Genomic DNA, 1153433 nt, shown 5'->3' with positions numbered 1-1153433 from the left:
TCGGCCATACTTGCACCTAAACACAAATTTTAATGATGTCTTCCTCCCAACCATTTATATGCATTTTAACCTGCCTGTGAAATATTAATTCGAACCATATCTATTGAGTATGTATTAGAATGTGAATAAAATTAAAAGATTCTACTTTCTGAACGATGGAGTCAAGTGTAGAAATTCACAAAAGGAGGAAAGTTCTTTGAGTGCCGTTCACTTGGGAATAGCCAGAAACTATTCTTTTACATATCGCTCAAGCAGTTCACGTCTCCCGGTTTTAGACCAAGAATCCTCTGGGTAGCCCAAGAACATCCGTTCGAAGGCGAGCTAAAGTAAGAAGGCGAAACATCCCTTCCCAGGGTTGTGCGATGCTTTTGGTACTCACCATGTAAAAAATACGACCACTAACAGGAGGTTTTAAGACCAAATAATACTCTTGTAAAACCTCAAAAGTGATCTAGTAACCGATGCCCAGAGCATGCTGAAATTATGAATGATAGTGAAAGCATAACACCAGGAGATGGTGTACCCGATTCTCCAATCGATGACGATGGAGCAGAAGAAGTCCGAATAGCAATTGCGATGAGCTGTACGAGATATACATGTTTCTTTTTTATTGACATAATTCATGGCATTAAGAGGCACCTGGACCTGGCTACTTTTGGAATCTCCAATTGGCGCCAAACAGCGGAAAGTTAGAACCCCCGGCGCGCTGTTGTTAACTCGGCTATAACCGCGTAAGCGGTGTCTACGCCAACAGCAAAGAAAAAGAATACTAAATAAAGAGATTTGACGTAAAGATTAAAACCAGATAAGAAAATATTTTCCCACGCCTCTCGATATTTCTCCAAAAATAAATTTGTTTCCTTATTAGCCAAAAGTGTAATAATTTTCAAGTTCTTTTATTTTTCCGACATACAGTTTCTCGTTTGCATCGTGTTATTAAACATATTTTGCGTAGTTATAAAGAAATCCTCAAACATTGAACTATAATTTTGCTATGCTTATTTAACCAATAAATTTATAAGCAATTTTATTCTAATAATTTTCAAGACTTCCGCAGGCATATGGACACAATTAAATGAATTGAAACTCAAATTATATTAGTTGTAGCTTGCAGTGGTCTCCGAAGGATGTACCTATACTACATATATAGTACACTTGTTACGGAACACTGAAGTGTAAATGAAATTAAATTAATTATGGGATAATAAGTGTCGCACAAGCATACCAGAAAATGTTTTTTACCTCCTTGAAACAAATCCATACTTATTCATATATTGCTCTAACACCTATAATTACATTAAAGTGTGAGCGCAAACCTCGGACCATTACTTCCATCTTAATTAAAATGGCAGCATGAGCGTAACGGCTTGTCTCCACTCGCAAAAATTATTGCCTACCAACTGTTACGAGTACTTTTATTATCAGTTAAAGCTATGATCTGTATATTTATACCCTGAACAGGGTATATTAAGTTTGTCACGAAGTTTGTAACACCCAGAAGGAAGCGTCGGAGACCCTATAAAGTATATATATATAAATGATCAGTATGTTGAGCTGAGTCGATTTAGCCATGTCCGTCTGTCTGTCCGTCCGTCTGTATATATACGAACTAGTCCCTCAGTTTTTAAGATATCCTTTTGAAATTTTGCAAACGTCATTTTCTCTTCAAGAAGCTGCTCATTTGTCGGAATGGCCGATATCGGACCACTATAACATATAGCTGCCATACAAACTGAACGATCGGAATCAAATGCTTGTATGGAAAACTTTCACATTTTACCAGATATATTCACGAAATTTGGTAGAGATTATTTTCTAAGACAACAATGTAATCTCCGAAGAAATTGTTCAGATCGGTTAACTATAGCATATAGCTTCCAAACTGAACACATAGTTACTAACAGAAATGCACCTGTGAAGGGTATTTAGCTTCGGTGCAACCGAAGTTAACGTGATTTCTTGTTTTGTGTAACTTTTTCAGGATATGATGTCTTTATCTCAATGAAGAAAATGAAAGAATGGGAACAGGTAACTACGATGGCACTTTCGGAAAGTAGAGAACGCTTTGATTAGTTGGAAGTCTATTTTTCAAGGTGTTTGTCATTAAATATTTCGTATATATCTTTTTTTATTTAAATAAGTTAGTTAACTTGTTTAGTTAATAAGTTTAGAGTTCATAAAAAAAATCGTAATCTAGCAAAAGTGAATTGCTTAACGAGAAAAATTCGTTTTTATGGCTTAACTATTTTATATAAAGCACTATTTTTGGCATAATGAAGTGAGACAAAATTTTTAAAGCGTGCTATGCAAGCCAGAAGCTAATTTTGTTGGAATATTAACTGTATATCCGAAGTTGCCAATTAAGTCTTAGCTTGATTTTCATCTATCAAGTTCCTGAAAACTTACTGAAACTCGTTTATACTTTTGTAAGATAAGACTTGAGCAAGCCTTGATGGTTGTCCATTGGGCAAAATATGCGATGTCATAAATGTTCTACTCATGCTAAACATTGTTATTATGAAATATATGTATATTATGTATTGCGGATATCGGATCAAGATTTTTGGGAGAATAATTATTGCCTGTGCAGGCAGCAAGTAAGAAATTCACAGCTTGTTGAGAATATTGGCCACTAAGGCTCTCTTGTTGTATTGCCGGCTGAGCCATTCAGTTTGTTGATGCTGTTGTTGTTTGTTGTTGGCAGTTTGTGCTGTGCGCCTGTAATTCACTTATCTGCACTATTATTATTTTGCACCACAAAATCGGTGGCCATAGCGATGGTTGCGGCATCTTGGCATAACGAGCCGGATCGAACTAGTTTAACCTGCTGTAATGGCATTATTATTATTAAACACGTCAGCATTGCGGCAGTTGCATTATACACCTGAACATCTTGCTCATTAGTTCCGCTCAGCAGATCAGGGGTTGCCACAATGGTACAATCACGCAGACTACCCAATGCACCGAAATTGATGCGCACCATTTGCTGGTTGCTGCCAGCAGACCAAGCAGAAGGGTTAAGTCTATACATACATATGTATGTGCCTCACCGTTACGCAGTTAAGCACAGGGTGGCAATGGGTGCAGTTACTAAAATAATTATAAATAATACTTTGCATACAATGCATTGGGAGGTTACCATATATTGGGAGGTATTTGTTGGTGTGATATGCTCGCCTATTACGGCAGCACAGTTTGCACTTGCTTTGGTTTTGGAACTGTGTGTGTGTGCCGGCACCCGAATTGCGGTTTTAAATATTCTGTGCAGCATCCGAGCGTGCATGTGTATGGTTCAATTTAAATGGCAGCATTGCGGATACGGCATTCTACACATCTGCATAAACCCCAAAATTGGAAATTCCAGCAAAACCAAAAATGCGAAATATGCTTTTAGGCGTACTTTGGATAATAAAACAATTTCCGTTGCACCAAACAACGATTGCTCGCTCTGCTGTGATGCTATCGATTGGTTAAATTAAAGGATTAGATTAATTGAATTGAGTAATTGAGTAAAAGCCTCAATCTGAGTTATTGAGAGCAGTGAACAATGTGATAAGGTGAAAGATTCTTCCCCAGTCCTTAGCTATAATCATTTTAAGGTGCTTCAAATCACAGTTAAATGCTGAAAGATCAGTAACATTCAAAAACCGGCAGACAAGAAACGTGTGGCATAGCACATCAAACCTTTCTAAAAATTAAACTTTATAGAGAATAGGATATAATAATCAATAAATGAATAGTTACGAGAGGAAATATTTTTAATGTTTATACTATTTGTTATAAAAAAACAATAACAATATTTGACAATGCGCAAAGGATCATAAATCTTCCGCAGAATCTTCTCATTATCGTCCATGCCTCTGCACCATGTAGTACGAGTAGAACGAGGATGACGGGTTACTTGTGGAATTTAGTCTTTGTTGGTAGAGAGAGGAATTTTCTTCTCAATTGCCTATTCATTTCAAAGTAGCACCTTTTGGCAAGAGTTATTCTGACATTATGTGGTGTTGGTTCCATGATGAAAGAAATTATAAACAACTTTGAAGTTACGACTGTCAACAGTGATGTGTGAACCAAGTCGCGTGTTGTAATGTTGTCCGAATTTATTTAGAACTTTTCGGTCGATTTCGATCAGAAGTACAATGCCGTTGCTATAAATATCTTTCATACGACTGAGTTCATATTCATGCAGTAGTTTAAAAAAATCCTTTTAGAAAATGTCTTAAATATTTCCAAGTTTTCTTCTAAATAAAATTCAATTTTCTTAACTTTATTTCATTCAGAGTTATAGTACTTTATGCATTTTAAAAGTATACCGTTTTCCACCCGTTGAATAGCTCCGCCAATTTGTAAAAGGACTTAATGAAATAAGGCATCATCATTTGGTAATGATGTGAGCTGACGCTAGAAATGAATAATATCGGTTCAGTACTTCTCTCAGCTCTAACAAGTCTCACTTAATGGTTTTAGTTGGTCCATGGTAGATCGATCCATATATGTACATCGATATATGAAGGTTAGAATGTAGTGCTTTATATAAACACAAATAAGGTGACCAATTATTCTGGATACATACAAATTTGGTGCAGAAAAAGTTTGAATGCATTTTATGATTTTAATTATTCTAGTTGGCTTTAGAATTTATTATAAATCGAGCATACTTCATATCGGTTGACATATGAGATAATTTCTGGATATTGAATGAATCTGATACATTAGACAGAACCTGATAGTTTTTACGTAACTCTCTATCTACATACTGCAAGTAATTAGGAAATTAGTTCTAATAAATTCAGTAAGCTTGTATACAAGTAGTAAAGACAACTGAAACTACTAAATAAATTGAAGTGACAGAAACGCAATGCAGCTACACTATTCTTTATCATTTAGCGCCTTTGAAGTCAGCGAAGTGTATGGTACAGATTGAAGCAATCGTGCAAATGGAAGCTATTGCTACTTGACGATTTTGCATTCGTCTCAATTCGCGCTTTGCAATGCGCAGAATGCATGGGCCCAAGTGCGAAATTCATATCTGCCAGTTCTCTTTGACGCCGCTGCTTCGCGTTTTTGCGCGCGCGTCGTCTATTTTATTGCCTCAGTATCGACGAATTTCCGATTTGACTTGATTTATGCGAGTTGCCACCGAACGCATTGAATCACTAGGATTCCATATGCATACATAGCTAAATTTCCATTATACATATGAAGGATCATGGAGTGCATTGGTTTGAAGATGTCTATACCGAAACCTTTTTTATATACACATGGATCATTCCTAATGAATGCACATCTTAGTAAACGAGCGGATATACATAGGTACTGTAACTAGTATAGTATACATAAGTATGTATACTCATATTATGTATCAAAGTACTCACAGCAACACCAAATGTTGCATTGTCAGCCATTTTTGTGAGCCTGCCAGCCTCTTTATGGTTACTAAACTTGCCAATTTGTTCAGTTTTTACCCTTCGCCTAAAACTTGAGATTTTCACTTTGCCAGTTTTTTGCATGGAGTATGCTAGTTGTTGTTGTTGGTGGCTGTAATGGTTGTCGCTTTATCAACGTTCATTTATTGCGCTCGCAGCACATTTGAGCACTTGAAACTGCATGGCAAACAATTTCGCCGCATGACATTTGAGTGAAGCCTGAAGTGCACCGACAACAGTTACAGCACCCAGCGAAAGCGGCACCCAGACAGTCGGTGGCACCTGAGTATGTAACTATGCACACATGTGCAAATATGACTGTACATACCATGCGGGAAATTCTCAAACATCAATCTAATAATTGTGCGTGTTGAGCTGGAACTTCGAAATATTGTTCAGAAAACAATAAAGTGGACTCACCGAAATACAAATTGTGGAAAGTTCATGGAGCACCAGAGAAAATCAACCCCGAACATTAGACTTCCGACATAAAAAACTATCGGTTTTCAACGAATTCAACCTGGAAGAGAATGGATAGCGGTCTCAACACTCGAGACTCAAACGCAGTTAAATTTATTGGGGCATTGATAGAATTTTATATTTAAAAGAATTATAAATGTATGCATTTAAAACTCAGTATTCGACGAAGCTTTGAAAGTATCAATATCATATTTGGTATCTTAGTAACCGGTATTATTGATCATTTATCTATTTTAAAATAAATCTTATTAACTAAAATGAGATAAACTTAATATACGCTTTAAGGTAAGGTCCCTCTATCGTGCAAACTGGGTTGAGAGAAGATCTAGACTGATTGTGTAAACTTTTGGCATTCCCCAAGTACCATATATTCGATATCATGTTTCCATAAACTTTTAAGTAGATAACCCACACATTGAGCGTTAATTCGGAATAAAATTTGCTGCAATAACGAACATTACTTTATGTAAGAGCTGCGGTAATTCAGGGATCGATATCACGCGCTTTCTTCATTATTATTTTCACCTAATATTGTTTGAATGTCTTTAATATTGATCCATATATACGTTAAAAAGCCAACCGGAAGTCTTTCTTATATTAGGATCAATAGATATACATATATGGATCAAAGTCTATCAGAAGTTTGATAATTCATAAGGTTGGTACTAACCAGATTTGACACGAGAACAAATATGTTATTATCATATATTATAAACTTCTGTGAGTTTTATTAATATATATCATGATTGAATGATATTTTCGGTAAAAAGTCAATCAAAGGCACTGAGGTTCACATAATCTGTATATCATGTAAGTTCCGATATCTTATTAGGTGCTTTATTCATGTACATTAAAGTAAAAGAAAAACAATTCGTACACACAGTTTTAGGAGTTTATAATGTCAGAGTCGGATCCATATATACTTACTACGATCCGATTTCATTCATTTTCCTTCCATATTAGAAAATGTTAGAAGAAGTTGTTGGTTCATATAGCCTAGTGGTTTGTGAGATTTTTACATTAATTCGATTATAAGGTCCGACCACGTCGACTTCTTAGTACGTTTAAAACACAGATGCCTCTCCCTACTTCGAGGCCTCGTGCCAAATTACAATTTTGAAACTAGCCCAGTTCAGACCATCTGTAATTCTAACCTTCTCATGGTGCTAAAATTCATCCAGATATCTTAATTTTTGGCGTATGCTGGGTGGACGGACAGACATCTCCATATCTATCTAAATTTCTTTTATATGTTATACATAATCGTTGGATGAACGAAAATGTTGCGACCATATCTATTTGTAATAGTTAGAGACATAGAGAACAATGTAGAAAATAACTAATGTAATAGGTGTCAAAGGAACGTTATTTTAACATTTCCTCCGTCTTATTTCGCATTGTTTTGACAACAAAGAAGAAATAATGGGAAATAATATGATACTAGATGTGGCTATTGAAATTTTTCCAGCACTCATTCATAATATATCAGTTTTCTTTGACTTTATAACAATTTACCTGCGACTGATTTCATCATTTTTCTGTTAGGAGACTTAGAAATATTTTTTGGTCGAATAAGGCAAAAGCGCTGATCGCCATCGCTATATGTAACTGGAAGATTTTCCGGCAGGGCATGTGCAAATATCAAGCAGTTGCGCATGAAAGCGTTGTGCTGATAGCAAAATTTGAGTGCGACTTCTCTACCACGGCAGCATAACGCATATGTTAATATACTTTTTCACATAAACGTAGTATGTAAAAATATATGTATGTACATACCCACATGCATGTGTATATGTGACCACGTACATGTATGTGGTCTGCTAACGTCCTTTAAAAGGGGCATTCCACGTTTTCTTGTACTATAAAGTTGCACCAACCGAAGTTTTCCAAGAAATGAATATCGCTGTTCGAGGTTCGGTGATAGCCCGTAAGCTTTTATTGCTTTCTAAAACTTAGTTATGCGAATAGTTAAAAATTTCCCTGTTGGATTGACTTTGCGGTGCAAAACTCCTATACCAATTTTAAACAAACTTGATGCATAGTTTTTTTATTTATCGGAAATCGAACGACAACTATGCCCAGGCTCCATGGAAAGACATTTTAAATGGCAATCGGCTCTATTATTTTACCAAAGATAACTCAAAGATTGAGTCTCATAACCTGATTCGGAGCCTGAAATTGTTGCAATCTGTTGAATTTTTTTGATAATATAATTTTTTGCTCTCAAAATTACCATTATTTACATAGAGGGTGATATTTTTAAGCCTCTTCTAAGGAGTCTTATCTTTGACTTAATATAGACCGACTCAAATATTTTTAATTTACTCATGGCTACAGCTACTGTTCTCAGGAGTGCTCAAATTACATGATTTTCCCACAATACTTTTAAATGTACTTTATTTTAAAATTTTGTTATTAATGTCACGCGTGTCTAGACTAGTTTGAGTGGTGAAGGAATGGACACAACTCAGATTATTGGCGGCATGTGGATGTGGTTTGTAGATCAATGTCAATAACATTAGAAAACAATTTGTTCATTAAATTGCCCCTTTTAAATAGTTAGTCTTTTATGTATAAAACCAAAAGGCTTAAAAATATAGTGTGGCTGTAAACGCATACAGCGGCGGAATAATACATATACCTTTAACCAGTCAAGTGCGCTTAAAAGCGACCACAAGGGTGATGGGCGTAGTGACAGGCAGCTCAGATTCAGTGACAGCACACTGCCATTGGCACTATTCTCACTTCTCTATTCTGATCCGCATATTCGTCACCACGCACTTGATTTTTTGTGTGTTTTGTAATCTTTTCATATACTATATATTATGGATTTTGGTGCTCAACACTTTTTACAGCTAACCACTTGGCCACTGCAGTTTTAATTCTAGCATAGCAATAAAATATAAGAGGAATATTTTGCATATTGCATCATTTTGTAGTGACAGTTGGCTTTGAGGGCACAGTATATTTTCGATTTCACACACTTGTGCGAGTACTTTCTTTGTGCCTTTGTTTACCTTACCAATACTGCAATATAAACCAATCAGCGGCTATCGAGATCTTGATAAAATTTAATAAAAGAGGGCAAAGAATTGCTGCACTTGGACCAAACTAAACACTACATATTTTTGCGAGTGTGTATGGAGTGTGTGCTGGAACTCATATATATTTAAATGATCAGTATATTGAGCTGAAACGATTTAGCCATGCCCGTCTGTCTGTCTCTCAGTTTTTGAGATATCGTTTTGAAGTTTGCAAACGTCATTTACTCTTCAAGAAGCGGCTCACTTGTCGGAACTGCCGATATCTGACCACTATAGCATATAGCTGCCATACAAACCGAACGATCGGAATCAAAGGCTTGTATGGAAAACTTTCACATTTGACGTGGTATCTTCACGAAATTTGACGTGGATTACTGCTTAAGGTATAATAATAAAATAATCTCCGAAAAAATTGTTCAGATCTGATTACTATAGCTTGTAGCTTCCATTCACCTGTGAAGGATATATTAGCTTCGGTGCAGCCGAAATTAACGTTTTTTCTCGTTTAAATCTTCTTTTCGATTGCTTGCAACGGAGCGCCAGCTTTTCTATCTCTACATATTTTTTTCTCTCACTTGTCTCCGTTGCATTGAAGTTGGACGATCTGCCACTATCTGTGTTTGAGGCAAGGTTTCTACGAGCAAGTAAGCAGTATCCGGCGGTAAATTTTCCACCCCAAACATGGCCGCTTTGCGTAACTTGAGTTAGGATTTATTTGGAGGCTCTGTACACTTTCCTCCAGGTGACTTAATTTGTCTTTGCGACGGTCGGCTGCCAGCTGGAAGATAGTTGCTCCGGTTGTTTTGTAATTTTCTTTTTTAAGAGTGGATACATTGCACCTAACCTAAATAGAGAAATCCTCATTTTACATTTATCTCATATTATTATTACACTTTAATCGAAATTTTTTTCGACGGGTTGAGATGATGTCGATAGTACCGAATCAAAACTTCAACGAGAATGCAGCTGGGCCTAAATATCTAAAAAGCTTGAAACAGAAACTGCAATTAACATTATCAAAATTTTGTTTGTATATATGTATGTATTTTGAATAAAATATAAAAAACAGCTGTGGACCGTATCTATATAAACTGAGTTGTTTTGATCTAATCTTGTTTACATTCGGTGCATATTTAAGGAGTTAACTTAATATTTACCCCTATTTAAATAATATTTGGATTATTTCGTGTGCCAATCAACATTTGTTTCAATCTTTGCACAGTAAGTCCCTGGGTGGGACAGCTTGTATAAATTGACTTCTTCTGATGTGATAACTCACAATCGAAATCTGTCACTGCTTTGAATGCGAAACAAAATGCAAATCTTTAATGTCTCATTGTTAATACTTGTTTTCCAGTGCATTTTAGTTGCTGAATGTTTAGAGGAAGAAATTACTACTACTACTACAGAGGATCCAGAGGTTACTACCAAAGAGACTACTCCTGACGGGGAAGCTACTGTTCGCACAACACCTACGTCAGAATCAAGTGTTACAAATAAGGCTCCTGGAGAAACAGGGGCAAATGCTGGTAATGGCGACAACAGTGGAAGTGGGGGAAATAATCCTAGCACCGATACACCGACTGAAAGGCCAAGTGGCAATAATGGCCGAAATCAAGCTCAAATAAAAAAGCAACGGCAGCGTAGGATGAGACAACGGCAGCTACGTAGACAACGAAGAAGACAGCGTCAACAGCGGATGAAGAGGAGAAGGCAGCAACGTAGAAGACGTCAACGAAGGCGGCGCAGAGCTGGCAATGGAATAAACAACTCTGTTGGTTAACGCTCAGTCTATAAAAAACACAACACAACGCTTTTTATCTTTATTTTTGTTTCCAAAGTAATTTTTTTTGAATAAATCACGAATATTTTAAAGTTATTGTCATATTGCAACACATGATATGATCTATTTTATTTTTACTCGTTCCCACAATTTTCCTCGGAGTATAATAGTTTAAAAGGATAATCCATTTCGACGTTCCGTGCTTTTTTAAAGCAAAAAGACAAAATTGAAATTGAATGGTGAATGTTTATTATCATTCGAAAAAACATTATTTGGCCTTCATTCTTGGACGATTAGCTCTTTCAAATGTTGGCCGCAGCTCTGTCATAGGTAATCCATCCGTTGAGTCCAACTTTCTATGACTGGTAACTGGCGAATGACACGTGTGATGTTTTGCTCCAAGGCCTGAATCGAAGCAGGATTCTCCCCATAGACCACGTAAAGCTTAAAACACATCCAACAACTTTTCCCGAATAGTGCCTTTGAAGTGAGCCACCTTATGATCAGAACTTATCCAACTCGCAGCAAAACTATATATGTAAGCCCCTAGGTACCGAAAATGGGGAACCCGGTGCCTGAAGTTGACTTTTTACCGAAAATATTGGTGAAAGTGTGAAATTTATAGCTGAAATTGAGAGAATTCTATTTTGATGTTAGTATGTCTTAATATAAAAAATTACCTATATAGGACTAATACTATTTTTCTTCTTACCCAAATATTCTTGATTTTCTAGTTTAAATTAAGAAAAATTTTTTAGTTAAAACATTGAATAAGAGTAATCATACTGTATGTACAATTAATTCATCAAAAGTTATACATTTGAAATAAATCAGTTGTTTAAACTCACTTTTCTGATACAGGGACACAACTTCGCAGAAAATTGGCGCTTTTTTGTAAAAATAATAACACAATAGGGGTATTCTCTTACTCTTGCAAAACTCTTGCAGGGTGCAAGAATTGCAGATTTTTCCACCTAATACAACGGCACAACAACAAACACACGCAGTGATTGTGTAAGGTGGACGCGTTTTTTGTGCGGTCCAGTGTTTTGCATAGTTTTCCAAGTGTTTTGAGGCAGCTTTGGCTAAAATCAGGCGACGGACGCAAGTGGGCAATTAAAATCGAAAGATATAAGTACAATTTTTGTTTCTTATTTTAAATTAGTTTACGTACCTGCCCTTTTTTTTCGCGGCAAAATTTGTTTTAATAAAATTGTTTCCCCTGAGAACAGCAATCCAGGACAACGTGGTTATAAAAATTTTGTTTTGCCGTTGTGGCTGGAGACATCAGCTGTTTTTCCCCTTTCTTTTTCTTCGTTCTCCTTTTGTTTTGTTTTTTGCATTCCCTTTCGGTTTTGGCGTTGCCAACCATCGGAAATTTAAATCAGACTTAAGAGGAAGAGACTGAGCGGACTAGTTGGCAAGTGTTCCCAACTATTTTCGAGTGAGGTATGGCCTCTGAGAATAGTTCTGGGTGTACACCAGAAAATCCTTTTCGGAGGATTTCAAAATTGTAGAACGCCGCCAAATGGCAAAAAAGAGGAGTCCACCGTTGCTGGACCAATAAAAAATAGTGAATCTGCCGACAATGAGAACAAGAGCGGCAAATCCGATGAAGCGCAAAGTAGAGAATCTACTAATATTTTTTGCAAATTGTGCAGAAAAATAAAGGAGCTCGAGAATATGATGTCCGGACAGAGACACATAAACCAAGCCATGCGAGAGCTTGTAAGCAGCATAAGATACTTGTATGGCAAAACAGAAAATCTCGAAATCCATTCGAAAATAGTGATGGTAGGGAAAGCGTCACAAGTATCGCCCCAAAATACCCCAAAAAGAGCACGGGAGACATCAGGCTTTCTACCACCTATGAAGAAGCCAAAAAACATGACTCAAAAAGTGCAAGGAACTTTTAGTGAAGTCATCAAAACAAATATTAGAGACACTGCAGCAGATAAGCCAGTACCCGAGAAATGGGTGGGGAAAAAGAAGAGGCCCATGGAGAAGAGAATTAGGTCGAAACCAGACGCTATAATTCTAATAAAAAAGGAAGGAGCTTCGTATGCAGACATCCTCCGTAAAATTAAAGGTGACAGTGGCCTCGAGGAATTGGGTTCAAATGTGACCTACATCAGGAAAACTCTCAAAGGAGACCTACTCATAGAGCTAAAAAGTCAAGGAGACAAAAAAGCTGAAACTTTTCAGAGCGCCCTAGAGGGAGTGGTTGGCGAGATGCCAGTAGTACAACCAAAAACACACAACGTCACTATAATGTGCAAAGATCTGGATGAGATAACTACTCCAGAACAAATTTGTTTCGCATTACAAAAAGAATGCGGAATAAAAAACATAGGGCCAGCAAATGTTAAAAATATGAGGATAATAAGAAGCGGCACTCAAATAGCCCGTATATCCCTGCCAAGACTGCCCTTAAAATTGGCAAAGTAAAGATTGGGTGGTTGATCTGTCGCCTCCGGGAGTACTCCCCTGTTTCCCGTTGTTACAGATGCTTCCATCCAGGCCACATGGCGCGTAAATGTTGCAGTCTGATCGACAGGTCCTCTCTTTGCACACGTTGTGGAAGCGCGGGACATGTTGCAAAAGCATGCACTAACACACCGAGTTGCATGCTCTGCAAAGGAGAACATTCGGTTCTAAGTACGACTTGTCCCAAATACGTCGAGTTGCTAAAGACAATGGAGAAATGAGAATATTGCAGCTAAACCTAAACCACTGCGCTGCAGCACAAGCACTGCTGCAACAAACCGTAATAGAAAGAAACATTGGTGTCGCCTTACTGAGTGAGCAATATTCCCAATGTTCGGAAAGCACTTGGATTACAGACAGAAGTGGCAAAGCAGCAATATGGTCCTGCAATGGACAAACATTCACATCTTGCTGCAGAGAAGCAAAAAAATGGCTTTACATGGGCGCAAATTGGGGGAATTTATTACGTAAGCTGCTATGCTCGTCCCAGTGCGTCCGTTAGAGAATTTGAAGACTTCCTCCTGGAATTATCATTAGAAAGCAGAGGAAAATCACCGATAATAATTGCAGGCGATTTTAACGCATGGTCTACTGCGTGGGGAAGCAGAAGTTCAAACCACCGTGGGCGCCTAGTTTTGGAATTCCTGAGCCAAACCAACCTCACAATAATGAACAGTGGCACAAAAAATACTTACCAAAAAGGAAATAAGGGCTCTGTAATAGACCTGATGTTTGCAAATGACGCACTAAGCAGACACATTAAGTGGAAGGTGTCAGACATGTTCACAAATAGTGACCATATGGCAATCTTCGCAGAAGTTTTATTCTCGCGAGACAAGGAACCCCCACGCAGTAACACTACACATAAACGAAGCTGGAAGCAAACAGATTTTGACACTGACGTTTTTGAGACAGTCTGGAGTGCAGCAATAACACCAGGCGAAGACGCCACCCACTTAGTATCCGCTGTGCAAAAGGAGCTAGTTGCAACATGCGACACAACTATGCGCAGGACGAGATACAATAACAATCGAAAGCCGGTATACTGGTGGAATGAAGAAATTGCCACGCTGAGAAAATTCTGTCACTCAGCCCGACGTCGCCTACAACGCAATCAAAGTGGCGAAAACGAAAACCGTCTCAAAGAAGCTTTTAAAAACCATAAGAAGCTTCTAAAGTCAGCTATAATCCGTAGCAAGAGAAACTGATTTGAAAAGATCTGTAAAGAAGCGAATGTAGACCCCTGGGGGACTGCTTATAAAATCTGTATGTCCAAATTCAAAAAACAACCGGCAGCAACCCCAATGCGCTCCGTTCATGAAGAAAGTCGTCGAGGCATTATTTCCGACGCACGAACCGATTACTAACGCTGAACAACGAAACGAAGCTGCTGAATCACCCCTATTGGCCATAGCCAAAAAAATCAAAAACAACAAAGCGCCTGGTATTGACGGAATACCAAACAGAGCTCTAAAGGTAGCCATAATTTCGAAGCCCACTCTTTTTGCAAAACTGTACAACGCATGCATAAAAGAAGGGATGTTCCCCGATCCCTGGAAAGTCCAGCGGCTGGTCTTAATCCCAAAACCCAAAAAAACACCAGATGAACCTTCTTCGCATCGACCTCTGTGTATGCTCGACACAATGGGCAAAGTGTACGAAAGCATAATAAGAAACCGCTTGGAGATTGCAATCCAGGAAGCCGGCGGACTATCAGAAAGACAATACGGCTTCAGAAAACAGAGGTCGACTATCGATGCACTGAAAGAAGTTGTCAACACTGCGAAAAGAGCAGTAAGTGGCAAAAGATGGAAAGGTGGTACAAAAAATATTGTGCGCTGATCACCCTGGATGTGAAGAATGCATTCAGCTCTGCCAAATGGGAAAATATATTCGAAGCCCTATATGGAATACGCGCCCCTTAGTACCTCATAAAAATCATTAGGAGTTATTTTAAAAATAGAAAGCTGATCTACGACACCACCGATGGCATAAAGAGCTACCCTATTAGAAGCGGAGTACCACAAGGATCTGTTTTAGGGCCTCTCTTACGGAATCTAGTTTATGACGGGGTGCTAAGAATTCCACAGCCTAAAAACGTTAACCTAATCGCATACGCAGACGACCTTATAGTGGTAGCCGTAGCTAAACAATCTGATGACCTCCAAAATAAATCTAATGAATGTATAAATGGTCTGCGCCAAAGATTTTCTTCCATGAATTTGGAACTGGCTGAGCACAAAACAGAAATATTGCTCATAAGCACCAGAAAATGGAGGAAAAAATAACTGTCACTATAGGATAGTGTGCGATTACTTCACAGCCACAGTTGAAGTATTTAGGGGTAATATCAGACTTCAAACTGAAACTCAAGGAGCACTTGGCATACACATCAAATAGAACAAATAAGATTTACATTGATTTATCAAGAATGATGGCAAATAGAGGCTCTGTGAACTCCTGCCGTCGACTTCAAATGAGCTCACTAATACTATATGCTGCCCCAGTATGGATACAGGCACTAGACAAAAAGCCTATGTCAGACCAATAAAAGCCGTGCACAGAAAATAAGAGTAACAAGTGCTTTCCGAACTATATCCAGCAAAGCTACATGAAATACCAGCTAGTATGCCGCCCATAGACATCCAGGGAGATGAATACACGAGATTATATAAGCTATCAGCGCCAATTACAGAAATCCAAAAGAGAGAAGAGAGAAAGATGAGCATAACTATATGGCAGCAACGGTGGCAAATCTCAACTAAAGGCCGGTGGACCCACAGACTTATACCTGACATCCATACGTGGATAAGTAGACAACATGGGGACCTGGATTTCCACCTGACCCAAATATTAAGCGGGCATGGGTGCTTCAGAGGCTATCTATATAAATTTCAAAACGACGTCAGTCCGTATTGTTCGATATGTACGGAGTCAATAGAAGACTCTGAGCACGTATTCTTCCATTGTCCTCGGTTTCTAACCATAAGGGGAAAGCTAGAAACAGCACTAGGTGGTAGTTTAACGGTGGAAAGTTTGACTGCACTTATGTGTCAGACCTCTGAGAAGTGGAAAGCTGTTCACGAAGCGGCTACTTCCATCATGACAATATTAAGACAGATACAGCAGAATAGGCGTCAGTCCGTCTGTGTTATAGAGGAGACGTAAAATGTCTTGTCACTCCCATGAAGTAATACCTTATCTGGTGGTTCCGTGGGTGAGTCTTGAGTTGGGAGTAGGTTAGGTTTAGCGGATTAAAGTCCCGCACTCCGGCTTTCGATGCTTCCTCCTACTATAAAAAAAAAGAAAAACACACGCAGAAAAATATTGGCAAAGGGCTGTGAAATATGCCAGACCAAAACCCATGTTTATTTGTGTACAATGTCACGCTAAAATATAATTACAACCCTGTTTTAGCTATTATTTTACTTAAATACAATATATATTTTGACGTTAAATTGTTGAGGTAGGTAAATTTCAAATAGATTTTATAATTTCTATTTAAACTATAAAGATTTGTTAGAGATTCTTTTGTTAAAGATGAATACAGAAAGTGCGCCAATTCACAACAGCCATGCATAATAGTCATTTATAATAAACTAGCTGACCCCGCAGCCGTTGTCCTGCGTGAAATTATGTGTTTTGAAATGAAAATAAAGTTGAATTTAACATTTAATTTTTTTCAATGTAACACAGTTTGGTAAACAGCATTTTTTGGTTTCTGTTTCGGTATACAGAAAAGACAATACAATTTTCCAACTCGTGACCACGCCACGTGTATCTGGACGTGTGAAAAACATAGCATTTCCAAATTTATGCCACCCACTATGCGACTATCCTTGTGTCCTGTTGTCATCTCAAATGCTATTTTCACTGGAAACGGAATACGTTTGAACTGAAATGGTAAATCGTTGGAACTCAAAGGAATTCGTAGAATCAAGCATTCTGCCCCCTTGTATTCGATAGCTGCGTCACAATCAGTCGGGTTCTATTACACAGTTTCGGCGCAGAAAGATTGCGAAACATAATAACGACAGATCCAACTTTAAGACGTAAATGATGCGGTGGCATACCAAGCCTCTCCAAAGAATTTAGAAATTCCAATGGATAATTCACTGTCAAGATGATCGATCGATTTGTATGAGCGCAAGTCTCTCGGAATTTGACCATGAATCTTCCAGTTTAAGTCATCAATATCGATATTGCGCGTGCACTTAAGGAATCGTAGTTACGACAATTTGTCAAATGTCAGAACATTCGTGATGAGCTCATCTTTCGTGAATCGATAAAGGGCAGATGGAATTGATATCAAACCACTGGAAGTATCAACCCGAATTGACCCATTTCCAATTCTTATCGAATACGATATTAAATGTCTCCGGCAACAATCTTCGGAAGGCTGATATGTCAAAATGATCATCGCGAAAAGTGTGCGAACTTCAGTGGCATGCGAAGTAGCTATCGCATCGTCCATCGTTTGATTCCAATAATTATTATGATCCAGCAATTGTAATTGCTGGCTTGCTTCTTCAAAACTTGCACACACCGTACCATTCACAGTATGCAGTGACTCAAATAAAGTTGAACCGCGTACATTATTCAATAACAATCGAAGGTAGAAGCAAGCGTTGTTTTTTCGGGTTGATTGTGTAAATTTGTCCTAATGCATTAGTTGAGAATATACCTTGATTTCCACCTACTGTTTGTCCTTGCTTTCTGTGTAACTATTTTTTCCACGATGCATTCCATGTATACTATCAAGGCAGTTCCGAATAGAGCAATGTTCTCGCAAACGGATAACTGACGAAAGTTGAGAAAAAGCTCGTAAATGTTAATTTTGTCGCTGGCGGTGTTTCCACCAGCTGTATTGTATTCTCTGGGTTGAAATACACTCTTTAGCCATTCTCCAAATTAACTGCGAGACGAACAACAGTCAGAAAACGTTCATGAATTGCTAAATTAAATATCCTAAAAAGCGCTTTATTGCAGTTCACGTATCGACCGTATCGTTAATGTTGCTTCCTTTGGTGACGTACTTATAAACGTATTTTATCGATTACACCAAACTGCAATACTCAGCATTGATATGAGTTTAGAATGTGAATTAGACCATAATGGTGAATATAGTACCATCCACGTATTGTCAACTTCGATATTCACTCTTCTAAATTGAATGCAAAATGTTCTGCCATTGTCGTCTGGTGAGCAACGCCGATAGAGTGGATATCCATCATTTCTAGTTTGTGTTTCCGAAAGAAAAGTACGTGGATACTGTTTCGTGCGTTTATTGACAGACATTCAAACCGAAGTGGGGTTGTGGTGTCCGCAAGGTCCATGAACCTTATTGGTTTTCATCACTTCGTATAATACTGGATCTTCATCAGGAATTGCCGCACGATTGAATGATTTCATCAATTTGATATGGTGTAACCACCACATTTTATCCAAAACAGAATGTGTGCGTGCGGCAAACCTCTCTTTTGCCACTCAACAGAGTACATCTAGCATCTAATAGCATCATATATGCTTTGCTTCAAGATAATGTCCATCGAAGCTGTTGAAAAGTCTTGCTATGACATCGTGACGATCGCTTTTTGATTGATCGCGACCCATAATACCGCACGTATGTATATCATAGCATCCTGGGAGTACTCGTTCATGTGGCTTGGGCTGCTAATGTATGTTGATGCCAAAAAGAATGCCGACCGATATAAGCGCGACCTCTTCATGGCATCGTGACAAATTTCAAGCTGTAATTGATCACTTTGTGTGAAAAACACATAACATTTTCACGGAATAATTTTCAAAAATTTTTTAAGCAAACGACAAATTTGAACGATTCAAATAATTGAAAAACAAAACAAAAAAATTGAATAAAAACTTTGGCATGGAAAAAATGAACATTTTGGAATTGTTCAATTTTCCGACTTTTCCTCATGAAAGACATACAGGTTCTTTTTTTCTAAACCTTTCCCGATCCACGACGAACATTCTCTTGAAAATTTCATCAATATTGGTTCAGCCGTTCTTTTAGCGTTACTAACGAACAAACATTCATTCGTTTGTATGAGAAAAAGAAAAGGGCTGTTTTAGGGGGTTTCCGGCAATTATTCGAATTTTACTCCGCAGAAAGCATCTCTGAACCTCAACGAACATTTTAAAAAAATAATTATCAAATTTGGTTCAGTCGTATGAAAGTTATGAGCGTACATACATACATTTTGGCGATTCATTTTTATTTATATACATACATATGTAAGTATGTAGATAGACTGAATCAGCCGTTCATATATCACTAGATTCTGCAATGGGTGCTCTCGTGCTCTTGTATATTTCGGTATAGGATTTTTGCAATCTGCAGTCTTGCAAGAGCAAGAGAATCCCCCTAATTACTTTTTAGTAGAAATTACACAAGCGAGGCAAACGCTTATCAGAAAAGTTGATTTAACGGTTATTTTTCAGTCAAGTAAGATAGAGATGAGAATAAAATTTGGGTAGGTAGATAAGTGTATCACGAATTGATATAGATACATATAAAAAAATTGATTTTGAAAATGTTTGAGTTGCGACTCTTGCATTTAGTGTTCGATTGGGACTTGCAATAACGGTTCCCATAATAACGTCGGCGTGTTTAAAATAAACTCTTCAAATGTTTTATAATATGTGACCTGGTCTACGGAAAGGGGGCTTAGGTGTCAAAAAAAAAAATGTTGATTCGGAAGGAAGATGAGATGCTTTTTTATTTTTAACAGCTGTTTCCCAGAAAACTAGTTTTCGCACGCTAGCTCCCTTTTCGTAGACCAGGTCACATACATATATACTTATACCCACATTTTCAAAGTATATTAAGTTTTTATTTGCATGCAAATTTTTTACCGTAACACACAATTTACAAATAACCCCTCGAATCACTCTACCATGCCAGCAACCAATGCTCTTCTCTTGAGAATTTTGTGCGCTGCATCATCACCACGATTTCTCTGCTGCCTCAAAGAGCGTTGATGATGTGTCCGACTGTGTGGATGTTGTTGGTTTTTTATGTTTCAGCAATTACTAATAGATATTTAAAACTTTTATCCAAACCAGGTAAGACTGCTGCCATACTTGAGGCGCCCCCAAAATTTCTTAATGAATTCTTGCAAACTTATAATATTTGTCACTCTGTCCTTCGGCGAAATGGGTGAGTGGCCGTAGAACTCACACTCTCCTTTAACAAACAAAAAATGTCAGCAGATTGAATTTTAATGCTTCGTTAATGGCTAACAGCGGGAAGAATAATGAACCAGATGGCCGTTTGTCACTGCGATGAGCGTCATTAACTTGTTATCATAGATGTCTTTCGTCCTCGCCGCGTATCCTGGAAACGTGAGAACTCTTGTGTAAGATGTGGTTACCTATCCTTGTGGAGCTTGGGGTCACGACTGAAAGAGAAAAATGTTCAGTGGAGCCACTGCGACATATTCGATTTCGCTGAAGTCTAATTGCAGCGTTTGTTTACCAGAAATACGGCCGCGAGCGGGCGTCGGTCATGAAACAAGGGACTATGATTTAGTGAAGAAGGACTCAATCCTCGAGTCCTGACATTCAATTCAATGAATGAGCGCATCTGAACAAAATTGTTTAATATATCACTCCTTAAATGTAAAAATTGTGCTTGGCGATTTTAACACAAAGAAGGTATCTTTGGTACAACAGTTGGAAAATTCAGCCCCCATGGTAAAACCTCTCTAGCACAAGAAAATTTATCGATCTGCTTGGCTGTTTCCGGGTAGAAAAGTTCGAATCCAGATTGATCCTTTTGTTATAGATGGAAGACATATCTCCAGTGTCCTTGATTTGCATACGCTCCGAAGACCTAACATCGATTCGGACCACTATCTCGTTGTAGAGAAGATAAGCGCATGCTTCTGTACGGCAAACACGCGCGTAACGGAAGGTACGACGTCGAGAAGCTAGTATCACAACAGCGAAACGGATTTCTACTCGACTTAAACTCCTGCTCTCCAAGTACACTTCTCCTTATGTATGTACTGCAAGCGAAAGGTCGAAAAAAACCGGTGATACGATGAGGACTGTCGTGTCGCAGTAGAGAGAAAGTGAACAGCCCTCCTCGCGGTCGACCATAACTCGAGATAGATACGGAGAGTGAAAAAGACTAAGAGGGTTAATTCTCGAAAATTCCTCGAAAAGATGCAAAGGCTAACGGAAGGTTTCAAGACCGGATCATACTATTGTAGAACCAAGGTGGTGATCTAGTATCTAATGTTCAGAGCATACTGAAGTTATGCAGGGAACATTTCCCCAGCCTACTATATGGCAGTGAAAGTATAAAATCTGAAGATGACGGAGGCGATTCCCCAATCGATGACGATAGAGCAGATGTTCCATTTCTCGACTATGATGTAGTTCGAATAGCACTTACCCACTTGAAGGACAACAAAGCGGTAAGGGCCGAGCTTTGCAAATATGGCGGCGAAGAACTGACAATTTGCATGCGTCAGCTTCTTTGCAAGTAATGGTCAGAAAGTTGTATGAAAGACTGACGCCCACCGTCAAAAAATTGATTGAACCTTACCATTGTGTGTCTTATATACGAGGGCTGTCCGATAAATAACCGACCTAACCATGATGCACGCGACTTTTTCAATTTTTTTTTTTTTTTATTTTTCTACATAGTCTCCTTGTAACTCCACACACTTCTCCCAGCGATGCTCCCATCTCTGCAACCCTTCCAAATAGTACTTGGCGTCTTTGTCTGCAAAATACGAGTTCACGAAAGAGATTGCCTCCTCATTTGACGAAAATCTCTGGCCGCCGAGCGCAGTTTTAAGTTGAGGAAACAAAAAAAAGTCGCTTGGTGCTAGATCCGGTGAATAAGGTGGATGGTCAAGCAGTTCGAACCGCAATTCGTGCTTTACACAGCTTTAGGTTTTTTTGAGGCTGGTTTCCCCTTTTCAATCCACTGTTTAGATTGGTTTTTTGTTTCAGGTGTATAATGATGAATCCAAGTTTCGTCTACAGTTATCAATCGGCGCCAAAACTTGGTCTTATTGCCTCTAAACTGAGCCAACAGAGCGCTGGAAATGTTCATGCGCGCACGTTTGTGGTCTAGCGTAAGCAAACGCGGCACCCAACGCGCGGACAGCTTTCTCATGCCCAAATCTTGGTTTAATATGTGACAAACAGTTTCTTTTGACATCTTCATAATCTCAGCTATTTCCCTAACTTTAATCCGGCGGTCGTCTAGTACCAATTGATGAACTTTAGCGATGTTATCGTTAGTGGTTACAGTTTTTGGACGCCCAGGACGTTCATCATCTTCCAAGCTCCTGCGACCACGTTTAAATTCAGCTGCCCAAAATTTTACGGTGGTAAACGATGGTGCAGAGTCACCATACACAGAGTCCAACTCATCTTTGATTTGTGAAGGCGTATTGCCTTTCAAAAATAAAAATTTAATTACAGCTCCATATTCAATTTTTTCCATTTTGGGGAAATCACCGAAATAGACTCACAAAAACGATTGTCAACAGATAATTGCGCAAGATAAATTTCTGAAATTTTGGAGAGTAGCTATTATAATATGCACAATTTGAAGTAGAAACTTTTTTTTTCAGATGTGCCGCTAGCTTCACGTTGAGGTCGGTTATTTATCGGACAGCCCTTGTACAAGTATATATCTCGATTAGTTGTAGGTGAAACATACAACCATTAGATAAACAAAACTATTATACTCTATTGCAACATATTTCAATAGTATAAAAAGCTTAACTTCGTCTTCACCGAAGCTTTTCAGTTTCTAGCCACGAGTTTTAATATTAATAATCTTCGACCGAATTACGGTTTTAATAAGGACAGTAATTTTTTTATTTAACTTTTATAGGTTAGTTTGGAAACTCGAAAGATTGCGAAAACGAGTCAACAGGGTGCGCCCAGACATCACTCGTCACTGGATTTTTCATTACGACAACGCGCCGTGCCACACCGCCCTCAGCGTGTCCCAGTATTTGGCCTCTAAAGGGATCGCCGTGTTGCAACAGCCGCCTTATTCGCCCCACATGTCACGCTGTGACTTTTTTTGTTTCCTAAATCAAAATCGGTGGTCAAAGGAACCCATTTTGAGTCGATTACGGCCATCCAGGCGGCCGTGACGAGGGTACTCGCGGACGTCCCAGTCGAAGCGTTCCAGAAATGTTACGAAGCATGGAAAACGCGCTGGAATTGCTGTATAGCTGCCCAAGGCGACTGGGGGGGATGGAAGAGTTGTAGAATAATTTTCAAATATACGGTTTTTATGGAATCAGTCTCATTACATCATTGTCATACCTCGTACTCCATTAGAATTACGCAGTGATATTAACTACGCGTGTGGCTGTGATAATAAAAACGGGGAAAACCTTTGACGCAAAATTCTCAGCATTTGCAGCTAAGAAGGCCCTCTATTTGAAGAAGACTTATGGTTGTATTTTTAATAAATAACGAAGAACTCCTAACACGCTATTAACCGACTGTTGCATGTGCAAATTGTGATTCGTTTTAACATTTGTTTCTAATATAAATATAAATAAAGGAATGCGTAAACATGGCACATATGTACATATGTTTTCATGGTAAATATTTACTAATACAATAAAGTTTGTTTTTCAGGGGAAGTTTGTACTTTCGCAACATGTACTACAGAGTATACTAATGTTCACAAATAACGCCTCGAAACCATTTACAATTTAGGACAGTTACTATTTAAATGATGATGTCTGAATGTTTGAGTTTGCTGAATAGCCACAAGTCAAGGAAACTAAAACAGGCGAATACGGTGTTGGTAAGATATTGGTTGAAAATTTAGCAAATTCACGAAGACTCAATGCAGTATGCCACGGTGTATTATAGTGATGCAAAAACCAAGAGTTGTTACGTCCTCTTTTTACGAATAGCTTCACGCATAACACTCAAATAGTATTCCTTGTTCAAAATTTGGCCGGTTGGAAGGAATTCGAATAATCAAAGAAAACTGTGAACATAATCTTGATTTTTGACCTGCTTTGACTTGATTTTTTCGGCTTAGCCACGATAGTCGATTCATTGATCGTCTGTTTTCGGGTCGTAAGACCGACGCCAGTATAATACGTTTCATGACATACTACTAGTAGTCGGAAAGCATTGTTTCAAAGACCTTAAAGAGACGGTGTTTTTAGAAAAAAAATTTTGGAATCAAATTATCTTTCAAAATGGTTTTCGCTGATCCTTCCGATATTCTAACTCTAATTGTTAATGGTCGATTCTCGCGCACCAATTTCTTTATTTTATTGATGTGTTGATCATTAGTTAATGTTGAGGGATATCCTGTACGTGGTTCGTCGTCAACGCGTTCTCGACCTTCACTAATTAATTGGTACTAATAAAAAAACACTTTCTCGCTACAAACAATTATTATGGAAGGCCTTTATATAGGTTTATAAGTTTTCGCGCGTTTTAAACTAAAAAGTCTTACTATTTTTTATCCACAGTAGTAGCTTACACAAGGCACTATATTCATATATAATATAATATTATAGGTGTGGTAATGTTCATACCGATAATATCTACTAATTCCTACCATCGAATAACTAATGACGATTGAACTATTCTCACTTACCGTGACTAAAAAATTTGCGATATAAACTGAACCAAAGAACAAAAATACAATATTTTGAGTATATGAGAGAAAAGCCAACCGGTGGGGTTAAAGGTATTTTATATAGGCGTTGCCTAAAGATTTGAACCAATTTCATTTATATTTAAAACTAAAATACATTGTAGTTTAGAAAATATATCCACCTAATTTCGTTGAGGTATCGAAATATATAAACTGTAACGAAAGTCAAAATAACTATTGGATATATTGAGGCTAAGGCAAAGTCGACAAATTTCACTTATCCTTGGTATATAAACACGTATCCTTTATATGTGCAATTTGTCAAGAAAATAACAATTAAAAACTAGTACTGAAGATGTCATTTCACTTAAAAGCAGGGCAGATCTGCCTCATTATGCAGGTTTCGAACCGATTCACATGCATTCATTCCTTACCATTTTAACACCACTCCACTTTTAAACCACGGATATCCCTTCTCTCTGTGGCTCATCATACCGAATCTAGTTAACGCTTAATCCTTAGCATAGTTATAAAAGGGTGATTTTTTAAAAGCTTGATAACTTTTTAAAAAAAAAAAAAAACGCATAAAATTTGCAAAATCTCATCGGTTCTTTATTTGAAACGTTAGATTGGTTCATGACATTTACTTTTTGAAGATATTTCATTTAAATGTTGACCGCGGCTGCGTCTTAGGTGGTCCCATTCGGAAAGTCCAATTTTGGGCAACTTTTTTTTTCGAGCATTTCGGCCGGAATAGCCCGAATTTCTTCGGAAATGTTGTCTTCCAAAGCTGGAATAGTTGCTGGCTTATTTCTGTAGACTTTAGACTTGACGTAGCCCCACAAAAAATAGTCTAAAGGCGTTAAATCGCATGATCTTGGTGGCCAACTTACGGGTCCATTTCTTGAGATGATTGTTGTCCGAAGTTTTCCCTCAAAATGGCCATAGAATCGCGAGCTGTGTGCATGTAGCGCCATCTTGTTGAAACCACATGTCAAACCAAGTTCAGTTCTTCCATTTTTGGCAACAAAAAGTTTTGTTAGCATCGAACGATAGCGATCGCCATTCACCGTAACGTTGCGTCCAACAGCATCTTTGAAAAAATACGGTCCAATGATTCCACCAGCGTACAAACCACACCAAACAGTGCATTTTTCGGATGCATGGGCAGTTCTTGAACGGCTTCTGGTTGCTCTTCACCCCAAATGCGGCAATTTTGCTTATTTACGTAGCCATTTCAACCAGAAATGAGCCTCATCGCTGAACAAAAATTTGTCGATAAACACATTTCGAACCGAACACTGATTTTGGTAATAAAATTCAATGATTTGCAAGCGTTGCTCGTTAGTAAGTCTATTCATGATGAAATGTCAAAGCATACTGAGCATCTTTCTCTTTGCACCATGTCTGAAATCCCACGTGATCTGTCAAATACTAATGCATGAAAATCCTAACCTCAAAAAAATCACCCGTTATTACTTTCTATTTTAAACAGAATTATATTGGCTATGGCAGTGATAAGATTTCGCCCATCTGCAACACCAACCTTTTCATAGTGCCAATGAACACTTGTAATAAGTTTCGTCAAGATGTCCCAGTTTCACGCAAGTTATCGGCTGTATTATGCACAATTAAGGAGAAAACCGAAATGAACCATTAGGAAACGAAAAGGCGAGAATATTGAACTAAACTACATGAATACTAACAGATATTGTTAATGAAACATTATCATCACTAATTAAAGTGCGCCAATAGTACTGGGCACTAGTTCAAAGCTGGTGAAATAAGCGCTTACCAAGAGATCATCTCCACTTACTTCAGTACCCCTAAGTAATGCGTATTTTCATTTCCTATTTTTTATGAAATGTAAATAGGGCCCATCGCCATCACCTCTTTTTACACGTTATTGCTGAGAAGAACTGAACTTATTCTAAAATATTATTTTTTCTTAGCTTATTTTAATTTTAAATGGCGTTGCTTCAACGGGCTGAATTTTACGACATTACAATAATGTTTGTTGATTACAATAATTTCATTCAAATGGCAATTAAAACTATTAGAATTAATTGTTTAATCAAGTAATCAATCGGGGCGTCATTGTTATTCGGTTGTTCCCCGGGCTTTGAGTTCACGTAAGTAAAAAGTCAGCTAAAACTGATTTTGTGAGAAAATTTGTTAAAGGTTTTATAAATAAACATTAATTTTGAACTAGAATTGCTTCAAATCATTGATTTCAGACAGAAAATTTCAATTCCACTTTGGAGCAAATCCAATTAGTAATTTTCCAATCAATGACGATGGAGCAGACGTTCCATTGCCCGACCATGAAGAAGTTCGAATAGCAATTACCCGCCTGAAGAACAATACTCGTAAAGCGGCGGAAGCCGATGGATTGCCGGCCGAGCTACTCAAACATGGCGCCGAAGAACTGATAAAGAGCATGCATAAGCTCCTTTGTAAAAAAGGAGCTGCTTTTATGTCGCGATGTCTGAACTTGGTATCCCAATGCGCAACACCAAAAGGTCCGTCAGGATCGGGAAGGACCTCTCCGAGCAGTGCGATACCAAGCGAGGTTTCAGACAAGGCGACTCTCTTTCGTGTGACTTCTTTAATCTACTTTTGGAGAAAATAATTCGAGTTGCACAACTAAACCGAGGAGGTACAATTTTCTATAAGAGTGCACAGCTGCTGGCGTATGCTGATAATATTGATATCATTGGCTTTAACAACCCCGCCGTTAGTTCAGCTTTCTGCAGAATGGATAAGGCAGCGAAGCAAATGGGCAAATGGTGGTGAACGAGAGCAAGACAAATATCTCCTGTCATCAAATAACAATCGTCGCACTCGTGATTAGGCACCCCCGTCACTGGTGACAGTCATAACTTCGAAGTCGTAGATAATTTCATCTATCTCGGAACCAGCATCAACACCAATAACAACGTCAGCCTCGAAATCCAACGCAGAATATCTTTTGCCAACAGGTACAACTTCGGACTGAGAGGGGAATTGAGAAGTAAAGTCTTTTCTCGACGAACAAAAACCAAACTCTATAAGTCACTTATTATTCCCGTCCTCCTGACAACAACTGATGAGTCGACGTTGCGAGTTTTTGAGAGAAAAGTTCTGCGAAATAAGAAAAGAAGAAGAAGAATTTTTCATCACAGGAATGCAGAAACTTATACAAAATTGCAGAAATTACCAATATGAAAGTCAATACAGTTCTAAACCAACCTTTTTGGGGGGAGAGCAAATACAACGCTTTTGAGTCGAATGGGCGCGTAAAAGAATGACAAGAACCTAATGAAGAGCACGACAACGGTCACGTTATGGTTTTGGAGTGTATGGGCGTAAATGAAATCGGAAAACTAGTTTTTAATGATAGGGTAATGAACAAAGAGTCGTATCTTAATAGCTTAAAAACAATAAAAAATCTAGCGCTGAAATATTAGAGTCATTAAAATTTTATCACGATAACGGCCCGAAACATAGCATAACAAAGAGTGGCTTCTTTAAAAGTCAAAAAAGTCTTGCGGTATTTTCGCTAGTTGGCGCTGAAAGTGCGTAGTTCTAGATTTATTCGTCGCATCGGGTCTGCTATACCTTTTTGGAAAGCTCATTTCACGCGCTAACACGTGTTTGGTTGATTGTCGTTTCTTTTAAATCGTTCGTGAGTTATAGCGTCGCAAACATGGAGCAAAATAAAGAGAAAATACGGCATATTTTACAGTACTACTACGATAAAGGCAAAAATGCATCTCAAGCCGCCAATAAAATTTGTGCAGTTTATGGACCCGATACAATTTCCATTTCCACCGCACAACGATGGTTTCAACGTTTTCGTTCTGGTGTAGAGGTGGTCGAAGATGCGCCACGCTCCGGAAGGCCTGTCGTCGAAAATTGCGATAAAATCGCTGAATTAGTCGGAAGAGACCGGCATAGTAGCAGCCGTAGCATCGGTCAAGAGCTGGGCATGAGTAATCAAAAATTCATTTCAATTTCAATAAAAAAAATTCAATAAAAATACCGCAAGACTTTTTTGACAACCCAATATTATCGGTGTTAAAAAACGCCAATTGTTTAGTTTTCCTGGCTTGGCTTTTCGACATATTTTCCTTCACCTATTATATAAAAATCGTTTATAACCCTTTCAGGACCGCACCTAAACCAAGTACCAGACATGTTTTTTCTTGATTTTCTGACTTAAAATGCCTCAGTTAACTGCCATGAAAAGTTTTAGCTCTCTAGCATGATCCAATCAAATGGTATTGGGCGCTTAGGGCAGTATTTGAGTGATATAAATACATGCAAAGAAAAAATATATACACAAAGGATTTCTCTTTATTTATCATATACATATATGTTTGTTTTGTATTTTATGTTCTTGTGCGTATTGCAGCATAAATGAACACCACATTTTAAGCATTTTGAGGGAGGTGTTCTGGTTTTACAAAGGCGGCATCGTTCTTTCTCTCCCAAAACTATCCAACGATCATTTTCATCACATCGCTTTGAGTTGAGGGGTTCTTTAACAACATGACGGCGTTTCGAACTAGACGCTTCTGAGAAAGAAAGTGAATTCGGAATTGAGTCGGTTTCTACATTTTGCATAGAATTATGGCGTCCCCTCCTCTTTTGAGTAGAACTGGAAAACACCGGCGTAGCGTTTGAGAGCTCAATTGCTATATCCACCTGGAATTTTACAATTAGCATATGCTTGATGTTTGGATTAACGATTTTGAGATGTCTCCGATACATATGCCAGGAATTGATAAGTACTGTGCTTAGGCTCCAGCGAAATATTTTCATGTACCACTTATTGGAGCGATGTTTCATTTTTTACAGCTCCATAAGCATGTCGCCAAGATTAACTCCTCCCATGTGTTTATTATATTTTGAAAACTCGGAACTTCAACAAATTTTTTTCTTCCCATTCCAACGCCCACACGTCTCGATTGCTTTATCTCCCACAAATGTAGGCAATAACTGAACTAACTTATTATCCAGCCAGCGCACTGCAGCAATGCCAAGGTGAGCTTCACATTTTATTTCATACGATCCCCTGCCAAGTTTTTTCAAATCTGACTCAAACTTTAGTTCACACTTTCCTATTCGACTTTTTCGGACCGTCCCAATGTAAAATACTTCCATTTCTTTTAGAGCAACAAGAAAGCTTACTGAAGTGAACCAATTATCAAAATACAGTTTGTAATTTTTAAATTTTGGTACTGCGATGATATGCAAGTTCCATCACCAACGCATAGCGCAAAGTCATAAATTATTCCTGACGAGCCTGCCCGCGTGATTATTTTCAGTCCCCATTTGTGGGGCTTAGCAGGGTTGTACTGTTTGAAGGATAGTCTTCCTAAAATACGCAATTAACGTGATAACGCTTTTATAATATTTATTGCATTTGCATATATGCTATGACCTGTTCATCAACGCTTTGGCGTACCTCTTGAGGTAGATTGTTGAATTTTTCTTTGAACACCGGTAATAGTGGACGTATTTTGTAAAATTTGTCATAATTATTATCGCTTTTAGATGGTTGTTTCGACTTATCAGAAAAAGAGATAAATTTCTTTAATTTCTCAAATTTATTTCTTGGCATCGAATCTGTTATTGCTGTTAATTTGAATTCTTGCAACCATGCCATTCTAAAAACCGGCAAGTACAACAAAATTCCAAGTAAACGAATGTCATCATTTCAGCAATTGAGTTCACTGCCAGGCTCTTAGAGGGAATGCATATTGGTCTGTTCCACAATCAATTTGATTAAAGCATCATCAAAAAAAAGTGTTGAAATATTGAATCGGCTTATTTACTATGTTAATGTTTTTTTCTGGCTCTTTCCAAGTAACTTCTTGAGAGTCGATTGGTCTTTTTCACCATTTCAATTGGGAAACATCAACTTTTTCAATAATAAAGTCACCCATATTTTCTGATCTTTCAGAAATTTCTTGGTTGGCAGTACTTTTTAGTATATCGATTTCTAATTCATCACCATTTTCTAAAAGCTCTTTCAAAGCCTTCTCCAAAAACTCTACATCGTTTTCATCACACTCTTTGTCAGAAGATTTGTCCCAGCCTATCTTCGAAATCTGCGGTAAGTCTTCGTTACACAGCCCTTTTCGTGCTTTACTCATTTTAATATTTGTATCACCTAAACGGCCAAAGTTACTTATAAGCAACTTGCACAAGAAAAAATTTTAGCGGTACAATAAAAAAATGTTTTCTAATTTTTTCACTTGTATTTTTTTCTTTCACTATTTGTTCGTAAAACTGTGTATATATTTTTTTCAAATTTATCTTGTAAATATTTTAAATAATTTTTTATAATACTATGCTTCGAAACTTTCGCACGACCGACACGCTCAAATGAAAAAATACATCCACTATTTCTATTATATGGAAAATATTTGAAAAAATACGGCTTTTATTTCAAAATACAATATAACAATCTTTTCTTTTGATAAATACTTATTAAGCGATGTGAATTCTTGAATGACAATAACAGCTGTTTTTCGATCTTTCTAACGGCAGTGAGAACGGGCTGATTAGTGAATATAATTAAATATAATCGAATCCCTTTACATTTTCGGTCTGAACATGGTATAAGATGTGTATTTTAAAGAGGTGTTTGTGTATTTGACTTTTTAAACGATGTCTAACATTGAAGTTGCTTAAAAGCAACTTTTTGGCTGAAAGGGATAAAATAAGAATAATATACATACATAAGTATATATTTTTATACTCTCGCAACAAAGTTGCTAAAGAGTATTATAGTTTTGTTCACATAACGGTTGTTTGTAAGTCCCTAAAACTAAAAGAGTCAGATATAGGGTTATGTATACCAAAGTGATCAGGGTGACGAGTAGAGTTGAATCCGATGTCTGTCTGTCCGTCCGTCCGTCCGTCCGTGCAAGCTGTAACTTGAGTAAAATTGAGATATCATGATGAAACTTGGTACACACGTATTTCTTGGCTCCATAAGAAGGTTTAAGTTCGAAGATGGGCAAAATCGGCTCACTGCCACGCCCACAAAATGGCGGAAACCAAAAACCTATAAAGTGTCATAACTAGCCATAAATAAAGATATTAAAGTGAAATTTGGCACAAAGGATCACATTAGGGAGGAGCATATATTTTGGAGGAGCATGTTTGGAAAAGTGGGCGAGGCCCCGCCCCCTATTAAGTTTTTTTGTACATATCTCGGAAACTACTATAGCTACGTCAACCAAACTGTATAGAGTCCGTTTCCTTCCGGCATTTTCCATATACAGTTCAAAAATGGAAAGAAATCGGATAATAACCACGCCCCACCTCCCATACAAAGGTTATGTTGAAAATCACTAAAAGTGCCTTAATCGACCTAACAAAAAACGTCAGAAACACTAAATTTTACGGAAGGAATGGCAGAAGGAAGCTGTACCCAGTCTTTTTTTAAAATTGAAAATGGGCGTGGCGTCGCCCACTTATGGACCAAAACCATATCTCAGGAGCCACTCGACCGATTTCAGTGAAATTCAGTTTATAATATTTTTTTAACACCCTGATGACATGTACGAAATATGGGCGAAATCGGTTCACAACCACGCCTTCTTCCAATATAACGCTATTTTGAAATCCATCTGATGCCTTCTCTGTATAATACGAGTATGTATATACATTAGGAACCAAAATAAAAAAAATATGTAAATGACGGATAATGAAATCTCGATTATCACCTTAGCATGCGTGAGTATAAAATGTTCGGTGCCACCCGAACTTAGCCCTTCCTTACTTGTTTATTATTAGTATATTTAACTCCACTCAGTTAATAATATTGGGCTTCTACCATTATCTCGTCTTGACTGGAATGCTGCCAAAAATTTCGTCAACCGAGAAACATAGCTAACTTGAGCATTGTAAATTCAGGAACGATGGATTGAAGACGCGTAAACAAACAACGATGGAATTTTTGTTTTTACTTTCGCCAAAGTCTTTCCCCAAAACAACAAACACAAATGCGATGCATAAGCATTACTTTTCGCTTACGATTTCATGCGCTTACATGTTTTTCACAATCTAATTCTGCATTTACTTGCCATAAGGTCACTCAAGTAATTACCCCTGTAGGATCCAGTTAGTAGTGGGGTAAGCACTTATCGCATGGCCAATCGTCATCCAGGACCGCATGGATACAACATACATATATGCTGTATATGGTATGAATGTCCAGAGTTTTCCTATAAGAGTGATATGATTTCTTTAAAAAAATACACTAATTGTTAAGTAAAAGTTTTTCATTTAATGTGAAGTATAATCGATACAATTACGTATTGAATATAATATCATATGGCCTCCACGACTTTTTTGCAGGAACTAATTCGTTGAATCTAATTTTCGAGTACTTACTTTTTCCACTAAATTAAGCTGTATGTCCAAAGACTTCAAATAACCCTGTTCTTGTTGGAACCAGATATTGTCAAGATCAACTTCTGCCAATTGCGGCCATAAAAAGTTGGTGTGATCTATAACGCTCTACACTGACAGTAACGGTGTCACCAGCTTCATTTTGAAAGAAGTACGGACCGATGAAACCTCACAAACTGTCAATTTAGTTGTTCATGAATAATTTGTGGATTCTTCCCACCGGAATCGGCAGTTTTGTTTATTTATCATACCACTGAGATGTACATAAGTGAGCAACATCGTAGGAGATGTTTTTCTTAACTATTTATTTATATTTTAATAGTAAAATTTAATAATTTATAAACGTTGTTCATGCGTGTATCCTTTCATTATGAAATTGTAAACATTACTGACTACAATGAAAAAATTACAGATTACAACATATTAAAAATGGCCGAGACGACACATAGAAATCTTATCATCGCTATTGGAAAAACGGATAATTTGAAAGCCTGAAAATATGCAATATTATTTAGTTAAGCTGTTGTAGACTTTTGCAATAATATACAATACTTTGTATACATGTATGTAAGTTAGCACCCCATACATTCAAAAAGTATCATATGATGCATTAATATCATATGATACAAAGTAATATAATATGACACCACTAAATCGCTGAGAGTGCGACATGTGTAGTGGCAACCTGTGGGAAGCGCAGCGTCAGCAAACACCGTACCCGTTGCAGCGGCAAACATAGGTCTAGAGTTAAGTATAATTAATTGTAAACTTTAGTTCTTTAGTGGAATTCAATAAAGGAGCATAGCTCCCAGAAAATATTTTTTTATAAAAAACAACTAAACGTGTTTTAACTTGTATATTAATTCTCCAATGATTGGGAACATGGTGCAGCGAAAGTAGCCATTCACAGTCCTTTCCTGCCTCCCAAGTATACATCAACAATAAAACCAACATGGTAGCCTCTGGTGGAGAGAGGCCAAAACGGGTGGCGCAAAATTAAAAAATACTCTTAATTTTGGTTATAGAATGATCTTTTAACAAAAATTAAATTATACCACCTGAATATAGATATATACACGGCATATTTTTTAGCGCTTTAATTAATTTATTCACGGACAAACTGGAAATTCAATATTAAAATTAGTGGAGGAATTAACTATTGTAACAGCATTTGGTATAACATGTCATAATAATTTTTTTGAACAATAAAAGTTCTTCACTTCCAAAGAAAATGGAAAACATCATTTAAACTATAAATTAGGTTAAATGATATAAATTGGGTTGTTTATTTCAATATTATATTACAGAATCGAAATCAACCATTTGTATTTGTAGCAGCTGCATAGTGAACGAGCTAACCACGGGCTGGGCGCCTGTTATTTCGTCGTCGCCTATTATTTTGTTGACGTCGTCTTTGATTCTGACGTCTTTTGTTTTGGCGACGTTTCTTGTTTTGGCGCCTTTTTTGTTTTTGACGTTGTTGTTTCTTTGCTGCTTGGCGTTTTCTTTGAGCTTTGCGCTGACTAGACGGGCTTCTTTTTCCTGATGGATTGCTGGCACTACCATTTGAAGGGTTGTTATCATTATCGTCTTCAGTTTGTGAATCGTCAAGATCACCATCACTTGTGTCGTCATTATCGCTGCCATTGTTGCTTGTGTCATCATTATCAGCTGTGTCATCGCTTGTGCTATCATTGGCACTTGCATCACTACCTGTTTTATCATCATCGCTTTCGCTTTCGCTATCATTATCATCGCCGGTATTAGCTTCACTGTTGCTGCTCGAAGCATCGCTGCTCGAAGCATCACTGCCCTCATTACTTACGGCACTGCTAGCGTCGTCTGCTGCAAATGCAGAGTGCTGTACCATGCAGAGTAAGGCCACAAGGGCGAACAACAGTATTGTTTGAGGTCTCATTTCACCTTGCCCTCAAGTGGAACTGAACTTATGAATCGAGAACTTGAACTGTGAAAGGCCTAGCATTGCTCGCGCACTTTTATACAGAACACAGAACGCCAGTTAGTACTAGATATTCACATACCTTTCCAAAAATTGGGTTGAGCACATCAAAAGCCATATGCTGACTTAAAAATTTATTCACTTTCTTCAACCGTTAGTCTAAAGACAAATACTAATATTTAATGACCTAATGAATACAATAAAATAAACACTACGCCACAATTAAAATACACAATTTCAACAAATGCTGAGCACTTGTGCCAATAAAAGCATTAAAAACTTTCCTTAGAATACGAATATACACTAATACTTACACAGCACGAATTGAGAATCAGTTTCGGGTATTTTGTATCATGGTTTGTGGCAAACGGTGCGTTATGTTTTGTGAGCTACAACTGGAACGAAACAATTGTCAAAAAATTGGTTCGCAAAGCTGCAAAAGAGAGTTCTGGAAACAAGCTGGAAACTCAATAAGTTAGCAAAAAAATTGCTAATGTCAGTTGTAAAAAGGGCGAATCCGGAAATAGTTTTTGGGGGGAAATAAACATTTACTTGAAAAATGAAGAGTATTATATTAAATATAGTAGTCTTTATACAGTTTAATATCGTGGTGGAAAAGTTTCAAATCGACCTTCTAATATCAAATTCTACTAAATTAAAAAAAAAACACATCATAAATCATAGGCTTGCGGGTGACATACTTTATTGCAATGTATAATACTGTAGTCAGTTTGAGTAAAGAAGAGAAAATTTTCACAAAACAAAACGATGTGGGCCAAGTTTTGAGAATCATTCGACAACTTCTTCTGTAGTGACTTCAGTGTCATGAAGCGTGAAGTGCCGCAACGCCAGGCCGATCAATCTTCCTGAAGCATGTTCTCCTCAGCTACGTTTTCATGCGACGATGAAAAAGAGCGTTCAAAGAATATGCGAAGAAAACTATGAATTATGGTATATAGGTCTACATCGGAGTTCTTCAACGTTTCCAATGCAGTAGTCATTAACTTGATGTCTTTTGACTTTTGCTTCTGCCCTCACTGCACTGCCAGTTCATCTTTGAGCTTCAAACGTCGAACGACGTTGTCATTACCCAAAAGGCCTTTGAATCTATCTATCAAGCAGGCAAGAAGGTTTTCCATTTATTTGGTTTTCAAAGCACATACTCTTTCTGGAAGCATCAAACTTATTTGAAATCCATCCAATACTTCTCTAGAAAAGCGCGTCTTCAACAGGGGAATGAACACTAAGACCCTGTAGTATTCTTTGCAAGTGCTCACGTAGAAATTTTTGCGTTTTGTTTAGCGGTCGCAGATTCTTGGTTTTCCTGGTGTCTGAAGAAATGGATCGAAAATGTTCCTGAGCTGTTTGTCTTCGATTTCGCAACGTTACAAGCAGCGCATCTATCATAGTTGATGTCCCTGCAAAATCGATCGATTCGGGTGAAATTTTTCCCGAAGACTTTTACTTTTACGCAGAATTTATCCTGGCGTATCTCAAAATTACTATGGCTTTGTGTGAACGGTGGAGAGTATAAACGGTTTTTTCATCAAAAGATAAAAATTAAGATTTACTAACGTCCTGCCTTCAGGTATTCAGACAGATAAGGAGGGTAATACGCTTAGCTAGTACTCACTTGGAAACACAATCAGCCTAATGATGTCTGAAGTGCGGCTACTTGCGGTCAGCAGTTCTTGCGATCTCCTTTTGCAACCAACCGTTTTTATAAATCATCAAACGCTAAGAGAAAATTTAAAAAAGTTATATTGGTAAAAACGTACTCTGTTTTTTTTGGCAGTCCTTACATCTTACGAATACAATAGTTGAGATCCCTTGCTTCACCATGCCTCGTATCAGTTTTGCTACAATAAACATCGTATTTATTTGAGGAGAAATTTGGGTTGGCTTTTTCTGGAGCGGTAGTAGAAATATAGTTTTGGATGACATTTGTCAGAAATTTTATTATTGTTGTTCTCGAGTATTTCCGTGCAATTTATTTGTTAGTCGTCATGGTGTATAAAGACATAATTTTCTATGTATTTCCTGATATTTTATATTGTACAGCTAATCAGCTAAATAAATAATGGTTGTGCGTCGACTATATATAAGTTGATCCATTTCGAAGTTCCCTACTTTTTTAAAGAAAAAATACAGCAATTTCAAATGTGTGGCAACGTCTCGGAGTTTCAATTTTAGACATCATGGCGCGACAACGGTCGGATATATATATATATTCAAATTCGATTTAAGCTTGTATATTTATTCTTCGAAACAGTTAGGAATACCGTGATTGTTCAATTTGTTGATTTAGTCCTTGTACTTATCTGCCTCTAATCCTACTGCTTGTTTAAGCTTTTAATTAACTGCCTGATTTGTTAACACGGTCATTTAAATATAATATATAAAAGCGCTAAATTTAATCAGAAAAAATCAGATCGATGAAATTGGGAAATGATGCTTGCATTGGTGTACTCGTTGCTGGTAGAAGTTTGCGTAATTAAAAGTTCCAAACCGTTGGCAGCAGCAGCAGCATCACCAGACACACAGTAACTGGCACAGTCTTTGCTGTGGTTAGCTGAAAACAACTTAAGTAGCCGCAGGAAACTAGTAATAAATTTTACGAAAATCAATGTAAGTACATATGCAGGTGCATACATAGGAGGGCGGCCCGATAAGTATTTGGTCGCGCCCCCCGATGGGTCCACACCTGCAGGTATGTCTTAAAAGACTGGTTAGGTCCTGAGTAGTATTGATTATCTGTGATTCGGTCACAGGACTCTAAAATGCCGAAATAAATGGCTGATTTGTCGTCAAATTCTAGAAAAGGTGGCGCTAGTTGTCGAAGAAAATATTGTTATTTCAAACCGCCATTGTCGTCACGGCCAGTGTGATCGAAGTAGACTACGAACTGTTGCTTTCTTCCACAGTATTCGCCAAATTTCGCTCAGTACAGCTTCTTTCTTTCTTTTTTCCAGATGTGATAAAGTCGCCGTGATCGAGGTGTACTTTGAAGACCTCCAGAAATTGAATATTTCCGTTTGGTTAAATTGATTGGAGTAATTTGCCAAATAAGAGGATTCCCCAGAGAATAAAAACCACATTGTTTTAAAATTTTCATTTTCCTTTTATAGGCTAATATGTTTTTGGACAACCCTTGTATTTGTATTCGTATTCGTATTGAAGTGAGCTAGGCAAACTTTTATTGGGGCATAATTTATGCATGCCACTCAATTGGTTAGGCGATGTTTGTTTTGCTTCGACTGCATTGAGTATTGGAAACTCCGTTATTCATTGAATTTAATTTATTTTACTTAACATGATTAGTACACTCACAAGATATGTGGCACAAGAGGGCTGGATTTACATCCGACTTAATCCTTGGAGTACTCAAGTGAACTGGTATTGTTTCCATTTATTGAATTGATTTATAACTCGTTGCGTTGGAGGAAATAGTATTAGTAATACATAACAGTCCTTAGCTACAGTTTTGAGGTAAGGACCTTGGACAAAATTCAAGCAATTTTTGGTAATGTTGGGATGTTTTAACACCTATTTTTAACTGTGAAACTATTTGTAGTTTGGCATATTCTCTCTTCACCCACAAAAATTAAATTTTATGAGACCCTCATCAAATATGCGCTGCAGCATCGGGCACGATGACAAAACGCGGCAAATTTTTCATTTGAATTATATTTCGATAACATTATTGTTTCTTAATGCTACATACATACATCAATAGGAACAAATTTAAATCGCACTTTTGAAGGTTTAAAGTGCAATTTAATCGAAGTAAAGTCAACGAAAGTGACAGAGTCACACCCCTACCACATGCTTCTGTTCGGGATTTTTCTGGCGATTGGTTGAGTTTACATTGATTGAGCAAATCTGCGTGTGCTGCATTTCAAATACATATCTGGCAGATCGCGTTGGTTCGTCCAACTATTCACACTTCCCAGTACAAGCACCGCCGCGTAGTTGGCTTAGTGTGCGTCGGTGAATCACGTTCCATTTACTTCTTAAACCAAACAAGCAAGTAAATGCACTGAGGTAACTTGCATTGGTGTTGGGTAACGGAACTTGGTTGCCGGATGTTGACAATTGGAAAAAAGTGTAAAATCGCTTAGTTTACGTGACTTACAAATTATTCGAGACTCTATTGATACAATGCGGTACAAAAAATGCACGTCATATATATATATGCACAGTTGTGTTCAGTATAACAGCAGTGATAATATTCGAATACGTCCGAGAATTGATTAACAAAAATAATTGCTTTAACTCTAATTCGATTTGGGTTGTATATATTGAATTTAGATTGAAATTTGTGTCCACAAAAATGGCAGTGTTCCAACAATTGACTGAAAAACACCCCAAAACCAAAAGATCCACTGGTTAACCAAAACAAAAAAAAAAACATTTAGCATTTTTCTTTCTATTACGGCTAATTTTTGATTAATCGAAAAATATTGATCTGGCAAAGGCGAAAATGTGGAGACCGTAACAACTGTTATCCCCGGCTCACACCGGCTTTCTTGTGAACAGCTACCTAATCAATGCCGGCATCCCAACGCTTTCGCAGCTGCCCTACAACCCAGACGTGTTCCTCCCGGACTTTTTTTATTTCCTTGCCTGAAAATGTCGATGAAAGGCAAGCATTTTGAGACGACAGAGGGGATCCAAGCAGCATGTACTTCGGTTCTCAATTCTTTTCTGGAGAATGCCTTTCGTGACGCCTTCAATGCTTATAAATCGTGCAGGCAGCGCTGCATCAACGCAGAAGAGGCTATGTTGACAGTTTTAAAGAATTGTAACGATTGGCTCAATACATTTTTTTAAATCGACTCAGTCCTATTACTTTCCTGACAAACCCTGTATGCGAAGCTCATTTGTATTTAAACCATCTAGTAATAAACCGCAAGAAGGAAGTGGTGGTCCTACTCCTTCCGATTTTACAGTTAGTGAGACCGAACTTTTGGCTATTCCGCCATGGTCACACAAAATAGTCTAATTATGAAATAACTAATGCCACTAGGATTAGACATTTCTTTACTTTAATTTAACGTACGAATTTATGCGCCCTAATATCGGAGCGGGGAGGATCAACTTGTGAACTGATGGAGGTCATGTCGTCCGAATGGACTGAGAGTATTCGATGCAGTACTCGCCGGGTGAAGTAGATGGAGGAGTAAGACCACCAAATCTGGTGGATATGGTGGTTGATCGATGGTATTCATGGCAATTTTGGCTTTACATGTTGCAGTTCTATTAATATGAACACAACTGTATATGTAATATGAAAAATATACAAAAGTAAAATATCAAATGAAACTGTGTGGAGCTGAAGCGCTGCAACTTGCCACTGTAAATGTCACTTACAAGTGTATTGTTGCAAAGTAACACTGACGCAGTGTCAGCAGTTTGCAGGGCACTCTGCTCGCAGTTTGCGAACTTCTGAAATGGCATGTGTCATCAACGCGTGTGGGCATGTGAGTGTGACAGTTGTGGCAGGCACGATTTTTCTCCTCTCGCTGTCGTTTCTCTTTTTTATTGCATATTTTAGTTTGCTTTACTTCGTTTCCACTTCACTTTCCAGCGACGTAACGTTAGCAAGTGATTTTCCCATTCAGCTCCAGCTCTCCTGCTCAAACCCCATATCCTATAGTATATACATTCTGTCTGGATTTTGTTTGGTGCTGCACTTGATGATGATGCATTTAATGTATTGGCAAAGTGCTTACATTAGTGGAATTCCTGGTGTTGGAGTCTCGAATTACAGTTTCGTGAAAGAAAGGACTGAAAAGTGGAAGACAAACAAATCTTTCGTCTCTATAAATAAAAAGCTATGGTATGTAATATATAAGAAGTTTGAAAATTGTTATAAGTCGACGTTAATGGGATCTTGTATTTGTTGTCCGGACAAGATCAAGTTTATAAGAAATACAAATTGGATATAAATCTGGGATATTCTTAATTAGACTCTGGTAGAGTTTGCTGTGCTTTCTTAATTAATATTTTACTAAAAGACTAATTATGTAAAGAGATGTTAAAGAAAACCCTATAATTAAAAAATAAATAAATAATATACATAAGGAAAAGTTTCTAGCAGTTTCTCAAGGTAGTTCAGAAGATCTTAAATATCTAAAATAACCATTATGAAATGGCTTCTTGCTTTCTGTAACAGTTCCACTTCTACACATGCGTTAGTTTTAAATTAATCTTACTGGATTAGAGATCCATGGTCACTGCAACATCAGCTACTCAACAATTTGAAGATCTGCTAAGTTATCTAATTAATCGTTCTCCGCAGTATATCAAGAATCGATATAAATATCGGGAACATGTTCTGAATGGGTATATCAAGTTTTAGTCGTCACATTTAAAATCTCAGCATAAAACTATGAATAATTAAAGGAATTCATTATTAAACGTTATCATAATATTTAAATATAAAAGGGTGTTTAGTCACTAAGCAATAATTCTAACCAGGAATAAAGGGATGTCCAACTTATTCCAGTGTGAGAGCGCTTCAAAATAAGCGTTTTTTATAACATTTTCCATTATGGCCAGATTGGACAAAATACTAATTTTTGGACATTTAAATTAAAACACCCAACATTTAGTAAGAATAAAAATTACTATTTAGTGGTTATTTAATACATAGAGAATCTATTTAAATCTTTGTATGGCATGTTAAAACAACTGACTTTTGACTATTCAATACCCAATAACAGGTTTTAAGCTTTTTAGCTCTTAATCAATAAATGTTTTTAATAATTTCCCATTGAAAATAATACTATGATGCTTGACATTCCAAAATGTTTCATCAAATACATTCAGATTTCATAAATTTATTTAATTTTCATTGTTTTACATTTTTTGTAAGTGCAACAAATCTCTCCGTTTACATATTTTTTTGGTAAGATTTCAATCTGGCCATCGCTCGTTTCCAATTGCTAAACGTCAAAACCTACTGAACTCGATTAGCTGTCAAAGTTCAGTAGGTTTTGACGTTTAGCAATTGCTCACTCACTTCCAGTGAGAGAGGAGTTGGACATCTCTTTATCTCTGATACTAATATTTTAAAAATTGTTAAAAGAATTTTATGCGTTAGGAGTCAAGTGTCTGAAAATTTGAATTGCTGGTCCTGATGTGAACAAACACAAGGAAGATTCGACGACGAGAAGCTGTAATCAGACAACCGAATGAGAGAGAGAGAGTTGAAGAGGGAAGCGAGACGCATTTGCATTCCAAAACAGAGAGCATCTACCATGACATGGTCTCTTACGTTTGAACTCCCTATTCTAACCTGTACTGTTAGCAATTACACTATTTGAAATAAGCCATTTTCGGCCAATAGCATAGTAACTATGTGCCACCAGGACAAAGCCGGGCCACATAGGTCGATAGCGACCGAGCGACTAATCTAAAGCGTTCACTTCATTGTTTGAACCCAACATCAAGTTACTACTATATGTATAATTATACCTGGAAACATGTGGCTACAGATTTACCAATAGTTGGATATTTTATTAGACCTAATAGAATAAGTAGGCAGCCCTGGTGTTGCAATCTGGCACACACTTTTATAGTAAAGTTTGGCGTTTTTGAGATTAGTAGATCGTTTTGACATATGAGTGCCATTTGTGTTGTTCACATTAATTTAAATTACTTATCGATGCCAAAAATAAAATTAACATGGATTATTTCAACAATAGTGCATCAATAAATTTCATTAAATTTTTGCGATGTAGCTCTACTAAGAACCAACGTTATAGATGGTATGGTGAATTAAGTCGAAGTCGTAAATCACTTCAAAAAGATTTGCGGGAAGGTCGTCAGTTGTTGTACTGGAAACTATTAATGCTATACTCAAACTAACATTGCCAGATGGTTATGTGATCTATTGTGAGATAGCGGAAACTGTAGGCATTAGAGGACTATCATATATTCAATATTGCTTGAAAGTTGGATCCCACACAACTCGTCGATCTCTCAAAATGGCTCGTGTTGGTTGATCGAGAGCAGTGCTTCGAAACATAACTATGACAACGTGACAGATAATGAATTGTGAATATATACATATGTATATGTATGAGCTCCAAAGTTCACAGCAGTCGACTGTATGAGAGTTACAAAATTAGCCGAATCCAATAACAGTTGTTCGCTGTATATACACCCTACTCTTTTTTTACACGGTAGATACGTTCTTCAGAAATCCGTGTAAAAAAACCGTGTAAAAAGAGGCGTTTCCTATAAAAAAAAAGGGGGGATTCGTTCCATGTCATCTGAAAACCGTGTAAGATTAAATAAAAAGCTATATTTACTTCGAAAAACAGTGTAAAAATGTTGAAAACTATAAAATTTCGGACGTGCATACAAATTGTATGTTCATGTGATATTTGAGCTTTAAAATTTAAAATACATAATTCATACAGGTGAAAAATTGGTAGATTAAGCAAAAGCAACAGAAATCTGTTAATCCAGAACTAGGAACAGAAAAATTAGAATAACAAATTAGGAAAAAATATTAACATTGGTACATAATTATTATTATCATTTCATAACAAGCGCCATTGTTTGTGACGAACTGAACTAAAGTCGGTATTATCGCTGGAGATAACCATTTCAGCAATGTAAATATCATGCGAACAAAATATGTAGGTAAGAGTTATCGAATAAGGGGATTTCCCAGTTACTACTATGTGTGTTCATTTCAACAATGGTGCTAAGTGTGGTAAAAACAAACATAATTCCAAGACAGTGATTCTGAAACCGTAGTAGATTAAATATTTTTAATGAAAAAAAAAAAAATTCTCAACCGTGTAACTTCAAATCCGTGTAAAAAGAAACCGTGTAAATAAAAGAGTTGGGTGTAAATATGCATATAAAGTATCTTAATAACTGACTGAAGTGGTGTAACTGTTTTTTACAGAGCTTCCAATCTTTGTTTAACCACTTTAAGTTAAACAACTTTTTGCCATTGTGAATGACTCACAGAACAAATTACAGTAAAAATGAGAATACATAATTTCTTATTAAAGATTATTTATTAATATATATATTTTTTGCAATGCAAGGCTTAAACTAAAAACAAATTCTTTTTAGAAAAATGTATTCAACACAACAGAAACGAAACGGAGGACTTGGTAGTGCAATGTTCCTCGTGCCTGTGGCTACTCGGTTTAAATAGCTCGTTCGTTCGATTCGCTACTCTCTAATGCTTGCAAATCGGAAGCAGCTATTGTTTTACATTCAAGCAAGCCAGATATTAGACATTATGTAAATGAATGAACTGGTGTTCAGAGGAGCTTTAGTGCAAGAGGCATTGTTAAATTGCTCTCATAACTAGCATGCTTCAACTACAAATTGATTGAGCAGCATGTAACTTAATTAACACTTGCATGAATAATTAATCAATATTAAATTGCATGTGTAGGATAATGCAATTAGCTATTGTACATGTCCGCATGAGTTGATGTTTCTAATGCATATGCAATCTCTAATTGATTTCGCAAAAATTATAACTTATTTTGACGCCTAAAAGTGCGCTAACATTTTCAAATGTCAGGCCTTTGTGTTTGTGTGTGATCCATTAAAGTGCCAACTTACTTTCACATCTGTTGTTCAAAATATGAATTCCTATGTATGTACATTCTCCAAAGCTTCATTAGCATAAGTAAAATTCTTCCCTTTGGGTTGGCTTAAATACAAACTTTTTAGGCACATACCCTGCCGTGAGGACAGCTGGTACGCGACGGGTTAACAGTTCGCAGATACTGAAATGTTTTTGTAATAAAGCAAGACTTCTAAAAACATTAATTTTCGGAGGGAAAACGAAGGCTTTGCGTAAATAGTTATTATGATTTTAGGCTACTAATGTATGGCTTGAATTTGGCGAAATATTATCAACCCTTCCGACATAAATATGGAGAATTTTGTAGATTAGAATCTCCCCACAATTTTCGTTCTTTGAAATGAAATAAAATTTTGTTTATTAATTATTTTCTTTGGTGGTTTTAGAATTTCTCTTACCAGCATAGATTTTTGAGTTCCATGAACAACATTTTGTACATTTAATTAATATCGAGCCGCTGACGGACTCCAAGGTAGTGGTCAATGCAAAACTCGTATGGCTTGATCTGGCTAGTTCAGATTTTCCTAGAGGGGTCGGTTCACATTTACACTTCAATGAGCGATGTACATGGGAGCGTCCATTATAACCTGAGAAATGCATAAGAAAAACAGTTGCATATGCTTTATATGTGTGTGCATTGCGCCGTGTATGAGTGAGGACATTTTGCGTTCATGCATACAGTGATGAAGACAAGAGTATTCCATTTTCTTCAACACCAACAATTAGAGTTGGAAAAGAGCTTTGGCGCAAATTACTTTTGCTCGAGACGGCTGAGTCCATTGTTCGTTTGAAACAAAACGCGTTGAATGTTTTGTATAGTACAGTTATATTATACATATAAATATGTGTATCTAAATATACATCTTTTGAATTTGCGGCTTGCATACTTATGCACTTCGTGCTGTAAATGTAACGAAATAGTTTTGCAATGCACAAAAATTCCCCATCCATTTGGTTTCGAACAAACTCTGTCCCAATATGGTATGTTTGTACACTAGCGGTCAGATGAAAGTCCTACAGGTAGCATGTTAGTACATATTTATATATTTTATACTCGAACTAAAATTATTTTTAATTTCATACTTTTTCGAAAAAAATCCCTGCTGCCATAAATCTGGCAGGAAAATGTCCCGAGTTAAAATATAGTTATAAACTTATTAGTTCTAAAAAAATTATTATTGCCAATTTGCTGTGGATAAGCTTCTGAAGAGTTGTAAGTAAAGGGATGGAAATTCTTTGAGTGCCTCGAGAAACTGGCAAATGCGAATTATTTACTGTCAAAAGGATCAGTCACAGAATATGTATGCTATTTTATGTCCAGCTCTGTAACAGCATTTATAAAAATCTACACAACGCCAAGGGAGTTTGATTGGATTTTTCTACCAAATTACCCCTGTCGGTTGGCTTCTATAACCCATTACAAATCTTCATTATTTCATATGACATAATTAATGACATTGTCTTCATTATTCATGAATTTATATTTCAAAATATATAAGAACTCTGAAATAAACCAGATAAAGCTAAGGTTAAAAGAATTAAATAATGAAAAAATAGTGCAAAAATCTAAAACAAGACTCAGCACAATGCAATATTCTTTATTTGTAGGGTTCAAATATCATATTAAGAACTTGCTTTTAATTGAATTTTTTGTTATATATGTATATGACTATTTCCTTAATAACATTATTATTGGCTTTTACTTGTATGCCACAACCTATTGACACCTTTACCTGACCTTTAGTGTATATATTGCATATATGTATATACAAATGCAGGTCCAACGAATCCTTGCATGCGTAAGGTGTATCCGCATTTGCATTATGTTGCACATTCTCGCATTCTTTCCGCTGTCTCATGTGGACAACTTCCAACAACACCAACGCGGATGTGCTACGGCAGTATGTTTAGGTATTGTATGGTGGCTTTAAATTTGCATCCAGAAATTTAAGACTTCGGTTGTTTACTTTTCTTTCTATTTAATTTATTATGAAGAAAAATACAACTTGATATAGTAATCATAACACTGGTAAGAACTGTGTTTGCCACACAAACTTGTTGATTTTTGTTTATGTTGGTGTACACACATACTTTTTTCAATCCCGTCCAGTTTCTTTGTGACAGCTACATACATATTCATTTTTGACCTTATATACGTGTCTTTCTTGCATACGACTGTATAACTATAGCAGTTACATTGGAAACACACCACGAAAATGTTCTGACGATCCCGACTGTTTCTGTTAGGTATGTGGAGAATCTAGTTTTAAATCTTGGCGTCTTAATTTCACGTCATTTATGGAAAAGTATTTTTTGGAATTTCTATGGGGGATTATATGCTGTATTCCCCCCAGACGTTCTTTCACGCTGTGGTGCCCACAGGCTGAATTTGTCTGAAGTCAACACGGCTGAATGCTGTCCTCTAGTTTTAATATTTTCAATAGCATCACACAACCTTAGTAATTTCTGAAATCCAAAATACCCAATTCACTTCACTGTCTTTCTAATATAAGATGGTCTGCCAGAATCATGGACGTCAAACCATGGAAAATCTTGACATATTGATAAACGCTTTGAAAGAAGTTAAAAAGCTCAACAACCATATAACAGAAACTTTCGATGGTCCCCATATATTTTAATATTTTTTAGTCAATCAATGTAAGAAACTTGGTTATTCAAAAGATCAATGCCATCAACGATACCGAAATTAGAATTACAGAAAGCCTTCTTGTGGTTTGCAGAGAACTTAAAACATGTCGAAAGGATGTTACCATTAACAAGAAAAACAAACACGGAAATTACTTACATGAAGAAAAAGATGAAAATTGCGGTAAAGAAGAAATGGAAAGAAATGTTTTTTTTTCGCCATTTTGACAGCCTTATCTGAGGAATGAAGATAATATTCGCGCAGAGAACGGCATAAAGGCGTCGTTCTCATTTCGATGGCAGATCCATGACTTTAAAGAAGCTGAATTCAACGCTGCAAAAAAATTTTCAAAAAAATTCTCCGTTAGTGTATCTGATAAGTTATTCAATGAAGCTATTCACCACAGACAAGTTTACGATGCATATTTTGAACTCTTTCTCAATGCTCGAAAATTAGAGAGATTTTCTCAAATACTGGCATCGCTTTGAGAATACTTTTCACTTTTTCCGTTTTTGTTTTAAGTCGTGAACGTTAGTTTAGTGGTTTAGCAAAGATCATGCTCGTCAAAAGGACAGGATTTTAGGATTAGTTACACTGTGCCTAGAGGCAGAATTAGTGAAGAAGTTGGATTTACAGACGCCAAAGCTCAACAAACTCACCTTTAAGTTGAAATAATGGAATATTGAAGTATTTTAATCCAACCAAAACGTCATGTGAAAGTTTATTATTACAATAATGCTATTTCCTTATTGAGCGTCATCAAAGGAAATGGATTACTGGAATGATATCAGATTATTGTTGGAGATTTAAAAAAGACCTTCCAAAAGCCAAATATTCGCTAAAATCACAAGTATCCTTTCTATAATGAGCAATAATTTCTCTAAACGTAACTGATGTTTGTATATAAAAAAAAATATGTTTTGTTGTCATAAGAAAATCTTATGTGTAAATTTTTGTCATATTGTATAGTGGCCCCCGTGCACTCGAAATTCTATATGGGCCTTCATGTGACAAAAACATTAAAAACTTGTTAACCAGTGTTATTTTAATTACAGTTAATAAGTACTCGTATTCTCTGAAAAATCGGGTTTTTGTAGACTTTTTTTTGGGAAGGACAGTTTTCAAGTCCGTTAGCTAACTTAAGAAAAATTTTATATGTTTTCTATAACAATTGGGTTCGTATCATATTGTATCATATTAAATCATATTATAATGTGCACTTATGGCGCTTGCATGTAGAAAACAAGTTTTCTCGAATTTGATAGTAGAGGTGTTCTACCTTTGGCTAAGCGAAAACAGGATATCAAAATTTAATTAATTCGAAGATGATTCTTAAACTTGTTAAACAAAGCTCCTAGTTTATAATAGAATATTTTTCTCATAAGCCAAGACTCTTTTGGGCGCAAGCACGAGAAATCATAATACGCGGCGCATGGGGACTAAGAATACAAACGACAGTAAGCCAAATATAGGTAGGTGGTCTAACGTTTTAAATTTGAATTATCTATATTTCGACATTGGAAACGTCAAATACCATGCGGAAAGTGACAGACATTCAGTAAAAAGTTTAAAATTTACGAAATATGTCGCTATTCACTATTCAACAGTTCGCAGATTGGGCAGAAGATCGTTTGACCGAGGATGGTCAATTTTACCGAAAAATCATCTTTTCGGACGAGGCTCATTTCCACCTCGGTGGTTACGTTAACAAGCAGAATTGTCGCATTTGGGGCACAGAAGCGAGAAGCCAATGCACCCAGCATGAATCACTGTATGGTGCGGATTTTGGTCTGGTGGAATCATCGGCCCATTTTTCTTCGAATATGAAGAAGGAACCGTAACCATCAATGGTGGGCGATATCGCGCAATGTTAACCGAATTTTTCTTCAAGCAAATTGAACAGGAAGACTTGGACAACATTTGGTTCCAGCAGGACGGCGCTACGTGCCATACAGCAAACGCTACACTCAATCTTTTACGCCCTATCTTCGAAATGTAAAATTTTATATGGCACACCCTATATATATTTCTCTAAATAACCAGAGCGGTTCTAAGAAGAACTCACTACTTGCCTTCCAGCATTTATTTGGTTCAAATGAGTTGTTTGATTAAGCGGTGATGCAGTATTACCTGGGTAAATCACTTTATGCAAATTGAAACGCATTAACAGTTCATCTAGTCTCAAAGGTTCTTAAACATTCGCGCAAATTAAAACTTTAGTCGCCCTGTATTGAAGAGTAAAACTTTCAGCGCAGAAATAAATGATTATGCCCACGGCGTTGCGATGTGTGAGTGAGCTAATACTTGAAGCGCAAATGCGAATGTGTACCAATTGCAGTTGAATTTGCTGAAATGTACACAGTGTGTGTACTTGTGGATGCACTTGTTTGCCTCAAGTGTGTGGCAAGAGAACTCATAGCTGCAACGCTACTGCACTTCAGTCGAGCCATTGAGTGCCCCAAGGTATACATATGTGTTTACACACATACATACATATATGGCTGTGTATCTGCTTATGTGCTTTACATACTACTTATACTATATAGATATATGTACATATATATGTATATATGTAAGTTGGGTGAAGCGCTGATATTTCGTCTTCACTGTTGCTGTTGTTGCTGTTAGGACAGTCGTGCGTATCACGCGTTGCATTCCATTTAACGCAGCCATTTTCGCTGGCACTCACACATGCAAATGTTGGTCGCACAAACATTTGAAAATGCCCGTACATATTTATGGTACTTTTGGTCGATTTTTGTGCATATTTATTTAAAAATGTGCAATAATGCGTGCGACACATCGATTGGCAGCGATAAAATTTTAATTACCACCTATAAATGGTGGTCCGTCGGCAGTGCTACAGCCCTGATATCGTTAATGGTGTATGTATGTAAATATGTGTACCTGAATGTATTCCCGTATATATCATTGCTGAATGCATATTTGTTTTCTCCTTGTATTTGAAGTGTTTGAAATGCATGTTGATTTAATCAGCTGAAATGAGGGTCCTGCCTTCTACAGTTTAAAGCGGTCTCCATGTAGCTAATGGATTCTTAATAAAATCACAAAGATAAATATACTCGGAGTCTGGTCGCCAGTTGCAGTACGATTCCAAATATATGTCTTTTGCAGATGTATACAATAATTTTTTCGCATAACGGTAATTAATAATATAAAAAGCTTAAATATAATGAGATTGTGCAGAGTTACAACTAAATCTACCTATCAAGGATTCCTAAATAAAACTTGGGACATAATTGAAACTCGTTTCTATTATGCACAAACTGCTTCAATTTAAGATCTCGACATGCCAAGTCATTCCATACGTCACTCTGAGCTTCTCAGCTATGGCTGATATATTTTCTTCAGTGCGTTCTAGATGTGGTCAATTTGGTAGAATATTATCCAATAACGAATGCTGGGTCTCAAGATGGGTGATGGTGTTGCTAATACTATGCTCAGTAGTCCGATCGAAAGTATCACTTGCCCCTAAACTGCCGAACTCAGAAGGTTAAATAAACTATGAAATTGATTGGTTGTGGTCTTACTCTCTAAAACATAATAATATTTGGAACTGACTGATTGGAATTTAATGAGCCCAACGTCGGCTGGATTGATGTCGTCCTAAAAAATGCAGTCTTTTTAGTCATAGCAAGTCTCCAATTTGGTATCAGTTGTGAAAATAATAGGTAATTTCTCTGTTCTACAAGTATATCAAATCCGGTTCATAATTTTTTCTAACCTACATAGATCGATTCGGCGGACTCTATCCGTATATTTCCACTATCTTTACCGGTTTTTAGATGATATGTCATAAAGTAATGAAAGTGTATTTTCAATCGGTCCAAATATTCATTTAGTCTTGATCTGCTTGAAATGATACAACTATAACTTTTTCTAAAATTTTTTGGTTTTGTTAAATACAGTACATCAGATAGTAACCAGATCCTCACGGTTTCAACATTGCGTGTTGACAGTAATAGTAACTCAACTCCAATAACCTTTTCTATAAATCGTTTCCTCAAATATTTTAACACAAGATATTCTCCACATTTGGCTCAATAGACTACATCCTTTGTGGTTCACTGTTGTATGAGGTTCTCTTTGTTGACCCTTTCGTCAGGTTTCCACTATTTCAAAATGCGTTTGATACCGAATACACAGAGATTTGAGAAATTTAATCTTTTTCAGAACAATATTGACTTATTTAAATGTTTTGTAGTGGACGAAAGGCTGGCGCTTATCTTCGGTCATCATCAGATTAAAGGATTTCCTAAAGAGCACACTGCCAGTAAACCTACTGTTAGAACACTTTGTGCACAGCATCACAAGATAATTATTTTTGCATCTTTCTCTATATTCTTGAGCAATTTTTAATGCTGACAGTATATGTAAGACTTTGGCAAAAAACCCTTCTGTCAATTAAAATAATTTTATTAGGCATTAAATAGAGGAATGTGTTCGCATCACTATTCTACCGATTTATCTCTTTTTATTTCCACAATTTCATAACGGTTTTTATTTAAGCAGGATTTAACTAATTCCTTTTTGATGTTTGAGTATTTAAAGTCTATCAAAAAGTTGTTAAAATTCAGCTGCAAAAGTTTATTTCAGCGCGCAGTTTCATGTCATTGCCTTACCTTTTGTGTTGAATTTTCTTAGTCAGTCGGCATACATGAATTTCACTTAAAAAATACGAGTAATAGCTTATACTGAAAACTTTGAGTGAAAGCTATTTAAGTTTCGCTGAGGTTTTAATCTGAGTGTTAAATGCATAAAAAAGTAAAATTAAATGGAATAACACTTTAGTTTTATTGTTCACAGTTTTCTGCATATAGTAAGCTTACGTGTTTTCATAAAGCTTTTAAATTAAAGAGATTTAAATCTCGCTGTTAGTCTGCCTACGCACCAACATACATAAATCAAATGTCGCGCATTAAAAAACCTATAAATAATGCTTCTGTTGAAAACTATTCTGCAATTGCAGCAAATACTATTGTTAGTTTTAATATTGTATATGAATTATTACGATAAATCCAGCGATTGCCACAACACAAGTGGTGAATATTGAAAGGGCACATTTACGTTGTGGTTGTCCAATAACATAAAAGCGAAGGGTCAAATCATGCATTGAACAAAACATTAGTTATTTGTTAGGCATTAACTAAATTTATAATAATATTTGACCATTTTACAATGTGACTTTTTCCCAACAAATAAAATGTAAAATGTTACGCATACGCCCCGTGGCCCCATTTGTGACCTACGAGTACTTTAACAGCAGAGGGCAGATGGAGGAAAGTGATGTAGGTTCGTGTTTGAGTAAAATGAAATATTCCCACTTAAAATATATAAATTTATATAGATATATTATGAGTAGAAATGAGTGTCGAAAATAAATGTTTTAAAGAGAGTGTTGCGATAAGTGACAAGAGTGAATTATATATAACTACGCAATTCAACGATTTTTTTAATAAAACAAGCAAAATAAATATTTTTTTATGGACATTCACATCCCACATTTTGTACCGATTTCATTCTAGTAGGTGCTATCTTACTGGCAGTAAAAATACTTGACTTCGATATACTACATATATTATATAACAAGTGATAAATAGAAATAAAATCAGGTATATAATTATTTTCCCGAACGGAAAACATTTTTCAAGTACGCTATATGTTTGTATATTTCTGAATAAATGCTTTTTATATCAGAATGTGTGTAACGAATGAAACGTTTGAGAAAAGACAGTAGTCTTTCAAAAGCAAATATAAGGTATAAAAGATTCTGAAAAATTTTTTAAATAAATTGATAGAACTGATCAAATGCGAGCGTATTTCTCATTATTTTTTATAGTTGCTAATAACAACTACAGCCTTCTACTTTGATTTTAAATGACTGGATAAATTGAATGGATAAAACTTAATACCATTATACCATACGTTCGAAGTATTTATTATGTACTTATACTCTGAACAGTGTATATTAAGTTTGCCACGGAATTCACAATACCTAGAAGAAAACGTCGGAGAGCATAGAAATGAGGTGTGTTCAAAAAGTATCGCGAATCGTAACTGACAGTTTTCTCCGATTGCAGGAGCGTGGTGCATCATGAGTTGTTGCCACAGGGAAGAAAGGTCAATAAGGAATATTAACTGCAAGTTATGCAATCCGCCAGAAACGCCCGGTTTGTGGAATTTGTGGAAGAACAAAAATTGGCTTTTGCACCACGATAACGCCCCTGCTCACACATCGTTGCTTGTGCGCGACTTTTTGGCCAAAAACAACACACTAATGATGCCGCAGCCACCGTATTCCCCAGATCTGGCCCCCTGTGACTTTTTCTTGTTCCCTAAACTGAAGAGGCCCATGAAAGGACGACATTACGCTTCTCTTGACGAGATAAAGACGGCATCGAAGGAGGAGCTGAAGAAGATAAAAAAAAAATTATTTTTTGAAGTGCTTCGAAGATTGGAAAAACCGTTGGCACAAGTGTATAATATCTCATGGGGATTACTTTGAAGGGGACAAAATAGATATTCATGAATAAATAAATAATTAAAAAAAACACAAAATTTGCGATACTTTTTGAAATGATATACATATTATAAATGATCAACATGATGAGCTGAGTCAATTTAGTCACGCCCGTCTCAGTTTTTCAGATATCGATCAGGAATTTCGCACACATTTTTTCGCCTTAAGAAGTTACTCATTAGTCCGAATGGCCATTATCGGTTCACTATAGCAAATAGCTGTCATACAAACTGAACGATCGGAATCAAGTGGTTGTATGAACAACTATACAAACTGACCGTTCATTATCAAGTACGCATACGAGTCTATCGTTTATATGATGGTCTTCTTAGTTCAAATTCCTTTTCAATTGGTGGCACTGGTGACACATTCTTTTGATGAATAATCTCACGATTTTACTAGCAAATCAGTTCAAGTTTCACATGCGCAAACTGACGAACAGAGGAACAGGCATGATTCTTTGATTCTTTCATTTTGTTATAATATTCATTCAACTTTTTTTTGTAACTTTCGTTTTTTAATGCCGAATTGACAATTTTTAACCAATCAAAAATATCGTAAGTCATTTTATAGTAAATATATTCAATAATACCCAATTTTAATTTGAAGTCGATAGGTTAATTTCCCGTTGAGTTATAATGTCAGCAATTTTAAAAAATTTCATTTCGAGTAAAAGGCGTTTGAAGTTTCACTTAAATATATATGTTTGTACCTGCGAGCGGTCACTGTTTAGAACGTTCCCATCCAAAAATTATTCAAGATACGACCTTGTCGATTTTACAGGATATTTTTAGAAATATTAAATATTGAAAACAAAAATTTTTTGAAGGTGTCACCTGGTAGAGCAATTAAACAATTTTTATTCATAATATAGCACATACCGAAGACATTATTCGTGCAAAGTTGTATTGTGTTGTATTAATTGCTTCTTGATTTGTGTACCGGAAACTGAAAGGAGAAACTGGAAGCAGAGCAATATTACGGCAACCAACACTTTTTTACTTCACAAAGTCAACTAATTTATCGCATGTCTTTTTCTACATTTATGAATATTGTCTGAAATTTAACGGGATATTTCGGGTAATTACGCTATTACAAACTGGCATTTAATAGGTCTACTTAGCCAACTTATATTTTTTATTCAAAAGTTTATTTTAGCAAAGAAAGGACAAAATATAAGTTATTTGGAAAAAATAGTGGACATGCTGTATGCAATGCTACAATATCTAGTAATGATAAATAAATATACAATCTCTACAAATTCGCACAAACTGATGCTGTTCGACAGCTTGTGAGTATTGCTTTTCAAGTGCATAAAAACATTGCATTAAGTGCGCTATGCCATATATTTGGATACATTTATGCCGGCACACTATCTCTATGCCACATTGTGCAACAAATCATTGCCACAGCATTTGGGCGTCGAAATCGTTTGCTATTTAATTTCATTTAAGTTTAATTTATTATGCTAATGCAAAATCAAATTAACTTCAACCAAAAGTTCGTGCCTTACCGGCTATTTTGTACCCAGAGCAATAGTTTGGGTTGAGTTTTTTATTTCTTTTAAAACAGTAAGCATTTGTGGTGCTATAACTAATGCAAGCATACCAATAAAGAAGCAGTCTTACAAGTATATTGTTATGACAGTTCACTTTAGTGGAGGTCGGGTATATTTGTGACAAAAAAGTGGCCGGAAGTTGAAAATAAAACGCTAAATATTTAATTATTCAGCAATATTTATTTTGTCGCCTTCAAAGTAATGTCCAACGCCAACGATTTTTTTAGTCTTGGAAACATTTTTCATAGACACTTTTTGGATGGCCTTCAGCTCCTTCAGTGGATTTTTTAATTCTTCGATCGACTGGCTGTTGTAACTGTTATAATGCTCTCCATGAATGTGGTTTCGAATTAGCACGATCAAGCAAAAATATTGCAGTTTACGGTACTCTTTTTGAAAAAAACCACGAGCAAGAACGTGTCTCATACCCAAAATATTTACCAAAATCATTCGAACGGACTCGCGAGACAAGTTTCAGGTACAATATCCTTACATTTTTTTTAATATTTTCATATTTTCGTCACTTGAAGACGTCGAAGGCTGGACGACCTTGTTGCATGTTTTCAACGACCTGTCGACCGTCTTTGACGGTTTTATATCACTCGTAGGCTTATGTTTTGAATCAGCGTAAGCCTTTTTCAACATCCGCAACGTTTCCGTACACGAAATTTGGTTAGAATTACAAAATTTGAGACAAATTCTTTGTTCGATATTTTTAATCATTATAAAAATCGCAACGTACTACTGAGGTTTACAAACCTAAGCAGCTGCTGTAAACAAACTGGTTGAAAGATCGCGATCATATTTGGCATAGTAATTACGGACAGTCTCACCAAAAACTAACTTAGCAAAGTACATTTATTTGTTGCATTTTCTTTTACTTTTGAAACATCGCATAAGGAGGGCATGGGGTTTATTGCGCTTACCAGTGGTCCGAGTATTCCTGATGTACTTTGCTTTTTAAATAAGCCCAGAAAAAAAATCTCACAGGAATCATCTAACTTTTTGTTTTTGTTTGAAAAAATATGGTCCTGTATTAAACGCGCCAAACGCCAGCCCAAGCAGCCAATTTTTGTTCATACAATAGTCATTTATGAATGTCAAAACAATTGAGTTTTTGTATTAAGCCCGCCAATCCGTGGGAAATGACCATCATTGCTCATCAAACTGTGACGCCTACGTTATTTAGTGCTTCCCTAAGCATGCCCAGCAAAATCAATATAGTTGTTATATTGTATATAGGAAAGTTACATGTGGGTTTTATTTCAGTGTTCTAGATAAATTTTTTCTATGTGTTATTGACCACAATAGTCGCAATAATCGTCCATATTTTATTCCAATATTACACCTCTGCATGCATTAATCTATCCAAATTGCATCCTTACAGTATCTAAGCTCTTTTTTGAAAGCAAAGAGCGAAAAACTTCTGTATGTTCCTTACCAAAAACACGTTTTTCAACAAAGTTGCGATATGATTGTGCAACATGTTGCTACGGATGCAACTAGTTAAAATACGAGTTAGTTATACAAATAAACGCACATAAGTGTATACGAATAACTGTTTATACGGTCACTGCATACGCTTGTGTAAGCGAATATTTAGAAATTTATTGCACGTGTATTTTAATTCGATTCGTTTCATTGCAATTCATTACCACTCATTTGCTTTTATTAGATTTTGTTTCCACACCCACAGAACTTGCGAATAATTTATGTATGTATAAGCGCTTTATCAGGCAGGAACAACTGCACTCACACGCTTGGATTTGTATACAATTTGCAAAACATTGCAATTTAATTAGGGGGCACAACTAAAACGTGCACCATGAGGCCATTTGGCAAGTCGCTGGGAGAACTCTTTGATATAAGTGGCACAAGTGGCATACTCGTTGTTTGTGGCAAGCTTATAGCCGGTATATATTATTATATTGTTCAATCTCGTGCATATATGTAAGGACTTTGCGCAGTTAAATATTTAATGACATTTAAATGTGTTTCGAGTGGTCCATTTTAAAGCACGAGTTGCGAAACTTTAATTGGCTCGAGTGCGTTTAATTATTATTGGAGTGCTTTAATGGTGCGATGTCAATTGATAAGTCATTGAGCACATAAATATTTTAGTATATAACGCATTTTTAGCATACATCATCAGAGTTTTTAATAAAGGTGATCCAGGTTTTGTGGTCTTGGTCCTGACCCCGGCCATATTTTAAATTATGAAGCAACTATATTTTCTTAAGTTTGGTTTGGTTTCCGTTAGATAATGTCAAAATAATAATGCTTGATTCGCCAGCCGTTCGGTTGCAGGACTAAATGTGTCTCTTATATAATGAAAAAATGAAATGTTTTTATGCTGACTGTTTTTTAGTATGGATGTTGTCGTCATGGTAACAGTTTCAAATTCAACTCAAATCGTTGAAAAGGCTTGGCAGTTGGGTGAATAAAAACAGAAGAAAATTGATTCATAAGTGGACTCATATTTTCGAAAATTTCTTTAACATTATAGGCAATTTAAATATTACAAACCACTTGCTAAATGTAAATGTGTCTATTCGCTTACAAAATATAAACTTGGAAGTATCAATTTAGCTTTCTATTTTTAGGAAAAACACTTCTAATGAAAATATATGTTGAACTGCCGAAATGAAAATAATTGATAATTGAACTCATATGCAATAATCTATTAGATGGTGGTATTTTTTGGTATAAGCTGGAGGAAAGATTAAAAAGGCTGCCCAATACAATAATCCTACAAGCCCCTATAAATTTGTTCACAGTCATTTTTCGACTTTGATGTTAAAAGCTTTTTTTGGCAGACAAACGACAACCATTTACTAAAATAACAAAAATAGTCGTACGTGATTGAACATTTTTGAACTCAAATTCGTAACCAGAACACCTCAAATACCCCACAAACGTCTTAGTCTGTCTTAGGGCAACAGTCTCAATTTTTTTCTTCAGATTTATTGAGTACTTTTATTATTCCAGTTTGCGAAGTAGAACCTTTCAGTTTGGAACATTGCAGTTGAAGATAGTCCGCCACAACTAGCTTAAGGCTGTTTATTCGCAAAAGTATTGTTTTTCATTTTCTTTTTATACCCTGAACAGAGTAATATTAAGTTTGCCACGAGTGTGTAACATATGGGTAGTCTGGAAACGTCAGAGACCCCATTAAGTATATATGTATAAATAATCAGCGTAATGAGCCATGTTCGTTTGTCTGACTAGTAAACCAGTCCCTCAGTTTTTGAGATATCGATCTGAACTTTTGTAACGTACTTTTCTCAAGCTGCTGAAAGTGAATAAAGTAGTTGTATATAAAGATTTTTCGTTTATGTAATTGGTTGCCGTGAATTTGAAGCGCTTTTGACACCCAGCTTTCGTTGCAACTTTGTTTTTATCAAGGCTAACTCCAAACAAAAGTTAAATATTGTTTTTTAGATGTTTCAAAGCTCAGCTCTACAAAACCAAAATTCTTTTATTGCCTGAATATCTTAGCAAATTTTGAAAGCTTATGAAAATGTTGAATGTGCTCTTATTTATAAGGTCAGTTTCTATATAATATTTTGGTAAATTTTGCCTTGTTAAAAATAAAAATTTAGTTTTCCAGTCATGATTAGGGTCTGCTTACCGTTTTTTGTTACAGTCTACCATTAATATGAATAAGTGAGTGAAATATCTACACCAAAATTCTTTTCTCGAAATGAATCCTATTATTTATAAAACGTAATCAAGTTAGGAATGAGAAAACAATTTATCAAAGGATTGGATGTGAAAGGATATTGTTTTAGTGACATTTGCAGAAAATTTCCGAACTAATTTCTTTGTTGGTTCTCAAACACAGCAATTCATGAAAGATATAGATTACATAAAAGTTATGATTATTTCGGAGAGTGTAGTTTGGAAAAGTGTAGTGTTGATAGTCGAAATTTTGCTATGTAAAGTCAAAAAAGGCAACAAATTATGAAGACATTTTCTACAATAGTCTGACCAACTTTAAGATTCTAAGAGCAACATGAGTATCAAGTTAGACTCTATCTGCAATCATTTGGATATATTTTCGCAAAGTTTAGATAACTATAGTGAAAACAGACAGAACTGTTCCACTAGGAGCTAAAAGTGGTGGAAGAAAAGTCTCGAGGTTAATTGGATAGTTCCAATGTTGCTATCCTTCCAATTCAATGTTTTCTGATTTTTGTAATGTATGTAATTGAAAATAAAGATTTAAAAACAAATGAGAAAAAGTCATATTTGTGTTCACAATTCATGTCTAAAACTGATCTTATATCTAGGGCAACAAAACCACTGTAAACCAGTGTTATCGGCTTAGATTTTGAAAACTCATAACCTTTTCACAAATATCTTTGTTATAGCTAAAATATTTATAATTAAACTCAGAAATTAAACCAGCCAAAGGTTTGCTAGATATGCACAACCTACAAATAATCTTTTATGGTGCAGCTATACGTTCTAGTGATTCGATCTGAGCACTTCGTTCGGATATTGTAGCGTTGCTTTTGCACAATAATGCCAAATTTCGTGAAAATCCCTGTTCAAAATATACGATCGATATATCATAAACGATGGACTAGTTCATATTCGCGTAAATACATACAGGCAGGTGGGCATGGCTAATTCGACAAACACTGATCATTTGTATACATACTATATTCTATAGTGTCTCCGACGTGACCTTCTGTATGTTGCAAACTTAATAAACCCTGTATAGCATATAATTAAGGATATATTTAATCTTCACGCAGAATACTTTTTGGCCCCTATTTACTATTGGGCGCAACTTTTACTACTAAAATTTAAATGAGCAGCAGAAACGAATTTTATAGAGCGATCTTACCTATGGGATTACAGATGAATTCACACAGAATAAAGTTCAAAAAACCAATATTTCACTTATTAGTATTAATATTTATTATATTTTTTGCGCATAAAAGTTGCTAACATAAGTTTATAATGACTAATTAATATGTATAACATACTCGTACATACAATGAATGCACTACAGTGAACATAAAGCCATAGCTTACATATTACATAATGGCTTCTGCTCGGTTTTTCCATAATTTTTACACACTTTTTTCATTTATATGCTGGACACACATATATTATGTATGTGGCTTATTTATGCATCGATATGTTACTTAAATTAAACGCGCTTTTAAGTTTTTGCTGAATTACACCAAACGAAATAACGCAAAGGTTCCATCGATAATGCATCTAATAGCACAAATGACACAACTATCTCGCAAATGTCCAAAAAACGTATTCATGATATGTCGCACAGATTACTACTCGCATATCTACACTTGTGTTTACCGTAATGAGCATAAAACAAATTCTACAAATACATGTATACATGTATACATATATGCATGTATGTGTGCATGTAAATTGTTTTTTGCAGATATTTATATTTCGTTTGCGGAGTATTTTGCTTTAAAACCTTGTATTATTTTAAATGAAAATTTTCACAATAAATATTTGACGCTTTAAGTTATTTTATTTTGCGCTTACGCTGCACTTTGCGCTTAAGTTTAGCTGTCAACGTGAATTCTGTGAAAGCATGCGTTTTGAAAAAATTTAAAACATTTTCCAATAAAAACGTTTGTTCTGCGGCATGCGTTCGCGATGCGTTGCCATTGTTAAATTATGATTTATATTTTTGTTTTGTGCGCAATGAATATTTTTAATCTTTAATTGATATTTAATATGCAATTAATATATGTAAACGTGTGGTATCGGTTTATTGCTTTTGTTGCCCTGGTTGCCAACGCTTTGCGCAGACACCGAGACAATATTTCATAGAAATAAAATGTTACGTGTGTGTGTAGGTGTTTTTTTTTTTAACTAGGCTATATGAGTGTGTAATAAATGCAAACACTTTGTAAGTATATGATAATAATGCAATTAATTTACTGTTTATGAAGTTTATTGACACTGATGCTTAATCGATTTCAGCTCAACATCTAATATAAAATCTCCGCCGGGCAACCATGAACTGTTTTCGTAACGCCTTCCCGTCTTTAACCTAACATGTAATGTTACACTAACAATGTCAAAGCGCATTACAAATATAAAATGTTATTCTAAAAACTTTTCTATGTAGATGTGTGGTTAATTGTGTACAGATTAGAATGTTGACTTTTTCGATTGTTTATGAAATGTCACAGACGGTAAGCAAGACCTTGATTGAGAGGTTCATGTTACGCATGTAATTATGGCATGTTTGCTAAACTTTTTGCCCTAACACATAGAAGAACTATTGCCTTTTAACTAAATTTTCTTTTTAGGTTTTGTGAGAACTTAAAGTAGAAGTCAAAATCTTTATTCTTTTTTTTTTAATTTTCTTTCACATAAATTTTTTTAACCATTTGTAGAAATTTCTCTCGTTTTCTGTCTATGATATACATTAAGCTCAAAATTCAACATATTGAAGTGAGCTCAATTTGTATTTGAAATTAAAAGCAAGCTATTGGTAACTCTGTTTTTCTGCCAGCTGCTCACTTCATTTGAAATTTTCGTCAAACCAAGCTAAAGACCAAAAGACACGTTTTATAGAATAGTGAAAAATTTCAAATTTAAATTTTCCATCTTAATTACACCAATGCTTTTATATACATTTTAAAATCAAATAAACCTTAAAATATGCATAATGAATTTTTATCATTAATACATTTTTAGCAAAGTGTTGACTGCTCTAACAATTGAAATTTCTTAACTTTTCGCAATATCCACTAAAAGCCTTACTTTCGGGTCCACAAATAAAATGAAGTTATGTCCTTCTATAAGATATTTAGAATGTGGAAGTCATTCCATTCTCTTACTTAACCCTTACCCTTTCAGCCAACATAGCCGTCATACAAGGTGCGTTCCAAAGTAAACAGGAAATAAATAAAAAAGAACAAATGGCTTTTTTCCTCAAAATGAATTTATTTTACTCAAAATTGTCTCCTTCTGCTTCAATACAGCTTTTTGCACGGTCCAAAAGCATATCGAACTAGCGGTTTAGCTCGTTGTCCGGTGTGGCCGCCACCATGCAAGCCTTTTGAATGGCCTCTACGTCTGTATAACGCTTTCCTTTCATGGGGAAATGGATTTTTCCGAAAAGGAAGAATTCGCAAGGTGCCATATCAGGTGAATAGGGGGGATAGTTAATAGTTAAAAATAAATTTTTGGTCAAATAATCGGTCACTAGCGTCGATCGAATGTTGGATTCTGAGCAATTTTTGGTCGTCAGTCAATTTGTGCAAAACAAACCGTATACACACCTTTCGTAAGCCCAAATGTTCGGTCAAAATGCGATAAATCAATGTTTTGGAGATGTTCAATTCCACTTCTATGAATTTCAATGATGATTTCGGCTGATTTTTGATGAATTGACGTGCAGTTTCGATGGAACTTCCGGTGATCACGGTTTTTGATTGGCCCACATGTTGATCGTCATTTATGTTCTCACGACCGCTTTGAAAACTTTGAAACCACTTGTGCACTCTGCTACTGGATAGGCAAACATCGCCATAAACTAATTTCATCAATTGAAACGTTTCGGTAAAATTTTTACCCATTTTAAAACAAAATTTAATGTTGGTTCTTTGTTCGAAGCTCATCTTCGCACCGATAACACAAACATACTGACACTTAAAACGCAATATCTTCACTTCCAATCGATGAAATATCATGAAATTGGACAATCGATTAGGATAGCAGATTCTAACGCACCAGTCGGCATATACATACATATAAGTATATGGCGCCACTAAGGGGCGTTAGATTCAAAAATTTCTGTTTACTTTAGAAATCACCTCGTATATACATATGTATGTCTCGTATATGCTTGTGAGGTTCTTTTGATGACAGATCTGTGAATATAGTAATCGCATTTAGAGGGAGTTGTGTCGTATTTATCGAAGAGAAGGAGGGAAAATCAGCAGATCCAGATCCTTTTTATCTGAATTCACCCCGGGCCTATTGTGATGCCCAATTCTGGACTGTATTGACTGTGATGGTCATGATATCCCACTATCATGGGTGTTTAAAATAAGATAACTTATTGAAACCAAGGTAGTCCTTTCTAATTTTTCTTATATAAAATTAATTACCAGCCCATTATAACTGAATTATGCAATTCGATTAGTCCAAGATGCAAAAGTCTGTATTTTAAACCTTAGCGTTACTTAATTTAATGCTTTTTGGAGAATATACTTTCTCTTCAATTCGTAGCGGTGTCCGTGACAGTAATTCCCAACTAGATGTCAAATCACTACATTTGCTTTTGTGAAAGTCTGTGATAAAGAAAATCATTTGATTTCTTAGATCGAATAAAGAGAAGACTTACCACAAGTTACAAGCGGGATGTACAAAGTGTGAAATGGATCAGTCACTTGAAAAGAAATATGTATTTCTAACTGTAAACATATAGTTACCACATGCATAAGTACTGCATAAATAACCTACAACACAACTGCGATTATCTGTAAGATGCAACTTGTGAAGAGCCACTTTTGAATGTGCCATTTGACATATGTATGTCGATGTGTTCCTTTACTTAAATATTTAGTTGTCAATTTGTAAAGTTAATAATTCATGTGAACCCTAATGCGTTTGCACACATCCTATTTGCTCTTACATAAGCACATAAACTATGGATGTTGTCCATTATGGCAAATATGTAAATATGCACTCGCATTTGTGAGGCCCACTTGTGTAGCCGATGTGGTTGACTTATCTCCAGTATTGATAATGAAACCCTTATACTCACAAATGTGCATCAAATATTTACATACATAAGACTTCGAGATGCATCGCATATAAATGCGCATTCAAGCGAAATCATATTAGGAGATGTACGTATATATGTGTATGTAAGTATGATACAGAGCTGTCAATCTCAATCTCAATAGCGGCATATTCAAGCTAATAATCAGATCATAATAAATATCAGACTTTATCATGATTATTATGAGATAAATATCTGTCGAGTTACAATAGAAAGTTAGGCAATTGAGAAAATCATAAAAGCATGGGTATTAAAATTGTTGTTGTAGCAGTATATGGCTTTCCCCAAATAGTTTTGGATAATATACATAGTGTTAAGGAGTTAAGAGCTGTAATTATTCTAATTTATGCATACCTTTCGAGACGGGAACCCGAGGACAAAATATGGAAGGAACGGACTTCGCAGCAATGAAATTCTGCACTGTCTGAACTTAAATGTCCTTCATGACACCTATGTATTGCATATTGTCAAAAATTTGTGTCTCTTCAATCCTCGAAGGAATTATATTGGAGGACGAGGAATATTTGGAGATTTTTTCCATATTTTTTCATATATTTTGTAAGATTATAAAAATTATCGCTATTTCCATGTTTCATATAGAACGCAAGGTCGCTGGTTGAGAAGAATTTTCATATTTCATCCCAATGAACGGTCATCTTAAAAATCGTATGTTAACAGTTCACCTTCATTTGATTTTCAATGTAAAATAATACTTTGGTCCAAAATTTAGTCAGTATATTTCCAAAGTATTTTTTGTGGCATTGAGAAAAGTATTTGAATTGCTAACTGTCAACGAAATCCACAAAAACAAAGACCCTACAATCTGCGCCAACTACCGTGGAATAAGCCTCCTCAACTCCCACATAAGGTCTTATCGAGCGTATTGTGTGAAAGATTCGAAATCGATACAAAACTTCTGCAATCTACTCCTGGAGAAAATAGTTCGAACTGCAGATCCGATGATATTGACATCACTGGCCTCAACAACCACGCCGTTAGTTCTGCTTTTTCCATGTTGGACAAAGAAGCGAAGCAAATGGGTCTGGCAGTGAACGAGGACGAAATATCTTTTTTCATACAGCACACAGTTCTCATACTCGCGACTTGGCTCCCATGTCAATGTAGATAACAATCGTTGTGATTTAAGTATGTACCTCTCAGCGACGGCCTGACCTCATGCTTTTTAGAGGCACATAGATGAATACAATGCGCTAATCAGCGCCCTAAATAATATATGCTTTTTGCAAGTATTGTTTTAGTTCCAATTGGTCGGAGATGCCTTTCCATCTTGGTCGGGTTTGAAGCCGATCTAAAACCTGACATGCTGCGGGTCCGGCACTCGGCCACCACACATCTCCCCAAAGGGCCAAACCCAATGTACAGATTGGAACGAACTCTAAGAGCTAACTGCTCCCCGGGGTACCAAACTTAAGTCTCCGGTCAGACCTTGTAGCTTTTACTACTACCAGTTGAGCATCCAAGAAATTCAGTGACTGGTGACATTGGTCGCTTGAACTTCAAATGTCTTCTCATTAGAAGAAATCTCATTCAAAGTCTATAATATCATTTCATGCTGAGTATTATAGCACTATTTCCGATAAATACTATGCTGAAGTTTCTAGACAGACATAGTGCATATGGGCGCCACTAAAGACAGGCGTACCTTACCGCGGGCATTCACAACTTCGAAACCATAGATAACCTCATCTATCCTGGAACCAGCTTTAACACCAACAATAACAGAAGTTTCAAAATCCAACGCCAGAATAACTCTTGAGAGTTAAAGTTCTCTCTCGAAGAATAAAAACCAAACTCTATAAGTCTCTCATTATTCCCGTCATACTATATGGTGAAGAGACATGGACTATGACAACAGAACCTCTCTGTGAAAAATGCCATATGGCATGTCGTCCGAATGGATGAAAACTCTCAATCTCTGAGAGTATTCGACGCAGTACACCGGCGGAAGCAGAGGAAGAGGGAACTTCCACTCCGTTGGAAAGACCAGGTGGAGAATATCCAATTGGTGCCAAACAGCGAACAGGAAGAAAGACCGGCACCAATAAAGCAGGCGAAGATTGATTTGATACAGTATATATCACTGAATTAAAAAACTCTAAGGTTCAACTTGAAATCTGGTTAACAATATTAAATAAGATTTTGTTTTATATCAAAGTCGTGGTCTCCTATGTCTTTTATTGGAAATGAATTGTAGGTATATTCTCTCTGGTTCCACATTTTCTAAAAAAGGAAAACTTACGTTCTTCAACAAGTTGGATTTGAGTCAAAAGACTTCTATTTGTCAAACAATATTTTACTTGACGTTGAGAGTTGGGATACATAACTTTTAATTTGATCTAATGATATTTTATTTGAGCGCATGTTGCTTGCAACGTCCTTGCAAATATTAGTGTAACATTGTGTTGATTTTGTGTCTGTTTTATGTAAAATTTAAAATGATTATACGACTGGTATACCTACACAATGTACGAGTATTGATATGTAGTAAAATATGTATGTATATATTTTATGCTAGCAAATAATTTAAGAGCTCATTATATTGTTATGTTTGTAGTCTGATTTTTAAAGTTAAACGTCAGGACTTTGAAAAACAAGAAAAACACGAAGTGTAGCAAATATAAAAGGTGAAAAAAACGTTAGTGAGTGCTTACTACAGAGCGTTCGTGTCCTTTTGAGGGAGCTGCAACAATTATTGTTTCGATTAAACAAAGAATACTCTTTGTGTAGTAGGGACAAAACCGAAAGAGAAATCTATTAAGTAAAATTTAAAAAAGAAAATAGTTGAAATGCGCTGTTGCAGCTGTGGGTGTGCGTGGAGTTGCGCAAGCCGTTTGCTTTGGTGGCATTTTCCTTACTCTGCCAGCTTATGCAGCTTTGGTGCAATGGTGTAGCGCTTGTTTCGTTCTGATATGGCTTAACACTGTATGCTTTACTTACTCCTCACCTGTCTTAAACTTCTGTTAATACTATTTACTGTTTTCGATTTTCGTTTTCTTCATTTTACTTTCTACATCTCCATCTTCACTAACGTCTTGGTCAACAATATTATTATCGTTTGCGTTTCGGTCCTGGTGTGAATGTTTGTTTGTTTTGTGCTGCTTGTCCGGGTCGTCTCCGTCCACGTCTCTTTCGCTGCCGCAGTCATTGAAGTGCAGTGAATTTAAGGCATTGGGTAGTGATTTTGTTCGAAATCTTTCTGTCGTTCGAGCTGCGCCTTCTTTGTGGTCTCCAGCCGACGATCAGTGATAGCCACAAATGGCAATCGTTGCTTGCGTCCCGTATTACCGGTACCCACTTGTCGCGGTGACGCATCAATCACACGGTGGTAGACAAACGAGCTAATGGTACGTCCCATAACGGCATTAGCTACTCCCCCTTCTGCGACATCTGCATCATCACTACCAAAACCACTCGGCGTTGCCGCAACCGCAGTAGTTGCTGTGGCTGCCGAGTCGTCACCATTCATGCCATCATCACCGTTGGCTCTGGGAGTCGTCGTCGTGGTTGAAGCGGCTGCTGCTGCAGCGGTTAACGTTTTATAAACACTCGGTTTGTAAGCGCTGAAACGTGACAACGATTTGTGGTAACTGCCGCGTGTGCCAAGACCATTGACTCCAACGTTACCAGCAGCACTTGCACCATTCTCACCGCCTAGGCCATATATATTGCCCCATCTGTTACCATTGAGCTCACTACTGGCTGGCGCTAAAAACGCTAGTTTGCCACGACTGCCGCCGCTCGGTGCGAATTGCGCGCTACGACTGCGCGGCTTGCCGATGAAACTGCCAGCGATGGCCGGATATGAGGGCAAACGAAAAATTGCTGCTTTTGGTGCGCTCGATACTGTGGCGGCGTGCGCGGGGTTGGGTGTTGTTAATTTTTCGATTTGCCATCTCATTTGTGCGCTTCCTGCCAATTCGTTTGCATTCGATTTATTTTCGATTTCCTTTTGCCAAAAGTCAATGTCGCCATCGTCGGCAGCATAAGCGTCGATGTCTGTGTCGGCTGAAATGCTGACATCCTCGTCTGGCAGCTTGTTGTTTGATTGTGCTGCCGTTTTGTAGGTGCTGATTACATCTGACTTGCCGCTCACATCTGGGTTGGCGGAGATTGCCTCAGATTTTGTCAACACACCTGTTGTTGCCCCTGTCGTCTGGGTAGTAGCAATTTGCGTCAGTCGTTGCTGTGCAAATAAATCTTGATAGTGATGTCGGTCCTCCTTGCGGTTATTGTTGTTACTTGCACTAATGCTGCTACTGTCAGCGCTGCTGATATCACGATTATGATAGCGCTTGCGTTTCTCCTTTAGGTAGTCGTCATCGATGCGTATTCTACCCGCAGTACTGCTACCACCTGCGCTTCTACTACTTGCATGCGGTCCCGGCTGCAGTACCGAACTAGACCAGCTGCGCCCCAAAGGAGGTAGAAGACGCGTCGGTGGCGGTAGAGTGCCTTCAAGCAAATTCAGCAATTGCTTATTGCGTCTGTTGTACTTCTTAATGTAGGGCGGCAAGTATGCGTCTTCATCATGACTATTCTGCGCTTCCTCCAACTCGGCAGCGCTCTCATAATCATCGTCGTAGTCTTCTACGGTATCAGCCAAGTCGCTAGCGCCGACCTTTAGTTCGGGATAGAGTTCAGGGTGGTCCTCGCGGAAGTGTTCATCGTACAACTGAAACTGTACGCGTGCCAAGTGGGGCCACTTGGCGTAGTAGCGTTCCAATTCCTCCAATTCTGTGATTTGATGGCCCAGTTGAAGCGCTCCCTGTTCCACCCTCTCGTGTTCAGTTTGCTTTAGATGTTGTTTTGTATATGAAGGTGGCGGTATCGGTGTCTGCACCATGCCCAACTCCACTGCCGCCTGCGTGTCTGAGGCGTGCGGTGAGGGTGGAGCAAGCAGTTTTCGTAAATTGGAATCAGTTGGATGTTGTTGCTGGAGCTGTCTATCGCTTGATTGATAATGTTTACTATTTTGATGATGCTTGTGATGATTACCGCTGCCACCTCTATGTTGATGGGAGTCGTGGTGCTGTTGTCGATGCTGATATGGTGGTGTGTGCAGTCGATGATGATGACTCCAATGTTTTCCGTGGTGTGTGTGATAATGTTGATGTTGTTTTGCGGCGTGTTGTCGCTGCAGGTGTTGATGATGCTGTTGCTCCTGCACGTGCGGTAGTTGGCTGGCTGCTTTCTCGCGCTGCACTTTATCTTCGTTGCCGTAGACTTTAATGCCATTACGTAGCACCGGGCTTACACGTCGGTACCAGTTATTATTGTCCGCTGCTATCATGTGCTCCATGCTGAGTTCGTGTGCGCGCAAACGCTCCTCGTCTTCTCTAGACAGCGCTACCTCTGCGATGGTCGTGCCCTCCCCTTCGACGCCTGTTGGCTTGTAGCTTTTCATCGACGCTGCTTTTGTCTGCAAGCTCTCGTCATCCCCCGTCTCTAGGTAATAGTTTACCTGCCCTTCGTAGAAATGATTTGTGTCTCCACCTGTGCGCCGTTCGCTGTTCGCTTTGCTTGTAGCCAACTTACCGGCGCTCTGATTGCCTACAACAAATATTGGTGATGCTGGTAATCCACGTGATTTTTCCGCTTCAATTTTTCTTGCATATTTTCTTAACGTTTCTGCATGTTTTTGCTCTCTGGCATTAGCAACATTCTCTCTTGTTTGTTGTTGTTCCCGATAGTAATCGGTGTAGCTGTCATTTATCAACTTCGCTTGTGTCGAGTTGAGTGTGTGCTTAGCACTCATTTCAAATGCATTTCCCATAGGCGGCAATCCTGTCGACGTGTACGGTGTTGCTGTTGTTGTTGCTGCTGCGTCAATTGCTGTTGTCATTGCTTTAGCTGTCAAGGAGGCTATCGTTGCATGACGCAGGTAATCCTTATATTTTTTCTTGTACATTTTATGTCCGTAGCGCCGACTGTTCCGACGTTGCGCCTTGTAGCGCTCAAAGGACGAGGAGTGTCCTGCATGATGCTCGCCAGCATCAGCAACTTTGCCTACATTGCAACAGAGTTGATAATTTTTTTTGTAGGCAATTGGTTTCGTATCCGAGTGCACATTGTTTGCGTGGTCATCAGGTTGTAGAGAGAGCGTGAGAAAAAGAGAAGAAGGGAAAAATTGTAAGCACTTTTGTTGTAAATATTTTATAAATTAGAAAGTTGATAGCATTAATTTTTGTGTAGTTATTGAGAACAATCGGTTTTATTTACATCTCGTTCACACCACTATATTCAGAAACAAACAGACACATGTAATTTGAGATAAGCTTTTTCTTTCTCATGATTTCAATTTCAGTTTGGGGTACAAAAAACATTACGCGGAGCCAAAACTAATGAATACGGTGGTTGATTGATGGTATTAATTTCGTTTTTGGCTTTAAATTTGGTCACAATAGTACTTTTTTTTGAAAATAATTCCGCTTTATCGGGATGAGTCGGGCTAGAACGTATTTATACCCAAAATATCCATCAAAATCATTGGAAAGGACTCACGAGAGATGGCGAGCTCTCTTGCCATCTCTAGAACACTTGTTTGATGATTTTCAAGTACCATATCCTTCACTTTTTTAATACGCTTTTTTAGCTTCACTTATATGTATGTATGTATGTAACTTTTTTAAGTGGTACTGAAACCTAGAATATTTGAGCGACACTGTAGGAAGGCGATAGTAAATTTAAGCTCACCAAAAAGATGCGCTTAAGAGTATGCAACATATATATAAAACTAGTTTTGGTGACATTTAAATAGTATACTGAGTTGGGCGTCGACCGTTCATAATACCTGAGACAGACATGTAGTAACAATACCATAGTAAAGGTATCATGGTATTCTGTTTACTACGTTTCTGACACACACGGCAATGTAGTAAACTCAAATACTATCTTTGTTTCATAGGCATTAAATATTTCAAAAAAATGTAAACAATAAATATGTAGATGTGTGTTATGGAGAAAATAATTACAATTATTTCAAATACTGTAAAGTTAATCTATTTTTATCGCAAAAACGTTATTTAGTTAAAGTCTCTTTAAAATCCTCACATAAAATGGGGCATTTGCTGTTTTTCCGGAAGAAAAATGTGAAAAATATTTTGTTTTCCATTTCAATAATTAATTTTTTAAGTCATTTTGACAGAATATTATGAAGAGCTTTTGTGTATAAGCTTTCAGCAAAGTTTGTTACCTGTTTTTTAGCTGTGTTTATACAAATACCACAATGAAACATCATAGTATTATATCAGCAAAATACTAGATTGCTCATATGGTATTTTGCTAGTATGTATTTGGTGACACACATATGGTATTTATACCATTTATGGTATTGTTACTACATGTCTGTCTCAGGTATAAGATGCAAGGTTGTACAGTAGATCAGTCAGTAATTTATCTGGGCTCTCGACTATTTGCTGCTGGACAAGCTTATTTAGCACTTAGTTGTTGTAGATCTTTGGATGGTATTAGAATTGAAGAACTAGACTGTACAAAGTTGGCAGGTAAACCCTCATGTAACAATGAAGCTTTAGAAGAAATGATTCGATTACTAAAGAAGTAATAATTCGTAAAGACGTCAATAGAACTTGGTCGAAAATAATATAACAATTAGTCAAAGAAAGGTTGCGAGTAGATATTAAATGCTGCCTAATTATCGATTTACTTAACCAATACTAAAGGTTGGCCATCTAACGTTTTAAATTTGAATTATCTATATTTCGACATTGGAAACGTCAAATACCATTCGAATAGTGACAGATATTCAATAAAAAGTCTAAAATTTACGAAATCGGTCGCTATTCACTAGAAGAAAACTGGGAAATAATGGGCAGAAGGTCGTTTGACTGAGGATGGTCAATTTTACCGAAAAATGATCTTTTCGGACGCGGCTCATTTCCACCTCGATGGTTGCGTTAACAAGCAGAATTGTCGCACTTGGGACACAGGACGTGCCATACAGCTAACGCTTCACTCAATCTTTTACGCCCTATCTTCGAAAATCGCATAATCAGCAAAAGAGGTGATGTGAATTGGCCTCCCAGATGCTGCGATTTAACTCCGTTGGACTATTTTCTGTAGGGAGCTGTTAAAGATAAATGTTACGTCAACCATCCAAAAACAATTCAAGATCTAAAGTACGAGATTCAAACTGCTGTAGCTGTCATAAGGATAAGCTACTGTAAACTTAGCCGTGGTGGTCATTTGTCCGAAATTGTTTTCCACAAATAAATTTCATAAAACAACCTTTTAAATAAATGTTTGACCTTTGAAAAATATCAAGCCGTTTTTGTTTTATTGACTTTTTAAATTTAAAATTTTATATGGCCCACCCTATACAGTACTTTTCGGATATAAGCCCCCCGGTTAAAAGATTTCCCCGCATATAAGGAAATAAAATCAGGTCACAAAAAATTCCACATAAGCAATATACAGAAACATCCCCGCTTAATGTGTTCCCCGTTTAAAAGGTTTCCCCGCTTATAATATTGAAAATGTGCGAGCCATTTTAGAAATCCATACAAAAATCCCCGGATATAAGAATGAAAGATCTGCCAACACGTATTAGATTTTTTTTTGCGGTATGGCAATCTGTAAAAACATATGTTTGTTGATTAAATGTGAAACTTTGGCAGAAGTGTAAGTGAAATAATTTTTATGTTTGCAAAATTTATTAGCGTTTATTTTTTTACAGGATGGCTGGTAACAAAAGAAAGACGCTTTCCATAAAGGAGAAAGTTAAAGTTATCGCAGAAAGTTAAACCATATCAAAACCTTAATTGTGTTCCAAATATGGGTGCTCTTCAAGAACACTAAATAAAATTTTAAGAAACGCAGGCGAAATTGCTAACAAATCGTCCACGCGCAAATTGTCTGCAAAAAGAATGAGGCAAGGTAAAGAAGCCCAGAGCAGGCGTTAATGATATGCTTTATTCAACTGAGAACCTCTGGAGCAGTAATCTCTTCAAACTTAATGCTGGAAAAAGCCAAGCAGCTTGCAGTGAAGCTAAAATAAGATACGAAGAACGCTCCACTGATAAGGAAAATGCAGAAATATTTCTGAGCACAACTCTTCCACATATTATAACGAACTATGATCAGGCGAATATTTTCAATGCAGACGAAAGTGCCTTGTTCTTTAAAACATTGCCGCAAAAAACGCTTACACATAAGGGACAAACAGTAAAAGGGTTCAAGACCTCTAAAGACCGGCTAACGCTTATTTTTATTTGCAATGCCACAGGAGAATTTAAGGAAGTCATTGTGATTGGAAAGTCAAAGAGTCCGCGATGCTTTAAAAATAAAGTTTTAGCCTTAAAGTATTACTCTAACAAGAAAGCGTGGGTGACGCAGGATATTTGGGGTAAAGTTTTAAATAAGTTGGATACATAAATGAGAGAACAGAATCGAAAAATTGTTCTGCTGGTTGACAATGCGGCTTGTCATAAGATTTCTGACACTTTGACAAACATTAACCTTCAGTTTTTGCCACCAAATACAACTGCAATAACTCAGCCTCTGGATCAAGGAATTATCCATTGTTTTAGGGCATACTATAGGCAAAGTATTATTCGGAAACAGGTTGCTGCAATTGAACGCGGTCAAACAGTGGCTGAATTTGAAAAATCACTCAATATATTTCAAGTGATTCATATTATTAAACATAGCGTAGCATGCTCGATATAAGAAAAATATGTCACAAAGCACCCCACGCTTTTCTCACAATAATGCAGGAATTTTTCTTTCATTATTATTGTTAGTTTATACAAAGAATTATTTTTCACTTTTTAGTTTGATATGCTTTAAAAGCGTGATTTTTAGTTTTTTTAAACTATATTTATTTAATATTTTCTTCAGTTGAAGAGGTCGAGGGTATTCTAGAACGAGCCATGTCTTCACCGACTTTTTGATCGTCTTTGAGGGCTTGGTACCACTTTTAGGCTTGTGTTTTTATACTCTCGCAACAAAGTTGCTAAAGAGAGTATTATAGTTTTGTTCACATAACGGTTGTTTGTAAGTCCTAAAACTAAAAGAGTCAGATATAGGGTTATATATACCAAAGTGATCAGGGTGACGAGTAGAGTTGAAATCCGGATGTCTGTCTGTCCGTCCGTCCGTCCGTCTGTCCGTCCGTCCGTGCAAGCTGTAACTTGAGTAAAAATTGAGATATCATAATGAAACTTGGTACACGCATTTCTTGGCTCCATAAGAAGGTTAAGTTCGAAGATGGGCAAAATCGGTCCACTGCCACGCCCACAAAATGGCGGAAACCGAAAACTTATAAAATGTCATAACTAAGCCATAAATAAAGATATTAAAGTGAAATTTGGCACAAAAGATCACATTAGGGAGGAGCATATTTGGAAGTAATTTTTTTGGAAAAGTGGGCGTGGCCCCGCCCCCTATTAAGTTTTTTGTACATATCTCGGAAACTACTATAGCTATGTCAACGAAACTCTACAGAATCGTTTTCTTCAAGAATTTCCATATACAGTTCAAAAATGGAAGAAATCAAATAATAACCACGCCCACCTCCCATACAAAGGTTATGTTGAAAACCACTAAAAGTGCGTCAACCGACTAACAAAAAACGTCAGAAACACAAAATTTTACGGAAAAAATGACAGAAGGAAGCTGCACCCAGACTTTTTGTAAAAATTGAAAATGGGCCTGGCGTCGCCCACTTATGGACCAAAAACCATATCTCAGGAACTACTCGACCGATTTCAGTGAAATTCGGTTTATAATATTTTTTTAACATTCTGATGACATGTACGAAATATGGGCGAAATCGGTTCACAACCACGCCTTCTTCCAATATTATAAAACTTTACACAAATACGGTATTTGAGCTAATGTATCCCTTGTGGAAAAATTGTCGTGATCAGACTATAACTTTTCAAGGTCCCTGATATCAAACACGAAGCACTCAGTGCCTAACCTAACCCAACCTAATTTTTCACCGAAAATATCGGTAAATCTCCCAGAATTTATTTGTAATTAATTTTACAGCAAAATAAAAAAATATGTAAATGACGGATAATGAAATCTCGATTATCACTTTATCATGCGAGAGTATAAAATGTTCGGTGACACCCGAACTTAGCCCTTCCTTACTTGTTGATAATAATAATAATAACCGTATGCTTTTTCCAACGTTCTCAATAACTCCGCTCACGAAATTTGGTTAGAAATATAAAATTTCAGACAAATTCTTAGTTCAATATTTTTATCCATTGTAAAAATCGCAACGCACTACTGAGGTTTATCAACTAAAGCAGCTGCTGTAAGCAATCTGGTTTACAGATCGCGCTCATATTTGGCACATCAATTAAGGACAATCCTGCCAGCTAAGTAAAATACATTTGCCGAGTAATAAATTGACCCACCAAGGGGCAAAAAAACGATTGTTGTTTTTCGATTGCTGCTCTGAAAAATTAGGGGATAGACACCCCTAAGAAAGGTTCTCCAAGTATGAGCTCTTAATTGCAACGGGAAGGTTCTCTACCTAATGGTTTCTTAATTTTTTTCTTATTGTCAAAAAGAAAAAAAATTATTACTCGCTTCCAACTACTTAAAAAAATATCAGTTGAATGCATTTTATAGGAAACACTTTACTCTACAAAAATTTTCTTCTATAATTTTTCGATTAAGCTAAGCCTTTACGGGATATTCATTCTCAAACAGCAATGCACATCAGTTTTTCTAGTTTTTGATCAATCCTATAGAAGTTTTCTATTCTAAAATGTATTTGAAAGTTTTTATTTAATTTTTAATGTTTGGCAAACAGTGTCGAATATTTGTTCAAGATCAGCCTGAAATTTAGTTTTCGACTGTTCTATTCAAGAAATTACTAATTCCGTACAAGCTTTATAAATACCGAAGTCGATGAACTCAGGGAAATGCAAATGAGACTATTACCAGAGAACATAATTAAACCTATTCAGGATATTAAAGGTGTGTTGAACACAATATGATATGCGAAACCTCTTTGTAAAGTAGATGCCTCGCGTACTCATAATCAACCGAAAGCAAAGTTGTACCTGATATGTGTCGACAGTCATCCGACCGTACTAAACACTATAAACCGAAATTATATCCTGAAAAGACGCAACGGTCATTTGACCAATTTATAGCGTCTATGCTTTGAGATTAATCGCAATCAATGATGAAGATCATGCACCATCTCACAAATCAAGAGAACGTTGGAAAATCGCATGAATTGAATGAGTAACCTTCAGAACTCTAGCGATAATTGCAATAAAAAGTCGGTCGGACCGTTGCGAATTTATAGTTAAGAACCGCCTCTTTATATTCAGTGTATAAATCTTAGCAAAGCAGAAATGTCCTTTATACTAGGTTTTATTTCAGTATTTAGAATCGAATTAAGACGTCCTGTATCGGCGGTTCCTATTAAACTCGTTAGGATAAAAAGACGTGTGCAAAACTTTAACTCGATATCTGAAAATCTGGGGCATTACTTTAAGTATATTTAGATAGTCGGACATGGCTAAGTTGACTTAGCTCATCCCGCGCACCATTTGTACTCTATAGACACTTCAGAGATCCACCGACTTCCAACTTCGGCTTAGTATAAAATTCAAGATTTCGTCCTGCGGGAAGACGGAAAAGTTGCGGAAAAGTTCTTCCATTTTCAAAATGAATAAATTTGACGTTATTAATGCGACGGGAACAGCAATGAACATAACCGTTACATGGTAGTACGGTAACGGTAACGGTAAAAGAGACGAAATCCAAGGAAGAAGCATCAAAGCCCGGAGTGCAAAACTTCAATCCTTTAAACTTAACCTACACCCAACTCCAGGCTCTCCCACGGATCCATCTGATTAATTATTACTTTGTGGGAGTGATAAGACTATTAAGTTTCCTCTATGCCACGGACTGCCGGTCGCCGAATCTGCTTTATACATATGTATCAGTTTTGTTATTATTGAGGCTGCCACTTCGCTGACAGCTTTCCAGTTCTCAGTGGACCGACACTTGAGTGTCGTCAAATTTTCCACCGTAAGACTACCACTGAGTGAAGTTTTAAGTTTCTCACTGTACTTAAAAAAGCAGAGCAATAAAATAGTACATGGTTAGAGTTATCAAAGCACTCTGAACATGTCGGACAATTCCGATTAATGTCGTACTGGAAAATGTACAGTTTGGTGAGGTTTGCCACCACTGCTGCCATATTGTTAAGCTTTTGACTCTCTCTTCTCTTTTGGCTTCTATAGACGGCTCTGATAACTTGTATAGCCGCCCGTATTCCTCACCCTGCCATCTTCAGCAGCATCGCTTGATATTGTTCGGAAAGCACTGATAACTCTTAGTACCGACAGCCTGCGCAATGTGCTTATTTGTCTAACATACTAGTACACTTGAATGCCTTTAATGGATCCATTTTGTAGCCGCATATAATACAACCGATCTCATTACCTTTCCGAGTAAAAGTCGCCGGTTGGAACGCACGCAGCCTTCATTTGCTATCATTCTTGATAAGGCGTTTAGAATTTTATTCGCTTTACCTGCGGTGTATTCTAGGTGATCCTTAAATGTGAGCTTTGAGTCTATTATTACTCCCAGCTGCTTTAGTTTTGGCTGAATCTCACACTCCCTCATGATATTGTTCTCTACCCCTTTATTACTTCTGAGCAAGATTTCTGTCTTTTGCTCAACCAGTTCTGTTGGCCGTATGCAATTAATTTAACGACTTTCTTTTGTTTGGTGCTCTTTAGCATCCCATCATACATTAGGTTGTCGAGTTTGGTGACCTGACAGCTAAGAAGAGTTTTAAATTAAACGTGACCCTCCTTCCCGCAATCATCTGTGCAAATTTTATAGCTAAATTAGTGAACAGAAAACATTTTCTTGGCCTGGATATGGTAGGATACTCCCCAGAATCCAAAGAGCACGTGTACTAAACTTCAATATTTCAATATAAGCTCCAGTTTCACCTAAGGGCATATATTCCAACATAGAAGTTTGATATTATTATTTTTACATCTTTTTAGAGCATCACCCTTTAAGAATATAGTAAAATCTCAACAATGTTCGTTAAAATATGATATGAACAATCACATCCAATAGCATACTGCCAACAATTTTACTCAGAAATTTAAGCCTATTTTTAAGATTTTATAAATTAGTACAATTTTTAAATAGATAAATAATATTTTTTATTTTTTGTGGTTCTGATCATGTGGGTGGTTGCAATCATGATAGACTGCGAACCATTTCCCTAAATTCCCGACTTCCCCCTTCATACTTATTGAAGAATATATTTTGTTTTTAATTTCAGTTCATATTAATACCATACTAATAAAAAAATCGAGAGCAACCATTATAACCGCGTATGAGGTGTCTACGAGAATAAGGAAGGAGAAGAAAATATTTTCAAATATAATAAGTGAGCAGAAAAGGCTTGGCTCTATTCAGTTAGATATCTTAATATAAAATTACAACTGCTACACTAGTAGACATTGACACCGTAAGTGGTACATTACTTCTCCAAAGACCGTGCTCTACTTTCTCGGGCATATTCACGTTTTCAAAACCACACGCTTTTCACCGTTCAAACCGCTCAGTTGAATTTCAATTGAGCAATACTAAAACAGACACAGTACAAGAAACAGTTGCGGTTTACACGCACGTCGCGCTGTCAATCACCAAATCACATACCCGCCAACACTGCGTATGAGCAACAAGGCTCTGTAACCAACCGAACTGTAAGCTGTTGTAGCGCACAATAAGGTCACTGAAATACGCCAATAAGATGTGGCAATAAGATGTGCATAAGCAGCTTTGTGTACGTGGAAAATGTGGCGACGTCTTAAGTGCGTTAACGGCCGTCATTTGGTATTCGAATGGGCCGAAATTTCTCTTCGCTCTGGATCGGTTGGCGGTGGTTGGAGAGGCAGATACACCGTGATGTGAATCATTTTGATGCGCTGCAAGGCGGCGAATTACATAATTCACATATCGGCACGTAGACCACAGTAGATGGTGTGTCTTTACTTTTGGCTACATTGTCTGCATTACTGATTGCCTGATGTGCTGCTGGTGTGCATCCCGCAGACCGAATGGGCTCAAGCTGTTGTTGCGCACACGCTCTATATGTATGCCTACAAACGATTCCATATAGGACAGGAAGTGGTAATGGCAAACTGTGCCAATGTACTGGCGCAACGTGTCTGGCTTTCACAATCGCTCACAAAGGAATACTCATTGGCAGCATTTCAATTTGTAATATTTATTTTGTATATTATTTTCACGCCGCTTTGTGGTGTTTTTGTGGCGCAGAGAAGTTCGCCACTTACATATAAATGTATTCAGAGCAACGTCCTAGCAATTGTTTGCAAACACAAGTATAGTTGGTTAGTTTGTTAGTTAGTACGTTCTACATTACCTACATTATTAATTACAATCTATCCCTTAAAGCAGCAAATTCTGATATGGAAACAAATTAAATATTTGCTTGGGATGTATTTGATCCTTTTCTCTGACCGCTACAAGTTTACAGTGATGAGGCCATTGAGAAACGAAAGTATAACTTTTGCATTGTTTGTTTGTGGCATCAATTAAAGGAAGCTCCAGGGAAAACAACTATTATTTAATAAGTGGGCAATAAATGTAAAGACAGAGTTGTGGGCTTGTGAATAATATTATATATGGAGCGGTTAATTTTTATACCCTCGCATCATGTTGCATAGCGATTATAATTATTGTATTATGAAACAAATATTTCGTGTTCCATGAGGTTTGGTTGCACGTAATTTTGAACTCTCATATCTTCTTTATATATATAAATCTTCTGACCATGTGTTTGCATTTGAACTGCTTCTAAACGGATGGACCGATTTTGATGAAATTTTGTGTGTATGTTCAAGGAGATTCGAGAATGGTTTAGATTTACAATTTGGTCCACTGGAAAATGTTTTTTAAATTATTTTTTCATTTTTAATCAATTGTTAATTTTGGAATGTTTGACCGATAGATGGCGCTACCATCGCAGTATCCAATATTCAAACCTTAAATTGGCGTAAACGTGCATTAAACAAAACGATGCCAAAGTAAAAGGCGACATCTGTGGATCTAGTTTTTATATTGTGGACAGAGTTCGTTCTTAAGTAATAAATTGGGTGATTCAATACATCTATGGGTAGCTATAACATTTTTTCCATACCTGCTAACTATTGGAGGGTGTATCCTTACAGGCAATTTAAAATTGCAAAAGGTCTGGCATAAAAAAATAGCGGCATAACTGAAGTGTTGATAAAAAATTTGAGATATACAGAAATCTTTTCGAAGCATTGCACAGAGCAATGCAATATTTAAACGGGAACGATGAATACATATGTACATATATGCGTACAATTTCAAACTGATCCTTCCTGAAAAATAATAAAATTGCTAAATATTGGGAATGGTAGAATAGAACTGCAATCAAATACACAATGCAATGAATTAAAACTGGCTCATTTATCATTCGATGAATAATATACCACGGGCATCCCAAAAGACTGATGCCATAACCTTGCCAGCCGATTTTTTTGTCTTTCCACGCTTGAGAACCGTTTCTTAATATGCAGTCCACCAGGCTGACAATCGATTGGACTCGATTGATTTCACTGATGCACAGCCCAAATTCAATAGTATTTTTACCCCAAAAACCAATTCTTTCTTAACGCACGAAATGCTTTTTGATTCATTTTTGTTGCTTCATCAAAAATGCGATTATTCCTTAACTAATACTTATAATCTAACTAATAGAAATCATATACATAGATGGTATTAGTAGTACTACCTATGTATAAGCCACAGTAAAACGTAGGCGGGTCCTCTAGTTTATTATAAAATTTAACATTTTTGATCTTATACCCTCTCAGATCGTTTTGACATGGAAGTGGTTTTTATATTGATATCAGTAACTTAAAATACTCATCTCGACCAAGAAATGGAATTAAATTTTGAAAATTTTCGCGCAACGTGAATTAACTCAGCAAAAATGCATTGGTGAACTTAATTCAATTTTTGGCGATGATGCTTCATCAAGGACCAGTGTTTAGTGATGATATGATGAATATACAACCTTTTGTTTACCGGTTGTCTCTCCAGAAATTAGTAAATCCAACCGCCGAAGACGGATAACTTTTCACCAACATAATGCGAGCTCTTACACATGGACTGATAAACTGCATTTCTGAGCACTATACATTGATTTGATGAGTCATCCACTGAATTGTCCTAAATTGGTACCGTACATAAAAAATAGACTAAATTGTCAACGCTTTTCGAGACCTGAGAAGGCGGTTGACGCGCGCAGAACGCATGTGGGAGAATATTTTTAAAAACAATAAAGCGAAAAACTAGTCAGACAAAGCAATCGTTTTCAATCTTCGATCGTCTTGGACACATTTTAAATTTTTCTGGGAACGATTTTTTTGAAATAAGTATTAAAGAACTTGTAATGTGTTTGCTCATTTACAGAAAGGTTTGTTAAAAATTTCACCATCCCTGATAATCGGTATACATACATATATGTATAAAATAAAGTCGTTTAGCCACACTATCTATAACTTGAGAACGGCTAAACCGATTTGAATGAAAGTTAGATGGGAGGTAGCTTAAAAATATGGGTATGTTCGAATGCTCCCTTGATTTAGTTAAGGTAACCGTAAAGGTAATTACCGCTGAATGTGTTCGCACACTTTTGAAGCTTTAAGCAGGACTTTGCAAGGAAAAGAGAAACTACTGAGATGTTACTAGCAGGAGAATGCAGTCAAATCCTTCCTATGATGTAGAAAGGCACCACCGCAGATGAAATAAGAAGGTGTTTGTAATTAACATATTTATGAAGACAAGTTGGAAAATTGATATTGTTAACAAATATGAATAATATGATAAAACACTAGTTTATTGACATCGTTATTGGTCAAGAAAAACCTGTGAACTATGGCGTGAAGTTTCTGAATTCATTCAAGCCTTCAAGAATGCCGAGTTTTCATCACTAGTCACAATCTGATGCAAAAACCACTCCTTACGTACAAAATCGTCACGCAACGTCTCTTGCCTTCGATTCATATGACCCCCATTTCTTTGCGTTTGAGTGTATCCGACTGTTTTAAAATTTTTTACAGTGTCTACTTGATTGATAGCCAAAAATTCTTAGAGCTCTTCGTAGAATTGGCAACATTCTTAATAGAGGAATGCTTCCAGTTCTTCATCTTCAAAATTTTTCGGTTTCATCTTTCAAACCAAAATGTGGAAACTACTTTGGCAGCTAGAGTATTCACTTCCACCAAAACATACTGACTTTTGAATGAGATTTCCTCATATTAAAGTAATGAAGAAGAAGTCCCCTAAAACCCTTTTTTAGGCACATACTAGGCTTATTTCAGTTGTTGTTTATGCTCCAAGTAATTGATATATAAGATAGACGTATAAGGATAGTAGCTTTTCAACACATGTTCGGCATATTAGAACAATGAAATATTAAGCAAGTTTCGCCATCTCTTGGCAAATCGCACGAATATTGCTATGGACCTAATAATATCATCAAGTCTGTCTGACAAGCAGAAAAATCGAAAGCACGTGCAAGTATTGAGCTCAGATGGACGTGCAGCTTTTACGCTTTAACTGCAATGAGGGTAATTACTTTGCCAATTACAACAAATAAAATTTGAATTAAAAGCTTCGTATTGCTTAGCGTCCTGGAAAAACAGCAATAGTATGAGTAAATCAAAACAAAGTCCAAAGTTGCGCGAAAGCAGCGAACCGATAAGCCGCAATGTTGTTCATACAGATTTCATTTGGCAAATATTGCTTTCCAAATATTTTCCTGAATTAAATAAACTTTGGCTGAGAGCAACTTAAAGACAACCAACAACTTCAACACGATCGCACAGCAAACACTTGCAAAAACAATAAACCAACAAAGTGCTTAAATTCACACGCAAATGTACACACAAGCCCACACACGTGCCCACGCATACATATGTACATATGTATGTACATTCGAGATTCGAGATATTTTATACTGTCTAAACATCCAAGGCAGCGGCAGCTCCACACCCACACATTCCCACGTCTATCATATGCTCGCACAACAATTGTTTTTTGGCAAAACCAAAGTCAACACTTACCCGTTAGCGATTGTTGTTGTTGTTGCAACTGATTTCGTGTTGCATGCACAGCAGCAAGTTGGGCCGCATCGTCGTCGTTGTCAGCAGTTTTTGCAACAATGTCTGTTGTTTTGGCCGAGTTTCTAACGGTGTTCTCGAGCTCATCCGCATCTGCTTGCTCCTCGGCGAACGCCTTTTCGCGCTTCTTCGAGCTGTTTGTTAAGATGCCAAAATAGGTTATTGAGTAATCGGCTTGTGGCTCTGCCACTGCGCCAACGCTGTCAGCAACTTCAACGTGCTGCGGAAGTTTTTGTAATTGTTGCACATGCTTGGGTTGGTTTTCAGACGTTTCAACTTTCTCTGCATCCGACATTTGCGTGAACGTGCCTGCCTCATATTCGCCTTCGATGTGAGCGAGTTCGCCGTGGTGATGGCGTTTATTAGTGTGGCTGTTGTTGTTGTCATGGTTGCCATTTTTATTGTTTTTGTTAGCATGGTCGTTGGCACTGCTGGTGCTGGCTCTTTCATTGCGCTTGAATTTTTTAATTTGTCGATGATCTTCTTCTACTTGCTTGCCGCTCATAGATGCTGGCCTCGCTTCTGCCCACCCCTCTCGGCTTTGCTTGGCAATCGATGCCATTGGATGGCCGTGCAGCTCGCTTTGCAAATGCTGCCCGGCGGCATCTTCTTCATTACGAAACTTGTCCTCGATATCGCCGATCGCCGTTTCCTCCGGTTGATTATCGTCCGTGTACTCCATTTCTGATTTATTGTTTACTTGTTTACTCATATTGTTGCCTTTATTTATAGCAGTGTTCTGGATGCTTTCGCTTTGCTCGTCAACAGCAGCTCCATTTATGCCAGCATTTTCCGTTAAGTTGTTATTGTTGCTGTGCATGTTGTCGTTCGCTTTGTCATCATTGTTTACCGTTTGTCCCGTTGCTTTATTAAATTTTTCTGCAACTAAGTTTTCAATAAATTGCTGATGCCGCCCGGTCACGTCCCGGCTCTGCTCTTCATAACTTCGTGCGTCCTCTGCTGCTATTAATTTGTGATTTTGTTGTCCTCTTGGATGTCGCGTCAATACCAAACTTTGCCTTGCTTCGGTCACACTGGGCAGCGCCAATGGCTCCTCAGCCGTGATGTCCGACGCATCCGCTTCGTCCATGGAAGCATCATCATTGTAGACAGCTGTGTTGTCACTGTCATATTTTCTGTCATCACTTTTGTTATTGTTATTGTTATTGTGGTTGTTGGTGTTGTCTGCATTGTTTTTCAATTTGTTGTTTCGCTTTCTTACAGTTTTCCTTAGCTGTGCGCTTTTGTTGTTGCTGCCTTTGTTTTTATTGTCTCCATTGTTGTTGTCATGCTCGTAATATTCTTCTTTCTCACGACTGCTTTCTGAAGTGCTGAATTTTTGCGCTGCAAGTATCTGCATAAATTGAAAATAAGCGAAAGAAAAAGATAATTGAGTCAGCAAAGGAAATTTGATGTTATATCGGAAATTGAAATGAAATGAAAAATTGTAATATTTTAATAGCTTTTAAGCAAAAATTACGCATTTGCGTCTCTCCGTTAAAACAATTAGTGTGAACGAAATTTTTAAGTTTCTTCCCTCATATGAGAGAAAGTAGAGTTTGGAGCCTGAAAAATTAATATACATAAGAAAGTATAATAGCCTTTACCTCTTAAGCTTGGTTCAATCACCATATTTTTATCATTTTAGTAAATGGCCTTAATCTTACCTCTAATGTCTTCTACTTCTTCTTAATTGGCGGGTGACTTGTAGGATTTGGTCTTTGTTCGTTGAGAGAGGACTTTACCTTTCAATTGCCTACTCAATCCGAAGTAGCCCCTGATGGCAAGAGTTAATCTGCTGTGTATTGCGAAGCTTTTATCGATTGGTTCAGAGTTGGAGTTCTTTCTTCTATTCGGACGACAGCTCATCGTTCCATTAACTGCAGTATTTGCTGTTGCCAATGCGCAAAGTGCCATAAATCTTCCGCAGAACCTTTCTCTCGAAAAGTCTTAACGTCATCTCATCAGATATTGTCATCGTTCATACCTTTGCACCATATAGCAGGACAGGGATGATAGATATGGAGAGAGTTGAACTAACGACACGGTTTCTATGGCCAATGATATCGATATCATCAGCATACGCCTGTATCTGTACACTCTTATAGAAGATTGTACCTTCTCTATTCAGATCTGCAGCTCGAATTATTTTCTCCAGAAGCACATTGAAAAAGTCGCATGATACTGAAACTCGTTTGGTATCGAATATCTCGTAGAAGTCCTTCCCGACCCTGACGGAGCTTTTGGCTATTGCTTGATGTCAGTTTATTAAGTCGTATTAGTTTTGCCATTTGATACCAAATTCAGACATCGCGGCATAAACGAAGCTCATTTCGTTCTGCCAAAAGTAAAATGGACGAAGAGTCGGTGTGTATCGATTCTCTTTTACGGGTCTTTTCCAAGATTTGGCGCATGGTAAATATCTGGTAAATTGTTGACTTTCCCGGCCTAAAGGCACATTCATAAAGTCCAATCAGTTTATTCACGGTGGGCTTTAATATTTCACACAGTACCCTCGATAGAACCTTATATGCGATGTTCAGAAGACTTATCCCACTGTAGTTGGCGCATATTTTGGGGTCTCCCTTTTTGTGGATTGAACAGAGCACACTTAAATCGTCGTAAATTCCGTCCAACAATATTTTATTCCTGCCTATAATATTACAACCGTAAAATGACTGTGAGCTAGTGTAACCCATTCAGAAATTGAGGAAAATGAAACGAGTTTCACTCGATTATACAATTATGCGATAAAACTATATCGACATTTTCATCAAGAAGCATTCTTTTCAGTTCTGGGGACATGCTGCGACCAAATCCGAAGAACACCAGATGTGAAAGCATTTTGAAACAATATTGGCACGTCCGCAATAATTTGAGAGACTGCTAATGATTCGATTGTGAGCTTTCGGGCTCGTAATTTGTGCAGAGCTTTTGCGTACTCTAATAAATATTAATGAACCTTATAACCAGAAATTTGAGTGGAAGTTCTTAAGCTGTCGGCCATCCCGATCAGCTGAATGTAAATATAATCATACTTGTAAATACTTATTTTTAACAGCCTATGTGAATGCTCATAAAGTTCATCCTTTTCGGTGCTCGATCCTGTAGTTGCAAAAAATTTAATTTATTTGTCTGGCACATAGCTTAGACAGAACTCACCATGCCTTTTTGTAACAAAAAAGTTTTTACTTTCCAAAAAATTAATACCAGATAAAATAGGCTTAAAAGACTTTAGTCCAAAATTAAAAAAATATTTCTTTGTTCGTAGACTTAATTATCACCCAAAGGAATTTATTTGTTGTAGGAAAATAGTTTCTGTGCCTTAATCGTGACGGGTTGGGGCTAACTTATAATGTGATTCTTTTAATTTGTCGGTCATACAACAACCTTTATTATTCGTCGTCTTAATCATAACAAGTTGTTTGACCCACGTTATCTTAATCATTCTCTAATACTATATTTTGTAGTCCGTGCCTCTTATGAAATCCTCCAAAAAACGTGTTAATCAGACGGGTTACAAAAATTGAAGAACCGCTGGGCCGCCATTACTATAATCACTATTTTCCAAAAATTTCCTTTTTCTTTTGTATACCAACCCTTTTGGACCACCCTCGCATATGTCTGCATTGTGCATGCTTTGACTTTTCTCGTTGTTCTAAAAGTCTTTCATCTTTTGATTTCTATTTTTTGACTTTCTTAAGAACTCAAGAGCAGCGCATTGTTTATATTTTGTATTGAATACTTTGAATTTTTGGCATGAGCTCATAAATTCCTTTAGAAAAAGTTATTTTACCTCAGCTTCGCCTTGCACTCAACACGCATCGCATTTGTGTACATTGTTATGCAACTTTTGCCCTTCAACCTACCACAGCTTCAGCACTTTGGTGCCTGGTGCTGTTCGAAAACAACTGACTTCTAACTGACTGCTCTTCTTCCATGCACTTTACTTTCGTATTTTATTTAAGCTTATTTTTATTTCGAGTACTTTACGATTTGTTTTCTTTTGATAAACTTTTCATGGCTAAGAAGCTTATGTTAAACAATAGTTTGTTCCTAGCTGCAAGTGCACATTCGTGATGGCCACCGCAACTTTGGATATGGTATACATATTCAGTGTAGTTTAGTATGGAGCTAAGCGCAACCGACATACAAAAACATCGAATTTAAGGAAAGCTTGAAATCTCAATGCGCTGTGGGTTTGTAGGTTTGTTAATTCGGAAAGTTTGTGTAAGGACTGTTCATGTTTAACCTAAAGGCAAAGTGAAAGAGGCAAGAATCTCATTTATGTACCATATATTATAATTGTATTTAACACAATCTTGCAGCCAATTGAGCATGAAAACAGAAACTTCACATGTTTCTATCCCATAGGAAATATTGAGTAATATTATGGAGTTTAATCCGTTTACTTTTGTGTTAAATGTTTTATTTAGAACCAATTAAGCGATCACGAAACAAGGTTACTTCATTGGAATCACAAATAAAGAAAAAAATTTATAAAAGTCAGTTGATAACCACATCCACCTTCATATAACGTTGATGTTGGTTAAAGTCCAATAAGTAAATAAATAGACACGTCAGAGGCACCTTTAGGAAATATTCAATTAGACCCAAATTTATTACGTAACTTTATACCGATATATGTAATTCTTTCGTTGAAAATGGATAGAATCGAACTATAACCACTCCCACACACATATTTCGTATAATTCTTTCACTTTATAGAACATATTGTAATCTCACAACTTTTCAAACTTCCAGATATAAATATATGAATATCAATGCCAAGGGTTAAAGTTTTACGGACAATATCGCTCAATAGGTAAGAAATATCATTAAAATTCCTAAAGAACCTTCTACTATGTGTCAAAAATGGATAAAATCGGCTTAGTACTTCCCCTAGCCTTCATACAAGGTGCGTTCCAAAGTAAACAGGACTTAAAAAAAAATAGAAAAAATTAAAATCAATTTATTTTATTCAAAAAAATCTCCTTCTGCTTCAATACAGCTTTTTACACGGTCCAAAAGCATGTCGAACGAGTGTTTTAGCTCGTTGTCCGGCATGGCCGCCAGTATGCCGGTGCAAGCCTTTTGAATGGCCTCTACGTCTGCATAACGCTTTCCTTTCATGGGCAAATGCAATTCACAGAAAAGAACGAAGTCGTACGGTGCTATATCAGGTGAATACAAGGATGAGATTTTTGGTCAAATAATCTTCCTTCGGATATTGGATTCAGAGCAATTTTTGGTCTACAGTCAATTTATGCGGAACCAACCTTGCACACACCTTTCGTAAGCCCAAATGTTCGGTCAAAATGTGATAAATCAATGTTTTGGAGATGATCAATTCCATTTCCATGAATTTCAGTAATGATTTCGGTTGATTTTTGATGAATTCACACACGGTTTCGATGGAATTTCCGGTGATCACGGATTTTGATTGGCCCACATGTTAATCTTCATTTATGTCCTCACGACCACTTTGAAAACGTTAAAATCACTCGTGCACTCTGCTACGGGATAGGCAGTCATCGCCATAAACTTGTTTCATCAATTGAAACGTTTCGGTAAAAGTTTTACCAATTTTAAAACAAAATTTAAAGTTGGCTCTTTGTTCGAAGCTCATTTATCATTAAAACGCAATAACTTCAATTCCAATCAATGAAATGTCATGAAATTCTCACTGGACAGTCGATAAAGATAGCAGATTCTAATGCACCAGTCGACATTACACATTCAAAAAGTCCTGTTTACTTTGGAACGCATATTGTATACCTGATATAAAGATTTTCGAATATCCAGTTATATATTATAGCTCAATATCGAAATTGTATTAAATCGTTCCGCGAAATATCCCACTTCCATATACTTGTAAGATTATTTCATCAGGCTTTTTACCGAACTTGTCGGTCGATATATGAGTTATCTTCATAAAATTGCGAGGCGGCATTTGACGAGTTTATTTGAATAAGCAGAAAGTTAATACAATCAGTCCAGACCTTCCCCTAGCCGCAATATACCTCATATTAATAATTTAGCACTTTTCGGCAGACTTTGTACTGTTTATGTTGGCCAAAATGTGAAATATTTTCTAAAACTAAAAGGAAAAGCTTTCTTAAACGTAATGCTGAACTATTGGAGCTCTGCCCATCTACTTTATTAAATATTTTGCGGAATTATCTTGGTTTGCGGAATTACAACTTGTGTAGGAATTGAAGTCGATCGACGATAAAGAACGTCGCACGTTCGGTGTATGAGCCAAAAATAATATATGTACATACTTATCCCGAATTTCACAAGGAAATTTTAATCAACGGATTTGGAGTGAAGATAAACAACAACCCATTGCTGAGCCGCCGTTTCATCCTCAAAAACTCACTTTTTTGGTGTGCTTTTTGAGTACAAATAATATTAACGATCAATAACTTTTTCGTGCTTAAGTTGGATGATGTTGGTGTGGACGACTTTTGGTTCCAACAAGATGTCGTTACATGCTATACGCGTATTATCTCGCGTCGTTGGACTGGGCCGTGGTTTCCCAACATCGTGCGATTATAACCGCTGGAACATTATTTTGTGGACTATGCGAAGTGACTTGTCTACGCTGATATGCCGAGGCGATTGACGCCTTGGATAAAAATATTCGACGGCCCCAATTGTAACGGAAAGTGGTCGAAAATTTACCTTTCTATGGTTATTCAAGCAAGCCGCGTCCGTCACTTAATCGAAATATTTTTTAAAATATAATGGCCAAACCTTAGCCTTAAAATGAAGCTAAATTGCTAGCTATAACATTAAAATAGTATATGTGCTGAATTTTTTTTAAACCACATTTCTAACAAAAGCACCCTTAATTTGTTATTTACGAAACGAAACTCTACCAACGAAAGTTTGGCTAAGAGAACTTAAATAAATTAACCGCTGGCAAACTAACAGAGCTATATTTCCTTTCCCTAGCTTTCTTAGTGATTAAATACTTCTAACTTGTTTAAAGATACTTTCTGTGTACGTCGGTAATTGCTTTAAAGTATAAGAACTGATTTTAGACTGCCATTTGATTTATTTTGAATATTTCTTTAAATTTACCTTCATTTTCTCTGAGTTTTACATATATATCATTGGCCATTAAATAAGTTGCATCCTGTTGCGGTTATTGTCCGACTTTTCTTCAATACATTGGTATCTTGATCCCTTTCAATTATACTTGAAGCAATGGGTGGGAGGGAGGTTCGGAAATTGCTTGCAGAACATACAATCGAGTGCTTGAAAAGGTTACAGAGAGCATTTTCTTGCTCTGCTCTAGCATTTTTGCAGTGGTTTGTACATACGAGTACCTTCGATTCACTTAATGGTACTTGTAATATGCATTAAACGTTTATGTTTTTGTGTTAAGTTTCGACCTTACTCTACTTACAATATCAGCTTCGGGTTCAACAGCCTCATCGCCATCGCCATCACCATCGCCATCTCCAACATATTGCATACTGTCCGCATCAGTGGCATCGACATCTTGTATGTGTTGTTGGTCCAAAATATCCTCGGGTATAGCAGCTTCAGCTTGCATATTGAAATCTATAAGGCAAGAGGAAAAAATTGACAATATTTGAGACAAGTAAGTTGAACGCAAATGTGTTTGGGTAAATATGTATGTGGCTTTTGAGCGAATGCGTGGATAAGAGAAGCCAAACTGAAACCAAATCCGTTTTGTACGTGTGCGTGTGGTTTTTTACCGCTGTGAAAAATCTCAACCACATATACACAGTTCGTAAATACTAAGGTTTATAGTTTCTCCACCAACTTTAATACCAACATATAACGGCCACAAATGCCCGTAAACTCAATAGCAAATAACCGCTTTGGTGTGTGAGTTGCATAGCTGTGTATTCAGCTCTGACCGATGCATATGAATTTTGTGGCATTCATCAAAGAACAAAGTTTGGCATAAAGAGAAAACTTACACACTGAGCCAAAGCATGTCGTTTAAGTATTTATCAACACTATTTAAAAAAGGGCTTAGAAAATAAAAGTAGGTGAAAGCACTAACCTAAAAGTGTTATAAAGCTTTAGAGCTATGGAGCTACAGAATTTCCGGAAGAGATGTCTGTCAAACTGGCTGTCATTAAATATATTTTTAGATTCAGGTCTAGTGTCTCTTCGGCAAATTACCATGCGCTAACAGGTGAAGGGGAGTAACCTTTAAAAATAGAGGAAAATTTCTCGTTGCACATATCAGCGAACCATATAATCAATTCTGAAAGGCTTAAAGGCAACAATGCACAAAATCCATTATTTTACGAGATTATGAAGCCAACGTTTAGATGAGCGTTTGGCGATCGCATCGGAGCTCTGACCTGATTGAGGGCGTCAATTACTTAGCTAGCTTATGTCATTTGTCTCCGTTAAATAGTTCTTTGAGGGGACCGTTAGCTAAACCTGAAGAGTTGGAAACCAATATTTAGAGCAATTTTTTAAATAAAATATTTAGCCATGTCCGTCTATCCGTGCGTATATAAACGTATACGAATTAGCTCTTCAGTTTTTGAAAATTCGGTATTATATAACACATTGAAGTAGTTTGTAAAAAATCATTACGATCTGTATGTAGTTAAATATTATATTTATTACCAAAGTTTGTTTTTATTACACGGTGAGTTGCAGATGGCATTTTTTAATTAACACACGCGCCGGCAGTTGTTAACCTAGCGAATCTTTTTTTCACTTTGAAGTAATATGAGTTTATGTACATTATAATGATAAAAATGCCAAGGCGAGTTAATTAATAATATTTGTCTGGCAGTGCAAGTGAAAATTACTCTTCTTCGTCTTAATTGGCGTGGAAACCGCTTACGCGATTATAGCCGAGTTAACAACCGCGCGTCAGTCGTTTCTTCTTTTCGCTACGTGGCGCCAATTGGATATTCCAAGCGAAGCCAGGTCCTTCTTCACTTGGTCCATCCAGCGGAGTGGAGGTCTTCCTCTCCCTCTGCTTCCCCCGGCGGGAATTGCGACGAATACTTTTAGAGCTGGAGTGTCTTCGTCCGTCCGGACAACATGACCTAGCCAGCGTAGCCGCTGTCTTTTAATTCGCTGCACTACGTCAATGTCGTCGTATATCTCATACAGCTCATCGTTCCATCGAATGCGATATTCGCCGTGGCCAACGCGCAAAGGACCATAAATCTTTCGCAGAACCCTTATCTCGAAAATTCGCAACGTCGACTCATCAGTTGTTGTCATCGTGCAAGCCTCTGTATCAAAAAGCAGTGCGGTAATTATGAGCGACTTATAGAGTTTGGCTTTTGTTCGTCGAGTGAGGACTTTACTTTTCAATTGCCTACTCAGTCCGAAGTAGCACCTGTTGGCAAGAGTGATCCTGCGTTGGATTTCCAGGCTGACATTGTTGGTGGTGTTAATACCGGTTTCTAAATAGACAAAATTAGCTACAACTTCAAAGTTATGACTGTCAACAGTGACGTGAGAGCCAAGTCGCAAGGGCGACGACTGTTTGTTTGATGACAGGAGATATTTCGTCTTACCCTCGTTCACTGCCAGACCCATTTGCTTTGCTTCCTTGTTCAGTCTGGAGGAAGCAGAACTAACGGCGCGTGTGTTGAGGCCAATGATATCAAAATCATCGGCGTACGCCAGCAGCTGTACACTCTTATAAAAGATTGTACCTGCTCGATTAAGTTCTGCAGCTTGAATTATTTTCTCCAGCAGCAGATTGAAGAAGTCGCACGATAGCGAGTCGCCTTGTCTGAAACGTCGTTTGGTACCAAACGGCTCGGAGAGGTCCTTCCCGATCCTAATGGAGCTTTTGGTATTGCACAACGTCAGTTTACACAGCCGTATTAGTTTTGCGGGGATACCAAATTCAGACATCGCGGCATAAATTCACTCCTTTTCGTGCTGACAAAAGCGGCTTTGAAATCGACGAAAAGGTGGTGTGTGTCGATCGTATTTTCACGGTTTTTTTTCAAGATTTGGCTAATGGTGAATATATGGTCGGTTGTTGATTTGTCAGGTCTAACGACACACTAATAAGGTCCAATCAGTGTGTTGTCGGTGGGCTTTAATTCTTTCAAACAATATGCTCCATAGAAACTTGTACGCGATGTTGAGGAGACTTATCCCACGGTAGTTGGCGTAGATTGTGGGGTCTCCCTTTTTGTGGATTGATCAAAGCACGCTTAATTTCCAATCGTTGGATATGCTTTCGTTCGACCATGTTCTACAAAGAAGTTGATGCATGCACCTTCTCAATTTTTCGCCACCGTATTTGAATAGCTCGGGCGGCAATCCATCGACCCCCACCGCTTTATTGTTCTTCAGACGGGTAACTGCTACTAGAACTTCTTCATGGTTGGGCAATGGACCGTCTGCTCCATCGTCATTATTGTTCGATACAATTTCAAATCAGAATTGGTTACAATTAAGACCTCGAGGGGCCCGTAAATACTACTTAGTACTAAAGAAAGTAGAGACCAAGTTATTGGCGCTACTTTTGTCTTATTATATTATATCACTAGTGATGGCAGATTTAATAACTAATTGGTTAAAATGCCACTGTACTTTTTACACCGTTACTCAGTTTTTTTATCAGCGATCTGATAAACCTTTTTAGATCACAAAATGTTGTTATTTTAATTTGTTTTTGTAGGTAAGTGTCATGTTGAGCAACCTCTAACCTGATGGCGAGACACTTACTTTTTATACGTGGGTATCAAAGTCATATATTAATATTATCACCATATAACTGTAAGTGGTAATAAGAAAGTTTTCGCTTAAATTGCGATGTGGTCGACTACATACAATCCAATTTTAATAAGTGCCTTTGTAAATGAGTGCAGACGTAATGATAAAAGTATATATGTATACTACAAACCAACGAAATAATATCAAAGTTGGGCTCGATGTAGTTCCATTTACGGTCGTTTGCCATCGGCAGCAACACCCAACGCCTCAGTGCGCAACAAACCGTTCGAACAGCGCTTAAGGCAAACGTTACTGCGCTTACGGGTCCCATTCCCAGATATAATTATAGTAATTAAACTCTAGAGAAACCAAACGAAACCCGATGCTGTTGAATGAGTGCCTGAACCGATGCCTCAGCTGTGCTGCAGCTATTGTACATACATACATACATAACTGTATAGTATATATATACTTTATACATTTTACGTTTATATATTTTACACTTTTATTTGTGCTTGTGTGTGTGCACTGTGCATCAGCGCGTAGCGGCTTTCGTCTGCACCGTCGCTGACTGTCAGTGGATGTACTGAGGTTTGGCGCTTGACGGATTTGTGTGCCAACAGTGGACGCAGCGGTGCAAAAGTAATGTACTCGCAGCGCGCGAAAATTAAAATGTTAGCAAATGTCACAAGGGCACAGTGCAGATGGCATGGTGAGATGGACGAAGCTTGGCGGTGGCAGCTGCCGGCGTTGTGTAGCCGGTTTTAGACTGCTTCTCGCCTTTGCATTCACCGCGCTGCGCCGACGTTCCACCTGCTAGCTGCGTAGTTGCAACAAGGATGTAGCATTTTTGGCGACGCTGTTGCACCCTGGGGTATGCATGTGACATTTACAACATTTGCGAACATTGTCTGGTGCGACCTGACCCGCAGGAGGGGCATTGACAAGCCGGAACATTTCTTTTGGACTTTGGTAGCATGCTTTGCATCCTTTGGGCATACATTCGCCAACATAGTCACTGCGCTCAATATTATCATTACTTTTCAGCACATTTAGATATATATATGTACTGTGATTATATGTACATATATATATATTTCACTTTGTGTTGAGTTATGTGCACGAGTACAGTTGGTTAACCAGCGCGAAAAGTGTAAAATATGAACTCACTTTAGTGCCCTTATTGAAAGTGAATTTAATTTAATCCTGTGAAAATAGCGCAATTAATTACTTTCAGTGGTGTTGATGTATGTTCGTTGTTTTTGTGCAATCTCGCTTTGGGGGTGTTAAATTCGATGTTATAGCGCTTCAAAGTAGTTTGAGTTCATACCGATTGCCTTGAAGTGGGGTTTGACACTCCTACCCAAGTAAGTATACTTTAAAAGTTGCGTCTAATTTTTTGGAAGTTAAGATAATTGCAAAAGCACTTAATTATGCGAAGGAGTTCAATTAAGCGCAACTTTAAAAATAATAATGAACAAGAGTATAAAGACTACATACAAATATGAATTACATACACCATAAATGGGATACTAAGGAAAATTTAAGGATATTAAAGCATATGAAATATTTCACAGAGAAAGCTCTACAATAAATTTGAATTATCATCTAATGGAATAAATGTCTGAAAGATGCTAAATCGCTATCATATATTCATGAATGTTTTAAAACCAGCAAGAAGTGTTGTATTTGTACTTCAGTTATTAAAAAACATACTTCGTTCTCTTCGTTGTAAAATTAATCCAATAATCCTAAACCTTAAGTAAAGTAATATGCTTCTCATGTTCAACTGCTCAATTTTGTAAGAAAATAATACAATGCATCCTAAATGTTACGACCCTAAATGTAATTTTTCCCTTAGCAAACAGCAGCTAACAACTTACCTTTTGCTTGAAAAAATGGAAGATGTGTTTCCATATTTTTGTCGCTCGAACCTTGTTAACCTATCGCTCTGGCCGTCCGTCGAGAAATATGTGGCCCAATTTTCTGTATTTAAACTGCTGGTTTTTACAATTTAAAGCCCATATCATACTTCTGCAGTAAATTTTATTATTTCCTCGAGTAAGTTCTCTTTATATTGTTTTACACACTGGTGAAACTAATTTGGAGTACCAAGAGCTCTAATGCTGTCTGGGTTAAGATTTCAAGTCTCATTCCGACGCATTTAACACATCTCGTTGCTTCCTCAACATAAACAAAACGTTACCGTATTGGCTTAATTTTGTTTAAGATTATGTAATTTTATCTGTCAATGAATTTCGCACTTTGGCTGAACGCCGAGCAGAAAGTCGAAACCGGAGGTGAGCAGAAAAGAAAGAGGAAGCGGGGAGGAAAAACACCTTCACACCAAAAGCTGGATTTCCCGGTGGACATGACGATCCTCGTTGGGTGAACTTGAGCGGTACCACTCTTAAGTGGTACCTGAGGCACCTCAGAGACGGAAAGTCGCCAGAGGCATCAGTGAAGCTCTTTCTAGGCAGCAGCAGGGGCAGCAACTCTTCTTTGGCTATTAAAAGACGCGCAGAAGCTAACTTCGCAGCCACTGCTATATGTATGTGGAAATCGGAGGCCCGACCTGGTTAACGCAACACCATCGCGGAGGCGAGATAGTCAAAGAGCTGCACCTCTAGATTCAGCCAGACAAACCGCGAAGAGAAAAAGCGGGCAGATAACGCCTCAAGAACCTCCGATTTTTAAGAACCCCCGGTGGTGGCAGGTCAGCACAAATATTCGGAAGCCTTAAAAGGCATTCGGATGACGGTACTGCCTCGCAACTACCCGGCGGAGGTTTTGGGGTTAGAAGAGCTTACTGCGTTGCAGCATAGCAGGATAGCATTGGTGACCCTTGACGGTAAGTGAGATGTCGCTCACCGATAGCCTGGCGGTTACTGCTGGTCCAAGCAACGGGGAATTCAACGCTACAACACCAATTTTTCCACGCATCCCACTGCCATTGATGTCAGAAGACAACATTGAGGCTTATTTTTACTCCTTAGATTTTTGGTTTGAGGTCTCTGGCGTTACAACCGACTCGGCTAAAATTTAATATCGTAGCGGCCAGTATACCGCAGGTAAAGTTAATGGAGTTGCGCTCTATAATAGATGCTGCGCCCACGTCTGCGCGATATCAATTCATTCGTACCAAATTGATAGAAAATTTCACTGAGAGCCAGCAACGCCGCCTACAACATGTTTTTATTTTTTTTTTTATTATTAGATGTAAAATAGTAATACAATTATTTTACATTTTAATTGGAAAGAAGCACGTGTTTTATTTCGCTCCGAATCTCTATAATTGGTATTGGCACATTCCATAGTTTCTATTTCAGGTCAGGTCTGCTCCTAATTAGCTGTAAGGACGAAAAGACGGCCACCTGGCTGGGAGATCGTTCCGATGCTGGAAGGATGGAAGGCCCAGTCCTATGCGCAAAGAGGGGAGAAGTGATACTGCTATAGTTCGCAATTGGTTTGATTAGGAACCAAAAAGAGGGTATTAGTATATTGGCTGGGTGGGTAGTCGGGAGTAGCACTGAGGACGCTGGATAGAGATTCAACAACACCATTAATGATGGGTCCTATAAATTGAACTATAGATTCAGAGCCGTAGTTGTGATGCCCCGGAAGCATAAAACGTCTGCACACAAGGATAGCCAGGAACAGCAGAGGCTAGTGGACAAGGAACCCACTTATTCTAGCATCAACACAGTCGAACAGACTGTTACTGCCACTGTCGAAGAAGTAGAACTAAATGTGTCTCCTAGCGAGCGGGAATGGATGTTGGCCTCCACACAGGATTTCCTGGACGGGCTGAAAGGCAGTATGGCGAGGACAATAGGGACGACGACCTGTCATTCATAGAACTAATCCATTGGCCTCCAGCGCCCACACAGAAGTTGCTGGTGTAGTGGTTAAAAACGATTTAGATATTTTTGATGAAACTTGGTACGTAAATTCCTTAGTACAAAAACAAATTCGAGTGTCCCCGTCTATAAGTTTAATATATATGTATGTCAGTCAGTCAGAGGATTGCCGATTAGACTCAGATGTATAGCAGAGATCATTGTAAAATTGGCTGCGATGATTTCAGATGTTTTTCCCATCATAAAACAATATTTCATCAAAATAGATGAAATAGATCTTGTTCCGTTTTAATCAAAAATTACAGAGTTAAGCTCACTTTCAACTTGAGAATTATTGGCTGAAATATCATGAAGTTCTCATACTATTTGTTGTAACTTTCTCAGTATTTTGTAAAATCGGATTATAACTACGCCATTTATTGAAATAAAAGCCATATATTAGAGATCCGGAATTCCGGATCTAAGATTAGTGATAATAATGACAATTTACGTTATTATGTTTGACTTTATTCCTTACATAACAGTCAATGTATTGTATGTTATATCTTTAAGGTAGAATAAAAAAAAAAAAATAATATTAAATATTATAGTTTAGAATATAATAACATAAACGCTACTTGCTCAATACAGGGCACAGCGCTAGCCACAATTAATAAAATCAGACCAATAAATTGTGTGGCTAAGAGTAAATAATTTTTCAGTATATTGCATATTATTCAATATGTCAAAGCAAATGCTACCGGCGCCTTCCTTTAATTAGTCAACAGTCGCTATGACAACACACAAATCGTTTGACAGCACTTTCAGGAAAAGGGAAATTGTCAGCGATGATATGCTTCAAGTAACTTTGCGGAGCTATTTGCACATTGATGGTTGCATTAACTCTGTGCGAGTTTACTTTTCACAATAATTTACCGAATGAAAGATAAGTTACTTTCCGGTCTAGGTATAGGATAGGTATAGGATATCCCCGATAAGTGATTTCAAAGGAGCTGTTAAAAATCAATTCGAAATCACCGTATCGGGTATATTGAGACAATGATGCACAGTTTTTTCTGCATTTTAGCAGCTTCGAGAGCTAAACTTTTTGGTTGCTTTCTATAGTTTACAAAATCTTTTCCTTTTTTGTACTTTTTCGGCAATTGTGTCGGTTTGTTCATAACCTGAATTTCTTCTTCCTTCTCATACGTTTCAGCATCATTTTCCAAAATGTGGCCGATTTCTTTAGCTTCGTCCTCATTTTCAAACGATTTAATCTGGACTTCACTTTCCCACATTTCTCCAAAATGTGAGCCTGCCGGAAGAGATAGATGACAAGGTACCAATTCAGTTGGTTTTTCCTCGGTTATTGAAGATTCATGTAATTCTTTAAAGAATTCTTCTTCAATTTCATTTTCTTTTCTATCTTCCTCATTACTTCGGTTGTTTCTTCCTCAACAGAAGATAGAGGGAGTAATCGAACTGTTATAAGTTTTTCGTTTTCAATCTTTTGCATTGCATTAGTTAGGTTCGACGCAGTTGGAGATAATTTGGAATGAATTCGCTGATTGTCATACTTGTGCCTAAGTAGACTCCATGCAGCTTCATAATTTTTCGACAAAATTTGAAAATGCTGTATTACTCGTGCAGCTTCGCCTTTTAAGCATTGATGAAGACGCAGCATTTCTTCTGTGTTCGGCATCTTCTCGTTGTCATGTACTTGGAACACGTTGTAAAACTTGGCCCATTCTTTAATATCGCCATAAAATGTTGGAATTTTTATTATTTCTCTTAATTCAAAGTTAGGACAATACGAAATTTTAGGCTTCTTTTTTAACCTTTTTTTAATTTTGAAGATCTTCGTAATATTCGTCATTAATTTTTTCGAATATGTCTTCAATTTCTTCATTGGTATCTAATTTGCTTTTTAGATTCAGTGAATAAAAAGTGTAAACACTTTAAATGATCGGTAGCGATCACTAATTCCTTACTTAGATCTTCCATTTTTCTTCTGAGGTTTTAAATTTTCCTCATGAATATGAAAGTTTTCGATCTAAATCTTGGTATTTGGCTTCAACTTCTTCAATTTTTTTTTACTCGATGGCTTTGTTGGAAAAGTGTTAGACATGTGCAATACCGTTTAAATCTGCCTGGGCATCAAGAATTTTGTTCCTTCTTATGCCCATGATTTTTTCCGCAACACTTTTCGTATTTGTGTAGCTGCTGGGTATTCTCCGAAGAAATCGTTGGAGGTATATTGATTTGGTCGCCTAGTTGACCTTGCTATGCCTCGACTCACAGCCGCTGAATATTTCTTGGATAGCAGTTGGACCACAGCGGCTTATGTGATCGGTTTAATAAGCGGGAATATACACCCGTCTTACAATTATTTTGTATAAATTTTCCTGTATTTTGAACAGGGCTTTTTTGTATATTGCCTGTTTTGTAAATAGCTCTCTATCCGGCTCGAAGTACCAAAAATGTTTTAAACTCAATGAAGATTTTATCAAACCTTACCACTGGTGGGGGAAATGAAAAGACCTTCACTGAGTTGAGAATTATTTCATTCTAAGTATACCCTGAACAGGGTATATTAAGTTTGTCACGCAGTTTGTAACACCCAGAAGGAAGCGTCGGAGACCCTATATAAATGATCAGTATGTTAAGCTGAGTCGATTTAGCCATGTCCGTCTGCCTGTCCGTCTGTCTGTATATATACGAACAAGACCCTCAGTTTTGAAATTTTGCACACGTCATTTTATCTTCAAGAAGCTGCTCATTTGTCAGAACTGTCGATATAGGATCACTATAACATATAGCTGCCATACAAACTGAACGATCGGAAAGATGTTCTTATATGGAAAGCTTTTGCATTTGTCAAGATATATCCACAAAATTTGGTATAGTTTTTTTTCTAAGGCAACGATGTAATATCCGAAGAAATTGTTCAGATCGGCTTACTATAGCATATAGCTTCCATACAAACCGAACGATCGGAATCAAGGGCTTGTATGGAAAACTTTCGCATTTGACGTGGTATCTTCACGAAATTTGACATGGATTACTCCGAAAAAATTGTTAAGATCGGATTACTTAGCAAACAGCTTCCATATAAACTGAATACATAGTAACAAAAAGAAATGCACCTGTGAAGGGTGTATAAGCTTCGGTGTAGCCGAAGTTAACGTTTCTTCTTGTTTTTATTTGATATGTATTTTACTTGCTTATATACTATTTTAGAAAACTGTATTAAATATCTAACTATACGTGGATGTGTGAATGTTTGTATGTATTTCACACCACATGGGGTCGTTTTTAACTATGCAATTTAATACATGTGTGTGTGTGTGTTTAATGTTATATGATCTGTAAATTTATGACTTGTCTTTACCCATGCATTTTTATCATTATTGGGTGCGCGTTGCATGTAAATGCATGAGTATGTTTATGTACATACATACGTATGTTAGTATGTTTGAAAATACATATTTATTTTGAATAGTATTTCGGCTTTGCTGATAAGTAAGCATGTTTAATGATATTTGAACACAAGGAATAAGTGCACCAAGTTTCATCAAGATATCTTAATTCAAGAAAACAAATGTCAAAAGAGAGCAAAAGTTATGCCGCCTAAAAGTGCGAAAATAAGTTTGAGTAAAAAAGTAAAAATTTTGGATAGTTTCAAAGCGGGAGTGAAATGTCAAGCATTGCCAAACGGAGAAAATGTAGTGAAGTAATTGCGCGAACTATAAGGAAAAACGAATACGTAAACTGGTTTCATTCAGCAATGCTGGAAGCTTCACCAAGGCATTTATGACATTGTGATGATAAAATCAGAACTCTCCCTTGTGTTGTGGCTTCCAAACTACGCGCAAAACAAAATTCCAGTAGATACCACAAATCTCAAAGCGAAAGCTCAACAATTCTATCAAAAAAATGAAGAGCAAGTTTCATCTGGAAAACATGAGAAAGGAATTTTTGCTCCAGCAATTTTTGAAAAGGAATTCCTTCCATAAGATTAAGAATATAAGAAGCCGCAACAAATTCCTTCCAGCCTTATTGGAAGCTATTACGCTAGGTTATTACCACTAAGATCAAATTATTAATGCAGAAAAAACGGCTTTTGTTTTAAAAAAATTCCTAGTCATACCTACATACATTACCGCGAAACTCGCGAAAACCATCAAAGATTGTGAGTTGACAAAGGACCATCTCGCGCTGCTATTATGCTCCAATGCATCTGTAGGGAAAATATTAAAGCCATTGGTTGGTAATAAAAGTCTCAAGCTTCAAGTTTTGAGATGTGTTGTTTTTCATATTTTAGGCATAACTTTGAAGATAATACTGTTGAAAACAATAAAACAAAAACATTGTTGTTGCCATTGTTGATGAAAGCATTCAATATACTCTTGTTTGTGTGATTATTTCATAGAAAGAGAACATACATATATTATATTTTGATTATTTATTAGCATGTTAGCTAAAGAATTTAATTGTCCTATCATGGTTAGAGTACTGTGTACCTTTTAGCGCATACAAACATCACGTAATCCTCACTCCCTGGCTCCTCACCGAATATAAGATTCCGTATAAGATTATTAAATTAATTATTGAAAATATATCTTAATATATAAAAATCACGTGTCACATTGTTTGTTTGCGATGGACTCTTAAACTACTGAACCGATTTTAATGAAATTTTTAACACTGTGTGCAGTTTGGTCCAACTTGAAAGATAGGATAGTTTATAACTCTCCTTATAGTCGCATTATTTATTTATTGCAAATTATTTGCTTATTATTAGCAAAGAGCTATCCACCAGTTGGTGGCGCTAAGAGCGGTATTGAGTGCGGTATGTTACAGTAGATGGCGCTACAAACATTAAAAACATTAAATGAAAATGCGTTGTTTGAAGTTTATATTATTTGTGGTAAAGTTATACGAGTCTATGACTTCCAAAAAAAAATAAAAATTGGGCGGGGCGAAGTTCGCCGGGTCAGCTAGTAGTACTATAAATTATCCTGTTTTAATTAGTGAAAATCTTCCCTTGCATTTCAAACGAATTCCCTGGTGACGCCTTTAAATTGCCAGAGACATTCTACCAGTAGAAATGAATGGGAGTGTGGAACATCATCGGCAAAATTACTTTTTTATAATGAACTCAGTGATTTAACACGTGATTAAGTTAAGAACGATAAATAGGCGAGAAAGGATATTGTTTCAAAATCATTTGTAGAAGCTTAGTAGGGAAAAGTTGAAATGCAGAATATTTGATAATACTCAAATATGGTAATTGATGAAATATACAGATTATATCAAGGATATGATTGAAGGGGGACAAAGTTTTGTGTGGATAGTCGAAAATTTCCTAGGTAACCTTAAGCCACTAATTTGTGGAGAAATTGTGACGAAAAGGTAACAAGCTTTAGGTTTCTAGAAGCTAATATGAGTGTCAAATTAGTCACTATTAATCATCTTGACAAAAATGTTCGAATAATTTAGAAAAAAACGTCAGATATGTAAAATGAAATAAAGATTGTTTGCCACAACTATATCCAAACCCATTATATCCAGGGCAACGTAACCACTGTAGACCAGTGTAGTTTAAAACTTTGTAGATCCTGACATAAAAATTTGCCAGTAAATGGGATTGCGAACAGAAGGCTTGGGAACTGCTTTACTTTTTAAAGGCTAGTATAAGAAACATTTTTACCTGAGGTGCGCGGACATCTTCATTTGAATTATTTGGATAACATGAGGATTTATTATATTAAATATGATTAGTAGTCTTTATACAGTTTCATATCATGGTGGGAAAATTTCAAATCGAACTTCTAATATAAAACCCAAATAAATTTGAGAAAACAGAGTTTTGAGAATCTTTCGAGAACTTCTTCTGTAGTGTCTTCAATGTCATGAAGCGTGAAGGGCCACAACTCCAGGCCGATCAATCTGTCTTGAAGCAAGTTCATCTTCAACCACGTTTTCATGCGGCGAAGTGTCGAAAAGAGCGTTAGAGTTCGCATTCGTCTCAGGAAGTGTGTAGAATATGCGAAGAAAACCATGAATTAACAGTATTGGTCTACATCATAGTTCTTTAGCGTTTCCAGTGCAGTAGTAGGTAACTTGTTTATCTTTTCACTTTATCTTCTGCCTCTAATGGCACAGCCAGTGGTTAAGTTCACCTTTGAGCTTCAAATGCCACACGACGTTGTCACTATCCAAAAGGAATTTGAATCTGTCTATCAATCAGTCAGGTTTTCAGGTTTCAGGTTTTCCATTTCTTTGGTTTTCAAAGCACACACTTTTTCTGGAAGATTCTTGGATTTTCTTCGTCGCCCTTTTTTCGTGTCTGAATAAATGAATCGAAAATGTTCGTCAGCTTTTTGACTTCGATTTCGGAACGTTACAAGTAGCGTATCTACACATTTGATGCCTTTGCTAGATCGATCGATTATTGCTGAAGAATCAGGCTGAGTGAATGAGTTAGAGATAGAATTATAAACTAAAATTTGCTCTGGCTGCGATTGTTATCGTTGCATTGATTTTGTTTATAATGTGAAAACCCGTCTTACAAGGAAAGAAATCCGTGCGTATATAGCCTTAGAAAATATAAGGAAAATATACTTGGCAATTGTAATATTAAATTTTCAGCTAGACATCCTAACAATATCAAGTTTGGCAGAAGAAATCCTTGATAGATTTCGTATTTCTTGTGTATTCCTCTCATCTACTACATAAGCAAATTACTCACTGCAAGACGAATAATATTATATTAAACACTTTGACTTTGGAGCCAATTCAATATATTATCCTTTCTCAAAGAAGACCTAACATTTCCTGGGCATACCTTCAGCCGCAGGTCGTCGCTTCCATCCCCAACACCCAGTGACCTTCCACCCTCCTGCCTAAAATGAGGAAAACATATAAGTAATTATCTAATATTGTATATTTTTAACCTTACCTGATGTTCCACTTGGTATAAAACTACCGCTTCGCGACAGTAGTTATACCAGTCACATATGGTAGCGCTCGATAATATACGTTCCCTGACAATGCTGCTTTTCCTCTCTACCTCGTGCGACCAGTGCGATGCGTAACAATACATTAAATAAAAACTTTGAGCAAAGGTATTCTCACATTTTCCAACCAAGTGCCCATGGAGCGAGATATCGCCGAACGCGTTCGGCAAGATCCCTTGCGGCACCTAAACGTATCGTATGCACCCTGTAATTATTTTTTTTAGCAATGAGATCCTCCTCCTCACAAAAAGCTATGCAGCTCTCCCTCGATTGGAATATGTGGAATATATTTTGGCAATATTCCACATTCCGTTCACCTCCGAAAAGTTCAATTTGTTCGTTCTACGAACACGACTTATTAACGAATTATTAAAAACATAATTTGTATCTGATGAATTATTTGCCATTTTCTCCAAATTAATTTATTTAATTTTAATATGTAAAATTTCTCTTGAGTACACACAGCTTATTTTCCAAATACGAAATAAATATAACAAGAAAAAACATTAACTTCGATTGCACCGAAGCTAAATACCCTTCACAGGTGCATTTCTGTTAGTAACTAAGTGTTCAGTTTGTATGAAAGCTATATGCTATAGCAATCCGATCTGAACAATTTCTTCGGAGATTACATTGTTGGCTTAAAAAATAATCCATACCAAATTTCGTGAATATATCTCGTCAAATGTGAAAGTTTTCCATACAAGAACTTGATTCCGATCGTTCAGTTTGTATGGCAGCTATGCTCAGGAAGCACCTGTCCAACATGGGCATGGTCTCCTGTGCCAACTGCCGGTTCTGCGACCTGGAAAAGGAGACACCAGCACACCTTATCCAGGATTGCACAGCAATTTGTGGGAAAAGGCTTAAGGCCCTAGATTCCGTGTATATCAGCAGGGATCACATCACCTCGATTGAGCCCGGCAAACTGCTGGAACTGTTCAGGCTGCTGGGGCTCTGTGAGATCATGTGATATCGGCAGTTCCAACAAATGAGCAGCTTCTTGAAGAGGAAATGACGTTTGCAAAATTTCAATACGATGTCTTAAAAACTGAGGGACTTCTTCTTCTTCTTTACTGGCGTAGACACCGCTTACGCGATTATAGCCTGAGGGACTAGTTCGTATATATACAGACAGACAGACGGACAGACGGACAGACAGACGGACATGGCTAAAGGGTTACATGGGTTTTACAGTTTCAAAAAATCGAAAAAAATTTTTTTATCTTATTAAATTCTATAACATTTCTAGAATATTTTCCTAAATTTTCAAGTTGATATGATCAATACTTTCGGAGATACAACCCTGAGAACAATCTAGGCTAAGTGCGCCGTCTTTAAGAGCCTTTTTCTCGAAACTGTGTTTTCAAAGTCGGTTGTCAAGATTTCTCGCGAACTACTCAACCGATCTTGATGAAATTTTACACAGGTCTTCGAGATATCATTTACAAGATCTTGAACGAAGGATTTTCTTTTTTTTTAATTACAACTATTAAAAAAAAAGTCGAGAAATTTTCATCGAAATTTGCATTTTTTTATAAAACGTCTGCTAAAAATCCAATTTTCCATTTTTTTCTTTTTCCTTCGTCCAATACCCAGTTTATTGTCTTTACTAAAACACGTATTTTTTATTTTTATTTCTGATGATCCTGAAAGAAGTTCTGCTGACAACGCAGCTGCACCTTTTTTCCGAGGGACTGCCGGAAATGGCGTCGTAATGACTGCAATTTTGATAGTTTTTTTTGAAAATTTTACAAAATGTTTACTAAATATGAGTCTTTTAAATAAAAAAAATTCATTAAAATATTTTATTTTTTATATGTAAAAAAAATATTAAAAAAAGCCCGTTTTTTACCCGAGGAAACCCATTTAACCCCTAAATCGACTCAGCTCGACATACTGATCATTTATATATATACTTTATAGGGTCTCCGACCCTACCTTGTGGGTGTTACAAACATCGCGGCAACTTAAAATACCCTGTTCAGGGTATAAAAATGACAAAAAAAAGCAACGGTGCTTTGCTATAAAAATAGAGGTACTTATATCCGTTAGATCGCATTGATTTTAGAGAGGTTGTTATACTCTTTATGACATTGCTACTCGACGGGCTTCAAAGAAAATAACCCTGGTCGGACAAACACCGGGTGTATGGATTTTTTTCCTCCCGTAGAACTCATTTTTACATAGGCCTTCAGGCCGATTATTATTTTTTATTGTTTATCAACGATTATGCTTCCTGTATTTAGGGTATAATCTTTCTTTCTATCTTTTTGTTAGTTTGTAAAATATTTTAGTTTGGTAAAACTGATTATTTGACAATTTGTAATTCATTTGTTATTCTTAAATAATCATTATTCAACAATAAATTAAATGTATAATAAAAGCTATTTTTGCACTATATTATATAAAATGAATATGTACAAATGAATTAGTGATGTGTTAGTGGATATAAAAGTGAAAAATATAAGTGCAAAATTAATTTTATATAGAGAAAATACGTAATTAAAATAGTGGAAATTTTCAACTTTAAACGCGAATATCTCGAAAACTATAAGTTTCCTGCGGCTATAATATAATATATATATTCTTGATCTGAAGAATCCATACCCATTTTATTCCCGAAATCCTGGGATGGTATACTAAAGCCGACCCTCAAACTCCTTTAGGATGTGCTTGCATAATTTTTGCTATCCAAAGAACAATTCCTCAAGTAAGTGCGTGCTGGGTGTATATGAATTTGTAAGTACACACAAGTAGTTCTTACTCGCACGAACGCTTTTTGAAATGCTTGAAAATCTCATATTCTATGGCATTGTCCTGGTGGACGTTTTAATTATTTAATCTGGTTGCTTTTCATTTCGTTCGACTAAATGCTCGGTCCACATTAAATCATTTCCCAAAATTGTTCCGGGAACTGAATACTTTATTAAATTCAATTAGAACTGTATGGGTGGCAACGCGCCGGACTATGTTTGTTTTCTACGTATTACGTAAGCCGCTGTGACACTTTAAAGCAGAGGCGCGTTTAAGGGTACTCACGCACGTAATCAGGTCGTGTTGACTGTTAATCGTAGTAAAAAGCAGAGCTTGGCGCTAGCAATATACGAATATCTAGAAAACAAATAAAAATACGAAAATATACAACATGCTCGTAAAAATTTAAATAATTCAGCTGACAGCATGACGCGTCGAAAAATGTGCCAAGTGCTGCCGTGTGCGATGCGCGTGGCAAAGCGAAATATGTAGAGCTTAGCGTGCGTGCGAGAACTTTCAGCGACCCCACGCTGAGAGTGGGGCGATATGTGGCCGGTTGTCAGGCAAGCCATTCAGTTGTCCACTCGTTTACATATCTCGAGAAAGACTATACACACACACACTCGTAAAACTTGCGAACATGATATACACACATGCACATATAGACACATATATAATTGCCACACGAGGTTAATTTGAATTTTAAATGCGGCCGCAGCTGTTTTTGTTCATTTTCTTTTAGTTTTTTTGCGTTTTTTGTAAAAACAACTTTTGCTGGTAATGTTTTCATTATTAGGATTTACTGTGTATTCACTATTATATGCTCATATGACTTTGTTTATCATTATGAATAAATATGCCCCAGCACAATTAAGGGCAGTTCAACAAGGACTCAGGACCTGTGATACATTATCAGCTGTGGGTTAGTAAAGTCTGTAAAATGGCGCTTTAACACTAAGCGAAATTAAAATATATAACTGTCACTATCTTTTTTATGCATATAAATAGAAAGGATCTGGACATATGTATGTATGTATGTACACAAAGTGGACTCATAAAGCCAGATCCTAGTGGCTTTAAAATAATATTTACTTGAAATAGTTTAAAAATTGTAAAGAGTGTTACTTTTGTCGTAAAGAGCGACATCTCATCTTACTTTCCAAGCTGATTTGGTTTTCGATGTTCATTAAGGTTCCATACTAAAAGTTAGTAGTTGTGTTCAATAGGAATGTAAGAGTCAAGAGTGTAGTGTGCTAACATTTCATTTGATTCCTTGTAAATTTACGCCAGAATTAGAGGGGTATATTGACTTGGAAGTATGTTGAACATATAGAACTGGCTGTAGTTATTAACTAAGAAACTCGTAATTAATAAAAGCTGTGTTCGATTCTCCAAGCTTTGTATAATGGCGAATCGAACAAACTATACCAGATGTTCAAACAAACGGAGAGCACTTGTGATACATCGCTGCACTATTATGTCTTCTGAGCCATGCGCAAATGTGCTACGATTCTTTCTTAGTGGACAAATTATTTTTCCGCGTTAAAAATCGCACTCATAGGCATAAGTCTCGTCGATCACTTCTTCATTCGACGAAAATTTGTTCCCAGCGAGCATAATTTTGAGATCTGAGACAAGGAAATAACCGCTAAGCGCCAGATCTGAGAATATGGTGGACGCGGAAACGATTTGTGATACGGTACATGGCCTTGGTGGAAGAGCACGCAAGCAAGCATTGTAAGGTGATATGATATAATATAATGTAGAAAGTATAACCCTACTTTATGTTATTTGTATTTGACAGAAAACAAGTCACTTTCATTACATCAAATTGCCCCACAGGTTCTAAAAAAGGGGTATTGTTGCCGGGCTTAGAATCAATGAACCTTTTTTGTGGTCACAACCCACACAGCAGTCTACCTAAATCCATAAACGGAGTCAAAAGGGCGTATACAAATAATCATCATCAAAAACATGGGTAATATTTGTAACGGTAATAGCAACCGCAATGAGAGCAAATGTGTGAATATATGTATTTTTGGAGAACTAATTTTGCCAAAGCTTCGTCTGGAAGGTCACTTAGAAATAACAATTTTATTTAACTCCTTATCATTCCTTTAATTTAAGCCGATTTGGAAAGCGCATTAAAGAATTGGTATTTAGGCAATAATCCGAATTTTACATTTAGCCTCACAGTAACAATCCTAAAAGAGTAAAAATATTAAACATTTTTTAAGATTAATAAGACGACAAAAAAGTTTTTTGCAAACGGGAGTCCCCTTCAGATATGATATACTGCCCTATAGAGCAATCATGACTTTTTCCTATGACTATCAGCAGAAGTTTAATTGGCGTTTTAAGCGTTGCGATCTTAAGCTGCTCAGCTACAGAAACAAAAATTTCAACAGCCAAAATTAAGGTTTAAATAAAAGTTTATAATTTTTAAATGTTACTTGTTAAGAGTAGATAAAATAATTCTTTTTAATGGTAAAGAATGAGTCTGTTAGATCAAATGTGCTGGAATGAGAACTGAAAACATGACATATACGGCGGAATGGTTCGCTTAACTCAAAATTTATTCTAGAATGTTTTAAAAGTAAGGGTCTAAAATGCCTGGTAGAGCGAGCGGGAAAGTTAAAATTAATATCAGATAAGAGAGATGGGCTGCAGACTGACCCATTGATGAGTTTTACAAGAAATATTATACCAAGCATCTCCCTACGACTAGCGAGTGTCGGGAGATTTATAAATTTTAAACGGTTAGTGTAAGGGGGAAGATTGAAACTGGAATCTCAATGCAAATGATTTAAGGCAAAAAGTAAAAATTGTTTTTGAACAGACTCTAACTTATCAGAATGGACTTGGTAACTAGGGTTCCAAACCACAGAAGCATACTCTAATATAGGCCTCACCAGAGATGTAAAAAGAATCTTTGTGGTAAACGGATCTCTAAATTCTTTAGACCAGCGTTTAACAAAACTAAGAGCGCCTTTAGCTTTAAAAACCGTGGAAGATGCGTGAAGGTTAAAATTGAGTTTGGGGTCCATAGTTACTCCCAGATCAACAAAGCTACATACTTGTTCCAACCTAAAGTTTTGTATTGCGTATGAAGTAGGGTCTACAGATCTACGTGAAAAGCACATCGTTTTACATTTTTTAAGGTTCAATGGCATGTCATTTCTATCACACCAAGAAACTAGGTTGTTTAAGTCTGTTTGCAACTGACATCTTTCGCTGTTTGAAGTATACGTTTTAAAAAGTTTTACATCGTCAGCATATAATAAAACTTTTGAAAACTTAACAAGAGATGATGTGTCATTAATAAATAACAAGAACAGAATTGAACCAAGATACCTTGGGGAACGCCTGAAGGAACATTGATTATGTCAGAAGAAGTATCGTTAAATATGCCTTGTTGAATTCTATTACTAAGATAAGAAGCAACCCATTTTATAAATATTGGTTGAAAACCAAGAAGATCAAGTTTATTCAAAAGAATTTAATGGTTTACTTTATCAAAAGCTTTACTAAAATCTGTGTATATAACATCAGTATTTTTATTCTCCCTAAAGCCCGTTGATACATGTGATACAAATTCAAGCAAATTAATTATTGAAGATTCCCCTTTACGAAAACCGGGCTGAGAACAAAAATTAGTGGAGAGATTTGGACGGTTATGTCGTCTGTTATAATTGCTTCAAAAAGTTTAGGTAGTGCAGACAACTTTGCTTTTTTCAATAGATGACCTAAATCCACTCTTATGTAAAGGAATTACGAGTATAAATGACTTTTTCCATATGGATGGAAATAAACCTTGCATAAGAGATAAGTAAAATAGTTTTGTTAGGGGTTGGTATATGTATATATTTGGCACATTTCTTAAGAAAGCATGATGGGATCATATCTGCGCCATAATTGTATGATTGTTCTAACATATTTAACTGATATAAGACGTCTGCTTCGGAAATGCTAGATTCATTAATGACAGTAATCGGACATAACTTGTGCTGATGCGAAACATTGTTTGGAGATTTTGGAGAGTAGTTATAGCGGACGGAAAATTATAAATCCTGCGTTTGGAGAATAAAAATGTTATATTTCCCTTAAACTGGTCGAAACCAGCTAAAGATGCAAATAACCCAAGTAAAGAACTACATTATAACTTCATTAATGTATAGTATTGCTCAATATCTTGTGAAACTATTTAGGCATTTGAACTTAAAAGTAGAAATCATGGAATTGTAATCGACATAAAAATTTAAGCTTATAATAGGATTACCTTTTATATTTAAAAACTTTGAATCGCAGCAGGGAATCGCAGTAGCAAGGGGCACCTCTAGATAAAAAATATGGAGAAAGTGGGCATGGCCCTGCCCCACAGTAAGTTTAATATGCATATATTCTACATCGTAAAGCTACAACCAAACTCGGTGTGATTCTTGCAAGTTGCAAAAATATAAAATGATCGGTTATAGCAGAACTTAGCCCTTCCTTACTTGTTAAACTTTCGCAACATATTGCTCAATCTGAAGATCTCTACAATTTTTCGAAAGCAGTTCGTCTCGCCCTTGAACTTGGTTTAATACAAAGAACACATTATGTGTCATACTTTGTAAAGATAAAGGTAACTTGTTTATTGTTGTTAAAACCCTTAAAATCCTGAACGAAACCTTAAACACTACTCTGCATATACGGCTAAATGTGCGCAGAGCTTCTTTGGTTGTGTTCAGAAAATCATAAATCATTTCAAATCCATATGCTCAACATGTTTTAATACAGACATTCATATGGTGCATGTACATACTTGTAGAAACACATTGTGGTACTTGGGTGTAAGTAATGATATGTGTATATCTTTGCATAAGAATATATAGTACGAGTATATCAATACTCATGCACGTAAGCTTGTAAATGCGGCAAGTGATTGTTAATGATCGGCTGGCCTGTAAGACTGGGAAGCAATGTCCGCGCATACATATTTCATGTCACAACAGTGGTCAAACTTTTTCATCATTAATTTTCGTTATGTCAAATAGCAAAAAAGAAAACAACAACAAAACAAATTCGAAAATAAATATAAACGATTTCAAATTGTTACGATTTACCAGCAGAGTTTCTCAACTTTGATTGCTATTTGACATATTTAATTGCTTTTTCACCCATGCGATTTTCTTGCTCGCTAATATACACAGTATTTAATTTTATACCCTGACCAGGGTGTATTAAGTACGCAAAGAAATTTGTAACAACCAAAAGGCACTACCAAGTATGTGTGTGATTAATGATCAGCTGAGCTGAATCGATTTAGCATTGGCCCTCTGTCTGTCTGTATATACGCAAACTAATCCTTCAGTTTTCAAGATATCTTTCCTGGAAGTTTGCTCAAGACCTTTTCTCTCAAGCTAATCATTTGTCGGAACCGCCTATATGTAATGTATGTATATGTGTTACAATATAAAGTTAATATTGGCTTTAGAAGCTGATTGATCAAATCAAAACCTTGTATGGAAAACTTTTTCACTTAACAAAATATCTTTACGAAATTTTGCCCACGTTATTCTTTAAAAAAAGGCTACAACCTTCGAATAAATAATTCATAACCGACCACTATAGCAAAACGCTGCTATACAAAATGATCGAACAAAATCAAAATGGAGACATTTGCAGTCCCTTTTATGCTAATAGAAATGCAACTGTGAAGGGTATTGAAGATTCTTTGTGGTCGAAGTCAACGTTTATCCTTGATTTGTATATATGTGATTACTTTATTGCTTGCATTTACGCTTACATATTATATTATACATAGGTTGCTAGTTGTAGTTGTAGTGAAAGTTTGCATCCAAATAGTCCCTGAACTCGATCAATATTTTAGTGAAGACTTAACAGAACTTTTCCAATTTCATAAATTGTATACATAAGCTTTTCCACTTTAATGTTAAATTTCATTATGTTATTTTTGTGAGGTTTATTAAATCTATAACTACTAGCAAACTATACGCATATTTCCCGCCCAAGACAGAAGGAATATTTAACGTGAAGTCGGCATGTGGTAAATAAGCAATCACAGAGAACCATATTTATCCTACGTAGTTGATATAATATTAAAGTTATATGTCATTTATGAGTAAATTCGGACAATGGTTTAGATACTGAGATATTGATTATTGAAGTTTATTCCGGCTCTATCCTTTGGACTAAAAATAAAAGCTTTCATAACATAGCTCCACAAAAACAAAATGTTCGCTATTGCCCAGGATATCTTAGCAAATTTTAAACCTGTAAGTGTCCCGATTAGGACCTTATTCATGAAAATATTGAATATGCGCTTGTTTTTAATATAATTATATATATAACATTTTAATTATTATCGGCTTGGTAATATATTTAGTTTTCCAATCATGATTATGGTTCTGCGAATTTATTTGCCGCATGCAAATGTCACGTTATCCGTATGCTCAAGCTCCTTACTGAAAATGTGCGAAAAATTAGGGGAAACATTTTAAAGTTTTACTAAAAATGAAAATTGGAGATATCTAGAAGAAATATTGTTTTAGTGACATTTGAAGGAAATTTCTGGACTTAGTATAGAAAGGCTGAAAGGTGGACCCTTTTGGTCCTCAAATACGGCAATTTATGAAAGATCTCAAAGTTATGACTGTTCTGGAAAAAATGGTTTGGTAAAGTTAGTGTTGAGTCGAAATTTTCCTAGATAAACATAAAGCACCGAATTACATATAAAGAAATTATACAAAATGTGTTGACATACTTTATGATTCTAACAGCACATGTGAGTATCAAGTTAGATTACATTAGCAATCATTTTCGGATAATTTCCATAATTGTGGTGAGCAACATAGAGAGAGCTGTTCCACTAGGATCTAAAAGTGATGGAAGAAGATCAAGGTTGAATAGGTCGTTCCATTATGGCAAATTACTCCTGATCCTTAAAAAGATATTGTTATGTTAACTAGAAAAATATAAGGAAAGGATTTACAAAAAGGTCTTTAATGAAAATAGAACATATTGTCTACGTTAGATGCAACACGGCAGATGACAGACCGTGGAGCAAGTTAGACAGCTAGTAGTCATTTAGTGCAAGGCAGCTAGACCAGACAAGCGCGAGTCGCAACGTATTCCACTTATTTCAAGCTCTTTAATATTCTTACACTTTTATTTCCAAATATTATTAATAAACCTGCACCAACGGTTCTTTGTGCTGCTTTGTGTTATTCACAATACCATATGTTTTCGACATTTGTTTCTCTGTTCACTCCGATGCCTTTTTCAAAACTAAACTAATATCATAAATCTAAATATAAATACAATATTATTTTGTATCATATTTTCTGAATTTCGTAGTCTAAATTGTAAATAAGTATTTTAAAATAAGCGATAGCAAATCTAACAAAATCAGTGATAGTTAGTATGGTATAAATAGACGGAATAAATTATAATGGTTTTACTACCGAAAGATCTAATTTTTTTCCAAAAAGTGTCCTTCTATGGCGATATTTTTTTTAATGTATACGTCATAAAATCAACAGGTTAGAAATGTTAACATTCGGTAAAAGTTGAATATTTATTTGTAAAATGTTAGAGGATTAATATATGGCAAATTAATATGGCTGTAATAAAAAATATCTTCTTCTACTTCACCAAAAGCCCTCAGTATTATCCGATATGTACATGGAAGGGACATTGGAAATTTACACGTTTTTATTGGTTCCCTCTTGTTATATACATATTAATCTTAAATATACATCTTTACTTCCTTTATTTTTCTTACAAGCAATTTTTTGGGTGCTTCGATTCCCTATCACATGTTCCTTGGTACTTCTGTCCATGTTATAACATTTCATATTCACATCCGTTTCGTAATTCAGTGATTTGGTTTCATATCCGGTGTATCAATAAACGATTTGTTTGCCACATACGTACATGCATCATAACCCGATATGTAAGACTTATTTATGCTTTCATTCTTATGCGAAAATGTTAATCAATGTGGCTGCTATGTTTTTCATGTCCCCAAAGTTAACGACACAGATTTGCAACTTGCTAAATGTGTTGTTAAAGCAACAGCTAGTTGGTGAATGTGCGATACTTGTTTGCCAGTTTTACCCAGCAAAAAATAGGGCTAAATTCATGTCTGCAACATAAATTAGAAAGTAATCCGAGGTAAACCACAATTCATAGAGAACATGTGGTCGAATCAGCAAAGCGATGTACTAGGGCAGAACCACATACTACATGTGTTGAGAGAAAACCTTTAACTTGAATGCTGTGAAGTTTTCTTGAATTTTCATCTAATATCTCTCTAGCCATTGCTCTCAAGGTATATATTTTCTCTTTTTTATTTCATATATTGGTTGCAAAAAAGAAAAAAACGGCTTGATAAGTGTCACGGCATATCTGATGACTCCGTTCAGAGGGCCAACATGGGAATTTAATAACAGAAAATATCGCGAAAATTTAAAAATTCTTTTCTGAGTGACCGCAGAGCGAATTTTAGGAGTTAGTTAAATGAAAAGTCTTGACCGCGTTTCCCTTTCATCAAGATAAGGCTCAGCTTGTGATGCGACGGACGAATTCAAAGAATCACGTTAAATCCTGACGTATTTACCAAATTTGGTCCTAGCGACTATTTCCTTTTTCCCGTAGTCCGAAAGGTGTTTTAAGGGTTTTTTGTCCCAACTGTGAATAAATACTCCCTATTAATTATCAGCAGTGTTTGAGAAAAACTATTTTTGGTGTAAAGTACGAGTACATGCTTTTAAGATGACAAAATATTTAAGTTGCATTTTTTTACTTTACTTAGCACACTTTACAGGCTTGAATTGCGCCGTCAGTCCATACAGAGAACCATTTTGTAGAGTACTCCAATGTCGTAAAATTCGACCATGTGCCATAGTTTTGCAGAGTATTATCGTAATTGTACATACATATGTGTATGTATATGTCTTCTTCTGCCCACACAAAATGGGATAGTGGGTATAAAGAGAAAATCGCAAATGTGCGCCAGTATAGTTTGAATAAAAGTTTGTGACGTGTCATTAAGTGCGTACAGTAAGGCGATTCTAATTGGTGATATAAAAGCGTCTGCATGTGCACAGATTTACGTAATTACATTTGGTGGATGTGGTAATGGCGATTCGCAAGCTATAAAGCCGGACATATGTTACTGTATACAAGGGATACAAGTTTGATTCATATTTACACAAGTTAGTGCGCGCGCAGAAGAAGTGGGAACTGAATCAATTTGAAAATAGAGGGATTTGTGGACGGTACAAGAATATATATTTTTCCGAAGTTGCATTTCTTATAGCTTAAAATAGATTGAAAGGATTTTATACGGCCTCAGACGTTTGATTCTCGTTCTTATAAAGTTCGTGGCAAACTTAATGTACCCCGTTTGGGGTTTAAAATCAGAATTTCTGAAAAGTTTTGATTGAAATGAAGTAAGAATGAAGAGAGAATCCGAGGAAATCAAATATTTCAAACCTTGACAATCCTTTGAAAGGAAATTAAAAATATGCACTTCGATATTATTAATCAACATTTTTTGTTTCGTATATTTTATGTATATATTTTATTACAAAACTATTTGAAATTGATATGAATTCTTACGGAAAAAGATTGGAATAGTTGATATATGGCCCTACTGTATGTCAGGATATATGAGATCGGGACTAATGCGTTTAGCCGCAAATATGTATGCAAATCTCTAGGATAAGTATATAGTACATCTGCAAACCACATTTATCGTACATGTGTTTGTGTACTTGAAATTGGTGCACCAGCTGCTACTGTTTCGCAGTATTTGAATGTGGTTTGACCGCCTGCGACTCTAACGTAACTGTTTATGTGCATAAACGGTAACTCAGTTGTCAAAATTAGGATGTGCAGCGTACATTGACATGTTGCGGAGATAATTAAATTGAAGGCCGAAAATTATGATTTTCTATTTTCATTAATTCTTTATATATAAAAAGTACGTGTCATGTTGTTTGTCCGCGATGGACTCCTAAACTACGTTTTCCCCTTTAGTCGGAGATAAAATTTTCACTGTATTTAATAGTTTATTATATGAATAATAGTTTCAAATGTATCCCACAGTGACGCGTGGCCGGATCCCCTAGTATAAGCATATATTGAACTTAAAATAGCAATTTATTCATAGTTGTCCACATATGTAATAGGATAAATTACCTTTTTTGCAATCTTCGCATTGAATTTCAGAATGGCTTGAGTGAGTGTTCGTCATAACATTTTATTTTCAAATATGTTTTGAAAATCAGAGTATTTTTGCATGTGCTTTGTTCCTCGATTTTTTAGACTGACTGAAAACAATATTAAGTTTTGAACGAAAGCATCAACCACCAAGTAAAACTAACTGTTCCTATTTATTGATTTTTAATATTGATGTACATACTTTTTGAAAAATTCGTATAATTCCTCGACGAAAGAATTTATTCCTTCTATATTGACCCACGCTAATGTGAAAAAATAGTGTATGCACAGTGCGGCTGGTTGTTAGGACCCGATCGATTTAATCGGTAGAGGCAAGCGAAGCAAACAATTCTTGCGCAACTTGCAAAACCAACTGTTTGCCACCTCTTCCTTCTTCTGCTTTGTATCCTTGTGAATCGCATAATGTTGCTTTGCGCCTGTTTGGCGTACTCCTGATGAATTCCAATTTCATTGTGCTCCTGTGCCGCAGTCAATGGGTCTCGCAGACATTTTGTCATGTGGCGGCAAGCGGTAGGCGGTCCACTACTTTCTGTTAAATACAGACAAATTAAAACGTCAAGTAGTGCTGTTTAATTGACTCGTTCGGCTTAGACCAATAGCAAACAAATTTTCCAATAGCAACATTTATGCGATTTTAGACTCGCACACAGACGAATATACGTTTTGACACAAAAGCATGCGAAAATCGTCCGGGCATACGGCGGCTTTTCAGCTTAAAACTATACGTACATGCATGCATGTGGAGGCGAAGCCGAACCGACAGTTAGCAAACGAGCAACACGTGTAAATGGTATGGAAATGGCTGCAATTTCATTTTTTTCCCAAACTCATTCGAGATGCATGTGCGTGTCGAGGCCAGCAATGCGTGGTTGAAGCCCTCGTCCGCATAGCTCGCAAATCGTCTTTTATGCATTGTGCGTGAAAGCGGTTGCGCAATGGCTTAAAGCCACATCATTTATGGTTAACGGGCATTCAGAGCGGAGTGAAAAGGTGAAATTCGGTAATAACACGAAGAGAAACAGCAGAAACAGTGGCAATCTGCGGTTTGGGCACAACAAAGGATCACGCACATACTAAATACACTGTGGGAAATAAACTTATAAATAGCCCCATATACATATACTTACTGTTATACTATATATGTGGGGTTTTTACCCACACATTTGTATGTTTTAAAAATGAAATACTGATATTGCGGTTTAATATTTGTGTTACTTTAGAACAATCCACGACGTCTTGCGAAAAAGGGGTTCCGTGTTGCTCAAACCCAACATGTATATACATATGTACTCATGCACTTAGCTAGTTTTATATTTTTGCTTAAAAAGGAACTGGCAATGCCTGCAAGAACATTCAGCTGTTTTTCAATTAATTTCAACATGTCTAAAAGGTTAGGTGTAATGTTTAAATTTTTGTAAAGAATATTAGTGTAGTATAAGATAGGTATAAATAAACCATATTGGCTAAGGCTTCCATACAAATAAGCTAATAGCTCATGCCAAAAACTCAAAATTGTAATAGAACACTTCTCTCTCAAATATAAATAAATATACCGATAGAAAATGATTCTCTTCGAATTCCTCATATGTCCCATAACTGGAGACTTGAACAGTTCTGTTCTGCTTTGGACAATTATTCGGTCATAGTCACCCACTTTCGTCCATTGTTACAATGTCGGTTATGGTGCTTAAGTAAATTGTCGTGATTGAATTTGGATATTGTGCCTTTAGTGGCTTAGGAGATATGTACATTAAACTTCTTAGAGTCCAGAGCTAAGCCCATCATTACAATTATTTGTCACGCATTTTAAATTTTAGCTGTTGCAATTTTTATTTCTGTAGCTGATCAGTTTTAGATCTCGATGCTTAAAAACTCTCTTGCCTTTCATGACTCAGTTGTAATTAACAACTGACTATACATAATTGCCACGGAGCTCTCATTTAACCTAAGTTGTCATATTACCCTTTTATGACTATTATGAAGATGTCACATTTTATGACATCAAATTAATTAAGTAAATACCTTACATTTATTCCTTATGAACAATTTTAAAATATTATTATAAATACACGAGAGAAATAACGAGGGTGATTCAATAATGAACGAAAGCAGTCCATACCCTTCCCTATAATAGTTGCCGTGTTCCGATCTATGAAATTTCAAATACCGACCGGAGACAAAATCTGTATTTTACCATAAATATGGTACTGCATTTGCGGCCCTCGATAGCAACTTAATTGAATAATGAAATCGAATTTTGTTTTAAATTATACGCAAATTTCGAGCCATCATGCCATGTCATTCACACATGCATATATCGAAAGGTGAAATTAAAGTTTGTTATATCGACACAAAATTTTAATTCGTACATTTATGAAAAAACGATTTTTCGCTTAATTAAACAAATAGTACAAATCTATATGCCCCTTTGAATATGCTCACAAACTCAATCCGATAAAAGCGAGTTGTGCTCCATTGATTTTACACTCAACGCGTCTGTGGAAATTATTTCCGAATATTTTTATATGCAATATAAATCGTTGCTAAAAATAGCTACACATTTCCAAAATATTTGATCAATGGTTTGATGAATCGTGACAAATGGCTGCCATGGCAAAAGCGAGAAGTCACAAACGAATCGCAGTTGCACGGTATTGTGACACAAACAGATTTCAAAAGCATGGCAGTACATAGCAACACGTGTATGTGTGTCTTTTCGCGGCAAAAATAGATTTACATATCACGGCAACACAGAACAGTTAGTACGTAAATTTAAATCGTTCAAGGGCGTATCCTTAAAGTAGTCCGGGGTATACTCAAAATGTATTTTTTGCGAAGTAAATCATTGAAGAGCAGAAAGAAATAAATATACATAACGTCACCTAAAATGTTATATAACGTAACATCATTTTTCATAAGTTTTTAGGAGAAGAAAAAGACGGTATAAAACGGAGTCATCAAATTGAAAAAAAAAAAAAATAAATAAAATTAGGTTATAACAAGGTTATATGTATATGATGGCAGGGACCGAAAATTTTGCGGATATATATCATAGAGGATCCTAATCAATAAAAAACACAATTTCAAATTCCATTCCATAGCGTCAGGTGGAAGAGTCTGCATATTTGCATCGGGGTTTGTTGTACAAACACCCTCAGTCCAATAGCTTCTACTTTCTGCACGATGTAAGCACCAAATTAAAATCTCATCAAAGTGTTAAATATGTTAGAAAAATAGAGTTGTATTGAGGCCTTTTTGAATATTGGCATAATATTCAATACTTCAAAGTTTTATGCGTGTAGTTGAAAGATTTTGCGAAATCCGATGGTTTTTCAAGCTCGCTCTAGACCCCTTTTTAACGTTACGTTCATGGCAACAATCTATGAACATACACATATATTCATTGCATTAATACAAAATTTTTGTTGCTTAATATGTCTATGCATGTACTAATGTGCACCATTTGTGTGTAGATAGTCAAAATTTAAATTTTCTATTTACTTATGAAATTTGCGACAACCATTCATAACATGAATTATGATTGACACTAACACACATAATTATACAGTATATCAACATTATAAGTATATATATAAATATGTCTTAAATCAAATTCTTCAGTGACGCCACCGCAAAACTCCTTTTCCAACATATCTGGTTCCTTGAAATATTATAATTTCACATGCTTTTCGCTCATTTCCATATGTCGTCGTTGTGGCTGGTACTGCCGACTTTGTGGGCTGACATTTTGTCTCAAAATATGACATACCTTTAGACGTCGATTTGATTTGTCGCGTCGCAGGCATTAAATGTCGTCTGCGAACTCATTTCTATGTGTTTTGAGTTTGCTTTGCTTGACAAGCAAATGATTTCATGTGAATTAAAATACAGTAGCCGGTTTATACAGACAAAATACATAAGGTAAGGACTTATTGGTAGTTAGGGTAATAATTACACGACTTTGTAGGCGGAATTTGTTATTAAGTATACTATCGCACCGAATACAGAACTGTGAATATTTAATGCGAAGATGTTTGACAGAAATCAGTATGTCCAGGTGAGGTTTCATTATCCGATTTTTACATCCACCTTTGGAGCTATTGTTAGTTATTGTTCATTGTTCTCATTCTTCGTTTACACATAACCTAAAATTGGTTGTTAAGGATGTATTCTAGTCTAGAGGTCCGAAATTCGAGCGTTTTTTGGCAATTGTTTATCAGACATTTGATATTTTTCCTATCCATCTTTAATCATTTGTTTTGAAGAGTACACAAAATTTGTTTAAAACAAAATTCATTGAGTTATGTGTCCTTGAAACACTATGTCTTTCTTTAAAATTTCAATCTAAATTGGTCCAGTTACCACGACACTACATAAGACGGTTATAACCAGATAAGGCTTTAACTCGAGATTAAAATTAAGACCGAACCGTGCCATACTGACAAAGTGTATCAAGTTACTAACACCCAGAAAAAACGGCGCACACCCCATATAACATACTTGTATATGTATACTATATAATGATCACCATAACGAGCTGAGTGCCCTTAGTCGTGTCCGTAAACTACTGCCTCCGTTTTTGAGATATCAATATGAAATTCTGCACACGTCCTTTTCTCTCCGAGAAGCTGCTCGTTTGGTGGAACCGCCGACATAGAACCGCAAGTTGGATTATCAAAGTGAAAGAAGTTACTAGCATTCAAAATAGCTCTACATGGAAGATAGACTTGATTGCTAAAGGAACTTTATGGTTTTGAAGTTAGAAAAGCAACCTCTGCGAATGGTAGGCACCTTGCCGTGGTGCAGGGGCTTAGGCGCAAGGCATTCTCGGCACCCCCCAATCTGCGTGGTTGGTGCTGATAGGCACCGCCCAGGCGGGATGTCGGGTGCCGCATGCGTGCGCTAACCAAGAGCTACCACCTCCTAATCCAGGGTGTCATGCGACCCGTGCCCATTGGATGGTTTGCAGCCAGGAGGTAAATCTGGCTGTATTATAACGGAGCCTCCCCAACACCGGGCCGAATTGGGGTGTAACTGTGGCCTTACCGCGTCAAGGGGCTCTGGCGTGGCTGACCTTCCCAGTCCCCATTTAAATATTAGACCTGACGGCTCACCCTGTTTGAGCCTAGGGTCGGAAGAAACAGATGGATACAAACAAAACAAACAACAACAACAACAATAACAAGGATTTAAGGCAACAAAAACGGAGAACGGACACGGACAACGAGAAGGAAACTGATGCAGCGCTAGGCAAATCCGGTCGAGGAGCCAGACGGAAGGTGAACTTCATGGATATTCTCTCGCCGGACGAACGGGAGCTATTTGTGGAGCATGCCAAGGAGGATAGCGACGACACGCCCTCATGCAGTTGTGCTCACCTGGCAAAAAGGCCTGCGGCCGCAGCAGCAGCCACGAGCACCGCCAAGACCCCCGCCGTAAGGCGGAGCGGGTCGGACTCGGAAGAGTCACATCGGGCAGAGCCTGATGGTGCGCGCAGAAGGAGAAGGAGGCGCAGAAGAGGTGGGCAACGCCCTCTCCCAGAAGCTGGTAAGCCCGGAGGGTGCGATGACCCAAAAAGGAGGGGTATGAGCGGCGCCATTATGAGGTGGTACCTACGGTACCTGCGAGAGGGGAAGACTCCTGAAGCGGCGGAAGCTATGGCCAGAAGCAGAGGCAAAGGGAGTAGCGCACCCCCAGCAAAGGAGCGTGTCAACACCGGGTCAGCTCGCGCGGAAGGCAGCGGCACCAGTAACCGTCCGGTTGGTGCCACACTGACCGCACGGCGTGGTGATGGTAGGGCAATGCCCTCTGAAACGTATGCCCAAACAGCGAAGCGGAGTAGTGGCCAAATCACGCCGCAGGAGCCCCCCAGCTCCAAAAGGTCTAGGGGCAACGGAAACAAGGAAACCGGTAGTCAACAATCAGAACCGGCTCCCCACCGGGTGGAGGAGGGGCGGCGCAGGTATGCGGACGCCGTTAAAGGCTTGCGCATGGCTGTGCTGCCTCTGAACTACCCGGCGGAGGCGCTGAAGCCGGAGGAGCTTACCGAGCTCCAGAACCTCCTCCTGGACGAGGTCTTCAGAGGAGAGACCTTCGCGGCGTCCTTCTTGGGGGTGGAGTTCAAAGGAGGCATGCTGCAGGTGGAGTGTAAAAACGAGAGGTCTGCCAACTGGCTGCGGGAGTTTGCACCAAAGCTGGGAGGCTGGAAAGGCCCTGCCCTATGCGCGAGGAGGGCGGAGGACTTGCCCGTCATGCATAGCATGACAATGTTCCTCCCCAGAAGTGATGACAAACCCTATGAGTACGCGCTAGGTCTGGTGAAAAACCAGAACTTGGGGCTTAGCATCTCATCCTGGCGCGTTGCGAGCAGCAAGATGGAAGAAATAGGTGGAATGAAGGGATGGAGGCTGAACTTGTACATTGACGACGAGTCGTACAAGTACGTCCGGGCAGAAGGCTTCCGCCTGTATTACAGGTTTAGCACGGTGATTATGCGGCCCCACAGGTCCGCAGCCACCGGGAGCAAGGGAGCAGCAATGCCCGCGAAGCAGGAAGGAGAGAGCATCGAAAAGCAGGCCGCGTCCTTGGCGGCCCCGGAAGCAGTGCCGATGCAGGTGGATGAGGTGGCGGATCAGCCCTGCGAAAGTGGGACTGAGAGGGCAGTGCCAGCAACGACCACCGACGTCCCTGTAGAGGACCACTGCGACCAGGGAGCACAGCTCCCCTCAACACAGGAACTCCTAGACGGGCTAGGTGACCCATTGGATGGTGGCGATATAGACGGCGGGGAAGAGGGAGTACCCTTCCTCGAACCGGTTTTATGATGGCCGTCCATATGGAGATTGCCCAGGTGAACCTGCACCACGCGGCGGCAGCTTCAGCTGTAATAACGAGCAGGTTCACGGCAGAAAAGCTGGGCATACTGCTGGTCCAAGAACCGTGGACCCGCAAAGGAGAGGTTAAAGGCCTCAAAACGGAGTCAAATAAGGTAATCTGGGATCTCACAAGCGAGAGGCCTAGAACTTGCATAGTTGTCAGGAATAATATTGAATTCTTCTGTATTTCAGAGTTCCTGACGCAGGATCTGGTGGCGGTGCAAGCCAGAGACTTTGAGGGCAAAGACTTCGTCCTGGCTTCAGCCTACTTTCCAGGGGAAGCATCCACGGCACCCCCAGAGGTGGTGGAACGGCTCGTGGATCACTGTAGCAGACATGGGCTTCCCCTGATTATGGGCTGTGACGCAAACGCCCACCATCTGGAATGGGGCAGCACCAACTGCAACGCAAGAGGTGAGTCTCTTTTAGAATACATAGTAGGTAGTAACTTAGTAATAGAAAATGTTGGGTGTGAACCCACATTTATAACTATAAGTAGGAGGGAGGTGCTGGACATCACCCTGAGTAATGGGCCTGCAAGGGGACTGGTCTCGGGATGGAGAGTCTCGACGGAGCCCTCCATGTCGGACCACCGTATTGTAAGGTTCTTGCTGGGGGTAGAGGTCAGGCCCCTCCCACCTAGGCGCAATCCCCGGAGGGCGAATTGGGACGCCTTCAGGGATATACTAAGTGAGGAGTTAGGCAGGGGGGAGCAGGCAGACAGTGGCACTTCCAGCCTGGGTCTGGAGATTAGGCTATCAGAGTTGAACGGGTCTCTGATTAAAGCCTATCATGGCAGTTGCCCCCTGAAAGTGTCCGGGGACAGACGTAACTGCCCCTGGTGGTCCAGGAAACTAGCAGACCTCCGGAAAAAAGTGCGCAGCTTGTTCAACAAGGCGAAGCGCACGGGGGTCTGGGCTGAATATAGGAGCTATCTCACTTTATACAACAAGGAGATAAGGTCTGCAAAGCAGACCAGCTTCAGGAGATTCTGCGAGAATGTCACCACTACGCCAGAAGCTGCTAGGCTGCATAAAGCTCTGGCAAGGGGCACAAACGACGTAGAAATAGCAATCAAAAGGAACGATGGGACGTTCACGACCAATGCAGAGGACAGAGCCACGGAGCTTCTGCGGGCGCACTTCCCGGAGACAGTTCGGGAGGACCAGTGTCCTCCCATGACCGAACACAGGCCATCCCGTGAGGATTGGAGTATCGCCAGACGGCTGTTTACGGCGGACTCAATCAAATGGGCAATGGCCTCGTTTGAGAGATTCAAGTCTCCGGGGGTGGATGGCATCTTTCCGGCGCTGTTACAACAGGGGGAGCAATTCCTATTGCCCCACCTGCTGCGGCTGTTGAGAGAAAGCCTCGCTTTGGCGTACATCCCCGAGATATGGAGGACAGCGAAGGTGATCTTCATACCCAAGGTAGGTAGGAAAGACTACTCATTGGCAAAATCTTACAGGCCAATCAGCCTAACATCTTTCCTACTGAAAACCATGGAGAAGATCGTGGACCAGGAAATAAGGATGAATGCGCTGAGGAGAGCACCGCTGCATCCGGCTCAACATGCCTACAGAGCGGGCAGATCAACGAGCACTGCCCTGTACCAGCTGACCACTGAGATAGAGAGCTCACTAGAGCATGGGGAAGTGATGCTTTGCGCGTTCTTGGATATCGAAGGTGCCTTTGACAATACGTCCCACAAGAGTGTAGCCAGGGCTCTGGAGAAGAGGAATGTGGCACCACCGGTGCGCAGATGGATACAAGCCGTACTGCGCTCCAGGGTTGCGGAGACCACAGTAGGCGATAGAAGGATACGTCTCGGCACAACTAGAGGTTGCCCACAGGGAGGTGTGTTATCCCCCCTACTATGGAGCCTAGTTGTGGACGACCTGTTAGCACTGCTAACGGACAATGGGATCCGCTGCCAGGGGTATGCGGACGACATTGTGATCATGGCCAAAGGCAAATACGAAGACACTCTATGTGACTTGGTCCAAAGAGGTCTAAACATAGCAAAGGGGTGGTGTAGGGGAGTTGAATTGAATATCAACCCCTCCAAGACGACCGTAGTCCCGTTTACGAGACGCAGGTCCCTACCTGGTCTTAGGAATCTCGCACTTGGGGGAAGTGAAATAGTGATGACCAACAGTGTCAAATACCTGGGTTTGATGCTTGACTCCACTCTGCGTTGGAAGCAACATTTAAACCTGACCGTGGTCAAGGCGACAAAGGCTTTGATGGTGTGCAATCGACTGGCGGGTAAGTCCTGGGGCTGCAAGCCAAGGATCGTCAGGTGGTTGTACACCATGATAGTGAGACCGATAATCACATATGGGGCGGTGGCATGGGCCTCAATAGCGTCTCAAACTTCTGTTAAGGCAAGACTGTTGAAGCTACAGCGTTTAGCCTGTGTCTGCATGACGGGTGCAATGCGAACCTGTCCAACTGCGGCACTGGAGGCTTTGCTTGAACTGACACCGCTTCATTTGGTCATCGGTCAGGTAGCCAAGCACACACTTCTGCAAATAACGGCGGAGGGGTGCGGAACTGGCAAGGTAATCTCATCCCGGAGGATGGAGACGATAAGTGGCTGCGTACCATTGGTCCTCCTCCCGAGGGATAACACTACAAAAACGGTCAACTTCAGGAAAAGATTCAAGGTTACCCTTGGCAGTAAAGACGAATGGGATGACTCCAACTTCGAACTGATGCTGAGGAATAGCACGCTAAGGTGGTACACCGATGGCTCTAAAATGTCAGAGGGAATCGGCGCAGGGATTGTAGGCCCACGCACTAAGCTCTCCATACCCATGGGAGAGTTCCCTAGCATTTTTCAGGCGGAAGTCTTCGCAATAAGCCAGTGTATCGATATTAACCTCCATCGCAACTATCGTAATGAGCGAATAGCGATCCTCAGCGATAGTCAAGCGGCGCTAAAGGCGATCTCTTCCTATGAGATTAAATCGCGACTAGTGCAAGAGTGCAGGGAAAGGCTGAATAGCCTTGCAGAAAAGAACCAGGTACACCTAATCTGGGTGCCTGGTCACAAAGGAATAGCCGGCAATGAGCTGGCCGACGAGCTCGCCCGCACCGCAGCCTCCACCAGGATGGTGGGACCCGAACCCTTCATGGGGGTGGGTCCCCACGCGATGAAAGAGCAGCTCCGTAAGGAAGAGGTAGAGGACAGGGAGCAGCATTGGCATCAGACTCGAGGTATGAGACATGCCAAGCTGCTAATGGGGGGTTACAACCTGAAAAGGTTCAAAACTGTGATAAACCTCCCAAGGAACAAGCTCAGGTTACTGGTCGCATGGTACACTGGCCACTGCAAACTGAATAGGCACCTGCATAGCATGGGCCTATCCTCTAGTGCAAGTTGCCGGTTCTGCGATAGGGAGCCTGAAACCCCGGAGCACCTGCTGATCGACTGCACAGCAGTCTGGAGACGCAGAGCAAAGGCCCTTGGATTGATGTGTCCGGATAGGGATCACATTGCCTCACTAGCACCCTGCAGGCTGTTGGATTTGATTCATGCGCTAGGGCTGAGTGAGTCAATGTGAGCCAGGAGAGGGCACAATAGACCAAAGGTCGCAGTGCATTCCTCAACTTTCATTCTAATTCTAATTCTAGAAAAGCAACGAGGTGATGGGACAGTACAGGCAGTCATACATCCAATAATTTTCTATGACTTATTTACTGTTCAAAATATTATTATTATTATTGTTACTGAGAAGGACTCCGTAAATATATATTTTAAATGTAAATAGCGTCTACTAGAAAGTTGTAAGCACATATTTAATATTTCGATAAAAAATAATTAAACAATATCCGACACAGTATAAGAAATAAAATATTAACTAATCGAAAAGTCACAACGGCTCGTTCAATGGCTTATTTCTTTATGAATCATCCTCAAGTTGGTAAGCATAGTTGGTTGTTTTCTAAAAATTTTAATGGGACAGAATATTCCATTACAAATCAAATTTAATTAAGTAAACGTGGGGTTAACGGACTTATTTATTATTATGTATATACTTTTATGTACGTAGGATAATTATTTCGTGTCAAAAGCACATTTTTAGATGGAGCGCCTGGCCAATGGAAGCCAGCAGATTGGCGACAAAAATATTCTATAAGCTGCTTAATTCCTAAAGCTTTGTATTTACAAAATGGCTAGCATATACTAGAGGTCCCAATTAAAATTAATATTTAAATCAATTGAGAAATAAGGATACAGCTTGATCATACGCCAGTTACAAAAATTTTCTACCGATGTTTGCAATTTAGCAGTCACCTTCTCCAACCTTGTTTGATTTCAGATGAAAATTACGTCTTCCAGAACACAATATACATTTGTATAAAATATTCTCAACTCTTTTCTTTAAATTGTTTTAATTGTAACTAAATATAACTTGACCAACTTTTTTCTTTCGAAAGTTCTTCTACTTTTACGTACGATCGACATGATAATTTACTATAGTTATACACTACTTAAAACTGATTTTAATTAAGGGCTGAACTTTCCCGTACTATACACAGTTATTCACAGCTTCGATAATAAAGAATGCAATGAAATACTCGTATAACTTACGAGTATGTGGATGAACAGCACCAGATTACAACAAGTCTTAATTACTCATAGCTCATGGGGGGTAAATTACAAATTAATAATGAAAATCTCATTTAACGGCATAAACTGTAAGTGTAATGGTAATTTTTCACTCAAGATACAAAAGAATAATCATCGAAAATCCTACAAACCAGCTAAAATGTATTGGTTTTATCGCACATTAAAGCTAAAAGATATAATGTAGCAAAAAATCATTCTAAAGTTAGTTTCCTTAGTTTATGGACACCTATATGTGTACACTTTCTATTCACTTTTACAGATTTTGTTATCTACCATGATTACTGGATCCCATCTACCTTGGTATCGTTAGGATGTCCTGACGGTGGAAAACTTCTTGTTGCTAATTGCAGCTGCACCCAAATTTTCGGGAAATAAGTTTGAAAGTGAGTGAAAGAATTCCTATACAAGTTTTTCTTAGGTTTACAATAAATTTAAAGACTTCCACGCAGTCAATTCAGTATTACTTCAAATTTGTTCTAATTTCTCATTCTTCAGTACTTTTCGAGTTTTAAGTCCGACAAATATACTTTATTATTTAACCACGGCATTGCTTAGCTTAGGAAAATTTTTTTAAGGTATTTTCGTCTTCGTCTTTATCTGATGCTTTAACACAATTTCTCACCAATCCAAACTTAATATGTAATGGAGGTAACAAAACTTGTTTGGGATTAATTAGAGGCAGCAATGCTTAGTAAATTCACCCAGGAGTCCTAGTAACAGTTCTATGATTTTTAAAACACCACATATTTGCCACTTGTAAGCATCATAGTTTATGAATTTATAATCTCAGACATACTTTAGTACGTTTCTTTCATTTCAAGTGCAAGAGCAAGAGCAGTAGAGCGCCTTTTACTGCCGTAATGCAGCAAAACCATCTTCAACCTTATTTTTTAGGAGTCTATGAATAAATGCCACTCGTCCGGATTATGGGCAATAGCCAATCTTTCCCTAACACTATATGGACTAACACAAATTTGGTCCTGAATAGTAAAAAACAGGATAGCTTCTGGTTACGGGGTCTAAAATTATGGTTCTTGATATCAGTTAGTTTCACTGGTGGAGGAGCAAGTCTTGTTGTTGATGGAATCTCTGTATATTCAATATTATGCTTGTTTTCCTTAAAAACCAAACACTTTTATCATACAAAGGTAGCAGTCGTTGAATTGGTTGGTTGGTTCCCGTCAAATTATTGAAACCGCAAAAGGCATAGAAGATCGTTTGCCATGTGACCAGTTGTTTAGATTTACAGCGCAGTTGAGGAACACACTCCCGATCTTAATTGACAAAACATTTGCGAAAATCTATTTTTTCTGTAATTTAGGAAACTAACCTAGCTGCTGTGGGGTTACCACAACCACAATCCTGTACTTTAGACATGAAAAAGCTCAAAACTAAAAACACGTGCTCCTTTTTGCCAACCGTAATTACAGTATCATCTCAGTGACGGCGACGTGAAAGGGACCAAGGTTAAGGGGGTATTGTACTCTAGAATTTTGAAAAATTTGATTTTTTTTTCATATATTTAAAGTTTAGACCCTTAAGAGCATATCGCCCAAAGGATTTTTGAAAATCAAAAGAGTTTATTTTAAGAGCTACAGTTACTTTAGTGACGCAGTACCTAGCCCGGTTCGGCCGTATCGAATGTTTTGAACGTTTTTTTCTCGAAACTACTTTTTTCCACACGGTACCGGCATTATCTCAAGTTCTATACAACCGATTTACTTGAAATTTTGTGTGAACCTTCTTTATAAAATCCTTTATCGTTCCTACCAGCTAATGTTTCGTGTTCCCTGAGGTAGGGACTATAACAGCATCCTTACTGATTAAGAATTTCTTTTGATTTTTTTTTTCAGACCACCAAGAGAGGATCAATGTCACTAGGATGCGCCATTTTTTTTACACCTGTCTCTCCCCCTTATAATTTTTTAATTTTTAATATTTTTTTGTAAAATGGATAGTAAAAATATTTTTTGGTTTTTAAAAAAAAAAATCAAAAAACTGCCCAAAATTTTATTTCTAGACTAGACTAATACCCCGTTAAAACAGAAGCGGCACCTCCACAACACGCTGGCATACCCTGCTAAAAGGAGTAGTAGTCTAGCAGTTTGATTTATATGTGAGCTAAGACGTAAGCAAAAAATTTCTATTACTATGCTTAATATATTGCATAATTTAATGGTCTACTGCTGGTGGTTTGACCCCAACACCCCTCGACTATAACACTTCCAAAAGATTTACTTTTTCAGGTTTTGCGTTTTGAACACCAGCACCCAATTATTATATTTCGTCTTGCCCTCGTTCACTGCCAGACCCATTTGTTTTGCTTCCCAGTCTGGAGAGAGCAGAACTAACGGATGTTCTTAGGCTACCCAGAGAATACTTGGTCAAAGATCGGAAGTCGTGAGCTGCTTGAGCCATATATAAAAGAATCGTTTCTGGCCACTCCCAAGTGAATGGCGATCAGAGAACTTTCCTCACTTGCGTGCACTTCTACACATCCACCACTCCATCCTCCTTCCATATTCGGAACCTAAAAATAGCGAGAAACAGCCCCTAACGTCACAGTCGCAAAGTAGTGCTGTTTTACGTTTACTCTTCTAGTATTTTTATTTTATTGTGTTTTGTATATACGTTTATGTGTACCTACCAATTGCATTACTATACACATTTATTACTCAATAGCGCTATCCTCGTGTTCTTCTAGCTTTCAACACCCAGCTCGTTATTGCCTCATTTATCAGAGTGACACTTAGCGCAATCAGCCGAATTCATCTGTATATAAACTGCTATTACTCATCGATTTTAACCATGGCTTTTTACTATAAATATTTATTATTATTTCGTTTTTTACTACTTCATATCACTATTGATTTTCAAATTAATGTTCAGAAATTTTGTATCGCTTTGCGATGATTTTAATGCATTTATTTTGTAATTAAAGTAAATAAAAAATGTAGTCAAGACGAAGGAGAAGAGAGCTAATTCCTGGAGCCACTAAATGAGCGTAGGCAATGCGTAAGAAATCAGACTATATGGAATATTATCTGGGGTCAAAAAACTTTGCCTTCTCCCTGTGACTCCTACATTAGAGAGGCTCTGGCGGCCGAAAATTTAGCGGTATAGCTCCATGGCTTCGGAGGGTTAGACTAGGTTGAATTTTTGATTATTTTAGAGAGAGAGAATTTTCGTAATTAAAGGCGTCAACGCAGTCTTCTGTAGGGTACATCTGAGATAGACGTCGAGAATGGTCTACGAGTATCTCACACCTTGACAAAGTTTTTGTTAACCAAGTCTATAGAAGTGACGGTCGAACTATTTAAATGTCAACAATTCCTTCATGCTGAGCTGAGTTCTAATTGCTTGTCCAAAAGAAACATGAAAATATACATTCCCAGAAGCTAGGTAGCGAGTTATTATTTGTTATATTTTCATGTAAAATTGCGTTAACATTCGGAGTTGCTGCATAACAACATGCAGAGTAGTGAAACCTCTTTTTCTATGAAATTGAATAAATATAATAAATACATACATATATATATTTTTTGTAATCTTTTGGAACGATATTTATGCGACGACTATTCTCTTGTCAAATACTCAATCGAATTGGTCATGGAATTGAAAATGTGGTGACAATTGTTTTTAATAAAGGTTCAAAAAAAAATTTTTTCGTAATAAATTCGCACTGTAATTTTATGAAATACGAGGAGTGTTCAGTATATAACGAAAATTTTTAAATTTTGTGGGTTCGGAGAGTCCAATTGTCATTTTTTTATTATTATGCATTCAATGCTGACTTTCTCTGTGTTTTTATGAGCTTGGCAAATTTCGTTTGTCGAAAGAAATGCATCAAAAAATTTGTTCGTAAGTTCTTGGCCAAAAACAATACATATATACGCACTTTGGAAAAGTGTTTGGACGATTCGAAGAAGCGCTGGCATAAGACATAATATCAAATAGAGACTATTTTGAAGGCGAAAACATTAATGTTGAAAATAGTTCGTAGACGCTTGATGTACAAGACAAGACAACAGAAGCACTTTTCCAAATTATTTGAACTAACCATTCAAAATGAACCAACAGCTGAAGTAAAATTTTCGCAGTTTTCCTGAAAATATAACCGTTTTAAACCGCATTCACATATCGTACGTACAAACAGAACAAGATAAGTGAACGGAAAATTTGTTGACGTAAAATTATTCGGTGAAACGAAATAAAACTTCCAGTTACTCCAAGATTTTTTCGCAAGTTTTATTTTCCGAGCGAAGTGACACGATAGTGAAAACATGCGAAAATAATCACCATGGCTTACAAATAACGAAAGAAACCAAGGAAAACTTGCAAAATTATTTAAAATCTTAAATTAAGTTAGGACTCTAATTTGAATTTCACGAAATTTTCACGAGTGAATAAAATATCAGAAAAGTATAAAGGAATCACGTGCTTCGTTTTCATGGCATGCTGAAACTTCGTAATGCAAAGCAAATATTTAAAGGAAATTATCCTTTTATTTATATTAAAACTTCAACAAATAGCTTTTGATTGTGGGCGGAACTTTTAGGTAGTATTGCAACTTTTCACCAAAACACAAAAAGGAATTCGAGGAAGGTAAATATTTACAGACATATTTAGTACACAAACATACATACACACATAACATATTGTATATATATGTATATAAATGTTCGCCGGCACCTTTTTGCTCCTGGCCAAAGAACTTTTTTCATTTCATTCCGATAAGTGTTTGCTTTTCGCTTCGCCGCTCGCCTGCAGCACACAAACGAAAATTGACACTGAAACAAAAACACGGACGATGTCGACACCAGCGATGACAGTGAAATGATGGCGAAATATTGAAATGAGACAGATTGCGTTGACTACCTTGGTTATTGGTTGGCTGGGCGCCGGTACCTTTAGCTTAGCATTTGGCATTTCCCTTTGGCGAAAGTTTTAACCGCGATGGCGGCCATGAATGTAAATACAATTGTTGAGGGGAGGTGCGCTGGTGTGCTGTTGGCGTGAGATAGGCGTTGGGTTAGATCTTTCGCGCCATCCGAAATGGATTGCGGTATTGCGTACAACAGGCATATATCAAAGGTAGGACTTATGAACATAACGGTTATAGCTGTTGCGACGACCCCCCACCACTTACCACAGGAAAACTACAACTTTTCAGCGCTTTGTGCTGTTGAGGATTTCATGTGCGGCGGCAATTTGTTGACTCAACTCGCTTTCACTGCTGGCAATAATGCGTGTCACGGAGCAAACGAAAGGCAAAAGCAATGTAGCGAAAAACAATTATGATTAATGTTTATAACTTCTTACTTGTGAGGATTTCGCAAATAAAGTTGTTTCGACTTGCGTTATTTATTTTTCTGTTGTTGTACTTTTCAGTTTTCTTACTTTTTCTTTTGGAAACATAAAAGTTATTTCAAGGTGCTTTCTGTAAGGCAATATGTTGTAATCTAGACAATTAACATTTAGTTTGTGCCATGTCGTGTGCGGTAGCTTTAAAGGTTTGGACATTTTGTATATTCTTTTCGCAACACAGGGTGCCACCGTAATTCGATTGTAAGAGTTTTTAGTGGTTACTGCTAATACAGTTAATATATTTATATAATATTATTATAAAAAATTAAAATTTTAAAACATATTCTAGTGCACGGAAATTGTAAAACCAAAACGTAAAGTGTTTAATTATTGATCAATATTTATTTTGTCGCCTTCAAAGTGATCTCCACCAGATGTAGTACACAAACAAGTATGTCAACGGTTTTTTAATACAGTCCTCCAAACACTTTTCATAAGCACTTATTCGAATGGTCTTCAGCTCTTTTTTTATCTCTGCGATCGACTGAAAACCGGTTCCACGAAGTGGAAATTTCAGTTTAGAGAACAAGCAACATTCACAAGGAGCAAATAATACGGTGGTTAATCGATGGCATTCATGCGTTTTTGGTTTTAAATGCGGTCACAATCTGACTCTTTTTGAAAAAAGTTCAGCTTTATCGGAACCAGTCGAGCAGGAACACGTTTTATACTCAAAATATCCACCAAAATCATTCGAATGGACTCGCGAGAGATGTCGAGCTCTCTTGCCATCTCTCTAGCACTTGCCTGACTTTCAAGCACCATATCATTCACCTTTTTAATATTTTCATCAGTTGAAGAAGTCGAAGGTCGTCTAGGTCCAGGCATGTCTTGAACGATCTCGGAATCTTCAACATCGGACTAAATCGATGGATCAACCTCAAGTCCTTTTAGAAAGAAACTTTTTTGTTTGATGAGATATCTGCATGACATTTGGCACAGATTTTTACAACAACAAATGTTCAAAGCGGAACACTACAGCACTACTATTCAATGTCATTGAACAAAAGCAGGAAAAGCATATTTTTAGTAACCCAAAAGTATTCAAAGTTCGAAAGCTCGTGCTTATTGAAAAATTCATGCTATGGATTTTTCAGGGAATCAAAGTTTAAATATTATGGTCACAATTCTGCAATACAACTTATCCGAGGAGTGAGAAATATCTGTAAAACCAGTATCTGCTAAAAAGAGAAAAATCCAACATTTAAACTTAGACTAAAATAAGATCATATAAAAAGTTGATTGAATGACGAAATGGGCTTGAGTATTATTAAGAGAAAACAAAGTTCTTAAAATGTATTAATGATCAATTAACGTGAAAGGAAGTTCAATGAAATAGATTATAAAATAGCATGAATTAGGCCTTGAACTTCATATCGGCGATTCCTACAAATGAACATCCTCTTAGGCAGAAAATGACGTGAGCAAAATTCCAAATCAAAATCTCAAAAATACGTGGACTAGTATATTTAAAGACAGGCGGACATATGTAACTAAATTCACTCAGCTCGTCATGCGGATAATTTATATGTATAATTTGTAAAGTCTCCAACGTTTCCTCCTGGATGCTATAAGTTTCGTGGCAAACTTAACAAACCTTGTTCCTGGTGCAAGTTTCTCCACTCGTCGTAATATACTTTAGTAAGACTAAAATACAAGATTAGAACGGTGAAATTATTTACAAAATTAGAAATGGCAGTCTTATCCCTCAAGCTGCAACGAAATTTAATAAAAGTATTGTTTTCTTTCTTCCACTCCTAACTTTTGCATTATTAAAAAATAAGCACTTAAGTTTTAAAACTTAAATTTTAAACAAAGTTGAAGAAAGAGAGAAATTTAATCTATATCTTGATTGCCCAATCAAACATTATTTTCTTCTCAGTAGGCAGTGTAATTTAGACAAGAGTGTTGAAGTCCCCATTTGTAAAATTACTTCACTGTTAGCATCGATCATTATGCAAATCTAAAAGTACGAAGTCAATATACACACATACTTATTTTAGGAAAGTTTTTATATACATATTGAAGTTGATTTATGACAAGAACATTGTAACATCAATAAGTTAAACTCTCCAAGGCTTTATTTGGCTTACACTTGTTCAAATGATAACAGGAAAATCTCAATTCACTCAAAAATGCTCCCAATTATTTCGTGTCGAGCCACGAGCATGGCGAACATTTACAATATTTCTATATGGAATGTGCAGTACATACTCGTATATTTTTTGTTATATAACAAGGATGTGTCCGCCTGCATAAGAACGTGTGTATGTATGTGTAGAAATGTGCATGCAATAAATAACTAAATGAACATATACATATAGTATCTTAAAATTGTACATTTTATTTTCACTTGGACCACCAGGGGCTACTGTTTTGTATATTCGGCAGTCTTTGCTGGAGCAATAAAATTCAAAAACCAAAGCCATGCCCCCATGATGCCATTAAAAATTAGAAGCAGAGGGGAAATGAAGTCTTGGTGGAGGGCCATTAAACCGGCTCCCAAAACAAAATAATAACAAGTCTACGTTGTACAATGCATGTGTACATATAACAGTATACATATTTTGAAATGTAGTTGTGTGCAAATTCGTATTCATGCACATATCTATATACTAAGTTGCTTAGCAACGTACACAAACGTAAACCATAGTGCTATCAGTAAAAGGTGCCGGCAACACTTTAATATTCGGCCATAACAATAAATTTTGCAAATTACGATTTTTTTCATTGCAAAAAGGGCAAAAAATTCAAGCAAATGGAGCAGTGAAATACAAGTAGGGGCACCAACGCCTGGCAATTTAAAGGAAATGCAAGCGCTCAGCAGAAACAAAAATGGAAAACCAGCTAACAACATATCGTGTAGTGCACAATAATAAACCATATCGACCAGTTTGGAAACATGAACAGCAAAGTGACCTCATTCGTGGAGTACACTAATACAATTTTGCCGCGTAAGGAATTTCTAACTGCGGGCGCAAACGAATATTTAAAGTGGCTGATGGGTTTATGAAGAAGGGTTCAGACACGAAAGGCGCACACACTCTTATAATGGTGAAATTTCAGACACCCTTTTCAAAATAAGAAAGAACTTAAACCACAACTATTAGTGCGCGCCAAAACTAGAGTAGACATTGACTCCAGCTATAACTAAAAAATGTTAAGCTTCCAACTCCCATGTTCATCGATTGACTAACATTTATTATAAATAATATATTTTTATTGTAATAAATGGATACTTTGTTAGTTGCGGCTACGAGAGTGTTCAAAAAATATTTATCTCCGCCACCATTATCGTAAGAGAAATTTGCTTTCGCCTTGTATATTCCTGCAGACAGCTCCTGCTTACATTCAGCCTAATCGATCGTAGTTTTGTTTTTACCTTTGGGCCATTTTGAAATACCGATAGAAAGCTGCACAGCCGAAGATCCTTGAATAGCTTCACACAAACTCACAGGACAATTATTTTAATCTGCACCGTTTAGCAGAATGGTATTTGTTAGCCTATCTTCGGACCCGCTGCAGAAGACTGAATGACTTTTATATAAAACTTCGTTGACTCCTGACATAGACATGACAATAACTGCACCAACAACAAAAACTAATCATAGGTGATATAAAACACTTCTCTTCGGCCGGTGATTGAGAGAGCACATGTTTCCATAGTTGAGGCTCGCAACAAACCTACCTACCGAACAGGTGACATCAAAATAGACTAACTGGCACTAAAGATCCCATAAAAACACAACAATGCCGCAATCACTGCAGACTTTGTAAGATAATACATATTTCTTTTAACTTTATGTCTAATTAAAAAAATGCTAGTTCGTGTATTATTTAAAAATGAGTGGTTATTTCTAGCTAGTAACACAAGGTGCGTTCCAAAGTAAACAGGACTTTAAAAAACAGAAAAAATGTTTTTTTTCGGCAAAATCAATTTTTTTTATTCAAAACAATCTCCTTTTGCTTCAATACAGCTTTTTGCACGGCCCAAAAGTATGTCGAACGAGTGTTTTAGCTCGTTGGCCGGCATGGCCGACAGTATGTCGATGTAAGCCTTTTGAATGGCTTCTACGTCTGCATAACGCTTTCTTTTCATGGGCAAATGTATTTTTCCGAAAACGAAGAAGTCGCACGATGCCATATCAGGTGAATACGGGGAGTGGTTAATGGTTAAAATGTGATTTTTGGTCAAATAATCGGTTATAAGCGTCGATCGATGAGACGGCGCATTATCCTGCAACAAACACTAACTTTAATCTTCGCGATATTCGGGCCGAACACGTCGAATACGGCGCACCAAACGCGTTAAAACTCCAAAGTAGAATGCCGCATTAACGTTTTGGCCGGGTGGATCAAATTCTGTGTGAACAGTACCCTTGGAATCATAAAAACAAATCAGCTTTGTCTTCACTTTTGACTTCTCCATGCGCAATTTCAATCTCCCTGCACAATCGATTGAGATTTCAGATTCTAACGCACCAGTCGGCATATAGATGGAGCCACCAGGGGGCGCTAGATTCAAAAAGTCCTGTTTACTTTGGAACACACCTTGTATACTAGTAGGAGAATATTGATATATTGGTTAATATTGAATTTAGGTTAGATTTTAAATACATTAAACCACTGTAGTTGGCCAATATGTTAATAATTTGCTTTTTGGCAGTGATCTCTTGATTTCGACCTCAACTGTATTTTGCCTCGGCTTTCGATAATGATTGTTTTATAGTAAAAAATAATTCTTAATATTATTGTTGGTTCTTGTAAAAATTAAAAATCGGTATTTAGTTACTCTAAATTACTCTGCGTTTCACCGCTTTCCTTGATTTCATTTAAAAATGCATCATTAGCGTCATTTTCAGCGCTACCGTTATCTTCTTGTATTTTAATAGCTACAATAAAATTTTCAAGTGTCAGATATTATTGTCTTGTTTTCGTTTTGATAATGTACTCTACTGCTGCCGCGACCAAAAAAGAGCAATTTTATATGTGATCAGAAGAACAATTACACTTACGAATTGTTCGAAAAGTCTCATAGACACGGTTTCTAGAAGATAATGCCCTGAATAAGGGCGTACCGTTTTACTATGTCATTCCATTTTGTTAAGGTGGACATACTTTCGCACATAAATAAATATATGGTTTGAAACACTGAATATGAAACTTCACTTTAACGTTACTTCGGTTGCACCGAAACTATAATATCCTACACAAATACAAAAAATTACCAACAAGAGGTTAAATTGTCTGGCTGTTTCCACCTCACCCTTACCGATACCTCAGTAGATAGCCTAGCTTTGCCAACCAGTGGAAAGCTCCTATCAGAAAACCTCCACTCCTACCTTCCTACCTAGCTTCGACTCTTCCGTGAAAAAGCTCACTACGCCTCTTTTTCAGCGACTTATTCCCATCCACATACCTCTCGTCGGCATGTGAGAAGAAAAAAACCGCCTCGAATGGCCTCTGCGACGCAGTAATATTTAGAAATGCAGTTGAAAAAGGAGAAAATTTCAACGTATTCTTGTACGGACTCCTTCATGTGTCCAGCTTCCCTGTGGCTTAGAGTACACTTTGTAGCCATAAATGTAGGAATTCTCACCTTGTCAGCGCCTTTCCAAGCAAATAAACCAGTGTTAGGTTTTATGAAAAATATTTATTTAGAATTAAGTTTAGTTTTAAAATAACTTCTTTACAAACTTCTTTACTTCTTCTTTCCGCTGCGGTCTAACTCGTAATGTCCGTTCGTCTTGTCTTTTAAAAATGTTCGAGCCGTCGTTTGTCGTGTTTCGTTAAGTCATTGCTGTCTCGTCAAGTTTAAGGTGAGTACACAGTCTTCGTCAGTTGTTCGTCACGCTACAACCAGCACTACATAAATCTACCGGCAATGTCCACGGGTGCTACGTTTTCCTTCTAAGATTTTGATTTGATCGATCGGTTCCCAGGGTAGCGTTATGCTTTAGTCATCCGATCTGAACAATTTCTTCGAAAATTGCACTACTTCCTTAGACAACAAGTCATGCCAAGTGTCGTGAAGATGTGATCAGAAATAAAAAAGCTTACCATACGAGGACTTGAGTTTGATTGTCCGTTTATATGGCCACTGTATCCTATGGTGGTCCCACATAAAGAATTAAACCGTTGATTGGTACATAAAATAATTCGTGAAGATAAATATAACTTAAATAAAAAAAGTTATCATACAAGAACTTGATTCCGATCGTTCAGCTTGTATGGCAGTTATATGTCATAGTACTTGTAGTCCGATATCTGTAGCTCGGACAAATGAGCAGATTTTTGGGGAGAAAAGGACGTGTGCAAAACTTTAGGGTATTTAAGTATCATTGCTCCTCTTTAGTATTAATCGTGTCTTATGCTTGTCCGAACAGTACTCTGAATTGTACATTAGGTGATGATTCTTAGTACAATTTTGTAATATGCATAACAAGGACTTATAAATATGAGTATAAATATCGCATATATTTGAATGAGCGTGTCATTCTAATTTCAAGCAGCTTAGTGCTTCATTCGGGTTTTAAGGTTATTTAATATCATACAACTTTGTATCATTGGCACACACTATTATCACAGGCACATATTCGGCCATAAAATTTTATGTCTTAAAATGATTACATAAAACCACACTAGCACTAAATATCTACTTTTATCGCATGTGACCTTTTCGAAATCCCACATTGTGATTATGTTAATTGGAAATAATTATTATTACGTCACCAACCTGAGTCGCATATTTAGCTTTCGTTTGGCGCTTACTCCTCTCCGGAGGGTACCTTTGCGGGCATACTTTTAGCCATGTGAACAAGCGGTTTACTTAATTTGTATGTTTTTCATAACCTCAACTGCAGACACTCGCTCTGCATGCGGCATTAGAAACGGTAAATGCTGGTGAACGGTCTCGGCACCTTTCGCTCTACGGTCGACGGTCGACGGATAAGGAAAATGGCAATTATTCGTGCCATTTGCAAATACTCTCCGCCAAAATTAAATCTTCGCATTTACCATCACAAAGAGTTTATATGGTGTGCGGCATGGAATTGCATGGCATGCGATGGCTCATGGGATCGCCAGTCTTTCTGCATTCCTTATCGATTTTAATTCGCTTTTCGAGCTTTTTCATTCGCATTTTTTTCGACTTTTTTGCCTAGTTGGCCATATTCTGCTGCAGCTGCCACAGACTGTCTTCTCGAACTTTTGGTATGGCATTGTGTGCGGTATTTGGGTTTTATGCCTTTTCCTTCGGCTGCAATAAAAGCGAATTGACTGTAAAATTTTTACAGCCGACGCGTTTGAGGAAGTTAAGATGGCGCGTTGCCTTGTGGTGCCTCCTGGTGCATGCATCAAATGGCGTTTATTGGTGGGCGTGCGTGCGAATATCAGCAATTATGTAAGTATATGTATGAGTTGAACGTGGAGAAGTTATGCTTAAAAATAATTACTACTTTTGCAATAAAAGTAAAAAAAAAAATAACAACAAACGAGGCCAACAGTTTCGCGCAGCGGAAGTTGCTTTAACTGGCTGTGCCACACACCTCAAAAACGCTGCCTTGATGCGTTCTTCCATCGTCTTCTGTGCATTTAATTCTCATGTTCAAGTGGTTTCTTTATTTCGCACAATGCACAAGGCATTAAATTTTAAATTTCCTCGTTAAGGTAGTTGAAATGAAATTTAAAAGCAAAGCCAGACAGGCGCGGCACACTTCACAAATTTTCTTGCTGTTTCGCCGAAGCCATTGTCGTCGTCTGCAAAACGAGCAGCAGGGACGAGCAAGCGAATGCAAACGGACTTGTAGTGTTCTTGTAAGCAATCGGCTTTCGCTTGCTATGCACGCCAGCACTATAATTAAGGCAGGCGGGCATAAATTACTGCCGACGACGGCAGCAGACACAGTAAATACTCCCAGCTACTAGCAGCTGCTACTGTTGCCACCGTCGCCATCTGTGCGCTGTTGCATCTCCATACCAACCCTTGTTCGAGGAACATTATCGCTCGTAACTGTTTTTGGACGCCCGCTTTTGGCTATTTGCTGCCTTACAATATGTTGTGGTTGTGGTGTGTCGCTGCAGCGCCTGCTAAGTGGAGGAATGGTATATTTAAATATTCCGCTCGAAAAGCAAAAGTGATGAGGAACGATTGGTGAATGTGCTATTGCAGCGATTTGGGTTGAGGGTACGGCAACCTTTGGAGAATAATGCGATAAGATAAGAGGCAGTCAGGGACTGAAAAAGGCAAGCGCATTTACATTTATGTTCTGTATATATTTTTATATTTATAAATTTAGCACGTTTAACATTAAAGCGCCCCAAAAATTCATAATTTGTCCTTAAAGTTGTCTAAAAAGTGAGTAATTGGATCTGAGATTAGTTATGGATGCAATGAAAAGGAAACTTTATCAGTTTGCCGTCGAACTTTTCGTCAATATTAAATTAAGTTATTTTAATTTCCTTTAAACTCTATTGAAATTAGCTCCAATATGTAGCACTTTATTTCCTTTCTTCGATTGGTCACCTCCTTGAGCACTACTCTCATTTTCTGAGTACTCAAATTCCATTTACAATTTATTACTCAGTAGAAATATAGACTATCGTGTAGATTTAAAGAAAAAAATTAATTTACATAGCAAATATACCTATAATTAAAAACCTGCTTATTTAAGTATATTTGAAGTTGATTGACCCAGCAATTATTTTCAATTAAATACGGATAAAGTGTTTCTTAGAAAATTTTAATTTCAAATATGTTGCATATTATAACATATTATTTCTTAGAATATTTGCCAATTAAGCTTTTAATTGAGCACATGTGTTTTACATTAATGCTAATTTCGTTCTACAAACTTTTAAGCGTTACGAGTTTGCCATTGCGTATACGTAATTTAGTTCTGACTGCAATGAACCAGTGTAGAATGCACATATATTGTTTGTGTAAATTTATGAATTATACTGATATTTCACGTATGAAGACAGAATTAAATATAAGCTCGTTTAATGCTCAGAGACAAAGCTTTCTAGAATACCGCTTAGACCATTTGATCAAATTTGACCCGGACGAACACAATGGAAATTAGGGTATAAACGAAATCGGCATCTTTTATGTAAGTTTTGCTGCTGCTTTTACATTCATGTGGTATTTAGAATGTTCTGAAACTAATGTAGCTTATTAGATTTGTTTAAGATATTTTATACATTTAAAACTGACTTACTATGATTTCAAAACGATATCTCAAAATGCTTTGGAATTACAGACTTCTAAAATATAGCCACTCAGTTCAATCTGCTTAATCAATTTATCTGTAAAGGCATGTACATACTTGAAACGGCAGAATTTACTGCAGTGATAACTCGAAAACAAATGAACCGACCACTATGGCTTTTCTAAATATAATTCTTTATAAAATGACGTGTTGACGGGCCGAAAACGACTAAAACTTGGTGTAAAATTCAACTTAAACCGCAATTTTTATGCACGTAGATATTGTACGGAGAATATTTTCTAGTTTAATGAGAATTTTTTGTTTTTAGGTCTTATCCACGGAGAAGTTCGAAACTACTGCAGCAATGAAGAACATTTTTTTTAGCGCTGTCGAGGATCTCGCCGCATATCTCACTATGTATTTTTTTAAAGTGCTTTTTAATTGGGACCTACAAAAGTAGACCGATAGGGACAGCAAACGACGGCATATTCTTTCCCGTCCTTTTGACATTTCTCTTCAGTAAGGTTTGCCATTTAATCAACAGCAATGAGTCGAAATTATTAACACGAGTATTTACTACCGAAATTCGGAGTCAGTGGCCTCAACTTTAAGAGTGCTACGTCCAATTTACGGTCGTCATAATCGTCTTGTTAGTGAAAAAAATTTTAATCCACAAGCACAGTATAAAATTTTCTTGTGCCATTGAGACAAAGAAGTGCCCTTAGTGTCGAGAATATTGTTGCCGCTAACGCATCAATTGAGAAAGACCCAAATCAGTCTCTCACACCTCATTCTCAAGCGTTGGGTATCTCTGTGACATCTTTGTGGTGAATTTTTTCGAAAAGATCTTGGTCTACATTCTTGAAAGATCAAATCGACGCAATAACCGTTTGACCACCAGAATCACCATATGTTTGAGAATTGGGCTAAGCAACAACTTGAAAACGGACCTGGCTTTTCATTGAAAAATCATCTTCAGTGATGAGACTCATTTTTGCCGCACGTAGTCCATGACCATTGCACCTCGAAAAAATTACGGTTTGGTGCGGTTTATGGGCCGTGATGATCACGATTGGCACGTTACTGTGAATAGGAATCGCTACTGCTCAATGATAACCGAATATTTTTTTCCCGAATTTGTAGGCTATGAGCTTGAACAATATGTGGTTACATCAGGACGGCGTTACAGGCCACACAGCGAATGTTACAGTTGATTCATTGAAAACCAAGTTTGTTTAAAGTGTTGTTAAATTAAAGAATTTCGTTGATATCACAAGCCGTTTTTATTACTTTTGTAAAGCTCTTATTGAAAACCCCGTTATAAATGTACCCTGAAAATTTTATATAATCAATACAGTAGTAATTTGTATTTTGTATTCCCAAAGCCGACCAAAATTTTGCATATCGAAGGTTATGATAAAATCTTTGATGTTTTTTCGAAGAAAATGTCATATTTTATTCTTAGCATTGTATCACCCTGAGGATCTCGAGCGCAAGATCATTTATATAAACGACTATTACTATTACTATAAGGTATACATTACAGGGTCTCCGACGTTTCCTTCTGGGTATTACTGAATTCGTGGTAAACTTGATATATTCTGTACATAAGTACTGATATACTATATGAATATGTACATATACGCAAAAACCTTAAAGCTAACTTATACTATACAAGCTATCATTTTACACATCCACGGCTTTAGGAAGTAATGTTTTAGATTTTGCTGCATGTATATGGTAAACTGTTTTTCATATTGGATTGACAGCTTACACATTACATTTATAACTGCACTTTTCTCTGCCTCTACAGCTTTGGTCAACCGTTGTTTTTGTACATCTGTCTGCATTCTGATATGCAGGTTATGTACAACTTAGCAGCAGTGCCGAGCTTCCAACAGACGTACAGCAGACTGTTATGCGCTCATTTTTAATATTTGATGTCACAACCAAAAAATGCAATGCAACACAAACATAAATAAATAATATGAAACACTTTGAGAAGCAAAAGGAAATACACAAAATGTGAAAGAATTGCCAGAAGTGAGAGATGAAGGAAAATATTCCTTAACTGCCAGCACATTCAACGAATTGATTTTCAGACTAACGACACGATATTCGCAGTTTCTTTTTTCGGTCCTGTCGCTGTGGCCTTTGCGGCTTGGCTTGCAATTTCACTGTTCATCGTGGTTCATTTCTCTTCAACTTATTTTCTTATCGCCATTCACTGCAATTCGCCTCCCACTGAGTTGAAATGTGTTTCCTTCGGTTTACATTATATTCAATTTCTCGTTCGTATGTACCAAAGACGAATACATTTACAGTTTGCAGTACTGATTTTAGTGTCTAACGAAGGATAGAATAAGTTTATTACTTAAAATAGAAAATGATAATTTTGCTGAAATTCGATTAAAAAGGAGCGGCTAAGTCTAAAATACTTCGTTTTTTTTCCTTTTGACACAATCGCCTAAAGCACTTTTTATCTCATTTTTATAAAGGTCTTTAAGTACTAAGGTTAGCACAGAAATAAAAATGCTCAACAAAATAGAAAAATTAGCATTGAGCAATTCTTTTTTGATGCTTTGTTTTTATTGTTTTTTTGTTTCGTGTGTGTGAAATACGAAAAATATTAATTGTTGTTTCTTGCCACTGAAAAATGTTTTTCATTTCGGCTTGAAAGTCTGTTTGTGTTTAGGTGAAATTTAAACTAATCTCACATGGTCATTCCGTTGGTTAATATTTATATCCTGCATGGAACATAGCCACGAAGTTTGTGACATTAAGGACGGAACAACGGAACATGTGCAAATCAGCGGCGCCTGTCGATTTAGGATAGGTATACATCTGTCTATCTGCATACACGCAAACAAGTGTCTTTCATTTGTTTAGATATCGATCTAAAGTTTTGCACATGTCCCTTTTTTCTCTTAGAATATATATAGTTAATTATGTATATAGTACATAAAATTAATCAGAAAGGCTTTACAACTGAATCTTATTCTTGAATATTAAATAATGAAAATAGTATTCGGCTAACCTGCTCGATACCTATTATACAAGGTGTGTTCCACAGTGGACAGGACTTTACAAAAAAAGCAGAAAAAATGGTTTTTTCGACAAAATCTATTTATTTTATCAAAATAATCACCTTATGTCTGCGAAGCAGGCAAGCTTCAGGAGAATGGCCTCGTTTGAGAGATTCAAGTCTCCGGGAGTGGATGGCATCTTTCCGGCGCTGTTACAACAGTTTTTACTGCCTTACCTGGTTCGGCTGCTGAGAGAGAGCCTCTCAATGGCGTACATCCCCGAAGTATGGAGAACAGCGAAGGTGATCTTCATACCCAAGATAGGAAGGAAAGACTTCTCATTGGCGAAATCTTTCAGGCCAATCAGCCTAACGTCTTTCCTACTAAAAACTATGGAGAAAATCGTGGACCAGGAAATAAGGATGAAAGCGCTGAAGAGAGCACCGCTGCATGCGGCTCAGCATGCCTACAGAGCGGGTAGATGTACCAGTACTGCTCTGTACCAGCTGACCTCTGAGATAGAGAGTTCACTGGAGCATGGGGAGGTGATGCTTTGCGCGTTCTTGGACATCGAAGGTGCCTTTGATAACACGTCTCACAAGAATGTACTCAGGGCACTGGAGAAAAGGAATGTGGCAGCACCGGTGCGTAGATGGATAGAAGCCGTACTGCGCACCAGGCTTGCTGAGATCACTGCAGGTGATAAAAGAATCGTCTCGGCACAACACGAGGCTGCCCACAGGGAGGTGTGTTATCACCCCTGCTATGGAGTCTAGTCGTAGACGACCTGCTAACACTGCTAACGAGCAATGTACTCGTAATCCGCTACCAAGGGTATGCAGACGATATTGTAGTTATGGCCAAAGGCTAATATGAGGACACTCTCTGTGATTCAATCCAAAGAGGTCTAAATCTAGCGAAGGAGTGGTGTAGGGAGGTTGAACTGAATATCAACCCCTCCAAACGACCGTAGTCCCTCGCACCTGTCCAACGGTAGCAATGGAAGTTCTGCTTGAACTTACTCCGCTTCATTTTGTTATCGGTCATGTAGCCAAACACACACTTCTGCAAATAACAGCAGAGGGGTGTGGAAAAGGCAAGGTAGTCTCGTCCCAGAGGATGGCAAAGGTAAGTGGCAATATACCATTGGCCCTCCTCTCGAGGGACAGCGCTACCAAAATGGTTAACTTCAGGAAAAAGTTGAAGGTCACCCTCGGCAGCAAAGACGAGTTGAACGACTCCAACCTCGAGCTGATGTTGAGGAATAGCACGTTGAGGTGGCACACCGATGGCTCGAAAAGGTCGGAGAGAATCGGCGCAGGGATCGTGGGCCCACGTACTAGGCTTTTCATACCCATGGGAGAGTTCCCGAGCATTTTCAGGCAGAAGTTTTTGCCATAAGCCGGTGTATAGAAATAAACCTCCATCGCAACTATCGCAATGAGTGAATAGCCATCCTCAGCGATAGTTCAGCGGCGCTTAAAGCGATCTCCATTTAAGAGATCAAATCGCTACTAGTGCAGGATGCAGGGAAAGGCTGAACAACCTTGCGGAACCAAACCAGGTACACCTAATATGGGTGCCTGGTCACAGAGGTATAGCCGGTAACGAACTGGCGGACGAGCTCGCCCGCTCCACAGCCTCCACCAAGATGGTAGGACCCCAACCCTTTACGGGGATGGGTCCCCATACCACGAAGGAGCTGCTCCGTAAGGAAGAACGAGTGGGCAGGGAGGAGCATTGGCAACAAACTCACCGTATGAAACATGCCAAGTTGCTAGTGGGAGGATACAACTTGAGAAGGTTCAAAGTTGTAATAAACCTCCCCAGGAACAAACTTAGGCTACTAGTCGCATGGTACACTGGTCACTGCAAACTGAATAGGCATCTGCACAGCATGGGTTTATCCTCTTGCGCTAACTGTCGGTTCTGCAACAGGGAGCCTGAAACCCCGGCACCTGCTGATCGACTGCACAGCAGTCTGTAGACGCAGGATTTTGGCCCTTGGAACGATGTTTCGGGACAGGGATCGCATTGCCTCACTAGCACCCGGTAGTATATTGGACTTCATTAATGCGCTGGGGCTAAGTGAGTCAGTGTGACTCAGAAGAATAGACCAAAGGTCGTGGTGCATTCCTCATCTTTCAATCAATCAATCTCCTTCTGCTTCAATATAGCTTTTTACACGGTCCAAAAGCGTGTCGAACGAGTGTTTTAGCTCGTTGGCCGGTATGGCCGCCAGTATGCCGGAGCAAGCCTGTTGAATGGCCTCTACGTCTGCTTAACGCTTTCTTTTCATGGGCAAATGCATTTTTCCGAAAAGGAAAAAGTCGCATGGTGCCACATCAGGTGAATACGGGGAGTGGTAAATGGTTAAAATGAGATTTTTGGTCAAATAATCTTCCTTCGAATATTGGATTCAGAGTAATTTTTGGTCATCAGTCAATTTGTGCGGAACAAACCGTGCACACCTTTCGTAAGCTCAAATGTTCCGTCGAAATGCGATAAATCGATGTTTTGGAGATATTCAATTCCATTTCCATGAATTTCAATGATAAGTTCGGCTGATTTTTGCTGAATTCACGCAAAGTTTCGACGGAATTTCCGGTGATCACGGATTGTGATTGGCTCACATGTTGATCGTCATTTATGTTCTCACGACCGCTTTGAAAACTTTGAAACCACTCGTGCACTCTGCTACAGGATAGGCAATCATCGCCATAAACTTGTTTCATCAATTGAAACGTTTCGGTAAAAGTTTTGCCAATCTTAAAACAAAATTTAATGTTGGCTCTTTGTTCGAAGCTCATTTTCGCACCGATAACACAAACATACTGACACTTAAAACGCAATAACTTCACTTCCAATAGATGAAATGTCATGAAATTCACTGGACAATCGATAAAGATAGCAGATTCTAACGCACTAGCCGACATATAGATGGCGCCACCAGGGGGCGCTAGATTCAAAAAGTCTAATTACTTGAGAACGCACCTTGTATTTTTAATATCTTTGGATTTAATATTAAGAAGTAATTGTATGGTGCTCGCATTGATCATTTTATAATAGAAACGTAACAGGTCAATTGAAGAGTACCCGGCGTACCATAGTAAAATACAATTTTTTTGCAATATTTTTTTTTATTCAATATACTATAGTTCTCTTCACGCTTAAACGGTGTTTATGCCAATAAAGAACGAAGACCCTTCAAGGGTGGATATACTGATTTTAGCGATCCTCCAAATTGCGGTACCATTTTTGTAGTACGATTTTTTCTGTGCTTCAAAATAGGCCTCAGTCTCGGCGATCAACTCTTCATTCGACGAAATTTCTTCTTTTGAGATCTGAGATCACGAAATAGCAGCTAGAGGCCACATCTGCAATATACTTACAATGGATGCGGAAGCAATTTGGGGCCTAATTCATGAATTTTTGTCACCAAGGATGGATCCATATTTCGACCGTTGTCACATATCGGTGCAATTACTCTGGTTTATTTCGTTTGAACGTTTCCAAACACAACTCCGAATCATCAACTTGTCGTTGTTTTTGGTTAAAAGTGAGCTCGTGTGGCCTCCACTTTGCACAGAGTGTGCTCATACCCAAATATTCGTAAATTATATGTCATCCGAAATATTTTTGTGGACTTATTTGTAGTTTTCGTCGATAATAACCTCTTTTGGGTGACTTCTGTGTACACCGTCTTTTATGCTCATTTCACCTCGTCTAAATTTAGTATGCCAATCATTGATTGTTGATTTTCCAGGGATAGTGTCTGGAAACTCGCCATCAAGCTAAGTTGTTGGTTCAAGAGTATTTGTTCTCTTCAAAGAGTAATATTTTATCAACATGCGAAATTCCTTTCTATCCATTTGTTCACAATAATAAAAGTGTATTCACTCAAAATGATATAATTCACAAATTAGTGATCCGATAGCTGTTAAATTTATAAACGCGCCTTATAAAGTTTAGGGCTAACTAAAAATCAAATGGATTTAATTCTAATAGCGCCATCTATGTGTCAGGACAGGAACTTTTCAATAGACCTGTTATAGCGACCATTAATGTGCTAAAGTGAGAAGCTGTATAAAATATATGTTTCTACATTTCCACCTGGCGACAATAAATAAGTAAAGCCAGTCAGGCAGTCAGCAATCCAAAAAGACACAAGGAGCGCACTTGAATGACCATGCAAATTAGCAACGGGCGAGCTGAAGATGAACCAACTTTGTTGTTGGATTTATTAAGTGTCAAGTGCCAACATCAATATAGTGCACCACAAAACCACACACAAAACCCTGCTGAAGAAGCACTCAGAAGGAAGTAATAAATTCGGCACGAGATTTATTATACGAGTATTCGTATTTGTGCCATTTGCCAATACTTGGCACAGGACGGGACAGGACGTCTAACAATAAAAAGTACAGTATACAAAGTGCGGAATTTCTATGAAACTTGGAGATTGTAAGAGATGTTGATAGTTTACACCTTATTTAATCAAAATATATTCTATATTATATCAAGTAGTATGCATTAGCATACGGATTTTGGAAGAGATGTACACCAATATTACCGCTGTTTACAACACCGAAAGGTTAGTGGGAAGAGATATACCACTGAAAGCATTTAACAGAGATATAGAAGTCGATTGTAAATATATAAATTGTAGACTTCGCATATCTCAAATATTGAATTGAGGTGAGGGGTCCCTTACTGTTCTTGTAGCGGCATAAAGCATTCCCTATAATACTTCCGTCCTGTTACGTAAACGCGGCAGTGGAGGATATGGTCCATATACTTAACAACTTTTATCTAGTTCAAATCTATTTCTAAATCACTGTGCCACACTTTAAAGCTTGAATGTAAAAATCAGATTTGCGATAGCTGGCAATTTAGTTTATTCTTCCCTTGCATTATATCTGTGAACACATAAAGTAGCTTGTCTGAAATGCCTAAATCTTCTGCTTGTGTAATGTATTAATGTAAGTACTCGTATATTTTATTATATGCAAATTTTTCATTATTAAAAAGTCATGAAAGCTTACGTACTATGCATACAGTAGCCAAGCTAATTCGCACAAGTTGTCTGCGCATTACTACTTGCCAGCTAATACACGAGCTAACGCTCGCCCGACAGTAATTCAATGCGACAGCCTTAACAACGTCCCGTCGTCCTTGGCAACGCCGTGGCAGCTATGAGCACTTCATGTTTGACACTTCTCCTTCTATGCTACTTCAAAATCTGTGCTGTACGTGTACATATGTACCTTATATATTATATTATATGTCAGTATATATATGGTAGCTGCACATATTTACAAATCATAAACATAGTTCATGAAGTCATTTAGCATGCACAAAGTACACATAAAATTGTCACTTTATTTTTATAAGTCACGTGCTTTGGATTTATGTATAAAGAACATGAATATATTTTTAAAAGCGGCAGCCCTGTTGCCACCCGCATGTGAATATAAACATATGTGACTTAAGCCCGGGACGCAGTTGTCAGCAAATGCATGTAAGTGCTTGCCAAAATGTGTTGTAACTCGAAAAAAAAAACATGAGTTCTCAGTGAGGGAATGTTTCCACATTCGAGGCAATGGGACGAGGATGGTAAATGTGCGCACAATTTATTGTTTTATTTTTTGTTTAATAAGCGTCAGCTTAATAGCTTATTTTCGACGAGCATTTCATAAACACGCACATTTCTTCGTAAAACAAACATTCTATGTGGCAAGGCATGCGGTGTGTTGGGGCCTAGATCAGACTAAAACAAGAATGAAAGGTTTGAGCGGTCAGTTTGTTTAAGAGATACATATAGTTGTCCTATATTGATAATGTCGACATAAGAGAAGCCCATTTTATTGGAGGTCGGGTGCAAAATTTTGTATCGATATTTCAAGAACTGAGGAACTAGTTTGAGTACACACACGGACAGACTGATACAAAAAATGACTAAATCGGCTCAGCTCCTTAGCTAAATTTCCGTCGATACAAATGAATGATTGATCTTGAATGTATGTATATACTCTTAAGGTATACAACGTTTACGTAAAACTTCGTTGCAAACTGAATATCCTGCTCAGGATAATAAACCCATTATACGGTAAGGAATCAGGGCCAAGCAAAACTGTTTACGTTACCATTACCATCTTTAACAATAATTATGAAGCCTTCATTCAATTGTTGCTCTCCTTTTTAAGAAAGTCCTTCAGGATATCGGACTGGAACATATACCTTTTTTATTTGCAACCAAGTTTTCTTTCCTTTTCTTTTCAATAAATTAGTATACGATATTGATTCTGTTACTTCTTAAAAGTTTTCAAAATAAATCAAAAAGGCAAATCATTGACAAATCTGCAAAGATTTCGTAATTTTCATTTTCTTATGTAAAATTGAAAACTTCTAGCAATAAGAAAAAAAATTAAAACTCCGAAAACGACTCAAACTTTATTATGCAAACAACTAAGCGATAGTTAGGTTTGGCAAAAAGGGACACAAAAAGTTGTAAAAAACTACCGCAGTTGACTTTAGCGGCTCAACGTCTCGAACTAGAAGTCAAAGTCAGAAATGTAAAAAAAACTTAGAGATTGGTTTTGCTTCCCTTCCGCCATCGCCAGCTTGTTTTAAAAGTAACTTTGCATTTTAAGTCTTTTATATTTTTTACCATTAATTTGCTTGGAGTTACGCTCTTGCGTAACTTTGTTGATGCAAACTTTTGTGGCATAAACACATATCGAGCAGGCTATGTCATGCTGGGATCTTAATATATTTGCATAATTTTTTAAGGAGTTAGATTTTACATATATTTTACAGAAAAATTTAATTCGACAAAAATTAATAACAATTCCATTGAAAACGGAATATTTTTGTAAGCAAACTTCGTTTTTAGAAAAGAAGACATATAACTACATACATTTAACCACATACATATATCTTCTCTAAGAAACTGTTGACATATCGCAACGATTTTTTCTGCGTTTGGTTCGCCTTTGCAAATAATGTGGGTCAAAAAGTTGGAATTTCTGGCTGAAACTTTATTAGCGCCTTCTTTGGCAAAAAAGTACGCGTTCCTAGATGGGCGTAATCGGGCCACTGCCACGCCCACAAAACGCAATTAACCGGAAACCAATAAACAAACATTACAAAGCATCAAATTAAGATACAAAACTTCAATTTAAGTAGGCGTGGCCTCGCCCTCTAATAAGTTTAAAGTACATATCTTCTAAGCCACTAAAGCTACAACAACCCCATACTCCTGGATCAAATACTATAAAAACTTTTGCCGTCAGCCTGAAAACAAATGAGATCAATACTTTCCTAAGTATGGGGTCTTAACTTAATATAAAGATTTTCCAACTTTCATGTGACTTATAACACATATATTAGCCAATATGTGAGTAATCATAATAAAATGAAGAGAGCGTGTTTTTCATATTTGTGCTTAGAATGGATAAAGGCGGGTGAAACTCGTCCTAGACTCCATATAACTAACAAGCCTTATGTACTTGAGGGTACTTCCCTGGCATTAATCCTTGCAAGTTGCAAGAGCATAAAATGTACGTTTATACCCCAACTTAGCTCTTTCTTACTTGTTTTTATATAGATTTTAACTATCTAAAGTGAAGAACTTTTTAAATTGTTAAATTATTATTTTTTTTAATCTTAAAGTACATTTAATTACACTCGTTCAGAAACACAACATTATTAAAGTAAAATCTGAGGTCAAGCACACATCTTCCCAAGACCCTTCACAACAATAAAGAACATTAGTAATGGGTTGTTCATTTCAGATCGCTAATTATGAAATCTTTGACTTACATACCTAATCTCAACCCTGTATAAAATATATTCGGAACTGAAGCGGCATATTATAAACGTACGGTTCAACACTAATTCTTTTGACTACAACATATAATTAGCTAATCTTATATTTCTTTAGTATAAAGAAAGATAACTTAAATTCTTTTCATTCGCACAGTGAAGGGTGTCAAATGACGCCAATTATTGCCGAGTTTTAGGCGTTAATTTCTATTTCTCCGCCACATATTGCAGAGATAATAATAGTTTTGTTCACTTAATGGTTGTTTTTTAGACGTGAGATTTTCAACAAGGCAATACTTCTTTTTTTGACTATTTTTGACAGCCGTTATTTGATGTGGCCGATCTTTGGTACCAACAAGACATCGCTACAAACCATAAAGACAACGAAACAATCAATTTATTGAAGAAAACTTTTGGTTTTTTTTTGCATTATCTTACGTCGTGGGCCTGTGGCATCCAAGATCCTGCGATTTAACACCGTTGAAATCTTATTTGTGGGGTTATCTGAAGCTGCTTGTTAACGTCAGGGAAGAGAATATTCGGCGCGTTGACTTACGGGACCGATTGCTAAAAATGGTCGAAATTTGGACATATCGGCTTCTTCCTACACAAAATTAAGGATTTTTAATAAAAGCGCCCGTCTATCGACAATCCTACAGTTATCAGACAGTTCCGGAAGACTATGCCATTCCAAAATATAATAACGGGTGATCCTTAATCAGCCCACTGAGCGCACTATTCGCAACATTATCACCCATATTGAGACGCTGCATTTATTATTGGATAATATTCGACCGAATAATCTACGTCCAGCGCGCAGTGAAGAAAATGTAGCAGCACAGCTGAGAGATCGTGGAGAGTCGATTCAGCGATTTTCGCAGCAACTCGGACTGACGTCTGAAACGACTTGACGCATTTTACGTCGAGATCTTAAATTGAAAATGTACAAAATACACCTTATGTAAGTACTGAAACTGCTCGACGTTCCCAAGCGACATAGCTTCGTCCTATGGGCTCTTGAAAAGGCCAAGTTTTGTCAGCGATGTGGCCCATTTCTGGCTCAATAGGTATGCAAACAAGCAAAACTACCGCTTTTGGAATAAACCCTGAATTCACGACCGTTTTCACGCCATGATAACCGACTATTTGATGCCTGAAATTGAAGCTCGTGATCGGCGCCACATTCCACACACCACATCAATCAATAGATTTATTGAGAGCATTTCGGTAATAGATAATTTCACGTTTTGGGCAGGTTGATTGACCACCAAGATTGGCTTTTTCCTGTGGAGATATGTAAAGTCCGTTTCGATTCATGTCTTGGAGAAAAACATCACTCGTGTCATTCGCCAGTTACCAGTTGAAATGCTCTAACTAGTCATCGAAAATTGGACTCAACGGATAGACCATCTGAGACGTAGCCGCAGCCATCATTTGAAAAAGATAACTTTCAAAAGATAAATGCCAAAGAATGTTCTTACGCATGATAATAAACATCCCTCATTAAATTTGAAAGTAAAGTTTTTTTTTAAGTAGGGATACTCAAAATGATCACCCTTTATTAATTCACCACCCAAAGTCAAGAATTTTCGCCCATATCTAAGACGGCTTGGCAGTCACTTTATTGGAATATTTGAAGTATATGGCTTTGCTCGTAAAAGTGAAATTGTTTACATACTTATATGAACAGATGTGTATACCTTGAAGCGAGTATTATTCATTGTGGGTATTTATTTGTTATTTGTTCCTTTCTTTATAAATTTGTGTACATACCAAAATTTTGTTCTGTTGTGTCCCTGGCCTTTCAATTGCCATTCAAGGTTAAGCAGTCATATTTAAATATAGTATTGCATTGTGTTCGTGAGTTCTTCAGCTTTCTATGAAATAGAATCGCAAAATGGCTAAGGCACACGGCGAGACAAACTAGGTAGGTAGCAAGGGAGAGCTGGCAGCGGCAGCAAGGTGAATACTTCATTTGAATTCTCCATTTGTTAGATGTGTTGGAAGTGTGGGAGGTGTCGCGTTATAAAGACCAAACACAATAGAGCTAAAGGTCAGACCACTTTTGACGAGCTTCATAGCAATTGAGGGATTTGTTTTAATTTTACTACGAAACGTAAATATGTGAAAATACAATTGTGTGTCCACAAAATCGTGTGGAATCCACAAAAGCGCAAAAACTCGTGCTTATAAATAAATGTACCAAACTCACCTTCAGTTGGGCTGCCGATAATACTAGAATCTTGGGGATTGACTTCTTCTACGAGTTAGCAAACAAAATAATATACTATATACATATATAAGTATCTACATATACATATATATAGTATTTGCGCTCGTGTTCACATCTAGAACGCGAACATACAAACATATTGGTGCAAGATCAATATTTACAGTGAAACGGCATATTTTGTCTAACGTTACCCCTGCTTACCAAACACTCTTTTGTTTATCCAACTGTTCTTCTACATCTGACTGTGGATGAAACATATGTATCGATGTATTTATAATTGCTTGCGATTAGCAATAGGTATGAATACGAGCACAAAGCAAAAGTTGTATTTTGGACGAAAAATATTAAATTCTTTCGCTGTTTGTTGGAATTAACGATTCTACGACCAATAACTTTGAAAAATCCCCAAGTAAAAAATGAACAAGATATGTCTACTTCTTCTTTACTGGCATAGACACCGCTTACGCTGTTTAAGCCGAGTTCACAACACCGGCAGTCGTTTCTTATTTTCGCAATTTAACGTCAATTCGAGCCAAACTAAGCCAGCTCCTTCTCTATCTGATCTCTCTACGAAATGGAGCTCTTCCTCTTTCGCTGTTTCTCCCGGCGAGTACTGCATCGAATACCTTCAGAACTGGAGTGTTTTCATCCATTTGGAAGACATGACCTAGTCAGCGTAGCTTCTGTCTCTTAATTCTTCGAACGCTTAACGACTGCTTTATTCGGGGTTGACAATGCATAAACAACCATAAATCTTCCGCAGAACTTTTCTCGCGAAAGTTCGTAACGTCGTCTCATCAGATGTTGTCATCGTTCATCTACTCAGTCCGAAGTAGCAACTGTTGGCAAGAGATATTCTGCGTTGGATTTCGAAGCAGACATTATTGACAGGAGTTATTTCGTCTTGACCTCGTTCACTACCAGATCCATTTGCTTCGCTTCTATGTCCAACCTGGAGTAAGCAGAACTATCGGTGCAGTTGTTGCAGTTGAACACTCTTATAGAAGATTGTATATTCTCTATTCAGAACTGCAGCTCGAATTATTTTTTCCAGGAACAGATTGGATGATTTTCACAGTTCTGAAACCTTGTTTAGTATCGAACGACTCGGAGAGGCCTTTCCGATCCAGACGGAGCATTTGGTATTGCTCAACGTCAGTTTACTCAGTCGTATTAATTTTTCGGGGATACCAAATTCAGACATCGCCGCATAAAAGCAGATTCTTTTCGTGCTGTCAAAAGCAGATTGAAATCGACCAAGAACTGGTGTGGGGCGATCCTCTTTTTATGGGATTTTTCCAATACTTGGCGCATGAAGAATGTCTGGGTAATTTTTCAATTCCATTACTTTTGTTTATGGTGAAATGCAATATTCAAGATGAATGATGGCCACTAATACACAATAAGTTTGAAAAAAAATTCGCGGGCCCTTCTGTGCCGTAGTGATGTTTTGAGTTCTTGAGTAAAATATTTACAGTGGAATTTCGCGCTTTTTCTTCAAAATGTTTCGCAAAAAATACCAGAATCAAAAAGAGCTTGAGGAGATTATGGTGCACGCTGATCATGAAATCACAAATACCATTTTCCATGCGGATACGTTCGACTTAGTGGTCTTACCTCCAAAAACTATAGATACAGAAAGCGACCCGAAAAATATCGTTGATGAGGAGAAAGTACGACGAAGGCAATCCAAGTGTATCAGCAAATTGCGACGCGATCGCTTTACATTCTGCTGAGTTTGAAGCTGGTTCAGGTTCGCGTATGTCATTCAACGCAGCAGAAAACAAGTGAATCTGTTCAAACCAAAATGGACTAAACCAAAAAAGTTGTAAATACTCTCACGCGCTTCCGGTGAACAAGGAAATTGAAAATATGGAAAACTATAGAGCAAATATGGTATGCAGTGCAATATGACGGTCATTTATATTTCCGAATACCTCATTAGTGACGCGTTGCAATCAATCAATGATGAGATCGAATATTTGATTCGATATACGATGTCCTACGCGAAAATCGATTACAACGATTTAAAATTTTAGATGGATGACAAAGAAATGATCCGTTTTATTGGAACTTTGTTCGTAACTGGCGACAATACACGTCCGCGCATCGAGAGCTATTGGTCTTCCCAACCTTCATGGAACATTCGTTTGAATGAGAAATTCATGCAAATTGGCATAGTTTTAAACAATACATATATCGATTAGCAGATAATTGCTTACTACTGTCAAAGGAATTTCATAAGATTTGGCTTCAAATGCTGGGTTATTCTGTTGGATATTTGTACTCGTTTATTCAGTACAGCGATGCACATAAAAGTCGAGAACCCGAATACAAAAATTGCAACTTGGATGAAATGGTCGTAATGAAGTTACGGAAACTGCTTGATGACCCACGTGAATATTTTGTTGTGTCTGACAACTTTTCACCACTCATAAACTGATGCGCCAACTCACCTCGTTTGCATATTATGCTACCGGGACCATTCCTGACAATCGTAGGAATAAAGAAAAATTGATTGACATCCCATCATCGAAGAAAAAAGAACGTGGATGGCTTAACTATACATTTGATCGAAACAATAAAGTGCTGATAGTCCGATGAAACGACAAATATCTCGTTACCATTGCATCGAATTATGAGGCAATTAAATCTCGATGGAAAAGCGAAAAGAAATACTCGTATTATGTTGATATGCCACATAATAATCGAATAGGTAGCTTGATCTCTTTGATAGTGTCATGAAAAATTATCGCATTCGTGTTGGAAGTAAAAAGTGTTTCAATCAATAAAGTTAATATATTAAACTTTCAATAAATTAAATTCAAACCGTCGAGTTGTTGTCATTATAAGCAAAATAGAAAGTTTGAATGAAATCAAAGCAGTAGATCCAGGTGCCGCCGGAAACGGGCTAAGTACATCCCCAAGACTCCATATAATTGTTTATACTGAACTTTGCGAACGAAATTGACCCAAACGGCATAAAGTCAACCTGTTAATAACAAACATTGAATTATTTTACACGACACACGACAGCCGGAAGTATTTTCTTAGTGCAAAATTGCTGTCGAATTCGTGAAATTCCTGGTAATATATTTATAAATTTATTTATATCCTGGCTTTTGTAATGGTTGATAATAATTTACTGTACATTACATATGCCTTCACTTGACACCCACTGATATAGTAAATGCATATGTATATTATATACAAAGATATATTGACCGCCTGTGCTCGCCTATGGTCGCCGAAGTTTCCCTTATTGCGTAGCTATGCAGAAGATTTTTTTGTTTTGCCAGACGCATAATTTGCGGTGTCAGCATTTTCCACTTCATAAACGTTTGAATTGCTGTGGCCAAATCAATGGAGGGCTAACAGCCAGCTGCTGCCTTCCGAAGCCTTAGTGCTCCCCTTTGTTTTGCATATTTTTCTTCAAACACCATTTGTTTCAATGCTACACTTCATTTGGTTTACTAGTTTTGTTAGCGCATCATTAAGCATTTAGCAAATAAACAACATTTCCGACTTAACCAGACGAACCTTCTTAAATAATTTACTCGTAACAAGAAATATATTTAGCATTTAGGAAACAGCAATATTTGCTATGCCATTAATTAGTATTTTTGTCAGCCGATACCATCTGACGGTATTCACGGGTTGGTATGCCTTTTAGGAAGAAAAAGTCGAGTCTTTGCACCTACTTACATACTATACTATTTATGAGCTTACTAATACACCGCCGTGCTATAACGTATATTATTTATGTACTCATGTATATATGTATGTACTTGTTAATATACATGCCGAGAATTTATGTTCTTGCCCGCGCTTGGCGCTGTCTTTGTGGCTTACAAAATACCTACTTCCGACATTTTCCGACTGCTGCAAATAAAGCGGTACGAAACTTACTTAACCACTCACCCATTTGCTTACATACATCCATACATATGTATATACATATGTACTTGCTTCTGACAAAGACCGTCGTCGGCAGTTCAGAATTGCTATTAGTTAGCAGGCCGGTTAGGCGTTTATGAAATTAAATTTGGCAACGGCTTTGAATGCCAAAAAAGGTGTGTGCGCTGTCATTCAAAAAGCAGCAGCTGGCAGTTCCACTTGTCATTATTAATGAATTTTAAATGAGTAAGCCTTCAACGGTTTTGTGTACTTTGCCAAACGTTGTGGGTGTTAAAAAGCCATTATTATTTCATTTTTATGCATATTTAAATTTAAATGACATAATAATTAAATAGTGAGTAGTAAAAAGGCTATAAAAGGATATTCTACAAAAAAAGGTCGAAATGGAGGAAAAAGGGATGGTCTGCGGTAAACCCAGTCGCTTTTAAACACTAACTATATGAATGTATATTTACTTGAGTGTCCATAGCAACTGCTTTATGATGAAAAAATTGAGACCTTTACAAATAGTGGCTGTTTCGATTTTGGATATTCATATTTAAAGAACACTTTTATTCATTTCAATATAATTATGTATTAGCTTAGATTCGAGTTTGGCTGGATGGCTGCAGTTACAATTCTGGTGGTTTAAACTTGATTTCGCTAAAGTGGGACTGCCCAGAAGGAGTTGCTGATATGATCTTACATTGTCAGCTTCTAAAAGCTTCAGTGGTATGCAGCAGGCGAAGTTTTTAGCCTCACCGCAAGAAGGCATATCAGTCGGTGCCTGGTGAGGCCCAGAAATATACTATTCTTACTAGATCTCAGGTTTCATCTTGAGCCAGAATGATATATTCTTAACTAGTTTCGATGTTCAGGGCTATTATTCCTATTTTAGATATCCTTGTTACTGTTTGAAAATGGACGACGTCGGATTACAACCATGCATACTTCATAAATAACACAGTATTATATTCTCATGTCACTTTATAGCAAATAAGTTATACATACAAGGTGCATTCCAAAGTAAACATGACTTTTTGAATCTAGCGCCCCCTGGTGGCGACATCTATATGTCGACTGGTGCGTTAGAATCTGCTGTCTTTATCGATTGTCCGGTAAGTATTTCACGACATTTCATCGAATGCAAGTGAAGTTATTGCAACGTGCAAAAGGCTGTATTGAAGTAGAAGGAGGCTAGTTTGAATAAAATAAATTGATTTTGTCGAAAAACCATTTATTCTTTTTTTTTATTTTAAAGGTGGTCCAGTATGTATACAGGTCATATTAATGCCAGATGGAGGTTCATTGAATTCGAGTTGAGGGACTCTTAATAAAAGATATCTAAGATTTTTACGAAGTTTTTGATAGACTTGATATATACTTCATCTCGGCATTTGAACTGCGAAGCTTCTAGATATCGAAGATTAGTTCTTAGTAAAACTCAACAGAAGCTGTGTACTGTCCTTCGGTACCTTGCACATACCTGGTGGTCCTGTATGCCCTTAAAACATATCACCTCAGCCTAATCTTTCTGCCAGCTATTGCAGTATGTATCGTTTTTAGCTATTTGCGTTTTTACTGTACTGCATCAAAAGGCAAGTTGAAGACACTTTTGGCAATCTCATCAGTTCGGTCTCCCGGAAAGCGGTTGGGGCGCGGAATATATGCAACCGGTATCCGATAGCCACCACATCTCCTACTTCCACGCTTCGAAGGGCTGACTTAATACGATGGGAGGTTATTGCCTTAATTTCCGATTGCCGACCGTGTATTCTTCATTCCCCTGCTTACCTATCTATATCTGGAGTTTCCTGTAAAACATTAATTGATTTAAAAGTTGATTTCGTTTCTGAGCTATGCACTGCAATATCGACTGGTGGTAGGTTGACTAACCTTTCTAGTACAGCCGTTGAATTGGTTCTTAGCGCTTTCATTATGCAGAAACGGGCAGGTATTTGTATGATTTCCTGTATGAGATTTGCCAACAACTTTGACCACGTCAAAGCTTCAAAAAGCATAAGAACATGTGATAAGCCTGCCTCGCTTTCATATAAATTGATTAATTAATTGTAAGCTCAGCCGCGTAAATAAATTACGCACCAATTTTTACATGAGAATAAAATATTTTTAACACAACATGCCTTTAACATCAAACTACAATTTTTGAAAACGGATGATAACTTAAGCCTCTAGTTACCAAATAAGAGAACATCAGTGACTGTACACCACAAGTTAGTTCAAGTTGGGCCTAGGACTGAAAATTGATAAAATCGTTTGAGTGATTCATTTTCAAATTTACGACAACTTATACATATATATTGATCTATAAGTAAGATGTTAACACAAATTAATAACCTTGGGTATATACCATATATAGTTATGTTTAATTAATGACTCCAACTAATACATAATCCGTCATGATGGCACTACTAGAATTAAACCCATACGATTTTTCAGAAAGGCTCGTGCAAATATTTACAGTTGTCAGATCATAAGTTTGAAAAAATATTGTTTTTTGAAGAGAAAAACTGGGCGCCGAAGACGCCGAACCCAGTGGACGCCCAAAAGAGATTGTTACTGACTAGGACATAGCGTTACTTGACCGTTGGAAGAACGAAATCGCCGAAGAATGCCCGCATTTGAAAAAAAAGAAAGTGCTGTTTCCAGAAGGCAATATGCCGTTCAATAAGTCAGTGAAAACGATGACAAAATGTCATGAATTGGGCTTCAAATTTCTTCCGCATCCAACATATTCTCCAGATCTGGCCCTTAGTGACTATTTTCTGTTCTCAGGTCTCAAAAATAGAGGTGATCGCCGAAACGGATGGTATCAAAAAGTTGGAATCACCCCGAAGAGAACGATGTTTAATAAAAAAACGAGTTTTGCCAAAAAATGTTTTACTATGGTAGGCCAGGGACTTTTCAATTGAGTTATGTCAGCTCTTTACTGGAGCTCAATAAAGTTTATGCCAAGGAAGACAGCTAAGATATGGTAATATAAAAATAGGCGATATGGTGAAGGAGTACGGCTTGATGCTCTATATTTCTATGTAAATAACAAAATCTAAGAACATGCAAATTGAGAGATTTTCCTACAAGTCTGCACGAATTAGTGACACATGGGCCATGAACTCGGGTGTATGTTCTACATACACTTTAAACACGGTAATAATTCTAACGCTCCAAAATCTGATGCATCGCGAGCTCAGTTAAAATTTTTCCACTTTTTTGCTCATTACATAGCAATTTCAAGCTTTATTTTGTTAGGGAATGGCACAACGCGCAAAATTCAACGCTCATCAAAATTTATTTCCCCCTTTGTGGTTAACCGCCATTGTTGCACTGTTGCATTGTTGTATGCGAAAATTGCGGAAATAACAATGTCGTCGTCATGTGACATTCGTGCAATACTTGCCACAACTAACACCGACTGCAGGCAATGCGACTGCTTGGCATTGCGGGCAGAGGCGCAATCTAAAATTATAATAGCGACGGAGGGAGCGGGTTGGGGCTGGCGCGCAAACAATGAGTATGAGCTTCAGACTGCATAGCTAGTGGTGCGGCAGTGCTTCACCAGCACACTTTCAAAACTGACAAGCAACCAGCTGCAAAGTAGCAGCACAGTGACACTGCCGTTGGCAAAAAGTGGTTTGTTACACTTGTAGTAGTCGTGGTTGTAGCGACACCGACCAACGATGATTGCGGTGCAGTGCTTGATGCTTACGTTGCTCGGTAATGATGTCGGTGTCGGTGCTTAAGTATAACTTTGCGCTCCGCTTTTCGTTTGCTGCTCTTACTGTTGTTATTATTGTGTTGTTATTGCTTGCCTCGCTCTGCACATTGCGATATTACATTTTTATATGGCAATTTTTGGAGCGCATGCACACACATAGCACATGTATATGTATGGTATGCACCTTGCCGACTGCCATGTTGCTTTTTGTATTCATATATGTTATTCCGATTCTCATACGCCCTGTTGGTCCGCTGCCTTCTGCCTTCCGCCATTAGTCTGCGGCACTTATCGTATGCCTCGCGGGGGCGGCGACTCAAGTGTAGAATATCAGTGCCTACCATGCATACTTCTGTAGTTGTGTGCGAGTGTCGACTTCTCATGCTGCCTCTGCTCTTGTCGCTTTGAAGTTTTTGTTCGAAATATTGTTTAGCGCAACTAGAGCGCAACCTTAAAGAATGTCGAGCTAACGCACCAAGAAACTCTGTCTGCCATATGCTCAGCAACAAAATTTAAACAAAGTTTATTATTTAAGGAAAGTTGTAGCATAAACAGGAATTCGCGAGTTCATTAAAATTTAAAGTCTAAAAGTTTAGGTGCCAGAATAACATTTGGAAAATAACAAGATCGAGGAAAGCTCTAAAAATTGCATAAATGTCTCGATTTCAAAATCAGAGCAATTTCCAAAAGATTCTATATGTACATATTAGGGGCGGAACTAAATTCTCGCTGTTTTTTTTATGAAAATGCAAGTTTATTATACTGAAATGATTCTAGCCGAGTTTACGACTGCGCCAGTCGCGCCAGTCGTTCTTCCTTGTGGCTGTTTGGCGTCATTTGGAGATTCCAAGAATAGTATAGCCAGGTCTTTATCCACCTGGTCTTTTCAATGGAGTGAAGGTGTTCTATGCATCGAATACTCTCAGAGCTGGAGTATCATCGTATATCTCGTACGGTGCATCGTGAAATTATTACAGATGAATTATTCGACGTATTGCTTATCGCTTATCACAACTTTTTCTCATCTTTCTGATAAAGCTCGAATACCCTTACGGTAAAACTGTCCATCTTGTGATGTTATCCAATAATTATGCCATCTCTCGTTGTCTTTTTGTGACCGCTAATTGCACGGGCATTATCTGATGAATATAGTGGTTGAGATAGGACAACCCATTTGATCATTGTCGGTATGGTTTTATTGCGTTTGGCAATGTGAAGCCGAACATTGTCATGAAACAGAATCACTTTTTATGCCAATACTGGTATTGAAGTCATGTGGAACCCAAGCTGCTTGTTTCTGTATCTACCTATTCTGTGACTACCAATGTTGAAGCGAGCTGTTCTTGCAATTGACACAGGACCTCTCGAGAAAATTCTACAATTCTCCATCTTCGGTTTTTGGCCTTCCTTTACACGGACGATCATTAGCAACAAAGTTGCCGTCTTTGAAGCGACAAAAACAATCATGACACGTTATTCCATTTAGACAAATAGCGAAAACTTCATCACTGTAATGCAACCAATAGCTTTGATTCGACTTCTCATTAAAATCACACAGAACAGAAACGAAGTGCTAATTGTTTCCATTTTTTGGCAGACCTTCGACATACTGGTCTAGAGCGGTTTATTGTCCTATATATAGCATGGATTTTGGATATGTCTTTGCTTATGATTCATGAAATTATCTTTGATTTGGTGAGATTTAATCCTCTTTTTTATTTTGCCTTACAAAAATCAAAAAACGTGAAACAAAATAACAGTTATTTTTGTCAGCCGAAAACCAATGTTAATTGATATTTTCTCAGTTTATTTCATAATTCTCCAGTTAGCAGTATAATTTTAAGGATAAGCAGTAAGCTGCGAAATATGACGATCCCATTAACCTCAATATCTTTCGAAATCACATTTAGATCCTGGTGGTACCATTCACTTTGTTGATCACTAAAGTTTCCTACTGTTTTCGAAAATGTAACTTTCATACAATTTAAAAAAAAAAAAAACAATTTGATGCTTTTTGATTACCTACGAAATATTCGACTGTCAACACGAAACTTTTCCAAGGTTCGTTTTCCAGAACAATCATAACTTCGATAAAATCTGTATCTTTTATTAATTGGAGCAGTTAAAGACTAACAAATATTTCACATTTAAACTTTTCCATACTAAGCTTTGGAAATATTCTAAAAATTTAACTAAAACCAAGTTTTTCCACTCCCAACGCTTTTAGAAATCACATTACCTTCTTGATATTGATAACCTATTATATCCTTGAGCTGATTTTGAGAAAATATCTTTGGCGCAGATGTTTCATACTCCCTTTCACTTCCACTGGTGCAACGTATCTGGGAATTTGGCGACACCATAGTTTCTGAGGGCATGAGAATCACTTTTAAAACGGAAGTGAAATTTTAATTGAGTGAAACAAAACCTTTTGCAGTCTACATTTGATTTTTACATATTAAAACTTGTAAACCTAAGAAGCCTGAGGATGGGGATCACGTGATGTTAGTATGCGCAAGGAAGCTCTACGGAACCCTCATCATGTCAGTAAAAATAAATGTTATTGCTTAGAAGCCCATAATTTATGAAAATATAAGATATGCATTAACAACAAAAAACATTACTTTGATAATTAAATACGTTTTCAGGGTATTTGAAGCATAAAAATTTGCTAATACTGCATATACATATGTATGTATATACAGTTCAAGAAAAAAAATTTTTTTTTTAAGATTGTTAGATTGCATTCGCTTTGAAATCACCACAAACTGCAGGAAATTGATTTTTTAATTATAAAAGAAATTTTTACATTATTTGTAATAAAGAATGTTAGAATTTCTTAGAATTCAAATCTGTTCAAACAACGTTGTATTTCTGCCGTCTGCTAAAGCAAGTTCTCTTTATGTATTTATATATATTACTACACTCCTACGTACGTACGTGTATATATTTTTTACTTAAAACACAATGAAGCAATTACTTTGTTGTCATATACATACATACATATATATACTCTTTAAATTGTCGACGTTTCTTTATGCTTATGTACAATGCCATTAAAATTCGCATGCACATACATAAGTCAGAATCATTATGCGAATATACATGTACATGTATACATTTGTGAGTGTATTTAGTATATGGCAATGTATTCCTTAACGACTTAAGCCAACAATGACATTTTGCACTCTATTATGGTGTCATAAGGCCTTTAAATAAGCTAAACACAGACATATTTACAAACACTCACACAGAAGGAAAGTTGGTTGAACGTGCATTATCTCCGCCTATTCACACTTCTTCCGCACTTAGGGTATCAATGTACACGAAGTTGAGTGACTATCTTTGCAGTTGTATGCGCGTCAGTTCGTTTGTATGCATGTATGTATGTAGATGAGTATGTCTGAATATTCGTTTTCTTGACCGGTCTTGCCTTTGTTAGCTTGACATACTTTCACCTCATTTTATTTCATTTTATTTTCGTAGACGTCCTTGTTAAAACGAAGAGTACGCGTGTCTTAAGTAACTATAGCACATACAAACTTATATAGTAAGTATATGTACATACTATAGCTTAATGTTGCTCGCGCATTCGCAAACGTACATAAGTCTATGCAAATACAAGCAAACATTCCCGGTTGGTTAGTGAGTTGGTATCGCTTGCATCAACTTCCAGAAGCCGAGGCAGCAAAACGTGCTCTTAGCAATTTCGTAATTCAATTATTTGTTTAATTGGGTCGATTGAAATTAATTTAATTAAAACTGGGTTTTAGAAAAATGTGGGAAAACAAACGAAATTAATTTGCTAATATGTGGTTACAAATGTGTGTTCGGTCTGCCTGTGAGGCATAGGATGAATATAGTACCTAATCCAATTGGGGAACATTTTATTAACTTTTTAATCGTACTCTAATTTTCGTTGTATTACCTAACAGTTGCAAACTAAAACTATTTGAGGCCACATAGAACAAAATTATTAAGTTGATGAGAAGAATTGATTTCCTGCCATCTCCATCAGACCACGATATTACAAATATGTGCCACATAAAGCAAACGCCGTAAATGGCTGTCGAACAGATTACCGCCCTAGGAATGGAAATTTGACCCAGGTTTTTTGCGATTATTTTCTCTTAAAAAAAAAATGATTAACTGTTAAAAACTATTCATATCACTTATATGTATTCCAAAAATCTAAGGTGATTATTAAGAACAAGTTCAAATGGGCTAAGTTCGAGTTCAATGAGCCAAAACTGTTCAAGCCCTTAGGTACCGAATATTTGTTTCTATAGTTGATTTTTAACCAAAATATTCCTGATAATAAATAGTATGTATGTGTGTCAAAAGTGGGTTAAATGGTGCCAATATTTCTCTTAGCCCCCATATACCTAAAGATTTTCAAACTTTCGGGTGACTACAGCATAAATCAGGCAATACGTAAATTATCTCAATGAAAATAAAGGAGCGTGTTTTTCTCATTGGGGGAGGGAGCCATGTGTAGGATTTCATCAAAGTGAGGTTCTCTGAGCGCCGTTCACTTGGGAGTGGCCAAAAGTAATTCTTTTACATATGGGTAGCCAAAAAACTCGTTTGAAAGCGAGCTAAAATGACAACGCGAAACTTTCCTCTCCTGGGTTGTGCGATGGGTTTGGGGCCCACCACGTATAAAACACCCACAATGAAAAGGACAAAACAGCCTCAGAGAGAGACTCCCTTTTGATGACGACTATTGCAAACATGGTCTATGTCCTCGTAAGAGCAAAGGTTAACATCATCACCGTCCAAGAAGTGCGACTAGATCTTGGTGGTATTTATTACAGCGGCCATACAAGGAGTGCAAGTTCAGTGTGAGAGTGTGCGAGAGAGACTCCGTCGCTGAGTCCTGGCATACACTCCGATGGATGAACTTCTAGCTACAAGCAGCATCAAAACGAAGTTCGATTAAGCGAAAACCTATAAAGTGTCATAACTGAGTACCAATTAAGATCTGAAAAGTTTGAAAAATTGGGCTTGTCCCCGCTCTCTAATTGGTGTAATGTAAATATCTCTCTAACCACTTATGTTATAAAAACCCAATTCACTCAGGACAAATTCTTTAGGAACGCCTTCCGACACTACAAACATGGATAGGATCGGAAGATAACCCGGTCCACTCCCCTACCTTACTAGCAACCGAAGGAATTTCGCGGTCTTGAATTCTTGCACAAAGCAATATTTTTTCAACACCTGAAATACCTTTCTTCATTTTTTTAAAAATAACATAAGTGGCTTCACTCAAAAAGATATAACTCACAAACTACTGATCCGACACCTGTTAAATTTGTACAGACGCGTGAAGGTTAGTGCTAACTAAGAATGTTATGGATTTAATTTTAGTGGTATCGGGATTTTTCAATTTATCTTTTAATGAGATTTAGTCATTGCTTCTCCTAGCATAAGAATTTCTAACCTTTGGTTGACTTTATGTATGAAATGGACAATATATAACTATACTATAGTTTTGTGCGGATAATGGTGAGATAAATCGACAAATTAATTACCTTAGCCCCAATCTCGTTGACTTTATGCCAAATAAATTGTGCGTTGTATGAGGTATTTATAAAATTTGGTGCAAGCATTTTTTTGGGTTTAACATAACGAACTTCCGGTTGATTTTATAAAGTATATATCAGTTATTGTGTGAAATCTCATTAAGTGAAATATTCTTTTAAACACTCATTCCTATGAAATAATTTCTTACTTCTTCCTTTGCACGTCTTTTGAGTCCCATTTAACTTGTTTTTATTTATAAATAATATTTATTTATTTACATATACTAACCCAATTCAAAATCTAACTCTCAAAACATACTGTTTTTTCGTAATTTGCTCACTTATGTAAATAAATATGTCAGAAAAAATTTATTAAATAAATAATGTGTATTATAACCCTAAGTAAATACCTTAACAATTATACGAGTAGGCAAATACGAGCTTAGAACCCATTGCGAGTAACGTAAATATTTGTATATTTAAATAACAGGAATTATTATATTTAAACTAAATATTAACAAATGTGTATTCGTACTACTGTGATTTGAAAGCATGATGAAAGTGTCATTTAAAATTCCCGGCCTACAGGAAGGCAGGTATTTTTTAATTTTTTTGTCTTGATTGGTAAGACTATCTATAGGGTGATTTTTTAAGAGCTTGATAACTTTTTTTTTAAAAAAAAACGCATAAAATTTGCAAAATCTCATCGGTTCTTTATTTGAAACGTTAGATTGGTTCATGACATTTACTTTTTGAAGATAATTTCATTTAAATGTTGACCGCGGCTGCGTCTTAGGTGGTCCATTCGGAAAGTCCAATTTTGGGCAACTTTTTCGAGCATTTCGGCCGGAATAGCCCGAATTTCTTCGGAAATGTTGTCTTCCAAAGCTGGAATAGTTGCTGGCTTATTTCTGTAGACTTTAGACTTGACGTAGCCCCACAAAAAATAGTCTAAAGGCGTTAAATCGCATGATCTTGGTGGCCAACTTACGGGTCCATTTCTTGAGATGAATTGTTGTCCGAAGTTTTCCCTCAAAATGGCCATAGAATCGCGAGCTGTGTGGCATGTAGCGCCATCTTGTTGAAACCACATGTCAACCAAGTTCAGTTCTTCCATTTTTGGCAACAAAAAGTTTGTTAGCATCGAACGATAGCGATCGCCATTCACCGTAACGTTGCGTCCAACAGCATCTTTGAAAAAATACGGTCCAATGATTCCACCAGCGTACAAACCACACCAAACAGTGCATTTTTCGGGATGCATGGGCAGTTCTTGAACGGCTTCTGGTTGCTCTTCACCCCAAATGCGGCAATTTTGCTTATTTACGTAGCCATTCAACCAGAAATGAGCCTCATCGCTGAACAAAATTTGTCGATAAACACATTTCGAACCGAACACTGATTTTGGTAATCGATTCAATGATTTGCAAGCGTTGCTCGTTAGTAAGTCTATTCATGATGAAATGTCAAAGCATACTGAGCATCTTTCTCTTTGACACCATGTCTGAAATCCCACGTGATCTGTCAAATACTAATGCATGAAAATCCTAACCTCAAAAAAATCACCCGTTATAACATTTGCCAAGCGCTCTGGACGAGGACCACGTTCAAAAAATCAAAGATTTGATGCTTGAAAATCGTCGTTTGACAATAAGAGACCCTGCTGATATTGTTGTCTGTGCGACTTCTGGCTATTCATAAAACAAAAAAGCCAATACGAAGAAGATTTTGAAATTTGGAAAAATAAATAATAAGAAACTTATATTTTATACTAGCTGACCCCGCAGCCGTTGTCCTGCGTGAAATTATATGCTTTGAAATGAAAAGTAATTTGAAATGAAAATTCATATTGTGTTGATATCATTTAATTGAGATTTTTTCTACATTTTTTTCAATGTAACGCAGCTTGATAAACAACATTTTTTGGTTTCTGTCCCGGTGCGTTAATGTACAGAGAAGATGGTTTTCCAACTCGTGTGCATGCCACTTATATCTGGCCGTGTGGAAAACATAGCATTTTCAAATTTATGTCACCCACTATGCGACTATCCTGTTGATCGTCATCTCAAATTCAATTTTCACTGGAAACGGAATACATTTGAGCTGAAATGGCAAATCGTTAGAACTCAAAGGAATTCGTACAATCAAGCATTCTGCGCCCTTGTTTTCGATGGGTGCTTCACAATCAGTCGGGTTTCATTACACAATTTCGGTGCATGAAGATTGCGAAACATAATAATGACAGGTCCAACTTTGAGACGCACAGGATGCGGTGGCATACCAAGCCTCTCCAAAGAATTTAGAAATTTCACTGGATAATTGACGGCGTCGTCGTCGTCATTGTCAAGATGATCGATTGATTTGTATGAACGCAAGTCTTCCGGAATTTGACTTTGAATCTTCCAGTTTAAGTCATCAACATCGGTATTTTTGGCAGCTAACATTGCGCGTGCACTTAAGGAATCGTAGTTACGATAATTTGGCCAATGTCCGAACATTCTTGATGAGTTCATCTTTCGTGAATTGATAAAGGGAAGATGGAATTGATATCGAACCACCGGAAGTATCAACCGTTATTGTACCATTTCCAATTTTTAGCGAAGACGATGTAAAATGTCTTTGACAATCTTTATATCGAAAAGTATGCGAACTTCATTTTCATTCCAGTGATTAACGTGTTCCAGCATTTGTAATTGCTGGCTTACTTCTCCAAAACTTTCACATATTCCCATATACCATTCACAGTAAACAATGACTCAAATAAAGTTGAACCGCGTACCTTAATCAATAGCAACCGAAGGTAGAAACAATCGTTGTTTTTCGGTTGGATTGTGTAAATTCGTCCTAATGCATTAGTTAATAAGACACCTGGATGTCAATCTACTGGTTGGCCTTGCTTTCTGTGTAACTATTTCTTCGACGATGCATCCCAATTATAATATCAAAGTATTTCCGAATGTCCTTGCAAATGGATCACTGACGAAAGTTGTGCTTCCTTTGGTCACGTATTTCCAAACGTATTTTATCGATTTCACCAAACTGCAATACTAAACACTGATATGAGTTTTGAATGTGAATTAGACAATAATGGTGAATACAGTACGATCCATGTGTTGTCAACTTCGATATTCACTCTTCTAAGTTGAATGCTGAACGTTCTGTTATCTGGTGAGCGACGCCGATAGAGTTGATATCTACCATTTCTAGTTTGTGCTTCCGAAAGAAAAGCAGAGTGAATAGTGTTTCGTGCATTTATTGTCAGACATACAAACCGAAGTGGGATTGTAATGTCCGCAAGGTCCATGAATCATATTATGGTGTAACCATCATCCAAAGAAGATTGTGTGCATGCAAAATAGAGGTTTTTGCCACTCAACAAAGTACATCTCATCCAACAGCACCACATATACGTTGCTTCAAGATAAAGACAATCAAACATCGTAACTGTTGTAGGAAAAGTCGTGCTGTAACATCGTGACGATCACTTGCTGATTGACCGCGAATTATAATTCCGAACGTATGTCTCCGCATCCTGGGAGTACTTCTTGCCTTGCCTTGCCTTGGCCTGCCATACTTTGTTGGCAAAAAGAACACCGACCGATATTAGGTCGACCTCTTGGTGGCTTCGTAACAAATTTCAATCTGCAATTGACCTCTTTGTGTGAAACACACGTAAAGTTTTCACTGAATAATTTTCAATAATTTTTCTTTTGAATAGACGAAAAAAAAAGCAAGCGACCGAAATTGAACGAATCAAATAATTTACAAATCAAAATATTGAAAAACAAAATAAACAAAAATTGAAAAAAAAAATGTGTATGGAATAAATTTACTTTTTAGAAATGTCCAATTTTCCGACTTTTTCCTCATAATGATATATATCCAACGATATCGCCTTTTACTTTGGCATCGTTTTGTTTCATACACGTTTACGCCAATTTAAGGTTTGAATATTGGATACTGCGATGGTAGCGCCATCTATCGATCAAACATTACAAAATTAAAAATTGATTAAAAATGAAAAAATAATTTAAAAAACATTTTCCAGTGGACCAAATTGTAAACATAAACCTTTCCCGAATCTCCTTGAACGTACAGACAAAATTTCATCAAAATCGGCCCATCCGTTTAGGAGCAATCTCAAGGCAAACACACGGTCAGAAGATTTATATATATAAAGATATGTACAAATACATCTTTCTTTTTGATCACAGTGCGTGGTAAATTATTAACAGTAATTAGTTATGTCGGTGATATGGAAATATGTACTTACATACAGAGTTCAACCTTTTCTAAACTAGGTAGTAACGATATATTCCACAAAACATTCTAGTTTAATCATTTTTAAATAAATAATACTTCTTCATTCATTATTTCGATCGCCGACTCATAACACTTATGCATACACACACATACATTCTCATTTTTTTTTTAATTTGTTATGATAACAGCTATTTATTGAAAGCAACAAAGTTTCTTGTATGAATGGCAATCCTTTTCGAATTCACGATCGCTATCGGTTAACTTTTCCTTGCCAGTAGTGTTGAGATAATTGTAACCACAAAATTTATTTAATGATTTTCGTTAAATATAAACAAAACCACTATAATTAAGGTAAGTCAATGAAGGTTTTCTAAGCGTATAGCTTTGCAGTGGCAGAATGGTGAGTCTGTGCCCAGTAACAGATGGTGTCAACATTGAAACACATCCATCGTTACAGAAATATATGTACTAGTATGTGCTACCTGTGTGTGCATGTATTGAAACAGTTTGGCAATGTTACATAGCACTAAAAGCAAACAACAACAAACTAAATATGTGATGTGAAAAGTAAACACATCAGTTTGCGTAAATAAATGGTGAGTGATAGTGGTGAATATTAGACGATATGTAAACATAGTGACGCACAGTGTTTACTTTACATGTAATTGGCGGGAAAGCATACAGTAAGCATGGACTTTAATAAAAATTATAAGCTAATTTAATTTGAAAACTCTTTATTCAAGAAAGCTCTTTCAGTTTGGAACCCCATTACTTTGAAAAAACTGAATTTTTACCTTACTAACAGTTATTATTAATTGTCTTCGAGTCGCTATAACTAAAACCTAAGTTAAGTGGTTATATAGTCTACATAGTCCACATATATTTAAGAATACACGCAGAAAATTTCATATCGTTCCGCTCAATATTGTCGAAGGTACACGCAAATTAGAAAAGGTATTTCAGAGTGCTTGGAAATAAAAGGTTAAGCTTTAAGCAAGTTTTTCTCAAATTGGTGTTTTCAAAGTCGGTGACCAACATTATTTGAAAAAGTCTAAGTCCGTTTAGCCTCAAATTTTAACATGAGCTTCTTAAATATATTTTTTAGTAATTAATCAACGATTTTTTCCAACCGATAAATATATATATTTTCTTTAATAATTTAAGTCCGAAATTTTGGTCAAAAATCGATTTTGTTCTTTTTGACAAATCGCCATTTTGTGAAAAAAAACTTTGTTATTCCTTCGATTTATTAATAGATTTAACATTAATTTAACGAAATCTGTTTGGCTTTATAATCACAGAGCAACCAGTTCAGAGATATGTATGGTGGTCACCGCAAATCGTCTTTTTTGAGAGGAAATCCCGAAGATCAGCTGTAGTTCCTTTCCAAGTAAATATTAGTAATAATACTAAGTTTTAAACTACAATTAAAAGAGACCATAATGTGTCTATAAATCTTGGATTGATAAATTCAAAAATTTTCTCAGAAAAAATTATGGAAAAATCTCTCCTTTTGTGGCCTTCTAACTGTATATCAATCCCTTAACGAGTTTATTTGGCATAAAAGAGTATGGAGATACCTTTAATACAGCAGATGAAGTCCGTCGCGTATTGTTTTAGGAATATATCTAATCTCTTTTTAAACAAAAATAGTTTAGCTTCTCTTAGATTGAGCAATAGTTTCGTTTTAAAATGAGAACTCAATTTTAGATGTCACGTGATTTCTCCCTCGTCCTGGCTTCCCAATGTCATCTGTCGATATTTTCATTTCCTATGAATTCCCTAATTAATTTCATATATTTTTTTTATTTATGTTTTATTGTAGTTAAGACATGTAATTTTGGCAAATTTTTTATGAGAAACTCTAATACCGTTTGTTTCTTCAGGAGCCAGTTTTATCAAACTCTTAACACTGGGTGAAATTCGCTTCAAAATGTAGTACTTTAAGTTGACAATCCAATTTTAGGTTATGCTTGCTAATCGAAACACTGTGTGATGGCGGATTTTGTTCAGCCGGGTGGAGGTAACAATGCATTTAAAATAAGTGTTAAGACCACTGATGGAGCCATCGAATTCATGTTTGGTTAAGCTTTTATTTCACCTAGCCATGCGCACATATCCGCATGCTTTTAGCTTCGTCTGATTTGGTGTTTTGCATTTTGAGGTCACTGTCACACGGCGCTAATCCATCGCAATCGTAATAGGTGTACGAGTATACCGCAAAGATTACTCGCATGAATTTTTAAAAGTTTTCGGTTCAGTAAGGTTTGTGATGATGCAGTGCATCAGAACTTAAGCCTAAGCTCGGTACTCACCTAAACCCGTGATTTCAATTTTCTTCCATGGTATTTAAGTACACGGCTGCATTGCTTCAGTGCCGCAATATTTGCATCTTTCGACAAAAGTAAACAAAATTATTCTAATTAGAATATCTCAGCCACATTCTACGCTGCAACGGGAGTGCTCAATATTGATGAGCATTTCAAACTGCGCATCTCCATGTTTATGTATACATATACATATTGTATGTATGTGCAGATATAATTGATTTGATTTGAACGCGCAGGTTGCGTATACGCTCTGTTGGTCGCACATTTGCCATTGTCGCCAGCGCATTTGTTTTGAAATTGCATTGTGGGAGGTTTTTATATGCGTCCAGTAGTTTGCGCTGAAATTGAATTAGCAGTTGTCAATATGCAAATTGAGTGGCGATAATTTCAGGTCGCAGTCAGATCGCAAATAATACCCGCATTGCAGTTACAGAAACACAATGTGGCTGCTCGTTTCATGGCACGAATGGGTGCATGAGATGGATATTTTCACGCTACTTTGCGTTGCTTTGCCCCGAGCTAATTTTAATATTCCTTCCTCATGCAGATGCAATCACGAATTCTACGTGCGGAGTGTTTTGTTACTTCAATTATTAAGCTTCCAAAAGGATTAAAGAATAAAAGCAAAGTAAGACGTAAGCAGTTTTATGAATATATTACAAGCGGCATACTAATATTGAGTTAAAATAATTAATCGCAATTATGCTTGATGGCAAATGTAAAATTATACTGCATCTGTGTGTGTTAACTGTGACTTTCAGGTCGATAAGGTCGAAACACTTCTTCGCAATTGAATTCAAAGCCATAAGCTATGACTCAAGTCCGCTTCAAAAGCTCAGGATCAGGCACATTTGCATAATATGGACTTTTTTATAGAAAGTAGTAAAATCTTCGGATAGCCTTGAATTTATAAGAGTATTGGGGCTGGACGAAAGCCCAGTGCAGCAGGTCGCCGTGCAAATCTCAATTAATTTTTCTAAGCTGCCGAAAATTTCCATTGCTTCCTTCTTACAAAATAATCCCATTGGAACACAACTCTCTCTCAAGGGTCCTACCAAGTACCTACGGATAGACAGCCATTTGCAATGGAAGCACAACGTGGAAAGAAGAGTGAGTGGGGGCTCTCTCCCTCTCACTGTGCACTTGTGCTACACAGCTACTGTAAGACCTATGCTGCTCTACGGTGCAGTAGTCTGGTGGAAAGGCGTACGGAAAGCCAATGGAAAGGATTCAGAGGCTCGCTGAGCTATGCATAACGGGAGCTTTAAGATCAACGCCAACAATGGCTCTTGAACTGGTAGTAAACCTGCCACCTACTTGTACAAAACTCTTCGCTGAAAACTGAGCGGTAAAATCGGCGGAACGATTACTGCCTATAGGAGAACTTACATACATACATACATATACAACATTAGCTCGGTGGATAATGACGGTTGGGCAAGCACGGGCTACATGATCCCACTTTTCAACTGAGAAATAAGGTTCAAAGCTTCGCGCAACACTCTAAACATCTACACGTATGGCTCCAAAATGGACGGTGGAGTTGATGCGGGAATATACTGTCCAGAGTTAGGCTTAAGGCAACGTCTTAAGTTGCCAGACCACTGCAGTATATTTCAAGCTCAGGTCTTTTATATTGCAGAAGCCGCGGAGCTGGCCTCTAATGACCTTTCAAGCAATTCCAGAGTCGACATCAAAGCAGACAGCCAAGCAGCAATTAGGGCAGTAACGTCGTACCACACATCGACCAGATGTGATTTGGGAAGCAGGGCAGCAGTGAAAAGTGTTGAAAGAAGTAAATTACTTAACTTCTACTGCTTTCCAGGCCACAAATGTATCGAGGGCAATCAAATAGTGGACGAGATACCATCCGAAAATGTAATCAACATTGGGAAACCCATGCATTGTCTATACGACGATCTCGGCAAAAGCATGGTGAAGAAAAGCAAAACCCGATGGAACGAGCTACCTGGGTGTAAAACTGCAAATGTCATGTGCAATAGGTATATCGGAAGTAAACAAAATTCTTATTGGAACTCGATAGACAGATACAGTCTGTAGGAACATGATGGGAATACTAACTGGGCAATGTCTGATGGCGACACACGCCCTCAAGATGGAACTATTAAACCGCAGGAAATGTCTAGAGAAGGCCACTAGAGAAACAATGGAGTATCTCTTGTACACTTGTAGCGCACTACGCTGTAATCATCTGGGGTCCCAAGGTGTGATATACTGTTGAAGATATCGACAGTGAGGGCACAGTGTAAAATTCGCATTAAGCGCAGGCATCCTAAAGGATGACTACTTCTCTTGGATCTAGCAACTGAACTGCATCTGGTATCGTAAAGGACCAAAACTGGTCTATGCGTGGCTTATTGGCTCACCAGATTAAACTAACTTAACCTATCAAGTCATCAACTTTTTGTTATCCTTGTGTTGAATTTGTCAAGTGCACAGAATACTAGTGGTTTAAGAACAATTACAAAGTTATTTTTTTAAAGAGTTTAAGAGAAACAGTAGATACTATTTGCACCACAGATTGTAAGATCTCTTAAGCGTTGGGACTCAAACTGCCTGGGTATATTCTTTATTTTATGTTAAGAACCCGCTATGGCAGAGCTGTGGACAAAAATTAATTCGAGTCGGCTTAGTCGAATAAAATGTGAAATTTTATATAAAGTGGGTATTTCAGTACTATAAAATTTCATAGTTAACTCTACAGAGTAGACGATGGAAGCCGAGACGAGCGCAAAGCTGATTTCAATCAGTGCTGACATATTTTAGGTATCGCCAAGTACGCGGGTCGTCGCCCAAGAAGGCTTCAAAACCGTTTTCTCGCGTTAATCAGCTTTACGTTCGGCTTCGGTCATCTTCCACTCTGCACTGACTTTGCGATTTCGTATGATAACGTACGCACACAGTTTTAACGTTTCTCGCATCCTACAGCTTTGCGCTCGGCTCGACTTTCAGCGTCCACTCTACAGGTACCCTAAGTTGTTATTCTTTAAGCAATTATTTAACCATTTAATTTTCATCAATTGGTTCACCAAAATGCAGTTTTACTTACGAACATTTTGCACTTTATGGCTTTTCGAATAATACCGTTTTGCAGGCTTTTGCAAAACCAACTCATCTACATAGGTATCGCCACATCCACGTTCGCTTTTCGTACACTTTTTGAAACAGCAAAATAAATATAACAATACAGGAGCGCTTCGGATGTGCGATCTTTCGAAATAAGGAATGCGTACCCTCTGGAGCGGAATGAAAAAGCAGGACGCTCATGGTTACCGGAGGTTTGAAATAAAAAGCGCCAACCTCTATTCAAAGCGAGAGAATGGTTAACTGTACTGAGTCGCCGCCACAATGGCAGTTAGTCAACAAAAAAACTTTACTTATTGCATAAATCTTTAACTGTATTCTTACGATGTGTCCCGTTTTTTTTACTTTTTACGCTGGCAAATAAATTCACACGCTTGCCGTAATAAATTCCTTTAAATCGGCGAACTTTGCAGCTCCAAAAGCTAACAAAGCCATTCAAAAATTTATAGCTACACCATAAATGCTCACATTTGTAAAACGAAAACGCGCCAAATACACACACACGCATATTTTTGGCACTTTCTTTTCGCAACATTGGCCATTGTGAGCACTTTTCCAAAGTATAAGTGTTCACAAGTGGGTGCGCTGGCTGGCGAACGTGTAAGACGAGGGAGTGTAAAATTCACAAAGAGTTTCACCAAAAATCCACTGAAATGCACGGTTTGCAACTGCCGATTTGCTTGTGTACTATATATGTGATATTGTTTGCACTTTGCATGTGTATATATGTATATGTATATGGATTTGCATGAGACTCACCATTTGCATAGGCAGCGAAATCCACACCATCGTCGCCGGCAACGATACTGCTGACACCGCCGACGGTGGACTCAATGGCGCTGAGGTGGCGGCTCGTAGCGCGGCTCCTGGAATCAGCCTGTGTGGGTGAGTTTTTGTTGCTGCTACTGCTACCGTTATCGCCATCGCGCCTCAGCAGCTGGGCTGTGGGTACGAATGCGGATGGTAGGGAATCGGTGAGCGCCTTTGACAGCGCCTGTGTTGTCGGTGTTGTCGCCTCGATAGCTGTTGCAGCGCAGGCGACATGTTGGATTAATAAGGCAACCGCCACAAGATTAAACATCCATGTGCAGCTGCTGATGGTGTTGTTGCTCTTGCCACCGCTGGTGCACCGTCTGGCTTTGTTTGTGTTGTATTTGCAGTTTTTGTCGCACATTGTACATCTCAATGCTGTACAGCAGCGCTTCGAAAATGCGTTGGTGAGAATTAAAGAAAATAACGGTAAAACGCTGCGAACAATAACAATAACACAAGTATTTTTTCACTGGCAATTGTGGTTTATGCAGCAAAAAGCTCCCACCGCGTTTTATTGCTTAACTTATTTCGTGTTCACTATGAAAACAAATTAATGAAAATGAAAAAATTGCGTTAAGTTCAACATTACAATGCTTTGGAGGACTCGAACGTGATTTCGACGATTGCGAGTGTCGCGGCGCTCACTTTTTGTGTCTGTAAATGCGCGGGAACGTATAACTCACTTCACAGAACACCTTGCATTGTTAAATTTTCATCAGCAGATGTTTTTAAATTAACGCAAGTCAAAACTTTGTCGCCTGCACAGAGTCCCCTTACTCCCTGTGTGCTTTTTTCAGTATGTACGCATTGGTATCCGCGGTAATTACATACATATCCGAATTAAAATTGTCTCTTCTTTGCACTGTTTGATTTTTGTAAGCAGGTATTTTGCCACTCTGATAACGCAGAGATTTCAACTTGAATTATATATGTAAGAAGTTTACTTCTTTACTGCATATTTACCCAAACAACTTTACTGATTTACGCGGATAACATTGACTAATCTTGCGTTCTCAGCGTCCTACTCATTTGGGCTTAAGATCTTCTAGGAAATATTTCAGGTCTGAAAAACAGTTGAACACTAGTTATAGTCCATAAAAGCGGATAACTTTTAGAAGATAGTTTTCCACCAGCTAAACTCTATCTAGATTCCACATTATAGTAAAAGTGCTTTATAGTTAGTTATTAGAAATATCTATTTTATATCCCAGATTCCCATGAATATCAGTGTATCCTGCTTTACCTGTTTATTTGATCAATCGGAAATTTGTTTACTATGAGGGATGGAAAATCGTGGTCCTAAAATTTCGCACAAGTTTGGTCTAGACCTTCAATCGATTTCGTATTATTAGCTACAATCGTTTCCTTAAGCGTTGTGAGTAGTAAATCGATCAAATCGAATAGAAAAACTATCAAACTTTACCAGCCTAGTTGTAATGCTGTGCTTCCATGTCCTCTGACGCAAGAACAACTGTATTGCGTCTCTTTGGTGGAGAAATTCTTCTATTCATCATAAGAAATATTTTAGCAACCTCTTAGATACAAGGGCTTAAACAATGATAAAACTGGTATAAAATGGTATAGTAGCATGGTATGGTAGCCTTGAAAATAGTGAGTATGCCACTTGATGATTTATCCACACACTGTCTTAAATCAATTCCGCTTGATAACTTTGTTGTTGCCTTTACATAGAAATTTTTGACAAGAGGCCTACGCGCAAGAAAGCGAGCAGAGAAATGACGAATCAAACACAGCTATTGTTTATTGTTTGTTTCATCTCCTCCCAGATAAGAACCATATTTCCCTGCGGAATTCCAGCAAATACTGGCTGATACCATGCCGGTTGATTGTATTTTCGGACATTATGGTTAACTTTAATGGAGCAACAATCATTAAGCGCACTGCTAATGATGCTAACTAACTCAATCAATTACTTTTGACTCACTAATTTGTTAATTTTTAGGCTGAGCTCTGTCGTTGCATCCTTTTGTGTCCTTCCTAACTAGAGTGCAGCGTTTAGTTATTGCTATTGCTTTGTGTCCTACAAGACAAGAATAGAAATTTTTTATTTGTGGAAATCGCGCAAGTTAAATACTTTTAAGACTTTTTATAATAATACTCTGTGTTCAAAAAGTTAGGTTAGGTTATTATCGTGTCAATAAATAATATTATTTAAGCGTTATGCGTCGTCTGAAAGAGCTGGTGGGATTCAGAAAACTCAAAATACCAATGCGGGGACACAGTGTTGATATGACTGAGGATATAAAAACCAATTGAAGAAGGTATTGATGGCTACATAGGAAAAATAATATTTCATCAGTTTCAAAACTGTGAACTGTTAGTTTATCGGACGGTTCTTATTTTAAAGGAGATGGTAGCAATTCAGAATAAATTCACCTTACGTTTTGATCAGAGTAGTATATAGGCAGCAACCATGCTTTGCATGAAGTAATGTTCACAGTAATCAGCGGTCCATCCTAATCCCCATCACTAGCAAATGATAAGAACTTAATTGAAAGGTGAATTTTGTCCATTTCATCTCCTTCAAAGTAATCCCCTCCCGCTGCAATACACTTATGCCAACGAATTTTCCAGTCATCACAGCACTTGGAAAATCCTCCGTCGTGATGGCCATCAGCGCCTTCTTCCATTCTGCTTTTATACCCTCAATTGAGTCAAAACGGTGTTCTCGGAGTGGTCATGTGAATTTGCTGAATAGCCAGAAGTTACACGAAGGTAAATCAGGCGAATGCGGTGGTTGCGGCACGATATTAGTTGAAAATGTGGCGAAATGATCACGAATAACCAATGCAGTATGAGATGGTGCATTATCGCACTTCTTTGTTCAATAAATTCAGACATAGTAAAAATCGAAGAATTCACTTTTAGAGCCTCACAAAACGACGCGTATCTCAAATACTAATGAATATTTTGACGTGAAATTTAGCATAGATGTCACTTGTCACCAATGAAAGTATTTGGAGGGAAGCAGCCTTGCTTAATCATAACGCCATAAAATACACCATGGTGTTTCTCTTTAAACTTGTTATTCACACCGTCGTCGTTTACATCGCTGTTTTGCCCTTTTTCTAACAACACAACTTAAATTCAGTTGAGCATTGCTTATATTAAAGCTAATTTTTTCGCGCGCATTTTATTATGCTCTCTGCGTCTGTTGGTATGCCGCGCAATTTCCATGTGTTGCACGCCCACGTTCCCCAGACGGTCGTTAGCACAGAGCTTGCAAACGCGTTTCCATTTTATTGACCAGACAGACGAAGCGAGACGTAGGCAGAAATCAGGATAACACCGGCAAACAATTTCATGCGACACTGTTTGTATTTTACTTGATTTTATCTTTTTATCAGTGGAACATGTATTTTTATGTAATGGATTTGTTTGAAATTTGTCCCCACTACTTTAATCTGCTACAAATTTAGCGAAATTTCATTATTTTTTGCTTTCACTTTCCTTGAATTTAAGAACTGTTTGCAGCACTCTTCGAGAGACGTCCCTTGGGGACTTAACGCCACTGCTTATGCCTTTTCAGCTTCTTTCGTTTCCGCTTTGTCTGCTTGTCTGTTTCACTTCCTTAGCTGTCTGCAATATAAAGCCCTGGAGCGACTTCGACTTCACAGTGGCTTTGTAACCGCCCGCCCAGCAGGACAATGGCGGAAGTATTTAAATTCAATTTATTTACGCATTTAATCTCACACCAATACACACATGCGTTTTACACCCGGTGCACCGTCAAAGGAAAAGCAACAATTTGTACAGCCTTGTTTATAGATACACTCACTTGTAAGCTTAAACACAAACTTCTTCATACACAACACGACACAATAAGTATGTACCCAGACACCGTTGTACGTATGTAACTGTGAATAATGTATATTGGCGCGTATAAATTCATAAATGCAATTTATAAATTGACCATTCGGTAAATGCCTAAGCCACTTTCTCGGAATATATATGATCTGCACGCCGGCACGTTTGGAATATAACTGACTGAATTTATGTCCTCGTGCAGTCTAATAAGGACGAATGCAATGTTGCTTTCGTGGCACTTCGTTGGTCGTCATTGTTCGCCAAGCTCTTCTGCTTTGATAACATACCTGTCGCTGAGCTTGTTGTTTGTTGAAAAATGTCAACAGAGAGCAGAAATACCGCCAAAAATTTCTGAATGAATTTCCAAAGCATGCGCAGTAGTGGTTGATTCCTGGTTGATGTGCCAACCTCCAACGATTTTCAACTCTACATATGGCTGCAGTCGTTATTTGTTGCTCTATCAACATGCATTTGTCGGGAAGATTTCAAATAACTTCTAAGAAATTCTACAAATTCATTGTTCACGTGCTCGCAATATACAGGGAGCTCTAAAATATTATACATATATTGTATGTTGAAGAAGGCTGCACCTTATTGGAGCTTATGCGATAGGCTAGCAGTTGTGGGGTCTTATGAAAGATTAAAACCAGTTTCAGTCAACTTTCGAGCAGGGTTGCAAATAAAGCCTGAAAATTCTTATTAAAAATATTATTTTGTTTAACCCCAAATGAAGGAATGAAAAGAAAAGTGAATTTTTAATTAATTTTTTAATCTCCAATATCGGATTGAAAAAATTGTTAATCCCAAGTTTATAATTAAGAATTAAAAAATAATTTGTTTTAGAACTCATTTTTTCCCGTTTGCGTACTTCTGTGTTCTACCATTTTGATTATCTGCTGAAAAGTAAAGCTGAGTTTTGATAAGTAAAAGAAAAATTTCAGTTTTTTTCAAGTCAATTTTTGGAGTTATGAATTAAATTTCCTCAAAATCAAAATTATAAATTAAAAATTTTCAAAATTTTTGATCGAAAAATTCGCAACCCTGGTTAACACTAAGATAAGCATTACAAAGAGTCTTCGATTCTAAAATTTCGTCTCAGTTGGAGGCACAGACTAATAACATTAATTGCACTCAAAGTACGCTCGATAGAATCTTGTGTAATTGGCAAGCACGATTGTTGCTCGTAGCATGTCTAATTTTGATTCAAAACTTTTAAGTCCATATTGGAGCCCTATAATGAGCCTAATGATCAGTACCTCTAAATCACGAACAGATTATCATTTGGCAGCGCAAACGAAGGGAGTGAGGTACTGAAAACTCTCCGAAGAACTGCATATAGCTTTTCGTTGTCTTTACACCCTATACAATAAGCGATATGTTAGATATTTCAAAGAATTCAGCTACACATATGATATTCATTATAGTGCACTAAGATTTATGTAACTAATAACAACATTCTAATGAATCGCTTAGAGCACAACATTCACGAAATTACTCTGGACTGTACATGAATTAAATTACGACTCCCATAGAAAGTGAAAAAAGAATTAAGCAGCAAACTTCGTTAAAAGTAGATATAAATATTACAAACTCCATTTTCATTAAGAAGAAAAAGTCACAAGACACCATATCTGGCAAATATGGAGTCTGTGGCATCGTTACAGTAGTGTTTTCGGCCAATAATTCACGAACATGGAAGGGAGTGTGAGCTTTCACCAAACAAAAATGAGCAATGGGGCATATCGTAAATTTTGACAATTGGATCCCCAAACAGAATATACAATCTATTAATATGATTCACCTAATATTTATAACACTAATTCTGTACTCTTTTAAGATGGAGATAAAAATTTGGAAAAAATATTTTTTTCTTAATAAATGTTAGTATGATCATTTAATTTTGGAATGTGTTTTTAATTATTTCATTGCATTGACAGCTAGTAACTATTTTTTCAGATTTTTAAAAGTAGTCAATATCAATCAACCTGAGCACATGGTGTGTTTAATGTCCAGAAATCTAGTAAATTCGCAAGGAACATGTAAATTTATTTAAACCTACTATACGCCTACAAAACCCTGATATAGTTGCATTGCCAAGTAAATCGGAAACCACACAACAGTTGCTTTACCTAATAGGTTTTTAAATAATTTTCTCATCTAGGTCTATCAAAGCAAGAATTCATGAAAAATATGGAAGGAATCATCTGGGGGCACACTACATGCATTTCATCCCGCTGAGGTGGATAACGATAAATATCTTTGAAACTATAGCCATCGATGCCATCAATTAATCAGACGGCTTCGAATTGCGCAAGAAGCGCTTTTTGGAAAAGAAGTTTTATTTATAATATTTAATAGCGGCTGATCCAAGTAGAGGAACTATTTTTAATAGCCTTTTTTGACGGATCACGCGGGAGTCGTGTCAAGCTGTCAAAATATTTTTATTCAGCATAGTTTGGCATTTTATCATGCAAAGACTTACGTCTGAACACGGTACCAGCTTACTGGACGTACTAAATGCAACACCATCACTCATCTTGAGACTCAGCATTCATTATTGGATAATATTCCACCGAATATACCACGTCCAGCACGTAGTGAAGAAAATACAGCAGCTATAGCTAAGAGTGTACACGAAGAGATGAGAGAGTCGAGAACTTAAATTGAAAGCGTACAAAAACAGCTCGTGCAAGAACCGCAGCCGCTAAACCTTTCCAAGCGATAGCGCTCTATGGACTCTTGAAAAGTTCTAAGAGGCTCCGACGTTTTCGAGCCGAATGACGCCTTTTCTCTCTGTGGGGATATATATAATCTGAAGTCTATACGAACACTACCGCTTGGAGTAAGGCCTTGGAGCGAAACATTACGCGTGGACTCAACGGAAGCACCACTTGAGACGTAGCCACGGCCAACATTCGAAAGAGATGATCTTCAAAGAATAAGTGCCAATAAATATTCCTTATTAACTTTGAAGTTTCTGTATTTTTTCTTTAAAAATGTACGAAACCTCGAAATAGATCATCTTTTAGTTGTATGCAACAAAGTCGTAGTTTAAATTCTCTCCACTGAGCTATTTATCTAAAACATAAGTAAGTCTCCATTTCTTCCCTCACCTTGTGGATAGATATTTTATTGTAATCATAAATTGTAAAAATTTCACATGGTTAGTTTATTATTTTCTTGAATGGCAAAAACCGATTAATAGTCTTCCCACATGCAGAAGTTATACATATTATAAATTGTTACGATAAGTATTGCCAGCATTTACAGATTTAAACGCCGCCAGGAAATGTGTTATCATTAACCATTCCTATTAAATACGACAGGTCTATTGCGTCGTACACATCTTCGATGGCGTTGAATTACAACTGTATACCTTGTCCGCAGTAAGCGCAGCGCTGCTATCCTTTCTTTCAATGATTTCCTTAGTGATACGTTAATTTCCCTACGTCTTTTTAGCTTCTTTCTTTGTCTTCTTATTATCCTTCTTAATTTCTTAATCAGTGCAGTTTTAGCTGCGGTGCCGGAGCTGTCACTATCAGTATCAGTTGCGGTAGTCGTAGAAGAGTCACTATCAGCCTCAGTAGTAGTGGTAGTCTCGGTGGTAGCAGAATCACAGTTTTCCATTTGCAGCAACAGTACAAATGATATAAATACAATGCACCCAACCGTAATGCACCTCATTTTGCTTAATTCGATCAATTGCTGAATCCAAGATTTTAAATATAGCACTTCGCTTACTGCACAGTCTATTTATACTAACTATATAGCACCAAAGCAAGCTCTCTAGAACGCACCAAATTTGTTTAAATAAATCGACAAAATAAGAAATACAAAATATTGCAATTCAAATAAATATGCTATTATTTGATCGACATCCAGACTTTGAACGAATATTGAGTTAAACAAAACAATGAAGACAGTTAAGGAAGCGCTAGGTTCGAGCGAAACGGAATACTTGATACTCATGCAGATTGAAGATATGTATAATGCATAAGTTAGGCTAAATTATGAAACGGTTAAAACCGAAATCACGCCTACCAATCTTTTTTAAATAAGTAAGTGCTTTGTTTTGAATTTAATTTTATCTATGGAACTGACGGCCGTGAGACGCGCTATGTCATAAGCCAAATTAACTCTTAACCTTCTTAATAAAGGAATAGTGTCTAACTATAATGATATACCAAAAAGAGTAACGGATTGAATTCGCTATTTATTTTGAACTCTCCGCATAGTATTAGAAGAACACTCTTACAGGTCAACTGCTTCATCTCTAAGAACCGTTGTCCATATTACTAAAAAAATTAGTCCGGTCGAAGCATTATTGTCATTGTGAAGAAGTTTGTAGGAATAAATTGAAGATCTATAATGCTAATTATTAATTTTTCGCTAATGTGCGTTGGGTATTAAAACTCCGGGACTTCGATGTCTCCACTTTGTTTATACCGGCATTGTTCTTTTATGGTATTATTATTATTATGATATATTTCTTTGATTCTGTTTTATTAGATACCATTCATAACACTTAAATAAATAATTGCACGTCTGAATTTGTATCAACTTTTTTTCATAATGAAATTCCAAAATATTTTAACCAAACACATGAATACACATTTGCATTCGACAGTGCTGGCTGTAAAAGTGGGCTATTCATTTAATTACTAAATACTCTCAAATATCATTTGTTAAAAGAACAGCGGTTTGAAGCTGCACTAATTAATCGCGTTAGACGTAAAATCGATTGAATAGTAGGTAAATTATTCAACAAAGAAGTTCCACTAAATTTTTTGTGTGGAATCATATTTCTGGCCCCGAAACGGTTAGAGTGTTAATTGAACAAGTTTTTTGGATTGAGGCAAATTATTCATAGAGCGTTGAGAACGTGTTGACTACAAATCACGTCAAGGACGGCCATCAATATAAACATCTCAATAAAATAAAGGAATTGGTCATTAAGAATCGACAATTAACAGCTAAAGAATCCAAAATCACTAAATTTTTTCGAAAACCAAGATATCATGAAAAATATTATTACTGGTCTTGAGTCTAAAATCTATGCTTACGACCCAGAAAGAGACGATTGATCGGCTGAATGTCGCAAAGGTGAGCAGAGGCCCAAAACCGACGTTAAAGCAGGTCAAACATCAAGGTTATATTGACAGTTTTTTTTCGATTACCGCGATGTGGTGCACTGCAAAGCCCTTTAAACTTTCCTTTTGTTCACATAACTTGTCCCCATACAGACATTATACATTGAACCTATATTATCTTGAGCTACCATACGTGACTGGTATAAATACTGTCGCGGAAGCGGTAGGTCAACCAGTTTGTCGCGCTCACTTTTGGCGTAGTAATTGAGAACAGTGCTATAGCATAAACATTAGATCTGATTTTCCAGGAAACATAGTGTCAAAATCAATATCAATCAACTGGTACCCATTGGAATCGAAATATCGTGGCCATTCCTTAAAAATATCTTGAATACCAAATTTAGCAAGTTCTTTAATTCTATCTTCTGAAGTTTCTTTCCACGACACGCATATATCTTCAGGAATATTGTGCTGTAACCACTGATTTATTTCATTAAGTTTAGCGTGGCTCTCATCATTTACACCGGCAACTTTGAAAATTTTTGATGGAGCTTCATTTTTCAACTGAGCTTTTCGCTTATGCAAGCTGTTAAAGTATCTATCATATAATTTCCCAGTTGCGTTTTTTTTATTTGTCCTGGGTACGTAATACACCGATTCTTGTTCTTTAGAAAACAGTTTGACAATCTGTTCGGCAACAGTTTTCATGGTGATCGGGGTCATTTTAATATCACGTGTTAAGTAATTATCCACAATAATGCGAACTATTGCAGATTGGTCACTTTCTTGGAGACAACCACAGTTTTCGTACTTCTTTATTATGTCGTTACCTGCTACTGTTTCTTTTAAAACCTCTTCGACGTTGGGTTCGTTGTTTGGAGATGTTGAAGGTGTGCTTGCAGAGCTCAGCCAGCTTCGAATGGATGAAAGGTTTGTTATAGTTCTATCACCACTACAGCACGTGAGCATATCGAACTAGAAAGACATTAATATAAATAATTTATAAGCGTGTTATAAATGTGTGCGAAACCCTCAATGTGAAAATTTAAACGGAAGTTACGCTGAATTTTTAAAATGATTTGCTTACATTATTTTCTAAACGCCATTTTTGCAAGTTGTACCGGAACATAATTTTGTCCGCAATTAGTTCTCTGGCATTAAAAATTTCGTCAATGTCGTGGGAATGGATCATCTGCAAAATTGCTACACTTTTTAAACCACACCTATTGAACTGTATCAATGCATTTGACGACAAATCCCACGAACACAATAAATTAATTAACTGTTCATCACTATCCAAAATTACTACGGACTCATTGTCGACATTTTTCGTTGTAGGGGACTCATCTTCCAACGGACATTGCTCGGCAAATAACGACAGCTCAGTTGATGGTATCAACTCCTCACTCATAGTGTAAACTAAAATGCACAAAAATTGTTTTTAAACACATATTTTTGTTGAAATAAATGTGTAACTACATATATAAACCATGACATACCTGCAGAGTAGGCTTTTCGCAAATGTCGTCTTTTATATAAAAAAAATTCACTAGGGAAGTCCCTTTTAAACAGCCTCCGTAAGCAGCGGGCGATGCGGCAGGCACACTAATGCAAATGCAAACTATGTAAGCTCCTTTTGCGCAGCTTCACAAAACGCGAAATGTCTTGAAGTAATCACTTTCACTTAAATTAATACTTTCAGCACATATATTTACCTATAAAGCCCAAATTAAAGTATTTGCGCACGTAACACGTGTTTCTGTTAGAATGATCGATGGAAAAATGTAAGCGTCAAGAGTTTTGCTGTTGAAACAAATACTTTTGTTTTACTGTACTTTAACTGCAGAAAGTATTTGATTTAACTGCGGGGTTTTTTTTCAGTGTACGAACTAAGCATAATACATTCTTTTGAAATATCATTTTCCGGGTGTTTCTTTTTGCCAATATAAATGAAAAGCTGCCAACGTTACCGAAATAAAAAAAATTTCGAAATCAGGACATAACTTTTCAAGACATTAGATCCCGAATATATGAACACCAACAAATATGGCTTCTCTGAGATCTTGTATGGAAATTCGGAAAGAGTTTTCTCTTCTAGTATTGTATCCCAGCGGGATATGGTAGACATTGGTAAGCGAGCAAGGTAAACGATGCAGCATGATTGTATCGCTTACCCCGACCGATGAAAATTAACACGGCGATGTCCTACGAAAAGTAACAGATCACCCCTTTCGCTTACCATAGGGACGAAGAATTCTTCGATGCCAAAGTAAACGAAGAATTCTTCGATGCCATAGTTAACGAAGATTTCTTTGATGCCACAGTTAACGATGAATTCTTCGATGCCACAGTTAACGAAGAATTCTTCGATGCCATAGTTCACGAAGAATTCTTTGATGCCAAGGTCAATGGGAAAAATTGCATATTCGTATGAAAATAAGTATTATGTGTACAAAAACTCACCTTATAGGCCACTCACACTTTTTGTTAAAAAGAAAAATGCACTAGATTCAATACAATCGTTATAAAGGTTTTATTTTATGCGAAATGCACTTAAAAATTGTTATAACAAAATGTGTTTAACTGAAATAGTTTAAAAACGTTAAATACATATTATATATGTATGTATATATAAAATATTCAAAGGTTGAAAACAGCAGGTTTTAAAAAACGTTAAATATACATACATATATACAGACGGGTAACTAGCGGAAAGATCCGGGATGCTGCCAAAGCGGAGATGTTGGTCGCTACTCATTTAGCCATTATGGTTTTCTTTTATTTTTGTGGCTGAGTCTCTTTTCGTTTTTTTTTCCAAGCAACGAGACTTGAAGAAACGGCGAGCTTGATACTTTTTTGAAATTGGTGAATATACTCCGATTCGGTGAAGCCTTCAACTTTCACACATTCTACAAAAAAAGTTGAAAGAGTATGTTTATAAATTTGAAGCTATGTCCTTCAATGTTAAAAACAGGAAAAACTTACCAAATAGTAACCAACTTTTTGCTTGATGATTTGACGAAATAATGAAAAAAATTTACTTATAAATTTTATTCCATCAATTTGTATTTGTCGTTTTTCACGTACTTACTTGACTTGTAAATATGAACACAGTAGAATTTAGCCGCATAACTTACTTTTATGCATTACCTGGTATCGAAGAATTCTACATAGAATTTTCTTCGAAGTATTCTTCAAAGAAAAATGTAAGCGGGGAACCATTATTCCGCATAGCTTACTTTTATGCATTACCTGGTATCGAAGAATTGTACATAGAATTTTCTTCGAAGCATTCTTCAAAGAAAAATGTAAGCAGTGAACCATTATCCCGCTGGGATCTTTGCGTTCAAAATTGACTGATTTGAGTTATTACTTCACCTTGCCCCTAGTATAGAGATTTTAAAACATGGACTGACTTCGACCACATTTGGTACATGACTAACAGAAGGTTTCAAGACCAGAGCATACTCTCGTAGAACCCCCAGAGGTGATCTAGGGACTGAAATATGGAGGGAGATGGTGAACTCGGTTCCCCAATCGTAACAATGGAGCAGACGTTGCATTGCCTGATCATGAACAAGTTCGAATTGCAATTACCCGTCTGAAGAATAATAAAGCGAGGGGGTCGATGGATTGCCAGCCGAGCTATTCAAATACGGCGGCGAAGGGCGGGAAAAGAGCATGCATCAGTTTCTTTGTAGAATGCGGTCGGACGCATAAAGCTCCGTCAGGATCGGGAAGGACCTCTCCGAGCCTTTTGATATCAAACAAGGCTTCAGACATAAAAATATATTTGAGCTGCAGAACAAAATATAGAAGGTACCATCTTCTAAAAAAGTGTTAAGCTGCTGGCGTATGCCAATGACATTGATATCATTGGCCATAACAACCGAGCATTAGTTCTGCTCTCTCCAGGTTGGACAAAGAAGCAAAGCCAAAGCGTCAGACTTGGCTCCCACGTCACTGTTAACAGTCATAACTTCGAGGTCGTAGATATTTCCGTCTATCTTGGAACCGCGTCAGACTCAAAATGCAACGCAGGATAACACTTGCCAACAGACTTCGGACTGAGTAGGGAATTGAGAAATAAAGTTCTCTCTCGACGAACAAATACCAAATCCTGCCAGAAACTCATCATTCCCGTCTTACTATATTATATTATATTTAGAGATAGACCTCTACTCCATTGAAAACACCAGGTGGACCTGGTTACACTTAGAATCACCAATTGGCGCCAAACTGCAAAAAGGAAGAACGACTAGCGCGCTGTTGTTATTGGTAATGGTAGTGAGATATCTTAATGAAACTCAGCTTATTTTCTTGTTAATAATACAAATATGTGATAATGCTAAAAAAAAAAAAATCGGGTCAATACTATCCCCATACGCAACACAAGTTGCAAGAGTGGGAAATACTCGGTTATACCCGGACTTAGCCCTTACTTGTTTTTTTATTTTGTTGCAAATCTGTCCCTGAAGTACAATACAATTTTCAGTTGTATTCATTGCTTATTTTGTCTGTGGCAACAGCTAAGGTTAGATGTGTTTTTATTACTTTGGCGATTTTCGTATGGTAAAAGCTCGTACTTCGTTGATTGTTTATGAATCCTTGGCTAAAAACAATAGCGTAAGGAGGCCCCAACCTAAATATTCAACATACATGGCTCCACTTCACTTTTTGCTATTTCCGAGCAGTCTTTAAGGTTCTTTGAACTGCCCTCGTTTTGCATGATAGATGAAAATCGTAGAACTGAAATGCATAATATTGAATGGAGACTATTTTGTAGGCGGCAACATTAATGTAGACCATTTCATTTTTCAATAAACGACAATTCCCGTTATTCTAGTTCGACATTTATTGTTCGTTTGTTTGTTTCTAAAATATTGAGTATTTTATACTCTTGCAAAATGTTGCTACAGAGTATAATAGTTCCGTACACTTAACGGTTGTATGTATCACCTAAAACTAATCGAGATAGATATAAGAACTTTAATTTGGCACAAAGGATCACAGCAGCAAGAAGCACCTTTCTCCTAAACTGCTTAAGCTAAAATACCCAAATTTGCTCAGAACAAATCCGTTATAACAGCCATAGACACTTTAAAAATGTAAAAAATCGGAAGACAACCTCGTCCATGTCTCATATAACGGTACTGTTAAAAATTACTAAAAGTGCCCTAACCACGCCTACTTCAAAATATAACAATTCCTTTAGACCCCATATACCTAATATAAAGATTTTCGAACGTCCGGGACACTTTATTGCGCATACATACTTGTATATCGGTCAATATGTCAGTTATCTTAATAAAATTGAGAGAATGTTTTTTTCTTATAACGGAGCATCGAATGAAAACTCGCCCTAGACTCCATATAAATAACAAGCCTTATGTACCTGAAGGTACTTCCCAGATTTTAATCCTTGCAAGTTGAAAGAGTCTAAAACTAAATATGTTTTAAAAACTTAATTTACTTTTAAATAATAATAGTAATAATAAGTGCCAAAACAAAGCATTTTGAAGTATTTCGCCTCTGCCTAAAGCGCATGGAACTCGTCCGCCTCCTTCTTCCTCAGCCGCTCCCTTTCTTTAGTTTTCCGACTGACCGGAAAGAAAATCTCAGAAATCGTCTCCACACAATCTCTCCTCCTAGCTCGTCGCTGTTGCGATGAAGTTAGGCAGTCTGTTATTACCTGTACATTGGAAAACAAAAACTGCTAAGAGTTAACCACTCGGTGCAACTTACTTTCTAATGTGGATGAGCTACGCCTATTTTCTTCCATGAGACTGAATGATCGTTTTGGCGACGGTCCACCACCAGTCGCAAAATAGTTCCTCCGATTGTTGGCAAGACGTAACATTGTTTTTCCTACAAAAAAAAGGGTCTACCAACAGGATTTGATGTTAAAGTGGAATACAGTATTCTGATTTGATCAAAATGGGTTCTGTATTTTTTTTTTCAATGAAAATCGTCGTTGGCTTCCACAATCTTATATGGATGTATTGTCAAACCCAACCGTAAAATTCGCCAAGTTGTTATCGGTGAGAGAGCCAACTGAGCTGAACGATTTGGAACCGACTGATTCAGATTGGCCTCAACAATAGTCTGAACGGCAACGATATTTCATTTGCTATGGTCTTTTCCTTAACACAAGATGGCACATCTTTTTAGAGATTATAATCATTTTCGAATAATACAATTATGCATTGAATAACACTCTCAGAAGGATCATCATGGTGACCGTGTTTTGCACGCGGTGTGGAAGTTAATCTGGTATTCGCCTATAATTGAGACTCAATCCCTCCTCTTGCGTCCGCGTCTAATACCAAAGATAACTTTGCATGAAATGCGCGTGCGGTAACCAACCCACTCCGAAGAAGTTGGATTTAAGGACTCAACAAAGTTGCAGGCTTTCTCCACCAGGAGGTGTACCTGCAAGCGGACATCAGTCTTGAAGCAAGCGGTTTGAACAAAGCATGATCAATAAAACGTTTTCCCTAGTTGCGGTAAATGCGATGAAAGTAACCCGAAAGCCTCAGATATTGGCACCCAAACGTTGATGACTAAAGCAAACTCACAAAGGAATACAATTTATTGATATGCACCTGCAATGTCTGGACCCTAAATAAAAAAGTGACACTATCCAGCTGGTGAACGTTCTTCCTATGATGTCAAGATCGCCGACTTCAACGCCAAGATAGAGAAAGAAGCCATCTTTGAATCGACGATTCCTTCACGACCACATCGGCCACAATGAAGAGAAGCTTGATTTCGTCGTGAAGGACAATAACGAACAGTGGGACTCCATCTCCCATTCTCTTTTACTGCTTGGAAGAGGTGGTAGGTTACAACGCTCTTGCAGAAATATTTGGTATAGTGATGAATGCCGCCGCAACGTTACTGCATAAAAAAACGCTGCGCACAAAGCCATCCTGTTACCGATTGTGACGAGGGCTGTGAAAGAATAATATATACAACGAAAAGAGGAGTAAAAGAGACGTATTTTCAACAAAAAAGAAGAGAGGGAATCTGAGGCCGGTTCCTGCAAAGCCAGCAATGGAAATCTGATAACAGACACCTAGAATACACTCAACAACAGTGATACGACAATGTTCTCGTTCATTCACTCGACCAAAATGAAATGCAATCACTTCCAATGGAGTTTAGAAACAACAAATTTTCAGGGTCCGATGGATGGTAAAACCCGCGGTGAGGAGCTGATATATTGTAGTCTAGAAGTCTTCAAATCTAGCATGGACTAGAGTTTTACAATATATCAATTGTCAGTTTCAAAGCCACTTTAGACAGCACTAATAGAAACTGCCTGCTCGGCGCCCTGTCTAGTCTGGTATCCCTGCGAAACTGAGAGGGCTATGCAGAATGATGCTGAGCACAATCTTTTCCGAGCCGTTTTTTTCTTCAATGTTTAACTATTATACGGTAGTTTTATTGCTTTACAACGTCTGCAGAAATTATAAAAAAATGTTTTTTCAGGTTTCGACTGACTTTAAACGATATATAATTCAGTCAGATTAGGTTAGGTAAATAAAAACTGCTAAGTCTTCTTCTTCTTCTTTACTGGCGTAGACACCGCATACGCAATTATAGCCGAGTTAACAAGAGCAGGCTGGGAGTTCCACTTTAATCGCCTCTTATAGTTTACCACCGTTCTGAATTTCCCCCACACAGGTTTTATGTTCTATGTCGACCGCTCATCGTCACACCTAAACAGATTATGTAGGCCGTGCTGACTTTCGGACCTGGGAGGTGGCTCAGGATTTCTCTTAACCATATTCATAAGAACTGCAGATATAGCCGCCGCTACCCACTTTCATTCATCACGGGATGTGACACCATCTTCCCTGCTACGGTTAAACACCCAAGTTCAATGTAGCTTGCAAGTTTTGCGATTTCACTAAACGCTTGTGCCAAGCATTGGATCCACTACTCTACTGTGGTTCAAATTGGTTTAGTAGTTGGTGAAAATGGATTCGTCTAAGAGGGAGCGGTCTCCATCCATTTTTAATTTTACCTACTTTCTTATACCACCTTGCTGTAATAACGGGTGATTTTTTTGAGGTTAGGATTTTCATGCATTAGTATTTGACAGATCACGTGGGATTTCAGACATGGTGTCAAAGAGAAAGATGCTCAGTATGCTTTGACATTTCATCATGAATAGACTTACTAACGAGCAACGCTTGCAAATCATTGAATTTTATTACCAAAATCAGTGTTCGGTTCGAAATGTGTTTCGTTTCGTTTTTATCGACAAATTTTGTTCAGCGATGAGGCTCATTTCTGGTTGAATGGCTACGTAAATAAGCAAAATTGCCGCATTTGGGGTGAAGAGCAACCAGAAGCCGTTCAAGAACTGCCCATGCATCCCGAAAAATGCACTGTTTGGTGTGGTTTGTACGCTGGTGGAATCATTGGACCGTATTTTTTCAAAGATGCTGTTGGACGCAACGTTACGGTGAATGGCGATCGCTATCGTTCGATGCTAACAAACTTTTTGTTGCCAAAAATGGAAGAACTGAACTTGGTTGACATGTGGTTTCAACAAGATGGCGCTACATGCCACACAGCTCGCGATTCTATGGCCATTTTGAGGGAAAACTTCGGACAACAATTCATCTCAAGAAATGGACCCGTAAGTTGGCCACCAAGATCATGCGATTTAACGCCTTTAGACTATTTTTTGTGGGGCTACGTCAAGTCTAAAGTCTACAGAAATAAGCCAGCAACTATTCCAGCTTTGGAAGACAACATTTCCGAAGAAATTCGGGCTATTCCGGCCGAAATGCTCGAAAAAGTTGCCCAAAATTGGACTTTCCGAATGGACCACCTAAGACGCAGCCGCGGTCAACATTTAAATGAAATTATCTTCAAAAAGTAAATGTCATGAACCAATCTAACGTTTCAAATAAAGAACCGATGAGATTTTGCAAATTTTATGCGTTTTTTTTTTTTAAAAGTTATCAAGCTCTTAAAAAATCACCCTTTATTTGCGCTGTTACATTTAATGCTTCTGGCGTTTTTCTTTAGATAGCTATAGGAAATAATATAGTTTTCAACATAACTTTTGTTTGGGATTATTTTCGCACTATATCAAGAAATAAAGCCAATTAAGGTGACGTTAAACTACGCAAAAACCGAAACGATAAACATATATTTCCTAGAATAACAACCTGTTTGTGTTTGTGTGACGTTTAATCTTAAAATATCATTTAGTGTGTTTTTGACGGATGTTTGTTCACGGTGTCAAAGGTTCTACGATTTCCTTTTTTATAATAAATGATTGAAGACAGCTTCAAATATTTGACACTATAGAATTTTATATTTGCCTGCGACCACGCGCAGATATAAAATATGCACATTTTTAAACGAAAAACATTCACTTGACGCAGTATCGGAAAGGAAATAAAAACAGCTGTATAAAACTAGCAATGCGAATCACTTGTATTTATTTAAACATTTTCATTCGAATATTAAAAGAAATTTCAATCGGTATACCGATTTGTTGACAGCTTTTCCGAATTTCAACATAAAGCAATTCATCCGTCATAAATTAAAACAATTTCTAACATTTTTAAGGCCAGGTTCCTCTAAAAAACGTAATTTTTATCAATAAATTTTATTTTCATTACGAAACATGTTGTGTAATCAATTTTTTTTTACATATGAAAGTACATACATATATTAAATTACTTGAAAACCTTTTTGTTTTATTTTTTTCAAAATGGCGGTCCTGAAAATGGCTGCTGAAACTCATCCGATTCGTAGATGGATGATATCATTTCTTGGAAAAAAATTATCTGAAAGCAAAAAACAAAACGGTTTCATGTTCTGTATCGAATTAGCTATGAATTAGCCTGAACCAGAATGAAACATTTTCAATGAAAAACAAAATGGCGGACTTTTGAATTTTTTTAACCCTTTTTTTCACTTTTAATTGTTTATAACTTTTTTAAATAATAATGAATATTTCTGGTTCTGCTTCAGGCCATAGCCAGACATCTAAAGAGTAAAATGCCGTTTGGTTCATATCGATAAGTGCAATAGTTTTGAAATGAGAGTGTCATCCATGCGAAAAAACGTGGTTCGGAGAAAAATCAGTTTAAACCAAAGGCACGCGTAGCTGCCACTACCGAAGGCGTTCGAGCGGCCGGATTTCCCGCAGCGCTCCTCACTCTTTTATACCTGCTTCTCGGTCTTGCTGACCTTCGGGACTAATTCTATACTATTTCTACCAGTATACAGTAGCAATTTATGAAAAAAATTTTCGATTTTTTTTAAATTGTTTGGAGGAACCTGGCCTTAAGATCAGCCAAGCTTAACAAAGTGTACGTTGACATCGATTGATTCTCCTCGTGGAATATTTCGTAAACTTAGCAAAACCTACTAATGTTTCTATAAAACGTACTAAGTTAGCTCCAAGAAAACTGTACCTTTTCTTCACTTATATCTGTTTTGACAAATAGTAAAAGAACGCTGAGATCTATCCTACTGAATAACATCATACTATTATAATAGGAATATTATTTTTTCATTTTATTTAGATATCTTGCGCTAACATCGTTATTTGCAAAATAACCTCAGCCAAAGAGAGACACTTTAAGAAGTAAAATCGTCTCTCGACGATCAAAGACCAAACTCTATAAGTCGCTCATTATTACCGTCCTGTTCTATGGTGGATAGGTATGGACGATGATAACATCGGATGCGTCGATGTTCTGCGGAAGACTTACGGTCCGTTGCGCATTGGCAACGGCGGATATCGCAGTCGATGGAACGCGTTTTTCTCGAAACGACATTTTTCGAAATTGCTGACATCATAATTCAACTAGAAATTAGCCGATCGACTTCAAATTAAAACTGAGTATTGTTGAATACACTACCTACGAACACATATCCACGATCTTTTTGATTGGTGAAATTTGTCCATTTGGCATTAAAAGAACGACCGTTTTTTACCTAAAACAGTGAAATTTTTCTTCAAAATTACGCCATTTTGTTAATTTTTGATATTTTTCAAAGGTCGTAGGTCATTGTATAGGAAATATCTTTAAGTTTAATAAACTTTTTGAATTTTTTTGCTTCAGCAACTCATTCCGCCGGAATCATGTGACCGATCGGGTAACTTTTTTTTGGCACCTTCAAAGACAGCACATAACTCCGATATTTTTCAACAGTTTTGTAAAATAAAAATAGTGAAATATAGCTGAAAATATACCTTATTTTGTTCTAAGAAGTTCTAAACATTCAATTGAGCACTTTCTTTTAAAAAAAAATTCACGAAAATCGCCTAATTTTTAATGCGTTACACCGGTATAGCCCCCTAAGGGATAACGGCTTCAAGGTTTTCGAGTTAAGGTGAAGAACCTGGCTGCGCTTGGTATCTCGAGTTGCCACCAAATAGTGTAAAGAACGACTGGGGCGCTGTTATAAACCCGGCTCTAACTTAGTAAACGGTGCCTATGCCAATAAAAAAGTAAGAGACAAAATTCAACATATTGAATGCATTTCATTGAAAATGACACTACCACATATTTTTTTAATTAATTTTTAATAAAGTTTTAATTTTTTTAACTAAGTTAATTTATACATTGAATGAGCTATATGCAAATTTGTATTTGAAATGACCATCTTTTGCTTTCACAGAAGCCTTCACACGATTCGGCCATTGATGAATATCAGTAATAATGACCACAAACTGCAGTCCAATCAGTTCAAATTGGTGGGTTAGGGGTGCGTGGTTAACTTTATATTTTGTACTTGCAACTCAAAGTCCTTTTCTTCGCGGAGTGTCACTTATAATGGAATAACTATTTTTCACTTTTTAATGTATATCTATAACTTCTCCTATATAGCCTTCTTTTCTTGAAATTGCCTCTAATTCGCGTAAGTGTTCTGATGACTTTTAAATTAACACAATTGTACACTTCTCTCTCTTTTGATTCATTTGATTGTATACCTGATATGTTCCTGATATTTATGATATCACAGCGGAAACAAAAAAAGTAAATGGTATAGCTTAATCCATTTATATTATTCTTGACTAGCACTTCAACTGCGCGACGCGGAAAGTGAGTTAATGAGAATTTTTCTTTTGGTGTGTCAATGTCGTCGTATATCTCGTACAGCTCATCGTTCCATCGAATCTACACTCTTATAAAAGATTGTACCTGCTCGATTAAGTTCTGCAGCTCGAATTATTTTCTCCAGCAGCTGATTGAAGAAGTCGCACGAAAGGGTGCCGCCTTGTCTGAAACCCCGTTTGGTTTACACAGCCATATTACTTTTGCGGGGATACCAAATTCAGACATCGTGGCATAAAGGCAACTCCGTTTCGTGAAGACAAAAGCAGCTTTGAAGTCGGCGAATAGGTGGTGAGTATCAATTCTCTTCTCACGGTTCTTTTCCAAGATTTCGAGCATGGCGAATGTTTTGTTGGGCAATGGAATGTTTGCTCCATCGTCATCGATTGGGGAATAGGGTTCGCCTTCTCATGGCGTTATGCTTTCACTGCCATTCAGAAGAGGAGAAGTTCGCTCCATAATTTTAGTATGCATCAGTCACTAAGTCACCTTTGGGGGTTCTTTGACCTCTCTCTTTTTTTGTATCCAAAGATAGCTTCTTTTTCTACCTTGGCGTTAAAGTCTCCAAGCACGATTTCGACATTGGGGCAGGGCAGCTCTCATAGGTGCCCTCCAAGCGCCCATTGAAGGAATCTTTGGTGGCATCGTCCTTTTCTTCCGTCGGGGAGTGGGCGACAATCAACGATATGTTAAAGTATATCGCTTTGTTGTGCATTGTGGCTAGACGTTCATCCACCGACGTGAATACCAGGACTCGGCGACGGAGTCACTCTCCCACCACGAATCCCACACCGAATCTGCGCTCTTTTATTTGGCCACTATGGTAAATGTCACAAGGACCTACTCGTCTGTTTGAAGGCGAACCAAAATGAGAAGGCAAGCCATCCCTCCTTAGGGTTGTGCACTGGGTTTGGGACCCGCCGCATAAAACACACCACCAATGAAAAGGAACAAACAGCCTCGGAAGAGAAAGCCCCCCTTTGATGACAACCACAGCAAACGTAATAACAACTATGGCTTAAGGGCACGCACCGGGAATGTCCGATCCCTTAATTGGGAAGGTGCCACTGCCCAGCTGGTTGATGTCCACTATTATAGATTAGGGTTATAAGAAACCGTTGAGTGAGCAAGGCATGTGTAATATTTTCCGAAGGTAAGGCTGGAATTTTTCAACATCTTCGAATTCTTGCAGAAATCGGCCTGTGTTCCTACGAGCTTTTGATTTGGAGAATTTTGGTGCCCATAGCACAAATGTCTCAGATTATCCAACGTATCCTGTCCTGCCGCGTCACAAATGATTAAATGTACTGGATTTTCGCTTATCAACACATCCGCTGAAAAACAAATTAGACAGATAGAGTAATTAGAAGAATGTAAACATTTTTGAAAGCTAGTCTTTGCAAAAATAAGAGAAAAAAGGTTTAATTAGACCACAAAAAAACATTCAATGGCTAAGTTAAGTAAAAAATGACTAAGCTCGATTGGAACGGAACTTCAAATTCTCTTATATTGTACATCATAACCCAAACGACAATTAAAACGACTTTGAAAACTTTTACAATATTTTTCGCAAGTAACTCTTGTAGACCCCTCAGACAAATTGCCAGAGTAATAGTTTAAGTTTTGCCATCGAAATCTGCTAGCATATGCCTATGTTAGTTCCAAATGTACCACACTAGTACATATTCAGTTAGGCTATTGACAATATTTCTATTTTTCTTATGCATTTCCAAGAAAAAAGGTGAAAGCTTTCATTTTTGCGTAATGTTTTGCTGTTGCTTTATAGTATTTGCTCAAGTGTTAGTTAGCCTGGATCTAAAAAGCATGCTAATCAAAATACTATACTAATACAGAGTTAGAGGGTACAATAATGGTATAAATATCGTTGGTGGTCGCTTCAGAGATTCATTCGAAGATAACTTGTGCAATAGAGCGCATAACAGCCATGAAAATATTACTGTTATTAGTCGTGAGCGTTGCGATCCTGAACTACGGTCTGGTTAGCGGTGCCGGTGAAACGTCTGATACTTCATCGTCTGGTAGTTCATCATCAGCTGATACTTCATCGTCATCGTCTGGTAGCTCACCACCAGCTGATACTTCATCGTCATCGTCTGGTAGTTCATCACCAGCGAGCAGTTCATCATCGTCTGGTAGTTCATCACCAGCTAGCAGTTCATCGCCAGCTTCATCGTCATCGGCAGACAGTTCTTCATCATCATCCTCTACAACTACTACAGTGAGTCCCACGAGTAACGATGACGCCATTATAAAAGAAGTAAAACGCAGGAATAGAGAACTACGTACAAAATTAAGAAAACAACGCAATGCTATGAGAAGAATGAGACGTCAAGAACGCAGAAGAAGGCTACGACGCAACAGGCGTCAGCAGAACCGCAGAAGGAGATTGAACAGAAGGAGATTCTAAGTCAATAGACGGTATAAAGAACGACACCACGAAACAGTTTTATAAAATACATCCATCCTTGATAAAATAAAATATGTATACGTAAAATACGTACTTTTAAAGCCGTTTGTTAGGTTTGATTTTTTTTTGTGTTCGAAAAGCCTTACAACAATATTATTATCCTTAATTTTTTGGTTTCGGATTATTCAGCATCATGTTATGAGTGGAACCGCAATTTCTCTTTTGGAACACTCGTTCTCAAATTTGCCACTATTGCCCTGTTTTTCTTCTTTTTTCTTAGCGTAGACACCGCTATACGCTTATATCCGAGTTAACAACAGCGCGCCAGTTGTTTCTTCTTTTCGCAATTTGGCGTCAATTCGAGATACCAAGTGCAAATGGACTTATTTCTAACTATATCCCTGAGCTGATTTTGAGAAAATATCTTTGGCGCAGATGTTTCACACTCCCTTTCGCTTCCACTTGTGAAACGTATCTGGGAATTTGATGACATCATTGTTTCTGAGGGCATGATAATCACTTTTAAAACGAAAGTGAAATTTTAATTGAGTGAAACAAAACATTTTGCAGTCTACATTTGATTTTTCTTAAAAACCTGGAACCCTCATCACGTCAGTAAAAATAAATGTTATTGCTTAGAAGCCCATAATTTATGAAAATATAAGATATGCATTAACAACAAAAACAAACTTTGATAATTAAATACGTTTTCAGGGTCTTTGAAGCATAAAAATTTGCTAATACTGCATATATGTAACGGGTGATTTTTTTGAGGTTAGGATTTTCATGCATTAGTATTTGACAGATCACGTGGGATTTCAGACATGGTGTCAAAGAGAAAGATGCTCAGTATGCTTTGACATTTCATCATGAATAGACTTACTAACGAGCAACGCTTGCAAATCATTGAATTTTATTACCAAAATCAGTGTTCGGTTCGAAATGTGTTTCGCGCTTTACGTCCGATTTATGGTCTACAATTTCTGGTTGAATGGCTACGTAAATAAGCAAAATTGCCGCATTTGGGGTGAAGAGCAACCAGAAGCCGTTCAAGAACTGCCCATGCATCCCGAAAAATGCACTGTTTGGTGTGGTTTGTACGCTGGTGGAATCATTGGACCGTATTTTTTCAAAGATGCTGTTGGACGCAACGTCACGGTGAATGGCGATCGCTATCGTTCGATGCTAACAAACTTTTTGTTGCCAAAAATGGAAGAACTGAACTTGGTTGACATGTGGTTTCAACAAGATGGCGCTACATGCCACACAGCTCGCGATTCTATGGCCATTTTGAGGGAAAACTTCGGACAACAATTCATCTCAAGAAATGGACCCGTAAGTTGGCCACCAAGATCATGCGATTTAACGCCTTTAGACTATTTTTTGTGGGGCTACGTCAAGTCTAAAGTCTAAAGAAATAAGCCAGCAACTATTCCAGCTTTGGAAGACAACATTTCCGAAGAAATTCGGGCTATTCCGGCCGAAATGCTCGAAAAAGTTGCCCAAAATTGGACTTTCCGAATGGACCACCTAAGACGCAGCCGCGGTCAACATTTAAATGAAATTATCTTCAAAAAGTAAATGTCATGAACCAATCTAACGTTTCAAATAAAGAACCGATGAGATTTTGCAAATTTTATGCGTTTTTTTTTTTTAAAAAGTTATCAAGCTCTTAAAAAATCACCCTTTAGAAGTTAAAAGTGAGGAAAGTTCTCTGAGCGACATTCTCTTGGGAGTAGCCAGAAACGATTCTTTTACATATGACTCTAATATTTATTCATAAAAATTGTGTATAACATTCTTCTAATGTCATACTTTAAGGTTTTTATACTCCTGCAACCTATTCCTACACAGTAATATAGTTTTATTCACCTAACGGTTGTACGTATCACTAATCGAGATAAATATAGGGTTATATACCATATATGTATATAAATGATCAGGATGACGAGAAAAGCTGAAACCCGTCCGTCCGTGCAAGCTGTAACTTGAGTAAAACTTGAGATACTTATGTTGGTGTGCGGGTTCCTTAGTACACAAAAAATACAAGTTCATAGATGGGCGTAATCAAACCACTCCCACGCGCACAAATCGCCATTAAACAAAAACATATAAAGTTCCATAACTAAGCACTAAATAATAATTTGCCACTGTGGATTGCAGTAGGGCACCTTTGAGCACACAATTTTGTAAAAGTGGACGTGACTCCGCCCTCTAATAAGTTTAATTCACATATCTCCTAAATTACTAAAGCTACAAACACCAAAATTGGTGATACAAATGCTATAAGAACGCGTACTTACAGTGGGAAAAAATGATGAAATCGGTAGAAAACCCCGCTCTTTCCCCATATAACGGTACTGTTCAAAACTTCTAAAGGCGCTTTAAATCAATAACTAATTACGCGAGAGACATTAAATTTTACCACCGAGATGGTATGAGAGAGCTTTATGGGAGCAGTTGTAAAATTGGCACCGCTCACATTTTGGTGAAATCACATATCTCGGGACCCGAAAGACCGATTTCGATTAAATTTGGAACATAGTTTTTTTTTTCATATTCCCATGTTACAGTACAAAAATGGGTGAAATATTTCCTTTAAAGTATGCCACCTAATAACTAATAATAGACCAAATCTAACCAAAACTGTCCAAGTCCCTAAGTACCAAATATGTAGACCCAAAATCTATAGTTGACTTTTGACTAAAAATATGGTTTATGTATGAGAGATATACAATTGGAATTGAGAGATAATCCTGTCCTCGCATTAGAAACTCTGTACGTCAAAAATGGGTAAAAATCAGGTCAATACTTCCCTTAGCCCCCATATACCTAATATAAAAATTTTCGAACTTCCATGTGACTTTATACAGGATATATCAGACAATATTTGAGTTATCTCAATGAAAACAAGAAACAAAGTTAACTTCGTCTGCACCTAAGCTAATATACCCTTCGCAGGTGTATTTCTTTTAGTAACTATGTGTTCAATTAGTATGGAAGCTATGTGCTATAGTAATCTGATCTGAACAATTTTTTCGGAGATTATATTATTACCTTAAGCAGTAATCCATGCAAATTTCGTGAAGATGCCACGTCAAATGTGAAAGTTTTCCATACAAGAACTTGATTCCGATCGTTCAGTTTTCAGCTATATGTTATAGTGGTCCGATATCGGCAGTTCCGACAAATGAGCAGCTTCTTGAAGAGAAAATGACGTTTGCCAAATTCAAAACGATATCTTAGGAACTGAGGGACTAGTAGGTATATATACAGACAAACGGACATGGTGGACTGATCATTTAAATACATACTTTATAGGGTCTCCTCTTCTTCCTTATTGGTGTTACAAACTTCGTGACAAACTTAATGTACCCTGTTCAGGGTATAATTATTCTTAAGTCATCTTAGCTACTTATCTCAGTGGCAAACGAAGTAAATTCTCAACATTTTGGCAGACAACTGTGATAACACGAATATTTGTTCGTACCGATACGTACATTCGTGTCTGATTGTTCTATTTTTTCGCCTTCTTTATTCAATAATAGTTTACGGTTAACATGAAGTTAACTTAAAAACGAAGTAAAGTGTTTAAAACTAGGTGAAATGGGACCATAACCACGCATATTTCCCAGATAACACAACACTAATTTCCATCATTCTTTAGCATTTCATATTAAGTCTTTGTATAACTACAAGGTCTGTCGCAAAAGAAACAGAACTTTTAAAATATAACTGTTTCTGGTGGCGCCACCTATTGGTGGGTATATGAAATAAAAAGTTTGATCTCTTGTTGACATTTCGTAAAAATTTTAAGACAATTGGATAACTACAATCGATGTTATCGATCAAAAAGTGACAGCAGCTTTTGGTCATCGGTCGCAAAATGCACATAAATGCATATAAGACAATGCTGATTTGTTTTTACGATTCCGAGGGTATTGTACACCGAGAGTTCGTCCCACCTGGCCAAACGATTAATGCTGTGTTTTACCTTGGTGTTATGAAGCGTCTTTTGTCACGCATTCGTCGTGCTCGACCACAATACCGTGCGGCAGGGTCCTGGCGCCTGTTGCACAATAATGCGCCGTGTCATCGGTCGACGCTTGTCACTGATTTTTTGACAAAAAACTCCATATTAACCATTAATCACTCACCCTACTCACCTGATCTGGCACCCTGTGATTTTTACCTATTTGGAAAACTTCATTTTCCCTTGAAAGGACACCGGTTTCAGGACATTTCAGCTATCCAAAAGGCGACGACCGATATTCTAAAGAGCATTCCGAAAAATGACTTTAAACACTCATTTGTAACCGGGCTAAACGCTGTATCGAAGCACAAGGAAACTACTTTGAATAAAAAAATATTACTTTTGAAAAATATTAATTTTTTGTTGTTTTTTTCACAGTAATGTTTCTTTTGCGACAGACCTTTTATAATCATATTTATTCAAATTTAAAAGTTTGTCTCAGAAAATATTTACAGTAATATTATTTAAAGTTTTGCGCATCTGGAACTATAAGAGTTTTTATGATGCTGGTAACATATCTGACACATGGTAGTCATTCGGACCATTTGTAAATTATTAGCACACTTTTGAAAATATGGGTTAATTTTTTCATGGAGGAATATTGAAACATAAGCCGTCAACAGAGCTTTTCCCAGAAAATCTTGAGAAAAAACACTTTGCGGTGTTCACGATAACTCGGCTTGAAAATTTTCGAAAATCAAATATCAAGAAAAATGAGTCAAATTATAATTATCGTTCCATCGTTCTCTGATAATTTTTTTTTTTTTAATAATTTTTTTTTACATTAAGGGTGTTTTGCACCCACAAGATGGCGGAACTTTCTGGTGGAAAAAGCAGTTTTCACTTTAAATGGCCGCCAGAAATTTTTAAATAAGAAATAATATTATCAGAGAACGATGGAACGATGATTATAATTTGACTCAATTATTTTTTTTTACTTTATTTATCAAAAATGTGTACAAAGTTTGAAATGAATAGGTCAAGTAGTTTTGAAATGGCAGTGAACACGGACTTAGAAAAAGTAGTTTTGAGAAAAACGTGACAAAAATAGTGACGAAAATAAATTGCTTTATATTGTCAAAAATGTTCTCAATAATGTACAAAAGATCCGAATAAAATTATTCACTCCTTATATAAGAAATAAGTTCATAAGTCATTTTTTACTATGAAAACTTTAACCCCATCTTAACAGCGTTCAGTTTTACTTATATAATATATAATATTTCCCAGTGTTCCGTTAAAATGGCGGATATTCACGAGTGGAATTGTGATGATGATTTTGCAGATTCTAGTGCAAGCGACAATGAACATGATATTCATATCACTATTCACGGGAGTCTAAACATTAAGAAATAATGAATCTGTTACAGCATTGTACACCTATAAAGTATCAAGTAGTGTTGATCTGGCAAAACTTGTGTACTAAGGGATTTGCAAGAAATCACTTTTTTTTAAATACCTCAGTCCTCATCCGCAAGATTTTCTTTTAATGGTATTGTTGATTTTATATCTATATATATAAAAGAAAGTCGTGTTAGTTACATCACTTATAACTCAAGAACGGCTGAACGGATTTGGCTGAGAATTAGTCGGGAGGTAGTTTAGAACCAGGCCAAGGACATAGGATACATTTTATCTCTTTATGTAAAAATTTAATGCAAATCATTAATATAAAAATTATATTTCAAATCATATGCATTTGTTTTTTGCAAAATTCATGTTTGTAGGAATCCTTTGCGTACAATTTTAAGCAGATCCTTCCTCAAAACAAATGTAATTGCTAAGTATTTGGAATATTACAAAAGAACTGCAACCAAATACGCAGTGAAATAGATTATAATTGGCTCAGTAAACAGTCATTGAGTATGTATTATACCACGTGCATCTCAAAATACTGATGTCATAACCTTTGTAGCCGACCTTTTCGTTTTTTCCACGCCTGAAAACCGGTTCATCATGTGCAGTCCACTAGAATGACTGTCGATTGGACTCCAGTGAGAAATGATGGAGCTATGTTTCTATTGTCACACATAGACACAAAAATTCGGTTTTATTACGATTAAAGAGCACTCAAACACTTCTCATAATCAGTTATACGTTGTTGTTGTTGAATTATGAACTTTCGAGGCACCCACTTTGCACAGAGCTTTCGCCTCTTTAGAGCATTATGGTCCTCAGTGCTCATTTCGCCTGTTTCCAGCTTAGCAAATATCTTTTCAAGGGTGGATTTCCCTGAACCCAAATTCAACAGTATTTTCCCCCAAAAAGTAATGCTTTATTGATACACGAAATGCTTTATGATCCATTTTTTTATAAACTAACACAAGTTGCTTAACAAAAATGCTATATCTCATTAACTAATAGTTATAATCTAGCTAATAGAAATCATATAGATGGTAGTAGTAGTATTATCTATGTATCAGCCACAGTGAAGCGTGGACGGACCTCTAGTATTTAATATTGAATACAGGAATTGCCCATATGCTTTACAGGTACAATCAATTATCTGATTCCTAGGCTAGTTTGACCTCGTTGATTTCCCATATTTTGTTTTATTGAAGTTTTCAAATTCAGAAAAATTCTTCGGCTTATTTGTGCTGGTAACTCCCTGAAATATACTATACAGATTAGCGAAGATTGTTGTCAAAGGATTGTGTTTTGTACAGGAGCACTGTAAGAGTATGATTTTGCCACTGTATTTAATCTCTTTGTCAATTATTTTTAGCTTTTCTTACTTTTCATAATTATTATTCCAGTAAACTAATAAAAATTAGTTCTATACTTTGAATAGATTGTGTGTGAAACAAAATTTGCTGGGGTCTACTATTCTAAATGTTATTCAAATTGGTCGAGTAGTTGCTTAAAATGGGTTCGTCTAAGAGTGAGCGGTGTCCATCCATTTCTAATTTTACCTACTTTCTTATATCCCCTTGCTGTAATATTTGCGCTCTTAAATTTAAAGCTTCTGACGTTTTCAGTAGTTTCCAACATAACCTTTGTATTTTTACACTATACCAAGAAATACTCGTACAGTCATAATAGAAGTCGCTTCAAATTGCGCGAAACCGAATCGATAAACATTTCTTTCCTAGATTGGCACAAACTTTTTTGTCTTCGTGTGACGTAATAAATGTTTCAAAACAATTTCAAATATTTGGCACCAGCGAATTTAATATTTGACTGGGACCACGCGCAGACCCTAAAATGCTCAAAATTTTAAACGCGAAACATTCACCTGACGCAGTATCGGAAAGCAAATAACAGCTGTATAAAACTAGCACTGACAGTCACGTGTATTTACTTAATGATTTTAATTCAAATATTTAAACACCTTTTAATGGGTTTACCGATTTGGTAACGGCGTTTCAGACTTTTGACAAAAAGCAATTCATGTTTCATGAAAACAAATGTTGAATCACACTGGAAAACCACACCTCAACCAATTTTTAATATTTTTAAGATCAACCAAGCTTAACCAAGTGTACGTTGACATCGATTGATTCCTTTAATATTGATCTGAGACAAGTTGTCAATCGAGCTATTTGTATAGTACTCGTATTTCTAAATTTGACTCTACCATTGCCGAATGAATGATTGTTGAAATCACTATATACTCATTGCATATTACATATAGAAATCGAGGAATATTCTTAAACCTCAGCAATAACAAAGCTAAGCTGACCCAAGCGAATGCTTTCAAAATTTGTACAAACATCAAAGGATTAAGGTAAAAGTAATAAAGTGAAATTTTATCATATAATTTTTTAACTCGACATTACTATGCATGGGATGATCTTTCTTATGTCTTTTTAATTTAACGCCTTGGCGTAATGTCAATCGTGTGATACCATACCGTTTGACTCTTCCCTGTGGGAACATGTAAATTTTAAGGTCTATGCGAAATATCCCGCTTTGATTGAGGCCTTAGAGCAACATATCATGTGTCCGGTCATTTCAACTCGAACGAGTTATCGAAAATTGGATTAAACGGATTGGAGTTTGGAGACGTTGGAGGCGTAGCCTCCGCCAACATATGAAAGAGATAATCTTCAAAAAAGAATGCCAAAGAATGTTCTTTCGAATGATAATAAACTTTGCCTATTCAATTTGTGTTTTTTCTTTAAAAAAGTAGTAAACCTCGCAATGGATCACCAAAGCAAAAGCTCATAAAATATGAGCTTGACATAGGGAGTAAAAAAACAGAAAGAAGTATAAAAGAGGCAGCTTAGGAAGTTGGGATCACAAATTTCAGGCTGTATACGAAGAAGGTTGGAATCATAGATTTCATAACCTTTCCTAAGCGTTGCTCGAGGGGAGAACTGATTCACTTCACCGAGCTCCGAAGCTTAATTAAATAGGAGAACTACCAAAGACCTCGTCCCGAACTGTGATCGATTGTAAAGTGTGAACGAATACAGCATTCGTTGTGGCGAAGCTTGAGCTAGTCAAGAGAAGGTTGATAAGCATTTGGAGGTTTGTGAAGAATATTATATAATATGAAACCGTGAGCTATATGACTTTTGTCACGACAGCGCCTCAAAAAAATACTAAACCTTGCTGCTTCTACCAGCGACATTCTTAAGATATATCGTGGCAATTTAGAGGAAAGTTATTTCTATTTTTGCAATTAATAAAAAGCGTTTATGTATTAAAACATCGAAATATATATAATGGATGGAATGTGAAATTTTATTCATAAAGTTTTTATAAAAATACTTTGTATGCATATTATATGTGTATATATTAAAAAAAACACAATGTTGTACTTAGCAGATATATTCCTGGTCATCTCTCTAAGGAAGATATGGTTCTTAATCTATTAACAATTGACAAAATCTCGACCTTAATTACAAACTTAATAACGTAAATGTGTTGATATTCGAGCTTTTATAAATAATAATGGTATATGTAAAAGTGTGGGTTTATAAGTGTAAAGTTAAATACAAATATACATAAGTAAGTATTTTGAACAAAGAATTTAATAATTTTTTTTCAGTTATATGCGCCTAAAGCGTGTAGACATTAATGTACAACTAATCTTAATCAGTCTATAAAGCTGGACTTCACGCTAACCTTAATCATAATCAATATATAACATACTTAAGCGATTTTCATTAATACATGAATATCAGTGAAGACATATCTCTATATATGTGTAGTCTTCAGCAATAACTATAAATGGTTTCTGCAGCATATTTGTCGCTTATACGAGTACCACATTAGGAAGCATAACTATGTAATTATGTTAATATATCTTAGATGCATTCCTACGCCAAACACAACATCTTTTTCCATAATGGTGGCGTTGGTGTGGGAGGCAAAATAGTGGGTGTCAGTCCTTCCCAAATTGCAGTGTCGAAGACTTCTTTGACTTTATCCTGCAAAACAAAAAAAAAACAAGTGAAAATTGAAGTCAATATGAAAAAATTAAATTATTAATCAAGATTATTAAAAAAATTATTATATTAATAATTATCATATATATGCCATATATATGTACTTATATCTTGTCTACTTTGCTTTTGTAAAACTAATTTTAATGCAGTCATTGTTCATCAGAAAATTAATATGACAATAATTAGTTTGACAATGACAATGATAGCTTGCATTTTTAAGACGAAGTATTGTCATTCGATAAAGCCACCTAAGGGACTATGGGCTGAAGACTTGTAAGCATTAATTAAGCTAATTGTATTAAATAATTCTTATATTAAATGAGCTATATGCAAATATTTTTTTTAAATGGTCATCGTTTGCTTTTACAGAAGTCTTCACACGATCGGCCATTGATGAATATCTATAGTAATGACCACAAACTGTAGTCCAATAGATTCAAATCTGGACTTCCAGACAACAACAGTCGTCTGAGGCTATACAACCAGAGATTTTGCTTTAAAGTCATTGCTGGGTGTTTTTTACCTTCAATGCTCTCCAACGAACAGAGTGTTACTAACTGCATTAAAACGTCTTCTAAACATCTTGCTGATACATGTTTTCCCCTTTTCAAGTTTTAGTTGTAGAATTTGACTAAGTTCCGGAACGATGGACGTAGGAACCGAGTTTATTCATACCAACTTAATTTCCTTAAACTACCGCACAAATTAATCGTCATTTTTGGTATAAATGTAGGTACAGGGTCGGAGGTACTCATATCTGATACTTAGGGCCTCGAAAAGTAATTTATAGAGTTAAGAGTTTGGTTACGGTTTCAAAATTTTTTTATTAACTCTGAAGCATTTTCCCCACAACTCATGTTTTCAAATTCTTTCCTTTTCTTAACTTCAAAATTACTGCATCGGTCATTTTGAACAATATTTCTGAAATCAAGCGGTTAGGCCGGCGAGTTGTGTTCCCATTTGTTAAAAAATTTTAATTTCACAATACTTTTACTATTTCCATTCGGATATTTTAGCGTGCCAAAAAAACGTGTAGATAAAAAAATTATTCTAACCTGTGTTGCTGATGAAGTCTCAATGTATGTCGCTCCTACGCTTGCAGCCAAATCCCAGGCATCGGCATGCGAAATTGGACTTTCGCCATTAAGCTGAAAATTAAAAAATAATATAAATTATTAAAAAAATACTGTACTTATAAAATTGTACATAAACGTTATTAAACACTAGTAATATACAAGGTGCGTTCCAAAGTAAACAGGACTTAAAAAAACAACAGAACAAATGGATTTTTCGGCAAAATCAATTAATTTTATTGAAAATAGTCTCCTTCTGCTTCAATACAGCTTTTTCACGGTCCAAAAGCATGTCGAAGTTTTAGCTCGTTGGCCGGTATGGCCGCCAGTACGCCGGTGCAAACATTTTGAATGACCTCTACGTCTGCATAACACTTTCCTTCGATGGCCATTTTTCCGAAAAGAAAGAAGCCGCACAGTGGCACATCAGGAGAATATGGGAAGTGAATAATGGTTAAAATGAGATTTTTGGTCAAATAATCGTTCACAAGCGTCGACCAATGATTCGGATTCTGAGCAATTTATGGTCGTCAGTCAATTTGTGCGGAACAAACCGTGCCCACACTTTTCGTAAGCCCAAATGTTCGGTCAAAATGTGATAAATCAATGTTTTGGAGATGTTCAATTCCACTTCCATGAATTTCAGTAATACTTTCGGTTGATTTTTGATGAATTCACGCACGGTATTGATGGAATTTCCGGTGATCACGGATTTTGATTGGCCCACATGTTTATCTTCATTTATGTCCTCATGGCCACTTTGAAAATGTTGAAACCACTCGTGCACTCTGCTACAGGATAGGCAATCATCGCCATAGACTTGTTTCATCGATTGAAACGTTTCGGTAAAAGTTTCACCAATTTTAAAACAAAATTTAATGTTGGCTCTTTGTTCGAAGCTCATTTTCGCACCGATAACACAAACATGCTGACACTTTTTCAACTTTGTAAAACTTTCAATTAGTTTTTCAAAATTACAGACAGATATGGCAAAATCTATATATCCACTTATCTATGTGTATATGTAAAGAGAGCTATATACCACATATCATAAGATGCATTAATATATTAAGGTTACAACAACCCGTTGAGTGAAACAGGCTTGTATAATATTTTCCGACGGTAAACTAACCTGCAAATTTTTCAACACCTTGGTATTCTTGCGCAAATCAGCCTGTGTTCCAACGAGTATAAGCGAAGCTTTTGATTTGGAGAATTTTGGTGCCCACTTCGTTTTAACGGCATGAAACGTCTCTGGTCTCACAACGGAGAAACATAAAACGAATACATCGCTATCGGGGTAGCACAATTGCCTCAGATTATCCAATGTGTCCTGTCCTGCCGTGTCACAGATGGTCAAATGTACCGGATTATCGTTTACCAATACATCCGCTGAAAAAACAAATATAAGAAATTAGAAAAATTTTAAAAATTTAAAAAAACCTTTGAAAGCTAGTCTTTGCAAAAATAAGGCAAGAAGGGGTAAATAAGAGCGCAATCGAACATTCAATCCTTTGAGTTAAGTAAAAAATGATTCAGCTCGATTGAAACGGAACTTTGAATTCTCTTACATAGTACATCATAACCCAAACGACCATGAAAACGATTTTGGAAACCTTTGCAATAATTTTTGCAACTAACTCATGTATACGCCTCATACCAATTGTCAGAGTAAAAGTTGAAGGTCTTGCCATCACACATCTTTGTCATGTGTTCCTTGGATAATTACCTTTCAGATATATTTGGTTTAGTTATACTATTGACAATATTTCTATTTTTCTTATGCATTTCCAAGAAAAAAGGTGAAAGCTTTCATTTTTGCGTACGCAATAATGTTTTGCTGTTGCTTTATAGTATTTGCTCAAGTGTTAGTTAGCCTGGATCTAAAAAGCATGCTAATCGAAATACTGTACTAATACAGAGTTATAGGGTACAATAATGGTATAAATATCGTTGGTGGTCGCTCTAGACATTCATTCGAAGATAACTTGTACAATAGAGTGCATAGCAGCCATGAAAATATTACTGTTACTAGTCGTGAGCGTTGCGATCCTGCACTGCGGTCAGGTTAATGGTGCAACGTCTGATACTTCATCGTCTGGTAGTTCATCATCAGCTGATACTTCATCGTCATCGTCTGGTAGCTCACCACCAGCTGATACTTCATCGTCATCGTCTGGTAGTTCATCACCAGCGAGCAGTTCATCATCGTCTGGTAGTTCATCACCAGCTAGCAGTTCATCACCTGCGAGCAGTTCATCACCAGCTTCCAGTTCATCACCAGCGTCCAGTTCATCGCCAGCTTCATCTTCATCCTCTGGAACGGATCCCACGACTAGTGATGACTCCAGAACACAAGAAGTCAGAGCAGAAAGGCGCAAGAATAGAACGCTGCGCAAACAATTAAGAAAACAACGCAATGCTATTAAAAGAATGAAACGTCAAGGACGCAGAAGAAGGCTACGACGCAACAGACGTGAGCAGAACCGCAGAAGAAGATTTAACAGAAGAAGAGTGTAAGACAATAGATTGTATAAAAAAAGGCACCTGGAAAGAGTGTCGTTTGGAATTTTATCCATAAAAATGATTATTTATCCATAAAAATTATTATTTATCCGTAAAAAGATTTAATAAAACATTCCCTCACTAGGGAAATAATTGAAGAATATTTTATTATATATAATAGCCTTTCTGTCCAGTTAGTAGAGTTACCCGCTTAATAGATTGTACTTAATAAATTTTAACAAATTGTAAGACCGGTCAATATGTTAATGGAGATGTCCGCTTAAAGAGTGTCCATTAAATACAGCTTTCACTGTATTTCTTATGTATGAATTGTTTGACACTAATATCTTCTAAGATAAGTGTGTTAAATTTTGTTAAACTCGGTTCAGTAGTTTAGGAGTCCATCGCGGACAAACAACGTGACACATAATTTTCATATATAAAGATATATAACCGCTAATATATATATTATATTTTCATATGTGTTTGAAGTTGGGTAAGTAATCAAGGCGTCAGGAGTGGGAGAGTTTGCAAATCTTCAATGAGTGAAGGCAAGTGAATTACTGGTTTTGCAATTTATTATTTGCTTTCATAAATAGTTAAAAAAATCTTTGATTTTTTCCATATTAAATTATGGGTCAAACCACGTCAAGTGGTCCACGAAAATTTCGAAAAATCACCGATTTTAAAATTTAGCAGTTCAATAGGAAGGGGACCATTCGCATACCCAGTGATATAAATATTTCGTCAAATTTATTAATTTTCTTTTGTTAAAGTTATTGAAGGTTGAAATTTAGAGCATTTGCATTTAGAGAATTGTAAAATTACTTTCTCATAAACTACTGGAGATAAATCGATGAAATTTTGTGAAGTCAAAGAAAAGTGTCCGTGCTATATTGTAAATATTTTTTTCACGCTCCATTTGTTCAAATAATAACATTTCGTACATAATTTTTTGTTAAACAATTGAATTTTTTTAAGTGTTCTTCACGCCAAAAAAAATCGAAAAGTATGTGACACAACGCAGAAAATATTCACCTTTAATAATCTGCAAAAAAATTTTTGTTTATTCATACCATTCCAAAGACATTGAATTTTTTGTCTCCCTACCGCTCTTAAAACGTATGGCACATCGATCGTTGCGCAACACACAGCGAATGCGCTAATGCTTTTCTTGCGGCACAGATGTCGGGAGCTAACGAGCGCACTGCGCAACGATGGTTCGATAACACCCGAATTTTAACCGCTTAAATTAAAAAAAACACGCACATTGTGTTTAAGATTATTCTGTTTTACTTTGTTATTTAGATCACAAGTCTGAAATAAAAATGCTTTCGTTCTTTTGTATTGTGCATTCTATTCAATTTCTTCACAAAGATGGAGAAAGCTTTTCTTACAGCTTCATTTGACCGCTGTATGCCCTACACTTTGCCAAAATGATACTACTTAAATAGAATTTCTGATTCAAGTTATTTGAATTCACTATAAACTTCCGAACTGACAGCGAAAATTGCAAAAAAGGTTCTAATACAGAGTGCCAGATTAAGAACTGGGTAGAGTTGAAATATTTCATTTTTTGCTTACGAGTATAATATCGGGTGATTTTTTTGAGGTTAGGATTTTCATGCATTAGTATTTGACAGATCACGTGGGATTTCAGACATGGTGTCAAAGAGAAAGATGCTCAGTATGCTTTGACATTTCATCATGAATAGACTTACTAACGAGCAACGCTTGCAAATCATTGAATTTTATTACCAAAATCAGTGTTCGGTTCGAAATGTGTTTCGCGCGCGTGTTTTGTTCAGCGATGAGGCTCATTTCTGGTTGAATGGCTACGTAAATAAGCAAAATTGCCGCATTTGGGGTGAAGAGCAACCAGAAGCCGTTCAAGAACTGCCCATGCATCCCGAAAAATGCACTGTTTGGTGTGGTTTGTACGCTGGTGGAATCATTGGACCGTATTTTTTCAAAGATGCTGTTGGACGCAACGTTACGGTGAATGGCGATCGCTATCGTTCGATGCTAACAAACTTTTTGTTGCCAAAAATGGAAGAACTGAACTTGGTTGACATGTGGTTTCAACAAGATGGCGCTACATGCCACACAGCTCGCGATTCTATGGCCATTTTGAGGGAAAACTTCGGACAACAATTCATCTCAAGAAATGGACCCGTAAGTTGGCCACCAAGATCATGCGATTTAACGCCTTTAGACTATTTTTTGTGGGGCTACGTCAAGTCTAAAGTCTACAGAAATAAGCCAGCAACTATTCCAGCTTTGGAAGACAACATTTCCGAAGAAATTCGGGCTATTCCGGCCGAAATGCTCGAAAAAGTTGCCCAAAAATTGGACTTTCCGAATGGACCACCTAAGACGCAGCCGCGGTCAACATTTAAATGAAATTATCTTCAAAAAGTAAATGTCATGAACCAATCTAACGTTTCAAATAAAGAACCGATGAGATTTTGCAAATTTTATGCGTTTTTTTTTTTAAAAAAAGTTATCAAGCTCTTAAAAAATCACCCTATACAATAATTGCCTACTTACTACTTCTTGTAGATTTCCCTAATACATAAAATTCTCGCCAATTACTTCCAAATGTTTGGAAGCGTTTAAACCGAGTGTTGTGCATAACCCTAACAGATGCAAATAGATGAGCAACAATAAAGCAACTAAGCAATTTTATTGAATTAGAAATGAAACTGGAAACATTATCAGCAGACAATTGAAGTAGAAATTGTACAAAAGTGAACTACGCTTATGAAATGAGAGTGTACGTCCATAAAAAGGATTGAATATACAAAAATATAATACAAAAGTTTGGTAGTCACCCTGGTTGGGAGCATTTTGTGTGAAATTACCGCTACCGTAGGTTTCTATTATAGCTAGAGTTATGGAAGAATGTTCTTACAATAGTGTCAACCACTGAAGTGACACCCTTTTTAACAAACTAAGAATAAGTTTGGACCCGGCCAAATGTCAGATAACACCCGGCTGCAGCATATTTAAAAATGAGAACAAACAAGTAAGAAAGGGTTCGGGTGCAGCCGAACTCTTGCAAATTGCAAGAATCAGAGTCCGGGCAATTCCTTCAGGCGGTGGCAAAACTTCATATTAAAATATGTTCCGAAAGAATTAAACTTAGTTTCATTGATATGTTTTAGTTCGAGTCAGTAAAAGTTATATTGGGTTGTCAAAAAAGTATTGCGGTATTTTCGCTAGTTGGCGCTGAAAGAGCGTAGTTCTAGTTTTATTCGTCGCATCGGGTCATGTTATACCTGTGTGGAAAGCTCATTTCACGCGCTTTACGTGAGTTATAGCGTCGCAAACATGGAGCAAAATAAAGAGAAAATACGGCATATTTTACAGTACTACTACGATAAAGGCAAAAATGCATCTCAAGCCGCCAATAAAATGTGTGCAGTTTATGGACCGATACAGTATCCATTTCCACCGCACAACGATGGTTTCAACGTCTTCGTTCTGGTGTAGAGGTGGTCGTAGATGCGCCACGCTCCGGAAGGCCTGTCGTCGAAAATTGTGATAAAATCGCTGAATTGGTCTAAAGAGACAGGCATAGTACAAAAAATAAAAAATAAAAAATAAAAAATAAAAATAAAATAATAATAATAATAAAAAAATAAAAAAAAAAATTTCAAAAAAATACCGCAAGATTTTTTTGACAACCCAATATTAAAAACATCTTCAAATAAGATGTTTGTGATATTAACTCGACCGTAGAAGCTAAATTTAATTTATTGAAGTATTGAAGAGGAGCTAAGGGTACACGTTTTTAGTATGAAGACAAATTCTCCCAAGTGTACGTGATTTTTTCGATAGTCGAGCTTTTCTGGTACAACCAACATTGTTTGGTTCTAAACTATTAATAAAAAAAGTACAACTTCAACTCGGGTTTTCAAAATTCGAAAATTTGAAAGTTATTGCTATTTGAATTTTTTGCATGCTTTTGGAAAATAGTTATTTTCTCTTAACTTACCAAATCGATTTCGCTTGTATTCTGTGCGATTGTGAGTGAAAATGCCCTCTTTTATTTGATATTACTAATTTTTGCTAAAAACAATATTTGTAGAAAATTGTTTCTTATTTCGTTTCCGGTAAGTTGGATTTTATATACATTATTAACGAATTCTTACAAATTAAAGAAGTGCAAAGAATTATAATTGCTGTTAATTGTCTGCTTTCCTTTTTTAAAACTGATTTAATAAAATTTTTGCAAAAGTGAAAATCTCTACAGCGCTCCTAATTCAAATAAATTTTACTAATAGCACTTTTCAGAACTACTTTACGAATATTCACACCGGAAACAAAATTTTGCGTTCGTTGTTAAGTTAGTTGCGGAAAAGCTCTTTTCCATGATATCTTTGCAATGTATTAAGATAGCCGGTAGATAAAAAATCATTGCATAATTTTAGGCGGCATTAATTTGGCTGTTAGTCACGACTTTGCTTATCTGCGATTTCGCTGTGACCTAGCACAAATAATAACCTATCACATCATAACTTGATGTTAAATATAATGCGACCTTGCACGCCTTAAGCCTGGTCGTTGAGATCTCTGAAAGAGGATGCGCCCAAGAGCAATTGGTCTACAGCTACCATAATGGAAACTGCCTTTATTTGGGGAACCGTACAATGGTCCCGAAGCCGGGAATCAGTATTGATGATTAGTCCCAACTCTTCCAACAACTTTCCTCATAAACTGCGACCATTAATTAAAAAGTTCATTTCCATCTACGTATACTTCAGCGTCACATTCACTCCTTCGCAGGTTCAAGCATAGAGGAAAAATCAACAGGATTTAGTTCAACAACGGCACCTCTACATCTAGATATACATCCCCTTTGAGTCTAATAATCCAATGTGGTCATTAACATATAAGTTACACCCAAGGTTCTATGTGATGATTAGAATCAAGTGTCCTAGTTGATATGGGACCACCTGTTGATGTGATGCGTTCGTTTAACGCCCCAAAATTTCTCAGCGTGTAAAGCCTTTTCCAGTATTCTCCACTAAACAAAAAAGTGGAAACTGTGTGATGTAATCAAATATTATCCTCACTTTAGTGTAACTCCTAATATGACGTTTAAAAGGATAAGAGAATAGTAATTAGGATTAATATCCCGCTTTGTAATAAACAAGACATTTTTGAATAAGATATTCTGCAAAAATAACGAGCTTTAAAAATATTTGCTGGCGCTACAAATGCATTGAATCGCAGCAGCATTTAACTGCAGCAAACACGCATTGCCCATTTTGGTTAATTAACCTACTTCAAGACATTATTTACTCTTCAACATAATTGCCTTCATATCTGTCTAAGCGGCAATTTCTGTATAGCAACACGAAATGATCCATAGGCGCAAAGTTGGCGCAATGGCGAGCGAATGAATGCGAGCCGATGGCTTGATTTTACGAGTATGTGCATGACATACATTTGATGCGGCTGCCTCGAAAAGCGGCAAAAACTAACACACGCACAGTTAGACATGTAAGGAAGACTACACGCTGCAGTGAAACGAACTAGTTTCCGACCGCCTCTTGAACTACAAGAATAACACTATCTTTTCATTTAAAAACAGCAACAAAGTTGGAAATTTGAATTTGAGTACAGAGAGTTTGTGGATACCTATTGAATTGGTATAGGCATTATATTTGATGCCACCAAATTTTGTCTTATGTATTCTGGCGCAGATTTACCATCGTCTCAAATTACAACAAATACACATACAACTGTATTTTTATATTCTATTTTAAATTAATATATTTTTTGTTTGTTTACGTATATTTCAGAATTTATTATACAAATGGATTCTGTTCATTTCCACTTCAGAATCACTAGTTCTAAACTAGTATATATCTTCACTAGAGGGATATTTTGCTGTAAACATTCGTGAGTATATTTCGCCTGAACATATGAACAGTCCATCAAAAGGTCTGGTGTGCCTAAACGCGTTGACACACTGAAAGGACTGTGTGGGCTATAAATTGCAACAACTACAGCAGCGATAATATTGCCTGGCTAACAGTAAATGGCACCACACGCAATGCAGCTGTGGTTGTGTTTGCATGTACGGTTAAATACACTGCACGTCATTGGATTAACACAAAGTAATGTATTGTTGGCTTTTTTGGAATAAATTTCTTTTAGAGTCATAATTTCCAAAAAAATTAATTTATTTTAAGTCTTGAGCATTTTTTTTATTGATAGTGTCCTGTTAAATGCGTTTGGAGAGCAATTTCTACGGAACTTCCATATACTTTAAATTTAAATTTAAAACCAACATCTACTATGAAAAAGATTCAAGCGGGGCTCCTTCTTCGATAAATAATGAAAATATATTCTACGGGTTATTCCTAAATTGAATTTTTTTTCATATGGAAAAACACGTATATTTAACCAGAATTTTAAAGTGAGATTTTGTCCTTTTCGGCCTGTTCAAATTTCGACCAAAACCCTTAGAACTTTTTGGACTGTCGGTAAAGTCGCTTTAACAATTATTAACTCTTTTTGTTTCCAGCATTTAATTCTCGAGATTTCTTCCAAATCTGCTTCCTTACCATAATCTGAAAATATAGAGTTGTTTCTCAGGTATCTCATATTTTTAAGTAAGTTGAGGCAAGTCAATGGATTTTGCTATAAGAGTTAATCCCACCTTAATGAGTAATCGCACTTATAATCGTTTAACATAACCGTGTTTTGAGAGTGGGCGCGGTTATTATCCGTTTTCACCTGCTTTTACATTTTGTTAGGAGGTGCTTGAAGGACTTGCCATCAACAAAGTTGCTTGATATATTTCTATTAATTTTTGAGATATGAAACATATTTTTCATGTCATTAGTCCTTTCCTAATGTAATCCTCACCAAGAAATTTCAGTTTCTTAGCTTCATTTATGACCGGGTTTATAATATTTCATTTAACTACATTTCGTGGACGTGCTAGTGGTCCAATTGTGCCTTAATAAAATAACAACCTTCCCAGAGTGGCAACTAATACGTCCCCTAATTTTTTGTGACCCGAAGTACCTCGTCTCGTTCTTCTTTTATATACAATATGAAACCCTATGTCGACAAGTTTTAGATGTTATAAATAATGGTCAGTGATAGTACCGGTACTCTTTGATTGCTTGCTCTTTTCTACCATTGCGAGAATATACGAAGCTTCAAGGTATAAATAATAATAACAACAAAAGACATTATATTCTACTTATTCATGTACTTGTATGCATACTAATGACGCGCAGGGTGCTTTAAGTGCATATAGAGATGCAAGTGAATTCGCCTGTCGCCTACCTCGGAGCGCAGTGATATGTGAGCACATCATAATTCAATCACTAGCAGTGGCATTAACTGTTCAGCTGAATGCACAAGTATATACATATATACTATATACGGTATATGTATATACATATGTATATGCACAGTCACTTGTGATGCATGACTTCCAGCAAGCTAGCCCTGTAGTGTGACATCAAACTAGTCCGTAAATATAACTGTTTTAAAGTAAAAATTCTTGTCGGAAAGTCAGCGAGTCAGGGAGATATTTTACTTAATCCAATTGAGGAACGATTTTCTGTAGGGTTACTTCTCATTACCAATAAATTTGTTTAATAATAACATAAAAATGTTATTTTCATTATATTTCGAACTGGTACGATGCTGGTAACATTACGGTCAAAAATCTTTCTCCACAAAACACCACCCGTCACTAAAAGATAAAAAGGACAGTCGGCTGTCTACGAGCTTCTAGTTTATACCAGTTGTAAAGTAGTTTCTAGCAACTGAATTTCACAATGGGATGCTATAAAGTAGTACTAGTAAGTACCGCACTGCAAGTTAGCGTTTCCCTTACTCACTAAATCAGCGGCTCAGTTTATCAGGGAGTGAGCCCAGTTTGATATATGAAAAATGCACATATTCGAGTGACGTGCCTTTCAATATTTCATTCACAAAAATAGCACAGAAGCAGCAACGGAAAGGAAGAGGCACATACAGAAAAGGGCATAGAAGATAAAATAGTGTTGAGAGGAAGAGTTGTGTGAATACAATAAAAATATAGGACAATGAAAGGAAAAGGAAGTGAAAAATGGGCACGCAAACGAAGCTATTATCTGCTTATACAGTATTGTGCAAACGTATGCAATTATTTTACTCTTAGAATCCCATTTAGAGCTTTAGCATTGCAAAGTGTGACAAAAGTAGCTTTGAGAAAGTAGCTTTCCGAATAAAATCAGATTTGGAGTTGAGCAGCAATATCTCGTATTATACAAATTCGATGAAAAAGTGAAGTGAATATGTTATGAAATGAAATAAAACCAACGGAACTATTGGCTAAGTAGGCATGAGTAATCCGGACACGCTCTCTTGTAAAATATATGTATATCATCTCTTAAACTCTTTTAAACTTAAAATTTCATCATGTTTTCGCGGTTATGTATGCATAAGCAACTTAGGATAGGCTAGGTTAAGTTACGTCGGTCCGTTGTGGTACCTGGTACCTATAAACTCCTAAAAAAACCTGGATCGTAAAATCCGCAAAGCATTTTGAGCTTTTCACAAATTTGTGGAGACGACTAATATCAGCTTCGGTTTTGACTTCTGGTTTGCTGAAGGTTAGCTTACACATACGTTTCAGCCTCAATCTTGCGAATGCTGGACAACGAAGGAAAAAGTGTATGGATATTTCCACTTTACACTTTTGCATACAACTTTGACAACTGGCGTCCGATAAGATTTTAAGGCTTCCCACATAAATGCCTATTGGACAGTGTCCAGAAAGAACTCCTACAATCGCGGCAAGATGAACTTTACTCAGGGCAAGTAGTTCAGTATATCTTTTGCGTTCTACTCTGAGCCAGATGAACCGCGCAGTCGCAAAGGAAGTGGTCGTCAACCATCGCCTTCTAAGCGGATGCATCCATTGGTTCAGTGCTAGGACGCAAGACGCAAATGGAGATCAAGACATACAAACTTAACCAGAAATCTCTGTAAACGGTGTTGGCTAATTAGCCGCTGATTTAACCGACAGATAACTTGCAGAGAATTTACCACAAAAAAAATTTCGCGACACAAATCCAACTTCCAGTTAACTGTACGCAATATATACAATTGCACATTCAAATATTATGTCTATGGTACCGTTAATTTGCAAAAATGTTGTGTGCTTTTAGGCGCTAACCTATTTAATGGCGTCATACAGTGTGATCAAATAAAATAAAGACGGAAATCGAAAAATTAAAAAAAAAAATTATTTCGAATAATTGAGCCGAGATGTTTATTCAACTGAAAAAAAACTGTATCTTTTCTCTTTGTGTCTTCATTCTCATCTAATCAAACTATTGCAAATATCAGAACTATCGACCAATGTAAACGTTCTTCTGGTTTTTTAGAAAAATTAAATATTGCTATAAATTATAATTCTATAGGCTTCTATCTTTCCTTGGGCAGACTCCTTAGACTGTCCGCTGTTAGCGAAATTTAGAAATTTCCCTATTTAGTATCCACTTTTCTAACTTTTTAGAAGTTTTGGAGGTTAAGCTTAGCAATTCTTGAATTTTAAGAATTATACTATTCCCCTATCCATATTTTATACCAATTTTACGTCGATGAGTAGTTGAAGCTATATTTTTTCCGAGAGCAAAGACCTCCACAACTTCTACAACCAGCAGTGTTTATTGAAAGAAGAAATTGCCACATTTCTATCGAAGCTTACAAAAATAATCAGAAATTGTGAAATTACGTTCAAAAAAGTAACTACGGAACTCAGCTTCTTGAATTATGATTTCATATGAAATTTTGCTGAGCAATCGTGGAGTAAAACAACAGCGGAGGTTATGAACAATACAGAGGCTAAGTTCTTTAAATTATTTTAACAACTTAATGTTGGAAACCACTGTGCTTATATTTTGTACATATTTGAAATATCCAGAGTCACAGAACTCATGACATCTACAAAATTTGTTTATCAGTTTCAATTCTGATTTTGATATCTGTCACAATCCGCAGCAGCACTTCCACTTGTATAGCTAATTGTATTGTAGCGTTTACACAGACAAAGTAGTAATTAATTAACACTAACGACAATTTTTTTTCTTTTTGAGTTCAAAATACTGAAATGTCATCTCATTTGCTCAATGGCGCTGGGTCATTATGTATACCACTGCCATGACATGATGTTAAGGATGAATCAAGAGCAATGTTTACATATGTTGAAAAGTAGCTTTGTGTACTTACCGTTATATATGTCCGATGCTGTTGGCACGTGCTCAGTGTTGAAACGATTTTTCAAATAAGTCAAAATCAAATTAGTCTTGCCCACAGCGCCATCGCCAACAAGCACACATTTGATGGAAGGCGTTTTCAGTTGCTTCGGCTGAGATTTCGTTTGCACGGCCGACGTATCGAATTTTTTACCTACAAACGGCGAGACGGTAAAGTTTTATGTCAGCGCATAGAATATTATAACTAATTAAAAGCGGCTTAAGTGCAAATTATATACTTAAATGCTGAAATGAAATGCATCTTTTACTTTTACTGCATTATAAAGTCTTTCATTTTGTACAATCCTTTCAATTGCCTTTTTTTGCGCCAATTTTGCGCTAGACTTCTGCTGTTGCACCTTAAAACTTTTTAAATTGCGGCAATTATCTTTTGATACACTTTCAAACACACATAAATATATACTTGCACAGTAAGAACAAGGTAGAGAGAGAGGTATTTAAATTTGCACTTCAGCTCACTTTTACAATACTCACCTTTGGCGCTTCGTTTTGATTTGCTTTTTCGCAGCAGAAACTTTACCCCCTTACCGCTGCTGTTACGTGAACTGGAACTGGTATCGCTGCTCAACTGCAAAGAGAACGAAATACGATGAAAAATTATTAAATTACTGCAAGGCAGGATTTCAAACATAAAGAATAGACATATGTATGTCTCTACACACACACTTATGTATACATATACTTAACGGTTGTTGTATTTAATTGCTATACAAGGCTGTTCTATTATCTTTTACCTGGCATTTAGACATAGCGTGGAAAAAGGCTCACAAGGCTTCAATGGAAACAAATGGCATAAATTCTATATTGACTGAGCATTTCGCTAGTCACAAAGAACAACCTTGCATAACAATTTATAAAAACATAGTATGGTATTTTAAGAATATAAATTATAAAGTTTTTTTCTTGCTGTGCTTCGCCCTTTTACAGGTGAAGTTTTTATATTTGACCTAGTATGTTAGTAGCTAACCAAATTTTCATAAAGTGAATGAGGAAAAAAAAGCATGTCCATCCCATATGAGACATATACATATCTTATCAAGGTCCATAACCGAAACATTGTCTGCAACAAGGGAGACAACTCTTTGTCGGCACTAACATTACTAATGAGTGATCCAAGTGGAGTACTATAAGGTGTGTTCCAAAGTAAACAGGCTTCGAACAAAGAGCCAACAAAAAACTTTTACCGAAACGTTTCAATTTATGAAACAAGTTTATGGCGATGATTGCCTATTTCGTAGCAGAGTGGACGAGTGGTTTCAACGTTTTCAAAGTGGTCGTAGGGACATATGTACATAAATCAACAACCATCAACATATGGTCCAACCAAAATCGGGGATCACCGGAAATTCCATCGAAACTGTGCGTGAATTCATCAAAAATGAACCGATATCATCCTATTCAGCAAGCGTTGGATAGTAGCGAGCCGAACAAGCTAAACCAGGTGTTAGAACAGCTAGAATGTGTTGCATTCAGATTTCGATTTTTTTTAATTCTTTAATCCCAAATACGGTATTAAGCTAATAAGCTAATTTTTAATGCAAATTTTTTTAATTGAAAAATTCGTAAGCCCTGTTGTGTTACAACCTTTAATGGAGAAATTCTTCTCGCCGATCCAACTAACATTTTTAACAACTCGTCCATGCTTTACATTTTCTATAAGCAAATATGTTTTGTTTCAAAATTGTATTTTAAATCAATCCCAATAGTACAAATGATATAAGTTCTGGAAAGCTAAATTTGGTAGCATTGAAAAAAGCGGTTACGCCATCTCATTACGAAAGTAACCCCCTACTCTCTTGTACCGAATTCATCTCTTTAACTTAGTTGCTACTTTCACGAGAAGTTTTTGAAAAAAGAGTAGCACTTGAAGATAGCAAAGAGATCAATGACGAATCGAAGACAACTATTACCCCTAAGCAATTGTAATATCATCTAGGTGTTCGTGACTTTTCGTATTTGGTCAATAGATGTTGTTGCAGTCGTATATCTCCAGTGCTACCAATCACATTAAATTCGTGGAACTTGAAAAAAGTTACAGCTGTTCAAAAATGAGTGAAAATAATGAAGAAATTCGTTATATTTTGGTATTTTTATATAAAAAAGGAAAGAATGCCACGCAAGCCACCAATGAAATTTGTGAAGTTTACGGAGACGATGCTGTATCAGTTCGAGTAGCACAACAATGGTTTGCTCGCTTTCTTTCTGAAAATTTCGAAATTTTGATATACACTGATGGAATAATGTGTCTAACGGAAAAATGGCAAATAGTGGTCAACCAAAATTATTCATATTTGATTATTCATATTTTATTATAGTATGTATATAAGAAAATAAGTTGAAGTTTGATTCGAAATACGAAAAGACATTTTCGATTACCCAACATTAAAGTAAAAAATCTTCCTTATTGGATCGGGTAGTCGTACTTTAACCAGCAAATATAATAACGAATTTTCATCAGTTCTATTGCAACAACCAAGGTATGATGTTATCTTGGCAGCAAAGATTGAATTCGTTAACAACTGGAATGTTGAATGAGATAGTATAGTACGTACAATAGAGGCAGTGAAATTGATGAAACTCTTCCTCAGCCATGAAGAATGGTTATACAAGTATGTAAGTTGAATTAGCTGTTAAAACTGAGGAGCAGACAGAAATAATGCAAGAAAAGCAAGATATTGTTATTAAAAATTATAGACGAGAAACATATAATATTAAAAATTATTTAGGTATACCTATTTTCTCAAGCTACTAAGCTGTTAGGTGAAGAACCCTATGTACCATATAGGCAGAGTACCGTACGAAAATAAAGCAGACAAGTCAAATGCTGTCTTGACTATTGTTTAAAGGTTACAAAGGGTTAAAACTTTTAAGAAAAAAAATCATTTCTTCGGGAAAAAATGGAATATTTGTGAAATTCTTTAGGTCACAGCAGATTTAGGAGACATTTGTAAATTAAGAGCATGCACGGTATCTTCAGATTCACCAATTCGAGCGGGGAATGCCTTGCCGCGCTAATCGCTAGCATAATGAGTTTATGAGAGTAAAGGGTAAAATAGAGCACAGGTCGCAGTGAGTTTAATTCTGATTAGAGAGTTAGCTCTCACTCCACTTTAGAGAGAATTTTCATGTTACTTCATCAACCCAGTTGATTCCTCTAACCTAAAGGTTAATTTACGCTATTTCCATTTTTCATTTCAATAAGATTTGGTAATTGAAGTTTATACCACTTTTCAAAGACGTGAACAAATATTAAAATTTTTTATTTATTTTTTACTTTCTTGTTTTTATGAGTTGCCTTCTCCCACATTACCACGCACAAACCGAGTTCATACTGCATTCTAGCGAGAACTTTATCAGTGTTTGATTTCACTCACAATCAACGAAGATATTGCTTGCCGGCCAAAAGCACAGCAGCCTGGCTTAGAGAGTGTATGAAATAAAGAGTCAAAATGTAAGCGTCGGAAAGCAATAAAGCAAATGACATGCAGACCCGATTATAGCCACCAAGTGAAATAAAAGTGGCAATAAAACGTTTGAGTATACCGTTAGGTATGTGTGAGTATGCACCAGGGAGAACATACTTTAGCGGTGGAATAAAGCGTTGGAAAAGAAGAGCTCATGTGGAATTCAATTGGAAAAGTGTAGCGATTTTTACGTCACTGCTTTCATTTACATTTCCGCATTAATCAGAATTACAAGCGCCTGTAGCGCGTTGTTAGGAGTACGTAAGTACATATGTATGTCTGTAGGCAAGTAGGGAAGCATAGAACACCTTAAGATGTAACTGCTCTGTCAATTCGATAATGACGACAAGCTGCTGTGTGGTAGTCACGGCTACTACTTGCAAGTGAGTAAATTTGTGGCAACACCTACTTTCGGCCTAACATTGTCATCTCCAATGCGAGCATGACGATGCATTATGATAAAATATACGAGCGAAAAAATTTATGCAGCCACACTAGTGGAATTAAGGCGTTGCCATTCTTGCCGACTAAATTAAAGACATATTGCTTAGACCAAAGAAGTGAGTGTTTCGTGGTATTGGTGCACCAGTAGTGAGTATGAGTGTGCATGCGTGCCACAGAATTATGTCCAATTTAATATGCGCATATAAATTAGTAAAACGATGAGCTGAAGTTGCATGCCACACGTTCCTTTACAAAGTAGTCGCACATATTTACTGACATGTATATATATACATGAATGAAAGAAAGTATTTCCATTGGCGTATTTCTGCCGCCGTGAGAAGTCCTGCCGCCGCTGTCCTTCTCGCCATTTTGCTGCGGCAATAAATTTTAGCTGCTGAGTAGAAATAGTGCTGACACTGCAATATGTGTACATAAAGGTATGCAAGTTGTGCCAATTCACCAACGAAGATATACATACATATATGTATGTATGTACATATTCAAAACATTCATCATACATCGCTTTGTGTACCGGCGAGTGTGGTGGCATCACATGTGAACACTAACAGCTGTCTGCTGCGCGCATACGGTAGTTATTCGCTTTCGGCTATGCTAATTTTTGTGCTTTTGTATGCCAAAAAGCTAATTGTAGCGCAATTTATACTACTTTCTCAGCTTTTTTATATAAACCTTGCATAATATCGTAACATTTCTTTCTCTTAAGAGAATATTCCACTTTTTGTCGCAAGTGACAGCAAATGTTTTATTACCTTGTTGGTTGAGAGCAATATTTTTTTGACAGATTTCGGACCAAAATATGTCGAATTTTTCTTTCAGCTATATAATTGTGTCGAGCTTACATGCGAGAGGAAAATGCATTACAGACACCCATTAAAGTAACCGCTCTCGGAGAATCTTAGCTTATGGGTCTGGTAGTGAACGAGGATAAGACGGGATATCCTCTGTCATCAAACAAACAGTCGTCGCACTCGCGACTTAGCTCCCACGTCACTATGTACGAGTACATACGACTTCGAGGACGTGGATAATTTCGTTTATCTTGGAGCCATTAACACTAATAACAACGTCAGCTTCGAAATTCAAGACATAACAACTCTTGCTAGCAGGTGCAACTTCGAACTGAGTAGACAATTGAGAAATAAAGTCCTATCTGGAATAACAAAGACCAAACTCTAGAAGTCACTCGTCGTCAAGCCATATGCTGCGGAGGCTTGGGCGATGACAACATCTGATGAGTCGGCGTTACTTGTTTCCGAGAGAAAGGTTCTGCGGAAGATTTATGGTCCTGTGCACATTGACTACAGTGAATACCGCAATCGATGGAACGATGAGCTGTACGAGATATACGACGACATTGACATCGGCTACGCTGGCCAAGTCCTGCCGTTCGAATGGACAAAAACACTCCAACTCTGAAAGTATTCGACACAGAACCCGCCGGGGAAAGCTTAGGAAGAGCAAGAGTCTGAGAAATTAAAAAATTAAAATATCAACAACTGCAAACGAAAAATGTACTCTAGGAAAGAAAAGTTGAACGTCCCGCCTCCCTTCAAGGAACAGCGACGAAGTAAAAACTTTATGACATGTACACGCATTTCATAAAATTGCCGATTAAACAACTTTTTCAAATAACAATAACGAAGTTATTAGCAAAGGATGCAAACTTCATCCATTCGCACAATGGTTTTGCATGGCACATAACACTACACAGCACGGCATGGCACACAGCGGACGCAATGCCTTATGATTTATCACAGTTGTCAACGCATTTAATTTAATGTCTGTTTCATTGAACAAAGGACTTTAAAATGTGCGGATGTATGAAAACACTTCCAGCGATACACTTGCACACATACACACATAAACGAGAGCACATTTGTTTTTTAGCTTTGTGTTTGCCTCCTCAGGTGACACAACATAAATTAGTGCAATTTATTGTAATTGTTATAAATTTCAATTATCCATGCAATTATTTTGCTCATAAAAATCAATTTCATTTTAACTACATATGTACGTTTTTTTACAGGGTGCGCCAACATTTATGCCAGTACTTAAACGTTGAATAATTTTGAAAACAAGGAAACATTTTTTTTTTATGTGACTCAGTTAGGGCATTGGTAAAAAGCTCTTGGATTTCGACTTGACGCAAAACAGTGTGACAAGCACTCGCCGCGCATTAAAATTGCCTTTCCATTTCAGCGAAAATATCCAAATAAAGCTATACTTTGTCGGTCCGTCGTATCGATGGGAATCAACTGATGATTAAAAGCCAAAGTTTCCAAAACGTATCTAACAAACGAACTATAAAAGTTAGTACAAATTAAATTTCTTCATTTTCAATTATACACCGACAAAAAATGAATAACATACTCTATATATATACATATATTGTATATACTTATATTGTATGTATGATACATTTATATGTAAGTGGATACATACATGCATACTTGTATACGCGAGAGCTCGAATTATCAACACATAAATTTATGTTTTCAACACAGCCACAGTGTTTGTAAATTTTTTAATAAAATTAGGATGTATGTGCACTTTATACCCTGCAGATAAATTTCGGCAATTAACAGTTAAAACAAATATAAATGGCATATAAAAAATAAATGTTGAATAAGGCAAGGTTATTACAAGCCATAAAAAGAGGTTTATAGAAACGTTTATGAAGTCGAAGTAAGCTTTTAGCACCAAACCATATAATGCCTAAAGTAGCGTGTTCACTTGATGCCGCGAAAATATTTGACCTTTATTTAAAATCCCACCTTCAGCAACATGGTAAAGTGGAGTCGGCAGAAAGCAAAGCATGCGTGGGGGCCTTTAGCGTTTATTCGGTTGAGATGGGATTTCTTCTATGGTTCTCAATGTTATAATGACTTTTTAACATCGAGCAGATTAGTTTAGATTAGGTTAAATGGCTGATCAAAGATCGTGGTAGTAGTCCATATAGTCCTTTGAGAGGCCATAGAAAAAATAACTCCTATTTTCGAGCTTATAAATTAGCAAAACGCTTAATATCCAATATAAACTTGCTCAGGCGTTTAATTTCCATTCCCACCAGCTCAGTGGGATGTCTGAATGTATGCGCTCTCAAGTGTTTAAGTCCTGACATCCCGAACGCAAGTCAAGAAGGAAGTGCTGAGTTGTTGCCGGCTCTTTTTTTTAGTAAAGAATTTAAGTATCACACAGCTTTTGCAGATGGCGTATGGTAGAATTCTCAGCCTTACTGTGTGGACGCTAATACATCGATTTTGGGCTACAAGGCTTTTGCGACAACGCATGTACGGCCTGGCACCCATACCAGTCTTATCACAAAGACAATCGTTGCTATTGATAGCGAAGTTAGGCACTATTTGACCAGCCCTGTACGTTCAAGGCCAGTGCCGCCTTTCTATCTGAGTGGATGATCACTTCTCTGAAAGAGGCTGTACTCCGGAGTATTAAATCTACCGCTACCTTAAAGGCTGCAACCTCGACCAGGAAGACACTGCAATAGTCAGAGAGTCTGAAGCTGGGTTTATAGAGAGCTCCTGACAGTAAACCCCTTCACCAACCTTGTCACAAGCTTTGCCCCATCCGTAAAGAAGCTCACTTCTCCTCTCCTCCAACAGTTTCTTCTCACCTACAACTCCCTCGCCAGTAGATGAGTAGAGAAGAAGCCGCCAGAGTTCGGCTTGGCGACTCCATGATTCAAGTAATTCGGTATGAAGTCAAAGTGGGTGAGTCAGAAACGTGTTCTTTAGGAATCCAGACTCTCTGAGTCTGATGGTAATTTTCGCAGCAATACACCTTCCGATGATGTCTACGGGCAATGCACATGGAACATCTGGGATGGAAAAAATCAGGCTGTTTATGAAATACATGCCTTGTTGGTTAAGACGTAATCGCCCTGATGATGGCTTTAGTCCAGCGTTGTCCACGGCCTATGCGCACAATAGCGCACGGACAGTGCCAGACACCTCACACCAACATGTCGCGACAAGTGTCTGTGAAACCACGATTGTGCTACTGTATTCAACTTCGTAGGCAAGCAAAGCAGAACTTTGCGATCAGTTGACGCTAGAATAACCAACACAAGCATAACGTGCACACAGTCACGTTGGACAACACTGCTTTAGTGCAACCGCTTGCTTTCAGGTCACCAGTCACTTTTCAACTAACTAACCAAAATATCTCACATATAATAACTTACGCTAGAACTCAAATAATGAAAATATAAAATGAATGCACAATTCTATTTTTAACGTCAGATTTCGATATGTCCAAGGTAATGCATTTACTTAATTTCGTTAAGATATCTTACATTTTGGCGAAGATAAATGTAGCTAAATGAATGAAGCTTTTCAGTTCAGATTATTGAGGGAAACAATAGTTGAACTCAGCCCATTTGCAATACAAAACTCGACGAAAGAACAGATGGGTAGTTGGTAGAGCGGAGATAGCTACATCAGGAAATCAGTCCTTCACGTCATCTGATCGATGTTATTATGTTACTCATTTAGTCTTAGGTGTTACCAATAGCCGTTACGTTCTAAGCAACAAGTTACAGGGGTGTAAACACCATTTACAAACAAAAAGTCGATATAATTTTACATTGTACGGTCTGAAGTGCATTCATAAATATCAGTGACAAAACTCATACTTATGTAACTATATGTGCTTATATACACATATACGAGTATACATATTGTTACGAATTTACTCTTGCTAGTTTACTTTGTTAGGTTCGTATCTCTGGATTGACAAATAAAATCAACACTGTTTAATTTAATTCAACAACTCTTTATTTCACAACTCGTCTACACTATAGCAGTTTACTCTTAGCACTGATTGATTACGTTGGCGCTGCCACGGCTTATATAGCCACGCACGTCTCGCTGATGCCGACGTGTCCTTCTAGAATATCGCGTCTGGAAATTACCAGAACATACGGCTATAGCCACGCATTTCTCGCTGATGCCGACGTGTCCTTCTAGAATATCGCGTCTGGAAATTACCAGAACATACGGCTATACGGCGCCAGACGCAAGCAGACAGTCGCGGCAATTGTTTAACTAGACGAGCAGACAGTGTGGCGCCAGATGTCTACAAATGCTATTCCATATACCTACAGCTATTGTTCATAATCAGGGATGCATATAGTAATACAAATACAACTTAATACTACTTTTTGTAACACTGCCCTCCACTAAAGCCTAATCGTCCCGATTAGGCACAAATCCTCTTGAACCAAATGGAGCGAGCCTCTCCAAATGTACTACTTTCATTTTACATCGTGCTTTCCCATTTCTTTGTATGCGGTATACCACGTCATTAAGTCGTTTCATCACCATATAGGGTCCTTCCCAGGCTGTCTGCAATTTCGGGGACAAGCCTTTCTTTCGAAGTGGATTGTACAACAGGACCAGATCACCTTCTTCAAAACCTTTTGAATTTGCCGCTTGATCGAACCGGTCCTTCATCTTATTGCTCATCAGATGCGTATGCTGTCTTACCATTAGATGCAATTCATTCATTTCTTCCTTTAAGGCAGAACAATAATCTCCATCATTTCTTACAGCTGTAGGATTCGTACCAAACTTAAGATCAGCAGGGAGTCGCAGATCAGATCCGAAAATAATCTTTGCTGGCGTGTAACCAGTTGTCTCGTGCTTCGCTGAACGATACGCCAGCAGGAACATCTGGATGCACTTGTCCCAATTCCGTTGGTCTTTATCAACGATTTTCCGCAGATGTTCTTCGAGCGTTCGGTTGAATCTCTCTACCATCCCATCTGATTGTGGGTGTAACGCTGTTGTCCGTGTCTTGTGGATGCCCAATAATGTACAGACTTCTTGAAAAATGGAAGATTCGAAATTCCTGCCTTGATCTGAGTGTAATTCGACGGGCACTCCGAATCTTGTTATCCAATTTTCTACAAACGCTTCGGCTACTGTCTTCGCTTCCTGGTTTGGTAAGGCATATACTTCTGGCCATTTACTGAAATAGTCCATGACAACCAGTAGATATTTGTTTCCGGCCGTACTGGTTGGGAACGGACCTGCAATATCCATTGCGACTCGTTCAAATGGTGATCCCACGTTGTACTGTTGTAGCCTACCGCGACTTTTGGCTTTAGGACCTTTAGCTGCCATGCACTCTACGCAATTACTTATCCATTCTGCTATGGAATCTCGACAACCGATCCAGTAGAACCGTTGTTTAATCTTCTCTATAGTTTTTGTTATTCCAAGGTGCCCTCCACTAGGTCCATTGTGATATTCTTTCAATACTTTTGGGATCATGGACTTCGGTACTATGATCAGCAGACGAGAATGTTTGCCATCTTCGCTTTCCCAGGTACGATGAAGGTATCCATTAACGAGGTTTATGCTGTTCCATTGGGCCCAATATGCTTTTGCAGTTGGACTCTCGCTACTTATTTGTTCCTTTGGTGGTCGTACCCCATTTTCTTTGGCCATTACCAGCTTTGCAAGATCAGGGTCCTCCAGCTGATTGATTCTGATGCGGTGAGGAGTCCAATCATCTTCAGGTTCTATATTCAGTAATCGCACGTCGATTATACCTTCTTTTCCTTCTGATTTGGAGCAATGTTTACATTCCAGTGGACAAGGGCGACGTGATAATGCATCCGCATTTTTGTGGTGAATCCCCTTTCGATGTTCCGTTTCGAAGTCGTAATTCTGTAATCTTTCGATCCATCGTGCAATTTGGCCTTCCGGATTCTTAAACTGTAATAACCATTTTAATGCCGCATGATCAGTCCTCAGCAAGAATCGTTGTCCATACAAATACTTGTGGAAATGTTTTACACATTCCACCACAGCTAGTAGTTCTTTTCGCGTCACACAGTAGTTTTTCTCTGGTTTCCCGAGCACTCTGCTGTAATACCCAATTACTCTTTCTTGTCCGTCGATGAGCTGAGACAGGACACCTCCAATTCCATAAGCGCTCGCATCTGTATCCAGGATGAATTTCTTTCCAGGTATTGGATAAGCCAACATCGGCGCCGTACAAAGTAGTTCCTTAAGCTGCTCAAACGCTTTTTCTTGTTCCAACTGCCATACAAACGGGCGATTCTTCTTTGTTAAATCATGTAAACTTCTAGCCACGTTTGCAAATCCAGGTATAAAACGGCGGTAATACGTGCATAAGCCGAGGAAGCTGCGGAGTTCATGAATGTTGGTGGGTCGAGGCCAATCTTTCACTGCTTTTATTTTTCCTTCCTCGGTGTGAATTCCCTCAGTTGACACTTTATGTCCGAGATATGTGACCTGCTTCTTCCATAATGAACACTTTTTGGGATTCAAGCGTAATCCGGCTGATGCTATTCGCTGAAAGACTTCCTCTAGATTTTTCAGATGATCATCAAAACTTTTTCCCATGATGATAATGTCATCAAGGTACACCAAACATGTCTTCCAGTTGAGTCCTTTTAACACATGTTCCATCAGTCGCTCGAACGTTGCAGGCGCATTACATAACCCAAATGGCATCACAGAGAATTCCCATAACCCGTCGCCCATACTGAAAGCGGTCTTTTCACGGTCACATTCATCAATCTCGACTTGCCAATATCCACTTTGTAGATCTAATGTAGAAAACCATTTCGCTCCAGACAAGGTGTCTAATGTATCGTCGATTCTTGGTAGAGGATAACTGTCTTTCTTTGTGACATCATTCAACTTCCTATAATCTACGCAGAAACGGGTGCTACCATCTTTCTTTTTAACTAAGACGATAGGTGAGCTCCATGGACTTATTGAAGGTTCGATTACACCGTTTTTGTGCATGTCTTCAATAATTTTGTTAGCATCCTCACGTTTTGCTAGTGGAACCCTACGCGGAGCTTGTCGGATTGGTTTAGCGTCTCCAGTATTTATGCGATGTTTGACAATGCCGGTTCTTCCTGTGTTTCCTTCGTTTGCAAATATGGATGCGTATTTTTCTAATAGTTTTTCTGCTTTTAATTTTTCATTTCCATGCAGTTCGTTCAGCAAATTATTTAGGAGTGTAGGACTTATCTGCTGTGGCTCAATAGTAGGCTTCTGTTGTGACCGTTCGCATCGTGCTATTGCACTTATATTCTGGCACTGTCCAATTACTGCTCCTTTCTTCAGCCTTATAGGCGTGTTGAATTCATTCACTACTCTCACCGGAATGGTGGCGTCTTCTCTAGTTTTCACAAGCGTTCTTCCTACCAATATGGGTGTATCTATTTTTGTTGGTTCCACAATCCACAACTCTTCAGTCCCACCTCCTCCATTCACTTTAGCCCATACAATCGCCTCAGATTTTGGTGGAATACTCTGATTATCATCAACAATCACCCTCTTACTTTCAACGTTGGTCACATATCCGGTGTTTATAGGCATCTCCATGTTCTGGCAAAACAGCATTTGCTTGTTTAAATCCAAAGTAACCCCGTGATCAATCATGAAATCTACTCCCATTATAATTTCATCCGTGATTTCTGCTACGATGAAGGTGTGATTAACTTCCAGGGTACCAATCATCACTTTGCAAAACACTTTTCCCGCGACAGCTGCTTCCTCCCCGGTGGCCGTTCGAAGCTTGCAACCGACTAATGGTTCAACCGTTCCTCTTACCACATCCGGTCGGATAATTGAATGTGTGGCACCAGTATCCAAAGTAAGCGTTGACAGTCGTCCATTTACGATGCCGTTGATAGTAAGATTGTTGTCATGGCGACCTATTTGTGATATCGAGATGGCGGGGCAAATAGTTGTGGGAACCAGCTCACGCCCCTTTGAACTGTTCCGTTTTAGTTTAACGACTTGTGAGATGTGGATGCTTCGTCCTCATTATCTGTTGGTTGTTTCCGTTTTGATGGGTTTACTTTTATATTGCAATTTCGGGCAAAGTGACCCGCTTTTCCACAGTTGAAACATCTTCCTGTTGTATTTACTCGCGGTGCAGCAATTGTCTTCAGAGTCTTCAATATTTCTTCCATCAGCGCCGGTTGTTCCATTTCAACCCTTTGTACCTTGTGTGCTGGTTTACTTAGTAGGGAAGCTGTTTCCTGTGTGAGGGCGTGCGAAACCGTTTCAGCAAACGTTCTTTTTGGCAATGCATATGTGGCGCGTTTGGTGTCCACATCACGAATTCCATTTATGAAACATTGAATTTTTACCCTCTCAATGTAATCCACAGGTGCATCTGCATTTGCCAAATGAGCCAGTCGTTCTATTTCAGTTGCGAACTCTTGCAATGACTCGTTCATTTTCTGACCCCTATTTTGCAGTTCGATCTGGTATATTTGTTTCCGGTGCTCACTACCATATCGTCTTTCTATCGCACTCATCAATGCCTCATAGTTGTCCCGTTCACAGTCTGGAATAGTCTGAAGGATTTCTGCCGCAGGCCCTTTCAATGATACAAACAAGGACGCCACTTTGTCCGCTGCATTCCAGTTATTGGCCATTGCTGTCTTTTCAAACTGAAGTTTGAAAATTTGAAATGGAATACTTCCATCGAATGTGGGTGCCTTCAATCTTGGATTATTTGTTGATGGTGCAGGGCCATGCAGTTGCAGTTCTCGCATACGATTACTCAGTTGAAGAAATTCTGATCTTAAATTTTCTTCGTCATTTTTTATTGTGCTTAATTCGTCTTCAAATTTTGAAAATTTCTCTTGCACTTGTGTATTATTTTCTGTAATCTGTTGTACCAAACGCTTTTCTAACTGCGTATTATTTTCAGTCATTTGTTGTGTAAGGCAAGACTTTAACTGCGATGTATTTTCAGCTATTTGCTGTGCCAGACGATTTTCTGTTTGCACTGCATTTTCTGCCATTTGCTTAATAGCCACTAACAACGTGTTCATGTCTACACTTGATGATGTTCGTTGTTCTTCTACTTTCTCTTCTACCTTTGTAGAAGTTTCTGGCCCAACAAATTCGAACTCGTCCACATTAATTCCATCCGCTTCCATTGCTTCACGTAATCGTGCCTGCAGATCCGCCTTTTGCCCGCTTATCGGCAAATTACGCTCCTCCAGTTCCTTTTTTAATTGCTGAATTCTCAATTCTCCGAATTTAACCATCTTGAATTTGGATTATTTGACAATCCCACTTCTGACACCAATTGTTACGAATTTACTCTTGCTAGTTTACTTTGTTAGGTTCGTATCTCTGGATTGACAAATAAAATCAACACTGTTTAATTTAATTCAACAACTCTTTATTTCACAACTCGTCTACACTATAGCAGTTTACTCTTAGCACTGATTGATTACGTTGGCGCTGCCACGGCTTATATAGCCACGCACGTCTCGCTGATGCCGACGTGTCCTTCTAGAATATCGCGTCTGGAAATTACCAGAACATACGGCTATAGCCACGCATTTCTCGCTGATGCCGACGTGTCCTTCTAGAATATCGCGTCTGGAAATTACCAGAACATACGGCTATACGGCGCCAGACGCAAGCAGACAGTCGCGGCAATTGTTTAACTAGACGAGCAGACAGTGTGGCGCCAGATGTCTACAAATGCTATTCCATATACCTACAGCTATTGTTCATAATCAGGGATGCATATAGTAATACAAATACAACTTAATACTACTTTTTGTAACAATATGTATATTTGTGTACTTCTCCGTTTACCCAAACGTCAAAAAGGAAGCTCAAGCTCATCATTAAAACTTTTGCTGTAAATAATCTTCAAATGGCATTCATAATAACGTAAACGCCATTGCGCAAAGCGAAGAAAGCACTTTAAATTTTAAAATGATAAGACAAATCAAATTCCACAGCTGCTTACTTTCAAAATTTTTTTGTCACAAGCAATTAAGGCATCAGTCATCGCGCGATGAAGTGTGCCAAGGAGCAAACTGCAATTTCGAGAAATGAACTCGCAACGCACAGGACCAAGCATACACATATGAGGGTTTACAACAAAAATTTTGTTTTTGAATTCTTTGATAAAAAGTTCTTTGGTTCTAGTACATTCAACGTAAACATCTATTTGAGCTAAGTATTAAAGCAAACAATAAAAATTACAATTCAAAAGATTATTTTGACTGATATCTTATTGGAAGTCGTTAGATTTTTCGTTTAGCTATGCAAAATACTAATTTTTGCAAAAAAAAAATCAGACGATTTTCCATTCGCTCTTACAATGCATTCGCGCCTATTGGCGCATTAGCATAGTGACAACTTCCGTATAATTGGCTCTACTAATTTTCTTTGAACTCAAATCGTACATGACGCACAAAAAAAAATTCAATTAATTTTTTCACGATTTTCGCCGTAACATCCTGTTGGAAAAGTGTTCGACTCTGGGGTATAAGGAAACTTTCGGTAGCTGTAGCAAATGCATTATTTGAGGCATTAAATGGGTTTAAGGGTTTCGAAAAATCGATATTTTTTATTGTCTACAACACTTCTAGAATATTTCATTGCAATGACCGAGTTTAACATATTTTTTTCAAAAATTTCAGAATTTTTTGGTTAAGATTAAATGTGTGTAACAATAAAAAATTTAATAAAATATTTCTTTTCTTTATACGAAGAAAAAAATCTTGAAAAAAGCTGTTTTTACCCGAGGAAATCCAAACAACCCCTTAAAGTAATGTATGTTACCCATAATTTAATCCCAAAGTTCACATTATGAAAAAATCGTAGCCCTGTTTTACAGCTTATATAACTTGGTGGCTATACAATTACACAGAGAGATTAGGTAAGTAATAAGATTTGCCCGAAAACAGTTTTTCTTTTGGTTTCATACATAATCACACAATCACAACCAATCATCAAAAGATCAGTTCTTCTTTAGTCGAAACAAGAAAAAACATTAACTTCGGCTGCACCGAAGCTAATATACCGTTCACAGATGCATTTCTTTTAGTAACTATGTGTTCAGTTTGTATGGAAGCTATATGCTATGGTAGTCCGATATGAACAATTTCTTCCGATATAACATTATTTCTATGAACAATAACTCACACCAAATTTTGTGAAGATATATCGTCAAAAGAGGAAGTTTCCCATGCAAGCATTTGATTCCGAACGTTCAGTTTGTATTACAGCTATATGATATAGTGGTCCGATATCGGCAGTTCCGACAAATGAGCAACTTCTTGATGGGAAAATGACGTTTGCACAATTTAAAAACTTCAAAACTGAGAAACTAGTTCGTATATATACAGCGGATATGGCTAAATCGACTCAGCTTAACATACTGATCATTTATATATATACTTTATAGGATCTCCGACGCTTCCTTCTGGGTGACAAACTTAATATACCCTGTTCAGAGTATAAAAAGTCTCTATACTCTAAATATTATTCATATTTTCAATTCCGCTCTTTACAGGAAACAAAAGGAAATTTAAAAAAGTTTTGCATTCTCACAAATATTCCATGTCGCAGGTGTAACAAGCAAAAGCAAATAACGATAAATAAAAAGTAAGCGCGTTTAATACAAATGCACGGTCATGTGTGTCGCACAAATATTACTCATACGCCACGACACCCAATTCTTGCATATATGTATGTATACACACATATTTAGATACGTACAGATGCTGGCTTAGTTTACAAACCAAAATGAATCCGCGAATATAAATGTCAAGTCAGCAACAATTTGCTACACATGTGTTTTATGTGTGTGTACCCGTAAATGTCTAAACGCAGGCATTTGTTTGTATTTAAGACCGCAAAGGATTGACTTTAATACGTCGGCGCTCATGGAAAATAGATGTATGCATGTATACGCAGGCATTTGTACATTTTTGGTCGTTCTTGGTATTTTGCCGGTAAAATTTTGTTATTTATTTTCACTTTGCAACACGAATTAGTAATTGGAATTTGCATTAGAAAAGTGGAACGAGTAAATGCCAAGCTCAGACGAAAGGAAAACAAAGGCGCTCTACTTATACTTATGTATGTATGTGCGAGTTTTGGAGTTCGGCGGGGATGCCGGGCACAGTGACCAATTTTAAGATAAAAAATAGAGAATATGTGCGAACTTCATGTCTGAATTGATCCAATTACTTCAAAAGAATGAAGATGCGGAGGTACAAATTCAAAATTATTAAAATTAACTAAAATATTTTTGGAAGCTTTAAATTAATATTAATTTTTGATTAAATTTCAGTTCAGTTTTGCTTTGAATTTGTTTCGTTTTATATATAAAAATCTTAATATTCTCCTGTTGTTATTGTCAGTCTTTAATAACACTAGTTTACAGTCATTTTTTTCCTTCAGAATTGTTGGGTAGTGCAATGTTTGCAATTCAAGCACTAGTTCCGTTCCATCCTGCTCAAATCAAGGAGTCTTTCTGAACATAATATTAATATTAAAAGATTTCCGATTATTAAATTGTAAATATTAAGGATTTTCTCATAAAAGGGCTTTTGAAGTATTGTTATTTCAACGAAATTGTACTTGCCACATATGGTATATTTATTTTAAAGCATTCTGAAACTTTCAAGTCCATAGCTTCACTAACTCGCATTTCCCACTTAGCACCGACTACTGTGCATTCAATGCACGGAACGAACACATTTGCATAAAATGGAAAATAAAGCATTTGAACGGCAAGAGGGGCCTTTTTAAATTATATAAAAGTGTGCAATAAGCTAACGTCACCCATCATACTATTTCGAAACATTTACGTAGACCCAAATTTTGGTAAAAACTAAAAAAAATTTAAAAGGAAAAGTATGCTGTCTTCGATTCGCCATTTTTCTACTCGCTTCTGCTCTCTTGTAAAGAAAATTACATGTAAAAACAACAACAAAGTTAATGAGTTAAATTCGTACTAGAGAGTATGCGGATAGCTCTTTAAAGTGGTACAACCGCTGCCTTCAGTGCTACCAAGCTTTGTTTCGCTCAGTTTTACTAGTTTAGGTCAGTTTTACTATTGTGAATGGTTAAAATGACTAAGGAAAATAAAAATTTCTTTTACTTCTTGTATCATATTTGTAAAGGTTTAAAACCAGTTACAGTAATTTATAAACTAAAGGTTGTTTACGCAAAAAACAGAATTTCTCTGTCTGAAGACAAGTTAGCGTTTGTTTGAACATCTGGCACAGTTCGTTCAATTCGCCAAGCGTTGGAGAGAAGCGGATTCGATTTCGACGAACTATGGTAAAGAAAATCAAAACCCAATAAACCGAGCTACTTTGGTGCAAATCTGCAAAAGTCATGTGCAAAACGGTTGATCGGAAGCACGCAAAATTTTAATTAGCATTCGATAGAAGAGACAGTAGGAACATGATCTAACTGGTCACTGTCTGGTGGCCGATAAACGGTCGCAGAATGGGGCTGACAGAACGAAAAGACTACAGGAAATGTCTAGAACAGGGCACCAGGGAAACATCTCTTGTGCACTTGTCTCGTATTGGCAAGACTACGCTGTAAGCATCTGGGATCCCTACGGTATGATGCATTGGAAGAGGTGTTGATAGTTAGGCCGCAGAGTCCGTTCAAATCCGCGTTAAGCGTAGGCATGCTGAAGGATGACTATTCCTCTTGGACTTAACAACTGAACTCCATCTGGTATCGCAAAGGACCAAAACTGATCTATGCGTGGCTTATTGACCTAACTACATATACGATTTTGAGGACGAAAAAAAAATAGTTGGAAACAAATTTGTATTGTTTCGATCACAATTATTTGTTCAATTCAATTTTTTTACAACATATTCGATATTTTTAATTAATATTGTATATTCACTATATCTTGAATATATATTCGGAGACCCTATAAGGAGTATATATAAATGATTAGCATGACGAGCTCAGTCGAGCTTAGAGCTATAGCCATATCCGTCTATATATGTTCGAACTTGTCCCTCAGCTTTTAAGATTTTGGACCCTTATAACATACAGCTGTCATTCAAACTGAACGATCAAAATTAAGTATAAAAAACTTTTTCATTTGAAAATATGTCTTCGTATTAATTATTGTAAGATACAACGATAAAATACCCAAATAAATTAGTGCCAATCACGCTAGGCTAACAAACTGATCGATCAAAATCAAGTTCTTGTATGAAACAATTTTTTAACGGGTGATCCTTATAAAGGTACTTTTTTCATTACCCTTTTTTTGATAGATCGTGATGTGTGAGTCGTGTCAAACTTCAAAAATGATGCCGGTGAAAACGTAACCGTCAATGCCGGCCATTATTGCGCTACGACTATATGATATCTGAAATTGAAGCTCTTGACCTGGCGACATTTGATTTCAACAAGACGGCACCACTTCGCACACATCGCATTAATCAATAGATTTATTGAGAGAACACTTCGGTGAGCAAATAATTTCACGCTTTGGGTGGGTCGATTAGCCACCAAGATAGTGTGATATCACACAATAAGACTTCTCCCTGAGTAGATATGTAAAAGTCTATGCGGACAATTCCGCTTCGATTCAGGCCTTAGAGCAAAACATCACGCAAGTCAATTGCCAGTTACCATTCGAAATGATTGATCGAGTCATCGAAATTTGGGCTCAACAGGTGGACCATTTGAGACTTAGCTGCGGTCAACATTTGAAATAGATAATATTTAAAAAAAATCCCCCTTTATATTTGTAATTTCTGTGGTTTTTTCTTTAAAAAAAAAAGTAGGCAACCTCGAAATAAATCACCCTATAGTTGAACTAAACGATCAAAATGAAGAGAAACTTGTTTTTATATACAAGTACATTTGTGCTATATGTATGAAAAAATACACCTGTGAAGGGTGTTATAGCTTCGATGCTGCCCAAGTTAACGTTTTTTCGTATATCTTGCAAAATTTATGTTTATTATAAAGATTTACTGCAACTAACGTAGAATTTAGCATATAAAAGTTTTTAAGTAAACATTGCTTACAAAAGTATGTATGTACATTAATGCAGTTGGCACAGAAATCCGATAGCTACATATAATATAAATCACCAATATGGAGATATACTTATAAGTACAGTTATATACTTATGTATACGAAACGGCTATTTATGTTCTTTGCGGGCGCAATCAAGACACATATGTACTCGTATGTAAATGACTTGCACCGTTTGAGAACTTGATGAATAATAATTTGTTGCTCTTCACCTTGTTTTCTCTTGAACTTTCAAATATATTTTCATAAAAAAATATTCACATAAAAAGTGATCCAAATGTTTTTTTTTATTTTATATTTTCAAAGCATGCTTTGAAACCGGTAAAAGCAAATAGCGGTGAGCAAAGAAGCAGTAGCGATTGCACACATATATGTTATATGCACACACATATGTTATATGACTTGTAGCAGATAAACAGAACATTTCCGCATGATATATTGTGGTGCATAAATTGCGTTATGAGATGAAGTGCCCGATGATTGCCAGCAAGGGAACGTTAAAAGGCAAACCATCTGCACGAGAATATGTTCTACATTTGCAGGCAACTTGCTATACAATCAACGTATAGATTTAGTGGCAACAACTGTTATATATGCATATGTATATTCAACAAGTAGAGAAGAGCTTAAGTTAAGTCGATCTCTAATACAATTTTAGATGTTCCCCAATTCGGAAATGAGGAAAGATGTGAAAACTTTTCGATATTAAATATAAAGTCACCATTCGTTACTAGCTGAAGTTGTAGAACGATCACACTCACTTTTGCTATGGAATTAGCTTACCACCAGGTACTGTAATAGATCTTCTTAGTTTTATTACGATATTTTGCATACTACCTAGATATTATTCTTCCAGTGACGAAATTCGATTCCATAAAAGATATTTTCCTGGCAACATATCTAGGATTCCTTACAATGGCTGAGAGGTATGCATTTATTTACGGAGAGAACGACTCATATTGAATGCATACACTTGTGTTGTACAATTAAACCTAACCTCAAAACATGAATGTATAAATTTGACAGCTGTAGGGCAATCGGTTGCTACCGTACGCCGAAGATATTGATTTCATTGATTACAATATCCGCGTCATTAGTTCTGCTTTCTCCATACTGGATAAAGAAGCGAACCAAATACATACGTCTGGCATTAAAAGAAAGCAAGACGAAATATCTCCTGTCATCAAACATGGCTCCCTGTCTACTGACAGTCATAACTTCGAAGTCGTAGATAATTTTGTCTATCTTGGAACCAGTATTAACACCATCAACAACGTCAGCCTCGAAATCCAACGCAGATAACTCTTGCCAACAGGTGCTACTTCAGTAAGTAGGCAATTGAGAGGTAAAGTCCTCAATCGTCGACAAAGACCAAACTCTACAAATCAGTTATCATCTCCGTCTTGCTATGTGGTGCAGAGGCATGGATGATGACAACATCTGATGAGTCGACGTTACGAGTTTTTGAGAAAAAGGTTCTAAAAATATCCACAAAGGAATTTTGGGTGATCGTAAAATTATATTGATCGAGAAAACTTAAGCTGGTTAGGTTAAAACACCTTGCTGGACGTATCGTTCATAAAACACTATGGAAAATGGGGAAACATATAGCAAAATTTCTAGAATTAAATTAGGCCTCGAATTTTGTGCATATCCAAGCGATTAGACTCAATAACTTATTAAAAGGAAATTTAGCGAAAATGAAACGCTAAACGGCGAGTCCGAGACATATTATAATGAAAATATGACTTTTACCATAAGAATGACATTAAGAAATGAAAGAACTCGTTATCGGTATATCCCCACAGTAGCATCCATGTTGAGTAATAAAATCGAAACAAATTCTCCATTCTACCCGTAACTTTAATGTTCCGATGGCATTTCAGTTTTCCTACAATGCAGTAGAGTCAGCAAGCCAAACGGCAGTCAAGCTGTTAGCCAAGCACACAAGCCGACCGGCCAGCCAGCGTGTCTGTTGTCTTTACGGTCATGTGTTAGAAATACACTCTTAGCCCGGCTTGTGAAATTACTCACAGTTGACCAAGCATTGTTGGGTGAATAACCACTTAGCGTTTTTTTGTTGTTGTTTGCATTAAAGCGCTCAGTGCAGGTTTTCAAACTAAATGTAGCTGTTTTTTGGCATTGGTTTCGTACACATTTGCAAGCGCGTTGACGCTTAGAAAAACACGCTCCGTCCTTGAGGGAAAAATATGCAATAAGAATGAAAGAATGCAGCATTTCAGCAGCGAAAAAATGCTCGCAGTGCGGCAGCGTTGCTGTTGCAACAATTGCACAGCGGCGGCAACAGCGGCAAATACCAGTTCGCAGTTATATTTTGCGCAATGTTTTTGTAGCTTGCAGCTTTGCCGTACTTGTTGGCTTATTTATGTATGCATTTATGCGATGTAGTTTTTAATATTTATTGTGCCGCTCATTTCTGTCCATATTTTTTTGGTTTGTTAGAGCTTTGGAATTGAGTTGATGTAAATTGCACAATCACGACGTTGCAGACGTTGCAGGGAACGCTTTACTTTTTGTTGGTTTTTCCCTCCTTTTGCGTTATTTTCCTTACTTCATTTATTTTATTCACTTACGTAGCAGCATTTAACCGCCTCAAATTGTATGTAAGTATTTTATAAAAGAGTTGCAGACAAGCTCCCCCTTGCCGCGCTTCTTTGCGTGTCTCTTTCGACGCTGTTCGACATATGTATGTAGGTATATATGTACATATAAGTACAAGTACATACCATAAATGAAGACACGACATAATATATTTATCACGGCAGCTCATCTAAGCGCGCTCAAGGTGGTGTTTATTCGCCGCTGCTGTTCGTGATTGGCGATGTTGCACAGCCACATCGTTTCTGCTTGATGTTCGCCACCGCTGCGGTGCCTGCATTTGCGACGGCTGTGCACATAAGCGGTTGACTTATGGCATAATCCATTTTCACTTGGTAAATTCAGCACAGTGGTTTCCAAAATGTGTACGGATGCCAAAAAATGAATCAGATTTAACAATAAAATGAAAACATCCGATTTCGACGATTCCTACAAATTAGCAGTGCCTAGAAGAAAAAAATACTCACAAAATCTGAATTCATGTATAAATAGAGAGACGGACAGACAGACGCACATGGCTAAATCGAGTCAGCTCGTCATACTGATATTTTTTAGGGTCTCCAATGTTTCCATATGGGTGTTACAAACTTCTTAGCAAGTTTCAGGGGGATATACCTCAAAAATTTTCAAAAAATTTAAAAATATTTTTTCACTTTCATCAATAGAAAAACTATTCGAGAATAAAATCCCGAAGTTTCATTGGTATACTCCGAATATTTTCGAAGAAATAGGCCCCATAAGGGTCTCTTATACAATAGGGTCTCTTACGTACGCAAAAAGTGCCGGTGTTTCAATTGTCCAATTGAGAACGATTGATCCTCGTCATCGGGGTCAACCCCCAAACCTTAACTAATCGAATCAAAACATATGTAACTATGTTTTAGAGCAGCTATTTAAAAAAGGGTTTCCTGGCCTTCAGCGGCTTATGGCAAATGTCAACTGATGTTTCCAAAACGGACCACTGTTCGCTAAAAGTGCATAAAATCACAGAAACATCCAAGTGTTAACAAATGCCTATGCATGATACATTCGGTGAAGCGCGAAAAGCTCACTTTTAGTGAAATTTTCGCATACAACAACAACAAAAACTCAGTCGTTGCGGTTAATCAGCAACTCAATTCATGCACGCTGCGATGTTGGATAAAATATGCAAGACAAATAGCAAAAACATTTCAAAAAATAAAACTGAGCGCAGCGAGTTGCAGTCTGCAAATGAGGTAGTAGAAAAACCGTCAAATTAATTAACTCCACTCCACCAAAGGATGTACACAAAAGAAAAGCCGGAATACCAACTCGGCGCACAAGCGAATTAATAATGCATAATGACTGTGGAGAGTTAGGGTGACATGCTCACTTCCAATGCAATAACCCAGTTAGCGCAGATGCGATTCTAGTTTTGTCTTCGGAAATATTGAAAAAAATATCACATTATCTACTTATCTTCACGATTATTCCAAAAACGCTTCATCATTTTTCTGATGAAGTTCTCTAAAATAAAAGTCGATTCGGTTCTAGCTTATCTCAGTTTGGTGAAACTTCCGTGTTAAAAGGGGAAGCAATCTCAAATTTTTTTCGAAAATTTATTAAGTTCTAAAAGATCAGTCGTTAATGCTTTCATAAAGGTAGAAATTTGAATTTTACTAGTAAAAGTCGAAACACAATTGCAAGCGGGGTTTAGATTACATGTGAGATAAAATTAAGCCCTTTGACCGCCGCTATTTACAGAATAAAACCAATCAAAAGATCAAAACTTATATTACAGTGTCTAATAGGGATACAAAAAATTTGCACCGTCTTCATCTACTTTAGGCATTAAACTACTGTCTGCTGAAGAAAATATAATAACAAGAAGTATACATAATAAATATAATTTATCATGGAAATACTTACGACGAACAACGTTTACAAATCCGTTTACTTTATTATGAAAATTCACGTTCTGTAAAGACTGTGCTTCGCGCGCTTCGCTTAGCTGACAGTGTACATAAGGACCGTGGAAAGTCGATTCGGCGCAGCAGCTCGGACCGGCGTAGGGAACGACTTGGCGCATTTTACGTCGAAGAAAGCGTACAAAATACGGCTTGTGCAAGAACTGATGCCGCTCGACATTCCCAAGCGACATCGCTTCGCTCTATAGGCTCTTGAAAATTTCCAAGGAGATCAGACGGAGTGGAGACAAATTTTGTTCAGCGATGAGGCCTATTTCTGGCTCAATGGATGTGGAAACAAGCAAGATTGCCATATTCGGGTCGAAAAGATTGATTAGTTATCATCTCGTCCAGAAAAAAAGCGGTTTGGTATGGTTCGCGGGCCAATATTTGAAAGATATTAGCATCAAAAAATACATGCCAAAAAATGTTCTTTCGAATGATTAAATTTAAAATTTTTGTTTTGTTTTCTTAAAAAAAGTAGGGAACTGTTTGCGGAAAATGTTTTTCTAGTCCGTTCTAGCCACGTGCTTTGATATAAACAACCTTGAAGCCCTAGAATTACTTAATGAGGACGAAAGATCATTCGTGAAGATCTTAATCGGTTAGTCTGCATGCAGCTATATGTTATAGTGGTCCGATGTGAACAAAATGTTCGGAGATTCTAGCATTGCCTTCCACCATAATGCATAAAATTTTAGTGAAGATTCTTTGCAAATAAAAATGTTTTCCGTAAAAGAATTTGATTTTGCTCAATCTGTTTGTATGGCAGCTATATCCGATGATTCAACATCGGCGTTTCCAAAATGTAAGCAACTTCTTGCGGAAAAAAGACATGTGGAAATTTTTCAGTCGATATCTCAAAAACTTATGGACAAATCGCGTATATACAGACTAAACCGGACATGTATTGCAGGTCTTTGATACATACGGGGTAATTCTTTTCCAAAATTTAGGGCAATCCATAATATAGTACATTATGTAGCTACGTTCTTTGCGCAAGCTTGTTTGGTTTATAGCAAGGCCCGGTAGCCAGACTTCGGAATTTTTAAGAGCGACTTCTGGCAAATAGGGGTCTTAAGATAATTTAATGTCAAGGCGTTTAATATCAATACCTAGTTTTAAAGGCTTTATACATTCCAAATTATCTAAACTCTTTAAAGTGCGTATTATCGTTAGAACTTTGGGGAGACAAAAGTCCAGTTTAAAATGTGTAAACTAACTTGAACTGCCACACAAAATTGATTTTGATGTGGACTAACGTAAAACAACAAACTGCTAGGCACCTACGGCTGTTATATTGTTAAATTCTGTGTAAAAATTGAGAAATTTTCATTACACCGGGCTCATTGAGTCTGCTAACAACAAAAGGAACAACAAAACAAATTCGAAATTATAAAAGTAGTTAACTAGTTGACCCAATTTGTGCGCCAATGCATGCGTGTTCATGTTCACACACATTCAAAGCATGGAAGCACGCAAGTTTAAGTGGTTGCTGCACACTTGCAACAACACTTTCTCAAGTGTGTGCGCACGAGTATTCACCGAAATGAGTATTAAGCGCGCGTGGGCGTTTCAAGTGGCCATTGTTCTCCGCACCATGGCGTAGTTTCACTCTTTCACTCATTTATTCTTCTAGGCCAACCGCAAAATTAAGGCTTAAACATGTATACGCACACACGAAAACTTTCGAACATACTTATAGTACACACAACACACATTCCACAGCAGACCGATGTGCAAGCACAACCTACTGCCGTTGAGGTAGTCATATTTAGAAAAAGCAAAAAAAATGAACGCTCAAATTTACCTTTTCACCTTAGCGATAATGCAAGTGTAGCTCTTGAGAACTTAATATTTGTCAGGCAGTCAAACAACACCCACAGTTCGTATGTCATTGTAACAATCAAACGCACACTTACATACAGTCAGGCGTCTGTGGCAATTGACTTAGCTATTGATGCAACATGCTGAGCACCATATAAGGCGCATTTCTAATGACAATAAGAGGTGCAAAGTACACGGTTGTTATTGTCGGTGGCAGAAAGCTCATTACACGCTCACATCTCTTTTGCTGTTAGCCTTTCTACTTTTATGAAGACCATTAATTACACTTATGAGAAAAGATGGCGATTTTGTTAACAAAAGTAAAGCCTCTTTGCGAAAACAAAATGTGAGAGATTTCTATCAACGTGTTTTGCATCAGTGTGTTTAGACTGCCGTGATAGGATTTATTTCTAAGACAGTGTTCACATACTGACTCTTGGGTTGCTCATTATCGGCAAATTCTCTTTTGGTTTCGCTTATTTCGTTAGCATGAGCGACACGATTCTGACAACTTTGCGCTTTTCATATAGTATTATCCAAATCTTGTCCGAAAACCGATTTATGCGACAAATGAGTACCTGCGTGACTTTCCGGGTACTGTTTTGTTACAATTTAGCTGCAAAAAATGTACCTTTGAAGCATATAATAGCATATAATAGCTTAGATGCAGAATACGTTAACGTATTTTTTTGTTTAGTCTTCAGATCTTCAGAAGACTGAAAATCGTGAGGAGATGGACTCTAATGAAACCACGTGAAGATTAATGTTTTTCTTTAATTATTTTAATGTCAACTTTTAAAATATTAATAAATAGCTGTTAGAGAATGGTTAGTAAAATATTAATCGTGGTTTTTTACCGAACGTCAAAAAATACCCAAAATATGTACATTCTTCATCAGCCTCATTAAAAATCTATGTTGCATTTCGTGAGAACTTTTACTTGGTAAACTGTAAAAGTTGGCTAAATAAACAAAACCCGAAAATATGTTGTTCTCTATTGCCGCGGAAAATCTAAATACGTATTCGTATATGGAAACCATAGCAACTGTTTACTAGTGGCTCAAGTAACTGGCAGGTGTCAGGTGAACGTCTGACGTTTTACTACTTTTCACTCAATGTACTAAGCTATAACTATAGTACATATGTATGTATTTGTATATTTGAAAACATTGCCGTATAAAAGCTAAAACCTGTTGCTACTCACTTGTTCCCAGAAAACAACATGACAGCGCACCAGCCAAACCCTGTAGTGAAACAGCAGAGTAATGATTCAAACACTAGTTCGCAACTATAGGTTTCAAATTCGACGGAAGTTGAACTAGTTCCCTCTTGGAATTTATTATATTGTTAATAAAACTATCGCATCCGACATGTACCGTTATTAAAAATTAGATAAACAGAATTTTTTTAGTCACTGATTTATTATTTCTTTTCAGTTATATAATACGAGGTTTGACAATTAAGTAATGAGATTTTATTGCCCCGCTTGTGGTAAACATGTGACCTTGAAATTCCTTTTCTCTTTTTCCGGCATCCCCGCCTCTCCATTGATATATGTACCATTGCTCTAGCTTGTTTAGTTCGCCTACTGCGTCAAGTTGAGTAGACGTGTGTTTGTAGTGCTCATCACGAAAATGGAAAAACGAAATCAAGAGCAACGCGTCGCGATAAAATTTAGTAAACGTACGCTAAAATTGCAAGAGTGTATGGTGATAGTGCTCTTAGTCGTGCCCCCGCGCCCCCCGCCCGAAAAAAGCTCGCATGAGCAAGTCGAAGGTGAAAACGATGATTATTGCCTTTTTTGATAGCCGTGGAATCGTCCTCAAGGAATTCGTTCCAACGGGGAAAACTGTGAATCAAGTCTACTATTGCCAAATACTCGAAAGAATGTCACCCTATGACTTTTTTTGTTTCCTAAAACAAAATCGGTGGTCAATGGAACCCATTTTGAGTCGATTACGGACATCCAGGCGGCCGTGACGAGGGTACTCGGGGACACCCCAGTCGAAGCGTTCCAGAAATGTTACGAAGCATGGAAACCGCGCTGGAATCGCTGTATAGCTGCCCAAGGGGACTACTTTGAAGGGGATGACAGAGTTGTAGAATAATTTTCATATATACGGTTCTTATGGAATCAGTCTCATTACTTAATTGTCATATCTCGTATATTTTATGAATTTTCATTTTTAGAAAATAATGCATAAATTAACTAGTTGTTTTGGAAATATTGTGTGGTCAAAACGCAGTCGGCTGACAAGTTGGACTTCCGGTTAACAGTAGTTTAGATTACTTTAGAACTATCTGAATTCCCTGCAGGGTACCAATGTCCTTTCTTTCACCGAGTCGCCGTACTTCGACTTGTAAATGAATGTGCAACAAGAGTACATATGTATACAACGTTTGCATCTGGCTTGACTCACTTTTAGCTCATTCGCTATTCTTGCGGATGGACAACGACACTTGACGACAGTAACTCTGCAACTACGCTTGGTAATCTTTCGCTTATTTGCAGTTAATTCACTTAATGACGCAACTAAATGGAAATGTTGCAACCTTAAGGTAGTATAAAATAAGCTTGGTACCTTTTATTTGCAGAATCACAGCGAAATAAGTGCTACGAAGTGTGAACATTTTGGAAACGGATCTAAGGATCCAAGTAGCTGACACATGTCACTAAAAAGAACCCTCGAATAAAGTTAGTGGACCAAGGAATAAATTCGAGCGCATTCAAACAGTTTATCGTAATTTCGTAATTTATAAGGACAAAGAGTGGGTGCAATATTTCGAGTTGTTTGTAAAATTGTATAATAACGAAGTAAGGGAGAGATTGGGAACTGTGCTATTTTTAGTACCATAATATTTTACACTATCGGCCTGGTACTTACTTAGCTTCACAAAAATATGTTGATTTATGTCTTAAGTAGCAACTCTGGAATAAATTTGAGTAACAAAAATTGGTATATGTAAGAGATAGCTTAACCAAAAGGCATCTCTTTTCTAACCTGTTTTAGGTCACCTTGATTAATTAATACTACTAGCCAACATAGAAAACTCTAATTTAAGGATTAATAGTCGCCCATATCTTGGCATCTCCGCCAATTGAGTCAAAAACTTGGCAATTTAATCTTCTTTCTTTAAGGGATAGAGCTACTGTAAAGTCGAGTTCTGTCAAATATCTCGGTGTTACCCTAGATAAAAAATTAAGCTGAATAGAACACATTGAGAGCAGAATCGACTATATTATCAAGGGAGAAAGAGGGACAGAAACAGGCTCCTTATGTAGTAATACATACGCTGAAGTTAGGTCCAAACCAAATGACTACAGTTCAATATTTAATTGTTGGCATAACAGAAGTTTCAAATTGGGCTTCTGCTCTAATCAGCAAGACCATAAATCTCACTGCGTTAGGTTATGAACACAGGATATAATTGGGCTTTTTATAGGTAACTATGTCAATATCATCTGGATACTCAGTCTTATAAGAATAGAAGGAAACGAAGAGATAGCCGTTATTTAAATGTGTCGTCAGGAACACAATTCCCCTGAGCTGCTCCAGTCCATTTAACTCTCCTTTCAGATTTTTTTGAAGCAATGAACCCTAGAGAAACACGCAAGGGTTATGAGACGCTGGAACAATACCTTTGCGAAAGCCCAGGCTTTAGCCGTCTGAGAGAAGATACATACATATGTATATATTACAGACATACATACATATTCGATGAGCTATTTTTATCTGAGTCAGAATTCCAACCCTTTAATTTGTATACAACCTGGCAAGAATTTATAGATTTTTTAAAACATGTGTATTAATTATAAATCCAATCAGTAGCTGTAGTGTCAATTTTTAAGTTAATAATACGTTACTCATACGCATACGCATACACATACATACAAAAATTTACGTATAGCATCTAGCCACCCGATTGCACGGATGCGCAATATCCTTGCAAGAGTCTCTCTCAATTCTCTTCGCACATCTATTTTTCTTTGCGCTGTTAAAGTACAAATTAAGCTAATGAAGTGCTTGCCGTTTAATGGTGCTCACCCCCGCCCCCTAGCAAAAACAAAAACTTTTCTGCATACTGTCCTCTCGCGGAAAATAAGTATTTAGCTTTAAAATCCATTTTCTTCTTTGTTTTTATTGCACTGCGTTGTTTATCTTCTTTTTCTTCCACGCTCACAATTTAGTCGCTAATTTTTATTTCTTGTGTGCTTTATTTTTCCGTTTCATTTGTGCGCTTTAATTACACTTGACTTGCTTAATTGGTGTAAGACTTCCGCTTTCTTCTTCCTTTTCCGTGTCATTCTATTTTCTTTGTCTTTTGTTGCTTTATTTCCATTCGCTTAATTCTATTCCTTAAATGCGTTTACAAATAAGTTTAACGGCAATTAACCACAAAAGGACAGACAGACCCACGAGTGACTACAATTGCCTGGTGTTGTTGTTATTTCCAATTCGTGGTTGCATTTCTGCTCCTCAATATCAATATATATTCATTAGGTGTATATTGTATATACGTATATAATATGTAGGTGTGTGCAACTCACGTTATTGGCACTTAATTAAAATTCAATTTTTCAGCCACGGCAAAGACATTGAGCCACATTACAGTATTAGGAAAGCTGTTTCGTATATGTGCAGACACGAGGGCGTACAAATGGTAATACATATGTGCACGTGCCACATAACACGCACTTTAATAAGAGCAACAAGTTTTGCAATTTTCTTTATTGGGCGAACTAATTGAAAGCAAAATTTCATTTTGCGGCGGTGACATTGAAAAGAAAAGAATTACTAATTTATGCGGTGATTTTGTTATATATTAAAATAAAGAAGAAGAAACTTTAACCTGGCTGACGGAAATTGAATAATAATACCGCCGAAACAACTATTTGATAGCAACTATTTGTAGGAAACACATAAGCGGTCGTGTTGGACCTTCCAATCATTCCGAAGATATTTGAAGCAATAAATGAAAACGGAAACCTTAAGATCTTGGAATATAACCAGGGAACTTAAAAAAAAAATTTTAATATCTTGGAAACAGAAACTCAAAATAAACAAATTGTTCTCTGGTCATACGATTTATTACCTTCTTGTGTTCATTAAACTTCCTCGAAACTAATCCTAGAACTGAGCAGATTACGCTTATCTGTTTTACATAAATCCAAGGATATTTCAAATATAAATAAAACAAGTAAGGAAGGGCTAAGTTCGGGTGTCACCGAACATTTTATACTCTCGCATGATAAAATGATAATCGAGATTTCATTATCCGTCATTTACATATTTTTTTATTTTGCTGTAAAATTAATTAGAATTAAATTCTGAGAGATTTACCGATATTTTCGGTGAAAAATTAGGTTAGGTTAGGTTAGGCACTGAGTTCTTCATGTTCGATATCAGGGACAATTTTTCCACAAGGGGAACCCCAGCTCCGTATTTGTGTAAAGTTTTATTCCGCTATCATCATTGGTTCCTAATGCACATATATATTATACAAAGAAGGCATCAGATGGAATTCAAAATAGCGTTATACTGGAAGAAGGCGTGGTTGTAAACCGATTTCACAAATATTTCGTACATGTCATCAGGGTGTTAAGAAAATATTAATTGCCGAATTTCATTGAAATCGGTGGAGTAGTTCCTGAGTTATGGTTTTTGGTCCATAAGTGGGCGACGCCACGCCCATTTTTAATTTTTAAAAAAAGCCTGGGTGCAGCTTCCTTCTCCCATTTTTTCCGTAAAATTTTGTGTTTCTGACGTTTTTTGTTAGTCGGGTAACGCACTTTTAGTGATTTTCATCATAACCTTTGTATGGGAGGTGGGCGTGGTTATTATCCGATTTCTTCCATTTTTGAACCCTATATGGAAATGCCGGAAGGAAACGACTTTATAGAGTTTGGTTGACATAGCTATAGTAGTTTCCGAGATATGTACAAAAAACTTAGTAGGAGGCGGGGCCACGCCCACTTTTCCAAAAAAATTACTTCCAAATATGCTCCTCCCTAATGCGATCCTTTGTGCCAAATTTCACTTTAATATCTTTATTTATGGCTTAGTTATGACACTTTATAGGTTTTCGGTTTCCGCCATTTTGTGGGCGTGGAAGTGGGCCGATTTTGCTCATCTTCGAACTTAACCTCCTTATGGAGCCAAGAAATACGTGTACCAAGTTTCATCATGATATCTCAATTTTTACTCAAGTTACAGCTTGCACGGACGGACGGACAGACAGACATCCGGATTTCACCTCTACTCGTCACCCAGATCACTTTGGTATATATAACCCTATATCTGACTCTTTTAGTTTTAGGACTTACAAACAACCGTTATGTGAACAAAACTATAATACTCTCCTTAGCAACTTTGTTGCGAGAGTATAATGAAAAGATTTCGAAAAAACTTAATTAAATTTGACCACAGCTTCAACATGATTTATAATTTTGGCGTGAACTGGTGATCCAAGTAGAGGTATTTTTTTCAATAGCCTTTTTTTGACAGATCAGTCGTAAGTCGTGTCAAGTTGTCATGTTACTTTTGTTCAGTATTGTTGGGCCTTTCATCATGGGACGCCTGAAAACCTTTATTACGAAAATACACGTTCTGTGATGATCTTATGGTCAACATAACCGGCCTACTGAGAGTACGCAGTCCGAATAGACCACGTCCAGCACGCAGTGAAGAAAATATTGCAGCCGTAGCTGAGAGTGTACACGAAGACTGTAGTCAATTCGGCGCCGTTCGTGCCAACAAATGGAACGACTTGGCAATGCGCCAAGCCACTCGACCTTCCCAAGTGACAACGTTTCGCTCTTGAAAAGTTGCAAGGAGATCCAACATTTTCGAGCCAAATTTTGTTTAGCGCTGAAGCCCATTTCCGGCTCAATGGGCATGTAACCAAGCAAAATTGGCACATATGTATGGGACGAAGAGCAACCTAAAGAAATTCAAAAGCTGCCATTTCATCCAAAAAAAAAACAACGTGTAGTTGAGGGCCGGTGGAATCATCAGTCCATATTTCTTAAAAAATTGTGCCGTCAATAGCGACTGTTATCGCACCATCATATTGGAGTGATCTCGGCGACACTTGGTTTCAACAAGACCTCCAACATATTTCAGCAATCAATAAACTTATTGAGAGAACCCTTCGGTGAGCAGATAATTTCGCGTTTTGGTCCAGCCGATTATCCGCCAAGATCATGTGGTATCACACCGTTAGGCTTTTTACTGTGGAGATATGGAAAGTCTAATGTGGCCATTTCCACTTCGATTCAGGCCTTGGAGCAAAACATCACGCGTGTCATTCTCCATTTACTAGCCGAAACTGCTCGAACAAGTCATCGAAAATTGGGCTCAAACAAATCATCGAAAATTGGACGTCGTGTGAATTTGCTCGAACAAGTCATCGAAATTTGGACTCAACGTCTGTGACTCAGCCGCGGTCAACATTTTAGAGAGATAATCTTTACAAAATAAATGCCAAAGAATGTTCTTTCGAATGATAATCGAAATTCCCCATTAAATTTGAATTTTCTTCTTTTTTTTAAAATAGAGGACCTCGAAATGTATCATCCTTTATGAAGCACACAGGGTATGCGATCACTTATATCGGTGCGTAAACATTGAATAACTTGAAAGATTTCTCATAAATATTTAAGACATTTTATTTAATTTCAATAGTTTAGTACGCTGTGTGCAATTGAGTACCTGCTTCTTTTTTAATTTAAAAATTTTTTAATTTAAATTATTAAAACATTACATATAATTATGTCAAAGTTATTCAATGTTTACACACCGGCGTACAATTAGGTTCTTCCTGTATAAAATTTACTCTAACATAGTAGGTTAGCTCGACTTTTCGAACTTAATATATAATTTAAAAATCTTAAAAGTTATATATCCACTTACCACAGTCACTTGGTCATTGTACGGTGGGTGTGTGTCTGCCACATCTATCGCACAGTCCGAGGAGCTTTCGACTGCGGTCGGTGAACTAGTGTAAGCCAGCTGATTTGGTAGCTTTGGTAACGTGTTATCGCCATTCTGTGGTCCGTGAGGGCTAAAACGTTCAGGAGGCACACCACCAAATATGAAAGGACCGCTCATGTCATCAGTAACGGCGGGAACCGGAGGCGTCCAGGCCTGCTCTGATAATAACACCGGTTGCGGCTCAGAAAATGTGGCATTACGGCGAGTGCAAAAATCATCATCAAAGCGTGACGATTTACCCATATAATGCACTGCGGCCTGGAGACCATTACTGGCACCGTCCGGGCTGCCACTACCACTGCCACTACCGCTAACATTGTAAGCGTTTCGCCCATAATAAGAGTAATCCGTCTCATTAATGTCATTTCCTGTTTGTTGTATCCGATACTGATTCGCATTTTGTTGTTGGTGCACCACGTTATTCCCATACAAAGTGTGTGGCTGCGGCAACGGATCGAATACGAAATCATTAGACTTTGCCGATGGTGAAGGAGGGCTGCCGTAAGGGTAGCCTATATGTGGACTACTACGTAAATGCTCCGTATATTGCTGTGACAAAATATCGAAATCGTTAAAGCCATGCAAACCCTTAGCGCTATCACGTTTCTGTTGCTGCACGTACGGCGAGATATACGATTTCTGGTGCGGCAGCAATTGTGGTTTCCCTTCATGCTGTTGCTGTTGTTGTTGATGTTGTTGTAGCTGCAAGTGACGTTGCGGTTGATTAAAGCCAGTCGACTTCTTATTTTTCTTCGTTGCATTGCTACTCAACAACATTTTTGGCGGTTTCCTTTCACCCAACAACGGACGCTGTGAATTGTTGCATGAATGACCGCGCTGCGTCATAATACCACTGCCAGCGGTGGCGCTCGAGTATAACGACATGTTGTCATCATCATACAACTCGTCGCTATCCATACCACCCGCAATATACGGATTATAGGTTAGCGACGATTGCTGTTGCGTCTGTTGTTGCATAAATTGTATGTGTTGCTGTTGATGATGGTAGCTGGTGGCAGCCGTTTCACTGGAAGGCGATGCCGTTGCCATCGTTGGTATGGCGGCTGCGCTACTGAAAAATTTTGTGAGTTTTACAGTCATGGTGTCGCCGGGAAGCGCCGAAGCCTGCTACTGCGACTGTCGTAGGTGGAAAGTATTTTGGTGAAATGTGGATGCAACCGCTAGTTGTAACTGCTACCGGCACGTTTTCAATTAAAATCACTGTTGTACAGTTGAGTAGAATAATAATAATTACTATTGCATCTGTCTGGTTCTTTCCTTTTCGCCGTTTTTTCGTCCTCTGTGTTAGTACATCTCGTTGTGATAAGTTATTCCGTGAGCAGAGGAAAAGGTGTTGGAATACTATGAATAAGAAAAAGTAATTAAAATAAGTTATAATGCAAAATAATTAAAAGAAAATATAAAAATATCAAATCGTGGATTATTACTCAAATCTTTTAAAATACATCAAGAATCATTAAAATGTTATGATATAAAGTATAACTGATTATTTAAAAAAAATTAATATTTAAAGAAATAAGTAAAGTCTTTAATGAGCAGAATTATTATTTCGAATTGGCCATTAGCAAGCTTGACCATTTTCCCTCTTTTTCGACGTGGATTGCATTTCACTTGCAATATCCGGTGCAGTTGCAACGACAGTTTTTAGACTAAGCGGAAAGTTAGCTTGAAGCTTCCTACTTAATTCTTATTACTTTTCATGTCTAGAAATTTGATTACCGGTTAAATGGGAAATAAGGTAACAAGTGGAAGTAAAACGCCAAAATTATTTTTTATATAGTGTGTACATACATACATACATATGAGCGGAAGTGTACGAGTTTTTTTTTATTTATTTACAACTTTTTTGATTATATCCGGCATGTTCACTAAAGTTATCAAACTACTTAAGAGGCAAAGAGCGAAACGAAAGAAGCATTGGAAACCTGAAACTAAATTTTCTGCATATTCCACATAAAGCAACCTTCAGGTATCTTGGACTATCCAAATGTTATATTTTGTTGACGTTTAATATTTTCTTGATATTTTAACATTCAATAAAGCCCAAACATCTATCGGATTAGCGTCCGGAGACTGTCATGGCCAATCTAATATAAAAGTATGGTTTTCTTGCTTCCTTTAGGTACAGGATCTGCTCCTATGTTTCGCATCATTGCCTTCTTTTTGTATCCAATTATTATTATTTTCGCCATAAAGCATTTCAGCTGACTTCAGTAAACCTTTTTTTACAATTTTATGACCCTTACTGCGTTCAGGTTTTCTGTGAAGCACCTCAAAATCCCAAATCTACAAGCAGAGAAGCAACAATGAACATGGAACTTGTTGGGGGTGCTTAACACTCCTTTGAATAAATGTTTCTTAGCCACATGGTTTCAAAGGGGTTGAACAATGCACAATTTTACTCAACTGTAAATATTATATTACGTGTACTCCAATCACGGTTCGAATTTCCAGATATCGAATATGTGGATCAAAGTTCCAATTGCCAACTTTTTATCGAGAACATCGCTCTTCTGTGAGATATATGTATTATAGAAATTCGGAGAGAATCATTTTATAATAATATGCCTGTTTGTCAAAAATAAGTTCAATCGGATTAATGATTTCTTTAGCCCCCATATACCTGATAGAAACAACTTCCAGTTGACTTCATACCACATACAATAATAGTATATCGGTAATAACTCACAATCCTTTATACCTGAAAGTATTTAACTGGCTTTGATCCTGGTAACCTGAAAAAGTATGAAAGGGTTGAATACACCCGAACTTTCCTTATTTGTTTAAATGGTAAATTTTGGAGCTGCATCAAACGCTTTTTTATTGATTACGTTAATAAGCCACGCATAGCCCAGTTTTGATCCGTTGTGAAACCAGATGGAATTCAGTTGCTATGTCCAAGAGTCGAGAGTAGTCATCTTTTAGGATGTCTGCGCTTGACGCGAATTTAAATAAACTCAGCGGCCGTGGGGACTCCCGATTTTTACAGCGTAGTTTTTTCAATGTGGGCTTCTCGATCTGTCAGCCCCTTTCTGCGGGTGTGTGTCGCCGCCAGACAGTGACCAGTGAGTATTCCTATCTTGTTCCTACAGTCTCATCTATCGTATATCAATAGAAATTTTGTACACTTCCAATCTACTGTTTTGCACGCAGGTAGCTTGTTCCATCGGATTTTAATTATCTTTATAATGCTTCTGTCTACCAACTCTATCGTCCATTTTCGAGCCATCCGTATAGATGTTTATAGTTTTGAGCGAATATAACATACCTTTACGCCAGCCTTGTTTTTCTATGTTCACTTTGAACCTTCTTTCCCAGTTGAAAATTGGGATCATGTAGTCGGTGTTTGCCCAACTGTCATTACCCACCGAGCTATGCCCGAAGGTTCTATTTGTAAATTTTTACTGAAGTATACGGCATCACCAGACTGCCGTTTTAACTCTTTAACATAACTATCATGCTAGTTTAGATAGCTAAAGTAATTTGGAAGAAAAAAACCCCAAAGTGCTAGCCGTACTCTCATTTCAGAACTTTTAAAACCACACTTGTTCTTTCCAAAAATGACCCTCTGTGTCGAATCGAGTTATGATATAAGTTAAAACATTACTTGCACATAGCTGAACTACCGAAGTTTTTTTGTCTGCAGTGGCAGTTCCAAAATACAGTCAACATCAAAGACGATTAAGGAAACATATGTACATACTGTATGCGTTATACGTTTGGAAAGAGAGGAGCAAAAATGAGAAATGCCAAAAAACATTAACCACTCTGCACTTGTGCGGCTAGCTAGCGGAATCCGAGTTAAGCGCGTAAAAAGAGTCAACTAGCATTACGTAGGTTGCCATTTATGTTTCGATATTTGGCAACCCTAGTGTTGCAATCTGGAAACTCACAACTTTATGTTAAAGTTTGATATTTTCGATGCTGTACTTAGAACGTTTTGACATATGAGCGCTTTTTGTGTTGTTTACAGTTGCTTAAAACATTCATCTCGGCCATAAATATGTAATTAAATCGAGAACATTTTCGCGCAATTATTTTTTACAACTTTCATTAGTGGATCAGCTCTGCAACAGTGCATCGATGAACTTAATTAAATTTTTGGCGATGAAGCTGCGACAATAAAGCGATTTTAGATTCTTAATATTTATTTTTTGTTCTTGAATCTTGAATCTCGAAATATAAAAGACAGCCTGCCTAACCTAGTGCTTAATGGTTTAAAAAACTTTGAATAGCAATAAAACCATAGCGTTTGCAGAAAATTTTGTCTGTAGAAAAAGGAACAAACTTTTGCATTCTCGAAAAATTTCCAATTTAAGTCGTTCACATTGTATGGAAAAATAGGACTATAGAAATTTTCTAGGTATGTAATAGGAGAAAGTATTGGCAAGGATTTGAAATGCAGTCAACTATTTAACCTAACGGCTTTTTTGACCACGACAAGACTTTGCTATTTTCTTTCTTGACTAAATTCACCAGTAACTTGTATGGAGTACATGTCCGTGAAAATGTTAGGGGCACTAAAGGCAAACTGGTTTCCTGCAAGCAGTATATTATAAACTACATATCGCCCATTTGCTGCAAGACCGGCATAAATCAAAAACGTGATTTTTGAGTTAATGCTGCAGAATTGTTCGTTATATCATACTTCATGTTCAGTGAAAAATTCATATTAATACCTCTTACATGCTCCGCTTGAGAAGAGGTGTAAGGTAGTAGTCAATTGAAAACTTTAAACGCGTTTCCTGGAGAATTGATTTTTTTGACTTATGGCGGTCTTGCAGCAAATGAGCGATATGTACTTGTATATTTAATGTATGTATGTATTAAATATTTCTTTTACACAGTTGTCTTTGAGTAGTAAAAATTTGCATTTTTTGAATTGTTGCTTAATATTCTAAAACACACGTATTCCCACATTCTAACTTTCCCGGAGAAGCCTTTGTGTAACTTGTGGCTTGACTGTTGCATAGTTTAAACTTTTTGTGGATTTCTCTTTTATTTTGGACATAACTTTTCTGTCAACAAACATTTGCTTTTAGCTTTTTATTATTTGGTTGGTTAGGTGCAAGTTTTACATTGAAATAATTTCTCAGACAGGTGCACTACACATGTACTTCGTCATCTCAAGCTTTGTAAGTGACGTGTGTTTTAATGTCATTTTTGTTTTTATATTGTTTCTACTTCATTTATATACAGCTATGACCGAAATATTAGCAGCGACACATATATATGTATGTATTTAAACTCAAAATAATAATAAAATGTCAACAACGAACTACCGTTGGTATCGGCTCACCCGGTCGATAATTATAGCGGCGTAACTTAAATTTATCAGAAATTTTTGAACTTACAATGCTTGATTTTTGCTTTAAAGGTTTGGATTTGAAAATTGGTAAAATATAGTACTGCACATATAATCAAATTGTCAGCGTAACATACTGTGGGAGAATGAGAAAAATATCCTAATATTGTGGGAAGGAGTTCAAATAAAACTAATGTTACACCAAAAGTGAGTATTTTTTTTATTTTTTGTGTGAATTATAGATCAGCGAGTTCAAATGAATACATTAGATCAAACACTCTTTTTATATGCCAAAAGGAATACGACCATGCAGAGTGACTTTTGAGAAAAAGTTGTTGCGAGTCAATAGACTGAAGTCACGACGCAGCTTACTCAATAGCTCAACTTCTTACTAAATACCTTAACCTCATAGTAAATTTATGGTTGTGAGTATTCCAAAGTGCAGGCCTTCACAGTTTAGTGGAAAGTAATCCAGTAAATCCGGATGTAAAATTCCTTAAACGCTACCAAATTTTAGTTTTATTGCTTTCCACACTTTTGTGGGGATGTGAGAGCGGTGGTTGTACTGAGTTGAAATATAATTTCTAGAGAAAAATATGATATTTTGTTTTCAGGACCGGCTCACTCCTATTATTTTGGCCGAAACTGCACATGCATAGTTTCAAATGTTGGCAAAAAGGAAGGGCAGATGCTTTCTGAAATACGTGCGATAATTGGCGATGCATTCCAGGAAAATTATGAGCGCAAAAAATCGACAATTGTTGCCCAGTAATTTTATTTTTGTAGACCGCATATGGAAACACATAGCTGATGCACATGTCAGCAAAGGTACTTCGAAAAGGTTCATGTAATTTTGTCATAACACCGAATGAAAAACAGTGGCAATTATTTTAGCATAAGTTATTAATATTGCTGTGTTTTTATGAAAAGTGGTACATGAAAATTTGAAGATGTAAATAATTCGGTTTAAAAATTATGCTAATTCGTGAAGTAACGAAACTTTAGTTAAAATTAAATGTAACAAAGTACTTACATACTTCATTCAAAATCATTAATTTTTAAAATGTACTTTTCAAAAATTTAACATATACATATGTAGAATATGTATAGCAGACAAAATTATCCTAAACTCACCTTAAACTGCTCTTTCCACAAAAACAGAGTTAACCTAATATTCACCAAGTGTTTGTTTACATACACACTTTTCTTCCGACATTTTTTGAAATATGTTTAAACATACCTGTAGTACCGTAATAATTGCCTATTTTGTTACATACGAGTGTATAATTAATTGTTATTCTATCTCAAGTGTATAAGGTATTGTCCGCTCGATGTTTGAAAAGCTAGTTACTTAGTATGCAATCAGCGCTCACTGCATATAATTTCCTCTCCTCATTCCATAATAACTTCCCGGCTAATTTAGCTTAAACTTAAACGGGTACATAGTATATATGTATGTATGTGTGTACGTATAACAACCGGCGTGCAACAGCAACAAGCTTAACCCTTTAACAATTGAGAAACTTGACCTGTTCACTTCAAAAGCCCAGTGCAATGGCTGCCAAATACAAAAATACAAATGTATCTACAGTAAATACACATGTGTATTCGCTTCTGTGTGTATCGCTAACACCAAGAAAACCAGTTTCAACATGCAACACCGCAACCACTTATGCTGACATTCGCTACTTGCATAATTATGCACTCTTCACAATATCTACTATGTGAAATTTTGAAATATTACTTTTATGCTCAGGCCACATGTTGCGCAAGAGTACAATGGTTTCGTTCATCAGAGGTGTCTCTTGGTTATTACATAAAAACTTCGAGATTGCTACACGAATTGATTTCACATTGAAACCGACAAAGCGCAAGTCGGATTCGTTCAAAGAAAATGTAACAAAAGCCTAAACCTGACGATGGGGAGCACTGTTAGAGATGACATTTATGTATGCATATTAAATAGACAAAAGCAGATTAGCCACTAACTTAATAAGCATTATACATATATATGTATTTATACTCTATACATACAAGCACATGTACATATGTATATTGATCAGAAGGCTCTCATTGAAATTTTGTTTCGCTTCGGATATTACTTCGAGGTAAAAGTTCCTACCTTTCACTAGCTCTAATACAAATTATCATAAATATACCCGTTAAAGTTAGCTACACTAGACTTTGAAGTAGAATAAAAGTCGAATATTTAGCAAGAAAACTTAGTGAAAATATTTTAATGTTTGACTGCGCTCGAACTTGATGCTCTCTTACTTATTTTTGACTATGTTTCTACACCTTTGTTTATAGCCACCTCAAACTCATTCATACATAGATATATACATACATATGTACGTATACACAGGTGTATACCAGTAATGTCAGACACAAAAAAGTCTTCAAATGACTATGTAATACACTTCCGGTTATTTTGATTATTTCTAGCATTTTCAGAAATTTCACCAATCTCACTACTAAGTAGAATATTCAAACTTAGAACTGTAAGCAGTCCGCTGAAATCTGAATCCATGTAATTTAAACCTTAAAAGTGGACCAATCAAAGCGAGGAAAACCGATACCCATTCAGATTCTTAAACCTTGAAAATGATTGGTCCAAAATAATCTTTCCTACGAGTTTGTTCGTAATTGATACGTCAAAATGTCAGAAGAGAGTAAAAAAAAGTCCAAATGAGGCGCCAAATAGTTCAACACGGTAAACAGTCATTGGATTTGTCCGCTGTGTGTTCTTTCTTGCAACTACTTGACCAATTTCAACTAAATTCGGTATATGACCCTTATTTTACAAAGTAAAAACGCCAAAATTAAAAAGATAAGTCAATCTGTGAGGAAAGATAGGTACAACTGTGAGATATCTTAATGAAGGTGAGAGGGTGACTTTTCAAATCTTGGATATAGTTTAGTGTGCTTTAGGCCGAATATATCGGCCATATTGTGAGTTATCTTAATAAATATACTTTAGCAGTCGGCTCAGATGTTTCCATAGCCGCAATATATTTAATTTATAGTGACGAAATTTGTCTAGGCTTTGATCTAATCCCCATGAGCCAAATAAAATGATTTCTTTATATTTTGTTGACTGTTTCCCCTCATGTATCATATATATTAAATGTCAATCCTTTTAGCTTTGTTTGTATCGCTTCAACCCATGCCATCCGGTATTAATACATACTGCACTCTAACTATTTTCTAACACTTTGTCCCCGTCCAAACATTTTATATGAAAAATTAAAAAAGGCGAGGCCCACTTTAATGTACATATCTCCTAAAACACTTAAGGTACAATATCCCAAATTGCTCAGGACAAATCAAAAAACTATTAAAAGCGCGATAAATCAATAAAGAAATACTTCAGAGACATTCAATTTTTCACCTGTGATGATACCAAAAAGGCTTTATAGGTGCCGGGGTCAAAAATGGACGATGGGCGTAGTGCCGCCCACATTTCGGTGAAAAGCCATATCTCAGGACCTATTTCAACCAAATTTGGTGTCCGAAGTTATCCTATTCCTATTATTTAGTATTCTAAATATAGTGAAATTTCCCGTTACGGACAGTGCTCAGAGCCAGACAAGTTTTATTAGCACAACGTTTTCATTATTGTTTTCATACAAAAGCAATTCCTATAAAATAACACTGCAACGGTGTCAGGTTATGAGAAATTCACCTTAAATTCCGTCTAATTCTTTCACTTTCGAAAATGCAAATCAAGCACCAATGAGTATCGAGATAAAACTTTGCTCGAATAGTGTGTTTAAAGTAGGCCCCCTTATAACCAAAACGTGTCCAAATTAGACCAAAAATAAAAAAGTCCCTATTTACGGAATATGTGGACCAATTGCTAACTTTTTACAGCAAATATCGGTCAATCTGTGAGATATGTTATAAACATTCCTAGAGAATTCTTATCTAATACTATATGTCAAAAATGGGTTGAATCATTAATATAAAATGATTTCGAAACTTCCGGTTGACTTTATAAAATACATATCGGCAAATGTGTGAGTTATTTTAATGAAATTGAGGGAGTGTATTTTTATAATGACGGTTCATCTTTGTGCCTACATTGAATAAAATTGGCTGTAAACATGCCATAGACCCCATCTAACCTACAAACCTTATGAACCCGAAGATATTTCCCTGGCTTTGATGCTGACAAGTTGCAAGAATATGAAACATTCGGTTATAACCGAAATTAGCCCTCCTTAATTGTTTTAATATAATTTCATTTTTATCATTTCACGAAAGAGTTTTAACCACCCGAATAACACTTTCATATTCAAGTAAAATAAATAACACCAACAAATCTCAACCGAAAATTATAAACTACATACAGTCGGCCTAATGATATTTCCCCTCAAACCGCTCGGAGCAAAGTTTGGAAGTAAAATAAAGCGCTAAAATTATGGAGATAGTCGTAATAATAAATTGAGGGAAAAAGAGCAAAAGGAGCCAAAATAAACTTAAAGATTGTATGTTTGGCCTCATAATAAAACAGTTGACTCTGCCATTATCGGCTATTTTGCTTCACCAGCCCAACACAGACTCAATGAAGACAACAATAAGTTGTGTTGTGTTTGTTTTTATATTTTCTTTTATGCCAAGCGTTGCACCTTGATTAAATTCCGGGAATTATATATTGAATGCACTGCGGTTGCCTAGCAACATATATACTGCAAGTAAATATATAAATACGTATGTATAAATAAGCATGCAAGTATATGCTAGCATGTAGTATATGTATATATTATGTATGTAGTATAAAATAAAATTATGGGTATAGAGCGAAGATAGACGAAAGAAGACTACACAAAATTACGCTAATAAAAAATCACACAGCCGTTTTAAGTAGCTTCGGAATGTCTAATGCTTAGATTTCCAGTATGGAGTAGCATATTTTATCATAAATCATTAAAATATAATATTTTCTTTCAACTCAATTTTCATCTCTAAAGACACGGATTTTTTTAATATTAATTCTGTGTCTTTGATTAAATTAAACCGAGAGTGGCAAGTATAATAAAATTCGTATACTCGTCACAACATCTTGGAGACTCATTCAGTACCAATTTTGCTTACTATCATAGAAAATATGGACCTACTTTTTTAGAACACAGACAAGACTAACATTCGAGTAATATCCAAGAGAAATGGAATTGCCACGAACGCAATAAATAAACAAAAATACATATAATTAACACATTATTATTAAAAAAAAGTAAAGCAATATATATTTAGACTTTTCATATCCCTACAAGAAAAAGTCTAACAGTGTAATATCACACGATCTTAATGGCCAATCGACCGGCCCAAAACGTGAAATTATCTGCTCACCGAAGTGTTTTCTCAATAAATCAAGCTATTAATGCGATGTGGAAATGGAGCCGTCTTGTTGAAACCAAATGTCGCCGAGATCACGAACTTGTTTTCAGGTTTCAAATAGCCGATTATCATGGCGTGATAGCAGTTGCCATTGGCGATTACGTGCTCAACAGCATCATTTTTGAAAAATTATGGACCGATGATTCTACCGGCCCACTAACCTCATTAAACCGTTGTTATTTCTGGATGAAATGGCAGCTATTAACTCTTTTCTGGTTGTTTTTTTACATACCCATTGAGCCATAAATGGGTCTCATCGCTAAATAAAATTTGACTCGAAAGCGTCGGATCTTCTTGGAACATTTCAAAATCTCATAGATCGAAGCGATGTCGCTTGGGAAGGTCCAGCGGCTTCAGTTTTTGCCCAAGCTGTATTTTGCACGCTTTCAATTTAAGATATCGACGTAAAATGCGCCAAGTCCTTCCATCATCAGTCCGAGTTGTTGCGAACGGCGCCGAATCGACTCTCCACGGTCTTCGTGTATACTCTCAGCTGTCGTATTCAGCTGCTATATTTTCTTTCATGTGTGCCGGATGCAGTTATTCAATGATGAATGCTGGGTATAAAGATATGTTGATTCTTTACAGAACGTGAATTTTCGTAATAAAAGTGAACGATTTCGTAATCGTAAGTCAGGCAGAAGCCTTTTCATGATGAAATGCCATACAAATACTGAAAAAAATAGCATAACATAGCTTGACACGGCTCACGAGTGATCTGTTAAAAAATGCAATTGAAAAACGTACCTCTACTTGGATCACCCATTATTTCATTTTACTTCGAACGCACACCGACAATGACAACAATTCGATTTTCATTAAAGAGCCTAATAATTCTGCTAATTTTTTCACAATTTAATAAACATATGGTGATATGTATGTATGTATGTATGCGCATGTTTTGCAAAATACTTACCACGAAAGAATAATAAAAAACAGCATTGCGTGAATTTCGTTAAAACAAACGATTTTTTAAGCAAAATATATGCTCGTTTAACGGCGAGAAAGCATTTTCCAGCACAACGACTTCTTTATACGGCATGCATACAATACAGATGCTAACGTATGTATGTACGTATGAGCATTGCTTTGCGACAGTAATCAATGGCGCATCGAAGCAAAGGCAATTCGTGAATTCAGTGAAATGAAATTAATTAATTGGATGATTTTACACAATAAGCCAAATATCTGTACACACTTACATACATATGCATATAAGTGCATGTGTCTGCGTGGTAAGAATGCTGAGTGGAATAAGTGAACCAACAAGCGGTGGATTACAGCAAGTGAAGCCTGAAAATAAGATTTTCAGGTGATCAACAGCTGCAATGCCTCGTAGGATAACGAACGGAATTACATACAAAATCACAGCTGTTTTGTTAAATTAAATACGGATTATTGACAGCAGCCAACAGGTTTCCAAGAAGCGTATGTGCGGTGCAGACAATAGAACAAAGACGATAGTGCCAAGGGATTGCTGTAGCGAAGCGGCAAATAATAAGTTAAGGCAAAAAATGCAACACACTGTGGCAGCGAATAGGGAGAAAATGACAAAATAGGAAAAAAATAGATAATACCTGAATTCAAAAGGAAAGAAGAAAAGAGACTGAAAGTCACTAGCGGTTTGAAGTGTAAACTGGAGATAATGACAGTTGGAGTTATTTATTTCCTTAATAAAATAACCGATTGTAGGTAAGTATGTACAAACGTAAATATGTATATTTCTAACACTTTTGAGCAAAAACGAATAGACTGGCAGTTGTGGGCCAAGGCGTAAAACATATTTTATAAGATGTACCTTTTGGTTTCTAAATTGCTTTTACAAACAACGGATCCAGATAAATCATCTACAAGCTCTACATACACATGTGTATGTACAGGGTTTGTCCGGAAAGTAATTGGACTGAGTCGATTTAAAAAAATTAATGAACCAATTGTTATAATTCTTCAAAAACTTTCAAAATAGTGTCCTTCTGCGTCGGTGCAGCACTGCCAGCGCGATTTCCAAGCATTGATGGCATCACAGAAAGCATTCTCCGGAATAGCCTTAAGAGCCGATGTGCATGCTGCTTGAATTCCCTCTGTCGTCTCAAAATGCTTGCCTTTCATCGGCCTTTTCATGCAAGGAAACAAAAAAGTCCGGGGGGCCACATCTGGGTTGTAGGGCGGTAGGGAAAGAGTTGGTAGATCTACCAAAAACATAAGCCCCGTGAATATAGAGAGATACTTATGGAGAAATATAAAAAACAAAGAGATTTTACATTAAGTAATGTTTTTTCCAAAAAAAATTCGAAACCAGAAAAGAGCGTTTTCGAGCAAGTTGAATGGAGGCGAGGTTCACTCATTCTCGTGACCACAACACCATAAGAAATCCGTGGCGTAGGTCTAAAACTTTGAGGAGAGTAATCCAATAACAATATTAAATTCAATGTTGTTTGCTTATGCAAGCATTTATTGGAGTTTGGAAAATATGAAGGGCCGATCGTGACTGAAAAGAGGATAAAAATAAACTATGTTCACAGAATTTAATATTCACTAATCGGTGACTTATTTTCCAGAAGGATGTCCGAAATAAGATGCCCAGTCCAAAAACCACAGTAATTTATTATTACGATAGATGAATATGGATCATTGGAAGAACAACTAGTTTTAATTTAAGACAAAATGGTGATTGCCAAACAAAGCGTTTTTGTGAAAAATGTACAATTCAGAGTGCCTTAAAAAATCTAAAATATTATTACTTCGATTATTAACTGACAAATACAGTGAAGTCTCCAACAACCGGGCACACCATTGTTGTCCGTTTATAGGAGTGTACGAAAAAAAATTAAAAAAAAAATACATTGACACATTTCCTCTTTAAGAAATTAGATTTGATTTCATTTACTTATTTTAATAATATTGGGGGATGAATCATATTTACTATAAATTGGCTTATGTAGTTACATACTTATTTATTTATGCGCGAGTTTTAAAAATATTTTTGAGCATAGTTGGGCACAACTTTCCTTAAATATGTTTTATAAAACAATTTTCAAGATGACTTTCAAAGTTTTGGTGTACTTAAATCCTGAGGAACAATGTTAGCAAAGACTTTCGGTGATATTTTTTTTGCCGCGAGCAGGTGTTTTTGACTGGTACAAATTATTCAAAGAGGATCAAGATCGCGTTGACGTCGAACCACGTCCAGGACAGTCATCAACATTAACTGGTCAACATGTCAATAAATTAAAGGAATTGATGCTTGTGAATCGACGATTAACGGTCAGAAATCTTACTGGCAGAGCAGAGAAAATTTTTTTGAAAGATCATCTGGGCCTAAGAAAAATGAAAGCACGGTTATTTCCAAAATCACTAATTTTTTTGGAAAAACAGTATCGCATTAACGTCTATGAAAAAAAACAATGCTTTCCTACTACTTATTAGGGGCGGCCCCGCCTACTTTTTCAAAATTTATTGCCCACAGGTGCCGTGTGCCAAAATGCAGTTTTATATCTTGTAGCAAATAGTTGCCAGAGTACAGTTATACGAGACCATCTCATACAAAATTATGAGATTTCCGATTTACAACGATTTTTTTTATGAAACGAGATGCTTTTTTAAGTAGTTGAAGTTGAGCGAGATAGCAGTTTTTCTACCAGATAATAAGTGAAAAATAGAAATGTCTAAGGTAGAGGAGGTTTCTGTTACCATTAAGAGCTCATACTTAGAGATATTTTCTTAGACGTGGCTAAGAACTTATTTTTCTGAGTACCAAGCAAAAACATTCTGCTGTATAAGCAGAACAAAAAAAAAAACCATTTCACAAATTCACCAGTCGCCTTAAGGCATCCCAATTATTAATGAATTATTTCCTAGACTTAAATTTATTCATTGCACTCTTCAATATCATATGATGGAAACCATTTGACTTGGCAGAGCAATTGTTATGCAATTTTTTACAACTATAGATTTACAAAAGCCACCAGACAACGTCTAACAATCATATTTAGTGGAAACTCTACAGCTGCATACAAACACATATGTATATTTATGAACTCATATTCCTGCAAACGTTTGGACGCAAAAATCAAGGCTACCTGTTTCCAGAATGAGTGAAATACAATACCTTGGCGGTAATGATACATACAAGCATTTGTATAGAGCACACATCTTTCATTTCTTACTTTCAAGAGCGGCAGCTAAGGCTGCGAATATGAGATGAATGCCGGCATCCTCATCTGTTGAAGTAAAGTGTAGATTTTATGAATAAAGCAGCTGGCAAATGGTGAAAACCGGTTTCCACATTGCTTCTTTTTGGCAGTGGTAGATTAGATCTTTTTAATCTTTACTTGTATGGGTATTTCTCATACCCTACATACATATATCCTGCTAACAATTGGGTGAGTAATTTTTTTTATATGTAGTTATTTAGTACCCCTGGTTTACTCTATGTAAGGTACAATTGTATACATAACATTAGGAGTATAATTGAAAATTTATTACTAGAATTTGCAAAGATGAATTGCCTGTAAAAGCTTCAAAACGATTATTTTCTTTTTGTGGGAAGAAGGTCATTTTTACACTCCTAGGATATGTTCTTTTAAAAGGGAACAATTCGTCCCTTATTAAAAATGTAATGTTTCACACATGTCCTCATAACTTATCGCGGAATCTTCGATTTGATTATATGACCGATCTTATAACACCAACAATTAGAGAAAATTTAACCTTGATAAGGGGAAGAGCTATCTTATCTATCTATCTTATCTTGCTAGCTCATTAGCTTTATAATCTGCAAAATTTGGTACCAAACTAGTCTTTGTCTTAATTATATAGCGAAATTAGGCTTTCCATAAGCACCCTCGAGCAAACGATCATTAAGTTCAAGGCTAGTACACTTATTTTCGCTCTATTATCGGAGTCACACTGGAGCAATAAATCAACTGCTATTCTGGAAATCTGGGTTTAAAATCCTACAATAGTCAGGAAGCATGAATCTGGTATGGTTGGATAGTTTCCACCAGTATACACCTCCATCAACCTTCCCCCAACCTTTAACCCACGCGTGAATAAACTCGCCGCACTCCTCCTCAATCGGCTTCTTTTTACGCGCATCATCCTTGCATGTATTGTATGATAGATAGGCAAATACCACCGGCAGTTCAGTCATTATTACATAAGTTTATATATATATATAATTGCAGAATATATCGCACCCCATTTTATTCAATACAATTGTTTAAACTTTAAAGCATCAAGAAACTTATTCTAAATGAAAGCACAAAACCTCGTATGAATGTATGTAGGAGTGTCGTCCTTTTCAATATTCCAGATTTCGTTTGATGTCGAGTTATCACATACGGTGGAGTGATTTTACATAATAGCAGTCAGACAAGATGCCAAATAAATACTTACATAACTCATTGTATTAAATCACAATCATGAGCAATATGTCAATTTCGCGAAAGCTGATTTGCTATTCGGTCCTTAAATGTGACAAGTTTCCCTAAAAGGCTAAAGTCACAACTAAAATGGGACTGAGTTTAACAAGATTTTAATACAAAAATGGTAAAATCAACAAACTACTGAGCTTTTAATTGCTTATCTCACATACGCATGTATCGAAAAGTGGAAGGTTACTAGTCTTAATATTCAAGGATATCTTAACAATTGTAACAATTAATTTATTCGATATATGCATACTTATATGTATATATATGCTGTTTTTTTAGATATGAAAATCAAGCCATTGTATGAAATCGTATAATTCAAGTCAACTGAATAGTATTAAGTGTTTTAATATAGTATACTCTCGTCAAAATATAACTGTTTTACAGAGCTAATTGAAACAGATATACATACATATGTACGTATAATATTATGTTGCATTACAAATTTTACATCTTAACGCTGAAGACTTGATGAGCAATTTTTAGTATTTTTGACCGAATATTCTTAAAGCTGTTCTACAATACAGTAGACTGGTTTTTAGCAAAGTTTGAAAAGTTTTTTGATCAGATTGTCTATAACATATTTAGAACACTTTCTTGACTTTTGGTAAAAATTTCGAACGATATCTCAATGAAAAGCACGACCATCACTTTTCCAGGAAATAAATATCGACGGAATTAGTCGGATGTGGCAATCTTGTCTTTATTATTCTTGGTTATAATTATAAATTATTTTCTCGGTTTAGCGAAATTAGTGTCCAATATATAAATGTAACCCTTCGAATAAAACGATATGAGGCTTATTGCCAAAAATTATTTTAAGGAGAGAATGTAAGCAATAAAAAATGAAAATTTGAATATCACCTACTGAAAGAAATCACTCACTCTCCAACTCGCCAAGTATAATGTAACCTTTTTCTCGCCAAAAATGTGGAAAGTAAAAGCAACAATCAATAAATCAGTGCAATTCAATACAAAAGAGTAAAGATAAACAATTTTACTATTTTTTATTCCATTTTGATTTAATTATACCACCTCATAAATTGGTATAATTAATCAGTTGTTTGGTTGATGCGCCACTCTCCAAGTTCTAGCTTTACAACTACATAAATTAAAATAAAAAACTTTCACATTGATTTGGCTTATCACTGCGTAAAACAAAACAACTCATTCATAATGATAACCCTAAAAAAACGAAGTTGAATAAGAATGAAATACCGAGAATAAAAAATAAATCCAACTTGATCGTGCTGAGCCGCAAATTGAGGCGCGTTGCAGTAAATAAATAGACCACTTGATAAACAAACCAAACCAAATGGTGAATACAAATACTACGCGGGTGAATGCGATCCATATTTACCAAATAGTGCATGGTGACATGGGGAACAGTGGAGGCCACATTGGCAAGGTGCGGTTTATGCTTTCTACAAAAGTATGCACGTACATCTGTGTATATATTAACGCACACTTTTATTTGTTCTCACATTTACATATGTATATAGGTACATTCATACATACATAAGTACATAAGCGCAGTAGATGACTTTACATATCAGCAGCTGTGACAGCAACGAAGAGATGTTCTATGCAGTAAGCCGCGGGCACAAGTTCAAGTGGATGAAAGCGAAATGACATATTCCGCGGCTTCAGCATATACACATTTGTAATTACATATGTATGTGTATGTGTATGTATGTATATATGTTTGTATCTTTTGAGAGTGCATTTATTTATTTGGTAATGGCGGCAGTATTTACTTTTGGAAATGCACAATTTACTTTTTACACAAGGAACTCCGGTAACTTTTATTAAAACGGAGGGGCGTTACAAAGGTTACTAACATATGAAGTTAGCGTACATATTGTTTGATATTGTGCGTGCATTTTGTGTTCAAAAAGTACTATTATCGAAACTTGAATTAAGAACCCTCACAAACCTAACGGTTGCCTCAATATGTGAAAGTGACATACAATATTAAATTTGCCTTTGTTTAGCACCCAAAAGGGTACACCAGATACCCAATATGTACATACATATATGTATATGCATATAAGTATGTATAAATGTTGAAGAACTGAATAGATTTAACCATGTTCGTCTGTCTGTCCGTCTGTATAAAAGTCCCTCAGTTTTTGAGATATCGATACACCGTTATATGGAAAGTGAACGGGTTAACTTCAGATTTCAACCATTTTGACAGTGTCGGGAGGGTGCTTAAGAGATTTATTGTACTTGTAGCTGTGGTAGTCTAGCAGATATGTACATTAAACCTATTAGAGGGTAGGGCCACGCCCATTTTATCGACTCTTTCTATTGCAACATGTTGCAAGAGTATAAATCATCGTCAATACCCCAGAACTTGTTTAGAGATCAAAAATTTCCAAAATTAAATAAAAAACAAATTAAATTTGTAAAATCGGTATTAAAAATTTAAAATCTTATTTTGTATCCAAAAGTTCTGAAATAAAAACCCTGCTGACAAGCAATGACCCATTTACGCAGCTACATTACCGCTCTCTCAAGTTACCGCTGGTTTTCCAAGCAAATTATCCACCCACTTTCTTAACGCTTTTGTAGCGAGTGAACTGAAACGTTAGAACTTCATTTTTTTATATACACAAGTGTAAATTTGTTTACAGTACTCGATAACCAAACTGTGCTTATACTACCTGTTATGGTCAAACATGTGGGAATTTTTATATACATTGATACTTTAGTGTTGACATTCAACTGCTTTATTTGCGGTATTTAAACCATATCAACTATCACTATCGTAGGTGTCAATGGCAATATTCTACATTAATTCCAATTAATTAATTGTATGTGCTTATAATGTGTATGTCTTCTTCTTTATTGGCGTAGGCACCACTTACGTGGTTATAGCCAAATTATAAAATGGGTACGTATGTATAATAAAAGCTAAGGAAATATTAACCATGAAATTCCAAAATCCTACAACCGTAAAAAGTAATTGCAAGTGCAGCCAAAATGTATTCCCAAACAATGTTCTTGAGGTTACTTAACAAAGAGAGTAAAATAGTACATCGACTAATTACGGTAACGTCATCTTATTGGCTATATCCGCTAATAAAAGTCAAAATATTTATATTTTCTCAACAGAACTAGCTCTGTGCATTCATTTAATTTAAGAAATTGCAGATAAAAAACATTGGAACTTTTTCGAAAATATCTAATTTTTGATTCGACCTGCTCTCAACATTTATTTACTTGTGATTCAGGTACTACTCAAAAAATACGCATTCACCTAGTTCTGGTTGTATAACCGGGGACTAACACTAATGCCTTACACTGGAATTGTAATTTTTGTTATGCACGTTTCTAATTCACTGGCTTCTCACAATGCGCACACTGTAATTTTTGCCCACTCTAATTGACAGTTCACACACGGACTCTTTTGTTGCCCATACCAGTTTTTATAGTATGCATCAAGGTTTGCGAAAATTTTGTGAATTGAAAGACAGAAAAACTCAAGTCGAGTTGCTGGACTATTTTCCCCAGTGTGAACACACAGAGTGACACCAAAAAGAATTCGCCGACAATGAGCTACAAAAGAATGCCCATGTAAACGCCATCTCAGCCTACAGCTGTTGGTGGAGTGTAAAATGACGACTCAGTACGAATTTCAGCAATAAGAAAATGTTAACTGTAGAACAAATAAAACAGCATTTTCAATAATATTAAGCCAAAGCACACACACATTTGTGAACACGCTTCTGACGGAGTGCAATTGTTTAAGCAAACTGAAAGACGAAGCCAACTGCATTTCGCAAGAGAAAACAGGTACGCAAACTGAGAATGAGAGAAGTTGCAACAGTGAGTTGCTCTTATTGTTTTCCACATTACGTGCATGGATATATGAACATTGACGTAAAACCACCCATACATATGGATGTTTCGACATAAAACTGCCTATATACTATACATATGTACATATGCATGCACAATGTACATAAGTATGTTCATAAAGATATGCTTAAACAATTAGCTCAAAAATTAAAGGAGCGTGAGAAGTATAAACTCAACTAAATGTAAAACTACAAATATACATAAGTACATGTATGCGATCTGAAAATGTAACAGAAACCAGGTGTGGTATGAAAGGTCAACGTATTAAAGTTGTTGCGTACATACATATGTATGTATGCGTACTGTTCGTACTTCACTTGTGGTATACGATTGCCGAATAATGACAACAATTAAAATATTACATGATCACACAGATACGAGTAGTACCAACAACTAATACTAATGTTATGTATGTATGTATAATTATGTGTAAGTATTTAGTGAAACTGCTGTTCTTATTTCTGTTATGCTTTGAACAAAAGTAGAATCCCGCAAACGACTTGTGACAAACGGAATTATTTTGATATATTTACACATACTTATATACATATATGTACATACTTATAAATTTGTAGTTATTACCTCTACTGAAACAAATCCACTGGTAAACAATCTCAATGCAACAATCATGTGTGTAAAAATGTCGGGTTTAAGGTCAACAGATGCTTTTTTTTTCAAACATACACTTCAACACTCACTATTTCAATAATTTTATTGCATCTTTGAACGATTTGACATTATCCAGTATATACCACCATTAAGACTTTCTAAATTTCACATAAAAGCACTTAATTACACATTCACAAGATTTTTCTTTTGCTACACTTGTTTTTCATTGAAATGACTCTTGACTTCCACTTCCACTTTTAATTGATTTTTGACCAAATCATATGTCGTCGTTTTTAAATTTGCTGATATTTACACATTAACTTTAAATTAGCCATATGAGGACAATATACAAATAAATTCCGAAGGAAACTGCACTGGCCGAAATAATTCAAACCAGACAACAACAAACTTCTCGCACCGTTTACTTACACGCCGCATTCAAACTAAAACCAGATTTCTCTTGTGTACGTTGATCGTTTTGTATACATGCATGTGGAATGTAATTTTAAATGCTGGATCAGTGGAAGACATACTGTTGCTTACTTAACAAAAAGAGACAGGCACTGACATGCACTACTATGGTTGTTAGCTCCGTTTGTTTTGCAGTCGCTGAGATGTTGCCATACCAAAAATTATTACTTACATTTACTGATATAAAATAAGTCTTATGAAATGCTGTTTTTATTAAAAAATTATATTTATGCATATTAATCATAATACATTTTGTCATTAAAATTGATATTTTTTTAACATTAGTGTATTATTTGTAATAATAAATCCTTTACTAGTTGTCAACAATGACGTCATTTCTCGATTCAATATAAAAATAGGTAAAAAATTCCAAATTATGCATATAATAAAAATTTTCATTATTATAAAGAGTACACCCTGTGTCAAATGACTGTTGCAATAGAAATTAATAAACCAAAATGTAATCAGAAAACGTTAAGTGATACATACACATATGGTACGTACAAACATACTTATGTAGTTCATACTATCGTCACAGATAATAAATAAATATTCCGGAAGCTAGCTGTTGGAATGTGACCAAATAAAACAGAGTTCATTGTAGATGAGCTGATACGCTTTCGAAGAAGACTTTCAATGACACTGATCTATCGATTGACGTTCCGCAGTGCTCCACATATCAGAAGAGACATGTTCTATTTCCGTACCCGTGTAAGCCTTCCTCCGTCACTCTCGGAAACTGCGGCACGTCCGTTCTGGCTTCCGTGGAAGAATCCCCAAAACCACCCTCTTATAGCTATAGTGAGTATATAAGAGTCATGAGCGACCAGCCTGATCACTTTTTAGTCATGAGTGGCTAGTGAAGAATTTCATTATCACATTAACTCTTCAATTTCTTCCAAGGTGGAAGATTCAGGCCGAAGCCAGAACGTGAGACGGCGATGAAAGATCCACTTTACTTACAGCCTCGATTTTGGCTCCAATCCAAACACTCGCGACTTTATTAACTTGTGCAAACTATGATTACTTTAATTGCCTATCGGTAGGTTCTTACCACCTTTCAATAATAATATGCATAAGTTGCTCTCTGACGGAATTATCATCGAAAAAAATCTGGTGGTTGGGACAGTCTCGACATGTTACAATCAAACTGTGCCGGGGAGATGACCACACCCTAGAAAACTCCCTGTTTAATTCCTTTTAACATCGCATTTTGAGCACGCAGTAGTACTGATCACTGACATGAGCAACTAACATGGTCCTCTTTCGAAGTGGTTTTTGATTAAAAGCCACAAGTTATCTGGCCTAAAGTGCTGGGGTGATATTGTGCACTTTACGAAAACCTTCTTGGTGGCTATCCAGACTTAGATTTTACGTGAAGATCGGGAGTAGCAGGGCGTATCTTTCCATGAGGATAATATGACAGGTAGGAATGCCAATGATCCCGATGCGCATTAAAGTCGTCTATTACCAGTGCGCTCTCACTACTAAGTAGTGCAGCTATATTCGGATGGAATCCTGTTGGGGACATGTCACTAGGGGCATTAAAATCCGATATGCCTTCCTTCCTCATAAAACCGACCATCTCCTCGATCCTGTTCTGGAGTCTGTCATAGTTAATTAGTAGGAACACTGTGGTCTTTTTTGAGGACGCAATAGTTGGTAATTGAGGGAACAACGTACGACGCATTCCACTCTCGTGTGAAGCAGAAATCGCGCCTGACGAACCGGATGATGAAACTGAGAATCATGCTGTCTTGTTGAGCTACGAGAATGAACTTGTATTGGGCCTTTTAGCGTATATGCAGCAGAAAAACTACTTCGAGGCCAGGTTGCACTCAATGTCAGACCTGCTCAGGAGAAGTAAGGCTCGGTTCTAGGCCCCGTTCTATAGAACGTACTCAATGAAGGGATGCTAAGAAGTTACCAACCAAAAGCCGTCAAATTAATTGCATACGCAGACGTACTTAGATGACCTCCGGAGCAAATACAAAATTGTTGGTGCGCTTTTACACTCTTCATTTGTTCTCCTATTGTATATACATATGTATCAGAGACCTGCATTGAGTATGATCGATCCTGTTTGATCAGCCTCGCTCAAAACGGTCACAACTCAGCGCAGCGGTTCGCAACAAAATTGTTCGATCGAGTTTCGTGGTCAAAACGAAGGAGTTCGATCAATTGATTTGATTGCTCTGCTTACTGATTGAAACTGATTGTTCGGTTCCGGTATGATGATTGGAAATGATTGTACAGAAAAACACGATCAAGTCCAATGATGTACGAAAACTCATACATCGATCAAGTGTGCGTTTTAATTGATTGTGATTGAACCAATCAGATAGAGAATTGCCCTGCAAATATGTATGTGCATAGTTTGTATGTACATATTTGTGTGTTTTAACGGAAACAAGTTGCGATGCATAAAATCCAAAACATTACTGCATATATTTCTTCATTTTTTACGCTTACAACTAAAATTCAATTAATGCTTAAAATTAATAAACAAAGGTAATGCTTAAAATATTAGGGAACACAAATTTAAAATTTTTATCATTTCTTCATTGAGATCAACAAAAACTTAAAATTAAAAGAAGGTAATAAACTTGGTTTCTTAATCGCTAAAACTTTTAAAAAATGAATTTAAAAACAATAAATTATCAACTGAACATGGTCCGAGCCTATTTCTTTTTTCAGTTATAATATTTCCAGCTAAAGAAAAAGAACGCTCAGCGGCTGCGCTGCTGGCAGAAACCACCCGGTATGACCAAACGGTATGATTGTGATCGATCGGAATGCAAGCAGCATTCTCGAACATTCTTTGCTGCTCACACAAGGCGTTCGATCGAGAAAAATCATTACGAAACAAGCAACAGTGATTGAAACTGATTGTTCGCTTTGAGCACGCTCGCTTACGATCATTCATTTTTGTTGAAGCAAAGTTTTCCGTCACAAAAAATCTGAGTCAATGATCGGGTATGATTGAAAAAATTGTGATCGTTGCAGCTCTCTGATGTATATGTAGAAAACCTAGATGTTAACCTGAGTTGCTCCTTTTTTATGTTTATATTACTGTAGAAGAAATAAAAAAATTACGTATTATTTATTCGAAAAACCAATTAGCTATAGGCAATTCCCCTCTTTGCATGCCTAGCTAACTCCACTCATCTAACACCCTTCTCTCTATGGTCCGACACCGTCAAAACAGCACTTTTGCTGGGCCTACTGTTAGATGTCCTCGATGATAACTTTCCTGAAGCTTATTTCCCAAGTGGAAATTGGACAATACTTACAACAACAACCAGACCGTCTATATTTAACGAAATGACAGATATGATAACATATTTAAGAGTCATCAAGAAAAATATGTAGTTTGCTGTTATTTCAAAGAGGTTATTATATTAAATAAAATTAAATATTAAGCATTTTTAAACAAAATTATTTTTTAAGAATTTTACAAACAAATAATAATTTGAAGGGCTAATTTGTATTCGTTCAGAGGCACTATAATATACATACTTCCTCATGTACCGCCTGAATAATGATATTCTAGAGAACTTTTTGGATAGATCCTCTCCTGTCCTGTAACTGGCTGAGCGAAAAGCAAAAGCTGGATTCTCAATTATAGTCTTCATGCACTAAATTAATTTGGCTGTGGGAAAGATAGATAGATTAGTAATTGAGGCATGCACTGCGACCATGGGTCTATTGTGCCCTCTCCTAACTCACAAAGACTCGCTTAGCCCCAGCATATTGATAAAGTCCAATATCCTGCTGGGTGCTATCGAGGCGATGTGATCCCTATCCGGAAACATGGATCCGAGGGCCTTCGACCTGCGCCTACAGACTGCGTGGCAGTTGAATAGCAGGTGCTCCGGGGTTTCAGGCTCACTGTCGCAGAACCGACAGTTAGCGCAAGATGAAAGGCCCGGTTCTTTTCGGCTAGGCTGTCAAGCCTTCCTCTACACTCCCGCGCTAGTAGCGATTTGATCTCGTAGGAAGAGATCGCTTTTAGTGCCGCTTGACTATCGCTGAATATAGCTATTCGCTCGTTGCGATAGTTGTGGTGGAGGTTTATCTCAATACACCGACTTATGGCCAGAACTTCGGCTTGGAAAATGCTCGGAAAGTTCCCCATCGGAATGGAGAGCTTGGTACGCGGACCCGCGATACCCGCACCTAAGTATTCCTTCAGCCGTCTTCGAGCCGTCGGTGTACCACTTCAATGTACTATCCCTTAGCATTTGCTCAAGAGTGGGGTCGTTCCACTCACTCTTGATACCGAGGGTAACCTTAAGCCTTTTCGTTAAATGGGTTGTTTTGCTGATGCCGTCCCTCGGGAGGAGGGCAATAGGAATATCACCATGCACACGCATGCTAGCCGCTGAAGTTTAGCGAGTTGGGTTACCACCGAAGCCTGCACCGCCACGGAGGCCCAGGACACCGCCCCGTACGTTATTATCGGTCGGACAATCATGGTATATAAACACCTAATGATTTTTGGCTTACAGCCCCAGGATTTACCCACCAGCCGTTTGCATACCATCAGTGTTTTTGTTGCCTTGGTTCACATGCTGCTTCCATCGCAGGGTAGAATCCAGAGTGAGACCTAAGTACTTAACCTTGTTAGTCACTTCAATCTATCTGCCCCCAAGTGTGAGGTTCATCAGGCCGGGTAGGGACCTGCGCCTTGTAAAAGGGACAATGGTTGTCTTCGAGGAGTTGATGTTTAATTCGACTCCCCTGCACCACCCCTTTGCCAGATTTAGACCTCGTTGTACTAGGTCACAGAGAGTATCCTCAAATTTACCTCTTGCTAATATCACAATGTCGTCCGCATACCCTTGGCAGCGGATCCCATTGTCAGTTAGCAATCCTAGCAGCTCATCCACGACAAGGCTCCACAGCAGTGGTGATAGCACACCACCCTGTGGGCATCCTCTTGTCGCACCAAGACGAATTGTTGTATCGCCTACTCTGGTCTCGGCTATCCTGGTGCGCAGCACAGCATCAATCTATCTGCGCACCGGTGCAGCCACCTTCCTTCTCTCCAGTGCCCTGGCTACACTCCTGTTAGATGTGTTGTCGAAGGCACCTTCCATATCTAGAAAGCACATATCATCACCTCCCCTTTCTCCAGTGAGCTCTCGATCTCCGAGGTCAACCCAGCATGCAGGGGTGCAGTTTTCAGCGCCGTCGACCTTATATTGTTGTCGATGATCTTTTCCATCGTCTTCAGCGGGAAGGAGGTTAGACTGATCGGCCTGTAGGATTTGGCTAGAGAGTAGTCCCTCCTTCCTGCTTTGGGTATGAAGATCACCTCTGCCGTCCTCCATGGGTCCGGGATGTACGCCAGTGCAAGGCTCTCCCTTAGCAGCCGAACAAGGTGAGGTAGCAACAGCTGCTCGCCCTGTTGCAAAAACGCCGGGAAGATGCCATCCACCCCCGGAGACTTGAATTTTTCGAACGAGGCCATAGCCCACTTGACCGAGTCTGCAGTGACTAGCTGTTTAGCGGTTACCCAATCCAAGCGGGTTGGCCTATGCTCGTTCACAGGTAGACATTGGTCCACCGGGATGGTCTCCGGGAAGTGAGCACGCAGAAGCTCTGACGCTCTGTCCTCCGCGCTGGTCGTAAACGTCCCGTCACTCCTTTTGATAACCAGCTCCGTGCTGGTCTCCCACTGGCCAGAGCTTTGTACAGCCGCGCCGCTTCAAGTGTGGAGGAGACCTTTTCGCAGAAACTCCTAAAACTGTTTTGTTTTGCTGACCTAGTCTCCTTATTGTATAGAGTTAGGTAGCACCTGTACTCCTCCCAGACCCCTGTACGCTTCGCCTTGTTAAATAGGCTGCGTACTTTCTTCCTGAGGTCTGCGAGCTGTCTTGTCCACCAGGGACAACTCACCCTTTAGTTTTTCCCTGAAGGCACCCCAGTTTGTTCTTCGAGGGTTGCGTCTCGGGGGAAGTTGCCTGACCTACACCTTCAGTGCGAACTTTATTATCCTGCGGTCTGACAGGGAGGGCTCCGTTGAAACCCTCCACCCTGAGACCCATCCGTTAGCATGCTCGCTGCTGAAGGTGATGTCCAGCACCTCCCTCCTGCTTATAGTTATAAAAGTGGGTTCACAACCCACATTCTCAATTGCTAAATTACTACCTAATACATATTCTAGTAGAGACTCACCCCTTGCGTTGAAATCCGTGCTCCCCCATTCCACATGATGAGCATTCGCATCACATCCGATGATGAGGGGCAACCTGTGCCTCTTGCAGTACTCCACGAGCCTAATCACTCCCTCAGGGGGTGCGGCTGCTGTCTCCCCTGGGAAGTATGCTGATGCCAGGACGAAGCTTTTGCCTTCCCAGTCCCTGGCCTGTACCGCCACCAGATCCTGCGTCAGGAACTCTGAAATGCAGAAGAAATCGACATTATTCCTGACCACTATGCACGATCTAGGTCTCTCTCTAGAGAGGTCCCAGATTACCTTGTTTTGTTCCGTCTTGAGGCGTAAGGAGTTTGAAATCCCGTTCCACAGTTCCCTTATACCGAGTTGTTGACGAGTGCTCTCAGAGAGCAGGAGTGCAAGCCGAGTAGAAAATCTTTCGGCTATCTGTTGTGATTGCAGCTTCTCGACGTCGAACCTTCCTTGTGTTTGTTGGCGTGCGTTTTTTGCTGCACAGAGGCGGGTGCGAATTTTGGCTGCAACAATATAGTGGTCCGAGTCGATGTTAGGACCTCGGAGCACACGCACATCTAAAACACTGGAGACGTGTCTTCCGTCTGTCACAACATGATCGATCTGGTTGGTGGTTTTTCGATCCGGAGACAGCCAGGAACAGATAACCATATTTCGGCCCCCGGCGAAGTCGATCAGCCTCAACCCATTTGGGGATGTTTCCTCGTGGATGCTGAATTTACCGACCGTAGTGCCAAAGATACCTTATTTGCCCACCCTGGCGTTGAAGTCGCCAAGCACGATTTTGACATCGTGGCGGGGGGATCTCTCAGAAGTGCGCTCCAAGCTCTCATAAAAGGCATCTTTGGTCACATCGTCCTTTTCTTCCGTCGGGGTGTGGGCGCAAATCAGCGATATGTTGAAGAACCTCGCTTTGATGCGGATTGTGGCTAGACGTTCATTCTCCGGAGTAAATGATAGTACTCGGCGACGGAGTCTCTCTCCCACCACGAATCCAACACCAAAATTGCGCTCCTTTATATGGCCACTGTAGTAAATGTCACAAGGACCTACTCGTCTCTGTCCTTGTCCCTTCCATCGCATTTCTTGGACGGCGGTAATGTCAGCCTTTATTTTCACGAGGACATCAACCAGCTGGGCAGCGGCACCTTCCCAATTAAGGGACCGGACATTCCAGGTGCATGCCCTTAGTTCGTAGTCCTTATTTCGTTTGCCATGGTCGTCATCAAAAGGGGGGTCTCTCATCTGAGGCTTATAGTTGATTTTCATTGGGGGTGTTTTGTTTACGTGGCGGGTCCCAAACCCAGCATACGATCCTATGCAGGGAATGTTTCGCCTTCTCACTTTAGCTCGCCTTCAATCGGATGTTCTTAGGCTACCCTGAAGATACTTGGTCAAAGACCAGAAGTCGTGAGATGCTTGAGTCATATGTAAAAGAATCGTTTCTGGCCACTCCCAAGTGAATGGCGATCAGAGAACTTTCCTCACTTGCCTAAACTTCTATACATGACTTCATCCTCCTAAATTACTACCTAATACATATTCGAGTAGAGACTCACAAATCACAGAGACAAAGATTGCGCAAAGGCGAGTTCAATTTTGCTTCGTTCTGCGCATCTACGTCACGATTGACCAACGTGCTATCAGCTGATTTTATTTTGTTTGTTTTTCTTATAGGCTAGTTAGTGAACAATGCAGAATCGTGGGTCGTGTCAGCTGGCACGACCTATCTTACTGGCGCGCAATGTAACCGAACAGTGAAAAACGCTACTCCCTTCTCTCTGACGTGACGATGACGTGAGAATCTGCGACATTTGGATTTTTGCCGTCGCAAATGTCTCAGCTGATTGCTCTCTCACAACGCAGGGTTGCCAATATCGATATACTGCAGTAATTATCAACTTTTATAATTCAATTCAGTCATCGACTAAACGCCGCTGTGAGCATACGTTTGCTCTCTTTCGCGGATCTCGTCTGACTTTCTCACCCGCTTCAGTGCAGTTATCTTTAATTGTTCTTCTTTCGCGCTCTATTCCACGTGTTTCTTTCGTTTGTGCGAAAAAAGGTATAATCTACCAAGTGACTAATTATCTAAAAGTGCAACATGCCCCCGGGCCACTAACCTAGGGGAAAACAGGTTTGCCCTGCTTTCCTCTAGTCCACAATCAAAAAGGAAAAAAGCCAACAAATCTGTTGAAGAGTTTCCTGATCTCCCTCGTGTAAACATTACAAAGAACGACGATCCCAAGTTCATTGTATTAAAATCGTGCGACAACAACAAGCCCCTATCACGTTTTTCATGTTTTTTGGTACATAAAGCCTTTAACGCCATAAGCAAAGATGTGAAAATCACAGAGATGCTACTTGCAAAAAATAAAAAAAATTGCCGAAAAGTTCATCAACATCAAAAACCTCTCAGGCATCTGCCAAATCGAAGCAAAATACCATGAGCAACTCAATAGTGTCAAAGGCACAATTTTCGCTCCGTTCCTCAATCACGTCCCAGACAACGAAATTGTAGAAGGCTTAGAAGCATATGGTGTAACATCCATTTACAGATTTCAGAGAAAAACTGAAGGAGTTCTAACTCCAACAGGTGCGTTACTTTTAACCTTTGAAAGCTACAAACTTCCCGAAAAAATAGATGTTGCATGGAGGAAAATTTCAGTTCGCCCATATTTCCCCATACACTAAAGCATTGCAAAAATCTTCCATCATGCGTCAATTGCAATTTCCCTCCGCACGAAGAAGAAAAATGCTCAAGATTATTGTGCGCAAATTGTTCTGGTGAACATCCCGCGTCATCAATTAGTTGCCGGTGGCTAGATCACCATGGGGGGATCTACAAGAGTATGCTACGGTCTTGAAACCTTCTGTAAGTCGCCGCATCTTTTCGTAGAATTTTCGAGCATTACCCCTGTCGGCCAGCTAATCGAGCTGTTCGTACTCACGCATTTCGGCCTCTTTCTTCTTCTGTCTGCAAATGCGTCTCGCTTCCCTCTTCAACTCTCGGTATCTATCTCATCCCGCACGTGTTGTGGTCGATCGTCACGTTGCGAGGTAGCCAGCCTGTTTTCTCTCCGCTGTGACACGGCACTCCTCGTCGTACCAGCTGTTCTTTTGCACTTTCCGAAAACCAATGGTTTCGGTTGCAGCTGTACGTAAGGAGTTTGAAATGCCGGTCCACAGTTCCCTTATACCGAGTTGTTGACGAGTGCTCCCAGAGAGCAGGAGTGCAAGCCGAGTAGAAAATCTTGCGGCTGTCTGTTGTGATTGCAGCTTCTCGACGTCGAACCTTCCTTGTGTTTGGTGGCGTGCGTTTTTTGCTGCACAGAGGCGGGCGCGAATTTTGGCTGCAAGAATATAGTGGTCCGAGTCGATGTTAGGACCTCGGAGCGCACGCACATTTAAAACACTGGAGACGTGTCTTCCGTCTGTCACAACATGATCGATCCGGTTGGAGGTTTTTCGATCCGGAGACAGCCAGGAACAGATAACCATATTTCGGGCCCCGACGAAGTCGATCAGCCTCAACCCATTTGGGGATGTTTCCTCGTGTAGGCTGAATTTACCGACCGTAGTGCCAAAGATACCTTCTTTGCCCACCCTGGCGTTGAAGTCACCCAAGCACGATTTTGACATCGTGGCGGGGGCATCTCTCATAAGGGCGCTCCAAGCACTCATAAAAGGCATCTTTGGTCCGATCGTCCTTCTCTTCCGTCGGGGTGTGGGCGCAAATCAGCGCTATGTTGAAGAACCTCGCTTTGATGCGGATTGTGGCTAGACGTTCATTCACCGGAGTGAATGATAGTACTCGGCTACGGAGTCTCTCTCCTACCACGAATCCCACACCAAACTTGCGCACCTTTATATGGGCACTGTAGTAAATGCCACAAGAACCTACTCGTCTCTGTCCTTGTCCCGTCCATCGCATTTCTTGGACGGCGGTGATGTCAGCCTTTATTTTCACGAGGACATCAACCAGCTGGGCAGCGGCACCTTCCCAATCAAAGAACCGGACATTCCAGGTGGATGCCCTTCATGCCCTTAATTCGTAGTCCTTATTTCGTTTGCCATGGGCGTCATCAAAAGGGGGATCTCTCATCCGAGGCTGGTTGTTAATTTTCATTGGGGGTGTTTTTTTACGTGGCGGGTCCCAAACCCAGCACAGGGAATGTTTCGCCTTCTCACTTTAGCTCGCCTTCAAACGGTTGTTGATTGGCTACCCAGAAAATACTTGGTCAAAGACCAGAAGTCGTGAGCTGCTTGAGTCATATGTATGTAAAAGAATCGTTTCAGGCCACTTCCAAGTGAATGGCGCTCAGAGAACTTTCCTCACTTGCCTAAACTTCTATACATGACTCCATCCTCCTAAATTACTACCTAATACATATTCTAGTAGAGACTCACAAATCACAGAGACAAAGATTGCGCAAAGGCGAGTTCAATTTTGCTTCGTTCTGCGCATCTACGTCACGATTGACCAACGTGCTATCAGCTGATTTTATTTTGTTTGTTTTTCTTATAGGCTAGTTAGTGAACAATGCAGAATCGTGGGTCGTGTCAGCTGGCACGACCTATCTTACTGGCGCGCAATGTAACTGAACAGTGAAAAACGCTACTCCCTTCTCTCTGACGTGACGATGACGTGAGAATCTGCGACATTTGGATTTTTGCCGTCGCAAACGTCTCAGCTGAGTGCTCTCTCACAACGCAGGGTTGCCAATATCGATATACTGCAGTAATTATCAACTTTTATAATTCAATTCAGTCATCGACTAAACGCCGCTGTGAGCATACGTTTGCTCTCTTTCGCGGATCTCGTCTGACTTTCTCACCCGCTTCAGTGCAGTTATCTTTAATTGTTCTTCTTTCGCGCTCTATTCCACGTGTTTCTTTCGTTTGTGCGAAAAAAGGTATAATCTACCAAGTGACTAATTATCTAAAAGTGCAACATGCCCCCCGGGGCCACTAACCTAGGGGAAAACAGGTTTGCCCTGCTTTCCTCTAGTCCACAATCAAAAAGGAAAAAAGCCAACAAATCTGTTGAAGAGTTTCCTGATCTCCCTCGTGTAAACATTACAAAGAACGACGATCCCAAGTTCATTGTATTAAAATCGTGCGACAACAACAAGCCCCTATCACGTTTTTCATGTTTTTTGGTACATAAAGCCTTTAACGCCATAAGCAAAGATGTGAAAATCACAGAGATGCTACTTGCAAAAAATAAAAAAAATTGCCGAAAAGTTCATCAACATCAAAAACCTCTCAGGCATCTGCCAAATCGAAGCAAAGTACCATGAGCAACTCAATAGTGTCAAAGGCACAATTTTCGCTCCGTTCCTCAATCACGTCCCAGACAACGAAATTGTAGAAGGCTTAGAAGCATATGGTGTAACATCCATTTACAGATTTCAGAGAAAAACTGAAGGAGTTCTAACACCAACAGGTGCGTTACTTTTAACCTTTGAAAGCTACAAACTTCCCGAAAAAATAGATGTTGCATGGAGGAAAATTTCAGTTCGCCCATATTTCCCCAACCCAATGCGTTGCAAATCTTGCCAAAAGCTTGGCCATACACTAAAGCATTGCAAAAATCTTCCATCATGCGTCAATTGCAATTTCCCTCCGCACGAAGAAGAAAAATGCTCAAGATTATTGTGCGCAAATTGTTCTGGTGAACATCCCGCGTCATCAATTAGTTGCCCAAAATTCCAACAAGCGAAAGAAATATTAAAAATAAAAACGGAAGAAAAGTGCAGTATGCGCGAAGCAGCAAAGAAATACAGAGCGCAAGCTCCCTCCCCCACTCCTTTTCAATCATTCTCTGAAATTACCAAGCGACCTGCTCCCACAGCAATTAACAATATCAACATACCCACTGAAAAAACTACAAAAACAAACAATAATGCTAACATCATTCCTATATCTCCACCAACCGATACATCATCCACCTCTTCATTAAAATCAAATGCAATAAGCCTTACCGCTTTATCCCCATCCCCCCAAAGTACTAATACCAATCTTCCCACATTTCTAAACTCTCAGCTCAGCGAAGCAATGCATTCCACCTTAGCAAGCGCTAATACTATGTTCGGACCGACAGCGAAAACATGTTTTCGTGGGAAAAAGTGGTTTTCGCACGAAAACTTGTGTTTTCGTCCATGTAAAAACTGTCAAACGAAAACACAGTTTTCGCTGAAAACTGATTGAAAACTTACATTCCACTCATAATAATCGGTGCCTGCTCTAGTTTAATCGATTTTTTTGGAAGACATATTTTGCCGGCCCTAAATTGTCACTTTATATTTGTTTTCATTCCAAATAAAAATAGAGCTGCTGTCACTTATTATTAATTTGAAAAATGGAAAAACAAAAATATAAAAAAAGAAGTTGTTGGAGTGATAGGGCAGAAGCCCTACTAATTGAATTGTGGCAGAGCAAAGTAAGTGCTTTTCGCGGTTCAAGGAAGAACAGCCACATTGTAGAGGAAATGGCAATGGAGTTGCAGCAACAAGGTGTGCATTTCACGGCGAGTGAAATAAAGTCGAAAATGCACAATCTTTCGCAGAGATATAGGTATGTAATTAAATAAAATTAAGGAAAAATATAATTTTTATATATATATCATGTTTTACAGGAAAGAGAAGACAGCAGTCGGATCAACTGGCGGTTCTCCCTCGCAGTGGCCGCTGTACGATAAAATGAGATCCGTACTGTTGCCGTACGTCAGCTACAACGCAGAGAGCTTAGTGGAGGAAAGTTTTCAAAGTAAGAAACATTTGTTTTGTAATTCAATATATTATTTATATTTACATATATATATACATTTTTAAAAAGGTTCTACTAACTCGGAACCACTCCAAATTTCGGTGGAAACGGCTGCGTGTTCGACATTTGTTGCTGCATCTCCATTGTCCTCACCAGTTTGCCTGCCATCACCCTCAGCGATGTCGATGTCGTCAAGCGATACTTCTTCGCAACCATTACCGTCTCCAGAGCCAAGTGATACTACGAATAAAAGAAGAAATCATTTTCAGACAATAATTTTAAAAAAATTTGATCAAATCGAAAACCAGCTTGAGAAAGCAAGTCAAGAATTCAGTGAAACCAGCAAAGAAATTAAGGACTTGACGAAAAAAATGGTTGAAAACGATAATAAAAAAACAGAAATGATAGAACAGTACATAAAAGATTCGAAAGAAACAAATGAGCGCTTGCTTGAATTTCTAAATAAATAATAAAATTAATGAATAAGTATAATCTATTTAATAATATATGTTTAAGATGGATATGTATAATTTTATGTTTGAAAAATAAAATTGAATTTTGTTTTGTGTGTACAACTTTATAATCTATTTAATAATATATGTTTAAGATGGATATGTATAATTTTATGTTTGAAAAATAAAATTGAATTTTGTTTTGTGTGTACAACTTTATAATCTATTTAATAATATATGTTTAAGATGGATATGTATAATTTTATGTTTGAAAAATAAAATTGAATTTTGTTTTGTGTGTACAACTTTATCTTTTTTTTTGGTTGGTTCTTGTTATTAAAATAAAAAAAATATAATTTTTGCTGAATTATTAAAAATTAAATCTTATATCTTTTTTTATTGAAATTAATATTATGATTTAATTTAATAAATGCGGTTATTTATTATTAATGCTATTTGTAATAAATAATAAATATATTTTGGTGTATGTTGCACAAAATTTTTTGATACTTTTAGAAATAGTTTAATTCTATTAAATATAATGAATGGAATACTAATTGCATTATTTACCCTATCAAGGTAACCCTTTTATCAGGCAATTCATTGAATGAAATTAACTAATTTCAAATGAAATAGGCTGTTTTCATCTATTTTTTTTTCTATACTTACATTTAAGTTGTATATATGTATATCTTAATTGTAAATTAAACTTTAAGTATTTAAATAAATAAAAAAAGTACTGTTTTAAAAATTAATTTTTATAAATCTATATAATTTAAAATTCCAATATAGACATATAAATAGATAAATGACGAATAATTGGGTAAAATGTGGATGTTGTGATACAATATGCACATGTACTTACCAAAATATCTACAAAGTGCTGTCCGAATCATTTCTCCATTAATTGGGTCGTCAGATGCATATGAAATATCACACGGATTCTGGCGTCTAGTCTCCAACTCTTCCAAAGCGCGTAACCATTTAGCGTTTAGCGTGTCGTTGTTATCAATTAAAAAATTGTGAAGAACGCAACATGCTTTTATTATGGAGTTGGCATTCCGCAAAGAGTTGTCAATTCCTTTTCCAATACGTTGAATTTGGGCCCTGAAGTGTCCAAAGGCATTTTCGACACGTTTTCGAAAGAGGGTAGTTGATTACCTTCTCACGATGAATTTGATATACGCTGAATGGATACGGTTTCATCAGTTCTTTGCTAAATCGAAAAGCCGAATCCTCAATTATAAATACTGGCACATTTATGTTGGAAATTTCTTGAGACATTTTGCTTAGAAAAGGATTTCTCGTTTAAGTGGCGAAGTCTCATAAATTTGGGAGTCTTTACATCACCCGGGACTTCCTACGTTTATGTAAGTAAACCGGTATCTGAAAATACATTGTAAACATTACTTATGTACTTATGTATATGTATATTGAGTTTTTAGACTTTACTTAGCATTAACTAATGCCGTTAAAACGGTGGAATACCACCCTTTATAATTATAATAATCCACAGCTTCTCCAGATGATGGATGAATCTCAATATGGCATCCGTCTGTAAACAATTATTAGAACATTAGCGCAAATTTAAGATTTTATAGCCAATATTTACCAATTGCTCCTAAGCATTGTGGGAATCCAATTACCTCGAAACCAGTCACCAATTCGGTTATATTTTCTCTGTTCAGAGGCAGCATTTTAAAACAGGATGGCTGCAATAATCTCCAGATTTCGGGGCAAAATTCCAGTAAAATTTCACAAACCGTAGATTTTCCTACACCGAACATGTTGGCGATACTACGATACTCTGCAGATGACCCTAAAGCAAATAATGTTATTGCCACTCTTTTTTCGATGGGAATAGCTTTTCGGTAATTTGTATCCTTTTTTTGTAACGGGCGGAGGATGTCACACAATTTATCAAAGGAACTTCGGTCCATGCGAAAGTTTTCTTTAAAAAAGGCAGATCTATTTCATTGGCAATCGTGTTCCCAAAACTGATTCTTACGTTGCTGGAATTAATAATATGTAATTGAAAACTTTTGCATGAGTAGAAACCTTTACAAACCTTTGTCCAACACGAATTAATCGGCATCCCAAGGTCCTTTATTAAATCTAATACGATTACATGTTGTGTCTTTAACTCAGCTATCCTTTTTTCCAAGGCACGGTGCTGAGTAGTCAGACATTCCAATAGTTCTCTTGAAGAACTGTCGATGACCAGGATATTTATTTGGCTTCTCAAAGCCAATGCTTTCGCAATTAACATCTTTTTCTCAGCATTCTAAAAAACACGATCTTTAGTAATAATTATAAGCACATATTAATGATTTCAAAACTTACCATTCTCTTTGTCCAAATGTAAACAAATAAATAAATTTGTGAACTGTCAGTGAAAACTCAGCGAAAACACAAATTGGTCGGTCCGAACGATTTAGATTCCACAATCCCCAAATTTGCTTTCAAAATGTTTTCAATGTCGGTCCTAACATAGTATAAGTTAAATGTCATTGCGCAATTCGCTAATAGCTCAAGTCTCAAACATTCTTCTTCACGCGACTAGACGCGCTATGCCAAGCATAGCTTACTCATAGTTGCCAAGACTCAATGTTCTCTCCCCACTCACTAGCTATTTATATTTCTCCCTTTTCTGTTTCTTGTCTTTACCTTTTTCGGTATGCTGTCGATCATACAATGGAATATGAACGGTTATGCCAACAACTATCACGAACTAGAAACTCTTATCAATTCTTACACTCCATCCATGATCTTCCTTAATGAAACTCATATTCCACAGAATCAACCTGCTCACACGCCAAAATCCTACGTAGGCTATTTTAACAATCTCCAAGAAGCATACCCCACAAAGTACTACCTGTTCGGTCTAATCTCTCAGTAGTTGCCATTGAAATTAATGCACCAACAAAACTAGCAGCAGCTTGCATCTACATTCCACCCACACAAGATTTTGCTTCTTCTGATATTCTGCAATTGATAAACCAATTAGATAAACCACTTATTTTAGGAGGAGATATAAACGCCTGGAGTACAATATGGGGATCTACGCACACAAACGCAAGAGGCGAAAAAGTTGAAGATGCGCTACTTGCATCCAATATTATCTGTCTTAACGATGGATCCGCCACACATTTCTCCACCCACAACACCTTCTCCAATATTGATGTCACGTTTTGCTCTACTAATATAGCGACCACTTCCCAATATTCATACAAACAAATCCGCGCAACAATCAAAATACAAGTACTTTTAAATTTTCATCTAAATTCAAAACTGATGAGGCTGATTGGAAAAAGTTCAGACAAATATGCAACAATCTTTGTGAGACCACGCAAGTTTCCTCCAACTCGAACCAGGAGTCTGCCAAAATTTCGAGAATCATACGTACTGCTTCTCACTTTTCCATCCCTCGAACGCTTCCCAATAAAAGTAGGAAAAATATTCCTTGGTGGAACGCTGACTTGTCCAGACTACGGCTCACCAATCAGAATTTATGGTATGAATACAAGCGAACACGCTCAGCTGAAAACCTGCTCCTTTACAAAAAGGCAAATGCGTTATTCCGACGTTCTGCCAAACATTATAAAAAGAAAAAGTTTGAAGAACTCACTGAGACCATAAACCCCCGCACTAGCCCAAAGAAAATATGGGATGATATCAAAATGCTAACCGGATCTCCTAAACGGCCCCTATTTTCTTACATTCAAACACAAAGCGGTCCATTAACGGCTCCCGTAGATATTGCCAACCATTTTGCTTCTTTCCTGTCACTCTCTTCTTCCGATGCAAGCTTCTCAGACACGTTCCGCAACCTAAAATCTCAACGAATAAGTATTGAACCACCTATTTTGTACCGTTTATCGCCTCCCGCTAAGCAACTAGAGTCGGAAATTCTACTAACCGAACTCGAATTCGCCCTTTCGTCCGTTAAAGGCAAAACCCCTGGTCTTGACAAAATTACCTATCCAATCATTCAAAACTTGCCTATCCAGGCTAAGCATCGTTTACTCAACCTCTATAATAATATATTTGAAAGCGGATGCTATCCTCATGCCTGGAAAACTTCGTGTATAGTTCCTACCCTGAAGCCCAATAAGTCAGCGCTTGATGTCAACAACTATAGGCCGATATCGCTCTTACCCTGTTTGGGAAAACTTCTTGAAAAAGTTATAGTTAACCGGCTGATGTGGTATGGCAACAAAAGAAAACTCATAAGCCCCAACCAAACCGCATACAGAAAGAATTATGGCACCATCGATGCTCTTCTGCACCTAGATCACTTTATATCAAGCGCTCTTTCCTCTAAGAACCATGTCTCAATTTTAACAATTGATTTTCAGAAAGCATTCGACCGTGTTGGTGCCCATATCGTTCTGAGACAATTAGATAAGTGGAAACTAGGCCCTAAAATCAAGAAATTTATCAAGAACTTCCTCAGTCACAGGCAATGCAAAGTAAAAATAAATGGTTTCTTATCCTCCATAGCTTCACTTGACAACGGAACCCCGCAAGGGTCTCCATTATCCGCCTTCCTTTTTATAATAGCTTTCGAAGAGATTACTCAACTCACTTACAACAACCATCGCGGCATCGAGTGCCAGCTTTATGCTGACGATGTAATTTTCTACACAAAGAATGCAAACCTCACCAATACAGCCCAACTGTTTGAGAATATCTTATCCGAAATTTCGACATGGTCCCTATCATCAGGAACTACCATCTCTTACGAAAAATCAAAAACATTACATATTTGTAAAAAACGAACATGCTCAGGTTTACTAACCTATTCTAACAATATTAACATTAGTATGGTAAATGAACTTAAAATCTTAGGGTTAGTACTAGACTCTAAATATAGCTTTAAGGCCCATTGTAAGCATATTAAGGACTGCCTCTTAACGCGACTAAATATAATCAAATATCTAACGTCGAAAAAAAGTTTGATTCATCCATTAACACTTATCAACGTCACCAAGGCTCTAATGATCTCCAAGATCGACTACGCTCTTCCTATCTACGGCAACTGCCCGGCTTCTACAATGAAAATACTCTCACCCCCTTACCATGTGGCCATGCGCAGAAGCATTAGCATTTCCAACAACACCACTAAAAAACCTCTTTGCTGAAACTGGCCTGCCAACTATAATAGACAGGACTATCGACTGCACCAGACGTTTACTACCAAAGCTTCTGTTCACGACCAACACTATTCTCGCCAAAGACGTCCAAAATGCTCTCTCGAGGAAACGGAAACCTAAGTGCTTGTCAGCAATCGCGCGATGCGTTAACTTCGCCAGGCAACTTGAGTTACCTTCCTATAAATGTCCTCTTGGACCTGAAACTCGTCCACAATGGATGATAAAAAATTCTTCATTTGCTATTAAGACCCTGCAACTGCCGAAGGATAAGACCTCAAGCGAAAAATACAGGCAACTCTTCGCTTCGGAGAAGTCAAAATACTCCAGTTACGGTTGGAACTTTATATACACCGACGGCTCAAAAACAGCAAACAGCTCAACGTTCGCAGTCACAAAAGAAAATGGCGACTTGATTCGACACGGCACTCTCCACACAATATGTTCATCATTTACGGCCGAAGTCGTCGCCTTATTAGAAGCAGTTACATATGTAAATCACACCAGGGGAAAGTATATCGTATGCACCGATAGCAAATCTTGCATCGAAGCCATAGAATCCTCGGAAAACTCACAAAATGAAATAGTCGCCATACGCAACAATCTTTTAAAATATCCAAACAAACTGAAACTGATGTGGATCCCGGGGCACACAGGGATATCTGGTAATGAAAAAGCAGACGCAGCTGCGAAAAATGCAGCAAATACACCAACCATAACTTTTGGTTATTTCACAAAACAAGACATTATAACTGAGATTACACGCCTAAGGAAAAAATCAGCAAAAGATAATTGGAGTGGATATATTCATCACTATTCGAAAATCAACCCGTTCAGAATTAAGCCGACCTACACTGCCGATATCACCTTACGCGCCATCAAGCCCTTTACCCGCTTACGTCTGGGACACACCATAATTACACACGCTTATTTATTGCAACGTGCCCCTCATGGAAACTGCTCATTCTGCGACGAAAACGCAACGATAGAACACATATTAACCGCTTGCCCTATAACTGCAACAATTAGACAGGAGATTTTTAATTCGGCCGATCCATTCCAGCTTCTGAATGAGCCCACCGCCAAAAATGTGAATATGATTTATAATTTTCTTAAGGAAACAGATCTACTTCGACGAATATAAAGATAATTAATTAACTCACTAACCCTACTTCCTAAGTACTAATCTATCCTTTCACTTCTGTTTTAATATTAATTTAAACATACACATGTATATAGCATAACAGACAGCCGAAGGCCTCTGCTGCTTGTGCTGCTAGATATTTATTTGCAGAATATTAAGTATTGTACAAATAATTTATAAAAAAAAAAAAAAAAAAAAAAAAAATATAATTGAATTTGTTCAATATGTTTGAAATTTTCTTAAAATAACTCAAAATCAGAGTGAAATGCTATTATTTATAAATATATAAACTATTTTTAATAGTTTGTTTTCAGTTTTGATATTTTATATTGTAAAAAATTGTAATTGAAGACAAAGATGTGCTCAAAACTAAATATGCGTATTGGGCAATGGCAACATTGTTCAAATGAAAACAAAGCAAAGATGGCTGATTTCTGCGTTTTTACCACGTTTTTGACTGTGCACACATTTTGCCGAAAAGGAAGGAAGAGGAAGGAAGGGAGTAGCGTTTTTCACTGGCTAGCTTCTTAGCAACAAGAAGCAATTTTATATTGCATTCGTGCAAACATGTAAATATCAACAAAAGTTAATATCAATAAAATGGAATTTTAATAAAAGAACCAAATATTTTTAATATGCATTTACATACCTACATATATGTACATTAATGCAAATAAAAAGTCTGAAAGTTTTATATTTAATTTTTTCATGTCTCAATTTATTGTGTTGTTTAATTTTCTTTTTTTGCTCTACATATTTTGAATTATATTTTTGTTTAAGGAACGAATTCTGAAATATATCCTAGCTCTAAAAAACAGTTCTTTTACCTTAGTGCTACAATTTACAGAATTACTTAAATCTAAGTGGTTCTTAATATAATTTGTACAAATATACAATTCGCTGCTATTTACTTCGTCAAATATTGCTTGTAAGGCTCTCATGTGCTCCATCAACATATCTGTTGGCCTTGAGAGCCCTCCTTCCGAAAGGTGATCCACCCAAGTGAACGACGAACTATTCTCGGAGTTGGCACAAATTTCGGGGATATCTTTCCCAAGTTTGTGGCAGATATACCCTGCCAAATTTTCAAGACTATCGTTGTTCATCGTCTCCAAGTCCTCATTTTTGTCAGTTGGGTCAGTGGTATTTAGATCAACTGACACACGCTGAAAAATATTAAATAAATGGAATACATGTTTAGTTAATTTTATACATTACAATTTTATACTAAAATTTTGTCTTTAATTTAAGATTATAATACTATGTACTTTTAAATATTTTGATAATTACCGGTAAGAGATAAATAATTCCCCTCTAAATCCGGGGTATTATCGATTTCTACGTTTCCTGCTTCTGTTATTGCTCCTTCGTTGTGACCAAGTATATACGAACGCAGTCCATACTTAAACTTCTGTCTGTCAGGGTGATCGTGAAGGCCGTCTTTTGACCTTATTATTCCGAAGAAATTCTCCAAAACGTCCTGGTTTAGGCGGTAGGTTAAAAGCTAGTCGATTTTGTACTCCTGTCGTAAATCATCCAGCAGCAATTTCAAAGCATTATTGCTTTGGAGTATACCTGTAAATCAAAAGTAAAATCAAACGTTAAAGAAAAGAACTTATTAAATATACAGCTAAAGTGTTATACTACAAGATCTTTTTGGAATGGAAGCAATCCAGTTTTGCCAATTACCATCATTGATCACATCAACTCCGTCATCTGATTCAAAATATTATTTTGGGTGTTCAAAGCCAAACCATAGGCGTGCAAGCGTTCCCTCACTCCATCTTTGGGCACCCTGACATTCATTATGTCGGACCAGTCATTTGTCTACAAAATAGTTATTTATTAAATATGAACATTTAATATTTTACATTCTACTTACAATTTTAAAAAGCCGATAACATTCTTCCCAATTCTCGTCGCTTAGTAAGCCTAAACTAGCCGCTCGAGTTATAGCTTGAGCAATTGTGTGGGAAAACAATTTTGTGGCTAGTTTAACCTTCTGTCTCTCCGCTCCTGTTACACTCAAATGTTTTTGCGAAATTTTATGGGTGATGGAAAGCTCGTTGGATGTAAGTGAAAGTAGCTTCAGAATTATATCCTTTCTGACAACTGTTCCATTAATAGTGAAGCCATTATCAATAAAATGATTTCTTTGAAGTTTTATTAGGTGGGGGACATCAGCAAAAACCACAATCCTGTCTCCGTTGTGTGAGAACCTAAAAAAGAAAAAATAATAATAACATAATTAAAATTCTTTTATCGTAATTTTTTTAATTGTTTAATGAATGTACCAACGCTTTTCCACATTTATCTCTAGATCACTACATAGCACTCTATTTGCTCCACCCAAATCGCTTACAAAAGCAACAACACTGAATCCGCATTTCTTCACGTTCGACAATATTTCGAACAATATCTCTTTTGTCATTTTGCAGTCGTATTCGTAGAATACAGGCTGTTTCCATTTACTTATCAAACCTAAAAAAAAACACAAAATATTGTAGAAATAAATTTATTTCATGTAAATTAACGAGTGGAGTTACCTCTTATCATTGCCACCTGAACGTAGTTAACAGGAGGCAATGTGGAGTCTGTTGATTTGTCGTAGCAATAAGTCCTTCGTATTTTCATCTCATCAAAACTGAGTACACAAACTTTTTGCGCCTGTGTTAGCTCAGTTGCTGCCGTCAACAATTTCATTACTGGCTCTATCACACCTGGAGCAACATCAATTTTTTTGGACCACCATTGGAGAGTGCGCACACCTGGTAGAGGAAAGTTGTTTCTTCTCAAGAGTTTATACGCTTTCGGACTCGTTGAGTACAGTGTGATCTACTTAGCAATGTCTTCTTCTTTCCAGTTTCGCCTTTTGTTTCCATCTCTTAATTTTTCAATCCACATGTAAGGATCTTTAGTAAACATATCTTGTAACATACATCTTAGAATGGAGGCACTTACCTGGCCGATGGTGAAAATGCAACTAAGTTTTTGCTCCAAATTACTCCGGTGAAATTCCGCAGTCTTAATTGAAATCTTAAGGCGTTTAATTTCTGCCAACTGCTCGTTGTTGCACTTATTCAAAGTGCTAACAACATAATTCAGTCTTTGTCTAAAAAGAATAAGAAATACACATACTTACAGGGTGGGCCCAAATAACTGTCGCGCTTTATTTTATAGAAAAAGTTTATTTTTTGATATTTTGAGTAATTAAACAATTTTATTTATTATAAAGACTGTTGGCTTACATTAGGACTGCTTAAGTTCAAATCGTTCACCTTTGATTTTCTTTACCAGTTTCAAAAGTTTTTGAAAACTATTGCAGGCGGCATGCACCACTTCATCTGGAATTTCGTCCCAAATTTTGATTAAAAGACGTTTGAATTGATCCAATCTTATGTTTTTCAAATTTTTTAATTTGTCAAGCATGTATCCCCATATACTGAAATCCAATGGATTCAGATCCGGAGAAGATGGAGCCCATTCATCAATCGGAATAAAACATGGCAAATTATCCTTGCACCAGCGCTGAACAATTCTTGCTTTATGAGCCGGAGCAGAGTCTTGCTGGAAGCAATATGGTTCGTTGCCGAAGATCTCAAATGCATGAGGGTAAAAATGATTGACAAGCACTTCACCCAAATAATATTGTGCATTGATTTTGACACCTTCCTCAATAAAAAAAGAGCGGGAGCTTGCCATACCATGACAGACGTTGTGTTTTGATATATCTGAATGGCTAATTTATCTGTTGGGATATCCTGCATACTTGTTGCATACACGCGATTATTCTGGGGATTGTGACTTTTTTGTAATATGAATAGTTTTTCATCAGAGAACACAATATTGCAACTTGCATGCCGCTGAAGAAATAAACCACTTCTTTCCCGTCGTATTTTCTTCTGATGCTCCGTAAGGCCATGAATCCTCTTCCTTTTGTAAGGTTTATGTCCCAACTCCTCTTTTAAAACATTTCGGATGGTTTTCCGGCTCACCTTCAGCTCTTTGGCTAGATTTCGAGCTGATCTAGCACAATTTCGCCTTATCCTTTCACGCACATTCTTCACCAGCTCAGGTGTTCTTATACTTCTTTTTCGTCCAGGTTTTTTGGATATTTTAACACTTCCAGTTCTCTTAAATCGAGCCACAGTGCGTTGGACAAATCTCCGGATTACATCAATGTCTTTCCGCAAAAGAGTACTCAATTAATTTCACAATAAAATAAGGAACACAAAAATGTAACGGTAACAATATTCTGTACACTTACGCGAACATAACGTTTCTTCGAAAAAGTGCGACAGTTATTCGGGCCCACGCTGTATATAAGTAAATCATACCTCATCGATATCAATTAGGACTTACATTTCTGCTTCCAAATGCAGTATTTTTTCGTCTTTCTCATCGATGACGACCTCTGCGTTTTGAGGTGCCTCTCCAACCTCGTCGGCTTGAACTATGTCAGCAGCGGCAGCATCTTTCAAGAGTGTATTCAACAACTCTTTTCTGGAACGAGACTCCATCCTTTTCTGCCGTTCATTAGACTCTGCAGGAGCTGTGGTTAATGTGGGAAAAGCGCTAGGTAGCAACTTGGTTGGATTCCGCGAACATAAACCTACAAGTGTTTGGTTTATAAAAGTAAAAAAATTTTAATCAAAATGCTATTATTACCCATTTTAAACTGCAAATTCCTTTCGAAGTCTTCTGGCGCGAAGTGCACTTCACATATGCACGCATTTTTAATGTCGATTTCGTCCGTTCGACGACAGAAATGAACCCATTTTTTTAATAAAGTTTTATCCTTAGGGAAATAGAAAAATCTCCACTTCCTAGCACTATTTTTACTATTGTTATTGGCACAACCGAACACAGTGCAACGCATTTTAAAAAATTCACAACGTCACAATCAAATTCAAAACCAGAATTGAAAACACAATTGAAAAGCGCGGGCGTAAAACGACAAGTCAATCTTGAACAACAGCTGACAGAAAGCAAATATGCGCATTGCGTAATCTCTTTCTCTATCATTCTTGGTAGAGACTCACCCCTTGCGTTGCAGTCCGTGCTCCCCCATTCCAGATGGTGAGCATTCGCATCACATCCGATGATGAGGGGCAGCCTGTGCCTCTTGCAGTACTCCACGAGCCTAATCACTCCCTCAGGGAAGTAGGCTGATGCCAGGACGAAGCTTTTGCCTTCCCAGTCCCTGGCCTGTACCGCCACCAGATCCTGCGTCAGGAACTCTGAAATGCAGAAGAAATCGACATTTTTCCTGACCACTATGCACGATCTAGGTCTCTCGCTAGAGAGGTCCCAGATTACCTTGTTTTGTTCCGTCTTGAGGCCTTTGACCTCTCCTTTGTAGACCCAAGGTTCTTGGATCAACAGAACGCCCAACTTATCCGCTGTGAACCTGCTCGTAATCACTGCTGAGGCCCCCGCCGCGTGATGCAGGTCCACTTGGGCAACTTCCACGTCGACGGCCATTAAGGTAGTGGCTCGAGGGGGGGCATGTCCACATCCCCTCCGTCGTTCGCGCTGCTGTCCACATGGTCGTGGTCCTCTAGTCCCTCGAGGAGTTCCTGGGTGGAGGGTAGCTCGGTTTCCTGGGCATCCAGGACGTCAGCGGTAGCGACCCTCGTGGTCTGCTCAACCCTGCTCACGCCCGGTTGTTTTGCCACGGCGTCCACCTGCATCCTCTCCACCACCTTGCTTGCCATCGTTGTTGTCTGTATTGACGCGCTACCACTCGGCTGGGTGGCAGTCTTCCCGTCCTCCTTGCTTCCTTTGGTCACGGGTTTGTGCGGCCTCATGACCACCATGCTGAACCTGTAGAACAGGCGGAAGCTCGCTGCCCGTACGTACCTGTACGATTCGTCATCTATGTACTGGTACAGTCTCCATCCTCGTAACTCTCCTTTCTCTTCTAGCTGGCTGCGACGCGCCAGGCCGCGATGCTAAGGCCCCGGTTTTGATTTTTAATTAGATTCAGGGCAAACTGGTAAGGCTTGTCATCGCTGCGGGGGAGGAACACCGTCATCCTGTGCATGACCGGCAGGTCCTCCGCCCTTTTTGCACAGAGGACTGGACCGGTCCAGCCACCTAACTGTGGGGTAAATTCCCGCAGCCAGTCGGCGGACGCCTGGTCATTGCAGTCCACCTGTAGCATGCCACCTCTAAATTCCACCCCGAGGAAGGACGCCGCGTATTCGGCTCCGCCGGCTACCTCTTCCAGGAGGAGGTTCTGGAGCACCGTGAGCAGCTCCGACTCCAACGACACCGCCGGGTAGGCCGGATCACCACGCATTTCGGTCAGTGATGCACTAACCTAACCACGGTCTATAGACCGGCTGCCTTGCGCACTCTCCGACGCTGCCTTGCTAGGGATGTCCCGGTATCCGCTTCGGGGGTCATCCCATCCCGGAGGTACCGCAGATACCATTTGAGGCAGACACCGCTCATGGCCTTCTTCCGAGGGTGGTCTCTTATGTTATCGATGTTATCGATCAAAAAGTGACAGCAGCTTTTGGTAATCGGTCGCAAAATGCATATATGTAAATGCATATAAAGACAATGCTGATTTGTTTTTACGATTCCGAGGGTATTGTACACCGAGAGTTCGTCCCACCTGGCCAAACGATTAATGCTGTGTTTTACCTTGGGGTTATGAAGCGTCTTTTGTCACGCATTCGTCGTGCTCGACCACAATACCGTGAGGCAGGGTCCTGGCACCTGTTGCACGATAATGCGCCGTGTCATCGGTCGACGCTTGTCACTGATTTTTTGACAAAAACTCCATATTAACCATTAATCACTCACCCTACTCACCTGATCCGGCACCCTGTGATTTTTACCTATTTGGAAAACTTCATTTGCCCATGAAAGGACACCGGTTTCAGGACATTTCAGCTATCCAAAAGGCGATGAACGATATTCTAAAGAGCATTCCGAAAAATGACCTTAAACACTGCGACGATGTTTGAAATGCGAATTTGTCACCAAACTTACAATCATGCCATTGATACTAAAGTATCCTTTGGGGTTATAATAGAGAAACTTATCTTTAGTTGAGCAACGATTTTAATATGTGTCCCGTCTATACACAAAATCGCGCCTGGAAATCCGTATTTCTGAAAAAAAACTTTTTCGCTTCACTTTTTTCAACGTTACTTAACTCGAGGTTTATCCACTGAGGGCACAAATGGGACTGAAGCAATCCCAATACTTCTTTTAAGATGCAACAAAATGTTGACTGAGCCATTGGAATATCGAAGTCTTTACCTTTACCCACTCCATGCTGATAGCCTCCTTCAGCTAAAAACCGTAAAACCGAAGACAATCGATGAAGTAGAGATATAGATGACGATCTTGAAGAACTTGCATTCCTCTCTAGAAAATCGAGGACATACGTAAAGGCCGCCTTATTTAAGCGATAGTTTTTAATAAACCTGTTTTAGAAAAATAATTTTAATAAAATTTAACAATGAATTTTTGTGGATTTTTGAACTGTACATTGTTTCGTCCACATCGAAAGGGTTGCTCTTGTCCCTCAGTGATTTTCGGTGAATTTTTAGATCACGCCGACTTCTCTCACGTTCTTCCTCAAGCAACATAAATAAAAACGTTAGCGAATACATATTTTGTTCGTAAAATCAATTTGAATATAAACGATTTCACTTTTTTTAATAAAAATTTTAATTTTTTCTTCTACACAGCTGATTTCGAAATGTCAAAATTCAAAATTAAGTCTGGCAACAAAAGTTTCGAATTCACATGAATTCAATGATAGCAAATTATGCGTATTCGTAGCGGACATTCGTATTCGTAGCTTCGCTACGATGGATTGCGTGATAGGGCTGATTAATTTTTTGTTGTTTTTTTTAACAGTCCTGTTTCTTTTGCGAAAGACCTTGTATATCCAATAATTTAAATAACGACTGTAACATTTAAGCGACGCAATTGCGTTTGTTTTAAACAACAACTGACAAAATTTGACTTTCCCTTAGCACATGGAAATGTAAAATTTGTTTACACCATACTAAAGTTTTTCACCCCAACTCAACATAGGAAAAAATGTTACCGTTTGACGCACGATTGAGCTGTGTTGCGTGTAGATTTTTAGTTGTCCCAGTGCATCTGAAACTGTTCGCTACATTGATTTTGCGCACTGTGCGGTTTTGAACTTCGATTAACAAGTGTTACTACTATTCATATTTCATTATTATACCACTTACAATTATATTATATATTCGATTCTGTTTTATTATTTAATATTTTTTTATTATTTATTTTTTTATTATTATGTCGTTTCAAAGAAATCTGGCGAGATCCTCACCGAAAAATTTAGAATTTACGATTCCGTTTAAAAATATATAAAAAAAAATCCGTAAGTTTAGCTTCAATTACGATAGAAATATATCATAGTTTAAAATAGACGTTTCTCTTGAAACCTTTCAAAATAACTTTCGATAATACATTCTGGCACCATAATGAAAGCTTGGCAGCCACAATTCGATGCCAAACATGGTCGGAATACTGCTGTGAAGAATAATTGAATTGGGGCAAATTTATATACAATCATAAATATTGCTTTAATGTTGTCACACCCTTCAAACACAACGAGTGATATTTAATGATATTGTTACGAATTTACTCTTGCTAGTTTACTTTGTTAGGTTCGTATCTCTGGATTGACAAATAAAATCAACACTGTTTAATTTAATTCAACAACTCTTTATTTCACAACTCGTCTACACTATAGCAGTTTACTCTTAGCACTGATTGATTACGTTGGCGCTGCCACGGCTTATATAGCCACGCACTTCTCGCTAGATGCCGATGTGTCCTTCTAGAATATTGCGTCTAGAAACCACCAGAACATACTGCTATACGGCGAAAGATGTCGCTAGATGCCGATGTGTCTAGAATATTGCGTCTAGAAACCACCAGAACATACTGCTATACGGCGCCAGATGTAGCTATTGCTTCGACAAGCAGACAGCCGTGGCGCCAGATGTCTACAACAAGACAAATGCTATTCCATATACCTACAGCTATTGTTCATAATAATGGATGCATATAGCAATACCAATACAACTTAATACTACTTTTGTAACACTGCCCTCCACTAAAGCCTAATCGTCCCGATTAGGCACAAATCCTCTTGAACCAAATGGGGCGAGCCTCTCCAAATGTACTACTTTCATTTTACATCGTGCTTTTCCATTCCTTTGTATGCGGTATACCACGTCATTAAGTCGTTTTATCACCATATAGGGTCCTTCCCAGGCTGTCTGCAATTTCGGGGACAAGCCTTTCTTTCGAAGTGGATTGTACAACAGGACCAGATCACCTTCTTCAAAACCTTTTGAATTTGCCGCTTGATCGAACCGGTCCTTCATCTTATTGCTCATCAGATGCGTATGCTGTCTTACCATTAGATGCAATTCATTCATTTCTTCCTTTAAGGCAGAACAATAATCTCCATCATTTCTTACAGCTGTAGGATTCGTACCAAACTTAAGATCAGCAGGGAGTCGCAGATCAGATCCGAAAATAATCTTTGCTGGCGTGTAACCAGTTGTCTCGTGCTTCGCTGAACGATACGCCAGCAGGAACATCTGGATGCACTTGTCCCAATTCCGTTGGTCTTTATCAACGATTTTCCGCAGATGTTCTTCGAGCGTTCGGTTGAATCTCTCTACCATCCCATCTGATTGTGGGTGTAACGCTGTTGTCCGTGTCTTGTGGATGCCCAATAATGTACAGACTTCTTGAAAAATGGAAGATTCGAAATTCCTGCCTTGATCTGAGTGTAATTCGACGGGCACTCCGAATCTTGTTATCCAATTTTCTACAAACGCTTCGGCTACTGTCTTCGCTTCCTGGTTTGGTAAGGCATATACTTCTGGCCATTTACTGAAATAGTCCATGACAACCAGTAGATATTTGTTTCCGGCCGTACTGGTTGGGAACGGACCTGCAATATCCATTGCGACTCGTTCAAATGGTGATCCCACGTTGTACTGTTGTAGCCTACCGCGACTTTTGGCTTTAGGACCTTTAGCTGCCATGCACTCTACGCAATTACTTATCCATTCTGCTATGGAATCTCGACAACCGATCCAGTAGAACCGTTGTTTAATCTTCTCTATAGTTTTTGTAATTCCAAGGTGCCCTCCACTAGGTCCATTGTGATATTCTTTCAATACTTTCGGGATCATGGACTTCGGTACTATGATCAGCAGACGAGAATGTTTGCCATCTTCGCTTTCCCAGGTACGATGAAGGTATCCATTAACGAGGTGTATGCTGTTCCATTGGGCCCAATATGCTTTTGCAGTTGGACTCTCGCTACTTATTTGTTCCTTTGGTGGTCGTACCCCATCTTCTTTGGCCATTATCAGCTTTGCAAGATCAGGGTCCTCCAGCTGATTGATTCTGATGCGGTGAGGAGTCCAATCATCTTCAGGTTCTATATTCAGTAATCGCACGTCGATTATACCTTCTTTTCCCTCTGATTTGGAGCAATGTTTACATTCCAGTGGACAAGGGCGACGTGATAATGCATCCGCATTTTTGTGGTGAATCCCCTTTCGGTGTTCTGTTTCGAAGTCGTAATTTTGTAATCTTTCGATCCATCGTGCAATTTGGCCTTCCGGATTCTTAAACTGTAATAACCATTTTAATGCTGCATGATCAGTCCTCAGCAAGAATCGTTGTCCATACAAATACTTGTGGAAATGTTTTACACATTCCACCACAGCTAGTAGTTCTTTTCGCGTCACACAGTAGTTTTTCTCTGGTTTCCCGAGCACTCTGCTGTAATACCCAATTACTCTTTCTTGTCCGTCGATGAGCTGAGACAGGACACCTCCAATTCCATAAGCGCTCGCATCTGTATCCAGGATGAATTTCTTTCCAGGTATTGGATAAGCCAACATCGGCGCCGTACAAAGTAGTTCTTTAAGCTGCTCAAACGCTTTTTCTTGTTCCAACTGCCATACAAACGGGCGATTCTTCTTTGTTAAATCATGTAAACTTCTAGCCACGTTCGCAAATCCAGGTACAAAACGGCGGTAATACGTGCATAAACCGAGGAAGCTGCGGAGTTCATGTATGTTGGTGGGTCGAGGCCAATCTTTAACTGCATTTATTTTTCCTTCCTCGGTGTGAATCCCCTCAGTTGACACTTTATGTCCGAGATATGTGACCTGCTTCTTCCATAATGAGCACTTTTTGGGATTCAAGCGTAATCCGGCTGATGCTATTCGCTGAAAGACTTCCTCTAGATTTTTCAGATGATCATCAAAACTTTTTCCCATGATGATAATGTCATCAAGATACACCAAACATGTCTTCCAGTTGAGTCCTTTTAACACATGTTCCATCAGTCGCTCGAACGTTGCAGGCGCATTACATAACCCAAATGGCATCACAGAGAATTCCCATAACCCGTCGCCCATACTGAAAGCGGTCTTTTCGCGGTCACGTTCATCAATCTCGACTTGCCAATATCCACTTTGTAGATCTAATGTAGAAAACCATTTCGCTCCAGACAAGGTGTCTAATGTATCGTCGATTCTCGGTAGAGGATAACTGTCTTTCTTTGTGACATCATTCAACTTCCTATAATCTACGCAGAAACGGGTGCTACCATCTTTCTTTTTAACTAAGACGATAGGTGAGCTCCATGGACTTATTGAAGGTTCGATTACACCGTTTTTGTGCATGTCTTCAATAATTTTGTTAGCATCTTCACGTTTTGCTAGTGGAACCCTACGCGGAGCTTGTCGGATTGGTTTAGCGTCTCCAGTATTTATGCGATGTTTGACAATGCCGGTTCTTCCTGTGTTTCCTTCGTTTGCAAATATGGATGCGTATTTTTCTAATAGTTTTTCTGCTTTTAATTTTTCCTTTCCATGCAGTTCGTTCAGCAAATTATTTAGGAGTGTAGGACTTATCTGCTGTGGCTCAATAGTAGGTTTCTGTTCTGACCGTTCGCATCGTGCTATTGCACTTATATTCTGGCACTGTCCAATTACTGCTCCTTTCTTCAGCCTTATAGACGTGTTGAATTCATTCACTACTCTGACCGGAATGGTGGCGTCTTCTCTAATTTTCACAAGCGTTCTTCCTACCAATATGGGTGTATCTATTTTTGTTGGTTCCACAATCCACAATTCTTCAGTCCCACCTCCTCCATTCACTTTAGCCCATACAATCGCCTCAGATTTTGGTGGAATACTCTGATTATCATCAACAATCACCCTCTTACTTTCAACGTTGGTCACATATCCGGTGTTTATAGGCATCTCCATGTTCTGGCAAAACAGCATTTGCTTGTTTAAATCCAAAGTAACCCCGTGATCAATCATGAAATCTACTCCCATTATAATTTCATCCGTGATTTCTGCTACGATGAAGGTGTGATTAACTTCCAGGGTACCAATCATCACTTCGCAAAACACTTTTCCCGCGACAGCTGCTTCCTCTCCGGTGGCCGTTCGAAGCTTGCAACCGACTAATGGTTCAACCGTTCCTCTTACCACATCCGGTCGGATAACTGAATGTGTGGCACCAGTATCCAAAGTAAGCGTTGACAGTCGTCCATTTACGATGCCGTTGATAGTAAGATTGTTGTCATGGCGACCTATTTGTGATATCGAGATGGCGGGGCAAATAGTTGTGGGAACCAGCTCACGCCCCTTTGAACTGTTCCGTTTTAGTTTAACGACTTGTGAGATGTGGATGCTCCGTCCTCGTTATCTGTTGGTTGTTTCCGTTTTGATGGGTTTACTTTTATATTGCAATTTCGGGCAAAGTGACCCGCTTTTCCACAGTTGAAACATCTTCCTGTTGTATTTACTCGCGGTGCAGCAATTGTCTTCAGAGTCTTCAATATTTCTTCCATCAGCGCCGGTTGTTCCATTTCAACCCTTTGTACTTTGTGTGCTGGTTTACTTAGTAGGGAAGCTGTTTCCTGTGTGAGGGCGTGCGAAACCGTTTCAGCAAACGTTCTTTTTGGCAATGCATATGTGGCGCGTTTGGTGTCCACATCACGAATTCCATTTATGAAACATTGAATTTTTACCCTCTCAATGTATTCCACAGGTGCATCTGCATTTGCCAAATGAGCCAGTCGTTCGATTTCAGTTGCGAACTCTTGCAATGACTCGTTCATCTTCTGACCCCTATTTTGCAGTTCGATCTGGTATATTTGTTTCCGGTGCTCACTACCATATCGTCTTTCTATCGCACTCATCAATGCCTCATAGTTGTCCCGTTCACAGTCTGGAATAGTCTGAAGGATTTCTGCCGCAGGTCCTTTCAATGATACAAACAAGGACGCTACTTTGTCCGCTGCATTCCAGTTATTGGCCATTGCTGTCTTTTCAAACTGAAGTTTGAAAATTTGAAATGGAATACTTCCATCGAATGTGGGTGCCTTCAATCTTGGGTTATTTGTTGATGGTGCAGGGCCATGCAGTTGTAGTTCTCGCATACGATTACTCAGTTGGAGAAATTCTGATCTTAGATTTTCTTTGTCATTTTTTATTGTGCTTAATTCGTCTTCAAATTTTGAAAACTTCTCTTGCACTTGTTTTTGTAGTTGTGTAGTATTTTCCGTAATCTGTTGAACCAAACGCTTTTCTAACTGTGATGTATTTTCAGCTATTTGCGTTATTTGCTGTGCCAGACGATTTTCTGCCTGTACTGCATTTTCGGCCAGACGATTTTCTGTTTGCACTGCATTTTCTGCCATTTGCTGTGCCAGACGATTTTCTGTTTGCACTACATTTTCTGCCATTTGCTTAATAGCCACTAACAACGTGTTCATGTCTACACTTGATGATGTTCGTTGTTCTTCTACTTTCTCTTCTACCTTTGTAGAAGTTTCTGGCCCAACAAATTCGAACTCGTCCACATTAATTCCATCCGCTTCCATTGCTTCACGTAATCGTGCCTGCAGATCCGCCTTTTGCCCGCTTATCGGCAAATTACGCTCCTCCAGTTCCTTTTTTAATTGCTGAATTCTCAATTCTCCGAATTTAACCATCTTGAATTTGGATTATTTGACAATCCCACTTCTGACACCAATTGTTACGAATTTACTCTTGCTAGTTTACTTTGTTAGGTTCGTATCTCTGGATTGACAAATAAAATCAACACTGTTTAATTTAATTCAACAACTCTTTATTTCACAACTCGTCTACACTATAGCAGTTTACTCTTAGCACTGATTGATTACGTTGGCGCTGCCACGGCTTATATAGCCACGCACTTCTCGCTAGATGCCGATGTGTCCTTCTAGAATATTGCGTCTAGAAACCACCAGAACATACTGCTATACGGCGAAAGATGTCGCTAGATGCCGATGTGTCTAGAATATTGCGTCTAGAAACCACCAGAACATACTGCTATACGGCGCCAGATGTAGCTATTGCTTCGACAAGCAGACAGCCGTGGCGCCAGATGTCTACAACAAGACAAATGCTATTCCATATACCTACAGCTATTGTTCATAATAATGGATGCATATAGCAATACCAATACAACTTAATACTACTTTTGTAACAATATTCTTTCAGAATCAACTTCTGTTATTAAGCTATTGCATAGATTTTATAGCGGGCTTCTGAGCGCGGGGACCGAATCCAGAAATTCCGTAACGGAAATATACCTAACGCTAAAAATGTCGCACACAGGTGGCGCTGTGTGGCTTGAAAAACAAATTACGGTGTCGAAAAATGCTGCATACCACAAAGACGCTACCGTAAAGGAAGTGTGTGAATACTGGATGACTCATTAGGAAAAATATTTTCCGTGATATGCTGTACCCAGGTGGCGCTGTTTATCACTAAATAAAAAATTGTTGCCCCGCAAAATGTGGCATACCACAAAGGCGGTAGTGTCTGGATGCAGGATGACTCATGAGCAAAATATTTTCTGTAAAATGAACCGATTTAGAATGAGGTGTCGATGGAAAGCTTATTGCTTGAAGATTTTTATTTTTAAGCTATTGCATAGCTTCTTTCGCGGGCCTTGAGCGCGGGGACTGAACCCAGAAATTCCGTAACGAAAAAACCTCACGCTCTATGACACATGCATATGTACATATGTATATTATTTCTTACTGTTGCAAAAGGTGGGGTAGCTATTTACCAAAATGAAAATGATATTACTAATATTATGACTCCGAATATTGAAATAAGGTGGGGTAGCTATTTACCAAAATGAAAATGATATTACTAATATTATGACTCCGAATATTGAAATAAATATTGCAGACGTTAACGATGTTAATGTTAGGCGCTCAGTTGTTGGAGATATTTGTGCGTGTTTTTGCCAACTTTTCTAGGTATTTAGAGGATATTAAGTCGCAAACTTATGTTTCCAAACCTATAGTTTCAATGATAAATATTCCTGAATAACCAACAGCTACTGTAAGATAATAAAACCCACATGTATTGTAAAATAATAAAAATATTTTAAACAATATTAACTTTTTATTTATTTAATAATAGACAAATTTGTTTTCTTATCGGTCCCCACGCTCAAAAAATGTAACTTGAATTAATATCAAAGAAAAAGAAATACTGCATGAATAAAATAAATAGTAAATAAAATTATAATTGCTTAAGTTGATACAAAATGCTATGCAATAGCTTTACCGCGGCAGTCCCGAGTGCCACACGTCTTTTTGTTATTTAATAACGATATCTTTTCTGTAATAGAATACTCAAAAATTTCAAAGCTTTTTAACTCATATATCCACTGATGAAACGTGTCTGTTGCAACCACCCTTGAACAATTTGGTTGCTTTGTTTGCTGGAAATGATTTGCTATTGGATCTCAAAAAATTTAAGACGATGTGCTTCCCTCTCCCTATGTAATAAAAAACCATAGACAGTAACAAGTTTTTAACTTTAGGCGTATTTTATTTGACTAGCAAATTAAGGTATTAGCTGGGATATGCATTCAGTATAAATACATATGTACTCGTATGTATGTACATACATTTGCCCAAGTTCAAAAAGAGGGTTATATGCATTTATGAAATGATCCCATATTTTTCATTTTAGAAAATCTTGTGTTTTTGATAACGGGAATCCTCAAATCTAGCAAATAGTCATCAAAATAGCAACAGTTGTTTGGAAAACATTGGCGGTTCTGGTATACCAAAACGACAAATTTGTTGTCCTTAAATAATTCTTCAACTGCCTCACTGAATCATCTGTAGAAATATAATCATGAAAGTAAATCCTGGGAGCCAATACATGCCATGAACAAGTGGAACAAGTGTTTAAACCTCCAGTAAAAATTAAAAAAAAAAAAAAAAATGTTCTCACAAAATGTCATAATCAACAGTTTTTGACAGAATACCCAAAAGCCCAAGGAATCCAATGCGGGTCGAAGAGCACAACCAATCCAAGTTAGGATGGGTTTGGAAGTGCAATACGAAACCATCAAAAAAGAAAGATGCGAAAGATTGTCGCCTTTATATAAACCCTGCGCAGGGTACATTTTTTGATGGTAATTGTTGCAGATTAGCGCCTAAGGAAATCTTGGCGATAATTTGTTGCTTTATCACGAAAGTTAACGTGATGACTGTCCATGGTCACCTTAATAACTGGCGAAAACAAAACAAATAGTATTCTCTAAGTTGTGGAACTATAGTAGATTACTACAGTTACCTTAGGGGAGAAGCCGAAGTTATATGCTCCAAAGCAGAGTTTTGTCTCGGTGGAAAACGGAAGACGATGCAGATTAATGGGACATTTCCAACGAAACAACCGTTTAACCGAACAAATGACAATAACTGTATTGGGAATACTATGTAAGGAAGATAAAATATGCCGCTTTTTGCGAGTGAATGGAAAAGGCCAGGCAGATTTGTGGCCTTATATTAAAAAATTCGTTCAACCAGATACTACCCGCATCTGCACTGATGGTGGAAAGCAGTATCATGGAATACAACGAATTTTTGGTGAGAACACCACTTGCTTAACCACCAATCACAGTATTGGTGAGTATGTTGAGCAAGGGAATCCCGAAAACACAATCAACGATTTGGAATGCAAAAATCGTCGGTTGAAAAACGGAATTAAAAGTCATCGGAATTTAAAACTTCTCCATCAATACATGGCTCCCTAGGATCTCAGATAATGGAGATAATGGATATTAAAAAATCGTACCCGGGCTATGTGGATGGAATTCTACAGACAAGGATGGAATTAACAAAATTAGAAGCCCCTACTGTAGAGTCAGAAGAATTGGGTGACATTATTCCTCCACCAACAAATTTCCGCCCAATGACTATTCAGGATCTCATTGATGATGCACCGTCTGATTAATATCAAGATGAGGTACTTGAAATTGACGATCCTGAATTCAATCTTAAAGATTACCAATAAATATATTTCACGTACACACTAATTATTTTAAAATGAATTTTAAAAATCCAAGATTTGGATAACCGCACCTGTTGATAAACAGGTTCAACCAGGGTATTTTTTAAGCGCGGCAAAAGCGTAAGCGGTGTCTACGCCAGTAAAGAAGAAGAAGATTGCATGTGTGTAAATTAACCATAATCTTCAATTTTCTAATTTTTTGTGGATTTCGGGATGGGGGGCAGCAGGTCATTTTAACGTTCATATAAATGAATTTAATATATATACATATATACGTACATATATATTATTCAAAATGAATATAAAAGCAAATCACGGAGCAGAAATTATAATTCAAGGAGATGAATATAAAAAAAAAATCGGGGAGCAGAAATTGGAATTCAAGGGGACGATGTTTACGCACTGAGCATACAAAATTGAATGAAAGAAAAATACAGCCGTTTTATTAAAGCGGCAATATTTCTTCGAATTCATAAATTCCTGGAAAATCGTTGACATGGTGCGAGTTTACACAATTCGTGGAAAGTCAACTAAATTGTTTGAAAATTAAAAATATTGGCGTTCCCATTTTCAAGACTATTAAATAATATTATTATAGTTAATTATTAATAGTATTATATGTATGTACATATGTATATTATTAGCAAAATAGGCATATTATAATGTAATATCATATATTATGCTGTCACCTAGAACTGCGACATTTGGTCTCGCTCTAAAAAATAAAACTGGTCGAGCGAATACCCGGTGTGACTGAAGTCCTTTCGCGTAGTACTCCTCTTTCAAATTCAATTAAGAAAAAATCCATCTGCATGGAAAAACTGTTTATATCTGTTCTTTACACTTTTTTACGTTATATTATAATATAATATTACTTATACATATCGTCACCTAAAATGCAAAATAGTTTACAAGAGACGCCCGGAGCACATAAGTAGAGCGCGACAGACTGCAAGCGACATCTGCCAAATAATAAAATATTGAGTTTTGGTTATAACGTGGTTATATTCTCTCGTTATCGTGCACTCATATTGAAACATATTTTGAGTTTTCGTTATAAAATCGTTAAATATTGGTTATTATATCTGTCAGCGATTTCCATTTATTTTTGAAAATACGTTGTTTTGTATTTTAAGTGCCAATATTTGTACATATGTACATATATATATAATTTTATTACATAATATTACTTATTTGTTTATTAATTTTAAAAAAGAAAATGCCCAAATGCATGGATAGAGGAATTTTCGCGAAAAAGAGGAATTTCAGCGAATTGCTTTACAAGACATGGCAGCGCTCCATTTCGTCGTAATTTTTAGCACGCAAATGTAAAAATAAAGATTTCTTAGATAAAAAAAACGATAAAAGTGTAAAATGTGGATTTATTTAAAAGCTTAAAGTTTAATTTAATTAATTTGAAGTGAAAAATGTGAGTAAAGTGTGTTTAATGTGGTGAAATAGCTTCTTTAAATGTTCGAATTTTGGGAATTTTTGAACTTTAAGGTCGAATATCTCGTAAACTAAGCGTTTGCGGTATCCATAATCAGGAGGACTTCCTCTTTCCAACGGTACCTTCAAATCGCGGCGCCAACGTACCATATTAAAATACGCTCAGACGAGGATGCTTTTTATCGACCAAGATAAATCTGTTTCGAAATCTCGATACATAGAATTTTTTCGATTAATTCTTCCACAGTAAAATCTTTTTTTCTGTTTTATTTAATTTACCACCTCCGGAGATGGTGTCTTAATAATTGACATTAGTTATAAAATTTGCTGATAATTATATTGTCTATACATTGCACATAAACAATTAAAAAAATACAAAATAAACAATGCTTGCGGCCCGATAACCCAGTTGCCTTATTAAGAATAATTGATATATGTAAGTCGTTAGTATACTTTTAGGCTGACGCACAATAAGTAATCTTTTGTGGCGCCAAAAAAGTCTTCAAAACAGCTGATGGTTTCTCCTACAACAAAATATGATACCGGAGAAATAACAAACCTTCCAATCCAAATTAGTCAGTGGCTGTAAGTCGCTGCTTCTGCACTTCAATGCACCTAAATACTTCTTAAGAAAAAGAATTTTTATCAGAAATTGTTTTAATTATAAATAAAAACCCAAATGCTGGAAACAAATACCCTCTTCAGAATATTCTGAAATAAATTTTCCATTGTAATAAAAGAAAAAGGTTAGAGCGTATAACTACATACATATGTTTTATTGCATGTATTATTTTTGCAAAAGGATCAGAATGCTGAATAGTTATATTTTTCCTCCAGATATGTATGTATGTATATTAAATGCATGACTTTGCCAACGCAGTTCGGTTCCGACAACCAGCTTTCCGTCGGAAGACCCCAACAGTGCTACTGCAATTTACTTGTAATGCTAGCATCATTGGCACTTTATGTGTTTGACACATTTTTATACTCTCGCAACAAAGTTGCTAAGGAGAGTATTATACAACAGTTTTGTTCACATAACGGTTGTTTGTAAGTCCTAAAACTTAAATAGTCAGATATACATATACCAAAGTGATCAGGGTGACGAGTAGAGCTGAAATCCGGATGTCTGTCTGCCCGTCCGTCCGTCTGTCGACGAAGAACTCAGTGCCTAACCTAATTTTTCACTGAAAATATCGGTAAATCTCTCAGATATTTTCATGTAATTCAGAGGGCATCATTTTTATACTCTCGCAATAAAGTTGCTAATAACGGTATATATCGTCAGATATATGGTTACATATACCAAAGTGATCAGGGTGACGAGTAGAGCTGAAATCCGGATGTCTGTCTGCCCGTCTGTGCAAGCTGTAACTTGAGTAAAAATTGAGATATCTTGATGAAACTTGGTACAAGTTTTTCAAGGCTATTAACCTTCCTATACCCGCGCACATGTCTGTGAGACCGACGAAACAGTTTTTCGTACATATTTTTTTTTGGAAAGTTTTGGAAAGACTGATAGTCATTAAAGTAATACATAATTTACGCTAACAACTGATATTTTTTGTTTTTTTACATCATTTAGTTCCTATAAAATAAAAAAAATATAAACGGTTTTATAGAAAAATAAAAAGGTAAGAGGAGTCAAAGTCTCGGTCTGTCACACCGTGCGCGGGTATAGGTGTTAAAACATTTGGCGCGGGTATAGGAAGGATAAGCAAATTACTAATTTCTAAAATATGTATATATATTTGTATGTACTATATATGTATAATATATACATATATTATTATGCTAGATGTTTATACTTTCAGTTACACTAAATAACTTGAGTGGTGATTAGGTGAAGTAGTGTTAGCATCATCAACCATATCAATATAATAAAATATACAACGAATCTATATCAACATCCACTTGAAAAGAAGACTGAAAGAAGACCAGCAAGTTACCCTAAAAGGAGAACACAGGAGTCATTCGGAAGAAAAATCAGAAAGTATTTACACACTTGTTTTAATAGATTAAGATTAAATTATTTATTTTCTTTGGTAAGATTTAATTTTGAGAAATTATGCCTAGATTAAATAAAAGATCTGTTGTACAAAGTCGACTTGAAAATAGAAGACGTATGCAGATTCTTCGGGCCAACTCATTATATAGAGTTAGTGAGCAATCACATAATACTCAAAGCCATGCTAATCGCAGATTAGATCCAGAAGTCCGCCTGTCAGAACAAAGTACCAATCCAGTTCAACATAGGACAATGCGACAAAATCAAGAGGTTCGGTCTGCTGAGCAGAACATAAATACTGTTCAGCATAGGTCTCGGCGGGAAGATCCCGAAATAAGGTCAGCTGAACAAATCATAGATACCAATCAGCATAGAACGCGGCGGTAAAACCCAGAGCTTCGGTCTTCTGAGCAAAGTATAAATACTGTTCAGCATAGGCCTCGGCGGGAAAACCCAGAGCTTAGGTCTGCTGAGCAAAGTATAAATACTGTTCAGCATAGGTTTCGGCGGGAAAATCCCGAAATAAGGTCAGCTGAACAAATCATAGATACCAATCAGCATAGAACCCGGCGACAAAATCCTCAATTTCGCTCTGAAGAGCAAAGTAGGAATACCCGAGAACATAGGTCCCGGCGGGAGAGCCCAGATCTTCGGTCTGCTGAGCAAAGTAGAAATTCAAGGCAACATAGAATTCGACGCCAAAACCCTATTAGTCGGTAAAATGAGCAGTCTCATAATACCGTAGTACACCGAGAACTTAAAAGAAATGCGCATACGTGATCAAATACAAAGAGAACGTTCAAAAAGAAATCCTGAAACAAGAAGAGAGGAACGTTATAGAGAAACGCGACGACGACAGCTTATCAGAAGGGGTGCAAGTCAACAAATTTTAAATCAGAGACGCCAATAACAAAATCAGGTTCGTATTCATATAGAAAACTTGACAAATAGGCAAATTCAAAACGAAAGGCAGTCCCAACGATATATACATATTAGACAGAGAAAATAATGTCTCTGATATTTTTGCAAATGGTGGCATTTCAATAGATTTTCGAAGCATTTATTTTGAAAGAAAGGTCCCACCGAAATATGTATTTGCTGTGGGGGATTATGGTTTCCACATCAAGTACGCAAGTTAAATTTCGGAACTATAATTCAAGTTCACCCAGATGCTACATCTGCTTTCTTTTTAAAGCAAAAGTTTCCTTCTGAAGATCTAAACTACAATTTTTGCTTAACTTGCAAAAATGGGATTGCCAAAAATAACATACCAAAAATATGTTTGTTAAATGGTCTAGACCCAAGAATGATAGAAACAAGATTGCGCAATGCCGAGTTCAAATTTTGTTCGTTCTGCGCATCTACGTCACGGTTGACCAACTTACAATCAGCTGATTTTCAGTTGGTTGTTTTTCTTTGCAATAAGAAGCAATTTTGTATTGCAGGCATACAAAATCATGAATTTCATCAACATTTAACATCAATATAAGTGAATATTAATAAAAAATATTAATATAAGTGAATATTTTATAGTGAACATTCACCTACATATTCATTTAATTGAATTTTCATTGTATTATTTAATTTTGTCTCTTTGCTGTGTTTGTTTCAACCATATACTTTTATGTAAATAAAAAGATTGAATATTTTGTAACCAAGTATCAATTTATTGTTTTATTTAATTTTCTTTTTTTACTAAACATATGTTCAATTATGTTTTTGTTTAAGGAACGAATTCTGAAATACATCCTAGCTCTAAAAAACAGTTCTTTTACCTTAGTGCTACAATTTACAGAATTACTTAAATCTAAGTGGTTCTTAATATAATTTGTACAAATATACAATTCGCTGCTATTAACTTCGTCAAATATTGCTTGTAAGGCTCTCATGTGCTCCATCAACATATCTGTTGGCTTTGAGAGCCCTCCTTCCGAAAGGTGATCCACCCAAGTGAACGACGAACTATTCTCGGAGTTGGCACAAATTTCGGGGATATCTTTCCCAAGTTTGTGGCAGATATACCCTGCCAAATTTTCAAGACCATCGTTGTTCAGCGTCTCCAAGTCCTCATTTTTGTCAGTTGGGTCAGTGGTATTTAGATCAACTGACACACGCTGCAAAATATTACCTGCAAAAATATAATAAACATACATATGTATATGCGTATAAATAAATGGAATACATGTTTAGTTAATTTTATACATTACAATTATATACTAAAATTTTGTTTTTAATTTAAGATTATAATACTATGTAATTTTAAATATTTTGATAATTACCGGTAAGAGATAGATAATTCCCCTCTAAATCCGGGGTATTATCGATTTCTACGTTTCCTGCTTCTGTTATTGCTCCTTCGTTGTGACCGAGTATATACGAACGCAGTCCATACTTAAACTTCTGTCTGTCAGGGTGATCGTGAAGGCCGTCTTTTGACCTTATTATTCCGAAGAAATTCTCCAAAACGTCCTGGTTTAGGCGGTAGGTTAAAAGCTAGTCGATTTTGTACTCCTGTCGTAAATCATCCAGCAGCAATTTCAAAGCATTATTGCTTTGGAGTATACCTGTAAATCAAAAGTAAAATCAAAGGTTAAAGTAAAGAACTTATTAAATATACAGCTAAAGTGTTATACTACAAGACCTTTTTGGAATGGAAGCAGTCCAGTTTTGCCAATTACCCTCATTGATGACATTAACTCCGTCATCTGATCCAAAATATTATTTTGGGTGTTCAAAGCCAAACCGTAGGCGTGTAAACGTTCCCTCACTCCATCTTTGGGCACCCTGACATTCATTACGTCAAACCAGTCATTTGTCTATAAAATTAATATTTTTAATATATGAACATTTTTAATAATATTTTAAATATTACTTACAATTTTGAAAAGTCGATGGCATTCCTCCCAATTTTCGTTATCTAGGAGACCTAAACTAGCCGCTCGAGTTATTGCTTGAGCAATTGTGTGGGAGAACAATTTTGTGGCTAGTTTAACCTTTTGCCTTTCTGCTCCTGTCACAGACAAATTTTTCTGGGAAATTTTGTGGGTGATGGACAGCTCGTTGGACGTTAGCGAGAGCAGCTTCATAATTATGTCTTTTCTAACGATTTTTCCATTGATAATAAAGCCCTTATCCAAAAAATGGTTTCTTTGTAGTTTTATTAAGTGGGGAACATCGGCAAAAACCACAATCCTGTCTCCGTTGTGTGAAAACCTGCAATAGAAAAAAAGAACACAATTTAAAGTATATCATAATTTAAATAATTGTTTAGTGAATGTACCAAGGTTTCTCCGCATTAATTTCGAGATCTCTATATAAGCCTCTATTTGATCCACCCAAATCGCTTACAATGGCAACAATATTGTAACCGCACTTTTTAACGTTTGACAAAATGCTAAACAATACTTCCTTCGTCATTTTGCAGTCATAATCGAAGAATACAGGCTGTTTCCATTTACTTATCAAACCTAAAAGAACAAAGTACATTAGAAAAAATTCACTTCAAGTAAATGAATGAGTTTAATTACCTCTTATCATTGCAACCTGAACATAGTTAACAGGAGGCAACGTCGAATCAGTGGATCTATCGTAGCAGTAACTCCTTCTGACCTTCATTTCATCAAAACTGAGTACACAAATTTTTTGCGCTTGTGTTAGCTCAGTTGCTGCCTTCAACAGTTTCATCACCGGCTCAATGACACCTGGAGCTACGTCAATTTTTTTTGACCACCATTGCAGAGTGCGCACACCTGGAAGAGGAAAGTTGTTTCTCCTCAAAAGCTTGTACGCTTTTGGGCTCGTTGAATATAGCGTTATCGACTTAGCTATGTCTTCTTCTTTCCAATTCCGCCGTTTCTTTCCATCCCTTAATTTTTCAATCTGTAATGATATGTGTAATGAACTTTAATATATTTTGCAACATACTTTTTAGAATTTCGGCACTTACCTGGCCGTTGGTGAAAATGCAGCTAAGTTTTTGCTCCAAATTATCTCTATGGAATTCCGCAGTTTTAATGGAAATCTTGAGGCGTTTAATTTCTGCTAACTGCTCGTTTTTGCACTTATTCAAAGTGCTAACAACACTATTCAGCCTTTGTCTAAAAAGAACAGAAAATACACATACTTATGTAAGTAAAAGATACTTCATCAATATCAACTAGGACTAACATTTCTGTTTCCAAATGCAGTATTTTCTCGTCCTTCTCATCGATGACCTCTTCTTCTGCAGTTTGCGGTGCCTCTACAACCTCGTTTTCTTGAATTACTTCAACAGGGTCGGTATTCTTCAAGATTGTTGTCAACATCTCTTTTTTGGAACGAGACTCCATCCTTTTCTGCCGTTCATTTGCCTCCGCAGGAGCAGTGGTTAACGTGGGAAAAGCGCTAGGTAGCAACTTCGTTGGATTCCGTGAACTTAAACCTGCAAGAGTGTTGGGTCATAAAAGTAAAATTATTGTTATCAAAATGCTATAATTACCCATTTCAAACTGCAAATTTCTCTCAAAAGCTTCTGGCGCGAAGTGCACTTCACAAACGCACGCATTTTTAACGTTAATTTTGTCCGTTCGACGACAAAAATGAATCCATTGTTTTACTGTGGCTTTATCCTTAGGGAAATGAAAAAATCTCCACTTCGTACCACTATTTTTACCATTGTTATTATTACACCCGAACACTGCACAACGCATTTTAAAAATATATAATTTAACGATTAATACAACAATTGAAAACACAACTCGAATTCACTTTCAATAGCGCGGGCGAATAATAAGTCAACCGTGACGTCAGCAAGAACAGCTGACTGAAAGCAAACATGCGCATTGCGCAATCTCTTTCTCTATCATTCTTGGTCTAGACCAGTGTCGACCAAACTACCACACGCACAAAATTATACAAATGTTAGTTAAGAAGAACAAGAAGCGAAGCAGGCAGCGAAACAAAAAGTAAACAAAGCAGCTACACCGAAAATAAAGAGCAACTATAAACGACGCCTTTTTCTTTTGTTTACCCCTTTCTTCAGTATCAACTGCTTTGAAAAGGTTCATTTTTTTTAAATTCGCTACATAAACAATCGATCCATTTTTTTGCTCAGTGCAAGAACAAATTTTGCCGTAGCGAGTGTCTAATTTGCTGCGAAGCTTCGGGCATGTTGGTGTGAAAAAACGATCGCTCAACTGTAGGTGTGAAAAAACGAAGACTGAAAATAGTAGGAGCTGGTCGAGGCTGGTCTAGACTTTCCGGATATACACTCGCCAGAAAAATTATTCGTACACCTCGATATGAAAACAATAAACTGAGAAATTTGTGATCAAATAACTCATTATGTATAAAAATAATATACAAAAGTTTTATTTAGTATTTTCGCTACACTTTCCATAAGTTTTTTTTTTAGACCTACACTTTACACAAATTTTTTCAAAACAGAAACAAAATAATCTCACATAATGGAACAGAAAAAGTATTCGTGCAATTTGAAATTAAGTACATATAGTTAAATTATTTTGTGAAAATTCAATATCCTAGTAACTGGTGGGATAGCCCTTACGTTTTAGGACCTCGGCAAGCCGTTGTGGCATTGAATGAACCAGTTATACGTTGGGCAGAAACGTACGTGCTCTGAAACATATAGTAAGATAGTACATATTTTGATGACTATTTGCTAGCTCTGAGATCAAGCTTATCAAAACCTAAAATTTTTCTGAAAAGAAAAATGCAAGATCGTTTTATAAATGCTTATAATCCTCTTGTTTCGGAACTCCACAGGGCTAATATGGATATCCAATACACATATACTGGATGCATATGCTTGCTGTTCCTATATAATTAATTATATTAACATATCGAACAGAGGAATTTCTAGGCTCTTAAATGATGCTATATCAGAAGTAAATGCCGGAAATTATACAATAAAGCAAAAACTTCAACATATAGGTCATAAATTTATATCAGGCACGGAAATATCTGCACAAGAAGCTGTTCATTGCTACATTGGGCTTCATCTTTCGGAAGCTAGTAATGGAGAAATATTTATAAATACCGACGACCGTAGGAACGTGTTCAAATGGTAAAACCTAGGGCGGAACTTCAGAATCTTCCTTCAGATTCTACTGAAATATTTGTAGCTGGTATTTTAGACTGTTATTTGCAGCGGCCCGATCAGTTAGAAACTGTTTGCTTATCAGATTTTGCATCTACATATGTTTAAATTTGTGAAATCCAATAGAATAGTGCAAGACAGTGATCCTAAATAAGAAGAGAGGGAAGATAATAACGTACTAGATATTGGGGTACCCTTTGCACTTAGAGATGGTAGCGGTTTTGTTAAAAATGTACCAAACCAATTATTATTCGGTACAGAAGGTTTAGTCCTGATGTGACCAAAGTTGAGTATTTCCGCGAAATGGTAATGCTTTTCTATCCATGGCGGAATGTTCAAGGTTTAAATATTAAGCAAAGAACATACTTGACTCATTTGATGCATCAGATTAAAACAAGTCGACCATTTTATGAATTCATTGGGGGCGGAGCAGGTGTTGGAAAAAGTCGTTTGATATCTGTAATATATCAATCTCTTAACCATCGCTTCAATTCTACACTTGGATCCATCCCAAGTTCTTTAAAAGTTCTCCTTTGTGCACCTACGGGTAAAGCAGCATTCGGAATAGGTGGACTGACACTTCACTCAATATTTTTTATTCCTGTAAATCAGCTGAATAGAGAGTTGGCCCGTAAGCAGTGACATAGTTAACTCTTTGTATTCCAAACTTGCTGATTTAAAACTAATCATAATTGATAAAATAGCAATGGTGAGTGCTCGAATGTTTAGCTATGTTGATGCTAGGCCTGTTCAGTGTCATACCGATTATAGTGTTTGGAGATTTGAAGCAACTCTCACCTGTTGGAGATAGGATGGATATAGGTTAATGGGGCAACTGGAGAACTAATGCAAATTGATTATCCAGTAATTCTTTGGATTAAATTCTTGGAACCTTCTGTTGGTTTGATAGCACGATCAAAAAAGCCTCATTCTCTAGAAAGTTCTTGGACCCCAATTGAAAAAGTTATTAGATCTTTTCAATATAAAAGAAATGAGCAAATTATAATTGAAAGAAATCAGTTTCCAGTTGTTCAAGCTGAGGGAATAACTATTCACAAAAGTCAGGGTGCTACATATAAAAAAGTTGTCATTCATACTCGACCCAGAATGCCTAGAGCTTCGATATACATACATATGTCGCTTGCAGTCGAGCTACTACGGCAGTAGGTCTCTTTATTGCCGGAAATTTTATCCTTCCTAATAAATTTTTTGAATCGGATCCAGTATTTAGGGAAATGATGGAATTGAGCACATCTAAAGCCCTGATTGCAAGTTTCAATTTTATGATTTCTCCATCATCAGCACTTCAAATTTTATTTCATAATGCTCAGAGTCTCCACGCTCACATTAACGATATAAAAATCGACTGTCTGCTGCTATCTTCAGATATTTTATGCTTCGTAGAAACCTGGAGCATTCCTGTTGAACATTTTGAGATACCAGAACATAGATAACTTGATACGAGACTCTTTGGTTCGAGAGAGAGAGCTGTCAAAACTCACATTTTTTATAACATTTGGCAGTGATGCCACTGCTGAAAAATATTAGCTTGGACATTTTATAAACAACTTTTAGGTATTTTGCAGTTTCCACACTACCACTGAGGTATGCAAATAGCGCATTACCCATATTATTTTTGGGTGCTCGGTTCCCCAGTAGGCCTATATCACCCATATATATAAATAAATACAAATTTATACATATATTAGAAAAATTGTACTTACAGTAACAATTCAAAAAAAAACCAAACAAATAATTAGTAACAATTTAAAATACCCATAAAACAATAAATAAAGCCATATCATAGTTCACATGAAAATAAATTAAATAATAATATTAATTGACAATAGTTCATATCAATAAACAAAAAGATAAATATTTCAAAAAGGAACATAATCAAAAAATAAGCAAAAGACTTATTTTCATCACATATAATAATTATCACAAGCATATAACATAAAAAATGATTATTTAATTCGAAAGATCTGCACAGTAATTCTCTGCGGCTATATATAAAATTAAAAATACTCAATTTAAAAAAAGAATTACAAAAATTTTTAAAAAGCAATCTGCACCCAGCCTCCAATACAAAATTTAAAACAGAAATAAGAAATTAATATTAAGAGGCAAAAAAAGAAACAAGGGTTTAAAAAATTTCGAAAAATTAAAACACAAAAGATACGATTTTGCCAGCCTATCCTACAGATGAGTAGCACAATGAATTTGAGTTCTAAAATTGGGCCAACTAAGATATCTATGAAAAAACTTTACGAGGAAGAATATTATCGTCCTGACAAATAGAGTTAGAGTCTGTTGCAGCAGAGAAAGGATCTGACATGTTTCATTCTATCGAATAAAATTTGGCCTACTCCTATTCTGTGACAGGTGGATTCAAATTCTCTACTAAAAATATCTTCTAACTCCTTAATATAGTCTAAAAATCTCTGAGGTGGTTTAATTAAATTGCACCTGTCAATTTGCCTCTGTTGAATGAAATAAAAATCAGTTGAAATCTCTTCTTCTCCTAAATAAGGTAATGGTTGGGTACAAGAGTGTGTCTTAAAAACTTATGTATTTGCTTTCAGAAAATCTACTTCTATATCCTCTAATTCTGCCTGATGGTCTAACCTTAGCCTTGAAATTCTTACTAAGATAAATCTTGGACTAAATTATCATTGCACACACTTTGGAGAATTTGGCGTGATAAGTCTGGAGAAAAATGTTCGTTCTAAGCTACTGGTTCGCAGTTTCCTTCTATAACTATGTTTGCATATCGCAATCCCCATGATTTCCTAAACAAATTACAGAACATGTAAGGTGTTATTCTTACACTTCTGCCTCTCCTAATCTGTCCAAAATAATGCTCTAAACTATCCTGATAAAGCCGTCTCGTCTGTAGGTGAGTGAAGCCTGCGTGTGACAAAAAGCGCCACAAACGTTCCAAACTAGATATGTTTGTTTTCCAACCATCTATATATGTAATTAAAATTATTAGTTATGTCAGACCCTGCTCCATCTTTTACTCTAATTTAAAACTAACTCTATTTTTTAAGTTTTCTAAACAATTCCTAACACTCTTTACAAGATGGGGACAATCACTGAAAAAGTATACTTCCTTGCCATTAACCTGAAAATAGGAACGCGCTTCAGAAACTTCTAACACTCGAGCTAAATTGAGAAAATTCGATCCCAGATCACAAACAAAATGGCAAGGTATGATACCTATATTTTGCAATTGGGTAATGGCCTGAAAAATATATATTTTTGGCAACATCGCCTTTACAGGAACCATGAAATAAACTAGAAGATAGGCCCACGGCTCGCCACCGATACCCTGGACCAAAAGAATCATTGCGCTGGTACCTATTCTACAAGTTCGATTCTCATCATATTCTTCTAATCCTACAAGTTTTATCATACTTGGGCAAATATTGCATATGACTCTTCAGAGCCATTTCATCACATAAAATGGACACATATTTTTGTTGAGTTAAAGCCCCGGCTTCTCAACTCTAAACACTTGAGAGTACTGTTATTACATCCTGGGTCACGGGGCCATTCTGAAACGAACTCTTTTCGGGAAATCTAAGGAGGTCTGACAACTGGTACTGCAAATAATTAATTTTTCTATCTTTTTCTTCTAATCTAGCCTTAAACTTCCTATTCTCCACCACCAGTTTGTACTTTTTTTGTTAAAGCTGTCAGACTTGAATTTGTTTGACTCCCCCTGTCTGTAAAGCTTTCAACTTCAAATGCTGTAATCAAAGTAGTACCTTGATCCGCATGATCAAAGACACTATCCCGCATTTCTATTTGAGCCTCTTCTGCCACAGATGCGAGCAAATTTAGATCGCTCTTATCGTGACACTGAAGCGCGTGTTCTTCCACTATCTATCGGAGAATTGGGAGCCAAAATTTGATTACCTTGAAGACTGGGTGCAGGTACACATTGTAAATTAATATTAGGTACTGCAAAGGTCATCAATTTTTTTCCATCTTCATTTCTTTGGAGAAATGGCGCTCACAGGCGTACAAAAATTTAGGCCTGTTTTGCCCTACACCAAAAAGATTCAGCCAAATTTTAAAACTAATAAACAAAATAAATAACCCATAACCTTAAAGCCATAATTGAAATATTTGATTATTTTTTGCTACATTTTTCAACCAACAAACGCAATTTACAACAACCAACATTTAAAAACACACTTAAAACAACTTATATTAAAACTAATAGAAATTAAGATAAATCGAGTTAAAGACTAAAACAAAAAGATGACTAGTATCTACCATGCCTTCTATCTAATAATAGGGGTATTCTCTTGCTCTTGCAAAACCCGGTGCACGGTGCAAGAATTGCAGATTTACAACGACACAACAACAAACACACTCAGAAAATTATTTGCAATGGCTGTAAAATATGTCAGACCAAAACCCTTGTATATTTGCGTGCAATGTCACGAAAAAATAAAATTGCAACCCTGTTGTAGTTGCCATTTTACATAAAGACATATCGCTCATTTGCTGCAAGACCGGCATAAGTCAAAAAAATCGATTCGCCAGAAAACGCGTTTAAAGTTTTCAACTTACTACAACCTTACACGGTGACTCCAACCTTACACCTCTTCTCAAGCGGAGTATATAAGAGGTATTCATATGAATTTTTCACTCAACATGAAGTATGATATAACGAACAATTCTGCAGCATTAACTCAAAAATCACGTTTTTTGAATTATGCCGGTCTTGCAGCAAATGAGCGATATTACGTCGTTAAATTGTTGAGAAAGGTAAATTTTAATTAGATTTTATAATTTCTATTTAAATTATAAAGTTTTGCTACAGTTTTTTTTGTTAAAAATGTATGCAGAAGGTGCGCCAATTCACAATGGCCATGCACAATAGTCATTTACAATAAATTGACTGAGTCAGTCGCTCATATATCACTAGATTCTGCAATGGGTGCTCTCGTGCCCTTGTATACATATTTCGGTGTAGTATTTTTGCAATCTGCAATCTTGCAAAAGCAAGAGAATACCCCTAATATTTTATAATACATATATAGTAAAACTAATAAGAATTAAGTAAAATTAGCTTAAAACCTAAAAGAAAGAAATTAATATACTAATTGCATCATGCCTACTATTATTTATTTATACAACTATTTAACCACTAATTAACAAATTAAAATTAATTACTATTTCAAATAAGTATTCAATTTCTTACCTGGCTTCATTCTTTTCCTGATTTGGGAAGTTGAAAAAACTTTTCTGACCTCTGCACCCCATTACACATTTTTTTGAACTCGGCATATTTCCTATAAAACACAATAATTAATTTAAAAAAACATTCACATCACTTCTTTTTAACTTCTTAATGAGCTTACGCACTTTGTTTTATTGCAAAACTTCACTAAATTAATAATTTTAATATTTTTATAGTAATAGAAAATAATCACACCCGACTTCCAACGAATTATAACAACGAACTGATTTTGGCAGTTCGTTTTACCGCTATTATTCTGGCATTCCGCCTTTTTGACAAACTGCTGATTGACAGCACCCTGATTGTGTTTTGTTGCCAGCTCAGAAAACAGATCAGGGTGCCCTGCCAGCTGACAAGCGAGAGAACAAGAAAAGAGATTCTGATCAAGTTATCTATGACCAGGATTTACTCTTATAAACGAGCTGAGGATAGATAGCACTGAGACAAGCAACCGAAATAAACGGGGCATTATAATTTATGCAAAGCATAGTGTTGCCAGCTCTATAGAACCGAAGATTATGAAGAAAATTTATTCAGGCCGCAAAGTTTTAGAAGCAGTTTTGTTTAAATGTTTTAACAACAATATTCTGGTTCTTTACAGAAACTCAGCTTTTCCCCTCAGGCTTTTTATTGCAGAACTTCAAGAAATTCTTACTACAGAGTTGTGCAATCAAAATGTCTTAATTGTTGGAGATTTTAACATTTGTTTAAAGTCTACAGGGTCTACAATAAAAAATCTTCTTCAAGATAAAAACTTTAGTTCCCTGTTTAGTGCAGAATATTCACCTACACCTGCGAGAACGCAAATTGATTGGGCATTTTCAAACATGGATCATTCTCATGTTGATGCTATCACTTATGAGACAGTGCATAACTATCATGATGGTATTTGTGTCTCTATTTCGGACTAAGGCTATGTACAATAGTATCTTTTTCACACATAAGGGCATTAGAATAGGTTAAAAATATGACATTATGAATTAATAAATAAATATTTAAACTAAGAAATTTTAAATCATTTGTATAATTTGCTAATACAATATATAAGAATTTGTATAAACATAAGGTAGAATTAAAATAATGTAACAAATCTTTCAAAATTGTAATATTATATAATAAAATATACATTATTATATATTAAGAGAAATGCAGTTTTTTGAAAAAAATATATTATTTTAAATAAAATATATTATTTGTTAATATATAAGAATTTGTATAAATATAAAGTAGAAGTAAATATTTTAAGAATAAATGAAATGTACGTAGGATACATTTTGCTATTTGTAAAAACATATCTTTAGAACTTAAAAATATAACATTTAATTATTAAAATATAAGTATAATACTTATTACTTCTAAGTCAAACTTGTATAATCTTATTCATGTAAGAAATAAAATGTGCATTAACTTCGAAACACGATTGTTTTTGTTTTTTTACATAGCCCTCAATACAGTTAAAATAAATGAAAATACAATTCAATACTCAAAGTACACAAATTGATCTAATCTAATTAATTTTACAGCAAAATAAAAAAAAAAATATGTAAATGACGGATAATGAAATCTCGATTATCACTTTATCATGCGAGAGTATAAAATGTTTGGTGACACCCGAACATAGCCCTTCTTTACTTGTTTTTCATAGGTTTTACTTCATAGGCTGTCTCTTATTTGTATATAAGCATTACTTTTCTCATTTATCACTGAAAATGCTCAATTCTGCTATTTTCGACGCTCCTGTTAAATATTGGTGAAATCCGCTAATAGAAAAGAGTACCCCTCCAAAAAATGAAATATCGTAAAATTGGCAGCACCGTAAACCTTCTCTATATTATACGTTCTCTGATTCAAGTACACTAAAACTACAACTAAAAAAGCATTTTTAAAAATCCAAGCATTTTTAAAAATAAGGAAATTAGGTTACATTCTTATCGTTTTCAATTTTTGTCTGCCTATTTTCGCGACGTAAGCGATGTAACTCCGATATCATTTTTTCTTAAAAATCGTCTTTAACCAACACCGGCAGGTTTTTCATCAAACACAAAACCATTGTCAGAAAGCCCTCGTCTGTTTCGGATGTTTCAGTCGGCGCCGCCATCTGCTTTTCTAAATTCTCAATTATTTCGCCAAATTTTTGGTAGAGGCTATCTAGGGTACTTTTATTTTGCTTTAGAGTGGCGATGATATTTAATTAAAACTGTCTCCACTCGTTGATGACTTCAAGACTGCGTCTGTATCTGCGTCTGCATTATCACGAGTGCTACCCAATGAAAATATTATATTTAAAAACATTAAAATTTATACAAAGTACCTACGAACGCGGTGTGACGGAGTCTTTCAAAAACATCATTGGTTTTAGAAAACGTCATTCATTCAAATAGCTCATTCCACTGCCTGATGAAGCTTCTAATCCTTTAGCTCCTTGCAGAAGCGCTCCCGGAGTAACTTCCATCTATATTTACATTCTGAATCTTTTAATTCAAAGAAACATAAAAAATAATATATACATACATACTATATTTATATAATAGTGTTAATACATATCTCTTTTACCGCATATTTCTGCGACTGCTTTCCATGCCTTTTCTTTGTTTGTGCGATTGAAATAAAAGGCATATCTTTTTTTTCAATATTTTCGATTAAATTTTGTATAAAACATTCGTAGTTCTCCATCTTTAAATTCAAAATGATGCATTTGTTAACAAAATTTTCGTCTTATTCCATCTTCAAATTCAAAATGATTTAATCTGTTGACAAAAAGCGGAAACAAGTGACTCCGGACGGAAAATGTGACCAGTTTCGCATTTTTCTTAAGCAAATGACTTGAAAAAACTTAACGAAACTTGATGTTCAGTATATTATACATATGTAGTTGCAAAATACAATTTTTCTGTATTAGGACAGTTGCTTACGCTGGTTTAAGCTTTCTTATTAACATTATAGCTATGCCTTAAGTTGTGGAAAGATGCGAATATAAATTATATGAAATATGTGTTTTGAAGAATTTTTATTTTTTATGACTTTTTTTAGGCTTTTCAAATCAGAAGTATCAGACGAAGAAAAAGCTCTCCTTCAACAAGGCATCAAACAGGTGCAGGGCCATACAGTGAAAATATGATCACTGCTATTGATAAAATGTTTATTGAAGCCGCGAAACTTCAAGTTTACGAATAGGGTATTAGAAATGTTTCTGAATTTGGAAGTAACCTGACTACGCAAGCATAAACATTTATCGGCTCAAGAAAATCTACGGACACTTAGTAAAAAAGCAGTGATAATGAGAAGATTGCGTTACTCCAGCAAATTTTGAAATCCCTTTCCCTATCTCACTTCAATACAAATTTCTTTACTCATTTCAAAAAAATAACACCGTGAAAACATGAAAAGTAAGGAAATTAGCTTATTTATAGATAACGGAATACAGTTAAGAGGCTTGAGTTAGTTAGTAGAACTGCTGATATGCAGGGTTGCATTTTATTCATATTTTAGAGCTGACAGATACAGACTTTTCTGTGTTTTAAAATCAGTTTGTATGAAATATTTTAAATTAATAAAAACAAATGAAAAAATATTAGTCAAAATATCTTTTTAGTCTTAATTGTAATTCGTTTGGTATGAATTTTGTTGTTCCATGGTACACAAATGGCCCAGAACTACACTTTCCAGAGGCCCGGAGGAACTGTGATTTTTTCTGTGGGAATAGTCACCGTCGCTGACTACTACTCACAAACTTTCGCTTTTATAATATTAGGGATCGGCTTTAGAATACCGTCCCAGGATTTTGGCAATAAAATGAAATAAACTGTGTGTCCTTAAGCGAGTTTCTATTAAAATTAAATATTTTAAATAAATTATTTTGGAAAAAATTACTTCTAATTCATCAGGTATGTTTAATTAAATTTGAATATAATTATTTTATTTTACAATTATACATATGTAGATCTGGAAGAACAGTCAAATAGTCGTGTTCGTAGAACTAACAAATTGAAGATGTCGGAAGTTAAGGGAATGTGGAATATTGCCAAAACATTCCACACAATACAGTTGAGGGAGAGCTGCATTCTGTGAAGAGGAAGGGCTGATTCTAAAGAAAAAAAATTAGGAAAAAATACGTTTAGGCCCCGCAAGGGATCTTGCCGAACGCGTTCGGCGATATCCCGTTAAAAAGGCACTTGGTTAGAAAATTCGAAAATACCTTTGCCCCAAATTTTTTATTTAATATAATGTGAATCGCACTGGTTGCACGAAGAACTCAGGAAGAATAGCATTGTCAGGGAACCTATATTATCTAGCGCTACCATATGTGACTGGTATAACTACTTTTGCGAAGCGGTAGTTTTATACCAAGTGGAACATCAGGAAGCGGTAGGTAAAATTGGTGGCTTTGGCAAAAATGCGCAAATAGATAAAAATAAATTCGGGAAGAGGAAATTTAATAAAAGTGAGATTAAAAATATACAATATTAGGTAATTACAATTGTTTGGCAATTCACGGGTATGAGCATGGAAGAGTAAACAATAGGGATCCGGACACACCATTTGTGGCGGAAGATGGTACCTACGCATACGCAGCGTATTGAATCACAGTGGCGTAACAATCCCAAACACTTCGCGGATTTGATTGTGGAATATGTTTGGCGGAAAGATGTTAATATTGGAGGCAATAATGTTTATATACAAGCCTTAATACACGTTTGTTATATTAAATTGGATTAATTTCTTTATATTTTATAGGTTGTTGATTCCCGTATTTGCGTTATAATCTGTTTATTTTATTTCTTTCAGTTCTTTTACAAATGATGTCTATAAGGTAACACTGATTTTTTCACAGTTTAGAACTCATTTGTTATTCTTAACCTTAGAACCGTGACATACTTAGCTGTACAACTTAATTTCGTGACTTGGGCACTCAGTGCCCAGTAATGTATTTTATATGGAAATTTAGACTTCTAAGACGCTTTTTTTTATAGAAAATCCAATATTTCGCTTGTTTATGTAAATAATTTAATGAAAAATGGGATTATTGCTAGGAACAAATGTATTTTTATTGAAAAACTAGCTGACCCCGCAGGCGTTGTCCTGCGTGAAATTAAGTGTTTGAAATGAAAAAAAGTTGGATTTATATTGTTTTGAAAATCATTTATTTTCGATTTTTCTAAATTTTTTTCAATGTAACGCAGCTTAGTAAACAACATTTTTTGGTTTTCCAATTCGTGAACACGCCACGTATAGCATGACAGACTTCATAGTGCGTAATTAAATAACAGTAAAAAAGATTTGTAATGTGCCATTTTTTTGTTCCTACATATTTTATAGTCGGGGCAAAAAATTCTCTTGAACATAAACATCACCATGGTGATAGGGCGTTGTGAATAAGAAATATAACTAAAGAAAACATATAGAAGCATTGAAAATAAATAATCGCTTTATTGTTAATCATGTGAATCATAATTATTCACAAACATCAGTTTTATTTTCATTTTAGTTAAATTATTTTGTGATATACGGTGTTCTTTGTTTGATTACCTGGTGCATAGAAAAACAAATCGAATGGTTTTCCAACACGGGAACAGGCAACATACAATTGACCATGTGAGAAACATGGATTTTCCAGATTAATAGCACAAACACTTAACGATTGCCCCTGGGACTTGTTTATGGTCATTGCAAAAGCAAGCCGAACTGGAAACTGTAGTCGTTTAAAGTCAAATGGCACATCAGTCGGAATCATTGGGATGAGCGGTATGAGAACGTCTTCTCCTTTATACTTTCCTTTCAGGATAGTTGCTTCTATCACGTTGTTTAGTAATTTTTTTATCGCTAGCCGTGTGCCGTTGCAAAGACGTGGTTGGTTGATATTTTGCAACATTATAACTACCGATCCAACCTTTAATTGAAGATTGTGAGGTGGCAAACCTGGCAAATCCAGCGAGTTTAAAAATTCTGGTGGATAGTTCACTACATCATTTTGGTTAGTAGCCGAATCAATTGATTTATATATCCTCGATTCGCCTGTAATTTGTTCTTGAATTTTTATATTTAAATCATTTACATCTATGTTTCTTGTAGCCAATATAGCTCGTTCGTTCAACCAGTCATGATTTCTGTAATTTTGAGAAACATCTGGAAACACCTTCCGAATAAGTTCATCTTTTGATCGAGTTAACTGACAAAAACTTTGAGGAAAGTTAATGCAGCCAGTCAACATATCTATAGGAAATTTTCCATTACCAATGTCAATGAGTTGTTTAGAGAATATGTTTCCAGATTGGTCATTTTGCAACTCGACGCGCATATTCTTGCTTAAATGAAGTACTTTGACATGTTTCCACAAATTGGATGACTTTAGACATGCATTGAGTTCATCAGCTGGTGTTGATCGTGGAATCACTGGCAACGTTTGACGAAAATCTCCTGCTAATAAAATCATTGCACCACCAAATTGGTTATGATTTCTCCGTAGATCTTTTAACGTTCTGTCTAAAGCCTCCAAAGATTTTTTATGTGCCATCGTGCATTCATCCCAAATAATTAATTTACATTGCTGCAAAACCTTTGCCATTGCAGAGTTCTTCGAAATGTTACAGGTCGGAGTTTTATTGTTTTGCATATTTAATGGCAATTTTCGACCACCTTCAAACAAAGTTGCTGCGATTCCCGATGAAGCGAGCGCAAGTGCAATTTTATTTTGCGATCGAATCGCTGCTAAAATTAATGAAATCAAAAATGTTTTTCCTGTACCACCAGGTGCATCTAAGAAGTAAATCCCTCAAATTTCATCGTTTGTTACTTTCATAGGAGTATCAAATACAGACTTCTGTGGTTAATTCAACAGTGGAAGATTTGTTTGAATTATTTGTTTCGAAGTATTGAGATCATACTGAATCTCTCGATTCAACTCTTGGTTAAAAGTATCATGCATTGGACGATAGGTTCCGCTCAGGCCTAATTGAGTTAATCGTTTGTTTGACATCATCAAGCACATGTCCTCAATTGAAATCAATGCTTCGTTGTAAATTTCTTCACTGATTTGTATGTTTGCATTCCCCATTCTATTTCGTATTTGATACAAAATATTATCACACATATCGCTCATTTGCTGCAAGACCGGCATAAGTAAAAAAAAATCGATTCTCCAGAAAACGCGTTTAAAGTTTTCAACTGACTACAACCTTACACGGTGACTCCAACCTTACACCTCTTCTCAAGCGGAGCATATAAGAGGTATTCATATGAATTTTTCACTCAACATGAAGTATGATTTAACGAACAATTCTGCAGCATTAACTCAAAAATCACGTTTTTTGATTTATGCAATTGGGTTTGATGGGATGCATGTAGATGTGATTATAGAAAACAATGTTCGTATTTGATGAGCGTGTGATGATATTACAGCATCATTGAGACTTTGATCCCAATGAGCGTCATTTTCCAGCAATTGCAAACGTTGAGAGGCTTCTCTATAAGATCTACACAATTCACCATCACAGTTCGTAAATGTTGCAAGGACGTTGGACCACGTACATTGACTAATAGCAGTCGTAACAAGTAAGGAAGGGCTAAGTTCGGGTGTCGCCGAACATTTTATACTCTCGCATGATAAAGTGATAATCGAGATTTCATTATCCGTCATTTACAAATTTTTTTATTTTGTTGTAAAATTAATTAGAATTAAATTCTGAGAGATTTACCGACATTTTCGGTGAAAAATTAGGTTAGGTTAGGTTAGGCACTGAGTTCTTCGTGTTCGATATCAGGGACCTTGAAAAGTTATAGTCCGATCACGACAATTTTTCCACAAGGGATACCTCAGCTCAAATACCGTATTTGTGTAAAGTTTTATTCCGCTATCATCATTGGTTCCTAATGTATATATATTATACAGAGAAGGCATCAGATGGAATTCAAAATAGCGTTATATTGGAAAATGGTGTGGTTGTGAACCGATTTCGCCCATATTTCGTACATGTCATCAGGGTATTAAGAAAATATTATATACCGAATTTCATTGAAATCGGTCGAGTAGTTCCTGAGGTATGGTTTTTGGTCCATAAGTGGGCGACGCCACGCCCATTTTCAATTTTTTAAAAAAAGCCTGGGTGCAGCTTCCTTCTGCCATTACTTCCGTAAAATTTAGTGTTTCTGACGTTTTTTGTTAGTCGGTTAACGCACTTTTAGTGATTTTCAACATAACCTTTATATGGGAGGTGGGCGAGGTTATTATCCGATTTCTTCCATTTTTGAACTGTATGGAAATGCTTAAAGGAAACGACTCTATAGAGTTTGGTTGACATAGCTATAGTAGTTTCCGAGATATGTACAAAAAACTTAGTCGGGGGCGGTGCCACGCCCACTTTTCCAAAAAAATTACGTCTAAATATGCCCCTCCCTAATGCGATCCTTTTTGCCAAATTTCACTTTAATATCTTTATTTATGGCTTAGTTATGACACTTTATAGGTTTTCGTTTTCCGCCATTTTGTGGGCGTGGCAGTGGGCCGATTTTGCCCATCTTCGAACTTAAGCTTCTTATGGAGCCAAGAAATACGTGTACCAAGTTTCATCATGATATCTCTATTTTTACTCAAGTTACAGCTTGCACGGACGGACGGACGGACGGACGGACAGACGGACGGACGGACAGACAGACATCCGGATTTCAACTCTACTCGTCACCCTGATCACTTTGGTATATATAACCCTATATCTGACTCTTTTAGTTTTAGGACTTACAAACAACCGTTATGTGAACAAAACTATAATACTCTCCTTAGCAACTTTGTTGCGAGAGTATAAAAAAAAACACTCATCATTACTTGGATGTACTGAATAAATTCGACCAATGGCATCGGTGGAATACACATCTGGATATCCTGGAACATGTTTTCCTTGTTTCCGTGGTATAAATCTTCTTGAGGATTGATTCCAAATATAATATTTTGGCATTTCAGAATATAGCACTGTTTGTGCAAAATCATCGTTTTGGCATGTCTCAAAAAAACTGGTTAATGTGGTAGATGGTGGCTGAGCAGTTCTTTGTACTGCGTTCTGTGCTGTAAAATACACTCTTTGTCCATTTTCTAAATGCACAGCTAAGTGAACAACAGACGGGTGTCTCTCATGAACAGGAAAAGAAAATATTCGCCATACTGCTTCATTACTACTAACATAGCGGCCCATTTGGTATTGGGTAACTTCATCATTGGAATTCTCTGCACCAATTCCAATCACAGCCATATCGCTCCCTTTGGTCACATATTTACAAATGTACTTAATCGATTTCACAGAATGGCAAGATTCAACGTTGATGTGTGCTTCGAAGGTCTTTGATAAAATGGGTGAATATGGAACAATCCAACGATTATCTATTTCAATATCTTGTTGATTTAATTTGACAATTGTTGATCTTCCATTATCTGCAGTTGATCGTCGACGATACAGTGGGTAACCGTCATTACCATTAATTGTTTCCGCTATTAATGTTCGTGGATATCGTTTTGAACATTTGCCATCCATCATACATGGTGCATTTTGATTAAGACTTCCACAGGGACCATGTATCATATTTTTGATAACTACCTCATTCAATCCAGGATCTATTTGTACGTTAGGGATTTCAGCTGATATCACTGCATCAACTTCATTTGGCCTTATTTTTTCAACCAATCAAATCAAAATGTGTGAATGGCCAATCTTCGTTTCTGCCACTCTACAGAATACACCCAGTCTCACCAAACACATAATGTTTTACGATGAAATCCATTAAAGATTTCAATTTTTGTTTAAAGACTCTGGCTGTAATATCATGACGATCAATGGGTGATTGCCCAGGGAATAACTCCTGCTTGATTTCTATCCAGTGCGGATTGCATGTAATTGTGATGAACAAATCTGCTGTACCATAATGACGAACATACGACATGGCATCTTGAGCATATTCGTGCATATGTCGAGGGTTTCCGATTTACATAAATATGTTGCTGGAAGAATTGTCATCCGACCAACATTCTGTGCATTTCCATCAGAATTAATCGCATCTCGAAGGTGAATATACCAGGGACCGTAACTCTTATGACTTTTATCAAAAAAATCAAAAAATAAGAATTATTTTTGATTTTTAAATATTTAGATCAAAAATAAAAATTATTTTTGATTTTTATATATTTAGATCAAAAATAAGAGTTATTTTTGATTTTTATATATTTAGATCAAAAATAAAAGTTATTTTTGATTTTAATTTTTTTTTATCAATAATAAAAATCAATTCAAAATTTGTATTTATTTATTTATGCCGTATGTATTACAATATGCTGCATCATTCCAATTTTTATATATGAATATATGCGACTTGTCCATTATCAAACGTCCAATAAACTCTTACGTAAATATATTCACGGTAGCAATGCTTTAATTATAACAGTATTCAGAAGAAGCAAATTTAGTCGTAGTGATAAAGAAGAAACTGACAATTAAAATATAGAAAATTATGAAAATATCATTGATAATGTATCAGCTATGTATAAAACGTGAATAGAGCGAAATAAAAAAATTCTAAAATTCTTAGCTTACGTAAAGCTTAAAAAGTAATGGTTACTACTGCGAGAGGCTTATAAGTTTTGGCTGCCATTCAAGTCAGTGTTAAGATGTTTTAATTTACTAAAAGAATTTGTTATGTCAGACCCATTTTCGTCTTCTATTCTAATTGTCTTTAAAATTCCTGCTGCCTCATCTAAAAATTCTAACTGGTCGTCTGACGCCGAAAAAACTTTTTTTGTTGGCAAAATAGCTTCAAAGTTGCTGCTATTAAAAATATCAAATATGCTTATTAAAAAATAAAAGATATTCCGCGGTATTTAAAAATCGAGCATTAGGGCACGACAAAAGCCCTGATCTGTATGAAGCGAGCATACCAGAGGCTACAGTGTCGCTCATAACCTGGGATGCCAGCTTCACACTCATTTTTTGAAAGTTATTAGGAAACATATGTGCTTCAGACAGTTTAGGGGCGCAACGCACGGAATTTTGGGAATCCTTATTATAGAAATGTACAATGTCATCCCAACTTACCGGACGCGATTTAAAACTGACTTTATTTTTTGAATTTTCGAAACAATTCCTAGTGCTTTTTAAAAGGTGGGGGCTATCAAAAAAAAAAGAATATATCCTTGCCATTAACCTGAAAATATGGGCGTTCTTCGGTCACTCCTAAAATCCTAGATAAATAGACAAAATTAGATCCCTGATCTGAAACAAAATGGCAAGGTATGAGACCTATGTTTTGTAATTGGGTGATGGCCTCAAATATATACTTTTTGGCGACATCCCCTTTACATGAACCATGGACAATGAAATAGGAGAGTGGGTGTGTCCAAGGCATTCCACCAATACCTTGAACCATAAGAGTCATTGCACTATTACCTATACGAGACGTACGATTTTCATCGCCGTAATCTTCTACTCCTATAATCTTGTCGTATTTAGGGACGTATTGGAAATGACTCTTAAGTGCCATTTCATCGCACAAAATTGATACAAACTTTTGTTCCTGCGTAAAACCCCGACTTCTTAACTCTAAACACTTTAAAGAACTATTACTACAACCGGGGTCTCGGGGCCATTCGGAAACGAACTCGTCAAGTGTTCTCTCTTCCGGAAATCTAAGAAGAGGTTTTAGGTGTCTATATGCTAAAGGTGAAAGAAAGTATACACCTAAAGCCAAAGTTTTGAAATAGGTGTCGTATCTACGACCTTTTGGTTGACGGCTACAATTTACTAAACTATTTATTATACTACTTATTTGAGGAGGAAGATTTCTATTAAAATTTTTATTATCATTATTACTAACCTCTCCTAAATTTTTAATTTCAGTTTCTAAAGTCTTCAGCTTTACCGACATTTCTTTTAATTGAAATTTTAAATTACTAATCTCCTCATCTTTTTCTTCTAATTTAACCCTCAAACTTACATTTTCCTCCATTAATTTTAAGTTTTTAGACGCGAAGGATGTCAAACTAAAACTTGTTTGACATCCTTTTTCTAACGAACTATCGCCCATGGAAATATTTTCTAAAACTCCTATTTCCTGTTCGAGTGCGTCTTCTGCTACAGACGCTAGCAATAACAGGTCGCTTGAACCTGAGGGGTTCTCGACCAATTTAGGTTCAAAATCTAATATTCCTAATTCGATAGTCGAAGTAGGATCGCTAAATTCTACCTGAAAACTGGGTGTAGGAGTTAAATTTTTATCCGGAACCGCAGTCGGCGATAGTTTTTTCAAATACCGGACTTCATCCGAGAAGTGGCGGTCACAGGCATATAAATATTTTTGCCGATTTTCTCCTACGCCCAATCGTTCTTTCCAAATACTATGCCTAAGAAAAAACAAATATACCCTAAACCTTAATACCTTTACTTATAATAATAAATTTTAAAATCTAATATCGACTACAAATAAAACCAATATTGTTACATTATAACATTTATTAGTATTTACGATACTTTCTACTCGTATTACATTTATTTGTACTTATAATTTATAATTATAGTAATATTTACATCTACTACGCTACTCCAAACAACATATTAAATTGGATCTATTAAATATTACAATACTATTTACTAAATTACATTACATTTCGCAAGTATGATAAATTTTTTATCATGCAATAAATTGCATCTAAAATAATATCAAAATAGGCACAATATTTCTAAATTTCACTAAATAACTATATTTTTCTACTAATTAAAATTATTTACGAACCTGGATCCATCCTTCTCCTTGTTGGGGAAATTGAAAAAACGTCGCGCTCCTACGCATCCAGCCACACACTTATTTTTAGCTTTTGGCATTTTCCTATAATACGTTAGGAAAACATAATATATTTATATACATGTATTTACGATGGCTTTAATAATGCACTTACCAACTTTATTTTTATTAAAAACACTTATACACTTTATTTTTAATCAAAAAACCTAAACACTATATTTTTACAACACAATTACTTATGAGAAGAAGAACGAACTGATTTTGCCAGTTATTTTTAACGGGATTTTGTCTGGCAGTTCATTGTTTTGCTTGTCACCTGATTCGTAGCCCATGAACTTTCAGTGTTGCCATACCAAACCGTGAGATCATGGGCTCTCTCAGAAAGCGAAGAGAGGACTTTCGGATCAATTTATCCATGGTTTCCTTCATACGTTGTAGTTGATCATTCCGACGATGTAAAACAATACCACGGGTTTTCAAGTTTTCTCCAACTACAGCGATGGCAACTTCATCAATAGTTGGTGCATTAAAACGTCTAGCATGTTGACCCGTAGGTGTTTTATCAGCTCTGATAACAATTTTGTGATTATAATATTTATTCTTAAAAATTATATCTGTCTCCTAATTAGTTGTAACTAATATCTTTCATCAAATAATTATATTTGGTTTCAAAATAATAAAAGTGTCGCTAAAACTGAATCACCAAATAATACAATATGATGACTAAGTGATGATTATGATCAGTTACACAACGAACGCAAACGATCCTTATCATCCTAACGGGAATTAGATAAACCGTTAAAACAACAACATCAGTTACACATCTTAACATAGGTGACAGAACATATTGTTGGTTAAAATAATTATAATTAACTGCTATAATACTTACCTTGAAAGTTGGCGTAAAATTTTCTCGAACTACATTAGTTGATCCAAATGAAGTCATTTGAAAGCAACTGTTCTATTGTTGAATATTTGTTAAAAAGTGTATAGAATCTGTTCCTATTCCTGAAACCAATGAGTACAATGGCTCGGTTGGTATCAATTTTACTTTACATCCATTAGCTTCATTTTTATATTTTAATGCCTTACAATGTGAGCAAACCGAGTTCATCGAACCAATAATAACACATTGGTAGTTACTGTAGTCGTAACTGAAAGTAGCTCGATTCAAACTTGCTCGATTTTGTTTTGAATGTCGCGCTCGCTCTTCACGCGTTTGTGATATCCGAATCCTTTCACGTTCATTTTGATCGTCACGTCTTTGTGCAGCATTATAAGATTTGTAATTAGCTTGGTTTGCAGCATTTCGGGTTCTTCTACCTAAATTGCTTTGTCTAATAGGAGGCATATCTAAATTGCAATAATTAGTTATCATAGGTAACTAAACACTGCACAAAACAGGATATAGGTACGATTTGTTTCGTGTATCAGTTGACAAAAACAAACTCAGTAGAGTAGGTGACCGAAACTCCAAGAAAAAAACGCTGCCATTGATAGTTTGTTGTTGTTTCAACTTTCTTTAATTTGATTAGACTTGGAGTCAATACCTTCAAGCCGTACTAATGTTTTATGGATGTAAAATAGGGATATAATAAAACACTTTTTATAATGCTGTTTGTGTTTGTCTCATGTAATGACGAGAAAACTGATTCATTTTAAAGTAAGTCAAAAGAAATAATATCGCGAGTTTATTAGCCGATCGCTTTAAAGGCGTAAATCGTACTTACTTATTTAGATTTTTTTAATTTTAGAATAAAGCGAATAGTTCAAAATAACCAATTGTTTTCTTCGTTTGAATTGTACAAATTATAAAACTTTTTTCATGTTTTATTTTCACACTATGAACTATATTTATGACACTTAATAATTTTCAAAGAATTTACAATGAAATCAATTTGAAAACAAAAAACAAAAATTGAAAAAAAAAATTGTATGGAAAAGTCACTTTGAAATCTACGCTCGTAAGTCAGTTAAAAATTTACATTTTCTGTTTTTTTTTTGTTTACAAACCATCTTCATTGGATTCCCTGCAAAGTGGACGTTGGGAACATACCTACATTGTTTGTACAACAGTGAGTACTCTTAATTTAATATGAACTTTATATAATAGCAAAAAGTTCAAATTGATTCTACGTTTTAGTTAGATAACGTTTGTATAGGAAAAAAGGGGTTTTCCGGCAATTATTCGATTTTTTTTGTCGTAAAAACCATCCTTGAGCTTCAGCGAACATTTTAAGAAAAGAATTGGCAAAATTGGTCCAGGCGTTTTTGAGTTATGCGCTTACCAACACATTTTGTGATTCATTTTTATATACTTATAAGATATGAAAATCGAATAAAATTTTAATTTCGAACTGCTCAAATGGGTGAAATTCTTCTCTGTCTTTTTGATATATTTTGATTGGGAGTAGACGTTGTTAGAGTATTATCCACATCTTCATCATTGCAAAATAGCACTTTTCACACGTCCTTATATAGTGTTTGGTGCATGTCGGAATAAGACAACGGTCACAAGCTGCTGTTGTTTTATTATCGATCTTATTAGTTTTGCAGGTTTCACACCTTACCTGTATTGCTGGCCGCGAGCTCGCCCCTGCAGGAAACCGTTTGAAATTGATCAAGTCCATTGCAATTTTAGTTGTAGAATTAATTTTTGTTTTGCATCGTTTTTTTAATTGCTTCTGCGCTAGTTCCATAGAGAGTTATTTCAAAAATATTTTGCGCTTTTCAGACTTATTGGTGTTCCATATAGTGTGACTAAGATCAAACAGCCTGAACGTTGCAAGTGCATTGATTTTGAAAAACACAGATTGAAATGTATTGGCGGAAACTGCATCGGTTTCTTGTCGAAAGTAACTGCTCATCAACTGTCAATTATTTACCTGGGACAAATGGTATCGTCAAATTCGCCAAGAATAATGTCCATGCATGACGAATAGGCACCAATTTGTCGTATCGTAGTCTCTCAGCGCGAGTCTGGGAATCGTCAAAGCGTATAAAACGGCATAATTGCTCAAACCGATGCAGTGACATCACCGCTCTATTAAAGGGTATGTTCGTTTTGTTAAAAAGATCTTTAGCATGAACTAAGTTTGCCTTTTCAGCTCCGGAGTATAAAATTATTGCAATAAAAGCATATAATTCATACGCATTTGTGTCTTAGCAATATCTGTTTTTTTGAAGTAAAACTTCTTTAGGCGCGCTTGGCTTGGGGAGTAAACTGACGAACGCGTGACGAAAAGTGTGATCAGGCGAGGCGAACGGTAATTGGCTTGGGGAGTAAGCTGACGAACGCGCAACGAAAAGTGTGATCAAGCGAGGCGAACGCAGAGAACGTATAATATAGAGAAGGCTCACCGCGTTGCCAAATTTACGACATTTCATTTAACATATGTACATATTAAAAGACCAAGCGGTCGCGCATATTCACGTACATACATATGTGCATGTAAACAAATTTGCAAGAATCAGAGAACTTAAAAGTATAGACAGAGAACATAAAATGTGTTAACATTGTATGTATGGTCGGAATTCGCCTCGAAATTTTAACATTGTTTACAATCCTCTCACATATTCTAACCGAGAATATGAAGAGAAACAAATATATGAATTTACGGCATATGATGACATGGCGTATATGTCCAAACAGAGAATATGCAGAGAGATAAATATATGTGTGCATGCCCATGACAAATTTCGTTTGTTTATATTTTATTCTATTTCTAACAGCGAAAAATGGTGTAAAACACAAATCTCACACAGAGAACATAAAGACAATTTTTATGTTCTCTGTCTCACCCAGAGAAACAGCAGAAATGCTTTATTTTATTTGGTCTCACATATTCAAGAATATGAAGAGACATATGTAAATATTTTATTTGGTCTCACATATTCAAGAATATGAAGAGACATAAATATGTATGCATGCCCATGATATACCTAATATGAATATGAAGTGACATACATACATATATAAATATATGTATGCATGATACTCCCAAACAGAGAATATTGAATAAAATATTTTCTTTGATATTCCATAGGAAATATGCTCCATTTATATGGAAATATGTATGTAGACCTTTTATCCTTTTTTATTTTTTATTTATTATTTTTAAAATTAATTAATGTTAATTTTATCTTATTTTACAATAAGTCATTTTAAGTAATGATGATATGTATATTCATGATTCATTTTAGCTTCAACGAGGCATTTCCTTTCATACGCAATGTGCGAATATCAAGAATTTCGTTTTGCCGTCGGCATTTCAATTTCTTATGGTTCAATTTTTGCTTCAACCAAGAAATCGCTTGCATGTACAAACATACATATGTGCAATAATATGTACCTTTGCGTTTTGCTGTCGGCATTTCCACATTTTGGATGTAAAAGTAATTATGTACATATTTCATTGGCCCAATTTTGTATATTAAGACAAGTGTCAATATTTGCGCCAAAATCAAATAAATATTTACATATTAAGTAAAAATCTTCTTCTTACATGTTCTTTGTATACATCATTTGTAAATAAGTATTGATCTTTACTCTCAAATGAAAGTAACCATCCTTCTTTCTCTTACTAATATATTGGTCAAATTGATATGTTTTAAACTTTACATAAAATTGAAGTGTCAATAATTGCGCCAATTTGCATAAAGTTGCGCCAATTTTCATAAAGTTGGTGATTTTGCGCGAATAAGTCGTGTTTTGTGCGGTCGAGTAAAAATTTTTATAAATTTGTTTTGAAAAGTGCGGTAAAATGCCAAAAATAAGAAATTGTCGCGTGCGCGGTTGCGAGAGTACCAGCGGCGGGGTACTCCGTTTGTTTAGGATTCCAAATGAACGGGAGCTGGCTGAAAAGTGGAAGGAGAACCTACAAATTTCTCCCACTGACCACTTTCCAGTCAGCAACTCGTTCATTTGCGAGAAACACTTCGTTAAAGAGGCACTTGGCCCAAAATATTTAGAAAGGAATGCTGTCCCAACGTTGGCTCTTGGTAAGTTGATTTCTCGAGTAGCTAGGCGGTTTCAAAATAATGCTTTGAAACAAGCCAAAAAAATTAAAGAGCTCAAAAGAAGAATTTTCTTCTTGACAAGAAAATGTGAAGCTCTTGAGCATAATAATATTTTAACAGGAGGCGCAAATGAGCATGCCATTACCTTCGCAAAAATGATTGTGAAGAAGAAAAACTCCTACAACGAAAAGGAGAAAGCATTGGCACTAAACATAAATTATATGTCGACTAAGGCATATAGTTATATGCGGGACGACTTGGGCTTCGCCTTGCCCCACAAAAAAACACTTTTGCGTTGGCGTCCGATCCGGTATGTCTGCCCCGGTATCGACGAAAAAAATTAAAGAGCTCAAAAGAAGAATTTTCTTCTTGACAAGAAAATGTGAAGCTCTTGAGCATAATAATATTTTAACAGGAGGCGCAAATGAGCATGCCATTACCTTCGCAAAAATGATTGTGAAGAAGAAAAACTCCTACAACGAAAAGGAGAAAGCATTGGCACTAAACATAAATTATATGTCGACTGTTAAACCAGAAGAACGCATATGCCAACTAATTTTCGACGAAGTCGCAATCAAGAAAGATCTGACGTACAACAAAGTACGAGATGTGATTGATGGCTTCGTCGATAATGGAGAAGGTCACCGGGAAAGCGTGATCGGCAATAAGTGCTGTTTTTTCATGCTGAAAGGCATAGTCGCGAAATGGAAATATGTTATTTCCTACTATGTGGCAAAAGATGGCGTAAGCAGTGAAAAATTGCAAAATTTGCTCCAAAGCAATTTAAACGCCTCCGAAGAAATCGGACTTAAAGTTAAAGCAATTATATGCGATCAGGGTCCCCAAAATACCAAATTGAGGCTATTATTGGGAACATCGCCACAAAAACCGTACTTTTATCATAATGAAAATAAAATTTATATGATGTTCGACTATTGCCATCTTATAAAATGCATGCGCAACATGATCTTGAAATACGACACCGAGACGCAAGATGGACTGGCCTCGTTTAAAGTAGTCCAAAAAATATATGCCATCGACCAAGCGAACGTTAATTTTAAAATGTGCCCTAAATTAACGTATTCGCATGTGTATCCTTCAAGTTTGGAAAAAATGTCGGTGTCTAGAGCTACTCAAATATTTAGTAATTCGGTCGCCGCGGCAAGACATGGCAATAAAGCAAAATTTATTGGGCTCCGATGAGCATTTGAAAAAATGCGCCAAAGCAACCCAGCTGCTGGTGAAAAGGATGAATGACCTATTCGACGAATTGGATTGTAAGACGCTTTACAATCCAAATCCGCAAAGACGGCCAATACAAAGAGATTGTATTGATAAAATAAACAGGCTAAAGGAACACATCCTCTACTTGAAAAATATGAAAAAGCCAAATGCCAGGATTGTGTGCCTAGATTCTTTCATACATACAATAACTGCAATGATTGCATTGAGCGGCGATATATTCGATGAATATTCGAATATATCATTTATACTCTTAGGGAGAATGAACCAGGATGCACTCGAAAACTTTTTTTATAAAATTCGCGCAAATTTGGGAGCGAATAATCATCCATCCGCACACGAAATCCAATATATTGTTGCAAGACTATTGTCTATGCATATATTGAGACGCAACTTCTCGCAAACAGGCAGCAATTGTGAAGAAGACGACGACGACATCAACCTTGATTGGAATATTGGCCAGGAAGACGACCTTAAAGAAAATTTAAAACCGTCTGAGCAACTTGCCGTGGAACAAATATGTATTCCAGATGAGCAATTTGCTGAGACAGAAAAAGTAGCAGAAAAACAGGTTCGTCGTTACTATACTGGGTATGCGATATACCAAAAGGTTTTTTGTCGTTTAAAGTGCGAGAAATGTGCACTATTAATGCGAAAGAGGGATATCTCTTTACAAGACTCATCGGAAGCCCTTATAAGGTCAAAAAATTACAAAGGAGAAAATGACCTTAGGCTGGTTAATCCCGACGATAGAGTCTTTGAAATAAGCCGCCTCCAAATGAGCTGCTACAAAGAGCTCTTTGTAGCAAATTCTTGCAGAGTGGGTATAAAGTCTATGATTTTAGCCCAGATTACTGCAATTACTGAACAAAAATACCCAGAGTGGTATAGTGAGGCTGGAGATTGCCTCGAACATCGGCACCAATTTCTGGATTTTTTGATAACAGTTTTACTGTTTAAGAATGCCAAATGGCTGGCACACCAGCAGGAAGAGCTTCACAAAAATGAAATAAGGGCGAATTACTACAGCAAAAAAGAAAAATTAAAGAAACTGGCACGATAGATTGCAGGCCATATTTGATTTTTCCAGTAACTTCCGTTGGGTAAAAGGTAAAAGAAATACATACAATGCAAAGTATAAATAACTAAAACACATTTCTCTCTTCTCATTTCAGATTCTTCAAAAACTAATAATGTTCTTTTTTTTTCTTTCAGGGTAGAATTAAGTTGTAAATATGTAGTTTGTAGTAGCAGTTTTAGTATTAGTTATTGTTAGTTAGTTTTAGTAATTATTAGTGTAGTAAGTAGTATGTACACGTGAGCCAAGCTTTGAAAAAAGCTGGTGAAAAAGACCTAATCTTTATTGATTAGGTTGTGTGAGAATTTGTGGATGTAGGTAGACAAATTCTGAAAATCGTGTTTTACTTAAAATTATATTTTCTTAATAACCTTATTTATGTACATACATATATTTCTAATAAAATGAATTTTCTTTTTATTTTTCTTTGCAGTTTTACAATAAATTTAAATAAGTTTCTTAATAAATTTAAATAAGTTTTTCAATAAATTTAAATAAATTTAAGTAAATTTACATGTATTTTCATTTTTATTTAATTATCAATAAAATTTCTAAAAATTAATTGCCTAGTTGTCCATTTTATTTTCTCACACATTTCAGTCGATTTTTGCATAGAAATTTGACCGGCGTAAAAGCAAAATGCGAAACAATCATGCATATGTACATATATTATGTCGTTTGCAGATTTGTCCGTATGTTTGTATACATTGCCGAACAAATAATGCACAAGCCTACAAACATATGTACATATGCGTAAACATATGAGTATGTCACCAACAAAAAATTGACCTTCACAAGTCAATATGGCAGCCAAATTGACGAAGAACAAATGTAGTAAATCTTACAACAAAAGCAATTTTCATTCATAAACGCAGGCGCAAATGCCACAAGCGATCTCTCTTCATTCATAAAAACAGATGCTATAACATCTCCCCGAACATGCCTTTGCCAACAAGTGTCTTTTCGCGACGATGGCAAAAGCTAAAAATCACAAATTGAACAAATTTCTGATGCTTCTCGCAAAAATCTGCGTCGATATGTATTCACGATCATACATACATACATATATATTTACGCACGTTTGTAGGCGAAGCTGTCACAGCGGCAAGGAAAGCGGTGACCATAGGCGGCCATAACTTTATTTTTTTTGGCATTGGTTGCCCGTGACAACGTAGATGCCAAAAGATGTACATACATATGTGGCTCGTATTTGTTTTCGTAAACAAATAGGCAAATGTGCCAAAGAAATAACATATGTACATATGTATATGCCATAGAAATTCTATTGCTACGAATATGGGAATGTTAACGAAATAATGCGAATATGCATATTTCTGAAGATCATTAATTTTTTTGAAGAAATGAAATGAAAAAGAAGAAATGAAATGAAGTGTTTAATGAGCGCTTTTAAGTTCATTTGGCACATCTTCATTTTGTAATAGTCGAATTTAATATAATATAATAGTCGTTCACATAATACAAAATAAGCATGCTGTGATAAATGGTTCATATTATACAAAATAAGCATGCATATGCCACTCAGAGAATGCTTTTTTACATTCTCTGTGTGACTTTGTATATTTTTTCTCAAAGCAGCTCTCTTTATATATTCTCGCACGTATTTCATTTTATATATATTTCTGCTAAAGAACATGCTCAATTCTGCTAAATAGCAGCGAGAATGGTGAATTCCCCACATAAAATCTATCAGCTCTGTTAGCCGCGCAATCGAACCATCATACAGATTTCGATTTGCACCTTCTCTATATTCTACGTTCTCTGGCTGCACAACTACATAACTGTGTCCATAAGAACGTGTGTATTTTAATATTTGACAGATGTCGCTTGCAGCCTGCCCCGCTCTATGTGTTCCGGGCGTGACTCTTTGAGTTTCGGCCATTGATTGTCCGTGACAACGGAGATGCGAAAGATGCGTGCGACACTTGTTATTATGAATGTATGTACATTAGGGTGTGTCATTCTGAGGCAACCTTTTTTTTCAACTGAAAAACAGGCTCAAAACTTTCGAAAATGTGTAAAAAAAAGTCACTCAAAAGATGAGCTCTTAATATTAATATTAAGAGGTGCCTCTTTCAAATTTTCTGTTTTCCATATAAATTACATGGAAAAAAAATCATTTTTTTTGTGGTGGTTATTGTGCGAAGGTTTTAATGTGCACGCGATGGCGGCCAGTAGGGATTGTAAACTCGATTCCGATTCTACTCGAGAATCGAGTTTTCTCGTGAAGTAATCGATTTTTCGAATGTCAAGAACCGATTCATAATCGACTTCGACTACTGAAGATCGATTCCGACACAGTGATTGGACTTAAATAGAAACTTTTGCGTATGAGCTGATTCAAGGAAAAAGTGAGTTTTGCAGTTCCTGGTATGTATCAGAGAACTGCAAAACTCACTTTTTCCTTGAATCAGCTCATACGCGCAGTGATTGAACTTAAATAGAAACTTTTGCGTATGAGCTGTATATATAAATATATGTATATGTGCATACATGTGTATATTGCACACACACATTCATATATATACATATAGATAGAGAGAAAGAAGTTTTACTTCAGTCGTGCGGTCATAAGCACACTCTCTTTTTTTTAACTGTTTGATGTACATATGTGTATGTATTTGCCTATATTACTCTTTTAGCTTTCCTATTCGTTTTAAGAGCAATACTTTCAACAAGAGACTCTGGGAAAACGCGTATGAATGCATCGATTTTAGTTCCAAAACTTTCCGTGCATAGTGAAGTTGATTGTCTGTCATTTCCAATGCCAGTTTCGTTCGCCGTTTTCCAGTTTGGCTTGGCATTGACCACCATAAAGTTGTACTGTTTCTTCTCTGGCCACAATATTTTTCTCCACGATTACCCAAATAAATCGCCAATTCCTCACTCATTTCAATAAATTATATTTGTCACAACCAAAAATTAACTGTTCACTTGAAAATATTACGCGAAACTAATTAGAAATAAACAATAATCACCAAAACCGTTAGTAAACTACGCTTTTTCATAAAAACTATGTATACATATAAAGAAATATTATGGACACTGAGTGCCCCAAGTGACGTATAGCGTACACACCATATAAAATGCCGTTACTTTCTTATAAGATCTACTTCTTCTTCTTTACTGGCGTAGACACCGCTTACGCGATTATAGCCGGGATCTACTATATGCCTAAAATTCTGTCAACTTATCACTACGCGGAAAATAGATCATATTGAACTGCCCAAATCCCAGAAATTCAATTTCAAAAATAAGAATGGGCACTGAGTGCCCAACTCACGGTTCTAAGGTTAAATAAAGACAACTTTTTTATTTCTTTTATAAAATATGTATGTATGTAAATTAATTATGTCGTTTGTTTTTGGGCAACTACGGGCAACTGCCTCGTTTTCTTTATTACATTTTCTTAAATACAATATTTTGCTTAAGCCTAGATACAAATATTAATCTTACATTCTAGGAAGTATATCTACAATCCACTTGAGATAGGACATATGTAGGACATACATATGTTACAAGTGGAAAGATTCATCTTACAATCTATGAGCAGAGATAAAGAGATGTTTAACTCCTCTCTCACTGGAAGTGAGAGAACAATTACTAAACGTCAAAACCTACTGAACTTTGACAGCTAATCAAGTTCAGTAGGTTTTGACGTTTATCAATTGGAAACGAGCGATGGCCAGATTGAAATCTTACCAAAAAAATATGTAAACGGAGGGATTTGTTGCATCGTTTAACCCTAGAAGGGTACAGTTAAATTGTAGGCGCTTAAAGGTACCGATGAGTAAATTTGACTCACACAATTTAGTACGTAAAGGGTACCGATGAGTAAATTTGACTCACACAATTTAGTACGTAAAGGGTACCGATAAGTAAATTTTACTCACTAACTTTTTTTAAATTGTCCACAAGCGCGATAAATCAAACAACACCATTCAATGCTTGCGGTAGCCGATTAATGACAGAGTGGGACAAGCACTGCTAGTGGCTTGACTTTCAGTGTGGCCAACCTGCTGATTTACGAACAAATCTATTCCGTATGTGAGTAAATTTTACTCACAGTACCCTTCTAGGGTTAAGACCACTTATAAAAATGAGAAACAATGAAAATTAAATAAAATTGTGAAATTTAAAGGTATTTGATGAAAGCTTTTGTAAATTGAAGCATCATAGTATTGTTTTCAATGGAAAATGATTAAAAACATTTAATGATTGAGAGTTAACAAGATTAAATTCTTTTATTGGGTATTGAAAGGTCAAAATTTAGTTATTCTAATTACTTTAAAAAGATTTAAATAGTTTCTCCATATATTAAATAACCACTACATAGTAATTTTTATTTGTACTAAATGTTGGGTGTTTTAATTTAAAATGCCCAAAAATTCTTATTTTGTTCGATCTGGCCATAATGGAAAATGTTATAAAAAACGCTTATTTTGAGGCGCTCTCACACTGGAATAAGTTTAACAACCCTTTATCCCTGCTATGAGTTACATTTTTGGACCACCTAAGGCGGACAGTATTAGGAAAGTACCATATGGGTTACACATTTATAACAGAAATACAATATGTTCATGTAATATGAACTGGTGGTATTAACTTATATATTTTTATTGAAATATTTTTACTTAAAACTTACAATTTCAACATTTTAATTAAATTAATTATTAATAAAAAAAAGTAGAATTTAACATAAAACTGAATTACGAAATATTCCATTTAAAATGGAAATTACTCATACGACATAGTAATTAAATGAAGTCTAAAAAAAGAAAACCTGGTAAAATAATAAAAAAGACTGAAAGCAGAAGAAGAGCTGAAAATATAAGAAAAACTGAAAATAAAAAAACCTGTAAATAGAATAAAATCCAAAATATTAATAAAGTAATATATTATTATTTTGCAAATTCATCACTTACCCAAAAGTAAGATGTTCGATAGTCAAGGGTTCTGACTTGCAACTTATTTTTAATTTTATTTTTTTTTATTTTTGCATCGCGCTTCCGATGTCGTTCGCTAATTACTTCTTCTTTCACAAGCCACTTTGACTTTTTAAAGAGCAGTACTGTCACTAAATACTTCAACAATTGTATTTTGTGAGCAAAACATTCAACGGCTTGATCAAACCATTGAGGAAAAACCATAACTTTGTATCTATGGGGAATTTTTACAATCGACTTTCACAGAAATACGCCTAAAACTATAAAGAGTAATAACCTATAAAAATATCGATTTTTTGAAAATTCTGGACGTATGTAACCCCTTAACCTGTTTATTATTGCTATAACAACAATATTAGTGTATTGCTCAGTTAAAAAATGGCATCAAGTTGTTGATTCATTCTGTTTTATTTGCGGTGAATTTATTAAAGTTAGAAGTAAAAAATTTGCTTTATCAACAAATTTGAAACTTTGCGAAGCCTATGAAGCCTATTTTAACCTAAAAGTCAGTAATCAAAATGAAAATTGGGTACCTCACTTCGCCTGCGTTAATATAAAAATTAATAAAAATACTTTAGAAGGTAAGAAATTAAAGTTTATGATTTTAAAAATTGTAGAGCAAATTTAAATTACACCCTTGTAATTTTGCTATTTCTAGCTTGGTATCGAGGAGAAAATCGACACATGAAGTTTGCGATGCCAAGGATTTGGAGAGAACCTAGTGATCATATCCATGACTGTTAGTTTTGTATGGTTAACCCAAGTAAGCGTCGATCTGGTGAAAATGCAGAAACGTTTTTGGGACGAAGTTCCTTACGGCAGGCTTGGAGAAGATAGGGATTTTGCTGCGGGACCTAACTGAAAAAAGTAATAGGAATACCCGTAAGAAAAAGACTGTAAGATCACTAGTTATAGCCTACCTTTAGGTTTTGCAAAATTGTGTATGCAAATTAGTTTTGGGTGAGAATTGTGCTTGCACTAAGTACGTTTATGGGGAGTTGAATTGTTGCATATTTTTTGGCGCAGGTTGGTTAATGGTTTGAGTTCTTGTTATAATGCTCAAAATGTAGTATTTAGCTTTTATTTTAGCGAAGAATTATTCAGCCCTATCACGCAATCCATCGTAGCGAAGCTACGAATACGAATGTCCGCTACGAATACGAACAATTTGCTATCATTGAATTCATGTGAATTCGGAACTTTTGTTGCCAGGCTTAATTTTGAATTTTGACATTTCGAAATCAGCTGTGTAGAAGAAAAAAATAAAATTTTGATTAATAAAAGTGAAATCGTTTATATTCAAATTGATTTTACGAACAAAATATGTATTCGCTAACGTTTTTATTTATGTTGCTTGAGGAAGAACGTGAGAAGTCGGCGTGATCTAAAAATTCACCGAACATCACTGAGGGACAAGAGCAACCCTTTCGATGTGGACGAAACAATGTACAGTTCAAAAATCCACAAAAATTCATTGCTAAATTTTATTAAAATTATTTTTATAAAACAGGTTTATTAAAAACTATCGCTTAAATAAGGCGGTCTTTACGTATGTCCTCTATGTTCTAGAGAGGAATGCAAGTTCTTCAAGATCGTCATCTATATCTTTACTTCATCGATTGTCTTCGGTTTTACGGTTTTTAGCTGAAGGAGGCTATCAGCATGGAGTGGATAAAGACTTCGATATTCCAATGGCTCAGTCAACATTTTGTTGCATCTTAAATAAAAGTATTGGGATTGCTTCAGTCCCATTTGTGACCTCAGTGCATAAACCTCGAGTTAAGTAACCTTGAAAAAAGTGAAACGAAAGTTTTTTTTTCAGAAATACGGATTTCCAGACGCGGTTTTGTGTGTAGACGGGACACATATTAAAATCGTTGCTCCAACTAAAGATAAGTTTCTCTATTATAACCGCAAAGGATACTTTAGTATCAATGCCATGATTGTTAGTTTGGTGAAAAATTTGCATTTCAAACATCTTAATCAATGTTTTGCAGATATGTGACAATAAAATGAAAATACGTTATGTGAATGTTCAGTTCCCCGGCAGCAATCATGACTCTCACATATGGAAATTTATTTCTCCGTTAGCACAAACCTGTCGTACAAAAATTCCGCTAAACTTAAAAATTTTCCGTTCCGAGTGAGTTCAGTGAATGCAACTTTACGAATTTCGAACTTGCTTTCGGAACTGTTCGAATTGCATGATAGCAGTTTCGTAACCTTCCCGAAAAAACACTCTACGATGGATTGCGTGATAAGGCTGATTGGCAGTTCCTTACGGCAGACTTGTTGGAGATATGGATTTTGCTGCAGGACCTAACTGAAAAAAGTAATAGTAAAACCGTAAGAAAAAGACCATAAGCTTTTCGAGCTCAAAAAGCTATTTATAAGTATCTTTGTTTGAGACCCAAGGTCTTAGGCCCCTGTCACAAAGGCTCCAGAAAGCGTTTTGTTTCCGGTATAGAAAAAATTAATGAAATGATGACGCTTCCCTCTTTATCTCATCTTTATCGACTTCCAAGAGGCGTTCAATACACTTCATAATCTGGAATGCATTCGATAATAGAGTGGTCCCCTTAAAATTAATTGACGTGGGTTATCAGCACACATTACTCGTATCAGCTGGTACTCTTTATACTCTTGCAACCAGTTACTACAGAGTATTATAGTTTTGTTCACCTAACGGTTGTACGTATCACCTAAAACTAAGCGAGATAGGTATAGGGTTATATATAAGTATGTATATAAACGATCTGGACGAAGAGAAAAGTTGAATTTCGGTAGACTGTCTGTCTGTCCGAACACAAATCGCCACTAACCTAAAATATATAAAGTTCCATAACAGCGCTCAGCGCTAAGGGCACCTGTGGGCACAAGCTTTTGAAAAAGTGGGCGTGGCCCCGCCGTCTAATAATGTAGATAGCTCTTAAACCACTTAAGCTACAACAACCAAATTTTCTGAGCATAAATCTTATAAGAACTTCTACCGACCAAAAGTGAATGAAATTGGCAGATAATTCCGCTCATTTCTACTAAAAGCACGATAAATTAATAACTAAATACGCCAAAGACCACCAGGATGGTATGAGAAAGCTTTATGGGAGCCGGTTTGAAAATTAGACGATGAGTGTGGCACCGCCAACTTTTTGTTGTAATCTCATATCTCGAGATTTCGACAAAATTTGTACGTGGCATTCTTCTTATATTCTTATGTAACATTGTGAAAATGGACGAAATCGGACAACAACCATGCCTACTTCCCATATAGCACAATCTTAAATTCCACTTGATTCGTTCAGTTTCTAGTACACAAACGATATGAATATAACTGGATACAACTTTGCACAATTAATATCTTTAGTGTATGCCACCTTATGACCAAGAATTGTTTAAATCCAATCAAAACTGTTCAAGCCCACAGGAAAGCGTATACTTAGACCCCGGTACCTATTTTCAGATTTTGTTATGTGTTCTTGTAATGTTAAAATAATTAAAAATTATATTAAAAATATTAATTTACATTTTTTACTTGAAATTTCTGAATCTAGACTTAAATATTCCCCTAACATCGTATTGGACGGAACGGGAGAAATAAGCTGGGGTCAAAGTAGAAGTTTCGAAGCCCTAGACTATATGGAGACATTATATGTTTAATAACACACACTTTGCAAAAAGAAACCCATCAATGGGGTAAGAAACTGCAGCGAAAGTAAGCCTCGGCTAAATCAAGGAAATGTGTATAAACACCACCTATACACAAAACTTCCAAGTCGATTGTAGAGAACTCAGAAATGTGAAATTCTTTAGTTACTTGGGCAAGTTATAGGCATGCACATTTGACTATTATTTTGTTATTTTAGTTATTAATTTGAATTACAATTTTTTTTATTTTACGTAATTCATTACGAGTATTTCTTAAAATACTAAATTTTCTTAATACTTATCTGTACTTAAATAAAAACTAATCAGCAAATTTTTTTTGCAAATTGTATCGATTCTACATTAGCCGAAGGAACTTCGTTCCGACTTGGTGTCCCACGACACCACATTTCTTTTTATCCAGATCTTCCTTCGTCACCATCTCCGATACCTCATGATGAAAATTTGCCTGTGCCGGTACGTTCAAGATCAGATAGCTCTGAAGTTCAACCGTCACAAAGTTCAACAGGATCCAGTGCTCCACTAACGAACACTGATGGTAGTGATTTCATAACAAAGTCGCAAAGTTTTGGGCCACGATAAACTGTCAAAGTTTAGGTGGTTTTGACGTTTAGCAATTGGAAAAGAGGGACGACCAGATTAAAATCCCGCCAAATTATTATTCCAATGGAGAGATTTTTCATTTTTTTGTCTCCATTTGTAGCGGCCATTAGTTCGAAGAATAGCGAAAGCGAAACAGCACGTAAGTTGAAAGATGTGAGTATATTTTAACTTTTATTAAATAAACTTGCATTTATTTAATACTTTTTTATTTTATTTTACAGATAAAATGCAACCAGCAGTTGGAGAAAATGTATTGTTGGCTGCAACGAGGGAAGAAGGACATTTAGTTTTCCAAAGAGTGGAACGGACCTCGAACGGTGAGTGAAAAACATTAAATAGCGCAAAAAGTGTTTGTGAATTTGTGAAAAATTTCGAAGAAATAAGTTTTTCGATTGTGCAATGAAAATAGTAATTTTGTATAATGAAATTGAATTTCCGTGTGTTTTTAAGTGTGATGTGCTGAACAAGTAGAGCGCGACAGACTGCAAGCGACATCTGTCAAATATTAAAATACACACGTTCTTATAGATACAGTTACGTAGTGGTGCAGCTGCCTCAATATGTCGCTTGCAGTCTGTCGCGTTCTACTTGTTCAGAGCGTAACTGTCAATTTATTGCCATTGTCGTTAATTAACTAAATAAATTGTTTTAAAGTAACGATTTATCTTTGAATATTTATGATAGTCATAAAAAAAAACTGTACTTTTAAATATTCATTAAGTATGCACTTTTTGCACTATTATTTTATAATTATATATAACATTTTGCATTTTATTTTATGTCTTTTAATAGGCGTGAATGTTGGCTCAAACGTTTAGGTGTTTTTGAAGATTCAAATGAAACAAAAATCTAAACACATTTTTGCGTGCGAGCGGCATTTTTCCAATGAAATGCGTAAAGCAAAAAAATTGCGTCCGAGAGCCGTTACGGACATAAATTTAATTAATGAGCCAATATTTAACGCCCCAAATTCTGAAAATACAATTGAAATGGGCGTTGAAATTTTTTCTTCTCAAATGGAAGGATCTTCCTCAAATGCAAACGGTGCATCGAGGGAGCTGCTTCCACTTTTAGAAAGGGAAGACCGCGAAAATATTTTAGAGCAAAGTTCCTTCTCAGTTAGGTACTTGTATTAGGAGTAGTTTTTATACTCTCGCAACAAAGTTGCTAAAGAGAGTATTATAGTTTTGTTCACATAACGGTTGTTTGTAAGTCCTAAAACTAAAAGAGTCAGATATAGGGTTATATATACCAAAGTGATCAGGGTGACGAGTAGAGGTGAAATCCGGATGTCTGTCTGTCCGTCCGTCTGTGCAAGCTGTAACTTGAGTAAAAATTGAGATATCATAATGAAACTTGGTATCCATAAGAAGGTCAAGTTCGAAGATGGGCAAAATCGGTCCGCTGCCACGCCCACAAAATGGCGGAAACCGAAAACATATAAAGTGTCATAACTAAGCCATAAATGAAGATATTAAAATGAAATTTGGCACAAAGGATCGCATTAGGGAGGAGCATATTTGGAAGTATTTTTTTTGGGAAAGTGGGCGTGGCCCCGCCCCCTACTAAGTTTTTTGTACATATCTCGGAAACTACTATAGCTATGGCAACCAAACTCTATAAAGCCGTTTCCTTCAGGCATTTCCATATACAGTTCAAAAATGGAAGAAATCGGATAATAACCACGCCCACCTCCCATACAAAGGTTATGTTGAAAATCACTAAAAGTGCGTTAACCGACTAACAAAAAACGTCAGAAACACAAAATTTTACGGAAAAAATGGCAGAAGGAAGCTGCACCCAGGCTTTTTTTTTAAATTAAAAATGGGCGTGGCGTCGCCCACTTATGGACGAAAAACCATAACTCAGGAACTACTCGACCGATTTCAATAAAATTCGGTATATAATTCTTTTTTAACACCCTGATGACATATACTAAATATGGGCGAAATCGGTTCTTAACCACGCCTTCTTCCAATATAACGCTATTTTGAATTCCATCTGCTGCCTTCTCTGTATAATATATACATTAGGAACCAATGATGATAGCGGAATAAAACTTTACACAAATACGGTATGTGAGCTGAGGTATCCTTTGTCGAAAAATTGTTGTGATCGGACTATAACTTTTCAAGGTCCCTGATATCGAACACGAAGAACTCAGTGCCCAACCTAACCTAACCTAATTTTTCACCGAAAATATCGGTAAATCTCTCAGAATTTTATTCTAATTAATTTTACAGCAAAATAAAAAAAATATGTAAATGACGGATAATGAAATCTCGATTATCACTTTATCGTGCGAGAGTATAAAATGTTCGGTGACACCCGAACTTAGCCCTTCCTTACTTGTTTAAATAGTTATCGCCAAAGTCACGGTCGGCGATATGATACTTTTCTTAAAACTTTAGCCTTGGGTGTATTTTTTTTGTCACCAACCGCTTACCGCTGCCTAAAGCATCAACTTAGTTTTCCCTCGGAAATTACGTTACATAGTTTTGTCACAGATTGGCCTCGTTTTCCAGGTTGCACCCAAAGCAGCATAAAGTCTTTACAAATTAGGAGTAAGGGATTTTCTTTCGAACAAAAGTTTATATCAGTTTCTTGTGATTAAATGTCACTGAAATATCATTTGCAGTATGATAGGCAATTTGATAGGGTTAGGTCTTGAAAATTATGGCGATGAAAATCGCACATCTAGAACTGCAATGACCATAATGGTGCAAGGTATAGGTGGAGAACCTTGGTCCCACCCGTAAGCTTATTTTTTTATTAGAGGCTCATGTAAAGGGGATGTCCTCAAGAAATATATTCTTGAAGTCGTTACCCAACTTCAAAATATAGTGCTAGTTCTTGCCATTTTGTTTGTGACCAGGGTACCAATTTTCAAAATTTAGCTAATTTGTGAGGTGTTTCAATGTCAGGGCCCTTTTTTAACGATAATGGTAAGGAACTATGTTTTTTTTTTCATGATAACCCCCATTTATTGAAATGTAGTCGAAACTGCTTACAAAATATGAAAAGTAAAGTTGATTTTAAAAATAGTCGCGTATGTTGGTCAGGTATAGTCCACTTTTTTAAACAGGACTGTAAGTCGAGTAATCGGTGTGCGCATAAATTAACCGGTGCTCATATTTACCCCAATACCTTTCAAAAAATGAAAGTTAAATTCGCGTCTCAAGTTTTAAGTAATACGGTCGCTTTAGGTATGCTTTCTCTTTACAGCTCGGGAGCCTTAAGCTCAAATAGTATGAGCTTTATTAATACCGCGGATTTCGTTTCTTTTTTCAATAAATTATTCGATATCTTCAATAGTAGTTTCACTGAGGCCATTGTACCCACAAAAAAGTTTTTATAAGTTCCCCAGAGCAAAACCAGTTTTTAGATGAGGCAGAAAAAGTTTTGAAAACAATTAGGATCGTAGATGAGTTAGGAACAACACAACAAATAATTTCAATTTTATAAAGGAGTGGTTAATTAATATTAATAGTTTAAGACGATTGTGGCGATTGCTGTCATACTCAGGATTTCCTTACCTGAAGACAAGACGACTATGTCAGGACAGCTTAGACGATTTTTGGGTCAGATTAGAAGTAGGGGAGGTACTAGAGTTACACCTTTCATGTTCTCTAGTTTATTTAGGAAGTCATGGGGTTTACGTTACGTAAATATCGTACCAAAAGGTAAATGTGAGCTGCCTTTAGAACCCGAAGCCACAGTTATTTCAGAACATAGCCAGAAGAACATTATTCTTAATGTGTGCAATGATTCCGTTTTAAGTGACCTTTCTTGGCAGGATTTCCAGGGTTTACCACGGCCCGAACACTCCATTGTTAGATCCATTACTTTAGATAGTAGTTTAGAAATTAAATTTTTAAAGGAAAATGCTTTTAGTTATTTTTGCGGCTACCTTTATTTGAAAATTTTTAAAATGCACACATGCCTTCTGCCATTACCTTATTTAAGAGATGAAATTCCTTCTGATGAATTCCGCCTCAAGAATTTGTTGCATTTATTAATAATTTAGAAATTAAAGTTGTTGAGGAATTTGACAGAAATTGTCATAAAATAGGATTAGGAGAAATTCTTTTTGCTAAATTAAAAGATATTAGGCCCTTCTTGTGTTGTGAAGACAGTGACCCAAAGGTAGTTATTGCTCTATTTATTAGAATTAGAATTTATTTTGTGACGAAATTTTTAAATAGAGATTTATCTTTACCCAATTTTAAGAATAAAATTTTGTGTGTTTCACATTTGTAGTTTTTATCTTCCTTCTTTAGTGGTTGCAATGAGCTAAATATTTTATACTAAAATAAGATTTTTTAAGCTGATACGCATTAAGAGGCTCTAAAGTTAGAACGTTTAATAGAAAGTTTTTAATAACAAATTAGAATTTGGGGTTTAAATATTGGCATTTGTATATATGTATGTTTATTTTTATAGTTTTAAGGATTATACTGTGATATGAAGTAATATTGTTTTTGTTATTTTTTATACTATTATATATGAATTGTTATTGTTTTGTTTTTTTTTCATTTTTTTGTGTAAATAAATTTTTAATGGGTGATATAGGCCTACTGGGGAACCGAGCACCCAAAAATAACTTCGGTAACGCGCCCTTTTGCATACCTCATAGGTGGTGTGGAAAATGCGAATTGGGTGTTTTATTTAAAATGCCCAAAAAATAGCTTTTTTTCTGATCTGGCTACAATGGAAAATGTTATAAAAAACGCTTAGATAAACATCCCTTTATTCCCGCAGTAAATTATCAACAGCGTAAATGGCCTGATCGCGTCGAATTTAAGATTAGAAAACATAACGTAAAGTCGGAACCAATCGTAGAGCCCGAAAACATTTTAATGAAGCGTTCGAATATTTAAGGGGCTTTTTCCCGAAATTATCTGAAGCTAAGGTTAAAGGAGGTATTTTCGTAGGACCGCAAATAAAAAAAAAGCAGTAGTTGGGTGTTTTCTGGGGAATCATCGAGCTACATAGTAACTATGCAGAATTGGTTGAAAAAATGCTTAAAAGCTTCGAAATTATGGGCTGCAGAATGTCTCTTAAACTTCATATGCTACAATCTCATCTGGAAGAATTTAAAGACAACATGGGGGCTTACTCCGAGGAGCAAGGAGAACATTTTCACCAAGATATGACTGACTTTGAATGTCGATATCCAGGGCAGTACAACGAGAATATGATGGGAGATTATATTTGGGATTTAATACGAGAGAGCTCATATGAACATAAAAGAAATACAAAAAATATTCACTTTTTGACAGTCATTTCTTGTTATTTTACATTTATATATTATTGTTTATCACACATCTTGAATAAAAAGGACTCTTGTATCTAAAAAAAAGTGTTATAATTATAATATATAGTGAAATTGTAGAAAAAATATACAAATCAGTCATTTCTGCTTAAAAATCGAAAAATTGCTCTAATTTCTACAAAAGCAAACTTTAACTGGGAAATTTTTTTTCCTTATTTTTGTCATAGGAGAAACTTTTCTTGCAGTAAAAACCATCCCTGAACCTCAACGAACGTTTAGAAAAAAAAAAAATCGACCAAATTGGAATACATACAATTTTTGTTTTTGCTTTCTACAACTCAAAAGCTATCGGATATTTTATCCGAAAATTGGCTTGAAAATCCGAAAATCGCGTTACAGAATATACAAAATCCGAATTCGAGTAAATTTTTTTTCGAATCGAGTTACAGAATAAGCCCCCAGGCGATGTTGAGTTATGCGCTTACCAACACATTTTGCGATTGATTTTTATACAGTTACTCACAAAAATGAGTATACACAGGAGTTCGTAAAAGAAATACACAAATTATGGAAAATTTAGTGGATGTATTTGAATTTTTTTGATGCATATTTGGAAATTAAAATCTTAATAACTATAATTCTACATAAAATAACTTTTTTCTTTAAAGTTAACCAAATTCTTAAACAAAAAACTAAATGTACTGATAAAATTGGGTCACAAAATTAAGTATACATTTGCATTTTATATGTGGCATCTCTGGATATCTTTTTACAGTTATGTGATCATGTTGACATTTAAATACGTTTTAAAGTTTTTGTCGTGTATTATCGTTAGATACGCAATTTATTGTATTTTGTGCATTATTTTCGCCATGGCTGGTACTAGAAAGGAGACAACTATGGAAATAAGGGAATTAGTGATTAAATTGTACTGTGAAGGTAAATCGTACAGACAAATTGGTGAAATTATTGGTAGACCTCATTGCACAGTCCAAAAAATTATAAATAAATGGAGATATGAAGGAACATTGCGAAATTCCGGTGGGAGAGGTAGAAAAAAAATTTTGACTGAGGTTGATGAGCGTAATATTTTACGTAAAGTGGAATTAAACCCAAAGATAAGTGTTCCTAAATTAACGGTTGAAGTGTCAAAAATAATAAATAAACAAATATCAACTGAAACAGTTCGTCGTGTTCTTCGCAAAAATAATTTGCATGGTCGGATAGCACGTAAAAAGCCATTTATCTCGAGTGTAAATAAGAAAAAACGGCTTGAATTCGCGAAAGCTCACGTTGATAAGCCTTTAAGTTTCTGGGAAAGTGTAATGTTCACTGACGAAACAAAGATTAACATTTGGGGATCTGATGGACGACAAATTGTGTGGAGAAAGCCAAACACGGAGCTAAAAAGTAAAAATTTAGTTGGGACAGTGAAACATGGCGGTGGTTCAGTTATGCTGTGGGGGTCTATGGGAGCTAGTGGAGTGGGCACCATTCAATTTATTGAATGCAACATGACCAAGGAGATTTATTTGAATATACTGAAGTCAAATTTACGTCCAAGCATGGAGAAAATAAAGCTTCCGTCAGTGTTTTGGTTCCAGCAAGACAACGATCCAAAGCACACAGCGATGATAGTTAAAGAATGGTTGCTTTATAATGCTCCAAAACAGCTTAAAACTCCCCCACAATCACCTGATATGAACCCCATAGAACACTTATGGGGAGAACTGAAATCTGAGCTGAAAAAATCCAGTCCCCGTACCAAAGAAGAACTAAAAAAGGAGATTATCAGGATATGGGGCGAAATATCACCTAATTTTACAAAAAAACTGGTAGAATCGATGCCTAGACGGATGCAAGCTGTAATAGATGCAGCAGGTGGACCCACAGCCTATTAAATTAAAGAAAAACAAAAGTTAGTTGGATAAAATTGTTATTTTCCATGGAGTGTATACTCAATTTTGTGACCTGAATTTGTCAATAATTATAGTTTTTTGTTTAAGTTTTTGCTTAACGTTAAATAAATGAATTAATTTATGTTCAAATATAGTCGATAAGAGTTCAATCTATATATGTGCATCAAAAAAATTCAAATATATTCACTAAATTTTCAATAGTTTGTGTATTTATTTTGCGAACTTCTGTGTATACTCATTTTTGTGAGTAACTGTATGTATAAGATGTAAAACTTTAATATTTTTTCAAAATAAAATCATTCTATATTGATACATATTCTTAAATGCGCGAGTATTATTAGCAAATATAAGAATAATTAAACTTTATATTTATGTATGTCTCTTTTTAACTGTGCTAAATTAATAAATGTTCATCACAGAAAAATGTGGAGTGCAAATAAGTAACTGTGCCAATAACGGGATCCAGAAAATGTTTATTTAACGAAACTGGAGACAAATTTATAAATTTGCTCCTGATAAAACTGCAAAAACCTGAATTAAAATCAATGAGTAGAGCATATAAAGTGATAATAAATAGCAAAAATACATTCGTCTGTCCGTTTCAAAATATTTAAATATGTATGTTGCCAGTATTGCTGTTGCGTATGGCGTAACAGTGTTGTCTAAGCTAATTTTAAACTACTTATTAAGTATACCGACTATATTTTAAAACGGCAACTATATTTCATGTACGGAGTTGTTAATTATATATTGTAAATATTTACGTTGCCTGACGCTGAAATATAAAACGTGAACAATATTTGTGATTAAAAAAATGTATACTTAAATTATAGGAAAGATCGGCTCTAAAATGTTCTCTTAATATACATATCTTACAATGTTCAATTTTTTTATTGTTCAAACGAGTTATTATAAGCTATAATATCAAATGTTATATGTTATAATATATATTTCTTCCGGTACCCTATTAGTAAAATTGAACTTTCGAGTTTGTCCATGAATAAGTTAAAAAAAAATGGTAAAATATAATTTTTTATCAACAACATTAAACAACATTCAATAGCCAAAATTTAAAATAGTTTTAAATAATTATTACAGCCTTTTATGCTTTTTGCAACCCGTTTTTACCTCCCGTCACCCTGACTCACCATGATTCACCAGAGGCGGCCATGATGGTTTTATTGTGAACGTACACTTGGGGGGTAGGTTTCTACTGTGAATTGTCAATCTGTCAATGCTGTGTCAATATATTAAGGTGTGCGCCCACACTATCTTCTGTCTCATTTACACATTAATTTGTCTTAAATGCGTTTTTTAATACTTTACTGTTTGATTTTTTTTATAATTTTCAAACATGCAAACCTTGTCCTGACAATAGCGAACACATTAAAAAAAGAATTATCAAATTTGGTTCAGTCGTATGAAAGTTATGAGCGTACATACAGTTTGGCGATTCATTTTTATTTATATAGATTTTTACTTAAAACTAACAATTTCAAAATTTTAATTAAATTACTTTAAATAAAGACAACTTTTTTGTTTTTTTTTATAAAATATGTATATTTTTATTGAAAAATTTTTACTTGAAACTAACAATTTTCAAAATTTTAATTAAATTAATTATTAATAAAAAAATAAAATTTAACATAAAACTGAATTACGAAATATTCCATTTAAAATGGAAATTTCTCACACGACTTAATAACTAAATTAAGTCATTTAATTTCACCTGCTTTTCTAAACACAATTTAATCCATCTTGATTAATATTAGTGTTTAAAAAAGCTAGGCTCAGTTGCAACGTTAAAAAAAAGAAAACCTGGAAAAATAATAAAAAAGACTGAAAGTAGAAGAAGAGCTGAAAATATAAGAAAAAACTGAAAATAAAAAACCTGTAAATAAAATAAAATCCAAAATATTAATTAAGTTAATATATTTTTATTGTGCAAATTCATTACTTACCCAAAAGTAAGATGTTCGATAGTCAAAGGGCTTTGACTTGTAACTTATTTTTCAGTTTTTTTTTATTTTTTTATTTTTTCATTTTTTCATTGCGCTTCCGATGTCGTTCCTTAAGTACTTCTTCTTTCACAAGCCACTTTGAATTTTTAAAGAGCAGTACAGTTACTAAATACTCCAACAATTTTATTTTGTGGGCAAAACACTCATCGGCTTGATCAAACCTTTTCGGTTTTTTGTTGTATAGCGGAAAACATTAGACAACGAACATTGGTATGATGAGCATTTTCGTTGAAGAGCTTGACGTACCACATCATTTGTATTCGACGCACTTCGAAGAGCGTTTAGTCGCTTTGTGCCTTAGTCATTGCCTTTTTGCACTTTTCGCAATGAATTCTACACAGAATAGCCTGTGTAGTACCGCTTGATTTGGACCTCAGCTTCATCGTCCTCTTCAACGAAATTTTTGAGTTGCTCATATTCCTGATCGATTTCCTGCACATCTAGATCACGATCTTCGGGGCCTAAATTCCAATCTAAATTAACATCGCCATCATCCTCGCGATTTTCCCCCTTATTCTCAAAATTTTGTCTAAGTATCTTCATAGATATTAGACGACCTACAATATATGGGATTTCATGGGCAGTCGGATGGGTATCTATAAAAAAATTCTCCAACGCATCCTAATTCAATTTCCCAAGGAATATAAAATCTAATTCCCTTTGATCCCGGAATAGCTCATGTGATAACATTAACATTCCCCCAATTGTATTGCGAAAACCGTCAATACACTTAACCCGAAACCTATTCGGTAATTAAATTCATTTTTAAAATTCATTCATTCTTTTGACAAATAACTGCGTAGGCTTTATACATTTTATTAAATAATCGTCACTGCCGAATAGATTTTGGTTGTAAGCCATTTCGATGCCAGCCGCAACCGATTTGCTTAACACTTGAGTGGCACGTTTGACGGACATTTTCTCAAAGACGCTGGGGTACACATGGGACTCCGTTAGTTTTGGGCAGATTTTAAAATATGTATTGCTCTTGTCAATTGAGAATAACGTTTTTTAATAACTTTAAAAGTGACTATTCCATCAGGAGTTGAAATATCATATTTCAGCAACGTATTACGGACGGACTTAATTAGATGGCAATAGTCAAATAAGCAATACACTTTAGAACCTTCGTGCGTGTAAAAGGGGATTTCTTCACTAATTCCTACTGATTTGATAACTGAAGAATTCGAAGCCCCTTGATCGCATACTAAAGCCTTAACATTAAGTCCAATGGACTTTAGTGCTGCGATATCTTTATTCAAAATTTTCAGTAAGAAGTCCACCTTTGGAAATATTGTATGAAAACACATACATATTTCCAACTTGAACTTAACCCTTTTACCATAAAAAAAACAACACTTATTTCCTGTTTTCATTTCCCGATGGCCTTCCCCATAGTCTACAAACCCAGCAATAATATCCCTAACTCTATTGTAAGATAGGTCGGACTTTATGATGATTTCATCAAATAAAAAACGCAATTACGTTCTAGAACGGACATATTTTTGGCGATTTTGCCTAAATTTTACTTTTACTCGGTAAAGAGAAAGCTAAATCGTCACGCATGAAACTATAAGCTTTGGTGGACATATAATTAATATTTTGTGCCAATGTCTTTTCATTGTCACTAAAAAATGTGTGTTTCGTGACGATCATCCTAGCGAATGTAATAGCATTATGGCTAAAATTCTCATTCGCAACTATTGCACGTTTTTGTAATAATATCCTCTAACTCTTTGACCTTTTTATTCAATTTCGGCGCATTACTTTGATAATAACTCGCAGATCGAGCAAATCGTTCGCGGCTGTCTAATGCAAAGCCTTCGCTGTTACTTTTAGACCGTAATCCTAATCTTTTTTCTTTTACAATGGAATATTTTTCAAATTCCATCAAAGTTATGTCGTCCTCTTCACTATCTCCTACAGCCACCTTAGAACGAACATACATACATATGTTCTAGTGACGGGCGGGCACACCCAATCAGAGTGATCACTAGACGAGCTATGATTTAGTGCTGACTCTAATCGTAAACAAGGTTTTACAATAATAAAATCACTATATTCTGGCACAACTGTATTATACTTAAATTATAACTTAAATTATACACAAAAATATATTTTTTCATCAAATATCTGAATATATTATATTCACTATATTCACACATTTTTTAAAATATTGCTTAAGGTGGAGGCTTAAACCTACTCTACCCGGAAAAAACTGGCGCATCCTTGCAAAACACAGCTTAATACACCACGACACAACACAAACCCACTCAACAAAAAAGATGGATATCGCACACACATACATATATAGATATATTAAATTAATAATTAAATATATTTAAAATGAAAAAACTCACCCAGGTTGACGGTTGGCACCGCATTTGCCCTCAATTGCCTCACGCCCACTGCACTTTATGCAAAGGAATGCATTGTGGGCGGGTAAATCCAGCGGTGGTGGGATCCTTAGGTTCTCCACCCACTTTTTTTTGATACTCCTGGATCCCTAGGGAATGCAAAAAGTTTGTTAGACGCGGAAAGATGAACTCGGAATTTTCGTTTTGTGACATTTTTATAATAATTAAATTTTCGTTATTTCGAACGGTTTACGCAACGGTTAATGCTAACGCGTCGAAGTTCTTTTAATACTAAAATTTCGTTGAAAATTTTCAGTTTAACTTCCATTTTTGTGCAATTTCCCCAATAAAACTTACAAACATATAAGCTTATAATATATATTTGTATGTACAAGATTTTTTTTCAAATCATGAACATACTTTTCTTTTTAACATAGGTTTTGGCGCAAAAATACAAGTAGTTCCCAAACAAAAAGGATTTTCATATAAGTACATACAGTGAGTGCCACTCAAAATGGCCCACCTGTGAGAAGTTAACAAAACGTGTTATAAACAATAAAGCTTAGTTTTTCTTTTTTCTTTTTTTTATTTTTCTTAACTTTTAGACAATAGCCAATAAAAAAAAGGTAAAAATATTCATTGATAAAATAATACTTCCAATATTTACGCAAAACAAGAAATTCACATCGAATTATATGAACCACATGAAATGGCCCACTTATTTAAATTTAATAAAATACATAAAAATATCATTAAATAATTAGAAATTAGTACTTTGTGGGATAACCTCTTTGATTGATAACTGATTTTAACCTATTAGGAATAGATTCCACCAATTTTTTTGTGTAGTCGGGAGATATTTTTCCCCACTCTTCCATTAGTGCGGTCTTGAGATCATTTTGATTTGATATTGCGCGCTTCCGAATTTCAATTTCCAATTTATGCCATAAGTTCTCAATTATGTTTAAATCGGGAGATTGCGGGGGTGTTTTTAAAACTTTAGGGCAGTTATACAATAACCATTCTCTCACGATATGAGCCGAATGCTTCGGATCATTATCTTGATACAAGTGAAATGTACTCTCTATACCCAGTTTATTTGCACTTTGTTTTAGATTTTCTCGCAAAATTTGTAAATATTGGAATTTGTCCATATTCCCTTCCACGAAGCAAAGATTTCCAACTCCTGCAGCCGAACAAGCACCCCACACCATCACATGTCCACCCCCATGCTTCACTGTAGGTCGAAGATGTTTAGGATTAAGCTCTTCATTCGGTCTTCGCCATACGTTTACTCTTCCGTCTGATCCAAATAAGTTAAATTTAGATTCGTCCACAAATATTACGTTTTTCCAGAACTCAAAATCTTTCATGTGGTAGTTTTGAGCGTACTCTAAACGATTTTTCTTGTTTTTCTCACTAACGAATGGTTTTTTCCGAGCAATTCTTCCATGTAAACCAGCCTTGTGAAGAACCCTTCTGATAGTTGTTGCACTGGATTTTGTATTAAATTGTTCAGCTAACATATCTCGAAGGTTTGGAGCACTTAGACGTGGATTTAATTTTACTTTTTTGAGAATCCAACGCTCTTCACGTTCATTCAGCACTTTCTTACCAGGATGTTTTGGTTTGTTTGCAATTCGGTTTTCTTCGTTATAGCGTTTTATTATATTTTTTATTGTGCTGCGTGGTCTTTTAACTATATCTGCTATTACTCTTTGACTTTCACCGTTTTTATAATGTTGTATAATTAAACTTCGTATTTCATTTGTGGTTTGAGGAGCCATTTTACGAAAATGTGCAAGATCTTACACTCTCAAAATCGCAAACAGAACTAAAAAGTCGGTCTGATGAAAAATATGTCTAAACTAACTAAACAGACAAAAAATTGCTAACGGTTTTAGTAAAATACAGTTATCTGAGTTGATTTCAACGAGAGGGTCATTTTGAGTGGCGCGTCATTTTATGGTGTATTTTAACATTTTCTTGTAAATATTGAAAATACCGCTATCTCACTCAATGCCTTTTGGTTTTTTATATTGCTTACTAGTTGAGGTTTGAGGAAAATAATAGCAATTCAAAATAAATAATAAAGGCTTGGTGTTATAGCACGTTTTGTAAACTTCTCACAGGTGGGCCATTTTGAGTGGCACTCACTGTACATATCTACATATACGTACATATGTATATTAGCTTTTGTCGTCTAAAAACCACCTGCGTATTAGAGATGAGCGATATTGTGATTTTTCGATATCTGTGATTTCAGTGATTGCTATTTTTAAATCACTGTGATTTTATATTGCTATTGCGATCGCAATTAAGTCGACGTTCAAACGTCGTTGTTGTTGTTGTAGCGGCAGATTCTGCCAATTTGACACTGTTTAGCCGAATAAAAGTCCGGGTCCCGTCCAGTTACGTAGACCCGACTGTCGTGGGAACGACGGTCGTTATTGGCGGCAAATTCTCTTTTGGCTCCTGTAACTCGAGTCAAGTTTTTCCACCTTTCGTTCGGTTCGGCTACCTGACACTTAGAGCGTATTGCATAGTTCATTTGTATGTTGGTATGATGGTTTCACACATTTCTTAGAAGGAATTACCACTAGTGTGGTTGATAATTTGTTTGTTTAGAATACCCGCTAATAATATTTTCAAGACCAAATAATTAACGCGAGTTTCCTAATCTTTGGGAAAATATTAAAATTAATTATTCCATCATTTTTTCTGAAGTTAATTAGTTACAATTCTTGTTTTCATCACAAAAAGCTTTCAAATTTGGTTTTAACAATAAGTAAAATTAAAAATTTTATTAAAACAAATTAAAATATTCCATTTTGATTATATTTCATCTACCACTTCAAACATCACACTTCACTTCTTTTCCTTGATACATTTCCTGCCATTATTAAAAATTATAAGAACGTTACACTCAAAACTTCAAACCGCTATGACGAAAAATAGCATATACGATATATACAATACCCTGAAGAAAGTTGTTACTTTTCTGCTATTTGCTATTGTGATCGTAATTCACAGGTTCGAACTGCTATCGTAAATCACGCTTCATAGAAGCGAACTGCTATTTATAAAAAGTGATCGCAGTTGCGATTTGCGATTTTTCAATCACAGTGAAAAAATCACCGGTAGTGAAATATCGCTCATCACTACTGCATATATTGTAAACACACTCATACATACGTTTGCTTTTGTGGTTCGTCTTGGCGCACTTTCCCCGTTAAAACATATATTACCTACAATAAGAAGAAAACTAACTACTTGCGTATATGTATGTACATTAGAGTGGGTCAATTTGTATGGAGCAAAAAAAATGCACCAAGCGGTTATCAAAATCGTAAACTACGATGAATTCTAAGAAAATTTGCCCAAGAAACCATGGCTCTAAAATCAAAACGGAGCCTCCGGTTTTTAACGAGAAACTTTTCATTTTGTTTTTTTTTTTTTTCAATAAATGAAATGGAAAATAGTAAAAACTACTAGAGTCGAAAACATAAAGCAGTGACCGTACAGAAAAATACCGTTATATGGGAGGTGGCCGTAGTTTTTGCCCAATTTTAATCATTTTCATAATCTCACCTAACTAGGTACAATCTAAAATGTGTACCAAATTTAGTCGAAATCGATAAAGAAGTTCCAGAGATTTACATATGCACTCAAAAGTGGGCGGTGACATGCCAAAATTTTCATATTGTCGAATTTCTGGCTGCAATACAACACCGCAGGAGGATGGAGTCATGTGTAGAAGTTCACGCAAGTGAGGAAAGTTCTCTGATTGCCATTCACTTGGGAGTGGCCAGAAACGATTCTTTTACATGTGAACCAAGCAGCTCACGACTTCCGGTCTTTGACCAAGTATCCTCTGGGTAGCCTAAGAACATCCGTTTGAAGGCGAGCTAACGTGAGAAGGCGAAACATCCCCTGCATAGGGTTGTGCGCTGGGTTTGGGACCCGCCACGTAAAAAAAACACTCCAGTGAATAGTCATAACCAGCCTCGGATGAGAGACCCCCCTTTTGATGACGACCATGGCAAACGAAATAAGGACTACGAATTGAGGGCATGCACCTGGAATGTCCGGTCCCTTAACTGGGAAGGTGCCACTGCCCAGCTGGTTGATGGGCGAGACAAGGACATGGACGGGACAAGGACAGAGACGAGTAGGTCCTTGTGACATTTACTACAGTGGCCATATAAAGGAGCGCAGGTTTGGTGTGGGATTCGTGGTGGGAGAGAGACTCCGTCGCCGAGTACTATCATTCACTGCGGTGAATGAACGTCTAGCCACAATCCGCATCAAAGCGAGGTTCTTCAACATATCGCTGATTTGCGCCCACGCCCCGACGGAAGAGAAGGACGATGTGACCAAAGATGCTTTTTATGAGTGCTTGGAGCGCACTTATGTGAGATGCCCCCGTCACGATGTAAAAATCGTGCTTGGCGACTTCAACGCCAGGGTGGGCAAAGAAAGTATCTTTGGTACTACGGTCGATAAATTCAGCCTCCACGAGGAAAGAACCCCAAATGGGTTGAGGCTGATCGACTTCGCCGGGGCCCGAAATATGGTTATCTGTAGTACAAAATTCCAGCATAAGAAGATCCATCAAGCTACCTGGCTGTCTCCGGATCGAAAAACTACCAACCAGATCGCTCATATTGTGATAGACGGAGGACACGTCTCCAGTGTTTTAGATGTGCGTGCGCTCCGAGGTCCTAACACCGTCTTGGATTACTATCTTGTTGCCGCTAAGATTCGCACCCGCCTGTGTGCAGCGAAAAACGCACGCCAACAAACACAAGGAAGGTTCGACGTCGAGAAGCTGCAATCACAACAGACAGCCGAACGATTCTCTACTCGGTTTGCACTGCTGCTCTCTGAGAGCACTCGTCAACAACTCGGTATAAGGGAACTGTGGGACGGCATTTCAAACTCCTTACGTACAGCTGCAACCGAAACCATTGGTTTTCGGAAAGTGCAAAAGAACAGCTGGTACGACGAGGAGTGCCGTGTCGCAGCGGAGAGAAAACAGGCTGCCTACCTCGCAACGTTACGATCGACCACAACACGTGCGGGATGGGATAGATACCGAGAGTTGAAGAGGGAAGCGAAACGCATTTTCAGACAGAAGAAGAAAGAGGCCGAATTGCATGAGTACGAGCAGCTTGACAAGCTGGCCGACAGGGGTAATGCTCGAAAATTCTACGAAAAAATGCGGCGGCTTACAGAAGGTTTCAAGACCGGAGCATACTCCTGTAGAACCCCCCAAGGTGATCTAGCCACCGATGCCCAGAGCATACTTAAATTATGGAGGGAACACTTCTCCAGCCTGCTGAATGGCAGTGAACGCACAACACCAGGAGAAGGCGAACCCGATACCCCAATCGATGACAATGGAGCAGACGTTCAATTGCCCTATCATGAAGAAGGTCGAATAGCAAGTATCCGTCTAAAGAACAACAAAGCGACAGGGGCCGATGGACTGCCGGCCGAGCTTTTCAAAAACGGCGGCGGAGAACTGATAAGGAGCACGCAACAACTTTTTTGTAGAAAATGGTCGGACGAAAGCATGCCCAACGATTGGAATTTAAATGTGCTCTGCCCAATTCACAAAAAGGGAGCACCCACAATCTACGCTAACTACCTTGGGATAAGCTTCCTCAACATCGCATATAAGGATCTATCGAGTGTACTGTGGGAAATATTAAAGCCCACCGTGATTCGACCTTATCAGTGTGGCTTCAGACCTGGTAAATCAACAACCGACCAGATATTCACCATGCGCCAAATCTTGGAAAAGACCCGTGAAAGGAGAATCGACACTCACCACCTATTCGTCGATTTCAAAGCTGCTTTCGACAGCACGAAAAGGAGCTGCCTTTATGCCGCGATGTCTGAATTTGGTATCCCCGCAAAACTAATACGGCTGTGTAAACTGACGTTGAGCAACACGAAAAGCTCCGTCAGGATCGGGAAGGACCTCTCCGAGCCGTTCGATACCAAACGAGGTTTCAGACAAGGCGATTCCCTATCGTGCGACTTTTTCAACCTGCTTCTGGAGAAAATAGTTCGAGCTGCAGAACTCAACAGAGAAGGTACCATCTTCTATAAGAGTGTACAACTGCTGGCGTATGCGGATGATATTGATATCATCGGCCTTAACACCCGCGCCGTTAGTTCTGCTTTCTCCAGACTGGACAAGGAAGCAAAAGAAATGGGTCTGGCAGTGAACGAGGACAAGACGAAATATCTCCTGTCATCAAACAAACAGTCGTCGCACTCGCGACTTGGCACTCACGTCACTGTTGACAGTCATAACTTTGAAGTTGTAGATAATTTCGTCTATCTTGGAACCAGCGTAAACACCACCAACAATGTCAGCCTAGAAATCCAACGCAGGATAACTCTTGCCAACAGGTGCTACTTCGGACTAAGTAGGCAATTGAGAAGCAAAGTCCTCTCCCGACAAACAAAAACCAAACTCTATAAGTCACTCATAATTCCCGTCCTGCTTTATGGTGCAGAGGCCTGGACGATGTCAACAACAGATGAGTCGACGTTGCGAGTTTTCGAGAGAAAAGTTCTGCGAAAGATTTATGGTCCTTTGCGCGTTGGCCACGGCGAATATCGCATACGATGGAACGATGAGCTGTACGAGATATACGACGACATTGACATAGTTCAGCGAATTAAAAGACAGCGGCTACGCTGGCTAGGTCATGTTGTCCGGATGGACGAAAACACTCCAGCTCTGAAAGTATTCGACGCAGTACCCGCCGCGGGAAGCAGAGGAAGAGGAAGGCCTCCACTCCGTTGGAAGGACCAAGTGGAGAAGGACCTGGCCTCGCTTGGAATATCCAATTGGCGCCACGTTGCGAAAAGAAGAAACGACTGGCGCGCGGTTATTAACTCGGCTATAATCGCATAAGCGGTGTCTACGCCAATTAAGAAGAAGAAGAAGACAATACAACACCGAATACCAAACTCAAGATGTTTCCCTTCAACAGTTATTAAAATTTCCGATCTTTAGTGTTTTCAAAAATTACCGTTATATGGTAGGTGGGCGTGGTTATTATCCGACTTCGATCATTTTCCAGATCTCTATTAAGTAGGCATTGTGTAATATGTATACCAAATTTGAACGAAATCGGTGGGGTGGTTCCAGAGATATGCATATGAACTCATAAGTGGGCAGTGCCACGCCCCCTATAAAAAAATTCTGTACTGTCGAATTTTCTGCTTAAATACAACATCACATACCAAATTTGAGCAAATTAGCTTCGATAGCTACAAAACAAGCAAACAATCGACAGTGGAATAGGAATTGGATTTTTTTTTACAAAATACAATATACGAAATTTTCTCGCTAAAAACCGGAGGCTCGATTTTCATTTTAGACCCATGTTTTCTGGGGCAAATTTTCTTAGAATTCATCGTAGTTTACGATTTTGATAACCGCTTTGTCAAGAAAAAAATTGACCCACTCTAATGTACATGCATATACATATGTATGTACATAAGTACGCACAGTAGAATCGCGAAAAGGTTAACCAAGATGAAAGAAACGTACACCCAACTCCTTTTTTACACGGTAGATGCGTTCCTCAGAAATCCGTGTAAAAAAAACCGTGTATAAAAAAAGAGGCGTTTCCTATAGTAAAATAGGGGATACGTTCCATTTCATCTGAAAACCGTGTAAGATGAAATAAAGAACTATATTTATGTTTTCTTGACAAAACTTTCTTAGAATTTTCTGTAGTTTTCGCTTTTGCCAATGAAGTAAAAGCTATGAAAATGTATGCATGCTTTTTTTGGCTGAGTATTTGCATATTAAATTTTTTTGATATGTTTTCATGGAGGAATTGCGCCAAATTTAAAGATGAAATAAACGTATGTATGTATGTATAGTAGTTACATTTTTTTGTAATTGTAGGTAATATACATATGTATGTACGTTTTAACGGGGAAATTGCGCCAATAGGAACCGCAATAGCTAATACAAATGTATGTATGAGTGCATTTACAATATAAGCATGCTTGCGCTTTTTGGCTTCCCTGCCAACCACGGCCAGAGAACTTAAAAGTATGGAGAAGGTGCAGGTTCGACAGCGAACATTCGTTAGATTCAGATCAAGGAATTCGACGCATTTGTTAACATTGTAGGTCGAAATTCGCTTCACAATTTTATCATTTTTTACAATTCTCTCACATATTCCAACCGAGAACATAAAGAGACATAAAATATATATGTATGTATGCATTCCCATGGTGATACTCCCAAACAGAGAATATTGAAGAAAAATAATTTCTTTGATATTTATAGGAAATATGTTTGTATGGATGTTCCATTTTGTATGGAAATATGTATTTATAACTTTTATTATTTTTCAAATTATTTTATGTAAATTTGATTTTATTTTACAATAAGTCATTTTAAGTAAATAAAAGATTAACCCAAAAATTATGATGATATACATAAGTATTCATGATTCATGTCAACGAGGCATTTCCTTTCATACGCAAGGTGCGAATATCAAAAATTTCGTTTTGCCGTCGGCATATCAACTTATCATATTTATGTGCAATGTATGCCTTTGCGTTTTGCCGTTGGCATTTCCATATTCATGCTCTTAACACAAAACGACGACAGACGACAAACGACATCTGTCAAATATTACACACGTTCTTATGGACACTTATTTTGACGACGACACTAATACACGACTGTAGGCCGACAGTTGTCATTCTCGCTAACTCCTAACGGGTGATTTTTTTGAGGTTAGGATTTTCATGCATTAGTATTTGACAGATCACGTGGGATTTCAGACATGGTGTCAAAGAGAAAGATGCTCAGTATGCTTTGACATTTCATCATGAATAGACTTACTAACGAGCAACGCTTGCAAATCATTGAATTTTATTACCAAAATCAGTGTTCGGTTCGAAATGTGTTTATCGACAAATTTTGTTCAGCGATTAGGCTCATTTCTGGTTGAATGGCTACGTAAATAAGCAAAATTGCCGCATTTGGGGTGAAGAGCAACCAGAAGCCGTTCAAGAACTGCCCATGCATCCCGAAAAATGCACTGTTTGGTGTGGTTTGTACGCTGGTGGAATCATTGGACCGTATTTTTTCAAAGATGCTGTTGGACGCAACGTTACGGTGAATGGCGATCGCTATCGTTCGATGCTAACAAACTTTTTGTTGCCAAAAATGGAAGAACTGAACTTGGTTGACATGTGGTTTCAACAAGATGTCGCTACATGCCACACAGCTCGCGATTCTATGGCCATTTTGAGGGAAAACTTCGGACAACAATTCATCTCAAGAAATGGACCCGTAAGTTGGCCACCAAGATCATGCGATTTAACGCCTTTAGACTATTTTTTGTGGGGCTACGTCAAGTCTAAAGTCTACAGAACTAAGCCAGCAACTATTCCAGCTTTGGAAGACAACATTTCCGAAGAAATTCGGGCTATTCCGGCCGAAATGCTCGAAAAAGTTGCCCAAAATTGGACTTTCCGAATGGACCACCTAAGACGCAGCCGCGGTCAACATTTAAATGAAATTATCTTCAAAAAGTAAATGTCATGAACCAATCTACCGTTTCAAATAAAGAACCGATGAGATTTTGCAAATTTTATGCGTTTTTTTTTTTAAAAAAGTTATCAAGCTCTTAAAAAATCACCCTTTATTTGTCAAATACAGTAGAACGACAGTAGAATGGAAGAAGAGAGATGAGGAAGAGTGGTGATGCCACTAATATGTAAAATGTAAAATTATTCACAGCTCTTACAAACTTGACGTTATTTTACAAATAAAAGCATAAAATAGCTCTATTATATCATTTGTAATAATAATTGATAATATATACCTATTTACTTATTTTTTGCATAAAAAATTTAACTTTGAACAAAATATTACAATTTCATTGTAGTGCTAGGTATTAGTATGGCCACAACGTTGTGTACATGCAAAATGGACAGCTGTGTTGTTTTGTTTTCATTTCGCTTTCGTACTCTCGTTTGTCGTTTGTCGTCTGTCGTCGTTTTGTGTTCAGCATGTGACATGCAAAAGTAATTATGTACATACATATTTCATTGGCCCAATTTTGTATATTAAGACAAGTGTCAATAATTGCGCCAAAATCAAATAAATATTTACATATTAAGTAAAAATCTTCTTCTTACATGTTCTTTGTATATATCATATGTAAATAAGTATTGAGCTTTACACACCAACGAAAGTAACCATCCTTCTTTCTCCTACTTTTATGTATATTGGCCCAATTGACAAGTGTCGATAATTGCGCCAAAATCAAATATTTAATAGTATATATTCATATGTAAATATGTTTTAAACTTTACATAAAATTGAAGCGTCAATAATTGCACCAATTTTCAAAAAGTTGGTGATTTTGCTCGGATAAGTCGTGTTTTGTGCGGTGAAGTCATAATTTTTATAAATTAATTTAAAAGTTTCCCAAATGAATGGGAGCTGGCTGAAAAGTGGAAGGAGAAGCTAAAAATTTCTCCCACTGACCACTTTCCAGTCACCAACTCATTCGTTTGTGAGAAGCATTTTCAAAAAGAGGCAATTGGCTCAAAAAAACTAAAAAAGAATGCAGTACCAACGTTGGATCTTGGTAAGTGTAATACTTTTGTTTATGTGCAATATTTCTTGTGTGGCATGAAAGTGTTTTTTGCGGGGCAAATACCAGTGCGTGTGAGTGTTGAGATCTTTTGGTTGCGGGAAAATATATAATATATATAAACTATCCGGCTCTAAGGACCAAATGTTCGAATTATAAAATCAAACCGTTTGATTTTAGAAAAATCTAATTAAATTATCTAATTAAACATACATATGTATATTTACGGCACACCACTTGGGGTTGTTTATAATTTGCAATACAATTGTGCATTTGTAATCAATTGCTCATATATGTTTTTATGCTGCATATACATACATACATACATGCATATATTTAGATGTGTTTAATTATGTATAATTTGTACTGTCTCAGCATTGGCGAAGTTAAGCCTGTTCAATATACTCGTACATATTTGAACAATATATTCAACTTTTTTTTCTTACATATTTAAATTTTATTTTACATATTTTTTATTTATTTCTATATGTTTATTTGTAATTTATAGATGAGGCTCCTACCCAATTATTCGAACCGGCACCTCCGCTAAAAAGTTGCTGCGTTAGCAACGGTGGAGAAAAATTGTTCAAATTTCCGAAAAGGGAAGTTGCTAGGAATAATTGGGTAAAGGCCTGCAATCTTGAGTTACCATTACAGAAAAATTTATTTATTTGAGAAAAACATTTTCACCAAAAAGATGTATCTTCGCACCGAATACTTAATGAAGCTCTTCCTGTGCGAAATTTAGGACTCGACGAAAATAGCCAGCAGACATCGGAATGGGTTTTGCCGCCGGTTGTAACAACATATGGTGTTAAAAAACCGATATTTCACAACCTGATGATATGTCAGTTGGAAATACAAATGACATATCATTCAAAGAGTTTGAGAAATATTCACGCCTTCATGAGATAGAAATGAAGTGCAACGACGAAGAGAATATTTCTGTTTGCGACCACAAGCATTACGCTCGAGTAGCTAGGCGGTTTCAAAATAATGCTTTGAAACAAGCCAAAAAAATCAATTGTTCAAGACTTTAAACCAGAAGAACGCGTATGCCAACTAATTTTCGACAAAGTCTCAATCAGAAAAGGTCTGACGTACAACGTAGCGTCGTTCAAAAGTAATCCGAAAGATATTTGCCATAGACCAAGCGAACGTTAATTTTAAAATGTGCCCTAAATTAACGTATTCGCCTGTGTACCTCTCAAATTTGGAAAAGATGTCGGTGTCTAGGGCTACACAATAATTCAGCAATTCGGTCGCCGCGGCAATAGACATGGCAACAAAGCAAAATTTATTGGGCTCCGATGAGCATTTGAAAAAATGCGCCAAAGCAACCCAGCTGCTGGTCAAACGGATGACGCTTTACAATCCGAATCCGCAAAGACGGCCAATACAAAGAAATTGTATTGATAAAATAAACAGGCTAAAAGAGCACATCCAATACTTAATAAATAAAAATAAGCCTAACAGGCAAATATTGTGCCTGGATTCTTTTGTATTTACAATAAATGCAATGATTGCATTGAGCGGCGATATATTCGATGAATATTCGAATATATCATTTATACTCTTAGGGAGAATGAACCAGGATGCACTGGAAAACTTTTGTTTATAGAATTCGCGCAAGTTTGGGAGCGAATAATCATTCATCCGCACATGCGAAGAAGACGACGACATCAACCTTGATTGAATATTGGCCAGGAAGACGACCTTAGTAAATTTAAAACCGTCTGAGCAACTTGCCGTCGAACAAATATGTATTCCAGATGAGCAATTTGCTGAGACCGAAAAAGTAGCAGAAAAACAAGTTCGTCGCTATTGTACTGGATATGCGATATACCAGAAGGTTTTTAGTCGATTGAAGTGCGAGAAATGTGCACTATTAATGCGAAAGGGGGATATTTCTTTACAAGACTCATCGGAAGCCCTTATAAGGTCAAAAAAATTACAAAGGAGACAATGACCTAACCTGGTTAATCCCGACGATAGAGTCTTCGAAATAAGCCGCCTTCAAATGAGCTGTTATAAAGAGCTCTTTATAGCAAATTCTTGCAGAGTGGGTATAAAATCTATGATTTTAGCCCAGATTACTGCAATTACAAAACAGAAATACCCAGAGTGGTAAAGCGAGGCAGGAGATTGGCTCGAACATAGGCACCAATTTTTGGATTTTTTAATAACAGTTTTACTGTTTACTGGCACACCAGCAGGAAGAGAAGTTCAAAAATGAAGTAAGGGCGAGTTACTACAACAAGAAACAAAAATTAAAAAAACTGATGCGATAGATTGCAGGCCATATTTGATTTTTCTAGTAACTTTCGTTGGATAAAAGGTAAAAGAAATACATACAATGCAAAGTATATTATTCAAATAACTAAAACACATTTTTTCCTTCTTTTTTCTCTCATTTCAGCTTCTTCAAAAATTAATAATGTTCTTTTTTTTCAGGGTAGAATTAAGTTGTAAGTAGTTTGTGGTAGTAGTTTTGGTATTAGTTATTTTTAGTTTGTAGTTAGTTTTAGTAGTAGTTACGTAGTACACGAGCCAAGCTGTGAAAAAAGCTGTTGAAAAATACCTAATCTTTATTGATTAGGTTGTGTGAGAATTTGTGGTTGAAGGTAGACAAATTCTGAAAATCGTGTTTTACTAAAATTATATTTTCTTAATAACCTTATATGTATATGTATGTATTTTTCTAATAAACTGAATTTTCTTTTTATTTTTCTTTGCAGTTTTTCAATAAATTTAAATAAGTTTCTTAATAAATTTAAAAAAGGTTTTTAATAAATTTAAGTAAATTTACATGTATTTTGATTTATATTTAATTATCAATAAATTTTTTCAAAATTATTTGCCCTAGTTGTCCATTTTATTTTCTCACACATTTCAGCCGATTTTTGTATAGAAATTTGACAGGCGTAGAAGCACATTTGTCTGTATATTTGCGAAAGCAAATGCTCTACAAAATATGCGTACACATATGAATATGTCAAAAATTGATCTTCACATGTCAATATGGCAGCCAAATTGGCGAAGAACAAGGGTAGTAAATTTTACAACAAAAATGATTTCATTCATAAACGCAGGCGCAAATTCCACAAGCGATCTCGCTTCATTGATAAAAACAGAAACATACAATTTTTACCATTTTTCGGAAATATAAATATCAATATAAAATAATCACGCATATGTGACAATGGTTCACATAATACAATATAAGAATGCATACATATGTCACTCAGAGAATGCTTTTTCACATTCTTTGTGTGACTTTGAATATTTAGTATATTTTTCTACAAAGCAATTCTCTTTATTTATTCTCAGTCATTTTACATATATTTCTGCCACTGCTCGTGGCTCGTTCTGCTAAATAGCAGTGAGCACGGCGAATTCCTTGCTCTGAACAGTGGTCGGCATGAGAGGATCTGTCACTGTGTTGGTGAGCACAAAATCAAAGTAGCCCAGTGAGAAATTGGAATTAAAATTAAGCATCTAATCTAAATAATTAATAGTAAAATGAAAATTAACAAAATGTCTTTTAAGGATATATTCTCTATTATCTTTAAAAGACTTGGACCATAAAAGGCATTGCATGGCCCAAAGGCATCTGGAATCATAAAATATTTCTCGCAGGGCATATTTGGTTTTGCGCTATAGTCTTGCGTGATGTTAATTCGTTGACGGCTCGACAACGACTGAACGGTAGAGCGTAAACGTACGTGTGAAGTTAGTTTGCAAAATTTTGCTATGAAATGCCGACCACTGGATCTGATTCTATAAGCTCTGTTAGCCGCGCAATCGAACCATCATACATTTGCACCTTCTCTATACTTTTAAGTTCTCTGCCACGGCTACCCGCTTGAGACAAATATTCCAATACAACTACACATTTTTTCTCTATACACTAACCCCAACGCACATTTTCGGGTTATTTTTTATTTACCTGAATATTCTCGAACTCTCGACGAGTCACTCGCGGACGATGAGTCGATGGTTGAGAATATGAAATAAGAAAGGAAATATGTCAGTAAAAGAAAACCACCAAGTGTTGTGTTTAATATAATATATGTATATACAACCAAATTTGTTTCTTTATTGAGTTTTGATTATAACAAATTACTTACTCGCTTGTGATAGTGGTGATGCTGATTATGGTGGCCGGTGGACGACGTCTTGTTTCGCTCCGATCGCTAGGAAAAGTGAAAAAGCGTGACTAGCAGAATCGCTTGCTAAGCCATTGAGTCAAAACTAGCGGGAGTTTTTGACGAAACCATTGCCAGTTGAGTGAAAGTTATTAACAGCTAACTGGCAATGGTTTGTTATATACTCACTAGGGTTGGTAGAAAGAAATTAGGCACTGGCCTAAACATACCGGCCCCCTTGCGGTGAGCAACAAAAAAAAAAATTACATGTCCATCGACCACCATAACGATGTACAAATATATAGCACAATATTAGTAGATAAATAGAAAATATAGAAATGTAGAAAATATATTATAATTTCATTTATTTATTATTATAATTATTTTTAAAATAAGAATCAAAAAACGATAGCCATAACTTAACTTAGTACCGGGCCGTACCCGAAAGCACCCAGCCGAAAATGGAGCCCTGCGCGAGAAGCTGCCCAAACGTTTGTGGCATGACCTGTTGGGTCATGATGCGGGAGTATACATCTGCGCCGAGCACCAAGCGTATCGGCGACGACTTGTAGAAGTTTGGATCCGCAAGTTTGATGTGGGTGTATGGGGCTGCTACGTCGGAGTCCAACGTGGTGGTCGGGCTGATGCGCATATAATCGTGCATTACCCTTACATGCGTCGATATGCGGGTATTCGTCCCATTTCTGCCTCGCAGTACTAAGAGGCAGCCGCGTTGACCACCGATATGAGTCTGCACTAGTTGCAGTTCCCTTAAAAGGTCGGGTGCAATTAGCGACGTAGGGGCGCATGCGTCTATGAGAGCCCTGACTAAATGTAGGCGTCCCCTTGCCTCGATCTTTACCACCGCCGTCGGTGAAATGGCTGTCGTTGGCAGCAAGGAAGGAGTCAATATGCTGGCTCGATCCGTTAGCCCGGCTCTAAAGGAGCTAGCCCGGTGAAGCTGGTCTCTCCAGTCTGGCCGGGTTGTGCGCTTGGCGACGGTGCAGACGGCGTTTGTGCGAGCGACGTTCGTGTTGCAGAAGGGGGCGAAAAGTCCGGGTTTCCGTTTCCCCTCGCTGTGATGGGCGGAAAGGCCGTGTTTCCGCTCCGGTTTCAAATAGTTCTCCCTCCTCCGGTTCTGGTTGGAGAGGCCTAGTCTCCGTTCCAGGGTCTGACGCATAGATGGAGAGAGCATCATCGGAACTCATTTGTTCGCTCCATGAAGGGTTTTGAGGCCCTGCGGGGCGGCGACGAGTATTCTCTCCGATGTGCAGCATTGTGTGGTGCTTCTAGTTGCAGCGCCGGCACCGTGCGTCGAGCAATTCGCTGTCCTGTGGTTGACCGCAAGGCAGTTGACACAGTATTTGCCTATGAGTGCCTCCCGTAGGCCCTCTTCCGGTGTCTTGGTCCGGAAGGACGAGCAGAGCCGCAATGGGTGCTTTCCCTTGCACAGCGTGCAAGAATGCGGGTACCGGTTTGGGTGTAGCGCCGCAGTCTTCTTCAAGATACTGTAGCGAGTCATCTTCCTGAAATTACCCTGTTGACGATTTGTGTTGTTTGTTTTTGAATATCATCTGATTGGGTGGCGAGAAAAAGTGCATAAATTATTTGATCGTGTGAACGCTATATTATATTGCATAGTGTGGAGGTGGCCTTATGTGGTGTGAACTGCCTTACATTACCATAGTGTTGCAAAAGGTAATAATTAAATAAAAAACATTTTGCCTTTAGCATCAAATTTATGTTATCGTTATTGTTTTATTTGTCGTATGTTTTCGACAAAGTGGCCTGCCACCAAAGAAAATGTTAAATACAATTTGGTTTAATAATTATTTTCAATTCTTGCTTGTCAATAAAGTACTTATTGCTCAGAAAGTTCAAGGGCAATGCATACATGTACTGCTGTAAAAGGAGACTTTCGGTTTGCAACTTCGTTATTTGCTAGCAAAACATATTTTTCAAATATGGTATTTGCAATGAAAAATTGAATTTAAAATTCATAAGCATGAGTTATGCCTCATAGTTTGAAAAAACAGTTTTAGATTCACTGTTGTAAAACTTTTAAGGCGAATTAAAAACTGACGGCATGGCATCACCGTATGTCATAAATGACATTTCATATTATTGGTTATGTGCGCAACACGTGCACATGGAGATTTGACAGCCGGCTGAAAAGGTTTTATCCCGCGTGTGTCCTAAAGAATAATTAAATTATATTTTACTATATAAAACTTATCGAAGGTCTCTATAATGCGGGAGACACGTATCTAATTGTTGAAGATGTCATAACATCTGGTTCAAGCGTTTTGTATACAGTACGCGATTTGCAAAAATAGGGTATTGTTGTTACCGAGTTCATCGTCATCGGCAAAGGACAACTTTTGGCAGCAGAAAAGGTAAGTAGGTGAACATAATGAAATTCACAGATTTATTTAAATATTTTCTTTTTCTTACAGATTTACGGAATAAAACTGCTTTTTGCTGAAAGTCGCGAAAGTATTTAAAAATAATCGGATCGCGTGTCTGATTTCCGCAATATTGGCTATGAAGTTGTTGCCTGCTCAACAGACAGTCATTTCACCGACGGCGGCGGTGGTAAAGATCGAGGCAAGGGGACGCCTACATTTAGTCAGGGCTCTCATAGACGCATGCGCCCCTACGTCGCTAATTGCACCCGACCTTTTAAGGGAACTGCAACTAGTGCAGACTCATATCGGTGGTCAACGCGACTGCCTCTTAGTACTGCGAGGCAGACATGGGACGAATACCCGCATATCGACGCATGTAAGGGTAATGCACGATAATATTAGCATCAGCCCGACCACCACGTTGGACTCCGACATAGCAGCCCCGTACACCCACATCAAACTTGCGGATCCAAACTTCTACAAGTCGTCGCCGATACGCTTGGTGCTCGGCGCAGATGTATACTCCCGCATCATGACCCAACAGGTCATGCCACAAACGTTTGGGCAGCTTCTCGCGCAGGGCTCCATTTTCGGCTGGGTGCTTTCGGGTACGGCCCGGTACTAAGTTAAGTTATGGCTATCGTTTTTTGATTCTTATTTTAAAAATAATTATAATAATAAATAAATGAATTTATAATATATTTTCTACATTTCTATATTTTCTATTTATCTACTAATATTGTGCTATAAATTTGTACATCGTTATTTGTGGTCGATGAACATGTAACACAAGTGATGTCGAGGCTCTTAGGAGAAGGTGGAATCCACATACGGACTTTTTTTATTTTAAAACAAAACCAATACTCAGCCCAGAATCATATACAAAGATAGCTATCCTCTCAGATATTGCCAAACTGTTTGACCCACTAGAATGGCTAGCACCGATAATAGTCACAGCCAAAATGAAAATGTAACACATTTGGTTAGAAGGAACACAATGGAACGAGGTTGTATCTCCTACCACATTGGATCGTTGGCACACATTCATGGATAACCACAGGTACATAAACAACATTAAAATTCTACGATGGGTCCCACTTCTCGCCAACGGACGATGTGTCCATTCATGGTTTCTGCGATGCATCAGAGAAAGCATACGCAGCAATGGTCTACCTGCGCGTAAGGACAAGCAACGAAGTTTTCGTCAGCCCACTATTGGCAAAAACCAGAGTAGCTCCTGTCAAAACTATATCTTTACCGCGTCTGGAACTGTGCGGCGCCGTATTACTGGCCGAAATAGTTGAATCTGTCGTCAACAACCTGGAGCTGACTCATCTTAAACTTAAACTATGGACGGATTCGACCATCGTTCTCGCATGGATTCGCAAGCCACCATGTTCATGGTCAACGTTTGTATTCCATCGAGTGACAAAAATTATAGAAAAGGTTGGCAACGCAAATTGGAATCATGTCGATTCAGGATCTAACCCTGCCGACTTAGCCAGTCGGGGACTTATGGCACAGGATTTGGTGGAAAACACCTTGTGGTGGCGGGGTCCTTCTTGGCTGCAAGAAGATCAACCCAAATGGCCATTACGACAAAATGACTACGAGACGATAATAGAGGAAAAACAGGTACGTGTACATGCTTGTACAATAATACAGGGGAATTCTAGCGACATTCTTGACCGTTTTTCTAGTTTGCCGAGAGCTTTGAGAGTGTTATCATACGCTATGAGATTCTCTCAAAGAACTCATCCAAATACAAAGGCTTCTTTTCAACAAAAGTCTTGCTTAATTTCATCCGAAGAAATTAAAGCAACGACAAGACGTTTGATAATAAATACGCAGAAGCAGAAATATGGTCAGGAGTATGGTTGTTTGAAATCCGGTAAGCCCATCGATGCAAAAAGTGAAATCCTCTCTCTTCATTTCCATTCCTCGATAAAGATGAAGTGATGAGTGAGGTGGCCGTCTCGGTGCATCTCTCGACTTGTCATACAATGAGCGCCATCCAATTATCCTTCCATACGACTGCGTATTATCTCGTCTAATAATCCAGTTTATTCATCAAGTCTCTTTGCATGGAGGAAATCAGCTGATGTTACGGCTAACGCGGGCTCAGTATTGGATTCCAAGGGTGAAAAACTTGATCCGATCCATTATCCATAACTGCACGACGTGCACGATCTTCAAAAAACGCACTCAGACGCAACTTATGGGTGCACTTCCGTCCGAACGATCCACATTTTCCCGCGCTTTTACGAATACGGGGGTAGATTTCGCGGGTCCGTTCGAAAAAAAAGCTACCGTGGAAGAGGATGCCGTGTATCCAAAGGGTATGTCTGTCTGTTTGTCTGTTTTACAACAAGGACCATCCACCTGGAGGCCACTACCGATTTATCAACACAATCATTTTTAGCAGCCCTCTCTAGATTCGTTTCTAGAAGAGGTTGCCCCAAGAATATTTATTCGGACAATGGTACAAACTTCGTTGGAGCATAGAGATCCCTAAGGTCCGAACTTAAAGCCTTCATAGCCGATGCTCGCAACAATGCTATCTCAAGGTATAGCCACCAAGCTCTTACATGGCATTTCATACCTGCTGCAGCTCCTCATATGGGCGGACTTTAAGAGGCAGGTGTGAAAAGCTTTAAGAGCCATTTTCGCAAGATTGCGTCTGGGCACAAATACACTCTTGAAAAGTTCAACACACTCTTATGCCGAATTGAGTCTTGCCTTAATTCGCGACCATTAAACCCAGCCTCAAACGAACCTACTGATTTGGAGCCACTTACTCCAGGACATTTTTTGGTTGGCGGACATCTGATGGCCCCACCAGAATCGGATATAAATGAAAGCAGTGCCTCTATCGTAAATAGATGGCAAAAACTTAAGGCCTTACATCAATCCTTCTGCAAAAGGTGGAAAACCGAATACCTGAACGAAATGCAGAAACGCTTTAAGTGGAAACATCCAAAAACAAATTTAAAGACAGGTGAGTTTGTCGTCATCAAGGAAGACAACTTGTCACCGAACGAGTGGAGATTGGGTAGGATTGTCAATATATACCCAGGTGCTGATACCCGAGTGCGAGTAGTTGACATCATCACTGAAAAAGGCCAAGTTACAAGACCGCTTGCCAAATTGGTCTTACTACCACCATGCGAGGAGAAAAACGTGGATGCACACCCTACTCAACACAACAGTTCCCTAGCCACATCGGAAGCCTAGCTTTCCGATACACTTACTGCCATACAAATATTGCAAATTCCACCTGACAGAAAATCTTCGAAAAGAGAAAAAAGCCCTAGACCACTAGTCGAAGGTGGCATTTTTTAAAGCAAATTTACGTTATTCTAATTAATTGTGCATTTAGATATGTATTAAAATAAACAGATTTTATTTTGAGGAAAAAATTTTAAAGTTTTACTATTTTTTTTAGTTGCCTTTAATTGTAATTTTAAAATATTTCGTCTGCATTCCCTTGCACGTATTTTTTTATTTAACAATATTATTGCGAAATTTTTTAATTGATAGAATGAACGATTCATACGACTCTATTTTACTTTAAACAACTTAATTTTGGTTTTTCGTTTCGTTACTTTTTTTCTTTTTTTTTGTAATTAAATATACTTTCTTAACTACCATGTAACGAGAATTTCAGCTCTGAGAAATACAACTACTTTATATCACAATTTACTTTCAAATAATTATATGCTTAAATATCCGCGATTTTTGAAGAAAATTTCAGATTTTTTTCTCAATAATGGAAATACATAGTTCTATGTAGCGTATGTATTACTTGTAGTATTACAATAACATTTTTGTTTATGCATATACTTCTATTTTATATATACAAATATGGATAAAAGGTGTTGCCTTTAGATTTTTTAATTGCGCTAAATAGGAGGTAGTAATTTTAATTACAATTTTCGCTATGTATTTTTTGGATCTTAATGCCATTTGCCTCATTGTTTATATCGAAACCACCAATAGTTGCAGAAAGCAATTATAACTGGGCTCGAAGAACCAATGAATATTATCGAACTCTCGACGAGACACTCGCGGACGATGCGTCGATGGTTGAGAATATGAAATAAGAAAGGAAATATGTCAGTAAACGAAAACCACCAAGTTTTGTGTTTAATATGATATATGAATATACAACCCAGTTTTGTTCTTTATTGAGTTTTGATTATTAGAAATTACTTACTCGCTTGTGATAGTGGTGATGCTGATTATGGTGGCCGGTGGATGACGTCTTGTTTCGCTCCGATCGCTAGGAAAAGTGAAAAAGCGTGACTAGCAGAATCGCTTGCTAAGCCATTGAGTCAAAACTAGCGGGAGTTTTTAACGAAACCATTGCCAGTTGAGTGAAAGTTATTAACAGCTAACTGGCAATGGTTTGTTATATACTCACTAGGGTTGGTAGAAAGAAATTAGACACTGGCCTAAACATACCTAAATGCGATGAAAAAAAGTTTATTTCATTTCTTGATTTATTTGAATGAGTGCGAAGGAGAAAACATAATTGTCATTAGTGACAATAGAAAATCCCAAAATGTGTAATAAAAAACGAGGGAAAATTGCGAGCCATTTGCAATTCTAGTGGGAAGAAGAAAGGTAAGTGAAAAAATTTGCATATTATAAATAAATTTTGAATTAATAACTTTATGCCATTGCAGCATTTAAACAAAGTACTTATCAATATCTAATAAGGTAAGAAACATTTTGAAATAGTTATAAATACATTTAATTAATTTTTATTTCTCTCTTTAGAAATCATCAGTTAATCATTTAGCAGCAGAAGCAGAACAATTTTAATTTGTGAGTTTTTTTTGTTAAATTTTAATATATAAGTATAAACAAATACATATAGTAGCAATTTAATTACATGACCAGTGCGGTTGGTCCTAATAACTTAATTTATAAAATAACTACAATGTTTAACAAGTGCGGGCGGTTACAAATATTCGTATTATTCTATTCTTTCGGCTTACGCAGCACTAAAATTATATATAAAATAACGTGTGCTTTAGCGACCTGTGCAGTTTTAAATGATTTGCAAAAGAACATGTGTTTTATAACTGAACTTTTTGATTAATAATTTTTTTTTCAAATTTTGCGTTTAATTCTCACCGACGAAAGTTTTGTATATTTATATTTAATTTTATATATATGTATATTATATTATATATAATATTATCATATCACTCTCGGTAATATTAATCTATTTTTATTCTTTCCTTTTTAGTTTTCCTTTGTAATTTTTCCTTTTTAATTTTTCGTTTTTAATTATTAATGTTGTATATATAGCTGCATTTGCAAATATGCACGATAAAAAAATTTTAGCTGTAAGATATTTTGTAAGTTTAAGCCATAATCGATATAAACACGTAATATGAGGAATTAGATCCTTTTAAATTTAATTTTAAGTTTTTTTTATTATTATATTTATAGTATTAGTAGGTAATATTTCTGAATAAAATAACAATAAATAAACTGAGAATAATTAATGTTTTTCTTAAAATAATTTTTTATTTCATCTTTATTTTATTATAATCTTTTTTCAGGCATTTGTCTTTTATAATCTTTTTTCACTCCTTAATAATTCTTTTCTTTAATTAATCTTTTTTCAAATGAAATTCTTTTTTTAAATTAAATATATTTTTATTTATGAAATGTTAGCAATATATTAATTATAATTTTATGTAAATATTTATTAAAAATAATAAAATTAATAATTTAAAAATTAAAAAGTTTTCTTTGAAATTTTAATAAATTTTTAAAGTAGGAATAAAAAAAATGGAACCCTGCATCAGCCGTCGATCGTGGATATTGGAGCAGGACAGATATACTTTTTAATACGCTTTTATTAGCTTCACTTGTATGTATGTTTGTAACTTTTTTAAGAAATGTAGAATATTTGAGCGACACTGTAGGAAGGCGATAGTAAGTTTAAGCAGCTCACCAAAAAGATGCGCTTAAAAGTATGCAACATCTACATAAAACTAGTTTTAGTAATAATTCGTAAAGTCGTCAATAGAACTTGGTCGCAAATAACACAGTACAACAGCTAATCTGGGGGGTGAGAAATTCCAAGTCAGATGGTACTAGGTCAGTATAGTAAAACCCTCAAAGGGTTTGACATTCGTATGTGTCAGTCTTTTTTATGACCTTTTAAATTTTTTCCTTATCTTGATGTTTTTTCGCGAACCACTTGTCCGATTTTGATTTTTGTCAGTCTTTTTTATGACCTTTTAAATTTTTTCCTTATCTTGATGTTTTTTCGCGAACCACTTGTCCGATTTTGAAGACACAAATTTAGAAAAATTAAGAATTACAATTTCTATTTGTTTTTATTCAAAAAAGTGTCATTTAACGCCTTTTTTTTCTGGCCATTTTTCATCAAAATCGGACAAGTGGTTCGCGAAAAAACATCAAGATGAGGAAAAAATTTAAAATGGCATAAAAAAGACTGACACATACGAACGCCAAACCCTTTGAGGGTTTTACTATACTGACCTAGTTCCATCACCCTGACTTGGAATTTCTCACCCCCAGACAATAATCCCAAAAATGTTCCACAGTGTAATCTAACATTTTGTGACATATTTTTCATATATCGATCATGCCACGCTTTTCTCACAATAATGCAGGAATTTTTCTTTCATTATTATTGTTAGTTTATAAATACAAAGAATTATTTTTCACTTTTTAGTTTGATATGCTTTAACCCTAGATGGTTATAACTCGTCGAATCGACTACGCACTCTCAATCTTTTTCACATAACTTTTTTGGGGTTGCTTTAATTGCTCTCATTTTTTCCACAACGTTAGTTGCAGGGATAATGGGATGCCCAACTTATTCCAGTGTGAGAGCGCCCAAAATAAGCGTTTTTTATAACATTTTCCATTATGGCCAGATCAAAAAAATAAAAATTTTTGGGCATTTTAAATGAAAACACCCAACATTTAGTGCGAATAAAAACTTCTATATAGTGGTTATTTATTATATGGAGAAACTATTTAAATCTTTTTAAAGTATATTAGAACAATTGACTTTTGAACTTTCAATACCCAATAAAAGGACTTAAGCTTTTTAGCTCTTAATCAATAAATGTTTTTAATAAATTTCCATTGAAAATAATACTATGATGCTTCAAATTACAAAACCTTCCATCAAATACCTTTAAATTTCACAAATTTATTTAATTTTCATTGTTTTTCATTTTTATAAGTGGTCTTGAGCGATGCAATAAATCCCTCCGTTTTCATATTTTTTTGGTAAGATTTCAATCTGGCTATCGCTCGTTTCCAATTGCTAAACGTCAAAACCTCCTCAATCCAGTCAACTGTCAAAGTTGAGGTGGTTTTGACGTTTAGCAATTGTTCTCTCACTTCCAGTGAGAGAGGAGTTGGACATCTCATTATCTCTGGTTAGTTGCTTAAGAGAGCTTGCAGTGAGCAGACGTACGCAGCGAAAACCTGTGTCGAAGATAGCAAATTGCAGGTGTGTATTCGTCGTATCGACGAGTTATAACTTTAGTGTGACTTTTTGAATTTGTATGGCCTCTTATGTTTTTTTAAACTATATTTCTTATATGGCACTGCTGAATGTGCGCAACAGAGATGTGTGATCACATGTATATGTACATACGTGTGAGGGGAAAAGACGGTAGGATATTCGCTCGGCCTAAGACAAACTCTATATGTTTATCCCCACGTTTACCACCATGTTACCCACTGATTATCTGGTCTTTTACCCGCTCATGGTTGGCAGGGCTCATTTTTGAGTTTATTCGGAACATAGGAACATAACACGGACACTGGATTTTTATATATGTATTAAGATAATATCAAATGTTATGCATAAGTATGTATGTTATAATATATATTGATTTCTTCCGGTACCCTATTAAGCTTAGTACGCAGCTCTCAAGAAACGTAAAAACTTCATATAAAAAAACGCTTAAGAAACGGTCCAGAAACGTTCCTGCGATAAAGTTACTTGTGCTAGTACGCAGCTCTCAAGAAATCTAGTACTAATTTTTGATACTTTTTTTCAATGAAATGCGAATATAGCAATCCTGGTTTTGCGAAGAAAGATCAAATCAACAATTGTTTCTTGAAGGAAATTCGAAGTAATTGTCAAATTCATCCAAATTAGTTGAAATAATTATTATGAAGTATATTCCAATTTGAAATGTTGTATAAAATCTACCAATCATCAACAACATTCCTTAAATCGCAATGAAAATATTTATTACACACAAAGTTCATTTTCTTTGTTTATTCTCTCTTGCTCTTCTAATGTGGATCATTCACAATGCGTAAACATTTGCCAAAATTACTTGAAAAATAATGTTTTTATTTTCTTGAGCAATTACTTGAGAGCTGCGTACCAACCTTTAGTAAAATTGGACTTTCCGGTTTGTCCATGAATAAGTTAATTAAAACTCTTAAAAATGCATCGCATATTTATTCATACCAAAATGGTATAATATAATTTTTTATTAACAGCATTAAACAACATTCCATAGCCAAAATTGAAAATTCTTTTAAATAATTATTACAGCATTTTATGCTTTTTGCAACCCGTTTTTACCTCCCGTCACCCTGACTCACCATGATTCACCAGAGTCAGCCATGATGGTTTAATTGTGAACGTACACTTGGGGGGTAGGTTTCTACTGTGAATGATCAATCTGTCAATGCTGTATCAATATATTATAAGGTGTGCTCCCACACTACCTTCTGTCTCATTTACACATTAATTTTTCTTAAATGCGTTTTTTAATACTTTACTGTTTGATTTTTTTTATAATTTTCAAACATGCAAACCTTGTCCTGACAATAGCGAACACATTAAAAAACGAATTGTCAAATTTGGTTCAGTCGTATGAAAGTTATGAGCGTACATACAGTTTGGCGATTCATTTTTATTTATATAGATTTTTACTTAAAACTAACAATTTCAAAATTTTAATTAAATTACTTTAAATAAAGACAACTTTTTTGTTTTTTTTTTTTATAAAATAGTTATTTAAATCCACAATTTAATCCATCTTGATTAATATTAGTGTTTAAAAAAGCTAGGCTCAGTTGCAACGTTAAAAAAAAGAAAACCTGGAAAAATAATAAAAAAGAATAAAAAGTAGAAGAAGAGCTGAAAATATAAGAAAAAACTGAAAATAAAAAACCTGTAAATAAAATAAAATCCAAAATATTAATTAAGTTAATATATTTTTATTGTGCAAATTCATTACTTACCCAAAAGTAAGATGTTCGATAGTCAAAGGGCTTTGACTTGTAACTTTTTTTTTTATTTTTTTTTTATTTTTTCATTGCGCTTCCGATGTCGTTCCTTAAGTACTTCTTCTTTCACAAGCCACTTTGAATTTTTAAAGAGCAGTACAGTTACTAAACAGGCCAACAATTTTATTTTGTGGGCAAAACACTCATCGGCTTGATCAAACCTTTTCCGTTTTTTGTTGTACAGCGGATAACATTAGACAACGAACATTGGAATGATGAGCATATTCGTTGAAGAGCTTGAGGTACCACATCATTTGCAGTCGACACACTTCGAAGAGCGTTAAATCGCTTTGTGATTTAGTCATTGCCCTTTTGCACTTTTCGCAATGAACTCTACACAGAATTTTCTGGTAAATACCATAGCCTGTGTAGGACCGCTTGATTTGGACGTCAGCTTCATCGTCCTCTTCAACGAAATTTTCGTCTGGAATAACAAAAGATTACAAAGCGAGTTACTAATGTTCCTGATCGATTTTCTGCACATTGAGATGACGATCTTTGGGGCCTAAATTTCAATCTAAATTAACATCGTCATCATCCTCGCAACTCGCCCTCTTATTTTCAAAATTTTGCCTAAGTATCTTCATTGATATTAGACGACCTACAATATATTGGATTTCATGGGCAGTCGGATGGGTATTAATACCCTGACTCGCTCGGACTCTATAAAAAAAGTTCTCCAATGCATCTTGATTTAATATCCCAAGGAATATAAAATCTAATTCCCTTTGATCCCTAAATAGCTCTTCTGACAATATTAACATTCCCCTAATTGTATTGTCGTCAATATAAAAACTCTATATGATCATGGAGGCGTTGAACCTTCCCGGAATTATTTTTATTATTATTTATTAAATAATCGTCACTGCCGAATAGATTTTGGTTGTAAGCCATTTCGATGCCAGCCGCAACCGATTTGCTTAACACTTGAGTGGCACGTTTGACGGACATTTTCTCAAAGGGGTACACATAATTGAAGAATTTGAACCCCCTTGATCGCAGACTAAAGCCTTAACATTAAGTCCAATGGACTTTAGTGCTGCGATATCTTTATTCAAAATTTTCAGTAAGAAGTCCACCTTTGGAAATATAGTATGAAAACACATACATATTTCCAACTTGAACTTAACCTTTTCACCAAAAAACAACACTTATTTCCTATTTTCATTTCGCGATGGTTTTTCTCATAGTCTACAAACCCATCAATAATATCCCTAACTCTATTGTAAGATAGGTCGGACTTTATGATGATTTCATCAAATAAAAAACGCAATTACGTTCTAGAACGGACATATTTTTGGCGATTTTGCTTAAATTTTACTTTTACTCGGTAAAGAGAAACCTAAATCGTCACGCATGAAACTATAAGCTTTGGTGGATATATAATTAATATATTGTGCCAATGTCTTTTCAATGTCACTAAAAAAATGTGTGTTTCGTGACGATCATCCTAGCGAATGTAATAGCATCATGGCTGGAATTCTCATCCGCAACTGTTGCACGTTTTTGTAGTTCTTTATTATTTTTTTTTTTAATCCTTAATAAGCCCCTCTAACTCTTTGACCTTTTTATTTAATTTCAGCGCATTACTTTGATAATAACGCGCGGATCGAGCAAATCGTTCGCGGCTGTCTAATGCAAAGCCTTCGCAGTTACTTTCAGACCGTAAACCTAATCTTTTTTCTTCAAGGATGGAATATTGTTCAAATTCCATCAAAGTTATGTCGTCCTCTACACTATCTCCTACAGCTACCTTAGGACGAACATATGTTCTAGTGACGGGCGGGCACACCCAATCAGAGTCATCACTAGACGAGCTATGATTTAGTGCTGACTCTAATCTCAAACAAGGAAAAGCTGCAGTCAAAAGTTTGAATTTAGTGACACGCTCTGTTTCAAAATGGTTGCGACAAATAAATAGGGAATTGGAAAGTGATGCGACCATTGTTTTTTTTTTTTTGCCCAAATCTGTCGAACATCTTCCCTTTTAGGGAATTCGAAGAGTGTCGCCTGCCTTGACACGCAGCTGCTAATGCAATATCTTCTCCTTGGCAGTGGAGCCGTCCACAAAGGCCTAGGTGCATCTTCATATCCTAATAGCATATTTAACATTTTTTAATCCCCCTATACATGTGATTGTATATATGTATATATTAGGGTGATTCAAAAAAAAAATTTTTTGTTTTTTTTTTATTGGTACTCGGAAAAATGGGTTCCTAGACACCTCTAAGAAATCCTCTCCAAATATGAGTTTTTAATTGTAACGGGAAGGTCCTCCGCCTAACGGTTTTCTATTTTTTCTTATTATCAGATAGAAAAATTTATATCTCGCTTCCAACTACTTGAAAAAATATCTTGTTAATTAGATTTTGTAGGAAATTGAATGCTCTAAAATATGGTCTCTTATGATTTTTTCGTAAACCCAACCGTTTAAAAGATATTAACGGTTGAAATTTGACTATTTTTGGAAAAATTCTTTATTTCTTATTAATTTTATAACTCAATGAAAAAAAATTATTATGAATGATGAAACACATAGTTTTGTAGGAAATTTACTGCTCTATAAAAATGGTCTACTATGATTTTTCGATTAAGTTAAGCGTTTACGAGATATTCATCGTCAAACATCAATGCATATTAGGGTGGATCAAAAAAAAAAAATTTTTTTTTTCGTTTGGTTCTGTGAAAAACAGGTTCCTAGACACCTCTAAGAAATCCTCTCCAAAAACCTATTCATAATAATTTTTTTTCATTGAGTTATAAAATTAATAAGAAATAAAAAATTTTACCAAAAATAATCAAAGTTCAACTGTTAATATCTTTTAAACGGTTGGGTTTACGAAAAAATCTTAAGAGACCATATTTTAGAGCATTCAATTTCCTACAAAACCTAATTAACAAGATATTTTTTCAAGTAGTTGGAAGCGAGATATAAATTTTTCTATCTGATAATAAGAAAAAATAGAAAACCGTTAGGCGGAGGACCTTCCCGTTACAATTAAAAACTCATATTTGGAGAGGATTTCTTAGAGGTGTCTAGGAACCCATTTTTCCGAGTACCAATAAAAAAAAACAAAAATTTTTTTTTTTGAATCACCCTAATATGTATGTATATACGTATATTATTTTATTATTTTAATATGTATGTGGGAAGAATGGCAAAATTCCGATATCTTTGGCGCCATCACTTCCAGTTTGCGTTTCCGAAAGAAAAGCACGTGGGTAGTGTTTCGTGCATTTATTGTCAAACATACAAACTGAAGTGAGATTGTGGTGTCCGCGAGATCCATAAACCATATTGATTTTCATCACTTCGTATAATACTGGATCTTTCTCTGCATAAGGAATTTCCGCAGAAATGAGTTCATCAATTTGATCAGGTGTAACAACCATCCACCATACAAAGTAGAATATGTACGTGCGATAAACCTCTCTTTTGCAACTCAACAGAGTACATCTAGTATCTAACAGCACCACATATACGTTGCTTCAAGATAAAGTCCATCAAACATCGTAACTGTTGTTTGAAAAGTCGTGCTGTGACATCGTGACGATTGGTTGCTGATTGACCGTGATCCATAAGTCTGCACGTATGTCATTGCAGCCTGAGAGTACTCGTTCATGTGGCTTGGGCTGCCATACGTTGATGGCAAAAAGAACGCCGACATCTTCGTAGCTTCGTAACAAATTTCAATGTGTAATTGATCACTTTGTGTGAAACACTCATAAAGTTTGTACTGAATAATTTTCAAAAATTTTTTTTTTTTAATATATGTATATTTTCTATTGTCAAATTTTCCGGCTTTTCCTCACAAAAGGCACAGGGTTTTTTTATTTTTAAACGTTCCTCGATCCACAGAGAAACGTTTCTGAAAATTTCATCAAGATTGGTGCAGCCGTTCTCTTAGCGTTATTAACCAACAAACATTCATTCGTTTGTATGGGAAAAAGAAAAGGGTTGTTTTTAGGAGTTTTCCGGCAATTATTCGAAATTTTCGTGCCGTAAAAACCATCCTTGAACCTCAACGAACGTTTAGAAAAAAGAATAGACCAAATTGGTGCAGGCGTTTTTGAGTTCTGCGCTTTTTCTATATAAGATAAGGGGTAAAACTTTAATATTTTTTCAAAATAAAATCATTCTATATTGATACATATTCTTAAAGGCGCAAGTGTTATTAGCAAATATAAGAATAATTAAATTTTATATTTATGCCTCTTTTTAACTTTTCGTAGAACAATGTTTGAATTTTTGTTGGTGACATATTCATATGTGTACGCATACGTAAATTAATAACTCCGTCGTGTTCTCGTGGGCAACTACGGGCAACTGCCCGTGGTCAACTGCCTCGTTTTCTTTATTACTCTGTCTTAAATACAATATTTTGCTTAGGCCTAGATACAAATATTAATCTCACATTCTAGGAAGTATGTACATACATATATCTACAATCCACTTGAGATAATACATATGTTACAAGTGGAAAGATTAATCTTACAATCTATGAATTATATTTTGGGACCACCTAAGGCGGACAGTATTAGCAAAGTACATATAATGTTTAAATGCGGACCATATGGATCGTAAGTGTCATGTTACATATTTATGACAGATAAAGAATACATATGTTCAAGTAATATGAACTGGTGGTATTAACTTGTATGTATGTACATACCAGAGAACGGCATCGGCTGAATAAAAACATTCGTACGCGCTCAACAGCCGAATAATCACACTGTTCGGATCAGCCGATCAAACTTGCATGCGCTCACATTTTCGTTGTTGATTTTAAATTCACTCGGGTGTGTGCGATTTTTTGTTTCACTCCGAGTTTGTTCGGCTCGTGTTCAATATAATGATTTCGGACGCTTGCTCATTCGGTTCAACAATCATTGTTTTGAACAAGAACAACACTCAACTCGCAAAAATCAACTCGTATGATTTTACTCATGCGCGCAGCAAGCGGCACTTTTTCTGCACAGATGAAATGTGAGAAGAACGAAAACCAAAACAAGCTACAACAACAAGCTGCAGTTCGTGGAACGCATGGGGCTTGCATAGAAATTGTTACTGTACATGCAGTCGTAACGCTCACATCGTGTCGTCTTGTCGCTAATAGTTTACTCATAATCAATCAACTCAAATTGAACCGAATGATGGTTTCGTCAACAACTGCTCATTTTATTGAACGCTGACTTTTCTTCAGTGAGTTGAATTGAGTGAGAAATTTTGAACCGAAGACTCAAGATCCTCGGAATGATGTGTATGGCAAAGTTAGTTGATTTTTACTCATTACTCTGTTTTTTTCAGTGAGTTGGGTTGAATGAAAAAGTTCGCGTATGAGTAAATCAAGAAAATAGTGATTTTTTGCAGTTCTCTGGTACATACATATGTAGGTCAATGCGCGCACATGCGTATACATACATATGTACATTCATATGAGTATGTGCAGATACACAAGATGTGTAAAAATATAGAAGATGTATGGATATACTATTAGAGGTGGAGGAACATCGATGTTCACGGGCATCGATTTTTTCGAAGTTTTTAGCGAAAACATCGATGAAACATCGACATTTTAAATAAAAAAATTAGCAATTATTTAAGTTTATTTGAACTTTATTTTGATTTGTGATGTTTAAAAATTAAAAGTCAAATTTTCAACAAAAAATACACATTTTATTAATCACTTATCAAATAAAAAAGAAAACGAAAAACAAATTAAAATAAAATTGTTTATGATATTCATGTTCCACTTCTTTGGTATATTGTCCTATCCTTAGTTTGTAAATAAAAACTAAAAACAAAAACAAATTTAATATCAATGTTTCAATATATACATGGTCCAAAGAAAATATTAGTTTTTTAGGATATTGTGCTATCCCTACTATACTATTGCTTATTTTACTATCCTTACTTACTATCCCTACTTTACTATCCTTACTTACTATCCCGAACTCTACTATATACATATATTTACATATTATTTACATGTTTGTTTTGGTTTAAGAAGAGGAGCTTATCGACAACGGTCGATGATAGCCGCGTGCGACGCTCACTTATAAGTTGTCCAGCTTTACTGAAAACTCTTTCAGAGCCCCCCGAAGATGCGGGAACGCAGAAGTATTTTTTTAGCTAACGTTTTAAACGCGTCGCCATCTGAAGTAATCTAAAATATAATTAATACAATAAATTCTTTTAAAATGATCCCAAGCTATAGAAAACATCACGCCTCCTCTTCTTTTGATCCTCATCAGGCTTTGGCTGTTCGCTTGCTGTTCCTGTAAGAATTAAACTGTATTAATGCCTATTCAATGCAAAAGCAAAAATGCATGTGAATGTGCATGTGCTTTTCTGCAGAAATTCGTCTACAATGCTTTTCTGAAGATAAATTGGGATATTTAGTACTTACTTTTCATAAACCTGTCCATGTTTAAGTAGAACCACATTCACGCCAACACCACCAACAAGTATAACTAAAATAATAATATTCTGTTAATAATTTATAATGAAATTAAATGATATATGTACTTACAATTCGACTGTCTTCCTCTATGTGCCTTAGAGATGAAAAAACATCGATTTTGCCCAGCTAAGCATGTTTCGAAAACATCGATGTCATCGATGTTCGCATCGATGTTTCTCCACCTCTATATACTATACTAATAAATATTTTTCTTACTAATAGAAATATATAAAGAAAAATATTTATTACTATAGTATACGATGTTAAAAGGCAAAAATTAAAAATAAATTCTATTGAAATACGAACCTTTGTTCACATCGCGACTTTCCAAGCGCTTATCACCAACACCACCATTAAGACTTGGGTTGCGTTGCCTTAATTATGGTTTGGTTATGCATGTAAGAAATATGCGATGGTTCAAATAATTTTGTTTAAGTACATGTAGAAATATGTTTTTGTAGAACATTTGCTTTCGCAAACATACAGACAAATGTGCAAACGACATAATATACTATATGTACGCATGATTGTTTCGCATTTTGCTTCTACGCCGGTCAAATTTCTACACGAAAATCGACTGAAATGCGTGATAAAATAAAATAGACAATGAGGGCAATTCATTTTTTAAAATTTTATTGATAATTAAATAAAAATGAAAATACATATAAATTTATATTAATTTATTTAAAAACTTATTTAAAATTATTAAAAAACTGCAAAGAAAAATAAAAAGAAAATTCATTTTATTAGAAATATATGTACATACATATGTATATAAGATTGTTATTTTTAAAAGAATTTAATTTTAATAAAACACGATTTTCAGAATTTGTCTACCTACAGTGGCGGACAAAAGTCTACATACACCCCCTGTTTTCTTCGATGTGAGAGTACTAAAACTTTTTAGAAAAATGTGTTGATACAGTTTTATTCTAATCTTCTTTCTAATAACAACAAACTTAAAAAATCCATTAATTAATATAAAACTACAAATTTATGGAATAAAAACTCAAATATTGTGTTGACAAAAGTCTACATACAGTACAAAAATATCTTAGTTCAGTGCGAAAAAAGGCAAAAAATGCTAGTTATTAAGACGTTTTAGTATTTAGTTGGGTCCCCATTGGTATCTATAACTGCTTCAAGACGCCGTGGCATTGATTCTGCTAAATTTGTCAACGCTTCAAATGTAATGCTGTTCCAAGGTCCCAATATGCGCTCTTAGAGTAGAGCAGAGCTAGAAATTTGGTTCTTTCTAATTCTACGCTCCAAAATCTCCCAGACATGTTCAATAATATTCATATTTGGACTTTGAGGTGGTGTATTTAATTGACTTGGAGTATAATAAAGCAACCAATCCTTGACAATTTGCGCCGCATGCATCGGACCGTTATCTTGTTGAAATATCCAACCGGAACCGAGCTCTAAATTATCCACCAAAGGCTTCAAATTATGTTCCAACAGAGACTTATACTTATAACCGCCCATTTCACCTTCAATAAAGTCCGAATTTCTAACTCCAGAGGCCGCAACAACTGCCCAAACCATTACGCTGCCGCCACCGAGCTTCACAATTGATACTACGTTCTTCGGTTCTAGCGTGGCGTTAGTTTTCCATCAAATTTTAGCACTTTCATCACTACCAAAAAGAGTGAATTTAGAATCATCTGTAAATGAAACTTTTTTCCAAAAATCAATTTCCTTTTCTTTGTGTTTTTTGGCGAACTTTAAACGAATTTTCCGATTTTTTCAGAAATAAAAGGTTTCTTCCGTGGTGTTCTACTGTGGAATCCGTTATCGTTTAGAGTTTTTTTTTATTGCTCTTGGTTGGATACTCATTTGTGACGTACTCGCTATGCGTTCGGCTATATTTGCAGCATTTACTTTTGGATTTTGATCTACTTCGTTGAGAATCAGGCTGACGTATCTACGAGATTGTTTTTTTGGGGGTCCACTGCGCGGTTTATTTTCGTTGGAACCATTATTTTTAAAGTTTTTTAGAATTGTCTGTACTGTTGCTCGACTCAAGTTTAAAATTTTAGAAATTTCACCAAATGATTTTTTTTCTTTTCTTTCTTTTATCACCAAATTTCTTACATCAATTGATATTTCATTTCACGGAGCCATTATAGCTATTGAAGTGTTTAAACCGCAACTAAATTCAATAAATATCAAACAATAAACATATTGAAATAAAAGAAAAATGCTAACGTTACCTTACTGTTAATATAACAATGTACAAAGTATGAGATTTGAACTGTATGTAGACTTTTATCAAAGCAATTTTTGAGTTTTTCTTCCATAAATTTGTTGTTTTATGTTAAATAATGGATTTTTTTTAGTTAATTGCTATTATAATAAATATTAGAATAAAACTGTATAAATACATTTTTCTAAAAACTTTTTGTACTCTCACATCGAAGAAAACAGGGGGTGTATGTAGACTTTTGTCCGCCACTGTACAACCACAAATTCTCACACAACCGAATCAATAAAGATTAGGTCTTTTTCACCAGCTTTTTTCAAAGCTTGGCTCACGTGTATATAAGTACTACTTACTAAATTAATAAATACTAAAACTAACTAACAATAACTAGTACTAAAACTACTACTACAAACTATTTACAACTTAATTCTATCCCGAAAGAAATAAAAAGAACATTTTAGTTTTTGAAGAATCTGAAATGAGAGAAATGAGAAGAGAGAAATGTGTTTTAGTTATTTGAATAATGTATCTTTATTTCATATATTTCTATTACCTTTTATCAAACGGAAGCTACTAGAAAAATTAAATATGGCCTGCAATCTATGTTACCAGTTTCTTTAATTTTTGTCGTTTATTAAAATACCTCGCCCTCACTTCATTTTTGTAAGCCTCTTCCTCTTACTGTGCCAGCCATTTCGCATTTTTAAACAGTAAAACTGTTATCAGAAAATCTAAAAATTGGTGCCTATGTTCGAGGCAATCTCCAGCCTCGCTATACCACTCTGGGTATTTTTGTGCGGTAATTGCAGTAATCTGGGCTAAAATCATCGATTTTATACCCATTCTGCAAGAATTTTCTATAAAGAGTTCTTTATAACAGCTCATTTGAAGGCGGCTTATTTCGAAGACTCTATCATCGGGATTAACCAGCCTTAGGTCATCTGCGCTTTTATAATTTTTACACCTTATAAGGGCTTCCGATGAGGCTTATAGAGAGTTATCACTCTTTCTCATTAAATACGCACATTTTTCGCATTTTAGTCTGCAGAAAACCTTCTGGTATATTGCATATCCAGTGAAGTAGCGACGAACCTGTTTCTCTGCTGGTTTTTCGGTCTCAGCAAAGTGCTCATCTGGAATATATGTATATTTGTTCCACGGCAAGTTGCTCAGACGGGTTTAAATTTTCTCTCAGGTCGTTTTTCTGGTCAATATTCCAGTCAAGTTTTACATCGTCGTCTTCTTCGCAATTGCTGCCAGTTTGCGAGAAGTGGCGTCGCAATATATGCATGGACACTAGCCTTGCAACAATATATTGCATCTCGTGTGCTGATGGATGATTATTACATCCTAAATTTGCGCGTATCCTATAAAAAAAGTTTTCCAGTGCATCCTGGTTCATTCTACCTAAGGGTGCGCGCAGAGTGAGCGCTTAAAGCCGAGCCAAGCCGAGCGGAAATTCACGTGTTGCGTAAATGGGAAAATGCGCTCGGCTCGGCTTAAAGCGTTCACTCTGCTGGCACCCTTAGAGTATAAAGGATACTTTCGAATATTCTTCGAATATATCGCCACTCAATGCAATCATTGCATTTATCGTAAACACAAATGAGTGCAGACACAATATTTGGCTGTTGGGCTTTTTTATATTTTTTATATATGTATGTAGTCGATATGATCTTTTAATTTATTAATTTTTTAAATACAACCCCTTTGTATTGGTTATCTTCGCGGATTTGGATTGCAAAGCGTCTTGCGATCCAATTCGTCAAAAGATCACTCATTCTTTTCACCAGCACTTGGGTTGCTTTGGCGCATTTTTTTGAGTGCTCATCGGAGCCCAACAAATTTTCCTTTATTGCCATTTCAATAGCCGCGGCGACCGAATTACTAAATATTTGCGTAGTTCTCGACACCGACATTTTCTCTAAGTTTCCGGGGTATACATGCGAATAAGTTAATTTTGGGCACATTTTAAAATTAACATTCGCCTGATTTCGGTGTCATATTTCAGGATCATGTTGCGCACACATTTTAATAAATGGCAATAGTCGAACATCATATAAATTTTATTTTTGTTGTGGTAAAAATATGGTCTTTCTGGTGATGCGCTTAATATGTATTAGCCTCAATCTGGCATTTTAGGGACCCTGATCGCATATTATTGTTATTTTCAGCCCGATAACTTCGGACGCGTTTAAATTGCTCTGGAGCAAATTTAGCAATCTTTCACTGCCTACGCCATCTTTTGCCACATAATAGGAAACTACATATTTCCATTAGTTGGCAAATGCGTTCTTCTGATTTCATAGCTTCAGAGCTTGACACTTTCTTGCCAATAAGAAAACTCTCCTTTTCAGGTCTTTAATTTTTTTTGCTTGTTTCAAAGAATTATTTTGAAACCGCCTAGCTACTCGAGCGTAATGCTCGTGGTCGCAAACAGAAATATTCCCTTCATCGTTGCACTTCATTTCTATCCCATGAAGGCGTGAACATTTTTCGAATTCTTCGAATGATATGTCATCTTTCCAAATGACATATCATTAGGTTCTGTATTCTCTGTTTTTACGTCGTATGTTTTTAAGGGTCGGCTTTAGTATACCATCCCACGATTTCAGGGTTAAAAGTGGTATGGTTGGATAGAGCTGATGCTCCAGATTAAGAAAATATATAATTGTTGCCGCCGTAAACTTATAGTTTTCGAGATATTTGCATTTAAAGTTGAAAATTTTGCATATTTTATCTTGCAATTTTTCGATTGCTAGCAATTATTTAATTCATATTATGCACTTTTTATGCACTTACACTTCACTACATTGTTTCTACATATTTTTTTCCAGCAATTATTTAGTTATTTGCTTAAAATAAGCATTTCATATTTTACACAATTTTCATTTCATGCACAATAACAAAAGTATTCCGTGTTGACAGATAATAAGTGTTGCCATAACTACACATTTATCAAACGAATAAAAATTAATAAATAATAGGACTATACCCCAAATACATACATAAGTCATTGTCCCTTTTCTTGATATATCATGATTTTTGATCGGGCAGGGTGCCAACACCAAAAGGAGTTTTACTCAAAAAAAATCAGACACACCCCGGAGTTGGATCGGCCAGGGTTTTTTTTTTGAAGCGTGGCCGAAGGCCGCCAACGCGAAAAGGAGTTTTACTTAAAAAAAACCTGACACATCCCGGTGTTGGATTGGCCAGGCCAGTGGGACGGGAATGGACTAATGTTCACCCTGGTGTTGGATCGGCCAGGGTTTTTTAAGCGTGGCCAAAGGCTGCTAATGCACAAAGGTAATCTAAAAGTTATGTTAAATAGGGTATATCACCCTCTTTAAACTACATTTTCTATAACGGGTATTGTTACAACCAAACAATGTACCGTTACTTTTTTCCCGTTTTGTAAGAAGTTTCATATTTATTTCATTTGAATTCCGCGATTGGATACAGGCATAAATTCAGGATACAAATTAAAAGAGCATAAAATTTAAAATATATATAAATATATAATAATAAAAAGTTAAGGGGTATTTTAATTACAATATACTATAAATAAAAATTTAAATTAATAAGATTTAAAATATATATAAATACAAATATAATTATTAAAAGTTGAATTTTAAAAAATGAGTGCAAATTCATCAGGTAAGTAATATAAGTTTTAAATTGATAAAAATATAACTTAAGGTATTTAACCCTAGAACACACACCCGGGTACAAATGTATCCACTTTCAACTTTGAAGTGTTGTAACTTTTGAACCGCTATACCTCTATACCGCTACTTCGGATCTAGGAAGATTATTTAGTTTTGAGTTCAAATTCAAAATTTGAACCAGATCGGACCATTGGTTCAGGAGCTACAGCCTTCCAAACACAATATATGCGTAAACACACACCCGGGATACGTTTGTACCCCAATAGTAAAAATCCTCATAATAATCAAAAAAACATTTTTTATATTATTTTTTTATTTGAAAAAATAAAAATATTCATTTCACACATTATATTATTGACTTTTATTATAAAAATTATAAAAATTCATCTTATATCTAAGGAAAATCATGGCAAATATAGCAATTTGTTGATGTGACCGAATGTTCAAGACACATTGGCATCTTACAATTGGCGCACAGCTTTCTGGTTTTTCTACGGCGTTTTTCCTCTTGTGCGTAACATAAATAGCAAGATCCGGACACAGGTTTTGGCGTGCGTGCTGCGGCAGATGTTGATGTTGCTGTTGACACCATTGATTCCACCGGTCGGTTGAAATATGCTTCAATAGCAATTTTAGTCGAAAAATTTCGCGTCTGGCTTCAATAATGGGCATACACAATGCTTCAACCAAGCTGCGCAGGATCTGCTTACGCTTGTTGTTTGTTCTCCAAGGCAACATACATACATAGGTTTATTCAAATCGTAGACAATGTAGGCTGCAAGAGCTGTAATGTCCAACATGTTAAAGAACATCGCTAGTGGCCATCGTTTTGTTTGTCTTTGTGTTGGATATTCCGCAAACATTTGGTCCATTCGAACAACACCACGAGTATAATATTCAATTATTTCAGGTTTCCCACTGTCAGCTATTTCAGCATCATTATGGATGGTCGAAAGCAAAATTACTGCTTTATTTTTTTTGGGAACATAAGAGCACATTGTCATATTATTTTTGAAGCCAAATGTCGTTGAACCAATTGTACTGTTTTTGTTCTGCTTCATTTGTTGAGGAATATATGATTTATTTTTGCGCAAAGTTCCAACGATCGAGAGTTTCCAGGTGAGAAGCAGTTCTGCAACTGGAAAGGTCGTAAACAAATTGTCCATTGTAATGTTTCGGCCACTTCCTTGGTATTTAGCAGACAAATCCTTCGCCACTCGTTCGCCTTGGTTCGTTTCCCTACCAGTTTCTGCTTGTCCAGTATATATTTGTCCATGCAGTGGATATGCATTTGTGGCATCGCAAATCCACCAAACCTTGACACCATATTTAGCAGGTTTTGACGGTACGTACTGCGTAAACCGTGTGCGTCCACGGTAAGGAAATAATCGTTCATCAATCGTCAAGCATGAGCTGGGCTTGTAATGTGCAGCAAGATTATTGTTCATCATCGTCCACAACTCACTGATCGGTGCTGCTTTATCAGTTAGTAAGCGTGTTGCACGAGTGTTTTTATCGTCAAATCTTAGGAACCGCAATATCGAACAGAAACGGATAACTCCCATTGTGGCGGGAACCTTTATAGTTTTTGACGCTCCATAAATCTCGAACATGTTCTCCATTGCTATGGTTCGCACCAGTCATAATAAGTATGCCAAAAAATGCATACAGCTCTGTTATTGACACAGGCGTCCATGACTTAGGAGTTGTGTTTGGATGCGCCTTGTTGTAAGCATTATAAGTTTCTTTTGCTAACTTATTTGTGCAGCGCATAATTATATCAGCCGTTTCAACGTTCATGAAACATTTGAATGTTTGCTCTATTGACAACATTTCAGTGCATCCAGCTGGTCCAGAACGTTCTCTTATAATATTTTGTCTGAGTACCTGACGACTTACATTTGGTTCTTTCATCCACTCAGTATCATCACGTGCAACAAATTTTTCGGCACTAACAGGTAATTCATTATTTTCTTCTACTTCTTCTTCTTCATCATCCTCATAGTCCGCATAATCAGGTAATACTTCTGCGGCATTTTGCGAAACTTCAGCATCGTCATCAGCAATTTCAATGTCATTGATTTGAATTTCTTCTTCATCTTCTGAGTCAAAGTCATAGGGAGCGTCATCGTCACAAATTTCATCAAATAAAGATTGTTTATATGATTCTCGCGTTTCTCAGTTAGCCTGCATAATAAAAAAATTAGTATATGTTTACATTGTTGCTTATTTTACATTTTTTACCATCTATATGCTGCACTTGATAAATATTCGTTTCTTCTTGAAGTCATTTCGTATCCAGTTATTTATAGTTTCAATTATATTTATTTTCACTTCTTACACTGTTGAGGACCCAAAGAATAGTGAATATATCGACAGGCAGCATTTATAACAACACCTCGTGTGAAAATAACCCTTGCAGCTGCATATGAAATACAAAAACCAGTTATACCAGTGTATTTGCTCCTTACGTACCCATACCTTGCGCGACCATTTTGCACATATCTTTTGAACCAGGTAGAATATTTCAATGAAATAAAAACCAAAATGTGTATTCGTTGTTACTCTACAAAAGTGGTCGGCATTTCTTAGCAAAATTTTGCAAACTAACTTCACACGTACGCTTACGCTCTATCGTTCAGTCGTTGTCGAGCCAGCAACGAATTAACATCACGGAAGACTGTAGCGCAAAACCAAATATGCCCTGCGAGAAATATTTTATGATTCTAAATGCCTTTGGTGCGATGCAATACCTTTTATGTTCCAAGTCTTTTAAAGATAATAGGGAATATATCCCTAAAAGACATTTTGTTAATTTTCATTATACTATTAATTATTTATATTAGATGCTTAATTTTAATTCCAATTTCTCACTGGGCTACTTTTTTTTCGTGCTCACCAACACAGTGACAAATCCTCTCATGCCGACCACTGCTCTACAAGTATATTATTATAATTTATATTATTTTGTTTTGCATTTATCAGGACAACAACAAGTATGGAAGGGCTAAGTTCGGGTGTCACCGAACATTTTATACTCTCGCATGATAAAGTGATAATCGAGATTTCATTATCCGTCATTAACATATTTTTTTATTTGGCTGTAAAATTAATTATAATTAAATTCTGAGAGATTTACCGATATTTTCGGTGAAAAATTAGGTTAGGTTAGGTTAGGCACTGAGTTCTTCGTGTTCGATATCAGGGACCTTGAAAAGTTATGGTCCGATCACGACAATTTTTCCACAAGGGATACCTCAGCTCAAATACCGTATTTGTGTAAAGTTTTATTCCGTTATCATCATTGGTTCCTAATGTATATATTATACAGAGAAGGCATCAGATGGAATTCAAAATAGCGTTATATTGGAAGAAGATGTGGTTGTGAACCGATTTCACCCATATTTCGTACATGTTATCAGAGTGTTAAGAAAATATTATATACCGAACTTCATTGAAATCGGTCGAGTAGTTCCTGAGATATGGTTTCTGGTCCATAAGTGGGCGACGCCACGCCCATTTTCAATTTAAAAAAAGCCTGGGTGCAGCTTCCTTCTGCCATTTCTTTCGTAAAATTTAGTGTTTCTGACGTTTTTTGTTAGTCGCTTAACGCACTTTTAGTGATTTTCAACATAACCTTTGTATGGGAGGTGGGCGTGGTTATTATCCGATTTCTTCCATTTTTGAACTGTATATGGAAATGCCTGAAGGAAACGACTCTACAGAGTTTGGTTGACATAGCTATAGTAGTTTCCGAGATATGTACAAAAAACTTAGAAGGGGCGGGGTCACGCCCACTTTTCCAAAAAAATTACGTCCAAATATGCCCCTCCCTAATGCGATCCTTTGTGTCAAATTTCACTTCAATATCTTTATTTATGGCTTAGTTATGACACTTTATAGGTTTTCGGTTTCCGCCATTTTGTGGGCGTGGCAGTGGGCCGATTTTGCCCATCTTCGAACTTGACCTTCTTATGGAGCAAAGGAATACGTGTACCAAGTTTCATCAATTATCTCAATTTTTACTCAAGTTACAGCTTGCACGGACGGACGACAGACATCCGGGTGTCAACTCTACTCGTCACCCTGATCACTTTGGTATATATAACCCTATATCTGACTCTTTTAGTTTTAGGACTTACAAACAACCGTTATGTGAACAAAACTATAATACTCTCTTTAGCAACTTTGTTGCGAGAGTATAAAAATCCACTGTTGCATGTCCTGACTTTATTTGCCCATATCGCTGGAACCAGTACAATATACATTTAAAAAAAAAAATCATAGATACATATAGATCATGGTATTTTCTGGGTGTGTGTTCTAGTGTTAAATAGATTGTGTCGGAGCGTCAACCAGCCGAGGTGTCATAAAGCGAACCAAGGTGCTTAAAGCGTCGGAAGTGAAGTCAATGTGGAATATTGGAAAAATATTCCAAACATTTGATTCAAAAGAGAAATGTATTTCCCGAAGAACAAGGTTTGATTTTAAAAGTTAAAATTTGCCGTACGCAGAAAGTGCCAAAGACGCTGTCATTAAACAAAAGTAGCACTGTTGGGGTGTTCCGATGCCGGAAAGGGACTTGTCGGAACCGAACTGCGTTGGCAAGGTCGAGCGATACCTGGTTCGACAACGTGAAAATCCCACTTCCGCAGGTATTTTATCTAATGTATGCGTATGCATCTCATTGGTCGCAGGCGGAAGTGAGGAAAAACAGTTTTATCTAGCGCTACAATATGTGACTGGTATAATTACTGCCGCGAAGCTGTAGTATTATACCAGGTTGACCATCAGGTAGCGGTAGGTAAAATTGGTGGCCCTGGTAAAACTGTTCAAATAGATGAAAGCAAATTTGGGAAGAGAAAATACAACAAAAGTAATAATACAAATATAATTTTTTTTATATAATTAATATATCTTTTCTTATTTTAGGGCGGAGAGTCGAGGGCCACTGGGTTCTTGGGATGGTTGAGGATGGAAGTGACGTCCTTAGGCTGGAGGTATGTCCCGGCAATTTCAGGTCTGCTGAGGTGCTCATACCTTTGATAGCGAAGCACGTGGCAAAAGGCAGTATTATATGTACTGATTGCTGGAGAGCATACGACTGTCTGGCCAGTCACGGGTATGAGCACCGACGCGTTAATCACAGCGACCCCGATAATCCGTTCGTTGCCGAGGACGGGACCCACACTCAACGCATCGAGTCCCAGTGATGCGTAATTAAACGTTTTTTTATTAAGGACAATTACAATAATAGCGAAGATTCTTCCAATTTAATTTTTGAATATATTTGGAGAAAAAATATTGCAAATAATCATCACGAACCTTTTGTAAAATATTAGATGCAATTAAACATACATATATGTAAGCCTTAAAAACTTTTTTATTACAATGGAAAATTTATTTAGATGGTATTTGTTTCCTGCGTTTGAGTTTTTATATTCATTTTTATTCGTTTGATAAATGTGTAATTATGGCAACACTTATTATCTGTCAACAAGGAATACTTTTGTTATTGTGCATGAAATGAAAATTGTGTAAAATATAAAATGCTTATTTTAAGCAAATAACTAAATAATTACTGGAAAAAAAATATGTAGAAACAATGTAATGAAGTATAAGTGCATAAAAAAGGCATAATATTGTTACGAATTTACTCTTGCTAGTTTACTTTGTTAGGTTCGTATCTCTGGATTGACAAATAAAATCAACACTGTTTAATTTAATTCAACAACTCTTTATTTCACAACTCGTCTACACTATAGCAGTTTACTCTTAGCACTGATTGATTACGTTGGCGCTGCCACGGCTTATATAGCCACGCACTTCTCGCTGATGCCGACGTGTCCTTCTAGAATATCGCGTCTGGAAATTACCAGAACATACGGCTATAGCCACGCATTTCTCGCTGATGCCGACGTGTCCTTCTAGAATATCGCGTCTGGAAATTACCAGAACATACGGCTATACGGCGCCAGACGCAAGCAGACAGTCGCGGCAATTGTTTAACTAGACGAGCAGACAGTGTGGCGCCAGATGTCTACAAATGCTATTCCATATACCTACAGCTATTGTTCATAATCAGGGATGCATATAGTAATACAAATACAACTTAATACTACTTTTTGTAACACTGCCCTCCACTAAAGCCTAATCGTCCCGATTAGGCACAAATCCTCTTGAACCAAATGGAGCGAGCCTCTCCAAATGTACTACTTTCATTTTACATCGTGCTTTCCCATTTCTTTGTATGCGGTATACCACGTCATTAAGTCGTTTCATCACCATATAGGGTCCTTCCCAGGCTGTCTGCAATTTCGGGGACAAGCCTTTCTTTCGAAGTGGATTGTACAACAGGACCAGATCACCTTCTTCAAAACCTTTTGAATTTGCCGCTTGATCGAACCGGTCCTTCATCTTATTGCTCATCAGATGCGTATGCTGTCTTACCATTAGATGCAATTCATTCATTTCTTCCTTTAAGGCAGAACAATAATCTCCATCATTTCTTACAGCTGTAGGATTCGTACCAAACTTAAGATCAGCAGGGAGTCGCAGATCAGATCCGAAAATAATCTTTGCTGGCGTGTAACCAGTTGTCTCGTGCTTCGCTGAACGATACGCCAGCAGGAACATCTGGATGCACTTGTCCCAATTCCGTTGGTCTTTATCAACGATTTTCCGCAGATGTTCTTCGAGCGTTCGGTTGAATCTCTCTACCATCCCATCTGATTGTGGGTGTAACGCTGTTGTCCGTGTCTTGTGGATGCCCAATAATGTACAGACTTCTTGAAAAATGGAAGATTCGAAATTCCTGCCTTGATCTGAGTGTAATTCGACGGGCACTCCGAATCTTGTTATCCAATTTTCTACAAACGCTTCGGCTACTGTCTTCGCTTCCTGGTTTGGTAAGGCATATACTTCTGGCCATTTACTGAAATAGTCCATGACAACCAGTAGATATTTGTTTCCGGCCGTACTGGTTGGGAACGGACCTGCAATATCCATTGCGACTCGTTCAAATGGTGATCCCACGTTGTACTGTTGTAGCCTACCGCGACTTTTGGCTTTAGGACCTTTAGCTGCCATGCACTCTACGCAATTACTTATCCATTCTGCTATGGAATCTCGACAACCGATCCAGTAGAACCGTTGTTTAATCTTCTCTATAGTTTTTGTTATTCCAAGGTGCCCTCCACTAGGTCCATTGTGATATTCTTTCAATACTTTTGGGATCATGGACTTCGGTACTATGATCAGCAGACGAGAATGTTTGCCATCTTCGCTTTCCCAGGTACGATGAAGGTATCCATTAACGAGGTTTATGCTGTTCCATTGGGCCCAATATGCTTTTGCAGTTGGACTCTCGCTACTTATTTGTTCCTTTGGTGGTCGTACCCCATTTTCTTTGGCCATTACCAGCTTTGCAAGATCAGGGTCCTCCAGCTGATTGATTCTGATGCGGTGAGGAGTCCAATCATCTTCAGGTTCTATATTCAGTAATCGCACGTCGATTATACCTTCTTTTCCTTCTGATTTGGAGCAATGTTTACATTCCAGTGGACAAGGGCGACGTGATAATGCATCCGCATTTTTGTGGTGAATCCCCTTTCGATGTTCCGTTTCGAAGTCGTAATTCTGTAATCTTTCGATCCATCGTGCAATTTGGCCTTCCGGATTCTTAAACTGTAATAACCATTTTAATGCTGCATGATCAGTCCTCAGCAAGAATCGTTGTCCATACAAATACTTGTGGAAATGTTTTACACATTCCACCACAGCTAGTAGTTCTTTTCGCGTCACACAGTAGTTTTTCTCTGGTTTCCCGAGCACTCTGCTGTAATACCCAATTACTCTTTCTTGTCCGTCGATGAGCTGAGACAGGACACCTCCAATTCCATAAGCGCTCGCATCTGTATCCAGGATGAATTTCTTTCCAGGTATTGGATAAGCCAACATCGGCGCCGTACAAAGTAGTTCCTTAAGCTGCTCAAACGCTTTTTCTTGTTCCAACTGCCATACAAACGGGCGATTCTTCTTTGTTAAATCATGTAAACTTCTAGCCACGTTCGCAAATCCAGGTACAAAACGGCGGTAACACGTGCATAAGCCGAGGAAGCTGCGGAGTTCATGAATGTTGGTGGGTCGAGGCCAATCTTTCACTGCTTTTATTTTTCCTTCCTCGGTGTGAATTCCCTCAGTTGACACTTTATGTCCGAGATATGTGACCTGCTTCTTCCATAATGAACACTTTTTGGGATTCAAGCGTAATCCGGCTGATGCTATTCGCTGAAAGACTTCCTCTAGATTTTTCAGATGATCATCAAAACTTTTTCCCATGATGATAATGTCATCAAGGTACACCAAACATGTCTTCCAGTTGAGTCCTTTTAACACATGTTCCATCAGTCGCTCGAACGTTGCAGGCGCATTACATAACCCAAATGGCATCACAGAGAATTCCCATAACCCGTCGCCCATACTGAAAGCGATCTTTTCACGGTCACATTCATCAATCTCGACTTGCCAATATCCACTTTGTAGATCTAATGTAGAAAACCATTTCGCTCCAGACAAGGTGTCTAATGTATCGTCGATTCTTGGTAGAGGATAACTGTCTTTCTTTGTGACATCATTCAACTTCCTATAATCTACGCAGAAACGGGTGCTACCATCTTTCTTTTTAACTAAGACGATAGGTGAGCTCCATGGACTTATTGAAGGTTCGATTACACCGTTTTTGTGCATGTCTTCAATAATTTTGTTAGCATCCTCACGTTTTGCTAGTGGAACCCTACGCGGAGCTTGTCGGATTGGTTTAGCGTCTCCAGTATTTATGCGATGTTTGACAATGCCGGTTCTTCCTGTGTTTCCTTCGTTTGCAAATATGGATGCGTATTTTTCTAATAGTTTTTCTGCTTTTAATTTTTCATTTCCATGCAGTTCGTTCAGCAAATTATTTAGGAGTGTAGGACTTATCTGCTGTGGCTCAATAGTAGGCTTCTGTTGTGACCGTTCGCATCGTGCTATTGCACTTATATTCTGGCACTGTCCAATTACTGCTCCTTTCTTCAGCCTTATAGGCGTGTTGAATTCATTCACTACTCTCACCGGAATGGTGGCGTCTTCTCTAGTTTTCACAAGCGTTCTTCCTACCAATATGGGTGTATCTATTTTTGTTGGTTCCACAATCCACAACTCTTCAGTCCCACCTCCTCCATTCACTTTGGCCCATACAATCGCCTCAGATTTTGGTGGAATACTCTGATTATCATCAACAATCACCCTCTTACTTTCAACGTTGGTCACATATCCGGTGTTTATAGGCATCTCCATGTTCTGGCAAAACAGCATTTGCTTGTTTAAATCCAAAGTAACCCGTGATCAATCATGAAATCTACTCCCATTATAATTTCATCCGTGATTTCTGCTACGATGAAGGTGTGATTAACTTCCAGGGTACCAATCATCACTTTGCAAAACACTTTTCCCGCGACAGCTGCTTCCTCCCCGGTGGCCGTTCGAAGCTTGCAACCGACTAATGGTTCAACCGTTCCTCTTACCACATCCGGTCGGATAATTGAATGTGTGGCACCAGTATCCAAAGTAAGCGTTGACAGTCGTCCATTTACGATGCCGTTGATAGTAAGATTGTTGTCATGGCGACCTATTTGTGATATCGAGATGGCGGGGCAAATAGTTGTGGGAACCAGCTCACGCCCCTTTGAACTGTTCCGTTTTAGTTTAACGACTTGTGAGATGTGGATGCTTCGTCCTCATTATCTGTTGGTTGTTTCCGTTTTGATGGGTTTACTTTTATATTGCAATTTCGGGCAAAGTGACCCGCTTTTCCACAGTTGAAACATCTTCCTGTTGTATTTACTCGCGGTGCAGCAATTGTCTTCAGAGTCTTCAATATTTCTTCCATCAGCGCCGGTTGTTCCATTTCAACCCTTTGTACCTTGTGTGCTGGTTTACTTAGTAGGGAAGCTGTTTCCTGTGTGAGGGCGTGCGAAACCGTTTCAGCAAACGTTCTTTTTGGCAATGCATATGTGGCGCGTTTGGTGTCCACATCACGAATTCCATTTATGAAACATTGAATTTTTACCCTCTCAATGTAATCCACAGGTGCATCTGCATTTGCCAAATGAGCCAGTCGTTCTATTTCAGTTGCGAACTCTTGCAATGACTCGTTCATCTTCTGACCCCTATTTTGCAGTTCGATCTGGTATATTTGTTTCCGGTGCTCACTACCATAACGTCTTTCTATCGCACTCATCAATGCCTCATAGTTGTCCCGTTCACAGTCTGGAATAGTCTGAAGGATTTCTGCTGCCGGTCCTTTCAATGATACAAACAAAGACGCCACTTTGTCCGCTGCATTCCAATTATTGGCCGTTGCTGTCTTTTCAAACTGAAGTTTGAAAATTTGAAATGGAATACTTCCATCGAATGTGGGTGCCTTCAATCTTTGATTATTTGTTGATGGTGCAGGGCCATGTAGTTGCAGTTCTCGCACACGATTACTTAATTGCAGAACTTCTGATTTTAAATTTTCTTCGTCATTTTTTATTGTGCTTAATTGTTCTTCAAATTTTGAAAATTTCTCTTGCACTTGTGTATTATTTTCTGTAATCTGTTGTACCAAACGCTTTTCTAACTGCGTATTATTTTCAGTCATTTGTTGTGTAAGGCAAGACTTTAACTGCGATGTATTTTCAGCTATTTGCTGTGCCAGACGATTTTCTGTTTGCACTGCATTTTCTGCCATTTGCTTAATAGCCACTAACAACGTGTTCATGTCTACACTTGATGATGTTCGTTGTTCTTCTACTTTCTCTTCTACCTTTGTAGAAGTTTCTGGCCCAACAAATTCGAACTCGTCCACATTAATTCCATCCGCTTCCATTGCTTCACGTAATCGTGCCTGCAGATCCGCCTTTTGCCCGCTTATCGGCAAATTACGCTCCTCCAGTTCCTTTTTTAATTGCTGAATTCTCAATTCTCCGAATTTAACCATCTTGAATTTGGATTATTTGACAATCCCACTTCTGACACCAATTGTTACGAATTTACTCTTGCTAGTTTACTTTGTTAGGTTCGTATCTCTGGATTGACAAATAAAATCAACACTGTTTAATTTAATTCAACAACTCTTTATTTCACAACTCGTCTACACTATAGCAGTTTACTCTTAGCACTGATTGATTACGTTGGCGCTGCCACGGCTTATATAGCCACGCACTTCTCGCTGATGCCGACGTGTCCTTCTAGAATATCGCGTCTGGAAATTACCAGAACATACGGCTATAGCCACGCATTTCTCGCTGATGCCGACGTGTCCTTCTAGAATATCGCGTCTGGAAATTACCAGAACATACGGCTATACGGCGCCAGACGCAAGCAGACAGTCGCGGCAATTGTTTAACTAGACGAGCAGACAGTGTGGCGCCAGATGTCTACAAATGCTATTCCATATACCTACAGCTATTGTTCATAATCAGGGATGCATATAGTAATACAAATACAACTTAATACTACTTTTTGTAACAATATGAATTAAATAATTACTAGCAATCGAGAAATTACAAGATAAAATTAGCAAAATTTTCAAAACTTGAAAAGGTTCGTATCCAGCTCTCAAGTAATTGCTCAAGAAAACAAAAATACATTATTTCTTGAAGTAATTTTGACAGCTGGTTACGCATTGTGAATGATCCACATTAGAAGAGCAAGAGAGAATAAACAAAGCAAATAAACTTTGTGCGTAATATGTATATATGTGTGTGTGTAATAACATAAATATTTTCCTTGCGATTTAAGGAATATTGTTGATGATTGGTAAGTTTTATACAACATTTCAAAATGAACTATACTTCATAATGATGATTTTAACTAATTTAGGACGAATTTAACGATTACTTTGAATTTCGTTCGAGAAACAATTGTTGATTTGATGTTTCCTGGCAAAATCAGGTTTGCCATATTCGCATTTTATTGAAAAAAGTATTATAAATTAGTACTAGATAACTTTAAAGCTGCATACTAGCACATGTAAATTTATCGCAGGAAAATTTCTGACCGTTTCTTAAGCGTTTTTTTATTTGCAGTTTTTGCATTTCTTGAGAGCTGGATACTAAGCTTGAAGAAATAATGTATTTTTTTCGTGAGCAATTACTTGAGAGCTGGATACCAACCTTTAAATAACATTCCATAGACAAAATTGAAAATTGTTTTAAACAATTATTACAGCATTTTATGCTTTTTGCAACCCGTTTTGACCTCTCGTCACACTGACTCACCATGATTCACCAGAGTCGGCCATGATGGTTCTGTGTCAATACATTAAGGAGTGTTCCCACACTATCTTCTGTCTCATTTACACATTAAATTGCCTTAAATACGTTTTTTAATACTTCACTGTTTGATTTTATTATAATTTTCAAACATGCAAACCTTGTCCTTTATTTATATAGATTTTTACTTAAAACTAACAATTTCAAAATTTTAATTAAATTACTTTAAATAACGACAATTTCCTTTGTTTTGTTTTATAAAAGATGTATATTTTTATTGAAATATTTTTACTTGAGACTAACAATTTCAAAAATTTTAATTAAATTAATTATTAATAAAAAAAATAAATTTAACATAAAACTGAATTACGAAATATTCCATTCAAAATGGAAATTTCTCACAAGACTTAAGGTTGGTACGCAGCTCTCAAGTAATTGCTCAAGAACAAAAATACATTATCTCTCAAGTAATTTTGACAGCTGGTTACGCATTGTGAATGATCCACATTAGAAGAGCAAGAGAGAATAAACAAAGTAAACAAACTTTGTGCGTATGTATGTATGTACAGTGGCGGACAAAAGTCTACATACACCCCCTGTTTTCTTCGATGTGAGAGTACAAAAACTTTTTAGAAAAATGTGTTGATACAGTTTTATTCTAATCTTCTTTCTAATAACAACAAACTTAAAAAATCAGTTAATTAATATAAAACTACAAATTTATGGAATAAAAACTCAAATATTGTGTTGACAAAAGTCTACATACAGTACAAAAATATCTTAGTTCAGTGCGAAAAACTTTACAAAATGCTAGTTATTAAGACGTTTTAGTATTTAGTTGGGTCCCCATTGGCATCTATAACTGCTTGAAGACGCCGTGGCATTGATTCTGCTAAATTTGTCAACGCTGCAGATGTAATGCTGTTCCAAGGTCCCAATATGCGCTCTTAGAGTATAGCAGAGCTAGAAACTTGGTGCTTTCTAATTCTACGCTCCAAAATCTCCCAGACATGTTCAATAATATTCATATTTGGACTTTGAGGTGGTGTATTTAATTGCCTTGGAGTATAATAAAGCAACCAGTCCTTAACAATTTGCGCCGCATGCATCGGATCGTTATCTTGTTGAAATATCCAACTGGAACCGAGCCCTAAATTATCCACCAAAGGCTTCAAATTATGTTCCAACAGAGACTTATACTTATAACCGTCCATTTTACCTTCAATAAAGTCCGAATTTCTAACTCCAGAGGGCGCAACAGCTCCCCAAATCATTACGCTGTCGCCACCGAACTTCACAAATGATACTACGTTCTTCGGGTCAAGCGTGGCGTTAGTTTTCCTTCAAATTTTAGCCCTTTCATCACTACCAAAAAGGGTGAATTTAGAATCATCTGTAAATGAAACTTTTTTCCAAAAATCCATTTCCTTTTCTTTGTGTTTTTTGGCGAACTTTAAACGAAGTTTCCGGTTTTTTCAGAAATAAAAGGTTTCTTCCGTGGTGTTCTACTGTGGAATCCGTTATCGTTTAGAGTTTTTTTTTATTGTTCTTGGTTGGATACTCATTTGTGATGTACTTACTATGCGTTCGGCTATATTTGGAGCATTTACTTTTGGATTTTGGTCTACTTCGTTGAGAATCAGGCTGACGTCTCTACGAGATTGTTTTTTGGGGCGTCCACTGCGAGGTTTATTTTCGTTGGAACCATTATTTTTAAAGTTTTTTAGAATTGTCTGTACTGTTGCTCGACTCAAGCTTAAAATTTTAGAAATTTCACCATATGTTTTTTTTCTTTTCTTTCTTTTATCACCAAATCAATTGATATTTCATTTCGCGGAGCCATTATAGCTATTGAAATGTTTAAACCACAACTAAATTCAATAAATATCAAACAATAAACATATTGAAGTAAAATAAAAAGGCTAACGTTACCTTACTGTTAATATTACAATGTACAAAGTAGGAGATTTGAACTGTATGTAGACTTTTGTCAAAGCAATTTTTGAGTTTTTCCTCCATAAATTTGTTGTTTTATGTTAAATAATGAATTTTTTTAGTTAACTGTTATTATAATAAATATTAGAACAAAACTGTATAAATACATTTTTCTAAAAACTTTTTGTACTCTCATATCAATGGAAATAGGGGGTGTATGTAGACTTTTGTCCGCCACTGTATATGTATGGTAACACAAATATTTTCATTGAGATTTAAGGAATGTTGTTGATGATTGGTTGGTTTTATACAACATTTCAAAATGGAACATACTTTATAATAATGATTTCAACTAATTTAGGATGAATTTGACGATTAACAAACAAATTGTTGATTTGATGTTTCCTGGCAAAACCAGGTTTGCCATTTTCACATTTTATTGAAAAAAAGTATTAAAAATTAGTACTAGCTTTCTTAAGAGCTGCGTACTAGCACAAGTAACTTTATCGCAGGAACGTTTCTGGACCGTTTCTTAAGCGTTTTTTTATATGAAGTTCTTACGTTTCTTGAGAGCTGCGTACTAAGCTTTAATAATTAAATTCAGTCATTTAATTTCACCTGCTTTTCTAAACACAATTTAATCCATCTTGATTAATATTAGTGTTTAAAAAAGCTAGGCTCAGTTGCAACGTTAAAAAAAGAAAACCTGGAAAGATAATAAAAAAGACTGAAAGTAGAAGAAGAGCTGAAAATATAAGAAAAAACTGAAAATAAAAAACCTGTAAATAAAATAAAATCCAAAATATTAATAAAGTTAATATATTATTACTTTGCAAATTCATTACTTACCCAAAACTAAGATGCTCGATAGTCAAAGGGTTCTGAATTGTAACTTATTTTTTATTTTTTTTTTTATTTTTTCATTGCGCTTCCGATGTCGTTCCTAATTACTTCTTCTTTCACAAGCCACTTGAATTTTTAAAGAGCAGTACTGTCACTTAATACTCCCAACAATTTTATTTTGTGAGCAAAACTTGATCAAACCATTGAGGAAAAACCTTTTCGGTTTTTTGTTGTATATCGGACAACATTAGACAACGAACACTGGAATTATGAGCATATTCGTTGAAGAGCTTGACGTATCACATCATTTGCATTCGACATACTTCGAAGAGCGTTAAGCATTGTATAACCCTACAAGTAACAAAAGAATCAGCTGTTTTCCAAGAATTTTTCACAGCTGAGATCACCTGATCGAAATCTGCCTTTTTTAGGCACAGAGATGTAATTAAAAGAATGTAGTAGATCAATTTTTTTTTGAAAAATTATTTGTAACGGAAAACATTAATGAAAACTTTCAAGAATAATTTTGAAACAAAAATTTATTGGATATTTATTGCTCTTCCTTACCACCTCTGAGGTTGCAATGTAGGCGCGCTACCGATCGTTTTTGGGTGTTCGGTTCCCCAGGAGGCCTATTTTAACCCTTTTTATATATGTATTTTAGGATGCCAAGTCTTTTCGTTTTTATTTCTCAAACTGTACTGATCGCTTTTTCACCGAAGACGCTTACATATACTCATTCTAACATACATTCATTTTCTCTGCTTACATGCTATGTATTTACTTATATGTACATCTTTGAAATGGACACATGAACTTGTGCAACATGAATATACATATGTGTCAACACAATGACAACCAAGAATGTGTTTAAATGAATACAAACGAACTTTAAAAGAGAGCCAACAATATCTACATTAACCCTTCAATGGTTTACTCTTTTATATTTAAATTAACCTGTCAATGGTTTACTCCTTTATATATAAGTATAATTAGAATAACTTAAAGTTAGGATGTATTATCATACACATAGTACTTATTACTACAGTATTATGTACAGTTTTAAATCAATCTACTTATTATAAAAAAATATGACTAGACAAAAATAAATATATAAAGTCAGGTACAATTCATGAATATTAATTACATTAAAAATATAACATTGACAATATATGTCAAAACAACCAACTGGAAACTAAGTATTTAAACAAAAACCAAAATAAATATAAAAAAATCAGGTACAACTCCATTGTAAACATTAACAATACAAGTCATAACAATCGGCTTGTGTTAATTTTAACAAAAACAAAAATTAATATAAAAAATCAGGTACAATTCAGGAACAACAACAATAATATTCAAAACAATCTACTAAGTAATAAATAATATTTACAAAATATTCTAAATCACCCACAGCGAAATACTTATTAAAACCCCTATCAAAGGAATAGTGGTGGAAAGAAGGGTCCTATACCTGGTACACGAAACCAATTAAAAAACAAAAAAAAATATTGATAATAAGCGTACAAACTTAATCGCTAAATTTCTCATTTCAAAATCACAGATCAAGGCAACTATGGAAATGCGGCCTTCGACAGATAAACTTTTTGACAAATATAAAGTAATTCAGACTAACAGACATACATATATACATACATATAAAATTTATTTTTTTTTTTATAAAATTCTTCTTCTCCTTCTTTACTGGCGTAGACACCGCTTACGCGAATATAGCCGAGTCAACAACAGCGCGCCAGTCGTTTCTTCTCTTCGCTACGTGGCGCCAATTGGATATTCCAAGCGAAGCCAGGTCCTTCTCCACTTGGTCCTTCCAACGGAGTGGAGGTCTTCCTCTTCCTCTGCTTTCCCCGGCGGGTACAGCGTCGAATACTTTCAGAGCTGGAGTGTTTTCGTCCATTCGGACAACATGACCTAGCCAGCGTAGCCGCTGTCTTTTAATTCGCTGAACTATGTCAATGTCGCCGTATATCTCGTACAGCTCATCGTTCCATCGAATGCGATATTCGCCGTGGCCAACGCGCAAAGGACCATAAATCTTTCGCAGAACTTTTCTCTCGAAAACTCGCAACGTCGACTCATCAGATGTTGTCATCGTCCAAGCCTCTGCACCATATAGCAGGACGGGAATTATGAGTGACTTATAGAGTTTGGTTTTTGTTTGTCGAGAGAGGACTTTGCTTCTCAATTGCCTACTCAGTCCGAAGTAGCACCTGTTGGCAAGAGTTATCCTGCGTTGGATTTCAAAGCTGACATTGTTGGTGGTGTTTACGCTGGTTCCAAGATAGACGAAATTATCTACAACTTCGAAGTTATGACTGTCAACAGTGACGTGAGTGCCAAGTCGCGAGTGCGACGACTGTTTGTTTGATGACAGGAGATATTTCGTCTTGCCCTCGTTCACTGCCAGACCCATTTGCGTTGCTTCCTTGTTCAGTCTGGAGAAAGCAGAACTAACGGCGCGGGTGTTGAGACCGATGATATCAATATCATCGGCATACGCCAGCAGCTGTACACTCTTATAAAAGATTGTACCTGCTCGATTAAGTTCTGCAGCTCGAACTATTTTCTCCAGCAGCAGATTGAAGAAATCGCACGATGGGGAGTCGCCTTGTCTGAAACCTCGTTTGGTATCGAACGGCTCGGAGAGGTCCTTCCCGATCCTGACGGAGCTTTTGGTCCCGCTCAATGTCATAAAATTGGAAACATTTAATAATATATTGATACAATAATTAATATTTTGTACAAAACTGATTAAATTTAATATTTAGGAATTTAAATAATCGAAAAATATTTGAATATTTTATAAAAATATTGTTAAAGTTATAAATTTTAAAACCTAACACGGCAACACACTATAGCAGATTTGAGGCATTTGAACGTTTTAGTAGTAGAATATTTGGGGGCAACCCGTACCAAGTGACTAATTAGTAGCAGAATATTTGTGGGCAACCCAAACCAAGTGCCTAATTTGTAGTAGAACATTTAGGGACAACCCGTACCAAGTGCCTAATTTGTAGTAGATTTTTGCGTATGTGTTAGTGCAAAATGAAGGATTGGTTACTTGTAGGTTTATACAATGGCGTTAAGTCGCTTTGTGCCTTAGTCATTGCCTTTTTGCACTTTTCGCAATGAATTATACACAGAATTTTCTGGTAAATACCATAGCCTGTGTAGTACCGCTTAATTTGGACATCAGCTTCATCGTCCTCTTCAACGAAATTTTCGTTTGGAATAACAAAAGATTCCAAAGCGAGTTACTCATATTCCTGATCGATTTCCTGCACATCTAGATCACGATCTTCGGGGCCTAAATTCCAATCTAAATTAACATCGCCATCATCCTCGCGATTTTCCCCCTTATTCTCAAAATTTTGTCTAAGTATCTTCATAGCTATTAGACGAGCTACAATTTATTGGATTTCATGGGCAGTCGGATGGGTATCTATAAAAAAATTCTCCAACGCATCCTAATTCAATTTCCCAAGGAATATAAAATCTAATTCCCTTTGATCCCTAAATAGCTCATCTGATAACATTAACATTCCCCTAATTGTATTGCGGAAACCTTCAATACACCTAACCCGAACACCATTCGGTAATTTAATTCATTTTTAAAATTCGTTCATCCTTTTGACAAATAACTGCGTACGATTTATACACTTTATTAAATATTCGTCACTGCCGAATAGATTTTAGCTGTAAGCCATTTCGATGCCAGCCGCTACCGAATTGCTAAACACTTGAGTGGCACGTTTGACGGACATTTTCTCAAAGGCGCTGGGGTACACATGGTACTCCGCTAGTTTTGGGCAGATTTTAAAATGTGTATTGCTCTTGTCAATTGAGTAAAGTTTTTAAATACCTTTAAAAGTGACTATTACATCTGGAGTTGAAATATCATATTTCAGCCACGTATTACGGACGGACTTAATTAGATGGCAATAGTCCAATAAGCAATACACTTTAGAACCTTCGTGTGTGTAAAAGGGGTTTTCTTCACTAATTCTTACTGATTTTAAAATTGAAGAATTTGAAGCCCCTTGATCGCAGACTAAAGCCTTAACATTATGTAAGTCCAATGGACTTTAGTGCTGCGATATCTTTATTCAAAATTTTTGATAAATTTTCAGTAAGAAGTCCACCTTTGGAAATATACAGCTATAGACAGAGAAATAGCGCACTTTCCAAGAATGATATAAAAATATGTTATTATTTGTAAGCATAGTGAAAGCGTTATTTTTGCATGGGTTTTTTTATTTCATTTTAATATTTACAAGAAAACATAAAAAAATCACAATTCAGTGCAAACAAAAGTATTCAGTCCATAAAATATTGAGTTGTCTCTAGGCTAGTACTTTGTAGAATAGCCTTTACTTTTAAAAACTGCATCACACCTACGAGGCAAACTTTTTACCAACCTTTGGCATTTCTCCAAAGGAATAGAGTTCCACGCTTCTTGTATTCCTTCCCAAAGTTCATTGCAGTTTTTAAATTTTTTTTGCGCAACCTTAACCTTAACATCGTTCCATAAATTTTCTATGGGATTAACCCTTTCAGGACCGCACTTAAACCAACCACGAGAAAAATTTTTTTTCTTGATTTGCCGACTTAAAATGGCTCAATTAACTGCCATGAAAAGTTTTAGGTTTCTAGCGTGATCCGATCAAAAGATATTAAAAGTTGCTTATAAGCAACTTTGGGCGTTTAGGGCAGTATTTGAGTGATATAAATACATGCAAAGGAAAAAATATATATACAAGGGATTTATCATATACATATATGTTTGTTTTGTATTTTAAGTGTGATAAGATAAAAAAACAGTTCTTATGCGTATTGCAGCATAGATGAACACCACATTTTAAGCATTTTGAGAGTGGTGTTCCGGTTTTACATAGACGGCATCGTCCTTTCTCTCCCCAAACTTTCCAGTGACCATTTTCATTATATCGCTTTGAGTTGGGGGGTTCTTCAACAACATGACGGCGTTTCGAACTAGACGCTTCTGAAAAATGCTCATCAATGCTTTGGTGTTCCTCTTGAGGTAGATTGTTAAATTTTTCTTTGAGCAACGATAATAATGGACGAATTTTGTATAATTTGTCATAATTATTATCGCTTTTAGATGGTTGTTTCGACTTATCAGAAAAATGGATAAATTTCTTTATTTTCTCAAATTTACTTCTCGGCATTGAATCTTTTATTGCTGTTAATTTGAATTCTTGCGACCATGCCATTCTAAAAACCGGCAACTGGACTACGCCCAAATATAACAAAACTCCAAGAAATCGACGAATGTCATCATTTGAGCAATTGAGTTCACTACCGGACTCTTGGAGGGAATACATATTGGTCTGTTCCACAATCAATTTGATTAAAGCATCATCAAAAAAAGTGTTGAAATATTGAATCGGCTTATTTACTACGTTAATGTTTTCTTCTGACTCTTTCCAAGTAACGTCTTGAAAGTCGATTGGTTTTTTTCTCCATTTCAATTGGGAAACATCAACTTTTTCAATAATAAAGTCATCCATATTTTCTGATCTTTTAGAAATTTCTTGATTGGCAGTTTTAAGTATATTGATTTCTAATTCTTCACCATTTTCTAAAAGCTCTTTTGAATCCTTCTCCAAAAACTCTTCATCGTCTTCGTCACACTCTTCGTCAGAAGATGTGTTCCAGTCTATCTGCAAAATCTGCTGTAGGTCTTCATTACACAGCCCTTTTCGTGCTTTACTCATTTTAATATTTGAATGACCTAAACGCCCAAAGTTGCTTATAAGCAACTTGCACAAGCAAAAAATTCTAGCGGTACAATAGAAAAATATTTTCTAATTTTTTCACTTGTATTTTTTTCTTCCACTATTTATTCGTAAAACTGTCTAATTATTTTTTTTAAATTTATCTTTTAAGTATTTTAATTATTTTTTAATAATATGCTTCAAAACTTTCGCACGACCGCCACGCTCAACTTCGCTTCGAATAATGAGCCATAACATGATTGAACATGACACAACCGTTATGTTCTTGTTACTTTGGTATTCCCCGAATTCAAATTGATCAACCATATGTGTATTTTAATGAGATTTTTGTGTATTCGACTTTTTAGACGATGTCAAACATAGAAGTTGCTTATAAGCAACTTTGGGGCTGAAAGGGTTAAGGTCAGGGCTTTGTGCCGGCCAATCAAGAACTGCAATTTTTTCTTTGAAAAATCAATCTTTCACCACTTTGGCTGTATGTTTTGGGTCGTTATCCTGAATAAATATCCAGTTTAGCGGCATGAACCAAAGGAATATGGTTCCATTGTATTCCTTAGTATTTCCAGATAAAAAAACTTATCCATATTACCGGTTATTCTTACTAATGGTCCGACTCCACGCCAAGAAAACGATCCCTAAACTTTCAAGTTACCTCCACCGTGTTTTACCGTCTTTGTAGTGTACCGGGGATAGATAGATAGATAGATAGGGTTTCAGGCTCACCCAGATCAGGTGTACCCGGTTCTTTTCGGCTAGGTTGCCAAGCCTTCTTCTACACTCCTGCACTAGTAGCGATTTGATCTCGTAGGAAGAGATCGCTTTTAGTGCCGCTTGACTACCGCTGAGTACAGCTATTCGCTCGTTGCGATATTTGCGGAGGAGGTTTATCTCAATACACCGACTTATGGCCAGAACTTCGGCTTGGAAAATGCTCAGAAAACTCCCCATCGGAATGGAGAGCTTGGTACGCGGACCCGCAATACCCACACCTGTTCCTTCCGCCGTCTTCGAGCCGTCGACCGTACCACCTCAATGTACTATACCTTAGCATTTGCTCAAGAGTGGGGTCATTCCACTCACTCTTGCTACCGAGGGTAACCTTTTCGTTAAATGGGTTGTTTTGCTAATGCCGTCCCTCGGGAGGAGGGCAATAGAAACATTGCCACTTATCCTCTCCATCCTCTGGGACGAAATTATCTTGCCTTTGCCACAACCCTCTGCTGTTATCTGCAGGGTAGAATCCAGAGTGAGACCCAGGTATTTAACCTTGTTAGTCATTTCAATCTCTCTGCCCCCAAGTGTGATGTTCCTCAGGCCGGGTAGGGACCTGCGCCTTGTAAAAGGGACTATGGTTGTCTTCGAGGGGTTGATGTTTAATTCAACTCCCCTACACCACCCCTTTGCCAGATTTAGACCTCGTTGTACTAGGTCACAGAGAGTATCCTCAAATTTACCTCTTGCTAATATCACAATGTCGTCCACACCTCCTCCACACCTCCCTGTGGGCATCCTCTTGTCGCACCAAGACGAATCGCCTACTTGCCTACTTTGGTCTCGGCTATACTGGTGCGCAGCACAGCATCAATCCATCTACGCACCGGTGCAGCCACCTTTCTTCTCTCCAGTGCCCTGGCTACACTCCTGTGAGATGTGTTGCCAAAGGCACCTTCGATATCTAAAAAGGCACATATCATTACCTCCCCTTACTCCAGTGAGCTCTCGATCTCCGAGGTCAACTGGTACAGAGCCGTACTGGTTGATCTTCCCGCTCTGTATGCATGCTGAGCAGCATGCAGGGGTGCAGTTTTCAGCGCCGTCGACCTCATATTGTTGTCAATGATCTTTTCCATCGCCTTCAGCAGGAAGGAGGTTAGACTGATCGGCCTGTAGGATATGGCCAGAGAGTAGTCCGTCCTTCCTGCTTTGGGTATGAAGATCACCTCTGCCGTCTTCCTTGGGTCCGGGATGTACGCCAGTGCAAGGCTCTCCCTTAGCAGCCGAACAAGGTGAGGTAGCAGCAGCTGCTCGCCCTGTTGCAAAAACGCCGGGAAGATGCCATCCACCCCCGGAGACGAAGCTCTGACGCTCTGTCCTCCGCGCTGATCGTAAACGTCCCGTCACTCCTTTTGATAGCCAGTTCCGTGCTGGTCTTCCCACTGGCCAGAGCTTTGTGCAGCCGCGCCGCTTTTGGTGTGGAGGAGACCTTTTCACAGAAACTCCTAAAACTGTTTTGTTTTGCTGACCTAATCTCCTTATTGTATAGGGTTAGGTAGCGCCTGTACTCCTCCCAGACCCCTGTACGCTTCGCCTTGTTAAATAGGCTGCATACTTTCTTCCTGAGGTCTGCGAGCTTTCATGTCCACCAGGGACAGTTGCGTCTATCTGTGGGCGCTATTTGGGGACAGCTACCGTTGTAGGCTTTAGTGATTGACACATTCAGTGCCAACACCCTGCTCTCTATCCCCAGGCCCGTAACGCTATCATCGATCTGACTCTCCCTATGTAACTCATCCTTTAGTTTTCCCTGAAGGCACCCCAGTTTGTTCTTCGAGGGTTGCGTCTGGGGGGAAGTTGCCTGACCTCCACCTTCAGTGCGAACTTTACTATCCTGTAGTCTGACAGGGAGGGCTCCGTTGAAACCCTCCACCCTGAGACCCATCCGTTAGCATGCTCGCTGCTGAAGGTGATGTCCAGCACCTCCCTCCTGCTTATAGTTATAAAAGTGGGTTCACAACCCACATTCTCAATTGCTAAATTACTACCTAATACATATTCTAGTAGAGACTCACCCCTTGCGTTGCAATCCGTGCTCCCCCATTCCACATGGTGAGCATTCGAATCACATTCGATGATGAGGGGCAGCCTGTACCTCTTGCAGTACTCCACGAGCCTAATCACCCCCTCAGGGGGTGCTGCTGCTGTCTCCCCTGGGAAGTAGGCTGATGCCAGGACGAAGCTTTTGCTCCTGCGTCAGGAACCAGCCTTTGACCTCTCCTTTGTAGACCCATGGTTCTTGGATCAACAGAACGCCCAACTTATCCGCTGTGCACCTGCTCGTAATCACTGCTGAGGCCACCCGCCGCGTGATGCAGGTTCACTTGGGCAACTTCCACGTCGACGGCCATTAAGGTAGTGGCTCGAGGGGGGGCATGTCCACATCCCCTCCGTCGTTCGCGCTGCTGTCCACATGGTCGTGGTCCTCTAGTCCCTCTAGGAGTTCCTGGGTGGAGGGTAGCTCGGCTTCCTGGGCATCCAGGACGTCAGCGGTAGCGACCCCCGTGGTCTGCTCAACCCTGCTCACGCCCGGTTGTTTTGCCACGGCGTCCACCTGCATGCTCTCTACCACCTTGCTTGCCATCATTGTTGTCTGTTTTGACCCGCTACCACTCGGCTGAGTGGCAGTCTTCCCGTCCTCCTTGCTTCCTGTGGTCACGGGTTTGTGCGGCCTCATGACCACCATGCTGAACCTGTAGAACAGGCGGAAGCTCGCTGCACGTACGTAACTGTACGATTCGTCATCGATGTACAGGTACAGTCTCCATCCTCGTAACTCTCCTTTCTCTTCTAGCTGGCTGCTGACGACGCGCCAGGCCGCAATGCTAAGACCCCAGTTTTGATTTTTAATTAGATTCAGGGCGAACAGGTACGGCTTGTCATCGCTGCGGGGGAGGAACACCGTTATCCTGTGCATGACCGGCAGGTCCTCCGCCCTTTTTGCACAGAGGACTAGACCGGTCCACCCACCTAACTTTGGGGTAAATTCCAGCAGCCAGTCGGCGGACGACTCATCATTGGAGTCCACCTGTAGCATGCCACCTCTAAATTCCACCCCGAGGAAGGACGCCGCGTATTCGGCTCCGCCGGCTACCTCTCCCAGGAGGAGGTTCTGGAGCACCGTGAGCTGCTCCGACTCCAACGACACCGCCGGGTAGGCTTGAGGCAGTACAGCCATGCGGATGCCTTTGACAGCATCCGCATACCTGCGCCGTCCCTCCTCCACCCGGGGAGGAGCCGGTGGTGATGGTTGTCCTTCGGCTCTCCTGCTGCAGTCCCTCAGCCTTTTCGAACTGGCGGGCGCCTGTGGTGTCAGCTGACCGCTCTTCCTCTTCACGGTCTCTGCAAAGGTTACCGCCTTCCCGTCACCACGCATTTCGGTCAGTTATGCACTAACCTGGCCACGGTCTATTGACCGACTGCCTTGCGCACTCTCCGACGCTGCCTTGCCACGTTCCCTTGTTGGGGATATCCCGGTATCCGCGTATCGTCGCTTGGCCAGGGATTCCACCGCTTCGGGGGTCATCCCATCCCGGAGGTACCGCAGATACCATTTGAGGCAGGCACCGCTCATGGTGCCGGGTCTGTCCGCCGGGTCTGTCCGCCGTTGGGAGAGATCTCTGCCCTCCCCTCCTGCGCCTCTTTCTCCTCCTGCGTGCATCCGCGGTCGTGATGTCTGTTGAGCGCCGGGCGCCGCTGCAAGAGGGCATGTCGTCTTCATCCTCCCTGGCATGCTCATCGAACAGCGCCCGCTCTTCTGGCGAGAGAGCATCAAGGTAGATAAACTTCCATTTAGCTCCCTGACCTCCCCGGCCTCCAGCTGCTCCGCCTGCTTTCTCCTTCTCCCTGTCGTGTTCCGTATCCGTTGTCCTAATTCGTTGCCTTTTCGATTCATCGTAGTTTGTAGTTGTTGGTGTTTTTATGTTTGTATTTGGATCCATCTTGTTAGTACGACCCTTGGCTCAACGGGGTGAGCTGTCGGGTCTTTTTGTTTAATGGGGAACTAGGGGGTCCGCCACGCCAGAGCCCCTTGGCGCGGTAAGGCCACAGTTACACCCCAATTCGGCCCGGTGTTAGGGAGGCTCCGTTAGAATACAGCCGAATATTCCTCCTGGCTGCAAATCATCCAATGGGCACGGGTCGCATGACACCCTGGATTAGGAGGTGGTAGTCCTTGGTCGCCGCCCGCATGCAGCGCCCGACAACCTGTCTGGATAGTGCCAGCCAACACCATCCACACCGGTTGGGGGACGCCGAGTATGCCTTGCGACTAAGCCTCTGCACAGCGGCAAGGTGCCTACCATTAGCAGAGGGTACCGGGGATTGTATGCTTGGTTTTTTTCTCGATGAACAAATGTCTTCCCATCAGGTCCAATCAAATTAATTTTTGTCTCATCAGAAAACAAGATTCTTTTCCAGAAATTTACGCCTTTGCATGTATGGGCGTTTGCAAATGACAATCGTGCTTTAATATTTTTCTGCGACAGTAGTGGTTTTTTTTCTGCTGACGCGAGTTACATTCCCATGCTTTCATCTTTCGCATTTTCTTCCTAATTAGCATATTTGGGTCTGTACTAATACATTTAATGACGTTATACACCATCTTTCTAGAACAAGCTAGAATTTCTGCAATTTTGGTTTGTTTTTTCCGATAAAGGTCCCAAATAATTTTTTTTTCAAATGAGCAGTGAGGTCCTCTACTCATTTTCTTCCACAATAACGATTTTAACGAAAGAAATTATATTTTTAAATGCAATTAAAAAGAATTTATTGAAAGCACTAAACAATAACTGTCTTAGTTGACGGTGAAAACAAAAGTTCGCTACTTTGGTGTCCAACGAAATAGTATGCAGATTGAGTAAAGTAACGCAAAAACAAATAAACACAAGGGATAACGGAATTTTTTTAGTGGAGTTGTAAAAACAGAGAATAACAGCACAAGAACGGCATAAGAATATGTACGACTACCTCTTAATTTTTTATGGGATAACAATTAATATAATGCATACTAAAGATACGCTATTTCTCTATCCATAGCTGTAGTTTGAAAACACATACATATGTATTTCCAACTTGAACTTAACCCTTTTACCATAAAAAAAACAACACTTATTTCCTATTTTCATTTCCCGATGGCCTTGCCCATAGTCTACAAACCCATCAATAATATCCCTAACTCTATTGTAAGTTAGGTCGGACTTTATGATGATTTCATCAAATAAAAGAACGCAACTACGTTCTAGAACGGACATATTTTTGGCGATTTTGCCTAAATTTTACTTTTACTCGGTAAAGAGAAACCTAAATCGTCACGCATGAAACTATAAGCTTTGGTGGATATATAATTAATATTTTGTGCCAATGTCTTTTCAATGTCACTAAAAAAGTGTGTTTCGTGACGATCATCCTAGCGAATGTAATAGCATCATGGCTGGAATTCTCATCCGCAACTATTGCACGTTTTTGTAGTTCTTTATTATTTTTTTTTCTAAATCCTCAATAACCCTCTAACTCTTTGACCTTTTTATTTAATTTCAGCGCATTACTTTGATAACGCGCGGATCGAGCAAATCGCTCGCGGCTGTCTAATGCAAAGCATTCGCAGTTACTTTCTGACCGTAATCCTAATCTTTTTTCTTCTAGGATGGAATATTTCTCAAATTCCATCAACGTTATGTCGTCCTCTTCACTATCTCCTACAGCTACCTTTGGACGAACATATGTATGTTCTAGTGACGGGCGAGCACACCCAATCAGAGTCACCACTAGACGAGCTATGATTTAGTGCTGACTCTAATCTTAAACAAGAAAAAGCTCCAGGCAAAAGTTTGAATTTAGTGACACGATCTGTTTCAAAATAGTTGCGACAAATAAATAGGGAATCGGAAGGCGATGCGACTATGTTGCAAGCCTTTGCCCAACTCTGTCCAACATCTTCACTTTTGGGGAATTCGAAGAGTGTCGCCTGCCTTGACACGCAGCTGCTAATGCAGCATCTTCCCCTTGGCAGTGGAACCGTCCATAAATGCTTAGGTGCATCGTCATATCCTAATAGCATATTTAACATTTTTTAATCCTCCTATACATTCCGATATCTTTGGAAGGAGGGAAGGAAGTCCTTCTAATTAAAAAATGTATAGGATTATAGCTACCGCAAACGGATAGTTTATGAGATATTCGCCTTTAAAGTTCAAAAACTCCAAAAAGTGGAACATTTCAAAAAGCTATTTCATTACATGTGTGATGAATGTATTTATGCACATTTTTAACTTCAAATCTACTGTAAATATTTAAACAAATTCACATTTTATATTTTTTGTAGGTTTTTAAATAAGAAATATGCTTTTTAAAAATTACATTTTACACTCGTTATGGACATTATTTATGTGCTAACAATTATGAGGAAATTTGTATAAATTGTATTCCAAATTAACCGTGGGATTCTGTAACGTGAGACAGTCTCAAGTCTCTAAATTTGAGATTTTGAGTTAGAGACAATTTTTGAGACTTGAGACGATTTTGCTATTCTGTAAGTGCCAGTCACAAAGTCTATTACATTTCATCATTCAGAGATGTTTTTACACTTGAATGGAAATAAATATGTCGATAACAAGTATTAAATTTTCTATAACATCGTCAAAAAACATAATTATCAATAAAAATGAAAATATATGTTGACTTTGTTTCATAACATTTACGAAATTTATGTAAAATTTATTTATTTTTAACTTTTTCGTGTCTGAGTTGCTTACAAAATATAAAAATACGACAATCGATTAATATCTATGATGATCTCTGTTCAGTATATTCAAAATGGCAGACAAGAGCTTTTTTTAGTTTTGTGACCGGCTAACTACCAGGTCTCAATATATTGAGACTAACGCTAGAGACTATTTAGTGAATAGTAACTAGTCTCAAATTGAGACTTTGCCTCAAAATGTCTCAAATAGAGACTAGAGACTGGTTACAGAATCCCGCTATAAGTTGAGTATAAATAATCTTTCCATACATATTTACATATGTATATTTTCTTATTTAAATATAACAAACCAATAAATAACATCATATAATCATATTGTTACGAATTTACTCTTGCTAGTTTACTTTGTTAGGTCCGTATCTCTGGATTGACAAATAAAATCAACACTGTTTAATTTAATTCAACAACACTTTATTTCACAACTCTTCTACACTATAGCAGTTTACTCTTAGCACTGATTGATTACGTTGGCGCTGCCACGGCTTATATAGCCACGCACTTCTCGCTGATGCCGACGTGTCCTTCTAGAATATCGCGTCTGGAAATTACCAGAACATACGGCTATAGCCACGCACTTCTCGCTGATGCCGACGTGTCCTTCTAGAATATCGCGTCTGGAAATTACCAGAACATACGGCTATACGGCGCCAGACGCAAGCAGACAGTCGCGGCGCCAGACTCAGCAATTGTTTAACTAGACGAGCAGACAGTGTGGCGCCAGATGTCTACAACAAGACAAATGCTATTCCATATACCTACAGCTATTGTTCATAATCAGGGATGCATATAGTAATACAAATACAACTTAATACTACTTTTTGTAACAATATTATGTAATAAAGTGCAAAGTATGGAGAAAAAGTACTACGCGAAAATGTTGGAAGGATTATTTTTATAGATAATAAAGAAAAAAATCACACAAAAGTACTTACAATAAAAACGCTGTCTCTGAAATATCCTTCATATTTGGTTTTTAAAATGTAGCAAAGTTTATTTTCCTCCTAATTGTAAAAGCTCTAACCTCTTCTTCCATGAGTGTGCTAAGTGATTTTTAAATTTATAAATTTAGGTAAAAAATAACAAAATAAAAGTCAAATTTGTATTTATTTCTATATTTAAAGTGTATATTTCAATATACAAAGTGAAAAATGTGAAAAAATTACTTAACATTGAGAAATACCATGCGTTAATACAAATTTTTGAAGTTTTGATTGCGAATATTTAATAAAATGTACATACATACATAAGTGTTAGCAACATTTGGGGTTCTCACAACGTGTCATAAAGCATCGTAAAATCATAAATTTTTATACTAGCTACAAAAATTTGTTGTTGCATTGCATACTAAAATAAGTTTACGCAAATACAACTCTGAACGCTATGTTTTCGGATCGTTATAACTTATCACTTTATAAGACTATGTGAAACCCCTAATTATTTTTGCATATTCCTCCTCTAGAGAAGTTCCCCTACCAACACATTCCCCATTTATACCAAAACTCGTTTTCAGTACCTGACCAATATGTGTATGTACAGCTCTGAGCAATGAAATAGAAGTGCTTAGTAAAAGTTATATTGTGAAAATAAAAACTGTGAAACTTACATATTATGGATAATAAAAACAATTAACTTAAAAAAATTGTTCGCTAACTTTATTGCCCACTACTATTTTATTGCGCGCATCTGTATCTATATAAGGGTCGGCTTTAGTATACTGTCCCAGGATTTCGGGAATAAAATGGGTATGGTTATAGCCGCAGGAGGCTTATAGTTTCCGAGAAATTCGCGTTTAAAGTTGAAAATTTGCAATATTTTAATCACATATTTTCGATATATAAAATTAATTTTGCACTTATATTTTTCAATTTTATATACACTAACAAATCATTTATTCATTTGGACACATTTATTTTATATAATATAGTGCAAATACAGCTTTTAATATACATTTAAATTATTGTTGAATTATGATTATTTAAAAATAACAAATGAATTACAAACAATATATACACCCGGTGTTGGACCGACCAGGGTTATTTTTTTTGAAGAGCGGCCGAAGATCGATGTCGATAAGGTAACACTGATTATTTGACAGTTTGTAATTCACTTGTTATTCTTAAATAATCATAACTCAACAATAATTTAAATGTATATTAAAAGCTATATTTGCACTATATTATATAAAATAAATGAGTACAAATGAATTAGTGAAGTGCTAGTGGATATAAAAGTGAAAAATATACTTAAGTGCAAAATTAATTTTATATATCGAAAATATGTAATTAAAATATTGCAAATTTTCAACCTTAAACGCGAATATCTCGGAAACTATAAGCCCCCTGCGGCAATAATCATATATATCCTTGATCAGGATAATCTCCTCTATCCGACCATATCCTTTTTATCCTTGATAAAGTCGGTCGGATGTTTGAAAATCCTGATATTATTTATATAGGGGCTAAACCAAGTTTTCGTTCAAATTTATCTATGTACATACATATGTACATATTTTAGGCACAAAGATGCGCTGTTAAGAGTAAAACATAGTAGTTTGTCAAAAAATTCTTGCGGTATTTTCGCTAGTTGGCGCTGAAAGCTTGTAGTTCTAGTTTTATTCGTCGCATCGGGTCATGCTATACCTTTTTGGAAAGCTGTTCTAGTGACAGGCGGGCACACCCAATCAGAGTCATCACTAGACGAACTATGATTTAGTGCTGACCAGTGATCTGCAGTGAATGAGTTAAACACAAGTTTGAGCCACTTGCGAAAAATTGAGTACGAAGCAAGCAAATTATTCACGGAATGAGTATAAGTGTGGATACTGCTCACTTACAATTATGAGAGAGAGAGTTTTGGCTTGTGAGTTGCTTAGCTTGTATGAAGCATATATTCACAAGTGTTTGCTTATGAGCTCACAATACTTATGAATCTTTGATTAGGATTCTCTGACATTCATGAATACAAAACACTTGTGAATATACGAAGAAGCTCAATTGTGCGCAAGCCACTTGCGCCACTTGAGCCGTAACGCTATGAACCAAAGGCTAAGAAATCCCTTACGAAATTAGTAAGAGTTACTATTATATTATTGTATAACAACAAGGATTTTGTAACTGGTTCTAATATACGTAATGACTAGATAAAATGAATTAAGAAACTGGATTTTCATATTTTGTGTTAATTTTCTCTATTATTTCCAGTTCCTTTCAATGGAATTAAAATTAAAAATAAAAATCACGTCAGTTTAATGGTATAAAAATTACATGAATTATTAACAAAATAACACACTTCAGTTAATTTCGGTAAAAAATAGAAATACTAAGCATAACATTTACTTCAAGATTTATGTACATACGTAAGATTCAACTCCAAAGATACAAGTATAGCTTCTAAATATGTATAAAATATTTTTGTTTTTTAAGTTTCTAAGGTCTTATTGTCATATTAGTAGTCTTAAATATAGAATTCAGGAATATTATATTATCTATGGTTTTGGGTGCAAGACGATTTCTTTTATCAGTCATTAAATTGCCTGCCAAGGAAAATACACGTTCAGACGTCGCACTACTTGCAGGTATAGTTAATATTTTAAGTGCAAGTTTTGATTTGCGTGGAAAGTTAGTTGTATGTTGCTTCCACCATTGAATTGCGTCAAAGTCATTACCAAATTGTACTCTTTCTGTAAAATAGCGATCTAACTCATCTTCGATACGTTCCTGCGCGCCCATGTTTGAAATATTTGGAAAAAAGAAGTTCAGGTCATTTGCAGGTGAAGACGTATTTGATGTTGAAGTAATTGGTGAAGATGGAATTTGTGGGGTCTCCTTGTGTTCGGACGTGTAAAATTCAATATTGCCTGATATCTCCTCAATGCAGAAATGCTTTACAGCTTCAATATCAACAAGCCATACGCTGTCGATATATGTTGATATGTTACGTTTAAAGCTGACTATTGTTGGAATGTCTGTATGAACTACTCCGCATATCGTTTTTAATCGAAAAATTGAAGTTTCGTTCCTTTTAAAACCCCTCCGCGTAGGTATAAAATATATTTTGAATAGGCACGGAATTTGTGAATGTATTCATGAATAAACAATGAGCCACTTATTAGTGAATGTATTCATGAGCCTTTCAACTCATCTAATGGTAAGCAACGAATAGCTCAAACAATTGTATACAGAGAAGCAAGCCAAGCCAAGTGTAAGCGATAAGTGATTGTGAGACGTATTCACACTCATTATTATACAAGCAAGCCATGTGATTGTGAGAAGTTAATATTTTTAGTGAGAGTAAGTATGAATGAACATTGGGGGTGATTCATGAATATGAGAGTGTAATCATAAGCCAACTATTCACTTCAGATCACTGGTGTGTATTAGGGTGATTGAAAAATTTTTTTTTTTTTTCGATTGGTACTCGGAAAAATAAGTTCCTAGACACCTCTAAGAAAGTCTCTCCAAATAAGAGTTTCTAATTGTAACCGGAAGGTGTAGGAAATTTACTGCCCTATTAAAATGTTCTCATATGATTTTTCGATTAAGTTAACTGTTCAAATCTTTTAAACGGTTAGGTTTACGAAAAAATCATAAGAGGCCTTTGTTTAGAGCATTCAATTTCCTATAAAATCTAAGGAACAAGATATTTTTTCAAGTAGTTGGAGATATAATTTTTTCTATCTGATAATAAGAAAAAATAGAAAACTGTATGTAGGAGGACCTTCCCGTTACAATTAAATACTCATATTTGGAGAGGCTTTCTTAGAGGTGTCTAGGAACTTATTTTTCCGAGCACCAATCGAAAAAAAAATAAAATTTTAATCACCCTAGTGTGTATGTATGTAAATCAGTGGCGCTCAACGCAAAAAAAATCCAAACACGCGTGTTTGACTGATAATTCTGCTACTGCGAAAAATCGGCTGAACACGTACGCTAGGTCAACACAAAGAATACACTGACAGAAACACTTCGAATTTTTAAAATATTTTCAAGCGAATGGCAAGAAAATTATTTTTTTATTGAAACTGATGAAGGGGAAGCGTGTTTTGTGTTACAAAACATTAAGTCGTTGCAATAAATGTACACTACTGTTCAGGAGTATAAAGGGGAACTCAATATTGATGATGTATTATCGAAGCGAGCCATTTAGTCAACGACTTTATAAATTTTCAAGTATTACACAAAAAGAATTCAATAAATATTTCTGATATTTTTTTCCAAATTTGCCAATAATTTTTTTCCCTGAATGTAAAAAAAAAAAAATTACAGTAGAAATTTGTTCAGCGTACATGGCAGCGAAAATCTATAGCAATGTTTGTGCAGCGCAAACGTAAAATGTAGTAGTATTGAGGCGTGCGCACCACTGTTCTATACAAAATTGGACTGGGCGTGGGAATGGCAGATGACTTGGTCATAAAACATCTAAATACAGCAGCATATATACCTAAGTATTGATGAATATGTTAGTGACTGAGAGTTTTCGCTAACTGCAAACATCGTGTCGATTTGTATTATTTTCTGTTTATATGTACTTCGATCGACACAAAATTACTGCAAATTTAAACTGCTGCACGATCATCATCGGCGGCGATCACCTCTCAATTACAGCGGTGCTCTATGTCGGCCAAACGCTGCCACCAACTGTGTGTTCGTATCAGAGACCAGCATTGAGTATGATCGATCCGGTTTGAGTAGCCTCTCTCAAAACGGTCACAACTCAGCACAGCGGTTCGCAACAAAATTGTTCGATCGAGTTTCGTGCTCAAAACGAAGGAGTTCAATCAGTTGATTTGATTGCTCTGCTTACTGATTGAATCTGATTGGTTGGTTCCGGTATGATGATTGGAAATGATTGTACAGAAAAAGACGATCAAGTCCAACGATGCACGAAAACTCAGACATCGATCAACTGTGCGTTTGAATTGATTGTGATTGAACCAATCAGATCGAGAATTGCCCTGCGAATATGTATGTATGTATGTGCATAGTTTATATTTATGTGTTTTAACAGAAACAAGTTGCGATGCATAAAATTAACCAGAGCATTACTGCATATATTTCATGTTTAACGCTCAAAACTAAAATTCAATTAATGCTTAAAATTAATAAACAATGGTAATGCTTAGGGAACACAAATTTCTAATTTTAATCACTTCTTCATTGAGATCCACAAAAACTTAAAATTAAAAAAAGGTTTATTTTCTGGTTTCAATCTTAATCGCTAAAACTTTTATAAAATGAATTTAAAAAAAATAATCTTTCAACTGAACATGGTCCGAGCCTATTTCTTTTTTCAGTTATAATATTTCCAGCTAAAGAAAAAGAACGCTGCGACTGCGCTGCTGGCAGGAACCACCCGGTATGACCAAACGGTATGATTGTGATCGATCGGAATGCAAGCAGCATTCTCGAACATTCTTTGCTGCTCACTCAAGGCGTTCGATCGAGAAAAATCATTACGAAACAAGCAACAGTGATTGAAACTGATTGTTCGCTTTGAGCACGTTCGCTTACGATCATTCATTTTTGTTGAAGCAAAGTTTTCCGTCACAAAAAATCTGAGTCAATGATCGGGTATGATTGAAAAAATTGTGATCGTTGCAGCTCTCTGGTTCGTATCGGTTCAAGCGGCTGCTGTGCTGGCCCATGCATCACTTACAAGTGGTCAAAATTGTTGGTGAAGGCGTTCGTCAGCCAGCAACATTTGTGGCTAATTTGTGAGCAATAGGTTATGGCGATTATGCTCATGTCGAAAATGTTAATCGAGGCAAAATCAAAATAGAAAAGCATGCAAGGCATCACTCAGCGTCCGCCCTTTGTATTTAACGAAAATTCTCTTTGAAATTTTGAAATGCTGAAATGCTGCTGGAAAATGGTGTTGCAGCGTTTAATAAATGTTGAAAATGTTGCAAAGTAGAAAATTCGTTTTGTGGTGGGTGGGTGATTGCCACTCCAAGTTGTTATTGTTGTAGTAGTGAAATTGCCTATGTAACGCCGCACCTAACGGTGGGAGGCTGCCAAGTGGATGCACAATATGTACGTATGTATAAGTACCTTCTGTAAACACATATGCATTTCTATAAATGAAAATACTTACAGACACATCATATCTCTATTTTTACCAGAAATTGGATATGTTTCATGACAAATGGATTAACATGCTTTGAAAATGATGTTGCATTGATTATGCAGAAAATCCTAAACAAAATTATTGCAAATAATTGCGATTGAGAAAAAATACTTTTATTCATTAAATAATATACATTAATTTTTGACTGCCTCCACATGTGTTTTTATTTTATTTAATTTTTCACTTCAGATTTGCGAAAGACGGCCCGAAGAATGAATATGAAAGGTGATATGTGCTGCTGTTAGAATGTAAATTTTTTTCGAAAATTATTGGAAAATTTCTTTACATTGATCTCAGCGTCTTCTTTCTGCTCTAAGTCTACGGATATATTCTCATGATAGAAATTTATCGGCGTTAATCGCCTAAACGCACTTTATCTCCATAACGCTATCTTAAAATTTCAACAAAATAGCTCCCTAGATTTCTTAGTAGTTAAAAGAAAGAATGTTTCACTAAGAAAAATAGATTCGTAATAGTTACTAGAAGGAATCGCAATAGTAAGGACAACAACCGACAATAAGCGTGATGGCAAAGATATTTGTACAGAAGTGTGGATCCATTACCGAACCAGATGCAGTAAATATCGAAGTCATATAATTGAGAGAAGCGAAACAGCCCGACAACTCATAAAGAATGGAAAGCACAACGCCGTTAACAAACGTCTTGAATGCAGATTTTGTGACTATAAAAAAGTAAGACCTGCAAATATTTCTGTGGTGTTTAGTATGCTTCAGGGATACTCACGAAAATCATCTATAGTGATAGATTGGCAGGAGTCACCATTTAAAATATTTGTACTTAGCTCTACAAATTCACTTAGCACCGTTTCCGACGCTTTCAAGCTATAGCTGGTCGGCGAGTTTTTCTCACTTCCTAAGCCGTTTTAAAAGCTTTAGCTTCCGGAATATTATTACTATTTAGTAAGCTTACATTATTGTTACACAACATACATAATAGGTTAGGTTAGTGACTGACTCTTGAGATAGAGATCACACTGGAAATTCATATTGTAAAGAAATAACGCGCAAGGTTTAAGATTTAAAATAGTACTCAGCTCTTGGATGTAAAAAAAAATCTATGAAAATTCCATACAGCCTTACAGCCGAATTTCTCGAGAAGTATTAATGACAGCGATTTGGATCTTGGATCTTTTTTGTTGCAAATAAAATTTCCTACAAGTTTGTTATGAACATTTTTTCTATAGCTCTTATCATTTACGAGATAATATACTCGTAATAAAAAATTTATGAAAATTCCATTTCCATCTTAAAAGGCCAAATATCACGAGAAGTATTAATGATAGTGATTTTGATCTCAAATCTTTTTTGTTGCAAATAAAATTTCCCACAAGTTTGTCATGTACATTTTTTCTCTTGCTCTTGTCATTTACGAGTTATATACAAAAAAATGCGAATTTCGTGGAAAAATCAGGTTTAGAGCCCCGTACTACCTCGCCGGTGTGAGTTTTGACATTGTCGCAAGGGGCACTTTTGTAGAGTGTTCAATTCTGAGGAATATGTGTCTAAAGTCAAAGCGATGCCATGAAATTCCTCTGAGCTATAGAAATTTAAAGATAAAAATCACGATTGTCCTGTATTTTCTATGGAAAACTTTTACAGGCCTTGGTCCAGTCCTTAATGTTGATATTAAGTGCTCAAATTTTCAGGGTATTTCCAAGGAAATTTCATGATGGGATTGAAAAAAATGAATAGTTCAAAATCACCCTAATATAGAATTGCTTGGATCCTTATATATACATATATATATATTAAACCGGGTTTATTTACAAGGAGCCGAAACGTTCTACGAATCATTCAGAACGACGTTGATTAAGAGGCTATGGGTATTAAGCCGATTTGGAATCAACGATTTTAAGACGAAGTTTCTTACAATCATACATAGATGTATTTTGATATTCTATTGATAATTTTTCGGAATCGGCCAAATCCGATAACTAAGGTACTCTGAAAAAGAGGTTCCTAGACACCTCTAACAATATCTCGCCGTGTATGAGATCTTAAAAGATAGATCAGTAAGTTTCTTATAAAGCAATATTTATGGAAATTATTACTTCTACGAAATAAATACGTGCAAAAAAGTTACATATATCTACATACGTACGAGTATATATATTTTATTTCATATCACTTAGCATTTTCATAACTACCGTTATTCGTGTTTCGCTGCCTCAAATTATGTACATACGAGTATACATATGTACATATCGGCTTTGGTCAGCACAATATTGCGATTGCGTTTAGTTGGTAACCCCAACAACTTATAAAATTGTATTTTCTTATCAGCGAGTTCAAAGGTTCAGTCAACGCCGCAGCTAGCAGGCAACGAACAAAGAGGCTTGCTGCTTCTTACTATTCGCTTACTATACATAAACTAAGCAGCGCCGCAGTCGGAGGGATAGCTGTTGAGTGGTCGCCATGATGTGTGAGTCTCGCGGCTCAAGTTACAGGCTAAAACTGTGGTTACGACTGCTAGGCTAGCCAGTCAAAAACGCAAAATCGTGGGTCGTGTCAGCTGGCACGACCTATCTTATGGGCGCGCAATGTAACTGAACAGTGAAAAACGCTACTCCCTTCTCTCTGACGTGACGCTGACGTGAGAATCCGGATTTTGCCGCCGCAAACGTCGTAGCTGATTGCTCTCTCACAACGCAGGGTTGCCAATATCGATATACTGCAGTAATTATCAACTTTTATAATTCAATCTGTTCAATATGTTTGAAATTTTCTTAAAATAACTCAAAATCAGAGTGAAATGCTATTATTTATAAATATATAAACTATTTTTAATTTTTTGTTTTCAGTTTTGATATTTTATATTGTAAAAAATTGTAATTGAAAACAAAGATGTGCTCAAAACTATATATGCGTATTGGGCAATGGCAACATTGTTCAAATGAAAACAAAGCAAAGATGGCTGATTTCTGCGTTTTTACCACGTTTTTGACTGTGCAAGTTAATACCACCAGTTCATATTACATGAACATATTGTATTGTTATAAATATGTAACCCATATGGTACTTTCCTAATACTATCCGCCTTAGGTGGTCCAAAAATATAACTCATAGATTGTAAGATGAATCTTTCCACTTGTAACATATGTCCTACATATGTCCTATCTCAAGTGGATTGTAGATATACTTCCTAGAATGTAAGATTAATATTTGTATCTAGGCTTAAGCAAAATATTGTATTTAAGAAAATGTAATAAGGAAACCAGGCAGTCGACCACAGGCAGTTGCCCGTGGTTGCCCACGAAACTCAAACCAAACTATTAATTGGCGATCCTGCCAGGAGTATCGCAAAACTCCTGTTGGACCAAAATGAAACAATAAGATTAGGCGGTAACCGTTTAAGGGGACCAAAAATCCCCGTGTTACCGTCGAAAAATAAATCAAGTATCCTCTACTGAGGAGAAAAGAGAAAAACAAACCGAAATTGGCAAGTTCTGTGTATTGAACATGAACTGACTGTGGTAGAGCAGCAACTTTACACATACGGATAAATTGATGTCTTCAAGGACGACAGCAAGAGCTCCAGCAAAAGAATACAGCACCTCATAAACAACAACAAGCAACGCATTACAACAAAAAAGTAAAAACAAAAAATTTTGAAAAAACGCTAATTCCAAAAAGAGACACATAAACAAAAAAATCTCAGCGCCACTTAGAAAAATATTGAAAAAATTTCGAGTGTGTGTTTGTGCCAACTGCCAATCGAACGCGCCACGTATTACGGGCGAACAGCAAACAAACGTACGCAACAGCAGTAGCAGTAAAAGCAGCAACAGAAATAGCAGTAACAAATTTTAAAGGCAGCAACCTGATTAACAACAACAACAACATATTCAACAGCAGCATCAAATTCAACAACAACAAAATAGTTGTAAGTAGCTCTTATATTAATTAATTGCATTAAGTACAAAATGTTTAGTTATGTTGTTTTAGTATTATAAAAATAATAATCATGACACTCACAACTGTCTGTGTTTAAAAATAAAAATAAAAAAATTGTATATCAAATATATACAAATTATATCAAATTAAATATTAAAAATTTTAAATGAAGGCTCGACCAGCCAAATAATAAAATATTTTTAAAACCGCGATTCACTACCGCAAGGGGGACCCTCCGGTTTATAATATAAACTCAGTTCTGCGATTCTGAACTCCAGACCCTCCAGAATAAAAGAGTATCTTTTCCCGGAAAAGATCAAAACATATATTTAAATACAGACAGGCTACAAAATATATGCCATTTAAATATTTTTAATATGTATGCAAAACGAAATTTAACTATATTTTTGTGAGTATTACTATATATTTCATGAAACTCACAAATATATATAAAAAAAAACTGAAAAATAAAGTTAAATGTAAGAAAAACATCATTTTTTGGGAGCAGAGACTCCTGAAGCGCCTGCCGAAGATTTTACCGGCAAAATAAAATTAAAAATAATGGTAAAAAATATAAAATTACATATATATATTAAAATATAAAAATATAAACAAATTTTTTTGGGACAAAAAGGTCCTAAAACGCCAGCTGAAGATTTATACCAGCAGAGTAATAATTATGAAAAAATATTGTGGAACGAAAATGTTCTACAACTCCAGCCGAAGTAAAGGCAAAATAAAACAGAAATAATGGAAAAAATATAAAATAAATATAAACAATAAATATAAATATATAAACATATCAAAATATTAAAATAGAAAATGTGTATTACTTGGGACAAGACAATTCTAAGACACTAGCCGGAGAAAGTACCGGCAATACTAAAAATAAAAAATACTTTAAAATTGTGGAACAAACAAGTTCTACAACGCCAGCCGAAGATTTTACCGGCAAAATAAAACAAAAAAGAATGGCGAAAAGCCAAATAGAAATATAAATATACAAAATTTAAAATACTTGGGACAAGAAAATCCTAAGACGCCAGTCGAAGAGATAATACCGACAATAGAATAAAAAAATATACTCCAAAAAAATAATTTCAATAATGTAAAAGAAAAAATTGCTGAAATGTATTCAGGTAATATAACAATAAATGATGTCACATATAAAAAGACTTCTATCAAAAAATAATAAAAAGTCGAAAATAATATGAAATGTATCGTTTATCTTCGATCAAATTTAAATAAATTGTAAAATAAATTAAGATTTCAAAATAGTACTGTTCAAATTGATAAATTAGTTTATAGCCTCACATACTATATCTATTTGAATCGGGACGCTTCAATTTAGAGGTGGGGGAGTTAATACCACCAGTTCATATTACATGAACATATTGTATTTCTGTTATAAATATGTAACCCATATGGTACTTTCCTAATACTGTCCGCCTTAGGTGGTCCAAAAATATAACTCATAGATTGTAAGATGAATCTTTCCACTTGTAACATATGTCCTACATATGTCCTATCTCAAGTGGATTGTAGATATACTTCCTAGAATGTAAGATTAATATTTGTATCTAGGCTTAAGCAAAATATTGTATTTAAGAAAATGTAATAAAGAAAACGAAGCAGTTGACCACAGGCAGTTGCCCGTAGTTGCCCGTGGTTACTCAAAAACAAAACAACTTATTAATTTGCACACATTTTGCCGATAAGGAAGGAAAAGGAAGGAAGGGAGTAGCGTTTTTCACTGGCTAGCCTTTGCTCCGTTTCTCGCCTATTACACACGGCAACTTTTGTTTCGGCAACTCTTGGTTTAACGGCGAGGGGGCGACGAGGAGAGGAGAATCGCGCCGAGTTTCCAGTGTTCAGCAACTCGCTTTGTGTTCTTATTCGTAACAGTTCGCTGCGACGTTTTTCGGCATTCGTGTTCTTTCTTTCGTAGTACATAGTTGCATTTGCGTATATTTTTTTTTTGAAATTAATATTTTGAATATATTTAAAAAATTTAATTTCTTCTTTTGGTAAGTAATTTGCAAATATGTATACAGATATACATAATATAATATAAATATTTTAGAAAATGGAGTATGACAAAAAAATCGAATTAATTAAAGATATTGTGAAATGTATGGAGAAAGCCATACAAATTGATTCAGACGATAGTGAAAAGGGTGATATATGTGAAAGTCTGTCATATAATCTTTGTTTTAATTTTGAATTATAAATAAAATGTATTTCTTAATTGACAGAACTGATTAATATACATATGTGATAGAGTGGCCCAAATACCTAGAAGGAAAAAGAAACGACAATGGGTTAAAGTAAAGTGAAAGAGAATGAAAAAAACTCGAATTAGCAACTTTTGTTGCCGCGTGTAATACAGGAGTTTGTCGTGTTGCCTTTATGTAACGGTGTCCCCGTGTGCGGGCGCTGAATAGCACAACCAACAATTGAGCACAATTGTGCTAACTAACTTCACACGTACGCTTACGCTCTATCGTTTAGTCGTTGTCGAGCCAGCAACGAATTAACATCACGCAAAACTATAGCGTAAAACCAAGTATGCCCTGCGAGAAATATTTTATGATACTAAATGCCTTTGGTGCCTTTTATGTTCCAAGTCTTCAAAAGATAATAGGGAATATATTCTTGAAAGACATTTTGTTAATTTTCATTATACTATTAATTATTTATAAAATTTGGTTAATTTTAATTCCAATTTCTCACTGGGCTACTTTTTTTTTGTGCTCACCAACACAGTAACAGATCCTCTCATGCCGACCACTGGTTTAGTAACTTTTGTGTTTTTTTCTTTGATATTTTCAATTTCTTTTGCACTTCTCTGGCAAACATTTTCCGCCTTTTCGACAGTGTCATGGATAAATTGATCCGAAACTCTTTGATTCGAGAGAGCGCTGTCAAAGTCCACATTTTTTATAACATTTGCCAATGATGCCACTATGGAAGAAATGTGTTAGGGAATTTTTAGTAAATGTTTTGGGAGTTTGTAATTTCCACACCACCGTACGCTACTCCAAACAACATATTAAATTGGATCTATTAAATATTACAATACTATTTACTAAATTACATTACATTTCGCAAGTATGATATATTTTTGTATCATGCAATAAATTGCATCTAAAACAATATCAAAATAGGCACAATTTATGAAAAAATATTTCTAAATTTCACTAAATAACTATATTTTTCTACTAATTAAAATTATTTACGAACCTGGATCCATCCTTCTTCTTATTGGGGAAATTGAAAAACCGTCGGGCTCCTACGCATCCAGCCACACACTTATCTGTTACAAAAGTAGTATTAAGTTGTATTTGTATTGCTATATGCATCCCTTATTATGAACAATAGCTGTAGGTATATGGAATAGCATTTGTCTTGTTGTAGACATCTGGCGCCGCGGCTGTCTGCTTGTCGAAACAATAGACATCTGGCGCCGCAGCCGTCTGCTTGTCTACTTAAACAAATGCTGAGTCTGGCCCCAGCTGTCTGCTTGTCTACTTAAACAATTGCTGAGTCTGGCGCCGCGGCTGTCTGCTTAGCTGCATTTGGCGCCGTATAGCATTATGTTCTTGTAATTTCCAGACGCAATATTCTAGAAGAACACGTCGGCATCAGCGAGAAGTGCGTGGCTATATAAGCCGTGGCAGCGCCAACGTAATCAACCAGTGCTAAGAGTAAACTGCTATAGTGTAGACGAGTTGTAAAATAAAGAGATTTTGTTGAAGTGAATTAAACGGCTTTTGGTTTAATTAAACCAAAACTAAAACTAGCAAGGAGTAAATTCGCAACAATACGTTAGGAAAACATAATATATTTATATACATGTATTTACGATGGCTTTAATAATACACTTACCAACTTTATTTTTAGTAAAAACACTTACTTACCTAAACACTATATTTTCATAACACAATTGCTTATGTACTCCACAATGAAAAAAAAACGAACTGATTTTGTCAGTCATTTTTAACGGGATTTTGTCTGGCAGTTCATTGTTTTGCTTGTCACCTGATTCGTAGCCCATGAACTTTCAGTATTGCCATACCAAACCGTGAGATCATGGGCTCTCTCAGAAAGCGAAGAGAGGAGTTTCGGATCAATTTATCCATGACAGTGTTACGGCCACTGCAGCGACTTTTTCAGTTTTCGGCTGGTTTTCTGTCACCGATACTGTGTTTTTGCCAGCAAATGTCAGCTAAACGATTTGTGCCTGTGTTTGCTTAGCGTTTCTCAATTTCAACTTTCTTCTTTTCGTGTGCCGTTTTAAGGTTTTATTTTTTACTTATTCTTAATGGCATGTGTCAATATTGCAATTTAAATTTTTGTTCAAGTTTGTATTTTTCTTAGCTTTTCCTCGGCCTTTCCTTCTTCTGGTTATGACAATTATGGCGGACGATTTGATGGATTTCAATTTTCCGCGTCGTGATGTCAGCAAATATAGTAAATAGTTGAGAAAGACACAGCCAGTCTGAGAGGAAATGGTCCAGCTTTTGGTTGTCTGCATAATTCACAGCTAAATTATGTGTAGATCTTGAATAAATTACTGACCCGAGTGGTCAAGACCTGATTTTGTTGAGCTTACAAATATTATGTACAGACTTATCAGCCAGAGGTTATGTCACAATAATAAAATAAGGCATCGAAAAATAACTAAATCAAAAATACCGAGGAGAGTCGATTCGGTGCTGTTCGGATTGAAGTTTGGAACGACTTGGCGCATTTTACATTGTTATATTAAAGTAAAAGCGTAACAAATACAGCTTGTGCTAGAACTAAGCTCGACCTTGCCAAGCGACATCTCTACGCTTTGAAAAGTTTCAAGAAAATCCGACATTTTCGACCCAAATTATCTTCAGCGATGAGGCCTTTTACTGGCTGAATAAATTTGTAAACAAGCACAATTTCCGCATTTGAGACGAAGAGCAACCTGAAGAGATTCACGAGCTGCTATTTCATCTAGAAAGGAGAACGGTTAGGTGTGGTTTATAGGCCGTAGAATCATCGGTCCATATTTCTTTAAAACTTATGCCAGTAAGAACGAAACCGTCAATTGCAGCCGTTATCGCGCCATGATAACTGACTATTTGATGCCTGAAATTGAAGCTCGTGATCTCAACGACATTTGGGTTTAAGAAGTCAGCACATCGCATCAATCAATAGATTTATTGAGAGAACACTTCCGTGAGCAGACATGAATACCGATGCTTGTTTCCATTAATTTATTTTGAGACCAATTAGGTAATTATAGGCATTTTATACCTTGCCACGAAGTTTGGAACATACATTTTTTTGCACACGACATTTTCTGCCCAATAAGCAGCTCATTTGTCGAAACCGCCTATATCGGACAACTGTCATACAAACTGAACGCCCGGATTTGTATCATCTGGTCTGGCTGCAATGGTACAGTCGGAACACAGACCCTTGTTTTCCTTTTGTTTTTGACCTTTTGGCTGACGCTTTAGCTTTTTCAACCAACCTTTTCAAGATGCTGGCAGTTCTAGTTTCAAGTTGGGCTAATCAAGCTTAGCTCTTGTCTTGGTGGTGGCTGTCATAGTGCACGTTGAGAACTTTGCTCTCTTTTCGGAACAACGACGTTCTTTTGGCATTTTTGTAGAATAGCTGATGTTATCGCTCATATTGGACTTACAAGTGAGGAGGAAAGCAAGTGCACTTGTGCATATCCCCCAATACGCAAGTAAGGCTATTTTATCTATCGCAGATATTCGTAAGCTACGTTCGAACTCCTTAAATACTCCAGGCAGGCTGTTCCTTAACATTGGTCGCATGACACCTCCAGCCTTATTAAGACTTCACATTCGAATACTGCCCAATTGAGGAGCAACAATCACCGCACTATAAAGTCAGACCTTAGCTAGATACCTCCCAATTGCAAGAGGATCACACTTTTTCCAACCAGTCCCTGCCACAGTCCGGGCATATGTTGTATATATTATTAGCTGTCACCTTTGGGGAGGGCTCAGCGGAAAATTTTGCCGACCGCTACAGTGCTTTTTATTATTTACGGATTGTTACACCACATATTTGAAATCAATAACAGATGCATATACCTATTCTAAAATGAATCTAAGTCATAAAAAAGATATCAACTGAAAATTTAAATTTGCAATGGTCTTTTATAATATACCCTAGAAGTAAATACCAGACACTGTATTAGCATATTAAATGTACTAAAAGTATGATGAAATAAGCATCTGTTTCTAGCAAATTAAAATTATGCCGTTATATGCAATTATGAATTCTCTAGGAATATCACAACCGAAGCTCATGTCAAATATTCAAAAATGCAAATAATGCAAAAAACACAAGAAATATTAATACGAAATTATTATTGTGAAAACAGGTATACATTGCGTCGATACATCGAAACCAGCTTTAGCTTACATAAGACTTAGAAGAACTTGTTCAATTTTATTTTTGTCACGTCTAACCGAATTTCTTCGTTTCTATTAAAATAATTTTTTTACTCTTTTAATTTGTTTTACTTCTTTCGCCTTCAGCAAAGTTCACTGCCCGCATGGCGATTTCGTGCGATTTTTGGTCGGTTTCCTTTCAGCGGCTTTTTGGCTCGTTCTTAAGCTTTTGTATTTACAAAAAATACATTTTTGTTTTTTCTTTCTCTACTTTTTCTATATTAAGTAACAGCATGACATAATTGAATTTTACATAAATTACAGATTGTTGAGGCAAAAAAGTATAATAGGTTTTAAATTTTTCATAATTAGTAGCTCCGCGCCTTTCTTTCTTTCCTTCCTTTCTGCCGCGATTGCTTTGTATTTACATCAGTGGTGCGACGCCTCAATACTACTACATTTTACGTTTGCGCTGCACAAACATTGCTATAGATTTTCGCTGCCATGTACGCTGAACAAATTTCTACTGTATTTTTTTTTTTTTACATTCAGGGAAAAAAATTATTGGCAAATTTGGAAAAAAATATCAGAAATATTTATTGAATTCTTTTTGTGTAATACTTGAAAATTTATAAAGTCGTTGACTAAATGGCTCGTTTCGATAATACATCATCAATATTGAGTTCCCCTTTATACTCCTGAACAGTAGTGTACATTTATTGCAACGACTTAATATTTTGTAACACAAAACACGCTTCCCCTTCATCAGTTTCAATAAAAAAATAATTTTCTTGCCATTCGCTTGAAAATATTTTAAAAATTCGAAGTGTTTCTGTCAGTGTATTCTTTGTGTTGACCTAGCGTACGTGTTCAGCCGCTTTCGTGTGTGTGTGATATTTTTCGCAGTAGCAGAATTATCAGTCAAACACGCGTGTTTGGATTTTTTTTGCGTTGAGCGCCACTGGTATAGAAGGCCAGCTAGAGTTGAACAAGTTTTCGTTGAGCTGAGGCAACAAATGTGGGTCAAATATTACTTTTCGATCGGTTAAGTCAGTTTATCTACAAAACGCAAACCTACATACATATTAAATTAACTAATTAAACTCGCAGTTGCAGGCAAAAAAAAGAGATGCCGAAATGCGTGAATATGAAGAGCTTGGCAAGCTCGAAAATTCTCCGAAAAAGGGTGACGACTAACAGAAGTTTTCAGGACCGAAGCATATCCTTGTAGAACCCCCAGAGATGACCTAGTGACAGATGCCCAGAGCACACTAAAATTATGGAGGGAAAAATTCCCCAGTCTGCTGAATGGCATTGAAAGTATAACACCAGGAGATCTTGAACCCGATTCTCCAATCGATGACGATGCAGCAGACGTTCCATTACCCGACCATGAATAAAATCGAATAGCAATTATCCGTCTGAAGAACAGCAAGGCGGCGGGGCCGATGGATTGCCGGCCGAGCTATTAAAACACGGCGGCGAAGAACTGAGGAGCATGCATACGCATCTTTGTAGAATATGGTGGGACGAAAGCATTCCCGACGATTGGAATTTAAGTGTGCTCTGCCTAATCCACAAAAAGACCCGTTAAAAGAGGATGGAATAAGAAGAGGTGCTTCGTCAATTTTGAATCTTCTTTTGACAGAGCGAAAAGAAGCTGTCTTTATGCCGCCATGTCTGAATTTAGTATCACCTAAAAACTAATACGGCTGGTTCCGTTGAGGCCTCATCTCGCTGGGTGTCTCACAAAAAAAGTGTTCTCGCCGTAGACAGCATAACTAATTATTGGTTCAATTAAAATTAAAAAATCAAAAATATTCCTTTGGTACATATGTATGTATATAAATCTCGTGTTTAAACTAAAGAAAACAAAAAAAATAAAATTTTCATATTTTCTCAGACTTTGAACAATAAATCTCATCTTTTGGTAAAATTTTCGCCATTTATACGCTTCAAAAATAAGTTTTAATGAAAAAAAAAACAAAATCAATAAATAGATAATGTTATTTTAAAGATTAATTGTTAAAAAGTGTACATAATTCAAACTAAATGGGTTCATAACTTTTCGAGAAATCGTGTCCACCGACTTCAAAATTAGGGTTTTGAGAAAAACGCATTTAAATTTGGTGTTCTACGTGGCCTGATGGTTGGTACTTCCGAAGGATCTATCTTTATAATCATACAAGGATCGATTTAAATTTTTTTTTTAACAAGATAAAAAACAAAAAATCGATTTCAAATCCACCCAACCCTTTAAAAGTTGCTTAAAATGTGTTTTTAGACTCAGAAGCTGCAACTTCCGTGTCATAGATAAACATATATAGTCGTGTCCGGTTATAGGGATTGGTTTTGTATGAAAATATTTATGAAAACGTTGTGTTCATGTAATTTGTTTAGCTATGGCAGCTGTCCAGTTATGAAGACTTCGATTTGGAGATTTTCACTATGCTCTTTAATTTTAATCAGTTTCATCATCATCACTTTTCTCAGTATTGCGACTCACTTCAAAAATATACTCGTAGAAATAAAGAGAAAATTGGAACGAGTTTACTTGCAGATCTATACATTTATGTACATAGCTATAAGCTTTAAGGATATCTGCCAAAGATAAAAAGATATTTATGTAAAAGCGCATTTCCACAGTCTTTAAAATGTTGCAACCGAACTTAGGTATAATTTTCAATGTTGGACGGTTGACTCCCATGAAACCACCTAACAATATCATTTGGAGTTATAAATAACAGCATTCCTTAGAAGCTTCGGATTTCAGAACCAAAATATCGCCGAAAATCTACATACAAACTTTTGTGCAATGCGCACATTTATATATATGTATATCATGTATATGTTTAAGAAAAAAATATTCTTAACTAAGTGTAAACAAAATGTGCCCATTCTATTCTAAATTACCATTGAATGAGCTCATACAAACCTCAGCGAATAGAAAAAAGTTTGTAGAAAGTTCAGTGAATGATAAGTCTTTCAATGAAAAGGGGCATAACACTATATTAACATACTGTATATATAACCATGAGTAATTTGTAATGTACTTGTAATTACAATCGATGAATGTTTGACTCAAAGTCAATTAAAACAAGTAAAGAGTGACTAAATTCGGATATAAGCAAAAGCAGTTGCAAGGATAAGTTCGGGGAAATTGGCAAAACTTTATATTTATTGAAAACTGGTACATAATAATTCAATATTAATTTTTGGAATAAACCTAATGGGTTAAAATTAAATTTACTGTCATTAACAAAATACATTGTGGGAAAAAAGTAAATAGAACGCAAAATATTTTATTAGTCATCAATATTTATTTTGTCGCCTTCAAAGTAATCTCCACCAGATGTAATACAATTATGCCGATTTTTTCAGTCCTCGAAAAACTTTTCTTAAGTAAATCCATGAATTGTTTTTCCATAAAGCGGCCGTTTTCGACGGATGTTCTCGCGTAAACGCCTCAATTAGACCAAATAGAACTCTTTATTGACCGGCTGTCCGTCCGTCATGACGACACCACGAATATTGACAAAAAACAATCGAACTCGTCCAGAACGGGGAATGTCTTAAACGAACTCTTGAACGTCTTTGAATACTTTGTACCCCTCGTAAATTTTTGTTTGCACCGTTTCCGCACACCAGTTAGTTAGTTAGAAATATAGAATTTGGGACAAATTCGTTGTTCGATATACTGATTCCTTGTAAAAATCGTAATGCACTAATGAGGTGCACCAACTTAAGCAGCTATTGTAAATAAACTGGTTGACAGATCATGCTCATATTTTTTTTGCAATTTTTTTTTTAGTATTATGTACAGGGGAATTTAAACTCGATACGGTGCTTTTTACACAATATATGTATTGTTACGAATTTACTGCTTGCTAGTTTACTTTGTTAGGTTCGTATCTCTGGATTGACAAATAAAATCAACACTGTTTAATTTAATTCAACAACTCTTTATTTCACAACTCGTCTACACTATAGCAGTTTACTCTTAGCACTGATTGATTACGTTGGCGCTGCCACGGCTTATATAGCCACGCACTTCTCGCTGATGCCGACGTGTCCTTCTAGAATATCGCGTCTGGAAATTACCAGAACATACGGCTATACGGCGCCAGACGCAAGCAGACAGTCGCGGCGCCAGACTCAGATATTGTTTACCTAGACAAGCAGACAGTGCGGCGCCAGATGTCTATTGTTTCGACGAGCAGACAGCCGTGGCGCCAGATGTCTACAACAAGACAAATGCTATTCCATATACCTACAGCTATTGTTCATAATCAGGGATGCATATAGTAATACAAATATAACTTAATACTACTTTTGTAACACTGCCCTCCACTAAAGCCTAATCGTCCCGATTAGGCACAAATCCTCTTGAACCAAATGGGGCGAGCCTCTCCAAATGTACTACTTTCATTTTACGTCGTGCTTTTCCATTTCTTTGTATGCGGTATACCACGTCATTTAGTCGTTTCATCACCATATAGGGTCCTTCCCAGGCTGTCTGCAGTTTCGGGGACAAGCCTTTCTTTCGAAGTGGATTGTACAACAGGACCAGATCACCTTCTTCAAAACCTTTTGAATTTGCCGCTTGATCGAACCGGTCCTTCATCTTATTGCTCATCAGATGCGTATGCTGTCTTACCATTAGATGCAATTCATTCATTTCTTCCTTTAAGGCAGAACAATAATCTCCATCATTTCTTACAGCTGTAGGATTCGTTCCAAACTTAAGATCAGCAGGGAGTCGCAGATCAGATCCGAAAATAATCTTTGCTGGCGTGTAACCAGTTGTCTCGTGCTTCGCTAAACGATACGCCAGCAGGAACATCTGGATGCACTTGTCCCAATTCCGTTGATCTTTATCAACGATTTTCCGCAGATGTTCTTCAAGCGTTCGGTTGAATCTCTCTACCATCCCATCTGATTGTGGGTGTAACGCTGTTGTCCGTGTTTTGTGGATGCCCAATAATGTACAGACTTCTTGGAAAATGGAAGATTCGAAATTCCTGCCTTGATCTGAGTGTAATTCGACGGGCACTCCGAACCTTGTTATCCAATTTTCTACAAACGCTTCGGCTACGGTCTTCGCTTCCTGGTTTGGTAAGGCATATACTTCTGGCCATTTACTGAAATAGTCCATGACAACCAGTAGATATTTGTTACCGGCCGTACTGGTTGGGAACGGACCTGCAACATCCATTGCGACTCGTTCAAATGGTGATCCCACGTTGTACTGTTGTAGCCTACCGCGACTTTTGGCTTTAGGACCTTTAGCTGCCATGCACTCTACGCAATTACTTATCCATTCTGCTATGGAATCTCGACAACCGATCCAGTAGAACCGCTGTTTAATCTTCTCTATAGTTTTTGTAATTCCAAGGTGCCCTCCACTAGGTCCATTGTGATATTCTTTCAACACTTTCGGGATCATGGACTTCGGTACTATGGTCAACAGACGAGACTGTTTGCCATCTTCACTTTCCCAGGTACGATGAAGGTATCCATTAACGAGGTTTATGCTGTTCCATTGGGCCCAATATGCTTTTGCAGTTGGACTCTCGCTACTTATTTGTTCCTTTGGTGGTCGTACCCCATTTTCTTTGGCTATTATCAGCTTTGCAAGATCAGGGTCCTCCAGCTGATTGATTCTGATGCGGTGAGGAGTCCAATCATCTTCAGGTTCTATATTCAATAATCGCACGTCGATTATACCTTCTTTTCCCTCTGATTTGGAGCAATGTTTACATTCCAGTGGACAAGGGCGACGTGATAATGCATCCGCATTTTTGTGGTGAATCCCCTTTCGATGTTCCGTTTCGAAGTCATAATTCTGTAATCTTTCGATCCATCGTGCAATTTGGCCTTCCGGATTCTTAAACTGTAATAACCATTTTAATGCTGCATGATCAGTCCTCAGCAAGAATCGTTGTCCATACAAATACTTGTGGAAATGTTTTACACATTCCACCACAGCTAGTAGTTCTTTTCGCGTCACACAGTAGTTTTTCTCTGGTTTCCCGAGCACTCTGCTGTAATACCCAATTACTCTTTCTTGCCCGTCGATGAGCTGAGACAGGACACCTCCAATTCCATAAGCGCTCGCATCTGTATCCAGGATGAATTTCTTTCCAGGTATTGGATAAGCCAACATCGGCGCCGTACAAAGTAGTTCTTTAAGCTGCTCAAACGCTTTTTCTTGTTCCAACTGCCATACAAACGGGCGATTCTTCTTTGTTAAATCATGTAAACTTCTAGCCACGTTCGCAAATCCAGGTACAAAACGGCGGTAATACGTGCATAAGCCGAGGAAGCTGCGGAGTTCATGTATGTTGGTGGGTTGAGGCCAATCTTTAACTGCTTTTATTTTTCCCTCCTCGGTGTGAATCCCCTCAGTTGACACTTTATGTCCGAGATATGTGACCTGCTTCTTCCATAATGAACACTTTTTGGGATTCAAGTGTAATCCGGCTGATGCTATTCGCTGAAAGACTTCCTCTAGATTTTCCAGATGATCATCAAAACTTTTTCCCATGATGATAATGTCATCAAGATACACCAAACATGTCTTCCAGTTGAGTCCTTTTAACACATGTTCCATCAGTCGCTCGAACGTTGCAGGCGCATTACATAACCCAAATGGCATCACAGAGAATTCCCATAACCCGTCGCCCATACTGAAAGCGGTCTTTTCACGGTCACATTCATCAATCTCGACTTGCCAATATCCACTTTGTAGATCTAATGTAGAAAACCATTTCGCTCCAGACAAGGTGTCTAATGTATCGTCGATTCTTGGTAGAGGATAACTGTCTTTCTTTGTGACATCATTCAACTTCCTATAATCTACGCAGAAACGGGTGCTACCATCTTTCTTTTTAACTAAGACGATAGGTGAGCTCCATGGACTTATTGAAGGTTCGATTACACCGTTTTTGTGCATGTCTTCAATAATTTTGTTAGCATCCTCACGTTTTGCTAGTGGAACCCTACGCGGAGCTTGTCGGATTGGTTTAGCGTCCCCAGTATTTATGCGATGTTTGACAATGCCGGTTCTTCCTGTGTTTCCTTCGTTTGCAAATATGGATGCGTATTTTTCTAATAGTTTTTCTGCTTTTAATTTTTCATTTCCATGCAGTTCGTTCAGCAAATTATTTAGGAGTGTAGGACTTATCTGCTGTGGCTCAATAGTAGGTTTCTGTTGTGACCGTTCGCATCGTGCTATTGCACTTATATTCTGGCACTGTCCAATTACTGCTCCTTTCTTCAGACTTATAGGCGTGTTGAATTCATTCACTACTCTGACCGGAATGGTGGCGTCTTCTCTAGTTTTCACAAGCGTTCTTCCTACCAATATGGGTGTATCTATTTTTGTTGGTTCCACAATCCACAACTCTTCAGTCCCACCTCCTCCATTCACTTTGGCCCATACAATCGCTCAGATTTTGGTTTAATACTCTGATTATCATCAACAATCACCCTCTTACTTTCAACGTTGGTCACATATCCGGTGTTTATAGGCATCTCCATGTTCTGGCAAAACAGCATTTGCTTGTTTAAATCCAAAGTAACCCCGTGATCAATCATGAAATCTACTCCCATTATAATTTCATCCGTGATTTCTGCTACGATGAAGGTGTGATTAACTTCCAGGGTACCAATCATCACTTCGCAAAACACTTTTCCCGCGACAGCTGCTTCCTCCCCGGTGGCCGTTCGAAGCTTGTAACCGACTAATGGTTCAACCGTTCCTCTTACCACATCCGGTCGGATGATTGAATGTGTGGCACCAGTATCCAAAGTAAGCGTTGACAGTCGTCCATTTACGATGCCGTTGATAGTAAGATTGTTGTCATGGCGACCTATTTGCGATATCGAGATGGCGGGGCAAATAGTTGTGGGAACCAGCTCACGCCCCTTTGAACTGTTCCGTTTTAGTTTAACGACTTGTGAGATGTGGATGCTCCGTCCTCGTTATCTGTTGGTTGTTTCCGTTTTGATGGGTTTACTTTTATATTGCAATTCCGGGCAAAGTGACCCGCTTTTCCACAGTTGAAACATCTGCCTGTTGTATTTACTCGCGGTGCAGCAATTGCCTTCAGAGTCTTCAACATTTCTTCCATCAGCGCCGGTTGTTCCATTTCAACCCTTTGTACTTTGTGTGCTGGTTTACTTAGTAGGGAAGCTGTTTCCTGTGTGAGGGCGTGCGAAACCGTTTCAGCAAACGTTCTTTTTGGCAAGGCATATGTGGCGCGTTTGGTGTCCACATCACGAATTCCATTTATGAAACATTGAATTTTTACCCTCTCAATGTAATCCGCAGGTGCATCTGCATTTGCCAAATGAGCCAGTCGTTCTATTTCAGTCGCGAACTCTTGCAATGATTCGTTCATCTTCTGACCCCTATTTTGCAGTTCGATCTGGTATATTTGTTTCCGGTGCTCACTACCATATCGTCTTTCTATCGCACTCATCAATGCCTCATAGTTGTCCCGTTCACAGTCTGGAATAGTCTGAAGGATTTCTGCCGCAGGTCCTTTCAATGATACAAACAAGGATGCCACTTTGTCTGCTGCATTCCAGTTATTGGCCATTGCTGTCTTTTCAAACTGAAGTTTGAAAATTTGAAATGGAATACTTCCATCGAATGTGGGTGCCTTCAGTCTTGGATTATTTGTTGATGGTGCAGGGCCATGCAGTTGCAGTTCTCGCATACGATTACTCAGTTGAAGAAATTCTGATCTTAAATTTTCTTCGTTATTTTTTATTGTGCTTAATTCGTCTTCAAATTTTGAAAATTTCTCTTGCACTTGTGTATTATTTTCTGTAATCTGTTGTACCAAACGCTTTTCTAACTGCATATTATTTTCAGTCATTTGTTGTGTAAGGCGAGACTCTAACTGTGATGTATTTTCAGCTATTTGCGTTATTTGCTGTGCCAGACGATTTTCTGTTTGCACTGCATTTTCTGTTATTTGTGATATATTTTCGGCTATTTGCTGTGCCAGACGATTTTCTGTTTGCACTGCTTTTTCTGCATTTTCAGCTATTTGCTGTGCCAGACGATTTCCTGTTTGCACTGCATTTTCTGTATTTTCAGCTATTTTCTGTATAGCCACTAACAGCATGTTCATGTCTGCACTTGATGATGTTCGTTGTTCTTCTACTTTTTCTTCTACCTTTGTAGAAGTTTCTGGCCCATCAAATTCGAACTCGTCCACATTAATTCCATCCGCTTCCATTGCTTTACGTAATCGTGCCTGCAGATCCGCCTTTTGCCCGCTTATCGGCAAATTACGCTCCTCCAGTTCCTTTTTTAATTGCTGAATTCTCAATTCTCCGAATTTAACCATCTTGAATTTGGATTATTTGACAATCCCACTTCTGACACCAATTGTTACGAATTTACTGCTTGCTAGTTTACTTTGTTAGGTTCGTATCTCTGGATTGACAAATAAAATCAACACTGTTTAATTTAATTCAACAACTCTTTATTTCACAACTCGTCTACACTATAGCAGTTTACTCTTAGCACTGATTGATTACGTTGGCGCTGCCACGGCTTATATAGCCACGCACTTCTCGCTGATGCCGACGTGTCCTTCTAGAATATCGCGTCTGGAAATTACCAGAACATACGGCTATACGGCGCCAGACGCAAGCAGACAGTCGCGGCGCCAGACTCAGATATTGTTTACCTAGACAAGCAGACAGTGCGGCGCCAGATGTCTATTGTTTCGACGAGCAGACAGCCGTGGCGCCAGATGTCTACAACAAGACAAATGCTATTCCATATACCTACAGCTATTGTTCATAATCAGGGATGCATATAGTAATACAAATATAACTTAATACTACTTTTGTAACAGTATATATGTATGTACCTATAAGCTAAGTTGCAACTAACATACATAGTTACAAGACAGAATGTTTTTTGTCAACCTTGGTTTATCATATGTTTTCTCTCGGAATCTTTTCCGAAACTAGAAGCGTGTTAGCACCCAAACCAACAGTAATAAAACGAGCAGCATCAGTTTAGAGTGCTTTTGTTCTCCTTTATTTTATCTAAGGCAAATTTAAAAACAAATTAATGAGCATTTTATTTAGGCCATAAGCCATCTTTTAGGGAGAACTTGCTGAGTTGCTGCAGTTATTATTTGAAAGTTTATTTTTATACTCTCTGTGTGTAAATCGACTTTATACTTAGAAATAATCTGCAAATTGCCGGTTTTCTTATCGCCGTTCTACTTATTATTTTTGGCAAAACTGCTGGGCGCTTAATCAGTAGAACATGCTTTTTTGGAAGCAAACGCACGCTTTCCCTCTCACACATATTCGGTTGACTGTAGTCCAGCATTCGACCATATCACCGTCAATTTCACCTTCATTTCGGTTATTTCAAATTATTAATATTAGTTGTTGGTTATAAAGCACGCGATGCTTTTTCGTGGTCTAACTATATGATGCCGATTTTTCACCCAAAGCTACTAAGCTATTTGTATTTAAATATTAAATATCCCTATTTCGTATTCCACAAACTTCCGTAACAAATAATTAATTAATAACTTATGTAATTAGTTTCTCAATCGTTCGCCATTGATTTGCCCTTCGTTTCTGGCAGAAATATGAGCAAGTAAATACCGGTGATCACACATGAGCTGGCGCACGAATACATTGTGATCGATATGCCCAGATTGAAGAGAAAATATGGATACAACTTCAGCGTGATGAAGACCATAATGCTGCAAAACATCATTGCAATCGACTGAGCCTGAGCACGAATCTAAAACAATTATAAAGTATTAATAATTTTCTTTTAAATAACCCTTCTCCCACATCAGACTAACCTTTGCCGGCAGTATTTCCACAATTATCGTAAAGGTTAGCGAGATTACGCCAAAAGAGGCTGTTGCGGTGACAAAAGCAACCGCCACCAGTGGAACCCAATTGTATTCGGCTTTTGTTGCACCATCGGTGAATTGTACGAATGCACCAAAGCCGAACATGCCAAGCGCCATGCCAGCGGTCGAGGCCAACATTAGTGTTTTACGACCAAATTTTTCAACCAAAATGGAAGCCAATAGTGTGCACAATATCTGCACCACACCCACAAAGATCGTACAGTCCTGTGGATTTAATGTCGAACCGGATTCAGCAAATATATGCGACATATAATTTACGAATGCGAAACTGCTCGAAAATTGATTTTGTAAGCAGAGTACAAAGGCGATCGCAAATTTCTTTAAAGCCGACTTGTTGACTGAAAAATTAGGCAAAGAAATAAAAAAGTTAAAAAAATTAACGAAAATGCCTTGGTGCAATAGAAGAAAGATTCAGTATGACATTAGAGAGAAGAAGTGGTGTTGAAACGACTGGCATGTGTCAGAAGGTTAACAAATTAGAGGAAATGAGAAAACTAGACTCAGAAGTTCTGAAGTTATGAGTTGCTTTTGAACAATTAATTTCCTGTCTAAATAAACTTGACCCCCTGTACTCACAAGGCAGCTGACATGCTTCGCTATCATATTTATGTAAAGGCTAAATTGAGATTTTGATTCATAGAGATACCATGCTCAAAAAAATTATATACATATCTTTCCAGGATCTTTCTTCGAAAGATATTTTCTGCAACTCCAATCACATACTGTCGGCCAATGGACTTCCAGACTGCCAATCATCTGCAGCAATGAAACCAGATCTAATGTTCACCATCGAAGGAAGTATTGTTGAATTATTTTTCACGCGTTCGAAAACATTCTGCTGGTATACTTTCGCCTCAGTTTTACCCCCCTTTTCATAGAAGAGTTTGTCCATTACAGGAGACTCCAACAAAACCATTACCCTTAAAGAAGCTAGATGGTGAACATGTTGAACTCTTGGAATAATAATTTTTGCGACTTGCGAAGTTTGTGCCTAGATTTTGTCGTATTGCTTATTAAAAACTTCTTCAGCAGTGAACAATTTTTTCATCTGTAAAAAGGAGACTTTTAGGGCCGTTGACCGCGTATCACTGAAGAAGCCGCATCTGTTGAGCCTAATTTGCTTCGATCGTGTTGTCAGAAGACCAGCGACCTATGGTAAACTTTCATTTGGAGATCATCTCGAATAAGTTTTGACATTGTTCTGACAATGTGACATAGCCTATTTTTCTTGATTTAATTTACTGTTTTCTAAGGGGATTTCTTTGAATGGGTTCGTGAAGACTTTTTATTGTACAGATTTCTTCCGTTTTCAATAATGAAATAAATAAGGATGTTCAAAAGTTGATGTAGTTAGCTCAACAATTAACGAAACTAACGTCTTCGAAATAGGGAAAGTGCAATGAATAAAAAATATTATGTAAATACAATGAAAAACACACCAACTCACAAAAGTCTTGCAAAGTGATGGACGTGGCTTTTCCTCCTTTTAATTTCGACGCCTTGAGCTCCTCAAAATCACTTCTCGCTGTCGATGTTTGCAGCTCATTGACGCACAATTCCCTTATAGCACCCTTTCTATCAATGTTATTGTAGAAATTGAAAGATTTCTCTGCTTCTTCCAGCTGACCTTGTTGCAAGAGACTCCCGGGCGTATCCGGAAAAAGCGACAATACAGCAAAGTATATTATGGATAGGAAAATGACGATGCATGGTATAAGATGATAATCGAGGTAAGAGGGCAGTATGAAGCCAATTAGAATGCCGCAACTGTAGAACATCATTGCCAACGAAGTGAGTGCGCCGCGTATCCTTAGAAATGATAAAGAAAAAAAAAAGTACATTTTTTGTGTGTTGTTATTATTCAGCAATTATAAAGTCACTAAAACAGTGGTCGGCATGAGAGGATCTGTCACTGTGTTGGTGAGCACGAAAAAATAGTAGCCCAGTGAGAAATTGGAATTAAAATTAAGCAATTTTTATTATTAATTATTAGTATAATGAAAATTAACAAATTGTCTTTTGAGGATATATTCCCTATTATCTTTAAAAGACTTGGAACATAAAGGCATTGCATGGCATCAAAGGCATTTAGAATCATAAAATATTTCTCGCAGGGCATATTTCGTTTTACGCTATGGTCTTGCGTGATGTTAATTCGTTGATGGCTCGACAACGACTGAACGATAGAGCGTAAGCGTACGTGTGAAGTTAGCTTGCAAAATTTTGCTATGAAATGCCGACCACTGCACTAAAACACGGATTATAACAATTAGATAAGAGTTGAGGCGAACAGCTGTTCACAGTGCAATGAATAAGCAAATATGTCGTATACTTACATACATATGTATCCATATAACGTTATATAGTACATATATGTATGTATGGGCATATACATATATTAATACGCCGGCTCACTTTTATAAACACACGAACATGTGCATACATACATACATTTGTTTACTAAGTACTTACTCTTTAGCTGAAATCTCACTAATAAACACAGGCCCAATGACATAGAGTCCGCCGCAGGTTAGCCCCGCAAAGAAACGCGATGCGTAGAAATACCCGACACTCTGTGCGAAATAGTTTAGGATCCAAAACAGCTGTTCATGAAACAAAAATTTATTTTAAAACTGTTATACTGAAGAATATTCTTTATTTATTTATATAAGATATCAGAAATTTTGTGTTTCCAATGAAATCACGGCTACGGAATCGTTGAAAATTTCCATAAGAGTTATGACGAGTGAGTATTTGAGCGGCCCCGAGCATTCAGTAAAGAATATGGAGTTATGGAAAATTTCTCGCATACAATTCGTCCATCCATCTCTGTTAATGACAGTTTAAGCACCGAAAAAAATTAAAGAACGGTGCTTTAAAGTCGTCGTGTTGCATCGGAGAGTTAACAGAGGACATCAACATTTCTTTTAAGTCGACTTAACAGATTTAGAAGTAGATTAATGTTTTGAGTATGAAGCGGGTCGCTACTAGACTTGTACCATACCTAAAGAGCTGCAAAAACTACGAACGATAATTCGCACTTTTATCGATTCGGTTAGAATCTGTTAAAATAACGATAATCATTAATATAGTATAGGAACTGGGGTAATTCGTGAATCGAATTCATGGATTTAAGACATTAATACAATAATAGTTATATATTGGAGTTATTTGTTCACTCATTTTTCTAAAGCCATCGCACATATTGACTGATAAATAAGGTTTGAAATTCTTGTATTGCGTATAGGAAGCCTAGATTTTGTATTGACCCATATGTATCAATCTTTGCCATCACAAATTATAAAGTTAAAATGAAAACAAAAATCTGTATATAAGATATATGGAAGTTAGGGAAATTCTGATCGTGCCATTGATCCCATTCCTCCCATATATAAAACCAATCTATCTTGGTTGCGAAGAAACATATGTATGTAGCAAGTTTTATTAGGATATCGTAATATTTATTCAAGTTACAGTCACAGACCGACGGACAGACGGACAGTCACTCGGAATTCATTTCTTCTTGTCATCCTGATCAAAAACCTATATTTATAATTCTATATCTGTCTTAATTAGTTTAGGGGTGACAGACAACAGCTGAAGAAAAGAGAAAAACTATACGAATAATCTACACATTACTTATGACCAGAGATAACTTGGGTATGACAAATGATCACGAAGGGCGGACAAGGGACGAAGGGACAAAAAAGTTCGTCTTTGTCTTTCTGTTTTGTTTAAATTAATCTTCAAACTCTAGTATTGAATATTTTATCCTCAGAAAGACGCTCTATTTTTTACCTAACTATTGGTACTTTACAAATACATTCGTTTGGGATTTTAAAACACGCAAACCCCTAAACAACGTTACAATTATGAATATGAACATTGTATTCCTTCCTTAAATATAAAATAAAAATAATGAAATTTGCACTCACCATATGTGGTATCGCCAAAAGGTACATGTTTGTCTTCCTTGCGATGCGATCCGCCAAGAGGCCAAAGAATATGTTACTGCTAAGTGAACCCAAACCGAAAATCGAACCAATCCAGGACACATCTTCAACGGCAACTTTGAATTCCAAAGGGCTTCGTGGGGACTGCAATATTAAGAGTGTTGGGGAGAGCCAGCCAAGTCCAATGCCATGGGAAAGCGTCATTATGTGAGCTGATGAAATGGAACGCTAATTTTATTGAAATATTTCATAACGGAATAGATATTACATAGGTTTTACTTGCAATACACTTCAAAAAAAATGTATATAAAATTTAACCAAGATTAGCCATAATAACGGAAAACACTGAATAACAAAATTTTTGTTATTTTGTATTAAATTTTAAATGTACTGTGGTCGCTTAACCTTTAACTGGTGACATGGTTTTTGTGTAATTTAATTGGTGACGAGCGGCCTAGGACGATAGCTTACTGCAGTCTTTCAAACCATTAAATTAATATATAAAATGATAAATAAATGATATTCAATAGGCTCGCTATTACTAACTTTCTAATACAATCTATATAGGAACTAAAATCAGGCGGTGAACTAAAAGGAAATAAAATCAGGCGGCCTGTGAGACCGCTTGTCACCAGTTAAAGGTTAACAGTAATATGTGAATGAAAAAAATTGACAAGTCATGTTTTCTTGTGACATCAAAATATATGTACATATATGCAAAGTGTATTCAACAAAGTGAACTAAGTATTTGACTTACGCTTATTTGACAATAAAATAGTAAACAATTCATGTATTTGTTTATATTAACCCGTGTGTTTTTTTTTGATCTTGAACAATATGAAGCCACTTGCTTTACATATGTAGATATATAGTATGATAAATATAAACGTAATAGGAATAGAGACAACCAATTTATTTGCTCTCAACGTTATAATGAATTCATATTGATTTTACAAACAAATACATACGTGTATAAATGCAACATTATTCACAAATTTTATTGTAACTATATATCGCTCATTTGCTGCAAGACCGGCATAAGTCAAAAAAATCGATTCGCCAGAAAACGCGTTTAAAGTTTTCAACTTACTACAACCTTACACGGTGACTCCAACCTTACACCTCTTCTCAAGCGGAGCATATAAGAGATATTCATATGAATTTTTCACTCAACATGAAGTATGATATAACGAACAATTCTGCAGCATTAACTCAAAAATCACGTTTTTTGAATTATGCCGGTCTTGCAGCAAATGAGCGATATGTATATACGTCGTAACCAGTACCCCGCCAAACTATTAGAAACTGTATACAGATGTTTATGCGACTCTTTAAATTATAATAGTTATTATAATTCTTTCATATAGTTCTTTCATTTTCGCGCAAACAAGTTTGTCTTGAGACCTAATCAATAGTAAAAACGTAAAATTTCTATTTATCAAAATATGAGGGTTTCTTACTTTTTTTCTTGAAGATTGGGAAGTAAGTTTAATGAGAGTACTGCATCGGGGCTTAGTCGTCTTCTTTTAAGGGGAGATTCTTTCATTTCCTCCGCCTTAAAATGTAGCCCACATATTCTCGATGACAAACTGAGTTGTACGCCACATACTTTTTCCCATTCCTTCCGTTGCGATTTGTCAGTTGGAGCACAAAACATTGGTAAGTTGCTTCCATGAGTTGATTTGCATAGGCAACAAGTATTCGGCATTTTATTCAGTTATTTAAAAAAAATATTGTTTTTCGTTTTGAAATTTGCTTACTTTTGAATTTCCGAATTTGAATTTTTGAATAAATGTAAGGGTTAAGTCAATGACAACATTCATGTCAAATAAGCGTAAAGAACAATTAAATGTCATATACAGTAGAAACTCGATTAACCGGACTAATTGTTGTCGATAGGCATTCGGATAGTCGAAAATCCGGATAATCGAATGTATGAAGAAAAACAAATAGATATTCATATCCTGCAACGAAAATCAATGTTTATTAAGAAATGAACACTTACTTATGTATGTATGTACCAGAGGCCTGCACGATTAAGGTAGGCATCGTACGATTACGTTACTAAGTAACACTTCTGACGATTACCACGATGCGAAGGTAACATTGCGCATCGGCATCGCGGCATCGTGGCATCGTACGATTACTATCTGGTATCGTCAATGGCAAATGAAACGCTATAGTCTTACATGATGTTAATTCGTTGCTGGCTCGACAACGACTGAACGATAGAGCGTAAGCGTACGTGTGAAGTTAGTTTCCACAATTGTTCTAAGAAATGCCGACCACTGGTAACATGTTAGTAATCGGCGATGCCGCGATGCCGATACCCACGATGCCGATGCCCACGATGCCAAAGTACCGTTACGTAGCGTGTACTCGCCGCATCGGCATCGCCGCTTGCTAACATGTTACTTTTTTAATTACTCGTGCAGGTCTCTGGTATGTACATATTTTCTTAGATTACACTACATACGTAATACTAAACTGCAGCATTAATCATGAAATACAATAAAATATTTAGGTACGTATGTACGAATAATTTGTCTACAATATGTATGTATTTGGTAATTTGCATTTGGTATTCATGAAATAAGTAGGTAGGTAATAAGTTTAATTTGGTTTAAAATATTTGGTAATTGTCATTTGACGTAAGCAACTCTTTCTCTTCATTGCTGCTATATCACGAATTCGTTTCAGTTGTAGTAGACTCACAGTATCACTCTAGGGGTATTCTCTCGCTCTTGCAAACCCCTTGCACGGTGCAAGAATTGCATATATTTCCTCTCGGTGCACCGGCACAACAACAAACACACGCAGAAAATTATTTGCAAGGGCTGTAAAATATGTCAGACCAAAAACCATGTATATTTGCGTGCAATGTCATGGAAAAATATAATTGCAACCCTGTTTTAGCTGACATTTTACATAAAGTCATATAGCGTTGGCAGGTTTAAATATGTAGACGTGACACGCACGTCAGAGCGGAGTCACAATTGCAAATGAACTAAAACAATAATGAAACGCGCGGGGCAGCGGCAGCGACCCCACTGGCGCGAGTGGAATATGCAAGTTCCGACACGTTCATGATTCCATAATTTCTACGTAGGTACATATAAATTGGTCGCGATTGGTAGTCCGGATAATCGCGAATCCGTATAACTGAGGGCCGGATAAACGAGTTTCTACTGTACTTAGTTCACTTTGTTGAATACACTTTGCATATATGTATATGTATATTCTCTTAAAAAATTTAAACATCAGCTACATTTAGATAAATTATTGCTTAATGTAGAAAAAATACGTGTGATTATCGTGAATATTTAGCTTTTGGAAGTTTAAGTCTCCAACAACAATTTGTGAGTATCCTGTCTTCAATTTGTTTTGATAGCGCTTCTTCATGAAGGAAATGTCCTAATGGAACCTTTTGCTTTGTTAGTCATCCAAATTATCCGAAAGAAATCCAAATGAGCGTCCAGCATATGTATTTTTAAGAACACATTATATTCTAATGTTTCATACAACATTATTAAGTCATTTATTAAGGCTTAGTTATTTTCCGATTTATTGTTTCCTAAAAATTTTCCAGATGAGTTTTTTCTGATCACTCAATTGGTTTAAAAGCGCTGATCCTGTCTTTTCAGTTGCCATATTTGTGAATCTACAAATGTTCCCTCCTTAATTTTTGACTTTCTGAGTTTGGGAAATTTCTTTTTCGGATATATAAAAAAAAAAACCTACGAGTGGTACAAATCCTTCAAAGACGGTCGAGAGATCGTTGAAGACATGCCTCGTTCTGGGACATATTCGGCATAATTTTATCTATTAACTATTACCATGCCACATACTAAAAAATGTTCCCTGGGTTTCATTAAGGTACCGCACATAAAAATATCAATCACAAGGGATTAGGTCAAGTTTTCGTCCCATTTTCTATATTTTAGCCACAAAGATAAACTGTTATGAGAAAAACACTTTCTGTAAATTGAATGAGATAACTCAAATATTGGCCGATAAAGCATAAATTCACTTGCCAATTCGAAAATCTTTATAGTAGGCATATGGGGCTCAAGGAAGTAATGAAAGAGTTTACATTGCCAAAAAGGGATTTCCCTAAAATTTCAATTGTATATCTCACACATTTATCGATATTTGCGGTAAAAAGTAATCTATAGATACTACGGTCCACATATTCGGTACCTAGAGACTTAAACAGTATGGGTTGGATTTGTGGAATTTTTGATAAGGTGGCATATTTTAAAAGAATTATTAGTGAAAATATTTATACACTGGAATATGAGAAGAATGCCACGTACTAAATTACGTCGAAATAGGTCGTACGCCCATCGTCTAATTTTTAGCGCGGCTCTTATAAAGCCATACCATCCATCCCATACCATCTCGCATATAAATTGTAACATCTCTGACGTAGTTTTTAACCGTATCGTTATATGGCGAGTTAGAGAAGTCACCTTCCGATTTCATCCATTTTCACACTGTCGGTAGGAGTTCTTATAAGAACTATTTGAGTTGGATAAATGTTGTTGTTGTAGCTTTAGTGGTTTAGGAGTGATGTACATTAAACTTTTCAGAGGGCGGGGTCATACCCACTTTAAAAAAAAATTTTCCTATAAGTGCCACTCTTATGGCACTTTTTAGGTTTTCGGCTATTGGCGTTTTGTGGGCGAGGCAGTGGTTCGTTATCCGAGCACGTGACTCGTATTTTTTTTGTACTAAGGAACCCGAGTACCAAGTTTCATCGAGATATCTCAATTTTTAATCAAGTTACAGGGTGCTCGGATGACAGGCAATTACCCGGATTTCAACTAGTCTTGTAATCCCGATCAATTATATATACGTAACCCTATATCTTTGTCGACGAGTTTTAGGTGATACGCAATACAAATATGAAGCTCTTGAAAGCCTTGAAGCTTCGTACTGTCGAAACGGTAGCGAAATCGATTGTGTAGAAGAATACATAATAATTATTTTCTTGGATGTGTGGTTTTAAAGAGGCAATACTTTTCCCGGAGTTGGTTATAGTTACTGTCGATTTTTACAATTTTTTAGCGAATGGTTTGCTTGAATAGGTACTTTAATAAACAAAAATCTCGCATTTAGTGTGATGGTAAACCACAAGCCATTCTTGAAACGCCAAACCAAAAGCTTTTAAGTTCATATGGAACATGAACATTTCCTTACTTGGATACCGGAAAAACTAGGATTTTCCTCGTGACGAGTTCAAAGTTATTTACCACGCTATTCCTGATGGTTGATTATAAGCTCTCCAGTGGAACGCTGTCCGACTTATGATATCCAAGTAGTAAGGTGTAAAAATATTGTTACAAAAATTAGTATTAAGTTGTATTTGTATTGCTGTAAGCATCCCTTATTATGAACAATAGTTGTAGGTATATGGAATAGCATTTGTCGAAACAATAGACGTCTGGCGCCGCACTGTCTGCTTGTCGAAACAATAGACATCTGGCGCCACAGCCGTCTGCTTGAACAATTGCAGAGTCTGGCGCCGCGGCTGTCTGCTTGTCTGCTTGCGTCTGGCGCCGTATAGCATTATGTTCTGGTAATTTCCAGACGCAATATTCTAGAAGGACACGTCGGCATCAGCGAGAAGTGCGTGGCTATATAAGCCGTGGCAGCGCCAACGTAATCAATCAGTGCTAAGAGTAAACTGCTATAGTGTAGACGAGTTGTGAAATAAAGAGTTGTTGAATTTAATTAAACAGTGTTGATTTTCTTTGTCAAGCCAGAGTTACGAACCTAACAAAGTGAACTAGCAAGAGTAAATTCGTAACAATATTAATAAGAATACAAATTACGCGTAACTAAAGCCTTATCAATATTTTGTTTTTACTGTCATAATTATATGCGTAAGCACTTCATTTCGTTGCCCAGTAACAATAACAATAATGTTATGTGAATTGTATGATGATTAGTTATCGATTTTTTCATCTAAGCACTTTTTATTATTATATGTCCTTAATTTTTTAACGTTTATTTTTTTAATCACATATGTATATCTTTTGGGCTCACCTGCTAGTGTTACCAAAATCTGCATGCGATAACGTTTGCTAAAAATTGCTAATCCTAGCTTCCTCACCATTTTTGCTATTGTACTTTTCTTCTAACTATTAACTAATATGTATTTTATAAAAAATTATCTCATAAATATTTTTCGTGAATTTTCACTTTTGTAATCACTTCTCAATACTGTCTTCCTTATTATGGCAGACTGTCCTTTTTTTATTAGTGACATCGGTTTCGTTGGCACTTTCACTTTTACGTTCTCACAATTCTGCTAACAAAAACTTAGCGGAGATGATAAATATGCACACAGAGTTGTAAACTGCGAGCTTATTTGAAAATCTATTTCTATTTATTTCTAAAAAAGCACATACATACCAGTGATCTGCAGTGAATGAGTTAAACACAAGTTTTGAGTACGAAGCAAGCAAATTATTCACGGAATGAGTATAAGTGTGAATACTGCTCACTTACAATTATGAGAGACAGAGTTTTGGCTTGTGAGCTGCTTAGCTTGTATGAAGCATATATTCACAAGTGTTTGCTTATGAGCTCACAATACTTATGAATCTTTGCTTAGGATTCTCTGACATTCATGAATACAAAACACTTGTGAATATACGAAGAAGCTCAATTGTGCGCAAGCCACTTGCGCCACTTGAGCCGTAACGCTATGAACCAAAGGCTAAGAAATCCATTACGAAATTAGTAAGAGTTACTATTATATTATTGTATAACAACAAGGATTTTGTAACTGGTTCTAATATACGTAATGACTAGATATAATGAATTAAAAAACTGGATTTTCATATTTTGTGTTAATTTTCTCTATTATTTCCAGTTCCTTTCAATGGAATTACGATTAAAAATAAAAATCTCGTCAGTTTAATGGTATAAAAATTACATGAATTATTAACAAAATAACACACTTCAGTTAATTTCGGTAAAAAATAAAAATACTAAGCATAACATTTACTTCAAGATTTATGTACATACATAAGATTCAACTCCAAAGATACAAGTATAGGGTGATTTTTTAAGAGCTTGATAACTTTTTTTTAAAAGAAAACGCATAAAATTTGCAAAATCTCATCGGTTCTTTATTTGAAACGTTAGATTGGTTCATGACATTTACTTTTTGAAGATAATTTCATTTAAATGTTGACCGCGGCTGCGTCTTAGGTGGTCCATTCGGAAAGTCCAATTTTGGGCAACTTTTTCGAGCATTTCGGCCGGAATAGCCCGAATTTCTTCGGAAATGTTGTCTTCCAAAGCTGGAATAGTTGCTGGCTTATTTCTGTAGACTTTAGACTTGACGTACCCCACAAAAAATAGTCTAAAGGCGTTAAATCGCATGATCTTGGTGGCCAACTTACGGGTCCATTTCTTGAGATGAATTGTTGTCCGAAGTTTTCCCTCAAAATGGCCATAGAATCGCGAGCTGTGTGGCATGTAGCGCCATCTTGTTGAAACCACATGTCAACCAAGTTCAGTTCTTCCATTTTTGGCAACAAAAAGTTTGTTAGCATCGAACGATAGCGATCGCCATTCACCGTAACGTTGCGTCCAACAGCATCTTTGAAAAAATACGGTCCAATGATTCCACCAGCGTACAAACCACACCAAACAGTGCATTTTTCGGGATGCATGGGCAGTTCTTGAACGGCTTCTGGTTGCTCTTCACCCCAAATGCGGCAATTTTGCTTATTTACGTAGCCATTCAACCAGAAATGAGCCTCAACGCTGAACAAAATTTGTCGATAAAACACATTTCTAACCGAACACTGATTTTGGTAATAAAATTCAATGATTTGCAAGCGTTGCTCGTTAGTAAGTCTATTCATGATGAAATGTCAAAGCATACTGAGCATCTTTCTCTTTGACACCATGTCTGAAATCCCACGTGATCTGTCAAATACTAATGCATGAAAATCCTAACCTCAAAAAAATCACCCGTTACATACATATGTATATACTATAAGTATAGCTTCTAAATAAGTATGTATTAAGATTGAGGTATTAAACAAAAAAAAATTCTTGAATTTTCAAAAAATTCTTCAATTTTTAAGAAATTATTCAATTTTTATAAAATTTTCTATCCAGGGATTTTCGAGGTCACTGATTTCGAAATTAAAGGTAAATTTTCAAAATACAAAATGTTGGTCAGAAAAAAAATTCTTGAATTTTCATAAAATTTTGTACCGAGGGGTTTTTAGGGTCGCTGATCACTTATTTAAAGTCAGATTTTCAAAATACAAAATCCAATATGGCTGCCGGATGTATAAAAATTTCTTTAATGTTCACAAAACTTAGTATACATCTAGAAGTTTTTAGAGCCGCTGCCCACAAATTATATCATGTGTCTGCATCCAGGGCACCTCCACGTGGTGATGGCGGGCAACGGAATTGTTCCTTGATCCGTCAGAGTCCCTTGATCACGCTCCTTAATTGTACGTGTACGTGACTCTAATCCCATTTTGGACTCACCTTTTCGCCATCTTTTTGGAAAGCTCATTTCACGCGCTAACACGTGTTTGATTGATTGTCGTTTCTTTTAAGCCGTTCGTGATTTATAGCGTCGCAAACATGGGGCAAAATAAAGAGAAAATACGGCATGTTTTACAGTACTACTACGATAAAGGCAAAAATGCATCTCAAACCGCCAATAAAATTTGTGCAGTTTATGGACCCGATACATTTTCCATTTCCACCGCACGTTTTCGTTCCGGAAGGCCTGTTGTCGAAAATAGCGATAAAATCGCTGAATTGGTCGAAAGAGACCGGCATAGTAGTCATCAAACCGTTATAAACCATTTGAAAAAGCTTGGAGTCACTAAGAAGCTCGATGTGTGGATGCCACACGAACTGATCCAATAAAAATACCGCAAGACTTTTTTGACAACCCAATAGTAGCTCATTTTCATTGTAAAAATTCACATATTGACCGATATACCTATGTATGTACATATGCGGAACAAAACTATAAATATGTCATATTGTATACGCGAGTACCAACAAATATAAAAGGGTACATATAGTATCCGACAAAACAGTTGCAACTGAAATATGATAATGAAAATACTGTTGATTACACAGAAAATAATTGCCGGAGGCCTACTATTTGCAAAAACAATTGTAACTCCAAGAAAAGGGTTGAATTTTTTTAATAAAATAAAAGAAATCGCATCGCATCGGCATTGAATCTATAAGGTTATCCACGCATGGTCAGTCGAAAAGTCGTAATAAAACTCAAAAGTGAAGGAAAATCCCTTGGGGATATTGGAAATATTACAAATTTATCGAAAGTAACAGTTCAGGTGATAGTTAATAATTTCAACGAGACAGGTAGCTATGAAAATAAGCCTCACCCTGTGTTAATACCTCAATATAGTTTCTTACATTTCTTACCTCTGGTGGGGGGGCAATGCAAGACTTGTTTTTAGGGAGAATACATTCATTCTGATTTTTATTTTGTATTTCTCTTGCTTATATACCATTTTTAAAACTATCTTAAATAACTAAATATATTTGGATGTGTGTATGTTTTTATGTATTGCAGCATATTTTTTATTGCTGCTTGACATGGGGTTGTTTTTAAGTGTACAATTTATTGCATGTGTGTGTGTGTGTTTAATGTTATCTCTGCTGTATGTATATTTATGATTTCTGTCCCATGGATTTTTATTATTGGCCCCTATTATGAGTTGCATTCGATCTTCGCTATTCGCTGGCTATCGAAAATCGAAAATCGAATGTCAAATTCGTATTATGAGCTATGCAACCCTGTCGAAATTTTCGTTGAGCATCGAAATGGCTGTCGAACAGAATTTACCTATCGACAGCGTAGCGTAGTGAATGGAAATTTGTGAAAATGTAGGTTTTTTGCGTTTATTTATTGCTTTATGGTAACAAATAATTAATTTATACTATTTTTGTTAATTTTATGCAGGCCGAAAGTCCCCAGGAAATTTGGTTTTACTATAAAAATGTAATTTTGCAGCCTCGGTATAATTGAATTTTATCCATCTTTGGCAAATGAAATTCTCCAGGGCATCGAGTACCTCAGATAGTACCACAGACACCATGGGCTGTGCAAGTCCAAGCATGTTTTCATTCCCTATACTAACTTGATACGATCCCTGAGCACAAAATCGTAAAGCTGTTGCCAATTTTAGTATATTGGGAATAGATTTCGCTAGTGTGCATCGCTGCAGCATCTCCTCTGTAGCGGACAGCAAATCAACAAACGCCTCTTTCGACAAACGGAAGTTTTTTATAAATCTACAAATAAAATTTCCTAAATGTTGAACATGTAGAAATCTCTAACAAATAGCATTGTACTTACGTAGCGGAATTCAATTCCAAAGGGTTGGAAGCGTCCCTTAGCTTCTTTCTATTTCTAGCCAATTCCAGTAAGCTTTCATCCTCCTCTGAAGAATCGCCAAACCAAAACTCAATCCTAGTCATATTATATTTATATTTTCTTTATTTATAAAATATTTGTTAGTTTTATCTGACAGATGTATACTATCGTGAACATTCAAAATGATTGCAATTCACAATAACGCCAATCTTCATCGAATGAACGTCGTAATACCAAATGCAAATTCGTTCGACCAGCATTTTCGATCGTTGTCGAAGATCGAATGCAACTCATAATAGGGGCCATTATTACTCGTAGATGTGCATTGCATGTAAATCCATTATGTATGTACATATGTATGTATGTATGTAAGTATATTAATATATAAATAGATACAGTCGAACTTCTTTAACTCGAATTTTCTCTAACTCGAACTAAATGGGTTGGCAGTAGCATTAAGAGAGTAATTAACATATAAATTTCCTTCCGTAACTCGAACTTCCATAACTCGGAAGTTCTCCATAACCCGAAAATACATAATTATGACTTCTATAACTCGAAGTAATGTGCTTTTCTCTCATTCTACAACTCGCAGTATTGTACTTTCTCCCTTTCGCTCTACATTTTTCTTTAATTTGCTTATTTTTTTGAACCGTCTTTTTATTCGGGGAATTCCCTCTTTGTTCATCAAATGCTTATTTTTGTTTTCGTATGTATCAGTTCAGTGCAAGAATGATAGAGTACAAGATTGCGCAGATGAGAGACAAAACATTTTTCGTTCTGCGCATCTACGTCACACGGCTTATAAATTTCGTGAAATAGCTTGAGTAGCAAGTAAATATTGCTTGTTAACAAGAATGTTAGAGTAGTAGAGTTTATAGCTGGGGAAATAAGATCGTATTTATTAATTATCATGGCAACTAAACGTGTTTTGAAATCTTTGTCGATTGAAAAAAAGTATAAACTATTGAAAGAAGTAGAAGGTGGCTTAAAGAAAAAGGAAGCAGCTGAAAAATTTGGTATCCCAGCCAGTACGGTGTCAACGATTATTAAGAATAAAGAATCAACTATTACGTCGTTTGAATCTGGGGTTCGTCTGGGTAGTAAAAGGTATAAAACCCCAGTATTTCAAAACATCGATAAAGCAACCCTCGATTGGTTCAAAGCAGCTAGACATCAAAACATGCCTATATCTGGAGGAATATTAAAGGAGAAGGCAAAGGAGTTTGCAAAGCGCTTTGGCGATGATCATTTTATGGCAAGCACAGGTTGGCTTGGTAAATGGAAGCAGAGGTAGGGAACAAAACGTTCAATTGGCGAAAATTTCAATTTTTATTTTAGGTATGCTGTGGGATATAAAAGAGCGTGTGGGGAAAGCAATGACGTTAGTGAAGTGAACTGCGAAAAGTGGAAAAAAGATGTTTTGCCGGATTTATTAAAAAAGTACTGTGAACGGAATGTTTTTAATGCGGATGAATCAGGGTTGTTTTTTAAATGTTTGCCAGACAAAACATTGACGTTTAAAAACCAAAAATGTCACGGAGGCAAGAATAGCAAGCAACGGGTTACGTTGATGCTAGCAGCAAATATGGATGGTACGGAAAAATTTAAAATTCTATTGATTGGAAAAAGTGCCAAACCGCGGTGCTTTCGTGGTATTAAGTGGTTACCCGTAGACAATAAAGCAAACTCCAAGTCCTGGATGACTGGCCAAATTTTTGAAGAATGGGTTCTAAATTTGGATAAGCGCTTTCAAAGTACTGGCCGAAAGCACATCCAAAAGACGTACAAAGCAAACTGAAAGCCATTGAACTGGCATTTTTTCCACCGAATATGACCTCTAAATTACAGCCGCTGGATCAGGGAGTAATTCAAAACTTGAAAGTTTTTTATCGTACCAGAATAGTAAAAGAAGCACTAAAGCGTATAGATGCAAACGAAAAACAAGATATTACACTTATGGATTGCATCAATCATGTAACAAAAGCTTGGGATATTGACGTCAAAAATCAAACCATAGCGAATAGCTTCAAAAAAGCTGGATTTGGTCAATACTCTGAATGGGAAGAGGAAGATGACGTACCTCTGAGTTTTTTAAGTACTACTGATGAATATCAAAGTGTAATTGAAGCTGATTACGAAGCATGGTTAAAAGCAAACAAAATAACTTGCAGTGCTACTCTTCAGGATTATATTGCAGTAGATAATGACCTTTGCACAACTGGCTTTCCTACAGATGCTGATATTGTTGAGAATTACTGCCCTGAATTAGATGATCCAATATTAAGCGGAACGGAGAGTGACGGCGAGGGATCGGTAGAAGAAACTATTCACCAGCCTTCCAGAAATGATGTAGAAAATGCTTTCCGAACATTGAGTTTATATTTGCAAACAAATGACACTACAACTGATGAGCACTATAATGCTTTAAACAAATTAGACTCATTTTTTACTGAAAATACCAAAAAAAAAAGAAAATTTTCAGTCACTAATTTCTGAATATTTCACTTCACTGTAACTTATTACAGTTTTCTGTAATGTGTGTTTTAAACAAAAAATACATATTCATCATTTAATATACTCTAAAGTAGCAATTGAGTTTTTTTTTGTAAAAAAATTTTTTTCTATAACTCGAAGTCTCCGTAAGTCGAAGTTTTTTTTGGGATAATAGTGATTCGAGTTATGGAAGTTCGACTGTATTTATATTTAGTAGAATTTGGGCTTTGCTGATAAGTAAGCATGTTCAATGGTATTTGAACACCCTGTTCGCCCACCTAAACTGGATTTGAGGATGCAAAGGCAAATTATTCGTACAATCAACGTTTGTCCTAGGTAAAACACCGTTAATATCGCGAAAGACATCGGAAATGATTATGGAGTTGAAGTGCATCCTGAAACCGTTCGAAGATGTTTAAAAAAGCATGATTAAGATTGCAGAGTAGCGAGAAGAAAACCATTGTTAAGAGATGCAAATATTGCTAAGCGGCTTATAGAGCTCATATACACAAGTGCGTTTTTCGGTATGTGTAAACATGCGGTTTACTCGTGTATGGGCTTGTGCGCGTACCGATCCATGTTCGCGAAAATTTTTGTTTTTTTACGATCGGTGCGCGAATATGTGTCTCGTGTATGGCGTTGTCTGCGCACAGAATTTATTGATCTTTTAAAAAATGAAGTGGCAATTTGGCAAAAGAAAAGTGATAAATATAAAAATAAGAGTGAAAAATAGAAGTTGGAATAATTTATTAACAAAATATAAAAAAATCGACAAAAGGACTACATTAGAAACCGTCAAAAAAAAGTGTAACGGTTTAAGATCTTGTTATAGACGCGAATTGCAAAAACTTCGGAGAAGCGAGAAATCAGGAGCAAGCGCAGAAAATATTTATGTACCAACACTGTGGTACTTTGAAAGCTTGAATTTCCTTATGGGCCAAGAACTCAAATGGAGGGTATTTCGTCGTTGAAGGATTGCGACGAAGAAGAAAGAGTAAGTAAAAAGACAATATGTTGTACATTATAAAGTTTTATTTTGGCATTTTATAGAAATTTATTTTGCAACTCAACGGCTCCAACTGTATTAAAATAGTTACAAAATTTGTTACGAATATTTGCAGAATTTTTATATATTTCCATAGTTCGTCGGCTGCATGCCTACCAAGTGGACACAATCATTGTTTCCATCATTTCTTAAGTAAACAGATGAGTTTGTTTTTATTAAGAAATTATGCAAATAGCAACATGCAAGTGTTATTTTAGTAGATTTTTCGGGATCCAAATTCATAGTTATATGTAAAATTCTGAAACGATTTTCTAAAATTCCAAATGAGTTTTCAACAACACGGCGTGCTCTAGATAATCGATAATTAAATATTTGCTCCTCTAGGTTTCATTAAATTTTCCAAAAGTGGAAATTCGTCATCTCCAACAAGCACATAAGCACAAATATCCTCAGAAAGTGGCAATTTTTCTGGTTGTGGAAGGTTCTGTCCTTCATCATATTTGTATTTAAATTTTGATTGCCCAAATATACCAGAATCAGAAGCTCTTCCATTCATGACGACCTCTACTGCTAAACACTCATAATTTGCGCTGACTATAGCCATCAGCACTATGCTAAATTGTTTTTTGTAATTATAGTAATAAGATCCGGATTTAGCTGGTTTTATTATACTGACGTGCTTTCAATCAATAGCACCTATGCAGTGGTTGTAATTACATTTACTTTCAAATTCGGCTGCAATTATTTTCCATTCCCCGGCATTATTTGGCATCTGAAATTATAAAAATAATTATGTATTTCTTTTTTCTTTCAGGAACCTAACAATAAAAGACAAGATCACAGAAAAGGATTTCTTGAGAAAAGCAGTGAACTTTTTGGATAAATCCGAAAGCAATCCAAAAAAGGATGAAGCGAGCATTTATGGAGAAGCATGGGTTGTAACATATCGGAAATTAAATAAGGAGCAGCAATTGTTTGCTAAAAAATTGATTGACGAAACTTTATTACAAGGCCAACTGGGACACCTAAACATAAAATCATTTATAAATATTGAAAATCCTCGGCCACATTTTTCGCATCATAACTATTAGCTTTACAACCGTTAATCGTCTACTTCGCAATATTCATCACATCCAGCTGTACCAATACAGAGTTCCAAGATTTTAGCGTATAATATACGTTTACAACTATAGTATTAAATACAAAACATTGTACAACAAGGTTTCTGTAAATACAAATGTGTACCTGAACTAACACCACATTTTGATCTCAGTTTTGAATTTTTGTTTGTTTATTTAATATTAATGTATTTTATCTTTTATGTTATGTTATATTTTTTACAAAGTGTCCTTAGAGAATTGACTACTAGTTTATGTATGTATGTATGTATTACTTACTTGAATAAGTAGCTTTAATTGATCAACTATAGCTTCACAGGTCTCTAAAATAATTTTTCCAAGGCATTGGGCTGAAATATTTGTTAAGAATTTTAAATCTTCGTAGGTTTGTCCAGAAGCAAGGAACCTTAATGTTGCAGATAACCTCTCATTTGGCGTAATTGCATCGCGCATTACAGTGTTTTTCTTCTGTATTGCAGGAGTTATTCTGCTTAGAAGCATCCATTCGCAAAAAGTTTATCAAATCTTTTGCACTACTAATTTCCATATCTTTTAACAAATGTACATGAGAGCGATTACTCCTTTTACTCAATCAATCCGCTACCCAAATCCTTTTTTATATATTTCTTTTATTTTTTTTAAGCACATATACATATATTTTTAAGTAACTTTGAAGGTGCAAGTTATTTTCAAATGAAATGAACTGACCCGACCAACTCTCTAAAAAGTTTAATATATACATATGTATGTACATATGTATATAAGAAAGATTAAAACGAAGTTGAGTTGTACTTTAAACAATTAGCTTTATTACTCTTCAAATGACAAATAGTGATTGACTTAGACTAATTTTTCATGTCGTCACCCACGCTTCGAACTCCTATCTCTTAGTATAAGAGACGAAATGTGAGAACCCTGGATGATTACTGTTAAGTATGTATGTACGTGAGATTGATATGTTACTTATACATATATCCCCATACCACTAAAGCTACAACAACCAAATTTACCCAGTTCAAATATTATGAGATCTCCTACATGTGGTGTAAAAATGGATGAACTCGGAAGATAGCCCTAAAAATCAAAAACTAAATACGATATAGACGTTAGAATTTATCTCTAACATGGTATAAGAAGGTTTTTATCAGAGACGGTGTAAAAATTGAATTAAGTGCGCAGCACCGCACATTTTTGAAATCATTTTTCTCGTGACCGACTGTTCGATTTGGACCAAATTTTGTAGGTGACATTCTTCTCATATTCCTATGTCACAGTGTAAAAATGGGCGAAATCCGACAACAACCACACCTACTTCGCATATAGCACAGCTTTGAATTCCTTATAATTTTTTTTACTTTCCAGTACACAAATCAAGAAGTAATTAATATAACGGGATACAACTTATTTAAAGCGACTTTTAACCGAACACATCGGTCACTGTATAGGGTATATAATTGAAATTCAGAGACAATCCTTTCCTGATAATAATATATGTATATATCTGCGTATCAAAAATGGGTTGAATCGGGTCAATACTTCTCTGGGCCCCCATATTCTTACATCCTTAATAAAAATAAAATAATGGGACTCGAAAATTCAAATTTGATACTGTATGGAAATAATTAATGGAAATTTTATTTTATACTAAAGGCTATGAATACTAAAATTATTGGAAATTCATTAGAGTAATGTTATTGGTGAATTGGTTATGAGGATTTAATTTTTATTAATGCGGTTTTTTCTCTTTTGCTGTCTTCTTTTCTTGCGTTGTTGCTTTTTCTTATTTTGACGTCTTTTTTTAGCAGCTTGTTGTTTTCTTCTACGTTTTGCTGCGCGTTTTGCCGCACGTCTTTTTTTGGCTGCAGCGCTGTTGCTTCCAGAAGAGGCTGAGCTTGAAGATTCTGTACTTGAAGATTCTGAATCAGGTGTTAGTGTTGTTGAATTTGCCGCTCGTGTCGTGGTTGTAGAATCAGCTGATTTTGCAGCAGTTGTCTCTTCAGCAGTTTCTGCAGCAGTTGAGTCTTCAGCGGCCTCTGCTTTGACAGTTGCGTCTGCAACAGCTTGAGTTGTTTCATCGGCTTCAGTATCAGATGATTCTGTGACGTCAGCTGCTATTGTGAAGCCAGTTTGAGCCGAAAGGACTAAAAGCCCCAACAAAAGTAAGTATATTGATTTCATATTTCAAATAACCGTATTGCAAGGGTGTACAAGTACGACTATACTTCGATATGCACCTTTTAGGTATTTATAGTGAAATGCTAACCTTGTTTTAAAAGCCATACATATTTGCACATCGGAGAAACACTTGCGTAGAATGTTAAATAAACGACTTCTCGAAATTGTTCAAATAATAGTATTTGCTTCGAGAAGTTTATTTAAAAGCATATCAGAGTTATTATTTGTCTTTATAAATACAACAAATTCGTATACACTTGCAACCTGTTGCTACAGACTTTTGTTCACGTAACGAAAAGTTTAAATCAGATTGAGTGTCGGTCTGTCCGTCCGTTCGTCAGTGCAAGCTGTAACATAATTAAAACCAGAGATAAAGAGATGTTTAACTCCTCTCTCACTGGAAGTGAGAGAACAATTGCTAAACGTCAAAACCACCTAAACTCGAGCAACTGTCAAAGTTTAGGTGGTTTTGACGTTTAGCAATTGGAAGCGAGCGATGGCCAGATTGATATCTTACCAAAAAATATATAAACGGAGGGATTTGTTGCATCGTTCAAGACCACTTATAAAAAATGTAAAACAATGAAAATTAAGTAAATTTGTGATATTTAAAGGTATTTGATGAAACGTTTTGTAATTTGAAGCATCATAGTATTATTTTCAATGGAAAATGAATAAAAAAATTTAATGAATGAGAGCTAACAAGCTTAAGTCCTTGTTTCGGGTATTGAAAGGTCAAAAATCAGTTCTTCTAATATACTTTAAAAAGATTTAAATAGTTTCTCCATATAATAAATAACCACTACATAGTAATTTTTATTCGTACTAAATGTTGGGTGTTTTAATTTAAAATGCCCAAAAATTCTTATTTTGTTCGATCTGGCCACAATGGAAAATGTTATAAAAAACGCTTATTTTGAGGCGCTCTCACACTGGAATAAGTTTAACAACCCTTTATCCCTGATTAAAACTATATTGATGAAACTTGGTACTACTAAACGCCCGATAAATCAATAACCAGAGATAAAGAGATGTCCAACTCTTCTATCACTGGAAGTGAGAGAACAATTGCTAAACGTCAAAACCACCTAAACTTTGACAGTTGACTGGATTGAGGAGGTTTTGACGTTTAGCAATTGGAAACGAGCGATAGCCAGATTGAAATCTTACAAAAAATATGTAAACGGAGGGATTTGTTGCATCGTTCAAGACCACTTATAAAAAATGTTAAACAATGAAAATTAAATAAATTTATGAAATTTAAAGGTATTTGATGAAACGTTTTGTAATGTGATGCATCATAGTATTATTTTAAATGGAAATTTATTAAAAACATTTATTGATTAAGAGCTAAAAAGGTTAAATCCTTTTATTGGGTATTGAAAGTTCAAAAGTTAATTGTTTTAATATACTTTAAAAAGATTTAAATAGTTTCTCCATATGATAAATAACCACTATATAGTAGTTTTTATTCGTACTAAATGTTGGGTGTTTTAATTTAAAATGCCCAAAAATGTTTATTTTGTTCGATCTGGCCATAATGGAAAATGCTATAAAAAACGCTTATTTTGAGGCGCTCTCACACTGGAATAAGTTGGGCATCCCATTATCCTTGTCAATAACTAAATACCCTAGAGACGTTAAAATTTAGAAACGGAATAAAAACTGGATGATGGGCGTGGCATCGCCAACTTTTTGCTAAAATTACATATCTCGAGATCTGACTGACCGAAATTTAGTACGGGATATTTTTTTCAGTGCGAGCATGGGCGAAATCGGATGAAATCTATCTATTTCCCATATAGCGGAACTTTAAATACGATTAATTTCTTTCATTCTCCACTACTCAAATAATGATAATTCCTTTAATGTATGCCTCCTTATGACCAAAAATTGGGTAAGGTGAGCTCAGGCTACTACCGGGGTCACAGCTGGCGGATAGGGGACGGCTTAGGCTAAGTCGGTTAGCTGCGAATAGTAATGCGCAGCCCCCGACCAAGAGCTGCAGGAGTGGAGGGCTTGGCTCAAACGCCTCACGCGGCTAATGAATCTCCCGCGAAGAGGCGAGAAAATGCCGCCTTAAAATAAGCGTCCACAACCCCCACCTGGGTTGCACCGAGGGAGACCCTACCGACGATGAAAAACCCTGGGCAGGAGCTCATCAGAATTGAGGCCAGTAAAATTCTGATTATGGTGTTATGGTTAAGGGCTGGGGAGGGCAGTATTCTGTCATGTCAGTAGATAACGGGTGATTTTTTTGAGGTTAGGATTTTCATGCATTAGTATTTGACAGATCACGTGGGATTTCAGACATGGTGTCAAAGAGAAAGATGCTCAGTATGCTTTGACATTTCATCATGAATAGACTTACTAACGAGCAACGCTTGCAAATCATTGAATTTTATTACCAAAATCAGTGTTCGGTTCGAAATGTGTTTTATCGACAAATTTTGTTCAGCGATGAGGCTCATTTCTGGTTGAATGGCTACGTAAATAAGCAAAATTGCCGCATTTGGGGTGAAGAGCAACCAGAAGCCGTTCAAGAACTGCCCATGCATCCCGAAAAATGCACTGTTTGGTGTGGTTTGTACGCTGGTGGAATCATTGGACCGTATTTTTTCAAAGATGCTGTTGGACGCAACGTTACGGTGAATGGCGATCGCTATCGTTCGATGCTAACAAACTTTTTGTTGCCAAAAATGGAAGAACTGAACTTGGTTGACATGTGGTTTCAACAAGATGGCGCTACATGCCACACAGCTCGCGATTCTATGGCCATTTTGAGGGAAAACTTCGGACAACAATTCATCTCAAGAAATGGACCCGTAAGTTGGCCACCAAGATCATGCGATTTAACGCCTTTAGACTATTTTTTGTGGGGCTACGTCAAGTCTAAAGTCTACAGAAATAAGCCAGCAACTATTCCAGCTTTGGAAGACAACATTTCCGAAGAAATTCGGGCTATTCCGGCCGAAATGCTCGAAAAAGTTGCCCAAAATTGGACTTTCCGAATGGACCACCTAAGACGCAGCCGCGGTCAACATTTAAATGAAATTATCTTCAAAAAGTAAATGTCATGAACCAATCTAACGTTTCAAATAAAGAACCGATGAGATTTTGCAAATTTTATGCGTTTTTTTTTTAAAAAAAGTTATCAAGCTCTTAAAAAATCACCCTTTAGTAGTGCCATCTTACCAAAATGGCTGGAAGGCTAATACTGCTCACACCTCCGTCTCGTTAAAACCATGGCAGGTCTTCTAGTAAGTTCAATGCACATCGCCATAATTTCTTTGGCCGTACAGGTTCAGTTGAGACGAGCTCCTGATTCGCGCCAGAACCTGGCTCTGAACATAGGCTCCCATAAGGACTTGTGTCAACCCTCGCGAGGCCTCCCTGCCTGCATAGATAACCACGAGGTTCATAAAGGGCGACTATTACAGCGTGCGGAGATAGCGGTTTGATGCGGAGGCTTGAAAAATATGAATACACCGCAACAACAACAAACAACCCAACAGAAAGAACAACAAAACAAAAACGGTCAAGAAGAGGAATACGGGATAGTCTTCAAAAGAGGTTGTAGGGTACTTAGATCCCTCATACTCATCACCACTCCAAAACAGCCAGACACAAATGGAGAAAAGACAGGCTGAAGGGAGACTCCGATCACACAAGCAGGAACACAGAACTCGCCGAAATAAGAGTACATCACCCAAATGAGACGAGCAGAAGAGGAACACAGCCAACTCGAAGCGTCGTGCGATAAGCCCTGTGGAGCCGCGAGAAACCGTGCGACCACGACTCGAAAACGACGGCAAAAAGTTTTGCCTGAAAAAGCCAGGAAGATCCACGCAAACGAAGGAACGGTGGAGGAAGCGTCTAAAAACGCAAAAGAGAGGCTGAAATCAAATAATAGGCCTAAACGACAAACAGAGGCCGTGATAATAAAACCAGCAGAAGGAAATAGCTACGCCGAAGTCCTCAAGAATATCCGTAGCAAGGTAGATCTTAAGGATGCAGAGCGGAAGATCAAAGGGATGCGCAAAACAAGAGGCGGGGCCCTATTATTAGAGCCGGAGAAGGGATAGTCCACGAAGGCCAGCTTCTGTGAGGCACTTAAGACCACTCTTAAAGAGACTGCAACTGAAGCCGACCTTAAAACTAAGGTTACCATAGAGATCAGAGACCTTGACTCGCTCACAACAAAAGAGGAAGTAGCTGGGGCTGTCAAAGAAGCGCTAAGGACTCCACCGAAGACTTATCGATTAATATAACAGCTCCTAACACAAGAGAGCAGGTAAGGGCATATATAACGCTGGACCTGGATAGGGCTGATACACTGATGCGACAAGCATGCATCAAAATTGGCTGGGTTATTTGCAGGCTCCGGCTAAAAGAAATTCCCAAAAGGTGCTTCCGCTGCCTTGGATCAGGGCACTTAACCTGGGACTGCAAAGGGCCCGATAGAAGAGGACAAGGTGTTTGCAAAAAAAGGCTCACCAACCCGCTCACAAATTGAAAGCATGACATGAAAACAGAACCACGAAAAAGTCGATCATATCCCGGTCTCCGCAAAATCTACAGTATATAGGAACTACCAAAGCCAAAGATGATGCATAGATGCAGCACCCATCTAGCAGCTCCCCCATAATTGCAAGAAAAACTCTCGAGCACACAATGCTTAATATAACAAGAGCCTGTCAAAAATCAATGCCCAAGGTTTTCCACAGCAAACATAAAGCAGCAGTTTACTGGTGGACTGAAAACATCGCCCAACTCAGACGAACATGCCTCCGCCTTCGCTGATCCTACACGAGATCCAGGCGCAGAGGAGCCGCACCCCAAAAAGCCGAGCAATACAAAGCAGCAAAAAAGGATTTGAAGCACGCCATCGACGACAGAAAAAAGAAAAAATGGCAGGAACTACGGTAGGATGGAAACAGAAACCCCTGGGGGGTCGGGTATAAAATAGTGATGAAGAAACTCGGCGCTCGAGCAAAGCCACCTAACGTAACCGCTGCCAAAATGGATCACATCGTGAACGCACCATTCCTCACACACGAAATAAGGGCTAGTGATCCAGAAATGATCGCGTTGAAGTGTGTGAAACGATGCTTTCTGACTACCAGGGTGTCATGAAATGCATTATAACTGGCGATAAGACTTGGATCTATGCTTACGTCCCCGAAACAACCAATCAATCGAGCAAATATCGTGCCAAAAGAGAGCCGAGACCAAAAAAATCGCGCCAAAGTCGCCCAAAAATCAAGGTCATGTTGACTGTTCTCTTCGATTATCGTGGTGTTGTGCATTATGAATTCCTTCCAACCGGTCAAACAGTCAACAAGGAATATTATTTGAACGTTGTGCGTCGTTTGCGTAACGCTATCCGCCTAAAAAGGCCGGAATTGTGGAAAGACAATTCTTGGTTTTTACACCACGATAATGCACCATCCCATACTGCCCGCGTAATTCATGATCATTTCGCCAAAAACTCAACCCATATCGTTCCGCAACAACCGTATTCACCTGATCTGGCGCCGTGCGACTTCTGGCTGTTCACCAAACTCCGGGGACACCGTTTTTATACGATAAAGGAGATTCAAGCCGCAGCGAAGACGGAACTGAAGGCCATCCCGGAAAGTGACTACAACCAGTGTTTCGAAGATTGGAAAATCCGTTGGCATAAGTGCATTGCATCGGGAGGGGATTACTTTGAAGGGGATGAAATTGATTTGGAAGAATAAATAAAGAATTTTCAAAATAAATACAATTTCACTTTATTTTTTGGGCACATTAACCTCTCTTACAGTGGCGGACAAAAGTCTACATACACCCCCTGTTTTCTTCGATGTGAGAGTACAAAAACTTTTTAGAAAAATGTGTTGATACAGTTTTATTCTAATCTTCTTTCTAATAACAACAAACTTAAAAAATCCGTTAATTAATATAAAACTACAAATTTATGGAATAAAAACTCAAATATTGTGTTGACAAAAGTCTACATACAGTACAAAAATATCTTAGTTCAGTGCGAAAAACTTTACAAAATGCTAGTTATTAAGACGTTTTAGTATTTAGTTGGGTCCCCATTGGCATCTATAACTGCTTGAAGATGCCGTGGCATTGATTCTGCTAAATTTGTCAACGCTGCAGATGTAATGCTGTTCCAAGGTTCCAATATGCGCTCTTAGAGTATAGCAGAGCTAGAAACTTGGTGCTTTCTAATTCTACGCACCAAAATCTCCTAGACATGTTCAATAATATTCATATTTAGACTTTGAGGTGGTGTATTTAATTGCCTTGGAGTATAATAAAGCAACCAGTCCTTACCAATTTGCGCCGCATGCATCGGATCGTTATCTTGTTGAAATATCCAACTGGAACCGAGCCCTAAATTATCCACCAAAGGCTTCAAATTATGTTCCAACAGAGACTTATACTTATAACCGTCCATTTCACCTTCAATAAAGTCCGAATTTCTAACTCCAGAGGCCGCAACAGCTCCCCAAACCATTACGCTGCCGCCACCGAGCTTCACAATTGATACTACGTTCTTCGGTTCAAGCGTGGCGTTAGTTTTCCTTCAAATTTTAGCCCTTTCATCACTACCAAAAAGGGTGAATTTAGAATCATTTGTAAATGAAACTTTTTTCCAAAAATCCATTTCCTTTTCTTTGTGTTTTTTGGCGAACTTTAAACGAAGTTTCTGTTTTTTCTGAAATAAAAGGTTTCTTCCGTGGTGTTCTACTGTGGAATCCGTTATCGTTTAGAGTTTTTTTTTTATTCTTCTTGGTTGGATACTCATTTGTGACGTACTTGCTATGCGTTCGGCTAAATTTGGAGCATTTACATTTGGATTTTGGTCTACTTCGTTGAGAATCAGGCTGACGTCTCTAAGAGATTGTTTTTTTGGGCGTCCACTGCGCGGTTTATTTTCGTTGGAACCATTATTTTTAAAGTTTTTTAGAATTGTCTGTACTGTTGCTCGACTCAAGTTTAAAATTTTAGAAATTTCACCATATGATTTTTTTTCTTTTCTTTCTTTTATCACCAAATTTCTTACATCAATTGATATTTCATTTCGCGGAGCCATTATAGCTATTGAAGGGCTTAAGCCACAACTAAATTCAATAAATATCAAACAATAAACATATTGAAATAAAAGAAAAAGGCTAACGTTACCTTACTGTTAATATTGCAATGTACAAAGTATGGGATTTGAACTGTATGTAGACTTTTGTCAAAGCAATTTTTGAGTTTTTCTTCCATAAATTTGTTGTTTTATGTTAAATAATGAAATTTTTTAGTTAACTGTTATTATAATAAATATTAGAATAAAACTGTATAAATACATTTTTCTAAAAACTTTTTGTACTCTCATATCAATGGAAATAGGGGGTGTATGTAGACTTTTGTCCGCCACTGTATAACGGTTACTGGTCATTATCATCTCATGTCATCCATTTTCATAATATGAGCTAGGAAGACTTGGCCTCAGCGAGTTTGTAGATGGTTCAGTACTGCATGGTAAAACTGAATTTAACGCTTTACTCCGTTTTGTATATACCCTAACGGTGCTTTTTATTAAAATTTATTTTTACTTAGAGAGTTATTTTCATATTTCGAAGTAAACAATTGCCAAAATATTATATTTACTCGCGAATTTTCCTTGAACCGTAAAATTTAGCACACCAAAAATAATATTTCGAAAACTTAATTTCTGTTTGATGTTATTTGTATATACGTAACTGTTTCCTAGTTTTTATTCCGTTATATAAATTAATTGTTTATGTATTTGTATTTAAGTTTTGTGCCAAATTATTTATGAAGATTAAATTGGTTATATACGTACAAATTGTACGTCATACGAGTATATTATATGGATATTTCCGGAATCGAGAACGCAACAATCATAAACTTGTATCTTATAACGTACTGAAAAACAAGTAAAGAAGACTAAGTTCAGATATAACCGAACATTATATACTATGGCAATTCGCAAAGATCAAAAACGGGGAAATACCTTCAGGTGTTGCAAAAGTTTATATTAAACAATTACGGAAGAAAGAACGCGTTATGAATTTTCTTAAGATATCTCAGTTCATGACCGGTTTGGCTCAAGGGCATAATACTATCGGGAAAAGAATATCTCTAAGCTTCAACTTCCGGGTGACTTTATATTTATATGAAAATGAACTGATAACAGTGTATCTAAGTGCCTAAAATCATACTATTCATGCTATGTAGTATACATATACATATGTACATATGTACATATCTATATTTCCGATCCTCTGGTTGATGTATTGCAACTTAAGGTATTTCCCTGGCTTTGATTTTTGCAAGTTGCAAAAGTACAAAATATTCCGTTGCACTTAGACCTTCCTTACTTGTTGTTAACAATATTGTAACATCTCTACAGTGGTACTTCTATAAGGGTCATGTGCATAAATTTAAAGAGGTTTGGAATACAATCACGATTATACCTTTGAATGATATCATACGTCCCGCAAAGCTTATAGAAGATTTGCATTTTTTAGTATACATTTTTATGTATCGCGAGCACAATATACTATACACAAGGTGCGTTCCAAAGTTTGAATCTAGCGCCCCTGGCCTATATGTATATGTCGACTAGTGCGTTAGAATCTATTATCTTTATCGATTATCCAGTGAGAATTTCAAGCTATTTCATCGATTGGAAGTAAAGTTATTGCGTTTTAAGTGTCAGTATGTTTGTGTTATCGATGCGAAAATGAGCTTCGAACGAAGAGATAACATTAATTTTTGTTTTAAAATTGATAAAAATTTTACCCAAACCTTTCAATTGATGAAACAAGTTTTGCCCTTTTTGACCTTTTTAATTATGTCCTTCGAATGTTGGATTTTGACCGAACATTTGGGTTTACGAAAGGTGTGTGCATGGTTTGTTCCGCATAAATTGACTGATGACCAATAATTGCGCAGAATCCAACATTCGAAGGTCACCTTGTGACCGATTATTTGACCAAAAATCTCATTTTAACCATTAACCACTCTCCGTATTCACCTGATATGGCACCGTGAGACTTCTTCCTTTTTGGAAAAATGCAATTGCCCAAGAAAGGAAAGCGTTATGCAGACGTAGAGACATTCAAAAGGCTTGCACCACTCGTTCGACATTCTTTTGGATCGTGTAAAAAGCTTTATTGAAGCAGAATAAGAATAAAATGCCGAAAAAATCATTTTTTCTGTTTTTTTTTTATAAAGTCCTGTTTACTTTGGAACGCACCTTGTACATTAGAGAGAAATAGATTTTAGGGTTAAAATCAGTTTCCTTTTGAGACATCAAATTGGCTGAAGCTCTATATGCCGAATGAATTTCCGATAATAACTCAGATAATAATAGCATCTGTACAAGCAGAACTGAACACAAGCGGTTTGGGACCATTTACAGGTATTTTTGTCGAAAGGTGAATGGCAAATTTAGGATTCCGAAGAATTGTCATTTCTAACAAAATTAATTGAGCAAAAACGTGCTCTGAAACATTTCGTTCGTACGTCTTTCAAACCGATATGGTGATAAGGATGACAATAAGATACTGAAAACTATTTTTGTGAACCGCTTACATGAATTTTTTTGCACAGTTACAGTCGTTTAGAAGTCGTGCAGTTTAGTACACAGTATGTTGGGGCTAAAGTTTAATTTATATATAATATATCGGTTATATGCAAACTTCTAGCATATACGCAATTATTTCGATGTAAACAAAATATTGCATAATAGCAAGTAAGCAAGGGCTGAGTTCGCGTGCAACTTTTAACTTGTAAGAATCAAAGTAGGGGAAATACCTTATGTTGTAAAATGCTAACCAAAGGATCGGAAACTAAGCAATTATATACATACTTACATATATGTATATATAAATATATACTATATACAACTCATCCACTGACCGACATATTCGGCATAGAGTTTGTTAGAAAAACAGAAATCATTATATGTGGTACCGACCCATACCTTCACTATTATCATGCCACATACTAAATAATGTTCCCTGTGTTTCATTAAGATGCCTTACGTACAATCAGCATTTACATGGAGTGAAGTCAGCCGATGGTTCGAAAGTCCTAATATTAGTTATTTTCAATTCGATTCACAGATATATTATCAGGAAGGAATTCTCTCTGAATTTAAATGGTATATTCGATATTTTCGATCAAAAGTCCAAATATTCGGTGCCTAGGGGTTTGAACAGTTTTGGCTGGATTTTGGCAATTTTTGATCAATTGATTATTTTCGCACTATGACAAAGGATTATGAGACGAATGTTACATACTAAATTTCGTTCAAATTGGGTAGCCGGGTACCGAGATATTTGATTTCACCGAAAAGTGGGCGGTGTCACGTCCTTCGTCCAATTTTTACTCTGACTCCTATAAAGACTTCTTATACAACTTTTTCAAAATTAAAATCTCGTGCGCGAAATTACAGAATCAGTATATTTACAGTACATACATATATATGGATGTTATATTTAGTGATTAGTTACGACACTGTATAGGTTTTTGGTTAATGGCGTTTTGTGGGCATGACAGTGGTCCGATTACGGCCATCTACGAACTCATAATTTTTTTGTGCTAAGGAATCCGCATACCAAGTTTTATCAATATAGCTTTACTCATGTTACAGCTTGCACTGTTAGACGGACGGGCGGACAGACAGTCAATCGGATTTCACCTTTTCGATACGTACAACCGTTAGAGAAAAAAACTGTGCAGCAACAGGTTGCAAGAGTATACAAATTTGTTGTATTTATAAAGGCAAATAAAAACTCTGATATGCTTTTAAATAAACTTCACCAAGCAAATACTATTATTTGAACAATTACGGAAAGTTGTTTATTTAACATTCTACGCATGTGTTTCTCGGATGTGCAAATATGTATGGCTGTTAAAACTAGGTTAGCATTTCACTATAAATACCTATAAGGTACATATCGAAGTATAGTCGTACTTGTACACCCCTGCAATACGGTTATTTAAAATATGAAATCAATATACTTACTTTTGTTGGGGCTTTTAGTCCTTTCGGCTCAAACTGGCTTCACAATAGCAGCTGACGTCACAGAATCATCTGATAGTGAAGCCGAGGAAACAACTCAGGCTGTTGCAGACGCAACTGCCAACGCAGAAGCCGCTGAAGACTCAACTGATGCAGAATCCGCTGAAGACACAACTGCTGCAGAATCCGCCGAAGACACAACAGATGCAGAATCTGCTGATTCTGATTCTGCCGACTCGACACCCGCGGCAGAATCTTCAAACTCAGCATCTTCTGGAAGCAGCAGTGCTGCAGCCAAAAAGAGACGTGCCGCGAAACGCGCAGCAAAGCGTAGAAGAAAACAACAAGCTGCTAAAAAAAGACGTCAAAATAAGAAAAAGCAACAACGCAAAAAAAGAAGACAGCAAAAGAAAAAAAACCGCATTAATATAAAAAATAAAACTTCATAATCAATTCACCAATAACATTACCATAATGAAATCCAATAATTTTAGTATTCACAACTTTTAGTTTTAAATAAAGTGCCCTTTAATTATGTGCTTACAATATCAAATTTTTCGAATCTAATTATTTATTTTATTATTATTAAGGGTGTAAGAGTTGATTCCAAAAAATGGTTCGTTCATTCAGATAATTCCATTTTTTTTTAATTATCAATGCATTAACGAAATTGTGGTTGTTGCTGTAGATTTGGTAGAAGGCGCTTGTTTGCCAAAATTATAACTTCGGGTGGGAAATTGAGCGGATTTGCTCAATTCCTCAGCAGGAACGATGAAGACGGTATTACAAATGATTATTTTTCGAGTTGATGTTTGCCGACGATTACGTTCGATGGAATCAGTGGTGCGATGAAGGTCTTCTTTGTGATTTTTATCTACCAATTAGGTCTTTGCTAAAGTTAGCAAAGGTATAGTTGTCCCCCAAAAATAAAGTTTGAGGGTTTCTGGATGGTAATGATTAAGTAAGTAAGGGCCTGGCCCTTTAGCTGTTTCGCCATCACCACAGGATTACCACGAAACAGCGTGTGATTTATTGTAAATTTAGAACCTCACTCTTGGTTTTTTGACACAATTTTCAAGACGTAATTAGTTTACCTGTCTTTTTCATGAGTTATAAAAATCTTTAGATGGTGCGATAAACATAAACATTCTCGCTGGGTAGCTTGCGATAATTATACTAATAGCAGAAAGGTGGCGGGAATAGCTTGATTAGTATGGGGAGCGCCATCTAGTGTTGATTAGTGTTACGATATTTATGATGCTTTCCTGAGCATCCAGCTCTCAAGATATAATTCATAATTATAATTTAAAAAATGGATGGAAATTTAAAAATTAATTATTAATATATAATAATTATATAAATAATTAATAAAATAATTTACGCCATTGGAGATTAACATTTTTTTATAATATTTAATAATAACATTTTTTTACCGACAAGAAAACTAAAAGTTATAGTCTTGATGTTTTTTATTTGTATAAGATTAATAATATAATTTTAAACAAAAGTGGCGTTGTTTTGCCAGGGAACAGATCCATTAGTAGAATTAACATAGTCTGTTAGCCCTGACAGACGGGCAAAATTAATGCGCCTTAAGCAACGCTAATGCGAATTGAAATTTTATGGTGACAGACGTCACGCTTGTGCATTTGGACAGCTGATAGTGAAATTTGTTTCTTTATTAAGTGAAATAAAAATGAATAAGATAAATTATTAAAAGAAATTTTGGAAATTTTGGAAAAATCAATATAAATTTAACGAAAAAATTTGTTTATTATTATCTACGTTAAAAGATAATAGAGTGAAATTAATAGCATTAATTGGTTGTAATGCGGAAAAAGTGTGCAAAAAAGTTAAGAATATTGGAAAAGTTGATAGCAAAAGTGCGACATCTGTCAATAAATAGCAAAAATCGGCCATTTTTGAGCAGTGTTGCCTACTAAAATTTAGTCAAATCAACCAAATGCACGGAATTCTTGTGCATTACAAACTTGCATTGACATGGGTCAAATGCGCAAATAAATGTAAATTAAGCCCGCTAATGCATATTAGCGCTGTCGTCTGTCAGGGCTATTAGAACTTCTCATAATATTAGAGTCGCCTTCACTTCCATAAGCACCTATATCCAAATAGGTATATTTATAATTTGCATCACAGGTTGCCAGCATCACAATTTAATGTAACCCCTATAAATCCAAAAGTTTAAAATTTGAATTACTTTTTGGTACACCTAAGGCACATAATGTCATCTTACTTTGTAGTTATAAAATATACTTCCGTTTTTTGGAGGTGCTTTTATACTTACATATTTGTTTTCCGTCAATGGCGCCAACACAATTGGAAAAATTTCACTGGTTTTCAAAACCATTAGCTATTTCTACCAAATTTGGTTCCGTCCAATCGGGCACTTCACTTTTATATATACGGTACATAGTACTTCACAAATATCTTTCTCGATTCTGCCAAAATGTTGTTTGCTGATACGATGGCAAGAAGCTAAGTGACGTTACAAATCCCCCGAAGCTAGGTATCTGTAAGGATAATTTACAAAAAAAACATAACAGAACACGCTTAGAAAGACACTTTCGCAAGAATGTACATATAAAGCATACTCCAGCCCCACTGCCAATTTGGCTTTGATTGGAATAAAATCTTTTGGCCTGCTGTTGCGTTTCGGAAGTAGATGCGGCTCCATCATCTCATAAAGTTCATCAATAACTATTGGTGGTATGCTAAAGTTTTTAACGAATAAATCTGGTGAATTTCGCAAGGCTTCGAAGTCGGATATGAACCTTCCCTTTTCGTTTCGTTCCTTAAGGTATGACTTCTCCACCCTACAAGACGGGTAGCTGTTAGCAAACGTGTAAGCGAATTGTTGTTGTTCACTTTTGCATTCGTTAAAATATTTGTTACTTTTGTTCAGAGAGTGGGAAAAAAGTAACACATAGCTATTTGATGTTCAATGGTTATCTCGCTCTAACCAATGGCAAATATCGCATGCTGCCTTGTTCTAACAGAATACACACATTTGTTAGCAAATCTCTTCACAGTATGTTACGGGTAACAAATTATTTTGTTAGCGCTTAGCTTACCCATGTGTTATGGATAACAAAAAGTATTTGCAATATCTCGCATTCTTACGCTCTGTTTTTTGGAATTCAGCATCCATCTCCACGGCAGCTATCATGTCACCACAATTCAAGGTATTCATTAAATTCATCCTACAATTAGTTAAAATCATTATTATGAAATATAGTTCATTTTGAAATTTAATGTAAAACTTACGAATCTTCATCCATTTGCCTTAAATGGCAATACAAATATTTACGTGTTTATTTCCTTTGTTTATTTTCTCTTGTTTGTTTTCACTTGCTCTTCTAATGTGGATCATTCCCATTGCGTTAACAGCTGTCAAAATTACTTGACTTCAGCTCAAGGAATAATGATTTTATTTTCTTGTGCAATTACTTAAGAGCTGGATACGGACCTTTATTTGTGAACTATGAAGCAAGGCGAGGAAAGTTTCATATAAATCTTGTGCTCCGTGAATGTCATGATATAAAAACTCCGAAAGTGGCAGCTCTGTATTGGTCATTGATCAGCTGATAGAATTCTTATATATGTATGTATTAAGTTTTTTTTATTATTTTGCTCTGAATCACGGTAGAGAAGGAGTAAAGAAAGTATCAGCTGATGTTATGTAAACAAAGGCACAGCTGAGAGGTGCCACTGTAGAAACGCCAAGTGTAGTCCGGGGTTGAGTTTCTATTTGAATCCAAGATGGCCGACTTTTAACCGGAAAATGGTTGCATTGTGTTATTTTCTTATAATTTATGTAAAAGTTGTCCCAAAAATATTGGTTATATGTAAAAGTTTAATATATTTTCAAAAGAAAATCGTTTTATTTTAATATATATTCTTAAAGATGAGAACAATATGAGCAAATACATGAAAAATTAAGTTTTTTATTTATGCCTCTTTTTAACTGTGGTAAGTCAATAAATGTTCACCACAGAAAAATGTTACGAACAAATAAGCAACCATGCCGAATAGTGGGGTCTAGATTATGCTCATTCACAGCCATATTTATATTTTTGCCATCGTAACGAAGGTTTTTGCAAAGACAATTTGTTTTAGTTTATTTCATGGTTAAATCCTTTGCGATGGTTTATTTAGTTATTTTAATCTATAAAAAGTGTTTACAATTTTCATGGGACGATAAACATCAGATCGGCTGCGATTTTATTCCAATAAAAGTACGAAATAACCAAACATGGCCACGTTAATATTGCTGCGTAATGGGTCTGGTGCTGTTACAATTTTATGATTTAAGAGATAGTCAAATGTAGTTATCAAATTAGTTGGCCGTGAATTCGAGACAAAATTTTAAATTCAATGGCGTTCTCGTGTAAGAGATCGCATTGCTAGGTAAGCTAAAATTAAACTTTATATCAAAAGATTTACCATGTATTTTTTAAATTCTTTATAGAATCAGCAAAGGAGCTGGTGTAGAACGCTAGTCCCAAACCAATGAGCTTTGTGCTTGAGGGTGGAAGCAACTTTTTGAAGAGCAAATACTACGGTGAGCACATTCGGATGTTGCATAACCTATTGTAAATTGCGCTTAGAATCCCGGTACTGCTGGTCAGGTTTATCAGGCTGTTGGGTAGGTTTTGAGCAAAATTGAATTTACATACTTTCTAATAGCTAAACACCCACCTTGCAGGCCAAAGCGTTACCATTTGAGCGAATTAAGTGACTGGTTTCATCGTGTTATGCGCAAAGATGAAAAATGGTGGGGATACCGTCATTGAGACATGTGTTGTGATCCTACCTTCTTATTGAAAGCCAAGTTCACGAATGTATTACCGATGTCGTTCCCTCCAACATACCGTGGTTGAAGAATTTTGGTGTACAATCAATGGAAGAGCAAGTACCATGAGAATTATGACCATATCGTGCTGCGCAATATTATGATGCCGAATTGGGGAGTGGGGGGAACCAGCTCCACCAAAACCGATAGAACATCGGGATGAACTACGCAAATAATAAACAACACTCATCAAATGAAAGTTGGCAGCGTTGGTGACTAAGCAGCAATTTGAAAAAGAAACATTTGCATCTACGCGAATTACAATTCGTCTTTACATCTAGTGAACTATGGTCGATTATGAATGGTGTGGAAGTTGATATTTAAACTTAAAAAAACAAATAAATGTAATTTGGCTAATAATGAGCCGCTATTAAAAGTTAAGGAATTTAAGTTGTATTTTTAATTGGGCCAAACAAGTTATTATCGATTTGAATAACTTCAAACGGAATATATTTCGAACAATCATTTATTTTTTTAAATACTATTGCGGTATCGCTACTGAGCATGGCAAAATAGTGTTGCGTGAGCTAATTTAAACTACTTTTTACTACTTTTTACTACTGATATTGCAAATTCAAAAAATAATTTCTTTAAGAATCCTTTTTATTTAAAAACTTAGCTTCGAACTAAAAAATAGTGTGGCAAATCTGTTGGGATAATCAAACACTCCATTTGGGAATGAGTAGGATTCCTGATCGCCGGCGTATAGCTAAATTCTGACATTTAAAACGTGTACGTAGTTTGTGATTACAAAATTTTATAATTAAAATATAGAAAACATGGCTATTATAATTATCTCTTGATTTATCTTACAATAAAAAATGTGTTTTACTGTTCAGACGAATTGTTATGGTACGTAATATAAAATTTTTCACAATAGTTATCTCTTATGGTCCACTCATTATCAAATATAATTTCCATTTTGTCCATGAATAAGTTAACTAAAACGCTTAAAAATATATAGCATATTTATCTATATCATGAAGGTATAATTAATTTTTGTTATAACAGCTAAAATCTTTACTCTATAACAAAAATTGAAAATAGTATTTATAAATGTACAAATATAGTACTATAAATTTATAATTTAATATTATAGCATTTTCGCTTTCTGCAACCCGTTTTAACCTCTCGCCACCCTTATTCACCAGAGGTGGCCACGATGTTGTTGTTGTAAAAGTACACTTGAGGGGTAGCTTAAGTACTGTGAATGGCTCTTTTTCTATGGTGAATGGGACTTTCCCTACTCCTCTATACCATGCTCTGAATTTCTTGGTAAATAAAATCTAAAACGTCACGACATCAAGTTGTTTTTGTATTTCAGTTAATAAAACCGGTTTCTTGTTGATTAGTTTACTAAAGCGTATATAAGATAAATATATATAATCTTTCCAAGTGTCGATGTCTTGCATTTTATTGTCGACAATCAGATTGGGACGTCGCTCGCTGCCGATAATCGCAAAGCGTTCAATTTTATTTAATCGTAATTATTCTTATAAAACTGATATGGCGAATATTGAAATCCCGGGTCGCACGCTTCACTATGTGCTCAAGATTGGAAATCGTGGAAAAAATGCATATTTCTTTCGAGATATACTCGGGATGAAGGTACTGAAAGTTGCTTTACTACATATTATGTTTTGTTTTTGAACTACCTAGCCATGTGAGTTTCGTATGTTTTTAATAATTTAAATGCAATTGTTTTAAGGTGCTTCGACATGAAGAATTTAAAGAAGGCTGTGAAGCGCAATGTAATGGGTGAGAACAGCAATTAGTAATTATAATAAATATATGTTAATATTATGTAAATCTGTATCAACATTTATATAGACCTTACGACAACCGGTGGAGTAAAACTATGATTGGCTATGGACCAGAATCCTCTCATTTCGTAATTGAACTCACTTACAATTATGGTGTAAAAGAATACGAATTGGGTAAATACATTCATTAAATAGAACGTAGTTTACAGCAGATAATTGTTTAGTTTGTAGTGAATGTATCCATATACATAGCATGCTTGCATAGTACGATTATATTATTCGTGTACAAGTTTCAAGAGTTACGTATTATTTTTCTAATACGCTTCTAGAAATTTACAATCGTTTTATTCATTGTGTAAATTTTTATATATCTATATAGAAATTATATATGTTAAAATGTGTATTCATTTATAGGTAATGACTTCGGTGGTATCACCATTAAGTCTAAAGAGACTATTGAACGAGCGCGATCTCAAAACTATCCCATTTTACAGGAAGAAGGTTTACATGTATTAACATCGCCTGATGGTTATAAATTCTATATAATTGAAGAGCCTCAACCTCAAGAAACAGATCCTGTAATGAGCGTCACTCTGCACTCAAGCAATTTGGCGGCATCTAAAACGTATTGGCATGAATTATTAAAAATGAAAGTGGAGGTCGAAGATTCTAGTGCAATAACACTGTTTTATGGCGAAAATCAAGCGCGATTAACTTTGAAAAAATTAACAGATCCTATCAATCGGGCTAAAGCATATGGTCGCATTGCATTTGCCGTACCGTTAAATGTTCAACCTGCAATTGATGCGATTATTAAGCAAGCGAACGGCACTATATTGACCCCTCTAATTACCCTTGACACACCGGGAAAGGCGACGGTGCGTGTTATCATCTTAGCGGATCCAGACGGACACGAAATATGTTTTGTTGACGAGGAAGGTTTTTCGGAATTGTCAAAAGTGGAAGAAGATGGTGATAAGAATCTTACCAAATTTATTCAGAAAGATCCCTTCCAAGAGAAATAATAAATTATTAACTCTTAATATGTAATTCGAATTTAGCTACAAAATAATATGTAATAAAATTACACTAAAATTTAATACAGTTATTATTACTTAAAATACAAACTTCGTTTATGATTGCGAAAATGGAAAAAGCTTCGAGTATTTAATTTTATGACAAGACGATATGAGAAACAGAAAACTTCCACACTGTTGCTATTTTTAATCGTAGTAAATATGTACTATATATTGTTTACTATGTATATCTCTGTATAGCTCAACGATAGTTCGAATTCAAAATACGCATAACTCTGCCTGTATATGTATATTTTTATACTCTTGCAACACATGGCTACAGAGTATAGTAGTTTTGTTTACCTACTTAAACCAAGAGATATATATTATATAAGGTTATAATCAAAAACTGTTGAAATCATCCAAAACTGTTCAAATACCGGAAATGTGGACTTCAGAATCTATAGTTGACTTTTGACCGAAAATATCGGTAAATGTATGTGATTAAAATTCAGAGACAATCCTCTCATAATAGTGTCTCTGTATATTAAAAATGGGTTGAATCGGGCCAACACTTCTCCAAGACCCCATATACCTAATATACATATTTTCGAATTTCCTGCTGACTTTATACCCCATACAAGTATATCGGTCAATATGAGTTATTCCAATGAAAATGAGTGAGTATGTTTTACTCATAACAGATTATTTGTGTGCCTAAAATATAACTTAAATCGTTGCCTTAGCCTTCCTTTATTTGTTTTGCAATTAATTCTGGAAAACGAAATATTGGAACGCGTCAAACGCTGTAGATGGAGTACATAAAAATACCAAAACAGTAAAAATAACGTCAGTTTGCGAATCACTTCAATTATTAAAAGATATGAGATATCGGTAGCACGATTTAACGACAAATTAATTGTCATTGTCTGAAGATAAGCTATTTTTAAATACAAGCTATAAGGAAGGGTAAGGCTCTGGCGGAACCAGACAAGAAACAACTGTCTCTAACTCTTATAATTAACCTTCTTTGAATAAGTATGCTAAATTTGATAAGTGACGTATGCTTTGTCCAAGTTGGCCTTCCAAGTAGTTCGCCGAAATAAAAACTTTTACTTAATTTTGCAACCTCCAATGTTTGACCGCTTGTTTGTTTTTTCACAAATTTGCTAGTTAGAATTTAAATCTAAATGATTTAGAACACAATTTTTGTATAATTAAAAAGCGTTCCTTACATTTTTTCTTCAAATCAAGCGAGCAGACTCATTGTGTGCTACACTCAGACGCAACAATTAACACGTAGAATGATAAGAGTACTCATAATTTCTAAGAACTCTTATCATTGATACATGCAGAAGTACCAATGAACGTATGCCCAAGATATAACAAGCACTTTTAATTAAGTAGCAACTTTTTTTTTAATAAATAATTAGTATAGACAAGTACGGAAGCCTTTGAAAGTGGGGAGAAGCGTGTTTGAACTTTTAAAGGTTAAGAGTGGGTTATCTAGCAAAACTGTTGGACTCCTATAGGAAAAGGTTATGGCAATGTTGTAATGGCAAAAAAAAAATTAATTTTCACTCAAAAAATCTATAGTCATCTTAATCGTGTCTCTACTTTCTAATGATATAAAAAACATATACATTACTATGGTAAACTTTCTCAGAAAACGCAACAACAGAGCCCATTAAACGATACAATACTGTATTTACTATTTACTTTACTCTTGCAATAGGGGGATGAAATAAAACTAGTAAGAAAGGGCTAAATTCGGGTGCAACCAAACATTTTATACTCTTGCAACATGCAGGATTCAATATAATACTATACTCTATATAACTCATACACTGACCAACAAATTCGGCATAAGATTTGTTAGAGAAACGAAAATCCTTATGCGTAGCATAAATATGAAAGTTGGGATAGTATCGATAGTAAAAATGTTTCCTGGATTTCATTAAGGTACCTCAAATGCAATCACCGATCTCAAAGCAAAGTGAGCCGGATGTTCTAAAATCTTGATATTAGTTATAAGAGGGCTAGGTTAAGTTTTTGCCATTTTTAATCTATTATAGGCACAAAGATACACTGTTATTAGTAACACACGCTTCCTCAATTTTATTAAGATAACTAAAATATTGCCCGTTATATACTGTGCAAAGTTACCCGCAAGTTCAAAAATTTGTAAATTGGAAGTGGGAGCTAAAGGAAGTGTTCATATGATTAAGACCATTTTTGACACACAGATTTACTATTCTTCTTCTTCTTAATTGGCGTAGACACCGCTTATGCGATTATAGCCGAGTTAATAACCGCGCGCCAGTCGTTTCTTCTTTTCGCAACGTGGCGCCAATTGGATATTCCAAGCGAAGCCAGGTCCTTCTTCACTTGGTCCTTCCAACGGAGTGGAGGTCTTCCTCTTCCTCTGCTTCCCGCGGCGGGTACTGCGTCGAATACTTTCAGAGCTGGAGTGTTTTCGTCCATCCGGACAACATGACCTAGCCAGCGTAGCCGCTGTCTTTTAATTCGCTGAACTATGTCAATGTCGTCGTATAGCTCATCGTTCCTATTCGCCGTGGCCCACGCACAAAGGACCATAAATCTTTCGCAGAACTTTTCTCTCGAAAACTCGCAACGTCGACTCATCTGTTGTTGACATCGTCCAGGCCTCTGCACCATAAAGCAGGACGGGAATTATGAGTGACTTATAGAGTTTGGTTTTTGTTTGTCGGGAGAGGACTTTGCTTCTCAATTGCCTACTTAGTCCGAAGTAGCACCTGTTGGCAAGAGTTATCCTGCGTTGGATTTCTAGGCTGACATTGTTGGTGGTGTTTACGCTGGTTCCAAGATAGACGAAATTATCTACAACTTCAAAGTTATGACTGTCAACAGTGACGTGAGTGCCAAGTCGCGAGTGCGACGACTGTTTGTTTGATGACAGGAGATATTTCGTCTTGTCCTCGTTCACTGCCAGACCCATTTCTTTTGCTTCCTTGTCCAGTCTGGAGAAAGCAGAACTAACGGCGCGGGTGTTAAGGCCGATGATATCAATATCATCCGCATACGCCAGCAGTTGTACACTCTTATAGAAGATGGTACCTTCTCTGTTGAGTTCTGCAGCTCGAACTATTTTCTCCAGAAGCAGGTTGAAAAAGTCGCACGATAGGGAATCGCCTTGTCTGAAACCTCGTTTGGTATCGAACGGCTCGGAGAGGTCCTTCCCGATCCTGACGGAGCTTTTCGTGTTGCTCAACGTCAGTTTACACAGCCGTATTAGTTTTGCGGGGATACCAAATTCAGACATCGCGGCATAAAGGCAGCTCCTTTTCGTGCTGTCGAAAGCAGCTTTGAAATCGACGAATAGGTGGTGAGTGTCGATTCTCCTTTCACGGGTCTTTTCCAAGATTTGGCGCATGGTGAATATCTGGTCGGTTGTTGATTTACCAGGTCTGAAGCCACACTGATAAGGTCCAATCAGTTTGTTGACGGTGGGCTTTAATCTCTCACACAGTACGCTCGACAGAACCTTATATGCGATATTGAGGAGGCTTATCCCACGGTAGTTGGCGCAGATTGTGGGGTCTCCTTTTTTATGGATTGGGCAGAGCACACTTAGATTCCAATCGTTGGGCATGCTTTCGTCCGACCATATTTTACAAAGAAGTTGATGCATGCTCCTTATCAGTTCTTCGCCGCCGTGTTTGAATAGCTCGGCCGGCAATCCATCGGCCCCTGCCGCTTTGTTGTTTTTCAGACGGGCAATTGCTATTCGAACTTCTTCATGATCGGGCAATGGAACGTCTGCTCCATCGTCATCGATTGGGGTATCGGGTTCGCCTTCTCCTGGTGTTGTGCGTTCACTGCCATTCAGCAGGCTGGAGAAGTGTTCCCTCCATAATTTAAGTATGCTCTGGGCATCGGTGGCTAGATCACCTTGGGGGGTTCTACAGGAGTATGCTCCGGTCTTGAAACCTTCTGTAAGCGAGCATTACCCCTGTCGGCCAGCTTGTCAAGCTGCTCGTACTCACGCATTTCGGCCTCTTTCTTCTTCTGTCTGCAAATGCGTCTCGCTTCCCTCTTCAACTCTCGGTATCTATCCCATCCCGCACGTGTTGTGGTCGATCGTAACGTTGCGAGGTAGGCAGCCTGTTTTCTCTCCGCTGCGACACGGCACTCTTCGTCGTACCAGCTGTTCTTTTGCACTTTCCGAAAACCAATGGTTTCGGTTGCAGCTGTACGTAAGGAGTTTGAAATGCCGTCCCACAGTTCCCTTATACCGAGTTGTTGACGAGTGCTCTCAGAGAGCAGGAGTGCAAGCCGAGTAGAGAATCGTTCGGCTGTCTGTTGTGATTGCAGCTTCTCGACGTCGAACCTTCCTTGTGTTTGTTGGCGTGCGTTTTTTGCTGCACAGAGGCGGGTGCGAATCTTAGCTGCAACAAGATAGTGGTCCGAGTCGATGTTAGGACCTCGGAGCGCACGCACATCTAAAACACTGGAGACGTGTCTTCCGTCTATCACAACATGATCGATCTGGTTGGTAGTTTTTCGATCCGGAGACAGCCAGGTAGCTTGATGGATCTTCTTATGCTGGAATCTAGTACTACAGATAACCATATTTCGGGCCCCGGCGAAGTCGATCAGCCTCAACCCATTTGGGGAAGTTTCCTCGTGGAGGCTGAATTTACCGACCGTAGTACCAAAGATAGCTTCTTTGCCCACCCTGGCGTTGAAGTCGCCAAGCACGATTTTTACATCGTGACGGGGGCATCTCACATAAGTGCGCTCCAAGCACTCATAAAAAGCATCTTTGGTCACATCGTCCTTCTCTTCCGTCGGGGCGTGGGCGCAAATCAGCGATATGTTGAAGAACCTCGCTTTGATGCGGATTGTGGCTAGACGTTCATTCACCGCAGTGAATGATAGTACTCGGCGACGGAGTCTCTCTCCCACCACGAATCCCACACCAAACTTGCGCTCCTTTATATGGCCACTGTAGTAAATGTCACAAGGACCTACACGTCTCTGTCCTTGTCCCGTCCATCGCATTTCTTGGACGGTGGTGATGTCAGCCTTTGTTTTCACGAGGACATCAACCAGCTGGGCAGTGGCACCTTCCCAGTTAAGGGACCGGACATTCCAGGTGCATGCCCTCAATTCGTAGTCCTTATTTCGTTTGCCATGGTCGTCATCAAAAGGGGGGTCTCTCATCCGAGGCTGGTTATGACTATTCACTGGAGTGTTTTTTTTTACGTGGCGGGTCCCAAACCCAGCGCACAACCCTATGCAGGGGATGTTTCGCCTTCTCACGTTAGCTCGCCTTCAAACGGATGTTCTTAGGCTACCCAGAGGATACTTGGTCAAAGACCGGAAGTCGTGAGCTGCTTGAGTCACATGTAAAAGAATCGTTTCTGGCCACTCCCAAGTGAATGGCAATCAGAGAACTTTCCTCACTTGCGTGAACTTCTACACATGACTCCATCCTCCAATTACCAGGAAAGAAATTTCTCTGGATTTTAATTATTATATCTCACACACTGACCGATATTTTCGATCAAAAGTGCTAGTGCTGGGATCCTCACATTCGGTACCTAGCCGCTTAAACAGTTTCGGTTAGATTTGAACCATTTTTGGTCATAAGGTGACATTCTTTAAAAACATTAACGTTCACAGTTTTATCCCGTTATATTATTTGCTTCTTGACTTGTGTACTGGAAACTAAACGAATCAAGTGGAATTTAAAATGGTGTTATATGAAAAGTAAGCGTGGTTGTAGTTCGATTTAGCACATTTTTACACGGTGAATTGGAATACTATATGTTTTGAAATTTGTTGAAATTAATCTATCAGGCCCCAAAATATATATAAAATATATGATTTGACATAAAAATGGGCGGTGCCACACCTATGGTCCAATTTTGACCCCGACTCTTATAAAGCTGTCTAATACTACCTTGGTAGTAGAATTTAATGTGTCTTTGACTTATCGTATTTAGTTATTGACTTATCGCTTTTTTAGTAGTTTTTAACAGTTGGATTAAGAAAACTATTATTCCCTGTAGCAACAGAATAAAAATGCAATGTTTATCTCTCAAGTTTAAAATTTGTCATAATTGAAACTATAACCATTTTAGCTCCTAGTTATCGTTACGCTCTTAGTTTTCGGTTGCTTAACCCGAGTTTAGCCTCTTTGGCTGAGCTCTCTTGGCTGCCACTGCTGGCGGTTGAAGCTTAAAATTTGGCAAGATTGCTCTCGCAGAGTCAATGTATTCTCAGAGCTCCTTCGGTAGCTTTTCCTTGGTTGTCTGTTGTAGCTGCACTCTTCTCAAAAGGTAAGCAGCACGTTGCTTCTTCGCATTCTATTCTCTGGCAGCAGCACTTTAGTTATCTACGTCCTCTCCTAGCTTATCAGCCTCGCCTTGTTTACTGGGTTTGGTACCACCTGTCGCTGATTCTATGAATTCTTTCATAACATTCCTTAATACGAGTATAAAGTCTGGCCTATACCTGAAGGTATTTTACACAACTCCAAAATCAATAAAAAAAAAATAATGACTGGTTAAAATTAAGATTTTTGACAATGGCGTAACTACAAATTCGGGCGCCCGGGGCCAAGGATGATCTGCCGCCCCTCTTTATCTACCTACCTACAAGTTTGATGAGGTGGTTCGAACAAAAGTGAATTTTTACAAAATATCTTCGATTTTAAGTATATAAAAATTAGGAACTAGAAGCCACACAAATTCTGAAGTTCCGAAATTCTCACAATATGGTTTTTGAGGAAATAGTAAATTTACAAGACATCTTATTAAACGCCATAGAAAAAACCCATTTTCGCCCTATATCTTGTACACTTTGGACACAATTGTGATTTTGCAGCGAGCAAAGCTAGAAAAGTGCATCTTTAAGTTCTATCACTATTTTTAAGAAAGATATAAGCCAAAAGATACTCGTATAAGACAAATTCAAAGACTGCAAAGTATTCGAGTAAAAATTAATATTTTTCATTGTTATTCTGATTATTACATTGTGAGTGTACAACTCTTTATCTTTTATAATAAATTTTGTAAAAAAATTTGTTCAAATATTTTTCTGAATATTAAAAAAACAGCGAAGATCGTTTTGCAGCCCCCAAGTCGTTGCGCCCGGGACGACACCAGACATTTCAAAGTTTTTAGTAAAAAAGACTCCAGGTCCTCGGATGTATCCCAGCTTTTTGCAGTTCGCATAGATGCAATAGATAGACCTTAGCAGCCTACCGCAGCTGTGCTGATATGATGGCATCTGGCCTCGGGGAATTGAAAGGTTTGGATAAGTTGATCGCCCAAGTCAAGTGCTGTTCATCCAAAAGTTCGGCAAAAGCTTCACATTTGTCAAGCAGTATTTGAAGTCTATCTTCACTGCCTAAGGCCTACTTCAGATTTGCGCTCTTAAGATAACCTACGGTGCCGGGGTCTTTGCGAGGATACGCCTGAACCTGGGGGATTAATGACAGCCCATAACTTTTCCGTTGGTCACCACCGGCATATGATTCAACCCAGAGATGCCGTTACTACTCGCCACGGTTCCTGGATCAGGCATCGTCTCAGTTTTGTTCCGGACGGAGCAGTAAATTGACGTCAGCAGCCCCTAGAACTCACTACGTCCTAAATGACCGAGTGGTTCTCCATGATCGTTTGATCATTTCCTCCTGTCATTTGAATCGAAACTGCAGTCTGAGCATCTTCATCTTTGGCATCTTTTGGGAATATCCTGAGGACTACCATTTCAAACCTTCTTAATTTATAGCTTATGGTTCCATTGGTTTCGCTAAGAAAACCGACGGACTTCTTTTGCCAATAAGGCTCCTCCGTTCTCTCCACTCATGCGTGAGTAGTGACGAGTTACAATATTTCTGGATTACCTCAATTTCGATTGCCGAAGAAAGTTCAGCTGGCACGTGAGCCCAATCTGTCTACCTTTCATGCCTTTTTCAACCAAGAAATTTCCTCCTTATATAGGATCGCCGATAGTACATCGTACATCTGACGAGCTTATGAAACCCAAGGTGCCGTCCCACACTCCCCCTCTTAGGGGCGGTCTGCTTTCAGTTTCTTAGCTAGTGCCAACTTCCTTTTGTAAAGCCTTTCATGAGTCTAGTAGAGGTTCCTTTACTAGTACTAATTATTCCGTCGCAGAACTTTCTGCAGTTATACTGCGTTTTGTCAGCGATGGTTTCGTCGCCCTAAGAGCAGCACTCCCACCTGGTACAGATCTGGGCATCGGTTTTGACCACCTTCAGTTTCCATCGTCACCTTTCCGTCATTGTTCGCATTTTCTTTTTATTCGTGTTCATGCAAATACGGTCTTCACTCAAAGTCGCTAACCATCTCCCGAAAATGTAGATGTCACTCCATCTTACTTAGGGGGCAGAACAGCGCAACCACCAGCCCAGGTTTCATATAAATGCAGTAACACCTAAAATTAATCGAGATAGATAAAGGGTATATATGGTAGATATAAATGATCAAGAAGACAAGACGAGTTGAAATTCGGGTAAGTGGTTGTTCGTCCGTCCGCTTGTGCAAGTTGTTTCTTGGTTTGGTACATATGTTTCTTGGCACCATATGAAGGTTGATATTGGGTGTAAATGAACCATTGCCACGTCCACCAAATGCTTGCAACGAAAACGAATAAATTGCCTTAACTTAGCCGTAAATTGAGATAAAGATTCAAATTTGGCACAACAAATTATATTAATGAGGGACAATGCATGGGAAACATTCAATTTCACACTTGAAATGGGACGAGAAGGCTATATTGGAGTCGGTATCGGATACGGACGAAGAGCATAGCACCGGTCACATCTATATCTCGGGATCTAATGAACCAATATCAACCAAATTCGGTATATGACATTCTACTGACATTTTTATCTTACGGTGAGTGGGTAAACGATGAAATTGGACTACAACCAAAAATTTTTGCATAAATAGTGCCCCCAAGGATTTCATTGCAGAAAGTGCAGAAATCCAAACTATAACATGAGCCAAAAAAGGGTATAATCGCGTACAACTTTTCTCTTGGCCCCTATACTCGTATACCTATCATAAATACTTTCGAGCTTTCACTTTCATTTTATACCGCCATTCTTGGGCAATATGTAAGGAATAACTTAAGTACTGTACCAGTTTAAGAGCAATCAAGAAATCGGCAATAGTAGAATGCCTCTTTATTACGAGAAGGAAACATTGAAAAATTAACCCTATGATAGAGCGAAATTTAATTCCAAGAGGAATCTCGTACCGTCATGTAATTGCCATACTCGTACATAAGTAAAGGTAACAATGCATCCCATGTTGCTAAACCCTTCCCGTTTACTCTGTTAATTTTTTTGATAATCAGAAATTCTCTTCTCCGATTTTGTTATATGGCCGTTTGGCATGTCACAATATTAGTGGCTATTTCGCACATTGATTCAACTAATTGATTTTCTAAACTTACAGGTGGAAACTCATACTGCATGGGCTGAAAAGTCCTAACCTAAACAGTACAACTTTGACTTCGACGTCGAATAAAGTCAATAGCGCACAATAATATTGTTCATTGATTATTTTACCATGTTGAAGGTAGTCAATGAAGTCAATTCCATGGGAATCCCTAGTCAGCTGACTGTTGTATTTTCATGCGCTTTCAAAAGTCGTCCGATTTTAGTGTCGGATTGCATTTTGAAAGAAAGAACTAATTTGAATACAGGCTAGCATTAAATTTCTATTTGTAAAATCAACTGAAAAGAAAAGGTAACTCGCTATCAATTATAGCAAATTTAATCGTGCAGGTCAATTGTCCGTCCTCTTCATACGACGTACGCATGAGGAACCGAAAAGTATCGGGAATTAGAGAGACTTTGGTTTAAAAACATATCAATGCTGTAATTTAGTAAGCTCTTGGTTTGATTTTAGGCGCAGTAGCTCATTTTTAGCTTAATAATAAATATGATTGCAGTTGAAAGCAAAAATTTCCCTACATATATAATATTATGGCGGAAAAACAATTCATTAGGGGAACATTTACAAAGTGATGCACGCATTCACGCGCCACAACAACAAAAGCAAAATTACTGCGAAAGTCACATTTATAAGCCAGCAACGAATTTCACTATACCCGAAGTGGTGAATTATCAATGTAGTAAGGGTGGGAACTAATTTTCAATCTTATCGATTGTAGAGTAAACTAGAATGGTCCAGACGAAATTTATGAGTTTCGTTCTTCTCTTACGTTATATAAAGTGGGGTAAAGCAGCCGATTTCTTCCAATTTTGCAAGCAGGCTATTGTGTGTTAGTGGTGCTATATGTAAGTAATTCTGTTCGTGAAGTGAAGTTGCTTAGAGATTTTTAGGAATTGGGTAAATTTGATAATATTTACTTATCATTTTAATTCCACTCTTTTTTTCCAAAGCAGTGTTGTGAATAGTTAGTCTGAAAGTATCAAATCAATAACTATATTGTATATTTTCAAAAACTAAAAAAAAAAAAAACATATGGATTCGATGGCAGATTAGGGATATAAATTTTTGGTGTGCGATGACACACACAGTTTTGGCTAATTTAATTTAAAACTAAAGAAGCTAAAGCTCTAATTCTTTTAGTGGTTATAAACAAATAAATTTTCTACTAAATAAAACAAAAATTAATGATTCTCTATTTATCATTTTTTTTAATTTATTTTTCAAATCAACCAAAACATTAACAATTTCATTTAGGCCATCATATGTAGATGTTCATGATCTCCTTTTAGTTTTATTTGAACTATTAAAATTTCGAAAGGAACACAAATTTTTCAATGTACCAGTGTTGGTACGGTACGCTACTCGATGATACCCTGATTGAACCAATGCTTATTTCAGGGAGTTTCAGTTTCCACTGCACAGTTAATATACGCAATACCCTTTACACGTTTCGACATTTGAAATCCTTTAATGTGGTGTTTTATTACTATTTTATTTTATTTCTATTTCAGTATACTGCTCCCATACATACAACTTCCACATCCCATTTACCCTTTTTTGGCGCAAGTCTGGGATTCGTTCAGCCACGTCTACCATTCAAGTGCCTGTTTCTCTCGACGAGGCTATGCGGCAGTGACTGAAAGTTTCCGCGTGTATCCCTTTGACTTTATTGCCGCGAATATTTGCTGCAGTAACACCTCGTCCTCACACCGACGCCGACTGTCACAGTGTCGCGGTTGTTTTTGTCGTTATATTTAAATATTTATAGGATTGCCGAAACGTTTTAATGTTGATTATGATGAAGCTGCCAGTATTGCAGTTGTTGCTCACACGTTTGCTGGAAACGACTGCTTTTGCGCTATTTCGCGACTGTTGTCATACAAATGAATTATATGTATGTATGGGCATGTGTATGGAGTTAAGAGCAAATCGCTTCACAGTTATTTTTAATTTAGTTGCGTGTGAGTGCCATAGGGGACGGCGTGGCAGAAATCATTTTGTTAACCTGACAGAGCGAAAAATGTTGCAGGGTTTGTAAAAGGTGTATTTTTAGAAGTTTAAACACAGAAAAATGAATTAAAAAATTTTACTCTCATAAAGACGCGTGGTTTCACGACTTGAGTTGCTTGTTGAACTGTCCTGCTCAAACCATTTAGCTTTAGATGATGGATAACCGCGTTTGTGATCAAAATTATATAAATTGTTGACCTGTTACGCCATTGCCATTGCAAGGAAGACCTGTTTTAAGACACAGCCAAAAGTTGAGACTCTGTTGAAACTGCTGCGTAACAATCAGTTATTAGTTATTGGTCGAATTTAATGAATCAAACTTTTACTCAATATTGTAGGCCGCTATCAAAGTTAACGTAAACATTCTGTTTCACTTATCAAGGTTTGGTTCAAGGTTTTCTCTAATTATATGTATTGTAACTGATATTAATTGTAAAAATTGTCTGGGCGAGCAGAAACTTCTCCTCGACGATCCGTCGTTCGCTATGCTGAGCCTAAAACATATTTAATTAAGTAGATTCGGTGAACCACACGAATCGACTGGAATCGATAATAGCTGCTCTGATTTTGTGATATCTCCGATTCATATTTTTATCCACAGCTAAGTGCTTTTGGTATCACAATGAAACGTTATCCGATTTTTATCCACGCTCCAGTGCCACTCGTTTCGGGTGTAGAATTACCTAACTCAAAAATTTCAGATCTCTAAAAAAATACCCTTTATACGTACGTAGTTGACAGCTTTAAGAAATAATCTTTTACGTAATTTCAAATGAAATTCATTTTCATATTCACATTTTTAAAGACAATTTAATTTTTTCAATTACGAACCAGTCAAGGAAGACAAGAAATAGCTGAGTGAGAATGATAACATGCGCAGAAATTGTTAATATTAGGTTCTTCTTCTGCCTTTTTGTCTTTTGAATTTCGCGGCTATGTATAAAGCGCTAGAAAGCTCGTATCTGGCAATACTATACACCTTTGAAAGGTCTTGGCATAACCTTAAAGATTAATGGTGTTTTGGGGGATGGTACTCTAACACTTCGAACTGCTGAGTGGTAGAGTATCGACGATTCATAGCGGGTGAAAACGACACCATGTATAAGCCAGCCGATGGAAGACCTGTGACGACGAATGCCGATCAAATCATGGAAATCTTCAAGTTAGACCGGCTTGATGTCTGGGTGTCGCATGATTTGACGCAAAAAATCTTCTGGACCGAATCAACGCCTAAGATATGCTGCTGAAACGGAACGAGCTCATCCAAGTTTTGAAGCAGATGGTGACTGGCGACGAAAATTGGATCACATACGACAATATCAAGCGGAAACGGTGGTGGTTGAAGACCGGTGAATCGTCCCAAATAGTGGCCAAGCCGGAGTTGATGGCCAGGAAGGTTTTGCTGTGTGTTTGGTGGGATTTGAAGGGAATCAACCACTATGAGCTGCTCTCATAAGGCCAGAAACTTAATTCTACAATCTATTGCGAACAACTGGACCGCTTGAAGCAGGCGATCGACCAGAAGCGTTCAGAGTTGGCCAACAGGAAGGGTGTAGTGTTCCACCAGGATAACGCTAGGCCACACACTTCGTTGGTGTCTCGTCAGAAGCTTCGGGAGCTTAGATGGGAGGTTTTATCGCAACCGCTATATACAGGGTAGGCCATTTAAAGTTGACCCATCTGGCAGCGCTGTAACTTTTAACAGCGCTGACAAATCGGCTAATGTCATACCGCGTTAGAAGCGTCATTCGAAGACAATTTATACCATGGAACAGTACACTCCAAAAGAACGCGCTGAAATTGTTCAGCTTTATATTCAAAATAACTTTTCAATTGTGTTAACTCAACGTGCGTTTCGCAAAAAAAATAAAGTGAAAAGTGCTCCTTAACCCATTTTCGGCCGCACCTAGTTCCACCGCATTGATTTCATTTCAACTTTTTATTTTGATTATAATAAAAAAACACTCGATGCTTAACATTTTTTGAGATTGTTACATTGAGCCGTTTAGCCACGGATTCAGAAAGTTGAAAAATCGCATAAAATTATTGATTTCACGACTTATCTCGTTCATTTTCGACTTGGTGATTTTTCAAATTTGCTGGTCGATAAATCGACCAATGGCTGTAAATGGGTTAAGAACACAATTAAGTCTTTATACGCAAAATTTGTGAACACCGATAATCTCAGTAATGCCAGTCATGCATCCAGACAACGCACAAGACGTTCTGATGAAAATATCGAAGCTGTACGAGCCAGTATTGAGGAGACTCCATCGACATCGAGTTATCGCCGCTCTCAGGAATTAGACATCTCTCGCACCACTCTCCGACGCATAATTCATAAAGATTTGAAGATGTTTCCATATAAAATTCAAATGGCACAAAAACTAAACCCAGCTGATTATCCGCGACGCCTTAATTTTGGCAAATGGGCCATCGGGCGATTGATATCGAAAAATGGTGATGTTGACTGGCCACCGAGATCACCAGATTTGACGCCACCAGACTTTTATTTGTGGGGTTATTTGAAATCCAAGGTATACGCTAATAAGCCAAAGACCTTAGCTCAACTGAAAGCCAACATTCGACGTGAAACAGCCGCCATATCATCCGAAACATTGGCCAAAGTCATGGAAAATGTCGAAAAAAGAGTGCATTTAGTTGTCAAAGCTAAAGGTGCCCATTTACGCGATCTAATTTTTAAATATTAGCTGAAACAAATCCCCTTGGACCAAAATAAATTATTTTTGAAATGAACAAAAAACATTGTTTTCTTTTGTTCTTTTTTTTAGAAACAAATGGGTCAACTTTAAATGGCCTACCCTGTATGTTGATAGCGTCGCCCCTTAGCAGAATTATAGGAAATATTTCATAGGTTTTCATTTATTTGCAGATAGGCAATTTTGAAATATACATTGTGACAAAAAAGCACCTGAAAATTTTAATTAAAATCCCCGGGAAAATGATATTTCGTCAACCAGATTGTTTAAAGCAGCTGCTACAATGGATAAAAATATCGACAAAGAGTTTGTCTCAAATTTTGTATTTCTAACAAAATTTTGTCTGCGAAACGTTGCGAATATTGGAAAAAGTTTACGATGATTCAGTTTTATCAAAAACACCAACCTACTAGGGATACAAAAGACGGTCGAGAGATCGTTGAAGACATGCCCCGTTCTGGACGGTTTTCGATCTCTTCAACTAATGAAATCATTAAAAAAGTGAAAGATATGGTACTTGACATCCTTTGCTAGTTCGTTCGAATAATTTTTATTGATATTTTGGGTATGAAAAGCTGTTTTTTTTTCAAAAACGGTACCGTAAATAGGTCTCTTTGGACATGCTTGATCGTGAGAATTTCGACGGCACATTCATAGAAAGCATTATAGCTGGCGTTGAGACGTGGGTTTATGAGTGTGATATGCAAACAAAGCCAAAATCGCATTGAATAAAATCAATCAACCATCGTATTCACCAGACTTGGTTCCGTGTGATTTTCTCTTGTTCCCCGTTCCATTGAACCCGTTTTTAGTCGATCGAAGATTCGCTGAATAAACTTAAGGCTATCTCTAAAAGTGTTTATAAAAAGGTTTTCGATGACTGGAAAAATCGTTGGCATGGTGTGACATCTGGTGGAGATTACTTTGAAGATCATAAAATAAATATTAATGAATAATTGAATATTTTGCGTTTCATTTATAATTTTCGGGTACTATCAGGTTTCACCACATAAATTGGCACTCAAATTTTTTATCGCATATTCTCCGTATCTGGTTCCTAATGTTTTTTCACTGTTTAAAGACATCATTAGAAATAATTTTTGCGACAATATAGATGCTCTTGCTGGGATCGATGCAAAATACAAATGAAAATCGAAAGGTCGTAGAATGGATTTTTAAACTCGGCCGCAGTTGTGTTGTACAAAAACCGAATTTTGTCAACAGAGAACTTTCCAGTCTAAATGTCCTGTATATTTTCATATCCCAAAATTCAACACACTTTCATTTTCACACATTTCAAGAATATATTCTGTTTCATCGTGGCAGTACAATTTTTACTAAAGTCATGGGTATCATCTTTTGTCACAAGGTTTACCTGACTTTAAGGCATATATGTTTCAATGTACAAAATGTGTCTACTTTGAATAACGGTCGGGTACGAAAATGTTCAAAATAAAACTTCAGCAAAATACAATACAACCATAGCTATCTTTTATCTTCAGTCAAAATGGAAAAGGGGAAGAGTAATTTAATACGCTGACCTACTATGTTCATCTATATATCTAATAGTAACAATAACAAAAATGTCCTATACGGATATTATTAGCCTAACACTTGTTTGTAAATTTGTGTAACACGGTGCTCCAGTTTAGGTGGTCAAAGCGCTGTTGCCCGGAGTAAGTCCAAGCTACCGTTTGTTTCATTTTGCGCACTTTCACAAGGAAACGTCTACTTTTTTGAGCCAATTTTCGTGCTGGTGTATGGTGTGGTCTTTGTATATGGCTGATTCGTGCTAGAGCCCTCAAATTCAACCGCAACTGTCATGCTCCAGAAACCTACTGAACCCCGTTGTGAGCGCTAATACAACACAGGTGTATGGACGCTGTGACAAGTAAAATGGTCAGAACTAAATTATTAGACAAAGCAGCGCAAAAAAATAATAAAGTAAAAAAAACAAAAACATAAAAATACACAAAGCTAAAGACAAAGTCACACAAAGCGCGGATCGTTCGCGTTTCACTGTGCCTTTGCTCTTCCACAAATCTGTGCACAAAGAAATTGAAGTCACCTCGGTGCAGCATAATAACAAAAGCAAAAGTTGCATAAAATGACAACAAAAAATGTGTTAGATTTAGGTGCTCCTGCTTTGCAAATAAAAAAGTGTGCGGGAAAATAGGCAAATGACAAACAAAATGGGAGAAAGGTACGAGCAAAGCCAGCATGGCAAATGAACAATGGATAACATTTGCACCTTTTGCTTGGTAATGTAACGTGACCGCAACAACAACTGCGGTGAACATACTCGCCCAAACACAAAGTGCCTAACTGCACATTGACGACTGCCACAACAATATGACTTACAGGTGTAACACACATCTACATATATGTATATATGTACATATCAGTATATAAAAATGTGTGGCTCACGGTCCATATAAAGCACATTATGAGCAGTTTTTTTGTTGGACTATTGTATAGTGGAGAAGGACTCATTTGAAGAGAAATAGAAGACGCGAATGTGATGCGAAATATCCTCAGGGATGGGTCCAAACTTTTAACTAGCATTGTATGTATTTCTATGGAAGGATTTAAGGTTCGCATTATACGTACCACACATTGTATGTGCGCTTGACGACGTGAGAACTCTTTCATAGAGAAAATATTTAAACTGGATCCCTAGTTATGCATATGAAATAATCACAGAATATTACATCTTTCAAAGCTGAAGCAAAACTAAGCACAAAATTCAAATAAGAATTTCATCACTATTTAGAACAAAATGAAAGCAATTCAAAAGTACTTTAATATAAGAGCAAAGAGTGAGTCTTTCGAACGTCTCCGAACACTAGTAACTTTCACAATTTGTAAAAATTAAACACGTGGAAAATATAAAGTGGAACTAATAGAGTATATTAGTGTATATCATATTAGATTTACGATATAAAAAAAGAGGAAACTATCAGGACCTCTAGAAGATTTCAGAGATACACCCTGAGAGCTTATGCGCTAAAGGCTAGCTAAGCTAAGTGCGCCGTCTTTAAACGCGTTTTTCTCGAAACTTTGTTCTTGAAATTGGTTGGCAAGATTCCTCAAGAACTACTCAACCGATCTTGATGAAATTTTACACAGGTTTTTGAAATACAATTCTTAAAGACTTGGACGAAGCATTTTTTTCGATTACAACTATTTGAAAAAAAAAATATCGCGTAATTTTCACAAAAATATTAATTTTTTTGTAACAGTGTCTGCCAAAAACCCAATTTCCAGTTTTTTCTTGGTCCAAGTTCTAAATTAAAGTTTTAAATAAAAAACATATTTTTTAATTTTAGATGGTCCTCTTACAAAAAAGGGGCGCATCTGACGGTTTACTGGAAATGCCGTTGCGACGGCCGAGTTTAAAATATATTTTTCCAAAAATTTCAGAACTTCTTTGTTAATAGTGTCCATAACAAAAAAAAATTTAATAAAATATTTAATTTTTTATCTGAGAAAAAAATTGTTGAAAAAAGGCTCTTTTTAACCCCTTAAGGAGGTGGTAAGGTTTTTATGGCAAAAAAAAAGACTTTTTTGCGAACTTATTTCTTAAATACGGATTGAGTAATTTTATTCGGACCTATTGTACATTACTGAGCACACTTTTGGCAATATTGGGCCATTTTTTTCGTCACTTTCTTAGTTTATAAATTTTACTCGCGGTTTTCTCAAAACTTCTTCTTCAAAGTCCGTGGTCATTGTAATTTCAAAACTACTTGACCGATTCATTTCAAACTTTGTACACATTTTTGACATATAAAATACCTCCCCCAACGTTAAGTATTTTTTTTACATTAAGGGTGTAGTTCTTGGTTTTTTTATTTTCGAATAATTTCGAGCCGAGTTATGGTAAACACCGCAAAGTGTTTTTTTGTCAAGACCGGCTTATGCTTTCATATTTCTCTCTGAAAAAATTACCCTAGATAGTCAAAGGTATGCTCAATAATGTAAAAAAGGTCCGAATAGAATTACTTATCCATATTTAAGAAATAAAATCGCAAAAAAATTGTATTACCTTAAAACCCTTACCCGCCTTATTGTGATATAGGTTAAATACAAACTATTAAACTAGATTAATATTCGTGTCATTAAAGTCTTTCGGCAGACAACTATAAATAATTCATTTTAATATGGTTAAATAAACAGCGATTCTATTTTAGGAATCTAATAAAAGGTTAATCCTTAACCAATCGAGGTACCAAAAATTAAACTACTAAAGTGCCAAATTTGTCATGTACAAATTTTGATGAAAACTTGTCGATTGCACTGAATTTTTCTTTACTTTAACACATGTGCTTATATCCCTTCCGACTAAGGAGACAAAAAAATATCAATCAGTTTTAGTTCTGCATACTTTTCTCGACCTATGTATGTACATATGTGATTTTTTTTGATTAAAATTGCCAGTTTCATAAAAAGTTATATAAAAAAAGTTATAATGAATCTTTTCATGGCTAAGCATCATGAAGCTACACAGCACGAGTGCAACGGCTTTATTCAACAAATGGTTGTTTGTAACAAATAACGGGTGATTTTTTGAGGTTAGGATTTTCATGCATTAGTATTTGACAGATCACGTGGGATTTCAGACATGGTGTCAAAGAGAAAGATGCTCAGTATGCTTTGACATTTCATCATGAATAGACTTACTAACGAGCAACGCTTGCAAATCATTGAATTTTATTACCAAAATCAGTGTTCGGTTCGAAATGTGTTTATCGACAAATTTTGTTCAGCGATGAGGCTCATTTCTGGTTGAATGGCTACGTAAATAAGCAAAATTGCCGCATTTGGGGTGAAGAGCAACCAGAAGCCGTTCAAGAACTGCGCATGCATCCCGAAAAATGCACTGTTTGGTGTGGTTTGTACGCTGGTGGAATCATTGGACCGTATTTTTTCAAAGATGCTGTTGGACGCAACGTTACGGTGAATGGCGATCGCTATCGTTCGATGCTAACAAACTTTTTGTTGCCAAAAATGGAAGAACTGAACTTGGTTGACATGTGGTTTCAACAAGATGGCGCTACATGCCACACAGCTCGCGATTCTATGGCCATTTTGAGGGAAAACTTCGGACAACAATTCATCTCAAGAAATGGACCCGTAAGTTGGCCACCAAGATCATGCGATTTAACGCCTTTAGACTATTTTTTGTGGGGCTACGTCAAGTCTAAAGTCTACAGAAATAAGCCAGCAACTATTCCAGCTTTGGAAGACAACATTTCCGAAGAAATTCGGGCTATTCCGGCCGAAATGCTCGAAAAAGTTGCCCAAAATTGGACTTTCCGAATGGACCACCTAAGACGCAGCCGCGGTCAACATTTAAATGAAATTATCTTCAAAAAGTAAATGTCATGAACCAATCTAACGTTTCAAACAAAGAACCGATGAGATTTTGCAAATTTTATGCATTTTTTTTTTAAAAAAAGTTATCAAGCTCTTAAAAAATCACCCTATAAAAGTAGTAAATATACATGTATAGAGTTACATATACCATACATGAATACATACAAAGTGTGTTCCAAAGTAAACAGGACTTTTTAAAACTAGCGCCCCCTATCTAGTATATGTCGACTAGTATCGACTAGTGCGTCTTTACCGATTGTCCAGTGAGAATTTCATGACATTTCATTGATTGAAAGTGAAGTTATTGCCTTTTAAGTGTCAGTATGTTTGTGTTATCAGTGTGAAAATGAGCTTCGAACAAAGAGCCAACATTACATTTTATTTTAAGATTAGTAAAACTTTTACCGAAACGGTTCAATTAATGAAACAAGTTTACGGCGATGACTGCCTGTCCTGTAGCAGAGTGCACGAGTGGTTTCAACATTTTCAAAGTGGTCGTGAGGACATAAATGACGATCAACATGTGGGCCAATCAAAAATCCCTGATCACCGGAAATTCCATCGAAACTGTGCGTGAATTCATAAAAAATCAACCAAAATCATCATTGAATTCAAACATTGATTCATCATCATTACGAAAGGCATGTGCACGGTTTGTTCCGCACAAATTGACTGACGACCAAAAATTGTTCAGAATCCAACATTCGAAGGACGATTATTTGACCAAAAATCACATTGTAACCATTAACCACTCCCCGTAATCACCTGATATGGCACCGTGTGACTTCTTCCTTTTCGGAAAAATGCATTTGCCCATGAAAGGAAAGCGTTATGCAGATGTAGGGGCCATTCAAAAGGCTTGCAGCGGCCATACCGGCCAACGAGCAAAAACACTCGTTCGACATGCTTTTGGACCGTGCAAAAAGCTGTTTGACTATTTTGAATAAAATAAATTGTTTTGCCAAAAAATACATTTGTTCTGTTTTTTTTTAAGTGGTGGATATACACCTCTAAGTAAGGTTCTCCAAGTATAAGATCTTAATTGTAACGGGAAGGTCTTCCGCCTAATGAATTGCTTTCTTATTATGAGAAGAAAGAAAAATTTGTGTCTGGCTTCCAACTCCTAGAAAAGCTAAAGATATAAAATATAATTAAATCATTATACACATCGTCGCTTAAAAAGCAAAACAACGTAACAACATTTTCGAAAATTTATAGGGAAATGAATGAAATACAATATAAAATAGAATAAGAGTTGAAACAGATTTTAGATATTGGTTACAATAATATATCTGTTAGCAGAACCTTAAAATGTTGGACATATGTACTTATATTTATGTAATTTGAAGTAGTGACTAGTAATCAATAAAATACTCAATTTCGTATTTTTTGATCATACGTTGTTTTGCATTTTAGATGACGAAATGTATATATGGGAGTTGGGGTAATTCGTAAACCTATTTCACATCTTTTCGGAATTAAGCTGGATTATATCCAATATTATAAGTTTGCTAGACATCTGACACTAATACCACCACACCACTATACATATATTAAGATTAAGATACGTCATATATAAATGACTAGTAATTGCGGTATAACAGGAAGTTTGAAATCTTGTATACATATTAGGTATATGGGGGCTAAGTGAAGTATTGATCCGATTTTAACTAGTTTGACAATTTCAAGACTGAAGTTTTATTCCGATTTGTATACTGTAAAATAAAGGTATCAGATGGAATTTAAAATTGTATTATATGGCAAGATGCCAGGGTAGAGGAGTTAAGCGAGTTATCGCACTTGTACACAAAATGATTTGTCTTAAGCAAATTTGGTGGTTTTAGCTTTAGTGGTTTGCGCGAAACATATGTATATTAAATACTGTGCCCAAAAAAGGTCACATTGTATTTATTTTGAAAATTCTTTATTTATTCTTCCAAATCAATTTCATCTCCTTCAAAGCAATCCCCTCCCGATACAATGCACTTATGCCAACGGATTTTCCAATCTTCGATGGCCTTCAGTTCCGTCTTCGCTGCGGCTTGAATCTCCTCTATCGTATAAAGACGGTGTCCCCGGAGCGGTCTTTTGAGCTTGGTGAACAGCCAGAACGCACGACGCCAGATCAGGTGAATACGGTGGTTGCGGAACGATATAGGTTGAGTTTTTGGCGAAATGATCACGAATTACGAGGGATTTTTTCCAAAAAAAATCAATGTTTTCGGTACCAGTCGAGATTTGACGCGTTTGAGGCCCAAAACATCCTTCAAAATGGTATTGGCTGAGCCTTTCAATATGCCAACTTCATCAGCAAGGTCTCTAATTGTTAATCGACGGTTTTTCAACACCAAATCTTTGATTTTTTGAACGTGAGCTTCGTCGGTTGAGGTTGATGGTCGCCCTGGACGCTCTTTGTTTTCGACACGTTCACGGCCGGCTTGGAACTCACTATACTACTTGTAAACATCTTTTTTAGACATAGCCTCATCACCAAAGGCTTTCTGCACCATCCTCAACGTATCCGCAGCAGAAAATTGATTCCGTCAACAAAATTTAATGCAAATTCTTTGCTCAACAAATTTCGACATCGCAAAAAACGAAAAACTCACTTTTAGCAGCTCACAAAACGTATCTCAAACACTAATGAATATTTTGACATGAAATTTGACGTAAATGTGACTGACAATACTACCAACCTAAGAAAAAAAAAACTCTCCAAATCCTTCGACGCGTGCAGTTTAAATTCAATGTCACCTTACCCAGCCTTTTTTGGGCACAGGGGCGGGGCCTCACTTTTTTAAATTTTACGCCCATTGGTGGCCTTCATTATCGTAATCCTCTGCACTAAATTTCAATTTTGTATCTTAAATTTGAGCTATAGCCTTTTATAGGTTTTCGTTTATGACATTTTGCGAGCGTAGTCCGATAAGCGTATCTACAATATCACCTTCCTCATTTGGGCAGCGAACATTTGTACAAAAGTAAATAACGATTCCTATTTTTAGTCCCTCAGCAAACCATATGACATAGAATTTGTTTTAAGTAAGTTAAGTACACTGAGTTATTTATGATATTTGTACTTTCTAAACTTGAAACAAGAAAAAACGTTAAAGCTAATAACCTTCACAATACAAATTCCTTATAAGAACCTGATTCTGATCGTTGAGTTTGTATAGCAGCTACATGCTATAATTATATAAAAACCCAAAAGTTTAGCACTCCGATATCGGCGGTTCCCACAATTGAGCATCTTCTTGTAAAAAGGACGGACGGACTTTCAAATCGATGTCTTAAAAACTGAGGTTAAAACGACTCAGCTCATCTATTTATACATATATTTTATAGAGGCTTTAGCGTTTCCTTCTAGCTGTTAATTATAAACTTCATGGCAAACTTAATATACCCTTTTCAGGTATATTGTTTATTTAATATGCAAGCCTTGGCGTATACGTAACTAAAATCAGTCGTGCGCGAAGAGTGCCTAAAAACATACGAGTACATTAGTATGTATGTATGTATGGTAAAAGTATGATGTGTGCATACTTTAACAACTGATTGCGTTCGATAACAGAAAAATAAATCTGGAATTAATTTTTGAATGTATTTTACTGCGATGATTACAACAACACTCCGTGACTGAGTAACAGCTCAGTTTTTGGCTAATAATTAGCGGTTAAAGAAAAGAAAATTTACTGTAAAATGAGTTGTCACATGCTCAAAATGAGCATATCCCGTTCTATGATTTTTTGACAGACACATAAGAAACTCATTTTTAGCATTCTTAAATGTTTTGGTGTATTCTGCTTATGCTCAGCTTAGGTTGAGCCAAGAAGAGGTATAGAAATGTTATTTGTTTTATTTTATTTAAGTGGGTTGCGAGATAGAACTCGTCTAAAGAATGTCAAAGGTAGTTATTAACAGATCCAGAGTTAGCGTAGCTAGTTATATATATTAAATTTAAAAGGTGGCATTCCTTTTTCATCTGCAACACCCTGTACTAAGCTTATAAATGCAATTTATTAGTTTACTTATCCAATTGAGCCTGTCAATAAACATGTGCATCAAGTTCCACAAATTAAAGAATACTTTCGAAAGCTTATTTTGAATACAGCTGAGTATCTACTTCGTTTCTAAAATAAACACATTTTCTTTCATAGTTGCCATCGAAGATCTTTCTACTTGTATATATATGGGGAAAGTTGATGCTGGACATACGGTGGACGTGAAAGCAATTCGGAACAAATTTGCCAATGCTTTTGGCCATTTGTGCCTAAAGTTATTGACTCGCTTGTCACCACTTTGTATATAACTTTTATATAGCTAAGGCTTTATGAATGCTTACTTGTTCAAATTCGTTTTAAAGTCATTAAATTTCAAATTAAACATTTTTTATGAAGTTTTTGATTATCGTAACATCTCTTTATGGACGTCCTCTGTGTTCTTTAAGTTTGATGCTGTTATAGTATGTTCAGGACTGAGAAACCACTTACGAGTGATTGCTCGGCTTGTTGCAGGTTTCAGATAAGATATCAAGAACTTTTGCCCTCTTTCATAAAGATATAGATTCTCATGAGCACACAGTTTCTTTTTATCCAGTTGTTTTCAAATAAGCAAAACTTGAGTCACACAAAAGTTATATCTCCCAAACCATCTGTCGGTAAGTTATGTAATTTTTTATAGTGAGGTCTAGCTATATAACATATGCATTCAACACTACTGGCGTTTTAATAGTAACGATCGAAAATGTCAGCCAGCTTGATATATATGTACCAATATAGATTTTAAAATGGTTTGATGTATACATGACCCAGAAAATTTTACTTCATAAAATATTAAATAGAGTTATCCTTTGGCGCACTCTCATCGCTTACCGCTTCAGTGGCTGTCCTCGGATGACCGCAGGGTTCACCGAACTCTTTTATTGCGTACGTATAAACTACAACAATACTATTTCTCATACGGCTGTATGTACCTGATGTATATGGGCATGTTCTAGTGTCACACTTTTCGCACAATGCGCACAGACGATAATGCCAGCGTGTTACATATTTGCATATACAAATGTTTGTATATAAAAATTTAACTTCAACCTTTTGAATAAAACGTGAATGGGCATATTAATCAAATAGGAAAAGGACACGGGCGCTTACATGCATGAATGCGTGAAAAACTATTTAAAAAATGGCTACAGTAAAATAAACAATGCTGCAAAAAACATGCCAAAAGTCAAAGAGCCAGACAATGGCGTAAAATTTATATAGGGTTTGTTCAAAAGAAGTCAAGTATAGATACATATAAAGTATATTGTATATATGTACAAGTATATATATATATGTATGCAAATGCGTGTGCTTGGCTGTAAGCGGTTTATAAATGAACACCGCATACGCGACTTTCGAATTGGTCATAAATCAAATTAGCTATAGTCCAAAATGCGACCGATGAAGGATTCAGCACGATTTTATGAAAAGAATTGATATTGATGTAAACACGTTTGGTTTATATATATTTGTATTATTTTTTTCGGTTTTTCATAGTTGACGCAAACAAATATTGCGCAATGTATAAGAATTTAGTAACAAGTATGCCGTGAAAGCAACCAAAAGCACTTGATAATCAATGGATCTACTTGTTAGACTTGTAATAATTCAAATGCCTTTAGTTGACTGCACTTCGCTTTGGTCACTTCAGTTTGGTGTATTTCCAAAGTCGCCAATAAATTTTGATTGCGTGCACTTTTGGTCTCATTAAAGATCGAGCAGTTAACAAAAAATACTCTAAATGAGTACGAACTACTGTTAGAATAACAGCAAACAACTGTCAATACATATAACTGCCCTCGTTTTCGCACAAATATACGAGTGTGTTTGTATATTTGCTTAACTTTTCTGGCATTTTCTGCGCTTTCATTTCCTCAGAAGCATCAACCGGGACCGTTGCTAGTTGCATCGAATCAATGTCCAGGTACCTGCAAAATGACGAGGTGAAAGTGCAATAATGCAATAACGAAAAGTGGTCGCAGACAAACGAATACGAATATACGAACATAAATACCAGCTAACTAACAGATGTTCAACTATTGCTGTATTGAAAACTTTGGAACCGAACAAGAAATCCAAGAAAGCTGTGGAAGGAATAGCAAGAAAAAAGGAGAACGACGACAAGTTGTCATCAGTTTCGATTGTCAGAAATAGCTACGTATTTTCGGCGAAAAGTCGAACTGAAAGAAACAGCAGCTGGCACAAATAAAAGTTTAATACAATTATATCGCGAATATTGCAACTACTTTGCGTTGTTTGTATACTTTTAAATCAAATTTTGACATAATTTAGGTAGAAGCAACTATGTATATGTATGTATACAATATTTAAAATACCTAATCATGTTGAGTTCATCCAAAAATATTTTTGTGTGTTTGTTAATCATAACAAGTAATGAAGAGCCAAACTTGGCAACTTGTCCGGATTAAAGCCGGGGAACTATCTATAGATCTTGACAAAAAATTATTTTAAAAATGTTGCTAAAGAGTTCAACATTCACTGGTCGACGAAATTGTGAATGGTTTCGAATATAATTAGTTTCCTGTTACCCCTTGCCCCTTACTGCAATCCCCGTACCAAATTTCAGTGTTATATCTTAAAAGTGCTTAGTTATGGTATTTTTTATAGGTTTTCGAAAATTCCCCAGTTTACCCTCGAAGAGCTACAACTAGCCACTGCCAAGGCCAACAAATCACCCGGCCCAGACGGGATCCCAGCAGAAGTTCTGGAAAAATTCTCTGCAGAGCATCGCTGGAATCATTATTGAATATGAACAACACCTGCCGCGAAGACGGAATATTTCCTGATCCCTGAAAAAAACAATGGCTAGTGCTAATCAGTAAAGGTAAAAGGGATGAAAACTTGCCATCAGCATACCGTTCCCCTTGCATGCTGGATACAGCGGGAAAGCTTCATGAAAAACTGCTAAAACCCAGACTAGAAGCGGCTATCAACAAAGCTGGAGGCTTGTCCCCTAGACAACATGGCTTTAGATCCGGCAGATCAGTTGGCGACTTTAGACGTTCGAAATGTCTTCAACAGCGTTTGATGAGTGGATATGATCGACGCTCTCGAAAAAGCTTTAAAATCCCCGACTATTTCAGAGCTTAGCAAAGGAAAACTGCTGATCAAACTTATACAACATATGGTTCGGTTCCACCCCACACCCGCAAAAAAAAATAGGTTTTCGATTAATGGGGTTTTGTGGCCATGTCGTCTTCCGATTAAGCCTATCTACGAATTCGTCTTTTAGCTCGTTGTCGGTGCAAGCCTTTTGCTTCTACGCCTGCATAACGCTTTCCTTTCATGGGCAAATGCATTTTTCCGAAAAGGAAAAAGTCGCACGGTGCCATATCAGGTGAATACGGAGGTGGTTAATGGTTAAAATGTGATTTTTGGTCAAATAATCAGTCACAAGCGTCGATCGATGAGACGGATTCTGAGCAATTTTTGGTCGTCAGTCAATTTGTGCAGAATAAACCGTGCACACACCTTTTGTAAGCCCAAATGTTCGGTCGGATCGATGTTTTGGAGATGTTCAATTCCATTCCCATGTTGATTTCGGCTGACCGATAACACAAACATACTGACACTCAAAACGCAATAACTTCACTTCCAATCTATGAAATGTCATGAAATTCTCACTGGACAATCGATGAAGATAGCAGATTCTAACGCACTAGTCGACATATAGGTAGGGGGCGCTAGATTAAAAAAGTCCTGTTTACTTTGGAACGCACCTTGTATACTACTCGCCTAGCGAGGTTGTGCGCTGGGTTTGGAACCCGCCACGTAGAAACCACTCCCAACGAAAAAGAAACATCCGTTACCATAACAGTCGGGTCTGCGTAGCCCAAACGGATCCGGATTTTTATGCGGCCAAGGACTGTCAACTCGGCAGATTTCTGCCGTTACAACAACAAAAAGAAAAAAACATAATGTGGTTTAGCGATAAATAAAAACTCTCTAGGCCTTGGCCTAGTATAATATTTCGCAAATTGCGCATATGAAATTTTTGAATTCAAATTAAGCTCTTCTTTACTTATTGTACTTGTATATGATTATTGAAGAGTGTGTTTTAATTGATTTAATTGAAAATTCTGAGTTGTAATCGCGATTTATATCAGTATTACCTAGACTTAATAAGGCGAGTATCTTATAGGTTAATAACTAGGTCTGATTTTCGTATGAAAGATCGCTTGAGACATTAGCTTTAGTGATGTCAGAATTCAGAACTTCTTGAAAGCAAATAAATATGTAAATCGATTAATTAACGATATAAGTAACTTAGATAACTAAAGAAATGAGAGCCAAGAAATAATCTGTTTTGTGCAAAACGAAACAATCAATACCGAAGTATTGACGTGATGTCTTGAATATTAGCATATTTAAATCTTATTCGACAGCAATCTAATTGGGCAGCAGGAACAGTTGCACCATATTGCACGACCCTGCTGTCGTTCCTATCTATCTTCTATTATTTTTAGCTCGAATCTGAGCATAAGCACAGGGATAAAACATTACTGATGACGATACAAATTGAAAATAACATCCCTATAATATACATATAGCATAGTACACAAACCAATCCGAGCAAATTAATGTTTGCAACTGTAAATGATATCGAAGGCTATGAGCAATGGTAGTCAGTTGCTTTGAAGTAGCGAAGCAAATGAACTGAATACGAAGGACACGCAAGCAAAGAAATACCTTTACACAAAATTTTGTGACCTTAATTGTATGAAACGCGAAAATAATTGGAAAAATGTACGACAAAAACCTCGCCACTGTGATATTAAGAAGGGAAAAATTGGAAGACGATGAAGTGCCGATGCAATGGAAAGGAAATTGTTAAAAAAAATTGGCAAAGCATTGATCCACAATTATCACTGAGATGTACCACAAATTGCAAAAGATAAAAAGTGCGACAATATATGACTTCAATCGATATCAAAACGATATGGTTATATTAAGTCTATGGGAAAATATAAGCAAATTACTGACCCTTACAATTCATTGAAAACCATACCCAAATAATAGTTGTCATGTAAGTTTATGCTAATGAAAACGGTGGTCACGTTAATTTTACAGCAATTTGCGATAGCAAGATAACTTATATGGCGATCAAATATAATAATTATGCTTGGTATTCAAATTGGTGTGAAATTTCAAAAAAAAGGCAAATTAAGTGATTATAAAGGCATTGAAAACACCTAAATACCTGTCATTATCAATTAGACATGATGAAAAGCTCGCTCGCAGGCAGAAGTATGGTAAAAGTTATTACTCTCTACATTCCACAACATTTTGCAGAAGCTACGTATCAAATAGTATGTATCTTCCAAAATTTGTGTTGTTGTTTCTAGTAAAATAAGTATGTATGTGTTGGATATAATCAATTTTACTTTGAATAACTTACTACATATGTATATGTTTAATACTACAAAAATTGGAGATTGGACTATTGATTGGACCAGATATGTTGTCAAATAAAAAAGTTATCCGTACAAGCAAGAAAAAGCGCGTGCAAAATTTCAGATCTGCATCTCAAAAACTGAGGGACTAGTTCGTGTACATACCCGGCGAACAAGACAATATCGACTCATCTTGTCATTCTGATCATTTATATGTAATCAGAAACTTCAAACTTAACGGGGAATTTTTATTATCATTAGAAAGAATATTATTTGTCATATATTCTTTGAAGATTATCTCTTTCAAATGTTGGCCGTAGCTACGTCTCAGATGGTCCATCCGTCCAATCTTTGGTGACTCGTTCGTGCCAATCGACTGGCCCCAAACTGCTTACAGAAGTGTTCTTTCAATAAATACATTGATTGATATGACTTGTGGGAAGGGAGGTTTTGTTGGAACCTAATGTCCCCGAGGCCAGGCATCAAATAGTGGGATATCATGGTGTGATAACGGTCACTTTTGACGGTTACGTTATTACTGGTATGATTTTTGAATAAATATGGAACGATGGTTCCACCGACACAAAAGACCGTTGTTTTTTATGGGTGAAAAGGCAGCTCTTGAATGTTTTCAGGTTGCTTTTCATGCCAAGTGCGGCATCGCTGAACAAATTGTGGCTCCATTCGGTCGAATATTATTCAATAATAAATACTGGGTCTCAAGTTGGTGATAGTGCTGCGAATAATACGCCTAGAGAACGCGAATTTTCGTAATAAAGTTAAACGGTTTGTATGCATTGTTCTGGCGTTAGTCAAAAGAAGGCTATTGAAAATGTACCTTTACTTGGATCAGCATTTATATATATTTTATAGGGTCCTCGAGTTTCCTTCTATATGGTACAAACCTGATCGCACATTCAATATTTTATGTTAAGGATATAAAAATATAAATGATTATATTGCGCGGGTCCTGAACTATTTTTAGGAAGATAAATTACAAAAATGCTAGTTACATAATTAATGTTTTATCTCAACTTGTAATCTTAAAAATCAGTGAAGTTCTTTCAGAAGGGATAAATTAATCATAATGGAGATACGAACCTTCTTAGAAAAAAGGTAGTAGATGCAGTGATGTAGTGAGGATTCCGACGTCAAAGTTACAGCAGCAAAACGCAATTCTGAAACTGTATGGAATCCCTGTCTATTTTCTGGTATAAAGGTTTATCATTTTGACTTGGCGCCTCAATTGTTTATTTAATCCATGGAAGTAAAGGCGGAATTGTATTTACAAATTAGTTCGTTTGACTATCTTTTTGAGCATGTAAATGATTTTGTTTAGTTTTTCTGGTCACTTTCTTTTTATATAACATACATATAAGTATCTGTATATATTCGTGTATGTGTATTGACATGAAGGCATTTATATAAAAACGAAATTGTATTTATTCTAAATTGTGAGTGTGGAGATCTGTACCTGTTAAGGAAGTGACAATACGCTTTCATAATTTAGCAACAAGGAAGGCTTTGATGTAACGTGTCTGTAAATACGACATTTGATATTAGATTTATATTTGACGCCGACTGTGCCGGACGGAAAGTCCGATAGTTATTAATATAATATTATAATTGTTAGTTATATAAAAATCATAATAAATCGTGATATCGCAGAATATTACAGTGAGCAAATTTGATATAAAATTGATTATACCTGTAATTTCCCGCCTGACCTCATTCTACATGGTACATTTCTTCCATTTTTCCACTTTTGCGTTTTGGCAATTTATGCACCATTCATAATTTCGGCAATGTCATCAAAACAATTCGAAAAATTGATGTCGTTCCGAAATTATATAAACAATGAAACAATGTCAATGCAGCAAAAGTGAATTCAACCAAACATCAGGGGATACTATAGAAAGTAAAGAAGACAATGAAAGTGACATTGAAACAGAAATCATTTTTTTGCCAAATTTGTATGCTGGTGAAATATGTGAAAATAATTTATTTGACACGCCATAATAGAAAAATACATGTACATACATATATATATGAGTTTGATCCGTGAGCTTATTTATATAAGTATGTACATACTACAAACATATTTGTAACATACTTAAAATTAATATCAAAATTGTTGTGTGCGCGAGTGTTTAGTCATTTGGTTATGTTTTCAGTGTTTTCAGCTGTTTAATGCAACAGACAAAATTCCGAATACGGAACTTTTAATACACACATACATACTCGTATGTACGAGTATTTCTGTTACCCAATCCAACTAAAACATGAATGATTTCATTGTCAGCGCGCCGTTCGAGCATTGTGACTTATTGAGCTAAAAGAGAGCTTCGCTGAAATATGAAAAAAATGAAAGGCAAATCAGCATTAGATATTAGACCGTGTGCCATATGACAAAATGCTTAGATTTGCTATTTTTAGTATAAAATAGTGTGTTAGGGTGGTCGCACTTTAGTTATTATTATGATCCGTTCATTTCGTTGTAATTCAGAGTACTTTGAGCGTAGATATACATATGTATAGAATAGGAAGCCTGATTATGTTATATATATTTATTAAATTTAAACTTTAAATTTTAAAGTCATCCTCATTATTTATCTACATACATATTTATCTGCTCTCTGAGGCATTGGTTTATTGTGAATTTGAAGAGATAGAGCTGTCATTTCACCCACAAAAAACAACAGTTTGGCGTGGTTTGTGGGCCGGTGGAATCATCTGTACATATTCCGACCGTTAACGCGCTATGATAAACGGCTATATGTTGCTTGAAATTGAAGCTCGAGATCTCGGCGACATTTGGTTTCAATAATACGGCGCCACTTCCCACATATCGCATTATTCAATGGATTTATTAAAAGGACACTTCGGTGAGCAGATAATTTCACGTTTTGGGCCGGTCGATTGGTCACCGCACCGTTATACTTTTTTCTATGGGAATCTGTATAGTGTAAAGTTTAAGCGGACAATCCCGCTTCTATTCAGGCCTTGGAGCAAAACATCACGGGTATCATGCGCCAGTTACCAGACGAAATGCTCGAATGAGTCATCGAAAATTGGACTCAACAGATAGACCATCTATGTCGTAGAAGAAATACTCTTTTAGAAATAAAAGGCAAATAATTCTCTTTCGAATGATAACAAACATTCCCCATTAAATTTTAAATTTATGTGTTTGTTCTCTAAGAAAGTAGTTAACCTCGAAATGGATCACGTTGTTGTAATGTGTGAGTGAAGCTAGCGATATATGTAATATTACAATTTTTGGAGCATCGGATTCCAGGGTAATCACACTACTGAAACCCTCACTCGACTCTTGATACATATACATATGTATATAAATTAAAATTAAATCTCAGCTTTCTCATAAATGAGTCACCCTAATATGACAACATATGTGAAAGAAAATACTGTTATGTTTACCCATGTAGGGATATGTATGTATATATGCCTCATTTTGTTTTCAATTCTGTCAAAAATTGCCTGCTGAACTAATAATTTTTTGGCAACAATCACAACCTTGAGTTTGGCTAACAATGTGTGAAGGACGTAGCAAATTATTTACTCTCACAAATGGTACTCATTCACATACGTCTATGTATGTACTATGTGCTGAGCTGCAGTCTTTTCCATTAACATTTTCCTGCTCTAAATCCATTTTACGAAAGTTCTTCAGCATCGGTACAAATGAAATAAGTGAATTAAAAGCTCGTTAGCAAATTAAAAATGAAAATGATAGTAAAGCTCTGCCAGGAGGCGGAGGAGGTAAGTGCAGAGCACCTGAAATTAACTCGAATCAAATTAAGCTAATGAGCGCAATGCACTTTTGTGGCAGTGCAGATGCTCGCCAAAAACAAACACACATTCACGCACACACGCACACATGCATCCTTTGTTCCCGTATGTCTGCGATATGCACACGTCCTTTAGGTGTGTCGTTTTAAATGGCATGTGACGAATTTGTGTCAGGCACTCAGAAGAAAAAGCAGACACCCATGCCTTTGCTTGTTCGCACTTTACATTCCCGCACCAATTGACAAATAAAGACGCAGACCTGTCAGGCAATGTCAGGATATGATGCATTTCCGAGCGTTTTGAGGCGTCAGTAGCGTGCAACATACGTTGTTGACTGCTGTTGATTGTTGAAGTGCGGTTTGTTGACCAAATAGTAAAATTATACTCGCTTCATTTCGTTGTAGTTGTGATATGCTAAGTGGGCAATGAGTAGGCTGGCGGCTGTGGTTGCTGCAGTCATTTGTGGTTTTGATGGGTGTATTCCTGCTGTTGTTGTTGTTGTCGCTAGGCATGTGAGAACAATGTTCAGCGTGGGCATGCAGTTGTCTTCCGGTCTGTTGTTTTCGCTCCTGGCGACAGCATGGGACTAAGAATTAGCCATTCAACGATGCAACAATATATTTAACAGTTGTAATCTCCAGATAACGGTCGTTGACTTTAAATATTTGTAAACAGATTGCTTCACAAGAAATCCATTCTGAAAGATAATGTGTATGTACTCTTTATTTCTTCACACATCACAAATTTTCTATAAGGCATATCATTCAAGTTATGTCATTTCGTCAGACAAGGGTTGTGATGAGGCTTTTAAGGCTGCTGACAGCTTGTAGATCTGCTTCCTAAAACTATTGTGTAAGGAAAATGGCTAGTTTTAATGACAATGTCTTATGGCAATTGAATTAGTGCCACTCACAAGTGATTTGAGACTGGAATAATTTTTGCTATAGTCAACAATTACTTCTAAACTGACAAATAGTTAAAGAATAAAGCCACAATATATTATACTATGCTGGTCAAAACAAGTGATGTTTTAGAAGTTGGTAAAACTTTCTGTTAGGTAAATGAGGGCTAAGGAAATTTTTGATCCGATTCAACTAATTTTTCACATATAAGCATAAGTTAGGTTCGGCTAGGTTAATAAGCTGATATTCGTGAGACTCCGAATAGTTCCGTTGTGATTCTCAGGACCTCTAAAACGGATCAAGCGTCGTACATCTATATAGCGCCAATAGCCAGCCAACAAACTTATTAAGCTGGCTGATATCTACTCTAGCCAATCTTCCGGGATCGTAGAAAGTATGGCAATCGAGATGCGTAAACCTTAGCTTGGCGAAAGCTGGCCAGGGAAAAACAAAGTGTCTAGATGATTCATCATCTTCCTCCCTAAGACTTTGACAAGTTGAGTCCTCCAAATAGTTAACCTCACCGCGTGGGTGCTAATGGTAAAATTGCCAGTTAGGGCACCTATCATTGCGACTATGATAACCTTGCTAAGAGCTAGTGGGTCCTAGGATCTATTCAGTTCCACCCTGAGCCAAAAGGCACATAGGTCTAGCGCCCGAGTGCTCAACGAGAGGGAAACATATGCTTGTTTCCATCCTAATGGGATTTGAGGAAGCTCGTCGACTTTACAGATTCCCCCTCCAACCTTTCTTTCGAGTTTCGATATATCCGTGAAAACCCTTACTGCGCATCTTCTCCACTTCGCACGTGCGGAGAGAATAAGCCGCTAAGAGAAGATTCCTCGACGCTCCAAGGAACCCAAGGATTCTAAGAAAAGCACTCACTGTGCGAGGGGAATGTGCCACTCTCTTAATGTGCCCGGCTTCCCGAAGTGTGATAGCAACATTCGCAGCAATGCGTTTGCCGGTTACCTCGACGTGTGATATAAAAAATGGCCTTAAGTGCAATCGGTGGTGTTGTAGTTACTGAGCACCGCAGATGCTTATGACAGGTGTTCGTTGAACACGTTCCAGCTGTGTTAGGGAGTGTGACTTTATCAAGCGCCCTCCACCAAACAAATATACTATGAAACAGTATTGACTTAACTAAGGTTTCGTAACCTCACCCTCTCCTCAACATTGGGTTTCAATGATATCTTTCTATCAAGAATGAGGCCCAAGTACTTAATTTTTACAGTAAGATAAAGCCGAGAAAAAAGGAGTGACTGCGGGGTTTTATACCTTCTCGTAAAAAAACAGTTCAGTTTTATTTGGATTCACAGCTAATCTGCTCCTTTGGAGGCAGAACCCCACCCTGCGGATACCTCAAACCTATACAGAGCACTAATGATCGCTGCGGCCGCACATTGTTGAATGCTCCCCGAATGTCGAGAAATATTCCCACCGCATAAGCCTTATGCAAGAGGGCTTCCTCTGCCCATGACCCAACGACGTGCAGAGTACTGTCTACCGACCTGCCTTTTCTGTGTCGGTATGCTTCTCCTGATATGAAGGTCCATTAGTCTCTCCAGCGTATTTAAAAGAAACGTGGAGAGACTAATAAGTCTTCGCTATGAACGTCACCCTTACTTGTCTCCAAGCCCTTGGAATATGGCCTACAGACACACTATTATAATCCGAGTTCACCAAATTTTACAAAGTGAGTAAGAATGCCAAAGAGAAATGTCCTCAGTGAGTTTAGTTATTATAGCTTGAATGGTTTAGGAGATATGTATGTCCATTAATCTTAATAGACGGCGAAGCCACGCCCACTTTTTAAAGGTTTTCAAACCACAGATGTCCTTCAACACTGCAACCCTCTGCACCAATGTACAATTTTGTATCTTAATTGAGTTTGTGGGCGTGGCAATTTTCCGATTCTGCTCATCTGTAATACGAACAGTTGGGCGGCAAGTAATGTACCAAGTTTCATCAAGATACTTAAATTTTTACTCGAGTTACCTCTTGCACGCAGAGATGAGTTTAGTGAACAAAATTGTTATACCTTGTAGAATAATGTTGCAAGAGTATAAAAACAATGGAACTGTTTTTCTGCGAATTGTTCTCGCTGTATGCATCGTAAACTTGATAGGACTTTATGGCAAAACTAAGTAATATCGACTGTTGATATTTGTTTGTTATAAAGTTTTACAGACACCGACAAATATTTGCATGGAAAAAAATCTTACGAATTACGATTAAGGCCTTATCAAGACTGAGTACTTTCTTGCTTGTTGCCCTTTTCACGGTTGTTAAAGCTCTTTTCAACAAGCTGTCTTTAGAACTCTAAACATCGAAACAAAGGCAATATAGTAAAATTATAAACATGTCCGCGCTCTGCTTATGAATTTATTATTAAAAGACAAACGAAGTAGGAGATTACATACAGTTGAAGTTCAATATCTCCATAAAATATAATACTTATTTCAAAACGGAAAATACATGCCTCTTTCTGTGTAATATATGGGTTGAGGTCACATGAAACTAAACCGCATGCGATCAATATTAAAGCAATAAATTTTGACAGACGAAACGTATGTTTGTATAAATTTGCGTACATATTTATGTAAGCGAATTGATGTAAATTCTTTAAAACAGAAGCGTGCTCTCCCATACGTACTTGTGAATGTGCTTATGTATGCATATATGTACATATGTATATAATCCTATATTTTATTGGTGTCATGACATAATTTACAAGACTTTTACTTTGAGCAGCTTATCTTCGTCTGACGCTATCTATTCTATAAATTCTAAATAAATAACACGACTAATTCATGAAACGCTAGTAATCTATATTTCTGTGTATGTGGGGGAGTGCATATACCCTGTAGGAAATGCACTGGCATCAAAATGGTTAATTTTAGTTCAAAAACCACCAATGCTAGTTCGCGTTCAAATTTTGTTTTACCAAAAGCCATTCGTTGAATATGACAATCATCTAGGTCCATGCTATTGAAATCTCTATACAAAATTGTTATAGTTCCCAACAAGCACGAAGAGATTGCAAAGACCTCACATTTTATCAAATTTTTAAAAATGTCGCGACGTATTAACTTCCGGATGTCTGCTAATGGCTTCAACAATTTGGTATTATGGATGAGAAATCGGAGAGATTTCGAGGAAAGAGTCATGTGTAGAAGTTCACGCAAGTGAGGAAAGTTCTCTGATCACCACTCACTTGGGAGTGGCCAGAAACTATTCTTTTACATACGGCTCAAGCAGCTCACGACTTCCGGTTTTAGACCAAGTATCCTCTGGGTATTCTAAGAACATCCGTTCGAAGGCGAGCCAAAGTGAGAAGGGGAAATATCCCCTACACAGGGTTGTGCGTTGGGTTTGGGACCCGCCGCGAAAAAACGCCCCCAATGAAAAGATACCAATTGCCTCGAATGATGAATGAGAGACCCCCCTTTGATGATGATCACAGCAAACGAATTTAGGATTATGATTTGAAGGCACGCACCTGGAATGTCCGGTCCCTTAATTGGGAAGCTGCCGCTGCCCAGTTGGTTGATGTCCCCGTTAGAGTGAAGGCTGGCATCACCGCCGTCCAAGAAATGCGATTGACGGGACAAAGACTGAAGCGAGTAGGTCCTTGTGGTATTTACTACAGTGGCCATATAAAGGAACGCAAGTTTGGTGTTGGATTCGTGGTGGGAGAGAGACTCCGTCGCCGAGTACTATCATTCACTCCAGCGAATGAACGTCTAGCCACAATCCGCATCAAAGCGAGGTTCTTCAACATATCGCTGATTTTGGCGCATGGTGAATATCTGGTCAGTTGTTGATTTGCCAGGTCTAAAGGCACCTGTTTGCCAATCAGTTTGTTGACGGTGGGTTTTAATCTTTCACACAATACGCTCGATAGAACTTTATACGTGATGTTGAGGAGGCTTATCCCACGATAGTTGGCGAGATTGTGGAATCTCCCTTTTTGTGGATTGGGTAGAGCACACTTAAATTCTAATCTTTGGGCTTGCTTTTGTCCTAACATATTCTACGAAGAAGCTGATGCATGCTCATTATCCGCCGCTTTGTTGTTCTTCGAACTTGTTCTTGGTCGGACAGTGAAACGCCTGTTCCATCGTCATCGATTGAGGAATTGGGTTTACGATCTCCTGTACGAAGTGTTTCCTCCATAATTTCAGTATGTTCTGGACATCAGTCATTAGATCCCCTCTGGGGGTTCTATAAGTCCGGTCTCAGTCGCCGCATCTTTTCGTGAAATTTTGGAGTGTGCATTTTTTTTGCTGCATAGAGGCGGGTACGTATTTTCGCTGCAACAATACAGTGGTCCGAGTCTACGCTCCCACGTCTAAAACACTAGAGACGTGAAGATTAAGTTTATGTTGACAGTTTTTTCGATTTTTGAGGTGTGGGGAACTCGAAACTTCTCCCGACCGTTTGTTTTGACATGCTCACATTTTCCTGGAGGGTGTTAGTACGACCAGTGATATTAGACTACATATCATATAAAAATAATATAAATAACGCTGCCAATAACACCGGTAAAAGTTTATAAATGGTGCAATCGAAATGAATATATTTGGACACTCCAATATAATACTCCTAAAATGGATGTATAGTGGCATAAATAAGTAAACACATATTGCGAATAGTAGGCTGATTTGTATTGTGACTACATGACGTGTCAATTAATGCAAATTTTATCACCAACTACTAAAAACAAATATTTATGGGTTTAAAATAGCAAATATTTGCAGTCTTCGGCAAGTTCTTGCTTTGTTGTCATGTTTTGTTTTATTTTGTCTTAGATTTTTTGTGCTATCAAGCCAATCAAGGGAAATGAGATGAAGCTTTCCTTTTGTCTTCCAACACGCTCACACATGGGTTGCATGTGTTGGTATTTAGTACGAAGCCGCTCCTGTTTAGTCTCAACTGGTTTCATGGTAATGCATTACGTTTATGCCAAAGATTTATGCATGACTGCCTTTTTATGACACGAAATAAATCAAATTTGTGGTTTGAGCGCACAGTTTTACGGTAAATATGTACATGCTGGTACAAATTTGCTGCGGATATCCTGCGCCAGCCGAAACGGTTATGTTATAAATATGTGAAAGTGTAAATAAAGATATGCATATGACACATAAGTACGTATGTATGTACATATGAGTTTATTTTGTTTACAGTTATTTTTCATATCACTTCTCTGCACCATTGCGAACATCACAAATTTACCCATATGTTCTGCCAATAAATTTCGGCAAATCTGTATCGCAATCCATAGTACTTTGGCTAATTGTGCTGTCAATAGCGATTTCATACTGCTGATGTACCAGTTTAGCGATTAAAAGTTAATCAATGACGGCTGACATTTCCTTCGACTATGTATTGGATCATAGAGGGACACTTAACCCGATTTCGAATGAATGCAAAAAACGCCTAAAAGTTTAAGGGTTTCACTGCTCCAAAATATCGGCTTTGCTTAATTGTCTTATTTAATTCTATAGCATTCCTACATAGAATAATGTCCTAGATGCTTAAGTTGAGCTGTATAATAGTGTTGGATGCACGTTAAACGCGTTTTCCTCGAAAATAAGTTTTCGCGGAAATTACTCAACCCGTCTTAATGAATTTATTTTACACAGGCCTTAGAGATATATTATAATTTACAAGATCTTGAACGATTTTTTTTATTTAAATGCAACTCTTATGAAACATCAAGAAATGTTCACTAAAATTTTAATTTTCTTTTGTAAAAAGTTTTTCAAAAATACAAATTTCATTTTTTCCCTCATCCGATAGTAACTAGTATATCACCTTATTAAAACACGTTGCAACAGAATATAATAGTATTGTTAATCAAACAGTTGTTTAAATCAACTAAAACTAATTGTAGGCCAAGGTTTACTATACATACATATTAGAAATGATCAGGATGACAAATCGTCATGAAACTTCGTACACGTGTTCCTTGGCATAAATGGGTGGATGTAATTAGGCCATAATGCTATGCCCAGAAAACGTCATTAATCGAAAACCCATAAATTCCATAATCAAGCCGCAAATTAAGATACAAAACTGTGGTTTGGTACAACGAAGGTTTGGTTGACAATTTTTAAAAACTGGTCGCGGACAAATCCTTTCAACAGCTCCTGCAACAGTATGAAAAAAAAAATGAAATCGGGTGATAACTAAGCCATCACCCCATAAACGGTACTGTTAAAACGATCAATAACTAAATACGCCAGAGGTATAAAATTTTTCACCCGAGAAGGCCTAACAGGAGCCGGGGAAAATCTGGACGATAGGCATGGCAAAGGATACTTTTAGGTGAAATCATATATCACGGCACCCGCAAATATCGGTCACTGTGTGGGATGTGCAATTAAAATTCAGGGAGAGTTCTCTCCTGAAAATAGTAGTAGTTTGTTTGTCAAAAATTGATTGAATTGGGTCAATACATCCATCTCATATATCTAATGCAAAGATTTTCAAACTTTAGGGTGACTTTATACCACATATATCGGTTGAGTTGTCTCAATAAAAATAAGAGAGCATGTTTTATCGGACGAAACTTGACCCAGCCCCCAAATAATTAATATCAGTATTTTCGAACATTCGGCTGACTTTACCTTAATGTCTGAGGTATTCAGGGAATATTTATTAGTATTTGGTACGTTAAAAGTTTGTGATATTGACAAAAATAGATAAAATCTAGTCAATATCATCCCTAATTCCCATATACTAAATACTAATAATGATTTTCGTTATCCTAACAAGTTCTCTGACGAATATGTCAGTCAATGAATATCCGTAACATAAAAATAAATCGCAAAATGTGTTGGCCAATTCTTTTTTGAAATGTTCGTTGAAGTTTACAGATGGTTTTTACGACGAGAAAAATTCGAATAATTGCCAGAAAAAAGCCTAAAAACAGACCTTTTCTTAAACATTTGTTTGTTAGTAACGCTAAGGCTCGAGAATGGCTGCACTAATCTTGATGAAATTATTAGAGGTTGTTCGTTGTGGATCGGGGAAGGTTTAGAAATAAAAAAACCGTATACTTTTAATGAGGAAAAGTCGGAAAAGTGAAAAGGAAAGTTATGGAAAATTTTTCCCTTTTTTTTGTTTTTGCATATTTTGTAAATTATTCGAATCGTTCAATTTATATTACTTGCTTTTTTATTCCGGCTATTCAAAAGAAAAATTATTGTAAATTATTCCATGAAAACTTTATGTGAGTTTCACATAAAGTGATCAATTACAGATTGAAATTTGTTACGAAGCCACGAAGAGGTCGCCTAATATCGGTCAGCTTTCTTTTTACCATCAATGTATGACAGCCCAAGGCACATGAACGAGTACTCCCAGGATGCGATGACATGGAACATGTAGAATTATGGATCGCGGTCAATCAGCAAGCGATCGTCACGATGTCACCACACAAGTTTCAAACAACAGCTACGATGTTTGATGGACTTTATCTTGAAGCAACGTGTGGTATATACTCGTATGGCGCTGTTATATGCTATATGTACTCCGTTGAGTTGCAAAAAGAGGTTTGCTGCTGGCACACATTCTTCTTTAGATGGTGGTTACACCAGATCAAATTGATGAATTACAGTACTGGCAACGCAAATTGATCGATCGTCTTGACAATCAATATGAAACCGTGAATCAATATGAAAAACCGTGAACCGTAACTTCACGCAGGAGAACGGCTGAGGGGTCGGCAAGTAATTGGTATATAAATTTGCTTCAAAATATGTTCTCGATTTTACCTGAGTAATGTCCAAATTAATGCAATCAGTCCGTCCTCTTTTCTGCTTTCAGAACACCCTATATAATGATTTCCGTTTTGCCACCTGACCTTCAACCGGTTGATCTAAACGTCATATTTAAATGAAACTAAATGGACAAATTTTCGTAAAGAGTACGTGGCTTAGCACAGAATTATAGTGAAACTGGTCTATACCTTGCCATAAACCCATAGCCGTAGTATATTCATCATGGATCGAGGTCATCTATTCGCATTACACACTATGTTAGATCGATAATGCAAGAGCAGCTGATATTATTGTATGCGGTTATATGGTTTCTGCCGGCGAAGACGGTTCGTTATTCTCACAATATCATTTCACATATACGCTATACTATATATGCTCGATTCGATTAGCCGTGTTGCCAGTCATGTTGGCAAACAAAAGTCATGAATGTTGCCAAACCAAGAACTAACGAACTAAAATTACGAATATTATGTTAACTGTTCACTGCAGAGCGAAATGAAGCGCGATCGTCCACGAAAAAAATGAAAATAAATTTTGCGGCAAAAAAGTTGAGCCAAAATATTAATTGCTTGCCAAAATCGTGCAGCAACAACAGCTAAAGAAAATGCAAGCCAAAACAACCGAATAAAGTAAACATCAGATAAAGCAGCTATGATCCTAAGTAGAAATTCAAGGAATGATTTCGACGAGAAGTTGCTGTTTTTTTAAACTTCGTTGCAGTAAAATTAGCAATGCCTTGAACGTTCTGTCGGAAGTTCGGGAAGGGGTAGAGTCTGTGTGAATAAATACTATGATGGAGAAGACAGCAGGGTGGTGAAAGGAGTATTTGAAGCGCCAACAACTAAACCAGGAACGCTGGTAGGGGGGATGCTGCTAAGCTGCAGCATAACCTGGCACCTAACATATGTTGGCAAGGATGCACTGCTATTTGGCGTAGCTGTTTATTTTTCGCCCGATGCTGTGCTGCCTGCCATCTGTGACACATTGAAAGGATAATGACATTTGCGGGCATTATGCCAAGTGTTCAGCGCGACAACGCAGAATTTCCAACTGCAGCCGCAACATATAAACTACAGCAGCAACAACGGCTGCGACAACAGCAGTCGTGAAAACAAAGGCCAAGCTCGTAACACACAAAGTCCAACTTATGTAATGTCGAACTTTTAGCATCGCCCGATACGCATTGCCTACACTGGTGTTGATAGTTGTTGCTATATTTGTTTGGAGTTCTTTTATTTGCATTTGCGAGCCAGCAATTGCTTGCTGAATCCGATTTACATTCGTTTTCGCACGTTTTCCTTATGAGAATAATGTTTAACAACTCTTTTTGCAAACATGCGTAGTGCGAAAGTCCCGCGAATGGGTTGTCTAACACTTGAGGTACACATACGCAGCGTTTGCACGTGGGCCGTCATGGCTGAAACTTTCTTTCAACGATACATGAATGAAAGCAATACTCGTATATAGATAGAAGACTGCGCCGAGAGTACGAGGGTACATGATTAACAAGTCTACATACAAACGTACAAGCATGTGTGTATGCTTTGCGATGCTATTGACCGCCCTTGTTTTATGGCTCTGCTACAAATACGGCGGATGTTGGTAATGAAAAGTTAAAAATACTTGGCGCTGACCTCTGCCAAGGCGAATGTTGTTGACGGCGACGCGACGCGTCCAACCAGCGCTTGCAACTGGCAATGCTGGGGCTAAAACAGAAGCTGAGCAGACAAACTGTTGTGGGTGGGTCCGGCATGTTTACAACTACAACTGCAACGGCTACCTGATTGCCGTTATTTGTATGTGTCTACAGCTGCAATTGTTGGCAGACGCAATGCTCGTTGCTGTTGCAGTTGACGCTGCCGCCGTGGTCGCCCGCAAGTCAGTTTGCCAAATTGCCGACGCGCCAACACTGCAAATGGCCTGCAGTACCCCATACATGCGTCAATAATGAAATGTAAGAATTATATTTCTTCTTAATGGCACTGCATACTCATACGCCTTGGCTGGCAGTCAACCCGTTCACCAGTAAACTTTCGTAGTCGCATGCACCGTCATCCTCGAAGTGCCAATGGCCTCATCTATGGCGCTTAATTAGTTTGTTATCTCGGTTTGCTATGCTACTCGGCTTAATCCTGTGTCGGTGTCTTTGTCAGCCCGGGCGTGGGCGTGCAATGTGACTGTGTCAGTGCCAGTGTGGCAGTTGGTGTGTCACTAGTGAAGACGGCTATATTTGCTTGTACGGAGTTGACAGTATTTGCGCGCACACATTGCCATCTACATATTTATGGCAAATTAAAAAGTGAGTGGAGGTGTAAGTTGCTTGAATGGAAGTAAATTACTTAGAAGGAAATTTTAATTAGGAAGTAAACGTTTCTACAGTTCTACTTCGTGAATACTATACCGTCATAACGTAATGAATATCACTTCGTGGCAGTGGCCTTTTAATGATAAAGTGCGCTTCGTAGCGGAAAGTGGATTTGGTAAAGGATTATGTTGGGTTACATATAGATCTGGAGATTTATGGTTTGTTATTTGAACACCTCTATTATGCAAGGCAAATGGTATATCGTGGCTGGCTACTATATCTATAGCTATGTTATATTGCGTACAGCTACTGATGACAGTATACCTGAAAAGTTAGGCAGTGTTCTTGATTTTAAGAAGCACTGCTTCAATGGATTGGCAGAATTATTAAAATTTCTGCAATGATTAGTGAAATTAGATATGCGTGAGTCACTAGGGTTGAGTAATTACGGCTAAGAGAAAGATAGCGAAAAGTTATTTAATAAAATATAAAAATTTAAGTATTTATTTTTTCAAACAAACAGGTTAATCAGGTTGATGAGCTTGAGTTCTCTGCATATGACATTTTTATATACTATGTAATAATACAAAGATCACCAAAAAGGTTAAGTAGCTGGTAACCATGCGTAATACAAAGTTTGGTTCACGGCTCTAGTGGCTAGGGGTAAAATATTTGTGTGACATTTTCCTTTATAAAACTTATTTAGAAAATGTATGAAACCGAAAAAGATTTTTAATTAAAAAATTCCAAATTCTATTTGGGGTTGTTAGATTCGTTGAATCATATCGAAATAATACATATATAGTTTTGCACACAATATGGTTTTATAAACACTCACTTTTACCCATGGTAACCTGTTAAATTGCTCACCTTGCTTTTGACCATGAAGCAGTTCCGATCGACATTTAAAATGTAAACAGGAATTCCTTCTCCTACATATAGTATAGGTATGTATATGTTCACATATGCACCAATAAAACAGGTATGTGTGTGTATAAGGATGAAAAGTCAGACAACCAAAGTGGAAATGTGCAGATAAATATTTAAATGTTATGAAAAATTAATATGCACAAATGTTAGGAATGAAAGTTCGAGTAGTTACAATTACTCGTATGCGGAATCGACTCAGGAGTATGCGAATGTGAGCAGTGTAATGACTGGAAAAGTTTTCGCGCCAGTCTGACAGGCAATTAAAAGTTATAGAATAAATTATAAAAGTCCAAAGTGTTTACTTCTTTCTGCATTTCCCCAGTATCCTCACATGTATTTGCACTTGCACTATATAAGTATTTTCATTTATTTCAGATTGGTTCCTTACGAATTGAATATTCACATGTGCAGCGAATTGTTTTAAGCGTTAAGTTGTGGTAATTACATTAAAAGCCACAGTATATCGGAATACTAATGCGACAGACTTTAAGCTTTCACACCACATGTATGAAAATATTCAAAGGGTGAACGAATAAAATAAAGATATGTACAAGCCGCTTTAAATAGAAAATTTGTCGTTTACCTGAAGTGGTGTCAAAATCAGTGGGTACACGTTTCAAAAAGAAGAGAAGAGATAATTTGGAAGAACTGCTAACCTGTTTTTTATGAATAAAAAAAGATTTCTTTTTAAAAAATGTCCTTTATAATTAATTCTAAGAAATAACCCAATATGTGAGCGTTTTTCATCAGATAATTTATTATAATTACTTACTCGTGGCTAGTTTTATATCGTGAAAAGATTTTCATTATTTTTAATGTATTTCTGTTGCTATAATAAACAGATCTGATTATTGGAAAATTATTGTTAGATAAATAAAATAAAAAAAATGCTTACAAGAACTTAATTCCGATAGTTCAGTTTGCATGGCAGATATATGCTATAGTGGTCTGATACTGGCAGTTCGGACAAATGAGTAGCTGCTCGAAGAGCATTACTTTCTAAGTTAACAGATTACATTCAAATCTACATACATTCGGTTTCTTCAAAAAATGAATGTGGAATATACTCTCGCAACATGTTGCTACAAACTATTATAGTTACGTTCACCTAACGGTTGCTTGTAACATTAACAACGAGTTGTAATAAAAACATATACATGTATATTAATATATATAATATATAAATGTACATATATAAATGATCAACATGACGAGATGAATTGATATGCGGGTAACTTTATATCCGCCTGTCTGTCCGTTGAAGCGATAGCTTGAGAAATCTTGATTAAACTGCTGGATATGGTCCCTGGCACCCAAGGAAGGTTGATACTGCAGATGAGCGTAATTTAACCTCGGTCACGCCCACAAAAACCTATAAAAGTACATAACTCAGCGCTAAATTAAGAGCCAAACCTGTAATTGCAGTAACGAGGGACATTTTTGGACAAAATATTTTTTAAAAAAGGCCGTGCCATTGCCCTCTAAATGATTAAATGTACATATCTTTCAAGCCGCTGTGTCTAACTCAACTAAATTTCCTGAAAAAGAGTTGTTTTTAGCCCTATTTTATAATCTGTAAAAATCGAAATCAGAGTATAACCACGCCCCTCCCGATAAAACGGTTATGTGACAACTACTGAAAGTTAACAAATACGACAGGAGCATTAAATTTCACATCCAATATAGTGTGGACGAGCTTTATAGAAAAAAGAATGTAAATATTGGACAATGGGCATAGCATCGACCATTTTTAGTTGAAGTCCTATATTTCAGGGACTACTTTGTCAATTTCAAGCAAATTTGGGTATTAGGTTATCTATTTTACAGTCTGACAATGAAAAATCGGATGACAAACATGTTGTTTTCCCATATAACAAACTTTTAAATTTCATCTGATTCTTCACTTTACAGATAGTCAAATCAAATTAAACATCAATGAAATTATCAGTTAAGGCATTTCACCTTACCGTCAAAAATTGTCGAATTTCGACTATTAAAACTTTTCAACGACCCAGTCACCAAATATGATGACCTCAGTGCATATGTATTATTACCGCATTTTTCGGCCAGTAGGTAGGGAATTTACTAAAATTTAGAAAAAACAGAGATTTGTTTGCCTAAAATGTATGGACTATACTTCCCCTAATCCCCCTATATGCACCTAATACATGGATTATCAAACATCCGATTGGTTGCCTTTTATATTTCGGGATTTAACAACTCTAGTATTGTAATCTGTCAACTCACAACTTTATTGTAAAGTTTGACATTTCATTTCAATGTTGTACATACTCAGAACGTTTTGATATACGGCCGTTACTTGTGTTGTTTACAGTAACTTGAAATATTCTTCTTGGTCAAAAAATAGAATTAAATTGCTTGATCGCCTTGTGATCTATCGCGAGATAGAGACAACTATAGACATTATTCGGACCAGAACCATTCAATTTGCATTATTTGTATGGGTGTGAGCCGATGTCCATCAAAAATTGTTCGCGCATCATTCATATGTCGCACCCATACCGCTGGAACAACATAGAAGAGAAAAATATGTGTTGATATAAAGTCATTTGTTAGGCGCTGGTCTTTTAAGAAATTAGTAAAACCGACCGGAAGACAAATCACTCTTCACAATGATAGTGCGAGCTCTCAAACATCGACTGATACAATTGCATTTTTGAGTACTGAAACCTTAAATTTGATGAGTAATATAATTGTATAGTCCTAACGCAGGATTGAATGTCTTCTCTTTATTTCCGTACGTTAATAGTATATTAATAGGTCAATGTTTTTCGACGCCTGTAGATACGGTTGATGCGCTGAGAACGCAGGTCAGAGTGGCAGAAGTGCTTAGAAAATTGGTTCAAACACATGCAAAAGTGTAAGTCTTAATGGAGAATATTTTGAAAAACAATTAAGGAATTTTCGATTATTAATATTTGTTTTTGTAATCGTGTCCCGAAATATAAAAGGAAAAGAGGCAAATTACTTATATTGGTCAAATTGTGAAGCTTCTTAATGTAATTCAGAGTACATCTCTTTCTGGTAATGATTTGCCGTAATCCCTAAATTTAACAAAATAGGTTGAAAATAATTGCAGTCGTATATGTATACTGAAAGAGAGATGATTTATGAGATTTATATAAAAATTTTAAACTTCTGGTAGGCTTTATACCGTATTGACCACTATATGTCAATACGTAAGATAGGTTCGCAAGCTTAAGTGAGAGCATAATATTGGATATACTATGGTTGTATTCCGAAATTGTGCGATATCGATCCACGAATTAGCTCAGCTCCCATATGTTACATATGTATGTAGATTAGTCCAGAAAATGTGCCATATTTTAGATTTATCTTTGGTAATGGCGAAGATGAAGATGCACCACGATCTGAAAGATCGATTGTCGAAAATATCGATAAAATAATGGAACAGAGTCCGACAATCAGGTAAGCACTGTTTCGAAACGATTGTAATGCCATACTCGTCGTCAAAATACTTCAATTTAACCGATTTCAAAATTTCTAATGTTTGTCGCAGTTTGATCATACTTTCCCTTTCTTAGTTGTATAACTTTGAGAACGAAAATAAAACGGAAATAGTCGACGTGTTGGCATACATATTAATCAACGGTTAATCGAAGCTTAAAATCCCCCAAATTTATTATTACTATTTTTCATTGCTCACCTTATGCTTTATCGTTCTACATCTCACTTTTTAATCCGTAGCCACACGGTTGACCTCATTGCTGACAATTGATATTGTATCCCTTGATTAAATTCGCCAGCTTTTGCTCCATATTCGCTGCTAGCATTGCCTTCCTACGTGTAGACATATACACATACATACATACGTACCAGAGCACAGACGGCTGGGCATCAAAAGCTACATGGGCGCTCACATACATGGCCTGACGAACTGAGGTGGCAAGTCGCGTGTAGCTGTACATCATAGCTCGACGCTGTAGCAAACCAAACAACAAACGTGATTGGTTCACACCCGTTGTGGCCCTCGGTGAAAAAAAATTTGGAAGAATGCATTTCTGTTCAGCCCCTATATCCACCAAATCGATGAGATACGGTAAGAGGATGTATGTACTACTGTGGGTACAACTCGAGGCGAGGCAGAACTTTGTTCAAAATATTTTTTTCTCTTCTGGTTTTTCAATTGCATTTGATTACCTTGTTGCTACCAGTCACCATTACCGCTTTCGAAGCCATCATATTGACGACCGCACCATATTGTGATATAGTGGAATGTTTTTGTGTTTTTGTGTGTCTTATTGGCTGCCATCAATACTTCCACCATAACTACGGACTTAAAGCCGGGGTTTTCATCGGTAACACTGCTACTGATGACTACCACAACGGCAGTGATGTTCCGATATCGTTGGTATAATCTTGAAATGCTTTGCGCTAGCCAAAGTTGTGTGTGAGTGTTGATGAGCATTTGTCTGTTTGTATACCTATGTACGAGCATAACGGTTCATCATGTATAGTTGTACTTAGCGTAGCTCACAAATTGTAGCGCAAAATTGCATTTTCGTCAACAATTCAATAAAACCGGATTGTGTGGGTCATCCTACCAATTGAAACTCATTCACTTCATTCATATAAACTAAAGTTGGTGAACACGGTGGACCTGTGTCGAGTTATGTCCATAAGTATAACATCTATGTCTAAGTGTCTGCATACTTGTGCAGATATAAATGTGTACATATTTTCAAAACTATACTTGTAACTTCGTACATATATATTTTTATGGCTTTTACTTCCACCTTGTGATGGTTTGAATGGCGTTATTTTCAGAATCGATTGATTTTAAAAGCTCAAACAAGTCATATTTCCGAAGTCTACAGTGAAGCGAAATAATATTGTAACAATCATATTTTAAATATCTACCTGCATTGGTACACAAATATTTGTATACTCGAGCAATAGTTATAGTCAATAACGAGTGCCCTTTTTAAAAATGTGGCTTTCAAGATAAAATAAAATTGATATAATTTAATCTTATGGCAAAGAATTTGAACTTATTATATAAACAAGAGTTTGCCAGTATGCCTTAAAAGTGATTTCGGGCAAGTGAACGCCGCAGCTGGCTCGTTAAAATTCCCCAGGAGAGTCCTAATTTTCGACCTTTTTTGCAGAAATTGGGGCCATATATCAGCGACTACATGTCGAATCGTCTGGAGATTACCTGCGTAGACACACGACTTCATATAACTCCACAAAAAATAGTCCAACGGTGTTAAATCGCATGATCTAGGAGGCCACGTCACACGATTCCTTCTTTGATACTCCATGCTTGTTCGAATTACAGATTCTGCTAGACGATTATGTCGACCGATTATTAGGAGCAGGGCGCGATGTGTCGCGCAAACCTGAAGTCTGTTCATTATGAAATGGCAAACCAAAATGAGAATAAATCAAACACAGCATATAAAAATATAATGACAGTATTCAGGGACTCAATTGCAAAATCTGAAAATATATACAGCATTTTTACTTTATTGCTTAAATGAGATTCAATAATCAGTTTGGTTGAAAATGGCACACTGCCTTATCTCCTTATCTGCCACAATTCCATCCTTAGAAGTTCATGCAACAGGCATTAATCCGCTGTCCGCGCTCCTCATCTTTATTCATGCAGTGTTATTGAAAGTGTCTACCGTGTAGTATGGCTGCTCCATTGCGATATTTAGAGCTGATGAACGTGTATTGTCTGTGGCATTGCAGTTTATGATTTGTAGCAAATATGCTATGTCAGCTTGTTTCCGTTTACGGGAAATTGAAACTTGTTGTACTCAAATTTATCATAAGATCACAAGGTTGTATGGTATATAAGCGATGATGAAGCGACGACGACTACGACGACGATGAACATACCAAGGGAGTAGTAAAGCTTGAGTTATTAAATGGAGCAGAGACATTTTAGCAATAAAGCTGCTTCAAAAGCATCGGAGGTAAATAGGGTTGCATACAATTACATAGTAATTATATAATATGCTCGTATAAAGGGAAATTACATTAAATATTTTTGGGAGATGATTCGATTTTGTAGAAAAATGCTCTTCGTAAGCAGTTTAAAATGACAGCTTTTTCCATAGGAAAAGCTAATTATACCTAAGTTGTGAATGGTTAAAGGGAGTATGTGCATTAAGGTGGTACCTGAAAAATATGTTCTTAGACACCTCTAGGAAAGTAGCTCTTAATTTTTGGGAAATTGAATGCTGTACAAAACTGTTTTTTATGATTTTTAAGTAAACCTAAACGTTTAAAAGGAGGATGAAGTCTTCGACTCGTCGGCGATGGATGATGTAACCAAAGATGTCTTCTATGAGCGCTTGGAGTGCATCTTTGAGAGCTGCCTCCGCCACGGTGTCCAAATCTGGAGACCTTAACGCCAGTATGGGCACATAAGGTATCTTTGGCACAAAGTCCGGTAAACCGAGAGTTGGGGAGAGAAGCTAGAGGAATTTGCAAACATAAAAAGAGAGAGGCCGAAATGCGTGAGTACGAGGAGCTTGACAACTAAGCTTCGAAAGTTCTAAGAAGTCGTCGCATCTACTAACAGAAAGTTTCAAGACCGGAGTATACTCTTGTAGACCATACTTCTTCACATATTCACTATGCCAAATCTTGGAAAGACCTCTCACACCCCCTCATTGTTGATTTCAAAGCTGATTTTGACAGCACGAAAAGAGGCTGCCGCTATGCCGCTTTGTCTGAATTTGGTATCGCCGCAAAACTAATACGGTTGTGTAAACCGACGTTGAGCAACACCAAAAGCTCCGTCATGCTCTACAAGAGTATGCTCCGATTTTTAAACCTTCTGTTAGTCGGCGCATATTTTCGTAGAATTTTCGAGCAATTCCTTATCGTTCGATTTCTTCAATCTATTGCTAGAGAAAACAATTCGAGCTGCAGGGTTCAATAGGGAAGGTACAATCTTCTACAAGAGTGCGGATCTGCTGGCGTACGCCAATGGCATCGATATCGTTGACCATAACAACCGTGCCGTTAATTCATCTTTCTTCAGGTTAGATTAAGAACGGAAACAAATAGGTTTGGTAGTGAACGAGGGCAATACGAAAAATCTCCTGTTAACAAACAAACAGTTATTACATTTGCAATTTGTCTAGCACGTCACTGTTGACAATTATAACTTTGAAGTCGTAGATAATTTCGTGTATCTTTGCACCAGAATTAACACCAACAAAAACATCAGCCTCGAAACCAACGCAGAATAATTCTTGGCAACAGGTGCTACTTTGGACTGAGTGGGCAATTAAGAATTGTTCGTCTCTTGACGAACAAAAACCAAACCCTACAAGTCACTCATTATTCCCGTCCTGCTATATGGTGAGGCATGGACGATAACAACATCTGATGATGCAGCGTTACAAGTTTTCGAGAGAAAGGCTTTGTGTAAAATTTTTGGTCTTTTGCGTATTAACAATGGCTAATACCGTAGTCGATGGAACGATGAGCTGTACGAGATATTCAACGATATTAACATCGTTCTTCGAAATAAGACACAGCGGCTTAGGGTATTTCCGATGGGATTCTGGGTTAAGGCATATTCCATACACTAGTCGTTTAAAGCTTTTTAATCTACTCACTCTTACTAGTCGTAGGGGATTGCTTGACATAATTTTCTTAGTGAAATCTCTGAATGGAACAGTTTGTTGTTTTTTTCTCTCATCTGAAGTTAAATTGAATAACTTTCGAGGCAGTTGAGCTTCTCGCTATTCAAAGCTTGTACATAAAAATTTACTAAATAAACCTTTTCGCCGCATTTGTGATGATTTTAATCTTTATTCCTGCACAATTGATTTATAAGACCCTCTTTTCAAAATTCAAACGACTATATGACTTTCTCTTGATAAATGAAATCGTAAGCATTTATTTCAACCTAATTTTAAGCTTTAGCTTTGAAAACGTTTGCTTCTGTAGATGAGCAGTTTCAGATTTAAACCTTAAGGGGCACACCTAGTGTGAAATTTTCAAAAAATAAATTTTTTTCATATTTCGATAGGTTATACCTTTAAAAATACCATACTAAAATTACAAATCGATATCTGAAACAGTACCCTCAAAATTTTAAAACGGTTGATTGACTAGTTTGTTTTTTTTTTGATACCAAAAAATGCCTTTTTTTACGCTGTCACACTAGGAGTGTGAATTTGTCAAATTTTTGTTATGTTGGAAAATTAAATTATTGCGGAAAAAGCTATATATCAATATATCATGAATCCTTTCAGTCCCAAGAAAGGATAATTGAGTCGTCTGTCACCACATTGTGTATAATAGGAAAGTGTTCTTGTACGAAATTTGGAGCTTGAATGGATTGAATATTTTCAAGGAAAATATATATGGTATGGTAAATAATTCTTGCACAAAATTTTTCAAGTTCTTTATGAATTTTACTAGTACTATATTTTCTTTCATACTTGCTAGTTGTAAAATATTTTTTAAACGAGCGTGCAAATAATTCAATCCTATTTAAAGGAGCCATTTTGTTTTCCATATTTTATGTATTTTTTTAACGATTTTTTTCAACAATTTGCGCAATAAAACTTTGAACAGTGCTTCGCGAAAATGTAAGGTCAGGGTTTTTGCGCTTTCAAGTAAACTGGCTTTTATAGCCTTCCTCAATGTAAAATTCGTATCAAAAATTAAAAATACATATGTATATAAAGTTTTTTGAAAAACTTAACTTATAAGTTCAAATAGAAGTAGAAGACACGTGAATTACGAGTTTTGGCAGCAAATTCAATCCTTGAGCTATGTATATTCCTCAAGATCACCGAAGGAGTTACTAATTCATCTTTACACTTAAAAAATTTGTCGATGTGCGATTGTTCCTAAAAAGTCTGAATTAATTCTTGTGTAATTTTGCCATGGGCGTAATGTGACTACGCCCACGCTAACAAAACACAATTAGACGGAAACTTATAAAGTGTCATAACTAAGCTCCACATTAAGATATGAAACTGTATCTAAATACAGTTATATCCAAATATGTGGACTCAGTGCATATCGATGAAATGCATGAAATTCAATGAGAACTTCTTTCTAATCAGTGCATCTTCTAGCAAAATTGGATGAAATCAAGGCAATACGTCCATCCGAGCAAACTGTAACTTGAGCAGAAATTGAGATATCGTGATGAAACTTGGTTTGTGCGTTCCTTAGCAGAAAAAACGAAAAACTTGTAAAGTACCATAACTAAGCACTAAATTAAGGTATAAAACTATAATTCGACAGAGGGGATGGCAGAAGCAAATAGCACCTGTGGGCAAAACTTTTTGAATAAGTTTAATATACATGTCTCATAAACCACTAAAGTTACAATAAAAAATTCGCCCGGCTCAAGTCTTATAAGAAATCCTACCGACAAGAGGAACGATATAAACCAAACTCCGAACATAAAATCTTGTAATATTTCTATGGCACTGCCTGAAAATGGGTGACATCGGATTACAATCATGCCTACTTCTCATATATTGAAATTTTAAAGTCATTTAGATTATTTCTCTTTCCGATATACAAATGTAGAAGCAAATAATATAACGAGATAAAACTCACATATTGCACAAAATAAATTTAGAACGAGGTTTTTTTAAAAAATATCTCGAAATGTGTATTCCTTAAGAAAGTGTTTATTTATTCATAAATATCTACTTTGCCCCCTTCAAAGTAATCATCCCCAGATACATTGTATCGTAAATGTACTTAAGGGGGTATTCTAATCTAAAAATTAAAAAAATCGATTTTTTTTTTATTTTCAAAGTTTAACTATTCAAAAATATGTGTACAAGAGGATTTTTTAAAATTCAAATTATTTTCGGAGATATAGACATTTTTCTGACCCGGCATCCGAACTGGTTCGGCCGGAACTTTGAACGCGTTTTTCTCAAAACTGACTTTTTCGGAACGATACCCATGATTTCTCAGGTTCTACTGGACCGATCGTCGTTTTTATAGGCTTGTCTATGGTTGAAACTATCCCCATACCCAAATTTTTATTTTTATTTTTTTTTTAAAATTCGAAATAGTCAGAAAAAGTGATCCAAAAAAAACTTTTTTTTTTAGGCAGTCGCCATTTTGTGAAATTTTTTTCCCCACTTTTCCGTAGTTCCGGCCATTGCGACATTATTCTAGATTAATAATATTTTTTTCTTTTTGGTTTCAGTTAACTAGGAGGATTGAAATCATGGGTATGGTCACGTGGAAATTTTTAGAGACCCCCACTTCGACAGCTCATAAGTTTTGAAATTTTTTACTTTTTTTAGTTTTTAATTTTTTTCTCAACTCTTCTAAAATTAACAAATAACTAATAAAAAAATTGATAGTAAAAATATTAATTGCCTTTTTTACGACACTTACCTGAAATTCATGCTTCTAGACTAGAATACCCCCTTAAACAAGTAATTTTTTGCGATATTGTTTAGTTTCTCTTTCGATGCAGTTTTTATCTCCTCAATGACCTTATGGGAACACGGTTCACATCTGAACAGAGTATTAAAAATTTGCTTGATTTATTCTTGCCCTCTTGGCCGACGTAGTTCATTATTATTACTTCCTTAAGTCAAATTAAACTTCATATTAAATTACAAAATTTTAATCTCAAAGCTCTTCTATGTGAAATGAGACTAATCATATATTCAGATTGATTATTTTTGTTTCATTTGAGCTTTCAAATTGACTTTCCTAAGCCCGACGTATTTCTTTCCATTATTTCATTCATTAAACATTTTTACTTTCTGCTCCCACTACAGCTTAGGCGATTTTTCATTATTTATTTAAATTAAGGTTGGCGCTAAAATTCGCCTAAATGATGGTTTAACCTAAAAACTTTAGTTAAGCAAAACGTAAAAAGCAAACATTTGCCCTGGAAGGAGTGAGTGCATCTAGAGATTACGGCACATACATTGCAACGGAACTGCATGCATGTGTACATATGAAGGCGGCGGTGTGAGTTCAGAAAACAAAACGAAAACCTCGCAAACACACATTGGTAGCACGGACCAGCGGCAATGTTACAATTTTGCAAAATTTTATACGTTTTTTATCTTTTAGCGCTCTTATTTGTCCTGCACGCATTTCACCTGGGCACAGTTGGTAAGTTGTGCGTCAGGAATTCGCCAATCGGCCGATGATTCACCGACTGCAAAGCCACTGATACTTTCACAGCCGCATGACACTCGTCGACAGAAAGCTGATAGACATACATTTTCACATAAGTACATACGCATATACATATATGACCGCCGAACACCTTCAGGCATAGCTATTAGTGGTTTGCTGGATTTGAGCGTTGGTCCCTCGGATGTTTGAATAAAACCAGCATAGGTGCCCTAGTGCTGCTCTAAGCATTGGAAATATTCGCAGACACGTGAGAGCCATACTTATGTATGGTACATACATCCAGCAGGTAGGGAGCCTACTCGAACCGACACTGTTCATAAGTACTCTTCGCAACAGATGTACGCTATTGGTGACCGCTGCCGAGAAGCAAACGCAGGTAGTATTGCTGATGTATGTATGAGTGTGTGCTTAACGTAGCAGTTGTGGCGCATTGGTAACCATTTAGCTTTCAGTAAAAGTTAGTAACTTACTGGCTGCTCCCCACAGCAGCGTCACCACCAATTTGGGCAGTAGTCATAGTTGCAGCATGTCGCCCGGGTCATCAATCATCTTTTTCGCGTTGGGCTACGTTGAATGCTTGCAGGTTATGTAGCTTGAAGGATGTATTCCTCTGTTTTCTATGATTTCTTTTTCAAATTTTTACAAAATCTGTTGGCCTATGCAAACTTTCTTCCTATTTCGGCAGCAGTTCTTTGGAGCAGACCGCAGATGTTTGCATCAGTTAGGCGGAGTGATGGCTGCCAGTATTCGCCACTTCATGGCTGGTAACAGCTGTAAGATAATACATCAGCGCAAAAGACGGAGTCATTCTCACGTTTCAGTGTATCTAATGCGGATTCTGTTACTATTGTGTTATGCGTTACATAGGTATGCATGTACATCGATACAATATGAAAGGTGAGATACTGGTTACCATATACCAGTTAAGTTTCGCCCATTTCTGGGAGAGGATGCCATCATAAATATTTAAAAATTGGGGGACATAATATAACTTTACATGTAATATATTTTACGAAGAATAAATTTATATAAAAATGAAAATCTAATCGCCGAAACAGAGGATTCTTCTTCTTCTTTATTGCGTAGGCAACGCTTACGCGGTTAGAGCTGAGTTTACAACAGTGCGAATCGTTTCTTCATTTAGCAATTTGGCGCCAATTTGAAATACCAAGTGCAGCCAGGTCCTTCTCCACCCGATTTCTTCAGAGCTGGAGCGTTTTCATCCATTCGAACGACATGACCTAGCCAGCGTAGCCGCTGTCTCTTAATTCGCGGAACTATGCCAATGTCATCGTATAACTCATACAGCTCATTGTTTCATAGAATGCTTCTCTCTTTCATCGTTTATGCCTCTGCTCCTATAGCAGGACGGGAGTAATGAGTGACTTATAGAGTTTTGTTTTTGTTAGTCGGGAGAGGACTTTACTTCTCAATGGCCTACTCAATCCAAAGTAGCACCTGTTGGCAAGAGTTATTTTGCGCTGAAGTTTACACAGTCGTTCTACAAAATTCAGACATAGCGGCATAAATGCAGTTCCTTTTCGCGCTGTCGAAAGCAACTTTAATATTGTCGAAGAGGTAGTGTGTGTCGATCCTCTTTTCAAGGGTCTTTTCCAAGACCAGGGGATTAATTACTTTATTGGTGTAAAGCGTTCACCAGATAACGGCGTATTGGCGAAAAGTATGAACATTGGTGAAAAAATGAAGAGCCTAATGTGGGGCGGTGTGCAAATAAAGTATCTAAACTGCAGTCATTTACTATGCGGATGCGTTGTGAACGAATGGTAGCGCGAAACGGCGATAACCGCTGGGAAATTTCGCTATTTAGTGCGTATGATTGGATCTATGGGCTGGCATATGAGTCAGGGAAAGAGGAATTGTTCACAATGATTTAGCAAACATTTGCATGCGTGTGTGTGTTGCTTGAGAACTTGTGGTTATTGCAGATACCACGATGTCCGCTGTTTGTGTTGCATATCCGAGTAGAAGCGTGTAGCGGCTGTAATTGGCAGTAGCCGCGTTAAGCGATTCCACTAAAAGCGGCTACACCAGTTGGGATGCCAATATTTTTCTTTTGGGTTTTCAGCCGTAAAACTAATTAGCAGCAAATGTTCGCTAGCCATTTGGCTGATTCCCACAAGTGCACTAGCAACGTGAGTCAGACTTTCAAATGTTTTAATTGGAGCTTGAATTGCTGAGGAGTTGTAGCGATATGTCGTTAAACGAGTACTTTCTATTTCATTTACATGCGGCAAAGCGGAAAGTCAAAGATTCACTAATCATTATCAATATTGGGTTAACCTGAAATTATACATAAATTGCCTGGACTGCTTCAAGTCTCTAATTTAATATTACTAATGCAAATGTGTGTCATGCGGACATTTGCTTATTTAATGAATTTTTGCATCGAATAGTTTTCACAGATGTAAATACACGCTTTTTATTAGTTTTACTCGGGAGAACTATAAGTACATGCATTGCGGAAACTTCTTTCAATTTATAATAATAAAAGTACAGCCTTTTAGGGAAAACTGCATTAAATTTTACAAGCAACTTAGTATAACTATAACAACAATTTAAAGGAATCTTTCCATATAGCTTTTTACCGAATATATACTTAAGTGAACGCATATATTGTACATACTGTGTGAAATTGGTCTACCCATGAGTTATCTGTGTGAGAGTTATTTTCATAAAACTGCTCGGAAACATTTTCTTAATATACTTGAGAATTGCTCGACGAGTTCTCTCTCTTCTGCTATAGATTCCGGTCGGTAACGATCTGCTCAAAAAGTGTTAGGATCGTGGTTGCCGGGTGATTGCCTATGCAGACGATGTAACTCTTATAGTCAAAGGAAAGTTCTTGATTACTGTGTACGAGTAGACGTAAGGGTATCTCAGCGTCGTAACAAATTGGACAGTCGGAAATGACCTCGTCATCAACCGAAATAAAACCGAGATGGTTTTATTTACTAGAAGATACAAGATCCCGGTGACACCGTTGCCGCAAATGGGAGTCATCCGCCTGCGACTGGCAGATACAGTGAACCATTAAGCGCTCATCCTGGATAGGAAGCTTTCATTGCAGCTAAATAAGAAGGAAGAGAGAGCAAAAAAGGCATCGTTTGCATACAGTGAGGTCTCTCATCGCATAAAGTGGTCCTCTCGCTCAACGACATCATAGTCAAGTCCATCCTGTTCCATGGAGTCTTAATATGGTAGAGGGCTGTAGAAAAGACCAATCAAAACTTTTCAACCCTTTAGGTACCGAACATGTGAACGTCAGTTGACATTTTACCGAAAATATAGGTCAGTGTAAGAGTACATACATATATAATTGAAATTCGGGTAGAAGGTTTCTTTGAAAATAATAATATACTGTTGTATGAAAAATGAGTTGAAACGTATATATGTAAACTTTCATTAGCTTCCATATACATATGTATTATAATGATTTTCGAACTTTCGGTTCACTTTATACATACGAGTATATCATCCAATATGTGGGTTATCTAATTGAAAATGAGAGAGCTCATTATCTTTGTCCTTTAAATGGATGAAAACGGGTGAAAATTTGTTTTAGCCCCCATAGAGCTGTTTTGAAACAGCCGGCTGATTTTACTCCAATAAGAGTGATATGATTTCTTTCAAAGCAAAAAAACGTAATTTTCAGGGAAAATCAAATGTTTTTAATTTAATTTAAAGTACAATTAATACAAATAAGGTTTGATCATTCAAATGGCCTCCACAACTTCTTTTGCAGGAACGTATTCGATGAATTGAGTACTTTTTCCATTAAATCAAGTGATATGTCATGAATAGCACTTTCAATATTGACGTCTAAAGTTTGAAGACAGTCTGGTTTATTGCTAAAAACCAATATGGTCTAATGGTGTTAAATTATACAATTCGGTTGTTGCACATATTGTTTAGTATGTAGCTCAGATTTGTTGGCACCAAATGTTGTCAAGATCAACTTCTTCGCCATAAAAAGTTAGTTATCATAGATCTATACCGGTCTTCTTTGCCAGTAACGGTGTGACCAGCTTCACTCCGAAAGAAGCACGGACCGATGATTCCGCCAGAACAAAAATTACACCAAATTATCAAATTTGTGGATTTTCTTCGCACCAGAATCGACAGTTTTGTTTATTTCTCAATTCTTGACTACGTCTTCGAATCGAAAAATTGCGGTCTTGCCTGAAGGGCCCAAATATTTTCATTATTTCGAGCGGTTTTTTGTCTTATTGGTACTTGAATATTATATCAAGAAAATGTATGCTCGAAATTTTCAACAATTCGATGAATGTTCTTGCGTATATTACATTACCATGATAAAATTGTAAATATTACGACGCGTGTGATGTTTTGCTTCAAGGCCCGAATTGAAGTGAAATTGTCCGCAGAAACTTTTGTTTTTACATATCTCGACAGGAATGAATCTAACGGTGTGATATCACACGTAGTTGGGGGCCCATCGACCGGACCAAATGTGAAATTGTCTGTCGAAGCTCTTCTTTAAACCAAATGTCGAGAGATTGCGGGCAGTAGTTTCAGGCACTAAATAGACGGTTATCACTGCGCTATAATGGTTGATTTTGACGGTTACGTTCACAACGGCATCATTTTTTAAGAAATGTGGACCAAGTTTTCTTAAGTGGTTAATATGGCTTATTGTCGGAATGGATGAAACTTGTTCCTAGATAAATATTAGAAACAACTGCATCGGTAGGAATAGATATAAAGCGGATATGATATATCTAATGTTCGGCTGGGCCCAAGTTTTTTTCCTTTTGCTAACGGGTTTTGCAGAAATATCGAATTTTTTCGATATTTATTATATCAGTGCACTATCTCACTGCGAAATATAAAACTAAATATTTTTTATTGCAATATCTCGTCACATATGTATGTATATGTATTATCGAACAAAATGTGCATGTATGTATTTGCACATGTATGTTTGTTTAGTACGTACATATGTATATATTAAAGGCATTTATGTGATTGTTTTTACACACGCGCTCATCGTTAATCCTTTTGGGATTAAATTGCTCTCAATTATCTAATTACTAAATTAAAGTATTAACGAAATGGATTTCATAAAGATATACCGTTAACACACCAACGATCATACATTCATTTTCCGGGTTGTTTTCGCATTCAAACGGCACCAAATAGCCACACAGACAAATAAAACAAATCCAAAGCCGCTTATCTATCGTTAAAGGACAATAACAACAGCCAACAACAACGAAAACAAAATTCGCACAAAGCGGAAGAGAAAAAATTGCGTCCGGCGAGAGGATAAAAGTAACAAACAAACCAATAACGGTACTTATGTATGCACGTACATTGTTTCAAGCTTAGTCAACTGTTCGTCCGTATTTTCTTATCGAGCTTGTGGCCGTTTGTCATTAACACAGCAGCCGTTGTCATCGGGTCAGGTGAGGAGCACCGGGGTCGGTGCGTGGTGTGCAACAGCTGTGTGTGTTTGCTAACACTCTTTGTGGTCGTAAATACTTTTTGTGTTTATCTAAAAGTCAAACCAGTTGTTAACATCAATTAAGACTAATCAACGTGTCGGCAAACAAGTCAAAAAGTACTGAATGAAATGATATACAAATAAAAGGTGGGAATTACTACGGCAGTTTAGATGAATGTAGGTGAGTGTGGTCTATTGCGAAGGGTGCGAAACAAAAATAAATGAGCGTTAAATTGTTAAAAAAAAAAAAACTTTTATTGATAAATAAGCCAACGGAAACTGTGCCAATAATGCTCAGCGTAACAATTGCTATGAGCAAAAAAATATTGGTGACCTCAGCAACGCTTCCATGATTTTAGTTTTATACCCTTATATGCATAAGAATGATTTAAAAAGATTACTGGCACGGAATATAATATGTTTCAAGTATTATTTGAGTCCGTTACTGAGAATTGAAAAATTAGTTCATGGCGAAAGATCTAGAAGACCAGCTTAGAGCTCATCAAGTAGGCCTAACTTCGACAATATATTCTGAGAATAATGAAAAAGTAGTATGTAATTTATGTTTTTCAGGCTTTATTAAACCTTTTTAAAAGGAGATTGTACGAAATATACCAAGGCACAGTCAAGAAAGAGTTCTTATCTACATAAAACGAGCTAGTAAAGTCATAATAGCTTTGACACCAAAGGGGATAGACAGGGAAAACATTTTTCACCATTCCTGCAGTTGATCAATGTGTTTAAGGAAACGAGTTTTGTAGTTGCACCGATACGATTTCAAATTTCTTCAATAATAAATATTCCTTACTCTAAAATAACCAAAAATAAATTCATAAAAACTATTGGTAAAAGGCACTATTTAAAAAATAATATTATTAACTGCCGCTCAGAGAGCTAGGAGATTTTTCATGGCCTGCATTTTCATATTCGAGACTGGTATAAGTTTTAATATGCCTATCTGCTGGGCATATGCAGTTCTGTACCTTACATCCATATCGTTATATACTCGCTACTATTTGACGAAAAACGTGTGTATGTGTTTATGTGCACACGTAAGCAAATATGTGCTTGTTAGCAGATATTTTGGTCAGTATGCCATGACCTTTCATGGTAAAATCCAAATCCTGTTTACAAAGATTGCCAATCAATTGTGAAGATGAGAGAAATTCGCACGGCCCAAACAACACGGGTCAGTGCACACAGCGAATTGACAGGTCGTTGGTGAAGCATATGGGGTAGCAAATGCATACTATACTAGATATGTGAATATAAGTATGTATGTAGTTTTCTATGTAGAGCAGTCGTAGCTGACGTAAAAACCATTTAAAAAAGAGGGAGTTCAAAATATTTGTTGTTACAGGAAGCGCTACTTTATTAGCAAAAGAAACAACCGCACATTATATAATCCTGTATTTTGTAAAAATTAATGGTGTGTGAAATGCAGTTTTTAAAAGTAGTTTTCATCATCTGATAAATTTAAGATACAGGTGACTTTTCAATTCTCTCAAAAGGGGCGGAATTTGTATGGCCACGCCCTCTTGAATAAATATTTACTTTAGGATATATACAATATGCAATTTCTAGAGATCAGTGTTACTTTAAACCGGAATCCATAGTAAAATTTCTTACAGATTATTTTACAACGTGCGAGTTAGTTGATGAAAATAATTCTCTGTGAATCCTAAAAAATGTGATGTAAACTTCCCCTGCCGACAATTGTGTGCTCGGATGTTTGGAGTGACTGGAGTTGCCGATTTTGCTGATATTGTTTTCATCCAGGCACCACTGCTCTTTGTGGCCTTTCTGCTCGAAGAGCGCTTTGTCAAAGGGGTTTTAGCTAATGAATTTCTGGTGTTGTTGGTCTATTGCACAAGCTTTCTAAATAAGTTCAGTAGCAATTTGGACCATGACATATACCATTTACATTCAAAAATACTATTCTTACAAACTGCAAGAGCATAAGTTCTAATATTCTTTCGGCTTAACTGCATTTAGCCTTCCTTACTTCATTACTATTGTTCAATAAATTAAATAGAACACACAATTATTCATTAGTTCAAAAAATTTAACTGAAAGTAAAGTAAACCATACAATTAAAGTTTAGCTCCTATTCAGCTTGTAAAGGGTGATCCATTTAAAGGTACCTTCTTTTTTAAAGAAAAAACACAGAAACTTTAAATTTAGTCGCAAATGTGTATTTGAAAGAACACTCTTTGGCATTTATGTATGAAGATTATCGATAATTCCACCGGCCTAAAAATCACACCAAACCGTTATTTTTTTAGATGAAATGGCAGTTCTTGAATCTCTTCAGGCTGTTCTTCGTCTCAAATGCGATAATTTTGCTTGTTTATATACGCATTGAGACAGAAAAGAGCTGAATAAAATTTGGCTCGACAATGTCAGTTCTTCTTGGAACTTTTCAAGAGATCATAGAACAAAGCGATGTCTCTTGGGAAGGTCAAACGGCTTCAGTTCATGCACAAGCTGCATTTTGTACACTTTCGATTGAAGATCTCTGGATGTAAAATGCGCCAAGTGGTTTCATACGTCGGTCCAAGTTGCTGCGAACGGCGCCGAACCTACTCCGAATGAATGGTGGGTCTCAAAATGGGTGAAGTTGAATGAAGCGCGCGGAACACATTTGTCAAGAATGTGAATTTTCGTAATAAAATTGAAAGATTTGTAAATGTTCCTCCAAGATGAAATGCTTAACAAAAGTAAGATAACTACTTGACACGACTCACGTGTGATCTGTCAAAACAAGACTATTGAAAAAAGTACCTTCGATTTGGATCACCCGTTATTTTTGTTACAAACCTCTGCTCCGCTTTGATGCGTTGGCAATAATTTACCTATATTTGGGGTGTTAATATTTTTATCTATTGGAACCACATTATATACTTTTTCTCATTTTTCATACTAATTTGCATTGTTGTTGTATTTGTGGTTTGGGTTACTTCTCATCAGATACTGTTTGTTTGCCTTAATTGATGCTATCAGCAGACAATATTGTTTGCGGTACAATTTATCAATAAACACCAATCGGGTGGAAGTAATTCGATTATGCTTGACTTATTTGCGGCACATGCCTCTTTACAATGCTGGCATACAATCTCGTCTTTTACATATGTAAATACATATGAGTTCATTCCATTGTAGTAATCACATGAATTAGTACGAGTAATTTACTTTCGCATTCGTGCCTAAAAGCTAGTTGACTGGAAATCGAAATTATGCTCAAATTTCCCCTAAAAACATCGGCCTTTTGAGAATACTGTCCCTAGAACTTTTCCTTTGTCAGATAACAAGTCAACTTTAGAAAGAGAATCGTCTGTTTTATCATAAATATAATTAATTGTAAGGAATGGTAGGAAGCAGATTAAAAATAATAAATTTTATCAAAACTCTACATTCTTCTTCTTTACTGGCGTAGACACCGCTTACGCGATGATAGCCGAGTCAACAATAGCGCGCCAGTCGTTTCTTCTCTTCGCTACGTGGCGTCAATTGGATATTCCAAGCGAAGCCAGGTCCTTATCCACCTGGTATTTTCAACGGAGTGGAGATCTTCCTTTTCCTCTGCTTCCTTCGGCGGGTACTGCGTCGAGTACTCTCAGAGCTGGAGTGATTTCATCCATTCGAACGACATGATCTAGCCAGCTGAGCCGCTGTCTCTTAATTCGCTGAACTATGTCAATGTCGTCATATAACTCGAAAACTCATCGAATGCGATATATTGCCAATGCGCAAAGGACCATAAATCTATCGCAGAACTTTTTTCTCGAAAACTCGCAACATCGACTCATCGGTTGTTGTCATCGTCCAATCCTCTGCACCATATAGCAGGACGGGAATTATGAGCGACTTATAGAATTTGGCTTTTGTTCGTCGAGAGAGGACTTTACTTTTCAATTGCCTACTCAGTCCGAAGTAGCACCTGTTGGCAAGAGTAATCCTGCGTTGGATTTCCAGGCTGACATTGTTGGTGGTGTTAATACTGGTTCCTAAATAGACGAAATTATCTACAACTTCAAAGTTATGACTGTCAACAATGACGTGAGTGCCAAATCGCGAGTGCGACGACTGTTTGTTTGATGACAGGAGATATTTCGTCTTGCCCTCGTTCACTGCCAGACCCATTTGCGTTGCTTCCTTGTTTAGTCTGGAGAAAGCAGAACTAACGACGCGGCTGTTGAGACCGATGATATCAATATCATCAATCAATATCATCGGCATACGCCAGCAGCTGTACACTCTTATAAAAGATTGTACCTGCTCGATTAAGTTCTGCAGCTCGAATAATTTTCTCCAGCAGCAGATTGAAGAAGTCGCACGATAGGGAGTCGCCTTGTCTGAACCCTCGTTTGGTATCGAACGGCTCGGAGAGGTCCTTCCAGATCCCGACGGAGCTTTTCGTGTTGCTCAACGTCAGTTTACACAGCCGTATTAATTTTGCGGGGATATAGTTGATTTTCATTGGGGGTGTTTTTTTTACGTGGCGGGTCCCAAACCCAGCGCACAACGCTAAGTAGGGGATGTTTCGCTTTCTCACTTTAACTCGCCTTCAAACGGTTGTTCTTAGGCTACCCAGAGCATGCTTAGTTAAAGACCGGAAGTCGTGAGCTGCTTGAGCCTTATGTAAAAGAATCGTTTCTGGCCACTCCTAAGTGAATAACGATCAGAGAACTTTCCTCACTTGCGTGAACTTCTACACATGACTCCATGCTCCATACATCTCTACATTATGTGAGCTATTTTAAAGTGGTTATAACTAACCATAGAACATGTGGAATATAGTAGAAGGAATTTTTTATCGGATGGTAGTTCAACAAACCTTTCCGGAACGAATTTTTTGCACGTAGCAATGTGTCGTATGTTTATTAAACTTTTATCCTTAGTGGAACAAATGTCTTAAGATTTTAATATGAAGCAATTTAAATAAGTTAGGGAAGGAGGTGCGAGACAACCCTGTCATTAACTTATTAATTAGGTTAGATTAGTTGGCTGATCAAAGATCGCGCGTGGACTACTATATGTAGCCCCTTATGAAGCCATAGAAAAGAAAAACTTCTGTGTTCGAACTTATAAATTACCAAACGCTTAGGAGTCTGTACAAATTTGCACAGGTTCTTAATTTCCACTCCCCCCGGTTTGGTGGAATATTTGAAGGTATGCACACCCAAGTTTTTAAGTTTTGACCTCCCACACGCTCGACATTCACGATGGAACTATTTAGTTGTTTTCACCTCATCTTCTTACATACAGCTTCTACAGGTGGCGTCTGGTAAGTATTGATAACGAGGTTAGGCATTACTCGACCAACCCTGAACTCACTGTTAATGAGTTCAGGGCTAGAGTCGCCGCTCTGCTTTCTGAGTGAATGGTCTCTAATCTGAAATATATATGGTTTATGAGCAGAGAAGGAGCCGACAGAGTTCGGTTTGGCGACTCCATGATCCAAGTGCTCCGGTGTGAAGTTAAAGTTTGTGAGGATAACCTAGTGTTCAGATATTTGTTCTTTTAAGAACCTATATTTTCTGAGTCTAAAAGCAATTTTCGCTGCCATACACTATGCAATAATGTCTGCAGGCACTATGTGCAAGATAGCGTTAAGTAAGCCATGGAGTTGGGTGCTGAGATACCCCTGCGTCAACTCATACACGGTACTCAGGAAGTTTCCTTGTCCATTACTGCTACACCGTCTGCATAGGCAATCACCTGGCAGCCACGATCCTTAAGTTTTTTTAAGCAGGTTTTCTTATAGAAATACTTGGTATACATACTTGGGAAGTGTACCACAAGAGGCTTCGACAAACTCTCCCACGCGGTCTGGGGGTGGACGCGTTGGCCACCCATGTCGTCAACGGGTTGGTCGAAGCCTTAAGCTCGGCATGTAAAACTGCATTTGGAGAGCTCCTGTCTACTGAAAACAACGAAGGGCCGAGGGAAACCTTTCTGGTGGACTATAGAACTTTCGGAAATCAGAGCGTCCTGTAAACGTTTATTCAACAAGGCACGACTAATGACTGGGTGTATATACAGTCCCAGTTAAGAAAGTCAAAGAGGTCTTAATGGAAGAGCTTTTGCGAAAAAGTGGAGTATTGTAATGAGTCCTTTAGGTTCAGGCGTATTCTCACAAAGCACCCGTTCTCCCCGAGTTATATTCAGAACGCAAATGGGGGGTGGTTCGTAAGCAGTGAAGGCACACTTCGGATGTTCCCTGATGTTCACTTCCCGAGAATTACTTCCTCTATGGGGATATCTCTCGGAGCACTGCAAAATGATTCGCGGCCTTTGCCGACCTTTTCGATGTACGGTACTTTATCTGTGCGATCAATTCGTTCAAACCGTTCAAGTCTGCGGAACCGGATGGCATTATGCCAGCGCAGCTGCAGCAGGCAGCCTTTTTCTACAATAAGGCAAATTCCACCTCATTGTCGAGTGGCATGTATGCAGAAATTGACCAGAAATATCATGCGTCGCACTCCAGTTTTCCCGTCACCACATTAGCGTTCCTAAAATTGGGTAAAAGAAATACTATCTGCCGTTGGACGCCAACAGCTTATGACTATTTGTCCTCAATCCAGAGATGCCGCTAACTTCAATATCTTAGCGATCTCATAGCTTTAGTTGTAGTGTGATTAATTGTACCGAGTACCATACAAAACTATTTTCGTGGTGACGTGGATATCCTCAGTTTGCGATATGCTGATCTTTACAGACATATTGTACATAAGAATTCTCCATATAGGTTGTAACTATTTGTTATTGTTGAGTACTATTTTCGACGGCTCGTTAGAGCATTACGACTGCTAACTGGCGAAAGACAGGCGTAATGTTTTGTTCCAAGGCCTGAAGTGAAGCGGAAATGTTCGTATAGACCTTAGAGTATCCCCACAGGTAAAAGTCTAACGGTGCGATATCGCATGATCTTGGTGAACAATCGACCGACATAAAACGTGAAATTATCTGTTAAACGAAGTGTGTTCTCAACAAATGCATTGATTGATGCGATGTGTGGGAAGTGGCGCTGTCTTATGGAAATCAAAAATTGCCGAGACCACTAACTTCAATTTCAGTCATCCAATAGTATGTTATCATGGTGCGATTACGCGCGATAATAACCGATGATCAAACAATGGCAAACCGATTTTTTTCTGCATACATTCTTGTTTACATACCCATTGAGCTAGAAATGCGCCTCAATGCCGAACAAAGTTTTGCTCGAATTTTCTTGGAGCTCTCCAAGAGCCCATAGAGTTTTGGCTCTTGCAAAACCTATATGTTTTACGATTTTAATTTAAGATCTCGACGCAAAATGAGCCAAGCCGTTCCGCATGTCACCTCACTGCGATATTTGTGTACCCTCTTAACTACGGCTGTAATATTTTCTTCACTGCGTACTGTATTCGGCCGAATATTATCAATAGTGAATGCTGCGTTTTAAAACGGGTGATTCTGTTGCGAATAGGATTCTCAACTCACGCGTGACCTGTCAAAAAAAAGTGCTATTGTAAAAGTACCTCGACTTGGATCACCCGTTACTTAAGTTATTTAATAAAATTTTCCAAATTTTAAGCATTTAAAAAATATATTTTATATTTTAATAATAAGTTTTGACATTGAACGTATAACTTTATACTAATTAATCTCTTGTATTTTGCAAATAAATTTAAAATTAATTAAATTAAATTTGGATTCCTTTTTAGCTTAAAATTAGCTAAGAATGGAATACTTCTGTACAAAACCTGACAAATGCCCAAAAAGTCAGACTTCTGTAGAAAATTGTCCATCGATAACATGGATTTGCGCTGCGCTTGAGTCTACGTGGACCACATTAAGGTGTTTGTGAGCAAATGGAATGTAGTCACGCAGACGGCACAAATTTAAGTTTTAGCAAGCCTTTTGTTCATCTCTACTGCTCCTTTGTGGTTTTCTCTGGCGGTTTAATGCTTTTTCCCTTTTTTATTCGGGTGTGTTCTTTAAAATAAAAAGGGGTGTGTGTCTCACGTTACTCCAGTTTTGTTTTGTCATATTTCGCTTATATTACAGCATTGTGGTGAGCCAGGCAGAGGACGGATTTATGTGTGCGTGCATGTACAAAAGAGAAACAGTTGAGGCTGCAGTTAGTCCTGGCATGCAAGAAATTGCGGATAAAAGAAAAATGCTGAAACAGCAGCAGTCAAGTGGGATGGAATGGATGAATTGCAGACAGTTTGGTTGAAATGGGCTCCACCGAAATACAAGTAGTAAAACAAAAAACAACGCAGACATGACAACAACAAGCATTTATCTCCTTCATGTACAACAACAAACTAGTCTCTTAATTGTTTTAGGGTGACGGCCGGTGGTAGTTAGTTCATCGAGCACACAACATGTACACAAAACGGCTGGAGAACGTCCCCACACAAATTAAAGGAACGGTATTGTTTAGATAAAAGCGCTTAACTGTGATAATACCAACTTTTGCTAAACAATCAATTAATGCATTGATAGCCGACAACGCAGCAATTTATTTCACTTGCGTAATTCTATTATTATGCCTGTCAAAGAACTGTGCTAAATCACGGTCTACACGTGTTGCAGATAATTCACGGCAATAAAAAGTTACTTAGATGTTGTACACTCCCACCTCGTAAGACACACACATTTTCCTAGCCAAAACTTCTTCACTGTATATATGTATGCGTGTTGGCAATCCGTGCTGTGCCGGTCGAAATCAGTTTTATATGTTTATGGTATTTACACGAGCTGCGTTAAAGTCAAACCGATGAACAAAGCGGGAGACCAATTATGCGACCAATCAATTGCCACTAATAGCGGTTGCTGCAAGGAGTGTAAATTGGCTCAGCGCAAATAGTCCAAGTGTACGTACATATTTATGCGTACGGTCATTTAAAGAATATTATTGTTCAAAGTTATCTGCCGGACTTCTTCTAGTTCTTTAAAATAGCGAGGACGAGCAATTTTTCCAGTATTGTAATCTTAGTAATACATTTGAGTTTGACCCTTGACTTTCATTTTCTAGAATTGAATCTTTTTGCTTATAGCATAACTATTGATTAAAAGTTAAAATTTTGCTTTCAAAATATAAATGAGTCCTACAAGATTGACTAAACATTTCGATTTTAATGGATTTAGTTATAAGTATTTTAATGGCTAAACGCGTATGACAAGTTTACTCAATGTCCAGTGGATTCACAGTAAATTCAAGAAACCATGTATCCCGTTTGACCTGTTAGTTCAGGTTCTGTTTATGCTTTTTCCACTCTTCTCATTTGAGGTTAGGTGAGGTACATTAGAAGTTCGTCATGGCGTATGAGTAACCTTTTAATAATAAAATACATATTCGAAAACGTTTATAGCTTTTAATTCACATCGGTTTTTAAACGGCATCCAGGTCGAGGTGGAGCAGAGAGTAGCAAGTGACACCAAGTAGAATTTATGGAGTTTCGCCTCTCCAATTGAAGAAACTTCTTCGATGATGCCGCAATGAAAATTTGGAAATAAAGCAACATGTTTAAGCCAATGACCAAGAAACAAATAACATCCAGCCATTTAGGGATACTTTAAGATTCCACTTCAGACTCAAAATAACATAATTAACTAATATTTTTTTCTGAGACACTCACGTAAATGTTTCCAAATAGTGTTAAAACCATGTTGTTACTTCACTATGCAACACATTTTTTTTGAGCTTTTACAATTTGTAGCAGAAATGTCATTGGTTTTTTCGTAAGGCTGTTGTGAATCTTTTCTAAATAAATTTTTGTCTTCAGTGTAATTTTAACTGTATAAATATTATACTTTCTACCAGATGTTGCGAGAGTACAAAAATAATTAAAATTTATATTCAGGTAAAAAGTTTCTATTAGTCGTATATCTTATTGCGATAGTTATTAAAAGGTAGGTCATACAACAAAAGTTCCGTACCCATTCAAAAACGAATAAGAGCCTTTTGTTCCTCTATCCTCAATAATTTATACTCCAAATATGGGATCTTTAGAAAATGACTGAAATAGCCTCTGAGGCATTAAAATGCATATCGCCATCCCTTTCATTATAACTAATATTTTTCCAGTTTGAAGGATGGTATACATAGATAATATTGTATTTCAAACACTAATTTATAAGATTTATTTTTAGATTTATTTAACATGAAACTACTTAAACTATTTAATTACTTTCATTTTAAGAAGCCGTTGTTTATAGAAATAAGTATGCGATGTCTATTTCTCTCCCCCCTGCTATCATAATAAGCATGTCGATAATGGAGAACTGATGCCTGAGGTATATAGTAATAATGATTGGAGTGTTAACATTAACAGGTCAATTTAGTTAACAATAGCACTAATAGCAACAACATTTTTAGAACACTACAGCTAACTAAACAGTATCCCGAACTCACGACAAAGTTTAAATTGTTGCAATAAAAATAAGTGATAATTAAGGTTATGTGAAAAATCAGAAACAAAAAAGTGAAAAGAAACGGTGGTTGCTCATATATAATATAGTTATAAATAATATAACAAAGTTGTCAGGATGAAGGAATAGCCGTCCGACCATCCGCATTATGAATATTAGCGTGAAACCTTGCAAAGTGTTACAATTATGCCAAAATTCAAAACTACTAAACGATCATAACCTCACTAAAGAAATATGTCAGATGCCTTAGATTTCAACAAATTTTTCTTCATAATTTGTTTAGATATCCTTTTGTTACAGTAGGCAACCGGCCGGGCACCAACCTCGTCTTCTGCCTAAATAAAAAAATTTAATTACGTAATATTTTTTTTTTCTCACTGTCGTTGGGGAATGCTATAGAGCTATATTATAAAAAAGCTAAAGTCTTGACCATAACACTAAATTAAACACATTGTACTTATTTCTTTTGAAAAGGCACTTGTCTTAAAAATATTTTTATATTAATCAAGCATCAGTGTATGAAGCAATATAAAAGTAGTACCTCCAAAGTACGCTATCTCGAGCCCTCAAAACCTTGTTTGATTAAAGTATATAATTTATACACACATATTCAAAAGTCCGGTTCGCCCTAGATAAATGTAACCAGTAAAATTTTGAGCTCAGATTAGGATTTTTCCAATTACTGCATTAATTTAGCTTTTTATATATATAGTACATAGGTGTTTACTATATATTATAAGCAAAAAATACAACGATTTTGTTCATAAATTTAAAATTCTTAATTACTCTTCAAAATGTATGTGGGCCCCCTCAAACTAATTCCCCTTGGCCCGAATCCAACACTTGTTTAAGTTAATTTCCGGAATAGTCTTCAACATGCGTAAAGGAATTGGGCGAAAAACTCATGAAGAATCAATGCAGTATACAACGATGCGTTATCGTGGAGCATTATAGTGGAGCAACGAGTTTTCGGGCCATAATTCCGATCTATTTTTATACTCTCGCAACAAAGTTGCTAAAGAGAGTATTATATTTTTGTTCACATAACGGTTGTTTGTAAGTCCTAAAACTAAAAGAGTCAGATATAGGGTTATATATACCAAAGTGATCAGGGTGACGAGTAGAGTTGAAATCCGGATGTCTGTCTGTCCGTCCGTCCGTCTGTCCGTCCGTCCGTCCGTCCGTGCAAGCTGTAACTTGAGTAAAAATTGAGATATCATGATGAAACTTGGTACACGTATTTCTTGGCTCCATAAGAAGGTTAAGTTCGAAGATGGGCAAAATCGGCCCACTGCCACGCCCACAAAATGGCGGAAACCGAAAACCTATAAAGTGTCATAACTAAGCCATAAATAAAGATATTAAAGTGAAATTTGGCACAAAGGATCACATTAGGGAGGGGCATATTTGGACGTAATTTTTTTGGAAAAGTGGGCGTGGCCCCGCCCCCTACTAAGTTTTTTGTACATATCTCGGAAACTACTATAGCTATGTCAACCAAACTCTACAGAATCGTTTTCTTCAGGCATTTCCATATACAGTTCAAAAATGGAAGAAATCGGATAATAACCACGCCCACCTCCCATACAAAGGTTATGTTGAAAATCACTTAAAGTGCGTCAACCGACTAACAAAAAACGTCAGAAACACAAAATTTTACGGAAGAAATAGCAGAAGGAAGTTGCACCCAGGCTTTTTTTAAAAATTGAAAATGGGCGTGGCGTCGCCCACTTATGGACCAAAAACCATATCTTAGGAACTACTCGACCGATTTCAATGAAATTCGGTATATAATATTTTCTTAACACCCTGACGACATGTACGAAATATGGGTGAAATCGGTTCACAACCACGCCTTTTTCCAATATAACACTATTTTGTATTCCATCTGCTGCCTTCTCTGTATAATACGAGTATATACATTAGGAACCAATGATGATAGTGGAATAAAACTTTACACGAATACGGTATTTGAGCTGAGGTATCCCTTGTGGAAAAATTGTCGTGATCGGACTATAACTTTTCAAGGTCCCTGATATCGAACACGAAGAACTCAGTGCCTAACCTAACCTAACCTAATTTTTCACCGAAAATATCGGTAAATCTCTTAGAATTTAATTCTAATTAATTTTACAGCAAAATAAAAAAATATGTAAATGACGGATAATGAAATCTCGATTATCACTTTGTCATGCGAGAGTATAAAATGTTCGGTGACACCCGAACTTAGCCCTTCCTTACTTGTTACGAATAGCTTCGCGCAAACGACGCATAAAACTCAAATAATAGTATTTCTTGTTGACGGTTTGGTCGGTCGGAAGGAATTCGGAGTGCACCACACCTCGATAATCGAAGAAAACTGTCAACATAACCTTGATTACTGACCTGCCTTGACATGGATTTTTCGGCTTTGGTTCACCTTTGCCACCATATTCGGCCGATTGATCGTCTATTTCCGGGTCGTAAGCATAGATCCAAGACTAATCGTTATTACTAGCGATTACGATACGTTTTATGACATCCTGATAGTCGGAAAGCATTGTTTCACAGAAGTTAAAGCGACGCGTTTTTCGAAAAAATGGAGTGATTTTGAAACCAATCGTGCTTGCACTTTTTTTTTTAGGCCTAAATGATCTTTTAAAATGGTTTTCACTGAACTTTCCGATATTCCTACAATGCCAATAACATCTCTGTCTGTTAATCGTCGATTCTCAAGCAGAAATTCCTTTATTTTATAGACGTGCTCATCATCACGACAATAAAGAAGAAGAAGAAGTTGCTCATCGGTTGATGCTGATGACTATCCTGGACACGGTTCGTCGTCAACGCGTTCTCGACCCTCTTTGAATAATTTGTACCAATCAAAAACACTTACTCGCGACAAACTATTATCACCGAAGACCTTATCCAACAATCTGAACCCTTCGGCACCAGAAATTTAATTCCGTATAAGAATTAAATTGAATTTGTTTCTTGAATAATTTCAATTATCGTAAAAATCGTTGAATGCACTTTATGTACTTCTGAAAGACAAGCGTATACTAAACACTAATGAATATTTACTTGTTTACTAACCTAGAGAAAAAAAAATTTGGACAAAAGGGTTTTCGCGCGAAACTGAAATTAAAAAGTCTTACTATTTTTTGCCCACAGCAGTATAAAGTTGACAAGGCAATATTTTAAAGTTACATATTTCATTCGAAAAACTTGAAAAATGTTTGTTTTGATTTTTTAGAAGTAAACATAGTTCAGTTTCGCCACGTTTTAGATGGTGCAACGGTGATTAAGAAAAAAAACAGAAGATACTTGGTATAATGTTGTGGTTAGCTATCAATTCTCAGAACCATACTTATATTAACAATTATCGTTTTAGACTGGTGTTTCTATTTGTATTAATATTATGATATTTTTTATGACACTATTTAATTGTCTGGGGACATATATATATATAGGGTGATTTTTTAAGAGCTTGATAACTTTTTTAAAAAAAAAAACGCATAAAATTTGCAAAATCTCATCGGTTCTTTATTTGAAACGTTAGATTGGTTCATGACATTTACTTTTTGAAGATAATTTCATTTAAATGTTGACCGCGGCTGCGTCTTAGGTGGTCCATTCGGAAAGTCCAATTTTGGGCAACTTTTTCGAGCATTTCGGCCGGAATAGCCCGAATTTCTTCGGAAATGTTGTCTTCCAAAGCTGGAATAGTTGCTGGCTTATTTCTGTAGACTTTAGACTTGACGTAGCCCCACAAAAAATAGTCTAAAGGCGTTAAATCGCATGATCTTGGTGGCCAACTTACGGGTCCATTTCTTGAGATGAATTGTTGTCCGAAGTTTTCCCTCAAAATGGCCATAGAATCGCGAGCTGTGTGGCATGTAGCGCCATCTTGTTGAAACCACATGTCAACCAAGTTCAGTTCTTCCATTTTTGGCGGCGAGAGGTTTGTTAGCATCGAACGATAGCGATCGCCATTCACCGTAACGTTGCGTCCAACAGCATCTTTGAAAAAAATACGGTCCAATGATTTCCACCAGCGTACAAACCACAACCAAACAGTGCATTTTTCGGGATGCATGGGCAGTTTCTTGAACGGCTTCTGGTTGCTCTTCACCCCAAATGCGGCAATTTTGCTTATTTACGTAGCCATTCAACCAGAAATGAGCCTCATCGCTGAACAAAACACGCGCGCGAAACACATTTCGAACCGAACACTGATTTTGGTAATAAAATTCAATGATTTGCAAGCGTTGCTCGTTAGTAAGTCTATTCATGATGAAATGTCAAAGCATACTGAGCATCTTTCTCTTTGACACCATGTCTGAAATCCCACGTGATCTGTCAAATACTAATGCATGAAAATCCTAACCTCAAAAAAAATCACCCGTTATATATACAATTAACAAAAAAATAGTATGTGTCATATTTTCAGTTCTTAATGGAGCAATACCTTTGCTGTCATTTTGCCAAGAGTGGGCAACTTGAATATCCAGACAATAGTCTATTAATTATCACTTTACGCTCTGGTTCTGCTTGAATTGACAATTCACTAATTTCGATTGCCAATCTGGCTGCATCTGTGAGCAGTCAGTCTTTAGATGTTGGCAGTAGTTGGAAAAGGGGAAGGTTGTGTGCGCGTGTGTGTCAGTGACACGTCGGGTCTACTAAATCATGCCACAGTAGTACCGCCGTGTGGTGGCCTATGCGCTAATTTTTTGGCAGAGCCACTTGAATGCAAGAAATCAGCGCTGCCGAATGGTTTCGGATATACTAAGAGCATGGGAGTAAACATTCTATTGATATTGCTGCAAGTATAGAAATTCAACAGCAATTGGCATCGCGTTCGCTCATTTCTATGCCGTTCTTGCCATTTGTATGTACCTATGAGTATAAAAAGCCTATCGAATAATATTATATACCTACATATATGCACAACCACACCTATATTTGGAAGCCGATAAGAGTTGCAATGAATAGTGAATTGTAAAATGGACGCCAATAAAGTATGTTTTACTGTAAATGTGTAAAAGTATACTGAGAGGAGGTTGGATAGCGGTTTTGTGAGCTACTCGAAGAACCTCCGGAATTGTGTGCACTGAAGCATTATGGTAACAGTTCAATGCCGTAAAATTTTTACTGTATTTCTACTTTTAAACGATATATTTTAGCGATAAAAAGCAACGCCATAATAAAAACTATAAAAAACGAATGGTGTGGTGTAGGTCGGGGTGATAAGCCGACAACATGATTTCGCGGTTGTAGCAGCAGCATCGACCCTTTTGTTTAAACCAACTGGTCCCTAACGCATTAGTAAAACTTTATTTCGCTATACGAGTTTTCTCTGTTTCTTTATTAATAATATTCATACACATATGCACTGCCTAAGACAATATAAAAATTATTAAATTAAATGTTAAATACTTCAAATTTTTGTGTACTTAGTCTATGGAGCTAAGAGCTAAAATAATCTGATTGAAAAAAAATCATTCAAAAAGTCTTGTATTTTATTTTATATGACAAACAAGAAGACAGTCAGTACAATTCCCTCACTTGTTCCAACTGCTACTCAAATACGGAGAGAAACATTAAATTAAATTGCAATCCGCGATCAATTCGCGGGTAACTGTCTGTTTTTTAATTATTGTATGCTCAGTTGCGATTACTGAGGAGCACTATTCAGTTCTTGTGCTCAGCATATGAAACGATTGAAGCAGCATCTGTAACGAAACATTCCCACACGACTTTAAAAAAACTGCCAAGTATTTAAATACGATTTGTACGTTTATGAATAGGTGTGTGACTATTATGTGAACATATGTAGATGGCACGCCATGAAGAAGGAGATAGTAAGTGATGTCTAAAAGCAAAAAATAAAGCTATTTTTCCCTTTTTGAGAAGAAACCACTACTTTGTCTAGCAAGGAAACGTAAACAATTTTGTTTAAAAAGGGATTCAATAGATCACCAGATATAAAGCGGCGGTCGGAATATGCAACCGACTCGAAAGCAAGTCCTATCTGAAGGAAAAAGTTGAAACAGTTGGCTTGGGCCAGAGTGAGCCGGGCAAGGCACACTTCACTATTTGTAACTGGTGCAATGCCTCGAATCCATAGTAATCGCATTGAGAAGCATATCGCTGGAAAGAGGTAGCGTTCGACGGAGAGCGAGTCCAAAGTGCCTTTAAAAATGAGGAAGTGCAGGGACGTAGCCGAGAAGCTATACGTCACGCATGCAGACGATCAAACCGGTAACGTCCAAGACAGCGGCGGTAGCCAATGAGATTCCGAAACGACATTTGAACGTCGCGCTCATAAGCCGAAGTAACCCGCTGGCATTAATGTCATTGTAGCGGTGGAAAATAGTGGAAATGAAGATATTGGAAGCCCTTTTCTTGAGGATGGACGCCGAACCAAGTGCACCCATACCGTCGTTTGATGGAGTAGGATGGCTTAGCCAAGTCAAAGCCTAAAATGTAACGACGACATGATGCTAAGAACGTTTCAAACCTGAGTAAAAAAGCAAGATTAAAGGTGGTGGACCGCAGCTTTATTCCATCGGTACCCAAGCTCTTCACTACGCATGCCTTACGCTACGAAGCCCCTTTGTTGAAACAAAGGGCTTGGGTCTTGCAGACGCAGAGTACGGGAGTTTCTCAACTTGGCCAACCTAGCATGAAGCGAGGAATATACGATCCCACTTTTCAACTGGGAAAGAAGGTTCAAAGTTAACTTAGAAAAATATGCTTGGCGTAATGGCTACGTGCAACACTCTAAACATTTATACGGATGGCTCGAAAATGAGGGATGGAGTTGGCACGGGGATATACAGCAACGATGGAAAATATTGCCAGAATCAAGTAACTTTACTTCTACAGTGGCAGTGGCAGGTCATAAAGGCATTGAGGACAATGAGATAGTGGACGAGATGCCAGAAATGGTGTACGGCTAAACCCCAAAAACGGGACATGAGAAAAGTCATGTATTGTCTATACGAAGATCTGAACAGAACTATGTTAAAGAAACTTCGAAAGTCATGTTTTAAACGTTAGAGGAATGGCACTCGAAAGAAGGGACTATAGAAACATAATTGGAATACTAACTGTAGAAAAAAATGCATTTATCCATAAATGGAGAGCGTTATGCAGACGTAGAGGCCATTCGATAGGCTTGCAAAAAAGGCTTTTTACAACCATGCAACCATGCATGGCCCTCCCTAATGCATTTCGTTGTACTAAATAACAGTCTTGTGTATTATTGTGGAGCTCCGATTCCGCCAATCTGCAATGTCAACTCTAGTTGGGTGCCAAGGCACATGTGTACCAAGTTGGATCAAGGTACCTAATGTTTCCTTCATGGAAGCAGAACGATCAAAGTTAAGTTCTTATATGGACTCTATAGTATTTTTGAAGGGTTCTATAGTTTCTGTACAATCGAAGTCAACAGTTCTCTTATGTGAAATACCTTCACGCCCACAAATAATTATGAACCTGTCAAAAGATTTTTACCTTAGCTCCTTATTGAAAACTAGTAATCAGATTGCATTCAGATCGAAATGTCGAAATGTAGTGCTGAGCATGGTGTATCTACTTGTGGTACAGCATATATTGCTTGAACGAGCTACACTTCTTGCAGGGTGAAATACCTCTTCTTGAAAGGAACAAAGCCATTTCGGCCAAACATACGCATGTTGTTAGCAATACAAATTTCAGCCCCGATATTAAGTCATTTGTTCTCTCCGATAGAAAGGAAGAAGACAACGAAAACAAAATATTAATGGTGACAGAGCGGCTTTTTATGCCAGTGAGTCAGTGCGCAGCGTGTGGAGTCATTTAGCTGCAGCACAGCACGTGTCAAATGCAACGCATTGTAATTATTGCCATGCATATATGCAACCTACTGTGACTTGCAGCAACTATCTAACTACCGACGCTGCTTGCTGTTTGCTGCTTGCAATAGTGAAGCTGCAGCTCTCGCTAAATGAGGACGCACAGAAAGGTCAACCAATTACTTGTGACCTGAATGGTTGAATGAACGACTGAATGAATGAGCGAAGAAATGAACTGTTGGTCGGCCTGATATTGTGCTATAGTATAGTCAAGTAATGCTGCAACATGCGAGTATGTGGCAAATTGGGGTTGTATGGGGCAATCTATTATTGTTTGTGGCATATGCGGTATCCGCTTTGATGATTTTCTTGTTATTGCTGCTTATGCCTCTGCTGTTGCTTGTTTGCTTAGTTCTTGCTGTGGCAATTGAAGTCGTTCGCACGACAATAATGCCAACAGCAATTGATCACTGTAGCTGTCAACTGTCAAAAATGCACATTAGACGTGGCATAAATATTATAATAGCAAGAAAGGCAACCATTTCTTGCCTTTGTAGTTATTGCTGTTGTTGAATTGGTATTACACACTGTCTGTTTTTGTTGCGCAGATACATTTTTTTTGCACATATGGTATTTGCTTTGTGCTTTGTTTCTGCTTCACGTGCTTTTAGTGCGATGTGCAGTTGCAACTGCAGTTGTCGCTGGTATTTGCTACCGCAATTGTTGCTGCATTCATGCTCTACTTCGATTGTTGCAAGCATTGTTAATGCTGTTGCTCCTGCTATTTCATTATGCTGCGAGTATTTCTGCAGACAAGTAGAGTAGAATGAAGGGATCGAACCAGCATAGCGGCTGCTTTGGACTAACAAATTCAGCATTTCCGGCTGATGCAATGGAAATTTCGTTTTTCTATTTTTTCCTCAACGTGTTCTTTGTTTGCTTTTGTAATGCTTCATTTTTCTCATATTTTTGTTATATTTCCGTTGTTCTTATGATGCCGCACTCTAAGCTCGTGCTGGCTATTGCACCATCAGCGATGTTGGTACTTGTTTTTTTATACTCTCACATCATGCGGCATAGGGTAAACAATTTTTCTGCACTCAATGCCGTTTACATTGGTCAAAACGTCAGATAATTGCATTGTGTTTAAGGGTAGATAAAACTGATTCACCCTTTTCCTAGACCTTATCTTAACGGAAGTAGTAGCAAATTAAAAGATATCCATGGTTTCTATCTTTAGAAATAATATACTGAGGTGAACAGGGATGCCAAACGAAACATAGCATCGATAATTTGAAAGAATCATCCAGTCAGCGAAATTCGTGGTTGCCAGAATGTTTGAGTGCCATTTTTGGCAACGAGTGCCACCGTGTAAAAAGCAAATTATACATATGTAAGTAAAAGTTAAGTTATAAAATGAAATGAGGTCTTTTTTCTAATAATCTAGTGATCGAACTCATTATTAAGTGGGTGATCTATGGAGAAATCCGTTACAAAACCAAAATTTTGAATCAAAACCCTAAATAGGTTTTAGATTTACAGCTTTCTGCAGCCGCTCAGTTCAATCGGCTCTATCAGTTGACCGTTAAAATCGTGTTTCTTAAAACTCTGTTTGAAATAGTAGTTTTTTTTTATTCCTAAAAATCGCTGAAGTTAGGGCTTACACTAGGTAAGTGTACTGATTTTCGGCCAGTTAAAGCCTTCTGATAAATGGTATAAAAGTTGAGATATGTTGTTGCAACTGGGTGCACCGTTGAAATTGGTAGCTATTGCAAAGCGTAACTATATATATTTAAATATCTAATATACACATATCAATATTTTATGCCACGAAGTTATATATATTAAGATTTATAAAAACCATGTCCAATTCCAGGCTGAAACTGCAACTTCAGGTATATTGTGCACTCTCTTCTACATATACTCACAAAGGCCCAGCACTCTGATGAATCCTAGGAAATTGCTAGGCGCTATAGAGGTAATGCGATCCCTATCCAGCAGTCGAGTTCGTCGGTTAGCTCATTGCCAGCTACCCCTTGGCATGGTTGTAAAATTAACAGGCTATTCTGCCGTTCTGATCACTCCTGCACAAATAGCGTTTCATCTTATGGGCTGAGAGCGCTTTTAGCTCCACTTAAATATCGCCGAGGATAGCATTGCACTGGTAGCGATAGTTGCGTTGGAGATTAATTTCTACATACTGGCTTCTGGAGCATATTTCAAGCTCAGGAAACATCAATGGGTATGGAAGTTTGGTGTGTAGTCTGCTATGTCTTCCAATGTTTTCGAGCCGTCATGTATCACCGAATTTTGCTGCCCTTCAGTGGTAAGTCAAGCGTGGAATGACTCCCATCACCCTTCCTGTTGAGGGAAACTTTTTACGTCTTTGGGAATTTAGCCTTTTTGTAAAACCATCTCTTAATTTTTCCACACTTCTCTACTGCCATGATTATGTTAGCATGGTATGGATTGCTGTCTGATTGCGTACTATATGGAGGGGTGTGAACTGCAGCATGACCTCGAGTGCTGCTTCGCTTATAGCCCCAAGACTTACCGGCCAAGCGTCTGCATATCATGAGTGCTTTTGTGGTTTCAGAAAGTGTTATTCAACATACCTATTCCACCGTAAGATGGAGTCCAAAGTGAAGCCTATGTATTTGACTTCATTACACATCTTTAACTTTCTGTTGCCAAGGATTAGGGTTCATAAGACAGGAAGGAATCTTCTTTTGATAAAGGGATGACGGTTGTTTTAACGGGTTAATACTACATACTACATATAAAAATTGTCGTAATCAGTCACATTAAGAGGCACACCTAGTGTAATTGGCTAAAAAATAGGTGATTTTTGGGAATTTTTATTAAAAAAAAATACTTTGTCAATTATTTCAAAATTTTAAAAATATATTTATACATGTTTCAGGAATATACAGTGAAATTCTTGAAGAAAAAAATTTAATATTTTTTAAGTTATAGTCGATCTCCAACGGAGCGAAAAAAGGTCCTTCACTGGTGGAGTGATTCCGGCCTTCTCCGTGGATGAGATCTAAAAAATTCTCGTTAGACTATATAATATTGTTTGTACAATGACCTACGATAAAAAAAAAAATCAAAAATTGACAATATGGCGGCGTTTTAAAAAAAAAATAGCCGAATTTTACCCAAAATTTTGGACGTTTTTGGCCTGCAAAAATTCGATTTTTTGATCAGAAAATCGATAGGTCATTGTACGGAGAACTATATATAGAACATGTAAGAAAAATTCGATAGTGATCGGATCATTTGTTTTTGAGTAATCACTGCAGCAAATTTGAAAAATGCTGTTTCGAGAAAAACGCGTTTAAAGTTCCAATGCAACTGTCTAACTGCCGAGCGGCTACTCTTTTAAATGGCTGTAACTCAAAAACTGTTTCAGATATCGATTTGAAATTTTATTCTTAAAGGTATAACCTACCGAAATATGAAAAATGAATGAGAATTGATTTTTTGAAAATTTCACACTAGGTGTGCTCCTTAAGAGCGCAACACGATTTCAAATACCGTTTGTTCGAGAGCTAAGGCTTTTTTGCTCTTTGCTATTTGATCATTAAATAATTCGATTAAGTACCTTAAAGTTTTGCCTTAACATGAAAAGTTCAAAAGTTCGTCCACATAATGAAATTGGGATGCTGATTTAAACATATTGTTTAAGCTTATTTTCTGTTTTATTTAGGATCTGGACGATATACAGTTCGTCTTTGTTCTTTTGCTACCTCTCTATTATCAGTCATATGCATCTGTTTTTTTTAATCTTTGTTGATTTATATTTAAATTCCTACAAATATGAAAAATATCGGAGAACGTATTCTACGAAGGAGCGAAGAACGGGGCGGATTCAGAGTGCTCATAGAGGCTCGTTGTTCTGCAAAAATGTTTTGGACAATTTTTCTTCAATAATTCACTTCAATCATACTCGGGCCACGTTTTAGGTATACCTTTTCTCTGGTTTTGGTTAAACAAACCACTCAAATTTGTTATAATGGTAAATTTAATTATTAAAGAGTTGGTGAGCGTTTTATTCTGAAAAAATATTTCACGTTGATCCATATCGTCTTCCGGCAGTGATACCACTTTTAGTTAAGCAGCAGTGCTGCCACTTCGGGATGTTCTGGATGTGCAATTATGATGCATTATCCTAGGGCCCATAATCGTGCTATCAAGCCAATTAGTGTTCTCAATGAAATTACTTATATCCGTTTGGCGTTTTGAGGCAATCATTTAAGTTTGGGTGTATGAAGTGTTCCAAGTATTCAGACTAGTTTGTGTTAGAGCAGGACATTCACATGGAGAGTTGAAAATGGTTGCCTTAATGCCTTCTAGCTTGCAGCTCCCGCATATATTGTTATAGAGCAAACCGTTTTTTAGAGTATGCTCTGCAAAAAGTTAGTACCCCGTTATTGTAGCTGTAAGTTTGAAAACAGACAGTGACCGAGAACCCAAAGTATGGACGATTGGAGCTGAGCTACCAGTGAGCTTAAAGCAATAGAATATTACAAGCTCTCTATAACTAGAAGTGATATACGGATTTAAATTAGTGTATGTTTGGTTGCACCCGTACTAAGGTTTTCCTTACTTGTTTTTTTTTTTGAATCTGCAAAATTTTAATGCTGCTGTGGTTATGTCGTTGATAATGTTGACAATCCTCACTCACCTTACGGTTTTTGTCTTGTTTTACGTTCATCTGGCAATTGCTGGAGCTGCGAAAAAGTCGTCGCAACATGTCGAGCATTTGAATGTGTGGAGTTGTGAACAAAGCAGCCTCTGGGCTGGATGGGCTGGAGCTGCAGAAGCAACTTTTGTCAGGACATGACGGTGTCTATTGCATCGTCCATCTTACGTCTATTTACTCTTGTTTTACCCTCTCTTCCGCTTCTAAAACAGCTCTTCTGTGTTATACTTCACTGCAGGATGTTATTGTGTCAGTAGGGTATGTGAATTGTAACGGGTGATTTTTTTGAGGTTAGGATTTTCATGCATTAGTATTTGACAGATCACGTGGGATTTCAGACATGGTGTCAAAGAGAAAGATGCTCAGTATGCTTTGACATTTCATCATGAATAGACTTACTAACGAGCAACGCTTGCAAATCATTGAATTTTATTACCAAAATCAGTGTTCGGTTCGAAATGTGTTTCGCGCTTAATAAGTTGCCCAAAATTGGACTTTCCGAATGGACCACCTAAGACGCAGCCGCGGTCAACATTTAAATGAAATTATCTTCAAAAAGTAAATGTCATGACCAATCTAACGTTTCAAATAAAGAACCGATGAGATTTTGCAAATTTTATGCGTTTTTTTTTTTTTAAAAAAGTTATCAAGCTCTTAAAAAAATCACCCTTTATTATTGCATATATGCACATGAGACTTTATGTGAGTAAGAATTCCTGGTACTTTTTAGTGTACACATTGTCATATTTATTAACAAAGGAGTAGTCGAATGGTATGGTACCAGTCGGCAAATCATGAGTTCACATCCTACTGGTGATGAAACATAGATTCTTCCCAGTTTCATCGCTAGTCGGAAGATACTTAAAAAATAATGAAATTATTAAGCTCGAATACTTCATTGATGAATATTAGTTTAAAGTATTAAGTATTATTAGATGTTAGATTATAATGTCCTAAAACTATCTTCAGAACTGATTATTTTGATATGAAGTTTCAAACAAAAGACTACTAATAATAATTGTCTGGATCGCCTAGCAATATTCTCCAGCGAATTGAAGAAACTACATCATCAGGTACTCAAACAAGCCGGGGGTTGCACCACAAATGCTGCCCCGACGGGTACTGCGCCTAACACTCTCAGAGCTGTCGTATTTTCATCCATTCGGAAGACATTGACTGCGGTACTCGTCGTTGCCAATGTGCAAAGGACCATAAATTTTCTGCAGAACTTTTCTTTCGAAAACTCGTAATGACGACACATCAGATGTTGTCAACAGTGACGTGAGAGCCAAGTCACAAATGCGACGACTGTTTGTTTGAAGATAGCAGATATTTCGTCTTGTCCTCGTTCACTACCAGACCCATTTGCTTCGCTGCCTTATCCATTCTGGAGAAAGCAGAACTAACGGCGCGGTTGTTGCGGCCAATGATATCAATATCATCGGCGTCCGCCAGCAGCTTTTCACTCTTATAGACGATAGTACCTTCTGTTTTTAGTTCTGCAGCTCGAATTATTTTCTCCAGGAGTAGATTGAAGAAATCGCAGTATAGGGCGTCGCCTTGTGTGAAACCTCGTTTGGTATCAAACGGCCCCGATCTTTACAGAGCTTTTGGTATTGCTCAACGTCAGTTTACACAGCCATAAAAAGCACCCTTAAAACCGACGAAGAGGTAGTACGCGTCGATCCTCTTTTCATGCGTGTTTTCCAAAACTTGGCGAATGGTGAATATCTGGTCACTTAATGATTTTGCAGGTCTGACGTCACACTGATAAGGTCCAATCAGTTTGTTGACGGTGGGTTTTAATCTTTCACACAGTGCGCTCGATAAAACCTTATATGAGATTTTAGGGTCTCTCTTTTTGTGGATTGGGCAGAGCTCACTTGAATGTTAATCGTTGGGAATGCTTTCGTCCGACCATATTCTACAAAGAAGCTAATGAATGCTCTTTATCAGTTCTGCGCCGCCGAGTTTAAATAGCTCGGCCGGCCATCCAGCAGCCCCGCCGCTTTGTTATTCTTCAGGCGGGTAACTGCAAACTAGTTCATAAATATTAGCTTTCACTGCAAGATATTCATATTCTACAGCAGTTGCTTTGCTGTTGTAGAGCAGCTTTGATTTAAAGTTTTCTTGCGATAATTTTGTCATTCTGAAACTTTACTGTTAGGTTGCGATATACGAGCCACCTGATTTTTGACTATGCATGTACATATATCATTTTCTAACAGTTTCCGCATTTCCTTCACCTCATATTGCCATATTCACCGGTTTACACACCTCCAGTCATACTGTCGCCAAAATCTCGGCAATCGCGTTATGTGAGACGTGGACCAGGCGCTCCCGGCACATTCATTCACTTTCAACCGTACGGTTGTTGTTGTTGTGACAGCATGCCGCGTTGGGGTGAAAGCATAGGAAAACAATCAAAATCAACTTTATCGTCATTGTAAGCCGAAAATGTGACTTGAGCTAGAGCTGGTTGCTAGCGAAAAGCTGCCGACGAGTGGACGGCCATTTGCTTGCATGTTTCGTGGCACACTGACAATGCTTGTTACGATTTAGGCAAGGTGGAGAAATGTGACAGGACTTAAGTTAACGAGATGCAGGCGCAATATGTGCATGATGGAGTTGAAGGCGAGCGCGTGCAGATGGGGTTTGATAGTCAGCTTAGCTCAGTTGTTCGCAATTTTAGGGCCGTTCAGCGCAGCAGCTTTCTGCGAACGGTGGGTTGTCGCAGGCAGCAGGTGAATGATGGCAATTAGAGTGGTTGGTAAAATGTGGTAGATGAATGTAGGATGAGGACGTATGCACAGTTTGTAAGTTGTAAATATGCTTGTAGGCTTCCATGACAGACGAATAAACGCAAACACCAGGCTGCATCTAGCACAGACACTGCAGACATATTTAGCTGTGCCGTACGTATGAATCATGTAAGAGTGTACGTATTTATGTATGCCGTTGTGCGTTGGTGCAATTGTTTGGGTATTTGTGGCAACATATCCGTTGTGACTAAGCGGAAGTATAGAAACGTCGACTCATTCAGATCAGCGAACACATGACTGCATCAAATCACAAAAAATGTACACCAGTTTAAATGGAGAGGTTCGGACGGCACTAGAACTTAAATACCTTCTGGTAGTTTTAAGTTGAGTTGACAGTTAAGTTCACACGCTTCTTATCTATTCTCAAAGTTCGCTGGTGTAAACTTTGATAAATAGTTGCTGTCGCCAGTCTTAAGGATCTGGAGGTTAGCTGATGTGTGTTTTCATACTTCCGGTCTGTTCTGAAGTTGTGTCTTAAATAATACCATATGTTTTCAGAGCTACTGCAATCACTAATTTGGTTAGTCTCCATACGTTAGATTTATTGGGTGAATATCCAGTGCTGCTTTTGAAGCCCTGGCGAAAGAGCGGGATCCTATGCACCTTCCCAAACTGGCTTCAGTACTATTGCCAGTTTTTCTATTTTGTTCGGAACATGAGCACTTCGGCTGTAGGGCTAATTTGTTTTGCGAAACTAATATAACACTACTGCTAAGAATTGGTGAAAGTAAAATATCTTTTAAACCACAATTCCCAAGGTGATACGTATATCAGCGCTATATCGTCTCTAATTTTTGAAATCTGACCGATATTACGATTTGCTCTACGTGATGCGTGTGTATAAATTTTGCTAGTGTTATTATAGTAAAAGCATATTGTTGCTGCTAAGCCTGCTCACTTATGTACATTTCTATGTATATGTAACATATTTGTGTGGTTTGCAGAATGCTAGCAATCTTTTTGTGCGCTTGTTTCAAAAATCTTCTGTACAACAGTGTTTCTAACAGCTACCTTATGCTGTTGCTGATGCTGTTGTGAGCACCTCTGCTTTTTCTTCTACTCCTCGGTAACTGCTTTTGAACTATTGTTGTTGTTGCCAGTGCTGAAATCACTTCACTTGTGCCTGTAGTTGGTAGTGGCAGTTGTTGTAAATTTGATGGTGCCTTTTATTTTACTTCTTACTAACTGCAGTTATTGTTTGGCATTTTTATTACTTGGCCACTTGCATATTCAATAAGCATATTCAGAGATTTTCTGTTTTAATTCTAATTATCACTGGTTCTCTGTGTCTAGTGTACTGAATTTAATAATGTTGCTGTTCGTAATCTTTTAAGTACTGATTTTGCTAAGAAAATGTACAAAAACTGTTTGCATTACGGTTTTTTTTTTGTTTTTTTTTATAGTGGGGGGAAGTATCGAAAGCCGAAGAGTGGGACTCTAATCCGTTAAACCTATCCTACGCCCAACTCAAGACTGTCCCACGGAACCACCAGTTAAGGTATAACTTCGTGGGCGTGCCAAGACATTTTATGTCTCCTGTATAGTAGGGACGGACTGATGCCGCTTCGCGAACAGCTTATCAGAGAATTGACACATAAGTTAAATTTTCCACCTTTAAACTACCACCTATTGCAGTTTCTAACTTTTTCTTATGTTTGGAAACTGAGGACAGTGAAAAACAGGGCGTTTTATGGACTCCGTACACATCAAACAATACGGACTGACGGCACCCATGCCCGCTTAATATTTGGGTCAGGTGGAAACCAGGTCCCCATGTTGTCTAGTTATCCACATATGGATGTTAGGTAAAAGTCTGTAGGTCCACCGTCCTTTGGTTGAGGCTTGCCAACCTTGCTACTAAATAATTAAGCTCTTCTTTCTCTACTCTCTTCTTTGACTTCTGTAATTAGCGCTGGTAGCTCATATAATCTGGTAAATTTGTCTCCCTAGATATCTAAGGGCAGCATACTAGCTAGTACCTCAACTGCTTCTCTGGATATTGTTCGAAAATCACTTGCTACTCTTATTGCTGTAAGTCCATGCACCGCATTTATTGGTCTGGCATACGCTTCTACATATATCTATTGCCTGTATTTATACAGCAGCATTTAGTATACTGAACTCATCGATTTTGCGATTACGGGGTGACCAATCAACATTGTAAAGAGTAACATTTTTCATTTGAAACCCCTGTATCTTCTGCAATATCAGAAAATCAGAAATTGAGGCTTAAGTTATAAGAAGTCATTTGCCAAATAGATATATGTTTATTAATAGTATTTTAAAAGGTGGATTTTGGTGTGGGCCAAAGACTGCACATTAGTTTATTTAGCAAGCTTCGTTGAGGCTCTAGTCAGTCTACGACCATTGGAATATCTGTAAATTTTTAAAAGAGTTACTGTGCGATTTATGAGAGGGTTTGACTTTAGACTAGATAAGCGAAGCTTTAGTAAGAAAATCGGAGATTTCACACAGCGTAGTGGAGGCCTTATATTTTCCAAAAAGTGATTTAATATCCGCATATATCTGTGACCTACTTCGGTACTTAATATTACTTTACTTACTACATATTACTTTCTAGTATTAAAATGGGCGAAATGGGCGGACTAAAACCTAGTCTACTTTCCATATTAACAATTTTAAATTCCTTTTGATTCTTTCACTATCTGGTATGCAAATCAAGAAGCAATCAATATAACGAGATGAAACTTTGAAATCGTGCCTTTGAAGTATACCATCGGTTACAACCGAACTTAGCGCTTCTTTTCTTCTTCTTAAATATAGTTATAGACCTAAAAATGTAACTGTCAGAGAAATATCTTAAAAAAGTTTGGTAGGTATGCTTAAAGGAGAAAATCGGTCCCCTGAACCCATATTATGAGTTGTGATGCTTGATATTGGAAATTTGCCGAAATCTACTCATAATTTTATCTAGAATCATTCATTAAATTGCCTTAATTCTGCAGTACATTTAACTTAATTGAGTCATATGTATTGCTTCCATTGGAAATAGCATTTTTGGATATCTCTATATATATGTAACGCACTTGTTATACTCTAAAAAACTCCGGCAGTACTCGTACTAAAAAATTAGTCTTATCTTACATGGAATATTAAAGCATACCTAAGTATGTGAGCTCCTTGAAAAATTCTTGAAAAGATCATATTAATTCTTAATTCTAATATGATTGTTGTAAATATTAAGAATTATTAGTCCTTACGACAGTGCATTATTAAAGAATGGCATGAGTAGACGCGCTTTCTCACAACGCAGAAGCATGTTTGGTTGATTCATTACTAGTACATATAACTTCTACACACACAGCTACATAAATAAATGTGTGTACAAAAATATTACAACGACAATCCATAATATCAGTCTTTGTTGTCTTATGTCTGCATTTCCAATACATTAAATTCGTTTGTAATTTTATTCAGACACGTAACGAAATGCAGCAAATTATCCTTGAACTATGAACACTAATGTACATGCACACATACACTTGCTTTGTGCTTTGAGATATGAATACATTTATATTTATAACAATTTGCATGAATCGATCATCCTTTACTGCAGACGAATGAAATTTGTATTTTAAAATTTATCTCTGAGGCGTCTAGCCGTGCGGCAACAGTGTGCAAGTTTTTTTAATAATGCGTTTATGGCGCCATTCTTGATACTTTAGGAAAAATATTCTGTAACTTACATACATATAGGGTGATTTTTTAAGAGCTTGATAACTTTTTTAAAAAAAAAAACGCATAAAATTTGCAAAATCTCATCGGTTCTTTATTTGAAACGTTAGATTGGTTCATGACATTTACTTTTTGAAGATAATTTCATTTAAATGTTGACCGCGGCTGCGTCTTAGGTGGTCCATTCGGAAAGTCCAATTTTGGGCAACTTTTTCGAGCATTTCGGCCGGAATAGCCCGAATTTCTTCGGAAATGTTGTCTTCCAAAGCTGGAATAGTTGCTGGCTTATTTCTGTAGACTTTAGACTTGACGTAGCCCCACAAAAAATAGTCTAAAGGCGTTAAATCGCATGATCTTGGTGGCCAACTTACGGGTCCATTTCTTGAGATGAATTGTTGTCCGAAGTTTTCCCTCAAAATGGCCATAGAATCGCGAGCTGTGTGGCATGTAGCGCCATCTTGTTGAAACCACATGTCAACCAAGTTCAGTTCTTCCATTTTTGGCAACAAAAAGTTTGTTAGCATCGAACGATAGCGATCGCCATTCACCGTAACGTTGCGTCCAACAGCATCTTTGAAAAAATACGGTCCAATGATTCCACCAGCGTACAAACCACACCAAACAGTGCATTTTTCGGGATGCATGGGCAGTTCTTGAACGGCTTCTGGTTGCTCTTCACCCCAAATGCGGCAATTTTGCTTATTTACGTAGCCATTCAACCAGAAATGAGCCTCATCGCTGAACAAAATTTGTCGATAAAAAAGCGGATTTTCACATTTCGAACCGAACACTGATTTTGGTAATAAAATTCAATGATTTGCAAGCGTTGCTCGTTAGTAAGTCTATTCATGATGAAATGTCAAAGCATACTGAGCATCTTTCTCTTTGACACCATGTCTGAAATCCCACGTGATCTGTCAAATACTAATGCATGAAAATCCTAACCTCAAAAAAATCACCCGTTATTTCATCTCATTTTGTTAAGTAGTGGTTGATTTAATATGCAATGTAGAAAAAGGGCGATCTCGGGCGTTAGTTCGATTTTTGTTTTTGGAAGGAAAATTGAGCATAGAATTAAAGCAATTAAAGAGCTCTTAAATGCTCTATACGGTGATGAAAGTCAAAAATTAGTTTAAACGGCATTGAACTACACCAAGATGCATTGAAAATAGCTACCAGTAGGATAACGTGAGCGCAAGATATCAGAAATAGTACGCATTTTAAAAGACCACGCGGTCTCATTCCGGACAAAACACTCAAGCCTCAGATTAATGCGTTGCAGTGCTTGACCCTCTTTTCGTACAATCCGAAGGATATATACGTTACTTCACGATCGCTAATGAACGGATCCACTGCTACGAACCAAAGATCAAGGAACAGGAAGAAAGGTCTTTACATGTGGCTTCGTGTGGTTTTCATTTGTTTCCAAATTTGAAAAATTTACTCGCGGTGCAGAAATTTAAATCGATTGTGGAGGTTCTCGCCGTCCTTGGCGCATTGCTGGTCAAGGGTATCGAGCTAATAGCTTACTGTATGGAGAAATAAATCACTTCTTTTTCTTTACTGACGTAGACACCGCTTACGCGATTATAGCTGAGTTAACAACCGCGCGCCAGTAGTTTCTTCTTTTCGATACATGACGCCAATTGGATATTCCAAGCGAAGCCCGTTCCTTCTTCACCTAGTCCTTCCAACGGAGTCGAGGTCTTCTTCTTCCTCTGCTTTCCCGGCGGGTACAGCGTCAAATACTTTCAGAGCTGGAGTGTTTTCGTCCATTCGGACAACATGACCTAGCCAACGTAGCCGCTGTCTTTTAATTCGCTGAACTATTTCAATGTCGTCATATATCCCATCAGTTGTTGTCATCGTCCAACCGTCTGCACCATATAGCAGGACGGGAATTATGAGTGACTTATAGAGTTTGTTTTTTGTTCGTCGAGAGAGGACTTTACTTCCCAATTGTCTACTTGGATTTCCAGGCTGACATTGTTGGTGGTGTTTACATTGGTTCACAAATATACGAAAGTATCTACATTTTAAAGTTATGACTGTCAACATTGACGTAAGTGCCAAGTCGGAAGTGCGACGACTGTTTGTTTGATGATAGGAGATATTTCGTCTTGCCCTCGGTCACTGCCAAACGGATGATATCAATATCATCGGCATACGCCAGCAGCTGTACACTCTTATAAAAGATTGTACCTGCTCGATTAAGTTCTGCAGAATTATTTTCTCCAGCAGCAGGTTGAAGAAGTGGCACGATAGAGAGTCGGCTTGTCTGAAACCTCGTTTGGTATCGAACGGCTCGGGGGGGTCCTTCCCGATCCTGACGGAGCTTTTGGTGCTGCTCAACGTCAGTTTACACAGCCGTATAGTTTTGAGGGGTTACCAAATTCAGGCATCGCGGCATAGAGGCAGCTCCTTCTCATGCTGTCGAAAGCAGCTTTGAAATCGACGAAGAGGTGGTGTGTGTCGATTCTTCTTTCACGGGTATTTTCCAAAATAAATCACAAAATTCTAAAATTTTCATAAAATCGATTGGTACAGATTTATTCAGCTAAGTATGTATAAAATAAAAACGAAAACAAGTAAGGAAAGATTAATCGATATTTTTGATAAAAAGTTGGCAATAGGAAAGGGGTTTCACATATTTGATATCTGGGGGCTTGAATATTTTTAGAATCAGATGAAATTTTTAGAAATATAAGGATACTATTACTAACTAAATGTGATTGAAATCGGTCGGGTAGATCCCAATATTTGGGTTTTCACCGAAGGACATCAAAGATTATGTATTGAGCTGTTGGAACAAGTTCTTTAAATGGTCCATAGCGGTGAATATGGAAGTTGCAAAAGCAAAATCTGTTTGTGGCCTGATCCGCACAACAATTTACATTTCGTTTCTTTCGTTCGAATATTTTGCTTGTACAACACAATGCGAAGCATAAGCAGTATACTAAAGTTTTCCGTGTAAATCTCATTTGTTTATGTGTTAGTTGTTTAATGTGACTGCAGGTGTCGTACTGTTGATGTTTAATTCAGCCACTTGCACAAGTACGTAGGCAATTATCGTCCATTTTACTATTGAACGCTTTTAAATGAGCACAAGCCGCTTTTCCCATATTGCCCAGAATGGCAACGGCAGCAACGATAATTGCAATCAATGTCAGCCAGACTAAAGAAATATTAAGTTCAGTTTACTAGTAGCCCCATTGTGTGAAATTTACAATTTACTGATTTACCTTATTACAAGCATTCTTTCATATGTGAGAATGTGGAAATAATAATACATATGTATGTATATTATATATGTATACATATGTTCGGAATGGGTAGTAGAGTTGTTTAAAATATGTATACTTGCGCGTATGTATGTCTTTAAATGGCAAATCTAGTGAAAACTTTGAAAAAACAATACCTAACAGGATTACGATATTTTCAGATGAAAATTTAAAAATTCTGTAAAGAATTTATATAAATGATCAGCGTAACGAGCTGAGCCGATTTACGCATGTCTGTTTGGTGTGAATTGTTACCCAAAACTATGCTACACTCTTCGAATATGTTGTTCAGCTCGGACCCAGTTCTTGTACAGAAACTTTTTTCAACAGTTTTCAAGCTCCAATGCAATCGAAGTTGACGTTTTTCTTGTTTTTTAGGAACTTGACAAATTGCGAATAACTGAATGGTAAAATAAAATCTTAAAACATTAACCAATAGTTTTCTTTGAAAGAGTTCCTAAAATTTTTAGATCACATTGGCGGTGTTCATTAAGGTAAGGAGCTAATGAAGATGGAAGAGATGGCTTATTTTTAATTACTTTTTTCTTTATTCCTCTTCCTTTTGGTCTTTTATTCCATATTCGTAAAGAAATGGGTTTTTTATGTATTCTCATGAAATTATTGCTTTATAGTAAAATGTGTCCGATGATCTGAAGTTCGTGAAAGATAGGTATGTACATTAGGGTGTTTTTTTTTAACTATTAATTTTTTCAGCCCCGTTACGAAATTTCCTTGGAAATACCCCGAACAAAATTCCCTGAAAATTTTAGGCCTTAATGTTAACATTAAAAACTGGACAAAGGCCTGTAAAAATTTCCCATAGAAAATACACTACAATCGTGAATCTTTAAATTTCTACAGACCAGAGGTATTTTATGGCATCGCTTTGACTATGGATGCATATTTCTCAGAATTGTTCGCTCTACAAAAGTGTCGTAACCCACGCCGGCGAGATAGTACGGGGCTCTAAGCCCGAATTTTCCAAGAATTTCGCATTTTTTTGTATATATCTCGTATATGACAGGAGTTATAGAAAAAATGTACATGCCAAACTTGTAAGAAATTTTATTTGCTATAAACAAGGTTCGAAGTCAAAATCGCAATCATTAATACTTCTCGAGATATTCGCTTTTTAAATAAGGCTTTATAGAATTTTTATAGTTGGTATGTATTAAAAAATCTATAGTAGTCTATAATAGTTCAATAAAAAAAAAAACACCCTAATGTACATAATTACACAGAACATACTAATTGTTATTGAATTTGGGAAACATTTGGCTCTAACTATTAAAATAAATTCACTATTCGATTGATTCTTAACCACTTACTTAACCAAGGTACTCGTATATAGTGTACGTGTACATAAATTTGCTTAGATTCCGATCCTCTGGCTGACGTTTTACATCATAAAGTATTTCTCTGGCTTTGATTCCAGAAAATTGTAAGAATATAAAATATTCGGTGCACCCGAACTTAGCCCTTCTGTACTTGTTGTAATACGATTTGTACTTTTTTTTAAAGTAAGCCTCAGACGCGACGATCGCCTCTTCATACGATGAAAATTTCTTCAAAGCATTCTTTTGGGATCTAAGGACAGGAAATTGTGGCTGGGGCCAGATCAGGGAATGTGGTAAATGCGAAAGGAATTCGAAGCCCAATTCGTAGATGTTTGTCATCGTTTTCATTACACTGTCTTGGTGAAACAGCACTTTCTTCAAATGCAGCCATTTTTCGGCAATTTCGTCCTTCAAACGGTCCCATAAGCCTATGTAATAGTTACTGTTGATGTTCTTTTAATAAAAATATAATTATATGCGCATCACAAATTACAGATGCCATAACCTCGGATAACTCTCGATTGGACTTCAGATTGAAATAACGCAGCCAATTTTCATCCATTGTCACATATCGACACAAAAACTCTTGAACATCTCCAAACACTGCTCTGAATCAACCACTCGTCGATATTTCGGTAAAAAGTGTGTTTGCGCGGCACATACTTTTCATGGAGCATGCTCACACCCAAATATTCGTGAATGTACACGTTAAGGTTCAGTTGATATCTTTATAGTCCATGTTATCGCAAACCTCGGCGCTCATTTCACTACGTCCAAACTTAGCATACCAATCCTGGGTGGCTGATTTTTCTAGAGAAACTGTCGTCCAGCAAAGTTTTTGCTTAACTTATTTTTCCTCTTCAAAAATCAATATTTTATCAACACACGAAACTTATTTTTACCTAGTTTTCACAATAAAACGGTCATTCACGGCTGGCAGTATACATGCGCCGTTTGAAGGTTAAGGCTAATCGTTTTTTTAATTATAGTAGCGTCATTTATGTATCAGGTTCAACTTACCTGTTGTGGTTATAGCGACAAGAAAATCTTCCTGATTTAATTTGGAGAAATGCTGTCGGTTTTACAGCCTTTGGCCGGATAAATGTTCGGGTCCGCTCCGATTATGTAGACCCCACTGTCGAGGGATATAAGATCCCTGTTTCGGTAATAGTTAATTATGGAAGTTAATTTTTATTTGCATGGAAACATCCCTATGCTTTCTTTTGAAGTTAGACTTTACCAAAAGGAAAAGGCAATCCTGCAAGAATTATACGAAACTCTGCTAAACTTAAATGCAGCCTGCATTTTAACTAGCACACAGAACAGAGAAAATGTATAAATAAACAATAGATTTCTATTCTCTAAAACAAATCTTATAACAGTTAACGTTATCATTTATATACAAATACATTGTTTCAGCATGTTCAGAGTTACGTTATTAGCTGCTTTTAAAGAATATCAATTGAAATATCCCTTGGTCTAACTGAATCAATTCATGTTGATGGCTGAGGATATGAAAAGAGTAAAGTCACAGTGCTATAGGATGGTGCTTCATAGCCATACTAAGATTTTTGTTCATCGATGCACTCTTGTCGTGATAATCCACGTCGAAATGATCGCACGAAAATGTTTACGAGTTAATTCCATTTTTTGGCCGAGATGAATTTTTTAATTCCCTGCAAATAAAACAATTCACGATTAAATGACAAAACGTTCTGAGTGATGTTATGCTAAAAAATATCAAACTTTCCAATGGAAATGTCAGATTGCACCTGGCAACACTTAGTGTTGCCTAGGCCAGAAATATATATAGCAGCCCTCGTATAACTTATGCACTGCCCTACATATACATATGTATATTCGGCAAAAGATTTGTTAGAAAAATTAAAATCATTGTACGTAGTAATTATACAAAATCAGCCGGATGTTCAAAAATACTACTAATTGTCAAATGAGAGCAAGGTGAAATTTTCGCCTAATTGTATACGAGTACATTTTAGGCACAATAATATGGTATTATGAGCCTTTCATTGAGATAACTCAAATAATGGCCGATATATCCAGAAAGTTCGAAAATCTTTATATTAGGTACATGGGGGCTCAGGGAAGTATTGACCCGATTCCACCCATATTTTATTCACAGAATAACTACTGTAGAAAAAGAATTCTGTCTGAACTTCTGTTGCATATCTCACATACATATATACTGATATTTTCTGGGGTCCACATATTCGGTACCTAGGGTCTTGAACAGTTTTGCTTGGATTTGAACAATTTTTGTCATAAAGTGGTTTACACTCAAGGCATTATTCGAGCAAAGTTTAATCCCACTATATTAACTGCTTCTTGATTTCTCTTCTGGAAAGTTAAATAATCAAATAGAATTTAATATTGTGCTATATGGGAAGTAGGCGTGGTTATTGTCCGATTTCTCTCATTTTCACAGAGTAATATAAGAATATAAAAGAAATGGCAGGTTCCAAATTTTATCGAAATCGGTAGTTCGGGTCTTGAGATATGGGATTTCACCAAAAATTGGGTCGTGCCACGCCCATCGTCCAATTTTCACACCTGCTCCCATCAAGCTCTCTTGTACCATCTTAATGGTAAAATATAATGTTTCTGGCATATTTAGTCATCGTGCTTTCAGTAGTTTTGAACAGTTTTTTACATTATTGATAGGAGCTTTTGTAATATTTGTGCTGGACGAATTTGGTTGTTGTAGCTTTAGTGGTTTAGGAGATATTCATAAAAATATTAGAGGGCGGACCCACGCCCACTTTTAAAAAAAATGTTCCCACAGGTACTCCTTGCTACTGGGATCATCTGTACCAAATAATAGATTTATATCTTAATTTAGTGCTTAGTTATGGCAATTTATATGTTTTCGGTTAATGGCGATTTGGGGGCATGGCAGTGGTACGATTATGCGCATCTACGAACTCGAATTTTTTTGTACTAAGGAAACCACATACCAAGTTTCATTAATACGAGCATATCTCAATTTTTACTCAAGTTACAGCTTGCATGCGATGGTGCATTATCATCCATAAAATCTATGAATTATTCTTCCATAATTCCGGCCGTCTGTCCAGCCAGAAAAAAATCATGTGCACTAAAGTTCGAATATCAAAAAAAAAAAAAAAACAAAAATGAGCATCACCTTGATTTTTGAGCGGCTTTGGCATGGTGTTTTTCTTTCGGTTCGTTTTTCCCCACATTCCGATGACTTTTGACTTGACTCCATGAATGTGGGATCGAAATTTGTACGATGATGCATTTCCAAAGAGACTTGTTTACAGTACTCTTTTTGAAAAAAAAAAAATTAATATTTTCATCAGTTGAAGTTGGTCTTCAACGATCTCTCGACCGTCTTTGAAACACGTAGGCATGTGTTTTTGATAAAACTGAATCACTGTAAACCATTTCCAACGTTCGTAACGATTCCGCATACGAAATTTGGTTAAAAATACGAAAATTGAGACAAAATTATGGTCAATATTTTTATTCATTGCAAAATTCGCAATGCACTACTGAGGTTTACCGACTTTAGCAGCTGTAAACAAACTGGTTGACAGATCGTGCTCATATTTGCCATAGTAATCAAGGACAGTCCTACCAACTTAGCAAAATACATTTTTTATGAAATATCATTGACATGGGGTGCAACGCTATATTTTCTCTAACTGTATAGTATCTATGAGATGTTATTGATATGAGAAATTAATAAAAATAAACATTCATGTACATATGTATGTCATATGTCAAATGTATCAGAGATTTTTTCACACATGTCCGAATAATGTCAATTTCAGTCGTTGGAACAAATTTATTGAATAAGCATTATAAAACATTTAGTAATGAGTGTATATCAATATAGATAGTTGTTGGCCGTATATATACATATATATTTAGCAATTAAAATCTGGAAAAGTTGTGGTTACTGGTTAATATCTATACGTCATTGTCATTAAAATACAAACACTTCTTTACTCTTAGTCTACTAGTGCTGTGATGTTTGATAGAAAAGTACTTACTTTTGCTATGCAAATATATTTATATACGGTATATATATGTATATATATAGTGTGCTGTATCCAGTTTGAATAATTTTTCGGAATCTTCAGAAAAAACTAGATTTATCGCTTAAATGCTTGCTGAGGAAAATTTATAAGTCTGGATTGTTGTGACCGAAGGCCACTTAAGGTCTTTGGTAATTTAGTTAAATCAACACAAAAGGGTTTGCAATTTTACAGAATTTATAAATTTATACAATGAATTTAAGTATTGGCTAAAGCCAAGTACAATAGCAATAAAAGCGCACATACACTTGCAAATAAGGTGGTTTGAAGCACACATACACTAGAGACAAAAAGCTATTGAAAAATCACAGCTGAAACAACAAAAGTGTTGGCAGTAGTGGTTAAGTTGAATGTCATGGGCAAAGACTGTGCAGCTGTACACCAAAACTACTTGTGATTTTATGGGTTGAAAGTATTTTGGTTGTATTTATTTGAAAACAGTTGTGAGTTACATTTTGTGTGTACATACAAGTATATATAAATGGAAATTTATTTTGCTGAATTCACTATCAGTACATTCTGGTGAGCTTGCTATTTTTATTGTTATATAAATGTGTGTTTTCTCTTATACATATATACAAGAGTACATACAAGCCCGAGTGTATGCTGCAATATTAATTTTATGGTACAGTGTCCCCCATTTGGGTAGTTTGTAATTTGCTCTATTGGCAGCTGTCCAGTGTATTGTTTAGAGGGGCACATCACAACTATACAGGCTTCAATTGGAACACAGGCTTATCACATTAGTAAGAAAATATTTTGACCAAAATGGGTAACTGCTTGGTGATAATGGCACTGCTCCGTATAGCAGTTCTGTTATGAAGATACCTCTCGTAATGTCCAAAACTATTTAGAGGTTAGAAAACAAATTGTAGGTTCTACTCTCATCGGAGAATAACAGTGAACTCACCACAAAAGCAAAGGTAAGTTCGGCCAATCATTAAGCAACCTTTAAGTTCGAATTTGAATCCCTTCCGATTGATATTCGGAATGAACCAAATATGATCCAAAATGTTCTCGTTCAAGTAAACGACTGAGTACTGTACATACATATATACTTATGCCATACTCGTATATATTCTGGCGTACTGGCAATAGTTACCGCCTCAAATGGAAAACCACACGAAAAACAATAAATAACCGAAGACAAATGTATTTCGGTATATTTGAATGCGCGTTTTACCGGTTGAGTTGATACCAATTCTCGCACATTTGTATATATTTAGATATATTCAATACTTCATATGGTTAGTTGGTGCAATTTTTAAAATTTCTCAGAAAATTGTAAAGGCAAAACGGCAATATTTACGAGTACATACACATACTATTTGAAAACCATTGAGTTTGTACTATCGAAACATGTTGCATAGAGTTTTTTGTTTGGTAGTGTAGTTGCATGTATGTATTTGTTAAAATGTGCGGAAAAAATATTAGTTTAAAATTCGCTTAAAACTTCCCGAAACGTTGGGTATAATTGAAAATTTTAACCAGCGGCAATTTTCAACTTTCAAAAGGAGCAACCATTCGAATATTGTCGCACCCAATGATTTTAATACATTCAGAAAAAATAGACTGCGTATCAACCAATTATCACGTAATTATTGCGCTATCAATAAATCTAGATAATTCATATATGGATTCAAAATGAAATATATAGAGTTGCCAAATTTCTATCACAAAGTTCACAAATTGCGCATAACTTGTAGGTAATACTCATTATTGACCGTTCTTCACTGTGGCAAGAACTCATGATGCACCACGCCCCTGCAATCGAAGAAAACTGTCAGTTACGATTCGCGATACTTTTTGAACACACCTCGTATTTAGTCTCTCATGTCCTTTTCTCTCCAAGACGTTGCTCATCTGTCGGAACCGATATTGGACCATTAAGCATTTAGTTGCCATACAAACTGTACAGTGAAAATCGTGTCCTTGTATGGAAAACTGGTTTATTTCACGAAATTTGGCAGAATTTTCAACTATAATCTCCGAAGGTAAACCATAGATCCAAGGGAGATAGATAATATATATATATGTATATAAAATGATCAGGATGACGAGGCTTGTTGAAATCCAGGTCGGTCTGCCCGTCCGTCTGTTTATGCTGTAACTTGAGTAAAAATAGAGATATCTTAATGAGACTTGCGCATAGCGTTGCTGAAAATTACGAGTTCGTAGATGGGCGTAATCGGACCACTCACGAAATGCTATTTACTGAGAACTATAAATTGTCATAACTAAGCTCTAAATTAAGATATATACATAAATATAATTTGGCATAGGGGATCGCAGTCTTAAGCCCTTTTAGCTACAAACATTAATTTTTAGCGCCAATATTATAAGAACTGATTTCGGCAGTGTGAAAATGGATGAAGTCGGATGATAACCTCGCTCACTCACCATACTACTCTAGATACATAAATCGGCCAACATGTAAATCTAATATGTATATAAAATCTCCATGTCATAATGTTAGTTACCGTACTCCTCCGAAACGGCTTTACCGATTTTTACCAAATTTTTTATGCGTATTCAGTAGGTCTGAGAATTTCTATTTCCAAATTGGACAATTCCAAAAATAAACTTTTTTTCTACAAACATTTTTTTTTGTTTTGTTTTTCAATATTTTGATTTGTAAGTATATTTGACATTTTCCACATATGAAAAAATTGTGTATAATGTCATGCAACCCGAAAAGAAAAGAAGTGGAGTTTCATGTGAAGCGGTTCCACCTCTTCCAACAAGGACGGGGGAGGGGTTAAAAAGTCCTTTAATTCGTGTGACATAATTTATGGATAGCCCCTAATTTGATGAAAGAATATTTCAAAATGTCCATATAACAAATTTGGTTTACTGTTTTTACGTCTAGATATCATTCGTAACTTATGTATAAACTATTTACTTAGCAGAAATAAGAACAATTTGAAAATTTAAAGGAAAATATTGTTTGTAAATTTTTAAAAATTCGTCTTCTGTTTCTTCTGATTGTAGAATTATCGGTAGAATAGCATTTAGTTTTGTTATATTGTGCGCTAAACCATTCTCAACTATTCTGCTTGAATGTGATGCAGTCCTTTTGTCACGCGCAACGTTAACTAAAGATTTATTGTACCTACACACAAATGCGAAGTAATTTTTATTTTGTATTGCAATTTGTTTCAATGTTTCTGTTTGCATTTCTGTAAGAATTATAATTTAAAATTTAAAAGGAACTTCGACAGTGCGTATACGTAACATATGCGGTCTGGCTTTCTGTGAAGTGGGTAATAGGGTAATAAGTGAAATAACTTATTTAAACGAAACGTGCATGTATGTACATATATTGCCCTCAGAATCAATGAAGCACATCGGCATCGGCTAATAACAGTTAGACACATAGACCAAGTTGATCAGAAGTTCGTCTTTCCGCAGTCTGCTATTATACTTACATTAATGTGTCCACTGCTAAACTATATATGTGGCTAAAACAGAGATGAAAAAAGAGCAATCCGAAAGCCGCTTTGCCTTAAGTTAAGGTCTTTTATATTCCTGTCTTTTATGACCATGATAGTTTTACAACTCAGAAAATATATCCATTCTCGGTGATCACAAATGTTTCTTTTTTTCACCGAGCATTTTCTTTCTGATCTGAGGATTAGAAAAAGTCGCTGTATAACATACACGAAGAAAATCTCTTACGAATGGCTATTTCGTCTACTGCAGAGCTCGGGTAACACTCATCACTTCATCCAGCTACAAAACCTGCTTCATTCAAACTTTTATATCATATTCACCGTAATTATACAGTTGTGAAATTGTACAAGTACTGTGCCCAAAAAATAAGGTGACATTGTATTTATTTTCAAAATTCTTTATTTATTCTTCCAAGTAAATTTTATCGCCTTCAAAGTAATCCCCTCCCGATGCAATGCATTTATGTCAACGGATTTTCCAATCTTCGAAACACTTGTTGTAGTCACTTTCCGGGATGGCCTACGGTTCCGTCTTCGTTGCGGCTTGAATCTCCTCTATCGTATAAAAAAGGTGTCCCCGGAGCGGTCTTTTGAGCTTGGTGAATAGCCAAAAGTCGCACGGCGCCAGATCAGGAGAATACGGTGGTTGCGGAACGATATGGGATGAGTTTTTGACGAAATGATCACGAATTACGAGGGCAGTATGGGATGGTGCATTCTCGTGGTGTAAAAACCAAGAATTGTCTTTCCACAATTCCAGCCTTTTTAGGCGGATAGCGTTACGCAAACAACGCATAACGTTCAAATAATATTCCTTGAGGACTGTTTGACCGGTTGGAAGGAATTCATAATACAGAACACCACGATAATCGAAGAAAACAGTAAACATGACCTTGATTTTTGAGCGACTTTGGCGCGATTTTTTTGGTCTCGGCTCTCTTTTGGCACGATATTCGCTCGATTGATTGGTTGTTTCGGGGTCGTAAGCATAGATCCAAGTCTCATCGCCAGTTATAATGCGTTTCATGACACCCTGGTAGTCGGAAAGCCTCGTTTCACACACTTCAACGCGACGCCTTTTTTCCAAAAAATTCAATGTTTTCGGTACCAGTCGAGATTTGACGCACTTGAGGCCCAAAACTTCCTTCAAAATGGTATTGGCTGAGCCTTTCGATTTTCAACACCAAATCTTTGATTTGTTGAACGTGAGCTTCGTCGGTTGAGGTTGATGGTCGCCCTGGACGCTCTTCGTCTTCGCTCAACGTATCCGCAGCAGAAAATTGATTCCGTAAAGAAAATTTAATGCAAATTCTTTGCTCAACAAATTTCGACATCGCAAAAAACGAAAAACTCACTTTTAGCACTAATGAATATTTTGACATGAAATTTGACGTAAATGTGACTGAGAGTACTACCAAACTAAAAAAAAAAAATAATTCTTCAAATCCTTCGACGCGCGCAGTTTAAATTCAAATGTCACCTTATTTTTTGGGCACATCCAATACACTAAACTATATATTATTCTCGAACAACATATTGATTTATTAATTGTTTAGTTGCAAAAATATCATCATCAATTAAAAATTAAGCAAAATCTAATTGAAAAACGATCACCAAATATGCAAAAGTACGTACATCTACCAAACGGTCTCTATATATAGCTATTCATTTCACTTTTTCCACTTAAATTGAGGTAAGTGCCCTTGACTACCCTTTAATACTTGTATATATAAAACAGAAATAAATATATTTGCGTATACTAAATATAATCGGATTTGAGGGTGACAGGTGCCTGCTATGTTCCACTAGTTATGTGGTTGACTTCGGCAGACAACGGTAGAAAGCAAAGTTCTGTGCCGAAGATGGGCGGCAGCGAAAATGCTTTTCTTTTGCCATTTTACTGCAATTGGGCACCAAGTGGCGGTGTTACAAAATAGATGTAGACATACGAAAACACTTTCTGCTCTCTTAGCCAACGTCGATGACTTTTCTTTTCCAATGTTGTATTTGTCTTCAAACTTTCCAATTCGCTTCGAATGCTCGTTTCTAGGCATATATCAGCCTCAATTTAGGAGCACTTGCCCGGCTGTGACGTTTTCTGCGATAACGCAACTTGTGACAAGCTGACGTGCAGCAGTAATTGTGGGAAAAGTAACAACTATCAGCATCATTTAAGCAGCAAGTATGTATAATTTACATACAAATATGCAAGTTTGTGAGCATGGTGTATCCATCTATGGCAATATTTTCTGTTTTGAACAACTCCTTTGCACTGCTGAACACAAAATATTGACATTTGCGCAGAGTTATAGGTTTTTTCTGTTGTCGTAGGTATTTCAGGCCAGCCTTTGCCGCTGTGGTTATCTACGCTTTAAGCGTCCTCACAGAAACAAGAGTTACGGCTGTGGGCGTTAGCGTTGGGGTCACATTGTTTGTTACGCGCTTTCAGCAATGATTGCTCGCTTGCTGTCTGGCGAAAGCGTCGATTTTTTCTTGTTCCTGGTTTTGAATAAAAATGTACGAAATGTGCTTCCCTTCGGTTGCTCGGCTGTTCGTTTGTGTGTACATTTGTGGTTGTTTGAAGAGCGATATTTTCGTCGGTTTTGCAAATTTTTTGTCTATTAGCATAATTTGACGTTTCTACGCGCTTCATCTTACAAAAAATTGTGGCATTGCGTTGGCGCAAATATGGCCATTGCACAGCAAAGCTTATTTACATTTCTAAAGATCGGGGTAGCTGAACTTTAACCCGACCTGCAACGAAATTCGTTCGAGTGATTTATTTAAATTTAAAATATTAGATGTTGTGGCAGAGGAAAACTAGATATACATTGCAACATAAATATAATATTTAAGTAATGGTAGATATTATAAGAGACGTAAATTTTAAAAGCAAGGATGTATTCAAAATTTGACTGGAACTCAAAGAAAATATCTAATAGTTAATATCTGTTGATATTTGTAACAAATAAGTAATAAAAATGTTTAATAAAAGCGGAAAATAACTTTTAAAATATCCTGATTACGAATATGTGAACCCCGGACATTTTGGCTGACTTTTTTCCGAAAATTTCGACCGATATGTGAAGCTTAACAACTGGGAGTGAATATTTTTGTAATAATAGCATTCCTTTGTCAGTCGCTCCTCTTCCCTAGTTTAACATAAAGTGTTACAACACCGATATTTTGCCTTCGAACTTCTCAAATAGCGAGAGCATAATATGTTTGGTTACACCCGAATTTAGCTTTTCTATACTTCTTGACTATCGTAGCCACTGTCTTTTAATTCGCTGAACTATGTCAATGTCGTCGTATATCTCGTACAGCTCATCGTTCCATCGAATGCGATATTCACAGTGGCCAACGCGCAAATTACCATAAATCTTTCGCAGAACTTTCCTCTCGAAAACTCGCAACGTCGACTCATCCATTAATATCAATATCATCGGCATACGCCAGCAGCTGTACACTCTTATAGAAGATGGTATCTTCTCTATTTAGTTTTGCAGCTCTAATAATTTTCTCCAGCAGCAGATTGAAAAAGTCACACGATAGGGAATCGCCTTGTCTGAAACTTCGTTTGGTATCGAACGGCTCGGAGAGGTCCTTCCCGATTCTGACGGAGCTTTTGGTGTTGCTCAACGTCAGCTTACACAGCCGTATTAGTTTTGCGGGGATAAAATGCAAATGCAGACATCGCGCCATAAAGACAGCTCCTTTTCGTGCTGTCGAAAGCAGCTTTGAAACGAAGAGGTGGTGTGTGTTGATTCTCCTTTCACGGGTCTTTTCCAAGATTTGGCGCATGGTGAATATCTAGTCGGTTGTTGATTTGCCAGGTCTGACGTCACACTGATAAGGTCCAATCAGTTTGTTGACGGTGGGCTTTAATCTTTCACACAATACGCTCGATAGAACCTTATATGCGATGTTGAGGAGGCTAATCCCACGGTAGTTGGCACAGATTTTGAGGTCTCCTTTTTTATAGATTGGGCATAGCACACTTAAATTCCAATCGTTGGGGCATGCTTTCTTCCGACCATATTTTACAAAGAAGCTGGTGCATGTTCTTCGCCGCCGTGTTTAAATAGCTCGGCCGGCAAGCCGTCGGCCCCTGCCACTTTGTTGTTCTTCAGGCGGGCAATTGCTATTCGAACTTCTTCATGGTCGGGTAAAGGAACGTTTGCTCCATCGTCATCGATTAGGGAATCGGGTTCGCCTTCTCCTGGCGTTGTACGTTCACTGCCATTCCGCAGGCTGGAGAAGTGTTCCCTCCATGATTTAAGTATGCTCTGGGCATCGTTGATTAGATCACCTTTGGGGGTTTTACAAGAGTATGCTCCGGTCTTAAAACCTTCTGTAAGCCGCCGCATTTTTTCTGGCCCCTGTCGGCCAGCTTATCAAGCTCTTCGTACTCATGAATTTCGGCCTCTTTCTTTTTCTGTCTGCAAATGCGTCTCGCTTCCTTCTTCAACTGTCGATATCTATCCCATCCCGCGCCTGCTGTGTTCGGTCGTAACGTTGCGAGGTAGGCAAGCTGTTTTCTCTCCGCTGCGACACGGCACTCCTCGTCGTACCAGCTGTTCTTTTGCACTTTCCGAAAACCAATGTTTTCGGTTGCAGCTGTACGTAAGGAGTTTGAAATGCCGTCCCACAGTTCTCTTATACCGAGTTGTTGACGAGTGCTCTCAGAGAGCAGGAGTGCAAGCCGAGTAGAAAATCGTTCGGCTGTCTGTTGTGATTGCAGCTTCTCGACGCCGAACCTTCCTTGTGTTTGTTGGCGTGCGTTTTTTGCTGCACAGAGGCGGGTGCGAATCTTGGCTTCAACAAGATAGTGGTCCGGGTCGATGTTAGGACCTCGGAGCGCACGCACATCTAAAACACTGGAGACGTGTCTTCCGTCTATCAACACATGATCGATCTGGTTGGTGGTTTTTCGATTCGGAGACAGCCTGGTAGCTTGATGTATCTTCTTATGCTGAAATCTAGTACTACAGATAACCATATTTCGGGCCCCGGCGAAGTCGATCAGCCTCAACCCATTTGGGGATGTTTGCTCGTGGAGGCTGAATTTACCGACCGTAGTGCCAAAGATACCTTCTTCCAGGTGCATGCCCTCATATCATAGTCCTTATTTCGTTTGCCATGGTCGTCATCAAAAGGGGGGTCTCTCATCCGAGGCTGTTTTTTCCTTTTCATTGGGGGTGTTTTTTACGTGGCGGGTCCCAAACCCAGCGCACAACCCAAAGTAGAAGATATTTCGCCTTCTCACTTTAGCTCGCCCTCAAACGGATGTTCTTAGGCTACGCAGAAGATACTTGGTCAAAGACCGGAATTCGTGAGCTGCTTGAGTCTTATGTAAAAGAATCGTTTATGGCCACTCCCAAGGGAATGGAGATCAGAGAACTTTCCTCACTTGCGTGAACTTCTGAATTTTTATCAGCAATTTGAAAAGTTCATAACGAGATATGTTTGATATATAGAAATTAATTTGCAGTTGCGAATAATATTCGCTATCAAGTCAGTGTGTTACATAGCAATGTGTTATAAGCGGCTTAATTGTATAAAGACATGAAGGTATCTGGCAATGGAATTTCGTTTTAAAATGATTAAAGCTAACATTTTCCTAAAATTTTCAATTAAAGCTTGGCGTTCAAAGATCTCTTAAAAAATTTCTAAAACTAAAAGCTGTCTTAGCTAATAAGACTCATTAAAGTAAATTATATTTTTAGTGGAATCCCCCGTGTTAAATCTAGAAGAAAATTGCTAAAATTACAAACCGCAATTTATTGAACCATATTATAGTAATAGTATCAATGTAGCTGCTTTGACATGCCTCAATCAAATAAGATCAAGTTCTTGAAGCATTTGATAAGATATGATGAAAATCAATTGCTCTGCCAATCACTTCAAAACCGCTACGTTAAGTTGACGATGCTTATCGCTTTTCCATTTTTCCCAGTTGGATGTGTGCACCAGGCAAACAAGTTAGTGGCATGACTTTCCAGCATTTATCTATTAACAAACTAAAATTCTTTTTGTCAATCGCATAGAATGAAAAAGTAAAGTGAAGGAAAAAATTCAAACCCATTCTAACTTTTGGAAAGTAAGTAGTTGTTGAAAGCCAGTCGCCGTTGGTGGTTCTAGTGGTTGTTGTATAGAGGCACGCCTGCGTTTTTCATAAACCATTAACATTTTGCACTCCACTTATTGCAGACGTTGTTGGTGGCATCAATGCTTTTGTCGGTCGGCTTTTAGTTTTGAACTTTACACAGCACAACGTCACTAGCAAATACCTCCCCCGCCACATAGTTGGCAAGTCGCACGCAAAGCTCCAGCTTCACCTTAGCTCCGTTTCAGCTTGAGTCTGAGCTGGCTTTAATGCAGCTACCAACGCTGCTTTCTGGCTTTGGGATAATGGGATTGTCAACAATTTGTAAAAAATGCTTTGAGTAAGGAAAAATGTTCACTGAAAATTAGCTTTTTGTTGTCAACGTTTCATTTTTGTATGCGAGATATGTATGTATGCATAAACAACATTTAAGTTGTAACTTAGCCATTCCTTAAATTTGCTGTAGTTCTCACTCGCTTCATGGTTTTGTCTGCAGAGTGGGTTCCCAAAAAGTTGGAAAACAGCGCAAACTGCAAACTACGCTGCACACTTTTCAAAATTTAATGCTCAGACGCTGCTAAAATGCCGGTTAATGCTTAAATTGCTTAAACAATAACAACAACATAATGTGCCTATATAATAAGCCCCATCGGCACGTCCGCTTGATGGTTTATTTGCTTTAATTTTTGCCCTTTTTACTATTGTTTACTTTACACAAAGTTGCATGCAACAATTTTCTTACTTTACTTCATATGCTTTGCATTTTTTCAAATTTTACCTTATTCTTCGTAGTGCTTTCGTTTGCTATCGTTCAACTATTTCGGTGCTTCTTAGGCACTTCTTTATGTTAATGTTCATGGCATCGTGTAATGCCTAAAATTATGCGTCATTATGGTAAGTTTAATGAAAATTCCAAGCGACAAGCCATTTTCCTTGGTTGGGAAAGTATTAGCTTAAATACACACACAAACACTCAGAGTACACAAACACAAAAGCTTATGAACACAAAATGAAGTGGCGGTAAAATAAGCCGAACTTTTGGCAGATTTTTCACTAAGAAAGTGACGCCTGGTAGCAGAGATAAAGTAGCAATTTTCTGTCTTTGTTCCTTGGATAAGCTTTCCACCGCGTTGTGCCGCAATCGATATCTCTGATGTAGGACGAGAAATGGTAGCATGTGTATAGATAGATCCGATAGAATAGCTTTTATATATTTCATCTCTTGAAAGTTTACTTTAAACTTGGTTGGCGGTGTTGATGACACATAAATTCATTGAGGTTGATTAAATTTTTTAAGCTTAGCGGGGTAAAATGATGAATAGAAAAAAAATTTGATTGGGAGTTTCCTTGACAATAGATTCCTTTTCAATTCAAAAATTAAAAGTGAAAGTAAAAAAAATAAATATAGTCAATAGCCAATCTGATTAACAGATATGTATATGAACATGTTCATTAAGTTGTGGTATCAAGCCAGCTTGCGCTCTACCTTTCTGGTGTTATACTCGCATTCATTATACTGGGTATGCGCGGTATATTGGAAAATGCTAGCCCATTCTTCCACAAATCCGACCGTTTTCGACGTATATTCTCACGCAAAGGCGTCAGCACGGCCAAATCGAACTCCTTATTGACTGTCTGTCCCTCCGCCACAAATTCACAATGTACCAAATCGCGAATATTGAAAAAAAGACAATGGGCACCACTTAGATTTTCGAGGAGCTTTGGTGTGGTTTTTTAGTTTCGACCCATTTTTTCCCTCCATTCCGATGATTTTTGATTCTTATAATGCTATGCCTGAAAGTGGGATCGGAATTTGTGCGATCGAGTATGTTCAAAGGAACCCGTTTACGGTACTCTTTTTGAAAAAAGTTCAGCTTTATCGGGACGAGTCGAGCAAGAACACGTTTCATACCGAAAATAACAAAATCAGATGTTTAACTCTCTTGTCATCTCTCTCACACTTGCCCGTAAATTTTCAAGCATTATATCCTTCACTTTTTTAATATCTTTATCAGTTTTAATATTTTCATCCACGTGTGTTTGTGTTTTGATCACCGTAAGCACTACTGAGGTGTACCGACTTAATCAGCTGCTGTAAACAAACTGATTGCGAGAAGGCGCTCACATATTGTATTTTAGGACAGTCCTAGTGACATTTTTTGAAATGGCAGATATCCGGACAATTTAGACACAATTTTCGGGTGCTTTTTTGTCATAATAAATATATTATAGAAAATGTGTCCACACTTGCACGAATAATGTTAAAGGTTGGGCCGAGCGCTAGTCATTTTTATGTTATGCAAGGATCAAAAATTCTGAAAAGCTGGCAGATTCTATAAAACGACTTGCTATTGCTTTCCGAGGGGCGACTCTAGAGAAAACAATGCCAGTCTAAAATTGCACTGATTTAAATATTTTCAAATTACTTGTATGTAAACTACAATTAAATAAACATTGCTATTTTACAAGTTTCATTACATTTTAATTGCCATCACGTGGTGTAAAGTGTTCGCGAATGAAAAGAAGACAAAACACATTAACTGCGGATGTTATACCCTTCACCGTTGGATTTCTTATGACAACTGTACTTCTAAATAAATCAGGAAAAATAATCGGCCAACGGCTTGCACAAACGCAAAACGTTTTTCCAGTTTATTTTATTAATGAAAAAAGATCATTTATGAAGATCTTTACCTTGATTTTGGCCGGTTCGTTCGAATATGAAAAATATTTCTACACAGAAGCTCGATTATGATCGGTCAGGGATTACTTCTCGTATATACATGGCTAACTCATTGCGTTGATTATTTATATTGTATATAGTGTATATGTAGGGTATAATGTCTGGTTCTAAAGAAATCTGCTAGCTCTGCTGCAACTTTTTATGCCATCAAAATTGTGATAATAATCAACTGCCATCACTTCACTAACATTTTACTTAAAAAAAAGTTCGATGTTGGCGACACTAACTGTGCTGCTAAAAACTACAAACAAGCGAAAAGAAAACAAAATAAAGCAAGGTAAATTTACTTTTGGAATTAAACACGCAAGTCCGATGAAATGAATTGGGTTGGTGGGATTTTCGGTGTTGCAAAAAACAAAAGACCAAAGACAAAATAACCAAAATAAAAAACGTTTCGGTAAGTGGGTGAGATAGTGAGTGAAAAAACGTATAAATATTGTTTTTGTTTATACTGGAATGAAGAAAACTGTTGTAAAAAATGGTGGCTTTTTCCGGAAAGCGAAGTTTGTGCACGTATGTTTGTACAAGTGTTTGATGGCGGCACGTATGACGCTATCGTGTGTGCTCGTATAAAGCTGTCAGTTATATGTTTATGGTATGCTTGTATGTACATATGTATGTGGGTGACTGTTGTGGTCCGTGTCGCTAAAAATTGAGGTTAAGAAGGGCAAATTCATGAAAATGAAATGAATTTTTATTGCGAATGTTGAGTAGTAAAAAATGAAACCTTAAACATAAAATGTATGATTTTTTCTACGTAAGGCGGTTAAAATTTCGAGAATGAAGTAAACCTGTTAGAATCTGTAGAAATGCTGGAAATTTAAAAATGATTTATAGCTTAAAATTCTCTTAACACATTCTTAAAGGGTAAAGCCAAATATCGAAGGGTTATCATTGACATAAAAAATTAAGTGACAAAAGAAGACACTATGACGTTATGTCTAACACAATGTCTTTAAATAAGAATTATCCGTGATATATTAACTAACGTTGTATTAGTATCACAGGTGCTCATGCAACACGCCTGTTTTTAGAAATAATCTGAATATGGCAAGCCATTAGAAAGAGACTCGGGACCACTACGTTAACAAATTTTTACCAAAATCATGTTATGGAACTCGGAATACATTGGCAATATGATCGTGAAAAGGTGATTTCTCTGAAAATAAAATTAACGTACTTGACTGTACCAACATAAAAATTTAGGGCAGTCTTAAAAAGGCTGCCAAATTTCATAAGATGATTTGTTATGTGTTCCCTGTACATGGTACCTATAAGCGATACAAAAGAGTTTAGCTTTTTGGAAGATCGTTTGAAACAATGGACGTTAGAGAAACAGTTCAAGCCTTGGAGCATCACCAACGCAGAGTACATTGAGAGAATAAAGCTACCAAAAATTCTAATTAAATTCCTTGGGTAAATTATATTTCAAAAAGATGAATTTGGCTAGTTGGTAGGGCTGTCCTTAATTATTATGCTTACATCAGCTGCTTAAGCCGGTACATCTTATAGGTGCCTTCCGATTTTTATAATGGATAAAAATTTCGAACAATTAATTGGTCTAAAGTTTTGTATTTCTAACCATATTAAGGATATGGTGCTTCCAAATCATCAGCAAACAGAGCGCGAGTCCGTTCGAATGATTTTGGTGAATATTTTGGGTATGAGACGCGTTGTTGCTCGACTCGTCTGATAAAGCTGGATTTTTTTTTCAAAAAGAGTACCGGAAACAGGTCACTTTGGAGCTGCTTGATTGCAAATTACAATCCCATATTCATTGAGAACATTATGGCTGCCAATGAGACATGGGTTGATGAGTTTGACATACAAAGAATTCAACAATCATCGAAATGGAGAGAAAAGCCGCTCAAAAATCAAGGTGATTCTCATTTTTTGTTCGATATTGGTGGTTTCATGAACTTCTTCCGCAGGAACAGACAGGCAAAAAGGGGTTCTATGTGGCCGTATTGAGGCGTTTGCTTGAGAACATTTGTCGAAAACAAATAGAGATACTGAATGAGCCGAAGGCCGACTCCAAAAGTGCGTTTGAAAAGTGTTTCGAGGACTAGAAAGATTGTTAGCATAAGTGTATAACATCAGGTGGGGATTACGTTGAAGGCGACAAAATACATTTTCATTATTGTTATCTACAGTTTCTGGGTACTTTTTCCACAATGGGATAGTGTAAATATAGTATACTAAGGCTTTTATTTTTAGGATAAGCAGAATTGAATAATATGGTCAACACTAAGTTCGTTCAAATATTTAAAACAGAATTAGGTTGAATATATAACAAGTGTAGAGGAGGATTAGACTTTGGAAAATTAGCTTTCTGAATGTCTACCCTTTTTAGAGGAGATATCTTTCACCGCTCTCAACATTCGAATTTAAAGGAAAGGCTGTAGTTTAGGTGGGTAAGCTCAGAAGTTAAACTCACCAAGCTTTTGAGTGAAGAGGGCAGTCGGGATTTTGTATATAAGTAATAATTGCGCTGAACTGAGCGGATTTAGCCATATCCATCAATTCGTTCGTCTGTATATATGCGAACTAGTAAATTTTTGAGAAATAGATCTGAAATTATTTCCCCTTTCCCCCCAAGAAGCTGCTTATTTGTCAGAACCGCCGATATTGGAACACTATAGCTTTTATCTGCCATACAAATTCATCGAGCACTGTTTTAAATTTTTTATTTGATAAGGCATGCTTTTTAAAGCGATCGTTTAATCAAGTTAAATATATTTGATAAGGCATGCCTTTTAAAGCGATCGTTTAATCAAGTTAAATATATTTTTATACCTTTTTTTGCTTTAAGGCATATAAACCGCGGTTAGAATTTTCAAAAAATCAAATTTTTTTAGTTTTATTTTCTTAATCTATATTTAAAAATATACACAGGGAACTTCATATTTCATGTACCGGTGAATACTTTCGAAGTTACATGGAAATTTGGAAAGGTGTTTCGGAGTGCTCGGAAGTACAATGCCAAACTTTAAACGCGTTCTTCTCAAAATGGTGTGTTTAAAGTCGGTGACCTACATAACTCTAAAACGGCTAAGCCGATTAGTCTCAAAATTTAACACGAGCTTTTTAAATATATTCTTTAGTAATTGAGTGAAATTTTTCGCACCGATTATTATTTTTTTATAAACAATTTAAAGCCAAAATTTTGGTCGAAAATCGAGTTTTTTGAGAAATCGTCATTTTGTCAAACCAATTTTATTTTGCTTATTTTTTCAATCTACTTTACTAGATTAGACATTACTTTAACAAAATTGTTTGGTTTTTTTAATTTCACAGGCTCTAGCTCAGAGGTATAGTGGTTATCGTAAAACTCCCGGAGATCAGTTGTAGTTCAAATAAAATTTTTTACTAAAACTAAGGCTCAAATTACAGTTTAAAGATACCATAGTATGTGTAAAAATTCTTGAATCAATAAGTTTAAAAGATTTCTCAAAAAAGAAAAATTCTGGAAAATTTGTTTTTTTCGAACATTTAACTATATAAATGTTCCTGTAAATAATAAGAGTAGGTGAAGTTAATTTTCTCTCTTGTTTTTATTTTTAAAGCCCTCTTACAAGTTCTACCATGCAACAGTTTATGTATTTCATTCTTAACAGGTACTATAAAGATATCTGCATATATTTTGAACAAATATACTTTCTTAAAAGTCTACTTCCACTAAATAAATAATTATACACACATGGTAGACAATAGAGAGGAATATTAAATAACTCAGCGGCAACGTGATCAACATCCAAAACCGGCTGTATATACATACATACATATGATACATATATGTAGATATTTTTAAATATTTTTATATTTTACGAACTTAAATACTTTAATGTGAATTGTATAGAGAATAGATCGGTGGAAAATTTTATTTTCATTTTTAAACGCACAATCATATCGATATATATGTACATATGGATGTATGTACATACACTTATATATAGTATATACACAATTGTGAGAATGCATATTTGCTTTAGTGTATGTAATTAAATTACTATTATTATTGAAATGAATTTTTTTTTTTTTTATTAACTTTCCTATTATTTATTGAATCTACCCTACTTAAGAGCCTAACAATAAGTTTTCGAATCTTAAACTACGCACTTAATTTACACCCTACATGGATGATTATTTTTTTAAACTGGGCCTAAAATATATTACATCTGGGCTGGTAAGTCGTTTCTACGTAGTCTTGAGCTCCTGTTCACACGCAATAGCGATCTTGCTAGTTGGTTTGGGTGAACCGAAAGTTTCAATGCATACTTCGCGCTTCGTTGCTCTATTTCAGTTCGTACGTCTGGAATTCTTAAGTCGCGTTGGATGTTCTCATTTCGGATATACCACGGTGCTCCGGTGATTGTACGAAGAATTTTTGATTGCGCACGACGAAGAATTTCGATGTTGCTGCTACTCGCGTTGCCCCACAGCTCACACCCATAGGTCCAGATTGGTTTTAAAACAGTGTTGTATATAATGATTTTATACTCCAGACTCAGGGCTGAGCGAGAGTTAATAAGCCAGTGCAAAGAACGTGCCTTTAACTTAAGGTAAGTCCTTTTAGCCTCTATGTGGTTTCGCCAAGTAAGTCGCCTATCCAGGTGGACCCCTAGGTAAGTAACATGATTGCTTTGTGGTATTTGTACGCTGTTCAGTGTCAAAGGCGAACAGCTGCTCTTGTTTAGGGTAAATGTAACGTGCTTACATTTTTGCTCGTTAACCTTTATCCTCCAGTTTGCGAGCCAGTTGGCCACAGCTACAATATGATTTCCTAGCAGCGCATTTGCATGAATTGGGCACTTGGAGCGGCTGATTATTGCAGTGTCATCGGCAAAAGTAGACATAGTCAAGCGGTCGCTTACTGGGATATCTGAAGTGAATAAAACATATAGCATTGGGCCAAGAACACTACCTTGTGGTACACCAGCTTCAATCGTTTGGGCTTCAGATGTAGTGGTGTTACATCGAACTACAAAATTTCGATCATAAAGGTAGGACTTAAACAGTTCGTGGGTGTTTTGCGGGAGAAGCGTTTTTTATTTTGTACATAAGACCATCTAACCATACTCGATCAAAAGCCTGCGCGACATCAAGAAATATTGCAGAACAATATTCCCCTTTTTCAAAAGCTGTTCGAATTTCAGATGTGATCCTATGTACTTGCTCGATTGTTCCATGCTTTTCCCTGAAGCCAAATTGGTGAGATGGTATTATGTTGTGGGTTTCAAGATGCGGCTTAATGCGGAGCATAAGAAGTCTTTCAAATAATTTCGACATGCACGATAACAAGCTGATGGGCCTATAGGACGATGGCTGCGTTTTGTCCTTTCCAGGCTTAGGTATCATCACTATAGTTGACTTTTTCCATTGTTGAGGAAAGTGAGCTTGTTTTGTGATTGCATTGAAAAACATACAGATACAGATTATGGCACAATTTGGTAGCTCAATAATCATTTTTGGAGTAATTAAGTCGTGCCCAGGAGCTTTTCTTGGATTTAATTTCTCCATAATTATTTTTGATATCTCTTCAGGTACGAATTTCACTGGCTCAGATTCCATCAAATAGGGTACGGTTGGAAGTGTAAAGTCATTAGTTTCTGGGTTTGGCTGGAAGACATTTTTTAGATGAGCAGCGAAAGTTGCTGACTTTTCTGCATCAGTCCGAGCCCATTTGCCATTATTGTCACGTATTGGCATTTCACACTCTATTGGCGCACTTAGAGTTTGATGTGCTTTCCACAATGGGTGCTTTGTACTAGTCGGTGACAGCTTTTGAATATACTGGTACTGCGCACGCTGTTCCTCACTTCTGAGCGCTCTCGTCAGTGCATGTGTGGCCGCTTTCAACAGTTGTTTTGAGGCTGGTGATCTATGAACCTGCCACTCCCTTCGTAGGCGTCGTTTTTGTAATACGAGTATTTCAATTTCCCTATTAGTTAAGCTATGCTTTTTGTTTTGCATGTAACCTTTTTGAGGAGTTGAAATTTTGGCGGCTGTTATAATGGTTGATTCGAATGCTGCGATGGTATTTTCAATATCGACCGGTGTATCTAAATTTGGTTCGAGTTCTATGTGTGTGCTGATGTATTTTTTGTACTTTAACCAGTTTGTAGCTTTTGACGTGAGCATATAACGTAGCTTTTTATAGTGTGACTGATGCCGCAAAGTGAAGAGAACTGGTGAGTGGTCTGAAGAGAGGTCTGCTCTTGTTTCTGCAGTAATAAGGCTGTGAGGAATTTTCCTAGTTACTGCGAAGTCAATTAAATCTGGCAGCTTATTCGGGTCTGTCGGCCAATATGTAGGCTTTCCAGGAGATACGTAGTCCAGTTTGTTTCTTTTACATATAAGGGCGTTATATAATTGCTTGCCTTTAGGATTACATAACCGGGAACCCCAATGAGGGTGTTTCGCGTTATAATCACCTGCAGCAAGAAAGCACTCTCCCAGCGAGCTGAAGAAATCTATAAATTGTTTTTCTGTAATCGGGAAACGTGGGGGACAATAAACGGCGGACAAAGTAATGTCACCTTGCTTTGTCTGCACGCATATTGATGTTGCTTGCAGATAATTTTCAGCAGTTCCAGTTAAAGAATGGTGTTTAATGCGACTTCTTATTAAGATACCAGTTCCACCATGCGCCTTTCCATCTGGATGATTCGTACAATAGAAGGTATATCCCGATACATTAAAGTTGTATTTATTGGTTAGGTGAGTTTCTGCAAGAAGCATTATATCTATTTCCTTGTCGTTGAGAAATTTTGCCAGCTCCAGTTTATGGCGAGGTATACCATTTGCATTCCATAAAACAATTTTAAGCGAGCTCATTATTTTGAACTTTGGTTAGCAAGCAGTTGCAGCAATGTGTTTTGATTTCGCATGAGTTCTTGCATTGTGTTCTGCATGAATGTTATGAAGTTCATCATGCTATTTTGCATTGACGCTATCATTGCTTCGATATTCGATTGACTACCAGATTGAACGTGGGGCTGCTGTTCTTGCGGCTCAATAAGACTCGCTGTTGCTGTAGTTATGGGTCTTCCTAGGCCTGTTTTTAGGACGTTTGCAAACGATACGCCCGTGATGGTTTTTGATGGAGCTGTCAGCGGATTCATATTGGAGGATACAACGTTCGGTACATTATGATTGCGTTCGGAGACTACACGTTGGTTGATCCGATTTTTTAGTTCCTTGTAGACAGGACATCCTCTGTAGTTTGCTGTGTGGTTTCCACCGCAGTTTCCACACTTTTTTGCATTTGGGTCTTTTTTGTTTGACGTGCAGGTGGCAGAATCATGCAACTCTCCACAAGCTACACATACTGCGCGAAGTGTGCAGTAAGACCTGGTGTGACCATACTCTTGGCAATTGGTGCATTGTACAGGGCCGTTTCTTTTATGCGGTTCCTCCACCGTGATCCTACGATGTAGCAAATATTGTAGTTTGTAAATGGGGTGCACACAATTTTTTTCAAGTTGTTTGTTTTCTGGTTCTAACTCAACTTTGAACATAGGCTGTGGGATTTTCTTTTTATTAAAAATATTTGCAACATTTTTGGGGTTAAAACCGTGATCCTTAAGTGCTTCGTGAATTTCCATGGGTTCTACACTTGGCTCAATACCTTTAATAACAACTTGCAGGCCTCTCGCACTTTTAAGTTGATAAGTGTAGAATTTAATCTTTTTCTCATTTAGGTATTTTGACAATGTACGAAAGTTATGTTCGGAGTATATTTGCACTTTCGTTTCTCGAATGTTTCCCTTCGACAGCGGAACTATATGAAAGTTATTATTGCCGATAAGTTCAGTAAATATTTTAACGAGAGCGCCAGAGTTTTCCTCTCTTACGTATATTGGCGGAGGTTTGGTGACTTTTGTAAGACTTTCAGGAGTTTTGTTACTCTCACCGTCAACGGTGTCACTTAAAAGCGCAAATCGATTTGTGTTTAATGGCTCAGATGCATTTCCTCGGCTTATTTTTTGCTTAGCGTTTGTTGAGTTTTGCGGACTAAGCCTACGCTTAATGGTAATGTACCGATCCATTCCGGTCTGTATAGCCACTTTTTTAGGAGTTTGGGTTTTCTTATCTTGCGCTTTGTTGCCGGAGTCAGAGCATGTACCGACCTCAACTTGTAGAACATCAGCCATAACGAGCTCTGGCGTTGGAATCGTTGACATTGAACAAAATCGGACTTTCAAATTTGGAGGGGGTTGAAGCGTGGACGATGAGTTTGATTTTGCGCTTTCACTGTCACTCTGAGACCTGATCGAAAAGTATGCATTGTTGCGCTGGACGGAGAGCCGGCGTGCATCTTGTTCGCGTTGTCTCTGGGCACGGATATCGCTTTGGCTCATGATCATTGAATCATTTAATTTTTTTTTTTTATTATTATTATTATTATTTATTTATTTATTATTATTATTTATTTATTTATTATTATTATTATTTATTTATTTATTATTATAATTTTTTTTTTTTATATATATTTTTAATATTTTTATTTATTTATTTATTTTTTTTTTTGAAATGAATGATTTTTTTTATAGCAGTGGGATATCTAATAACAATATTATCGAATTTCGTGGACGTGCCCATACGTAGATCGTTGCATGCCTTCGGTTGAGTGTTTGACCACAGCAGACCACGAAAATGTTGCGTTGTAATGAAGCCAACATGCCACATATTGATTGTCAGTGTGATAACTATAAAAGTGTTTACAAACAAATGTGTCAAACGCAACGAGTCCGTGCAGCAAGAGCAAGCGCGAGGCAACGGCAGAGTATTTTGCAAATATTCGGAATACCAATGGCGGCTAGCAAACCAATTCGCAGTAATGTGGTCGGTCAGCTTTCAAAATGTAACCGGGAAGCGCTGCACTTGTACATAACTGTTTGTGTGGATGACGGATGATTTTAGCATGTTGCATATGGTCGGAAGTATCATGCTTAGCCACATAGATAATTGCAAATGCGCAACATGTGCGAATGCCTGTACGTAGGAATGCCACTGTATGTTTTGTGCTGGTTGCGTGTGAGTGCAAATTATTGCTGACCCTCATATATGTATATAAACATATGGGTTCGTGGTGTTAGACATTTTTACGTTAATTTTTGCTTTAAATTTTTTTTGTCACATCCATTTTAGTTGACAAGTGATATGCGCTCAGTTTTATAGCATTTTCTAGCCATTCATATATTCTAAAGTTCTGTTGGTATTTTTATGACACTCTGCCCTCTGTTTGACCACACAACCTTGGTCGTCTGCGAACTTAATCTTGAACTCTCTGTCACTTCAGTGAAAGACTCAATGTACACGAAATGGAGTACTTTTGTAAATAGAGATGTAGTTATATGTATAACTACAACTATAAAGTTGATTGTGTAAGATGTTTTGTCAAGATAATTTGTGGTTATTACTTTGTGAGAATACGTGGTAATCCAATGGATGATTGTGTTCCTCAAAGTAGGCCTTTTTATGTTTGATAAACCATTTTGGAAAACCACTCATTTTGCGATTAGAATCCACATCCTGATCAAGTTGGTCAGTTCCGCCCATATTTCTATTATAATACTAAATGCATCAAGTTTCATATTGTTACTACTAGAACAGCTGAGGGCAGTACCTCTTAACAAGAGGAAACAGAAGACAAGTTGAGTTCGGAGTGACTTAAAATTAGAAAAAACAAAATGGATATGACCCCATCCCCGCCTGTTCCAATGTACATATCTCACAACCTATATTATTATTACAACTCGTTCAAAAATAATCTTTTTGGCACCTCCTTTGACAATGTGAAAACTCCCTATCTTTGAGTTATGCTGAAAACTACTGAAAGTACTAATAGTCGAGATTTATTTGACCATCACAAGCTAATAGCTACATCATGGACAAATAAAACGCACTTAGCTTATTCCACATATTCGCTTAAAAATGAACTAAGTTGGTAATGCGGACAAGAACAATTAACTGATATACAATTTAGTTTGAAATTTCAAATTTCTAAACGGAATATTAATATACAATACAAACATATTTATTTTAGTTATTTGAGGTCTAGAATACAAAAACCTGAAAGCAAGTGTTCATACATATATCTCTAAATTTTAACTCAATACTCATCCCAAAAATATGTAATTTTGGTTTGTTTACATTTGCATCTATCAAAATGAGATTTCTCGCCTTGCCAACTACTTTTTATTTGGGAAAACCTTGCTACTGTGAATGAAAAAAAGCGATGAACTGGCAATGCCTCTAGTTCAATATAGAAGCTATGATAGCTCATGACAAGCCAACATAATTATGTTGGCTAAGTCTTCCATACAAAATAAGCTAATAGCTTAATTTGCTGGTCAAATAAAACACGCCTAGTATTTAGTTAGTATTTTCAGTAGTTTGTTGTTTGCAATAGTAAGAATCAAAAAAAAAGATGGGAGGGGTGTCTTAGACGCCGCCAAGGGAAATTCTATATCTCAGAAAGTTCGTAACCAGTTTCAACCCAATCCGGTACGCAACATTATATAGATATTGATATCTTATGAGATAAAAAGGGGTGAAATTAACTTACTCAATAGCCCTCCTATACCTAATACAAATAAAATATCATTCAATATGTTAGCTATTTATCATAATGAAATTCGGAGAGAATAGCTGGTGAATACGCCTCCTAGCTCTTATACCTCATATAAGCATTTTCAAATATTCGGTTGACTTTATATCACGTAGCATATATATTTTTTAATCTGTGAGTTATTTTACTAAACTAATGATATGTTGTAATTTTGTAATGCCAAAATTGTATTATAACGGTTAATAATACCAGCAGTCCCATGTATACAATAAAGGAACCTCAAAATTCCGGTTTTTATACCGTATATAACGGTCAATACTCTATTACTTCGGATGAAGCCTGTGTAAACCGCTAAAGTGAATGCGTATATGAGACATAGGGAAGAAGTAGAAGAGTACTAAAATACTTCTTCTCTTATCAGCAGTTAATTAGAAATAAAAATGTAAAATATGTCTTTAAATTTTTTAAATTTTAGATATAAAGTCTTCGAGCAAAATATCTTATTTAATAATTGAGTTACATCAAAAACAAGAAAAAACGTTAAATTTGTCTGCATCTAAGTTGAAATACCCTTCAGAAGTACAAACAATTTTTTACAAGAACTTTATTTTGATTGATCAGTTTATATAGCAGCGTTATGTTAAAGCGTTCCGATCTAAACAATTTTATCGGACACTACACCGTTGCTTTAATTAAAAAATCATTCCAAATTTGATATCTTGTGAAGTAAAATAGATTATCATACAATTACATGAGTTCGTTTTCTAATTTGTTCATTTATTTATTTCGTCAGAAATGCTTTTTACTTGCATCATAGGGTGTCAAAAAACTAGCTTATGATTTGTGCGTTTACAAATTTTAAATTTATATGTTCAGAAAGTCTAATGAATTTCATTTCAATTTTCAATAAGTTAAATAAATAATCTCGAAAAGACGGGTGTGTAGAATAAAACAATGCATAGCATGAAGAAGGCAAAGCCGGCAACGGCAAATGCGGAAGCGAAAAAGAGCAAGAAAGAAGTCTGAGTAGCTTAAGCTAAATTTTTTTCAACTTTAATTGATCATATGATTGTGGTAAGATTGTTCGTAAATGGCTTAAAAAGTTGCATTTATTTTCAACAAAATATATAATATTTACCTATTTTTTACGGATATATAAATCCTTAGAATAGATCTTATTAATAATTAAATATACATTACTTAAGTGATAATTCAATTATTTGAAATTTTTTCCCAATATATCAAAATTATCAGTGTCTTTTGTTTTTATTGGTTTGTGATTTACTTAAGTGCTTCCGCGCTCAATAACGGTCGCGCTCTTTGTGGGAAAATACATTTTTCATGAAATTCAACGTCTTGCTTTACATGGCATGTGTTCTCGAGCATTTACATATACTTTCACGTCTTGGGTTTTTAAGACTTCTTAAATTTATCGCAGTGTAAAAACACACCGAAATGTCTTTTGCCGATTGATTTTATTGGGCAATAAAGACCAGAAGTTGCGTTTGCGAACATTGGGAGAGTGAAAAGCGTATAATTAAAACTGAAAGTAGCGGCCTTTTAATATTTTTTTCGCACATGTGGTTTATTATTTTGTAAGCAATAAACACTTATTGTGCTTAAAAATTGAAGCAGATTTCTTTTGAATTGCCATTTAACAACACATTAACGCATTTAAATAAATGATAGAAATAAATCATGGAAAACTGTACATTCGCAAATGTTGTGCATATAAGAGTATAACCGGCATAATAATAGGAAAGAGCTTTGTAGTGGGTTATATACATATTTACATATATATCATATTTTATATTCTAATTGTGTATATTGCTTCAGAAAGTGATGTTAAGTGGGAAAATTGAAAATATCGCAGTGCTACACTTAGCGGCAATTATAAAATCGATAAATTCGACAACATCTAGTACTTCTTAACTTGTTTATAGTGGGAATATGAAAAGTTGACTTTTAGTGTTGACAACAAACGAAAAGTTAAATTTGCTTCGATGAACTAAAGGTTTGTGGTATTGTTCAAGTAGACTTTAGTTTGATATATGTTTATTCAAAAATTAAGAAGCACATGACATTATGCTAACGAAGCAAGAAGCTAAACATTTTATTTGTTACTGAAATTTGCATTAAAATTGGTAACAGGATCGACATCGTCTCTCAGCATTCTCATTTACAGTTTATTAATATACAATTGTTAAATTCACAACCTGTCGTAAAGCATCGTAAAATCGTAAAATTATAAATAAACAAGTGTAAAAATTTATAATTTTACGATTTTACGATCAAATGAACAAATATAAATATATATGAAAATATTGTCAAAAAATCATCTAAGATCAAAATTCTATACTTGCCCAGTTTAGTAATTAATGTATTGGCTCATCCTCATAGATGTACTTTTTTCAACAACCTTTTTTTTGAGAGATCACGCGTCAGTCGTGTCAAGCTATTATTATTTGACATTTTATTATCGAAATATTTAAGCCTGAACAACGTTTATAAAACGTTTAACGGCTTGACACATTTTATATCGAGATTTTAAATTGAATGAGTACAAAATACAGCTTTGCGACATCGCTTTGCTCCAAGTAGATCCGACGTTTTCAAGTCAATTTTTGTTCTCAATGAGACCCATTTCTGACTCAATTGGTATGTAAACAAGCAAAGTTGCCACATTAGGGACGAAGAGCAACCTAAAAGGATTCAAGAGCTGTCATTTCTTCCAGAACAAAAACTGTTTGATGTGGTTTGTGGGCCGATGGAATCATCGGGCAATATTTCTTTAAAATGATGCTGGTGGCGCGAACAACATTTGAAAGAGATAATCTTCAAAACTAAATGCAAAAGAACGTTCTTTCGAGTGATAATCAACATTCGCCAGTAGATTTGAAGTTTCTGTGTTTTTTCTTTAAAAAAATAGGAAACTTCCGACTGGATGACACATTATATGATTTCGGTAAACATCTTCTTCACGGTCCCTTACTCCTTTTGTGTTCATTGTAACTTCAGTTTGTTCTATCTTGCATATATTGGTCAATGAGTACGATATCTTAATTAAAATTGCTAAAAACATTTCATTTTGGTATCAAAAAATGGTGTGAAGCGGCCATCCGCATAGTCCCCTGGTCACCATATAACATGAAAAAAATAAAATATTTTTTTAAGTGCTATAATTTCGAATTTCTGAGCAACTTTCAAACGTTTATTGCTTACAATGGCTTGAGAGTTAAACTGAAACCTTTTTACTATTAAAAAAATTATTGAAGGCCTTCTCAATATATGTAATTTAATATTTTAAAGTTTTTATATTACGAGAGTATTTAATATTGGGTTTAGACCGCATGTACACATATGCAGAATTCGCACCACATTTCACAAAACGTCGGGCAAGAGGCAATAAATAAATGCAATACGCAATCGAAGATTTGTACGTCAACTGGTCTATATGTGTCTGCCATGCCAGACAATGCATGAGATACCCGAGGTTTCGACTAAAAAGTTTATACAGCATTTTTCGCCGAACTTTTGCACTAACACCAATACCAACAACAACAAAGAAACCTGCACGCGGTGGCTGCGACTAACGTTACAACAATAACGAACCGATTGAATGGCGCGTAAATGCATCTGCGTGGAAACTCTTCAAACTTAATCAAAACAACTGAGAGCACACAAAGCCAAAATTTTACACCTCGTACCCCAACTCACGCATATAAACCACGTAATAATAATAATAACGCAAAGCGTGTCCAAACCAGCAACTAAAAGGATATACCAACTGCGGCCAAACGAATGGATGAAGTTGCCGACGGAGGCTAAAATTGAACAAGCGAAAAACCGCAATGCAGCACAACGAACCCAAGAATGTGATTGCCGAATCGAATGCCGCCGATCTCAACCAGAATTTTCTGACTTTAGCCATGCTGGCTACTGTGAGCGCGCCGTTTGTCCGCTTGTCCACCTTGCCAATTGCCCACCTGGCGCGTTATGAGGACTTTGAAGAGCTTTGTAACGCTTGATTGCATATGCCATGTAGCCGGTGTTCGTAAAAAGATTTTCTTTACTCCATTTATTCGGCTTTGATTGTTTTATTTGGGCTCCTCTTTATATTCGCCGGTTTCGGTGAAGGCGGTATTCTATTTTAAAGGATTTATTTTTATTGTTAATGACGTTACCCCCTTTTAGCTTTGCCCAAGTGAACTGCAGCTCTTTATGAAGTTTCCTTTCTGAATAAGCTTCAATGCTTTCATTGTTGTCGACAAGCTTGCTGAGCAGCGAGGTAGAGTAAAGGAAGGTTTAATATGGAAAATCTTAACGGATATTTACCGCGTTTTATAAAAAGAGCTGAATGTCAGCAATGAGTTAAGGAAGTGCGGCTGAAAGAGAGTAGGATTACTTTATACCTAGAAGGGAGTAAGTGAATTGCAAGTTTCCTGTGGGTCGCCATCGCCGCCGACCACCTGCTGTGTGTGGCCGTTGGTTGGGCAAAGTGCAGCAGCTACAAGCCACGAACGTTAATCTATAAACAAAGTGTACATTTTTAATTAAAAGGAAAATTAATAAAGTTTGAAGTGTTGTTTTAGCGGCGACTCAACTTATTTCCGCAAAGTGTTTAGCAGGTTACACCAAAATAAATTTTGTACTTGCTGTTAGAGAATTATTTTTAAGGCAGACGGTTGTTTGGTGTTGCTGTTGTTTGTAACATAATAAAAACGTCGTATTAACTTATATCTAACTTAAAGGTTGGGTTAGGTGCTTACGTTGTAACATACTACCAGGCGCAAAAAAGCAGTAAGATTTTGTTTATAATTTTAAAATTAAAATTTTATTCTCCAAAATCTAAATATGTAGTCCCCCTCCTGGCTCCAAGGCACATGTGAAAATGTTTGTCCCACGAAACAGTTCTTAAAGTAAATTTCCAGAAAAGCCTTTAATGCGCGTAGCGATTCAGATTTTATGTTTTCGACTGACTCAAAATGGTTTCTCATATATATATATATATTGGTTGAAAATTTGGCGAAAAACTCACGAAGAAGCAAGGCAGCATGCGATGGTGCATTATTGTAGCGAAAACCCAAGAGTGTTTGACCCATAATTCCATCATCTTTTTACCATTAGCTTCTCGCAAACGACGCATAACACTCAAACGGTATTCTTTACTGACAGTTTGGCCGGTCGGAAGGAATTTGGAGTACACCACACCTCGATAATCGAAGAAAACTGTCAACATAACCTAGATTTTTAACTTGCTTTGACATTGCTTTTTCAGCTTTGGCTCAAGTTTGCCATGATATTCATCCGATTGATCGTCTATTTCCGGGTCGCTAGCATAGATCCAACACTTATCACCAGTAATAATACGTTTCATGACGCCTTGGTAGTCGGGGAGTACTGTTTTACATACATTAACGCGATGATGTTTTTCGAAATAAATTAGTGATTTTGGCACCAATCGTGTTTTCGCTTTCCTTAGGTTCAACTGATCTTTGAAAATAGTATTCACTGATCCTTCCGATATTCCATCGGTGCCTGTAAGACCTCTGACTGTTGATCGTCGATTCCCAAGCACAAATTCCTTTATTTGATTGACGTGTTGATCATCAATTGATGTTGATGGCCGTCTCGATCCTCGATAATTTGTACCAATCAAAAACACTTGATCACGACGAAAAATTATCACCGAAGGCCTTTCCCAACATTCTGAACGTTTCGGCACCAGGAATTTCATTTCGCAAACAAAATTTAATGGAACTAATGGGTTGGAAAAAATAGTTCTAGATATAGACAATTCCACAGAAAGACTTTCTAAAAATTTCTAAACGTGAAGTAAATATACCTGTATTACTTAGTTTTGCCATATTTTCTGTTAAAAGTTCAAGCCGTTGTGAAAACTAACTGCTTGATTATATACATACACATTTGATAAATTTACTTTTATTTAATAAAGCATAATTTTATTAGAATTCATTCCTGCCCTAAAACGATTACGCCATTGATCAATAGCAGCACGCATAATTTCTATTGGTATAAGCGAGGCTACTCGAACCAAAGATTTTTTGAGATTTTCCAAAATTTTGTGAGGTTTTCGTCAGTCCTTTAAAATATCTTGCTGATACTCCATTGCCCCAATATTCACAGAAGTGAAGAGGTTTAATGTTTTTATGGGCGACTCCCCACCGAAGGCTTACAACACATGGATGTCGCTGCGCTGAATTCTTGAAATAACATAATTTGCGTCTTGGGCAGTTTTTGCCTAGAACTTCCACAAACATATTTCATTCCGATATGATGCAGAAATTGATTAGTCCGGGGTTTTAGTCAAAAGTACAAGAATTAAATTAGATAAGTTTCAATTATCAGTGTATTCGGTTGTATCACTAACTGCTGAAATAATTTTCTCTAGGCGGCATAATTTTAAGCCAAATTAAATTTTTAAACTATCTTACATGATATTCAGTTAGCAAATTTTAGTTAAAATATTAAAGAGCTACAAATTTCTCTTCAAAAACGAAGTAAATATGTATGTGTGTGGTAGTCGGTTTTTTACAAGCGACAAGCCAACTGGATGGCGGTGATCTGCATTCGGCAAGCATTCATTCGGTAAACTCCCGTTGTGGCCGTCCAGCCGGGTAAAGCTAAGCAAACGATTAAGGTCAACAACATTTCAAGCGCATTTTAAATACTTACATAAAACGCGTGAAGCAGAAGAGGAGCAATAAAAGGTGATGCACCAGCCAAAGTTGGAAACTATGAGAAGGTTGTAAGGCAAATTAGAAGCACGGCCTCGTGCCTGGCAAAAAAACCGCGATGCGCACTGCCACAGCGTTGAAATGCAGTATCATGGACTTCTGTATAAGAAATTCGTATAAAATTATTCAACGTCATACAACATGATGCCCAAAAATCTGCAGCATGAGATACAGAAAGGGAAAAAGTCTCGACGGTTGCGCCAACTAGCAAGTGTGCACCAAGGCAGGCAGACACATTCGCAGACATAGACAAGTAAATAAGCTGACTCTTACAATCACATGCACATATGCATTTATTTGTGTATATAGTTATGCAATGTAGACGGAAATACTCGTATATATGGACATGTAACTAAATAGCTTAAACATGGAGAATTCAACATAAACGCACTCAATTACATCTATACTTGACTCACACATTTGAAAAAATAAAGCGCTTCAGTGCCAGTTAGCAAAACAACTACGAAATGATTGTCCAGAAAGCGTACATTTCTATAAAGTGAGTATACGTACAAACACATGTGTGTATGTAATGAAAGCTGAAGAGGAAATATCGAGTAAAAGTTGAAACCATTAATTATACGTCCCGTATGTACTCGTTCGGCAATTCCTCGTTTCTAAGCATCTATGCATTTGTTTGTGTTGTTGTGCGTGTATATAGAAAGCGCACTTTTAGGAGTGCATTGCTAACTCAACGGCTGCAACTGTAAATTTGTGCGCACCCAACAAGCAAAACTAACTGAAAGTGAACTTAACGATTGTCTCGCGGTTGCGATTTGTATTGCTCACAAGGCTTTTTGCTGACTTATAAGATTATATACAGAAGTCCTATTTTTATACCCTGAACAGGGTATAAAAGTTTGCCACGAAGTTTGTAACACCCAGAAGGAAGCGTTGGAGACCCCTTAAAGTACGGATATCTAAATAAATAATCAGTATGAGCTGAGTCGATTTAGCCTTGTCCGTCTGTTTGTCTGTCTGTCCGTCTGTATATATACGAACTAAATTTGCAAACGTCTTTTCTCTTCAGAAAGCTGCTCATTTGTCGGAACTGCCTATATCGAACCACTATAACATATAGTTGCCATTCAAACTGAATGATCAAATGCTTCCATTAGGAAACTTCCTCTTTTGACGATGTATCTTCACGAAATTTGTATGAGTTATTGTCTATAGAAATAATGTAACATCGGAAGAAATTGTTCAGATGGGCTCACTATAGCATATAGCTGCCATACATAACGAACGATCGGAATCAAGGTTTGTATGGAAAACTTTGGCATTAGACAAGATATATTCACGAAATTTGGTACAGATTATTTTCTAAGGCAACAATGTAATCTCCTAAGAAATTGTTCAGATCGGTTAACTATAGCATATAGCTTCCATAAAAACTGAACACATAGTTACTAAAAGAAATGCTCCTGTAAAGGGTATATTAGCTTCGGTGCAGCCGAATTGGACGTTTTTTCTTGTTATGGCTTCACAAAAGACTGCATATAGTAGTCCAAGTGCGATCTTTAGATCAGCCATCGAACCTAACCTAACCTTACGACATCCTGATAAAAAACTTAGAAAGAAAGGCTAATATTAGATCTAAAAAAATATTTCATAATGAGTTAAATTTTATTTTATCATAAAATAATGTTTCTGGGGCGATGGCCCGATTAAAACATTCTTCCAAAGTATAGCACCCTGGATTATTTCGGTGAAACATCACTTTCAGCTTTACCAGCTGAGAAGTTTTCTTTGGTTTTGTTCTTCAAATGTTTCCAAAAACGCTATAAAAAAGTTGATGTTTCAGCTTTGCGTTTTCCCCCTCTTCGAATTCGACTCTAAGCGTGTATGCCCCTTCATGTTTCTTAATGGACTCCGGAGAGAACTGTTCGAACTTTGTTTTATCTAGCACACTAAAAAATGTGGGCTTTTACGAATGAATAGTTCGAAAACAGCTCAAAATCATTAATTCGTTGATGGTTTTTGTTGATTGAGAGCTGGTTTAGTGTGTACTTTGAAATTTATTTGAAATCTCAAAATCATTTTGTGATTTTTTTAATTATTTTCGCGTCAGATTTGAAACACTGGTTTACACAAACATAAAATCATACTCGTATGTCAATCAAAATGATTATGCCTTATAATTCTTTCTAATTCTAATTTTGACTTTTAAAAGCATTTTGAGTCTGTTGGGTTGTCCTTTAGACAATAGATTAATATGCTCCATTTGTCATTGTTACTGATGGAGGATGTTTAACGCTCTAAATCCAATGACAATTCTCTATGTTGCGTCGTATTAAATGGTGGCAAATCATTTTTGTTATTGTACACGCTAACCCATGACTTGAAAGCTTTAATTTGTCAGTGGTGGACATCCCTAAACTATACCAGTTTCAATAAAATAATTTTGTTAATTGTTTTTATTGCTGCACAATAAAATATGATATAAAAGCGCGTTTACGAAAAGGCTTGTTGGGCAAAGGTACATACATGAAGCGTTTACATACCCATGCGGTTGTGAATATGTGTGCGTTCGCAGGTCTGCGACGCCTATTTCCTGATGTTTGAAGTGAGAATTTCATACCAATAAAAAAGGAACGATGCTATGTAAGTAGCAAAAACGGAATTTTAAATGCAACCAAAGAGTCCATTAATTTTTGGTGTAAATAGAAAAGGAATTTTTGGTGCATTGAAACCAACGGCTAGCTATGCAGTCAACTCTAGTGGTCTAGTATGCGGACTTAACCCTAACATACATACATACATACAATCTATACTTACTAACAACTCTCAAGAAACGAAAAGTATATAACTTATTATCTTAATAATTTTTTGCGCAATAAGCAAATCTTTAAACCTAAATTTAAAAAGACATTATTTTATTTGTGATTTCAATTTGAAGTTTTTGAAATACTCAAAGAAAAGTTAATGGTCTAGAATAAGTATTTGTAATTAAAAAGTGGAGGACAATCTACACTGAGCAATCTTATTGTCTTCATTATTTTCCAACTCTTTAATATGGGGTCTTGAAACCGTCAATATCTAAGTTTTGTGATTTTTGATATTTTACCAAACAAGTTTTAACTTAACAATTAAAAAAATAAAATTTATTTTGTTACGAGGATAAAATGAAATTTAAATTGAACGTTAAAAAGTTGAGTGTGGTGGAATTTACAGTATTTTTCCATAGGGACGCTACAAAAGTAGACCGATATGTGGGCCAATAAAAATTCGTGATCACCGGAAATGCCATCGAAACTGTGCGTGAATTCATCAAAAATCAGCCGAAATCATCATTGAAATTCATGGAAATGGAATTGAACATCTCCAAAACATCGACTTATCGCACTTTGACCGAACATTTGGGCTTACGAAAGGTGTGTGCATGGTTTGTTCCGCACAAATTGGCTGACGACCGAAAATTGCTCAGAATCCAACATTCGAAGGACATATTGTGACCGATTATTTGACCAAATATCACATTTCAACCATTAACCACTCTCCGTATTCACCTGATATGGCACCGTGCGACTTCTTTTTTTCGGAAAAATGCTTTTGCCCATGAAGGGAAAGCGTTATACAGACGTAGAGGCCATTCGAAAGGCTTGCACCGGCATACTGGCGGCCATACCGGCCAACGAGCTAAAACACTCGTTTTTCACTTTGGACCGTGCAAAAAGCTGTCTTGAAGCAGAAGGGGACTATTTTGAAAAAAATTGATTTTGTCAAAAAAAAAACATTTGTTCTGTTTTTTTTAAGTCCTGTTTACTTTGGAAAGCACTTTGTATATATTTTCAGTGAATTTCATCATGGAAAGATATTGGTGAGGCAGCAATCCAAACGTATTCCATGAGGTGCCATTGCATCCCGAAAAAATTACGGTTTGGTGCTGTTTTTTTGGGCTGTACTTCTTCTGTTATGATTAAGTTCAGCGCGTTACTGTAATTGGGCATCGCTACTGCTCAATTATAACCAAATATTTTAAGCTTGAATTGGATGACAGGACGGTGAAACAAGATACACAGCGAATGTCACAACCGATTTATTGAAAACCAAGTTTGGTGAACGTGTTCTCTCACTAAATTCACATGTTTGTGCTTTTTGAGAAATTTGTTTAGAAACTAAAAATTCATTGAATGGCCTGATTCGTGTTTTGTACCAAATCTAGCGAGCCAAGCTTTAATCTTTCAAAAATTCAAGGAATATAAAGGAGTTTCGTCTCTGCGCGATGTATCCTGTGAAAGCCAACTTCGCAGCCTTGTAACGGGTGATTTTTTTGAGGTTAGGATTTTCATGCATTAGTATTTGACAGATCACGTGGGATTTCAGACATGGTGTCAAAGAGAAAGATGCTCAGTATGCTTTGACATTTCATCATGAATAGACTTACTAACGAGCAACGCTTGCAAATCATTGAATTTTATTACCAAAATCAGTGTTCGGTTCGAAATGTGTTTCGCGCTTTACGTCCGATTTATGGTCTACATAATCGACCAAGTGAGCAAACAATTAATGCGATTGTGACCAAGTTTCGCACTCAGTTTACTTTATTGGACATTAAACCAACCACACGAATGCGTACAGTGCGTACAGAAGAGAATATTGCGTCTGTTTCTGAGAGTGTGGCTGAAGACCGTGAAATGTCGATTCGTCGCCGTTCGCAGCAATTGGGTTTGTGTTATTCGACCACATGGAAGATTTTACGCAAAGATCTTGGTGTAAAACCGTATAAAATACAGCTCGTGCAAGAACTGAAGCCGAACGATCTGCCACAACGTCGAATTTTCAGTGAATGGGCCCTAGAAAAGTTGGCAGAAAATCCGCTTTTTTATCGACAAATTTTGTTCAGCGATGAGGCTCATTTCTGGTTGAATGGCTACGTAAATAAGCAAAATTGCCGCATTTGGGGTGAAGAGCAACCAGAAGCCGTTCAAGAACTGCCCATGCATCCCGAAAAATGCACTGTTTGGTGTGGTTTGTACGCTGGTGGAATCATTGGACCGTATTTTTTCAAAGATGCTGTTGGACGCAACGTTACGGTGAATGGCGATCGCTATCGTTCGATGCTAACAAACTTTTTGTTGCCAAAAATGGAAGAACTGAACTTGGTTGACATGTGGTTTCAACAAGATGGCGCTACATGCCACACAGCTCGCGATTCTATGGCCATTTTGAGGGAAAACTTCGGACAACAATTCATCTCAAGAAATGGACCCGTAAGTTGGCCACCAAGATCATGCGATTTAACGCCTTTAGACTATTTTTTGTGGGGCTACGTCAAGTCTAAAGTCTACAGAAATAAGCCAGCAACTATTCCAGCTTTGGAAGACAACATTTCCGAAGAAATTCGGGCTATTCCGGCCGAAATGCTCGAAAAAGTTGCCCAAAATTGGACTTTCCGAATGGACCACCTAAGACGCAGCCGCGGTCAACATTTAAATGAAATTATCTTCAAAAAGTAAATGTCATGAACCAATCTAACGTTTCAAATAAAGAACCGATGAGATTTTGCAAATTTTATGCGTTTTTTTTTTAAAAAAAGTTATCAAGCTCTTAAAAAATCACCCTTTAGAACTTCTACGAACCATTAACCCCTGACCGACATGGAACATGCTGAGTATTATGTATGTATATGGATTTGGTTGAAACCAGTATCTAGTATGGAGGTGTGAAACTATGCCGAAGTGGTTATTGGGTTATGCCAAGGCTGCCTGCTTCTCTTTATACACTGTTTAACCTCATAGTAGGTTCCCTTGCCATCATCATTGAATTAGGTCTATTAGCCTTTCCTCACTTTTGTTGAAGACGCTGAAGATGTTTATGGACTTGAACATCAAGAGCAGCATACCGAAAGACATGATCTTTGGGGCTAAGTAGGCATACAGCAAAGGCAGGTCGGTATGTTCTCGCATAAGGGATATACAGTAGGAACATTTCAGGATATCGAAGGAGCATTCAACAATGTTCGGGAGAGGTTTGAGGTTGAATCGACCTTCGTTCGTTCGTTCTTAAGTCCTAGGTTTGTAATACACACCCGTTATCCAATTTCCGCTTTTCTTCTTAGTACCTAAATTTTTTTTTATCGTTTTCCAAGATTTTTACTGTTTTGGCAGTCAGCTAAGGAAGTCGTCGGAAGTAAATTTTGTAAAATAATTTAAGTACATGTTGGGGATTTTAATCGTAGACGATTCCATTTCTTAACACTCTACGCTGTTGCTTTATTAAAGCAAAGTAAGTTCTATTCCTATCGATGTCACTTTTCGAACTGATACTGCGAGGACACGCTTAATTATTGAGCACTCCTTTATTACTCTAAAAGTACCTAACAGTTCCTGCTTCTCTTCTCGCAAAATACGATCAGACCTTACTCAGCAACAGTAGCTCAAATTTATTTATTTGCTGCATTAGAGAAGTGGAAGGAATTGCTCAGACTTACTTACCTGGAAAAAACTAGTTTGATAAGGATTATTGCTACATAACCGGAACATTTAAAACCGTCCTGCTATACAATCCAGATGTCTAAAGGTACCATAAATAGACTGCGTTAAAAAGGAATGATTATGAAAGTTGCAGTATACTTTTAAACTTACTATATGATCTTTACCTTGGAGTCTCTGTTTTTAATAAATGCCAAATTAGAACATGCAAAATAATTATATATCGAATTATTAAATCTTCGAACATTTCCTTTTGCCAAGTAAGAAAATATAAATGCGTAATTCGACAGAACTAAAGAATGCGACAAGTAGAAGTAAAGAAGCGGAAATATTTTAATACGAAAATTAAAAGACAAAACCTATGCCATTGCAGCATTCCAATTAAGCGAGCTCTGGCGAACGGAGGCCACACACAGGAGTGTGTACTGTACATACAAATATATATTTGAGTGGAATATCGAGTTGTGTATTGCCACCTGGCACGAATTAACGATGCGTTGGCAAAGTTTAATCTTCCGTTGCAATGCAATGCAGCTCTGACAACCAACCAGGCCGCCTTCAACAGACACCACAGGCGCCGCTCAAGTTTTCTTCGGCAACAATTCTCAACTCAATAGCAAGCATGCAAAATTATAGAATTTACGTGTATTAAGGTCTCTCTAAATAAACCAAATTGAGAAAACTATTGGGCGCTATTAATTTTGAGATCCTATTTTGACTTATTATGTTAAAGTAACAGTAAATAATGTAATATTTAAAGTAAATACGAGTATGTGTATATAGAACAAAGTCTACTTAGATACAACATTTTTTACTTAATAAGGACAATACAGTTTAGATGACCTCTGATTTGTTGAAATCCTCCACGCCTTGAATAGCAAAATAAGTACTAAAATATTGGTGGAATCTACTAAATTTATACTCACATAGAATTGTCAATCTATTCAGTCATCATTCTACAAAATTCAGAATGGTCCTAAATTTGTTTTGAAAAGTGCTTATAAAGGTTATGGAGAATTTATTTCTTATAGTATTTGTGTATTAATATTGAAAATCACACTACTCAATATACCTAATAATTCCCAGTACATATTCTGAGTAAATGCATTTTACAGTTTTATTAAATTGACCTTATTTTAATAATAATGAAATCGAAGAGCACTTCCAAAACAGTCAATGCCTATTAGGAAACTAAATTAATTTTATCCATTTTGGATCTATAATGGACACCTTAATATATTTATATATGATACATGTTTAAACTATTTAACCATACATAGTGATACTCCCACCTGCACATATGTATATACATATGTATGTACGTAAAGCTTTGTTTGTATTTGCTGCTTTTTTACGATACCTCAGTGGTTTCGGTTATTTGTTTGCAATCGCGCGAAAATTGCACGACATTGGCACAAATGGTGGTAAAACTTGGAAGAGCGAAGGTAAAATATAAATAAAAGGAATATTGAGGTAGTCGCTGAGCGAGTTGGCATTCGATAACAGAATTTGTACGATAATGTTCCAATTGTATTAACTCTACTCTAATACTAATGCCTTGATTGGGTGCTTTTGTGCAGACAACTTCCGGCTTGTGGTTCCACCAATTAAGATAAGGAAGTAAATTTGGTATGACGTGCTTATAAAAGATAGAAATGGACCAAAAACAGATAATAAATATACCTATGTATATTCAAAATAATTAGTTTTTCGATAAATACTATAATTCCACAAAAGAGCAAATAAGTGTCAGCAAGTGCAGAGATTTCAGAATTATTTAAGTTTGAAGAATTTTTAGGCCTGTGTTTTGAACGACTTTCGCAATGAAGTTATTCGTATGAACTCCTGAAATATAGTACCGGAAAGTATTGTTTCGCTTTTCGCTAAAGAATTTTGAAAAGAAAACTGGATTAGTCTTGCTGCTACTATCGAAATACAAATGATTTCGCAAAGTTATTTTAAGGTAAGGTAATGGTAGTATTGCATTGGTAAGTTTTCTTCTTCCAGAAAGTGCTGCCCAATATATATATAATAGTCAATAGTTTTATATAAATGGATGAAATATTAATTGATGTAGCAATTTTTTAGAATGTTCTTAAAATTGTTTATGGGACTAAATTTTTACAAAATAATGTTCATTTAGTTATTCAGTAAGTAATTTTTACTTGAATAACTTGATGTTAATCTTGAAAATCTTAAATATTCTAGGCCCCCAGTATTAATTGAACAACTCCACCGTTCGTTTCTTTGATAATTAATGAACTTATGAAACACAAATGTGGGGAATAATAGAATGTACAAGTATGAGTTGTGGCAAACAAAGTCTATAAGAACCATAAATCTTCCGCATAACCTTTGTCTCGAAAACTCGTAACGCCGACTCATCAGCTATAGTTAACGTCCATGCCTCTCTGTCATATAGCATGACGGGGAAGATGAGTGACTTGTAGAGTTTGATTTTTGTTCCTCCAGAGAGAACTTTATTTCTCAATTGCCTTCTCAGTCCGAAGTCGCACCTGTTGGCGAGAGTTATTCTGCGTTGGATTTCGAGGCTGAGGTGGTGTGAGTCGATCCACTTTTCATGGGTCTTTTCCAAGATGATGGGCTTTAATATTTGACACAATGCGCTCTATAGAACCTTATATGCGCTGTTGAGAAGGCTTATCCCACTGTGGTTGGCACTTATTCCGTTTTGTGGATTGAACAGATCAACTTAAATTCCAATCATCATTCATTACTCTGATAATAGTCTGACCATATTTTACAAAGAAGCTGATGAATGTTCTTCTTTGAATAGTTTGCCGGCAAGTTGCCCCTTTTCCTTTGTAGTTCTCCAGACAGGTAATTGCTATTCGGTCTTCTTCATGGTCGGGCGATGGAATGTCTGCTCCATCGTTACCGTTTGGTGAATCTGGTTTGCCACCTACTGGTATTATGCTTCCACTGCCATTCAGCATTTAGCTGGAGAAAAGTTCCCTCCATAATTTCAGTAAGATCTGGGTATCAGTCACCAGATCACCTCTGGCGGTTCTAATATGCTTCGGTCTTTAAACTTTCTATTTGTCGTCGCATCTTCTCGTATCTAAAATTTTCGAGAATTAGTATTATGTATTAAATATGAGTTCAATTTCGTTTACAAGGAATACTCATATGAAGGACATTTGAATTTTTGTTGTGTTTATACTCTTACAACTTGGAAGAATTAATGCCAGGAAAATACCATAAGATGTAATACGTCAACCAGAGGATCGGAATCTAAAAAATTGTATATATATTATACATATACTTTATATAACTCATACACTAGCCGACAAATTCCGCATAAGATTTGTTAGAAAAACGAAAGTCATTATATGTAATATATGGGAGTTGGGTTAACATCGATCCGATATTATCAAGTAACTATTATCATGCAATATACTAAATAATGTTTCTTGGATATCATTAAGGTACCTCACATGCAATTACCAATCGTATGGAGCAATGTCTGCCGGATGTTAGAAAATCCTGCTAATGGTTATAAGGGGGCTAGGTCAAGTTTTCTCTCAAATTTATCTGTGTTAGGCACAAAGATACACTGTCATGATTAAAACACGCTCATTTCATTGAGATAACTTAAATATTGGCTAATATATCCAGCATAAAGTCACCTGGCAGTTCGAAAATCTTTGTATTAGGTATATGGGGCTGAGGGAATTGCCTGATTTTACCAATTTTTGGCATGCAGACATACCATTGTCAGAGAAGTATTATCTCTGAATTTCAATTATGCATCTCACACATTGACTGATATTTTCGGTTAAACATCAACTGTAGATGCTTGGGTCCACATATTCGGTACCTAGGTTCTTGAACAGTTTAGGTTGAATATCGACAAGTTTCGGTCAAAAGGTGCCATACTTTGAGGTAATTATTACGGCAAAATTGCATTCCGTTATATTAATTACTTCTTGATTTGTGTACTGGAAAGTGAATCAAACAAATGGAATTTTCAATTTTGTTATATGAGAAGTAGGCGTGGTTGTATTCCGATTTGCCTCTTTTCACTCTGTAACATATAAAAGGAATGTTAGAAAAATGATACGTACTAAATTTAGTAGAAAACGGTTTGTTCGGGTCCCGAGATATAATATTTCACCAAAATAGTGGGAGCTGTCACGCCCATTGTCCAATTTTCACTTCGGCTCTCATAAAGCCTTGTCATACCGTTTCGAAGGTAAAATTTAATGTCTCCGGCGTAATTAGTTATTAATTTATTGCGCTTTTAGTAGTTTTAAACAGTACCGTTATGTGGGGAGTGAGGGGATTATCTTCCTATCATTTTTCACCCGGATTTAAATTTTTCTCATCATCCTGATCATGTATATACATATATATTATATATATCAATGTCGCTTAATTTTTGATGATACGTACAACCGTTAGATGAACAAAACTATAATAATCTGTAGCAACTGGTTGTAAGAGTATAAAAACTGTGAAGCACGGTGGGTTTTCACTGATAGTTTAGAGTCACTTTACTATGCAGGACGTGTGTTCGAATCTAAAAATTAATGATTGCAAAAAAATACATAAGACCAGTTAGAAGGACTACTTCATCTGAGATCATCAAATGGCAGCTTATTGAATAAAATATTAATTGTAATAATAGATCAGGCCAAAGTCACGAAATTTATAAAGGTGCAAAAGCATTAATGAAGAAAGAAATTCAGTTAGAAGGACCTCATCTGAGATCATCAAATGGCAGCTTATTGAATAAAATATTAATTGTAACAATAGATCAGGCCAAAGCCACGAAATTTATAAAGGTGCAGAAGCATTACTGAAGAAAGAAATTCAAATGAGTTATGAGCGATTTGACACAACATAGCTCCTTAAAAGTATTCGGCTTCTTTAAAATGATGGACCTACAAGTGTAATATAATGCTGACTTGACTGAACGAAATATATTTTTAGTGTCGTTCAATTCATTTGGAACGGTAATCATATGATCTTGTGAACGAATATTTGCTTGATGAACACACAAACTAAAATTTTGTGTTTCTGCATATCCAACCGGTAAAGTTTTAAATAGTTATTATTCCAAATATTATTTCAATAACATGTGACATGTGAAATGACATATAAATATTTAAGTATAATATTTGATTTTAGGCATCCGTCGAAGTTCTTATTTAGCCAGTATTAGAAGTTTTGTTCAATAGCTTAAAAACCCAGTACTTGCTCACTTAATATAGGTTTTAAGAATGGTAACAAGTTTGTTTTCAACTTCTCAATTTAATCGGTGCCTGACTATAGAGAGCCATGAGGCAAGAAATAGTTTTAAAATAGGAGAAAATTTATAATACGAACTTCCGCATAAAGTAAAAAAATGTTATATATAAAACTTTTCCGCTCATTTACGTGCTAATGGTTATCTAAAACCTCGCCCAGATGAGTGACGAAAAATATTGAAAACCCGTAACATGAGAATTTCAAGAACGCCTATTAAGACGCTGCGCCAACAACGGTGATTTGCGAGAAAACTTATGCTGTTGCATTGCTGGCGCATCGCCTCGTTTATAGCCTGCCAACTTTCGGAGGTTTACTATATATGCTTCGCCAAGCAAACGACCAAATAGCCAACTAAACAACGAGTCAACCAAGCGAGGTACTGGCTGCCTGTTGGCCTCTTCGACGAATCGAGCCTTGCACTGGTTGCTTGCAGCGCGGTGTGGGGCCGCGGAGGATTGGTGCGTGCCAACATTATTGCGTCCATTAACCTCGTCATGCTGCCTAACCATAATTTTTGGCCAAAAAATAGGAAAACAAAATGCGAAACACCGAACAAGAAACTAAAAAGAATTCCGCACTTAACAGCGCCTTTTTTTCTGACCGATTTTCCTGCTCTCTTTTGAGAAACAGCAGTCGGGTATATAAAAATCTTTAAAATGTACCAAAACTGTAAATTTTACCAAAAAAATAAAGGCAACAAACACGATGAAAACATCACGTTAACGTGCCCCTGCCACTACAGCGTCGACCGAAATTGTGGAATGGATATTAGTGGAAGTTGTAGCACCAAAAGCAACGAAAGAGGCGCCAGCAGCGAATACTGCAACACTGCCGAAGGCCCAATGATGCGGAATTCTTGTAATAAACAAATACATTGTGGAATGCAGCGCAGGCGCTTTTGCAGCCCTAAACACACGCACTTACACGTAATGTGGAATGCCTTCGGAGTAGAGTGGCCATTAAAGTGACCGGCAACTCGCTCTGAAGTTGCGGCATAACAGTAATGCTAGTGGTGGTTATAGTAGTTTTGTCCTTGTGTGGTGTTAAGCCTTACGGTTTGTTATTAGCATGCCTTGTTGTTAGTGTAATAAAGTGCTGCTAGTGGTACCATTGCTCTTCTGGCGTTCTTCTTGCTTCGGCAGTGCGCGCTCACCGAAGACTCGAATGCTGTCGAAAACGAGTGCATAAAATTTAAAATAAAAGCGGAAATGTAAAGCTTTCCGCTAACGCATTCTCTTCGAAAAGCTTTTACAGCAAGAAAACCAACTGAAAAGAGTGCCGTTGAGAAGCCTACTTGAGAGTAAAAATAAAAATGTGCTGTTCAGAGCAAAGCACAAGAAGAGCGGAGAGCGTGATTGATAGATTCGGATTTCCGATACTACAGATACTGCATGTCTTGTACGTATCTAAATTTATATGTATATGTAGTTGCATATACAGCAGTTCGTTGATACCGCATAATGTTAAATAATTGAAATAGTTTCGCGCGCATCCTTTGCTGCGATTATATGACACGTTTAAAATATCTAATTTATTGCCTCAATATCTTGTTGTAAAAGTACAGCAAATTTATATTGATGGTTCCACTCTCTACAAATAATCTCTAGCAAATTCTTGTTTCAAAGAAGTCTGAATTTAATGAGAATCAAATTAGCATAACTTTTCAAATAAAGATTCTTTAGGTTAGAAATTTAATTACAGTAAAATTGCCTGAATGGAAAGATGAAGCGTGACAAAAAAACTACGTCTGACCTGTATTTTGCAGGGCGCCGCTATGCTTAAGTGTGAACTGAGCCTTTTTTGTCTACTCAGTGTAATACTAGAATCGTTGGAAGAAAAGGGTTCAAATAGTAAGTTGTAGTAATTAACGATTATACACAGAGGAGGCTTAAGAAGATTTCAAACAAATTTAGGTAAAAGCGTTGCCACGTGTATAAACTTTTCAATTAAATAAAATTTTGTAAAAATATAATTTAATTATTATAACATGATAGAGAGAAAGGTTCCCAGCTGCAATTTTTTAAAATATATGAAATTTATACTATAAGAAGAAGAAAGAACGCTAACTTCGGCAACTTTCACAGATTCAAGTCTTTCTTACAAGAACTTGATTTTGATCAATAAGTTCGCATAACAGCGAAAGGCTACTCCGCAATAATAAACGTCAAGTTAATTGAAGATACCTGGTCAAAAACAGTTCTCCATACGGGAGCTTGCGTTAGATCGTCCAATTTTCTTAATCAATTTGTATGAACACAAGATTCGAAACACAAGAGTTAAACAATGTTTGTTGGATGCCTATTTTGGTATGAAATAATGCGAAGACATTCATTAAATGTAGTTTATGTTATGTTTACGAGCAGTCCCAATATACGACATGGTGGAACATCGAGATTTTGATTTGATTACATTTTAGACAAGGCATTTCGTATCAGCATTAACTTGGTTTCCTTTTTTCAAAGAGTATTTCAGCTGCAGAAATATTTTTTGTTGTCCTTCTAAAATCAGATTTTTAAGCAATGAGTTTTTTTTTTAAAGCAAAAATCAGAAGTAGGAATGAATTTAGATAGCATGTAAAAATTTAGAAATTGCAAAGAAAAAACAGCAACTACTAAACTGAAGATCCATCCTGTGAAAGAATTAAGTTAAACCTATATTGGTAGAGACAGCTCTATAGGCTAGAATTTATAAAAAACCTTTTCACAAAGTTATCTCATTTCCATAAAGGAAAAGGTTATAACAATCAAAACAAACTCCACAAATTTGCTTTAGCTTTCATGGTGGTATATAGAGTATTGATGAAATGTATTTACTAATGTTTAAATGAAATGCTAATATGAACTGACGTATGAAACTCATAAGTACATGAAAGATCTAAAGGAACAACGATGAAGATTAAAAAACTTCAAGATTATCCAAAAGTATTTAGAAAAAAAAACTTTTTGAAATATTCAATGTAATTTTTGTTTAAACGGAAAACAATAAATATTTTATTTTAAATATTTTTGGTTACTTTTGGGATTAAGAGAGTTGAAGATAAACTTTTTTCGGCCTGAAGTGTCTCTTAATAAGTTTATTGATACCATTAAAGACATTTCAAACCCATATTTCAATTAATTTCTCCATAAATTACTAAAACAGTTCACTTCTTTATTTTCCCTTCGTCTTTACTTTTTGCTCACCCGAAGTTCTGGCAATGGAAAGGAGTTTTTTTTTTTAACTCTAAATCTTTATTTCAATATTCAGTGCAATTTTCTTAAATGCAAAATACCGCAATAGTCATATACATATGTAGCATGGGCTTTTATGTGTAGCCTTAATTTTGCCAATGTTTGCGGTTCGTAACCTTTTCCAATTAGCTGGGATTTTTAAAAGCTCGGTTACTTTCAACAACTTCAATTAGGTGAACAACAAAACACATCAGAAAGAAAAGAAAATGCAAAACTATTGAAAAGAGACATACAAATTTTATTTGTCTGCATTGCTCTCAGCGTTCGCAGCTTGCCTGCGTTTGCCCTGAAAATCCAGACCTACATCAATATCGAAAATGAAACGAGTGGAAACGAAACGCATTGAGACGAAATGAAATTATGCCAACCTCATTTGCAGACATGACGACAACATGTGTGGCGGCTGCAAAGCTCCCGAAATTCCAGGCAGCGCGCAACTGGAAATTGTGTCAATCCGGTGAGCAAACATGCATTTAATGGTGCACGTGCGTTAGTATGTGTGGCAACACTAGTTATTTACATACATACACTTATACATATGTACATATGCGCATACATACATGCCGAGTGTAATGTATGGCGATCCGAAATGTGAATAAGAAGCAGGAAGTGGTGCATTAATATGCACACACACTCACCAACTAATGTCAATAAGTCAACACACTGCAACACGAACGAAAAATCCTTATGTTGTAATGTCGGCGTGTAATGGGACTGCTGTGTACTTGTGTGTGGGGAAAGCAAAGAAATGTGTAAAGTGTGGAGAACGAAGCAGAGAAATAAAAATGGGAAAACAAAATCCGCGCTGAAGTGGCTTCACTGAATCCTTGTCATATATTCTTTGCCACTCCACTTCAAGCTTTGTCGCTCGGCGCTGTGCGGCAGTAGAAAATCACACAAGAACACGACTTTTGAAAATTAAAAAGCAGCACAGCACGGCACGGCACAGTACAGCACAACAAACGTAACAAAAACAATCAAAACAACAAAGACAAAAACTGAAGCAAGCGAGCATTAACCAAAAAGCAGGAGGAAGACATGCGAATTGGTAAAAAAGTGAGACAAATTGGAACGCAGTTGAAATATAGCACCATTGCAGCAACAACAATATGCACAGATACAGCATAATATTCTTAGAGACCAACACAAATATCAGCACAACTGCATAGGACTAGGTGTCGGTGTAGTTAGGCAGGAGCAACCCCGGAGGCTAAGCATAATACAACTAGCGTTAATACTCGCCGAGGGTTGCCGGAGTGTAGGAAGGGCATATGCGGTCGCAAACTCACAGACACATTTGCGCCACCAGTTAACCTCAATACTGACTTAATTGACGTATTCATTTTGTCGTCATCACGATTGCATCATAGCAATTGTCGGCTAGTGCAATGGCGAAACGAGCCGACTGACACGGTTGTTGGACGGCGTAGCCTGTGACGCTAACGCTGCCGGTGTTGATGCTATGCTACGCTTTCAAGTTGTTATTGTTGTTTGAGAAACAGGACAAAAATTTCAAGCAAAGACGTGCCTCGAGTAGTGCAAAGGATGTGCGCAAAACTACTCTAATTTTGCATTTTGCTGCCAGAAAAATTATTATTTGCCGGCCGTTGCGCAGTTCGTCCTTTCGTCAGTCCAGCTGCCGCTTAAACACCGACTGCCACATTTCCCTTGCACACCCATGCACACACTCATGCAATTACTGGTACGATCCTCTTTGCAAGCATTTTTGGCGCTTCCAATGTGCTGCTGCCTTCAATTATCTATAAGCTGACGTCGGCGTTGTCGTCGTCGTCGTAGGCCATTACCTTTGCCGGTACACATGGGCCAGCAGCAGCAACTTCGTCATAGCCATCGTCATGCCTCAACGCCATCGTAGTGGCCAAAACCAACACCGTCGTCATCGCTGCCGTCATTGGCGGCATAGTCGATATTGTATGATGCTGTTATACCATGGCGCAATTTCTGCGCAACATCCAACCAACAAGAAAACTAATCAGACACATACTTATCACTAGCGGGATTTGTTTGTTTTTCACACACATACACATATACTGTTGCAAAGGTGCATGCTATGCAGAATATAACACGCGCGCACTGCTGGTGTTAATGCCTTCTGCAAAGTTGTCCAAAATGCGCCACTCCGCGTATGAGTAATTTTCGATATATGCGAGTGTGAGTTCAGGGCAGTGGTCGGCATTTCATAGCAAAATTTTGCAAACTAACTTCACACGTACGCTTACGCTCTATCGTTCAGTCGTTGTCGAGCCGTCAACGAATTAACATCACGCAAGACCATAGCGCAAAACGAAATATGCCCTGCGAGAAATATTTTATGGTTCTAAATGCCTTTGATGCCATGCAATGCCTTTTATGTTCCAAGTCTTTTAAAGATAATAGGGAATATATCCTCAAAAGACAATTTGTTAATTTTCATTATACTATTAATTAATAATTAAAATTGCTTAATTTTAATTCCAATTTCTCACTGGGCTACTTTTTTTTTCGTTCTCACCAACACAGTGACAGATCCTCTCATGCCGACCACTGGTTCAGAGAGTGCGTGCAAATCGGCTGAGTGCGAGAGCCGGTAGCCGACAGTAACAGAGCCAGCCAATTACAGCAGTAGTAGTGGGTAACATTAGTGGTTAACATTGCAATGTTATTTTCGCTGTTTGTGTACATTTTTTTATTCATAGCAGGTTGAAGACATTACAATTGTTCAATTCACAACCTGTCGTAAAGCATCGTAAAATCGTAAAATTATAAAAAAACAAGTGTAAAAATTTATAATTTTACGATGCTTTACGACAGGTTGTGAATTGAACAATTACTTTATTTAAGAGGAAATGTAATATAAGCTACGTGTGCAGAAGAAGAAATCTTTGAACCGATTCTGATGTAGAAATTTAATATAGTATGAGCCTTTCAATAAAAGTTGTATTGTGTCCAAAATAATATGGTCTAATAAGTATTACTAAGAATCCTTGTTTTATAATATGAAATTATTTATTTATTATTGAAATATGTATGTATTTATTTTGAATATACTGCTATGAACATATGAATGTCACTTTATGGCTTCTTTCTTGCGTTACGGTATTGTAAATTTTTTTAATAATTAACCAGAGTTTGGGTTTTTTAAGGTTTATCCCTCGTATTAAATAGTCGAAAAAACTGAATTTACAATTCATGTTAAAAAATAAAGATCGATAGGAAACTGTGATTTAAGAGGCAGAGTTGGCATAATCTGGAAAAAGAGGAGAAAGTTCAAATTGCATTTTTATCAATTTTGGTCCCCACAAATAGATTTACAGAGTATAATATAATAGTTTTGTATGCCTAACTTTTGTTTGTATCACCTGAAAATAATTGAGTTAGATATACATACATATTTGAACGGTGATAAGAGGAGTTAAAATCCGAGTGACATCTGTCCGTCTGTCTGTGCAAGCTGTAACTTAAGTACAAATTAAGATATCTTAATGAATATTGGTGCACGTGTTCCTTGGCAAAAAAGGGACTGCAAAACGCTATTAGTCGAATACATAAAAAATGCTATAACTACGTACCATAAGCACTTATTTAAAATATAACCCTGTTATTTGTTCGGTTAGACCTGAACCATTCACACAGGACTTCATTCTATAGTTGAGTCCCGTCAGGGTATTAGACTAGCCAATCGAAAAAATGGATCTGCTTCGAAAAAAACTAATTTTTTACTAACTTCAGGGTCTGTTTTGATTCGATGCTCTACATAAATTGGATGGAATCGAAATATCGGTTCCTTATATTTTTTCAAATGTGTAAATACTGAGACAACCTAGGATTATATCCTTAGCACCTAAGACGATGGATAAATATTCTGCCGACTGCTTCTATCCTCTATAACTTTACTTTCTCACTCCACAATTCATTTTTGCAAATATTTAAGATATATTTTTGAAGAATTCTAACGAAGATAAATCGTTCTGAAATATTTATTTTAAAGTAGTGGTTTCTTCTTCGAAACAACTTTGTCTGATTCACATGAGAACAAGATAAGTCTGCAGAAAATGTTTAAGCGGTTGAACGGTTGATTAATATCGGTTGCTAGCTATTGCGGTGATTTTAATTGATTATTTTTGACTACTCTTACTAGAACAGCATTTTGCGCGATTTTGACTTCACAATTGTATCTTCGACCAATACATTGGGATTCTGCAGACATAATTTGGTTGCATTGTATACTTTTTTACGAGAAATTGGTATTAGCTTTGGTTTTGCAGCCACTTTTTGTTCTTTTTCTTAAAATTTCCTACACATTTTTTCGGAAAGTAGAATATTATTACTTATTTATTAGAATATTATTTAGTTTATTATTTATTAGTATATTATTTTATATTGATGCCTTGTTGTACCCCTTTTATTTTTTATATACCATATGTACAGCTGTTGACAGCTAATTGGAAAAATAGCTACACAGCTGCCCTACTTGGTTACATTTTTGACGTTCGTCAGTCTGGAAAGACGTTGAAAGAAATTTTGAATCGGGTCAAAAAAAATTGTTGCTTGTTATAAGGAAGATAACAATTCAAAGCATACGTCTATTTTGACACAAAAGTTTTTTAATGAAAATTCTATCAATGTTTTGGAGTGGGAATTATCCAGCCCAGACTTAAATCCTATAGTACATCTCTGGATGATGTTAAAAGAACCATACGCTCCAAAAGTATCCCAAATATAGAACGGCATGGTAAGCTACACCATTGGTGCGCTGTCAGAGTCTTATAACGTAAATTCGAAATCGATTTGAAGCAGTATTAAAGTAAAAGAGCTTATCAACAAAATACTAACTGAAAGTAAGCAAGTTTTTGTAATATCAGTAATTTTTTGTTGATAAAATATTTTCGTTTCTAATTAGTTGTCGCACTCAAATCGTTGATTCCGAATGTTTTTGTTAAAATCTTTATAACAAAAACGAATTCTAAACAAAATGTTTACTATTAGAGTTTAGTTTAACATAGGCTTCAATAAAATAAGTAAAAATACAATAAAAATACGTAATTTATTTGAAAATAACATAATTTACTTCATAATTGGTGTTGTTTCTAATTAGTTGTCAACAGCTGTATGTATGTATGTACATGCAAAATGAAAAAATTTAATAAAGTTTAATATAAATAAAATATTTGGTAACATACATAGTATTTTTGTAACAATTATGTCCGTACTCGTATATATAATCCATTTTCTTTACCGAACTCCAAGTTAAAAGAATTTAAAAAGCAATGCAATTCATATTTGTTACCTAATTACAGAGCCAAACATAGTTTCATTAACAGTGGATTAAACTTATAGACGGTGAAATCACTTCGAGCTAGTACACAGTAAATTATCTTGTGCAGTCTTAACAGCGCGCACATTCATATTTCTCTCAGAGCGCCACAGGAAGTGTTAGTAAAAGCTCTAACGCGCACATAACACGCTCGTTTACGCGCTCTCGCACACTTTGCGGCGCTTTTGAACCCGTGTCGGAGCACCTGGTGAACGAAGCCTTTTCGTGACTGCGTGCGCGGCGTTTCAACTTTGTTTGTTTGCGTTGCGCTGCAAAGGCATCGCTGCTCTCCATTTGGTCTTCGTGTGCATTTTTTCTTATTTGTGTGAACTTTGTAAACGTTCTCGCGTTAGTGCGGCTACCATATTCACTGTGCTTTCCGGAGGGTGAGAGCAGATGCTAATATTAGCAGAAAGTTGTGCGATGCGTGGCATTCCCATCACAAACAATACTGCAACATTCCATCGACACAGAGCCGATCCATGTTCGAGCTGTAGAACAGTTTCAGTTTTCACTTGTGTTTCCGCGTGCACGCACATGTCACGGTAGCTGTGCGCTACTCGTAAGCTTGTCAAGTGCTTAGAGTGTGTGAGTGTTTCAAAATAAAGTCTAGCACACAAGACGAACAAGAAGTTGTGGAACTTATGAATGTGCTTCATTTCGCGTCTTTAAATATTTGGTGTATGTGTGTGTGATTTTCTGCCGGTGACCATTAAATAGAAGAATACTCAAATTGCGTGACAGAGAAGTGACAAATACGTTCGGAAACATAATCATGAGTGTGAACTGCGCAAAAAAGCATGCTACGATTCTATGAATATTGCGTATAAAACCGTTATAGTACAACTCTAATTCGTGTAAAGCTTAGTTTAGTAAACTGAGTTGTGAGCTTAAATCTGCCGTCTTTACGTGTACTGTACATGCGACGCCGCTAAAGTGCTTATTTAAAACTTGGATCGGTTAACACTGCCAATTCCTTCACTGCCAACGTGAATAGTAGTCATCATCATCTCGCAGATACATCCTGTTCGGCTAACAGCGCTGCCTTTGTTTAAAGTACCACTGTTAATGGACGTTTGCTAGATCACTGTTGAAGCTTACATTTCGTTATTCGGCCATTCGGTCATTCGCTCCCTGCCAACGCTGCTAATGCCAGTTCGGCTTCGTGTTTTGTAAGCCGCTTTGCAGCGCCAACAGAGTGCGACCCAACTCACAGACTTTTCGCGAGAATTCTTTCGTTGTTGGTCTCAGTGCTGCTATTGTGGTTGCCAGTTTGGACTGTTGGGCTTGTTTTTGGACTTTGCATCGAATTCAGTTTAGTTGAGTGGTGTCGAGTCGCGGTTGATGCATACGAACGGAAGTGCAGTGAAAACCGGAACACGGAAGTTCAAACAATAGTTACTTTTATATTGTTAAAAAATAAGTGTAGAAACACAAATTAATACTTATATATATATGTATAAAAATTTGGTTAGTGTGTTCAATAATTCAAAATTTCCGTTGGAAAGGCATGAAATAGCCAACGGTTCTGATGTGTTTATATTAATGATGCATGACCAAAGCAGTGCCGCTAAGTAAGCCATGTAATGATTGTGTGTTTCACTATATGGGTGACGGTGTTAACGATTTGAAAATGCTCAAGAATTAATAAAGAATCTGACAAATGAGTTTAAGTGGATGTGAAATGGATATGCATTGTGTAGAAATTGGAAAGTTTTATTTCCGTAATAAAGGAGAGTTCGAGCAGTGAAGCAACTGTGAGCGCTCACCAGTCGAAGAAAAGGTAGGCCCTTCCCCAATGACAATAATTGTAGCCCAAATTAAATATATTGGGCAACATTTTATTTAACAATTAAAATATTTACAAAAAAAAATATTTTTAATGTACACATATTTTGTTTAAAAGTTTTCTTTACCTTCAACCCACTTTTTCTTTTAAACGCTTAGCTCCAAAAACTAGAAATTTATCAGTAGCCGAAGTTACTTCTAGGGAAAAAGAGACATTGCTGTAAGAGCCGACAAGTTTGTTAAGTTTATAAACTTTTATATTTGTTATAGTAATAGTTTTATATGATTCACTGTTTTTATAATTAGTCAATAAGCTTATGTTTTTAATTACAATTTTCCCGGAAATAGTTCTTTCCTTTTTTTAGTAAGACTGAATTGTACAAAGAAAACAATAAATATACATATGTATACCAAAATATATAATATAAAATCTGTAACTCTCAAAATTAAAAAACTCCTAGCAAACACGTTCGTAGAGGATTGAGTATGGGTAGAGTTTGAAAAGGCAGTTGCTTAGTTCGGTATACCCAAATTTTCCAGCGTTTCTTTCAAATAAAATAAAATGGCAGTTGTAACGAAATGAGTATAGAGATCATCTTAAACTTCAGAGTAATTTAACTGTTGGTAATTTGGATTGAAATCGTCTCATATGGGCTCTGTGAAATTACATTGAAATGCACTGCAGTAATTGTAGTTGGGGCTTAATAAATATTTTTATAGCTGTACGAGCCATATTATCATTAAGATCTCAAGAATCGGTGTATGTATATATGAAGAAATATACTATATGGTATGTATTTAAATTTTAGACAAGACTAATATAACATATATATTTTTTTAAACCGGTAAAATAAATTAGTAAGCTTTATAAATGAAAGCGGGCGGAATACCGAACAGGGCGGGATGATTTCGTGCAGAACATGTTAGCCACATATATGAAAATACCGAAAATTAGGGGCGAAGGAGTACAGTTTAAAAACATGAAAAATTGTTTTAGTTGGAAATGGAATTGAGTTGAATGAAACCCCTTTTGTGAAATATTTCAATAAATGACAAGCCTCTTTTGGCTCTGCAATATACATAAAATATTAGTTTCAACCTTCATCATAACGTTGAAAAAGTGGGAATTTATTAATTAAATGGTTCTTGCTACTTGTTGTTTGTGGAACATATGAAATGAGTACGCAAAGTAATAATATATGAATTTATTTTTAATTTTGGTAATGAAAAATAGCTATTCTAGAGTTTATGAAATTGTTTAAAATGAGTTTTGGTGAAGATTGCTTCGTTTTTTATGTGGACAAAATTACTAAAATATCAGAAAATAATTCTAAATATTTTTGAAGTAAATATAAATAGATACTGTATGTGTGAGGTTTAAGGAGAACAAGAAGTCCGTTGCGCTGCGTTCCTCATATGGCTTCTCTGAATACTAACCTACCATCTGAAGTGGTCATAAATACAATTCAAAACTAATTACAAGTATATCACATATATCAGTAAACAAATAAAAGAAAAATCATAAATTATTGAATAAAATTGGCTTTGTATACTTACTTATGGAGAGTATTTTTAAATTTCAATTATGTTCTCAATATATTTTGTTTTACTAAGCGGTAAAATAACGAAATATGGAGTTGTTTATGCAATATTACTTACTAATATGCAAAGTATTTGAAATTAATTGTGTTTTGCAAGTATTCGAAAGAGAACTGGGCATCAAGTTATATTTTTAAACGGCCATTTTCAGTAGCATTTTTCATCGTAACACTAAAAATAGTTTAAAATTCAGCAAAAAAATGTAAAAGATTTAAACAAAAAGGCGTGAGATACGGTAAAATAAAATATAAATAATAGAGAAAAAATAAAATGTAATTAGTTAAAATAAAAACAAATAAAATAAAATAAAAACAATAAAATTAAATAATTTAAAAGAAAATGAAATACAGAAGACAGAATAAAATAAAATAAAAATAAATAAATAAAATAAATAATATAAAATAAAGCAATAAAAAGCGAATTAAAATAACATTAATAACTGAACAAAAGCAAGTCAATCAGAGTTATTACAGTGGAGTTTTATCTTGATAGGAAAACTCAAATTTGGCCTTTCATTAATTTGTAAAATTTTCGTTAAGAAAAGTATTATTCAGTTTAGTTTAGTTTAGTCAAGTAATGTTTACGTTCATTTAATGCAATTTTTTTACTCTTGAAAAAAATAATAAATATTTTTTAGGGAATGCAATAAAATATAAACGCATTACTTTTTTTGTTATTGAAACATTGCACATATATAAACATTGCTCCGATTGGTACGAACTGCAAGTCGAATTAGACAGGTGACCATCTCTTTTCAATACACAGAACTGTTGACGCAGTCCTAGTATATGTCAATTTTCAGATTTTTGTCAGCAATATACCGAATCCCAATGTAACAATGACAAATTTTTGAATTTTGTTCTGGTCCTCTTTTAAAAATACTGGCACTCTCTTTCTGCACCAACCGGAAGCGGAGTTTTTGGCGTGCATATACCAACCACGGCGTTTGAATACCCTGTGGCACAGTAACTTACAACATAAAGTGCCACTTAAAACCCATCATGAAATACAGTTATTGTTTGTTCCTATTCGCATACGTACACATATGGAGGTTCAAAGCGCATATTTTAAATTTGGCAATCATGAATGTGGCATAATTTTATGCATTAATGCTGTTTAAGTACATTTGTGTTTGTGTACTGGCGAGCATGTGTGAGTAAATGTATTTTGCGGCAGCCAGTGTGACAACAATGGCGGTGTGTAGCAAAAGCAAAGTGAAATATAAACACTACAACAACAACATGCACAAAATTATTAATATAATAACAATAAAAGCGGCAACGAAGAAGTACCGCACTAACGTTTACGTGCCACTGCTCCAACGTGCCACAGCCACACTCCACCACCCTGCCCGCCCGACGAAAGTGCCCATTGCCAGCTCGCTAGCTGTTCTGTCGTTCTGCTGGCGCTGCTGTTGTTGACGATAATAATAACTGACTATAAAAATTGGCTCATTGTTATTTTATATAATAACGGTAGTTAGTTATGAAGGAAAAAGTGGTTTATATGTATATGTATGTCATCTTGCGCTCAATTATATACAAGCTCCTATATATATATAATATCTACTGTAAGCGCCTTTGTAAATTTGTGTCAAATATATACTTATATTTCACGTTTAAGTAAATAATGCACTTGCATAGAAATTGTCTACTTCTATCGATTCGCAAATACTCTCATGCAGATACATTTATGCAAAACTAGCAGCGTGTTCGTGCACTAAGGACAGCTTATAAATGTATCAGTGACATTGCCACATCAACTCAGTTTTTCTAGTTTTGTTATATAATTATAAAATGCCTATGGAACTATTAAAAGCTCATTTAAAGGAAATCCTTATGTGAAATACAGATATATTTAAAATCAAATAAGATTGCGAAAATCACAGGGTGTCATAAATTGCAAATTATTAATTTTTATTTCCAATAAGAAAATCTTCCCAGGAAATATTGCAAAGAAACTATTTTAGTCAGATATATTTAGTATAATTATTTTCTAGAATTTATTATTCTACATTTAAACATTTTTTAAATACATGGACTAACAAAAAAGAAAGTTAACTTCGGTTGGACCTAATCTTAAAAACCCTTCACATCTGCATAAAAAAGTTTCCATACAAAAATTTGATTTTGATCGGTTCTAAACAATTTATTCGCATATTGTAGCTTTGCCTTCAACATTCATCTTTGCAAAATTTCGTGAAGATATCTTGTCAAATAAAACAGTTTTCCACAGAAAGCTTTGGTGTTGATGCCAGCTTTATACTATAGTGGTCCGATATCGATGGTTCCGATAAATATGCAGGTTCTTAGAGAGAAGAGAACGTGTGCAAAATTTCAAATGGATATCTGAAACACTGGAAAACTTGTTCAGGGTATTAAAATTCAAGTCCTCCAGTAGTATCCCTAAATGTTTAACTTTACAGTTTCATGACACAAATATCCGTTTCTCTGCTATTTTTGCTTTATTGGAAATGTGAGTTTCCCTGCTTGAACCTCCGTTTCATGGTGGGAAAAAATACGACACACGTTTCGTCAATTACATACAACCTTTTGACTTTCAAAAGAAAATCTAGTTTGTCCGGTATATTTCTGAAATATTATGAAATTATTATTTTTATAAACTAACCCGAACATTGTAAAATATGATCCAATAATGAAGGTGTTGCGAAAAGAACGCTCAGTAGGCCGATTATGTTGACCATAAGTTGAGTGAAGGGCGCGAAAAATATTCTTTACAGAACGTGTATTTTTGTAATAAAGTGAGTTATTTGTGGCCGATGTTCAGGCGTAAGTCTTTCTGTGATGGAATGCCTAACAGTACTTGACAAAAACAACGTGACACCTTAAGGCACCTCACACGTAATCTGTCCAAAAAAATGCTATTGAAAAAAGTACCTCTACTTACTTCGTCCGTAATTATCTTCAAATATGCAAAGAGAGATCTTCTCCGAGATCTAAGCTAGGCCAAAGGCTTCACAGCAAATATAATACCTAAATAAATAAAATAAATTCATTAATTTAAAGTCAACGGCTTTTTATTTTCTAATACTTGCTAAGTTTGTCTCTGGTTTCATTAGCAGAATAACAATAATATTTTAATTTATAAAGGAGACTCGCCAAAAAGAATAAAGAAAGCTATTTAACCACCTGGAGAGTATTTAAATCAGAAAGGAAAATGCAAGTAAAAAAGGTAAAGCGACAACGACTATCAAATTGACTGATCTCCATACTAAAATGCATGCACAATTCTAGGAACACCCAATTGTGACAAATACTGCCATTTTGATATATTTCAAACTCGGAAAGTTAAGAATTTTTAAGTATTTTTACCTATACTGCAAAATTACAAAGAAGTTTTCACATATTGCTTTAGAAAAATAAAATAAATTATATTTAAACTTTAAAACCACAAAGTCCAAACTTGACACCTCTGTATTTATCAAAACTGTGGCAAGTAGAATGCGTACTGCATCTTTAAGACGATTTCTTTGTGAGTTAATGTGCGCCCATACGCATACAAAGCAATGGCTGATTGCTAATTAAGATTTTAATATTATTAATTATTCCACTCGCATTATGTGCTACACTTTTAGCTCACTTTCTAAGTGAAATTTTGAGGAAATTACCGTCAACTTATCACATTACTTAAATAACGAAGGCATTATATGCCACTACTCGTAATTTCCTTCATTTTTCATTTTCTCCTATCTTTGTTTGCATTTTTTATCTATATTCCTGCGCTACTGCCTCGTTTCGGCCTATCTACTCTGCCGTATTCCGTAAATTTATATTTCGTTTCCTTTGGAAGGTGGGTAGGCGTCTCGCCGCTTTCTTACCCTTATATGTTAATAAGTGTTTTCGTTGTCATTGTAACTGCTACTGCTCCATCATTGTCGTTGTAACACTACTTTTGTTTTTTGTTTATTTTATTCTTTTTGTTGTTTTTACTGACGTTGCCCTACTTTAAGTGGTCGCTAGCTGGGTCGATCTGTCCGGTGCATGCAGTTTGGTGAGCGGTCTATGGGCGTTACATGCACCCGGGCGTGTGGTGGTTGGAGCTGCTATAGGTCGCTGTGTTGGCTGAAAGACTGACTAAATGGCAGGTTAACTGGTCACAGCAGTTTTTCGGAGAAGGGTTTGTGGAACTAAACTCGGCCGAATGGAGGCTCGTGTGCACTGCACACACACACGACCACGTACATACATATGTACTCCACATTGAGCCACGTTGTGGTAGAAATTGTTGCTGATTTTTTCGGTCGTTCCACTATCGAGTTGTTGGCGGCAGAACCAACGCCACCTTTATGAAAATCAACAGCAACAATAGCATTGCCACAAAGTGTTGCGTCCAATGCACAAATACTTGTCACTCTTGTCGGTGTGTTAGTGTGTAATGGTATCCATTTGGCATATGTAGAGAAAAAATGCAATAATGTGTGCGAACGAGCGTATAAGTAACAGGGTATGAGCGGCGGGCAGGGCGCTGAAAATGAAAATTTACAACATAAGAGGAAAAGCGTAAATGATGTATTACAAAAACGAGAAAAAATATGCAAAGAAAGCGAACGAAAGTCCACCTTTACGACGTTTGTTCTCCGAGCCGCCAGTTTACATACTTCAAAATCTATAGCCTGAGCTGCACCGCCCTAGCCCCACAATTCACTTCAGTCCCGCAAAGGCTGCTTAATTTTATTTATATATATGCTATATATCTATATAGCTATATACATATATAATGATATTTATTTTTAAAGAGAATGCAATTCAACGGCGCTCGTACGTCGACAACGGTAACTTGTATGGGTTTAGTGCAATAATGTTTGTTGACGAAGATTTGTACACAATGTGGCGGCATTCAGGGGGTTGGTTGGGGTAGAAGGCATTGCGGTGTTTTTGTTGCATAATAAAATGGAATAAAGCCATCAAGAGTGAATGAGTGACATAATGTGGGGTAGTAATGCCACATTATGGTCAACACACATTCGCGCATTTTTCGAAATTTATATATTTGTATGTGTGAGAGTGCACGTGTGCTACATGGTATGTGCGGAGGTGTAAGAGCGTTTACTTCCTTTCTTCTCTTCGTGCGCACCGCTTTCGACAATTTTGTTTGAGGCCATTTCCTTTCATTCTGTAAAGGGCACATAGCGTGGTAATTTGCAAATTTGATATGCACAACCAAACCTACAAACTATCTGCATGTGCATATAGGCAAATATGTGTGTACTTGTATGCAGTCATGCTATTTGACTGCAGTAGCGCAACTTCCAATCAGTTTTTATTGGCGTAGTCTGTATTAATTTCAGTTTAGTTTATTTTTAAATACGTATTTGCCTTACCTGTCCGTTTAAACATTTTCCAATAGCAATTTCTTTATGTGAAATCTGTTTATTTGATTTGTTGTCCGTTAAAATTAAAAATGAAATATATCAAAAATTATTATTTATTAGCTTTTTTTGCTATCATTACAAATATTTCGTGCATTTATTCCATATTTTCTATGTACTAACTCGTCGTTGGTTCATTTACTGAGGACAGGATATACATAAACATAATTTACTGGTTAAGAGCTTATATAAAGTTAGAAGGCCGAAAAAATCGAATTTTTCAGCCGATTTCTAAAAGAATAAATTTTTGACCAAAATTATGGCCTTACATTGTTTATAAAATTATTACTATTCGGTGAGAAAAATCTTCGATTATTTATAAATAAATAAGGAAATAAATTTTTTGAAAACTGTTTACATGTAAACCTTTAAACGAAAAATGTCAAAGAGCGCACGGTGTGTTCAGAAAATATCGGGAATTTTAAAATTTAAATTATGCGGGCCTGGATTTTGAACTATTTTATTATGTTGATAAAAATAAATTATAAAGTTTACGAGAGTATTTTTCGATTATATATATAAATACATGTGATGAAGATCACCGTGCCTTTCTTTAAAGTTATAACATATTATTTATGTCGGTCAGCATCTTAATTTTTTAATTGTAAAAACCACGTTTAAGAAGATTATCAAGATGTATCAAAATTATTTAGCTAACATAATATCTTCCCTCGTTGCCAATATGATTAGTATGGTTTCCAATAGACAGGAAAAGTTTCAGTGGATATTTCGATCGAAACCCTCCGTATTTTGTTTGGAAATCCAATCGCTTAGAAAATACTTACATATAACATATATCTTGATAAAAATGCTGCACGGAATCAGCTTATCCAGTTATAGCGAGGAAATATTGGCCATAAGTTGAAATTTAATTGAAAAGTCTTGCTTACCATGTAAGCGATATTTTTATCAAACACAATGACTCGTTTTTTGAAAATTATATATGTATTTCTAAAAAAATACCTAAATACCGACGATAAAATTTTTTTTATGAGATTGGTACAACTTTTTTTATGTTCGTGTGAAGTTTGATCTAAATGTCAATTAGTGTGGTGGCAGCTGTTCGTTTACAACACGAAAAATTTGTCCGGCGATTTTTACTCCAGAATGATGGTTTCAATAGAAACACGGACACCTAATCATATAAAATATTGCAGAAGTGGTTTGGGGATTCTACTTTATTACGAACACAAATATTTTAGTGGTACAAAGCATTCAGTGAAGATCGCGAAATCATCTGAAACTCGAATCATGTGAGTCATTCATTCATGGTAATAATAACGAAAAAGTTAAAGAGCCAGTGCTTCCAAGCCGTACTGTTGGCAGTAGAGAGATAGCAGTGGTTCTCAAAATCTCTTAGAGATCGACTCAGCACATTTGGTTAATGTTTTGAGTATGAAACGTGTTAAATTCTACGACTCTAACTTAATGAATTGAATATTTTGCAAAAACGACGTCGGTCAGAAGTTGCAGACAAGATATAATCTAGCTGAGACGGAAAGAAACGAAGGTTTATCGAAACTGTCGAACCTAGACTATTACCCTGAATGCCGAAACTAAAAAAAAAAACATATTTCGCTAAAGGCACCCCAATGGAAGCTTATAACAAATGTATAGAAAATTTGGTTAAAGCAATTAGTTGGGATATTTGTATTGGCTCAGAAGATTATTTTGGTGGGGATAGTACATAGGTACCAATGTGGTTTTTAATCAGTTCGGGTCGAGTTGATATATCAGATGACATAACTTTTTATGTTCCTAAGTAAAATGGGATTAATAATTTGTTAAATCAAGTTCTTAGTACTTTACATTTTTTTTAGCTAGTTTTAAATTTTAAACAGGCAAGCAGTTCTATTTTTGTTCTTATTCTTTATGGTCTTATAAAATTCTACAACACCTCTAGAATATTGTCCCAAATTTTCTGGTTGATCTGAGTAATAGTTTAGGAGATATAGTCTTTAGAACTTGTGTCGCCAAATCTTCACTGAATTTTTTTTTCTTCTTTAATTTTTTTGTAAAAATGTTTGCCAAAAATCCAATTTTCATCTTTTTTTCCTTCGTCCAATTTCTAAGTTAAGGTTTTAACAAAAGCACGTGTTTTTTCACTTTAGACGATTCTGTAAGGCGTTAACCTGCCAACGAGTGCGCAACTTCCGAGGGGTCACCGAACATGTCGCAATGGCCGAGTTTATATTTTTTCCAAAAATTTCAGAATTTCTTTGCTAATAGTATGTATATGTTTGTAACAATAAAAAAATCTAATAAATACTTCATTTTTTACATGAGAAAAAAATTGTTAAAAAAAGCCTGGTTTTTTACCCGTGGAAACCTATGTAACCTTTTAAATTCCTAGTGATGCAGTTTCGCGGAAAATATAAACATGAATTTAATTTCACTCAGCTGACTTATTTAAATGGTACTGTAAAGTTGCTTTATTCGCAAATATATTTATTTGTAGCAGTCTTAATTCACTGACCTACTTACAATGCTGGTTCGATAAACTTAATTATTTCGTGATTATTTATTTTGCCTGTCCATCTTTTTTTGATTGTTCGCACTTCAACCACAACGCGTACACAAAGTTTTAATACATTAATTTTTACATTTACCCAACTAACTTGTGCCACCATGTTTTTTTAACTTCTTTCATTTTTTGCTCTTTTCCCTTGCAGCTAAGGGCGGCATACGTGCAGAGCAGCATTAACTGAATCGGAATTGAATTGAAAAGTTTTAATGTGTGCTTGTTTTGTCTTCACCAACGTTTGGATTTTATGCTCGGGAAAGTTGAGAGCACAATAAAGAATTACGAAAAGACTTGTGCAGGTGCAGAAACAGCAGAGAATTGAAAAGAGAATTGTAACGACAGCAACAACATCAACAACAACTACCACTAACCGCACTTAAGCAGGTAAACCATAAAAATAATTAAGCGCAAAACCTAAATTGAAAATATCAACTATATGGGATTGAAACAACAACAATAACTTTTGAAAATAAACGAAGCTCAATAGACTGAAATAGAGTCCAAATATTTTACCGTAATGCAATGCAATTAATTAAACATATCACTAAAAATATTGGAAACGAAAATAACGATAAATGAAAACACCACTTAAGTAATAATAATAGCAGTTTACCCTTTTAGTGCAATAAATAGCTTAAATATAGAGGATAAAATTCAAATATCTACATGCGAAATTCATATTCATATTTAACGAAACTTCAACACAAAAGAAAATTGGAATTAAAATTTGAATACAATTCGACGATGAAAATAGATAATAACACAATTCTAGCTTATAAAATTATTGAATTTTAGAATTATGAAATTTTCGTAAACATTCACAAACTAAAATTTATGGCATTTAAATAACTACAAACAAGAATCAATATATATTGGAATAACGAAATGTGCGCGAATATAAAAAATGCGTAGAGCACAATAAATACCACAACAACAACGACAGATTTAAAAACTTTAGCCCCAATCGAAATCACTCAACCAAATGTAATAACAAATACCTGCGAATAGCTCACAAAAACTATAAAACGTAGAATTGATCATCGGAGTTATTTAATCGAGCTTGCATTGAGGCAAAAGTGCGGCAGGGCTTGTAAAGTAAGATGGCTTATAAACATAACAAACGGAAGAGATTTGCATTTCAGCAGAAAATGACCGAAACAAGTGGATTAACGGTAAATCATTAACAATAATCGAATAAATAATCAACTCATGTGTAAAGACGAGACATTACCAAATACGAAGGTAAAGTGAGAGCAAAATAGTTATCGAAAAAACAATTGTAACAATAACACTGCAAATAGAAAAACAACAATGAAATGTGCAGTTTGGTATATTCGTGTGTGCAAATGAACCATATAAATGTAGTTCGAAAACAACAAAACTAAATTCGAAACAAAACAAGAAGAAGCATCACAACATAACAACGAAAATAATAATCTTTGTGCGTTACAAGTGTTTGCATTTCAATGTTAGGTCGCTTCCTGACATAGCTACACTCCTGAGGAGCATCTCTTATTTATGCGGCTTTCAAATACACAGCACGCGGAAATTTATTCATTTGTGTTCAGAGGTGAGTGCGAATAGTTATCACTTGTTAATTCACTAAATGCACTTTTTTCGCGTACGTTTTCTTATTTATGTTTATGAGTTATGGTGTGTGCGATAATTGAAAAATGTTTACAAATGTATTTATAAGCCCAATGTTTCCGATTTCGTGCTGCCAAATCATTTTTCTTGCTCGATTTGTGGCACAAGATGCAAAAAACCTTAACACTCCTAGAAGGAGGGCTTCATATGCGGACTTTGGAATATCGCCTTAGATGTAAAAAGGCTTCAAACAATTTGATCTTATTTGTTGGATATTCGTTTGGTTTTCGTTGAAATAAAGAAAAAGATATTTAAATAAATTGAAACAACTAAAAAAGGGTTAAGTTCGGGTGCAAACGAACATTTTATACTCTTGCAATTTGCAAGAATCAAAGCCAGGGAAATAAGTTAAGATGAACAAGTAAGGAAGGGCTAAGTTAGGGTGTCACCGAACATTTTATACTCTCGCATGATAAAGTGATAATCGAGATTTCATTATCCGTCATTTACATATTTTTTTAAACGTGATACCTCAGCTCAAATACCGTATTTGTGTAAAGTTTTATTCCGCTATCATCATTGGTTCCTAATGTATATATTGTATTATACAGAGAAGGCATCAGATGGAATTCAAAAGAGCGTTATATTGGAAGAAGGCGTGGTTGTGAACCGATTTCACCCATATTTCGTACATGTCATCAGGGTGTTAAGAAAATATTATATACCGAATTTCATTGAAATCGGTAGAGTAGTTCCTGAGATATGGTTTTTGGTCCATAAGTGGGCGACGCCACGCCCATTTTCAATTTAAAAAAAAGCCTGGGTGCAGCTTCCTTTTGCCATTTCTTGCGTAAAATTTAGTTTTCTGACGTTGTTTGTTAGTCGGTTAACGCACTTTTAGTGATTTTCAACATAACCTTTGTATGGGAGGTGGGCGTGGTTATTATCCGAGTTCTTCCATTTTTAAACTATATATGGAAATGCCTAAAGGAAACGACTCCATAGAGTTTGGTTGACACTGCTATAGTAGTTTCCGAGATATGTACAAAAAACTTAGTAGGGGGCGGGGCCACGCCAACTTTTCCAAAAAAATTACGTCCAAATATGCCTCTCCCTAATACGGACGGACGAACAGACAGACAAAACTATAATACTCTCCTTAGCAACTTTGTTGCGTGAGTATAAAAACGTCAATCAGATTCTATATAAGTCATACACTGACCGACAAAGTCAGCATTGTTAGAAAAACGTTTTCTGGGTTTCATTAAGGTACTTCACATACAATTACCAATCGAATTGAGTAAAGAGTGCCAGATGTTCGAAATCCCAAAATTAGGTTAGTAAAGTTTTCGCCCAATTTTATTTATTTTAGGCACGAATATACAGTTTTTGTGAGTAAAACACGCTTTGTAATTTTTGTTGAGATAACTTAAATATTAGTGGATATATGCTGCATAAAGTCTACCGGAAGTTCGAAAATGTTTATATTAGTTATGTACATATATGGCGGCTCAGAGAAGTATTAACTCGATTGAACCCATTTTTGATGCACATAATTACTATTATGTATTAGGAAGGGATTCTCTCTGAATTTCAATTGTAAACCTCTAACATCGATCGATATTTTCGGTCAACTATAGATATAGGGGTCCACATATATGGTACCTAAGGGCCTGAACAGTTTTGGTTGGACTTGTTCATAAGGTGGCATACCTTAAAGGAATTACAAGTGCGATACTTATTCCGTTTTTGTAATTACTATTAGGCGTGGCTGTAGAAATTTGAGAAGAATCCCACGTATTAAGTTTAGCCGCAATCGTTCGATCGGGTCTCTAGAATTAAGATTTTATCAAAAAGCGGGCGGTGACACACCCATTATCGATTTTTTTTTCGATTTCATCTTATTCAGTTTTTATAATATTTGCGCTAAGAAAATTTGGTGGTTATAGCTTTATTGGTTTAGGAGATAAGTACATTAAACTTGTTAGAGGGCAGAGCCACGCCCACTTTCTCAACATTGCGAAGCGTTGTGCAAAATAAGACCTTTATATCTTAATTTAGTTCTCTTTATATATTTTCGGTTAATGGCGTTTTGTGGTCCGAGATCCTACTATCATCCGTTGTTAGGTGCCATAAAATGCGTTAAAGTTTCATCAAGTTATCTTAATTTTTGCGTATTTCAGCTCGTTTAGATGATACCAACAACCGTTAGGTGAACTAGATGAACAAAACTGTTTTACTCTGCATGTTGCAAAAGTACAAAAATCCAGATTGAAATGAAGCTGGAAATATGTATAACTGAAATTTGATCAATCATCAATCAGTATATCCTCTAATGCTATGAAGAATGTACCTGTGAAGGCTATTAAAGGTTCGGTTTTTCTTGTTTAAAGTACACTTTATGATATGTGTATAAATTCATAGTGAATTATCATTTTCTGAAACAAAATACGGTATTGCAAACCTTAGTCTGCATGAAAAAGCCTAAGCCTAAGATTTAGTACATATCTAAAATATTCTCATATTATATACATACGTAATATGATGTAAGAAGTCATAATTAGAAAACAAAGCAATATCGATTTTTTTGATGGCTTGTTCATTCAGATTCTAGGTGACGATATGTATTTATGTTTTAACCACTATACAATATATCATTCATTATAAAAAAATTGCGGTATTGGATTTTTTCATATTTTCGGAAAAAATTATTTTACAAAAGAAGTAAAAATTAAAATTTTTAGATGCCTAACGAAATATACAGTATAATTTCTCATTAAAATAGGCATGTGTAAGTCCCAACGATAGTTGAAGAACTTGAAATATCCGTTGAACACCCTTGCACGGATTCAATATGTTCATTTTATTATGAATGACATCGTAATCAAGAGTGTTTAAAATATTGTAGTGTTTAATTAAATATTAGATGGTTCTGTATGCGATTATTGCCAGTAAGTAGTGTATTTTCAGTGCTAATTGAAATCGAATGGTTTTTAATATGCAAGTATACTTTTATTTTAGTTTTTAATATAAATAAATAAATAAAACCAATAACTCGGTTGACACTATATCACCAAGTCATAAATAAAAGGAATCAACATATTTGCATTGGAATTTCGGAATTGAAGTTATTAAAAACATAATTATTTATTATCAGAGAGAGTCCAACTTATAGCCTTGAAGATGAGAAAAAGAAAGAGTGATGATTTTAAAAATTTGTGGATTTAATTTTGATACAAATAAATGTTTGTTACAATAGTTTTGTACTGAAAATATTTAAGCACAAATACCTTAATCGACTATACGAAATTTTTGAAAATCGAACCAGTAATTCTTAAAATATATTATAAACTAGCTGACCCCGCAGCCGTTGTCCTGCGTGAAATTATATGGTTTGTAATGAAAAGAAAGTTAAATTTCTCATTTCATTTTTTTTTTCAATGTAACGCAGCTTTATAAACAACATTTTTCGGTTTCTGTTCCGGTGTACAGAAAAGATGGTTTTCCAACTCGTGAGCACGCCACGGCCGTGTGAAAAACATAGCATTTCCAAATTTATGCCTCACACTACGCGACTATATTTAGGTCCTGTTGATTGACATCTCAAATTCAATTTTCACTGGAAACGGAATACGTTTGAACTTAAAAGAGAAATCCTTAGACCTCAAAAGAATTCGTAGAATCAAGCATTCTCCTCCTTGTATTCGATAGGTGCGTCACAATCAGTCAGGTTCCATTACACACTTTCGGCGCTTGAAGATTGCGAAATATAATAACGACGGATCTTACTTTGAGACGCAAATGATACGGTGGCATACCAAGCCTGTCCAAAGAATTTAGTACTACCACTGGATAATTCACGGCGTCGTCTTCATACGATCGATCGATTTGTATGAGCGCAAGTCTCCCGGAATTTGACTTTAAATCTTCCAGTTGAAGTCAAAAACATCGGTATTTTTGGCAGCTAACATTGCACGTGCACTTAAGGAATCGTAGTTACGATAATTTGGCCAATGTCCGAACATTTGTGATGAGTTCATCTTTCGTGAATTGATAAAGGGAAGATGGAATTGATATCGAACCACCGGAAGTATCAACCGTTATTGTACCATTTCAAATTTTTAGCGAAGACGATGTAAAATGTCTGACAATGTCGATGTTTATATCGAAAAGTATGCGAACTTCATTTTCATTCCAGTGATTAACGTGTTCCAGCATTTGTAATTGCTGGCTTGCTTCTCCAAAACTTTCACATATTCCCATATATCATTCACAGTAAACAATGACTCAAATAAAGTTGAACCGCGTACATTAATCAATAGCTACCGAAGATAGAAACAATCGTCGTTTTTCGGGTGGATTGTGTAAATTCGTCCTAATGCATTAGTTGATAAGACACCTGGAAGTCAATCTACTGGTTGGCCTTGCTTTCTGCGTAACTATTCGACGATGCATTCCATGTATAATACCAAGGTATTTTCAAATAGAGCAATGTTCTCACAAACGAATCACTGACGAAAGTTGAGAAAAAAATCGTCAATGTTAATTTTGTTGCTCTCGATGTTTTCCACTGGCTATACTGTATTCTCTGTGTTGAAATACACTCTTTGGCCATTCTCCAAATTAACTGCGAGACGCACAACAGTCGGAAAACGTTCATGAATTGCAAAAGTAAATATCCTACAAAGCGCTTTATTGCAGTTCACGTATCGACCGTATCGTTCAAGACCAATAATCGCCATGTTGCGTCCTTTGGCGACGTACTTACAAACGTATTTTATCGATTACACCAAACTGCAATACTAAACATTGATATGAGTTTTGAATGTGAATTAGACAACAGTGGAGAATATAGTACGATACATGTGTTGTCAACTTCGATACTCCCGCCTCTTAATTGAATGCTAAATGTTCTGCCGTTGTCGTCTGGTGAGCGACGCCGATAGAGTGGATATCCATCATTTCTAGTTTGTGTTTCCGAAAGAAAAGTACGTGGATACTGTTTCGTGCATTTATTGACATGAATCTTATTGGTTTTCATCACTTCGTATAATACTGGATCTTTCTTTGCATCAGGAATTGCCGCATGATTGAATGATTTCATCAATTTGATCTGGTGTAATCACCTTCCACCATCCAAAGAAGAATGTGTGCGTGCGGCAAACCTCTCTTTTGCCACTCAACAGGGTACATCTAGCATCTAACAGCACCATATATGCGTTGCTTCAAGATAATGTCCATCGAAGCTGTTGCTTGAAAAGTCTTGCTGTGACATCGTGACGATCGCTTTCTGATTGATCGCGACCCATAATACCGTACGAATGTCATCGCATCCTGGGAGCACTCGTTCATGTGCCTTGGGCTGCTAATGTGTTGATGCCAAAAAGAACGCCGACCGATATTAGCGCGACCTCTTCATGGCATCGTGACAAATTTCAATCTATAATTGATCACTTTGTGTGAAAAACACATAACATTTTCACTGAATAATTTTCAAAAATTTTTGAAGCAAACGCCAAATTTGAAAGATTTAAATAATTGAAAACCAAAACAAAAAAATTTAATAAAAAATTTGTATAGAAAAAATTAACTTTTTGGAATTGTTCAATTTTCCGACTTTTCCTCATGAATGACATACAGGTTTTTTTATTTCTAAACCTTCCCCAATCCACGCAGAACATTCTCTGCAAATTTCATCAAGATTGATTCAGTCGTTCCCTTAGCGTTGCTAATAAACAAACATCCATTCGTTTCTATGGGAAAAAGAAAAGGGCCGCTTTTAGGGGTTTTCCGGCAATTTTTCGAGTTTTTTTCTCCGTATAAACCATCCCTGAACCTCAACGAACATTTTAAAAAAAGAATTATCAAATTTGGTTCAGTCGTATGAAAGTGATGCGCGTACATACATTTTTGCGATTCATTTTTATTTATATAGATTTCTTATTTTTTCGAAGATCCAGCTTTGGCTCATTATATATACTCGTAATAATAAGCACCATTAAAATTCGGAGGAAACATGTATGATGTTATATCTTTACAAACTAATTTAAAAAAATTAATTAATTTCATCATAATGAGAACAACGGCGATGAGTATAAATAGTTGTAAGGCAAATTACTTATTACATTTATAATAACTATTTATATGGAACTGTTTTTTGTGTCATCTAAAATTTTTAAATATCAGTATCATCTGTATTTGATAGGAATTTATAGAATCCCGCTAAAATGAATCATATTTTTTAACTCTTGAAAAAAAAACAACATAGTTTTTGAGCACAGACGGCAGTTTGTCATAACTGTCATGTCATTATTTACTAACAGAACGTTTTTTTATTGAACCGTGCTTTTGAAACAATACATTCTTGCATAAATTTGGCAAATTTTTTAAATTATAAAAAATCACATTCTATTTGCATAGTCCACTGTACAAAAGGCGAAAACTTATATTCACCATAATCAATAGTGCTTGGTAGTACTATAAAATTATATTTAGTATTTAATTATACTTTGAAATCTAGTTTTGATACACGAATACCTAAAGCAGGATTTACATTGTTATCTACAGAAACAGGGCATTAAAATGAATAGTAGCTCATTCATACCAAAAAGGCTGCACTGTTCCTGTAATTTAATTTTATTTTCGTTATGAATTTTATTTACTAAAATTTTATACACAAAGCGGTTTATATACTTAAAAATTCCAGCCTGTTAGATAATTATGATATTTGTCTATTAAAATTAACCAATTTATAAATGATAAAAAATTAAAAAAATATAAAGTAATTACCAGCAAATTTATTCCTGTATATTTATCCATGCGTGCATATGTCTAAATGAAATAAATGTACATCTCTATATATTTAATAACTGAGGTATATGCACAATTTTAATTGGAATTATAAATTTGTGAAATAAATTGGAAAGGAAAGGAAATCAAATGAAATTGTATTGCAGCTGAAGCTGATTTCGAAGCTCTCATACATATTTGTACGCGACCATAAGCCGACTGTCACATCGACCTGAGCGAAGTTAATTTAAAGTACAATATTTGCACATGAAAGCGTCGAACGCACACATACAAGGCAAGGGAATTTAATTTGAATTTGAGTATTGCTCAAACTGCATTAAGGGTTGCGTGTGCCGGACCTACCTATTTATTTGAAAAATCTCACTTAACGTTTGTAGTGAGAATGCGATCGTATAATTGCTTAATTGATTAATATAGAAAACTCAAAATTGATAAAACTGATCAGATGGTGATAAAATATTTGAGTTATTGTATTGATTTTAACTCATTGAAAACACGTAACCTACTTTTGTTGCAGAAATATTGTACATTGTCGTGATATTTGGATCTTGACCCATAGTGATGATTTATGGATCACGAGTGAATTCTACCTTTTCTATATTTATAGCGTCTGTATTTATTCGAAATTAATAGTGGTTTTGAAAGAAATATGTTCGAAAATAGTTTAGTTATATCATTTGTTTATTTTTTGTTCGGTTTTTTATAAAAATTCGAAAGAAAACTGAAGTAAAGGGTCTTGGGTTTTGAAGACAAAAGTTCAAAGGAGGCAGTAGAGCAAAAAATGTTAGGAATAATTCTGAATTAAAGTTTTTACAAATAAATCATACATTTGCAATAAAATTCGTACGATTTTTAATTCTTTTCAATACTTTGTTCCTTCATTTCGCGAATTTTTATTCAAAGATCCGGGTTAGATCCGGGTTTCAAAATGCTTAAACATTTTGTGGATGGCAATATATTCACTGCGATTCAGGATCCAGAATCGCTATTTTTATTGAACGTGTAGCAGTCCCCTTAGCATGAAATTCTTAACTTCGCCCACAAGACAGAGTAAAAATTCCGTTCAAAATTATTCTTACCGCACCACACATTCACCCACTACACTTCATTGTGATATCGTACTTATTGTTCAATAATTTACCGAAATTTGTTTAGGTGCCGGTGTGAGTTCTATCGAATACGCCTAATAATTTTATTAGCGTCTTCTAACACTTTTGTTTGGGCAACATGTGTCTTTAGATACAAATATAATTATAATCGGAAATAGTATTTTGATTATTTTGGTTTTATGTTGAACACCTGTGTTTATTTTTGTTCTCACTGAATATGAGAACTAATAAATCAGAAACACACATATATATATATATATATAACAATGATACATTTAGGTAATTAACACATACTGAAGTAAGGAATAATTTGGAGGGGAGCTGAGAAAATATAAGGAAAATAATAATTATTAGATTATTAAAGTAAATATAAATATGATATTATTATATAATATTAAAGGTGATAATATTTAGATGCAGCTAACATTTTTATTACTCCAGACATTTCGCCATATAAAAACTATCTGTCAAGCACTCTCCTTGGTGAACATGACACAATAAGGCTGAAATTCATGGAAACATTCTCATACTTGATCGATAGAAACACGAGGTGATTTAGAAAGTTTGATTAAAAATTGATTTATCTGGATGAATCTTAGTAGGTATTTTCATTGTGTTGATGGCTGATGCAATTGAAAAATTCTCTTTAAAAAATAAGCGTTATTCGAAAGAAACAAAAAGTTGGCACGGATGTCACTGCCATGAAGAGGTGTGTGGAAGTGATATTTTCCTAAAACATATGTAAAGGATTTCTAATAATCACTATTATACAAACGTTTTTAAATATTATAATTCATAAACTTCACTCTGAGTGAACGAATCAATGAGTGTATTTATCAACTGATGTATGAATATCCAATATTTACTAAATAATTAGAAGGACATGGCTATTAATTTCGTGGCTAATTTTGAAGTGAATTATAACAAAAAGTTATTAGCGAAAATGCAAAAAAATCAAAATCAAGTTTTTTTTGGAAAACTTTTTTATTTAACGAGATATTTTCGCGAAATTTGGAATGGACTTATCCGAAAAAGAGGAAGAAAATAGAAAGAATATATGTATATTAGGGTGTTTTTTTTTATAAACTATTAATTTTTTTCAGTTCCGTCACAAAATTTCCTTGGAAATACCCTAAAAAAATTCCCTGAAAATTTTAGCCCTAAATATTAACATTAAGAACTGGACCAAGGCCTATATAGAAAACTGCACCAAGGCCTTCCATAGAAAATACACCACAATCGTAAGTTTTTATCTTTAAATTCCTACAGATCAGAGGCATTTTATGGCTTCGCTTTGACTTTAGACGCATATTTCTCAGAATTTTTCACTCTACAAAAGTGCCCAGTGCAACAAAGTCGTAACTCACACCGGCGAGGTAATACGAGGCTCTCAACCCGATTTTTCCAAAAATTTCGCATTTTTTTGTATATATCTCATAAATGACAGGAGCTATAGAAAATATTTCAATGACAAATTTGTAGGAAATTTTATTTGCTATAAAAAAGGTTCGAGTTCAAAATCGCTATCATTAATACTTCTCGAGTTATTCAGCTTTTTATGTAAGATTGCATGCAATATTCATAGATTTTTTAATACATACCATCTACAAAAATTCTAACAAATCATTTAGTATTTTGGCTCTGATAAATTGTTCTTCATTTTATAACTTGATATACGTATATTTACTTGTTTTCTTTATGCCGTTGCAAACAAATGTTGAACACCCCTGTGTGCAACACGTTGCTCTTGGTAATAAAAATCCATACATACATACAGATGAATGCACTAAATCACACAAGTAAACAGCGTTGTTCTGTTTTGAATTTACGTATAGAAGAAGATTCATCGGCCAATGGCACATTAGCGCCACTGAAATTAGTGACGTTCTATGTCGAAAGATTTAATTATCGATCAGTACTCGGTAATGAATTGAAAGGAATCACATATTTACTTTCTCTACTCTGTGGAAAAATATTTAAATTTCAAAAATAACGGTCAGAAGTTTTGCCTACGTTTTGAATTGAGAAACTATCAGCCAATCTAAGATAAAAAAAATTCTCTCCATTACTTTAGTGGATCGGATATTTTTTTGTACTGATTACTGACGTAGCAGCCATCACTGGCTAAAACAATGGGATGCAATGTGCATGCTGTACATATTTACAATTGTGTTACAAAAGCTAATGTCTACAAGCGCGAATAATCGAATATATGTACATAAACAAATGATATTGGCCTTTATACTATGTGAGGATGCATGTACATGGAAATAGCTCAACAATGCAATGTAGGATCATGTTTATTTATAGCTATAGGTATGCTCGAAATAATATTAGTGTCGTAGGCGTAGTGAATATTAATTGTTTTGTTTATAAATTACAACCATTGTTCCCCGAATTGTCAATATGTACAAAGCTTAATAATGCTGTCACTGGCGCTAGGTTCAATGCTGTCGCCTCGATGATGCACTGAGTACGAGAGGCTCAACTCATTACACAAAATTGCTTAGCACACTAGGTGAATCAGATTTTGAACTTGCTGATGATATGTACAGAAAGTTTATATTGTTCGATAGCTGATACACATATTTATATATATGACTTTTGTTGATTATCGTTATACAAATACATAATAAATTAGAAAAAAATGCATGTTGTTAATGAAAGAAATATAATTATTCGTTACATAATATTATTCCAAACAAACATTCGCCTGAACTTTAGCTACAATATACTTTACAGATACATTTCTTATAACATATAATATCCTTACTTTAAGTACGGTCAGTTTGTATGACAGCCGTATGCTATAGTTGTGAAATCCTGCAATCTCTGAACAATTGCTTCGGAGATTGCAGGATTGTTTAATAATCTATGTCAATTTTTGTAAATATATGTTGTTGAATAAAAATCTTTCGTCACAAGAGCTTGATATTGCTGGGTCAGTTTTCAGGACTGCAATATGATAAAGTGGCACGATATCGCCGATACCGACAAACGTGAAGCGTCTTAGGGAGAAGAGCATGTGTGAACAAGTGAAATGTAGGACAGAAATTTACTATAAACTTCGATATTATTACTCATTTATTGAGCGGTGGCTTGTTTTTTAGAGGTGAAGAACTTTAATAAAATGTTCAGACTTTTCTTGAGAGTCCATGTAAAATGGATAAACCAATACCTTACGTTAAACTGACTGAAGTACAATTAGAAGTGTCATAGTTGAAAATTTCTAAATCGCCTGGGCCAGATAATGTTGATGCATGGACAATCCAACAAATTCCACGGAAATGCCTGCTATTATTAGTTTTAATCTTTAGTTGTGGGTTTAGGCTAAGTCACTTTCCTACGCAATGGAAATGTGCCGAAATTATAATGATTCCAAATCCAAACAAGCACGAGAACGAAATAACCTCTTATAGACCAATAAGTTTGTTGACAATGTTCTCTACAATATTAGAAAGAATATTTTTTCGTCGATTATTGCCAGTTTTGGATTCCTTATCCGTCATCCTAGACCATCAATTTGGATTCAGACAACTACATGGAACCCTTGAACAGTGCCACAGAATCGTCAAAACCATACTAAAATGTCTCGAAGAGAAACAATACTGTTCGGCAGTTTTCTTAGACATTCAACAAGCTTTCGATAGAGTTTGGCATGAGGGGTTGTTATTTAAAATAAAAATGAAACTACCAGTTCCACTCTACCTATTTCTTAGGTCATACCTAGATTGCAGACATTTTTACGTTAGAATTAATGATGATACTTCCGACATATGCGAAGTCAAAGTAGGTGTTCCGCAACGCAGTGTGCTTGGCCCAACACTGTACACGATTTTCACTGCCGACTTGCCAATCATAACTGACGAAAATATAACTGTTACCACATATGCGGACGGGACCGCCATTATTGCATTTGCTTACTCTGCAAACGAAGCACCTGAAACCGTTCAAAAACAACTGAACGCAGTACAATCCTGCCTTCGAAATTGGAATATTATGGTAAATGAAACAAAATCAGCGCATGCTACCTTCACCATGAAAGCAGGAGATTGTCTCAGCGTCAATCTCAATCAAACAAATATTCCAGAATGCACTAGCACTAAGTACCTCGGGATCCACTTAGACACAATAGTAGCATGGCAGCAACACATAAAAACTAAACGAGTTCAGCTAAAAATCAAGACGAGAAAAATGTACTGGTTACTGGGTCCTAAATCGAAACTTAGTCTCAAAAATAAGGTGATCCTAAATAAAAGCATTTTAAAACCAATTTGGGCATTTGGAATACTGCAAATGAATCGAACATAGAATTAATTCGAAGATATCAGTCGAAAACACTCAGGTTGATTGCAAACGCTCCATGGTACATCGAAAATATTAACTTACACAAAGACCTTGAAATAAATATTGTGAAGAGCGATATTCAAAAACTCAGTTCAAGATATTTTCATCGCCTAAGCTGCCACCCCATGTCATAACCTACTAGACAACAATGAAGATACTCGCCGACTGCAAGGCTTCATCCCTTAGATTTAATATTTAGTTCTTAAGTTTAACTGAATTTATTAAATTGTAAAGTATATATAATACTAAATTAAATGAATGGTGATAAATAGTACAAATCTTATACATACTTCAAATGCCTTTATGAAATTAATGAACAAATTGCAATTTTAGCATCAATGTGACTCTTAGATATAATAACATTTGCTACACTGAAGATATTATTTGTGTAAAGTTTTATTTATTGATTCTTGATTTGTGTACAGGAAACTGAACGAATAAAGTGGAATTTAAAGTTGTGATATCTGGAAAATAGGTGTGGTTATTGTCCGATCATTTTCACAACGTGGAAATATAAAAAGAATTCCACGTTCCAAATTTTGTCGAAATCGTTTGGTCGATAGCCGAGATATGGAATTTTACCACGCCCACATATAAAATATTCTCATACCATCTCGGCGGAAAATTTTGTATCTCTGACGTATTTCAGCTTTTAGTACTTTTTAACAGTACCGTTTTATGGGGAGTGAGCGGGGTACCCATCCGATTTCATTCATTTCCACATTATCGGTAGATGTTCTTTTAGTATTTGAGCTGGGCGAATTTTGTTGTTGTAGCTGTAATAGAGATGTGAACATTAAACTTATTATTGTTGCTACGATCCTCTGTACCAAATTACAGCTTTAAACCTTAATATTTAATATGCTTTTTGTTAATGGCGATTTGTGGGCATGGCAGTGGTCCGATTACGAACTCGAAATTTTTTTTGTACTAAGGAACCGACATATCAAGTTTCATCGAGATATCTCATTTTTTACTCAAGTTACAGCTTGCACGAACGGACGGACGGACGGACGGACAGGCGGACAGTAACCGGATTTCAACTTTTCCCGTTAAGTGAACAAAACTATAATACTCTGTAGGTTGTAAGAGTATAAAAATTATAGATCCATACCCCAAAAACTGAGAGAAACGGACAGGCAGACGACATAGCTAATTCGACTCATTAATTAAAAATTTCCATATAGAATTTCTTGAATGATGTTGGGCAAGGTTTATCCGCTCTACACTATTTAAGAAAGGATTATTCAATGAGTTATTTTATTGTTATGTAAAAAAAGACAAGACAATTATTTGAATATTTACTTTCGACGGTATATACTTTTGTATTTGTATATATGTTTTCTTTGGTGAAACGTGACTTTTTGGTTTCCTTGCCTGAAAGGGTCGATGAAAGGCGCGCATTTTTGGACCACAGAGGGGATCCAAGCAGCAGGAACCTCGGCTCTCAAGCTTGTTCCGGAGAATGCCTTCCGTGACGTCTTCAATGCTTGGAAATCGTGCTGGTAGCGCCGCATTGACGCAGAAAGAGCCTATTTTGAAAGTTTTTAAAGAATTGTACCGACATTAAAAAATAGACGGGAATATACTTATAGATCCAATAATATAGTATTAATACATAATGCTCTCCGTTTCATCGAATACGGTCTCTTCCGAGGCTGTTGTTTGGTTTTCGTTGAGGGAGTTTTTTTACGTGGCGGATTCCGAACCCAACGCAAACACCTGGTGAGGAATGGTTCGCCTTCTCACTTTAGCTCTTTGGCTACCCAGACGATACTTGGTCTAAGTAAATGGCAATCAGAGAACTTTCCTCAATTGCGTGAAATTCTACACATGACTCCATCTTCCAACATTGCGTCAAATAATAAATATAATAGCGGAAATGTTCGATTAGTTCAAAATTAGACAAGATTTTAACCGTAAGGGTCTAAACTACCTAGATAAGCCAGATGAAATTTAACTGCATGCAAGAGAAAAGAATTACAAAGGATTTCCCTACGGCTAAATTTATAATGGATGAAGATGGAGTAAGATTTAAATAAGAATACTCTAAGGAGAAAAGTAAAAATTGTTTTTGTACAGAATCTAACTTGTCACAATAGATTTGGTAACCAGGGTTCCATATCATATTCCAATATACTTGTAGGTCTAACCAAATGGAAATAGCGTTTAATAAACCTTTTACTTTCAAAATCATGGAATAAATATGAGGACTAAAATTCAGCTTAGGGTCCATTTAACTCCCAAATCAATAAAATTAAAAACATGGTCTAGTCTATAATTTCTGTCGATGCTGCAAGTTTACTTAATATAAAGATATCTCGATCTCCCCTGTTACCTTGCTTAATCAATATTTATCGTTATGTGACCAATTTGCTTTGGGTATGGATGCCTAAAACATCAAATCCTTAAAAAAACACGCTCGATTAAAAAATATGTTGAGAGGGAAAAAGTACTGTAAAATTCATTGATGTACTTTCAGTGACGCATGTACTAAAATTTGGTGGCAAAGCGTGACACGAGCTTTGTTGATAGATGCACCCAATTCCAAAACGATGCACACGCATTCAGCTGCATCCAACCACTTATTCATTATAAATATAAAAAATTGGAAGTTGAGCGCTCTATTTATGTTCTCGAAGATATGTTTTGTATTAACTTGTGGATTTTATTTTTGTGCCTATAATTCCCCTCCGCATTTCATTGTTCATTTTATTAGGCTATTTTACAGCACATTAATTGGAACAAGAGTATTAGAATTTCCTCAGAACGAGGAAATTCTCAACGAAATTTGTGTTTAATTTTAACTCATACCAAGTTATTTTTGTGTAAATAATGTTGCAGCTTACAGCTGGAACCACACCACCAACACTTTTCAATGGCACACTTGGAACAATGTCTGGAGCACATTTGTTTATTTTTGTTGTAGTTTTCAACCCATTTATAAATAAGTATTTTTCTCAAATTCTCAAACGTCAAGAATACAATAAAAAGTTCACAGTGTTTCCTGTGGTGTGGCGACAAGTGCTGTTGTTTGTGTCGAAAATAAGCACAATATTGATTCACTGAAATCAAACTTTGATAATGTAGCCGCAATTACAGCAGGAATTGTGTTGGAATGTGTTGAAAATTCATAAAACTAAAGTAAAAAATATTACAGTTTTCTTTATTAATACCTCAAATTATACAAGAGCGAGTACAGCAATTTAGTACACCTGCTCGTGAAGCATGAAAACGCACAATAACATGTGTACATACGGACATGCCGTTGAGATTTCATTTTCAATTCCAGCACTTCTGCTTTATTTGTTTGTTTCGCATTTTATTCTATGTATAGAGAAAAGTTGATGTGTGCTTCGGTCCGCTTTTGACCCTTAAGCTGCTTACGGCATTAAATGTTTCAGTAGGAACGATAAAAGTTTGCACCTAAAAGAACTGTAAAGCTGAAGCTGCTACCACTGTTACAACTAGCAGCTGCATTTGATTGGCGCTGGTGGACTTAACACGCTACCAAGCTGCTTTGAGTGCTTTTATTTAATTTTCAGTTGAATTTAATTTAAAAAAAGTTCAAGCATGTTCATGATCATCAAACTTAAAACTTTATTCTCCTATTTGGGCGATAATTTAGTTTTTAGGGATTAAGGTAAATTTTCGTTCTTTATTCCTTCTGGAGACAAACGAGTTTGACAAGTAGTAAAATATTGGTTTTAGATAATTGACATCCTTAATACTAAAAAATCTTATAATTTCAAATAAAAATATATTTTTATGTTCGAATTGTCCCATAAATTATTGTGATCTAACAACAACAGTTCTTAATCTTTTTATCATTAAGACAATCCGTTAATTTTGGAAATTCGGATAATTTAAATAGAGAAAAGCTGCCGCAAAAGATTGAAATAAAGTCTTTAAACAAAATTTGATTGTTAAAGCCGCCAAAAAGAAACAATTCGCATACTAATGGGAAAACAGGGAAAATTGGAGAAAATTGAAAAATATGTTTTGCCAGGCAATGATCGAGATATTTTTTCAAACGCATTTTCTCATAGAAATTTGCGTACATGCATATGTATTTACTAGTTTGTCGAGTTTTTTGTTAATCGTTTTGGAAATTGGCAGTCACTTGAATTGGATCAGTTGATTACAACAGAGAATTTTGTTGTTATATTCAGCTTATAATCATTGGAGCCACTAAGAGAAGTCACTTGAATTGGATCAGTTGATTACAACAGAGAATTTTGTTGTTATATTCAGCTTATAATCATTGGAGCCACTAAGAGAAGGTTCAGTATTCTGATGAACCGCCATTAGAGTACGATAGCTTTCGCTTAATGGTGTCATGTGTGACCTTCGCTTTCATTACTGGTTACAGTTCAAAAATGGATCGATGTTTTTTGCGATTTAGTTGTGATTCGCAGTAGAGTAAGTTTTCTCTTTTAACTCTTGTTGCAACCCTACATCAAATTTCTTTCGCACTCATACATTGCGAGATACAGGTTACTAAAGACACCTATTGAAAAAATAATGAATTCTAATCAAGTCTAGTAATATTTACTATTCACTTTATAGTCTCAAATTGTCAGTCGCAATTATTTAATTATTTATTTTTTTTAACATTATTAGTATTAATTACTTATATTTGTTAAGGTGCGCTATGTATTAAATGTACTTGGTTTACGCTATTGGTTAGTTATTTTCAAGTTCCGTAGGACCATAAATGATTCAAGCTTAGAAATACATCACAAAATTCCATTTTTTGTTTCCGTTTTGTTTAAGTGCTGTTATTATTAATATGTTCTTGCAACATTTCGCATAAAGTTTAATTTAGTTTATTTACATTTTGTAGTCATTAGTACTTAGTTAATAAGGAAACATATTGTAGCAAGTAAGGAAGAGCTAAGCCAAGCAATTCATACTCATGTAACTTGCCAAGATCGAAGCCATGGGAATACCTTTAGGTGTTTGCAAAACTTGATTTAAAAAATATTGCGAAAGAATTCAACATTCATTGTTCGACAAAATCGTAAACCCAATTTTTATACTCTCGCAACAAAGTTGCTAAGGAGAGTATTATAGTTTTGTTCACTTAACTGTTGTTTGTTAGTCCTAAAACTAAAAGAGTCAGATATAGGGATATATATACCAAAGTGATCAGTAGAGTTGAAATCCGGATGTCTGTCTGTCCGTCCGTCCGTGCAAGCTGTAACTTGAGTAAAAACTGAGATATCATGATGAAACTTGGTACACGTATTTCTTGGCTCCATAAGAAAGTTAAATTCGAAGATGGGCAAAATCGGTTCACTGCCACGCCCACAAAATGGCGAAAACCGAAAACCTATAAAGTGTCATAACTAAGCCATAAATAAAGATATTAAAGTGAAATTTGGCACAAAGGATCGTATTAGGGAGGGGCATATTTGGACGTAATTTTTTTGGAAAAGTGGGCGTGGCCCCGCCCCCCACTAAGTTTTTTGTACATATCTCGGAAACTACTATAGTTATGTCAACCAAACTCTATAGAGTCGTTTCCTTGAGGCATTTCCATATACAGTCCAAAAATGGAATAAATCGGATGATAACCACGCCCACCTCCCATACAAAGGTTATGTTGAAAATCACTAAAAGTTCGTTAACCGACTAACAAACAACGTCAGAAAACTAAATTTTACGGAAGAAATGGCAGAAGGAAGCTGCACCCAGGCTTTTTTTTAATTGAAAATGGGCGTGGCGTCGCCCACTTATGTTCCAAAAACCATATCTCAGGAACTACTCGACCGATTTCAATCAAATTCGGTAAATAATATTTCCTTAACACCCTGATGACATGTACGAAATATGGGTGAAATCGGTTCACAACCACGCCTTCTTCCAATATAACGCTATTTTGAATTCCATCTGATGCCTTCTCTGTATAATATATACGTTAGGAACCAATGATGATAGCGGAATAAAACTTTACACAAATACGGTATTTGAGCTGAGGTATCCCTTGTGGAAAAATTGTCGTGATCGGACTATAACTTTTCAAGGTCCCTGATATCGAACACGAAGAACACAGTGCCTAACCTAACCTAACCTAATTTTTCACCGAAAATATCGGTAAATCTCTCAGAATTTAATTCTAATTAATTTTACAGCAAAATAAAAAAATATGTAAATGACGGATAATGAAATCTCGATTATCACTTTATCATGCGAGAATATAAAATGTTCGGTGACACCCGAACTTAGCCCTTCCTTACTTGTTATCTTAATAACTTGTATTATAGGTCATTGGCTAAATTAGTTTTATAATTATGTTTTACTTCCCGTCAGGGAGAAATATATTAGAATCATCGTCAACTAAGACATATTTGACATAAATTCAATCGAAAAAGTTAAATTTAAAATATTGACTAAATTAGGAAGGGGATTCATTACATTAGGGATATGAGGTTTGACCAAGGTCTTAACAAATTCTATTCATATTAATGATAAACCACGAAGTTTTTAAGAAAGCTTGCTTATTTAATTTAACTAAAATATCACACATTTTGACCAAACTAAATGGTTTAAATATATGTTGTAGGTCGGAAATCAGTAAATAGGTTTATGGGATAGTCTTGAATCGATTTTTATTTATATTTGCTATTACTACATATTATTAACAAAAAAAATACCTGACAGGCTAAAGTAAGCTGGAAGTTTTAAATCTTAATATCATGGCGACTTGAGCAAGTTTTCACTCGATTTTTCCCATTTTATGCAGAAAGACACATTATCATTAAAAAACACTCTATCTTTCTCTTCATTAACATAACTGACAATTGACTGATATTTACGTTAAAATCAGCCGAAAGATCGAAAGTTGTTCAATAAGGTATATTACGAGAATTACTGGTCCGATTCAACGTATTTTTGGCACTCGCGCATATTATTAAAATATAAGGATTCCTTCTGAGTTTCTTTATTATATCTCACAGCATGCCCGATATTTTCGACTTACAGTTTTGGTCCTATTTGGATAGTTTCTGGTGATAAGCAGGCACATTTCAAAGGCAATGTTCGTGCAAAATTTTATCCCGATTCATTGGTGCCTTATTTGTGTGCTGGAAAGCGTAAGAATCCGATGAAATCTAAAATTGTGTCATATGAGAAGAATGCGTCGTTGTGATCTAGAAATGTCAAAATAATGCTACCTACCGAATTTGGTTCAAAACAGTCAAGCAGGTCCCGAAATATGCATATTTGTCTAAATCACACAGAAGTTTTGACAACGGCTCCTATGTAATCCTCTCTTATGATCCTGGGTGTAAAGATTTATTTTTCTGACGGTTTTATTTATTAATTAATTTAAAAGTGTTACATTATATTTTATACCGGGTTTTTACTCGTCATTTTTTAGTTTATAAATTTTAGACGCGTGTCCTTGTTCACTGTCATTTCAAAACAACTTGACTGATTAATTTCAAACTTTGTACACATTTTTTACATATAAAATACCACACCCTACGTTTACTAATTTTTTTTTTTACATTAGGACTATTTTCCACCAACAAAATGGCGCAATATTTAGTGGAAAATAGCATTTTACACTTTAAATGGCCGCCCAAAATTTTGAAATGAAAAATAATTATCAGAGCACGATATAGAGATGATATGATTATAATTTGGCAATTTTGTTTTTTTGTTTTCGGATAATTTCCAGCCGAGTTATGGTGAACATCTCAAAGTGTTTGTTTTCTCAAGACGTTCTGGGAGAAGCTTTGTTACCGTCTTATTTTTCAATACGAGGGCTGTACGATAAATAACCGACCTAACCATGATGCACGCGACTTTTTCAATTTTTTTTTTTATTTTTCTACCTAGTCTCCTTGTAACTCCACACACTTCTCCTAGCGATGCTACCATCTCTGCAACCCTTCCAAATAGTACTTGGCGTCTTTGTCTGCAAAATACGAGTTCACGAAAGAGATTGCCTCCTCATTTGACGAAAATCTCTGGCCGCCGAGCGCAGTTTTCAGTTGAGGAAACAAAAAAAAGTCGCTTGGTGCTAGATCCGGTGAATAAGGTGGATGGTCCAGCCGTTCGAACCGCAATTCGTGGATTTTCGCCATGGCGACTGTTGAGGTGTGAGATGGTGGGCTGTCTTGGTGGAACAAGACTTTCTTTTTTTGCAAATGTGGCCGATTTTTCGAAATTTCTTCCTTTAGCTTGTCCAATAATGATGCGTAGTATGCTCCTGTTATAGTTTTTCCTTTTTCAAGATAGTCGATAAAAATAATTCCATGGCTGTCCCAAAAAACACTCGCCATCACTTTCCCAGCCGTATGCACAGCTTTAGGTTATTTTGGGGCTGGTTTCCCCTTTTCAATCCACTGTTTAGATTGTTTTTTTGTTTCCGGCGTATAATGATGAATCCAAGTTTCGTCTACAGTTATCAATCGGCGCCAAAAACGGGTTTTATTGCGTTTAACCCATTTACAGCCATTGGTCGATTTATCGACCAGCAAATTTGAAAAATCACCAAGTCGAAAATGAACGAGATCTGCGTGAAATCAATAATTTTATGCGATTTTGCAACTTTCTGAATCCGTGGCTAAACGGCTCAATGTAACAATCTCAAAAAATGTTAAGCATCGAGTGTTTTTTTATTATAATCAAAATAAAAAGTTGAAATGAAATCAATGCGGTGGATCTAGGTGCGGCCGAAAATGGGTTAAACTGAGCCAACAGAGCGCTGGAAATGTTCACGCGCGCACGTTTGTGGTCTAGCGTAAGCAAACGCGGCACCCAACGCGCGGACAGCTTTCTCATGCCCAAATCTTGGCTCAATATGTGACAAACAGTTTCTTTTGACATCTTCATAATCTCAGCTATTTCCCTAACTTTAATCTGGCGGTCGTCTAGTACCAATTGATGAACTTTAGCAATGTTATTGTTAGTGGTTACAGTTTTTGGACGCCCAGGACGTTCATTATCTTCCAAGCTCCTGCGACCACGTTTAAATTCGGCTGCCCAAAATTTTACGGTGGTGAACGATGGTGCAGAGTCACCATACACAGAGTCCAACTCATCTTTGATTTGTGAAGGCGTATTGCCTTTCAAAAATAAAAATTTAATTACAGCTCGATATTCAATTTTTTCCATTTTGGGGAAATCACCGAAATAGACTCACAAAAACGACTGTTAACAGATAATTGCGCAAGATAAATTTTTGAAATTTCTGGCGAGTAGCTATTATAATATGCACAATTTGAAGTAGAAACTTTTTTTTCAGATGTGCCGCTAGCTTCACGTTGAGGTCGGTTATTTATCGGACAGCCCTCGTATTTCTGCATGAAAAAATTACCCTAGATTGTCTACATACTTCTGACAATAATGAAGAAAAGGTTCAAATAAAATTACTCAATCCACATTGAAGAAATAAATTCGCAAAAAAAGTGTTTTTTACCTTAAAAATCTTACCCACCAAAAATCATCCTCCCCCTTTTAAAGATGTTAACTGCTGGCGATAAGCATATGTTTACCGCACAACTGTTATTTAGTTCGTCTTTTTATTAATACTTTTATTGTCGCGTTATTTTAAATATTGCCTTACATGCGGAATGACAATAAATTGAAATTAGCTTAAGTTTAATCTAATGCCTGCCAATAGTTGTGGACTATAATAAAATATAAGTAAAACTTTCACCCGATTGCTTCACATATTTTTACTCTTCTGTCTAAATACTCGTATATTGGATTTGTAGCGGGAAATAGTGCGTAAGTTTTTCAACAATAACGCTGGAATGACTTGACTATTCCTTTTTTGTAGCAGAGGAAGTCCCTAACATTAAATACGTCTCTTAAGTGCCCATACCCAAAACATAAAATAATAATAAATAAATAACTATGACAAAAGCTCCGAGCAAAACTGAGCCCGAAAATTGGGCGGTCTGCGCCAACGGGTGGCTCCACGCATACGCTATAATCACAAAATTTTCCCATACACTTGCACATGTACTTTAATTTTTGCGATAATGTCGAATGACGCTGTTAGTCCAAGGCGCAAGTGGTGGGAGTTATTTATGTATATGATAAAACCATAAATTCGATGGTTCCTTTATAGAAAAGAATAAAAAGTACAACAACGGAAAAGGAAACAAAATGTAGTACATAAAATAACAGTAAACATTAGACTTATTTCACCAATTGTGGAAAAACTAAGTAGAAATTAATATAAGGCTATGTGGGGTTTCAAGCAATATAGCGGCTCGATTGCGACTGCATAAAATATTCTTAAGACTTAGGATATACTTAATATAATTAGTGATGTCATCTTTGTTTCTGCATGCCCTGACAACCAATGCGTGCATCTAGCAGGTTATAGCTGAGACATTATTATAAAATACAAGAGTTTCCATTTGTGTTTGCTATTTCAGTTGTGATGTTTCTCAAATAGGAAGAAATACCAATAACAATAACAAATTGGCTGATTAAATATGTAACGACAAGCGAAGAATTCAGACTTTAAATTCGCTAAATTAGTAGTTTTTTTTTATTTAACCCAAGAAGTATCTTTTATGAAGCCAAAGCTTTGTTATGCTTAGCATAGAACATCCAGTCCCAAGTAACCGCGATTTGATTATACACCAACGGTCAATAAATACTGCTACTTTTTACTAATCTACAAAGGTTCACCAGACTCAGTTTGCGTATGAGAGGAAATCGTTTTCATAGCAAACACGGAAAGGCATTTCGAAATATTTTATATTCTTCTCATGCTCATGACTTTCTACTTTCTTGATTTTCGTACATCTAGTGCTGATGATATTCTTCTAATTTCCTTAACTCAAGAAAACTGTAACTGTAAACACGAATAGACAGCCAACAAAACGAACTAATATTAAATACTAGTGTTGCAAGACAGAAAAGACTAAGGCACAATTGAAATAGGTCCCAGAACACAATTGTGTGCACCAACAACTATTTCACCCATCAACAATGAGACCATAGATTGATAGACACATATCCATATACATAAAGATGTAGTGACAATAGGCACCAATATGGGTTTCTAGGATATGAAAACATCGACACAAAATAACGAAATACACCGCCGCAAAGGTATGAGTGGAATATAACTGTTTGGAACAACAGCGTGAGACAGTGTAAACAAAGCTGAAAATTGCCATTGTGACATTGTGAACATGTCTGGAAATGTATGTGAATGTGTCTGTATGTATAAACCTATAAGCTAAACCGTGATTTTTCATACTGATGACATGCTAACAATGCAAGTCTTCAAATAGGTTGCGTATACGTACCGTCCGCCGATAGGTGAATGTAAAAAATCGCAGAGAACTCTATTATTTGTGTTGTCCACTTTAGATATACACCATTTTTATATTCAATACAAACCTGTCCACTTTTTATGCCAGCGTTCATGTCCTCGACAGTAGCTTGTGTGTGTTTTACTATCAGTACGTTTGCTCTGTCCTTTTTATCAAAGCAAAATATCGCCGGACATGCTCCCACTACTGTTCGTCAAAAGCTACGTTTCAACGCCAACTTTAACATTGCCGACAAGACGCATACACACACATATCCCATATATATATATATAGTACAAATACGTGTAGTTGGAGTGTGCTTATTTATATGCATGAGTGTGTGTTTCCTTTGTTGTAGGCAGAAAAAACGATTCACGGGTTGTTGTACATTTAAAGCGTATTCGTTCAAGGAATTTAATTTAAAAATTTTCCAGAGCTAGCTATGTTAGTTCTGGCTTGAACTATTTTTGCAACATTTGGAAATGTTGAGTGTGCAATAAAGTAGAAAAATTAATCCTTTTGAAGGCAATTTTCATAAAAGAGGAAGATATCTGGCTTTCTCAAACTGCTTTTACTGCTCTTGAGTAGTTAAGTGTTTTAATTATTTTGTAATTTTACATTCCTCTCGTTTATAATTTTTTTATTGTGAATTTAAGTATTATTTTTTTCTTTTTTAGTTTATTCGCCTTCCAGCGCTCTAACATTAGTCATATTCGCTCAATACCAATTTCAGTTGGAGAAAAATGTTAAAATTTTTAATTTTGTGTTTAAAGAAGTTTTTTCTTTTTTAATAACAAAACAACTTTAATTTAAAAACGAGAAGTTTGCACAAGTTTTTTTCTAAATATAATATAAATTTGAAAATCCTCCAAAATGCCACCATTTGTGCAGAATGGCGTAAGTATAAAAATCTAGATATTATATTTTTTTGGTATATGCGAAGCATTCTCATTTTTGGAGTCACTAAAGGTGTAGTGGGCGTTGCCTTCATAATGAAAATTCTCAACTGCAAAGATGAAAGTGCTTACCTTACTAGTGTATGAGAATATCAATTTTCCTTGGTAGAAAACAAAACTCGTTAATAAAATTTATTTGAATGCACTTGCAACACAATAATACTGGGCTCTTAATTTCTAAAGCAAAAGATCTGTTAATAAACAAAAATTGTACGTAAACTAAGATGGGAAATTTTTACTTATCTAGTACATATATGAATTCTCGTGACCATTAACTGATATTTATAGATTCTATAATATTTTCCTTATATTTTCCACATCCTACTTAATTAACTGGTGCATGCAACATGGTCCATCTTCACAAAAAATTATAATTTGTCCTCAAACCTACATTTTGCTTCTGCATCAGTTCAATCTACATATTGGGTTGTATTTGTGACGAAAAGAAAAATTAACAGCATTGAAATGGAAGCGCTTACAATTAAGGCAACATTAATTAAAAATCGAAAATGAGTGATGGCAATGAATTTTACAAAATCTGCTGAATAGTGAATGCTTATGAAATTTGCCAACGCTGTCGCGCTCTAGCACATTAGCAACAGTATCAGCCTACGCTGCAGCGTGCTGGTTCTCTTGAGGTTTCATTGCCGTAACTATTTCTGCTCTATCTGGCCATTCGTCACTCAGTGCCGTTTCCGCCAATCCTACTTTCAACGACCATTGATTCATAGCATTGATTCGGGCCGAGTCGTTGCGCGACAATAAAAGCGTACAGGGTGAGCCAGTAGAAGAATAGCCAATGTTGCAGTAGTTACTAAAAGAAATTAAGTGGACAAAACATTGCAATTTGAAAAAGGTTTGCTTGTTGTTCGGCTTTAAGTACATAGTTCATCTTCGTTTATGACCGAAATGTTTGCGTATCTAGGTCTATATTTCTTAAAAATACTCCGACCTGAAATTTTTATATTTAAGTTTTATTGTGGTTGTAGCGGTAGAAAATATTTTCCTGAATCATGCAGCCGAGTTAACAGTGTTGACTCCACTCCCATGGAAGCTAGCAGTCGTTTTATCTTAATTTCCGTTGAATTGTGTCACCCTGTGTCACACCTTTCTGTACCTACATGTATACATATGACACACAGCAACTGCAATCAATGTAATGTCCTTTTAAGCATTTCGATATCCTCGTGGTCCTTGACGTACTGCACTGAATTGCATGCGTATGGTTGTTGGCCTCGGTGTGCGTGTGTATGCTTTATATGTCAGGTAGTAAGTCGTGATTAAGATATCAGCCGCTTTGGCAACTGCCATGAAATTGAACCTACACTGCCGGCAACGCGCACATTGTCGTCATTGACGTTATATGAAATCAATGCATTTATCAAAGTGCTTTACACGAAGGTGAAAATGTGCGCGTTTTTGTAGGCGCACATACTTGTTCATTCCGGTATATCTGCGTCGAGATACTGCGATAGGACGCAGAATACGTGCGTGCTTTTATCGCGAAAATACGCATCACTAAATTTACAATCAATGCTGAGGGCAAAGCCAACAAGAATTAACCACACGATCACACTTACCGCGAACTTAAAGTGCGAAAATGCGATAGCACCTAATTAATCATTGCACTAATGCTCTAATATTTATTTAAGAAAAATTTAAAATTGTAGTAAGTGGGAGAGTCTCTTAAATTGTAGTGATATGGCTGAAAAGAATGGTTCGGAAGGCTTAAAGAAAACAATGCTTGCCTCCGAGGATAACTTGGCAATGACAGCAAATACTCGCAAATATTGTTACTTCCATATTTTCAGCATAATTGCCACTCTATTTACATGGCAACCATATCTGAACATATTATATATCCATGAAGAGGAAGTTTCTTTATTAATTGACTCGACTCGTTTTCTCGTATGATGGCCTCTGAAGAGAAATCATATAACAAGGTGTGTTCCAAAACAATTATATTATTCTAAACTCAATTTATATTATTCAAAATACTCTTTCTTCTTCAGCTTCAATACAGCCGCCAGTAAGCCGGTGCAAGCCTTTCCAATGGCCTCTACGTCTTTATAACGCTTTCCTTTCATGGGCAAATGCATTTTTCCGAAAAGGAAGAAGTCGCACGGTGCCATATGAGGCGAATACGGGTAGTGGTTAATGGCTAAAATGTGATATTTGGTCAAATAATCGGTCACAATATGTCCTTCGAATGTTGGATTCTGAGCAATTTTCGGTCGTCAACCAATTTGTGCGGAATAAACCGTGCACACACCTTTCGTAAGCCCAAATGTTCGGTCAAAATGCGATAAGTCGATGTTTTGGAGATGTTCATTTCCATTTCCATGTATTTCAAAGAAGATTTCGGCTAATTTTTGATGAATTCACGCACAGTTTCGATGGAATTTCCGATGATCATGTATTGTTTTTGGCCCACGATCTTCAACAGAATGTCATTTATGTCCTCATGACCACTTTGAAAACGTTGAAACCACTCGTGCACTCTGCTACGGGATAGGCAGTCATCGCCATAAACTTGTTTCATCAAATTAAACATTTCGGTAAAAGTTTTATCAATTTTAAAACAAAATTTAATGTTGGCTCTTTGTTTGAAGCTCATTTCCGCACCGATAAGACAAACATACTGACACTAAAAAGGCAATAACTTCACTTCCTATCAATGAAATGTCATGCAAATCTCACTGGACCATCGATAAAGATAGCAGATTCTAACGATATTTGCATCTTAAAGACTGAAAACTAGTAATATTACTACAATAATGAATGAGTAAATGATATATTTAATAAACACATACATATATGTATGTTAATTGTGAGAATAAAGAGTATTTTCTAGCGCTGGTTATAACCAACTATAATTGGATTTCAATCAAATTTGGTGTGACATTAACTTACATTCACAGTTCATAGACTCACTTAGCTTTATTACTAGATTTTTTAATTTTCCGAGATATCTCCATAAATTGAAATTAACATAACTATTTAACTTAAATGATATATGTGATAAGAATTCAACTAAATTATCCGAACTCAGTATATTTGGGATATTAGGCTTAGACGGAGATTGATACCATTTTTATTTATATTCAGCAGTACACTTCGTTAATTTTAAGGTAACTTCTCCATTTAATATAATCACAGTATTTTGTGTGGATAGTTCAAATATATATTAGGCATAAAGTGGTTAGGCATAAGGTGTGCTGATCTAATGAAATGTTTGTTGAATAAGCGAGCTCGCGTAATTCTCGGACCGATTTCACATATAATATTTTCGGCTTTAAACTAAGTATATCCATATTTATATCCATTATTCTACATCCTCTTAATTTTGAAGATATGTCTTACATATATGTATTAACCAATATATAGAGTATAAAATCAACCACAAGTTCGAAACTTTTTATGTTAAGTTTGTGAGGCATAAGGAAAGTAATGTATGGATTTTGTTCATTTTAGTCACAAGAGTACACTTATTTAGTCTCAGCAAAAATATTTTTTTTTCTTAAAATAAATGTTCAAGTCATAAAAAAAGTTATCAGTATTAGTCTAATAGAATAAAAGTCAAAATTTCATATACTTCGATTTTTAAGTTTGAATATCTTCAGTTGAGTTCACTTTTATAAAAAACATATCAGAGACCTTTTGTAGAGCGTTCAATTTCCTGTAAGAATCATGTTTCAGTTCGTTTTTACAGTGCTTCATTGTGAAACTATAAAAATAAGAAAAAAGAATGATTTTTTTTCCATCTTATTTATATGGAAAACAGAAAATTTGAAAGATGCATCTCTTAATATTAATATTACGAGCTCATCTTTTGAGTGACTTTTTTTTACACATTTCGAAAGTTTTGAGCCTGTTTTTCAGTTGAAAAAAAGGTTGCCTCAAAATGGCACACCCTATTAGGTATGTACACTAAACTTATGAGAGGTGCGGTTAGTCCCATTAAAAAAAATCAACGCACACGTGCCCCTCGCTTATTTCATTGTGGAGATTAGTTATGACATTTTACACGTTTTTGTTTCACTTTTTTCGTCATGGAACACTTGCGCAAACTTTCATCCCGATATCTCAAATTATACTCAAGTTTGCCTTTACACAGGCAGACCGATGGACAGACAATCATAATTGGTTAAAGCACTATACTGACAATTACAGGAGTTCGAAACTTTTTATGTTAAGTTTGTGAGGCATAAGGAAAGTAATGTATGGATTTTGTTCATTTTAGTCACAAGAGTACACTTATTTAGTCTCAGCAAAAATAATTTTTTTCTTAAAATAATATGAGTATATTATTGCATGATTAGTTAAGAATTGTCCCATATCACTGTTTCCCCAATGGCGTTTTACAGATAGTCATTTTTTTCCACATGCAGAATCTCATCGACTACTACTACATTTTGAATTTCGTGCTGCATTTATACCTTTAATTGAGAGTATATATTTACATATGTATGTACGTAGGGGTTTGTATGCTTGTATTCAAAATACCAGTGACACGTTCTATTATTAAAATTTATATTTTTAATCATGTTACGGTAAAATAAATCTGTTTATGTACATAAACAAACATTGCTTGATTTGTTTTTGTATAGATTCAAATCAGAATTCATTTTAAATTTACGGATTTATTCCAGTGGGAGTAAAATAAATTTGCGTCATTTTTTGTTTTTGCTAGTTGTTTAAAAGTTTTGCTTTATAAGTAATTTATGATACCCCAGCAAACAGAAATGTTAGTTGCTGACAAGGGAATGCCTTGATAACTAGGTCGTGCCTTTAATAACTAATGCTTGAGAGCAATTTGGGATGTAATAGATACACATAGAGAACTAAATAAATTCTCAATATAAATTTGTAAATAATGTTTTCGATAAGCCTTTGCTCTGCTCGCTTATGCTCTCTCCTCTAAACAACAACATGTAAAATAAACAGCAAAGTTATCAAGTTGAATTCGTACAAGAGAGTATGTATTCAATGGTATCAAGTTCGTTTCGCATATTTTATATTAGTTTTACGTTTATGAATGGTTCAATTGACAAAGTTATTTATTTGAGGCATATTAAAAATATAAGACTTTAAATCAATTCTAGAAAATTACAGACAACTAAAATAAAGGGTTATTGCAACGTTTTTAAGGCGAAAACAAAAATTGCTCAACTAAAAGGTATCATAACACTATTGCGCATGCGTCAGAAGGCATGTAGCGCAGTGTTGCACCACAAGTGCTGCTTTGTTGTTTGAGCATATGATATAGTTTGTTCGATGGCTACTCTCCAAGGCTTATCGAATCGAACACTATTTATGTTTAGTTAATTTACATTTTCTGCATATATTTAATATATAAATTATTTAGTCAGTACTCTTTATTTAAAGAGGCCGAATTGCGTGAGTACGAAGAGCTTGATAAGCTGGCCGACAGGCGTAATGCTCGAAAATTCTACGAAAAAATGCGGCGGCTTACAGAAGGTTTCAAGACCGGAGAATACTCTTGTAGAAACCCCAAAGGTGATCTAGTCACCGATGCCCAGAGCATACTTAAATTATGAAGGGAACATTTCACTAGCCTGCTGAATGCAGTAAACGTACAACGCCAGAATAAGGTGAACCCGATTCCCTAATCGATGGAGCAGACGTTCCATTGCCCGACCATGAAGAAGTTCGAATAGCAATTGCCCGCCTGAAAAACAACAAAACGGCAGGGGCCGATAGATTGCCGGCCGAGCTATTCAAACACGGCGGCGAAGAATTGATAAGTAGCATGCATCAGCTTCTTTGCAAAATATGGTCGGATGAAAGCATGCCCAACGATTGGAATTTAAGTGTGCTATGCCCAATCCATAAAAAAGGAGACCCCACAATCTGCGCCAACTACCGTGGGATAAGCCTCCTCTACATCGAGTATAAGGTTCTATCGAGCGTATTGTGTGAAAGATTAGAGCCCACCGTCAACAAACTGATTGGAACTTATCAGTGTGGCTTTAGATCTGGCAAATCAAACACGGACCAGATATTCACCATGCGTCAAATTTTGGAAAAGATCCGTGAAAGGAGAATCGACATACACCACCTCTTCGTCGATTTCTAAGCTGCCTTCACAATACGAAAAGGAGCTGCCTTTATGCCGCGACGTCTGAATTTGGTATCCCCGCAAAACTAAAACGGCTATGTAAGCTGACGTTAACCAAAAGCTTCGTCAGAATCGGGAAGGACCTCTCCGAGCCGTTCGATACCAAACGGGTTTCAGACAAGGCGATTCCCTATCGTACGACTTCTTCAACCTGCTTCTGGAGAAAATAGTTCGAGCAGCAGAACTAAATAGAGAAGGAACCATCTTCTATAAGTGTGTACAGCTGCTGGCGTATGCCGATGATATTGATATCATCGGCCTCAACACCCGCGCCTTTAGTTCTGCTTTCTCCAGAATGGCCAAGGAAGCAAACCAAATGGGTCTGGCAGTGAGCGAGGGCAAGACTAAATATCTCCTGTCATCAAACAAAGTCGTCCCACTCGCGACTTGGCTCTCACGTCACTGTTGATAGTCATAACTTTGAAGTTGAAGATAGTTTTGTATATTTGGGAACCAGCATAAACACCGCCAACAATGTCAACGTGGAAATCCAACGCAGGATAACTCTTGCCAGCAGGTGCTACTTCGGACTGAGAAGAATTGAGAAGTAAAGTCCTCTCTCGACGAACAAAAACCAAACTCTAGAAGTCACTCTTAATTCCCGTCCTGCTATATGGTGCAGAAGCCTGGACGATAACAACTACTGATGAGTCGACGCTGCGAGTTTTAGAGAGAAAAATGTTCTGGAGGCTGCTTTGAGGCCGTGGGCAAACAAACATTTCGGTCGCAAACCATGGACGTTCCAACAAGACTCAGCACCGTCTCACAAAGCGCGAGTGAGCAAAGAATGGCTGGAAAACAACGTTCCGAACTTCATTACGATCACACAGTGGCTCTCGAATTCACCAGATTTCTCTTTTGAAACATAACTTTATAATAGTACAATAATCAATACCAAGATTTTACTAATTAAACTAAATTTGAACATATTATATTTACTTATAAAGGGTGATTTTTTAAGAGCTTGATAACTTTTTAAAAAAAAAAACGCATAAAATTTGCAAAATCTCATCGGTTCTTTATTTGAAACGTTAGATTGGTTCATGACATTTACTTTTTGAAGATAATTTCATTTAAATGTTGACCGCGGCTGCGTCTTAGGTGGTCCATTCGGAAAGTCCAATTTTGGGCAACTTTTTCGAGCATTTCGGCCGGAATAGCCCGAATTTCTTCGGAAATGTTGTCTTCCAAAGCTGGAATAGTTGCTGGCTTATTTCTGTAGACTTTAGACTTGACGTAGCCACACAAAAAATAGTCTAAAGGCGTTAAATCGCATGATCTTGGTGGCCAACTTACGGGTCCATTTCTTGAGATGAATTGTTGTCCGAAGTTTTCCCTCAAAATGGCCATAGAATCGCCAGCTGTGTGGCATGTAGCGCCATCTTGTTGAAACCACATGTCAACCAAGTTCAGTTCTTCCATTTTTGGCAACAAAAAGTTTGTTAGCATCGAACGATAGCGATCGCCATTCACCGTAACGTTGCGTCCAACAGCATCTTTGAAAAAATACGGTCCAATGATTCCACCAGCGTACAAACCACACCAAACAGTGCATTTTTCGGGATGCATGGGCAGTTCTTGAACGGCTTCTGGTTGCTCTTCACCCCAAATGCGGCAATTTTGCTTATTTACGTAGCCATTCAACCAGAAATGAGCCTCATCGCTGAACAAAATTTGTCGATAAAAAACATTTCGAACCGAACACTGATTTTGGTAATAAAATTCAATGATTTGCAAGCGTTGCTCGTTAGTAAGTCTATTCATGATAAAATGTCAAAGCATACTGAGCATCTTTCTCTTTGACACCATGTCTGAAATCCCACGTGATCTGTCAAATACTAATGCATGAAAATCCTAACCTCAAAAAAATCACCCGTTATTTAAATTAATTTAAAGCAGTATTTTATAATTATAGACAGTGAGGTTTTTTGGTTATTATGTGAGGCTAGTTCATCAAGTAGGCGACTGAAAACATCACGGTTCACACGAAAATTCCGCATGAGCATATGTATTACCGTTCCACGAATATTGAGTAATTAATAAGTTCGGTCTCTACTTTGGCAATTTTCCTCATCATCCAAAAAGCAAGGAAAGTAAATATGTTCCATTCAATTGAACATTCACGAAAAGTTAAACAGAATTTGAATTATATCTCATTTTGTTAAGATTTATTGATAAACTTCTATATAATTTCAAAAGCAATAAAGGATTTTTACGCTTGCTATGATGAGATTCTAAAGTGCAGTTTTTGGGAGAAGAGCAAAGTATTCTTCACTGACGTATGAAGAAATGTATGTATGTGAAAAACTAAGACAATAAGTTTGATAAAGGTATTAGTGAAAGAAAATTACGAACTAGTTCTATCCTGTTGCATATATAAATCTATACTAGTATACAAGGTCTGTCGCAAAAGAAACAGAGCTTTTTAAATATAACTGTTTCTGGTGGCGCCACCTATTGGTGGGTATATGAAATAAAAAGTTTAATAAAGCAGCTTTTGGTCATCGGTCGTAAAATGCATATAAAGACAATGCTGATTTGTTTTTACGATTCCGAGGGTATTGTACACCGAGAGTTCGTCTCACCTGGCCAAGCGATTAATGCTGTGTTTTACCTTGGTGTTATGAAGCGTCTTTTGTCACGAATTCGTCGTGCTCGACCACAATACCGTGTCATCGGTCGACGCTTGTCACTGATTTTTTGACAAAAAACTCCATATTAACCATTAATCACTCACCCTACTCACCTGATTTGGCACCCTGTGATTTTTGATTTTTACTTATTTGGAAAACTTCATTTGCCGATGAAAGTACACTGGTTTCAGGACATTTCAGCTATCCAAAAGGCGACGACCGATATTCTCAAGAGCATTCCGAAAAATGACCTTAAACACTCATTTGAAATGCTAATTGACCGGGCTAAACGCTGTATCGAAGCACAAGGAAACTATTTTGAATAAAAAAATATAACTTTTGAAAAATATTCATTTTTTGATGTTTTTTTTAAAGTCCTGTTTCTTTAGGGACAGAACTTGTATGTATATGAAAGAAAGTTGTGTTAGTTACACCATTTATAACTGAAAAACGGTTGAACCGATTTGGTGGAGAGGTAGCTTAAAACCAGGGTAAGGACATAGAATACTTCTTACCTCTTTATGTTAATCTTTAATTTAACTCATAAATACAAAAATTATATTTTAAATCATAAGCATTTGTTTAAGATTCATGTTTGTAGAAATTATTTGAACAAATGCATACAATTTTAAACAGATTCCTCAAAAATAATACAATTGCTAAGTAATTGGAATGGTAGAAAAGAACTGCAACCAAATACGCAGTGAAATAGGTTATAACTGGCTCAGTAATCAGTCATTGAGTATGTATTATACCACGTGCATCCCAAAAGACGGATGTCATAACCTTTCCAGCCGCCTTTTTCGTCTTTCCACGCCTGAGAACCGGTTCATCATGTGCAGTCCACTAGAATGACTGTCGATTGGACTCCAGTGGGAAATGACGGAGCTATGTTTCAATTGTCACACACCGACGCAAAAGTTCGGTTTTATTACGATTAAAGAGCACTCAAAAACTACTCAGAATCAATTATTCGTTGTTTTTGGTGGATTATGAACTTGCGAAGCACCACTTTGCACAAAGCTTTTTTCTCTTTAGAGCAGTGTTTCCCAATGTGGGCGATAACGCCCCCTTGTGGGCGCTGCAGGTGTCAAGGGGGCGGTAAGAGACCCAGAAAAAAAAGGGGGGCGTTGTGTAGAGGCCTGGGGGGTTATTTGTAATTTAATTTAGCTAGGAGGCCTCTTAAACAACGACTACATGAGCTCTCGACTCTCAACAACAACTTGTGAACATCTACTAATATGAATTAAAAGATTGCTCAAACTCGGTTCTATATTTCTCTCCGCGTAGTTCATATATCTGTCCTATTTTATTGAATATAGAAAAAATGAAAATCATGTCAATCGGTCGCTCCGTTTCATAACGGGGCATCTCGACAGGATAGAGATTATAGAATACTAACTGTCAAACGTATTGCTATTGCCATTGCCAAATCTGTATGTGGGCATTTGCTATCATAATATAATCATAAGATAAAGATCCCTTTTTTACAAATGTATTTCTAGGAAAAATAAGAATTCATATTTTTTGAGTACTATTATATAATAATTGTGCTTAAGCATTCCTATATAAACAATGTAATATTTATTTTATATTCATTTGTGGTTTTGCGCGCAATAGATGAGCATTACTTACGCCTCCTTTACACCACTCGCGAAGTTAAACGTATTTCTCAAAGCAAAAAAAGAAGAGACGGCAATACTATGCGGAATACATTAAATTCGGATTCATTGAAAATCCCACAAACCCATCCTCGCCTTTGTGTCTTCTATGTCTAAAAACATTTTTGAATGAAGCAATGAAGCCTTCAAGACTGCAAGATCATTTGAATAAAATGCATCCAGATAAGAGAGACAAGAATGTAGCATATTTTCAAGACCTGGAGAGGAAGCACTCAGCCAACACGCAAAACTATTTTCGGCGGCTGCTAAGCAAGATGACGACTGACTTCGAGCTTCGTACAATATCTCTTTGTTAATTGCTCAAAAAGGCAAATCACATAACATCGGAGAAGAGTTAATATTGCCAGCAATAAATGAAGTAATAACTACCGTGCTTTATAAACCGGCCGCAGATATTATCCGAAAAATTCCTTTGAGTAATAATTCTGCGCAAAGATGAATTGATGATATCGCTGGAAACATTGAAGAATCATTGTGCGATCACCTGAGGACAAGCCAATTCTCAATTCAGCTCGATGAGTCCACTTTACCAACTAATGAATCATTGTTGTTGTCGTACGTGAGGTTTATTAAAGATGAGAAAATATGTGAAGAACTATTATTTGCTAGAAATTTAGAAACCGATACAAAGGGCGAAACCATATTCATTATATTGGAAAAGTTTTGCGATGAGCAAGAGATCCCTTTGAAAAATATTATTTCAATTGCTACGGATGGCGCTCCGGCTGATGGGGTGCCATAAAGGCTTAATAGCGCACTTAAAAAATAAAATTCCAGATGTCCTTGGTGTACATTGCGTTATTCCTAGACAACATTTAGTTGCTAGAAACTTAAGTGAAATACTATTTCAATCACTGCAATATGTCATCAAAGCAGTCAATAAAATCTGCAATAGCTCTTTGAATGATAGATTATTTCATCAGCTTTGTGTTACTAATGACGAGGATTTCAATCGTTTGTTGTTTCATACTCAAGTTCGTTGGCTATCAAGAGGCAATTGTCCGACTCGATTCTACAACCTGTTTGACTCCGTTATAGAGTTCTTGGAAACTAAAGATGCAGAATTTTAAGACAAGCTCATAACATCGAAGAATGATATAGCTTACATAACAGACCTGTATAAATTGTCCAACGACATGAATCTTCAACTGCAAGGCGATAAACTAAATTTAATTAAAACAAAAAACGTCGTTGCTGCTTTCGCAGCCAAACTGCTTCTACACAAAAAGAATCTGGGCAGACGTGAGTTTCACAATTTTCCAAATTTATCAGTATCATGCAGTAACGACGAATTGTTTGCCTACTGCCAACATTTGGAAAACCCCCACCTTGACTTTACCGAACGATACCAGGACATTTTGAACTTGGAAATACCAGTCTGGGTGTTGGATTCTCAGCTGGAAGATAAACTTATAGAATTGACAACAAACGAGGAAATAAAAATCAAGTTCAAAAATGGTTACCAAGAATTTTGGCTACAAAAACCGATCTCGCAATTGTACCCTGGATTGTGGTCAAACGTTCAACGATTCTTGATAGCATTCCCATCGTCATATTTGTGTGAACGTGAATTTAGTGCAGTGACAACACTGCTTACTAAAAATAGAAATCGTTTGCTTGTTACCGAACGTGGCGACTTGCGACTATTCTTGAGTAAATTGGAACCTGATATTAACAAACTTATTAAACAGCATCAGATTCATCCTTCACATTAGTTTTTATATATGGAACGATTATTTTAGTTTTATTTTTAATAAAAGATTCTCTGTTTTAATACTATAAAGTTGTGTTTCAATAGTCATTCTTATTGGCAGGTGGAGCCCGTAAGAGTTAACTTGAGACCTAAGCGCCGTTGTATGTTACCTACTGCGCTCAGTTTTCAAGTTGCTGGTTATAGTAAAAGTTTCGTCTAGAATTCTCCGTTAATATACATATATAGGTCACAATAATCAATTTGAAGTTATAGTGGTTTTTAAATAGGTGAAAAAATGGGGGCGCTAAAAAAAGATTTAGTCTCAAAGTGGGCGGTAGACAAAATAAGTTTGGGAACCACTGCTTTAGAGCATCATTGTCCTCGGTGCTCATTTCGCCTGTTTCCAGCTTAGCAAATATCTTTTCAACGGTAAATTTGTCTGAGGCAGAATTCAACAGCATTTTCCCCCAAAAAGCAATGCGCTATTACATAAACACGTGAAATGCTTTACGGTCAATTTCTTTGTAAAATAGCACAAGTTGCTTCACAAAAATGCTAAATCTCATTAACTAATAGATATAGTCCAACTAAAAGAAATCATATAGATGGTAGTAGTAGTATTATCTATGTATCAGCCACAGTGAAGCGTGGACGGGTCCTCTAGTCTATAATAAATTTCTTCTTTGAGATAAATTTGCTTATTTATTTTCAACAAAAAAAAATATATTTTTAAGTTGTTTGTTGTTGTGAACCCAATAGTGGTAAAGTTTAGCAGAAGAAAATAACTCAATCGACAGTAATTATTACATTGTCACAGCCAACATGTAGTATAATATCTATTCAGGTAACAGCCCTACACCTTACGACACGGAAATTTTCACATTGAAAAACTGCAATCCTAACCGAAAGCTGTGAAATTTGTGTGGGTAATTAGGTCATATTTCTCACCCTCTTCTTACTGAAGCCATAGATATAGAATTGAGTATCTATTAGTTTTGAAAGTTGGTATGCTGAGGAAAACGTAGAAAAAATTGCTTTTCAAACTTTAAATGAACACAATGGGAAACTGTAAAGCGAAAAGAAATTTATGTCACAGCGAAGAACTTAATACATTATTTGAAACTACTAATGTCCCTATTAACTGAGCGATTAGCTTCATCATAAAATTATCGGAAAACTTGATGTTTAAACCTGACACTGCAGTCTAAGGAAATAAAACCAAAAGCCAAAAGAAGCTGTTGCTTTAATTTAGTATTTAATCGCGAAAAATTACTTTATGATATTTACATTATATATTTGGCGTACTCACTACCCGTCGTAAAGCATCGTAAAATCGTAAAATTATAAATTTTTACACTTGTTTAAAAAATTGTTGTTGGATTTCATACAAAAATGAGTTTACACATTTACAATTACCAATGCTGTGTTTTCGAATCGTTATAACTTATAACTTTATGAGGCTTGGGAAAACCATAATTGTATAAAACCTAAAAAACTCTCAGGCGTTAATTAATTATTGATCGGATCAAATCACTTTGAATCAAAATTCTTTAGTATTCGCTTTTGTTTAATATTCTTAGTTAAATAACCAAACATTTGTTATACAAAACTTTAAAATTAACCGCAATTCTGCAAGCGTTGACACTCACAGGCGAGCACTTTGTAACGCATCAAAGTTTAGACTTCTCAAAAAGTAAGAATAATTGAGGCGCTACTCATGCGAGTAAAGGCAACAGATCGTCAACGTCGACGGACGGAATCACTTACAAGAGCCAACAAGCGTGCAGACGCGTTGACGAGCAAACAAGCGTAGAAACAAATAAACTTTTATGTCGGTAATCAAATTTATGCAGCTTCGCTGACGCTGAACTTTGCAAATTTAAATTTGAAACGTAAATAAGGGCAAAAAACTGCCCTTAAAAGTTCGAAACTGTTTATATGGCAGTTTGCATGCGCATAAGTACGAATATAGTTTTGTTGTTTAGACTTTGTTTGTTGGCATAACCGTGTATGCAAGAGTAAGAGTGATCAAACACATTCTGAAACGAATTTATCTTCTCTGCTTTGGTTGCCGTTTTCGATGTTGGTCCAAGTAGTTTGTAATCGTCCGTAGTGTTATACATTTTATTTAAGTTTATCCATATGATACTTTCTTATATAAATATATTAGGGTGTTCTCATTTAAGACAAACTAAACGACCGGAATAAAATGGAAATATGGAAAGTTTTTTTGTTGGACGTGATATCTTCAAGAAATTTGCCATGGGCTATTGCTCAAAGCAACGATACAAGCATCGACCATTTTTTTCAGATCCGACTTTTATATCACATAGCTGCCCTGCAAACTGAGAGATCAAAGTCAAATCCTTCAATGGAAAATGTGTTTATTTGTGAAGGGTTTTATAGCTTCAGTAGAATCGAAGTTAAAGAAATTTCTTGTTTTTTTCTTTTAATATTCAATATAAGCTCTACTCTTATTTACTTTTGTTTGAATACTCAAAATGGATATGAAAACAAGGATTCCAAATCAGTACAGATGAATTAAACACATGTTTTTGCTTCATTTTGTTGGAAGTTATAAAAAATTTCGCTGGTTTAATTCTGAATTGTGTTTTCGAACTCGAAACCTTTTCGGCGTGTCAGAAAAATTCATATGTACATATGTGTCTAAAAGGGACCTACAATAAACCTGCAATTTTCACCCATAGCCAGTTGCTAAAGTATTCAGTACACCGTCGTTCTCCACATCCCTTGCCAGCTCCTTGTTACTCGGTTATCGTTTTCGCCTACGGATGAACAGACGGAAGAAAGGCAAATGGCAAACCAACAACAAGCACAAAATATAATTTTAAAAGTAACTGTGTCAGCAGACAAGAGCAGAGATAACCATGTGTGAGATTTTTAATTTTTCACTTGCTCTCGTGGATAATGGTTGTGGCTTGGGGGAGGGGAGAAATTAACTTAAGCGTAGTGTAACGTCTACCCTTAGCTGATGTAATTTTTAATTATTAATGTACACATACTCATATACTCATATTTAGCGGCGCATACATGCTTAAACCCATGCATGAGTGCTTAAATAACAACAGAAAGAATATTTTAAATGAAAAAAAATTCCGTTATAAAATTTTAAATCGCTGCTAAGCCACTTCCGCTATAGTATATTATGCTTTCGCCCTCATCATTGCCGTTATCTCGCTTATGATTACCATATTGCTCCAGCTGGCATTCCTTGCTCATATTCATATCTCATAAGAGTTCTCACGCATACAAGTATAAACAAATGTACATACATATATGGGTATATACATACATATATATATATATATTTGGGGTGTGCGCGTTACATTGCCGACTTATGGCGATAATGTTTGCCTTGCTAATGTCATGGCTGCGGCTTTGTTGATGTTGCTATTGACGTTGCCAGCGCCGCTTGCACTTGGAGCGAATGGTGAGCAGAGAGTGGTAACAATTGATGGCATTCTTAATGTTGCAAGCATTTTGCAGAGCTTGATGGGGATTAACAAGTCACCAAACCACTCATTCACCCAAATTGTCATTAAAGCATCAAGTCACCAACACACATTATGGCTGCACCCTAACAACCACGCACTGCACCCTGTACAAAGTTCATTTAAACATATTTGAAAATTTTGATGCGCTCTTTCAAGATTTTGTGGACCGGTACTCATGCATGCTTCATGACAGTGACAGTCACTTTCAAACTAAAACTGCATTAGCGAAGGTAAACGGGTTTGAAGTAAATTGCAACGCAATGGTGGAAATAGTTAGAATCAGATGCCTCGTTCAAATATATACGTATTGTTATCTTGAAGTCGTTAAACTTAGATGTATGGCGAATCGAACAAACCACTGGTGTACGTTAATTAGGCTGGTAAAATGGATTTGGATTAACAATCATTATACGATTTTCCATGAGTTATTTTTAAGCTAAACGTAAAATTTTATTTATTTTTTATAAGGCTTAACTAGAAGGTTTGAAAGCTTCTTAAACTCTATAAACAGTTGCAACACTTAAGACTTTGTATTAAGTGATTCTTGTTTGATTATGGTAATCAACTCCGGTAAAGTTCATTGTAATCAATCATTGAATAACTTGTTCAAGTCCAGGTAGTAAAAAATCATTTTCCTGAGCGGGTAAAAGAAAAACTCGAGGTCACTAACCAGACCCGGCGTAAGTAATTCGAATCCTCATTCAATATAATTTTTATTGGTTTCACTAACTTACAACATAGGGAATTGGTCGATAGGAGCTCCTTCCTTTTGCAAAGGTCAGACACACAACTTTACCCTTATGTCTTCGGTGCTTACCATATATGGCCGTTACGACATTTAAAAAATCATCAAGGCTCGGATAAAGGTAATCAAGTTACGCGTAGCATAATTTTCCATCAAAGAAAAGCGTTCAAATTTACCATATATCCTTTTTGAAACATATATGTAAGACCATCCCATTGTCGGAGCATATGCTAGGTATTTTAGGGGAAGTTCGTGTAAAGATATAACACAAATCCACTATATAGAGGTATGATAAATAATATCGAATGCAATGTCCTTTTTGCTTTTAGTCAAAGCTGTCACACCAATTAAGGCTTATCATTTTACCTCGTCACAATGACAGTGGTGCTGGCTTTATGGTTTTCGCTAATTAACAAAATAAACAGTTGAGATATGTGTGTTCAGCGAAAATAACAAAAGTATACAAGTAAATGGTTGAAGTCAAAAGGACGATAATCCTTCACATATGCATGACCTCGTGACATTATTCTCAGTGTCAACGTGTATGCTAGTATTCCAACAGTTGGAAACCAAGCCAACACCAACTAAACTAACCTCAGTTGGTGAATAAAAAAATATATATAAAAGAGACGAAACCAAATACGGTAGGATCTCGCGTGCGACCTTATGTGAGAAAAATAAAATGCAAACTTGTAGTTGCCAGCAGTATAAACAAATTAAAAATCCTGGAAAAAAGAGTAAATACTTAAAGTCATATATTCAAGTTAAGAGCACAAAAAAGTTGTGTGTTTGTATATGCATAGTGCAGGTCACTGCGAAGGATATTCGACTATATTTATTCAACGGGGACTCGCTACCATACGAGGCGAAATATAAAAGACATGAAGTTAGCAGAGAAAAAACTGAAAAAGCTTAGCAATTATCTCCAGCAGTGTAAAATATTATAACAAGAGAATAATGCATGTGATGTTAGGTTAGCGTTAGTAAGCTTGAAGTGATTGTTGGTTAAGTACATGATAAGGTGCTAATTAAAGACTTTGTACATTTATATCTTCATGTTTTTATATAGCTAGGTGAGTTCTCATTCTTTCTTCAATCCTTATTTAGATACAAAGTAAGCAATTTATTAGAGAATAGATACCGTCAAATACTGAAGGCTAGGTATTTTACGCTTATATACCTGTGAATAGGGTAATGCTTTCATTTAAAGCTGTCTTCGTTTCGCTAAGCATTCTGGTGTGGAAGATAGAACAGACTAAACCAGTTTTTAAGTCAAGCTGGTAGTTCTTTTAATTCTTTTCTATCGAGCGAAGTCCACTTTTTACGTTTTCTGTTGACAAATATATATCCTTCAGAAATATACTTGTAAACTATTTCTCATAAGAATTCGCTTTTTATCAGTCAGTTTGTATAGCAGCTAAATGCTATAGTTTCGAACTGAACAGTTTCTTCGAGTCAACCGTCTGTTGATCCGTCCCCGGACCCGCCTCCTAAATGTAAATATCTTTCAAACTTATCACCAAATTTTTTCAACACATTTTACAATAGTGTGAAAAAAGCTGAAATCGGATTATAACCCCGCGCGCCTTCGATGTAATGGGTTTGTTAAAAAGTACTAAATGTGTAATAAATCAATAATGCAGCAGAGACATTAAATTTTACATCGAAGATGTCACAAGAGGGCTTTATAGGAGCTGGTGTCAAAATTTCACGACAGGTGTGGCACCACCTACTTTTAGGAGAATTCTCATATCTCAGGACCTGCTAGACCAATTTCAACTAAATTCGGCAGGTAATATTATTTTGACACATTACAGTGCGAAAATGAACGAAGTAAGATAATAATCACGCCTACTCTTTATATGGCTCAAGAACTAATCAATTTATCCGGTTAAAATTTTGCATAATAGTGCCTTTAAAATGAAGCACCTCTGCACAGCGCACAACCCTGGGGAAGGATGGTTCGCCTTCTAACTTTAGCTCGCCTTCAAATGGATTTTTTTGTGATGGTAGTCATGAGCTGCTTGAGCAGAATATGGTGGGACGAAAGCATGTCCGACGATTGGAATTTAAGTGTGCTGTACCCAATCCACAAAAAGGGATATCCTACAATTTGCGCCAACTACCGTAGGATAAGTCTCCTGAACATCGTATATAAAGTTTAATCGAGCGTATTGTTTGAAAGATTAGATCTGAAAAATCAACAAACAGATATTTACCGTGCGCCAAATCTTGGAAAGGACCCATGAAAAGAGAATTGACACGCACCACCACTTCGTCAATTTCCCAGTTGCTTTTAACAGCGCGAAAAGAAGCTGCCTTTATGCTGCGATCTCTGAATTTGGTAATACCACAAAACTAATGCTGTGTAAACTGATGTTGAGCAATACCAAAAGCTTCGTCACGATCGGGAAGCCGTTCGATACCAAACAATGTCTCAGATAAGGAGACAGCGGCTTGGGTAGGCCGATGATATTGATATCATTAACCGCGCCGTTGGATCTGTTTTCTCCAGAATGGATAAGGAAGCGAAGCAAATGAGTCTGTTAGTGAACGAGAGCAAGACGAAATACCTCGTGTCATCAAACAAACAGTCATCGCACTCGCGACTAGACTCCCACGTCAATGTTCACTGTCATAATTTCGAAGTCGTATATAATTTCGTCTCTCTTGGAACAAGTGGTAACAGCAACAACAAAGTCAGTTACTACTTCGGACTCAGTAGGCAATTCAGAAGTAAGTTCTTTCTCGACGAACAAAAATCAAACCCTACAAGTCACTCATTATTCCCTCTAGAGCCTGCGATATGGTGGAGAGGCATGGATGATGACAACATCTGCTGAGTTGACGTTACGTGTTTTCGAGAGAAAGGTTTTGCGGAGGATCTAAGGTTCTTTGCGCATTGCCCACGGCGAATATTGCATTCGATGGAATGAAGACCTGTATGAAATGTTGACATAGTTCAGCGTATTAAGAGACAGCGGCTACACTGTCTAGGTTATGTCGTAACTCGGCTATAACCGCGTAAGCAGTATCTACGCCAGTAAAGAAGTAGAAGTATGAGATATACAAATGAATCGGATCAATACTTCCCTTAGTTACCCTATACCTAATTCAAAGATTTCGAACTTCCGGGTGATTTTATATTGCTTCAAAATTTGTTCTTGAGTAAATCTGAGCTGAAAACGACCCGTTCTCAGTTTACCCCACGGTTCAATTTGTTTTTCAAATTCAATTATTTTATTAAAAGTAAATTGACAGGTTTCCTAGAAAATTATGCGGTTTTCGCTGAGGTAGAATGGGATCGATCTATACTTTGGTCTAAACTTCTCATTAAGGATATGTGTAATGAATTCCTATCCTCTGGATTTCACATAAACTAAATATGCATTAAGTTTAGTCTCTTCGGACGAGTTAGTACGAGTATCATATCTCATACGTACTACATTTCATGATATTTTTAATATAATTTAACAAAAATTATTACTTATATAGCATCAGCAGCTTGTCATATAATTTCGATAATGCGAATGCGTTTCGATTGTTCGCAAATGCAAATTCGTGGTGTAAATGCATTAGTCGAGCCAGATTCCATTAGCAAGTTCTCATAAATGACACAGCTCTTAGATTAATTGATAAACTCATTAGTTAGTTGACAATAAACCGCAATAGTATGTTTTTCAAAACACAAGTAAGATGCTTATCAATACAATTATGACCGAGTTACTCAATTAAAGTCCTATTAAAGGATTTATTTGTTTTCACCCTTTCTAAGTCGTATATGGTATGTACTGATTATGCTAAATCGTTCAAACACCCGAATCGTTACTTGAGTTCCATATGTGTTGGTGCATTTCGAATTGCACATATAAACAAATTTCAATAAACCCATATAAGGTCTATAAACTTAAGAAACATATAGCAGCTCTTCTAATCAATTATAGTACATGACATATGTGGATACATATGTATGTATGTATAAATTAGAGTAAAATTTATAATTGATTACGTAAGTAAAGCCCTAAATACTTATAAATGCACATACTTAATCTGTCATTTGCTCTTGCGCATTTCTCGCATGTATGTAAGCATATGTGCAGTAGTGGTGGTGTGCATGTGCCATCTTGGTCACATATGCCACAATTTGATTTGCACTTATTGGGTTCAATTAAATGGCTATGCGGCAGTATCGCTACAAGCAGTTAATTGTTATCTCCATTTGGATTCGAGTGCTGTAGCTAACCGTTTACTGTACACTCCCACCGGTGCGTCGGGCGCATGAATTTGACATAAAGGTCACATATGTTGGCATACTCCATGGTGGTACGAGCGCAGGTAGCATTAAGCTCGTATTTTATGCCCACCTCCAGACTTAATCTCCGTCTCTTACCTACACATATACACATATGTGCGTGCGTGGGTGTGCAGCGATATCTCAGCGAGGAGGGAGTGTGTGATAACTGAATGTGAAATAGGCAGCTGCTCCTCTTTGTTATTGTTTTTGCTTATGTGTTTCAAACGATCGCCTGCAGGATAATTGGAAGCACGTAACAGTCGCCGCGGCCAAATATATGGGACCATTTGCTCGCATAATTTGTGTTTACAAGCACACGTACTTGGCATTACAACAATGCAGTCGTACAATTAATTTGGATTTGTATTGCGTACAATATTTATGTAGATATATATGTATATTTTAATAATGTGGATGAAACTTAACTTTCATAAATTGTCATGTGTATAATATACTTTGAATTCACCATCTGAATTTTTCTCTTTTTCAAAAGACTGTCTTAATATAACCAACATTGTTTGTTTGACATGTTGGAAATTTGGTCTAATAAAATAAAGAAAATAAGTAAACATAAAATTATTATTTTTTAATTTTAACCCTGACTAATGCCTTCTCCGCCGTCTCACGTGTTGCATAGTTTATTTGCATGTTGTTCTCATATTTTGCTTACCAGAAATTACCATGACTGTGGTAGAGTATTATTTAGGATATCCGCTTTTAATATTATCAAGGCCTAATTTATGACGGCAATTCCCTAATCTACCGAGAAAAAATACCCGTATTTTTTACGCCCGGTATTTCTTTTACAAACAAAACATTCACAAATTAATTATATTTCTTGTTTTAAATAAAATATTTAATATTCGAACTGAATCTCGCTTCCTCACTGCGGTACCTAAAATCGATCAGCGTTGATCGAAATCAGCTTTGCACTCGGCTCGGTCTTAAATAATTTCTTTTTACACTTTACAAAGCAACAGTCATCTCTTTTAATTAGATTAGTTTTAAAGTATGAATTGTCAAGAAAAGCGAGAAAGTTGCTTGTGAATGAGATATATTTCGTCAGCGTATTCGTCTATCCAATTCGAACAACACGCTTCCGCATGCGCATTCGATTAAACAGTGCTCCAAAGCTTTTATTGTATCAGATGGAGAACATAGCAACGTTTCTTATTTATTCAAGTTACCATTTGTTAATAAACAGTCATAATAAATCCCACTAACAGTCATGTTTTATACTATTTTTGAGTGCTTTTGGTTACTCGTACTAGTTAGTAAAAAATAAATCAATTGCGTCCCTAACTAATCAACTTTTAAAAACAATCTTACTTGTATTTTTCAATTTTGGTTAAGTGCTACGTGTTTCAATATATTTTCATTTCGGCACCTACGGATACGGATTTGATCTAAAGTCTTTTAACAATATTTCACAGAGTGACATTTCAATTAACTGTAAGCCCAATGAGAGATGCTTACTAGTATCTTTTTATGTTTTTTTTGATATTGCTTGACTCACACAAGAACACTGCTCACATTTCAGGTTATTCCGTATATTTAAATTAATCTATTCGTGATTTAGGACCTGATTGCGTTTGTGCCATCTAAAGTACAAAAATTATGAAGATAGAAACAAAACTGTTCAAAGACCTTAGTACCGAAGATATTCGAACATCCGGCTGACTGTATTTCATATGATTGGTGATGGTATGTGAGGTGCGTTAATGAAACCCAGGGAACATTTCATTAGTATGAGGCATGTTAATAGAAGCTGTTGGCAAAAATAGATAAAATTGGGTCGAACTACCCCCTAACTCCTAACTTTGCTTATTGAAAGTTGATTGACTATAAAATATTCGGTTACATCCGAACTTAGACCTTACGTACTTGATTTTTTCTGAATCATCCAATTTGTATACATATATTTGTGCAAATGCTTAAATCATTTTTGGTCTGACACAATAATATACGTATATTCATATATATTGCATGAGCTTTCAATACAAGCATTGTTATTTTGTACAAACGAATCACACACTCAGGCGCAGTAGAATTCCTTAAGTGAATATCGATTTTCGTTCAAGACACCAGAGAAAAATCTTTGCTCTGATTTTAGCAACCTGCAGATTTCCGCTTAATGGAGTAGCGCAGCAGTGTTGCGAATCATTAAGGTACATACAAATGAACAGTTATGGACCAATATATTCATATCAAACGCACGTTTCGTGATTGTTTATTTACTACGGAAGATTAAGTATTTCACCTTATATGGGCTCACATCTAGATAAATATGTATATACAAATGATTTATAAAATAATTTCTTCGAAGACCTATTTTCATATACATTTTATATTTAGTGCGGGGAAAATGTGGAATAGTAGGGCACGTGGTCTATTTGGTGATTTAAATTAATATTTTGCGCCTTCAGGTTTTATGTATTTCCGTTGAAAAGGATTTGCTCTACATAACTGTTTCTTAATACCTTTTCTTTTGCATACTATGCTAGAGTTTATATAAATATTTTCATTTGAAAAGAATAGGCCAGTATGCTTGCAGTCCTAAATGTTGGCAGTTAGGCGCAATGCGTGCCATTTTTCTTAGGGCCAACTGAAACTAAGCAGAACCTCACTTACACATATTTTACTACAAACTTTGTTATTGATAGTTTTGTATTGAAAGTGGCATCCTTCAACATTCTTCATGTTTTAAATTAGTTTCCTGCTAGCAAATTTATGATGCCTTGGATAGCAGTTTGCACACGTCATTTCCGGCCATTAGTTTTGACCACTGCACTAGGCACATGTAAATAACAAATTACGAGCATTTAACTATTTTCCCCTGAATGTACTCTCATTGTGTATTCTAAAGTCGCTATAGTCTACCGGCCTTCTTACGGTAAATTTTGTTTATTTTCTAACCGCAGGCTCTGATAGTGGGGGTATTGAAGATTTGAGGTTTTAACATTTTGACAATTACTATTTCGCGACTCCGTTACACTTTGCGTGCATTGGTGTGATAGCTAGGAGAAATTTTAGGTTGGTCTGTTGCCTGCAGGCTCATTGTCTTATGAAAACTGTAAGAGGTTTTTCGGAATGACAAGTCAATTAATTACTCAGTGTGTTGCGGGCACAGAAATTCATAGTTCTTTTGTATGCATATTTGTGTGTATGTCAACAATTGATTTTATATTGAATTTCTGTAGAGTAAACGAGAATTTTGTAACTAAACCCTGCCGTTTTGTACTTTTATATATTGCACGTACACGTGTGTGTTCGTAATTGTTGTAAAGTTTGTGTAACGTCAGGCGTTATTAAAATCAAAACTATAGGGTAATATTGAAAACAGTTTTTACCAATCTTTAATGGCTATCACGGCCAACCAAGAGAGGAGCTGAAATATTTGCTTGTGATTTGTATATTTTATCCCGAAAAAGTAAATTGTTTTTATCCTCTAAGAAAAGCTTGCACATAAATACATATACTAGTAAAACAGCAGACCTTATCCTGCAAGATATTTAAATCTATTAGTATATGAAACAAAGTATGAAATGAAAGAATAATAAAATAATTTCGTTAGTCTCTATTTCGAAATAATACAACTTTTTCTAGAAAAAAATAATTGGTATATCTTAAGAGCACTATTTTTAGTCAATTTCTGAGAAATAAAAATGAATAAACTTGAACTTGGCTTCGGGAAGAATTGACCCGATTGAACCCATTTGTAGCATACTGGCACACTACTCTCAAGAATGAATCCTCTGCGAATTTCAATTATAAATCTGATACATTGACCAATATTTTCGATAAAAAGTCAACTGTGGGTACTGGGGACCAACAGTTTTTGTTGGATTTGGACAATTTGTGACCATAAGGGGGCATATTCTAAAGGTATAATGTGGAACGTTTTATCCCGTTATATTAATTGCTTATTGATTTGCACACTCGAGTGGAAAGAATCAGGTGGAGTGTTAGTTGGGAATTAGGCGTGTGCGTTGTCAGGTTTTCAGACTGTAACATAACAATGTCAGAAGATTGCCACGTACCAAATTGTTGAAATCGGTGGAGTGGCTCCTGAGTTCTGTACTTTTACCTAAAGGTGGGCGGTGCCCCGCACATCATATGACATCTCGCTGTCAGTAGTATCGTTATCTTAATATAGTGCTTAGTTATACATAGCACTTTATAGGCTTTCGGTTAATGTCGTTTTGTGGGCGTGGCAGTTGTCCGATTACTTCCATCGACAAACTCGTAATTTTTTTGCTAAATAATGAGAAAATTACACCAAGATATCTAAATGTTTACTCAAGTTACAGCTTGAACGGATGGACGGACAGACAGACAGCCAATCATCCGAATTTCAACTCATCTTCCTGACATTTCATATACAAGGTGCGCTCCAAAGTAAACAGGGCTTTAAAAACAAAACAAATGGTTTTTTCGGCAAAATCAATTTATTTTATTCAAAATACTCTTCTTCTGCAGCTTTTTGCACGGTCCAAAAGCATGTCGAACGAGGGTTTTAGCTCGTTGGCCGGTCGGCCGCCAGTATGCCGGTGCAAGCCTTTCGAATGGCCTCTACGTCTGCATAACGCTTTCCTTTCATGGGTAAATGCATTTTTCCGAAAAGGAAGAAGTCGCACGGTGCCATATCAGGTGAATATGGAGAGTGGTTAATGGTTAAAATATGAATCGTCCTTGGAATGTTGGATTCTGAGCAATTTTTGGCGGTTAGTCAATTTGTGCGGAACAAACCGTGCACACACCTTTCGTAAGCCAAAATGTTCGGTAAAAATGCGATAAATCGGTATTTTTGAGATTTTGGCTGATTTCTGATGAATTCACGCACAGTTTCGATGGAATTTCCGGTGATCACGGATTTTGATTGGCCCGTCATTCGGCTTTTATGTCCTCACGACCACTTTGAAAACCTAGCCCCTTTAAACTTAGTAGAGGCAAACCACACCCACTTTTTGAAAAGTTTCAAATTGCAGATAAAACACTTTACTGATATTGGTGTTATGTCATTTTATTGGTTTCCGATTAATAGTATTTTGTAGGCGTGACATTACTATTGGAATTATTGCACTTCATACTATATACAAAGTGAAAATAATACAGCTTTAAGTGCGATAGACTTTTAGAAATATTGGCAATGTTGCATCTCCCACCGCGTTGATCTAAATCGAGTTTGCTAAATATTACTCATATAAATACAATTACTACGGATTGAAAATGCGACAAAATAAACATTTGCGAAGCCTACCTGCAGAAAATGTGGTATAATTCCAAAACGATGAGTTTTTACTAATTTTATGACGAATTTAATAAGGGATTATTATATTTACAACACATTGAAGCTTTGCTTCTAATTAATACCTTAGGCGGTGTACAAGCATTATAATTATAAATATTAGGATAAGAATGATAATCTCCGTTATTATTAATACACCGAGAGGCATATCTTGACTCTTTAATTATGTATTTAAATATGCCATCAAAGTCATCGTCCCTTACAAGTGGAAATCAAGCAGGCATTGTCCGCAAAATTCTAAGCAATAGTAGGGAATTTTCCTAGTTCAGAACGCGTACATGTGCCAATCAACGGTTGTTCACTTCAGCGTCCAATGTACTCGCAGACATTCGATGTACTTAACACGTTTGCATTGTTTGCCACATTGCGGTTGCATAAGTACTCAAGCGTGACACTCAAACAAATTCTTACATTCCTGCATACACAACTTGTCTAACAAATCCGTCTAAGCACATATTGACGTAATTATACAAGGGCGATATTCAATAACTCTGCTGCATAGTAAATAGACTATAAATATATGTACTCAAAGATACTTCTGTAAATAACTATATATAATTTATACAAAATACAATATGTGTATATGCTGATTACTTTTCATAAGTTTATCCACTTATAAATTTCTTTGACGTAATTACGGTTACACCAAGAAGTGTTAGTTAATTCTTACATCTAATCTAGAATAGAGCTTTAGTGTGGTCAAATGTTCTCGAACGATATGTCCACCACATTCCTTTGAGATTCTTAGAAATTCAGTTAATTCGTTGAACTTCATTTCACGGTCTTCCAAAATCATTTCGGAATGTTTTTGATGCAATTGTCTACAACAATGTCTAATGAACGTCCACTGGGTTCAATGTCATGAGTGCTTATAGCATACCAAACTATTTACTAATGCTTACTTTCCACCTTTATGGTAACATTAAATATTTTTGGATATATGGGTAATGTTAATAGAACTAATATTTATAGTTAGTAACAAAGCGTTAAAGTGTGTTAAAGTTGATATGGGAGAATTTTCGTTGATTTAGCGACTCTTCGTAAGTCGTCGTCGCGTTTGTTAGTGCCAAGCATGATTTCAATGCAAATATTTCAATAAGACCTGAACTTTTGGGTACACTAAAATTATGATTAATTATACCCGAACTCTTTAAACTATACAATACAAATCATTAGCGTAGCTCGAGTCGATTTAGTCATGTCCGGTTGTCTGTTCGTCAGCATACGAGAATACGCGAACTAGTCGCTCAGTTTTTGAGATATCGCTCTGAAACTTTGCACACTTTTGTTGGAATCGCCGATATCGGACCCTTATAGCATATAGCTGCCATACAAATTGAACGATCTAATTCTAGTTATTGTATGTATAGTATAAATATTGTTTTTTCTTTTTCATATAGCTTCAATAGAAATATACCGACCAAAATTAAGATATATATATTTTTGTAACCTTTCATTCAAAAAATGCACTTGTGAAGGGTATTTTGGCTTGCAGCAACCTAAGTTTTTTTTTTGTTTCAACATCTTTTTATTTCTTGAATCTGCTTTTTGTTATAAAGCCTTACAATAAGTTATAAAATCTTAAACGTATTTGAAAACTAGACACGCTCAAGCAAGTGATTGAGCAGTTTTGGTGATACATACGCGGGCATATCTCTTCTTTTAAGGCGTGTTTGATCGCAGGAATGTACCAAAGCACGTGGGTGATCTCGGAGTTTAGATATATATTTAATCCTGATGTCTTCTACTTCTTTCATTACAAGGTCTTTATGGATATTTTCATTACGCATGTAACATGCTGAACACATGATTGATATAAGCATTTTTGATTGGAAGTTTTGTATTATATCAATATTAGTTTACTTTGGAACGCGCCTTTATTTAATTTAGTTAGCAACCGAAATTAACGTTTTTTCTTGACAAAAAAATTTATTAATAAATTTTATTAATCTAAACTAATCGTTAAAACAATTTTGAAGGAGGTGTACTTAAGTGTAATATAATGGAAATGTCAAAGTTTTTTATAGTCCTTTGAAAATGGAAATTTTCCATAACTAATATATAGTATATTCATGTCAAACTCCTAGTTTTCTATAATGGAAGAAAACTGCAACATTCGCGGATAACTTAAAAACCTAGATCCTGGCCGCCAGTCCAGAGTTGTGTGGAAACTCAACTGGTAGTAACTTCGGTTAGAAGGTCTTACCAGAGACTTTAACCTGGTACCACGGGGAGCAGTAAGCCCTTGGAGGCTCGTGGTGGCTGTGGTTAAAACCCAAATCGCGGGAAGAACTGACTTTGTCAGTTCAAATGTGGTGGCGCCGTGCACATAGTACGGAAGAGGTTTTAGATGGGCCTCGAACCCCACCAAGGTGGTGATCGACGCATAGTATTGATCCGTTGTGCTTCTGAGCACCGTGGATTTAGGCCTTCGCAGGTAGGATCCCACGTAAAACACTCTCGACTGTTGTTGTCATATTAACGCTTCAACCGTAGAGACAAGTCGGGGCATGGAGAGGATGTAAGAGTATCCTTCAATTTATTGATATTATATTTGTATTTTTTATTTTGAGAAAAAATAGTTTCATTTCATCCTATGAATATTTCTTGTTGTGTTTCCAGAAGAAACGTTGATGCAGATCTGAAAAGATGTTCGTTTTAAGTGGTGTCGACCGCTGAGTAGTTTGTAGGACCATAAATTAAATTATAACATTACATGTAATTATTGGTACGAAAGGATAGTAATTAACAATGGTAACAATTAATAGATTGTTGGAGAAAAAGAACTACACTTTTCGGCTCTCTCCTTCACTGCTCGTCTTAATCCACATACCAGCCGAATTTCTCCGCTGTTAACCCTGCGATTTTTTATGTTCCCATATTTACTTTAAAGTTATATAAATTCTTGTTGATTAAAAAAATAAGCAAAAGTTCGAAAATTTTTAAAGTTTATTTGCAAAGTAAACCGGCACATAAAAATATACGCTTACACAAAAACGCACCCAAATATATTCTATTGGTAAAAACAGAAATTACAAATTGTATGCAAAATAGTCAGTGAGATTAAGATATGAATGCCAGAGACACACACAGCTGAACGAGGTATACTCATAAGCCAGTAGATGTATAGTGAAAATTAAAATGTACACCGTGCTCACCGGTAAACATATCGGCGTGGGTGGCAGCAGGCAATCAGCCAGACACATCTGCCGTCATTCGCTGGCAGTCGGATCGGTGCATTTGCTTGTGAAGTCCTATGCACATCCAACCATTAGTGAGGCAATGACTGACAAATGGATTGATGTGCGATGACGGATCGATGTGCAAATGCGCTGCGTGAAAGGGATTACGACTCGCAACGCACATAGTCGCATGTAAATTTCGCATAATACCTATATATGTAATTAAAATCGTTTAAAAGTGCATGAAATGGAAATAAAAATATGAGTGTATATTTTCGCAATTACATTAATTCCCATGTGAATTGCTAACCAAAGAATATACAAAATATAAAAATGTCTCATAGCAATACATTTGAATGTGTTGAGCTTTATTTAAAATATAATTTAAAAATATTTGAGGCAGCTTCATTTCCCCAATACAATAACAATTTGGACAAAATATGTGAACAATAAGTTTGAAAACGTTTTTTGTGGAAATTTATTTGCGAAAGTGTTACAATAATAAAAACATTTTAAAATTGCAAATCTGAAACGTTAACGTTATTTCAACAGCTTAGTTTTTCAGGGAATATATGCAATTCTTCCGCTTACAAAAAAATATGTAAAATTTTGTAGCCAATATTTTAATAAGAAATATATGTTGGTAGCTCAAAAGAGTTGTCGAATATTTTTAAAAAATACTATCGCACTTTATTCATTCTTTCGTATTTATTGATGTTCAAATGGTTAGTTGTACGAACATACTATAATTTAAACGGGTGATTCAAGTCGTGCGAAGCTGTCATGTAATTTTTGTTTTCTTGAAAAGTTCCAAGAAGATCCGACGTCTTCGAGCCAAATTTTGTTCAGTGGACAAGCTCAAAGGGTATGTAAACAGGCAAAATTGTCGCATTTGGGACGAAGAGCAACCTGAAGAGATTCAAGAGCTAATTTTTTCCAGAAAAAACAATAGCTTGGTGTAGCTTGTGGGTCGGTGGAATCGCATCAATCAATGGATTTATGGAAAGAAGACTTCGTTGAGCAGATAATTTCATGTTTTGGGTCTTTCGATTGGCCGCCAAGATCCTGTGATATCACACCCATAGATCTTTTTCTGTTTAGATATGTAAAGTCTAAAGTATATGCGGACAAACCCGCTTCAATTCAGGCCTTAGAGCAGAAATGCTCGAACAGGTAATCGATGCGTAGCCGCAGCCGACATTTGAGGAGATAATCTTCAAAAAATAAATGCCAAAGAGTGTTCCGTCGAATGATAATAAACAATCACCAATAAATTTTAAGTTTCTGTGCTTTTTCGTTAAAAAAGTAGTGAACATGGAAATGGATAACCCTTTATTATTATAATTGTATTTCTATTCGACAAAGCTCTTCAGTTATCAATTATTATTTAGAGAAAAAATCAGGCAACTGGTGATCATTAGCTCGCAAAGTACGGTCGTAAAATGAAGAACAACAACCAATTCTTATACTTACTCAATTAAATTGATTTACTCCAGATGAATAAAAAACCTCGAATTGCAAGTAATAAAAACTAATATATAAATAAATGTACTCTCATACACATCTGCGTATATATCTTCCCAACTGTGTGGAAAGACTTAATTGGATATGGCAAATAAAAGCTATGGAACCGGAGTGAAATGTAATGTCGCATCAACAACCTGGCCAACATTTCTGATTTGTGACAATAAATCAAAGTGGAAATGCGAAAAAAACTCACGCTAGCAAGGAAGTAACAATGGTAAAACGGAAAGAATAATAACAATAATAATGACAATAACAATAATAAACAGTGGAATGATATGCGTAAAAAAATGAATAAAAGAAATTTCGTAGGGAAAAACTTTGCAGTCATTGGTACGACGCACAGTGTACGAAGCCGGGTGTAACTGTGGTTACAAATTTGCCTTTTCTAAATGTTGGTTAAGTTGGTTAGACTTTTTAATGAGGGAAGAATGCTATAGTTTTATGTCTTTATTGTCATATTGTTTTCATATTAAATGTTCTCTGCTGTAAATGTATTTGTTACTATTTTTTATCACCAATTTAAAAAATTGGCTTTGATCACTTTCCATTTATATTATATATTTTGAATAACTATCATATCCTCATTTAGTAATTATGAGATTTAGAAAATGGTTAGTACTAACCGAAACATAACTCTTTAACGTTCAAGAATATTCAGTTCTCACACATTTTGATTAATCTCATTTCTTCCACTGTGCGACGCGCCTCACTGACTGTTTTTCTGACTTAAGATTGGTAGTGGTAATCAGCCACGGTCATAAGCATCGCACGGAATATGTACACATGTGCATGTGGAGATTATTATGACAGGCTATAGATTCATCAAAAGTCATCATGGAGTTATTCCCTTGGAGTATTTACATCTACCATGCAGAGAAAAATATTCAAACATGTAACTTTTTGTGCATCGCTCAGAGCTATATTTTCCACAGAACAATGTTATTAAGATTAAATAGTTGTATTAGTAGTCGGTCTGAGTCAACGCCACACGCTATCAAAATATTTGACCATATGTGCCCTAGTAACATTCCCTCAGCACGATGGTAAAGCTGTGAATTCCTGCTGGGACATTATTTGACACGAGCACGTTCCTACATTTTGCATTCAGCCGTCTCTCAACTTCCTTGCAATAAATATTTCATTTACTTTTACTTATTGTTTTCTTTATGACATGTCATAAAATGAAATTATGATTTTGTTTCAAACGCAAGAGCGTGGAATAGGCACAGACAATAAAATAATAATATTATAACAATAATGCAAAAATAAATTATACGCCAAGCAAAATGCAAAGAGGTCAAAAGGAAGTCGCAAAAAATATGCGAGCAATGAAAATTGCCTTGAGTAGAGCGTAAACTCGTCTATGTGTACCAGCAAGAAAATCTATTTTTTATCGTCTCCACACGCCACATTTAATCACCGCAGACAAGGCGCTCATCGCTCGTCGTAAGCAAACAAGCATTAAGCACGCCGCAGTGATTCTTTTTTCACTACATGTTATCATGTAATTTGCCTAATCTTTCGAAAATACCACAGCGTGTTCGCTACCAATCGCTCAACAGCCACAACAGCCAGAACAGCCGCCCGTGTATAACGCCCCCGACGCAACGACGCTTGAGCGCACATGACAAATGATGGCGCGGCGCTTTTGCTTGACTGCCGCTGCCTGGGGTGTTACTGGAATTGCACATACGCCGCGGGGAACGCAGTCTTGTAACTACTTTCATTTGGGGTTTGTTGCGAACAGTTCAGCTGTCAACACTTGAGCGTAAGAAAACGTGAAATGCGTCAGACAGTTGGGTGACTTTGTGAAAAAGGTGAAAAATACCCACACACTCATACATATCTAGTCAAAAAATAATAGCAATATATTTTATTCAAGTCATAGTTGATTTTTTGTTTGTTTATTTATTGCCATTCCGTGGTTGCATTCAAATGTTGGCTGGAACCCCTACTGACACACCACTTTTTCACTTAATCACTGTCGTAGTCGCGATAATCACGAGCCTAATTGCAAACTGGTGTGAAGCCAAACTTTTTCACATTATCATTTAAGGCGCACTGCAATAACAGTTAGTCAAATTATGCTTAATGCTAATAATCATATACAATTTGTACATGCGAATAAGTGATAAGAGAGTATGCCACTAGTGGAAAAAGAAAGTAATCCAGATTTACTTTCTGAATATCAAAATTGTTATTTTTGCGAAAACACACGTTAGTTTCGGCTGCACCAAAGTTATAATACCCTTCATATGTGCATTTTTAGCATAGCCCCATATTATAACGGTTCGATCAGAACAATATGTTTGGACATTGCAGCGTTGCCCTTGATAATATTACTTGCAAAATGTGAAAGAGGAGACATCTTGTTAAATAGAATGGTTTTCCTGCACAACTTGATTTTGATCTGCCAGTTTGAATGACTGCTATATTCTATATATAGTGGGACGACAATTTGTTTGGAGCTTCTAGCGCTGTTTTCAATAATAATGTGTGCCTAATTTCATGAAGATATTATGTGAAGTGAGAAATTTTCCGTAGAAGAGAAAGATCAGATCGTCACGCTGATCATTTACATATATACTTTGTGGCAAACTTAGGGTAGTATGTTCAGGGTATAAAAACAATCTTCTTTCATATTAACGTTTAGCCGGCGAATGAAGTAAATATCTTCAGAAAACTAATGCAATAAAAGAGGTAATAACGGGTGATTTTTTTGAGGTTAGGATTTTCATGCATTAGTATTTGACAGATCACGTGGGATTTCAGACATGGTGTCAAAGAGAAAGATGCTCAGTATGCTTTGACATTTCATCATGAATAGACTTACTAACGAGCAACGCTTGCAAATCATTGAATTTTATTACCAAAATCAGTGTTCGGTTCGAAATGTTCGAAATCGACAAATTTTGTTCAGCGATGAGGCTCATTTCTGGTTGAATGGCTACGTAAATAAGCAAAATTGCCGCATTTGGGTGAAGAGCAACCAGAAGCCGTTCAAGAACTGCCCATGCATCCCGAAAAATGCACTGTTTGGTGTGGTTTGTACGCTGGTGGAATCATTGGACCGTATTTTTTCAAAGATGCTGTTGGACGCAACGTTACGGTGAATGGCGATCGCTATCGTTCGATGCTAACAAACTTTTTGTTGCCAAAAATGGAAGAACTGAACTTGGTTGACATGTGGTTTCAACAAGATGGCGCTACATGCCACACAGCTCGCGATTCTATGGCCATTTTGAGGGAAAACTTCGGACAACAATTCATCTCAAGAAATGGACCCGTAAGTTGGCCACCAAGATCATGCGATTTAACGCCTTTAGACTATTTTTTGTGGGGCTACGTCAAGTCTAAAGTCTACAGAAATAAGCCAGCAACTATTCCAGCTTTGGAAGACAACATTTCCGAAGAAATTCGGGCTATTCCGGCCGAAATGCTCGAAAAAGTTGCCCAAAATTGGACTTTCCGAATGGACCACCTAAGACGCAGCCGCGGTCAACATTTAAATGAAATTATCTTCAAAAAATAAATGTCATGAACCAATCTAACGTATCAAATAAAGAACCGATGAGATTTTGAATATTTTTTGCGTTTTTTTTTAAAATAAAGTTATCAAGCTCTTAAAAAATCACCCTATACATAAATTTTAGTTATCCCAACTGGTCGAATCCGATAAACAATCTATAGAATATCAAAATCTATGTATTAATTTCATTCAGTTATCTCAACAACTGAAAAATCAAAATTTTAATCCCTAAAAGCTAAATTTAGGCTTAAAAATCACTGTCTCGACACCGGGTTTAGATCCATATTCTCTTAGACAAATTTATTCGGAATGATTCGTGGAATATATGAAAGTCTATAGGATAAAATATTACTTCAAATTCTGTGCGTTATTTTAAGTTACTGAAACTACTGATTTAAGGAAAATTTAGTTCAATGATTTTATAGTTAGTATATGATATCGTAGATTATCCATTGAAATTAAGATTTGAAAACCACTATATATCCCAAACATAATTATTTTTAGTTAAGTAGTACGCTTGGGCTACAGTTAACAGTCGAGTTTTTGGGATTAACAAAACTACTGTATAAATTGTTTTACAAATTTAAGGTTGTATCTACTTATACATATACATATGTATAATTATACAAAATTTACGTGATGTTTTCCGGGCTAAACTTCTAAACTGCTGAACTGGTCTTAGTCACAGTTCGCACACAGTATCCAGTTCGATCAAACTTAAAAGATGGGATATTTTGAATTTCAGTTATGTTAAAAATTGAACAATTAAGCAATACGTGGCCGAATCTAAAATTTCTGTTTATTTTAAAAACGCACGGCATAAATTTTGGAAGAAAACAAACATTTTTTCGAGTTACATGCGATCTCCGACGGTGCAACGAATGCGGCCTCCTTCGTGGAAGAAGCATAAAAAACCACTAAACTAGGATATTTGTACAGACAATGACCAAATTGCGACGTTTGAAAAAAATTAATTTTAGCCAAACTTTTGATAATTTTTGGTCACCCTTTTGGGGTCGGCTTAAAACTTGTAAAGTAAGTTCTGTTCATAATCGGTAACAATATGCTAAATATTTACACACACAAAATGTGCAAATTTGCTTTATGTGCCCCCTGTAAATATAACACATATTTAATTTATGTTAATGCACGTTTAATAGTTGGTGTGCGAAAGATGTTTTAATATTATAAACGATAAGGATACTTTTAAGTCTTTTCAAGTTATTTACGCCAATCTCAACAAGCTAGCGCAAAGGCTTATTCAAATATGTTTACCCATTGCCATGCAGATTTTACGTGATTTTGTGTTTGCGAAGCATTTACATTTAGCACATACATACCACACTTACATACATAACACACATACACCATATAAGTAAATATACAAATGAACGTGAGTGTGTGTACACTATGTTATGGTATATTTGGCGTGCTAAGAATGCTTTAGGTGCCTAGCTGTCAATATTTATGTAGGTTTAATTACATGCCACCAGAAACAGTTTCAAAACGTATTACTAGTTGAAAGTAATGGAGGATAATTCGTACACTAAGGATATTAATTGTTGCTTGCAATCAGAATAGACTTCTCCTTTTATTGCATTCTTTTACCTCATGTTATTTAAAATAGAATGAATGAAGTTAATAATTATTCTCTCGCAGCTTTTGTTTCTTTTTTGCACACCAAATATGTATTCCATATGGCTATAAACTACGAAGTTGGGGCAATAATTATTTAGCCTACAAAAGAAACAAGACTTAGTTTCCGTAGAGTCTCTCTTTAGGTCGATATACTAGACTCAGTGATTTTGCGACTTTTTCACGCGTCTAAAAACAGTTTCTGGAGGTCTCCAAATAGGTCTTTGTGGAGGTCATAACCTCCTCAATTGACTTAAATTTAGTTAGACTCATTTTACCGCGCCGACGACAGATGAGTATTTTATCTTGACCGGGCTCTTTTCCTTATAATTCGGTTATTGCCTTCCGGCTGAAAGGACAGTCTTATCTTATGGCCTCGCGGGTTCATTAGTCTTTAAATTCGAGTTGGTGGACTTTTGCAAAGTTATTCTCTGTGATTGCCGTTTTCGGGGCACCTGAGGGTTCAAGTAATTATCGGACCGGTCTCATAATTTATACCAACATTTTTGGAATTAACTGATTCATTAGCTTAGCGATACCTTTATGCAGTCTACTGGTTACACATTCCTCCAAAAAAATCACCTGCTGAGCCAAGGATGAAAAATTTAAAATGAGTGAAGAAGTATTGACTATTTTTAAATGAACAACATACATATATTCAAGTTGTGAAATCAAGAAAAGAAAGCAAGTAGCAGGTTCTAGTTCCCTACTATACGTACAGTGGCTCACAGTGAAAATGGTCCACATGTAAACAAGTGCTTTTAACTGCAAGCAAATATGAAAAATCATTATAAATACAAAAAAATTTGATAAATTTGATAAATTCAATTTATTCCAATTATAAATATAACAAAACATTTTTTAATTCAATTTCAATTCAATTCATAAAAATAAGAACTTAATAAAATAGGAGACAAATTTATGTCACAGTGAAAATGGTCCATTACAGCAACTATTAAACTTATTACTAATATTTTGTTGGATATCCGAATAATAGACTTCAAACGATTTGGGATAGATTGCACTAGCTTTTTCGTATATTCCGGACTTATTTTATCCCATTCTTCTAAAAGGGCTTTTTTAAATCATTTTTGCTGGATATACTGTGTTTCCTTATTTCAGTTTCCAATTTATGCCACAAATTTTCGATTACGTTCATATCTGGTGATTGTGGATGCGTTTTGAACACTCTGGGGCAATGATATAGCAGCCATTCTTTAACGATTCCAGCCGTATGTTTGGGATCATTGTTTTGGTAGAAATGAGACGTGTCCTTTATACCAAGTTTTTCGGCACTTTGTACAAGATTATTTTTCAAAATATTTAAATATTGATATTTGTCCATATTCCCTTCAACAAAGTGCAGTTTACCAACACCAGAAGCCCCATACCATCACATGGCCGCCACCGTGCTTAACCGTCGGCCGCAAATATCTAGGATCCATCTCTTGATCTAGTTTTCTCCACACTTGCACTCTGCCATCTGATCCAAAAAGGTTGTATTTGCTTTCATCCGTGAAAATGACGTTCTTCCAGAATGAAAAATCTTTCCCAATGTAATTGTGAGCAAACTGCAATCGCAAGTTTTTATTTTTCTTGCTAACAAAGGGTTTATTTCGTGCAATTCCCTCCGAAGGACTCTTCTAATAGTCTCGGCGTTACAATTTATTTTAAATTGTTTCTCTACCATGTCACGCAGTTTTGCTGCACTCAGCCGAGGATCAAGCTGCCTTTGTTTGACAATTCACCACTCTTGACGGTCGCTGTACAACTGTTTTGGGCTAAATTTCGGCTTATTTTTAACTCGATTTTCCTTTTTAAACCGAAAAATTATGTTTTCAACTGTTGTTCGGGGTTTTTTAACAATTTTGGCAATTTCTCTTTGAGACTTTCCATTCTTATAATGTTCAATAATTAATTTTTGCAACTCAATTGTAGTTTGGCGGCCCATCTTGAATTTAAGAACTAAATAATTTTATTAATATATTAAGCACGTGTTCATTTCAGCGCAAGAATGCAAATGAAGTAAACAGACCAAAATAACATAAGATTAAGAAAAAGTTCCGTTATTTATCGCAGCTCTGCTAGGGTGGACCATTTTCACTGTGACATGAATTTTTATCCTATTTTGTTAAAAGCTTATTTTAATAAAAATAGTTAATGAAATAACAAAATGTTTTTTCGAATTTGTAATTTGAATAAACTGAACTGATCCAATTCATGTTTTGTTATATGTATTAATTTGTTAGATTTGTTTACAGTTAAAGGGGTTTTGTTACAAGTGGACCATTTTCACTGTGAGCCACTGTATATCGTTGAATGTCTTGATCTTTTCATATCAGTGAAGCCATTGGTTTTGTCATTTCTGAAATACATCCTCTTTTTCAAAAAGTTTTTATAAGAGTTACTGTACCTAACCATATATCCATATGATCCATACGCGGTCAATTTAGCGATGTGGTATATCAGTTCTCTCACTTATCCGAAGATAACGTTTTTTCTTGTTTTTTTTATTAAATGCAAAAAATAGATAGTAAAATTCAAATTTTTGAACATACTATTTGAGGTACTCACAACCCCTCATAAAGCATCGTAAAATCATAAAATCATAAATTTTTCATTGGTAAAAAATTGTTGTTGGGTTACATACAAAAATGAGTTTACACATTTACAATTCTCAATTCTGTGTTTTCGGATCGTTATAACTTATAACTTTTTGAGACTATGTGGAACCCCTAATTGTAATTATTGATTAGAAACTAAGCACAATTGCAAACATGAAAAAAATTTTAAAATAAAAAAATGCCGCATTGCATATCAGTGAACTATGACGAACAAGAAAACAAAACGCGTTAGCCAAGCACATGTCCTTTGTACATATTTCTCAGTAACCACCTCTCCCACAAAAAAAAAAACGCCTTGGGCGACGAAAGTCTTCGTGTGTGAACTCAGTTTATGTGAAACATGTACATGTAACTGTAAATAGTTTAACGTAGTCCACAATATGATAACTTGTATTTACTTTTATGATCTTCGTAAGTTTAAAATACAAATATAAATATAAATTATACTAATAAATTTTAATGTTAACTATTCTATATCTTTTTCATTTTAGGTAAGGCCTTAAATATCACCTAATCCGTAACATTCGTAAATTGATATTGTGTAAGTTTTAATCCCACGAATGGGCACCTATTCGAGGCTAAGAAATATATCTAACTATATAACGAAAATATTCGAACACATAAATAAATCCTTAACTGAAGTTTTCTTACATAACTACTATTATATATACTTAGTATCACACTTCAGCATTTGATAAGACAACACTATCGGGGAGCTCAAAACTTCTGATAGTCTAATCTCCAGCAGTCGGAGCAACAAACACACTGAAGTGGCGTCAATTAATGTTATCACAAGGCTTATGTAATGCTAAATGGTGGGCATCCACCCATCTGCTCTCATCCAACTTATTTCTGTGGTAAAACTTTTGGTGGATGCGAAGTGCAGGCAGAAGGACGAAAGTGTTTTAGAACGAACACACTTTTAGTTTACTTATTTGAAAGTGCTGCGGCAGTGGGAGGGAAGCGAGCTAAGCAATTTCAAACTGCCAAGCGTTTTGCGGCAAACACGTTACGCTCAATGCGGCAAAGTGTCGTCTCAGTGTCACTGTAGCTCGTGAGGCTTTCTTTTGTTGGGTCAGTGTCTACTGCCTCTAAACGGCTTGTTGGGACCGACATAATGGTTTGTTGCTTTCAGCTGCTAAAGTTGCTATTTATTGGGTTGTCTCCGCCGCCGCTGCTCCTTTTGTGGGATATGCCACTTTCAGTTCCAGTAAATCTACAAAAGTAGCACACTCTTACATATATATAAATCCATAGGTACTATACTGGTGTAAACTGAAAGTGTTGCTGCGTTACGTATTGAATTCGCAGGAGGCTTTCGCCACAGTGGACACAAGGTACTGACACAGTGTGTATCCCATAAAAATTTGTGAACACTTGGTGAATTTTGACAGATTCCAATTTAATAATAGCTACAGCAGAAACCATATACGAGTAACGAGCAACGCACGAGCGCGGTCATGCAGTCCTAAGGTGCCTCTAGGCTGACTATGTGCTGGGAATTACAGCTAGTAGGCACACGTTGCAGATTGCGGTAATCAAAGTAGTGGTTGTGTTTGAAACCAAGTCATTCAACCTTTTTCAGCGTGAAAGTGTGCATATGCGCCAAATACAAGATATATACGAAGGCCTTTTGTGGCAAATACATAGATTATTTCTATTTCCGTATATCATAGATATCTAATACCATTGCCCAAAAAATTAGTAAAAGAAGCAATAGAAGTCCGCGATTTCATTCTTATAAGCTTATATTGGACCTGCTAATAGGTACTTATGTGAACACTAGATAAGAAAAGGAGGACGAGTTTAAATAACTAAACAATATAACTGCATATTTGTAGAAAGGTATGCTTGAATGTTAAACTAATATATCATAGTATATAGTATAACCACTATATAGTATCAAGGTATCTAGCAGTCCTTATGATTTGTGTAGTTTCCAAAGAATATGTAATTTTTTCACAGTGCCTAGATATACTAAATTTTTAACGATGGAGCTCCATTAGGGACAAGTGTCTAGAGATGGTGTGGTGAATTCACTCAATATCGTAGACCCCTCCAAGACGAGTTTCGGGAATGTCGCCCAGTTTTTTTTCCGAAAATATTTATGGAGTACGCAAAGTGATACTGCAAGATCGTCATGTGACTTATCATGAGATTTAGAAAACTACGAATGTTAGTGGGACTATCATACTTTTAATACTGCATGAACATTTCACTGTAAAAACATTTGTTCACGTTGGATCCTCCACAATTTGTTAATCGGTCAAAACAATGCTCGTGTCGTTGTGAGAGAAACACTAACAAAAGAAGATAGCGGTGCTCCGAAAAACTTATTTTGCCAGCTGTCTTGTCTCAGGAATCCAGGAAAAAAAATCAAAGACGTATCACTCTTCTCTACGAAAATGCTCGTTCTCACACACCGACTAAAGTAATTGCATTTTTGAGTACTCAACATATCGATTTGATAAGTCATCCTCAGTATAGGCGAGACTTCACACCAAATGACTTTCTTTTATTTCCATTCCTAAAAAATAATCTAAGAGGTCATCGTTTTTCGATTCTTGAAGAGGCGGTTTATACGTTCAATACGTTCAAAGGCATGTTTTGGAGATACTTCAAACAGGGTGGTAATTAGGTTGAAAATTGGTTCAAACGCATGCAAAGTGTAGAGATCATAGTGGAGAATATTCTGCGATAAAGCGATTTTCAATGATTAAAATTTGTTTTCCCGAACCCCCCAAAAATAAAATACCATCTACGTATGTAAATATTTATAAATGATAATCGTGACGAGTTTAATCGATTTATCCAAGACCGAGGCTCTGTATATACGCGAACTAGTCCTTTAGTTTAAAAAATATCGATCTGAAAGTACACGTCTCTTTCTTCTTAAGAAGCTGCTCATATGTCGGAACAGCCGACATTGGATTACTATAACATATAGTATAAACCAATTGACCAATCAAAATTAAGTTCTTTTAAGGAATATTGTATATTTTTTATCAGTGCAATCAATTTAATATTTGTTTGTTTTTTTGTTTTGATAAATACATTCAATAAAAGTTTGATTTTTTCCCTAAATAAAAGCCTTTAGCTCCTTTTACCGCAGAAATTTTATTTTTGCGCATTAATGGATGAATGATTTCTATTTCAATTGTTTAGTTATGTTCGAAAAACAATGGTTGTGTGGTTCTATCTTTTTAGTAAATAATTTTTTAATATTTTTATTTGTTATGAATTAATTTTTTTATTCACCAACTTTGTGTGCTAGAGACGTAGAAATGCGAAATTCTTGCTGTCGTTGCTTTTTTATAGGGTTGTTTGTCTATTTGTTCCTCTGGTCGTTACTACTGCAGTCACGTTTCAAGCATTAAAGTTAGATTTATGACTTTCTGGGTTATAAAATGACTTTAGATTGATTCCCATCACATGCTAAGAGTTTTTCTTTACTGTCAACATGGACACATGGATCCGAACACACTCTAAGAAACATTCATATCTAAATGCTTTTGCCAACATCACCTCTTGCCAACACATGTCGCAATTGCCCCTCATTCGAATTCTTAGCGAACTTTTACTTATATAGTACATATGTATAAGCAAACGTGTGTATATATAGGGTTGACTGTGCCTGTCAACTTGTAAGTAAATATGTATTCATTGTGTAAATATATATGGAAATATACTTGGAGCGTGCCCGTCTTTGGGAGCGGTTGGTTAAGCTATGGATTTAAGCGGCACAAAGCTTGATACGCACCGGCGCATGTGGCAACTACTTTGGTGACAGTTTCGAGCTGTGTGCCCCTCCCAGCACACTTCTCGAACAATAACATCACGGAGGCAATGAATTTTTAAGTTGTTCTTAAGGATTTCGCAGCGCTCCTGTTTGCCAAGTACGGTTATTTTGCTTTAGTTTGCTCTCTTTTCTGGTTGCTTGTGGGCAGCAAAATTGTCGCCTAGCCCATGCCCCTGTGTGGGTGGTTAAATTGTTTGTATGTGAATGGGTGATTATGTATTAAGCATACGGGACCCATTTGTGTAGGCGGAATTAACTTTGTGCGGTATTAATTTAAACCCTGTTAAAATTTGACAAATTGTTTGCCTGTTGAACACGAAATGATGGCTTTTGAGGAAACATTAATTTAATGCGCATTTCACTTTATTTATTTTGCGCTAATTAATTTAGAAGTATATATAGTACGTGTATTTACTTTTATTGATCGTTTCCGTAATATGCCCGGAAAATGGTGTCATATTTTAAGAAATCGTTTTGTTCTTCATTTGCTGTATGATGATCATTAATTAAGCATTTATTGCTTGTCTGTTTTCAACTTCTTCAAAAAAAAAACAAGAAAAAATGTTAACTTAGCTTGCAGCGAAGCAGGAATATCCTTCACAAGTAACGAAATTTCCATGCAAGAACTTGATTCTGGTAGTTCGGTTTCTACCTTTTAACCTTTTTTATTTTAATAATATTGAACTCTAGTATTGTCATATAAGGGAGATAGACGTATATCTATTCCATCTATTATTTTTTTAATTTATAGAAAATTATGGGGTAACCTCCGAGACGCGAGATATTTAGGGAAAGCGCAAATAAAAACCACACCGTAGCAATTTTTCACGAAATGTAATTTCAAATTCTGACTACAATATTAGCACGGTTGGCATGCGTCTTGTATTAGCCACCGCCATTAGCAGGACTTATTTCATATTATTATTGTAGTTGCATACATATTCACAATAATATATTGTTGTGGGCGGGGGTATCGTATCGCTCACATGTATGTCTGTGACTAGACCTGCAGCACTCACACGGCATGTGTAAAACAATCGTTAAAAGAGCGCGATTGCCGGTTAGCATGTGCGGTATCTCCACAGCGCCGTCAAACGGTAGCGTTGCGGGCAAGCTACTAATCATTTATCATTTGCCCGGCGGTTTGAGGGCGATAACTTTTCTTGTCTGCAGCATAGCATGAGCTATCGTTGCTGCAGCAGATATTACATTTATACATTCAAAATTTATTATTTCCTTTTTATTCGCAAAAGTTTCTCCTAAGCTGCTGCATATGGTCCCACTACCTGGCTCACGTTAACGTAATGCATTGCTTAGAGCTTAGCGCTAATTAGTCGATCAATATTTAATTATACCGTAACGTTTGGCTAATTGATCATACAAATTGTGCAATTTTCGGCCCAACTATCCGGCGAATCCATCAACGTATTCATTTAAACGACCAATAAACATTTTCGCTAAGTTTTGCTAATTGATTATAAAATAATTTATATTGTTGTGAAAAATACTAACTTTGTGGCTTTTTAGAAAAAAGCTAACTTATGTATTTAATAAATGGTAAATTTAGTATCTATGCTCTTGCAATATGTTGCTATAGAGTATTATAGTTTTGTTCACCTAACAGTTGTAGCACCTAAAACAGATCGAGATATATAAAGGGTTACTAGCAGCCCGCCCGGCTTCACACGGGTATTAAACAATCATTTCAAAAGTTATGAATTTGTACACACTCTCCCACACATATTTTGTCATTTTTGCGTTGGGTAAATAAAAATTTGTTAAAGTAAGGAAATTCGAACATGAAAGTATATTTTTTTGTATTATAATTTATTTTTTATCTTTGTAAAAAAGCCTTTTCTATATTATATACTATATTTTACTTTTTCTACTCCTGATAAATAATTTATTGAGTCAAAGTTTCCCTGTATATTTAAATTGATTTTCAGTCGGTATTAGTCACGGTGTCTATCGATTTGTATTTTTTAATTTCTCCGGGAACTTTTTGAATAATTAGATTGTTTATTTCGTTTCTTGGCACTATCATTCCTGTGTGGCACTATTGCCCTAGAACGCAATCAATGAAACTTCTTTTCGTGCAAACTCTCGGTGTCAACGTATGCTGAATCTATTAAAATTATAAACTATAGGCTTTTTAGCCTTGAGGCTCATCCAGAAGAATAGAAGACGAGCTCTCATATTCGTCCGTAATTTTATATTTTTAATGAAGTCCATAAGGGCGATATTAAGCATGCTTTGCGTTAATGACAGGAATAGTTTGTCAAGAACATTTTGATTGTTGTTCAAAATTTATTGATAACGAAAGTTTAAAAGATGAATGAGCAGTTTTTCGAACCTTTGGAAGAGTTGCAGCGATTTCTAACGAAGCAACTCATATCGCTATCTTCCCTGATTGTCTTATTTTAGCATATATTAAATTTATAAGAAACGTCTTGCCAGTGCCACCAGGTGCATCCAAAAAAATGTTGTTATACCCTGAACAGGGTATATTAAGTTTGTCACGAAGTTTGTAACACCCAGAAGGAAGCGTCGGAGATCCTCTTAATTATATATATAAATGATCAGTATGTTGAGCTGAGTCGATTTAGCTATGTCCGTCTGTCCGTCCGTCTGTCTGTCTGTATATATACGAACTAGTCCCTCAGTTTTTAAGATATCGTTTTGAAATTTTGCAAACGTCATTTTCTCTTCAAGAAGCTGCTCATTTGTAGGGACTGCCGAAATCGGATCACTATAACATATAGCTGCCATGCAAACTGAACAATCGGAATCTAGTGCTGGTATGGAAAACTTTTGCATTTGACGAAATATATTCACAAAATTTGGTACAAGTTATTTCCGAAGGCAGCAATGTAATTTCCGAAGAAATTGTTCAGATCGGTTAACTATAGTATATAGCTGCCATACAAACTGAATGATCGAAATCAAATGCTTGCATGGGAAACTTCCTGATTTGACGATATACATATCTTCATGAAATTTGGAATGAGTTATTGTTGATAGAAAAAATGTAATATCTGAAGAAATTGTTCTGATCGGTTAACTATAGCATCAAGCTTGTAGGGAGAAGTTTGGCATTTAACGTGGTATCTTCACTAAATTTGACATGGAGCTTCTGGCTGACTTTTTACCGAAAATACAGTCCATGTGTGAGATATATGTATAATTGCAATTAGGAGAAAATCCGTTCCTGCTAATAGTATGTCTGTTTGTTAAAATGGGTGCAATGTTTCCCTTAGACCCCACATATATATTTCTCAGATTTCAAACTAAAGGTTGATTTTATACCACGTAGTCGGCTATTCTTACATGAGTTACGTTAATAATATTGAAAGAGCATGTTTTTCGAATAACAGTGCATCTACAAGTATGTATCTAATATTTAAGAAATCGGCTCCAGATCCCAAATAAATAACAATCCTTATGCACCTGAAGATTTTTCCACGCCTTTGATACTTTCAAGTCGCAAGAGTATGAAATGGTCGGTCACACCCGAGTTTACTTCAATTAAATTGAACCTTCAACTTTTTCACTGAAATGCTAAATTGTATTTTTAAATTGCAGATTGAACTGTGATTTTGTCATGGAATAAAGAAGAAAACATATTTTAATGATGAGTCTTAGATGGATCCATTACTGATGGATTGGAATGAAGAAGTTGTAGTGGGGGTAACACCATATACTCTACATTTTTAATGCTAACGAGTTAATTGTATTATACATAGTACTGGCGGGAAATATTTTCCAAATAAGTTACGTTGACCGTTCTATGCAGATCTAGGGCGGTTTTGGATAGACAAACCCTACTGTGGAATAGTATATAGTATATTTATAGAAAATCAAGTTTTTTGAGCTGTGTTAGTTGCGCCCTAGATTTTCGAGAAGTCATGATTACTCATAAGACAGAGTAGATTCGAGACTAACCTAAAACCAGATGTACGTTTTACAAAAAGTATAAAGAATTTTGAATTTTTACGGGCTATTTGTATTCCATGGCAGAAGTGCAATCTATCTGGTCGGTTATTACTTTGCAGTGGAAAAAATTGATACTCGTGGATAAATAAACGATTTTTAAGCAAAATAAAATTTGTGGTACTTTTTGAGAAAATCTCGTAATCTGGTTTAAGGTTAGTCTTGTTAGAAAAAACGTTAACATCGGTTGCGCCGAAGCTACAATACCCTTCAATAATGCAGCATTTGTAGCATAAAAGGTTACAAAAAGATCTTCCGATTTTGGTCGGTAAATTCGAATTGCAGCTATATGTCGTGGTGATCCAGTCTAAACAATATGTTCGAAGATTATAGCGCTGCCTCACCAAATTTCGTGAAGATATTTAACCAAATTGAAAAGTTTCCCTAACAAGTACTTGCACTTGAACGGCTGCCATATTAACAGGTATTGTCTATAATTGTTCGACATCGACGATCCTTAAGTAAGCAGTTTTATGGGGAGAAAAGGCATATAATCAAACCTCAGTTCCATACATTAAAAATTGTTAGAAATACATATCTTACATTATATTCAAAATATTCATATCATGCTTTCAAATTATTTGGTAAAAACTTTAATTTCAAAAGAATACTTCACGTCTTTATGAACATCACTTTAAACACGCAGCTTTTTGTTATTGTTTCCCCCATTTTTCCGAGGAAAGTAAAATTTTAATAATTTTTTTTCTGCCCAAAATGGCATCATCTCTAATGTGCAGAGGGCGATATAAGCTGGGAGTGCAATTAAGGAGCGCAAGAATTCGTTTTTGCAGTGGCTAATGAATGTCAACGACGGAAAAGGTGAAAATTAAAACTTCAGCAGAAATCGCAGGAATTTAGCGAGCAAAATACCAATTATTTCAGCACGAAAAGCGGAATGTGAAAGGGAGCTTGAAAAATACCATGGAGTGCAAGATACCTTAAGAGACGTGTACCGACTGTGTGTGTATGTGTGCTAACAAGTGCCTGCAGTTGTGCTGGCGGATATGACGACGGTTTGTTGGACAGCGGTGCGTCGTTAGTTTACGAAAATAGCAACGACGTCTGGCAACAGCAACATTCACTGCTAAGTCGCTAGTGACCGACATTTCGAGTGGAAGTGAATAGTTAATATCACTGCAGCCATTTAATGAATGCTTAAGAATAACTTTCATAGTTGAAAACGTAAGATGTTAGTATATAGGAGCCGAGTACAAAAGCGCAGGAGTAACGGAAACGCGCAAAGTGATGTGGGGAAATTAAAAAAATGACGTGGTAGAAATAAGAGATGCACTCTGGCATAGAAAAAGTATTTAAAGTTGTCTATGTAGCTCCTTCGCCAAATTAAGAAGCTTCTGCAGAAAAGTGCTTAGTCGAGATATAATGGCTGCGTAACTACAATATCGTCTTTTATATTTCTGCTCATCAACGCTTATATTGAAGTATGCATTATGTACTTGATTTAACGAGCAGTTATTTGTATGCTTCGCTACATTGGTCAATCTAAATAGGAGAAAGTTTCATCGCACGAGAACTTGGAAAAAATTAAAAATTGTAGTGGGTAATTGAAATATTTTTTTTAATTTCAAGTTATTTAATTTTGTTTTTATAAATTATGTATATTTGTAAACTTTATAATAATAATAATTATAATGTTAATAATTATACAAATTTATTTACTAAATATAAAAAATAACCGAAATGTAGTTGATATACAATTTCGAAGTTAGAATCCTTAATTAGGAATTGCTGCCCTATCGACCTAAAACAACTCCAAATAATATTTGTAGAATGCTGCAGAGTTGATGGATCCGTTCTGAAGTGATAACCTTGTCGTTACACATTTGGCTTCCTTGTCAACCCTGAACCGAGTATATTAAGTTTATCACAAATTTTGAAACATCCAGAAGGAAACCTCGAATAACGTATAAAATCAACATGACGATTGAGTCGATTTAGCTACGTCCGTCTGTCTGCCTCTCAATATATACGCGAACTATACCCTCGTTTTGAGATATCGATCTGAAATTTTACACGTCATTTTGTCCCAAAGAAGATGTTTTTTTTATTGGAACCACCATATAGCTGTCATACAAACTGATCGGTCGGAATCAAGTGCTTGTATGGAAAACTTTTTCATTTGCCGGCATATATTAACGGAACTTGGCGTGATTTATTATCCAAGGCAGTAATGCAATCTCCAAGGAAATTGAAAGATTGGTTCACTATAGCATACTGCTATCATGCAAACTGAACGATCGAAATCAAGTGCTTATAACGAACCGTTTGTATTCAGTGCAAACGAAGTTAAGGGTTTTTCTTGTTTTCAAAGTAAAATTCAGAAAAAAATCTTTAAGGTCTGAAGCTAAGTTTTTCGTGATTAAGTGTGCATCATATCTAATTTTGTATATACAAAATACAAAGGGGGATTAATTATTAGTCTCGAGTTAGTCGGAGGATGTACACAAGCTCTCCAAAAATTAGTGACATGTAATGTAAATATTTTTCATTAAAATGAGTTAATTTATTTGTTTTTCATTTATTGTGCTATAAACTTAAGGGCACAATGAATTGTTATTTTATGGTGATCTTGTTTGTATCTGAGTATGTGATTTTATGCTAATAAATTATTGAAAGTGCATGTAAATACAAATGCATAAATTTTTCAATGCCCAAACGGACTCATTTTGCTTTCTGATGTGCTTTTAACCGTGTTTTCGCAGACTTCCGCCCACAGCTCTATTCATGCATGTCAGGTTGCCAGCATAAAAAACTAACTATCACAAACATGTATATAACGAAATCAATTGCAGTGCTTATTTAACATTTTGATTAATGAATTTTTGCATATCACCAATGTTACTCATACGCCGTGGCGCTCCACTATCCGAACCAACTGCCTTAGCATACAAAGAGTTGAGTTGGGAAAGACACACACAAAAGCTTACTTAAATACAAACGCAAATATTGCACGAATGTATGCTATACACTTTTGCACAACAAACTCGAAAATGGAAGCACTGGAAGACCAACGAACTTGGCAGCTGTGAAGCTGTGAAGCTACGACGCGCAAATGAAATAAGGCGGGAAGTTGAAAGCCAGCGCTGGTTGGACCACGTAGTTTTGTTCACAAATGTGCCAAGTCAGATTTGCGGTTTCGATGCCTTTGCCGCCTCGCCCCATGCACTGTGCTACCACTGGATGACTGTAATATTCAATCTATACAAAGCTTTCGTGAGTCCCTAGTGACTGCATACACGAATACTTACATTCTGGACTACCGAACCTACATATCGAAATACGGTAAATGTGGGTGTTTATGTCTATCTGCGCAACAATATATTGACATCTTATGCCAATGTGCTGATTCTGCTCTTGCCGCTTTTGTTGTTTTTGTTGCCTTCACTGCAGTTGCCGCCTCTGCTGCAAACTAAATATTTTTTCAGCAATTTTTCATATGAAAAACTGTAACCGTTACATTTTGGCGTTTGTCCAAATAAATTTGTATTGTGGGTGGTCTCTGCGTGGGTGAATAAATGCAATTTCGTAATATCTATGCTTGAATACGAAGTATAAATACACACAACTGTGCATGTATGTAAATATGCAAAGCTTACAGAGCAATTTTTTAATATATTAAATGTTTAAATTCCGTAAAGCTGGCTGCTGTGCAAAGTTTAAAACACTTCTGGGTTGACATTTACTTGAACTTTGACTTTAAAATCGGAAATTTCTATAAGCGCCTGGGTGTAATGACTCTATTTTAACTTAATAAAGTACGAAAAATATAGAGTAGAGAGTTAGATTTTCAATCTAAGCTATTTAAAATTGAGAATATGAAACTTAAGAAATGTTCAATGAGATGTATTGGAAAAAAATACGATAAGAAATTAACTAAACATTAAATTGGAGGAATAGATATAATTTTAGAGCATACTAATGTCTAGAAATTTATTACATAGTTCACTAAATGCTTTCAAAATTAGAAATGATATGCAATTTCTCTGTCAACTTAATTTTTTTATTATTATTAAAAAATAGTAAGACATAATTCATAATTTAAAATTCTTAATTTATTCTTCAAAGAAATGTCCCTTGGCCCCAATACAGTTATGCCAAGATTTTCTCCAATTATTGAAACAGTTGTTAAAGTCAATTTTCGGAAAAGCCTTTAGTCTGCGTGATTATTCTTCAAATGAATCAAAACGGTTTCCTTGCAGCGGTCGTTGGAGTTTTCTGAATAGGCAGAAATCACACGAAAAACTCAAAAAGAATCAATACAGTATGCAACGGTGGATATCCTGCTTTGTGACATCTTGATAGTCAGAAACCATTGTTTCAAAGTCGTTAACTCGACGCTGTTTTTCGAGACAGGTGTAAAAAAAAATGGCGCATCCTGGTGACATTGATCCTGACTCTCCTGGTGGTCTAAAAAAAAATCAAAAGAAATTCTTAATCAGTAAGGATGCTGTTATAGTCCCTACCTCAGGGAATACGAAAAAAAAAAAAATTTGGAAAATGGCGACTGCCTGAAAATAAAAATAATTTTTTACGCTTTTTTTTTTTGAAATTCCTCAATTTTTTTAAATATTAAAAACAAAGGATTAAGGATTATATAAAGATAAAGGATAAAGGAGTATATAAAGAAGGTTCACACAAAATTTCAAGGAAATCGGTTGTATAGAACTTGAGATAATGCCGGTACCGTGTGGAAAAAAATAGTTTCGAGAAAAACTCGTTTAAAAACGTGAGTCTACCTTCATACCGGGCTATGTACTGTGTCACTAAAATAACTGTAGCTCTTAAAATAATTTTAATTTTTAAAAATCCTTCGGAGGATATGTTCTTAAGGGTCTAAACTTTAAACATATGAAAAAAACACTTTCTCGCGTCATATAATTATCACCAAAGGCTTTTTCTAACATTCTGAGTATTTCACCACCAGAAATTTCTTTCCGCCTGCAAAACAAGAAGAGTAAAGACAAACATTTTCGCGTGACGTGTTTCTGTGAGTGATGCAAGCCAAAAATGCCGCGTTCGTTAGAGCAGATGTACCCGATTAAATTCTGTGTGAAACGCGGTAAATCTGCAACGGAGCTGTTTGATATGATCAAGCAGGCTTACCCAGATGTTGTTTTAGCAAGAAGTGGTCCAGGCCTTTTTCGAGGGCCGGGAAGAGGTCGTTGATGAAGACCGTACTAGGAGGTCTACCGACAATGTGATTCGTGTGGGCAAAGTTTTGAACTCAAAGGCATTTTGAGACGACAGAGGGGATCCAGCAGCAAGCATCTCGGCTCTTAAAGCTATTTTGAAAGTTTTTAAAGAATTGTAACCATTGGCTTAATCATTTTTTTAAATAAACTCAGTCGTATTATTTTCCGGACAACCCTGTATTATGTGTTCTCTAGATTAATCGAAATTAATGTAGAATTTGGTTTTATAATCTTTTTAAAGTTAGATTTAGGATAAATATACATTTTGTCATAACATATTTGTAATCACAGCTAAAAAGAATTGTTCAAAGTGGAAAATAATACAATATATATTTTTGCTTATGCACGTCTCTGTTCGCGTCTGCTCTCTTGTTGTACAACTTCTACCTTCATTGCTGTCAACTTTTGTTTTGCAAATTTTAGCTCACTTTCACTTGAATGGTTCTAATGACAATAGAAATTAAAATTAAAAAAAAAAAACATTAAAATTGTAAGCAGCCCAACACTGACACACATTACTGACAACATCTTCACACTCAACATATTATCTTTCCTTGAACTATATTTATTTACTAAATTTTCATAAAAATTGTATTCACAAGTGATCATTATGCTTGAAATATAATAAATTGAATAAAGTCGAATTACTATTTCTAAATTCTTAACGAAAACCCCACACCCGTCTCTTAACATTACTTAGTAATTGGGAATCATTTAAGGGAAACCGTAGGGACAGCTTCCCCATTAAGTAAGGCACTTTAATCAATATTTGATTCATTCATTTCAGATTAATTTAGTAATTCCTCACGCGAGAGGCGCAACACTCAGACATTCGGAATTAGCCAAGTTAGGAAATACAAAATAGTTTTTAAGTGTCGATATTAAATTGCTCAGTTACAGAAACTAACAGTTCAACAAGATTTAAAATTCGTTATAAAATTTGTTGCGATTTTCTTTACAAAGAGAAAGCATTTTAATTTTAAAATTAAAAAAAAAGAGTTACACAGATTTAGTGAAGAACAAAAATTAATTGCAAAAAGGCGAGAGAAAATGTTTATTTTTTGCTAAAATAGATAAATTCATTTACTTTTTCAACAGTTTTAGCATTTTATAACATGGCGGTCTGTTACCTGCCAGATAAACTATTTCCATAATTGAATGTCGTTGCTATGAATATGCATGGTAGTGGGATGGTAACGTCACAACGTAAAAAAGAGTTAAGCAAAAAATGAAAAGAGGAGTTCGCGGAAGTATAAAACGCATTTTTGCCAACTCCTTGACTGCTGTCTCATGCAGATGCTGAGTGTTTCGCTTAACGTTCGAGGCGCTCCCATGCATGGAGCCAGGCATATACACATATACTTACATAGGGAATATGCACATGTGGTAGAATGCTTATACGTCATATTTAGGAAAAAACGCTCGGCAGTTTCACATTTGTTTAGTTACACATATTCCACCGTCTATTCATTTCCACATTCATGGGCACTTGAACGCGCGTGCAAAGCGGCACAAAATATGCTACACTGCACTTTTTTGCAATAAAAAGTGGTGTTATTTTAAAGCGCTTTTGAAAAAAGTTTCCAATAGAGATAAAAGAAAGTTGGGAGTGCAAAGTTGCAATTACAGCCATTCAAATGTTTTAAGCTAAAGGAAAAAGTGTAAATGTACGGAAGGATATATGTAACTGCCTTCGCCTACGAGCCTGCGAGCCTATCAAACTTTCGGATGTTTAAATATTTTCTATGAAAGTGCGCCTACTCATCATATACTTTGCTAAATGTCGAAGCATGAGTCTTGAAAATCATGCCTTTCTGTAGTAGACTAGAATGCACTCTTCCTACCGAAAACTAGCTCGCACAAAAGCCTGAGATATCCTTTATTAGTGGCGAGTGTTATGTGTTAGTAAGCCGGCTTTCACACAATACCTAGAAATGTGTGCTTTCGGATTAAATATTATAGTTATTAAAAGTTTAAATTTTACTTCTAACCACGGTGCAAAGATTGGCAATGCAAAGAAAAATTAAAATATTATATAAAATTATTTTGACCATTTTGGTAATGAGTTCTGAAAATTTTAAGGTATTTCAGATTTTCCGTTCAATTTGACTAAGAAGTTTCAGATGACTATGACTCGTTTTAAATAATACCTACTATTTTTAAAGTGATCTAAATATGTATAATATTTCTTATAAAATAGATCACAAAACCTCATACTTCAAGAAACGAACTCTCTTCGTTAATAGTTTTTACGTGATTTTTAAGGACAGAACACTTATTTTCCAATCCATGCATCCTTTCAAAACTCCGTAACTTGTTGCCACCTTAGCTATGAGCTAATGAGCTCTCTCAACAAGCAAAAGAGAATAATATCTTTGGTGAGAATACGCTGTTATCATATTTCTTCACTACATTGACATTTAGAGACCAAACTATGGTATGTGATTGCTATGTAAAATATAGTGCAAATATATTTTTCATTTTAATATAGATATATTATTTATATATACAATATATATGAAATAAATTTTTATAATTTATAAAATATACTTGTATAAAAACCGACAACAGAAGACAAACAGTTTATGTCTTTTTTATATACTACACGTCAATCTAGAAATACTTTCGTTTAAATGCCTTTTTATCACGATTCAGGCAAACTCACAGAATCAAGATTAGAAGGTAGGTGGCATCCGCCTTCCCTGATGGTAATGAACATTTGCCCATACATTGAGTTGTGCTGTAATACCTACAGCAACCAAAAATCGTTTGCTTTTGTGTATTCAATGTCTTTGCCTGCAATCCATTCTTTGTGATTGGTTCGTTAAGCGTAAAGTCTCCTCAAATGAAAGATATGTACACTACATTTTTGACAACTGCTACGACATACTCTTATACATATAAAATAAGTACATAAATACACATAATATAGATGTACTAATAGTTGCTTGGCCGAGTTTCTTTTCCAAACACAAGAACCTACTACATCTCCAAATACTATTACAAACAAAAACCTTACTTGGATTTCGAACATTCAACTATTCGCATAATTACCACGCACATAGTCTTCTTTGGTGTCTCAGTGATGCTCCTATAACACCAGCTACATTTTCGTAAAAATCGTTTTGCTAAAGGTTAGATGCTGGGCTGTTAGTCACTATATACTTTATCCAATGGTTAAGTGGACACTTCAACGCAGGCATGGCAGAGATTGGGTGAAACTTCGACCGCCCCTCTATTATGCTTTTGTCTACATAGTTGGAGACCAAATTGTTGACAGTAGTTATTAGACACTTGTGAAATGAAAAGATAACACAGATGTCGGTAGTCACAAAGTCGAAGTGATAGGCGGTCGTGAGGACGAAGTAGACGTTACTAACTAAGGCTACAGTGCAGGTACATGCTGTGATAGAGTGCAAGCATAAGAAGAAAATCCATTTCAATTTGCTCGAGTATGTATACTCCTTAGCTTCGGTAGAATTGTGTGAAGATGCTGAAGAACAAATTAATTCAATGACCTGCCGGATAATTGGCATAATTAAAGCAACACAAATTACTCATCCATTGTATAGGCAGGGTCATGTTACCTAAACAGTTCTGTATAAATATGTCTAGCAGAGGTCCCAGCATCAATTATATTTGGCACATATGTTATATAATAACAGGGTTAAGCAAATTAGTGGTTTGAGAAGGAAAATTTTAGTAAGTACAACAATATGGTTGGAAATCGGCTTTGCACTCCCTTTTCAAACAATTACAATTTGAATTAGCAAAACATGGCATATTCGGTATGTCATAATTTCTCCTAGATAACCAGCGTAAACTGAGCTTAATTTGGAGACCTTTAAATTAAATCTAAGTAAAAACCAAAAGCTTGGTGTATTTATTATTTATCGGTTTCAAACAAGATTTTTGAATTGAATACGCAAAGTCATAAACTCGGGTCGTCGTCTATTACAACTAGAAGTCTATTAGATATATGATTATCTGTTTTTAAAACATGCGTTATGTTTAGTTTAAGTGATATTATAATGTCTGAAATATTGATCGGTTCGTACGATATAACGTCTAACACTGGGACGAAAATGACAATAATGGTTATATTCGGGCTAGATGAAAGTACACTGTACTTTTGGATTTAATCAATACACCGTTTACGCGGTGTTAGCAGAGTTTACGACAGCGCGCCAGTCGTTCTTTCTGTACTCCCTGAACTATGTCAATGTCGTAGTATATCTCGTACTCTTTATCGATTGCGATATTCGCCGTTGCCAATGCGCATAGGACCATAAATATTCCGCAGAACCTTTTCTTCGAAAACTTGTAAGGCCGAGTCATTGGATGTTGTCATCGTTCGTGCCCCCGCACCATATAGCCAGACGGGGATGATGAGTGACTTGTAGAGTTTGGTTTTTGTTCGTTGAGAGAGGAATTTACTTCTCAACTGACTACTCAGTTCGAAGTAGCACCTTTTGGCAAGAGTTCTTCTGCGTTTTGTTGTTGGTGTTAATACTGGTTCCAGGTTAGACGAAATTATCTACAACTTCGAAGTTATGACTGTCAACAGTGACTTGGGAGCCAAATTGCGACAGTAGCGACTGTTTCTTTGATGACTATATTTCGTCTTGCCCTCGGTCATAACCAGACCCATACGCTTCGCTTCGTTATTTAATCTGTAGAAAGCAGATGGCGCGGTTGTTGAAGCAATGATATCAATCTATATATCCGGTGCAAATGATTTTGGTATAAACAAATACTTAAACAAGAGAAAAAATGTTAAACTTCGAGGAAAACTTAATATACCCTGTTCAGCGAGTACAAATCAGCAAGAAATTTGTGATAAAAAAACGCCAAGTTATAATCTTTTCTACCACGAACCCATATTGATGCAATCAGTGCATTTCTGTCTTCAAAACAATGTGATTAGAGTTTTAAATTGGAGCCTACCCACAAAGATAATAAATACTTCAACTTCTAAAGAAAAAGAGAAAACTAAAATGCGAGTAAGCAAGTAAAAATGCTGTAAAAGTAAATAGGAATGTAAAAACAAACCTTTGCATTCATTTCACACGACATTGCACATTGCACTGCAATGCGTCGAAGTTGCAATGTGCAGCGCAGTGTGCTGAGCTAACGGCAGAGCGAAAATCGTAAATTCCCATTAGAATGGTACGTTTTGCTAAAAGAAAGCCAAGAGGAAGCGAGCACTAATATCTGCCTTCAGATGTGTGTGTGTGTGTATTCATGTGTGTTGTGTTTATGTTGCAAAGGCACTAGAAGTAATACGGTCGATTCCGTAGAACTGGAAGAAGAGAAGCAGCACAAAAAAATGCGCAAAGACGCAATGTGAGCAAAATAGACTCGCTGGTGAGGGGATACTGATTTTGTACGTGCCGTAGTGAGCAACTGGAGGGATAGCAGTCAGCAGGGGCATTCGCAGGCAGGAAGAGTTCTTGACAGGATACATGTCTAGCGGACCTAGACAGTAGCAAAGAAATATGCTTGCAACCAGTTTAAAATTATACCGCTACTCCGTTTTCATACATTTTCGTGAGAAGAAACGAAGTGCAGAGTGCGCAATGCCAACGGCAAAGGCAACTTTCTTTAACAGAATGATTGTGCGATGTTAGTTTACGCGAGCCCTAATGCGGATAATGGTAGTTAGTACGAGCGCTTCTGCTTTGGCTCTGCTACTCCGTATTGTTGATAGCTGATTGCATTTGTAGCGGAGTATGTGCAATGCTACATTCTCAACATTATAGAGATGATTCATACGGCTTGGTTACTACTACATATCCAGTTGCCAACATGGCGTATGAGTGCTCTGCCTATTACCGAGTACCCTGTATCACGTTCTTATTTGAGCAAAAAAATTAAATTTCTTCAAGTGTTTCTTGCACCTTCCACTTATCCAGCGTAGCAAAGCGTAATATTACTTACATACTTGTATACGTATCGCAACTGGAGCACGAGGCACGGCTGTCAAGATGGCAGGAAGTTCAGCTACCGCCGCTATTACTTCTGCTTCTTTATAATCGTCATGTACTTTTTATTTTCTGCTCAGTATGCAGCGCTCATCCAACATCAATTATAGAAAAAGCTCTAAAGTACTTTGAAAACTTAAATGTACAGTGCTGGTGGAAAGTTCGCTGTACCACTAACACGAAGTCTAGAAAACATTAAGTCGAAAGTCGGGAAAAAAGCAAGCATGTAGACTAAAAAATCTGAACGGCAGAAAGATGATTTGCCCACGACAGTCGATACAATGAAAATTGTTACGCGAAGAGGGATAAAAAGTTGCAAATTATTGGACTAAGAAATTACAAATCTTAGTAATGAAGAATATTTTGTGGTCTACACCCAATTATTGGTCGCCAATGTCCTATATTTTAATATTTATAAATTTTGGATTCTCTTCTAATGATATTTATAAGTTTACCTAAATAAGAAACAATTATATATACGAGTGCAAATAATCAGGATTATTATAATAACAAATAGTTATTGTAACTTAAAAGTAAATGCATAATAATTATTATTCTCCATACGTAGTTTCTTGAGCAGCATCAGATAAAACGGCAATCCTTTAACTATAACTATTTACACAACGTTGCATCTTTAAGATTTTTTGTATACATTAGCATTTAAAAATTATTTATTATTTATTATAAAGTTATATTTTTAATTCAACAATGGACTCAAGGACACGGATTCATTTTATGACTATTAGTTAATAGTTAAATGTCTGTATACTCTTTTGTAATATGTTGCTATATAGGATAATAGTTTTTTTCACTTAATAGTGGTTGGTATCATCTAAACGAGTTAAAATTTGGGTGACTGTCTTTGCGTGCAACGATAACTTGAGTAGAAATAAAGATATCTTAATGAAACTTAGTACACGCGTTTTTTGGCACTCAGTAAGGGTTGGGAGCAGTAAGGGTTGTAGATAGCCGAAATCGGAGTGTTTCCATGACCACAAAACGACATTCATTGAAGACCTATAAAGTACCATACCTCAGCTCCACAATAAGGTTATGGTCATGGTTATGGTTGTTATTTACAAAAAAATTGTCCAAGAAACAACGGCTATGGTTTAACAATTTTAAAACAGCGGTCGTCGCCCCGCCCTTTATTAAGTTCAAAGTAACTATATGTCTCCTAAACTATTTACTTTAAGCTATACATAGTAACCAAGCTAGCTCAGGGCAAATCTGTTTTGCATTGCGACCCAAGCTGTGAAAATAGGTGAATCCAGATTATTACTCAAGCCACTCCGGGGATATATGTCGACGATTGGCATGGCACAGTCCCTATTTAGGTGAAAACCCACATCACAGGACCTTTTCGATCATTTCAACAAAATTCAGCAGGTAATATTGTCCTGTCATTTTTACAGCACAGACAAAACCACACCTCCTTCATATATCCCACAATTTTAATTTCCTACTTATTCTATTAAAACAATAAAGTAAAGCGCATTTTTGTGCAATTATTAAACCTCCGGTTGACTTTCCTCCTTCTATATTATTATGTGAGGTTTAAAGGTACTCAGAGAGCATATATTTCGGTTAATAATGTGTAATATTGCCAAAAATAGATAAAATCTGGTCCACACAAGTGCACAAGATATGCTCATTGTATACTTCCGATCTACCGTTTTGTAAATGACTTTTGCAGTTACGCACCCAGGTAGCTCGTTTCATCGTGTTTTGATTTTCTTCTCCATGCCTCTGTCCAGTTCGTCGTACTCGTATAGACAATGCATGGGTTTGCCAAAGTTAATCCCGTTTTCGGTTGTTAGCTGTACACCATTCCAGGCAATCCCGTTCACTATCTCATTGCCCTCGATGACTTTGTGACCAGGTACTCACTAGAGGTGGAGTTGCTTGCTTCTGGCAACACTTTCCATTGCAGCTCTGCTTTCCGAGACTTATGGCCGATATGAGATACAAAGTTACTGCTTTGATTGTCTTTTCGTTATTGAAACAAATCATATGCCGAATATGTCGGTCAGTGTTTCAATTATACAAATTTGCTTGAAAATTTATTCTCGGGTATATCTGACTAATGTCAAAAGTGTACGCAATCAGTGCAAATCTTTTCTGCGCCCAATATATAATGATTCCCGAATTTCCGTTTGCTATTAAACCGATGAGTGTCGTCAAAATTGAAATTAATTAGCTTTCTTCAAAATTTGTGGCTTAGCGCAGAATGTGAATGTAGTTATTGTACTCCCTGGTCTTATCCTTATGGTATTGAATTTTGATTTTGCACATTTTGCACAAGACATTAAATTTAGCTTCTTGGGTTGTGTTTATACCAGATATACATATCCTATTTGAGAATGATTTTGATAAAATTTCGCTGCCGGAAAGTTAAACATAGTCCATGAGTTTATGACCGATAATAAAAGTAAATGAGATACAAATTTAAATATTGCATTATTTCGCAAAATTTTTTATGAGGTATTTCAAACTCTACGTATTTCTTGACTTTGATTCTGGCAAGTCGCAAGAGTATGACATGTTCGGATGCACCCAAACTTAGCTCTTCCTTACTTATTTTTTTTAATTCCATATTTGATAATATTTCGCGCTTTGTTTTAAATAATTGGAGCAATTCAACTCTGTTTGCCGGGTTCACGTTTCCAAATAAAAATGCCTTCCTGCTCTTCACGTTTTATTTCGAAAATATTTCACTTGCGCATTTTCTTTCACCGTCAATATTATGTACGCACAAATATTAGTCAGCCGCTTAACAGCGCCACGCCAACTAAACTGACGCTATTTCTTGCCTCACATAACAGTTTTGCTTATTGAACAAATAAAAACAATCAGAGCAACGTTTTGTTATTTATTACGATTACTTGAAGAAGCTGTAAAAGCAAACATTCGCTACGAACACCTCCTTGCATACACAAACACAAGTACATAAAGCCCAGCAAATATCGACCATTCGCTCATTGAGTAGAATTGTTGGCTTTGCTTCATTGAATTGCAGTCGGTGACATTGGCTGTCGCCGATTCCCCGACGAAGTTAAACCTTCTATCGTATCCCCCTAACTCTTCGGAAACGCTTGTCTGTCATTGTCAAATAACTGAGGGCATGTGTGTGCCTAAGTTGTATCTACGACTTTCCTCGCCATTGTATTATCTGCCTAACTGTTTGTTTGCTGAGCTATCAGTGCGAATGATTGTACAATCGAATGAGCGGGAACGCCATTCCCCGATTATCCTTTGCTGTTCTCTTTGTTCTTTTCAAAGTTTTCTATCGTTTTTTTCTTCTTTCACTAATTCACTACTCCTTGTTGTACATACATATTTAGGATATATATGTATGTATATATTTATTTTCATTTCATTTTGGTTCTTCAGTGGATTTTCACTTCATGTTATTTTACTTCGACTTAAGTTTATCCCCCATTTCATCGTTTCAGCAGATAAATTATTTGTTTGATTTGAGGGCATTCAAGGAACTGCATAAATGAGGAATGGCGATTGGTACAAGATAAATTATGTTTATCCAGTGGAATAGAATATTATTTGCAGGCATGTTCGAGGAGAAAAAAGATTTACTCATGTCATGAATGGCTAACTTCAAGAAGTGAGTTATTTAGACTGTTTTAGTGCGGGCACGAGCCGGCCAACGAATTGTTTTTCATACGAGTTCTAGCATATGCAGGCGCTCATACACTCGCCAAATAAAGAAAGCATCTGTCGAATTAAGTAAATTTGCCTACCATGACATGACTGGGACACACACGCACTTTTAAGTCAGACTATATTTCGACATGTGCCGTTTATCAATTTTCTTATGAAAAAACTCCAATACAAATAAACATATGTTATTTATTCATATTAACCTGCCACACATAAAATATAATCTATTCTTTTACTGTATTAGCATTATAAATCTTGCACGTTCTACGTCTTTGAGGCGCTGAAATGGCTTGATTAAGTGCCAATATGTACATATACATACAATATGTAGCGGTAAATTCGATAGTACTAATGCTCAAAACTTTATGCCTGATTTTTTTTGGTCATCTCGATGACAAAGCTGCCACGTGTATTGTGGCAATCTAACTTTATACTTTCACACCGTGTTGTTAATCGAGATAGATGTAGAGTTATATCCCTATGTTCCTACGATATAATCGCACAGCAAGCTGATATTTTTCTTCTTTGTACATATGTAAAATGCACAACTTCAATAACGACATGCAGTGCGTACCGAGAGCGCTAGTGCTGTTTTGAGTGATAATTATCTAGAAGTCATTGTTGAGACGCCGCTACATCTAACGAAATTTTCTCTTTCGTCTTGGCCCTGTCGAGTGTCCTCTCTGATCGTACAATTAAACACCGTTGGATTATTTTTCTGAAATACGGGTCATTCGAGTGGTAATTACTCGAACTAGCCGTGCCATAATGACAAACTCTTATCTTCATAATAGAACTAAATTCTTGGTCATAACATTAAATTGTATGCGTTTTATTCTTTTTAAAAATTACATACATATCTAAAAAATACTCTTTACAAACGAATTAATGTTCGGTGCGAACTTTGCGCACTTAGAAGTTGAATTAAAATGTTTAAGAATGTCCAGCTCTAACTCGAAATTGAGTAATTTTTTTCCGATATCATTTACCATACGGGTTATACAGCAGACTTTCTAAACACCATAAATTATTATCTCATACATTTTCACCTGTTCCTTCTTTTCTTTAAGAATTTTCTGTTTTGCTTAATTTAAAATGTTTATGTAAGTTCATTTTGTTTTCCTACTTCATTCTTTACCTTAATTCTTTTGAGAGAATACTCGTAATACCGTTGCGTGCCGCAGCAATGCCTGCGTAAACCATTCATCATTGCTTCGGGTTGTTGTGTTCTCCCTATCCTGTTGAGTGCAACGCAACTTTTCTAAGGTTGTTTGGTGGTGTTACCCCATTTTTACCTGCTTCCTACATAAATCGTAATGAATTTTACATTTTATTTTACTCGCCTCCCTTTCCATTAAATTGGCGCTCAAATATAATTTCCTCCACTTCAACGCCATTGTCTGCGTTTTAATGTTTCTTCGCGATGAGATTTTTAAATATTAAGAATCTAATTTTGTATTTCTCTACAAGTGTTTTATTTCCGTTGTGGCATTCTCGTCTATGTTGGACCACTCAGTACTTTTGCCTGAATATGGACTTGTTATGCTTATACGAATTACACAAATAAATTGCTACAACAGAAGTAAATTTAAGCCGACTTTAATACTATTGAAATTGAAATATTTACCCAATTATAACTGCTCATAATTAAGAGTCTGTGGTTTTGACCATTTAAAATAAGGCGAACTTAATATATAGCAATTATTTAAAGGAGAGCACCAAAATTTTCCAAAACTTCGCTTATCAATTTAAGTGCATGATATTATAAATAATAAATACTTAAATGACGGTTGGCTATATACACTTGTCTTGCTATTACGTAAAATCATTCTATTCTATTTGAATTTTGTTTGGAGTGTGTGTGCTCTTTAAGTGTGAGCAGCTGTGACTGACCCTTGAATGGCTTAAATGCTTATCTATTTTGCCACGCTTATGTAAAGCACATATATATTTACATATATCAAAATTTCGTTGTAATTTTTTTCTGAAATATTTAGACTTCTAAAAGAATTTAATTGGCCTTCATTCTCTCAAATTATGCAGTAACAGAAAAATTTAATATTTCCTTAAAATGTATCGTATTTTTGCCATTACGGCTGCCTAATACCTACACCTAATGTATTTATGGTGAAAATGCTATGACGAGACAATGTACTACCTGTTGCGGATAAAAAGTATATTATATACGCGAATAGTAAAAATATCAATTTTTTATAGGAAATTAGTATTTTTTTAATTTTAAATAAATTGGTATATAAGATAATAATTTACATTGAGTCTCAACGGAAGCTGCAATATTTAAACTACACTGAGAACTATATTTAAATAACTGACTGTAATAATGATATTTTGATGTAATAGAAATAAAATTTTCTTCATGATAATTTGAGATTTGTGGTGGCGATAAATATTACTAGTAAATGACGTTTTAAGCCGGAAATTATGGAAAAACAAAAATCACATACAAGAAAAGGTTCGTCAAATTGAGTGACAAATTTAAAGTAAACAAGGAGCAATAATTGTATATTCATAATTCAGTTCAATAAATTTGGTAACGGAATTCCTTATAACTGTATACCCTTCCATCTAGAGTTATTCATATTTTAATCTAAAATATTAACAAAATCGCACTTAGCCAATCGAATAACCTTTTGAGTAAGTAATTCCATTTTGATTTCTCTCACATAATTTGTATGACCATTATAAACTTTTTAGAGTGAACTGCTCCCCTGCTTGAGCATAACTTTTGGATCCGAGAAACAGGTATTAGAATAAGAATTCCATAACTATTTTGTGGATCCGCGGAAAAACATATTCACGTGATTCTTAGCAAAAACCGCTAAAAATTATCTTACAGCTTCAATTGTGAATAATAGTTTCTGTTTCTAAAACTTTTATTTTGAGGTCATATCTTTGCAATGCAGAGTACACAAATATCATTATTTATGCAGACGTGCTTGTATATATGGAAATATCATTCTTTTGGTCATAAAATATTGTCCGCTGCCAAAGAGCCTTCGCACAAAATTCAAAGCTTTCCAATGTCAATGCATTTATGATGCCATAAAAGTATATTTATTTCCGAAGGCACAATAAAATTCTGCTTATCAATGCATAGTTGAATTGATGGAGTGCCGCTTCTGGTACAGTGTAATCTGCAACTTCTCTCCCAACTACGCGTTTGCTTTTGTGTACGAGTGCGAAAAACGCATCTACTAACTACAACTTACCATAAAAATAATGCAAACCTCTTGAGATTTTATGCGGATAAAAACAATTCTCTCAGGCATACTCAAATATTCATCGAAATTCTGGTGCTTCTGGTGCTGCTGGCGCAAAACCGCAAGTGTGAAAATAAAAAATAAATAAAAACGTTGAACTAAGAAAAAAGGAGGTTTCATGCTGGCAGAAGCTTAAGGCAAATCACAATAGTGCTTTTCAGTATCATTGCGAGCAATGCTAGCCGTTTTATCGCCATTGACATGAAAAACAATACATTAAATCCACGTTTTTGCCACATAAAACATTCCACCCACTATCGGAATCGCATTACACTGTAGAGGGAGGGACGACGGGTTGGGGAACTTCTACACATGCCACACACGCGCAGTTGTGGCAAGCTTGTGTCCCATACTGATTGATTGTACGAAATGTCTGAACGAACTATAACGAGATTAATGAACTTCTACTTTGTACTTCGCACTTTTGAGACTGAGGAAGTCGACGTCGGCAGGCAGTTGACAGTAGACAAACCGGTTTTCTACTACAAAGCGGAATGAAAACGGAAAATGGCTGAATAACAGCTGAAGTAAGAGTGTGAAATAAACTTAGCGACAATTGAAGAATTCGTTGTCGTATAAGTTAGAATGCAGTGGCATTGGCTTTAAAAGGAATTAGAAGCTAAAACACAAAGAAAGACTTGAGGAAGAAAATTATAATATAGACCAAATATTTTTTCTCATATCATATAATGACGTTTTGCTAGTGTGAGGAGCGTGACCTGCACCAACCTAAAGCTTCTTAGAGACGATTAGTCATAGCCGAAAACAATTGCTCAGTAGTTTTCAAAAATTTCATTACACAATTTCCAATTATCTAGGTCAAACTGTTTTTATGCACTTGCAACCTGTTGCTACAGAGTAGTATTTGTCCTCCTAACGGTTGTACGTATCACCTAAAACTAATCGAGATAGATATAGGGTTAAATAAATATACATATATACGTAAATGATCAGAGTGACGAGAAAAATTTAAATCCGGGCAAGCTGTAACTTGAGTAAAAATTGAGATATCTTAATGAAAGTTGGTATGCAGGTTCCTTAGTACAAAAAAAAAAATCGTAATGGGTGTAATCGGGCCACTGCCCCGCCCACAAAACGCCTTTAAACGAAAACTTATGAAGTACTAAAACTAAAGTTTGGCACAAAACATCGCAGTAGTAAGGGGCACCTTTGAGTAAAAGTATTTGAAAAAGTGGACTTGGCTCCGCCCTCTAATATGTTTAATGTACATTTATCCTAAACCACTAAGGCTACAATAACCATTAACATGATCGAATACTATAAGAATTCCTACCGACAGTATGAAAATGGATGAAATCGGAAAATAACCCCACTCACTCCTAATAACTGATTACGCCAGAAGCATTAAATCTTACTTCCGAGATGGTATGAGATGGCTTTATGAGATCCAATGCCAAAATTGGACAATGGGCACGGCACCGATTGACATTCTTCGTTTATTCCTATGCTACAGTGTAAAAATGGACGGAATATAACCATGCCTACTTTACATATAACACAATTCAAAATTTCATTTGATTCTTTGACCGAAAATATCAGTCAATGTAAGAGATATACAATTGAAATTCAGACAGAATCTTTTCCTAACAATACTAATTCTATGTTTAAAAAATGGCTTGATTCGGGTTAATACTTTCCTGAGCCCTTAATATACCTAATATAAAGATTTTCGAATTTCCAGGTGACTTTATGGTGGATATGTCTACCAATATTTAAGTTATCACAATGAAAAATACAGAGCATGTTTGTTTCATAACAGTCGGGGCGAAAACTTGACCTATCTACCATATAACCATTACCAGAATTTTCGAACATCCGGCTGACTTAGCTCCATATGATTGGGGATTGTACTCGTATGTGAGGTACCTTACTGAAACCTAAGGAACATTGTTTAGTATGGCATGATGATGTATAATGGATAAAATCGGATCGATACTCGTACTACCCAACTCCCATGTACTACATATAATGATTTTCTTTTTTCTAACAAATTGTATGCTGAATTTTTCGGTCGGTGTATAAGGTATATATAGACTACATGTACTATATGTATAAAATTGCTTTGGTTACGATACTCTGTTTGACGTTTTCCAGCTTAAAGTATTTTCCTGGCTTTGTTTCTTGTAAGTGGCAAGAGTATAAAATGTTCATTGCACCCGAACTTAGTACTTCCTTACTTATTATGTATACATTTGTTGTTGTGGTTACTATCTATTTAGAGTTCAAAGTTTATGTCTTATTACATACTTTCTCTCTTATCTAATATTTGTCAACGATAAATATAAAAATATACAAATTATATGATTTAGGAGTGAAGTCGAGTGATCGGTAAAAATTATATTAAATTTTCATGGTCATTCATTTAAATATATATAACTTACTGGATATGAAAGTCATATATACATACATATGCGCCTACACTAATACTTCAATACGTAAATAAAGGCACTTAAGCTGAAAATTTGTGAACTTAAGCCACAAAAACTGTGTGCCACCAAACGTAGAAGCAAACGCAGCGGGGCAACTTTGTATAAATCGAAAAATATAAACTGGAATAGAAAGGCATGAACGCGCACTAAGGCGTTCGCGTTAACGCGGTATATGGTTAAAGGAATATAAAAAAATAGACTTGCTCACCTGATTCTCCAGTAATGAAATTGGGGGAAACCAGTAGATTCAGTTATACTATATACTATGTTTATAGAAGAGTGGTAAGAGAATGCTTTACCCCATGTGATCAAAGGGCGAAAAGAATTATTAATACAAGAATATTGAAACTCAAAACAAGGACTTGTGAATCAAATAGCTAAGTGAGAAAGTGCAAATATACTAGAAGTGTATTGAAAATCCAATTATTAGCTCTGATGTGTATACAGCATGTGCATATATTTCCGAATTAATGTATGAAATAACTAAACTTGAATACAATTTGTATTTTATTTGGTTCTGCATCTTTTCAATTAGCACCTTATGAGTTTTCATTATGGGATCAATCAAGATATTTAGATATTCTACTATCATAATCGTTGGAATGAAGATTGGACCACTCATTATTTTCTGCGTTTATTATTTAAAGCTAGAAAACAAGCGATAATTTCGAAATTGCAAACAACAAACTGTGTATAGACGTCCGTTGATACAACTATAACTCCATATTTCAAATATAGAAATATTCTTAAACAAACTATGCTTTTAACAAAGCATTTCAGTTTGAAATTATTTAAGATTGCGACGCATAAAAAAGTCTATTCGAATTATATCCCAAAATAGACGGATAAACGAAAATTGAAATATTAATAAAAAAACAAAAACACCGTTAACTTTAGCCTTCACAGGACCATTCCTTAAAACGTAAAAGTGTTTAAAGAGAACTTTAAAATATATGATGTTAACCTTAATTCCTGATTACCCTCGCAAACCTTATGTCGGCAATTTTAAATGATAGAGGTATTAATCAATGTTCCGTATCGTGAGACTAAATTCGAATGCTAGCAAGTCGGAACTAGTAATGTTCACTGGGAATCATACTATTCCAGAAATTACAACGTCATTACTAAATGTTAGCAGGCTAGTAATAGGACGTAAGCCAAGCTACTTGGGACTAATTTTAGACAGGAAGCTTTGATCGAAACCGAACTTAGTCGCTAGTGTAAAGAGAGTAGGCCCCAAATGTGGATTAACAGCTCGGGTAGCTCATTGACTCTAATTAGTAGTTGTAAGACTCATTATGATATGGAGGCCAATAACAGAGAAAGAATACGCAATAAAACATTTGAAAAGTATGCAAAGAGCAGCATGGCATTGTTCCATGCATTGGACCGCACACGCCGACTATTTAAAATTAAAAGGAATGATAAAATAACTCTAATGGGAGTGCTAACAGGTCACTGTCTAATTGGTGCCAGTACACTAGGAACGTTATATAACGACTATTGTAGAAGCTGTCAGGAGTTAGAAGAGGAGAAGGCGAGAATGTGAATGCAAGGTTATACTATATGTAGGAAAAGAATCGAAGCTATCGCAACGACGACGTTCGGAGGTTGCTCATTTAAAAATTTTCGTATTGATGAACTTCAAACGAAGCACCGGATGGTTTATAGAGGTAACAATAGAGTGAGGGGACTTTAGTCCCGATGGTACTCGTATCACAAACGACCTGCTAAAGACCTAGGTGCGTCGTAAGACAACCACTGTACCTAATCTAACCTATGGAAATTCTTCCGATCTGAGTGGAAATTGCAATTCTTCCGCTGAGAGAATTTCCATGGCCGTATTGGAGAAACGGAAAATAAGCAGAAATAAACAAAATCGGTTACAACTAGGTTAGTAACTAATTTTTTATTTTAGGTGACAAAGCAAATACTATGGATAAAAACTGCAACTTTTGCAAAGAAGGTCCATACTCGTATTATAGTTTATTAGGATACAAATGCTGGCGACCATAAGAACATGTTCCAGTTAGGACTGTACATATATACATATGTACATATGTGTATATATAATATTAACTATACTACACATACTATATAATAATTTGCCTGGCTCTAGGCTTCGTTGCATAAATGTGTAATTTTCAATAAACTATGAGAAAACGTCGATAAAATTTAAGTGTCGCCTTGCTTTATTATCATTTGTATGTGATTGCAATGTATGTAGAGCACATGAAACCAAAATATATATGGAATCGTTACTGTGTGTCCCAGAATTCGTACTGCCATAGCAAATTTTCCGTTGTCCATACTCAACGTCTAGGCACATGTCCTAGTGCGATTTATGAAATTAATAATATTTTATGTGTGTATATATTAATCACGTAATATATTGCTTAACAAATAAGCGTATGTAGTACACACAATGTACATATTCGTACTTTTTGGTCTCTGTATTTATGTAACACATGTGCCCAGGCATATATAAATAGCATAACCACAAGTCGTTAGCCAATTCCATATTTCTCCAGTAAATTATGTTCAAACATTGGACCACCCCGTTATACTACTATTTGAAGTATCTCAACATTCCCACTCGTAGTTTTCAAAATCTCTTTATCACTTATTTTTGTTGTTTTTGGTAATACTTGCTTTTTATCAGGCTTTGACGCCACACTCGCAGATAACAGATACGCACAGCATATTATGGTCGCAGACATAATTAAATAATAAAGTTATCATAGCAATGAAGGCTCTAATTTATGTCTATTTTTTATTTATTATGAATATCGTCATCTTTTGGATATAATACCTAATTTAATTATTACTTCTATTCTGTTGTATGCATATGTACTTACTATACTCGTATATGTGCACTTTTTATGTTAGTGTAGCAGTCTATACATTAGAACCTATTCTAAAATCTTAATTCAAACTTTATAGATACTAGAATGTTTTCATAAGTTCATGATCTCTGCCAAAGCTCAGCCAGCTCTCTTCGTTTTGTGAATCTACAATATTGCTAACTTCCGATCCATAAAAGTTGGACCATATATATACAATAATTAGATAAATATAACCTTCAAAGGGTAGAGACGCCTTTCGGTCAATTGGTTAGTGAAATAGAGATTATTGATTTTACCCGATTGTGTGAAGCAATGAAAGAAATATGGCTTTATCAAGTCTCTTGACATTTGACGTTTAATTCAAACAGTTAGTTGGCGAAGTTATGAGTTTTATATTTTGGAATGAATAATTTTCATTTAATATCTTTCAAACCAAAGACCCGTCAACAGCGTTTATTATATATGGTTATCAGTCCGAGAGATGAATAAATTGTCCATTTCATAAAATGAAATAAAATATTGTAACGTTTTCTGTTCTCAGACTTCATGGTAACACCCATAAGAAATAAAATTGTTACAAAGAAGAAGACATACTCGTATGTATGTAGCCGAGGTTGTAGCCTATTTTGAAGCGAAACTAAAAATTTGGAAGACCGCTCGCTCTCAATTTAAGTTGTATTGATTAATACGTACATAGATATGTGCACGAATGTTTAAACTTGGGAAACAACAAAATCCTTTATTAGTTTAGGCTAGTTTTGAATACTGTATTATAAAAATATCAAAACACAAAATACAAATATTATTTTGTAAAATCAGTAGTATAACTATATAATGGTTACTTCTCTACTAAAGCAAGCCACTATCTAATAACAACTAAATTAATTTTATCCAACACAGCCTCATCCCTCTTATCATTTCACTATTAGCCCTGAAAAGTGTTTTGGTCATCAAGCGCTGTTTGTAAGGTAAATCTAGGTTAAATCTGAAAAACAATCCAACTAACCAATTATGTCGCAATCAGAATTTCAAAGCACAAAGAAATATTTATTTAGTTCAAGCGCGATTTACGGTGAATTTAGTAAACAATTACTGTTACCATCGACATGAACATTGAAATATAGTAAATTGAACGAAGAATTAAACCACACAAAACACCTCTTTGAATGAAAATAGAAAGTACTTACAAAGAGAAAACGCGTTAGGAGCGCAAATATCAAAAACGGGAGAGCCAAGTTCGGGCGGAGTGAAACATCAATAGATTAAGTTATAAAAAACTTACAAAGTATTTTTGAAAAAGTTCTCAGGTTAAAGTCTTATTCGTGTCACAAAATTGTTATTCGGGGAACACCAATTATTTAGTTTTTTGATAATAACCCAATTTGAAATATCTATTTTCAAGAGATTTCTGTATATTGAGATACAATTTCGTTAGATTTTTTTTAATTATGTTGGTTCAACTCGTGTCTTGTATAGCATTATACTATATTATATCGATCACTAGAAGGCTAACGAAATTTTAATAATTGGCAGATATGGTGCGTTGGGTGTGAAAAATGTAAAGGTACTTAAAACAAACAATCAATTTTCATGCTGACAGTATTTCAGAGAAATTCCCTCCCCATTTATATTTTTGTGCCAGTGTGGTGTTTACTGAAATTGACAAGTTCTAAAACAAACAAATTCGTATGTTTGTGTGTGTTTAGGTATACATACATATATAAATGCATTCCACCTACAGTGGCTTACAGTTATACATTCATACATATGTACGTAAGTGCAATTCGGAAGCTGTCCAAACAAAGCAAGCCAACATTGACACGAATTTTTTAGTGGTTAGGCAACAATAACAACAAAAAAACTGAATTGAAAATATAACAGATTTTGAATGACGTACAAAAAATCCATATAAATAAAAAAGTAGAGAATATAAAACCGTTAAGAGCTTCCGGTTGTAGGGTTGTACTGATAAAATTGTAACGAAAGCGCTTCAAAATGAATATAATGCCATGCAATATCGTGGTTAAAGACAGATTCTTCAGATAATAGAGACAGAAAAACAAATTCGTTTGTGCAATATATTATGATGTGTAAGTGGGAGAGGAGGGATGTGGTGGTAGAGTGTAACCGTGTACCATGAAGCTGGAAATAATGTTCACTGCCAGGTAATAGTTTTGATGTCTCGCTGATGACGTCGCATTCTACTTTTTAGTTCTTTTTTACCATTTTTCTCATTGCTGGCAATGCTGATAAAAGCACTTAACTATAAATTCCTATTTTGTGTACAGAGCAAGAGCAGAGAAACAAAAAGCAAAAAAACTCATCCATAAAGCACAAAAATAGGTGAAGGCAATAGAAGAAAGTGGAAAGAAAATTAAGATTGAGGGACCACTTAACAGAATGTGTGTGCATTGTAGAGTGCCACTAACTGCGACAGGCAATGGTAAAAATTGTGGCAATATAGTTGCTAGTAACAAAGTTGGCTTTTGTGGCGGTAGTGGCAAAACTTGAGAGCGCAAAGTGAATAATTTCTCTTTGATTTCCATTTGTCATATCCCAGCGTCAATGAAACAGAAGTGTTATTGCATTAAGTGGTTAGGTATATATGTACATATATATGTATGTATATTTGTATAAATGTATATAAATATGTATGTATTCTTTATGAACTGAACTTGCTTCAGAGCAGTGAGGAAATACTTCACCATTAGGTGGTCAAGTGAAAACGTGGACCAGCCAATATAAATGTAATGGAATATTTCATAAGTAATCTTTTAATGCCTTTGTGAAAGGATATTTGTGTAGCCAAAATATTTGGTATAGTTTGCAAGGAAGTTTGTAACGCTCGAAAGATTCGACCAGCATTATTTCTTCCGTTCTTTTGTCCCAAGAAGCTGCTTATTGTCGGAACCGATTGGGCCCCCAAAGTTTATAGCTGCCATACAGACTGTTCGATCAGAGGAAGACAAAGATATTTTAATTTCCTACATATTATGCTACTTATGTATATGAAATGAACCAGTGAAGAGTCTTATATTTCCAGGAATGGAGATTACTAAACATTGACAATTTCATACAATGAGTTTATGGAATATATACTAAAAGTTACACAGTTATTCGCTATGCGCCAAATCTTGAAAAAAGACCCGAGAAAAGAGGATCGACACACATAACCTCTTCGTTGATTTCAAAGCTGCTTTTGATATCACGTACGAAAAGGAACTGCCTTTATACTTTACGCGATGAAGCGAAGCAAATATGTCTAGTAGGGAACGAGGGCAAGACGAAGTATCTCGTGTCATCAAACAAACAGATAATTTCTTTTGTCGTGGAACCATTGTTAATACCAACAATAATGCCTCGATGTCCAACGCAAAATAACTCTTTCCAACAGGTGCTACTTCGGACAGAGTAGGCAATTAAGAAGTAAAATCCTCTATAGGCGAACACAAAAAAACTCCACAAGTCAGTTCAGCGCATTAAAAGACAGCGGCTACGTTCATATCGTCCGAACGGACGAAAACACTCGAGCTCTGAAAGTATTTGACGCAGTACCTGCCGGAGGAAGTATAGGAATAGAAAGACCTCCACTCCCGTGGAAAGACCACGTGGAAAGGAAGAGGAGGCGTGCTGTTGTAAACTCGGCTATAACTGCGCAAGCGGAGCCTACAGCAATAAAGAAGAAGAAGGAAAGCAGATGTGGCATCAGCTGATGTTTCACTCTACCTCTTCTAAAAGTTTTACTCAGAAGGTGGTATCTCTGTAACCCTCTTTAAGTAAACAAATGAAATTAAGCATTAAAATAAACATATGCTACAGCACCCATGATGAAACACGATGTAGGCAGCACAAAATATGGCGAAAGTCCTATGTGGTAAACAGAAAGGCTCATAGAAGATTTGCGTGATTATGTTTAGATTAACTTAATGAACATACAAAGCGGAGAAAGGTAAAGTTAGCAAACAATCACATGGAAGAATAAATTACACGCAAACAAAAGGGAAGCCAAACGAGCAATAAAAGGACCAAAGATGGGTTCACAAACAAAGTACTTGATGGAGCGCAAGTGCATCGCACAAAAGCAGGAATGTATATATGTACATTTGTATGCGAGTAGATACTTTCCCCCTTATTTGCTCGCAACAATATTTTTCTACCATACAGTGAAATCAAGCAGCTAACATGACAGTAGTACTGACAAGTACTAGTAAAGTATTTTGTACATCAACACTTTCTACAAAATGTCAATTGTCAGCTTCTGGTCAAAAATATGCTGGCAAAATACTAGTGGAAATCTGTAGTTAAATCTATAAAATCTATAATTATTTTTTTTGCAATTTTTCCACCCCGAACAAGGTACATTAAATTTGCCACGAAGTCTGTAACTCTCATGACATACATACTTAGGTGGCTTTCGGGTGTAGTATCGACCCATTTTTATATATTTTTCCCAATATGTAGTATGCTATTAATAAGCCACTTACTAATAAATTTTCCCAGAGATTCATTAAGGTACCTCACATCCGGTCACCAATCATCGGTATAAAGTCACCGGGAAGTTGGAAAATCGTTGTATTACATACATTACATTATATTACATATGTACATATAAATTACAGTTTTCGATGAATGGCATTTTGTGCCCATGGCAGCCGCCCGCTTCCGGTACCTGCAATGCCAACCGTCCTACAATGCCGAAAAACATGTGAAAGAAGTTTTATTATTAGATCATTTACGAGTATATATACATTTATAACCCTATATCTAACTTGATTAGTGAATATTGTACTCATCTTCTTCTTTACTGGCGTAGACACCGCTTACGCGATTATAGCCGAGTTAACAACAGGGCGCAAGTCGTTTCTTCTTTTCGCCACGTGGCGCCAATTGGACAAAATATTTTTGAATTAACTTAAAATATTCTCAATAAGCGAAATGAATGCTTCGGCTGATTAAAGTCTATAGTGGCATATAAGCACACAATTTTAGAGGTTTTGCAAGCGGACGGAGTCCTTTTTCAAAGGCGACTGGTTTCGAATCAGAAATAAATATTATCATTTTAGTAAAAGCATATAGAATTTTCAGTATCACTTTAATTATTTAATTTATTAATCGCTATTGCAACATGTTGTACGAGAGCATCGCAATATGGATTGGAATTATATGCATAATTGAAAAAAATAGACGACATGGAAAATAATAATTGAGAGATAACTGTATCCCTAAAATATTTTGAAAAATTGTGAACGTCTTATAAACTACTTCAGCTAAGTTAACCAAGCTTAAAAAGAAATTTTAAATATTTAACCGATTTACGCTCTAATGTGAAAATAAATTTATAATCCTAAAAAACAAAAATCTCACATAAACAATTTTTGTCTCGATTTTGATCGCTCTGTTTATATGGTAGTGATAATTTTGATAATAAACCGCCTATTTCGCACCTCTAAATCCGACACTGATATATCTGAATGTTACAAATTTCTCGTCAAACTTAATTTGACCCTTCTAATCGAATATATTGATTACTGTTACTGCGATCGACCAACCTTAAAGTTCTCTCTGTCGGGTAGAAATACCAAGGTGATCCAAAGCAAGCAGCATCGGGTGAGCGAGCGATTTTTATACCTTCCCCATCGTATATGGCTTGAATATTGCTTAGCAGCCCTATTAAACTCTTTTCTATAACTATACTGATACATCATAGTTTCTACTAAAATTTAAAGATGAACCAATTTCAACGCACCAAAAAACAGACTCTGACGTGCTCCTTGTCACAAAACGTTAGTTACTCCTGGTAGAAAACCCAACAAATTCGTACAATGGCTATAGTGCTGAGATAAAAAATTGCTTTAAGTTTGTCATTCTCATTTTTTCATAACTTGTCTTGAGGCGCATAAGCGTCTGCCGTTTTCACTCACCCAAACCGTGTTTGCTTGGGCATGAAGTCCTATTGCACGTACCGCATGTGCAGGCACTTGTCCGCTTCGCTAGACGTAAAATTGGACGTTGGACGACGAGCTGTACCTGCAGCAGCAGCCGAAGCTAAGAAAGGGCATTCATTCGGAGCAAAGGTGTTTGACACTACTGAAAGTGCCGTTAGCGCTTGGCTGATATTTCTTCTGCTCGCCAGCTCTATCATTTGCTGCGTTCATTTTCTGTCATCGCAAACAAAGACAGTTCGCGGGCAGAGGGTGCTGCACAACCGAGGTAGACATAAAAAACAGAAAAGGACTATAAGGTAATCCCTTGGCATGACTATTGCTTTGAGTATGGAACACAGAAAGTCTACCTTTCATTAATGTTCTTTTTTTTGTTTTTTTTTTTTAGTTTTATATTCGTTTCACCTGCTTTGTTTGTTCTTTCGTCGTTTTGCGAAATAAGTACGTTTTGTTGACATGTCACTCTCGGAATTTTCGATGTCACTTACGCTCTTGTTGCACTGGAAATTTTGATAAAAATATGATTCAGCAATTTTACTGTTTCTGACGCCATTGTTCGCAGTGTTTTAATGTTGCTATTTGACTCTGAATGTAAAAAAAAACGAAAGTTGAATGAGAGAAAAGGTCTACCTATTTTATAAAAAAGTCATAACGCTTTCTTTTGAAATGTCAGACGTTACATGCGCAATTGACATGCTGACATTTTACATTTTATTCATCGTCATGCAAGTCTCTCTGCGCTGCGAGTGAGTTGTTTGCACATGTGTATGCGGTGCACGTATACATACATAAACGTAAGTAAATTATCGTAAGCTGTAAATCCGCAGAGAGTCTTTGCCGTACTAAGTATGCGTCATGTGTGATAACGCTTCACGAGACGAATGGCAATAGCGGAGTGACAGGAAGGAAATACCAAGTGTTTTACCGGTGACAACTTCATTGCAGCCACTGATGGCCTGCGCAGGCTTTTCCACTGCTTCCTCTTACTTTCGCATTCTCAAATATATTTGTATGTAACAATTTGAGCTTTGCGTGTCACATGCGGTTTCGCCTTTTCTTTTCTGTTTTTCTTTTTTATTTTTTTGTTCTTTATTCCACTGCCCCATTCAAATGTGTGACTGCTGATGACTGTGTCATTATGCACTTGAAGTCTCGCACACAATGACGCTATTCAACAAATTAAGTACCGCAATTGTTTTATAGTTGTTGTTGTTACTCTTCCTGTCAGATGCGGTGAAAATGGTATGCAAGAAACCCCAACTCTTGTAAGTCTATACTTAATACATATACACAACCCAATGAACATGCGGCAGGTTAAAATTGACTTCACCCAGTAAAGCCTATGGGTCTCAGTCGGCGGTAGCAGGCGCCCTCTCACATTCAGCAATGCACGCGTTGGTGTTGTGTATGTTGGCATGTGGTTGCCATTGTTTCGGTTTCTTTACTTTGCCGCTTTTAATAGTGTGTTGCTGTTGTAACCTGGGCTTATGTGGATTTGGTGTCAAACGTGCAGCTCAAAGTAGCCCAGCTCAGAAGTAACAAAGTGAAGCATGAAAAATTTACTTCAAGTGCTAAGAAATTGTTTAAATTGCGACACATTTGAGGATATGCCAAGTTTTGCTTCACTTCACCTGTTTCTTCGTCACTTGTGCTTCTTTCCAGTCTATAACATCTCCAGTTTGTTTCGCTTCACGTACCACTTCAAAATGCTCTCCAATCATTGTTTCCCTAATTCCAGCAATGACTGCTTGTTATTTCTGAAAGTTATTGCTGTTGTTTTTCTTTTCTTTATTTTGCATTTTGTGATGCATTTTTATACCGTTCAAGTTCTTCGGAATGGCCGTATGCTTGAGATGAAGTACATGCACTTGAAACGACTTAGGAGTTAAATGAGAAAATAAGGTATCTTTTGGAAGCTGAGAAGAGTGAGTTTCTAATAAATTGACTTTGCATATTTGTCACTTCAAAAATATTACATTTTTACAAACGATTGATAAGAATTTAATCTGACTTATATTTAACAAGTATTTACAATTAGTTTTGTACACAGATTATCTTTTAAGAAATAAAATACTTGCATGAACATTAGAGATGCCATAGAGAGCAGTGTTACTTTCCGGGACCCTAAATTAACTTCGAGATATGTAAAAAGTAAACTAAATTGTTAACAAACAAAGATAGCCGTTGAATTTTAATTTTTCGTTTTCATTTTCGCATAAACTTTTTAGAAAGTAAGTATGAAAACTTCACTAAAGATATCATACTCTTTGAGAATGGATATAACTACATTTTCAGTAATGAGATTTAATATAAAAAAAATTAGATCGATTTATAATTTTTTTAAAATGGTAACGATCAACCCAGTTCCTCCAATTGCCAAAGAATACTATTTTCTTGGAAATCAAGTTCTATTGAAAATCTGCACCAACCTCGAAGGTGATTACAATAAAAGTATAAGAATCTACAAATCCATATCGTGTGGAGTGGAGTATTTACTCTCAATCTGAGCGTTATGAGCACAAAACTCACACGAGCCATCATCCTGAGACGAAGGGTGTAGAGTATTTACTGACATTACAAAAATAGTTTTAAAATCGACCTATCAGACTCTATTTACAAGCTGAAACTTGCATTTAAATATGGAAAGATGTATGCGTTAAAACTAATGGGAATTTTTAAATTAATAATTCCGCCAATTTGGAGAGTACAATAGTCAGTATTGATATAAATGCTACATTCGTTGCTCGTGTTATGCGCTTGGAGATTTTCTTCTGTTAAAAGAAATTGATCAAAGAATATTTTGGAAATTCCTCTCCAAACACAATACGATAAGGGTGAGCCAGCCTACTGATTCGCCAGACATGGTGCCTTCTGAATTTTTCCGTCGTTTTACAGGATACATGAAAATCACTAAAAGAACTGTAGTATATTCCAAAAATTGAGTTTGAGAAGTGTTTCGACGATTGGGAGAAGAGCTGGCATATGTGCACAATATACCATGGGGACTATTTTCAAGGCGACAACATTAAGGTAGACCATAGAATTAATATTTTTTTAATGAACGAAAATACCCGTAACTTACTTAACGCCCATCGTAAGGCCCTTTCATACGTTCCATTATAATGGTATGTATGCCACGGCGTATGAGTAATATTTAATAAAAATTGCACTTCTTTTATAAAGTCGTTAAAACTTTCAACGATAATCGATTATGATCAATTAATTTATTTCTTGTTTGAAATACATATATTTAAATATGGTAACTTTTGTTTCTGATTTATTGAAAATAATTAACACTTCACTGGCCTGCTGAGACCATAGAAACGTGTGGTTGCTACTACAAAAATATTAATTAAATTTACAAGAGCCCGAAACAACAGTAAATTTAATTGAAATATAACCAAAGTATTGTATATAAACCGAAATAATTATTCAAAACCACCAACAGCGCTAGCAGTGGAAGCAACAACAACTACAACGAAAATAAAGAATAAATGAATATTCATGAAATTGCAGTAGTTCCTACAAAATCACTTCCAGAACTGCTGCGAATACTCTACGAGTATATGGCGCCTTATTGAGTTGTTATTCTCAGCGGTGAATATAAATATACATACATAATAGTGGAGAAAGTTATAATAAAAGCAATCTCGATGACAACGTTTACGTGCAGGGAAACAAAGAGCATGAAAACTCAAAAGAATATGCCCGAAGAAGAAGTGAAAATATGAAGCGTTGCATATAAATAATTGCAAAACGGTGTAACGGTTTTATTCTGCTCTACCGCAAATGGGAACTTTCTCAGTTGCAGAACTAACTGAATTTGCCACTTACAATAATAGCATGGACAGTCGACACACACTCAAACTCACACAGAATGCGATAAGGTTCAATCGCAGTGGCGTAGCATAGTAACTGCGGTTATGTAAGACAACAGAACTTAGCAGACCTATCACTAGGCCACAAACCTACCATACAGCAAATATTGTTACAGTAAAATATTTGTGGAACATAAGTCGAAATGTTATGCAACCATGTGAAGCGACTCGACAACGGCTAATAGCAGCGTACAACTCCACATATTTGTATAAGCACGCAGCTAGCGGATGCTGAAGAAGGGGTGCATTATAGGGCAGCTGCACTCACTCTACCTTACATAGTATTCAGAAAAAGACTTCTTCAGTGTATCAGCTTGTTCTAAACGCACTGTAGTGATACCTCATTATACAAACACGGAATCAAGTTGGATCATTGGTGCAATGCCATGAAGTGCCTATTATATTACACACATAAGTATAATAGTCATGCTAGAGCGACGAATGATTTCGAGCTTTCCTGGTCTCAATACATCCCTAACATATAACAAACAATAAATAGCCGAGAAAAATTTTGGGCCTATAACCACGCCCAGATTTAATTCTTAATAACTGCAAATCCGATAAAAATTATTGTTTCTTATATAGTAAGTATAGGTAAATATTTTGCTAAAAAGCCGTGGCCGCTACCGTATATGTGCGGACGAATTATACAGGAAGGTGCATATATATGAGAAACCAATATATTTGGGCTTTTGGTATTCGAAGTATTCTCTTGGGATATGTCTTTAATTTTTTGAACTTACTTCGCAAGCGGTGTGAATTGTGTTTGTCTGAACGTGAAATATATTTTTTCATCTGAGTTTTTCTATTGTGAAAATTTGTGTGTAGTGGCGCATAATGTAAACTTTAATCATTCCAATTGGCGTGCGGCCGTCACTCTTTCACTCTTAAGCGCTCACCGCAGCTAAACGATTTGCATTCAACACCATGCCTCGACAGCACTGTAAGTTCTGCGGTACCGAAACATAAAAGCTCCTCTTCTAAAAATTAGCATTCTGCATAAGCGCTCGTTTCAATTTCGAACACGATTTAGCACGAGCGTACTTTGTAGAACAATACCAACAAGCTCTGCCTAACGCCAGGTGCCGCATATGAGTTCCCTACATGTTGTCTAACTCGTTTGCGGCATTTGAAGCGTAGCTGTGCCGTCGTAATTTTAACAACAAACTTAATGCATTCGGAATAGCACAGTTAGGTCTCTGTTGGCTAGGGCGTTAGAGGCTGCAGACACCCATGCAAAATGGAATATATAAAGCCGGCACTCGCGTTTACGTTCCCAGATAGCGGCGTAAGTAGGTGAATGAGAGCTCAAAACAAAAACACACACGCATGTACCTAGATGGCATATCACTATATGTATGAATATGGTGCAACAAAGGCGTGCACCTAGAACGGCGCAATTGCATGCTAACGATATAAAATCCAGAAACTGCTCATAGAGTTTGGCGCTAACTGTGTTGGCACAAGCTTGTGTGTAAATATCTGTTTATGAGAGGATGTGCTTCCTGCAGGGAAGTGAATTCCCCTTCAATAAATTGGAACATATGCAATTGTCGGGAAAAATGGCACAAAGCGATTTTTTTAAGTAAAAAATAAAAAAAATTGAACTAAAAATGCCGCAAGTGGAAGGTGAGGTGGCGATTTTGCTCACGTGTAATATACATACATTAGCAAATACAACAATGGCTGCTATCTAAGCGCAACAATAATGGAGATGTATCAAAGCTTTGGTACATGAGCTGATGTTGTTGTCCCAATAAAGTTACTACCTTGCTAACAATAATCAGAGTTCTACGAAAGAAGAAAGTTAGTTACAGCAATATTTCTGCTTCAGAAATAGTTTGCTTGATTAAAAGTTCTCAACTTGTAAAAATAAAACTTTAGATTACAAAACGGAATAAAGGCGAAGAGTTAATTGCATAGACGAAGCTTTGCTTTGAATTTTACCAATTTCTATTAAAATACGAAATATTGAGATATTTAAAAGCAAATCTAGTAATGCTTTATAGCTTAAATTCACCTTATCTAAAATTAATTTAAGTTTAATTAAAAAAAAAAATAAAGTTATTTATTAAAAACACGATCACAGATTTATTTAAAATATTACAATAAATTTGTACTTTGGACATTACAGCATGCCTTGCCAAAGGCAAAAGAATGGACAGCGGGAAATAAGATTGCATCGTTATCAATATCAGAATTCATGGCTTACACTATGAATAGGTAGATAGGAAGAGTGGTCAGAGTCATATAAATTCTCTCTTTCTTCAGAGTCTAAGTTTAGCGGATGTAGTGCCTCTTCTAGCCAGTTCGGTTTGATTCCACGAAAGCTTCCTGTCTGTTCAATAAATTTCAAAAGAGGTTCAGAGGTGATAAAGACGCCTTTTATGTCTAGGAAGGCTACGAGAGTGTATTCTTTTACCTACAAAGATTTTTTATTTTCTGCTACCACCGATACTTTATTAGTATTTACAACGATTTTAAAAAGAATCAGAAAAGGCATACATTTTGGACTAGTAAGTGTACTTTACACGCCCTCCGTTTATAAATATATAACTTTGACTTTCTTTCATGACGAGGAAATGGCTTAATTGCAACGCCGTTTTAGGAACGATTCTAAACTATGGTAGTTTGTAATTTTCATCTGCCGAGAATAAACCTTTAAGTGTCTCTCCTTACTCAGTGTTCTTTACGTCACTAGAAGATCCCATAACATCTTCCTCGACTTCACACTCCGTTTCCGATGTCAAGTGATCTACTGCATCGGTATCCGATTTGTAGGTCATGACCTTTCTTTACTTTTGTAAATCCGTATTTAATTTTCCCCACTTTTTGAATTCTTTTATTAACAGCAACACAATATGCTATGTGGTTTTTCCGTCTCCACGCTGTGGTGTCTGCGATGGTGTAGCTAGAACCCATCCGCTTGCCCTTGGTCGTGATACGACATCCTTCCTATCTACCGCTACCAGCCTGGTTCCAGACTGCATCTCCCCAACCGTTTCTATTGCGGCCTAGTATAACTGCACCGATCGGTCGTCATCACAATCTATTATCTTGATTTGGTCTAGTATCATTCCGCATCTGCGCATGACAGCGGTGGACCTGAATTGCTTAATAGCATATCCAGCGCCACATTTGTCAGTGAAGTTTGCTCTAGTTTCCATTGGGCTCTGGGGATCTCCCTCTTCCAGCACATCAATGATAATGAGGTTCCAGACCGCATCAGCAAATAATCCCGCAAGCGTCACACCCTTTCTCTTTGGTCTTTTGGCTGATGGTTAAGCCTCTTCATCTGACCTCTTTCACGGCTGTCACTGCTGGTTAAAATTTATGGTTTGGCACCGGCTGCCGGTCTAGAGCAAGCTTCGGTCCTGTTTTGCGCTGGCTGTTCTCGTGTTCTTTACAAATGCTACCCTCTTCTGAGAGCATGTAGCTCCCTCCAGTTTTTTTATAGGATATCCGGATTCCTTTAAATTTTTAATGATTTCACTTTTTGGCGCACATTTTGGACCAGGTGTAGGAGAAGATTTGTCCGCTTGTGCATAACCCCCGCTACTCAAGTATACCCTCTTATTACGGAAGACGCCAGGTATACTTAAGCTCCGTTCGAGACTGTGATATTGAAAGGGTGCGCAGTTAGGTTTATCCTTGGTGCGGGTCGAATGATACCTTGATCTAACTATACGATATTCCTTAAATTGTACCTTACTACGTTGCGATCACAAATTTTCTTCTACGAAGTTTGAAATCATTATTTATTGGTAATTTAATCGGCGCCATACCAAAACCATTATTAAATATAAATTAATTGACCAGAAAATATTAGTGATTGATTTGCATTTACATGTAGTTTAATGACAAGACATAACTTAATCCTTCTATGAAGTTACATTATAAGAAAGACGTTTAAAAAATAAAAAAAACTAGTTGTTCTTTATTACAGAAAGGTTACCTGCTGTCATTATTGTTAATTAGTAGCATTACTAGCAATATTTTGAAAATTCTAGACCATCAAAAATGTTACCTTACTTCCATAGTTTCAAACTTGACTCTTTGCCACCAAAATTGAAATTACGGTACTACTTTGTTGCCAATATGGTGTAATACACACTTAAACTAAGTATTAACCCGTTAGCCGCGTTTAGAGCTAACAACCACTTTAACATGCTACCATCACCGAGTTGCACTTACTGTTTAACGCCACACTTTGCATGAGTTTTTTTTGTTTGTTTTGAGTTTGTAACTCTAGTGCACAAATATACGTATATATAAATTAACTTAAAATGTTTTAACTTTTACGACACACTTACCGTAAGTACTTATGCAGTTTATTTTATTTTTTATTTTGCAGGTGAGGTGAATGTCCTGTAAAAGAGCGTAAAGTGGAGAAAGGATTACTGATGAAATGAAATGTCTTTGTAATTATGAAGTTTTAATTTTCAAACCGCAGAATATATATTCGCAATAAAAGGATTTGAAGCGGGATTATTCATATTAAATTTTACACTTGCATCCAAATATATATAAACGTACAAGGGTTTTTCTCCTTTTGCTTATTGCTACTCCGGCTTCATATTTGCATGCCGACGCACGCATTTTGTTAATTCAATTACTCGCTCAGCTGGACAGCGGGATGTTATGGCACGCACAATATATTGAAATTTACTGACTGATAACGGGATCCCGCAACTACATATCATAATTAAAAATTGTGAGGAATTTCATATTTTGATTTTACTTTAAGGAATATTAAAATAGATATATTAATTGAAGGATTCCGAAGGTTAAACTTAGAAGAAAAAAAGAACTGTAAATTACTAACAAATTTCTGTCGATTTCATAAATTTTGAAAAACCACAACACAGTAAAATATGTAAATATATTTGTCGCAAAAAGTTAATCATTACTGCCATCAACTTCACTACAAAAGTAAATTACTAATAATTTCGAATTAATTTAAAAAATATATATCAAATACCGGGAGTGATAGTCACTATCGCTGCATTTTGACGTCCGCCACGTTACGAGATTCAGGTGCATACAAATTTATGTATGTGTTTTCAGCTCTTACAAGCCGAATTCATTAAAAATGTAAAAAGCAAGAGCAAACAGCTTGAGTTAAGTGTTATCTGGGCATGATTAATTGGTGCGGGCCTGACATGTGTTACTTGACTGGATCAGTAATATGCAATTAACGATTGCCACGCTGAAAATTTATAATTACTTAACGTGAACAACGGACCAATACTCGTACGATCCATAAATGGATAAGGTGTTTTCAATTTAGTCACAATTAAAGTACAAATTCTATTTGCATCTTGAAGAATACTTAATTGAGTTGTAATTAGAGCTTTAAGTGTATGTAGATCAAATGCTTTCGACTATTTTTGGCTTTTTATTTGAAAATAGGAAAGAGAAAGAAGGCAGTCAATTGAATTTCCAAAAAGCATAAATTAATAAATCCTACTTTGCCAAAATTTTTCTTTAAACTGTTAGATAAAGAATTCAAACTAATATTTTTGACCCTTCACTTAAGGGGCCAGTAGGGTAATATCTTTTCCATTTCTTTTTTTTTTTGCATTTTCTGTTCCCCTTATACCCATAGATTGAATGTAGAAACACACTTTACCACTAGAAGGTTTCGAAAAAGGTCCAAAAATAAAAATACCGCTCGAAGTTCGGAGTGCACACCTCAAACTTTAAACGCGTTTTTCTCAAAACACACTTCTTTAAACTGGCGGTCATGATTCCGGTCGAACTACTCAACCGATTTGCGTAGTTTTTTTTTTAAATGTTCACAAAACGCCTGGCTATCGTCCCTACGTTTTTTATAATTTATTCACAAAGTTATGACACAATTTATGTAAAAAAAACATGCGGAAAAATTAAAAAAAATATATATTAAATAAAACGTTAATTACTTTTTTACTTATCAACATTTCTTCATGATTCTTGTAGGGACGATAACCATTCTCAATACCTATGTACCTCATGATATGTGAAAAATGTTCTATAGTAGAATAGAAAATTATATGAAAAAAAACATTTAAAAAAAAATGCCCGATTACCCTACTGATCCCTTAAAGAGATCATCATAGATGTTAATCGATAGGTGATTTCATATTCTGTAAGCAATTCAAACACGTAAAAGTAAAAAATAAAAACAATTTGAAATAAATAAAATTAAAAAAGTAAGGCAGCACTAAGTTCGGGTGCAACCAAACATTTTATACTCTTGCTACTTGCAAATAATCAAAGTCAGGGAAATATTTTAAGGTGTATAACCAATATATAGAGTAAAGGATGTTCGAAAATCCTGATACTAATAATAGGGTCTGGGCCAAATCTTCGCTCAAATTTATCTATTATGAGTAAAACACGCGCTCTTATTTTCATTGGGATAACTCACATAGTGACCGATACATGCGTTACAAAGTCACCCGGAAGTTTGAAAACCTTTATATTAAGTATATGGACCTAGGGGCTTGAACAGTTTTTTTTTGGTGGAAAGTAAACGAATCCAGTGGTGGAATTTAAAATTGTACTATATGGAAGTAGGGGTGGTTATTGTTCGATTTCGTTCATTTTCACAACGTGAGAAAGGAATATGAAAAGAATACCACGTACCAAATTTTGGGTCCCGGGTACCGATATATGGAATTTCACCAAAAAGGAGTTTTCGTTTACGCTCATCTAGACGCAGTACCCGCCGGGGAAAGCAGAGGAAGAGGAAGACCTCCACTCTGTTGGAAGGACCAGGTGGAGAAAGACCTGGCTTCTCTTGGAATATCCAATTGGCGCCACGTATCGAAAAGAAGAAACGACTGGCGCGCTGTTGTTAACTCGGCTATAATCGCGTAAGCGGTGCCTACGCCAGTAAAGAAGAAGAAGAAGTAGAGATAGTTAACACTAAGGAAACAATGATTCTAATGTCTGTAAATTTAATTGGAAAAATTTCCAATTTTAGCTATTTCCAAAGTAATCTTTCTTGATACCTAACGCCGAAAGGTCTGCACCAACATCGTTCATTTTAAGGGTTTACAATAATTTTCTGATAGAACAATTATATTACTCCGTGCAAGGTAATACATTGTAATTTTTATAACAATAATCTGCACCTTCCTTAAATTAGTCCTATGTTAAATTTTAATACCAATTTTTGTTTTTGAGTTCAACGCTGTGGCCAATTTTACATGACATGGGTCGGTGCCGTAAAAGTTTAATAAGCTTGTGCCCTTTCGCAGAATCACACATTAACTGAGATCTCGTCCGCAAGCTTCTTTCTGATGTTTTCTCCCCAAACAAGCATACATTGGCCCAATAGATTCAACGGTGTGATATCTTATCTAAATTACCGTCAATTTTGTGCAGTGAATAATGTGGCTGACACTTTTTGTACCACAATATTATTTGCCAACCTCTCCCCTGCGCCCGTTGTGAGCATACATTGATAAATAGCCCACCTACATATGTATATAGTAACAGTGCATGATGATTTTATTGACCATTTACAGTTTTATTTGTATTGCTTTCACATGCCTATTTTGCCATTTTCAACAGCAATGTGGCCATCATATTCGTGCGTATCTTAAATATATGTAGTATGTGCACTTAACAATATGTGTGTATGTATAAGTGAAAATATTACTTGCTGGTTAATGCATTGTATTTTATTCGGCCGATGTTAGCATCATACACATATATTAACATATTTCAGTGTACTGTCCGGCGCAAGTACAAATCACATTTACTTGTTCAATGCATTAAGCATTGCCAGTAAATTGAGGACTCGCTCATGCACATACATACATACATACCCATAGAAGCCTATATATAATGCATGATAGTGTGTCCATTATTTGTTAAATGCGTGCACATTTAGTTGATTGTCTCCATGCCAGGCATCAGCAACAACAAAATAAACACCCTGCCAGCAATAAACAGCACAACAGCCGAAACGGAAACGCATTTAACCGGAAATCATGGAAATTTTTATAGAATCACCACACAATGGATTTTACTCGCCATTCAAACACAAACCTCATACTCTGCGGACTATCCATGTGTACGACGAGCAGCCCGAGAAGTATTATTCATATTTCACAGCTACAAATTCATATTTTACTCACATTTACTTATATACAGTAGAGAGCAAAACTGTTCACGAAAATGCCAATATTTCTTTCAAAGCTTAAAAATTTCACGATACACAGGGAAAACAAAAAATACACTCAATATTTTATTCAATTTGTTTTCGAAAAAAAAATAAATCAATTCAAAAATTTTAATTAACCTTACCAAAAATACACGATTTTAAAAATAAACAAGTGTGAAAACTTTTTCCATTGACTCATGGTTCGGTTAACAATACGTTGATATTCTGTATGACCACTACACGACTTTCTTACTGCTTGGGTTTCGGGACGCCATCTATATAAATAAAAACTAATCGCCAAACTGTATCTACGCTCATAACTTTCATACGACTGAACCAAATTTGATAATTATTTTTTTAAGGTGTTCGTTATTGTGGGTCAAGATTTGCATGTTTGAAAATTATAAAAAATCAAACAGTGAAGTATTAAAAAACGCATTTAAGACAAATTAATGTGTAAATGAGACAGAAGATAGTGTGGGAGCACTCCTTAACATATTGACACAGCATTGACAGATTTACCATTCACAGTAGAAACCTACCCCCCAAGTGTTCGTTCACAATAAAACCATCAATGCCGCCTCCGGTGCATCATGGTGAGTCAGGTTAACGAGAGGTCAAATCGGGTTACAAAAAGCATAAAATGCTGTAATAATTATTTTGTTAATAACAATTTTCAATTTCGGCTATGGAATGTCGTTTAATGCTGTCAATAAAAAATTATATTATACCATTTTGATATGAATAAATATGTATGTGAAATATTTAATTAACTTATTCATGGACAAACTCGAAAGTTCAATTTTACTAAGAGGGTACCGGAAGAAATATACATACATACATATTTTTATTATAACATAATTTGATATTATTTTATGTATAAAAATGAATCGCAAAATGTGTTGCTAAGCGCATAACTCAACAATGTCTGGACCAATTTGGTAAATTCCTTTTTCTAAATGTTGGTTGAGGTTCAAGGATGGTTTTACGGCAAGAAATCTTCGAATAATTTCCGGGAAACCCCTAAAACCCTTTTCCCATACAAACGAACGGATATTTGTTTTTTAGTAACGCTAAGAGAACGGCTGCACCAATCTTGATGAAATTTTTAGAGGTTGTTTGTTGTGGATCGAGGACGGTTTAGAAATAAAAACACCTTATTCTTTTCATGAGGAAAACTCGGAAAATTGGATAATTCTACAAAGTAACTTTTTTCCATACAAATTTTTTTTCAAAATTTTGTTTATTTTGTTTTTCAATATTTTGATATGTAAATGATTTGAATCGTTCAATTTCGGTCGCTTCCTTTTTTATTCCGGCTATTCAAAAGAAAAAGTATTGAAATCAGTGAAAATTTTACGTGTGTTTCACACAAAGAGATCAATTGCAGATTGAAATTTGTTACGAAGCCACGAAGAGATCGCCCTAATATCGGTCGGCGTTCTTTTTGCCATCAACGTATGGCAGCCCAAGGAAGGCAAGGCAAGAAGCACTCCTAGGATGCGATGACATACGTGCGGAATTATGGATCGCGGTCAATCAGCAATTGATCGTCACGAAGTCATAGGACGACTTTTCAAACAACAGTTACGATGTTTGATTGACTTTATCTTGAAGCAACGTACATGTGCTGCTGTTGCATGCTAGATATACTCTGTTGAGGTACAAAAGAGAGGTTTGACGCACGTACACATTCTTCTTTGGATGGTAGTTACACCAGAACAAATTGATGAAATCATTTCTGCGGAAATCCCTGATGCAGAGAAAGATCCAGTATTATACGAAGTGATGAAAACCAACATATATATTAATGTTGAGTATTGCAGTTTGGTGTAATCGATAAAATACGTTTATAAGTACGTCACTAATGGAAGCAACATCTTGAACGAGATGACATCAGCAAGTATCAAATGGTCGATACGTGAACTGCAAAAAGTAGAATATTTAGTTTTGCAATTCATGAACGTTTTTCGACTGTTGTGTGTCTCGCAGTTAATTTGGAGAACCAAAGAGTATATTTCAACTCAGAAAATACAGTTCAGCCAGTGAAAACACTGCAGCAACAAAATTAACATTTACGAGCTTTTCTCAACTTTCGTCAGTGATCAGTTTACGAGAACATTGCTATATTCGGAAATACCTTGATACCTTCGGTTGCTATTGACTAGTGTACGCGGTTCAACTTTATTCGAGTCATTGCGTACTGTTAAAGCTACGGTTTAAACAAATTTTTGAGAATCATGCCTGCAATTACAATTACTGGAACATGATAATTACTGGACTATGCGATAGCAAATGAAGATCGCACACTTTTCGCAATAATCATTTCGACATATAAGCCTTCAAATCCGGGTCAATTATGGGATATGAACAAAAACGACATTGCCGAAGACATTTTACATCGTATTCGCTAAGAATTGGAAATGGGTCAATTCCGGTTGATACTTCCGGTAGTTTGATATCAATTCCATCCTCTGTTTATCAATTCACGAAAGATGAATTCATCACGAATGTTCGGACATTGGCCAATTATCGTAACTATGATTCCTTAAGTGCACGCGCAATGCTAGCTGCCAAAAATATCGATGTTGTTGACTTAAACTGGAAGATTCAAAGTCAAATTCCGGGAGACTTGCGCTCATACAAATCGATCTATCGTCTTGAAAATAAAGAATATGCCGTGAATTATCCAGTGGAATTTCTTAATTCTTTGTAGAGGCTTGGTATGCCGCCACATCATTTGCGTCTCAAAGTTGGATCTGTCGTTATTATGTTTCGCAATCTGCATTCGCCGAACCTGTGTAATGGAATCCGACTGATTGTGACGCATCTATCGAATACAAGGGAGAAAAATGCTAGATTCTACCAATTCCTTTGAGTTTCAATGATTTGCCATTTCAATTCAAACGTATTCCGCTTCCAGTGAAATTGCCTTTGAGGTGACAATCAAGAGGACACAATTTGGTTTGCCAAGTTTGGAAGTGCTATGTTTTTCACACGGCCAGATATACGTGGCGTGCTCACGAGTTTGTAAACCATCTTTTCTGTACACAGGAACATAAACCAAAAAATGTGGTTTATCAAACTACTTACATTGAAAAAAAAATTTATCATTTACATAAATTCAACTTTCTTTTTATTTCAAACACACAAAATTTCACGCAGGGCAACGGCTGCGGGGTCAGCTAGTTTATGATATATTTTTGACTTAAGTTTTGTCATGCAAGGAGAGCCCGCTCCCAAAATTCATTTACAATTTTTGGTAAAAATTTTCTTTTTTAAATGAGTCCAGAAGTGCTGAGTGGGGGATGTGCTTCGGTTAGATATCCTGCCTTAAAATATCTTCTGGTCTATGTTCAAGTCTGAATATCAACATCATCTATCGTACACATTATACCATCGATACGCAGTTCGGCAATTCGTGCAACAGTTGGGAACAACTTCGGCGAACGGTCTCCAAACTTTCGCGATACTGTTTAATTATTTTGGTTTTTATTCTATTGATAAATTCAAGACACGTTTTATATTTTTTTTCGGGTTTCATCGGTAAGAAGCACAATTCTTTATATCGTCCATTACGTTATCCTTCAAAGTAGAATTTACGGGTTTTCAAAGTTGAACAATGCTGTTCACACAATCTTTTTGTTTGCTTAGATTGAAAAAAAGGAAGTTCTGCTACTTTGGAAAAAATCTTACCAAATTGTAATTAACGCTTAAGTATTTACAATAGACAAATGTTCCCAGGCTGTCGTATTGATGAAATGACAAATAAAAAAATTTCGTATATTCGTGAACATTTTTGTCTCTCACTGTATATGTCTGTCTTTGAGTTTGCTGCTATAAGCAACACTTCATTGCACGTACATTTTTATTTGCATGTCCACAAAAGATATTGATATAGCGGAAAACGTTGCTACATATAAATATTTTATATATAGTATATACATATTTACATAAACATATTTACTCTTAGTTACTAGGTATATGTTTAAAATTCTCTTAAAGGTTTTCGTGAATTTATTAGTACTTTCTTTTGGTCAACTTACTCTGGTATTGCAAAAAGTTTACCATATATTCAGACTTTAACAATACCTTGAAACGAGATATTCGAGTTAGGTGACTGCGATAGGTGAAGTTTTGATTTTTTCTGATGCTTCTGTGATGTGTTTTAAGTGTTTTAAAAATCTTAATTGCAGGTTGAGTAATTCTAAAAAGTTTCTGCTTCAGTGTAAGAAAATCAGCTTCCTAGAATCATTTTGGTGGATATTCAATACACTTAAATATATGTTGAATGTTAACGTAGGGATCCATTTACCATCAACTACTGCAAAATGTCTACCATTTCTGTTCGATAGACATATAGGTCTATTTTCAAAAATGCCTGTTTCCGCAATGCAAGTATTTATTTATTGACAAATGCACTAAAGCCGTTACATAAATAAGTGCAGACCATTTAGATTACATCTTCTTCCCAAACTCATTGCCATAGTCTACTGTCGTTTACATTTTGTATTTATACTACAGACCGATGAAGCAGGGAAACTCTCTCTGTGATTTCATGCATTTAACAAAAGCTTTAAAACATACATACCTCAACTTTATTTGCATTTATTGCTTTCAAATGGTTTGTTAATAGGAAAACTTTGAATTCAAGTTGTAGAGTTAGTAATATAAACTGTTTGGCTTTCCCAAATAAAAGCAAAGGCATACACAATGCAATATCATTTAAGATAAAAACGAACTAGTACTTTTTGTTGTCAACATGTCATATGTAAAAAGTTACTATTTCTATATAACGAACTGTAGAGGATTGTTGCAAGTGAATCTTGTCCTCATGCTCATTATAATGTTTATATATGTACTGCGTCTCAACTTAATTCACTTCATAGACAAACTTCTAGAATGTGTTTGTTCTCAGAATTCATGGTTTAATCTTTCCGATTATTTTACATCTAAGTCTACTTGTATATTATTATTTTTTTTCTACTATTGCAACATGTTGAATAGAGCTTGATAGTTTTATTCATCTAACGCAGTATATACTATATAAGACGAGCTGAATTCCGAGTGGCTGCAAATTTTTAATACAATTTCTACCGGCAGTATGAAAATGGATCAAATCGCATTATAATTCTACCGTCTACCTCATAAGTGTTTTGTTAAAAAATACTAAAAGCGTGATAAACAAAGAACTAAATGTGTCAGAAATTCTAAACTTTACATCCAAGATGAAACAAGAGGGCTTAATAGAAGTTGGTGTCAGAATTGCATCTCGTGGACCTCTTCGAGCGATTTCAACCAAATTTGGTAGGTACCTTTAGTTTGGCATTTTTATAATAAGGTGCGAAAATTGACAGAATCGGACTATAACCACGCCTACTTCTCGTAAAACGCAATGTCAAAAATATAAAAAATCGGGTCAATACTACTCTATCTCCAACATACCTAATATAAGATTTTCAATCTTCCGTGTGTATACTATTGGTTAGTGCCGAAAGTATATGAAATTATATTAATCTTCATGTAATAATGACTTTACTCTAACTAACCGTCTTTGATCCTTGCAAGTAGCAAAGGTATGAAAAGTTCGGTTACACCCGAAATTAGCCCTTCCTCATTTGTTTGAGTCACATCTGATTGACTTATGGCAAATGCGTTTTTACGTCGGAATCTGTTTCGATTACCTTCGGTTAGGATTAGCTTGTTATATTTCCTTTAGATTTACTCGAATTAGCGAGAAGCTCAATATCGCTGTTGTGTCAATATGCACATTGCATTTTCCCACATGTATATATTCTTACCAAATTTTTTAATCGGGCTCTTAGATATTGCTCTCTACTTTCTGAGACTGAATTTTCTTTCAGTTTGATGCAAACTCTTTAAAATATTTCAATTTTTTATTAAAATTTAATTCAAACACCGCTAATTACTAAAACTATGTACCCTCAGTACAATACAACACGATTTCGTTTCAGTTGCAGCATATCTGTAATGCAAAAAAATACTTCAAAATTTAACCAGCCGAGCCAATCAAGAACAAACTAAATTTAGTTTCGGCTAAATTTTTTTCTGGAAGCCAAGATGGATTCAAAAGTGTTTAAGTTAAGTTTTTCGTTCCTTATACACTAAGTTTTAAGAGTCACTTTTTCTTATTACTTTGTACTCTTTCACTTGAATCCAAAAGTAGTAAAGGTTATACATAGCGAATTTATATAAAATATTTTTTACAGTACCTTTTTGCAGACTACAGAAATTTATTCATTAGTGAGGTGGGATTATTGCGCATGTATATCGTACATACGATTGTTGAATATAAATATTTTCGTTATATTATATATTCAAAAGTAGGTATACGTATATGCAGTATATATTTATATATTACCGCATTTTAGTTTCACAGTTCCATTGCTAAAATACCGCAGCAGCTTCTAATGTGCTTGGTTGAGAAATTCGCAATTGCACCCAACTCATCCACACACATTCCCACACAAAATGCATAGTAACGCATAATGTTACTCATACGCCATGTGTCTCTTATTTAAAATTTATTTGCGAGCATTTCGTTACAAATATAAGCATACATACATATGAGGAAGTACAATGTAAGAGAAAATATAAAATACTCATGTAACTATTTTTAGCACAAATCGTTTTTGACGGCAGGTTAGAAGACTGTGTTTATTTTTGTTGCAGTTGTAGATTTTGTAGAAATGTTGTTGCTTAACTTTTATGTGTGTTGTGTTTTTTATGATCACTTTTTTTGCATTTTTTCTCTTTGCGACTCACTCAACCGGCACTACAGCAAACGTAGTATTGTCGTAAAGTTCATTTACCTTTCCTTTTGTCTTTGTTGCTGTCTGTTGGATAAATTTTCTTGTTTCTGCGATAAGCAACGTGTGCGCACACACGTAGAAGTGTGTGTTAAAAGTGAACGTGCAGACTGTGAAATCACGCGCAATTGAAATTTGTCACTGAAATTCACCGAGGTATTCCCAGCAATGTACAAATATAGAAACATACAAACTTACGCACATTAAAATAATTTTAAACGATTTTGAAAAAAATATTCTTAACATGTGTATACGTAAAAATGGTACGAGTATACCGGCCAAAATTTGAAATGTAAAGGAAAAAATTATTATTATATACTGTTAACGTAAAAATATTTTTTTTTTTTGTTTTCTAAATGATAGACCAAAAGACTGTAAAGAGATAGAAAGTCAGGATCACAAAGTAAAGTAGATATATGTAGGTGCTTCTGAAAAAATTAATATATGAGTCGCTCTCTTGAATTTATTTTTATGTAAAACAGCTATATTGAGTTTTTAGTTAGATGGTATGGATCGTGGATCGTTGATCCCACAGGACTTTATAATTGCAAAAAATGCGATTGAAATGAATATTGAACATAATTCAAAATTTTTTCATAAAAAAAATCAATCATTCGTTCAACCATGCGTTTGAAGTCATATCCAGGTCAACTGCTACAAGTTTAAATAGCAAAAAAGCTTCCGGAATTTGTAACTAAATTCCTCTGGTAAATGATATTTGGAAAACATGTAAACCAGTTGTTTACAGCAGCTGCTTTAGTAGATACACCTCAGTAGAGCATTGCGATTTTTACCAAGGATAAAACTATGAAATGTTCGAAATCGTTGCAAATATTGGAAAAGGCTGTAAATAGGTCTCATTCTTGGATGACATTATAACTGCCGATGAGATAGATTTATGAGTTTGACGTGCAAACGAGTCAACAACCATCGGAGTGGAAGGAAAACGCGAGCCGAAATCAAAAAAACACGCCATAGTCAAAAAGCAAGGTGATGTTCATTGTTTTTCTCGATATTCGTGATTTGGTGCATCATGAATATGTTCCGGAAGAACAGACGATCAGTAAGGAGTTCTATTTGGCCGTATTGATGCGTTTGCGTTGAAAACGGCCAAAATTATGGAAAAACAATTCTTGGATTCTAACCGATGACCACGATTGTGACCGAATTTATAGCCAAAAACGCAATGAATACCGTCGATCAACCACCGTATTCAACAAATTGATGATTGATTCCGCTCCGTGGTACCCATGAAATATATAAAACCAAATTCGCTAAGGAACTGAAGACCATCCCAAAAGATGCTTATTCAAAGCGTTTCGAGGAATGAAAAATAGTTCGCAAACGTGTATTACATTTGATGGTGACTACTTTCAAGGCAACATAATAAATATTGATGAATAATTAAATAATTTTCGTTTGATTTACAATTTCCGGGGGCTTTTTTTGTCACAATGTATTTTTGATTTCTTCAAAAACACATAAATTAAATTATAAAACAGAGCAGAAAACGATATCAATTTCTCGAGTTTTTTCGATAATCAGCAAATTAACGGAAAATTTTTTTTATTACTCTATATACGCCACCAAAAGTTTGATGTTGCCTGATAATGATCGTCCATAAATAGAATAGAGAAGTTTGGGGTATAATTTTGATTAATGATTTTACTCCTTCACAGAGTTTTTATTTAATTTGTTATCGAAGTTAATTTTAAGACTGTGAGATCAACTGCTTTGTTAGACGTAAGCTTAACTAGAATTTAAATTTCTCATTATCACAGTATGATTTGCAATACAACGTTTTTCTTTCAATACTAGAATTTGTAAACATTTAATTCGAAAGTGATATTATTTTATAGCTCCTTCTGAATTTGTATTAAAAGTCGTTCAAGATATCCTTCCCTGTGTCATCGGCTTGTAAAGTGTTTGTCAACACGAACACTACACAATTTTTTAAATAAAACAAAACAGTTTCGTATAAATCTAGGTCCAGACCCTGAATCCAATTTTTAGTCTAACGGTGTCAAATCGTACGTTTTCAAAAAATCGATTGCGACATACGCTGCGTGGCTTGTGGTGCCGTCCTGTTGTAACCACATATTGTCCAAGTCCATATCATCCCATTCGGGTAAAAAATGTTTGATTATCATTGAGCGGTAGCGATTCCCGCTCACAATAACTTGCCGGTCTTGATCATCAGGGATGAAGTAAGGCCCAATGACACCGCCGTAATTTTTTTTGGGATGCAATGGTGACTCATGAAGTAACGTGTGGATTGCTGCCTGACCAATAACGCATATTATGTTTATTGACGAAGTCATTCAGCCATAAATGACCCTCATCGCTGAAGATTATTTTCTGATGAAAATCCGGATAATTTTCAAGTAGTTGCTTAGTCCAATTCACAAACATATGATGGTCAAGCGACTTCAGTTCTTGCGTTAATTTGATCTTGTAAGGTTGTAGGCCAAGATCTTTTCGCAAAATTCGCCACAGCAACGTCCATTGCTTGAGAACGACGTGTAAGAGACTGATTTGGGTCTTCCTCAATTGGGGGAAAAATATGGGCTCGCTTGCTGTCCCTTCGGTCTCCTTTGTAGTATCCTTTTGAAAACGCCCTTAATTTATTGTTTAATATGTATACTTCAATTTGCTTAATTCGTATTTGTTTTACTCTTTTTCTAAATACGAATTAAAGTTTTTGTTAGGGAAATGCCCAGAAGTGTAGCGTGAATGGTGTAAGAGGCTCTCTTGATATGCTTCTAAATATTTTTATCAAGAGAGATAAGAAAATATTGGAAATTATTGCGTCTAAAGGGTTCTTTTCATAGTATCTTTTATGCTTAAATTGTTTAAAATTTTACTGTGCAGAAAGTATATCCCTTTATTATGCTAACTGAATTTTATGGCACAGGCAAGTCATTATGAACGTAAATCAATAATAATCAAAAAACCAAAAGTCAAAAATATTAAATCGCTAGTATTCACCAGTAGTTAACTTCCGCATGGCTAAGCAAACATGGGCATTCATCATTTAAGATACCTGTAGCAGTCACGATCAAAAAAAATGAGAAATATTTGTCTTGGCATCTTGAATCGGCGGTGTGACTTTAGAATGTTTATTCATGCGTTAATGGTGACCTACCTACGCTGTCGCTGTACAGTAAACCGCCAAAAACTTGCTAACACACTTATGTTTATAAATATGTGTTTTCGTTTTATTATGATAGTGCTGGCAGAGAAGCGAAAATAATGACTTGGCTAAAGCCAATCACTTTGCACTAAATATACGATAATAAAGACGACCAAGCTTATTTCAAGTGTTATAATAATGCTTTGCACAAAACGTGAAGAATCTGCTAAAAAGGAAGCAAACATTTTTGTACTATAACATATTTTTGCCACATTGGGTTCATTCATTTGAGTATACAATTATAATTTTTTAAGTATTTAAAAAAATTGCACTTTTCCCTTCGTTCTGTTGTTGTACGCATGTAACTGTGAAAGTTCTTGGCCGTGTTCTTGTGCATTGCCGTTGGGTTTAACTGCGCATCTCGCATGAAATATGTCTTTTGCACACACTCACATGCACATTAAAACTGCACAAATACGTGTACTAGACATTTTGTAAGCACACATGTAAGCGGGAACAAACATACGTGACTCTTTAGTCACTTTTAATATTTACCAGCTCGCTCGAGCCGTCGCTTTACATTCCGCCGATTCTCACACTTGCGAAATCGCCCACCTCCGCCGACTAATACTGCATGTTTATGTTTACACTAACCTAAAGACATACAAACACAGACTCGTGCACTTAACGTGCAACAACCAGGCAACATCAGTTGCAACAATAGTGGCTGGGAGCCCACTCGGCAAAGGACAACGAACGCAGAATGGCAAAGTGGTAAAGGCTGCGGCGAGTGTTGATGGTAAGTGCCGGCTCTAAGAGGCGACAATATCAGCATCGGTAACAGCAATAACAAACAAGGAAGAAAGTTGAGGTGAACTCTTGGCAGCGATTGAAGTGAAGAGCATACGAGCGATGCCTTGCTTTTAGAGGGAAAAACCACAAAACCACCGTGCTTCAAGCGATTGCAATCAAATACTCGCACATGCATATATACATATGTACATGAAAATGCATGGTATATGTACTTTTGTATTGCTGCATAATTTTTGTACTTTTCGTTTCGTTTTATTCCCTCACGTGATTCAAATGCATAAGCTAACTTTATGTTGCTGACTCCAGCTAAAAATCTGGTCGGTTGCATTTTAACCGGACAGGCAATTATCTCGCTTTACAAAAATTGTGAAACCAAATTCTTCTACGAAGTAATTAGCAAGTGTTGCGGGATAAAATTAGTTTTGATATTTTGGTGTACAAAGTGCATGCCTAATCTCAATGCAGTGCGCCTTCTTGTTTTTGCAAAACAATAATACCGAACGTCTACTTTTATAATATTTTCAATTAAATGTAAATAACTGCTCACTTTTTCCTGAAAATGCACATCAATCGTAGACATAAGTAAGCCAACATAGCAATTTAAGCATCTGCAACTGGTTCTCCTACAGCTTAAGAGTATCAGATTAAATCGTGGGTAGTTGTCAAATGGTGAATGGCGATTGCATATGAAAATGTAGCTCTGCCAAAGCTGAAAAACTGCAAGCTGCCGGCAGTTGGTGGCGTAGTTGATGGCAACTGGCTCACTCTGGGCAATATACATTTTTCATTGTACCAGCTGGAACTGAGTACGCTTAAGCTTATACTCGTATATTCAGGATTTAAATGTGCGTAAAACACCCAGTGTGCAAAAAATATCACAAAAACATCATATAACAAATGCAAGGCCGTTCACAAATAAGTTTTCTTTAACGCTTGGGGAGCTTAATTTATAGCATATACTTAAGTTCAGGTAGAGTTTTTTGGTATTTGGTATTAAAAACATTAACTAAACCGCAGGTACATTTTTCAAATCATAAGAGAGTATAAAAAATATTTATCTTGGTTTTGATCGTTAGCAGCTATATGCTATCGTGGTCCAATCTGAACGATATGTTCGACGATTGTAGCAATGTCTTAAGTTATAACTTGTGCTGAATTTTGTAGAAATATCTCCTCAAATGAAAAAGTTTTCTACAGAAGCACTTAATTCCGAGCATTCAGTTGGTATTTGGTTCCGACAAAAAAGCAGTTTCTTTAGAAGAACAGAGCGTGTGCAAAATTTCAGATTGATACCTTAAAAACTGGCGTACAAGTTCGCATATATACAGACGGACAAACATTTAGCTAATTTGAAATTAAAAAATTGCATTTATTTTAAATATTAAAGTATATTTTTTATGAAAATGAAAATAGTTTTGAGTTCTATCTTTTAAGTAAACACCAAGCTATGATTACAAATTGTTCCTGGCAAAGTTAATGGCAACAGTCATTAGACACTTTTGACTAAATTTTTGAAAGCTGGCATTGTGAAGATAAATCTGCTGACAATAATCATTTATTAACTCAGTCTTGCTTTCATTGAGAACTTTAGACTCATTGCCTACTCGAAACACGTTCCAATATTTCACCAAAAAACCAGATGGAACTTTTCCTGCAGGGTGTATTACACAGCTTTTGAAGTTTGTTGGATGATATGAAGTAAATATGACTTCGTTGCTTTTGAGGAAGCAACTCTGCATATATTATAAAAAATGCTGCTATTTACTGTGTCATGTTATCTTGAAAAATGATAATATGCACATACGTAAGTAGCTGTGGCATGTGGTAAATGTGTTAACCTGTGCACAGTTCGCTGCCCTTCCCTAACTTGTGCAGCTGAAATATTCTCTGCTGTTGCTGCTGCTTCTGCTAAGATTTTGTATCCGCTGTTAGTGGCCAAAACAAATTCTTCGACGCCCAACCTCATCTGCAAGACCGTACCATACAGTTTGACTGGGGGCTGAGTGGCTGAGTGGCCGCGTTGCAGGTGCAGCCAGTAAGTGTGCATTTAAGAGTATTTGAAAAAGTGTGTTTGTAAGTAAGAATGCATGTTGCCTGTTTTGCATAAAGCACCTACCGAAGTGTTGTCGGAGTAATTTAATTCCTTTCAGCAAACACAAACAGTGAAATTAATTTAATTTTTTATTTTTCACTTTTCTTGTTTCTTTTTATTTTCACAAAGGCAAGTGGGAGGCTAGGGGAATTGGTTTGATGGCTGCTTAGTTGTGTGAAAAAATTACCGCCAGGCACCACTTTACAGTGCAAATGCTTTGCTCCCGGCGTCGTTTGCATTTAGTTAAGGCAAGACGGGACAAAGTAATTAGTCGCATAATAAGCATTTAATAAGAAAATCTATTCAACACTCTACTTTGAAATTCAAATTTAATTTCTGGTAAGCACCTGCTTTTGCTACCGCTCTTAACTTAATTAAGGATAATTTCCAGCTTACTTCACCGCAATCGCACCGCAATATTGATTTTACAGTTCGTTTTCTGTTAGCCATGATTAAATTAAACTACAAAAATAGTAACTTGGGATTCTTAAATTTTGCTTGTCGAGTTTACAATTTTATTTCTCCGTGCACTATAGTAAACGGGAAAATTTTAATTCTTCCCACACCAAATTGTGCTTCTTCACTAATATAACTCAAAGATTGACTGTTATTTTCGGTATAAAGTAAGACAAAGGCTTCGAGGTCCGTATAGTCGAAACCTGGGGGCTTGAAACTTTTGAATTTGGCTATCATAGATGTTATTTGCAAAAGAATTAAATCAAAAAACGTAATAATTTAAAAGGATATATTGGTAGTCGAAAAAGTTATTTCGTATTTTTAATCAAACTTCAACTTATTTTTTTTTCAGTCAGTGTAAAACTTTCATCAGTGCAAATCGAAATTTCCAGAACGGAAGCGAGCGAACCATTGTTGTGCTACACGAACTGATACAGCATCGTCTCTGTAAACTTCACAAATTTCATTGGTGGCTTGCGTGGCATTCTTCCCTTTTTATTCAAAAATTTCAAAATATAGCGAATTTTCAAATTATTTTGACTCATTTCCGAACAGGTTCCCCGAACTTAATTTTTTTTTTTGGTTAAATTAAGCTTAAGCCTTTCCAACACTATATGGTATGACACTATGTGATTGTTAACACTGGAGATATACGACTGCATTGACATCTATTGACAAAATACAAAAAGACTTTTTCGACTTCCCAATATTATAAATTCAACTTAAATTTGTTGTGATTAAATTCGTTCAATATTACCACATATGTGCCAATTATATATCAATAAATTTTTATCCATAGTGTTATAATTTTCGCATCGATGAATCTAAAACGTAATTGAAATGTCCAATAAGGAGCAGCATTATTGCCATAAATATAAAGGGTGATTTTTTAAGAGCTTGATAACTTTAAAAAAAAAAAAAAAACGCATAAAATTTGCAAAATCTCATCGGTTCTTTATTTGAAACGTTAGATTGGTTCATGACATTTACTTTTTGAAGATAATTTCATTTAAATGTTGACCGCGGCTGCGTCTTAGGTGGTCCATTCGGAAAGTCCAATTTTGGGCAACTTTTTCGAGCATTTCGGCCGGAATAGCCCGAATTTCTTCGGAAATGTTGTCTTCCAAAGCCGGAATAGTTGCTGGCTTATTTCTGTAGACTTTAGACTTGACGTAGCCCCACAAAAAATAGTCTAAAGGCGTTAAATCGCATGATCTTGGTGGCCAACTTACGGGTCCATTTCTTGAGATGAATTGTTGTCCGAAGTTTTCCCTCAAAATGGCCATAGAATCGCGAGCTGTGTGGCATGTAGCGCCATCTTGTTGAAACCACATGTCAACCAAGTTCAGTTCTTCCATTTTTGGCAACAAAAAGTTTGTTAGCATCGAACGATAGCGATCGCCATTCACCGTAACGTTGCGTCCAACAGCATCTTTGAAAAAATACGGTCCAATGATTCCACCAGCGTACAAACCACACCAAACAGTGCATTTTTCGGGATGCATGGGCAGTTCTTGAACGGCTTCTGGTTGCTCTTCACCCCAAATACGGCAATTTTGCTTATTTACGTAGCCATTCAACCAGAAATGAGCCTCATCGCTGAACAAAATTTGTCGATAAAAAAGCGGATTTTCTGCCAACTTTTCTAGGGCCCATTCACTGAAAATTCGACGTTGTGGCAGATCGTTCGGCTTCAGTTCTTGCACGAGCTGTATTTTATACGGTTTTACACCAAGATCTTTGCGTAAAATCTTCCATGTGGTCGAATAACACAAACCCAATTGCTGCGAACGGCGACGAATCGACATTTCACGGTCTTCAGCCACACTCTCAGAAACAGACGCAATATTCTCTTCTGTACGCACTGTACGCATTCGTGTGGTTGGTTTAATGTCCAATAAAGTAAACTGAGTGCGAAACTTGGTCACAATCGCATTAATTGTTTGCTCACTTGGTCGATTATGTAGACCATAAATCGGACGTAAAGCGCGAAACACATTTCGAACCGAACACTGATTTTGGTAATAAAATTCAATGATTTGCAAGCGTTGCTCGTTAGTAAGTCTATTCATGATGAAATGTCAAAGCATACTGAGCATCTTTCTCTTTGACACCATGTCTGAAATCCCACGTGATCTGTCAAATACTAATGCATGAAAATCCTAACCTCAAAAAAATCACCCGTTATGATCAATCAAACAATCCATACAAGATGTTCAAACTAACAGTCAGTACTAACTGTAAAACCCTGTACAAGCATGTCCTCTGACGCATGTTCAACCCCACAATTTTTTCTTCATGGACAATTTTTGTTTTTCCGAGTCAAAAAACGTTTAAGTAACGCCTGAGCTTTCTTTTTGATAATAAACTGTATATGCTTTTAAGCCTTGAGTTTTTTAAATTAAAGAATAATAAGAAACTTGAGTTTTTATTTTTCATTTGAGCCTTTCACAATACTAAAACTGATAGCGGTTATACTATAATACTTAAGGGGCTACGTGGGTTTCCTCGGGTAAAATTCCCTTTTTTCAACAATTATTTCCTCATATAAAAAATTAAATAATTTATTAGAACTTTTATTGCTGCCAACATACACTATTAGAAATTCTTTGTCCTTTCGAAAAAAGATGCGCCCGAATTGGCAAGATAACTCCTTACAGGTTCGTCTAAAGAGAAAAAAATACGTTGAAACTTTAACTTAGAACTTGGACGAAGGAAAAAAATTGGATTTTTTGCAGACATTTTTACAGAGAAATTAAAATTTCGCAACATTTTTTTTTCAAATAGTTGTAATTGAAAAAAATCCTTTGTTCAAGTGTTTAAGAATTGTATCTCAAAAACCTGTGTACAATTTCATGAAGATTGGTTGAGTGGTTCTCCAGAAATCTTAAGACAATTTTGGATTTTTGAAACTTGTAAACCCATGTAACCCCTTATGCACATACTCTCTTGTAATAATTATGAAATTATGTTGTTGCTTTTACATGTAACTTTTTTGATAAGTGAACAAGGAAAGAAAGCAGAGAAATGAGAAATCGAAGAGAGCATACGAGTATACAGCTGTTGACAGCTAATTAGAATCGCGACTTATTTTGAAGTAAATGAAATTATTTTCAAATCACTTATTGTTACCGTTTTTCACTCATTTTTTTGAAACTTACGTTAAACTTAAATTCTAACAGTAAAAGATTTAATTAAAAATCCGTTTTTTTTTTTTAACATTTTAACAAAAATGTGTGAAATCAACGATTTGAGTGCTACAACTCTTTAGAAACGAAAAATTTTTATCAGCAAAAAATACTGCTGTTAAAAAATATTACTTACTTTCAGTTAGTATTTTGTTACTTAAACCTTTTACTTTAATAGTGCTTCACATCCACTGCGAATTGACGTTATAAGACTCTGACAGCGCACCACTAGTGTTTGTTGATATGCCGTCATAATTTTATCAAATAGGACATCCATATTTGCGATATTTTTGATACCTACAGCTTTTTTGACATTAACCGAGATGTGTTCTCTTCAGGTCATTCCAAAACATTCATGGAGTTTTCAACAAAAAACTTTTGTGCTGACTTTGCCGTGTGCATTGAATTGTTATTTTGTTGGAATTTCCTTATAATAGCCAAATTGTCCTTAGTCCATGGCAGAATGACATTTTTTAGGATGTCGACGTATTTCTCCTTATTTAAAAATCCATCAATCTGCTGCCCTGCCGTGAAATCCAAATTCGACTAAATACCGGGCTATCGTTTTCTTCAATATTTGGACATTATATTCGTCTTGAATTTTATGTAGAATGTCAGTGGAACTCTTTTTTTGGGTCTTTTCGGGAGATAGTAGTAATGCTGCGGTACATTTCTATTGGGAGCGTTTCTAATTAGCTGTCAACAGCTGTATGTGTCTTAAATTTGTGATTATTGAAGGGACTGCAGTTGTATGTCCACACATTAGTTTAAAGTTTTAAAATTTTTCAAAAATCACTCTCACATTTTATCCTTAACAATCTATCAACATAATTCCATACAGAAAATATGTACTATATAAAAATTCGAGTGGAGAACAAAGCCTTCATATTTGGTTATTCTATAAGGTACCCAGAAAGCTCGTTCCACACTTTATGTTCTGTAAAGTATTTAACATTTTGCAAAATGGCATTCCGTAGAAATTATTTTACTAGTTCTACTTGCCACCAAATATGCTCAACTCATTCAACGAAATATTAGACAACATATTCTGACGATTGGAAAATATGAAAATATTACGCGGTCTCACATACATACATACATAACAAGTAATTTCAGTTCAATTGCCTTTCATATCCCATAAATTTCGATTTAATTGCCTTCTTTGATATGCAACATTCTTAGATTAACAAAAAATTCGGTCTATTTATTACCTACTTTTAGTATTGCGAATAGTTGCATATTCATACTTACTTACTCTTTATTTTGAACCTGTTTTCTCTTAGTTTTTCATTCCTTAGTCCATCAGTATTCTCCACTGTGTTCGCTATTTTTCATAAATTTTAAGCACTTTGTTTCTTAGACACTTCTTCTTTATCTGATGAACGCACACATATCACTTGCTTACACACCCCTTTACTTTTTTCCTGTGCTTTCGCACATTTGCTGCAATCATTTCCCTTAATTGTTTGGCGTTCACGATTCGCTTTGCACCCAATCGACCCATAAACCTAGTTACAAACATTACCAGCAGTATTCATAGCAAAATTATCAAGAAATATCCTACGAGTAGACAGGCGCTTATACTTACCGATTTGAATGTCGCACCCTCAAAGCGAACACCAATAGTTGTACTCGAATCGGGTTCGATACTACTGGTTTTAGAAATGGTACTGGTCCGCTAGCCGCAATGCAATTAACCGATAAATATCGGTTTTAGTCGATTTAACACAAAAACAATGTAGCTAACTGATAAAAGGGTTATCATAACTTATTTTCATTAAAATAGTAATCGGACAAATAAACTAATAAATTAAATTAAAATTATTCATGAAAGCATTAAAATTGAATATATTATCGACCTTGGCAGACAATCAATTCGCTTTGATTTCTTAGTCCACTAGGTAGCAGAGCACAAGATTCAGTTGCTACTAAATTGATTCGTACTCAAAGCAGTATAATGTTCTCTATTCTACAAATTTACAATTCGTTTCCGTTTGCCATGTAGGTTAAAAAATTTCAACCAGTTCTAACAACACCACGCATTTCTGTGAGAAAAACCGCTTTAGTATGAACCAGTATCGACCGGATACATATGTACAACTTTGTGGTAATGCACACATTTTCATGTTATACTGCAAGTGTCTGTAAAGTAGTATGGGATTACAAAAACAATTACAAAATAAAAATGCTTGAACCACGAACCAGTAATCGGCGACCAAACAGCCGACAGCCGGCGGGCTTTCGTACCAGAACTACGCCAAATATACACAAGCCGCACTGCTACACCCCAATTTGGAAAAACTAGAAAGATGTTCGGGAGGTTTCCACATTTGTCAATGGGCCGGTATGAAAATTTGCATGTGGGTATGAGTGGCAGTATTGTTTTAAATCAGTGTTGCCAATATAACCTAATTCGGCGTGATATGATGCCAGCGAAGTCGGCGCCACACGAAACTACAGGCCGCCGAGCAACAACACTTCACAGCGTAGAGCTGGGGTCGATAAATTGCAATAGCAATAGCAGCGAGTCAACGGGTCGAGAGCGTGTAGCCAGTGAGGGTGGTCGCGACGTTCGGGCGACAGATATGCCAACGGATGAGCGAGTTTGTGCAAAAACGAACGAGTGCATACAAATGAGGTCATCGTGCCCGGCTTGCCTGGCAGCTCTGCGCGTCTGCCAACCCCTCCACACAACCGCTTAAATGCCTGCCTTTTGGCACCGAGCAAATGGTAAAAAGCTAACTTCCCTCTCAGTGGTATGTTGTCTACGATGAGAGGGCGATGCTAACGCAAATGGGAATGCCGGTATTATTTGCGCCTCTGACTTTGCTTCTGAGTACATACACTTACGCCCTTTGCTATATGGGGATATGGTTATGTGTTAGCGGAAGAGTTGTTGGTTATAGGAACAGTTGGCTCTACAAACCGCCGTAAACTCTGGCAATTGTAACTGCAAATGCCACTTGAGTGGTGCAAATATGCATTGTTAGTGGGGCAAGTGCGAGTACAAAGCGCACACAGTTAGTAGTGTGATTTACATATATGGGTGTGTTGGGCCAAATGTATAATTTATGTACATATGCATGCCTACATTTCGTTAGGCGGTATTTGTATTTGTTTGAGTAACTGAATTCTTAAACTATATCTGATACGAATATTTTCAATACTGTGTCGAAATCAGAATAACGAATTTTCGTACGCCAATTGTTATGTTGAAAAAATAACTTGTATAATTTAAAATATAGCTGCTGGTCAAGAAATTGATTTATGAAGCTATAACTACAGTACTACAAGACACCAAAAGAAAGGACCGATAGAAAGAGGCCGACAAATACTTAAATGTATCTCACCTTTACCAAGTAGGTTGTTGATAAAATTTTGGTGATTTGAATAGAAATAATCGTTGTATACAACATTAGGTAAACTAATCAAAAATAGATTACTCGTTATAGTAATTGAATTAAACGGTTTTCAAGGACGAGTAAATAAATAAACAATGGTGTAAACGAGGTTGAACATGTGTCCACTGCATTAAAAAAGATCATTAAAAACAATAAACTGTCAAACTCAATAATGGTGACATGTCAAACAAATTTGATTAGCAAAAAATAAGGAAAATATACTTCGCTCGAGAGGCGTGGCCATAAAATGCTATGATTATAAATTCGCAACCGTTTTTAGTTGGTTAATTTTTTTGTCTCTTACATCACCTAAACTAACTAACAATCAGCTGCTGATTTTACCAACTGAAAGCACTACAAACAAAATTTCCGCAATTAGGATGAAGAACAACATGAAGAGATTCAAGATCCACCATTCATTTTAGAAAAAAACAACGCTTTGGTGTGGTTTGTGGGTGGAACCATCGGTTCATATTTCTTAAAATTTGATGCCGTTGAAAATGTAACCGTCAATGGCAATCGTAACGCGCCATGACGATTTGAAATCTGGAATTGAAACTCGTGATCTGGGCGACATTTGGTTTCAACAAGACGGCGCCACTTCCCGCACATCGCATCAATCAATTGATTTATTGAGAGAACACTTCGGAGAGCAGATAATTTTACGTTTTGGGCCGGTCGATTGGCCACCAAGATCGTGTGATATCTTACAGTTAGACTTTTCCCTATGGGGATATGTAAAGTCTAAAGTCTATGCGGACAATCCTGTTTCGGCCTTGGAGTAAAACATTACGCATGTTATTCACCAGTTACCAGTCGAAGTGCTCAAGTTTTGTTGAATTTGGACAATTTTTCACGATAAGGTGGAACACTATAAAGCAGCGTTGTCCACGGCCTATGCGCACAATAGCGCACGGACAGTGCCAGACACCTCACACCAACATGTCGCGACACGTGTCTGTGAAAGCCCGATTGTGCGACTGTATTCAACTTCGTAGGCAAACAAAGCAGAATTTTGCGATCAGTTGACGCTAGAATAACCAACACAAGCATAACGTGCACACAGTCACGTTGGACAACACTGCTATAAAGGCACTATTCGTGCAAAGTTTTATCCCGTTATATTTATTGATTTTTAATTTCTACAATGGAAAGGAAAGAATCTAATGAAATTTAAAATTATGATTTATGGGAAATAGGCGTAGTTGCAGTCTGATTAGGCCAATTTTCACACCTGTAAATAGGAAAGTGAGTGGAATGTCACTCACCAAGTTTGGTTGATATCGATTCAACATCTACCACTAAAAGGTACCAGAGCATCGGTAGCATAATATCGTTTTAAATATCTCACTAAAGCTTGAGATGTTGATATACTAATGGAAATTATATAAATACGCAAAACAGAATTGCCAATTTTTCCCCTCTTTTGGCAAACCACAATTCTATAAAACAAATTTTATCTTTATCGAAAAAATATAAAGAAGAATTTATATGTTTTGGTTTCCCAGCCAGCTTGATCAGTTACAGAGTTTTGTTCGGTATGAAAACTGTTCCGAATGCTTTTGTTCTGTTTATCTTTTTTATGGTTTTATTTTATCTCCCAATTTTAAATTTTCTCGTAAAACACTTATTGTGGTTTGTCTATGTATCTTTTCTTTTAAAATTTTTCCGTCAAATGCAAGATTTATGCATTTTAAGCTACAAATACAATTACATTAGCTGTAGTAAAACCAATAACTACTATGGACCAAACGAGGATATATGAGTATTTATAACCCATAATACAGATTAACGTACGAAAACTAATTATAAAATTGTAAATACTTAAATACTGGAACATTCTCCACTTCGAAATGATTCGGCCAAGCAGGCGTCAGTTTAAATAAAAAGTTATATTAAAGTGTATTTATTTTCAAAGAGGAAAATACACTTTTACAACTACAATTCAAGTATTTCAACGGTCAAGTAATATTTTGACAGTAAAGGAGTTGAAAAAGTACAACACGTGTGCATGTACTTTAATATAAATACTATGTATATTTGTTTTTCCATCATGAACCCTGCCATGTGATGTTGTTTCTCAGTTCAGCATTTTGTTCGACTGACTGTTCATTCTAGCTGCGGGCGCTTGATTGCGCTTTATGCTATCAAATGAAATTGAGTTAATTATTGGCGGTTAATTGATTGAACGGAATTGCTTGTTTGCCATTTTGTTGGTTAATAGAGCTGAAACGATACCATGAAGGTTGTAAATTATTTAAGATACTTTGAACGGAGCTTGTGTGGACTGTGTTTATGCAAAACATTACAAGTTGCAATAAGTTTCATAATACTCTAATGAAGAAAATATAACATCGTAATTCTGCTGGAATGCGCTCTTTAGAGCAAATGTTAGAGAAAAGTAGCCAATATTTTGTAATTAATAAACACATACAGTGGACCAATAAAGTTTACATACACCTAATTTTATTAAATTACGACGCGTTTATTTGTTCCATATCAAGATATGTATATTTAAAATTAAATATAGCATATCAAAAAAAAATTTTTTTATACACAAATAAAAAAATTTATGCTAAAGCTTAAAATGCGCCTAATTTGTATCAAAAAAGTTTACGTACAAAAATGATTATTTATATAAATCAAAAGAAATTACAATAGTTTTAGCGGTTTTTGGCCTACATTTTGTTGATATTATTGTCCCTAGACATCGATGTATGATCCCCACTCGATTTCTAGTATCATTTCCGGATATTTTGACCCACTAAGTCTATGATCCAGCTTTTTGGCCTTATTTTGATGAAATTCGATGTTTTCGAATACGATTTTCCAAAAAGTTCCAGATATTTTGAATAGGATTAATGTCTAGTGATTTCGGGACCTATGGAGTTATTTTTATTTCCATAACAACCCTGCTCGTACAAGATACAATGTATATTTTGGGTCGGTATCCTGTTATAAATAGAAATTAACAGCCGAGTTAAGCACACTTAAAACTTAAATTATTTTGTTAAAATGTTCAGATACATGTGTTTATCCATTTTTGAGATGGACGAGACGAGTTTAAATCCGGATATCTGTCTGTTCGGCTGTTTGTTTGTCTTGGTAAGCTGTAACTTGAGTAAAATTGGTGATATTGTAACGAAACTTAGAAACGTGTTTCTCGGCAAAAAGGGACCTGGGCATGATCGGACCTAGAAGCATCAGTGAGCTAAAAATTTTGGAAAGAATGAGCATGGCCTCCTAAAGCACTTAAGATACCATGACCAAATTTGCTCCACAAAACTCCTTTGAGCATATCTACCGATAATGTAAAATTAAGATTGATATAACCCCGCCCAGTCTCCATATAAAACCCACTATCATAAAATAAACGAGTTTAGGGAATTTGTACGATCGTCGTGGCATTGTTATATCCTTGTTTGCAGCTACTTAGGTTGGTTATTTTTAAAAAAATGGGGTAAGAAGTTTTAATTCTTGTCCTAGAGTAATAACATTAACAAGATTACTGTAAAAGTATCATAACATTTCATCCAGTTGTTGTCAAGTTATTGGCCTTTTAAATTTTACGCATCGTTAAAATATTATTCTAAAACGATAATGAATGATGGATTTTGAAAAAAAATTAGGCCTTGATTAAGAGCAGTAAGAACGATTTTCACAGTCGATTTGTAACGATAGATAAAACATGGATTCATAATTATACATCTGAATCCAATTTGGACGGTTATGACCATATGGAAGTCATTCAAAACGCGCACACAATAGTCGCCCGGTTTGACTTTAACCAATATTTTTAAGCATGTACAAGTATATGGTAATTATGTTCATCATCTCCCTCGAACACGGTAAAATAACCAATAAGCAATATAATTATAAGAAGAGAACGTAGATGTCAAAGATTTCCAATGTATTTTTAGTGCAAAATGCGAAAACCTGTAAGTAACAGACTTTAGGAACAAGATTTTTGTAACGGTAGCGTAGCGGCCGATGACTATAGAGCAGACTTTCCATTATCCGACCATGAAGAATTTCAAATAACAATTGCCCGCCTGAAGAACAACAAAGCGGCAAGGGCCCACGGATTGCCGGCCAAACGAGGTTTCAGACAAGGCGATTCCCTATCGTGCGACCTTTCAACCTGCTCTATAAGAGTGGTGGCCTCAACACCCGCGCCGTTAGTTCTGCTTTCTCCAGACCGGACAAGAAAGCAAAACAAATGGGTCTGGCAGTGAACGAGGGCAAGACGAAATATCTCCAGTCATCAAACAAACAGTCGTCGCACTCGCGACTTGGCACTCACGTCACTGTTGACAGTCATAACTTTGAAGTTCTAGATAATTTCGTCTATCTTGGAACCAGAGTAAATACCACCAACAATGTCAGCCTAAAAATCCAACGCAGGATAACTCTTGCCAGCAGGTGCTACTTTGAACTGAGTAGGCAATTGAGAAGCAAAGTCCTCTCTCGACAAACAAAAACCAAACTCTATAAGTCGCTCATAATTCCCGTCCTGCTATATGGTGCAGAGGCTTGGACGATGTCAACAACGGATGAGTCGACGTTGCGAGTTTTCGAGAGAAAAGTTCTGCGAAAGATTTATGGTCCTTTGCGCGTTGGCCACGGCGAATATCGCATTCGATGGAGCGATGAGCACACGACGACATTGATATAGTTCAGCGAATTAAAAGACAGCGGCTACGCTGGCTAGATCATGTTGTTCGGATGGACGAAAAGACTCCAGCTCTGAAAGTATTCGACGCAGTACCCGCCGGGGAAAGCAGAGGAAGAGCAAGACCTCCACTCCGTTGGAAGGACCAAGTGGAGAAGGACCTGGCTTCGCTTGGAATATCGAATTGGCGCCACGTAGCGAAAAGAAAAAACGACTGGCGCGCGGTTGTTAACTCGGCTATAATCGCGTAAGCGGTGTCTGCGCCAATTAAGAAGAAGAAGAAGCGTAGCGGCTATTACTATCGCTCTAGTCGTTCTACCTTGCAAGGGTACAAGGTCAGGAATTCGCTTATAAATATTTTCCTTAGTAGAAATTCCAATTGTTTAATTGTACACAATCTTATGTGAGTATATAATGTTCAAATATGAACAAACTCAACTAATCATTACTTACTAATTTACAAGCCCGGTGAAGTAAAACTATCGTTGAAGGCTTTTTAAACTCTTGCAACATGTTGGTACAGAATATAATAGGTTTATTCACCTAACGGTTGTATGTATCACCTAAAACTAATGGAGATATATATAGGGTTGTATACATATACATATATAACTGATCAGGATGACAAGGCGAGTTGAAATCCAGGTGACTGTCTATCTATCCATCTGTCCGTACTAGTTGTAATCAGAGTAAAACTTGAGATATCTTGATGAAACTTGGTACACTTGTTCCAGAGCAAGTTAGACAAAGTTCATAAAAATGACTACTGCAACCACTTAACCTACAATAACCAAATTCGTTCACAATAAATACTTTCAATACCCCTACCGACATTGCAAAAATAGATGAAATCGAAACATAACCTGTTCACTCCCCATATAACGGTACTGTTTAAAACTATTAAAAGTGCCATAAATAAATAACTGAACACAGCAGGGACATAGAATTTTACACCCGAGATGGGAGTCGAGGCGTGGGACCACACACTTATCGGTAAAATATCATATCTCAGAACCCGCAAGAGCGATTTCTACTTAATTTAGTTCGTGGTATTACTCTCGTAATCCTATATCACAATGCGAATATGGCCGAAATCGGACTACAACCATGCCTACTTATATAACGCAATTATAAAATTCAATTGATTCTTTCACTTTCCAGTTTACAAAGTAAGAAGCAATTATTATAACGGGATAAAACTTTGCTCGCATAATGCATACCCTACCTTATGATCCAAAATTGCCGAAATCTAAAAATAATTGTTCAAGCCCCTAGGTACCGAATATGTTAACTACAGCATCTATAGTTGACTTTTTACCGCATACATCGGCCAATATGTGAGATATCTCAATGAAAATGGTCGTGTTTAACTCACAACAGTATATCTTTGTGTCTAAAATATTTAAAATTGGGCGAAAGTTTTACCTAGATCCCATATAAATAACATCAAGGTTCTTGAAGATCCGGCTGATCTTACTCCATATGACTGGCAAATTATGAAAGCCTGGGAGCTTAATATAAAGTTTTCCCAGCACCTGAAGGAAGTTTGTGGTCTTTGTAGGTTACATCCCAACTTAGCCCTTCCTTACTTGATGTTTCTATTTTATATGTATATCTTGCAACAAAAATAGTTTTTACAGGGTAGGCCATTTAAAGTTGACCCATCTGGCAACGCTGTAACTTTTAACAGCGCTGACAAATCGGCTAATGTCATACCGCGTTAGAAGCGTCATTCGAAGACAATTTATACCATGGAACAGTACACTCCAAAAGAACGCGCTGAAATTGTTCAGCTTTATATTCAAAATAACTTTTCAATTGTGTTAACTCAACGTGCGTTTCGCAAAAAAAAATAAAGTGAAAAGTGCTCCAGTTAAGAACACAATTAAGTCTTTATACGCAAAATTTGTGAACACCGGTAATCTCAGTAATGCCAGTCATGCCAGTCATGCATCCAGACAACGCACAAGACGTTCTGATGAAAATATCGAAGCTGTACGAGCCAGTATTGAGGAGACTCCATCGACATCGAGTTATCGCCGCTCTCGATGATGGAGCCACGACAACAGTCAATGGTGAGCGTTATCGAGCCATGATAACGGATTTTGTGATACCCATTATTCGCGAAAATGACATGGATAACTTCTGGTTTCAACAGGACGGGGCTACATGCCATACAGCTCGACCAACAATCAATTTATTGCGACCATTTTTCCCCGGGCGATTGATATCGAAAAATGGTGATGTTGACTGGCCACCGAGATCACCAGATTTGTCGCCACCAGACTTTTATTTGTGGGGTTATTTGAAATACAAGGTATACGCTAATAAGCCAAAGACCTTAGCTCAACTGAAAGCCAACATTCGACGTGAAACAGCCGCCATATCATCCGAAACATTGGCCAAAGTCATGGAAAATGTCGAAAAAAGAGTGCATTTAGCTGTCAAAGCTAAAGGTGCCCATTTACGCGATCTAATTTTTAAATATTAGCTGAAACAAATCCCCTTGGACCAAAATAAATTATTTTTGAAATGAAACAAATGGGTCAACTTTAAATGGCCTACCCTGTATTTTATATTTGTAGTACTCCAAAAAAGCTTCGCACTAAAACATTTCATTAAAGCAGCCTATACAAAGCTGAACAGTGTTAAATTTGTCCTGACGTGACTTACATTCGTGCATATATACTCAAGTCACAATATTTGTATGTATATTTGCCTATATTATTTAGAAAAGTTATTTCACATAAGCTACATATACATATATTTCTCAAATGACCTCCTTTATACGACTGCGGCAGTCTGCACACAATTACCAGCACATTTAATCGGCGCTTCTGCTTCCCAAGCAACCACGAAAAATCAATAGTATTGAACTTTAAATTAAATTTGCACTTAACAATCTGACCGTATGCTAAATATCTATGTATATGTCTATAAACCCGCTCATTCAAACCGCTTCATGTACGTACTCGGTGCTTTCGTTGTGTTGGTGTGTATGCGAGCAACATTCATAATTCAAAGCATTTTTACACTTTTGCGCCAACATTAAAATGTCACTCTCGCCACCGCTGATGTGCCACCGCTGCTTTTATCGTTGTTTCGTGCACTTATTGACGTTGTCGTTGCTGCTGCTGTTGTTGGTGTTGCTCGAATGCAAAAGTTGCTCCAAGTTTTCCTGTGCCCACGTACTCACATACCGCACACGTGTGTGCCTAAATTGTATTTGGGTCAAATGGGGTGCATTTATGCAGAATTCATTTTTGCAATTTCGGTGTTACTGGGTCACTGCAGACAACACAGCTGCAGTGGGCCACAAAAATAACAACAACATGGAATGAAACACAAACATCTGAATGGCTCATAGACGACATAAGCAAACTGCTTCACAAAGCTATAACTCACTTATGTGTGTTTTTTGTTGTTCATGTTGGTGGTGATGTTGCTTTTCCTGCCATAACAATAAATACAAATGCGGTTACAACGGTAAAATGTGAAACACACACAAAAACTCCACAAACAACGACAACTGCAGCAAGATAACAATGCAATAAAGCAAAAGAATATGAACCAAAAGGGAGTGACATTTACGTATTTGCGTACGAATATATTTATGCACTTGTGTGAGCGCGCTTGTGAGTAAATATAGTGATATACAATTGAGACTCACACGTGTATGGATGCATGCACGTCAGGTCAACACTGGTTGATAAGTAAATACGGTAAACGTGGAGAGTTGAGTGTGGTAAATGGTCGGGCAGAGGTGGCTAGTTAGACTGATGAAATAGCGAAAACGAAATTAAGGACAAGCGACCGAGTGCAAAGTGACGACACCGAAAGGTAATAGGGCAGCAAACACAACAAAAGCAAATGCATCGACAACGTGCTTGCCGCATATGTACATATGTATGTATTTACACATACAAAACTGTTTTCAAATTGGTTCAATACAAATGCAGTATTTACATATACATACATATGCGTTTGTGCGCAGTATGCAGGTAAGAATTCCCAAACCAAGTGAGCACTCTTCATCGGCACGAGGCACATTTTACGCTAGTGTTTCGCGTTGTTCTCAATGAACAATGAACACAAAGCGAAAGAGGTAATAAAATCATTTGATAATTTGCGAATAAAATTTTAAAACAATTTAAACATAATTTTTGTACTATTACAAAAGAGTAGTAAAGGTTTATGTACCTAACGATTGTTTCTATCACCTAGAACTAATCGAGTTAGACACAGGGTTATATATATACATATATAGTTCAAATTCGTCCATCCGTCTGGGCAAACTGTAACTTTAGTAAAAATTGAGATATCTCAATGTAACAAGTTGCACATGTTTTTCGGCACCGTAAGACCCCTGGTATTAGAGATGGGCGTAATCGGACGACTGTCATAACTAAGCATCAAATGAAGATAAAGAACTATAATTTAGTTCAAGGGATCGCTGTAATAATCAAGAGTTACTATGCGTTTCGCGCGAAATTTGCTCATAGTATAAGGGTTTTCAATAGGCATTACACTACTTTCCCGATCTTTTGACATTTCTCTTCACTAAGGTTTACCTTTTCATCATGGCAAGATATACGTTCCAACAACTAGTCGAAATTATTAACATGTACTACCGAAATTTGGAGTTAGTGGTCTTAACATTAAGAACGCTACACATTTTTTTTTAACATAACAAAAACGGTTTGCGATATCTTTGAAATAAATAAAATATACAATTTGTAACACATTAGTTGTTATATCTTATATATAAAAATGAACCGCAAAATGTGTTGCTAAGCGCATAACTCAACAACGCCTGTACCGATTTGGCCAATTCTTTTTTCTAAAAATTCGAATAATTGGCGGAAAAAACCTAAAAATGGCCCTTTACCTTTTCCCATTCAAACGAATGAATGTTTGTTTGTTAGTAATGCGAATGCTCGAGAACGGCTGAACCAATCTTGATGAAATTTTCAGAGGTTGTTTGCTGTGGATCGGGAAAGGTGTAGAAATAAAAAAAAAACCTTGTACTTTTGATGAGGAAAAGTCGGAAAATTGAACACTTCCAAAAATTAACTTTTTTCACACAAATTTAATTTTTTTAATTTTGTTTGCTTTATTTTTCAAAATTTTGATTTGAAAATTATTTGAATCGTTCAATTTCGGTCGCTTTTTTTTTTTTGAGTAGGGGGAAGCATCGAAAGCCGAAGTGCGGAACTTTAATCCGCTAAACCTAACCTACTCCCAACTCAGGACTCTCCCACGGAACCACCGGCTAGGTATTACTTCGTGGGAGGGACTAGACATTTAAGTCTCCTCTATTGCGCGGACTAACGGACGCCTCGTCTGTTGAAAAGATCTCAGTTTGGTCATTATGAACGCTGACGCTTCGCTGACAGCTTTCCATTTATCAGTCGACTGACACATGAGTGTCGTTAAATTATCGACTGTAAAACTACCACCGAGTGTGGTTTTTATATTTTCCCTTGTATTCGAAAATCGAGGACAAAAAAAATAATACATGTTCAGAGTCTTCTATATACTCTGTACACGTCGGACAGTTCGGACTAATGTCATTGTGGAATCTGAAAAGGTAGCTTCTAAATCAACCATGACCACTAAGTATTTGGGTCAGATAGAAATCTAAATCCCCATGTCGTCTGTCTGTCCATGAGTGGATGTCCGGTATAAGTCGATGGGTCCAGCGCCCTTTGGAAGAGGAATTCCACCGCTCCTGCCACATTTTAGTGCTCTTGTTTCTCTCCTCTGTCCTCGCCGATACAGTTTTAGGCGTTGATAATTGATATAAACGCTCGAGTTCATCTCCCTGGATGTCAATGGGCGGCATGCTGGCTAATACTTCAGCAGCATCGGTTGATATAGTCCGGAAAGCACTTATTACCCGAATTGCAGAAAGCCTATGCACTGCAATTATTTGTTCTGCATACGCTTTTATATCCATTGCCTGTATCCATACTGGTGCCGCATACAGTATTACGGAACTCGTTACCTTAGCAATTAAGAATCGCCGGCTGGAACGCACACAGCCTACCAATAGGCATTATAAATTTTGTTTGCCTTGGCGGAAGAATAGTCCAAGTGTTCTTTAAATTTTAATTTGGAATCTAATATTACCCCCAGATACTTCAATTGCGGCTGCGAAGTAATCTTGCATTCCCCAATGGTGAGCTCTATTCGTTCTTCTATCTTCCTAGTGCTTATCAGTAAAACTTCTGTTTTTTCCTCCGCCAGTTTCAGACTCATAGAAGAGAACCATTGACGTAGACCTTTTAAGCACTCATCGAATTTATCTCTCAGGTCGGCTAATTGTTTGGCGACTGCTACCACCATGAGATCACCCGCATTCGCTACTAGTTTCACGTCTGTTGGTTGCTGTCTTCTTAGCTCTCCATCATACATGCGGTTCCATAACAGTGGGCCTAACACTGAGCCTTGGGGTACTCCACTCGAGAGAGAGTAGATATTGGTGCCTTCATCCTTCATATTTATGAGGTATTCAGGGGCCCGTCGAGTTATGGCTTTTTAAGGGCTCTATTTGGTATACCATCTATTCCAGGCGCTTTAGAGTTTTTGATTTTTTTCGCAATAGCCAATAGTTCGTCTTTGGCATTTAAATGTTTCTCTGAGGCGGATTTCGTTTTCCCCTCCCTGGTTTCTCTGTGCGCGACGTCTAGCTAAGTGACAGAGCTTCCTCAGCTTGGCAATTTCGTCGCTCCATCAGTATACCGGCTTTCGATTGTTATTGTATCTCGTCCTGCGCATAGTTGCGTCGCATGCTGCAACTAGTTCCTTCTACACAGCGGATACTAAGTGGGTGGCGTCTTCGCCTGGTGCCTTTGCCGCACTCCAGACGCTCTCAAAGACGTTTTTTCAAATTCCTTTTCACGCCAACTACGTTTTCGAGAGGTATTTCTCTGAAACAGTTCCCTTTCTTGGGATAACGAAACATCAGCGATTATAACCATATGGTCGCTATTTGTATAAATATCTGATACCTTCCACTTAATATGTCTGCTAAGCGTGTCGTTCGCAAACATTAAGTCTATTATAGAACCTTTATTACCCTTTTGAAACGAATTTTTTGCATTTTTGTGCCATTGTTTAGAATCGTGAGGTTTGTTTGACTCAAAAATTCTAGAATGAGGCGACCACGGTGATTTGTAATTCTGCTACCCCAAGCAGTAGACCATGCATTAAAATCACCCGCTATTATTATTGGCGATTTGTTTCTGGTCTCTAGAGACAATTCCAGGAGAAAATCTTCAAATTCTCTAATTGTTGCGCTAGGACGAGCATAGCAGCTTACAAAATATATACCTTGTATCTTCGCCCATGTAAAGCCATTATGAGCTTCTTTGGAGCGGGATGAGGAAGCTTGTCCTTTGCAGGCCCATATTGCTGCCTTGCGACTTTTATCTTTACACCAAGAGCTTTCCGAACGCTGTCTTTATGGCTCGCTTAGTAAGGCGACATCTATGTTCTCTTCTTGAACTGTTTGTTTTAGCAGATCTTGTGCTGCAGCGCAGTGATTAAGGTTTAGCTGTAACAATCTCATTTTTTCATTGTTTTCATCATTTCTACGTACTTCGGACATGTCTTACTTAAGACAGAGTGCTCTCCTTTGCAAAGCATACAGGTCGGGGCATTTTTGCACACTTTTGCTTAGTGCCCTGCAGCTCCGCAGCGTGTACAGAGGGCTGACCGATCAGTCTGACTGACACTCTTGTGTGCTATATGATCCAGTTGAAAGCACCTAAAACATCGGGTAATGGGTGAGTATTCTCTAAGACGACAGATAGACCACCCTATCTTCACTTTGCCAAATTTTAGTGCAACTTTAGCTTCTTGAGCGCGCAGACAAATGAGAGCTATTTGTGTGCCACTTCAGGTTTTCCTCATATTTTTGACGCTTGATTTCTCTAGGTTTTGGAACCCACACTCTTTTTTTAGTGCCTCGCAGATTTCTTCCGGTGTTGTAATTTCGTCCAAGTCCTTACACACTATTGTAACGTTATGGGTTTTTGGCTGTATCAGCGCCATTTCACCCACCGCTCCTTCTAAGACGGTTTTAAATGATTCGGCTCTCTTGTCTGCCTGATTTTTTAACTCGATGAGTAGGTCTCCTTTCATCGTCTTCCGTATGTAGGTCACGTTTGATCCCAACTCTTCAAGACCGCTGTCGCTTTTTATCTTACAGAGAATATCAGCATAAGACGCACCCTCTTTTTTGGTTATAATGATGGCGTCCGGTTTCATTCTAATTTTCTTCTGAATCGGTTTCTTTCTTTTCACAACATCCACCCATTTTTCACCTGCGCCATGTTGATCCGTAATATTTTCCTGTATTACTTTTGTGGGCTCACTGATCATTTGTTGCACCTTCTCAGTAGCAGTGGATTCCTCGTTTCCGCCGTTAGGAGGCGTTCTCAAAATTTTAGAATTCCCAAAATTATAGAATTCTCAGAGGCCATACCTTAGTGAGAAAATAGTCTGGGTACACCTGTCAATCAGTATGTTCAATCCCTACCGCTAAAACTTTACTTATATTTTCAATGGTTGGCAAAGCCTAACCCAAAAGCAAAACGAAAACAGGGACAAAACGAAAACGGAGAACAGCTGATTAATCAAAACAAAACGGCAGATTAACAGAAATATTTGCACGCTTTAATGTGATTTGCTGTTAGTAGGGGAAACGAAAAAAAAAATTAAAACAAAAAAACTTGAAAATTTGTCACGAAAAAAGACAGGTATGTACAAATAAATTTTTGTTTAAAACAAATTGTACTTATCTGTTGCTCTAGGCTTATTATCAATTTGAATCCTCCGGATTTCCGGTAAGTGCTAACGCAAAATCTAGTGTGCTGTCACTGTGAAAACTGGGATTATTCCGTGAACAATCCAAGAGCGCAAAAAAACACTTCCACTTCACTCAACACTATCACTATTTCGGTCGCTTGCTTTTTATTCCAGCTATTCAAAGGAAAAATTATTGAAAACTATTCAGTAAAACTTTATGTGTGTTTCACAAAGTGATCAATTACAGATTAAAATTTGCTAAGGTGCCATGAAGAGATAGCAGTAATATCGACACGTGTACGACAATGAATCGCTTCGTAAAGAGCTTTTGCAATTCATTAATGTTTACCGACTGTTGTGCGTCTCTCAGTTAATTTGGAGAATGACCAAAGAGTTTATTTCAACCCAGAGAATACAGGACAACCAGTGGAAATACCGCCAGAACATTGCTATATTCGGAAATACCTTGATACCTTCGGTTGCTATTGACTAGTGTACGCGGTTCAACTTCATTTGAGTCATTGCGTACTGTTAATGCTACGATTTGAGCAACTTTTTGGGAACCATGCCTGCAATTACAATTGCTGGAACATGATAATTACTGGACTATGCGATAGCAAATGAAGATCGCACACTTTTTGCGATAATCATTTCTACATATAAGCCTTCAAATCCGCGTCAATTATGGGATATGAACAAAAACAACATTGCCGAAGACATTTTACATCGTATTCGCTAAGAATTGGAAATGGGTCAATTCCGGTTGATACTTCCGGTAGTCTGATATCAATTCCATCCTCTGTTTATCAATTCACGAAAGATGAATTCATCACGAATGTTCGGACATTGGCCAATTATCGTAACTATGATTCCTTAAGTGCACACGCAATGTTAGCTGCCAAAAATACCGATGTTGTTGACTTAAATTGGAAGATTCAAAGTCAAATTCCGGGAGACTTGCGCAAATACAAATCGATCTATCGTCTTGACAATGAAGACGTCGCCTGGAATTATCCAGTGGAATTTCTAAATTCTTTGGAGAGGCTTGGTATGCCACCGCATCATTTGCGTCTCAATTTATTATGTTTCGCAATCTTGATGCGCCGAAACTGTGTAATGGAACCCAACAAACGATTGTGACGCAGCTATCGAATACAAGAGGCCGAATACTTGATTCTACGAATTCTTTCGAGTTCCAACGATTTGCCATTTCAGTTTACAAATATAGTCGCTAGAAATCTGTGGCATAAATTTGGAGATACTATGTTTTTCACACGGCCAGATATACGTGGCGTGCTCACTACTTAGAAAACCATCTTTTTTGTACACCGGAACAGAAACCAAAAAATGTTGTTTATAAAGCTGCGTTACATTAAAAAAAAAATTAAATGATAAATTGAAATTTCTTTTCATTTCAAAACACATAATTTCATGCAGGACAACGGCTGCGGGGTCAGCTAGTATGTATATATATATAAGACGATACGACTTGCATTCTGGGTGACTTTATTTTAATTTTTCTATTGTCGCGAACGATGAGTAAGCACTAAAATATTTTGATTAAACTTAGTTCACGTATTCCTTGCCATATTGAGAAGGTTGCTATTGCCGAAAGTTATCGTCTACAAAATACCGTTGAGCAGAGGCCTATAAAGGGCTATCAAACCACAATATGAAAAACCTGTGTGTTACAGGGCACGAAGTACGGGCATCCAAAGTTTAGCATTTTTTGAAAATTGAACCAGACTTCGCCCCTGATATGTTTAATTTATGCATATCACACAAACGAACAAGGCTACTTCAACCGAACTGTCCTAGTATTAAATCGGTTAAATATTATACTTCATTAACCAATATCCTGAGAGACTTTTTTAACATGTAATTCAAAGCTTAAGTTTTAGTACGAAACCCATGGGTTAAATGCTAGTGACACCCCTTGCATATTCTTGTAGCATTGTTTAACGAATTTTATTATGGACTTCAGCTTACAATTTATTAAAAGTATCCAAAATTAAAACAAACTTTGCATTTGCAATATTCGAATAAGGAACTTTTAGTCAATTCAGTACGTTTCTTAAATAATTATCTTATGTCTTCTGAGGAATCCAGTTATATACAAGTTAAGCATCATTGTGAATCGTTATTTCGTATATTTCGAATCTATTTATATTACAAGCAAATATAATAACAAAAGTACAGGATATAAGTATACAAAAGCACACAAATATATATTATACATGGTACGTTTACTTCTCCGCATCATTACTTTTCATTGCCAAAAGTGAATATTTACAGAAACGAATGCAAGAAAACATACAAAGGAAACGCTAAGGAAGGCTCCCAGCTCATGGAATATAACAAGCATTATTATAAGATGTATTGAAAAAGAATAGAACGAAAGTGTACTCGCCAATATAAATACGTATGTCTATACACAAAACTATTATTCCGAACAACAATAGCCGTAACAGCTTTTGGCTACTTTAATACCATAATATTTCCATTTAACTGTTTCGTAGATAACATTTATTTAAGAAGGGTGAATGCTGATTTAAGAGGGTAGTCCTATAAATCTTTAATCTCAGAACTGAACAGCTACTCTCCAGTTATTTTAGTATGTCTAAAAATACGACAACTTGTTAATTCGGCTAAAATTTAAGTCCGTCAAAACCTTTTCCAAGTTCCCTTAATGTCGTTTAAACTCGTTTAACCCATTTATGGTGGTCACCATCGAAAGAGAAGAATCACCGTATGTATGATTAAGTACATGCATGATTAAGTGCTTATCGGCCCGCCCTCGTACTTTACATAACAAAACTAGCAACGTTCCACCATCAAACTTTTCATATAACTCCCTTAAATCGTTGTATATATTCGTCAGAAGAAGCTAATTTAGGTCATATTAGTAGTTTATGCTTACGTTCAGAATAAGTAAACTAGTAATTTTTAAAAATGTGTTTGCAAATTAATGAATGCGGTACTTATGTATGCTTCGAATTTTATTAATGTAAAGACGAAACCAACCTAATTGTGAATGTCATGCTAATGCTATCATCTCCTTATTTAAAATAGACTACTTTCTAGGCAATCTCCTAAAAGTACGCGTCATTACAAAGCGTCAATCAAGCAAAGCAACTTATTTAGCATTGAAACCCGGAATTAGGGACTTTAATCCGCTAAACCTAACCTACTCCCATCTTATGTCTCTCCCACGGAACCACTATACAATAGTGGTACTCAGACCGATCTTGTTAATCTGGTAGTTCGTTAGTGGATATTTCGTTAAAACACTTAACTGTGAACATACTTTTTGCTGTACGAGTACATCAGTAGTGGGCGTAAATTTTGTTTCAAAACAGCTGATTCAATTATATTAAATACTTATAATACTTTTGAAAAATTTTTGAGAAACTAATTTGTAATAAGCAGCAAATGAATTTTTTCGCAATGAATTAAGTTGACTTTTTAGGCAACAACGCAAACAAAACAGCTGAATGATGTTACCAAGTAACGAAAATACTATCATGCTTGCCAGTATGGTACTCCGTTACTCGGTAAAACGATAATCAGTTAATTTTACAAAAACAAAACCCATGTAGAAAACTATCGAATAACGATTAACGAATTAACAAAGCTGGTCTGAATACCCCTAATGTATTATTTCATTGGAGAGCAGAAGATATTTAAGTCTCTTCTCTTGTACGGACTAACTGACACCGAATCTGTTGTAAATGTCTCAATATTGACATAATTAGAGCTGTCGCTTCGCTGACAGTTTTCCATTTCACAGAGGACTCGCACATAAGTGTAGTAAAATTTTTCTTCATTAGTCTTTTCCTTATACTTGAAAACCGGGGGAAATGGAGAAGTACGTGTTCAGAGTCTTCTGTACACTCTGTACATGTCGGACAATACTGACTATAGTCATGACGATATTTGTATAGGTAGCTTCTAAAGCACACATGGGCACAGAGTATTTGGGTCAGGTGTAAATCCGCATATCATATGTCTATCCACGAATGTATATCCCTTGTCTGACTGTCCACCGTTCTTTGAATGAAGTTGCTGCCACGTTGTGATGCTTTTGATTCTCTACTGTTTTTTTGCTGCGATAAACGTCTCTGACAAGTTGTATATTCGCGTGAATTGGAAAACTAGATATCAATCGGCGCCATACTGGTTAGTACCTCAGCGGTGTCGTTTGACATAGTTCGTAAAGTACTTATTGCAAATTCTTATATATACATATATCCGTTAATTGGTCTAGCATATGATTTTATGTCTAGCGCCAGTATCCACATTGGAACTGATCTCATTACCTTAGGTATTAAAGATCGTCGACAGGGGCGCATGCAGCCTTTATTTGTCATCATTCTAGATAAAGCACTATAGATTTTATTTGCTTAACATGTCGTATTTTCCAAGCACATCTTGAATTCAAGTCTTGAGTGCACTATTAAACCAATGCGCTTCAACTATGGCAATGAAATAATCTCACATCACATCTTTTCTCACTTACTGCACATTCCACAGTATTAACTATTTTTCTTAGTACGTCTCTTTTTATAAAGCAGTATAGTCTCTCTGATCGTGTCGAGCATGCAAAGAGTTCGATAAGAAATTCTATGAGTTAATGTCCGTCAGCGCGCGTTAAAATATATGAAAATTAAAATATGGAAAATTATAAAGTTCTTGTGTTTCACCAGACCATAATATCTACGACGCCCATGGATTCACAGCTAAATTCAAATGAAAACTGTTCAACTTCGGAACTAAGAATTCACATTTTTAGAGAAATTGTTAAGTTCATTATGTGCAATGCCATATCTTATTGATTGAAATTTAATATAAGAATATTTTTGGCTTATCTGACAACTGTTCGCCTGACATAAGTTTTAATTACTTGCGATTTTCCATGGCTGTGACACTAATGGAAGCAGCCGCAATATGCTTCTAATTTGCTGTGAAGAAATTAGCGAAGAGGTAATTTATCACGTCAAGCAATTTGGTGGTGCTATATAAGATAGCCATGAAGTGGCCTAATTCAGCAAGGAATTAGTAATTTTGTTATATTTCAGTGATTAAAAACGCTGCCATAATTTCGCCGCTAAATAATGCCCATTGTTTGTCATACTTATGTTATTATGAGTAATGCAGCAACGGCTTTAATTACAATGCTGTCGTGAATTTAAATGAATCACGTTGCAAAATCTCGCCTGAATTAAATCGAATACTAATTTATTAGCATAAATCAGCCATAACCCACATAGAGAGTTAATCAGCCAGCAGTGGCGCGCACATTCACGGTCTTGCAAACTGGCACTAGTCACTGCAAGTTAGCCGTGATTTTCACATTTTTATTTGTACTCTACTCCACTCACTATCAATAAACTAGCACAGACACCTACACCGATACGTCCACACATACCATATATTGGCCAATGCAAGCTGGAATACTTATATTTGCTAGTCAACATCAAACAACGCCGTTGGAATGTATAAATTCATGAATGTTGCCAAAGCACACACAAATACAATGGTCACATAACGATGTGAAATGGTGCCGCCAACACCGCTGGTGTCACATCGGCTCACACATCCACCACAAAGAGCCAGTGAATGCGCCCGAAAGTAGGCAAATGTCAGAGTTAGAACAATAGAAAACATTATGGCCACACAATGGCATAAAATTGTGGGAGAAAATAAAAATCCATTCTAATTTTATGTTGAATATGAAATTTTTAATTTAAGCCACTGCCAACGTATTTAGGTTTGCTCGTACTATAAAGCCAAATACAAATGCTGTACGAGTATTTGCTCGCACACACACACACTTTCGTTTAAATTTAAATGAACGTTGCGCGCTGAAAGTGTGAATGTATGGCGGCATAAAATTGTATGTAATATATATATGAATGTATGTGTGGGCAATGGTGAGTGCTGCAATTTAATAATTTTGTGTATGTCTGCTTGTGCCGAAATTTAGCACAACTGTGAATACGCAACAATCTTACAATTCAAAGGCACAAACACATGTATGTAAATTTGCAATTCGCAGCACAAAGCAGCGTATGTATGTGTGCGCCGTTATACACACACACATACAAAACTATATTTTATTCGTATGCGCGTACCGTGTGCAACTCTACTACTGCGCTACTCTAACGTATTAACTAAAATATATTGCCGCACAAGAGCAAAACCTAAGTGAAAATAAATCAAAACTGTGTCGACTGCATGCACACTTATTCACAAACACAAAAACAAACATAAACACGAGCTCCAACACACACATGAATGTGCGCAAATCGACATGTGTTCCATTGGCAGCTGACACACATGCTATGTCGCAATATGAAAAAAGAAAAAATGCAAAAAAATGAAAACGACTGCAGCACGTCGCTTGACTGCAATCGTGCCACTGCCGCTTTTGCTGCTACGTGTATTTCTGATTTCTGGTTGCTCCTATTTCCACATAGGTTGCTCCAACTCTCATATATGGTTCAGCAATTGGGGTTGAGGCTGCTTTATGTAGGTTGCAAGTGAAACATTTCCACTCTGCCGCACATACTGGCTCTCGAGCTTCTCGGCCCATCACCCTGTTCCAGTTCCCTTTTAATCTGTGCCTACACGTTTTGTATTCACTGCTATACAAACGACATTTATTACCAATATGCCATGAATATTGCCGTTTCATATGTTACATGTAGGAAGTTCAAACATTTATGGTGTGTTGTTTTCCCCAGCATCGGTGATTGCAGGCAATAGGGGGATAATTGTAGCCGTAGGCTCAGCAAAATCAAGCTATCTCCGATGCCTAGACGGAAGTGTGTATGTACCTAGCAGTAGCTTCAAAATTTTTGCAACCACCTGCCAAATGTGACCACCAAAGAAAACTGAAGTTGAGATCGTATCAGGCCGGCTGACAAACGAGCAGCCAGCGAACGAAGCAAGCCGTTCGGGTTGCAGACGAAAAGAGGTTGAAATTGAGGTTAGAAAGTTTTCTGCGAGAAGCAATCAACCATAGTTTGTGAAGAAATTCGCTCTAGGTTCTGGACAAACTGTGCGTTGCAGCAGAAAAATTGCCGAAAACATCTTTAACTATGTGCGCTGTTAAGTCTTGCAGACGCAAGAAACACTTTGAGCTTGGAAATTTTATGCCACTTATGACCGATTACGCGTACATATGTACATATTTTAGTGTAAAATTTGTTACTTAGTGCGTTAGTTGGTGGTTTCGTACACTCCATAAACCATACTTAAGTGTTGAGCTGTTTGGTCGAAAAGATCGATACTTATTCTTCCCCTTTGTTTTTTACTAAAACGGCCTAGTTTTAGAAGATCGCTTTTAAATTCCGAAGCTAAGACAAACTCTAGCACTCTCTTTTCGAATAACGTCAAGCAACTTCTGGTAAATTAGCGCAGAAACAGCGACAGCAAAAGTAGTAACTGTAATGACTAAATAGCGCTGTGTGCGGCAGTGAAACGACGTGCTAAAGAATTTTCCATTATATAACAGAAATTTGGCAGGGAACTTTTTGGAAGGCTACAGAAGATATTGCAAGCCAAGTAAAGAAAAGCGCTATGACTTGGAAAACCAACACAAAAGAATGCGTTTGCAACGCTAAAAGCGCCTGACAGGCGACTCATGCTAGTCGTTTTATGAGCTGATGAGCGAGTGCATGAATATGTGTAATTGCCTACATCTACAAACACACACACACGTAAGCATGTTCCGAAAATCGAGCCGTTGCATGCGCTCAAATATTGCAAATTTTATTTGTAGGCAAAAATTTTCAGCACAACATGAAATTTTTGGTTTGCAAGTAATTTTGTAGCATAGTTTTCGCAAAAGCTGCCAAATACCACATAACTTGCCATGCTTTTGCACAAAATTACATATTTCATGTATGCATCCATAGGCGCTTTTGTGTACTTCGGCAATCACGTGCAATTCGCCACACAAACAAACAAACTGATAAAAGTGTGTTGCACGTACTTCCAAACGGTTGCAGTATGAAAGACTAACTCAAGGAAAGTTAGCGTATGCATGCGAGTTTTGTAAACTTTGAGAAAGATAGCTTAAACTCGATTTCTTAAAGAGTTTGTGGCACAAGTAGTACATATTGCACTGAGAAGTTCCGATTAAGGAGCCATTGTACCGTAATGTTTCTGTGGTTTTTTCGAGATTCAGCATATTTGGATTGCTTAATGTTCTATAATAATTTTGATTGTTTTTTACTTCTAAGGGGAAAATATTTACAACCCCTTTTCTAATCGTCAAAATTTTGTTCAATAAGATATGAGCTGGATGTCTAAAAATACGATAAATTCATACTTCTTTTGGAGCCTTCTCTTTCATCACTTTTGTATACAAAGCAAGCAGTGTTACCGTTTTGAAATTTTTTTAAAAATTGTAGCAAGCACGCCGTAGAACTTTATTTTACTTTTTATCGAGTATGTCAGTTTTATAGTTCCTTCAACTTGCCACATCAAAACAACGTTAGTAAAAATTATGACAACTTTGTACCTGAATTGGCAAAGCTGCACGAGTGTTTCTACTGAAATTTAAATTTTTATTGTAGAATTTCATTCACAAAAGAAAGAGATTATTGTACAAAACTATTATATCTGCTTGGCTCACAAAGCTACGAGGAACTATGTACGTATTTACATATATTTGTGTGTTTGGCTCTGCGTGCATGTGGACCACCACCATCACCGGTACTAACACATTTCGCTTTAGCATCTGAAATATTTGCTGAAGAATCTTAAACTATGAACACGTCCAATAAATGTTTAGAAAAGGTGAAATAGTGAGCGTGGGGACGGGCCAACGAAGACAACTTTATGTGCAGCTCCATCCCTGCACTCGGTTCCAGCACAAGTGCAGCCAGCGCATGAGATAAAAAGGAAAGTTTGCCATTGCGATTCCATCTATCCAGTGGCGCAAAGTATTTGGATTTACTTGAAACTTTTGTGGCAAAGTGTTGCAGTTGCACATAAATCTGTTTGAAATGAGAGTTTTTGTTAAAGTTATTTGGGTTAAAGTGTGTAATTGAAGTAGTGGTGAAGTTGTAGTGTAAAATGCAGAGTTGTCGATTTTTAGTTTTCGTTTTCGCAGTCACATCACCACTGAATATATGCTGAAGTTCCATAACAAAATAAAGGAGAAACTTAACGGGAAAGTAATTTACCATTGAATACACATAGCTTACATAGTCTATTATGTATGTATGTGTATGTTCCGAAAATTGCATAAAATATTAGCATAAATTTATTCACAGGCTTCTACATGAAAGTGTATATACGATGGGCGGGATTTTATTGGCTCCAAATCAAAGAAAATTTATTTGACTCAGTTACGGCGCGTGATTGAGAATTCTAATTGCATATAACTGTACCTCCATTACTAACAAAAGGCCCGCACTATTGTTAATAAATGTCATTTGTATGCCAAGCGACTTCATATAACGTTGAAACAACTAAATGTGGTGTACATGCTGTCGGAACTAAATTATTTTACTGTATTACTTAGTTCGTTCTTTTTGTATTTGGAAAAGCAAACCATTATTATTTCCATATTCCCATATTGGATATTTGATATTTAATTATACTAATATATTATGAGAGCAGATGAAGTAGCGCAACTTTTGATAAGTATTCTTGAAATACACCCAGCATAAGCGTGTTTGTACCGCAAGCAAACGCCAAAAGTTATTTATTGACACATCATGCATCGTTCTGCTGTGACTAACAGACATTAAATGAACAGCAGACGGAATTGCGGAAACCCTGGCCATCGCAGGGTTTTATAATTTTTTTGCAATTTCTTGAGCTTAACGTTCAATATCGAACCGAAACTATAGAAGCCCCTAGGTACTGAATACTCCTGTGCCTTCAGTTGATTTTTTACCGAAAATATCGGCCACTGTGTGAGATATTTAATTGAAATTTGGAGGGAATCCTTTCTTGATAATAGGATGTCTGAATGTCAAAAATTGGTTGAATCGGGTCCCCATATACCTAGTATAAAGGATTTCGAATTTCCAGGTAAATTTATGCTGCGTATATCGGCTAACATGTGAGTTATCTCAAAACGGACAAAGCGAAAATTACCAAAACAAAGCGAATGTAAAGAGAATGTTAATTGTATGTGGAGTTGGCTAAATTGAATAAAATCGATTCATGTTGGTTTAGTGTAATTTTCGCTTTGATTGTAATCTATTCACGATTTCATCGAACAATGAAGTAACACCCTTTCGTTACATTTTCGAAAACTGCCAACACCTGAAGGTATTTTGTCGGCTGTGGTTGAAAAGTTGAAAGTAGCGAAATTATAAAATGTTTGTTTACACCCGAAATTACTTGTAATACTTCAGTTAGTCCTTTGCTCCAAAATAGACCTCAATTTCGGCAATCACCTCTTCGTTAGGCGAAACTTCCTTCCCCGCGGGCACTTTTTTGAGATCTGAAAGGAAATATTCGCTGGGAACCCGATTTGGAGATTATGGTGGATGCGGTAGCAATTCAAAGCCCAATTCATGAATTTTTGTCATCGCGTTTACTCACTTGTGACACAATGCGTTAAGTTGTTGAAACAGCACTCCTTTTTTCTTCAAATGCGTCTTTTGGTCGGTGATTTCGCCCTTCAATCATCCAATAATGTTAAGTAATAGTCGCCCATGATCGTCCATCCCTTCTCAAGGTAGTGAATAAAAGTTATTCCATGCGCATTCCAAAATACAGACGTCAAAACATTGCCAGACTGTTGTGTTTTTCAGGCCTTGGAGCGGGTTCATCGTGTGCAGTCCATTTGGATTGGACATTGTCAAAAAATCAGATTTATTAAACTTGAACATCTCCGAATCATCAACTCGTCCACTTTGCACAAAGCGTTTGCCCCTCCAAATATTCTTGAAAGACATGTTGAACACATTCGGATTCAGTGGCTATCCTTAAAGTGCCTATCATCTCGAACAACTTCACTATACGGTCATCCAAAATTACTTTGTCAATATTTTTGATGCTTTCGGTAACAATCTCTTTTCGTCGTCCACTACGTTTCCCGTCTTCGGTGCTTACTTCACCACCTTTAAAATTTGCGTATCAATCCTGTATGAATTCCTGGTGCAGTGTCCGGAAACTCGTTACCGGTTAAGCTGTATTTTTCCGTTCAAAAGGAAATATTTTATCAAAGCGCCCGTTTCCTTGTTATTCTTTTCTTTTCAGAATAACTATTTCTACTTCGCTTAAAATGATACAATTCACAAAGTAATGATCGTCAAATTTATACACGCGCCTTTTGAAGGTTAGCGTAACCATTCATGTGGTTTTAATTCTAGTAACGCCATCTATCTGTCAGGCCGGGACCGATAAGTTGACCTGTTACATATACTTTTTATGAAATTTGTTTGATATTATCATTTAAAGCATGCTTTCTTTGGTGTAAATACAAAATTATTATTAAGCTCTCAATAATAGATAATCGCCAAACCATTCATTTTCTTGCACAATCGTATTATGTCTTTCTGTTCAAAGAACAGCCGTTAAGCAATAAAATTATAAAATTCCGCGGTAAAACCATCTCAATAAAGTTCCTGTTGAATTCAAAAATATAATACCGGGAGATTGAACATAAAGTATAATAATTACATAATCAATTTCTATCTTCATTCTGATCTTTGAATAAATTGAACATGATGTATGCTTGATTCACGAAAGTAACTGTTACTAACAATGCCAGACATTTTCCACTTTCTCTGACACCTACATGTGGTGCTAAATGCTATTGCATTAAACAATTTATTTCATGTGTTTCAAATAGGTAAGCTCCGCGTTGATTGGATTTACAAATTAGTTTTACAATTCTACGTTGCTGTGTTGCTCACTTTGTGGTTTAATACATAAATAAAATTGCCAAAATTGTTTATCTAAATATAACCAGATAAATCGTAATTTTATTTGCAAATAAAATCAGATATTAAGTTTACCCAGATTAGCAATAATTTTGCACATAAATGCACAATACTTTTTGACTTACTGAAATTCGGCGTAATTGAATAAATAATTGGGGACACTGCCGAGATAAAAAATGAAATGGTTAGTGCATTTTGTACCGATGTGCGGTAACGCATAACTTTGCTATATAGATAGATGCATATAATAATGTCAGCTACTTTATGCCAACACATATAAATGGGCAGAAACAAAGCATTAATTGCACTGAATTTAGATGTCAACCGGTATATAACAAAAAATCCTAGAGTGTATTAAGAAAACTCGATTATACGTTCGGATTTTAATGAAAATTTTTAGAGAAATATTTCACCCACCTACAACAACAATTTGAGACTACATGTTAAGCCCTATGTGTAACAGTTTTACCTGAGTTGTGCTTTTTGTTTACTTCTCTTCACTTGATAATAGATACAAACAAAGGTGTAATATTATCGACCAAATAAGACAAAAGACAGCAGCAATGGCTGCCTTGACAATGCAATAAAAACAATTATATACTATATATACATATTTTCTTGTTTCTGTTGGCTTATGCCCTGAAATATTCCTTGCCATAGTTCAATTGTATTTTATTATGCTTAATACTATAATTATGTTTATTTATTTTACCGGCAAAGGCTACGGTGGGTTAAATTCATTACGATGCCAATAATGAATGCAATGCTTTTTGTTATAATAAAGTGTGTTAGTGCTGAACAAGATGTACATAAATGGATATTCTTATTAACTGGTTAATCTTTCAAAGGCATCTACTAAAATTTTGTACTAGAAATCAGTAGCTTGATCTACTACAGACCTTCTCAACCAGTCACCTTTCACTAAATATCCACTTGCATGGCTCAAGGTTACCCAAACATTTGTCAAGCCTTTCGCAAGTGCTCACCTTGATTCTATGGAATGTCAAAAGGCTGTACATTTGAAGGTATTTTCTATCAATAAAAGCATAGTGTTAAGAGCTAAAAACTAAGTGGCACAGAGATGCAGATTACTCATACTCACAGTATAAAGTCGTACATACCATTCACATTGTAAGAGCATACACATGTGTGTATGTAAACTTGTTGTTCTTGACGTAATGGAATTGGTTGTGTGTTGATGAGAATATAATCAATTCGAATTCTCAATTGGACATTTGGAAAAACAACCCACAAATTTATTGTCATACCTTAAAATATTCAGCTTTAACCAAGCGAACTGATAAAAGAATATTTGATCCCAAATAAATGGAAACCTATTACGATAGCGAATCAGGTGTGGATAATCTTTTCCGGGATTAATATTTCAATCAGTCAATCGGGAGATGCCCCTCCAGTTTTGGATGGAATTTCTCTTCTATCAAGACTAATTCCTCGATAAAAACTGTTAGTGCCAACCTCCTTGGCATCATAATTATGATCGATTGAGTTTGATTGGATTTTTCCATAGAAGACGTTCAAAAGCAAACTAAATTCATACAAAATATAATTAAAATACATTACAGTTGGTAACAACCCTATACCGAAAACACTGAGTTTTGTACGTACCTCCCATTAACTTTATGGTGAATATATCCATGCGATTGAGTACCAAAAATAGTGTTCCTTGGTCGAAAAATGTATTGAAGAAAGTTTTTTTCATATCTGTATTTGTCTTTATTCTATAAATTAATCACTTTATGAGATTTCTTTATAAATCCAATTAAGTTGATATCACAGCTATTTGAAAATTTAAAATATTTCCCTTTGAAATAACGCTAAAATGTTGAACGTTTGTTTCCACCCGTGCTAAGCGCTTCCTTACATGCTTGTATACAATGTTATCTCTCTAAGATTTCTTATTTGTTTAAAAATACTCACCTTCGTGTACTTGAGTACACACATATCGTTAAGTGGCTGCTCGTACTACGTACTCTTACTGGGGTCACTTAATTAGCTGCAAAACGTGCATGTCCTAGTGCTTCAACTAAGAAATAAACAAAAGCTTAGTGTCACGGCATTCCTATCCAAGGCAATCTTTTCATTTGGTGTGTGTACTCTTCATAGACTCAGTACACACCAATAACTTGTCTCAATGAACTTACATACTTATATACATGTTATATAATATACATACGTATTTATTTAACTGAGTATATAGAAGATCCATCCTAACATCAGCATAATAGGAAATAATGTAAAAATGCAATTACTTCCGCATTTTCATAAGTGTATTTTAATTACTAGTGCTTGTATTTGAGATTAACTCTACCAACTTGGATAGATATAAAAGGTGGTAAAATATTTAACGTAGGCCAATGTGCTAGGCACCTGAATTATGTATATATGTACCTATAGACAAATATATGAAGGCACGTGATTTATATATATATATACACACATACTATATGTATTAAACATTCAAGTAACATACCAGTTAATGTTAATTCTGCGCGGTTTATGGATTCGAAAGAACGACGTGTGAGTAATGTGTAAAAGACAGACACATAACTTTAATTTAAAATAAAATTAAAAAAAAAATTATAATTTTTATACCCTGAACAGGTTATATTCAATTTTCGACGATTCTTGTAACACCCAAAGCAAACGTCATAGACTCTATAATGTATGTAAATGGTCAGCGTGACGAAATTAGTCGATTTAGCCATTTCAAACAAAAAAAAAAACGAGACAGAATAAAAACGTATTCTATGAAAGCAATTTCAACGATTTTCAGAACTGAGCTTTCTTTTTGGATATTCCAGACATAACGTCCGAAAATATTGGTTTGTGTCGAAAGGGTAAATGAACAAACGCACGAAAAACAAAAATTTATTTAAAGGCATAAGTACGGAAAGTAGTTCAAACATACAAACATTTACACAACTGCTTTCCTCTTGCCGTTGGTATGAGGATTTGATTAGAACCACCTTTGTCATAATTTCTTTGCATCCTCGAATTCAAACACACACAATACAACGAACGTGGCGAACAGGCGGACAAGCTGTCGTTACTTCTACATTGAACACATCAGCAAAAAAATTAAATTGCGGTTTACCGCCTCATGGCACACTCAGGTTTACGTTAGTGTGTTTTCTCACCTCTTTTGTTTGTCTTTCGATTTGTCTGCTTCCGTGCTAATGTTTTTGTAACAGCCACATAACTGCTTTGCTGGCAATCAGGCGGTCTGAGAATCCTATTAATACAACAAATTTAACTTTAAACCAAATCACCCCTAGAACTTTGCGATCTCCTTACCTTAGTTTGTTGTCAATGGAGGGCTGCATTGTTGTCTAGAACATTGTTCTAAACTATGTCCTCAGTGTGGGCGGCTACTGGCAGATCGACTCAGCAGGGGATTTATGGGCGAGGTGTTGATTGTTGTCATTAGAGGTTGGCGCTCGTATCTAAGACAAGCTGCTGTTAATGACGTTGCTCTTTTTGTTACTTTCACACCAGCATTATTACGACATTTTGAAGCTGGTCTATATTTTGCTTTGTATGGTCTTTTCTTAAAGTTGTCTTGTGACAACTTGTACACTTGGCCAAGTGTAAGGTAATTTGCTATCGGCAGATTCAAGGAAATCTCAGTGGTGATGCGCCTCAGTCTAAATGGGTGCAGTATTTTCAATTAAATAGTTTAATCTCATACTATGAAAACGTCTTTTGAGTTTTCAAGTAGAATTTGTAAGTATGGATTTGGTCGATCTTTGTGTGGCAGCTGTACGTGTCGGTTGCAATACGCAAACTAATTTCTTCCTGCTTTACCAGTGGCGTCATTAGTCACATTAATTAATACAGTATATATCTACATAGTAGTGTGAACATAATAGGCGCTCCTTCATATTGTGTAGAGCCTAGGTTCGCTCCTATTTTGCGAATAACTCATAAAATTTTCTCTAAAGTCTTTGGATTTTACAGGTGTAAAGCTTCTTAACACAAATAGAGAAATATATATGTACGAGTATGTATGGATATAATGTGACCCTCATGCATATGAAGTCAAGCGATTCAAAATGAGTCTTGATCTTAAAATAAAGGTTGGATCATCCAAATTCCTGTCAGCACGAACAACCCCTGTTTTGTTACTTTACCAATCCGTACACATTTTTTTTTATAAATAAAAGATGTACATCTACTGAAATTACTTCTTTAATGATCGGCAATTCATTGTAAAAGTTTTGGAATTCTTCGATCCCGTATCCAATTCCCAGGAGAAGCTACGAAAACAACTGTCCGGCGTTGAGAAATATTTTGCCGCTAAAATTATGATAAATCCGAATACCGAAATAATTTTATTACTATGAATTATGATATATCTAATTAAAGGACTAATTAAAGTATTGATTTTTGACGCCATTTAGGCTTCAAAAATGACGTTTTTTGTTTTCATGATAAAATTATTATCAAACTTCCAAGAGCAAAAATTATTAAGACCTTGTTCATAATTTAAAAATTCTTAATATATTCATCAAAATCTATGTCGTCTCCCTTGGCCCGCATAAACTTGTGCCAACGGTTTTTCCAATCCCCGAAATACTTGTTAAAATCAATTTCCAGAATTCTCGTTTAATGTCTTCAAATGCCTGAAAACGGTTTCCCCTTTCCGCCCGTTTGAGTTTGCTGAATACATAGAATGAACTCAGTATACGACGGTGCATTGTCGCTCTACAATTCCGGCTTCTTATTACGAATAGCTTCGACGCATAACACTCAAATAGTATTCATTGTTGGTAATTTGGACGATCGGATCAACACAACCTTGATTTTTGACCTAGTTTTCGTAGTTTTTATCGGCTTACTCATCACAAATAATAATCTGCTTCGTGACATCCTGGTAATCGGATTATTTCACAGGCGTTAACGCGACGCTGTTGTTCAAAAAAATTTAGTGATTTTGGAACCACTCGTGTTTTCTCTTTTCTTAGGCTCAAATAATCTTTCAAAATTGTATAGTAAACACTAATGACTATTTTGATGACATTTGGTATACATGTCACTCATAGTTATTCCAACCGAAAAAATAAAAAATATCGAGAAATTTGAATTAAAAAGTTAAGTATTAAAGAAGGTCGTGTGAAAGTTTCTAATCGTTCTTTCCTACCGTTTCGGAGAAATTTGTTACATCGGTTCTTCGAGAAGAAACGTTGACAGTTTTGGTGGCAGATTAACTAAGTTAAAAAGTTCTATTAGTACAATCATATATTCAAAAATATTTTTCGGATCAACTTGAAATTATCGGAGAATATTTTCAAAATATGTATACTTGTATGCAGGTACATTCGATGCATGAAAAAAATAAAGTCGATATTTTGAAATTCACAAATCGATATAACCCTTTAGGCTACAACATATCAAAATAAGAATAGTTATGAGTGAAAGACATCTTTTTGTAAAAGACATTTTATTGATAGACTCAATGGAAAAATATCGACTTTCTCCATTCTTGCAACTAAGCAACATACGTAGATATGAATGTAACGCCCCTAAGGAATTAAGTACTGTAATAAAACCCAAATTAGTATCAAGTAATAATCATTGCTTACTCCTTTTATCAGCACACAAAATTTGTATATTTAAATGAGCCTGCTTGCCTGCATTGCAAAAACGTTCCTCTGCCTTCTAATGAATTCCACTACCCAATACATAGTGTGAAAACTGGGTGTGTAAATCCCCCCCATTACTGTCAATCTGTTAAGCTCATTGTCGCCCACCATTTAAGTAACTATTTCACAGTGCTTATTTAGTCAACCAGCTCGCCAACCCACCAACCCCAACCAACTGGCTAAAGGATAAGTTTCCATGCAAGTAAGAGGGGCAGTCATCAACTACTGCTCAGTCCGCACTGTTGTAGATTGATCATTGAACCCGGCATGTTGAGTATCTACGCTCTCTAATCTATTTAATATGCGAACGGGCACAGATTGTAATCTACGCAAATCAAATCAGAATCAAGCAATTTGGTATGATTTTCAACGATTGACCACAACACAATTAAATTACGACCACCAACAACAGCCATTTCAGCTTGCGCCTTAACCAAGGTAGTGGCCCATCGAGTGCATGCTTGAGCTACTCCCTCAGCCAGACAGCCTAGAAATCACACAATTACATTACTGTTGGAGTGCTGGGGTGCTGGTATGTTTGGGTGAATGTGCATGTGGACGCATTGTAATAAGACTGTTAACGGCTAACCATTTGGCGAACACCAAAAATGCCTTTTCCCTCTCAACGGACACAATGAAGGCTGAACGCCGGATAACAACGAGTTTGCAATAACCAAAGTGAATGGCATAAATGGGAGCTAAAGTACTTGAAACAAAAAAAAATAAGTATTATACGAATAACTATAAAACGGAGGCATTGCGCTCTATATAAATATACAATAAAACAAAGGATTTGCTGTTTCACACCAAATGCCAAACAGTATTTGGCAGCTCGTAATTATACGCAGTTTTTGGTTATGGTATTGACATGTCTCTCGCAAAGCTTGGTCCGTGAATTTTGTGCAGCCGGAACTAGTAGAAGAAGTAGCGTCCGGATGTACTAAATACGAATGGCACTACTCGAGAATGAAAAAAAATTACCAAAGAATTATGTATATTTGAAAGTCACAATGCTCATACACGAACTCATTCTCATTGTGTACATATGTATGTATTTCTAAGCAAGTAAATAGATGAAGAAGAATAAGTACTTGAATTAGGACAAAATGAGAAAGCGTGCATTTACTAAGCCACGAACTTTACATGCATAAAACACAGATCAGTGGCAAAGCAGAAAACTGCCGTTAAGTTCTTATCGCATATCGTTATAGTGATTCCGTTCATATCATAAAAAGGATTTGAGCATTTAGTAGCTAATAAAATCGAAATCCAGCGTCTCTTCTCGAACCTAATGGATTCAATTGAATGAATGAATGTAGTGTTGTTATCCTGTGTGAGCGTAGACTTGTTACGAACTATTCCAATGTACTCAGTTGCTGACATTGGTATTTTTAGTTTGTTGATAATCAAAACGAAATTAATGTCAAAAAATGGTAAATTGTTTTTCATTTCAAACTGGTATGTTTCCATAATGGAGACTAAATTATGCATAGGAATTATATCCGTCCAATTGGTAATGGATTTCTCGAGCTAATAAGTAATAATACAAAACTTGCGATAAGTCTGTAAAAAACGTTATATGTATGGTAAATCTGCTCCACTTTCTAAAGCAGGAATTTTATTAGGCAGAATTTAAAATACAAATAAGATAACTAGAAAAATATTTTTAAAAACTAAAAACTGTAAACGAAATGTTTGGATTATTTCCAACGTTTTCTTCATGGATTTGATTAATTGAAATACCATAGCATTTACCAGCCAAGAGAGCAATGTGCGTTATAATCACTTGATATCACATTTCATTTTTCAAAGAGCAACTCTATTGGCTTGAAAATAATATGAGATCATTGTATACCCGCTGTATTGGATAACGTTAGGCATACCTAGCTTAGCTACGGTACAACAGTACAACGGCATTACAAACAAATATGACATGGATGTAAAAATGCCCAACAGTGAAGCAGTTAGTATACCGTCAGTAAATATACCAAAACATTCTAGTCTGAAGTCGAAGTAGATAGAAAAAGATTACTCTTATACTAATTATGCAATCATTTTATAAAAGGCATTCTTATTTGATTATTTTATGGCTCAATCATCCAATTGGATATACATATATTGCCTATTTTTCGCATTCGTACGAGACAATTGACATCCTTAGAACATCAACATGTGAACGATATCAATTGCTTGTATAGATAAGAAACCGTTGTGTGACTAGTTAGATTTTTGTTTCATACTAGTTGTAAGGGAGTTTAGTTTCTTCGCTTGGTTTTATCTACATTCATATTTATGCACGCATATCAAAACATTACCCCCCAATATTGTCTGCATGCCTAGCTGTTCCGTCGTTATGTGGCTTAAAAATGATGGAAAGCTGTTTCACTTGTGACAGCCGATTATTTTCAGCGGCTCTGCGAAGAAGAAACCAAAAAAATTTGGGGTTTCGCTTTTGATGCGTACTGTTTTTGTAGTGACCGCTGATTCTGTTTGGCGTAGACAAAATGTCATTATTCATACTCCGTGCTTCCTAAAGAAAGTAAAAGAAGAAGTTTAAAAGTGTTAAGTTACAAATATGCCAGCGAAGATGTTTTGTTTGTTCAGTTTGTTTTTCATCAGCACACAATGAATATTTTTGAAGGGAAGGTCTACCAAATATTATTTTTCTCTTGCTACACACTATTCGCACATAATGAAACGTGCAGGGATTACTGAAAATGTACACATAACTTTTTAGCAAATTTTGAGCAACGCTGTTTGTTTGTTGTAGGTGCTTCACTTGGAGCGTAATTTTGGATCGCTTTAAACTGAATACGGAAAAGCCAAAACCATGATTTTTAAACGCATTTATTTAAATGTTAGTAGTTAGTAAGTTAAAAATCAAAAGTAGTTCTATAAGAAATAAATTCGCTAGGTATACAATTAAAATATGCATTAATGAGTCCACTGCTTTTAGATAGATTAAGTAGTAAACATTAATATATGTATATACATACATATATGCATTATTAATCATTCGCAAGCCCAACTAGAAAGCCAAGTGATTTACGGCATCTTCATTCAATACTCAATGAGATGCCAGTTTTCAGAATACAGTTAAAAATCTACTAAATTCAAAGAAGTTAAAATGAAAAAACTTAATATTTTATTCCAATTACGAAAGAAAGCGCACATCTTGAAAACAAGTTAAAAGTTGTAGTACAGCCAGTAAGGCGTACAAATTTTTCCTAGAAGAAAACGTTCCACATGAAGAAGAAACTTATATGTATATATTTTAGTACATACATAAAACAGATGGAAAAGTGGATAGGCAACCTACCACCCGTAGTCTTCAGTCTTCAAAGACGGTCGAGGGATCGTTGGAGACATGCCACGTTCTATACCTACGACCTCTTCCACTGATCAAAATATTAAAACATTTAAAGATATAGTGCTTGAAAATCGTCAAGAAAGTGTTAGAGAGATGGCAAGAGAGCTCGACATATTTCTCGAGTTCGTTCGAATGATTTTGGTAGATTATTTTGGGTGTGAAACGCGTTCTTGCTCGACTCGTCCCGATAAAGCTGTTTTTTTTCTCAAAAGGAGTACCGTAAACAAGTCACTTTGGATATGCTTGATCGTGCGAGTTCCCATCCCATGGAGAGCATTATAACTGCCGATGAAACATGAGTTTGAGAGTTTGTGAGTTTGACATGCAAACAAGTCAACAATGGAGGGAAAAAAAACCTAATCGAAAGCACGCCAAAGCCGTTCCCAAAGTGAAATTGCCGCTCCATGGAAACCGTTTTCAGTCGATAGAAGAGATACATATATGTAAAACAAAATTTGCTGAACGAGCTAAAGGCCACCCCAAATGCTTATGAAAAGTGTTTCGAGGACTGGAAAAATCGTTGGCATAAGTATATTACATTTGGTGCGTATTACTTTGAAGGCGACAAAATAAATATTGATGAATAATTAAATGTTTTGCGTTTTATTTACAAATTCCCGGTCCGTTTTTGTATATAACCGCATACCTATCTCCCTAAATCTATTTAAATTGACTTTAGGTAATGAAAAGAACGTTAAGTGAACGAAACTATAATCCTCGTTGGTAACATGTAACGAGATATGTAAATAGTGATGTCGAAGATGAACACTAATAGCCAGAGTTATATCAATGAGTTGAGATGAGTTTTCCAGCTAGCAACTATGAGAATGGCATAGACAAATAGTTTCAAGTAATTTACTATTTGTAATTTATTTATTCCCAAGAAATCGCTTCGAAACAGAAGATGTAAAAATGTTAGGTCTACAACTTTGCTTCCGTTTTCTAATAGATGTCTCTAGGGTATCTAGGGTTCTTTGATTTATCTTAGGTATTAAAAAATATAGAATTTTTGTAAAGCAACTTGTGTTAGTTTACAAAAAAATTTATCATAAAGCATTTCGTGTGTTAATTAAGCATTGCTTTTTGAGGGAATAAGGAAAAACACTTTTGGACCGTTTTTACACAATAAAGCCTTAAATTTATATAAAAAAACGACGGAAGCAAAGTTGTAGACCGACCAATATAAATTCAGTGAGATATCCCAATAAGAGCATCAGAGCATAAATCAAAAGCATCACCTTTCAGTTGGTGATTACAGTGGACCAAATGTAGCATTATAATAAACATAAATATATCTTACCCTTTTCCAAGTTGTTATCTTTTTTTCATTATATTATTTTTCAAAGTGAATACTCTATATTCGCTAGCTTGAGAATAACGCAGGCCGATTAAAAATAAGAATTTGGAAATTGAAAGAAAACACTCAATAAAACATAGAGTGTATACAATTATGTCATAACTACAACACAACTTATATGAGGGTAAAATATATATTACATACATAAGTATATATAAACAGAAATATTGATGTAAGATAAGTTCAAAGAGCCAATAATACAAAACCCTATTATCAATTAAATAGTTTATATGAAATACTATGAACATAGTTATGATTTTAAAACTTATAACAACTTGATCAAAATAATAGAATTATAATTTTGCTTTTAACTGTTTTCATTTTAGATAAAATCTAACAATGGCGAGCTGAATTGAATTCATAGGCAATTCAGTCATATTTGAAATTCGGTTGAAGCATCCGCATGCAAACATGGATTGGACTCGGTGGCAATATACGTTTTTATGGTGCATTTGCAATCCTGGGAGCATAATGTGGCTACCCATTTGATTCGCTAATTATTAGACATACTGCACACATGTGCAGTACAGCGTTCAACGAATCAATCGTACAATATCCAGTCAGTAAGAAATGTTCAATCAGTCGATAAAACTGAAATAGAATTACGTACATACGAGTATATGTGTGTGAAAGCTGACAGAGAAAGAGTAATAAATGTGTTCACATTCCACGCAATAAAGCATTCTCATCAAAATACACATTTACGTATATACATACATATATAAGTACTCGTAGCTCAGTCGTGCGAAATCGTCATTATCACTTACATAATCGCACAAGCGCACCAAGCATATGTACATACATAGACGAAGTGAGAAGCTATACAGTAGTCTCTACAGATCCATAAGATTACATTCGAAGAGCACAAAGCACGAACATCCAACTTAGCCAACGACACTGTGTTCGTCGATTTTGACACCAAATAAGCGAATAGCTCGTATATGATCAAACGAAAATCTCCATTATAATCGAATCGTGTTTAAGCGAAAGTAAATTCGAACAATACTCATACTGTAGCAATAATTTACACCGTTCTTCCCTATAACTTTTTTATACGAACCGTGACTTACATTTAATTAAAATAGTGAATTACAGTTAAAAGTAAAATAAAGCACATCGCTCAGTTTTTAAACGCATTTATTTATAAATACTCACAAAATTACATTTAAGCGATAAATTAAGCAACTGAAAATGACATTTGAAAATCACCGTTTTATTAACCAGTTATCAACGAATTAAACTAATCCATAGAAACACACTGTAGTAAATACACTCCGAAAGCAAACTCGAAATGATCATCAGAATAGACCAAACAGTTAACTGTTGTACAAAGTAAACTTTGCAACCACGGCATCAACACGCACAATTCGTTTTTGGGAGACGGCATTGACGGCGATAGTGTTGTTGGAAAAAGTAGCGCAAACACGGACGAAGCAAGAGCAGCAGGAAAACCCGGCCAGAGCAAGCGAGTGTGAGTTGCCAAGGATCTATAAGCGTGATCATAAAAGAAAGAGCAGCAGACGCAGTTGTAGACCAAGGAGTACGTATACGAGAAGTAAACGGAAGGAAGTAGAAGGAAGAGAGCAGTTAAGGACCAGCACCTGGACGAATAACGAGTGACAAAGCAAACAAGTTCCATAGTGAGCCATAGATAAAACACATGTAATTATTGCACATTTTCTTACTTTTATGTAATTGTAATCATATCTAGTGAATTGCATGTATTTACTTATAACAAAATAGTAATTAGTGGGTACTGGCGGGAAACATCGAGTGTGAGGCATATCGCCTGCTCACTTAATCATTCTTAGTATCTCTTAGTATATCCACTTTTTTGAAAATGAGGAATGTTAGCTCTAGATTTAAAAGTTTCGCAAGGTCATTTGACAGAACAATGGATAATCGCTTAGATATGTATATATTTCATCACTAATGTAGATGTGATGATCATTCTGTCTCTACTGTAAAGAATTCATAATTTTTTCTTACTATCAAGAACCGGGTTTTGCCCATTAAATTTACTGATTCAGAAGGCCATACATAAGTTTGGCGTTGAGATGGGTCACAATAATCGGAAAAAGTTAAAAATATGTATTTAAAATATATCGCTATGAGTCTGTCACAAAATCTGTTAAGGCGGCTAATTGCGCTTGCAGGCAAGTCGCTTGGATGACCAAAAATATTATATCGAAGCAGTTTCAACAATAGTTTGTGTAAGCAGGACATTTTATGTAAAAGTTTTGAAAATCATGATGGAACTGGTTTAATGCACCTTTTGCGTTTTACTCCGAACTCACGCAGAATTTATAGTAATAAACTAACGGCTTTTGACGCCGTCCTGTTGGAAGGACATATTGTCCGTCCATATCATCGAATTCGGGTAAAATTTATTTGGTTATCACAGTAACGTGCCGATCTTATTCATCACGGAAGAAGTACGGTCCAATGACGCCGCCGGTCCATAAACCGCACCAATCCAAAAAACCGGGATGCAATGGTGACTCGTGAAGTATGTTAGTACCTTATCTCTGAAGATGGCTTTTCGATTAAAATTCGGATAACTTTCAAGTTGTGGCTCAGCCTAATTCACGAACATACGACATTTCTGCTGGTCAAGTGTCTTCAGTACTTGAGTCAATTTGATTTCGTCAGGACGTAGGCCAAGATCTTTTCGCAAAATTCTCCACAACGACGTCACATAGATGCCCAACACTTACGAACGACGTGTGAGAGACTGATTTGGGTCTTCATCATTTGATGCGCTAACGACAGCAATATTCTCGACACTACGTCACATCTTTATCTCACTGACACGGGAGCTTTTTGTACTATGCCTGTGGATTAAAATTTTTCACTAGACAATTTCAATTGTTGTTGTTAAATTGGACGTAGCGCTTTTAAAGTTGAGGCCACTGCTTCCGAAGTTAGGTAGTAAATTTTAATAATTTTGACTCGTTGTTGAATGATATATTCTTCCGTGATGAAATAGCAAACCGTACTTAGAGAAAAGTCAAAAGAGCGGGAAAAATATGGCTTCCTTTTGAAAAAAAACCTTTACATCGATGTTCCCATTCTATGCTGTTGCGAACATTCGTATCTAAACTTATAATAAAAAGTCTAAATTCTCTTTGAAATGGTCAAAGCCCTTATTTCTGTCCTTCTATCGGAATTACGCTTCAACGTCTCAACTCTGCGGATCAAGAAGATACCTCGATAGTAGCTATCTCAGCTTGAAAATGACAATAGGACTTAAAATATATAATGTATAGGAGACTTTGATTACTCAAAACATTTAGGAATATAGTTAAAAGTGTTTATTTTACCATGTATTGTAGCGTGTGTATTGATGCTACCCTAAGATTGAAGGATTTTAAAAGGTTCGTCACACTTAAATTCTGATGAATGTTAATACGAAATTCAGAAAAATATTCAGCAGCTATTCAACTTGTACCGCGCAGAGAATGTCGTACGTAATTGACTGAATAAACCAACCAATTCGAATACATACATACATATGTATATCCAGGAAAGGATTTTCATAAATCATATAGTGAAGCGAAACATATTTAGTTAGTAATTTTAAAATACTTCACAATTTAAGCTAAACGTTAGTCCTCAAACGAAAATATCTTTTTTTACTGTTCCTCCCATAATAGTATATAGATATATTATAGAATATTCATCAGAAAGTTAACAGGAAAAGTTTTGGTCAACCTTCATGATATTATATTTAGCCATGCATAATTGAAATCAGTAATTAAAGATTGTTTGATATATTCATATCTAGTACATACGTACGTACATGTGAGTTCTTCATGGATTCTTAGCTAGTGTGCACACATTTTCACTGAAACTGAATGCTAAGTGTTGACAACTCAGCAAAAAATCAAATCTTTCTAAAGAGTTGGAAAGGCGAATGTTGCGTGACATAACGGTTTTACTGTGAAAATAGCTGATAAATATCATAATTGGTCGTAATGGTCGCGTTTGTGTTAATGGCAAACAAAACGTTATTACAACATTGCAACATTTTGTTGTCGCCACCCCGCTTGATAGTGTTACTTAGAAAGCGTCCGTGGGGTCAATTAATAGAACACTAATTACATTCGTGTGCTTCACATGAAAGTGTGTCTACACACGCGCTGGTGTGCGTGCGTGCATTTTAAGTGCTAATTTTATTTGTAGCAACACGTTGGGTCTGTAACCTCCTGCCGCATAACGTAGGTCGGACAATCCATATAACCGGCAATCAAACAAAACAACGACCTAACAAAGTTAAACATTAAAAATTTGTGTAACATTGAAGGGACACGCAAGATCACGTGACATATTGAGTATAGGTGTCTCAACACTAAACTGTGCATATATTAAAAAACTAACAACTTGATTTGCGTTAAATAAGTTTTGCAATTTGATATTTTAATTTAGGAGTTATATATTTACTTGCTAACTATACACCTCAAACTTGCGAGACGCTAACTTAAATTGAAATTTCTAATTCAAACACGCGTATAAATGTATAAACCGGAACCCCTTACCCGTCGCGGTAGTTTGAGATCCCTTCGTAGCGCACCACTGCTTAGCACCGTTTTAGAGAGCACACTCTCGCTGACACGCATCCATCCGATAACCTCCCTCGAATTACCTGGACTCGATTATGCAATTGAAACACAAAGTGCTATAGCCGTTCATCATCGAGAATTGGGAACATCCTTACGTAGTGGTATTGCTAACGTTGGACAACAGACTGTTGGGCGATTGGGCCGGAGCGCTTCTATACGTCAGCAACAGGGTGAATATAAGCGTGTTATACCAGCAAAACGGTAGGTATAATTATTATCGCATTATCAGATGAAACCTGATAAGCACCTAACGAATTTTAATAATTTTCCTTCATCACAAATAGTTCCCTCATATATTTTTTTTAATTTTTATTATGACGAATTGGAGAAATGTAGACAACTTACGAAAAGTTTCTCCATAAATTGTGTAGATATATGTGAGTATAATGCGAAGATATTTATTGCAAGTTAATAAAAACAAGCATTTTCGTTTTAGGTATAGGCAATTGTGGTGGCTGTTCTCTTAGCATGTGTCCCGTTGTTCCTAACGAGATAAGATATAATGACCAATTTAAATCTGAGTTTCTAGAACTGGGGCAACCCTATACCTACTAGAAATAATATAATACAATCTACAGGGTTTTCCAATAGCAGTGATATGATTTCATTAACAAATAACACACTACTTGTTAAAGAAATTTAAATATTTTTTATTTAATGTGAAGTACAATCGATGCAATTAAGTTCGGAACAGAACATCAACCAAATGGCCTACGCGACTTCTTTTGCAGAAACGAATTCGATGAATCCAATTTTTGAGTACTTTTTCCAAAATCAGATTCTACCAATTGCGGTCATAAAAAGTTGGTTACCATCGATCTATACTGCTCTCCATTAACAATAATGGTGTCACTATCTTCATTTCGAAAGAAATACGGACCGATGATTCCGCCAGATCAAAAACCAAACCAGACTGTCAATTTAGGCGCAGTATTGATTTTTCATAAATAATTTTCTTCGCACTAAAATCCACAGTTTTGTTTATTTACTGCGCCACTCACCTTATGCCCCAGAGATGGTTTTTTTTAAACAAATCGTTATCGTTTTCAAGTGTTCCAAGGCAAAATCAGCAAATCCACGACGTTTACGGTAATCCAACGGCTTCAGTTCTTGAATATGAACCATTTTATATGGCTGTAAGCCCAAATCCCTTCTTCAAATCCCCCAGGTTCTGGTTTGAGACAGCCACGATTCTTCAAGAGGTCTTGGAACCGACAAATTGCGGTCTTCGGCAACACTTGCTTGAACGGCACCAACATTTTCATTACTTCGAGCGTTTTATTGGCATATGAACATTGTTTAAAGAAAATGCACGTTTGAAATTTCCAACAATTCGACTAATAGCGAGCTCAGGTAGGCGATTATTACAACCATAAAATAGCAAAAACGATTTAGATAATAAAATTGAATAATTAGCAAACGTTCTTATTTCGTATATCTATGAAATTGTAAACAGTTCTGAATATAATGAAAAAAATTACATGTTAAAAATGGCCAAAAAGACAATTAGAAAACCCGGAACTTCCTCATCATATAAATAATGGAGAACACGAATAGTGTTATTAAGCGATTCTGTAAATTTTTTTAATTACATTGAGGTAAAATTAATCGAGATATTCTATATAATTTAGTACGCTATTTGACGCTCGACTTTTTTATAGTAAATGCTTCGCTTTTCAAACTGGATATGTTTGAACTCATCAATTTGAAACCAGATCTGTGCTGGAGCAAATCTTAGATCATTTTAAATACATTCAAATCTTTCTTGTAGAATTTACATATGAATTTTTGGATTCCTTCATCCTAAACTTTTACTTGTACATAATCTAATTTGTTAACGTTGTATACCGAAGTCGGAATCAGAGAGTTATGCTTGTAATCTAACGTTTACGTATCTTAACTGCCCAATATTGTATATAAAAGTTAAAAATGTATTATGCCCAGGACATATATTTTCTAATGTCAATTAATTTCTAGTCTGATGGAAATAAATTAGTTTAAGGAAAGCTCATTTCACCAAATTTTTACTTTTCATTGTAAAGCAGATGCCTGAATTCACCTAAAATTTCTCCACATTCACTTGTTATTAAAGGATTTCAGTTTTGTGTTCTATGTCTAGGCTATTATGTACAAAGTCACCGCTATCCAAATCAAAATTGTTCATCGATAATTTCGTTAATATACCCATAACTTTTGTCATCACGTTTCTTTTCCACTTCCTTTTTTGCTGTTGTTATGTCTGATATTGAATTTCACATAATATTGCTTGATTTCGTTTACTTGATAGCCACCATACTTTCGAAATAGCTGCCGGCTTAAATTCGCTCAATCAGTTTAGTGTTACGTGCTATAAGTAAACACTAGATTCGCCTCCGCCAGGATTGTGATATGAGCTCTAAATGGCGTGTGTGTGGGTGTTCGGAATGTTGATGTCTTTTGGGCGTGATGTTCGTATTTTTAAATTCCCAAAATTTATTCCGTGGATGCGACATCTCATTTTGCGGTATTCGAGTATATTTCTACTAGCTTTCTATTTTGTTTACGTTCATTATTCATCAATTCACTTATCCTGCTTATCATTTGCCTTTTCACCGTCGCTGGCTTTCCTTTTTCATACCTCTTCCTAATTTCTGCCTCTCGATTATTTTTGTGATGATGTCAACAATAGATTAGGAGGCGCGAACTTGTGATATCAGACTTGTAGCTTGGATGTGTTGATTTGTGTATTCAAGAGCCTGTGTTAATGTAATAAGTATTTGGGAGAGCACAAATTACGTGAATTCACGCGTATTCGTGAACTTAATTTATAACAGTCATTTTTCAAGAGTTCACTTACCGCTCTAGGTAAAAACAGTGAAGGATATTTAAAGGAGGCACTTTATGTCACCTTTCTGGTATAAGATAAAATAAAAGTTCACAGGGAGAATTAGTTACGCAATAGGTCAGTATTTAGATGGTGCAATAATGATTCACTAATATTTTCGTAACCACTTTTAATACTTACTTCTACAGTAAGCTAATAAAATTTGTTTGCAATGTGTTGTTGTTTTAGTGGAATGAAGTTAGAATTTTTACAGTTGTCACTCGCATTTCGTATTACATAATAATATTTTCAAATCATTTAAGTCTACACATTTAACGGGACAATTAAGTTCGAGGTCAATTTTGTTTAATTGGGTTGAAAGCATTAGAAATATGTTTTTAGAAGATACCGTGATGAAAAAAGTAATGAAAGAACGTACACATTCAGTAAATACAAAATGGTCAAGAAAATCTTTATTAAAAATGTACATAATTAAATGCATTAAAACAAATTTAAATTGACAGTTCGATACAAAGTGGTGATAACTGGATCATAATTTGGAATCAAGAAGGCTTTTATGGGCAACAGTGATTTTGATGTATAAAAATTGCTAATAACACTCTCCATTCATTACTATGAAGACCCATGACACATATGAAAGGAGACGCTCGGTCAAACCTCTAAATCTCCAACTATCGTTTGTCCTGTACATTTTTAGGCAAAGAAACAATTTGCTCCACAACAACATTTTAAAACCTGTGCGTCGAAATTATTAAAGCTAACTGTAGCCTTAGAAATTGGCAAGTTTAGAAAATATTTTTCAAAAAAATAAAAAAACAAAAAAAACATTTTTAAATTTTGTTTAATCTCTAGGCTTTAAATCAAGCTTTTATTTCAACTAAAGCTTTTAAAGACTTTATTTCGCATTCATTTTGCATTGATGCACTGCAGCAACATTTACAACTCACTTCGCGGTGTACTTATGGCGGCGAAGCAATGCGGCTATGGTCTGGGAAGTGGCGATTGTTTGCTGCATAAAAGTTGCAAGGTTCATTGCTCTCATTGAAAAGGAAAATTTGCAAGCCGAGTAAGTCATATTGCGTGCGCATATATATATATATATAGATATATATTCATGGATACAAACTAAATAAAAGCAGGATAGAGAAAAAACAGATACATAAATATATTTCTAAAGAATCCATAGAATTTCCGAAAACCATAACTGTTATACTTTTGTTAACTGCCATAAAATTAAAAGACGTCAAATAACCTTTATTTCGGCGATACTTTATCCTTCTCCATCTAGTCTTTCCAACGATGGTGTCGAACGGCTCGGAGAGATACTTTCCGATCCTGACGAAGCTTTTGGTATTGCTCAACGTCAGTTTACATATCCGTATTAGTTTTTTGAGGGAAACCAAGCTCGGACATTACGACAGAAGATAGCTGTCGATCTTCCTTTTCCCAATATTTGGCGCATGGTAAATATATGGTTAACTGCTGATTTTATAGGCCTGAAACCACACTGATGACATCCAATCAGTTTGGTGGTCTCTAGTCTTTCTCACAATACGGTCGATAGAACCTTGCATGCGATGTTGAGGAGGCTTTTCTCACGATAGTTGACACAGATTGTGGGGTTTCCCATTTAGTGGATTGGGCAGAGCACACTTAAATTTCAATCGTCGAGCATGAGTTCTAAAGGGTGATTTTTTAAGAGCTTGATAACTTTTTTTAAAAAAAAACGCATAAAATTTGCAAAATCTCATCGGTTCTTTATTTGAAACGTTAGATTGGTTCATGACATTTACTTTTTGAAGATAATTTCATTTAAATGTTGACCGCGGCTGCGTCTTAGGTGGTCCATTCGGAAAGTCCAATTTTGGGCAACTTTTTCGAGCATTTCGGCCGGAATAGCCCGAATTTCTTCGGAAATGTTGTCTTCCAAAGCTGGAATAGTTGCTGGCCTATTTCTGTAGACTTTAGACTTGACGTAGCCCCACAAAAAATAGTCTAAAGGCGTTAAATCGCATGATCTTGGTGGCCAACTTACGGGTCCATTTCTTGAGATGAATTGTTGTCCGAAGTTTTCCCTCAAAATGGCCATAGAATCGCGAGCTGTGTGGCATGTAGCGCCATCTTGTTGAAACCACATGTCAACCAAGTTCAGTTCTTCCATTTTTGGCAACAAAAAGTTTGTTAGCATCGAACGATAGCGATCGCCATTCACCGTAACGTTGCGTCCAACAGCATCTTTGAAAAAATACGGTCCAATGATTCCACCAGCGTACAAACCACACCAAACAGTGCATTTTTCGGGATGCATGGGCAGTTCTTGAACGGCTTCTGGTTGCTCTTCACCCCAAATGCGGCAATTTTGCTTATTTACGTAGCCATTCAACCAGAAATGAGCCTCATCGCTGAACAAAACACGCGCGCGAAACACATTTCGAACCGAACACTGATTTTGGTAATAAAATTCAATGATTTGCAAGCGTTGCTCGTTAGTAAGTCTATTCATGATGAAATGTCAAAGCATACTGAGCATCTTTCTCTTTGACACCATGTCTGAAATCCCACGTGATCTGTCAAATACTAATGAAGCTGAAGCATGCTCTCTATCAGTTTTTCGCTGCCGGAGTCCTCCGATGTCAAAAAAGCAGAAATATATTGTAGGACACATTTTAGTTCTAGAAAATAGCAATCCATTATTTTTGCACTTGTTTGAAGTTTCTTTTTGTAAATAAAGAAACATCGAAGATTGGTGAATACAGAGAGAAAAAGGAAGGCGTCTTAGCGTATGAGTTATGTGGTGATTTAAAACAAATAATTAGTTGTGTCTTACTTTCATTAGAGGTTGCCTTAATCCTTTGTTTTTGCCCCATATACGAAATAAAAATAGTGTTATTATATCAATAGCTCTTTTTATTGGCATAACTGGGATCTGATTCCTATTTCTAGCAACACTTATACGCAGTGCCGCATAAATATACTAATTCGTTCGTGAATTCGCCACAGAATTGAAACGATGAGTTATGTTTTCTAACAAACCACAAATCTAAAAAAATTATCCAAGCGGATTTCCGAGCTCTCTCTCAACAAACACACCAAAGCTCATTTGCGGTTTTTGTAGATACTTGAGTGTTTGGAAGAATTAGCGCAGTTGCCAGTTTGTCTCTCAACAAGTTCCAAGACGTTTTTGCTTAACTTTTCGCCATATCAATTAACACTACTTGAAGGGATAATAAGGGGTATGAAGGCGAATTACTTAAGGCATGTTGCCACTCTCTACTAAAAGAAGCTTACATCAGAATTAATGACATTTTGGTATTTTGTCTTTCTCTATTTGCTTATCGTAACTAAGGCTGCTAATATTTTTTGTATGCTTCTGTGCGTGTTCTGTTGAAGTTATCGTGTGTTTTAATTAAAACGCTGTCATCAATTAAGTCCACAAGCGCTTTGATTTCCGCTTGTTGTTTGTGTATGTATATACTTGACTTCCGCTGCTCGTGGTCAACACATTCATGGCAGAAGTAAACTCAGTAAATTTTAGCTTATTCTTCTTTTTCAGAAAAATTATATTGTTGCCTTCTTATATATTTACACCATCCTTTCTTCGTTTTCTTTTATTCGCCATAAATATGTGTGCAGCCGACTTCTTCATTTGTCGACTCGGTTAAGCTGATTAGACTTTCCTCATTCACGCCAAGCTATTAATGTTACCATTGCTGTTAACGTTCCAGTTACTGATGCTGATGACGACTAACCGGAGGCGCTACTTAATTGGGCTTAAGTTGATAAATTGTTTCCGCTGGGCAGACGTTAGCAAATGTATACTTCAGCGCTCGCAAAGGAAATATTATTGATGCTCTTAGTTTTTGCATGAAGGCTTGAGTAGGTGTTTCATTTACTCATATATACTATATGGTATGTATGTATGTAAATACATAACTATGCAGAATAAGCTTAACAAAATATAATTATCATGTGCGGATACATATTTCGTAAATATTTTTTTCAATGTTTCCTACATGTTGCATGGAATAAAATATGAGTATTTTATATCTAAAATTTGTCTAAAGGCGCCTTCAAGTTAAATATTCTTGTGATCTATAGCCGTTGACAGCTAATTAGCAACGATCCTCGTAGAGTCGAGAAAACTACGCTTTCTCCATGACTGAAGAGGTGGACCATGAACTACCTGAACGGTCGTCAATCATCCGTACTATTTCGAAGTGAAACATCTAAACTGAGAAGAATTAAACAGGGAGTTCCGTAGGGTGGTGTCCTCTCCCCGTTACTGTTTAACTTCTACATCTCGAAACTCCCGCAGCCACCAGAGGGGGCTTGCATAACCTCGTACGCAGATGATTGCACGATATTGACGTCGGGCAATGGAATCGATGGCAAGTGTTCAAAAGTAAACAACTACTTCTCTGACCTTTCTCGTTTTCTTACTGCACGGAACCTCACACTTTCCGCCACCAAATCCACAGCGACCATCTTTACGAAGTGAACGAAGAAGTATAGACTTGAACTTAATATTGCAGTCGATGGCGTCAAAGCTCTGACTGACTGACCATACGTCCGCTATTATCGCTAAGGTACAGAGCCACAATAAAATCCTCAAGTCGCTAGCCGGCAGCACAATCAGCCGGCCGGTCCTCAACTACGCAGCACCAATATGGTCGCCTGGATGCAGTGCTACGCAGATGAGGAAGGTCCAGACCTGTCAAAATACTGCATTCCGAAACACGACGGGATGCCTCTTGATGTCTCCCATCGAACACCTTCATAGTGAGACGCTTATGCTCCCAGTTAAGGAGCATAATGAACTCCTCTCCAAGCAGTTCCTGCTGGGATGCTGTTATAGAAATCACCCTTGCAGACACCTGCTTGGAGCGAAACCGCCTCCTATGAGCATCAAGAGGTCTTTCCTTAACTACGTCGACGACGTAGTACAGTACGCCTACCGGACTTCGGACTCAACTGACTTCCGACAGATACTGACCACCATTCACAGAACTCGAGGTGCGGCGAGAAATGCGAGTGATCCTAGCGCAACTCCGTTCTGGATATTGCAGCAGGTTAAACTCCTACCAGAATAGACCTTGACATAAGCAATGTATGTCCTGCATGCAACGAGTCTCTGCATGACACTGACCACCACTATTTGGGAAAAAATTAAGAGTGGATTTAGTAGCAAATAGAGCAACACAAACAATGGAAAACTTTTAGGAATATAAATAACGGTATATCAAAATTTTTTATCACAAACAGCTGTTAACTAATTTACTTAAATTGGGTCTTGATATACCTTGAACAGAGACGAGTTAAAATATTGATCTAAAATTTTTAACACGTTAATTTCTTCCCAAGATTCTGTTAATGGCCAAACAAACTAAACGATCAAAAGCATTTTTGTTTGATAAGATCTCTTTATGAAATTTTACATGGATTATTATCCAAAACAACAGTGTAATATTCGAGAGAATTGTTCAGATTGCATTGACTACTAAAGTACATAGCTGCCCGGTGTAGTCGTAATAAATGGCTTACCAACGAGAACAAAGTGGTTTTAAAATGAAATAAAACACTCAATTTAGTAAAAATTGGTTCTGTTTTTTTTTATGCAGAAAATTTTATGCAATTTATGATTTCAACAAAATGCCGGTCAAATGACCACGGAAGCTCCGTTTGCATACCACCATCATTACCCCTTTACGCCAATTTTCGAAGACATGGTGCTGTATTTCGGCGTCTGCCTTCGAGCTCTTCGAGTGTTGCTAGTTGATTAGCGTAAACCTTTGATTTAACATACGCCCAGAGGAAATACTCTAGAGGCGTTAAATCGCATGATCTTGGCGATGTTTGGACTGGGCCGCTTCTAAAAATTAACAAGTCGCCAAAATTTCCTCGCAATGTGCTCGTGGTGAGACGAGAAAGATGAAACGGCGCACCGTCATTATAGAGAAGAGATCGTTCGCGTCAATATAATAAAATGCAGTGAAAGACAAGTCGGTAACTTCGTGTTATAACACTCTTTATTGATAGTAACGGTTTTTAGTGCCTCTATTGGAAAGATATACCAAAATCCGCACCAAACGGTCAACATTTGAGGACAATTTTGTTTATTGACGAAGCCATTAAGCCAGTAATGGGCCTCATGTGATAATACAATAGATAGATATGTATATAGAGATAGTTATTCTATAAGACAATAGACACCGGATAACTTGAATTTGTGAAATAATGTTGGCTTTATTCCAAGCTTTGTACCATTTGTTGTTTACTGAACACACAAAAAAAATATTACGTGAACAAACATGGCGGCCACAAGCTATCAAAATCACGTAACCTGTCAAAATTATGCAATCACGATATCGCTTGTACAGGATATATGTATGCAGATCGTCGCAAGCTTTGATTTAAGCTTAAATATCTTATTGCAGCCGAGATGCAAAGCGTTTTTAATTCATTCAGTAATAGAACTTGCACTTACATCTATTTAATTTAATCTTCTCCTTTCTTGCAAACCCTAGATTCTAATACTCACATATTTGCCGTATATATTTGTCTTCACAAGTTTTTTACAGAAAAAGTCATGAACGCAACGTGAATACCACCAACATTCGTCGAAAATAAACAATTGATAAGCTACTTGCTTTGCCTGCCACAAAAAAATTCATTCAAGTGCGCAAACAAAAGCTGCGACTTATACACACATGCTGAAACAACAATAGAAAAATTCAATTGTTTGGGGTGAAAGGATAACAAAGAAATCGTTTAAAATTTTAATAACAAAAGATTGTTTACACTTCGGCCAAACAAAATGGTTTGGCAGAACGCAATCACATCTACATACGTACATACATATGTACTAAGCCACACATGTACAGGAAGCCATATCTGACTATACAGATATTGGTTTGCCTGGGGCATCTAAATGCTGTAAACATGCACGCTTCATACATACATAAGTGCAAATAATACGAAAAGCATGAAGCAAAAAATAACATTCAAATTTTAAAGTTACTTTTGTGTTAAGTATTGCAATGATACCCCTTCCTTATCTTCCGACTGTTGCATGTAGGAGCGGGAGCATTAAACTTTAAAGCAGTACTTTAACTTGGTTTGTTTAAAGTTTAAAGGCGCAGTTGTACGAGTATGGTTGATCCATTGAAATTTTTGAGTATATCGGGCGTCTTAAATGCTAATTCATCCCACTCTTTTCGTCATAGTGCAGCATCATTATTATTGAATGTCCTTCTTCTGACCGTTTTACTTTAAATCGTTACACGTAATTTGCCGACGCCTATCATAATATTTGGTGCATTTGTTTAAGTGACTATTTTAGCCCCACAAATATTAATTTTATATAATATCTACCTTCTCTTCTTTACTGGCGTAGACACCGATTACGCGATTATAGCCGAGTCAACAACAGCGCGCCAGTCGTTTCTTCTCTTCGCTACGTGGCGCCAATTGGATATTCCAAGCGAAGCCAGGTCCTTCTCCACTTGATCCTTCCAACGGAGTGGAGGTCTTCCTCTTCCTCTGCTTCCCGCGACGGGTACTGCGTCGAATACTCTCAGAGCTGGAGTGTTTTCATCCATCCGTACAACATGACCTAGCCAGCGTAGCCGCTGTCTTTTAATTCGCTGAAGTATGTCAATGTCGTCGTATATCTCGTACAGCTCATCGTTATAAAAATAACATAAATCTTTCGCAGAAACTTTCTCTCGAAAACTCGTAACGTCGACTCATCGTTTGTTGTCACCGTCCAAGCCTCTGCACCATATAGCAGGACGGGAATTATGAGCGACTTATAGAGTTTGGCTTTTGTTCGTCGAGAGAGGACTTTACTTTTCAATTGCCTACTCAGTCCGAAGTAGCACCTGTTAGCAAGAGTAATCCTGCGATGGATTTCCAGGCTGACATTGTTGGTGGTGTTAATGCTGGTTTCTAAATAGACGAAATTATCTACAACTTCAAAGTTATGACTGTCAACAGTGACGTGAGAGCGAAGTCGCGAATGCGATGACTGTTTGTTTGATGACATGAGATATTTCGTCTTGCCCTCGTTCACTGCCAGACCCATTTGCGTTGCTTCCTTGTTCAGTCTGGAGAAAGCAGAACTAACGGCGCGGGTGTTGAGACCGATGATATCAATATCATCGGCATACGCCAGCAGCTGTACACTCTTATAAAAGATTGTACCTGCTCGATTAATTTCTGCGGCTCGAATAATTTTCTCCAGCAGCAGATTGAAGAAGTCGCACGATAGGGAGTCGCCTTGTCTGAAACCTCGTTTCGTATCGAACGGCTCGAAGAGGCCCTTCCCGATCCTGGCGGAGCTTGTGGTATTGCTCAACGTCAGTTTACACAGCCGTATTAGTTTTGCGGGGATACCAAAATCAGACATCGCGGCATAGAGGCAGCTCCTTTTCGTGCTGTCGAAAGCAGCTTTGAAATCGACGAATAGATGGTACGTGTCGATTCTCCTTTCACGGGTATTTTCCAAAATTTGGCGCATGGTGAATATCTGGTCGGTTGTTGATTTTCCAGGTCTAAAGCCACACTGATAAGGTCCAATCAGTTTGTTGACGGTGGGCTTTAGTCTTTCACACAATACGCTCGATAGAACCTTGTACGCGATGTTGAGAAGGCTTATCCCACGGTAGCTGGCGCAGATTGTGGGGTCTCCTTTTTTATGGATTGGGCATAGCACACTTAAATTCCAATCGTTGGACATACTTTCGTCCGACCATATTTTGCAAAGAAGCTGATGCATGCTCCTTATCAGTTCTTCGCCGCCGTGTTTGAATAGCTCGATTTTCATTTTTTTGATGATTCGTTGCTTTGCATTTTAGGTAACATATATATATATTTCTTTATCTGATCTTTGCTTGAATAACCTTAAACTGAAAGAGATTCATAAAGTTTACACTGAAAATGTTTCAAAAATACCAACTCATATATTTCAAAAGGAACTCTTTCTTCTTTATTCCTACGATTTTTAAAATAACCTAGATTGATGCAAAGGTGAATAACCATAGTACGTTTTAGTCAGAAGATTCTCGCAAAGTTGCTATAATTCAACAGAAGCAAAAGTAATGAAAGTATAAGGTTATGCAAAGTTATCTTTAAAATATGATTTCAATTTGGGGATGGAGCTCGTTATCATAAATTTTAGGTAAACTAGGATGTTGGCAACAAATATTCAACAGGATAATTTAATTACTCGTCACATCCGCGAATATTAATACATGATAAAATTGAGAAAATTAGTGCGCGCACGGGGTAAAGAGGTATTTAGAGTTATCGCCCGATCACGAGAAAAGTCGAAAAAATAAAATTACAGTGATATAGTAAAATTAATACCACACATCATATTCTTAAATATAAGAAAATAAGATATTTTGTTAGAAAGTACCTTATAGGACGATTGATACACCAAAGTTCAACTCTACACTGGATTTAGGAATTTGGTTGATGTGTCACTAAAGTGGCCCACTCTTTAGTACTCGGATATTATCTTTGGCTGTTGGAGTAACAATTGTTATATTGAGAACCCCATGTTTTAATATTTGTGGATAACTTAATACTGTCGACCATTTCAAGTCTAATACTTTAGAAGTAATTGTGTAGTTGATGAAGTCTTACTTCTTTACGCTACCGTCAGGACAAAATTGTATTGTTATCGGATATTTTACCTCTATCAATTCGCTTTTCTTGGAGGAAGTATGTCGGTGTCATGAATGAGAGTAGTGTTTTAAACTAAACCATCTCGCCGATTTTTTCCCATTTTTCTCGTTAGGGGCGCTCCTAATATAAAATTTGAAAAATTTTATTTTCTTATACGTTTGAAAATAACATACAATTTTAAATGAATTTTTCAAATAAATTTTGAATTTCTAAAGTGCTGCTAATTTCATATATATTCCTCGATGCTCCAGTTTTCCAATTATATAAAAAATTTAATTTGTTAAATCTGCAGTTTTGTTTAATTTAATCATTTCTAACAATCGTGGGCCACTGTATGTAAAACAACTAACGGTTCAATAAACTTTTTTACACTTGTTTTAACAGTAATACATTTTTAGGGCATTCGATATTTACATATATATTAATAAATACGAGTAATCAAAATTTAGAAACATTTCATGAAATAGTTTCCTATACAAAATAAGTGGTCTAACTGGGTGTGCCCCTTCAAGGTATGTATGTTCATAATATACATTGTCCCAATTGTTTACAAAAATTCATAATAACTACATATATGGTGTATCAATATCTCATTTAGTTAGACAAGGGTTAAAAAAATACTTTTTCTCATGAATACAGATAGATAGTGTATAACATATATGTATACATATGTACATACGCTTAAGTGTCAAAAATACTTACTTACTTACTTATATATATGTATATATTTGGTATATATATATATTTACTTTATATGTACACATATGTACTCGTATATATATTGCTATATAGTTATACTGTATATTTTGCGGTAGCTATACTGATCTATAAACGAGAATGTGCTCGCATCTGGTTTCATAAGCCATAAGCCATTGACCCAGAAAAACACTGACGAATTCCTTCCAATTTAATTTCGTTTAAAAATGGGAGCAATTGGAGTATTGCTCAAACAACAAAAATAACGAACAATAAGTATTTATTGTACATATTTACCACATACAAATGAACGTTTCGGCATATAGCCTTCTATGAGTTCATACCTCGGAGTATATGATATCTGCATGTGTAGGAGAATATGCTGAAATCTAACTTTCAATATGCATTTTCAGTATCCATTTTGAATTTCTTGCCGCTACAATACCGCCGCAAAGAAGGTACCGCAAACACCTACTACATTAATACTAATACTCGCACAAATATGAGCCGAGCGTCTGCATCCACATTTGCACGACGATGAATGGATTCCTTTTGGCTAACACTTCAAGTACTTACATGCAGCCCTCATTCGGTGTCTGTGTAAAAAGCTTGCAACTATGTGGCTTTGAGCCACGGTACATGCATGTGTGTAAGTGTGTATGATATGAGAGCGTGTGCCTGCATTGTGGTTTTGTGCAAGCGCTCAAGCAAAAGAAACAGGCCACAAACGCTATTAACCCAATAACATTATGACATTATGGCGTTAGTGGTTTAATGCCATATAACAAGTTGTAACAAGTGAAAGCTAGAAGATGAATCAGTGAAGCGTTTAAAGGGGTTCTGGGATGTGGGAAGAAATAGTAGGCAATGTACATATGTATTATTATGCTTTTATTTGATTATACTCTGAACAGAGTTTGCCAAGAACTTGGTAACATCCAACATAAGTGATCAGTGTGACGAGATGCCGGTCTGTCTGTATATATGCAAACTAGTCTCTCAGTTTTTGAGACACTGATTTGAGAATCGCGCACGTCTTTTCCTTCCAAGAAGCTGTTCACTTGTATTTAAAATTGAACGAACAAAATTAAATTCTTCTTAACTAATGCTTTAATTTTTATTCCCAAAACCTGGTATAAAAAATAAAAATTTATTTTTAATGCAATACGGACCTGGTCGTATGAGAAATGCCAGCGACGATTGCATACACAAAATTCTAAAATATTATTTGTTGTTTTTTTTTTTTTGTTTCACTAAACTAACGGCGTCTTAGTTATTTTAAACACAACTGTAGAGTTTGATTCATAAATATCATGAGTTTTCCAATATCAGTTTTGTTAATAAAATTTTTACTCAATCGATTCAATGAAAGAATGGAAGAAGAAGTTCAAAGCTTTGTCTATAGTTTGAACTGATTTCGTTTAAATTGTCTGAATTTTTTACTTTTTCTATTTTACTTAATACAAACTGAGTAAATTAACATCGAATAAGAATATGTTTATACTAAAAGAATAATTCAGCTTTTATTATAATTCAAACAGCGTATGTACTATTGGTGAAATTTATATAAATAAATATCTACTTTATTTAAATTTCAAAACTTGAATAACAAGTAGCGATAAGTTGTTTTGGGTTTGTTTTGGTTTTAATCAAAATATAATTCATAATATAATATATTGAAGAAAACAAAATCTTGAGAAATTAATAATCTCGTTTCAAGGATTTGGACCGACCTGATCATATATACGTACACACGTAGTAAGCACATGTAACTGTGCAACTGGAATGGCAAAGCAAATAAATGCTTAGTTTCGTTTTATTGCATAAACTGCTTTTATTTTCTGAAAAAGTAGTTTCTCAAAAATTGCTCTGTAGCAAAGTAGACACGAAACGAAATGTAAACTTATATGTATATATGAACATACATATGTATATATATTATACTTGGGGTAACTCTAAACTCCAACTGTACCACTCGTCTCACTTTAGTTGAACGAGTACAGCAAACACAAAATGCAAATTTTCGCTAAATTACTGTTGACGAGTAGCGATTTGCACGCTTTTTACACATATACAAATGTGTTCACACACACCAAAGGCTTTTGTACATGCATATTACTGTTTTAGTGCAACTTTAATTTTATGGAAATTTATTCTCACATTCACACCGAGGAAAAGCGCTGATTTTATTACTCCTGTACAATATTCTAAAACGCTTACAAGCCTCGCTCCAACTGAAGCAAGGCCATAGCCAATAGATCTATTTTACGTACTCGCGCGAAGTAAACACGCGGTCTTTCCGGCGCCTGCATTTTCCAATTTACCAACGAGTCAACGCCAACCACCGACTGAGCTCATCTAATCTACTCGCACTCGAATACCTGCTAAAGAGTAGATTTGGCAGGATAGTCTGCCGCTCGCTTCATATTTCTGTGCTGTGTATGTGTGCTATTATGCAGTAACTGGGTGCTAGCATGGGTTTCGTTCATAGTTAAGTGCCGCGAACTAAGCTGAAAATGCGAAACAGCCATGAATTTGTACTCGTATGTGCATTTATGCTGCTCTATTGCAATTTAGGGCTGCAGCAAGCTCTGCGTTTGCTGGCAGTGTTGACTTTTATAGGTGGCTCTATCGCCTGTATCGTTCAAATGTATTTGAGATTCTTGATATTATTATTGTATGTACATGCTCTGTCAGTTTTTGCTATTTTGTTGGTGAGCTTTTATTGCCTTTTGCCGGTCGGTGAAATACCCTGGGAAATTGGATTTTGGGATCAAGGTATATGCGCTGGTAATAATTAATGGAGCGTAAACAAGTGTTTGCCTGCATCTACGCATTATATGTATACTATACCTATATTTACATCATATAAAACTTGATATATGTATGTAAGCAGTATACATGGGAATTGCTCAGCGAACTATAGTATGTTACATACAGGTTTAAGCGAATCCTCGCTGCTTTTTCCCTTGTGTGGTACTTGCTTTCCGACAACTGCTATGTCAAAGTATATCTAATTGCCAAGTGATAACCGATGCAAACTGCTCGTGTATGCACATGTCTAATAATTTAGAATCCTGATTGCCAAGCATGAATCGAATCATTTCAAACTGTTAACGATAATTGCAAAGCTCAAATGTGCATTTATTTATAATTTGTTTTTTGACAATATTATTTTTAAGATATCAAATAAATAAAAAAGAATAGCGAGCTCAATATTTAATGAAAATTGTAGACATAATCGAACCTTAAGCCATTTAATTACATTGTCATTATACTCGTATTTAGATTGCTTTGTATATTTGCAATTGCAATTTATTTTGTTTTCAAATATTTTATCGAATTAATAATGTCAACACATAACCTTTCAGAAACTGAAAGAAGATCTCGAACTTACTCATATTTCAAATAAAATAACAATTTAATTTTTCCATCGTTAAAAAAGTTTGAGACCACTTATTTTACAAATACTCCATAAGTTTAGTTATACACTAAATATATATTGTAACATACATATGTTAAGTTTTCCACGAAGTTTGTAACACCAGGTAGGAAACATCGCAGACCCTCCAAAATATATATGTATATAAATGGTAAATACCATAAATTCAGTCACCTTAGACACGTCCGTCTGTCTGTAAATAAACGAATAGTAGTCCCTTTCTTTTTGAGATATCATTTTGAAATTTTGCTCACGTTCGTTTTGCCTCAATGAACTTTTCATTTGTCGGAACCGCCGATATCGGATCACTATAGCATATTGCCGCCATACAATCTAATCAATTGTATGTAATCAAGTGCTTGCATGCTTTTTAAAAAAAAATTCTCGAGAAATCTTGCCAACCGACTTCAAAAACACAGTTCCGAGAAAAACGTGATTAAAGACGTCGCACTTAGTCTAGCTAGCCTCGAGCGCACAAGTTCTCAAGGCTGTACCTCCGTAACTACTACTCGGATCAACTTTAAAATTAGGACAATTTTCTAGAGGTATTGTTGAATATAGCAAGACAATATTTTTCTTATTGTTTACTTTTTCAATCGATTTTCTGTATCACGTTGAACTATAACAGCGTCTTCGTTAATATCCCTAATAGAAATGATAAGAACTTTCTTTGGTTCACTGATTACTCCTGTAGTTATTCTTATTTCTATCTTTTGTCTCTTATTTTTATCTTTTGCCCTTAATTTTAAGTAAAGATTTGGTTAATACAAATACGAATTTAAAATTTTCAGAAGTTTAGTTTAAAGACAATTGTGGAGAAAACGAACATCAACATTCGCTAAAGAATTAGCGAAGAATATATTGATTTCTTAAAAATGTCTTCAAGAATCAGTTCAGTTATTTGAATAGTAGAGCAACAGGTTAAGAAAACGCGCTCGAATTTGAAAACACTGATTTCTTATTTAAACTTATTTCTTATTCATCAGTAAGCTTCACTGAATTAAAAAATTAAGAATTTGTAGTGTTTTTTTAATTGTTTACTGAATATTTTTGCTGCTTTTAAAAATATAAATGTTGATACCAACAATCGCACTTAATCTGCATTAAGTCCGAAAGTCCAAAAAAGATTCAATGTAGAAACGAATGCGAAACTGTGACGTAGCCAAATGATTGTGCAGTTTATCATTTCACAAAATTTGCATAAACACTAGTGAACAAAGAAGCACCCAACTCGGAAGATAAAAAGCAGGCAAACTTTAAGAGAATACAAAATTAGCGAAAAAATATACAAGGGATTAAACAAAGCGGCATTTGCAGCCATTCCACACGTGCATATGTACGACTAAGGTGATGAAGTCGTGTACAATTCTACACATAGGAAAGATACGAAAAAATTAGTTCCAAAGGTTTTTAATAATATATTATATTATATGTATAAATATATAAAACAAGAAGGATTAATAATATTAGAAAAGTTGAAACTATTTCCAAGTTAGAAAAAATGCTTTGTTAATAATATTTACAGAAATCATCAAATTCCTAATATTATTTGATCAACATATGCGCATTAACAACGGATTTGTCTGCTAAAAATTCTACTAGCAGTGGGGAAGGCTTTTGTATACCAATATTTTGATCTATGGAAAGTGGGCATGGTTGTTACCAGTTTAAAATGATCATCTGAAGAATGTAGGAAAAGTATTACGTATCAAATTTGGTTTTAAACGATTAAATCGCTTATAAAATGTTCAGATTCATCTAGTGTGAGTACCACGTTCCATTTAGCCCATTATTAATCAGCATTTTTATAGTCTTGCAACATGTTGATACAGAATATAATAGTTCAGTTTAGTTTAGATATAGGGTTATACAAATAGTATCAATGATTAGGATGCTCTCCGTCCGTCCATTTGTGCAAGCTGTAACTTGAGTAAAAATTAGGACATCCTAATGAAACTTGGTACATACTTGTACATACATATATAAGTTTCTCGGCATCGCATGACGGTTGGTATTGCAGATGGGCGTAAACAGAGTATTGTCATGCCTACTAAAACGAAAATCTGTAAAGTGCTATAACTAAGCACCAAATTAAGATAAAGAGCTGTAATTTGGCACAGGTGATTACAGTAACAAGTAAATGGATCTTTGCCCGAATAATGCCTTTAGAGTATGCTATCTTATGACCAAATGAAATTCAAGTTTAATTCTTTTTTGAAAATGGCGTGTCTGTGTGTAAAAAATGGGTTGAATCGGGACAACCATGAGTATACCCCATATGACTGGTATTGGTTTGTGAGGTAACGATTTGAGCACGGACTTTGAGATTTATTATCTCAAAAGCTAATAAATTGGTAAGCATATATACAGACGGAAATGGCTAAATCGGCTGACCCCGTCGCACCAATCATTTTATATATACTTTATTGGCTCTCCAACTGTAAACATTGAAGCAAACGAAATATACCCTGTTCAAGATATAATGAGAAAATGAAAATGGCATGATTACGATGAGTCATATGAACTGAATATTAATAGTTTTCTTATATTTCTTCAGATATATCCTTAAAAATATGCATTTGGGTATATTATATTCAAGGAAAACTATGAAGTAATCGCACCCATTTTAAAAGTTGACTTGATTAATTTTGGATGGATAAAAGTTTTTATCTCGAATCAGCGAAAAAATATCTCTAGTATAACCTCTATCAAAATGTACTTAGAATTGTTTTTGCAGCAATATACTCACAATATAATAGAACTAATAGAAATCAGTACAGTACATCAATAAAAGAATTTCCTTATCAAGAATTATGTCCAATAACTATATAAGCTACAAATATGTATAGGAAATTCAGTACGTGAATCTTTATAAGAAATTAAAGTGGAGTAAATATTTTACCGGCAGTTCTGTTCTTATAAAGAGGTCAGATATAAATGATTCAAGTTAATAATGAAGCGTATATTACATGCTTATTAACTAAAGAATAAGTGACGCCACATCGTGCTTGAGCAATACATTCCTTCAATTCAGGTAATGTCACAGTTCTTAGTACCCTAGATATCTACTTGTAATTACCTACTTTTCCCATCTATTTTTCACAACGTTTGTCGCTCGTCTCAGTTAGCATATATGTAGTATATATACCATAGTTCATTTTAGTTTTTACAATTCTGATATTTGAACCCTGCTTAGTTTTGCACTACATAAATTGTCGTACATCTATTGTCCCTCACTTCTTTCATTTTATTTCATGTTTCTATTTGTGCAAATGTATAAATTTGCGTACATAAAAATATATCACTCTTACTTGATCCCTTTTACGGCTGCGATTGTTTATTATTTTTTACACTGTTGCACTTGTTTTTACTTTGATTATTCCAGTGCTAATGTCGTAACCCATTTCCTGTACTTCAAGCTACTTGGAGAGAAATTGTCATTTGTAGCTTTGTTTTGGAGGTGAAAATGGGACGAGCAACAACGGCTGTTGTATATAATTCTAGAATAGGTCAACAATTGTTTTATTAAAGACAACTCCGCCGGTTTTCACCTACTCTGTTAATCCTTTTTTAATTTGTACTATATCTTTATTACACATTTAATATATTAGATACAAAAGAAAGTAAGCCAGAGCAAGCCTTTAGGGAGCGAATATCAACTCACCAGAAAGAGCAATAAGGGCATGAGAGAATCTAAATAAGTAGCAACATTCCAGAAAATAGAACAGCTCAAGTTTGCTCACATTGTTAGAAAAAGGGGACCAGGAAGAATAATGTAGTAAGGATACTGCGACTTACTTTCTCACTAATGTATTCAGAGCGAGTAAGCAAACTGAATACTGGTATTGAATCAATGCAGTCTGCTAGTCTTCCCAGTTGATTTCAATTTAAATAACAAATTTATAATATACTCGTACATACATTACATTTACTTGATGCAATACTTGGGTCTTAGTGTATGCAATATCACTTTTTGCAACAAAAACGTATGCAACATACATAATATGGGTACAAATTTCAAAGTTTATCATGCAGCTAATTTATGGCGTTAACTTCGTGAAACATATTCGTTCATATATGGAAATAAATACGTTTAGTGATGAAAAAAACAACGCGGAAACCAGTTAAAAACCAAATGCGGCGAAAATGTCTAAAATTCACAATTTAAATTTTTATTAATTATTTTAGTTTACATTACTACCATTTTGTTAAATATAAATTTGCTATGGTAGCTCTTTGCTTAGACAATAGCTTACAGATTTATAATGTGTCTGCAACAGTGAGGGACTTTTTTCAATTAATTTTTTTGTAAATATTATATACACTTATATAGTTGATATCTCCACCAATTTCATTAAATTTTTCTTTGTACAATTTACTAAGTTTTGAAAACATATATATTTTGTACTAATATATAAAGCACGTCTCACGTCACTGTTGACAGTCATAACTTTGAAGTTGTAGATAATTTCGTCTATTTAGGAACCAGCATTAACACCACCAACAATGTCAGCCTGGAAATCCAACACAGGATTACTCTTGCCCACAGGTGCTACTTCGGACTGAGTAGGCAATTGAAAAGTAAAGTCCTCTCTCGACGAACAAAAAACAGACCCTATAAGTCGCTCATATTTAATTCCCGTCCTGCTATATGGTGCAGAGGCTTGGACGATGACAACAACCGATGAGTCGACGTTGCTAATTTTCGAGAGAAAAGTTCTGCGAAAGATTTATGGTCCTTTGCGAATATCGCGTTCGATGGAACGATAAGCTGTACGAGATATACGACGACATAGACATAGTTTAGCGAATTAAAAGACAGCGGCTACGCTGGCTAGGTCATGTTGTCCGTATGAGTGAAAAACCCCAACTCTGAAAGTATTCGACGCAGTACCCGCCGGGGGAAGCAGAGGAAGAGGAAGACCTCCACTCCGCTGGAAAGACGAAGTGGAGAAGGACCTGGCTTCGCTTGGAATATCTAATTGGCGCCACGTAGCGAAAAGAAGAAACGACTGGCGCGCGGTTGTTAACTCGGCTATAATCGCGTAAGCGGTTTCTACGCCAATTAAGAAGAAGAAGAATATATAAAGCAAAGGCTTATTATACATATATGCCGAATAGGACCTTTCAGGAATAATAAATACTCTTATCAATCTACAATCGATGTGTTAATGATATTAATTAGCAATAACAGCTTAGAATAATTAATTAAATATCAAATGAGATATCTGGTGTAAAAGTAACTTTTAATCACCAAAGTAAACTCAAATAACCAAAATATTGATGGAAAAAACTCGCATATAATTTTAGTAAATTTATTACTTTTTTTCATCCAAACTTTAAAAAATTCAGTAAAAATTCATGATTTGATACATATGGCGCTTTCTGTGATCGACGTAAAAGAAAATAAAAAAAATTAAGGGATCAGGTTTTAACCGAAATTTTCATACCGTCGCAGCTTGTAAAGATTAAACCGCGGAAATTGCCTTCAGGCGTTGGCAAAGCTTTGTTTAACACACGAAGGAAGGGCTTAGTTCAGGTGTTACCGAACATTTCATACTCTTGCAAATTATTAGTATCAAAGCAAGGAAACACCTTCAGGTGCTTAAGGCTTGTTAGTTATATGGAATCTAGAACAAGATGAACCGACAGGCTCTCTCTATATTATTAATATAACTCACATTTATGCCGATACATCTGGTATAACGTAAACCGGAAGTTTGTTTTGACATACATACAAATTAATTATTCGGTTGGTGTTTCATGGGCAACTGCCCGTTTCTTCGGTTTTCTTTATTTCGTTTCTTCTTAAATACAATATTTTTCTTAAGCCTAGATACAAATATTAATCTTACATTCTAAGAAGTATATCTACAATCTACTTAAGATAGACCATATGTTACAAGTGGAAAGGTACATCTTACAATCTATGAATTACATCTTAGCAAAGTACAATGTTTCATATTTCGTTCTAAACTACATTTCCAATCCACTTATGGCGGACCATATGGGTCGTAAGTGTCATGTTACATATTTGTGACAAATAATAGATATGTTCATGTAATATGAACTGGTGGTATTAACTTAGATGACCACTATTATTAGAAAACGATTTTCTCTGAATTTATATAATATATGTATCTTACAGATTGAGCGGTAGAAGTGAGTGTCTGATGTATTAGCCACTGCTTCTGTGCATAATCCCATTCGCAAAGGAATCAACAATACGAGGGCTGCTATATATACTTCTGGCCTAGGCAACACTAAGTGTTGCCAGGTGCAATCTGACATTTCCATTGGAAAGTTTGACATTTTCCAGCATTACATCACTCAGAACGTTTTGTCATTTAATAGTGAATTGTTGTATTTACAGGGAATTAAAAAATTCATCTCGGCCAAAAAATGGAATTAACTCGTGAACATTTTCGTGCCATCATTTTTCACAACTTTCGACGTGGATTATCACGACAAGAGTGCATCGATGAACTAAAATCTTTGTATGGCTATGACGCCCGACGCTCGCTCAAAGACGAACTCCGTGAAGGTCGTCCAAAAACAGCCGTTGTGCCAGGAAACATCGATGCCGTACGTGAAATGATAATGCAAGACCGTCATGTAACATACCTTCAGATAGAGCATACATTCGATATTGCATGAACACCTGACCGTAAAAAAGGTTTGTTCTCGTTGGATCCCGCACAATTTGACAATCGCTCAAAAAAAGGCTCGTGTGTATTGGTGTAAAGAAATGCTGAAAAAATACGATCGCGGTGCTTCAAAAGACGTTTATAAGATCGTCACAGGTGACGAATCATTGATCTATGCGTATGAGCCCGAATCAAAACAGCAATCGACCGGGTGGATCCAACGAAAAAAAAAAGAAACATTTTCGTTAATAAATATTTATACTTTCATTATTAGGCCAGAAATATATATAGCAGCCCTCGTATTTCGTTTATTCTAGTTGCATTCTATGAAGAAGGGTTATTACTTTTAGGTCTCAGATATTTCCCAACCATACTCATGATAACGGATGTAATCTAAAAGAACTCTCATATTCTCATATGATTCCTTCATATGAACCGAATGAGCTAAGGCAAAGATGGTTATTTGTTACCGTTATGAACCGATACCGCCTTTAAACTAAGTTTAGAGGAAACTGAATAAACGCCTATCACGTGGATCATGTTTATGCCCTAGTGCGTTAAACAAAAGGTTAACTTCTGAACAGTGTACTAGATCCTCTTCTTGAAGAATGCAATTTGTGAGGTCTTTCTGCCTTTTTCTGTAAAAAGTAATATATACATCACTTTGGGGAAAGTTCCACCCTTTTATCCTGTTAACAATATTACACAAAGCCCATTCTTTGTCTTGGTCCCCAACTTTAACACCAAAAGACAGTTCGTAAGCTTTTAGCACAAGCGGAGTAAAATTACGTTTCTGCGATTTAAAAGTTAGTTCTCCGCACATATAACAAAAACTTTTGACACTATTTACGCACTGTCTAGACATTGTACCTAAAAATCTTAAACACGTCATTTCAAAAACGTAAAAGAATGTGAACTCAAAAACGTTTTGCTATCCAAGCATAGAACACGTAACCGATTCGGGCACCATTAGTCTACTGATTAATTTTGTAAAAAAATCAACAAAATCAAAAAATTAAATAAAAATAAATTTTATAATTATCATACTTATAAACAGACTCACTAGCACTAATCATAAGTTTACAAATTCAAAGTCTGATCGTTTACTTCAAACAAGCAGGTAGAACCGGTCTAAACCGGATAAATGCCTGACCGTATGAAAATATGAGATTATGCCATATAATGAAATTTTATGTATTGTAAAATCTAAAGCCGCAGGTTACAGAATATCTGTGGGTGATAGAAAATTCTGTTTTCAGATTTGACTTCAGGGTATTAAACTGCATTAAAAACATCTAAGAGTTTTCATATCAGAAATTATGTAATCGGGATGATGATACGAGTTGAATTCCACCCGTCAGTGCATACAATAACTTGATTAAAAATTGAGATATTTTACTGAAATTTGGTACACGTGTTCCTTGTTAAAAAGTGAGGACAAAATCGTAGATAGAACTGCCTTTGAAAAAATTTCCTCTAATGTGTTCTATGTACTACATATATATGTATATCTCCTAAGCCACTAAACCTATAACAACCAAATTTGCTTAGAGGAAATATTATAAGTTCCCCTACGGTGAATAGGAAAATGGATAAAATCGGTTTATAACCCGCCCACTCCTAATATAACGGTTTTGTTAAACACTACTAAAAGCACAATAATTTAATAACTAAAAGCGTCAGAGGCAATAAATTTTACCCTCAGATAAAAATCGGTCGAAAGGCGTCCACATTTAAGTGAAAATCCATATTAAGGGACCTACTCAATCGATTTCAACCAAGTTTGGTAGATATTGTTATCCTGATATTCCTAAATTACGATGTGAAAATAGGCGAAATTAGATAAAACCTATAAAACAAATATGTAAATTCTAAATGATTCCTTCACTTTCAAGTACACATTTGGAGCAGAAATGAATATATTCGGATAAAACATTGCACAAAAAGACCATTTTATGTATGCCAGCTCAAGACTAAAAATTGTCAAAAGCGGACCGTAACTGTGCTTTGTTCATGCGGAATATGTGGACACGAATGCGCAGGGCTCACCTTTTGCCAAAAATATCGGTCAATCTGCGAAATATATTGTTGAAATTCGAGGAGATTGGTTTTTAGACAATAAGATACCTTTAACATAAAGACATTCGAACTTCCAGTTCACTTTATACTGTATACTTGCATTTTAATGGAAACGAGAGAGAGTGTTTTACTAATAGCAATGTATACATATACATATGGACGATGGATCAAATCAGGTGAAAACTTGTCTTATGCCCGAACTTAGCCCTTCCTTACTTGTTTAATTTTATCAACATATTATTTCATAGTAAAAGAGAATCGACACACACCACCTCTTCGTCGCTTTCAAAGCACGAAAAAGAACTGCCTTATGCCGCGATGTCTGAATTTGGTATCCCCGCAAAACTAATACGGTTGTGTAAGCTGACGTTGAGCAACACCAAAAGCTCCGTCAGGATCGGGAAGGATCTCTCCGAGCCATTCCGAGTGACTCTCTTTCGTGTCACTTCTTCAACCTTCTTCTGGAGAAAATAATTCGAGCTGCAGAACTAAACCGAGAAGGTAGAATTCTATAAGAGTGTATAGCTGCTGGCGTATGCTGATCATCAGCATTGACATCATTTCTCATGTCTCATGACGAAAACTCTCCAGCTCTGAAAGTATTCGACGCAGTACCCTCCGGGGAAAACAGAGGAAGAGGAAGACCTCGATTTCGTTGGAAGTACCAGGTGGAGAAAGACCCGGTTTCGCTTGCAATATCCAATTGGCGCCACGTAGCGAAAAGAAAAAACGACTGGCACGCTGTTGTTAACTCGGCTATAATCACGTAAGCGGTTTCACACCAGTAAAGAAGAAGAAGATTATTTTGTAGTAGCAGCGTAAAAAAGACGTTACTCTCTGGATGTTACAAGCTTCTTGGCAACCTTAAGACAGTATATTCTGGGTATAGAAGTACATATATCCGTCTCCAATTTTATGTGCTGAAACGAACTAGTTTAAACGCTTCAATGTTCTGGTAACAGAATAATATTTTTGTGCTTTAATTTAAAAAAAATCGATATTTCAAAGATCCTAGACGAACACTTTTTAAATTTAAATTTTCACCAAAGTGTTAAATTCGACTCAGGCATTAAAATGACCAATCCAAAACTGAGTATCTAAATATTTTTCTACTCAGTAATATCTTGACCAACATAAATATAATAGATATAAACATAAAACAAAAAAAAAGCAATAGCAATTAAATCAGAGGAAAAGCGGAAAAATGAGAGTTTACTAACGAGATAATCGCTACACTTAACCGTACGTATGACCAAATGAAAACCACATAAGCAAAAACTCCGACTATTACGCCACACCCCTTCCCTTCTACATAATACATATTTCTAAATATACATAAACATTCATATATAAATAAATATATGCTAATGTCGGTCACGAACCACAAGCTGCAAAATCGCACGCCATAAGACATAAGATAAACGAAGGAGGGAAGTGCGCTCAATGGGCTAAAAAGTTTAAAAAATTATAATAATAGCTCGGCAATGCATTGCAGGCCGCTAAACAATAACAAGGACATAATATTACAGTGGTCTTCATACAAACTTACATACATAGCACATATGTATAGCCGCATTTATTCATACATACATATATACACACATAAGTGAAGCGATTCAGTTGCGGTTGTGGCAAAGACACAGTAGACCGCTTGCCATTCGGACCACGATTATCCGCGTTGCGGAAATATTTGCTCAGGCATTGGCCCACCAGCAGGCAGGAGCGAAAACATTTTACAATACAAAGTAAACTCTACAAATGTGGAGCAAGGTGTGCATTTAATAGCAAGCACGAAATGTCACTGCAAACAAAATGAAACTAAAATACATATGTACATACATATAAACGAACCGAGCTCACCGACAAGCTAAAACGTATGGAACCGCCATGTCAGAAAAGTAACTGTTTATTAAAGCAAATAAGACAATGTTGAAAACGAAAACACACAAACAAAACGGAAGACTTTTTTTAAATTACGAAAGATGGAAATTGAAGAAATCTTTGCAGTACAAGTACAATACGTCTGAGTTAAACGTTTCGGAAAATGTAACGGAATCCGAAGTTTAATTATAACATGCGATTATTTTCCGTTGCATAAAATAATTTCAACTTTCACTTATTCTGCGCAAAAAGGACGCATGCAAAATGGGTCTTGGTCACTTACTGCTTTAGAATATTTCTATTTTTGAGGCAGCTGTGTAATGTTCTATTGTTACCGAGTACTCGCAATGCGCCTAACCCCCTCTCGCTTACAGCGCCCAGCTTGTTAGTGTAATTAGCGGATATCCTCGAATATTTAGATGAAAACCATTGGCAGAACAAATGAAAGTATTTATTTAGCAATGACCGCGTTTTCCACCACTGAACCGAGCTACTGTTCTAAAAATTAGCGCGCTGACTCTGCAGCAGCACGTCACTGAAGCGATTTTCAAGCTCTAGTACACTGATAAAAACGGTCATAACTGTGGACTTGTGGTAAATGTCAACAAAAGTATGCCTTTGCCAAGATCAACAAAAGCTTAAAGATACTCTTCATCATATTCTTTTGTTGACGGGAAGAGGGGATGCAGAAATTTTCATTTCTAACAAATAGTAGCCTACATTGAGGCGCACGTAATTGTGACAGTGATAGTGAACCTTAACATTAATCATGTGAAAATTGTAAGTTAAATACAAAAGGAAAAGTGTAGTCCGAATAAAATGAGAAGATTTCGGAAGTATTTTTAAAGATAGATATTCCAAAGGCAAAGGAGCCCGACAGTGCTTGTAGGTAACAGATTTGGAAGACCTTACTTGGCAACATCATTATCGCGCCACGATAGCCGATTGTTTGTTGCCTGAAATTGAAACTTGTGATCTCGTCTTTTAACAAAACGGCGCCACTTTCCACACATCGCACCAATCAATGGATTTATTGAGAGAACACTTCGGTGAGCAGATAACTTTAGGTTTTGGATCGGTCTATTGGCCACCAAGATCGTTTGATATCAAACCGCTTGATTTTTTCCTGTGACGATACATAAAGTCTAAAGTCTATGCGATCAATGCCGCTTCAATTCAGTCCTTGGAGCAAAACATCACGCGTGCCATTCGCCAGTTACCAGTCGAATGCTTGAACGAAAATTAGACTCAACGGTTGGGCTATCTGTAACGTATTCGCGGTATGGAAGAGAAAAAATAAATGCCAAAGAATGTGATATCGAATGATAATAAACATTCCCGAATAAATTTTAAGTTTCTGTGTGTTTCTTTAATAAAGTAGGGAACATAGAAATGGATAACCATTTATAATAGCATAAGACATGCGTACAAATTTTCTTGATAGTCGGTTAGTGGTGATAAAATAAGTATAAAAGGTACACTTGAGTTGGAAATATTGGTATATAGGGAAAAGGAAAGCGTCTACTCCGTTGGAAGGACCAGGAGGGAAGGATCTGGTTTCGCTTGCAATCACCAATCGCCGCCACATTGTGAAAAGAAGAAACGACTGACTTGTTGTTGTTTACTCGGCTAAAAGAAGAATATATTTAAAACCATTTCGGAAATGATTCAAAGCAGTCAGTATTTCTAGTTATAGTTATATATTAACTAAATTTCATGGATGACGGAATTTTGCTATGAGAAATTATTATGTATTAAGTACTTATAAATGATTATCAAGCCTAAATATTGTATACTCAGAATTTCATCAGCGAAATGCTGTTATCTAGTACCCTTTTTACCTAATGCATCCTTCTTAAAACCACATGACATATGAAATAAGACAAAGTCAAGCGATAGGCATGTGGTATGTTACAAGATAACAATGCGGACTTATACCGCACTGTCCCAAAAATATAATCGTTTAAAATTCATTACATACGACTCGTATGGTCCTGTTGTCGGCTTCATACCACCTCGGCCGATTGTAGAGCAAAAAAAAAATAATTCTACGTCAGTCGTATGAAGGTCGTATTTAACCTAAGGTAAAAACCTGCGCAATCGTATGTTTCCAAGTGCTTGAGTGAGAGTGCATATTGCAGCACCTAAGGGCAGTGCTCATTTTCATTACATTCAAGTGTCTGAGTGCTCTTGTTGTGCGTTTTGCGGTTGTTAAAGTAACGAGCTAAGCTTAAGCACTTTGCAACACATACTGACTGCAGAAAATGCTTTGTGCTTGAAGAACTCTAGAAGTGCAAGCCAAGAATAAATATTACAACTATGTATGTGCACACATTGTAAGCGTAACAAACAGAAGCACTTTGAAAGTAATGCAAACTAAAAATCGCGTTAATCTGAAGCGTATAAATCTACAAAGAAAATTTAAAAGTTAATAAACTCTTACGAATAAAAAACAACTTCAACAAAGTTTCCAATAGCCATGTTTTATACCTGCAATAAGCTTTATTGCCTTTGAAAGAGATTTCCATTAAACACTTTAGCTTAAAACAGTTTTATTGTAACAATTAATGGCATAGTCCCCTCACTTTTACAAGTTACCTACTGATTTAGAAGAGTACTCAAAGCATGAACCGTCATATGACGACAGTTGTCAGTGATAGTTTTAGGTCTTAACAGATATGCATTACCCATAACTCAACTTTTTTGTACTTTCCTAATTGTGTGTGGTTCGTAATTGGAAATGAACACCAAAGAGAATAAATTTAATACATTGGGTAAACAGATAAAAAGAAAAAATGAAACAGAGAAGCGGAATTATTATTATTAGATTGAAGTTATGAAGCTTAGACCAAACATATTTGGCCACATCATTAAGACATAGTTACCTAAATCCAATAAAATTTCGCGCATTTTAACTCAGCCAGCCTCGGCTAGCCGGAAATCACTATGTTGTTGGTAATTCGTGAAACGGATCTTACATTTCAGCCATATGCAATGAGATGCCCAAATTCGGGAGGGTTGAAAAGTTATGGTCTTATCTCGACAACTATTAAAGGCACTATATGCATAAGGTTTTTTTTTTTTTCAAATAAATCTATTTACATATATATCGCAAAATGAAGGAATCATATGATACGCACCCGCCTCTGTGCAGCAAAAAAACGCACACCAACAAGCCCAAGGAAGGTTCGACGTAGAGAAGCTGCAATCACAACAGACAGCAGAACGGTATTCTACTCGACTTGTACTCCTGATCTCAGAGAGCACTCGTCAACAATCGACCACAACACGTGCGGGATGAGATAGATACCGAGAGTTGAAGAGAGAAGCGAGACGCGTTTGCCGACAGAAAAAGAAACAGGCCGCAATGCGGGAGTACGAAGAGCTTGATAAGCTGGCCGACAGGTGTAATGCTCGAAAAAATGCTGCGGCTAACAAAAGGTTTCAAGACCGGAGCATACTCTTGTAGAACTCTCAAAAGTGATCTAGTGACCGATGCCCAGAGCATACTAAAATTATGGAGGGAACACTCCAGCCTGCTGAATGGCAGTGAACGTACAACGCCAGGAGAAGGCGAACCCGATTCCCTAATCGATGACGACGGAGAAGATATTCCATTGCCCGACCATGAAGAAGTTCGAATAGCAATTGCCCGTCTGAAGTACAACAAAGCCGGGAGCCGATGGATTGCCGGCCAAGCTATTCAAACACGGCGGCAAAAAACTGATAAGTAGCATGCCCAACGATTGGAATTTAAGTGTGCTCTGCCCAATCCACAAAAAGTGAGAGCCCATAATCTGCGCCAACTACCGTGGGATAAGCCTCTTCAACATCGCGTATAAGGTTCTCTCGAGCGTATTGTGTGAAAGTTTAAAGCCCACCACCAACAAACTGATTGGAACTTATCAGTGTAGTTTTAGACCTGGCAAATCAACAACCGACCAGTTATTCACCATGCGCCAAATTTTGGAAAAGACCCGTGAAAGGAGAATCGACACGCACCACCTATTCGTCGATTTCAAAGCTGCTTTCGACAGCACGAAAATGAGGTGCCTTTATGCCGCAATGTCTGAATTTGTTAATACGGCTGTGTAAACTGACGTTGAGCAAGACCAAAAACTCCGTCAAGACCGGAAAGGACCTCTCCAAGCCGTCCGATATCAACCAAGGTTTCGGACAAGGGACTCACTATCGTGCGACTTCTGCTGCTGGAGAAAATAATTCGAGCTGCAGAACTTAAAGGAGCAGGTACAATCTTTTATAAGAGTGTACAGCTGCTGGCGTATGCCGATATACTGATATCATCGGCCTCAACACCTGCGCCGTTAGTTCTGCTTTCTCCAGACTGGACAAGGAAGCAAAGCAAATGGGTCTAGCAGTGGACGAGAACTAGACGAAATATCTTTTGTCATCAAACAAACAGTCGTCGCACTCGCGACTTGGCTCTCGCCTCACTGTTGACAGTCATAACTTTGAAGTCGTACATAATTTTGTCTATCTTGGAACCAGTGTAAACAACACTAACAGTGTCAGCCTGGAAATCCAACGCAGGATAACTCTTTCCAACGGGTGCTACTTCGGACTGAGTAGGCAATTGAGAAGTAAAGTTCTCTCTCGGCTAACAAAAATCAAAGTCCCGTTCTGTTATATGGATCAGAGGCTTGGACGATGACAACAACTGATGAGTCGATGTTACGAGTTTTAGAGAGAAAAGTTCTGCGAAAGATTTATGGTCCTCTACGCGTTGGCCACAGTGAATATCGCATTCGATGGAACGATGAGCTGTATGAGTTATACGACGACATTGACATAGTTCAGCGAATTAAAAAACACCGGCTACGCTGGCTAGGTCATGTTGTCCGAATGGACGAAAACGCTCCAGTTCTGAAAGTATTCGAAGCAGTACCCGCCGGGAAGACTGGCGCGCTGTTGTTAACTCGGCCATAATCGCGTAAGCGGTGTCTACGCCAGTAAAGAAGAAAAAGGTGTTTTTGCTTTCGGATAATTTTGTCAAAGTTATTACAAATCAAAGCGTCAAATAATTTTAACGAGTTTTGCAGAGTTATTTTACTGAGGAAGCGAGCTTTACAGAGACTTTTATTCAGTATTATAAAATTCTCATCATGGCAAATTAACCAGTTTGTTGGGTAACTTTAATCCTTTATTATTTTTAATAGGAAATTGATTGCAATGGTATGATGTTTGCTCTTATATTTATCCTTTGCTAAAGGATTTTCAGAGTTTATTGTAAGTATTTGTTTTAAAAGTTTATCCTCTGAGCAATAAATAAACGTTGGCTTTGAAGTCATTTCAATGATTTTGCTACACTCCATGTGAAAGATGGCGAACAAAAGCGGGTCGATGATTTTAAAAAAGTCATAAAAACAAATAAAGCTAGTCGATCGCTGCCATCTGCAATCGTATGATCAAATATAATAGCTGTTAAGCAACGCCAAAGCACAGGTTTGGTCGAAGCGGATTTTTTATGCGACTCTTTTATACACTCGCATGAGTTACTATATGTATGTGTGAGCGAGTGCATGTCAGCGCGCATTGTCATAAATGACGTCGACAGCTGGCATGGAGTAGCAACAATAACGCCACCAGCAGAGTAATGAGTATAGAACATGTACATTGATGACTTTCGCATGTTGTTATCAGCATTACGGCTATTGTCACTGTCATCATTGTAGTTGCACTTGTCATTGCGCACTTGCTGGTTGCGTCGACATGTGACCGCACACTAGTACACATTGTTATTCGCTGTAAACTCAACTTTATTCTCATGCAGCAATTTCAGCAAAGTAAATCTGTAATGTTCATTCACAGTGCAACACACCAATGTCCACACATGCGTATTTACATGTGTGCCGCACACACGGACTTCAAACCTCATTCATTTTAGTTTTATGTTTTTTCTCTTTGATTTCCTACAGTTTAGTTTCTGCTACATATTTTATCATGTTGCACGTACCTGATGGTTGCAACGCCCTAATGATGACAATAAAAATGTCTCGATTACATTAATGTCTAATTTTTGGTAGCAGTTTTCCAACCTAATCACCGGCCGTAAAATTGCCGCATAATCGCGAGTGCGGCTGCATACGCCATTGCCACACATTCACCGCACGGTCGTAGCAAAGTCAACACATGTGTCGCGCGGTTATATTATTTGTGCAAAAAAACTAAAAAATAAATTAATTTATTGCGTTAATGGGTTCGGAGCTTTCAATGTGCAGACATTAATTGATATTGCATATATATGTATAGCTAACGGTATTTGGCGCTTTGTACAAAACACAAACTACTGTTTAGTAAATGAGTGATAAACGGAAGTTTTTATTAAATAACTACCCAACCGGATATGTTGGAAAGGAATTAACAACGGATACGGCCGACATTAGTATATAACGTTGCCAACTGCTTTCACCGATTTATGAAAGTAGTCTTTGCTCGAAATTAGCAGCAGTGAGCATATTTTTCCATTTACCAATGGTATTTCAATGTAAGTATTCTATAGGTATATCGTTTGGTAGGAAACACAGCTCTTACTTATGCTTGTGCTTGAGATTTGGGCGTTACTAAATTTACAATAAATCAAAAGTAAAGTTTGTAACATATTCCACATACGCAGACCCAGAGATTCTCATATTCAGACTATGGCATCAATAGAGAAGCATGAACTGAACAAAACAACTATTTTTGGACCAGTGGTACCAATAATCAACAACACTACTTTCGCTGTGAATTATTCCGATAACTTTTATGCTTTAGTTACTTCATGAAAAGTGGAAGGATATTGAAGTGTTCAATATGTCGTTGAATAGAAAGTGGGCGTAGTTTTTTTAATCCTTGAAATTAGCGTTAATTGTCAGAATTAAAATCCAAAGCACAAAAGATTCACAATTCAGTGATTGGTTTGCGCCATATGAAAGTAACACCTCCGGATATAATAATTTATAACTTTCCATATAATTCTATATGAAATATGTCAGCAATTATATCATACATATATGCATATCAACGAAAATACCAGATCATATTTCGTTAAGCATATTTGGGTTTGGTTATAAAATGGATGACTCAGCGAACCCAAATCATTATTTCGTTCATCCGTGCCCTATACTACTGAGGGAAAAAAATAGTAAGACTTTTTAATTTAAATTTCGCGCGAAAACCCTTTCGTCGAAATACATTTCTTCTAGGTTGGTATGACTGTCAGTGACATCTGTGCAAAATGTCACATCAAAATAATCATTAATGTTTAGTTTACGCTTGGCTTTCTGGAGTACATAAAGTGCATTCGACAACTTTTTGCGATGAGCGAATTATTCAACAAAGGAGCCTATTTGTTTAAATTTTGTGTGTGGAATCAAATTTCTGTGACTTTGATTGGTACAAATTACTCAAAGTTGAGAACGCGTTGACGACGAACCACGTCCAGGACGGCCATCAACATCTATGATGATGATCAACACGCACGTCAATAAAATAAAGGAATTGGTGCTTGAGAATCGACAACTAACAGACAGTGATCTTACTAGTATCGTAGAAATGTCGGAAGGATCAGTGAAAACCATTTTGAAAGATCATTTGGGCCTAAGAAAAGTGAAAGCACGATTGGTTCCAAAATCACTAAATTTTTTCGAAAAACAGCGTCGAGTTAACGTCTGTGAAACAATGCTTTCCGACTACCAGAATGTAATGAAACTCATTATTACTGGCGATGAGTCTTGGATCGATGCTTACGACCCGGAGACAGACGATCTATAGAATATCGAATATCGTGGCGAAAGTGAATGGAAGCCGAAAAAAACAACTTCAAAGCAGATCAAAAATCAAGGTTATGTTGACAGTTTTGTTCGATTATCGATGTGTGGTGTACTCCGAATTCATTCCGACTGGCCAAACTGTCTACAAGGAGTTCTGTTTGAGTATTATGCGTCGTTTTCTCGAAGCTATTCATAAAAAGAGGCCGGAAATATGGCCGACAATTCTTTGTTTTTGCATCTAAGTAATGCACCGGCATATGCTGCATTGATGATCGTGAGTTATTTGCCAAATTTTCAAACAATATCCGTCGCAGCCACCGTATTCTTCGGATTTAGTTCCACTTCTGGCAATTCAGCAAACTCAAACCACCGCTCTCGGGAAACCGTTTTGAGTCAATTGAAGACATTAAACGTGAATCGCGCATTGAAGGCTATTCCGGAAATTGACTTTAACAACTGTTCGTGGATTTGAAAATACGTTGGTCCAAGTGTATTCAGAGGGATTACTTTGAGGGAGTCGACATATATTTTGAAGAATAAATTAAGAGTTTTAAAGTAATGAACAAAGGCTTACTAGTTGTTTCGCGTAGTAGTACAACGTCAAGGAGATATATGTAGTCTCACCCATTGAAAAGTTTAATTTGATGAAAAAATGTGTGAAGTCAGCTTAGAACCTACTTTCGACTATCTAATATTTTGTATCATATCCTGCCCCCGAACTCTTCAAATCTTTGATTTTCTGACGTTTCAAATAATTTCAAAAAACGGTAGTTTTTGGTTCCAAAAGGACTACGTATACAATTTCATTTACGAATATATTCTTTGTAGTTGCTTACATACGCAAGCGGATCCAAATGTCGAAATCTGAAATGAAATGTAAAAATTTCCTTTCATGTTAAAAATCAATATTAAATATTCGCAGAGTACAAGTGCCGAATGTCGTTTGCAAATCAAATACCCTCATTTCGTCCGTTAAATAAATCGAATTTAATAAAACAAAAAGCAAAGAGAATCAACTCCTAATTTATTTTGCTGTCGTGAACATCCGCGATTGTAAAGTTTCTTCAGCAAAACGGCCAAACGACAACAGTTGGCATGATTTCACATTGGAAGGCGGGCAGGAGTATGCTAGCCCAGGGTAGTAGATGGAAGGTGAGGGTAAAACATTTATGCCAGCAAAGGAATGTCATAAAGAGTAGTTGAATGTGATGACGATATGACAATGAGAATAGTATGAAAGATTTAAATTTCAATGAAAACAAGAGCAAGCAACTATTCCTGAGAACTGAAGTAAAAGTTTAGCTTAATAAAACGATTATTACATAAAGTTCTTAAATCGAAAAATGTCGTTTGTGGAAAAATGCCGTAAAACGCGAATTGTGGCGTGTGCGGCTTAAATGAGTCACTAACAGTCTAACAGTCAAATAAATGGTTCCTTTGTTTCTTTTGATTTTCGGGAGAGGATTGCAAAGATTTGGGGACCGTAAAAGCGAACTGGTTTTTTATTGCCTGCCGTGCGACTACCACTCTTAAAACCGCTTTCCATATTGGTCGGAAAGTGCATTAAATGTAATATGGAAATAATTGTTTTCTCTTATAACACTATTACTATAATTAAGCTAATTCTGTGCGTCCGTTAAGATTAATGTGATTTGTTAAACATTAGCAAATGAGTTAACCATAATTTTGCAATTACCATAACAATTTTCAAATTTTTTAATTTTCATATTTAAACCCAGTTATAGCCCTCTTGTTAATAGTCTTTATGTTTTGCTGAAACTTAAGAGGTCATATGCAGTTAAAAGGCCGAAAAACGAGAAAACTTATAAATTTATTGATCAAAAAATATGAACATATATTATCTTATCTTTTAACTGTATTTTAAGACTTAGTATTAGTAAATATATTTATTTGAAAAAAAACTACAGCTGATCTCTGAAAGCTCCTCTCAAAAACGCCGTTTGGCGGTGACCACTATATCTCTGAACTGGATCCTCTGAAATTAAAAAAACGAAACAGATTTCGTTAAAGTAATGTCAAATCTAGTAATTAATCGAAGGAATAAGCAAATAAACAAAGTGGCGATTTTTTTAAAACAAATATCGATTTTTGACCAAAATTTCGGTTTTAAATTGTTTATGAAAAAAATATTTATCGGTAAGAAAAAAATCTTAGTCTAGTTACTAAAAATTGTGTTTAAGAAACTCGTGTTAGAATCGGAATCGGCCCTTTTCGAGTAATGTTGGATTCGTCTGCATAAAATAAATATTCAATTTGGAAGAAGAAACCCCATCTAATGAAGTAAAGTTTACGAATAGTATTAGAATGTTGAAAACTTTAACGGTTGTGGCTTTCATTAAATTCCCAAATAGTGGTGACAATGAATAGCTTGTTTGAAGAAAATTATAATTAATAGTTTTTTTGCCTATTTTGTCACCGAAAACGGTATATGAGAAAATTGGATATGTATGTATCTGCTACGATTCTTGATTATATTCACATACACACTTGCATATACATATATATTTTAGATATATGTAGTATGTAATGTACATTCGAAAAAACTGTCTATGCAGAGCTAGCATAAGAAATGTAAATTTATCGAGCGATTACACATATCTCAGTACATATGTATGTTTGTAGGCATATATGTATAAACATTTAATTTCGGCAAACCTTGCGAATTGCCAGCAACGGTTGCTCAGGCAGCAAAGTCATTTTCTAGCGGAAAATAACGGGTAGCAATATCCCTGCCGAGTACATAAGTGTGCACCTACACAAGTACATACATATGTGCGTTTGTATTCGTGATAAGTTGAGTGTGGTAATAAAACTGGAAATTAAATTTAACCCACAAATACCTTCCTCACTAATATGGAAATATGCACTTGTGTGCAACCATTTATTCGCCCATACATACATGAATATGTGCATTTTCTACGCAAAAGGTGCAATGAAAATCAAAGGTATTACGACATCTGTAGGAAAAGCTTAGCAGAATTCGAGTGTGCTTGTGGTTGCACACACACTATATATCACTTAGCCGTAGACACGTACAGACTCCAACAGCAAATAGCGACTGCGAGTACTTGCGAAAGACTAACGACCCAAACGCGACACATTCTTTTATGTTTTTAACTGACTTTATTTCATGTTGCACATTTCATGTTGCATAAGGCAAGTGATTGGGATTCGCAGGTGTAGTACGTGAAGAGAGCTTGTCTTAGCAGTTTAATATGTGGGGCGTGCTAGTGCGTGTATAAATAGATGAGCAGCGCTGGTTCTAAGTTCCCTACAGTCAAATAAAATAGGCATGAACTACTCGCAACTAGTATTAAACCCAACTTGTGAGCTAACTGCTTTGGGAGTTCTACGAAATACCAATTGCCAGTTTTCAGCAAAAAATGTACGAAGCTCTTACTAATTGAAAATAAATGAAAGAAATCAAACACAAAACGACTGCCTTTGTTAAGTAATTGTTTTTTGTTTAAATTAACTAAATAATGCAACTCTAATTATTATAAATTTTCTCAGATTTTATATTATTTAATTTTTTTTAAATAAGCAATTCAAAATTTTTATCATTCCGTGAACTAAATGTTACTGATATTTTTTGGCGAACCTTTGAAGCTAAATAAGTAAAATTAGTCATTAGTAAATAATTTTTTAATTAGTAAACTTTGAGATTTTCCTGACTAGTTCAATTTCTGTTAGTTCCTAGTTTAGTGCTGCAGGGTTTTTAATAGCATATTGCTGGATGCTCTTACTCTAAGTTTACACATATATTTTTAATAACGATTTTACGTTTTTGCATGTCAATTTGTGGTTGGAGAACACTTTATAACTTCATAATTTATTAAAAGGGCTGTACGTACATATTACTGAATTTGTCTAAGTATGCCCTATGAATACTGCAACTTATGATAAATGTTTTCTTGCACATGTACTTATTTATTAGATGTCATAAAAAAGAGTTTTCCCGCCTTTATATTGGCTTGGTAAATTCTTTCACTAATGAAGTTCCTATTTTGATCAAAAAGTGTATAAGGATTGATATAAGCCCTCTCGAAAAAGAGAAAGTTACACTTTAATTTACGAATCTGCAATGATGTAAACGACGCAGATTCTGTCTTTGAGTTTTATAATTTGATTACTCTGAGATTGATTCTTAATAAGTATGTATATCCATCCGTATTAAATCCTACAAATTATTTCACTCTACTTATTGCTTCATTCATCTTTTACATATAATTTAAAACGCAATACACAACTAATTTTACTATACATATTTCGAAAAGCGTGCATTCCTGACATCATTTCCTTGGCATAAGGTTTTCGTATTCGTTCCCACCTTTTACCAAGTTGATGTCATTTATTTCAATCAAATCAGTGATTGTATTCAGTGAGAATTTTTGCTTGTGTGTCACATTATGTGCCCACGCCGGGAAGTGTTTCTAATTTCCGATAATTTTTTTCTTGTTGTACACCAACGTCAGATTGCTTATAGCAAATTATGGCAATTTAAGAGTTTCGCTTTTAAACTTTCTATGCTTGGAATACTTACTAAATGCGTTGTCTTCCTATAATTAAAATACAAATTATTTTAGGCAGGTAGACTTTGAACGGCATTCAGCTTAAATATACATAAGTGTAAATAAATAAATAAATTAACATTTTGTCTTTAAGCATGCAAGCAGCCACATATCAATTGTAAACGAAAGGTATTTCACAGTAATGTAATATGATTTTCGAAAAAAAGCTCCATTTCATTTCATCTGTCAAACTTTTTGCCTTAAGTTGTTTTTGTGTGTGTGGGGAACCGCAAAAGCATGCTTGTTAATTTTCTGACACTTGCGGCTACGGATTTTAAATTAACCTTTCATAGGCCGCAGTCGCAAGAAGAAATACATACTTCCGCAGATGGGTGGGGTTACTGTTGAATTTTTTATATATTCATTTCCATATTGAAAATACTATTGTGTTATTTTTTATAACATGCTACGAAACTATAAACTTTATACTTAACTTTAGAAATTTGTGGATACCTAAGTTGTGTTGTTGTTAAAATTATATGTACATATATGAACCATTCTTAAGGAAGAAATAACTAAAAAAATTGCTTAGTTTACAATATTATGAGATATCTGAACTAAATTTGGTTTGTAAGATTCCCATCTTTAAGATAAAGATTAAAAAGGGGCGAAATCGGACTACAACCCTGTTCTGACCAATATATCGAAGTTTTTAGTATCACAGGTTAACTGACCTTTAAAATATCTATCTTGAAATTAACCCAAATAAAACTCAAATAAGAAGAATCTTTAATATCGTTTGAACCGATGCTATAATCTGCACATGTATGTATATTTCTTATCAGAATTATACCATCTGATCAAATTCGATAAGGACTGATCCAAGCACAAACTGAATCGATAATCATTGATCTCTAGGTTTGTGAAACCGTTTATATGAATAGGTGGGTCAAAAGCTTGCCTCATGAGAGTTGTTCATACATCTTTGTTAATGTGTTGGTATCAGAGAGATACAGAAGATCTTAACAAGTGTGAGTATAAAGTGTCAATGCTAGACTCGTACTAAAAGACCTAAATCTACTGTAGTAACGATATCGTGGTGTTTGACAACGTAGTTGTCGAGACGGGAATGTGTTTAGGAAGATGACGACGAAATTGTCTAATAATCTAGCAAATTGCGCTCCATTCTGGGTATTACAAAATTCGTGGCAAACTTAATATACCCTATTCTGTGTATAAAAAGCAAAATTCTCCTTGGGCCCGTATAACCAACATTTTAGGCCTTCAGTTGGAATTATAACGTATATATCAGATTAAAATACCTCTCAATCCTATGTCTATATATGTATATATATCGATTAGTGAGGGACATGTCTAAATGAGGTTTGCAGAGACTGCTAGGTATAAGGCATATTCTCTCATTAAAATTTAAGTTCTTGATTGGTGTATTTGGAATTTATCGATCGATATGTTTGATATCATAATAAAGTTGAATGAGTATATATTAATATGAACTTTGTTTATTGAGCTGAAATAGAAAAAAGCCAGCTGATGACAAAATTATAAGTAGAGAAAATATAGTTTGAGTTACTGAATTTTCTTTAGCATAATATACAAGTAGTTTGATGCCAAAGTTGGTTTAAATCAGTTCATACATTAACTTTATAACCCATTCAAAATCCTTCCCTACTTGTCCAAGGAATGTTTCTAATGTCAACCACCTAAAAAATTGTACTGTACGAGCGGTATATATATTGTAGTGTTCATATATATGGGACGCGCTCACTTGTGTGCGCATAAACTCCACAAAAGTAATGAGGTAATTATGCCTTCTGCTTTGGGTATCATAAATATGTGTTCACCAACGTATGTATATACGTTAATTTAATTGCATACATAAATTTACAAACGCATATATATAAATAGGTGCATGAAAAAGTCATTTGAATTGGTGGTTTACTCTTTTGTACCTACTTTTACCACAAGCTGCGGCCCTCATTTACACAAATCCTTTTAATGAATGCTTCCGTTAGAAGTTCTGTAAGCGTATACGGCTAAAGACATACATATGTATGCGAGCACCGCTTTGTTTTCATTAAGTAACAGACACACCTTTGCGCCTTTTGTAAATAATACATCTCTAAGCGTTGTTCACGTGAGGTGAAAAACGGCCACAGCAAGAAAACAATTGTATTCAGGTGCTAATTTCATACTTATGCTTTTACACGCCCATTAGATCAAATGCATTACACGCTCTGCGGACTTTAAATAAACTATATAACACGTGTGCCCCACACATGACCACTAGAAGTAAACGTACAAGTTATGTAAACAAGTCATCTCTCATGTAAAGAGTTAGACAATCATGTCAAAAGCGGCCTTTCAAAATGTTTATGGGAATTCTTTAAAGGGTGGCAATGCTCAACGACCTATGAGCGACATCATCAACATTGCAAAGGAATTCTCACTGTAACAGAAATGTTCGAATAACATTATGCACTCCTTGGGGATGATATTTTACCAAAAATCCTATAACCCATTTTTTTATACTTCCTTATGATTTCTTGCAGAATCTTTAATGTAATTTTGAATGCATCTGATTTTCTTCTGTAGTGAATTATCCCATTTTTATCAATTTTTAACATATGTAGCTACGAGTATTAGCCATGAGAGGTGGGCGTGATTATCTTTCGATTTTGTCAATTTCTTGTAATCTGGTTTTGAGCAAAAAATATTTAACCTCAGATGCTTCTCTCTATCTCGATATCTTGCCCCAACTAAAGTTTTGTATCTTGTGGTCCTGACCTTTGCTCCGATTTTTTACCTCTCCATAAAATCAAATAGTACGTGGTACAAGATACCCAAAATTTTACTCAAGTTATTGCTTACTTGTAGACAGACAAACGGAATTTAACTCATCTTGACATCCTGATCATTTTGTTTATATATAACTCGATATCTGTCTCAATTATCTTTATCAATATGGCGAGAGTATAAAAACATGTAGGCTATCTGACTAAAACCTTGGAGAAGAAGATCTTAAGGGTGATCCATTTCGATTTTCACTACTTTTTTACGGAAAAACACGGAAACTTCAAATTTGATTATTATCATTCTAAAGAACATTCTTTCGAATTTATTTTTTGAAGATTATCTCTTTCAAATGTTGGTCTCGTATACGTCTCAGATGGCCCATAGGTTGAGTGAAATTATATGCTCACCAAAGTGTTCTCTCAATAAATCCATTGATTGATGCGATATATGGAAAGTGGCACGATCTTGTTGAAAGCATTATGAGCTGCTCCAGCCTGATCGAATGATGAATTCCACATTTTACTATAAACAACTGATGATTGAAGCAAGCAATCGGAAAAACCGGTCACACACATCTTTGATAACTCGGCAAAAACTGGGAGAGCTTGGCTGGAAAGTTTTGATGCACCATATAGCCCTGACTTTGCACCATCGGATTACCATTTGTTTCGGTCAATGCAGAACTCCATTAACGGAGTAAAGTTTGCTTCAAGAGAAATCTGTGAAAATTACTCGTCGCAGTTTTTCGCCGAGAAACCAGAAAAGTTTTACACTGATGGAATAATGTCTCTAGCGGAAAAATGGCAAAAAGTGGTCGACCAAATGCCACATATTTGGTTAATTAAAGTTCATTATGAATATAAAAAACTAAGTTGAAGTTTGATTGAAAATACGAAAACACTTTTTATGCCTAACATATTTTTTTAAATACAGAACTCTAAATCTAGAATAGTACTTATGTTATTGGTAAAGTTCATCGCTATATAATATAGGGTTTTTCAATAGGGCACTACAAAAGTAGACTGATAGGGACATGCAACGACGCCATTTTTCCTCTCTTGATATTTCTCTTCAGGAAGGTTTACTATTTCATCATGGAAAGATATATGATCCAACAAAGAGCCGAAATTATTAAAATTTAATAACGAAATTCGTTGTCATTGGCCTCAACTTTAAAAGTATATATATAGTATATACCAATATTATTCAATCCGACTATACAACACATCGCCTTTGTTACTCCGATATCTTCGCACAAATAAAGTCTAAATATATGGTATTATTTCTTTTTTTGCAGATTATCACGTAAACTCAAGCCACATATAGTTGCCGATACAGTCAAGCAATATATCAGTCGGGCGCAGCGCACAAGTAAGGGTTCCAGAGAACAGCAGCCTAACATGGAGTTTTTACGTGGTGTTTATGCGTTCATGCAAGTGAGTAGATCATCGGTGAGTGTCGCTATTTCAACTTAACAAACTTACTAATCCATAAAATCTTCTTTTTCTTTTTTGAATTGCGTATGATTTGCTCTCTATCAAAACATTGAACAAATCAATCGAAATATCATAACCTCAACCGAAATCCAAAAAAAAAATAATATTTTAAACTATTAAACTTATTTTGCTGTTGGCAAAATAAATGAGTGTAAATAATCTAAATAATGATATACATTACTACGAAAATAATAAAAAATATGTATGTATAAATATAAATCGCATTAATAACGTTTAACGAGAGTAAGCTAACATGTGAGCTATATTATACCATATACACGTAAAAACGTTATTACAAGAGTGAAATGTGTTAATTAGAGTAAAGCAGGAAGTATATTAGTGGTAATATAAGGTACACATTGTAGCTATTAAATGCCTTCTTCAAATTATTTAACAAATATGCAAATTTGGTATGGAAAAGTTAGGTTATATTAATAAAAAGTTGACAATCTCGACATATAAACATGTATTTATTAAATTATAGTGAAATGCCTTAAGCATTATCCATTCCATTCCAAAAGTATCATAAGCATAATTTTGTTGAGATCTAAAAATTTAAAAACACAAGGTTTACTAATTTTTGTGCAAATTCTATGAAGAAGTTAAAGCCGTTAATACTCAGTGAAACTTTGGTTTTTTTTTTTAAGTATAGTATCACCTCTTTGTGATTGGTTAAACTACAAGTTGTAGTATTGTTACCGCATTTGCTCAGACTCGCTTCTGATCCCGCATATCAAACCATATGCTATATAATTAAAAAACGGTCTAATCATGTAGACAAAATTTTTACACCTACTATGTTTCCAATGTTGGAGCTACTATAATTAAATATAAACACTTTTATTAAAGTAATCAATTTTCAAGTCGAGCACCTTGATATTTTGTTCGAGGCGCAAAAAGATTTACACAAAATGATAAATTGGTTTTATACCAAAAATGGTTGAAAATGCATTTTGCATATTCAAAAACAACTTCAACAAAATTATGACTTTGAACAAAACTAACGAATAAGAAGAATATATAAAGAAAAGATATTAGGAATAATTTAATCAAATTCCGAGCGAGTGAGCGAGCGAACATACAAATGAAAAATAAATACCAAGGAGCAAACAAACCATTGCAATTGACTGCATTCATTCAGTCAATTATCTCCCGCTATTTGACGAAGTGAAACGATTATCATATTTTAACGAAACAAGAGTAATAAGCAGCATCACTCATGTTTCGTAGATAAAAATATTAACGAAGCATTTGCACTGTAAGTTCTTCCGTATACTTTTCTTCTATCCGCACTAGTCAAACCAACGGACAAAATGTAAAACAACAGAAACATAAAAAAATAGTTAATCACTAAGTTGCAGAAAAGCAATGTGGAAAAAAACTCATGAAATATTATCATACTTCTATTTTCTCTTAAGCTCATTGCATTCTTCTTAATTTATATGAAAAATATTGTGTTCCTTTATCGATCTACATATTTCCTTTCGTCGTTTCTAAGCTACTAATTATGAGTTTAAGAGATTTTCCACACTCTCTTCATGCATTTTCTACAATCTATATATAACTGAAGTTCTTTTGCTTTGGTACTTTTAACATTTTCCTAGCATTTTATAAATTGTGTTTTATGATTTACGTTTTGTTTTGTTGTTTACTTATCGTAGTTGCATACATTTAACGATAGTGTTGACATACAAATGAAAAGTGTAACCGCGTTCTTTAACTCAGCGCAGTCATTCACTTGTATCCTTTTACAGCTTGTTTTGTGGTAGATATATTTTCGTTTTGACATCAACACATACATTATCCTAGACATCAGCCAACGCGTCAGCATCTATCAGTGCAGCAGTAACACAAGCCACCCATCTTCACTCCTCTCATTTCTCAATCATCATCAACCCACCACCAACATCGCCATCATCGGCAGCAGCGTTTTGTCATAACTTTCAAGCTCCTCTGCTGCTGCCAGCATCTGCTCATAAAGTTCGAACTCTGTTTAAAAATAAGTACTTTTTAAGTTGCAAGATACGCACTTTTTCGTTAAGTGAACTTGACTTATTTACCTTAACATCGACATAACCAATACGCTGTCTACGCATCAGCGCAAAAGATGGTTGAAAATTGTCAGTGTCCACTTCCTAACGTCTTGTACATGTATTCATTATAGGCACGGTCTCATATTCGATTTTAAGTGAATCAATTTCATAAACTTGGTATTATCTTATTTCGTCTAACAATATATGCACTTGTACATCGGGTTTTTGTTGCAACTCTGTTTGATGTTTGCAAGTGGTAGGTGGCGTGTGTTCTCGAATGTGTCCTTCAACAAAACATTCCGCTGACGTCGTACACGCGTGCTATGTAAATGAGGAATTTTACTTACACATGTAAAAAAGCTATGGTAAGGTTGAAGAGTGGTAAATAAATGAAGGCAGTGTTAATTTACTATTCTGTCATTTATATAAATTTTGTACCGATTTTTTTCCTTGTCTGCCTCTATCGTTCTCTGTGTATCTTTGATTATCTCTATACTTCTTCGTCTGCCTTTTCAATTCTAACAGTTTACTTCTTTTCTATCTATTTCAAGCGTATGTTTGTGTGTGCGTATTCTTAATTCTCTAGTTTTCACATGTGTTTGTATTTTGATTTTCGGTATTTTTATGTGTGCGTGCATAATGCTATATTTTCGTTTATTTAGCTTATCTTTAGTTTCTCCCTGACTGTCTTTCTATCTCTGCTTAAACTAGTATTTAAAATAAGTTTGCTTTAGTTAGTTGCTGTTAGCCTTAATAAATAACTGAGGTTATAAGGTTTTATCAAGGCACCAATAGGCTACTTAGCATCTATCCAGCTCAAAGCAGCTCCCACTACACTTTTTATTACACTGTGGGCTGAAACCTTCCACCACAGTTGTTCTACAGAAGTGCTTTAAAGGAACAGATTAATGCTGTTTGGCTACTACGAAGAAATAATTTTTTTACAATTACTACAAATTCTGCCAATAAAGCAATTTAATTAATAAATCTGGGTCCTTACGTGGAACTAACGAACTAACTAGGAATATTTGTTTATTTTATTACAATTTTTATTTTACCTTTATTTAGTGTTAAGTGAAGTCGCTCAAGCAACTGTAAATATATTTATTTAAGTAATTTGTAAATATTACAGCAAAAACTGTTCGAAACCGGCGGCCGCCCGATAATTTTATTCAGAACAGAATGTGCCATAAACGTGTGAATTGGTGTGCCAGATTAAAAAATGAAATTTTCATGCAACTCGGCCTACAGCCGTCTGTGGCAGATCTTTATACTAGACAGCTAACACTCAAATAAGATAAATAAGTACACATATGCTTATATATAGATACATATACTTTAGACATTATACGCCCGAAAGTTCAAAAAGCACATATTTTATTTTCTTTCCTACAAAGCTTATATCATACAATACGTACTTTAAATATAGTATAACTCTATATATTATGTCTACATTTGTATAAGTAAGTCACGTAACGATAGCTACAGGTACAACCACAATAAGGGAAGAAACGTAGGGCGGCGACCGATGCCATCGTCAAGTACACTACCGTAGTCATAATTGAAAAATAATTATGAAAAATGTTTTATGTAGCAAATATTTTTTTAACTCGATTTAACATGTACTTTTTATTTACTTTATGTATGCAATTGTGTATTTTACGAAGGTTAACTACGACTATGAAACTCCTGCTGCTACTACAACAACGTTTATTGCTCCTTTTTCAACCATATCGTCGACAGTTACAACAACCACAGCTGAAAATAATATGAATTATAGTAAAGACTCAAGTGAAAACATAATCGCGCGAGAAACTACACCTCTGACAACAGCTAAAACGACGAAGGCAACCACTATAGCTACAGTTATAAACGAACCCAAAACATAACAAATCAATATTGTAAAAGTAACAGTAACCGTGAAAGACGATAAGTGGCAACAATAATGAAAATACTTGCTGTGCTAACTTTATAATATTCCTGTACAGATTTTCTTAGAGAAAAGCCCCTCTAAATTTCTTCTATCTTTGTGTATCAAAACACCTAGGCATAATAAAATCCACAGTAGAAATCCAATTTACTGCCTACGATAACTGAAAAGAAGAACGGAAGAATAATACAGAAGCTATTCTTACAAAAGTCAAATGACGAAATCTGCGCCCTCGATTAACCCAAGAATTTATTCGTAGGATAACAGTAACAATTAAATAATAATAAAACCAAAAACAAACGAAATATAAATATAAAAATAAACGCATTAAAAATAATAATAAAAATAACAATAATAATAACAATTTACATCAAAGCGATTGTGATAAATTGCCATGCAAAATCAAATTTAACATAATCATGATATGCAAATTACTTCTAATCAAAACTAAATTAAGTAAAAATCAAAAATAAATAATAAATAATAATTAAAATAAAATAGTAAAGTTAACCTTAAACTCCTGGTAATCAGTAATACAGAAGATTAAGTTCTAACGCCTTCGCGCGTCACCGATACCATATATACATACATATATCCCGCTAGGAATTTGCATGCCCGTATCACGACAATAGAGAGTACTATTAAAATAGGAGCGAATTTTCTACTTAATACTCGAATTCTCCAAATATACAATCAACAAGCGCTTGATTGCTGCTTTGCAACTTTCACAGACTTCTCACACGAAATCGCACGGTTTGGTCTACGCCACGGAGTAGACTCATTTCAATTAATATATTAATCGACTAATTCGTTGTTGCAGTCATAAGCGAAGCTTCTTATTGTGCCTTCAATTATTTTGCAAGTGAGCGCCAGATTGTAGGCTCAGGTGTTGGTGTTGCCTTCTGTGTGCGTGCGTGTGTGTTACCTTCCGAGTCATCCAAGCACTGCCGGAAGTTAACCACAGAACGTTCTCGTTTACAAAGAGAAAAAAATGGTAATTAAAAATATTCTTCAGCGGTTTCTTTTTTATACACACAGATATATGTTTTTATTGTCCTTATTATTTATGATTTTAATTTTCAGTTTTACATAATACCGCATTAAGCCTCCCATTTAGGCATAAAAAAAATTTTTAAGAGTTGCAATTTACAATTTATCTTCTTATCATTAGCAGACCGTATCAGCACTATTTGGCTTTTAAGTTTTACCTATTGGCAGTACTTTCAAACGCAATCAAAAGTCAATATTATCTTTACTTTTAAAACCACCAAATATTTGATTGATTATGCTTGTCATCACTACTCCTCTCTCTTATATCAGGTGTTCATAAATAAGTACTCAGTACTCCACAACGTTGAAGTCCAAAATACAATCATGCAATTTAAACGAAAAGTCGATTTATTTAATATCTTCCGACCAGTCCGCTTAATTGAGGATTTTAAATTTTGTGAGGAAATACTTATTCAGTTTACCTTCCTGGAGAAAAGCTGTATATATAGGCTTGAAATTTATATGTTACATTGTTACTTGTTGTTGCTGTTGTAGCGGCAGCATTCTTCCGAGTTGACAATCCTTGGTTGAATAAAAATCCGGGTCCGTTCCGATTACGTAGACTTAATTGTCGTGCCAACTTTATATTGCTAATTTGTATACTAAAAATATACATTGTAGTAACGTTACATGTTGTCATATGGAGGGATCTTTAAGTTCATGACATAATCTGCTCTCTTTTATATAATGCTTAAGTTCTGGTATCGAATTTAGACCTTAAATTGAAAAATATGTACTCAACTGCATACATTACATACATACAAAAGGTTTTTGTATATAAACAACGGAATTTGGTTTGGAAAAGTTGTTTATTTATTGGGATTATATGCAACCTAAGCCTTATTTTCTAATGCAATGTCCTCTAGGATACCCTAATTTACCTAATAGATTGAAGTATTTTGACATATCTTCTTATGTTCTTATAGTCATGCATGAGCCAGTTCCAACTTTGTTTCAAATTATTTCTAAATCGGGTTGTACTCATTGGAGCTTTAACGTTGTTAGGAGAGAGTGTTTTTCAATTCACAATTCTGATTTTTATTGAACTGCACACAGTATGGATATATTCTTAAGATCTTTCCCAACTGCTTTACTTTATATACAGAATATATATATATTTTGACGAAAATCTAGTTCTTCTAATTATCTGCCTACACACAAAAACCTTGGGGATGCAAATAACTTACAAAATTGATTCTTCTGATTAAACCTTTGTCGTGCTAAGTAAACCCTGGAGTGTTAAAATTAAATACAATTATGGCATGAAATGCATATTATGAAAAAAATCGATATTTTATGACCAGTGACAAAAAAGTTAATGCGAAGCAAATACTTAAAAAGACCGTATGTCGTTCGCTCCACAAAATTTAAATAAAAACTAAAGCGCTGCATCAATTAAAACGTGTGAAATCCAATATAGTCATTGAAGTAATACCAATGATTGTACTTAAAAACAATATATTAATTAGTTTTCAGATTGTAAAAATTCTACGATACATTGCTCGGATGCTGAAACATATGCTGTCAACGGTTTAGTGAATACTGAATGTTATTCCGCATTTGTTGTATCAAAGTCAAGCGGTTAAAATCACAGAACTAAATACGCAAATATCGATAGCGATTTACATATATTAAAATAGAATTTAAGTGAATTGTTGTATATATCTTTAAATTTACATACATTTATGTATGCTAAAGAAAATCTAACAAAAATTTAATACAACTAATTTGAAAGAAACGCAAACACACTTGTTAATCTACAGCCAATCACATTGTAAACACTTTAAGATATATTTGTGTGAACTTTTGTTGTTGTATTCACAAAGTCTTTGCGAAATTCTTAATTCAATCCGCAGTTTGTGAATCCCAACCAACTGCTGGATTTGCTATTCGAACTACACAAGTCTCACCTCCTCTCCACCTCTTTAACTCTCCTCTTCAGACAAGATTTGTTTGAGAACAGTCCTTTAACTTGTATTCTCATTTTAAACTTTTTATTTCAAAATTTAACGGTCGAAAGAATAAACTTATTTACATTTATCAATAACGATGACTATTTCAGTGTTGTAAAAAGAATTGGATACTAACAATATAAATCAACTGCTAAATTCAGAAAAGAATTTAATTTTTTAAACATAAGTACAAATATAAATAAAAATTTACAAAGATAGCTCCATTGCCGCGTATATGTATGTCTGTATATAAAAATTAATTAGTGAATCTTGAAATGATGAGGTTCTTTAATATGCAATATTTTGGCGTCACACAGCGCACATATGTATGTATGTATACCTACAGCTTTGTAACCAGCAAAGTATATATCTGAAGCTCAAACTATCAAACTCAATCTAGAGAAAGATCGAAAACTATAAAATAAACCAAAAAAGAGTAAAACACTTGCACTTTTATTTGCTAAAAGTTTGTTGTATTTTTAATTGCAAAGGTATCTACATAACTGATTGCATATAATATGTATGTACACTGCGCGCATTTTGCACAACTAACACACATATACACAGAAAAAGTATCTAACTGCATTTGCGTTTAAATGTTGTGTGTGGTCTCTAGACTCTAAATTTGTATTCGTCAACTAATAAATACCTTTATCAAATATTAGTACTATTCTATATAAATATATTGAAGTCGTAAAGCAAACCGTATAGATTGAAAATAAATATACCACTCGTACATTTATACAGCATATAATAACTATAAAATCAATAGTTTATTGCACGTAAATGCAGTATATGTTTTAGTATCATATATCCCTTCAGTTATTTCCTTCTTAAAATTCGTTAAACATTTTTCATTTCCTTTATAATCATAATACTACATTGTTACAAGTTTAACATATTCGTATATAAATAATAACTTCTGTATTGCGTAGACAATGAAAATGAATTATGTAAATTTAATTACTATTCTTTATTTATAAATAAATAAGACATATACTCGTATACATACGAACATACAAGCATACTTAACGAAAGTACATATCTGCATGTTTCAAGTAAATTTAAATAATTACAAAAAGCCTCATTGATTTAGCTGAAATACTTACTAAATTATTAACTATATACAATTTGTTCTATGAGTGAGTACCTTATCGGACAAAGAAGATAAACAGGGGGTCCTAGACCAGTATATGACTTAATGCGACATTATTTGTTAGACCCATCGGACTTAAGTATTAAATTTGTCCTCGTTGTACCGATTCAAAATATGTTTCCTTTCAAGTGAACTTTTATATTCTATGGCTAAGTATTTATAGAGAATTAAAATATTAGGTCATTCACTAAATTCTTTTTTTAGTGAAAAAAATTTTATGAAATTATATATTCACCATTTTGATCCAATACCAATTGCCATCATTCGGGCAAAACATTGATTGGGGCAAAAAACTAGTCCAAGTAGTTTTTGACGTCTTGATTTGAGGTGAGGGTTCTCCAATCCAAAAAATTTTGCGACGGTGTTAAGTCTGGAGAATATGGTGGGTGTGGTATCACATCCCAATTAAGCGGATTTATACTTTTACTATTTGAAATATTGGGTTTGGGAAAATAAGTTCCAAATAAATGTATTTTAGTTTTATTTAAATCTAAGACATTATCTTAGACATAATCTTACCAAGTTAAAATAGAAAGCTCCCTATTCAACTTTTTAAAGCCAGCTTTGGCAAATTTAACTCTAGTGTAACTAACAGCAGGAAATTGGTGATTATTATCAAGTAAATTGCCTTTCATTTCGATGATTATTTCGGAGGAGGAGGATCGCACTAAATTCCAAAAAAGCTTTGAAGTGGTATCAACGTACATCAAGCCTAACAATTAACCGAATTTGTTGGGAATTAGGTTAATTTGATTAATATAGATCAATGAAGACGAAAATTAATAGATTACTGATTACCCGTTCTTTTTTGATCAGGTCAATCGATAGGTGTTACCAAAACGCCTTGGCTGATTATACCCGTGTATATGTAAATTGGACTTCAAATATGTAGATATAGATTTGACATATGATAATATGTTGATTGGAAATAGGACAGGTCACGTACAGTAATACACATTGCAATATTTTAAACTTAATACTGCAGGCTTAATTATTACAATTCATTGTTTACTTGACTGATAAGTTGGATTAAGTTACGTAATTTTAATAACTGTAGTCACTCGAAAATAACACATACTGCATAACTTATTCGATTCAAACAAAAAAAAAACAAAAACAAAAAGGTACGTATGTATAATATTGTGCTATGGTATCATCGTGTATGTTTAATAATTGTTTGTAAAAAGCTTAATCGAAAATGTCTAATTAAGTTGAAAACAAGTACAAATATAATACAAAGTAGTTGTCGTTGTTGATGTTGTTGATAAATGTGCAAATAAAGTAAACAAATCGAAACTATTACCATTATACGTATTTCTATTACAACAACAATGCAAGTAACCGAAATTCAATTGGTTTTGACTATAAATACAAGAAATTTCGTAATTTTAATAAACAAGTTCATTACAAACACAAATATTTTAATCGTACCCCGATCCCCATTCAATTATAATCAATATGGACATCAAAGTCCACAACCAAAAACCACCTCATATATATTCATATATACATATATAACTGTATATATGTATATATACATATATATAGTATATACACAGATTTTGTAAAATTTTTTGTATTGAGTTTTTGAAAGACAGAACTGTTGCATTAAGCTAACATTACATTCATATGTCTTTTACAATGAACGTTGCGACAATTAGTCGCGGTTCGTTGCCGATTTTAAATATATATACTACATACAAATTATTTATTAAACCGATCCAAAATATAACATTTGTAACAGCAGTCACTAGACGGACAGCATATATGTTGGCAATCGAGCAATTTGTAAAGGGTTTTTACCTTTTTTGAAATGCGGTAATACTCGTAAACGTGTTTTTGTTACTCTTTTGTTACAAATTGAGTTTGTTTTCAGATTAAATACCATTGCTATATACATAGATACAAGCAATGTATGTAAAATATAAAAGTTACAACCATATTTTTTTAACTTTTAATTTGAAATTTCGATAATTTAACACATATGCAACTATATCTGCATTTGAATTTGCTTAAACAAAACAATGCTAATATATAATTATATACCTACATACATATATAAATAAATCTAATAATCTAACATGCAATATACAATATACTTAGTAAATATACAAATACTCTCACTGTGTATACTTTATTAAATAAAATACCAAATACTACTACTAAATACGCAATATATACCACTTACCCCCAATATGTTGTATGTCGATAACTTTTCTCCAATCCCCGATATTCAGTTTGCTCCCCAAGAAGTAAGAATTATCAGTCTTGTTTGTTCATTTCACTTACTACTTACTTTTTGTATGTTCGATTGATGTGTGTGTGCGTAATTTGAATAAATACCTATATACAAATAAATAAATATATATATTCATATATATATATACGTATAATTACATATATATAAAGCAGTTAATATGTATAAATATAAAAAACGAAATCTATAAATATAACCACTTACAACATATATGCTAACCATATACTTTCAATTGAGTGCAATACCAACAAACAAATACACATAAACCGTACATACATATGCAATATATGCAGAAAGTCTACTACTATATATCGAACGTATTTTTGTGCAATTTGTAGCAAGAATGCACCTTTTAAACACAATACTAACCGGCTTAAATATCTAGCAAATGCATAAACCAACGACACACACACCTACATACGTAATTATACGCGTACATACTATAAAGTAAGACAACTAATTAAAACCACAATACTTTTACACCAGCCCGCTCCGGAAAAATCTTCAGATGAGCTATAACACTACGAGGCAATGCGTGAACACTATTTATCTGCCGCTCAAGCGCACCAAAAACACACTTTACAAACGTATTGCAAGTGCAGTGCAAATCCACCGCAGCGAACCGCCACTTAGACACATGTGATATTAATTGAGTGTGTGAAAGATATTCAGACTTTTGAAGAACTAAGCATGTGGCACTAAATTATATCAACTATGTGTCAAATTCAGTACCAAACATTTGAGAAATTAGCACTGCTTTATTTTATTCTTTTTTCTAATTTACGTAAAATGCTAATTTGCCTTGGAGATCCTTCTTGAAGAAAGGCGTCTAACCAAAGGTACAGCTTTTATGAAACTATATCTATACCATATTTCAACACGCACACTTAGGCACAAGTGCTTGCTACATATGTATGTGTAAATATATTACATTTTAATCCTTGATGGTTGTGGTGTTAGAGGTATGCTTAGATTTTGAACAGTGCAGCGATTTTTACGAGGTAAGCTTAATGTTTAACAAATTTAATAAAAACTTGGAAACACACTTTTACACTAACGTAAATAATTGAGATAACTTTAATGCGCAGATCTGCTATAAATTAAAAAAAAAATCAGTTGTATCGTGGTAATTTAAAACTCAGTGTTTTTGTCAATTCAGAGATTTTTAAATAGATAAACACAGCTACTTAAATATGTGAAAAATGGCAGTGTTAAAAAAATACGACTTTATAATGTTTAAACTAATACAACTATACATATATATTTTTGCAGGTACATACATACAAACATTAAAAAACTCACGCACACTAATACTAAACCGCAAAATATACTTTTATATATAAATAAATAACTAATGCAGAGACGCTTCTTATTGCATCCTTTTGATTTTTTTAATTGAGTTAAAGTTCAAATGCAAATTTTTGTAATTAATAAATGCGAATTTAACTGAATTGTTGTAAATGCGTCGAATGTGCTAATTAGCGTTATGTTTATTTGTTAATTGTACAGTTTGTGATTTGTAAAAAAAATATTTGTTTGAATTTGGATTTTTAAGCAAAAATATTATACTAATACAAGTTTATACACCACCAACTAAATGCTTTCCACTAAACAGGAATTTTTCGTAATATTAATTATAATTGTAGTTTGTCGTTGCTTCGACATTTATATTTTAGTATGTTATTATTTTCCAGAATTGCAAACTATTTAAAACAACTAATTAATTATTAATATGCTATAAAAATAACCGCCACTACATATATACTCAACTTGAAAATACATAGTGTTTCTATTAAATTAACAGCATAATAAAATTATTTAATAACCAACTAAACTGGTAACCCCCTTCTGCTTCTGCACCCCTGCTCAGTATATAAACTCAGCTTTCACTATCGCTTTACTCCACTCATTCTCGCTCTTTGTCTTTGACATTTCTCTTGTCCTTGGCTTACTCTTGCAACCTATCATTTTCTTGCTATACTTCCAAAATAATTATTTATCTTTTATATTTATTATATATAATTTCTTTATTGCCATTTCCTCTGAAAACTAAATAACAATATGTAAATATATTAACTAATTATAGGGTGGGCAAATCGTTATAAGGCCATACATTAAATGTGGCTTACTACTACAAGAAATTATCTATTAGTTCGTCGAAATAGTATTGGTTAAAGAAATGTGTTAATCGTAAAAATTAATGCTTTCTAACTCATGTTAATTTAACAGATTTCTGCTTGTATAACGTCCTAGTTTAACTCTCTGAGAGCGATATTGCTAAAAACAAAAATGGTATACTAGTGCGTATACGCAACTCGACAGTGCTTTCCTCTGTAAAACAAAATAGCTAAATAAAATTGAAATATATATATTAGAAAAGAAAGCACAAACAAAATTTTGAACTAACAGCCCTTTCGTGCGACAGAGATTAAAGATTCATTCACAAATTGAAGCTCATAAAGATAATTGAATGAAATGAGTTTTTAGTAAGATAATCGCCAATATAAACGAAATTGTAGAATAAACTGAACTAAAACAGAATAAATGCTTAATGGCTTTGTCAAAGCTACTTTTATTATGTGAATATATGCAAATAGAAATTATTTTATAACGGCTTTTTTTACTCGACTGGCTTTTTATTGTTATTTTTTTATAATTTACTATTCCTCTGAAAATGCAAAAAATATGGGAATAATTTAAACTAAATTTACTTACTAATTAACACTCTAACTTATTTTCCTTAACATCCATTATATACTTCGTATAACGGATTGAATTCAATATTATCATTTTACCTTGTCGTAGTTTGATATCTCAATTGTTATCCGAAAAGTATATTCAAAAGCCGTGCTTATATGAGAATATGTTCCAAATTTTATTTCGGCATCTTTCTTAAAGCTTAAAATTACTAAAATAATAAGACTTAGCTTTGTGCTCAATTCCTTTTTCAATAACCGAAAGCTAATGGTTTTAAGTTTCAAAAAAGTTTCAAAACTTTTGCTGTTCTTATAATATTTCAATTCGGCCTACCCTAAAGTTTAGGTTCCCTAAACCAATGAGGGAATATGTTGGTCAATAGGCATCAGAGTATCTTAATTGATATCCAATTTATGTTTGTGTCTAAACACGGTTAGCTTTCCTTTTTGAAATGATTTATGCTTGCATAAAGCTAGTAACCTTTATTATTTTATCGATTAAAGTATTTATCGTTCCTCGTTGGACATAAGTTAGCAGAAAAGTGTTTATCGGTGCAAAAACAATATCTAATTCGAGCCAATTAATATTTCGCATTGAACGAAAATACTTTAAAATTCAGCTCTTTTTCGTCTAAATTCTGAATTTAAGATATATATATATATATATATACAATTAAAATATTATATCAAATCGTTATATTTTCATCATAACTTCAGGGTCCATGCTAATATATGTGTATACACACACCTTACTTAATTGAAAAGTATTGAAACTAAGGAAATAGCGAAGGGTGAAAGTCGGAAGGTGCCTCTCATTATAATGCGAAAACAATAACAATACAAATAGTAATAGTACATGCAATATATGGCAGCTGGCTTAGTAGAGAAAATAAATTTTATTTTTTACATATAAACTTGTTACAGCTATTTAATTTATGTTTTATATCTGCTCGCTTGTAAATATAAACTGTTGATAATATGGACTTGTCCAACCATTAACTGCCATATGACTTTGCTCCACTCGTCAACTATTATTGCTTTGTCATTGTTATGGTTTTGGTGTTCTTAGCAAATGTACACAGTGCGACAGAGAGAAATTTATCTAAATGAACGCAGAAAGGTGGCAAGTAGAGACGAACGGAAGTTAGCAATATATTCAGCAACTTAAACCTGCGCCGTATATGGGATTCCTAATTACATGTATTTAGAATATGATTTCGCAAGTGTGGAACGTCGGCAATTAGTCCTTGTGTATGATATCTAATAACATTATTCACGGACAGTGACTTCCCATAGTCGAAGGATAGAAAGTTTTTTTTCAAAATTGTTTCTACAATTCAAATGAACATTTACGTTAAAAGCTTTCAGTTTCTCTAAAAATACACATGGAGTATAAGAAAGCATATCAATATTTAGTTGCAGTTTAAATATAAAATTTCTATCAAAACAAACATTGGAGAATTATAGATTAGTAGACGTAAAAAGGGAACTTTGAATGGGAAGTTATTATTTCAACTAAAGTGAACCCAAAAAACTATAAAAATTTAGTTTCGTATTGAACATTTTATTAAAACCTATTAAAAATTTTTTAATGCATTTGGAATTTTTTATTTCTTGAAGGGTGGGTGTTAAATTTTCATATCATGCAAGTGTACCATTCATTACTACATACAACTCCGAAACGATATGTTTGTAGGCACAATATAGGTGAACTCAATTTTCACCAAGAATTTATTCAAATGTTTATAATAATTTTTACAATAAAATAAATGTAATCCGATTCCTCGTTTTAAATCCCTCTCACAACTTATGGTATGATTTGTTTTGTATGCATTCATTAGTTTTGTTACATAATTTCTCTTATCGTTTTGAGTATTGAAATCACCCGCTCTTGTTCTACTCAAATCACCTCTTTCACGATTTTTCGCTATTCTATAATTCGCATACTCGTACTTCTCAAATTTCATCGCTCGAATCATGTTCAATCACCCATTGATCAACTTTTGAATATCCAGCTAACATTCACTAACAAATTTACAAATCAAATATATGCACATCTCATAATAATCGACAAAGGCAGCAAGATGGAAATTAAAAAGATATTAATAACTCAATAATTCACAAAGTAATTGTACCATAAAAAAAATTTAAATAACACAAAAGTGCATTTAAGCTTATAAATTAAACCGAAAAACTAAAATGTTTGCTAATCAATTCAAACCAAATTAACTCACATCCAGTTCACACAATTCACATCATTTCAACTAATCATTTTAACATATCAACGCTTGGTTACAGCTGTAGGAAAATGACAAGTTGCTGTGCTTTGGAATTGCTTTTCACTCAGACTACAGAAATCAGCTTCGAGTTTCATATTAATATCAACTATATCACAAGAAACAACTCACGAACAAATACCTTTATGTACATACATATATAATTTCGATTAATGACTCACAGCCACCAGTCACTAGAAATTTTGAACTCACGAACAATCACGCATTGCACTAACCATGAATAGGAAACTAAAAGAATCTAATAATTTGAGTAAAGTCGTTTAGTTTATATACTATTAAACTACTTACTTACATATTTTATAACTGTCGTATAGTATACATACATGATTGAGCGAAACGTTAGCACAAAGTCAGAGTACATTAACATATTCATAAATATTGCATAGAATATACTTATAAGTCAACTGCAAAAACATACTAAAACCACAATTATCACAGCAGTACATTTTTAAAACATAAGATAAATTCTTACGAAGGTTAGTTATTTATGGTATATAAAAGTGTTCCCTACTCCACTTGTATAAAATCGCATTACCTTCTTAAATAACGGGTTTCACTTTCCAATAATTGACTTTTCAGTGGATAGTTAAAAAGTGTAGTTTCATGTGAACTTTTTTCCAATTGAGCTTACGGTGATATGTCATCATGGCGCAACATTTATTGTACAATGTGTATATACTATATCCGCCAGGCAGGCTGAAAAGCTAGTATGGGGAGATATAGACGCGGAGCCACGCTATTTCTGATACTAGAAAACGGCTTGACAAGTTTTCTTCGCCATGTATGCCATTTTGAAGTGGTCATATTATAAATACGAGGACGTCCATTAAATTTGGGTATACCAGTGGGTCACAAATGAATGTAAACGTTAAATAGATTCCAACTTATCTCGCTTATACCGTTTCATCAACATTTATCGACGACTTTTTCTCGACTCGACTTGATTACCGAACCTCAAATGGTTTCACAGAAAGAAAATCGCCAAGACTGGCGCCTTTTGCGAATCAAAACTACATAAATTGTAGCGGAACGATATTATGTAATCCCCTGTGGCGCTTATGATGTATATTTAATTAGTAAACGTGTTTTCCTTCGAACGATTCGAACTTTTCTGATTGAAAATGCTTTGGACAGTAGTTGACACCCTAGTAAAGTAATTCATTAGCAAACTTTTTAGAACCGTTTCAGATTTCAGCTTGAAACCTTCGTAACTCGAAAGAATCTTACATCAGCATTCAATAGCCGAATACTTAAAGCTAAAATAAAAGTTTGCAATATCATTCACATCCTATGTAAAACTTTGTAGTAGATTTACACGTTACCTGGTATATATGTAGGTATATATATGCATAACACATATAGTTTACAAGAAAATAGGAGAACCCGCAACACTCATTTACGGTATTAGTAATAATTATTTAGGAAAAGTATTCATCACATCGAAAATCCTCAGAAACTTGGAACTTTACATATGTATGGAATCACTGAGAGTTTTAGCTTACCCTCAGTAGCTATTACCACCCAACATATAAGTAAATTACACCATTAAAAAATACCTCTTAATTACTTACATATATTCCTTTAAATAGTTTATACGTATTTAAGAAGCTTAATCATTACAGATAACAACTAAATAGGTATATACAAATATATTGGTACTACATACATATGTACGTCTTAAATTAAACAACGCATTGACTTCCTTTAAGTCTAACTTAGATCTACAACATATAAATAAAAGTGTCAGCTTAATTTCTAACAAGTAAACTTATTGCAAAGCTATGAAAGCTGAAAGCACGTAAGTCTGATATTTCATATTTGCTGTACTATTTCTTTAAAACAGATCTCATCGTGAATGTTGTTCAAAAATGTACTCCTCGTATTATTATATACTGTTACTTCAATCAAAAATTGAATTTGAATAAAAAATTAGATCGTTCACTCAGTACTTTTCTTGATGGATTATAAAAATTTTTATTAAATTTTGCTAAGACATCTTCAGAAGATGCAATCAGTATCCAAGACTCGACAGTTTTCGGTCCCATTTGCGATAAGTTTACTGCGCTTGAAGTAAGAAATTTTAATACATGCAAACTAAAATATGTAAATCATGATTAATACATTCATCATGCTCTAAAGTAACAGTTAAACAAATATCTCATTTATTATCAACACACTTTCAGGCGACCGTAAAATTTGATTTAAAATTAAGAAATATTCAAATCTAAATCTCCAAAAAAACCCATTTTGAATATTAAAACCAAATAAGCATAAAATATATTTATTAATATACACTGGATATGTATAAGTAAATCACAACAATAAAAACACCGTAATTGCGTGTTACTGAAAGTTAGATTTCGTTAATAAATTTTCTTTTTATGTGATTGTTTATTAATTAAAAACTTACATTTTCTAATTTTATATTTCTTATTAAATTGTATTCCTACTTCTTCTCACTTCTTCACTAAATCACTCAATCACAAATTTCACTCTCAAATCACAAGTTCACCTCACGGAACTCACTAAATATTATTAGGTCACTAAATTCGGTTCGAACCAAGTTTTTCAAGTCACCAACTAATGAACAAAATTAGTTCGAATTTACATTTTGCTCACTACTTATTACTTACTTACTGCTACCAACTACAAATACCAATTTAAATACTAAGTCACCCTTAATTTGTGATCAGCTCACGCTCACTTGAATCACATGAATTTGACTCACCACTTCACTTTTCACTCCTCACTGCTCACCGCTCACTTTTCACATTCAAATCACAGTACAATTTGAAATCACATTAAAAATTTCAATTAAATAATGTTTCATATAAACCAAATCAAAAAAAAATTAATGTTAAACATTAATATTATCGAAATTTCATTTTTGTAATTATTTTTAATTGAATTTGTGTACCTGGGAAAACATAAAAGCATATGGCAAATAACTCAAATTAAAAGAAAAATAAAATATCGATTCAGTAGTCATCGTTATTCATAAATCTGAACATTCTAATACTGTAAAGCTCGAAATTTAAGTCAGCCGTTAACATTTAACGAAAATTTCCTACATCAACTTCAATTGCTGAAAATTATTAAACATTTAACTGAACGTCCGAAGGCATTTGCATTTTAATCTTCAATATGTTCGCCACAATTTTAAAAGTTCATCTGTTATATAATATTCTTAAGCTTCACTATAATTACAAGCGGCAATTTGTTAATATCGCTTTATTGAAATGGAACTGTAATTAAAATCGACTGTAGACTTATTTGTGATGACATTTGAGTTGCGGTAAAATCTCTTTACATTTATTCAAAGTTTATTGAATGAATATTGCGCAATAACAATTTTGCGCTTTGGGCGATTCAACAGTAAAGCGAACACAATAAATATGGATATGACGATTACATGCCATTAACACAATAAGAAGAAAGATACTTCTTTGTAAGGATTGAATGAGCTGCTAAATTATTTCCAACTCATTTTCCTGATTTCGGAATTCGATGGAACTCCCAAGTGCTATAACGGATCTGTGTTTTACCCGATATCAAGTAAGGTTAGGCTAGATTAAATGGTCGATTCTTATACTGATCTAACTTACTTACTTACTCATAAATTTTTTCCATTGTGGTACATAGAACTGCTCTAAAATTGAGCATAAAGACCTAAATCGTCAAAGCACTTTGATTCATCAAAAATTTGTTGAGATAGCCTATGTTAGTTTTGGTTATGTCTCCTAGTTCGCCGTGAGTATGTCTGACGAGATGTTTCAACCTCAGCCATGCTAAGGCCTACCTCACCTTCTTCCATACGTTTGCATCCGACTGGACTCTTAGCATTAGAGTATGAATATCTATTGTACAGTTTTCAGTAAGAACCCTTACGATTGCAGCATGCTGAACGTCTGTAAGCACAAGCAGTTCTGTAGATGCCTTTCGTTCTACTCCTAGGATTGTGTACGATCCTTAGTAAAGGACAAGCTGTTCTGCAGATCTCATTCACTCTACTCTTGGACAGAAGAAAAGCTCCTTTCGGAAGACTCACCCTCCAACCTTCACTCCTAGCTCAAAGCTCGTTTCGCCTCTTCTCCGGCGTCTCCAATGTGTTTTCCCCTGTCCACACATCTGTAGCAGTAGCTCTGTGACGCAGTTTCAGGGATGCAATTGAAGGATGACCTTGTTGGATCCCTTGATGCAACAGTTTCTATAAGCCTCAGGGCGGCCTTCGCAGCACATCACCTGCCGGCAATATTCATGTCTGCCACGCATTGGGAAAAAATTAGACACGTTTCAATTGAACAGTTTCAGACACTACCCTGAATCATTTGCTTTTTGGTTATAGTAAATTTTCAGCTTTCACGGCACTCACTTTAAGAACAATTTGCATTCCTAAAACTTACCGATCAACTAAATTTGGCAGCCGCCTTTGAATCATCCAAAACGATATAGTGGAGGCTACCACTGCTTTCATCGCCTAAGGTGTTCTATTTCTGGAATTTAGTTAGCAAAAAATCATGTGCAAAGTTTAGGACTTTGCAGAAAACATATGAATGGGAATACAGCAGAATGAGATATATTTCTTAACTTCGCGAACATCCAAACCCATTGGCTAATGCCTTGGTAAATTCATGTAATCAAACTCGTTTAAAAAGAAGTGATCTACCAGCCTACTAGGGAGCAACATTCTTCCAAAAAACATGAAAAAATATCTAGTTAAATTCATTCAGACTCAGTACTACGGCTCATATAATATTATCACAAATATATTTGCTTAAATAAAAAAATAATTTAATTTTGAATGTTAAAATGCAAATGACCAGTATCATTACATTCGAGCAGTTAAGTTCTCAATCAATTCAATAATGGCATTCGAAAGAAAGTTTGCATTCCTATAATCGCACATAACTCATACGATATAACGTTAAAGATCTATTTTACTATTTAATTTTTACAATAAGTTCTTAAAAAGCTTGGAGACAATGCAAAATTTCCAAACGTTTTGTTTAATTCAACAACAAAAAGTAGAACAAGTTTAGACATTTATACAAAGTATTCTAAAACTCATTATAGAACTATTATGGCCATAACAACAATTAAGTGTCATATGTTATTGTAATTATATATTTATCGAGTTTATTGCTTATAACCTCGTCAAATTTACAAGCAACATGAGAACTACATCTATATTTTTGGTTTACGTATATACAACCTATTTGCATATTAAAATTAATTAATAACCTTCCCGCCTTACAAAATTGTACACACATTTGTGCAGAAAAATTAACTTGAAACTATTTGTATTTTCGTATTACCAAAAAGATTTTGTAATAAATGTAACACATTCGAATTGAATTCATGCAATTGGCACTATGTGATTATACGAAGTCCAGTATGCAACCAGCTATTTACAAATATCATAGGTACAACCAGTAACTAAGTTATTTATTATTATATTTATATTGAGTACAGCTGGTATATTTGAATACTTGCGTTGATACATAGCCAACTTTTGGTATTTTGATTATGGAAATTGGAAAATTCAAAATCTTATAACAGTAATTAAACAAATGGTTTGACAAACGGCCTGCGGAGCGCGTTTGAATGTTTATGTCTTCCGCACAGTTGGCCTTGTTAAACAGTTTGTTCAGTTATTGCCTAATTGTACAACCAAATTGAATTACATAGTTGCAGTAATAAAAAATGTATTTATTGAAGTATTCATTAATTGCATAAGTCGGCAGTAATTATCATAATTATTGTTATTACTACGGTTTTAATTGTCGCCATTATGTAATACGTATTTAACTATTATGCTGTTGACTTTACTATTACCAATATTTACCAAGTTTATGCAAACGACGCAGTCGTTGTGTTTATTTAAAAAACCATACACGTTTTTCTTTCAACTTAAACAATTTTTTGTTGGAAAGCATTACATTTCATTCATAACATAGAACAATCAAAGCTATTCGTTCAATAACATAAATTCTTTTTTGTATTCCTCAAAAAAATTGTACCTCAATCCTCTACACCAACACCAACTATCCAACTCATCCGTTTGCTCCGACTCTAACTCTGACTACGACGCGGTCTCCAAACAACCAACCAACCAACCAACCAACCGACCGACCAACCTGCAAAAACTTTGCATATATAACGCGGCTACTGTGTTGGTTTATCACCTGCTAATTGGGGGCCCATATCAAATCAAATCAAAATGAAACGAATCGAATCGAACCATGAAACCATGTATACTCAAATTGAAATTGAAATCGCATTGCAATGCAATACTGCGGCGCGTACAAAATCACATAATCACAAAATCGAAAAAACCAAACTTTCGGTGCTGTCTGCTATTGCCTCTACCACAACTACCATCGTCGCTACTTCCGCCTCCATCTGCGCTGCGGCTGGCTCCCACTCCCCCGGCTCGTTACGGTGGGTGGGCGCTTGCTGGAAACGGACTTTGCTGCTGCTGCTGTTGATGACGTCAACGACAACTTTTGTACGCTATTGACCTCATCGCTCGCCGCAACATCCATCGAATAATGTATTGCAATTGTCATTCAACGGCATTGTGATTGCGATTGCGATTGCGACTGCGATTGGAATTTGGAACTGGTGCGAATTGTTGTGCTTTCAACTTAAAAGGTGTCTCATGTCAAAATCGATTCACCTGTTTTTCGCCTACACACAAATGCAACTGTTATTTTATTAATAACATTCTCGATCGCTGTTACGACGCGGCAGTACGTAGGAAATCCCATAGACTGTGTACATACAAGGTAGGATCGATTAGGATGCTAAGGCATTCCAATTAAATACTTAATCAAAACCAATCCACACCCAACTATAACACCATTCACACACCCACAACTACACAAATGCACACCTTTATCTGTATAGTGAAACCGAAAATATGATTGATTAAATAATCGCACAAAAACACTACAAATTCGCACTCGGCCAGTGGCTGGAAAACTAGAATAGCGTTATACCTTTCAGGCAACCGATTTCTGTTTCGAGTTCCGTTCTCTAGTATATGTAGATTTTAACACCAACACATTTAAAATGAAAATTTAAGAATAGCACACCTCCCCAGTGAAACCTCCCAAATAAATTGAGATTTTGAGAACTATTTAACACGGCCAATATACTAACATATTTTGTAGGCAATGCAGGGCTAAGCGTTAAATAATTTTCAAAATTCAACGGTTAGTTTCCGCTCCTCCCCAACTTCACTGCCGCCAAAATAAGTTTTATTAACATAATTTTTCTTTTTCATCTTATTGGTGCGACTTGTAGAGACATTCCCGAAGATGTCCTCAACACGTATTGTTGGATACACTCGACATATACAGTGGTGGACGCTTTCATGAAAAAACAAGGTTCCGAGGTGCCTTTTCCTGGAGTTCATAATTCGCAGGGACGCGGTCCTCTCACAATAAAGCATACGAAATATTACCAATGGGTAGCGTTTACGCTATTTTTTCAGGTAAGTCACTTATTAACTAGATCTTCATACATACAAGTATATTGCAATTTCTAACATATATGCAACGCGAAAGTTAACGGCCAAATACTGCATGTACTTCTAAATTCTTTACCTACGAGTACATACTATATATAACTAAGTTATTACATATTTAGTAAAACACCGCGAATATTAAAGCCAGCATAAGGGCTACTCATTATACCAATCGATCATTCAATATTTTTTTTATGACATTTGGCGATATACTTGTATTTGTAATCTAACTGAAGCCGATTTCCTACTGAAAAAGGATTTAAATCCAGTAATGATAGATATAGAGGCTAGCAAGAGGGAGCGACCGCGAAGAAGTATCTATTACTCTTAACGCAATAAGCTCGAGTTTTGTGGATCAGAAGTTTTAAGAAGAGGAAACGACGAAAGAAAGGCACAGAGGAGGCTGTATACGGGCAACACACATTATGCTCTAGTCAGAGAAGTCTATCATCATACGAGTAAATGATGTGATATATGTATAATACATATGTAAGATCTCAGCTCCTGTTCTCTGTGTTAGCTGCCCAAAAATTTCAATTTAGAGTTCTACAATGATTCTAGTTGTATTCAATTTCAATCGAATACTTCCAATGTGTTGGCAAATAAAAAGTACATTATTGGTTTTTGAGTCATATTTATATATGACAAAAACGGTTATGCAAATACACAATATAAGATAGGAGTATCAAATTAAATTAACTTATTTCAGAGCACTTTTCAACTAGACTCAAATGAAGACTAAAAGAAGTTGTGGAATATCAAAAGATTCCTCAAAGTAAGTTGCCTAGTTTAAAAAATTGACAGATACTAAATTTTATATTCATTCTCTCATATGGACATTTTGAAATTCAAACAAATAAGCCAAGAAGAGAAAACGTTCACTTCGGTAGAACCGGAGCTGTATTACAGCTTCTCAAATACAAAATAATATTTACTAGAAATCGATTCCGGCAGTTCAATTTGTATGGCAGCTATTTGATATAGTGGTCCGATAACGGCGGTGCCGAAGCAGCTTCTTGCGGAGAAAAGAACGTGTACAAAGTTTCAGATGTATGTACATATACATATCTCAAACACTGAAGGATTAATACGCTTATATACACACAAACGGACATGGCTAAACCGACTCAGCTCATTACGGTGATTATTTAGATACTCGTATACATTTTATAGGATCTCCAACGTTTTCTTTTAGGCTTTACAAACATCGTTGCAAACTTAATGTACCATGTTCAGGATATAAAAAGAGGTACGTCTTCATTGCATCCAATAGTTCTAAGTGCGGTTAAAACAACTTGGAAAGTTATTGTGTGCAACGAAGAAAATCGTATTATCTGTGTCAAGACTGAACTATCTAACATAAGTAACGGGTTTGTCAAAATCTCGAAAGAGTTCAATACCAAGGTGTAAGTACTGAAGCTGCAGAACAACGTTCGCCTCTACATACTGTAGTTTTTTCTCCATACATTTTCTAGCAATAAACTCTGCTTTTTAGACTTCCATCAATTTTTGTTCGGTTTCTATTTGGTTGTGCTAGTAAGTCAGCACATATTAAAATTTCGAAATATGTAAGGGGAAATATTTTCCAGGCGTTGTTCACAAAGTTCGTTAGACACTTTAACAGTCATATTGCAGGTACTATTTGTGCAAAGTTTTATTTCGATATCATTTTGATATACATACTTGTATATACCTTAAAGCGAAAGAGTCTGATGCAATTGATTTTCGATGTCGGGGCAAACTATTACATACACATTAATTCTTTAGACTTCCTTTTTGTAACGAATAATCGCTCTTTTGCTTTCAACAAACCGTGATCACATTTAGGGTTTTACATACATTGAAAACCCTATACTCAAACCGGACAATGTATATCCAAACTTTTGTGTGGATAGATATTTATATTTATTCTCGAAATATATATTTAATCAAACATATATCGGGTTCTGTACTGTGATACAGACGCATGCCTCTAAATTTGAGATTTTAAATTAGAAACAATTTTTGTGACTTGAGACGATTTTGCAATTCAGTACATGACAGTCAATTGAAATGAACAGTTACATTTCGTTATGTAGAGACGTATATATGAATGGAAATAAACATGTTGATAAAAAAATGTCAAATTTTCTGTAACATAGGCAAAAAGCATAATTACCCATAAAAATGAAAAATTGTTTCAGAATATTTACAAAATGTATGTGAAATTGATTTAGTTTTACTTTTTCGTGTTTGATTTGCTTATACAATATAAATATCGACAATCGATTAATATTTATGATGATCTCTATAAGGGAAGTGTCACGCTCGGAACACATAGAGCGCGACAGACTGCAAGCGACATCTGTCAAATATTAAAATACGTATGTTCTTATAGACACAGTTTTGTAGTTGTGCAGCTGTCTCAATAACTGTGTCTTTAAGAACGTGTGTTTTTAATATTTGGGTCAGTATATTCAAAGTGGCAAAGAAGAGTTCTTTTTAATTTTGTGACCTGCTAACTATCAAGTGACAAATTTGAAATAATATTTTGTGACTAAAGACTAGAGACTGTGTTTTAAATAGTAACCTCCCATAAATGGAGATTTTACTTCAAAATGTCTCAAATAGTGACTAGAGACTGTTTACAAAATTGCGCTATTAAACTGTTTTTGGTTTGCCAAGGAATGAATATTGCGAAAATTTTTCTATCTTCCGCTATTAGTTCAGCTTCATCAGGAAGGAGCTTTGTCGATTAAGAGAAGGCCATTAATTCGCATGTTTTAAAACAAAATTCGACAAAACACAAAAGAAACTTGTATCTGCGAAACGAATTCCAGGCGGATTTTATCCTTGCTCTTGGGACACTGAAAATTTTTAAAACAGCGTGGATTCCTTGCCTTTCCAATAGCCAAGATTTTGAGTTTATGAGTTCCTGTGGCGTTTAAGGGGTAGTCAGAATTTTCAAAAAAAAATTTTTTTTTGCATTTTCGTTAAGCGTAATATCTTAAAATATTCTCTGAAACGTTGATTCGATAATTAGTTTTCGAGTTATTCGACAGATATTATAACAAAGAGAGCTCGGGCACTTCAAAGCGCTAGTGTGAAACTTTAAATGTGTTTTTCTCAAAACTATGTTTTTTGAACTGGTGACAACTCTAACCCGAAAACCGCTCAGTAGATTTTAATGAAATTTTAGAATACATAATAAGCTCGGGCCTGATTGAAGAATTTTGTTTTCAAAATTTTTTATTTTTTAAGACCGATTAACTGTTGATTTTTTCCCAAAGATTTAGAAAAAAATTTCCTGAGGCCGCCATTTTGATAATATTAAAAAAAAAATAAAATTCTTCGATCAGGCCCAGGTTTTTCTATTTATAAAACTATTTTTTTTTTGTACGATTGATTTTAGATGAATCTCTAAGTTCTTATGGTTGTCACCGCAAGTACCTTTTTTTGGAACTGGGTCAACACAAACAACTATAACTTTGGAAATTAAATTTTTTTTTTCAAATTTTCGTGACTTCAAGTCAACACATTCTATAATAATGCCATATTACCACTTTTATAAAATAACACGACTTAATAGCAAAAAAAAAATACTGAAAATTCTCATTTTTTCGTGGCTCTGACTACCCCTAACCCTTTAAGCAAACCAAAAACGTACTTCGCTGCTTCTTCTGTCTTATGGCAGGGGTTCTTTTTTTCGAAACTGGAGACACACGTTTTTTCAGAATAAACCGTATTTGTCAGTATTGTATAGCTGACCCCTGATAAAATCCAATTCTTTAATTTTTGCTCTAAGTTTTTCTCTAAAAGGGTTAACTAGCTGAGGCTGTGTAGGCAACTTTTCGCCTGATGTTTGAACAATTTGAATGTCGTATCGTAATTTGAAGTCTTCCATCGCAGCGTAAAAATCTGCTTCCTTTTCCTTTGATTTTAAATGCAAGTCTTTGGCCTTTTCTTTTAGTATTAAGGAGGTACTGGCCAGTTCTTATTTCGCATACGATAAACAGCTTTCTCCATTTTAGGCAACTCTGACCAATGCAGTGTTTGGCATTCATCGACTGATCACTGAGCTAGTTATAGCCCATTGCAGTTCTATTCTTTCATTCGAAATATTTAGCAATTGGAGCAAGGATCAGTTTGAAATGGTTCACATACACATACATACTTCATCGTTTCCGTTTAAATATTCCTCGTTAGAGAGCTCCAAATATAAAAGCGTCCAATCGCTCCTTAATTTAAAAGTGTTATATGGACCGACGCGCTATTTATAGGCAGGTTCCCGCCGCGATTTTTAAATCTGTAACATTTTCGTTTATTCAATATTAATTGAATAAGTATTATTGTTGTTTTGGTTAAAATCGAAATCACATTAGAAATCTCAAAAATAACAATATTTCTCCACTATTTAATGGATGTTATTATACATATAAACCTTCCTCTTTAATCACTCTATTGAAAAAAACATCAAAACCCGTTCCGTAGTTTTAAAGATTTAAGCATACAAAGGGACAAAAGGGACATAGGGACAGAAAAAACGACTTTGTTTTATACTATGTATGTATTGATATCAAGCGCACAGGTTTCTTAGAACACATTTTTACGCACTAAATCTAATATGAAACGCTTCATGCAGATCCAAACTTGCGACTGAAATTTGTGGGCAACCATAGAAAAAGAACCGCAAATTACTATTAGGAGTATCTGTAAATTCGGAATTATTTAAGGTCGATGCAGAATACTTTTAAACATTGAAACGTTTTTGGTTCATGCTTTAGAGCTTTCTTGCTTTGTTCACGGCCTCAAGCGTGCATTGTACATACATATTCATGTACATAAACTAATAAGAATTTGAACTGTATTATCGACAATTTGAACACTGCTTGCAAGAATAATTGCCCGGATGCAGTTGAAGTACAAAATTTCGCGTATTCACTCTTCTAAAAACAAATCCCAACATTTCTAATACATACTTTTGCTGTTTATTTGAAAAAGTCTCTACAATTATTTTAGTCACCAAATACTACGCATTATATTACGAAACGATGTTATGCATTATACACCTGTATGCATACTTGCATAATTAAATATTGTTACAAAAGTAGTATTAAGTTGTATTTGTATTGCTATATGCATCCATTATTATGAACAATAGCTGTAGGTATATGGAATAGCATTTGTCTTGTTGTAGACTTCTGGCGCCACGGCTGTCTGCTTGTCGAAGCAATAGCTACATCTGGCGCCGTATAGCAGTATGTTCTGGTGGTTTCTAGACGCAATATTCTAGAAGGACACATCGGCATCTAGCGACATCTGGCGCCGTATAGCAGTATGTTCTGGTGGTTTCTAGACGCAATATTCTAGAAGGACACATCGGCATCTAGCGAGAAGTGCGTGGCTATATAAGCCGTGGCAGCGCCAACGTAATCAATCAGTGCTAAGAGTAAACTGCTATAGTGTAGACGAGTTGTGAAATAAAGAGTTGTTGAATTAAATTAAACAGTGTTGATTTTATTTGTCAATCCAGAGATACGAACCTAACAAAGTGAACTAGCAAGCAGTAAATTCGTAACAATTGGTGTCAGAAGTGGGATTGTCAAATAATCCAAATTCAAGATGGTTAAATTCGGAGAATTGAGAATTCAGCAATTAAAAAAGGAACTGGAGGAGCGTAATTTGCCGATAAGCGGGCAAAAGGCGGATCTGCAGGCACGATTACGTGAAGCAATGGAAGCGGATGGAATTAATGTGGACGAGTTCGAATTTGTTGGGCCAGAAACTTCTACAAAGGTAGAAGAGAAAGTAGAAGAACAACGAACATCATCAAGTGTAGACATGAACACGTTGTTAGTGGCTATTAAGCAAATGGCAGAAAATGTAGTGCAAACAGAAAATCGTCTGGCCGAAAATGCAGTGCAGGCAGAAAATCGTCTGGCACAGCAAATAACGCAAATAGCTGAAAATACATCACAGTTAGAGTCTCGCCTTACACAACAAATAACTGAAAATAATACGCAGTTAGAAAAGCGTTTGGTACAACAGATTACAGAAAGTAATACACAAGTGCAACAGAAAGTTTCAAAATTGGAAGACGAATTAAGCACGTTAAAAAATGACGAAGAAAATTTGAAATCAGAAGTTCTTCATTTGAGTAATCGGATGCGAGAACTGCAACTGCATGGCCCTGCACCATCAACAAATAATCCAAGATTGAAGGCACCCACATTCGATGGAAGTATTCCATTTCAAATTTTCAAACTTCAGTTTGAAAAGACAGCAATGGCCAATAACTGGAATGAAGCGGACAAAGTGGCGTCCTTGTTTGTATCATTGAAAGGACCTGCGGCAGAAATCCTTCAGACTATTCCAGACTGTGAACGGGACAACTATGAGGCATTGATGAGTGCGATAGAAAGACGATATGGTAGTGAGCACCGGAAACAAATATACCAGATCGAACTGCAAAATAGGGGTCAGAAGATGAACGAGTCATTGCAAGAGTTCGCAACTGAAATAGAACGACTGGCTCATTTGGCAAATGCAGATGCACCTGTGGAATACATTGAGAGGGTAAAAATTCAATGTTTCATAAATGGAATTCGTGATGTGGACACCAAACGCGCCACATATGCATTGCCAAAAAGAACGTTTGCTGAAACGGTTTCGCACGCCCTCACACAGGAAACAGCTTCCCTACTAAGTAAACCAGCACACAAAGTACAAAGGGTTGAAATGGAACAACCAGCGCTGATGGAGGAAATATTGAAGACTCTGAAGACAATTGCTGCACCGCGAGTAAATACAACAGGCAGATGTTTCAACTGTGGAAAAGCGGGTCACTTTGCCCGAAATTGCAATATAAAAGTAAACCCATCAAAACGGAAACATCCAACCGATAACGAGGACGGAGCATCCACATCTCACAAGTCGTTAAACTAAAACGGAACAGTTCAAAGGGGCGTGAGCTGGTTCCCACAACTATTTGCCCCGCCATCTCGATATCACAAATAGGTCGCCATGACAACAATCTTACTATCAACGGTATCGTAAATGGACGACTGTCAATGCTTACTTTGGATACTGGTGCCACACATTCAATTATCCGACCGGATGTGGTAAGAGGAACGGTTGAACCATTAGTCGGTTGCAAGCTTCGAACGGCCACCGGAGAGGAAGCAGCTGTCGCGGGAAAAGTGTTTTGCGAAGTGATGATTGGTACCCTGGAAGTTAATCACACCTTCATCGTAGCAGAAATCACGGATGAAATTATAATGGGAGTAGATTTCATGATTGATCACGGGGTTACTTTGGATTTAAACAAGCAAATGCTGTTTTGCCAGGACATGGAGATGCCTATAAACACCGGATATGTGACCAACGTTGAAAGTAAGAGGGTGATTGTTGATGATAATCAGAGTATTCCACCAAAATCTGAGGCGATTGTATGGGCTAAAGTGAATGGAGGAGGTGGGACTGAAGAGTTGTGGATTGTGGAACCAACAAAAATAGATACACCCATATTGGTAGGAAGAACGCTTGTGAAAACTAGAGAAGACGCCACCATTCCGGTCAGAGTAGTGAATGAATTCAACACGCCTATAAGTCTGAAGAAAGGAGCAGTAATTGGACAGTGCCAGAATATAAGTGCAATAGCACGATGCGAACGGTCACAACAGAAGCCTACTATTGAGCCACAGCAGATAAGTCCTACACTCCTAAATAATTTGCTGAACGAACTGCATGGAAATGAAAAATTAAAAGCAGAAAAACTATTAGAAAAATACGCATCCATATTTGCAAACGAAGGAAACACAGGAAGAACCGGCATTGTCAAACATCGCATAAATACTGGAGACGCTAAACCAATCCGACAAGCTCCGCGTAGGGTTCCACTAGCAAAACGTGAAGATGCTAACAAAATTATTGAAGACATGCACAAAAACGGTGTAATCGAACCTTCAATAAGTCCATGGAGCTCACCTATCGTCTTAGTTAAAAAGAAAGATGGTAGCACCCGTTTCTGCGTAGATTATAGGAAGTTGAATGATGTCACAAAGAAAGACAGTTATCCTCTACCGAGAATCGACGATACATTAGACACCTTGTCTGGAGCGAAATGGTTTTCTACATTAGATCTACAAAGTGGATATTGGCAAGTCGAGATTGATGAACGTGACCGCGAAAAGACCGCTTTCAGTATGGGCGACGGGTTATGGGAATTCTCTGTGATGCCATTTGGGTTATGTAATGCGCCTGCAACGTTCGAGCGACTGATGGAACATGTGTTAAAAGGACTCAACTGGAAGACATGTTTGGTGTATCTTGATGACATTATCATCATGGGAAAAAGTTTTGATGATCATCTGAAAAATCTAGAGGAAGTCTTTCAGCGAATAGCATCAGCCGGATTACGCTTGAATCCCAAAAAGTGCTCATTATGGATGTTGCAGGTCCGTTCCCAACCAGTACGGCCGGAAACAAATATCTACTGGTTGTCATGGACTATTTCAGTAAATGGCCAGAAGTATATGCCTTACCAAACCAAGAAGCGAAGACAGTAGCCGAAGCGTTTGTAGAAAATTGGATAACAAGGTTCGGAGTGCCCGTCGAATTACACTCAGATCAAGGCAGGAATTTCGAATCTACCATTTTCCAAGAAGTCTGTACATTATTGGGCATCCACAAGACACGGACAACAGCGTTACACCCACAATCAGATGGGATGGTAGAGAGATTCAACCGAACGCTCGAAGAACATCTGCGGAAAATCGTTGATAAAGATCAACGGAATTGGGACAAGTGCATCCAGATGTTCCTGCTGGCGTATCGTTCAGCGAAGCACGAGACAACTGGTTACACGCCAGCAAAGATTATTTTCGGATCTGATCTGCGACTCCCCGCTGATCTTAAGTTTGGAACGAATCCTACAGCTGTAAGAAATGATGGAGATTATTGTTCTGCCTTAAAAGAAGAAATGAATGAATTGCACCTAATGGTAAGACAGCATACGCATCTGATGAGCAATAAGATGAAGGACCGGTTCGATCAAGCGGCAAATTCAAAAGGTTTTGAAGAAGGTGATCTGGTCCTGTTGTACAATCCACTTCGAAAGAAAGGCTTGTCCCCGAAACTGCAGTCAGCCTGGGAAGGACCCTATATGGTGATAAAACGACTTAATGACGTGGTATACCGCATACAAAGGAATGGAAAAGCACGATGTAAAATGAAAGTAGTACATTTGGAGAGGCTCGCCCCATTTGGTTCAAGAGGATTTGTGCCTAATCGGGACGATTAGGCTTTAGTGGAGGGCAGTGTTACAAAAGTAGTATTAAGTTGTATTTGTATTGCTATATGCATCCATTATTATGAACAATAGCTGTAGGTATATGGAATAGCATTTGTCTTGTTGTAGACATCTGGCGCCACGGCTGTCTGCTTGTCGAAGCAATAGCTACATCTGGCGCCGTATAGCAGTATGTTCTGGTGGTTTCTAGACGCAATATTCTAGAAGGACACATCGGCATCTAGCGACATCTGGCGCCGTATAGCAGTATGTTCTGGTGGTTTCTAGACGCAATATTCTAGAAGGACACATCGGCATCTAGCGAGAAGTGCGTGGCTATATAAGCCGTGGCAGCGCCAACGTAATCAATCAGTGCTAAGAGTAAACTGCTATAGTGTAGACGAGTTGTGAAATAAAGAGTTGTTGAATTAAATTAAACAGTGTTGATTTTATTTGTCAATCCAGAGATACGAACCTAACAAAGTGAACTAGCAAGCAGTAAATTCGTAACAATTGGTGTCAGAAGTGGGATTGTCAAATAATCCAAATTCAAGATGGTTAAATTCGGAGAATTGAGAATTCAGCAATTAAAAAAGGAACTGGAGGAGCGTAATTTGCCGATAAGCGGGCAAAAGGCGGATCTGCAGGCACGATTACGTGAAGCAATGGAAGCGGATGGAATTAATGTGGACGAGTTCGAATTTGTTGGGCCAGAAACTTCTACAAAGGTAGAAGAGAAAGTAGAAGAACAACGAACATCATCAAGTGTAGACATGAACACGTTGTTAGTGGCTATTAAGCAAATGGCAGAAAATGTAGTGCAAACAGAAAATCGTCTGGCCGAAAATGCAGTGCAGGCAGAAAATCGTCTGGCACAGCAAATAACGCAAATAGCTGAAAATACATCACAGTTAGAGTCTCGCCTTACACAACAAATAACTGAAAATAATACGCAGTTAGAAAAGCGTTTGGTACAACAGATTACAGAAAGTAATACACAAGTGCAACAGAAAGTTTCAAAATTGGAAGACGAATTAAGCACGTTAAAAAATGACGAAGAAAATTTGAAATCAGAAGTTCTTCATTTGAGTAATCGGATGCGAGAACTGCAACTGCATGGCCCTGCACCATCAACAAATAATCCAAGATTGAAGGCACCCACATTCGATGGAAGTATTCCATTTCAAATTTTCAAACTTCAGTTTGAAAAGACAGCAATGGCCAATAACTGGAATGAAGCGGACAAAGTGGCGTCCTTGTTTGTATCATTGAAAGGACCTGCGGCAGAAATCCTTCAGACTATTCCAGACTGTGAACGGGACAACTATGAGGCATTGATGAGTGCGATAGAAAGACGATATGGTAGTGAGCACCGGAAACAAATATACCAGATCGAACTGCAAAATAGGGGTCAGAAGATGAACGAGTCATTGCAAGAGTTCGCAACTGAAATAGAACGACTGGCTCATTTGGCAAATGCAGATGCACCTGTGGAATACATTGAGAGGGTAAAAATTCAATGTTTCATAAATGGAATTCGTGATGTGGACACCAAACGCGCCACATATGCATTGCCAAAAAGAACGTTTGCTGAAACGGTTTCGCACGCCCTCACACAGGAAACAGCTTCCCTACTAAGTAAACCAGCACACAAAGTACAAAGGGTTGAAATGGAACAACCAGCGCTGATGGAGGAAATATTGAAGACTCTGAAGACAATTGCTGCACCGCGAGTAAATACAACAGGCAGATGTTTCAACTGTGGAAAAGCGGGTCACTTTGCCCGAAATTGCAATATAAAAGTAAACCCATCAAAACGGAAACATCCAACCGATAACGAGGACGGAGCATCCACATCTCACAAGTCGTTAAACTAAAACGGAACAGTTCAAAGGGGCGTGAGCTGGTTCCCACAACTATTTGCCCCGCCATCTCGATATCACAAATAGGTCGCCATGACAACAATCTTACTATCAACGGTATCGTAAATGGACGACTGTCAATGCTTACTTTGGATACTGGTGCCACACATTCAATTATCCGACCGGATGTGGTAAGAGGAACGGTTGAACCATTAGTCGGTTGCAAGCTTCGAACGGCCACCGGAGAGGAAGCAGCTGTCGCGGGAAAAGTGTTTTGCGAAGTGATGATTGGTACCCTGGAAGTTAATCACACCTTCATCGTAGCAGAAATCACGGATGAAATTATAATGGGAGTAGATTTCATGATTGATCACGGGGTTACTTTGGATTTAAACAAGCAAATGCTGTTTTGCCAGGACATGGAGATGCCTATAAACACCGGATATGTGACCAACGTTGAAAGTAAGAGGGTGATTGTTGATGATAATCAGAGTATTCCACCAAAATCTGAGGCGATTGTATGGGCTAAAGTGAATGGAGGAGGTGGGACTGAAGAGTTGTGGATTGTGGAACCAACAAAAATAGATACACCCATATTGGTAGGAAGAACGCTTGTGAAAACTAGAGAAGACGCCACCATTCCGGTCAGAGTAGTGAATGAATTCAACACGCCTATAAGTCTGAAGAAAGGAGCAGTAATTGGACAGTGCCAGAATATAAGTGCAATAGCACGATGCGAACGGTCACAACAGAAGCCTACTATTGAGCCACAGCAGATAAGTCCTACACTCCTAAATAATTTGCTGAACGAACTGCATGGAAATGAAAAATTAAAAGCAGAAAAACTATTAGAAAAATACGCATCCATATTTGCAAACGAAGGAAACACAGGAAGAACCGGCATTGTCAAACATCGCATAAATACTGGAGACGCTAAACCAATCCGACAAGCTCCGCGTAGGGTTCCACTAGCAAAACGTGAAGATGCTAACAAAATTATTGAAGACATGCACAAAAACGGTGTAATCGAACCTTCAATAAGTCCATGGAGCTCACCTATCGTCTTAGTTAAAAAGAAAGATGGTAGCACCCGTTTCTGCGTAGATTATAGGAAGTTGAATGATGTCACAAAGAAAGACAGTTATCCTCTACCGAGAATCGACGATACATTAGACACCTTGTCTGGAGCGAAATGGTTTTCTACATTAGATCTACAAAGTGGATATTGGCAAGTCGAGATTGATGAACGTGACCGCGAAAAGACCGCTTTCAGTATGGGCGACGGGTTATGGGAATTCTCTGTGATGCCATTTGGGTTATGTAATGCGCCTGCAACGTTCGAGCGACTGATGGAACATGTGTTAAAAGGACTCAACTGGAAGACATGTTTGGTGTATCTTGATGACATTATCATCATGGGAAAAAGTTTTGATGATCATCTGAAAAATCTAGAGGAAGTCTTTCAGCGAATAGCATCAGCCGGATTACGCTTGAATCCCAAAAAGTGCTCATTATGGATGTTGCAGGTCCGTTCCCAACCAGTACGGCCGGAAACAAATATCTACTGGTTGTCATGGACTATTTCAGTAAATGGCCAGAAGTATATGCCTTACCAAACCAAGAAGCGAAGACAGTAGCCGAAGCGTTTGTAGAAAATTGGATAACAAGGTTCGGAGTGCCCGTCGAATTACACTCAGATCAAGGCAGGAATTTCGAATCTACCATTTTCCAAGAAGTCTGTACATTATTGGGCATCCACAAGACACGGACAACAGCGTTACACCCACAATCAGATGGGATGGTAGAGAGATTCAACCGAACGCTCGAAGAACATCTGCGGAAAATCGTTGATAAAGATCAACGGAATTGGGACAAGTGCATCCAGATGTTCCTGCTGGCGTATCGTTCAGCGAAGCACGAGACAACTGGTTACACGCCAGCAAAGATTATTTTCGGATCTGATCTGCGACTCCCCGCTGATCTTAAGTTTGGAACGAATCCTACAGCTGTAAGAAATGATGGAGATTATTGTTCTGCCTTAAAAGAAGAAATGAATGAATTGCACCTAATGGTAAGACAGCATACGCATCTGATGAGCAATAAGATGAAGGACCGGTTCGATCAAGCGGCAAATTCAAAAGGTTTTGAAGAAGGTGATCTGGTCCTGTTGTACAATCCACTTCGAAAGAAAGGCTTGTCCCCGAAACTGCAGTCAGCCTGGGAAGGACCCTATATGGTGATAAAACGACTTAATGACGTGGTATACCGCATACAAAGGAATGGAAAAGCACGATGTAAAATGAAAGTAGTACATTTGGAGAGGCTCGCCCCATTTGGTTCAAGAGGATTTGTGCCTAATCGGGACGATTAGGCTTTAGTGGAGGGCAGTGTTACAAAAGTAGTATTAAGTTGTATTTGTATTGCTATATGCATCCATTATTATGAACAATAGCTGTAGGTATATGGAATAGCATTTGTCTTGTTGTAGACATCTGGCGCCACGGCTGTCTGCTTGTCGAAGCAATAGCTACATCTGGCGCCGTATAGCAGTATGTTCTGGTGGTTTCTAGACGCAATATTCTAGAAGGACACATCGGCATCTAGCGACATCTGGCGCCGTATAGCAGTATGTTCTGGTGGTTTCTAGACGCAATATTCTAGAAGGACACATCGGCATCTAGCGAGAAGTGCGTGGCTATATAAGCCGTGGCAGCGCCAACGTAATCAATCAGTGCTAAGAGTAAACTGCTATAGTGTAGACGAGTTGTGAAATAAAGAGTTGTTGAATTAAATTAAACAGTGTTGATTTTATTTGTCAATCCAGAGATACGAACCTAACAAAGTGAACTAGCAAGCAGTAAATTCGTAACAATATATTTCCTCCAAATAATTTAAAAGTTGTAAATATTTGTGGCGTTCTGTATTTGCGTAGAGTAAAAGCAAACTGTTATAAAAGAAGCATTCTGTGCACCAACTGCATTATCGACTATACTACAATAAATTCGTGTTGATTTTTACGCCATCTACCGGTATTATATCTTGAATGGTCTGAAGGCAGGAAGTTGGGTGTAAGTCTTTACTAAGTTTAGTACTAGAGAACATCAATGTTCAATGTTAATAAATAGAGTAGGCCCAAATGTTAGCTGTACTGTAAAATAATCTAAATTTTTATGAGTGAACATTGAAAAAGGGTAAGTTCGAAAATGAAATTACAACACGGCATGAAGTGATGAGAATTGAACATTAGAAAAAATAAGTTGTTGAAGAATTTGTATATTAATTGCTTCTTTAATTCCGCAGTTTTTATCAACAATCCTCCTTTTCACTTCGGCATTTTGTTTGTATACATATATGTATAAATTCTGAAGTTTTTTGTGCTATCAAAGATATTGAAAACACAAATCTAAATAGTCTTGAATTGGTTAACAACGAATTCAATTTTATGGCACCGGTTGAAAAGTAAAAAGTTTCAATTTAGGAAATTAACTGTAGTTGCCAAATACTTGGAGACATTTGTATGGGTAAAATAATTATGGGGAAAATCATTTCTGTTTTTTTTATTGAACGTGTCCCGTTAAATATTTTTTAAATTTTTATTTTTACACCCTGAACAGGGTATATTAAAAAAAACTCCCACACCATGATTGATGCTCCACCATGCCTCACTACGCGTGAAACATAGCGAGGATCAAATTCTTGATAGATTGTTCAGCAAACATACCTTCGACCATCAGGATCTATGCGATTTATTTTGGTTACATCACGCCAAACAACATACTTCCATTTATTTGCTGTCCAAGATAAATAAGCGTTGGAAAAGTCTACACATTCATTTCTTTGAATTTTAGTTAGAAGTGGTTACATGCGTGCTGTTCTGCCGTGAAATCCAAATACAATTAAACTCCTGGCAATTGTTTTCTTGGATATTTGGACATTATATTCGTCTTGAATTTTATGTGGAATGTCTGCGGAACTCTTTTTTTGGGTCTCCTCGGGAGATGGTAGTAATTCTGCTGTATATTTTTGTTGAAGTTTTTCTTTGCGTGCAACGTTGGAAATAGTTTTAAAATTCTATATATGCTTAAGGGCATTGAAAACAATTTCTTTTGAGGATTTAAGGATTTCGAAATTTGTTTGTATGTCTTTCCAGACTGACGAAGGTCAAAAATGTAACTTCGTATGGCGGAAAGCTTTTACTCATTAAAAAACTTGAATAATATATTAAACCACTACTTTGAAACACACCCTTACCAGAAATCAATAATACTATTAATAAAAATTAACATCTTGAGGAATTCAGTTTGTATGGCAGCTATATGTACAGACGGACGGACAAACCTCGTGGCAAACTTAATATTCCCTGTTCAGGGTATAATAATAAATGTATTAAGAGAGTACAGTATACTCTCGAAAAGTAAATTCTCAGAAAGTAAATAATAGCGGAAAATTAAATCACCTTTAAGATTACACATGCACCTCGAAAAAGTAAATTTTTTAATTTACTTTTCATAGAGTGTGATAAAAAATTCGAAACGAAGCAAGCAGCGTTTTTTACGATGTTGCAAAAACACTTACTCTCTTGTTTATCGCGTCTTTTTAGTAAACAAAGAAACTGCTGATGAAATAGAAAGTTTGTCAGACATGGAGAAGAAGTCAGCCAGGAACCCAAAGTGACATATGCGGAAGCAATTCAAAGCGTAAACAACTTGATCCACTGGTTTCAAAATGAAAACGATGCAAATCAGGTGTCAGCCTTTTTGAATTGTCGTACAAAAATGGTCAGAATATATATTGCAAAAGAAAAAAAACAAAAGAATATTCAAGACTTTTTCTCTTCATAGTAAATACATATGTCTGTGTGTAAATGTAAATATGTTTTTCATGTAAATCCATATGTTTTATTGAAGCAAATAAATGAATGAATTTTTTAAGTTTAAAAATGCATTTAATATTATAAAAATAGATAATTTATGTATATATTTGGAAAAGTAAATTATTCGAAAAAGTAAATTACCCAAAATACCAATCGATTTACTTTTCGAGAGTATACTGTATCATGAAAGGTCAAGAATTGAAATTAATTAAAATTTATATATATATTGTTTAAGAGGTATAAAAATGCATACAAAAGTGAGCGGTTCTCCGCCAATAAATAAATTTTAGTCACAATATTGTGGGTGTGTGGATGTGCACAGGTCACCATATCGATCCTAAGAAGGATCTTACATGGACAGCATAAAACGCCGGTCCGTCGATTCTAAAAATTATCTCACTTGGATAGCTTAAAATGACGGGGCATTGTACTACCTAAAAAAACTCGTATACTACAAGTAGTATACTGTATAAAAACATCTTTTCAAATCGACAAAACGCTTTGAGCCTATCGGAAATTTGTAAAGATGGTTATTGTCAGTTTCAGCTATGCCTTATGATTTGCTGAATGTAACACTACCGAAATGTTTCAGTCTGAGTCTTGCAAAGGCTGCACAATGGAACTCAAATTGCTTGGATGTTTCCACCTCACCTTCTACCATACATTTGCGTCTGACTGGACTCTTAGCATAACAGCATGTTTACCTATTGAACTATGTTTAGTAAGAACTCCTACGATTGCGGCAAGATAAAATTTGCTCAGAGCAGGCTTTGCAGTCATCAACAATTCCGCTGGGACCAGGCACCCAAACTAGAATAATGATAAAGTAGCTTAATGATATTTCTAGTGAGGACACGCACTCCTAAATTTGAGCGTACAGTTAGCGAGTTCACTGCTGGTATTGTGCCCCTGTTATCCGAGAGCTCACCTCCATGAAAGATGTAGCATTTCGTAGCAGTATGCCTACCGCTACCTTGATAGCAGTCTCAGTCACTAGTCACACTGTCTTAAAAACACTATATTGGTCTGGTAGCCTAAAACTAAGATTGACGGAGAGTTGCTTAAAGAAAACTTTCCCTTCAACCTTTCCTAGCTTTGACCCAACCGTGAAAAATATAACTGCCCCTTTCCTCCGACGACTTCCACCCGTCAACATCTCCGTCGTCAGTATATGGAAAAAGAAAAAGCACCCACCAAAGCCATCTGCGACGCAGTGATCCAAGTTTTCAGATATACAGTTAAAGGAGGAGAAGGTGGTGATCACGAGTGCTATGTTTAAAAAAGCATTAAGTGCTATTGTTGGTGTATTTCCTGAGCGGATAGAAAGTATTTCAAATTTAATCAAAACAAAATGTAGAATCAACTTTATTCGATGTTTGTGTTAATGAATAGTTTGAAATAAAATTTCATTTCTATAGAAAACTAGCTTTTCCCAAGGCTTAGCTCGTATTGAATCTCTTGAATAAATATCAAAGATTATTAACAATACCAAACAAATAAATCCATTATATGTATGTACACGTTAATAACACGATGATCATCTTCGTGGTGGTGGGGTTAATGAAATTTGTGATTAACGCTTTTGACGCATTTCAGTTTTGTTGAATTTTGAAATTTTTGGACAAACAATCATATTTACCGAATAATTTTTCTCAATTTTGAACTTGATTAATTTCGGTTGAAACTACATTTTCATACTTTCTCTGCACTTAATTCGACTCATTTGAAAATGATCAAATACCATCCATGATCCGCTTTTTTAACAAGTGTAGTCTTTTCGAGTGCCTGGTGGAGACCGTTATTAGCTTGACTACGGTTTGGTAGAATCACGGCACGTTTAGGATCTTATACGGCTAGGCCGCTTCTACACCCAGTTGAATACCACGACCTCGTTCCACGAGTTTTTAAAATAGGTCGTTCACCACCAATGTCCAAAGTAGTGTGGGAACTAACCCACCATGTGCGGTGCCACCATTAACCTTTCGGGATGTCTTTGGACTATTCTGCTTTCCTGTGACCGTTCTGTCGCAAATAAGGCTATATATGTACATTAGGGGTGTCCTTATTTGTAAGGGAAAATTTCAAAATGTTTATATTACAGTTTCCCGGCCAGAATTTGGTTCCTTTATGTATTTAAAGTAAACAGTTAAATTTTGGGGTCAACACGATAACATTTAGTGGGCCCGGAAGCCACCTGAAAAATTTAATAGGTCAGTATGGGCAAATATTGTACATTTTTATTTTTTTTTCATACATATTACATATTTAAATTTATATTTAACATTAAATCAATTTTTTTGTTTGATTTGTATTTTTTGCGATACGATTCAACAATTTTGAGTACCAACTGCTTTTCCTCTTCATCATTCGTTAAAATTTTGTTGTAGTCTTGCAAAAATTTTATTCCTCTTTCAGCGGGATCATTAACAACTTGTAAGTTGCGGCAAAAAGTCCAATTATTTTCGAAATCTGAATTATTTTCCTATTGGGATGGATCCACGCCCAAAAAGGCTTAAGATAACCCAAAATTATTGAAAAAAAAAATTTGTCTTTTCTGAAACAAAATCGCTAAGTTCGTAAGTTCGAATATCTGTCAATTTTGAGTGGCTTCGGATATTTTTTGAATGAACAACTGGTTCCTTGCTTTTTAATTGTTTTATCATTTTACGTTTTTCTACGTGGGTAACTGATAAGTAGGGGTATGCGAATCCAATTCGATATTCGAGTCAAATATCGAATATTTCGAATAGTTCGAACTATTCGAATTATTCGAACTATTCGAATAATGCGAATATACGGGTCGAATCTCGGATCTCCTTCAGTATTGAGCTTAAAAAAATTCCAAGCAGGACTCCGATGTGTTGAAGACACAACCTCATTATTTCTTCCCACACCAATTTCAGGTTCCACTTCCATAATCACACTTTCCTCTTCAGAATTATTGGAAGACATTTATTTAATTAAAAAAAATAACCAACGTTTGATTTTTTGAAAATTTTAAACGAAAATGACAAATGTACGTCAGATGCATGAGAGAGATTCAGATACTAATTAAAAAATCATGCAAATAGTCAAATATTAAAATTATTCATCGAATAGTTCGAATAATTCGAATAGTTCGAGTAATTCGAATAGTTCGAGTAATTCGAATAGTTCGAGTAATTCGAATAATGCGAATATTCGGGTCGAATCTCGAATCGAATAATTCGGTTCGATTCGCGTCGAATAATTCGAAATTTCGAATATTCGCATGCCCCTACTGATAAGTCAAAAAATGATAACGCTACTGTTTCTTCGGTGATGTACCATAAGTGGTTAGACATTTTTTTAATAATAGCTTCTGAAATTGTTGAATCTGTATCTGTATAATTTAGAGCGTCTTTAATAAAAAAAAGATTTTGATTAGGTGCTGAATTCGCATTTGTACTTCCGAACCAACTTTTGATGTACATTTTAACAATGAAAATACAAGTATCGCGGATGCCACTCAATTCCCTGGTTGTAAGTTTAAACTGATTACGTAATAAATATATTTTGAAACAATAAGTAGATTGTTTTTGCCATCCACCGTTCGTTGCTGGTTGCACCTGGAGCACATAAATTAAAGCAATCTGCACCGAGGAAAGTTAAAACAAATTTATCATCAACACTAGTTTTAAACAAGGTTTTCTTAAGGTTTGGCCAGGCCTTCACAAATCATTCAAACAAGAGTATTTCTGGAGCTGAGTTTGACATCATCTTTGATTCAAAAACGTTGCGCAAAATAATTTCGTACATATGATGACGACATGGTAGGTGCATGAGATTGCAATGCAGTTTTTTTTCCAAAAGGACTGCGGCTCCATTTTTAACACCAGTATTGACAGCAGTTGTATCATAAGATATGCCTTTAACAAGTTCAACAATGTTCCAATCGACTAATCTCTGATAAACAGTCGACGACTGTATCTTTGGTGCTCCAAGAAATTTCGATGTTCCATCGTAGCTAATTAAAATTCTTTCCACTTTACTACGACCTTTTATATCTGTCATGAACTTCCCATCAAAATGAACAACTAGTGCTCCACTAGGCCAATGCACCTTGTTAACTGTTTGAATAAATTAACATTAATAAAAGTGCATTGTCAACTATAGGGAACTCACCTTTTCTTTAAATTCGGTAGAAATATCTTTGAATTCTGCAGACCGATTTTGTTGACGTATACGATGAATTGTTGATCGATTAATAACAAGTTCTTCTACACAATGACCCAATGCTTCAGCAGCGGCTACTAAAATATGTACGGCCATACCATCTGACACTTTGGCATTGTCTAATGCTGTTAACAATCGTGGTATTATGATACTTTTAGTGCCTCGTCGCTTTTTACACTCAGTGTGTAAACAATTTTTTTTCAACGGAATTACTACATTTTCATTTCCAGCTTCCACAAGTACTATATCATTTTCATTGCTTTCCTCGATTATATCAGAACATTCAGAATTTTGTTCTTCATACCGCCTTTTTCGTAATGCTACTTTCTCCTGTCTTTCTTGTGCACGCACTTCAGGATCGTACAAAACCTTATCAACACCCCTTTTTGACGTTGCATTTCAAGAAATTTCTTATCTTCTACTAACTTCATTTTTTCAAGCGCATTAGCGGTGGCTATGTCAAATAAATCATCCAAACTTCCAAAAAACATATCAACGACTTCTTCCTGTGAATTGGATCTCTTTTCTGGAACTGTTTTCAGGATTTTTTTCCAACTTTCGTACAGTTTCAATAACTTCTCAACACATTTATCTTCTTTTCTTATCGGTATTCGTGCTTGTTGCCAAAATATTTGTGCTGCTTTGATAGCAAGTTTTGCGCTTTCCTTTGCTGAAAGATCTACAAATATCATATTGTAAAACAAAACTTCTAAAACCTGCCGATTAGATGGAAGTTTTGCACCTGTAATTTGATGCATTGTGTATCCAATCAAACTAACTTTTCTTAAATTGGCAATTGACATTCGTGTTGCTAAACTAGACATATTAGTTTATTTTATATAGTACTGCAATTTTTACACTTTAAACACAACCGCCCACCGAAATTCAAACAATTTTAAAGTATTTATTAAACCAAATAATTATTCTTCAAAATAATTGTTATTTCTTGCTTGTGAACGCTTACAATTATATTTACTTATTAAAATCACAATATGCACAAGAACCTCTTGCATGCTTTTCGAAATATTTCACAGCAGAAATGTCCCGTTATGAGCAGTTACTATTTTATTTTCTGAACGACTTACTGTCACCACACAGTTCACTTTTTCTCAGGAAATTTGTTTGCCTACAAACAGCGTTTTTCCGTAAATTTGCAAAATATCTAGCTTGTGTTGCATGCCTTTTTTTTTAAATACGCAAAATTATCACAATTATTTTAAATGTTATTACCGAATAAGAATACAAAAACGGAATAATTATTTTTGTATACATATATGTTTTGTTAAATATACTATAAAAACTGCGTCTAATAAAGGGTGATTTTTTAAGAGCTTGATAACTTTTTTTTAAAAAAAAAACGCATAAAATTTGCAAAATCTCATCGGTTCTTTATTTGAAACGTTAGATTGGTTCATGACATTTACTTTTTGAAGATAATTTCATTTAAATGTTGACCGCGGCTGCGTCTTAGGTGGTCCATTCGGAAAGTCCAATTTTGGGCAACTTTTTCGAGCATTTCGGCCGGAATAGCCCGAATTTCTTCGGAAATGTTGTCTTCCAAAGCTGGAATAGTTGCTGGCTTATTTCTGTAGACTTTAGACTTGACGTAGCCCCACAAAAAATAGTCTAAAGGCGTTAAATCGCATGATCTTGGTGGCCAACTTACGGGTCCATTTCTTGAGATGAATTGTTGTCCGAAGTTTTCCCTCAAAATGGCCATAGAATCGCGAGCTGTGTGGCATGTAGCGCCATCTTGTTGAAACCACATGTCAACCAAGTTCAGTTCTTCCATTTTTGGCAACAAAAAGTTTGTTAGCATCGAACGATAGCGATCGCCATTCACCGTAACGTTGCGTCCAACAGCATCTTTGAAAAAATACGGTCCAATGATTCCACCAGCGTACAAACCACACCAAACAGTGCATTTTTCGGGATGCATGGGCAGTTCTTGAACGGCTTCTGGTTGCTCTTCACCCCAAATGCGGCAATTTTGCTTATTTACGTAGCCATTCAACCAGAAATGAGCCTCATCGCTGAACAAAACACGCGCGCGAAACACATTTCGAACCGAACACTGATTTTGGTAATAAAATTCAATGATTTGCAAGCGTTGCTCGTTAGTAAGTCTATTCATGATGAAATGTCAAAGCATACTGAGCATCTTTCTCTTTGACACCATGTCTGAAATCCCACGTGATCTGTCAAATACTAATGCATGAAAATCCTAACCTCAAAAAAATCACCCGTTATAAGGAACATTGATATTTGCCCATACTGACCTATTGAATTTTTCAGCTGGCTTCCGGGTCCACTAAATGTTATCGCATTGACCCCAAACTTTTACCGTTTTATCTAAATACATAAAGGAACCGATTTCTGGCCGGGAATATATAGAAAACCGATGTTTGAAAATAAGGACACCCCTAATGTACATGTGATGTGCTTGAGATTCGAGTTAACTTTAAACTTTTTCAGACCTTTAAAATCTGCCCTCGGCCGCACATTGTTGAAGGCTCCCACGATGTCGAGAAAACATAAGTTACTCACCAATTGCATTTGCGTGTATAATTACATACTTCGGTTCTTTTTCGTTTGGCCTATACCAGAGGTCTCCTTAGCAGGTCCGAAGGGGACTGCACCCCGGCGTCTTGTGGTATACAGGCCGAGGCAAAATAGGGTTTTCCAGCATTGCCTTCCAGCCCTTCAGAGGCCGGTGTGCACAAAAATTTTTTTTAATTTTTTTAGAGAAATCGAAAAAATGCGTGAGAACCAATGTAAAAAAATGAATTTTCTACAATCATATATATGTTCATGCAATATTGAAAGTATTCTGGTCCCAATAATGCCTATAGATGTCTAAGTCCGACGATAGGCAGTTGCGCCCAGCATCATTATATCCGGAACAAAAATTGAATTTGAACGACCTTCACGAAATTCGTCTGGGAGTGATCTACGAGCCTCATCGCCAAAAATTGAATTAAGTTCATTGATGCCCTGTTGCTGAGATAATCCACGTCCAAATTTGTAGAAAATAATCGCGCGTTAAGGTTCGTGATGAAATTCCATTTTTTGGCCGAGATGAATATTTTAAATTTCTGTAATATAAAAAGAGCTCTGAGAAATTGCGACACTAGAGTTACCAAAGCTGGAAACATAAAAGGCTAACACGTAATCAGGTATTTCGTTTATTGCAAGAAAGTTCCCTTTTTACGAGTTCAAACTAAATATTAGTAAGCGAATTTTTCAACAACACAGCATAGTTTCGCGAAAGCTACATAAAAGAAAGTAAAATATATACATATATATAACGACTATAACATTTTAGCGATTTTTAACATAATAATTTTTTTTTAATAATACATTATTCATAAGTAAAGCGTCTTTATGGAATTCTTCAGCACACAAAAGATTCTTGAATATGTATATGTACATATCTAATGGAATCATCACACTTCTCACTTTCAACAGAGAATTGGATGCACTGTCGCCTCGTATACCATATATCTCTTATTTTCAGTCTTGTGTGTGGATGTGCAACACATTGTGAGCGCATTCAAATTGGCCATTAGAAGTATAAAAGCCAGTTGGACGTCCAAATGCTGCAGCCATCACTCACTATCACTCTTTAACTCGATGGAAAAAGAAGATGGTAAATAATAAACAAACAAACATACATTTTTCTGTACGTTTGTTTGTGTTTATATACCCTATAGTTTGTATAAATGTGTATACATACATATATACATAACTAACAGACATTTTAAAAAGTGCACTCATAGAAAGGCGAACTCTGCAAATAAAATAATGCTTGTATTTAGCACGTGTGCCTTTCTATATGCCAATTTGATTTTTTCACACTTTTAACTTAGTTTATAATTTGGTGGGGTCAAAAATTATGAAAACTCTTTACGAATTATTGGTATCACCAATGGCGTCTTGTTGCTACTCAACAGCTGCACCAACAAGGGGCCACTAGCCACCCAACAAAGCAGTCCGCTAGACAACGGCAACACAGTTTAGACGTCTATGCCGGAAATGCAAATGCAAATTGCTGCCTAAATCTACATTCTTCCATTTTCACTCATTTCAGTATTTCATATCAGCCAAGTTTTTTTTTATGTACAATGAGTTATACTAGTTTTCTTCATAAGTATGACGGTAAACCCGGACATTAGGGTTTTCTAATAAAATAGTGCATTTCAGTTATATACTTATGTATGTATATGTGTGTATAGATGTATAGATCGCTCATGAGACAAATTTTCTTACAGTTTACTTATTTCAAAATTAGGTTGTAAGAAACGGCTCGAAAAAACTTATAATTATATTCAACAAAATTCCCTATATTATGGTCTGCTGCATAACCCCCTTCCTCTTCCTCTAAAACCGCAATAATTATAGAGATAAATTAAAGACAACATCTAGAAAAAACGCTTTTCCCCAAACAAATAATTATGAAATCGAAATCCTCTAATTCGCCTTGGCTACAAACTAGAAATTACAGACAGATAACCATATACATAGAATTACGATAATTGACAACACTGTACGATGACTTTCTTTGAGGTCATGACTTTTGGTTATCAATAACGTAGAATTCTAATATTTGGCCACCAATGAATTACTCCGCCCTAATGTAAGTGAATACTATAATCGTTTGTGTCTGTGTATCAACAGACTTATTGTTTAGATTAGCATTATTCAAGTAGCACCTTCTTTCAGAGTGACTAGCAGCACGATGTTGCCAAACAGATACATAAACGCGTGTAATCGTGCACTTATGTATAGTCTTCTAGTTACCAGACGGATATGGGCAGCCATCCAAATGCATCATTATCATCATTATTGCTCTATTTCTACGGGAAAATAAGCTGCAAATCGACGATGGTAAAAACTATAATGATAATGTTGATCTTAAGGGAATGAGAACTGAAAATATTCCTTCATATAATATGTACATACATATATGCGCATTCAAGAGATGCTTCCGCATAAGAAATAGATTATATATTTTTCTAAAATTATTTAACAGACAGTTAATATACTCAAGTATTTGATATTAAAAATATTTAAAATGATTTAGGCATAGTGATATGATTGGCTGAATAAAATGATTCATTTCGTAAAAGGTGTGACGGATGTACTGATACAACCGATTATTTTATACTCCTGCAACATGCAAGAATCAAAGCAAAGAATGTATGTACCTTAAGGTACAAACCGTCAACCAAAGGGTCGAAATCCAAGCAATTATTATACTATATATTATATATGTAGTATATAACTCATACACTGACTGACATATTCGCAATAGGTTTGTGAGAAAAACGAAAATTATTATAGAAGTATATGGGAGTTGGGATAGTATCGACCTGACTTTGTATATTTTTGCCAATAGTACATACTAATAAAAGGTTCCCTGTGTTTTATTAACCATACATACCATCACCAATCTTATGGATTAAAGTCAGCCAGATCTTCGAAAACTCTGGTTATAGTTATATGGAGACTGGGTCAAGTTTTCACCTACTTTCACTCAGATAACACATGTTGGCCGATATAAGCAGTAAAAAATCACCCGGTAGTTTGAAAATCTTTATATTAGGTATATGGAAGCTAAGGTAAATAATTGACCCGATTCAACCCATTTTTAATATACAGTCTTACCATTGCCAGGAAACGATTTTCCCTGAATTTAAATTATATATTTCACATTTTTACCAAAATTTTCGTTAAAAAGAAAAACAATGATCTGATCCGAACAACTTTCACAGAGCGTCAAAGGAAACTTCTTCCATATAATCTTGATATAACTTAATTTCAAATTCGACTCATGTTAACGAATCAACAAGCAGATATCCCGATATCAATTCGATTCGTCAGCTGAGTCTTTTAATTAACCATATATGTATGTATGTATGTACATTAGGGTGTGTCATTCTGAGGCAACCTTTTTTTTAACAGAAAAACAGGCTCAAAACTTTCGAAAATGTGTTAAAAACAACATCGCTCAAAAGATGAGCTCTTAATATTAATATTAAGAGGCGCCTATTTCAAATTTTCTGTTTTCCATATAAATAACATGGAAAAAATCATTTTTTTGTGGTAGTTATTGTGCGAAGGTTTTATATGTGCACGCGATGGCTGCCAGTAGGGATGGTAAACTCGATTCTACTCGAGAATCGGGTTTTCTCGTTAAATAATCGATTTTTCGGAATCGATCTTCAGTAGTCGAAGTCGATTAAGAATCGGTTCTTGACATTCGAAAAATCAATTATTTAACGAGAAAACTCGATTCCGATTCTACTCGAGAGAGACCATCCCTACTGGCAGCCATCGCGTGCACATATAAAACCTCCGCACAATAACCACCACAAAAAAAAATGATTTTTTTCCATGTTATTTATATGGAAAACAGAAAATTTGAAATAGGCGCCTCTTAATATTAATATTAAGAGCTCATCTTTTGAGTGACTATTTTTACACATTTTCGAAAGTTTTGAGCCTGTTTTTCTGTTGAAAAAAAGGTTGCCTCAGAATGACACACCCTAATGTACATAGACCAATAGTAAAAAGCTTAGGGGTAAAATTTATTATATTATTTTCACCAGAGTCAATGGGACAGTATCACAATTTGCGCAGATAACACCTTAGGCCCGTCTAAAACTTTGCCAGAGGGCCCAATTTGTTCACGGGGATGACAATAAATTGTTTGAATCTTTTTATGGTTCTGAGAGTGAGACAACTTTTTATGACTAAGTCGAGGCATTACATGAAGCAAATGATTTCTATGCTCTCTCTTTGCTCTTCCCGTGGAAAAGATAATTCAATTATTTTTCACATTTTGGCCATTGTGATTTATTTACATATGTATGTTGCAATGACTGCTGAAAATATACGATGAACAAAACATAAACATATGCCTGATAATAAAACTATTTCGCCGCCGCTAGGGAGATATTAGGCATGTGCGGCTTCCACTTATACATAGACTCCATGCCGAAATGAAAAATTAATTTAAAAATAGATGAATTATCTGGTACGTCTTGTTCTGGATAGAAGTGCACGTACGTCGTATGTAGCTTGCACTACGCATTTTATTCGGAACACTTTTATCGTACTTATTCACTTAATTTTATCAATAGAAATTTATTAATAAATTTGAAACACTGGTTTGTATTTACCAATAAGAAAAATTATAATCCATTGCATTTTCATATATCCACTAATAGTCGATCTGCCAAACAACTGACCATTCGTAAAGTATTTTCAAGAGCATATCGCTCATTTGCTGCAAGATCGGCATAAATCAAAAAATGTGATTTTTGAGTTAATGCTGCAGAATTGTTCGTTATATCATACTTCATGTTGAGTGAAAAATTCAATGAATACCTCTTATATGCTCCGCTTGAGAAGAGGTGTAAGGTTGGAGTCACCGTGTAAGGTTGTAGTCAGTTGAAAACTTTAAACGTGTTTTCTGGCGAATCGATTTTTTTGACTTATGCCGGTCTTGCAGCAAATGAGCGATATGTTTAAGGCTTAATGGTTTTTGTCTGTTTGCTGATGGTGTCAACGTTCAATTTCTTTTACTCTTTGGATTGTTGTCTACGCATTCTTTACATGCAATGCGGTTAAGTTACGCATTGATAAAAGCTTTAGAAATATGTAGTTCATTGTCACCGCTCGACCGATGAAAGCTTGACCATAAAATGCGTCCAGCCTTATAATGAAACAATTGTTCAAAGAGTATATAGGAGCTTATGTTTTGACTGAAACAATATTTTTTGCTATTGTTTTATTGTTGGTGTTGATGCTATAATGCATAATGCGTTCATTGCACTTGAACTCCATATACATACATATGTATGTATAGTTCAGCACATGTAGCATGGTCCCCAAGAATATAGCATAGCATGAAATGCCGATTGCTTGTAATACAAAATTTCACTATTATTATGCTCTTGCAACACACTGCACAGAGTAAACGGGATTGGTCCTCATTACGGTTACTTTTAAATCCTTAAAGGAACAGAGAGAGAGAGTCAAAAGCAAAATTTAATGAAAAATAAGTCCATCTCCCGTAAAGTGGTATTTTTTAAAACTCTATATAGTAGACAATTAGAAAAGATTACCAGCAAAAGCCTTAATTATGTAACGGTTATTCCTTGTTGTAAGATATATTTAAAATTTTATAAAAATAACACAATTGGACTCAGTTTCTTTTACTTCACCCGGAACGCTATTTTGAAAAAATTAAATAAATATTCACCTAAAATATGGTCATTGTTATACACTGAACAGGGAATATTAAGTTTGCCATGAAGTTTGTAAAACCCAAAAGAAAACAACGGAGACCGCCGTCTCGCTGTCCGTCTGTCTGCATATGTATATGCGATCCATCAGGTTTTTAGAAAATCTCTGAATCAAGTCACTATACACACTTTTTTTAATTTCATAAGATTGTTTCACTAAATTTGGCAACGAGTATTGTTTAATTCAGGTATCCAAACTGACCGAAAAAAATAAAGTCTTTGTCTGGAAAACTGTTTCATATGATGGCTGAGTTTATTGCACGCTGTAGAACTTTTTTGGTAATGTTTGTGCTAAGCAACTTCCCAGAAATTTGCAGTATTCCACTGATTAAGTATTCATTTATTTACTTACATTATTTTAACCATTCACTTTATCATTGTCAGTTACTTTAAAAAGAAAGAAAAAGAATAGTAAGTTCTATTATTTCTCCGATATACAGAGATCGATAATATAGAAGTCATGGCTAATAGATATGCAACTAGAAATTGGTATCTTCTTATTCCCATATAACAAACAGTAAAAATATATTGAAAGCAAAGATAACATTGGTGTCTACTTACATAAAGGAGTTGTGAAGGTTTCGAATAAATATTCACCACGAGAAAGTCAAAGATCTTACTAGTTTGAGTACGTAAATAATACTTCTCAGTCAAACGTTTGAAGTGCTGAACACATAGAGCGCGACACGACATGGCAGCACGACAGTGAATTGTAAATGGCGTCGTGAATCCTTCTACATGAACATTTGTAAGAAGGCAGCTGTCCATTTTGCATGTACACAATTTCGTTGTGGCCATACTAATACCTTTCACTTCAATGAAATTTTAATATTTTGTTCAAAGTGAAATTTTTTATGCAAAAAATAAGTAAATACATAGGTAAATTTATTTGTCTTAAATTATCAATTGTTATTACAAATGATATATTTTATGCTTTTATTTGTAAAATAATGTCAGGTTTGTTAGAGCTTTGAATAATTTTACATTTTACATATTAGTGGCATCACTTCTCTCTACTGTCAACTCTACTGTCGTCCTACTGTCGTTGGCAAATATAAGAATATTTTGAAGTTAGCGAGAGCGACAACTGTCGACCTGCAGTCGTGTGGTCGCGCAGCTGTCTAAATAACTGCGTCCATTAGAACGTGTGTATTTTAATATTTGACAGATGTCGCTTGCAGTCTGTCGCGCTCTATGTGTTCAGCACTTGAGTGTATTGTACATGTGTGTACATATATGTATATATGTATGTATGTGTGCACGACATTCGCGTCCCACTAATTTTCTTTGCGTGACATGTTTTTGATTTCCCATTTGCTATCATTTAAATTTTTATTGTTTTTTTTTATATGTGCCTATACATTCAAATGTTGTTGTTGCTACTAACATCTTACTCAATGCGGAAGGCATTATATGTTGCGTTGCTACAGTTGCATCTTAATCATTTGCGACACTTGTGCGTCATGTGTAAAGGATACGCTGCGTACGCGATGGCATGCGTCAAGTCCTCTTCAATAGCCGGCATTTTATCGCAGACACAGACGGTCATCTGGGTATAAAGCACTAACACTTTCACAGACATGTGTGCCCAGCAGTCAAAACAACTACTTATGGACTACATTACACCAAAAGTACAACTTGTCAGCGGAGTGTATTTCTTCCATTCAGCATGAAGACATCATAAGGTTCAAAGCCTATGCTCTACGAAAAAGGTTTAGTTGGATTATGGAGCAAAGCTATTACATAAAGTAATATATTTGAAAAACTATATTTATTTCAAAGTTGACTCGATCTGAAACTGTAAAATAAAACTATACTTCCGTGTAATATAATACAAATCTGTATTAAAACCTTCAAAATAGGCTCCTGTATGTATTTGTTATAAGCCCCGGCTTGGATAGCCTTCAGTGACTTTCGGCTCATTTTTCGAGCGTCATTCGCTGAATTGTTGGACTGTTTCGATGTGATACTAGCATAACGTCCTCAGCTACGTTATTATCATCTCTTTTGCGATCTATACTCGGCGTCGTTTTTGCTTCAGGTCGTGTGATATGAATCTATCATTGATACACCTCATAACCAAAACATTTATCAAAATAATTGAGTCGATCCAAAAGAAATGTTGGCGTCCTCTGCCGGCGACTTTCAAGTGTTTCTTTAACTTTTTATATGTTGTCGTCATAACCAACTTCACTGAATGCTTTACACTACTCAAATACCTGTGTTTAAGATAGAGTAAAATTCCCAAAAAGCCTTCTGTAACTGTATTTTCAACGATTTCGTACCAACCGTTGTACCAATTTTTATGGATTCAGTTTGCGCGAGCAGTTTATGTGGATCAGTACGAGTTAATTTTGAACAAGCAGTAAGTCCGATTAGTTAGCTTTCAGATATGATAAACTAGACATAAACTTATAAATTTCCTGACTAGTCTGATGCTTCACTGTACATTTCTTTAAGTGGTACACTATTGTTATTGGAATGGTTGACTCTATAAGCGTGGACAGTTCTTCGAATCATTATTGCGTACTGTATTGATATTCTCTGCCGATGCAAATGTGAAACGAAGGATATACTTAAACATATTTTTTCTGTTGTCAACGTATGCGTGAATATGCTAAAGTGTTCATAATAAGTAATAATCATAAGCGAAAATTATACGGTCCCATCTCTACCATATACTATACATGAAATGGGGACATTGCATAAATAGCGGTACATAATGCCTATGTTTGCGGATGTGTGTGTACTTTTCATAACCGATGAAGGAGTGATGCCTGCGCAGTTCTATGTATATGAAAATTTACTAGTTACTTTTCACAGTGAAACAAATTTTGTGAATAATTTTGATAGAATGTTTATTCCATATTTCTCGTATTCTCTGGCAACGGACTTTATTTAATGGAAAAAGTCCAACAAAGTTGTTCTTGGTAACTCTAAACTGAGGTAATCAGCAATTATGTTCGGTGCAATAATTAATTTAACATTCAGTGAATGTTTTATTTTTGACGTTATCGGAGATAAAGATTAATCAACTATAAAAATTAAAAGAACCAACTAATAAAATATGTAAATATTTTAACTTATTTTAAATTTTGTAAAAAAAAATTAATCAAGGAAAATTATTATTAAAGCAATTCTTAAGCGAGTCTAAATTTCCAACCAATCGTAACGATCACAATATAATTTCAAAGTTATTTTTTTGTAAGAAAAGCCAGTAATTGTTAGGTTTCTTTTAAAACATCTCATTTTTACAAATAAGGTATGTAGGTTCCTACGTATAAAAAACATTTCGAGTTCGTAGATGGACCACTGCCACATCCACAAAAAACTATTAACCGAAAACATATAAAGTGCCATAACCAAGCACTAAATTAAGATATAAAGCTGTACTTTTGTACAGGCGATCGCAGTAGTAAGGTGCACCTATGGGAAAAAGTTTTTTGAAAAAGTAGACGAAGCACGCCCTCTAAAAAGTTTAATGTACATATCTCCTAACCCACTTAAGCTACAACCACCAAATTTGCTAAGTATAAATCTTATAAGAACTTTTACCGCCGGTCTGAAAATGGATGAAATGGGAGGATAACCCCACTCCCTCCCCATAAAACGGTCCTGTTAAAAACTACTAAAAACTGAATACGCCGGAGACATTAAATTTTACGAAATAGATGCTTTGAAAAGGTTTAATGGGAGCCGGTGTGAAAATTGACCGATGGACATGGCCCGTCCACTTTATGGTGAAACCCATATCTCGGGAACCAACCAACCGACAAAATTTAGTACGTGTCATTCTTCTTACAGTCTTATGTCACATTGTGAAAATGGATGAAATCGGATAAGAACAACGTCTACTTCCCATAACGCCAAATTTTAAATCCACTTAATTCCTTCAGTTTCGAGTACTCCTCAAACCCTTAGGTACCGAATATTTAGACCTCGGTAACTATAGTCGGGGATTATGGGATAATCCTGTACTTATAATGATAATCAAAATGGGTTGAATCAGACCAATACTTCCCTTAGACCCATATACTTTATACCGCATATATCGGCCAATATGTGAGTTATCCCAATGAAAATAAGAGAGCGTGTTTTATTCATAACAGTGTTTCTTTGTGCCTAAAATAGATAAATTTTAGCGAAAACTTGGCCTAACTCCTACATAACTAATATCAGGATTTTCGAACATCCGGCTGACTTTACTCTATATGATTGGTTTTACACCTTAAAGTATTTCCCTGGCTTTGATTCTTGCAAGTTGCAAGAGTATAAAATGTTCGGTTGCACCCGAACTAGGCTTTCCTTACTTGTTAATACCAATTTAGTTCATGGTATATTCTTAAAGTCATATCTTTTATTGATTAAAGCTTGCAGCGTACACTTTTTTCACAAAGCTTTCGCATACCCAAATATTCGCTAACGATATATCTAAGAAGTTCCTTTAATATCTCTGGATGTCATCTATCACAATCGATTCCATGTTACGATCATCTAAAATTATTTTTGGTATTCTGAGGTTTTCGTCCGTAACAGCGCCTTTTGAACGTCTACTATGTGCATGGTACTCGATACTCGAGTGCCGGAAACACTCATTTCCTACTACAGAGCAAATGGCTTTATTGGTGCCTTCAGCCTGGTTTCACATTGTGTGAAATTTTTATATACTGGCACCGTATTTTTAAAAATCCACACATGATAACTATGTGTAAACAAATCATATGAACTACTTGTTGTCTCTTATCTGGAACGGTAGGAAACATCTATTGACTATTTTTCGAATACGAAATAAAAAATGTATCTACTTATATATTTCCAGAATGAAAATCAGCTTCAAAATACCTGAGAGAATAGTTAAGTAGTGGTTTTCAGATTTGGGGTCTAAATATAGACATTTAGATCTAGCAGTAAAGAAGAAGAAGATCTAGCACTGTCAATATATCAAGTTTGTGAGCGGTCAACAGAAGATAAATAATTACATTTTTAATATTTTAGAAGTACGCCCTTTCACTCCAGAACACTGTGCTCAATATTAACTGCTTTTCAGGCCTACCCTTGGAATCACAGTTTATTTGAACACTCACAACGAAATATCTATTGAGTGTATTGTTTTTACACAGTCACAACACAAATATATCATACTTGTACACCCTGTACAAAAATCCTTTGCTAGTAGTCTATGTTTTCGCTTGACATATTGTTGGTCCTTATGTAGTTTCAAACTCATTACTATGTAAGATATAAAAATATGTAATAAAGTATCAAAGTCTGATGATGCCTGCTGTGTTAGTTTGCACCGAAAAATTATGTGGACAAAAAGCTCATTTAGCCAGCAAACATTGTCATTCCATTTGAAGGCGCGCATGTGACCGGAAGTAAGCATTTTAATGAGCAGCAAACCTCAGCTCATAGTGTTTAACAGTGAAGTGAATACACCTTGTGCTTATAAATGCCGCCTCTAAAGAGAAAATTGCAGAGCAATGCCTGAATGCCGCGTGCTGGCACAACATACCCTTTGACATTAATTGCCGCCAATTTTCGTGCACCTATGTACATATGGTGGATCTGCGTGCTGCAAACAAATCGAATGAATTCACATTGGAAGTGAGAAAGCAAGAGACTCGATCCACTCATTTCCATTCATGTTCATTTGAATTTTTCCAATATTTGCGCTCAGTTGCCGTTGAATCAAGAGATGAAAATTTTGAAAATCTTAGAGGCTGTGAATATTCTTTTGGCAGTTGACGTGGCTAAGATGCCTTCGTCGGCACAAACGAACGAATAGTGTTTATTTTGGTGTCGGAATGAATGCGTGTCGGTTGTGAGATCCGGTGCAGGCATATTTCGAATTAAAAAGTCTTGCTTCTAATGGTGGGCTGACTTTATTGTAAATAATTTGAAACTTAGCAAACTAAGCTGGTCAACGAATTGTGAAGAAAACAATCAAAAGACTTTCATTTCCCATCATTAAAGCTCTTTCAAACATGGATCCACAACGTTATCGGCTAGACGGTGCATGAAGATCGATAATAAAAAATACAAAATTACGTCCGATTTAGTTTATTAAAGTTTCGAACACGCTGTTTTACCACTGCCCAGCGTTTCTTTGTATAAGTGTTTATGTATTTAGTTGTGTTCCAGTTTGCCTCAAATATATCAATTCGGGTGCATAAAATATATATGTGTGTGCTTATTGCCACTTTTTGCCCTAATCGAATCATACGTGCTCGAGTGATCAATACTTTACTTTGAAAAAAGTTAAACAAATATTCCATACTTTCTGAAAATATCGAAATAAAAACATATTTAACTCGAATTTCCACGACTTCACAAGTGCAACGCGCAAAAAAGTGTTTACAAGTGAACAACTCGCGGCAGTCGGTTGCAATGTCGGTAGTCCCTCGTTGAGGTTGGTGGAAGCGTAAATGTGTTCTTCAAAAGCTAAACAAAATGCATACAGATCAATGTGCAAGCAAATACGATAAAACAAAGTTCAAAATGCATCGCATTGTTGTGCATAAGTGTGGATAATGGAACATGCCGGTTTTATGGAACTTTTCAGCTGTATCTCGAATAAGAAATAGACGAGCCACTATAACCCAATCCAACCCGAGAAATTTAAAATAAGAGAAGTGTGGTGCGAACTGTTTATTTATCTTGTGCTACTCCGTACCGCGTCTGCAGTGATCCACACACATATTTATGTATATACATGCACGTGTATGTATGAGTAAAAGGCATGTCAAGCTATACGCCTAAAATATTTAAAAATCAACAAAATTTGTTTACATATAGTTATCATGTGTGGATTTTTAAAAATACGGTGCAAGTATATAAAAATTTTACAAGCGTGAAATTCACACAAACGAATTTCATGAAATCGCGAGAGCACATGTTATCCGAAAACTTTTGCGGTTTTTGTTGTCATTATTTTCTTCACCTTTCTTCTTTTTTTCCCCTTTTTGCGGAAAGCACAATTAGTCATGAATTAACAAGAAGACAGATTTTTCATTCACGGCGCTATGAGTATGTTCTGTTCTTGAATTTAACTAAACAATTCACTCGAATTTGGTCGCGATCTCGTATTCGGATCGTGAGTGCTTATACAAACAGATGTCTATATTGATAGTTGCACACACGAGCGCCAGATTTTCCAGTTGACTGAATAGACCCCTCACGTATGCATCTGGGAATGTAAATAGATAATATACGTATACGTATATAGAACAAATAGCCAAATGAACATGTTTGCTAGTAAATATAATTTGTTAAATATTTAGGAGTGTAAGCATGTATGTACAAATTTAGATGAATACTAAAAAATATAAATACACGTACTTACTGTATGCACATACAAAAACTGATGCAATTAAATATCTAGATACTCATACTTTTGGAATGTCATACCAGAAATGAATCACTACTTGGGTCTCCTTGTGCCAAGAACTATTTATTTTCAATATTTTTTCTTCGTAAAATTAGATTTTTATAAGTATTTATTTCAATTTCAATTTACTCATATTTTATTCAAACTTTTGTTTACTATATTCCAAAGATACATATTTTACACAGATTTTTTGATTTTTTCAAACAAAATATTAAATATCAAAAAACCAACACTATGTCATTTCGGACAGTGTCTGGAAAATAATTGTTTTCGCATTGATAGCAGAACTTCTTATATGATAATCAAAACTGAAAAGACAAAAAAGTATTTTAATTAAGACCGTAAACTTGGTATTGGACGACAAAAAACGCAAATTTTTGTAAAAATGTCTCGACGTTTTTTTAATAGTTGTGATTGAACAAAAGATCCTTCGTTCAAGAGTTTGTTAATTATAACTCGCGGCTTCTGGAAGACTTCATTAAGTTCGATTGAGTATTTCTTGAGAAATCTTGAAACCCGACTTTGAAAACACAGCTTCAAAAAAATTCATATTAAGTTTTAAGTGACTGTATGCAATAGTTGATCTCGAGTACGCAACTTTTAAAGGCTGTAGCTCAAACTACATATTACTCAGATCAACTTGAGAATTTGAAACAATAGCATCTACATACCCACATAACCCATTAAAACTTAGTTAATTTGTTGGTGTGGTAATTTACTTTTCCTTCTTATGCTAAAACTCATATTCGCTTGGCCTTTCCATTGGAGTAGGGATCAGCAATTTTAAGTCTCTAAGATCTGGCTATGCACCCATTAGTAATTAATTTTTAAATATCTTAAGTGGCGTCTTTTAGGAGTGAAATGATTTCAAATCTGGAATTTTTTTTGTCTTTTCTGTGTACAATTGCAGAGATATCTTAGCCAGAATGTAATTGCCATAACCTTTCATTACATTGCAAGATATTGTTCTTATTTGCCACTATGAAACAGTATTGAAAAGTCGAAACATCAACTTCGATTGTACATGAACAGTTGGGTTCTACCAGTTTAGTTTAATATTGTAGCACGACAGGGAGAGCAAAGCAGGGTATTCCTTTTCAATCTTCGATCTTTTTCAAAAACGGCTTTGTTATGTGAAGCGCTCTGTTTTCTTGAGTATTTTCGAAAATTTTTCCATTTGATTATGCCATCAATTGACAGGTATACCAATTTACGTCCAACTTAATAGTTTACACAAAAAGTATAGACACCATTTGCCACGGTTGTTGGTTCATCTTAACAGGACATAGTCCCACGCCTTAATTATACATAATTTGAGTCGCAGTATCTTTCCTCAATAAACTATTAATTTTCATCTTGTTTGACATTCGAGCATTATCCATTCACTATTTGTATTTGGAGATTTGGAGACACCTTAAAGTGGGACGGGTAGTGGTCAAAATTGTGAGATATCAATATCACATTCAAATAAGTACAAAAACCTTACCTCAATTTCGAAGTGATCTTGACCCAATTTTCGAGTAGCTTTCCTATTATCAATTCTACTTAAAACCGTATAGCGTATCCGCGGATGAAAAAAGTCTTTCCACAATAGTTTAGTGATCGTTGATTACGCAAGCGTTAAAATAAACATCTTTTAATAACTTAAGAGTGACGTCGATTGCGTAAGTTTCATACGCATACATATGTACATACATTTAAAATTCAAACTTAGAAACAACTATTACTCCCGGTCGGTCTTACTCAATTTATAGTCCCCGTGTTTTTTTTTTATTATTAAAAAAAATTGGAATGATGATACCGTACAATACTACAGATTATTTAGTAAACAAAAGCAAAAGTTTTATATTGTTTGCTGACGAGTTAGTAATTAAAAGAGGCACACAGTGAATGGAAACTAATTTATTTGTTTTATTGTAAGAAAATTACTATACTATATACCTGATATTCAGTTTTCCCTCCTCAGTCAATTAGACGAAAGTTTAAATGTAAGCAGAGGCACGTATAAAACTAAACAATTATATGGTAACCCTGCTTATAAAATTGTAATGATGGTATTAATGCACACAATCATTTCTGGCAGCATTATTTAAAAGTCGACATGAATTTATAATACCTGATTTATATTGGGCGGCGCGGTTGGTTTCCTTCAAAACAAACACCGAAACAAAATTTATCAGAAATTGTAAATATTTAGAATAACTGGCCATTTGAAAAATACAAGTGCTTTGCCTAGTTCATGCCCCATACAAGTAAAATAATATTTACGAACCTGCAATTGAAGTCGTAAAGCTGTGGTGTACTGTAGAGAAAGTTTAAGTTATTTGGAAACACCGTCAGTAATTTTGATAATAAATAAATATAGTTTTCAAACAATACTTATTTTGTGGATAAATCTGGAGACAAAAACTATTTGATATTCTTTAAGAAAGTTTGCAATCAAGAAGTTTGTTTTAAGATGTTAAAAATCAAATTTTTAGCATTTTTTCTTGTATTTAAATTATTAATAAAACAGTAAGAATTATACTATGCAATTGACTTTCTAAAAATTTCATTAAAAATGAGAAAAAACTAAAATAATTAAATGAAAATCTTAACTATTTTATAATTCAAACTTTCTTTCGTTTATTTCTGAAAAGTTTGAGGTTCTTCGATATATTAATGTAATTTCTTCTTAACAAGATGTGTTGACATCTTAGCTTTATCACTTAATTAGACACGGCCAACATTTTGACAGTCCATTTACCATATTTATTTCCAGATGGATCTTTTCTCGAACTATCACTTAGGTTTTTATTTTATTTAGGAAAGCTTTATACTGAGTAAATACCTTACTCTTACTATTCATTTCATTTCCATGAAAGCTTAAACTTTCCAAGTCAACATATTACTTTTATACATCAGACTCTAAACAAATCAATTTAACGACTATGTACATATATAACTGTACTGTGATTTCTCGATTGAACAAACTGAAATAAATTGCTTATAGACCAGGCTATAATAACAAAACCAAACTTACTTTAACTAAAAATGAAAATAAATGTATGTATAAGTATATATTCATATACATAAGTGCTCCATTTTCCATCTCAGCAGTAGCGCGTCGGCAAATTTAGAATGCCGTATATCATAAAAAATTTTCATGCCGAAACGAAAAGATATTGTGAACTACTATAGCTGCCACATACTATTTACGTATTTACATATTTATAAAGAAAACACGAAGAAGTTTTAACATTTAAAATGCGAAATTTTTTTAATTATACAAACAATCACGATTCATTTATACAAAAACATAAAAATTTCAAGTGCCCCAGTGCGTGTGTCTGCAATTCCGAACTAATTAAAACAAAAATTTGTATGACAATAACAAGATGCAGGAGAGGATCTGCAAAATATAATGAAATTCTCGTGATTACCACATACGTCACAACCAAACTATGGGACCGCCGGGAAAAAGAAAGAATTTCTGTACATCGAGACGATAACCATAAATTGGGTTATTGCATCCGCCTACAATCCCCTACGAAAATTACGAAAATATATATATAGAGAAAGAAAATCTATGTATACTCAAAACGAGTATTTGAAAATTAAGTGAAATCAGAAATATACATTCGTATCTACGACAAAACAAAAAATATTTATTTATTTCGCATTGAGTTGCCGTTAGCGAAAAATGTTAGATATATTTCGTGGCTTGAAAAACCTTGTAAAGGTCAGTCACATTAAAACCGATTCGCCAGTATTCCGCCTACACTACTCGATAACTGTGATGATTTTGATGTCTTTCTCATTGATTATAACTACAAGACAATACGTTGGCAATCCCATTGACTGTGTTCACACCAAAGATATTCCAGAAGACGTGCTCAATACATATTGTTGGATTCACTCGACATATACTTTGCGTGATTATTTCGGTAAAAAGCAGGGCATATCTGTACCATACCCTGGTATTGCCAATTCGGATGGTGACGTTCACACCAAGAAGTACTACAAATACTATCAATGGGTGTGTTTTTGCCTATTTTTTCAGGTGGGTAGTAAGCTGAAATTTATATGTAATTATCATGTTTAAAAGTATTAATAGAAGAATCCAGGCTACGTTCTCGATATTTTTAGGTTATATGTTATGCAAGTAATAAAGCTTATTTCATATTGACGAGTTTATAACAGCAGAGAGTAACAACTTTAAATAATTACAACCTCTGTTGAAATAAGGAAAATATAGCGCCGTAAAATTGAACACACATGCATTGTGAAAAAGTGCCCGAAATTTGTAAATAAAACGACATAAATTTAATTATTCATCAATACTTATTTTGTCGTCTTCAAAGTAATCCACACTAGATGTCATACACTCATTCCAACGATTTTTCCAGACCTCGATCGACTCCACGGAGCGGCAATTTTAGTTTGGGGAACAAGAAAAAATCGGAGCCAAATCTGGTGAATACGTTGATTCGTCGATGGTATTCATTGCGTTTTTGGTGCAATGGTGCAATATCGTCATGTATAATCCATGAATTGTTCTTCCACAATTTCGGCCGCTTTCAATGGATATTCTCCGCAAACGCCTCAATTCAGGCAAATATAACTCCTTATTGACCGTCTGTCTCTCCGAAACGAATTCCTGATGTACCAAGCCACGAATATCAAAAAAACAATAAGCATCAACTTGATTTTTGAGCGGTTTTGGCGTGTTTTTTCGGTTTAGGCTAGTTTTTCCCCTCCATCCGATGATTGTTGCTTGTTTGCATTTCAAACTCATTCACCCATGCCTCATGGGCAGTTATAAAGGTCTCCATGAATGTGGGATCGGAAATCGCACGATCAAGCATGTCCAAAGAGACCTGATTACGGGACTCTTTTTGAAAAAATCTCAGCTTTATAGGGACGGGTCGGGCAATAACGCTTTTCATTCCCAAAATATTCTCCAAAATCAAATCGAAACCCACTACTGAGGTATATCGACTTAAGCAGCTGCTGTAAACAAAATGGTTGACAGATGGCGCTCATATTTGGCATAATATTTTTTTTCAAATACCATTTACCCGGGGAATTTAATTACAATTTCTAGGAGCTTTTTAGTCACAATGTATATTAAGTATTTTAGATAATTTTCATTAGATTCGCCCAACGGTGGAGAGTAGCGAATGGAACAGAATATCATCTTTTAAAACAGGCTTTACCGTTGGTATTATCACTCACTTATCCTGTATGCATTTGATTCTAATATTTAAGTAACCCTTTTACACTGAGCATCATCCATGCCATAAGTACTCTACAAATACATATGTATATTTTGATTAAAGTACAAATTATTGACTTCATTAAGTAAATACTTTGTATTTGTTTTGTAAAACATAACTTGTAAGCAGTAAGAAAAGCGGTCAATCACATGGTACCACTTTATTGTCACAAAATATGTTGAATTCGTGATTATTATTAGTCAGTGGGACGAAAGTGTAAACCCAAACACTATCGAAAGAGCATCCCATATAAATACATTTTACCCAATTATCCAAATTGCTATACTTATATTGTATTGCATTAGTGAAATAGGAAATGATATTATATAGCAAAAATATCTTCGTACAAACAAAACACTCTTCGCGCTTTTATTATGCAAAAATTAAATAGTCTACGGTAAATGATCTTACGCACCCACCCCAGACACGCGAAAAAGAATATACAATATAGTACGTCTGTATGCATATATTCGAGATGGCATAGAGAAATAAAATAATTTAACGCTACTTGGTATCGTCACATTGGCTGTCCACCTCTTCGGCTTCCCTCAAATAATTCACTGGAAATATTGGGCACTACATTTAAAATAATTTATTGTACTCTAATCTGTTACACAATTATAAAATTATGATACAATGTGCTGAAGAAAGCTGAAGATTTAGCAGTGTCATTTAACACGCCCCAATGAACGCTTCAAACTTTTTCTACGCGAAGAATCTTGTCAATTGATTCAATGCTCAATGCGCGATCTCGTATTTTATATCAAATATTGGTCGTAAATTTGGCAGCAAGACGTGGGTAAAGATCATAATCATGAAATAAATTTAATATTAATGATTAGCTTCATGAGAGAAGATTTCACACATTGATGCTGCCAACAATTGTGAAAATGTGTGTGAAAATCCCAGCAGGAATATACACTACTTCAGGCCCATTTGAAACTAACTTACGAGTACCAATGCACCAATTTGGGTTTCGTGAAAAACATAGCACGATTGAGCAAGTAAATAGAATTACTAACGAAATAAGAAAAGCATTTGAGCACAGAGAGTACTGTTCAGCTATATTTCTAGACGTGGCTCAGGCGTTTGATAAGGTATGGCATGAGGGCCTTTTATACAAGATTAAAAATATTCTACCTTCAAAATTATATAAAACATTGGAATCGTATTTAAAAAATAGAAAATTTATGGTAAAAGTGGGAGATTTCATATCTGATGAAAGACAGATAAGGGCTGGTGTACCCCAGGGCAGTGTTCTAGGCCCAACACTATACATCATATATACAGCAGATCTTTCAACAGCTAATAATGTATTAACTTCTACTTTTGCGGACGACACAGCTATAGTGAGCCGTAACAAATGCCACATAATAGCATCAAGAATATTAGCCGAGCACTTAAGGTTTGTCGAAGAATGGCTAGCCAACTGGCGTATAAAGGTAAATGAACAAAAGTGTAAGCATGTTACATTTTCGCTTAGACCAAAAATGTGTCCGGCAGTAAAAATTAACAATATTTTAGTACCCCAAGCGAACGAAGTAACATATCTTGTTATTCACCTAGATAGAAGGCTCACGTGGAAAAAACATATATCTAGTAAAATAACTTGCATGAAGATAAGAGCTGCAAATTTAAATTGGTTTTAAATAAAAACTCTAAACTTCGCCTAGACAATAAAGTGCTTTTATATAATGCGGTCATAAAGCCGATTTGGATGTATGACATTCAACTGTGGGGTACGACCTGTGCAACTAATATAGACATAATATAGGGTGATTTTTTAAGAGCTTGATAACTTTTTTTAAAAAAAAAACGCATAAAATTTGCAAAATCTCATCGGTTCTTTATTTGAAACGTTAGATTGGTTCATGACATTTACTTTTTGAAGATAATTTCATTTAAATGTTGACCGCGGCTGCGTCTTAGGTGGTCCATTCGGAAAGTCCAATTTTGGGCAACTTTTTCGAGCATTTCGGCCGGAATAGCCCGAATTTCTTCGGAAATGTTGTCTTCCAAAGCTGGAATAGTTGCTGGCTTATTTCTGTAGACTTTAGACTTGACGTAGCCCCACAAAAAATAGTCTAAAGGCGTTAAATCGCATGATCTTGGTGGCCAACTTACGGGTCCATTTCTTGAGATGAATTGTTGTCCGAAGTTTTCCCTCAAAATGGCCATAGAATCGCGAGCTGTGTGGCATGTAGCGCCATCTTGTTGAAACCACATGTCAACCAAGTTCAGTTCTTCCATTTTTGGCAACAAAAAGTTTGTTAGCATCGAACGATAGCGATCGCCATTCACCGTAACGTTGCGTCCAACAGCATCTTTGAAAAAATACGGTCCAATGATTCCACCAGCGTACAAACCACACCAAACAGTGCATTTTTCGGGATGCATGGGCAGTTCTTGAACGGCTTCTGGTTGCTCTTCACCCCAAATGCGGCAATTTTGCTTATTTACGTAGCCATTCAACCAGAAATGAGCCTCATCGCTGAACAAAACACGCGCGCGAAACACATTTCGAACCGAACACTGATTTTGGTAATAAAATTCAATGATTTGCAAGCGTTGCTCGTTAGTAAGTCTATTCATGATGAAATGTCAAAGCATACTGAGCATCTTTCTCTTTGACACCATGTCTGAAATCTCACGTGATCTGTCAAATACTAATGCATGAAAATCCTAACCTCAAAAAAATCACCCGTTACAAAGGTTCCAATCAAAAATGCTTAGATCAATCACGTGTTCACCATGGTACATGCGTAATGAGAATATCCATAAAGACCTTGGTATTTCTATGGTAAGGAAAGAAGTAGAAGACAGCAGAATTAAATATATATGTAAACTCCGTGATCACCCAAACCCTTTGGCTAATGCTTTGGTACATTCCTGCAATCAAACACGCCTTAAAAGAAGAGATATGCCCGCGTACTGAGGAGCAATGTATCACCAAAACACCTCAATCATTTGCTTGAGCGTGTCTAGTTTTTAAATAGGTTTAAGATTTTATTACTTATTGTTAGGCTTTAAAAACAAAAAGCATATTAAATAAAAAAAAAAATATATTTAAACAAAAAAAAACTAACTTACGAGTATTTTAAGGAATTAGAGCTCTGTCATTTCAACATTCAACAAACAGGTTCAAGTCTTTAGATCTTCTCGGCTGATAATAATGATTTGCCCCATATCAGTGTACATGATAATTAGTGTATCCATCGTTTAATATTATTCGATACCTAGTGAATTCAACCAAGGTGACTAATGGTTAAATTTTCTGACTTTCATTTGTTAATGCAGATAATACATTTTAAAATAAATAGAATATAGAATATAAAAGCCATATCATACCTCGTGATTTGTTACCAGACCATTTACTACAGGCCATACTTATTTACCATAAGCATATATAGTGGAATATAAACTTTTCAAATAAACGGTCTGCCGACATTGTATGCAACTAGGTTCTTTAGCTTCACTCTTACCCCTTGGTCTTCGCTGACTCTTGGGACAATCACATTCTCTACAAAGACAAAGAACTTATTCAGTAAATTAAAAGAGCGTCTACGCGTCATTACTGAGGGGAAACTCTATAATACATTTATTTATAGGCAGTGAATATGCCACCACGACGACATCTATTATAGTGCTGTGACACCAACAGAACGCCGCCGCATTTAGCAAAGCTCATACAAAAACATTGAAATTTTGACATAGGCGGAAAAGTAGACTAAGTGGAACTAATAAGCGTTTGTGTGTATACTATATACTAGGTATATGGTACATATGTGTATGTATTCTAGATCATTAAAATGCGCTGGAGAAAAGCGAATTTGGTGAAAATGCTTTATTTATTTTTTCACAAGTTTTATTTTGTGCAATCTTCAAAATTATATGTTTTTTAATCGACACTGAATTTATTAGGTAGAATACCGGCTTTTTACCGCTAGACATAGTACATACTCGAAGGCTTTCTGAACGTATTCCCCAATAGTGACCAAACATGAATACACAGACATATCAACATAGGACAAGTTAGTGAAAATTTGGGCGTCCGCTGACTGTGTGCTTTGTAGCTAAGTATGTATGAGGTAAATACATACATATCAAGATATAATTGTATATTAGTTATGGTACTCATGGCAAACTCGTATGTAAAGATCCGTATTTTTGGAAATTTATAAATAAAAGAGATATGTTTATGTTTTTGTGGGAGATTACATTTCTATTTTTATGACACAAATTGCAAATGCTTTACGCCAAACTAAGTGGCGTTGCAATCGTGGGTGTTTCTTTCCAAATAATTAGTGTACCCACAGATTATTTGCCGATGACAATAATAAATCTTACAGCTATTGAGTCTGTAACTAAATTCGTCGGGGTACAATAGTATTGTTCAAAGTATTGTCCATCTGAATCTATAACATTCGCCCATCTATCTATACATTTATAGATTCCATTCCATCGTTCTGGTGGCCAAGAACGAATTAATATTATTTTTGATATCCTGTTCTGGTGCAAACCTTATTCCAGTGAGGGCGTTATGCATTGAACGGAATAAATGGTAGTGAGTTATAAGAACACTTTGATGATGAATATTCGGTTTTGCCGTTGATTTAGCTGGTTGGCCAGGTTTCACATATGATTTTTTTTGCGTTTAGGATTGTCGTAATTAATTCATTTTTTATCCCCATTCACAATCGGATGCAAAAAAGGCATCCTTACGTACCGTTCAACCAGCATTTCTGATATGCGAAATAGTCTTTCAACGTCTCTTGGCTTCAATTCTGTTTTTAAAGGTTTTGAAATGGATGCGTAAGAGGCTCACAAAGATTCCGTGAACTCTTCTTGTGTTTGGCAACAATATCCAACGAGTAATGCTTTCAATTCCACATCTTAAAACTTTCTTAATCGCCCAGAACGTTCTTCGTCTTCCAAGTCAAGATGCAAAATGTGCAAACTATTTTACGATGCCGTTCGGCTGACCAAACTAAATAAAACAAAAAGATGGATAACCTTCTCTGTCATACCTGCTTCGACAGAAAATTAATCTAAGATATCTAACGTATTGATATTATTTATGATATAAACTCAAACGAGGAAAGATCCACACCCTCGCTATATGAGTTATATGGTCGTTTCCTGACACTAGGTTTATTTTAGTTTTGTTTTGCCTTTATATCTTCATTAATACTTGGGTTATACATATGTATATTCTAAAATAACGTGTCATATATAATCAAAGAAGCTGATTTTTGCGCATTGTTCAATTTGGCCACCGATTATGTCATCTTTTTACTTAAAATTGATGTTCATCAACTATCAAACTTTAAATAGTTTAAAAACCATTGAATAGGAGGTTGCTATATCCCAATTTTGAAACAAATTTTAGTTCGATTCTGCCCAAAGTATTACTAATCTTCTCAAAATAACAAGAATTGCGTTTACTAAGTTTTGCAGAAATATCTCTACTCATAGCATAGCTATCAATTCCATGGTCAGACAAATAGGCTTGTGACTGGTATATGTATATATGTAGGTATATCAGCTTAAATATATGTATATCAATTAGCTTTATGAGTTATGAATAAGGAGTAAAGAATGAGTGATGAAACATATAATACTCTGCACAATATATTATCCTTAATATTATAAAAGTTTTAATCGCCTATTTTAAATTTTTCAAAAACCGCCAAGACCGTAACTTTCGCCGTTAAGAATTGAATTTAGTGCTGAGAACACTACAAAAATATTGAAGAAATATCTCTAAGGCTTTTGAAAAATTTAAAATTAATGATGTTCGTTTGTAGATGTGCTAAAATATACTAGTACATATACATAGTTATACTATACTATATCTATAACTCAAATACAAATTGTCGATTTAGAATAAGTAGTTCCTAGAATGAATCCCATGAGTAATTCAAGAGCAACAAAAGAAAAATATTGAATTTTTAAATTTTTTCAATGCTTCTTTTGGGTGAACATTATGAGTTCAAAAACAAAAGTAAAAATCTTAAAACTATTAAAATAATAATTTATATAACTTTTGGAAGTATTTAGTATCTATTTCAAATAAGTTTTAGACAGTTTTAAATGGTAGAATGAAAGTAATTATGGATGTTGTAAATATTTTTCAAGTATTTAACCTGTTTAAGTTATCTGTTAGTTTATTATTTACCATGCAGCGGTCCTCCCATCTTTTGGAAAGCTCAAAGAAATTAATGAAATCGCCGGGTCATTAACGAAACATATTACAAGATATTTTAGATTTTTCTACAGAATATATAAGTGAATGCAAAAACTTTGCTAAAAATAAAGCAACAGCCTTCTTCTTCTTCTTAATTGGCGTAGACACCGCTTACGCGATTATAGTCAAGTTAACAACAGTGGCGCCAATTGGATATTCAAGCGTAGCCAGGTCCTTCTCCACCTGTTTCAGAGCTGGAGTGTTTTCGTCCATTCGGACAACATGACTTAACCAGCGTAGCTGCTCTCTTTTAATTCGCTGAACCATGTCAATGTCGTCGTATATCTCGTACAGACGATAAGTCCTGCGTAGAACTTTTCTCTCGGTTGTTGTCATCGTCCAAGCCTCTGCACTATATGGCAGGACGGGAATAATGAGGGACTTATAGAGTTTGGTTTTTGTTCGTCGAGAGAGGACTTTACTTCTCAATTGCCTCAGCCCGAAGGAGCACCTATTGGCAAAAGTTATCCTGCGTTGGATTTCCAGGCTGAGATTGTTGGTGGTGTTTACACTGGTTCCCAAATATACGAAACTATGTACAACTTCAAAGTTATGACTGTCAACAGTGGCGTGAGTGTCAAGTCACGAGTACGACGACTGTTTGTTTGATGACAGGAGATATTTCGTCTTGCCCTCGTTCACTGCCAGAGCCATTCGCTTTGCTTCCTTGTCCAGCTCGAATTATTTTCTTCAGCAGCAGGTGGAAGAAGTCGCACGATGGGGAGTCGTCTTGTCTGAAACCTCGTTTGGTATCTAACGGCTCGGAGAGGTCCTTCCCGATCCTGACGGAGCTTCTGGATTTGCTCAACGTCAGTTTACACAGCCGTATTAGTTTTGCGGGGAAAATTCAGACATCGCGGCATAGAGGCAGCTCCTTTTCGTCCTGTCGAAAGTACCTTTGAAATCGACGAACGGGTGGTGTGTGTCGATTCTCCTTTCACGGGTATTTTCCAAAATTTGGCGCATGGTGAATATCTAGTCGGTTGTTGATTTTCCAGGTCTAAAGGCACGCTGATAAGGTCCAATCAGTTTGTTGACGGTGGGCTTTAATCTTTCACACAATACGCTCGATAGAACCTTATACGCGATGTTAAGGAGGCTTATCCCACAGTAGTTGGCGCAGATTGTGGGGTATTCCTTTTTGTGGACAGCCTTAATAGTATAATATTGGTGACAATGTATTTGCAATACTCGAAATAAATATATTTTGTGTGGATAGGCCATAATTGCATTGTTGTTAAGACTAATTTATTGAATTAGTTGTTGTAATGTGTCCAAAACTGACAGGTTTCAATATTTGCCTGCACATATTGTCGCGGTCGTGCATAATATGAAATAGTTTTTGGGTTATTTGATGGCACATGTCACACGTAATAGTTCCCTCCGATTTGTTTAGTGCCAAGAATTAGAGTGACGACAAACTACATATAGTTTATTTATTTTTCTTGGTTTATTTTCTACTATGACATCGTTGTGTGGGAGATGTACTTGAAAAATACTCGCACATTATATATACATGTGTCTGCACATTGCGGAATTATAAGATATTCATCGTAAAGCAAATGGATATTGTATTTCAGAGCTGATGGTATTTTCCTTGGTGTGAACCAAGCTATAATCCGCTGCACGATTTTCGTTGAAAATATACTTGAATGTGTATTTTTAAAGCAAATTCAGAAAACTAGTACACACCTATAAAATCAATTGCATTACAATATTTATAGTATAGATATTCCAGCATTTAAAGAAGTCGTCATTTCTAATAACTTATTTTGGCGCTTTCATATACATAATTTCAAGTTTTATGACGTAATAATTTTCCTATGGTACAGTAGGTTTTTATTTTAGTCGGAAGCTGGGTAGAATTCAGATTCTGAGAAGTTTTAGTGCGACCTTCAAAACTATGACAACTTCTTCTTATTGCTAAGATCTCTATAACAACGATAAGTTTCGATGTTTTTCTCTACACATCAGATGTGTAGGGTGGCTCATACTCTATGCAGTCCTCTTGGTGGAATGAAAAAAGTTTGTTTTGGGAATTTTGTTTGTTAATTTTTGAAAAAAAAATCCTTGGATTATCTATTTATAAAACTAATTTTTTTTGTCCGATTTATTGTAGATGAATCTCCAAGGACTTATGGTTGCCACCGCAAGTACCTTTTTTGGGAGCTAGGTCAACACAAAGACAAATAGGCTTGTAACTTTGGAAATTAAATTTTTTTTAGAAATTTTCGTGACTTCAAGTCAACACATTCTATAATAATGCCATGTTGTTACTTTTGTAAAATAACATGATTTAATAGCAAAAAAAACTATTTAAATTCTCATTTTTTCGTGCTAATCTCTTAAAGTACCTATTCAACTCCCATGAAGATCCATTTTGGACTTATATGTATTATGAATGGATATACGAATGTACTTCTTTTCCACTAAATTATAATATTCAGAATTTTGTTAGCTATCATTCAAATCAATTTTAATTTAGAATTTAGAAAAAGAAAAAACGTTAGCTTCAACAGCATGGATTCTATAAAACTCTTGGACAAATAGATTTTTTGTAGCAAAAAGGTATACAAATTTCTTTACCATATCTTGAGTTTGATCGGCCAGTCTGTATGCCAAATATATGTTATAGACGGTTTCAACGAATGAGCAGATTCTTAATTAATGATTCTCGTCTTTACGGTTTATTTTATACTATATGTAAATATTAGGAAATATGCACGATATTCTAAAGGTATAAAGTAAAAATGTTTTCATGAGATTAATGCGGTTTCCTTTCGAAAAATGAATGGATGAACCGATTTTCCATAGAACTTACATATAGTCTCAATTGTACTCCATGTACTATTCATTTCTGTTATTGATTGACTTAAAGGTTTTGAGACGGCCAATAACTTTCATAAAATAAGAACTATTTCAGTTTAAAATACAATCTGGACCCTAAAAATCTCACTGTTCGTAGCACAGAGGGAACAAGTTTTTCCAGTCCAATCCGCCGTTATGTGGAAGCATACGGATTTTTTCGACATTGCACTTTTCAAACGATTTTTGTAGTTCTATTTCATTTACATATATATTAATTTTGCAACGAAGCTTGTAACACCTTTATATATACATATATGAGAATGATCAGCATCACGAGCTGTGTACGTTTAGTCCTTTTTATACTCTGAGCAGGGTATATTAAGTTTGTCACGATGTTTGTAACACCCAGAAGGAAGCGTCGGAGACCCTATAAAGTATATATATAAATGATCAGTATGTTGAGCTGAGTCGATTCAGCCATGTCCGTCCGTCTGTCCGTCCGTCTGTCTGTCTGTCTGTCTGTCTGTATATATACGAACTAGTCCCTCAGTTTTTAAGATATCCTTTTGAAATTTTGCAAACGTCATTTTCTCTTCAAGAAGCTGCTCATTTGTCGGAACGGCCGATATCGGACCACTATAACATATAGCTGCCATATAAACTGAACGATCGGAATCAAGTTCTTGTATGGAAAATTTTGACATTTGACAATATATATTCACGAAATTTGGTATAGATTATTTTTTTAGGCAAAAATGTAATTTCCAAAGAAATTGTTCAGATCGAATTACTATAGCATATAGCTGCCATACAAACTGAACAGATAGTTACTAACAGAAATGCACCTGTGAAGGGTATTTAGCTTCGGTGCAACCGAAGTTAACGTTTTTTCTTGTTCTTACTTCGTTTGCCCTCATATACCTAATATACTATAAAGTTTTTCGAACTTCCGAGCATATCTGCCAATATGTGAATTAACTCAACGAAAAGGAGTGAGCGTGTTTTACTAATAACAATGCATCCAAAATACCTTAGTAAAATATGTAGATAAAATCGATTGAAGATAATTTAGTATAGTTTTGGGTTTGATTGTAACCCAATATTGCCAACATGTGAATCTGTTTTGCTGCCTGTGATCTTTGTAAGTTGCAAGAGTATAAAATGTTCTATTACACCCGAACTTAGTACTCTCTCCTACTTTTTACTCCCCTTTTTATTTTTTCTTCTTTACTGGCGTAGACACCGCTTACGCGATTATAGCCGAGTCAACAGTAGCGCGCCAGTCGTTTCTTGTCTTCGCTACGTGGCGCCAATTGGATATAAGCGAAGCCAGGTCCTTCTCCACTTGGTCCTTCCAACGGAGTGGAGGTCTTCCTCTTCCTCTGCTTCCCGCGGCGGGTACTGCGTCGAATACCTTCAGAGCTGGAGTGTTTTCGTCCATCCGGACAACATGACCTAGCCAGCGTAGCCGCTGTCTTTTAATTCGCTGAACTATGTCAATGTCGTCGTATATCTCGTACAGCTCATCGTTCCATCGAATGTGATATTCGCCGTGGCCAACGCGCAACGTCGACTCATCGGTTGTTGTCATCGTCCAAGCCTCTGCACCATATAGCAGGACGGGTATTATGAGGTATTATGACTTAGAGAGTTTGGTTTTTGTTCGTCCAGAGAGGACTTTGCTTCTCAATTGCCTACTCAGTCCGAAGTAGCACCTGTTGGCAAGAGTTATCCTGCGTTGAATTTCCAGGCTGACATTGTTGGCGGTGTTAATGCTGGTTCCTAAATAGACAAAATTATCTACAACTTCAAATTTATGACTGTCAACAGTGACGTGGGAGCCAAGTCGCGAGTGCGACGACTGTTTGTTTGATGACAGGAGATATTTCGTCTTTTCGTGTTGCTCAACGTCAGTTTACACAGCCGTATTAGTTTTGCGGGGATACCAAATTCAGACATCGCGGCATAAAGGCAGCTCCTTTTCGTGCTGTCGAAAGCAGCTTTGAAATCGACGAATAGGTGGTGAGTGTCGATTCTCCTTTCACGGGTCTTTTCCAAGATTTGGCGCATGGTGAATATCTGGTCGGTTGTTGATTTACCAGGTCTGAAGCCACATTGATAAGGTCCGATCAGTTTGTTGACGGTGGGCTTTAATCTTTCACACAATACGCTCGACAGAACCTTATATGCGATGTTGAGGAGGCTAATCCCACGGTAGTTGGCGCAGATTTTGGGGTCTCCTTTTTTACGGATTGGGCATAGCACGAAGCTGATGCATGCACCTTATCAGCTCTTCGCCGCCGTGTTTGAATAGCTCGGCCGGCTATCCATCGGCCCCTGCCGCTTTGTTGTTTTTCAAGCGGGCAATTGCTATTCGAACTTCTTCATGGTCGGGCAATGGAACGCCTGCTCCATCGTCATAGATTGGGGTATCGGGTTCGCCTTCTCCTGGTGTTGTACGTTCACTGCCAATCAGCAGGCTGGAGAAGTGTTCCCTCCATAATTTAAGTATGCTCTGGGCATCGGTCAGATCACCTTTACTAGTAGTTTATTAATATTACAAGAATATAAGAAATATTAAACCAAAAAAATATATTATTAATCTGGAAAAATGTCGCAACGTCTGGTTCTACGGAAAAGTTGGAAACAATTTTTCATGAAATGGCGATTCCTTTGAAATAAAAAAAGAGGTATAAATCTTTTTGCGACTATTTCGATTTTTTTTAAATAGTAAAAATTAAAATTCGGAAATATGAAACCATACAAAAAGACAGTTTTAAAAAAATGCGTTGAAAGTTTCGCGTAAAGCCGAACCAGTTTGAATGCTGGGTCTGTAAATTATCTATATCTCCGATAGTAATTCGAATTTTGAAAAATCTCCATATTTTTAAATAGTAAAACTTTGGCAATGTAAAAAAACCTCTTTTTCCAGGCAAGAATCCTTCTTTAATAATAAATTTAGTCTTGTTTAAATGATTCGTACGGTTTTGTTTTTTAAAAATTTTAAAAATGTTTATTCCTTTTTGTTACAAAATATGAGAATTAATTAAATTATCGGTTAGGTTAATGTGTGCTCTTATTCGCAATCAAAATAAATAAAAAGATCTCTAAAACTCTGTAATACTCTTTTATGTTAAGTACATATGTATGTATAATTATGTTCGTATATAAAGCAAGAGAAATTCATCACCAGCACTTATTCAGCTTGCCTGCATGTTCAAAGTACAGATATGCATCAATGACGTTTTCGCTGAAATTAAGCGTGAAATTTTGCAAGCATTTTCGTATGCCGATCGTTGCTTTCTGTTTGTAGTATATGTACATATGTATGTATGTACATATATCAATTTTCCGTTTGCCTGCATGGCAACGTTGTCTTTTGTGTTGTGAGCTTTTATTATAATTTTTGAAAACAATTACAAAATCGCCTTGCTACAATGCATACTTGGCATATTTTCAAAATCAATTTTCAAGTTGAATGCATTAAGCAGAAAACATACGCAAAAGTAAGTTTTCACATAAACATGCGTATACAGAAACGGTAGATGTTGTTCACTGTGGCGGCCATGTTGATTTGTCGGCGTCTGTCAAATATTTTGCTTACAATTCTACCCCTGAGTGATTGCAATTTAGACTATCTGGATACGTTGACAGAGCGTTCACCATAGTTTGACGACACCATAGTTTGACGACACCAAAATATTTAGTAAACGGAATTGATTAATACACCGGTACTTCGAAAATACCTTTTACGGGTGGCGCCTTAAATTTCTATTACATTATTCAATTTATTGGTGTTATCGAAAAAAGCAAATTTTAGTTTGATAAAAATTCAAACTTTGCTATTAAGATACTTTACTCAAAGTGTGTATCTTTGAATAATATTTTGTTCAATAAAAATGAGAAAAAAATACTTTTATTGATAATATTTAATAATACATTTCTTAGTTTAGGAATATTCACTATTGGGTTTCAAACACGCCTGTTTTATATGTACATATGTAAAGCTATTTCTGATGCCATCAACCTATTTATCTTTATAATAGTATTGACAGACTTTTATAACTATGGGAATTTTCGTCATCTATTGACTTAGAAAATCTTAAAAAATTAAATGTGAACTGGTGAACTAGTTGCAACAATTTTTAATACACTTTCATACATTCTTCAAACCCCCTACGCCCCTATTTCATCACATTTTTTGTGGAGGAGTATTTGAAACCCGACTAACATCGAAAACTGTTTAAGAATGGCTTGTTTGTTATTATTAGTAATATATATTAGGAACATGAGTAATATAGTATATGATAGAGTATGTCTGAACGTATGCAAAGAAAGTCTTGACATCATTATGTATGAGTTGATGTACCTATGTACCATGTAATACAATATACTAGAGGGATTCTATCAGCTTCTTTGTAAAATATGGTCGGACCACCATATGATTTGAATTTAAGTATGCTCTGCACAATCCACAAAAAGGAAGACCTCACAATCTGCGCCAACTACTGTGTGGAAAAGCCTTCTCAATATCGTGTGTAAGGTTCTATCGTATTGTGTGAAGGATTAAAGCCCACCGTCAACAAACTGATTGGACCTTATCAGTGGGGCTTTAGATCTGGCAAATCAACAACCGACCAGATATTGACCATGTGCCAAATCTTGGAAAAGACCCGTGAAAAGACCTCTCACACCACTTCTTCGGCGATTTCAAAGCTGATTTTGACAACACAGAAAGGTGTTGCCTTTATGTCGCAATGTCTGAATTTGGTATCCCCACAAAACTCCTACTGACGTTGAGCAAAACCAAAAGCTCCGTCAGGATCGGGAAGGACATCTCCGAGCCGTTTGATACCAAATAAGGTTTCAAATAAGGCGACTACCTATCCTGTAACTTCTTCAATCCGCTGCTGGAGAAAATAATTCGAGCTGCAGAAGTCTAACGCTGGTACAATCTACTACAAGGGTGTGCGCCTGCTGGCGTACTTATATCAACACCCGCGGATAAGGAAGCAAAGCAAATGGGTCTGGCAGTGAACAATGGCAATACGAAATACCAAGTTGTTCAATAAGTTTTGTCGTTTGGTAAGAAAAACACAATTTTATGAATCGAAATACATTTTTTTATTCAGTATAATCTCTCTAAGCATTAATTATTTTTTTCTTCTGCAAACCGGGTCTTTTTTCACGAATTTTTTCCTTCAACTGGTTGCAATAATATTCAGCATTAGTTTTTTTTACCACCTTGCAAGCAATCCGCAAACAAAATTCCTCTCGTATCCCAAAAAACTGATGCCATAACCTTCTTGGCCGATTTCCGGACACGAACTCGTTTCGAAGCCGAACAACCAGGTTCGCACTACTCTTTAGCCTTTTGTTTTGATTCAGAATCATGGTGATATAATGTGTTTTTGTTTCATTGGTAACAAATGCACACATCTTTCTAAAATCCAAAATTTCACCTTAAATATGGCTCGCACTGCCTAATGAAATGTGTAGAGGCTCTACTAAATCTCTCTCAGTCAACCGACGATCTTCCAAAACCATATACTGTATTTCTGGTGTTGATGCGCTTTTTGGACGTCATTCACGTGAATCGTCTTCAAGGCTTGAAAACAGTCCCCACACTCGCGATTAGGCTCCCACGTCACTGTTGATAGTCATAACTTCGAAGTTGTAGATAATTTCGCCTATTTTGGTACAAACATGAACACCAACAACAACGTAAGGCTAGAAATCCAACGCAGAATAACTTTGGCCTCGGACTGAGTAGGTAATAGAGAAGGTCCTCTCTCGTAGAATAAAAATTAGAATATCCAATTGGCGCCACGTTGCGCTGTTGTTGACTCAGCTATAATCGCGTAAGCCAGTAAAGAAGAAGAAGGATAGGAGTTCTTATAAATTCTATTTGGGCTATGTAAATTTGGTTGTTGTATCGTTAGTGGTATGCACATTTAATTAATTATATGGTTGAGCCACGTCTACTTTTTAAAAAATTTTCCCCCATGAGAAATTACAATTCTATATCTTAATTTATTGTGGCAGTGGACGGACAGACAGGCAGTCACCCGGATTTCAACTTTTTCCGTCATCCTGATCATTTGTATAGTATATATATTCCAAAAAATGGTTCAAAGAAATTGTATGAAATTTTGTGTGAAAAACAAAATTAAATGCGCGGACTCATTCCGAATGTTGACTGTCGAAGATAGGAATCTAAGTTACCTTGGGAAAAAGCAACGTTTATCGGTGGTACAAAATGGTCTCAGAGGGTCGAGATTATTTGAACTATGCAGAGCGTTGCGGATTAATGAATGAAGAAAATAATATTGGCCAATCGTTGAATCACCATTGAGTTGTTGCTAAATGGTCGTAATGGTCGTATATAAAGAATATAAACTGCAAGTTATTCGCAATTTGCGCAAAGCAATCCACCAGAAATATGTGTTGTGGACAAATATTTGACCCACAACTGCACATTAATGATCCGCAGCCACCGTATTCCCCAAACATGGCCCCCTGTGATTTTTTCGTCCACTGAACTAAAAAGGCTCATGAAAGGACGGCGTTAGACCACGGTTGAAGAGATAAAAACTGCATAGAAGGAGTAGCTACATAAATAAGATCACAAACAATTTATTTTCGGAAAAAACGATATCTGCAGTGCAACGCTGGGAGTGCTTGCTTTAAAGATGCAAAATTAGGTATTCATGAATAAAATAATAATACTTTCTAAAGGAATAAAAAATTTGCGATGTTTTTGAACAAACTTTTATAAAAGATCAGCGTGACGAGCTGAGTCGATTAAGCCATGTCCAGCTGTCTGTACGTCTGTCTGTATGTACATATATATACGAACTAGTTATATACATATATATCGCTCTGTAATTTTGCACACGTTCTTTTCTCCCCAAGGCACTGCTATACATACATATATACCTCCCATACAAACTGCCCGAAAGGTGAAGGGTATTATAAATTCGGTCCAGCCGAGTTTAAGGTGTTTTCTTGTTTTGGTTTGACGTAATATTGGTGACTATTATTGGAAACAATTCAAACTACTTTTATTACATTGATTTTGCACTATTCAATGAAATACGAGTACCTTACCAAAACTGTGAAATACTTATTCCTTCTTTCTGATCTTTGTAAGTATACCAGGAACAAGTATTTCGATTATCTTATATCGAAAAATATATCTTCTAGTTCTGAAAAAGTTCTAAAATTCGGAACATATACATTGAAAGACAAACTAAATAGAAGCGAATTTCTATTCGATATGGAAGAAAATGGTTACATGTCATGGGATCAGAGAGGCAAATAAGTTAGTAGCAGTGATTCAGAATATTGCAAAATATAATTATCGTCGTATTCTTGTGGTAGTGATCACGAATTTCGAAACTGGGTTGATTTAGCAGATAAATCCAGTTCTGGAAGCGTGTTACTAAATACCATTTTTGAGACAACTGGTAGATATCATATGTACAAAGAACTTTTGGAAGGGTAACGTAAGCATTACCTTAAAATAGTATTGAATAACGCGATAACATGTAATTATGTTTTAAATGGATATCATTATTTGGGCAGTGAATATGCCGTTCTCAAATCGTGAATTTTTTACCAGTGCTGGGAAAAATAACTATGGTAAATCTAACTAACAATTCTAAAAAAACAATTTTTTTCTAACGGTACTTTTCCTCCTATTGTAGGTAGTAAACGGAATACTTTGAAAACGGTATTTCATTGCTATAAAGACAGCCCTTCCACCACAAAAAAAGGAAAGAAACAAATTTCTATTTTTTTTTAATATAATTTGTTGTGTTTCCATTATTATTAATAAGTGCGAATATTCGATTTGGTATTGAGTTGGTGTAATAAGAAAGCAGCAAAAGCTGTTTTCAACTCAGAACTCGCACTAAATTGGTGAAAGTCCTCATAAAACTTTCTTACCAGAGTAAGTTCTCTGACCATAAATTCCTTTGTTATTCAGGTAATTACACACCACTGTTACCGACCGATTGGTCAAACCTTCACCATTTAAAGCGTCCTTTTATCGTTAAGTATGCTTTTGCGCAGCATTTTCCGATTAGCTAACCCAATTTAATAAAATTAATTAGAAATCTAAATAGCACTGATCGGCAAGAGTGCCTTTATAACAATGAAACACCGTTTTCAGAGCATGCCGCTTACTACCTGCAATAGGAGGAAAAGTACCGTTAGAAAAAAATGGCTTTTATGGAATTGTTAGAGTTACCATAGGGCTTTAAAATAACATCATTCGTTTTTGGATCTTGCTCTTGCAAAACCCTTCCACGGTGCACGAATTGCAGAGTTTTCCACTTGGTGCAACGGCACTACAACAAACATACGCAGAAAATTATTTGCAATAGCTGTAAAATATGTCAGATCAAAGATCATGATTATTTTCGTGCAATGACACGTAAAAATATAATTGCAACTCTTTTGAGCTGTCATTTTACATAAAGTTTTAAAGTAAAAAGTTTTAAATAGATTTTATTATTTCTACTTAAATTATAAAGATTTGTTACAGTTTTTTTGTTAAAAATGAATACCGATACAATAAATTGACCGAAACAGCCGATCATATAACACAAGATTTTGCAATGAGTGCTCTCTTGGCCTTGCATATTTCGGTATAGGATTTTTGCATTGCAATCTTGCAAGAGTAAGGTAATGCCCCTAATCCAATGGGAATTTTACAGCAATGAAACAAGAGTGCATAAATTTATTGCATTATAAATAAGATTTTTCGGACACAAGTCCGGTTGGTAGAAATATACTAGTAGTTTCAGTATTAATTTAGTATTAAATCTCCCTATCACGAATATTGGGAATAGGGGAAGGCATAAAGTATACTATAATATCGGAAAACATTATGTATTACACATTTTCTGCACTGAATTATAGTATATCTAACATTATACTGTAGTATATATAATATTACATTTTTACAATAAAAAATAGTAATACTTGAATATAAAAATAAAATGCATAAAAATTGGTTGAAATTGGTTTCTGAATAGGGTTTCGATTACCGCAATTTAGTGAGCGTGGTAGTAATCCGGACCCAGCCACCCATATCAACCTTCCGATAGTCCCAAGATACCAAGTTTTATAAAGTCATCTAAATTATTAATATATTTAGTTCTTATACGGGCAGTCAGACGGACAGACAGACATCCAAACCACCACCTAAATTCCATATTAATTTTTACGTCGAGTTGGGAAGAATACATACATACCATCATAATGATGACGAATAAAATGTTGGCAATGAAACATAATTTTGATTTAAAATCGTATTGGTAAAAAGCCTTTTCTTGTTGCGAACAGATTGCCAATATAAAATGACTGAACTTTCACCTCTTTCATTATTAATTAAAAGTTGAATTTCAGAATCACATAAATTTAAAAATAAGGCATTTCATCGCGTCAGAAATATTGCTTACCAGCATACTTACATGTATGCATATATTTACTTTCATATATTTTTCATAGTCATAAGTCATTACTTTTTTAAAGAGAAGGTACACATACCCACACATTTGATCTATATGCCAATGTATGAATATAGAAGTCAAAAGAGAACAGCTACATTTTTAATTACAATAATAAAAGTTTATAGCAATATGGTATAGTGATTTAATAAATACTATGGATTTAATTAACTTTACTGCGAGTGTCCAAAATGTTAAGATCCATCATAAAATAGCGTTGATCGCTCACATTTGGCGCTACCAAGAGTGGCATGTGTTTGCCGTTAGTGGAACACAAAAATCATACAAAACGAAAGAAAGCCCGATTGTGACTTGCAACGAATGACAATGACAATGGGAACTTCACCAGCAGGCGAATCCGAGAAACGCCTACGAAAAGGATTACTTGTTAGAATAATGGCGCCCCTGCAGTCGCCAATGAAAATAATTTCCGTTGACAAGATTTGAATTGGCGACACGGGGCTCTTGTTATTTACAGCTTATTGTTTTAGGAGGTGTTATTGTTGGCTAATTTATGATACAAGTTATTATTAATATGTCATCGAAATTAGCATAAATTTTCAAAATCGGACATTTTGTGACTTGTGGCGTTAGCTTGTTTACTTTATCGCTTAATGCCATTTGTACTTCATAGGGTAATTGATGATATTTTTAACTAAATCTTAAGATTCAACTAAATGCGTCAGCATGATGAGATTGTCAATGTATTGTTTATTTAATTTTATGAAAATACTAAAACAGCTTCGTCACTGAAGGACTTTTCCAACTTAAAAAAAATTGAAATATCTCCGTTTAAATGCTTGTCAAAACAATGACAAAATACATGCGTGACGTCTGCGTGTATATATCCACCGTAAGCTCACCAACTAGATTGCGGTTGACACTTTAATGCTTATGTAATTAATAAAATAATGCAGTGGACAAGCACCACAAGATTGTGGAAATCTCTTTCGTGCAAAATAAAATTATGTGAACTCACAAAAAAACTTGACTGATGTCTACTAAAAATAATAAACCAGAATACATACAAAGTAGATTTTAAAAGTACGACGGTGCCCGATAAGTTTATTACAAAACTAGAGAAAGAATTATTTACTCTTTAAACCCCTGTCCTTCATTAACTAATTCAGAATTTTCCTATTTTTTATAGTTCTATATAATATTATTTTGTTAGATTTTGTTTGTTATATAACCTGTATATAACATCAACATCTTGAGTTAATAGCAATAAAAACGGTAAAATGGATAAACTCAACAATACAATTAATTATGAATATATTGGTGTATAATTTTAAATAATAATATACTTATTTCAAAACAATGATCTGGTATAAATATTTGTATTTTTATTGAAATATAATACTGTAAAAAAAATAAGAAAAAAATTTTACTTGCTTTGCACCGACCCTACAAAACTCGTTTCAGAAAATCGTTCAGTTTATATGACAGCTATATGCTATAGTGATTCAATCTATCTAGTCAATTTCGCTCTTGTATTTTGAAACTTAAGTCTTAAATTGTTGTACACATTTTCTACAAGGGTAAAACATAATAAAGCTTGTTACAAATTGTCTGCAGACAGTACGATTCCCTAAAGCCTGTGTGTTCTACAATTATATTTTTTTTAAATTTTCTTATATTTAAAGCAGTTTCAGTCACAACTGAAGCATCTAAAATTTGTCTGAAATAATTATTCTCTGGAACCATTTTATTTGTATTGTTTGTGTGCAGCCGATCCTTTTAGTTTAGTTTTTAATGCGACTACGAGTTGCTCAAACAATTTTTAAAAGTTTGCTATTAAGTGTATTCTCCGGACTAACTTGAGGTAATTAAAAATGGATCATTGCCAACTATACCAGGATTTGAAAAGCATTCCATTTTCCTCGGAATTGTAATTTGACACAGAGAATTAGGGTAGTAAGGGGAACCTGTGGGCTGAAAAATGTGAGAAAATGGGCGTGTTTAATGTACACACCTCCTTAACAACTTCAGCCCAACAGTGTAAACCGTACTGTTAAAACTATTTAAAATGCGATAAATCAATAACTAGATACGCTAGAGAAATTAAAACCAAGAGGGTATGAGAGTGATTTAAAGGAATCGCTGAAAAAATTGTCGATGGGAGTGACACCGCCCACTTTTAGGTGACATCACATATCTCGGGGTCTATCGTTTTCAACCGATTTGTCATTCTAATGATATTTTTATGTTACAGCGCGAATTTGAGTGAAATCGGACTGCAACCACGCCTACTTCCCACACAAAACAATTTTAAATTTCACTTTCCATTTTACAAGTCAAGAAGCAATTAATATACATATGTTCAAACCCCTAGGTACTTAGAACCAGCTGACTTTTACCCCAAATATTGGTCAATTTGTGGGATATGTATTATTAAAATTCAGGGGTAATCTTTTCCTGATGATGGTATGACAAAAGTGGATCTGAATGAAAACATTCAGAGAAGTTCCATATTAGGAATGCATATTTACATATATTATGAAAGTACAAATTTTGAATTATTTTAGATATTTTAAATTATTAATTTTCTTTTTCCTCTTTTTCATTTCAGGCGATTTTATTTTACACACCAAGATGGCTGTGGAAATCTTGGGAAGGTGGCAAAATTCATGCACTTATCATGGACTTAGATATAGGAATTTGTTCCGAAGCCGAGAAAAAACAAAAAAAGAAATTACTATTAGATTACTTATGGGAAAATCTAAGGTTAGTGCTTTATCTAAAAAAATGTATTGCTAAATTTACGATTGGAAAACAGTTTTCACGTGGGAGCGAATATTTACTGTTTGGTTTATTCATTAAATAAACAAATAAAATATTTAAAATTAGTTCCAAATTCCAAGAGGAAATGCTTTGCAGGTGTGTAAGTTCATACACAGGGACTGTCTCGCACATAATTATTCACTATATTTTGTGCCATATGAAAGCAATTTATTTATTAATCGAAATATACCTCTACTTATGTGTTTACTTTGTTTGTTTTTTAATTAGGTATCACAACTGGTGGGCTTACAGATACTACGTGTGCGAACTACTGGCACTCATAAATGTGATAGGTAAGTACGCAAGCAGTAATTTATAATTAGTTTATTGAAAGTTTTCTTCGATATTTAGGGTCGAGAATTTATGTTCCCATGTGGTATACTCTCAGTTAATATAATTTTGGAAATTTACAACTATTCACTAGTCCTTAAATAAATACAAGTATAGAAGAGCTTTGTTCTGTGTAACTCACAATTTTATAATTTCGCAATTTGCGCAATTCAAGGGTGGTGAAATATTTGCAGATGCTGACAAAATAGTTTATTAAAAGTCTTGTGACTAGATTTTAGTATTCAACGAGACTGCAAATGAATTGTAATTCTATTTAGTTTCTTATTTACTTATATTATAGGCCTTAAATTAACTAAGTTTCTTTACTACATATCCGTTTAAAACTCAAACTCAATTTAGTATATCGGTTATGAGAGGAAAAATTCAGTAAGAGAATCAGAATTGGATACATGTACCAGGTTGTTCAATAAGTTTTGTTGTTTAGTAAGAAAAACATAATTTTATGATTCAAAATACGCTTTATCATTCAGTATAATCTCACTGAACATTAATATACTTGCTCCAACGATCCTCCAATCTGTGGATCCCATCCCTGAAGTGAGAATCCAGAAGGTCTGCAAAATACGATTCAATAGTCGTTATGGCCTCTTCATTTGACGAAAAACGCTTGCCACGCATAAATTTTTTGAGTTCTGGAAACAAATGGAAGTCGCTGGGAGCCAAATTTGGTGAATACGGTAGATGCTCCAACAACTCGAACTTTAATTCATGGATCATCATTATCCTGATGAAAAAAGATAATTTTCTTCTGCAAACCGGGTCTTTTTCACGAACTTTTTCCTTCAACTGGTCCAAAAGGTTGCAATAATATTCATAATTAATTTTTTTACCAGTTTGAAAGTAATCCTATCGCATTCCTAAACTGATACCATAACCTTCTTGGCCGATTTCCGGACACCAACCCGTTTCGAAGCCGAACAGCCAGGTTCTCACCACTCTTTAGCCTCTTGTTTTGAATCCAGATCATGGTGATAGACCCAAGTCTCATCCATAGTGATGAATTGACACACAAAATCCGCTATATCCTTTTTAAAACGCTCAAAATGTTGCTGAGAAAGTCGCATTAAAATGTTTTTTGTTAGCGAATGCGGCACCCATTGTGCACACAGCTTTCTAAAAACCAAAACTTCACTTAAACAAGAAAAAACGTTAACTTCGGTTGCACCGAAGCTAAATACCCTTCACAGGTGCATTTCTGTTAGTGACTATGTGTTCAGTTTGTATGGAAGCTATATGCTATAGTAATCCGTTCTGAACAGTGGAGATTATATTGTTACCTTAAGCAGTAATCCATGCCAAATTTCGTGAAGATACCACGTCAAATGTGAAAGTTTTCCTTACAAGAACTTGATTCCGATCGTTCGGCTTGTATGGCACTATATGCTATAGTTAACCGATCTGAAAAATTTATTCTCATATTATATTATTTCGATAAACAATAACTCATACCAAATTTCGTGAAGATATATCGTCAAATGAGGAAGTTTCCCTTGCAAGCATTTGATTCCGATCATTCAGTTTGTATGACATCTGTATGCTATAGTTAACCGATCTGAATAATTTCTTCGGAGATTACATTGTTGCCTTAAGAAATACTCTATACCAAATTTCGTGAATATATCTTGTCAAATGTAAAAGTTTTCCCTACAAGAACTTGATTCCGATCATACAGTTTGTATGGCATCATATGCTATAGTTAACCGATCTGAACAATTTATTCGGAGATTACATTGTTGCTTTAGAAAATAACCTGTGCAAAATTTTGTGAAAATACATTGAGAAATGTGAAAGTTTTCCATACTTGATTCCGATCGTTCAGTTTATATGGCAGCTATATGTTACAGTGGTCCGATATCAGCAATTCCGACAAATGAGCAGCTTCTTGAAGAGGAAATGACGTTTGCAAAATTTCAAAACGATATATTAAAAACTGAGGGACTAGTTCGTATATATGTATATAGAAGACGGACATGGCTAAATCGACTCAGCTCGACACACTGATCATTTATATTTATATATATTTTATAGGGTCTCCGACCCTTCCTTCTGGGTGTTACAAACTTCGTGACAAACTTAATATACCCTGTTCAGGGTATAAATATGACTCACACTGCCTAATGAAATGTGTAGAGCCTCTACTAAATCTCTCTCAGTCAATCGACGATCTTCCAAAACCATATCCTGTATTTTGGTCATGATTTCTGGTGTTGATGCGCTTTTTGGACGTCCTTCGTGGATCGTTTTCAAGGCTTGAACGACCACGTATAAATTCAGTAAACCCTCTCTCTACTGTTCTAATTGTAGGTGAACAATCATTATACACTTTCAGCATTCATTCGTGAATTTCTTTTGGTGCTAAACCTTCTGAAAATAAGATTTTTATCACTGAACGCTATTTAATTTTTTCCATTGTAAAAAATACTGTGGCACTTAATGGCTTGTAAAAAAGAATGAATTGACAGATTGAAATAAAATTTCACACACGTTCATATGAAGATTGTACCAACAAAAAAATTTTGGGCTACAGGAAATATAATATCTGAGGTAAGTTGTGGACTGATTTTACTTGTTTTCGCCTACTACAGTCAGACAGTTAACATACGAGTATATGTATGTACATTAGGGCAGGTCGATGTATACATGTTGCAAGTTGGTACAGACTATAATATTTTTTCCCACCGAACGGTAGTTTGTGCCACCAAAAAATAATCGAATTAAAGAGTTTATATACATACAAGGTTTGTCGCAAAAGAAACAGGACTGTTAAAAAAAACAACAAAAAATTAATATGTTTTAAAAGTGATATTTTTTATTCAAAGTAGTTTCCTTGTGCTTCGATACAGCGTTTAGTCCGGTCAATTAGCATTTCAAATGAGTGTTTAAGGTCATTTTTCGGAATGCTCTTGAGAATATCGGTCGTCGCCTTTTGGATAGTCGAAATGTCCTGAAACCAGTGTCCTTTAATGGGGAAATGAAGTTTTCCAAATAGGTAAAAATCACAGGGTGCCAGATCAGATGAGTAGGGTGAGTGATTAATGGTTAATATGGAGTTTTTTGTCAAAAAATCAGTAACAAGCGTCGACCGATGACACGGCGCATTATCGTGCAACCAGGGCTTCTTAACACCAAGGTAAAACACAGCATTAATCGTTTGGCCAGGTGGGACGAACTCTCGGTGTACAATACCCTCGGAATCGTAAAAACAAATCAGCATTGTCTTTATATGCATTTTACGACCGATGACCAAAAGTTGCTGTCACTTTTTGATCGATAACATCGATTGTAGTTATCCAATTCTCTTAAAATTTTTACGAAATGTCAACAAGAGATCAAACTTTTTATTTCATATACCCACCAATAGGTGGCCACCAGAAACAGTTATATTTAAAAAGTTCTGTTTCTTTTGTGACAGACCTTGTATTTATATATGTATAAATTAACAGGATGATGAAACGAGTTGAAACCCGAGTAACTGTCCGTTTGTGCAAGCGATAATTTATGTAAAAATTAAGATATACATTAATCTAAAAAGTATAATAAGCCACAACTAAGTACTAATTTAAGATACAAAACTGTAAATTGGCATAGAAAAGTGCAATAGTAAGGGGCACCCAATCGACACAAAAAGGAATGAAATCTGGCGACATTCCCCATTCCCTATATAACGCTTTTGTTTTAAATTATTAAAAGTGCATGAGCATTAAATTTTACACCTGGAATAATGTAATAAAACTTTATAGGACGGAGTCGGAGTCAAAATTTTATAATAGGCGTGGCACCGTCTCATCCGATCTTGATCAAGCACCAGTAAATGTGTCGGGATAAAACTTTGAGCGAATGGTGTCTTTGGAGTCGACTTATAACCAAAAATCTTCGAAACCAAGATACCGAATATGTGGACCAAAGTTCCAATTGCAGATTTTGTGTTTTGTAGAACTATTCTATAATGCATACCATATTAATAATTGTTTACAGTACCGATTAGTATTAACAGTTTCACCAGGTTTTAGAAGTTCCTGATATACCACACTTTTCCGATCCCACGAAACATGGATAATTGATTCTTTATCAAATAAATCTGTTTTGCAATCGATGTTGATTGTTTTCCCGGATTACCCCTTGATTTTCTATTTTAGGATTCTTAAATCAAATCAATTCATCATCGACAGTGAGAATTCAATGCAAAACTGATTTTCATTCGTGTATTTGAAGCAAAATTTCACAAATGTTTTTTTGGTTTTCCATTTGTTTTTGAATATTTTTTTTTTAATTTTTTTCACTTTGAGATCTTTGTTGTGCAATATTTTACATGACTGTCATTTGCTCTTGGCTCAAAGAATCATCTTCATCCAACATTGTTTGCAATTCGGTATCTTCAAACTTTTTTAATGGTCTTCCACGTTCTCACATCAAAATCATTTCCTCTGAACCGTTGAAATCAACTTTTGCATGCTTCTTACTTCTGATAGAGCTTGATAACCATATGCCTCGACAATCATTCGATGTGCCTCCGTAGCAATTTTCTTTAAATGGAATCAAAAAATTAATGCTTTCCGCAATTCATCACATTTCGGAACAAAATTTGACATTTCCAAAACAATGAAAAAATATGATGTTGTTTGTTCAATAATTGTAAGGTGTTTGACAGAGGTCATGCCAACCAAACAGAAAAAAATTAAGGCTCGTTAACAAAAATGTTCCCTTTATACCGATACATCGGGTACTTAAAAAGAACATATCTTCCATGGAAACTATGATTCAGACTTTTTCTGGAGTAATTCCTTCAAATAAAAAAATAATAATTTCTAATATATAATCAACCAAGGTATTGAAAATAAATAAAATCGGACAATTAAGTATAACATAAACGAATACCATATCTTATCACATTTAGTAGTTGGTTTCCTATGTATTAAGTTTTAATTCCATAATATTCAATGTTATGGATAATACTCCATGTACATAGTAATGCGCTTAAATTGGGCCGAGTGGAAAGATTTGGCAGGAAAAAATGAATTAATTTGGTATTTAGAGAGAATAACTTTAAAATCACCATAGAGAAAATAAATATTGTGAACTTCGTTATAGATATTAACATATTCCATTATTTTTATAAAAGGGAATAAGCCTGCAAAATTTAATTGATTAAGATTTTTGGAAAAAAGGCCACATGGAACTTATTTAATGAATTTTAGTTAATCGTATTAAAGGAAAAACCACCATATACAGTATTCAAGAGTTCTCTGATTACCCATTGCGCTTTCCTTTCCAAAACCGATATACTCGTACATATGTACATACCATAGTTCGTTTTGATTTTTTCTATAAGCAGCGAACAGATCCGTTTCCATACGCTATCTATGTTAAACAAATGTACGCCTCCAATTCGGCTGAACTTGAGAGTAGCCGTTGCTGAATTTATTTTGAAAATAAGACCGTGTAATTTTTATACCACTATCCATCGTACACAACATGTTTGACGTGCGATATTCTTACATTATTATATAACATCTTCTATTTTAATTAGCAAAACATTGCCAAATCAACATATTTACACAGTGTTGAGAATTAATAGCAAATTTTCAGAGATAAAGAATTGTTGAAACAGATAATAAACTTAATCTTGAAAACTTTAGAATGAAGCCAATTAAATTTCAACTGAAGTTGTTTCACTAGATCTACTAGAGAATTTAGTATGTACATGAAATTAATTAAACCGTGAATCTTTTCACCATATGTGTTTTCATCAGCTAATGATTTCAGAGAATTTATGTCGTAAATGAACTTGTTTCTACCACCCACTGCTGAAAATTTTTTTCATGGAGTAATTTTCAAGAACAAACTTTTTGTTTTTGCTCAACCCTTGTAATTAATTATAGCATTGAGCTGATCGCATTCGTACCACACATGCCGAGTTTCTGAATACGCTAAAATTCCAAACACTGTCAAGAATATTTCTAAAAATTTCAGCTTAGAACCGCGGCAGAATTGTTCGGATACGGATTTGATATTAAAACCAAAAAAATTTAAAGCATGTTCAGTAAATAATTAAATCGATTAATTCTTGAGATACTAGTTATTAGAGATTGTTAGTTTCTGAAACATTTGCGATAACTCTCGTTAGCCAAAAATAATAAACTAGTGGGGTAGGGAAGAAGCGTAAATATGTAATTTAGTTAGAGGGTTGCTTCCGTTGTTGATGTAATGGCTTTACATTACAATGTTTCTACGATTCTTTAGAGTAACATAGCCACAATACCTGGCTATATGATATGGAATGTATGGAAAATCCGGAGTATATAAGTAAAATATTAAGCAAACTTTCCGACTCTTTTTATATAGAAAAAAAATGGTATGCTAGTATAGCTGACATAAAAACACAGGTATAGCTAATTGCCTTGTGAAATTACATACAGTATTTATATTGATCATGATTATGGTAGGGAATTATAATGTAGTAATAAACATATATTACATTTGTAGTATATAAATAAGTAAAAACAACAATGCGCTAATAATTATAATGCTTTACATTTCTTTAATTCGCAGGTCAAATGTTTCTTATGAATCGATTTTTCGATGGCGAATTTTTGCAATTTGGCTGGAAGGTTATAAAATATATGGAGGACGATCAAGAAGATCGAATGGATCCCATGATCTACATATTCCCTAGAATGACCAAATGTACATTTTTTAAATACGGTTCAAGCGGGGAGGTATGTAACTTCAATACATAACGCTAATCTTTCATATATTTTTAGACATAATTCTTCAATACTCATGATTTTGTAAGATTTTCCAGTGCTTATGTTTAATTTTTATTTCCATTTTATATCAGAAAACACGAAACAAAATAGCATACATATGTATTTAATTAATACGGATACATTCCAGTAAACACAGAGAGGAATGTCCAAAACATACTTGTATTATTTACATTACGTTTCAATAAAGCTTCTTTACGATTTTTTTTCATAATTTTCCGGCTGTCAATATTTTTTTAAGGACCAGCAATAAACGACATCATCCCGTCAAAATTTATACCTTTCTTCAATCAATTTTAAATTTTTTTCTTTCCTCATCTGAATTATCCCTAAATTTATATCAGAATATATTGCACAACTCCTCCATAATTTGGTGCTTTATGGTTATCTAAAAAAGTTTCAACTATCAACACAAAACTTTCCAAAACAATTATAACCATGAGATTTTCGATATTTTCAGTATAGACCCTGAGAGTGGGAATCACGTGATGTTTGTTTTGTATGAACGAAAAATTACTGGAAAATAAATTTTATTTCTAACACAAGAGAGTATTAATTATAAAAATACGAGCTCATATAAAACTTTGATGAAGAAGTTCTTAAACTGAACAATTGAAAACATCAACATTTGCTAAAATATTCAAGATAACAAAAGTTATAATTTTGTAGAGCCGGTAATTCATTGCTTAGATCGTTAAACTAGACTTGAAAAAGTGTTACAATTGCCAAAACACAATTTGGGTTATTTAGCTGCCATACAAACTGAACGATCGGAATCAAATGCTTGTATGGAAAACTTTCACATTTGACAAGATATATTCACGAAATTTGGTATAGATTGTTTCTTAAGCCAACAATATAATCTTCAAAAAATTGTACAGAACGGATTAATATAGCATATAGCTTCCAAACTGAACACATACTAACTAAAATGCACCTGTGAAGGGTATTTAGCTTCGGTGCAACCGAAGTTAACGTTTTTTCTTGTTTTTTTTTTAATATTTTTATGTGTTAAAGAAGTCCATCCATACGTATGTATAAATGCGAACTTTTCCCTCAGTTTTCGGGACATCTTTCTGACAAAGAAGCTGCTCATTTGTTGGTACCGCCGATACCGAACAATATAGCATATAGCTGCCTTATTACCTGACCGATCAAACTCAAGTATTTGTACGAAAAACTCTTTAATTTGACAAGTATTCTTCAAAATATTTAACACAAATTATTATGAAAAACATATCTATAAATTCCGAAGAAACTGTTCAGATCAACCTACTATAGCACATAGCTGTCATACAAACTAACCAATTAAACTCAAGTACTTGTACATAAAACTTTTTTATTTGGCAAGCTATCTTCTCATCTTCTATTTTTGACAAAGACGTAGCTACAATCTCCGAAATACCTTATACATATATAGTTCTTTATGGTATAAAAAATGCACCTGTGATCATCCGGCCGCTGTTTAGTACAAAAGTCCTTCATTTTACAAAAAAAAGAAAATTTATTTTAAATCAATCAGAGACAATGAAATTGCAATCATATAAATAAGATATAATATGTATACTGAAAAATTAGTAACAGTATTAAAATTTATAAGTGCTAAAGTTTTATATTAGCCTATAAATAGGCAGACACAGTTTATAAAGTGAATATGAATATGTGAATTATGACATTAAGCACACGTCTTGAAAGTTTATTATAATGTCTGGGATGTTTTTGAGGAGTAGCATTTTCAAAAGGGATAGCAAGCGGTCAAACCAGCTGTTAAAGTAAACGAATGTGCCCAACGTTTGCATTCAATGGTTAGAAATCATAAAAATTTATGTTGAAATTTCATGAAAAGGGGCGTAAATAACTAAACTTGAATTAGATTTACAGCGCAAAAATTTCGAATAGACTGTCCAAGTCTCTTTGCATTTGGACAAATTTCCTATCTGGCATGATTTGTATGTGGACGGCATATTGGCTTCTACTTTTTAACATGGAAGATGGTATCAACTTTTCAGACAATGGTGAGCGCTGAAGACAAATGATCCATAACTTTTTGGTTTATTATGTCAATGTCAAGCGTCTCCAGTTTGGCAGATCAATAAGTGTGAAATTATCACAATTAGTGCCATACTATAAACTGAGCGCTCTTATTAGCCACTATTTTGACTGGAAATATGCGAAACCTGCTACTATGGACCGATTGTAAACCAGTAAAGGGTGCGTTGCGACAGTATGAACTTTAAAACATGCCGCGTTATCCTACAATTTTATCCAAACACCCAATAAAACTTAATATTTACCACATAATTTATCATTTTAGGTTTCATTGGATCTTATTTTTTCTGTTCTAAAACTTTAAAACTCTCTAAGTGTGGATACATTAATTTTGTATAAAAACTACATATTATAATTTCTCTTTTTAGGTGGAGAAACACGACGCCATTTGCATACTGCCATTAAATGTTGTTAATGAGAAAATATACATTTTCCTTTGGTTTTGGTTCATACTTTTAACGTTTCTAACACTGTTAACGTTAATATACAGGGTGGTAATTATATTTTCACCGCGCATGAGGGTGTACTTGTTTCGTATGCGATTTAGGTAAGCACAAACCTACACATACACTCGTAAAAAACATATTCTTTATATGCAAATTCAAATTGGATTTATTTTAAAAATGTTGTTTATTTTCAATTTTAGGTTAGTGCGTCGAGACGCTATTGAAATAATCGTTCGTCGGTCGAAGATGGGCGATTGGTTTTTATTATATTTATTAGGTGAAAATATAGATACGGTTATATTTCGTGATGTTGTACAGGATTTAGCCAATCGTTTAGGACATAACCAACACCATAGGGTGCCTGGACTGAAAGGTGAAATACAGGATGCATGATATTGGGAGTATTAGAAAGTATACAAAATGCAATTTGTCGTCTCAATATAACCGTCACTATCACAAATAATAATATCAACACCAAAACCGCTTTAGTAACAGCAGCAGTAGCACCGGCTTCCAAAAATTCTCACCAATGCAAAACTAATAAAAATAAAAACAACAGAAAAACTCCAAAAAAAGCGAAACCACATTAACGCCATCAGTTTCACCGGCATTTAATATAATCCGCAACAAATACATTTTCTAAGAAATAAATATTAAAAGCAGAACGCTTTCATAATAGACGATGTTAGTATAAACCAAAAGTCAAATAGTGTGTGACAGCGACGAATTGTTTATACATATATGTGTGCGAATGTGTGTAAACTAAACAATTAAGCGTAGCATATGTTAGGAATAGCAACTAAGTGTGTTCAAGCAGACGATCTCACCTACATTCGTAAATCACCGAGACGCATCCAAATATTCATAGCTTGTCATGTTATATTAACAACCGAAAAGTACTACGACTGAGACGACACCCGCGAAAGATTGCATTATTGTAATGAGCCAACAAGGACAAGTAGCAGTCAGCCAGCCTACCAGCCAGACAGCAAAGGGCCGCGTTTACTTCACCAATAACAGGCAAATTCAGCATCCCCACAACTACATGCATCACATCACATTACATCGCATCGATACATTCACATGTAGCTCGAAATTCAAAGCTTTGCAGTGGTGTACTTGTCGACGGCAACAAAGGAAGGAAGGAAGGAAGTGAGGAGAGCTCTCATCTTTTATATAAAACTCTACCAAAAGAAACCAACCAAAAAAATCTATCATAGCGCCGACAGCACACCAACTTACACCAATACTTGCATATATATGTATTTTATATAAAATAAAAAACAAAATAAAAAATATTAATTCCAATATCATAAGCTGAAATAATTAGCATAACAACGACAACAAGATTAGTGTAATTCATTTCATAGTTAATCAGGAGTACTGTACGACACACGCATACATACAAACCAGTTGAAACGAAAAACAAAAACAAGAACAAATAACGAGTAAACGTATTGTAATTATACAAAATCATATGAAAATTTTATGAAATATGCAGAATAGCCATGATAACTCATCAACTAAATATCTATACATACAAGTACATAACACATAAACAACTACAACAATTCAGATATAAGCAAAAATAATCATCAAAGCATACATACATACATACATAAATACATACATATATAGCGCGCCTCATTAAATAACCGAGAAAAGTAGCATTTAATCTGAAGACATACTCGTGCGTCTGTACATGAGAGCATTCATGCATACATTGCAATAAGCAAATACAAATAGTAAATAAACGAATAACTTTTTAATTACAATTAAAATTATAATATAAAGTATGAATGAACTTAAAAACGAGTTGAGACAAGATTATATCATTATGAAATAGTTACGTCAGTGCGACGTATATTACCGTTAAGAAATAGTTAGTGAAACCAAATACACTGCATATTTATATAAGTATATAATATATAATACTTAAGTTCAGTCTTACCTAGGTTGATGCATTAACATACACAAATGCAGATATTATAGTGAAGCCAAGGCGATAATGAGCTGTTTTTCACAGAATATACATAAACAAAGCAGTGGAAAGTGCTTGCAATTTATGAACCACAAGCAAGTAAACTTTTCAAGTATGAGTGAAAATTTAAGGCAAAAGGTAGCAAATAAATAATTAATTACGTAAATTACTGAACAGTAGTAAGCAGTATGAAGGCACTTTCATACTCATATTCATATACCAATTTTTAAGAATCGAAACTTATATTAAAACGAAACGAAGTGAGCGGGGATATATGTGCATATGTGTGTACTATTGCAGATGTGTATATGCGGAAGTGCGTCTGGGCATATGCCATGTGGGTTGTATATAAGTTTGTAAATACTAAAAACCAATATTTCATATGCAATGTAAGCAAAACAAGCGCACATTTGCATACATACATACGTTTGTATATATGCATATGAAGATGTACAGAAATTTGTGGTTATATTACCAACTAATGCTTGGGTTAAATGCAAAGCTATAATTTTGAATCGATCACAGTAAGCTCTAGGTTTGTCGCTCGTCAGTGCATACATATATACATCCATTACCAAAACATTCGTATATTACATAGTTTTCAAGTATCCGTCCAAATAATATGGTTCGTACACATCAGACATGCAAATTCATAAATACAATTGATTGTGGTAGCATCCGTTAGTTAGGAATTTCCTATAGATATGTATGTATATTGAAGCAGATTTTGAATTGGGAACGCAAATGACACTCGTACTGCCCACTTTTTATTAAGCAACTAATTGCATTGTAAACAAAACCATAAATTACATAACGATTACAAATAAATTCATACTCTTGTAAGTTACAACAATAATGCCATGTTACCAATTTTGGAATAATTAATATAATTATAAACGATTGACGCTATATTGGCTTTGGGAACTACACACTCTTCAGTGCCATTGAAATGCGCTTAATTTCATATTTTCCAAAAAAGTTGGTCACTTTTTCCAATATCTTTCAAATAGCAACATTCCGGCCGAAGGTTTAACTCATTTTGATCCTTCTCCAGCGTTGCTCGCTCGCAATGCTCAAATGTACAGTTACCTATGCGTTTTTTCTAATTCGACAGGAGGTAAAAGCCCATATGAGGACTTAATAGCATGTATCCAATCTGTATAGATATAAAAATTGGATAGATAAGCTGATTTATATGTACTAATTAGACAAAGTGTACCGACCTTTAGTATTTTTGCGGAGAGACTTGACATTCCACTTGAATGTTTGTGAATCAGCAATTATATTTATTTTATTGGGTATTTAATACTGCATCTATATGCAGCAGATTTATAAAGTTTACAGTTTCTGCAATCAAACTACCACCTACATATGTGGTTGGTTTTCAAAAGCTCAACGGGTCAATATAAACCTGGACTTCCTCTTTACTGGCGTGGGCACCGTTTACGCGGTTATAGCCGGACTCGACTTAGTGGTAGTAATTAAATTCTCAAGCTGCCAGATAATTCCTTCGGAATATCTTTTCCTGAATTCTCATGTGATTGTTTGTTCCAAAAGCCAAACATATGTATTATTGATTTCATCCCTCACGAACTAAATGTATTTATGCAGGGTTGCTACAATATTGTCAAAAAATATTAGTAAATGATTTATTTACGGCTACAATAAATATGTGACATTTCAAAAAAAAATTAAAAACCAGAGCCAAATATTATTAGTTCTACACAAAAAAAACATATCTTAGAGATCACCCAGGCGTTTTTAGATCGCATCTACTTCCCCAATTACATAAACACACGTGTAAATATTATATTAAGGATTCTCTGTCTTATTATAGCGAAGTACTTGTAACTAGACTACAGATGAAATTACACTGCCAGAATAATCAAAACATAAAATCCATAAATTCAACAACCTTACGGGTATGAAGCAATAGTTGGTGGCAAGCACAAGTCTCTTGCCGACATATTTTACACGTGTCACATACAGAGAAACAGACGCCGATCACTGAAGTATCCAAAATTCAAAAAGTGAAACATAAAAGGTAATATAGCCACAAATGATAAATCGCATTGAATTAATTCACATAAAACACCAAGTGTATTTACAGACATATGCACATAAATTCGAAAATTAAAGTAAATTCAAAACAAACACGCGGTGCTAGTAAGATAAATAATACTTTTACTAATAAAAACAATAAATGCTGTAAAGTTATGAATAAAATATATGTAAATTTAAGCAATAGAAACGAATTGAACAATTGAACTATATCATTATATTAAATAAGTAATGCTACCAAAATACATATACGAAATAATAACGGTTAAGTAAGTACAACTTAGGAAAAGATTAAATTAGGTAATTAAAATAATATTTCTAAACAAACAACTAGTGTATGATAAAACTGAAATCATGCGTAAATTATAGCATACTGTGAGTATTAATAAAGTTAGCAATAGATTTGTTCCTGGACAAATTTTCACATTTGTATGCGAAAGTAAAAATTGAAAAAAAAAACGTATAAACTAAAAAAAAAACGCAAAAAATATCTCATAGATTTTTAATTAATAAAAAGTAATATTTATACTTTCATGTAAGAGATGCATAGTTTTTGTACATACATACATATGTATCAATAAATGAATATGCAATATATTTTAAGCCTGCATAGAATTCACATTATTGGATGTAGTTATTAGTTACTTGTAAAATTGAACGTATTCGTGACCCTTGGGGCGCTTTTGTACCAGAGGACTCACAAATTTTTGAGCAAATATATTCAACTTAATTCAATGCCGCAACAATTTCCATAGCAATCGAAAAATTTTACATACTTAGGAGGGCATAATTTTCCAAATGCAAAACTAGCCATTTATTAATTGAGTGTGACTGCTACTAACAATATAAATTTGTATATTTTTCCAAATTCGGTTAAACATTTATAATTAAGCATCGATTTGCATCTCCTTTCATACATTAGGCACGGAGTCAAATTAAAAATATTTCTTAATATGGCGAATATAAGCAGTGGGTGAAATTCGCCCATAGCTGTTAGATAGAAATTGCTATATTACATTTATTTGTTTTATGTATTTAAATTAGTACTTCATAGTTGCAATAAAAGCTGATCATGTTAGAAATATTAACAAGTATTTTAGAGCACAATAATATGCGATGCTTAATTGCATTATTGTCTCGGTACCAGAATTATTCAGACTCGATTAGCCAAAATAGCTGTACAAGTTAATAATTTAATATACGCATATATATATATAAATATACCGTATGGAAGCAAACATTTTGTAAAACCTATTATAGCTATTATAAAGTAGCCTAAATCAACGAAAATACGAGAGTACTTACACATCGGAAGCTTTATTTTCAAAGTTTTCAAAGCTTATGATTTCGACACGAGCAAATTAAGATGAAATATATACTAAATACACACACAATATGTATAATATTGGAGCATTTCTTTTAATTCGAAAGCAAAGTAAATTGGTTAGTGTAATTGGGTATTGATGTTTTAAATTAAGTTTGTATTTTTTCATTTATTTTGCCTAACGTTTCTTTGTGGTATTGTATAGTTTGTATTAAGATTTGTCTCAACATTAATCCCCTATCTTGGACAAGTTTGAAAAAGCAAAAATGTGACATGAAATAGGACCTTTTAGAGAGATGAATCGAGCAAACGACTGGTATAAATGCAGCTAACTGGCATAATTTAAAGGTTATTAACTGTAACAATTTTACCAATTTAACCAGCAGTATTGAAAAAATTAAATATAATAGATTTGGTTTGCTCAAATGTTTAATTTCTAACAAGTGACAGCTCGGGCATAGCAAGAGAATTGAATCATAGGTGGCTAATATTTTCCGATGTATGAATAGTAAGTTGGCGCAGCCAGACTTAGAAGTGTTCGACATAAGCTGGTTTATAAATATGTATGATATACTCCTACTTACGTTTACTCTTATTAACCACTAGGTCGATTCTTTTGGTTTAAAGGTAACTCATACTATTGCCCGACAAATGATTTCAATGCCAACCACGAATGTATTGATTTAAGGGATAAACTGAGACCGACGTAGAATTGTTAGAAACTATTTATTAATTCCAAATTCTTTTTTCACTGATATTCTGAGCTCATTGGTCTAAAGGTCTAAAAACAAATTATTAGGGTCAATAAGAGGATGATTATTTGCTCGTTTTCTTCAGCCTGGAATTTTCAACATCGCAAGAAGTGGTACTTGTATTAAAACCTTTGGAACAAAATTATTTCATCCGGTTTATTAATCTTTCTGAAAATATTTTAGCAACAAGAAAGTAGTTCACTGAATAATTCAACTCCTCGTTTTGAACACTTAAAAGTTGTCGAAGACAGACAATATGCTTTATAATATCTAGTCACAAACTTTAGTTACTTAGGACAGTTTTCTTAGCGCCCGGTTAACATTATCCTTAGCTTCTCTACAGAGAGCTTGATTTTACTGAATGTGAAGAGAGAAAAGTTCAGAAAACTTGCGTTGTGAAATTCTTATCATGGTGACAACAGCGCTGTGTTTCAGAGGAATATTTGCATTATATTCCGAAAATTAAATCTTTTTATTTTTGTTGCAATATGCATATATAAAAATGCGTAACTTGTAAATATATACATATAATATATAATGATAAAGATCAACAAAACAGTCCACGTCTGAACGCCACCTATCTTTTTTTGTAAAGATTTCACTGCTGACAGCTGTGATTCAAAGTTTTTACTAGAAGCTAAGGCTCCTGCTTTCAGTAAAGCTTATGAGAACAGATAGTGACAGATTGTTGGTAAGCAGATATCCAGAAAACCATTTTTCTTGACGATAAAGTTCTGGTTAGGCGCTTAATCTTATATTGAGGAAACGGTCCTTAGAAATTTTTCCACTCACATTCAAATTCATGAATATAAAATATACTTATTTTTAACAAAATGATTATGATTTTGTTTTATGTGACGAAAAATATGTATGATTAATAGGACTTAACAAATCATTACGCCTTTCTCTAGATAATTTTGTGTAATAACTACTTTCTAAATTTCAAGTGATAAAAATTTTAATATATTATACATCCAGTCATTGAGTAGTAAAGTAAATCAAAAAAAGTGTTTTAATTTTTATAATTACCCCGAGTATAGTGCTCTTGGTTCCATTTCGAACTAGAAGACAGTCCCTTTAAAAACATTTCCATCATATAAAATATGTTGTATCTTTTTCCTCAGTTCAGTTTGTGTATTTTAATGGGAAAAAAAATATTTTATTGACATTTCTAGTGGTGCAGCCAGTTATATGACAGCCTTAAATTCATACATAATTATTTACTGTTAATTTTGATATGACTTTTACAACATATTTTCCGTCAAAACTATGATAAAATTAAAACATTTACTGTTTATAAAAAGTATTTTTGAGTATTTAATAGTTTTTATTAATTTGTGTTGGAAGTCATAAGTTGATAACTAAAAAGCGTAAACTCTTGTAGAAGCTACTAATTGCAATATTTCAGCAATGCAACACAGTAAATTACGCCAATTTCAGTTTAATACAAGAAAATTTGAAATTTAACATACAACTTTATTTTGTAAGTATTTCTCAATATTAAAATGTTTAAGGAAGAAGTTCATTAACAAATTGTAGAAAACTGCCATTCATAAAAATACAATAATTGTAGTTCATTTACTTAGTTAAACAATTATCACTTAGATCAATTAAACATTATAACCAGCATAATTATGCACTTTAATTAAACCACAAAATAGTGAGTAACTAGGAAATGAGTTTTTGTATATGCTTAAGTTTTAGAAATTTAGAAGACAATAATTAGAAAGAAAGTATGCCCTATGCTATAGCGCAATGTATTTTCACATTTTACCTTAACAATATATGAATATATATAGCGTGAATTAGTATACTTTTAGGCGCATCTGTTGGAATTAGATCTTGTTTTACATAGTTGCACTAATGCGTATTCTTTTAGTATTGCCTTAGTAAAGAAATGTTTCTCTGCTACTTATATTGCAAATACAACGCTGTGCTTGAAAAATAAGACTAAAAGCATATAATGAGCCAGTTTCACCTTTCTAAAAATAATTCTGAAGCAGATACAAGATGGTGGACCCTCACTGGCTCTGGATACTCTCTGCTTAAAGAACATTTAACATATGTAGTTATATTAATAATATACGACAAAACTTCATTTGTAAGAAAATATGTATGTACAAATTCAATTGTAGATTGAGGTAAGAATGGCACTTAAAAGGGGATGTGTGACAGCAGCTATGATCTTATCTATAATGTCTAATTTTTCACAAACTCAAACAACATTAAATTAACGATATTTATTATTTTGTTCTTCTACGATGTATCTTAAATATTTGCAATAGCAACGTGTTGTACTGTTCTATTTCACTTCAAATTCACATTTACTTGCTTGTAAAAAAACGATTAAGATGACCAAAATTTTAATGTGAATAGTTTTGAACAAAACCTCGTCGCTTCTTATTTCGCTCAAATAATACTTAATAAAATTTGAAGAGTGAAATTATATATTTCCTCTGCCAAAATCTAACACAGCTTTGATTTTCTCTCTTTGCTGACTTCTTGTCGTAGATCAATTTAAGATTTTAGTTGAGTTATAATGCATTAATACTGCAAAATGCCACTGCTTATGCATATATCGACGTATCACCAAAAGATAAATACATATATGTATACACATGACTTCTAATTGTCCAAGGTCCAGCCACCTTTAATTTGCTGGATTGTGCATGAAATATTCTCACAGAGCATTCACATTCATTTTGGTTGATTTAAATGGATTTTGTGGCAAGTCGGTTATTTTCTTCTACAGTACCTCTAATATTGTCATGAAATATTCATGACTAAAACAAACAACTTTATGAAGTTTTTAGAATAAATCCTTATATGCGAACATTTACGCTACATTTCTTAGCCAAATTTCACCTGACTAAGATAAAAAAATTTTACATATATAATCGTATGTGCAAAGCAATAAAATTAGTCACTTAATTTTTTTCTATCCTCTCTAAGTCACACTCCTCGCAAGCAATACGCACTTTATATTAAAAAATCGGATTCAATAATTTTTTTATTCCTTGGAATACTAATAAAATTGCCTTATATTCAAAATAATAATAATAAAATTCAAAATAAAATAATTATACATTGTATTGTAATATAAAAGCAACCCTATTGAAATCTTTAGCAATAAATTGTAATAAATATTTAGGATATTATATACTATTAGATGCAAAGTTATAAACTTACTTAGGTCAAACACATGTACAAAGTGTATATATCTATTTTATTTAGTAAATAATTACCTAATATATAAATTAATGCATATGGTATTCAAATATAGCATAGCACACATATATATACTTACATCCTATTTTGTAAAATTCAGTAAATTATTTACTCATTATTTACTTTTCATTTCTCAGTACGTCCACATTAAAACACTTCTTTGAATACCGAAAAACAGTTTAAAAATTTTAATAAGCTAAACAACACACTGTAAAGTAATTGCGTAAATAATTTCAAAAACAAATTCGCCAATTGCCTTCAACTAGAAGAATTTCGATCTAAAACCATATACAAAGCAAAAGCGATATACATAATGAAAATAAATAAAATAAAATAAAGAAAGGCAGATGATAAATACAGCATGCAGAAAATATTAAATCAATAACTAAGTGAAAATCCAAACTAAAACAAAAACGAAAAAATTAAAATGTATTACAAAAATAACTTAAACCTATCAGTAACTAATTGCAGCAGCGCGACAACTGCTCTCGGAAATACGAACAAAATTTACAGAAACAAAATATACACATATACATGCATATATACAAATTGAAATAAATAATAAAATAGAAAGATAGCAATGCAAAAGTTTACGTAAGCAAACAAATTATTAGACTTTAGCATAAACAGCAACAACCACAAAAGAGAACTGAAGTAATTGCAGAGATTTTATTGCCATATTTGAATTATATAATAAGCGGTAAAACAAGATAATATAGACTAATATACATATATAGTATATATACAATATACATACATATACACACATATGCGAGTATATATAGATGACGCGAAACTTTAAAACAGAAAAGAACAGAAAACTTACTCGATTATTTTATCTACATACATGAGAATACATATAAGCAAGAACAATAAACAGAATCATACGCATACAAGTAAATAAACCGTTACTTACATATTTAAATGTATCATTAATTGAAACAACTAACGAAATAATTAATACATAATCATGAACAGAACCAATTAAGTGAAACAAAAAGTGAGGAAAAGAAGTCGATTTCATGCGCAGGAATTTATATCAATTACGAATATAGCACGAGCAAAAAAGTATTTACATAGGAAAATACGCAAAATCAAGCTTCGACATGTGGCAACATGTAAGTGGAAAATATACGAACAACGCTTGACAAAACGTAAGAGCATAAAAATCAGCAGAGCGTGAAAGAAAGACGAATTTAAGTCCAACTGTATAGTTTCAATGTCCATCATATGTTAATTACAAATTTATAGGAGCAACATTATTTCATGTACATATTTGCTTGTTACAGCAGCTGCGCTATCAGCAACCAAATATTCAGTTTGTCTTCAAAACCATTCCCATTAGAGTGTATTTCATGTGTTTAATATCACTTTGAAAACAGCTTCCAAAAATATACATCTAACATACTGTATATGAAAAGGTAGAATTTGCCTTAGCTATGTTAAAGGGTTGCAGAATCCCTTACAAAAATTATGTTTTTCAAAAGTTTCTCTCTCAGCAGCCAAAGTGCAATACCACCACATTTCCGCAAGGAACGATTATATAGAATATCAAACGAAGCACCAGATTATTAATTAAACTGTAATCTCCGCCATGTAGCCTCATTCAGAAAAAATATTTCGAGTTATTTTGCTTTCCCAAGCATTTAACTAATTGATAATAAGCAAACGTTCAAATCCTAATTTCGAAATGGAGATGGGAAGCAAATATCTAAGATTTCTTAGGAAAAGTCTTGACAAGTACAAGTTGTGGCTGCTGCACTAAGCTTCTGTTTGGAAATGAAAATAAGTCGAATAAATAGTTTCTTTTCTGACAAGCTTATCCCTACGTCTTCAGACTAATTGTTTGCCTTCAGAATCCCCAAAACATCTGTTTCTGGCCATTTACATGTGTTTGACAAACCAACTATATTTTCCCAGAAAACTCACTACAAAATCTGATTTTTAATAGTGAGAATGAGTTAAGTTTTCGGTAATGAATTCAAAAGATTTCGGCTGATAAACTGAAATATTACCTGTATGGCTCTGTATTGATTCGATGGTTCAGATCTCTTCTCAATTTTTTAATGAACTCGTAAGAAAATATCAATAAATTGCACACAAAATTTACATGCCTTAACAAAAATGGTGTTAAAGTTTGATGAAAGCAGCTTGAGCAAGTAAATGACTATTTAACGTTATAAGCAACAAATCTATCTACCAGATGATGTTCACTTGACTCAAAAAACGCCGATAATTCGTTATTGAAATCTCACTTAAGTTTTTGACAATGAACATGAGTTATTTCTCCATAATTGTTAAACGAATTATAAATTGCAAAACCAAACTGTAACAATATCTTCGTGAAAATATCAAATTAAATAGTTTTTTTAGTGTAAAATTAACTGTAAACTGGCATGAACTCACCAGCTTCAGTGGCTCTATAAAGTCCTCACTTTTTGTTTGTACTCTATCGTCTGCTATCAGATTTGATTTAATCGCACAAATACTCATAAGTTGCTAAATATATATAAAGAAGTATTTTCGATTTAGTCTTTTATATTTTGTTAGTAAATCCGCTTTAACTATTATTATTAAAAATAAATATTCTATTCTAGAGTATGTCTATGTTTGATTGTATAAGTGAAGTTCGACAATTAACTAAACTAACTGACAGTACTCCGGAATTACTTCAGAGAGAGTCGTTGTCAAGCATTTACCTTCCAAATAGATTGTTTTCGTATGCTCATATTTTGACTTGTTCTTATGTAATTATAGAAATATTAGGAAATTTTAAACAGTGACATAAATTATTAAGCTTATAGATGAAATTAGGGATTATACTGGATTTTAGGAAGCATTTTAAATTACTCACAGTTAGTGGTTATGATTTTGTTCATAATAAATGCGAGCATGGTTAATAAAGCTTTAATTTGAAAAGCTGTAGTGAAATAAAAAAAAAAAACCAAAACAAAAAAGAAAGATAAAGCAAAAAATATTGCAATAAAGAAGTATTGAATGACGCGAAATAATGTACGATCATTTGAGTTGAGCGTTTAATGCATATTCAAACATACATTTTTACATTCATAAGGGAAATTTGATTAAAAAGCTAAAAAATAAGAACCAAATTAAGTGGCAATGCAAGTATCGAGAGTTTTACCAATATTTACGTATTATATACATAGCAACCCTCGAGCTGAAATCTTAAAAGGAAAAAAAAAATATTATGCGGAGCTGCTAGATTGAAAAGAATATTTCTGTGAAATATTTATTACAATAATTTATACATACATATTAGCATATACAATAACACTTGCGTACATAGAGGTATGTGAAGCGTGAGGCGTGCAAACACAATTTATTGAACAGTAATTTTAATGAAATTCTGAAATCTGAGTCAACATCATGCAGACAAATCGTATATATGTATGAACAAAATAGGAATTATTTGGCTCATATTGGTGAAATTTATGCGTGTCATGTGAAATTTAATTTGAGTGCAAAATCAATTGCAGTATATTGCAATAACATTAAGCAATTTATCAGACAACAAATAATAAGAAAAATACTACCTAATTTATAATATTGAAAATACCAAAAAAATTAAAACGAATATGTATTTAAAATGGAGACATATTTAAGAATAGCCGACGGGAAGGTAGCCTGTTGAATATCACATCTTCATTTTCAGGATTATGTAATCGTATTACGAAATGTAGTCAATATACTTACGCATAATTATAATTATTACTACTAACATTATCAAACACATAAGTAAAACCTAAAAAGCAAATCGACATCATTATAACAATAAATAGAAGTAGAAGATTTACAGTTCAGTCAGAACAAAAAAAAAAAACCTCACCTTTCGAAGGTGAGCTTGAAAAACGAATTATTGAAAAAGGAGCACATGCAATTCTTAAAAATTATACGAGGAAACCGACGTGTGAAAATGAAAGCAAAAGTAAAGTGAAATTATTATAGAAAATCTTACTAACGAAAGAATTTAATTAAATAAAACTGTAAATAATACTCATGCACGCATAATATACATTTAGTTATTTAATATTATTAACGATATGATTAATAATATTGTATAAAGACATAAAAACATATATAAAGAAATACAAAAACAATATAAGATTAACATGAAATTTCTTAAGGTAACAGTAATATATTGAAATATTATTATTAAATTATAATATAAAATAATATTATACGATATTAAGTAAATGATGAGAACGAATTGACAACGTTGTATGATTTTGATCAGAAAGTACATAAATAATAAAATTTTTTCGATTTGTTAAAAAATATACATACAAAAGCTGTCTTCTTTCTTCTTACGAAATGGAATATAGTTGAAAAACTATTAAGGAAGGGCTAAGTTCGGGTGCAACCGAACATTTGATACTCTTGGAACTTGTAATGCCAGGGAAATACCTAATAAAAAAATGTTCCTGGGTGTCATATAGTACCTCACATACAAACACCAATTACATCAAGTAAAGTTAGCCGGATGTTCGAAAATTCTAATATTAGTTATAAAAAAAGAGAAAATTAACGCAGCTATAATACTATTGAAAAAAACAAAAGGTTCCTTAAAATATCATGATTTGAATCGTTCAGTTTGTACAGTATGTATGGGGTAGAAATCAGACTTACACCACGCCTACTACTCATATAACACAATTACAAATTCCATCTGATTTTTTTCATTTTCTAGCATACAAATCAAAAACTATTCAATGTCGCTGCATAAAATTTTGCACAAATCGAGTCCTCAATGAAACAGACGTAATTATATTTACGTCCAGAATTTACCTCTAACTATAACTTTTCAAGAACTCAGACGCCAAATCTGAAAACATCTGATGTGAGATATATTACTGAAACCCGGGGAAAATGTTTCATTGACAATAGTATACCCTTGTGTCAAAAATTTATTGAATAGGATCAATACTTCCTTAACCCCATATACCAAGTAAAAGATGTTTGAGCGTCCAGTTGACTTTATAACACATATATCGACTAACGGAGTTGTTTAATACAAAATTTTTCCATCACCATCATTCATAGCAGCTGTTTATGTCAGTCGACCTCAGCAGTGTTTGTCGAATTTTACCAAATCTTTTTAACGTATTTGTGTTAAATTTTGCCCAAAAACTCAACAAATATCATTGAGTAAGCACCGTATTCACCCGATTTAGCTCCATGTGACTTGTGGCTATTCTTGTAACTCAAAGAACCGCTCCTGGAAAACCATTATGAGTTAATTGAAGACTTCAATCAAATTCGACACGAGAGCTGAGGTCGGCTGAATACACTGGTTGACAGATAGTTCTTGTTTTTGACATCACAATTAAAGATAGTTGTACCGTCCTAGGAAAAAAGTACCTGTCTTTCATGTAAGTGGGAGAATTAAATGAAGAATTATTCTTAATATACTTTCTGGACAGGGTATAAAATATTTGGTTACAGTCGACTTAGACCCTCTTTAAATAATATAACGATACATAAATGGGGAATCAGCTGTAAAAACGTATGTACCTATACGCGTGCTACTGACAACCGACCAGAGTAGCACAGATCGCAAAGGCTTTCCTGTTCAGCAGCGATTATGAGTGCATCTTCTAAATGTAATTATTTTGTACGAAATGTATATTGTTTTCAGCAACTTAGCCGATGAGTTGAATAATAATGTTTTTCTACTTTTAATTTCTCGCTGCATTTATTAATCTCCACAAATGAAAAGACAACGGAGAAATTGTTCGAATTCAATAAATCAAATATCCAATATTTGGAAATTTATGTATTTCCAATAGATAACTTGGTACTTAAATGGTGCTTACTGATTAAAAAAGTTGCTAGTTCTAGCTCAGATAGATGATGAAAATTTTCCAACTACTCTCATTAATAACAAATGCATTTTTATACTGTGTAAGAGCTTATAAACTTTTGCAAAGTTCTTATTGAAAGTTTAGCTTACCGCAATTACCGAGCTCCTACTGAGCGCTCTTCAAACACATGTTATTAACTTTTCTTTTTTACTTTCACAACAACAAGCAGAAAACATTGAACAATAGAAAATAATCAAGCTACATGGAGTCGCTTTAATGGTTTAATTAATAATATTTTTGATTTTCCCCAGACAATCCTCGTTCAAGGTCTGTAATTTGTTTATATGTACCAATGATGGGTAATCAATTGTCTTGTTCGTATTTTCTCATTATTGTATCTCTAGTGCACACGAATGAAATGTGTGTTGTTCTTTTCATTAACCTAATTTTGGATTCGATTAGCTAAATATTTTAAGGCAATCGACGGAAGTTAACGATCTCTCTTTGATGAAGAATCAAATCTCTAAAACATTTGAGTACACACACCTAATAACTGCATCAAGAAATAAACAATAATGATGACTCAACCAAAAGCATTAGAATGCCTGAAGTTGAGTGGAGTTACAAAAACAGCAATTCTGGTTTGAGCTATTTAGTTGGTCTAGAGATAAAAAGCATTTCGGGCGTATTTGTTGGCGAGCATAAAAAAATGATTACTACTCCGGCTATAAACATATTTATGATTATTTGCTTATAAGCACTTATATGAGTGCAGATATTATGCGGCACAAGAAAGCTAAAAAATATCATATTACAAGCTAAGGTGCTTAACTCCGCCTACATGCTGCTGCACGATAACGACACGTGTGGACGTTGGAAAAAATGACAGTAAGAAGTAGAATTGCGCGTTCGTGGCTTAAGTCTTTTGTACCGTACTTCCAGAATTTATTATAGCTTATTTTAGTGTTATTAGCCTATGGCTACGAAATAATAACCAGGCGGAAGAAATTTTAAGAACTCATAATAAAATAAATATCATGTTGGATTTATTTAATGTAAGCTTTAAGGTTGCTTAATTACTTTTCCCTCTGCGAAATTGTCAAATAATTTGTTACATCCGCGTCAGCGCTTTTACGCCACTAATAACACCCTTCGAACTATTGATTTTCGTTGTTGATTTCTTATTGTATATACATATGTATGTATATTAACATTTTGTTTGAATTTTTAATGAATGCCTACCTGAGCATTTATCGCTTTGTTGCCTTTCTCGCTTTTATTCGCGAATTTATGAAATTGCAAAATAAGGAAGGGTGACATCATTGCCAATTTTATTTTTTCTCACATACACCGTTATGACGAACTAGTAGAGTGATAGGGATTACTCAACGAACTCAACGAATCACATACCCTTGTGCGTAGCTGTAATTAGCCGTTTTCGGGTAATGCAATCAGGTACTTCTATATTCGGTCAGCAATTTTTTATTATAACGGATTTCAGGCAGTAACAAAATTAAATTAAAAACCAAGAAAAATAAAGCCACGACAGTCTTAGGTGTTCATAAAGAAACCTGAAATTATTTGGTTTGCTGTTCATTTAAGTCGTTGGAAGCTGTTATTGAACACTTTACCTATCGCAAAATTTGTACAATATTAAAGACTTCAGCTGGAGTGAATATGGCACAAAATAAAATATGAAATAAAACAATGAAATATGTAAGCATAGGATCAGAAATAACTCGCTCAATCGAATCCGTTGGTGTTTTAGGAAAAGTTTGTTGACAGTAAATATTTCTCAGAAAGCATAAAAAATAAGTATGAAATATACCAGTCATACATCTTTCACACCTCAACTGTTGCTTATCGCTTATTGTATCGTTGAATTAGTTAGATATTGGCGGAGTTATACTGTGGGTGCGGGATTTAAAATTTTTATTTTACTCATATACGTGACTTTTTCTAATATTCGTTATATGGCCAGAAGGAATATAGACAGCCAACAAACTGAAACAAGTTTCTTGGTAACAAAATATTGCAATAATTGACAGTGTGAGTTTAGCAACTCTACACAAAAGGTACATATGGTTTTGTAGAATTAAACAAAATTTTAAATTGTAAATATCTTGAAAAGAGCATGCAGCAACCGCATCAAGTCAACAGCAAATCGTGATTCTAATGAACGCGGCTCTTGAATTCACCACGCAATATGAGGAACTCGCTACCCCAAAGCTGCTCTTGCGTCAACGGTACGCGAGAAGTCTACAAAAACGATCACTGAGTTTGTAGAGAATGTATGAGCGAGGCAGTTTAAAGTGTTGGATTTTATGGCTGAGCGGGCAAGGCGTAACTAGCGCTTTTAGACGTGATTCTGTCTAATGCAACAAGTTGTCCGCTAAGCTACATTGCGTGTGTGGAGAGTCCGACCATTAATATTAGCTAAAGCGGCGCAGGTAAGCTTTGACGCGAGTGGCTAAAACAGTCGAGAGCAGATAATCAAACAGTGCGGGCCACGGTACGGAACATTGTGTGGTACTTACTATCATTATTGGTATATACATATGTATATACTTTTGGCAGTTGGGGAGTGTGTTGTGTTTTGCTAGTCGCTTGATCGCTTTTGTGTTTTCAAAACAAAAGACGAGCAAATATTTAAATAAAGTGAGTAAAAAAGATGAGTGCTTTGCGTTCGCGGCTTAAACTATTTTCAATATTAGCGAGCGGATGCATGAAGTGAAGTACTTTTTAAGCGTGAGTCGTTAAGGTTTTCCACTGAAACTAAAAAAATGTTTCGACATATCATGAAGTGAAAAATTCAAGCTGAATTCCTGTGTAATGAGAAATGTAATAAAATCATTTAAAAATTAACAATGGAGCATGTGTAGAGGAGTGGGTGTGAATGAGAGCGTGAGCTGAACGTTAGAGCAACAACAACAAAAGTTGCCAATTTTAACACTATGCAACGACTGACCCTTTATGTAATGGCGAATTTCGTGCAAAGGTGTGGAAATCATTAGTAAAAGTGTATAAATGTGAATAAAAATACAACAAAAATTTAATTACTGAAATATTGTACAACAAGGGCATGAGTGTAAATGCCAGCAAATGGGGTCAGCAGTGAAAATGCATACAACAACGCTTACCATTTAACGCTAAAAACAGATATATTTATAAAACAGCTATTTTGCACGAATCTAAATTTTTTTCCTTAAGGTTTAATGGTATTATTGTTTTACCAGAAAATTAAAAAAATTCAACATTTACACATAAAGATACCTCGTACTAATTAAAGCTAGAGGATACCATCTATCTGATCAAATTAACATAAATACAATATCTCAGCTGTTCCGTAATCTTAATTAAGCAAGATATCTTTTATATTTATATAATTTTGCACAAATGCTCACACCTATAAAAAGAGTGCCAAATTGTATGGCATCAAACCTCCTCAATGGAATCGAAATTAAAATGATTTTCTTGCTTAAAATATAAGCTTATACAGTTTCCACGTATTGGCTAATTTTTAATAACTTCCCAACGAAGTGTGTGAGCGTAGCTATGTCATTTTAAATTTTTGGCAACTCAAGGTGAACGGGCCAAGTCGGTAGGTACTCGTAATCATTGGCTTGTCTCGCCTTCACAGTGTTGTTCGTGTTATATGCACATATGCGAGTATTGCTTCGTGTGTTTTGCGATTCTTCTGAACTCGTCCTCAAATAAAGCTTTTGAATAAAAAACAGCTGAGATTCATTAGTTGTGCTTAGCCAGTTTCAACCAACTACAAAGTGAAATAGACAAAACGCCAATTTAACGAATGCACCACAAAAACAATGCACTTAGTAATGCAAAACGAAAATAATAATAATAATAATTTAAATAAAAAACACTCAAAACCAGAAAAATAAGATATAACGTCGTAACGTCATCAACCAAAATTTTGTAGCAGTATGTGGCAGTGAGTGGCGGCAACATGTTTTGGCTTTAACTTGCTTCTGCTTCTGATGCTAAGCTTGACTGCTCGGCTTGTTGCCGCTGTTCATATGTATTTTCATACTTTTGCCCTCTTTGTGTAGTGTATATGCGCGTTGTACATACATATGTACATTTTTTCGGCTAATTCAAAGTCTTTTCGGTCGTATTTGTGTTGTAGGTTTCGTGAACTTGTTTTAATGTACATGTATTTTTCTCCGCTTGTCAAATAACAGAGACTGAAAACATTGTTTTGGAGACTTTGGCTACTCAGCAAAAGCGAATTTTTCAACAGAGCTTAAAATTTGCCTAAAATTTTATATTGGATACACATTTTGAATGCCCGCAAAACTGAGGTGAGTTTCAAATTAGCATAAAGTTTTCGAAATTTAAGTAATATTTGCATGTTAAATCATATTTGAAACCGTTTTAAAAACAAAGCTAACTATAAACATATTATTAAAAAAGTTGGGTTTATCATTTTTGTATGACTGTTATCTAAAATATTTTCATAGTCTCATAGAACAGGCGGATACTGAGAAATTACTTTTCAGTTGGTTTTTTCGAACGGATAGAGGAAAATTTTAATGGCTAGCAGTACTTTTTCGTATGCTACGTTCATATGTATTCGCATGCATGACACAGTTATACATAGATATGTTGTTTACTAAGTATATGGAAGGCTCCTTGATGGTTACCACTGAAGCGTGACGACTGTTAGCTAACTGATTTTCAAGTAGTTATGCCAACGGGTTGCATGTGCAACTCGGATAATTATTAAGAATTGTGATTTGAGCCAAGCACGCAACTGACAGACGAAGTGTGTTGCATTGAATTAACCCATTTAAAAATTAACTTGTGCTCCTATAATACATAAGTGGGCTACATTCATTATGTACGTACATAACTAAGAGTACAATATGAGTGGGTAAGGATGTAGGTAATACTATATATTACAAGTATGTAGGTATGTATATAGTGATAATTTAAAGCATACACTATTTTTCGCAGAGGTTGAAATAACATTGAGGTTGAGAACTTACAAACTACACACTATAAAAGCCTTGTTGGGTACCAAAATAGAGATAAAGTCTGTCTGCCTCCTTGTTAATCTTTTTCAAAATAAATTTTTCTGAATTGGTTAGTGAAAGGTAACACGTCAAAGGCTAACATTTTACAACAACTCTCCTATAAGATAGTTTTGATTTCTAACAAATATTTTATGTGAAAAAAATTAGAATTCATAAAGTTATCGCTGTCAAGTCTTTCACTAGCTCCGGCTGGAAACGAAAAGTCATTGTCAATAGTCATAATAATTATAATCAAAAACCCAAAAAAGTTTTTATCATTTCAAAAATTATTTTAATTTTACATCTAACTATAAAATGAAACTGCTGTAATTTTGTATTTGTAGAAGTATATTCCAATACAACAATAATTACTTTTTCGATATTTCTGTAGTAACCCAGGAGGTTTGTGTTCTAAAATGTCTGTCTTAGATGGCAGAAAAAACTAAGTTTACTGGCGTAGACACCGCATAAGCGGTTATAGCCGAGTTAAAAGGTCTCTTGTTAGAGGCTGTTATTTCCTTTTCATTGGGGGCGTTTTTTCACTTGATGGGTCCCAAACCTACTCACTACTCTGAGGAGGGATAGCTCGCCTTCAAACGGATGTTTTTTGGCTACCCAGAGGATACTTGGTCTAAGACTGGAAGTAGTGAGCTGCTTGAGCCATATGTGAGAGAATCATTTCAGGCCACTCTCAAGTGAATGGTCCTCAGAGACTTTCCTCACTTCTTCACATGACTCTAAGAACTCTAAGTTCTCTTAGAACTAAGGCTAAAATGTTGTTCGAAAATTAAAATACGTAAACATATATTATATGTAAATATATTATTGTAAAATACATATGTATCTTCGAACCAGAATAGTGTGATCTTAACATGAACCGAACAAAACTGGTGGCATCGGAAAATAAAGCAAATTCCTACTACTACTATTCCTTTAACAATTTCTTATCATTTCACCTAGATATGCTGTTTTGAACTAAAAAAAATTATATATATTTTTCAAACTTTATTATACATTTTAGCAAATCCAATTTTGTTTGTACTTAGTAAATACAGTTCCATAAGAAAAACGGGACGATGTGCTTAAAACACAAGAAAAACGTTAACTTTGGCTACACCGAAGCAGTTGTCTGGCAGATGTGTACTTCAGTTATCAGATATCAGCTTTCTGAAATGAGCAGTTTCTTGACAGAAAAGGTCGTATGAAAATTTTCAGATTGGTGTCTCAGAAACTTATTGACTGGTTCGTTTGTATAGTAGGGTGTTACAAACTTCGAGACAAACATTATGCTGCTCAGGGCGTAAGAAGTATGTAAATATATACAGGGCTGGATCCAGAAAAGTTGTTTGGGAAATAATCATTTACTTGAAACATGAAGTTTATCATATTAAATATAGAAATCTTTATACAGTTAAATACAGCCGATCAATATGTCTTGAAGCATGTTCGTCCTCAGTCACGTTCTCAGGCGACGAAGTTCTGAAAAAAAGCCTTCACAGCTCGCATTCGTCACAGGAAGTGTGCAGAACATTGAAAGACAACTATCAATTATGAGGTATAGGTCTACATAGCAGTTTTTCAATGTTTCCTATGCGGTAACTTGTTGTCTGTTGACTTTGGCTTCTGCCCTCAATGGCACAGCCAGTGATCAAGTTGACCTTTGAACTTCAAGCGTCGCACGATGTTCTCAATATCCAAATAGCCTTTAAATATATCTATCAAGCAGTCCATGAGATTTTCCATTCCTTTGGTTTCCAAAGTACATACATACATTTTCTGTAAGGAGACAACTCAGTTGAAATCCATCCAATACTTATCTAGAAAAGCGCGTCTTCAAGTTTTCGCCGAGATGGTTGTACTATGAGATCCAGTAGTATTCTTCTCCAGTTCTCATTTAAATATTCTTAGCATTCTCACGCATCAAGTTAAAGTCAACCTAAACACATGACACTTAATTTTAATAAGAAGAAACATTCGAAATATTATAATTGAATTTACTTTTTAGTATATTGTAGATTTATCATGACGATTTAAAGAGATTTGAGGCTTCAGAGCTTATTGCGTACATGAAAGAGGTAATGTTGCTTGCGATTTTGATCTTAGCACCAATATGAAAGTAATCCTAAGCTAGTATACTTATGTATGACGCAACATTGTAAAAACTTTCTATATTCCTTATAGTCCATTAAATGTGAATGTTGAATGCATTTTTATTACCAAAACTAAAAAAGTAGATTTCCATTAGCACCTATCAAGGCAAAATCTTATTTCAAAATTTTTATTTAACTTTTATGGCAATGACAGCTGTACGACTAGCAATGGTTACGTGACACCAACATCGAAACACCACCAACATGGAAATGATGCGGTTTCTGCCGCATAATCACACGGCCAAGTTATGTACATACGAACTTATCGACCCACATGCCACTTATGACACTATTCAATAAAGCTGGTAGGTTTCATGGACCACTCGACAGGTTCTACGAAACATTCTTCCAGATCTTTTGGTATTGGTGGGTGTTTGTCAATCAATCAAACATTTGACTGTTTACGCATATTGCGAATCTCATACCATCCAGCAAAAATCACATCTTAAGCCGCATTAAAATTATTATAACATTATTTGTTGAGCTGCAAAATTTTCTTAATTTAACAGAAATGCGATCGACCAAAACCGCGAAATGAACATGTACTCGTACTCGTAACATAATAAAACGCTGGCTTGTACAAGGTGGCTCATACCAAAACCGGCGACACAATCGTGGGCGTAAAGTCTATAGTTGGCTTGTTGATTATTCAATTGGTAACTTGTTTGACCATTGACGCTTGCGGATCGCGTTCACGTTGCTATGTTCGTTTCTTAAGTCTTTCTACATTTTTATTTCGCTGCTTACTTTTTATGCATTCGAAATCGTTCTTTGAATTTGTAACTTTTGCCAGCCAACGCAGCGAACGACTTCAACTTCAACGTCGACCTACCCATGTCTGAGATTAACTGCTACTAGATATTTTTATATATACGAGTACACATATAGTACGCAGAAGCACAAATATGTATTTGGTTATGCGACGCATCGGTCTAGCTTTTGCATAATAAATTTCCAGTGCTGCCATTGTCAACCAATTGCAAATAAATATTAACGCATTTATAAGGAGATTGTATAGACTCATATGTACATATGCATATAACCATTTACAACTTAAACACACACATACATATTAAGATACACATACGTTCTTGTACTTGTTTTTTTTTTTGTCGCTTTTGCTGTGGAATGGAATTTCTTTGTTTTGTACATTGCAACATAGAATTTTTCAGCGGTGTTCAATTATTCAATGACTTCATTATTTTTGTTTTGCTCATTGAATACGTTAAGCGCGAACCGTTTAAAATTGGTCGAACTAGTTGTTTACGAGAGAAGTAGTGTCTTATCGAAAGAATTGTATGCAAATTTTATTAAAATGCAGTTGTTAAAACTTGCTTACAAGAACTTACATTTGTATTTAAATGTGAATCCTTAAAGGAATTTTATTATTCTTACAAAAAAGGTTAAAAAAAAATAATTCGAAATTTAGAATTTTTCGTTCAACGGCTGATGATTTTTAATGAAACAATTGTTTTACGATATTTTTCACGATACAAAGCGCACAACTTTTAGTTCATTACGGATTTTAAATCAACTTTTCAACATTTGTTGTAACTGCTTTTCATTCTAGATAAGGTTGGTAATTCAGACATATCGGTTAAAACGAATTGTTCATTGAGAGGGTATGTAGGTTACGATCTAGTTAATTTTCTCTGTCTTTATTGGAAATATTTTCAAAGTCGAGTCAATAGAAATGGTTCGGAAAAAAATTAATGGTTAAAATAAAATAAATAAATGGTTAATTGGTTAAAATTATTAAAACTTTAGGCCAAATATTAACCTTAGAAAAAGTTCTGTAATCTGTGAGAGTAATTTTTTTAATTTTGCAGTAATATATTTACTTTTGCCCAAATGCATGTATCATATATAAAAAACTCGGTTTCTGGCTAAGTCAAAGAAGAATTTCTTTTTATGGTAGCAACATTGCATGTTTGTGTCAAAGTTTGCTCATGTACTAGACAGTAATATTTGACGTCCAATCTTTGCCCTTAAATTACTAAGTCATAAGATTAATTAATGACTATTAAATGAAGGCGTGCTTTTATGCAAAGTATATTTTCCAACCATGTCTTGGCATTAAAAAGATTTATTACATGTCAAACTGGGTGATTTCTCTTGTCTACATTCTTCATACTCCTCGCTATACCAGTTAGTTGACCATATCAGGCATTAAAGGCATTTATTTTTTTATAATATGTACAAACTTGTTTAAGTGTAGGTATATGCTAAGTTAGCTGCATTCGTTTACTATTTAGCAGTTTAATTTATGTACTTTGAAATAACTATCTTACAGTATAAGCATTAAATTATTAACAGAGTGATTTAAATTTATTAAAAATATGTGTAATCAAAAGTGATTTGTTTGTTGGCTATACTAAAAGTTTCGTTTGGAGTTTTGGAGCGGATAAAAAGAACTACGATTCCTTGAGAATGTAAAGTAAAAAATAACACTGTATAATATTCGAATGGGTATTGGACCAATCCAATTCGTGAGCTTGTGTTTAAAGTAAAAAAAGTTATTTGTCCGGTTTAAGAAGTTAGCTTCGAAAATCGAAATTTATCTTCTAAGTTTAAGATTTCAAACATTATTACTTATTTTAGCTAACTTCTACTCATATTGTGACCAAAATCAAACCACTTTGCAATGATAGACAGTGCATACAGGAAACAACGTTTTCGTTTTCCAAAGTATAGGTAACTTCTTCTTCTTTACTGGCGTAGACACCGTTTACGCGATTATAGCCGAGTTAACAACAGCGCGCCAGTCGTTTCTTCTTTTCGCTACGTGGCGCCAATTGGATATTCCAAGCGAAGCCAGGTCCTTCTCCACTTGGTCCTTCCAACGGAGTGGAGGTCTTCCTCTTCCTCTGCTTCCCCCGGCGGGTACTGCGTCGAATACTTTCAGAGCTGGAGTGTTTTCATCCATTCGGACAACATGACCTAGCCACCGTAGCCATTGTCTTTTAATTCGCTGAACTATATCACTATCGTCGTATAACTCGTACAGCTCATCCTTCCATTGTATGCGATATTCGCCGTGGCCAATGCGCAAAGGACCATAAATCTTTCGCAGAATTTTTCTCTCGAAAACTCGGAACGTCGACTCATCCGTTGTTGACATCGTCCCAGCCTCTGCACCATATAGCAGAACGGGAGTTAGGAGTGACTTATAGAGTTTGGTTTTTGTCTGTCGAGAGAGGACTTTGCTTCTCAATTGCCTACTCAGTCCGAAGTAGCACCTGTTGGCAAGAGTTATCCTGCGTTGGATTTCTAGGCTGACATTGTTGGTGGTGTTTACGCTGGTTCCAAGATAGATGAAATTATCTACAACTTTGAAGTAATGACATTCAAAAGTGACGTGAGTGCCAAGTCGCGAGTGCGACGACCGTTTGTTTTATGACAGGAGATATTTCGTCTTGCCTCGTTCACTGCCAGACCCATTCGTTTTGCTTAAGTATAGGTAACGTTTACTGGAAAAATGTTCTAATTATAATGTTAAAGCTGACGATTCTTCAATATTTGATTCAAAATGCGAATTATATTTCAGCTTGACATATTTGATGGCAACTTGCAACTAAATTTTCTGTCTATTCAACAGGAAACGACCTACAAGTGTGTCAGCCGAATTAAATGTTTGTTTACCAAAAATGTTTTCCCGATATTTTGAATTTCACTAAAGCCCAACATTCTCTATTGGAATGGCGTTTGGTAACTGTAATGGTCAATCTAAAGTAACAATATGGTTTTCTTTTTTCCTTTCAGGATAGAGTCCGCTTCTGAGTTTCAGATCATTGTCAAATTGCAGTATCCAATCATGGTTATTTTTGCTGTAAAGCAATGTTGACCTCCCTAAATGATTTTTATACAAGTTAATCATTCTAACAGCGTTCATTTTTCTGTGAAACACCTCAAAACATCGAATCCCTTAGCAAAGAAACATCCTTAAACATTAAACCTTTAGGGGCGCTTAATCCTCCTTTGAATTAATGTGTGTTATTTTTAATATTTTTTACATTGAGCAATAGTTTCTTATTAAAAAGAGAACAAATGGATTAGATGTCGTCTTCATTTTCTCCACAAATGTACAACTCGTGTTTTAATACCCTGCAGTTTTTAAGAGTTCTTTACTTGTTGAGCCATAAACAGTATTTCTAATAAGTTGTAAACATTGTTCTCTTGTTAGTTCATGGGCAATGTATACAGAACATACATATGTTAATATCAATATATACATATGGAACATATGTATGTAGATATCAATTAAAAGCTGTTACATTGACAACTATTGACAACTAGGTAGTAAGCTAACTAAGAGACTCCGCATGCATTTGAGCCAACAAGTTGGTTTTATCGAACATAAAATAATATATATTAGGAATAATTTTAGCGAGACAGCCACTAACACAGTTTTATTAAATTTGAACAATATGTATATATACAGGAAAAAACCTTAACTTCGGCTGCACCGAAGCCTTTTCATGTGCATATTTTTTAATAACTATGTGTTTAGTTTGTATGGAAGCTATATGCTATAGTAATTCGATCTGAAAATTTTTTACGGAAATTATATTATTACTTTAGGCAGTAATTCATGTCAAATTTCGTGAAGATACCTTGTCAAATGTGAAAGATTTTCATACAAGAACTTGATTCCGATCGTTCAGTTTTATGACAGCTATATGTTATAGTAGTCCGATAACGGCAGTTCGGACAAATGAGCAGCTTCTTAAAAAGAAAATGACGTTAGACGATACTTTAAAAAATGAGGGACTAGTTCGTATATATACAGACGGATACACAGACAGACGGATATGGCTATATCGACTCAGCTCAACATACTAATCATTTATATAGACACTTTATAGGGTCTCCGACGCTTCCTTCTGGATGTTAAAAACTTCGTGGCAAACTTAATATACCCTGTTCAGAATATAAAAATATCCTTGCCAATATCACGTTTACAACATACATATGTATTTTGAGGTGTGAAAGTATAATGTTTTAAGTCAGCGATTACATCGCCGCAATCTCTGTGAGTTTATTGCAATATTTCTTAACACACGCTAACTTAAGTGTCTGTTGACAGAAAAAGCAGGAAACTTTGCGGAAGCTACTCCTCTCGCATGTACATATGTATAGTATTTATATACTCATTCAAAAGCATATAAATGCGCTGCATATGTATAAAGGAATTGTTAGATAAACAATAATAATGAGACGGAAGACAAAAGCTGGCGAAGACAAAGTAAAACCACAATGACTTAAAACGGCATTTACATGCAAAGTCATTTCTAAGCACATTGAATGCTTTGAGATAATTCCGACATATGTACAATAACAATTATAAGTAATCCAGGTAAAGCAACAAGAGTGGCAGTAAGTCTGCATCAGAACATAATTTATGTAGTTTTCAGCCATAATTATTTTCTCATTAGAGTAACTATAAAGAAATTATGTTTCTCCATTTTGGTATAACGAATACACTACGTAACAAAATTAAGAAAACGTGTGGAAACTTAGAATGCCACGCAGCACATGTGGGTAGATATAAAGACATCGAATATACTCGTACATGAATTTTAAAAACGCACAATTCAAATCTGTATTTGAAACCGAAAATGTTGAATTTAACTTTTCGAGGTACAGTGTGATCTGTGGTGTATTAGAAAAAGTGGAACTACACGAAAAAATCGTAAAATGGCGCATGCCCGCCACAAATATAAAAAGACGAGGTCTAGTTTGGAGCATGAACATAAGCATTACAATTTAAAGAACAAATCACGCTAAATCGACTCAGCTCGTCACGCTGGTTATTTATATATATATTTATTTTATGTTTCCTTCTGTGAGATACAAACTTCGTGGGGGTATTACAGGGTTCAACTTCAATGAGTACCTTGGAGAGAGGTGGTATATTCTGACGTAATTTTATAAAGTAACAAACTTTTTTGTTATTTTTGAAATCTACAATACTTTAATTTCATTAACAAATTAATAATATAATTAAGCAAAAATTTTGTCAAGAAAATAAGAAATTGTCAATAATGCAATTATGTTTCACATCTACTGTTTTTAATGCCCTTCATCTTTACATTAGTTACTAAGAACTGCGGCGTTTGCTTCCAATAAAATTGTTGTATACAAGAATGTAAGTCTGCATGCGATTCTCGTTCCTACTCCTTCCAAGGAAAGGACCGCGCATTTGCTTTCTTTACAAAAGTATTCCGAATCTCCCCTTTTCAACTTAAATATTTTTCAACTTAAATATTTATCTGCAAATTGTTGTGTCTACTCGCTGGCGGACAGCTAGTTATCGGAAGACTTGTCTGTCTAGCGGCCTGTCTATTCATCCGACAATAGACAAAGGTAGTTCGTATGGGCATAATTTTGCTGATTTACCCACAGATATTATGGGCCGACGCATTTATTCGCATGCAAGCGTTATACTGCCGCCAATGCTTTGCTTGTACGAGTATATGTACACATGTACATACATAGGTACACGAGACAGCATCGCGTCATTTATTGTTTAGCCGCAACACGCCAACAATTTCCTGCTGTTGGCATTGCGCCTCACATGCAACGCTGCACACCGACTAACCTATCAACCAACAAATCTGGTTGGAAAACCAACTTAATAATGCAACCAACGCACCTTCCGCCCCAGAGCAAAGCAATATACGTACATATGTATGTATGTATTATGTTCCCGTATGTAACACATATTGTTTTACCAACGCCAGCAGCCTCCGTCGGTGTTACACTAGTTCCGACCACGCAGAATTCACAAAACTATTCGGCTGCGCTCCGACAGCTGGTATGTAAGGTATACTGCACGTTGTGCAATTCCTCTGGAATTTCCGCCCTTGCATTACAAAAAAGCAACTAATATCTTATAAAATTCAAAGTCTGTGCAATTGGCTGTTCACTTGTTGCTTGTATCATTTGATATTTCGCCTGCGTCGGGTTAGAATGTGAGAAAAAATGCGTAGTGGGAAATAATTATAATAGAAAAGATTTTGACGACGATTGAAACATATAATTTTTAAAATGAATTAATCCTCGATTATTTAGTAAAATCATCATTTTATTTGATTTTTATACTGTACCAATGTTAAAATATAACCATCGCCCTTGCAATACTAGAAATATTTTTTTATAACTTAGATGTAAAAGATCGGTACGACTCGGTTAAACTTTAATTTAATCCAAAGGCGAAATCTACATATTCACCGACGAATCATAGGGTGAAACATAAACAGAGGCGGGCTTCTTATGTAGTAATCCATACACAGAAGGTGGCTTCAAAAAAAATGACTTTTAGTCTTTCTGGCTGAAATTTCTGAAATAACAAAAGAATCTAAGTAAGCATTCTAGTGGATAGCCAAGGGGTAATTAAGGCTATCCAAAGTCTCATTGCGTTAGATTTTTCAAGCAAGTAATAACTAGATTTTTATAAGATAACTCAGTTAATCTGGGTCCCCGGTAAAATAGGAATAGAAGGAAATGAAAAAGCTAGCGGAACACTTCAGAAACAAAAGCAACACAGAACGTACCACAAAGTTACTTTGGGATAGGGTAGGCAGACCGAAAAGCTTTTACTTCTAGGCAAAAGGGAGCTAAGTAACATTGTAGGGGTCATCATAGGATACCTTCCATTCAAATTTCATCTTCAGAAAATAGGAAAAGTGGAGCATGCGCGGTGGATTAACATTATCTATGGAAATTCCCAACCTTCAGCGATATGAGAAGGAACATATTCCACGGCTCCCAATACTACAACTTCAGAGGCATTGGTTAGGCTGGAATCAGGTTTTTTACCAAATTCACTGAGTTGCTGAATTAAATCGGTTACCAACCGTGGAAATAATGGGCCTGTGATGACCTAAGTGCGACCGCCTGAGGTCCGGTGCCCATGCGCCTCGTTTCTCAACCAACTACCTCGTTTAATAAATAAGTTTTCCATACAAGAACCTGATTCCGATCGTTCACTTTGTATGGAAGCTATAGTGGTGCGTCATCGGTGATTCCAAGAAATAACCAACTTCTTAGAGTCAAAAGGACGTGTGCAACACGATATCTCAAAAAATAAGGGATTAGTTCGCATATATATACACTTATAAACGGCAGACGGACTCAGCTCGTCACGCTGATCATTTATGTAAATATTTTATAGGGAATTCGACGTTTCTTTCGGGGTGTTAAGGTTAACTTCACGGTAATGATCAAAACGTTTTCGACTTTCAAAGGAAAATCGGTCATAGATCAAACGGTATACTTGTAAGAACAAGTAAAACGTACGTTCAATAATGCTTTAAACTTGTCACTTGGTAAAAATCGTCCTAAGCGACCGAAAATACGACAATGGTACGGCAAGGGTTTAGTTTAACTTTTTAAGTTCCGCGTGAAATTATTTTAATTGTCTATCTCCCACAACAGGGACACACTGTTATACTCTGTACCTATATTGGTGCTCCAGTTCCTTAAATTCGGAAGTCAAGATACCAAGAAGAACACAAAATCTACATGAGAAAGTGCGCTTAGATACTCATTTCACCAATTCTTGGAGTTGACTCAATCTTATGACAAATTTTGGAGTATTTCTAATTAATTTACTTTTAAATTTGTTAAATAATATGTACGAGTGTCAACGCTGTATTATTTCCTTCATTAAAAAAAAATAACTGGCTTTTATGGCCTTTGCTTTATATGAAATATTTAGTGTTTAATATACTTAGTACGGTTATATTATTTACATTACTGAAGACAAACTGGTTTATGAACGAAAAATAAAATTGCATTGCTTTACTGCTGAGTGCTTGACTCTCTGACCTCGAAGTGTCTCAAATGCGATAAATATGTAGTCATATTTTTCTCACTTGTGACGTGTATCACGCATCATTAATACAAGCCCGTGCATATGTTTCAACCTATGTAGTGGACACATATGCCATATTTATATTTTCTCACCTATCTGGACAATAAAAAACTTGATTTTTTACTTCAGCGAAGCCTATTTAAACATCTGCAGATTCACTTCAAATCGCATTTGCAAAATATTTTATTAGCGAAAAAACAATAATCGGTTTACATAATATATAGTTATACAAATATATTTATATTTTATTATGAATAAATATGTACTCTGTTAAAGATGGCTATTTAAACGAGTTTAAGGAATAAATTTGTGTAAAACCAGTTGCCTACTAGCAAATTGCAGCAAATTTAAAAATAAATGTAGAAGTATACATTTATACTTTGTATATATACTTATATATGTGTTTTTACATGAAGTTGTCATATTCAAATAAAATTTAGCAGTGAAAAAGTAATAACTCGACAAAGGTTGGTATATTATCACCAAATCCAAAACATTTCAGTAAATCGATCAAAATCTTTTGCATTTTCAATTTGTAGGAAACATTTTTCAGCATTAAAAATAGTGAAGTGATTACTCATCATACATATATTTTAAAAGATACCACACATCTTATATCTTCCCAGAATCAAAAAGTGTCATTATTTTTACAGTATTTGCAGTAGAGCTTTAAGTAGACATTCTACATTTTTGCCTGACCAGTAATAGTAAATTGCAATAGTCGCCTATGACAAACGTCAATTTTTATATTTTTATGGTTTAGTTTTTACACAAGTAAAGTGATGTAGAAATGTACATATGTATGTATGTATTGTATTTTGAATATACCAAGCCTCGATTACACATCTTTGTAAATTCACTCACGTAGTGTTTATTCTCTTCGCGTTTTTTTCAGGTAAGAACTGCCAGGCGTAGCGTCAAAGCGGTAAAATTTCCTCATGAACGCAAATCGGCTTTTATTTGGATTAGTCACCATAAAGCGTATGTGAATAAATCTCATAAAATTATATATACAAACGCATGCATATTGAATTTTGTACATACATATGTATATTTAGTATATAATTTTCTGTTATTATATGTATATGCAAGCACATACACAGTGCTGTGAGGCTTATAGTTTTTGCATTTTAAAAGTCAAGAATTGAGCTTATATGAAAAAATATGAATGCCTAACATTAATAGCCCTGAAGCAGCACGTATATTTTTTAGGCTTGCTCAACAAGAATTCGTCATTATCTGAAACAAGGTGTGTCACCACGCAATTCCATATAAAGCTGCTTACGTTAAGACAAATAATCACTATTTACTGAATTAGAGGTGTTCGAACACATATACATAAATAAGTAGATAGGAGAGTAGCTCAGGTTCGAGAAACTTGTGGTTTGATTCCCTTATGTTAAAATGGTCAGTATTGTTAAGCGGTATCGATATACGTAACTCCATAACTTAGATACGATATGTACATTTGTATGTATTAACGAAACTAATCATCTCTTTGATAACAACTAGTCAATATAAGCTAATTCAACCAGATTGACGTATTATTTTACAACATAATCCAATGGAACAATATGCAAAAATTAAATAATATGAGTTAAAATGGCTTTGGTCTAACAATTTGGAATAACTTTGGTCTTGAAGTTCAAGTGATCCAATTACGAACAATAATATTGTTTGGCGGCGGTTTGGGCGTCTTTTACAGGGAAACAGCCATTCTGCAGACTGCCGATTGAATTCAGGTGTGTAAGGTTATTTCTATTGCCACAAAAAGTACATAAAGTCGTACTTATTGCGCATGAGAACGGTCAGATTGTCTTCTGAGAGTTGTATTCTTTTTGTTTTTTCGATCGGTTATCTTTCGCGACAAGCTTCCGCGAAGCCCAGGAAGTAGCAGAACACAAAGGAATACGGCAGCATCGACCCGATCCTATTCTATCGATAACTGTTCTAAGGTGCCTTTTCTTGCTATCCATACCAGTCTTATCACCAAGACACTCGATACAGGAAGTTAGGCACTCCTCGGCCAACCCTAAACACACTGTAAATCACTCCGGAGCAGCAAATCTGCTGCTACCTTAATGGCTGCAACCTTGGCTTGGAAGACACTGCAATAGTCAGGAAGTTTGAAGCTGGAGTTCCCCCCAAGCTTTGACCCATCCGTACAGAAGCTTACTGCCCCTCTTTTCCAACGGCTTCTTCCCACCCATAGCTTCATTGTCGGTATATGAGCAGAGAAGGGGCCACCAGATCTCGGTTATAGCATAAAAAAGAAGAAAGTTTATTGAAATATGTCTGTCTTATTCAATTTCTTAATCTATATGTTGTGAAACACTATTCCCCACTTCCCCCGTCCCACTTTTCCAACTTCCATACTATCTTTAGAGATAAAAGTTTACAGTGTATGGTGTTTTCAATAATAATATTTCTATTTACCATCAGATATCCGGATACCGTTTTAGTAGAATGTTCACAGTAGACCTAGAATATTTACGTCAAGTGCTGTTAATCAGCAATAGAAAAGCTTATATATATGTATATATGTAAATGCATCATGAATATCATGGCGAATATAAGGAATATATTTAACTTTATGAATGAGGTGGTTAAACCAGTAATTGCAGATTTCTAAGCACACTTTTGCAGACGGCTTTATACATATATACGGTTAGTATTTGCGCCTGCCACATACGGCTTTCACGCTCACATTTGTGCACCAGAGTGCAATTAATATAAGGAAACCTGCCAGCTGACATAACAACTTTCGTGCTGCTTAAAGTGCAAGTAAAAGCAAAATGCAACGGTCTCAAGTGGTCAGACGGTATAACCGTTAGGCGCTTACGTGCTAAAGTCATATTAGTTCAATAACGCATAAACCGCTTTCACTGTTTACAAATGCAAGTGATTCCAACGGCGCAAGATGGGCATAAATTGCGCTCGAAGCATTTCTTGTAAACAAAACATAGAAAATATTAGCAACATATAACTTAAATATGTTTATGATAAAGAAGTTTTCACGTTCCTAATGAGGCCTACGCCCGAATACGGTTCAGAAGCGGAGTAAGGGTGCCTGCAGGGTGAATGCTCAAAGTCGAGCCGAGGGAAAAACGGAGTTCGATCAGCGCTGATCGGTCTTAGGTACCGCAAAGTGGTTGCGATATTTAGCGCTAATTCCGCGCGTATTTTGATACTGTTGTGTTTTGTTCTGTTCTGTTTCTTGTTCGTAACAGTTTCTTTCAATCTCAAATCATTTTGTTCGAACAACATTTTATTTAAATTTATTAATTAATGCTTTTGAAAACAAAAACAAAATCTAGGGCTTAAAAAATAAGAGTACAAGGTGAGTTCCAAGTAAACAGGACTTAATAAAACAGAATAAATGGTTTTTTCGGCAAAATCAATTTATTTTATTAAAAATAGTCACCTTCTGCTTCAATACAGCTTTATGCACGGTCAAAAAGCATGTCGAACGAGTGTTCAATTCCATTTCAGTGAATTTCAATAATGATTTCGGCTGATTTTTTATGAATTCACGCACAGTTTCGATGGAATTTCCGGTGATCATGGGTTTTATTGACCCACATGTTGATCGTCATTTATGTCCCCACGACCACTTTGAAAACGTTGAAACCACTCTTGCACTCTGCTACGGGATAGACAATCATCGCCATAAACTTGTGTCATCAATTGAAACGTTTCGGTAAAAGTTTTACCAATTTTAAAACAAAGTTTAATGTTGGCTCTTTGTTCGAAGCTCACTTTCGCACCGATAACACAAATACTGACACTTCAATAACTTCCCTTCCAATTGATGAAATGTCATGAAATTCTCGCTGGACAATCGAAAAAGATAGCAGATTCTAACGCAACAGTCTACACATATATGTCCCCACCAGGGGGCGCCAGATTCAAAAAGTCCTGTTTACTTTGGAACACACCTTGTATTTACTACTTACCGATAGAGTACGAAATTGTCGTCATAAATTTGGACTTGAATATATAAACAGATATTTATTAAACTCTGAAGGATTAAGGAATTCCCGTTAGAGGTTTTCCTTCCCTTCCTTTTAAGCAAAATTTACAACAACAAACAACCAACATACAAAGGGACTATGCAACAAGCGAGTCAGCACCAAAAAGAACTTCAAAACTGATTTCTCGCACTGATCAGCTCCCGATTCAACTTTAATCAGTGTCTGCTACACGATGAGTGTGCAAATTCATGTGAAAATGTACGCAAACAGTTTAGAAGCAGATTTCACGCATTCATCAGTTTTGCGCTCGGCTCGGTCTTCAGCGTCCACTCCACAGGCCAAACTATGGTAATCAGGCAAGTTTGCTTAAAAAAAATTATAATTTAATACAGTTGACAGGCCAATATAGATCCTGCCAAACTTATAACCATTTCACATAATTTTTTATGTGAGAATAAGGATATATGTCATGAAACATTAATTTCTTCACCTTCCAATTGGGACTTTTTCGAAGATTTCCTATTACACATGTTTCAGTCGACCAAACAATAATACCGTGGAAGATGTACTATATCAAGATATACGTGAATTGAACTTCATACAATTAATTTAATTTGTCTTTAAATCAGGTAATCACTTATTTGAAGATTATATTTTATGTCGATGAAATTCCAACCACTAATGGACACTGGGCTTTACTTAAGGTTTAAATTCTTGTTTTTATTTAAACATATTTCAAAGAAGTCAATTGACATTTTGCCTTAGAGATCACCCACTATTAATAATGACACATAAGATATGACTAATATGAGTAGTAACTAGATTGCTAGAGTGATTTATGAGTAAGAAATTTTGCGAACGGAAGGTATTCGTTGACGGAATATCTCTTCAAAGCAATCGAGTTTCGTGTAAAGCAAGTTATTCCACATATTCATATGTATAGTATGTATACATCTTAATAGTGCTCTGTGGACTAAAACGCTAACAACTTAATTGTCAGATGCCTAGATACTTGTAGAACTGTGAAGCCACTGTATTTATTTTTTTCTTTATTTCCGAAAACTGATGAGGGACGATGAAAATTAAGTGCGGTGCCCACTAACAACTACTTCATGCAGATGGAAACCAATAATTTACGGTGGTATGGATATATTTAAGAGTATGTTATCGCAAAAGTGTGCCATTCAAAATCTGTTACTTCTACAAGTATTATAGAATATACGTTTTTTTATAATATTATCGTAGGTATGAGTTCCTAAATATAAATATTCGTGTATTTGACTCTTTTACATATACATAGGTTTATTTATGTTAATGATATATTGACTTCTTGTCCGCTTCAGCTGCCAAACCGATTATACCGTGGCTTTGTGCTTAATTTCTTGTAGGTACATTGACCTTTTCTTCCAAAATTTATATGGTCTACATTTCAGAGAACTAATACAATATACAGGTACACCAACCGCCATTTCTTTTGTTTTGCATGGAAATACATACACATACATATATGGTAAATATGTATTTAGTACACATAAGTATAGTGATTCTATGTGGTGAGTTAAGTCAGCGGAAATTGAGAAGATTTTTTTGCAAAAATATATGTCTATGTAAAATTAAATGAATGTTCGAAACACAACGTTATCATATACGTATGTAAAGGGTGATTTTTTAAGAGCTTGATAACTTTTTTTAAAAAAAAAACGCATAAAATTTGCAAAATCTCATCGGTTCTTTATTTGAAACGTTAGATTGGTTCATGACATTTACTTTTTGAAGATAATTTCATTTAAATGTTGACCGCGGCTGCGTCTTAGGTGGTCCATTCGGAAAGTCCAATTTTGGGCAACTTTTTCGAGCATTTCGGCCGGAATAGCCCGAATTTCTTCGGAAATGTTGTCTTCCAAAGCTGGAATAGTTGCTGGCTTATTTCTGTAGACTTTAGACTTGACGTAGCCCCACAAAAAATAGTCTAAAGGCGTTAAATCGCATGATCTTGGTGGCCAACTTACGGGTCCATTTCTTGAGATGAATTGTTGTCCGAAGTTTTCCCTCAAAATGGCCATAGAATCGCGAGCTGTGTGGCATGTAGCGCCATCTTGTTGAAACCACATGTCAACCAAGTTCAGTTCTTCCATTTTTGGCAACAAAAAGTTTGTTAGCATCGAACGATAGCGATCGCCATTCACCGTAACGTTGCGTCCAACAGCATCTTTGAAAAAATACGGTCCAATGATTCCACCAGCGTACAAACCACACCAAACAGTGCATTTTTCGGGATGCATGGGCAGTTCTTGAACGGCTTCTGGTTGCTCTTCACCCCAAATGCGGCAATTTTGCTTATTTACGTAGCCATTCAACCAGAAATGAGCCTCATATAAATCGGACGTAAAGCGCGAAACACATTTCGAACCGAACACTGATTTTGGTAATAAAATTCAATGATTTGCAAGCGTTGCTCGTTAGTAAGTCTATTCATGATGAAATGTCAAAGCATACTGAGCATCTTTCTCTTTGACACCATGTCTGAAATCCCACGTGATCTGTCAAATACTAATGCATGAAAATCCTAACCTCAAAAAAATCACCCGTTATATCCTTTTCGCTTCTCAACTACCAGATATATTGTACATATATAAGGCGCAGTATATATTTTTATAAACAAAAAGGTATTAAAGATGAAAGATTGTTTTGTTCTAACAGAAAATTTCTAAAGTGGAATACTTATGATATATGACCGATATAAAGAATCTAAGCACATCAACTTTTTTCATCTATTTTCTATCATTATTAGGCTAATTTACAAATTTATATGCATTTTCAGCTTTTTCTAAACCTTGATTTTACAAAGAGAAATGTTTATAAATTTTGTAGTTATGCTATTAATTTTTCCTCGATAATTTACAAACGTGGTGGAATGTTTTAGATTGAACAAACAGTATAATTAACACAAAAAATCCCTCTCTAAGACTTTAATCAACCTCAACTCTTCAGTTTTTAATGTCTTTTGTTTTTGAAACTAGTACATACCACGTGTCGGCGCTACAAAGAGCATGCCTACAGACGTGGAATTAATCAGAGTGACTGCTGTAAGAATTCGTTTTCAGTACTGTCAAAACACACAAATGGCCGTGTGCCCGATAATCAGCGGTGGACCACTAATTGCGGCAATCAACGCCAACACTCAGTTTTATGTGGCAACATCATTGCTCCTTTGCGTTAATACTTTTTAGCTTTTGCGTTGTTGCGTTCTTCATCACTTATGTACTATATATGTATACGAGATTGTTACTTAAAATTCTACTTCGGCTTTAAGCTTGAAACCATTTGTTTGTGCCAAAATCAGCACGGCTAATAATCAGAGAGACAGACAGTTTGACACACGTCAGAAGCACATGAGTACAGCATGTGAGAAGCGGCAGCAGCTCATAGGCGGAATGAACTGCTGTTTGGATATGCATGGTGACAGCGCAGGCAGGCGAAACTTAGAGCCATACGAGAAGTAATGATTAATCATTTTTGTTTTGCTCGGTATTTTAAAATATTTTTTCCGTCGGCTAAATGCTAATTTGGCATGATGATGTCAGTACCATGAGACTTGGTTGCAACATTCACTGAATTGTTGAAAGAGGGCACTAAGAGTTGCAAATTAAAGTTAAAAATTGCTTTTCCAATATATCTACATGTTTAAAAAATGCTAAACGTTAATAACTTACAGACTTACACCGAAGAAAAGCAATGAAGCTTTTATAGTGCTCCAAACATACGAGTATTATAACTACTCTTGCTCTGGAAATACTATTTCATATAATCCGATAACTTACTGCACTGTGGTCTGGATAACTTGATCATAAATTGATATACCTTAGTGCAGCTTGGTACATTTATCCCTGTTAACCTCGTTAGGGGAATCGGAGCACAGCTTCTTCAGAATATAAATAGTTAAGAAACTGAAGAGAATCGTGTTTTGTTAGTATTTTTTGATTGGATCATGTGTGGTTTTTAGGATTATTCTGTTGAGTACTATTTTTTGGAATAAAACCTGGAATTTTGACCATCTTCATAATAATTAGTTTAACATTTACTTTGGAGAGTTTGAAATTATACAATATATAAGTATTATATTTTATCCAAGATTAATTTTGTATACAAGTCTCAAGACTTTTATTCGCAATTTCTCTTGCGAATTTCCTCTTACTTCCATTTGTCATTCTGGTGGCATATTCGTACTAAATTTAAAAGATGATTTACTAAGAAAACATTACCTCAAAGCTTATTTCTTTTAACTTGTTGTGGTAGCTTTCTACGAAAGAGTATAAAGATGTTTCCCATTCTGCTGGGTAGATCAAAATACAGCACAAATTAAACAAAATACAGTTTTATAGAAGTGAAACTTGTTGAAAGAAGTGAAAGAAGATTTCATCAGCAATAATAAAGAGAAAAACCAAAATACATATGTATACAAAAACTTTTGGACAGCAATACGATATTCATCCAAAGTGCTCCTAAAGAGGGTCAAATAAGCAGACGCCAAATGCAACAGAATTGAAGAGAATCAAAAACAAAAACTCAATAACGATCTTTTGATTTGTTCGTGCCTACAAAAGAGTAATGACGACCACAACTCATTACATATTTATCACAACAATCATTTACCCAACAATTGTATAAACAAATTGGAACAAGCATTAAGTACCCATTATAAGCGTGGCTTTAACAATGTCAACAAGAAAAGACGTTGAACACTCTGAATGCCTTTGTGTCCTACAATATGAAAGTGTCAATTTGGATGTTTCCACGACTGTGGTACTACAAAACAGAATGCTTGCTGCACAAGCTGCACTCACTTTTCGGCGCTATCGCTCTTTACTCTTAGCTCATGATTTTTCAGTTCTACTATTGTTAATGACACTCATCCGTAAATGTATATTTACACATACATACAAGTGGTACACAGAGAGCAAGTCAAGTGGCATGGAAGATGGGATGAAGCTACGCTTTCCGCTTTCAGCAATGCGCTTAATTATCTGATGGCACTAAACTAGAATTACTGTGAGACCTTCAAGTACCTGCCGGGGCAAGCGAACACAATATTAACAAATTTGAAAAAACGTCTTACTGTCACTGTTAGAAATTCCAATGGTTGCTGTTGAAAAGACGTCCCCTTTTACGAGTATACTTGTACATGGATCATATATGTAGTTAATATATATTCGAAAGCTGTGCAAGCATCATTGATGGTTTGTGGAAAAAATATTAAATTTCAAAAAATACTCCAATATCTATAAAACGGTAGGTAGAGAAGCTGGTCCTCCTTTAGATAATTTTATAGTATAGATTAATAAGTATGTTTAATAATCATCCGTATAAGTAATATGTGCTCTCTGCCTTATTCTTGACATCTGACCTTTCTAGGAACAACATTCCGCGGTGCACAATTCACAATACTAACATTTATTACATCCCCAGTCTATGGTTAATTTGCTGTCATCTTCAGTGAGTTAACACCGTTGGTGAACAACCGTAACAGAGTACAAAGGGGTCAACATTCTTCAACATATAGCCATGTGAGTTGGTAATTATCACCAATGTCATTGCGTGAGCGTATCACCAAATTTAAACACATGTTTATAGACCTCAAGTGTTACGGTGGCAAACACAAACATACAATTTATTGCGGTGCATTGGCGCATGAACTCCTAAAATGACTAGGCACCTGTGTCTGCGTACGAACGTGACTGCTAATATTCCACAAACTGTTGTCGTATTCTAGAGCTATAGACGGTTTCATTGACAAAATGATAGAAGCTCTGCGCTTGGCTGGAAGACACTGAGCAAAGTGTACACAGAGTTCAAAATAGTTGAGAAGTCAGAGTGTTGTATGCAGATGAACTCTTGTTTGTATAATAAACATTTTTGTTTTGAAAGCAATTTACTTTGCGACAATGGTCATACCATAAGTGGGAATTAAAAAAATTACCGCTTTAATCGTTCATCTTATGATGTAATCACAACAGAAAAGGTGAAAAGTAAAGTGAGTGTAATGCAGTAATAAATAAGAGCCAAAGAGGAAAGTCGATAGTAAAACGAATGTAAAGTCAATTGTAAGCGCAAATGGATTTAAATGCGAATATGTATATATAGAGAGAAAACGTTAACAGCGATGAACATTTGCTAAAGCAAGGCAAAGCAGGCCACAACTAAAGCGGCGGTTGGCAGTGAAGGCCACTTTTCGACTCGACCGAAACCAGTCAATTTTCGTCAGTTATAGTTGGCTTTAAGCAAGCAAATTGCCACAGCGCCATTAGGCAGCAGTAGAAATAACATTAAAATAGAAGCGATATAAAAGAAAAGGCGAAGAACAAAAGAAACTAAATAAAAATAACACTGGCGCTGATATAAGCGCTTGTCAAGCTTGGAATTGAGGCTATTCTGGCGCGTGCACTGCCGGAAAACCACTAAAACCACTCACGAAGAAACAATAATAGGCAAAAAATGGGGATATATAAAAAGGCTAAGCCAATCACAACAATATAAAATCAAAGTTTTACAGCAGGCTATTCCATTCTTATTCGCAAAATGAAAAAAAGCACACAAAATTGTGCCAGTGGCAACGCTGGCATCCGTATCGTTGACCGCGCCGAAAGTCTTGACTCTTTGCAGATTGACTTTGGCAGCAGCAAAAATATGGAAAATGCTTCTAACGAATCGTGGCCAAGTTGAGCGAGTCGCAAATTAAGGATTATTAGCTGCTAAAAGCCAAATTTATTTACCGCAATAAAAATAGTTCATTTATTTTCGTGCATTTACATTCTATACATTCTTTGTGTTACGAGAGAAGATAAAAAACGTAGAAAAAATTCCATATTGTCTTCTCATAAATGCATTTTAATGGATGCATTTTAGTGATACTACAATGCGGTGCGGTAATATTATTAAAATGCAGTATTAAACCCCTAGTCAGCTGTAACGGGACTGCTTACTACGGATTGCGGACGCAGAGAAAATGAAGTAGGCTTTGGATATTATCCTCAACAACCAGCCAATACTCTTACAAGTGAAGTATGAGGTATTGGAGCCAGCCTAAGTATCACTGCGGGAATGGTATCTTACTCGACCTTCGTAGTGAACTCGGCCTCAGATGTCAATTGTTTTCATTCCTCAGTAGAGAAGATTGAACCAATGGTTCTGCGATCGACAGTTCCCACGGCGAAATTTGCATATTTACTGACGCATCAAAGGGTGAAACAGGAATAGGAGCGAACTTTTTCTGTAAAGATTCATACACAGAAGGCAGCTTGAAACTAAGTGACTACCATTCAGTCTTTCTATCTAAAATTGTGGGCATAAAAGAAGGTGCCATGTGGGCATTTGCTCTAAGCAGCCATAATTATTTTAGTGAATGCCAGCGTTAATTAATGCTATTCGAAGCACCAACACATAGTATTATTGGATTAGATAGAAACATAATTTTCCTAAGCCTTCTTCTGCCCCAGGCCACTCAGCTCTTTCAAAAGTTCTTTGAGGCAATGGTCCCTATAGCAATACCTCAGGTCTTTGTAGGTAGTAACATAGAGCATACCACAAAATAACATTGATACAGTGCGGGACAGACCACAAACTCCGACTTACACGCTGTATGCTAAGAGCTGGAACTCTATCTATTCGAATGCCCAGTCTTCAGCCATATGGAACCAATGCTTCAACTTAAGGGACTTTGGGCAGTTGACGTGGAAAAGAAACGGGTTTTTCCCAAATCAATTCAGTTGCTGGATAAGGCTTGATTTAGTTACCACCCGCTGCTTGCTATCTGGCACTCATGCGCTTCCCTTTTCAACCAACCATCCAATCAATTGTATTCTTAGTTAATTGCCACCATTTAGCCCAGTTCAAGCTGATCATAAAATTGACCTACTTCAAATGTATCGCAGATTAATTTGTTACCTCTCGTCTAAAGGCAGTGCTAATGATTTATTCCAAAATACATGACTTTATATGTAGTGTTTTCTTCTTCTTCTTTATTGGCGTAGACAACGCTTACGTGTTTATTCGGTAATAGCCGGGAATAGTGATTTAGAATAGCTTTGCCTTTTGATCACCGTCTGCACGTTACAAGCTTCAAATCGCTACTCCGAGCACGAGTTGATTGTCGACTTAGCATTTAGAATGGTTGTTCGCCGGTCATTTCACAACCTAAAACACCAATAATTGTGGACATCTACATGTAAAATATGCCATTCCTATCTAAAGTGCCGCTAATATTAATGTATGTACCGCAGTAGGTATATTTAAAAGTGTGTTTGCAAGTATAGCACTTAGCCTAGAAAGATAGACAAAGTTACTACAATTTGTTTTCATATACACACGTTTGTGCGCAAAGTAGAATGCGGTCAAAGTGAATTATATCGAAGCGTAAATGTCCAACGAAGTCGGCAATTTGTGCCCAGAACCGCCAGGCTCTTGCGATAGACCAAACACCGACAACGTGCATATACCATAATTTACGAACGGAGTGAACTCATGCTGTGCCTCAACTTAAAATACCTATGCGTTAACTACAGACATTCGTACATATGCACACGTAGTGCTCTACTGTAAGAAGGGCATTTTATCATGTTTGCAGGCTGAAAGTACCGGACCGTCGACAGCAGCTGCAGATGCAGATTTTACAAATAAGTAACTACAGCACGGTTGTCATGTCATGTTGACCGGTTGTTCGGGCGAACACACCCGTACACGTATGTCTGTGCAGATAGATAGTATAGTTCATGTTACAATAGTAGTTATGCTGATAAGCCTTTTCTTTTAGACGTGGTTGGTATGTGTGCTTATGTGAGCACAAATGTACACATTTTCGTATAAATTTATGTCGTAAAACAACGCTAGTATCCAGGCAAATAAGCACAAGTTATTGCGAGCCCACATCTTGCTGTGTCATAAAAAATTTGTGTATCACAAGGCGGATAAGTACAAATATTCCTACCATTAGTGGTTTGTCACGATCCTTAAAAAATATCCTTCGGACAAGTGAGTACACAAAGTACATATATAGTTTAAGCTGTTTTCAGATGGGACCATGGAGTAGCGTGCTTTCTTTCAGCATGAAACAAAATCGAAAATACAGAAATATGAATATTATTTCTTAAGTGTTACGGAGTTTAGTGTTTGAATTTAATTTCTTGCTTGTGGACACCGCAATTCGTTTTATTTACATATAGTCTATTTTAGCTGGTTTATCTGTATAAAGCATTAATGTGGCAATAAAATCACGTTACCCAGGTATTTTCTTCTTTGATATGTAAGCAAAAGATCACCTTCGAACATATGTCGGTTGCCTTTTATATTTCGGGATTAGAGCACAAAAACAAATTTTATTAATCGAAAATCATTTAGTTGTTTCTTAAAATGTTCTCAATTGAGATCTATACATCTTCGGATGTGTTTGAACTAATTGTGGAAGCCTCTTCAGGCTTTGCAAAACGTGGGCCTATTAGTTCATTTCATTCGTACTGAAATAAAAATAAGTCGTCGATGCCAAGTCAGGACTTTACGATGCTTTACTCATCAAAGCTATTTTTTTATGTGCTCAAAAATGCAATTGATTCAGACGGTATTTATTTATTCATGCAAATCCATTTCATCTCCTTCAAAGTAATCCCCAAGATCCAAGTCTCATTGAGTGTTTTTGGAACGATTTTCAAGCACCATTTCTCTTATTTGGCGACGTGTATCTCAAATTACCGATTCGAAAAACTGGCAAAGAAATGGTTGTGTACCTCTCAGAGCATAATGATTCGTGTGGTTCTAGTGGTATGGTTGCATTGCTTGGAAATGCTTCGTGCGCGAATGCTGTTTTTGGATTCTGTCCATTTTAAAATCCTTTGAACGTTACAAAGTGGCCTGCATCAGAAGTTTCAAAAAGGGATGGAGCAAGCTATAGAGCCGGGAGAGTCTTCTCTATATTGTTCGAACTCCAAATATGTCAATTATACTCTTATGTTCTTTCATAATTCTATAAACCACAGTTTCCATGAACAATCAATTCCAGTTAACCGAAAATGCAGATTTTTTGTGGTAATTTAGTTTTTAAAGTGATACATAAGAAGGGAAATTTGTAAGTATGTTTTGAATGAAGTACCAAATTGTTCGGTGCATACACTAGGCAGAAAAAGTCAGCGTACATGCTTATTTTCTTTTGTTAAAAAATAACTTGTATATATTATATTTCAAAGGATAAACAAATTTAATGCATTATTGCTAGTCTATTGCTTAATCTCATAGCGTTTACTATTTACAAAAAATACTGATTTGGCAGCGCAGAAAAAGTCTGCGTACAATTATTGAAACGGGATTTACCCGCGTAATAACAAAGTGTAAAAGTAGCGGTAAGTTAAAATTTTAATTTTTTTTTGTAAGGGAAATAATTAAAAGATAATTAAAAGAAATTTGAAGCAAAGCGGGGAAGAATTGGGTCTAGGAAGTGACTAATATTTCCAACACGATAACGACCCGAAACATACCGCAGACGTAGTTAAGCTTTTCTTACTGTATAACGTTCCCAAGCAGCCACCACAATCGCCAGATTTTAATCCCATAGAGCAGCTATGGGATTCACTGGAACGAAAAATCCGCCAACGCACAATTAACTCATAAGCTACATATACTCAAGGATGTACTGCACGAAAAATGGGTTAAAATCTCTTCGACAGAAACCTCAAAATGTGTCGACTCAATGCCAAAACGCCTGGCAGAAGTTTTAAAAGTAGGGGATACCCAACTTCCTATTAAATTTTAAGAACAGCAACGAAACAGAATGTCTTTAGTCGACTTATAGTATGTACCTTGTACGCAGACTTTTTCTAATGGATTTTCTAGTTGTCTGAACGTTTTTTTTGTTTAAATGTTATTGTTGGAAAATTATTCACTTTTGCTTTCATAAAATTACACTTTTAATATCCTTTAATGAAAAAGAAAAATAAATTTAATTTTATAAAAAATATTTAAAAGCCTTTTTTTCAATTAGTTACTTTGGTTGGTAACGTGTACGCAGACTTCTTCTGCATAGTAAAAGCTGAGATGCAGTAAAAATGCAGCAATACACAGACATATAAAAGGAATAGGCACTTATACGGTGTGGTACTTAACCGGGAATGACTGTATATTGATAAAATTAAATATTTTAATATTGCAAGATTAGAATATTCTGAAATCATTTACATCTAGAATGACGGAAGAAACGTTTCTAAATATACCCCGCTAACGTCTGCATTTACCCAATGTATTTTAATATTACAAATAATTTGTGAATTTGACTTTCTGCAAATAAAATAGTTAACCAGTAATTAAATGTGCTGCGCTATTCCAAAATAATTAACATGTTCTTAATCAATCTCACGTTGCAAAAAGTGTTTGCAAAAATTTTGCCATTGGGTGTTTTAATAACGTACTCGTTTTATATTTATGTCAATAAACTGAATTTTTCTATAATTTATTTTTAATAATACATTTATTAAAATTTATGTACGAATATGTTCACATATTTCGACCTAAAAATAATTTACTAATTTAATTTACTTTAGTGATCTGATCTGAACAATTTCCCGTGTCAGATGAAAATATCTCCCCAAATGCTATGGTTGTCCGATATCGCCGGTTCAGACAAATGAAATGCTTCATGAGGAGAAAACGATATCATATAAATATCTCAAAAACTCAGAAACTGAGAAACTAGTTCCCATATTATTTCGATACATATTTTATAGACTCTTGGTCGTTTCCTAAAGCGTGTTGTAAACGTCATGGCAAATTTATTATACCCTGTTTAATTAATTATACGGAACTTATATTCTTAGCAAAGTTGAGATTAATATCTACCTCAACAACCTCATAACCTAGTTTTACTATACTGTTGGACAACAAAAAAAATTATTGAGCTATAAATATTTTGAAATGAACAGAAAACGTAATTTTATGTACTATACTTTATTTATATATAAACTGTATGTAAATACATATATCGGCAATAGAAAATAGATTAAAACTGAAGTATTGTTGAGCTAATGATTGGGCACCTGAGTACGAGTGTGGTCGAACGCGAAATGGCCAAGCAACAATATGAAACCCACATACCAAGAAATACTTTCAAAAGTACATACATACGTAGTAAGAAAAATGGCAAAGCTTGTGACCACAAGCGTTTGAGTGCAGCTGTGCAAAATAAAGTTGCTATCAAAAGTAATTGTTGCATGCTCATTTCAATAACTGCAGCTGTGCACAGATCTAGCCAAAGTTTATACATACACCGAGTTGGAAGTGGGAAGTTGGCGGAATGGTCGCGACTGGCGACATTGGCAAAATAAGTAAAACCAGTAATTCAAAAGTGCCTTACCATAATACTCAATCAAATTCACATATCCATAAATGTATCTAACTGCATAAATTAGAAATAAGTGTATGTAAGGATACCACATAAAGCATTGGTTTGCAGTCAAAGTACCAAAAAGTCAACATCTGCACTATAATATGGATAAAAAGCTATTGGATCAAGCGAATAAAAAATAAAGAATTGGAATAATAACCTCGTTTTAGTTCAAAATCATTAAAATGTACACGTCATTATCTAAAACTTTTTTTCTTACCGAGCAACCTTTAAAATTTGTCTTTGGTGTCGAAGGCTCATGTCATTCGACAAAAATCTTGTCTGCTTTTTTAAAAATCACTGATTTCCCGCTAATTATTTCACATTGCGATGTATACGATCTGTTCAAATTCGATCGAATTTATGCCTTAATATTGATTTTATTTGAACTATTATTACTAAAGTTCAAGAGACTACTCATGATTCAAGCAAGCTAAGCGCTAAAGTCAGCTAAACTTTTATGAAATAATCCATACTGTTACTTGAAAGTGCGGCTTATTTTTATTACCAAAAACGTAATCTAATTTCGACAGCTTGTCATTTTCCCTTAAAATATATATAATTTATGGGTTAACGTTAATAAAAAAACATTAAGGCATTAAGATTTACAAGCTAAACGCAATGACAACATTAAATACTTTCTGATTATTACTATTATTTGACTGAGGAGAACTTGTAAATAGTTACTATATGCTTTTAATATATTTTATATACAACCATATTTGCACCAAAACCCCATTATAGTTACCTTTCTTTCTTTATTTGCAGGCGTTAAAAATTAAAAATCACAATAAGAGAAAATATATAACACTTTTTACTACAGACAAATTGATCGAAAATGGGCTGGGCGCCTCTGCTATGGTGTCTGCTGTTAGCATTGAGCACAACAGTTCTTCTCAATGGTGTTCAAGCGCAATCGAATTATGTACAGCAAGGAGATAGCGGAAACTACACAACGAATGGACTGCCTGAGGAAGCTACTTTGGATGGGAAGGTAGGTTCTCTCAGAATTTGAGTGTCATTTTGAATATTCTGTAAGCATAGATTCGATTTAGTAGAAGTAATTTTACACTTTTTTAGAAGTTATTCAGAGTTTAAAGTAGATATATACATATATGCAGTGTCAATAGTATATACATTCCAGAACAAAAAAAATTAATTCGGCTGCAACGAATAAAACCACTCTTCACATTTTAATTTTTTAGAACATAAAATGGTATAAGAATATCTATATCTTGATTTTGGTCGGTCAGTTCTGAACAATTTCTTAGGATTGATAATTGTAGCGATAGCTTCTATAATAATTTCTGGTAAATTTCGTGAAGATACCTTGTAAAATAAAAAAGTTTTCAGTACAAGGTTTTGGATCGATCAGTTTGTAAGACATATGTATATACATATGCTGTAGTGGTCCGATATCGACGATTCCGACAAATGAGCACCCTATTTATTACATAATATAATAACGATATATTTTTTAAAAACAATATCCAGTCGGTCGCACCTCAAACTTTTTTATTAGGGTATATTAGTCACTATAATAAACAAATAAAAAAAAAACAAATAAAAAAGCCAGAGATTTGTGTTATTTTAAATTTTTCCGGTGTTGAGTTTCGATCTAATATTTTGATGAGAGATAATCGTGTATGTCCACCTCTGTGTTACTGTGGTTTTTTCTTATTCCATGATGAATTATATATACAATCATATGCGAATATGTGTGCATCTTACATCGGATGAAGGTCACTGGTGTATAACACTATTCGTCTGAGTTCTTACCAATAAAAAGAAAAGTAAGGCATACACTGGCTGAATTGTGAGAACTTTCTTCTGTTACTTAAGTGGTGAATGCAAATTTTTACTCTTTCAAACTACCTCACGAAGTAAATGTTAGCCGACTAATCGAGAATTGCATGTACCAAACAATGAGCACATTCAAACGTTATGTAAAAGATGAGATGTAAGAAAATGAGGTGATGTTCCCTAATACGAAGACTCACTCTGTGAAGAGTCCAGAAATTTTTCGAAAATTTTGCTAATGCTAAAACTTCAATACTTTAGAAATAACTAAACTTATTTGTTTCTTTTTTTCAGGTTACCAAGTTAGATGATATCAGTCCATTGATATTTTTGAACCGCACGAAAGCAGCGCTTAATTGTGCCGCCGGTTCAATGCAAGTGAGTATAAACTCTTATATTTTTATGATTGATTATATTGCGAATTCCTTATCACAGGTCGACATGAAGTTCAATGAACCGTTCCACGGTATAATTCAAGCAGATTATGATCGCAGCAGCGCTTGTCGTGTGAATGGCAAAGGTGCCCTGAGTTATAGACTGGAGCTACCCCTTAAAGGATGTGGGACTATACAGGTAATAATTTTGAAAGTATGTAACAAAGTCATCGCTAACTTTTCGAAATTTACATTTTAGAATCCCACTCGCGTCTTTACCAACAATATAATTGTTCGTTTTCATGCCAATTTGGAAATGGACGGTGATGAGATAATTACAATCGTTTGCCGTTATCCGCCGCCCATACCTTCACTGCCACCAGCTCTACCAGCACCTATGTAAGTTACTTATCCTAAATGCCGAACGTTGCGATATTTTAAATTTATTATCTGAAGTCACACTCAACTTAATTTTTAACTAAAAATTGATATTATTAAAAAATAAAAATAAAAAAAATTAAACTTTTTAATTTTGGTATGATTGAACAGCTTGAATCCCATCGCCACTGGTTCCGTTCTACAGCCGCCTCTTAAAGGTATACAGCTACTCTTAATTATTTGCGCCATTATGTTCCTTACATTACTACTGCTTGGTTTGGCTGTGTCATACTACTGCTTGCGCAGTCGCCCAATACCGGTGGTGCGTCGCCTCCCTATGTCCATGGGCAGTGGCTCAGAAATCACCAAATTGAGTGGTAGTAGCATGGGTAATATCAGTGCCTTCGAAGGTGTTAAAATACCCCGAGCTATGGTGCCATTGGCGGCTGTGCATAGTTCATCGGGTAGCGAAGGTGCGCTCATACCTTCCGACTATCCAAGCGAGTCACATTCCGAAATCGAAGAAATCGATACGAGGTAATTTTTAACCAACAAATTTAAGTGAGTTTTATTAAAACATACATATTACTTCCAGATCACTGCCATTTAGCTCAGCAGGTAGCTTTGAAAATCGTGCATTTGTCCAAGAGACTTCCAGCATTTATAGCGATCACTATGGACATACTCAAGAAGTGCAGGCTGCTAATGCATTAGCCACTTCAGTTCCTCGTCATCCTATTGCCATTAAGGAATCTTCATCACCGAAATTCGACGTTCAAGTACGCGTCAAGAAATCGCCGCCACCACCACCTTCACCCGTTACCTCAGACACTGAAAGTGTCGCAACACTTCGTCCAGATCGTAATAATCTATCGACTATTATGGAGACACATGAAGACCGTGAAAGTATTATGACTATGGATTCAATGCCCCCGCCAGAGGAGACTGTGCATACCCAGTTCACATATGTTCCTGAATTACACCCGGCACCTAAACATACTGCGGAATCATCACCACCACCACCACCAGAGCCTGTGTTCTCCGTATATGCACGCACCCATCATGAAATGGTCGATGGACGTCCTGAAACCTGGTCAGATTTTACTGATGCACCAACAGTTAGTGAGGTCACCGATTTGCAATCCGAAGCACCTGACATGCACTCGGTTGGCGAAATGGTCGATAGTACGCATTTCTTCGAGGCAGATTACCTTCCACCGGAGCCACCAATTGTTGTGAAAAAACCTCAAGTCACATCACACACTGTAGATGACGTATACTTACGTACCATTACTGAAAAGAAGACCATTGAAGACATTGAGAGTCATAAACGACGTGTTACCGAATACAAGGCGAAGCCTAAGCCATTGCCACCGCCAATTCCCGATCCAACATGGGATGTTAAGATACGTAATTATCCAACTGAACGTGAACAGCAACGATGGGAGAACTTCTCGGATATCTCAAGTGCTTCTGGCATGACTCTCACGCCTAAAATGGAACGCTCCGAACTAAGCTTGCCAATAATACCTAAAGAACCGCCACAACAAATCTATGACAACAAAAAGGAGCTGACCAGTCCACAGTTGGTAGGCAACATGAAACCCATTGAAATGCCACCAGAAGATAAGGCAGTGCGCAACTGGGGTGTGCTAATACGCGTTTTGGAAGAACCTGAGTTCTCCGAGGCAGATGATGCCAGTTCCGTGCATTCCAGTGTTCATCCTCTCACACGGTTCATCAGCTATGACGACAAGGCCAAATGGAAAGAGATCATAACTACAGAATCATCATTGCGCACAATGCTGACAGAAGCTGTGGTGCGTGAAGATTTCGAACGAATTCGCCAAGATACTCGTTATGAACGTATATTTGAGCCCCAGACTTGGGATGTTATCATACGTATACTGGCGCCACCCGCTGATGATGATACGGATGTGGAAATGCGCGCACCAAAACGCTCAAAGAAAACCCAACCATGGGACACGCGCTCCCGACGCAGTTCCTTGCCAACATTGTACGAGTACGATAGTGACGGCGGTTCCTCTGTGCGAACCATACGCCAAGATCCAAGTATGCCATTGCGTGACAACAGTTTTAATATGCACCGTTCACGCCGCTCATCGCGTACTTCGTATCACACGGATCAAAATGATTTCCGCTCTATGTCTGAAGTTACTGTCGACTTCGGAAGACCTGATCACTTAGACAACGTTTCAGACGCAAGCTCTTTTTATCCGATGCAGTACTATGATGATGAAGATAGACGTTCTTTTCACCGATCGGTCAGTCATCCATCGTTAGCGCGTTCGGCAAGCGAATTTACCGAGCACTGGGCGGCCCCAGATGAGCTTTCATCACCAGAAGCCACACCAAGATCACGCCGTTCACAACGTATGGTAAGTGGTTCTTTTAGTACATAAAAATTATAAAAATATAATATATTACCTAACTGCATTAATGGTCTTAGTGGTCTTAATTTTTTAACAGACGAGTCCAACGCAGATAGTTAATGGCACTTTCGATTTTTTCTCCTATTTTCTCCATTAAACTATTAAAGGTCTGTTAACCCCTTGTCATGTGTCAAAGAGAAAAAAATGTGTTTCTTCGATTCTTTTTTATACGACTAGACAAAAAAATTGGATTTTTACCAAAGAATTTTTTTGGAAACATGCAATAAAGATATGCATATCTTAGTTTGTCGACTTTCGTCTCCAAAATGGAGAAAATCGGAAAAGTATTTTACAACATTGAAAAAATGAGGAAAATGTATCATTCACGTTCATATTTTAACTTGTGTATAAAATAATTAATAATTAAGTTTTTAACAGGTCCAACTGGTAGGGAAATATTTCGATTTTGGAGGCAAACATCAAAAATTAATTCGTTTACGTTCGAAAATATGTTATATACTGATAATTTCCATACAATAGCAAGTATAACTTGACTCCTTTATGATTTTCGAAAAATCCGTTAGATTACCGATTTCCGATTTGGTGGAAAAGTTTTCAATTAATATGAGTACTTATGAGCAACAAATAGTAAGACTTTGTTTATAATTTTAAAATTCTTAATTTTTTCTTCGAAATCTATTTCGTCCCCCTCAAGTAATCTCCCTTGACCCAATACACTACTGCCAAAGTTTCTTCCAATCACGTTTAATGTCTTCAATCGACTCAAAGCGGTTTCACCGAAGTTGTTTCGAGTTGTTTGAGTTTGCTGAATAGCCAGAAGTCACACTGCCAATAAAACCTTTTTGACCTGCGTTGTCGTGTTTTTTTGGCTTCGGCTCACCTTTGACATGATATTCGTCCGCATGATCGTCTGTTTCTGGGTAGTAAGCGTAGATCCGAGACCCATTCCCAATAATGCATTTTAGAAATATCCTGGTAGTCGGAAAGCATTGTTTCACGGCCGTTAACGCGACGCTGTTTCCAAAAAAATTGAGTGATTTGAAAACCAATCGTGTTTTCACTTTTCTTTTGCCCAAATGATTATGTTTGATCCTTTCGATATTCGATTGATGCCAGCAAGATCTCTGAATGCCATCGTCATTTCTCAAGCACCAATTCTTTTATTTTATTGACGTGTTGATCATCACTTGATGTTGATGGCTGTCCTGGACATGATTCGGCGTCAACGCATTTTGCACCCTCTTCGAATAATTTGTACCTGCTCGCGACAAAACATTATCGCCGAAGGTCTCTTCCATCATTCTGAATGTTTCAGCACCAGAAATTTGATTCCGCACTCATAATTTAATGGCACTTCTTTGTTGAATAGTTTAACTCATCGTAAAAATCGCCGAATGTACTTTATGTACTTCAGAAGACAAACGTATACTAAACACTCATGAATATTTTGATGTGACATTTGACACAGATGTCACTGACAGTCATACCAACCTAGAAAATAAATTTCTGTGAATGGGTTTTTGCGCGAAATTTATATTAAAAAGTTTTACTATATTTTGCCCACATATATGTACATGTCAGTATAAGATTTATAATTACGTAAACCCACTCTAATAAATACTTTTGCATTGCTATTTTTATATGTGATATTTTTGCGTTTTTCAGGCAACCTTCCAGCAGCATATTCCGGCTCCACCGCCACCACCACGTTCTGGCCAAATTGTAGCGCAGACCCAGAGCCAATATGTAGAGTCACGCCGCAGCACAACATTCCACACAGAAAACGAAGCAGCACGATCACGTGACTGGTAAACGTGATGCTATATATCTGCGTACACACAAACAATAACCACACATATGCGTCAACGGTCGAGGGAGTTCAGCACAGAATTTGTGAGTTCGTAGGCGAAAGATAACAAAAGGGTGGAAAAAATATAATACAAAAGTCACTGCTTTCAGTAAAAGTCATTGCCACTCTATACCACGTGTATAATAAATACCTATAAGTTTGTATGTATGAATATAAGTATATCTAACGGTTGTCCTACCTATATGCGATATATCTAAATTAGCAAGTATTGAGCTCTATAGGGCTGCCAAATTTATAAACATATGCATATGGCGTAATAGGAATACATAACACAAGTGCCAATTTCAACAATCCTCTTGCAGCCACTGCATGCTTAAAATAAAAAAAATTAACTATTAACGGCTCGTATGGTCGCATAGAATATGTATGTGTACTTGTACTCATAATTATTTTAAAACAATGTATAAAATTAATTGGAACAACAATTTGATATTGAAAGATGAATTTATTCATGATTTATTAGGTTTAAACAAAATACCTTAAGTGAGGTTTTCACATATATAAACTTTTTTTAATAATAAATTCGAAACTGAATGTGCAAGTGCAATTTTGTAAAACCCAACGTATTTGCTTTAAATATATTTAAAAACTTTCGTAAAGCAATGTGTTCATACACCACCCACAATAACGCCTGCGACACCCAAAATATCTACTTAGCATACAGCAGCCACATTAATTTGAATATATAATATGTGGATGTACATATGTGTGCACGAAACTGTCCAAATGTCAACACATTACATTAAAGCCCATCAAAATTCTATCGAGTTTGCAAATTAGCCTCATGCAAAACTTGGCACTCGCAACCAAATTGAAGTTTACTAACCGCAAACAGTGTGACATTCACATACCCACGTCTTTCAGTCAAGTAGACAGGCTCTCGGTACCAAGAGTACATGCACAGTGCAAAGCCACAATAGTCAGTCGTATAGGTTAAATAAACAGCTAGTCTAGCAACTACTGTAAAAGCAAATAATAAATTTTTAATTTTTGCGAAAAGTATTTTCAACACAAATATAAGAAGGAAAGAAAATCAGCAGACGATCCAGTGTATATTTAATGTGCTCGTAAATATATAACGAATAGATGAAATGGTGTTTATGTACATAGAAATCTTTAATATATTGTATATGTACATCTGATGTTGGTATATACTGAAATATTTAGACATATGTACATAGATCGTTGTATTTTCTTTTGTATCTATGGTTAAACTTACACCGGATTTCATATCAGTCGCACACACTAGCAGTATTTCTACCCTCATTGCTGGCAGTTTCTATTTCTCACAGGTTTAGGCAGTTAAAACATCAGTGCATACACAAATTATAAACATGGGTGAAATAGTTTGGCATTTTTGCCGCATTTAACCGTTTTATGATCGGTTAAATTCGAAATTTAGATGCACAAATTTATTGAAAGATTACAGATGTTAGGCAATGTAACTATGATAAAATTGCCACCAATAGTCTTAAAGCTAGCATACGAATTTAAAATTATATGAAGCTTAAAGTGTTGGGTTCAAGATCATAATTAATACTAGTCTAAATCGACAAAACAACTACTGTGGAAGTGATTCTACCATACTGGCTTTTGAAATGATTTTCGACGCAACATCACCTATGTTGAAATAAGCGCATGGATTCAGCTCTAAAAAACTATGTTATATTATAATCATATAGACCCCGCTTCATAAGATAAAATCGACACACAAACATAAACAAATTGTAGTTGCAAATACAAGTTTTTCAATTTTTGTTCGAGATCATTCTGATTTCAGCTCACTGTGCGGCTGTGAAACAACACACATGTACATATGTAAGTGTAATCTCCGGCATGCGATTTTCACGTGCTTTTCTGCTAAAAGCAAGCATAGGCAACGCTGATACGATTTACATAACTTTTCTTGATGCCCAACAGCGTTGAGCAGTAATTGTTTTTGTTTAGATATAATAAAAGCTTTGACTTTTGTGTGGGGATAAAGCCACCAGCAAATATCAGTGGTGATATGAATAATTAAATAGTACGACCTCATCAATCTAAAAGTGTCGTTGATATAAAAATAACAACTAATCTGGGAAATGTGTTCGCATTCACTAAAATTTGATAAACATGGCAAAACATGACTATTATATAATATTTTGTTATTTAAGTGAGAAATAGCAAGCAAATGAATAGTGAAAAAAATAACATTTATCAGAATATTTGGAAGTGTTTATATCAAATAATGAATTATAAATATTGCACTTACACATACAAGTTTCGTTTAAGATTTATTCGTATTGATTTTTCTTGCTCGTTCAAACTTTTTCATTTATTTCACGCACTATTCTTTCAAAACAAAAAAACTCGTATAAATGTAAAAATTTTTTATTTTGATTTTCATTTGAGTGAGTGTGTAAGTGCATTGCTCCTCATGATCTGTAAGAAAAACTTTTACTCTACTGCCTTCATTAGACTAAGTATAAATCGGTGTGAAAAAACTGGAAAAGTTTGAATACTCTCAATTAATTGCATACTCAAATTAATTTTAATAGCTTTTCTGCATCTTAATGCTCAAGATGCGCATTAGCTCCTTAAGTGATAAGTTCATATGTATGTATGGAGGTGGTGGGACTTTACTGCAATCTATTGGATATGTAATTTTCGCATATAAGCACAACTTATTTACATTCCCCTATAGTTTCCAAAACTGTATATATCAAAGCTTCAAAGCAGCTGTGCCTGAGCAGTGATAGAGAAGTTAAGAAATCGATTATTTACTTACATATAAATATATGAATCAAAACGATCTAGCGCACAATTTTATGCACAAACATAAAAAGTAAAAAGAATAAAGTAACGATAATTAACATGCTTAATTGCTTTACTAAAAATGCCTTCATAAAATGCGAATTATAAATAAATAACCAATGTATAATATTAATATACTATAATACTTGGATATGCTTGAACCACAATAAAATAACATAAAGCCAAGGTTTACGATCAAAAGTTTATGTGTATGCTTGCATAATAAATCGTGTGTATAAATATGTACATATCTGACCATGTCTATATATAAAATACTCAATTAAGCCTGGTTTGTACTTTATGTCCTATGTATACAAGTATTTTGAAGAAGCAAATTGGTATGAGCTTCAAATGATCTAAAGCGTAATATTAATATTGAGAAATAAAAATCGGAAATTATTACTAACGAAAAGTGTCTTAACTGTTGTTTTATTTGGGTCTGGGAACTCGGTAATTTAGTGGTACGTACGTGTCGTTAGCTCGACGTAAACTAAATTTTTATCCTGAACTTATTTAAAAAATCATTTACAACATGTTAAATATATTAAAATCTTAAACATAAGTTATGTTATGTTTTCTAATATAGTATACTTACGGTAAAACAAAACATGAAGAATTTTACTTCAATGCAATTATGCTAAGTTGTAGAATTAAATATTGTTTTTTTTTATATACAAATGACATGTCAGAGAATTTAACCAATTGATTAAAATATATGCTTTTGAGACTGGTGTACAGGGTGAAAATCAAAAATTTTTCATAAAGTTCACCATTTGATACTAAACTGTAATAAATACATAACGAAATGTGACAAAACTTTACTTTTACATATTTTTACTAACCCCATTAAGTCGAAATATGGAGTGGCATCCAAACTTTTCTTAAATTTTTAAGTTAATTTAAAAATATTTTAGGTGTGTTGCTCGACGTAGTTTATCTGTTTTGAAAATACTCACTTAAATGATGTCAGTAGATTTCACTGCGAAGGCTGGATTGACTGTTGAAGGAGCTCTTAAAAGGGTTAAAGATCTAAATTTTACTCTCCTGTTAAATGGAAAGTGCGTTAAGGGACGATACTTTGAAAATGGCAGAACCTTTTAACCATTACTGCCAAACTTGTCTGTACAAATCCTTTTTATAAGAAAAATTTTCCTTAACACTGCAGTTTTGCAACAATGAAGTAAACGCGCAATGTTCGCACACGAATTAAATATACCAGTTCCATGAAGATATCCCAATTTTGAATCAAGCTACAGCTTGCACAGACATTCAGACTGACGGACGGACGAATAGACAATTTCCCCGAATGTGAACTCGTCTCTTGATCCTGATCATTTACATGTGTATATATAACCCTATATGTAACTCGATTGCTTTAGGTGACACAAACAAGCTTAACTTTTATGTACACTTTATAGCAACATGTTGCAAGACTATAAAAATACGTTAAAAGGCATTGATGAGTCAGGCATGAGGATGAGGAGTGCAGTAAAAATCCAGTTATTTGTTGTTAAAGTACTACTAACGACGGTTTTAGATATATACGCCACTCGGGATTTAACGAAGTAAAAAATATAAAAAAATACTAATTTCAAATAATCTTATACTACATACGTTTGTCAAGAAACTCTTTACACCCTAAAAAAAACATATTGTTTAACTTTGCATGCAAAAATAACGCCTTTAGTAATTTTTTAATGCAGAACTATTATTTAGCAAATTTTAAATTAGTATGCACAAAAATAAAAACAATACAACGAGAGGGAAAATTTTAAAACAACAAAATATGAGTTTACACATTTTTGACACTGTCAAGAAACTCTTTACACAAAGTGCTTTAGCTACGGTTTAATAAACGTATTTAATAACTTATACTATCTTAATCTAACTTTAATATTTGGTATGTCCCCCCTTTGCATTAACTACGTGCTGGAGGCGTTTTTTCATGGAATTAACTAGCTTTTGGACGTCATATTCAGAGGGTATCTTTTGCCACTCTTCAATCACTGCCGTTTTCAGCTCTGTTCGATTTTGGGGCTGCCTTTTTGCCACTTTTTTTTTAAGTGTGTCCATAAATTTTCAATTGGGTTAAGGTCTGGGCTCTGGGGAGGTGTGTCAATCACCTTTTGGCAGTTGACATGGCTCCTTTATGTCCGCACATTAAGCTCTTTATGCTTGGGGTCATTATCCTGGTAAAATTTAAATTAAGGCTTATTGTCGGCAATAAACCCAAATTTTTCGGCACTCTGCTTCAAATGGGTCTTGAGAATTGAGAGATACTGCTCAGCATTCATAGTATTTTCTATAAATGCCAGCTCTCCGACCCCTTTACTGCTGATGCATCCCCAAATCATAACCGACAATTTTCCAAATTTAACAGTCGGAATGATGTTGCGCTGATCCAACGCTGTTAATGCCTTGCGCCATACTCTGGTTGGTCCATCATTATAATACAGCACGATTTTAGTTTCGTCACTGAAAATGACATCATCCCAATTATCTGCCGGCATGCTGACCATGTTAACAGCAAAAGTATAACGTCTTTCAACATTTATCTGGGAAAGCAGCGGTTTCCTTCGAGCAACTCTTGAAGTGTACTTATGCCGCAGAATTGCTTGGCGTACTGTTTCGTGTGAAACGACTGTGCCACACTCTTCTTCCAGCTCTTTGGCAAGGGTTCTTGTAGAAATTCGGGGATTTTGGTCGATCTTACGCATGATTAGGCGGTTATCCCGTTCGCAAATCTTTTTCTTACGGCCACCTCCACCTTTTGCTTCAAGTCTGCCTTCATTTTCCGCGCGACTTGAAGCATTATAAATTGTTTTTCTGGAGACACAAAACATTTTTGATAATTCTGCCGCAGATTTTCCCAGTTGGTGATTGTAATAAATCAATTGGACTACATCGGAGGTCAATCTTTTTCCAGGCATTTTAAAAATTTCAAAAAGTCGCTTTATAACACGCGTTTATCAATATTTCACAATTAAATGAGAAAGAATTCAAAAAGGCGATGACTGCAAAATCATAGATAGCGGTAAAAGTACCGTTTTTTTTTCAAGAAAAACAAAACACAAGCAAAAAACAAAATGTGTAAAGAGTTTCTTGACAGTGTCAAAAATGTGTAAACTACTATTTAGTTGAATTAATATTTAACCTTGCAATATTTTGTATTTGTTTTTGCACTTATTAACTAAGCACATTCTATTCAACAGTTCTACAATAAAAAAATTAGATAAAATTTAACAGAAGGTGTTTGTTTGTGTATGCAAAATAAAAAAATGCTGTAAATTTTCAGTGTGTAAAGAGTTTCTTGACAAACTGTATATAAAATGAATCGCAAAATGTGTTGGTAAGCGCATAACTCAACAACGCCTGAACCAATTTTGCCAATTCTTTTTTTTTAAAAAAAATTCGAATAATTGCCGGAAATCCCCTAAAAACAGCCCCTTTCTTTTTTCCATACAAACGAATGAATGTTTGTTTATTAGTAACGCTAAGAGAACGACTGAACCAACCTTGATGAAATTTTCAGAGAATGTTCTGTGTGGATCGGGGAAGGTATAAAAATAAAAAAACCCGTATGATTTTCGTGAGGAAAAGTTGGAAAATTGGAAAATTTCAAAAAGTTAATTTCTTCCATACAAATTTTTGTTTTATTTTTTTTTTTTGTTTTGTTTTTCAATTATTTGAATCGTTCAAATTTGTCGTTTGCTTCAAAATTTTTTGAAAATTATTCCGTGAAAATGTTATGTGTGCTGCACACAAAGTGATTAATTACAGATTGAAATTTGTTACGATGCCATGAAGAGGTCGCGCTAATATCGGTCTGCGTTCTTTTTGGTATCAACATACATTAGCAGCCCAAGGCACGTGGCCGAGTACTCCCAGGATGCGATGATATATGTACATGCGGTATTATGGATCGCGGTCAATCAACAAGCGATCGTCACGATCTCACAGCAAGACTTTTCAAACTACAGCTTCGATGGACATTATCTTGAAGCAACGCATATATGGTGCTGTTAGATGCTAGATGTACTCAGTTGAGTGACAAAAAAGAGGTTTGTCGCACGTACACATTCTTCTTTGGACGGTGGATGGTTGTTACACCAGATCAAATTAATAAACTTATTTCCGCGGAAATTCCTGATGCAGAGAAAGATCCACTATTATACGAAGTGATGAAAACCAATATGGTTCATGGACCTTGACGACACCACAATCCCACTTCGGTTTGTATGTCTGACAATAAATGTACGAAACAGTATTCACGTTCCTTTCGGAAACACAAGCTAGAAATAATGGATATCCACTCTATCGGCGTCGCCCACCAGACGACAGTGGCAGCACATTCAGCAATTAATTTAGAAGAGTGAATATCGAAGTTGACAACACATGAATCGTACCATATTCTCCACTGTTGTCTAATTCACATTATCAACTCATATCAATATTGAGTATTGCAGTTGGGTAAAATCTATAAAATGCGTTTCTAAGTACGTCACCAAAGGAAGCAATACGATACGGTCGATGCGCTTTGTGAAATATTTACTTTTGCAATTCATGAACGTTTTCCGACTGTTGTGCGTCTCGCAGTTAATTAGGAGAATGGCCAAAGAGTGTATTTCAACCCAGGGAATACAGTACAGCCACTGGAAACACCGCCAGCAACAAAATTAACATTTACGATTGTTTGCTCAATTTTCGTCACAGATCCGTTTGCGAGGACATTCGGAAATACCTTGATATTATACATGGAATGCATCTTTGAAGAAATAATTACGCAGAAAGCAAGGCCAACCAGTATATGGACATCCAGATGTGTTATCAATTGGGACGAATTTACACAATCCACCCGAAAAACGACGATTGTTTCTACCTTTGGTTGCTATTGATAAATGTTCGCGGTTCAACTTCATTTTACATTGTCTTCCCGTTTTCTCCGTTTATCAACTCACGAAAGATAACTCATCACGAATGTTCGGACATTTGCCAAATTATCGTAACTACGATTCCTTAAGTGTACGCGCAATCTTAGCTGCCAAAAATACCGATATTGTTGACTTAAACTGGGAGATTCAAAGTCAAATTCCGGGAAACTTGCGCTCATACAAATCGATGGTTCGTCTTGACAATGAGGACGATGTCGTGAATTATCTAGTGGAATTTCTAAATTCTTTGGAGAGGCTTGGTATGCCACCGCACCATTTGCGTCTCAAATGATAAATTTACTTTCTTTTCATTTCAAAACACATATTTTCACGCAGGACAACGGCTGCGGGGTCAGCTAGTATACAATAAATATAAGTACAATTAAGACATTGTGACCTCATAACGAACGATTTTCGCATGCCCATTATCATAATAAAAATCAGACAAGGTTTGTGGTTTGATCACATTAATGAAAATAAATAAAAAGTCACATATATTTTTCTCTCAATACACTAGTATGCCTTCGAGATGCTCATTTTTGAACATACTCAATTTCTTCCGGTCCAGTAAGACAAACTTGTTGCAGCTATCGCAAAACATTAGTGAAAAATCAACAGTTAAGATTACGTGTTCGCAGGTACATACATCTTGTTGTTCTGGTATATTTCTTTATCCTACCCGTTTTTACCGGTATACATTAGTAGTGTTTAAAGTCATCGACAGTCAATCGTGAAGGTGGTAGCAATGCCGATGCTACCGAGGGGTTCGTTGCTTTTGCCAAGGTAATTGACATAGCCTAGTGGTCTGGCTGGCTGCAATGCGGTAATATCAACATATTTGCAACAGTTGTTTTCCTCCCCAAACAAGACACGCACACACATACTACAGCATATAACATCTCCACTACTCGAGCGAATGGCCTCGTCGCAATGTCGTACAGCTTCCGTTCAAGGCTGACCAAAATCCAAAGTAACCTTGAGCACTTACGGTTTGTCTAGCTTGCCTCATATACTTTCTCTTTTTACTTCAAATCTCTCACACGCACGCTCGTCCTCAACCGAAGCTGCACTCGCAAACCGAATACTCTCAATGTAATGCCTTTAGGCATATCCTTGCTGTTGAGCTTTTTCGAAATTAGTAGAAATGTATAATGTTACGTTACTCATGGCGGCAACATGTGCTTGATGTGGCTGTATGTACTTATGTCGAATATGAATTTTTTATCGTTCGCTTGCTGATGTGTTGTGCCCAAAAATGCCTTTGGTACTTGCGTTTGCCAAAAACATCGTTGCACAGTTGCGTTTGAATCTCTGCTCGCAACGGTCGTACGTCTTTTTTGGTTGTATAGCGCGCATATCTGGCGCGGGTTTCAAGTTCACAGTGCGGGAGCATTAGTGAGTAATGCGGTTGTACACAACTTCCATTCGAAATATATGTGCTAGTGTAAAGTTGAAGTTCATAGTGCAGTGCTTTTAACTTTACTCTTAGGAAGCTAATGATATGCAAATGTGTTTCGTGTATTTTTGCCAAAAATGTGATTTAAAAGGTTTCCTAAGGGCTAAACGAACATATTGCAATAAATTTCAGTCATATGAATATCGTGTTCGAATTATGAAACTTTAGTTACCAAATAATTTGTCTCCTATGTGAAAAAAGCCTTCTTCTACTAATATACTAAGTACAAAGATTATCTGGATACTACTTTTTTATGGTAAATATGTCACATCGATCAAAAAAATAGATTACGAACAGATAAACAGACGTTTAATGCATTATATTTATTGTACCGTTATTTGAGTGCATGATTTATTAAAATTTTAAAACTTTTTCGATCATTTGAAACTATAATAAAAGTGAAAACTTACATTATTACCAAAGCATTTCTTTAAAAAGTCAGTAGAATGCTCTAGACTTAAATTTTAAGTAATACCAATTTAGCTTTTCTGAAACTATATTTAGCTGGTTTTTCAGAGCTTAGCTTCGAAAAATGCACATTTTTTAAAGAGTACCCGTACCTCAGTACTTAGGGCTGACATCGGCAGATCTGTAAAACATATTACTGAAATACAGAAAAAAAATATTGTTGTGATAGCAGTATGTCCTCGCATCTTAATGAAACTCAGAGAGCTCCGTTAACTGGTAATAATACATATGTCGTGATAAAACTGGGTCAATATTGCTTCTAGTATCAGTTGGTCAATATAAAAGATGTCTTCGCGTCATAAATTGAACGTATAATATTGGATATACCAAACCTTAATTCAGAAAACGAAATACTCCAACGCCCAATACGCAATATAGCGAGATTTTCAATAAGAGCGCTATGTAAGTTAAAAAAAAACAAAAATGGTTTGGGATATCAATGAGTCACCATTGCATACCGAAAAAATTACGGTTTGGTGCGGTTTATGGGCTGGTAGCGTCATTGATCAAGACCGGCGCGTACTGTTATTGTCACTACCGCTTAATGATAACCGAATATTTTTGGCCCGACTTGGATGATATGGACTAGGCAGTCATGGCCGATTTATTCTTGAAAACCGCCTAAAAGTGGATTCAGCGTCTGAACTTCTGCATGCGTATTTTTGTAGCGTTCTTTTTAAAAAGCCCGTTATTCTGATTGTAATAATGATTTACGTATATTCCTAAAATAACGTGCAAACAACTTCTCGAGTATACTTGAGTAATTCCAAAAGTTCAAATAATGCTATACTTTCTACTTGACGTTAAAGAGGTTAAGTTGGTAGAAATGCATGAGTTTTGATAGAAGTGAACGGTGGATAACTTTCTCCTCATATACCTAATATTTAAAGCAAGATTGGAATTAAAAAGAAGACACCGTTTTTAATCTTTCGATTCTAATTTTTTTATTGAATCATAAAGCACATACGATAGGGTTGTTTATGTAAACATACACAAAAAAATGATTTCCACGGCTTTACATACACCTGACCATGACTACTCTACATAAATGTGGCGTATAAATCATTGAATATTCTTGCGTGGTTGTGGGCTCGGTGCGATAGACCTGTGGTTTTAAATAACACCATAACAAGTAAGGAAGGGCTAAGTTCGGGTGTCACCGAACATTTTATACTCTCGCATGATAAAGTGATAATCGAGATTTCATTATCCGTCATTTACATATTTTTTTATTTTGCTGTAAAATTAATTAGAATTAAATTCTGAGAGATTTACCGATATTTTCGGTGGAAAATTAGGTTAGGTTAGGTTAGGCACTGAGTTCTTCGTGTTCGATATCAGGGACCTTGAAAAGTTATATTCCGATCACGACAATTTTTCCACAAGGGATACCTCAGCTCAAATACCGTATTTGTGTAAAGTTTTATTCCGCTATCATCATTGGTTCCTAATGTACATATATATTAAGGTGGGCCAAAAATTAGTTTATATTGCACATTACAACCTCCGCACAATAACCACCACAAAAAAAAATGATTTTTTTTTCCATGTAATTTATATGGGAAATCGAAAATGTCGATGAGGCACCTCTTAATATTAATATAAAGAGCTCAGATTTTACCAGGACTTGTTTTTAGTCATGTTGAATGAGATTTTCATGGTAACTACGAAAAATAAAATATAAACTAATTTTTGGCCCACCTTAGTGTATATTACACAGAGAATGCATCAAATGGAATTCAAAATAGCGTTATATTGGAAGAAAGCGTGGTTGTGAACCGATTTCGCCCATATTTCGTACATGTCGTCAGGGTGTTAAGGAAATATCATATACCGAATTTCATTGAAATCAGTAGAGTAGTTCCTGAGATATGGTGTTTGGTCCATAAGTGGGCGACGCCACGCCCATTTTCGATTTAAAAAAAAAAGGCTGGGTACAGCTTCCTTCTGCCATTTCTTCCGTAAAATTTTGTGTTTCTGACGTTTTTTGTTAGTCGGTTAACGCACTTTTAGTGATTTTCAGCATAACCTTTGTATGGGAGGTGGGCGTGGTTATTATCATATTTCTTCCATTTTTTAACTGTATGTGGAAATTGCTGAAGGAAATGATTCTGTAGAGTTTCGTTGACATAGCTATAGTAGTTTCCGAGATATGTACAAAAAACTTAGTAGGGTGCGGGGCCACGCCCACTTTTCCAAAAAAATTACGTCCAAATATGCCCCTCCCTAATGCGATCCTTTGTGCCAAATTTCCCTTTAATACCTTTATTTATGGCTTAGTTATGACACTTTATAGGTTTTCGGTTTTCGCAATTTTGTGGGCGCGACAGTGGACCGATTTTGCCCACCTTCGAACTTAACCTTCTTATGGAGCCAAGAAATACGTGTACCAAGTTTCATCATGATATCTCAAACTTTACTCAAGTTGCAGCTTGCACGGACGGACAGACGGACGGCCGGACAGACAGACATCCGGATTTCAACTCTACTCGTCGCCCTGATCACTTTGGTATATATAACCCTATATTTAACTCTTTTAGTTTTAGGACTTACAAACAACCGTTATGTGAACAAAACTATAATACTCTCCTTGGCAACTTTGTTGCGAGAGTATAAAAACAAATCTAATATGTGTTATTGTAATTATGCCCCAGCCCTAAACCTACTCCAAACAGTGACATATTGTGGGTGCATTTCGAACTGCGATATTATTTTTGAAATATTATTGAAGACATGTTCCATCGCATAACTCTATTTTTACTAAGCCTAAACTGTCAGATTTGTTATTTTTTTAGTGTTGTCAACACATTGCTACATAAATCCCTGAAATTAAAAACTTTCGTTATTTTTAGGACAATACATTATTAAATTAAATTATACTTTTACATTTGTTATAAAATTAGCTCATTTGGTACATAATATATCACATACAAGCGTACTCTCACTTGATGCTGATTTGAATGTTTTTGTATAATTGCAATGCAGTCGCCTTTTCATTGAATAAATAAAGCTTTGTAAACGGTGATTTTTTAAGAGCTTGATAACTTTTTTTTAAAAAAAAAACGCATAAAATTTGCAAAATCTCATCGGTTCTTTATTTGAAACGTTAGATTGGTTCATGACATTTACTTTTTGAAGATAATTTCATTTAAATGTTGACCGCGGCTGCGTCTTAGGTGGTCCATTCGGAAAGTCCAATTTTGGGCAACTTTTTCGAGCATTTCGGCCGGAATAGCCCGAATTTCTTCGGAAATGTTGTCTTCCAAAGCTGGAATAGTTGCTGGCTTATTTCTGTAGACTTTAGACTTGACGTAGCCCCACAAAAAATAGTCTAAAGGCGTTAAATCGCATGATCTTGGTGGCCAACTTACGGGTCCATTTCTTGAGATGAATTGTTGTCCGAAGTTTTCCCTCAAAATGGCCATAGAATCGCGAGCTGTGTGGCATGTAGCGCCATCTTGTTGAAACCACATGTCAACCAAGTTCAGTTCTTCCATTTTTGGCAACAAAAAGTTTGTTAGCATCGAACGATAGCGATCGCCATTCACCGTAACGTTGCGTCCAACAGCATCTTTGAAAAAATACGGTCCAATGATTCCACCAGCGTACAAACCACACCAAACAGTGCATTTTTCGGGATGCATGGGCAGTTCTTGAACGGCTTCTGGTTGCTCTTCACCCCAAATGCGGCAATTTTGCTTATTTACGTAGCCATTCAACCAGAAATGAGCCTCATCGCTGAACAAAATTTGTCGATAAAAAAGAAAAGAACCGAACACTGATTGTGGTAATAAAATTCAATGATTTGCAAGCGTTGCTCGTTAGTAAGTCTATTCATGATGAAATGTCAAAGCATACTGAGCATCTTTCTCTTTGACACCATGTCTGAAATCCCACGTGATCTGTCAAATACTAATGCATGAAAATCCTAACCTCAAAAAAATCACCCGTTACCTGCACCTTCCGAGTGTATAAAATATTCGGCTCCACATGAACTTAGCCCTTTTTTGCTTGTTTTCTGTGAAGTGAAGGCACTTGAAATAAATTGATGGCACCTGAGTAAAAGAACTCGTGAAAGTCTGCAGTTCATTACACTTAAACGGCGCACTTCTGAGTACGCAATGTTCGCAAATTATTATCATTCGACCTACCTCAAATGTCACTTGTAAGAAGCCTGCAAAAATAGTTTTCTGTATATTCTCATAATTTCATCATGGCTGTAACTAAAATCGTTTTCTGGCCAACTGCCGTTATGTTAAGTGGATTGCTGAGTGTCTACTGCTGTTCAAGCACATGATTTACTTTCACGATTCGTATCTGAAGATGGTGTATATATGTATGTGTACATGACTTCTCTGTTCTTACATTAAATACAATTCCTTATTAACAAAAAAGTAAATTTTTAATAAGGCAGTTGTACTTAAAATGTATTTTTTTATATGCTAATTTATTCTGCAAGATTGTTAAAGAAATAAATAGTTTTATTATAATTTAATGTTGCGTTAGCTTTATTTTAAATATAAAGATTTTCTATTAAGTTCTAAAAAATATTTCGAGAGGACCACTTCTTTCAGCAATTGGAAGCGTATGTCAACAATAATGTCACGATTTTAATCTTCCAAGTCGTTAATCGTCTTCTGCTTAGCTGCGTGTACAAGCGACTTCACATTATTCCACCGAAAATAGTCCAGAAATTCCACGATTTTGGAGGCCCCGCCAAAAGCTGCCGACGTCGGATAATGCGCTTACCAAAAGTTTTATTCAATTCAGTTTCGATTATGTTGTATGGCAAGTAGTGCCGTTTTGTTAGAATCAACATCAACACCTTCTAATTCAGGCCAGAAAAAGGTGTTAATTATGGCTTCATAGCGTCCCTCATTAAGTGTAATATTATGGGTCTTCGCACGGGCAAATGAGTTTCTCTGCCCATAGAGCACACCAAAAAGTGAATTTTTAAAGATGCAACGGCCTATTAACATTGTTTTCTTAACCATTCCCAATGGGAATTTTTATTAACCAGAAAAGAAGATCCATCGCTGAACAAAAATTTGTTCTGTCGGTGGTCATCTCGTTATGGGCCCATTCACAGAACGTGCGACCCGGTTGATGGCCCAGCGGCTGCAATTGTTGTTATTGTACATGATTTTGTAAGCCCGAAAACCAAAATTTTTCTAGAAAATGTTCCACAAAAAAACGTGTGTTATCCAATTTAATATAATTTTTCTGACGCCATGACGGATGTACCAAAATACTGCTATATGGTGTAGCAAATAATCAAAAGAGAAAAAAGTGGGATAACGGAAGAAAATTTGCAAAACAGCGATATATTTTGGGACCGGATGTTGTTATGAGTCGATGACCGGAAATGAAATCACGGTATCGCATTTCCTTTCATGAAGCTTAATCGGAAACTGAAAAATGGAAATCGTTTCAAAAAATCGAAAGTGTGTATTTGTGGGTAATTTGAAAATCACGGTATCGTATTTTCTGTGAGGAAGCTAAACCGGAAGCTGTAAAACGAAAAAGGAAATCAATTAAAAGCCGAAAGTAATTTTTCTACACAATTGATTTTTTTTTAGTTCAGCTTACGAAATCGGAAATTTTATACCATGTTATTGCCAATACACTCGAGACCGGATTGTATATAGAGTATTTCGGACTTTTTTTGTCTCCTCACATGCTAACATCCCGCTCTGATAGTCTTCCGCTTTCATTGTTCCATTTTGTCCCTTTTTCCATTTCCAGTTCAGAATTTTCTGTTGGATTTTCAAACTGCAAATATAGTACCGTTACCGGCCCCAATTATGTATAATTTCTGATTGGCTTTATGTCGTACATATCGATCAATGGTAAAATATTTAGGCAACATTAAATGATCATACAAGTATACACCTTATAGTGAGTCTGACTTTCCACCATACTTTAAACTTCTACTGACTAGGATAATAATGAAATTAAATGAGTCAACGAACTTTTATATAAGTTAATGTGATTATCATTTAATCACAGTTTCACCGAATCATAAATGTTTAATTCATATGCAACATTTGTTAATACAAAATAATCTGAACGCCTCCGGCTTTTACCTTTACGAGAGTATAAAACTTACTTTCAATAAATAATAACATTTTAATTCCTTCAACAACTCATAATCCATTTATAAACCCAGTGTAACTTTTTGTGACTTCATAAGTGCAACAACAGCAGTTCTGTGTAAAGTTTGTTTGTTATTTTCCATCAAGTTTTTCCTACAATGCAAAATTTAACTATCAGTAAAATTATTTTAAAGCAGCAGTATATCTAACAGCATGAAAAGTATAACTTTAAACATTTTATTTCTTTACATTAAAAAAATATGAAACATGGCGCAAGCGGATGTTATAACTCACATTCTCTACAAAAAAAGAAAACGGAGGCATTCTTGCTTATACACCATTTTGTAACAAATTTAATATTAATAAAAAATATTTCGCTGATATTTTCCAATGGTTGTTATATGGCATACAAAATTTTGCTTAAATGTCTTCAATCCCATTATCAAAGTTTCAGTCAGTCAACTAAGGGCTGAATTCAGAAATACAAGGTGCGTTCCAATGTAAACAGGACTTGAAAACATCCTGTCTGATGAATTATTCACAGAAATGTTGAAAATCGTACTTCAAAAATTTAAATATTTCAACATCTTTTTGGTTTTGAAAGTGCTTAGTTTAGTTGGAATTATTGATGCAACATTTTGAAGAATTTTTCATGTTTCCAGCTATTTAACGTACCTGTAAGTATTTGCTTAAAAGTGTGCTGCATATAAAAGATTTCCCAACCCAATAAAAAAATCTTTGGAATGACGCATATTGCCTTTTTCGACATGAAAAAATGCTTTCGCCACCGTTAAACTGTTTGCTTATCAAACCCAAACATAAGTACATCCGGCAAATAAACAAACACTCAAATCCAAAACGTATGCTTACTTGAAGGACGTGCAAGTGTTTGTATGGAAAATTAGCCCAAGTCAAATATGAATTATTTTGAAGATTGATAGTTTGCATTAACTTTTAACTTGACTTGTTGGTTGTTTGGTTGAAAACGGTGTTTCATGAGACGGCCACACTTGGGCCATCATTAACGCCACCGCGCTCCCGGGTGGTGTCCAATGTAAGCCCTCCTCATCCGGCTGGGTATTCGTATAGATAATGTTCCAGCTCTTAACATCCTTCGCGCATTATTTTCATTCCGTCGAATCCACTTTTTCTATTTTCAGAAGGTGGGATCTTAAGTGTAGGTGCTGAGTGATGACCACTACAATTTGCCTATAAGTAGCTGCTTTTTGTCTGTCTGCCAACAACACCACCCCATAGCAGCTTTGCAGTATTCCCTATATTGGTTGTGGGCCAGCTCATCGCCTTTTCTTTTCCTTTTATTACTATATGACCGAATACCCAAAAAAGGCTAGTTATTGCCTAGTTGCATAACTTAACGCAATGAAACTTAGAATTAGCGCTACGGATGGCCTTAATTGCCGCGTAGCTTATTATTAGGATGTTTATGGACTCGCTAGTTAGATCAAGAGCCTACTTGGCGCCTTCTGTTATGTCCACATTTCGGCCCGAAAGACTGAATTGTAGTCATTTGTGTATGAATTTGTTTTGATTCGTCAGTGAATATGTAGATTTTGATATTGGAACTGTCGATCACAGAACCATTGGTCCAATCTTCTCTACTGGGCAATGAAAATAATGTGTTTAGTTCCTGATGGGTCACCTTTTCTCGGCCGCATTGCGAAATTAATCTGAGTTCATTAATGACGATTATGATACATGCCCACAGTGTCACCTGACTTGACTCTAATAGTCTAAAGTCATGCATCAACTGATGCTAAACATTGCCTCATACCTCACTTGTATAGGTACATATTAGCCGGATATCTAGGATAACCTCAAGAAATTTGTAGAGGTAGTTTTTACTACGCTCTTAATTTCCAGCAAGCAGACCCGTTGCACCTGTTTCCGCGGTTTAATACGGCGATAACGCGATCCACAATTCCACTGTACCACCACTAGACCCCTCGCTGCTACCGTGACAGTTAAGCTGTGTGATTGTAGGAGTTTTTAACTTATACTCTTATAAAAATTTTATACGGTAAGCTTTAATAATTAAATTCCAACATGTGATATTTCACTACCAACAGGGCTTCAAACTTTTCCTTAAACCCAACTTAAACTGTTCTTTCATACGACTACATGTACACATATGAATATTGTTTAAACACACGCTCACTAAAAGGACATCGCCTGTCGATATTGCCACAATAAATTCAAATGCTAATGACATTGGAACGAGCAAATCATGCGTGCTCAACTTCAGCGGCTCCAAGAAATTCCGTATAAAATATGCATGACACGTGTGGCAGGCAGACGTGGCTAAGTATATTGGATAAGAAGGTAGGCGCGCTCTTCAAAACGACAGAAAAGGTACGAGTTAAGCTAAATGTCAGCAAGTTATATCTCATACATATATTTTAAGCGATGCTGTAGGCATTTAACTGTCATTTACAGCAGCCATTGAAAAAAGTATGCTCATGAAATGTGCTTATAGAGCAGGTGACAACGTGCTCGTCAGGAAAGCCGAAGCAAGCACAACTTTGTCCAGACGAAATATAATGAATTTTACATGAGTGTAAAGTTGTACTGTTAATTGTAGGTGAGATTTATATTATTGAAAGTAATCAATCTCGATACTTCTACTTAAATTGATTTCTTTCTTCTGATGTTTTCAATACATGCAGCAATCAATGAAACAATAGTGGGGACCAAAGCTGTTAATCTTTTTTAATTGGCTGCGGTTGCTTCGCAAATGTAGAATTACTCAATTTTTTCGAAAAACAGCATTGCGGTAACCTTTGTGAAACAAAACTTTCCAACTACCAGGATGTCGTGAAACGTATTATTACTGGCAATGAGTCTGGGATTTATGCTTACGACCCAGAAACAGACGATAAATTTGCCGAACTTGAAAAAAGCACGTCAATGCAGGTCAAAAATTAAGGTTATGTTGACAGTATTCGTCCATTATCGAGGTGTGTTGCACTCCAAATTTCCGACCGGCCAAACTGTGAACAAGGAATACTGAGTGTCACGCGTTGTTTGCGCGAAGCTATTCGTAAAAAGAGATCGGAATTATGGGCCGCGATAATGCACCGTCGCACACTGCATTGATTCTTCTTGAGCTTTTCGCCAAATTTTCAACAAATAGTAATAATTCGCTTGATTCAACTTTGTTTGATCTTTGGCTATTCTGCGAACCCAAACTATCGCTACGCGCATTGAAGGCCATTCCGGAAATTTACTTTAACTGTTTCGAGGATTGGAATACACATTGACACAACTGTTTTGGGGCCAAATAATTGCTTTGAGGGGGACAGCTTAGATGTTGAATTGATAATTTTGTAATTTTAAACGAAGTCTTACTATTTTTTGCTGAAAAATAGATGGGTTGTACAATGTGCGAAAAATATGACACAAAGAACCTTACTTTTTATTCAACGCAATAAGAATACCTTTTTTTTATGTTATTGTAATTATTTTATTTATTTTGTTCACCGTTTAAAAAAATAACTATGAATGGTTCTATTTATAGTATTAATATCTATCTTCTATTTTGATCTGATATACAATTTTTAACCAAGTTTCCTGCTCACAACAACAGCTAAAGTCCTATAGTTTTAAAGTAAAGAGAAGTTTCCAATTTGATGGCATCAATCCGCATCCTATTTAGTCAATTTCCGAAGTCTAAGCAACTCCTGATTAAATTTTGAAGCGCATTAATTTAATGTCCTCCCTACAAATTCTTAAATGCCTTACAAGACACATTAACATATATACATATGTATGCATATATAAAATTATACAAAATTTTAAATGAGAGTATTGTTGTGTCAGTTGCCTCTATCGCAATTCCACAGGGGAATATGAATTTTTATTTTAATAAGCTCTGAAATGATTTCAAACGGAAGTGTGTTTATATGTTCATGCAAACGCTAGTCCTTCTCTCTTGTATGTAAATACCGCGAACATTTAGGCCACGTCTGTCGTTTTCGAGGCTATCTTTTGTTGCCTCCAAGCTAAATGATTATTACTGACTTTTATATATATACATATATATATGTATGTATACGTATATATGTATATACTACTGAATTTATTGTACTATTGAGTGTTTACAAACACCAATTACCTTCAATGAAATAACGAGATGATTTTTCATTTGCGGAAGTCTGAAAAAAGAAGATCACACAAAGTTCATGAGAATTAATTCCAGCTGCAACCAAATATTACATGAACATGCATCTTATTTAATAACATACCTGCCTTAGTATTTAGTTTTAAATATAGGAAAGATGTTTCAAGTTATATTTTCAAACTAGAAAATATACCCCCCAATTGCCCATCGAGTAGATAAAGATATATTCAATATTTAAAGAGAATATAAAAACATCTTTCCTCTAAGCTAGTATAAATAAATTATACAAATTTTAAATATAATGATTATTTTCAGCGGTTTTTAATTTCAGTTTTAGGTAGAATATTTTTCGGATATATATTTAATATAATAATTATGAAAAAAACAGTGTTCAAAAGCTTTTTGTAAGTACTTGTTAAGATCTTCATTTATATAAGTTCTCATTTATTTTCTGTTGTTGTAAAGAGTTTGACTTAACTTTAACATACAACCCAATACAATAAGGTGACCGTATCATTTGGGAATCAATTGAATAGTACTCCAATGGACTACGCACTGGTTATACAACCAATTTATTAAGCAATAGTAAGACGTTGTTGTGATTCGCTAAAGCCGAGAGTATATGCTCAAATAACGTTTGTATGTATATGAACATGAAACACGTAAAGCAAAGCTGGCTTCAACACTCACTTTGGCATGCACGATGGTATCGAATTGCATTTGACAGAATTCGTTAAACGCACATGTCTTTAATTACTTACCACGTCGTCTTAACCATTCATTAGACTCCTGAAGATAATAACAAAGTCAGCCGAAACCAACAGAAAAACCTCAAGCCAATGGCGAAAATACATTAAATCAAACTCAAATATTGAAATTTGTTGAAAAAATAGCTATAGCGGAAATGTGTAGTAACAAATGAGAGCAGTGGTGCTAAACGCTGCTTCCGAACTGCAAATTCGGTCCTTGTGCCGGACAAAGCCAGAGTGACATGCTATTTCTTGTCAGTAGCGCGCATCATATGCTGTTTACTTTAAATTTTCTTAGGAGTAAGTCATACTTTTAATTAAGGACTTATGATCGATTCTCTGAAGGCCTTCGTCTTGAGCTCGCCAGCGAAAGTAGCTTCTACGAGTAGATATGTCTTCACTTGTCCAACACATCGTTCATCACACGTTCTATCAACAAAGCCGAATACATGCTGACAGTACTTTTATCGATGAATTAGTTAACTGACAAGAAGTTAATATTTGTCGACTACTGTACTGCTATATACGAATCCGAGGCTTGTACATATCTAGATGAACTAAAAAATACCTCATGAAAATTATAAAATACTTTTATAACACACTGTCTGCCGAAGTATCAACGCACCCTACCCAAACATACTTAAAGTCGACATTAATTTTAATTTATTTATTTTTGAATCACCACATTGCCAGCTAAATAAGCGCTTTAGAGATCTAAAGTGGAATGTAAATATTATATTAACAAACATCTGAAATCATAATACTTTAAGTGTGAACTACTTCGATCAAAAAATCACGAAAAACTTTCACAAAAATTTTTAACACAATGTGGCAGCATTATATACAAGTAAAAACATATATTCGAAGTTTGCTCTTTCTCTGTTTACATTTTGGGAGCTTTTTCGAAGTTTGAGCACATCGCGTTACTCATACGCCAGAGCACGCGCTACTATACAGCGCGGTAAATAGCATATATTCGTAGTACTCTAACGTAATATATTAAACATCTCTTTACAGTGTTGCATAAATAATAGCAGCGACTGAAGTGTTTCACAATTTTTCTTGAAGGTGACTTTTTAAAAAAGAATAATATCAGTTACAATAAACAACGTTGCGTATTAATTTATTCATTAATTGGCGGACTTGTGAATTGAACAAAATTCTATTTTTAGTTTATTAGCTGGTATAAGTTTCTAGTATATGCATCATAAGGGTGATTTTTTAAGAGCTTGATAACTTTTTTAAAAAAAAAAACGCATAAAATTTGCAAAATCTCATCGGTTCTCATTTGAAACGTTAGATTGGTTCATGACATTTACTTTTTGAAGATAATTTCATTTAAATATTGACCGCGGCTGCGTCTTAGGTGGTCCATTCGGAAAGTCCAATTTTGGGCAACTTTTTCGAGCATTTCGGCCGGAATAGCCCGAATTTCTTCGGAAATGTTGTCTTCCAAAGCTGGAATAGTTGCTGGCTTATTTCTGTAGACTTTAGACTTGACGTAGCCCCACAAAAAATAGTCTAAAGGCGTTAAATCGCATGATCTTGGTGGCCAACTTACGGGTCCATTTCTTGAGATGAATTGTTGTCCGAAGTTTTCCCTCAAAATGGCCATAGAATCGCGAGCTGTGTGGCATGTAGCGCCATCTTGTTGAAACCACATGTCAACCATTTTTGGCAACAAAAAGTTTGTTAGCATCGAACGATAGCGATCGCCATTCACCGTAACGTTGCGTCCAACAGCATCTTTGAAAAAATACGGTCCAATGATTCCACCAGCGTACAAACCACAACAAACAGTGCATTTTTCGGGATGCATGGGCAGTTCTTGAACGGCTTCTGGTTGCTCTTCACCCCAAATGCGGCAATTTTGCTTATTTACGTAGCCATTCAACCAGAAATGAGCCTCATCGCTGAACAAAATAAAGCGCGAAACACATTTCGAACCGAACACAAATTCAATGATTTGCAAGCGTTGCTCGTTAGTAAGTCTATTCATGATGAAATGTCAAAGCATACTGAGCATCTTTCTCTTTGACACCATGTCTGAAATCCCACGTGATCTGTCAAATACTAATGCATGAAAATCCTAACCTCAAAAAAATCACCCGTTATATGGTATGTACAAAAGTTACATATTATTACCCGATGATTATTCATTTTATTCACTTGTGTAGCATTGAAATCAATATAGGAAGTAAAAGATCGGAGAAAGGTTTGTAGGTCTTTATTAATAACAGTCGACCAAATGCGAATTTTGTGAAAACTAAGCATTAAATATTCGGTTGTATAAACAAGTAAACGTGCTCACCCTTCTGTTACTACTTTATGTGTACATAGCATTTTTAGAATCTTTCCTCGTTAATCACAAAGTTTATATACATATATCCGAAATCATTAGCGAAGTAAGAAACTGAAAGCGTCTCGAAGTTGTAAACATTTTGCACGTGTCAACTAGCAACATAAAAAATATGAAAATAATGAAATTTTCCTAACTGCATTAGGGCACCAAAAAAGTTTCATTGAACTTTGATTGATGAAAGAGCAAAAAGTTTGCGCAACAGTATTTGTTTGGGGTCATTGCCGTGGCATCTGTAGAAATTTTGCTGAATATACTGGCTGGCCTTGCTGTGTACTTGTTGATAATAACAAAGTGTTTAGATGAAATCCATTGAGGTTCACTGAGTCACATTAGTGTTTACTAACATACATACAAGTTTCCCGACTACTACTAATTGACATACATTGCTATTACTCCATTGGTTTTGTTTGAATGCTGGTTTCTGTTCTCTCTTTCAGCACACTAAGTACCTGCATAAATACAAAGTTTTATATTTGAAGCAATAGCCCCAAAGCGCGAAGGAAACAAAACTTTATCCATTAGCCACTTTTACAGTCAGTTTGGACCACCTGCACATGGATATATAAAATAAATACAAATTGCAAATGAATATCTAAACCAAGTACCTTCTGCATGCAATGTACAAAAAATATTAAATAAAAATGGAGCGTGACGAAAAGCTTTCACCTTCTGCAACAACAAATCAAACAATAGGCGCAGTGTCGGATGCCAGCATGATGCTGCCTGTTCAAGCAGCTACAGACAGCAAGCCTAAGGCAACAAGTTCACATACTCCGTCGCCATTACAAACGCTAGTAACGGCGCCACCTTTGCAGCCACTGGTGCAAACATTTACCACACCGTTGCATCGAAAAAAAGGTCGTTTAGAACGCTCAGAGCGCTTGCAAACTGTTGACAACAGTACCGCTAATTACAGCGCTGCCCACTCGAATAACACAACGACAACGCCAACACCAACATTAACATCCTATTCAGCTTGGGAGGCTTTGGTTAAGGAAAGTTTCGGACAAATTGCATGGCCCATTAAAATTACTTCATGGGAACTGGTTGACGACCAAGTGAAAATTGTGCCAAACAGGTGAGTGTTAACAAGTAAACGATTGAATAACAAAACAAAGAAAAGATTTGTCGTACATGGTTTTTCAATGTTTTCGCTTTAAATTAATTTTAAAGTAGGTGGATGTTGTTCTTTAGAACAAGGCGGCGAAACAAACTAGAGCTCGCGATTTATTTTTCTCTGCTTTTTGCGATAAGCGAAGAATTCTATAATAATTTTAAGTAAATGTAAAGAAAGGACGTAAATTGGTGGCTTTGTATTGTTAACTTGTTGCAAAGTGTGCGGGCTTTTTAACTCTAAGATAAAAGGGCATTTATTATGTGGTAAAGTGATTCATGTTAAATTCATCTGACGCTATGTGTGGCTTAGTACTTAGCAAATGGCTCGCGCATTGTCGCCCTTCACTCTCAATCTGTGCCAAAACTAATTTTATAAATTGCTTGATAACCGGTGTTATGAATATTGAATGTCATATTCGTCCAGAATATGATTAACAGAGAGGTATATCATATTAAATATGGTACAATTGGCAGGTAACAGTGTGTAGAGGGATATATATTCCAGAGCTGGAAAAGTTTTGACACCGGTGAGATTTTATTCTTTGTACAGGCGGTGACAGTTGATAAATTCTCGTTTCTGACACGTTAAGATTTTTCTTAACCAGTTGACGAATGGATTTTTACACCTGAAAATAATGTTTTAAGTCTAAATTCCTTTGCTTTATTTACTGGATCTACTTGGGAAAGCCTAAAAATAATTATTCAAATCTTAAATCTATTTAAATCTAAAGAAGCTCAAAAATGTGGTTGAGCTTTTAAACCTGTAACACAAGTAAACTCGTAGGCTGTCAATATAACGCTTATTATTACTTTATTGAGTTTACTTGAAACCCCCTTAACTAAGTGATTTTAGCGTATACGTATTTTCTAATGATTGACGTACTTGAATCTATACTTTCCACCCTTTTTCATCAATTGAATATATTGAAAATACGAGATACATATAGGGTGCGAAGTAAGATTGAGGTTACGTATTCTGCATGCTGGGTTGTTAAACATTGTGCTCAGACGACAGGAATAAAGTTGAGTTACAGGCCGCTTGAAATACATTTTTCCAAAATATTTCTCTCATTTATTCTATTATTCTCATTTATTCTTCAAAATCTGGTCTTTCCGATAGTCCAACGATGACAGTAAGGTCTCTGTTAATCGTCGACTCTCAAGCACCAATTCCTTTATGTTATTAACTTGTGGATCATTAGTTGATGTTGATGGCCGTCCTGAACGTGGTTCGTCAAAGGTAATTGCTCGCGACAATCACAATTATCACCAAAAACCTTTTGCAACATTCCAATCTAATTTACTTCAATCGCCGAATGCACATTATGTACTTCAGAAAGGCAAGCGTGTACTAAACACTAATGATTATTTTGATGTGATGTCACAGACAGCTATATAAACCTAAAAATAAAATATTTCTATGAATCAGTTTTCGTGCGAAATTTTAATTAAAAGTCTTACTTTTATAGAAATATTTCATATGTATACCATATAACTCATAACCCATCCGCAATATTTGGTATAAGATTGATTATTGTAACGGAAATAATCATATGTAGTACTATGAAGGAACTGGGGTAATTCGTAGCCCAAATTCATATATTTTTGGCATTAAATAATAGTACTATATATCCAATATTATATTATATTCAATTTTGTTCATGCTTGCTTGCTTGCTTCGGACAAACAGACAGTCATTCGGATTTCAACTCGTTTCATCATCCTTTAATCATTTATATATATATAACTCTATATCTATATCTATTAGTTTTAGGTGATACATACAACCATTAAGTGGAAAAACTTTGTAGCCACATATTATAAGACTATATGTTTAAATAATAATAGTTATAGTTTATCCACTAGTTTTGAAAAGCGATTAGTACAAATTAAACCAGTTGTTCAAGGAAACATGAAAATTCATGACTGTGCTAATTAACTAGACCTCTGCAGCATTCGCAATTTTCTTACGCTACTTTTAAGTGAAGTTATATTTCAATAGCCGCAACAAAACATTTTTTTTAATATTTTAGTTCTCATAACAGAAGGTATCAAGTGGACTTCTGGTCTAACCAGCTAATATGGTAAGTCTCATTGTGTTAGGTTCTGCAAGCAGACAATAACTAGGCTCTCAGTAGGCAACTTGCTTCATATCATGTATGAGTAAAAAGGCAGACGAATTGGCCCGCAGAAGTTATCTGGGAATAGCAATATCCTAAGTTTCCCTAGTTCTTTAAGGTTTATTTGAAGGGATGGGCCATAGAGAAACACATCAGAAACTCTTGGAACACTAGAAACACTTAGTATACCACAAAGCTACTTAGAGGTAGTATTAACGCTGCACAGACCAAAAAGCTTCTAATTCCTGGCAAAAAGGAACTTGATATTATTGTAGGGATCTTTACAGCGCACTTACCCATTCTACCATCAGAAAATTGGAAAAGTGGATTCGGCGGAACGCAGAGCATGCGCAGATCCTCAGTAGACCCTGAAACATTGTCTTTATGAATGCTTATCCTTCAGCCGGCTGAGACATGATATATTCCACGGCTCTCAAAGCTCCAACTTACGTGACTTTGGGCAACTGCGATGTAAAAAATCTGTTTTTTTATTAAATCTACCGAATTCTTGGATAAGGCTTAATTTGGCTACTACCATGAAGCACAAGAGTCTAAAGATGTTTGAACTGCGGCCGCCTGCGGTCTGACGCTCCTGCGTCTCCCTTTACAATCATCCAAGCAATTCTAAGTTTCAGCAGCGAACCAAGCGATTACTCATACAACATGGTGTACCAGTATCTCCACTCAATGTATCAAATCGAGAGTGTAACAAAGCTATTATACTTTGAGACTCTCTGTAAAATGCAATGTTGTGGTGGTATAAATAACACCTTTAGGGTTATTTATATTTATCTGCAATGTTTAATAAGCAACAGTTTTAAAGTATTTTCTAAGCGATATACAGATTAAATCAAGTTGACACACGTATTCGTGCTGTAATACACTCAGGAACACAGGCACTGTACCATACATTATATTTATTTATCCTCACCTGAAATATTTAGCTACATTTATCTTATACGCATCAGCCAGTGACTGATTTCATATATGTATGAGCCACAATTCCAGATTGGTTTGTTTGTCAGAAATATTCCCAGGCTATAAATTTTGGAAAAAACCTACCAATGCCGCACATTTTGTCATACGAAAAACGGACCTCTTAGACCTTCTGAATTTAAAGTTGCAATTCGTTGAACATGTGTGTGCAATAGTAAATGATATAAATATATTTAAATGCTATCGGTAAGTTCATTGGACGAAATGCAAGCGCTAACGGAGAAATTTCCTCGCTTAATATGCTAATTGGAGTGAATGGTTACAAAATAATTTGATTAATGCAATTTTCATTCGTTCAAGCAATATCAGCGCTTTAGCAAATGGAGATAGCTGAGGGTGAAGAAAAAAATCGTCACTTGAACGTTAATACAGTGTTGCAGGGTTTACGGCAAATATGTTGTTAGTATGCATTTTATCTACGTGACGCTGAGTGAAAAGGCGGTGTGGCAATGTATGCAAATTGGTTGCAATAGTGACCAGAAGCGAGTGTGATTAAATAACGTTGATTAAGTTTGTTATGGTTGGGCGATGGTTGAGTGAGTGTTCCATTTGTAAGCAAGTGACATTTAAAAATAAATCTGATACATTGTGAGAAATATGGTGGGAAATGCTATTTCGAAATACGGTAAATAGGTCACTAGTTGATAACAAACGGTGAAGAAACAATGAAAATACACTTCGAAAAGTAATGGTTCTCTCAGTAATATTTTGATTTTGATATTCACGCTGGATCATATTATGCTAAAGTACCATGTGCTATGGTAAAATCACATCTGATATTAGGGGACAATTACTTTGCATTTCACCCTAATCTAGGGTAGATAGTATATCTTAGTCATATCTGGTGTAGCCAGTCTTAGTCAAATATATTAGATAATAATACTGAAACACAATTATCAGAAACGTTTATATTCTTATCTTAAGATTATCGACTACAAATTTTCAATGCAAAAATTTGCAATAAACAATATTCAATTATTTATAATCATTGCAGATATCATCGACCTATTGCCACTGCGAATCTATAATTTAAGTCATACTTCTATTCAAATTTTAAATCCATTATTGGTTTTGTATATTTTTGAAGTGTATCTTTACTTTCCCCACGCATAAAGACTGTTTTTTATATATTAATGAACTCATATATTATAAATATGTAAATGTGTAGAGTGTATTGTGATTGTGGGTTCTTTTGTGGGCAACAAGCTGAAGGGTGTTTGCTCAGGTTTTTGCAAAGATATGCAAATCAGTTCTCCATTGGTGGTCTTCCTGACGATATCAAATAAAATACTTGTATTTGATTAAAATTCGAAAATACATAAGTGTTTAAAGTGCTTCCGAAGAGAGCGTGTGCTCCTGTAAATTAAATCAAATAATTTATTAATGGTGGTATATAAATATGTAAAAAGAAATGAATAAATATAAATTAATATTAGTGCTTCTGCTTTTATAAGTTACACTATGAACCACAGCTCATGTGTAAGTGATTTAGAACTTACAATAAATGTTGCCAAATTATCTAACAAATGTTTTCGCTTCATTAAAATTTACGAATCGCTAAAGTGAAAATCTATTTTCTTCGCGTGTGTACTCGCAAAAGCAGTCGAAATATGTCAAAGTGGTCACTAATGCGCAGCGAATTTTTTTCGGCAAAAAATTCAAACAACCATTTTTGTGGCTCAGCGTCGACACCCGAAGGAAAAACGTCGCATACCACGCACTCACTGCCGTCATCGCCACTGTGCTCACAACTACGGCCGAAACAAAGTCATAGTCAATCACCGAAAGCAATCAAGAAAGACAATAACAATTTAACTCAATGCAGTCACAAAAGCACATGCGCTCTTAGCCGAGCTTCTTGCTCCAAATCCAATGCTGAAATATGTATTCACAATATAACACAAGTGACAGGTGTCGAAATTGCAGCTGCTGCTGCTCATGCGACCGTAACGCAAGCTACACAAACCGCTGCGGTAATAGCAGTTACATCGACAGACAGCAGTGACTGTGCCATTACGGTTGCTCGCAAATTCTTGAAAAATGTTCACGATCAAAACTCGTACCCCTCTAGTGGCTCTGGCCGAGCACGTCTGCATTCCTCGACTAGCAGCAGTGTGTCACAGAAAATTGACGAGGAAGACGAGGAGCCAAAGTCGGAGTTGGACGTCTGCTCCAAAGACCAGTCCATAGCGGCAGCGAATTATTTAAAGTACCGTCGGCGCCGCTTCAGTTCACAGCCAAAGATATTTCAACAATGCATTAAGGCAGAACAATATTTTCAGGAGAGAAGGTAAAACCATTCTACCCTTTTCCCATAAATCAAAAGCTTTATTTTTGAAAAAAAAAAATGTTCAAACCCCTGCTAATATGTAGCTCTCCAAATTAAATTGTACAAACGATTAAAATTTTGCAAATAGATGAAGTTAGTTTATAATAACGTCTGTTTTCAATATAGGAATCATTACGAAACTAAACATAAAATTCCGCTAATAAGATAACACAGCAGACTTAAAGGAATATTAGTTCAAGAATAGATGATAGGCGTAGCGCCGTCTACTTTTAATATTCATTTACTATTGAATAGTCGACCACTAATAGTTCATAAAGAGTTCAATGATCAGCACCTTGTATTTTCCAAAAGTAATGAGCATTGGTCTTAAGGGACTTTGTGGAGTCATCTCCGATACACACAAAACCGTTGTGTGTGTGTTCCAAAATTCGTTCAAACACTGTTTATACAAAATATCCAAAATTCGGACACTTAATTCTGCACTCAAGACATTGTCCTTGCGAAGCATTACTCTTTGTTAAATATCCCTCTTCGGCATCCCCAAAAAAATTTTATTTCTGCAATAAAAACTTTGGGGAGGATATATCACATTTTCCTTTAATAATTGTGAAATAATTTCGTAACTTTTTTACGATATTTTCGATCGTTATATCAAACAATATAACACATAAACGTAACTCTGGTGACACAAAATGTATTTTTTGACAAACGTTAATTGTAGCTAATTAATTTGTTTCATACACTTGAAAGATAACAGACGAGAAATATTACGATTCGTGAAGTTTTTGAACATGTGCGGAATCAAATGTCTGGTGCCGAAATTTTCAGAATGTTGGAAGAGACCTGCGGTGATAATTGTGTGTCGCGGGCAAGTGTTTTTAATTGGTACGTGTAAAAGGCATTTAAAGAGGGTCGAGAACGGAATTTGTGCTTCAGAATCAATGACTAACAGTCACTGACATCAATCGAATATCGGAAGAATCAGCGAAAACCATTTTGGAAGATCATTTGTGCCTAAGAAAAGTAAAATCACGATTGCTGCCAGAATCACTCAATTTTTTTCGAAGTACAGAGTCGCGTTAACGTTAACTTCACCATGGAATCTATTGTTAGTGTTATGTGTCGTTTGCGCAAAGTTATAAAGAGGTCGGAATTATGGGCCGACAACTCTTTATTTTTGCGGCACCGTCGCGTACTGCATTGATTTTTCGTGAGCTTTCAACCACTATAGCGACTGCCGTAATCGCTTTTTTAGCTTTGTGTGACTTCCGCTCCGGGAAACCATTTTGAGTCAATTGAAGACATTAAACGTGATAAGCTTCACGCATTGAACCCTATGCCGGAAACTGACTACAAAATCTGTTTCGAGAGTTGAAAAAAACTTTGGCAGAAGTGTATTGGGCCAAGGGGGATGACTTTGAGGCGGGCGACTTAGATTTTGAAAAATAAATTAATATTTTTAAAAATATGAAAAAAGTCTTAATAGTTTTTGCTCATAGTAATAAAATTCATTTATTTCCTTGAAATTGTGAGTAATACGTAATCCGGACTACAATTCGTTTAACCAAAACTAACATTATTTTAAGACCTGTACATACTTATATAAAGTTTAAACAAAAATATCCTGAATTTTCAATTTTCGCGGATTATGTGTATTTGATTGTTTTATTACGTTGTGTTGGTGTTCCTATACCTTATTTATACTGAATGTTTAAATAATTTTTACTGCTGTTTTACTTAGACATGTTGGTTCATATTCGATTTTTGATTATTCCAAAAAAATTAATTAAATAATCTATGCGAAAAACAAGATTAAGTACACGAATACATTCCGAATGTTCACTGTGCCATATGGTGAAGTTAGCTTGGACAAAAGCAGCAGCTGATCGAGAAGATGTGAATGATGAAAAGAGTCCAGGACGCCCGAGTCTTCTTCTTTACTGGCGTAGACACCGCTTACGCGATTATAGCCGAAGTCCACAACAGCGCGCCAGTCGTTTCTTATTCTCTTCGCTACGTGACGCCAATTGGATATTCCAAGCGAAACCAGGTCCTTCTCCACCTGGTCCTTCCAACGGAGTGGAGGTCTTCCTCTTCCTTTGCTTCCCCCGGCAGGTCCTGCATCAAATACTTACAGAGCTGGAGTGTTTTCATCCATCCGGACAACATGACCCAGCAAGCGTAGCCGCTGTCTTTTAATTAGCTGAACTATATGTTGTTGTCATCGTCCAAGCCTCTGCACCATATAGCAGTACGGGAATTATGAGCGACTTATAGAGTTTGGTTTTTGTTTGTCGAGAGAGGACTTTGCTTCTCAATTGCCTACTGTCCGAAGTAGCATCTGCTGCCAAGAGTTATCCTGCGTTGGATTTCCAGGCTGACATTGTTGGTGGTGTTTACGCTGGTTCCAAGATAGAAGAAATTATCTACGACTTCGCAGTTATGATTGTCAAGAGTGACGTGAGAATCAAGTCGCGAGTGCTGCGATTGTTTGTTTGGTGACAGTAGATATTTCGTGTTGCCCTCGTTCACTACCAGACCATTTGCGTTGCTTCCTTGTTCAGTTCTGGAGAAAGCAGAACTAACGGCGCGGGTGTTGAGGCCGATGATATCAATATCACTCATAAGAAAGATTGTACCTGCTCGATTAAGTTCTGCAGCTCGAATAATTTTTCTCCAAGAGCAGATTGAAGAAGTAGTATGATAGTGAGTCGCCTTTTCTGAAACCTCATTTGGTATCGAACGGCTCAGAGAGATCCTTCCCGATCCTGACCGAGCTTTTGGTATCGCTCAACGTCAGTTCACACAGTCGTTTAGTTTTGCGGGGATACCAAATTCAGACATCGCGGCATAAAGGCAGCTCCTTTTTCGTGCTGTCGAAAGCAGCTTTTAAAAATCGACGAAGAGGTGGTGTGTGTCGATTCTCCTTTCACGGGTCTTTTCCAAGATTTGGCGCATGGTAAATATATGGTCGGTTGTTGATTTACTAGGTCTAAAGGTCCAATCAGTTTGTTGACGGTGGGCTTTAATCTTTCACACAATACGCTCGACAGAACCTTATATGCGATGTTGAGGAGGCTAATCTCCCGGTAGTTGGCGCAGATTGTGGGGTCTCCTTTTTTATGGATTGGGCAGAGCACACTTAGATTCCAATCGTTGGGGGCATACTTTCGTCCGACCATATTTTGCAAGGAAGCTGATGCATGCACCTTATCAGCTCTTCGCCGCCGTATTTGAATAGCTCGGCCGGCAATCGATCGGCCCCTGCCGCTTTGTTATTCTTCAGGCGGGTAATTGCTATTCGAACTACTTCATGGTCGGGCAATGGAACGTCTGCTCCATCGTCATCGATTGGGGAATCGGGTTCGCCTTCTCCCGGTGTTGTGCTTTCACTGCCATTCAGTAGGCTGGAGAAGTGTTCCTTCCATAATTTTAGTATGTTCTGGGCATCGGTTACTAGGTCACCTCCTTGGGTTATAAAAAAGTATGCTCCGGTCTTGAAACCTTCTGTTAGGCGCCAAAATGTTGCGTAGAATTTTCCAGCATTCCCTCTGCCGGCCAGCTAATCAAGCTCTTCATACTCACGCATTTCGGCCTCTTTCTTTTTCTGTCTACAAATGCGTCTCGCTTCCCTCTTCAAATCTCGGTATCTATCCCATCCCGCACGTGTTGTGGTCGATCGTAACGTTGCGAGGTAGGCAGCCTGTTTTCGCTCCGCTGCGATAACGGCACTCGTCGTCGTAGTACCAGCTGTTCTTTTACACTTTCCGAAAACCAATGGCTGTACGTAAGGAGTTTGAATATGCGTCCCACAGTTCCCTTATACCGAGTTTTGACGAGTGCTCTCAGAGAGCAGGAGTGCAAGCCGAGTGGAAAATCTTTCGGCTGTCTGTTGTGATTGCAGTTTCTCGACGCCGAACCTTCCTTGTGTTTGTTGGCGTGCGTTTGTTGCTGCACAGAGGCGGGTGCGAAGTTTTGGCTGCAACAATATAGTGGTCCGAGTCGATGTTAGGACCTCGGAGCGCACGCACATCTAAAACACTGGAGACGTGTCTTCCGTCTATCACAACATGATCGATCTGGTTGATGGTTTTTTCGATCCGGGGACAGCCAGGTAGCTTGATGTATTTTTTCTAGTGCTGGAATCTAGTACTACAGATAACCATATTTTCGGGCCCCGGGCGAAGTCGATCAGCCTCAACCCATTTGGTGATGTTTCCTCGTGGAGGCTGAATTTACCGACCGTAGTGCAAAAGATACCCTTCTTTGCCCACCCTGGCGTTGAAAGTCGCCAAGCACGACATCGTCACATCGTCCTTCTCTTCCGTCGGGGCGTGGGCGCAAATCAGCGATATGTTAAAGAACTTCACTTCGATGCGGATTGGGGCTAGAACGTTCATTCTCCGGAGTGAATGATAGTACTTGGCGACGGAGTCTCTCTACCACCACGAATCCAACACCAAACTTGCGCTCCTTTATATGGCCACTGTAGTAAATGTCACAAGGACCTACTCGTCTCTGTCCCTTGTCCGGTCCATCGCATTTCTTGGATGGCGGTGATGCCAGCCTTTATCTTTACGAGGACATATACCAACTGGGCAGCCGCACCTTCCCAATTAGGGATCATAGTCCTTATTTCGTTTGCCATGGTCGTCATCAAAAGGGGGGTGTCTCATCCGAGGCGGTTGGTAATCTTCCATTGGCGGCGCTTTTTACGTGGCGGGTCCCAAACCCAGCGCATTTAACCTTCAAACGGATGTTCTTAAGCTACACAGAGATACTTGGTCAAAGACCGGAAGTCGTCAGTTGCTTGAGCCATGTGTAAAAGAATCGTTTTTGGCCACTCCTAAGTGAATGCCGATCAGAGAACTTTCCTCACTTGCGTGAACTTCTACACATGACTTCATCCTCCGGACGCCCGAGTACGACAACAAAATATGACAACATGAGTGAAGTGAAGAAAAAAGTATTGGGCAATCATGGAAAAGATCGTACGGGCAATATAAAATATTACCTGAAATTTAAACGCAATTTGCGCGAAATAATTTGCCAGAAAGGCCGAGATTCGGGGCAAAAAAAAAATTGGCTTTTGCACCATGATAACTTCTGCATTCATGTATCATTGCTTCTACGCGAATAATGGAGCAAAACCAACATATAATGGCGCGGTACCCACGGTTTTCCCCAGACCCGGCCCCCTTTGACCCTTTTGGTCTTGAAAATGAAGAGACCCAGGAAAGAACGACGCTACCCTACGATTGAGGAGATATAAACTGTATCGAAGGATGTTCTAAACAAAAAAAAACAAAAAATTAATTTCTTAATATACATATGTATATAGGGCGATTACTTTGAAGGGGACAAAGTAGATAGTCATGAATAAATACATACTTTCAAAGTAAATACAAAATTCTCGACATTATTTTAAGCTTTTAGTAATTATCTTCAATAATTTCACTCTAAACTTTCAAACCACAAAACGTAAAACTTAAATACACCACCTTGTGTACAATTATCTATTGTTTTCCAAATTATTATATTGCTTTATCAGTTTTCCACACCAGAGCTTTGCATTTACTGAGCTTTTCCTTTGCCTCGGAGCTTTTTGACTGATAAGCGAACTTAAATATTTTCCCGCCATTTAACTGCTTTATGCATTCCTACCACAATACACACAAAGATTTTATCGAATAAAGATTGTACATGCGCGATACGCGATACAATCCACCATGCGATAGTTGCATGGTTAGGTAAACACGAATTTGTGTCAAAAGGCAATTGTTATATACTTCATAACTATGACATCACAATACAGTCCAAACATTCTGTGGATTGTTGACTAAGGTATTACGACGACGCTACTTTAACACTCACATGACCAGACGAACGCGAGCAGTTGACAAGATTATATGTTGGTGAATGGTACGGAGTACGCTTTTAGGCGCTAAGACATTCGAATGTACAGAAACTACAATAAATAAAAAAATGTACACAGCCGATACAAAAAAATATCTGTCAAGTGTTATTAATCATGTTGAAAGAGCCCAAATGTGCCAGCTCCTAAACGGTTTACTTAAGCGCAGTGTAACAACATGCTCAACATCAACAATGGGCAATGCGTAGCAAAGAAAAGTAAACAAGTGTTGATGTGAATATATGCAAATGTGATAAGCGATTGCTTTGCAAGGAAGCTAAGCAAAAGCCATATACACACACATTCGTGCGAATATGAACGTTTGTGTTGAAAAATATATGCAAATGCATGAAGTGCTACAGTTAGTGCGAGTTTAAAAGCTGTTTTTATTTCCAAACGCGACCAAATAAAAACAAAAGAGTAATCAACATATTGTTGCTCATGGTCAATTAAAAAGTTGAATTGATACCCGCATAAATATATGTTTGTTCTAGTGTTGATTGGACTATTCATGAACGCTCATTACTCGTACGTTAGATTCTTGGTCTATATAGGTATTGGTGTACTCGGCAACCACAACTTAATGCTATTACTCACTTTATCTCGGATGTATATACAAATCCCCTAGAAATAGACTAAACTTTTCTTGGGACTGTGCTAATAACTAGTAAAAACTCGAAGCAACTTAAGCAATAATGTGGTAGACTGTTGACTAACGATTTCTCTTAGAAGTTGCGTAGTGTAGTTTAAAAGTCAAACACGTTTCCAAAAATTTTTTTGAGTTTTTCTCACACTACGTTGTAATTGCTGCGAGTTATGTTTGCTATAGTTCGTTATCGTTCTCTTCACATATACTCTCATCTTAGTATACCTTGATGTAGAATATGTCATTACATTACATTATTTTTTTATTGTATAATGCTCGTAGAATATCGTAATTATAAAAGACCATGATTCGCTCAGTTCATAGCCACAGTCTGTCTCGTCGGCTATATTAAAAGCCAAAAACCGAACGGATGATAAAACACTTTTGCTTTGGGTGTGTATTCAGTTAAATTGAGTTACGCTGGCTAAATATCAGTAATGTGCCTGCAAACAAATCAACCTACGGGTATGTTTTATTGCCTTTCAATGTACACACAGACGGTACGGCAGTTGGCTTAACTTGACAAAGAACCATCACAAAAAAGTGAAGGCGAATAAATTGAAAAATACACAAAAGCGGCAATAACTTTGCTGCGAGTGCTGTCTAAACCAAATTTGAATTGTATTCATACACATTTTCATGTAAAAAATGCAGTTTTTTGATTAACAAGTAAATTGCCTTATGTTTATACTGCCGCAACATGTTGCTCACAGTAGAATACTTTTCTTCAGCTAACGGTAGATTGTAATACCAGAAACTTATAAATTTGTATATACCATTTGTAAGCCGGGTGACTGTCTACCCGCGCGTCCATCTGTCCCCGTAAGAGATGACTTGGGGAAAATATTTACATAGATATCTTGACTACACCTTGGTGTTTCTTGACATACGATGTTGATATTGCAGCTGGGTGGAATTTGATTACTGGCAGTCCCACAAAATGCCGTTTAGTCACTATAAAATACTAAAGGGTGATTTTTTAAGAGCTTGATAACTTTTTTTTAAAAAAAAAACGCATAAAATTTGCAAAATCTCATCGGTTCTTTATTTGAAACGTTAGATTGGTTCATGACATTTACTTTTTGAAGATAATTTCATTTAAATGTTGACCGCGGCTGCGTCTTAGGTGGTCCATTCGGAAAGTCCAATTTTGGGCAACTTTTTCGAGCATTTCGGCCGGAATAGCCCGAATTTCTTCGGAAATGTTGTCTTCCAAAGCTGGAATAGTTGCTGGCTTATTTCTGTAGACTTTAGACTTGACGTAGCCCCACAAAAAATAGTCTAAAGGCGTTAAATCGCATGATCTTGGTGGCCAACTTACGGGTCCATTTCTTGAGATGAATTGTTGTCCGAAGTTTTCCCTCAAAATGGCCATAGAATCGCGAGCTGTGTGGCATGTAGCGCCATCTTGTTGAAACCACATGTCAACCAAGTTCAGTTCTTCCATTTTTTGGCAACAAAAAGTTTGTTAGCATCGAACGATAGCGATCGCCATTCACCGTAACGTTGCGTCCAACAGCATCTTTGAAAAAATACGGTCCAATGATTCCACCAGCGTACAAACCACACCAAACAGTGCATTTTTCGGGATGCATGGGCAGTTCTTGAACGGCTTCTGGTTGCTCTTCACCCCAAATGCGGCAATTTTGCTTATTTACGTAGCCATTCAACCAGAAATGAGCCTCATCGCTGAACAAAACACGCGCGCGAAACACATTTCGAACCGAACACTGATTTTGGTAATAAAATTCAATGATTTGCAAGCGTTGCTCGTTAGTAAGTCTATTCATGATGAAATGTCAAAGCATACTGAGCATCTTTCTCTTTGACACCATGTCTGAAATCCCACGTGATCTGTCAAATACTAATGCATGAAAATCCTAACCTCAAAAAAATCACCCGTTATAACCATGCCACATATTAAAACACTAAATATATTTTCACACAAGGCTTCGAAATGTGGAGGGCATTCACTCAAGCTATACCGACCAAACTTTCTGAGTACAAGCTATTCTGGCACCTCGCACACCCACCATATAATGGCTAAGTTGAAAACTACTAAAAATGTAGTCAGAAGCATTAAATTTTTTAATTCATGTGTGGCCCACTTTTAGATAACATCATTACCTCAGAAACCAGTCTTCCAATTTGGTACATCATACCTTCTTATATCACTGTGTAAAAATGAGCGAAAGCAGATTTTAAAAACGTCTCTTGCTTGATTCTTCCACTTTAGAATACATAAATCGAGAACCAGTCAAGCTAAGCCATATTATTCAAAAATAGTAGAAAACCGACGCTACATTTTCAAGGTCATTGATACCAAACATACTTCTTTAATATAAATATCTCGGATAACTGAGTGATTATATGACCTATAGTATGGTTACTAAATATTATTGAATATTTATGTACCCTGTAAATGGTATATTAAGTTACAAACGAAGATTGAAACAACCAAAAGTAAATGGAAACCATGTAAAGACATACTGACCATTATATATGTAGATCTATATGTATGTATATATGATGACAAACATACATATATGATCATCAGTCATCGGTCTGTCTGTACACATGCGAACTAGTTTCTCAGTTATTTATCTGAAATTTTGCGCCTATCATCTTCTCTTCAAGAAGGTTCTCATTTGTCGGAAGCGCCGATGGCGGGCCACCATATCATTCAAAATGACCGATCAAAATCAAGATACAGATCTTTTTTAATTGTTTATACTATAAAACATACACAACATTTATAAAGTGTGTATTGGCAGCCGACTTAGATGTTATTTCTCGTTTAATGTAAAGCTTTGTGAACAGCTGAAAGTATTTCTCCGGCTTTGATCCTTGCACATTGCGAAAATACAAATTGTTAGGTTACACTCGAACTTAGTTCCTCCTTACTTGTTTTTATAATAATAGTCAAATGCCAGTACATATGTTACACTTTCGCACACATGCATACACGTGCATGTGTGCTTAACTAGGTCGGCCATGCTGTTCTAGTATAAACAAAGTGCTAGACACGCTGTGCGCTTAATATAGTGCACGAAAAATGCATTGCAAATTCTCCAATGAATGGTACCGAAATTGATAAGGGAAACCTACACGCATAACACGCACACATGTGTAATACATGTTAGTTGTCTACATATGTAAACATGGCTACTTGTTCTGACACACTTTTAAGTTCATCAAGTCAGTATGCAAACATTGTAGAACACACTTGCACAATGGCACCCCTCAAGTTTGCTATCGACTTTCAGTTCTAAGCTAGTTAAGGCATTCCAACGAAAGTGTTTGACTATGAATATATAACGGGTGATTTTTTGAGGTTAGGATTTTCATGCATTAGTATTTGACAGATCACGTGGGATTTCAGACATGGTGTCAAAGAGAAAGATGCTCAGTATGCTTTGACATTTCATCATGAATAGACTTACTAACGAGCAACGCTTGCAAATCATTGAATTTTATTACCAAAATCAGTGTTCGGTTCGAAATGTGTTTCGCGCGCGTGTTTTGTTCAGCGATGAGGCTCATTTCTGGTTGAATGGCTACGTAAATAAGCAAAATTGCCGCATTTGGGGTGAAGAGCAACCAGAAGCCGTTCAAGAACTGCCCATGCATCCCGAAAAATGCACTGTTTGGTGTGGTTTGTACGCTGGTGGAATCATTGGACCGTATTTTTTCAAAGATGCTGTTGGACGCAACGTTACGGTGAATGGCGATCGCTATCGTTCGATGCTAACAAACTTTTTGTTGCCAAAAATGGAAGAACTGAACTTGGTTGACATGTGGTTTCAACAAGATGGCGCTACATGCCACACAGCTCGCGATTCTATGGCCATTTTGAGGGAAAACTTCGGACAACAATTCATCTCAAGAAATGGACCCGTAAGTTGGCCACCAAGATCATGCGATTTAACGCCTTTAGACTATTTTTTGTGGGGCTACGTCAAGTCTAAAGTCTACAGAAATAAGCCAGCAACTATTCCAGCTTTGGAAGACAACATTTCCGAAGAAATTCGGGCTATTCCGGCCGAAATGCTCGAAAAAGTTGCCCAAAATTGGACTTTCCGAATGGACCACCTAAGACGCAGCCGCGGTCAACATTTAAATGAAATTATCTTCAAAAAGTAAATGTCATGAACCAATCTAACGTTTCAAATAAAGAACCGATGAGATTTTGCAAATTTTATGCGTTTTTTTTTAAAAAAAAGTTATCAAGCTCTTAAAAAATCACCCTATATATGTATAGTTTAGTTATAATTGCCATTACTACATCACACATTGGAGTATATATAATACATAAATGAGCATACGATAATTATTATAATTAATTTGATAAACTTTCGAAAGTTGCCCACTTTTATTCTACCAAGTTTATTATTGCGTTCAAGCAAAATATATAATTTTAGATCATTGAGACAATTGGTACAGATATCTTTTGTTTTTCATTGAACCACTCCCTAAACTTCTACGCTTCCCCTGTTTCTTAAATGTATGCTTTTAGCCTTCGTTGCTTTCCGGTTCCCCTCACTAGGTAAGATTATACGTTAAACGCCAAAACGCATATATATAGGTATATAATTCATAATTTACTCGTCTAGTGAGAATAATTTCCATTTTTGGCACCAGCAAAAATTTTAAGACAGTTTGCTTAAACTATTCGGTTCCAAATGCATATTTCTGAGTATTTATTTAACTAGAGCACGTCAGCGTTTTTGGGTCAAAAAGTCAATAGTTTAAGGTCGCCTTATGAGTTAGTAAACCATCTAAAAATCAATAAATATTAAACGGTAGAGAGAATTGAAATAGAGCTTTAAATTAAAGGGATTTCTTCTTCTTCCAGTTGTAAAGCGATAGTGACGGTTTCCTTAAGGATTAGAGAAATTAAGCATGGTTTGAAATTCTTTAGCCACTTTATCTTTTATAATTCAAGCTTACTTTAAATTTAAAATTAAATAATTAAGCGGTTTACAAAAGCATAGTAATATTTAATTTATAAAGGAAAGTATTCTGAATCTACGCACAAAACAACTATCAATAATAAAAAATAATAAAATTAAAGCAATTTTAACAACGAACTCTACAACTCAAACCGTATGTCAGCAAGAAAAATAAAACAAAGCAAATATAAGATATGAAAGTCGAACAGCATACCGAGATTTCGAAATAAGAAAGTTATCAAAATGCATTGTGATAAAATGTTTTTGTATGTAGCAGAAAAGTAAAACCCGCTAACTATAAAAAAATACTTGTACACAACAACAAGAAACTAGGCTTCTCGACTGGCAATCATGTTGTGCTTCAATCTGAAACTGGCCACCATCTTTCGATCATATCGCGAGGAGAACGTACGTGACCGCAGTCAAAGTTTATGCGCGCCACCGACTACACATCGAGTCCCTCCGCACAAGGACATCGGGGCTTTGCGTGTGCTGCAGCGGCGGGCATCGAGCGTTATGTAAGTGCTTTGCATATGTATGTATGTATGTATATATAAGCGTCAAATGTAAATTTGTTAAGGGTATGTGCTTGCTGGTTCTCTTAAGAGTAGCTGGTTAAAGTACACTTCTCCCTACAACCGCAACATTGAAAGCATTGAACTGTGATTCAAAGTAATTTACCAGTTGCCACTTTGGCCGTTTCGACAGCAGCCACCCACATATCAGAAGTGCATAGTACTTGTGCGCACATAGTATATTAGTTTTAATGAAAATGCATTGGGCGTACGAATCCGCAACATCAATCCAAATAGCAATTTGTGTACTTCGATGCGACAACTGCATGAAGTGTCGATTTGCTTGTTCTCGAAATTGAATCAGATGGTAGTGTTCAAATATGGTACATCTGGCCAATTTGTTGACGTTTGAACTTTTTACAAATTTTAAATTATGCCAATATACTTCAATATATTAGCTTAATATAAGCAATGTTAGGGGATACAGATAATTGTAGATAATGCTTTAATTAGCATTTGACTGAAAGAGTCTGGAACTTTTAACACAGTACATTGACTTCAACTTAGTTGGTCCCAAAAATACGAGGGCTGTCCGATAAATAACCGACCTCAACGTGAAGCTAGCGGCACATCTGAAAAAAAAGTTTCTACTTCAAATTGTGCATATTATAATAGCTACTCGCCAAAATTTCAGAAATTTATCTTGCGCAATTATCTGTTGACAGTCGTTTTTGTGAGTCTATTTCGGTGATTTCCCCAAAATGGAAAAAATTTAATATCGACCTGTATATTTAAATTTTTATTTTTGAAAGGCAATACGCAAATTCACAAATCAAAGATGAGTTGGACTCTGTGTATGGTGACTCTGCATCATCGTTTACCACCGTAAAATTTTGGGCAACTGAATTTAAACGTGGTCGCAGGAGCTTGGAAGATGATGAACGTCCTGGGCGTCCAAAAACTGTAACCACTAACGATAACATCGCTAAAGTTCATCAATTGGTACTAGACGACCGCCGGATTAAAGTTAGGGAAATAGCTGAGATTATGAAGATGTCAAAAGAAACTGTTTGTCACATATTAAACCAAGATTTGGGCATGAGAAAGCTGTCCGCGCGTTGGGTGCCGCGTTTGCTTACGCTAGACCACAAACGTGCGCGCATGAACATTTCCAGCACTCTGTTGGCTCAGTTTAGAGGCAATAAGACCGAGTTTTGGCGCCGATTGATAACTGTAGACGAAACTTGGATTCATCATTATACGCCCGAAACAAAAAACCAATCTAAACAGTGGATTGAAAAGGGGGAACCAGCCCCAAAAAACCTAAAGCTGTGTATTCGGCTGGGAAAGTGATGGCGAGTGTTTTTTGGGACAGCCATGGAATTATTTTTATCGACTATCTTGAAAAAGGAAAAACTATAACAGGAGCATACTACGCATCATTATTGGACAAGCTAAAGGAAGAAATTTCGAAAAATCGGCCACATTTGCAAAAAAAGAAAGTCTTGTTCCACCAAGACAACGCACCATCTCACACCTCAACAGTCGCCATGGCGAAAATCCACGAATTGCGGTTCGAACTGCTTGACCATCCACCTTATTCACCGGATCTAGCACCAAGCGACTGGCTCGGCGGCCAGAGATTTTCGTCAAATGAGGAGGCAATCTATTTCGTGAACTCGTATTTTGCAGACAAAGACGCCAAGTACTATTTGGAAGGGTTGCAGAGATGGGAGCATTGCTTATATACATTTTTGTAAAAAGTTTTATTGTCAAAAGGCTATGGACTTAATTTCCTACTTAAATTGTCATCATATAGTTTCTAAATCCAATTCTTGAAATAAAATATTTAAATTCAGAAATTCATAACTTAAGTCCATTCGCAATTAAAAAGTCTGTAAATGTTTTTTAATTGAGCAGAAGAGGCTTCAAAGCTTTGTGAGAAATTGTGTATGAGGCAGCATATGAGATCCTATATACACATATAGGTTGACGGTCGTAAAGTGAGAAATGGGTTACAATGTTCTAAAAAATGATTATTTAATGATGGAGGTGATTTCTCTAAATTAGAGATCTACCTAAGCGACATTTAAACTAGCAAGACTGTGGATCAGATTTCGTGGTAGAGGCGCAAAACAAGCTTTATTTAAAATTGAAATTTGAAGAGAATTATTTCCTGATAGTAGTATGTCTGTGTGTTACAAATGTGTTTATTCCAGTCATTACCCCCCTTAGCTCCTATATATCTAATGTAAAGATTTTCGAACTTCCGGGTTACTTCATACCGCATATGCCGGCCCCTATGTGAGTTATCTTAATTCAATTTAGATATCGTGTTTTCTAATAACAGTTTCTATTTGTTCTTAAAATGAATATAGTCGGTTTAAAATTAGCTTTAGACCCCATATAACTAACAAGCGTTAAGTGTGGCATCCCCCTACTTTTAGGTTAAATCCCACATCTCGTGATCCGACCGACCAATTTCTACTTGATTCTTTCATTTTCCAGTGTACAAATCAAGACAGTAATTAATATAAAGGGATAAAAATTAATTTTATCCCTTAATAATTCTTTTCAAGTATGTCACCTTATGACAAAAACTTCTCCAAATACAACCAAAACTGTTCAAGCCCCAAAAAAACCGCAAATATTAACTACATAATCTATTGTGGGCTGTTAATCGAAAATAACGGTCAATGTATGGAATATACAACTGAACTTCGGAGACAAAATTGGGTTGAATCATCATCTTCAATCAATATTTTAGTTATCTCAATGAAAATCTCAGAACATGTTTTACTCATAACAGTTTATCTTTGTGCCGAAGACAATTGAGCGAAAACTCGACCTAGCCCCCTTTTTAATTGTATGGGAGGTACCTTAATGTAACCTAGGGAATATTTTTTTAGTATGTGGCCTGATAATAGTTAATAGATAAAATCGGGTCGATACCACCCACCTTCCATATAATATATTACATATACCGATAACAAACCTTATGGGGGTATTCTGGTCATTACTCTATTCTATATTAATAGTATTTTTTTTTTGGTTTCAGATAACTAGAAGGGTTGAAATCATAGGTATGGTTACGTGGAAATTTTTAGAGACCCCCCACTTCGTCATCTCATAATTTTTGAAATTTTTTACTTTTTTTTTAGGGTTTAATTTTTTTATGTACTCTTCTAAAATTAACAAATAACTAGTAAAAAATGGATACTAAAAATATTAATTGCCTTTTTTTTACAAAACTTTAAAAATTACCTGAAATTCATGCTTCTAGACCGGAATACCCCCTTATGGTGAATACATATGTCGGAAACTGTACAAGTTATATATCGCCATCTAAAATACGATTCACTACTTCAAATTGCAAACATAATATTACAAATGTATGTCCAACATGGCTTTGATTCCTGCAACCCATAAATAGGCTTCTTCTAGCTGTAGTGTGTGGTAACTTATACCTTCCGATTGAGTTAATATCGTATAAATCGCTCGATTTGTGGGATCTTTTAAAACAATTTCATCTATATAATTTTCCGTTAATTAGCTGCAGTAATCTGTATCTCCCGCCCCGTATGAGTGCGGATGGGTAAAACATGTAGCGTAATGTTAAAACATGTCTCGTTAGTTGGTGGCTTCAGGGACTTTTGGGCTTTCCAAAGGGAATTTGCTTGCTTGAATTTGGACACAGCTTCTTTATATACATTTCGGTATTGAATTCTTCCTCACGTTTAAGCGCTTTTTTTTTTTAATTTACGTGCAGCAGATTTCAATTGAAGCTGAGTGGAAGGGGAGCCTTTTTTCATTTACAAGCTTTTCTATTTCTCTGTTAGTGATTCTGGGACCAAGCGAATTATAGTTTTTGTTTGGAGTTGCTAAGACAGCTGTGCTAGTTATTATATCATTGTCTTATCTTATGCTTTCGTCAATATCTCTTTCTGTATTTATTTTGTACTCAATATTAATGTGGCTACTCACATATTTTTAATATTTTAGCCAATTAGTTTTATAAGAAGTTAGACCCACTTTTGGGTTAATGAATATGGGTTGTTCACATAATTTTATTAGTAGGGAAGAGTGGTCTGAAGGTAGATCAGCACATGTATCAGCTGTTATGTGCGATTTATCTATATTTTTGACTACAGCAAAGTCTATAAAATTTGTTATTTTGTTACGATCACTAGGCCAATATGTCGGCTTACCAGGAAATATTATTTCAAGGCTATTGTGCCTATACATCTGTTGTCCTTTCGGGTTAATAAGACGTCAGCCCCAGTACGTGCGTTTTGCATTGTAATCTCCACCTGCTAGAAATCTATGGCCTAGTGTTCCTTGTATAGTCACAAATGTTGGCAATAAGTTGCTTATGGTTTCCTGTATCCTTTCGACAATTTCTTTAGAATGGTTTGCGGTTTCCTTGGCATATTCAAATTGAATCGGCCGACAAAACTTTGTGGAAGAAGGCCTAAAGTTCTTCCATAACGTGTCTGTTTGGTCTATAGTTTTAAGCACCATAGATACCATAAATAAATTTGTATCAGATATACCAGCAAATTCGTTAGGTATGAACTGGTGGTATTGACTTTGATTTGACGAACCGTCACAACCCCATTTCGATATTAGAGTCTTTATTTCTGAAACAGGAGCTAGATTTGTGAAGTTCTCGGCGGCCAAAATAATTCTTTTAGCTGTGTGATCAAGTAAACTTTGCAAATCAACTTGTGCAGATATGTGTGTAATAGTAAGATTTTCAGGGTAACAATGCCTTTTTTCTTCCCAAACTCTATAATACGGTGGCAACACATCACATCGGAAGTCTTTAAGCACATTTCGACCAACTTCATATTGATGCTTTATTAACTGTGCATCAATTAACATCGCCAACGCTTTTTGAGAATCTAAGTATGTCTTCTTAATAGCTGCTTATCCAGAGCTGTGGCCTTTAATTCTTGTTCAGAGTACTTATCTCGAAGTTGTTGGACTTTGTAACGTTTAGCCCGTTGACTACATTCTTCAAATTGCTTTACCGGTCGTCCAGCAATTAAACTACGTTTATTTGAAGTCCCGGGTAATAATTTTTCAACCATCTCTACACTAAAATGCTTATCCAGCCATACAGAATGATTTTTAAATAGTACGTTTTTTCCTGTGGCACTGGTTCCATTTTGAATTGCAAGAACCTATGTACCTTTTTTATAATTTGTTCTAAAACTAACTTCACCTTATCTTCACTAAAAGAAGGGAATTTATCCCTCAAAAACTGCGTCAAAATATCACTTTTTCGGCCGCACCGAATAAATTCTTTAGTAAGCTGTCGATTACTTATGGAAACGGATGACATTTTGCAAATATTATTTGCAATATATATACATATATACAAATCACACTTGTTAAGAACTGTTAGGTTTTTATTACACAACGCTTTTCGTAATTACACAAAAGCTACTTTAAATTATCAATATGTGAACAACACAACAACCGTTCATAACTATCTTTGATCCTTATCCGCACGTATCCGCAGTTCATTTTTTCGTTATCATATTTCTTAAAGTGTACATAAAATATTAGGACTAACTAGACTATGTAGGTACACGTACATAGCTAATAGTCAAAACTATAATTTTTATGTAAAAGTGTTTAAAAATGGTTTTATTTTAAAACTTTGTCAAAATTGACATGAATTAGGCCTATGAAATGAAAATAATTATTTTATAATACATTATAATAAATATTAGGATAGGCTTTAAAGTCACTTCTTATTGCATAAAACGTCGAAACCCCATACGTCTGTTCTCATATTATTCTCAATATTTTTCACAATTTTCAAGAGTTCTATTTTTATTAGATTTTAAAAATACGTTGTTATGTCAGTGAAATGTCAATTCGCAAATACGTGATAAATTAAACTACATTCATTGCCTAGAAACACTACTGGAATGAAATTTTGTTAAAATTAGATAGTTAAAAATTACATCTTTTTTCTGCCTTTTATCCACTGTGCACCGTTAGCATTCCATAAACAAATGTTTAATAAACTCATTTTTTTACTTAAAAAAAGTTTGCAACATTTGGTTTTGTGATTTGATTATCTCTTGAATCATATTTTGCATTGAAGCCATAAATTGTGTCATACCCAATATAAGGTTGAAAAACATAGATTCAACGCTTCCATTTGGTTGGTTTTGGAGCAATTGCATTTGTGCAGTGTTATCTTTCACTACGTTTGCATAGCTCCCTTTTGTGGGATTTACTGGTTTTGACATTTACTGGTTTTGAAATAGGGACAGGGGTTCAAAATTTTCATTTGGAGGAATATTCATCATTTGGTTACGACGTGCTTGAATGCCCTGTGACAACTTCGATTTCAAATTTTTATATACGGGGCAACCCCTGTAGTTAGCAGTGTTACTTCCCCCACAATTGCTGCATTTTTTATTTAAATCCTGTTTTTATATATAAGCTCATATTTTTATTTTAGCTGTAGGTGTTACAACCCATGCTTAGATAAAAATACTATTATTCACCGTGCAACATGTTTCAAGTTGTATAAAAAATGCTGTCATGCAATACAAATTTCCTTTCATCACTTGCACATTTAATGCTCCTCATAGCCCTCCAATATAGCACAAAAATGAAAAGAAATATCAACAAATTGGAAAGACCCAAATATGAGTTGAAGTAGAGGGGAGAAAAATTTAAACAATGCCAAGTTGTAGTGGGAAGCACATTTACAAAGAGGAGGAAGCAAAGTCAAGGCTGAGAAATTCATTGCAAATACCCATTTACAGCAGCATTGTGAATAAAATGTGTATTTCCGCTTTATAAATCGTTTTTCCATTGGGGAAATGAGACCAAAAATGAAAGCCTCAAACTAGCTGATTGTTCAGGCAAATGCATCTGGGCTTTTGATGCATTCGTATAACTGCTGCACTTTTTGCAAGTATTTTCAACGTAAATTAATTTTTTTCCCCATTTTCCTGCTTTACTTCAAGCTTTGAGAATCTCAAATGTTCTCATTAGGAAACTAATTTACGGGAACTGTGTTTCTGTATGGTATTGTATTTCGGGAGAATTTTTATTAAATTTGTGAAATTTTTATTTCACTAATCCAATAATTGGCAATCCAATAACTAGGTAATTTGTCAACTTTCACTGTAAATCAAATTTTGCGAAATTAAGTTTTTTCAAATCTTTGGAAATCTTAGATCAGAGCTTTAAGCGTGTCAAAATGAAACGAATGACATACATAAATCAAGTGATAAATATAAGTAATTTAAAATAGTTCGGTTAACGGGAATATTTTTTTGATATTAATGTAGCCTCGTGCTAAGGATGGACTAAATCGATACAGTTCTTCCCTTGATTCCCACATCCATAACGAAATGATTTTAGAACTTCATATATTAACGAGCATAAAGGTCTCCAAAATGTTTGAAATCCTCATACAAACAAAATAATTTTTATACTCTTGCAACATGTTTATACAGTGTACTACTGTGATAAAATTTAAAGGTGCATTTTGAGTAATCCCCTTCCGCTGCAATACACTTATGCCAACGATCTTTCCAGTCACCATAACACTTGGAAAAAACCTCCGTCGTGATTCATCTTTTATATCATCAATTGAGTCAGAACGGTGTCCTCGGGTGGTGATAGGAATTTGCTGAAAAGCCAAAAGTTACACAAAGGTAAATCAGGCGAATGCGGCGGTTGCGGCACGATATTAGTTGAAAATGTTGCGAAATGATCACGAATAACCAATGCAGTATGAGATGGTGCATTATCGCACTTCTTTATTCAATAAATTAAGACATAGTAAAAATCGAAGAATTCACTTTTAAAACCTCAACAAACCACGCTTGTCTCAAATACTAATGAATATTTTGAAATTTAGCATAGATGTCACTAACAGTCCTACCAACTTACGATTCGAAAAACACGCGAAGTATAAGAACAAATTCACCTTTCAATTTGATCACTAATAGTTTTGTTCACTAAACCGTTGCTTGAGTCACCTAAAAATAATCGAGTTAGATATAGGGTTATTTATATATAAAAGATCAGGATGAAGAGACGAGTTCACATTCGGGTGACTGTCTTTCCGTCCGTCCGTCTATGCCAGCTATAACTTGAGTAAAAGTAAGATATCTTAATGAAATTTGATAAACACGTTTACTAGCGTCGTGAGACGCTTTGTTTTGCAGATGGGTGTAATCGGCACACAAAAAGCTATAAGGTGACATAATTAAACACAAAATCATGACACGAGTATAACACTACATATATTTTGAAAATTTTTTTCGAACATGAGTGACTTTTAGAGTTTTGTTTTTTTTTTGTCGAGAAAGGACACTACTTTTCAATTGCCTGCTCAGTCCATCAGTCATATAATATATATGTATTATTTAGAGACCAACGCCTGCTAATTGGTTTAATTTCAATATCTCCTAAACCACTTAAGTTACAAAAACCGAATTCGCTTAGGACAAACCCCTTAAGCATTTATACCGATACTGTAAAAACTAAATCGGAAGATAACACCGTTCACTCCCCATATAACGGTGCTGTTAAAAACTACTAAAAGTGCGACGAATCAATAAAACATTACACATTATGAGAAAGTAGGGGAAGTAGGGGTAAAAACTGGACGATATGCGTAACACCACCCACTTTGAGGTGAGATCACATATAACCGAAGGCACGAGACCGATTTCAACCGAATTTGTTGAGTGGCATTATTTTGACATTCATATCTAATAAATCGAAAATGGGCGGAATCGGGCTACAATCCCATATAACACAACTTGGGTACAAATCACGAATAATGGCTTTGAAATAATTCATCAATCCATTAAAGGATCGAGTCAGTACTATATATACAATACCCTTAGCTCATATACTATGTATACCTATGCCTAACAAGAACTTCCAGGCGACTTTATAACGCATACATGTGGATTATCGTAATGAAATGAGAGAGCTCATTTACTGATAACGGTGTATCTTTGTGCATAAAATAATAAAACAGAGTGAAAATAAACATACATATGTATAGTATTACATTCTGGTGACTTTACTCAATATGATTGGGGATGGTAAGTGAGGTACCTTAATGAATTACAGGGAACTTATTATTAGTATGTGGCATGTTAAATTTGTTCTATTGGAAAAATAGATGAAATCGGATAAATACTAACCACACCTCCCATATACTACATATTGATACATGATTTTTGTTTTTCCAACAAACTTTCTGCCGGTCAGTGTGTGAGATATAATAATTGCTGGGATTCCGGTCCTCTGTTTAACGGTGTGCACATTGAGGTATTTCTCTGACTTTAATTGTTGAAGGAGTATCAAGTATACGGTTGCATCCGAACTTAGTCCTTCCTTGCATTTCGTTACTGCACCCTGTCAACAAATTGCTGCAGAGTAAAATAGTTTTATTCACTCAGTAGTACCCATTTGTAACACCTAAAGTCAATCGGCATAGACATTTGATTTGATCAGGATGACATGACAGTTGAATTCCGTGTTACTCTGTCCATCTACCCTTGCAACAAATAAACTTTGTACTCGATGTAAGAAGGTTGGTATTGCAAATGGGCTGGATCAGATTATTGCCACGCCAACAATATTCCGCAAATGCATTTACAAAATTGTAAGTTGGTAAACCAAGTCACATAACGGAAAGGCAAATGTGGTTTTGATAAAAATCATGAATAGACATGGTCCCGTTCGTAACAGGTCTAATTTAATTCATATCCCACAAAGCTTTAGAGCTGTACTAAAGAAATTCTGTAAGGAATTTTCGACACCTCTTGTGATGGTGTTAAAATGGGTGAAAAAGGATATTAACACCGCCCTTTCCCAATACAATAGTTGTGCTGAAATCTACTAAAAGTGCGATAACTCATTAACTAAATATCTGCGTGTGTCAGAGGCGCTGGAGTACGCACTCATATAATGATCTGTCCTTTATTGTACTCAAAAGCTATTTGGCAATCAAACATACTAAAAGAAAGTACCTTTATATATTTTCCATGATATCCTTTATTTATTTGAATATGTCTATGATCCTTCTTATGCCTTGCAATAAGATTTTAAGAGATTTCAAACTTATTTAAAAAAGGTTTGTTTCGCTAGCCTCTCTGGTTTCCCCGTCTTCTCCTTCTTTGTTGTCTTCTTCTACGCGCACGTCTGCGAGCTTGACGCTGTCTTCTTCTTGCCGCACGTCTTCTTCTAGCAGCTTGTCTTCTTCGTCTTCTCCTTCTCGCAGCAGCATTACTGGTAGTGCTACTGGAATTTGTTGTGGAAGTGGCTGTTGGGGTGGTGGCAGCTGTTGATGAGTTAGATGATGTACCCGTTGTAGGAGATGTTGCCGCTGTTCCTGTTGCCGATGTTGATTGAGCGTTACTCGCAAATCTGGTAGTGATGGTTAGAACCACTACACCCACCAATAAGAATGGTAGCGCTTTCATATTGTATTCGACTTTGTAAAAACTCGGCAGGTTGTTCTGCTGTTAGCTAGATTTCGACTGTGCTGTTAGTAAGCATTAGTGTGCCTTAAATAGTAAAGTTGATCTAACTTTTATAAATTTGAATACCTGTTTTAAGTCTTGGAAATTTTATTGCAAATGATTGCGATTAGGTTCTTCCTATAACTTGACAAATATTTGAGAAAAATTAGGTAAATAAGTAGACGAAAGAAGAACATTTTTGGTAATATGTTACACATATCAAAAAAGTACCAATTGTTTAAACCGACACGTGCGTAGTCTTCAAAAAATATCATTCACAACAAACAGTACTGTGTTCTAATGCGAAGTATTTATACAGATGGTAATATTTACGTATTTATTTTATTTCAATGTAATAAAATTGTATATCCGGTTTTGAAGTTTTAAACCCCAGGTAATGAACATGTGAATTTCCTTACTCGGTTAATCTGCTAGACATATTAATAAAAATCAGAAAAAATCTTTTTTTGGTAATAAATTGCTTTTCCGTCAAAAGTTTATAAAATCAGGTCATTAAAATCCCCTTTCACGCCATCATTATGCCTAATATAAAGATTTTCGAACACCCGGTTGACATGTAACAAAAAATTCAAAAAATCGGGTCAAAACTCACCATACCTCTTACACACCTAATATAAGACGTTATATAAGAATATCAAACTTTAAGTTGGCTATAGGGTATAAGTATAAATTTGTAGATGTACTCGTATGTAAGTATAGTATTAGCAAAATATGTAAATGTAACCAGTTCAGCTACTCTCATTCTAATATACCTGATGCATGGATTTCCAACTTTCCACCTTACTTTTCACTATTTGTATCGGCCAATAGACAAGGTTGCATAAAAATATTTATGAATTTGCTCTATACACAGAACTGAAGTTAATATCCCTGATGCAAGGTTGATTATAATGTATGGTATGTGTTACATTTAATACAAATTTAAAATACCATCCGATTATTTTACTCCATCAAAGATAAAGCAAGCACCAATAGAAATTTCGCCACACCCTCTCGAATATCTATTGGATAATTGGACTATAACTTTTAATTCCACATATACCGAAACTAAGAACTCAGTATGTAATTCTGGCCTTACGAGGTGTGTTCAAAAAGTATCGCGAATTTTGTGTTTTTTCAAAAATTATTTATTTATTCAAGAATATATTTGTCCCCTTCGAAGTAATCCCCATGAGATATTATACACTTGTGCCAACGGTTTTTCCAATCTTCGAAGCACTTCAAAAAATCATTTTTTTATCTTCTTCAGCTCCTCCTTCGATGCTGTCTTTATCTCGTCAAGAGAAGCGTAACGTCGTCCTTTCATGGGCCACTTCAGTTTAGGGAACAAGAAAAAGTCACAGGGAGCCAGATCTGGGGAATATGGTGGCTGCGTTATCATTAGTGTGTGGTTTTTGGCCAAAAAGTCGCGCACAAGCAACGATGTGTGAGCAGGGACGTTATCGTGGTACAATTTTTTTGATAGGTAAAAATCGAGGACGATCCAACACACGTGCAAGCAAAGCAGCTGTCAACAATTAAATGAACATTCAAAATGGCCGAGCTTGTCGGCATAAGTGGGAGACATGAGTACCAACATAACGCCACAAAAAATTCGAAATTCGAATATACGTAACCCGCGAAAATTCAAAATTCGCGATACTTTTTGAACACACCTCGTATATCGAAATTAAGTTGGCCTTTTCTAATAATAATAATAATATTAATAATAACAATGTTCCGGAATGGTGAATCTTAACAAAATCGCAATATTACTCCTAACAACCATATACCTAATATCTTGATTTTAGATTTAGTACATCTATTAAGAGCGTTACATGGTCAATATGTTAAATATTTTCATTTTAAAACTCCTTTCATTTCAGCTCTTCGGCTACGGAATTAATATCAAGACGTGGTGTTTTTTCACGCCATCATTATGGTTCAGTTGACCAAGTAAGTTCCTATACTATGCTTATAATACTCTCGTTTTCTAAAAAAAGTTATGTTTTATTTCGAGTATTATTATTATAATCTGTATAAGTATTATTTTAAGATTTATATTTTCTTGCTGTAGAAAAACTAAAATTAAGTTCTTAAGCCTATTTCTTTCTTTTCGAAATTTTATGGAGCTGAAACCTACGAGTTAGGCTTGAAATCCTCACAACAATATTCCCGAATTCAAAATCCCCAAAATCAAAAACCCCATAACAGTAGTAATATCCGTTGGAGAAAATTGATCTTGTTCAATCAAACACCACTGTGCCTTACATTTTTTCGCTTATAACGTTTTCTTGTATATTTACATACATACATATGTCTTGGGGATGTCAATTTAAACTACAGACTTCATTTGCTATTCCTGCCTACCTAACCAAAACATATAAAACCCTACATAAATACAGGTATAATGGATTTTTTACAAGAACTTGATTGCGCTTGGTTAGTTTGTATGACAGCTGTACGCTATAGTGATCTGATCTAAACAATTTCTTCGGACATTGCACTCGCCATAGGCAATAATCCATGCCAAAATTGCGGAAAAGATAAAGTTTTTTATACAAGCACTTGATACCTAACTTTAAGTTTGTATGATAGCCATATGTTAGATGATCCGGTATCGATGATTCCGAAAAGTACATGACCAAAATTTCATTTCGATATCTCAAATATTGAAGAACTAATACGGGTACATACAGATGGACAGACGGACATAGCTAAATCGAATCAGCTTATCAGGCTGTTCTTGCATATCTATATTTAATAGGGTCTCCGACGTTTCCATCTGGCTGTTACAAAACTTCATCGCAAGTTAATTTACCCTATTCAGGGTTTAACAAGAAATGTGATTGTATTAAAGTCTTTGTTACTGTCAATTCTTTCTTAATATAATAATAAAAACATGATTTTGTAAGTATACGTATTTATATATTTTAGTTCATACAGGTATTTAGCAATTATTTGGGATGTACATTGTTATTTTAGCTTCACTAAAATATATTTTTTTGAAAAACATTTTTTGAAGTTAATAACGATTTAAGTTTCCATTCGCTTACACGTACGCGTTAAGTTCTTCGAGCTACATTCACCCTCCTATTATTGTTTCTTCGAACCCTTCGGGCTCCAGTCCTCCGATTTTGGCTGTTTCCCCTCCTTACGTTTATCCTTCTTCGTGAGTTATTGCCATTATTTGTCCTCTTAATGACACGAATTCTACGACCGTTGGTGTTGGTACTGCTTGAATTGCCTCGTCGTATAATTATTCTCTTTGGGCCACGATTTGGACGTCGAGTAGAAACTTGATTTGTACTGGTCGCTGTTGGGCTTGTATTACTTGTCGATTGAGAATTCACCACTATTAGCACAGCGGCTAACAATATGGTTAATAGTAGAACAAATTTCGCCATTATATTTTTTTAATAGTTGTCTTAACTTTTTGTAGCGATGTAACTATACTCAATAGAAAAAAAACAGTACTATATATACCCCAACCATATTGTTTTCCTTGAATTCGTTATTTACATGCAAATAGATTGTTATTGTAAAAGAAACATTTGTTATTTCCGCAACTTTTTTCCGGAATACTAAATTTGCACATGTCTCATTTCCGGATATTTCTTACAAATAAATAAACACAACATAAAAAAAATTAACTCTCTAATTTGGACTTTGAATTAAAGCTAAAGAATATATATTTAATGTTAAACATCTGTTTAACTTAAATGATGTCTAAATAAGATGGGGGAACTTTTCTTTTACGTACATGGCATTACAGTGCGGTCAAAAAATAATGTTTTCCTTTTACGCGATCAATTTTGCGAATTAAAACATGTTCAATTGCTGACGCATATGTACGATTCGGTTCGATTTTTACAGTCTTGCAACATATTGCTACAGGATATAATAGTTGTGTTCACCTAACGGTTGTATGTATCGCATTAAAAACACAGTATTAAAATGAAAGAAATAAGACACTAACTTCGCTCACTGCTCATATAACGGTACTGTTAACTACTTAAAGTGCGATAAATCAATAACCAAACACTCCAGAGAGACAAATAATTTTATCACCGATATGGTATTAGATAGCTTTATAAGAGCTAGTGTCAAAATTGAACAATGGGCGTGTCACCGCTCTATTTTAGGTGAAATCACATATCTCGGGACCTTCTCGACCGATCGTGGGTTAGATATAAGCTCCGATCACTCCCCATTATATTTGACATTAAGGGAAACAGTTATTAAAAGAGATCTTAGTTTGAAGCTATAAAACAAAAATACAGACTGGACTTCGTTCAAACAAATACTACAGGCAAAAATAAAGTGTTCAAAAATCACAACAATTGAACAACTAGAGTTAGAAGTTAACAGATTTACGAAAGAAATTCAACAATCAGCTTGGGATAATCCTGCGAAGATAAAGAGGATTTACCCTAAAGAAATAAAAATGCTCCTAGTATGAAAAGAAATTTACGACGGATATGGCAAAAAACCCATCAACTTTAATAAGCAACAACTGAATTAAAGCGTGAAATCGGTCATATTCAGAATGCGTCACCTGGAAGCTCGATTATCTTTATACTCGTATTAGGTATGTGGGAGCTAAGGAAGTATTGTTCTTATTATACAAATTTTTAACACACAAATGTCAGAAAAGTAATATCCTTGAATTTCAATTATCTCACACATTGACCGATATTTTCGATCAAAAGTAAACTATAGGTACTGGGGTCCAAATATTCGGTACCTAAAGGCGTGAACAGTTTTTGCTGGATTTGAATAATTTTTGGCCATACGGTGGCATATACTGAGTGATTACAGTGATTACCCCCATCTCTAAACTCGTAAGTTTAATATCAAGGTGGAAAAATTTTCAATCTATCTTCTAATACCAAATCCTACTCATTGAAAAAACACATTATAAATAGGAGCCGCGCAGTGTATAATACTGTAGTAAGTTCGTGTAATAAATAGAAAATTTCGCAGAACAAAACGATGTGTGCCACGTTTTGAGAGTTTTTCGAGAACTTCTCGAAATGTCATGATGCGTATGCAGCAACGCCAGGCCGATCAATCTATCTTGAAACGTGTAGGTCTTTAGCTACGTTTTCGTGCGGCGAAGTGGATATATCTCTATCGAAGTTCCAATGCAGTAGTCGATAACTTGTTGTCTTTTGGGTTTTGCTTCTGTCCCCAATAGAACTGCCAAAGTTGACTTTTGACCTTCAAACGTTGCACGATGTTGTCATTATCCCAAAGGCCTTTGAATCTATCTATCAAGCACTCAATAATATTTTCCATTTTTCACTAAGTTTTTCTGGAAGCAAAGTCAGTTAAAATCCATCCAATTCTTCTCTAGAAAATATTCCTCAGCTTTTTGTATTCGATATCGCAACGTTACAAGCAGTGTATCTATCATATTTGATGCCTTTGCCAGATCGATCGATTGTTTTTGAATAATAACGCTGAGAGAATGAGTTAGAGACAGAATATCACAAAGGCAAAAAATCTCTGTTATAAATTTCATCAACATTTCATACTATTGCGACTTGCCATAACAAATCCATGAAATATCTTCAGGTGCTATAAATTTTAAGTTATATTAGGTCTAGGACTAGTTTTCATCCGATTTTTGGCCCTATACATTATGACAAAAAAGCACCCGGGAATTGTAATTTAATTCCACGTGTAAATGATATTTCAAAACAAATAACTTGACAAGACTGTCAACCAGTTTGTCTACAGCAGCTGCTTAAATCTATATAACTCAGTAGGACGTTGCGATTTTACAATGGAAAAAATATCGAACAAAGAATTTTGTATTTCTAACAAAATTTCGTGTACGGAATCGTTGCGTATGCTAGAAAAGACTTAAGGTGACTAAATTTTATTAAAAACACAATCCTATGAGTTATACAAAGCCTATACAGACTGGACGACCTTCGAGCTCTTCAACTGAAGTCGGCAAGCAAATGGTAGAGAGATGGTAAGAGAGCAAGAGTCCGTTTAAATGATTTTGGTGGATATTTTGGGTATGAGAGGTGTTCTTCCTCCAGTCGTCCCGATAAAAATGAATATTTTTCAAAAAGAGAACAGCAAGCAGGTCGCTTTGGCATGTCCGAAGTACGAATTCTGTTCATACATTCATTATAACTGCCGATGAAATATAGATTTATGAGTTTGACATCCAAAGAAGTAAAGAATAACCGGAATGGAGGGAAAGAAACGAAACGAAAACAAAAAATTAAGGTGATGTTCACAGTTTTTTTCAATATGCTTGGTTTGGCCGTATTAGGATAGGAGCTGCCAATTCGACGTCATAATTTGATAATTCATATGGATATGCTGGACTATGTTGAGCGTTCCGGCAAAATCAGGAAAGACTTCTCCGAGCCGCTCTCTGGTATCGGGCAAGTTTTAAACAGGGTGAGTCTCTCTGGCTCATCTTCTTCAATACATTGCTGAAAAAGTGATACGTTCAGCTAATCTGAACCGCAGTGGCGCTGTCTAATCTAAAAATACAATTCTACAAGGGTGCGCAGATGATTCTGACATCGCAGACTTTAATCAGAATCAGTATAAATTCCACCAACAATCTAAGCCTAGAAATCAAGCTCAAGCGCAGAATAACTTTTGCCAACAGGTGCTTCTCTAGATTCGAGAGAAAATTGATAAGCCGTTCTCTTAAAAAAAGATTACGAACCGAAATAAGAAAACACTGGGAGCATTCGAGGAGAGATATAAATTCCAATACACTGGTTAGGCTATGTTGTTCTTTTGGAAGATGATGCTCCAACGAACATTTTATCGATCCGAGACTTGTGAATAGAAGCAAATGTTACAAATAATCATTAGGTGGATACAAGTCATGCGCGGATCCCCCAAAAGTTAGAAGTTATACATTATTTTCATCATAAGTGACACTCCGCGTAGAAAAATACTTTGAGTCGCAAGTTCAAAGTTATATAGTTCCATTCACAAAAAAGTATGTCTGTCCGGGTAGGCTCCGAAACGGTTGGGCCAATTTCAATGAAACTTTCAGAAAATCTTTAGATTGACCTAGCGAGTAATCATGTAAAGTTTGGTGACGATCGGATCACTTTTTTTTAACTGTCAAATACAGTTTTTATTTGCTATAATGATATTCTATTGGTTTATAACCCAAATTTGTGTTGACACATGCGTTGTGAATATATAGGTCAATATGAAACAATGGAGTACAATGGAGGATATTGAAGGATTCCAGGTAAGTTGTAGCGCGGCGAATGTATCCGTTTACTGATGCGTTTTGAATTGATTATTACAACGGAAAATTGTATTTTTCTTCACCAATCATGTTTGTTCACAGAACTATTGTAATAAATAAAAAATGGCAGCTAAGCAAGTATTGGTAAAAAAAGTCAAAGAATGTTAAGGAAAAAAAAGCAAATGAAACAGCTGATGAACGTGAGTTACACCTTGAGAAAAAAAAGAAAAAATATAGAAACTAAAGAAGAGCATGAATCACGGCTTCAACAAGATAGCGAAAAAAATCTTCATCGCGAGCAATCGAGACAACCCAAAAACGTACGCAAAGACTTGATGCCAATAGCTCAATTACGAAAAAAATAGATTTAAATCTTGCGGCGTTCAACTACAATAAGGATGATGAATACAGAAATCACAAGGACATGTTGATCGTGGCAATGAACAAAGTTTGTACACATTGTGGTGCTTTGAAGTTCGCTAAAGAATCCCCTTGAATGTGCTGTTTGAACGGTAAAGCTGTTTTGTCACCATTGATGAAGCCACCCGAGCCACTTCTTAGTTATATATGAAATATAAATAAATATTGGTGCATTATTTTACTCCATATTTTATATCCACATTTGTGTAACCACGTTAAAAGATTACGTTGAGGAAACCGAACATAACATCTCAATATCATGCACAACATCTGTAAAATTATGTATTTAGAATAAAATAAATAGAGAGTCTATTGACACAGGTATTAAGTGTTCAAAGAGTAAGTTAGAAACATTTGGAGAAGTGAGACAGGTGAAAAATTATTCCATTTTACAATATGAATGCTTTTTAATTTTTCGCCAAGAAAATAAAAAATTGTCAAAAGTTGGAGAGCTTTACCCTGATTTTTTTTTTGTTATTAATTTCATTGAATTTCATTGGCGTCATTTTGTGAATCCTTCCAAAACACGTTGATGTCTTTCTCACAAATCACACCTTTGATTTTAAAAAAGCAAAGATTACGAAAGCAAAAAAATTTGCAAAAGATTTGGAAGGCCAAAAGAATATATTTTTAGAGTTAATATATCATAATAAATATGAGTTTAATTGCCATTGATTCCATACAAATTACTGAAGTTAAATCAAATTAAATTTTTAAGATTAAACTTCATATTTATATAATAGAACAGCGTATATTCTATTATATCTAATATGTATCACAATATACATATTTACTACTGGTGAATTTAGATTTGAAAATAAATGAGAAAGAGTTAAATGAAATGGAGCCTGACAATTTTTAATTTAAAATTCATTGTGCGAAGTCATCAACTCAAAACAAATACCATAGTTACCACACTCTACTATTATCCATACTTACAATAAATAAATTTTCATAAAAACAAACAACATAATTTAAAGACAGAAATAATTGTATCAAAAAACTTCTATTAAATAAATAATTTGTGTTAATATTAAAAAATATTTAAAAAATTATAACTTTACGCTAAATTTTGAGATTTTTGACTATCTAATATATATGTGTGGGAACAGTGAAAATGATGATGACTGATGTGTTTGACGTCCAATCGCAGAAGAGATTTATTTCTTATTCGTTATAACTTAAGAACGTCAGCTTCGCTGTATGTTGGTTTGCTATCGATGAAAAATTCTGAAGGTAGCCGCAGGTTCTCGCCATAAACTAGATCGGCTGGTGCTGCATCCAAGTCGCTTTTGTATGTGGATCGTAAGCCCAATAAAATAAGTGGTAAATATGAAGTCCACTGACTAGTGTTATGGCATAGAAGTGCTGCTTTTAAAGTACGATGCCATCTTTCGACGAGACCATTTGCTTGAAGGTGGTAAGGCGTGGTCCGAAAATGACGTGTACCCAATAGCTGTAGTAATTGTTGAAACAGGGCGCTCTCTAATTGACGCCCTAAGTCTGATGTGATAGTTACAGGTACACCAAACCGAGAAATCCAGCCGTTTAGTAGTGCTTTGGCGACAGTTGGAGCTGATATATGTGGTATAGGTAACGCTTCTGGCCAGCGTGTGAATCTATCCAGGATAGTAAGACAATAGCGGTTTCCTTCGGATGGTGGAAATGGTCCGACTAAGTCGATATGGATGGTGTCGCAGCATAAGCTTCTGGAACTTAAAGGAAGAGCGAAATTTTGTAGGTTAAGAGAGTGTTTTATGTTACCATTTAAAAGATTTCGAAGCTCCTCGTCCTTGGACTGGTCCTCAGCCAAAGTATCGTAGTTTAAAGTTTCTGTAGAAATTGAGTTTATTCGTGACAGCAGGTCTGCTGTTACATTATCTTCGCCGCTTACATGGCGAATGTCGGTGGTGATCTGAGCTATGAAGTCGAGTTGGCGTATTTGCCGATTAGAAGCTCGATCTAACTTTTGTTGAAATACGTATATCAGCGGCTTATGGTCTGTGTAAATATGACAATGGCGACCTTCGACCAGTCAGCTCCCTGTCGTAAGAGCTGTATCTTTTTTCTGCACTAGTGAATCTGCGAGAGAAAAATCCTAATGGTTGTAGACTACCATTTACGAATTGATTTAGCACTGCGCCAGCGGAGAAATCTGATGCATCTACCCATAAAGAAGGTTCCGCGTTGTGCGATGGGTGAGCGAGTAATGCACAATTGGCCAGTTGTTCCCTATATGCAGCAAAACTGTCTGCTGCTTCCGCTAACCAAGTAAGTGGTGCAGTATCGTTTCGCTTATTACCACGAACCATATCAAAAAGACAGGCTTGTGTCTTCAGTGCGTGTGGTATGAAACGACGGTAGAAATTAAGCATCGCTAAAAAACGCTTTAAGTTCTTGACGAAACTGGTCGTTTAAAATTACGTAGAGCCTCAACGCGTTCTGGGAGTGGCCGAATACCATCTTTAGTGATAAAATGTCCGAGGAATCGTAGTTCCGAAACAACAAATTCCGATTTACTAACGTTGATAGTTAGGTTGTTCTCCCTGAGTCGTTGAAAAACTTGGCGCAGGTAGTTTTGATGCTCTTCTTCTGAACTGGATGCAATACATATGTATATCATCAAGATAAACAAATACGAAGTTTAAACCATGAAAAACTTCGTTGATAAGGAATTTGGAATGTCTGTGCTGCATTCCTCAAAGCAAACGTCATATGCGTAAATTCGTAGAGTCCGAAAGGAGTCGTTATCGCCGTTTTACAAATGTCTTCTTTGTTTATTGGCACTTGGTGAAAGGCCTTTTTTAAATCGATTTTAGAAAACACGCGTTTTCCTGCCAAGATGTTAGAGAAATCGTGCAAAAATGGTAACGGATATCGATCAGGAACTGTTACTGCATTTAGTCCACAATAATCCCCGCATGGTCTCCACGTTCCATCAGGCTTACGTACCATATGTAATGGGCTTGCCCAGTTACTACTGGAAGGGCGACAAATGCCCAGTTTCATCAGCGAATCAAATTCAGCTTTAGCGGCGTTTAATTTTTCGGATGAAAGACGGCGTGGTCGTGCGAAGACGGATTGACCGGTGGTATTAATTCGATGTTCTACAGATGATTTCGTTGGTGAATTTAGCGGATGAGAGCGTGTGATATCGCTGTACTCTGCGAGAATATTCGAATAAGTAGAATTCGCGTTAAAAGATTTTATACTGGGTATGCACGTTTTTTCAATTTCGCAAACCGTTTTTAATTCGGTTTTGCGATCGAGTAAACATCTATTTTTGAGATCGACCAAAAGCTCGAAATGAGACAAAAAGTCAGCGCCAATAATTGCTTGCGAAACATCAGCGATAACGAAATTCCACAAAAATTCGCGTCGTAAATTTAGATTAAGTTTCAGAATCGCCTCACCGAATACAGAGATCGGCGATCCATTTGCGGCAAACAATTTTAAACCGTTTGGAGAAGCTCGGGCTGTGTTGTTGCATTTTGGTATAAAGGAAACGTCCGCACCGGTATCTATTACAAAATTTAATTTTGCTGACGTATCGTATATGCGTAAACGGTGAAGGTTTTAGACTGTTTGCCCAACTCTAAAATCGTCGCAGCCGAGCGGCCCTATAAAGATTTTTTCAATAAAACAAAATTGCACGGCTCTCGGCATTTAGTTGCTTTCGCACCGAATTTACTATGGTACCAGCACATCGTTTTGTCCGGTTTACTTAAAGACGTATGGGATCCACGTGACCTAGATCGAGACCGCGAACCAAAATTTGATCCTTTGTTGTTGAAAAGCTTATGCACCTGCCTAGTCAATTCTGCTATTTCAAGTTTCAAGCTCGAAACTTCATTAAGTGCCAGACCCTCTTGCGCGTGGTTGTGTCGCATCCCAATAGTTTCGACAATGGAGTCAGCGATCTTTAGTTTTTCCACGATAGCGACGTTTGTAGCAATAATCGCTGCTTGTACAAGGAAGTCTGCTTACCCATAGAAAGTGTAAAATGCTGTCATTCAGAGTCGTCCCGGCTGCGCGTTTCATGTCGTTAAATAACTCGCTGGGGCGTCGGTCGCCTAGAACCATGTCTTTAAGAACACGTTGCAGCCGCCGCTATTGACGGTCCGAAAAATGCTCGATGATCTTGTCCTGAATGTATTTGTATTTAAAATTTGTCGGCTCAGCGTCTATGATGCAGCGAAGCTCTATCAACTTGTTAGGCGGTACACATGCAAGAAGGATGTCGAATTTCCTATTATCGTTGGAAATCGAAGAAGCGATAAACCAAAAGTCCAGCGAATAAAAATAAGCTTCGATGTTGTCTTCGGTCATTGTTGGTAGTGGTAGACGTGGAGTTGAACTTTGAAAATCCCCAATCTTGACGTCGGAGTACCGGTTGCCAGAAACCACATGGCTATCGTTTAACGCCATTCCTATGAAATAAATAAGTTCAATTTACCTACGGGGTCACCAGATGTGGGAACAGTGAAAATGATGATGACTGATGTGTTTGACGTCCAATTGCAGAAGAGATTTATTTCTTATTCGTTATAACTTAAGAACTAGTAAGAATATAATAATAAAAGGAATGCAGGATTAAAAACATATGATAGCGTTAGGAGTTAGGTAGAGTTGTATTTTAGGAGTGATGCGCCGAAGATTAATTTAACGCCGTAATGATCATTCGAGGTTGCCACCTATGTGTATGTATTTGAGCAACGGCAGTAGCAGGACCCATTTAGCTGATTAATCAAGCTTACCGGTGATTTGAAATGTATTCACAATTGAATAATCATTAAAAAGTAATTAAATAGAAGTATTATCACCCTGGAAATGCCATATCAATAATTTTAAATCATAATTAAATGTTAATTTTTTCTAATATTTAAAAAAGAGTTGGGGCGTAATTTCAAACATCATTGGCTTGAGAACATCTGAAAATACCAATTTTTTTATGTTTACTGTCGAACGAGATCATGTTGACCACTTGATGATGTTAAGAGATTACTCTGAATTGTTCATTTTAAAATTTCATGAACATCGGGTCATTATAATTATTTCTTATTTGTAATCAACATTAATAGTTTAAAAATACCTATTTTTTCATATGTATTTATTAATGTCCTTAATTCACAGATAATTCACATAACCAACAATTGAATAATTTAATATGATTATGAGATAAATTAAATATTTAATGTTGTAATTTGATTGTAAAATAAAGAAAAATCTAGCCAGGCGAAGCGCGCGAACGAACAACGCCACCTTTCTTGATTTGTCGGTGTTGTGATTTGTCGATGTTTTGATTTGCCGGTATTTTGATTTGTCGGTGTTTTGATTTGTCGGTATTTTGATTTGTCGGTATTTTGACTGTCGGGATTCTAAATTTCGAGATTTTGATTGTCGGCATTACGTTATACACCCAAATTGAAAATCCTATAACGCGGAATACAAAATAAAAAAAGGTTATCTTTGAACGATCTAAGTTTACAAGCCGGTTTAATCCTATTTAATAACAATTTATTTTAATATGTATATAACATAGTTGCAAGAATCATAAAGAAAACTATTTTTTAAATAATTTAATAGTTTGTTTACAGAAAATAAACAAATAAATAAAATATTTATGGTAAGGAAATTAGCCAAAATATCGCTACAAAAATTCTTGTTCCCGAGGCAAAAGCCTAATTTACCTATATGGAAATCAAGATCAGGACCTTATTGACACAAACTAAATGAACATTGTAAACATGTATGTGAAAAGTCACACTCAAGCTTAAGAAACGAAAATTTGTTGAAAGCTAAGATGGGCGTGATCACATTTATATACTATCTCTATCAGATTTATCTCAATTAAGTTGCTTGCAGACATGTCCTTGAGTAGAAGTAAAAGCAATAAGTTCAGTCCTTCTTCTAGCCTCAGTAAACACAATTTAGTGATTTACATTTTCAAATCAATTATGCGATGTATTTTTTATGAAATTAAACACACTGATTTCTGTCCCTCGATAGCTGGTTCGTATGAATAAAACTTAATAGCAGATATCTCTTTAAAATTAACAAGTAAGGAAGGGCTAAGTTCGGGTGTCACCGAACATTTTATACTCTAGCATGATAAAGTGATAATCGAGATTTCATTATCCGTCATTTACATATTTTTTTTATTTTGCTGTAAAATTGATTAGATTAGTAGTTCCTGAGATATGGTTTTTGGTCCACAAGTGGGCGACGCCACGCCCATTTTCAATTTTTAAAAAAGCCTGGGTGCGGCTTCCTTCTGCCATTTCTTTGGTAAAATTTAGTGTTTCTGACGTTTTTTGTTAGTCGGTTAACGCACTTTTAGTGATTTCAACAAAACCTTTGTATGGGAGGTGGGCGTGGATTTTATCCGATTTCTTCCATTTTTGAACTGTATATGGATATGCTTGAAGGAAACAACTGTATAGAGTTTGGTTGACATAGCTATAGTAGTTTCCGAGATATGTACAAAAAACTTAGTAGGGGGCGGGGCCACGCCCACTTTTCCAAAAAAATTAAATCCAAATATACCCCTCCCTAATGCGATCCTTTGCGGCAAATTTCACTTTAATATCTTTATTTATAGCTTAGTTATGACACTTTATAGGTTTTCGGTTTTCGCCATTTTGTGGGCGTGGCAGTCGTGGGCCGATTTTTCCCATCTTTGAACTTAACCTTCTTATGGAGCCAAGAAATACGTGTACCAAGTTTCATCATGACATCTCAATTTTTACTCAAGTTACAGATTGCACGGACGGAAAGACGGACGGACAGACAGACATCCGGACTTCAACTCTACTCGTCACCCTGATCACTTTGGTATATATAACCCTATATCTGACTCGTTTAGTTTTAGGACTTACAAACAACCGTTATGTGAACAAAACTATAATAGTCTCCTTAGCAACTTTGTTGTGAGAGTATAAACAGGAAACCCCAGTGTGGTTGCACTCGAATTTCGATATGTTATTATTCTCAAAACCCATTGTCAATAAATCGGACTAAACAGTTTGTTACCTCTGATTCAAAGATGTAGTTTCATTACCTTCCTTATGTCATACAAAGGGATTTCAATTAATTTCGAAGTAAGTAAAATTATATTATTGTATTTATTTATTTATCAAATAAGTAATTACAGTTTAAGGACATTTTGCTATAACTAGCCACTCTGATTAGCTTGCTGTCTTCGTTGACGTCTTCGTCTTCTTTGTTGTCTTCTTCTACGGTTGGCTCGACGTTGCCTTCTTCTTCTAGCACGTCTTCTTCTAGCAGCTTGTCTTCTTCGCCTTCTCCTTCTTGCAGCAGCATTACTGCTGCTACTGCTACTGGAACTTGTTGATGAAGCAGCTGTTGTTGTAGTGGTGGTATCCGCTGAGGATGCTGTGGTTGTTGTAGTGGTATCTGATGAAGACGCAGTTGTTGTTGTAGTAGTATCTGATGACGCTGCTGTGGTTGTAGATGTGGTATCTGATGACGATGCTGTAGTTGTAGATGTGGTATCTGATGTCTGAGCGTAACTCGCAAATCTGGTGGTGATGGTTAGAACCAATACACCCACCAGTAGTGATGGTAGTATTTTCATATTGGATTCAACTTTGGTAAAAACTCAGCAGGTTGCTTTGTTGTTAGTCAGATTTCGACTGTGCTGTTAGTGAGCTTTAGTGTGCCTTAAATAGCCAAGCTGATCTTACTTTCCTAAATGGTTTTAACATTGGTTTTAATTGTTGAAAATATTGTTGTTAGAATTATCAAAACAATTTTGTTTATTGTAAATTATTAAGATTAGAGGTTCTTCCTAACACTTGAAAAATATTTGAAAACCTTCGTTCCATTTTATGCAAACCAATGAGGTAAATAGATGAAACAAAAACATGTTTTTGATAATATATTACAATTGTTTAAACCCGCACTTATTTGTTCTTCAAAACCCATGATTCATAGGAAATACAGATTGGGTTGTTACATTATACGATTATGTTGCTTAATACTTACTACGTTCTAATGCGATGTGTTTACACAGATACAAATTGAGTTGAATTTGAGCATATTTATGTGTCTAATTCTGTTTAATGTAAGAATGTTTTTATACTCTCGAAACATGGTACGAGGATTATAATATTTTTCTTCACCTAACAGTTGTTTGTAGCTCATAAAACCAAATGAGATTAATTCAAATTTACGCATATAAATGATCAGGTTGATGAAACGTGTACAATTCTGGGTTATTGTCAATGCGCTTAAGATCGCACCCTTAATGCGAATTAGGGCTTACAAAGCAGTTCAACTAATACTGCACTGTAATAGTTAATTTCGGATATCCAATCCTTCTCACGCAAATGAAATAAACGCATTAGAGAAAGGGAATGACAGCATCATTACACAGCTGGAGAGAAACCATACTGCGCACTAGGATAGTTGAGACCACTGTAGGGGATACTAAGATTCGTCTCGCCACAAAAGGTGTCCGCAGGGTGCAGTATTGTTCCCCTTATAATAGGGCCTAGTCGTAGATGAGATTTTTTAGCTGTTTACCAACAATGTCATCCGCTGTAAAGGATAGGCGGTCGACATTGTAATATTAGCAAGAGATATAGTATTTCGACAAAACTCTCTGCGATATCTTGCAAAGGAGAATAGGCCTAGTAAAGGGATGAATGGAAAAGGTCCCGTCGGGCCTTTTGAGTCTAAACATTGGCAAGACATGATTGATGAGGCCAAATATCTAGATCTCATTTGGATTCCCCTCCTCTCTGAAAGGAGCATGTGTGACTGACCATGCTCAAAGCCACAAAAGAACTAATGGTGTGTAAGGGCCTGGCTGGTAAATACTACGTTTGGATGCCAAGCATTATCAGGTAGATGTACTCCATGATCTGAAGATCAATTGGAGCGGTATGGGCTGCGAAAGCATTGCAGATTTCGGTAGAATTTCATCTATTGAAACCGGAAACTTGTCTGAATCTTCGCATTGAATGCAATGCGCACGTGCCCACAGCATCCTTGGAAGTCATGCAGGATCTCACTCAGTAATCAATCAAAAAGCTAAACATACAATAGTTCAAACCACAGCAGAACGGCATACTATATTGAAGATAATCTCGTTCCAACAAATGAAGGCCTTATGAGATGAAGAATTACCGAAAGAATAAACTTTACAAAGAAGTTTAAATTTACCCTCGGTCTTTTTGCTGAATGGATTAACGACACGCTTGACCCACTGCAAAGGGGTTGCAATATTAAATGGTATACTGCCGGCTCAAAAACAACGGATCACATTGGAACAGGTGTCGAAGGGCTATACTCAACGAAAAAAAATCAAGCGACACTTAAGGGATCGTCTCAATATGAATTTTTCGAAAAATTTTGAAATCGAATTTACGGTCACTACCGCGTTTCTTGTAGAAAAGGAACAGAGTGGGAACCTAGCGACTCCAATGTTTAAACGGGGTTTTCTCAGAATGGTGTTTTTCAAAGCGGTTTTGACTCTCAAAGGAAGAGTTTTGAAGATATATAGTTCCAATTATTAGAGAACATTTTTAACGTAGCTATGGCGCTATCTAAGATTTTATTTTCTTTTTTAAATCTTCCTATTTTTTTTACGTAAAACTGTTGAAAAAAGGCAGAACTCGAAACTTTTTGTTCAAACCGCCGCCATTTTGTTAAATTAAAAAAAAAAAAACAACATTCATAGCGCGATAGCGACTTTCCTACAGAATAATAATCATTTTGAGATTTATGTTTTAAATCAAAATTGCTGCCGCAAACGTGGACATAGCAAAGGAGCTTTTTTTACGTATCATTTCAACAATTTATTTAACTATTATACACCCTATAAATAAACATAAAAACATCAAACCGTCAATATTCGTCATGAATGTAAAGGGTGATTTTTTAAGAGCTTGATAACTTTTTTAAAAAAAAAACGCATAAAATTTGCAAAATCTCATCGGTTCTTTATTTGAAACGTTAGATTGGTTCATGACATTTACTTTTTGAAGATAATTTCATTTAAATGTTGACCGCGGCTGCGTCTTAGGTGGTCCATTCGGAAAGTCCAATTTTGGGCAACTTTTTCGAGCATTTCGGCCGGAATAGCCCGAATTTCTTCGGAAATGTTGTCTTCCAAAGCTGGAATAGTTGCTGGCTTATTTCTGTAGACTTTAGACTTGACGTAGCCCCACAAAAAATAGTCTAAAGGCGTTAAATCGCATGATCTTGGTGGCCAACTTACGGGTCCATTTCTTGAGATGAATTGTTGTCCGAAGTTTTCCCTCAAAATGGCCATAGAATCGCGAGCTGTGTGGCATGTAGCGCCATCTTGTTGAAACCACATGTCAACCAAGTTCAGTTCTTCCATTTTTGGCAACAAAAAGTTTGTTAACATCGAACGATAGCGATCGCCATTCACCGTAACGTTGCGTCCAACAGCATCTTTGAAAAAATACGGTCCAATGATTCCACCAGCGTACAAACCACACCAAACAGTGCATTTTTCGGGATGCATGGGCAGTTCTTGAACGGCTTCTGGTTGCTCTTCACCCCAAATGCGGCAATTTTGCTTATTTACGTAGCCATTCAACCAGAAATGAGCCTCATCGCTGAACAAAATTTGTCGATAAAACACATTTCGAACCGAACATTGATTTTGGTAATAAAATTCAATGATTTGCAAGCGTTGCTCGTTAGTAAGTCTATTCATGATGAAATGTCAAAGCATACTGAGCATCCTTCTCTTTGACACCATGTCTGAAATCCCACGTGATCTGTCAAATACTAATGCATGAAAATCCTAACCTCAAAAAATCACCCGTTATTTGTTTATAAAAAAATCGGACCGATTAGCTAATTTCAACAATGAAAAAAATCGTGAAAATCAGTGATTTTTCGGAGGGTCACACTGAGACGATCCCTTAAAGCGTTCTCAGCTTACGACATTACATCATTATTAGTGCAGGAGTGCGGAACCAAGTACATCTTATTTCGGTGCTGGCTCATAAGAGTAGTTGGGAATGAACTGATCAACGAGCTTGCCCGCTCTGGGGCTGCTTTTAGGAGTTTAGATCCGGAACCTTGCATTTCAGTTGGTACCCATACCATAAAGATACTGCTCCGCAAAGTGGAGAGAGTGGGTACGGAAAATTTTAATTTACCTTTCGGGAGGTGACTTGTGGTTGCCAGGGGTGCGATCTCAGATTCATGAACGCACAGACAATCACTCAAAACTCTTCTCGTTTCATCAACCTGATCATTTATATGCGTAAATTTGAATTAATCTCATTTGGTTTTATGAGCTACAAACAACTGTTAGGTGAAGAAAAATATTATAATCCTCGTACCATGTTTCGAGAGTATAAAAACATTCTTACATTAAACAGAATTAGACACATAAATATGCTCAAATTCAACTCAATTTGTATCTGTGTAAACACATCGCATTAGAACGTAGTAAGTATTAAGCAACATAATCGTATAATGTAACAACCCAATCTGTATTTCCTATGAATCATGGGTTTTGAAGAACAAATAAGTGCGCGTTTAAACAATTGTAATATATTACCAAAAACATGTTTTTGTTTCGTCTATTTACCTCATTGGTTTGCATAAAATGGAACGAAGGTTTTCAAATATTTTTCAAGCGTTAGAAAGAACCTCTAATCTTAATAATTTACAATAAACAATATTGTTTTGATAATTCTAACAACAATATTTTCAACAATTAAAACCAATGTTAAAACCATTTAGGAAAGTAAGATCAGCTTGGCTATTTAAGGCACACTAAAGCTCACTAACAGCACAGTCGAAATCTGACTAACAACAAAGCAACCTGCTGAGTTTTTACCAAAGTTGAATCCAATATGAAAATACTACCATCACTACTGGTGGGTGTATTGGTTCTAACCATCACCACCAGATTTGCGAGTTACGCTCAGACATCAGATACCACATCTACAACTACAGCATCGTCATCAGATACCACATCTACAACCACAGCAGCGTCATCAGATACTACTACAACAACAACTGCGTCTTCATCAGATACCACTACAACAACCACAGCATCCTCAGCGGATACCACCACTACAACAACAGCTGCTTCATCAACAAGTTCCAGTAGCAGTAGCAGCAGTAATGCTGCTGCAAGAAGGAGAAGACGAAGAAGACAAGCTGCTAGAAGAAGACGTGCTAGAAGAAGAAGGCAACGTCGAGCCAACCGTAGAAGAAGACAACAAAGAAGACGAAGACGTCAACGAAGACAGCAAGCTAATCAGAGTGGCTAGTTATAGCAAAATGTCCTTAAACTGTAATTACTTATTTGATAAATAAATAAATACAATATTATAATTTTACTGACTTCGAAATTAATTGCCATCCCTTTTGTATGGCATAAGAAATGCAATGAAAGTACATCTTTGAATCTGAGGTAACAAACCAGTTATATCCGATTTATCGACAATGGGTTTTGAACGTTTCGAATCGTGAATCGTTTTCAGAAAACGACACCCGCTCAATTTGTTAGTGATATCTGATATAATATCATATTTTCGGTATAACATCCTCGTATTCATAACTTGCTATGTGGACTATCAAATTTTTGAAAAGATTTATATTTGATAACATAACCTTTATAAAGGGGCATAGGAATTATTACCCGAAAATATTCTTTAGGCCAAGCGTGCATGAAGGAAAATTATTGTATCATGGTCCAGTCATTTAAGCTTAAATTAGATAAGAAACTCGGAATTCGAGATAGCCACTTGTAAGTCTGTAAATACTTCTATATTGACACCCTAAAAGTTGTCTCAAAACCTACATATGGTAGGGTGTACGCAACTATTAAATTTCAAGGTCAAAGGTCACAAAAATCGTTTTTTGCGCTATTTTGTAAATATCTCATTTCCTATGGGTTTTTTGCTATTTGTATTTATTATCAATATTGTAGAATACAAAATTCTCTACAAATTTTGTTTGAAAAAATTTTTCATACGGTGAACCGTATGAACCGTAGGGCGGAGAGCGCGCGGTCACAGCATCACTTCAGGTCAACCGGTGCCTCCGGTCAAAAACGCGCCATATATAGTTGATGAACTATAACTTCTCCATTAGTACTCCGCAAAAAACGAGGTGAAGTGTTTGATTTTAAGAATCAATGTTTATTTTGTGGCGAAGTTGCTGATGTGGCTGCAGAGAAAAAGAAAAGAAAAAACAAGTGCAGCTGCTCATCAACATTTCGAACGTGTATATTATCAAGTTCAAACTTGGTTAGGGCATGATTTGGAACCCCAGGTATGGGGTTGGGCAATGCGAAACGATTTTCTGGAGCCTATCATGACAATTTTACCACATGCTCCAGAACATTTGCTAAATACAACTTTCTGCAATTGCAAGAGTGGTTGTGGTTCGCGATGCGGATGCAGGAAAACGGGCTTGCAATGCTCTTTAGCTTGTGGCCAATGTAATAGGCAAGCTTATCTCAATGCTCTACCATATCAGAGCGACATTAACGAAGATGGAACTTTTGACCCCGAAATCATGGAAGAACTTGAGACAAATGTCGTTGAAGACGATAATGAAGACCAGTTTGAAATTTACCAGCAGCCGGAAGATGACGATGAAGAGGAAGAAAATGATTAAAATTATAAATTGTAGTTTTTGTACCCTTTATTTCATTTTTTTCCTTTAATAAAAAAAAATGGTTTGAATGATATTTTTTAATAAAAAAATGTATTGAATGATATTTTTTAATAAAAAGATAAATTCATAATTTATTTGTTTTTTTTTTATCATGTAAGAAGTTATTAATATTAACTAGGTTTAAATTCAAATATAATTCCTCTATTTTCATTAACAATTCTGCAATTAAATGGGCAGGTAAGTGTTGTTAAATAAATTAGTACTGAATAAAAAGTGGATGGGTTAGGAAAAAATGATAAAATATAATATAATAGTTAATAAAAATTGACAAATATTTATAATCATTGATTTATCGATAGTTAATCAACTATATATGGCGCGTTTTTGACCGGAGGCACCGGTTGACCTGAAGTGATGCTGTGACCGCGCGCTCTCTGCCCTCTATCTCGAAAACGGTTCACCGTGTGAACAATTTTTTCAAACAAAATTTGTAGAGAATTTTGTATTCTACAATATTTATAATAAATGCCTTGAAATTTAATAGTTGCCTACACCCTACCATATGTAGGTTTTGAGACAACTTTTAGGGTGTCAATATACCAGTATTTACAGACTTACAGCTGGCTATCTCGAATTCCGAGTTTCTTATCTAATTTAAGCTTAAATGACTGGACTATGATACAATAATTTTCCTTCATGCACGCTTGGCCTAAAGAATATTTTCGGGTAATAATTCCTATGCCTCTTTAAAAAGGTTATGTTATCAAATATTAATCTTTTTTTTTTTTTTTCATAACAAGTTATGAATACGAGTACGTTATACCGAAAATATGATACTATATCAGACATCACCAACCAACTGAGCGGGTGTCGTCTTCTGAAAACGATTCACGATTCGAAACGTTCAAAACCCATTGTCGATAAATCGGATATAACTGGTTTGTTACCTCAGATTCAAAGATGTTCTTTCATTGCATTTCTTATGCCGTACAAAAGGGATGTCAATTAATTTCGAAGTCAGTAAAATTACAATATTGTATTTATTTATTTATCAAATAAGTAATTACAGTTTAAGGACATTTTGCTATAACTAGCCACTCTGATTAGCTTGCTGTCTTCGTTGACGTCTTCGTCTTCTTTGTTGTCTTCTTCTACGGTTGGCTCGACGTTGCCTTCTTCTTCTAGCACGTCTTCTTCTAGCAGCTTGTCTTCTTCGCCTTCTCCTTCTCGCAGCAGCATTACTGCTGCTACTGCTACTACTGGAACTTGTTGATGAAGCAGCTGTTGTTGTAGTGGTGGTATCCGCTGAGGATGCTGTGGTTGTTGTAGTGGTATCTGATGAAGACGCAGTTGTTGTTGTAGTAGTATCTGATGACGCTGCTGTGGTTGTAGATGTGGTATCTGATGACGATGCTGTAGTTGTAGATGTGGTATCTGATGTCTGAGCGTAACTCGCAAATCTGGTGGTGATGGTTAGAACCAATACACCCACCAGTAGTGATGGTATTAATTTCATATTGTATTCGACTTTGGTAAAAACTCAGCAGGTTGCTTTGTTGTTAGCCAGATTTCGACTGTGCTGTTAATGAGCTTTAGTGGGCCTTAAATAGTCAAGCTGATGTTACTTTCCTAAAATGAAATGTTAATATTTAATTTTTTGTTGGAAATATTGTAATTAGAATTATCAAAACAATATTGTTTATTGTAAATTATTAAGATTAAAGGTTCTTCCTAACACTTGAAAAATATTTGAAAAACATTATTTTATTTAATGCAAACAAATGAGGTAAATAGACGAAACAAAAACATGTTTTTGGTAATATGTTTCATATATGAAAAAATTACCAATTCTTTAAACCCGCACTTTCTTGATCTTTAAAACATGCTAACCACAGCAAATACTACATAAAAATATTTGATATTGTACTTATATGTTAAACAATATTACCACGCTCTAATACTCGTACATTGTATTTATACAATTGTGAATTGTTTAGAAATGTTTACGTCTCTAATTTTGTTCAATGTAATACAGTGAAATTCCTCATATCCGTTGCAGTGTTTTTGTCCGGTTAAGGGAGCTGCCCATAAATTCTTAGATTCATAAGCTGCAACTCAGAACTAGTATATTTACCATATCGAACTAATAAATATGTAGCAATGTCAGCAAGGAGTGTATGAATGACAATTAACCCACTGGTTTCCTTCAAGCCACTGATGTATGCAGATGATACTAGCGCAAGACAATTTGTTTGCTATGACCATTTGACACATGTTCTTAAAGGAACTGCCTCAAAACACAAGAAATTTATAAGAATTAAAAAGAAAGGAATAATAAATTTTATAAAGTTTTCTTGAAAAATTTTTGAAATCTTGTCTATTTATCAGAGATAATTTAAACGAAATATCCAAAAACATTGTCCGTGACCGGTTATTGGAATGTATTCATTTCTGTTTATAGGAATTGCTTTTATGTGAAAATGATAATGAAAATGGAAATAAAGCCCAGAGCCTACATTATACTGAAAATATAATAAATATAAATACGCCTCAAACGTTGGGTTGGGTGAAATCCTGTACTTGAAGAACTACTCGATAAATTTTAGCTAAAAATTTTAAATAGTATCTAATTCTTTCACTTCCAATATACAAATCTAATTTTTGTGCTATTTCTCTGTCTAATCAAATATTGGTAGAATGCGATAGTAAGGAGTCCTTAATTGAGAAAACTAAAAAGTGATTTGAATAATTTATTTGGAAAATAACTCTTTCATCCTGACCATTTAATTGTATACTTATTCTTCCGAAACTATCTCGATTGATTTTATTACATTGAAATAAAAAAGATGTTGTCACACAGTTTACATTTGTATAAATATATAAGAACTCGGTATGTACTTGCTGTAAATAGTGCCTTTTGAAGACCAAGCAAGTGCTGGTTTAAACAATTGGTAGGAGTATTATTGTTATTTATGGAATATGTGAGAATAAAAACATGTTTTTATTTAGTCTATTTACCTCATTTGTTTAGAATGGAAAGATATTTGTCAAGTCTCATGAGGAAACTCTAATAATAATACCTTACAATAAACTACAATAATAATAAAACAATAATTCTAACTACAATGTTTCCAAGAATTAGCAAATATTAAGTTAAGAAATGTAAGCTCAGCTTGACTATTTAAGGCACACTGAACCTTACTAACAGCACAGTCGAAATCTGACTAACAACAAAGCAACCTGCTGAGTTTTTACCAAAGTTGAATCCAATATGAAAATACTACCATCACTACTGGTGGGTGTATTGGTTCTAACCATCACCACCAGATTTGCGAGTTACGCTCAGACATCAGATACCACATCTACAACTACAGCATCGTCATCAGATACCACATCTACAACCACAGCAGCGTCTTCAGATACTACTACAACAACAACTGCGTCTTCATCAGATACCACTACAACAACCACAGCATCCTCAGCGGATACCACCACTACAACAACAGCTGCTTCATCAACAAGTTCCAGTAGCAGTAGCAGCAGTAATGCTGCTGCAAGAAGGAGAAGGCGAAGAAGACAAGCTGCTAGAAGAAGACGTGCTAGAAGAAGAAGGCAACGTCGAGCCAACCGTAGAAGAAGACAACAAAGAAGACGAAGGCGTCAAAGAAGACAGCGAGCAAATCGGAGAGGCTAGATATAGCAAAATGTCCTTAAACTGTAATTACTTATATGATGAATAAATAAATACTTATTATTATTTTGACTTACTTCGAAATTAATTGAAACCCTTTTTGTATGGCATTAGGAGGATCGTAAATAGATACCTTTTAATAGAGGATTTATTACAACTTGGAAATTTATAAAAGTTTATTGCTAGCTATGTTTAAAAAGAGTTTAAAGTTACTAATATTCTTATACTTCCACCCGCAATTCAAAGTTTTTTCCGAGACACCCTAAAGAAATTGCTGCCATCACCGCATTTTTTAATATTAGTCCACAAAATTTAACAGAATAATAAACAAGCAAGGAGGGCTAAGTTCGGGGCGAACCGAACATTTTATACACTTCCACTTGCACGAACGACCAAGGAAATACTTTAATCTGCAGAACGTCAACCAAAGGATCGGAATCCCACCAATCATATATATGTATATACTACGAGTATATATAAGTCATACTGACCGACATATTCAGCATAAGATTTGTTAGAATGAATTGCATTATACGAGTATGTAGCATATTGATAGGGTCGACCAGATTTTATCTATTAAATATATTGGGTAGTCGAAAAAGGATTTTCGTATGTTGTCAATAGATGTCTTTGCAGTCGTATGTCTCCAGAGCTATCAATCACATTGTGTCATACCATACTGTGTTGGAATGGTGAGGGATTCATTTAACCAAAAAAAAAATTAAATTCGGGGAAGTCGAAAAAAAGTTACAGCTGTTTAAAAATGTGAAATCTTGAAATGTTTGTATAAAAAAGGAAAGAATGCCACCCAAGCCACCAATGAAATTTGTGAAGATTACGGAGACAATGCTATATTAGTTCGTATAGTACAACAATGGTTCGCTCGCTTCTCACTTAAAAAAGGCTGGCTACAAAAAGAAGTTCGATGTTTGAATACCACATTGATTGTCTGCGAAAAATTTTATGAACCGAATTAACAACTGCGATGCTTTGCTGAAACGAAATGAAATCGAACCATTTCTAAAGCGAATGGTAACAGGACACGAAAAGTGGATCAAATATCCCAATAATGTGCGAAAAAATCATTTCGTCTTCCATCAGGCCAACGCTAGACCACGTACATCTTTGACGACTCGGCAAAAACTGGGAGAGCTTGGCTGGGAAGTTTTGATGTATCCACAATATATTTCTGACCTTGCACCATCAGTCTGCCATTTGTTTCGGTCAATGCAGAACTCCCTTAATGGAGTAAATTTGGCTTTAAAAGAAGCCTGTGAAAATTTCTTGTCGCAGTTTTGCGCCGAGAAACCAGAAAATGTTCACACTGATGGAGTAAAAAATTGAACATATTTGGTTCATTATAAACATAAAAAAATAAGTCGAAGTTTGGTTAGAAATACGAAAAGGTTTTTTCTAGTACCCAATATTATTACTAAAAAATATTTTGATTAGTTTTCTGTAATACAAACAACCGTTAGGTGAACAAAACTTAAACTTACCTTAACTTAAACCTTTATTTCCTTTACTATCTACGTATGTATATGTGTACTTACTAAGAGTTTTATTTTTTTGCAGCTACCACAATCTGAATTAGATGGCCTAGATCCGAATTTTAAACGTTTTCGTATTGAAAACGGCGATTCGCTAGCGGAAAAGGATGAGGTGCGTACAACAACAATTATTTTAAAACAAATTCTCTGATTCACAAAAATTGGTTCCTGTACACAATGTGGTGTGCCATTAAAATTACTAAAAACACACATATATCGCCTGAAACTCCTTTGATTATTGTTGTACCAGCATATCTTACAGAATTATATTATATTATATAGCGCGAAATAGCCGATGAAATATGGTGAGAATATTTCGATTAGTGAGTTAATTGTGTGTACCTGAAAAAGATAAAACAGATACATTTACCCGCACCCAAAGGTTGCAAAACTATTTTCTAGTCAATGCGAGACTATAAAATTTTTTGAACTTTTATACCGTTGCGTAATGTTATGGCTTGAAAATTCCAAAAACCACGCTAACATAAGCCCGATCTCCGTCCCAAAACATCATCTGTTTCAGTTTGTATGCTATGAATACTTCCACAGAGTGCCAAGAGAATATATAAGTACTATATTAAGTACCGATTCTTTAACATAAAATTATCAAGAAACCCAAATAAAATTGGCATATTACTTTTCATTTTCTGTGAACATAAGTCAGGTATCTATGTAAATTGTTTTACTTTTGCAGGTTTTCGGATCACCCAGCACACCTATCTTAGAAAATCCTGAGCATCAAACGCGGTGGTATTTCAAATACTTTTTGGGAAAACGTAAGTGAAATTAGTGACATGAATAAGCGAAATGGATTTAGTTATAAATATACATATATATGTATATATAAATGATAAAGATAAAGAGACGATTTGAAATCCGGGTGACTGACCGTGCAAGCTGTAACCTGAGTATAAATTAAAATATCTTGAAACCCGCATATCCTTAGTACCAAACAAATTATGAGTTCGTAGATAAGCGTAATCGGAACACCGTCACGCCCACAAATCGCTAATAACCAAAAACTTATAAAATGCCATAACTAAGCACTGAATTAATATATAAAGTTTGTTTTAGTGCAGGGAATCGCAGTAGCAAGGCGCACCTTTGAGCAAAACATTATGAACAAGTGGATGTGGGCCTGCCCTCTAATAAGTTTTAAGCACATATCTCCTAAACTATTAAAGGTACAACAGCCAAATCTGCTGAGCGAAAATAAAATAAGAACTCTAACCAACAGTGTGGAAATGAATGAAATCGGAAGATAATCCGGTTTACTCACCATATAACGGTACTGTTCAAAACTACAAATAGCACAGTAAATCAATAACTAACGTTAATATCAGCGTAAAATTTTACATCCCTGTCGTATTGAGTTATTAATTTATCGCTTTCAGAAGTTTTAAACAGTACCGATACGATATGGGGAGAGAGCGGGGTCATGATCCGATTTCATGCTTTTTCACACTGTTGGTAAGAGTTCTAATAGAAGTTGGGGGATTTAGTGGCTTTTTCAAAAATTTTTGCACACAGGTTTTTTTCACGCGATTCCCTTTGTCAAATGACAGTTAACAACATGCTACTGTTAGCAAATTTAATGTATATTTTCTCACTTTTCCCCTATTTTGATTGGAATTAGGTGTGGTCTTTTGTTCATAAATTAAAAACTGCACTCAGTTTATCTTGCCTTGTTTGAGATGAGCAGTTTACTTAACCTTAAAATTATTAATGCAATTTTTGATAGTATAAAATGTCAAATGATAAGTTATTTTAGATAGAGTAAATATTAAATGGAGTTTTATTGTTTATTTGCGACGGTTAGGGTTTCAAGATAAAAAATTTTTTGCGAATTTATTTCTTAAAAATGGATTGAGTTGCTCACCATAACTCGGCCGGAAATTATCTGAGTTAGAAAGGTCAGGAGATTAATAAGACAATAACTTTAAGAATATTACAATAAGATAATATATGTATTGTAGATAATCAAGTTGCTATAAAGTCGATACATAATTACTGTAATTTTACATTAAGAATTATTTGTCTATTTTTAGTTAGATTGTTTTAAAGTATAATTTTCCGTTTTTTACTATATTATCTTTTCACATTTTAGTTTAATGTGCTTAGTTTTTTAAGCCATAATTTTAACCCAATTTCTTTATGGATGTTTTTGGGTAAATGCCTTATTCATATAATGGATACTTGATGATTTTAGCTGCATAGCGTTAGGCGCACTTTTTAGGAACGTAGGAGACACTGTAATGCGCTTAGTCGACTTATCCTTGTCGAACTGTCTGTATATACACGTACTAGTCGACTTCAAATTGTTTACATATTCTTTTCTCACTTGTCAGAACTGGCGATATTGAACCACTATATTATATAGCTGTCATATTAATTGAATGAGTGAAAAAAGTACTTGTAAGGAAAGATTTTCCATTTGTTGAGATATCTTCACGAAATTTCGAATGGGCTACTGTCCAAACCAGTGATAATGATGAAAAAATTGTTCAGATCGAGTCACTTCCTTGCAATTTGACCGATCAAAGTTCTGGAAAGGAAACTTTTGTATTTGTGAAGGGTATTATAGCTTCAGTGGTACCGAAGTTAACGTATGTACTATATATTATTGATTTTTTTTTTGTTGCAGTTCCAGTAAAAAGTATACACTGCCATTTAGTTGTAGTGCCTCTGAAAAAATTATAAATGTGCAAACATACATACAAACATATAGGCATACAGGAGAAGCTAATAAATGATTTATAAAAACAGCTTTCTATTTGAAAATTTTTTAAGGCTTAATTTAATATAATCGAGAAAAACGCTATAATATCTAATATTCGTTTATTCTCAAATAATCTTTCATTATTAATTTACTTTCAACGCACTCTTAGAATTTGTGAAAATATTTAATTACTTATTTTATCTAAGTGCAGCAGGAAATGTTGATGTCATATTCGTTTCTAAAAAATTATTTGGAAAGTTATATAGTTTGCTCATATTATTTCAAAATTGGTATTTATTAAACTCTCATTAAATTCTACAAAAATGTTAGACAATAAATTTTTGTTCCGAAAGTTGTGCGTTTGTACGTTTAATTCAAGCAGTTTGATATGTCCTATTTCTTTACCGAAGCGTAGCCAAGGCGTAAATAAATCAGAATTTGTTAAATATTTTATATTACAGGAAAAGTAGCACAGCTTTTACCATTTGAAGTTTTTTTGATAAGATATAAGCTTCAGCGTTTAGCATTTTAGTTTTCACTTTGCATTTGTTGAATTCGTTCCGCTATTTTCTATTCCTTCAATCGCTTTTTGTATTCTGTTTATCTGCGTATATTTGTACGTTTGTGGACAGTAAATATCCCGAAAGACCAAAAAGGAGTGAATATTCAACCAATCACTCACCAAGGTTGACACATCAGCATAGGCTGCCAAATTACCGGATTAAATCTAGAAAGTCCTGAATAAAATAATGCTTTTTACAACAAGAAGGGATGAATCAACTGAAACTGAAAAGATTAAAAGCTAGGAAGTTCCTTAAAGGTTAATAGAAAACCCTTATAGTAAACAAGTAAGGAAGCGCTATGTTCGGATGCAATCGAGCATTTTATGTTATTTATTGACTTATGTAAGAAAGTTGAAATTTTTAATTTTTTGCTTTCGTCATAAACATTTATTGTGTTTTGGTTATAGTTCACCAAAATTATGTCGGTATGGATACGGAAAAGAATCCCTACTTTCTTTCGGTTGTGTCACAAGACTCGGGCCATCAGGGTGCACCAATGTATCGGGCAATATTATTTCGGAAACAGGTAAGCCGTTATGTTAGAAATAAAGTTAAGCTCTTAATAGCATTAATTAAGTCATACACATCACCCTATTTGATCTCAATTAAATATATTTAACTTGGTTGAAGCCAAATGAATATAAATTTAATATTAGTTGTATCCATAACATTTGTAATCAGCTAGTTGAAGGCGCATATGTTCATTCTATTATTGAATTCAAACCGAAACTTTTTGCATGTGTTGGTTTAATAATGTGCTCAGATACTATAGTAGGGGAGCCTGGAGTGCTAAATTTGCAGTTACTGGAGCGTCATGGAGACTTACTAGAGTGTCAAGATAACGTTTAAATAAAAAGAAAGTCTAGAAAAAGTTTTCCATTTTAGTGGGGAGAAGAGCGGGTAATTATTTTCAAAAATGTAAAAAAAAAACAGTCACATAAAAATACTCAAGCGCGTCAGTCATTTATGGTATATACGCGCATTGTATTTCTGATAGTCGATATATATTAATCTGACAATCAATTCAAGGTTGAGGGCCGTAATAAGAGGTTAAAAAAAAAAGTTATTCGAGCGTGTCAGATTTTCAAAGCGAATGTTAATATGAACCTCTAAAAAGTGTGCCATTTAAATTTCTGACAATTTCGACGTGGCCAAAAGTCATTACCGATTTTAAAACTTGTAAAAAAAAGGTGACCTTGAGATATAAAGGGTGATTTTTTAAGAGCTTGGTAACTTTTTTTAAAAAAAAAACGCATAAAATTTGCAAAATCTCATCGGTTCTTTATTTGAAACGTTAGATTGGTTCATGACATTTACTTTTTGAAGATAATTTCATTTAAATGTTGACCGCGGCTGCGTCTTAGGTGGTCCATTCGGAAAGTCCAATTTTGGGCAACTTTTTCGAGCATTTCGGCCGGAATAGCCCGAATTTCTTCGGAAATGTTGTCTTCCAAAGCTGGAATAGTTGCTGGCTTATTTCTGTAGACTTTAGACTTGACGTAGCCCCACAAAAAATAGTCTAAAGGCGTTAAATCGCATGATCTTGGTGGCCAACTTACGGGTCCATTTCTTGAGATGAATTGTTGTCCGAAGTTTTCCCTCAAAATGGCCATAGAATCGCGAGCTGTGTGGCATGTAGCGCCATCTTGTTGAAACCACATGTCAACCAAGTTCAGTTCTTCCATTTTTGGCAACAAAAAGTTTGTTAGCATCGAACGATAGCGATCGCCATTCACCGTAACGTTGCGTCCAACAGCATCTTTGAAAAAATACGGTCCAATGATTCCACCAGCGTACAAACCACACCAAACAGTGCATTTTTCGGGATGCATGGGCAGTTCTTGAACGGCTTCTGGTTGCTCTTCACCCCAAATGCGGCAATTTTGCTTATTTACGTAGCCATTCAACCAGAAATGAGCCTCATCGCTGAACAAAATTTGTCCGAAAAAAAAAAAAAACCGAACACTGATTTTGGTAATAAAATTCAATGATTTGCAAGCGTTGCTCGTTAGTAAGTCTATTCATGATGAAATGTCAAAGCATACTGAGCATCTTTCTCTTTGACACCATGTCTGAAATCCCACGTGATCTGTCAAATACTAATGCATGAAAATCCTAACCTCAAAAAAATCACCCGTTATATACATATACATAGAGAAAATTTAATAATTTATTAATATGAAAATAGAAAAAATAAAATAAAAAAAAACATGTCAATTTTCGTCATTCGAGTCATCTTCGAAGTTGGTTTCCACTCCTTGAACTTCTTGAGCTTCCTGACAACCGGCTTCGCTTTGCGATACTCCAAAACAGTTATAAACTTATTTAGAGTTTGTGGAGTAAACTTTTTGATTTTTTCATACGTTTCTTCGCCACAGAAAACACATTTGATACTAACGTCGCTCATTTTAACAATGGATGTAAAACTGACCGCTGTAAACGGGAAAAAATAGAAAACACCACAAACAAACAAAAGTGTCAAGCGTCTACTAACAACAACCACGCTATGGTGATCAGTGTGCTTGACCTTTTGTCGGCGATTTTATCTGTATCGCTCCATGAAAACTGTCAGATTATAGGATTTTCGTGATCTGACCTTTAAAATTAAAAAAAATCTATCGCGCTCGAGTATTTCAAGGTGGCGTTTTTTTTACAAATTTGTCACCCTGCTATTTCTCTAAGTCACCCTCAAACCGTCAGAATATTGAAATATACACTCACACTCGCGCTCGAGTTTCCCGAAGGATCGATTTTTTTCTCTAGTCTGAGGAACTCTCCCCAACGCACGCCTCCATATTAAGGGCTCATATTTGGTAGGGGTACATAAAAAGGTGCAATGTTTCTCCACATAACATTTTCTGGCACGCTTTAATAACTTCAAAAATCCCCTCTTGGGCTCTCCTACTACTAGTAAAATGTATGAATATGAATAATAATATAATGTAAACAGAAAATGCATTCAAAACGAAATTGAAACTCCGCAACTGTGTAGGAGCATTATTGATATTATAGTAACTTAATACACTTATATGTATATGTGCGTAGTTTCCAATAAGAGTAATATGACTTCTTAAAAACTAAAAACACACTAATTTTTAAGGGAATTCAAATGTTATTTTATTCATTGTAGAGTACAATCGATACAACTACGAACGAATTCGATGAACGCAATTTTCGAGTACGTTTTCCACTAAATCAAGTCGTATGACTGAATAACACACTTAATAATGACTTCTAAAACAATACCTGAAGTAGTTCTTGGAGGCCATTCAATGTCACAATTTCTCGAAATAAACGAATCTCCAAACTTGTCTCGCAATAAATCGGAGCACGTACGCCGTCTTGTTGGAACCGGACGTTGTAAGGATCAACTTCTTCTAATTGCAGTCATAAAAAGTTGGTTATCATCGATCAGTACCGCTCTCCATTGACGATAGCGGTGTCAAAAGCTTCACTTCGAAAAAAATACGGACCGATAATTCTACCAGACCAAACCCCACACCGAACTGTCAATTTGGGTGAACGTAATGGTTGTTCGTAAATAATTTATGGATTTTCTTCGCACCAGATTCGACAGTTTTGTTTATTTACCAAAATCATTGTCGTTTTCAAGTTGTTCCAAAGCAATATCACCAATTCACGAAGTTAACGGTGGTCCAATGGCTTCAGTTCTTGAGTGAGAACAATTTTATATGGCTGCAAGTCCATTTTTTTTTTTTTAAATTCGGCAAATTGTAGTTTGAAACAGTCCAAATTCTTGAGAACGTCTTGAAATCGACAAATTGCAGTCTTCGGCAACACTTGCCTGAACGGTAGCAATATTTTCCTTACTTCGAGCGGTTCTTTGTATTATTGGCACTTGAACGTCATGTAATGTACATGTACGCTCGAAATTTTCAACAATTCGACGAATAGCGAGCACGGGTGGACGACTATTACGCCCATAAAATGACAAAAGCGCACGAAAAGTTGTATCTGGAGAACGATTATTTTGATAATAAAATATATAACAGATTATGACATATTACGGCCGAAACGAAACTTAGTAATAATATCATTCCTATTGGAAAACCTTATATAAAAACCCTTTGACTAAAATGGTAGAAATACATTTTTATTTGTAATAATTATTAGACCATCCACTAAGTACTATATTGTTAAAAATTAGGGCATGAAAATTCTTTGTTTCCTCCTACTTCAAACTCTCTTTACAAAGATTAATTAAAACATTTTAACCGTGACTCCGTTTGTAGATTTAATTTCTGAAATATATTAAACTCTATTTGCCTATTCGACTATGTATATATAGTATATGTACGAGTATATTTATCAAGTTTGATTGCTTTACTTTTAGGGTACACAGAAAATTGCGCTACCCTTTCAATCTAATCAAAAGCTAACTGTGAAACAAATATTGTCACATTTTACTGGTATGGAGGCATCAGCTAAAAATCCCAAAGAGATATTTACAGCCGACATACAAAAGGACTTGCTACTACTTGAAGAGCAAGAGGGTTCAGTGAACTTCAAATTCGGTGTGGTATACATGAAACCTGGTCAAGTTTGTGATGACGAAATGCTGAGCAATCGTAAGTAATAACAAGTGAGGAAAAACTAATTTCGGGACTAACCGAATATTTTATGCTTTCCCCTGGTTGCAAATCTTTAAATTAAAAAACGTTATATAATTATATTTAATCTCCTGAAATACAATATACGCAGTATAAATTCAGCGAGTTGAATGAAATTTTATAAATTGGGTATAAGAGAGAAAAGTAGGAATCGTTATATTACATATGTACATATATAAGTATATGAGACTAGAGGCTTTTAGTTTTAACGCTAGCCATAGTATATAGTAAAGTTGGGCATTGAGAGTCACTATATCTGGTACATTGGGGCTAGTCGTAATTAGTTTTCATTTATATTTGACACTGAACTGAAGTAAGCGCGATTCATTAAGATAAGTCACAATTTGACCCTTATTTTTTCGATTCAAAGTTATTCGTGGACCGATGGCATCTATATTCACCAGTAAACCATGCTGTATCCCTAGGGTACAGAAAAAAAATCCTTCTGAATTTATTCAGACATATCACATACATTTAGGCTCTTAATGCATATGCATGTTGTTGAAAGCACTATTTTTACAAAGTTTTGTAGCGTTGTCTTCGTTTGTTCTTGAGTTTTGTATTGTTAAGTGATACAATTTGATATAACTAAATATTGTTTTATATAGGGAGTAGACTTTTTTAATTAGGTTATGGAAATTATTTTCAATAAATTTTAATATGTACATATAACCCAATAGTGGAGCAACCAATCCCACTTTTTAAATAGGTTTAAGCCAGAGATGACTGTCCGCATTGTGATCATTTGTACCAATTTTTGGTTTAATACCTAATATGTGACTTAGCAATATCACTATCATATCCAATTAACAACATTTTTGGACATAGCAATGGTTTACTCATATGCCTTCAACCTCCTCAGAGTGTCGAGTTTTGAGAAGAATTTCAACGTTCATCTCCATATCGCAAAAATGTTGATATACCTTTTAAAACTCCATAGTAATCTCAAGTATATGATACAAATAACAAAATGAACAAAAGATATACACTAAGTGCAATGGTTGCGTGAGCATAACAAAAATATATATACTCGTATTTATATTATTCTGACTTCATGGAAAATAGCAATGTGTTATTTATACTTATCTAGTTATATATAGCAAGTATTGTGTAAATCAAGCATTACCCAATTTACTTTCGATATGTATATGTCTTACTTACACAAATAAAAAGTATACAAAGCGAGCGGAAGTTTTAGGTTAATTCATTGAACATTGTGTATCAATATATTATCTAGCTATGTATATTTACATATATTAAAAATTTGCATATATTGAATCTTAACCATTAAATCTCACATGTGTATATTTTTAACAGAAGATGCAAGTAAAGACTTCGAGAGTTTTCTGCATATACTTGGGGAACGCATACGTCTTAAAAGTTGGGATCGCTTCCGTGGTGGATTAGATGTGAAAGGTATTTCCTCTGAATAAATTACATGACTTATACAATGATTGAACTCCTCTATTTGATTCGAAATTTTACAACACAACACTGCATTGTTTACAAAATATTAGAAAATAATATGATAATATTAATACATATTACATATAAAAACATGCGTAGATATTAAACGAACCGCGGGGAAAATTTAGTTTCGTGTTGCGAACGACAAAATTATGAATTTAAAAGATTTCTGTATGAAAAAGTTGCGTGTTCAGTTTACTTAACTGTCCCATAGTTACATATGATCCGAATTTTTCAGATCAACTGAGCTTGGAACCTCCAATGATTTCTTGACAACTCTTTTTGCGCAAAAAATTTCGAAATGTCTTGCTAAAACTAAGAAACAATTATTTCGAATTTTCGAGTATTTTATAGAAATAAATTCAGTAGAAGAGTAATTGAGAAATAGTAGTGCTATTAATTATTTACAGGCTCGCAGAATGTTTCACCGGCAGAAAAAGCAAAAATCCATACTGCTATCAAACAATTTATTTGTGATAGAGAAAATCTTTTAAATGGATTTTGTTTTAAATAAAAGAAGATTTTAAAATTTTTTAAATAGTGTACTTTACCATACATAGTTTTATGTTTATCTTTTTTATTGGGGAACCGAACACCTATAACGCATTACAAAGACCGAAATAACGAAATTGTAAGGAAACTGGAAAACTAGCAGACATTAGCAAGAAAATATTTAAATGTTGACATTAATAATCAAATCATATCAACACTTGACTAATCAATAGAATTTCCATTATCACAATACAAAACTTACATATGCTTCAAATATCACTTGTTTACACATGTGTTTAACAGTTGTTTCTACATATTTTCTGCCTGCGGTTTCACTAACAGAAACTAAGTACTACGCTCACAACTTGCGCTCTCTTCTTCTAGTTTTTTAGGTTTAGAAACGATTTTTAAGTAGAAACTTGGGTAATAGTTAGCAGTTCAGAAAGAAAACTAGTAACTTGACAAGTCGCATCTCTAGTAAAAACGATGTCAAGTTCGTGTGTAACATATGTACGTGTACTCATAGCGCGCAGAGAGTGAGAGTGGGTTGTCGACCAATAACGTTGCAATGGCTGTTGCCACAATTTCACCGAATAGAAATCTTAGTGTTGTTTTGATCGGGTGTGGGAACAAGTGTTCGCGGGTTTAGAATAATGGATAAATAGAAATTTCGGTTGATGATTCGGTTTTTGTTTTTGAATGGAAATTGCACAGAACTCAACATGAGAGCATCACTCGGGCTGTTTAAGCGCAATCCAAAAAGGTTTCTACAAATACCACGGAATAGTTGAAGCAGTGGTTATTATTGGCGAACATGCTCCGAAAATTCCTATCAGTCTGAAAGGGACTCACATTTCCGTTCACGACACGGCCACATTAGTAGAACAACGCTATGAACTGTTGCACCATTCATGCTTACCTCCCACCGTCCAGACTTGTCTCCGTATCCTTTTGCAAATAGAAAAATTCACCCGCCGTGCATAACTTTGAGTCGAAAGGGGTGGTTATCTTCACCGTGGGGCCTGTTTTCGAAACCAGAAGATGGGTTATAGAAGTTAGTGATTCGCTTGTTCAATCCATAAATGGTTAATTTGCCAAATTTTCATTTTCTCTCGTACGCTATGTACTCATTGAACAGCCCTACATATTTACTACACCTTTGCGTGAGACCGGACTTTGTGCGTAAAGTAATCATGCATAACTACAAATAGTACTATGGTAGCTCTAGAACAATAGTCGTCATCAGAGAAACTGCGACTGTGTAGGTGAGCACGAAACTAAAGACATCCAGTAAGCACTCTGTTGACTTAAATTTCCTGAATCTGTTTCATTACTTTCGTGCTTCCTGATTTATTTTATATACCGCATTGTACGATTAAAATAAATATAATTAACACTACAAACTATCATTTTGTTGTGTTTAAATAATGTAAGACACAAACCGTAGTTTATAGCACCACAAAGCTTTCATAATGAAAAACAATTCTTGAAAGGCGCATATCCTTTAGCGACATGATGAAAAAAGCCTTCGAAAATAGAAATTTCAAGCAAAAAATATGAACATCTAGGTAATTATATATGGATCTCTCATCTTATCCCATATGAACATGATTCGAAATGAGGGAATTTAATACTAAAAATACGTACGCGCAATAAAAATGAGAAATAAACAAAATCAGAAAATAATTAATAAGATACTATATAAAAATATAAATATAAAATAATATTATACTAATACAATAATATAGTATAATTTTTGTTATTCTTGTATTTTCTTATGTAAACAAAACAGGCGATATGACAGGCAAATATTCTGTCTACACACTATATGAAGGCCACGAAATAATGTTTCACGTCTCAACGCTCCTACCATATTCCCACGATAATCGGCAACAGGTGCATATGAAATAATTGAAACTTCCGTATTAAACGTTTAAAAAATCTTGTCTGGTTATTTATGAACAACAATTAAAATATGTTTACTCACAGGTGGAACGGAAACGACACATTGGCAATGACATTGTAAACATCATTTTCATTGATCAGCCAACCGCAGACAAAACGAATACACAGCAAATGGAGGGCAAGGTGAAAGATAACAGCGAATTTATACTGCCGACAGCGTTTGATCCCACGTGGATCAAGAGCCAATTTACACGTAAGCACAGAGGCATAAAATTACGTATAATTGTTTCTAAAAATAAGATGCATATGAGAATGTTTTGTATCTGCAATGTGGTACACAGGGTAACTAGCACCATTGCCTAGCTTAAAAATAAAATATATTTTATTTAATACTAATTCAGGTATTTACTATGGTAATCATTTTCACAGATATATTTGCGGTGATTACAAAACTCAACAATGCCTACCGTTTAGCAGTATTTTGCGATGAAAACGTGCCGCCGTTTGGTCCGACCCTTCCAAATCCACCGGAATTTACGGTTAGTGTTCCAAAAATAATGTTGCCATTTTTTTATAAGATGTGACAGATAAAATGTGCATGTGATATTTTTAAAACAAAAATTTTACTCAAAAAAATCATCAACAAATTTAAAGAAACATGTCCAAAATAGGTATCCTACAGTGGAACTAGCAGCCCAATATTTTCTACGGCTGCTTGGACGAGGTTCTGAGATTTTGCTTGTTTGTCCGTGTTAGCGATAACATTAATTTTACTCCTGCGGTGGCATGAGAGGGCTTTCAAGGAGCCGGAGTCGAAATTGGAAAATGGACGTGGCATCGTGGGTGTTATCACATATCTCGGGACTTGCTCAATTTCAACCAAATTCGACACATAACATTTTTCTGCGATCCCATGAACCCCAAGTACCTATAGTTGACTTTTTACCGCAAATATCGGTCAATGTGTAAGATATATGATGTAAATTCAGGGATAATACTTTCCTGGCAATGGTACGCCTGCGCGACAAAAATGGGTTGAATCCGGTCAATACTTCCCTTAGCTCCCATATACCTAAAAAATTTCGAACTTCCAGGTGACTTTATACCTCATAATCGGCCAGCATGTGAGTTATCTCAATGAAAGTGCGAAGACGTGTTTTACTGATAACAGTGTCTATTTGTGCCTAAAATAGATAAAATTGAGCGAAACCTTGATCTATCCCCAATATAACTAATATCAGCATTTTAGTATATCCGGCTGATTTTACGCCATATGAATGGTGATTGTATGTGTGTTAATCAAACCCTGTGAACATATTATTAGTATATGTAAACGGGTCGATATTACCCCAACTTCATAATAATAAATGTAATGATCAACCTTTATGCCGAATATGTCTGTCAATGTATGAGTTATATTCATCTGGGTAACGTTTAGTAAGTTGCAAGAGAATAGAAGAGTCTTCTTTACGTTTTGATTGTGTAGAACTTAAAATTTTAATTTTTTCTCTTTGCTTTTACTATTTATTTCCAAATTATGATAATTTTGCTCACAACTACACACTCTACACTACATCCTTGCTTTTGGTTTTGAAATCGATTTTTACCAAACTGAATCTTGTTAAACTTTTTTTAAATATTTGAGTTTTAAAATTCTCCTCTTTCGGATACCAAATTATTCCTGAACGTTCGAAATTTACATCCCTCTAACTTCAAAGTTTACTTTGAATATAGATGTTAACGCTATAAATATAAAAAATAAAAAGTAATAATAATAAAATATGTTTGCTATTTTTAATTACACTAGTAGTGTACATTAGACTTTGCATTAATACCAGATGAATTATAACTCCATTCATCAAGCCATTGAAGATATAATAATTTTTTGCACCATTTTTTCTCTTCCGAACAGGACATTTCCATGTTTCGGGAGTTTCTGCTTGTAAAAATGATAAACGCGGAAAAAGCCACTTTTCAAACACCAATATTTTCACAAAAAAGAGAAAGAACTTTGGATATGTTAATAAAAGACTTATACGATGACTATATGGGTGATGGTAAACTGGTAAGTTATAACGGGTGATTTTTTTGAGGTTAGGATTTTCATGCATTAGTATTTGACAGATCACGTGGGATTTCAGACATGGTGTCAAAGAGAAAGATGCTCAGTATGCTTTGACATTTCATCATGAATAGACTTACTAACGAGCAACGCTTGCAAATCATTGAATTTTATTACCAAAATCAGTGTTCGGTTCGAAATGTGTTTCGCGCTTTAATTTTGTTCAGCGATGAGGCTCATTTCTGGTTGAATGGCTACGTAAATAAGCAAAATTGCCGCATTTGGGGTGAAGAGCAACCAGAAGCCGTTCAAGAACTGCCCATGCATCCCGAAAAATGCACTGTTTGGTGTGGTTTGTACGCTGGTGGAATCATTGGACCGTATTTTTTCAAAGATGCTGTTGGACGCAACGTTACGGTGAATGGCGATCGCTATCGTTCGATGCTAACAAACTTTTTGTTGCCAAAAATGGAAGAACTGAACTTGGTTGACATGTGGTTTCAACAAGATGGCGCTACATGCCACACAGCTCGCGATTCTATGGCCATTTTGAGGGAAAACTTCGGACAACAATTCATCTCAAGAAATGGACCCGTAAGTTGGCCACCAAGATCATGCGATTTAACGCCTTTAGACTATTTTTTGTGGGGCTACGTCAAGTCTAAAGTCTACAGAAATAAGCCAGCAACTATTCCAGCTTTGGAAGACAACATTTCCGAAGAAATTCGGGCTATTCCGGCCGAAATGCTCGAAAAAGTTGCCCAAAATTGGACTTTCCGACTGGACCACCTAAGACGCAGCCGCGGTCAACATTTAAATGAAATTATCTTCAAAAAGTAAATGTCATGAACCAATCTAACGTTTCAAATAAAGGACCGATGAGATTTTGCAAATTTTATGCGTTTTTTTTTTTAAAAAAGTTATCAAGCTCTTAAAAAATCACCCTTTACTTGCAGGCATGCAATACCTACGAAATCTAAACCTATTTGCCGTAATGCCGCAATGTCTAGACGGCAAAACGTTATTTAAATACAATAAATACAAATACTTGTATATTTCTGACACTATTGCCAATATTGAGATTTTACAACCTCAATTGTCTCAAATATCCAGGAATCAGATTGTCACATTTTGGGATTAATTAGAAAAAAAGTGTGTCAATCTTTCTGTGTTAAGAAATACTATATTTCAAATTGTTAAATAAGTTAATGAGCTAATAATTAATATAAAATCGTATTTTACATACAAACATTGGCATTTTTATTAAAAGTCTCAGAAATTCGCTTGACAAGTTCCTTTAATTATCAAATTGTCAAGTCGAGGAAGGAGAACAGAATGATTTTTCATCCCGAAGTTACATATACATATACTTATTTAATATACATAATTTATAATTTTCCTTACAGAATATGCTAAATAGACGCGCATTCTCTGAAGTACTTTACGATGTGCCCCGGACATCAAAATTGAAAGAGGACGCGCGGCAAATAGAGTTCGTGCGTATCGGTCAGGCACTGAAACTAGAGGCTATCGTGAGAGGTGATGCGCCAACCAGTATTGCCTCCGCTAGCCCCTGCACAATATTTCGCAATCCACCGTGGGAACCACATTGTTTTTATCCAACATTTTTGCATCGTGGAACACTGGCTGGCGACTCATTCGGTTCCAACGATGAAAGCTTATTTATTGCCACTGATGACGGAACATATTTGATGAAAGGTAAAATAAATTATTTTAAATTAACACATTAGAAGACGTAGAAGTAGGACCTAATCATTTGCATTGGTGATTGGCTGTTGAGGTGTTATGATTTGTGTCTGTCTATTTATTGAAAACATTAAACTAACAAAACTTTATCGTTGCTTGAAACATAAAGAATATTGGGCATACTTCCAATATATTATGTACAGTGCTTACTTATGGGGATGATGTTATTTGACAGCTCGTGACAGCCATGTTTATGGATTTGTATATAATTTTATCAGTGCGTTCAATACGATTTGCCATTTTATCACGTTACGTTGCACTTTGGTATAAAGCTTGAAAATAGTATAAGATTATTGCGTAAATTTACGTTTTGTGGTGGCTACTGTAAAAGCCCCTCGCGCAAAGACCCGGTCATAATATTCCTTCTTAGCGCGCTATTTACCGCATAGTTGCAAAATTCGAAAATGATTATAGTGTCTGCGATAATGTAGTGATAGCCAACTTCCCGTCCAAGCAGCCCGTAGTGAAGGAATATCGCGTTCAAGCCAGTTTTAAATCTAATCCTTATCAATCTGTTCAATGTCGTTCTACAAAGAAAAAATCAGCCTCAACCCATTTGGGGATGTTTCCTCATGGAGGCTAAATTTACGGACTGTTGAGCCAAAGATACCTTCCTTGTCCACCCTGGCGTTAAAATCGCCAAGCACGATTTTGACATCGTCTTTCATTAGGGGCGCTTTTTACGTGGTGGGTCCCAAACCCAGCGCACAACCCTGTGAAGGGGGATGTTCTTAGGCAACTCAGAGGATACTTGGTCAAAGACCGGAAGTCGTGACCTGCTGGAGCCATATGTAAAAGAATTATTTCTAGCCACTCCCAAGTGAATGGCGATCAGAGAACTTTCCTCACTTGCGTGAACTTCTACACACGACTCCATTCTCCGCCTATCAACTCTAAATATGTTAAATTTACATTATTCAGTGAACACTACGAGTTCCCAAAATGTTGTGACAGTAAAATTGGACGTTTTCATATTTTTCTGAGTACGCCAAGTACTTGGCCCTGTTTCCAACCCTCAGTAAATCGTTTTTTTTTCAGCTACTCTGCACAATAATTAATTTTATTTTAGACAGCGGCCTATAATTTCGGCATTAATTGCTATTAAGCAATAATTTTTTACATGTTTCGCTATTTTTACGGCAGTCTGTCGTGGGTCATCATTCATTTTCCTACTACTACGTACCGAATATGTGGGCCCCAGTATATAGTTGACTTTGAACGAAAATATAGGTCAATGTGTGAGATATATAATTGAAATTCAGGGATAATCCTCCTTTGACAATGGTATGTCTGTGTGCCAAAAATTTCCTGAGCCCCATACACCTAATATAAAGATTTTGGAACTTCCAGGTGTCTTTATACTTTATATATCAGAAATATTTAAGTTATCTCAATGGAGATAAGAGAGCGTGTTTAATCATGACAGTGTATCTTTGTGCCCGAAATGGATAAATTTGAGCGAAAGCTAGGTCAAGTTTTCCTTCTAACCATTACCAGGATTTTCTAACACAACTCCCATATATTACAGATAATGACTTTAATTTTTCTAACAAATCTTATGTCGATTTTGTCGTCCACGGAATGAGTTATATAGAGTATATGTACATATAAAATTTACTCTTTAAACATTTCCCTGGCTTTAATTCTAGCAAGTTGCAAGGATATAAAATGATCGGTTGCATGCGAACTTCGCCCTTCCTTACTCATTTTAAGATAATTGCACAAATTACCCAGAATATTTAACTCTGGTGACTGCGAAAGATATTCTAAACTTTGTTTAATAAGTATTGTTCTCGCACCAGCATCGAAGAATGCTTAGGGTCACTATCCTGTAAAAATATGAAAAATCGTTACCGTGTGTATACTTAAGTGCGCCTTTGTACGATAAATCTAGGGTTTACGCCAATCAACCAGTAACGCTCGAGGAGCTGTATTTATTATACATATATTCCAGTTTACCATGTATTTAGTTTTATTAAAATCCGTTTACATACATATGTATGAACATATGTGTGAATTGATAAACAAGTCTCATTTGTGCATTTGCAACTTTTTGCAGAGGATCAATCGCATCAGTTAATCTTCGACAAGACATTTCAAGTGCGGCAACTGAGCGTACTGGAAGAGCATGGAATTGTACTCATACGTGGTGGTTCACTAACTAATCGTGATGGTCATCGCATTCACGTCTTTCGTTTGCGTGAATTTTTGCCTAGAAATGGCGAGGAAACTTTGCGTTGCCGCAGTCGTGCGGAGGTGAAGGAACGCCGTATCGAACGCACACGCGGATGCCATTTGTTTGCGAGTTCACGTATTAGTGGCGGCCATTTGAGGTTGATGGTGGCAGTCAACCGCAAACTACAGTTATTCCAATGGAAGCACTCAGCCGCTTGGGCGTCGTGGTGTCCGGAAAATGACACAGAAACCGTGGAAGGTTTCATTTACCAAAAAGAAATCACGCTGTGTGAATCGCCAAGCATAATAACGCCGCTGGAGGGACCGACGAACACAAACGCGGGTGGACTAATTTGCGTGGGCTACAAGTGAGTATCTGATGAACATAGGGTGGGTAATTTGATAATGAAAGTTGCAGTTCGTTTTTTTATAAAAATTATTTGTATAACTACATGTATTGAGTATTTGTGTACTAATTGCTGCTTTTAGATACCATTACGAAATTGTCTGTGATCAAACGGGAACAGCCAATAGACTTTATGATTTAGAATCGGCAAAGAGAAATCAAGCACAATTGACGGCGGCCATTGAACTCTGTGATGGCATGGAAACAGAATTACTATTGTGCTATAATCGTAAGTTTCGTATTCAATTTTCATACATACGGATATACATTTATCAGTAAATCGTATACGTATCTTTCTAAATTATGTTATCACTATAAATTTAGCGCAATTTTTGACCTTTTTTCGTCTATTAACAAATTTCTCCTGCCCCACAGACACATGCCACTTTCAAAAGTTAACCGATCGGTCTGGCACAAAAAATAACTTCGACTTCCACTGGAACACATCACCGACCGCAGTTGTGTGTGCGTTTCCATATATACTTGGTTTCACATCCGACTCAATGGAAATTCGTCTATTGGTGAACGGTAACTTAGTGCACACCACAATAATGCCAGAATTACAACTGATAACCTCTAAGCGAGACATATTTTTTGTTACAACGGCCCCAGAATTTATGTCTAAAGATCTTCATATTAAAGGTTTGCATATAAATGAATTTTCAGCATCGGAACGTCGCTTGGCCACCACGCCGAGCGAAGCATCTTCTAACGAAGAACTCTCTCAAGGTGAATTGCTTTGCTCAACTCCCAAAGACTTACCGATAAATCCAGAACATGAACTAACAAATTTGCTAGAGATACCGAATGCCAGTGGATCATTACCACACATACATCGAGCACGTTCGCTCCAGAAAACCCACAATGTGTATGAAGATAAGCCGGTTATAGCTAAAAGTAACTCTTGCGGCGACACAGATAACCGTTTTAGTGGATTACGCAGCACTTCAATTGTTGGTGAACACTTACAGCAACAGCAACTGATACCACATGGTGTACCGCCCAATTCGCCGCGAAACAATAACAGCGGCAGCAGTAATAGCAATAGCAGTAAGGGCAGCCAACAATCGCCCATGTCGCCCACCAGGCGAACTTCTAAGTATCGAAATATCTTCAATAGTGTAACAAGCAGTGGTAGTGGTGGTGCTAATTCACCTAATCTCACTGATGGTTGTTCTCGTTCCCCAGATCGTATGAAGCCATTGCGTGTCTACCGCATTCCACTCGTCAAATTGACTGGTGCTCATTCACACTTCCACATGAATGCATTCAATGCAACAGCAACCGCTGGCGTTGCACCTCAGACACATCCAACACAGCATCTAAGTGCGTTGTCGATGACGAAGCGCCAAAAGTCTGTGGATACACATCTGCCATTGTCGATGAGCAGCTACACCGGTATTTTGTATCATGAATGACAAAAACGCGAAATGAAATCGAATGTGAATGAGATTACGTCCGCAGCCGGCAACACAAAGCAACTTCCACTGCGACAGGCACAAGAAACATTGATAGCAACACCCTTAATACGGGAACAAAACCCCTTGGATCTTCAATTTGCTGAGCGCGACCGTTATGACGACAATAAATTTCGTGAGGACGATGAAGCATTCGCCGACGAAGTTCCACTACTGCAAAACGGCGGATCCAATGCATTCAGAATGCGCAAGAGTAAACCAACGTCATCACCATCAAATGAGGTACAAATGTGGCTGACGAAGGAGCTACGCAGGTTTCAGAAAAATCTCTCACAAGAAAACTAGTGAGAAAGTTATAGTGAATGGATGAGGAATTAAAATTATCTGCAGACGAATAACGCACATAAAAGTGTAACTCATTTATAACTTAAGCAAAATTACTAAAATTCTTTATCTTCACAATAAGTCAGGATAGAAAGTACGACATTCCTCGTAATATTTACATGTGTTTATTCTGCAGAATTTCAAAAACATTTTGTTATATTTTTGTGTAGTCTTCGCCTACGCCTTCTTCAAGTAAACCGCCCACTCATGAATTCATATTACATTTACTACTGAGGTATTTAAATGGTGCTTTTTACAGTTGTCGAACAATTATTTCAAATAAAAAATAGAAGGTTGAACGAAACGCAAAACTGATACAAGCTTATTGCTCCAACCAGAGAAGGCGATTTCGTCGCTGGATTTCAATAGGCTAGCTCTATAGGTAGTTTATCAACATAGTCCACTGACTTGTCGCACTCTCAAAAAAATTTTAGAAAACTTCTACGTTTGGTACTGAAATGAAGTAGTAAATAACCAATTTTTTTTAAGAACTTGCATCTGGAGAGCAGTCATCTCGAAATATGGAAGCCACTATATTTGGTATAAGTGTGATATGAGATTGAAAAATTATTTAATGAACTATGTACGAGTATATCCATTCTTACTTAATTTATCAGTATTTAAGAGAGTTTTCTTTCGTGTGGCTGTTTATTTTTGAAAGTTTTTTGGAAAGTTGTTTCTAATATTACATTTTAAGGCATATTAAAACAAAATTATAATGAAGTTAAATAAACGTCAAATGTTATAAAGTGCAAACAATAAAAAATACATATATATTTGTATAAAAAAATCTCTTTAAAAATGTGTTACAAATGTTTATATAAAATAAAAAAATATATATACGTAATATACGTAAGAATATGTATAATATAAGTTGATTATGCATAGTGCAGTATGAATATTAGTCCTTATGAATGTGTTCCGCTTCAAATTTTCTATTCTACGTTTAACAAAACCTTTTAATTAAAGGCACATAATTCCTAAACTATTGAATTAGCACAGTAAAAATTTAATATACTTTCACAAAGAGATTACAATAGCTGTCTTCGATTCGCCAAATGTTAAAGAGTAGCGAAAATAGAGTAGAGGGGTTCAAACAAAATGGCACCACTTGCAACCCTGCGCTAACATGTCTTCTGGCGCATGGGAAATAGTGTAATGATTCTTTCTTAGTGAAGAAATACAATAAAAAGATTTTTTTTTTTCATTTATCATTTGAACCATTCGCAATAGTTAAACTGTAAAATATGCATAAACAAAGCTTAATAGTATTGAAGGCAGTAACGGCGAATCGATGATATACGAGTATGTACATTGACTCTACGAGAAAGTTAGCAATCCTAATTTCTTTAGTTTCGTGTTGTGAACAAAAATAACTCCGAATTTTATGTACCCGTTTCTCGAATGAAACATTATTGGACTTCTTACACATAATAAAATCAGTGATGACACCAATAGAAGTTATGATATTACATATTATTTACGTTACTTGTAAACATAGACATGTGTAAAGGCTTCAAAATACTTAGTTTGTTGCTAAAAATTATACTGGATCACAACTATATTCGTGCGGTTTGCTAAGGCATAGTGTAACTGGATTATTATTCTAAGTAATAATCAAGGCATAAACATTAATTGGAAAACAACGGCTGAGAAGTATTGCTCGCCCGCAGTATAGCTCAGACCTTGCTTCTTCTGACTACCCATTGTTCTGGTCGAATTAGAATGCTCACACTGAAATACGGCTGACATCAGAACAGGGTATCAAAAAGTGAGTTGATTCATTCTTGGCCTGTCGGCGCTGTTCTTTAAAGACGGAATCCACAAATTTCTGGAGAGCACTAGATGGACAATTCTTTGAATAATATGTATTATTGTGCAATTATTTTTTAAAGAAATGTTTATATTTTGAAATAAACATTAATACTTAACAGTAACCTAATAAAATTTATTTAAGTTGAATAGAATATAATTCTTCGTTTAAGCCGAATTTGTGACGAATACCGTATTAAGCTGTGAATCTTTTTAAGGAGTCTTAATAAAAAGTAGCACTGCATATCTGTTTTTCTAACATGCTTACGCATTTCTTAGTTAAGTATAAGCTACTGACAAAATCTTATATATGGACGTAGTACATACATTTTTATAAAAATCCCCTATATATGTATCTATGAGTATTAAAACAAATATTTATGCTAGAACCCATGCTTCACTCAGCATTGCTTAGATTACTGTGTCCATATTTGTACACGCATACATATACATACATACCTTCGTACATTTTTCATCATCACGCCAGTTAAGGTCTGTGCATTTTATACTTTGCAAGAATTATTGTTCAGAAGGAGTATTTAATCTTAATTAATGCATTACTGGCTGTATATCTGTCGCTAATCTACAGTTTCTAAGTACTTACTATAAATATATATACATATATATATAAACATATATATATATTAATACCTGCATATAGAAAAAAAATCATTTTATAATGTATACATATGTATGTATATTCACTTCGGCTGTTGATATTTATTAAACTATATATTTAAGTCATACCTGTTTTTTATCTTCTTCGAAATCATTGGGACTGTGTCATATAATGTTTAATATGAATAAAGTTTATCTAAAAGCATTGGTTATGAAAGTGTTTTTCTCGTTCAATGGATAAATAACGTAATAGGTTTAGGTGCGCGTCTTCATTATGATAGACGGACCACCAGATCTTGAGAATTCAATTCGTCTCATTATCTATGTCATTTGGATACTTGGCGAATTACTATCGATGTGTGTGGCGTTGACGCGTGCTCTTCTGATGCAACAAAATTTTTCGCTTCTGAGAGATTGCTTCCTTAAGATCTATACTGTATAATATACTACTCGTATATACGTACATGACAAGACTATTACCCTCCGTAGCAAAAACTTTGATGTATGAAATGTTATGAAAGAGATAAAATCTGCACATAATCATCTTAAGCTTTTAAATGATAACTATATTAATTTTCATGAATTCGATAAAAACTTCAATGTAAATGTTTTACAAGTTAAATAATATATCTTAAAGAAATTAGGTGGATAGTAGACATTCCCTTCTACTTACGTTCTTACTTTTTTCTGACAGTTCTTTGTCCTCTACTTATTTTACTTCTCTACTTGCTTACTCTACATTTTCCTAATTATTTCAATATATACATATATTGAATTGATTGCTTTGCGATTCATTTTCGCCGGGCTACTGCCCAGCCTTACTTGTGTTAAAAGCTTCACATCTGTAAAAATACAGGATGTTTGTATAGACTTGTGTATACTTTGAAAAATAACAAAATAATAGAGTTTGAACGACGCATTAATACAACAATTGTCATGTTTATAAAGAATTTATTAGTAGTTTCCGACCCAACTGTGTTTACGCCACAAGGTGACCTACGATCTAAAATGCAGCTAAACAACATCGCGTATGACTGTGTCACAAAGGCTACTAAGTTGTAAGAGCATTAAAGGCTTTTTGATAACAGTAATCGCTTTTTGAAAATAAAAAGCAGGAAAGCACTTATTCAAATTATTTAACAGAGAATGAATTTTTTCAAAATTTAAGTTTACAGTTCTGTCACAAAGAAGACAATGACGTAGCTGTTTGAGATATGATTTGACCACCATATCTTTCTTGCGCTTGTAAGTCACAATAACCATACGCAGTAGGCATGCTGGGTTCTTAATAATTACAGTGGCTCACAGCTTATTTGACCCATCTTATATTTTCAAAAATAAATGAATATAACCTTTTAACTAAAAAAGATGGCAAAAAAATAAAAAAGCAGTTTTTTCAGTGCATATTAAGGAAATAATAAAACGCTTAAGTTTTATTATATTAACAAAAGGTTTCATAATTATTCAACTTAAATGAAAAATACTCATTTTTTCAATGTCACAGCTTGTTTGACCCACTGCATTTAATGAACAGCTTCTCTTCCAAGAAGCTTAGCCTAACGGTGTTTTTTTTTTGTACTTTGCTAATTATATTCGCACATAGAATTTTCACTTTTGATTGGATTTTGTTAAGAAAACACGTGTTAAAACCATGGGAAGACGCACAACAATCGAACAACGAGAATTAGTTCTTAAACACCATAACAATGGACTTTCTCGGCGAGAAATTGCAAAAATTGTGAATATACCAGATGGTACCGTGAAAGCCATCATCCACAGATTTGTTTTCGAAAACCGCATCGAAAATAAAGGAAGAAAAGCGCCAAACAAGATTTTTAGTAAAAGTGATGAACGCTATATTGTGCAAAAAATTAAAACAGACCCAGAGATTTCGGCCCCAAAACTAGTCAGTAAGATACAGGACATAACCGGCAAAACATTTTGTACGGAAATCGTTTGACGTGTTTTAAGAGATCATGATTTTCATGGCCAAGTTGCGCGCAAGAAGCCGCTCATTAATAAAAAAAATGGAGACAACCGCTTAAAGTTCGCAAAGGAGCACTTAAAGAAGGATTCTGGAATGATGTCATTTTTGCTGATTAGTCCAAATTCAATATTTTTGGATCCGATGGACGTTCATATGTGTGGAGGAAGCCCAATACAGAACTTCAATATAAGCACCTAAAGCCGACTGTGAAACATGCCGGTGGCCATCTAATGGTGTGGGTCTATATGGCGGCTGCAGGTGTTGGAAGGCTTCGGTTCATAGAGTCAGCAATGGACAAAATGCTCTATTTCAATATCCTGAAGGATTATTTCATTCAAAGCGCCGAGGATCTGGGAGTAAAGGACGTTTTTAGCTTTTACCAAGACAACGATCCCAAACATACTTCGGGAATCGTTCAAACTTGGCTAATTTATAATTGCCCACATGTGATGAAACCACCGACACAATCACCCGACCTAAACGTGATTGAAAACCTGTGGTCCATTTTGGATACCAATATTCGCAAACGACAGATCTCCAATAAGATCCACCAACGCAACTTTAAGATCGTTTTTATTGGAGATCTGGAGGAGTGGGCTAAAATACCTCCAGAAACAACAAAAAAGTTGGTGGAATCAATGCCAAAACGCCTAAAAATGGTCATAGACGAGAAGGGAGGCCATACAAAATATTAAGATTTTGTTATCCTTTTGTTATTTTGTTAATTTTTATTTAATTTAAAAAATGGGTCAAATAAGCTGTGACAATGAAATAATCAGTATTTGCCTTTTATGTTCAATAAATATGAAACCTTTTGTTAATTTAATAAAACGTAAGCGTTTTATTATTCCTTTAATATCCAATAAAAAAACTGCGTTTTTATTTTTTTGATACCTTTTTTAGTTAAAAAGTTATAATCATTTATTTTTGAAAATATGAGGTGGGTCAAATAAGCTGTGAGCCATTGTAGTTCTACAGAATTCTGCTCCTTTACAGGGTTCATGAGCCTTTGCAAGATGTTCAATAGAAACCAAAACAAACTGCTGAGCCCGAAATCTTTGGCAAAATCTTAAGCTTTTTCCATCTCATGTGAGAAACCTATCAACAACTTTTAGGAATAGGGTCTTATCTAGTATGGTGCTTGTAGATTGGAAACATTTCCAAAAAGTGTAAAAGATTATCTTTAGCAATTTTCCAGGTAATAACTACGGATGCCCATAAAAGACGGATTATTCGGAGAATCTGCCTAACTTTTGAGGATTCTAGGCTTTCGCAAAAGGTTTTCCATGAAGTCGTCTACGATCTATTCAGCACAATGTTCGACGATCGGCAATATTTAATGTATGTATGTACCATGCCCATTTGGCTCTCGCACTCTCTACCGATCAGCGTCCTCAGAGTCTGCGGACGCCTGAGAGATACATCGAGAATATTCTGAGCATTACCCTCTTGATGGTATAGCTTTTGGACCACTTTTCGTCACTGAGAGAACCGAGATACGCCTTCAATAGGAATATTGGCGTTTTTCAATGTTCCTCAGTTCCTAGGGTTGCCACCTTTTTTTTACAGTTAAAGTACATTGTTTATTATAGGTAAGAAAAAAAAGTACATACATATAAATTTATTTTTCTTTGTTATTATATTTAAAAACATATTTTTTATTGCTTTTTGCAATTTGTATCAAATTAGCATCTTTACTGAACAATTGCACAGCATCTTTACATTCTAAATTAAAATAAATAAGTAATTAATTTTTTTATCAAATTCAGAGACGCTTTGTTTCTTTCGTCTCGCCATTTGCTATTCATCACAGAAAAAACTCTTTCTGTGAATGCTGACGTGGCGGGAATAGACAATAAAAATGAAATTACCTTATACAAGTTTAAAAAATTATCATCACTCATATTAAATACCTGCTGCCATTTTTGTGCAGTTGATAGCTCTGCAAAACCCTTAGAAATACATAATTGATTATAAACTTGGTTTAATAAAGCGATTTCTCCATAAAGATCATCCATATCCACATTAAGTTTTTGTAGATTTAAATTTTCAATTATGTCTACAATATTGTCAAATTCTATATTACTCTTTAAATTTATATTACCCAGTGTAAATAACCAGTTCGTGTTATTAAAATCAAACCATTTATTCAGGTATTTTGAACATGTACTTTATTTTTATAATATAACACAACCGTCTTAATATTCGCACTTATAAATTTCATATTGCCAAATTGAAAATGCCGTCGGCATATGTGCACATGGGATATGTTGCCTCTTCAAAATTTTCATAGAAATGAAAACTGCGCTGTCAAACTGCTGAAGTGACAGCTTCTAGCTTACGATACATGGCAAACTAGATAGTATTCTATATCTAGTAAGCTATGGGCAATGTAGAGTCTCCACAGGCAATGGGCACGGCAATGTAGCTAGTATTCTATATATTCTATCCTGTCGAGATTCACCGTAATTGTACAAAACGAGTGCTTGAGTGATGTGGCGTCGACGAGTGGCAACATCGATTCAGCACTAAATCGCCAATCTATAAATTCATCGACTAAACTTTTCAAAATCTCAAAGAAATCAAATCATGCGAAATAAAGTATTTTGTGAACTTTATTGTTCTCATAAAGTACAGAGTACAATTACCTGAAATAACGTAAAATACTTTATAATAAAGTACAGGTGACAAGCCTATGAGTTCCCTCCAGGCCTATCAATCTCTAGTCGTAGGTAGACTGATGGGGATTATAGAATCATAAGAATAATAATAACATTACGATCATGTAAGAATCTCCCTTTTAGGTTGATCCCTTTGCTGGTGGTTTGCCACTTAATCATGCTTTGGTGGAACTCAGTAGAAATGGCTGGTGGAACAATATCGTAACCGCTGTTATGTAGGAGAGCGGCCACCACATTTGGATGCACTGTCGTGACACCTTAACACCTTGATATTCCGTTTCAACATTGCGCTCGAACCATTTGGTGCTCACAATGAACCATGGTGTTTACAACCATCCAAGGTTTGCTGCCTGATGACACATTTTTAGCGCATGCTCTCCAAAAGGACAGTGCCTCGTTAAGGTAGTTGTAAGTTTGTATCTGCTATTTCTGGACCTACATAGATAGCATGTCCTTATTTCTATTCCAGTCATACTTACTTTTTTATCTCGCAGCTTGTTGTTGTGTTCCATTTTCTCTTTGAGATTACATAGAAATGCTAGCGGGCAAATTTTTGGCTCCACCCAGAACTCTTCTAAAAAGACTCTTGCCTTTGCCAACACGTCTGCGTTTTCGTTACCGAAAATTTTCCTATAACCGCGACCCCAAATTATGGACAAGTGGAGTTTACCAGCCAGTGTCGCCTATAGTTGTTGACTACATTAGAATTAATCTGTCGAAAAAGCACGCTAAGCTACCTGGCTATCCAGCATACAATTGCATTTTGTAACCTCCTGCAGTTATTTAATAGAAATCTTGCTGAATTTGGTATGAGAATCGAAATTACAGGTAGTTTCCTCCTCCCCTACTATACCCCTTTTTCCATGGCGTCTAGAGGGAATCCTCAAAGGAAAGATTCCATTGAAAACCTTATTAGGATATAGTCTGATTTACTTATAATTATATTTAACTTATTTATACTGTCATTATGACTGTATTCTTTCTGGCTCCATCCTTCTAATTCCTTAGTTCTAATAACAGAACTTGTTGCTACTTTCAGAGTATACACGCTCCGGGCAACTGATGTAGGGCTTTATATCGCCGTTAACTCCTGCACAGGCTGCTCTTGGCACCCAATGACTTCTTTTTATTCCCGTCCGTAATATATTATATAAACTAAAAGTCAAGGTTTTTCGACACAAATACAAAGAGTAGTCTAGATGATTCGGTAGGTTTTCCTGATTTCGTGAAAACAACCGGCAAACAAATGGTTGTACACCACTCAGAACTTACTATTCTGCGTTGTTCCAGTGGGATTATCTTGCGATATGTCCAGTTTTTCCAAAAAAAAAAAAAACTGGCAATCATTTGCTTGGAAGTGCTTCGTGTGCGAGGAGCTTTTGTTGAATTCGGCTCACCTGGAAACACCCATCCATCGACTGCTCTTCATTTTCGGTCTTATACGCGTAAATTTACGATTCTTCACGCATCAAAATGACATAAACGTGTTTCAAGGCAACGCTATCGTATTTTGTTAACATCATTTTAACACGAGCTTTATTTAAGTGATTGACAATTTCTGAGGATGGAGTCATGTGTAGAAGTTCACGCAAGTGAGGAATGTTCTCTGAGCGCCATTCACTTGGGGGTGGCCAGAAACGATTCCTTTACATATGGCTCAAGCAGCTCATGACTTCCGGTCTTAGACCAAGTATCCTCTGGGTAGCGAAAAAACATCTGTTTGAAGGCGAGCCAAAGGGAGAAGGCGAATCATCCTTACTCAGAGTTGTGCGCTGGGTTTGGCACCCGCCACGTAAAAACACACCCCCAATGAAAAGGACAAAACAGCCTCGAATGAGAGACCCCCCTCTTGATGACGACCATGACAAAAGAATTAAGGATTACGATTTGAGGGCATGCACCTGGAATTTCCGGTGCCTTAATTGGGAAGGTGCCGCTACCCAGCTGGTTGATGTCCTCGTTAAGTGAAAGGGTGACTTCACAGCGGTCCAAGAATTGCGATGGTGGGGAGAATGACAGTGACGAGTAGGTCCTTGTGACTTTTAGTACAGTGGCCATATATATGTGCGCAAGTTTGGTGTTGGATTCGTGGTGGGAGAGAGGCTCCGTCGCGGAGTATTATCATTCACTCCGGAGAATGAACATCTAGCCACAATCCGCATCAAAGCGAGGTTCTTCAACATATCGCTGATTAACGCCCACGCCCCGACGGAAGAGAAGGACGATGTGACCAAAGATGCTTTTTATGAGTGCTTGGAGCGCACTTATGAGAGATGCCCCCGCCACGATGTCAAAATCGTGCTTGGCGACTTCAACGCCAGGGTGGGCAAAGAAGGTATCTTTGGCACTACGGTCGGTAAATTCAGCCTCCACGAGGAAACATCCCCAAATGGGTTGAGGCTGATCGACTTCGCCGGGGCTCGAAATATGGTTATCTGTAATACTAGATTTCAGCATAAGAAGATACATCAAGCTACCTGGCTGTCTCCGGATCGAAAAACCACCAACCAGATTGACCATGTTGTGATAGATGGAAGACATGTCTCCAGTGTTTTAGACGTGCGTACGCTTCGAAGTCCTAACATCGACTCGCACTACTATATTGTTGCAGTCAAGATACGCACCCGCCTCTGTGCAGCAAAAAACGCACGTCAACAAACACAAGAAAGGTTCGACGTCGAGAAGTTGCAATCACAACAGACAGTCAAAAGATTTTCTACTCGACATGCAGTCCTACTCTCTGAAAACACTCATCAGCAACTCGATATAAGGAAACTGTGGGACAGCATTTCAAACTCCTTACATACAGTTCCAAACCAAACCATTGGTTTTCGGAAAGTGCAAAAGAACAGCTGGTACGACGAGGAGTGCCGTGTCGCAGAGGAGAGAAAACAGACTGCCTACCACGATCGTTCACAACACGTGCGGGATGGGATAGAGACCGAGAGTTGAAGGGGGAAGCGAGACGCATTTGCAGACAGAAAAAGAAAGAGGCCGAAATGCGTGGGTACGAAGAGCTTGACAAGCTGGCCGACTGGCGTAATGCTCGAAAATTCTACGAGAAAATGCGGCGACTAACTGAAGGTTTTAAGACCGGAGCATACTCTTGTAAAACCCCCAAAAGTGATCAAGTGACTAATGCCCAGAGCACACTTAAGTTATGGAGGGAACACTTCTCCTGCCTGCTGAATGGCAGTGAAAGCATAACACCAGGAGAAGGCGAACCCGATTCCCCAATCGATGACGATGGAGCAGATGTTCCATTGCCCGACCATGAAGAAGTTCGAATAGCAATTACCCGTCTGAAGAACAACAAAGCGGCGTGGCCGATGGATTGCCGGCCGAGCTATTCAAATACGGCGAAGAACTGATAAGGAGCATGCATCGGCTTCTTTGTAAAATATGGTCAGACGAAAGCATGCCCAACGATTGGAATTTAAGTGTGCTATGCCCAATCCATTAAAAAGGAGACCCCACCTTCTGCGCCAACTACCATGAGATAAGCCTCCGCAAGATCGCATGTAAGGTTCTATCGAGCATATTGTGTGAAAGATTAAAGCCTACCGTCAACGAACTGATTGGACCTTATCAGTGTGGCTTTAGACCTGATATTGATATCATCGGCCTCAACACGCGCGCCGTTAGTTCTGCTTTCTATAGACTGGACAAGGAAGCAAAACAGATGGGTCTGGTAGTGAACGAGGGCAAGACGAACTATCTTTTGTCATCAACAAACAGTCGTCGCACTTGCGACTTGGCACTCACGACACTGTTGACAGTCATAACTTTGAAGTTGTAGATAGTTTCGTCTATCTTGGAACCAGCATAAACACCGACAACAATATCAGCCTAGAAATCCAACGCAGGATAATTCTTGCCAACAGGTGTTACTTCGGACGGAGTAGGCAATTGAGAAGCAAAGTCCTCTCTCGACAAACAAAAAACAAACTCTATAAGTCACTCACAATTCCCGTCCTGCTATATGGTGCAGAGGCTTAGACGATGGCAACAACTGATGAGTCGACGTTGCGAGTTTTCGAGAGAAAAATTCTGCGAAAGATTTATGGTCCTTTGCGCGTTGGCCACGGCGAATATCGCATTCGATGGAACGATAAGCCGTAGGAAATGTACGGCGACAATAACATAGTTCAGCAAATCAGAAGACAGCGGCTACGTTGGCTAGGTCATGTTGTCCGGACGGACGAAAACACTCCAGCTCTGAAAGTATTCGACGCAGTACCCGCCGGGGGAAGCAGAGGAAGAGGAAGACCTCCACTACTTTGGAAGTACCAAGTGGAGAAGGACCTGGCTTCGCTTGGAATATCCATTTGGCGCCACGTAGCGAAAAGGAGAAACGACTGGCGCCTGATTGTTAACTCGGCTGTGACCGCGTAAGCGTTGTCTACCCCAATTAAGAAGAAGAAGACAATTTCTGTGAGATCGAGCGAGAACAAATTTTTTTACAGTCAAATGCTCATGCTATATTTAATATAATATGTTAGTCCCACTAATAATTATAATTGTATCTAACTCACGATAGATCGAATGAGGATCTTACAATATCAGCTTGCGCACAGCATCAATCGTTTCCCGAACAACAACTGATTTTGGATGACCGCACCGAAATTCGTCTTGGAGTGATTCACGTCCTTGATTGAATGAAACTTAATTATGCACTCTCGAGGATCCATGTCGAAAGTTGTAAAAAATACTCGGGCGAAAATGTTTGCGATTTCATTCCATTTTTTGGCCGAGATTACAAAACGTATCTGATTAACTATAAAATTAAAAAGGTCAAACTATTGTAAGGCTCCGAAAGGCTAGGATGGTACTTTGCTCCCCGAAAATGAATTGATAACAAATTATTTATTTAATGGAAAAGTTAATAATGAAATTGAAAGATATATTAATATTAAGTTAGAGTTATGTCGAACTCGTGCGCGTGCATATCTACTCGTGTCGCTGTGTTGCAATTAACTGGCTTGACAGTCGAGGAGAGGGTTGCCACCTTTACAGTTCGGCCTTTCCTGAAACTTCTGAGCGACCTCGCTCCGCTGCCGATGGATCTTCGCTAATTTCAACATCGCTGGTTTCGTCGTCATCATACATTTGTGGTAACGAGCACAACGGTTTCATTTTATCGCTAGCGTATACGGAGGAGTATTGGCGTTGCGTTCGTTTGGACCCAGGAATATCCTGCACCACGTAACGATCATGGTTTAGTACTTGGGTAACTTCAAATGGGCCTTTGTACCGTGGTTCCAACTTGCGTGACGAACCTGTACTTGGCGCCTCATGTTCGACGACAATCAAATCGTTGATGCTATATTTGGTTGGTTCCATTAGCTCGAGGTGTTCTCACAGCATTAGAGATGTGGTTAATGTTGTTCTCCTTACAAAACCGCTCAAAGTCTTTGGAGGTATACGCCGTCCCACGATCAGATATGATACGTTCGGGCATACCCAAGAAGCTGCTAATTTCGTTGAATACGTCGATAACGTGTTTTGTCGCTGTACTTTTAACCGCCCGCATGACAACAAAGCGTGTAAATGCGTCGATTATAACAAGTATGTGCTCGTTGCGTTTTGCGCTCTTCGGAAATAGACCAAGGTGATCCACATGTACGGTTCTAAATGGAATAGGTTCTACATCGCTAACGTGAAGCTCGCCTTCTTTCTTGCCACCAGGAGTTTTGTTGTAAGCACATTCGATACATGATTTAATATACGACTTTACGAAATTTCGCATACGAGCAAACCACATATGCTCACCTATACGTTGGAGCGTTTTATCTAAACCGAGATGTCCAGCTTTGTCATGCGCATTGTGCACAACTTGCCAGCGTAAAGCTTTTGGAACTACCCAGGCGTGTCTTCCATTAACTACTTTGAACAACCTACCGTTTTTGAGGATAAAGTCTTTCATTGTAGCTTTATTGCCTCGCCGTATTTTGTCGACTATTTCTCTGGTGTGTTCATCCCGCAACTGCATGCCAAACAGCCAATCTTCTTCAGAAATCTGTACCTTGTCGGTTCATAGCGATGCGGTTTCAATTTCGTGTGATGCTTCAACAGGAAAACGACTGAATGCATCTACATGCGCCATTCGCTGCCCACTACGATGGTTAATTTCAAGATCATAGTCCTGAATACGCAACCACCACCTAGCGATTCGCGGCACTAGCTCACGTTTCTTCATTGTTGTTTTTATAGCGTTACAGTCAGTAATCAATTTAATTTTTTTACCGTAAATATAGTATCTAAATCTTTCGATGGATTCGACAACCGCGAGCGTTTCCAGCTTATATGATAATGTTTTTCCGCGTCCGTAGTCGCGCGACTATAGTATATGACTGGTTTCCAGTCTTCGTTTTCTTTTTGCAATAGAACGCCGGCCAGACCGATCGAACTCGCGTCAGTATGTACTTGGTGTTGTGCATCAACCCGGAATGCAATCACTGGTCGAGACGCTAAAATTGTTTTCAGTTTATTAAACGCACTTTCTTGATCTTCTGCCCATATGAATGGTTCGTTTTTATGAAGTAAACGATTTAGCGGGGCGGTTATCAACGCATAGGCTGGCACGAATTTACGAAAGTACCCGCTCAGACCGAGAAACTGCTGAACTTCGACTACACTTGTTGGCGTTTTGTAATCTCGTATCTAAAGGGTTTTAACTAGTCCTGGCGCAATACCGTCAGGTGTCAACTCATGACCCAGAAATTGTATACTGTTTTTCAAAAACTCGAATTTTTTTATATTTAACGTTACGTTTGCGTCGCGAAGAGCACTTAACACTCGATGTAGTTTTTCATACATTTCGTTTACCGTTTGACTTCCGATTAATATATCGTCCATATAGTTCATCATATCGTCACTCTTAACACGCTCTTTAATTTTGGCAATTAATCGCGAAAATACGACTGGCGCATTTTTAAGTCCAAAGTCAACGAAATCATTTTTAGCACTTAACTCGCTTATACCGCCCTTTATATCATCGATAGTAAATTTATTATCGCTTGCAAAAGTTATACGACCATCAGCAATAACAGCCCGCATATCATTAAAAAGGTCTTGGCCCAGCAGCTGTTAAGAGTTGATCATCTACGACATATCGCTCATTTGCTGCAAGACCGGCATAAATCAAAAAATGTGAGCTTTGAGTTAATGCCGCAGAATTGTTCGTTATATCATACTTCATGTTGAGTGAAAAATTCGTATGAATACCTCTTATATGCTCCGCTTGAGAAGAGGTGTAAGGTTGGAGTCACCGTATAAGGTTGTAGTCAGTTGAAAACTTTAAACGCGTTTTCTGGAGAATCGATTTTTTTGACTTATGCCGGTCTTGCAGCAAATGAGCGATATAATATAACGTCCCGCTTTAGGGTTTCAATTTGTATTTGCACACGATCGCGTGGGCGTATATAATACCACCACAAAACCCACTTATTTTTAATGCGCATTTTTCTTTTTCACATTTTAAGTTATTTGCTACCGTAGCTCTGACCATGCAGCACTCACTGCCCGTATCCATAAATGCCATTAATTGTTGACCGTTTACAACAACACATTGCTCAAAAATGTTATTCGTTATTGTTTCTCGCGCTATATTCGTTTTTCTCACTACCGAAATATAAAAGGCAACCTTTGTACGCTTCATCTATTTGTTTTTAAATCTTACTCTTTCAATTCGATCAATAGAGTTTTATGGGAGTGGTCCGATTATGCCACCAACGAATTCCGCTTTACTTTTTTGTGAAAGAACATGTGTTCCAAGTTTCATCGAGATCTTGCTTTTTTGCTCAATTTACAGTTTGTTGGACTAATAGACGGACAGACAGTCACCCAGATTTCAACTCGTCTCGTCATCCTGAACATTTATATACATATAAATAACTCTATATCTATCTCTCTTAGTTTTAGATGACTCAAAAAACCGTTGGGTGAACTAAACTATTACACTTTGTAGCAACATGTTGCAAGAGTATAAAAATATAGCGAAAGTATTCA

The 1153433-nt window shown here is 36.1% G+C and overlaps 15 protein-coding genes, 5 long non-coding RNA genes and 1 pseudogene across 47 annotated transcripts; 11 read left to right on the top strand and 10 right to left on the bottom strand.

Annotated features, from left to right (window-relative positions):
• Positions 1-34621: 34621 nt before the first annotated feature.
• LOC125778257 (pre-intermoult gene 1 protein-like) lies at positions 34622-35185 on the bottom strand. Its single transcript, XM_049454996.1, has one exon. It carries the CDS (start codon positions 35183-35185, stop codon positions 34622-34624), a length of 564 nt encoding a protein of 187 aa, XP_049310953.1.
• Positions 35186-65789: 30604 nt separating this feature from the next.
• On the bottom strand, positions 65790-185053 carry LOC105221891 (uncharacterized). 3 transcript variants are annotated; one of them, XM_029548580.2, is made up of 5 exons: positions 184830-185053; positions 180983-181573; positions 91039-91196; positions 83565-84975; positions 65790-70425 (listed from the first exon to the last, which is right to left on the bottom strand). In XM_029548580.2, the coding sequence occupies exons 2-5, from the start codon at positions 181395-181397 to the stop codon at positions 67580-67582; spliced, it is 4830 nt and encodes a 1609-aa protein (XP_029404440.2). In that variant the 5' UTR covers positions 181398-181573; positions 184830-185053; the 3' UTR covers positions 65790-67579. The 3 variants fall into 3 exon arrangements, with proteins under 3 accessions (XP_029404440.2, XP_011197332.2, XP_049311926.1); XM_011199030.4 differs by having other exon boundaries at positions 184836-185053; XM_049455969.1 differs by having other exon boundaries at positions 184891-185038.
• On the top strand, positions 123329-125777 carry LOC125778437 (uncharacterized). Its single transcript, XM_049455991.1, has 2 exons — positions 123329-125176; positions 125256-125777. The coding sequence occupies exon 1, from the start codon at positions 123333-123335 to the stop codon at positions 125010-125012; it is 1680 nt and encodes a 559-aa protein (XP_049311948.1). The 5' UTR covers positions 123329-123332; the 3' UTR covers positions 125013-125176; positions 125256-125777.
• Positions 185054-213167: 28114 nt separating the features above from the next.
• Positions 213168-283136, bottom strand: LOC105221885 (uncharacterized). 2 transcript variants are annotated; one of them, XM_011199024.4, is made up of 7 exons: positions 282565-283136; positions 261877-263319; positions 228266-228359; positions 227745-227924; positions 216118-216377; positions 214968-215060; positions 213168-213894 (listed from the first exon to the last, which is right to left on the bottom strand). In XM_011199024.4, exons 2-7 carry the CDS (start codon positions 263056-263058, stop codon positions 213784-213786), a joined length of 1920 nt encoding a protein of 639 aa, XP_011197326.2. In that variant the 5' UTR covers positions 263059-263319; positions 282565-283136; the 3' UTR covers positions 213168-213783. The 2 variants fall into 2 exon arrangements, with proteins under 2 accessions (XP_011197326.2, XP_049311139.1); XM_049455182.1 differs by lacking the exon at positions 282565-283136 and adding an exon at positions 273600-273856.
• Positions 283137-295349: 12213 nt separating this feature from the next.
• LOC125778305 (inactive protein tyrosine kinase pTKL-like) lies at positions 295350-296793 on the top strand. The gene is made up of 3 exons (XM_049455195.1): positions 295350-295837; positions 295899-296029; positions 296099-296793. The coding sequence occupies exons 1-3, from the start codon at positions 295623-295625 to the stop codon at positions 296497-296499; spliced, it is 747 nt and encodes a 248-aa protein (XP_049311152.1). The 5' UTR covers positions 295350-295622; the 3' UTR covers positions 296500-296793.
• Positions 296794-297962: 1169 nt separating this feature from the next.
• Positions 297963-298951, bottom strand: LOC125778309 (uncharacterized). The gene is made up of 4 exons (XR_007422623.1): positions 298825-298951; positions 298550-298765; positions 298094-298493; positions 297963-298036 (listed from the first exon to the last, which is right to left on the bottom strand). It is a non-coding gene; the product is annotated as an uncharacterized LOC125778309 (long non-coding RNA).
• Positions 298952-304470: 5519 nt separating this feature from the next.
• LOC125778310 (uncharacterized) lies at positions 304471-305543 on the bottom strand. Its single transcript, XR_007422624.1, has 3 exons — positions 305325-305543; positions 304661-305259; positions 304471-304605 (listed from the first exon to the last, which is right to left on the bottom strand). It is a non-coding gene; the product is annotated as an uncharacterized LOC125778310 (long non-coding RNA).
• Positions 305544-315264: 9721 nt separating this feature from the next.
• LOC105221910 (facilitated trehalose transporter Tret1) lies at positions 315265-481889 on the bottom strand. Of its 3 annotated transcripts, XM_049455191.1 has the most exons (7): positions 481561-481889; positions 475492-475721; positions 474029-474159; positions 473004-473365; positions 471482-471894; positions 470433-471417; positions 316950-317284 (listed from the first exon to the last, which is right to left on the bottom strand). In XM_049455191.1, the coding sequence occupies exons 1-6, from the start codon at positions 481628-481630 to the stop codon at positions 471217-471219; spliced, it is 1407 nt and encodes a 468-aa protein (XP_049311148.1). In that variant the 5' UTR covers positions 481631-481889; the 3' UTR covers positions 316950-317284; positions 470433-471216. The 3 variants fall into 3 exon arrangements, with proteins under 3 accessions (XP_049311150.1, XP_049311149.1, XP_049311148.1); XM_049455193.1 differs by lacking the exons at positions 470433-471417; positions 471482-471894; positions 473004-473365; ... (1 more) ...; positions 475492-475721; positions 481561-481889 and adding an exon at positions 464893-465557 and having other exon boundaries at positions 315265-317284; XM_049455192.1 differs by lacking the exons at positions 470433-471417; positions 471482-471894; positions 473004-473365; ... (1 more) ...; positions 475492-475721; positions 481561-481889 and adding an exon at positions 443932-444008 and having other exon boundaries at positions 315265-317284.
• Positions 324954-327970, top strand: LOC125778311 (uncharacterized). Its single transcript, XR_007422626.1, has 3 exons — positions 324954-325135; positions 327578-327773; positions 327834-327970. It is a non-coding gene; the product is annotated as an uncharacterized LOC125778311 (long non-coding RNA).
• On the top strand, positions 353323-355488 carry LOC125778304 (uncharacterized). The gene is made up of 2 exons (XM_049455194.1): positions 353323-355142; positions 355208-355488. Exon 1 carries the CDS (start codon positions 353878-353880, stop codon positions 355093-355095), a length of 1218 nt encoding a protein of 405 aa, XP_049311151.1. The 5' UTR covers positions 353323-353877; the 3' UTR covers positions 355096-355142; positions 355208-355488.
• Positions 422738-470349, bottom strand: LOC125778303 (uncharacterized). Its single transcript, XM_049455190.1, has 2 exons — positions 468791-470349; positions 422738-424749 (listed from the first exon to the last, which is right to left on the bottom strand). The coding sequence occupies exons 1-2, from the start codon at positions 469985-469987 to the stop codon at positions 424528-424530; spliced, it is 1419 nt and encodes a 472-aa protein (XP_049311147.1). The 5' UTR covers positions 469988-470349; the 3' UTR covers positions 422738-424527.
• Positions 481890-485492: 3603 nt separating the features above from the next.
• Positions 485493-486218, bottom strand: LOC125778256 (uncharacterized). The gene is made up of 2 exons (XM_049454966.1): positions 485897-486218; positions 485493-485832 (listed from the first exon to the last, which is right to left on the bottom strand). Exons 1-2 carry the CDS (start codon positions 486016-486018, stop codon positions 485493-485495), a joined length of 462 nt encoding a protein of 153 aa, XP_049310923.1. The 5' UTR covers positions 486019-486218.
• A 6032-nt stretch (positions 486219-492250) lies between these two features.
• On the bottom strand, positions 492251-492712 carry LOC125778255 (uncharacterized). Its single transcript, XM_049454965.1, has one exon. The coding sequence runs from the start codon at positions 492710-492712 to the stop codon at positions 492251-492253; it is 462 nt and encodes a 153-aa protein (XP_049310922.1).
• A 9345-nt stretch (positions 492713-502057) lies between these two features.
• On the top strand, positions 502058-504202 carry LOC105232750 (uncharacterized). The gene is made up of 2 exons (XM_011214569.2): positions 502058-502145; positions 503775-504202. The coding sequence occupies exons 1-2, from the start codon at positions 502058-502060 to the stop codon at positions 504200-504202; spliced, it is 516 nt and encodes a 171-aa protein (XP_011212871.2).
• Positions 504203-506359: 2157 nt separating this feature from the next.
• Positions 506360-507245, bottom strand: LOC125778308 (uncharacterized). The gene is made up of 3 exons (XR_007422622.1): positions 507039-507245; positions 506846-506974; positions 506360-506763 (listed from the first exon to the last, which is right to left on the bottom strand). It is a non-coding gene; the product is annotated as an uncharacterized LOC125778308 (long non-coding RNA).
• Positions 507246-507410: 165 nt separating this feature from the next.
• Positions 507411-508684, top strand: LOC125778307 (uncharacterized). Of its 2 annotated transcripts, none has more exons than XR_007422621.1 (3): positions 507411-508181; positions 508243-508419; positions 508461-508684. It is a non-coding gene; the product is annotated as an uncharacterized LOC125778307 (long non-coding RNA). The 2 variants fall into 2 exon arrangements; XR_007422620.1 differs by having other exon boundaries at positions 507412-508181; positions 508480-508684.
• Positions 508685-509891: 1207 nt separating this feature from the next.
• LOC105232739 (glyoxalase domain-containing protein 4) lies at positions 509892-511489 on the top strand. The gene is made up of 4 exons (XM_011214557.4): positions 509892-510234; positions 510335-510384; positions 510457-510563; positions 510804-511489. Exons 1-4 carry the CDS (start codon positions 510028-510030, stop codon positions 511412-511414), a joined length of 975 nt encoding a protein of 324 aa, XP_011212859.2. The 5' UTR covers positions 509892-510027; the 3' UTR covers positions 511415-511489.
• Positions 511490-589097: 77608 nt separating this feature from the next.
• On the top strand, positions 589098-589734 carry LOC125778254 (uncharacterized; annotated as a pseudogene).
• A 71675-nt stretch (positions 589735-661409) lies between these two features.
• Positions 661410-998900, top strand: LOC105233123 (innexin shaking-B). Of its 8 annotated transcripts, XM_049455185.1 has the most exons (11): positions 661410-662688; positions 672354-673775; positions 842067-843402; positions 890037-890190; positions 912261-912394; positions 912915-913104; positions 975437-975591; positions 975877-975941; positions 982549-982715; positions 985181-985359; positions 985459-998900. In XM_049455185.1, the coding sequence occupies exons 4-11, from the start codon at positions 890140-890142 to the stop codon at positions 985649-985651; spliced, it is 1134 nt and encodes a 377-aa protein (XP_049311142.1). In that variant the 5' UTR covers positions 661410-662688; positions 672354-673775; positions 842067-843402; positions 890037-890139; the 3' UTR covers positions 985652-998900. The 8 variants fall into 8 exon arrangements, with proteins under 8 accessions (XP_049311142.1, XP_049311141.1, XP_049311145.1 ...); XM_049455184.1 differs by lacking the exons at positions 661410-662688; positions 672354-673775; positions 842067-843402 and adding an exon at positions 843426-846563; XM_049455188.1 differs by lacking the exons at positions 661410-662688; positions 672354-673775; positions 842067-843402 and adding an exon at positions 893936-895192 and having other exon boundaries at positions 890060-890190.
• Positions 998901-1002879: 3979 nt separating this feature from the next.
• Positions 1002880-1042920, top strand: LOC105233122 (hypothetical protein). 13 transcript variants are annotated; one of them, XM_049454323.1, is made up of 10 exons: positions 1002880-1002955; positions 1004629-1004748; positions 1017386-1017471; positions 1033648-1033873; positions 1034974-1035057; positions 1035115-1035252; positions 1035313-1035452; positions 1035603-1035968; positions 1036027-1037830; positions 1039511-1042920. In XM_049454323.1, the coding sequence occupies exons 4-10, from the start codon at positions 1033718-1033720 to the stop codon at positions 1039655-1039657; spliced, it is 2835 nt and encodes a 944-aa protein (XP_049310280.1). In that variant the 5' UTR covers positions 1002880-1002955; positions 1004629-1004748; positions 1017386-1017471; positions 1033648-1033717; the 3' UTR covers positions 1039658-1042920. The 13 variants fall into 13 exon arrangements, with proteins under 13 accessions (XP_049310280.1, XP_049310281.1, XP_049310273.1 ...); XM_049454324.1 differs by lacking the exon at positions 1017386-1017471 and adding an exon at positions 1007478-1007537; XM_049454316.1 differs by having other exon boundaries at positions 1002894-1003084.
• A 5711-nt stretch (positions 1042921-1048631) lies between these two features.
• Positions 1048632-1139628, top strand: LOC105233121 (GTPase-activating Rap/Ran-GAP domain-like protein 3). Of its 3 annotated transcripts, none has more exons than XM_029553345.2 (16): positions 1048632-1049151; positions 1063145-1063785; positions 1093669-1093738; positions 1118362-1118448; positions 1119031-1119112; positions 1122026-1122144; positions 1125973-1126207; positions 1127567-1127665; positions 1130001-1130104; positions 1130198-1130366; positions 1130543-1130652; positions 1132026-1132178; positions 1133582-1133894; positions 1136002-1136485; positions 1136607-1136752; positions 1136899-1139628. In XM_029553345.2, exons 2-16 carry the CDS (start codon positions 1063349-1063351, stop codon positions 1137939-1137941), a joined length of 3651 nt encoding a protein of 1216 aa, XP_029409205.2. In that variant the 5' UTR covers positions 1048632-1049151; positions 1063145-1063348; the 3' UTR covers positions 1137942-1139628. The 3 variants fall into 3 exon arrangements, with proteins under 3 accessions (XP_029409205.2, XP_049310264.1, XP_049310265.1); XM_049454308.1 differs by lacking the exons at positions 1048632-1049151; positions 1063145-1063785 and adding exons at positions 1075117-1075361; positions 1080803-1081259; XM_049454307.1 differs by lacking the exons at positions 1048632-1049151; positions 1063145-1063785 and adding an exon at positions 1068404-1069229.
• Positions 1139629-1153433: the final 13805 nt, after the last annotated feature.

This window comes from Bactrocera dorsalis, chromosome 4 (assembly GCF_023373825.1).
Source record: "Bactrocera dorsalis isolate Fly_Bdor chromosome 4, ASM2337382v1, whole genome shotgun sequence".
NCBI lineage: Eukaryota > Metazoa > Arthropoda > Insecta > Diptera > Tephritidae > Bactrocera > Bactrocera dorsalis.
The sequence above is the reverse complement of the archived record's forward strand: the minus strand, read 5'-3'. Positions and strand labels throughout refer to the sequence as shown.

Bases quoted from the DNA above. Each gene is read 5' to 3' on its own strand.
- LOC125778257 (XM_049454996.1), bottom strand. From the start codon at position 35,185: ATGAGACCTCAAACAATACTGTTGTTCGCCCTTGTGGCCTTACTCTGC.
- LOC125778437 (XM_049455991.1), top strand. From the start codon at position 123,333: ATGGATACAAACAAAACAAACAACAACAACAACAATAACAAGGATTTA.
- LOC105221891 (XM_029548580.2), bottom strand. From the start codon at position 181,397: ATGTGCGACAAAAACTGCAAATACAACACAAACAAAGCCAGACGGTGC. The intron at 91,197-180,982 runs GTGAGTCTCATG...CTTGCCTTATAG, and splicing joins TTTCGCTGCCTATGCAAATG to ATTTCAATATGCAAGCTGAA. The intron at 70,426-83,564 runs GTAAGTGTTGAC...GTTGCAATGTAG, and splicing joins ACAACAACAATCGCTAACGG to GCAAAGTTGCTGATGCTGGC.
- LOC105221885 (XM_011199024.4), bottom strand. From the start codon at position 263,058: ATGACTGTAAAACTCACAAAATTTTTCAGTAGCGCAGCCGCCATACCA. The intron at 227,925-228,265 runs GTGAGTATTGTA...CGCCGTTTGTAG, and splicing joins ATCAAAACGAAGCGCCAAAG to GTAAAAAATTCGATACGTCG. The intron at 216,378-227,744 runs GTAAGTACACAA...TTGTTTTTTCAG, and splicing joins AGCATCGGACATATATAACG to CGGATGTATTGGTAAACGAT.
- LOC125778305 (XM_049455195.1), top strand. From the start codon at position 295,623: ATGGAAAAACAAAAATATAAAAAAAGAAGTTGTTGGAGTGATAGGGCA. The intron at 295,838-295,898 runs GTATGTAATTAA...CATGTTTTACAG, and splicing joins AATCTTTCGCAGAGATATAG to GAAAGAGAAGACAGCAGTCG. The intron at 296,030-296,098 runs GTAAGAAACATT...ATTTTTAAAAAG, and splicing joins AGTGGAGGAAAGTTTTCAAA to GTTCTACTAACTCGGAACCA.
- LOC125778304 (XM_049455194.1), top strand. From the start codon at position 353,878: ATGTGTATCCTTCAAGTTTGGAAAAAATGTCGGTGTCTAGAGCTACTC.
- LOC125778303 (XM_049455190.1), bottom strand. From the start codon at position 469,987: ATGGTTAAATTCGGAGAATTGAGAATTCAGCAATTAAAAAAGGAACTG. The intron at 424,750-468,790 runs GTACAAAGGGTT...CCAGCACACAAG, and splicing joins TAAGTAAACCAGCACACAAA to GTACAAAGGGTTGAAATGGA.
- LOC105221910 (XM_049455191.1), bottom strand. From the start codon at position 481,630: ATGGTGAGGAAGCTAGGATTAGCAATTTTTAGCAAACGTTATCGCATG. The intron at 474,160-475,491 runs GTGAGTGCAAAT...TTTCATGAACAG, and splicing joins TTTTGGCGATACCACATATG to CTGTTTTGGATCCTAAACTA. The intron at 473,366-474,028 runs GTAAGTACTTAG...ATCATTTCTAAG, and splicing joins AGTGAGATTTCAGCTAAAGA to GATACGCGGCGCACTCACTT.
- LOC125778256 (XM_049454966.1), bottom strand. From the start codon at position 486,018: ATGACTAGGATTGAGTTTTGGTTTGGCGATTCTTCAGAGGAGGATGAA. The intron at 485,833-485,896 runs GTAAGTACAATG...TTTTATTTGTAG, and splicing joins TTGGAATTGAATTCCGCTAC to ATTTATAAAAAACTTCCGTT.
- LOC125778255 (XM_049454965.1), bottom strand. From the start codon at position 492,712: ATGAAATCAATATACTTACTTTTGTTGGGGCTTTTAGTCCTTTCGGCT.
- LOC105232750 (XM_011214569.2), top strand. From the start codon at position 502,058: ATGCCGAATGAATTTCCGATAATAACTCAGATAATAATAGCATCTGTA. The intron at 502,146-503,774 runs GTATTTTTGTCG...TGGGGCTTTTAG, and splicing joins CGGTTTGGGACCATTTACAG to TCCTTTCGGCTCAAACTGGC.
- LOC105232739 (XM_011214557.4), top strand. From the start codon at position 510,028: ATGTCTTGCATTTTATTGTCGACAATCAGATTGGGACGTCGCTCGCTG. The intron at 510,385-510,456 runs GTGAGAACAGCA...ACATTTATATAG, and splicing joins TGTGAAGCGCAATGTAATGG to ACCTTACGACAACCGGTGGA. The intron at 510,564-510,803 runs GTAAATACATTC...ATTCATTTATAG, and splicing joins TGTAAAAGAATACGAATTGG to GTAATGACTTCGGTGGTATC.
- LOC105233123 (XM_049455184.1), top strand. From the start codon at position 846,256: ATGTATAAACCGGAACCCCTTACCCGTCGCGGTAGTTTGAGATCCCTT. The intron at 975,592-975,876 runs GTTAGTGCTTTA...TTTTTTAATTAG, and splicing joins TACTTATGGGAAAATCTAAG to GTATCACAACTGGTGGGCTT. The intron at 982,716-985,180 runs GTATGTAACTTC...TTCTCTTTTTAG, and splicing joins AATACGGTTCAAGCGGGGAG to GTGGAGAAACACGACGCCAT.
- LOC105233122 (XM_049454323.1), top strand. From the start codon at position 1,033,718: ATGGGCTGGGCGCCTCTGCTATGGTGTCTGCTGTTAGCATTGAGCACA. The intron at 1,033,874-1,034,973 runs GTAGGTTCTCTC...TCTTTTTTTCAG, and splicing joins AAGCTACTTTGGATGGGAAG to GTTACCAAGTTAGATGATAT. The intron at 1,035,969-1,036,026 runs GTAATTTTTAAC...TATTACTTCCAG, and splicing joins ATCGAAGAAATCGATACGAG to ATCACTGCCATTTAGCTCAG.
- LOC105233121 (XM_049454307.1), top strand. From the start codon at position 1,068,550: ATGTCAAAGTGGTCACTAATGCGCAGCGAATTTTTTTCGGCAAAAAAT. The intron at 1,136,486-1,136,606 runs GTGAGTATCTGA...TGCTGCTTTTAG, and splicing joins CTAATTTGCGTGGGCTACAA to ATACCATTACGAAATTGTCT. The intron at 1,136,753-1,136,898 runs GTAAGTTTCGTA...CCTGCCCCACAG, and splicing joins ATTACTATTGTGCTATAATC to ACACATGCCACTTTCAAAAG.